Source organism: Anabrus simplex, chromosome 1 (assembly GCF_040414725.1).
Source record: "Anabrus simplex isolate iqAnaSimp1 chromosome 1, ASM4041472v1, whole genome shotgun sequence".
Lineage (NCBI taxonomy): Eukaryota > Metazoa > Arthropoda > Insecta > Orthoptera > Tettigoniidae > Anabrus > Anabrus simplex.
The window spans coordinates 378,853,055-379,756,251 of record NC_090265.1 but is presented as its reverse complement, the minus strand read 5'-3'; the positions used below and the strand labels follow the sequence as shown (position 1 = coordinate 379,756,251).

Here is a 903,197-nt window from a genome sequence, read left to right as displayed (position 1 = left end):
CATTGAATAGGGTGAAATTTGGGTACAGTTTTCACACAATGCTTTATTTTTTGGATACTTATGTGGCAGCTGGTATCATAAAATTTGACTAGCAGATGGCCACTGTTCGTATCAGTGTGCGTGCTGAATTTGATGATTGAATTTTCTTGAAAGTTTGTCAAACTATAAAATACACGTGTATAAAGTAGAAATGCAGGTCTGACGTATAAGGGATAGAAATACGACCAAAGGTCCTATGACCAAAGTTGTATACCTCTCCAAATTGAAACGCAATTGTGCTCTCTGTTTTGTGATACGATTTACCTTTTATTCGCCAATTACCCCGAAACGAAGGTCTGCACCGTCATTAAAATTGCCTCCATATTTCGATATTTTTCGAGGCCAAAATGTTACACAATTGAACATCATGAAATTTTTGCTCAAAGGAAAGAGAGTCCAGTTTTCGGGATTAGCACTCGCATACATACGGAGAAAATAATACAGTTCGTTAAGAATGTTGACATTAATTGAAGAGAGGATAATAACTGAGGACGGTCGGAAAGGACAGATATGTAATTACCAAGTGGATGTATTGGAAAAATGAAATGTCCCTCACTAAATTGTAATTATATGAGTTACGGATTTAAGAAAGCGGTAACAGAGGAACAATTTAGGCGCAGGGATTCATAGATAAGAAGATGACTTATGGTGTTACCACTTACGCCTACAGAGGCAAGGCAGAGGCAAGAAATAAAATGAGAGAATGGAAGTAGAAGAGAAGTATAGTAACATTTAGAGCAAATCCCATAAAACACTTTACGGTGCGAAATAATGGCCTACAGTCCGCGGTACTGTCGAATTACGAACAGCCTCCCTTAGTGCTAATCGAAGACTATTGTAGCCCCCAATGGTATTCTGAAAATCTCCCGCAGAATGGCAGCTCGACGTCTCTCTCGCCTTCTGTCCTATGAACAACCACAAGTTTACAGGAATAATGACGAAAATGGTGGTGGTGGTGATTATTGTTTTAAGAGGAAGTACAACTAGGCAACCATCCTCTATATAACACTAATCAGGGATAAAAAATGGAAGGGGTCCGACCCTTCGAAAAATGAAGGTATCGGCCAAAGAAAGACAAGGGCCACGAAGGGCGTGAAAATGAAAGACTCCCTAGCCCTCGCAAACCTAATAGCGTCGGGGTCGGAAAAGAACAAGAGTTGACCAAGAGAGGTCGGATAGGATAGAAGAAAGTGAGGAGCCAGGCACAAGTAAGTGGAAGCAATGCCAGGACTCGGCTGAGGGCCCCGTGGTCGCCAACCCACGCTCCAAAGTTCAGAGCCCCTGAGGCCCCTTTTAGTCGCCTCTTACGACAGGCAGGGGATACCGTGGGTGTTATTCTACCGCCCCCACCCACAGGTGGATGACGAAAATGGCATTACGTTACTTCTCTGCTAGCAAGTAGCCAGAGACATCGCCATGGTAACCGGTAGGTTCATTGTCCGTCTGTCCGATCACTCAATACTGAGCATGGAACCCGCAGAAAATAGTAATTTTCTCCGTCATTTGAAGAGTAAACGAACTGATGTACATAAGAACAGTTGTTTAAAATAAAGGTACGTTTCACAATTATTCTACGGATTTTACAGAAAATCAATAGTATGATAGAAAATTGAAAAATAAAATACGGTCTTCCGGTAAACCCCTAGTCTATTCAGTGATTTTAAAATGCATATCTAAACCTGCCACTGGATGATTCTACTCTAAATATGAAGTTTGGTCAAGATATATCCATCTGATTTTGCCGTGATGCTGGAACAGACGGACAAACAGTCGGACCGATGGAAATACGGTCAAACAGGAAAGCTAAAAATCACTGATATGGTCCTGAATTGACCTAAAACGGATAAATATCTGAAAAATTTGCAAAATGAACGAAATTATACACAGCGGACCGCCTACAACGTTATTTGTATAGATTATGATCTTTCCTTTTCAATCCAGGCATATTTGTCTACTGCTGTCTTTCCACCCCATCTCGCCGATGATAGCTCGGAACATCCCGGTTGGTCGAGCGGCTCGTCTCCTTACTTCAAATTCTTAACAGCCCAAAGTTAACAACATTTTCGTAACACTACTTTGCCGTCGGAAATTACCCAGGAAGAATCGTACTGTTTATTTATATATTGGTTCTATTGTTTCTGCGAAAAGTTTATCTGCGAGGAACTTATGTAATATCATTCACTCATTCTTATTTTTGAGTGACTTACATTCACAAGTGGTGATGGAATTCTCCAGGTCTGCATGGAACCATCAACTCTGACTTTTCAGCCCTTTGTAACACCCTGCACTGTAAGGTACGTTCAGTTTTGCAAAATGAAGCACACCATTTAAAATATTTGTATTTGTTAATAAGACAGCGGGAGAATAATTTAAAGGCCTTTTGTTGTGACGCTTTAAGCAGTCGGTGTGATTCGTGACAATTGTTTTGCTCTCAAAAGTAAGGCTGCCACCAAGGAAGTAGAAAATTTGTTTTTTACTCGGTTAATTCAGCATCCTTTCAAGTAAATTAGATAAATCCTGCTTTGTTCTCTCCCAAGAGTGTTGCGTTATGAATATAGGACTCTTAGGAAATCTCATTGCATTGTTACCTTCTGGAGTGGCTGCGATACAACTGAACGTATTGTAAATCCTTGGAATATCCAGCTCTACTCTGTTTCTAATGACAGTAAATTCAAGGTCATTCCAACTGAGCACTTATAAATTTAATCACATGCAAGAGTAAGTGCTGTACATGTATAGAAGTTATAAAAGTGCTGGATATTAATTAAGAAACATACAATTGGAATTTAAGTGTGATAAGTTGTGAGACACCTTTTTTGACACACTGACGCCCCACCGTTTCCATGTCAGAAACTTGCTCTGGTCCTTTTAAACTAATCTTAAAATTGATTGTTATTTTTAAAACCACGCAGGTCACCCATTTTTTCATTTTTGTGTTGTATTTTAAATTGTGAACTTCTGTTTCAGTTTTGAAACTCCGTATGTCCCTAACTTTTGGGGTTACAAAACGTAATAAAAGAAATCCAGAGAAACAATTTCTTACGGACAAACTGCACGTTCAAACTTAATCGAAAAACAAAACAAAACAATAGGACGTAATTGCTTATAGTCAAGAATGGTATAAACGCTACAACTTTCATCGCTGTACCAAAATAGGTTCCTGAAAAGCCGCAGTTCTTATGATAATCCCGATTTACTGACAACACCCATTCGCTGTTCTTCCCACAAGAAGTAATGTTTATCAGCAGTCTTTGATTGGCTATACAGTTCGTGCGACAATGTTTTAATGTATGGCTTTAGGCCTCTCTGGTAAAATTCTATGAGAATATGAAGGATATATATCCACTGTATCTATCCAATTCAATGATTGTGGAAAAGTGTGCATGACTGGGATATCGCGATGTTCTGAAATGGATGTTAATTTCAGACACGTTTCCTAAGTAGTTTCGAACAAATATTTTTTTCCTGAAGTATCTCAGTTCTTTACTTAAATGTGAATAATTGTTTTAAGAAGATGAAGAAAATAAATTACCGTACTATTATGATAAACACCTATGCAAATGTTTAAATTGAATATGAATTTATTGTTTAAATGTAATAATCAAATATCCTGAATCAATTTTAAAATCCCATAAGCCATGAACTTTTAAACCAGTCTAGAAAAAAATGTGACATTTTATACCAGTCCATTACATGCTTTTAAACTTTCTGAATTTATTAATTTTCAGTGCAAACAAATCTTACATCATTGTTATCATTGTTTCTTTGTTTTCAAACTGTTTGTAAGTTTTGCGCACGTTTGCGTTAAAATTGTGAAAATGTGTTGGATAATTTAAATCCAGTTTCCAATATGTGAAAAATCACTGGGTTACCATACGTTCCCCGAAACCGAAATTCAATACTAGCCACGGTACCACGTGGAACACTGTGTGTATTAGGAAACTAGAAATTGTGTTCAGAATGGGTGTCAAAGTTGTTATTAGATTCACAGGATAGTTACCAAATGGAAAATTCACTACAACATTTGATGTTACATTAGACTGAACCAATCTTCCTCCCTATTTATTTCTGTAGTTAACGTCACACTAACACATAAACTATATTTTTGGCAACGATGGGCTTACAAAAGAGATAAGGCAGGGATACTACCGGCAGTGAATTAATGAAGGCATTATCTCAGCATTCGGCTGGTGCGAGAACGTGAAATCACGGAAAACCATTTTCTAAGATGTCCACGTGTGATTCGAACCCGCCATCTTCCTACCGCAATCTTACTACTGCACGACTCGTACTCCGCATCAAACTCGCTCGGTCTTCAGAACAGCGCCTATATGTCATACCTTTGAACCAGAAACAAATTATGAAGTGAAAGAATTCAGTATCTCTATCACTGAAGAACGTTCATTGTTACAACACCGGCTTGCAGGCTATGCCATCTGATTTCTTCGATAAAAGAGATCATTACTCTTCAAATTCCTTCAAACAAAGTGTACCGTAATAGCACAACTTACTGGCAGACATTTCAAGAATACATGTGGCCATTACAAGAAAAAGAAAAAAATGCAGGAATGTTGAGATTCAGTGTTATGGTGCGACACGATAACGCTAAGCATCACATCTTCCATGACAAAGCCTTCCACTTAATGCAGTGTAAGGTATTGAGACGTCCTTCGAGAACCCATATCTAGGACTCTGCGATTTTTACTTATTTGCCCATGTAAAGATAACGTGAAGAGATGACGATTTGGTTTGGACGAAAAGTGCAGGTCTGAGTAGCTTTTCTCTCGGTCCAGAGACTTCTTGCAACAAGACATCCTCAACGGTAGGATAGCTGCCTACAGTCGTGCAGTATTACTTTTGATTTACATGTATTGTATATTGTACCCGTGCAGGACGAGCCATCTCATCATGATTTGATATGATTGATATGATATTGAAATACAGGAATACATATCGGGAAGCTGGTTTGCTCACTTGGGGAATATTACCAAACCTGCAAGTACATACGGACAGACCTGTTGCCAGGAGGATAATGAATGAATGAACTCTCCCATTGCTAAAAGTCCGGCTAGTTAAGCTCCTTATCTCGGCAGAAATCACACGAAGTGACCGCTCTCTTAACTACGAGAGTGGAATTGGGAGAGATAAGGACTAAATCACTAATTGCTACAAGAAAACAGTATAACGATATTCCTGCTCAGTGCGAAGTGGCACGTTCGTCAAATATTCTTAGAAATGGGGAAACAAACTTTCTCGGCCTACGGGAATATATTCGTAAGGTTGGCTACGGGAAAAATAAGGAAGATTTAAAACCCCGCTTTACTTTCTAGGCCAACGACAAAATTGTGGTTACTAGATTGACAATTTCCAGGAGTGCCGGCTTTGAATATGTGAATATGATATCCGGCTATCTTTCCAATTAATAATAATTAACGTATTCAAATTGAAAAACTTCAACTGTGAGAATTTTAGAAGATCTTCATCATGATCATTTGCAATGACTTTAATAATTTAAGGCATCAATTTCTAGGAATTGACCCTAGCTGGACTGCTGTTGGCCAGAATTACACCACGCCAACAGTGACGCTAGAAACCCATGAAACGTGGAAGACGGAAATCTATTGAGATTTTATCAATCCATGATCTATTCTTGATCAAATCACGACGTGTGAGTTAAAATTATCGGACCATTCAGTGGTGAAAATTTGAACAGCCAGGCCGGCCTCCAAATACCTATTCAAGAAATCCACCCTCCTCTCTCTGGGATGACCTCAGATGAACCGAAGGAAGAGGGCAGGTAAATATAAATAAGGCCTCTCGACAGACACGACAGACAACACTTGTTCAATTAACGGATGGTGGAAGTTCTGCCGCTCAGCGCAAAATTATCATCGCCGCGCTTAAGCTATCTGCAGTGTATAACCCCAGAACTTTGAGTTCGTATTGGTTAAAGCAACAGTAATAAATCCGGTTTGACAGTTGTTATGATTCTCGTCAAGTGTGAAGTGATTGAATTAAGTATAAATTACTGGCAGACGCCAGAAGCATTTGTAATGAAGACAATACACCTAGCCTGCATTTATCAATCTTTAGACTCTGAATAGACATGCGAAGGGACATTTCCAGCATTCGCTTGGAAGAGAGGTTGGGTATGTTCTTAGTAAAGACAATCTAGCCGTAATATTTCAGACGGCGAGTCTTCGTCATCTGTGGAGGTAGACCAAGTCAGCGTAGCGAACATTAGCCAGCCTAGACAAGTACTATTTACGGGAGTGTCGCATTCGATACTCGAGAAGCGCGTTGGGTCGCAATATATGACACTTCGTCGCTTAGTATCAATAGTTCCTAGTTCGGGCAGGAACGAAGATAATTCAGTGAATGTGTAGATGGTCTTAGGCGCCTAGAAGTCAGAATACTTGTATATTCTTGTATAACAGTGAGTTTAAGTTGTGTGTGATCCAGATGAGTGTATAGGATTAATTCAGCGTCATGTCCCGAAAGCCAACACCATGTCAGAGTAAGGCGGAGGGGGCTTAAGGCCTTTGTCCGTTCATCTCCAAGAAGCCTACAAAAGAGATGAGTACCAAAATTTGATTACTTATGCGGGAATGTTATCGCGTTAAAATGGAGAAATAAATAGATTAATAATGGTTACTTAACGTAATATACGGACTGCTTCTCGGTTCCATGATTTAGTTCATATAAGACGGAGGGACGTAATTAAATTAACTGTAAATATGGGCTAAATCATTTAATTAAAGCCTGCTTTGTTTTACATGAATTTATTATGGGTTTATCATTTGTTTTCTGTTCTGTTTCGGAGAGCGTTACGCTCACCCCGGTATAAAGTTAGATACAGCTGCGTGCTGATGGGTTTTAAATGAATTTCTCGACCGCTTTGGTCAATGTTGTTTTTATGTTAGAAATAAGGCATGTTTTTACGTTAAATCCAGATATATGAAATTGACAGTGAATTTAAATGTGTGATTTATGTACGGAAGGTCCTTTAATAATAATACTGAGATGCCGAGGTTTTCCCGGTGGTTATAAATGGGTTAAATTGTCGGGATTTAAAATACGATATTCAAAGGTAAACAGTGTTAAACTTTGATCCTTAAATGGACAAAATACTAAGATAACTAGGAATCACTAAAGACATACTAAAATTTCGGATTGGGTTCCAAAAGATGTGTTGATTAAATGTATGTTAATTAATGTGTCAGAATGCTGCCGCCAGTTCGAATGATTTCTAAATAATGGTCTAAACTTATTGTTTAAATCGCGGTTCTAATGAATTATAGATAGTGATCAAAGTTTTATGGTGCAAATAGTGGTTTGGGTCCACGTAATAATTACGTATTCACGATCGTTCAAAAGTTATGGGAATTTAAAGTTACGCCCCTACGATCATTTGTGGAGACTAACCTCAGAAAACAAATCGAGCGTAAAGGGGGAGTTAGGAACAACATACAGTTATTGAATAAATAGATCGTACTATGTCGTCGATGGAATATAATCAGTCGTGAACTCCGTGAATATTTATTGAGGACTAATAATATAATGAGTAGTATAATTGGATGGTTCTGCGGCCTCCTCCTCCTCGCGCGGCGCGGGAAATTTGAATTCTGGCGGGAGATTTGAATTTTGGCGGGAGATTTGAATTTTGGCGGGAGATTTGAATTTGTAAACAAAGCCACGTGCTTTTTGACAGCTGTCATCGACAACAACGCATCGCTAACCTCACTGCTGCCATCTTGACGGGCCTAAACCTCACTAGTACCAACTTAACCTAACTAGCATGAGGTAAACAAAGCCACGTGTTTTTGACAGCCACGTGCTTTTTGACAGACAACAACGCATCGCTAACCTCAGTACTGCCATCTTGACGGGCCTAAACCTCAGTAGTGCCAACTTAACTTAACTAGCGCGAGATAAACAAAGCCACGTGCTTTTTGACAGTCACGTGCTTTTTGACAGATTTGTAAACAAAGCCACGTGCTTTTTGACAGACAACAACGCATCGCTAACCTCAGTACTGCCATATTGACGGGCCTAAACCTCAGTAGTGCCAACTTAACCTAACTACCGCGAGATAAACAAATCCACGTGCTTTTTGACAGCCACGTGCTTTTTGACAGATTTGTAAACAAAGCCACGTGCTTTTTGACAGACAACAACGCATCGCTAACCTCAGTACTGCCATCTTGACGGGCCTAAACCTCAGTAGTGCCAACTTAACCTAACTAGTGCGAGGTAAACAAAGCCACGTGTTTTTTTGACAGCCACGTGCTTTTTTTGACAGCTGTCATCCGCCATCTTTAAACCACAAAGCACTGTGCTGCCCTCTTTAGATGCAAAATTCGTCACCTGTCATCCGCAGTGCTACCATCTTGACGGGTCTAAACCTTAGTGCTACCAACTTAACCTAACTAGCGCGAGGTAAACAAAGCCACGTGCAGCTGTCATCCGCCATCTTTAATCACAGTGCTGCCCTCTTTAGCTACTTACCTTTGAAATGTGGTGGCGGATAATTTGAAAAATGCTTTTTGACAGCAGCCATCTTTGTGCACCATGCTGCCCTCTTTAGCTAGATACCTGTGGTGGCAGGCAATTCCACATGACAGCAGCCATCTTTAATCAAGAGAGCACTGTGCTACCATCTTTAGCTAGATACCTTTGAAATGTGGTGGCGGCAAATTGAAAAATTTCACGTGCTCTTGTTTGGAAACAAACTCACGTGCTTTTTTGACAGCTACCATCCGCCATCTTTAATCAACAGAGCACAGTGCTGCCCTCTTTAGTTTGAAATGTGGTGGCGGCAAATTCAACGTGCTCTTGTTTGGAAACAAAGCCATGTGCTTTTTTGACAGCTGTCATCCGCCATCTTTAATCAACAGAGCACTGTGCTGCGGGCAATTTCGTCAGCTGTCATCCGCCATCTTTAATCCACAGAACACCGTGCTGCCCTCTTTATGGCTACTACCTTAAGCACGTAGTAGCGGGCAATTTGAAAAGTTCTGTTAGCTATCATCCGCCATCTTTGAGCACCGTGCTGCCATCTTTAGCTAGATACCTTTGAAATGTGGTGGCGGCAAATTGAAAAATTTCACGTGCTCTTGTTTGGAAACAAACTCACGTGCTTTTTTGACAGCTACCATCCGCCGTCTTTAATCAACAGAGCATAGTGCTGCCCTCTTTAGTTTGAAATGTGGTGGCGGCAAATTCCACGTGCTCTTGTTTGGAAACAAAGCCATGTGCAGCTGTCATCCGCCATCTTTAATCCAGAGAGCACCGTGCTGCCCTCTTTAGATGTAAATTCGTCACCTGTCATCCGCAGTGCTGCCTTCTTTAGCTAGATACCTTTGAAATGTGGTGGTGGATAATTTAAAAAGGGAAATTCTCCAGCAGCCCTCTCTCGACGCTAATTGCATAAGATGGCGGCTATACATGACTCCTTAAGGGTGCTTACGCAAGATGGCTGCTATACACAGGTTCTTATGAGACGCCCTTGGGATGCTTGCGCAAGATGGCAGTTATACATGGCTCCTTATGAGATGCCCTAGGGATGCTTGCTCAAGATAGCGACTGCTCTTATGGGACGGCTTAAGTGTCCTTGCACAAGATGGCTTGAGACGCCCTAAGGATGCTTGCGCAAGATGGCGGACACAAGATGGCGGCTATACACAACTCCTTATGAGACGCTTTAAGGGTGCTTGCGCAGGATGGTTGCTACTCTTATGAAGAAAGCTAGCTTAGAGGCTAACGTGTCGTGCTAGTTCGATTCATTAAATTTAGGGCTTAAATGCAAAATGTTAAATATATCGAAAACGGTGCACCGTAGAGCAAAACGGACAAAATTTTTCTGCCTAATACCTAGGTTCGCAGTATGAGGAACAAGAAAACCATAGTCTAATGATGGGATCAACGGTTCGGTTCCTACTTATGCCCTTTGGCATTTGCTCTATTTTAGCTTGTATTGAAGCGAGTCTTCGTAACATGATCAGGTCTAACTATGGTAGAGAGTATAACGTACCGTGCTGGTTCGATTCAGTAAATTTGGAGGCTTAAATGCAAAATGTTAAATATCTCGAAAACGGTGCATCGTAGAGCAAAACGGACGAAATTTTTCCGCCTAATACGTAGGTTCGTAGTATCAGGAACAAGAAAAAACATAGTCTAATGATGAGATCAACGGTTCGATTCTTACTTAAGCCCTTTGGCATTGGCAGCTATCTATTTCTACAAGATGGTGGCTGCTCTTATGAGACACAAGATGGCTTGAGACGTCCTAGGGATGCTTACGCAAGATGGCGGACACAAAATGGTGACTATACATAGCTCCTTATGAGACAGCCTAGGGGTGCTCGCACAAGATGGCAGCTACTCTTATGAAGAAAGCTAGCTTAGAGGCTACTGCGCAAGATAACAGCTGCTGTTATGCATGTGTGGAGGGCAATTTGAAATTCTATGTGCTTAATGAACAGAGCACCCTGCTACCCTCTTTAGCTGAAATGTGGTGGTGGATAATTTGAAAAATTCTTTTGACAGCTATAATCATTAAACAATGGCGACTGTACATAGGCTGTTAAGGCCTTATCATTCTCCTCCTCCTCCTCCTCCTCCTTCTCTACTTCCTCCTCCGCCTCTTATGTCAAGGCATAGCTTTATATCGAACAAGTTTAAACCTGCATCGCGAAGGCAAGCGTGTGCAGCGATAACATTATTATGCATGTTTAGACTTTCGAAACATAAGAAGAGTAGAATCAAACGCTGTACCCGATACGACATGTGATCAGAACATTGATTGATGCGTTCAGAAAACAAAATAAGTGATCAAGACTAGAATCGAACACTGTACTCAATACATCATGTGTTTAGAATATGTCAGGGGATACCCTTGTTCTAAGAAGATAAGATTGAAACATAACAAGACTAGAATAGAACACTGTAATCGATGTTGCTAACTTCAACATGTGATCAGAACATTGATTGATGTGTTCAGAACACAAAATAGGTGATCATGACTAGAATCGAACACTGTACTCGATACAACATGTGATCAGAACATTGATCGATGTGTTCAGAACACAAAATAAGTGATCAAGACTAGAATCGAACACTGTACTCAATACAACATGTGTTTAGAACATGTTAGGTGGTACCCTTGTTCTAAGAAGATCAGAATGAAACATAACAAGACTAGAATCGAACACTGTAATCGATGTTGTTAACCTCAACATATGATCAGAACATTGTTTGATGTGTTCAGAGCAAAAGTAGAATTTTGATGATTTGCTTAGTGTAAAATCAAAAACTATGGAAACACACTGTGCACATATCGCATAGCTAACTCGCTCAGTAAGCAATATTGCAAAACTACAACTTCAATGATTTGCCTAGTGTAAAAATAAAAAAAAACACACTGTACCCATACTGCGCAGCTAACTCGCTCGGTAAACGATATAGCCAAAGTATAACTTCAAATTATTTACCTTCCATCATTCGTCTTGTGTGAAAATCAGTCGAACAAGTTATCGCATAAACATGTAACATGAAATATCAGTCAATCTGTTGGCATGGGTTACAAGCATGTAGCTTATGCGGGAAGTAAAATTAAACAGAACGCTAGTGCTATAAGAAATACTCTGCTTACATTTAAGTCCCTAGCTGTTGAACAAGTTATTACATAAATATGTAACATGAAATATCGGTTCGGAAACATATTGTTTCAAGGATGAAAGGACTCTTCCTCCTCCTTACCGCACATTCCTTGTAGGGATAAGGGGCTAATGGGCTAAAGGGCTAATGGGCAAAAGGGCTAAAGGGCTAATGGGCTAAAGGGCTAAAGGGCTGAAGGAGCAACAACCTCATCGATCGCTATCAGCAAGAACGCTTGTACTTTGTTAAGTGTAGAAAATTAATCTTTATTTGTAAATGGTTTCATGTTCAGAACAAGGAATGGAACCTAGGGGTTACGTCTTACCTAATAAAATCCCCGAGGTGCGATGAGGTACGTTTTTCGAACTAGTGTTTGGAACACTGAACTTTTCAAGATGATAGCAGAGAGTTTAGCAATGTTCTGTTGTTGGATTATAAATTCCGCGCTACAACATGCATAAGGTGGCAGCCTTGAGGTTTACTGCCGTAAAGATGACAAGAGTGAGGTTAACAATGTTCCATTGTTGGATTTTAAATTCCGCGCTATAACATGCATAAGGTGGCAGCCTTGAGGTTTACCGCCGTAAAGATGGCAGCAGTGAGGTTAGCGACGCTCTATTGTCCTTCAAAGTGAGGTTAGGGTTCGTCAAGAAGACAGCTGTCAAAAAAGCACGTGGCTATGTTTACCAAACAAGAGCACGTGGTCGTGACGTCACGGTCACGTAATCAATCCTTAGCTCAACGTCGTTAAGATGGGTACGAGTTTGATCAGTGACGAAACTGCAAGTAATAGAAGAGAAGCTCAAGCAGGAAGAAGACATGGTGACAAGGCAAGATAGAAGGCATGTTGCAGATCGAGTGGTGGGACGAGACGAGGTAAGAGTCGAGCTCAACGCAGGGGTCAGTGGCCAGTGCAGTGCGGGAACAGAAACGAGGATTCAGGACGTAGTGCTGGAGGGAGATTCTCAAGAAACGGCAAGTACAGAGTGCAGTGGACACGTGCATAACAAAGGTGAAGGTTCGAGGGACGAAATGAATGGAAGAGAAGCTATGAACAAAGGGAGAATCTGAGTTTAAGAGACGTGTGGGTTAAAAAGTAAAGGTACGGATTACAAGGAGGGCAAAGAGCGCTCCAAAATGTCATGAAAAGAGTGGATGGAGGTAGAAGGAGAGAGGGCCATTGTAACGAGAAGTAAAAATAAGGAAGGAAATGGAGAAGGGCGGGAGGGCAAGTTGTAACTAGAATGGAAGATAGGGTTTGTGAATATTGAAGGATTGTTAAGTAAATTCGGTAATAATGAGGTAAAAAATGTAGTGGAAAGCATTGACATTCTGGCACTCATGGAGACGTGGTTAGAAAGAGGAAGGGAGATAACATGGGGATTTGTGGTCAAGTATAAGTCCAAGAGAAAAGTGCGCAATAAGGGGAGAAAGCCGGGGGATAGTGGAGTTAATAAAGGAAGAAATTAGTGAACTAATAGAGGATACTGAGAACGAGTTGGAAGAAGTGATCTGGCTTAGGTCTAATATGGGGTGGGAGGGTAAAGAAGGTATGCTTGGCTTTCACCCCAGAGCTCCTTGTACGCTAATGATAACTTTTTTGAGGATTTATTATCGGAAACTAGTATTATAAGTGGGAAATTAGAAAGATGGGATGTTGCTATTTGATGACTGGAATGCTAGGATAGGTGAGCAGTGCCCAATGTTCAGCAAAGAGGTTGAGATGAAAATGAACGGAGAAAGACGAAGTGAAGGTAAAGAAAGAAATAGTTACGGAGTAAAACTCTTACAATTGTGCGCAGCAGGAAAATTCTACATTGTGAATGGTTGGTGGGATAGGGAATGGAAATTGACGTACATTACAGTTCAGGAAGGAAGCGTTATTGATTTAGTAATTAGCTCGGAAGACATGTTAGGGTGAATCAAGAAGATGGAGGTAGGAGACTGGGTTAAATCCCACCATGCACCGGTCTGGGTGTGATAGAAAGGAGTGTGGAAGACGTAAGGGATGGAGAGATAAAGAGAAGTATCTAGAAGGGTATATATTAAATTGAATTATTAAATATAAATGGACAGATAATGCAAAACGGGAAATGAATGCCCTTATAGAAAATGAGCTACAAGTAATTAGGTGTTGCTGGGAAGTTGCTTTGAGGGAATACAATATTGACAAAGCGTTGGAATTAATTGAAAACGCAATTAAACGGGCAGCTTAGATAAACAGAAGGAGGAGAAATAGGACGAGAGGGCAGGATGGGTGGTATAACAAGGAGTGCGACGAATTAAGGATAATAGTCATAAAGTCGCTTAAATAATACAGAAAAATGGAGGAAGTGCAGAATGTGAAGTTGTTTGTAAATTAAGGAAAAATATACAAACTTAAAATTGTTGAGAGGTAGAATTTATGGATGAAGGAACAAACAGAGTCAATAAATAGGGAGTGTAGGATGAATCAATCCGAGGGTGTATGGGATAGGATAAACAAAATTAATAAGGGAGGGAAGGTTTTAATAAACAGAGCATTGGTTACGACCTGTGGGTGAACTACTTCCGCGAATTATTAGGAGGGAAGGAGAAATGGAATTATAGAAAGGGGAAAAGGTTTCATGGAGAGATATAGAGGTAACGATATATGAGCTTGATAAGGAAATTGTAAAAGAGGCAGTTCTTGAGGTGATAGGTAAACTTAAGGGTAGGTCGGCGGGGGGAAGTAACAGTATCAAGAACCTGTTTTGGAAATAAATAGTTAAATACGGGCAGATGATAGAGGGCATAGTAAAATAATTTAACAGGATTTTCGAGTGCGGTAAATTTCCAAAAGAGTGAGAAACAGGGATGACATGCCCAATCTATGAGATGAAAGGTAACAAAAATCTACCGAGTAATTATAGAGGGATAACTTTACTGGACTCATTAAACAAGATTTACACAGGAGTACTAGCAAATAAATTGAGAGATTGGGCCGAAGATAATTCGGCTAGAACAGAGTCATTTATCATCGCGATTTAAGTTGACGAGCTGCTTGATACCAGAGTGGTGTTGATTAATGTTTTATGAGGAAGTACAACGTCGCAACTATCCTCTAATGAGAGAGAAACATAGAAGAGATCTGACATTTCGAAGAATGAAGATATCGACAAAAGAAAGAAAAAGGACACAAAAGGCGTGAAAATAAATAATGAATGAAAAAAAAAAAATAAAAAAATATAAATGCCTCGCAAACCTAATACCGTCGGTGTTTTAACAGGGAAATTGTTGACCAAGAGAGGTAGGGAAGAAGAGGGTGAGGAGTCTGACACAAGTGAGTGGCTGAGCGAGGAGAACCATGGCCTGCAGTCCATGGTCTCAAGTTGAGAGCCTCTGGTCATTCTTTTAGACGCCTCTTAAGACAGGCAGGAGGAAACCGTAGATGTATTCTGCCACGCCCACCCAAAGGAGCTTGGTATGACAGACGGCATATCTGGTCAAGAAAGGCTATCAATGCGGCTGCAGAAGTCATCACATTGACCTAATGTCAGTCCAGCACACGATGATTATTAGACCTTACTTAAATTGGTATCAACTCATATTGTCTGTCTTAACAATTTTTATGTCGACTTATAAAACTCTTGTTTGTACCGTCCGACTCCCGCGGTGAATTCTCAAGTTGGCAGAAATAGTGAATGTGTTTCACAGGGCGGAGAGTTTGGAGAGATAGACCATTACCATTGGACAATATATCATAAAGATCAGTTCAGTTTGTATATGCTTTCCTCAGTGGGGTTTGTTAATGCGTTAGAAATGCAGTTAATATACCGAGTGTTTGATGAACATATTGCCAGCATAAAACGAAATTGTACGATTTTGAGGGAATTTTGTGAACAACACAAATCGTGGAAGTACAACAACGTCTTCAGTGTAGTTCTTTAGAGTACAAACTCTCCATCAAGAAATTTTATGACTTCGGTCTCTAAATTGAAAATGTTCTAAAATGCTAAATTTCAAAACTGTATCAAAAGTGGACGAACTTTATGGGGTGGAGGTCTGTACCGGAGGTACACCTACTCCGTACATTTAAACCGAGCGCCTTTTAGAAGATCATCTGTAATACGAACAGTGAACTGTCCATCAGAAGAAGTTTCGAACTTTATATTCAGGTGTCTCTACTGTCGACTTATGGTCCCCTTCTGGTGGGAAGATGGACAATTAATCTTCAAAGAAATTTGTAGTTTCTAGGTTACAAAACTGCAATGTTTGTAGATTATTCTTGTATTTTTAGGGTTCTACCACTACTATCCCTTCCTTCTTCATGAAAATTGTTAACCAACAATCATAAATTTTGGATATTTATTAAATTAGCCAATCACAATTGAGGGTATTCACAGGACTTTGGCCCAGAGAATTCTGGAACCATCCTCTCCGCTATAAAAGCTGGGACCTTCTGGGTCATGTTGTGTTTTCCATCGCTCCAGTCAAGAGGTTTATAGTGCGTACGTAGTGGAGGCAGGGGGCAAGCCGAAAGGCCCACCAGCTCAAGGTAATGGCAGACATATTTTAATCATGTCATAGTCTCAGAAAGCTGACTTGAGGGAAAGTTTCAAAGTTCTTTCTTAATGTAAATCTATCACCTTTTCAATGTACATTTTCCAGCAAGGAATTTATTCTAACTTGGGGAATAAAGAGTGTTCACCCTCTTTTAATTCCCTTTCAACTTGGTATTGGGGTGACTATGATTTGTAAAATTTAAATTTTATATCTTCTTTTGGAACTTTACTTTGCTCTATCTAGTCACCTCTGTTGTATAGGCTTAGCCTCTGTAAGCTCACCTAGGGTTTTAACTGTTTCAGAATGTATTTTCAAAGGAGTGCGATTGTTCGCCTCCTAGAATTTTGGTTTACGGCTGATGTCTTAAACATTTTCTTTTTTCGCTAAGGCCGTGTAAAATGGGCACTTATTGCCTCTGTTAAATGTTATTTAAGTGTAAATTAGACTATCGAGCGAGGAAGACAGTAAATCAGTTGTGTAATGATCTAGTGTAAAATGTAGATTGTGCCTTGGAAAGACTTGATTGGGATAAGTTTTGGAAATCAGTCTCGTAGAGAGTTAATTGAATAGAGCAGTGGTGCTCTTTCGAACTATGTAACTTTGGATCTAGAAGCTCTTTCTCCAAATTATTGAGTACCTGATTGTTTTAGGGTTTAAAATCGTTATTGTCACAAGATTTGACGAGCTCATCTTATCTATCCAAGTGTTATTTGGTGTTGTTCATGTAAGGTTAATTTCAGAAGAAAAGGGGTAAGAAATAAAATTTCAAATTTTAGGGCTTTAAATCATACTTTGATCTTTTCTCTGTCCACCCATTCACGCCCGCACATTCTTACACCTCTGTGCTCCACGGTATCCCCGTAACAATAATAATGAAATATTTTTCAGGAAAATTCTTCGAAAGTGGATTGCGATTTCAGGTGTAAATGCAAATGTATAATTTGCAGAGAATCTTGTAATATTATATTTGGCTGAGATATTGCAGACATGGTTATAAATTGCTTATTTCTTCACATTAATGTTCTGAGCTTGTTGTAGATCCCACTCGAAGCGAATGGTAGAAACTAACACCATTCATTTATTCTTTGTTATTGTTGGCTATGATGTTGACCCTTCTCGTTGAGTTGCCGCTAGAGACGCAGTGAAATTCTTCATGCACCTCCCATCCACGCTGTCTCAGGCCTTGAATGATTGTCGAATGGTTGATTGCACTGTGGAATAATAGTAATATCAGTAGATTAGCGAGTGAAGGCTATTCATATGTCTATTGAACTGAAGTTTAGAATTTAATTTTCAATATTTAAGCACATTTGTGAAGAAGATAAAAAGTAAAAACAATACGAATTTCGCGTGTCTGTTGTTATCCTGGTGCAGTTCTTGTAAGACAAGGCACTTCCATGGGGGAGAGTGGCATGTGCCATGTGTGACAAACTGCTTGTTTGTGTGTTGTAGGTACTGTAAGATTCGCAGTGATGTTGGGGACAGTATAAAAATCCAGTCCCCGAGCCAGATGAATTAACCGCTGAATAAATTCTTTCGACGTGGCCAGAAATCAAAACTGAGGACTCGAGGACGCAAGCCCATGACACGGACCACTCAGCCATGAAACTGGACAAGATAAATAGTCATATGAACTGATTTAGATACGTACGGCGTATTTACTAAGACTGGCAACATATTTGTTTATGGTACGACAAAATGTTAAAATTTGTGAGCTATCAAAATGTTTCATTCCTTTTGTCAGAGATGTTCTCATCAGTACAAACAAAATGACGACACAGGTGAACAGACTGGATTTACACTCACATAGTCCCGGAGGATGCTGATCAAGCCGAGCTGAGTGACTCAGACGGTTGAGGCCGTGGCCTTCTGACCCCAACTTGGCATGTTCGATCCTGTCTCAGTCCAGTGGTATTTGAGAGTGCTCAAATACGCCAGCTTCGTGTCGATAGATTTATTGATAAATAAAAGAACTCCTGCGGGACTGAATTCAGGCACCTCGGCGTCTCCGAAAACCGTAAAAGTGTTTAGTGGGACTTAAAGCCAATAACATAAGATTTTCTAAGCCTCATCCATAAAGCAAAGAAGCATTGAAAGTATCACGAGTAAGATTTTAAGCGATATTTAATCTCTCACACATCAGTGATATTTAAATTGCCAATCTGTTTTTTTAAATAATATATTTTATACACATTTCATTAAAATATTAATTATTTGAAACTTAAATTGTTTTAAATTGAAATTTAATTTCCGCAGAGAAAAGACGAGCATTTTTATTTTCATGAATTGAACTCCTGACAGGTTAATTAACTCAGACTACTTTTTTCTCGTATATCGGCAAGTTGAGACTTTGTCAAATGCATAAAATTAACACATTTTTGAATATTAGTTCATTAGTTCAAGTAAAGGAGATAGCAAGCAACAAGTTAGTAAGTAAGAAAGCTGTACACCACGTGACTGCAAACCTTGCAGTCTTACGTGGACTCTGATCCACAGAAATATAGTGAATTTCTCATTTGTATTAATCAAGAGAATTTACGGGCTTTACAGAAACGTATTCAGGACATGCCTAAGGATTCAGCAAGGATTATCAGAATTTGAATCTAGCAGAATAATATTGTTTCTACTCATCTGTTTCCCTACCAACAAGACTCTTTTTTGGGGTAATGGAAGGGTACCACGGAGGGTACTGTTCTTCTCAAATTTTCATATACCTGAGAGACTTTAAACATGCACAGAATCAAGTGCGACAATTCGTTGGGTTTATTTCAGTTAGAGCATAGGAATCCCCTCTGCACCCGCGACAGATGAGAACAAAACTTCAATAGTGTAAAGGTATGCAGAAACGGTATCGTCTATTTAAACTGGTGTAGGAATGACGACGACATGGTGAGTCACATCACGCAGAGCTCTATTCGCACCAATCATGACGCCCTAGCTCGTTCTGATGTTATTGTATTTGCGAATGCAAACACTCTAGTACGATTTCGTATCAGTAGTGTGCATTACATCAATGACATTTTAAGAGTCATGCGCCTTCTATATATACAGGATGTCCTGCAGCAGTATTTCAACTTGATAATGCTAGACCTCATCCTGCGGTGGACTCTCGAGCTTCCGCGAGAGAAACGATTCAGTTCTATTCTCACACAGTAGATCACCACCATTTATCTACCGTGGAAAGTGTTTTATATGTGTGATAGCCACATAATCGACTTTATTAAGGAAATCATGACGAACTTAAGAAGCAAATGAATCACTTCTAAATGGTTGTTATTCAAAACGCTTATTCACGGATGCTGGCAAAAATAAGTGACCGAGCTCGATAGCTGCAGTCGCTTAAGTGCGGCCAATATCCAGTAATCGGGAGATAGTGGGTTCGAGCCCCACTGTCGGCGGCCATGAAGATGGTTTTCCGTGGTTTCCCATTTTCACACCAGGCACGGCCGCTTCCTTACAATTCCTAGGCCTTTCCTCTCCCATCGTCGCCGTAAGACATATCTGTGTCGGTGCGACTTACAACAAAATAGCAACAACAAAAATAAGTGTGGTCCATCAAGCGGTAAGCATGACGTCATTACAGACGTTGCTATTAAGTTATGCAAATTTCAGGTTGTAACCAAGCTCGAAATTCATGAATTGATACGTTCTTTGTATTCCACATTTCAAGAATAGCGATGTGTACAGTCCCAAAAATGGTTCATGCTGTAAATGTTATAATTCAACATCATTTCATTTCTGTGCATTTTTCAAACGTGGTTGCTGAGAAACTGTTAGAAGATACACCATGGATTCTTACTTACTGGTTGCCTGACCGTTAGACCTGAACGTTTAGAAAACATCACTAAGAGGTAATTGATGTGGCATTCATAAAATGAAATTACGCCTTTGCAGTTGGAATACCAAGTAAAACTGAAGGTACTACGGCTATGAATACGTTATGATTGCGTAAAGCAGGGCCTCTCAGGGTGCATGCGCTTGGTGCATGCACTGTGCGCGGTTGACCAGAGTAGAGCCGAGCTTAGCCGAGTTGCCTAGAGACGAAGCGTTGGTCCGAGCGGGACCGATGCACAGTGCACGGAGCTCTTGCACCTCGATTTGCACGCGTGAGATTTTGGGCGTTTGAGAGGCCCTGGCGTAAAATCTCAAGCTTGGTCTTTCCTTTTTATTGTTTAGGGATCGGAAGCAACTATGGCATCACTGTTGCCGAGGAAGGATTGAAAAAGATATTCACTAATCAGGGAGTTAAATGGAGGGTTAAGATCTGAAAACAAAAAAATATTAATTCCTCCGAAACCGATGAAGACAAAACTCCAAATGACGGTATATATTTTAAATCCTAGGTGTGGAAATATTTTAAAACATTTCACCCTTAACCATTATTGTTCGGCGTACGACCTCAAAATTTCACAGTTTGGGTGTTTCTACGTCCTATATTTTAAATATAGCTCCGGAAACGAAATTATTCATCCGTCCAAAAACCACTTGACATACGTTGTAATAGTTCAAGAAGGTCATTCCTTTATGTCCTAGCTGTCAAGGATCATATAGTTGAAAATATTTCTCCCCTAGGCGGTTTAGATGGTGGTTACAATATTCATTCTTTCTAAAGCGTTTCACGTGTTAACTTAAAATTTGGCATGAAGGTTGGTCTTCTATATCATAGAAATACTTTTAAACATTCTACCCATAAAACAAAACATTCATTCAACCATTATTGTTCGGCGTACGTCAAAATTTCACAGTTTGGGTGTTTCTATGTCCTATATTTTAAATAATATAGGATTGTAATACAATTATATGGAGTTCTAATGAGGGTTATGTCCGAATATGAATACTCATTCCTCCAGAACCGCTTGACGTACGAACTGAGGGTGAATTTTACAGGATCAGCAGACAGTGGTCTCTGATTGACTGAATAGTCCATCACCGCCGAGCGGAAGCTATGTGAAATTTGGTCAATAGTTTCATTTTGTGATGTAGGAAACCACTAAGAAGAGATTTTTCAAAAGTCAAACCATCAAGTGGTTCAAAATTTATATGGAGAAACGTTATTTGTCCCGCCTATTGACGGATATATTTTTATTTTTATTTTATATATTTCTTTCAAAATCAGCCCCTAAATGGTTAACCCGCTGATGCTACAAATATGAAATTTGGTCAGTAGTTTTACTCTATAATGTAGAGATTAATTAAGAAAGGCTTTTTCAAAATTCAGCCCCTTAACCCCTTCAGTTCCGAATTTTTCTGATTAGAAAGAAAATTATTTCTGACTGGATTTTGATTTTAGGTCGTACTGGGGATGTACTTACAAAATTTGGTTGATGAGAGACTGCCTGTTACAAAAATATATCATGTAGAATATACTGTACATTTGGTCTCAATTGTTGCTGAATCCTAAACTTTTACCTTGGGATGGTAACCTTCTTAGGACAGGATTTGGAGGTATACAATGTTTCTACTGTACCTGTTCCTATTTATACAAAGATATACTCCACATTTTCTGCAGATAATGTGTGATCGCTGGGTGCAATTCATTTTCTTGCATCGAGTTGGCTCTTTATTGCCATCATGTTCTGGTAAGTGATCAACACTATCCATCTGCACTTCCCTCCTCTCAGTTGTTTGTTTTTATTAGTTGAAAGTGATGTTACAGGGCTTGTAGATGGCCTTCCTCTGTTGATACCCTTGAATAGGTTACCAACCTTCACAAAAGCTTCAGCTACCCTAAGCCTGAAATATGCCAAATCAATTATCTCCTTCTGTGCCAGCCCAGCATTTCTAGCATCTTGTCTGTACTCCAGCACTCAGAGAAAAATATTTATGCACTTCAGAAAGGCGTGACATTCAAGCCAACCACACCTGAGGAAATTAATTAAAGTGTTGTTTGGTTTGCACATTGTTATGGGAGCAGGGGCCATTAAGGGGTTGAAATTTTATAGAGAGAAGCGTTGTTTAACGCGGCTATTGACTTAAATAGCTGTAAAAGTACACCGATGTAAATAATTCAACATGTATTTTCTTTCTTTTGTTTCTTTTGGAAATCAAACCCTAACGGAGCAAAAAATAAGGATATAAAAGAATGTATTGAAACATTTTTTTTGGCGGGATTGTCTTGAAACCTAATCAAAAGTCCATGGAATTTGAACGAAAAGTCCATGGAATGGTTGTGTGAATGTGCCTAATAGGCCTATTAATTATCTTCTGTGATGGGATAGTTATATTTCCTGCAGAGTTAATCATTTCAGCTTGACACTGCTGGACGAAAAACACGACAACATAAAATGCTATGAATGTGAAATTTACCCCCATTTTTTCCTAACACATGTTAACTGCTGCATAGTTATAATGTGCGGTAGTCAGAAGCTTCCTTTCGTGGCGTAGAGAATCGGCGGTGTTGGTTCGTCCAGGAGAGGGGTGTTAAGGCACGATATCACAAGCGCTACAACCCCCACGGGTACACGCTGCTGGATATAATAACTCCATGTTCATACTTCTACATTTATGACGTAGAGACTCGCTAAGAAGGGATTTGTCTCAGCAGTTTTGGGTCGACCGGGAGGGGGAGACGCGATATCCCAAGCGCTACAACTCCAACAGACACACACGCTTAGAGAACACGCTGCTGGATATAATAATTCTATGTTCATACTGCTACCTTTTGTGACGTAGAGACTCGCTAAGAAGGGATTTGTTTCAGCAGTGTTTGGTAGTCCGGAGGGGGGGGGGGGGGCTTCGAGACATGATATAATAAGTGCTACAACCCCAAAGGGCAAACGCTGCTCGATATAATAATTCCACGTTCATAATGCAAACTTCATAATTTTCTGGTGTAGTGTTCATTTGTTTTCTGTACGTATTGTAATTTATGAGTAGTTTTGTGTATTAAATTTATTACATTTTTGGCATTCTAATAAATTAAACCACTGGAATGGTTGTCGAAATGTTGAATATAAATGCCGCTATGACTCCTCACACCATCGTTCTAATTATTGGTGACGGAGCTTGCCTGTTTAGAGCAATACCTTTCGTTTTATATGGCGCTCAAGTCATAGCCGAGAAGTACGTGAAACGATAGTGGCTAACATGGTGTGTCAATGAGAAGATTTTTCTATGCTGTCACATGATAGTGATGGAAATAATTATAGCAGTTCTGCAGACTACTTCACTGATATGTCGCAATTTCTTACTTAGGGAGGTTTATGCGGGTTGGTTGCAGCCGGACAAATGTCCTTGACTATTTTCCACGTCTGTCGCAATGGAGAGCTGTACGAGAAATTTGGTGTACAAGTAGCCTAAATACCTATCTTTCTTTCCCTGGTGGTTTAACGCCACAATAACACATCGAAGGTTTTCGGCGACACAAAATCTATATCATGGAAAATTTGTTGTTTATTTATCTCTCTACAACAATTTATAAATCTGATAACTAGAGAAACAACGTCTAATTACCAGGAAAATCATCCGGAGTTCCGCAGAGCAGTAGGAGGTTATTTAATAACAAGATTTTCCGGAGAGCATTCGTTTATAGTCATGGGCAGAATAATCCAGGAGGACGATCGGAAAGACGTTCGGTTCCATGGAAGATTAAAGCATTTTCTGGGATGAAATACGACTCGGAGGTGGCTTGTGAAACCGATGAAGTCGTATCCCTGAGTAATATGAGCCATAAATGCAAGTAATTCAATAAATTTTTAATTTTTTTTGCTAGGGGCTTTACGTCGCACCGACACAGATAGGTCTTATGGCGACGATGGGATAGGAAAGGCCTAGGAGTTGGGAGGAAGCGGCCGTGGCCTTAATTAAGGTACAGCCCCAGCATTTGCCTGGTGTGAAAATGGGAAACCACGGAAAACCATTTTCAGGGCTGCCGATAGTGGGATTCGAACCTACTATCTCCCGGATGCAAGCTCACAGCCGCGCGGCTCTAACCGCACGGCCAACTCGCCCGGTAAATTAAGTTTAAAGAAGAGTCACCTGATATGTGCTATAATGCTCGTAAAGTTCAGGTTGCGGCTTTTTTTGCCTCTTCCTGAGTTGTTCTGTTGTTTGATCACGAGTCTGCATCCTGAGCACATAAATTTCATGGACCACGTTAGAAAATACAATGACTGCTTCCAAATAACTTATTTTGGAGCAGAAAAAGATATGGAAGATGGGTTTATGCAAATATTCAAATTAGAGGGTCAGATTTATCAGTTAATTAGTAGTCTGCAAATTTTGCCCCAACAAGGTCCTCAATTCCTACCGATTTATTTTGTTGGAGAGGATGAGAGAAAGACACGCTTAAGATGCACCAACTTTCCGGATGTAAAGCAAGGCCTGGTAAAACAATTCCGGAAGATATCTCATCATAACAGCCCGTACATAAAAGATTTAATAACTACTCTCGAGAAAGTACCTCACAGCTTCGAAGTACTAATGCACGCTAATATAAAACCAGCCAATGGTCATATAGAACGATTTAATATACCGAAAGCAAGCGAAGTAGCACTTGTGATAGTTGGACAACAGTTTGAAGAACGAAATATTATATTACAAAATTTTGATAACAAATTGCAACACATTAGTGAAGTGCACCGTTCTATGATGCTTTGCAGCGTCGACTACTTTTCTGTCATGGTGAGAATAGTTACTCCATAGATATTTCACAGATTGATCCGAAAACTAAATTACCTCTTTAAAACCATTTTATGCACTACAATTTTATTCTCACCGCATCTTGACCAGAAATACGGGCACCAACCAAATACAGTACTCTCAATCTCTTTTTAATCAATACTTAGTTGATATGTACGCAAAAATGGAGACAGAGCTTCACATTTCATTGCAAGCAACCAGGCGCAGCTCAGAGTTGATAATTTCATATATATTAGAGATAATACAGCGAGACAAGATACCGATGTCGCTCAGTGCTTCCGTCAGATTTCACTGGGTCACCGCGGTATACAGTAAGTTATGCATGAAAACACTCAGGACGGCATGGCATGCGTTTACAATAGCGGTCGTTCTGATCTATTCATTACATTTACATGTAATTCTCGATAGGAAGAACTTGCAAATACCTTACTGTATGCAAGAAAGCCTCACAACCATATTGATATCATAGCCAGGGTTTGAGGGGTTTGTTGGGACTACAACAACGCATTTTCCCAGATAAATTAGGTAGTTTTATTTGTTCGGATCTATCAGACTCTGCGAAAGATTCTATCCTTCATGAAATTATCAAGGCCAGTATGATCCACGGGCCTTGCGGCAATCTAAATAACATACCACCCTTTATAAAAGCAGGTAGTTCCAGCAAGAAGTTTCTTGACCTCCCATTCAATAAACTCAAATAGCAGAAGACAGAAACCCACAGTATCGACAAGAAGCTCCAGGAGATGGCGGTTTCACTGGTGAAATCAATCGTGTGACTCTTGATAATCGTTGGGTAGTGCCCTATAACCCTATGCTTTCACGTAATTTAGTTGCTTATATTACGTGGAGCACCGTAACTCCGAAATCTATCAAAATATATTTATTTATTCACGAAGCACAAGATACAGCTACACTGAGCAAATTTCACTTGCACTGTCAACAGATTATTTAACAAACGTAAACTTTCATAATAAAATATAACAAACATAACAAGATATAACAAGATCAGGTACACATCCTACTAATAACTGTCCAAATCGAAAACCATGAGAATGTCCATGTTCATAGCCAAGTCGTCGTGGGTCAAGATGGCGGTATAATCCCTTCACATCAACTTATCTTTAAGATACTATTTACACACCTCTCGAATACACTTTTATTTGATGCTATATCAAGCTCTTGTCTCCTATTAATATTGTTAAAGAGTGTTGGGAGGCGGATTAGGAAAGATCGTTGAAGTATTGAGTGCTGAGTGTGGGGAATGTGGAGAAGGTCTTTGGTTCTGGTGGAGCGGGAAGGAACGCGGAGAGAGAAGAGAGAAACAAGATGTTCCGAGCGGTAATGTCCATTTAAGATCTCGTGGAGGAAACTCAGGTCAGCTACCTGTCGCCTGATGTGCAGCGGTGACACATTAATTGCCATTAATATCTGCTCCGTAGACAGATTTCTGAGCTTGGGGTTTCTGTTCCTTACAATTACAGCAAAGAAGGACACTGCTCTGTCTAACTGCTTGGTATTGGAGGGGGCGGCTGTTGTCCAAATCGGAGAGCAGTAGTTTAAGAGAGGTTGAACGATCGTGAGGAAGAAGTGACGAAGAGCAACGGGGTCAGAAATTTCTGTGAAGCGATAGAGAATACCTAGTAATTTCATAGCCTTGGTTGTATATGTTTCTATATGGGTCTTAAATTGTAATTTTGTATCGAATATTACACCTAGGTCACGCTGTTGCGTAACCACGGTGATGGACTTGTCGAGTAGGTAATATGATGTCGGTAGAGGAGATTTACGCAGTGTTATGGTCATGTGGCTGCATTTTTGTGGATTGGGGATAAGTTTCCAAGTACGGCACCAGTTCGAGAGGGCATTAAGCGATGACTGTAGCAGAGCTGCATCTGTTGGATTCCTGATCTCCCTAAATATCTTGCGGTCGTCAGCAAAGAGTAGGGTATTCGCTGTTTCGTTGAGTTCGGACGGCAGATCGTCCATAAACAAAGAAAACAGCAAGGGGCCAAGAGTACTGCCTTGTGGGACACCGGAGGTGACTAGTAACCATGAGGATGAAGTGCCTGATATTACCACTCTCTGCCAACGGTTATGTAGGAAGCCAGCAAGAAGGGTCAGTAGACTGCCATGTATATTAAATCGTTCGGAGAATTTATGGAGCAACATAGTATGGTCAACAGTATCGAAAGCTTTCGAAATGTCTACGTAGCAGATATCCAGCTGTGATTTAGCTGCAATGGCGTGTGATGCAAAGCTATGCAGAGTGGTCAGGTTTGTTAGACAAGAGCCACCTGGTAGAAAACCATGCTGCTTGGTTGAGATGTACGGCAAAGTGAATGCGAGGAGACGCTGGTGTATAATTTTTTCAATGATAAAGGATAGTGTTGGGAAAATAGAGATTGGTCGGTAAGATGGAACATTAAATTTGTTGCCTGATTTGAGAAGTGGAACAATATTTGCCTGTTTCCAGGTAATATGAAAATAGCCTGCGGCAAAACATCTGTTAAATAATTTAGAGAGAGGGACGCAAAGAGTGCTAGCAGTATTTTTTAGGAAAAGAGGACCTATAGTGTCGGCACCGGTAGCTTTGTTGGTACGAAGAGTTTGAAGAAGGTTATGAACTTCACTTGGTGTGGTAGTTATGCTTGATAGGGTTCTGTTTGAAGCTGTACCAACGGGAGGGAGCGGTTGGTTTTGTAAGGGAAGGGAGAAGTTGGAGAAGAAATACCTGTTCAACAGTTCATTGCGATCGGCGCCATCTGCTGTTGCATCGTTGTGGTTCACGCTGACAGGAATCCGCTCCGTCCTTCTCCGTGTGTTGATGAGACTCCAGTAGCGCTTGGGATTGCTGCGGACGTTTTCAGTGACAGTGTCTACGTGTGTTTTGTAGTCTCTTCTGACCAAAAACCTCGCGTGGCGGCGGATTGTAACGAAGGTATTGTGAGTGTGTGGGTTAGGGAAGTCTTTCCACAGGCGCCAAGCTCTCTTCTTATTAAATAGTGTCAGTCTGGTCTCTTGTGATATCCAGTGTTGATGTTTGCTAGTAGTATCCCGTTGTGCAGGTACGAAGTCTTTAATTTCAGCTTGCAGCCAGTCGTACAGCAGGTCAAGAGCCGATTCGATATCAGCTATTTCGAGCAGACTCCAGGGAAGGCATTCCAGGGCACGACACATTGCAGGCCAGTCGGCACGGCGCCAGATGTAGGTAGGGCGGTAGGATGTCCTGCTGTGAGGCTTTGAGGAGGGGTGGGGAAGGAGGAATGTAGCATCGAGGGACTGGTGGTCACACAGGAAAAGGTTTCTGCCTGGGTTATTGTTTTAAGTTCTAATGAGGAGAGTATGAAGTCCAGGGTGTTGGGTCCACGGGTTGGGTACATATTAAACTGTTTCAGTCCGAGGCTATTAATAAAACTGTCTATAAAGTATGTGTCACAGTTGTTAGCTGACAGTCCGGTAGTTGGAGAAGACCACTTTATAGACAAGTTAAAGTCGCCCATTAAAATTACTTCACCATGAGGGAGAGCTGCAATGACTGAGTCCAGGAACTGCTCAAGGTGTTAATAAAGGACGTGATCAGGCAACATTTAGTCTTGAAACTGAAAATAATGAAGTCAAAATCTATTAAAGTGCTCGATTCATCAGCAGATCTGAGACTGTATGGTAAATTCTGACTTTTACCGCCCATAAGAGGTTCGCGGCAGTCTTCTATATCGCTGTGCATTGATAAAATGGCCAACCTGTCTATTTTGATGCGAATTGCTCCAATCACTTGACAAATATGAATTACAATCTGTATAGTTACTGAGAAATGTTACTAAGACACCTTAAACCACCTAAATTGTCCAATGGAACTGGACTACTGCATATAAACATTGTAGGAGTCACAGGGATCACTGGGTGTACTAGAGGGAAGATGGTTTTCATCCCACGAATACCATGAATTGAAGTGGAATATCCGTTCTAGTTTAAAAGAATACAATTCCCTCTCAAGGTGTGCATTGCCATGACTATTAATATATCTCAGGGACAGTTACCGAACATAGCTGGCATAGACTTGAGAGAGGATCTGTTTCTCACATGGACAGTTCTATGTCGCATGTTCCAGAGTTAGCTCTGCCAGTAGCCTGGTCATCTTAGCCCCAAAAGGCAATTCCACAAACGTGGTTTACAGAGAGGTACTGGTAAACGAATCTTATTTTTTCGGTGAGTTTTTATACTTTACGAATTACCGTCTTAGTGGAGTACCGAGAACGATTATTTTTATCAGTTACGATACCCACCCGAGCAAAGCCGTGGACAATAGCTAATAATAAAGTAACATAGTAAATACCGACTATGGACAAAATCATAGTGCACACTATTCTTAGCATTGTGTTGGACTCATTAAATTAAGTAATAGGTGCATACTCCGTTCAGTGAGAGTGGTATCGGGGCATAAGAGAGGCAAGGTGCACCGCACTGTGGTTGCTGCGTGAAACGACGTACTTTGGAAGGGACCTCTTCGGGATGCCCCAGTTTTGAAGTCTGATGGAAACAGAGACGCTATGCATAATTCAATTGAGGGATAATTACTTGGCTCACTCGCATTGTAGTTTAATTCCTTTACTCAGCTAATTTATATTTGAAAGCAGACATGATTCAAGCATTACCTCTCAACTTTGTGGTTCTATTGTTCACAATAATTGGAAAGAACCCTACACACCGTCATAAATATTTAACAAGAGTCTAAATCAGCGCGTACACGTTCAGACTACTACTTACATTCTGTCCAGGTTCAACTTTACTCAGGGACGTCTCATCACCTTCGCTAGACCCCTCTCCGTCATGTATTCTAGTCAGTATCCATGAAATATTCTTCCCAGGATGTTCACTTAATGACAGGAAGAATCTGATCAGTTTAGATAGAAGTTCCCCTTTATTCGAGTTGGTAATGACGTGCTCATTTCTGTCGCCATATTTGTGCTTATAAAATGACATGAGCTCTTCTCTTTGAAGGTATCCACAGTTTCGCAGGTTACTTCATATCCTTATCCTTCCTTTATCTACAGGAACTGTGGAGAAGTGGAGACAAGTTCAGTCTGGTCAGGGAGTTCTCGCTGCTAACGGCGTGGAGTAAGTTGATCTGAAAACTTCTTTGGAAACCGTCCTTGCCTTTATTGCAGTAAATTATATCGGTGAAATAAGCAAATATCTGAACACGATATTCCGCACAGAAATCCAATTTGTTTCCCAAAAATTTGAGGCTAGTCATAGTCTTTTTCCATCGTATATTTTTTACGGGTAAAAGTATAAAATAAACTGGTTCTATACAGTGCTATGTTGCCACACTATTCTGAATATGCAACAAGGATCCGTTGCTTGTACATTCCAATCTAGGCCTTGGCCACACTATTCTGCAACAAGGATCCGTTGCTTGTACATTCCAATCTAGGCCTTGGCTTGCCAAGGTGTACTTCTGCCCAGCTAGACTATCTGCAGATACTGGACTGTGGTCATCTTAACGAGAGCTCATATATATGGGGTACATATGTATGTATACGATTTGAAATAACATAATCATGTTTGAGAGCAATTTCGCTATAATAACTGTAACATCTGATAGGCCTCTCTCTAGTGGTAGTGCACCCATAACGAGGGAAAGGCGAGGAGAGGCTGACCACGCAACACTTCGTAATCTGCAAGGCTTTGGACTAAGTAGTGGTCACTTGGTAGGCCATGGCCCTTTGGGGCTCTTGTGCCATGGGGTTTGGTTAGTAAAATAGATTTGTAGAGTGAAATTCTGTTCGTGTAGTCAAATGTAATTTTCGTTGTCATGTTTAACCCTAATGATTCCTCATGAAATTCGGATTTTATGTGTTAAAGCATGCACTTCGGAGCACCTGCTGAACGAGCACTCCTCAGTTGGGTATTTGGCCGGTCCTTGGAAGATCTTCATAATTCAGATTCTGTGAAGGTCAACGAAGGGAACAAATAGAAGTGAGTAACATCACCAACAATAGCCCGTCAAACATAGGTACTTTCTGTTGGTAGAGTCGACACCAGTTATATCAATTCCGAAGGGACCGCCAATTGAGGGTTATTACAGGTGATAGAAGCACAAACAGGTCTAGTACAGAGAGTATGTTTTAGGAGTTTGTTGCCGAGTACCGAAGCATAGGAGCGCAGAGAAGCGGTGACAGCGACCGCAGGCCCGTCATGGCGATCAGACGTAGTCGTCTCAAAGAAGTGGCTTGATTACGTCTATAGGAACTAAATGACTATATACATGCTCAGGATAAATAAATACAAAAATAAAACAAATCAAATAGTAAATGAAACTGAACTCACCAGTACTTACAGAAAATGTTGAAAGTGATCTCCTTGAGCTTCACATCGTATGAGATTTCGAATCACACTTTGTAGTACATGGACCTTGATGGATTGCACAGTGTTCCTAATTTCGATTTTTTATTCCTCGGCAGTTCGAGGATTTTTTCCTATAAAATTTTCCTTTGAGATTTGCGCATACATACCGATGCACTGTGCACAGGACCTCCACGCCTCAGTTTGCACGCGTGAGATTTTGGGCGTTTGAGAGGCCCTGACTTAACAGACAGACTGATTTGAAATCTACAATCTACTGAAAACAAGAGTTTGTTTTTATTGTCAGCAAGCTCCAAACGCGTAACAAACTAAAATCAATATTGGACGTTATATGTGATAAAAATACGCCGTATTATACGGTATGTCGTAATAAGCGATGTCGTACTGAACCCATAATTCTACGATGAAAATTAATTCCAAATATTTATTTCAGCTACAAATAACTTTTTTGAGAGTAGACTTGTTTTATTTCAAAAGTCTGGCTCTCTCGTGGAAACAGAGCTCTCCGTGACAAGCGAGCCGCGAGCTCGTGAAATGTCGGGACCCTTCGGTGGACCTCGAGTAATGAATACTCTGCCAATTTCGAAAAATCCTTCATAACGAGAGATTTTGGCGACATGATAAATCCAGGAATAAAGGATCTAAATTATTTATAAACCGTATGTGAAGATAGAATCCCCAGGCTAATTATAAATGCAGTTAAGCCTGGAGGAACGTGCGTCCTGCTCACGGATTCAGCGACACGTGGCGAGGTCAATTTCCTGAAGAAAAAGCCGCGAAACTCCGTGGCAGAAATAATTCACTACGCCCGTTGCAATTATGGGGAAAATATGATATTAACACCATAATGAATTATAAGTCTGTCCGAAGTTAAGAAATAAATTTCAAGAAAATTGGTCAAGTGGATGTGGAATTAGCAGATTGCAAAATCCAGCCTCGTGGAGAGGGTGGCGTCCCTCCCAGAGGGTATAAAAGAAACCACTCTCCGCCTATTTTACACACTCTGTCTGATTGTCGCTCGTCTGCAAGAAAGTGCGGGGTTTTGTTCTCAAAGTAACTTGTTACATATTCGTGTAAATGGTTCAAGTAGAATATTAAGTGGAAGGTGATAGAAATTTTCCTGAACTGCCACCGATGAAAATTTGAAGGTTTAGAGATTTGGTTAAAATACGTCGCTGAGTTTCTCTCTGTATTACAATTGTGTGTGTTTGATATTTGTCAAAGGGAAGTCTGGAGGTTAGCAGTGAGGGCTGATTTTCTTATCTGTTTGGAACACCTGGCCTGCAGTAGCGAGAACGAAAGCCGAGTCCGGGGGAAACAGTGGCAGTCGCCATTTGAGAAGCGTGCTCGTCGCATGTTAAACGCGAAGAAAGTGCGGTTTTGCGGTGTTAATCGACACCGAGTGTAAAAATCTGTGTAGCTTAAGTTATATATATAAGAAAATGATGTCAAATGTAGCCATGGAAGGCTAAGCACGAGACCAGCTGGCTAAATGTGGCTAGAATCTCCAAGACGACTATGATTACAGGTCTGTGACTATATTTTTATCAATGTTGTAGTTAGAATTTGTTTGTCCCAATAAATTTTTGAATGCGTGTATCGGATTGATATTTAATAATGATCAGGCGAATGTATTACAATTCTGCTCGTCGTGTGAAAATCTTCAGGGCTGTAAAATTCACGTCGAGAAACTATAAAATGCGAAGTTTAAATAAAGCGTTAATATTCTTTGAGATATTGTTCAAATTGAGTAAAATTAGGTGATAACGATAATGTAGTCGTGGTGAGTGTCTTAATTTCTAATATCGTATGAGTTCAGAAATTTTGTCGGAATAATAGTAATAATAATAATAATAATAATAATAATTATAATAATAATAATAATAATAATAATAATAATAATAATAATAATATTTACTGCGGGATAAAATTTTTCTGTGTTAAAAGTGTATTTAACAGTTATGTTCGGTAAAATTTGCGTTCATCTCGAAATCCAGTGAAGTCTGAAAAAGTTATGCTTTTTCCTTGGGAAGTTAATTTTTGTGACACCGTGTTGTCGGCGGTATAGGAGTATTGTATTCTTGAGGTACGAAAGTTGTAGTAAAATAAATGAATGGAAAATAATTCTTATAAAAGTTGTTTGTCACTGGAGGACTGAGGTGAAAAGTCTTGAAACAGGAAGAAATGGATTGTGCCGGAATGATATGTTGAGATAAGAGTTGTATAGATGTTGAAGGTAGAGGAAGCGTGTATTTCATGTGTAATGCCGCCGTGAGAGGCGATGAGGATGAATTTTCGAGACAGGCTATATTTGTTGATGGCGAAGAATTTTTGGGACAGGCTGTATATTCAATGTGATATTTCTGATGCAGGCTGTAGTGATATTCCGCTAACAATCCGGAACAGCTGACCGGGTGGTTCGAAATGAGTGCTCTCTGAAGCACATTATGATTTCAAGTTAATATCCCTAGTGAAAAACAATTTCTGTCGAAGATTGTAGCTCTTGGCAGTTGCGTCCAAGTGACGAGTTTACGTAAAGTCAGAATAATGAATATTATATTATACGACCTCAAGGGTAGAAGAGCATTCTGAATACCCGGTTGGTGTTATTTGACTGTTATAACAAATTTCCACTCAGTAAATTTCATAATTACGAGACGATTATTTCTCATTAAGTCGGAAACTTTGTTATAAATCGTAACTACTGAATTATAAGAGGACTTCACCGTCGTGTTCGCAATATCACGTTTATTATTATCAACAACACACACACGTCACAGAGTAAAAAATGCAACTATACATATACAAAGAATACATAGATATTTCGATGTTGACGTAACCAATGTCAAACCGCGACATCCTCCCCACCCTGGTCTATCTCCAAAGGGATGACCAGCTGCATTGGCCGAGTAATGAGAGTGTTGTCAGGCTGCCGCAGAACGACCATTCTTGCACATCCGTCTCTTCCTGGGCGCATCTCTTCTATCCTCGCTTTCTTCCACATGTGGAGAGGTCTGACGTCTTCTTGGAGGAGGACGATGTCTCCGATCTTGGGCAAATGTGTATTGGTCTTTTGATTTTTGACCTCATAGTGACTTCTTAGTTGAAGCAGATACTCCTTTTTCCAGCGTCGTGAAAAGTCCCCCAAGACCTTTTGTTGTAATCTGTATTCCTTTACGAGATTTTTCCTCGTGCTCGGTTCTGGCCCTTCCGGGATGGACGTTAGTTTTCTTCCAACTAAAAAATGGGATTGTGTCAGGAGATCTCCCGTGTCTGTGGCCTGGGTGATTGGCCTGCTATTGAGGGTGGCTTCAACACTTGCCAATACTGTATTGAAACTTTCTTCGTTCAACTGGGAATGGCCGAGTACCTTTCTTAGACATCTTTTTACAGAGCCAACCATTTTCTCCCAAAAGCCTCCCCACGAAGCCACCCTCGGTGCGATAAACTTCCAACGAATACCATTGTGAGCAGAGTGGTGGTGCACTTTGGTGTCTGTCACAATCTTATTGAGTTCCATAAGCTTGTTATGAGCAGTGAGGAAGGTCTGAGCGTTGTCAGAATATATGGTGTGCGGCACACCTCGTCTGCTGACAAACCTCTGCATGGCCATCAAGAATCTATCCGTAGACATATCCGTAGATAGCTCGAGATGGATAGCACGGGTGCTGGCACAAGTGAAAAGAATGATGTAAGATTTGTTAACATTGCTGCCACATCTAACGTACAGGTCCAGCGAAGTCGATCCCAATCACAGAGAAGGGTTGTGTCAACTGTAGGCGGTCTGCTGGTAATGGCGCCTCAATCACCACTGGTCTGCTGTTGTGCGCTAATTTGCACGGTAGACAAGAATGCAGAATCTTCTTAGTTATTTGTCGATCTCGTAGAATCCAGAATTCTTCACGTAGTTCTGCCAGTACTATGCGTACTCCAAGATGGTGAAGTTTGATGTGGGTCTCTTGAACGATTAACTCGGTGAACCTGTGACGGCCGTCCAGAATTGTTGGGTGTTTCTCAGTTTGAGACAAATTTGAGAATTGTAGTCTGCCACCAAGTCGGATGATACCTTCATGTAGAAATGGGTTAAATCTAGCAATCTGTGAAGTGCCTGGTAATCGTTCACCATTTCGCAATGCAGCTAGTTCAACAGTGAACCGTTCCTCTTGAACCCTTTTGATCCAGTATGTGCGTGATGCACGTAGCTCTTCAGCCTTTAGTGCATTGGGGTGTTTTGTGTTCTTGCTCAACATACTGACGAAACGAAGTACCCAAGCTGTGACATGTAGCAATTTCCAGTATGAGCTATACCTCGAGATATCCAGTAGGGGTTCCGCTATAGTGATCGTGAGAACTTGTTGCGTCTTCCTGGCTTCTGGCAACTGCGTGCAGGTGGGTGTTGGGTCACGTGGCCATGCGCCTCTGTCTTTGATGAGCCAGCGAGGACCATGCCACCATGTTTCTAAGGAGGCTAGCTGATCTGCGTATACTCCTCGAGTGAGGTGTTCTGCCGGGTTCTGATCTCCAGGACAGTGTCTCAATTGACTGGGGTTTACGTGATTATGTATTTCTGTCACGCGGTTGCAGACAAAGGTCTTCCACTTTTTCGGATCATTGCGAATCCATCCAAGTGCAACAGTAGAATCGCTCCACAGCTGAGCCTTCTTGATGTCACAGCCAGTCTCTTGGCAGAAGTAGTGAAGAAGGCGTGTACCAGCAAGTGCGGCTAGCAGCTCTAGTCTTGGTAGAGTTAACTTCTTCACGGGTGCTAGTCTGTTTTTGCTGCAGACAAGTTTTGTGACCGGAGTGTCTTTAAGCGTTGACTTCGTGTAGACGACAGCTCCGTATGCTCTCTCCGAAGCATCGCAGAAGACGTGCAGCTCTGGTTCATGTCCTGGTCCTGTAATAGTAGGAAGAAGAACCAGTGATGTTGTTACTCTGATAGGTTCCTTCATTGTTACTATCTTCCAGTATGAATCCGCACCTATAAGTACCTCGATCGGAAGATCTTTGTCAAGCTCGTCACTCGGATCAGCCAGCTTCATCTTCCTTAGCGATGCTAGCGCGGTTATGTCTTGGGGTGCAGTTGGTTGAAAAGTGTAGGAGCTGTGACTTTCAAAGGCGGTAATCGATACTTGAGCTCTGGTTGAGTAGCCCATAATGTCGAAACAAACCTTCCGTCTAATATCATACATAGTGGAGGGTGATTCAAACGTGCTTATCTCAAGAGTCTTGCGATCAGTAACATTAAGCTGCAGCGAATCAATCAGAGAATTGTGGATGAAGCTCGATTGACTCCCTGCATCCAGGATACAACGAGTTAGCTTGTTTCGCCCTGTCGGCCCCTTGATCCATACACGGGCCGTTTGCATGTGTGTGAAATCGGACGTGATGACCCCTATCTTGCCCACGGAAGTGTGTTGACTGCTGCCCTCGGTACAAATGGATACATGGTGTGACCCTCGACATTTGTTGCAGGATGCCTTCCCCTTCTTAAAACACTGTGTCCTGTTGTGCCCACGGAGTAGGCAAAGAAAGCACCGGTTTGTGGCTTTCAGTCTCTCGACTCTCACCTGGGGATCCTTCATCTGTTGACAATCCTGACCCCAGTGACCCCGGTTTTCGCAGTACACACAGAACGTGTCTGGTCGAGGTGTCTGCTTCCCCTTTTGTTTGTTTGGTTTTGTGTTTACGTGAAGAGTGGCTGCTGTGGGTAATGAAGAGGTCGTTAATGGGGCGTCACCCCGTATCTTTTGAGCGTTAAGAGCTCCTTCCACTTCTTCGTTAAGGAACGCCATTAGTCGGGTAGTGTCCCCTTCTTGTATGCCTAGTCTTTTAGCGTGGACGAGCCAACGGCGACAGATGTCCTCTGGAAAGGCTCGTAATAGTTTGGGTGCTAAAATTCGACCATATGCGTCGACGTCTTCCCCTAGTGCTCTCAATGCTTGTATCCGGCGATGGCATTCAATGTAGGTCGTGATAATACTTCGGGGGCCTCCGAAACTGCAACTTCGAGATTTTCCAAGTAATCGAGGTGAGACTGAATAATCCTGTTCTTATCACCATATCGTGCTATCAGAATTTGTTTAGTTTGTTCGTATGTGTCTGCCGTTATAGATATACCGTCTACAAGACGCCTTGGTTCTCCCTCTAAGTACCCACGGAGAAACACGTGTTTGTTTACGACGGACACCGACGAATTTTTGTCAATGGAGGACTCGAACTGCTCCCAGAATCCCGGCCATTCTTCTACGTTCCCTGAGAATGACTGCAGTTTAATGGTAGGAAGCTTTATCTCCGCTGTAGTCGTGGGTTGAACAAGGACACTCGGATACGTAGTGGTAGAGTCGGCCTCATTCCTCGCGCTTTTCTGTTGTATGAGGCCCATGGCCTTTCTAATCGTCCGTTTGGAGTTGTCCAGATATTCTTCACAGGCTGCCACGTCGTCTTCGTACTCCGCGTTATCGAGTAAATCTTGGATACTGTCATTTAACGCATTTAAGGACGCTAACGTTTCCTGTAGACGCTCGCGGATATGCTCTATTTCATCTAAGGCGGTGGATTGATTGAACGAATGAATCTGATTAATAAAACGCGTAGTGTTCGAACGTTGAGTTACTCGTCTACGTTTCAATTTCGTGAGCTGATTCGCTATACTGCCTTCCATAATGTCTCTGCTAGTAAATTAATTCTTCATTGATCTGAATACTATTACTCCTTGAGATATTCAGACAAAAAATAAACATGTGAAATGATTGCGCGGCTCAACGTTACGTCATACACTATTGTCAATGAATGGTTGCCAGAGAATGTCTTATTAAAAGTTAAAAATCATAGCTTAGTTACTCCCTTTTTACAACAGACGGCGCTAGTGTTCTACTCGAGTGTTGCATGCATAGATCTCTTTGGAATGGAAGCCATTACGAATATTTTGTGGGATGAGATATTGGACGTTATTAAAGCGATAGTTTGGATATGTAGACTCATTGAATTTCGCTTCACTGGATAGTTATGGATACGATTTGTTTGGAATAGTGAGATGGTAGGCGATTTGTGGGCCTCACCCTAGAATAATATTGTGGATTTTTTATGGTGGTGATTACGGTTTTGGCGATATTCACATATTATTAGACGTGTGTTGAAAGTCATTATTATTTTTCCAAACTTCATTGCGTATGTCGAGATCGTGTTTGAGTTGTGGATTGCTTGCCACGCGTTATTTATTTTCATTTTCACGTTTTATTAACAAGATAGGGACTTAGTTTCATTTTCCGACTCGCGTTCATTTTGTGGCAAGATTTGTTTCATTGTGTGCTATTAGTTCGACATGGTTTACAGCTAAAATATCTAACAGTATGTTTGAAGTTACGATTTCACCTGACATTCTACAGGAAGCGTAGACAACCCATTTTGCGCTCGACAATAGATTTAGGACGTCACATTTTATCCTAGGAGTATACTGACGATGAGACGTCTTAGTTCACGCTCAACGATAGGTTTAGGAAAATGTGTGTATGTACATAGAGGTTAGTGTTAGGGTGTGCAGACATTAGGTAGGCCCGACGGTAGGTTTAGGATGTCGGCTGTATATACTCAAGTCTTAGATGTTTTTGCGAAGTGATTTGAGCGATGGTAGTGTCTGCAGTAGTGTATGCAATGCGAAGAGTGTTAGCTAAGTAATAATGAGACCATGTCTTGGCACAGCCCTTACTAGCTGGAAGGTGTTTACCTAAGATTATGGAACCACTAGTGGCATGAAAGTGAGGGTTGTCCAATATTGGGTACTGAGCTAACGGTTATTGAATATTACTGCAGTTCGCCACTCGTGTTTGAGTTTATTTAACTTCAGTATTTTATTTTATTTACGGACTTAATTGTTTTGTCGTTCTGACGTCCGATTGCTTTGCTAGTGTGCGTGTTGACACTTAGTTTATTTATGTGAGACTTGAGTTACGAATGCGGGTTCGATTCGTCAGCCGGGAATATATTTTATTTTCAAATTTTTTCTCGTTCTTTCATTTTTGTAACAGTTGATTGTGGTCGATCAATAACTTTGTAGTTAAGTTTGCTGGGTCAAACAATAAGTAGATGGATCTGCGATGGTAGTCGTTGTTGTAAAGGAAAGAATTCCTAAACTTTTTGATTTGATTTTACCATGTGGATTTGTAATTTTATTAAACGTAACGTAACCGTTTATAACCTGAAAGTTGGTTTTATAATAATAATTTTAAGTGATTATCCACTTTTTATTTAACTTCAGTGTTTTGCATTTCTTCTAAATGCAAGATGAATAAGTGTTTCCTGCATTTCGCAGTTTTGTTCCATCAGAACGACGTAACGTAAGATCCTCTCGGGTCGTGTTGTTGTTGGTTTCTTCTGAACAGCTGTTTGGGTGATGCACGTTTCAGCATCGGGATTATTCTATAACTTAAGGATGTCACGAGAGGACAATGCATGGTGGAATTTTATTTTCAATTATGAATGCTGCTATTAACTTGTAGTGAACACCATGCTTTCCAATAGTATTTCGCAACCTATCCAAAGCAACTGATAGTTAATTTGGTTCGATTAAGGGTCCATTCGGTGGGTGTTCCCATATCCGACAGGGTATTTGACTGGTGGATAACCTTAGTTAAGAGTAAATCTGGAATTCTACTTGTTGAAGGTCCGATTTTCAACGGACCGTGTGGATTAATTCTCAGTTATCGTTTGGATCAATAGGTGCCCGATTTTCAGGTTACTTTTCATTTTTCTAGTTTTCGCTGTCCACTAATCTGTGATATTTCTACTTATCTCCGAAGAAAATTCTTCGATACTGTAACTAATAAAACTAACGCCATGAAATGTGACTGCGTTTGAAACATTAAATAAATAATTTTTTCTTGATCAATGATTTTATATAATATTTTTTTTTTTGCATTTAATTGATTCAATAAAAGTTAGTAAGCACATATTTGCTCCTCATTTTAAGTAGTTAGGCTCTCTTCTGAACCCCATCGTTTGGTTAAGATCGTGACCGAAATATTCCCTTTACGACCCCAAGATTTAAGAGTTCGATATTGCTCTACTGCAGCAGCTGTGGCCGACCAACGATGGAATGGTAAGTTCTAGGGTTCAGTACTTCGCGATTTAAAAAATGCAGTGTTTATATAAGATTGTGAATGGACTCTTAGATTTCACCGTTATGTACAATACGTCGTTAAAAGTGATATTGGAATAAACGGTTTAATATTAATACACGGCACGTTCCAGGAAAATAGCTTTGTAGAGGGTGAAATTTTGTTCCTGCTATCAAAATCTCATTTTTTTGGTATATATTTTATATCATTTTAAAATAGAACTTTCGGTGTATTTCCACAGCGCTTATGCAAGGTATTTCTACATCATCATTGCCATCATCATCATCATCATCATCATCTGCTAACTGCTGCGAGGCGCCCAACTATTTTCAGCTATTAATTATAACACTGTCGTTGATTTTACGGTAAACATTTTTCTACCATTAAATTTAGGATATGCTAATAGGTCATTCACCCAAGTTTCATTGAAATATGTCACGTACAACAAACATTTCCTTTATTAGATGCAGCCGAATATACCGGAATTCGAACCTGCAACCTCGAATCAAGGGTGAGAATGGATTAAGATACTCTGTTACTGGGACTCGAAGCTCTGAGGTGAAGTAATATGCTGTACCTTTAAGTCGAATGATTTATAAGCGAGAGAGCAAGAGCCTGAGTGTAAAGAGGGAGGGATGTTTACTTTAACCACAGAAGAGTGGTTCCATGTTCTGGATGGCTGGAAAACTGCTGAGGTTATTCCAACATTTCAAGACTGCTCTCCAGTTCGGAGAAAGTAAGTACTAGCATTTGTTTTACGAGGGCGCTCGCGCAGCAACTCTAGAGCAGTCCGGCTCGCCTGAAGTACGGCTCTGTACAAACACACTAAAGAAGATATCAATTTCGAACCAAATCACAAGGCTGCTCGATATTGTCTTCTCTTACTGCCCTCTTTGTTTAGAAACAAACGAGAAAATGTTCTCTTGGTTCTGATATAAAGAAAACCCGAAGTACTCAAATGTGCTAATGATTCGTTTATCTGCATAGAATAATATTACACGTTCTGTATACATGAAATCCATTTCATCTTCATAAGCTCCTCAAATAAGGCTTGCGTCAGGAAGGGCATCCTTATGTAAAGCATGCGATATCAATTCATCTCACCTCATCCCCGTATCAAGGAACGGGACTAAGGTGTCGACATTGCCATTCTGTATAAATAAAATTAAGATTTTATGTGTCGACTTCAAGTCGAGAGTAACTTTATTTCAATTTTGTTTATTTGTTCGTTTAAAAAATTAAATTTGTTTTATGTCGCACCGACGCAGGTTGGTCTTATGGCGACGGTGGGAGAGGAAGAGGCTAGAGTAGGAAGGAAGGGGCCTTGGCCTTAATTATGGCACAGCACCAGCATTTGCCTGGTGTAAACATTTGAAACCACGGAAAATCACCTTCAGGGCTGCCGACGGTGGGGTTCCAACATCATATCTCCCGAATTCAAGCTCACAGCTGCGCACCCCTAACCGCACGGCCAAGTTAGTTTGTTTGTGCCGCCATCAGTGGAAAATAGTCAAATAGAATTTCTCGAAACTCGGTATTGAAGTTCAGAGAGTACCGGGGTGTACATCAGGCTATATTAAGGGGGCCAGCACAGGAAATGCCAAGTAACTCCATTATTATTATCTGCAAGCCTATTGAAAAAACGTAGCCTACATAATAAACGACCTGCAAAATATAATTTCCGATCTACTATGTGTTTTGCCTTTTAACCGTAAGAGGAATGTCAGTGGAGATATTCTCGATTATTACAAACTTCCAAATATTTACCTAGAGATTATTTCTATTTAAAGTGCGTACACGACAAAAACGATTAAAAATCCAATTTCCAATATTTTCTTCCTCATTTAGTTTCGCTATACGAGTAAAGATAGCGGAGACATTTCATTGATTTATAATTTTGTTCCATCAACAGTGAGCATCGCTGATCTTGAAAGATTGATCAGTCTTCATGGTAACGAATCAACTGGTGATGGGGTGCTTGTTGTCGTGATTCTTTTTTTTATAAGCTGAAAAATCACGTGGATATTGGCGGCTTTTGATCAGAAAGATTATGATGATGATGAATATCTAAATGAGAAGAAAAAACCGTGCTGGATGGATCACTTGAAGACTGTGGGGAGTAGGGAAGAGATCTTACAGGAGGGTGGGGAGGTTGAAGAGTTGAAAAACTAGCCTTGAATACTCTAATATTGTAGAGTCGCAAAGAAACAAAATATGACAGTCTACTATGACCTAAACCCCTACAACTTATCAAAAGTAACAAAACGAATTGTGTATTATTTCTAGTTGAGATGTGCTGTGTCTCTTCAACCAGCACGCTACTCCAGTGGATGGTGTTACAGCTACAATTACAGAACTAACCCGTCAATAATGCGTAGGCTTGCACAAGCATAACAATTATCATGTTTACAGTCATTCGAAAAAATAATGAGTGCCCAGTGTTCGCAGTGTTCGTATCTACTGTATTATATTTTGATGAAGATCAGAATTAAATATGATAAAATATTAAATTTGAGGAACATACAATACCATGCGCTAATTTCTTTTATGAGTGACTATACAGTATATTTGTAAAAGGCTCAGCAATGTTTGCTGAGTTATGTTGTTATCGGCTTTTCACCAATGTGCTTGTGTTTCGGATCTCTACGAATATAAGCTGGAATTTGAAACAAAAATTCATTTCTCTTTATTCTGGATTGTACGTGAAAATGGACGTCTTGTAACTACACTGGCTTAAAATGAAATCGCAACACCAAGAAGACATTATTGTAAAGGAATGCAATTTATTTCAAGCAGTTGTCTTCGTAACATATTTATTTGATTAAAGTTTCCAGTTCACTGGTTCAAGTATGTACGAGAAGACATGTGACATGGTGGTACATTAATAACCGCTGTAGTCGTCACGGTTTTGAATGCAAGCATGCAAACGTGCATGCATTGTCTCGTACAGGTGCCGTATGTCATTTTGTGGTGTGGAGTTCTATGCCTGCTGCACTTGGTCAGACAATTCGGCAATTGTTAATGCTGGTATTGGATGGCGCTGAATTTGTCCTCCCATAATGTCCCATACGTGCTCAATGAGTGAAAGTTCTGGTGATATCGCAAGCCAAGCCAACTGGCCGACACTCTGTAGAGCACGTTTCGTGACAGAAGCGGTATGAGGGCGTACGTTAACCTGTTGGAAAACACTCCCTTGAATACTGCGACCTTTCTATCAGAGTGTTACACGGAGAACTAGGAAGTTTTGTTTCATGAACATTTTACGGCCGGTTGTTACTGGCTATCGAATGGAAATGGCGGACCGCTAGCTGCTACGTTTAGAGCTGGAAGATACATAAGACGAAATATTCTTTACTGATTCTTGTGGTGCACGAGGGAGTTTTCATACGCTTTACTTGCAACTGAAGAAGCTGAATGACATATGCGATCCATCCAGACAGCGTCACTGGCATCTTTTCTTTTTTAGGCGAGTAACAAAGGAATCTTTAGCCCCCACCATAACACTAGCCGCATCACAAGGTATATCTTTAGAACGAAGCTATTGTTTGAAAGCTGCATATGTAATTTCTGCAGAACAATCTCGCGAATCTAAATGCACAATTTTCAAGAGCTAGGTTTGGACTTCGCCCGTTGCTGGAGAAAAGAAATTAAGAACACAAAGAGATTTCAGCAAACCGACATCCGTACTTTTGTCAATCGGTTCTGAAAGCGGGGCATTCATAATGTCATTTATCACCCCATCCTTTGGCAGCAAATCTCTGATAAAATTTGTGCACATTGTTTTAATTTCAATTCTTGAGCAATTTTTGAATCAGAGAAAACGTCTTTCATTTGGGAAATAAAATGTTAAACAACTTGAATCGCACCATTATGTTCAGCAAAGAAAGCAGATAATTTGATTTCAGCTTCCTTAACTTTTTCAGAACAATTTTCATTCGTTTTTTCACTTTTAGATACAAATACAGTGATTGGCGTTGTAGCATAAAATGCTATGACTAATTTACTGTGTTTTTGACCTTGACCAAGTTTTTACGGTTCACTTTTGCCGCAGGATAATTCGTAATATCTGTTGCCATCTCTTTTCAGTTTTCGACTCAGTAAATTTATATCTGTTAGACTCTTCAGTCTGATGAAAGTAACTTTGAGTAAATACATTATTATAAAGTACCTGAAAGAGAAAAAATGGTAACAGTATTACACCTGCAAAAGAGACAACATAATTAAGTATATACTATGATACAATGATCTGTCAAACTCTGTCAAATTTTGTATGTAACGTTGTTTGGTAACGCTTTAAATCGGGAATGTTTTAAAACCTACGTGTAGGTCCATGTACTTGGTATAACGTTTTTTTCCAAATTTATCCACTTTTGATGTATTACGGTTCAAATTAAAAATTCCTATTGTGTTTCAATATGAAAAGCTTAAAATATTACGAAGGTGGCAAATTTCAATTTCATTTCGACGACTCCAAGTATTAACATCGTAAGTCCAAAATCAGCCAAAATGAGTTACGATCATCAGAAAATCCGAACTTCAATATGTTTCCCCTGTAAAAAAAATTCATACCTTCAACGTCCCAAACGTAGCAGCAATATGCATTCTTAAGAATATAGTAAATCATGTCAGGAACGCATTCACCCATGAAAAAGAATCGCAACTCATGTTATGATGTTTCTCATGGGAGATATTAAAATCGTAGCAATAGTTACGATATTTGTACAGGGAAAAGTTTACTGTTTGCAAGTCGCACACCCAGTAGAACACTGTCGTAAGTCCAATGTACTAAGTATGCGATGTATATCGATGTTTATCATATTCTCTGTAGGTAGGAGCAGTGTCATCTAGGGCCATCACTACCCGTGTGCCCATTGTAGATGCTGTTATCAGTATGAGTGTACCGGTGGCTTCGCTGAGAATGGGTTACCTGATCGCTATTTATGTATTCTGGTGTCTTAAATAATTGTGTACTCCAGTCGAACGTTAACAATTATTGCTATGATTGACAACCCTAAGAATAGCGTTGACCGTAAGTAATCCTTTTCTCTTTAGTTATCGGTGATAACAGTAAATTGAAGGGGACTACATGCATGCCCTGACTGAAAGAAGAAGAAGAACCAAACTGTGTGTGTCCGGATCAGTGAGTAACAATAATTAGGATGAGTAAGGTCACCGCAAAGCCATAAACGGTCCATGAAATAACTCAGGACTTAATATAAGACTTAAAGAAAGTGTTGAGACGCAAGACTGGATGCACAATACCAATAAAAATAAGGTGATGTGGAGTAAAATGAGGAAGATTTCAGTCTTAGAAGGTCGTCCATACGGAGTTTACTTCGAGTACGTTTCGAAGCAAAGTGTATTTTTGACCAGAAGAGAGCTAGACGAAAGACTGTGACAATCTTGAACAGATATATCATGGGCTCCTGCCGATCAACGAAAAGAAGTTGAAGGAACTTGTAGTGGCCGAATTGAATTGAATCGTGGTCGTTTTGGTGAGAGGTCTGGTTCGATATCTCTCAGCTATCCCGTGTTCAGAGTTTGAACGTTCGTAACTGTCCTTTGAAGTAGTAACACTGTTTAAACATTCACATTCTCATTGTCCTCATGCTATAGCAAATTCACCCCTACGGAACAGAACACAGTGACAGTGATGTATCAGGTGCTGATGAAGGAGCGTGTTCTTGTGAAAAAATTGGACGTCGACATCTGAAAGTGCTTTTATCACGTGAGAAACAGGAAACCAATATAGTACTACTTGTGATCTAAATACCTTGCACACATTTCCAGATAAAAACATCGTAAGTGCGCTAAGTTCCAATTTTGAAAACTTTTGGAGCCAATGCTTACAGATTATTTAAATCCTTCATTAGTAAATGTTCATTTGTGAAGCTTCAATAAAATGGCATTTTAACTGGATTTACAGTGTTTATTTAAACTTCTTTTGTGTCTCATGTGCATTTGACAATTTGATGTTACGATGATAATACACGTGGCCATGGATTTCTTTCAAACTTTCGAGTAGCTTTTAACGCTGTTGAAATTGCCCTGTTACAAGTCTGAGGCCAATTATAAATAGAATTTGCTAAGGAATACTTTTGGTACAGGAAACCTCTACGCAGACCGACGTATTATCAACACCCTTGGCAAACCATAGAATATTAATACGTTATATCGGCTATCGCTTTCATATCAATGAACTTACTGGACGTCATTACTATGCTTATATAATTGTGTTACTTGGTGTGGGATTTATTATGCGATATTTTGCAATCATTGTAATAAATACAGTATTTTAAGGCCTATAAGTTGAAATAAAGCAGTCATGTGATGGTACATCTGAGAATATTTGTAGAAAAGGTCATGAAATTCCTACGGGCTGTTTAGATGTGATGGCTCGCGCAAGGCAGGCAGATAGAAAGACGGACATACGTCATTTCATTCATATATACTTTGTATAAGAATTTCCTGCAGGTGTGGAACATATGTTTTAAATCACCAATACAATGATGCAAAGGGAATTCTCTATTCGTGTTGATTGACTAGACATTTCTCTTGTTCACATCATCTCAGGTGTGTAGCAATAAAATACAATTTTTAAAAGTGTCCCTTGTGTGAGAAAATGTTGAACCTTTGTGGTCTCAATTTAGAATCGGTTCAAAAATGTGTTCGTATTTTATGCTACGGACTTTTTCACGATTATTTTTTTTAATAGGTATAACCGTTCCCCAACTACATTAAGTATGCCATGTTGAGTGACTCTCTAATACTGAAGGTAGGATCTGAATAAAGAAGGTATATACACATAGTGGCCAAAAGTTACGGGGAGGGGTGTCCCATTATAAAATGTGCCGCGTATGACACCTGATCATTGCGGCTAGCTGCGGCATAGCCTAGCAGTCTGTCACAGACACCAGTGTCGTGAAGATGGCAACACGTCGCGAGTTAACCGACTTTGAACGTGGGATGATCATCGGCGCACGGCGCATGGGTCATAGCACTGCAGAGATTACATGCAAATTCGGGTTTCCGAGGGCAACAGTGTCCAGGGTGGATCTTCAATAGCGCAGAGAGAATGTTACAACTCGCGTAAACCGCAGGACGGAAAGACTACTAGTGTTTAACGAACGGACATCAGATCGCCTCCGCAGAACCGTACTGAGCACTCGACGGGTTACTGTGAGTCAGATAACCGCCCAGCTGAATGCTGGGAGTCAGGAACCCATGTCTACCCGGACTGTAAGGAAGCAGCATCACCACATATCCTACACCAGCCGACGACCAACTCGTGTCCCTTTGCTGACACCTCAACACAGAGTTCAACGACGTGCATGGGCCCGCGAACATCGGCAATGAACCATGGAACAGTGGCGGCTTGTGGTATGGTCCGATTAATCTCGCTTCGAGTTGAATCGAGCTGATGGGCGCGTGAGAGTGTGGCATATACCCCATGAAGCTATGGATCCTGAGTGTCAACTAGGTTGTGTCCAGGCGGGAAGTCGCTCAGTCCTAGTCTGGGGGGCGTTCTCATGGTCACAATTAGGCCCCATTGTCCGGCTGCAGGAAGCACTAACAGGTCCACATTATGTGGATATTATTTCAGACCATTTGCACCCATTTCTGGCCCTGGAATATCCTGATGGAGATGCCATGTTTCAACAGGACAATGTCCAGCACCATGGCTAAATGGTTAGCGTGGTGGCCTTTGGTCACAGGGGTCCCTGGTCCCGGCAGGGTCGGGAATTTAACCATAATTGGTTAATTTTGCTGGCACGGGGACTGGGTGTCTGTGCCGTCTTCATCACCATAATTTCATCTTCATCACGACACGCAGGTCGCCTACTGACGTCAAACCGAAAGACCTGCATCTGGCGAGCGGAACATGTCCTCGGACACTCCCGGCACTAAAAACCATACGCCATTTCATTCCATTTCAACAGGACAATGTGCCATGTCACCCCTCTGTGGTGGCACGCAGGTGGTTGGAGGAGCGCTCCAGTGAAGTTACGACAATGGATTGGCCCTCCAGATCCCCAGATCTTAATCCAATCGAGCATTTATGGGATGCTGTCGATGCTGATGTACGCTCCATGAACCCCGCACTAACTACACAAGAGCAATTGTGGGTAGAGTGCAAGATGCGTGGGTCCAGATCCCTCGAGAACGATTCCAACACCTTGTAGTGTCGATGCCTCCCCGAATTGCTGCCGTTTTGAGGGCTCGCGGAGGAGCGACTCGTCATTAACATCACATTCAGTGTCTTCCCATGACTTTTGGCCACTCAGTGTATAGATCAGAGGCTTTAAAATTTTGGTTGCAGTGACGCATACTCGGAATATTTTTGAGGTCGTGTCTTACAAGAATTCTCATACTAAACGTATTTACTATTGTCATGGGAATGTTTCTAGTGAGAGTAAAGTCCACTTTTCTAAAATTCTGGCAGCGTGGAATAAATAATTGTGGGAGGAGAACTGAGCGTGTAAAGCCCAGGGGAAAATACAACATGTTAATCTGCACGTATGACACAACTAATTAGACTCTCATTACATAAGGCTCTTCATCTGGCTCAGAATTCCGACTCGTTGGCTGAATGATCAGCGTACTGCCCTTCTGTTCAGAGGGTCCCGAGTTCGATTCCCAGCGGGGTCGGGGATTTTAACCTTCATTGGTTAATTCCAATGGCCCGGGGGCTGGGTGTTTGCGTTCTCCCCAACATCCCTGCAACTCACACACCACACATAACACTATTCTCCACCACAATAACCCGCAATTACCTACACATGGCAGGTGTCACCCACCTTCATCGGAGGCTCTGCCTTACAAGGGCTGCACTCGATTAGAAATAGCCACACGAAATTATTATTATTATTATTATTATTATTATTATTATTATTATTATTATTATTATTATTATTATCATCGTCATCTGGCTCAGAAGATATACAAGATACGGGAAAGTGTCACCTGGAAGACATTGGTGGAATCAATTTTGCCTTCTTTGAAGCTTAGGTGGGACGAATACGGGGAAGGAGCCTTAATAACTGACGCAAGTTATGAATTTAGGAGTACTGTACATAGATTCTGAAGACTAAGTCATAGCTGTTTAATTTAAGTTCTAGAGATTCATTGATGATATAATTTAAAGTACCGGGTTGAGTGGCTCAGACAGCTGAGATGCTGGTCTTCTAACCTCAGCTTGGCAGGTTCGATCCTGGCTCAGTCCGGTGATATTTACAGGTGTTCAAATATGTCAGCCTTTTACTGTCGCGTAAAAGAACTCCAGCGGGACTTAATTCCGGCGCCTAGGCGTCTCCAAAAATAGTAAAAGTAGTTATTGGGACGTAAAGCAAAGAACATTATACACTGACTGACAGAGCAAATGCAACACCAAGAAGGAGTGGTCAGAACTTTATGCCAATTGCAAGGTAGACTGACGTCACTGAGGTATGCTCATGATGTGAAATGCGCCGCTGTGCTGCGCACGTAGCGAACGATAAATGGGACACGGCGTTGGCGAATGGCCCACTTCGTACCATGATTTCTCAGCCGACAGTCATTGTAGAACGTGTTGTCGTGTGCCACAGGACACGTGTATAGCTAAGAATGCCAGGCCGCCGTCAACGGAGGCATTTCCAGCAGACAGACGACTTTACGAGGGGTATGGTGATCGGGCTGAGAAGGGCAGGTTGGTCGCTTCGTCAAATCGCAGCCGATACCCATAGGGATGTGTCCACGGTGCAGCGCCTGTGGCGAAGATGGTTGGCGCAGGGACATGTGGCACGTGCGAGGGTTCCAGGCGCAGCCCGAGTGACGTCAGCACGCGAGGATCGGCGCATCCGCCGCCAAGCGGTGGCAGCCCCGCACGCCACGTCAACCGCCATTCTTCAGCATGTGCAAGACACCCTGGCTGTTCCAATATCGACCAGAACAATTTCCCGTCGATTGGTTGAAGGAGGCCTGCACTCCCGGCGTCCGCTCAGAAGACTACCATTGACTCCACAGCATAGACGTGCACGCCTGGCATGGTGCCGGGCTAGAGCGACTTGGATGAGGGAATGGCGGAACGTCGTGTTCTCCGATGAGTCACGCTTCTGTTCTGTCAGTAATAGTCACCGCAGACGAGTGTGGCGTCGGCGTGGAGAAAGGTCAAATCCGGCAGTAACTGTGGAGCGCCCTACCGCTAAACAACGCGGCATCATGGTTTGGGGCGCTATTGCGTATGATTCCACGTCACCTCTAGTGCGTATTCAAGGCACGTTAAATGCCCACCGCTACGTGCAGCATGTGCTGCGGCCGGTGGCACTCATGTACCTTCAGAGGCTGCCCAATGCTCTGTTTCAGAAGGATAATGCCCGCCCACACACTGCTCGCATCTCCCAACAGGCTCTACGAGGTGTACAGATGCTTCCGTGGCCAGCGTACTCTCCGGATCTCTCACCAATCGAACACGTGTGGGATCTCATTGGACGCCGTTTGCAAACTCTGCCCCAGCCTCGTACGGACGACCAACTGTGGCAAATGGTTGACAGAGAATGGAGAACCATCCGTCAGGACACCATCCGCACTCTTATTGACTCTGTACCTCGACGTGTTTCTGCGTGCATCGCCGCTCGCGGTGGTCCTACATCCTACTGAGTCGATGCCGTGCGCATTGTGTAACCTGCATATCGGTTTGAAGTAAACATCAATTATTCTTCCGTGCCGACTCTGTTTTTTCCCCAACTTTCATCCCTTTCGAGCCACTCCTCCTTGGTGTTGCATTTGCTCTGTCAGTCAGTGTATTATTATTAAAATATTAAATTGTATTTAAGTCGTGGTAATCAGCTTATTACTGATAAATAATAATAATAATAATAATAATAATAATAATAATAATAATAATAATAATAATAATAATAATAATAATTCTGAATCGTTAAAGAAAATATGACAAAAATGTTATATCCTAGAATGAACCAGAGTATTGTTCTCTGTACCTCGCGAACTATTGGCGTCGGAAAAGAACAATAACTAATCCTTATGGTCGAACTGGAAAGTTTAAAGAAGCTAATATCTTACTACTAGGCCTAAGTGAACGCTATAAGACTCAATGGGAGAAGTCCCGTATTCGTCTGACTGACGCTTTGATAGGTCCTAATGGGAGAGATGCCTTGTCTGTACTTATATTTGCATGCATTTTTAAAATATGTGTGGTTGTAGTGTCTGTAAGACTGCGTTCACTACCATACAGCATCGAGCTGTCTATAAGGCAGCCAAATTAAACCTTAGCAGTTTATCTTTCTTGAAAATAGTTTCTTAATTTTAGGGTAGTTAATCAAATCAAACTAGCTTCTCGTTCATCATCAGCATAGTTATGTATTGCAAACAAGTTAACCCATTCGAATCTCCGTAATAATCGTAACACTTGAAATTAAGTATCTGTAAATACTTTTTTTTTTGCTAGGGGCTTTACGTCGCACCGACACAGATAGGTCTTATGGCGACGATGGGATAGGAAAGGCCTAGGAGTTGGAAGGAAGCGGCCGTGGCCTTAATTAAGGTACAGCCCCAGCATTTGCCTGGTGTGAAAATGGGAAACCACGGAAAACCATCTTCAGGGCTGCCGATAGTGGGATTCGAACCTACTACCTCCCGGATGCAAGCTCACAGCCGCGCTCCTCTACGCGCACGGCCAACTCACCCGGTGTAAATACTTTCGTATATAGTTTACGTTCCTTTGCTCATTAAACAACATACCCATTTAAGTTTGTATTTAGATTTCTAATGATGAATTAAATATAATAATATTCTGTAGGAAAATACAGTGTTGGTGGAACATCGAAGGTGTAGGATTAATGATAGGCAAGTTGTCATTAATAAATAAATTCTTTCTGAATCTGCTTACCCTCCAGGGTTGGCTTTTCTCTCGGACTCAGCGAGGGATTCCACCTCTACCGCCTCAAGGTCAGTGTCCTGGAGCTTAAGACTCTGGGTCGGGGATACAACTGGGGAGGATGACCAGTACCTCGCCCAGGCGGCCTCACCTGCTATGCTGAACAGGGGCCTTGCGGGGGATGGGAAGTTTGGAAGGGATAGACAAGGAAGAGGGAAGGAAGCGGCCGTGGCCTTAATTTAGGTACCATCCCAGTATTTTCCTGGAGGAGAAGTGGGAAACCACGGAAAACCACTTCGAGGATGGCTGAGGTGGGAATCGAACCCCCTCTATTCAGTTGACCTCCCAAGGCTGAGTGAACCCCGTTCCAGCCCTCGTACCACATATCAAATTCCGTGGCATAGCCGGGAATCGAACCCGGACATCCAGGGGTGGCAGCTAATCACATTAACCAGTACACCACAGTTGCAGACTAATACATTAATATTCAATTAAAATATAATTACTTAGTGTTAGGAATATTGTAAATGTCTGCCAAAACTTTGAATAAGGCAGTATTCTGTATTTTTCAGAACTGAGTGTCTAAAATTATCGTGATGTGGCATCGAATTCTCACCCTTTGTTTTCCCTGATTCTGTCACATTCGACGTATAAATTAGAAGTTCTTGAACACGTTAAGAATAATAAAGACGAGAAGGGCTGTCACACGCGTACTGTACACAGCGAGCCGGGTTCTCATGTGCTGTGCAGTACTGTGTGCTGCCGTGGTCCGGGCGGGGCGCGGAGGGCTGCCCTGGGCCCTGGGTACAGCGGGTCGATGCTATGCCCCTTGCAGCCAGGACTAGCCTATGACGACGCCACTATACAGCCTGTTAACTTGGAGCGCTTACACGGTCGTTCCGCTAACCCAGTCCCCTCTCACATTCTGTCCTCCTCAAATATTCTGTCATATTTCACCTGTGTCCATTATCCGTTGTTGTTTTTACTTTTTGCTCTAGTTGACAACACAGGGACCAGACGAAGTGTACTTCATCAGATAAATTCTCCAAAGAGATTTAATTTCCACCAATACTGGAGGTTTATTTCATTTTGTCTAGCTATTTTCCGGAACCCTCTTCTAGCCAATAAATTTTCCATTTATATTTTAATATCAAAATATTATTTTCCATGCAGTGATGGTGATTGTTGCTTTAAGAGGAAATACAGGTGGGAAAACATCGTCTCTCAACACTGCGGTAATCAAAGAAAAAACGGAAGTTGACCGACCCTTCGAAAAATGAAAGCATCAGCAAAAGAAATGGTAAGGCGACGAAGGAAGTGAAAATGAGACTCCTTAGGTCTCACAAACCTAATAACGTCGAAAACATAAGTTGACAAATGTCATACTTAGTTAGGACCCCGTGGTTGCCAAACCCCCTCCACCCGCCCGACACCAAAGTCGAGAGAACATTTTAGTCGCCTTTATCGACAGCCAGGGAGGGGATAACATGGATGTAACATGCCTACCAACAGCGTGATTCCTATAAGGAAGATCATTACTTTTGAGATGAATGTGATGACCGGAGGGCTCCAGATGAGTGAAATAATAATATAATAAGTTACTGCTTTGTTGCGGAAAGTTATCTTTCAAAATTTTATATTTTGGGAAGTCGACTGTCGGATGAACCTATAAAATACACCCGCAGTTCGCACGTTGGACGGTTTCGGAGGAATTGTTATTTATGGTTATTTATTTTCGGATCTAACGTTCTCTTGTACCCCTTAGAATTGGAGTATTTTAAAACCCTATCTTATTTAACATTTAAGACGTAGAAGCGTCCATCCTTTGAAATTTTGACATAGTATGTCGAACAGTAATGGATGAATGAAAGTTTTGCATTAGGAGTAGAATGTTTTAAAAAGATTTCTTATTTAACATCTAGGACATTGAAGACCACCCTACATGTAAAACTCTAAGTTCGTGTGTGAAACGGTTACGGAGGAATGAATATTCTGTTTCTCAGAGACAACCCCCACACTAACATATTAGCGGAGAAATATTAAAATGATATTTAACATTATAAAATTACAACTTTGTACTTCGAACGCTTTTGGAGGGATGAATAATTTCGTTTCTGGACCTAACCCTATATGGGTGGAATATTTTAAAGTACTTCCTATTTCACATCCAGGTTTAAAAACAAATACCACAATTTGGAAATTTATCTTCGTACATTAAACGGTTCCGGGAGAAGGAATACTTTTGTTTTCGGATAATAACCCCCATTTAACTCCCTGAGGGTTTTATTTTGTCAACTATTCTCTTATTTGACACCTAGATATCATTTGACACTTTAACATCGTAAATGAAATGGTTTCAGAGAACATATTTCTGTCATTAGTCCTCAGCTACACCCCCCCCCCCCTAGAAAAACCCTAAGGGGTGTATTAAGACGACTTCTTAAATCATACGTAGAAGAGAAACCATCATACAGAGAAAGAGGCCTCACGGCTTGGATCACGAAGCTATCAGCTTGCAATCGGGGAGATAGTGGGTTCGAACCCACTGTCGGCAACCCCGACGATGATTTTCCTTGGTTTCACATTTTCACACCAGGTAAATGCTGGGTTTGTGCCTTAATTAAGGACACAGTCGATTCCTTCCTTTCCGAGTGGTAGTATAATCACCTACAAATCATGTAAGTCGTTTTTAGTTCTTAACCGAACTACAAAAGGAACACGCAGACGCTGAACCAATACTAAACCAATTACAACTCGGTCAAAGTGTAAGGAAATTTCGATTATGCCGTCATGAAATCACAGAGTCCCACACTTTTAACACTATTCCTCAAATTCCAACAATGTAGAATGTACTTAAGAGCTACTGGACATAATATAACAGTTTATTTAATTTGGAACGTACGTGTTTGCATATGTTTTACTCGAGAAATAACATTTGTTGGGGACAGCAGTTTTATGAACTACATTTACTGTATTAGGAAGCTCGAATGGGGAAAAAGGTGTTTGCTAATCAGAGATATCCTGTCATTTTCATAGTTGTACAAGTACTAGGACAACTTCCCCACTAACCGCATCGTGCATTTCATCACCTAAATCTCTGGCGGAACATCTACGATGAACTGAAAAAGACAGTGGTTTTTGGAACCTGTAGGATTTTGAGGAAAGTAATGAATAGTCATTTGAAGGATCCATAACGGTAGAAAATCAGATGATGCATAATATTTCGCTCGGCTTATATGTTAATCCTGCCTAATGTAACTGAACACCGAGGAAACATAAAAATACCTGGATGATGATGATGGTGATTATTATTATTATTATTATTATTATTATTATTATTATTATTATTATTATTATTATTATTATTATTATTATTACAGTGGCAGAAAAAATATCCAAACACCAAGAAGGGGTATTGCTAGATTAACGAACGTTGGTAGACGTGTTTATACATCTGAAAGATGACGTTGATTCAAATTTCCCGCAAATCTCTTTAACGTGGCGCTAGTAGCGGCTCCATGACGTTGATATCAGGTTTGCTTTAAATACGGATTGTACTGTCCTAGAGCGTTAGTTATCTGTGAGATTGGACAGAGTGACAGTGAGTGGGTCAAGAATGCCCTTACGACGACAAAGAGGCCAGTATCAACAGCCCACTGCAGTTGAACGACGCCGTATAATAGGGCTACGTGAAGGTGGATGGTCCTTCCGCGCTATTGCAGAACGACTTGGTAGAAATGTCTCCACTGTGCATGCTTGCTGGCAACAGTGGTCACGAGAAGGTACGCTCGCGAGAAGACCGGGCTCCGGACGTCCCCGTGGCACCACCGAGAGGGAGGACCGCCGTATTTGGCGTATGGTTGTGGTGCAGCGGACTGCGTCTGCAGTAGAAATTCGAGCGGCAGTTGGCACCAAACAGGTGCAACGAACTTTTCGAAATCGGTTACCTGAAGGACAGCTCCGAGCTAGACGCCCTGCGGCGTGCATTCCACTTACCCCAAACCAGCGCTATCTGCGACTTCAGTGGTGTCAAGCGAGAGCTCATTGGATGATGTATTGGAGGTCCGTTGTGTTTTCCGATTAAAGCCAGTTCTGCCTTGGTGCCATTGATGGCCGTGTGTTGGTTAGAAGGCCAGATGGGCGCCTGCATTCCGCCTGTCTGCGGCGTCGACACACTGGACCTACACCGGGAGTTCTGGTCTGGGGAGCAATTTCCTATGACTGCAGGAGCACTCTCGTGGTTGTCCCACTTACTCTGACTGTAGATGTGTACGTGCGTCTGGTGATTCGACCTGTTGTGCTGCCATTCACTAACAGCATTCCCGGGGGTGTTTTCCAACAAGATAATGCATGCCCCCATACCACTGTTGTAACCCAACGTGCTCTACAGAGTGTCGACATGTTGCCTTGGCTTGCTCTATTCCCCGATCTGTCCCCAGTCGAGCACGTATGGGACATCACTGGACGACAACTCCAGCGTCATCCACAATCGGCATTAACTGTTCCTGTATTCACCGACGAAGTGCTACAGGCATGGAACTCCATCCCACAAGCTGACATCCGCCACCTGTACGACACAATACATGCACGTTTGCATGCCTGCATTCAACAGTTAGGCGATTATACCGGTTGTTAATGGGGCAGCATGGCACATTTGCGATGGCTTTTGTGGTGCGGATATTAACCTGTAGTCTTGTACCTTAAATCAATTAAATATGTTACCTCGACAAATATTTTGCCAAAATTTCGCTATATTACATTCCTTGTTTCATGGTGTTTGGATACTTTTCCTATCAGTGTATTATTATTATTATTATTATTATTATTATTATTATTATTATTATTATTATTATTATTATTATTATTACGCCCTATTTTGTTCATCACCTACATACATAACATTGTAAGGCAACGTTTCTTCATACTTGATAATTGTTATCTAAAGGAATTTTCTCTTTGATGTCAGTCCGTCTACCTGATTATCCATCTATCTATTTGTGTTCTTAAAACAGTAAAGCTGCTGGACATATTTCAATGAAATTACGTATTTGGAATCTAATCATGGATGATTGTCTTATCAGGTGCATATGAAGTCACGGTCGTCACCTGGAGGTAGGGTTTATAGGAAGACTATTTTCAAATATTTTCATTAACGTTAGGTCTATCTAAATACTGCATATATAACAATCGTTTAAGAATATGTTTTTTTTTCGTTCGTTTATGTCATATCGTACAACGGATAATATTGGAGATGCTTACGAAAACTTTTATTTTTAGTCCAGTTCTTTCGGACACTTAGAGCATGTCTCTTGAAAGTATGTTAACGACAGAACAAAAGAGTTGTTTTACTCTTTGAGATAGAACAGATAATAAGGCAGGTATCGTCAACTATGGGTTTCAGTCTCAGCGTCACGCCTCAAAAATTATGTAACTCAGGAGCAGGGAGAATTTTTCACAACTTCAGAACAGGAACTGTACCGTAGAATAATTTTTTTACGAGTTACCTTTCGTCGCACCGATACAGATAGGTCTTTTTGCGACGATGGGACAGAAAGGGGCTAGGAATGGGAAGGAAGCGGCCGTGGCCTTAATTAAGGTATATTTGCCTGGTGTGAAAATGGGAAACCACGGAAAACCATCTTCAGGACTGCCGACAGTGGGGTTCGAACCCACAATCTCCCGAATACTGGCCGCACTTAAGCGACTGCAGCTATCGAGCTCGGTGTACTGTAGAATAAATTCGGAAATCGTCCTCATTCTATCTTGAATTTGCTCATCTTTATCGTACTTCATGTTGCTACCACGTGCTTCCGGAGAGAAAATATTAATTTAGCGTATTGTATTAAACGTCTAAGTAGAGCACTGTCACATCGCATACATTCATGAAGGAAACATGTAATCCATTGCAAGTATCCGTGCAAAGAAAAGGCAACAATGCTAGTAAAATAATATATTACATTAAAATATCAAATCTCGACAAAGAATTTTTATAAATATACTAAACTACGGATGGAAAATAAAAGGTTCTTAACGTTTGGTGGTTTCGCCCGTTACACATCTCTATCCTCTTTACACTTCCATGATGTCTTTCATCAGTTGGTGTACTCCTCACTTTATTAAAGTTAGCCTCAATTAATGTTATAAACCGGCCGCGTGGTGTAGGGGTTGCGTGCCTGCCTCTCGGCCGGAGGCCCCGGGTTCGATTCCCGGCCAGGTCAGGGATTTTATCTCGACCTGAGGGCTATGTGACGGTGAGATGGCGGCCCCGGTCTCGAAAGCCCAAAATAACGGCCGAGAGGATGCGTCGTGCTGACCACACGACCCCTCGTAATCTGCAAGCCTTCGGGCTGAGCAGCGGTCGCTGGGCAGGCCTACGCCCTTTCAAGAGCGTTAAGTACCGTGGGGTTTGAGTTTTTTCAATTAATGTTATAAATATTATTTATAAATATTCTCGCAATGCCTTTAGTTTTTCTCAAATAAGGGTATACCATCAACGCGTACAAATGTTTTCCCAACTTCACTTCTACTACTTTAATGACCGGGAGTGTTGGCCGTGCGGTTAGGGGCGCGCAGCTGTGAGCTTGCATCCGGTAGGTAGTGGGTTCGAACCCCACTGTCGGCAGCCCTGAAGATGGTTTTCCGTGGTTTCTCATTTTCACACAAGGCAAATGCTGGGGCTGTACCTGAATTAAGGCCACGGCCGCTTCCTTCTCATTCCCAGGTCTTTCATATCCCATCGTCGCCATAAGGCCAACCTGTGTCGGTGCGACGTAAAGGAAATAGCAAGGAAACCTACTTTAATGTTCGGCTCCACATTAAGGACTGACCTCCGAAATTATGAGATGTTAGACCTGGTGATCTCCCTGATACTTCCTTTCATGACATTTTCTAATTCTTGACATCCCGTTTCATATCGTAAATGACAAAATTCTCCCGATATTCTTTATTAATTACCTATGCCGTTGGCCATTTTTACTCCAATGAGTGGTATATAAATTCCGACGCTGTTTCTTGATTCTTTTACTCGAATTGTAGCTTGTTCGCTGTACATTCGTGACCATTACTAATATACGGAAGGCCACAGTATGCACCATACAGAGGTAATGCTGGAGAGTGTCTGGAAGAGTTCATGGAAGAACTAGAGAGTTGCATAGAAGACAAGGGAGTGTTAATAATGGGGAACATTAATGCTCATGTAGGAATAGACAAGGTAAAGACCAGATAATTGGTGCATTTGGATATGGAAAGAGAGATACAGGAGATATTTTAATTGACTTTTGCGTAAGAAATGTTTTAAATGTAGTAAATACGTGGTTCAGAAGATAGAACATCCATATAATAACTATGTATGGATGGGGAAAAATGAAGACCTAAACAATGATCGATCTCATTTTAATGGAGAGGCAAAACTCAGGCAGCTGGGGACATCACAGCTATGCCAGAAGAGGATTTCGAAGGAAATCATAACATTGTAGTAGTTAAACTAAAATTAGGTAAAATAGTAATGTTGAGAGAGAGAAGCGAGGGGAAAGTAATATGGAAATTAAAGAAAAAAGCAGGAATATTCAAGATGATCTGAAAAATGTAATCCTCAAAAGAGAGTTAAGATGTATAGAGGCGTAGTTTACAAATTTCAAACGTGGATTTGTGAGATGTGCAGAAGACATCTGTGGTAGATCATAGGAAAAAAAAGAAGGGAAAGGAGACACCCTGATGAAATGACAGGGTGTGGGAAGCGTTAAAAGAGAAGGGGAGGGTTTGGAAGAAGTGAAAAGGATGCAGAAATGCAAAGTATAGGCAAAAATATGAAGAAGCCAGGAAAGTGTGCAGGAAGAGAAAGGGGGTACTAGGATGCTGGGGAAGTTTCGCAGACACCTTACAGGTGGATGTTAAGGGAAGTAAATAAGTGTTGTACAGTGTATGGATTGGTAAAGAGCAGAGTAAAAATTAGAACAGGATAAAACGTTTATAAAAACAGAAGCAGGCCAGAATGTACAAAAATATTATATAATCCATAGAAGAGAATTACTGAATAATACTAATTGTTGAAAGGGAGTATGAAGAAATAATGGTTGCAGAAAAACAAAAAGAAGACATATTCATGCAAGAAGTAGAAAAAGGTGATACAAGAGAGAGAACGAAAGATGAAGTATGGTAGAGCACTTGAAGTAGATCAGGTAGGTACGGAGATAAGTGCATCGGACCTGGTAGGAGTACAGTGGTTATTGTAGAAAGAAGAAAATGGAACTACCAGAAGATAGGATTAACGGTCTAATAATCCTTTTACTCAAGATTAGAACGTAACAACTGTAGAGGAATCACCATTTTTTCTCACGTTATCAAGATCTTGGGGGAGGTTATTGGAAGGAAGATTGAGGATGAAGTTAGGAAAAAGAAAATGGAAGAAGAACATCATGGCTTTAGAGAAGACAGATCAACATTTGACTTTGTTATTCACACTAAGGCACTTGATGGAGGGTAGGTGGGTGTTCGCGAGATATTTCTTGATGGTATTTATAGACATTAAGAATGCAGTGCAGGAAGCTGGTATGGGGTGTACTTAGAAAAACACAATTAGACAGAGAAGAAATTCAAATGAAAAATCTTAGTACAAAAAGTGTGTTAATAGTGCAAAAAACAATATAGGAGGAACAAATTGGTTTGATGTGGAACAAGGACTTCAGTAGGGAAGCCTATTGTGCCCCATACTCTTCATCATAATCATGGATTAAATCCACAAGTGTGTAACCAGGATGGGAGGAAACATAACAATGGCCCTACTGTTTGCAGATGGCATTGCGGTATGGGGGAGAAAATAAAATGGAAGTACACTGCCTGACGAAAGAAATTAAACCACTCAGAAGGAATGGTTGGATCTCAATGTATCTTCGAACGCGTACACAATTTTGAAGGGTATGCAAATGTGTGTGAAAGGTAAAACGGCACCAGAGTGCATTAGTGTGTTCGTGTTTAGTGTTGTTACCAGGCGTAGTAAGGTATATAAGGGGCGTGAACAGCGTCAGCTGTTGAGTGATCAATATGAAGGACACGGAAATGCTGCGTACCCATGGGAGTAGCACCTGTCGGAGTTTGAAGGAGGCTTCATTGCGGGTCTCTATTTGGCCGGCTGGTCGAATCGTGCAATATCCAAATTTGTGGAGCATTCGGATGTTACAGTGGCCCGATATTGGACTGCATGGGAATGTGAGGGCAGGCATACTCGTTGTCAAGGTTTCAGTCGGTCACGTCTGACCACGCAAGGGAAGATCGCCTTATTGTGCACCAAGCACGTCGTAACCCATTCAAATCTGCGCCTGCCATCCGAGGACAAGTAATGGACTCCCTACAACATTCTATGTCATCCCCCACCATTGGTTGGAGACTAGCAGGGAATTACCACCCCATACGTAGATTGTCGTCAACACCACAACACTACGGATGCATTTGGAGTGGTACCGTAACCGGGAAGCATGGACTGCTGATGAATGGTGTCGCATAGTGTTCAGCAAAGTATCGCGGTTCAGCACTACCTCGGATGACCATTATTTGCGAGTATGGTGGCGACCTGGGCAGAGGTCCCATTCTTCCAATGTTTTGGAGAGGTACAGCGGTGTTATTCCTGGCGTTATGGTGTGGGGAGTCATAGGGTATGACTTCAGGTCACGGCTTGTAGGGAACTCTGACGGTACAACGATACGTCACGGACGTTCTGAGTTCTCATGTGTTACCTCTCATACAACAGTACCGTGGTGCCATTCTTCAACAGGATAATGCTCGTCCACACACGGCACGTGTCTCTATAAACGGTCTGCGTGATGCTGAGGTAATCCTGTGGCCAGCAATATGTGGGACCATCTCGGACGTCAACTCCGTCCCATTGCCAGTATCCAGGATATCAAGTATCAGTCACAACAGTTGCGGGCAAGCTTGCCTCAGGAGAGGATATAAAGGCTTTATGCAACCCTTCCCAACCGAATAAGTGCATGCATCCAGGTCAGAGTGGGTGCAATGTCATACTGATAAGTGGAGTCGAACTGCCAAGTTCTTTGTAGTAAATTTGACTCGATTTTATAATCACTGAAATAACATCACATGCCTTTTCAACACGTGAAGTTTCAATTCGTTTCCTCCTTCCCTTCTGGGTGCTTCAATGTTCTTGTCAGGGAGTGTACAAGACGAAATTAATGTGTGAAATCATCTGATAGAAGAGTTTGGAATAATACGCGTGAAGTATAGTAAAACAGTACCGGCGACCAGATGCAGGAAGGAAGGTTAGAAGTAAATGGAAAACCAATAGCTGTGAATACCTGAAAAGTATAATCATAGAAAATGAGAAGCTAAGTGAAGAGATTGGAAAGAGAGTACGGTAAGCGAGTGGATTTAGTAAGAGTGTGAAGGATTTACTGTGGAGCCAATACACTCAAATAAATACCAAGAAGATTTGTATTTGACCTATTGCGTACATATTGGCCGGCAAGAAGTTATTTAAATTTATTCTCTCGAAACGCACGGATATTTGGGATCCTACCACGTACACAATATGCTCATGCTCTTGCAAACAAGAGGATTTTGAAAGAAAGGCATCTTTCGACAGCCAATTCTTGTGCGGTTGAGTGTACATGGACAACGGAAAAACGAGATGAGAGTAGAGATCAAGTGGCCGAGACGAAATTCCTTAGAAAAGACAAGAAAATATAGAATCAGAAATAAAAATATTATAAAGAGTATTGGAGTTTCAAAACTACATGGCAGCATAGAAACAGGCAAGCTGAATTGGTATAGAAACATGATGTGAATGAGAGAAAACCGAGTTCCTAAGAAAGTATATCAAGCTAAACCAAACCACAATGAAGGCCCGGAGAGAGGTGTATGAATTCGGTGGAGGAAACTGTAGAGAAGAGAGGAGGAAACATGGAAGAAATATTGGAAGGAGGAAAAGATTGGTTAAGAGTCGTGCAACGATGGAGATCCTTGATTCATAACCCGATCCAGGACATAACTGGAAACGGAAACTGAAGAAGAAGAGAAGAGTCAGCGTATTGATTTCCAATACACTTTATGATGCTAATGTATTTTCCCTAATCGTATGATAAAACAAGCAATGGTGTAAGTCTCTCTCTCCTATAGGCTGCGTGCTCATTTTTCCGGCTCTGTTATGGAAATTAGAGCCTGGTGCATGGCTCAGAAACGTGATTCAACGTCGTGAAGACAATTTAGGTAGCGAACATGATCGAAAAGATTGCCTTGGTAGACGTGGATCCGTTGCGTTGACATTGCAGCTTCTAAGAAAAGTAGCTGCTGGTAAATAGGCCGAAAGACTTCGAGGCTTGTCGGACGACGGAATTAGTCTTGAAATTGAGAATAAAACATATCACTAGGATGGATTACAGCAAATCATTTTCGTTCATCACCATCACGATTGTATGTAGAAGTATTGGCTGATATGCACAGAGGTTACTGCTAGTGTTTATTCGCGAGTGGAGAAGAGGGAGCTCTCTCAGAAGTGATGTGCGGAAGAAATGGCTGCAGCAAACAGTGCATACTCGTAGTGTCTAGTGAGATGAATGAGGTTCCGCTCCACTTGCCTGTTAATCTAATCGTCATCGCGGCTTTTAATCGGAATATGCCCGCAATAAACAGCCTCAGTAGCACCAAGGAAATTGTAATTTCCCTGCCACTCATTTCTGGCATTTTCTATAGATCGGTTTATAGCTGGGAATTGTATCCAGTTATTTTAGATTCAATTGCCACCACAATATCCGAAATTTCTCTTAATACAGTGCTCTGGTTGATAACCAGCTTAATCTAGAAAGAGCGTAATCTTTTTGTTCGTTGCTGAGAACACCACCTCTTGTTTCATTACATTTTTTGTAGGAAATACTTGGTCCATCCACTGCAAATCTTCCTTCGTGAACCTAAAAGCTATCTCTGCCGGGCTGAGTGGCACAGACTGCTGAGGCACTGGCCCTGTGACCCCAACTTGGAAGGTTCGAACCCGGCTCAGTCCGGTGGTATTTAAAGGTGCTCAAGTACGTTATCCTCGTGTCAGTAGATTTACTGGCACATAAAAGAACTCCCGAGGGACTAAATTCCGGCACCTCGGCGTCATCGGAAACCGTAAAGTATTTAGTGGGACGTCAAATCAATAATACGACATTATTAAAGCTATATATAGCCTACTTAACGACAAGAGAGTTCCTGCATTCTCTGTAAGTTCTCCTCTAATCTGCAATATGCGTATAATTTGTGTTTTTGAGTATCACCCGTACAGTATCTGGTGCGTATAGTATTTAATAATTCACCATTTTCCAAGTTGACAGTACCATAACTCGATCTGTATGCATACTGACTGAATAAGGGTAGATACTACGCTGCCGACAGGCTGCGGGCGTCGACTCATATTGGTGACGTCACGCCGTATTAGCTGGGCATCCATCAATTCTTTCACATACGACTGTATATGGATACTCGAATAATAATATGTTTTTGATTGTACGTCCAACTAACATTTTTTACGGCTTTCCGAGATTCCAAGGTGCCGAAATTTCGCCCACATGAGTTCTGTAACGTGCCAGTAAATCTACCGACAGCGACATTAGACTAATGTATTTAAGCACCTTAAAATACCAACGAAATGAGCCAGGATGAAACCTGCTAAGCTGGGCTAAGAAGGCCAGCGCTCTATCGTCTGAACTACTCAGCCCGACATGGATAATTGAAATCTGTGCGTGCGAATGCGTCTTCAAACTTTCTGCATATCAGTCACTGTCTCCTTTATTGATGCCAGGTGGTGGTTGTGGTGACAATATGATGTTTAAATGGTAAAAAGCTCCAGTAATAATAGTCAATTTTAACATTAACTTTAAGTGAAGAATCATGTAAGACGAGGAAAAGAGATCTTTTAGACCTATAGTATGTTGGAGGAGGATTCATTTTCAAGGTGCTATATCTTTGAATGACTTAACATATATTATACCGTGATTTGCTGTGTCTCCGTACGGGCACTTCAAAGGTATCTTTTTCCGAAAGTTGTCGAAGTACGAAAAGTGTGTCAGATAGAGGTGGTAGTAATGAACTGTTCGAGCTGGGCGTAAGATCAATGAAATACGGCACCGGATAAGATACTTAGTAGAATATGTATTGGTAGAATGGAGTCGTATAATGACGAAATTTAAAGGTAAGTGGACAGTATGTAATGCAAGCACAGCGTTTCACTTACCACCAATTCGATACAAGCCAGGCCTTGATGACGAGCTAGTGAAAATGAAAAGCTACAACCTGTTTTCCAGTCTTGACCAGGTCAGGAATGTAATGAATGAAACAGATATAGGCTGTTATTACGATGGGGTCGCCACTCCCAAAGTGATTTATTAATGACTGATAGATGCTATGAAATGAGAATGGAGAGTGTTGCTGGAATGAAAGATGACAGGGAAAACCGGAGTACCCGGTGAAAAACCTGTCCCGCCTGCGCTTTTTCCAGCACAAATCTCACATCGAGTAACCGGGATTTGAACCACGGTATCCAGCGGGGAGAGGCCGACGCGCTGCCGTCTGAGCCACGGAGGGACGAGCTAGTATTTTGTGTAAAGTAGTTCTTACAATTTCCTTGCAGGGTTTAGAAACAAGACCTTTTGTATCTATTGATTAACAGATTAAAAAATAATGCATAATTGCACAGCCTCCATTTCTGTTCTATCCAGCAATCAGCCTGAGGTCTGGACGTTCCACACATGTTGTCACAAAATCGATTCTCGAAGTCTGGCTTAAGCAAATCATGGAGCAATATTTTTGACATGTCGTTTGCATGTACACAGCGAAGGAGTTTCCTCTCCTGTTTGATCCATTCGGGACATACGAGTACCATCACTGAACTCACAATGCAGTGTGATCGCAAGATTGTCTACAGCAAGCGTTCATGAAGTGCGCCAACTGTGATCAGGCGGTCTGTTCCCGGTATTCTATTGTTTTGCAGCGTCATAACCTTTTACCAGGGGCAACCAGCAACCCATTCTTTGAACCCGGTGAATGATCACGTACACATCTGTAAAGTTAAATAGCATTGACGATGGCACATGACGTGTGAATATTTGCAATCTATACGGCAATTCCGTCCGTATTAATCGCTAAATTGCAATCGCGACCACAGCTTACGATAACTTCCTGGTGAGAAGGTCTTACGTATTTTACAGATGATGATGATGATGCTTGTTGTTTTAAGGGGCCTAACATCGAAGGTCATCGGCCCACGTATTTTACAGATGTGTGTGTATGGATCCCTCATAAACTGTGTTTCATTTACAAGATATTACGATCTAACTCTGTGATAACCAGAGAGATAATCACTGTCCTTTATTGTATTTTCCCAGGTGCCCCTTGTCCTCCACCTGCACACCAAATCCCAACTGCATCGTCCGAAACTACTATAATAAATACAACAGTAATAACGCGTGTGTACTTGTTATCACTGTACAGATTTGAATCTATGGAATAACTTAAGTACGTTCTTACTGTATTCTTATTTTTATTATATATAAAAATAAATAATTTAGTAATTTGTACTGGAACTTATTACCTAGGCCGATCGAAATAGGATATAATGTAGCATATTGATGACCTAGTAGTAATAACACGTGTCTGACAATGCTGTTCCTATCCATTACTATCCTTAAGACTAGTCACGTCTCCCAGGTATGTATGAATATGCAGTCCATTTTTTTTTTTTTTTTGCTAGTTGCTTTACGTCGCGCCGACACAGATAGGTCTTATGGCGACGATGTGAGAGGGAAGGTTTAAGAGTGGGAAGGAAGCAGCCGTGGCCTTAATTAAGGTACAGTCCTAGCATTTTCCTGGTGTGAAAATGGGAAACAACGGAAAACCACCTTTTAGGCTGCCAACCGCAAGGCCAACTCGCTTGGTCCTCAGTATTTTAGTTCACTATATAGGTCATTAATGAAAATATTATATCTATTATCCCAGTGAAGAGATCCTTTGAAGGAACCCTCAGAGAGAACGCTAGTACAATGCTGTTTACTGTTTTCCATTAGTGTCGCTAGGATGGTGCCACTGAGTGGCTGCCTTGTTAACGATCAAATCACCTGCTCGTGCACCTCGTTCAGTTAAATAGTACTCTGGCTTAAGTGACTTTAAGTCAATTTACACCGGCCAACTACAGGGACGGGAAATTTAATATGTGAAACAGCCACAGGACATTTTAGAGGGAAACCATCTGAAATGGAACAGTGAAAAGTATAACAATGCCTACTTTGTTAATCGAGGCTTAAAAATGCTGAATTTTTGCTAAGCAAAGATAGTTACGAAAGTAAGGTTCATAAACTCTAGTTTTTTTCTCTTTCACCGGGCGAGTTGGCCGTGCGTGTAGAGGCGCGCGGCTGTGAGCTTGCATCCGGGAGATAGTAGGTTCGAATCCCACTATCGGCAGCCCTGAAAATGGTTTTCCGTGGTTTCCTATTTTCACACCAGGCAAATGCTGGGGCTGTACCTTAATTAAGGCCACGGCCGCTTCCTTCCAACTCCTAGGCCTTTCCTATCCCATCGTCGCCATAAGACCTATCTGTGTCGGTGCGACGTAAAGCTACTTGCAAAAAAAAGTTTTTTTTCTTTCGTTTATTACCTCGTCTGGGTTGGGGGATGTTGGTAGAATATATCCACGGTATTGCCTGTCTGTCATAAGAGGGACTGAATGGTGACCCCAGGTGTTCTCAAATTGGGAGCAACCACGCGGTCTTAGCTGAATCTCTTATTGGTTCCAAGAACTTCTGCCAGGCTCCTCACTTCCATCGCTTTTATCTGACCTCCCTTCGTCAATTATTTTTCTCTTCCGATCCAGATGGCATTAGACTTGTGAGGCCTAGAGTGTTTGGTTTTCACGCCATTCCTCATCCTTACCTTTCCTTTGACCTTAGATGTGCCAGAAATTCTCATTAGTATTAATGAAAAATGATTTCCCAGTTGTACTTCCTCTTTAAACAATGTAAACCACCTCCACCATCACTACATTGCTTCCATGTAGCCTACTTTAGCTTTCCCATTCGACCTCTGCTTATCTTCCGACGCCGGCAGTATTAGATTGGCGAGTACTGTCTTTGATTTTCCCGCTCATTGTGGCCCTCCTCTTTCTTTCCATTTAATGTTAAGAGGGGATGGTTGCCCAGTTTATTTCTTAAAAAATAATCGCCATCACAATCTTTATTTCATTCTGTATTCGTTTCTTTCTAATCTACTTACTAATGTAACCAATCTGCAGCTTTTCCAAGGCAGTCACTGTCCAACTCGTGCTTTGTTCCCACTGGGTGGGGAATAGAATCATCCACATCGTGAAATTCGATTGTAAAGTGCCACCCACAAAGTGCTCTCGACTTGGAAGTATGGTTTGTCGAATGCGGGCACCCTGTATGAATTTGAAAACCCTCTATTCACTCCCTTTCTACAAGGCTCCTTACTTTTATCATTGCTACCTTGACCGGCTTCTGTTGCCTTCTCAGTTCGATAGTATTATGTAGCTTCTGTATTACTTTCGATTAGTGTTAACAGAGGCCATTACCTCGTCCCTGTGTGCCCTAACATGCAATCATAATGTTATTGGTTTTGCGTCCCACGATCTACAGTACTTTTACTGTTTCGGAAACGCCGAGGTGCTGGAAATTTTTCGCGTGGTAGTTCTCTTACGTGTTAGTATTTGAGCATCTGAAAATACCACTGGACTTAGCCTACATTGCCTAAAAACATCTAATAACTATCACAAAACTGTACGATCACTGAGTTCAAACTGACCCACCTCAGCCATACACGGTATTCTATTTTAGTTATTTTATTTGAAGTATATCATTATAAGAAAAATATAACTAAACATTACTGTAAGATGAGGAAATTTTTTCGAAAATACACTTTTGAGTTAAAATAGCTCCCTTTTTGTTAATTTCCTTGTAACTCACATGACCTAATACTCGTAATTTCAATGACGGTAATATTGTTCAAGTGTTTCCATTAATATCCGCGAATCGATTATTATCATTATTTTTCAATAGCCTGGAAATTAAATAACAGGTTTGTTTTCACTTTCATACAAGGTCGATGACCTTGGATTTTTTTTGCTAGTTGCTTTACGTCGCACCGACGATGGGACAGGGAAGGGCTAGGAGTGGGAAGGAAGCGGCCGTGGCCTTAATTAAGGTACAGCCCCAGCATTTGCCTGGTGTGAAAATGGGAAACCACGGAAAACCATTTTCAGGGCTGTCGACAGTGGGGGACCTTGAATTTAGGCTCTTTTAAACAATAATAATCATATCCTGGTATAAATAGGAAATTTTCCCCGCAACTAGTTAAGACTAAGAAAACATTTTTTACATTTTATCTGTAAAATCAATTAAATACAATCTTGTGACATTAAAAATATTTTGTTCTTGTTTGTTAGACAGACATGTAGTTTATAAACCTGATACACGAAACGTAATGTTTTCGTCATTGGACTTTTAACTTGGGAGCGTAACGTAGCAATTTAGGGCCCCTAGCAGACTCGATGCCCCTGTGGGTGGGAATTACAGTGCATCGACGTCAACCCCATCCTAACGTGGCGTATTGTACAGGCGACTCTGCTGGCGCTCTCCTGAGGGGAACATTGAGATCTGAGTACGGAGCCTTTAGTTGAGTCTGGCATTTCTTTACTATTATTTTCATTTACGTCGCACCGACACAGATAGGTCTTATATCGACGATGGGATAGGAAAGGCCTAGGAGTGGGAAGGAAGCGGTCGTGGCCTTAATTAAGGTACAGCGCCAGCATTTGCCTAATGTGAAGATGGTAAACCATGGGAAACCATCTTCAGGGCTCCCGACAGTGGGGTTCGAGCCCACTATCTTCCAGATGCAAGCTCACAGCTGCGTGACCCTAACCGCACGGCCAACTCGCCCGATCTGGCATTTCTTATACAGACTATCGTCAATCTCCGCGCTCATCTTCCCGACGTTCACCTTCGTACTGTAAAGGTTAGCGCTATTAATTGCCGTCCTCGGAGGACCGAGTTGGACTCCCGGTACCGTCAGCAACTTAGGAATTGCAGGAGTGCTGCTGTTTGGATGAAAAAGGCACGTTAAGCTCAACTCCATTGGGTGTGTACCTGAAAAGCGCTGCACCAACTCGAGACGACTTTACATTTCTCTGATCTGAACTTCCTTGGCCAACTTATTAGTTTTGACGCTGCCGGTATTAGACTTGAAAGGTTCAGGATGTCACTATTCTGCACGTCTTTCACAGGTACTATTTTTACTTTGCCTGAAAGTTCATTCTTCGAAGAATCAAATCTTTCTTATAACGTAGAATACGTTTTTCGGGGGACCTGCTTGCTCAAAAGCGTAACGCAGACGGCGTTATGAACAGTCATATAGTGCAAGCGTGTAGTCTGCAATGGCCATAGTTACCGTGATTCCGTTGCTCACAGGGGATTACTTAGAGCAACTTTTACTTTAACAAACTTGGAAATTTTATTTTCCTTTCTTAATTCAGAGAGAAAAATTCAATGACATAACAAGGAACAGTTGATACATAACTTGGGGATATTTACATAACAATGAGCTCGTCAGCTCCGACAAGGCATTGGACTTAGAAGTCCTTAATCAGATACAAAATTAATTGGGAGAACTCCCAGTCATTAAGTTACATATGAAAAGAGCATAATTGCTCCTGATAGGTACAATATCATAGGAGTATCAGCTCCCAGATACAATCGAGGAAAGCCTCAATCAAGCCATTTGTTGCTATTTACAATCTCAGTTACAATCAGAAACTTCTAAGGTGATCCCACTTCATAGTGTTCATACACCGATTGCCCTCTGGTACGGCTTATCTATTACAAGGTTTCACAATCAGTTTTAAATACCGGTACTGTTCCTTAAGGGAACCGAAACGTAGACACGGTTACCCGAAAAACCACAAGGAATAAACAGGGACATAATTACCCATACTACAAGGCCTTAAGTTATGGATACCCGAAGAAACATAAGGAATATAGGCCTACAGGGTCATAATTACCCATACTACAAGGCCTTAAGTTATGGATACCCGAAGAAACAAAAGGAATATAGGCCTACAGGGACATAATTACCCATACTACAAGGCCTTAAGTTATGGATACGCGAAGAAACATAAGGAATATAGGCCTACAGGGACATAATTACCCATACTACAAGGCCTTAAGTTATGGATACCCGACGAAACATAAGGAATACAGGCCTACAGGGACATAATTACCCATACTACAAGGCCTTAAGTTGTGGATACCCGAAGAAACATAAGGAATATAGGCCTACAGGGACATAATTACCCATACTACAAGGCCTTAAGTTATGGATACGCGAAGAACCATAACGAATATACAGGTGCATAATTACCCATTATTTTTATTTATTTATTTATTTAGCGTGTGATGCTTCATTTGACAATCGTTTAAAATGTTTTTACATATAAGTGTTATTAGAAAAATATAAACGTAAAATACATGGATACAGATAGACAGACTAACTAGGAGGTAAACACACTCATACACACACACACACACACACACACACACACACACACACACACACACACACACACACACACACACACACACACACACACACACACACACACACACACACACACACACACACACACACACACACAACTGCAGGTTCTGAAATTTCATCACAAGCTGATGTCAAGTCCTTCCAGCCAAGTGAGTGCCGTAGGGGTTACTTGATGTAGCTCCTCCATAGGTCCAGTGAATGCTCGGATAGGACATTCTTTCACGATGTGGCTGATGGTTTGCACTTCAGCACCACAGTTGCAGGAAGGAGACTCCAACCACCCCCATTGGTGTAGTGCAGGAGCAGTTCTTTCAACACCGCAGCGTATCCTATTTAATCTAGTCCAGATGGTCGTGGGAGGTTGAACCCAGGAGGTTTTGCTGTTGGGTCATCAATGTTGATTAGACCATGTGGGTGTAATCTGGCCCATTCTTGCTTCCATGTTTCGTCAGGTCTAAAAGGTATATCAGTTAGTTCCCTGGCCGTCTTCCAGGCAGGTTTCCGCGATTTCAGTCTCGCAACGACGTTTTCTTCTGCATCCTGGTGTATGGGAAGTGAGCTGTTCATCATCACCTTAGTCCATAATCTGACAAGAGCATTTTGTCGTTTGATGTGAGGAGGTTGAATGTGGCTCAGTACGGGTAACCACTGTACAGGAGTGGAGTGCAGGGTGTCAGATATGATACCCATACTGCAAGGCCATACGAGTAAAGAAAAGGTTATAAAAATCAGGCCATAAACAAAAGGAAAGGAGGCGAAACACCATCAATGCTTAACGAACATTTGGGAAGAGACAAGAACCTAAGTGGGCTTAAAGCCCAATGATACAGACGCTAATCCCATACTAACAATGGGCGACTAAAGGGGGGGGAATTGAAAAGCCGAAACAAGATTTCCAAAATTAGAGGTTGAACACTTTAGTCACCCATCACAAAAGTTGAAGCGGAGAGATACGAGGGTCACCACTCGTGTTTCCTTACATTAAAGGTTTTCCCACTAGGGATATTAATAGAGTCCGAAGACTGTACAGAAGGTCCTACGTTTCAGCTCAAAAGGAAAATTTACACGTTAGACTTTTAAGATATCTGCTGAAACCTTCCCCTCTAAATACCCGCCGCGACAATTACATGTTTAGGTAAATTCTGCCACTACCTTACAGCGCTGGATATTCTTCAAGCCGGGCGCACCCTAACTCCTGCCCTAACCTCCGTCAAGTCGCACTCTCAATATCCGGAGCAAATCAGACAAGACGGCCGTAAAGTGCTTTCCTTAATTAGCTCCGGAGGGGAAAGTTCCAAATTAAATTAAAATACAAAGTACTGATAGGCTAAATTTTCATTCACACCCCCGGGTTTGATTGGCTAGAGAACATACTTACAGGCATGTGATAGGTAGATTACATTAGAGTAGGAACCAGGTGAAGTGTTGACAACTAGGTTTACCAACTACAACAACAAGAATATCTTCAGCAATTAGTTTGTGTTTAGCCATTAGAGGTCACTAGAAAATATATGGCAGAGCCATCTAACCTTCGGAGAAGAAAGGTTTTAGAAGTTTTTAAAAGTTCGCGTTCACGGACATAGATGGCCTTAGAGAAGTCGCGCAGTTTGAATAGCCGGGGAAGATGTACCCCTGGTACCATTCCGAAGTGTATCTTTAGGGCATGAAAAATAAGACTATTTATATGTTATATGGTTCGTATTTATCCTTATTTGTATATTTTCAACGCTGTTAGGGAAATAATATTTGTCTATTACAATAAAATAGTAATAGTAATAATTACTAACATAAGTTATTTGTAAATTGTTACGTTGTTAATAAAACAATATACCGGGCGAGTTGGCCATGTGGTCAGGGGCACGCGGCTGTGAGCTTGCATCCGGGAGATAGTAGGTTCGAATCCAACTGGTGGTTTCCCATTTTCACACCAGGCAAAGGCTGGGGCTGTACCTTAATTAAGGCCACGGCCTCTTCCCTCCAACTCCTAGGTCTTTCCTATCCTATCGTCGTCATAAGGCATATCTGTGTAGGTGCGACGTAAAGCAACTAGCAAAAATAAAAAAATTAAAAACAATACTGTAACATCCGAAATTAATCCCCTGGTGGTTAATATTTGGAGTAAATGAAAGTATTTTCTATAAAAATAGTGTGTAAATTTTGTTGATAAAATATTATTTAAAAATAATCCATTTACATTTTGTGTCATTTCTGCGCATGGTGTTGTTTATTCTTTCTCTCTTCTGATTAGTGGTAAAAGTGATTGGTTATCTAGTTTAAAGCAGTGATCGCCGGAATGAGTGGCTCAGATGGAAGAGGTACTGGTCTTCTAACACACGTTGGTGGGCTCGATTCCCCTCAGCACGGTGGTATTTGAAGGTGTCGGTCACGAGTCGGTAGATTTACCAGCACGCAATTTCCCACTGTGGGTGGGGGTGGTAGAATACATCCACGGTAGATAGATAGATAGATAGATAGATAGATAGATAGATAGATAGATACTGTAGATAGATAGATAGGTAATGCCTTTATTGGTGGCGAAGTTAGGGCTCAAGGCCCTCTCTTACACTTAACCACTTAACCACGGTGTACCTTCCTTGTCGTAAGACGCGACTAAGAGTGGACCTAAAAGGCAGCATAGGTTGGCGACCACATGACCTCTAGCTGGATCTGGTTTGTGCCAGACTCTACACTTTCACCATTCCTATCAGACCGCCCATTTTGTTTTCTTCCAACCCTGACGGTATTCGGTTTGCGAGGGAGTCTATAATTTTCACGCCTTTCGTGGCCCTTCACTTTCTTTTGTCGAGATCTTCATTCTTGCAAGGTTCCAGACTCTTCTATTTTCCGCCTGATTAGTGTTAGGAGAGTATAGTTGCCCAGTTATACTTTCTCTTAAAGGAATATCACCGGGCGAGTTGGCCGTGTGGTTAGGGGCGCGCACAGTGAGCTTGCATCCGGGATATAGTAGTTTCTAACCTATCGGCAGCCCTGAATATGGCTTTCCGTGGTTTCCCATTTTCACATCAGGAAAATGCTGGGGCTGTACCTTAATTAAGGCCACGGCCGCTTGCTTCCCCCTCCTAGCCCTTTCCTATCCCATCGTCGCCATAAGACCTGTCTGTGTCGGTGTGACGTAAAGCCACTACCAATAATCTTCCTCTTCTTTGTCGTTTAGGCCTACTGAGGACCACGGGGCTCGTATCTACTCTTCGGTAAAGTTGTTGCTTTCTTCTTCTTCCAATACTCCTTCATTTGCTGACTATGAGCCAGCTTTCTCTCCTCTGTCCACTTAGTTCCTGTAGTCTTCTTACTTGTAAGGGACGTTGGGAAAACTCCGTGTCGGATGGCTTGACGGAACAGTAGTCGGTCATGAGTTTGTCCCAGTGGGATATCTAGTTGTTTCATATCCGACTTAACTGACGTGATCCATTTGTTCTTAGAAGCCTTGCCTCTTCCTGTTACTGTGAATATCCTGTTGGTGAGTCTTTTGGAATCCAGACGGGCCAAGTGTCCATAAAAAGTCAGGCGCCTTTCCCTTATAGAGGTGACGATGTCCTCCTGGTGTTCATACAGTTCATCATTATGGCGGATTCTGTAAGTGCCTCCTTCCTGTCTGATTGGTCCTAATATCCTCCTCAGGATCTTCCTCTCTTTTAACTCCAGCTTTCTGAGTGGGCCCTTCCTAGCCATTACAAGGCACTCGGAAGCACACAGAACAGATGGTTTGACGACCGAGTTGTAGTGTCTGAGTTTGAGATTCTTGGAGAGGCACTTAGATGAATAGATACTACGACACGAGTGATAAGCCCTTTCAAACTTGGTACATCTTGCATCTATGGCTAGGTTCTCGCTCTGATCCGCAGAGATCCATTCTCCCAAGTACTTAACTGCAGGTACTTTTCGTATGGCAGCGTCCATGAGAGGAATTGTAGAAGGGGCCTCCTTGATATTGGTCATAAATTCAGTCTTCTGGATGTTGATCTTCAGACCAGTCTTAACCGCTACACTATAAAGACTCTGCAAGTTGTAGATAGCCTTCTCTATATTATTTGCCAGTAGAATGAGGTCATCGGCAAAGGCTTGGCACGGGACAATGAGGTTGTCTCTCTTGTACCCAAGCTTCAATCCAGCTCCCGGTGGTAGCATCATTCTCCATTCTCTAATAATCTTTTCCAGGACACAGTTGAAGAGAATGCAGGAGAGACCATCACCCTGTCTAACTCCTGTTCTGATTTGAAAGCTTTCGGATAGTTCACCTCTGAACCTGACCTTAGACGTCGTGTTCTTCAGAGTGGCTTGAACCAATCGTAGGGTCCTCCCATCCAGAGAAAAGTGTGGCACTGTCCACAGAGGCATAAGCTTTCTGAAAATCTACTAGGACCACCACCCAGGGATGTCCACCTCGGCTTTTGCAATTGAGAACTGTCTTAAGATTGCGCATCTGTTCTGGACAGGATCTAGTCTTACGGAAACCAGCTTGGTATTCACCTAACTGTGAGTCTAGCTGTGTGGTGACTCTATTGAGCAGGGCTACAGAGAGTATCTTGTAGGTAATTTGTAACAAGGAAATACCTCTATAATTGTTGAGGTCTGTCTTAATTCCCTTCTTGTGGAGGGGATGAATCACGGCAGACGTCCATCCTTTGGGTAGAGACTCTGTTGTCCATATGTCTTTTATGATTTGATGGATGCTCTGCAAAGACTGGTCATCCTAGCAATAATAATTTTATTATTATTATTATTAATAACAATAACAATAACAATAATAATAATAATAATAATAATAATAATAATAATAATAATAATAATAATAATAATACCTACCAAAACTTCGCACGAAATACGGAACATCAGACGAGTAGATACATTTAAGTACCAGGGTGAGATCATCATGAAAATTGGACTGGACAAGGAGAAAAGAACGAATGCGCAAACTTGAAATAGCTTACCACACGTTACACACGACCTATACTATGGCATATCACTATGAAATGGTTCTAAAGCCTATAGTTACGTATGCAGCTGACACCTCACCATGCCAATAAAGGATTCTTCTTCGAATTGGAGTTAAATGACCGCAGATTCATTGTATGAATCATGGGATCCTATTACAAGAATAGCATCGACCAAGAAGTCTATGGCAAAATGGTGAAAATCACACAGTACCCAAACGACGGGCTCAATTTTACTGCCACCTCAAACGAATGGACGAAAACAGTTTGACCAAAACCACGATACCGTCTTTTAGAAACACTATAGACCCCCAAAGGATACAAATCAAACCCCCAGAACCCTTTGACAGAGATCTCTTCAGAAAATGTATGGTGACGGACGGGCTAAACCAAGACGAGCAATCGAAAGGGAGGCACGGTGCCCTTGGAGCGAGGAATGAAAGTAGCCCCACTCACAAACAATGAAGGAAAGCTAAGTTCACTGCCAAATTAACGTGCTCCTCGATGGTCCCAGCGAAGAAATAAATAAATAAATAAATAAATAAATAAATAAATAAATAAATAAATAAATAAATAAATAAATAAATAAATAATGAAACGGTCATTAAACCAGAATTGCTCTATGGATTGGAAACGTTAATTTTGTACACGAAAGCAAACATAAAAAACGGGAGAAAAGAACACAAAAGCTTCAGGAAAATCCTAGGACCAAAACAAACAGACTCTATGAAATGGATCCGTGAATTAAGAAGGATCTTAAATTGACAGGAATTGCACAAGCATACAACCAAAACAGAGAGATCCTGATCTGTATATGTAAAATACATTCATTTCAAGTCGACAAAGATGATAAACTGAAGAAAATGACCGGAACAACCTGGACCAAAGAGAGCAAAGAAGACTGCATATAAAGGAAAGACATTCGATCACAAAAGAAGCCAAACAGATGCCTCGAAATATTTTGTGTATTCCTAAACGGATTTATTCGCAAATGATAATAATAATATCGCAATACATGGAGTGGAAATCAAAGCCGCGAGATTTACCGATTATATTGTTATTTTATGCGAGTCTAGAGAAGATATGGAGAAATTGATAGATTGTATGGACAGCGTCTTGGGGAAGGAGTACACGATGAAAATAAATAAGTCCAAAACAAAAGTAATGGAGGGCAATCGAACGAAGTTAGCTGATGCACGAAATATTAGATTAGGAAATGAAGGCGTAAAGGAAATAGGTGAACTTTGTTACTTAGGTTGTAAAATAACGGACGATGGCAGAAGTAAGGAGGACATAAGAAACAGGCTAGCACAAGCAAGGAAGGCCTTTCTTAAGAAGAGAAACTGATCACTTCCAACATAAATGTAGGAATTAGAAATATGTTTTTGGAAGACTTTCGTATGGAGCGTAGCACTGTATGAAAGTGAAATATGGACGGCGACTAGCTCATAAAGAAAGCGAATAGAATATTTTGAAATGTGGTGTTACAGAAGAATGCTAAAGGTGAGATGGGTAGATCGAATCACAAATGAAAAGATCGATTTCTCTAAATTTGACGAGAAGAAGAGGTAGAATGAATGATAGCACACATCTTAAGACACCCCCGCGACTTGTTCAGTTGGTTCTTTAAGTGAAGTATAGGCGGTAAGAACGGTAGGGTTAGTAGTAGTTACGTGGAAATGAAAAGATTAGCACAGGATAGTGCGGCATGGAGAGCTGCATCAAACCAGTCTCTGGACTGATGACTCAAACAATAATATTATTCCGTAGCGTAACGGTTAGGGCTGTTAGCTGCTGTACTCGGAGACCTGGGTTCGATTCCCGGTACTGTCAGAAATCTAAGAATGGCAGGAGGGCTGGTATGTGATGCAGCTCACCTCCACTGGGGGTGTGCCTGAAAAGAGCTGCACCACCTCGTGGTGAGGACACGAGTTTACTTTTCAAATAATAATAATAATAATAATAATAATAATAATAATAATAATAATAATAATAATAATAATAATAATAATAATAATAATAATAATAATAATGGAGATGACGCTGGTGTTGGTGCAGACTGGGGCGGAGTGGCAGGGCGCTGCAAGTTGCGCGCCTGTAGCCGGGGGTAGAAGGGAGAGCAGAGCTCACTGGTCGCCATGGTTACCCAGCCGATTGAGATCCTGGCACCCTCTGTGAACGGCCCGGCTCGCTCGCTACACGCATTGCCTCTCCTTGCTCGCTTGCTTCCTAACAATGTGAGACATCCAGACTACATGTTCTAAGTGAAGAGTCTCTTTTATTTCAAGATAGTGCAACGCTCCATTATTCTGTAAATTTTGTTTTCTCAGTGCTAATTATACTAATTATTGAATGATCATCTTAAAGATTTTTTGTGCGGTGCAGCTATAATAAATGCATTAGATACCTGGAAAAGTGAAATTTTTAGTGGTGTTAAATAGATACATTAAGTGTATAGTGATTTCAACTTCTTCATCGTTCCAGATAAATTGTGTAATTTTGTGTACATATTTAGAGATTTCCAAAGATCAAAAAAGGAAGTTCTCGTTTTTCTAGATTAGTGAGTGCTTAATCAATGTTATTTAGACTAAGCACAGTCTGAGTCACCTCCATAAAGTTTAGTTCTTCTGCTGCGAACCAACGTAAGAGTGAAATTCTGAACGGCCCCATTGACACCAGGAACGCCCCTCACCTCCTGGAAACCATATCTCTTCTCTTTATTTGAGGTAAGGTAAGTTTATTTAATAAATAAATTTTTCATGAGGAATAATTCATCAGGTCTGGTATTTAAATAGGGCCTTTTCTGGAGTACTTGATTGTAATTTGCAATCTGATAAAATATCCCAAGTGAAATTTTCGATGTCGTCAAAGTGAATCGTAAGTCTCGAGACTCCGGGACAAATTTCAACAAAGAAATTATCATAATAGCAGATAGGATGCGATAATAGCGCTACTGTGTGGTAGGTATCAGGAACCCGCCACACCCGAGAAAGATATTTGCTTCTTAATACGAGTAATATTTCTTCAAACATACTTGGAGTTACATTTGAAAATGTGTCTTAAGCTATTTTTGCCCAAGACTAACAATATTGTTAAGTTATTATGTATGGCAGGATGAATGGTTGTTGCACTTCGAAGATAACTCACGTAAAATTTCTGTGGAGACATTTCGGAGTTACTTTTACTTAGATCACGGCAGCCTCGAATATGCGACGACTAGGGAATAATTCAATGCTGCACGTTGGGTGATACTTCCGTCTCTTATCCTCACTCGCGGAAGTCTAGGAAACATTTTTATTTTCACACCTATTATTGCCTTTCCTTTTCTTTCGCTGCAACTCAGATGATCAGTTTCTTCCCTATGCTCTTCTGATTTGAGTTAAGAGGTGAAGATTTTCTGACATTTCTTGGGCTATCTTCTTCCTATTGCTTCCCTGATTTACGTCTAATAATCTTTTGCACAGAAATAACATTTTCCTAATTTATATTGAAATTCATCGGCATTGTGTATATCGAATTAAATAGATCTACAGTTCAAACAGTACTGAACTATATCAAAATACTGACTCGATATTTGCTTAGAGATCCCTCAATGTACGCACAAACTGTTTATTTTCAAATGATTTCTGCAACGGTATTCCGTTTGGCCAGGTGACGATGACAGCCTGTGTCTGGGAGCGTTAGACGGCGCAGCTCACCGAGCTGGCGGGTGATTGACCTATTATTGCGGGGCTGTTGCAGTGCACTAGACCGCGTTGGACAGACGCTTTTACCTGAAACTGACTACAGATTTCATTCCAAACAGCTGAGGATTAGACTAGTAATTCAACTTATTATTCCTGAAGATATATTAATGTATCTCGTGAGGTTGACTGACCTAAAATGGAACCTACTGTATAAATTTCTGCACAAAATTCCGAAACGATACTAAGGCAATTTCCATTTAAGAGCTTTTGAATGCATGAACCCATGTTAGACAGAGTTACTGGAACGTTGAATAACCACTAATCATGGCAAAATTCACCTGTCTGTCGTCTCGTAATACCGTAACAGTAGAATGAACGTTGAACAAATACTGCATTATTATTATTATTATTATTATTATTATTATTATTATTATTATTATTATTATTATTATTACTTATGATTGCTGATTCGAACGGAAAAAATCCTCTATCATAGGGCATTTGTTCTTCTTTGGATATCTCTGTACGTAAAACAAATTTTTCACCGAGTGATGGTTATTATAGTCCGCCTCTGTGGTGTAGTGGTTAGCGTGATTAGCTGCCACCCCCGGAGGTCCGGGTTCGATTCCCGGCTCTGCCACGAAATTTGAAAAGTGGTATGAGGGTTGGAACGGGGTCCACTCAGCCTCGGGAGGTCAACTGAGTAGAGCTGGGTTCGATTCCCACCTCCGCCATCCTGGAAGTGGTTTTCCGTGGTTTCCCACTTCTCCTCCAGGCGAATGCCGGGATGGTACCTAACTTAAGGCCACGGCCGCTTCCTTCCCTCTTCCTTGCCTATCCCATCCGATCTTCCCATCCCGCCACAAGGCCCCTGTTCAGCATAGCAGGTGAGGCCGCCTGGGCGAGGTACTGGTCATTCTCCCCAGTTGTATCCCACGACTAAGAGTCTGAAGCTCCAGGACACTGCCCTTGAGGCGGTAGAGGTGGGATCCCTCGCTGAGTCCGAGGGAAAAACCGAACCTGGAGGGTAAACAGATGATGATGATGATGATGATGGTTATTATTTTGTTTTAAAAGGAAATAAAACTGGGCAACTATCTTCAATCTTCACTTGCAGGAAACACTCGATGTCATATAACTCATTCCGAAATCATTGATATCATCGTTCGTAATTCGGGTGAAAATGGGCTTATTGAGGAGTTCTGAATTTCAAGTGTCTCTTTTCATATGGCCTTATCTATTTCAAGTGCGTTTATAGTTCTTTTACTAAATTTAGACATTGAATGACAACTTTGTATTAATTCTTCTCAGTTGAATGTGTTCAGAGGGCTGATAATTCCGTTATTTCTTTCTCCTGTGCGTAGGGGAGGTAGAATACATCCGCTGTATTCTCCGCATGTCGTAGGAGGTAACTAAAAGGGCGCTTACACTCCAGTGACTCTCAATTTGAGAACCTGGGTTGTGACTACGGAGCCCCAAGCTGATTCTGGCATTATATCCACATAATTATATCAGCCTCCTCGAGTTCATCTTTGGTATCGAACCGCCATTGGTCAATTCTACTTCTCTTACAAACCACAATGTATTAGGTTTGTGAGGTCTAGGTAATCTTTCATTTTCACGACCGTCGAATCCTTCTCTGCCAGGCGAGTTAGCCGCGAGGTTAGGGGCGCTCAGATGTGAACTTGCTTCCGGGAGATAGTGGGTTCGAACCGCACTGTCGGCAGCCCTGATGGTTTTTTTCATGGTTTCCCATTTTCACACCAGGAAAATGCTGGGACTACACCTTAATTTGGGCCACGGCTGCTTCATTCCTACTCCTAGTCCTTTCCTATCCTATCGTTGCCATAAGACCTATCTGTGTCAGCGCGACTTAAAAAGATTGTTAAAAAATATCCTTCCTTCCCTTTTTATATACCTTCAGTTTTCAAAAGATCAGACCTTTACTTCTAATTAGTGTTGTAATAATAATAGCCCCTATAACTACTTGTATGGTTTTTTGGAGTCACCGAGGGGGCCGAAATTTTATCCCGCAAGAGTTCTTCAATGATCTTGAAAATCTACCGGCATATTTTAGGCATATTTGAGAACCTTCAAATGACAACGGACTATTTCGAAGTGGAGCCTACTAAGTTGCGCTCAGAAGGTCAGTGTTTTTACCGCCTGAGCCACACAGCCTGGCTGATTAGTGTTGAAAGTGGATGTTTGCCCAGCTGTACATATAATTAGAAATACAGTCATCAACACCATCACAACTACCACCGCTAATTCTGTTGTTTGGTCCCTTATTCCTTTCCAACATAATTTATTTTGTGATGGGGTGAGGTTTTCTTTAATGAAAAATTATTGAATATTGTGTCTTGAACATGGTCAAGAGATATTTTCTGCATTCGGAATTCCCTAAAGCGAAATATTAGTAACGTCATCCAACCGCATATAGCAGCTCAACATAAATCTTATAAAGTTCTTCAATTGTATGGATCAGAAAGATAGCTTTCAATTGTAAATCCTTGAATAGAAATTTCCCCTGATAAGAGCTATAATAAACTACCTATAGAGGAATAAGGAATTGCAAAGATAAAGAATAAAGTAGAAAATACATAAACACTCATGATTTGAAACTGTCCTAAATTGAATGAAATATACGGAGCGATCTGGTTGCGTAATTCTAGGAATGCATCTGTGAGCGTGCATTTGAGACGAATACTAGGTGTAAATTAATCAGAAAATGTTAATAATCCAGAAAGTGTAGGAAGAAATTCTCCTCGAGAGAGAGAGAAACTCCAAAAATGATAGCTGCCCTAGCATAAGGGTTACCGTGAATATACACTCTCATAATTAGTTCATTCAAAGAATATTTCAATAATATTTTGAATGAAAGAGTCTGTTATGTATTGATTTAACATCCTTTTAAGATTCACCTAAAATGCAGCTACCCCGGAATGGAAACATTAATTTCATTTTTAATGTGTCGTACTACACAAATTGTGATTTGCAATTTGGAGGAAGTCCCTGAGAATATTAGTGACAATTTCTTCTAGTTCCACGTACTAATTTCAATACTCTGAATTAATTTGACGCAGAATTTAGATATCACTCATCGAGAATCAAACAGCTGCCCAATCGTCTTCCAGTTTATAAACGGGATATTGTGTTTTTCTTCTAGATGTTTAAAGCACGGTTCGCAGAGTTTGTTCTTTTCAGAGTCAACCTCTTCTGCTTGTATGCTTCCTCCTTCAAACCTCACGGTTGGGTCGATAATGAAGCTGATGTTCTTTCTGTCGATTGCTATGATGCCAGTACGTTTATGGAAGCCCTCGCGTGAAATACATGGCACTTCTTAAAATGCTTCAAACTTGCTCGACTTTTGGAGGCAACTAGCAATGCAACTCCCGACCCTGTGGTGTCTATTGTTTTTCAACAGATTTCCGTTGCGGTAGAAACCAAAAACATAGGGAAGGGTTTCATTCTCGTTGCAATGACGGCATCGCGTTTCTTGGTTTCTACCAGGGATACTGCGAACTGTGTTGATGTTACAGTTGATTTTTACTGCATTATTCCATTGAGAGGAGGTAAGGCTTCTTTTCGTGGGAATCCAGCTGGGTGATTTCAACCATTCTCAGAAATGCGGTACCCCTCTAACGTAAAGTGATTCCTCTCGTCAGTTAAGCTAGATATATCTAAACGTCAGGCTATTATATTTATATCTAATACTTTTCTAATTTATGAACGATTTTGAGAAGAAAAAAATTAATTCATTTAAAACAATCTTAGGGAGGTGTGGAAATAAACAAACGCTACTTAAAAAAAAAATACTATCTCCTAAACGGTTAGTTGTTGAAAATAGATTTTTAGTTTAAAATTTATAAAAAAGTTATCCTCTAACCGGTGATAAAGATCTACGTACCCCCGATTGATTCGTTTCAAAATTTTGTAGAGAATAACTTTTAACGGTAAAAAAAGTGTTGGAGGATATTTTAAATAACGTTTAGACTAAAAATATACATTACGAGTGAAAACAACCTTTAACTTTAAAATGTCTGACTCGTTGGCTGAAAGGTCAGCGTACAGGCCTTCGGTTCAGAGGGTCCTGGGCTCGATTCCCGGCCGGGTCGGGGATTTTAACCTTCATTGGTTAATTCGAATGGCCCGGGGGCTGGGTGTTTGTGCTGTACCCAACCTCCCTGCAACACACACACCACAAATAACACTATCCTCCACCACAATAACACGCAGTCACCTCCATATCACAGAAGCCGCCCACCCTCATCGGAGGGTCTGCCTTACAAGGGCTGCACTCGGATAGAAATACCCACACGAAATTATTATTGTTACTTTAAAAAATGTCATAACTCCTAAACAGTTGGTCCTAAAAATGATATTTAGCTTATTAAAAACTATCTTCTAACTAGTATATAATATAAATAGTGAGGATTTAAGAGAAGCGTCTCTTGTAGGGCCTATATCCCGTAAGTCATGAAGATACTTACAGTAAATGGCTTTGGACTGAACACTGACTGAACTTCTACAGTGCTGCTAGCTATTTTCTAACTCTTGAAGGCAAATTATCATCACTTCACGTAGTTTGAATTTTATAAATGGACAAGAAATATTGTGATGCTATAAGGGATCATTAGGCTTGAAATGGTAAAAACTATAACATCACTGCATCAACATTTTTCTCAAGAGTTCGAATGGACCACGTAATTCCATGTACGAAATACAATAATCTTTAGATTATTCACTTTCCCATTACATGATCAACACGTATGGAATGACCATGAAAATGAAAACCTACAACCTGTTTTCCAGTCTTTGACCGGGTCAGGGATGTAATGAATGAATCATATATAGGCTATTAGTACGATGGGGTCGCCACTCCCAAAGTGATATATTAATGACTGATAGATGCTATGAAATGATAATGGAGAGTGTTGCTGGAATGAAAGATGACAGGGAAAACCGGAGTACCCGGAGAAAAACCTGTCCCGCCTCCGCTTTGTCCAGCACAAATCTCACATGGAGTGACCGGGATTTGAACCACGGTATCCAGCGGTGAAAGGCCGACGCGCTGCCGTCTGAGCCACGGAGGCTCTGGAATGACCATATTACCAAATATTTGCGTACATATAAAGAGACCTAGCGAGTTGGCCGCGCGTTCAGGGTCGAGTAGTTGTGAGCTTGCATTCGTGAGATGGTGAGTTCGAATCCCACAGTCGGCAGCCCTGAAAATGATTTACCGTTGTTTCCTATTTTCATACCCGGCAATTGCAGGGGCTGCACTTTAGTTAAGGACACAACCTCTACCTTCCCAATTCTTGCTTTTTCCCATCCTTGCGTCGTCGAAAACCTTCGATGTGTCAGTATGACGTTAAACCACTAGAAAATGAACTGGTCAGAAATTACAATCTGCGTTTTGTTCGGTGTTTAATAATTAAATATACAAGAATATTATTGGAGTTCTACGTTCCTATTAATATTTAATTCATAAGCTATTGAACCTACAGGTTTTTATTTGTTGCTACAATTTTAACGTCGCACAAACACATCGAAGGTTTTTCGACCGCGGAAGGATGGGAAAGGGCTATGATTGGGAAGGAACCGGCCGTGGACTTCATTAAGGTACAGTACCAGAATTTTCTTTGTGTGAAAATGAGAAATTACGGAAAACCATCTTCAGCGTTGCCGGCGGTGAGATTCGAACCCGCTATTTCCCGAATGTAAGCTCACAGCTGCGCGACCCTACCCGCATGGTCAACTCGGTGGGCACCTACAATTTTACTTGGAATTCAAACTATGAGGATTTTACACTTTTAGTTTTGGGTCGGTAACCACAGACTCCTACCTCACACTGGTATTGCTTTCACTTGCTTGTGCCAGGCTCCTGGCTTCCATCTTTACATGTTGACCTCACTTGGACAGTTCTGACGGTGTTAGATTTGAGAAGGTTAAAGAACCATTTATTTTTACGCCCTTTGTGAACCCTCCTTTTTTTAACCGATATCTTTATTGTTCGAAGATCATCCGTGGCTCAGGCGGCAGCGCGCCGGCCTCTCACCGCTGGATACCGTTGTTCAAAACCCGGTCACTCCATGTGAGATTTGAGCTGGACAAAGCGGAGGCGGGACAGGTTTTTTCCGTGTAGTTCCGTTTTCCCTGTCATATTTCATTCCAGCAACACTCTTCACTATCATTTCATTTCATCTGTCAGTCATTAATCATTGTCCCAGAGCAGTGCGACAGGTCTCGGCAGCCGGCACAATTCCTATCCTCACCGCGAGTTGGGGGCTTCATTCAACCCATCCCTGACCCGATCATTGACTGGAAAACAGGTTTTAGATTTTCATCTTCATTGCTCGAATAGTCATACTGTTACTTTTTTGATCAGACTTAAGAGGGGATGGTTGTTACATTCTATTTCCCCTCGAAATAATGTCACATTCACCACCGACTCTTTAGTACATGCGGTTGTTGGTAAGGACGCCATGGACGTGACGAAATCTTGTGCATATTTCAAATCTTGATAAATATGAACTAGCCGAGCTGAGTGAATGAATTTCACCAACGCCATGCCGATAAATTTAACGCCATATGAGAAAACTCTTGCATGACAAAATTTCTGGCAACTCGGCGACTCCCAAGCGTATAAAAGTAGTTATCGGGGCGTAAAACAAATAACATCATTCCTTAACCTCATGAACTTTGAAGCTGTGGGACTTATACTCGGAGCTATGGTCACGATTACGTATTTCTTTGTCGACTTCTACAACATACTCAGGATCCACAAAAATGACATCTACTCCTTTGCCCTCACAGCATCTAAGGGATCAATCAGGATATTGAGACCTCATCCACATGTATCTTCATGTTGACGTATTGATTGTGCCGCAAATCAGAAAACTTTTTGATATTTATAATTCACTTCCTTTATTTATCATTCTTTCATTTTTTCCTTTATTCATATCGACCGTCGGCTATCAATTCTTTCTTACAATTTGTTTTACGTCGCACTGACCCAGGTCTTATGGCGATGATGGGATAGGAAAGGCCTAGGAGTAGGAAGTAAGCGGCCGTGGTCTTAATTAATATACAGCCTTGTATGAAAATGGGAGCCACAGAAAACTATGTTCAGGGCTGCTGACTATCTCCCGGATGCAAGCTCACAGCTGCGCGCCCCTAACCGCACAGCCAGCCCACCAGCTATTAAATCAATCAATCAATCAATCAATCAATCAATCAATCAATCAATCAATCAATCAATCAATCAATCAATCAATCAATCAATCAATCAATCAATCAATCAATCAATCAATCAATCAATCAATCAATCAATCAATCAATCAATCAATCAATCAATCAATCAATCAATCAATCAATCAATCAATCAATCAATCAATCAATCAATCAATCAATCAATCAATCAATCAATCAATCAATCAATCAATCAATCAATCAATCAATCAATCAATCAATCAATCAATCAATCAATCAATCAATCAATCAATCAATCAATCAATCAATCAATCAATCAATCAATCAATCAATCAATCAATCAATCAATCAATCAATCAATCAATCAATCAATCAATCAATCAATCAATCAATCAATCAATCATATGCCTATAGAGCTGTCGCCCAGGTGGCAGATTCGTTATCAGTTGTTTACCTAGTCTTCCTTAAAATATTTCAGAAAAAAATAGAAATTTATTGAACATTTCCCTTAATCATTTTTTTCAATCTTTAATTCCTTTTCCACCGAGCTCGATAGCTGCAGTCGCTTAAGTGCGGCCAGTATCCAGTATTCGGGAGATGGTAGGTTCGAACCCCACTGTCGGCAGCCCTGAAAATGGTTTTCCGTGGTTTCCCATTTTCACACCAGGCAAATGCTGGGGCTGTACCTTAATTAAGGCCACGGCCGCTTCCTTCGCACTCCTAGCCCTTTCCTGCCCCTTCGTCGCCATAAGACCTATCTGTGTCGGTGCGACGTAAAGTAACTTGCAAAAAAATTCCTTTTCCTATAAATGAATGATTGCCTCAATTTTTCCTCTTGAATTCCAATTTTATCTTCATACTGTGATCCAACCAAATACATATACAGCATAGATTAAATGAAATATATCAATTTAGTGTGCTTCGTGGTTCGGACTACATAGCTGTGAGTTTGCATTCGGGAGATAGTGGGTTCGAACCCCACCGTTATCAGCCGTGAGGATGGTTTTCCGCCGTTTCCTCATTTTTCACACGATGCAAATGGTAGGCTTCGCGTTGTTTCCAGTCTTAACCGTTTCGCAACCTTGCATCGTCGGGAATTTTCCATGTGTTAGTGTGACGTTAAGTCACTAGCAGATAATTGTGCTTATAGCAAAAGTTTAAGTAAAATAAATTTATTAAATTATGGTTGCACAACTTGTGTCATAAACTGACATCATGAAAATATTAAGTATTGAAAATGCTCAAAATGCACAAAATGCTGACTGTAATCCAAGAACAAAATTATTTATGATTGAAATAATGTAAAGTTAATCTTGTATGAAGAAACTCATTAATTTTCAGATAACTTTTAAGTCATTTAAATATTTTTAATTGGTTAAAAACTTGTTTTATAGAACTTACCGCACTTAAATAATTATGCCCTACGATTTTAGCTTATGTAATATATATATCTGAACGAATGGCTGAAATTAACATTGGATGGCAAATAAAATTAACATTTTAACATCGAAGATGGTTATCATCGAACATCAAAAATGGTTAACATTGAACATCAAAAAAATAGTTAATACTGTATTGAAAACTGTAAACACTGTACATTGAAAATTGTTGGTTGGGCTTCATTTGTTTGAGACAACACAGTTGTCTAAGATAACATGGTATGAAGGAAATGTTCATCATCGGATTAATGGTTGGCGCTGGAGGAACGATTCCTCTCTTTTTCGTCAAGTTCTGCAAATCATTTAACCTTGATTAGGTATTAATATGAGAGGTTGCAGTGACAGCCTTGCAGTATTCAATCCAAATCCTGAATAACGATATCTCTCAAACTTTTAACTGAATCAATTTTTGTCAAATGTGCTAACCAACCATTAATGGGTTTAATCAACTCCACACAATTACTTTTAAAATTGATCTTGTTTTCTGTATAATTTTCCCTCAGTGGAAATCTCCATTTGGAGAAAATCAAAATAAATAAAATAATATAAAATTTGAGTTTGTGAACTGTTTTTGAGATTGGTTGATTGTTTGAAGTGTTATATTGTTTGTTATATTTTTGAATGTTTGTATGTAGGGTTATGCACTAGCCATAAGCTAAATAAATAAACGTAAAATAAATCACAACTCAAAAATATAACTATACATAAGCGGCTAATAACGGTGTCAGATCATATAGACTCCATAACGATCAAGGCCACCAATCATGGATATCGTCTACCTTGCTACACGTGGTTGGTAGGAATCGTGCTGAGTACATGAATTAATTAACTGCTCTTCGAACTACGCTGTGTGAACGAACGTTAGCCTGTTGTAATACTCATCAGTTTCTTGTCTCGGGAATTCCAGTGAACAATGTTCTGGACGCACCTGGTGTTAGTTATTGCTCTGCTTATAATCACGAGAAGTGACCGTGAATTGTAATTAATGACACTTCGCGTCTTGAGCCAACTGTTACTGATGGGTACATTCTGGAATATTACACACACTAGGTCAGCTTAGTGCATCATCTCCAGGACAGGGTCATGACGTTTGATCCAGGCTGAGAGATCAACATCTTGACCCCTGGTTCTCGGGGTCCCGCGTTCGAATTTCGATGGGTTCGGCGGATCCTTAATCTTAAATCGTTAATTCCCTTGGCGTGGGGGTTCGGTGTTTGTGATGTCCTCAATATTCCTGAAACTCAATATAAAAAGACACAAACGCCACTATTCTTCACCACACAAACACGCAGTTTCTCATTCTGGGCTGAAGACACCCACCCTCATTAGAGGGTCTGCCTTACAAGGGCAAGTGTTACACAAGGCTAGCAATAGCCACATGAAGTTATTGATCCCGTCCAACATGAATGAATGAATGCGTGCTGTCAGGTGCTCCACAGTGATGCAATCTTATATAATGATTGAGCCACCTTGTTTTTTTGTTTTCTTACAAGTTGATTTACGTCGCACCGACACAGATCTGATGGAGACGGTGGGATAGGGAAGGGCTAGGAGTGGGTAAGAAACGACCGTGGCATTAATTAAGGTACAGCTCCAGCATTTGCCTGGTGTGAAAATGGGAAACCACAAAAGCCCATCTTCAGGGCTGCCGACGGTGGGGCTCGAACCCACCATCTGCCGAATGCAAGCTTACAGCTGCGCGTCCATAACCGCAGGGCCAACTCGCTTAGTACCTCGTTTTTATTTTGTGCTATCTTCTGGAGTTTATCCTGGAATGTGGCATCCTGCCTTGCGTTCATTTACCTCTCTTGGTCCACATAAACCATGGTCATGGATACCTCCTCTGGCCGAGGCTAATAACATCGATGGACACCTAATATCTCCCTTATGACATATTGGATACATTAAGTGACCATCCAGGTTGTCGTGGTCTTGAGATACGGACATACTCTTTTGATTTCGGGAATGATAAAAAACGAGTATATCTTTCGCATTTGTTAGATATACTAAGTTGGGTAGTGACATGTCAGTGTAAACAAGTATTGTGCTGTTGTACCTTTTCGGTTCCTCCCAGTGTATAATGAGATTAGTGTTCGAAAGAAACGTCAAGTTACAGTCTCCTGCTTCAGAATATTTAACTATTGATTGCTGGTTCCATAATCCAGGGGTTAGCATAATACCTGCCCTCCAAGTGTGTGAATTCCGATTGGTGGGCCTAGAATACTTTCAAAGTATTTCCTGTCTATCGTGAGAGGCTACTAAAAGAGATGATATCCCAGTTAGCCTCCAGATACGAGCGTGGGATGGCAACCAGGTCCCAGATTTCTCCCTTTCATATTTATTTCACATCCCTAGGTAAGTCCTTGTTATCTTCCGACTAAGAACAGCATTTGTTTTTGAGGCCTGTAGAGACTGCATTTTTAGATCTTTATTGCGCTTACCTTAGCTTTGCTGACACCATCCTTCTTCGAAGTGCTTCTTCCTCTGTTTTCTGTTTAGAGTTATGGTGTTGAATACTCAATCCGAAGGCTGAATGGATCCTCAGAAGCTCTGTCATCAGCTGTCATAGATGACCTAGGCATCACAGAAGAGGCATACAAGGAAAATTAGGAGCGGGGTAGTTTCCCGTTGCTTTCCTCACCGAGCCAGAAGTTGCTATTACATATCATTCCGCCAAGCCCACTGAAATGCATGCACCAACCGATCATATGAGTGAATTTTCACACCATTCATAACAGGGTTTAACTGTATAAGGAATGGAGGAATGGTATTACTAACATCGCTCATACCTCAGTCACTGTAATATCGTCAAAGGCAAGGATAAAACTGAGGCAGGTGAGTGGATGTAAGGAATTTATTCTAGCCCATGCGAAGATATAGTGCACTGTAAACACTAGGCCTCACCAGCGCATATATCAGAGTTATGAAGTGATAATAAAGTTATCTACCTAGCGAGAGGATACGCGGTTTGAATCCGTAGCTTTCAGCATGCATTCGGGAGACAGTGGGTTCGAAAAACTCCTGTTGGTCCTGAAGATGTTTATCCCATTCTAACACCAAGGAATGCTGGATCTGTACCTTAATTAAGTAATCAAGGACACGGTCGCTACCTTCCCACTACGTACCCTTTCCTATCCCATCGTAGCCATGAGACCTATCTGTGACGGTGCGACGCGAAACAAATCGTATAAATATCTAGTTATACTCTTTAAAATAATAACCTCCACCACCTGATTAACCAGGATTAATTATTGGTTCTGCTAAGATTCATCAACTCATTGGCGTTTACTTCCGGAACCAACCTGCATACGTCTGTCGTGGACGCTAACACTTCCTTTTGAAATATGAGCGCATGCACTTTGTGTTATTAGCAAGAGATAAGTGAAATATAAGCTTCTAAATTACTCCTAATAGCTTAACGAGTTACCTGTGAAGAATGGGAATGAGAACTAACAAAACAAAATAGTAGATCGACATTCGTCAATTAATTAAGAAACACGGCAGGAATATAAGTAGCCCAAAAGTGACTATGATGATGAGTCCATGTCGTGTAAAAGTGAATTTTGTGACGATCACAGTGCTGGGAATAGTTCACCAGGAAATAATAGTAAATTATAACCTTGCTGGAGGAAATGGCATAGTGAGAGACGGAAATAATAGACATTTCCAATACACACGTAAATATACAATACACCGGTTCACTGTTAAGAACTGAATTAGATTTAATGAACTTCGAGAACATGAACGTGTTGATCCTTATTTATCTCCAATATATTTATTTATCATCTATATATTAAGTTAATTCATTTTCCAAAGAATTTATAAGAGAAATCTGGATTTCCATTCGAATAATTTATGAAGGTTGCACTGGTCTGATCCTATTTTAAGATCTGAAACAGATAACACATTTTTTAAGAATCTCAATTTGGAATTTCGGTCTTATCGACCATGTAGCCAGCTTAATTTTGTATTTTTCTTATTATTAATCATGTAATTAATTAATTAATGAATTTAACTTATACATTTAAGACGCACACAAATACCCTGCCCTCAAGGCAGAGAAATTAGCCAAACGGAGATAAAATACCCTACCCTGCCGAAATCGAACCCGAGGCTCCCGAACTGAAAACCACTACGCTGACCGTTCAGCGAAGGAACCGGACAGATAGATTACACTTATTCTCCTTATTTCCTAGCTTCTGTCCCGTTGCAGGGGGTTCACTGTCTTGTGATGTCTTCTCCAGTTTAGTCGATCCTACCCGTTTTCTTTTTTCTTTTGCTAATGTCCGCAACCCGCATGTCTTCTGTGATGGAGACAATGCACCGTTTCATTGGCCTTCCACCTGGACGACGTCCTCCAGGGTCGAACTGAAGGGCATCTTTTGCTACGGAACTGTTGTTTTGGGAATATCAAGACCTACCATCGGAGTCTACTATCCTTTCTCACTTTCACTAGAATCGAAACCACACCTAGTCTTAGTCGCACCTCGTCATTTGTCACATGGTCGTAGCGTATTAGGCGGAGGGAGCATCGAAACATTTTCATCTTCATGGTGTGGAGGATATTCTTAAAACCAGAATAAGAATTGCGAAGTGATGTTCTATAGTTTCATCGTCAACTCTATGCATATGCAAGAATAATACCTAACGAATAGGCCATGCGTATTTCCGTTCCGATCATAGCTCCATCCTCTATGACAACCACTATAGTCACAAAGACTATCTAATGGACGTCGTAAATTCTTAAGGTTCGAGTGAGTGAAGCCTATTTCAAGATCTGAAACAGATGACACATTTTTAAAATTTTAATTTTCGCTTTCGGTCTTATCGACCATGCAGCAAGCTACAATTTCTTATTTTTTATTATTAATTATAAATTGACTCGATGAACTGAATACTTAAGACGAACACAAACAACCAACCTCCCAAGCCAGAAAAAGTTAAAATCCCCGACCTGGCCGGAATCGAAATGGGAAAAGATCCTAAAATATAAATTTAAGAAGATACATCTTAGAGCATTCAGGATGACTCATTTTAAAAATACGAGCCTATATGTTGTTATTTTTGGGAAGAAACCAAGGGGTTGTCACCATTAGAAACGTATCACCAAAATTTGGCTGCCATGCAATACTTTCGTTAAGCTATAGTGATTAGTGTTGGTATGGGAAGAGCTTCGATATCTGTGAATTTCATGAGACATAACTTTCTCTTTCTTGAATAGAACTGTAATAACAAGGGAGCAGTAAAAATTCGACAGATTATTGTTTGTGTGCCGGGCTGAGTGGCTCAGACGGTTAAGGCGCTGGCCTTCTGATTCCAACATGGCAGGTTCGATCCTGGCTCAGTCCGGTGGTATTTGAAGGTGCTCAAATACGTCAGCCTCGTGTCGGTAGATTTACTGGCACGTAAAAGAACTCCTGAGAGACTAAATTCCGGCACCTCGGCGTCTCCGAAAACCGTAAAAGAGTAGTTAGTGGGACGTAAAACAAATAAAATTATTATTTATTATTTATTATTATTATTATTTGTGTTTTTTGCACTACATACGGGAGTAATGCCAAATATAAGGTCTCCTATATTTTTATAAATACAGAACTCTGTTCGTGTGGCTGTTGGTCACAATATTGTGAAGAGTATTTCGCGCGCTCATTGTTTTTGAAACAATGATAAAAGTTGAAGGTTTAGACATTCTTCAGTCAGCCATTTATCACTGACGTGTTGACATGGGTTCATGGGTTGAAATAAAACCTCTCTAACGTTCTGAAGTACGTGCTCAATTATTCTTCGTATAATACAGAATATCTTAATTCGTCTCCAATTGCGTGAATATTTTGGATCACCTCTTTCAGGAATTAAAGTCGTTCTGGTTATCCTTAGTTCATGAGGAATAAATGCGAAGGGAAGAATCGCTGAGCAAAGAAAAGTTAAAAATTTTGTAGCTTTGAGGGGTTTCATAACTTTGGCAGTTACCTTACCAGGACCTTCGGCAGAATTAACTCTAATTCTGGATAGAAGTCTATTCAATTCTTCCTCTGAGATATCCAAACTATTGAAAGTATTTGACTCGTCACCTGCAGATATGTTCTCTAGTCATGCTACGTTATTTCCGTAGCCAATAATTTCATTAAAATATTTATTTCTGTTGTCGAACAGGGCAGGTCGTCTGAATCCCAGTATACATTATCTGCCTCACTCCCTTATATCCTGTTGTTACACACACTGGTGGAAACATATATCCAAACACCATAAAATAAGGAATGTAGGCTGCGGAAATTTTGGCAACATATTTGTCGAGACAACATATTTAATTGATTAAAGGTACAAGGCTTAGGGTTAATATCCAAGCCATCACAGATATGCCATGCTGGTCCATTAATAACCGGTGTAATCACCTGACTGTTGAATGCAGACATACAAACATGCATGCATTGTGTCGTACAGGTGCTGGATGTCAACTTGTGGGATGGAGTTCCATGCCTGTTGTACTTGGTCGGTCAGTACAGGGTCGGTTAATGCCGGTTGTGGATGACGCTGAAGTTGTAGTCCGATGATGTCCCATACGTGATCGATTGGGGACATCGGGGGATCGAGCAGGCCAAGGCAACATGTCGACACAATGTAGAGCACGTTGGGTAACAATAGTGGCATGGGGGCGTGCATTATCCTTTTGGAAAACACCCCCGGGAATGCTGTTCATGAATGGCAGCTCAACCAATTGTAAAAAAAATATTGTACTATTTTGCTTTACGTCGCACCGACACAGATAGGAATAATGGCTACGATGAGACAGGGAAGGGCTACTCGTGGAAAGGAAGCGGCCATGGCTGCGCGGCCCTAACTCCACGGCTAACTCAGCCGGTACAATTAAATAGAAATACGGCATGATCATGCAATTAAAAGTGATTTAGTATTTTTATACACACTAAGGAACTAACAGACACTGAAGAGGCTGCCAGACTGACGAATGCGTGTGGCATACCGGTGAATTATAACCCAGTGTCCACGACCTTGGCAAAAACATTATACCCCTACTACCCTTCCCCAGAGCACATGCAAAGTCTCCACTACTTGCCGCAGCGCTATACAAATCGGTTAGCCGCGACGAACGGCATTTGGTGCTTATTTCCGCCAAAAATTGTTAATAATTAAGGAAAATAAAGGAAAGAATTAGCAGATAAGACACAAAAGCTTGTACAGATAACGTTTCTTTTACAAATAATTCGCTGTGAGCTTGCATCCGGGAGATCGTGGGTTCGAATCCCACTGTGCGCAGCCCTGAAGATGGTTTTCCGTGGTTTCCCATTTTCACACCACGCAAATGCTGTTGCTGTACCTTAATTAAGGCCATGGCCGCTTCCTTCCAACTCCTAGGCCTTTCCTATCCCATCGTCGCCATAAGACCTATCTGTGTCGGTGCGACGTAAAGCAATTAGCAAAACAAATAATAATAATTCCTAGTTCCAGGTGGCTAAAGTGAATATGTAATGTTTAGTCCACAAAGTCGCGAGGGGCGGGGGCGACTTTCCCTTCACGCCCCACCCCCTAATCGCTGCTACTGTTTGTTAACACGCCAAAGATGCAGAAAAGGAAATTTAATCACTTGTTAATTTATACATGTGTAGACATTCCACTCGATAAAAGAGTTGCTTGTATGAAACAAAAACGATACTGTTCGCTGAAATACTTGTGTAGAAGGCATACGTTTGTTTGGAGCTTCGGTTGCATTCCGACCGGGTTGTCCAGATTAAAATAATGTCTATGTATTTGTCGTTGCTGAACACACTAGCCATTGGCGATAAGCAGACAGTAAATATAGTGCGGCTGTACCATACACCAGCCTAGAACTATGCGGTCGAAAACGATGTTTACTAATGCAAGGGGTGCATTCGACCGCCAGCGCTGAGTAACATGCTGCGAGTGTGACTCTGTTTCTTATCTCTTCATATTCTGACGTAACCTGCCCGCTGGCAGTAGTTCCCCTGTTAAAATCAGTTAGTAGACACCCCAAACATCACTTATGCATGCGGGACATTTATAAGTAGAAAGTACGGCGTTCGTGAGCCACCTGGTATATCCTTTTTTAGGCCCATATTGTCAACAACACAACAAGTTTAACTTGCGTCATTAAACGAAAGTCCACCTTTCTTCAACTCATCACAAGAAGCTATTCTAACGTGGCATCAATATTATACACTTTTATGTACACATTCAAGAACATATACATTATTTTCACAATGTCAGGTTAATTTTATATTTAATTCGCATAGCCACTCACGTTGTTTTATATTTGTATAATTCCACGCATATAAGGACATTTTAACCAGTTCAATAACTGGACTTCATGGTTCACATCATGTTCATGTTGTGCTATTTTAAGATTCAAGATTGACAAGACGCTAATACGCCGCTTCACAAGATTCGCAGACTTTTTATTCACTAATTTTAATGTGTCCTTGCCATATTTTCAGTGATGTTATGTGTGACTGAAGATGTCCCATAAGAGGACGAAACATGTGGAACCAATATAGTTTAATGTAGTCTTACTAATAACGACAATTACAGTATTGTAAAGGTGGACTTATAAATTTAAATTTTCACAGAGTTGTGATTTAGAACTCACTGAATAGAATGGGGGTTTACGGGGAAACCACAATAGTTTTCTTCCATTTTCTCTTATACTAATGGTTTTATATAAAATACGTGGACTACATGCGAAACGTACCTTCATTTTAAACAACTTTTATTATGAGCATAATTTCGCTTACTCTTCAAATGACAGATAAAATTACTACTTTCTGCGGGTTTCGTGCTCTTCATTGAGTGGCCGACAGACAAAGAACTTACCGGTTACCATGGCAAAGTCTCAGGATGCTTGTCAGAAAGAAATTAACGTAGGTTAACGTCATTTTCGTCAACATTCCTGTAAACTTGTGGTTCTTCCTTACGTGGAAGGCGAGAGAGACGGCATGCTGCCATTCTGCGGGATATTTGCGGTATACCGTTGGAGGTTACAATCTTATTCGCATAGCTCGAAATGGGTTGCTAATACACTGACTGACAGAGCAAATGCAACCCCAAGAAGGAGTGGTTCGAAAGGGATGAAAGTTGGGAAAAAAACAGAGACGGCACGGACGAATAATTGATGTTTATTTCAAACCGATATGCAGGTTACACAATGCGCACGGCATCGACTCAGTAGGATGTAGGACCACCGCGAGCGGCGATGCACGCAGAAACACGTCGAGGTACAGAGTCAATAAGAGTGCGGATGGTGTCCTGAGGGATGGTTCTCCATTCTCTGTCAACCATTTGCCACAGTTGGTCGTCCGTACGAGGCTGGGGCAGAGTTTGCAAACGGCGTCCAATGAGATCCCACACGTGTTCGATTGGTGAGAGATCCGGAGAGTACGCTGGCCACGGAAGCATCTGTACACCTCGTAGAGCCTGTTGGGAGATGCGAGCAGTGTGTGGGCGGGCATTATCCTGCTGAAACAGAGCATTGGGCAGCCCCTGAAGGTACGGGAGTGCCACCGGCCGCAGCACATGCTGCACGTAGCGGTGGGCATTTAACGTGCCTTGAATACGTACTAGAGGTGACGTGGAATCATACGCAATAGTGCCCCAAACCATGATGCCGCGTTGTCTAGCGGTAGGGCGCTCCACAGTTACTGCCGGATTTGACCTTTCTCCACGCCGACGCCACACTCGTCTGCGGTGACTATCACTGACAGAACAGAAGCGTGACTCATCGGAGAACACGTCGTTCCGCCATTCCCTCATCCAAGTCGCTCTAGCCCGGCACCATGCCAGGCGTGCACGTCTATGCTGTGGAGTCAATGGTAGTCGTCTGAGCGGACGCCGGGAGTGCAGGCCTCCTTCAACCAATCGACGGGAAATTGTTCTGGTCGATATTGGAACAGCCAGGGTGTCTTGCACATGCTGAAGAATGGCGGTTGACGTGGCGTGCGGGGCTGCCACCGCTTGGCGGCGGATGCGCCGATCCTCGCGTGCTGACGTCACTCGGGCTGCGCCTGGACCCCTCGCACGTGCCACATGTCCCTGCGCCAACCATCTTCGCCACAGGCGCTGCACCGTGGACACATCCCTATGGGTATCGGCTGCGATTTGACGAAGCGACCAACCTGCCCTTCTCAGCCCGATCACCATACCCCTCGTAAAGTCGTCTGTCTGCTGGAAATGCCTCCGTTGACGGCGGCCTGGCATTCTTAGCTATACACGTGTCCTGTGGCACACGACAACACGTTCTACAATGACTGTCGGCTGAGAAATCACGGTACGAAGTGGGCCATTCGCCAACGCCGTGTCCCATTTATCATTCGCTACGTGCGCAGCACAGCGGCGCATTTCACATCATGAGCATACCTCAGTGACGTCAGTCTACCCTGCAATTGGCATAAAGTTCTGACCACTCCTTCTTGGTGTTGCATTTGCTCTGTCAGTCAGTGTATTTGAACAGTACCGTGGAGTGTGGCCCATGATTTCACACCTGAGGTGTTTTCTGGCATTTGTTATAAATTTCACTGTATTTCTCTTTAAATTCTGTTTTCCGCTTTAATTTCTTGCCTCTTTAGACTTAAGTAGTATCAACATAAGTTATCTGTTTATCTAAGAATCCCTGCGCCTAAATTTATCCTCTGTTACTGCCTTCTAGTATTCGTAACTCACATGATCACAATTTAGTAAGAGACATTTCATTTTACAATACATACACTTGGTATTTACATATTTGTGCTATCTGGCTGTCCTCCGTTTTAATCCTATTTTCTATTAATTTCAACTTTCTCAACTGTAATACTTCTTTCATTACTCCATATGTATGCGACTGCCAATCGAGAAACCTGTGCACTCTTTCCTTTGAAGTAAAATTCCAGGCTGTTCAAATGTATAACTTTTTGGCCCCGGTACATACCGAAATATGGAGGCAATTTCAATGACGGTTCAGACCTTCGTTTCGTGATAACTGCTTTCTAAACGGTAAGTCATTTCAAAAAGCAGATGACTCCATTTGAAGAGATCTTCATCTTTGGTCCTATGCCTTATTGCCATATCTCGATTCTTTATACTTGAGATAGCGCAGCAGTTCTCTATTATATTCAAACCTCTCCAACTCGAATGGGACTGGCATTAGGAAAGGGAGCCATAATGAAAAATATCTATTGTGAATGGCATTTGGCAAGTGAGCAGTGGGAAATGTGGTCCACCATTTCCATCTAAATTTTCCGGACTTGCACCTCACATCGGAAACGACGTATGGTTTCCTCCTCGTTATTTTCTCGGATAGCGCTAAGAGATACGCATTTTTTAAATAATTTTACTTCCTGCGTGTGCAGGAACTTACGTAGAACTCCGTATGCAAGGTAGAATACCGTAGCGAAGCACTGGTAAATTTGCTAGTATCTGATGTAAATACTACAACCTCAGTGTCAAAGCATCTATTTCAATGACGTTCTTTTATACTATTACGTTTTGGATATTTTCTTCCAATAATTTCATCGTGAGGACTGTTCTAGTGTTCCTTTAGACCAGTTTCCCCAGAATTGTCTTTGACCATGTCTAGGCCTCTTCATTAGGTCATTCAGTTGGGGAATCAGTTTGACTAGGAGTTAAAGGATCACTGCAAGTGGTTGCGCACTTGGGGGAAGGTATTTGATATTTATCAGGGTGTGCCTTATTGATATGAATAAATGATTCAAATGCTTTACCACAAAACAAAAAACCTGCCTGGACTCCTCCTTGGATTCATATATTGATTTATTGTGCCGCGGATATTGCAGGAATCAATTTCTTTGGGCATGATATAAGACAGATTTTAATGTGCAAAGCTTGTATGAAGCAAACTGCGATAAATTTCTATTCACTATGGTTATGAGGGTATTTAGGGGCTGTTGTAAGGATGAGAAGGAAAGGTAACGCCCCGGTTAGAGGATGGTTCCAGTGTATGTGACCCTCACAAGGACTACATGATTTCAGAACTGGAAAAGATCCAAAGGAAAGCAACACAAAAAGTTGCAAACTTTGGACTGGGAAGACTTGGGAGCAAGATGACGAGGAACTCGACTAAGCGGATTGTTACGAGGTGGAGGGGAAAGATATTAGTAGATGAATGAGATTGAATGTACCTTTTTAAAAGTAGGAAAGATCATAATGTGAAGATGAAGTTGGAATTAAAGAGAATAAATTGGGCCAAATATTAATTTATATGAAGAGAGATTAGAGACTAGAATAATTTACCAAGGGAGATGTTCGATAAATTTCCAACTTGTTTGAAATGAAGAAAAGTTTAGGTAAACAGTTTATAAGGGGTCTGTCACGTGCGTGATAATCCTAAATGCAGATGAGTCGTGAGTGATTGAGGATAAGTACAAGAGCTATTAATACATATCAAAATAAAAATATTTACCTAAATTTTCCATTGTGAAAATCAAATGATCATAAATTAATATGTCTTTCAATAATGTATGTGGTGCGATGTTGCCTAGCAACCGTGCATGCTGTGATGATAAGTATTAATGGTTGGCCATGACGTATCACGGCGTGTGCACCTCTAAAAATACTGTTGTTACGTAACATCGCGTCACATGTCACTATTTCGTTACACAAACTTTCGGATCAACCCCAGCACAAGGATATATTTATGTCAATAAGAAACTACACTGAAAATCGCACAATATAAAAATGTGCGGGGTCTGTGTTGAAACTACGGCTCCAGGACTTTTAAGCTCAGACTACGTCGCACAGATATTTTTATTTGTATGTTACCAATAAGTGAATGTGCAGAGTTAAGGTTTAGGGAGAGTTTCTTTTATATCTTTTATTGAAACGTTTTACTTCCCATTAACTACTTTTCACTGTTTCTGGTGTCACCAAGGTTCCAAAATTTTGTCCCGCAGGAGTTCTTTAGCGTGCCAATAAATTTACTGACACGAGGCTGACGTATTTGGGCACCTTCAAATACCACGGGACTGAGCCAGGATGAAACCTGCCAAGTTAGGTACAGAAGGCCGGCGCCTCAATCGTCTGAGCCACTCAGCCCGGCTTTATTTTCTCTTTTCTTTGACTGGGGTCTCTGTTGCGAATGTTGTTAAATCACTCTGTTTACAATCCCCGTTGGCGCGACATCTTTTGTGCATTCAGGATCATCTATCCCCCCTTAGTTTAGTCGGGAGCTATCCTATAAACTAAGCTAAGACGTACAACTAAAATGTTTTCATTCCGTAATCTGAAAGGGGTACGGTGGGCATTCTAGAGGGTTACACTCTCTCTCAGGCCAAGGAAATTTGCAGTGGTGATATGACTTGCTGAGGTAAGGGGATGAAGGACGTGGCCTATAAAAGGATCTATCCCGGCATTCGCCTTAGTGCAGAAAAATGGAGAACCACAGAAATCATTCTCAGGACAGCCGACGGTGGGGAGCAATGTTTTTGCCCATGCATGCAAAGCTGCAAGCCTGGTAAAATTAATTGCTGTTCAGCCGAAGCCCACTTTGATCGGTGAACTGAAGGCCCAAGTTGCTCGCGGCGCTTTGCCACCTCGTATTCTTAAGAATGTCTATAGTCTCTCTTACGCGGATATCGTGGGCTTGTGCGATTCTCTTTCACTCACTGTTTCCACTTGTTTTCATTCTTGGTAGGCTTGGACTTTCTTTAAGTTACTGATACCGAGAATTTTCACAAATTTCTCAAATATTTCACACTATTTACAAGCTTTATCACAAATATTATTGGGCCGATGACCTTCGATGTTAGGCCTCTTAAAACAACAAGCAAGCATCACAGATATTATTACAGATCCAGGTAGGTCTCACATAGTCAAAAACAAATGAAACCTTGCAGTACCTGCTATCACATCACGTTACCGAGTAATACTAATTTTACCACGAGCTCCGATTTCACCGCAAAATGGAGGATGAACACACCACTCACTTCTGCATTTATCCTCGAAAGCTATTTGAATAGACTCTTGGGATCTACCCTTTACCATTTTGCTGGCTTATAAACCAAACCAAACCAATCCCCATGGCACTACAGCCCTTGAAGGGCCTTGGCCTACCAAGCGACCGCTGCTCAGCCCGAAGGCCTGCAGATTACGAGGTGTCGTGTGGTCAGCACGACGAATCCTCTCGTCCGATATTCTTGGCTTCCTAGACCGGGACCGCTATCTCACCGTCAGATAGCTCCTCAATTCTAATCACGTAGGCTGAGTGGACCTCCCTGACCTGGCCGGGAATCGAACCCGGGGCCTCCGGGTGAGAGGCAGGCACGCTACCCCTACACCACGGTTTGCTAGCTTATACAATTTTAAAATTATTGGAAGAAGTCTGCTATACACATTTGTGGGCCACACGGATTTTTACTGAGGTACTCAGTACTGGATACAAAACGGTGGACGTATTCTCCGTCAAAACAACAAAATTACCCACTAAAACTCATCCTAAAAACACTAACATAACCATACCAATCAACATTAACAAACTACTTAATAATAATAATAATAATAATAATAATAATAATAATAATAATAACAACCATAGCTTCAACATAGTTTGTATTACAGTCTTTGTTGGGAACCATTAAAAGCGAAATGTTGCAGGCTATAAGGACCGCCTGATGTGATGAATATATATTTTCTTCAAATATAATTTTGGTTGTAATGGTTTTGTTTTGGTGGACGTCTGAATCAGTTTTGTTCAACATTCCATAATTGCTTGTTAACGCTCTCGTGTTTCTGGCGATTGTTCCAACTGTGTGCTGGTGGACTGAAAGCTTAACCGAACTTTGCTATTCTGTTTCGATTACACATTAGTTCGCTTTGTACAAATACATCGGTTACTGCTGCCACAACCAACTTGACTTGCTTCCCCAGTTTCAATTGACTTTCCGGTAAAAAAAAAAGGAAGTGTGGGTATTTACGTTATTTGCAATCGCCATTTTGGCTGAATATTTACTTATCTCATAAAGAGTACTACTATTATTATCCTTTCACACACAGTTATAATGAATTATAGGAAGGATATGTCCAGTATATTTATAATAAAGAGTTTACTCCATCCAGCCGGCGGATAGGAACTTACAAGCACTGAATAGAAAGATGCTCTTAAAATGACAGCGAATATAGCCCCTGTCCGCGCCATACCAGCCAGATTCAAGGACGATGACCACTGCAGATGATGCGGTGAGATTGTCTTAGGATGCAGCCCATTCGGTGAATGCCTACGAAACACAAGTCACCGTGGCCGATGCGCTACTCGAGAAAGGGTATCTGCTATATGGAGAAGCTCGCGGCCGTCTTGCAGTTGATGGTAAAAATGAAATGGAATGGCGTATGGCCTTTAGTGCCGGGAGTGTCCAACGACAGGTTCGGCTCGCCAGGTGCAGGTATTCTGATTTGACTCCCGTAGGCGACCTGCGCGTCGTGATGAGGAAGAAATGATGGTGAAGGCGACACATACACCCAGTGACCAAAGGCCAGAACGCTAATCTTTTAGCCATGGATTCGGACGTGAGTTGACGATGGAAGTAGGAGAATAGACATGATTGTCTTCATACTTGGTTTCATTCTCGACCTGACAATCAGATTTGAATCACATGCGCAATAGACCATGGAAGTCGACGGAAAATAAAATTATAAAGGGGATATATTCTCCAGCCATTCTCTGTTACTTCAATAAGCACAACCCTGAAGACATCGAGGTCATACGGCTCATGCTGGGTGCAAGGTGATCGTACAAAGTCATAGAACATACAATCGAAAATTGATGGAATGCTCATATTCAAGCTTATAGTTCTGAAATTAAAAATCCGATCCGAATGATTGAGGAAGCATCTGATTAACATTTGGGCCTTAGTTAAATACGAAAGGAGGCGATGATGTTTTAATAGAAAATGACGGTTTTCAGGTAAATGATTTGTTTTATTATGAATATCTGCAAAACCAGAGGATATGCGAAGACATGTAGTGGTAACTTAAATTTCGATCCCTCAGATATTATACTGTTAAAAAACTCTTTATGATACCAAAATTATATCATATTGTTTGCACTACAACTGTTAGAGGCAACGTTATGGGGGCGGGAGTTCGAAAATGTGGGAACTTCTAAATTTGCTTGATATCGACTTCTGCATATAAATTTCGACCTATGTTGGAATATATAATTTACACGCGTGTACCATTATGGTAGGATTAGGACAATTAGGTTGGAAGTTGTGTGTTGTACAAAATTTTGGAAATTACCAAATATTTTAAACATTACCGTTTTATTTTTAATCATTGGAAAGAAGGAACAAATAGAATCAAGTGTTCCTTCATATCTCTTTTCAGACTTCCACTTTAAGAAATCATAACAACGTGGAATCATACAAATTACCTAAGCGCATGTGCCGAGTGGTACGGATACTACGGATTGGTACGATTCGCGGATGCTATTGCTATGTAATTAGACATCTATATCCCCAGGTGACCAGCCAAATAAGTTTGTTTGCAATAAATACCATCAATAACACAACATTCGTAAAGGTAAAATCGGATAATCGATCTTTTTACTTAATTTTATTTATTTATTTATTTATTTATTTATTTATTTATTTATTTATTTATTTATTTATTTACTAGAAAGACACCCATGATTTGCTCGGCTTTAAACTGAAAGTTATCTTTCAACATTTTAAATTTCGGAATGCCCGCTGTTTCAGAGCCTATACAATACAACCTCAATTTGTGAGTTAAACGGTTTTTGAGGAATAATTTGTTTTCGGATTTAACAATTATTTGAACACCACCGAATTCAGTGTTTTAAAACCCTATGTTATATAACACCTAGGACGCAGAAACGACCAACTTGTGAAATTTTGACTTCGTACATCGAATAGTAGTGGAAAAAAGAATGTTTTGTTTTAGGGGTAGAATGTTAAAATATTTCCTACTTAACGCCTAGGACATAGATAAACAACCTTCATATAACATATTAAGATTGTACGCGAAACGATTTCGGAAGATTGAATATTGTGATTTTCAGAGGCATCCTCCATCCAAACACCTTAGACGAGAAATATTTTGAAGTATATAGTATTTGACACTTAGGTCAGACGGTTTTGGAGGGATGAATAATTTCGTTTCCGGTTCAGGCCCCCATTCAACTTCTCAGGGGGGGGGGGAATGTTTTGAAATATTTCCTTTTCATACCTATGATTTATAGTATACACTGGAGATAGTGGTTTCGAACCCCAATGTCGGCAGCCCTGAAGATGGTGTTCGATGGTTTTCCATTTTCACACCAGGCCACGGCCGCTTCCTTCCCACTTCTAGCCCTTTTCTATCACATCGTTGCCCCAAGACCTATCTGTGTCGGCGCGACGTAAATCAAAAAATACTTGAGAAAATGGCTCTTAACCTCTTCCACATATGTGGCCATTACGTTTCTAGAGAAATAATTCCTCTCTGAATTTGTTTACAACCGGACCAACTCCAATTAAGTCCGTACATTAGGTACGTAACCCCTAAGTTTAAAAATCCTATGATAAACTGTTGTTTTTTTAATTTCGTACCATTCAAATATTATGTCTGCCTCTGTGGTGTAGTGGTTAGTGTGATTAGCTGCCACTCCCGGAGATCCGGGTTTGATTCCCGGTTCTGCCACGAAATTTGAAAAGTGGTACGAGGGCTGGAACGGGGTCTACTCACCCTCGGGAGGTCAACTGAGTAGAGGTGGGTTCGATTCTCACCTCAGCGATCGTGGAAGTGGTTTTCCGTGGTTTCCCACTTCTCCTCCAGGCAAATGCCGGGATGGTACCTAACTTAAGGCCACGGACGATTCCTTCCCACTCCTAGCATTTTACCATCCCATCGTCGCCATAAGACCTATCTGCGTCTATGCAACTTGTAAAACAATTCCGCCGTGTTTCCACCACACGCAAACGTCTTTAAATCTATCTTTCGTTTCAACTCCCTGGACATTCACTGAGCCACGATCTTTGTTTGCCGATTTTACATTAAGTAACTTCTTCCTGGAGGTCTCAAGATGAGCCTGGCATTGCTTTTTATTACTTATGTCAGGCTCCTCACTTCCATCTCTTTTCTCCTATCTTCCTTGGTCAACTCTTGTTCTCCTCCTGAACCGAGCTCGACAGCTGCAGTCGCTTTAAGTGCGGCCAGTATCCAGTATTAGGGAGATAGTAGGTTCGAACCCAACTGTCGGCAGCCCTGAAAATGGTTTTCCGTGGTTTCCCATTTTCACACCAGGCAAATGCTGGGGCTGTACCTTAATTAAGGCCACGGCCGCTTCCTTCCCACTCCTAGCCCTTTCCTGTCCCATCGTCGCCGTAAGACCTATCTATGTCGGTGCGACGTAAAACAACTAGCAAAAAAAAAAAAAAAAAAAATTCTCCTCCTGTGTCGACGGTATTAGATTTGCGAGGCATGGGATGTATTTCATGCTCTTCGCTTTCTTTTGTCGATTAACCTTTCTTCTAAGAGGCAGATCTACTCCATTTTTCTTCTGATTAATGTGTAGGGAGGATGGCTGTCTAAATGTGCACTTCCTTTCTCCCTGTCGTAAGATGAAAATGAAAGTGTTGACTCTAAGGGGCGTGAGACTAGCCACCATGGGCAACCTCGCTGAGCCTAGAATTAATTCTATTTATGTGTGCAAAGCCCCATGATTTCTCCTTTGCTCTCCGACCTCTCTTGGCTAAGTGTATTTTCCTCCAACTCAATCGGTACGAGACACGGAGTACTTCCATTCAATACTTATGATCTCAAGAAACTCAGGTGAACGGGAATTGGTCTGAAATGCGGTCCTTCGACGTGACGATAAATATACTGACATGGACTTATCACATTTTAACTCTAATTGTATATACCTATCTACTATGGAGAGTCTACCATCAAATTGTTGTTGATCAGATGCTCAATATTATGTAGACTATTATCAAATTCTACAGCTCTTTGCAGTAGAAATGAGGACTAATTTATGTTTTATAACACGTGAAATAATAATCTGTCAAATATCTGGTGGGGACGCAAGTCCGTTCGTATCGCCATTTAGGATGCCGGGAAGGTAGACATGCCCACCTAACAGCAAGAACGGACACGTTACAGACGTAACTGCAGCCATTCCAGTGCAAGGACATCTAAGTTTACATTTTCTCTATGTTAATAGTGTATGATGAAGTAGATTAATAGAGCAGCACCAGGAAACATTGATAATCTACCAAAGTAAACTTTATTTCAGTCGAAACAGGTAAAAGGGCACATAAAAGCATTTATTTAAAACTTCACCAGGGGGTATTTCCAATTCTCTAAGTCTGCATTATTTTATCGCACACGTTTTATACTGTACAGTACTCTCCATTATTATCAACGACTTCTTGCCATTTCCTGGGTAGTTTAAAAATATCAGTTTACCAAAACATTGCAGGATTTTTTGATGAACTGTCTGATGGTACTTCTGCAGTCCTCCAAGGAAGCAAAGGCGTTTCTCATTCAGAAACATCTGCAGAGATAATAATTTGATGCAGTGATATAAGGGTAGTAGGGTGGGTGAGATAACACTTCCCAGCCAATGGAGCGCAACTTCTGACGAGTCACAATGGGCACATGTGGTCTCGTGTCGACTTCATGAAATACCATTTCACTGGTTATTAATTCCGGCCGTTTCTCTTCAATGGTTTCTTTCAGATTGTACAGCTAAGAACAATATCTCACGGAAATGATGGTCATACCATTAGGAAGCAATTCGCAGTAGATAATGCCTTTCGAATCCCAAAAAATCCAACGCACAATTTTGAACTGGAGACATGGTTTTGCTACTGTGAGTGGAGGTTCACCTTTTCTTCACCATGACTTTTTCCTTACAATGTTGTCATAAATGATCCACTTCTCATCACCCGTCACTACACGTTTCAGAAATGGATCATGTCCATTGCGCCTTAATGCGGAGTCACAAATGTACACGCACTGGATCCATTTTGTTCATTGAGTTCATATGGCACTCAAACATCACTTCGAAGTAACCAAGCGTTTTCAGTTGTTTCCTCACATTATGGCACAATATATTCAGCTCATGAGCTATTTCTCCCGCTGTCACTACTGGGTTACTTTCAACCAACTCCATGAATCTTACTTCACCTGTAACAATGGATCTTCCATAACGAGGTTTGTTTTTTAAAGAACGAATTACTGATTGAAATATAGAAAACTATTTCTGGTATATCCGATCGGTTACTGGATCTTCACCGTAAACAGCACAAATCTTCCTCCCAGTTTGTGAAACGTTTTTGCCCTTTGCGGTAATAAAATAGCACAAGATGTCTGAAATATTCATTTAAAATTTTCGTGTTAATAACGAACCGTAGCAGATGCTAGCGAGGTCACCGACAGTGGAGTACACGTGGAGCAAACAGATAAATCATTCTTCGTTGCTTACGTCAATGTATGATGCGGCAACTGCTCTAATGCTGCTGTAGAGCGGGTTGAGGCCTCCCCAGGATGAATCTTCCTGCTGTATGGATTATAATGCGAACGGCCTTATGCTCCACCTGATATTTGTTTAATATTTTTTCAGGTATGGTGCAATGAAAGTGCAGAGATAATCAATAGACTTAAGGGGCTCAAAAAATCCACAATTAAAAATTAGATAATTTTATAAATTTGGTTCCTCTAATCCTATCAGCCCCATCACAATGAAATTCAGTGTGTTTTATATCTGAAAGCTGTTCTTCAAACAACAGAAAAAGTGTTGTAATTTTTTTTCCAAAATTCAAATTGGAAAATCGGAAAATTATTTCCAAGAATGTAATATTTTGGAGTGATTTCCTATTTTTGTGTAGTTAATAGTGGGATTAACAACCTGAACTTCAATGATTAAGACATTTTCATTGTAAGACGAGGAACATTTTTGAATCAAATTATGACATACAATACAATTTTTTTTAAATCAGGATACGAATTGTGCCGACTGCCGAAGCCTGTCACAAACCTATGGGACATTGGTTAATGACTAACAGATGAAATTAAATGATATTGTAGAGTATTGCTGGAATGAAAGATGACCGGGAAAACTGGACTACCTGGAGAAAAACCTGTCCCGCATACGCATTGTCCAACACAAATCTCACATGGAATGACCGGGATTTGAACCAAGAAACCCAGTGTGAGAGGCCAGGAATGCTGCAACCTGAGCAACAGAGTATACTCTGTCACTTAATAATATTTTGAATGATATAACATATCTATGAACATATTATAAATCCTCGTGCCTATACTTCAAGGAATTTTTTTAAAAAAATTGCTATTGGCTTTACGTCGCACCGACACAGATATGTCTTATGGCGACGATGGGACAGGAAAGGGCTAGGACTGGGAAGGAAGCGGCCGTGGCCTTAATTAAGGTACAGCCCCAGCATTTGCCTGGTGTGAAAATGGGAAACCACGGAAAACCATCTTCAGGGCTGCCGACAGTGGGGTTCGAACCTACTATCTTCCGAATACTGGATACTGGCCGCACTTAAGCGACTGCAGCTATCGAGCTCGGTGCTTCAAGGAAAGGGAAAGTCCATTGTGTATTTACAGTAAGCGTTTTCTGATAATGGGACATGTGTGCCTTCTGGTTATACACGACAGAGGAAGATAGTGATATATTCTGTCATCACTTTTCACTCACGGCTTTCAGTAATCAAATGAGAGAGATTAAAAATTACAATTGTAAACCACATTCAGCCGCACACAATACAATTTGTTAGGACGAATTTTACGGTGTTGAAACAAATATCATTCGTTCAATTACCCATTTATCCCAATGCACTCGAATTATTGATGAATGCCACGTATTTAAATATTATGAATTTGTTATGGAGAACGAGGGTGGTTCTGGTGTTGTATACGCTGTCATAAGTAGGAAAACATAAAATGCCACAACACATTTGTTATGATGTCCTAGGCCAAATACTGTCCGTTGAAGCTGTAGAATACATAGACAATGCCGTCTGTCTGCCGTAAGTGTTCATTAGAAGCTCAGTCCCCAAGAGATTAAAACTTGGGAGCAAAGTTTTGCGACCATGGGTCCTCTAGTTGTGCCTGCTTCCACTCACTTGAGCCAGATCCCTCCCTTTCATCTTTCCTATCTGCCCTTCGTTTAGTCAACTCTTTTCCTCTTACGACCGCGATGGTATTAGATTTGAATATCTTTAATTTTCTTCATGGTCCTTGCTTTCCTTTCACCGATGCATTCTTCGAAGGTTCAAACTTCTTTCAATTATTCTTCTGATTAGAGTTAAAAAGGGTGTTGTAGCCTAGTGGTCATCTCCCTACTCCATCTTTTCCTATTCAGAGAGGGTCTACGTTTCTGGCGAGCTTCTGGTCCCACACGTCATTTTCCGTCAATCTCCTTCATCGCATCTTCTTCATACAATTCATCCACCGCATTTTCGGTATTCATCTCCTCCTATTTATTTATTTACATTTAATTCAAATAGGCTACTTTCCTCCAAACGTAAACTTGATCCCATCTCAAAATGTATCCATACCACTGAAACAATCTTTTCTGCACATTCTCTTATATTTACCGGGCGTGTTAACCATGCGGTTAGAGGCGCACAGCTGTAACCTTGCATCCGGGAGGTAGTGGGTTCGAACCCCACTGGCGGCAGCCCTGAAAGTTTTCCGTGGTTTCCCATTTTCACACCAGGTAAATGCTGGAGTTGTACCTTAATTCAGGCCACGGCCGCTTCCTTCCCATTCCTAGGCCTTTCCTGTCCAATCGTCGCCATAAGACCTATCTGTGTCGGTGCGACGTAAAACAAATAGCAATCTCTTATTTTTCTATCACATTTACACATGCCCGCCTGATACCATGATTGTTAAGACGTCAAGCTTTTACGGTATAACACCGTGGGTAGCTGGTTCGAGTCCTGCTGACGACAAAGGAAATCACCATCAGAATGCTGGCCGGCAATATAGGAGAGGAAGTGGTACACAATTTCTAACCGCTAGATTGCGTGTGTTGTTTCATTTACAAACCTCTCCGCTGTGTTTATACGTAGTGAGGGCATACGGCGTCGTTAATGGTGACTCGTCCGTCGGATGGAGAGGTTAAGCCTTCAGCAGACCCCTATGTGTTATTCGACAGAAGTAGGCTATGTGCCGAAACCGAGTTTCATCGTCCCCCTACCTCATCATCATCATTATCTCCCATCCAGAAGCAGAGTCGCAAATGGGCTTCACATAGAAAGACCTGCACCAGTTCTCTCCGAAGGCCATACGCCATCACGTCCTTACAGCCTTACCACTTTCTCTGATGGTGAATTCCTTGTTCTACTCCTTCAATCAATAATGGCCATCACCTTAGATCAGGGCCTCTCAAACGCCCAAAATCTCACGCGTGCAGAGCGAGGCGCAAGAGCTCCGTGCACTGTGCATCGGTGTCGCTCGGTGCCGCTCGGTATGGCTCGGATCAACGCTTCGTCTCTGGGCTACTCGGCTCTACTCGGCTATACTCGGCTCAACTCAGCCCGGATTTGGAGCGCTACGGCGCAAGTGGGGGAGAGGGAGACAGGCGGAGCGAGCGAGAGAGGCGTGAGGAAAGAGAGAGTTAGCGCTATTGCTCCAAATCGAGGAGTGGGGGGTCTGCACTCTGCTCAACCAAGCCAAGTCGTCTTTTGCACCGTGCACAGTGCATGCACCACGCGCATGCACCCTGAGAGGCCCTGCCTTAGATCAAGCAGACAGGAGGTTTAAAATCTCTACTTCTTCGTGACCCGCCAACAGTCTGTAAATATGGGTTAACCTCTTCGGTTTCGTGTCTGGCTGATCTGCATCTTGGACTTAGAGCCTCGGGTCCCGAGTTCGTTTCTCTGTCACGTCATGTAAATTTAATCATAAATAATTAATTCCCTTGGCTCGAGGACTGAGATTTTATCCTGTCTCCAACATTCCTACAACTTACTAACCACACCAAACGCCATCCTCCACAACAACATTAATTTTTCCATACACATCAGCCGGCGGCCATCCCCATTGGAAGGTCTACCATACAAGTTCTGCCCCAAGCCATATCATCATCATCATCATCATCATCATCATCATCATCATCACTAAACATCATCATCAACATATCCAAGCTAAAATGCTGTTATGTGATTACAGTATACGTTGTTCCTGGCAGCGGAACTACTATCTTGTTTTACCTTAACGTTAAGTATCAGGTAAGTGATAGTGTTATCCACTTGTCCATACACTTTATCAGGTCTTGAGATCTGTATTTCAGCCCCAGGCAAACCATTTTTCTTCCGTCCAAGCCGTTACGCCACTAATGTACTCACGTAGCTCTTCCCTTATTTCCGACTCATTCATTTTTGATGAAGACCGGAGCCATTTTCTTATGCGAAGGCGTCTTAAAGGGAACCAAGAGAAGAAGGGAAAGGTTTTCTCCTGAGAGAATATTACAGACATGACTAAAAGTCAGAAGTATGCTTGTACATTGGGTCTCACAAGTACAAAAGACTAAATGCGGACTTCTTAGCTGTACAGTTTATCATGAGCACTGGAGGTGGAATCTTAAAATGAACACGCTCATTGAGTATCCGGTTATAGAGTCCAGCATTTTCCTAAATTTAATTTTGTCTATCCGCATTTCCTTGGTCAACTTACGGTCACTTCCGACCCCGACCTAAAGTTTGCGAAGCCTAGGAAGTCTTTCATTTTTCCACCCTTCGTAGGTCTTCCATTTCTTTCATCTTTATTCTTCGACGGGTCAGACCTCTTACAGTTCTTCCTATGATTAATGTTAAAAGTGTGTGGTATCCACGAAGCACTTCCCTTTAAAAGTAATAACACAGTAATCACCATCACATCATAGTAATGTCTATCTCTGCATGATGGACATCATCTTTCTGGAAAAACTTGTGCAGCATTTTCTCATTGAATTATGTATGGTAGAAAATGATTAATTTGCAAGAAAATTGACGAAATCCGGCGTGATCCACCAAATTCATAGGGCAGTTGGTGATGGTGGTGATTATTAACTCAATAGAAATACAATTGGGCAACCATACTTTCTTAATACTACTCTTAGGGAAAATTGGAAATTCTGACACTTCAAAGAATGGGATTATAGGCCAAAGCAAGTATGATCAAGAAGAGTATGAAAATGAGTCACTAGGCCTCGCAAATCTATTTCCGTTTAAGTCAGAAGAGAGCAATTCTTCACCAAGGGAGGTATGATGGGAAATATGAAAGCAAAGATGTTGGCGAAAGTAAGTGGGAGCAATGACATAATAATAATAATAATAATAATAATAATAATAATAATAATAATAATAATAATTGTACTGGGAGGTACACCTATACGCCGCACATTTAAATCTTGCGCCTAAAAGAACTCCTCTTCTGGAGAAATCTTGAACTGGAAACTACACCTACTTAAACCGTTACTCAGAAGTTGTCACTATAGAAATCTAATGAAATTTTGTTATTTTGAAGTTTCATGCACTGTATGAAATTCTACGTGTTTTGTTTACCATATATAAAGAATTTGGGACTTTCTTCAACAGAGGTCACTGCTAAAAAACTATGATCATGCACCCTGGTGCGAAGTGGAAGAACTTTGATTTGAATAAGTTTTGAATTCCTAAGTTCTTTTTTTACTAAATTATGTTAATTCATTTTTGGGTTGGCAATATTGATCTTTTCTTTCCGCCTGTTTTGAATTTAACCAATCATGAATTTCTGTAATTAATTTTCCGCCTATCACAGGCTTTTTCCTCGATTCTGAGTGTCACTTTTGATATTAACCAATAAAGTGAGAAGGTGTGGCTGGTTTATTCATGAAAGGTCTCGAACTTTCCTCGAGGGTTTATAAACTGCGGATTTTCACGTCTCTTGGCCATTTGATCGTCATCTAACTTAGTGTGTGTGTCAAGCGGGAGGCAAGAGGCGCCTCTTTCATCAGGCAGCAGTTCTTCAGCAAGGTAATGGTCAATTAACATCCTTATTTCTTGCTAGCTCTGCAGTTTAACCCGAGGGAGAGGTCCGAAACCTTAAATATGTAACCTACTTTTCTGTAAATGTAACTTCTGCCGGCTTTTGTAATAACTTCATAAAACTTTAACTGTAAATCGGGGATAGAGAGTGATGTACCCTCTCGAGCTCCCCTTCATATTGGTTTGAGGTGACTACGTTTTGTAACTGGTTTTCTTCCTTTCCGTAGTGTCTAAAATTTTCTTTCGTATGCGAGTCACCTCCATAGTTTGGGAATAGCCCCTCTTTCATCGGCCTAATGCCCCTTAGGTTTTTAGAATGTATATTTAGGAGTGCAAGTACACGCCTCCATTCAATTTGTGTTTCGGGCCATTTACTTAACCTGTTCTTTTTCGCTACGGCCCAATAGGTTGGGTACTAGACACCCCCGTTTCAAATTTGTAAGGTGTGCCTTGATGGCAAGTGATTGTAATTTTCTGATATCGCCTTGAATAGGCTTGGAAAATGGAGAGCACGTTAGCTCTTTTTCATGTGTTGTAAAAGTGCCTCTAGGAGGCTTGATACTGTAAATTACGGAGCTAGTGCTCCATTGTATTAGGGGATTTCTGCCCTTGTAAAACTGTGCTCTTTTGTAAATTTGAGCCGAGTGCTCAAGAATTGTGAAGCGAGGGGCTGGAAGCTCTGATTACTAAACAGTCACTAAATTCTGGATTTTCTTACTTTGTCTAAACTTTGTCATGATACCTCATATGTCATTGTTATCTCACTAAGTGAGAATTTGTTAACTTGTTGCTTCTTGAAAATATAACCTTCCACTTCCATTTCTTTCTTGACATAGTAGTTAGACCCATTCACCCCGGCACCTTCTTTCACCTCTGCTGGTCCACGGGTAGCCCCGTGACAATAATAATAAGACAGCAGATGAGGAGTTCTCTATTCCCAGTTGATGTAATGAATGGAAGCCATGCGACTCGAATCCATATAGTACATTGCCTGACATACCTTTCTTAGAAAACGGGGCATTAATGAGAACATGCTAAGAGTAAAATCCAAATAGTAAAAGAGAATATGTTTTAAACACCGTATTTCCATTGAAATGTTACCTTGCTGTTCTCTGCTAGTATGTCCGGTATGAGTCGTGACTGCTGCCCTTCTGAATCCAAGGTGGTGGGTTCAATCCAGGATCGGTCCGCTGGTATTTGAAGGTGCTCTAATACGTCAGTCTCGTGGCGGTGAATTTACCGGTACGTAAAAGAACCCCTGCAGGACAAAATTCCGACCTTTCGGCGTTTTAGAAAAACTGTAAAAGTAGTTAGTGGGGTATAATACCAATATAGTTATTTACAGAAATCGTGCGTAAAGTGGACCTTTCTTTCAAGAGTAAAATGATTTAAGCACAAGGCGTTATAGAGTGCTCAAAACAAGTGGAAAAAATTTACGAATCACATGTTGTCTACATCGTTTTATCTATTACCTTGACAAAGATGTCAATTATATGGATAGAAACGTATTAAAATGACGTAAGGTTACGCATAACATGTTACATTTGTTGAACATGTCATTATAAAATAATTTATTATGGCTTGTGACAAGGCAGCCAGTTTATCTGTCTTTAATATAATATCTAATGTAGGACCTAATTAAAAACGTTTTTTATAATTTAATTGTTGAAGCCAAGTGTGTCGAAAATATTAAATTGTTTAAAATCGAATTTCTACGCCATAGCTTCATTATTTCTGCTTTCAAATACACGAAAAGTACACGAATACAAATCATCTGTAATATATTCATTTATAATAATAATAATAATAATAATAATAAAACATAAATTGGAAAAATCAGGATTTTCTCTCCTGAAAAGAGCAGATAATTGTTTTATTTGGTTGTATACATTGACGATTCAGTTTTCGCTGTAACTACTTCTTGGTTGTAGAGCGGTCCAAATTGAAATGAACCGAGAAGTGTCAAGGTGCCAGTGGAGGTAATTATTCATTTAAGGGGACGTAAACCTGGATAACCATCTTTAGAAGTTTTAAGGCTCAGCAGAAAAATTTCCATTCTCAAAAGAGGGCCTATTGCTATTTTATAAGGTTACTTCAGGTGATATAAACTAATTATACAGTAATGATGAATATTACTCTCCCGTGTTATAAATTCTACATGTCAAATTATAATATTAAAATATATAATAATATATACCGTATATTAGAGCGCCCGTGGTTCAGGCGGCAGCGCGCCGGCCTCTCACCGCTGGGTTCCGTGGTTCAAATCCCGGTCAATTTATGTGAGATTTGTGCTGGACAAAGAGGAGGCGGGACAGGTTTTTGTCCAGATACGCCGGTTTTCCCTGTCATATTCCATTCCAGCAATACTCTCCAACATAATTTCATTTCATCTGTCATTCATTAATCATTGCCCCAGAGGAGTGCGGCAGGCATCGGCAGCCGGCTTAATTCCTATCCTCGGCACTAGATGGGGGGCTTCCTTTATTCCAGTCCTGACTCAGTCAAATGAGTGGAAACAGGCTGTGGATTTTCATTTTCGTGATCATAATATTATAATATTATAATTATAAAATGTAAGTATATTTAAAAAGTTTTGTTTACATTTGTATGTTTTTTCTTTCTTCAAATCTTAGTGGAACAAACACTCAGTTTTTGACCTTTTGTTGCCGTGGTAACAAATATGGTTATGAATGAGGTCTTGTCATATAAGAATGGTGAGTTGAGGAAATCCGTGCTGTTGGCTACTGGAATTTCTGTTCGGAAAATTCTTGATATATCGATGTCTGTTAAGACCATTAGCAGTTAGAATCGACATTAAACGCTAGTGTGTTAACGTTGCACTAACATAGGATTTCAGTGACACTAGATCAGTAAAAGGACTGGGAAACTACAAGATCTGGCCTTAATTGAGATAGAGCCACGGTAATTGCCTAAAAATAGGAACTTACGGGCTGCCAGCAGTAATGTTCGAACCTGTACCCAGACCTTTGGTTGCTCACATTAAATCTACTTGGTGAAGTTTACTTAACTATAATTATAACTTATTACTTGGATACTGAACAATCGAAACGAGGTCAACTTACAAGGAGGTCGCTTGAACGTTACAAGATTGAATATATGGAAACTCGTAGTTAATGCCATACGTTTCTTCTTCGCCGCCTTTTATTACTATTATTATTATTATTATTATTATTATTATTATTATTATTATTATTATTATTATTATTATTATTTTTATTATTATTATTATTAGCATGCGAGATATTTAATTCTTTGATTGAGCAGCTCGTACACTGATTTTCGTCGACTGTGTAAACATACCAACCTATGCGACCTGTTCAGAAATAACGAACTCCGAAGAAACTCTTTCGAAATACTCCCCTTCTCTGTTAACATAACGCTTCCAACGTGGTTTCCACTTACGACAGTAGTCCTGGCAGGCAGTGTAGGATATCGTGCATATTTCCGCCTGGGATTTTAATTTGATCTTTCAATTTACTGAAATCGTCACCTTTTCAGTGTGAACTTCAGTTCGGGGAGTAGAAATGTTTACCTGGGCTAAGTCAGGTAAGTAGGGTGGATGGGAAAGCACAATTGTCTTCGTGTTTTCCAAAAGTCCACGAATCTACAGTGATGTATGAGCTAGCGCGTTGTCACGCTGGGAGGCTCCAAGAGTTATACACTGACTGACAGAGCAAATGCAACACCAAGAAGGAGTGGTTCGAAAGGGATGAAAGTTGGGGAAAAAACAGAGACGGCACGGACGAATAATTGATGTTTATTTCAAACCGATATGCAGGTTACACAATGCGCACGGCATCGACTCAGTAGGATGTAGGACCACCGCGAGCGGCGTTGCACGCCGAAACACGTCGAGGTACAGAGTCAATAAGAGTGCGGATGGTGTCCTGACGGATGGTTCTCCATTCTCTGTCAACCATTTGCCACAGTTGGTCGTCCGTACGAGGCTGGGGCAGAGTTTGCAAACGGCGTCCAATGAGATCCCACACGTGTTCGATTGGTGAGAGATCCGGGGAGTACGCTGGCCACGGAAGCATCTGTACACCTCGTAGAGCCTGTTGGGAGATGCGAGCAGTGTGTGGGCCGGCATTATCCTGCTGAAACAGAGCATTGGGCAGCCCCTGAAGGTACGGGAGTGCCACCGGCCGCAGCACATGCTGCACGTAGCGGTGGGCATTTAACGTGCCTTGAATACGCACTAGAGGTGACGTGAAATCATAAGCAATAGCGCCCCAAACCATGATGCCGCGTTGTCTAGCGATAGGGCGCTCCACAGTTACTGCCGGATTTGACCTTTCTCCACGCCGACGCCACACTCGTCTGCGGTGACTATCACTGACAGAACAGAAGCGCGACTCATCGGAGAACACAACGTTCCGCCATTCCCTCATCCAAGTCGCTCTAGCCCGGCACCATGCCAGGCGTGCACGTCTATGCTGTGGAGTCAATGGTAGTCTTCTGAGCGGACGCCGGGAGTGCAGGCCTCCTTCAACCAATCGACGGGAAATTGTTCTGGTCGATATTGGAACAGCCAGGATGTCTTGCACATGCTGAAGAATGGCGGTTGACGTGGCGTGCGGGGCTGCCACCGCTTGGCGGCGGATGCGCCGATCCTCGCGTGCTGACGTCACTCGGGCTGCGCCTGGACCCCTCGCACGTGCCACATGTCCCTGCGCCAACCATCTTCGCCACAGGCGCTGCACCGTGGACACATCCCTATGGGTATCGGCTGCGATTTGATGAGGCGACCAACCTGCCCTTCTCAGCCCGATCACCATACCCCTCGTAAAGTCGTCTGTCTGCTGGAAATGCCTCCGTTGACGGCGGCCTGGCATTCTTAGCTATACACGTGTCCTGTGGCACACGACAACACGTTCTACAATGACTGTCGGCTGAGAAATCACGGTACGAAGTGGGCCATTCGCCAACGCCGTGTCCCATTTATCGTTCGCTACGTGCGCAGCACAGCGGCGCATTTCACATCTTGAGCATACCTCAGTGACGTCAGTCTACCCTGCAATTGGCATAAAGTTATGACCACTCCTTCTTGGTGTTGCATTTGCTCTGTCAGTCAGTGTATTTACACAAGTCTGTTCAATTTCTCCTGATATTTTCTCTCAAACGTCTCAAGTCTTCGAGATAGTTCGAGCGGTTTCCCGTTTGACTGCCAAATAGGAATTCATGGCGCGCAAGCCGGCCGATGTAAAAAAAAAAAAAAAGACCGTCAACAATACTTTCATGTTCGACCTGGCCTGATGGGCTTTCTTCAATCTCGCAGAACTTTCTCCGCACCACTCTGAGGTCTAATCGTCATCATTTGCGACGTCTCCGTAAACTTTTTTCCAGTTTGAAATAGAGAAAATGCTGATACGCTGCTCGTAATATTCAGACATCCCGCCAATCGTAATACTTACCAAACACAATCGCAAACTAACAGCTGCTGAACGATAACTAATTGTTTCGAATTAGTAGCAAATGGCTAGTTACTTATGAAGGATACCGCTATCCAACGTCACATACCAGAAATCACTAAAACTTCAGATCTGCATGGTATTTTCAAAATTCTGTTATTTTGTGAACATGGTTTGTGTATATCTGGAAATTTGAGCCAGACTAGGAACGGCATTTTATCACATCCGACGTTGTTATATGTCAACTATAGGTTAGACTTTATACTTAATTTTCCCCTAGGAGTTTAGATGTAGAATACACACATGTTATCCTCTACAGTTCATAGGATGCAAGTAAAAGGGAGACCCCCCATAGAGGCTCTCAAATAGAGAGCGTGGGTTGACACTCTTCTTGTGTGTGGAATCCTCTTCTGATATTGACGTTATTAGATATGTGAGGATTTTTATTTTTACGCCCCTATTCCTTTTCCCAATACCTTCATTCTTGAAAGGGTTGAAACTCCTCCATTTTTTCTCTGATTAATGAGCTGTATTAGTTTCCTTGTTAACTTATACTTTACCGTAAAACAATAATTACACATTCTTCATTTATCGACCGAAGTGGAACTATTTATTTATCCGGTTTTGGGAAATATACTTGTTTATTCGTTTGCTAGTTAGTTAATTTGATTGTTTGTTTGTTTGTTTGTTTGTTTGATTGATTGCTAGTTTTTTATAAGCACTAGTTTCACGCTATTCATTTCCAACTTCTCTTCCAATGTTTCTTGGTCAACTGATGCGCTCTTCCGACTCCGATGATATTAAGTGCACGAGGCGTAAGTAGTCTTTCATTTCAATGCCCTTCGTGTCCCTTCTCTTTAATGTGACGATATCTTCATTCTACGGAATATCGAACATATTTAGCATTTCAACAGCTTCCATCTCTGACGTTTGATGTATGGTCATCGGTACGGATGGCTGTTGGCTGGGATGACAATAAGAGGAGTAGGTGCATTTCCAGTACACCACTTATTATCCTGGTTCCAAAGATTTAAAATAATTAAAAGGCAATCCCGTAAAGTTAATGCACGCATAAATTAAGCTTCACAGAATTTTTCTTGCGGAATGAACTGAATATTGAAGATGATCACCTGGACTGGACTATTTACATTACAAGAAAGATGGATTTTCTTTCTGTTTCCCACCGCAATATCGCGTAAGCAGTATCACGTTTCCTGGAAAATATGGATGAAATTAAGAAGGCTCCGGTGGAAAGAAAGGTACGCGAATATTTTATACATTGGGGAGGACTGTGTAGCTCAGGCGGTGGAGTGCTGGATTCCTGAAATCAAGTTGGCGGGTCGAATTCGGCTCGGTCCAGTAATATTTGAAGGTGCTCTGATACGTCAGCCTCCTGTTGACAGATTTACGGGCTCGTTAACCCTTGTCTAGTCGCGCGAAAATTATTACGTTACTAGTCGCGCACGGAGATAACCTCCGGGGTGAAAAATGCGCGTAATTTTCATCCCTTGAGATGTTGTTTTGGCATGTTCGTTTGCAGTATTTTTCGTTATAATTAAAATAAACCCTTTTAAGTACTTGTGGGTTATTTTTACACAGTTTGTTTGATCTGAAAGCAGAATACTGTAGACCTTAACTATGTCGAATGATCTTATGATGTTAAAATTTTGAGACTCACCATTACCTACGACGATCACTTCATATGAAATAATATTTTTCTAAAATAAGTTTAGAAGAACAAAACAACAACGTCTTAGACCTCCAAAAAAAGCACTGAAATATAAAGTAATTTACTTAATCGCACACGAAGGAAACGTCCAGGCGGTGTAACGCGTCAAAACAATGGTCCCACACTCACACAAAGGATGCACGATCGCGCCGAAATGCTGACAGGACCAGTCGAAATGAACAAGGAGAAAGGTATAGGGATGGGGAGACCCACAGTTCAACTGGGAAGTTCAGTACCGTGCAAACTGTAATCGGAAATCTCCGTGGGCGACTAATTAAGGGTTAAAGAACTCCTGAGGAACAAAATTCTGGCATCTCGGCGTCTCCGCAAATCGTAAACGTAAGTGAGACGTATAACCAAAAATGTTATTTATTAAGTTGACATACAGGTTGAATCACCTAAAACTTGCACCCCAAATATTTCTAAATTTGATGGTGCTATTGTTGTGCTCTTTTCACAGGGAGTGTAACCAGGGGATCACAATTATAGCCCATACACAGATTTTAATAATTATTAGAATGTGTATTATTTTAGAAAGTTTCATTTTTCAAATGGAACAATGTCTATTGACATTAACAGAATAAAACTAGAGTATTTTACAATGTCAGTGGTGTTTTTTTTTCAGGATTCTAGTAGAAGTAGTTTACGAGCTATCGTAGTTCGAAAACTGTAAATACCGACAGTTTTGTGCCACTTTCAACTGCGTAGTTACGAGTGTATGATCTTGTGTTTTTTAAAATGAATGATTTGCTTTGCGTCGCACCGACACAGATAAGCCTTACGGTGACCATGGGATAGGAAAAGGCTATGAGTGGGAAGGGAGCAACCGTAGCCTTAATTAAGGTATAGTTCCAGCCTAGTGTGAACATGGGAAACCACGGAAAAATCTTAAGTACTGCCCCGGCAGTGGGGTTCGAACCTATTATCTCCCGAATGCATGCTACGTGACCAAAATTGCGCAGTCACTCTCTCGTTATGTCTTTTCCATTTACAGTACATAGATTACATTGCGACTTCCACGTCAGTTGCTTTTCTTGCCAAAAAGAAGCAGGATGTGGAGCGAAATGGTAATTAAAGAATTAGCAATGCTAAAAAAGCTGACATACTAATGATCTATGAAGAATGCTGTTCGTTTTCGTGCTCTGTACGTGGAACGATATCCCAATAGCCGTCACCCATCTGGACAATTATTTGTGAACCTCTTCAAAAAATGACATGAAACTGGAAGTGTAACACCTAGAACACGTAACAGAAACAATCGATGATTGGAAAAGAGCGTAAAATTACTGTTCTAGCTGCTTTTACTATTGTTAGTCCCCGTGCAATCGCACGAGGAAGTGGCATGGATCAGGCAATTGTACCACGTGTTCTCCACTGTCATTTCATCCGTATCATGTCTCTCTACCTCAAGAGCTGCATGGAAACGATTTTGAGCATTAAGATACACCAGATCTATCCTGTATCTTGTTTAGTGATGAAGCAACATTTACAAATCATGGCCAAGTAAACGTCCGAAATATGCACTCGCCTACTGGTTCGTAAACAGTCCCCATTGGCTTCGTCAGGTGAAACATCAGCGTCCATTGAATTTATAAGTGTGATGTGGAATAGTGAAGTATCAGCTCGTAGGCCAATTGATCATAGAAGGAACACTAGATTCTCAAAAGTACCTCAACCTCCTGCCTCCGTGGCTCTGCCGGCAGCACGCCGGCCTCTCACCGCGGGGTTACGTGGTTCAAATCCCGGTCACTCCACGTGAGATTTGTGCTACAGGTTTTTCTCCGGGTACTCCGGCTTTCCCTGTCGTCTTTCATTCTAGCAACACTCTTCGAAAATTGTAAATGCCAACACTTGTGTTCGACCCGGTCGAATGACTGGAAACAGGCTGTGGATTTTCACTTTCGATTTTTCATTATTATTATTATTATTATTATTATCATCATCATCATCATCATCTGTTTACCTTTCAGGTTCGGCTTTTCCCTCGGACTCAACGAGGGATCCCACCCCTACCGCCTCAAGGGCAGTGTCCTGGAGCTTCAGACTCTTGGTCGGGGGATACAACTGGGGAGTATGACCACTACCTCGCCCAGGTGGCCTCACCTGCTATGCTGAACAGGGGCCTTGTAGGGGGATGGGAAGATTGGAAGGGATAGGCAAGGATGAGGGAAGGAAGCGGCTTGGCCTTAAGTTAGGTACCATCCCGGCATTCGCCTGGAGGTGAAGTGGGAAACCACGGAAAACCACTTCGAGGATGGCTGAGGTGGGAATCGAACCCACCTCTACTCAGTTGACCTCACGAGGCTGAGTGGACCCCGTTCCAGCCCTCGTACCACTTTTTTCAAATTTCGTAGCAGAGCCGGGAATCGAACCTGGACCTCCGGGGGTGGCAGCTAATCACGCTAACCACTATACCACAGAGGCGGCACACATTATTATTATTATTATTATTATTATTATTATTATTATTATTATTATTATGTAGTAATTCAAATTTAATTTCCCCTCCTGAATGTTTGCTTGTTAGTTTAGGTTAAAATGGTTCTAGCAACGCACGATAAGTTGTTTTCATTGAAAGAAGAAAATGGGCAAGTCCTATGTGATCTCCTTCCGGTAAACCTCTTCATTTATGGAAGTGGTTTAGGAGCTATTAGCGCATTGAATACTGGTGTTTACTAATGTTTTATAGGGGAAATCTAAATTGATACAATATATTTAACACAAATGAGAGCGAGTTTAATCATTTCGACGCCGATCTCCGATGTCATAAATATTATCTCATAAATTGAAATACTCTTCTCGTCCTCAGAGGCAAGGAGGGAGGAGCGGAAACATATTGCTGAACGGGTCGCGGAAGGGTGAGGAGGAGTTGCTGCCGGAAATTATTATACTGCCTGCCTATTGCTCTTGTTGATGAACTACCCTCGGACTGCGGACATTTCCCTCTAACAGGTTATAATTACCATATGAACAATATTATTTTTCATTTGTGTCGGATGGGCCTCGTAATGAACTTGCACTACAGGAGTTCCGATTTGCTTCGAAAATTGCTCTTCATTATTCACGTTAAATCAAATAGCTGGAGGAGTTTTACCACTGATAACTCTCGTTAATCTCAGAATCAACTCTAAGGTTCACCAACATCTAATGATTGACTTGTGTCAGGCGCCTCACTTTTAACTTCCCTATCCGACTTCCCTTGGTCATCTTTTCATCTCTCCAGACCCTGACGGTATTAGGTTTGCGAGTCCTTAGGAGTCTCATCCTTACATTCTCCATGGTCCTTAATTTTCCTTTCCAATACCCTGATTATTTGAAGGATTGAACCTCTTCCACATCTCCTCTGATGTCAATTACGGCCTGATAAAATTGTTAATAGAAAGCATGATTGAAAGGAAACTTGAAGAAGGTTATCCTGATCGCGAAATCCTCAGATAGCGGTTCGAGACCCACGATGTGGCTACTCTGATACGGGAAATACAAACAAGGAAAAATTACTTCGTGATAATCGCCTACCTTCTGTTTGGAGACAGCACAAGAAGAAGAAAGAAAGAAAGAAAGAAAAAGAAAGAAAGGAAAGAAAGAAAGAAAGAAAGAAAGAAAGAAGGAAGGAATGAATGAAAAGAACAGGAAAGAAAAGAAATAATATGTTCAGGCAAGCAAAGTAAGCAGGCAAGTTTTATTTTTCGTTGCTGTTGATATGCTTTTTATAACCATGGGACCTCCACGCAGGTCAAATCCAAATTTTCTTGCTATTTGCTTTACGTCGCACCGACACAGATAGGTCTTATGGCGACGATGGGACAGGAAAGGCCCAGGAATTGAAAGGAAGCGGTCGTGGCCGTAATTAAGGTACAGCCCCGGCATTTGCCTGGAGTGAAAATGGGAAACAACGGAAAACTACTTTCAGGGTTTGAACCCACTATCTCCCGGATGCGAGCTTACAGCTGCGCGCCCCCAACCGTACGGCCAACTCGCCCGGTAATCCGAATTTTACAATGTAAGGAATTATCGTGAAAAGTACCGAGAACAGGTATATTCCTCAACTCGACGAACTTCATCTTGTACGTTCAGTAGTAAAAGAAATCGATATAACAAGTAAACTATCAGGAGTCAAGAAGCTACCGGAAATCATCATTGCACCTGTGAAAACCGCTATGTGAACTATTTCAGCTTAGAACTTAGGCCAGTAAGGTTCTGTCATCTTCTTCTTCTTCTTCTGCTTCTTGTCTAACGGCCTTTTACAACACCTGTGGGGTCGCGGCTGCGAACTGCATAGCACATGTGGATTTGGCCCAGTTTTACGGCCGGGTGCCCATTCTGACGCCAGCCTTATATGGAGGGATGCAATCAATATTGCGTGTTTCTGTGGTGGTTGGTAGTATGGTATGTTGTCTGAATATGAAGAGGAGAGTGTTAGGACGGACAAACACCCAGCCCCCGGGCCAGAAGAATTAGTCAGAAGTGATTAAAATTCCCAACCCGGCCGGGAATCGAACCCAGGACCCTCTGAACCGAAGGTCATTACGCTGACCACTCAGCCAACGAGTCGGGCAGTAAGGTTCTGTCATCTAAAGTTCAATATTGTGCGAGTTATGTTCAAAGAATTTTCGCTCTTGACGACGTATATGTGCTGCGGGTCAGTATTTCTGCCAAAACATTATCACGTAGGCGCAACGACGCAATATGGGAGCACACAGGAACTCACAGCGCACGTAGTACTTTCATGATTGTGTGGAGTTTATTTATTTAGCATATGATAATACGGAGGCATACACGAGTAATGTACATAACTTAATAGAAAATAAATACTGTGAGATTACCAAGTTCGGAATATCGGTTACAATTCCAAATACGGACTGGAAGTCCACTGGACGGCTTCATTTGATGTGAGACGAAGATCTGTCGAAGTGCTCTTGAAAGGGAAAGGGAATAATATATTATGTTGAACTGTCGCTCGCCACACTCAGAGTTCGGTGTGAATTACTACCATCCCCATTTGGTGAGTATAGCGCCACTTTTGATTTGATCAGTCCCTAATCGATAGAAAAGTTTCTCCACTGACGTCTGGGAAGGTATAACCCAGCTGGATGAACACATGAGTCCTGAACAATTTCATATTGTAAAAATAAAGAAAATTCTTTCCACTGACGTTTCAAGGCATCTGAGATGTTGAGAAGCTCCGAAGAAGGTTGTCTGCCGTGCGGCATGATTGTTGCCGACATGTCAGTTGCTTTCGTTTTTAGTCTTATGTGAAGTGCTTTCACAAAGCAAGAAATGGTCTTCCAAGTTGAAATTAATATCCCTTCGAATCTTTATCAGTTTGAAGTGACTAATGCGTTGCATAATGGGCAGCTATTTGTTACTGAGTATGTTATATAGTATTGCCAGTCCGGCACCTTAGCTAAATGGTTAGCGTGCTGACCTTCGATTCACAGGGCCCCGGATTCTATTTCCGGCGAGGCGGATGATTTAACTGCTTGTACTTAATTCATCTGGTTCTGGGTCCGAGTGTGTATTTTCTTCGAAATATACTTCTCTTCATCTACTTATACAATCATATCACAATATATACTGCACCCATCAAATTACGACTAAAGGGTGCAATACATATACAGTAATAAGAGCGAAACATAACTTCACAACATTTCTTACAACACTGAACACAGACAAGGTCACAATGACAGATTTATACCTTTTATATAATTAATGCAGCCATGAAGGACCCAACTGGATCTGCTGAGAAGGCTGTTAGTCGACAATATTGGATAATGAGATGAACAGTTTGTCTTTCAGTATGGCAGTTACATAAAGGACAATACATTTTCTTCCATTTTAAAGGAAATCTGCACTTCTGCCGCAGTTTCTTCTGCTTCTGTTTAGAGCAGACCAGGAGCTCAACACCTTGTGGATTACTTGTAACTCATGGCTTAGTTTGCCGTTCTGGTGTAGCAGAGATCGTCCACGATTCCTTCCAATGATTAATCAAGTTGAATTCACTTTCAACAAGTCTCCTTGCAGTATTCAGTAGAGGATGGCGAGAGCGAAGTGTGTCTCTGTTGATATCAGGGAGATCATGATGCACAGGGAGAGAAGGATTATTGCATATAGTACGGTACACTTTAATAAGTCCGTTTTGTCGCATTACAGCGGATATGGTATATGGATTCATGCCGGCAACCAGAATACTGAAGTGCATCTGATTGCCCCTGAAATGAAACGCATGGTTTGCTTGAGTCGAGTACTATTCAACCAGGTTGATGCACAATATTCAGCCACTGGATAGACCAGTCCAACGGCAGAAATTATAAGTGTGAAAGGTAAATAGTCCGCCTCTGTGCTTTAGTGGTTAGGGTGATTAGCTGCAATCCCCGGAGGCCCCGGTCGATTCCCGCCTCTGCCACGAAATTTGAAAAGTGGTATGAGGGCTGGAACGGGGTCCACTCAGCCTCTGGAGGTTAATTGCGTAGAGGTGGGTTCGATTACCACCTCAGTCATCCTCGATGCAGTTTTTCGTGGTTTTCCACTTCACCTCCAGGCAAATGCCGGGATAATACCTTACTTAAAGCCACGGCCGCTTTCTTCCCTCTTCCTTGTCTATCCATTCCAATCTTCCCATCTCCCGTCCCCCACAAGGCCCCAGTTCATCATAACAGGTGAGGCCGCCTGGGCGAGGTGCTGGTCCTCGTCCCCAGTTGTATACCCAGACCCAATGTCTCACGCTCCAGGACACTGCCTTAGAAGGGGGGGTAAAGTTGGGATCCCTCGCTGAGTCCGAGTGAAAAACTAACCCTGGAGGGTAAACCGGTTAAGAAAGAAAGAAAGAAAGAAAGAAAGAAAGAAAGAAAGAAAGAAGGTATATGAACCCCACGTCGTACCACACAGTTTCTGCAGGATAGTGTTTCTGGTTCTAAACTTGACGGCAGTTTTAATAAGGTGTTATTTTGAAGCTCGGAGTCCCATATAATGCGACGCCCAGATACTTGGGATATTTATTATGTGAAAATGGTCTATTTTCAAAGTAGACATGAACTTCTCTATTGACCAGTGTGTTGTTAAGATGGAAAGAATATACTTATATCTTGCCAGCACTAGGCTGTAACCTCCAATTACTAACATATTCATTCATAGTTGATAGGTCTATGGTTAGTGTGTCCTCTGTAAACTTGCATTACTATATGACTAACAGCAAGGTCCGAATCATCAGCGTATCCAAACTTTCAATTGTAGTTTATGGCATATCTAAACAAAATGGGAGCCGCAGCCGAACCTTGTGGTAGAACTCTGTGAGCTCATCTTGTTACTCATTAGAACATGGAAGCTTCTATTGCTGAGCATATTATTGATAAGATTCCCAAATTTTAAACATGTAATAATCTGTAGGAGTGTGAGTATCACTCCTTGTCTCCACACAGTATCGTACGCTGCTGTTAAATCAATGGAGACAATTAAAATCTTTTGATATTTCTGGAAATTAGCCTCAATGAATGTTGTAGGACAAGGGGCCTCATCTGTACAGCTACGGTGTGGACGAAAACCTGCTTGTTCACCAGGTAAGTTTTTGAAAATTGTGTCATTCATCGGTTGAAAATCAACCATTCCAGAAGCTTGTAGATCATACTAAGCAAAACAATGGGTCTATAACTTTGTAGTTTGTCGCTTTGTTTGACTGGTGTAAGGATTGTTCTTTTTAGCCCATGTGGTATATTGCCTGATTTGAAAATATCTGTATAAAACTCAGCCGACCATTTTATAATGTATTTTCCACAACTTACAAGGAATTCGGGATTGATACACTCAAAGTCTGGTACCTTTCCTGATTTCATAACATTAAGGGCTATTGTGAATTATTCTGGTGCGAAAGGGGTGGGATATTCAGAATTCTAGGGGCTTAGTGATTTAGGCACTTTTAGTTGCTTCTTAACCTTGAATGCATGTTGGACTTCTTGGGCTTTACGCCGCACCGACACAGATAGGTCTTGTGGTAACGATGGGATAGGAAAGGGCTAGAAGTGGGAAAGAAGCGCCCGTGGCCTTAATTAAGGTACCGTCCCAGCACTTATCTGATGTAAAAATGGTAAACTACGAAATATAATCTTCAGGCCTGTCGACAGTGGGGTTCGAACCCACTATCTCCCAAATGCAAGCTTACAGCTGCGCGCCCCTAATCGTACGGCAATGCGTGTCGTTAATTTTGTGAGAATCCAGCTTCAGTTGTTCGATGGGGCCGAACTTCCTCAAGGAAGAGATCATGGCTTTTTACTCGATGTCAGGAAGTCCATAGATTCAACTTTCTACGTCTACTGAGAACGACTCGCAGTGTCTAGGCTATTTAGTAAGATCATCAGCTATTTGTTCACCACCTAGCGTAATGGTTAGTGTTATTAGCTGCCGTCTTCAGGGGACCGGGTTCAATTCCCGGAATCGCCAGAAATTTAAGAATGGCAGGAAGGCTGGTATGTGGTTGAAATGGTACGTGCAGCTCACCCCTATTGGGATGTGTCTGAAAAGGGCACACTACCCCGGGATGAGAACACGAGTTTACTTAACTTAATCGGCTATATAACACACTACTGACCACCACAGAAACACGCGATAGTGCATACATCCCTTAGCATATAATAGGCATCAGGAAGGGCCTCCGTCCGTACAACTGGGCGAAACCCACGCCAAGTGCCGACTCCATTACATTGGGAAAGAATCCGTGAAGGTGATTATATTATACAATATTGAAGTTGGTTTTACGTCCCAGTCACTATTTTGTATGGTTTTCGAAGACGCCGAGGAGCCGAGATTTTGACACACATGAGTTCTTTTACGTTTCAATAAATCTACCGACACGACACCCTAGTGCTTGAGCATTTTCAAATACTGAGCAGGAATCGAACCCGCCAAATTATCTCTCCAATGAGAGCATTTTATCTACAGCAGTATGTGTACTTGGAGAACCACTTGAATTGAGGTGCTCATGATAGTTCCAGTGATTAAGTGCCTGGAGATATGCAGCTGAGAGTTTATTTCTTTCGCACGAATTTCACTTCATGCGCCGAGCAATGTAAAGCTGTTACGCATAATATAATAAAAGGAAGCCAGCTTGAAATAATGTATCTCATTATGGTAAGTTAAAACTTCTGACTCGATAAAACATGATGATTAAAACGTTGAAGAGAACATTATCCGCTTTTTAAACACTGTATTTGATTAATAACTGGCGCTTCTTCCAGCTAGGTCTATAACTTCACACGAAAACATTCTCAACGTAGAAGAAGCAATGTTAAAAGGTGTTAAGGTGTTTTCCTAGAGAGAAAAAGTACGGAGAATAGGAATATTACTCTACTCGAGGAACTTCGTCTTGTGTCTTCAGTATCGATTATAAATCGATATAACAAAGTAAAATTATGATGATAATTCTCTTTTTTACATCCCACTTTTACGATTTTTGGAGACATCAGGGTACTGAAATTTCGTCCCGCAGGATTCAGTTTACGTGCAGTTAATCTACTGTCACGAGGACAACGTATTTGAGTGCCTTCAAGTATCGCAGGACTGAACCAGGATCGAACCTGTCAACTTGAATTCAGAAGGCCAGCGCTCTACAGACTGAGCTGCTCAAGCCGGCTAACAAGTAAACTGTCAGCACTTGGAAATAGGAGACCACAGAGAAGCTCACAGCTCCCGTAGTGCTTTCATAATTATTTCTTTTTTGCTAGTGGTATTACGTCGCACCGACACAGATAGGTCTTATGGCGACGATGGGATAGGAAAGGCCTAGGAGTTGTAAGGAAGCGGCCGTGGCCTTAAATAAGGTACAGCCCCAGCATTTGACTGGTGTGAAAATGGTAAACCACGGAAAACCATATTCAAGGCTTCCGACACTGAGATTCGAACCCATTATCTGCCGGATGGAAGCTCACAGACGCGGGTCTCTAACCGCACGGCCAACTCGTCCGGTTTTCATAAAATTTAAAAAAATTCTTAGTTGCACATGGGTGTCAATATTATGGTAATATGTGTAAAATCTCCAATGTTATATTTGGTCTATGCTTTTGTATGGTGTTGAGGAATATAGGCTACAAATGGTTACAACGAAGAAGACCAAGGTCCTTCAATGTGGATTTACCTCAGGCTACTTAGAGTAGCGTGGACAGCAAGAGTAACTGGTAAAGTCCTAAAACGCATGAATAATCGAGAACTGTCATTTACACATGGGCGCCCGCAAGGGGGGAGCAAGGGGGGGCACTTGCCCCCCCATGGAATTCTAAAGATGTTGATGTTCAATTGTTTAATATCATACCAGATTATTTCATAAACTGAAATTACTGACAGTCAACTAGTATGTGTTATAACTGGAAGTTTCTGTAAACAATTTAATGTTGCTGACATTATATTGGTTTTTATATTCAAGAAAATTGTTAATGTGCCCTGCGGGCGCCCATGCATTTACAGTTAAAAAGGGAGAGAATGCACACCTGGAATATATGTTAAGGAATTCTAAATATTACCGTCTACCGTTGATTATGTTGTGGAAGGGAAGGTTGAAGGCAAGAGAGGACAAGGGTGGTGAAGAATATCGTAATTATATAACATAAAGCAAGGGCAGAACTACTTATTGTTGATCGTCTGCTACACACAGCAATCAACTGGACAGAAATGCAACATGTGATCGTCAATAATGAAGAAGGAGAAGAAGAAGATAAACTCTATTTTAGGCAACAGGCTAATTGGCTGAATTTTGAAATCCATAACGTTCTGTTATGGTAGCAATGATGGTAATCGTGACTGGCGCTTTATGAGACATAACGGCAGCATTATCAGCAACTCTTAAAATCAGTCGTGGGACAAAAGAAGGGAGTTGAAGAATGGAAGTATCACCAAGATAAAAGAAAGTGTCTTAAAAGGAGGGAAATATGAGGGGTTCAGAACGTTGGTTAACTAAGTATATCTGACAATATTTAAAGTAATGAACTTTGTGGTGGTGGTTTAACGTCGTTGTAACACATGGACGTTTTACGGTGACGTAAAAATGGGAAGTTAGCGGCCGTGGACTTAATTAGGGTATTAACGTCTGCCGACGGTGGGATTCGGATCCACCATCTGCCGAATGCAAGCTCACAGCTATGCGACCCTAAGCTCACCTTGAAGTCACATGCACCAAGTGCCCCATACGACTTGGATTAAAAAGCCAATTTTTCGTAAGCATCTTCATTATTATCCGTTGCACGATAAATACGCACATGGCATGAATGAACGAAAGTAACATATTTTTAAACGTTTGTTATGTACCGTCCTATTATAGACCTAATATTAACGAAGATATTTGAGAATGATATTCCTACAAACCCTAACTCCATGTGGTGACCTTGACGTCATATGCATCTGAAAAAAATCCTTATTGAGTAGATTCCAAATACGTATTTTGGTTGATATATATCTAGAAGCTCTTCAGTTTCAGGAATATCAACAGATAGATAACCAAGAATACTAACTGACACCAAAGGGAATGTCCTACCTCATGTTTCGTCGCTGTTCAATTATGTTAAGCGGGATTAATATCCATGCCGAGCGAAATATTATGCATCCTCTGATTTTTTTTCCTCTTGCGGATCCTTAAAATGGGTAGGCTTTTCATCACTTTCCCTTAGATGTTCTGCCTGAGCTTTAGGCGATGAAATGCATAATGCGGCTGCTGGAGAAGTTGTCCTAGTTCTCGCACGACTGTTTTAACAACGACAGGATATTTCTGATTAGCAGACATTTTCCCAACCATTATTCCTAATAAATTTAGTTCATAAAACTGTTATCCGAAACAGGTGCGGATTTCTGAGTAAAACATTTGGAAACATGCTTGTTCCTAAATAAAATTCAGGAAACTCAATTGTCAAAATTACCAGTGTTTCGCCCCAGTGCGGCACCAGCAACACGAGTACCTTGTCGACTTGTTATAGCGGTCTTAATTACATTCTTATGGATCCAGAACAGCTTCTGGTCACCTTCAGATCCTTCACATGCGGTCATTTGGAAGGTAAAATTTATTGTAAGATCTCACAGAACGAAGTTATATTAATTTGAGATTCTAATGAAGCAACCATGAGATTCAAATAATTTTGCCGTAGGAATAGGAAATCCCTTCTAATTCGAACTTCCATTTGAAATCTGATTTGAGATGCTGAATGTAATCGATAAGAGGGTTACATGATAATGCATTTCGCTGCCTTTCACTTCATAGAACAGTAAGATATATGGCTTCAGTTGAAGTTGAACTTAAATTTCGAACAATTATTGCAAGTCTTCTTCAATCTCCTTTAAGACTTTGTGATCTTCAACAGTGGTCGTCTCTGACTGGTGTTATCGAGCTGGCGGTGTTACTATTTATGATGAAGCATCTGTATTTTGTTTGACAGCGTATAGCTAATCCGTTGTCTTCCTAATGCTTGCAAGTATTCCTCAGGAGTTGGGTTTTCTCCCCTAAATGAATCCATTCGATCCATTCAATGATGCGTCTTCGCGAACCTTGGGACGTAAATCAACATTCTTAAAAGCAGCTTCAGACGCCCCAGATTGACAATGACGTTCTCTCTGCGAGCTGAACCTGGGCTGCTATCATCACCACTCTCTGAATGTCTTCCTAAATCTGCCCGCATTCAAACCGAACCCACGTTCAGGAACATTCTCAGACGCCCAAGACGTGGACTTGGGTTTTTAAGCTTTGAACCATGATATTCGAACGGCATTTCTACTTTTAGTGGCCATAGCAGAAGGCACCAACACCTATAAAATGCCACAACATACACACTCACACTAAATTAGTTCCAGTTAACGGTATGTTATGTGACTTAATCAGATAAATCATAGAATAAATAGAGTAACTATTGTAGGAAATGCCAGAAAACATCTTACAGTGTGAAATAATAATATGGTACACTCTGCGGTACTGTTCATATATTAACAGCCACATTTACGATTGTAACCTTCAACGTCATTCCACAAATAGCCCTTAGAATGTCAACTTGACGCCTCTCTCGTCTTCTACCCAACGAACAACCACGAGTTTACAGGAACGATGACGAAAATGGCATTACGTTACATCGCTGTTGGCAAGCAGATTAAGAAGTTGCCATGGCAACTGGTAGATTCGCAGTCGATCTGCGTGAGTGTCTGTCACTGGCTGCAGAGCATGGAACCTGTAGAAAACAGTAATTTTCTCCGTCATTTAAAGAGTAAACAAAATTATGTATATACAATCAGCACAAAAGTTAGGGGAACCATTTTTTAATGCTGTATAGAATCTCGACATACGGATTTGTGGAAGAAACACATGTTGGCGAAAGAACTGCATGCTATATTTAACTAACAACAACAACAAAACCATCGCCATTTCATTTAGCCAATTCGCAACACAACCGAAATCACAATGTAAAATTCTTGCTGAACATTCTGCATACCCGAGTGACAGTTGTCCAACACCTTGTTGCACCTCCCCTAGCTTCAGCTGCGTGGAATGCTGCATATGTAATGTGGAATGACGTCTCAATCCTCAACCACTGTTTCGTGTAATGTTTGTGGAGCATTTTCGCGCTGCCGAGTCCTTCTCTGCAATACATCCCATAAGGTCTCCAGTGGATTTACAGTAGATCGGGGCTTTTTGCAGGCCATTCCATTACAGAGATGTACAATCGTTGGAGATGTTCTCCGGTGTCTCGTGCAGTATGTTCAGTCGCATTATCATGCATCAGCAAGAAATCAGGCCCTACAACAAGAGCAGCAGGAGCAGTATGGTTGTTCACGATGTCCTTAATTTAAACGCAGCTTTTAGACAGACAGGTACCACCACAAGATCCGTACGATTATCAGTCATGATCCCTCCTCACACTATGACCGATACACCACTGTATTTGTATACTTCTCATCCGTAAACATTACCTGATGCCAGTGTCTCAGCTGTCAGTGACGATGTTCTCTGGCAAATGAAAGACTTGCTCTACGGTGTTCACTAGTGAGCGAGGTTACACGAGCAGCTCTTCTAGAGCGTATGCTATCCTCTGAACACACAGCTGAACGCCAGAGGCTCTTGTAAGGTCACTTCGCAGTTTCCTGGCACTACTGGAGGACCCCGTAGTGCTGTTAAACGTAGGAATCTGTCTTGTTGTGCAGTACTTTTCCGTTTGCGGCTGTATCCACGGCGTCTACCACAGTGTCCTGCCCCCGCAAAACGATGCTAGAGCCTGTGTACTCCGAGGTCGTTAGCCACATATCGCATTGTTCTCACTTCTTGACGTAGGGAAACAGATCGGGACACCTCCGCTTCTCCTAGATACCTCAAACTGACTGTCTCATAGTCGAATAATGCGTATCAACGTCTCCAATAGTGTGGCGAGAGTTGTTCGTGTACTTCGGACTACCTTGTATTAAGACCCGACGGGACTGGAAGCATGTTTTTGTTAAACAGGATTACCTTTACGCAATCAAACCACCGCGACTGCATTAGTATAGTGTGTGGCAATTCGTGTATACCTGTACATGTTCCAAGTTACATGACATAACCTTTTACTGCGTGTCAAACATTTGTTTCCCTATTTTTTATTCAGAGTGTATAACACAATGTATTTAAAATGAAGGGGCGTTTCACACATAGCCTACAGATTTTACAGAAAACCAATAGTGTAAGAGAAAATTGGAAACTCTTCTCGTCTTCTTATAAACCCCAATCTACTGAGCGATTTATAAATCATATGCATATCAAAACCTGCTCTTGGATGAGTAGATTTTAAATTTGAAGTTTGGTCGAGATCTGTTCAGCCGTTTTCCCGTGATTGTAAAACAAACAAACAAACAGAGACGAAAGCTAAAAACCACGGATACAGTCTTGAGTTAACCGTATAGCTGTGAAGCGAACAATAACTCTCTTCCCGTGTCGGGCACATTTATGTCAGCTATAGGTCCTATCAAAGGAATGTATACTTAGCTCACTATGGCTGCTAACTCCCCAAATAATGACTTCGAAGGCATCGTGGTGTTTGTGGTAGTTTTACTGGGGATGGACACTGAGGAAGTCCTCTTCTCTTAACGGTAAAATCTGAGGAGCGAGTAGAAGAGGTGGATCTTTTGAAGATTGAAAATATCTGCGATCGAAAGAAGGAATTAAAATGAAGGACTTTTTCGACCTCACAAATATAATAACGCCGTGAATAGAAGGGAACACACCGAGCGAGTTGGCCGTGCGGTTAGGTTCGCGCAGCTGTGAGCTCGCATCCGGGAGATAGTGGGTTCGAACCACACTGTCGGCAGCCCTGAACATGGTTTTCCGTGGTTTCCCCATTTTCACAGCAGGCAAATGCTGGGGCTGTACCTTAATTAAGGCCACGACCGCTTCCTTCCCATTCCTAGGCGTTTCCCGTCCCATCGTCGCCATAAGACCTATCTGTGTCGATGGGACGTAACGCAAAATAGCAAAAAAAAAATAGTGGAAGGGAACAAAGAATCCACAGTTCTAGCCCGTCAGGCAGGCAACCCAATGTTTGAAACATCCTTGGGATATGAGCCACACATTTTAGGTAAATAAAATATGATAAAGTATAAGAATATCTTCTTTGTTTAATCCTAAAAATTGCAATCCTTATCTTAATCATAGTTATCCGGCCGATTAGATTAGCAGTTTGCCTTCTTGTACCACTACGAACGCTAATGTTAGTCAATGCATTGTTTCACTTAAGCACCGTCCGACTCGTTGGCTGAATGGTCATTGTACTGGCCTTCGGTTCAGAGGGTCCTGGGTTCGATTCCCGGCCGGGTCGGGGATTTTAATCTTCATTGGTTAGTTCCAATGGCCCGGGGGCTGTGTGTTTGTGCTGTTTCCAACATCCCTGCAACTCACACACCACACAACACTATCCACCACCACAATAACACGCAGTTACCTACACATGGCAGATGCCGCCCACCCTCATCGGAGGGTCTGCCTTGCAAGGGCTGAACTTGGCTAGAAATAGCCACACAAAATTAAATTAAAACTTAAGCACCACTACGAGTGTCAGTGCGAGTCAATGCAGAGTTTCACTTAAGCCCTTATAACTACATTCGGTGTGAACATTTTTCAAAAAGTCAAAAACGCCTGAGGATATTGAACTAAGGAGCCCAATACGGAAATAATCATGTTAATATGTTAATTTTGATAGAGTTTGAATCAAAGAGAAAACAAGTAAAGAAACAAATGATTTTAGGCTGTTTTTCCGGAACTGCATTTAGGCCGGAAATGATTTTCAAAATTTAATTTTTTTAGTTTGATAGAGATATTCAAGACTCACAATTTGAAACTTTTCCGGGCCCTTAGCCCTTCAAATTTCGGCACAATTGAGGAAATTGCTTAATTTTACGTTTTTCGTAGTGTGGGGCCCCCCTAATTTGTCTGCCAACAAATGTTTTGAATATTAAAATGACCGTGAAAGGTGGGGTAAGGGAAATGGAAGTGAATAAATTAGATACAATGAGAGGCTCGACTGGGGTTCCATAGTCACCAGCTAAATCAACGATCCGAAGAGGAATAATGTTTACTCCTTCTCAACAGATCAGGTGTATGCAATCATACATTTCAACTTTCGTGGGTTACCTACACGGCCCAACCCGATATATATCCCTGTTCTAATGTTGTTGGTTGTAAAATTCAAAATAGGAAGAACATTTTGGGAGTTATTGGAAGACTGACACTAAAGTAAACGAATTAGCGATCATTACCATCGCTAATGTGTGCACAATACGAATGCTTTCCAGTAAAGGATCTATTTGTATGAAATGCTTAATTTTGCGTACACGCCTTAGTTACCAAGAGTTCGCTGAGGAATGAGAGAGACAATTTAGAGGCACAACTTACGCAATAATACAGTATCATTCATTCATTTGACACTGAAGAGATCGTCGCCATAAGACCTATCTGTGTCGGTTCGACGTAAAGCAAATTTTAAAAAACAAAAGAAAAACAAAAACAAGAAAAACACAGGAGACATTTTATATTTGTCTGCAAACGCTACGATGTAACGGTGGCCGCACGAAATGAGAATCAGTATTGGAGACAGGAAGTGGAACAGGGGTGTTCATAAGCTAAGAGCGAGGCATCATTGTCCTATCCATTCTGAGTTGGAAGAGGAAACCACGGAAACCAATTTCAAAATGTTGTTCCTCTGGAATTCTCCCTACCTTCCCGCGAAATAGTGGACAGCTTCTACGCAATATGATGTTTGGGTTGTGTCTGCAAGATGATGCGTACATACGTACATTTTATGAATTATTATGCCTTTAAGCGTTCAGTCTGAAAGCTTCCATGAATTAATTAAAACAACTTCACAGTCCTCCATTTGCAACTAGCTCTGTGTCATCATTTGGTTCCAGACCTCTTATCATTAAATCATTAAAAAACTGAATCTCACCACCGTCGCCTTGATTTCCCTCCACGGCCGAGCGCTTATCATCCTAGGTAATCTATATTCCTCCATTCACCTCATCTGACCTCTCCACCGGAGCCATTTACACGTAAATGTTCAGTCATCGATTTTATTCTTAAGACTCATCTTCTAATTTTGAGTACAGTTTAAGGAATTAACACTTAGAGTCACATCCAAGAATAATTGCAATAATTACAGTACTTCGGTTATGCAATCAGCATCACCTTTATGGAATGCAATTGTTAATTGTTACATGTAATGAGATGATCATGTAAAAAAAAAAAAAAAAAAAAAAAAAAAAAAAACGAAATTCATTGTGAGCATCAAGTGGGAAAGGGTTGTTCACAGGTATCACAAATATTGATTCCACAAAAATCAGAAGCAAAATGTTTGGGGCTTTCAAGCTAGTCTGGAGGATCAAGTGTATATCCTGATATGTTGAAAAATATTCACTCTTATACCTTGGAGATTCGAAATGGTTGAAGATGATACAGGGTAATATGAATAAGGTAAACAGACAGGCTTCTCTTTTAAAGTGACTGTCCGTAATGGCATGGTCACATATATAGTAAAAATGTGCCCTATACAGTCGAAAAAAGTGGATATATAACGGCTGAAGTCTCCAGTATGTCGTTGTTCCTCTGGTGAGTCCTGGAACAGTTCTTTCGAGTTGACAACCATAGGCCACCTGCTGCGGCTGTGAAGAAGTGCTGCTACCTAGGAGGAAATGTAATCTTCAAAACGACACACACACACACACACACACACACACACAGAGTCCCCGACCCAGACGAATTAAGCGATGAAGGTTAGAATAGCAGAACTTGCCAGGGACAAAATAATGTCAGCATGCTAACCAGTTAGCCACGGAGCCGAACATGAAAAGGAATAAAAGAGATCCAAGGCTCAGATATGGGTGAAAATATAATCAACTGGTAGCTGTGAGATTCCACCAGTGTTATCAAATGTCTGGTATGAGACAGGAATAGCTCTGCCTGTAATGGAACTTGCCCCGCATTTCGCGAGGAGGCGCATAACATGGCAGAGTCTTTTTTGTCTTTTCTCAGCAGCAAGATCCAACTTCATAACACTCCAGTGACCATCAATATTGCAACTCCCATCCAATATGTGATATCAGTAATGGAGTCTGTGCACACTGGATGAGGCTGTAACCTGGATCTCTCGAGAATGACAGGCACGGGATCTATTCAAGCATGGATTTGTAAATGTATCAAAAGACGGGTTGTTACTCTATTCCTTCATATACGTCTAGAGAAAGTCAGATGTTGAAAATAGATGCTAACATGCCTGCAGAAATTATAACGTAGAATAGGCATCTCTTCGGAAGACCTATTTGTTCAACGGAGGCAAAAGTACAGCGTTATTAACAGCCGTACAGAGCATGGATGTCCTCTGCCGTGGCCAAAGTACAATAAACCATAGTTAAGTGTAACTTCAGAAAGGAAAAAAGCTGATTTATATATTACATGCTTCATTTATCTAATTATGAATTTTAAATACCATTAGGGTAAATAATAATTTCCTATTAGTAATAATTATAAAGACACTATAAATAGTTATAATATTAACAAAACCATAACATCGACCGTAATCCCTCGGTAATTGATGCTTGCGATGTGAATGTTCCTATCTCTCTCTCGAGTCGTTTTACTCATGACTGAGTATCGTGACCCAAGGACTTTGTTGTTTCCTTTATAAGCTGATACCATTCTGTACGTACTTACGTTTTCCGGACAGTTACTCTCCATAGTAAGGCTATGATCTCTCTTACTTGATCAACCCATCTTTTTCCGACTCGTCCTCGTGTTCTTGTGCCAGAAAGTTTTCCTTGGACAAATAATTTTTCCAGATTGTCATCCTCTCTTCTCATAATATGACCAAAGAATTGCAGGATTCTCTGGTACACAACTTGGCATAAACTTTCTTGTATTACAATTTCCCGGATGACAGAATCATCTGTTCGCCTGGCTGTCCACGGTATTCGGAACATCCTTCTCTAACAGCACATTTCAAAGACACTGATTCGGTTCCTGTCTTTAGCTTTTATGGTCCAAGTTTCGCATCCATAGAGGAAGATCGGAAACACAAGCGAATGGACTAATCTTTTCTTAGTGTTCATAGATATTGCTCTATCTTGCCAGCTCATCTTTAATTTTGATTGTTATCACGTAGTCCAAAATTACAATTATCAACAAATTTTTATTAAACTCACATTTAGGTAGCATTAGCATGCTTTAAACGGTGGCAGCATCCTGACCCGTTTAATTATGGTTATATATTCGCACAATTGTTTAGAAACCGAGCTCACATGTTGACCATGTGGTAATCACTCCTACATTTAGACATTTAACATCCAATCCTTAGCACTGTTTACATTACGGTTTCATATTTAATTCCCTATAGTTGATGATGAAGGAAAGTTAGGGAGAAAGGTAGTATCAAGTAAGAATCAGTGGATAACTCGGGAGATATTAGACCTGACTGATGAACGGCGAAAAGACAAGATTGAAAAAATGAGGAGGGCAGGAAAGAATACAGGCGATTAAAGAATGAAGTAGATAAAAGTGCAAATCAGCTAAGCAAAAATGGCTCAAAGAGAAGTGCAAGGATAAGGCTGTACGGCTGCAGGAAAGGTAGATCCTGCATACAGGAAAATGAAGGAAACCTTTGGAAAAAGGAAACCTATGTGTATGAATATTAACAGTTTTGATAGAAAACTGCTGAAAGGGAAAGAAGACAAGGTAGAAAGATGGCAGGAATATATTAAACAATTGTATTAAGGGAAAGAACTTGTTAATAAGGTTCCATAACAAGAAGTGTCTGTTGATGCTGATGAAATGGTAGACCCAATTTTTAGGTCAGAATTCAGCAAATGTTTGAGAGATCTAAACATGACAAATGACCTGAAATTGATGACGTTGTTGTTCACGTTAGGAGAAATTAGCGTGGGGAGATTATTTCATTTAGTGTGTAAGATATATGATACAGAAGCTCCATACGATTTTAGACAGAATATCACGCCTACTCCTAAGGAATTAGGTGCTGACACGTGTGAAATTACCGCAGCATTAGTTTATTATCTCACGCTTTCAAAATGTTAATACCTATTATTTACAGGAAAATGGAAAGAGAAGTTGAAGCTGGGCTGGGAGAAAATCAGTTTGGCTTCGGAAGAAATGAAGGAACACGTGAAGCGATGTCGACTTTATGTCTGATTTTAGAGGATCGAATTAAGAAAGTCAAGCCTACGTACATGGCATTCGTAGGTTTAGGAAAGGCATTCTATACTTGATTGGACCAAGCTATTTGCGATTCTGAAGGTGATCGGGATCAGATACCGAAAAGAAATATTATCTACAATCTGTACAAAAATCAGGCTGCAGTTATAAGAGTCGAAGGCTATGAAAAACAATCAGCAATCCAGAAAGGAGTGAGGCAATGCTGCAGTATTCCCCTCTCCTTTTCATTGTTTACATAGAGCAGATGGTAAATGAAATCAATGAGGAATCTGGAAAAGGAATCACATTCCAAGGAGAGGAAAATAAAACTCTCAGATTTGCGAATGGTATTGTTATTTTATCTGATTCTGCAGAAGGTATGGAGACATTACTGAATGGTATGGACATAATCTTGGAGGAGTACAAGTCAAAAATAAATAAGTCCAAAACAATGCAATCATATGAAATCAGGTGATGCAGGAAATATTAGATTACAAAGAGAGTTGTCCGTGCGGTGAGGTTGCATTTGGAAGATAGTAGGTTCGAACTCCACTGTCGGCAGCCTGAAGATTTTTACCGTTGTCTCCCATTTTCACACCAGTAAAATGCTGGGGCTGTACCTTAATTAAGGCCAAGGCCGCTTCATTCCCGCTCCTAGCCCTTTCCTACCTCCATCGTCACCATAAGACCTCTCTTCTTTGCTAGTGACTTTACGTCGCACCGACACAGGCAGGTCTTATGGCGACGATGCGATAGGAAATGGCTAGGAGTGGTAAGGAAGCGGCCGTGGGTTTAGTTAAGGTAGAACCCAAGAATTTGTCCGGTCTGAAAATGGGAAACCACGGAAAACCATCTTCAGGGCTGCCGACAGTGGGATTCAAACCCACTATCTCCAGGATGCAAGCTCACAGCTGCGCGCACGGCCAACTTGCCCAGAATAAGACTTATCTCTGTCTGTGCGACGTAAAACGAATTGTTAAATATTCGATTAGGAAATGAAGTCATAAAGGAAATAGATTAATATTGGATAGTAGAATATCTAATGATGCCAGAAGAAAGCAGGACATCAAATGCAGACTAACAAAAGCAAGGAAGGCCTTTCAAAAGAAAAAAAAAAGTAATTGCTGAGTTCGAACATTGAGATAGGAATTAGAAATAGGTTTCATCTGGAGCGTGGCGTTATATGCAAGTTAAACATGGACGATAACTCGCTCAGAGAGGAAGATAATATAAGCTTTTGAAATGTGGTGTTACAGAAGAATGCTGAAGGTGAGATGGATAGATCAAATCATGAATGAAGGGATACTGAATCAAAGTGGTGAGAGGAGAACGGTTTGGTGAATTTGACCCGAATAAGAGATAGAATGATAGGACACATTTTTGTTCTGCTATTGGTTTTACGTCGCACCGACACAGATATGTCTTATGGCGGCGATGGGACAGGAAAGGGCTCGGACTGGGAGGGAAGCGGCCGTGGCATTAATTAAGGTACAGTCCCCGCATTTGCCTGGTGTGAAAATGGGAAACCACAGAAAACCATCTTTAGGGCTGCCGACAGTGAGGTTCGAACCTACTATCTCCCGAATACTGGATACTGGCCGCACTTAAGCGACTGCAGCTATCGAGCTCGATAGGACACATCTAAAGACACCCAGGAATTGTTCGGTTAGTTTTTGAGAAATGTGTAGGTGGTAAAAATTGCAGGCGTAGACCAAGGTATAAATATGACAAACAGATTAGAGTAGATATAGGATGTAGTATTTACGTAGAAATCAAAAGTTTAGCTCAAGATAGTCTGGGATGGAGGGCTGCATCAAACCACTCTATAGGCTGATGACCTAAACAACAAAAACAACAACAACAAACAACAACAACAGTTAATGGCTACCAGCCAAATTCCGGCACGCTGCTCACATATTATTAGGGGAACAGGAACAACGTTTTACATGTACAAGAAATACTTAAATTCACTAGCAATCACATACCTCTGGACTCACACAAAAAGAACATGCCATATCTCCAACTTTGTATAAGCCTGATCAGACCTGTCATGAAAATACGCGTATTTCTGCATTAGTCTAAGTTTGGAAACCATTCTCCAAAATGGCATGTACAGAACATCCCAAACACAAATAAACAAAAGAAAACCCTAACATATATCACAACAAATATAACAATTAATGTTTACCCCATTATTTACATGTTTAATGTGCCCCTATGCAAGCTTAAATCATTTAGCCGGGAAGCGGTTCATACTATACTCAAGAAAATCGGTCCTGTCCGTTAATACGATAGCAAATCTACATAACTATAACAGCAGGATTCTCATCATTTTACCTTCGGCGTGCTAATCAACACTCTAGAGCTTTATACAACCAACCTTGGTACGAGATATGTACATCTAGCAACTCAAATTTCCCTCACATATCTCTGTAAAGTGAATTTGGCCACGTGTGTTCGGTGTGTACCGTATTAAGTGTACATCGGTTACACTTAATAAGAACCGATCTACACTTAATAGTTTGTATTTCAAGGGCGATTTGAGGAGCAACCTACAGTATAATCGAGCAATAAATTCGTACGTTACAAAATAAAAGTGCTGCTCTTCGAGTGATGTCTCAGTGCGACGCTATGAACTTCCAGTAGTGATCAACGTGCAGAAATTCCCAAACGCTGCCGGCGGATTAACCATACAGTTATGAACCATTGCATTATGACCATCCCAACCCAGAAATACTTAGCGTGCCTGGAACAGGGTAGCATCGTATATATAGGACAGGTCTGGAAGCATGCTGTTAGTTGTGTGGGAGAAGCGGCCGATCTCTCCACGTTTGATAGAGGGTAAATTCTGATGGTACGATACCTTGGTGCCAGCGTCTCTGAAACGGTGCAACTTGTGAGCTGCTTTTTTGCCGCTGTTGTGATCAGAAGCACGTATCGGCGTAACGATGGGTAAAGAACGACACGTTGTCCAACCTTAAGTCTACTGTGGGTCATTAATGCCAGAGGCCAGGGGAAGCTGTCGCGCATTGTTTGGAGTCACCGTGGCGCCACGTATCGAGAAATCACAACCAGGTACAAGGGTAGACTAGGCACTCTACCGAAAGCAGCGCATGAGTTGGACAGTAGATGACTGGAAAAAGGTCGCCTGATCCGATGAATCCAGATTTAATCTTGTCGACGGCCGAGTGCATGTACGCTGATTTCCTTCGGAGGCTATGGTACGTGGTTGCATTGTCGGGCGGGGACGGTCTGGTGGAGGAGATGTGATGATCTGGGCGATGTTTTCACGGGACACACTAGGACCCATTATTCCGGTACACCAATCCCTAACAGATGTCAGGTATCTAGATGTTGTTGAGAACTAAGTCCATCCGTTCATGTCACCAGTGTTCCTGATGGTAACGACTACTTCCACAGGACAATGCGCAATGTCACACTTGCAAGATTGTGCAGGACAGCTTCGAAGAACATGATAGTGAAATAAGTTTAGTACCGTGGCCTCCAAATAGCCGCAATATGAACCCCATTGAACATTTATGGTTTGTGGGGTTTGTGGTTTACCTTAATGTGGCGAGTTCGTTCTACAACACCACCGCCCTGCAGTGTACGCCAACTGGCAGACGTGCTGTTACGCTAGTGGTACCACATACCCCAAGATACCTTCCACCTCCTCGGTGAATCGATGCCCCATCGACTGGCCACGGTTTTGCGGGGAAGATATGTTCCTACATCCTATTAGGTAGGTGGGCATAATATAATGGCTCTTCGGTGCATATCGCAACCTGCAAAGCTACATTGTATGCAGTTCTGTAACTTTGTCAATCGACGGTCGCTTTAGGAGCTCAGGTTCGATCGTCAGCGACATATTACATGGTTGAAGTCACTCTTACTTCGCATTTAAAAGTAGTGTAAACATTGACTTATATTTATCCTAGAGCCTCATTCAAGAATGTCAGAATACTTCGGACACAGGCACTTCTGATGTGGACAGTCGATTTGACCGATCACGAGGACGGACTCGATTCCAATATGTCTATCATTCTATATGAAGATTTTCTTCAAAACGAAAGATTTATCACATTCATAAAGAATAGCTTCAACTTAAATTCGGTGGTCAAGTGCGCGACTACTCTCGAAGTCGTCTCGATCTTACATTTGTGTAAAACATCACTGTAGAAACTATGCCTCATATGTGCTTTTTCATATCATAGGCCAATCCTGCTTTGTAACTGGTATTAAATCAGTATCTAAAAACGAAGCTCAAAATATATCGTAACATTTCGGCAGACTACAGAGACGAATTTTCACCTAACATGCTTTCGGGCTGCATCTTAAACAGACTAAACCCTGTTTATTAAATTACATCATTTTGTTGTTTCATTCTTTAAAAAAACGTACTATACACATTATGTTTTCATTAAAACTGTTTAAAAAGGATTTATTCATAACTAGCACCTCCTTCCGGGAATGGAACCCGGGACCCTCCGAACCGAAGGCCTTGTCATTGACCATTCATCAAAGCAGCCGGTTGGGCATTGATGGTTTTCTTAAAATATTAAAATTTATACTCATTGCTTATGTAGAAAATCCCTTAAGAGTCATATAATTGTAATATTGCATTCGAGGGATGTATTTAAGAAATCGTGGCGTATCAACCCCTTAGTACCTTTCACCTGCTACGCAGCTGTTGTCCAAGCAGATGGCATGTAGATGCTGGATAATTGCATGGTCTCCGTGATCATTTTATCAGCAATGTTATTTGAATCTCTTGACCGGGTTCACTGCCACTCGTATAATACAACGCTTTGTTTGACGTCAATAGACTTATTAATCCCGTTCGAGCCCGTGGCCAAGATTAGAAGCTTTAGATGTGTTGGGGGAAAAACCTTGGCCTGTTTTTAACAGCCAGTGACGCTAACCCTGACACGGCAGTTTGTTAGTTCATAAATAGAGCGTAATTCAGGAAAAACTTTCAAAAATTAAACACAAAAGAGGGCATTCTCTACTGAACATTTTGAGAGAGGAAATCTTGGGTCAGAGACGCCAACTTAAGTAGATATGGGCTTGCATAATGTCTTATACTATTACTGTTTTCCGGATTGAGAAAGCTGAGGTAACATACCAGTTTGTACCTCACAAAAATTGCTCAAAATGACGGCCACCAATTTCAGTGCAAGCATGACATCGACGAACGAGAATCTATCCCAATCTTCTAAATATCCCCAACGTATTTCGAATCACATCACAGGAGACTACAATCCCGGTAAATACTCCGGAGAACAGTAATAGTTATAGAAATATTTAAGATCATACCTCTCCAATCCTAGATTTCCTGTCTTAAACTATTCAGTCTAATTTATGCACGCTCTTACTAAAATACTTTGAATAGGACTATATTTTTTATTACTGTGTGTTCGTTTCACTTTTTAGTACTGGTCTGAACTTAGCTGGTGTTTGTTCTCTCAATGTACAACATAGGAGCATCTCCAAGACTGTTTACAACACAGACGCGATGGGGGAGAGAGGTTAATCCTCTTTACTATCTGCGATTGGCTGACGGTTGCCGAGGTAACGGGGGCCCACTCGACCCTCTTTAACGAGCAGATTGAGGGCTATCCAACAATAACAAAAGAAGGAGAAATGTACGATATATCAAACCCTAAAATAAACTCATGGCGTATCCAGCTATTGTACATTCGTATTAGCATAACTGACGGATATCCTATGAAAGATTCTTAAGAGAAAGATATTATTTCTGACAGGAATTCTCCTCTCATTCCGAGTATTTAGTTTTCGATATCTTCCTTCAATTTATTGATTTGCGTTTGGTTATTGTAGTATCGGCTACCACCAGCAAGACGATGAACAGAACGTCAGCATTCCACTTTTCCAATCAGTAGCATCGATTCTGACATCGTCTACTGGTCAAAAGCAAAGCAAAGTCATCTCCGTACAGGCCATGAAGGCCCTTGGAGGGGTGGAAGGTAAAGGCTTCCACTATCCGTAACCTCGGCTCTTGATGGTAGAGTGGTCAGCTCTACTCCCGGCCACCTTTTCCCCCAGAAATTAACCTGGTACTAATTTTTAGTGTAGACTGAGTGAACCTCAGAGCCATATGCACCTCCGGAAGTGGAAACCTCGTTTCTTAAATTTTACGACTTCCTGACGGGGATTCGAACCCACGTCCTTCCGGGTGAACCGAGCTCACCGCACGGCCAAATCGCTTGGTAATCTAATATTCCCTTCATCCCCTGACTTCATATGATTGCATTCCATTACTTTTGTTTTGGATTTATTTATTTTCAACTTGTACTCCTCCAATATTGTGTCCATACGATTCAGTAATGTCTCCAGACCTTCTTCAGAGTCAGATAAAATACAGTATCATTCGCAAATCTGAGAGTTTTGTTTTCCTCTCCTTGGATTACGATTCCTTTTCCAAATTCCTGTTTGATTTCCTTTACCACCTGCTCTTTGTAAACACTGAAAAGGAGAGGGACATACTACAGCATTGCCTCACTCCTTTCTGGATCGTTGATTATTTTTCATTCTTATAACTGCAGTCTGATTTTTATACAGATTGTAGATAATTCTTCCTTTCGGTAACTTATCCCGATCACCTTCAGAATCTTAAATAGCTTGGTCCAATCAAGTATCGAATATCTTTTCTAAACCTACGAATGTCATGTACGTAGGCTTGTCTTTCTTAATTCGTCTAAAATCAGACGTAAAGTGGAGATCGCTTCACGTGTTCCTACATTTCTTCCGAAGCCAAACTGATTTTTTCCCAGCCCAGCTTCAACTTCTCTTTCCATTTTTCTGTAAATAATATGTGTTAACATTTTGCAAGCACCTTTACCGCTTCGGCCAGGCAGCCCCTCGTCTCCTTGGTCATCCTACAATTTTCTTACCTTCTATAGCCACTTGTATTATTCCCCTATTCCTAAATTCACCATCCATAATCCCACCACCTTGTCGTGTTCACATCCATAATTTTATCCAATAAATTTGTTCCTGACTCAACCTTCATACCTTCATTAAGAATGACTTACTGCCTAAGATCTCTTTGGCGGGCTGAGTGGCTCAGACGGTTGAGGCGCTGGCCTTCTTACCCCAGCTCAAGAAGACATTGTTACATTTAAGAAATATAAACGTAGTTCTCGACCACCACTCTCCAAGTTTTGTAGGAATCGCTGCGTGGGCTACATTTGTGATCCTCTGTGTGTACTTCAATTCTGTGAAAACAGCGCACAAATTGCACGTCTCCTTTCGGATATATTCGCGGTGGTACTTTCAGGGAATTCACCCCGTATCATACAGTGACCTTTCTACGTTGTGTAAAGAGCCTATTCTGAGATGTTGTTCCAGTGATCTTTGCTCAAAACTAACAAGCTGAGTGAGTGGTTCGGGTTGTGGAACTGTTAGTTTGCACTCGGGAGATAGTAGGTTCGAACCCTGAAGCTCCTTTTTCGTGGTTTCCCTATTTTCATACCAGGTAAATTCTCGAACTGTACCGACGTTAAGGCCACGGTCGCTTCCATCCGAGTTCTAGCCCTGTTACCCACCGTCGCTGTAGGACCTGTCTGAATCGGTGAGACGTAAAACCAATAGCATATATTATACGGTAGAACCCTATTAGTCCGGACTTTGCTTAATCTGGACAACCGTTTAACAATAATACATAATTGAAATTACAGTATAAAGCTGAGTTGCAAACTCAGAAACCTCTGATACGGATGAATATGGCCAAGATGAATCAGGTGATATTATTAAACCTAAGCCAAAACTTAGTGAAATTAAAGACCATCTAAACATTGTAATTAAATACGTTGAAGATAACAACGACGAACACCCGACAATTACGAAAATTTGAGGTATCTGCGTGAGTTATTAAAGAAGGAAGACAACAAAAGATCAACAATTTTTTCACTCACTAAGCGTATCAAGTGTGATTAATGAAGGTATGCCTTGATTGTCACTTTCGAATTCTGTACAGCACTAGTTAGTCTGAATTTTGTAGAGCCAAGTACTTTACTGCATTCTATCTTTTATACTAAATAACCTTTTTATTTCTTCAATTAAAAAATACTGGGGGAGTTGGCGGTGCGGTTATGGGGGCTTCATTCCAACTCCTAGGCCTTTCCTATCCCATCGTCGCCATTAGACCTCTCTGTGTCGGTGCGACGTAAAGACGTAAAGCTACTAGCAAAAATTATTTAAAATACACGTTTTTTTAACTGAACGGAGAGTTTAAATATGAACCTTCGCTCATTTCGTAATCTAAGTTATTTTCTTTAATCCGGACTTTCATTAATTCGGAAAATCTAGAGCCCCAATTGGTCCTATTTAATGAGGTTGTACTGTATGTAGTTGAAATAACTTTTAATAATAATAATAATGTTATTTGCTTTACGTCCCACTAACTACTTTTACGGTCTTCGGAGACGCCGAGGTGCCGGAATTTAGTCCCGCAGGAGTTCTTTTACGTGCCAGTAAATCTACCGACACGAGGCTGTCGTATTTGAGCACCTTCAAATACCACCAGACTGAGCCAGGATCGAACCTGCCAAGTTTGGGTTAGAAGGCCAGCGCCTTAACCGTCTGAGCCACTCAGCCCGGCAAAATATCTTTTAAATGTGTCCGGGACGTGTTTCACATCACCAAGATACAAATATCTTTGTAACATTTCCGGAAAACAGTATATTTCCAATGGAACGTGAGTTGATACAATAAGGTTCTTAATGGAAAAACTTTCTCTCTTAAACTATTTTCAAGAGAATCCATCCTCGTAACGCTGTTAGTTGCAGGTTCGCATTTAAATGTGAAGGGTAAACAGACTTCGTGTATGTAGAATATACCTGCTCCAAGCCGCCTATCGGATTTAAGTTTAACTTCGCCATTTCGAGACAAGAAGAGGGACATTGCGTTCATCGATTTTCCCGGCCTACAGCGAGCTTCTGGTGGATAGTGCTTGCAGATCTTGAACAAGAGAGCTAGTATCCGAGCCATTCAAACTGCAGATGAGGACTCCTCAAAGCCATAAGCACTAGGGGCGCACGTGTACAACTGTTTTGTGTATGTTGGGTATCCAAATACCAGATCGCCATCTGCAGGTAAATTCTAATAGAACGTTGCTTCATTGTTATTAATTTCAGAGTAACAGTCAATGATGTAATTGTGCAACTCGTTGGACGAATATTCAGCGTACTGCCCTTCGGTTCAGAGGGTTCGATTCCCGGCCGAATTGGGGATTTTAATCACTTCTCATTAATTATTCTAGCTCGGGGACTGGGTGTCTGTGTATGTTCCAAAACTGTCCTCTTCATATTCATAAAACACACCACACTACCAATCACCACAGAAACACGTAATGCTGATTATATCCCTTCGTGTAGGGTTCATGTCAGGAAGGGCATACGGCCGTAAAACAGCGCCAAATCCACATCCACATCCACATATAAGTGCCAACCCCAATAAATTAAGAAAAATGCTAGGAAGAAAAAGAAGAAGATTCAGTGATGGAAATTAACAGCATATTTCTGTTGGTCTTTCAACTATTTCTGAAATGAGAATGCGCAAAACTGAAGGGTCTCTGAAAGGAATTCTCGGCCCATGCTCGTCTTGTAGAGGCTAATTTAGTACCCAGCTTCCAGCATGGCTGGTCCGAATTCGATCGACTCTGCCACAAATTTAAGGCTGGAAGAATGTGTACGCAGTTCAGCAGAGAAGTAGCTTAAAATAAATTCTATGAATACCAAGAGTCACTCTGAATCAGGCTTTCCTTTTTTTCACCTGAGGGTATCATATTTTACGATTGACATTCCTGACAAAAGCTCCAGCTTGGCGTCATTGTTTTGTGTATGGTATGCATGTAATGTTACTCGGGTTGGGAAACTGACTTCCCTTCATCATTATTTTATCGGTGTACAGATAGTGACATGATTTCCTCTCTGTCAAAATATTAAGTTAAAAAATATACGTAGAAATGGAACTTTACAACCTTAACTAGACCTGAAATGGTATGGAGAAAAAAGCTTGTATTATTATTATTATTATTATTATTATTATTATTATTATCACCAGCACACATTTTTGTTTGGTCTACATTTTTCACTGTATATATAATTTCTCTATTACAGATGAAAGAGCATAACTTGAATGCCATCTGCAGTGGAGAAGCCTCAGAGCATGGCATGGTTTATTGTTATGTATGAAGGCCAGAATAACCGAAGCCATAACCACAGTTGATGAGGACTTTTCTTCTATGTCAATTATGATGTTAGTAAAGTAACTTTTGGGACACCTTGCAGCTTTCTGAAAGAACTGTTGTTAATTTAACGTCATTTCTAACCGATATCCGTCTTAAAATATACTAGAATCTTTGTTTTCTTTTTTTTCCTACAGAAGTTTCTTTAACGTTAAGGAGCTAACGACACGGCGTTGTGTTTTTAAAGATCTCAAATACTACCGAGCTCAGTCGGAATCTGAGTCATTGAGATCACGTTGGCAAGTTTTAATGAAAATCTGAGTGGTGATTCAGCCAACCGGGCTGAGTGGCTCAGATGGTAGAAGTGCAAGCCTTCTGAGCCCAAACTGGCGGCTTCAACCCCGTCTTAGTCCTGTGATATTTGAAGGTGCCCGTATGCGTCAGGCCCATGTCGGTGGATTTTCCGGTAAGCAAAAGCTCCTGCGGGACAAAATTCCGTAAACCGTAAGTGTAGTCATTGGGACGTAAAGCAAGTAAGATTATTATTATTATTATTATTATTATTATTATTATTATTATTATTATTATTATTATTATATATTGTTTCCTTTCTCCCTAAGGGTCTTCTAATAGACTATGTGCCAACTTCATTGCTTCATCCTTTGTTGTTCCTTCTTTTTCCTTCATCTTCTCACTATGTCTCCTTCTCCTCTCCACTGACCATTTTGAGTCTATTTTCCTTCCCTTCCGATCTTAGAATCTTTCTATTTTTAACACTTTCATTCAAAAATCTCTTATTCTTATTCTATATTTCTTCTTTCCAAATCTTTCTGGACACTATGAATCCAGGTTGTTGTTGACATCTTATTTCAAACATATTTGAATATCTGTTTGGTTAACCTGTTCAGTATAAATGTCCAAAAATCATCGATCGTCTCTTCCGTATTGTTTCTGTTATGTTTTCTATGTTCCGGTGTATTTCATAATTACTTCTTGGTTTCCAGAGTTCTGTAGTTCTTAGCGGACCGAGGAATTTCCGCATAATTCTTCCTTCCAGTTCTATTAATTTATTCAGCTTATGATTCAGTACTATAAATTAACTCGCGTATGGGTATTCCGGTTTGACTAATGTGTGTCAGCGTTGTATTTTGAGATTTTTAGTTAAACACCTGTTGTATTTATCTATAGTTATACCGTATGCTCTTTCCATCTTGTGTACTCTTTCTTCTGCAGTTCATCAGAATTTTTTAACCGATGACTTGAATTGTTTCTCGGAAATATTTGAATGTCTTTACCTTCCATATTCGACCAATTTCTGTTATAAAAATTTCTGGAGCATTTTTTTATATTTGTCATAAATGTGTTTTTTTTTTCCACAGAAATTCTTAAAACTGTTATGTTGGCTCTCTCTTCCAAGAGATTGACTTGCATCGCTGTATTTGTGGGGTTTTCTGAAGTATAACGAAATTATCTGCAAATGATAGACATTTCAACACCTCTCTTCTATCTTCTGCGTGTTATTAGTGATAGCTTTTGTTATTTCAGTTTTTCATTCCAAATTCGTACTGTTTTCTCCAGGACGCAGTTGAAGAGGAGTGGAGATAAACCATCACCCTGTCTTATACCTGTGTTGTCCGACTCGTTGGCTGAACGGTCAGCGTACTGGCCTTCGGTTCAGAGGGTCCCAGGTTCGATTCCCGGCCGGGTCGGGGATTTTAACCTTAATTGGTTAATTCCAGTGGCACGGGGGCTGGGTGCATATGTTGTCTTCATCATCATTTCATCCTCATCACGACGCGCAGGTCGCCTACGGGAGTCAAATAGAAAGACCTGCACCTGGCGAGCCGAACCCGTCCTGGGATATCCCGGCACTAAAAGCCATACGACATTTCATACCTGTGTTTATTCTGAATGGTTTAGATATTTCATCCATAAGTTTTATTTTTGATGTATCTGTGAGGGATTCATGGATTTGGTTTGCTAATTTGGTTTTAACTCCGAATTCTAGGAGTATTTTATCAAAAGACTTTTTCAAATCTATAAAACGAATATGTCTTTCGAGTTTAATAATCTGTAACAGATTATGGACTTCATGTTGAATATCTGTTCTGTGCAAGATCTTCCCGTTCTAACTTCACTCTGATATTCACCCAAATGCCTGTCAAAGAGTTGCTTCTACCTTTTTCAGTAATATTGTTGAAAATCTCTCTCTATATATAAAAAGCTAACTCCAAATGACTGTAATCAATGCCCAGACAAATCTATTCGACATAAGAAATTACATTTTGGGAATACATTTGTATTACAGTGTAGGTGCTCACTAAGGGAGGTTGTTGTTTGAGTCATCAGTCCATAGACTGGTTTGATGCAGCTCTCCATGCCACTCTATCCTGCGCTAAGCTTTTCATTTCTACGTAACTATTGCATCCTACATCTGCTCTAATCAACTTCTCATATTCATACCTTGGTCTACCCCTATCGTTATTACCACCTACACTTCTTTCAAAAACCAACTGAACAAGTCCTGGGTGTCTTAAGATGTGTCCTATCATTCTATCTCTTCTTTTCGTCAAATTTAGCCAAATCTTCTAATGGACTATGTGCCAACTTCATTGCTTCATCCTTTGTTGTTCCTTCTTTATCCTTCATCTTCTCACTATGTCTCCTTTGTTCCTTCTTTTTCCTTTCGAGTTTAATAATCTGTAACAGATTATGGACTTCAGGTTGAATATCTATTCTGTGCAAGATATTCATGTACTTCCTTTAAGATTTCATTTCCTAATCTAATATTTCCTACATCACCTGCCTTCGTTCGACTGCACTCCATTACTTTTGTTTTGGACTTATTTATTTTTATCTTGTACTCCTTACCCAAGACTTCATCCATACCATTCAATTCAGTATCTATTCATTCGTGATTCGATCTATCCATCTCACCTTCAGCATTATTCTGTAACACCACATTTCAAAAGCTTCTATTCTCTTTCTTTCTGAGCTAGTTATCGTCCATGTTTCACTTCCATACAATGCCACGCTCCACACGAAAGTCTTCAAAAATATCTTTCTAATTCCGACATCAATGTTTGAAGTGAGCAAATTTCTTTTCTTAAGAAAGCTCTTCCTTGCTTGTGCTAGTCTGCATTTTATGTCCTCCTTACTTCTGCCATCGTTAGTTATTTTACTACCCAAGTAACAATATTCATCTACTTCCTTTAAGACTTCATTTCCTAATCTAATATTTCCTACATCACCTGCCTTCGTTCGACTGCACTCCATTACTTTTGTTTTGGACTTATTTATTTTCATCTTGTACTCCTTACCCAAGACTTCATCCGTACCATTCATAAACTTCGCGAGATCTTCTGCAGTCTCAGATAAAATAACAATATCATCGGCAAATCTCAAGGTTTTGATTTCCTCTCCTTGGACTGTGATTCCATTTCCAAATTTCTCTTTGATTTCCTTTACTGCCTGTTCTATGTAAACATTGAAAAGGAGAGGGGACAAATTGCAGCCTTGCCTCACTCCTTTCTGGATTGCTGCTTCTTTTTCAAAGCCCTCGATTCTTATCACTGCAGACTGATTTTTATACAGGTTGTAGATAATTCTTCGTTCTCGGTATCTGATCCCTATCATCTTCAGAATCATAAATAGCTTGGTCCAATCGACATTATCGAATGCCTTTTCTAGATCTACGAATGCCATGTACGTGGGCTTGTCCTTCTTGATTCGATCCTCTAAGATCAGACGTAAAGTCAGTATTGCTTCACGTGTGCCTACATTTCTTTTGAAGCCAAATTGATCTTCTCCCAACTCAGCTTCTACTTGTTTTTCCATTCTTCTGTAAATAATACGTGTTAAAATTTTGCAGGCATGAGATACTAAACTAATGGTGCGGTAGTTTTCACACCTGTCAGCACCGGCTTTCTTGGGAATAGGTATAACAACATTCTTCCAAAAATCGGATGGGACTTCTCCTGTCTCATACATCTTGCACACTAAATGAAATAACCTTGCCATGCTTGTTTCTCCTAAGGCAGTCAGTAATTCAGAGGGAATGTCATCAATTCCAGGTGCCTTGTTCCTATTGAGGTCACTCACAGCTCTGTCAAACTCTGACCTCAAAATTGGGTCTCCCATTTCATCAGCATCAACAGCCTCTTCATGTTCCAGAACCAAATTATTTACATCTTTACCTTGATACAACTGTTGGATATGCTCCTGCCATCTTTCTGTTTTGTCTTCTTTTCCTAGAAGAGGCTTTCCATCTGAGCTCTTAATATTCATACACCTAGATTTCCTTTCTCCAAAGGTTTCCTTGATTTTCCTGTATGCAGCATCTACCTTACCCAGGACCATACAGCCTTCGACATTCTTGCACTTCTCCTTCAGCCATTTTTCCTTAGCTACCTTGCACTTTCTATCCACTTCATTCTTTAATCGCCTGTATTCTTTTCTGCCCTCTTCATTTCTAGCATTCTTGTAGTTTCGTCGTTCATCAATCAGGTCTAGTATCTCCTGAGTTATCCACTGATTCTTAGTTGATCTTTTCTTCCTTCCTAACATTTCTTCAGCAGCCTTACTGACTTCATTCTTCATGACTCTCCACTCTTCCTCTATAGTGTTTCCTTCAGCCTCTTCATTTAGTCCTTGTGCAACATGTTCCTTGAAACAATCCCTCACACTCTTTTCTTTCAACTTGTCTAGATCCCATCTTTTTGCATTCTTCAATTTCTTCAACTTCAGATGGCATTTCATGACCAACAAGTTATGGTCAGAGTCGACGTCTGCTCTTGGGAAAGTTTTGCAATCCAACGCCTGGTTTCTGAATCTATGCCTAATCATAATGAAGTCTATTTGATACCTCCCGGTGTCTCCAGGTCTCATCCAGGTATACAGCCGTCGTTTGTGGTGTTTGAACCAAGTATTGGCAAGGACTAAATTATGATCAGTGCAGAATTCAACCAGCCGACTTCCTCTTTCGTTCCTTTGTCCCAATCCAAATTCTCCTACTGTATTACCTTCTCTTCGTTGGCCTACCACTGCATTCCAGTCTCCCATCACAATTAGATTCTCGTCACCTTTTACATATTGTATTAAATCTTCTATCTCCTCATATATTCTTTCGATTTCTTCATCATCCGCTGAACTAGTAGGCATATAGACCTGCACTATTGTGGTGGGCATTGGTTTGGTGTCTATCTTGACGACAATAATTCTTTCACTATGCTGGTCGTAGTAGCTTACCCGCTGCCCTATTTTCTTATTCATTATTAAACCAACTCCTGCATTTCCCCTGTTTGATTTTGTGTTGATAATTCGGCAGTCGCCTGACCAAAAATCTTGTTCTTCCTGCCAACGTACTTCACTTATGCCAACTACATCTAACTTTAGCCTATCCATCTCCCTTTTCAGGTTCTCTAACGTACCACAACGATTCAAACTTCTAACATTCCACGCTCCGACTCGCAGAATGTCAGTATCCATCTTCCTGATGATCGCCCCCTCTCGTGTAGTTCCCACCCGGAGATCAGAATGGGGGACTAGTTTACCTCCGGAATATTTTACCCGGGAGGAAGCCATCATCAGTACATCATTCATACAGAGAGAGCTGCATGTCCTCGGGAGTTAGTTACGGCCGTAGTTTCCCGTTGCTTTCAGCCGTGTAGCAGTATCAACACAGCTAAGTCATGTTGAGTATTATTACAAGGTCATATCAGTCAATCATCTAGGCTGCCGCCCTTGCAACTATCGAAAGGCTGCTACCCCCCTTTCGATGAACCATTCGTTAGTCTGGTCTCTCAACAGATACCCATCCGATATGGTTGCACCTGCGGCTCGGCTATCTGCATCATTGGGACACGCAAGCCTCCCCACCGCGGCAAGGTCACATGGCTCGCAGAGGATGTTTGTATATTCCGTCGCTAAGACAGGTTAAAAGTGGGGTGACCTGTTTAAATATGTACATGTGTATCTAAAAATTTAACAGTTTACAGACATGAAAATTGGTATTTGGAATCGCCTTTAAAACCAAGAAAGACGTACTTTTTTTCGGAAAATCCTCTTATGAAGGTGAAAAGGAGTGAAAAATGGGGCCAATTTAAAAAATGATTATATCACGAGTATGTGTAAAAAATGTAACATTCTACAGACGTGAAAATAGGTACTTGAAACCTCCTGTAAAAGTAAAGAACCACGCATAATTTGGTTTCGGAAAAACCACTTAAGGGAAAGTGACAATAGGAGTGATTTTTAAATGAGCATATCTACAGTATATTCGAAAACTTAACATGTTACAGACGTGAAAATTGTTTTTGTTCATCTATTTAAAAAATAAAGAAACACGTATTTGCTTGTTTCCAGAGAAGCCACTTATAGGATGGTAAAAGGACTGAAAATTATTTTTATTAGGATACTGTTATCTCAAAAAGTGAAGATGTTACAGGCGTGAACATTGGTATTTGGAATCTTCACTATAAAGAAACAATTATTTACGGAATATACACTTAATGGGGCTTGAAAAGAAGTAACTTAGGGTTTGAAGTATTTTTATTGTGATAGTTATCTATATAAATAGTATATTTTATGCAAAAATAAACACTACAACACAGTTATAAAACCGGTAGCTACATATACAGCAGAAACACTTTTTCACCGGAATAAACAATCAAAGACTGAAAGATTTCAGAAAATTGAAAGGAGGATTGGAAGAACCTGCATCAACAAAAAATACCAGAAATATGCACACTGGCGGATAATATCTAAAAAAAAGTCGTGTACAAAAAGCTAGAACCCATTACAGATACTATGCGTAAGAGGAGACTGGGATTTTTGGACATATCATGAGGATGCAGGATTCGAGACATCTAAAACAACTATTACAACACAATCTCGTCTCATAAAAGACCACAACAGGATGTAAATGGATCAGAGAAGTAAGAGAGGATCTGAAGGAAATAGGCCTTACAACAGAAGACACCACAGATAAGATAAAATTGAATACAAAACTCAAGAACATAAACCTCCGCTTTACCCTGACACGAAACAAACCAACAGCACGCATATTTTCAACCGAGGAAAGGGCACGAAGATCGGAGCGTCTGAAGAAGTATTGGGAGGACCGCAAAGCCTGAACAATGCCTTCAAAGAGACCTGAACAATGGACTGACTAAAGTGATCCTATGCGGTCATAAAAGAAGAAGAATAAAATCGTTATCCGTTTCAGGTGTAATAATGACCTTCTGCATATATTTTAGCTTTCGTTTCCTGAAAGTCCTCATTTTTACCCCTCTGCCCCAAATCAAGATGGCTGCGCAATCTGTCAGACGAGCTAGAAAATTGAAATTAATCAAAAATTATAGGTTAAAATTTTCCGTTTTATACCCCCGGAAAATATCGAAATATGGAGGCAATTTTAATGATGGTGTAGACCTTCGTTTCGATGTAATTCGTGGCTAAACGGTAAGTCTCATCACAAAACGTATGGCACAATCTCAGTTCAATTTGTAGTGATCTACAAGTTTGGTCCTTTGACTTTTACGCGTATCTCTGTCTCTTATGCGTTAGTTTTGGCTGTGTTTCTCGATTGAACGTAAATTTTGCAGTTTCTACACTTATAATTCATATTTTAATACACTTATGAGAAAGACAGAATCATCAAATTCAGCACGAACGTTGTTCCTTCCAGAAGACGTACGTTAGCCAAATTCTATGTTTCTAGCTGTCACATAAGTAGCCGAAACGTAGTGCCTTGTGTGAAAACCTTACCCAAAAATCTCCCTATTCAACGTTTCTAACTCAATCTAACCCTTACATAGATGAACTACGAGAAAATGTCATAGGAGAAACCATTTAAACCGCTATGGTGCAGTCCGTTTGTCGATATAATGTACTGTTTAGCAGCTGTTAATCTGTAAGTAAGAGTCTGCAATATTTTAAACATGCATATACTTTCGTTTGCCGATCTATATATTCATTGAAGTCAATTTGTACCGATCTAGAAAGGGTGAGTATGCCATTGTATTTAATATACAAATCGATAGTGACTGTCAACAGGAGGGCGTCTGCTATTGTAATCAATACTACCCACATCGAATTTGACTGGCAGTAGGAATGGGGTCCTTCTCCAAATCCGGTGTAATTGGCATTAGTAAGGAGGACCTACCATTGTAATTAACAATTCCCTTCTCGATTTTACAGGCAGAAGGCAAGGGGGCATGCAATTTTCTTCGAAATTTCCTTTGTGTCTGAAAGTAGGAAAGGGGCCTACCATTGTAACGAGAATCACAGAATGGACAAGGGGGCCTTCTATTATAATGGAAACTTCCCAACTCGATTGTGAATGGCAGTAGACAAGTGAGCCTTCCGTCATCATAATAACTCCGCAACTCGCACTTTACACTGGAAACAAAATATGGGGACTTCCCCATGCTGTTTCTTGTATAACGTTAAGTAACGTGCTATTAAAAATAAAATTATTCACTGCGTGTATAGTACTCGATATGCGTATACAATGTAGAATACCGTAGCGAAGCACGGGTACACGGGTACACAACGCTAAAGTGAATGTTTCACAAACTCAAGCTCAACTCAACCAGAAGGAGTTAAAAGTTGAGGTTTGCACCAAAATCTTCCAAATCGTCTCAATAGTACAGGAAAACCTTGCATTTCTTGAGAAGCCACCGGAAATATATTTATTTTATGTGATTCCTCTATACTAATATAATAAAGAGAGAGGGCGAATTTTGTGAGTTTGAGAATATCTGGAGGGTAATCTCAGAAACTACTGGACCGATTCTAAGAATTATTTTACTAATGTAAATATACATTATCCCTGAGAGACATGGGCTGTATTTTAAAAACAATTCGAGGGGGGAGAGGGGGAGATATAAAAATATCAGGCTAATATAGGCGAAATATCGATTTTGTCGTACAAGGACAAGATAAAGCTCATTTTAAGCCCCTTAACGCAAAGAACAAAACTCGGTAAGCCCTACGGGCTGTAAAACCAATCGTTATGGAGAGATTGGCACCACACTACCCCTGCTCTAGGAATCGGATAAAGAAATGAACTGCCGTAACCATAGCAACGTCAGCGCAGGGATTCTACAGCAGCGAGATTATGCATGTAAGTTAGGGCATAGCTGCCAACCAAAATTCGTACACATATGAAGCATCTGGAAAAAATATACTGCTGTGTAAGACACTTATAGGACTCCTTTGGGAGGGGATGGATAGGGGGTGAAGTATAAAAATAATAGAAAACTACCTATATTAATGCAGAATCCATAGTTTTTGGGGTCGCTGAGGTGAATACAGTAGTCACACTCCAGATATAATTTAATTCCAAGATCAGCCCCATTGGCACGGCGGTGAGAATGGTCGGAAAATAATTTATGTCCAAAATGATCGAGATTACGGATGAAAGTATGTATGTTCCAGCATAGCTCTCAACGAAACTTGGTACACATACGACTTACTAACTGCAACAGAAAACGACAGTGGGGCAAGAAACCCCTAGCACGCATATATTAATGTTGAATCCATAGTTTTCAAGGTCCCCGAGAGGAACTGTTACAATGTGGATGCCATTTAAGCCATAGCTCAGCTCCAGTCGGAATGTCCAATATGGCCAAGATTATGGCTGTATGCGTGTATGCTCAAGCATACGTTTTTTCATCAAGTCGTAGCAGTTGTACGACCGAGCTTGGCATGATCTATCGTGTTGTGTGGAGTGTAATCAGCAGTATGGTAATGTAGTGAGTGCTTCAAAACTTACCCATAAGAGGGGAGGACTTGGGGTGAGGGATATGAAATTCCTTGGTTCGCCTTATTTTCCGACCTGTGATTGAGTGCCCGCGAATATGTGACCGATGCTTGATTTAGTGCGGTTTGATGTTCTTATGGAAATAATGACTCATATTTGTTTTAACGCATGAGGCATGCATAAAATAAAGGGGTAGTGACGGTTAAATGGTACTTGCTACCAATGATACTACATCAAACATTGCATGCAAAGAAGCTTAATAAGTCAGAAATAAATTCACCCTTCACACGGATGTAGGGAGGAAGTAGGGGGGGAGTTCTCGCACAGGTACGCTAGTGTATATAAAATAACATGTCCTGACTGACTGATTCATCATCGCCGAGCAAAAACTACTCGACGTAAAGAAATGAATTTTTTTGGATACAGTTTAGGTGCTCACTAAAGAAGGATTGTTCGATATTCCATCGCTAAGGGGGTGAACAGGGGGTAAATGAAATGTCGTATGGCTTTTAGTGCCGGGATATCCCAGGACGGGTTCGGCTCGCCAGGTGCAGGTCTTTCTATTTTACGCCCATAGGTGACCTGCGCGTCGTTATGAGGATGAAATGATTATGAAGACAACACATACAACCATACCCCGTGGCATTGGAGTTAACCAATTAAGGTTACAATCCCCGACCCGGCCGGGAATCGAACCCGGGACCCTCTGAATCGAAGGCCAGTACGCTGACCGTTCAGCCAACGAGTCGGACAACAAGGGATGAAGTCTTTAAATGAGTATATCTCAAAAACTGAACAGTTTACAGACGTAAAAATTGGTATTTGGAATCTCCTTTAAAAATAAAAAAACACGTACTTTTCCTTTTTCAGAAAATCCCCTAACGGGGTTAAAATGGTGAAAAATTGATTGAATACATTTTATGAGGATACCTATATCTCTAAATCTAAATATGCTACAGACATGGATATTGGTATATTGAATCTCCATAAAAATAAAGAAATACGTAACGTATTTTTTCGAAATCCACTTAAATTGGGTGAACAGAAATGACAAAGGTGGTAAATTTTAAAAATGAGTATATCTCAGAAACGTTTCATGTTACAGACCTGAAAATTGTTATGTTTAATGTCTTTTAATAATAAAGAAAAGCTTGTTTTTGTTTTCGGAAAAAAAACGTTTAACGTTGAAAATAAATGAAACAAATGTTTTAGTATTTTTATTGTGTTATATATCTATATATAAGGCAATGTCCTGACTGGTTGTATATCAAAGCCCAGGCAAAACTACAGACAGAAAGGACAATAATTTCGGGGATACATTACTAGTGCAGCGTAGGCATCCATTATGGAAAGGCTTCAAAAAGTTCCATCTCTAAGCGGATGGAAAAGGGGACCCTGAAACCCAAAATATTCATTATTCTGAAACTGTTTCAAAAAGATGAAATTTCACTCAGTGGTTGCTCCTTTATGAACTGGATGTTAAATAACACAAGTTTAGAAATAAAATTCAGTGGGGGTTAATGTCCGAAAACAAAAATATTCATTTCTCTGAAACCGTTCGATATACGAGATTGAAATTTCATATGGCGGTTCCTGCTATATGTCTTAAATTTTGAATAAAACGTGGTCTTAAATAGTACAACCCTAAGGGATTTCAATTGGTGGGGGGCTGCTGATGACATCAGTATTAATTTCTCTCAAAGCGTTTGACATACGAATTTGAAATTTCACATGAAGTTTGCTTCTATATGTCTTAGATTTTAAATAAAAAGTGATCCTAAAATAATACATTCCTTTTGGTTTTGACCAAGAAGGTGAGTCCTAAAAGCATAAATATTAATCTCTGGAACCGACCGACATATAGTATTGAAATTTAACATTGTTTGCTCTTATATGGAATAGATATTAAATAAAAAGTGGTCTTGAAACAATATATTCCTAAGGGGTTTTGACATGGGTTTGGGACCTAATGGCAAATATATTAATTTCCCTGAAACTGTTTGACGTACGAGGCTGAAAGTTCACAAGATGATTGCTCCTATATGCCTTACATTTTAACCAAGAATGGGTCTTAAAATAACACACCTTTAAAGAATTCTGATGACATAAATATTAATTTCTCTGTTACCGCTTGATATGCGAGTTTAAAATTCCACATGGTTGCTCCTCTACGTTTTAGATTTTAAATAATGTCTTAAAACAATACACCCCTAAAGGATTTTGATTGGGTGATGAAGACTTCTGATAAAATTATACATGTCTCCAAACCGTTTAACGTATGAATTTGTAATTTTAGAATAACTTCGGGTGTCATAGGCGTCAAATATGATATAATTCAAAATATTTCACACATATATGGATTAGAACCATGTAGAAGTTGTTGAAGCTCTAAAACTAAGTCTTCACAGCAGCCAAGGTAATCGACCGAATTTCCGATTTCTCTTCTTTATTGCAAAAAAAGTAATAATAATGCAAAACTCAGGGGTTTAACTGAAATAATAATAATAATTTCGTGTGGAAATTTCTTGCAGCCCTTGTAAGGCAGACCCTCGGATAAGTGTAGGCGGCATCTGCCATGTGTAGGTAACTGCGTGTTATTGTGATGGAGGATAGTGTTATGTGTGGTGTGTGAGTTGCAGGGATGTTGGGGACAGCACAAACATCTAGCCCCCGAGCCATTGGAATTAACCAATGAAGGTTAAAATCCCCGACCCGGCCGGGAATCGAACCCGGGACCCTCTGAACCGAAGGCCAGTACGCTGACCATTCAGCCAGCGAGTCGGACTTAACTGAAATAATCTGAAACTTATTACACAATATTTTTGAGAATGTATACCATTAATGATACCTACGTACTCTTGCGCACGTTGAATATCTCATTCTTAAAGATTTAAAGCAAAGCAAATTCACCGCCGTACAGGCCATGAAGGCCCTTGGAGGAGTGGAAGGTAAAGGCTTCCACCATTGTTAATCTCGGCATGTGAAGGGGTAGAATGGTTAGCTCTACGCCCGGCCGCCCTTGCCCCCAGGAATTAACCTGGTACTCATTTTTGGTGTAGGCTGAGTGAACCTCAGGGCCATATGCACCTTCGGAAGTGGAAATATCGTTTCTTAAATTTTACGACTTCCTGACGGGGATTCGAACCCGCGTTCTTCCGGGCGAACCGAGCACGCCTTTACCGCCAGGCAGCCCCTCTTAAAGATTTAAACTTCTAAAATTACTAATCAAATTCCACATGCTTAATATATATACTAGGGCTAAATAATAATGGAGTTTTCATCTCGATTTTTATCAGAGATCGGCGTTGATCTCTATAAACATAAAATTCTGTCACAGATTTTAAATAGGAAGTGATCTAAAAACAATATACTCCTAAGGGGTTTTAACTTAGGGACGAGGAATGATGACAAAAATACGCATTTATACACTATGAAACCGTTTGAATTACAAAAATTTTTAAAGGATATCCTAGGTGTTAAATAACAAATTTAACCCCATCAGAGAGTTAAATGGGGTTTAAGATCCCAAAACAAATATATTCATTCCTTCGACTGAAACAGTTTAATTTAGATCAAAAATTTACAAATAGTGGTGTCTATTTTAAATTCTAGATGTGAAATAGGAAATTTTTTTTAAAGTTCCAACCCTAAAGTGATAAACCGGGTTAGATACGAAATGAAATGATTCGTCCTCCCAAAACCGTTTGACGTACAAAGTTGTAATTTTACGAGGAGGTTCTTCTTTTATGTCTTAGGTGAACAATAGCGCATATTAAAAAAAATATTTCTCACCTATGGGGTTTAGAAGGTGGTTGACTCTCAAAAACACAATAGCCTATCAATTTTTTTCTGAAACAGACCGTTTCAGGCACGAACTTAAAATTTTACATGATGGGTGGTCTTCTATATCCTAGATGTTAATAAATATTTAAAAATCATTCACCCACTAACAACATAATTGATTTCTCCATTATTGTTCGATGTCAGAATCAAAATTTTGCAGGCTGGTCACTGTTACGTCCTAGATGTTAAATAGGTTAAGTTGTAAAACATTTCAGTTCTTCTGGACGGGGTTCAAATGAGTGTTAGATCGGAAAATAAATAGTCATTCTTCCAAAACAGTTTGACGTACGAACTGAGAATGTATTTTACAGGGACACTCCAAAATGTAAAACTTTGAATAACAACTCCCAGCTCTTTTCTTGCTATTTGTTTTACGTCGCACCGACACAGATAGGTCTTATGGCGACGATGGGATAGGAAAGGCCTAGGAATAGGAAGGAAGTGGCCGTCGCCTTAATTAAGGAACAGCCCCACCATTTGCCTGGTGTGAAAATGGGAAACCACGGAAAACCATATTCAGGGCTGCCGATAGTGGGGTTCGAACCCACTATCTCCCGGATGCAAGCTCACAGTGGTGCGCTCCTAACCGCATGGCTAACTCGTCCGGTACTCCCAGTTTAAAACCGTAACGAAGCACGGGTAATTTGCTAATAACTTATACGCCTCTGGCAAAAGGGATACACCTGTATAGTTGTTGACATCTTGCTTGTTACCTTTCTTATGCTAAGGGTGTGTAAGAGACACCTTCCATTTTTCCGGGATCTTCTCCGTTTTCCACAAATATAATTTGAAGTTCATCTATGATTTTTCGTTGAGACCATTTTATTTCATCTGAAATGGAATCTTTTCCACAAGTCTTCATTTTGTGTTAAATTGCTTTTCCAATTTCTTCAACAGTAGGTGATGGATCTGCTTCTAGGTTTTTGTGAATTTCTGGAAATTCTAACTTTTGATTCGGTTCTTCGCGGTTCAGAAGTTGATCGAAGTGTTTTGCTAGTATTTCACAGTTCTCGGTATTGATTAGATCCATTCTACCATTTTCGTCTCAAGCAAATACTTGGAGCTTGATAACCCTTCAAGTTTTTTTAAACTTTTGATGGAAATTCTGTGAGTTATTTTTTGCGATATTATCTTGTATGATAAGTTATGATTATTCAAGAGATATTTTATTACTCATTATTCTTGCTGTTTCTTTTCTTTGCTGATTAAATTGCTGAAGTGTTCTTTCTTTACAAAGCATTTCCATTTTTTTCCATAGTTTCCCTTTTTCTGTTAGTGCTCAACAAGTGTCCATAGCACTGTAACCCTTCTGTTCTTTGATACAACTGTTTGTTAGATTTGAGTGTCCCCTCCTCATTTTTAAAAATTTGGACCTAGTTTTTTTTCTGAAAACTTTTCTTTCTCTCTTCCGGATATCTTCAAGCCAATCTTCCCCAAATCCAGTGTTTCTGCTTTATTCAGGCACTCAAGTTTAACAACAGTATATATATGCCGTAGTTTAATCCCATTCAATAGAACCTTTTTTTGTTGTAGGTGTACCTCCTTTGATGAAATGCCATTTCCATTTTTCTCGCCCGTTCTTTTACTGACTGATTCTCTTACAATTTTTCTCCCAAATACTTAAAGCCTTTACTCTCTCATTTCTTCGTCTCCTAACTTCAACAGCTGAGGGGCCTCTTTAATGTTGATCATGAACTCAGTCTTCTCAAAATAAATTTCAAGCCAAGTTTCCATTGCGTCCGCCTCTGTGGTGTAGTGGTTAGTGTGATTACCTGCCAACCCCGGAGGCCCGGGTTCGATTCCAGGCTCTGTCACGAAATTTGAAAAGTGGTACGGGGGCTGGAACAGGATCCACTCAGCCTCGGGAGGTCAACTGAGTAGAGGTGGGTTCGATTCCCACCTCAGCCATCCTGGAAGTGGTTTTCCATGGTTTACCACTTCTTCTCCAGGCAAATGCCAGGATGGCACCTAACTTGAGGCCACGATCGCTTCTTCCCCTCTTTGTCTATCGATTCCAATCATGCCATCCCCCGCAAGGCTCCTGTTCAGCATAGCAGGTGAGGCCTCCTGAGCGAGGTACTGGTCATCCTCCCCAGTTATATCCCCCGACCCAGAGTCTGAAGCTCCCGGACACTTCCCTTGAGGTGCTAGAGGTGGGATCCCTCGCTGAGTACGAGGGAAAAACCGACCCTGAAGGGTAAACAGATAAAGAAGAAGAAGAAGACATCATTGCTATCGTCTGTATATTTTCAATCCTTTTCTTAGCTAATGAGCATCACTATATCACAAGGGAATTATTATTGCTGTTATTATTTTCATTTCTTAATTTGTTTTAACTAAGGAGTGCGTTTGAAATTATTTAGCATATTGTTTAAAATGTCTCTTTATTCGTTCACTAAGTTGTTTTTCTTATCGAGCGAGTTGGCTGTCCGGTTATGGGAGCGCAGCTGTGAGCTTTGCATTCGGGAGATAGTGGGTTCGAACCCCTCTGTCCGCAGCCGTGAACATGGTTTTTCGTAGTTTCCCATTTTCACACCAGGCAAATGCTGGGCTTAAGTAAGGCCACGGCTGCTTAATTCCTGCCCTTTCTTATCCTATCGTCGCCATAAGGCATATCTGGGCCGGTGCGACGTAAACCCAATTGTAAGAAAATCACCTTTTTTGCTTTCTTCTGTATATCCGGTATATTATTTTTGGTTCCTCTGGAAATGTATGCTTGCTTACTCGGCTTCTAATGTTTGTTCTATCTTGAATGATTTCTTCGTTAATACCAATTCTTGTAGGTCTTTATTAATTTTTACTAACCATTTGTTGTGTTTTTTCATGCATATTTATAGGTTTAGAAGATTTTTGGCAGGCTGTTGTTTTCCATTCTGTATAGATGTCCGTAGCATTTTCTAATTGAATTTGTAGTTCTGTGATTTACCAATTGCGAGTGGTTTCTTTTTAAAAATCCGAATTCCATTTTCACAATTTGGTCCCAGGAGTTTTCTGAGAATTTACCTCTTTCTTCTTTAATGTTTTATTATTTGTGACCTGCCTCCAGTTACAAAGAATTCTTTTGGCCTTAATTAAGGTGTCTGGTATGAAAATGGGAAACCATGGAAAAACATCTTCAGAATTGCCGAGAGTGGGACTCGAACCCACTGTCTCCCGGAAGTAAACTCACAGCTGCGCGCCCCTAACTGCACACCCAACTCGAACGGTGAAGGAGTATTATTATTATTGTTATTATTATTATTATTATTATTATTATTATTATTATTATTATTATTATTATTATTATTATTATTATTATTATTATTATTTGTATCAATTTAGGAAGGCTCGGCTTGTGCCGGTAACATAATGGGCTGACTCCGCCTAAGCAAGGAGTCACCCTCTTGATTATGAAACTACAGGTACATATATGTACAAATATTTACAACAGAAATAATTACAACATATACATTTTTACAATAAATACAAACAACTTCAGACTTCTTATGTCCCAGTTTTGGGAATCTGTTCTTCAGTATTACTGGAACTGCGGCCTGGAACTTCATGCTGTTTGGCGGGAGTCAGAGGAAAAGTCGTTCCTAGGAACTTTCTCACAATGTGGCAAGTGCTCAGGAGGGTGGCTTTCTGTCGTTCTACGTATGTGTGATGATGCAGGTTTAATGCGGCCAGAGAGCTGTGCAAGCATTTTGGAATAACACCGGTACATGATATTACTATTGGAACTGTGGTGACTGATTCTAGTTTCCACAGGCATTGTATTTCTATTGCCAGTTCTGTGTATTTTGATATCTTTGTGGCTATTGTTGTTTACAGATTGGAGGTATTTGGACAAGCAATTTCTATAAGGGATGCGTATCTTTTTGATTTATCGATTAGAATAATATCTGGCCTATTGTTGCTGAGCGTGACATCGGTTATGAGTTCTCGGTTCCATAGTAGTTTGTAAGAAGAGTTTTAGAGAATGGGTGGAGGTGTATATTTCCAATATGCAGTTGAGGACTGAAGAAATCCACATTTTACAGAAAGTTTCAGGTGAATGATTTTTGCTACCTGATCATGTCGGTGCTTATAATCGGTGTTGGCCAAGTGTGGGGAACCAGAGATGACGTGCTGTTTGCTCTCTGTAGTTCTGGAACAGCAGCGGCAGTTGTCTGAGACAACTGTTGGATCCTTCATGATAAATCTACGGTAGTTCCATGTAGCAATTACTTGATCTTGGATGGCCAGAACAAATCCTTCTGTTTCTGGGAAAAGACCGGAGTAGGTCAGCCAAGCGTGCGACGCAGGTTTGTCGATATGAGGCTGATCCAGTTCATGGGGGTATTTCCCGTGAAGAGGTTTTTGCTTCCACATGGCAATATTCATCTCTTTTGTAGGTGGGGTAGAAACAGGCATTTCTGGCGACGACAGATTGAGAGGTGTATAGTTTATATCAGCTCTGCAAACAGCATGATGAAGACACGATGTATCAGCTCTCGAGTGGAAATATTCTCTTAGACTTGATATCAGACTGATATGTAAATTGACAATGGATAAGAAGCCCCTACCACCTTCTGATCTCGGGAGTGTAAAACGTTCGGTTACAGATTTAGGATGGTGCATATGGTACCGGGTGAGTGAAACTGCTGTTTTCGTTTGTAACTGCTGAAGTTCTGTTTGGGTCCATTTTATGATACCAAAGGAGTATGTGAGCAGTGGTACGGCGTACGTATTGACTGCTTTGGTAAGATGCTTAGCTGTCAGTTTTGATGATAGTACCTTGTTGAGACGTGTTATATATTGCTGCGTGACATTTCTCTTGATGTCGGCATGTTTCATACGAGTGCTCTGATGAAAACCGAGGTATTTGTACATTTCTTCTTCCTCCAGCTGTTGTATGGATTCGTCGCTTAAACTCGAAGGTGTCCCTTGTACTGAGTAGGATCCTCTGATGACAGTTTGGGTTCTGCATTTGTCCAATCCAAACCGCATGCCTATATCTGAAGAAAACGTCTTGGTAAGTGAGAAGAGATGTTGGAGATGGGGTTTGGTAGAGGCATACAGCTTAATGTCATCCATATAGAGTAGGTGGCTGATTTTGAATAGCTCTTCTCGCTTATTCTTAATGCTAAATCCATAACCACTTGTGTTCAGTAGGTAGGATAGTGGATTTAATGCCATGCAGAACCATAATGGACTCAGTGAGACCCCTTGGAAGATTCTTCGTCATATTGGTATGGGTCTTGTTGCAACACTGCAGTTTCTTAGAGAAACGTGAAGTGAGGTGTTCCAGTCTGCCATTACCGTCTTCAGGAAGTGAATGATTGAGGGGTCAACTTTATATAGTTCCAGAACATGTATGGATTTATGGTGTGCTTGTTCCAGGACCACAGTGTCGATAATCAGTTGCTCCTTGCACCCCTTGGTATTCTTCTTGCAACACTTTTGCTCCTCGGCAATGATGTGGTTTTCCTCGCAGTGTTTCAGAATTCTGTTGGCTATTATAGATGTAAATATCTTATATAGAGTAGATAGACATGTTATAGGCCGATACTTCACTGGATTTTGCAGATTTTCATCCTTTGGTTTCGGATATGTGATGCCAGTGCACAGGAAAGCTGCGAATGTTGCCGGGTTGTCTAAAAATTTCTGCAAATGTTGAGTCAGAAGGGAATGAGTACATGTAAATTTCTTGTAGTAATAATTGTGTATACGATCAATGCCTGGGGCCTTCCAGTTCTGCAGTTTCTTGATGCTCTGTTGTATTTCTCCGATCTCAACAGCCTTGGTTGCCATATGCTTCACTTCATTAGTTCTATCTTTCAGTTCACTGATTCAGTGGGCTTCCGCATTGTGCTCTATTGGGTTCGACCATACTCCCGACCAATAGCTGTGAATTTTTTCGCTGGGCGTATTTCCATCTTGTGCTGCATCTTGTGTTCTCTCGTTCAGATTGTTGTAGAACTGTTTCTCATTTCTTTCGAACATTGCGTTCTGTGATTTTCTCTCTGTGGTGTTTTGGTATCTTTTGAGGCACTTGGATAATGCGGCCAACTTTTGCTTCATGGTTTCGAGGGTTTCTTGTAGTACTGTGCTTCCAGGTTCCTCCAGACTCTGCCTTGAACTGATTTTCAGAATTCGAATAATTTTGTTATTTAGGCGTTTCCCTCTTACTCCATTCTTGTATTGCTGCAGGCGATTCACGTCCTGGCGGATTTGGATGATGCGTTCTTTCAGGCGTTTTGCCCAAGGTGGTTCTCTCAATTTTTTCTTGACAGACTTATTGTTAGGCAAAAATGGCTTTCCATTGTTCAGTCGTACTGCGGCAAGTGCTGCACAGTATATAGCAGTATGTACTTCAGGGAATGTCTGATGCTCTTTCAGATATTCTGGCAAGACTTTCGAATTAAGATCTTCAATGATTTTTGCAAACTTTTTGTATGATTGCTGCCTTGGCAGTATGGGTCGTTGTGTAGGATCGGTACCAGAATATTCTAGAAGGGCCTTGTAGAATTCAACATGTGTCTTGTCATGGGTCAGAGTTATTTGAAAGTATCACTTCGGGAGTACTTGTATGTACTGTTATATCAGTATCAGGTGGACTGTTAACCGTTGATTCAGACTCGGTACTTTCAAGATGTGGAAAGAGTTCTTGTGTTACTTCTTGTCTGATTCTACTAAGAACAGGACCCGGGATCAAATTGTTCTTGATGATTGATCTTCGTTGATCTGCAATGCGCTGTTCAGTAACTTTCATTGTTGGGTACTGATTTGTAAAGGCTGTGTGTAGTTGTTGCCTATATCCTACAATTTCAGTTTCAAGACGAGTTATTCGAAGATATGCCCGCATGATATATTCATTCATATCATTGTTCCATTTAATGCGTTTCTTGGGCTTACTGATACGAGAGGTCGTACTTGGCACAAAAGCACTCGCACCAGGTGCGGTATGATAATCAGGTTCTTGTGTTCCGCCATGATCGTCTTGAGCTACTGTAGCTTGTTCGGGTGACCGATGGGAGGCCAGCAGCTTACGCTCCCACCACCACCGGCTCGCATGCTGTCATCTCTAGCGGTGGCTCCAGAGATGCCCTGGCGTACCCCAGGTAGCGGCATTTTCCGAGGCACAGTTTTAGAACTCTTCATAGTTGCTTTTTGCTTTTTATAACCTACAGCCAGGTGATGTGATGTTCAGCCGCTCCATTGGAGACAGACGCTGACCACTTTGCCACTTGCTGCAAGTCAGACGCAAAGTGGATTTGGGCCGGTTCTTCCGCCCTCTCTGCCATTGGGATATGTCCCCTTCTGCCGTTGAAGCCGTTGACCATTTTTCCTGACACCTCAGTTGATCCGCGTATGCTTATTTGGCAAAGCCTTATTCGCACCTGTCCTGCATATCTACAGGAGCTTCCCCATCAGCCATTGGGACGCGCCGTGTCGGGGTTGAGGGCCCCCACCCCAGTGTCTTACGCAGGGTTATGCCTAGCTCTTACTAAATTCAGAGCTAAACCCCCACACAAGCTGACCGGGCACGGTTATTATTATTATTATTATTATTATTATTATTATTATTATTATTATTATTATTATTATTATGCTGACGAGGAACTTATCCCACTTCAAGTTTGGGGAAAGCACAATATTGTTGATATCATTAGAAGAATCCTAAAAATTCTAGTTCACGTGCACCATGTTAATTGCTAATGGAAAACTTTGTTCACAGGAAAGAAACTATGGGATGTTTACTTTTTGGTGGTGCGAAAATCATGTTTCTTTTTTTTTGCTAGTTGCTTTACGTCGCATCGACACAGATAGGTCTTATGGCGACGATGGGACAGGGAAGGGCTAGGAGTGGGAAGGAAGCGGCCGTGGCCTTAATAAGGTACAGCCCCAGCATTTGCCTGGTGTGAAAATGGGAAACCACGGAAAACCATCTTCAGGGCTGCCGACAGTGGGGTTCGAACCCACTATCTCCCGAATACTGGATACTGGCCGCACTTAAGCGACTGCAGCTATCGAGCTCGGTCATCTGTTTCTAAATGCGAATGTAATATATCATGTCGCAAGTGGTCATCGTCTGAGTTCACATTATGAGAGGTACGCCGAAGAAACCAGCATCAAACACAAATATACTGTGGGTTTCAGCCATGGTCAGAGTCCTTGTTATGGCGCGATCTTCTCAGCTTGGAGGTCTGTGTTGAAACTTCCGCTGGCGAAGCGATTTTCTTAGAATGATGTTCTCAAGATGGTCTTAAGCCTCGTGCAGACTTACCAACAACGCCTCGCAAAGCCCATTTGAATCCGCCCGCGAAGCGATCTGATTGGCTAACTTCAGCAACTGATAACATGGCAACAGCGTGAGATATAGAATTATTTTTTCAAATTATTTATCAGCTGATCAACCCTTTGACAGTCATATACCTGGTCCATGTTTTTTCCTGAACGCCCTGTATAGAGGTTTAGTACACTTTCTTGTAATTAAATCAATTAATCACCGGGCGAGTTGGCCGTGCGCGTAGAGGCGCGCGGCTGTGAGCTTGCATCCGGGAGATAGTAGGTTCGAATCCCACTATCGGCAGCCCTGAAGATGGTTTTCCGTGGTTTCCCATTTTCACACCAGGGAAATGCTGGGGCTGTACCTTAATTAAGGCCACGGCCGCTTCCTTCCAACTCCTAGGCCTTTCCTATCCCATCGTCGCCATATGACCTAACTGTGTCGGTGCGACGTAAAGCCCCTAGCAAAAAAAAATAATCAATTAATCCCTAACACTCAAACCACCACTGCATGGGACAATTCACATTTACAGTAAGGACATGAACATGTCGAGAAAGGTCGCCCTAGACCTCAAAATGATTCTACTGTAACAGAAAGGCTGTCATACGTCATAAAATGAGTCTGGCCCACCGCTATACTCGTAGAAGAGCACTCTCATATGTACATGTGGTCATCAAAACAAGCAACAGTACAACGGTATTGTAGAAGTGAGTCAGTGTACACAGAGAGACTTCCTCCAACCGAAGCAAATTCATATCATCTCAAAATGCATTCAACTAGTTCTCTCGTACATTCTACTTGTTTAATTCCATGTAAGTACAATACAAGAATCGAATAACAAGAGTTAACTGAAAGGAATACTTAAGCTAGTGAAGTGTATTAGATAGTGTCTCCTCTCCTCTTTAGTGAATGCATTTCGTTTGAATTCCATGTGATGAGCAGAAATATATCCGGATGTCGAGGTAAACTATCGTAAATGCAACCGAAAATTTTGAGGTGACTTGTTTTGGTCATGCTTTCTTTTGGGTACACTATTGTATGTTTCGGAGGAATGAAGATAACCTACAGTATGTGATACTATCGAATGTGCAGGGAGAAGGCGGTGATAAGCAATGGTAAGTCAGTTCAACCTTATGCCATCCGCCGCACTCCTTATCGTATTGGCTCTTATGGTAGTTTACCATAGTCAGAACTGTCGATTTGACCTGCCTTAAAGGTAATAACATATGCGCCTCAGCTACTTCTTTCTGCTCTACTCTAATGTTAGTGCAATTTATTTATTTATTTATTTATTTATTTATTTATTTATTTATTTATTTATTTATTCACATATACCTTCAACAGAGCTTATGCTCCTACTACATAATGCGTATATTGCATTGTATTAAATTATTACAGATTTAATGAAAGAAACCAAAAATGCATAGGTCTACTATAATACAAACAATTACGGAAATAAATTTTTGAAAATATTTGAGGGAAATATACTAGGCAATGAAAAGAATCGGTGATGTTAAATATATAGTTCCATATAAACTGAATGCCTTAATAGAACATACTGTACTTAAGATACACTATAGCTAAGATTTAACATAAAGAGGCATTACTATACATATTCACACATACAATCATAGTAAACAATATTGGTACACTTATTCATCATCATCATCATCATCATCTGTTTACCCTCCAGGTTCGGTTTTTTCCTCGGACTTAGCGAGGCATTCCACCTCTACCGCCTCAAGGGCAATGTCCTGGAGCTTCAGACTCTTGGTCGGGGGATACAACTGGGGAGTATGACCAATACCTCGCCCAAGCGGCCTCACCTGCTATGCTCAACAGGGGCCTTGTGGAGGAATGGGAAGATTGGAAGGGATAGGCAAGGAAGAGGGAAGGAAGCGACCGTGGCCTTAAGTTAGGTACCATCCCGGCATTCGCCTGGAGGAGAAGTGGGAAACCACGAAAAACCACTTCCAGGATGGCTGAGGTGGGAATCGAACCCACCTCTACTCAGTTGACCTCCCGAGGCTGAGTGGACCCCGTTCCAGCCCTCGTACCACTTTTCAAATTTCGTGGCAGAGCCGGGAATCGAACCCGGGCCTCCGGGGGTGGCAGCTAATCACGCTAACCACTACACCACAGAGGCGGACGGTACACTTATTACTGAAACAAAAATACTTTACTTAGTACACTTATTGTCATATACGTTGTATAACATCAATAGGTTAGCTTTCTGCACACTATGTAAAGATATATACATCATAAAACACTTGATAGACGTCTCTGTCACTAATACATAAATAAATGAAAATACCATGATTTCATACTAATAAAAAGTATTCGTACAGTCCGGTTTTACTTTCATTCCCCGGTGATTTTTGTGCACATTTAGTATTTTGTTGGCAATCCTTTTGATTTTACAATGGCCTCAAGCCGCCTAGGCATTGAATGAACTAGCTTGGAGGTTAATGTGGGCTCAATCTTACCCCATTTTCCAAAAGAGCCATTTTCAAGGCTGGCATTGGTGAAATATTTCTTGTGCTCAGTCTCTCTTTAAGATAAGCCCACACGTCATGTTCAATCGGATTCAGATGCGGGAATTGGGGGGGGGGGTGTTTACCATATGTTTGGGTGTGTTGTATAAAATCCACAATCGTGTGTCAAAAGCCGTATGCTTTGAATCATTACCCTGCATGAATACATAATTAATCAGAAGTCCCATTTTTCGGCACTAGATATTACATGTTTCTTCAAAATTTCAATATAATATTTACGGTCCATCTTTCCATCTATGAATTCTAAGAAACCTACTCCAGCTGAGCTCATGCACCCTCAAACCATTAAACAACCTCCACCATGCTTCACTGAAGGAAGAAGATTTTTTCTTCGAGTTCTGTGTTCGTTTCCCTCCACACCTGTATGTCATTTTCTTGAAAAACCGTCAATTTATTTTCGTCCGTAAATATAACGCGATCCCAGAATTCTAGAGAAGCATGTTTATAGTCTGTAGCATAGTGTAGTATTTTCTTCCCATTTGCTGGGGGTAATGAAAGGTTTTCGCCTGGCATTTCTACAATGATACCCATTCGTATACAAAAACTTTTGAATTGTGGAAGCACAGATATTAAGTTTTAAATCATTTCCTAATTCAGACCTCAGATTTTGCAGCACTGATTCTACGGTTTTTCTTAACTTTCCTGAGGATTAGCCTTTTAGTTCGATCGTCTAGACTGCATGGATGTCCACATCTACGTGCATGTTTGGTAGATTTTCTCTCACCATACCTCTAAATAATTCCCTGAATTGTAAATCTGGGTCTCTTCACAAGTTTCGATATTTTCGAGAACGATTTACAAGAATTATGAGTCCGGATTACAATCCTTCTCTCTTATTCTGTTGTTTATTTCAATTTGCGGCCCATCTTACTGATTGACTGTATCAACTGTTGTTTAGAATGACTGAAACACAACTGACTTGGTAGAAAACGTGATCTGTACTGCTTACCTGCGATGCAAGGGATGTCATCAAGGACTTTGATGTGAGATAAACCACCTGTACGAATACTTTTTATGCATCTACACTGACTGACAGAGCAAATGCAACACCAAGAAGGAGTGGTCAGAACTTTATGCCAATTGCAGGGTAGACTGACGTCACTGAGATATGCTCATGATGTGAAATGCGCCGCTGTGCTGCGCACGTAGCGAACGATAAATGGGACATGGCGTTGGCGAATGGCGCACTTCGTACCGTGATTTCTCAGCCGACAGTCATTGTAGAACGTGTTGTCGTGTGCCACAGGACACGTGTATAGCTAAGAATGCCAGGCCGCCGTCAACGGAGGCATTTCCAGCAGACAGACGACTTTACGAGGGGTATGGTGATCGGGCTGAGAAGGGCAGGTTGGTCGCTTCGTCAAATCGCAGCCGATACCCATAGGGATGTGTCCACGGTGCAGCGCCTGTGGCGAAGATGGTTGGCGCAGGGACATGTGGCACGTGCGAGGGGTCCAGGCGCAGCCCGAGTGACGTCAGCACGCGAGGATCGGCGCATCCACCCCCAAGCGGTGGCAGCCCCGCACTCCACGTCAACCGCCATTCTTCAGCATGTGCAAGATTGGCTGTTCCAATATCGACCAGAACAATTTCCCGTCGATTGGTTGAAGGAGGCCTGCACACCCGGCGTCCGCTCAGAAGACTACCATTGACTCCACAGCATAGACGTGCACGCCTGGCATGGTGCCGGGCAAGAGCGACTTGGATGAGGGAATGGCGGAACGTCGTGTTCTCCGATGAGTCACGCTTCTGTTCTGTCAGTGATAGTCACCGCAGACGAGTGTGGCGTCGGCGTGGAGAAAGGTCAAATCCGGCAGTAACTGTGGAGCGCCCTACCGCTAGACAACGCGGCATCATGGTTTGGGGCGCTATTGCGTATGATTCCACGTCACCTCTAGTGCGTATTCAAGGCACGTTAAATGCCCACCGCTACGTACAGCATGTGCTGCGGCCGGTGGCACTCCCGTACCTTCAGGGGCTGCCCAATGCTCTGTTTCAGCAGGATAATGCCCGCCCACACACTGCTCGCATCTCCCAACAGGCTCTACGAGGTGTACAGATGCTTCCGTGGCTAGCGTACTCTCCGGATCTCTCACCAATCGAACACGTGTGGGATTTCATTGGACGCCGTTTGCAAACTCTGCCCCAGCCTCGTACGGACGACCAACTGTGGCAAATGGTTGACAGAAAATGGAGAACCATCCCTCAGGACACCATCCGCACTCTTATTGACTCTGTACCTCGACGTGTTTCTGCGTGCATCGCCGCTCGCGGTGGTCCTACATCCTACTGAGTCGATGCCGTGCGCATTGTGTAACCTGCATATCGGTTTGAAATAAACATCAATTACTCGTCCGTGCCGTCTCTGTTTTTTCCCCAACTTTCATCCCTTTCGAACCACTCCTTCTTGGTGTTGCATTTGCTCTGTCAGTCAGTGTATATTTCGAACTTATTGGATGATATGTTTGTTAAAAGGAACATTTCTAAAGTACTATTGTTATTTCCAGTACGTAGTCATATTCATGTTTCGCGAAATACTGAAATATATAAAAGTAGTGAAATTTCTAGCAGCCTATGGACAATGCCTCATCTAAAAACGACAACATTGCCTAACGTTTAAGGTGTACGTATACTCTTCCCCATGACTGTACAGACAAGATTACAGATTACATTCTGTAGTCGATAATGTATCCTCCGTGGCTCAGGCGGCAGCGCGTCGGCCTTTCACCACTGGGTTCCTGGTTCAAATCCCGGTCACTCCATGTGAGATTTGTGCTGGACAAAGCGGAGGCAGGACAGGTTTTCCTCCGGGTACTCCGGTTTTCCCTGTCAGCTTTCATTCCAGCAACACTCTCCATTTCATTTCATCTATCAGTCATTAATCATTGCCCCAGAGGAGTGCGACAGGCTTCGGCAGCCAGCACAATACCTATCCTTTTCTTCATTCTGTAGTGAAGGAGTGAAACTGTATTTACAATTTAAGAATGGTAGTTCTTAAAACCATAATATAGTCGATAATGCAGAGCTAAAATTTAAACTAGTTTTCATTTTGACGAGTTTGTTGTACATGAAACACATTCTTAATAATGGAATTTTTTTGTAATATACTGTTTTTGGTATTTTGCAAACTAACAGATCTCAATTTCGTAAGTTTCCTGCTGTGACATTAAAATTAAGCTGCTGAAATAAAACACTGTTGTACAACATTCCATTAACTGTTTGAAACAAAAAACCTGCTGTAAGGTTTCGCTCATCGCTGCCAAATTGACGTAGTTGAATTCGCCCAGTAGTTGACTATATGATTTATTTGCTTTAAATGCAGATATATGATTGTCTTCATAATATAAGTAGCCTAGAAAACATTTTTGGACACTTTCGAAGCTCCCTGCCCTTATCTCCGACGTCTAGATATGTTTGGGTACCTTCGTAATTAGGTTCTATTGTTTTCGAAATTTTCGTGAAATAACTAAAAACATTTATCAGTCTGTCTGTCAAGTCATCAACCTGGAAGATCAAATGGCACCACCAAGAATTATGTGGTTATTGGGAAAGCGGAAAATATCGATGACGGTGTAACACTGAGGCTTATTAGTCGAGATGAGAAGTGAGGTAACTTGCTATTGTTTTCTTCGCAGAGCCAGAAATTGTTCCTTGAATTCAGTGCAGTCTACCAACTCCAGTGAATTTGAAACAACCCCAAACCATCACAGACCCCTTCCATGTTTCACTACACGTAGGTGTTATACAGTAGGATACAGTTTTTTCCGATGCTGAACGTCAAACATAAACTCGTCCTCGTTGCCCGAAAACTTTCGAAACTTGGTTATAGTAATATATTCTATCATTAAACAATAATTAAACATATTCGTGCGGGTACATAATGTATGTTTTGTCCGGAAACTCTTAGCCGGCAGTGTATTTCTTTATATTTGCGGTGTTTTGAATAATAATGATATTTTGCTTTACATTCCACTAACTACTCTTTTACGGTTTTCGGAGACGCCGAGGTGCCGGAGTTTTGTCCCGCAGGAGTTCTTTTACGTGCCAGTAAATCTGCCGACACGAGGCTGACGTATATGAGCACCTTCAAATACCACCGGACTGAGCCAGGATCGAACCTGCCAAGTTGGGGTCAGAAGGCCAGCGCCTCAACCGTCTGAGCTACTCAGCCCGGCAAGTGTTTTAAGAATAAATATCGCGGTTATTCTCTTTTCTATCCGCGCTATCTGGTCATCCTGGTATAATAGAAGGAGCGTGGATATGGGTTTCCCTTACGTTGTCCGACTCGTTGGCTGAACGGTCGGCGTACTGGCCTTCGGTTCAGAGGGTTCCGGGTTCGATTCCCGGCCGGGTCGGGGATTTTAACCTTAATTGGTTAATTCCAATGGCACGGGGGCTGGGTGTATGTGTTGTCTTCATCATCATCCTCATCACAACGCACAGGTCGCCTACAGGCGTCGAATAGAAAGACCTGCACCTGGCGAGCCGAACCCGTCCTGGGATATCCCGGCACTGAAAGCCATACGACATTTCATTTAATTTCCCTTACGTTCGGGTTGTCCCGTATCACTGTGCTCCCATCGGACTTACATGCACTCAAGTGAGGGATTATGCAGGAAAACACAGTACAACATTTAAAATAAGCGTCTCTGACTCAGAGGAGTGTAAAAATGCATGTTATTATACATTTGAAATTCTATTGAGAACGTGCTTTTTTGAAATGGGAAATATTGGGGAGGTTTAAAAAAATCATCATCTGATGGAAGCAAAATCGACGTGGATGAGGAACCTCGTTCCTCTTCAGACGTTAATGAACTGGATGGAATTCAAATATTGCAATAATGAGGTATGTGAAATACTTATCCAACAATTAGGCTGTTTAATGGCTTATATCGTATAAAAGTTAATATTGCTCAAGTTGTGTTTCGTTGATGTGCTCTATTAATTTACCTCTGTCTTTTGTTTTTTAATACAACTGGCTTTACGTCGCACCGACACAGACACGTCTTATGGTGACAGTACATTTGTTTCGTTTTGCATTGAATGCTCCCTGTAAGTTAATATTGATTTGGGTGGCGTTTATTCTATACAGAATGTTAAGATAATAATGTGTTATGTTTATTGGCACTCATTGTCACCATTTAAAATAAGGAATGATATTTGGAGTGGATTCTCTGAAAAGAACCGTAACAAAAATATGAATTAGGTTAAGTTTATTTGTATATTTACAGTATTCAATTACTGGAATGACTGTCAAGGCAATTGTTATCCATATCAAACATTGTTATTGAAAAGCGCTCTAGGAACAGAGTTAGCGGTGATATTCTGAGCCGGTTTATAACTGAAGGGATGAGTTTCCATCGTCTTAACCAGACGTCGTCACGTAGTTGCTCTAGGGAGCCGGTGTCACTTGCTCCGCTCGGGACAGGTGTTTGTCACGTGACAAGAGAGCAGCAGTCAGGCGGGTTGCATAACGTGGCCGTACTGTACTTGCGGCACTGGCCTTCAGTACATACAACGTCATGCACTTCCCCTACTTGCTCGCTAAGCTGCTCTCGTTCCTCGAGAGCGGGGAGCAAACTGGCTCCGAAGGCATTTCGCTGTCGATTGAGGATGCCTGATCTTAACCGTTGACATGTAAAAGGTGGCCAGTGGGGCTAGGAGGAGGAGAGAAATACCGCGGCGTGGATGTTACCGCGCAGCCTAATTTTCCACAATTGTAAGGGAATGTGCGTGAAGGGAAACGCATGTACTGTACGTATTTCGTGCGGGTTGGTGTGATAAAATCGACCTGTAATGCAAGTACGTCAAAATGGGGCAAAAATCTGGTAAATAAACCCTATATATGTGTATATATTAAAACACTTTTTCTTCTGTTAAGCTACGAAGAGGAAAATGAACTAATTTCTAACGGGAGACCTTCACCATCGTTACCTAATTTCATTCAGTTTCGTAAAACAGGCGGTGTCTAAGTATACCGAAATACCAGGGATAAGTGGATACATAAATTTAAATAAACTCTCTAGTTGGTCTTGATTATTTTTCAACAAAAAATAGAACAATGAAAGTGTGGAGAATTTAAATAAGTTAGGTTTGAGCGTCATCAGCAGTGGAACACACTGTTGCTTCAATTTAACTAAAAGTGTCTGAAAAGTGAGATATATAACTTAAACTATATATTTTTGGTATATATTTTAGGCCTAGCTGGTGAACCTCCGTGGCGAAGGCGGCAACGCACCGACCTCTCACCGCTGGTTTCCGTGGTTCGAATTCCGATCGTTCGATGTTAGATTTTTGCTGGAAGAAACGAACGCAAAACAGGTTTTTCTCCGAGTACTCCAGTTTTCCCCGTCATCCTTAATTCCAGTAACACTCTCCAATATAATTCCATTTCATCTGTCAGTCATTAATCACTGCCTTAGAGGAGTGCGACAGGTTTCGGCAGCCGACATAATTCCTAATAATAATAATAATAATAATAATAATAATAATAATAATAATACTATTGGCCTTACACCCCACAGGAGTTCTTTTACGTGCCAGTAACTCTACTGACACAAGGCTGACGTATTTGAGTCAGGATCGAACCTGCCAAGTTGGGGTCAGAAGACCAGCGCCTCAACCGTCTGAGCCACTTAGCCCGGCGGTACAATTTCTATCCTCCCCGCTAGACACTGCCGCTTCATTCATTCCATCTGTTTACCCTCCAGGGTCGGTTTTCCCTCGGACTCAGCGATGGATCCCACCTCTACCGCCTCAAGGCAGTCTCCTGGAGCTTCAGACTTTGGGTCGGGGAGGATGACCAGTACTTCGCCCATACGGCCTCACCTGCTATGCTGAACAGGGGCCTTGCGGGAGATGGAAGATTGGAAGTGATAGACAAGGAAGAGGGAAGAAAGCGGCCGTGGCCTTAAGTTAGGGACCATGCCGGCATTTGCCTGGAGGAGAAGTGGGAAACCACGGAAAACAACTTCCAGGATGGATGAGGTGGGAATCGAACCCACCTCTACTCGGTTGACCTCCCAAGGCTGAGTGGACCCCATTCCAGCACTCGTACCACTTTTCAAATTCAGTGACAGAGCCGGGAATCGAACCCGTGCCTCCGAAGCTGGCAGCTAATCACATTAACCACTACACTAGAGAGGCGGACATATAAAAGGAAAAACATGTGTAGGAAATCGAAAAACACGGATAATCCAGTTCAATGGAAGATGTAGGCCTATTGCCAACAGGGAGTGTCGAATGGACTTACTTCACACACTAAATAATAATCTCTCTCTATAAAATCCCTATTATTTCTGTCATTCACAGTGATATCGAGAAAATAACGTTTCAACAGCTGAAATTGGTACCAGTTAGAGGTTATACATTTCTTTGATCGAAGTGATTGTCTCCTGTACGCCATGGCGACGTACATAGCTATATCTATCTGCTTAAGTTCGAACTATGTACATCCTGACTTCTGTTGCCTACCACAGGTATATTGAGAAAACGGGACGTGTTCGAGACTGAAACTGGTAACCCGATACAATTAGTTTTTTACGTCGCATCGACACAGATAGGTCTTATGGCGACGATGGGATAGGAAAGACCTAAGAGAGGAAAGGAAGCGGCCATGACGTTAATTAAGGTACACCTCAGGCGAGTTGGCCGTGCGCGTAGAGGCGCGCGGCTGTGAGCTTGCATCCGGGAGATATAGGTTCGAATCCCACTATCGGCAGCCCTGAAGATGGTTTTCCGTGGTTTCCCATTTTCACACCAGGCAAATGCTGGGGCTGTACCTTAATTAAGGCCACGGCCGCTTCCTTCCACTTCCTAGGCCTTTCCTATCCCATCGTCGCCATAAGACATATCTGTGTCGGTGCGACGTAAAGCAAACAGCAAAGAAAAAAAGAAATGAAGGTACAGCCGGAGAATTTGCCTGGTGTGAAAATGGGAAACCATTAAAAACCATCTTCAAGGTTGCCGACGTTAGGGTTCGAACCCACTATCTCCTGGATGCAAGCTCACAGCTGCGTGCCTCTAACCGCCCGGCCAACTCGCCTGGTAACAGATATAATGCAGTGATGACCATCACACCTCAACTGTCTTTTATTTTTATTATGTTTACAATTGGCTTGCTGTAGTGAATGAGTCATTTCTTTTTCCATTCTGGCGTACGAAAACATTATCTCCATCGATAAGCAGGAAATAGAATGTCTTCCGCTGAGTTTAAAGAACATATTAACAAAATGTTGAATGTGGATACTTCGTTGTAGGCGTTTGCAAGGTAGAGATAGCCTATAATTCATGTAAGATGGAATTTCGTACGTTTCGTTTTCTCTCGATAAAATGCCTCTCATTCAACGAGGCGAGGCTGTCTTTTTGTTATACGTAATATTATTAGCTTCATCTATTGGCATAAGACTAAACTACGTCCTACAGTCTACTTTGAAGTTTTCGCGTACTGAAAGTGATCGATGATACAATACATTCATGAACGCTTCCCATTCAGTGCAGTGAAGTTGTCATTTTGGAGCAAGTAGCAACATTAACATCAGACTGAACCAAGTCCTCTTGCTTGCTGTTGAAGACAGGCTTATGTGGTAGTAACGCACTACTACTACTACTACTACTACTACTACTACTACTACTACTACTAATAATAATTTGGTCGGTAGATGCAGAGTGCGTCTCGGTCCATAAGTGGCCATTCCGTAGACATTCCGTCTATCAGCTATGCACTCTGACCGGCCAACGGGCAGTGGACGGGTGGCCACGGCTCTACAGTAGCTCTACGCCTCTGCATTCGGGAGACGGAAAGGCGCTGGATCTCACGGCTGGTCCCCACCGCCGGCTGCCTCGAGAATGTTTTTCCGTGGATTTCCATTCTCCTGCACTAAGGCGAATAACGGGAGAGATCCTAGTATAGGCTACGGCCGCCAACCCCTTCACCTCCTCCGTGCAACTCCTTCACCGTAACAAATCTCCCGGCCTGGGAGACGGCGTCACGGTCTAAGAGGCCCGCATTCCCCTTCAGGGGAGGAATGAAAACAAACATTTTAGTAGTACTAGTAGTAGTAGTAGTAGTAATAGTAATTTGTTTCAATACCCATTAAACCACCTTCAGGTGTTACGAAGAGTCGCAGTTTCGCCTTGGGATTGGTTTATAACGTGTCTATGAATGTGCTTGCTTGTGTCTCACATATAAGCTCTATTCAATGCCAACAGGTTGTATCAGAATTCGATCCCGCAACCTTGATCGTACATGCTACGAGTCACTAACCATTTGTACTACACAGCCAATGCAAACAAGAAAGTTGCAGCTACCCACTTCTGGTTTATCATATGATCACATGTAGCCAAGTCAGAACACCACTCTACTCACAAAGAGCTGGATTGCAAAGTGTGATGATTGATTTTCATGCCCAACGTAATTTCTATTCTTTGTAATTATTATTATTATTATTATTATTATTATTATTATTATTATTATTATTATTATTATTATTATTATTATTATTATTATTATTATTACTTTTTCAATATAAATACTCTTTAAGTTTCTTCTAACGTCTAGAGAAACCTTGCTACCTAATAACTCCACCTTCCTCGTCTAGCGTGCGTGACCTGCGGACTCAAGTCTGAGAGATTAGGACGCCGCTACCAACAATTCTTTCTGATGGCTCTACGTGGCGAGACTAGAAAATGACTCTGATAATTTGATGTTACAATGTGATCCAAGGGGGAATAAGAAAGATCAGCCCTAGATTCTTCTGACTGAGAAGTTAACATGGAATTTCACGAGACGCTTCTTCTTCTTCTTTATCTGTTTACCCTCTAGGATCGGTTTTTCCCTCGGACTGAGCGAGGGACCCCACCTCTAGCGCCTCATCGTTTCTATAAAGATTTCTATAAAAATGATCATGAAACTGATCAAACAGCTTCAGACTCTGGGTCGGGGATACAACTGGGGAGGATGACCAGTACCTCGCCCAAGTGGCCTCACCTGCTATGCTGAACAGGGGCCTTGCGGGGGGGGGGAAGGTTGGAAGGGATAGATAAGGAAAAGGGAAGGAAGCGGCTGTGGCCTTAAGTTAGGTACCATCCCGGCATTTGCCTGGAGGAGAAGTGGGAAACCACGGAAAACCACTCCCAGGATGGCTGAGGTGGGAATCGAACCCACCTCTAGTCAGTTGACCTCCTGAGGCTGAGTGGACCCCGTTCCAGCCCTCGTACTACTCTTCAAATTTCGTGGCAGTGCCGGGAATCGAACCCGGTCCTCCGGGGGTGGCAGCTAATCACACTAACCACTACACAATAGAGGCGGACCGAGACGTTTCTTTATTTTATGTTAGATTACCTTATTTAACTTGAAATGTCATTTGTTAAATATATTGCTGTATCATTCCTATAAAAATAGTCATGAAACAGATCAACCGAGTGAGTTGGTTTGCAATATGGGACGAGTATGTGTGAACTTGCATTCAGGAGATGGTGGGTTCGTGAGTCGTCATTGTCTACCCTGCCCGCCTACTGGTCATGATCTTTAAGGCGTCAAGTCTTTATGGTTTGACGCCATGGTTGGTTCACACCAGTTGGTGGAAGACAAATTCACCATCAGAATGTTGGCCAGCAGGGTACGAGAGATGGTGGTATACAATTTATGATCACTAGATTGCGTGCCAAAAGCCTGCGTTGAATTCCAAACCTCTCCCCGCAGTGTATCTGGAGTGAAGGCTTGTGACGCTGTTGATAATGATTCGCTCGTCGCACGCAGACGTTAAGTCTTGGTGTCATTTGACGGGAGTAGGCTATGTGCCGACACCGAGTTTCACCCCCCCCCCTATCTCATTGTTATCATGATCACAACCACTACACACCCAGGCGTGCAGGTTGACCATGGCGTCAACAGGACATACCTGCATCAGACCTCTCCAGAGGCCAAACATCATATTGTCCGGCCTGAAGATTCTGTTCTGTACTCTCTCATTTTACACAGTCAAATTATAAACTGTACCTAGAACTGACATAAATTTTAGTGTAAATTCAAGAAAACTATCCATCCGAAAAGTTTTCTTACGTCGGCAGTATAAAGACTGAATGTTTGTTTCGAATATAACGTGTAGGCCCTACTATCGGTTACAGGACAGATTCCTCTCACAAGACCAAAATATCATCAAATTCTTTTGAATTTCAAGAGTTTAACTATTACTACTCCAGTAAATATCTTTACATTTAAAATGAAACAGTATCTAATTCTAGGTTAACATTTAAGTTTCAGACTTCATATTACTTCAAAAGTTGTGCAAAATACTGTGGTACCTTAAATCTACGGTACTTGAAAACTTTCAACAAAATATTAACTTCTGTACTAACAATGTTTAGCGGCTGCCTGGCCGAGGTGGTAAAGACGTGGTCGGTTCGCCCGGCAGGACGTGGGTTCGAATCCCCGTCAGGAAGTCGTCAAATTTAAGAAACTATATTTCCACTTTCTCAGGTGCACATTGTGCTGAGGTTCACTCAGCGTACAATAAAAATGAGTACCAGGTTAATTCCTGGGGGCAAAGGCGGCCGGGTGTAGAGATAACCTCTCTACCCCATCAAGTACCGAGGTTACGAATAGTGGAAGCCTTTACCTTCCACCCCTCCAAGGGCCTTCATGGCCTGTCTGGAGATGACTTTGCTCTTTTTTCTTTGCTTTACTTCAGTCCTGCGTATAGTCGTGGCAGCTGGCAGGTCTTTAACTCCATATGTCCTGGGTCATTAGCATTAAATATTACGAACAAAATACATCATTTAAATCCACATGAATCCACGAAAATTCAAACCTAAAAGGTACACAAATAGTATTGCCAGTTAAAGCCCTTCTTCTCCACTCGTTACCGGGTATCATCGTGTAACTGATCAGTCCATTCTGGAAAGAATGTTGAGATTTGTTACATCATATCTTTGAACTCTAATCCCGACACAGTTATGTCAAGCCTTTCATCAAACTGCTCTGCGTAGATTTTAAATAGATTCTGTTGTCAAAAAGAGAGTATATTAACGGGTTCCCTTGTAGCGTTTTCGTTAACCTTCTAGCAATCTTTCACTTCAACTAAGTTTTAATGGAAATCAAAACATAGATCCGAAGACAGGTTGAATACGGCGGCTGAAATCTCGAAAAGTACTAAGCATGTATGGTTACTCAAAAAAAAAAAAAAAAAAAAAAAAAAATGGAAAAGGAAAAAGGCAGGGCGTGATAATATTCTAAGATGTGAAACTGGTATACATTTTTTTCTTAAATAACTTCGGATTCTTCACGAGAGAGATCTAATGACCCATAAAAGAAAATTGTTCTGTGCTTTGTTCCTTACGGTTTTATTCGATATGCGAGCAGAAATGAATAACCATACGAACATTGAGCTGACCACTACACTTCCTGATGAGATTGAGTACTGGAAAAGCTCTCAACTTTACCTATTTTGTGATGTTTAATGATCTGTAAGTAGACAGATTTCCTTTCATTTTCATGCACAAAAATAATACTACGCCACAATCTTTTATGTGTAAGTTTGAGGAGCAATGAATCTGGGTTTGTTATCCGTTCACCTTATATTTGTATGTTTATCAGAATTCAACTGGACGAAACTTTTCAAAGATGTGCAATTTATACCAGATATTAAAAAAAATGTTAGTGGATTACAGATAGATATTACTAGTTTTTACACATGCCCATTATGTCCAACTCAAATGAATACACAAAATCTACATACATACAAAATAACTTGTCCTGACTGACTGACTGACTGACTGACTGACTAACTGACTGACTGACTGACTCATCTTCGTCGAGACAAAACTACTGGACATAAAGGAATTAAATTTTGGGGATACTTTCATATTACAATGTAGGGGTGCTCACTAAGGGAGGATTTTTGGAAAGTTCGTTGTCAACGGGGTGAAAAGAGGAGTGAATTTTTAAAATGACTCTATCTATATCTCGAAAACTGAACAGTTCAAAGACATTAACATTGGTATTTGGAATTTCCTTTACAAATAAAGAAACACGTATTTTTTGTTTTCGGAAAATACAATTAAGGGGGGTGAAAAGAGGTGAAAAATGGGTTGAATACCTTTGATGTCGATGAATACATCTCAAAAACTGAAGATGTTACAGTTATGAAAATTGGTATTTGGAATCTAGTTTAAAAATAAAGAAACACGTATTTTTTGTTTTTGGAAAATATGCTTAAGGGGGGTGATGAACAGGAGTGATAAACGGAGTGAATTTTTAAACTGAATGTATCTCAAAAATGTAACATGTTACAGACGTGAAAATTGGTATTTGGAATCTCCTGTAAAAGGAAAGGAACCCGCATATTTTTTTCCCTGAAAATCCACTTAAGGGGAAGTGTTATAGGAGGTGAATTTATAAAATGAATATATATATAGTATATATCAAAACTTACATATCAAAGACGTGAAATTTGGTACTAATAATCTATTTTAAAAATAAAAGTAAAATATATTTGTTTGTTTTCCGAAGAAATACTTCCGTGAACGGGGCGGGTGTGTAAAACGGGCTGAAAAAGGGATTGGATTATTTTTATGTGGATACTTATATCTCAAAAACTGAAGGTGTTACAGACATGAAAATTGGTACCGTGTTTGTAATCTCCTTTAAAAATATGCATGCAATTTTTGTTTTCGGAATATCTACATAAGTGGGTGCGATGGGTGAAGAGAAGTGAACTTAGTAGAATGAGTATATCTCAAAAACGTAACATGTTACAGACATGAAAATAGGTTTTTTAATCTATTTTATACATCAAATACTGAGATGTTACAGACGCGAAAATTGCTATTCGGAATCTTAAAAAATAAGGAAACACGATTTTTTTTGCTTTCGGAAAAATACTCTTAAAGGGGTCAGAAAGGGCTTTAATATCTTTTTCAGGACACTTATATCTCAAAAACTGAAGGTGTTACAGTCATGCAATGTTTTATTTCGAATCTCCTTCAAAAACGCGTAATTTTTTTAAAAACCTACTGAAGGGGAAGGGGGTGAAGGGGACTGACAAAGCGGGTGAATTTTAAAAATGAGTATATCTCAAAAACGTAACATGTTACAGACATGAAAATAGGTTTTTTAATCTATTTTAAATACAAGGAAATTCATACCATTTTGTTTTCGGGAAAATCACTTGTGGGGGGGGGGGGGGGAGGTGGTAAAAAAGGCTGAAAGAGGGGTTGAATGATTTTTATTAGAATACTGGTATCTTAAAATCTGAAGATGTTACAGACGTGAAAATTGGCATTAGGAATCTCCTTTAAAAATAAAGAAACATGTATTTTTTGTTTTCGTAAAATCTACTTAAAGGGGAGAAAAAATGATTGAAAAGTGGTTGGATTATTTTTATGAGGATACTTATAGCTCAAAAACTGAAGATATTACAGACATGAAAGTTTGTATTTAGAATCTTCTTTAAAAATAAAGAAATACGCATTCTTTCGTCTCCGGAAAATCCAATTAAGGGTGGGTAAATAAATTGAAAAATTAGTTTAATTCTTTAACTGAGGATATTTATATCACAAAAACGAAGGACGTTACGAACGTGAAAACAAGTATTTGGAATTTCCTTTAAAAATAAAAAAACGCGCATTTTTGTTTGGGGGGGAGGGAAACAACTGAAGGGGGTTTGAAAGGAGTTGAATTCCTTTTATGAGGATACAAATAAGAAGTGGACTTAAAAATGCATCCCTAAGGGTGTTTGGCTGGGGGATGAAGAATGAGGACAAAATGTACGTTTGTTAATAAACCGTTTGAATTAGGAAGTTAAAATGTCAAATGATATTCCAGAAGGTTTGAAACAAATGTAACCCCTCAGAGAGTTAAAAGGTGGTTAAGATCCAAAAACAAATATACTAATTCCTCCTTCCGAAACGGTTTAACGTACGAAGACAAAATTCCAAATAGCGGTATATATTTTAAATCCTAGGTGTGAAATAGGAAATATTTTAAATTTTCCACGCTAAAGTGTAAAATGAGCTTAGCTCCGTAAGCTATGTTATTGATCCCTCCAAAATCGTTTGGCGTACAAAGTTGTAATTTTACGAGAAGTGTGTTCTTTTATATCCTAGGTGTAAAATACCGTATACTTCAAAACATTTCTTCCCTATGAGATTTAGATGGTCGTCGATTCTCAAAACCACAATATCTACTCTTACGAAACCGTTTTAGGCACGAACGTAACTTTTTTTAAATGAAGGGTTGTCTTATATAACCTAGATGTTAATAAATGTTCCGAAACATTCAACCCTTTGAAAGGTATTCATTCCTTCATTACTGTTCGACGTACAAAATCAAAATTTCACAGGTTGGTCGCTTTTATGTCCTAGATATTAAATCAGATATGTTTTAAAACATTCAAATTCTTCCGTACGGGGTTCAAGTAAGTGATAAATCATAAAATAAAAACTAATTCCCCTAAAACCGTCTGACGTAGGAACAGAGGACGTATTGTACAGGCTCAGCTGTCAGTGGACTCTCCAAAATGTAAAACTTTGAATAATAACTTTCATTTTAAATCTGTAGCGAAGCGCGGGTATCTTGCTAGTGTTTCTATAACAATAAATCAACAGCATGAACATTTAATTGATACGAACGAACAATTGCTTGATGATTTTATACTATCAACTAAATTTATTGAAAGGTAACTCTTCAGCCCACTAGGTCTTCTCGTGTAGGTGTAACATGCTCTTTACTTAGAGGATCTGGGGTCGAATTCCATTTAATCCAGAGAATTTAATCTTGGAATGAGGGCTGGAACGGAGTTCACTCATTCTCGTGAGAACAGCAGAGGAGGTATGTGATATGACAGTCAGTGGACCCAGTGAATTCGTCACTCAAAATATCCACAGGGAGGGTGGCATTACAAACGTCCATAGTAACATTTCCCTCATCACCATTCATAGTCATAATTTGTATGAAAGCACTTTAATTCATGTCGGATCAGGATAGAGTAAAGTACGAAATGTTTCTTGAAAAGAATGATATTCAGTTATCTTGTAGATTGACATGACTATTAATACTGTAATCATGGCCACGGGATCTCTGACATGAAATCACAGCCAAGGAGTTGTGGATTTTTGTTTTAGAAATTCAAACTGTTACCACTGTGGTGAGAAGCCAATTCATTTACCTATCACGCCCCCGGTACTCTTCCTTGGGATGCTGGTATTAGTATGGGAATCAATATTATTATATAGAAGGCTAAGGCTTCGTGCTTCCCACAAAACCGTTTGACGTACGAAATGAGGACGTATTATACAGGCTTAGCTGACAGTGGACTCTCCAAAATGTAAAACATTGAATAATAAGAAGCTAGAAAACAATTTCATAGAGTTCTAGCGGGATGAGTTTTATAATTTTAATGTTGGTTGATAGCTCTGCCTGTCTGGATTTTAAAACAAGTTTTGAAGTGGTGAATTTCTTGGAAGAACCCCTCGAAAACCTGATAAAACGTGTGACGTCTTAATTCTTCAAGATATCGAGTTAGGAGGGCCTTTCCTATTCCATTCTCCGACGCAGAAAAATACATTTTGTGACAAGGCGTAAATTACGTAAATGATATCCCACAATTGTGTAAAGTTATCTTGAATCGATAATGGCTGATTTGAAGAACGCTACTAAATGCGCTCCATCTGTTGTGAACCGGCACCGGAACTGAGCATCATAAAGGCATCACATACTTGCTAACGTAATATCACGTGAATGCGACGCAACAAAAGCGCTAGTCAGTCAGTATGTTTCGAGCTGGGCTTAGAGGAGGACGCGAGTTCCATGCGTTCACAGTTTAACGAGCTAAGAAACAATAAAACGCCAAATAAGTGATGCCCGGCTAGGTATTTTAACTGCGTATAACTAATTACACTACTCCGGCCCCTCATGTTTATTCCGTCTTAATAGTTCTTAGTTTTATTATTGTACTAGCAAGATATCCGCGCTTCGCTAAGGCTTTAAAGTGAAAATTACTATGCAAAGTTTTACATTTTGGAGAGTCCACTGCCAGCTGTGTCTGTAAAATACGTCCTCAGTTCCTACGTCAGACGTTTTTTTTTGGGGGGGATGATTATTTAATTTATAATTTACCTCTCACTTCAACCCCGTACGGAAAATTTTGAATGTGTTAAAACATATCTGATTTAATATCTAGGACATAAAAGCGACCAACATGTGAAATTTTGAATTTGTACGTCGAACAGTAATGGAGGAATGAATACCTTTTAAAGGGGTGAATGTTTCGAAATATTTATTAACGTCTAGTGATTGCTGGTACAAACAGGTGAGAACAATGGCAGGAGGGTACTCGGAATGAGAAAAAAAGGATAATTTAGGAATGAACTCGATGGATGAAGCTGTACGCATAAACCGGCTTCGGTGGTGGGGTCATGTGAGGCGAATGGAGGACGATAGGTTACCTAGGAGAATAATGGACTCTGCTATGGAGGGTAAGAGAAGTAGAGGTAGACCAAAACGACGATGGTTAGACTCAGTTTCTAACGATTTAAAGATAAGAGGTATAGAACTAAATGGGGCCACAACACTAGTTGCAAATCGAGGATTATGGCGACGTTTAGTAAATTCACAGGGGCTTGCAGACTGAACGCTGAAAGGCATAACAGTCTATAATGATTATGTATGTAAGTATGTTTGCATGCATGTATTTATGTATGTATGTATGTATGTATGTATGTATGTATGTATGTATGTATGTATGTATGTATGTATGTATGTATGTATGTATGTATGTATGTAGTATATAGAAGACAACCCTTCATAAAGAAAAGTTACGTTCGTTCCTGAAACTGTTTCGTAAGAGTGTATATTGTGTTTTTGAGAGTCAGCTACCATCTAAACCTCATAGGGGAGAAATGTTTTGAAGTATACTGTATTTTATACCATGGACATAAAAGAACACCCTTCTCGTAAAATTACAACTTTGTACGCCAAACGGTTTTGGAAGGATTAATGATACAGCATACGGATCTAAGCTCATTTGCCACTTTGGCGGTGGAACGTTTAAAATATTTCCTATCCCCTACCTTGGATTTAACTGACATACCGCTATTAGCAATTTTGTCTTCGTAAGTTAAATCGTTTCGGAGGAAGGAATTAATATATTTGTTTTGGGATCTCAACCCACACTTAACTCTCTGAGGGGTTGAATTTGTTTCAAACCTTCTGTTATTTAACACCTGGGATATCATTTGACATTTTAACTCGTAATTCATACGGTTCATTATAAACGTACATTTTGCCATAATTCCTCATCCCCCAGTCAAAACCCCCTAGGGGTGTATTGTTTTAAGTCCACTTCTTATTTATATCCTCATAATTCAACTCCTTTTAAACCTCCTTCAGTTGTTTCGCTCCCCCCATACAAAATGCGCCTTTTTTATTTTTTAAGGAGATTCCAAATACTTATTTTCACGTCCGTAACGTCCTTGGTTTTTGTGATATAAATATCCTCATACAAAGAATTAAAACTCCTTTTCAATTCATTTGATCATCATCAGCCAATTCTGTTATTACATGATGTGGCCTCTTCAAGTCGTGAACTCAGGTAAGTCTTTAGCAGAACTCTCCAGGTAGAACGGTCTCGAGCGGTTCCCTGCCAGGTAGCAACAGCTATTCTCTTGATGTCCTTATCGCATCTGTCTGGCGGTCTTCCTCTAGGCCTTTGATGATCTCTTGGACTCCATTCTAACACTATCTTCGTCCATCTGGCATCTTCCCTTCGGGCAATATGTCCAGCTCATTGCCATTTTAAGGTGGCTATTCTGTCAAGAATGTCATTAACTTTAGTGATTGATCTGATGCCATCTGCTCTCTTCTTGTAAAACCCAGCATTGACCTTTCCATGCCTCTCTGCGCTGTACAGTTCTGTGTCCAGATCTCACAACCATAAGTCAGCACAGGTAGAATGCACTGATCATAAACTATTTTCTTCAGATTTACTGGCATATTTGATCTGAAGACAGTTGAGTTTCTTCCATACGCCTGCCATTCTAGCTGCGTCGAAAAATGTCTGATCTTAAATCACCTTTCATATTCATCAACTGGCCCAGATCACTGATCTCTATAGGGATCAGTGGCCCAGATAGATACATTCATTGACCTTCTCTAACGGCATGTTGTTTATGTTCACAATTTCTATTGTGACCTACTTGTTGGACTTGACCTTTGTTTCGGAAAGGTTCATCTTCAAGCCGACTGACTCATATTCCATGCAAGATCAGTAACTAATGTCTGGAATTCGTCATTGTCGTTTGCCAGTAATGCAATGTCATCAACAAATCTCAAGTTGTTAAGCCTTCTGTGTGTTTCTTTATTTTTAAAGAAAATTCTAAATACAAACTTTCATGTCTGTAACATCTTCATTTTTTTGAGATATATGTATCCACGTGAAAGATATGCAACCCATTTTTCAATTTTTTCTCACCCCCCCTTAACAGGATTTTCCGAAAACAATCCAGAAAACTTTTTAAGTTTTCGGCTTCTTGGATGAATGGTGAGAGTTACGGCCTTCGTTTTAGAGGTTTCTGGTTATGATTCCCGGCCGGGTGGAGGAGTTCAGCTGCTTCTGATAATCTCCTTTGACTCGGAATGGGATACGTATTTTGCCTTAATACACGTCTCTTCATTTTGTCCGCGACCACAGAAACACGTAATAGCTGAATACGTCCCTCCGCATAGAATTAGCCTCAGGAAGGGCATCTGTCTATGTGTGCAACACCGATCGCACCGGTGAAGGGTGTGGGAAGAGTAGCAGAGAAAGAAGAAAAGAACAATTTTGGAAATACATACGCTTATTGAAAATTACTTTGACATACTGCGGAGGAGACTTTATATATATCAGCCATTGTCGCACCTTGTTAATACACAGTGAGATTCAAAAGTTCGGCACCGTAGGAATACTCCGCTACTAGTGCATATAACCAAGAATGGAAAGACGGGAATGTTGTTGGAAATGCATTTTACTAACGTGCTTCAAAATACGCTCATATGAAAACAAAAAGGACTACGTCCCATGCACCTTTCCTTTAATTCGACCCTATAAAGAAAAATCCGTATAGAAAAGAAACGAGTTAACGGGAAGCGGGTTGAATAATAGCGCAGGCGGCATCCAGTTGAACCTAAGCCACAATACTCCACTTTTGGGCGTTTACTGAGACATTCTAAGACTAACGGCCATATTCATGACTGCAGTGCCATGTACAGCAATAGGAGAGTCAAAATCAGCTGACATATTAGCGGTTGACAAACATAGTCGACAAGGAAGGTGCCATTAGTCAAGCTTCCGTATCCAGAATAATATCCTCCAAACATTTCGATGCCTTCTTAAAACCCTTCTCTTAAGATTGGTTGATGGTCAATGTATACTGAACGTGATGTTACAGCATAGTAAGCTTCTTCTGACGTGCACTTGTGCCTCCTTCCAGTGTCCTTCAGCTTTGAATTCGTCCGCCTCTCAATGGACCTTTCTCGTTGTATCTTCCCTTTGATAATATGTTGACCGAGCTCGATAGCTGCAGTCGCTTAAGTGCGGCCAGTATCCAGTAATCGGGAGATAGTGGGTTCGAGCCCCACTGTCGGCAGCCCTGAAGATGGTTTTCCGTGGTTTCCCATTTTCATACCAAGCAAATGCCGGGGCTGTACCTTAATTAAGGTCACGGCCGCTTCCTTCCACTAGGCCTTTCCTCTCCCATCATCGCCATAAGACATATCTGTGTCGGTGCGACGTAAAGCAAAATAGCAACAAAAAAAGTATAAGTTGTAATAGTTGTTACGTCTCGCATCTCATAATTTGCCTAGGTATTGTGCCTTTCTTTCATTATTACTGAGCGGCAGTCCTTTATGATTTTTCATCCTATGACTTCCTATGACATCCTATGACACTGATAGACGGGTGGAATTCTCTGAGTGTTTTGAAAGAAAGTTAATGGCTCTAGTCGATCCCTGAAAATGATGTTCTGTTAAGCGATGAGAGCTGTTTTCATTTGAAGGAGACTGAATAGATATAACTCTGTATACTTTGTGAATGTAAACCCCCATCTAGCTGTAGACACAAGTCATGAGACAGACCCTTGCCGTACTACCATACGTATACTGCTAATAATAAGAGTTGGTGTCTGACATTTCTTAGAGGGAGGTCCGTTTACTGCCTGCCGAGGCGGGATAAAGGGAGTGGCTGTGTGGTTGCCATGGAAACGAGGGTGGGGCGACTGCGGTTGCCATGGGGATAAAACTTCAGGGCAGCTCGTCTTGCTGGGAGTTGCCAAACCTGTCACTGTCACTGATAAGAACATGATTGTTTGTATAAGAGTGATCGCAAATGGGACGACACCGCCTGGCCAGGTAGTCTACAACAGATCACAGCGGTCAGAATGAAGGAGGGAACAAGTGAGCCGGAAGCGAGGGGTAAGAGTATGTAGAAAGGAATGCTGGAATGTGGCAACATCGTGAAATGGCACGTGCAGTGCTCCTCCCTCCAACCTTACCTGTCAGACACCAACTTTAGTTAAGTCTACTATAGATGTTCTCATTGAAATCGTATTTGTGAATGACAGGCTCACTGCTGAAGGTTACAAACATCAACAACAGGTTACACTGTGGCCCTATTCGGATGATGTGCCCCTGGCACGAAGATTTGGGTTTATTCTTCAACAGCGTGGGTCACCTCTGTGCTTTGGATGGTCAATCCTCCAGTAGCTTGAGGAGATTATTCCTGGGCGTTGGATTGGTCGGCAGGATCCAGTGATTTGACCACATTGATCAGCAGATCTGGCGCTACTAGACTACTTCCTTCGGCCGAATCTCACGTCTACTGCGTACACCAACAGCTATTGAACACTAATGGACGAAATCAGGAGAGCCAGTGCAATGTTAGGGAAAGTGAACTGCAGTTTTCTTAACCGTGTTTGGATGTACCGTCTGCAGCCAATCTGAAAATCTTCCCCATTCCGTTGTATGGGGAGAAAATCATGGCACGTGGCAAGTGCAGCGGTATAAATATTTTATTTTGTCATACATGTCTGTAGTGTTAATCAGTACTGTTCCAGTGATAAGTGTGTATCAGTTTGTCCTTGTAGTTATGTCCTTGGTGTCAACTGGTACTATTACATTGGGTATTTTATCTTTTGCTGCGATGGATATCAGTGAACAGGGTGTAAGCATAGATTCATTTGAGTGTCTTCGAGCACATTAGAGTTGAATAAATAATCGCATTCTTTTCCAAAGATTTCCCTCTATTTTTCCCCGATTAGCAGCAGAATTCTATTGCACCAGACGCTTAAATCACCCGGTACATATATGAATGTTGGTCTGTCTATATACCTGTTTGTCTTTCTACTTTTCTTTTATATAAAAACTACTTGATCTATCAAAATCACATTTAGCAAGCTTATATCTGGTGCATTCGATTAACATACAGGCCTATTTTCCTTTCAACTCCTAGGCCCCTTTCATGTTGGCAGATATTTGTAAATAGGTATGTACTGAACTTGGGGTTTTATCTGCTAAAAACCAAAAGATTAGGTAAACGGTTAGTCTTAACAGAAAATAAGCCCACAGTGCGCGAATTCACTTTCCCACAAAGTGGTTCGTATAACTATTCTCCGTACCTCTAATAGTTTCCGATCGAGCTCGATAGCTGCAGTTGTTTAAGTGCGTCCAGTATCCAGTATTCTGGAGATAGTGGGTTCGAACCCCATTGTCGTCAGCCCTGAAGATGGTTTTCCGTGGTTTTCGTCGCCATAAAACCTATCTGTGTCGGTGCGACGTAAAACAAATTGTAAAAAAAAAAGTTTCCGAAGAAATTAAGTTTTATGTGTTCCTGAAAATTCACCCGTCGAGTGCTGTACGGCTCGGTGGATTAGAGTGAATCACGTCAAATCTACTTGAGTGATTGGGCTGAAATTTGTTTTGGGTGTATCTGAGACGTTAAGTTCACATCAGAACCTAGTTTGATTTTTTATTGCAAAAGGGTGGCCCTTTGTATGCAGGAATGTACTGAACGGTGACATCGCCAAAACAAGTTCGTCATTAAGGGTGCATTCTGCTTGTCCTTAATTACATCAATATTGTTTGGAACGGAAAGATAAATGGTTGTTCTAGTCTCTTGTGATTTCTAAGCACTACGTGCAGATATATGCGTTGTTCAGCTTGGAACTGGATACAGAGAGTAGAAGAGAAAATTATCCCGTCTACGCTATTTTTATTGTTCTTTTACATGTCGGTAGCCAACGGCCGTAGCCGTGTTGAAACACCGGATCCCGTGAGATCCCCGAAGTTAAGCAACATTGGGCGTGGTCAGGAGTTGGATAGGTTGCCACGCGCTGTTGATGGAGGGTAAGGGAATGGAGGAGCGGAAAGGAACTGGCCATCCTACCGCACGTAAACTCCGGCTCAGGAACACCTCTGTGGAGGTTCGGACCTGCCTTCGGGCAGAATAACCCTTACCTTACATGTCGGTAATCTGTATGAACAAGCTGCAAACCTCGGAAGTTAAACAGGAAAGGAGTTTACTAACGAAACACTTAAAAATGCATGTGCTAATTTTTTTGGTAACTAAACGACTTTACATCTCGATCTCGAACAAGAAACGACTATACGGAAGCAGCGGGTAGGCCAGAGGAAGTACAGTGGACTCGGGTTGCCACTCGGTTACTGTCGTAGGCTAGGTTCGGTCAGGAGATTGAAAAATGGGTGGCGGGGGGAGGCTGTAGGGTAGGATGTGGCAAAGCCGAGCCCTCGAACACATGTTACCGAGGCCATATTTTCAGATGTTAATCAGATTTCCATTACAAAACTAATAGAGAGTGCATTTGTTTCAGTGTTTCATAGGAGTGTATTTATTTATTTAGTGTGTTAGTGAATTGTATTTAATTTGTTAGTCCTGTGATCAACATGTCAACCATAACAAGTTTACTGGAATACGTCATAAGAAAGGAAAGAAATTAAGTTCTTTTCTAGAGGTGAGAAACAAATGGCCTTGGGTAGAACGAATGGTCTTAGTGGCGTCCGTCAGACCGAGCCCTGTAGGGACCGCGAGACGTGCCGATGTGTCAGTCGCCATGTTAATTCGTGCTAAAGGTGAGATGAAAAAATATCGCAAAATAGTCGATCAAAGAAAGCGACGTCTTGATATTTACGATACATTCGCTGTTGGGACAATCACGTGTTTCATACACATACTGCCGCTGAAAGAAAACAAACAAAAGCCGACAAAAACGAACTGTCGGGTGTGTAAATGTGAAGGTAAGCCGCATCGTATTACGTATTTTTAGTGAATCAAATATATTCAGTTATATTTCAAACATTTGTTAATTTCTTACAATTTGTCATCACAGAAGTGGTAGAAATTCCTGCGTTCACTGTACTGAGCGGCTGACAAGTAACGTGCGTGGCCGTCATGCCTTTCATTTTAAACCTGCCGCTCCAAGACCAGCAACACTGCTTGTTTCCCTCCCCTTCGCTCTTTGCTTCCGGCCTGTCCTCAACATAGTCTGAATCCTAGAATAGCTGGGATTGTTAGTGTATGAGGCTAGCATTTTTCAGACTTGCTTGTATCTCCACACGTACTATTTATCCTCAGGGACTCATATTTTGTGAGCATGGAGTGGGGGATTATGGGTCTAGCTAATCTGGTATTGATTCTACTTTCTTCTGTCAAACTCCTCACCTTCATCTTTCCTATCCATCAGCGTCTGTTTTACTTCAACGAAGGCAAACTTTAAAAACAGAATTTTTTTCAGAATATCTTTATACCGTACTTCAGTTGACTTCTATAACAATTTACCAACTTTAGTACTACCTTCTCTTCTTTAACCAAGAATTCAAGTCTCGTTAATCATCCTTTTTCAAATCATTCCCACTTTATACCTCGACCTCGAACAAGTAACGACTATACGGAAGCAGCGGGTAGGTCAGAAGAAGTACAGGTGGAGTCGGGTTGCCACTCGGTTTTTACAAATCTTATAATATATCAATTAAGTGTAGAAATTAAACAATGAGTTAAGGCTACGGTCGCTACGTTCCCAATACTAACAATTTCCCATCGGTACGTCGCCGAAATACTTAAATGTGTTAGTGTGGCTTTAAATCACTGACAGAAATATAACAAACCATACGCATTGATGAAACTCTCTCCTCAGTTGGTGGTTATCCGTGACTGGGAGAGACCGAGCTCGATAGCTGCAGTCGCTTACGTGCGGCCAGTATACAGTATTCGGGAGATAGTAGGTTCGAACCCCACTGTCGGCAGCCCTGAAGATGGTTTTCCGTGGTTTCCCATTTTCACATCAGGCAAATGCTGGGGCTGTACCTTAATTAAGGCCACGGCCGCTTCCTTCCCAGTCCTAGCCCTTTCCTGTCCCATCGTCGCCATAAGACATATCTGTGTCGATGCGACGTAAAGCCAATAGCAAAAAAAAGTGACTGGGAGAGACGACTTGGAATCCACTCCATTCATTCATGCACTCGTACATTCACTAATTTAGGCAGTCAAGAGATCACTCATAATTGAATGCTCAATGCAGTTCATTATATTTCAATCATGAAACCATCCATTTGCGATTTCTTGCAGTCATGCACTCATTCATTTCAGTCATAAGGCACGTTGTAATGGTAGGATACTCCATAAGACTTGAGACACTAACAAAGCTAAGGAAAGGGAAGATTCATGTTACATTACATAATATGCCATTGTCACTGTCAAGGACGAAATAAATTATATTTAGTGTAGTAATAGTCAAATAATGTCCGCCTCTGTGGTGTAATGGTTAGTGTAATTAGCTGCCACCCCCGGAGGCCCGGGTTCGATTCCCGCTCTGTCACGAAATTTGAAAAGTGGCACGAGGGCTGGAGCGGGGTCCACTCAGCCTCGTGAGATTAACTGAGTACAGGTGGGTTCGATTCCCACCTCATCGATCCAGGAAGTGGTTTTCCGTGGTTTCCCACTCCTCCTCCAGGCAAATGCTGGGATGTTACCTAAATTACGGCCACGGTCGCTTCCTTCCCACTTCCTTCTCTATCCCTTTCAATCTTCCCATCTCCCGCAAGGCTCCTGTTCAGCATAGCAGGTGAGGCCGCCTGGGCGAGGTACTGGTCATCGTCCCCAGTTGTACCCCCCACCCAGATTCTGAAGCTCCAGGACACTGCCCCTGAGGCGGTAGAGGTGGGATCCCTCGCTGAGTCCGAGGAAAAACCGACCCTGAAGGGTAAACAGATGAAGAAGAAGAATGATAATAATAATAAGAAGAAGAATAGTCAAATAATTATAAGAGGAACATGTAATACATGTATCAGAATTAATGAATTGCAATAAAAGAGTGTTCTCTCCCCAACTTCAGGTGATGCGGTACAAGGGGATAAGAGTATTATATTCTATTATATTATATTTTATTTTACAACAGCCATGGTGCTTTCACACTGTTAGACAGGATTAATATAGCGCATTTTTGTCCAGCATATTTAATTGTCTATGCTAGGTATGCAGTATAAATCCAAGGCTTCTGTTATATTAATACAAATCTCTTAACAAGAACTTGCTAGTAACGAGTGAAGCCCCATCTCAGTGTATTTTACAACATTACTAGTGGAACAGCGTGCAGGAAGGCATAAAGGAGATGGTTTCTTAAAACGTAATTGGTAACGTTTTCATATACTAGGACTCTTTATGGATGACTCCCGTTAGCTCGGACATGACATCTGGCCTTTTGACGTGTCAAGATTAACCCCTATATAAGGATCCACGTAACTTAATTTTCTGGGTCTGGTGGCCTGCTTGCTCCTTGCCGCTAAGAATCAATACAGATAACAGAGAGACATGCCCAGCCCAGTCCGGGAAGTCAACACTCGGAGTGCCCGTCGAGTCGGCAAGAAGCTAGGCGTGACCTGGCCGAGGGTCTACCCTTCTAGATCACCCGTCAGCGAGGGCAAACATCGCCCTGGGTGTGGCTCGGCCGGGTCCTACACACACCCTCCAAATATTCAATGAAAAAATGACGGAACTCCTTGAATACATACATACATACATACATACATACATACATACATACATACATATTCATTATAGACTGCAATGTCTTTCAGCAATCAGTCTACAGTCCTCTGTCAATTAATGAAGTGCTTCCAACTAGTTCTGTGACCTCGTTTTGATTCCACACCTCTTGTCTTTAAACATTAAACTATCACCATCTTGATTTCCCCCTACTTCACTTATCCACCATGGCTGAGTCCATTATCCTTCTACCATCCCCTCACACGAAAAGCTCCGTAGTCAGTTCATGCGTACAGCTTCATCCACCGAGTTATTCCAATCCTTACCCCTTTTATCTTCATTCCGCATTCCCTCCTGTCATTGTTCCCACCTGTTTCTACTAACAATCATCCTTTCTTTTCTGCTATTTGCTTTACGTCGCACCGACACAGAGAGGTCTTATGGCGACGATGGGATAGGAAAGGCCTAGGAATGGGAAGGAAGCGGCTGTGGCCTTAATTAAGGTACAGCCCTAGCATTTTCCTGGTGTGAAAATGGGAAACCACGGAAAACCATCTTCAGGGCTGCCGACAGTGGGATTCGAACCCACTATCTCCCGGATCTGAGCTCACAGCTGCGCGCTCCTGACCGCACGGCCAACTCGCCAGGTAATCATCCTTTCTACTTACATGTCTGTTACTTAGAGCTTATTAATTCGATAGTCTGAGTCAACCCAGATTTCACTCCCGTACTGCAGAGGCGGTCTGAAAACAGACAGACATAAGAGTAGGCCTATAGTTTCACCCGGTTTCTTTATTACAGAATACCGTTGTATTTTTAAAATATCTAAAGCTATTTAGAAACAGTTTAGAGCCAGTTATAAAAATAGATTAACGTTGATCACAACTACGAGTTTATTGCGTTAGCTTTGTCGCACTTAAGTTGAATTTCACTTACTATACTTCCATCCTGGAAGAATGTTAATTGCAAATGCTTGAAATGATCCACCTGTTCCAGTTTCATATTACCGAACTCGCTATCAGTCCTCTAGCCTTGTTATTGACGTCACTTGCGTTTTTGAAGTTATACTCCTCTGAGAGTTACAACACATTAGATTGTACGCCTTCAGCAGTCTGCCTTTAACACCAAGTCGTCGGCGTAGGCTGGTCTGCTTGCTTGCTTACTTCTTCTTCTACTTATTATTATTATTATTATTATTATTATTATTATTATTATTATTATTATTATTGTCTGTCTGTCTGTCTGTTAGGTCATCAGCCCAGAGGCTGGTTGGATCCTCAAATAGCACCATCAAGGATTATGCGGTTATAAGGAAACCCCAAAAACCAATGGTAGCACCAAAATGAGGCGTACTAGGCAAGATGAGGAGTGAGGTAGTTTGCCAATGCTTTCCCCACTGGGACAGAAAGTACTATTGCAGCAAGACTGACCCTATGAGCAACACCTTTCATAACACTCGGATGCACTCGTCGTGTTCTGAATGTCAGTACTCGGCAGTACCCATACCCCAGCAGCTTCCATATTGTCACAGCCATGGATGTTGACTGGGACTTCGGTGGAAGCTACACTTTACTCTGGCCTATGCCAAGAGATGGATGCAAAAGTACTGTATCCATCAAGAAATGTCAGCAGGCAGATTATTATTATTATTATTATTATTATTATTATTATTATTATTATTATTATTATTATTATTATTATTATTATTATTATTATTATTATAGTGCCACATCCGTAATCGAACAATGAGATCATTTTGGCTATGTTACTTTTGTCGGTGGCTGCACGGAATAACGAAATAGTTGCTTGTCCGAACCGGCATCACAGATTTTCTAGCATATTAAAATGAATAAACTTGTAAAAATTAATCTGAATATGTGCATACGTACTTTGTTGTCATCGGGGCAGGCGTAAAGCAGATCCATATTAAACCACTTCAAATTCTTCAAAATACGATCATAAGTATTAAATTCATACACAACAAATTCTGTTCTATACAAATGAAACGAAAGGAAGTAGGGCCTACTAGTTGAGAAACTTGCATTGCTTTATTTTGATTATAATTATTGTGAAGTAGTTAGTAATAATCTCCGGGTGAAATTTAACATACACTCAGAATGCTAGCGTGTGATCTTCCTTCGTTATGCTGGCTACGTTTTTAAAATGTTTTAATTCCGTAACCTGATGGGGTTCGGTGGGCCTCCTTAAAGAGTAACGGCCACTCCTAGGCGAAGGATATTTGGAGCGGTGATTTGAGGTGTGGAGAAGGCCGTGCAGGAAAATGGTAAACCACGGAAAACCAGCACCTCCGTTCTCGAATGCATGGTTGCACGTATAGCCAAAGGTAGCCGCTGTTAAGCCGAGGACTACTCTGCTCGGTGCACGAAGCGAGGGGAAAATCTTTGCCAGGGAAGGGATATGAACACGGAACAGGTGACAGGATCGCGCCGTAATAAGCACGCTACGGAGACACCGGCTGAAATTCACGTAGTGTTTGTGCTTGTTGCTGATTTCTCGACATGGCTCTCATGCCGGTATTAAGACAGTTGTAGATTTAGCAATACCACCTCGCAAAGTCAATTGGAATTCGTTCGCGAAACGATCTGATTGGCATCTTGAGCTACTGATAAAAAGACAACGGCGAGAAATATCGAATTACTTTTCAAATTATTTATCAGTATGACCAACAATTTAACGCTCATAACATTATTTAACATTAACATTATTTCCGACCACCCTGTATATGTACAATATAACTCATAAACTATTTCGGATCGGGCGAGTTGGCCATGTGGTTAGGGGCGCGCGGCTGTGAGCTTGCATCCGGGAGATAGTGGGTTCGAGCCCAACTGTCGGCAGCCCTAAAGATGGTTTTCCGTGGTTTCCCACTTCCAGACCAGGAAATGGTGGGGCTGTACCTTAATCAAGGCCACAGCCGCTTCTTTCCAACTCCTAGGGCTTTCCTAACCCATTGTCGCCATAAGACCTATTTCAGTCGGTGCGACGTAAAGCAACTAGCAAAAAAAAAATTAATAAAAAAAACTATTCCGTAATAACTTGCACCTACTCCGTACGAAAAATATCTACCAATACAGCACTAAATATAAAAATCATCTACAATAACCACTTAAAACTACTACCACAACCACTTAAGGTAAGCGTATATCTAGTTGAAAAAAGATCTGTTCAAGATCGTACAATTCTGTCAATGAATTTACTGTAAACGTAAAATCTCTTGTGTTATTAATGATACAGGCATACCGGAACTTGTAAAATTATGTCTGTTTTCTTTAAAGTTTTCATACTGTTTGTGTGCCAATTTTACCCTTATTTGTATTGCCACTTAATATGAACTCTGCTTTTTGGGGTCTAAAGAGTGAATGAAATAAATAAATGGATAATGATAAAACATATTAATATACTGGACAATATCAGATATTATATCGAAGTCTCCATGACCGAGCAAAGCAGAGCAGTAAAACATAAAACCAAATAGTTGAGACACGGCTATTCGTTCTTCCAACTACTTTTACGTTGGCTTTTTTATTTTTATGTTGCTTTACGTCGCACCGACACAGATAGGTCTTATGGCGACGATGGGATAGGACAGGGCTAGGGGTGGAAAGAAGCAGCCGTGGCCTTAATTAAGGTACAGCCCCAGCATTTGCCTGGTGTGAAAATGGGAAACTACTTAAAATCATCTTCAGGCTGCTGGCAGTGGGGTTCGAACCATGAACATTTTCACACGTTCACAGGTATTTCACAGTTTTCCATAAATATAATCAAGTTTTCTGAAAGTGGTGTAGTGGTTAGTGTGATTAGCTGCCACCCCCGGAGGCCCGGGTTCGATTCCCGACATTTGAAAACTGGTACGAGGGCTGGAACGGGGTCTACTCAGCCTCGGGTGGTCAAATGAGTAGAGGTTGGTTCGATTCCTACCCCAGCCATCCTGGAAGTGGTTTTCCGTGGTTTCCCACTTCTCCCCCAGGCAAATGCCGAGATGGTACCTAACTTAAGGTCACAGCCGGTCCGTTCCCTCTTCCTTGTATATCTTTTCCAACCTTCCCATCCCCGCAAGGCCCATTTTCCGCATAGAAGGTGAGGCTGCCTGAACAAGGTACTGGTCATCCTCCCCACTTGTATCCCCCGACCCAGAGTCTGAAGCTCTAGGACACTGACCTTGAGGCGGTAGAGGTGGGATCCCTCGCTGAGTCCGAGGGAAAAGCCGATCCTGTAAAGTAAATAGATAAAAGAGAAGAAGAAGAAGATGTTATATGAAATACAGCGTGGTCGGAAACGACGTGAAGCGAGTATATTAGCGTTAGAGAGTTGGTCATACCAATAAATAATATGAAAAATATATTTCGATATCCCACACCGGTATCATTTTATCAGTGGATGAAATTAGCCAATCAGATCGCTTAGCAGGCGAATTCAATTGGCCTTTATGAAGCGGTGTTGCTAAATGTGCACGTGGCCTAAGAACGTCTTGAGAGCACCAATCGACACCGACTAGGCTTGCGTTGCAATGCGAGTCTAAGCCCACTGTACGCATGCCACGAGGCAGCTAAACGAACAATTCCCCAAATGACCGATCATCTAGCAGCTACCAATGCCGAGAAGAAACATTAACACAGCCGGTGTCACCCTAGCGTACTTGCCATGGCGTGATCCAGTTACCTATGAGGTGCGTGTTCTAATCCTTCCCGTGGCCAAGTATTTTTTTCTTCGATTGGTGCTCTCAATTCGGTTCTAAGCCACGTGAAGATTTAGCAATACCGCCTCGCAAAGCCATTTGAATTTCGCCCGCGAAGATATCTGATTGGCTAAGTTCAGCAGCTGATAAAATCACAACGGTGTGAAATATTGAATGATTTCTTTCAAATTATTTATCAGCATGATCAACCTTCTAACCCTGAAATACCCAGTTCACATTGTTTCCGACCACCCCGTATATAATTACAGATATCGATAAACACCGTCAGCTTGCAGTATGTGGTATCATGACGCAGTCCCGAGTTAGACTAATTTTACCACACTCGTCAAGCTTCTATTTCACCACTAAATGACGGTTGCACGCACCAGTCACTTTTGTGCCATTTAACCTGGGAAGCTATTTACGTAGACCTGTGGACCGTCCTCTTTTCAAGATACTGTTTAAAGTCTGAAATTATAGAAGGAATACACTTTTCTAGTACGAGGGACCTAGTACTGGAACGAGACGATAGATTTGTTCCACGTCAATAAATGTCACATGTTCTTATTTTAGTTGTCTATTTTACTGTCTGAAAGCATTCCAACAAGGTAGCAGAAGGCTGAAGGTGTAGGAATTGGTGGCTAAACTTCTACAAAATAAAACTCGGAGATGTAGAGTAGGTGAAGCATTGTCTGATCTGTATTGATGAAGATGGTGTGTTCCGCAAGGCAGCATTATTGGATCTTTGTTTTCTAATGTATGTAAATGATATGAGTAAAGAAATGGAAACACCGACAAGGCTCTTTGCTTATGATGTTAATGCTGTGTAAGTAGTAAATAAGTTACAAGACTCTGAGCGACTACGAAAAGACCTCGGCAGTTATTTGAGATGGAATGGCATGATGTTAATCGGGAGGAAAAGTCAGCTTGTAAGTTCCACCAAGAAGCAAAGGGGTGAAAGTACCTCAGTAGTTATTTTTGGAGAGTTTTGGTACCACATCCACCTCCGGCCCTTGGGAGACGCCTGATCCGGTGGATGACGTCACAGCGTGATGCGGTCTGGTAGCTAAGAGCATGCCCTTAAACTTATTTCGCTAAGAGCGTGCTCTTAACCTCACATGACCTTACACTGGCTACGTGTCCAGGCTTAACCTTACAGACCTCGGGTTCGACCCTAGGCTTAAGGCCGCTAATCTTACAGACCCAAGTTCGATGCCAAAAAGTGCAAGCTTACCCTAACAGCCAACGGGATTATTGCTAAGGGGGCAAGCTTAACATAAGAGGCATGACGTGTCTAGACTTAACCTAGCACATCCCGGGTTCGACCCCAGGCCTAAGGGCGTTAACCTTACAGGCCTAAGTTCGATGCCGAGGCTAACCGCATAACAGTGTAGGCTTAACCTTACATGGCTATGAGAGTAGGCTTAGCCTCATGGTGACCAGGCGTTAACATAACCGGTTACTCTTCACTACACCCTAGCTAAAAGTACAGGTCCAACGTTACGCTGACCACGCTTAATCTAACCTAACTCACACCCTGGCATAAAGTGCAGGCTTAACCTTACGCTGGTCAGGCATTAACCTAACCGGTTGCCCTTCCCTAGACCCTGGCTAAAAGTGCAGGCTTAATCTTCGGCCGACCACGCGTTAACCTAGTTTAACCTCCCCGGACTTGGAGCTGAACTTGGGACAAGATGGCGGCTATTAGGCTAAATTTGTGTGATTTATTCACAGGGACGTAACATTGGAAAGCGACTTAAGGGAGCTTGAAGCTGAACTTGGAACAAGATGGTATGCTTTATTCATAGAGGCGTAATGTCGGACGGTGACTTCGGGGTCTCAGAGCAGAACTAGGAACAAGATGGCTGCACATGGGTCTAGGGAGATGGTATAAGGATTAATAAATGCACTTTATTCATAGGGGGCGTAACATTCGAGAAGCGTCGTTGGAGCTCAAATCTGAACCTAACCTCCCACGCTAACAGCAAAAGAGTGTTATCTTAACTTAACAGAATGTATATTCGATACCCGGACTAACTGCATAAAAGAGCAGGCTGACCAGCCGTAAACCAAACCGATTGACCTTCCCTACACCCTGGCTAAAAGTACAGACTTAATCTTCCGCTGATTACACGTTAACCTAACTTAACCTCCCCGGACTTGGAGCTGGTGAACTTGGAACAAGATGGCAGCTACACATGGAACTAGGAAGATGGCGTAAGGGTTAATACATGTGCTTTATTCATAGGGGCCATAATGTTGGAAGCGAACATAGAAAAAGGTGGTGGCACGGGGCTACGGAGATAGTGTAAGCCCTAATACATATGCCTTATTCATAGGTTGAACAGAAGTAACATTAGTCAAAATATCTAACCTACAGTACACAGAGATCGAGTCTAGGACTCCCTCGAACAAAAGAAGAACGGACATCGAGCTTGGAACTCTCTTAGACTGAAGCTCAACATAACCAGGAAATCGAATACTAGATTTTTGGACCGAAGACTAGCGTAAATTAACATCTCAATCAGCTACAGAAAAGGGACTAGAAGGGGCTTTGATGCTGATATTGGTTGAAGCTAAACTTGAAAACAAGATGGTGGCTGCACATGGGACTAGGGAGATAGTGTTAGGCGTAATACATATGCTTTATTCACAGGGTCGTAATAGTGGGAAGCATCTTTGAGCCTCGAAGCTAAGCGACTGCGGAGTCCAATACGCTAGCGTGCGAACAGTTGCGTAACGCGCTATTGGTTTTCAGTGTTTGGAACACTGAATTTTTTATTTTAACATTTCGTGCTTATAGATTTGAACTCTAGAGACTTATAGTAGCTTACAACATTGTTAACATCACTTAGAGATTAAAACTTAGTGTTCACAACCAAAAAAATATTCGCGCTACACATGACGGGGAATCGAACTCTGCACTCTTTCCCATGGACTGCTAACTATAATAATTGTGCGTTAAATTCAACACATCTAACGTTGACGGGCTGCGCTGTCATCCTTAATATAGTTTTCTCTTGTTTCCAATAGTTAGTCAATACCTGCCAAGTAGGGGTTAGAAGGCTAGCGCTTTAACCGCCTGTAAGGTTAAGTCTGGACACATAGCCAGCGTAAGGTCATGTGAGGTTAAGAGCGCGCTCTTAGCCAAGTAAGGTTAATGGCACGCTATTAGCTAGCAGCTCGCACCACGCTGTGACGTCACCCACCGGACCATGCCTCATCTAGGGCCCGGAGGGTCAAGTGGAGGTGGTACCAGAACTCTCCAAAAATAACTACTTACCCCACTGAGCGAGTTGGTCGTTCGGTTAGGGGCGCGCAGCTGTGAGCTTGCATCCGGGAGATAGTGGATTCTAATCTCACTGTCGTCAGCCCTGATGATGGTTTTCCGTGGTTTCCCATGTTCATGCCCGGCAAATTCAAGGACTGTACCTTAATTAAGACCACGGCCGCTTTTTCCCCATTCCTAGGCCTTTCCTATCGCATCGTCGCCGTAGGCTGTAGGCGCGACGTACAGCAAATAGTAGAAAAGTAGCCCATGAGGATCACTTTAAATTTCTCGATATTTAAAGATACTTAAATGTAAGGTAGGGTGAGGTAGGGGTAATCACAAAATAAGGTTGTAAATAAAGGTTTATGATATCTGCATATGGTTATGAGGATATATCAGGGTTGTAGTAAGAATGCAAAGAGATTGCGTTAAGTCCCTGATAAGATCCCAATTAAAGTACTGTATGATTCCAGTGTGTGGGACCCACACCAGAATTATTTGATACGAGAACTGTCAGAGACCTAAAAGAAGCAGCCCGATTTGTTCTGGGTGGCTTCCAACAAAAGAGTAGTGTTACGAAAATGTTTCAAACTTCGGTCTGTGAAGACTTGGGAGTAAGGAGGCGAGCCGTTCGACTAAGCGGTATGTTCCGAGCTGTCAATGGAGATATGGCGTTGAAAAACATTAGTAGACGAATAAGCTTGAGTTGAGCTTTTGAAAGTAGTGACGATAAAGTTGGAATTCAAGAGAACAAATTAGGGCAAATATTCATTTGTAGGGAGAGGAATTGAAACCTTTCCAAGTTCTTTGAAGTCATTCGATAAAAGACTAGGTAAACAACTGATAACAAATCTGACATTTGGACGACAGTATTCAATGCAAATCAATGATGATAATTAACTCACTGGTGTCCAGTTGGACATTTTTGCTCTGTACGTAACACCTCTTTCGCATTTCTATATGTGCTGGAGACAGTCTCATAGCTCAAAGCCTATTTATCTATCATACATAAAAATATTCCGCGTGTACTAAGTGAATATTAACCTGATACTTGGTTTTTACCCAGGATACGACAAATACTAGTCTATGACTGGTTCAGTTTAACTTTTGTCTCTTCGTTACAGCGTCACGGGAAGATGGATGGGAGGATTTTCACGAAATTTGGTACGATCTTGTCTATAGGCCTATATTATATATATTGTTAAAATAATTACCAGGAGAATTCATGGAGAACCTGAAACTGGATGCATTTCTCTTAAGATTGGTTTTCCAAGAAAATTGCTTATGGCGAAATTGATTTAGAATCTTACTTACTTGTTCGATACAGCGAAAAGCAAAGGGAATATCTGTGGCGGTCATCTATAAGTTGAAGTCCAAGGGCCAATAACTAAGTCTGTAGAGAGTTGCTATGGAAAACATACCGATGTTTTCAATTATTTTGTACATCTCCCTGTACCTTTTGAATACTACCCTCATACTTGGCTTTTATACCACAAGGGATAGATCAGATGTAAAACTGCACAGGACTAGAGAGAGTCAGGAAACAAGTACGTCACGACAAGCCACTGGTAGGGAGAGGCTGTAAACCTTCATGCCTCAGAATGTCAGCAACAACATGACGGGTGGATAGAATTGTAATCATGCGCATGATAAGTTATAGTCCTCTCAAATGGCGGGCACAGCAGCTAGTTTGTAATATAATGCAGTAGTGAAAGCTAGTTGTTCAGTTCAGAAGGCCCCAAGTGGATGACTAACTTGTGATGGCAATAACACTAGAGCTGTAGCTAACAGAGCAGGCTTAGAAAGGTCATCGTAGATCCATCGACAGATCATCAGAGGTGTAATCCGAAGGCTGGGGATCGAGTTCTATGATGTCCGGTAGACCATTTCTGCTCTTTGATTTATCATTTATTCAGCTTATATGTACTCAAAACGACCTAGAAAATGAAAGTCAGTTCAGGCATTATGCAGTCATGAAGGCTAAATGTTATTTCCATTTAACGTTTGAAAGCCGTGTTAAATAATTCAGTATTTTCCGTTGTTTCGCTCTTCTACTGAAACACGATATGCTATCTAGCACACGCTACTTCTTTACAAATGATATACTCGGAGAGTTCACAGTCTTTGAGAGTTGCTGTGGTGACCATTAGGCAGTTGAGTCTATTATTTCTTAAACTTGATCCAGATTTTGAAATATGGCATAATTCAGTATTTTCCGTTGTTTCGCTCTTCTACTGAAACCCGATATGCTATCTAGCACACGCTACTTCTTTACAAATGATATACTCGGAGAGTTCACAGTCTTTGAGCGTTGCTGTGGTGACCATTAGGCAGTGGAGTCTATTATTTCTTAAACTTGATCCAGATTTTGAAATATGGCATAATTCAGTATTTTCCCTTGTTTCGCTCTCGTACTGCAACCTGATATGCTATCTAGCACATGTTACTTGTTTACTCCAAGAGTTCACGATCTTTGAGAGTTGCTGTGGCGACCATTAAACAGTTGAGCCTATTATTTTTTTAATTTTTAATCCAGGTTTTGTATCGTTCCTTCGTCATGTTCGGTCCGCTTACAAGTACCACCGTATTAGGCTCGTGGAGCGTAGCGAGTTCTTCACATTCATGAATTCATTGCTCTGCCTTGCCATCAGCCGATCCTCTGTCTTCAAGGCATCCTATGTTCTCGTGAAATAAAAGACACACTTTCTCTTTAGCTAGAGTTTAACGCCACACAGATATATTTTCAGAGACAAAGGGATAGGAGAAGTCTAGGACAACGAAGGGAGCAGCTATGGCCTTAATTTAAGTGCAGCACTAGTCTGGTGGGAAACGGTGGAAATCCATATAATGGGATACACAGTATCTCCCGATTACAAGCTTACAGCTGTGCCACTCATATTAATATAGACGGAACACCCGTGATTGTATTTTAAAAGACCACGACCACCTATTCCTTGCTTCAGTTGATCACAAATGTACCAATACTAGTACAGACACTAGACGGAGTGATTTGGTAATTGTTGTTTTAGGAGACCTAACTTCAAGGACTTCGGCTCAGGAGTGATTTGACTCCGAGGAACATGTCCTGTAGCTCTAAGCTTGTATTCAAATAATAGGAGTTCAACCTTCACCATCGTCAGCCCATTTAAACACAGAGCAGATGCTATGGTTGCACATTAATTGAGACCTAGTTCGAGACAGACGTTACACAAACCAAGTTCTCGGGGTTGTTGAACTAGGTGTCCCAGGTACTTCACGTTAAGCAAACCAGTAACAACTTTCATTGAAAAGAGACTTAACACGTTCGACTTACATGTTGTAGTGATGTTTACCATCTTTTAAGTGCGGAGCTTGATCAAATGTAGTGTTATATGTCGCCCATTGGGAGATGTCCGTGGTGATTCACGGAACTGAGGTTATAAAATATGACGCGAAGAAGATGATTTAATGTTAAACTGGGGCAAGTAAGTTAGGGATAACTAACTCAATATTTCAAGAGGCACTCAAGCTTTGACAAGCGCTGGATAGCTTGTGATTCCGATAGCAGCTGTTCTGTATAAAATATCAACTTATTGACAGATTGTGTCAGAGCTTACAGTGCTAGTATGAAGTCAAGACTTTACAATAATTCGCCAGAAACCGAAGAATACCGTAAATCTAACATACCTTTCATTTGGATTGTCACTGCGTGCAATATCAAATGTAGAGCGAAGGACTCACGATGTGAGATTGTCAACTCGTTCTCGGGCGAAGTGGGAAACCCCTGGTGCCACATTGAGAGTTCACTCAACAACATTGTTGTCCATCAACACACTGGTTAGATGCTGGTGAAGTCTTAAAACACGAGCCGAAACCGAGCCTTCATTACAGGAAGATAACGATTACTGTTTGGTGATATGTGTAAAGAAAAAAACTAACACATCCGTGGTACGACAGCCCTCTAGAATCTTGGCCTCCGAGACGACATGGTCTGAAGGTACTGAAGTGCCATGTGGACAGCGTAACGACATCCTCAGCCGTATTGCTTGGCTTTCGTGAACCGGTCCGCTACTCATATAATTCATTTGGTCTCAAGAGGCTGAGTGAACTCGTCCCAGCCCTCAGTCCAAAATTAAAATTCCTCAACTGGCCGGGAATCCAACCTAGGTAAGTGCAGACATGTTGCCCCTACACCACGGACGTTGCCGTTGGTAAAGATTAGTGGATATAATTTTCTATTCCTTCTCGAAATGCGGTTACACCATTAATGCGGAGAACTACTGGATCCAGTAAAATGGAGTGGCGTTATGTGACAAAGATTCGTCAACAGAAATGGAGTTATACTCTTTCGATCATATGTGTCAAGAACAACAGACTGAAAACCACTGTACATCACTTGCACTTTGAGCTTTCCTCATCTACCATGCTCATCAACCCTCTCTCCAGATCTATGGCAAAACGGTTAGGTGCTGACCTTTGGTCCAAGGGGCCCCTGTTTCGATTCACTGCCGGGTCGGGGATTTTAACCGTAATGGGTTAATTACTCTGAACATTAGAATACATCATGGGTCGGTATCATCCTCATAGACGCACAGGTCGCTTATAGGTGTCAATTTGAATGACCTACACCGGGTCTCTCCGGAGGCCATAAGCTTCTTCTTCTTCTTCTTCTTCTTCTTTTCTTAAACCTCTCGCCAACAGGTATTTAGTTCACATTTTGGTGGAAAATGGTTCAAAAATCGAAAAACACCACAAACGCCTTCGAAGAATTTCCTTCCTCCGGGCAGTCAGACGTTTGCGAAGCAGACATCGATAGAGTCATGTCCCGTTGGGGAAAATGTACTTCGTTTCACTACCAAAATTGACATTTCACATGCAACAAACTGTACCTGTGTAAAATAAGAAACCGTGTATTACAGTACACGGTTATTTTGACACTTCCTGTCATCGCCTGATTGGAAGGTGCTCCAATGGAAAAACAGACACAAAATTTAAAGTGACAAAATTATCCAGTATTATACGCCTTGAAGGTGGATTTACGTGGATTTTCCCAAAACGCTGGGGTTGTACCTTAATTAAGGCCGCTACATTACCAATCCTAGCCACTTCCCATTCATGTGTCGCAAAAAAACCTTCAATGTGTTAGTGCGACGTTAGAACATGTAAGAAAATTATTTAAATGTTATAAGATATCGTCCTGCTCTGTATAGGCTACGAATCATATTAAAAATCACAGATTCCTGTGTATCGTGGGACTCAATGCATTTAAAATTAATATATATTCTATTTCTTGAACTTTTCTCTTCATTCCAATATTATTCGAAGTCATAATCTAATATAAACTACGAGGTTATGGGATTTGCTCTTCTTCTGCCTCAATTTTTCTCTAGAATCTACAGAGATAACCATTTGTTGAGCTCCTCCGTCACTACCAACCAAACATTTATAACAAAGCATAAATTACCATGATCCTACATGATATCCTTCAGAACTAGCAGTGCGTCGGAGAAATGGGGAAAGACGTTATATAGCATTATTGGGCTGGAAAGGGTTAAGAAGTATTTCTACCTATTCGTCCAGCGTTTCCGAGTTCTATATCTCAACCTGCTCAAGATGATCATTTGACAGGTAGACTGGAAAGTGAATATCACTCGGTCTTGAGATAAGTAATGTAAATTCGTGACCTCATCCCGAAGTGGTGCACTTCCTTTCAGGCACAAATCCAAAGTAGGTGAACTTCCTGTACCATTTGTATCGCATACCACCCGTCTGCCATTTTTAAATAACTGGCAGCACGGGAATCGATCCCGGCCTTCCGAAGATGGCAGGTAATAACGTTAATCGTTACGCTAGGGAGGCAGCCGGTCTTAAAATGACAGGGTAATTTTGACCTGAGAAATTACAACCAAAGTTGAGAGGCCAAGATTAGTATCTGAGGATGTCCATATCCTGTAACATATGGATTATAACCGGGCGAAAGCTACCCTAAAGGTTAATGACGCACTGTGGATATGGAATAATTAGATCCAATAATGAATATTAGCTCGATGCTTAGTAGGATATTAACATTTGAGAGATTTTTAACTTGTTGGGCCATTTAAGGGGAAATGCAACTGATGTTTTTCAACAGTGATTTCAAATTAAGTTTCCAGGTTTAGGTCGTGTCTATATCATAATAGTACATGCCTAAGATTAATCTTGGGTACGAGAGGTGAAGTCAAGTGTTGTCAACGCTATGGAGGACTTAATATGTCGGAACATCCTTTTCAACGTCATGATCCTCTACTATACTACTTAGCTTCTCCTTTCTGTGCCCTTTGTACGTTATTTTGTTCTGTACGCGGATACAAATGGCTGCCAGTGAGTGGTATTGTTATTAATTATCAAGCGAAACAAACACCACGTCATGACCGCCCTAGAGCTACAAAAAGACATCATTTCTGAAGGAAATCCTTACAGATACTTTATCAAAACCCGTAGTGTCATGAACATTGAGGAAAGGTAGTAAAATTACTAATTTACACATACTTATTACTACTAAGAAACAAACCTTCGGTGTTTCAGTTGGCAAACAAATACCTGATCTGTTGAGTAACAATGAAATGACACTTGAACATAAAGGGACAAGGGGGATTACTGTAGCAAACGGTATGTAGGCAGGTTACGATACTGAATAAAAGAACGGAGGGAAAACTTTCTGGTCGTTAAATCAACTAGAAGTAATATAACAATTGCCACAGTGTTAAGGTAAAAGAGTATAAGTCAAAAAATTCTAAAATGAGATACGTCACCTATTTTTGTAAAATAAAACGTGATTTTTCGAAAGGTCAAATCAGTATAAGTCTAACATGAAAAGTGGCTACGGAAATGGGTTTAAATCAAAGTGTACAAGTTTGAGATTTTGATTAGTGTTCAGGTAAAGTAGTATAACTCAAGTTATACTGTTGTGATGAGACAGCATAGCTTTCCGTAATTACTCAAAACGATATAAGTCAAACTTCCTCAACGTGAAAACACAATTCAGTCTTGCTAGCATTGTTACAAAAATTAATTTAGCTTTACTTCTTACTCTCACATTATATTGTTAATGCAAACGTACAAGAAGGTTGTGAAAGGTAAACAGGAAATTTCATTCTGTGTTTGAGGTTGTACGTATTTTTTTCTTGTTTACAGTTCTGGGCTACAATCAGTGTGCTTGACAACATAATTACGACAATAATGTCATCAAGAACTATGAGGATTTTAGAGATGGGAAACGGAGCCAATGTGAAAAATACAGTAACCGTATAACGGTAAATATAAAAAGTGCCTGAGAATAGTTTTAGACTGGACAATCTTCGATATGGCTTTGCTTTGATTTCTTAATGATCTTTCTTATCATTGTGAAATATTTGATAAGGACATTTCTTTGCTAGACGTAGTAATTTCAGTATTCACATTTCAGCTGTTAGAACGACGCCAGTAAAAGCATCCAGTTCCAACAATGACAGACTGGAACTTACTAGGATGGTTGCCAGATATTTACACAGTGATGATGAAGATGTTTCCTTGAATCCAAATGTTTACACAGGTACATTAAAACGAGAACAATTATATACAGGTAATATCGCTCAGTTAGACATTGTGCGTGTTTTGGAGGACTATGAGACAAGCGTGCTTGAACTTTCTGATAACAACGAATTCAGTGATTTTATTCAGGACAGTGATCGGCCAGTTAGTGAAGATATCAAACTGAACAAACTAAATCCAAATCATGCCAGAAAGTGTACATGCACTGAAATTCAGTGCCCTCAAATTCTGTCTCAAGTATTGCTTTAAACGATGAAAGTAATGTGATCGATCAGGCAAGTAATGTTGGGAAAAATAATCGTGGTACGTGAGGTAATTCAGGAGAGACTGGAAAAGGTAAAGGTATTTTCACTGTACAATAGAAATTGCAACGAAAAATCACTCGTAATACGGGAAAGGAGTACTGTATATCACCAGCAAGGGAAAACTGATTTCGGCTAGGGTATCAAGACCTCTTACAGAGTGTCGAATGGGGTGCCGAGCTAAGTTGGAACGGACAATGGTTGGAAATGTTCCGGTTAAAATTGTTATCTTTGAGGAGTACTGTGCTCTAGGCGATGAAAACAAGAGAAATGCATATGCAAATAGCTTGGTTGATTCTAGTCCACCAAAAACAAGTAGGATAAGGGCAGCTGATCCAGAGTAACAGCATAACAGACCTGTAACACATTTGTTTCATATCAAGATTGATGGTGAACGAGTACAAGTTTGTAGGCAGTGTTTCATGGACACACCCAGTGAAACTAAAAACTTAAAACATCGAGGTAAAAATGTGTTAGGAGTGACAGAAGATGTTCAGAGAGGAAGACAACTACCTGAGAATAAAATAAGTGATGCACGGTTAGAACAGATAAGAAAATATATTGATATATTTCCCTTGTACAAGTCACATTATAACCCGCCGTAAAAGTGATAACTTTCTTACCATCCTACCTTAATCTGCAAATCATGTATAACATTTACAAAGAAACTGATGGTAATCCTGCTCTAGATCAGTATATGAAGGAGAATTTCGTAAGTTGAATATTTCATTCAAAAAACCGAAAGTAGACACATGTGATAAGTGTGATGTGCTTCATGATAAGAAAAGACTTGCAAAAATCATTCCGAATGCCATGAAACTGAGCAGAAAATCGACCTCCATCATGCAGAAGCAGATCATACTTATACACGATAAATCGGAAGATAACCTTCATGCTAAACATGATGATTCAAAGAGATGTTATTCCTTCGATTTTCAACAATGTCCCCCAACTCCATTCCTCCAGACGTCTGTAGCATTTTGCAAACGCACATTATGGACTTTTAATCTAACAATGCACGAGACAAGTAAAGGAGATGTAAAGTGCTACATGTTGCATGAAGGTGAGGGGGGAAGAGGACGGAATCAAATTGCTACTTGCATCTACCGGGAATTAACTTCGCTCCCACCAGACGTTGAACATGTTATTCTTTACTCTGACACTTGTGGAGGTCAAAGTAAGAACTCCCATATGGCCTTGATGCTTTTGACGGTAATGCAAGATAATCCTAGCCTTGAAGTAGTTGATCACAAGTTCATGGTCACTGGCCATAGCCATATGGAATGCGATGTTGACCATGCACTTATCGAAAAGGAAAAGAAGAAACCAGAACTCCCCACATACCATCCGCATGATTGGTACCAACTGGTACGTACAGCAGGGAAGAAAAGACATATTGAAGTTACAGAACTCCTTCAAACCGATTTTTTTGAACTTTGGAGGTTTGTAAACATTGCAATTGCGAAGGAAGGACACGAATGGAGAACCATTTAGCTGGTTAAATGCCAAGTGGTTCAGATACACCAAAGAGTTTGGCATGCTTCATTTCAAGAATAGCCTCAAAGAGGATGAGGACTTTAAACAATTAAGCTTTATTCACAGAGGGGAAACCGATGCTGTACTTCGACCTCAAAGACGATACGCCGCTCTGTTGGGAATCGCAAGAGAGAAAAATAATGATATCTTGGATCTTCTACCACTAGTTCCAGAAATATTCCATCCGTCCAGAAGTTTGTCCTGACATGGGTGATGATTAAACTTCCTTCAACTATTACAGACTGTCTTATGTGAATATCAATGCCCATTTTATCTCACTTCATTTTATTGTTTAAACACGAATTTCCAGTCAATTCCTGTGTATTGTACGTTCTTTCTCATAAGACTTGTTTGTGTGAATAATTTCTTATTTCAGATTCAGGATATTATTGTGAATTTATGGTAGTTTGCTTTGGTCAGTTTTGTACATACAATTATGAATGAAGTAGTGTCATTTGATCTTAATGTTTTAGTTCCTTTCTCAGTCTTTTATTACCGAATGCAAGTATGATTAGAACTTTAGTAACAATAGATAAATTTCCATTCGTCATATTAGTATAAGTGACACTCTGGATGTGGTCATGATAATATAAGTCACATATTACTTTCTTTAGAAGCCTCCGTGGCTCAGGCGGCAGCACCGTGGTTCAAATCCCGGTCACTCCATGTGAGATTTGTGCTGAACAAAGCGGAAGCAGGACAGGTTTTTCTCTGGGTACTCCGGTTTTTCCTGTCATCTTTCATTGCAGGAACACTCTCCAATATCATTTCGTTCCATTAATCATTGCCCCAGAGGAGTGCGACAGGCTTCGGCAGCTGGCACATTTCCTATCCTCGCCGCTAGATGGGGCTTCATTCATTCAATTCGTGACCCGGTCGAATAACTGGAAACAGGATGTGGATTTTCATTCTCATTACCTGTTTTAATACATAAATATTAAATTTTCACGCGGTAGATTATGTAAGAATATCAAAAACTATTATATGAAGCAATTCTTTTACAAATAAGTAAAAATTAGCCTCTGGACCAAAAAGAAGGCTCTCCTGAAAATTTAACTTTTTTGACTTATACTCTTTTGCCTTAACACTCTTTTAGATCGATGCTTGTGCATAATAATTTTACCTGCTGTTTGCGGTAAACTGTTTCATACAAGAGTGAAAGTTCCTCAAATGCGGAGCGTCAACTAGTTAAAGAAGTTGCTCATGACGTGATCTCGCATATGAAGCTGGGACGAGTTTTAGCGTATCTGCACCATGCACACATATGCCTGTGTTCCTGCATAATGCGCGCTGTAATCTTCGTACCCACAGCCCCATTACCATGTAACGAGTAGTTACAATGATGGTAGTCTCCCATCAGGCCAAGATCGACACATGAAATTATTCTTTGTGTGCTCTGAATTTATCAGTTTTTCAATGGAAGCGATTAAAAAGGTGGGTAATCTATTAAATGATCCCTCTGTGGATTAGTGGTAGTGTTTCGGCCACTGGATCCAGTAACACAGGTATTTATTTATTTCGTGTCAGAGTGTTGAGAAACTTAAAAATATAAATAAGGTATTATCTATATAAATAAAATTGTAGGGGGTCCGCTGTCTGTAATTTCTTTTGTTTTGCCAATTTTTCAGATATTTATCCGTTTTAGGTCAACTCAAGACCGAATCGGTGGTTTTTACGTTTCGTGTCTGTTTGTCTGTTTTTCTGTCTGTTTGTCTGTTCCACCATCACTTCGAAACGGCTGGATAGATCTCAACCAAACTTCACATTTAGAGTATACTCATCCCGGGGAAGATTTCGATGTGCATATTATTTTAAGATCTTTGAATAGACGGGGGGTTTATAAGAAAATCAGAATGGTTTTCCTCCATTTTCTCTTATATTATTGATTTTCTGTAAACTTAGTTTACCGTACGTGAAACGTCTCTTCATTATAAACAACTTTCGTTATGTTCATAATTTACCTTACTCTTCACATGACGGAGAAATTTACAATTTTCCGCTGGTATCATGCTCTGCATTGAGTGACCGACAGACCGACAACGAACCTATAGGTTACCATGGCAACGTCTCTGACTGCATGCCAGCAGGGAAGTAACGTATTGCCATTTTCCTCATCATGCTTTTAAATTCGTGGTTGTTCCTTGGGTAGAAGGCAAGAGAGGCGTCAATCGGCCTATCTCCGGGATATTGGCGGAATATCGTTGGATGTTATAACCGCCCTCGAATAGATTAAGTAATAACACCATTAGTCATCTTCTTATTATTTGTTTACCTAAGAATCACTGGACCTAAATTTCTCCTCTGTTACCGCTTTATTATATCCATAACTCACACTAGCATAATTTATTGAGGGGCATTTGATTTTCCAATACATTCACTTGGCATTTACATATTTGTCGTTATCCGGCTGTCCTCAGTTATAATCCATTTTCTATTAGTTTCAACATTCTTAACTGTATTATTTTCTTCCTTAATTACGCCGTATGTACGCGAGTGCTACAAACTAATGGATGAATTTCCACCAAGACTCATATTTAGAATACACCTGTCCTTGACAGGTGTTAGGGCAAATATTGTTTCTAAATCCCTGAACTGACTGGGGGTTTATACGAAACCGAAACAGTGATTTTGCACTTCCACAAAATATACACAACCAAACTTAATGGAAATCTACCTACCTTGGTAGAAATTAATTTCTAAACTTTTTTCTCATGTGCATCATTTCGATACGAGGATTAATAAGTGAGATATCATTAACGGACCGTTTTTCTGTACAAGTCCCATCGGACTTAACTCACGAGCGGGTGTGTGTAAAGCGTATTTCTTACAACTTGAAAACTACTGACGACATTCGAACCAAAATTTATATTTAGCATCCACCTGTCCAAAGGTAGGTTTTAAACGTAAATAACATTTCATGTTCCGGAATGGACTGGCGGTTTATAGGGAACCGAAATGGTGATTTTACTCTTCCACAATATATACAGAACAAGACCAACCTGACTGGAAATCGACCAAACGTGATGGAATTCCACCTCTAAACCTTTTTTTCATGTGCATTTGTTCGTCAGGAAGATTAATAAGGGAGATATCATGAATGGTCACTTTTGCAGGTTAAGTCCAGCGGACATAGCCCAAAAGGTGTTTTCACATGGATTCCTTATCTATATAAATCCAATCGTAACGACTGTGTGCCTCTACACTGACTATTTTGGCGAAATTTTCGTACAGCTTTCCGTTTAAGGAGTAATAATGACCATCTCCATAATTATTGGTTTAGTTTCCTGAAAGTCCTCTTTTTTACCCGCCTCGCCCAAAATCCAGATTGCGGCATAATCTGCCAGAAGAAAAAGAAGTGAATTGAAATTTGACAAAATTATACGTTCTAGCCTGTAACGAACGGAAAACATCCCAGATCATTAAAGTTTTCACTTTTTATCCCCGAAGAATATCGAAATATGCAGGCAATTTTAATGATGGTGCAGACCTTCGGAAATTCCTATCACATAACGGATTGCACAATCTCCCTTCAATTTGGAATGATCTACAACCTTGGTCTTATGACTTTTTGCCGTATCTGTATCCCTTTTACGTTTGATTTTTCTGTATTAATCGATGTTAAGTCAATTTGGAATTTTCACATGCATAATTCATATTTTCAATTATATGAAATACAGAATCATCAAACTCTTCATGAAAATTGGCCCACCCAGTAACCATATGTGAGCCAAATGCTATGTATGTAGCTGTCACATAATTATCCGAAAAGTAATGTAATGTGAGATAATCTTACAAAACCTTTACCCTGTTCCACGTTTCTAATTCAATCCGACCCAAGAATAGATGACATATCATAGGACCAGTCATTTAGGCCACTAAATCCGGCATGTCTTATGGTATAATCCTTTGTCGATATGACGTACGTTTAGTAGCAGTTAATCTGTAAATGAAGGTCTTCAATATTGTAAACACGCATATACTTTCGTATGTCGATCTATATATATTCACTGATGTCGATATTTAGCGATCGAGAAAGGGTGGGTCTGCTATTGTAATCAGTACTCCCCACACCGACTTTGACTGGCAGTAGGAAAGGGTTCCTTCTCCAACTCCTGTGTAACTGTCATTAGTAAGGAAGGCCTACAATTGTAATGAATAGTTCCCTTCTCGATTTGACTTGCAGAAGGCAAGTGAGCATGCAGTTTTGTTTAAAACTCCCCTACCCGATTGTGTTTGGCAGTAGGCAAGGGTGTCCGCCATTATAAAGAAATGTCCTCATCTAAAATGTGACTGGCATTAGGCATAGTGGCCTGCTATTTTGATGGAAACTCACCAACTTGGTGTGACTGGCAGTAAGCTGGCTGGCAGTAGGAAAATGGGCCTGGCATTATAATGATAACTGCACAACTCAATTTCGAGTGATAGTAGGGTAATTGCCTGCCATTATAATAGAAACTCCTAAACTGTAATCTGTCTGGAAGTAGGAAAGGGGGGCTGCCATTTTAACGAAAACTCCCCAAATCGATTCTGTCCGCGTAGTAGGCAATGGGGCCTGCAATTATAATGTAAACTTCCCAACTCGATTGTGAATGGCAGTAGGTAAGTGAGCCTGCCGTTATATCACAAATCCGTAACAAACACTTTACATTGGAAACAACGTACGGGGACCTCCCCATGCTCTTTCTCGGATAACGCTAAGAGACATGCAATGTTAAAACAATCTTATTTACTACATGAACACTATTTACTTCGATATTCGAATACAATGTAGAATACCGTAGCGAAGCACGGGTACATTCGCTAGTATACAAATAAAACAGAATACATTTTATGCCACAAAACATGTTTCACACAATGTCTGCCCAGAAATGGGCAACAGAAATTCCCTCTTCAGTGGCTTGAATCAAGTCTTGAAGTGTACAACGAACAGGGCAGGACTGACAGTCATACAGGTGTTGGGTAGTTCGTTGCTCCCCACAATCGCAGAAGTCTGACTGATCTTTCAGATAACCCCATTTTTAAGGTTATCCTTGGATTTACGTACTCCATTCCTCAAACGATGAAGTGCCTTCCAGGTTGTCCATTCCAAATGATGACCAGGGGGTGGAGATTCAGAAGGCACCATCCAATCTGAAAGACGCTCCATTTTTGCTCGCCACATATCACAACGTGCTGTTCTTGCTGGTTTATCCAGAGCCTTGGAGACATTGAGGAAACTTTTCCTGGACTTCAGTCTTCTGGGTGGAGGTCGATGTCCAAATAACGGGTGGTTGCTTGTGAGATCCACCTTCGACCTCTCTTGCCTTGCAAACACTTCTCGCCGAATGTCTGGAGGAGAAATACCAGCCAAGCAGTAGAGTTTGTCAGTGGGAGTAGGTTTCAGACACCCAGTTACTAATCTACATGTTTCACTAAGGGCTGCATCCACCCGCTTCGTATGGACTGACCTAAACCATACAGGACACGCATACTCAGTTGCAGAAAAACTCAGAGCAAGAGCTGAGGTTCTTAACAAAGTTGCATGGGCTCCCCATTTGCTTGAGCCAAGTTTACGGAGGATGTTATTTCGGGCTGAGACTTTCTGTCCAGAGTTAACACAGTTTTTCTTGTATGTTAAGGTCCTGTCTAAAGTGACACCCAGGTACATTGGTGTAAAACAATGCTCCAGTTGCTTACCCTCCCACGTCACGCACAGCTGTCTAGTAGCTTCTCGATTTCGAAGATGAAATGCACACACCTGGGTCTTAGTCGGGTTTTGCAGTAGGCGGTTCTTCTGATAGTACACTGAAAGTTCCTTAAGTGCATTTGAGAGCTGCATTTCAGTGGTTTGAAAGTCGTTGCACTGGACAGCTAAAGCCAAGTCATCGGCATAAATGAAGCTTCTTGTATAGGAAGGCCTTGGCTGGTCATTTATGTAGATGTTAAAGAGGATTGGCGAGAGAACACTGCCCTGAGGAAGTCCGTTCCGTTGGTCCCTCCACCTACTGCACTTTCCTTGAAACTCAACAAAGAACCGGCGATTCTGCAGGAGAGTTTCAACAATCTTCGTGAAACCATAGTCTCTGGTGAAGTTATAGAGCTTGGTGATCAAAGTTCTATGGTGCACTGTGTCGTATGCTGCTGTAAGGTCCACAAATACCACACCTGTGATTTTACGTCTTTCAAACCCATCCTCTATGTGCTGAGTTAAATTGAGCACCTGTGAAGTGCAGTTCCTTTCAGATCTAAAGCCCGTCTGTTCTGGAATAAGAAGGTGATCTACTTTAGATGTGAGGCGCTCAAGTAGGATCCTCTCAAATATCTTATATAGGTGACAAAGTAATGATATTTGCCTGTAGCTCTTAGGATCTAATGGATCCTTACCTGGCTTCAAGATAGCTATCACTCTAGACTTCCTCCATACCTTAGGTATCTGTTTACTCTGCAGGCAATTGTTTAGAAAATCAACAACCCACTTCCTTGCTCTGGAACCAAAATGTTTTATTTGTTCCACTCTCATATCATCCAGACCTGTAGCCTTGCCATTTTTTGATTTGTTTATGGCTTTCTCTAATTCCTCTAGGGTGATATTATTAGTAAGGTCGCTAGACTCCTTATCTATTTGGCGTTCTATTTTAACTCTATTCATATAACCCCCTATTTTTCCATTGAGCAAAAGTTGATGAGCAATGGCATCTGGGGACAGATTGACGTGTACAGGGGCTTTTGTGAAGTCATTATTAAGCCTCTTTAAAAGTAACACAGGTTTAAACACGGCACAGGGAGACGAATTTTTGAAGGGCGAGATAAAGTCCATTTGACGCTTTATATCGTTCGATGCCGGCTTCTAAAAGATCTCTGGTGACATACTTGTGAACAAAATTAATGAGAACACAGCCATAAATCTTCCAACAGAGACCCGCTTTACTCTTCTATCTGCAAAGTAAAATGGAACATCGAAATTGACGCGCAGGCAGTTTAACTGGCGCTAAATGAATATCCCTACACACAGTAGCAATCTCGTCCGATTATTATTATTATTATTATTATTATTATTATTATTATTATTATTATTATTAGCAGCTAATACTCCCAATATTGGAGACGTTAAACAAATAACTCAATCATTTCTTGTGTGGGTTCTTATTTTTCCAATAGGTTTTCATTCTTTCCGAGATGACTTGTTTACGTTCTACCGACCATTTTTGTCTGTACTGTTTTTGCTGAGGTTGCTCTGATGTAACTCCAAGTTGTTTATTTTTGTCTAAAGATTTCTCTGGCTATGACGTTACATAATCTATTATCCCTTTTGTCAATCGATTTTCCGGTAATCCAGTCAGATGGCTGAAGAATTTAATTCGTCTTTTCCTAATGTAAATTATTATTATTATTATTATTATTATTATTATTATTATTATTATTATTATTTTATCTACACTACACGTAAATTTAACAGTAGCCTTTAAAAGTTAATGCATCAAAATCTTCAGCACAGCAAATATTTACTTTTATTCACTTGGTGTAGTATAATTAACAGTGTTTCAAAAACAAAATTATAGACATATATCGAACTCGGTGCTATCAGTTTTAAGTCATATCACTTCACTACACCTTGGTAGGTGTAATGCTATGATTACGGAGTACCACAAACTACGCCTAAAACAAGCCTTTCCTATTCATACTTCTGTAGCTAATTCATGCCTTAATAGACTATGTTCGAGTCTTACTCCACTGCAGACCGTTCAAAGGCTAGTTGCTGAGAATTCCGATCTATTCCAACAATAGTCTCACAATTGGTAACTGTTTTCTCCTCCAAAATTTCGTGACATGCCATCAATTACAACGGTTCGTGGATAAAGTCAAAAATAGGACCAACTCTTGATCATGTGTAGACAATTTTGTTCAAGTGAAAAAAGTTAACCTTTCCACAGTGCGATTATAATAACAATAGACAAACAGTGAAACACATCGCCCAGGAATGTATTCCCTCCCTCACCTCTTGCTGAATAGATCGTAGACAGGAGAACAAGCGGGATTTAGTCATCCCGACTCCTGCCTTAGTGTATTAGAGCACATCGTGGAGCTCTGTGTCGAGGTATCAACAAAGGGACACGAGTTGGTCGTCGCCTGATGAAGCTTATGCGATGCAGTTGCCTCCTTACAGTCCTGGTAGAAATGGGTTCCTAACTCCCAACATTCAATTGGGCAGTGATCTGACTCACAGTAGGCCGTCGAGTGTCCAGTATGGTTCTGCGGAGGCGATGTGATGTCCGTTCGTTACACACCTGTGGTTTTCTCATGCGGCGGTTTATGCGGGTGGTAACATTCTCTCTGCGATATTGAAGTTCCTCCCTCGACACTCTTGACATAGTAAACCAGAATTCGTGTATAATCGCCGCAACGCTCTGACCCATGCGCCGATCTTCATCCCACGTTCAAAGCCGGTTAACTCGTGACGTGTTGCCATTTTCACAGTACTGGTGTCTCTGACAGACTGCTCAGCTACGCCGCAGCTAGCCGCAACGCTCCGGACTCTTACGTGGCACATTTTCTAATGGGACATCCCTTCCTGTGACTTTTGGCCACTCAGTGTGTGTCCCAGAGTGGCCAATGGAAATTTTACAGCAGAACGGGATTAAAGTCTCTGTGGTGTAAAAAAAAAAAGCATTTCTATGTTTGAACTTCTTGCGCTACCTATGTGCCTTCTTTGCAACAAACTAAGTTCGAGTCTTCACCTCTCGATGCCATGAACCCTGAACAATATTTAAAGAAAAATTTTCAAAGCTGTAATTACGTTTTTCTGAAAAATACATTTTCTTAATAGCAATAGTAAATAATTCATATATTCTGAAGTATTGCAACAGGACGCATGAACTCTTTTTAAAATGCTCAGTATCTTATGCCAATTCTAGAACCACAAACATCTCCAAACTAAAAAATCTGCCTTTAGGTCAATTTCCAAGCAACGGGTCACGTACCTAATTATGTGCCACCACTGTACCGGAATGAGCAGGCACAAGTAAAAACACCCTAAGAAAAAAACGCCCCCCCCCAAACCCCACAATATTAAAATTAAAACAGAGAAGAGACCTACCTTAAGAAGGCAGGGTGTCACTTACTAACCATGGATCCATACGCGTCCGTGTATGATACATTTGCTTCAAGAGTTGACAGAAGGAAAACACCTCTTAAGTGAAAAGTAAACAAGTTTAATATTTAAAATAAAAATAAAAAATGTGTCGTACTCATAGAAGTTATGGTGAAAATATCCAAAATCAGAATTAAATGAACAGTTTAGAAAAAGGAAAAGAAAAGAAATGCTAAAACCATTACAACTACAGCAACTTAGAATAACATAATACGTCCATAACTTTATGGTTTTTCTTATTCAAAAAGGATTACACACCCAAATTATAAGGATTCTTCTTTTAGCTATTAGTTACACTTCATCAGTATCCATGGAGTTTCCCCAAGCATATCATACTCATCACCCACAAGAAGGAATTTACATCGGTTACATGAACACACGCAAAAGAAGGAAAACATTAGCACGATTGAGGTAAGAAAAAGCACAAATATAACATAAAAGGTGAGAACCATCGCGAAAATACTCCGCTAAGATCCAAATCTTTTACAGAAAAATCAATCACACCAACCAGTTCAATCAAAAACAGTAATCAACACCATCACCATAGCAACGACCAAACGAGGAGATGGAACAACCAATCCCAACAGAAATCACAACAACAAGAAGCTCGCACGAGACTAACAAAAGAGAAATTGTTAGATCCCATAACTCAAAAATTACAAGTTAAATTATAATAAAAGAAAAGGGGAATATAATTCTAATATTAAAAATGGGATCTAACCAAAATTTTAAAACACTTGCGGGAACTCACATGGTCGTTAAACCGTCTATAACATAGTTCCTTCACAGCTCGTAATAAATGTTTAAATCTTTGAACAGCACTTGTAAAGTAAGATATGTCCCAAAGGGTCTGCAATTGTTAGTACATTATACCTCATCCACCTTTAAATTCATTGCATAATACGTCCCGAAGTTGAAATTTTAACACTTAAAACCTAGTTTTTATCCTAACTATTGGATTTCAATGTTAAATAAACGCACCATCTTCTTTTTTTTTTCCATAGCCAAACTAGCATCCACGGACAAGAGGGAGGACACGAAAAAGGGGAGAGACAAAATTGGTGAACATATTTCTACAAGGATAATAAGATCCACATATTAACATAATTTTCAACTACAGTCAATTGAACTAGGACTAAAGTATACCATTAAGCTAAAGAAACACAAGAAGGGAAATTAGGTATACATCTTAGATCAAAGTAGAACACATAGAAAATAGAACCAATAAGATACAACGGAATACATAAACTCAGGTACTGTACACTATAGACAAGTTATGTAATCAGAAATATTTACACACAATACCCTTGAATTGACATCAAAGACGAGTGCAAAGCTACATAAGGCTAAATGATATCATAAATCCCAACACACGCCTCGACACCATATACAACACAAATTACCCATTCACAACTACACATGGTTTCGCATATGATACAATCATCAAACTTACTAATGGTTCAGAAGAACACAGTGAAAACGTAATGAAGGGACGCAAATCATACATTCTCCACCAATTAATTGCCATAACACCACCTTTATAACACAACAGTAACGGGGCAAACATGAACTCTAAGAAAAACGCAGGTTGAATTTACGATGCATCGAATTATGGATGTTAATGGTCAATGCTAGTTAAATCATAGAATGATAACATTTAAGTGAGCAATTTTGGACAGAGCCATCAACATCTCAGTAGCGCAACCAAATCCGAGAAGGACAAGATGAGAATAACTCAAAATATGAGGCCCAGAGTGTAGAAAATTCCTCAGAAAATTTTAATTGAAGTTATATGACATCCATGAGAGTTTAAGAAAATTCACTTGTCCGAGAAAAACAACGAGGGAAGAAATCGAATGAGATTTAGTATTCAATAGAGATGGTGGGGCTAGCAATAGTTACTCGAAAACGATCTAAGAATTAGTAAGGATAAGAATAAGACCACGATGTAAGGTCATCCGCCTTTTACAATATCGTGGATAACATTGGAAAGGTAAGTAACATCACAAGAAAGGAATGAATAACTCAGCATTGCTATAAGACCTAAGGTTACATAATTCAACACTACACAAAATAAGGCAATACTATTAATATCAAGGATAGGTAACCTAATTTCAAAAGAATAGATACACAAGGTACCTCAAATCAAGAAACCTAACCAGATTAATAAGAGCAGCAAGTGATGGCGGAATCCATTTCAATTGTCCCAGGGAACGTCGGTGGAATACCGGACTAATAATAAGTGAAAAGGTGACTCTCAGACTATGGGATGAACGCAATCACATAGGCACCTTTTCCAAAGGAAAAATAAAGCAAAATAAAGTACATGAATAAAAGAGATTGGTCTCACTAGATTGAAAAGCTCAAAGACAGTGAAGAAGAATAAAGAGGCAATCTAACTTGAAGATCCCATACTCTAGAATCAGGCTAAAACCTTAGTACTGGCCGTATGTCTAGCTAGTAATCCCATACTTACTAGTTTTAACAATGCAGATCAGCAAGGTAGTTAACATTTACCACAGAGAATAACTAAAATAGCATCCGAGCTACACCATAGAGCGGCAGGTAAAATGAAATGAAACTGCAGTAAACCAAAATCAACAATGAATTGAGACGTCAGAAGGGTAGGTAACATTAGCACACGAGAGTCGACAACTCAAGACACTTTTCAATAAAATAAATTCACAGGAGTTGCCGTGATACAGTGTTAGGTACATCTTGACTACCAGTTCAATGAGATACCAACCCAAACCACCTCGACACAGTTTCACATCACACAACTGGAGCGCATGGACAACGTCAGAAGTAAAAGGAATCGACAGAATCCTCGTGAACATGCCTCACAGGTGATACCACCAGGACCATAAATAGACATACCACTATAACTTATCACGAACCCCAAAACACAACACTAGGGAAAAAATCAACTCGAAAATAAAAAGGAGACAACTCCTTAGATCAGATTCCTAAACACGCCACCAATCACCCAAGTTAAACACATTACAATCAACATAACACTACAAGGAACACTTCAAACTGGTAGACAAGATCATACAGACAGTACCGCTCATATACATCCACAACTTACCGAACCAGAATAACTTTTGGAATCCAAAACACTAACAGAACACAGACCACCTAAATGATATGCATAATTCAACCTGACATTGACCAAGCGAGAACATGTTTGTAGGAGAAAATTCATTAAACTACAGACAAATTCAAAGGGAACAAATATTAAGTACAGAAAAATTAGATCATAACAAGCAACCGCTCATTAACCAGGTTTAATTTGAGACAGATGAATTCGTCTAATCCGCTTGACGATGGGATCACTCACCAACATAGATACCGGAGACAAGAACTGTAAAATAGTACAAGGCCCTTGATACCTAGGGGCAAGTTTAGATGAAAACTTGTTGATAGCCTTACTAATGATGAAGATCTGATCACCTACCTTCAAATTAGTGGGCTTCCTACCTTTATTGTATCTTTTCTTAACTTTATTATATGACACAGGCAACTTATTCCTAGCTTCATCCCAAATTTTTCGAACGCTATTAGGTTGAGATAGGTCAGGTAGAAGATATTCAATATGAATTACGTTTATGCCAGCGCAGATAAAGAATGGCCTAATCTTTTGTCTAGTTTTGAAGACACCCAAATGAGCACCAAGGGGAGAACAGCGACAATATTTAATGATCATTGGTATAACGACTTTTAGACCAACAATTTTGAGATTACGGTCATTACAGGCTTCACAACAGAGGACCCGTTTGGATAACGAGTAAGATTTGACTAGAATTCCAGAATTAATTTTATCTACAATTTCCTTCAGCTCCGGATCTAATTTCTTATGATCACTAATATCATGATGCAACAGGGGAAGATTAGAAAGAGTGGCCCCAACACCAACAGTACTAGCCCCTTCAAGGTTTCCTACATCAGACTTCTTTTCAACATCATTACCTCCATCGAACATCTGACTCAGACTGTCAGCAATGACGTTCTCTGGTACCCTAATGTGCTTGACCTTAAAACTAAATTAAGATGTTCGGAGAGCCCAATTCATACACAGAATACTTGTTCTCTAAACTAGTCAAGATTCTGGACACATAAACGACAGGTCGACTTCCTTCCTCGTACTCCTGCAATAGCACACTAGCGATTGCCTTACATGAGGCGTCAGTTTGAACAATGAAGTCCGGAATAGCTAAGAAAGGGGCATTCATAAGAGAGAATTTCATTGCCTCAAAGGCTTCTTGCTGAGGGCGATCCGAGATGAATTTAATGTCCTTACGCCTTAGATGATTGAGAGAAGCAGTGATATCAGCAAAATTAGCTACACAGAAGTGCTGGAAGTTGTACTTAGACTGATATTAAAAAAGCTACGACATATCCTCAAAGTATATTATTATTATTATTATTATTATTATTATTATTATTATTATTATTATTATCTAAATATATGGTTCAGTTATAATACAATTTAAAATGTTCTAGGTTTAAGTAATTTAAATTTTAGTTTATATACAAACTTTAGTTTCAATTAACATTTCAATTTTATGCTACATTATTTTTAAATCAAATTAACTTTTAATTTTAGTGCACAGTATATTCAGCTTATATGGGTGTATAATTATATGGTTTGGCATAATAGCAGGCTTCTTTGCCCGAACAACGTCATGTGCATAATGAGTGACATTAATAAGTAACATAACATAATAAACTGAGAATAGGAGTCTATATTTAATGATGAAAAAACCGTTGGTCATATACGAATACGCACTAGAGTTTTGGAAATAAGGCATTGAGTCACTTACAGAGATGAACAAAACGCCTTATGCTCCCTCAAGACCCACCTCCTAAACTCGACCAGCACGGGACATGGAGAACGGTTTTGCTCTTGTTCTCATAATAGATTACAGATCCAAATAACAGGAGTAACTGAGGGAAGTGTAGAAAATCTCTTGTGTATAGTCCGAGAGGAGAGTTTGAATCAAATAGTGAAAAATGTTTCTTTTACAAAGGAATGAATGTTTCAGGTAGGTAACAAGGGGATATCCCCGTTCGAGTACCGAAAACTGGTATTGTACCGACTAGTCAGTGAACTCAGGCGTGCTTAGTTCGTAAGACAAAATAATAATCATGAGGGCCAAGAGTTCAGGGAACATGCAGTTCAACAAAAACAGACAGCAATTCTATAAACGATGGGCAACAAAAACTGATTAACAAAAACGAATTTATTGCTGAAGGAAGCATGCAATGAAAAATAAATATATGCAATTTATCAAAATTTGTATTTCTATAAATTGTTGATTCGTCATAAATATTCACGTAGGGTGAGTCAACTCATCTCATTCCCGTGGATACATCACGGTGGGATCCCATCCTTACTTGCGTAAAAATCTAGGGGAAAGTCTCCTGCTAATTATTTATTACATAACATCTGACTGGGCCCGTGCTCTAAATAAATAATTACACACCGGGGTAGTTGGCAGTACGGTAAGGCGTCGTTTTAGCCGCTGTTCGAACCCCACTGTCTGCAGCCCTGAAGACGGTCTTCCGTGGTTTCCCATTTTCACACCACGGCCGGTTCCTTCCCATTCCGATGCCCTTTCCTATCCCATCGTCGCCGTAAAACCTATCTGTGCGACATAAAGCAAATTGAAAATAATCACTCTGAACAAAACTGAAATTAAATCCCAAACTGATGGATTTAAATACCTCACATAATACAATATTTAGAATAACATGCAAATTAATCATACCCATAAAAAGCACTAATATGAACACACATGTAAAACATATCAAAACATCCGCAATCCAAGAAACCAACAAGAGAATGCTGTTAGTGAATGAAGGTCCATCCCAATCTGTTAGCGAGAGTGCGAAGGAAACTGCATGCAATGAACATTTGGAGTCCGTCACCTCGCAAAAGGTCATTGTTCAGAAAAGGCACAAAAAGCTGCGTGTTTTCAAGGGGCGACATTGGAATACAGGCATACTGGCCACGTTCGATTCCCGGTCGGGTCGGAGATTTTAACCTGAAATGGTTAATTCCCTTGGCTCAGCGACTGGGTGTTTGTCCTGTCCTCAACATCCCTGCAACTCACACACCACACATAACACTACCTTTACCACAATAACACGCAGTTACCTACACATGGCAGATGCCGCCCACCCCTGCCTTACAAGGGCTGCACTCGGCTTCAAATAGCCACACGAAATTAAAAATCTAGAAAGCTACTCTTAATATTTATTAATGGCGCACACTGTAGGGGATATACATGATACTCGGTCATATATACTGATTAAAGATGGAGAGTTTCTGGTTAGGTTTTGCGAATGTGAATTTGTTAATGTATATATTCAGGCTTTTTATGACCGCAGCTTCATCAGAGACAATTTCATCACAAAAGTCTACGCCAAGATACATGATGCGTTCGTTGTAATTATTTGTCAAAGAATTATTTATCTGCAGTGGTAATTTAAGTAGGTGTAACACTACCATTCTGGAGACAAATTAATTTATTCGCTGTTTCTTTTTAATACACCAATGGATACCAAACAGCTTTCTGCAAGTTGAATGTGGTTGTTTACGCTGGCTTCACTAACTTCTATCAGAGCTGGTTCATCCGCAAGGCAAGAGAGCTTGCTTGATTCTCAGGACCCATGACTAAATGGTTAGTGTGCTGGCCTTTGGTCCAGGGGGTACCGGGTTTGATCCCCAGCTGGGTCTGGGATTTTAGCCTTCAATGGTTAATTCCGATGGCTTGAGTTCTGTGTGTGTGTGTGTGTGTGTGTGTGTGTGTGTGTGTGTGTGTGTGTGTGTGTAGGGACACATCCTCATAGACGCGCAAGTCGCCTAGAGGGTGACACCTCGAAAGACCTACACCAGGCCTCTTCGGGGGCCACACACCATTATTATCATCATCAAATACTGAAAACCCATATAATTAATACATTTCGTGGTCAGTTAGCTACTTAATTGAATCGATTATTTCAGAAAGCAGTCAAGTGCCAAAAAATGAAAAAATGAGTTAATTGCATAATATGTTACTAGGAGGGTATACGCACATTTTGGTGCTGAAACCAGTCAAGAAACGTCCTCCTATAATGGTCAGGCATTACGCTGAATTTCGTATTTAGTTCAGAAACCAGTTAAGTGACATCGCTTGGCTGGTTTCTGCAGTAAACTGCTGGTACATTTTGTGATGTGCCGCACCTTGCCGGTTGGCACTGCTGCTCTGAATCCAGAATAGCCAGCTGTTCAGCTGTTTTGTTGTCGTTGTTGTGTTTCTGGAATCGCATATTCGTAGTTTTCTGAATAACTGATTGAAAAAGTGTTTCTATTGTTTAGCGCAGTGTTTTATAATAGTAGTGATAGCTTATGTCTGAATGTTCAGAAGACGAACCTGTATCAAAAAGGAAACGAGGAGTGGTAGACACACAAACTCACACGCGTAATATTGTTCGAAATGCCAGGATAAAAGGAGACGGTTATCTTACTCAGGAAAGGAAATACCTGGTCTGAGCCCTACATTATTCTTTGTTATTGTTTGTTTTAGGTGCCCATCAATATCAAGAAGATACGTGACCTAAATGCCTTAAAACCTTACATGATAGGATATGAACAGTTTAGGACAGCGTTTTACAATGGCCTACCGCAGGGACAGAATATGGTGTGGAGTTTGTTTATGAGGATTAATTAACTCCTGTCATAATAAGCAGGCATTGCTGATTTCATCCTTTTAATAATTATATTTGTAGTCTAAACCTATTCAATTATTTTCTGTTTCCACAAATATGGAGTTTATGAAAAAATCCTTTCAAAATTCAAGAATCATCCCACAAAAATATGTTTGCAACACTCGTTTATTTCAGAAACCATTTAAGTGGAAAATATTTCGGATTTTTTTACATCAAAGTTAATAAGCACAAAATAGTTTTCCTTAGATAGACAGTGTTAAATGGCACAATACTTTGAAGCTAAAATATTAAATCCCCTACCATAACATTTTGTCTGTTGCTAGACAGTTTTATTCATTTTCCCAAAAATGACAGACTTGGCGCTTGACTGGTTTCTGAAATAATCGATTCAATTATTCTGTCTATTGTTAAGTTGAAAAGAGTTGGCGACAGGGGAGCGCCCTGCGAAACGCACCTATTTAATTAGATTACCTTTGTTTCGTCATAACACTACCCTCCACCACAATAACACGCAGTTAACAACACATGGCAGATGCCGCCCACCCTCATCGGAGGGTCTGCCATACAAAGGCTGCACCCGGCTAGAAACAGCCACACGATATTATTATTATACCTTTGTTTCGTTAACACCAACTTCGATTTGGATACGGTTGTCGATTAGTACTTTCACCAATACAATTCTTAAATTCTCAGGTATATCACAGGAACCTAAAAAATGCTAATGTGCTCGTGGCCTACGGAGTCGATTTCGTTACACCTAAAATTCTACACAACAGTTCTGTTTCTTTGCATTAGCCCTTCTGAGGCAGCCATTAATTAGCGAATTTGTGCGTCTTCCTGGAGAAGAGACAAAACCTTTGAAGATAAGAACAGTTCTTTCCGTTTTAAACTATTTTAAAACTCTATACCACATCAAAATGGATCGTCGTAGTCCCTAAAAATACGATGCATTTCCCTATTTTCAAATGCTTTAAAACTCTCAGTGAAATTTTATTACGGTTGGGAGATGTATCTATACGCATACCAGAAAGAGTGCTGTTCACATCCTCCTCCGATAACACGAGCGTATTTGGAATGCTATTGCCAGTTTGAAAAGAGGAGTCCAGAGGTGTCATATCATTAGCAGACCAAATAATTTTGATAAATATTCCTCGACTGAATTTAAAGGTGCCAGATAATTAGGATGTGACATGATGTTCGTGATATGCCGTCCACGCTTATTGACGAGTTATTCAGAATGAAGGTACAGTTGCACTAAGTGGAATATTCGAAAAGAAAAAAAAGTTATTTTTGTACCGCGTACTGTAAAGACTAAAGGGAACATTGCCTCTACCCATTATTTTTTGCACTTCACTCCCCGAGAAAATGTAACAAAAGATATCAATACACACAAAGCATGTGCAACTTCTTCGTTGTGACATCCTGAATTTTAGGCGCTCACATGTGAGGCCAGTTCTTATATAATAGACACTTGAAGTCCATCATTTAATTTAATGTACAATATTCGTCGTTCTGTTACCGAGAGCACAGACGAAGAGTGGTTTACTGCTACTAACACGGGAGCTACGGGACGTACAGTTAGCCGGGTGGGAAGCAGCAAGAACTGAAATCTCGGAGTCTGACCCTATGACTTGTTCGTAGTCATCCCGAAGCACGGATTGACGGGGAATGCAAACGGAAACTGGTAAGCTACCTATGTTATTGCCGTATTTGTGGAAGTGTATGCTGCTGTTACTGTTTAGTGTAGAGATAGGATACGTCCTTTGGTATTCTAAATGAGGTAGTAACTATGCATTTCCTTACTTGGAATATGGGAGCAACCTCGTGGAATTACTACACTGACAACGGACTGTGGGGGTAAAGATTCGTACTCTAGGCGTTTGAATACTGTGAATAAAGGCCTTAACCACAGAAGAAATAAAAATGCGTAGTAGTTTTCCAGTTATAGCAAATCAGCACTGTTGGTCTATGTCAGCTAGCAGACTGTGACTTAGACTGTAAAGCATTATGTTAATATCTCCCTTAATAATCTTCTTATCTAAAAAAATACACATGAGAATAAGTTTCAGAAATTAATTTCCATTAAGTCTGGTGGATTTCTTTTCAGGTTAATCATAAATATTTTGTGGCAAAGTGAAATTACTATTTCGGTCTTTCCGTAAAACCCAAGTTAATTCATGGATTTTGAAATCTATGGACTCTAAAAAATTGGATACATGGACTCTAAACAAGAAGTTTGGTTAAAATATGTTCGGTAGTTTCCCAGTTATAGAAAATGAGTTCTACGCGCACTCCGTTTTTGGCAATGTCTGTAAAACATTCCGTTAATAATATCTCCCTTATTAATCCTCCTATCAAAAAGTGTACATGAGAAAAATATTAGAAACAGATTTCTATTAATTGTAATAGATTTCTATTAATGTGGGTCGTGGATATTTTGTGAGAGATTAAAGTCACACCGAGCGAGTTGGCCGTGCGGTTGAGGCCCAGCAGGTGTGACCTTGCGTTCGGGAGATGGTGGATTCGATTCACACCGACGGCAGCACTGAAGATACTTTTTCTTGTTTCCCAATATTCAACAAGGCAAATACTGTGGCTGTAGCTTAAATAAAGCCACGCTGGCGCTTCTTTCCTAATCCTAGCCCTTTTCCATCCCTCCGTCGCCTAAAACCTTCGATGTGTTAGTGCGACGTTTGACAAGTAGCAAAAAAAGTCACCGTTTCGGCCTTCCTACAAACCCCCAGTGGGTTTTGAAATAATGTTGACCCCAAAACCTACCATTGGATAGGTGAATATTTAAAAAATATATCCAGTATTTTTTCTGTTATAAGAACCCGAACAGGCGAACAGACAGACACACCGACAGACAGAGAGACACCAAAGCTAAGAAATAAGTTGATGGCCATTATTACGCCTGAAACGGACAACTATAACAAAATTTCGCCCAAATAATCAATGTACAAACTCACACGGTCGTTACAATCTATATAAAAGACAAAGACACCTCCGTACAGGCCATGAGGGCCCTTGGAGGAGTGGAAGGTAAAGGCTTCCACCATTTTTAACCGCGGCACGTGATGGGGTAGAGTGGTTAACTCTACGCCCGGCCGCCTTTGCCCCCAGGAATTAACCTGGTACTCATTATTGGTGTAGGCTGAGTGAACCTCAGGGCCATATGCACCTCCGGAAGTGGAAATCTCGTTTCTTAAATTTTACGACTTCCTGACGGGGATTCGATCCCACGTCCTTCAGGGCGAACCGAGCACGCCTTTACCGCCTCGGCCAGGCAGCCCCTTTACAATCTATATACAGTATATAAAAGTGAAACTATGTCTGTTTTTCTGGAATGGACTCAAAAACTACTGGACCGATTTCACTGAAAACATAATTTTGTCCTCATTACTCCTCAGAGGTTTAGGAAATGATTGGAACGCAATCGGATAGGTATATATTTATGGCGAGTAAAAGATACGTGCTACTCTGTATCGTAATAGTTCGGTAATAAATGCTGTGCTGTATATAGGAGGATAAGAACACGCCGCCATGTTTTATGAAGTATATTTCTTGCTAGGGGATGGGAACACGCAGCCATATTTTATGAAGTACCTTTCTACATCTCCTCCTAAACTAATGGAGCAATTTCAAGCAAACTTGATACACTTTTAACTTACTATCTGGAGACACTGTGGGGGTGAGCTACTCCTAGCACCCCTGCGGGGGAAGGGGGAAAATGGCATAGGAGATGTGAAGAAACGGTCAAAAATTACCGACATTAAGGATGTATATGTTCCAGCATAGCTCTTAACCAAACTTGGTGAAAATAGGACTTACTATCCGGAAAAAGAAAATTACTTGATGGGGGCGGGAGGGGGACAAGACACCCCTAGCACCCCTAAGGGACGAGGTGAATTGTAAACATACTGAAAGCGAAAACGAACGATATCAGCGTCGAGTCCATAATTACTGGGGTCGCTAAGTCGTGACACTCTGGATTTCATGTAGGTCAAACTTCAGCTCCAATCGGAATGGGGGTTAGAAGGGATGAAAAAGGACATGTCCAAAATGACCGAAATTACGGATGAATGTGTGTACGTTCCAGCATAGATCTCAGCCAAATTTGGTATACTATCTGGAAAAATTACTGTAGGTGTAAGACACTCATGTGGGCAGGGATGGAATGGGGTGAAATTTAAAAAAAAATAATACGATGGGGCCGATGGGGGCTGAACATTGACTTAAACGACATCCAGAGTATCACTCTTCATCTCAGCGACCCTGAAAACTGAGGATTCGACGCTATTTACGATTATTTTTATATGCCACCCCCTTTATAGGAGGAATTTACGTATTTTATGAAGTTTCTTTGACTATGATAATGCTTGACATAGCATGCTATTTGCTATTTCAAGAAGAGGGCCATGGTCTAGGCTAAGACCATTTTTTGGAGGATATTTTTTCTACTGTATTTCTCGGCCTTGCAAATAGTGAAAGCAACACTGGTGCTATTCACAATATGGAAATGTAGATCTAGTAACCATAAGTATCTCGGCAGATTAAAGCTAGTTAGAAATCGGCCTTGAAAATAGTGAAAGCACTTCGGTGTTATTGACAATAATTATGCTCATGTGGATCCAGAAACAATAAGTATCTCGGCAGATTAACGATAGCTATGAGTTTAAAATGACATCCAGAGTATCACTCTTCATCTCAGCGATCCTGAAAACTGAGAATTCGACACTCTCTCCTTGGACCTTTTTACACTCACTCACAGTTCTTCGAATACCAGGTCTGTATTCTAGAATATTTGAACTGACGTTGCCATGCTTTCTACAGCGGGCTTAGTTTGGTGCCAATATATTGTGCCCTTTTCAAGGCATGTGTGGTGGTGGTCCTCTTGATCAACTGTTGCCCTGGCTGCTCCTGCAAAAAAAAAAAAAAAAAAAAAAAAAAAAAAAAAAAAAAAAAAAAACCGTCAAAAATACCTACCACTCACGTAGACTCTCTCTCCTTGGGCGTGGTAACGTCCGTCAGCTTTCCTCGAGGTCGTCGGGCCACACGAATGGGGGGTGAGGAAGTAAAAATAACGGTGGGTCAACTAACTACAAATAACGGTACCCAAGACTGAATCAAATTTAAGATAAACGTAAATTTATTAATAAAAATTATTATGAGCAAAAAAAGTAACTTTTTAAAAATGAAGTGAAATTAAAATGGATTTTAAGAAAATAATAAGAAGTAACAAACTCCAAATCTTCCCAAACAAACTACAAATAAACTTGGATGTAGGTCACGAATTAAAATTAAAAAATAAAATAAGGTTACCATAAATTAATAATTGTACGTCAATTGACGCTACGCTACTATGTAAAAAATATCGCTTTCAAATTATATAAAATTTGCCCCAAAAATGACTGGTGGCTGACAAAACTAAACACAAAACTGTGCTTCAAAATAAAATGAAATTAACTATGCAATTAATTATTCTGCCATGACACCTTACATTTACTCAACTGTGACTAGTTCTGGACATTCACAAACAAATAAAAATGTTAGGCTATGTGCCGCAGTCTTTACATTAATCAAATGAACTCGCCTTTTTACACACTTTATTCTTACTTGCAGCTGTTTACACTTTATTGAGAATAACCAAAATGTGTTACTTTAATAGTTGATGGAGGAAGATTCCATCTAATTGAACTGAATATGCGGCTTTGTTCACATAACTTTATGATAAAGGTCGGTTCATTTGCATAGATTTTACTTGTAGTGGCATTTAATTTTATTTATTTACGGTGCCTTCATGTTTGCGTAAAGAACCTGCTGTAATACTAGGTGGTCCTATTAAACTAACTCTTAAAAAATTTATGTTACAAACATATACACGGAACTGTAAAACATAGGGCTCAGAACAAAAAAAGAAATCAGAATACCAAATAACCTAACTACACCTATACTTAATTTACAAAAATACAACCAATATCCACGTACCTTCGTCCTCTACGCTTAAAAACACGGCAAAAATCAAAACATAAAAAAGTCCAAAATAATGAAAGGGAACAAAATCTCAAAAATAACGTGATAAACGCCTATATCGGAAAATAAATCAAAAATACACAAATGCAAAAAAATTCAGAACTTCGCTGTCAAGAAACAAAACTTCCTGAACGCTGAGATGTATTTGTGGGCAATCCCATGACTAAAGACGTAGTGTCTGCAACTGATATTCTCGAATTTAAGGTAAAATGAGAAGGAAATACACATCACTAATGATCACAATATAAATTTTCAAAATTATTCATTGCTAGTCCGCTCTGCTTCATGCCTCAACTCGGCCCATATAGAAATATCTCCGAGCGTTACATCATCCCTGGTAACATTTTTGCGTACTTAAACCTTCCGCCTATAACTATCATACGGATACTGCCGTATACTTAAACTCAATATTTGTTGAACTGATAAAAATTCAATTCCCATTTCATCACATTATTTTCCTTTTTCAACGTAGCATTCTATATCAACATAGCCTCGTTCTATTCCACACGGGCACAACAACTTCATTAATTCATTCTGTCGTTCTCATAATCACAAATACGACATATGTACGACATGGTCCTCAAGATTCTATTTTCCATTTCATAATTATTACCATGAGGGATACTATTTCTTATTTATTCTCTTACTTTGATCTTTCATATCTATTTCACAAGTTGCCATGTTATTTCAGGGATGGACGGCAATGATTCCTCACTTTATAACCGAAATATAACAAAACAAGATTGCCTGCCAAACATACTCACAAGAAAAGTCGTGCATTTGAAAAAAATACACCAATTAAAACAAGGAAAAACCAAAACTCGTCGTCTAACTGTGATCACGCAAGGTAAAATAAATCGGATACGCTCCAAATTACACATCACGTTAACATGACAGCACATCGAGTGAAAATCACTTCGGCTAACTTAAAATGACTTGACAAACAAAAAATATTACTATTATTATTATTATTATTATTATTATTATTATTATTATTATTATTATTATTATTATTATTATTATTATAATGCATCAAATAATCTGAACATGAAATACCTAGTGTAAATGTAAAATGATCCATAACTCTACAAGCTAAAACTCCTATCATTCAGTGATTAAAAAAATTGACGAGAACTACGAAAGAGTTTATGATGATGATGATTATTATTATTATTATTAATTTATCGAGCCCCTGACATTTACATCCCGAATCGTTAGATGTAATTGCCCTGGTCTCGCTACAAAATAGCCGTGAAATGCAACTACGCTACCTCCGGTACGTGACATTTTTTCTATATACAGAAATACATGGAATTTATTAACCTACATGGACCACGAATTATTCATGTCATTGTCATTTACATACTACATAAATACAATATGCTCTTTACCTTTTATGTGCCGACAGGTGAGCTGCATCCTCATTAGCCCCCATTACATCGTGTTTATTCCATCTTGCTCGTCTTGCTGGGATTACATAATATTTCACACGCACGAGTTGGAATCATTTTAATTATGTAGCACTCGGAAATCAGATGAAACACACGCACTCTTGAAGCTTATACTATAATACAATTGACACAATATAAAAGAATTTGCAAACATAGAGTTGGGTTTTCATTGCAAGAAACAGAACTACCTCGATGCCCACCTGGCCTGCAAAGCTTGCTCCCTGCGATGTTGGTTCTGGGGATTAAATGTCATTCACCTAGCTCGGAAATAGAATGTATACGTCCAGTCTTTTCCCCCGTTACATTCCTAAGTAACCAAGTCTCACCCTCAAATTAGCACGACTTGTACTGGCTTCAAGTGTCCACAAGTGAACAGTAAATTTTTATACACTGCAAAATCTAATTGCGATGTTTTACTGGTCATGCACAGAGGAAAACTATTTTAAAATGTTGTCCTTCAGAGTGTAATAACTTCTCTATTTAATTTCTTACTGCACAGGTTATGTGTTAGCTAGGAAAATACTGCGAGCCTAAATATTCTGGAAAATACCATAATTCCTCTGCGTCTTCCGTGAGCTTAACACGTTAAAATGTCCATTTCATAAAACATCATGGTAATAAAACGTATCAGAATGTACTAAGTGTCCACAATATTTTATATAACCTGGTCTCGTAATATTATAAGAGTTTTTCAAAATCCATCATCTGATACCACTCACCGATCACACACTAAATGATGACTGAACAATAGTGGGTTGAGCTACCCTCTGCGCTGTACGTCTTAAAGATTAGACCGTAAGCTCTGAAAATTCAACCAAGACTGGATGTTTTGCAAAGTGTCACCAACAGTTTTATAAAATTCAGTAGGCTCCGCCTTCCAAGTGTTCCAACTGGAGGGGTGTGGCGTAGTGATATGACCCCTTGGTTTAATTTCCCACTGTCCGTAGATTTAATATTCAGTAAATACACTCTGGTGATTCTAAAAAATGGTGTAATTTTACGTGGCATTCAAATACCAAAAATGATCGTGCCTTTTTATACACTCTCCCCCGCGCCAGTGGGATTATTTTGTGATCGCACTGTGGTGTCTTCCCGCCATGAGACTCATTCCTCATTCACACAAATAAGGAGTGGCGCATTCCGATGTCCCTTTTCCCGTGGGAAAGCTTACTAGAACGTTTCGCAGCAGTCGGCGTCATAAAGTTTATTGCAGAAAGCTTTTAGCCAAACCTATTTCCGGTACGTGATTTTAAAGAATTTCAGGGGATATGTTTCCAGCCTGTGTGGTCTCTGTGTGGAACTTTGTGAAATTACTGGTTCTGACTGGCTATCTGCAGTATTCACATATATGAATTTCATAATTGAATTAATTCCTCCATTCGGCTATTCGGCTTATGGGTGCGATATCGAAACTGGTTAGATTTAGTGCCTTGTGGTTTACGGTGTCCATAGGGACTCTGAGGTTTGGTTCTTCGCATCGTGAGGATTCAAATGAGATTTGACTCATCCTTGTACGACATATTCGATATTTAGTCTATATTAGCCTAAGTTAATTTGTCAAAGGACCTAAAAGTACGGAGTGGAGAGGTCTGTTAAAATTTCTTGTAGGCAGGTTTTCCGGCAAGGTCCTAAAGGTAAGTATAAAATATTGGTTCAGATTAATGGAACGGTACGGATTTGAATGAGGAACGGACGGACGGACGGACGGACGGACAGACCTCCGGTTTTATTATATAGACCAGCTGTAGTACGGGGCGTTGCCCGGATAATTTTGGACTGTTTACCTTTAAGATTTGTAGTACCAGTTAGTTATGTTGGAAGTGCATTTTTACAGAATTAATTATGGAGATTTTGATTGATATTGTACGATATATTGTATAGTTTTATAGTTATTTAGATATGTTTGATTTCAAGTTTTTGATTATTTAATTTTCGAGCAAAACTTTGTCCTTAATAAGTGAAAACTATATGTATTTTTCCGTCGCGCTATATATATGATGTACACGATTTCAACTGTCATTGAGACTACCACCAATCAGCTTTGCGACCCCAAAAGCAGTGGATTCAGCACTAATCTCGGTTATTTTAGACTATTTACTTTCAAGCCCTTCACAGCCCCTAGTACTAATTGGAGATAAACATGGACTTCAACGACATCCAGAGTGTCATTATTCACTTCAGCGACCCCGAAATCTATGGAGTGTACATTTGTCGTTGTCTATTAATTTATACAGGGTGTCCCAAATAAAACCCACCAACAACGCTTAGTATGTTGTGCCGGAGAGCAGACAGATCCGTTTTCAAGAAGGGACCCATATCCAGAAACTCACGGCTTGGACGCTGTAGCGCATCGAGGTGTGAGATGGGTATGCGTTCCGCATGTCGTCAATAAACCGAACATGCGTAGCACATTGGGCTCATTATAAATGGGGTTCGAACTGTGTACCTCCTACGTCATTACAGAACTTACCTCAGCGGTGCTGAACCTCACGCACATGACCCAATACGTGCGGTTGTACTTGAAAAATTTCTATCGCTCCGCGGACACGCGAAACAGGGTCCTCCGCTGACGTTACAGGAGTGTCATACACCATACTCTTCATACTACCTACGTGGAATTGTCCGGTTCTCATAGTTGTCTCTCGATGACCGCGAATGTGGAATGATGTGTGGTACGTCTGTTTGGAAAACGTTCCGCATACAATCTTGCAGCAGCTCTACCATTGCAATCCGCTTTGCCGTATGCAAGCACCATGTCGGTCATTTCCGCAGCTGTGTACTGGTACATGTCGCACTGCTGTTAACAACGATACTGCACTGGCAGATTACAGTACACAAGTAACGGAGGAGGATGCCAATCAACGACTGTGTGGAGGAATGTAACTCATGCGCAGGAATGTTATTAGGCTGAAGTCGCCCCTCCGCAGTACACAGATGGCTACAGGATTGCATACCTTCCATATTAAGACACCAAATCGGAACAAATTGTCACAACCGTTCTCAGACTTTGACGCTCTCGAGCGCCCAAACCGTGCATTTCCGGACAGGGCTCCTTCTGGAAAACCGACCTGTCTGCCATCCCGCACAACATACTAAGCCTTGTCAGTGTTTTTAGGGACACCTTTCATATCACCCCTCTTTCTGTCTTATAATTCACTCCCGCCCCCAGGGATTATAGGGGTATCTTACCCCCATATAAACTTTTCCCAGATAATAAGTCATATGTGTACCAACTTTGGTTGAGATGAATGCTACAACATACACACAAACTTTGGGCATTTTCTTTTCTTAGCCCGTTTTCTCAGAGTGACTCAGTTCAACTGAGCGACACCGAAAAACTATCGGTCATTTTCGGTTATGTTTACATTTCATGTAGGGGGCTCGGTATCTTTTACCTCCAAGGTATTTTTTCCAGATAGTAAGTCATAATTGTATCAGTTTTGGTTGACAGCTATTCTGGTCATCTTGGAAATGTTGTTTTTCACCTTTTCTCACCCCCTACTCGATATGAGGCTGAACTTGGACTGCTAAAAATCCGGAGTGTAATTATTTATCAGCGACCCCGAAAAGAATGGATTCGACACTATTTTCGATTATTTTTACATCTCACTCCGTCCCATCCCCACCCCTAGGGGTGCTAGGATTAATATCTACGAAATTTGTCTCCGGATAGTAAGTCATAAGTGTACCACGTTTGGCTGAAATCACTCCCCTATTCCCAAAAGTATGGATTCAACACTAATATCGGTCTTTTATAGTTATAATTATATTTGGCCTCCTTCCCTAGGGCTTCAAGGGGTGTCTTGCCCCCCAACAGTAATTTTTACAGATAATAGGTAATATTTGTACCGAGTTTCGTTGACAGCTATGCTGGAACATACACAGAGACGTCCATAATCTCGGTCATTTGGACATATTATTTTCTTCGCCCCTTCTTACCCCCTGCCGATGGGGGCTCAAGTTGGACTTAAACGACATCCGGACTGTCACTATTCATTTCTGCGACCCTGAAACCTAGGGACTGCTACACAATTTTAGATTTTTTATCTCACCCCCACCAAATCTTACCTCTAGACGTGCTAAGGTTGTCATACCGCCACGTGGTTTTTCTCCTGATAGTCATAAGTATACCAAGTTTGGTTGAAATCGCTCCAGTAGTCCCGAAAACTATGGATTCGACACTATTTTCGATTTTTCTATCTCGCACCCCCTAAGAGTGCTAGGGGTGTCTTATACCACGCGATAAGTCTCCTGATAATATGCCATATGCGATATTCACCAAGTATGGTAGAAAACGCTCCAGTAATCCTGAAAACTGTGGTTCGAGAGTAATATCAGTCGTTTTTAGTTATATTTGCATTTTACCCTCTCCCCTGTGCATTCTAAGGGTGTGGCTTTTTATATTTTTCATCCTTTTTCATTCATATGCCAAAGGGGGCTGAACTTGGACTTAAAGTATCCAGAGTGTCAATATTCATCTCAGTGACCCCTCGCCCCCCACAACAATGGTACCTGAACGTTGACTTTAAACAATCCGGAGTGTCATTATTTATCTCAGGGATCCCGAAAACTATGGATTCGACACTAATTTTTGATTATTATAATTATAACTCACCCCCACTCCCACCGTAAAGGGACCTGAAATTGGACTTACAAAAAATCCGGAGTGTCACTATTCATCTCAGCGACTCCAAATCTATGTATTCGACACTATTTCGATTGTTTTTATACTTAAGCCCCCTGACCCCCACCTTTAATGGGGCTAGGGATCGCTTACCTTCACAGTGCTCGTTTCCAAATTGTACAAAGTTTGGTTGAAATTACTCCAGTAGATTAGGAGGAGATGTGTCATCTATACACATACATCCATTTTTATATATAGAATAGCTGTAGCATCTGGCGTTGCTCGGATAGTTTTGGGCTGTTTACCTTTTAGATTTATATTACCAGTTACCTATGTGGGAAGTGAATTTTTATAGAAATAATTATGGAGATGTTGTTTGATATTTCAAGAACTATTGTGTAGTTTTAGAGTTATATGGTTGTGTTTGATTCCAAGATTATTTAATTCTCGAGTAAAACTTTGTCCTTAACTAGTGATAACTACATATATTCATCAATCGCGCTATAGATATGATGTACACGATTTCAGCTGTCATTAAGACTGTCAAAAATCAGCTTAGCAACCCCAAAAGCAGTGGATTAAACACTAATCTCCGTCATTTTAGACTTTAATTTCAAGCCCCTCTCAGCCCCCCTTCCAAATGGAGGCTGAATGTGAACCTGATCAGTATCTAGAGCGTCACAATTCATCTCAGTGACACATACACCATGGATTCGACACTAATATCGATTATTTTCCGTTATACACTGACTGACAGAGCAAATGCAACACCAAGAAGGAGTGGTCAGAACTTTATGCCAATTGCAGGGTAGACTGACGTCACTGAGGTATGCTCATGATGTGAAATGCGCCGCTGTGCTGCGCACGTAGCGAACGATAAATGGGACACGGCGTTGGCGAATGGCCCACTTCGTACCGTGATTTCTCAGCCGACAGTCATTGTAGAACGTGTTGTCGTGTGCCACAGGACACGTGTATAGCTAAGAATGCCAGGCCGCCGTCAACGGAGGCATTTCCAGCAGACAGACGACTTTACGAGGGGTATGGTGATCGGGCTGAGAAGGGCAGGTTGGTCGCTTCGTCAAATCGCAGCCGATACCCATAGGGATGTGTCCACGGTGCAGCGCCTGTGGCAAAGATGGTTGGCGCAGGGACATGTGGCACGTGCGAGGGGTCCAGGCGCAGCCCGAGTGACGTCAGCACGCGAGGATCGGCGCATCCGCCGCCAAGCGGTGGCAGCCCCGCACGCCACGTCAACCGCCATTCTTCAGCATGTGCAAGACACCCTGGCTGTTCCAATATCGACCAGAACAATTTCCCGTCGATTGGTTGAAGGAAGCCTGCACTCCCGGCGTCCGCTCAGAAGACTACCATTGACTCCACAGCATAGACGTGCACGCCTGGCATGGTGCCGGGCTAGAGTGACTTGGATGAGGGAATGGCGGAACGTCGTGTTCTCCGATGAGTCACGCTTCTGTTCTGTCAGTGATAGTCACCGCAGACGAGTGTGGCGTCGGCGTGGAGAAAGGTCAAATCCGGCAGTAACTGTGGAGCGCCCTACCGCTAGACAACGCGGCATCATGGTTTGGGGCGCTATTGCGTATGATTCCACGTCACCTCTAGTGCGTATCCAAGGCACGTTAAATGCCCACCGCTACGTGCAGCATGTGCTGCGGCCGGTGGCACTCCCGTACCTTCAGGGGCTGCCCAATGCTCTGTTTCAGCAGGATAATGCCCGCCCACACACTGATCGCATCTCCCAACAGACTCTACGAGGTGTACAGATGCTTCCGTGGCCAGCGTACTCTCCAGATCTCTCACCAATCGAACACGTGTGGGATCTCATTGGACGCCGTTTGCAAACTTTGCCCCAGCCTCGTACGGACGACCAACTGTGGCAAATGGTTGACAGAGAATGGAGAACCATCCCTCAGGACACCATCCGCACTCTTATTGACTCTGTACCTCGACGTGTTTCTGCGTGCATCGCTGCTCGCGGTGGTCCTACATCCTACTGAGTCGAAGCCGTGCGCATTGTGTAACCTGCATATCGGTTTGAAATAAACATCAATTATTCGTCCGTGCCGTCTCTGTTTTTTCCCCAACTTTCAATCCTTTCGAACCACTCCTTCTTGGTGTTGCATTGTCACTGTCAGTCAGTGTATTTATATGTCATCCCCTCCTTCCCCAATCCCAGCGAAGGTTGGGATGATTCCTCTCCATAGTATCTTTTTCCAGATGGTAAGTCACATGTGTACCAAGTTTCGTTCAGAACTGCTCTGTAACATACCCACATACATCCATAATCCGGTTATTTTTACGTCCATTTCCACACCTTCACAACCTCCATACTGATTGCGGCTGAAGTATGACTTGATCATCCAGAGTGACAGTTCAACTCAGCGACCTCGTAAACAATGTATTTGACATTAATATCAGTCATTTTCGTTTATTTTAAGTTTCACTCCCTCCCGTAGGAGTGTTAGGGGTGTTTTACCCCAACAGTATTTTGTTCAGATAGTAAGTCGTATGTGTATCAGTTTTGTATGCGGGTTATGTGGAAGAAACTGATATACATCCATAATTTCGGTCATTTTGGACATTTCCATTTCCAAACCTTCTCATCTCAATGCCGATGGGGGCTGAACATTAATTCCGTCATCCGGAGTGTCATTATTCAGCTCAGCGACCCCGAAAACTATGGACTGTGGGTACATTAATATTTGTCGTTGTATATTATTTTTATATTTCACCCCTCTGTCTGTGTTTATAAATTCACCCCCGCCCCTAGCTATTCTACGGGTATCTTACCTCCATACATAGTAAATCAAGTGAGTACCAAGTTTGGTTGAGAGGTATGCTAGAACATACACGTATACAGCCTTAAACTCAGTCATTTTGGACATTTTATTTTCTTCACCCGTTCTCACTCCTTGCCGACTGCGACTAAGCATTATCTTAAACGGCATCCATAGTGTCACAGTTCATCTCAGCGACAGCGAAAACTATGGATTCGACACAAAAATCAGTCGTTTTCGGTTATTTTTATATTTCACCCCTACTGTATGGGACTGCGTGTCTTTTATCCCCAAGGTACTTTTTCCAGATAGTAAGTCATACTTGTATCTATTTTGGTTGAGAGCTATGCTGGAATATACGCACATGTCCATTAGGCTATCTCGGTCATTTTGGAAAGTTTGTTTTTCACCTTTTCTCATCCCCTATCCGAAAGTAGGCTGAACTTGGACTTCTAAAAAATCCAGAGTGTCACTATTCATCGCAGCGATCCCGAAGAGAATTGATTTGATTCGGCGCTATTTTCGATTATTTTTACATCTAACCCCGTCCTATCCCCACACCTAGGGGTGCCAGGGTTGTCATACCTCCAAGCAGTTTGTCCCCTGTTAGTAAGTCATAAGTGTACCCAGTTTGGCTGAAATGACTCCCGTAGTCCCGAAAAGTATGGATTCAACACTAACATTGGTCGTTTTTAGTTATATAATTATATTTCGCGCCCCCCCCCTTCTTCTAGGGATGTCTTGTCCCCACATTATTTTTTCCAGATGGTAGGTCATATTTGAACCAAGTTTTGTAGACCGCTATGCTGGAACATACACACACACACATCCCTAATATCGGTCATATGGATATTTTCTTTTCTTCACCCCTTCTCACCTCCTGCCGATTAAGCTCAACTTGGACTTAAACAACATCTGGAGTGTCACTATTCATTTCAGCGACCCCGAAAACTATGGATTCCACACTATTTAAACTTTTATATCTCACCCCCTCCAAACCGTACCCCTAGACGTGCTAAGGTTGTGATACCCCCACGCGGTTTTTCTCCTGTTAGTAAGTCAGGTATTCCAAGCTTGTTTGAAATCGCTCCAGTAGTCCCGAATGACACTACCATTTGTAGTTCTTTGTTATGCATATTTCAATACCCTCCGTGGTTCTAGGTGTTTTGCCTACCCTAAACAGTACTTCTAGATAGTAAGTCATATTTGTATCAACATTGGTTCATAGCTACGCTGGAACATACATAAATTCCATTATCTCGATCATTTTGGACAATTGCTTTTAACCTTTCTCAACCACCCAGCCAAAGGGGATGAACTTTAAAAAATCCGAAGTGTCACTAATCATCTCAGCGACACCGAAAACTATTGATTTGACACTATTTGTGGTCGTATTCATTTATATTTGTATTCCTCCCCTTCCCTTATAGTTTCAATGGTGTCTTAACCCCACAGCATTTTTCACAAATAGCAATATTTCCGTCAAATTTAGTTGACAGATATACCGGAAAATACAGACATACATCTATAAATAATCTACGTCATTTCTGTCATTTTATTACTTCACCCTTTCTCACCCCATGTCCCAAAGGGAGATGAACTTGGACTTTAAAAAATCCGGAGTATCACTATTATATCTCAACAACCATGAAAACTGTGGATTCGAGACTATTTTCGATTTTTATATCATACCCCCTAAGGGTGCTAGGGGTGTCTTATCCACACACGGTTAGTCTGCTGATAGCAAGTCATATGTGTACAAAGTTTGGTAGAAATGGCTCCAATAGTCCTGAAAACTATGGATTCGACACTATTATTGGCCGTTTCGTATGTTGTCTTGTTCCCACACTATTTTTCACACACAGTAAGCAATAAATGCACCAAATTTAGTTGACAGCTATGCTGAGAAAAACAGACATGCATTCATAATCTCGGCCATTTTGGTCATTTTATTTTTTTACCCTTTCCCACTATCTATGCCAAAGAGGGCTGAACTTGGACTTTAAATTATCCGGAGTATTACTATTCATCTCAGCGACCTCGAAACTATGGATTCGACACTATTTGAGATTTTTATATCTCACAGCTCCTAAGAGTGCTAGGGGTGTCATATTCCTACGCGGTTAGTCTCCTGATAGTAAGTCATATGTCTACAAAGTTTGGTAGAAATAGCTCCAGTAGTCCTGAAATCTATCGTTCGAGAGTAATATCGGTCGTTTTTAGTTACATTGTACCGGGCGAGTTGGCCGTGTGGTTAGGGTCGCGCAGCTGTGAGCTTGCATCCGGATTCGAACCCCACTGTCTGCAGTCCTGAAGAAAATAGCTTTTTTTTTGTTTTTTTTTTTGCTAGTTGCTTTACGTCGCACCGACACAGATAGGTCTTATGGCGACGATGGGACAAGGAAGGGCTAGGAGTGGGAAGGAAGCGGCCGTGGCCTTAATTAAGGTACAGCCCCAGCATTTGCCTGGTGTGAAAATGGGAAACCACGGAAAACCATTTTCAGGGCTGCCGACAGTGGGGTTCGAACCTACTATCTCCCGAATACTGGATACTGGCCGCAAAAGAAAATAGCAAAAAAAGTTATATTGATATTTCGCCCTCGTCCCTGGGGGTTCTAGAAGTGTGTTGGCCCAACAGTATTTTTCACAGATAGTAATATTTTATGATATTTAGATTTCACCTCTTCCCCAGAGGGCTAGGGGTCTCTTACCCCCAAAGTATCTTTTCCAGATAGTAAGTCATACTTGTATCAATTTTGGTTGAGAGCTGTGCTGGAACGTCCACACATACGTCCATTATCTCGGTCAATTTGGAAATTTTCTTTTTCACCTTTTCTCACTCCTTATGCGAGGCTGAACTTGGACTTAACAAATTCTGGAGTGTCACAATTATTCTCAGCGACCATAAAAATATGGATTAGACAGTATTTTCGATTATTTTTATATCTCACCCCCTTCCACCCCTACGCGTCATACCTCCAGGCAGTTTGTCTCCTGATAGTAAGTCTTAAGTCGTTGAAATCACTCCTTTAGTCCCGAAAACTATGAATTCAACACTAATATATGTCTTTTTTGTTATATTTCATCCCCTCCCCTAGGGGTTTTAGGGATGTCTTGGCCCCACAGCATTTTTGCACAGATAGTAAGTAATATTTGTACCAAAGTTAGTGGACAGATATGCTGCGAAATACACACATACATCCATATTCTCGGTCATTTTGGTAATTTTATTTTTTCACCCTTTCTCATCCACAGGGGCCGATGACCTTCGATGTTAGGCCCCTTAAAACACCAAGCATCATCATCATCATCTCATCCATGATGAACCACGTTAAAAACTACGGAGTGTCACTATTCATTTCAGTGAACCCTAAAACTATGGATTCGACACTATTTTCGATTACTTTGTATCTTACCCCTCACTCCTACCACTAAGGGTGTTAGGGGTGTCTTACCCTCGCGTGGTTTGTCCTCTGACAGTCAGTCTTATATGTGTACCGAGTTTGGTTGAGATCTTATCAGTAGTCCTCAAAACGATGGATTCGACACTAATATCGGCTATTTTGAGTTGTTTATATTTCCCCTCCCCTGGGGATTCTAGGGGTGTCTTGTCCCAACATAAATTTTCACACATAGTAAGTACAAGATTTAGTTGACAGCTATGCTGGCAAATACATCCATAACCTCGGTCATTTTTTTTCATTTTACTTTTTCACGCTTTCTCACCCCTATGCCAAAAGGGGGCTGAATTGGACTTTTAAAAATTCCGGAGTGTTACTATTAATCTCAGCGACACTGTATCCGATTATTTTAATATCTCACCCCCCCCCCCCCACTTGCCCTCCACCCCTAAGGGTGCTAAGGACGGCTTACCCCCACAGTGCACGTCTCTGGATAGTAAGTCGTAAGTGTACGATGTCTGGCTGAAATTGCTGCAGTGGTTTAGAAGGAGGTGTTATTTACCCACCCACACACAAACATACATCCATTTTGATATACAGTAAGATAAGAAGATTAGTACTGAAATGAGAAGGAAGAGTGAAGGAAGAATCACTCAAAAATGAGAGGGATAAACAGATCATAAAACGGGGCTTGGGGTTTGAATGTCTAGGCTTCAAATGCTCCAATCTCTCCGAGACGAAAGGGAACAACAACAATAGCATGATGTTGTAGTTGAGGTGTCTTTTCTCACTGCTATTCATCTCCGCTAGATGGCCTTACAGCTTCAATTAAAAGAATTTAACCTGTCAACCACGGGTACACTACAACCAGTTTAGAAAGTAAATCCCAAGAGAGGGATGGGAAGCTTTCCAAGAAATAAGAGACCAAGGTGTGTACGGTAAGTTGAAAGACTACACGAAAAGTTTCGGATACAAAAGTTAATGATATGTAGTATAAGCAAAAGTCCGCCTCTGTGGTGTAGTGGTTATGTGATTAGCTGTCACCCCCGGAGGCCCGGGTTCGATTCCAGACTCTGCCACGAAATTTTAAAAGTGGTACGAGGGCTGGAACGGTGTCCACTCAGCCTCGGGAGGTCAACTGAGTAGAGGTGGGTTCGATTCCCACCTCAGCCATCCTGGAAGTGGTGTTCCGTGGTTTCACACTTTTCCTCCAGGCAAATGCCGGGATGGTACCAAACTCAAGGCCACGGTTGCTTCCTTGTCTGTCCCTTCCAATCTTCCCATTCTTCTTCTTTATCTGTTTACCCTCCAGGGTCAATTTTTCCCTCGGACTCAGCGAGGGATCCCACCTCTACCGCCTCAAGGGCAGTGTCCTGGAGCTTCAGACTCTGGGTCGGAGGATACAACTGGGGAGGATGATCAGTACCTCGCCCAGGCGGCCTCATCTGCTATGCTGAACAGTGGCCTTACGGAGGGGGGGGGGGGAGGGTGGTGAAAGGAAAGGATAGACAAGGACGAGGGAAGGAAGTGGCGGTGGCCTTAAGTTAGGTACCATCATGGCATTTACCTGGAGGAAAAGTGGGAAACCACGTAAAACCACTTCCAGGATGGCTGAGGTGGGAATCGATCCCACCTCTACTGAAATCTCACATGCATTGACTGGAATTCAAACTGCCGCTACCAAGGTGAAGAGCTAGTGACCAAGCCACACGGCTATCACGTCCTGGTTAGAATAATGTCTTTTGGCTATTGGGAAGTATTGCTTTCCTTTAAACAAAGTAAAAGTTGTTCTACTATTAGACAGCTACGTCACTTAAAACACTACAACCGAGCTCGATAGCTGCAGTCGCTTAATTGCGGCCAGTGTCTAGTATTCGGGAAATTGTGGGTTCGAACCCCACTTTCGGCAGCCCTGAAGATGGTTTTCCGTGGTTTCCCATTTTCACACCTAATTAAGGCCACGGCCAGTTCCTTCCACTCCCAGCTCCTTCTTGTCCCATCTTCGCCATAAGACCTGTCTGTGTAGGTGCGACGTTAAGCAATTTGCAAAATAATAATAATAATAAAGCACTACTACTCAAATTAGTTAAATTGTTCTTCTATTCTGTCACTTTTCATACTTGTTATTGTAGGTTATTACTCATTTCCTATATAATGAAATTACTTGTTTGTCAGGAAATCGTGTGGCGTTGTTCACGTTTTGTACTGTTGACAACAAACACGCTTGCCAATGACATAAACACAATGCCTCTACCTTCATCAAAATAGATCCTTTTCACGACAGCTGACTGCCCGCTGTGCTGCTGAAATCTAGCGGGGTACTGAGCAACTAGAGGGCGATAGCTGCGCTCTCTCTTAGTCTGTGGATGAATTAGAGCCATTCGGTTACCGAGCGTAACCGCAGGAGGTTGTACACTCTAGCCAGTCAGTGAATTGCCAGCATTGTTGAACCGGTGCATTTAAATTACTGAATTACATTTGTTATAATTCCGTTTAATTTCGTTGGTTTTAAACATCTTGTGTCATCATCGAGTGTTCTGTGTGTTATTATTTTCATTAGCTTACTGTTATAATGGGGCCAAAAGCAAGTGTTATTGAAGGTGGAAAGATTCATGACCAAAGTTGGACGTCTAAACAGGTAGGTGCTGGAAAAGTTTCGAATTGGTATTCAGACGTGTTCGATAGAAGTGCAATTTTGGTACAGTGTGTTTGTTGTCACTTGACATGCTGTCAACCTCTCAGACACCGTGTTACATGAAGTGTCCGATAGGGTTTGGTGAATTGCGCATTTTACTTTATGGGATACAGTATTTCATATTTTACTTATAAAGTCCGCAAGTGCTGTCTCATGGCAGATTTCTTGTTATAATTATACTTTTCTTTTTTACCTTAGTATGGATTTTTGCACCGTATTCTGTGGCTGCAGTGAAAATCGCGCTTGTTCATTGTAGAATGAAAACACGACAGCCTTCGATCTCAAACTTTGGGGTGTTTTCTAACATAATTCTTCATATTATTAATTATCTGACTCGATGCTATCCAAACTATATCTTGCAGTCTAGACATTCTCACCTTTTGCATGATATTTCTTTCGCTTAATTATAAATGATTGATGATCAGTAGTGTCAAGTTCTTAACAACTTTTAAAACGTGAAACTCAGAAGTCTTAACCTGCAATCCCTATTATTAATAAATTATATCACTTGTTTCTATCACCAATTATATTTTCCTGTTTTGAAGTTCGAAACGTAGGTATTATTTTTCCAATACGGGCAGAGATGTGACCAAACCGGCATGAGCGCGATAGTTAAGTGTAGGTTACACGAGAGGGCCCCACCCAACCAACCATCGCCCAGATGTTGGCAAACTGTGTCATTGCATCTGCACTGAAAAGGGCGGAGCTAGTCAAATACAACAGAAGAATAATTTAGAATTCTTGTCAGTGGATTTCATGGCCGTTTCAGAGTCTTATTCAAAATTACATAATTCATGCGCCGCTAATGGAGGATTTGTACATATGGCTCTATGTTTATGTTTTTGTTTTGCTGGTGACGTCTCCTAAGTCATCTTGTTCTGTGTATTCTTCGTTCCAGTGCACATTTACGCCCATCGGCGATGACTTCAATGCGTGTGTAGGTTAGCACGTATAGACAGAGATCCATTTTACTTCAAAATGTAATATCTCAGATGAAATACGATAGGAAAAAATGGACAACCACTCCTTTAATTCTGAATTACGTAAGATACTAGCGGGTATTCCCGCGATGTTTAGTATAAAGCATGTTTCGTGTTTGAATGTGACATTCTTGCGGCATCTGTTCAATTGTATTGGGGAATATGTGAATTTCTATTTATTCTTAGAGACGAAGAAATTGTATCTAATGAATGAGATATTGAAGTAGTTACACTCTGCTTTTTCTACACTTCATGCGTGAATCATTAGATCTTCATGTTATCATCAGTTCCTTGGAGAAGTGGCTGTAAGGAATTACATTTTCGGTACCATATTTGACATAGTTCGGTTCTCACTGTGAATAAGAACATATAGACAGTGGACTTATTTTATGAGATAAGTTGTATACTGTATTTTGAGGAGAATTGGTATGTTTCATATCTATCCAGTGAGGGAGTGGTCGCGTTCAGATATCGATCATGAGCTCCATGTAGCCCGTTGCTGACGTCACAGCATTGCACAGCTCTACTAACTTTTCCACATATATCCTACCATCTTCATCTCCGAGAAGGGATCACCTCTCATGAATGATGCTATCTTGAGTGAAAGATTGTTTTAATTATGTTTTGGGGCAGCTTGAAAATCGCGTTTTTAGTAGTAATTTAACATCACCCATTAGATTTATCTCATTCGTTTGCTTTTATTCAGAACCAGCCACCGGTATTTCTGTATTTCAGTGTGTTCTTTAATACACGTTTACTACGCTCCTTTAGCAAGAATGAGAAAGGTTTTTTTTCTTGGTATTTCTTGAGATTTTTAGTAGGAATTGCGAAATGTGGTGGAATAATTGTTCTCTAGTACAATAAACCATTGTGTTTCTGCTCTGCTAGTGGTTTTACGTCGAATTAGCAAACTTATTGAAATCTTTCGACGATGCAAGGATGTGAAAGGACTAGGATTCGAAAGAAAGTGTTCGTGGTCTTAATTATGATACAATCCCAGGCTGGTGTGAAAATGGGAAACCACGGAAAATCGTATTCAGAGCTGCCGATGGCGGGATTTAAACACGTTCTTTCCCGAATGCAAGCTCACAGCTACGCAACCTTAACTGCACAGCCAACTCGTTCATGCGTCATATATTGTGAATTAGGCCATTGGTCAAACGTCAGGTACTATAATATATCTCTATCATGGCTTAACAGTTGTCAGCCTGGAGGCTGGTTAGATCCACAAGTTAGATCCACGCGAAGGTAATGCAGTTATCTCACTAAGCCAGAAAGTGGTATTGCAGCGCAACTGATCCTATGAGTAGGACCTGCCACGGTATCCAGACGCAATAGTCGTGTCCTGAAGGTCATTACTCAGCATCACTCCTACGTTAGCAGCTCCCTTGCCATTACAGCCATAAATGGAACTAACCGAGCGAGTTGGACGGGCGGTTAGGGTCACTCAGCTGTGAGTTTGCATTCGGGAGATAGTGGGTTCGAACCTCTCTGCCGGCAGCCCTGAAGACTGTTTTCCGTGGTTTCTCATTTTCTCACCAGGCAAATGCTGGGGCTGTACATTAATTAAAGCCACGACTGCTTCCTTACAATTCCTAGCCATTTCCTATCTCATCGTCGATGCGTCGTAAAGCCAATTGAAAAACTGAGACTTTAGTGGAAGCTAGATTTTGCTGTGGCCCTGGCATGAGATAGATGCAAAAATCTGTCAAGAAATACCCACAAGCGGAACAAATGTGCATGCAAGAACAGTTTAGCTCTGATTCTTCTTGGGCTTATACGAAAACTCTGAGCCATTTGACGTAATACTAATAATGTTATTTGTTTTCGTTACATTAACTACATTGCGCGGTTTCCGGAGCTGCTGAAGTGCCGGAATTTTGTCCCGCAGACGTAATATTATGTACAAGAACGTGCTTATTAAAATCTTGCGTAAACGCTTTTGAATTTTCTTGGTACAGCGAAACTATAACACAGAGTGTTTCGAGGTGACTTTTTACCTTAACCACGGTAGCCATTTTCTGCATCCCCACCTCCCGCTCATTCTTGAAGTGGATTTTTCTATGTTCTAATACCAATTCCAGGAATATGCTAGGATGGAAATATTTTACAAAGACCACTACCACTTTACTCAGAACCTCATTTCGGCCAATTACAAATGCTTGCATCATAACATCGCGCAATGTCAGAAATATAACAACAACAACAACAAATAATGAGTTTTTACACATTCTCTTGAACGGAAACTAAGCTACTATCAAAATATTTTAGGAATGTACCTTCAACTTAACCTCTTCAGTCCTAAAGAATCATATTGTACAACTAGTTGGAATAATAGGAAAGATGCCGTTAAACAAATTATATGATGTTTGGGGGCGTGATAGCCGTGTGACAACGTGAAGAATTCTCACGTAGTATTTTTGAACAAAATATCACATCTCTGTGGTTTGAATTCCATATAAATCTGGAGGTACTCTCTTCATGATCACTAATTTAGCTGTCACGTGAAACTACAATATTGGTAGCCTTAAATAGTTTTTACACATTTTTTTGAACGGAAACTAAGCTACGAACATAATATACTAGGAACTTACCTTTAATTTAACCTCTTCAATCCTGATGTATCATATTGTACAACACGTCTTTCTAGTCTTGCGTAATTCGACAAGTACTTTCCCTGTGGATGTACTCTAGGTGGAAGGATACACCCACAGTACCTCTTGTCTGTCATAAGAGACAATTAAATGGGGAACCCCAGAGGCCTCAAATGGCGAACTCCAGGCCCTTAGCAGAGTCTTGTATTTGCTTGTGCCTGACTCCTCATTTTCATCTTTCCTATCCGACCCCACGAACCTGCTACGCCGGCGTAGCAGGGGGAGAAGTGATACTCCCACGTGGCGCGTCCCAGGTGGCGGTTAGGGGGGGACCTAACCGGCTTGCCGGCGGATTTGAGGGAAATAAAATACCTCTCGCGGACCAAACACACCCCCCTGTGGGTGGGGGAGGCAGACATAGAATTCACCCACGGTATCCCCTGCCTGTGGTAAGAGGCGACTAAAAGGGGCGACCAAGGGATGATCCAATTAGAACCACGAAACTACTTGTAATCAGTATCATCAGGCAGGGAACACCATGGGTTGTATTTACTTAATACGCAATATGTTTGTGATTAGTAGCGACAGTGTGTGAATCAGAAGGTGGGTCCTACAGTACCTGTGGTTGGTACGCCTATATGAGCGACAGCATGGGATTAGCGACACCGTGGTTCTGCCTTACCTATGCTCAGTTTCCACTATGTGAGGAATTCCACGGAATAGTACGGGTCCCTGTGGTTAGTCCATTTATGTGAGGAACGCCATAGGTTTGCGTTGGTTTTATAGGCTTGCGTTGCCTGAAAATAGCACCGCAATGTGCGAAACATCATAGGTCTGTGTTACATGTGCGCATTACACTACCTGCGAATAGTACCATAATGTGTGGAATACCGCGAGTCTCCGCTACTTTCGATTAGTACCGCAACATTACACATAGCATGGTTCTACTTTCCTAGCGATAAATACCATTATGAGGGGCTGATGACCTGGATTTTGGACCCGTTTCGACTATACGCATAATCGATTCAGCATCGTGCTATAGAAGCAGTACCTTGGTCAGTAGTACTATTGTTTTGTGCCAGCTTCTGTGCATGTGAGGCACTGTGGGTCGGATCCACTGATCATTTTAAATTCATATCCGTCCATCCATTCATTCTTCGTCCTCATGCTTTGAATTCCGGTCAGTGGAGCATTTTGGAATTTTAAGTTGTCATTTCATTTCGTCTCATTTCGTACCATTAGGGGCCGATGACAATCAATCAATCAATCAATCAATCAATCAATCAATCAATCAATCAATCAATCAATCAATCAATCAATCAATCAATCAATCGATCAATCAATCAATCAATCCTATCCGACCTCCGACCGATACAGTATTAGAGTTGCAGGGCCGTCGGTGTCTTCCACTTTCACACCCTTCATTTCTTTTTCCGATACCCTCATTATTCGAAGAGTCACGTCTCTTTCATTCTTCCTTTAGTAGTGGATGGTTGCGCAGTTGTGTTCCCTCCACAAAATGCTGATAGAACACAATGGAGATGCGTATGCGGTGCGCCTGTTCATGACTTTTTCATTATGACGACACTGATACAAGTGAATTATTCTGATATTCAGATTGCAATTCACTAAAAAGTATTACTTTAAATACCGGTACAGAACAAGAACAATAGGATCAAGGTCAACAGTTTTACAGCGAATTGTATGTTCAGTTTACAATCTAAAAGCTAATTTCCGAGACTTCTTAGAAAATGGATTCAACAGATCTGTTAATTTTAGAATTATGTCTCTGATTGTTTGTTTAGTTTATTGCCAGTTCATGTTTATTTCCTTTTTGTGAAACAAGTGCATATCCTTAACCAAAATGTGATTTAAATGAAGTTTTGTTAGAGAAGTCAGTGTAGGTAAAGACTGCCTGATAACTTGTGTCAATGTGGTATCGGTATTTATGTAGCATTTATAATTAATTGAGGGTAGGCATGGAAATGAAAACTGTCGTACTTCAGTTCTTTTTTTTTTTGCTAGTTGCTTTACGTCGCACCGACACAGATAGGTCTTATGGCGACGATGGGATAGGAAAGGGTTAGGAGTTGGAAGGAAGCGGCCGTGGTCTTAATTAAGGTACAGCCCCAGCATTTGCCTGGTGTGAAAATGGGAAACCACAGAAAACCATTTTCAGGGCTGCCGATAGTGGGATTCGAACCTACTATCTCCCGGATGCAAGCTCACAGCCGCGCACCTCTACGCGCACGGCCAACTCGCCCGGTAGTTCAGTTCTGTGGTATTTTTCATGGTTAACAGGTTTCTAAAATACTCGGAATTAAGAAAATGAATACCGTAAACACTTTAATTGTATATCTTAACCCTAGCGATGTATGTCTACCCGCATTTTTAATGCTATTTGTTCGGGGCGTCGACCTAGAAAGATCTTTTGCCCCTACCTGCACCATATGTGAGGAACCTGCGTGTATTTTGTAAATTGCGTCAGTGCAAAGTGTTGAATGTGAGGAAAGGAACGTTAAGGATGACACAAACACCCAGTCCCCAGGCCAGGGATATTAATAATTTACAATTAAAAACCCGGAATCGAACCCGCGGCCGCCGGGTGACAGGCGGACACGTTGCCCCCTACACCGCGGTGTCTACCTCTTAGTCCCGTTTCTTGATACTAGGTCGGGGATAATGAAATTAAATGGAATAAAATAGCTTATGGGTTTTAGTCGCGGGAGAGTCCGAAAACAAGTTCGGCTCGCCAGATTCAGGTCTTTTGATCTGACGCCAGTAGGCGACCCGCGCGTCGTGATGAGGATGAAATGATTATGAAGACGACACATACACCCAGCCCCCGTGCCAGTAGAATTAACCGATTATGGTTAATATTCCCTACCCTGCCGGGAATCGAACCCAGGACCCGTGCGACCAAAGGCCAGCACGCTAACCATTTAGCCATGGAGCCGGAAAAGTCGGGGATGAGGTGAGATGAATTAATATGACATTTAACTTTACGACCGGATGCCCTTCCTGATCCCAAACTCAGTTGAGAAACTAATAGATGAAATGAATGGTGGTGAATGAAACTGGGTAAGGATGTGCAAGGAATCGGCTATCGCCTATGAATAGGAACTCTCCCGGCATTCTCAGGACAGCCGACGGTGGTGTTCGAACCCACGCGTCTCCCAATGCAGAACCGTAGGGTTTTAACACGCGCGGCCATTACGCTCAGTATATCTTACACATTGATAATTATTGCCATTTTAGATTAAGTGCCCCATATTTTTCAACAGAAATTATATTAGCCGGGTTGAGTGGCTCAGACGGTTGAGGCGTTGGCCTTCTTGCCCCATCTTGGCAGGTTCAGTCTTGGCTCAGTCCGGTGGTATTTGAGAGTGCTTAAATACGTCAGCCTCGTGCTGTTAGATTTCCTGGCACGTAAAAGATTTTTGCGGCACTAAATTCCGGCACCTCGGCGTCTCCGAAAACCGTAAAAATGGTTAGTGGGACGTAAAGCCAATAACATTATTATAGACATTAGATTGCCAACCTGAATAGCTCAGACGGTAGAACGCTGGCCTTCTGAGCCCAATTTGCCAAGTCCGATTAGTCCGGTTGTATTTAAAGGTGCTCAAATACGTCAGCCTAGTGTCGGTAAATTTACTGGTACGTTAAAGAATTCCTGTGGGAGAAAATCCAGCACCTCGGTGTCTCCGAAAACCATCAAAAGCAGTTAGTGAGATGAAAAATCAATAACATTAACATTAATTAGACGCTAGCGAGCTCGATAGATGCAGTCGCTTAAGTGCGGCCAGTATCGATTATTCGTGAGATAGTGGGATCGAACCCCACTGTCGGCAGCCCCCCTGAAAATGGTTTTTCGTGGTTTATCATTTTCAGACCAGGAAAATATACCTTAATGAAGGCCACCACTAACCCTTTCCTGCCCAATCGCCACCATAAGACCTATCTGTGTCGATTCGACGTAATGCAACTTTTAAAGAAATATTTTTTCTGTTTTTACAATTGGCTTTACGTCGCACTGACACAGATAGGCCTTATGGTGACGGTGGGAGAGGAAAGTCCTAGGAGTGGGAAGGAAGCGGCCCCGGCTCCAGCATTTGCCTGGTGTGAAAATGGGAAACCACGGAAAACCATCTTCAAAGCTGCCGACAGTGGGATTCGAACCCACTATCTTCCGGATGCAAACTCACAGCTGCGCGGCCCTAACCGCACGGCCAACTCGCCCGGTCAATCAGTAAAATAGACGTTAGTCTAGAAATAAGAAAATTTATGTTTTCTTGTTACTTCATAAGAGATGAACAGAACGCCATGCTCAACACGACTCCTGCGCCTTATTGTGGGTGAAGACTGCCTGGTAACCTATTCCAGTGTGGTATCTGTACTGATACATGCATTAATAATTGATCGGACTAACATTGGAAAACATTGTTACTTGAATAATATTAGTAAATACTTCAACCATTTATTATAATCCCAGAGAACTCTTGATATTTACCATTTCAGATAGTTTTCCGGGCTGATTGACTCGAATGGTAGAGCGTTGGCCTTCTGAACTGCAGATGATAGGTTTGATCCCGGCTCAGTCCGGTGGTATATCTTCTTCTTCCTGGCCTTTTTATCACCTTATGGAGGAGGCAATAGATGTAGATTTGGACCATTTTTACGGCCGGATGCCCTTTCTGGTTCAATTCTTTCTGGAGGAATGTATTCACTGTTGGGTGTTACTAAGGTGATTGATAGTGTGGTGTGCCGTGCGTAGATGAAGAGAAGTGTATTATGCCGAACACAAACATCCAGTCCCCGAGGCAGAGAAATAAACTGTGAGCAGTTAAAATCCTCGACCAGGTCGGAAATTTAACCCGGGGCCCTCTGAACCGAAAGCTAATACGCTGACCGTTCTGTCAAGGAGACGGACTGCGCATATACACTGGCGGAAAAAAATATCGAAACACCAAGAAGGGGTTGTGCTCGGTTATCGAATGTTGATAGGCGTGTTTATACATCTGAAAGATGACTATAATTCGAATTTCCCGCAAATCGCATTAGCTTGACGCTAGTGGCGGCCCCATTACTTTACACATACTGGCTGAGCTGTGCGAGAGCGTTAGTTACCTGTGATATTGGGCGGGGTGACAGTGAGTGGGTCAAGAATGCCTTTACGACGAAGAGGCCAGTATCAACAGCTCACTGCGATTGAAGGGGACCGTATAATGGGGCTTCGTGAAGGTGGATTGTCCTGCGCTATTGCGGAACGACTTGGCAGTGTCTCCACTAGGCATACATGCTGGCAGCAGTGGTCACGAGAAGGTACGCTCGCAAGAAGACCGGGCTCCTGACGTCCCCGAGGCACCACCGAGAGGGAGGATAGCCGTATTCGGCGTATGGCTGTGGCGCAGCGGACTGCGTCTGCAGCACTTCGAGCGCCAGTTGGTAGCACAGTGACGCAACGAACTGTTTGAAATCGGTTACTTGAAGGACAGCTCCGAGCCAGACGCTCTGCTGCGTGCAATTCCACTTACCCCAAACCACTGCCGTCTGCGATTTCAGTGGTGTCAAGCGAGAGCTCATTGGAGGATTGTGTTGTGTGATGAAAGCTGGTTCTGCCTTGCTGTCAGTGATGGCCGTATGTTGGTTAGAAGGAGGCCAGGTGAGCGCCTGCATTCCACCTGTCTGCCGCGTCGACACACTGGACCTACACCGGTAGTTGTGGTCTGGGGAGTAAGTTCCTACGACAACAGGAACACTCTCTTGCTTATCCCACGCACGCTACCTGCTGCCATTCATTAACAGCATTCCCGGGGGTGTTTTCCAACAGGATAATGCACGCCCCCATACCGCTGTTGTAACCCAACGTGCTCTACAGAGTGTCGACATGTTGCCTTGGCCTCTTCGATCCCCGATCTGTCCCCCTATCGAGCACGTACGGGACATCACTGGACGACAACTCCAGCGTAATCCACAACTGGAATTAACCGTCCCTGCATTGACCGACCAAGTGCAACGGGCATGGAACTCCATCCCACAAGCTGACATCCGGCACTTCTGCGACACAATGCATGCACGTTTGTATGCTTGCATTCAACAGAGAGGCGATTACACCTGTTATTAATGGACTAGCATAGCACATATGCTTTTCTCGCGCGTATATTAACCTGTAATGTTGTACGTTTAATCAATTGAATATGTTAACTCGACCAATATATTGCCAACATTTCCATATTCTACATTCTTTATTTCATGGTGTTTGGATACTTTTTCCGCAAGTGTATATAAAGATGCTCATACGCAGTAGGCCATAATTGTGTTGGTAAATTTATCACTACATAAAGGAACTCCTACGGGACGAAATTCCAGCAACTCGTCGTCTTCAAAAACTATTTGAGCTCAATATACACGTATACAGATAATTTACATACGTTTGTTTGTTTGTACTTTATTTGTGATTTGAGGAATATGAGGATGACCGCTGACTAGACGAAACGCATCATTCTGTGTTTATTTATGTCTTTTATTTCAACTCTCATGATTGAACTTCTTGTTAGATTTTTCCAATCTGTTTTACGTCACACTAATAAAGATATGTCTTATGGCGACTATGGGACTGAAAAGGGCTAGGGGTGGGAAGGAAACGACCGTGGCATTAATTAATGTATGGACTGATGTAAACATGGGAAACTGCGGAAAACCATGTTCAGGCCTACCGACAATGGGGGTTCGAACCCTCTATCTCCCGAAAGCAAGCTGATAGCTACGTGACTCAAATCGCACAGCCACCTTCTCGGTGAACTGAATATTGTATTTTGTCAACTACTTATTTTTCTCCACTTTTTCACTCTTAACAAGTTGATACAGAAAAGTATGATTTCTAACAAGTCAGAATACTGACTCTTTAAAGTCATAACAGCTACTTGCCAGCCGATAAATAGGTGAATAACATTAGCAGTTTAACAATGTCCGTGGTTGTAGTATAAAATAAATAAATAAGTAGTCTTGTGAATCCCGTAAGGGCTATGGCCTCCAGCAATGCAGGTACAATGCTCCGTTTAACTCAACAGGTGAGCAGGTCCTGAAGAGAATTTTATATAGGTTATTTCTTAGTTTGTTCCGTGAGAACGTGTTACTGCATGTTGTACACTTGTGTAGTTTCACCTCCGAGTGGAGGCATTGGTGTTTTTCGAGATCATCAATTTGACCTGTACAGTTTTCCCCCAGGCACCAGTTGCATTTAGTACTAAATAACTGATATATCTCATATCTTAAATCAAGGAATGACTATGATTACATCAGTGATGGACAAAGTTTAAGTACGGGTACCCGAGCGATAATTCGCGGAGTAATACATACCGTTCTGACTGATTCCTGTATCAAAATGAACTGTTCTGCAGCAACCCAGTCTGATAACTCACTGCAGTTTTTGAAAGATTACTAGCCCTTTAAGCGTGATTGGACTAAACAGATATCAGGGCCTCTCAACAACCCAAAATCTCACGCGTGAAAACTGAGGCGCAGAGGTCCTGTGCACAGTGCATCGGTCTTACTCGGCTCGGCTCGCACCAGCACGTCGTCTCGGAGCGACTCGGCTAAGCTCGGCTCAACTCGGTTCGGATTTGGAGCGCTACGGAGCAAGTGAGGAAGAGGGAGACAGGCGAAGCGAGCGACACAGGCGTGATGAAAGAGAGAGACAGCGCTATTGCTCCAAATCGAGGAATGGGGCTCTGCACTCTGGTCAAACAAGCGAAGTCGTCTTTTGCACCGTGCACCGCGCAATGCACTGGTGCCATACACCCTGAGAGGTCCTGACCTAGATATTAACTCATGCCTTTATACAGTGACCACCAAACAAGAATTTAACGGCAAACTCAAGCGAGCAGGAAAGACAAGCTGTATTCCCACAAGCAAGGAACTACCCGGCGGGAGACAACAGCTTCTTTGTACCATCCTCTGTGCTGTAGAACTCGGTCATTACTAGAGACCTGTACTTGTGCTGGTGAAAGAAGTGATTTACTTGACGCGCTCAGTGATTGTGATTTCAAAGCACACAGTAAGATTTAGCCATCATGATTAAGCACACCATTGAACAACGAAATTTTATTGTTGAAATATATCTTTTAAAAATGGAATCCTATGTGAGGTAGTTTTTCAGAAAATGGATACAAGCAAAACCATAAGTTCGTGCTTTGTGTGAAAAGCTTTGCTTAACTGTACCCGTCTTAAATAGAACAAACGCGGGTCTTGACTAACGAGAAACTTCAAGATATGCGGGCCAGACTTGAGGTTATCCCTCGTAAACTGTCTACCCAAGTTGCACAGGAGTGTGGTATCTCGCCCATCTCAGTGCTGAGAGGGCTTAAAATAGTGATTTTTCTTCCTATAACGTTTCCGTAGTGTACAAGTTAAATGTCGCAGACCCCGTAGCCTTTCTTAAATTCTGTCGGAGGGTGTTGCAATCCGTGTCTTACTATTATTTAGATAGTTCGCTTTCGACACTTGGTTTCATCTCATTGGATAGAATAATTCTCAGGGACACTGAATATTCCCACGAGATGTACGAGGCACCTCTTTATGATATGAAAGTGGGTGTTTGATGTGCAGTTACGGAACGAAGAATAATTGGACCCATGTTTTTTTAAATGAAACACTACCTCAGAACGATACCTGGAAACTATTTTTTCACCCCTTCTGTAATATGTTGATTGAGGATTACGCCTACTTTCAGCAAGACTGCGCTACGGTCCATACTACACGTAATTCTATGGCTGTAATTAGAAATGTGTTCGGTGACCGCATAATTAGTAGAGGATTATGGCCAGCTCGTTCTCTAGATCTCACGTTGTACGACTTTCGTTTATGGGAAAATTCGAAGCAGAAAGACTATCGGAACCATCCGCGCAAAGCTTAGACCCTGGAAAAAAAAATGAGGAGAGTGATAAGTGAACTGACAGAAGACGAATTACAGCGCATGTCATAAAATCTCCTCGAATATCCCAGGTCTGCATTAAAAAAAAAAAAAACCCCTCAATATTCGTGTGGATATTTCTAGCTAAATGCAGCCCTTGTAAGGCAGACCCTCCGATGAGGGTGGGCGGCATTTGCCATAGCCTATGTAGGTTAACTGCATGTTACTGTGGTGGAGGATAGTGTTATGTGTGGTGTGTGAGTTGCAGGAGACAGCACAAAAGCCCAGCCCCCGGGTCATTGGAATTAACCAGTGAAGGTTAAAATCCCTGACCAGGCCGGGAATCGAACTCGGGACACTCTGAACCGAAGACCAGTACGCTGACCTTGGTTTTCCGTGGTTTCCCATTTTCACACCAGGCAAATGCTGGGGCTGTACCTTAATTAAGGCCACGGCCGCTTCCTTCCAACTCCGAGGCCTTTCCTATCCCATCGTCGCCATAAGACCTATCTGTGTCGGTGCGACGTAAAGCCCCTAGCAAAAAAAAAAAGTACGCTGACCATTCAGCCAACGGGTCGGGCATAAACGAAAATACAAAAAAATTAAGCAGCTGCCATGACTTTAAGGTTAGAACAGGAAATCCAAGCTTGCTTTTCGTTTCTTTCCTGTACTTTGTTCATGATAATGAAGCTCTTTCCTAATTCCTTCTTGTTGAAGAGAACAGCTTTCTCCAGCGGTAAGGAGCGGTGGGGATCAGGAGGAATACACCTGTACCTCCCGTCAGCTCGCTATGCACACCTCACCGTGAAGTCTTTATGGGGGTAGTTTCCACTGACAATCCATGCGATATATGTAAACTGTTTGTGAAATTATTACTTACTGTGGGGTAAAGATTTAACAAAACCACACCATCGACATTTTGTTCTACTTGGCTTCATATCGAAGTGAACGTGGTTCTGTTCACTGATGGATGAGTTGTAAAAATCACGGTTTTGCTCACCACTGTACAGAACAGTGCAGTATTGTAGATTTTAGGACATTCGTGTTCCTTTTACAAAAGCAGAGTGGTCTGGTTTCGTGGCTGAGTGGTCAGCGCATTCGTCTTCCGACTGCCAGGTCCCGGATTTGATTCCTGGCAAAGTCGTGATACTTTCAAACATATATCGTTAATTCCGGTGGTTCGTGGACGATTGTCCGTTCTTGTACCTCAGACGGTAACGTAATGAGCCCAAGTTGGCGATTTCGATCCCGGCTCTGTCCAGTGGAGTATAAATCAAACGGAAGCTAAAAGAACAAATGCGGAAGCGAATTAAGGTTCCCTGACGTTTTTGAAAACATTAAAACAATGAATAAATGCCTTCTCATTTGTGAATATTTGATATAAAATCGATATTCAGGCGTTTATACAAGTGAAGATGTGTATGTCCTCTATCGCGCTTGCTACATCTTCTTCAAGAGGAGACCAGCTTGTCGTAAGAGGCGACTAAAAGGGGTGACCTAGGAATGATTGAATTAGTACCGCCGGGCTGAGTGGCTCAGACGGTTAAGGCGCTGGCCTTCTAACCCCAACTTGGCAGGTTCGATCCTGGCTCAGTCCGGTGGTATTTGAAGGTGCTCAAATACGACAGCCCCGTGTCGGTAGATTTACTGGCACGTAAAAGAACTCCTGCGGGACTAAATTCCGGCACCTCGGCGTCTCCGAAGACCTTAAAAAGTAGTTAGTGGGACGTAAAACAAATAACATTAATCATTGAATTAGTACCATGTAACTACTTTTGATTAGGACCATGAAAACACGGGGAACACCATGGGTCGCCTTTACTTGCGAGTAGTACCAGTACGTTAGGTACACAATTCTAGGCAGTGGATCGATTATGAAATAATTTTTATTTTCAGTTTTGTAAGTTGAATCCGCTGACCATTTTAAATTCATATTCATTCATTCTTAATCATCACGATTTTTATTCTGGTCAGTGGATGAATTTTGGACTTTTAAATTGTCATTACATTTCGTGCCATTAGGGGCCGATGACCTAGATATTAAGCCCATTTAAACAACAGGCATCATCATATTCAAGAGGAGACTTGCAGTGGCACTGTAGCCCCCACAATACTATGTCAATGTAAGAAGGACGTATAAACAGAAATTAAAGTGTGTAATACAGCAATGGGTTTTATTTTATTAAAGGTGTTAATTACGTGTGTTTTGTCCAAGGGAGTTTCTCAGTGACAAAGTGATTTGGCTACATAGTGGGAACTTGTAGCCGTAAGCTTCCATTCTCTCATCAGGCAATTGCCGGACTGTACCATATAAAGTCTACGAGCGCTAACCTCTCAGTTCTAACCCCTTCTCAATTAACTTAGCTTCGCCAAACACTTGCATGTCTTAGTGCCATGCTAAACAGCCGATAAAATGAAGAAGTCTTCAATCACACTAACGACAGGGGTCTACCGAGCATGATATTGTATTACGCCCCCATTATTTTATTTCCCTTTTTTCTACCGCTTTTTCCCCACCTGTAAGGTCACGGGTGCGAACTGGGTCGCACAGGTGGATTTGGCCATGTTTTACGGCTAGATGCCCTTTTCTGACGCTGACCATATATGGAGGGATGTAATCACTATTGCGTGTTTAAGGGTGGTAGTTGGTAGTGTGATGTGTTGTCTGAATATAAAGAGGAGAGTGTTGGGACATACACAAATATCTAGTCCCCGAGCCAGAAGGATTAATTAGAAGCGATTAAAATTCCCAACCCGACCGGTAATCGATCCCGGGACCCACTGAACAGAAGGGCAGTACGCTGACCATTCAGCCAACGAGTCGGACACGCCCCCATTAATATTCTTATTTTACATCGTATTCTGGAGCTCTACTGAGCTCGATAGATGCAGTCGCTTAAAGTGAGGCCAGTGCGGGAGATAGTGGGTTAAAAACCCCACTGTCGGCAGCCCTGAGGGGTTTTCCGTGGTTTCCCATGTTCCCACCAAGCAAAGGCTGGGGCTTTACCTTAAGGCCATGGCCGCTTCCTTCCGATTCCTAGCCCTTTCCTGTCCTATCGTCGCCATAAGACCTATCCGTGTCGGTGCGACGTAAAACAACATTTAAAAAAATGGTAGCTCCACAAATTGAGTGCGCGAGAAAAAATGTCAAGGGGTTCGTCATAGTCTATTGACGTCGTAGCTCGTGTCCCATCCAATGCATGTGGTTTTCTTTTCTTGAAGTGAGAATTCTTATCTGTGTGGTTTGTACGTTCCGTTTGTATGTGTAGGTCCCGTGGGTAATAATTAGGACATCGATTTGACTGTGTGTTACGGATTGTGTAACTGTAAGCACGAATTCTAGTTCCACAAGCCCCATCGTCGGCAGTAACACTAGTAAAATGCCTACCCCCAGTGTTGCTCGTTAGCTTATCAGTCTTGGGTCAACCTTATATAAAACAAAAGTTGGCCTACATTAAATTCACGTAAATCGGCAAGAGAGTTTGCTTTTGTCGAGTATTGTATTAGGACGGAAGCGGTCGTGGACTTCATGTTAGGGGACGTTATAGGCGAGTGGCAGTCACCGGCTTCATACTAAACTTTCAGGTAATCACTTCTAGAATGTCTAAAAATAGGTTTTAATCTCATCCTCCCTGTACCCTCCCCTTATGTTCGTCGAGCTCAATGCAGCCCCCTCTAGATCCTCTAGTCTGTTTTAAATTCGTAGCAGATGCGGGAATCAAATCCGGGTTTACCAAGCTGGAAGCTTCGACGCTAACTCATAGACCACGATGGTGGGTAATCTGTGGCGAAATGTCTACGATGTACATGGAAGAAAATTATAGAAGGAACAACGAGGGGGACACAAATATTCATTCAAGTAATGATGTGTTTATTGTTCTGTGTGGTTTAGTTGAATGCTTATGGCCTCCGGAGAGGTATAGTGAAGGTATCTATGATTCATCCTATGGGCGACATGCGCACCTGTGAGGATGGAGCCCTACCTAATGGGAAATATAATGTTGAATATAGCTCACACACACAGTTTCCAAGCCAGAAAATTAATCAGTGAAGGTTGAAATCCCCGACCCGCCCTGGAATTGAACGTGGCACCAATTGGTCCAAATGCCAGCATTTTAACGATTTCGCCACACAGCTGTATTATTAAAAGAAGAGCAACTTGACGAGGCTCGGTATTTGACCGATGCCGAGTCGTGCACATGTTTTACATACATGAAGTATGGCATTATAAATGTGCAGTGGTATGCCGATGCCAGACATGTTTTTCATAAGGTCAAACGTCAACACACTGAGCGGAATTGTAAGAAAACATATTACTATTTAAAGTTATGTCCCATTTGAGTTGCGTGGATGTAGACGATGGAATTTCAAGTGACGTGATACTTCAGGACAATATAATACACGATGACGTCGTACGTAATTCAGAGACTGGGTCTCATGAAGTAGAGAGTCTTCATCTGAGAACTACATTTACTGCTAACGAGACGAAGGAAGATATCCAGGAACGCGATTGCATGGTATGTCGGTTCGATCAATGAAAAATAATGTTTCGTTTAAGCATTGTGTGGGGGATTCGAACCCCACTGTCGGTGGTTTCCCATTTTCACACCAAGGAAATGCTGGGGCTGTACCTTAATTAAGGCCACGGCCGCTTCCTTCCTACTCCTAGCCCTTTCCTGTCCCATCGTCGCCATAAGACCTATCTGTGTCGATGCGACGTAAAGCAACTAGCAAAAAAAAAATAAAAAAAAAAAAAAATAAAGCATTATGTGTGGTGTTTGTCGATCTACTCTATGCTATAGCTATTACTACTTCCTTCCTAGTATGGGTAATCATAACATACCAAAGTCTTAACCAATTTAAAATACCAGATAATGAGAGAATAAAGAAGTAAGTCAACCCTGGGATTGATTATCCCTTGGATATGTAGATCACTTCATCTTAGGTGGAGGAAAGACGGAGAGGTACTGACCACGCTACCACATATAAACTCCAGCTGAAGATGCTCGTTTAGTGATCCATTGACCAGTTGAGTGGACTGACTTGGTCATCAATGTACAGTTTGCGTAAAGCACTATTTTTAAACAGTCCTCATAGGATAGCTTTTCCAAATTTACATTTCATTGACTTTTACGCTTCAGGATTATTTCCGTGCGTAGGGGACGCAGACGAAGAATAAACCCAAAGGATCCCGTGCTATTCGTAAGAGTCGACTAAAAGGGGAGACATAGGCGCGGAAATGGATTGTTGCTTTGGACCCATGAATTTTACCCCTGTGGATGGAAGGGTCTGATTTGTACATCCACAAGAAATCCCTTCCTGTCCTACAAGGTGACTAAAAGGGTCATGTGGCCATCGGTACTCTCTTTCATTCCTGTTTTTTTCTGCAGTGTTGTTTGTAGACCGAATCAAAATTTAACCTGCGTGATGCTTGCGGAAGGGCCTCTTACGTGTGTGAATACGTTCGAAAGAACAGATGATATCCCCAACCCGTCGGGTGGGAGTGCCATGTACCCGGCAGTAGTATCCGCCTGACAACACAGGTCCCCGCACAGCCAAATGCCAGAGCATATTATTATCAATTTATTTTTATTTTTTATTTATTCTTATCAACGCTCTCTTTATGCTGTGGGGTGTAAGCTATTGAGGGTGATTTGGCAGAGGGTGTCCTAGTTCTCATTGCCTTTGTCAGGCCGTATTAGGCATCGGGTACGGAGGCCCCTGATCGGACTGGGTGGAATTCAGTGACAATATTTTTTACATGGTTTCGAAATGACAGAAACCTGTCCACGGCAGTCCGCCACCCACTTCTTTAACGTTTGATTTCATCAGTAGGGGTTGAGAGTCCAGCTTCCCTAGGTTCCTGGTTGCTACCAGAACCGATGGGAATGAATTCAAACTGGTGAAGTCTACTTTGTTCAGTAGACACATAGAAGGTGTCTACGAAGACTGGAAGACTTAAATTACCGGGCGAGTTGGCCGTGCGGTTAGGAGCGCGCAGCTGTGAGCTTGCATCCGGGAGATAGTGGATTCAAACCCCACTTTCGGCAGCCCTGAAGATGGTTTTCCGTGGTTTCCCATTTTCACACCAGGCAAATGCTGGGGCGGTACCTTAATTAAGGCCACGGCCGTTTTCTTCCACCTCCTAGCCCTTTCCTATCCCATCGTCGTCATTAGACCTATCTGTGTCGGTGCGACGTGAAGCCATTAGCAAAAAAAAAAGAAAAAGAAAATGCGCAACGTATATTTTTGTTGAAGACGCTCATTGCAGTTCAGGCTGCTTAAGTGCGACCACTTGTCGAAATCCCCGTCAAAGTGAAAACGCACAAAATCTTTAATCTGGTTCGTGGAGTCATCTTCCTCCGCGAACTGATCTTGAACTCTGACGTTGAACTAATGGAAGACATAAAGAACCGTGGTGTGACACACGTCCGGCGCATTATGTACAAAGTCAACGATGAAAACGAGAAAATCAAAGCAAGAACCTATCGTTGCGATGTAAGGCCGTGCCTCTCATCTCCCATGCAGTACTATCAGTGCCAAAGATTCGGATACATGGTATCTCGTTCGCATGAATCTATGTATGGCACATGTGAGAAAGAAGCTCATGGTGCGGAACAGTGCACACCTTCGAACAGATGCACTAACTGCCCTGGTCTTCATTTATTGTCCTCGCGATAGGAACTGTTCTATCTAGTGAGAAGATCATTCAGGAGATCAAAACACTCGATATTCTTCCATAGCAGGAAGCGCCCTATGTTTAATTTTATGAATGCACCTGCGAACGTATTAGATTTTAGCGTTATAGCACAGAGCTTACCAGGTTCGTCCTTCATCCCAGCAACACCTTCAGCGAAGATCGCTGCGCCGAGGTGGCAGTTGCTCCTGTGAGCAACGCCGTAAAAAGTAAAAGCTCGAAGGCTGAGATCACTCAGCCTCCGACCGGAAATAAGCTTGTACCGTCTAGAAAATCTAAGCCGTAACAGCAGGGGAGGCCTCCGCCAAGAGGTCAGTGAAAGCTACGCTCAAGCCGGCGGGGATGACACCGTCGCCTGGGACCGGGACCAGTCGCTCCCCTGCCGCTCCCGCGAATGGGGATACATGTCCTTAGTCCACAGGGTACGTCCCAGCGTCAGCAGATTCAGCTTCCGGGAAACCTATGCACTCCTGTGATAGGAGGAAATTCAGTCCTCGAAAAGTGTTGAAGGAGATCTCGGGAACCATCACCTCGTCCGGGGATCATCTTCATCCTATGATGGAGATGTTAGTGTAGGATAAGTAGCATCTCGCCGCTTAAAATCTAAAACCTTTTTAAGAAGTTACTGTTTCAGTGGAACTGTAACGGTTATGACAGGCATCTTGCTGAGCTGCACCAGCTAATTAGTCAGTTCGCGGTGAGTATATTCTGTATTCAAGAAACTAATCTCAGACTAGGTCATCCTATGGCCTTGAGAAATTTCAACTATACTCGACACAACGGGATTATGCTAACCGGGCTCGCGGTGGCGGTGGTATTTTTATTCACTCTGATACCTACAGCAAAGCGGTACCTGAAAGAACCTAGCAGGAGGTAGTAGTGGTATGTCTTTCACTGCATGTCATAACTACTGATTGTAATGTTTATTTTCCACCAGATCAGCCTCTTAATATCAATGATGCAATTGATCTTATACAGGGTGTATCCATTATGATGTGACAGAATTTCAGGGTTGATAAAGAACGGCAAGTGGCCCAATTTGAGGAAAAGAACTGTAGTCCGAAAGCGTTCGAGTCAAAAGTTATTAATAATCCTAGTTGTTGAACGTCCGTCCGTTCTTAAGAGACGCCGGCGTGTCGTAATTTCATCCCGCAGTAGATCTTTAACGTGCCGGAAGCCAACGACATGGGGTTGTCACCTTTAAACATCCTTAAAAGCCATCATCCTTAGTCGGGTTTGAACCCATTAACTTGGGATTAGTAGACCAACGGCGTATCCCCTACACTACTGCGGCCGGAAATCGAATGATAAAGTCCTTTTGCCTATATGTGATCACTCAGCTCCTAGACCTAAGGTCGCCTTTCAGCGTTACGCCCCTATGAATAAAGCATTTGTATGAAGTCTTACACCATCTTCCTAGTCCCATGTGTAGCAGCCAACTTGTTCCGAGTTTAGCTCCCTTATGAATAAAGCATATGTATTAAGCCTTACAACATCTTCCTAGTCCCATGTGTAGCCGCCATCTTGTTCCAAGTTCAGCTTCCAACGCTACGGCCCTTATGAATAAAGCAAATGTATTAAGCCTTAAGCCATCTCCCTAGTCCCTTGTGCAACCGCCATCTTGTCCCCAGTTCAGTTCCAAGTTCGGGGAGGTTACGTTAGGTTAACGCGTGTTCAGCGGAAGGTTAAGCCTACATTTTTTGCCGTGGGTGTGAGTTAGGTCAGTGTTACGTTAGACCTGCACGTTTAGACAGGGTGTAGGGAAAGACAACCGGTTAGGTTATCGCCTGGTCAGCGTGAGGCTAAGCCTACACTCTTAGCCATAAACATGTAAGGTTAATCCTACACTGTTATGCGGTTAGCCTCGGAATCGAACTTAGGTCTGTAAGGTTATCGCCCTTACGCCTGGGTTCAAATCCGGGATCTGCGAGGTCAAGTCCAGACACGTCATGCCTGTTAGGTTAAGCTTGCCCTCTTAGCCATAACCACGTTGGCTGGTAGGGTTAGCTTGCACTTTTTGGCATCGAACTTGGGTCTGTAAGGTTAACGCCCTTAAGCCTAGGGTCAAACCCGAGGTCTGTAAGGTTAAGCCTGGACACGTAGCCAGCGTAAGGTCATGTGGGGGTAAGAGCACGCTCTTAACCAAATAAGGTTAAGGGCACGGTCTAAGCTAGCAGCCCGCACCACGCTGTGACGACACCCACCGGATCAGGTCATTTCCTGGGGCCTGAGGAGGAGGCAGTACCAGAACTCTTCAATTATTAGTACTAATATGCGTCATTATGGCATGCAAGGTGACGACTGCAACACATACCTAACTGCATGAGTACAACATGTGTTCAATATGTGCACCTCACATCTCACGTATTGTTCATAACGGTTAGAATATTGCCGAACATTTTGATAAATACACATCCCCGCAAGGAGACAAAAATGACTACCTTCTATTCTACTTCGGGAACATTCCTAGGTGGTAAACTAACTGGAAAACTGGCCGATTTACACACACACACACACACACACACACACACACATACACACACACACACACACACACACACACACACACACACACACACACACACACACACACACACACACACACACACACACACACCCCCTTCATCCATCGAGTTCATTTCCTCTAGCGTCGTTCCCACCTGTTTTCATTAGCAATCATTATCTTTACATTCATATCCATTACTTCCAACTTGTGAATAAGATATTCTAAATCCACCCGATTTTCACTCCAGAACAGTGAAGTCGGTCTGAAACAGGCTGATAAAGATAGTATCGTCCGTGGGCTGACTTCTTCCTTACAGATGACTGTTGGTCGCAACTGCGAGCCCACTGCATTAGGTTCGCTGGACCTTGATTTAGTCCCGCTTGCGGATAGTACGCTGATTAGCCAAAAGTCACGGGAAGGGTGTCCTATTATGTATGACCTGTGAGCGTTGCGGCTAGCTGCGGCGTAGCTGAGTAGTTTGTCACAGACACCTGTGTAGTGAATATGGCAACACGTCGCAAGTTAACTGACTTTGAACGAGGGATGATCATCAGCGCATGACGCATGGGTCATAAGCCTTGCGAATTCGGGTTTCCGAGGTCAACAGTGACGAGGGTGTATTTTCAATATCGCAGAGAGAATGTTACCACCCGCGTAAACCGGCGCACGGGAAGACCACAGGTATTTAACGAACGGACATCACGTCAACTCCGCATAACCATATTGGGCACTTGACGGGCTACTGTGAGTCATATAACCGCCCAGTTGAATGTTGGGCGTCAAGAACCCATTTCTACCAGGACTGTTAGGAGGCAACTACACCACATAGGGTTCACCGCCGACGGCCAACTCGTGTCCTTATGCTGACACCTCAGGACAGAACTCAACGACGTGCATGGACCCGCGAACATCGGCAATGGACCATGGAACAGTGGTGCCGTGTGGTATGGTCCAGTTGTATCGAGTTGATCGGCGCGTGGTATTGTGGCGTGTGCCCCATGAAGCTATAGATCCTGCGTGTCAACAAGGGTGTGGCTAATTTCTGGTATGGGCGGCGTTCTCATGGTCGCAATTAGGCCCTATTGTCGGGCTGCAGGGAGCGCTAACAGGTGCACGTTATCTGGACATTCTTTCAGACCTTCTGTGTCTCTTTCTGGTCCTAGAGTACCTTATGGAGATGCCATGCTTCAACAGGACACAGCTCCATGGCACCGCTATGTGGTGGCACGCAGGTGGTTGTAGGAGCACTCCAGTTGAGTTACGACCGTGGATTGGCCCTCCAGATCCCCCGATCTTAATCCATTCAAGTATGTATGGGATGCTGTCAATGCTGTTGTACGTCCCGTAACTCCGCACCAAGTACACAAGACCAACTGTGGTGGCAGTGCAAGATGCGTGGGTCCAGATCTCTCCAGTACGATTCCAACACCTCGTAGACTTGATGCCTCGCCGTACTGTTGCCGTTTTGAAGGCTCGCGGAGGAGCAACTCGTTATTAACATCACACTCTCTGTCTTCTCATGACGTTGGCCACTCAGTGTATACTACCACCATGAGTGAATACGCATCCACCGGTTCTAGTTTCGTATTCCTGTCTTGATATTCAGTTTAGTTTGGAATTGCTAATTTTATAATAATAATAATAATAATAATAATAATAATAATAATAATAATATGGTTGTTTAAAGGACGTCCAAGTAGCTTCCATAATCGAAGCTGTGGATTCTAATCTCCTTGGAGTCGGTTAATGTTTCAAATTGCCCACATGTCTGTTGGTTTACAAGGATATTGGCGAAATATTCCACATATCCATTTTCTTGTTCAGCTGATTATCATCGTGCATTGCCTTCTTCTGTTACTTTTTACCCCGTCAATGCTCCTTTCCTCGTAGGTCAATTATCCTAGGAAGGCGTGTTAGCCGAGTGGCGTTGTAACTGGTTTCTTACCAAAGCAGCTATGGTTCGGATCCCGGCCACTGCATGAGGAATTTTTGAAATGAAAATTCACGTCCCTCTGATTCGGAATCCGCGTGTCATGTGGTTGTGGTCACGGCATCAATAGCTACAGTACGTTAAATATAAGCTTGCTCTTTCCAGCTATCCTACTTCAGAGTAGCACCAATAAGAGACAAACCATTGTTCCACCCCCTGTTTTGTTCAATGACCCTCCATTCTATGAGATAAGTAAATAATGAAAACAGATATTATTTGACCCACAAAAATTCTTCCAGTCCGGGCTACGATAGCCTCTACTTAACCGCATTCTCTAAACTTTGACCTTTGTCGTTATTCGTTTTCGTTTGCTTCGGTATCGTTTGTCTTCAGTTTATTCTATTCCTTTTATATATTTTGTCTCCATTACACTTGCAGTTTCGCGTCTTTTATTTTCTGGCGAGCAACTTGATATAGACCAAGCGTTCACAAGGCATGGAATGATTTAATGATACAGCGGACCTCGATACATTTAACATGCTGCTGTTCGCGCGCGGTGCTTGCTTTCTGCAAGCGAATTACGCCGAGATAGAAACACAGCCCGAGTAGCCTCATTTTGTAATGTGACATTCATTTCAGAATAGTGATAATTCGTGAGAAATGAAATACTTTGCATTGTTGATATATATGAATCACTTGATGCAGGAACCCCCGTTGTGACTTTTTCTATTTGCTTCACGTCGCACCGACACAGATATGTCTTATGGCGACGATGGGAGGATAGGAAAGCCTAGGAAGTGGAAGGAAGCGGCCGTGGACTTAATTAAGGTACAGCCCCAGCATTTGCCTGGTCCCCATCGTCGCCATAAGACATATCTGTGTCGGTGCGACGTAAAGCAAATAGCAAAAAAAAAAAAAAAAAAAAAAAAAAAAGCATGGTTGCCGACAGTGGGGTTCGAACGCACTATCTCCCGAATGCAAGCTCACAGCTGCGCGACCCTAACCGCACGGCCAATTCGTCCGGCTGTGACTTTTTAGAAAAAAATATTTCCACAGTCAGGCACTTAGTACGAGTCAATTAATCCATACAAAGAGTCATAAATCGGAATCCACTTTAATCTATGCAAACTGGATGGTAAACACATGTTTTCTGTAAGGTTGTGGAGGATTTTTTTTTTTTCAGCTCTGAGATATTCTGTTTTAAGAATACTGGACTAGGAAGTTTTGCTTCAAATGGGCATACAGTTTATCAAGGGAGACATTTTATTAACAAACCATTACAAATTGTCACAGTTCAATCCAATTCATTAATTTATATTTTGAGATACATAAGTCTGTTTGACATGTAAATGAGGAAGTCAAGGCTCGATTATTTTCAAATCGGCCATCTTTGCGTTGTTAATCATTATCACTTCAGACGGGAAATTTGTTTTTTGATGGAAAATCTGTAATCAGGTTTTCTCTGCAAGTGTAAAAATATGTTCCTGCAACCCATCAATGAAATGTCGCGTTTAGATAACACTGCTAAAGGAAAACTCCACAAATTGTGAAACTGAAAAATTCTGTATCATCTCTCTGTGGAATTTTCTTCCTTATGATTCTGTCTACTTTTCTTTATTGCTTCACGTTTGTAAACAAAACTGAATGTACTTCTCTTCCCTTTGGTGAATATTGCCATATTAATTATTTCAAACTGTAATAACCAACAACCACAAGCACACTGCCTGCAGTGATTGTCCAGCAACTTGGGAGGAAGAAAAGGAAAATGCAGGAACGCGCGTGATATGCAGGAAACCTAACAATTAATTTCCCAGATCCATGACATAAGGGGTTTCTGAGCCATATACACCTTTTAGCAGTTATTGCAACCGCTGTCACCGCGAATATCGTGTATTGATACAAATTGATGCGTCTATATAAATAATTAGTAGTAAAAATAATGAACATAAAGGGTCTCTGCAACACGCAAGTCATATAAACGCAGGGTGGCCCACTTAGGTCTTTAACCTCATATATCTTCTATTTAGTTACAGATAGCGATAGGTGGCTTTCACCTAGCTGAATATCAATGTGGGCCGCATGAGCTGTACTGAGCTTTAATAAGCACCGAGGCAGCGCTACTAAGTAGTTTCTTTCTGCCAAAGTTCGACGCAGACATTGAGCGATGTAATTATTTCCGCAGTCGCACACGTAGTACAAGTGAAAAGGCGTTTACAGTCTGCACGTTTTCACATTTGGTGCCGTCAAAAGACCAAGAAAACAAGCACATCATACAGTTTGACCCATACCTTCTGTTGATATCACCGGGGAGATTGAACATCCAAACAACTCTTGAAGCGTCGTCCTTTCCATGTCTTCCCCGTAAACATCGGACCTGAAGAGCGAATGCATGGTTGCCCAAAATAATTTGCATACATAAATTAAGAGTTTTGTCTGTAACAAGAAAATTCTCTTTTTAATTTCCCCTAATCTCTGTCTGTACGCGCCGGCCTCGTGGTGTAGGGGTAGCGTGCCTGCCTCTTACCCAAAGGCCCCGGGTCCGATTCCCGGCCAGGTCAGGGATTTTTACCTGGACCTGAGGGCTGGTTCGAGGTCCTCTCAGCCTACGTGTTTAGAATTGAGCGGCCCCGGTCTGGAAAGCCAAGAATAACGGCCAAACGGATTCGTCGTGCCGACCACACGACACCTCGTAATCATCAGGCCTTCGGGCTGAGCAGCGGTCGCTTGGTAGGCCAAGGCCCTTCAAAGGCTGTAGTGGCATTGGGGGGGGGGTCTGTCTGTCCGCGCATCACGAGAAAATGGCTGAAGAGAAGTTAATAAAAATCGGTATGTAAAGTTGGGAACTATTTCAATAGAATGTAGGCTATAAATAATTTTATTCTTGCTGAGTGAAATGGTAGTTTAGGGAAGGCCTACAATTTAATTATCTAAAATCTATGTTATTATTCGTCCTATCGATAAATACTTCATAACTAAAGTTATATGGAATTAAATTTCTGATCATGTATGTCTTAAACATTTTTACCGTACCGGCTATAATAACAGAGATAGTAAAAAAAAATTTTTTTTTAATTTTTCCGTATCAGTGCCGAGCTCCGAGTAAATGGATGAACAGAATTTAATGAAAATCGGTATGTAATATCGGGCAATGAGGCTCTACAGTCTAGGCTATAATTTCATCCAGTAGTACTTTAGGGGAAGGCGCCTAAAAAGTAATTTCTAAGTACCTATAAAAGTCGAAGAACCGGTACCTAGTTCTACAGACTGTAAAGAGAGTTGCTTTTCAGGTCGTTTCGGTAACGTTTTAAAGCCTTTGTACAATCAGTAGTTTTCGAATATTAATCCGGCACTTCGCTTTCTTTCCTTTTATACCAAATAAAGATCAGAAACATTGAAAAGAAATGAAATGAATTGAAATGGCGTATGGCTTTTAGTGCCGGGAGTGTCCAAGGACAAGTTTGGCTCGCTAGGTGCAGGTCTTTTGATATGACAACCGTAGGTGACCTGCGCGTCGTGTTGAGGATGAAATGATGAAGACGACACATACACCCAGCCACCGTACCAACGAAATTAACTAATTAAGGTTAAAATTCCCGACCCTGTCGGGAATCGAACCGGGGACCCCTGTGACAAAAGGCCAGCACGCTAACCATTTAGTCATGGATCCGGACAGTGAAAAGAAATGTGGAACTGCAAAGGGCCTGAGAGAGCAAGGAAGCGAGTACATCACGACAAGCCGCTGACAGAGAGAGGCATGCCCACTGTTGTGCCTCAGAATCTAGGGAACAATGTGAGGGGTGGACAAAAGTGTAATAATGCACATGCTGTGATTGTCCCGCCAACGACAGGAACTACAGCTGGTAAAATAATTGAGCGCATGGTGTTTTTACTCCCCGAATTTAATACTTTATCAGACTTAATTTTAGTTATTATCAAAACATCAAAATGAGCTATTCACCTCCTATGACGATATAAACCCGTGGATACCCAGAATAAACTTATTTAGAGGTTCAGTTGACCCTGAGGAAAGTGAATCTGCGAGAAATTTATACGATACCATGCACACATACTTTTTGGGTGACTGCACATACCCGTCCTTTCTTTAGTTGTGAAAGACCGTACTGTCGCTGCAATAGCTTCAGAAAAATTGACAGCAGTGAATAGATCGGTTATGGTGCGTGCAGAAGCGTCTCGCACCGCATATTGTCATCTCCTTGAATAAATCTCTGAAGCACTCGCCGGCCTGAGCGGCTCACCCGGTTGGAACTCTGGCTTTCTGAGCCTAAGCTGGCAGGTTCGGTCCGGTAGTATTTGACGTTTCTCAAATACGTCAATCTCGTGTCGGTAGATTTACTGGCACGTAAAAGAACTCCTGCGGGATACAGTTCTGATTGCTCGGTGCTCTGAATACCTTAGAAAGTAGTTAGTGGGACATAAAATTATTATTATTATTATTATTATTATTATTATTATTATTATTATTATTATTATTATTATTATTATTATTATTATTAATCTTCCTCGGCTGAGTGGCTCAGACGGTTGAGTAGCTAGTTTCTGACCCCTGCTAGAATGGTTCTATCCTGGTTCAGTCCGGTGGTATTTGGAGGTGCTCAAATACGTCAGCCTCGTGTCGGTGGATTTACTGGCACAAAAGAACTCCTGCGGGATTAAATTCGGTCACCTCGGAGTTTCTGAAAACCGTAAAAGTAGTTATTATTATTATTATTATTATTATTATTATTATTATTATTATTATTATTATTATTATTATTATTATTATTATTATAATTTGCTAGTTGCTTTACGTCGCACCGACACAGATAGGTCTTATGGCGACGAAGGGACAGGAAAGGGCTAGGAGTGGGAAGGAAGCGGCCGTGGTCTTAATTAAGGTAAAGCCTCAGCATTTGCTTGGTGTGAAAATGGGAAACCACGGAACATTTTCAGGGCTGCCGACAGTGGGGTTCGAACCTACTATCTCCCGAATACTGGATTATTATTATTATTATTATTATTATTATTATTATTATTATTATTATTATTATTATTATTATTATTATTATTATTATTTGAAGCACTGTAAGGCATGTCACTGTAAACCACATGGATATCGCATACTTCCAAATTAATTAGGTTTGTCTTCATTTCAAACGGGACTGTTTCGGGATCACCGCCGCAAGTTTTGACGTTCAGTATGCACCGTGTGATAGTACCTGGTCAGTATGTGTTTAAAATGTTATTGTTGACGTTTAATTTCGTAATTATATACACATTTCTAAATCTTCATTGCCATGAGTTCCGGATCATTTACCACCACTGTGGCAGTAGATGGGCGCGAAACGCTCATACTCCTTAAATTTGAGACGCTCCCGATAAAGCCTTTTGACGTTCGACATTTGTGATTTTGGACTTTATGGAATTCAAAAAAGCACTTCATTCTCCCGGATGCGTTTTCGATAATTTTAAGGCCGTTTATTGTCCATGTGTCTTGAGATTCTACGATAAAGACTTTTTCTTTTTTCTTCAATCCACATTTTTTTAGATATTCATTACTTAATCTTTTTGGCTACGAGTAGAATACAATAAGGCGAATTAAATAATACCTCACATGACGTGCTACCATGCTGCAGTCCAGAGCTCCACTAATCAATTTTTAGCCTCGTGTTATACCAAGGTTAGACACTTGTTGCTAGATGAATCCAGGATTGAAGCCATCAGAAAGCTAAAGCTCATAATCTCAGTCAGCCCGACTATTGGAAAGACTGAGAATGCTTGCTTAATTTTAGGATTTATACAACTGTTACTTTTTAGATCAACTTAAGGCGAATTACTCATACATTTATGGATGATTTGGATTATGGATTTTCTGGGGCTTTGAAGGTTGCATGGTGAAATCTGTTTCATCTCTTGTACGGCATTATTTACACGAATTTTCAAACTCCCTGATGAGATTGCATTAATAAGATGATAAACATGCGTGTCTGTCTGGTTTATATCTAAAGCATCAGTGCTTGAACTTAAGGCCATACGGGTATCTAATTCATATAGTAATTTAGTACAGTATTTTTGTTAAGCCTTGAGCAGACTCCTTGGTGCTATTCGACAGGCTATGAGCTGGCACCAGGTTTCATCCTCTCCCTTCCTATTATCATATATTAAGTAATTAATTTCATCTCTTTAACTTATCTGGTGAGGTTGACGTCAGAAAGGGCATCCGGTCGTAAAAATCGCTACGTATCCGACCCCGTAAAGAAACGAGACAGGAGTTAGGTATAGGCCTACTACAGACATACATATACAGTATGCCTACGTGAAGGTGACATTTGAAATATAAATGGTTCATGGGCTTTGGACCAGATATTCAATCATTCTCCAGAAAATCGGGTTTGATAAATTCAATTTGCCTTATGTCTACTATACGATAGCGAAGATTGACAAGTGAGCATGTGGCTCAGTGGGTAGCACTCGAGTCTTGTAATAAGAGCTTCGTTGGTTCAAGTCCTGCTGCGTGCATGATTTTCTTATCTTCTTTTCTTCCGTTATGTTTCGTTCTACGTATATTATAGGTAAGAATATTTATAATGGTTCAAACGTTGGTAACAAAAGAACAGCAAATGCCAAGTAGGAAGTTGAGGGCTGTCGTCCATGTGGTAGATTCCCCATCAATTGCTTGCCTATTCTTTTCTAAATGATTTCAAAGTAATTGGAAATTCATCAAACATAACCTTAATTTGTCTACTTATAAAGGAGTATTTGCCGTAGTTTTTCCTCTTGAATTCCAACTTTATCTTCTTATTATGATCTTTCTTACGTTTAAAATCTTCACTCAAGCTTATTCGTCTGCTGATGTTATTCTAACTTTAGAACCGTTAAAATATTCTGACATAGTATATTAGGTAGAATGGAGCATAAGAAGGACAAGAAGGAAAAAGAAGCCCATACACGCAGCTCGACATGAACGGCGATCCCTCAGTGCCTAGACTTCGGCGCTACTCACTGAGCTACGCATTCACTTGCACTTGAAATTTTTCCCGAGAATGCCTGGATATCTAACACAATGGCTTTGGGGCATTCATATTCGAGGGGGACACCTTCATGTACTACAGTATAAGTATAGACAATATTCCGGCCCACTTGCCAATAAATTTGCACACATCAACAAGTCGGAAGTATAAACCAAAGCTTCACTTAGCATAGTAACTTACATGTTTACAGTGAATCTGTAGTGACGTAAGGTCGCAAATTTCCCGTTTCACTAGCACCGATCTACGAGATAGACTTCTAAGTGTCTATCTATATAATACAAAAGTTTTGTCTGTGCATTGCTTAGAATTAGAAAATAATATTGGTATTTCTGCATCGGCCGTGTTCACAGTAAGATGTAATTGCAATTTTTAATTTTCCATCACCTCTGTATGTCTATCTGTACTAATGTACGCGATTCACGACAGAATGGATGAATAGAATGTAATAAAATTCGGTATGAAAAGTCAGGAAATAAGCCACTACAATCTAGGCTATAAATGTTATTGACGCTGGTTAAAATGGTAATTTAGGGAAAGGTCTAAAATTTAATTCTCAAATAGCTATATTATTAGTGGTCCTATTGATAAACACTACAGAAGAAAAGCTACGTAAAGTACCATTTTTCATAATTTATGCCTAACATAGTTTTACTCTATCGACTATAATAGCAGAGATATTAATGAATTTAGATTTTTGTTGCTTAGTTCATTTTTGTTGCCGATCAGAATTTTATGAAAATCGATACATAAATTGGTATAATAAGACATTACAGTCTAGGTTAATTCTCAAATATCTGTTAGTAGTGCCGGACTGAGTGGCTCAGACGGTTGAGGCGCTGGCCTTCTGACGCCAACTTGGCAGGTTTGATCCTGGCTCAGTCCGGTGGTATTTGAAAGTGCTCAAATAAGTCAGCTTCGTGTCGGTAGATTTACTGGCACGTAAAAGAACTCATACGGGACAAAATTCTGGCACCTAGGCGTCTCCGAAAACCGTAAAGTAGTTAGTGCGACGTAAAGCCAATGACAATCCACAGCCTTTTTTCCAGTCATTCGACCGGGTCGGGAATGGAATGAATGAAGCCTCCGTCTAGCCGCGAGGATAGGAATTGTGCCGGCTGTCGAAGGCTGCCGCACTCCTCTGGGGCGGTGATTAATGAATGACACCTGAAATGAAATTATATTGGAGAGTGTTGCTTGAATGAAATATGACTGGAAAAACTGGAGTACCCGGAGAAAAACCTGTCCCGCCTCCGCTTTATCCAGCACAAATCTCACATGGAGTGACCGGAATTTGAACCTCGGAACCCAGCGGTGAGAGGCCGGCGCACTACCGCCTGAGCCACGGAGGCTCCACGTAAAGCCAGTAACATTACTTTTATTATTCTGTTAGTAGTGGTCATATCGATAAATACTACATAAGAACAGTTATAGATTATACAATTTCCGATTATTTATGTCTTTTACGGTTTTACCGTTCCGGCTGTGATAACAGAGATGGGCCTGTTCATAATTTAGACTTTGGTGCTTAATCGATGTGAGCGCTGACTTCTGGATCTGCAACATATGGTGTTCTTTACCAACACAGCGGTCAAGAAAAAACTCGGGATGTAGTCAGATAGTGCGTGGGATATGAGTTTCTTGTGTGTACATGTTGTATTATACATTTTAGTTATTTGTTCGTGTTTAAAAAAGGAGTAGACAGTACCGTATGGTAGGACCATTCACCACATAGCGTGAAGACGAATGGAAAGGGTGGACGCTCCCACAACCAGAAGAAGCATAGATCCAATAAGAAAATAAGAAGAAACCTCCATCTTTGGGAAAAATACCCCCTTGAAAAAATAGGCATTTACAGTTGACTTCCTTAGCATGATTTTTCTTTGAGATTTGGAAATGTCTAACACCGCTGATCGAGTGTTTTGGGTACTGTTAGAAAGATTCGGGATATTACAGGTAAATTCTTGTAGGTTTCGATGTACAGCACGTACAGTCAAGAAGGGATTACAGAGCTGAACGCATTGATCTCGTGTGACTGACGCACTCGTCCTGGCAGTAGAGGATTCGGGTTCGAGTATTGAGGACGATCACATTTCTAGATCCTTCACCCCATATAATGGCATCTTTGATAGAAGCTACCATATAAATGTTATTTAGAATATTTTACTCTTATTTAGTCTTTGTTTAAAAAATATACAGGACTAGGTAACATTCGCATCTGTCTGACGAGCCCAGTGAGACTCTGGCGCCAAATGCTGGTAATATCACGATTAAGAAGGCCTAATGAGCTTTAATACTTTCATATTCATATCCTTTCTGACAACCGAGGAGGAAAAAGGCAGTTTTGATGATGATCTCCATCAAACGTAGCACGAGACACACCGCGTTTTGACCGCCCCTGCTCTGAATTGTTCAACCCTTAATCACGATCTTGCTGTGCGTATTGAAACTGTAGTACATGGAATGTCAATTGTATGAGAGAAATTCTAATTATTCACATAATGTGTTAATAATTGATCTGTTGCTGTGCTGTCACCTAGGACGCAGAACGTCAACATAAATCTACACAACTCGAACTGCCTTTGTACTAGAAACATCATTCAAATATGGTAATTATACATATTGACTCTGTTGCGGTTTCAAGTTTCAAAGATTATTCTGATGTGAAATACGCATCTGTCTTCAGTAGATTGTAAGAATAAACAAAAGAGTTCTATCTGCTGATATTCGTCATACAAAATAAAAACAAGTTCGTCACCAATGAATCAAGATTTTTATAGATCAACGTGGTCAGTTTCACTTCAGAATTCTCTCTAATGGTTTTAATGACTTCTTATTCTTTATCTTCCTGGACTTCCACCCACAATTTATCGGACCTAGTTTCACGGCAGGATGCCCTTCCTGACGCCAACCCTATGTAGTGGTGATGTATTCACTATTGGGTGTGCCGGGCTGAGTGGCTCAGGCGGTTGAGGCGCTGGCCTTCTGACCCCAACTTGGCAGATTCAATTCTGGCTCAGTCCGGTGGTATTTGAAGGTTGTCAAATACTCATACCTCAGCCTCATGACGGTAGATTTATTGTCACGTAAAAGAACTCCTGCGGGACTAAATTCCGGCACCTCGGCGTCTCCGAAAACCGTAAAAGTAGTTAGTGGGACGTAAAGCAAGTAACATTATTACTATTTTTTTGTTTCTGTGGTGTTGGTGTGGTGTGTTGTATGTATATGAAAAGAAATGCGAACACAAACGCCCAGTCACGGAGTCGGAGGAATTGACTTGCACTGGCTCGGCTGGGAACCGAACCTAGGGCCCTCTGAACCGAAATCCCAGTACGCTGACCATTCAGTCAAGGGGCCAGACTTAGGTGCCTCTTGTAATATATTTTTATCGTCACTCCAATTGCTCTAGAATTTGGGAACTTAAGGGTGTCGGAATTTAGTTCCGAAGGAGTTAATTAATTTGCTAGAAGTCAACGGTACAGTGTTGGCTCATTTAAACAACCTCAAATAAATAGCATTTATCTCCGCCGGGATCGATCTCGTTGACTTGGGAACAGAAGGATAACCGAGCGAGTTGGCTGAGTGGTTTGAATCATTGTAGCTATGTGAGCTTGCATTCAGGAGGTGGTGGGTCGGCATCCCTGAAGATGCCTTTCAGTGGTTTCCTATTTTTCACACCAGGTCACGGTGGCTTCATTCTCAGTTCTAGCCCTTTCCTATCTCATCATCATCCTGTCCGACTCGTTGGCTGAATGGTCAGCGTATTGGCCTTCGGTTCAGAGGGTCCCAGGTTCGATTCCTGGCCGGGTCGGGGATTTTAACCTTAATAGGTTAATTTCAATGCCTCGGGGGCTGGGTGTGTGTGGCGTATTCAGCATTAGAATCATCCTAGGTAGGGCCCTCATCTTCACAGACATGCAGGTCACCCAATTGGCCGTCTACGAGAAAAAGACCCGCACCAGTCCTCTCCGGAGGTCATACGCTGTAAGATCTGTGTGTGTCGTCGATGCGACGTAAAAAGAAAATAAGATCAAGAGGATACCGACTAACAGACCCGTTACTCAGGTCGACTTCGCCACTTTACGATTTGATCGCAACGTTAAATAGAGACGGAGCACAAATGTATCTCTTGTATAGGATACCATTGATTGAGGAGTGAAATATTGGATACAGTTTATAGTAATACAAAGAATAACAACACTGGAATTCAGTTCCTACTATAAACATAAAGCCTCGAATTCAAAGATGCCTCTTACTTACCTTTGTGTGATTAATGTGTAACAGTCGAGTTCATTTTATGGATCAACTACGGAGCAGAACATGAATTTGAAAATCGTTTCTAAAAAATTAAAATTACTCTTTTGAGTCAAACTGGATGTTTTGAGGTGACGCGGTTCAACCGTATGGAAAATTCGTGCGATAGAGGTTATAGTCGGTACAAGAAATTCGTTTTTCGTATTATGTTCGTCCTGGACAAATTAAGTACCTACCTGTATACGGTGATTCCCTCAGCCACAGTCATTGGGAGATTACATGGTGGGTAATTGCATCCTAGAAAGATGATGCTGTTCTTCTATGAAAAGTGACAAAATAATGTACACTTGTGAAATTCATGTTGAAAATGCTCTTTGTTTGTGGAATGGTATCTCTTTCAATGCGAGCAACTTCGACACAATAAGATGATCATTTCTGTAATGTACATCAACAAATTACACTTAAACATTAGAAAGATTAGATCAAAAAATTGCAAACGGAAAGGATAATGCGTCCTTAATTACACGTACAATATTGTGAGTACCTTAGAAATAGTGCATATTGGCTGAGATGTCATTATCTAACCTAAACTACAGCTGATGTTCAGTTCAGAGGGCCCCGGATCAATTCCCGGCAGGGACAAGATTTTAACTGTAAGTAATTAATAACTTTGGCTCATGGACTGGGCGTTCATATTCATGTTAATGCACTTTTCTTCATCTTCATGCAATACATCACACTACCAAGTGGGAAAATGTGTAGGAAAAATGAAGATCATTCAAGCAAGCCGCGCTACTTCAGCTTACAACATACACTACAGATTGTTTTGTACATACTGTATTATAATCATTTCACTACCACCAGAAAGTATTTTGATAAGTTCTTCATTCAGTTGTACGTGCAAGTATCCTATACATGCCTGTCTGTCTGTGTGTCTGTTGAGACGTGAATCCAAATACTGGCTACATCCCGAACAATTCCATCATCAGCTCAGTGGTCACTGAAGAACCGTAATAGGCGAAAGAGATGGGTGTATAGAGGTAGTTTCTTGTCGCTTTCCTCACCGAGCCTGACGGTACTATTACAATACATATCATTCTGCCATGTCTACTTAACCGTATTCCCCTCCAAGCGATATCTTCACACTTTTCATTATAGGGGTTGGTTTTACCAGTGTCACTCGTTCGTCAGCGACTTTCATATTGTAAAAACTAAAAATCAAACCGAGACAGAACGATTAAAGTAACAAACTAAATATCAAAATATACAGTACACTTGAAGCACTACATTACCTATTTGATGAAAATACAGTATAACTTCTGCCAACGGCGTAGCCATGTCGAAACACTTGACTTTGTGAGATCTCCAAAGTTAAGCGACATTTGGTGTGGTCACTATTTGGTTCGCTAGCCCACGTGTTGTAGATTAGGCAGGAGCGGTAAGGAATTGGCTACCCTGCCGCAATCAAACTCCGCCTCATGATGCCTTGGCCTAGCTGGGGGTACTGACTAGGTCACCAACATCAGGTTTTGGATGAAATACTTGAATTACTTTCATTTCCACCACTGTGGAAATTCTCTCGATACCACAGGAAACGATACCAAACTATACCAAAAGTCGCCAGATGTGATTTTAATCACAGAAAAAATATTTTTTAGAAACTGAAGAAAACGGGTAGTTTCGTACAAACGATGTCCGCTTAGATTTAATATGTTTTCTCTTCAAATAGTGTTTCCTTGTGCCCAAAATGCAAATATTCATTAAAACGATCCTTGGGCAAGAATAGCAATTTCATTTTCAAGTTGCTAAGAAATTTGTTTGATCCAATCCGTGAGAGGAAATAAAGCGACTTCTCTTATAGTTCCCTATGTATAGTCGCTCAAAATAAAAAAAATAAATAAAAAAATGAGAGCATGGTGTTTATATATTCTTAATGTAATCGCTTTGTTACAATTCTCATTCCACCAGGCACGTTTCTTTTTCCTATTCCTACTGGGGGAAATTTCTTCAGCTATCTGCTGGAGAGATGTAGTGTTTACACTGCACTATGTCTTCTGGTATGGGCTAGAGCAATTTGTTACTTTCATTGACCTGTCTCAGTCTCATCCTTGGCTTTGACAATATGAAAGTGACCGAGATATGAGCGATGCTAATAATAACATTCCTTATGCAGCGAGTTCCTGTTATGAATGGTGTAAAAATATCGCTCATAGGGTCGGTTAGTGCATGCATTTTAGTGGGCTTGGCAGGCTGATGTGCAGTAGCAACTTCTGGCTCGGTGAGGAAAGCAACGGGAATCTACCTCACTCCTCATTTCCCTAGTACGCCTCTTCAGTGACGCCTAGGCTATCTGTTGATAGCTTTCAGTGGAACTGTGGAGGATCAAACCAGCCTTCGGGCTGAATACCCAACATACATACATGATTTTTAAATTAATTATCGTCCCCAGTTCGTCGCTTAGAGGTGCTTTTGATCTTTCCAAATACACCGCATTATTTATTAAATAACTGGGGTCATATTTCCTCATCATATTGGATTGTCATAGTTTGTGTTCCTATTTTTGGTGGTAACTTGATTTTGATCTTTGAAATATAATGATCCAAATCGACCTCTGCGCTACGGAGGACTTAAATACTGTAAATTTCCTTGTGGTAATTTTTATAGAATATTATTCACCTCCCAAGTACATACAAACCCCCTGGATACTCAGAACAATTGTTCAGTCGTTTCTGATAAAAGTGTACATTTGAGGAACTTATATATAATACCGTTCACTTATTCCTTTTTTAGTGACTGTACATGCACATATGATGGTTAATCTTTGCGTTTTGTGTTTCATGATGGACATACCGCTTCTGGAAAACACATTAAACTATTTTTTTCAATTATTACTGCATTTTAGACAGAAAACATTACATTCTGATGCGGTATGAAACTCATGAGCGTTGAATAGAGGCCCGTTACTGTACAACTTAACCAGTTTCTATTCATATGACTGTGAATTACGCGCTTTTGTACTATCGATTATGAATTCAGTGTTTGAAAAGCAAACATCCATTTGCATGTGTTACGAAGGTATTACGGTTTACACATTCTGATGTACTCACTTCGGTCCATCCGTTGTTCATTGTTCCATATGAGTTGGCCATGGTCATGTGAGTTGTATGCTGTTGACTGCCACATTCTCTTCATCTGGATATGTATAACTATAAAAAGATGATTTACAGACATTTACGGATGAAATATCAATCAAGATTAAACCGCACAGATGATCTGCATACAGAACATTGTTTTTTAAATAATTCTACTGTTCCATAGTTATCGAAGGAATGTGAATCAGTTATTCTGAACGAATATAGGCGTATGTTTTCTAGAAGAAATAAAACATCCAAGTGTTAGAGATGTATCATATCTTCCCTCCTACCTCCTGTACCACGTGTAGACTAACTGCCAAGATGACAGCTGCCTTGTTAAAGGACCGCCAGCTATTGGAGTGTCACGTGGTCAGCGTGGCCACTTTCTCAACCGCATTGCTTGCTATTCCCGACTGCGAACTATGTCTCAGCCGTTGAGCCAGGATTTAAATCCTTGGGTGAGCAGAGAATCGAACCCTGGACTCGGAGATAAGAGACAGACATGCTGCCTGTAAGTCACAAGAATGAACAAAACACAATACACAAGATTTACTGGGACAGTTTTCTACAAATGGATTCATCTGTGTTAAACCAGATTATCCTAACGTCGTTCCAAACGTCGTACTACTTCTTCTTTCTTGCCTTTTTCCAGCCAGTTGTGTCGGCATTTATGGACGCTCTCCTACAATATCAATTGTCCTGGACCATATTCTTAGGAATTTGTGATCTCTTCAGATCCTACACACTCAAGAGCTTTCCATTGCATTTTTGGTTTTCCCAGCGCCGGCTCACGTTCGACTCCGTGCGCAACATGTTCATCAGGTCTACTTTCCTGATGCTCATGCCATCTCAGACGCATCTCTTGAAGCTTTTCCTTCACCAGAGTTACTGTCATATAGGCCTACTAACATATAACACTGTTACGGATTGTATCCAGGCGGATTATCCCACGACACCCTCACAGCATTACCTTCAGTTTCTGCTCATTCTTCCTTTTGTTAGCGCAATATTCAGAACAAAATAATAAGGCCGGACGAGCCACCAATTTGTATATCTTGCCCGAAGATAGGCCTACGTCCTTTTATTTTCGTTGTTAAATTTTTGTTTATTTTATAAAAATATTATTAAGCAGACAGGAAGGTTTGAAACTTAAATTATTTAAATTATTATTAAAATTATTTAAAATATTGCCTCACCTGCTTTCAATAAATGAATTCCAAACAGAAACTGAGAGGACCAAGCGAGTTGCCGTACGTGCGTTAAGGGGGCGCAGCTGTGAGCTTGCATTTGCGAGGTAGTAGGTTCGAACCCCACTGTCGGCAGCCTGAAGATAGTTTTCCGTGCTTTCCCATTTTCACACCAGGCTGTACCTTAATTAAGGCCATGTCCTCTTCCTTTCCACTCCTAACCCATTCCTATCTAATCTTCGCCATAAGACCTGTCTGCGTCAGTCCAACGTAAAGCAAACTGAGAGGCTTAAATTCCGCCATCAGAGACTATCAGCAACTGTACAGATGGCGGTTTATCCGAGTGAATTCACATTCGTTGAACGAATATGTTCAAGTTGTGTTTTCTTTCATTACGGCCGGGCTGAGTGGTTGTGACGGTTGAGGCACTGGCCTTCTGACCCCAACTTAGCAGGTTCGATTCTGGCTCAGTCCGGTGGTATTTGAAGGTGCTCAAATACATCTGTTTCGTGTCGGTACATTTATTGGCACGTTAAAGAACTCCTGCGGAATTAAATTCCGGCACCTTGAACTCCCCAAAAACCGTAAAAGTAGTTAGTGGGACGTGGCTCAGGCGGCAGCGCGCCGGACGCTCACCACTGGGTTCCGTGGTTCAAATCCCGGTGACTCCATGTGAGATTTGTACTGGACGAAGCGAAGGTGAGACAGGTTTTTCTCCGGGTACTCCTGTTTTTCCTGTCGTCTTTCATTACGGCAACACTCTCCACTATCATTTCATCTGTTATTCATTAATCATTGCCCCAGAGGAGTGCGACAGGCTTCGGCAGCCGGCACAATTCCTATCCTCGTCGCTAGATAGGGGCGTCATGCATTTCATTCCTGACCCAGTCGAATGACTGGAAACAGGCTGTGGATTTTATTATTATTATTATTATTATTATTATTATTATTATTATTATTATTATTATTATTGTAAACAAGATAAGGTTTAAAAGAACACAACTTATTTATTTGCTTCACACAGAATTCTACAGTATGTACAGGAATAAAACATAAAATTGTCTTGAAGCAAAGTAGATGATTAATCTTGAGAGAGTTTCTGTTTCTATACACTATGTACACTCTGAATGTATTTACACTCACTGCTATCTTGAAAAGATAGTTCTTGGGAAAGATATAGTTCGTGATAGTTGAAAACTATCATTTGCACTAGCATAGATTAGCTAAAAGAGTTCCTTCTAACTTGAAGTGTCTGAGTTCATAAGCTTGTACTAAATGAAAGCTATGTTCACAATTAGAGAATCTAATGTGTGTGTCGGAGCTTGAGTGAGCTTGGGGATGTGTGGCATACAACATCGGGGCTCGACATGGATGAAGGAACGGGAAAGTGGAGTAGTGACCTGAGGTGAAACCTCATACTACCAGAATTCCGTCCACCTGGTCGAGACACATTATTAAGAGGAGTAGCCTCCGTGTTCGACGTTCAGTGTATTCTGGAGCAGGACACTGGGGAGAATCCTCATGAGTGACAGACAGGGAGCTCCTTATGTACTGCACACGACGTAACAGACACGCGCACTGAAGACTGCGCGTCGAGTCTCGAATGATCCACGCTTTCGTGCGTGCGGCTGGCTGGCGCTGAGCGAAGAGAGCGGAGGACATACAACAATTATTATTATTATTATTATTATTATTATTATTATTATTATCATTTCTTCGTTGTTATGTCCATTCAAAGATCACGTTTGAACTTGTTCGTTGGCCTAATGGTTTTCGACTTCTTATCCTCCGAAAATCTCTTCATGAATGCACTGTGCTGGATCTTGCGTTCAGTGGACCACTTCCTACCAGTTGTCTTTTTAGGTTTTACCATGAATTTGTGCTTGACTACTATTGTACTAAAGGCTCCACGATCTTCTATGACATCGTCCGTAATATTCATTTATTGGAGGTCCGCCTTAGTTTCTACTAGCCAGTTTATTTTGACCTTCCTTGAGTTGATTACTTTAAATAATATTTTGGTGAGTCTGTTGCTGTCCATTCTATAGATATGGACATATAATTTCAGGCGTCTCTCTTATGTACGGCGTGAGTGAACCTGTCAGTTGATGAGTAGAAGTCAGCTGTGCTACTCTTAATCTACATTCTACTTTCTCTTGTGAGACCATACATTTTCCGGATAATTTTCCTTTCTTGTTTTTAAATTTCTATAATTTAGAAAGACCTCCAAGGATATGGTTTCTGAGGTGTATAAAGCTTACTGTCTTGTAATGTCGTAATTTTGCATTACGCGATATGACTCTTGTTGTAGTAATTCCACGTTAGTCTGTACGCCTTATGGAGTTTAGTGGCTCTTTCTATGTTGGCCCTACTGTTTAGTCCCGATCGTAGTAATATATTATATTATATTATTATTATTATTATTGTAATTCGGTATGCCCGACTAAGGAGCGAATTTGAACTGATTTAGCACACTTTATTCTTTTCTTCCCGATATCTCTTCGTTCGTGGAGTTACTTCGTGCGTTCTTCTGTCCATCCTGTACCGTTTCGTTTAGGATTTTCAGCGAACTTGTGTCCGGCTCCGTGGTTAAATGCTTAGCGTGCTGGCGTTTGGTCCAGAGGGTCCCGGGTTCGATTCCCAGCCAGGTTGGAGATTTTAACCTTCAGTGGTTAATTCCGATGGCTCGGGGCTGGGTGTGTGTGCCGTCTTCATCATTAGAATTCATCATAGGTAGAGCCCTATCCTCATAGACACGCAGGTCGCCTATAGTCGTTAACTCAAAAGACCTGCACCAGGGCTCTCCGGAGACTTCACGTCATTATTATTATTATTATTATTATTATTATTATTATTATTATTATTATTATTATTATTATTATTATTATTATTGTAGCAAACTTGTGTTTGTTTCTTAGGTTCTAAACTTTGTTCTGTCTTATTTCTTCAATGAAACCAATTTCTTCTAGATCTTTGTTCATTTCTACTAACCAATTGGTTTTTTTTTGCTAGTTGCTTTACGTCGCACCGACACATATAGGTCTTATGGCGACGATGGGACAGAAAAGGGCTAGGAGTGGGAAGGAAGCGGCCGTGGCCTTAATTAAGGTACAACCCCAGCATTCGCCTGGTGTGAAAATGGGTAACCACGGAAAACCATCTTCAGGGCTGCCGATAGTGGGGTTCGAACCTACTATCTCCCGAATACTGGATATTGGCCGCACTTAAGCGACTGCAGCTATCGAGCTCGGTATTGTTGTTTCTCAGGGTAACTGCTACGTTTAGAATTTTCCTTGTTAGCCTATTGTTATTCAATCTGTATTGGTGACAATTTTAATAGAATTTTTCTGATTTCATCTGCGTTTTTTCTCTGTGGGGTTTTTCATCCAAATCCGTGACTATCAAACTCGTATAATCAAAGTCCCTATCTCTTTCCGTCATCTTACTTCAATGTGATGGCAAACTACCTCACTCCTCAGCTTGCCTAGTACGCCTCATTTCGGCTCTGCCATTGGTTTTTGCAGTTTCCCTATAACTGCCTAGCCTTTGGTGGTGCTATTTGAGGATCCAACCAGCCTCTGGGCAGATGACCTAACAGACAGACAGACCTCAATGTGGCCATGATCAAGTTGAAAATCGGAGAACCAGCTCCATAGTTACGACCCGGTTCCATGGTTAAAACCCAGCGTGTTTGGTTGTAGAATGTTTCTCTTTTGTTTTTCATTGATTTTTGCTGGCAGGACATAGTGTTTACAGTGCACTATGTCTTCTGGTATGGGCTAGAGTAATATTGTTACTTTCATTGTACTGTCTTTACCTTGGCTTTGACAAGATGAAAGTGACTGAGGTATGAGTGATGCTAGTAATGCCATTGCTTATGCAGCCAGTCCCTGTTATGAATGGTGTGAAAATGTTGCTCATAGGGTCAGTTGGTGCATGCATTTCAGTGGGCTTGGCAAACTGATATGTAATAGCAACTTCTGGCTCAGTGAGGAAAGCAACGGGAAACTACCTCACTCCTCATTTCCCTAGTACGCCTCTTCAGTGATGCCTAGGCCATTTATGACAGCTGATGGCGGAGCTGTAGAGGATCCAACCAGCCTTCGGGCTGAGGACTAAACATACATACACAGAGCAAGTGACTGCGCGGTCTGGAACACGTAGCTCTCAACTTTTATTCGGGAGATAGTGGGTTCGAACCGCACTGTCGGCAGCGACGATGATCGTTCTCTATGGTTTCCCATTTTCACACCAGGCTGTATCGTAATCAAGGCCACGATCGATTGCTTCCCACTCCTAGCCCTTTCCTTCCCCATCTCCGCTATAAGAACCATCTGTGTATTTGTGATCTTCCGCCAATTATAACATCGTAAGCTGCTCTGATTTGACGACTGTGTCTTAGTGTCACAGTTTTGCGTTTTACGATACAGATGGTTCGTCTTGCAGGTGATTTTGTAGAATTTTATAATTTTACTATTCATTTTTTGCTTGCTGATTCATTCCAAATGTTTGAATATAATTTAAGCTAGTTCCTTCAGTTTATCTGCTTAGGAAGATCTTCCGAATTTGGTTATTAAAAGTTGGTTGTTGAATCCTGATTTAGTTCTTTCCATTTATTCCATGTTGTCAAATGGAATTTGGAGTCGGTATTTGGTACTATTTCCTGAGAATGTTGTACGGTCCGGATTGTTTCATGTCTATTGGCCTTCTGACCCCAATTTGTCAGGTTCGATTCTGGCTCTGTCTGGTTGTATTTGGAGATGCTCAAATACGTCAGCCTCGTGTCGGTAGATTTACTGACACGTAAAAGAACTCCTGCGGGAATAAATCCCGGCACATCAACGTCTCCAGAAACCGTAAGAAGGTAGTTAGTGGGACGTTAATCCGATAGCATTATTATACTGTTTCTTGTCTATTGTTGGAGATGTTGGCAAGATCACCTGCAAAGGTTAGGCAGTGAAGATGAATTTTGGTTGCGAGATGTTGTCAATATCTATTCTTATTTAATTTTTCCATTTTGAATCCATTTTTCCAAAAGAAAATTATTAATAATAATTATTATATCGTCAGCAAAATCAGTTATTATACGTGTCTACCATTGGGATACTTACAGGTGTCAGATGAGGTCTGATATTCGACATGGGTAGACGGAAACTAGGGACGGACAGAAACCTTTGAGAAAGTACCAGCATTCATATCACTGAGCGAGAGAGGGAGGGACGAGGAGGTTTGTGACAGCCCCAGGGCGACGACTGTTATCAGTGGTGAGCACACAATGGCCCATACGCTCTGCAGTTACGAGGAGCAGTAATTGCGCACAGTACTCAATGTTCTGATGGAGATACTATCTCCTTCCATTATTTGAAGTTCACGAGTTGGTCAGATCGGGCTGACGTTTTCATTATATAGAGCAACCTTCTCATTGTCACGCCAGCAATCGTCTGGGACAGCTATGGGCAAGAAGTACAGATGATTTACTTGTCATATGCTACTTTAGCCATCTTTTCCTCACCTATGTCATTCTTTACCGTATGCTAAGACGAATATTTTTATCGCAAACAGCAGCAGCACTCACCCCATGCATTTTGTGGGTGTGATAATATTTTAACGTGAAAACTTCTTTCTTTCCTCTGTGGCGCTGTGCATGTACTATCACTCAAACTTCCGTCACAAAGCATCGCTTGGAAACCTGTATAACACCGTACAAAACGACTTAAAAATCTCTTCAGTTGGTGTAGCTGTTAGCGGCGGACGTCTTTTTGAAAACAAAAATATTTTGAGACATTTTCATAATGCCCAACACAACTAAGCAATTGGAAACGCTCTCCGCCATTGATAAGACCACCAAATTTCAAACAGTATCAGACGAAAAGCCGTTCTTCGAGGCCAAAATCGAGTGCGCAACGATCAAAAGGATATCGTAAGCTCAAGAAAAAGAAGATGACGATGACGAAGAGGAGGGTTCTCATACCATTACTCTGTATTTAATAAATGCTCGTTGAAACTGTGTAAAAAGCAGAAATAATAAACCGAGCAAGTGGCTGTACGGTTTGGGTCACGTAGCTGTCAGCTTGCATTCGGAAGATAGTGGGTTCGAACTCCACTGTCAGCAGCCCTCAATGTGGTTTTCCGTGGTTCCCCATTTTTACAGCAGATAAATGCTGTACCTTAAGGCCACGGCGCTTCCTTTCCACTCCTAGCCCTTTTCTATCCCACCATTGCAATAAGACCTATCTGTGTCGGTGCACATTGGAAAAAAAAGAAATAATAAATGAATGTATACAGAAATATAGAAATGAATGAAGAAATAAGGAATAGAAGAAATGACGAAGTGAGAATATTTTTAGATTTTGTCTCGCCTTTAAGGTTAACGGACACTGCCTCCACCGATTTTTTAAAAGAGGGAAGCATGACATGGAAATAATTCCCTCTAAATTCTAATCAGCGGACGTGATAGCCGAGTGCTATAATTATCGACGTCTCGCCAAGGTAGCAGCGGTTCAAATTTAGGTCAATGCACGTGGGACTTTTGAAGTTAAAAGTTTCATTCCTTAGATTCGGCTTCCACGTAAATCTGAAGATACCATGGTTGTGATCACAATATCAAAAATGCCATTTAAAATTACAAACTTGCTCTTTTTTATCTTAAATCATGAATGGTGAAAAAAGTAAGAGGGAAGATACTGGCAAAATAAGGAGAGATTATGAACGGCGAGGAAATTAAAAACTAGCGAGAAATTTGTTTATGGGGTACACTGAACATACCTTTTTTTGCTATAAGCTTGTATTCTATAGGTAGTGGGTTCGAGCCTTGAAGATGGCACTTTTGCATTCTCGTTTTCACACCAGACAAGGGATACATGTTTCTGAAGACCACGGTCAGTACATTCCCATAGATCGTCTCGATCCCTAAGTTGCCGAAGATCTGCATTTGTTAGTGCGACATTGAAGCATTAATTAATGAAATGAAAGAAGGCGTAGTCCTCCTAAACCTAATGCTGTCGGGGTCGGAAATATAAAGTGTTGACCAATTGAGATAAGTATGGAAAATGACGATGAGGATTGTGTGGTGGTAGTGGTTGGTAATGATGATTATTGCTCTAAGAAGTGCAACTGGCATCCATCCTCTAAATGAGGAGTGTGACCCAAGTAATTGGAAACATTGTTAAACTCAACTAGGGGCCTCTTGGTTGCCATCACACACCTTCAAGTCTCAGGTCACCTATGGGCGTCAAATCAACAGACCTGCATCTGGCGAGCTGAACTTTTCCTCGGACACTCCAGGCACTAAAAGCCATACGCCATTTCACCTTCAAGTGAGCCATGCCGCCTCCTTCAGTCACCTCTTACAAGCACTGAGTACCATGGAAGCATCCTTCACCCATCTAGAGACGTTCCTATAGCAAAGCCAGCTCCGTACAAGCCATGAAGGCCTTTGGAGGAGTGGCTTCTATTATGCGTAACCTCTGCATTAAGTGGAATAGAGTGGTTAGCCCTATGCCCGGACATATCAACCTGGAAGTGATTATTTGGTGAAGGTATTATATCGACTTCTTGGCGGGGAATCAAATCTCCGTCCTTCCAGATTGAAACGAACACACCTATTCCGTCTTGGCTAGGTAGCCCCTGCAGAGGACCCTATACATACAGTAAAAATTGAAATAAATATTTGTTGGTGTACAACAAGCATTTGGCATACAGTTGAAAACGCGTTCAGCATCTTAGTGAAGGAGTGGAAGTGCTGTTCGACGGCGTTGTCTGATTGTTACCACTGCCGATGTGTCGCTGAGAGTTTAATAAACGTGAATGCTATGCGAAGATATACCAGGGGTATTTTACAGAAGAACTGGGACGTGAAGTTTTATTCTCTTCTGAAGATAGAGCAATGGCACTTGAAATGTATAAAGAGTTGTTGAAGTAATTTTAATCTAGAAAGTGAACGTACACAGTAATTATACTTGTGAGTATAAGTCATTAAAAACAGGCTTTTCATTATAGTTCTGTACTACATTTATTGCCTTATAATTTAAATGAAGAGGGAATATTTTACAAGTATATATTTACTTTTTTACTGGGAGAGAATGTCTATCAAAGAATGAAGGTAATATTCTAAATGCTAACGTAGTCTCTCCCAGCCATCAATATTCACACTTAGAGTTAGTAACTGTACTATATTAGTCTCCCTTTGTCCGACTCGTTGGCTGAATGGTCAGCGTACTGGCCTTCGGTTCAGAGGGTACCGGGTTCGATTCCTGGCCGGGTAGGGGATTTTAACCTTCATTGGTTAATTCTAATGGCCCGGGGGCTGGGTGTTTGTGCTGTCCCCAATATCCCTGCAACGCACACACCACACATAACGCTATCCTCCACCACAATAACACGCAGTTACCTACAAATGGCAGATGCCGCCCACCCTGATTGGAGGGTCTACCTTACAAGGGCTGCACTCGGCTAGAAATAGCCACACGAAATTAATTAGTCTCTCTTTAAAGATCTTAATTAATAGGCAAGTGGCGAATTTAGGACTCCCAATCCTCCCTTGCACTCAACCACATTATTGCTTGCAAGTTGTCATATTCTTAAAAATTAAGGAGGTGATCTGTTTCTAGATGACTATAGGCAGAGCCCTGTGCGGATATACAAAGTAATGTACGCTTGCGCACTTCCCTCAGCCACACCCGCATTCGCATCCGCGAATTGTTATCCGTGGATATTGTAAATATTTAACTAGAGTATATTACACCCAGGGTATTGAAACGGATACATCTGTTAACATTATACAATAGGTCTGACACTTTGCACCAGCACCCCTACAGTTAGGGGGTTATGAGGGATTTTCTCTTGCGCCAACTACCGACGTATTGACCTTTGATCCTTTCTTCCATTAATTGCGAGCAGGAGCCAGTTAGGATTAGGTCAAGTTTACGGCTTTATAGTCTCAAGCCTCTTTACATATCACCATTCTCCCATACCACTGTCATGGGTCGCCAAACCACAAGCAAACGTAAGAGTATACTTGAGTGAAAATCAAAAAACGTCATTATTTAGAAATTATCAGCAAAATTATCCGCACTGCCATAGAGTTTGTATCCACCAGCACTAAATCCGTGGATATCCGTATCAATGCAGGGCTATAACCATAGGTAATAAAGATAGGTAGGATAATAAAAATAAGTAACTTCGCTACGGGATTCTCAGAAAGACTGACTTTGTGGTTTTCCTAACTGAAATAAACATAGGTCATTACAAAAACGTAAGTATGAATGTAGCGATTAAAAGCAATGCTATCATATAAAATACTCGATCAAATGGAAAGCCGCACGTTTTATCACATTTAACGAACAGTGCTGCGGTTAGATTGCGGTGCCAGTCTAATAGTCCAAAGTTCCAAAGCTGGGATGACCAGGCCGCAGATTGCCATGAACACTCTTCTGCCATTATTCCGCTAAATATGCACACTGTTCATTCCAATAAGTGCCTCAGAGTAGGGATTGAATAGCCCAAATGCTATGATGATCCAGTGTGTTATGTACCAGTAGTATCAGAAAATTTATAAACCAGGGGAATGGCACGCTAAAGAAGAAAGTTATCTAACTCCCCAGCTACTTCCCATCAATATTCAGGCAGGCTGTTACACTCTGTACGACTGGGCGAGTTGACCGTGTGGTTAGCGGTGCGCAGCTGTGAGCTTGTATCCGAGAGATAGTGGATTCGAACCCCATTGTCGGCAGCGCTGAAGATGGTATTTCATGGTTTCGCACTTTCACACCAGTCAAATGCTGGGCCTGTACCTTAATTAAGGCCTAAGGCACTCCTAGCCCTTTCCTATCCCCTCGTCGCCATAAAACCTATCTATGTCGGTGCGACGTAAATCAAATAAAAATACTATGTACGCAGTAGTAATCCTATCTACCGGAGTTGAGGGGCAACAGAAGACACAAAGCACATCACGACAAACAATGGTCAATGTAATGTTATTGTTCATCAATGTTATGAGCTTTCTGTATTGTAGGCCTACACATTTAGTTTTCTTTCGACTCTGTGATTTGTAAAATATTTTATACCGTAAACTGTAGTTTCTTATTCTCCAACTTTACATACCGATTTTCATTAAATACTGTTTACCCATTTTCTCGTTACTCGGCGCTGATATGGACTTACTGTAGTAACAAAAATCAAATTCATGAATATCTTTGTGATCATAGCCAGTACGGTAACAATGTATAAGACATGAATAATAGGAAATTTAATACTATATAACCTTAGTTATGTAGCATTCATCGATTACACCTCTAATAAGAAATATTTGAGAATTACATTTTAGGCCTTCCCCTAAACTACCATTTCACTCAGCGCGAATAAACTAATTTACAGCCTAGACTATAGCGACTTATTTCTTGACTTTGCATAACGAGTTTCATCCAGATAGGACTAATAATAACAACAATATTTGAGAATTATATTTTAGGCCTTCCCCTAAACTACCATTTTTCTCAGTGTGAATACAATTATTGACAGCCTAGATTGTAACAATTTATTCCCCAACTTTGCATACTTATTTCCTTTAAGATACGACCACTAATAACATAAATAGTTGAGAATTCAATTTTAGACCTTCCCCTAAACTACCATTTCACTCAGCGTGAGTAAAATGATTTATAGCCTAGATTGTAGAGGTTCATCCTCCGACTTCACATACCGATTTTCATTAGACCACCAATAACATAAATAGTTGAGAATTCAATTTTAGGCCTTCCCCTAAACTACCATTTCACTCAGCGTGAGTAAAATGATTTATAGCCTAGATTGTAGAGGCTCATCCCCCGACTTCACATACCGATTTTCAATAAATTCTCTTCAACCATTTTCTCGGGATGCGTGTACAGACAGACAGACAGACAGACAGACAGACAGACAGACAGACAGACAGACAGACAGACAGACAGACAGACAGACAGACAGACAGACAGACAGACAGACAGACAGACAGACAGACAGACAGACAGACAGACAGACAGACAGACAGACAGACAGACAGACAGACAGACAGACATTACGGAAAAGTAAAAAGTGCATTTTGTTGTTACTATGGACATGACCGATACAGAAATACCATTATTTTCAAATTCTGAGCAATGTACAGACAAAACTCTTATTTTATATATATAGATGCACTATTGGGTCTGAACTTACGTTGGTGACCCAGTATCTACGTGACTGAGTACTGTATTGCATACAAGTATGTTTTGTTCTACTTCATTCATTCTCGCATTCACCCTAGTATTCATTACGCTGACTACGCACGCAGAAGGAAATAGCGGCAAGATCTTAAAAAAAGAGGCGAACCTACTGCTGTTCCTAACTCTTGAGCGCAAATACTACTCTCTGGAAGGTATCAAATTGGCATTTAGGATATTATTTTCATTCTTCGAAGGATATTCTCTCCCAGCCTTTTCCATATTGGATAGTGTCGCTTGGAGATAAGGAGATGAAATATGATAATTAGCGCAGCTTAGCGGTCGACACACGAAGCTCTGTGAGTAGCCACTTACTGGCGGAACACCACTCCTTTGCGTGACTTCCGGACCGACACACCACGAAGTACATTAATATCTACAGACTAATTGGTAGGCTTCCTTATCGGAGTCAGGTTCCATCAGCATGCCTCACCCATCTCACGTCAGAATAAAAGAAAGTAATACTTTTACATACAACCAGTGGTGTATATCGTTCCATTGTCCTGACAATGAATTTATTCTGTTCGTTAACTACATTCCTTCTTAAATATGGCTGACCGAGCTTAATAGCCGCAGTCGCTCAAGTGAGCACAGTATCCAGTATTGGGAGATAGTGCGTTGGAACCCCACTGTCGGCAGCCCTGAAGACGTTTTCCCGTGGTTTCCCATTTTCACGGCAGGAAAATGCCGGGGCTATACCTTAATTAAGGCCACGAATGCTTCCTTACCACTCCTAGCCCTTTCCTGTCCCATTCTCGACATAAGACGTATCTGTGTCGGTGCGACGTAAAGCAACTTCCAAAACAAAACATGGCTGTGCTCATCAATAAATTAATCTAGTGAGAGTAAAGAGCAAACCCCACTGGGTGGAGTCGAGAGAGAAAATCCATGCTATCCCTTGCGTCTTTTTAGAGGCGATTCAAAGGAAAAACCCAAGGGGATTTCACCTTGAAGCGTGGTTTGGAGACCACTGGGTGCCTATGAGTCTGGCATTTCTTGTGTCATGGTCTTCCCTTTTATCTTTCTCATTCGACCTCTCTTAGTCAACCGCGACACTATTAGGTTTGCGAACCTATGGCGTCTTGCATTCTCACGTCCTTAGTGGGCCCTCCTTTCCGTTTGACGAAAGCCTCATTCTTCGAACAGCTGAACATCTTCTAGTTTTCCTATGTTCAGTGTTAAAGAGAGGATGGTTATCCAGTTTTACATTCTCTTACCACCACCACCACCACCACCACCACCACGTGAAGAGCTACAACGGTGACTCTAAGATATGAAGAATTCCACATTCCATGCACAAAATTGTATCTGATTTCTTATACGATTGTTAAACTGATCTTTCCAAGGTACAGGCAACCATTTTGAAAGATATAGGCTACCGTAATGAAAAATGCATCATCTGTTCCTATTTACTTAGCTACGTTCAATCAGCACACCCTGTTCAACAAAATTCGACGTGTTCTGTTTGAATGGATTATGTTATTGGCACTTTGGGTGAGAAAAACAAGTGATGGCTGTGTATAATGTAAACTTATTGAATGGCATGACTATATGACCAAATAATTACAAATTACGATAGGGTAGTGGTAACGGATACTCCATATTTAAACTATCATTTTTCAAATTTTAAGATATTTATAAAATTGCGTAGCCTACTGTCATTCCTAGGTTTTGATATCCACACATGCCCTAGTACCACTGATGATGTACAGTACACTTAATAAAGGAGATCCCTCTTCGTTTACCTGTGTTCAAATGTATGGTCGGTGTGACAGTTAGTTCAGCTGATTTAATTCTTTGATCTTATCGGGATTACGTGTAACTGTAGGAAAAAAAACCTCAGTCGTGTATTAGACACTGACCTTCTAATCAAATGGAATTATCCTACTTCCAACTTATTAATCATGTATTTACCGAGTGAGTTGGCCGTGCAGTTACGGGCGCACAGCTGTGAGTTTGCATTCGGGAGATAGTGGGTTCGAACCCCACGGCCGGCAGGCCTGAAGATAGTATTCCGTTGTTTCCCATTTTCATATCAGGCAATTGCTGAGGCTGTACCTTAATTAAGACCATGGCCGCTTCCTTTCCACTCCTGCTCCTTTCCTATCCCATCGTCGACTTAAGACCTATCTGTGTCGATGCGACGTACAGCATATTGTTGAAAAAATTAAAAGTATTTTGATCCGGATATATCACAGGTAAAATATTGGGTAGATTGAAACATGAAATATTGCATTGCTACTGTGCCAGCTTAGAATGCATCAGAGGTAGAAAGACGACCGAATCTCGTGATATTAATGTTACTGGTCAAAAAGAATGAAAACTCTTTTGTCAAATAAATGTAATATGTACTAAAATGAAAACGCGATCATTTTACCTCTAATGTAATAATAATAGCACTGATGACAACGACGAATATGATGACGATAATCACCTCGATGGAGAAATTGTAGAGAGATATCAGAAGTAATGTTCGACAAAATTATGACTATTTACTGTAACTGAAAGGGAAGGCACACAAGACAATCTCCGACTGTACTGATGCATGGAATAGAAGTGCATTATTTGCATGTTTACCGCATGTTGATGAAGTAAAAGAAGTTGAAAGCGTTGCGAGATTTAAAAAAAAGGGTAAGATGAGGAATGAGCACATCAGAAGGACAATACAACTGACCCAGTATTAATACAAGATTTAGAAGGAGAGTTAGAAACTGTACGGGAAAGGAATGTGAAGTGAAGTCGAATACATGCAAGAAAGAAGAATGAAGATAGAATTACCGGAAGAGGAAGGCCCGAGAGTGTCACGCACTCATTAGTGCAATCCATCTTCACTACGAAAAGTTGTCATTTCCAGTGTACAAAGTGCGGCTTTAATGCTATCGAAAGTGGCCACCGAAGGCCTGGATGTCAAGCTTACTCGGTTCGGGTAACGTCACAGCAAATGATAGTAGCACTCAATGAAAGAAGAGTTATTATATTATGTTCCCCATTGGTCCGCCTGCAATTCGTAGAGAACAAGTTCCTCATGGAGTGACCGAGATCTGAACACAAGGACCGCAACAGAGTCTGTCTAAACTACCTGATGACTACAAGGTGATAGATGTTTTGTTTACTGTACAAGTTTGTCTCTCCTTGTTTCATTTTATGTTAAGAGACATCGTGATCTGTACAGGTTGTGTGTATTCGGATAAAAAGCTGCAAGATGTATTATTGTGATGTTTAAACTACTCTTAAGAGAAATTTCTACTATTGGCAAAATATGATCGAGGCTCGAAGTACAAATGGAACAGATGTCAAAATACACTATAATTTATGACCCAGCACCTTAGCAGTTTTCTCCATCCCTAGAGTTGAAAGTTTCAGTGTTTTAAATTTCTCATGAAATTTACATATCCTGATAAAATCAATCTGTTAAGAAATTCTTTTCACAAACAGTCTTTGAAGTTCTAGTTGAATTTATTCAATACTTCACCTGCTTCTTTTGAAACCTCATTTTTCTCTTATTTAAAAGGAACACGTTCTTTATCTATGTTTCTTACGTTGCCATGAAATATGAGTCTTGAGTGAGATTCTTCATTATGTGTTTACAGTGTACATAACGTATTATTTTGATGACAATTTTTGGCATTTGATTTTCTTATTATAATGTTATGTAGGCCTACATGCAGTCCCGCACCCCTAGGATATGTTCTCATAGGGAGTCCAATAAACATTATCAAGAACAATAATGTTTCTATAATTCTGAACATTTATCTCCTGTGGGTGGGGGACGCAGACGAAGAATAAAATAAAACATTTATTGCAGCAAAATAGCCATACATTAGTGAAGGGTGTTATAACAATTTAACACTTGCACCATTGGTCGCATAGTCTCTGATTGATCTAGTCCTCTTGTTGCAGAGTTCTAAGTGATATCGTTCACATAACTGTCCACATAATGTACACTTGCATGAGTTTGACGGTTCGTGGTATGTTGTGTTTTCGCAGATGACATGGTGGAATCCATGTACTGCAAGTCTTGTAAACACGTGCCTCGTCTCAAAATTTGCTGCTGTCCATGTACGATCAATCATGGCCCCAGTTCCATAGAATTCCGTGGGAACTTCTTCTCTTTTCCTTATTAGTGTCCTTAGTAGGTTCTCAGATGCCTTTGTGTTAGGCAGGGGGTACATTGTCCTTAAATCCTCTATGAGGAAAGTTTCCCGCACTAGAAGGTAGACTAATCTGGATCTTGTTGTTGCCACTCCGATTGCTCTTTTGATGTATGTTGCTTTAACTCTTTCCAGTGTTGCTAAGTTCTTTTCATTCAGGTGTGTCCATATAATTTCAATCCCATACGTAAGTATTGGAACAATTTTAGATTTGAAGAGCGCCGTTGCTGTGTCAAGACTTAGTGTTCTGATGAAGCTTATGTCGTTTATCGCTCTAATTGCTTGTGTCGCTTTCTCTGTGTGTGTAGTGAAGCATTCTGCAGACGGCTGGAGTGTTATCCCCAGATATTTGTATTCTTTGGTGATCGATATTATTTTCCCGTCTAAGGTGATTCTTGTCGATTTTGGTATTTGCCCTCCTGATCTGAATACACCCACGGTATCCGCTGCCTGTCGTAAGACGTGACTAGAGAGGCGACCAAGGGATGATCAAATTAGAACCATGAGACTACTTGTAATTTGTACCATCACGCAGGGAACACCATGGATAGCTCTTGCTTGCGCATAGTACCACTATGTTGGGTACACAATAGATTTGTGATTAGTAGCGACAGTGTGTGCTTCCGGCTGGGTTTTACAGTACCTGTGATTAGTACCCATTATGCGAGGAACACCACGGAATAGTACGAGTCCCTGTGGTTAGTACACTTATGTGAGGGACACAATAGGTTTGCGTTGCCTGCAAATGGCACCGCAATGTGAGAAAAACCAGAGGTCTGTGTTACATGTGCGCATTACATTACCTGTGTGGAATACCGCCAGTCTACACTACTTTTGATTAGTACCGCAATATGACAAATACCACGGTTCTACTTTCCTAGCGATAATTACCATTATGAGCGGCCGATGACCTGGATTTTGGAACCCTTTAGACTACAAGCATCATCGATTCAGTATTGTGCTTTAGAAGCAGCCCCTTGGTCAGTAATACTATTGTTTAACGCTAGTTTCTGGGAATGTGGGGCATTGCGGGTCGAATCCACTGATGTTTTAAATTCATATCCATCCATTCACGCTCCGTCTCACGTTTTGTATTCTGGTCAGTGGAGGATCTTGGACTTTTCAGTTGTCATTATATTTCGTACCATTAGAGGCCGATGACCTAGATGTTAGACCCCCTTAAACAACAAACATCATCACCAGTTCTGAACATTTAATATCAACATGCACTTCCGAGATGTATTAAGTATTTTAACACCAGACTAAGAAACTTCTAATCGACCGAGATGGCCGTGCGGTTAGGAGCGCGCAGCTGTGAGCTTGCATCGGGGAGATAGTAGGTTCGAATTCCACTGTTGGCAGCCCTGAAGATCGTTTTCCGTGGTTTCCCATTTTCATACCAGGCAAATGCTGGGGCTGTGCCTTAATTAAGGCCACGGCCGCTTCGTTCCCACTCGTAGGCCTTTCCTGTCCCATCGTCGCCATAAGACCTGTCTGTGTCGGTGCGACGTAAAGAAAATTCTATAAGCAAGTGTGAAAATCATTACAAAATTCAATTTTTATTATCATTTTTCTCCGTTTACCTTTATTAAATTAATGGTAACATTTTATTATTTTAGCTTCTAACTTTGTGGCGGGGATTGGCGTCCGCACCCGAAAGACCCCCCCCCCCCCCCGCACCCTACACTTCCAGTCGGTGCGCTCCTATGTACACCTGTGTGCAAATAATCTGAATGCCTAACGCTCTCTCCTGTATCAACTTCCTTCTCCCTCTTGCACGCTTCTAGCAACACGATTGGCAAGTTACTTACCTCCCCGCGGAAGATAATTGCACTCACTCCTGCCACTATAAGGCGGACTCTCTAATTATATTACATTGGGCTGTCCACCTCTCTTTATTTGCTTCACAATTGGCTTTACGTCGCGCCGACACAGATAGGTTTCATGGTGACTATTGGATGGGGAAGGCATAGGAGTGGGAAGGAAGCGGCCATGGCCTTTGCCTGATGTGAAATTGGCCGCTGAAAACCATCTTTAGGGCTGCCGACATTGGGGTTCGAACACACTATCTCCCGAATGCAAGCTCACAGCTGCGCGACCCTAACCGCACAGCCAACTCGCTCGGTCCTTATTTACTCCAGTCATACCTAACTTCATTAAGGAAGGACATTTCTAACCTACTCTTCATTTTGCCCCGAATGTGACATCGTTCATTGTTTCCTATTCGTTCCTCTAGATTTACTTCAAGCTAGTCCTTGAGAGCTTGTTGACGTCAAATGTTAGCTGGGTAAATGCGGAAACCTTATTTAAAATCCCACAGTTGCAGCCTATTTTCTGCATGCAAGTATAAACATTATTTATTTATTTATTTATTTATTTATTTATTTATTTATTTATTTATTTATTTATTTATTTATTTATTTATTTATTTATTCATTTATTCATTTTGCCCCGAATGTGACATCGTTCATTGTTTCCTATTCGTTCCTCTAGATTTAATTCAAGCTAGTCCTTGAGAGCTTGTTGACGTCAAATGTTAGCTGGGTAAATGCGGAAACCTTATTTAAAATCCCACAGTTGCAGCCTATTTTCTCCATGCAAGTATAAACATTATTTATTTATTTATTTATTTATTTATTTATTGATTGATTGATTGATTGATTGATTGATTGGTTGATTGATTGATTTATTGATTGATTTATTGATTGATTGATTGATTGATTGATTGATTGATTGATTGATTGATTGATTGATTGATTGGTTGATTTATTTATTTATTTATTTGTTTATTTATTTATTTATATTTATTTATTTATTTATTTATTTATTTATTTATTTATTTATTTATTTATTTATTTATTTATTTATTTATTTATTTATTTATTTATTTATTTATTTATTTATTTATTTGGGAAACCAAAACAGCGAGAAGCCAATTTACAGAGTTTCGCAACGAAGAGTATGTTTACAATTGAGTAGCACAATGCGAACAAAGAAATAAGTGGAAGAACATAAGGAAAAACATCGAATGATAAAAATAGAGGAAAAGTTAAAAACTAACAAAATAACTCTAGAGACACAACAATTAACAGCAAAACATAAAGGCAAGAGCCGGGCTGAGCGGCTCAGATGGTTGAGGCGCTGGCCTTCTGACCCCAACTTGGCAGGTCCGATCCTGGCTCAGTCCGGTGGTATTAAAAAGGTGGTCAAATACGTCAGCCTCATGTCGGTACATTTACTGGCTCGTAATGGAACTCCTGCGGGACTGTATTCCGGCACCTCGGCGTCTCCGAAAACCGTAAAAGTAGTTAGTAGGACGCAAAGCAAATAACATTATTATTATTAGAACACGACTTAATAAGTTAAAAGTATATTTAAAGGATTATTTGTCCGTGAAAATTAAAATATTTACTTTCACGTAATGTGAGTTCCTCTCGGAAACTGCTTGAAATACATAAAATTGTAATATAGGCCTATGATATTCAAATCAGAAAAGTAACTTAAACAGGCTCTGTGATTGTAGGAGGGGCACGCCAAAAAACACATATAAATGTTTCAAAATTAGGAGATTTCAACGATGAAAGGACATCCATTTAAAGTTTTAACAAATGTGAGGGGCTGCACTACAATTCCCTTTCAGAAGAACCGACGAATTTACTTGGCAAAAATTAACAGCCCAACTGCGAAAAAAGCAGCACGGTACCGTGCTAACCGTCATGCGAGCCTCAGATTACTGTTCGCGGCGCCCGGAAATGGCCATCAGAAAGGCTCCCAGTAATTCCCTTGAGCACTTTCAATTTCCTCAAACAGTTTTTCTGCTCTAACCACCTCGATGGTTCTGAGAATCAATTTAGCTGCGATAACATCTCCTAATCTCACCGAAATGTCTTGACCTGTAATTTTATGTCTCTCGTAGCATGCTCTTTGGCTCTATAAACCCATACCTTCTCCACACTGCCTGGAACATAAAACATCTCAAGAGTAAATTAAGCCTGTGTGTTGCGTTGTTATACGTGTTCAAGTCAGCCCTTGTCACATGAGAATATTTCACTTTTCCAGACAGCGAATGCTGGTAACTTAATTTCATTTTGAAAATTACCTAAGAGGGTAGCATCTCGTACACCGGTCCTTATCTAAGATAAGTGAGCTAAAAATGTAACCACTCTTGTGAATCGAACCTGAATCCCCTGCTCTCGGACGGATGCGTTAACCACTTCTGCTTTGAAGCACTCAGAGTTCTTTGTCAAATGTATTTTCAAAAGAAGCTCTCAAACATTTAGTCAGTTCTGGCAGACGTGCATTTTCGCCGTCAAATAGATTAAAAATACTTTAGCCCATGCATTATAGGTGCCTACATTGCTGATTCATTATCGGAAATAATGTGAATATGTCTTCTCGTGTGACTTTTAATTTCTTCTTCTTATAATATGCTCTACGTCGCACTGACACAGAGGTCTTATGGCGACGATGGGATAGGAAAAGGCTAGGAGTGGGAGGGAAGCGCCGTTAATTACGGTACATCCCCATCATTTGCCTGGTATGAAAATGGGAAACCACGGAAAATAATCTTCAGGGATGACGACAGTGGGATTCGAAACCACTATCTCCTGAATGCAAGCTGACAGCTACGAGACTTAAATCACACAGCCACTCGCTGACTTTTTTTTTCTTTTGCTAGTTGCTTTACGTCGATCCGACACAGATACATCTTATGGCGACGATGGGATAGGAAAGGGCTAGGAGTGGGAAGGGAGCGCCGTTGCCTTAATTAAGGCACAGCCCCAGCATTTTCCTGGTGTGAAAATGGGAAACCACGGAAAATAAGCTTCAGGGCTGCCGACAGTGCGGTTCGAACCTACTATCTCCGGAATACTAGCCGCACTTAAGCGACTGCAGCTATCGAGCTCGGTAACTCTGACTTCTGTCCAAGAGGAAATAGTTAACATATATATTGAGAGAATGGGATGGAGGCATGATTACCAAACACTCCACCTCCACCCTACTGTCGTCAGCCCTGGAGAAGCTTTCCGTACTTTCCCATTTTCACATCAGACAAATAGGACAATGCAAAATCTGTACCTTAATAAAGGCCATGGTCGCTTCCTTCCTAATCCTAGTCTTGTAATGTTCCGTCTAGTGGCGTAGATACGACTCTTTCTTGGTGTGTGTGTGTGGGGGGGGGGATAATAACAAAAAAAATCAGATGCGCAGGGGTTTATTTAAATACAATTTCAGTAGGGGGGGAGGGGGCGTTTGAAAATGAAAATGAAAATCCACAGCCTGTTTCCAATTTCAAGCGGGTCAGGAATGGAATGAATGAAGCCCCTATCTAGCGGCGAGAATGGGAAATGTGCCGGTTGCCGAAGCCTGTCGCACTTCTCTGCGGCAATGGTGAATGACTGACAGATGAAACGAAATTATATTGGAGAGTCTTGCTGGAATGAAAGATCACAGGAAAAACCGGAGTACCCTGGGAGAAACCTGTATCGCCTCCACTTTGTCCAGCGCAAATCTCACATGGAGTGACCGGGATTTGATCCACGGAACCCAGTGGTGAGAGGCCCGCGCACTGCCGCCTGAGCCAGGGAGGCTCTTACGGGGCGGATATGAATAGTAATAAATAATAAAATATATTTTAAACGGATGTTTTGCAAATGGATGTTTTCATTACGTATTTTAGTTTTAGTATCCATTTATAATGAGTCTTGTGTGGGGGGGGAGGGCGCCTCGATATAATCCCCTTACCCTCCCGTTACCCAGGCCACTGATTCCATCATCGCCATAAGACCTGTCTGTGTTGTTGGTAACGTAAAATGAATAGCAAAAGAGACTACTTGTACGGTCTTGGGAGACGCCGAGCTGCTGGAATGTTGTCGCGTGGGGGTTCTTCTGAGTGCTTCTAAATCAACGACACAAGGTTAGCGTATCTGAGCACCTTCCATTACCATCGAATCTGCAATCTGTATCTCCTTCAACCACATTGAGGAGTACTACTAACGCATACCTCTATCCACTCTGTAGTTGCCTTAAATACTGTCAAAAGGATGGCGTTAACTTGTACATGTACAAAAGCCTCTTTCTGATACAGTACGAAGTCAGTGGGCACACCTGTGTGCTAATTGAAGGGAGTAACTTGGAGTAAGGAACTTCGTTGTAGGACGAAACTGTACAAACACACACACACAGAAATATATTTAGTAAACTCTCTCTGTTTTCATAAATATGCATTATATTATAAGAAGACGCTGCATAAAGGGGCTTATCAGTCTCAGTGGCATGTAAATCATGATCAATAAATTCAATTCAATTCAATTCAATTCAATTCAATTCTGCCTACGCCCGTATTTCGACGACGTTACCGCAAGAAATCTATAGACCCACAACTGAGGTGTTTCAGTTTCTGCTAGCTACTTTGAATGTCCTCTTGTTTCAGAGTATTTCAGCTGTCTCAGTGGCTCAATGGTCCGACTCACAACCCCAAGTTTACGAGTTAAACACCTGGCCGAAGTAGTCTACTTTCGAAGTGCTGGCAATACAGTATCGACTATTCAGGGCATTGCTGTTAAATCATGGGGCATTGAAGAGCGTGGTAAACGTAGTGGTTTAGCTGCTGGCTTTATATCCGGGCGGCCGGTCGAACATGGGTTGGAATTTTCACCTAAAAATATCATGCGGTGTCAAGAAAGGCATCCGGTCTTAAAGCCCCCAGCCGAAACACCAACGACCCCAGAAACACCTTGGATAAGCTGAAGAAAAATTATTATTATTATTATTATTATTATTATTATTATTATTATTATTATTATTGTACCGGGCGGTACACCTCCACGCCGCTAATTTAAAATTTGCGCCAGTTGAAACTCCTCTGCTGGAGGAAGTCTGAACTTTATCTACGCTATTAATTCTCTACTTTCTCAGAAGATGTCACCACGTGGAAAAATTTGAGTTTTTGAACTGTGTCATTTTTGATGTGTTATTGTTTCGCTTGAAGTAAGAAGTGTGAACTTTCTCTTCTAGAGGACACTACTGAAGATCAACAATAGTGCACCCTAGTGCGGAGTCAAAGAACTATTTTGTTGGAGAAATTTTTATTTCAAAAGTTTGTTTCTTGTTAAATTTCTTTCTGTTATTGTTTAAGTTGGCTGTATACCCCTCTTTTTCCCCTTGTTTTAGATTTATCCAATCCCGTATTTCTTTTAGTAATTTCCGACCAATCCGATGTATCTTCCCCCAACTTGGATATGTTTCTGTACCCTAGCCAATAAAAAGTTTGTGGGAGGGTGTTTTCATTCCCCTAACACCTAGAACCTTCCGTGAGAGGATATAAACTGCTGATTTTAGGGTCTCCGGGCCACTTCTGTTCCATCTTTCAGTGTATTAAGTACATAGCAGGAGGCGGGAAGCGCCTCTTTCCTCGGCAGCGGTCAACAACAAGGTAATGGCCGATTAATAACTTTTTTCTTTGCTTGCTCAGCAGTTTAACTCTCGGGGCGGGTTCTAAGCGTTCCACCATGTAACCTTTTCCTAAATGTAACTACTCTTTTCATATATTCTCTTTTAAAGCTACATACTGGGATAGAGAGTGCTAACCCTCTCGAGCTCCCACTCATATTGTTTTGAGGTGAACTTATTTTTCTCAACCTATTCTCGTTAACGTTAAACAAATTATTCTCTTTTTAAGTCACCTCTTTAGTATGGGATTAGCCCTTGTATTTACGGCCTAGTGCCAAGTAGGTCTTAATCAAAGTGTATTAGGAGTGCAAGTTCGCCTCCTCTCAAATTGTTATTTTAGAGGTCATTTAATTAACCTCCTTTTCATTTAATAGACCTCAGTAGATTGGGTATTTTACCCCTGTGTTTATGTCCGTTGAGGACAACTTGAAGGTGGAGTTTGGTGTGGCCTGGGAGAGGCTTAAATTTGAGAGCGAGTGGCTCTTTTGAAAATCGAGTGTTGTATGCCTCGTGGAGGCTTTTCAGTGTAATTTGGAGCTAGGGCTCCTAGGCATGAATGGGGTTTTCTGCCCCTCTGTTGAAACTTGTGTTAGGAGGTAAAACTGGGCTGATTGCCCAAGCATTGTGTTTTCGGGGCTCGAAGTCCAAATCCTGTAAATATTGTAACTACCCTTTGACTTGCTACTTTGTACCTGCCATGCTTGTTATTTCTTTGTTTTTGAAAAGAAAATATAACCTTGTTAAATTTTAAATTAATTTTACTTTAGTAGCTTGAGACCCGTTCACCACCCCGCACCTTCTTTCACGCATAACTACCACAAAAACACGGTAACAAGTGGTAGCAGAGCGTGGTTGAATGGGTCTCAATTTAGCCCCTTTTTACGGCTAAACATTGTTTTGTTCCGAACTCTAACAATTTTCTCAGTTGCTGGAATTTTTTTTTTTTCAAAATTGTTCTGTCACCATGCCTGGCCCTCGCGATGTTCTCCATCTTAACTATTTGCGCAAGGAGGAGTTGATCTATGAATTGACTATTAGAAATGTACAATCTGGAGGCACGGTTGCAGTAGACACAAACAAGCTTAGAGAGTCCCTAGATTTGCCCATTTTCATCCCCAATTTGGGAGAGAAAGAAATTGACGACTCTCTTTCCACGATCACGGAGAATATTACTGGGCTAGCTTCTGTAGTTAGTTTTATTGATGAAAATGATCCTTCTCCTAATCAAATTAAGCGTGTGCAAGCTAGGCTGTTTCATTTTTCCAATAGAGTTAACGATCTGTTGTCTCTAAAGTTGAATGACGTTCAGAAGAAGGAAGCTAGTACGCTACTTGAAAATATGTCTGAATTATCTAGCAAGGTCACTCAATTGTTAACAGGGGAGGTTCCTCCCAAAAGCGATCTACCCACCACAGGGAATGTAGGTAGCGAGGAAGAGCCTCATAAGGGAGAAGTTAATAGGAAAACCATCGCCGCTCAAACTATCTCTGCCCCATTGGACAACGAATCTGAACGCCGTGCATCGTTGAGTAACATCCGTTCTGAATTAACTTCCTTGCCATTGAAACCTTTACCTACTATGTCACCCGGTTTTGCAGCTTGCCTCATCCATTGGCAATGTTGCTCAGAGGTATCTCTAAGTTTTCCGTTAATACCACCAGTGATGTAATTTCATTTTTAAGATTTCTAGTTGAATTTCAGGATCATGCCCTTGTGTTTTCTCTTTCTCCATGTCAAATTTTGCAAATTATCTATCCGTATGCTATTGGTATTCTCTCAGATAAATTAGTAAGAGCCATAGCCGAACAGTCATCTATTGAAGATTTTCATGCACACTTGCTTGCAAATTTTATTCCCGCCCGCGCGAGGTCTTCTCTGATTCAGAAGTACTATTATCGTGCACAGCGATTGGATGAGAACTTGGCTGATTTCATACAAGACATTAAGTTTTATACTAGGGTGTTTGCTCTTCACTTCCCTGAGGATCAAATTGTACAAGCTATCGTGGAAGGTATTTCACCATCTTATAGGTCATACTTGTGTTTCGCGGCGTGCCCGCAAACTTTCTCTGAACTTGAAGCGTTGGCCGTCTCAGCGGAAGGAGTTAGGTACGCCGATTCTTTGCGTGTGGCAAAAGAACCCCCTCCTTCGTTTAGTAATACTCGGCCTCCACCTCGCCGACCAGTCACACCCCGTAAATGTTATGCTTGCGGGTCGCCTGACCACCTTCGCAATAAATGTCCATTGGTCAAAACTAGTAGGGCAAATAATGGAGCTGGTTCAGCACAAGGCTGTTTTAAATGTGGGGCTTTCTCACATATCGCCACGAATTGCCCAAACTCGAATAGCACCCCCTCCTGCTCAACTTCTGGTGCAAATTCTACCTATGCCAATAATAAAAAGTGACTAGTGGCTTCGGCTGAGTCGACTAATCCATCTTCCCGAGACTCAGCCCCTGGTAAACAGGTTGTAAATTCAGGGAACGAGCAATTTTCGAATTTATCTTTTGAAGGTCCCAAAGAGTGTCTTAGGATTGCGGCGGATTCCCCCGCACCGGTTCCTTTTCTTAAGATTGAGTTAAATAATGAGCCTATTACAGCTCTCTTAGATTCAGGCAGTGTTTGTTCGATTATTTCGGCTGAATGGTATTCTAAATTGAAATCTGTTTGTAAACTACCTGACTATGTCTCATCTCCTGTTCAATATGTTTCGGCTAATTCTTCCCCATTAGAAATTCTAGGTTCCTTATTGGTCAAAATTCGTATTTTTAAATTCACTTGGAAAGTTAAATTGTTTGTGGCCAAGCTCTTGTCTTGCCCCATTATATTGGGAGCGGACTTTATTTTTCACACTGGTCTTGTGCTCGATCTTCAGAGTAGGTCTTGCACTTTCAAATTTGCCTCTAATTGTAGCATCCCTTTATTAAAGTGTAATTCTGCATCATGTTCTTCTATTTCGCCTACCCAGGATGAGATGTTGTTAGACCTTAGACATCTACCTGAGGAGCAGGCTGATAGTATTCGTAAGCTGTGTCAGTCGTTTCCAGAGGTGTTTTCTGACACTCTTGGTGTTACTGACCTGATAGAATACAAAATTGAGGTCACGGATTCGATTCCTGTCCGTTTTCCACCGTATAGGCTATCTCCACCTAAAATGAAGGCTCTGAAAGAAATTATCGATCAGATGTTGAAGGATGGTATTATTAGGCCCTCTAAGTCAGCGTATTCCTCGCCTATTTTTCTAGTCCCGAAACCCCAAGGGGGCTTCAGGCCTGTCATTGATTACAGGGCTCTCAATCGGAAGGTGGTGTTACAATCTGTGCCCCTTCCCGACCTTCATTCTTGTTTTTCATGGTTTCGTAAGGCCAAGTTCTTTACTATCTTGGACTTGAATCAGGCCTATAATCAAATTCCCCTTGCCGAAGAGTCTAAACACCTTACAGCGTTTGCCACGGACTGGAATTTATATGAATACAACCGCGTGCCTTTCGGGCTCCCCACGGGAGCAGCTGTACTCACTAGGCTGCTAGATAGGGTCTTCTCCGACATCAAATTTGAGTACTTATATCACTACTTGGATGATGTCGTCGTATTTTCAGAGACTTTTGAAGAGCATCTAGATCATCTGCGAGAAGTTCTCGATCGCCTTCGTAAGGCTGGGTTAACTGTTAAGTTGTCCAAGGTCGCCTTTGCTAAGCCCTCTATGTCTTTCCTAGGGCATATTGTGTCACCTGATGGTGTAGCCGTCGATCATTCGAGAACACAGGCCATCCGTGATTTTAAACCTCCCAAGGACATCAAAGGCATCGCCAGGTTTATTGGTATGGTGAATTTCTTCAGGAAGTTTATTCCTAACTTCGCTAATAGAGCGGCGCCCTTAAACCTTCTTCGTAGGAAACGCATCAAATTCGAGTGGGGACCTTCTCAACAAGCCGCTTTTGAAGACCTTAAATTAGCTCTTTGTAATGCCCCTGTACTTGCTATGCCTGATTTCTCGAAGAAATTCATCGTCCAAACCGACGCGTCGTCGTCAGCAGTAGCGGCAGTCCTTCTTCAAGAGACTGAACTAGGGAGGCGACCCATCGCCTATGCATCTAGGACCTTGTCGGCTCAAGAAGCCAAGTATTCCATATATGAGCTCGAAGGTTTGGCAGTCTTATTCGCCTTAGAGAAGTTCCGTCTCTATCTGGAATATGTTAAATTCGACCTGGAGACAGATAATCAAGCCTTAAGCTGGGTCTTAGGTAGGCCGCGTCGTACTGGTCGTATAGCCCGCTGGGCCATTCGTATTTCTGCCTTCCAGTTTGATGTTAGACATATCAGAGGTACCGAAAATATTGTCGCTGATGGACTCAGCCGTATGTTTTCAAACGACGTCGAGACCCAAGAACCGGTCGACAGTTCATCACCTCCCGAGTCCATACTATCTGATGTTAATGCCATCTTAACGGATGCCCCCATGCTCTTTAGGGATATTGAGAAATACCAACGTGAAGATCCGACGCTGGCTCCGATAATGGAAACCCTTTCTTCTGGGGAACATGTTGTCCCTTATGTTCTGAGGAATGGTGTTCTATGTTGCCCATCGAGGCATGATAAGATGATGAAAGTTGTCGTTCCAGCTGTTCTTGTACCTATGATCTTCATGTATTATCATGAGACCCCATTAGGAGGGCATCTGGGTATCTTTAAAACTCGTGAAAAGATTCGTGAAATGTTCATCTGGAAAGGTATGGACGGTGAAATCCGTGAACTTGTAAAAGCTTGTAAATCTTGTTTGCTTAGTAAACCCACCATGTCCACCAAGGTAGGCCTTTTGTCTTCGCATCAAGCGTCGCGCCCCATGGAACGCCTGTATATTGATTATGTAGGACCCTTCCCCCAGTCGAAGGGAAATGCCAACAAATTCATCTTTGTATGTGTAGATGGTTTTACCAGATTTTCCTGGTTATTTCCGACTAAGCTGGCTACCGCTCAGTCCACCATTACTTGCCTAAATTCTATTTTTGCTTCTTTTGGTCCATGCCAATATATTGTATCTGATAATGCTAAGGCTTTTACATCTAATTTATTTCGTAAATTCTGTTTTGACTTATCCATCTCTCATGTAACTACTTCTGCTTATTACCCTCAACCATCTCTGGCTGAACGGGTTAATCGTAATCTCAGGTCCGCACTTATTGCCTATCATCATGATGATCATTCCAGGTGGGACACGTCCCTGCATTGGTTAGCTTTTGCTTTGAATTCGGCGGTTCATGAATCACATAAATTTACTCCAGCTTCTTTGATGTTCAAGTTTGTTCCCAACTCGCCGCTCTCTAACCTCTGGTCTCTGAGTGACATTCTACCCGAGACAATAGATCCGGATAATATTAAAGATCTTTGGAAGAAGGCTAAAGCCAATCTTAAGGTATCTCATGAAAAGGTTAGGGAAAGGTATGATCGTGGACGGAGACCCACCACTTTGAATGTAGGTGACCAGGTGATGGTCAAGAACTTTGTTCCCGCGGGCAAGCTTGCCCCCAGATTTCATGGGCCTTGTATCATTCTCGATTTTCTTACGCCAGTTACGTTGTTAGTAAGCAATTCAGCCACCGAGAGGATATTTAGGGTTCACCTGTCACAGGTGAAACCGGTGTAATTTCCGTGTTAACTTGCTTCATATTATTTTGAAAGGAATATGAAGGTTATATTTTTTTTTGAGTTTCACCTTTAAGGCTTTCTGCCCCTTCTATAAGATTTTGTTTTATATGTAAGCATTTGTGTGAAACCTCCCCCGATTTGTTAAACTGCCATCCTGTCCTTGCCTCGGCCATTACCACGCTCCCGTCTCCTGCTCCAATACACACTGTGGCTGAATTATATTAAATGCCATGGACATCTGCACGCCGCTGACCCCTCAACCTCTTCACCAAGCCTGTGCCCTCAAAAAGATGATGGTCCAACACAATTCTGCCGCCTAGCTTTAATGTTTCAGTGCCCCCGCAGCCGCGCGGCGCCGTGCAGCAACTGGGGCAGAGGACGGGCCCCCTCTTCTCCAGCGAGGACGTCAGGTGCACGGCGAGCCTGAGCTCTCCTCCCGGCCAAGGCTGATGCGCGGCGCACGACCTGCTACTTGCCCGCAGCCTGTATATGTTCACCGCGGGCGCGGCGTGTTTCAACACTCTGCTCCCCTCATAGTGCGGGCGAGCGGTATCTCAGGGTACTTGAGGGTCCGAGCGGCCTCCCTTTGGACGCAAGCTGCAACGGCCGGTCTGGCCATTCAACTTAATCAACATCAACTACATGGACAGTTACGATGAGCAATGACTACACTTGGGAATTCAACAGCAATATTTGGTGGACATTGCAAAATTTTTCATCACTTTTAAGTATTAAAAGTTTATCTTCAGAATTCAACTTCTACCAACATAAAGACTGTACTTCACCTGCAACAACCAAAATTTTGAAACTGAATCTAACCAAATTAAGAAATCTTATAAATGCTTCCGCAATCAATCTTCATATCCACAGCATAACTTGGACCTTGTTTCAAACAGATTTCAAGTGCCACCCCTGGAGGAACTTTTTTGGGGGGGGGGGGGAGGTCTGTACCGGGCGGTACACCTCCACGCCGCTAATTTAAAATTTGCGCCAGTTGAAACTCCTCTGCTGGAGGAAGTCTGAACTTTATCTACGCTATTAATTCTCTACTTTCTCAGAAGATGTCACCACGTGGAAAAATTTGAGTTTTTGAACTGTGTCATTTTTGATGTGTTATTGTTTCGCTTGAAGTAAGAAGTGTGAACTTTCTCTTCTAGAGGACACTACTGAAGATCAACAATAGTGCACCCTAGTGCGGAGTCAAAGAACTATTTTGTTGGAGAAATTTTTATTTCAAAAGTTTGTTTCTTGTTAAATTTCTTTCTGTTATTGTTTAAGTTGGCTGTATACCCCTCTTTTTCCCCTTGTTTTAGATTTATCCAATCCCGTATTTCTTTTAGTAATTTCCGACCAATCCGATGTATCTTCCCCCAACTTGGATATGTTTCTGTACCCTAGCCAATAAAAAGTTTGTGGGAGGGTGTTTTCATTCCCCTAACACCTAGAACCTTCCGTGAGAGGATATAAACTGCTGATTTTAGGGTCTCCGGGCCACTTCTGTTCCATCTTTCAGTGTATTAAGTACATAGCAGGAGGCGGGAAGCGCCTCTTTCCTCGGCAGCGGTCAACAACAAGGTAATGGCCGATTAATAACTTTTTTCTTTGCTTGCTCAGCAGTTTAACTCTCGGGGCGGGTTCTAAGCGTTCCACCATGTAACCTTTTCCTAAATGTAACTACTCTTTTCATATATTCTCTTTTAAAGCTACATACTGGGATAGAGAGTGCTAACCCTCTCGAGCTCCCACTCATATTGTTTTGAGGTGAACTTATTTTTCTCAACCTATTCTCGTTAACGTTAAACAAATTATTCTCTTTTTAAGTCACCTCTTTAGTATGGGATTAGCCCTTGTATTTACGGCCTAGTGCCAAGTAGGTCTTAATCAAAGTGTATTAGGAGTGCAAGTTCGCCTCCTCTCAAATTGTTATTTTAGAGGTCATTTAATTAACCTCCTTTTCATTTAATAGACCTCAGTAGATTGGGTATTTTACCCCTGTGTTTATGTCCGTTGAGGACAACCTGAAGGTGGAGTTTGGTGTGGCCTGGGAGAGGCTTAAATTTGAGAGCGAGTGGCTCTTTTGAAAATCGAGTGTTGTATGCCTCGTGGAGGCTTTTCAGTGTAATTTGGAGCTAGGGCTCCTAGGCATGAATGGGGTTTTCTGCCCCTCTGTTGAAACTTGTGTTAGGAGGTAAAACTGGGCTGATTGCCCAAGCATTGTGTTTTCGGGGCTCGAAGTCCAAATCCTGTAAATATTGTAACTACCCTTTGACTTGCTACTTTGTACCTGCCATGCTTGTTATTTCTTTGTTTTTGAAATGAAAATATAACCTTGTTAAATTTTAAATTATTTTTACTTTAGTAGCTTGAGACCCGTTCACCACCCCGCACCTTCTTTCACGCATAACTACCACAAAAACACGGTAACAATTATTATGATTATGATTATTATTATTATTATTATTATTATTATTATTATTATTATTATTATTATTATTATTATTATCATCCGGTTCCTTGGATGAGCGGACAGCGTTCTGGTCTTAGGGTCGTGAGTTCGGTTTCTGGCTGACTTATGGAATTTAAATCGCAAACCGTCTCTTCCCTTGGCTTGGATGTTTGTGTTGTCTTCAACATTCCTGCAACTTACACGCCACATATAAAATTATCCTTCACCACCATAACATGCAGATTCCCATTCACATCAGACATTACCTACCATCATCGGAGGGTCTGCCTTACAAGGGCTGCGTGCAGCTGCAATAGCCATATGAAATCATCATCATCATCTTCTCCTTCTTCCTGGTAGTACGAGCCACTATGCAGTAAGTCTAACTCAAGGTATTCTTCCCGTTGTTCATTTCTCCTTTCGTTTTCGATGTTTCTCTCTTCTTTCTCAGGTCCAGTGGCTCCACTCATTTTCCTGATCACTTTTTGGAAACCTCTTGAGTTTTGTAATTTATTCCTGAGCCACAAACGTTCTTTGATATCTTTGATAATTATATTTATTAGTATTTGTATTGTTTTTGCTAACGTACTTTTATCGTATTTAGATAAGCCGAAAATTCAGCCCAGGCAAGATGATGCTGAAATTGTTGACCTTGATATGCCATTTATTGGGATGACACTACTCCAAAATTCCAGTTCGGCTGACTGGTCCAAGTTTGATTTCTCTTTTTAAAATTGAAGTTCAATATTTGGGTCCAGGCAGGGACATACTCACAGTCAGGTAACGCAAGCGAGACGAGAAATAAGTGAAAATTCCACTCGTTAATCTCATTTTTACTCCTGGTGAATATCAGAATGGCACCAACACACCAGCCAAGTCTAGCCTCATTTAGTTAAAGAAAAATGTTCGATGATAGTAATGTTGAATCAGAGAAACTATTAGATGACATTAAAATAGGGTAAATGAAGCATATTAGCGACGATAACTCTTAAAAATACTTGTTTAAGAAAATAAATTTATTTGGCATGATTGGATCAAACGGTGATTGCAGGCTTTCTGAGCCAAAGTTGGTAGGTTAGATCCCAGCTCAGTCCGCTGGTATTTGAAGGTGCCAAATACGCCGGTCTCCTAGAAGAACTCCAGCCTCAAAAAATTCTGGCACCTCGGTTCTCCGAATACCGTAAAGATATTAGAGGGTCGTAAAACCAGTGACATTATCTTCTGTATACATAAAAATGAAATTACGTCTGTCTGTCTGTCTAAACATACTTTTATTTTCCTTTTGCTAGTTGCTTTACGTCGCACCGACACAGATAGGTTTTATGGTGACGATGGGATAGGAAAGGGCTAGGAATGGGAAGAAAGCGTCCGTGGACTTACTTAAGGTACAGCTCAAGCATTTGCCTGGTGTGAAAATGGGAATCCACGGAAAACCATCTTCAGGGCTGCCGACAGTGGGGTTCGAACCTACTATCTCCCGAATACTGGATACTGGCCGCACTTAAGCGACTGCAGCTATCGAGCTCGGTCAAAACATACCTAAAATGCTGAATGGAATTTCATGACATTGTGTACAAACATTCTCAGGGGTTTCTATCACATGACTAACTGTATTTTACTTCAAAATATAGACGTGTTTGTCTAACATTTGTCCCGTTTCTCTACAGCAGGGCCTCTCAAACGCCCATATTCTCACGCGTGCAAACTGAGGCGCAGTGTTCCTGTGTACAGTGCATCGGTCTCACTCGGCTCGGCTCGGACCAACGCTTCATCTCTGGGCTACTCGGCTAAGCTCGGATCAACTCGGCTCGGATTTGGAGCGCTACGGAGCAAGTGAGTAAGAGGAAGACAGGCGGAGCGAGCGAGACAGGCGCGGGGAAAGAGAGGGACAGCGCTATTGCTCCAAATCGAGGAGTGGGGGGTCTGCACTCTGGTCAACCAAGCGAAGTCATCTTTTGCATCGTGCACAGTTCAATGCACATGTGCATGCACCCTGAGAGGCCCTGACATACAGGGTCGGTTATGAAGCGAGATGTATCTTCTTAGCGAGATTTAAGTGTTGCCCTTCCTGTTGTCAGCCTTATCACAAGAGTTAATGAGATCAAATGAATGACGTGATACGTGAAAGTGGGAGGGGAGAGGGTAAATCTTATAGCCGGCACATAGCCTACTCCTGTCGAAGAGCACCAAGGGGTCTGCTCAAGGGTTAATTCGCCACCCGACGGATGAATTGTAGTCAACAACGTCGTTTGCCCTCACTCCATGCGAATACTGCGGAGAGGTTTGTCGGTCAACATTCTGATGATACCAATTTTTTCGAACAACTAAACTCGAACCGGATAACCACGGTGTCGGACCATACAGATTTGATGCCTTAACGATCATGGCCACGAGGTGGGGTACTTCAAAATATAGACCTGAGAATATACTACCGATATAATTTGTGGAAATTTGCGTTATAGCCTACTACTAGAGTACATACCATGGTTACGTGAACATAGTAATGACATGAGTTTGTTGATGTGTTGGCATAGCCGGCATAATGATAGTATGTGGTACAGCTTTTTTAAAATGCTGTTTGTTTGGGGATCTTTTGCCCTTACTGGCACCATATTGTATGAACCTGCGTGTAATTGGAATGGCGGTAGTGTAAAATGTTGTGTGTGGAGAAAGAAAGATTAAGAACGTCACAAACACCCAGTCCCCAGGCCATGGGTATTAATCATTACAATTAAGAAAACCCTGACCTGACCCGGAAACGAACCCGGGGCCGCCGGGTGACAGGCGCGCACATCGCCCCCTGCACCGCGGGGCCGAACTGTGGTATAGCTTACTCCCAAACCAGATGACATGGTTAAGTGAGCATAGGAGTTAGCTTGTTTAGCGTATGATGAACTGAATATTTACATTATACACACAGATGTACAAACTTATACACCGGGCGAGTTGGCCGTGCGCGTAGAGGCGCGCGGCTGTGAGCTTGCATCCGGGAGATAGTAGGTTCGAATCCCACTATCGGCAGCCCTGAAAATGGTTTTCCGTGGTTTCCCATTTTCACACCAGGCAAATGCTGGGGCTGTACCTTAATTAAGGCCACGGCCGCTTCCTTCCAACTCCTAGGCCTTTCCTATCCCATCGTCGCCATAAGACCTATCTGTGTCGGTGCGACGTAAAGCCCCTAGCAAAAAAAAAAACAAACTTATACACGTTTATAAGTCCACAATTCCATAGCCTACTCCTATCGAAGAGCACCAACGGGTCTGCTCAAAGCCTAAATTCGCCACCTGACGGACGAATTGCAGTCAACAACAGACCCAGGTCTTCTATCTTACCTCTGAACGGACTGAGAGGGCATTCAAAGGCAATACGATCTACTGTTTGCTTGTCTTCTCCACAATTGATCTGAGGCGAGTTCTTCCATCCCCATTTGAAAAGAGTCGTACTACATCTGCCACGAGCAGTGTCCTCTCTGTTTAATGCCCTCCACTGCGGTCTTAGTGGATGGAATCCAGCCGACCACTCACAGGGTTTTCTGTGGTGTGATTGTCGGGTGACAGTAATCGCTGTTGCTACAGTCATATGATATGCTGAAAAAGCCGTTCTTTGTGTTAAATGAAGCTCGCCAAGAAGGTTGTCTTGATCTCAGTCTTCTGATTGAGGTCGCTGTCTGCACGAAGACGAAGGTGAGGCTTATTTTCTGTTTTCATATAGACGTTCAGTAGCAATTGGAGTCTTCTTAGGGATGTTGGACCTATGTTTCTCAGGGCAGGTAGCTAACGAATGTATGTAGAGCGAATGCATCCTGTTGATTACCTAGTTCAGCTGGATGTCTGTCAGTTTGGTACGAGCGCTGTAGCCAAGTTGAACAGCAGTATTCAATACAGCAGCGACGTAGGTTCATTGACATGTAAGCCATAGCCGGCATATTGATAGAGGGTTGCTGAGCCTGGTAAAGTGTCGGCCTATGTAGTGGTTTCCTACATCAAAACTATCCGGCAAGGGCCTGTCACGTGAACACCCTGGTAATCCCAAACAATTGCAATTAACGCGATATTGTATGATGAGAACAAGAGTTTGTACGTTGAGAACGTATTTACGAATTTTTAAGTGCCGATTTACTTTCCGGTTGCATCTGTACCATGCATCACGCCAGCTGATCACAGCCTCATTTTGAACTACAAGTTTGGGCTTGTTGCATAGCTAGAGCTTGAAGGGGAAGTGCTGTGGTTATAGTAAATATGAGCACACTTTCCTGTGTGATCACGGTCCGCTAGTCCTCTTCCAATACCTTCTCGTAAAGTTCTTCTCAAATCATAAAGATGACAGCATGTATCGCGTAGTCCGTGGCAGTGGGTAAGAGACAAGACGAGGGCTGCCACCAAGTGGTTATTTGTCAGTTGCAGATGTAGCATAAACATTGCTTAACGAACAAAAGAGGCTTCTACCTAACTGCTTGCTTACAAAATAGATTTGTACTTTCAGCTTGTGTGGTTGAAAATATTAAATACAATCCTCAACACTATGTTGGCAACCCTTCAGTTGGATAGAAGTGTATATTCCTTGAAATGGAGGGTATGGTCTATTTTATAGCAATATTACCGATACGTGAGTTATTTTTAAATTTCGGGTGTTAACTTCATATTTGTATTCATGTCCGTTTATAAAGAATGGCCAAAACGAACATGCATATAATATGTCATATGCCTTTTAGTTTCTGACCTGTATAGCAATACAGCATATTTCCTGGTATTGAGCAGTCATGCCACTCCATGCTATATTCCACAATTGACCTGGTTAGGTTTAGGAACGTGGTTATGTGGTAAGTTCCGCATGTACTGTTACATAGTTTGCACACGAAATTTTCACCTGGGTTATGAAACACTTTTCGGGAGCATCTCTTGTGGTGGAAACCATGAACTACAAGTCTGGTCACGATTTGCCTCATTTCAGAGAGAGGTTGCATCCATCCTCTGTCCAGCACCGCATTTGTTGTGTAGAATTCCATCGGTATATCTCGCCTTTTATTCTGTAGATCTTGGAGCAGCTTGTAATAACTTTCCGTAGTCGGTAGTAGTAGAGTTATCCGTAGATCCTCCATTAGCAATGTTTCTTTTGCAAGCTCGTATACCAGTCTGGATTTGGTCGTCTTCGATACACCGAGGGTTCTTTTGAGAAATCTGGATTTTGTCTTTCCTATCTCTTCCAATTGCCTGTAGTTAAGAAATTCCCATATTAGCTCGAGTCCATATGTCAAAACGGGTTGTACCTTCGTTTGTAAAGTGCCATTGCTGTTTCAAGTGAAATGAGATTTATACGTCCGATGTCGTTTATAGCTTTTATTGTGGCGGCTATTTCTTATCTGATGTGTAGTCTAAAGCTTCTTCCTGTAACCTGTTGGGTAATGCCTAGGTATGTGAAATTGCTGACTATTTTCAGTTCCTTGCCGCTGCAGGTCACTTGGTCGGAAACTGCTGGCCTTCCACCGTTTCGAATAATTATCATTACCGTCTTGTCCTCATTGATTGTAACTTAGATTTTCTGGGCCCATTCAGTTAATATGTCTACTGCTCATGCAAGTCATTTATTTGCTCTGAAGCTATTGCCATATAATCCGCATATATGTATAATTTATCCTGTTTTGTTTCTCGGATTCTGTCACCAACATTGTATGTGAGCACATTACATAGGGTGGGGCTCAGGGGATCACCTTAAAGTACGCCAATCGTTTGCATTATCCATCTTGAATTCCCAACTCCATCGTAGATATGTATGTAGTTTTCTAATAATATTTTCGACATGAGGGTCGTTGTCCTTGTTCTGCCTGTTAGCTTTTCTAACTTGTTCGTAAGTATAGTTCTGTTGACTAAATCAAAAGCCTTCGAGTAATCAACAAATAGTACATAAAGTTTGCCATTAGATTTCTCCAGAATCATTGTTCCATGTCGTGATAGATTCTCTGCTGCCGTTAGTGTTGACCTCTGCTTACGGAAGCCACATTGCTTTTCTGGCAGCAGTGGGTATATAATTATATTTATCCTGGATATCAGTATCCCTGTTAATAGCTTCAGGCCAACCGAATCCAATGCAATTTTTCGGTACGAGTTTGGATCATCAGTACTCCCCTTTCACTTATATAGTAGCTTAATTTTAGATTTCTTCCATTCACTTGGTTTTCGTCCGAGTTCTAAACATCAGTTTAATAGCGCCATCCATACTGGTAACAGTTCACATGTAGTTTGCTTTAGATGTTCAGTCCCGGTTCCATCCGGGCCGGGAGATCTATTATTTCTCACCTTCTGCTTAGCCTTTAAAATCTCTCTTTCTGTGATGGATTTCGTCATATCCGGGTCTCTTGGGGGTCTGATTTTAGGTTTTGATTCTTTTGCACTGGTCACTTTCTTGATATGTTCTCAGATTCCCATTGATATATTGGATTGGAAGCTCTAAGTTTTTGGTCGTAGGGCCCTATATGAATCTGGCTCAGCTTCCGTAATGACCTTTCTTTGTGCCTCTTTTATGTAATTCCTTTTCTTCTTGGTATAAATTTATAGCTTTTCCTCTGCTGCCGGTATTTTTCCAACGTTTTGTTGTCTTTCTTTTCTCTCATGTTGTGAAGTTTCTCCATGTTTTCCTTCCTCTGAATATAACATGATTCATCAAACCATGGTTTTGCTTTTCTTTCTTGTACATATAAAGCTTCTGCACTATTGGTGCTGTATTAGATCCATGTTGCAGCGTCGTCAATATCTCCTTCCTTGATGTGTTCCACTACCTTTGGTATATATTCCATAATTTTTCTCACTTTATCTATGTTTATTTTCTTGTTTGTATTGTTAGTTGCTGTTGCTGGAATATCGCCCTTAGCTTCACCCTCTACTTCTAAGTTGACTGGGATATGTTTGCGGATAGCAGCTCCTTCTGACAGTATTGTATTGGCATTCCTTTTTCCAGGTTTTCCTATGGTGTATATGAGGTTTATTGCACTATCCCCGTTGTGACTTACGTATGCCCAGTCTCGGATTCGATTACGGACTTCAAAACCTTCTATTCTTTGGCAGTTGATTATTTCGTTACTCTTCGAATTTTCTATATCAATTCTACAGTTTAGATCACCGGCTGGAACAGCCTTTCTTATTCCTTGAAAAGTAATCAAAGCTGCTCCAAGGCAGCATATTATGTTCGTAGCATTTTGTTCAGGATTAAAATAGGCCACCAATATCACGCATAGTTTTGTTCTTACAACTAATATGTCCTCCTTCCTTCATAGTAGCTTTATTGGGGCCAGCTGTGGATTGACTCTACAGGCAACGCCACCGGACGGCCTTCCTTTATTTGTGTATTGTCTTGCGTATGCATGAAAAATTGCAGAAATTCGGGACGTTAAATCTCATTCTTCTCTAACCATAGTTTCCGTAAAAATGCAAATATCATAGTTGTTTAGCATTTCTCGTGATAGAAGGCTCAGTAGACTTCGTAAACCTTTGAAAGGGAAGACAATAGACGTCAGATTGCCAAAAGTTGCAGTTGTAAACTAATTCACATTTCTCAATGGGTATGGCCTACTATGAAGGCCCTACTTCCAATTCTTTCATTCACCATATCGCATTGGATCCGTACCCCTGTGGGTTGGAGACGTGGACGAAGAATACACCCACGGTATCCCCTACCTGTCGTAAAAGGGGCGACCAAGTGATGATTGTATTAGAACCATGAAACTACTTGTGATTAGTACCGTCACGCGGGGAACACCATGGGTCGCTTTTACTTGCGAGTAGTACCACTATGTTAGGTACACTATAGGTTTGTGATTAGTAGCAGCAGAGAGTAGTTCACTGTGGGTTTCCAGTACCCGTGATTAGTACCATTGTGAGAAACACCATGGTCTGGGCGTTGCCTTTGATTAATATCAGTCTATCAACGACACCATGTGTCTGCGTTGCCTGTGATCAGTACCCACTATATGAGGAACACCACGGGAGTGCCGGCGCCCGTGATCAGTCCACCTAGGTGAGGAACATCATGGGTTTGCGTTGTTTATGAGTGGCGCCATTATGTGAGAAACACCACAGATCTACTTGTGAGTTGTTCCATAATGTGTGGAACACGGCGAGTCTACGCTACTTTTGATTAGTACCACAACATGACAAATACCATGTTTCTCCTTTACTAGTGCCATCATAAGGGGCTGTTGACCTGGATTTTGGACCCCTTTAGACAACATGCATCCTCGATTCAGGATTGTGATTTATAAGCAGTCCCTTGGTCAGTAATACTATTGTTTATGATAGTTTCTGAGTCGGATCCACTGATTGTTTTAAATTCATATCCATCCATTCATTCTTCATCACATTTGTCATTCTGGTCAGTGAATGATTTTGAACTTTTAAATTGTCATTCCATTTTGTACCATTGGGGCCGATGGCCTAGATGTTAGGCCCCTTCAAACAACAAGCATCATTTTCAGCAGTCGATCCTCCCTTCCACTCCATTTTTCTTTAAGCATGCAACTACGTCATCTGTAATAATGTCTTGACTTAGTTTTGCAACATAAAGCCATGCACTCTTTTCTGCGGGTTTTAGTTTCATTTCTCCTTGTTTGGTATCTTTCACACATTCCTTTCTCTGCGGCGTTTCTGCCTGATTTTCGTTAAGACGGCGGCATTGCATATTACTCCTTTGTGGAGGTGCTGGTCTAGGTTGCCGAGTCATCTGAGTAGTATTCTTGTCTATTCCTTTGTTGGCTGAGGTTTTATACACAAGACTATCTTCATTCATTTTCTACATTCTTCTCTGCCCACCATTCGTCCACGAATTATCATGATCACCATTACCCTTCTCCCAATTCGTGTTCACTTTAGTTGCTGCTATGAGCGTGTTCTTAATGACTTGTTCCGCTGGCGAGATATCATGTATTTCTTTTGTACTATTCGCATCGTTGTGTCCGTTTCCTCCTGGTCGGTTTTGTTCGTATCCTTCATCTGGTGGTGTATCACTTTATCATCTGGCCTGGTTTGTTGCATTGTCTCCTTCTCCGCTTCGTTATACCTTGTCACTGCAGTTGTGACTCTTCCCCGGTTGATTTGTGTGTTGGTTCCACTTTCTTCCCTTCCCTTTTCAGTTACTTCTAGTTCAGTTGGTTCTTTTCTGCATGGGAGGTGAATCCCCATCGTGCTTTCCAGCTCGACCCTGACGGCATTCCTGATTCTCTTTTCTAGCCTGGTGTCCATTTGCTGTGTCAAGTATCCCCTCAAATTGTCGAACCTCTTTTGGAGGTCTTCGATTAGGTTTATGCAGTCGTGTTCTTGCGCCTGGGCAGCACGCTTACAGGCGGTGCAGAACCACATGAAATTGCTGTTTCTCCTTTTGAGAATGTCATATTCTCCTAGCGTTAGTTTTGAACAGTCCTTGTGCACGTGTGACTTGCAGCGATCGCATTCCACCGTGATTTCGTCAGTAGCGATCACTTTTGTACAGGTAAAGCATTCTTCATCTATTTGGCGGTTGTTGGTTGGCATGATGTATCTGCTGGGTATCGGGTGTTAGCAGTAAATTCCTTGCGATAGTCTATTAATGTGCCTCAATCGTCACGTATCGCGCCAATACAAACAACAATAAAATATCTTCAGCATTTGTTACAAGCGAATGTCCTTTCTCAAGAGTGCATTGCCATGTGTTTTACGTTGTGAGTTTTCAAACTCTTCTTACATTCCGTGCAAGCTCATCGTTTGCCATCGGTGGGTTCTTTGTTTAGTTGAGCGATTTTCAGATCGTCGTGCTTAACCTCGCAGTTGGTTTGGTCTCACGTGTATCTAGTATCATGAATCTTACTTTAGTTGAAACACTTAGGTTTATTTGCTAATATTTCTTCACACTTAGAACACTTGATTGTATCGCGTGAATCGTCCGAAACTTACACTCGTACTCGTATTCACTCATATTTCACTTATATATCACTCCATTTACTAACATCTCGTCCCGTCACACGCTGCCATGACTCCTTCATGTCCGTTTATTCTATAATATTATTGACAGCACAATAAAGGCTAATTGGACTCTCCTTAATGTGTTAACCGACTGAATAGCAACTTATACATAGGTTATTCAGTCAACTATCTGCTGTGTGTGCACACCCGAAGATTTTAAGCACGCGGCGCCACAACTATCCGGTGGAATTTATCTAGGGAGAATCTGTAGGTCAAGTTACATTTTAGCGAATAACGACAAATTTAAGTAAGTAATGATAATAAAAATGCAGAAATATAAAGCAAATCAAATACATAGGTATTCACGACCTACTGTACACAAAGAACAAACCTTCCAGCATGGAAAAATACTTTTTATTTTTACACTTAAAATCTTTGGGCTGCAATCTCCCAGTATGTCGGCTGTCGACTTCGTCAGAGTAACAATGTTATGTCCTGTCTGTTGTGCAGTCTGTGGTCAAATGTATTATTGGAGATGTTTCTGTTCACTATTCTGATGAATTTATATACATATATTTAAAGTGCACTAGGTACGAGAATACGAAAGTGATAGCACGAAAAATATAATACTGTGGCAATAGACAGCTGTTGATTGGTTGAAATTTATAATATTCTTATGCCGAGTTGGTCGTTGGAGCCATGAGCGAAATCGTTGTTTGTAAATTATACTCTAATTCCTAATTGAACTTAGACTTTTAACAGGGCAAGTTCAGGAATGCTGAAATCTTGAAAGTTACTCGAAATGCTTGGAGAAAGGACATTAAAATTTACGAGTTATGCTGTACTGTATCTTTACATCTGTTTGTTTTCATACGGACTTTGCTGCACTGGAATGAACACACTCTATCTTATTCATAAATTTAGAGTAACAGACATGAAAGAACTGAGAATGATCGCTGGTACAAGCAAGTGGAAAGAATGGCGAGAGGGTACTCGGAACGAGGAAGTAATGACTAATTTAGGAACAAACTTGATGAATGAAGCTGTTCGTATCAACTGGCTTCCGTATGGGATCATGTAAAACGAATAGAGGTGTCTATGTCACCTAGGAAAATAATGGGCTGGGAGTTGGAAGGTAAGAGAAGGAGCGGGAAACTAAGGCGATGATGATTAGACTCAGTTTTCAGTTAATAATGAGAGATGTAAAACTAAACGATGGTTACATTAGGCTAAAACTTGTTTCAGGATATTTAATGAAAATATAATTTGCTCTACGCCATCCCGATATAGATAGGTCTTATGGCGACGATGGGAAAGGGAAGGGCTGTGAGTGGGCAGGGAGCGATCGTGGCCTTAAGGTACAGCCCCAGCATTTGCCTGATGTGAAAATTGGAAGCCTCGGAAAACTATCTTTAGGGCTGCCGACAGTGAGGTTCGAACCCACTATCTCCAGAATGCAAGCTGATAGCTACACAAACCAAGCCGCGCGATCACTTGCAGGGTTCCATGAAAATATAAATTTGCTAAATAAATTTCTAGAATAATTGAGCTGTTCGGCTGGGTTTTGGCTAGTTATTGAAGATTCTACTAATTCAAACTGGATATCAGAATGTGTGAAAATTATGCGTCAATGAAGGGTAAAAGCAGAAGTCCGTGACATCACCATCTAATAGCCGCTAACGACGTTACATTAGGCTAACTTCTAAATCTATTTAAAGATTAGAAAACACATTAAGAAGCATTTCTCCGGCAGCTGCTCTACGAAAATATTGTGACAAATAAGTAAGTTAACAAACGAACGAACGAACAAACAAACAAACAAACAAATAAACAAACAAACTAACAAACAAACAAACAAACAAACAAACAAACAAACAAACAAACAAACAAACAAACAAACAAACGAACGAACAAACAAAAACAAACCAAAATCAACCTATTTTTCCCCTTTCCGTACCAGTGAATTCAAACCGAGGCTATGTTTCTAAATAGATGAAGGTTTCTCTAAGTTCCCGATGAAGCCCTTATAAGCAGGTGGCCGTTCTTGTTGCTGTGATTGCTTGTTGGAGGGTCTCCAAGTGACAAAGCGCAGAAGGGCTGAGAGGTGTTGCGCCAGTGACGATGCGTGAATTTCACATCCTGCTGACTCGGGAGGGATGGTAACAAAGGGTCACCTACCCAATTACTGAGCTCTGAGCTTCCGAGCGACTAGCCCGTTAATTATGGAGATGAGCCTGCTTTTTTCAAACAGCGAAGGGACAAGGGCAGTCGACTGGCGAGTGTGGGTCAATAACATCATCAGGAGAGCCTAATGCCCTACATCAAGTGTTAGAATCTCAATACTCGACTCTAGTGACAGCGATACGATACGACTTCCTTCCTGGACGCCGAAATTAATATTAAGATTGTAATGTTTAGGTTACTTGTCTCCTTTGATTCTGAAGATGAAAATTCGGTTCTAGTTTGTGTCTTAATTTTAGAGGCTGCCTGGCCGAGGCGGTAAAGGCGTGCTTGGTTCGTCCGGAAGGACGTGGGTTCGAATCCCCGCCAGCAAGGCGTACAATTTAAGAAACGAGATTTCCACTTCCGGAGGTGCATATGGTCCTGAGATTCACTCAGCCTACACCAAAAATAAGTACCAGGTTAATTTCTGGGGCAAAGGCGGCCGGGCGTAGAGCTAACCACTCTACCCCATCACGTGCCGAGGTTAACAATGGTGGAAGCCTTTACCTTCCACTCCTCCAAGGGCCTTCATGGCCTGTAAGGAGGTGACTTTGTTTTGCTTTTATGTCTTAATTTTGCTAGCCCTTGATCCCTTTAGCACTGCGTACGTTCAGCGCCGTAGTCCCCAAATCCTTACAAGGTATACTCTAAGACAGGCCATGACGAATCCCGGATCCAAGACCATCCTGACGTTTAAAATTAGTGAGTTACAGCTCGTCACAACAAACTTCCCTCAATTTGGCATAAATCAGCCATAGGCCCTATAGAAGAAATTTTATGATGACAACAAAGAAATCCATATTTGAATATACTAGTCTGGAAACCATATTTTGCTTATACAGTAGTTTTCCACTGGATCTACTTCCAGCTATTTATTAAAAAACGAACTAAGGTGCCCCTTTTAATTTGCGAACACATTTTTCACTGGAACAAACACTTGAATTGGTATGTTGCAGTATGGTAGTTTGGTAGCCACGTCTTGATATACACTAGTGTCCAAAAGTTAAGCATAAGTTACGAGTAAGCAGGGCAACAGGAAATAGACCGCAAATCGCACGACATGTGCACCTACTAATCTTACGACCGGGCGAGTTGGCCGTGCGTGTAGAGGCGCGCGGCTGTGAGCTTGCATCCGGGAGATAGTAGGTTCGAATCCCACTATCGGCAGCCCTGAAGATGGTTTTCCGTGGTTTCCCATTTTCACACCAGGCAAATGCTGGGGCTGTACCTTAATTAAGGCCACGGCCGCTTCCTTCCAACTCCTAGGCCTTTCCAATCCCATCGTCGCCATAAGACCTATCTGTGTCGGTGCGACGTAAAGCCCCTAGCAAAAAAATACTATCTTACGTGTTCGCTCTGTGTAGAAAAAGAGTGTTCCTTGCTTTGACTAGCGGCGTAGCCGCAAGGTAAACACAGCTAGTGCCTGCGCCCAATATTCCCTCAGTCGTGTTTGCCCTATTTTTGTGTGCGGAGTGTAGCCTCGTGGTGAATGTGACAATATAATGGCAGAACGACGCCATTTGGACCCCGTTTTGCAGGGTAAAATACTCGGCCTCCAGAAAGCAGGCCAGACACAGACCGAAGTCGCTGTATCCTTGAATGTGCCACAAAGTGTCATTTCCAGGCTTTGGAGACGATTTCGAGGCACAGGAGATGTTAGTTGTAGGCCGGTACCAGGTCGACCAAGGGTACCCACCCCACAGCAGGACCGATAGCTGGCCTTAACCGCCCGACGAAATCGGAGTGCACCTATCGGCGGAGTTTGCAGCCGTCTCAGGGGTTGCCGTTTCCCGCCAAACTACGTACCGGAGGCTCAGAACAGCAGGGATGTTTGCCCGACGTCTAGCGGTGTGTGTCTTCTCCAGCACAGAGACGGGCCCGGTTACTGTGGATTCGTCAACATCGAAACTGGACCATGAATGAATGGAGGTAGGTGCTCTTCACAGATGAATCCCGCTTCAGTTTGCAGAACGATTCCCGTCGCACATTAATCTGGAGAGAACCGGGTAGCCGTTACAATCACAGGAACATCGTGGAACGGGACCAGTATGGTGGTGGTGGCGTCATGGTGTGGGCGGCATCATGTTAAAAGGCCGTACGGATCCGCACATCTTCATGGGTGGTGGGAGGAACACTGTTGACGCTCGGAGATACAGGGATGAGGTACTGAGATCATATGTTCGACTCTTCAGAGCTGCGGTTGGTCCAGACTTCCTCTTAATGGAAGATAATGCCCGAATGTACCGCGCTGCTCTGGTAGATGAATTTCTAACTGAGGAAGACATTCATCGGATGGACTGGCCAGCGAGGTCTGCGGATCTGAATCCTATAGAACATGCCTGGAATGCGTTGGGAAGGCGAATTGCATACCGTCAACCTCCACCAAGGACCCTCAAAGACCTTCGCATTGCACTTTCGGAGGAATGGGATCGACTGCCACAAGAGCTCTTGGACCATTGGTAGAGAGCATGCCATGTTGCTGCGAAGCATGTGTGGCCGTTAGGGCTAACCATACGCTCTATTAACAGCATATTTTGTTGTGGAAGACATTGCCTAGTTTTGTTAGTTGTTGTCAAAGATCTTCCTTATCTATCAGAACGTTTCTGACAGTATTTTTTTGGACAAGTTGTGTGACATGTGGTGTGTGATTCAGCTTCCGTTTGTTCAGCAATCCGTCGGACATTCCTATCAAGCGGTATGTCCTCATTTAGTGATTATGCTTAACTTTGGACACTCGTATATTTCTCAGGCTTAAATCGCTCAACTGGTGAGGCATATGGATGTATGAACGAACACAAGGCTGGAGACGTAAGCAACGAACAGTAGTGACTTTAAATAAGTGATGTTATTCATCAAGCTGAACCTTCGATGTTCAGTGTTACGAGCGTAGCTAGAGAGTTAAACTCACTGATAAAAAAGCCGAAATTAAAAAGAAAGGAAGCCAAAGTAGAAGAAATACTCTCGTCTACTGACTTGCCTACGTTTCTTCTTTTATTTCTCTCTTCATTGAACATTGCCGATCATCTCTGTGATTGTGACTTCAGAAATTGCTGTGTGGAAAAGTGAAACAGTACTCATTTCGTACCATTACCAGTACGAGTGAACAGCAGTGCAAGGTGGAGTCTCACTCCACTCACCCTCGAATGTTGACATTAGTGACACAGTCGGTTAGTTGATGGTCTTCTATTTCCAAAGTAGAAAATTCAATTTCATCTGGGATTGATGGTGGTGATTATTGTTTTTAAGGGGAAGTACAGCTGGACAACCATTCCCCTTTACTGCGATTATAGAGATGAAGCTATCCAGTATGATAATGAAAGTTACCATAGGCCTCGCAAGTCACTGCGGTGCAACTGAGTTTAAGGGGCCTCGAGGTCGCAAACTCACGTTCTCAAGTGAGAGCTTTTGGGATTCATTCTGTTCAGGCGCCTTTTACATCGACAAATTGAAGAACCCCTGAGAGATAATATTTCGGCGCTCCAGCTATCTTTATGGCGATTATAGTAATAATGTCTTGCCCTATAGAGAAGCTTAATTAGAGGTCATTCGTGCTGATGCCCTCGGGCAACTTGCGCATCATTGAGGATGGGGCCCCATATAAGGTGAAATCTAACACTGAAGATGACACACAAACTCAGTCCCCAAATTAGAGGTATTAACTAATGAAGGTTAAAATCGCCGACCCACCTGGGAATCGAACACCAGGACGCCTTAGACCAAAGGACAGCATGCTAACCAGTTAACCACGGAGCCACTCACTTCTTCAAAAGCCAATTAAAATTAAAGTAGAAATTTCTCCATGTCTGTCTGTATGTCTGTTTGTCTATCTGCCTGCCTGTGCGTGTGCGTTTGTGTGTGAGACATTTAGGAATCGCAGAGTGAGTTCCTGACATTTGTTTGTTTGTTTAACTCGCATCTGTCATATTGTGTTATGCAGTGAAACAGCCACTACTGCGGAGCTGGCGTTCTCTTGTGCTTAGCCAACCACTGAGTGATCGACGGAGGTATTTATATAATCCTCATATTCCTGCAGGCTCAGCCTCAGCCCAACCCCATCTATAGTTATTGTGACTATAACACTAGATGAGTAATCTCTAGATATAACTATTTCCACGATGAAAGAATCTTGCGAGTTAATGAAGTGATTTGTGTGTAGTTGAAGAATCCACTGGCAAAGATCTTATAATGGAGCTGCCAAAAAAGATGAGCTACAATTCAGTATTATATTTCAGGGGTCATAGGTTCGAATTTGAACCTCACCCCAGCCAACTTGAAATCAGTTTTCATCCAGTGTTGTTATGTACAGCTTAGAAAATGTACGTGAGGTATTTCAAGTGTCCTAGTCTCATAAATGATGTCTATCTCCCCCTTGTTCCTGTTATTTGTTTATTGGGATCGACAATGTTTTTGGATTTTACCCAGTAGTATGGCCGGATGCCCTTCCTGACGCCAAACGTATGCAGAAAAGCGTATTAACTACTGCGTATTTTGTGGTGATTTGTAGAGTCGTATGTTGTGGGCGTATTAAGACTTGTGAGTTAAAACGGGCACAAATACCCAGCCTATGAGCCAGAGGGTGATTAACGTTATGCAGTTAATACACCGGCCCGGCCTCGAATCGAACCTGGGGTCACCTGAATCGATGGTCAGTTTGCTGAACATTCAGTCCAGGAGCTGGACTCATGAATTATGTCACCGAGTTGGCTATGCAATTTCGGTCACGTAATTGTGAGTTTCAATCGGGTGGAACTCCATTGTCGGCAGCGCTGAGGATAGTGTTCTGTGGTTTCCCATTTTTGTACCATTAAAATGCTGGGGTTTTACCTTAGTTAAGGTCACGCTCACTGCCTTCCATATCCTATCTCATCGTCACCGTAAGACTTGTCTATGCCGGTGTGACGTAAGACCAATAGCCATATAAATTAAATAACTAAATAGATAAATAAATAAATAAATAAATATTGGTGGCTTATATTATTCAAAATGGATCTCATGAGATTTCTGACGTTAAGCAGGTTTAAGTGTACTCAGTGCTTGGATAAGTGGTCATGTGCTATTGTGCTTGTGGAGGAGAAGAAAAGAATCCGTCATCCTACAGGAAGTAAACTCCGTTTCGGGATATCTTATCAATGACTAGCTTTTACCCGCGGCACCGCCCGCGTTGATCAGATTTAGCGAATCTAACTGATTGTGTCCCTCGTGTGAAGTAACTTAAAAGAAGTGGAACAGGAATGTATACCAGTTCTAGCTAATGCAGTGGAATCGATTTCATTGAAACTTGGATAAAAAGATTAGAGGAAGCGTTCTGAGAGATAATACTTCCATTGCTGACTAATGTTAAATATACTCATTTGGATTTGTGTTTATTTATCGCTCAAATAATTATTATTATTTTTCCGAAAATATAGAATTTTGAATGGTATTATTTACAGTATAGTCTCGAATGGAAATAATGTTTCTGCCCCTGGCGTTTGAAAGCAGAGATTTGCAAACTAATTAGGTTCACAAGGACGAAGACATGGAAGAATGTAGTCATTTAATTCAGAACTTTCTTATACACATGTGGTCTCCAGGATCTCAGGAAAGTTCTTCTTATACCTAGTACAAGGTTTATACGCTTAACAAACGTAAAAACTGTAGCTTTAGTCGAACTTTTAAAGATCCCAAGGGATTTTTATGTATTGTAGAACGATTTACGCTCTATAATTCATATGCTTATCGTCTGTGGATACCTTGACTGGTTTAGGCTAGTGTCGTTTTCTTCAAGTTGTTTCGCAAAAATAGTTAACTGCTCTTCGGCTTCACTTCACCACGTTTCAATCATTTATAGTATATGGATATCTTTCTCTGGAGATTCTCTACGCAACATGGAAAACCGCATAAAAACCTTTTCAGTGATTTACCGAGTTACGGAAGGCTATTCCCATACCTAACACAGGATTTCTATTATCGTACCAGGCGAGTTGGCTGTTAGGGGCGCGCAGCTGTGAGCTTGCATCCGGGAGATAGTGGGTTCGAACCCCACTGTCGGCAGCCATGAAGATGGTTTTCCGTGGTTTCCCGTCTTCACACCACGCAAATGCTGGGTACCTTAATTAACGCCACGGTCACTTCCTTCTCATCCCTAAGAACTTCCTATCTCATCGTCGCCATAAGACCTATCTGTGTCGGTGCGACGTAAAGCAAATAGAAAAAAAAAAGAAATCTGTCTACTATTTTTAAACATCATAAAACTTGTTTATGTGGTCCAACATTTAAAGATAGGTATTTGGCCTCGGAAACTTTCTTGTAGTGCTTTTTATGCTCTAAAATCCATACGCACATACTGTACGCTACATTACTTTCTGGATATCTTTATTGGTTTAAGCAGCATAAGCCGATGAAATTGTCGCTTGGTCATTTTCGTAGAGTGTTTTCCTAAAAATTGTTACTATTCGATTTCCTTTAAAAACAGATCAATATTTTATACATGAAATTCTTTCACTAGAAATCGTGCAGGTAACAACGAAAACCGCATAAAAATCTGTCCAGGGGTTATTGAGTTACAGGCGGACACTAAAGTAGACAAACAGACAGACAGACACGCTGATTCTTACCGTATTTCGAGATTTTGTGATTTAGCTGAGGACACTGATGTGCTAGCCTATGTCCAGTTCTGGACGATGCAGTTGTGCAAATAGCTTGGACGTACAGCTACAATGTTGTCTTTAAGAATGTCGTTTTGTCATCACTTGCTCGACAAATATACAAATATCCCTCACAATTAAATGTCATAACAGCATATGCCGGCTTGTCACAAGAGACCTGACTTTACGTGGTCATATTAATTATGCTTACAAACAATGGTTCAGAACGTTACAGGCAATGAATTAGACAAGGTTCATAAGTTTGTTAATAGTATCAAAAATAAATCACACAGAAGTTCAGTTTTAAGAGATAGATTAACATTTTCTGAATATGGCCCAAACTACATCAATACTAATTGATCCGAAGACATTCTTATGAGTCTTGTGTGTGTTTACCAGAATGGTGTACAATGCTAATAGTAACGTATCATGTGATTATTCTGGTGCCTTCTCCTCATGGAAGGTTGGCGAACACCGTGAAATAATTTCTCCTATTCTGTGTTTGTCGTATCGTGGATGGCGAAACACTATAAGAGGTTCCGTGTCCAGGATAATCTTCTCCGTCCTTGTCCACGTTTCCCTTCTGTATTGTCTTCTACGATCAGTTGTATCAAGGTGTATTTGTCATTTCGGAAGATGTGACCGACATAAGCTGCTTTCCTGCGGTTTGCGAGGGTGAAGACTTCACATGATTTCCCTAGACGATGCAATACTTAGTTGTTGATTCCGTGGTATATCCATGAGATCTTCAACATTCTGTGATACATGTACATTTAAAAATCCTGCGGTAAGTTCGTTTACGAAGCCTTTGTTGTCCATCCTTAGCCACCGTAAAGCACCGATGGTAACAAAATACACAATGGCACGCGATCATGTTTCGAATCGGAGGTCACGATTGCACACAAGATGTTGTTATTTCAGAAACACTCTTCCTCTAATGCTGATTCTGATATTGCGCTATCCTAGGTAAGTGGAATTTTACACCCTTCCCTCTAGTGTTTCCATCCAGCGTGGCAACAGCTTCTATGATTTTATGCTTGATGATTAACATGGATTTTATTTTCTGAATGTTTATTTTGAAGATCATTTGATTAGTGCATCTTCATTAGTTGGTACAACCCGTTTTGCAGGTACAGTACCACTCATCATTGATCTGCATTTATGGATGTCGTCTAGGTAGCAGATTCCCTATCAATTGCTTACCCGGTCTTTTCTTAAATGATTACAAAGGACCTTCGAAATTTATTGAACATTTCCCTTCATCAAATATTCAATTTACTAATTCTTCTTCCTATAAATGATTTGCCCCAATTTGTCCTCTTGAATTCCAGTTTCATCTTCATATTTTGACCACCTTTGCCTGTAAAAGATAGACATTAGCATATTCGTCTATTAAGGTCATTCCTCGCCGTCGTCCCACTGACAACTCGGGACATGCCGCTTAGTTGAACATATCGTCTCGGTACTCCCAAATCTTCCCAGCGCAAAGTTTGCAATATTTTCGTAACACTACTGTCTTGTCGGAAATCGTCCAGAGGAAATCATGCTCCTTTTCTTAGGGTCTATTCCAGTTCTCGTACTAAGAAATCATGGTGTGGGTCCCATATACTAAGATTTTGCTGATACTGTAGTGTATTTCCACCACAGTGAGAGATAATATTGTATATATTTGTGTTAAAATAAAAGTTGTGCTTTTCAGTCTGTGAGCACGTGATAAAGCTCAAATTGATTGGACGGTTGATTAAATTAAATTCTATTAAACCACTTGTGATATAGAAAATTAAGGTGGCTGTTCAAGTTTCTGGCAAGAAACTAAATTGAAATGTACAAAAAAATTGAGAAATTCAAAATGCGAAAAAGATATTCGAAATATTCCGGTCTGTGCATACGAGATTTTTGAAGTGTAAAATCACAACTCTGTGATTCTGATTCTTAGAAAATCTGCGGGTCAAGTCACTGTGATTACGATTTCAGCAGTTACCTAGTAGTAAAAGCTTGCTTGTTTGCTTGCTTTATATTCGATTTTATGTGAAAAATAAAAACAAAAAAAGGATAGGGAGAGAGAGTTACTTAGCCAGAAAAGACTGTTTTGCATGGTTTCCCATTTTCTCACCAGGCAAATCGTGTGTGTGTGTGTGTGTGTGTGTGTGTGTGTGTGTGTGTATGTGTGTGTGTGTGTGTGTGTGTGTTGTACCTTAACTAAGGCCACGGCTTTACATTTCCAGTCCTGCCCTGTCCCATCCCTCCGTCGTCGAAGACCTTCGATGTCTTAGTGCGAAGTTAAACCACTGGCAAAAAATAATATATATACACATACACAGTGAAGTTAATCCTAGTATTCCTTACAAGCAATTGTTAATGTAATGTTTTATTTAAGTTACATTTATTTAATGTCTTGTAACGGAATAAGTTAGAGCAGGGTCTCTGAGAGTGCATGCACTGTGCACGGTGCAAAAGACGACTTCACTTGGTTGACCAGAGCGCAGACCCCCACTCCTCGATTTGGAGAAATAGCGCTCTCTCTCTCTTTCTCCACGCCTGTCTCGCTCACTCCGCCTGTCTCCCTCTTCCTCACTTGCTCCGTAGCGCTCCAAATCCGAGCCGAGTTGAGACAGCTTAGCCGAGTAGCCCAGAGACGAAGCGTTGGTCCGAGCCGAGCCGAGCCGAATGGGACCGATGCACTGTGCACACGAACTCTGCTTCCCAATTTGCACGCGTGATATTTTGGGCGTTTGTGAGGCCCTGAGTTAGAGCATTGTTATTCGAATGGCTGACTAGCCGAGGCGTTGAATGTATGCTCAGTTTACATGGTAAATTCGATTTTCCGTCGTAAAGTCGAATACTTAACACCTGTGATGCACCTTGATGTACGAAGCGACCGCTGCTCAGCCCCAAAGTTTGCAGATTGCGAGTTAACTCAGGGTCAGCACGACAAATTCTCTCGGCCGTTATTAGAAACGAGATTTTCATTTCTGGAGAGGCATATGGCCCTGTGCTTCACTCACCCTACAGTTAAAGCGAGATCTTTGTTTCCATTACTCCGTGGGCCATCATGGCCTGTACAGATGTAGTTGGTTCTTATAAATAACTTCAAATAATTTGCTGAATTTTTACATATCTGAAAGTCTACTCTGACACATACGAAAATACACTTGCAAATCATAATATGATAAGTTGAGTTGATTTATAACTACTGTAGCTGTCGGACGCGTCGCTAACGGGGGTACCTTTTATTTAATTGCGGCAGTAATGCCGTCTATCGGAGGGCAACAGAAGAGACTAAGAACACTTTAACTAACGATGATCAGTCCGTCAGTTTAATGTTACTGTAGACAAATTGTATGTTGTAGGCCATAATATTTTGTTTTCCTCCTGTTCACTGACATTAAAGCATTCATTCAAGGCCTTGCTTTCCAATCCATTCTTTTGATTCCCTTTTCGCTCATTCTTCGAGTTTGCCAATCTGTTAATTATTATGACGACTGGGCAATATTCCCACGTCAGCGACGCTCCCGTTGACGGACTTAACAAAAGAGAACCCCATCTAAATTAGTGAATATCTCCACTATTGTAGCTCGAACGACAACAATGTAGCAGGCATGAAAGATTGACAAACATTTATATATTTGTTGTATGTACACATTTCAGATGTAGGCTTAACTAATATTTCGGTTTGAACCCCACTGTCGGCAGCGCTGAGAATTGATTTCCGTAGTTTCCCACTATCACACCAGGCAAATGCTGGGGTTGTACCTTAATTAAGGCCACGGCTGCTTCCTTCCCACTCCTAGTCCTTTCCTGTCCCATCGTCGCCATAAGACCTATCTGTGTCGGTGCGACGTATAAAGCTACTTGTTCACTATGTGGAAGTTCGTGAAAATATAATAACCCCGAGTATCTCCAATGCTATTATTATTCGTAAGACAAAAGTACATAAAACGTAGAAGATCAGAAATCATATTTTATATAACTTTTATAATATACAGTTTCGATAGATTAACGGAGAAATTTGACATTTCCTGTTTTGTTCCCCTTAATATTGCTACGCCACTGTATACTAATCAAATAGTATACCGTATATACTCTCTGAATATTTATGAACTTAAATACCGAGTTTCAAAAATTATCTCTGAATTAGTAAGCTAGTGCCAACCTTAGTGATAGGTGCTGTCTACCCGATGCGGCAGAGTCCTGTTCGGTTCAGCCAGAAGGCCATGTGTTCGATTATCCGATCAGGAAGCTAAGAAACAAGAATTTCACTTTCTGGAGAGGCGCATGACCCTGAGATTCACTCAGCATACACCCAGGTGAGTAGGCCTAACTAGGTTAAATTCTGAGGAAGAAGGCGGCCGAGAGTAGAACTAATCATACTACCCCATCTACAAGGGACGGCCTTCACCCCGAACGCTCTGAACCGCACGGAAATATGCTTAGAATATAAATTGTTCATCAGAGTAACAGTGGTCTGAGTCATTTCCATGCAAAATGGTGCCTCATACCTCAAAAGTCATTTGAATAACCATGTATTCAAGTCCTAAGCTCGTAAGTTGGGTGAGACAAGGAAGCATAATATCAGTACAATATGAAGAAAAACACACATAATTCAATGGCGTGAGTTTATTGTTACTTTTTCCATCAAGAGGTCACAAACCTTCTGCTTAAAGTAATTACGATACGTAAAGCACATTTGTTCTTCTAACACCATAGTGCTTTTATTAGTTTTGAAACGGAGATATGGGATTTCAAAGAAGTTTCGAGGAAACTTGATGCAACCTTTCCATGAAACATTCATATAGAGGCAAGCTAAAGTGGAAAAATGGGATAAGAATATACAAAACATTTTCTAAGTTCAGTACCTGGTAAAAATGTAAGTGAAAACAGCCTTTTGGTGTGTAATACCTAGTCAGGTAATACAGATTGTATCCTTTTAGATACAACACACAACGTGAAAGAGAACAATATGCACATAAGTCGTTAAATCCACATTGTTACATTCGACATCACTTTGGAATTCAAACATTCCAGTATCAAAAATCACATTAATACATTTTCAAACGATGATATGGATATGTTTATAACCTGCCTTTTCCTAAGCATATTGCAACAGAGGCTTTACATTGGTGCAGAAATTTGATTGTATATCACAGAGTGAATTATAATGACGAAATGTCGATTCTGTGTTTTTACTTGTGGTTTTTCACATTACAGTCTTATAAAGTCAAAGATCCTTCTCGTATAAATTTTGTATTACCGAAAATAGTGCAATTAAAAAGATTTTGTTTGGTAGAGATATCTTAAGAATTATATGTTTGGAAACTTGTATCTAAAAGGATACAATCTGTATTACCTGACTAGGTATTACACACCAAAAGGCTGTTTTCACTTACATTTTTACCAAGTACTGAAGTTAGAAAATGTTTTGTATATTCTTATCCCATTTTTCCACTTTAGCTTGCCTCTATATGAATGTTTCATGGAAAGGTTGCATCAAGTTTCCTCGAAACATTTATGACGAAAGTGAATAGTGCTTGTTGAAATCAGATACACAAATTGTTAGTTAATCTGCCACTCATTGATAAAGCCATATCAATTGTATAGCTCCGTGTAGAAGTATGTACAGGTTGCAACACACAATATGTAGTTTTCTCCCCTCTGTGAGGCAGTGTTGACATGGAAGGTATGTCATAATGAAACTGACACCGGTCACTGTTCCAAATATGTCTTTTGTCCACAACCCCCTCTTCTGTTATGAATATGTTCGGTTCCACCACACTGTTGGCCTTCCGACGTAAACTATTATAGTCTTCTGTGTCATTCCGCATGATGAATGTAGTAATATGTCTGGATAAAATGTCATATTCAGCCTTAAGATTGTCTATAAAATGTAATCGAAATTTTGAAAATGTCCAGACCGAGCTCGATAGCTGCAGTCGCTTAAGTGCGGCCAGTATCCAGTATTTGGGAGATAGTAGGTTCGAACCCCGCTGTCAGCCCTCTATTGGTGCGACGTAAAGCAACTTGCAAAAAAAAAAAAAAAATGTCCAGGAGAAACATTTTAGACGTTTCGAGTGCTTACATTTGCTGATGACGATAGTGAACTGTAGATTCATACGTCCCCTAAATCTGTCAAAACCCCACTGTCGGTAGCCCTGAAGATGGTTTTCCGTGGTTTCCCATTTTCACACCAGGCAAATGCTGGGGCTGTACCTTAATTAAGGCCACGGCCGCTTCCTTCTCACTCCTAGCCCTCACCAGTCCCATCGCACCATAAGACCTATCTATGTCGGTGCGACGTAAAGCAAAAAAAAAAAAAAAAAAAAAAAAAAAAAACTAAAAAAAAACAAAACTGTCCAATGGTTGAGGCGCTGACCCCAACATGGCAGGTTCGATCCTGGCTCAGTCCGGTGGTATTTGAAGGTGACCAGATACGTCAGCCTCGTGTAGGTAGATTTACTGGCACATAAAAGAACTCCTGCGTGACTAAATTCCGGCACCTCGGCGTCTCCGAAAACCGTGAAAGTAGTTAGTGGGACGTAAAGCAAATAACATTATTAATATTATTATTATTATTATTATTATTATTATTATTATTATTATTATTAAATCTATCAAATTGCGACATTACATGCTCTTTTATAGTTTGTAATTGTAACAATGTGTTTCGTTCGAAGTAAGCTCCTTCTCGTCATTTACCAGTAATATATTTTAAAGTTAACTTGCAATTTAATTTTCGTCTGATGCTGTTATAGCGTATTATTAGTTTTCTATAGGACAGACATGTCAAGGTCACGAGCTGGCAGTCAGCTCTGCGTGCATGAGAAATAGCTTTTAGGAATACGAACGCTAGCCCAGAACGTTATGAGATGGCGCAAGGCTCGATGGGCGTGCATTGCACGTTCATAACTATAGTACTCTGTACGATACATGTATATATTCTTTCATACAGGTAGACCTACGTACATAATTAAATATGTTCAACACGGCGTTTGTATAAAATGCGCGAACAACATGCTTTGTAATCATCGTGTACCAGAAAAATAAATAATAACTTTAAGGGTTGGCATGGCTTTGCTGGCAGTACGTAGTGTTTACAGTGCGCTATGTCTTCTGGTATGGGCTAGAGAAATATTGTTACTTTCATAGATATGTCTCAGCTTTATCCTTGGCTTTGACAAAATGAAAGTGACTGAGGTATGAGTGATGCTAGTAATGCCATTCCTTATGCAGCCAGTCCCTGCTATGAATGGTGTGAAAATGTTGCTCATAGGGTCAGTTGGTGCACGCATTTCAGTGGGCTTGGCAAACTGATATGTAATAGCAACTTCTGGCTCGGTGAGGAAAGCAACGGGAAACTACCTCACTCCTCATTTCCCTAGTATGCCTCTTCAGTGATGCCTAGGCCATATGTGACAGCTGATGGCGGAGCTGTTGAGGATCCAACCAGCCTCCGGGCTGAGGACTAAACATGCATACACATAAGGGTTGGCATAGGCTAAGTAGTGAAAACACTAAAAGGCATTTCTTTTTTAGGGACTTAACATATTCAACTCACCCATAATAGTAATTTTGTGTGGCTATTTCTAGCCGAGTGTCGCCCTTGTAAGGCAGATCCTCCGATGATGGTGGGTGGCATCTGCCATGTGTAGGTAACTGCGTGTTATTGTGGTGGAGGATACTGTTGTGTCTGGTGTGTGAGTTGCAGGGATGTTGGGGACAGCACAAATATCCAGTCCCCTGGCCAAGAAAATTAACCATTTAAGGTTAAGATCTCTGACACGGCCGAGAATTGAATCCTGGACCCTGTGGATCAAAGGCCAGCACGCTAACTATTTAGCTATGGGGGCGGAAAAACTATCCCATGAACAATATTAAGCAGAAAAATACCGAATACTGTGTCGCTGCTGTATCGCTTCTGTAGCCAAACATCATGCTTTATGAACGTAAACAAAAGAAAATAGGCTATGGTACAAGTAACATCTCTTCAAACAACCACGCTGATAAACCATTACTTATAGAGTAAAACAGGTGACTGGAGCCTATCACAGCCCTGAGTCAGCAACGTGGGGAAGTACAAGCCGAGTGAGGAGAAGAGACTTGCGCCCTCGTGTACAGGTATTTCTAGCACGGACACTGCGCTTACGGCGGGCAAGCTGTGACATCCGTGCTGTAGGAGTTAACCCGCGAATGGTCGCTAGCCGTAATGCAACACGAGTGGTCGCACGTGAGACTTTCTCTCATAAACTTCATTCTGCGGGGCGTAAGAGTGGAATGAATTACTGAAATGAGACGCAAAGTCTGCGTTACACATGTTAGGTTTTAAAAAATGATGAGATTAGACGTATATTACAGAAACAAATTACTGCTCAACGGAAATTAGTCATTAGTTCAGTCACCATGTCAGTACATAATATTCACAAGAATGCCGGGCTGAATGGCTCAGATGGTAAAGGCGCTGGCTCTCTGAGCCAAAGTTGGCAGGTTCGATCCTGGCTCTGTTCGGTGGTATTTGCAGGTGCTCAGGTAGGTCAGTCGTAGATTTACTGGCATGTAAAAGAAATCCTGTGGGACAAATTTCAGCACCTCGACATCTGCGAAAACCTTAAAAAGTAGTTATTGGGACGTAAAACCAATAAAAATGTTATTAATATAGAACTTTCTGACAGACGCAATACGAATGCAAGGTCTTCTCTCTAACATTTGAGTTAGCTGGAGTTTGTAACAGCTCTTATTACCCAGTATTGTTCCTCGACTCATGATTATTGAAGATTCATTTATCAGTAACTGAAAATAGAGAAGTCAAATACTAACGCCTACAGCAGGATAACATTCCCCTCTCGATTCCAACATAACACCGACGCCAATGGTCGTGCGATGAGAGAACCGCTCACACAGGGCGTACGAACTCGTTCGAACCTTTCTTCCAAGTAGAGGAGGGGATGCTTACCCTTCAAATGTGAATCGCCTTACTCACGACAGTTATAAACTCAGCCTGAAGATGGAACAGTCACCTCCCTTGCATCACTGAGAAGTAAACTCACAATACTAAATAATGTGAGAGAAAATCTCATACAGCGACCACTCGCGGGTTAAACGTTCTCCACTATGCTCTCACCAATATCGTCTAATACACTGGGTCGCGGCGTTTTGGGTGGAGATAATTTGTACTCACTTTGACTTGACAGTTCCTGTTGCTCTGGAGATGAAAGTCTTGCACTGCTTTAACAGCTACCTTCAAGCGCAGGCTCTTCCTCCCTTTCAAAATCAATATATCTATCGAGCGTGTCATCCTCATTATATTTCTGCTATATAAAATATCCTCCACCGCGATTGCGTTTTCATATTCAGCACGTCGCAACTTGTCTCTAATATCGTGACAACATTCATGAGATTAATTATCATGATGTATTTACACTGTAACCCACAATCGAACAGTCTAAGAGACGCACTCGTTCTGCCATGGTCTAATGGCACTAGCAAGCAACTGCTCAGTTTCGTAGGGAAAAGTCACAGACCACTGTTTTGCTGATGAACGATCTTTATCCTAAGCATATTTTCGTGCGGTTCGGAGCATTCAAGAACAAGGCTGTTTGTTCCTTGTTAGTGCTGAGGTTACGGATAGTGGAAACCTTTACCTTCCAATCCTCCACGAGCCTTCAAGGCATGTATGTAGATGGTCTGTATAACAACAACAACAACAACATCAATAACAACAATCCCTCTATTCCATAATAAATGTCCTGTACGCTGCAAAGGTACTGCGGTAATTTATGTTTTCTTGACTAACTGATTGGCTAATTAGTTCTGATCCTGGAGTAATAAAGTTCTATGACTCATTCCCTTATGTCATTTTCCTCCTATGTGAATTGAAATGTCTATTTATGCACATCGGACAATTATTAAGGGACAGGGAGAATTATGATGATGATGTTGATAATATCATGGAAAAATTGTTCTTGGATTAATCCTGTAATAAATTAATTATTCAAGTTACGACTATAAGTCCTTTTTCTCTTCATAGTGGTCTCTTTTCTTAATCGACACACTACTGGAATATTGTGTAAGAAACCTAAATAGACAGTTTCTGCTATGCCTTTTAGGTTAGCTGGGCTGAGTGGCTCAGACTGTTGAGGCGTTGGCCTTCTGAGCCCAACTTGGCAGGTCCGGTGGTATTTGAAGGTGGTCAAATACGTCAGTCTAGTATCGGTAAATGTACTGGTACATAAAATAACTCCTGCGGGACTAAATGTCGGCAACTAAGCCTCTCCAAAAACCGCACAAGTAGTTAGTGGGATGTACAAACCAATAACATTATTTTTAGGTCATCCGTCACTTTCTTCTGGATAGCTCCAATGTCCTTACTTCGTTTCCTTTCAGTGTTTGTTTTAATTCCAAAGGCGGGTTCCAAGGGGCTCTCAGCTTGGGAGACTGGTAGGTGGCCATGGGGCCACTTACTTTCTTTCACTTACTTGTGGTACCCTCGTCACTTTCATCTTTACTTCCTTTTTCCCTTTTTCTATTGTTGTTGTCTTCCGACCCAGTTGGTATCAAGTTTGCCGGCCTGGGCGAGTCTGTATTATGCCACCCTTCGCGGTCCTTCTCTTTCTTTCAACGATGCCTTCAGTCTTTGGAATATCGAACCTCTGACTACAGGGATGATTGCTTAATAAGTACCGCCGCCGCCACCACCGTAAAACAGGAGATATTCAAACAATGGCGTTTTACGAGAATGCAGTACATAGTATGTTAAATAGACGTCATATTTTGATGAGCAAGAAATTCCTAGACTGACGTAACAGTATGTGCTTGTGCACTGTCATGCAGTAAGAGACGTTTTCCAGACATCTAGAAAACAAATTGGTTCCAAGCGAGTTGGCTCCATGGTTCGAGGCTTGTAGCTGTTATCTTGCATTCGGAAGACGTTGGGTTCGAACCCCACTGACGGTAGCCCTGAAGATAGTTTTGCATGGTTTTTCCATTTTCATATCACGAAAATGCTAGGACCGTACCTATATTTAGGCCGAGGTCGCATCCTTCCTAATCTTAGCCCTGTTCTGTCACATCGCCACCAGAAGACCTGCCATGAGTCGGAGGGGCGTAAAAGAAATAAAACAATAATTATTGCAAACCAGGTTGGCGTCGGGACTTTGAGAACTACGTATCTGAAATATGATTATGATGATGCTTGTTGTTTAAAGTGGCCTAACATCTAAGGTCATCAGCTCGTGATCTGAAATATAGGCTTGGTTCCGAAACCCTCAGTTGCAAATTATGTATCATGCTCTCTTCTTGTCATTTCAAGGAAGCTGCCCATGTAAAGATTATGGTCATTCTTCTTTCAGGGAAAATGGAACCAGGTTATGTTTTGTCATATGGTACATGGAAGTCGCTGTATGACCAACCTAAAGAAGTGGAATATACTCCACAAGAACGATGAGCTCTGCGTCTTCAGTAACGTACGAATATAAGATCACTTATTGATCGCACATTAATGAAGATTTCGTGTTTAGGTTTCTGTTATAAAAAAACTTTAAAATTTCGTGATCATATTGGTGTACCATACCATTTCATAAAAATCGCGTCCAAGAAATAAGTCTCGGAGGTTTATCAAGTTATAATGATACCGTTCTCACGTAGTTCCCCATTTCATAAACCAACTGATACAGAAGATTTTCGTTCTCACGAATGTGGATATGAAACTTAATTTTTCACTGTTGGTAGTTATGTTATGAAACATGACTGCCTAGATGCAGCAATTGGTTAGCTGTGAAGTGATTCATTCTATGAGTGTTCATAATGATTAGTTTTATCGCAGCTTATAACACTTCATATTTTCAACTAGACCAACTACTGAACGGATAATATTAACATTTACATCAAATTCTTAAACTACGTGTAGTCCTGTATACTCGAGTCAATACGGATTGAGAGGGTAGTGAATCACCGAAAATAATTCATCCTGCGGACTTGGGGATGGATTATACATAATATGTAATACTGAACTATTCTGTAAACTAATCTATATTAAAATTTAATACATTCAAAAATTTAAAAAGACATCAAAGATGGCATATCTGTTAGAAACAAAGTAACTTATTGCAGGTGAAGTTACTAGTCTTCCCCGCAGAAAATAAATCCTGTGATGCGGTATTGTTTTTCACGTTCATCCCTTTTCGTTCTACTGTTTCTCGTAGACGATGGAGAAATTGAATGTCCACGGCAGATGCTCCTGCTTCTGGAAATAACACACCGTTTCATCAGCAGCCCTTAGTTCTTCACTGTGAGTCATATTTTTAACTTTCCCAGCATCTTCCACTTCCTCGGATTCCTCTTTATTTACTGCATCATTTCCTCTCACTACGGTCTTGCAATAAAATCTTGTCCTAGAAGTTCACCGTTTTCATCCTGCCCCATCAATTTCTCATCAATACCATCGGTAACATCTTTAAAGCCTTGATTATCTACTCTTCAGTGAGTCAACTAAATCCGAATTTCCGGTCTCTTATTCGTTCTGTTCGAATCCCTTTCGTGAATGGTCAAGGAACCATCTCCAGGAATGAACGAGGCTAATAAGCTTGAGCTCGTCAACAATCCATCCCACTACATTAAATTTTCTTTATCCTACCAATCATTTCATGGCCTCTCTCCCTGGCTGCGATGAGAAATGAAAGAGGTTTACGTGTATATATACCTTTTATTCACAATTACTAAAATGTAATTGAAGACACGTTTGGTAAAAGAAAGGCACGCTTCAACAAAACTCTCTTGCTCCACGATGCTATCCGTTTAAAGACAAACTTCAGTAGAAAACTGACACAAATAGGGTGCCATTCATATTTTACAGTCTTCTTTCAACCCTGCGGGGATGGTCTCTTACAATAGAAAGGTGGAGGTGAGAAATTAATACCATCTGTTCAACCTTGAAGAATCTATAGGCAGGTCCGAAGGAGACTCGCAAATAATAGCACTTGTTATGAGAACCCTTATGTCTCAAGCATGGCTCGTAACTACAGGCATTGGCTGGATCCTTAAAAATGAAATGAAAAGATGCTGTCAGCCGTAATTTCGTGATTCATTTGCTAATGTAGAATTGACGGGCCGTGTCGGAGACATGGTTGTGGGGCTTGTGGCATAGGATACGTCTCTCTGATAGAAATTATGTAGAGATGTAACAACATAATGTATTTATTGGCAGCTTGCCAAATCCTGTCAAACTCGGACGCCTGACGCGCTTCATTCACTCGGCATGGTCATACTCTACGAGCTGTCAGTGCCCAGAGATGGTTCCCAGCGACTGTTTCGTCATCTACAGCCAATTCCCAGTCCACAGGCTCCATAGGCGCGGTAAAAGTACTGCGATGTACGTCTAGGGTTACCAAACGTTCAGAAAATCCCGGATATGCCCTATAATTTAGTCTTTTGTCCAACGTCAGAGACGAATTTCTTAAAATCCTAAATGTCCTCCTTTTTAGAAAGTCAATATATTCAGTGATTTAGAAATGTATTTTATAGTTGCGAAAGGAATAATACATTTGTAAGTAGCTTAATCACTTGGTCAGTTGTTTTTGGAGGCGAAATGAAACTTTCCAGGTAGTTATTACGGTTACTGAAAGTAACAGTGCAGGAAGAAGAATATTTCTTCGTCATTCCTGCGCATAATGCAAATGTAGAATGGAGTTTCTAATCGATTTCCGCTCAATAGTCATAAGAGAAACAGACTGTTAATAGCCTCTGTGAAATTTAGTTAAATATAACTTCAAACCGATATTTCTGAGTTTTATGATTATGAAAGCCATATATATTGCAGCATATCAGTATGTTTCTTAAAATATGAATGATGTTTTATAGTAAAAATAGGACATTTTGTTATTGGTGTACAGTATTTAATGTTATAATACCATGCATTAAATGCTACTTATTTCTATATATTTTAGATTTCAGTGCATAGATTTTCCGATGTCCTTCACGCTTCCAGAATGTCTTACATTTTAGGCATTAATTCCTACATTCCATCTGGTTCGTGGACGCCTCTAACTTATATAATAATAATAATAATAATAATAATAATAATAATAATAATAATAATAATAATAATAATAGTGGTTCATGTTGTGGGTTACTGTAGTCACGTCCTAGTTCGTGAACCATGGGCAACGGCTGAATGGCCAAATAAGTGGTCCTGAGAGTCGGGTTACCAGTTGCTAGGGAATGGGAGTGGTCATCTCGGACATATTCTGAGTCATGGCCCACCTTGTGCTCGGGCGGCTAGGACTATACAATCCACCGGTGGTCCTTAACCCTTTATAGGAGAGATCCTCACGTGCATTATGTGTAACTACAGTACCATCCTGCTTCATGCATATACCGAGCTCAAAACATTTTAAGCAAGGCTTGGACCTATGGGAGTAACGGTGTTCCACTCCATTTGATAGGCGAGGGACTCCTTGGAAACAACTTGGCGAACGAAATGGAAATCGATGGAGAGCTATTAATACTACTGTGGATTATGGAAGAAAGAAAGTAGAACTAGCTGAGTAAGCAAAGATGATGCAGCTGGATGTGCTAGGAGTAAGTGATATTCGGGTAAGGAGAGATAATGAGGAAGAGATAGGAGATTATAAAGTGTACTTGACGGGTGTTAGAAAGGGAAGGGCAGAGTGTGGGATTTGGCTGTTCATCAGGAATACTATTGCACGCAACATAGTTTCTGTTAGGCACGTAAATGAGCGAAAGATGTGGGTAGATTTGGTAGTTGGGGGAATTAGGGCGAGAATTGTCTCACTGTATTCACCATGTGAGGGTGCAGATGAGGATGAAGTTGGCAAGTTTTATGAAGCATTGAGTGACATCGTAGTCAGGATCAACAGCAAGGATAGGATGGTGCTAATGGGAGATTTCAATGCGAGAGTTGGAAATAGATCTGAAGGATACGAAAGGTTGATTGGTAAATTTGGGGAAGATATGGAAGCTAATGGTAATGGTAGGCGTTCGCTGGACTTTTGTGCTAGTATGGATTTAGCAGTTACACCGCTACACATGGGAGGCTAGGGGTACCAGATCCATAATAGACTACATCTTAACCGACTTCGAATTCAGGAAATCTGTTTGGAATGTACGGGTTTTCCAGGGATTTTTCGATGATACAGACCACTATCTGATCTGAAGTGAAATAAGTACCTCTAGGCCTAGGATAGAGAAAGTGAAATCTGTCTGCAAACGAATACGGGTAGAAAATCTCCAGGACGAGGAAATTAGACAGAAGTACCTGGATGTGATTAGTGAGAAGTTTCGAACAGTGGACAGTAAGCAGGTTCAGGATATAGACTGAGAATGAGTGGCATACAGGGATGCTTTAGTAGAAACAGCAATGGGAAGTCTAGAAACAACAGTGTGTAAAGATGGGAACAAGCGAACATGTTGATGGAATGATGAAGTGAGAGCAGCTTTTAAAGGCAAAAAGAAGGCTTATGAGAAATGGCCCCAAACAAGGGCCGATGCAGACAGAGAATTGTACGTAGATGAAAGAAACAGAGCGAAACAAATAGTCGTTGAATCCAAAAATATTTTGGCAATAACCTGGAAAGGAGAGGTCAAGCAGCAGGACAGTAATAAAGAATCTTAGGAAGGGACGGAAGAAGGAAATGAACAGTGTTTGGGTAATTCAGGTGAACTCATAGTATATCCCAGCGAATAATCGGGCAGGTGGAGGAAATATTTTGAAAATATTCTCAAAGTAAAAGGAAATCTTCCTGGTGGTGCCGCGAACAACCGAGCTCATGGGGAGGAGGAAAATGCTGTTGGTGAAATTACGCTTGAGGAGGTGGAAAGGATGGAAAATAAACTCTGTTGTCATAAAGCAGCAGGAATAGATGAAATTAGATCTGAAATGGTGAAGTATAGTGTGAAGCCAGGGATGAAATGTCTTCATAGAGTAATAATATTAGCATGGATTTGTGTAAGGTACCGTTAGATTGAACGAAAGCTGTAATTGCACCTATCTATACGCAAGGAAACAGGAAGGATTGTATTAACTATCGAGATATCTCATTGATTAGTATACCAGGCAAAGTATTCACGGGTATCTTGGAATGGAGGGTGCGATCAGTGGCTGAGAGGAAGTTGGATGAAAACCAATGTGGTTTCAGACTACAGAGGGGCTGTCAGGATCAGATTTTCAGTATGCGCCTGGTAATTGAAAAATGTTACGAGAGGAATAGACAGTTGAGTTTATGTTTCGTAGATATAGAGAGAGCATATGACAGGGTACCGAGGGAAAAGATGTTCACCATACTGAGGGACTATGGGATTAAGGGTAGATTATTAAAATAAATCAAAGGCATTTATGTTGACAATAGGCCTGCACTGAGAATTGATGGTAGAATGAGTTCTTGGTTCAGGGCACTTACAGGGGTAGAAAAGGCTGTAAACTTTCACCTTTGTGGTTCGTAGTTTACATGGATCACCTGCTGAAAGGTATAAAGTGGTAGGGAGTGATTCGATCAGGTGGAAATGTAGTAAGCAGTCTGACCTATGCTGAATACTTGTTTCTAATTGCAGATTGTGCCAAAAGCCTGCAGTCTAATATCTTGGAACTTGAAAATAGGTACAATGAGTATGGTATGAAAATTAGCCTTTCGAAGACTAAATTGATGTCAGTAGATAAGAAATTCAACAGATTTGAATGCCAGATTGGTGATACAAAGCTGGAACGTGCAGATATATTTAAGTATTTAGGTTGTGCCTTCTCCTAGTATGGTGATAAAGTAAAAAAGATTGAATCAATGTGTAATAAAGCTGATGCAGTGAGTTCGCAGTTGCGATCAACAGTATAGCGTAAGAAGGAAGTCAGCCCCTGGACGAAATTACCTTAACATCGGTCTGATTTCAGAACAACTTTCCTTTACGACAGCGAAAGCTGAGTTGACTCAGGATACCTTTTCATAAGTTAGAAGTAACGGACTTGAAAGTAGCGAGAATGATTGCTGGTAAAAACCGGTGGGAGCAATGGCAGGAGGGTACTTGGAATGAGGAGATAGAGGCTAAGTTACGAATGAACTCGATGGATGAATCTGTACGCATAAATCGCTTCGGTGGTGGGGTCATGTGAGGCGAATGGAGGACGACAGGTTTCCTAGGATGATGATGGACTCTGTTATGGAGGGTAAGAGAAGTAGAGGGACACCAAGACGACGATGTTTAGACTCGGTTCCTAATGATTTAAAGATAAGGGGTATAGAACTAAATGAGGCCACAGCACTAGTTGCAAATAAAGGATTCTGGTGACATTTAGTAAATTCACAGAGATTTGCACTCTGGACGCTGAAAGGCATAACGGTCTATGACGATAATGTAATGTACGTATAATAATAATCTTCTTCTTCTTACCGGGCTGAGTGGCTCAGATGGTTGATAGGCTGGCCTTCCGACTTCAACTTGCTAGGTTCGATGCTGGCTAAGTCCGGTGGTTCTCAAATACGTCAGCCTTGTGTTGGCAGATTTACTGTCATGTAAAAGAACTACTGCGGGACTAATTTCCGGCACCTCGGTGTCTCCGAAAACCGTAAACGTAGTTAGGGGACGTAAATCAAGTAGCAGTAGTTTTCTTCTCCTTCTATTACAGCTTTCTTTCATTGTGGGGTCACGGTTAGGAACTGTGTCGCATATTTTTTTTTTTTTTTTGCTAGTTCTTTTACGTCGCACCGACACAGATAGGTCTTACGGCGTCGATGGGACAGGAAAGTGCTAGGAGTGGGAAGGAAGCGGCCGCGGCCTTAATTAAGGTACAGCCCCAGCATTTGCCTGGTGTGAAAATGGGAAACCACGGAAAACCATTTTCAGGGCTGCCGACAGTGGGGTTCGAACCTACTATCTCCCGAATACTGGATACTGGCCGCACTTAAGCGACTGCAGCTATCGAGCTCGGTTATTTATTTATTAATGAATTTCTGCACATGACGGGGCTCAAGCTATTACTGCTGTTATGGCAAACATATACTTATACACCTGCATAAACATAATATATTAAGCTTATAACTACTTAAATCATAAGTAAATTTAATGTTATTTAAAGTCAACGTAAAATGTAATTTAACTGAAGTATCATGAAAATGATTTTAACATTATTAAATGAATTTATAGTATTTACTGTTATTAAAACTGTATCTGGAAAAATTTAAACTATAATGTTCCTAACCTTACATTTACGTTTTATTTATTTAACTTAATAATCTACGAATTGAGAGTGCTTCTTGGAGTAAATTAATCTCAATGGGGGGTTACATTTACAGCACATTCTTCTGAATAGCTTTAGGTTACTTGTGCTGAAAGTTTTGCTCTTGTTATAGGGTATGGGTAACTGTGTATTTGATTAATTTTGTAGTTATTCTCTTCTTCTCTTCTTCTTCTTCTTCTTCTTCTTCTTCTTCTAGTGCTGTATTCGTCATCGGACGCTGGGGATTATTTTGGCCACCTTAGTTTGGTTGGTGGTTGTGCGGAATAGTTTTCCTTTTTACAAGTTACTTTACGTCGCACGACACAGAGAGATCTTAAGGCAACAATGGGATAGGAAAGGGCAGCATTAACTAAGGTACAGCCTCAGCATTTGCCTGGTGAGAAAGTGGGAAACCACGGAAAACCATATTCAGGGCTGCCGACAGTGGGGTTCAAAGCCACTGTCTCTTGAATGTCAGGCTCCGTAGCTAAATGGTTAGCGTGCTGGCCTTTGTTGCAGGGATCCGCGTTCGATTCCCCACTGAATCGGGGATTTTAACCTTACTGGCTAATTCCGATGGTTCGGGGGCTGGGTGTGTAATAGCCTCATCCTCACAGACGTGCAGCTCGCCTGTACGACGTCAGCTCGAAATACCTGCACCACGCCTCTTCAGAGGCCATACGCCATTAAAATGATCTCCCGAATGCAAGCTCACAGCTGTGCGACCCTAACCGGTCGCGCGGAATAGTTATTCGCTAACTAGGGGCCTATTTAAAATACGAGCTCCATATTCTGTATTGATAAATTCCCGAGCTCTCATTGCATTGTTGTCCGGCTCCATGGCTAAATGGTTAGCCTGCTGGCCTTTGCTCACAGGGGTCCCGGGTTCGATTCCCGGCAGGGTCAGGAATTTTAACCATCATTGGTTAATTTCGCTGGCACAGGGCCTTGGTGTAGGGGAAAGTCGGGAGGTATCGGACAGTTTAACTTTTGTGCCATAATTTGTTTATGAAATAGGAAAAAATTTATGTAATGCATTTTATAAGCATCTATATTATTGTATCAACGTACTCACTAGTATATATTTAATCACAATTAAAAACACGGACAATATTAACAAATTAAGGTGGTCATTACACTTTCGTAGGTTTGAAAAATGGAGGGTGGTATCGGACGGTCAAACTTCTTTAACAAAAATTTATTTTTTTCACATTCAAAATAAAACGAATTAATGTTTAGCTATTCTGCAAATATCACACTCATTGGCGTTGAAGATTCTTGATGGACTAAACAAATATTTAGTCACGAGGTCATTTCATTTATAAAAAAATATGTCCACTTGCTCCTTGTTGAAGCCTACTGCTCGCTGCAAGCTGATAGACACAGCCGTTCTCAGACGGAGGTCTTAATGCCTCTTCATAAAATCATAAAAAGGGTCTTTCCTGCCATCATTTTAGTTTTATTAAACCTATGTTCAGCTCTCAATACTTCAGCAAATTGATACACAAGTTTTAAAAATTCTGTGTTGATGAGTGGCATGAGCTGGCTGTCGGGGCCTTGATATGCATGTACAGGTCATTCATTCTCTTCTTCATCTGAGAATGTTCTCTGAAAAGTCTCACTGTTCGCCGCACACGCTTTTATTGGAATCTCTTTACCAGCTTCAAGAGCTTTAATTCTATCATCTAACGTGCGTTTGTGGAATAGTGGAACATTGACTGGCCTCTCTAATACTCATTCTATTGTCCATGACACTATTCACGGCTAATATTATATTGCTTTCTTCCCATTATCCTCGTATCTTCCTCATGCTTTCCTAAAACAAAGGATAGTACTATTAGTAACCCGGACGAAACTGCAACCTATGTGTCCGATACCGCACGCCAGTTTCGTGTCCGATACCGCCCGAATGACTCCCTTAAGAAGCAACTGGAACTAAACGAGAACGTTCGAAAAGAAACTGATTCTAAACCCACGATATTACAGAGTAAGGAATACTGCTTCTGCTAATGTACTTAAAGTTCAATGCAACTTGTCCTTGTTTCTGCTACTTCTTGGTAAAAATAAATTCGTGCCGGCCGAAAATCACACAAAAGACAAAAATACACCACCACTCATAAACGACCCTGCCTTTCGACTGAATAGGATGTACCCACCCTTCAAACATGCAGGCGGACCTGTGAGTAGCTAAACAGGTTCTGCCACATGCTGCTAACAAAGACATCTGTGAATTATCCGATACCAGCCGCCGTCCGATACCTCCCGACCTTCCCCTATGTGTCGTCTTCATCATCATTTCATCCTCATCACGACTCGCAGGTTGCCTGCGGGAGTCAAATCAAAATACCTGCACCTGGCGAGCCGAACATGTCCTCGGACACTCCCGGCACTAAAAGCCATATGCCATTTCATAGCATTGCTAAGGAATATTTGTGATATATGGAACGTCTACACAGGCCGACTTACTTTTACCATGCTCGTCGAACCGCAGCCTAACAATTGTCGGCTTTCTTTTTCATAAAAAGTAAACTTATGTCGCTTCTATGCTGAGTACTGCCATTCAGCCTGATTTAACAGTGCTCACACCAAGTGGTAGACATCCACCTGGACCAGGCAATGCACATCATAACAAGATGTATTCGCCCTACAAACATCCACTGGCTACCTGTCGTGAGAAACATATCTCTATTACCCTATATGAGACTCTAATCGCTGTTGAACATCTGGAAGAAATACTGTAGAAAACCGTCCTTACCTCACTATTGATACACACACTTGCCTTTAATTTGGCTTGCACTGAGACATGCATGGCTTAATCTTTGTGACAAACATATGACTACTGGCAGGATCAACCAAGGAGCTGGCTGGCTCAAGAGCCGAAACCGAACGTCGTAGCCCGCCGTCAACAAGTGGAGCCTGCGGGACACAGACTTGCTTTGCTCCGTTGGCCGCCGAGTCAGAGATCTCTTTCAAAAGACTATGGTGAACACAACCTTCTTAGCGAACTGTCCTTAATGTAAAGCACGGCTCTTTCAACATATCAGACGCCAGGAAACAACTGCGGCAACAGCATTTCTTGTTACTGCACCGTCACATCACAGAAAGTCCCTGTGAGTTGCTGGCTGCATTCCTCCTTCCCAGACGGTGGTTGAGTGAGGATTGTTCCTGGCAGATGTGACACGATGTTTTTCAAATGGGGATAGAAAGACTCGCCTAAGTGTGACGGCAGAGAAGAAAATCGGATAATGGACGATATTCCCTTACAATTGTGTCTCTGTGTGTTCAGAAGCAAGAAAAGAATATCGGAATAACTTGACAGATGATGCTGTTCATTGGCTTTCAACCATTGATTTAGAATTGTAATTGCGAATTTGATAAAAGTATCTTTTAGGGATGGGTTGATACCAGTTCTTCTCGATACTCGATACCGATACACGATACTTTCCACGACACCCGATACTTCGATACTCGATAGCGTCATTTCTACTTCTAGTTTCAATACAAAATAGAATGCTGGGTGAACTTTGTAATGCCAATGAAATTAATTAGGTTCACATATTTAATGAGACAAAATTTAAAACCAACAGTGTACTTATCGTTGCCATTAATGCTTTCACGGCCCGTACTTATAGACATGATATTGTATAGGCTTTTGGGCTTGTGCCATGTACTTATTTTTAAACTCTACATTAGACATTTAAAATCAAAATGCGTTTTAGAAACAGTCCACTTTTGTGAGCTTTTGTTCAAAAATACGTAAACGTAGTTATGTATGTATGTTCAGTCCTCAGCCCTAAGGCTGGTTGGGTCCTCAACAGCCCTGCCATCAGCTGTCATAGATGGCCTAGGCATCACTGAAGAGGCGTACTAGGGAAATGAGGAGTGAGGTAGTTTCCCGTTGCTTTCTTCACCGAGCCAGAGTTGCTATTACATATCGGTTTGCCAAACTCACTGGAATGCATACACCAACTGACCCTATGAGCAACATTTTCCCACCATTCATAGCAGGGACTGGCTGCATAAGGATTGGCATTACTAGCATCGCTCATACCTCAGTCACTTTCACATTGTCAAAGCCAAGGATAAGACAGAGACAGCTCTATGAAAGTAACAAAATTGCTTTAGCCTATACCAGAAGACATAGTGCACTGTAAACACTACGTCCTGCCAGCAAAGGCATAAACGTAGTTAGGGGGACGTAAATCAAATAGCATTATTAGTGAAAGTGTATTAGTTTAAGGCTGGTTAAGTGTAAGGAACTCTTTTCACACTCTTCCTTCCGCTTCTTAGTACAGTTGTGGAATGTTCACTCTTTCGCGGTAAAGTCTACTTTTTCTGTCACATATCAGTCCTGCTGTGCTAAATAGTCTTTCAGAGAGAACTGTTGCAGGTGGAATACACAAATATTTAGAGGCCAATTTTTTAGTTTTTGGAAATTTTGAATTTGTTTTCCAGTAATCCAGTGCACTAGAAAGAAGAGGTGACAAATCGTCGTTGAGATATGCAGTGATTTAATGTTGGGAACTGTTAACTGGCAGTGAATCTGACACACACGATTATTTTCATGCATAATATTACTGTAAAGATACCACATTCCTGGAGATTTCTCGGCTTTGCAGTAGGTGACATCTGACATAAAATAAAGAAAAGTTTGTGAACTGATCGATTTTTACGAGTGTGGCAGTATTACACGACTATCCCTACATAAGTATCCAAAATTCTGGAAAGAAAAAAAATAATTTTAGCTGATCATTTTAGGATGCAGGACATTCCTCTTGGTTAGCGAGGTCCACCAGTCGGTCTTCTGCACAAGTGATAGCACTGGGGCTGCGAAAAACTCGTCCTTTTAAGCGGGGATCCAACAGCGTTGTCATGGAACATATTTCATTTTCTTCAGTGGATTTATACCTCATGTTCATTTCATTCAGCGATGACTGTCGTGCAGTCGCAATTTCTTATCTACTGTCTGACGGCTTTTCCAATTGAGAAATAAGACTGTTCACAATGGGTATCACATCGAACACTGACACTGAAGATGAACTTACGGAGAGTGTTGTTTGATCGAAAATGTTTCAATCGGTAGGCCTATATTAACAAGATCCGACTGCGATACTGTAAGATTCACTGGCAAGGAGAGGTCAGAGGATGCGAAACTATGTCTCTATTTTGCTGCTGGTCTTCTTATCATATGTAGAGTTGAATTCCATTGCGGAGGTAAAGAAAGATACTTCTATGACGCTTTGAGAATCTTAGTGTATTTTTAGGAGTGTTTGAAACCCTCAACTAGTTTCCTGCATGACGAAATGAGACTTTCAATATTGAAGTGAAGAGTCCGTGCTTCAAAACAAGTTGGAATGTATGAACTAAACACGACAGGTGGATAAAGTTTCCTAACTTCATAGCATTTAAAAAATTGCAACCGTCATCATGAATCACGATCGTTAATTTATCAATAAAACCCCAAGTTTCTAAAGTTTTCTTAAAAATATTGGCTATATTTTCACCAGTATGGCTCACTTCTTCAAACAGTATCACTTCAATGCATATATTCTTAAGACACTTAAATAATCGTTGCAGGCTGTTGAAGTCCACATATCAGTCGTAACTGCTACGCTGTTCGCATTTTGGAGCTATTTTCTTACTCTTCTTTCCACTTCTTCGTAACATTCTAGAATTATTTGATTAGATATTTGCATACGAGAAGGCATAGCGTATCTATATTCAAGATCCTTCATCAACTCCTTAAATCCTTCATCCTCAACATTGCTGAATGGTTGGTTATCATTGTGTACCATTGTAGCGATTTTTCTGGTAATTGTCTTCGACCGACTATCACCTGGTTTAAATGCAGATTTCTTGTCCATAAATGATTGAAGTGTAGGTTTAGACCGTTGAGAGAATGATGGTGGTGATGAGGATGACAATGAAAGAAGAGTCACAGGCTCATCTACTTTTACTTCTTATGAAGATAAATTTCTACTTCCGTAGAATGTTTTATTAAGATGTTCTGATCTTGTGCACTGATGTGACATGTTTTATTAGATTACTAGTGTTGTGAGATTTTTCACCACGCGAAAAACTCCTTTTAAAATTATGACAAATAACGTGATCATCACAATGGGGTCTATTAGAAAATAGCTCCACATTTCACTCATAGAGAACGAAAGAGAATACAGATGGTACGGTACCACGAAACGAAACACACTACTTCTGTTACATAGAGGTAGCAACTGAAGAAGAAATAATGAGTTTGAGAGTGGTAGGGGGCTGGGGGGAACTAAGGGTACGTTTATGCTGCAGCTTCGCTGCTGGCACATCGCTAAGCCTCGCTGCTCGATGTTAGGCGATGATGAAACAAACCAATGGATCTCAGTCGATGCTTTTACTCTGGAGCCCGGCCTATAGCTGCGCTACTGGCTGATATCCTTGCCACATCCATAGTCTCAAACACGTTTGATTTTCGAGCCTCGCACATCGCCGGCTATCCTGTAACTTGGACTGTGATTGGTTCTTTCTAGGTCACCCGCTCTCCTACTCTTCGCACTCTTGCTCACTTGCTATCTGAACCTGTCTTCGAACGCAATGCGATTCAGAAATAGCGGCATGCGGATCATCATAAGAGGTTCATAAGACGTAAAAGGAGTGACGAGATGATGAGCGGCCAGTAGACCTCGTTTTCCGTCTTATGAGATATAGTGGCTTGTTTTATAGTGTTTAAAAGTGAAGTTCCTATTTGTTTATAATTTTTTCTTGTTAACAACTATTTTATTCTATTGACGATGTGTTTATCTATCTGTGTATTTTAAATTTTAATGAAATATGTTATGTTACTTCTATGTCAGTGACTTATTCAATTTTATGACATTTTACTCCTTTTCATTTTAGAGGAAAAAAGGCATTGAGGATTAGATCCACTGATTATGTTAAATTCGTAATAATTTTACTCATCACTATCATTTTTCTAAACCTAGTCAGTGGGTTAATTATAACGTTTAATCCATTTCGTTTCATCTCGTATCATCAGGGGCCGATGACCTAGAAGTTAGCTCGCTTTAAACAACTAGAATCATCATCATCATCAAACTATGGAATGAAGTGGAAAAAAATAGGAACGAATATATCAACTTTGTTCTTTTATTCTTGCTATTTAGGGGACCTCTCATTACAAGCAGGTGATTTGTATGAAGTACCTCGTTCTTCATGGAAAATCCAACAGTTATATTTACAAACTGTTTCAATCAGTTTTGAGTTTTCGACTACACCTGTGAGCTGCTAGCAGCGTGCGCACGGGATTGGTGCAGCATAAAAGCTCCATGGCGAGCAGCGTGGCTGTTGCCAGCAGCAAGGTGCTAGGGCGAGCATCCATGTGCCAGCATCGAAGCTGCATCATAAACGTACCCGTAATGCTCACAGCAGGCGGTCAGCCTCATTTGGATTACCTTACATTTGGTTTTCCTGAAGAAGTTGTCTGTTTACCTGCGTTGATATTTCTAGTTATCTCCAGACAAGCAAGTGGGACAATCCAGAAATTAACGTAAAGAGGATCAACCCCTGCCGCGGAGAAATTCCTAGCAGTAGCAGCAGCGCTCCTGCATATGATGCTCGGGGTTGGAACACTTGCACGGAGACTTTCATTATCTAACATGAGTCAGAAGTAGGATGGTCATACTAACATAAATTTTGGATACCTAATCTAACTTGATAGGTACTTTGACGAAGATGCACATAAATACTGGCCTCTACTGGAAATCCAATACCACGCGCGTAAATGCTTCATCATGTAAGAAAATGACTCAAAAAATATATAATAGTCTTCGGCTCGCCAGGAGCAGGTCTTTTTGATTTGACGCCGTAGGTGACCTGCGGGTCGTACACCTAGCCCCCGTGCCAGCGGAATGAACCCAGAACCCATCATGGTTAAACTTCCCGACCCTGCCGGAAATCGAACCCGGAACCTCTGTGACCAGAGGCCAGCACGCTAACCATTTAGCCATGGAGCCGGACAATAAATTCCTACGTAGCACTAGCACATCGAAGGTTTTCGGCGACGGAAGGGTGGGAGATTGGGAAGGTAGCGGCCGTGGCCTTCATTAAAATACATCCCCAGCATTTGCCTGGTGTGAAAATGGGAAACTACGGAAAACCATCTTCAGGGCTGCCGACAGTGGGGTTCGAACCCACTATCTCCCAAATGCAAGCTCACAGCTGCGCGACAACCTCACGGCCACTTGCTCGGTAATTAGCATTTTTACAATGTGGGAACTATGATAAGGATTTCTATACGAGTTAGCAATGTCTATTTAGAACCAATTTAGACATGACATGTCATCAAAAATCCTAGCTCTGGTAATCACGTTAGTGAATTTAGATGCAATTTATAAGTAACTGTTAATTTTATAATTGCCGGCCCCATGGTGTAGGAGTAGCGTGCCTGCCTCTTACCCGGAAGCCCCGGGTTCGATTCCCAGCCAGATCATGGATTTTTACCTGAATCTGAGGGTTAGTTCAAGGTGATTAGATTAGAATTGAGGAGCTATCTGATAGCGAGATAGCGGCGCTGGTGTAGAGAGACAAGAATAACTGCCGTGAGGATTCCTCGTGCTGACCACACATCACCTCGTAATCTGCAGGCCTTCGGGCTGAGCAGCGATCACTTGGTAGACCAAGGCCCTTCACGGGCTGTTGCGGCATGGGGTTTGTTTTTCTGGTCAATTTTATATATTGTAAGAGACATCTAGCCGACTTAGCACCGTTTCCAGGGAACACCACGGGGAGGTAGTCTCTTTGCGTTCCTCATAGATATACTTTTTTCACTTTATGCAAGTTCGTGAAGTTTTGAATTTTTTAAGCGCTGATTCAACATATTTACATGATTACCCAGTGATATTCCATTGTCACATTTTTCTTTATTAATTATGATTCAGAATATTTATATATATTTACAATATTTACATGATTTACAAATCCTGTAATATTCCTGGGTAGTTTTACTTCAGTTTCTGAGCGTAAGCAACACAAAGTAGAAATTATATTAGTTTGCCATCAACTTCAAGTTTTTTTAAGGGCCTTGAAATCCTCTCATCGATCTTCACTGCTTTCTTTCTTCTCTTCCCATCGATATTCAAAACTATCATGTCAAATTGGTGACCGTAGTACTTTGCGTCATCTCGAAGAGTCTTGATCAGCGAATATACATTCGAGTGTGCTCCAGAAATTAAACTCCTTATTCTTTGGTTCCAGCCTTCAGGAACGTTATTGGTCCGATGCCACCTTCCACAACAGTTCCACATATTCCTTGGCATGTGCTCGTTATCCAGCCCGTGATCGACGACATAGTCGTAAAACAGCTGTTGATTCTGATTTTCAGGCGTGCTTTCCTGAATACATTGCTAACCATCATCAATCATTTCTAGGGGAATGTGCGCTAGTGCTGAACACATTCGAATATGAAGTCTAATTTCTTCCTTTTTTTCTGTACGCAATAACAAGGCCACAATCTTGTACTTTCCTCCATAGACACTGATTAAAATGATAATTGCAACCAAAAATCTCAGCTTGAGTAAACAGCGTTTTAACTGATGGTACGATGGCGATTTCAAAGTCCATAATAAGTGTCACAGGGTTCCATCCTGGTACGCTGTTTTTAACAGCTTCGAAGAAACAAGCATATGTTTTCCGTTTCTTGTTTGGTAACAGCGCGTAGACAGCTGGTATCGTGTAGGTTCCTTCCCAAGAACTTCCAAGATCGGCGTGGATGATAAATAACTGCCCAAACTGCTTGCTTGAACTTCTGAAGTTACCGTCGACAAAGAATGAAGATCAACTTGATAAAGCAAATTTTCCTTTCTCGCTGGCAAACAATAATATCCTGTCTATAGGCCCCCTGTTGTCGTCTTCATTAGGATTTTTCCACCGTCCTTCATTGCTATGTGTCTTTCCTGTATTATTACACCTCCAGAATCGATCGGGTCTTTTGTAGGTCCCATTCTTTTCTGTCGGATGCGATGTAATGATTGTTTGGCACTTCTATGTAATGGCAGCGATGTCACAAGGTCATAGCCTCTATTGAAGAGCTGGCCTACTTCTTCGGTGTAAATTGTTGAAATCATACTGTCTGTTTCCCTTGCACGGTTTATTCTTTGTTTGCATTTACAAGACTTTTTTTTCACTTCATTCGCCGCGTCGTCCGGAATGCAAACATGACTTGTCTCGCTTAACACTGTATTACCTTTCGTTGTTATTCTTCCTTTACACTTACTTTTCTTGAAATATACTCACCGCCAATAAGTTATTTGATCTTTATTGGTATAATCCACAACATACTGATGTCCGTTGTAAGTCAGTAAAGGCTTTCCCTTGGTGGTCCCAGTGAACTCCATAGCTGCAGAGCAATTATCACCAGTTCAACACTGAACACTAGTTCTCACACAGGTATCAACTGTAGTAATGAACTCCACTTACCGGGTGGGCCTTCCCCTCCCCCGTTTCTGCATTCCAACCCTCCTTGGGCCACCGTGCAAGTGTCACTGTTTGAAATAGGCATGCTTAGTAATTTCCGGGAATTTTTGGCTTTCCGTGTCAACACATTCCATCTCCGTGCAACTTCATGATGCTCCCCCTCAAGTGACGGCACTGGTATTCAAACATGACAATTTAGAACATACAAAAATAGATCGCTTTATGATTCGATAATATAACCAAGTGACGTGCTTTCACCAGAAAGCTCTAGCTGTAAGTTGATCTGTCAAATCTTTAATGAGGAGTTTCATTTTTCCCACAACACAACGAAGCTAATTTCTATATTGTTAGAAAATCGCAAAGAAGCTCTTCCTAGAAAATTCAACTCAACATGTAGTCAGGTTCTTGCTTGACTTGCAGTGAGGTAAGTAGATGTTTGGGTTTGCACTGAATAAGCAACAATTGAAGGTAGGGTCTTCGTGACCGTATCTCCGCCTTCATCTCTACTGTTTACGTGGCCATTACGACCACTTTAAAAGCTTCTACTTGCGGCAATAATATTTTCTGATTTTAAAATAAAATAAACATTGCAGAATTACCACCGAAGTATTCAAAAATTATCGAGCGAATTTCATGAAGTATCGTTCAATGTCGATATCATGCAAGTATCGTGAGTGTTGGGTTGTCCGACTCGTTGGCTGAATGGTCAGCGTACTGGCCTTCGGTTCAGAGGGTCCCGGGTTCGATTCCCGGCCGGGTCGGGGATTTTAGTCGCTTCTGATTAATTCTTCTGGCTCGGGGACTGGGTGTATATGTCCGTCCCAACACTCTCCTCATCATATTCAGACAACACACTACACTACCAACCACCACAGAAACACGCAATAGTGCTTACATCCCTCCATAGAGGGTTGGCGTCAGGAAGGGCATCCGGCCGTAAAAACAGGGCCAAATCCACATGTGCGACGCAGTTCGCACCCGCGACCCCACAGGTGTGGGAAAAGCGGCAGGAAAAGAAGAAGAAAGAAGAATCGTGAGTGTTGGGTTATCGAGGACCCATCCTAGTATATTTATATTTGTGTGTGTATACAATGTAGATACTCAGTTCATCATACGCTACATAAATAAATAAACAAACTACTATGCCCACGACCGAGCTCGAGAGCTGCAGTCGCTTAAGTGCGGCCAGTATCCAGTAATCGGGAGATAGTGGGTTCGAGCCCCACTGTCGGCAGCCCTGAAGATGTTTTTCCGTGGTTTCCCATTTTCACACCAGGCAAATGACGGGTTTGTACCTTAATTAAGGCCACGGCCGATTCCTTCCACTTCCTAGGCCTTTCCTATCCCATTGTCGCCAAAGACCTATCTGTGTCGGTGCGACGTAAAACAAATAGAAGAAAAACTATGCCCACGAAAGCATGGTACCTGCTCTAAGAGTAAGCTATAGCGTGAATTTTCGCAAATATTATACCTTCAGATCTGTATTTTGAAATATAAAGTCGTTAGTTATGTGACTGATTCCTTTGAATACAGTTGTGCAAAATTTCATTAAATTCAACCCAACGGTTTAGACGTGATGCCGTTTCGGAAGGCAGATAGACAGACGTCATTTCATTCTTATATAGAGAGATGATGATGAATAAGGATAATACCAACCAGTAACTACTTACCTCCGTCAGCAATCCCCGGCAAGTTTCTGGCGAAGACGCTCTCGAGGAAAAGTGCAGTATGACAGCATTCATTCTCGTTCGCGAGTTACGTGGAATTTACTCGCACATCTTTGGCTAGTGGAGAGAGCTGTTTGTTGAACAGAGTGCTCTTATTGGTGTACACAGGTATTGCATCGGGCAGCTCTAGTCTTGCACAATCAATAGCGCCAGTCTGGCGAGACCTATCCTCTAGAGATACTCCTTCAAGTTGTGTCTCCAAATCAAATTTCCATGAGTACAGTTGTAGAGACACACACATAGCATTCCATAGAAGGATATGGGCCTAGTGCTACCATAAACCTCTTCGAGGAAAAACATGAGACGTCGCTAGTGGATGAATATTTGACAACTACACCTATGAATACAAATATGTACCATTCATTTCCTTCAAATAATGATACAGTTGTGAAAAATGAATGTGGTAGAGGTAATGTCATTTAGGAACTCGAGAAATTTTGAACGATCACCCTCGCATTCTTATATGAGATACTACAGTCAAATAACCATGGCCGTCGTTCTGGGGTTGAATGCCGCAATGAATATAACGGTTGTTATTTCCTTATTTTAAATAGTCTGAGCCTCGATCCAGCAGGACCTATATTAGAGAATCTAGAATCTTAGATGATGATGGTCGATTTATACTGTACCGGTAAATTATGGAAATATAAATTAGGATAATTACTGTAATCCAAAATGAAGGAATATAAAAACATTTTATTATTATCATTATTATTATTATTATTACTATCACATTACGGTATATTTACGATGCAATTTTCGAATAGAATATATTCATAAATACCCTAATGAAAAAATCTTCTAAACATATTTTTTCACAGCTTTCGGCTACAATTTGTTTTACAAATTTTTAATATCCGTTTCATTTTGTATATTGAAAATGCTTGCGACAGTGCCACATGTCATTACGATACTTAGGATACACAATAACAATATATATATTTTTTTTGCTATGGGCTTTACGTCGCACCGACACAGATAGGTCTTATGGCGACGATGGGATAGGAAAGGCCTAGGAATGGGAAGGAAGCGGCCGTGGCCTTAATTAAGGTACAGCCCCAGCATTTGCCTGGTGTGAAAATGGGAAACCACGGAAAACCATTTTCAGGGCTGCCGATAGTGGGATTCGAACCTACTATCTCCCGGATGCAAGCTTCACAGCCGCGCGCACAATATATTTTAGTCAACGGTTATTTGTATATGATAGGTAAGACACTTTACATAACTGAAAATCCATGGAATCAATCAAATTTAATATATTGGCATTAATATTTATTAAACACTGAGAAATATAAAAGCAACATGTTTTACAACGAGGAAGTTTGTATGGTGTCGGCCTTTTTTCTATTGCAAGGTCGTTATTATTATCGTACCTTCTTTAGGTAGCACGACTTCGTTGCTCCTTTCTCTCTTTTAGTAGAATAGGAGGAGACCTTGTTGATGCTTGATGCTTGAAAGGGGCCTAGCACTGCTGCGTTCTCGTAACGCTGAACGACAGCTACTTGCGTCCCACATTGAGTGATGAACGATGTACTGTACGTGCCGCAACCACACGCTCAGGAATTATATTTATGAAGAAGGGGAGGGCGGAAAGTAACTTATGTTGATAGAGTTTATTACTCTGACTGTGAGAAATTAGAAGAGAAAGAATGATTATAGATTTTTAGAAAGTTACACAAATATAAATATGGCATTGTTTATTTTATTTGTATAGGCATAATATTTAAAAAGTGGTTGAACGTTCAAAGAGGGCGTGTTCAAATCCGATAAACCCCCACCCCTTGCGTACGATTCTGTCCCTATGGAAAACCGGGCTTCCGGGGGTGACAGCTAATCACGCTAACCACCACACCACAGAATTGAACTCATTTATAATAATCTATATATTAAAAAAGTGATGAAAACTAAAGTCAGTCAGTCCGGTCATTCTATCCGTTCGATTTCCTTCATTCTTTTTTTAACTGAAAGGTATTCATGCACAGATTTGTCATCAGGTACTATACATCACTTAACTTCCGCCTTCCTCAAATTATTTAATTTTTTCAATTTTTTGGTCTCTTTGAAGAAATCATATATTTTGCTCTAATTGAGGTACGGAGTTCGTTTTGGCCTAAGAACACTCAGTGGATCAAGCTCTTTCATTTCAGCTCTTAACTATTCAAATTGGTTGATTCTGAGGAAAGTTATGAGTGCACATTCAATTTGACATCTCATTTCTTCAAAAAAAAATTTCTCACTGAAGCAATCATATCTTTTATTCTAATTGAGGTACGCGGTTCGTTTTGGTCTAAAAACACTCAGTGGATCAAGCGCTTTCTTTTCAGGTAATAACTGCTTAAATTGGTAGATTATGAGAAAATTTATGAGTACATTTGTCTCCATGACGAAGATCTTTGAAGGACTTTTTAACAGTTCGGCGTGTAGTCTTGTTCCAAGGAACGTTTAATTCGATTTCTTTGTGTCATGTATTTTCAAGTGTTTTGTTGACATAATATTACATACTATTACCACAGCAGATCATGTGCTTTATTTCATTAACTCGAAACTTCGCAAACACATACTCTGTACATTGCGGGCGGAGCCAGCGGGAAACTGCTAATAATAATAATAATAATAATAATAATAATAATAATAATAATAATAATAATAATAATAATAATAATAGCAGAGAGTGAAAGAGCTATGCTTGGAATGGTAGAAGATTTAAATAAGACCTGTAAGGAATTCGGAACGAGAATGAATAAGAAAATTCAAAATGTATGATAAGTGGCAAGAAAAGTAAGGTCAGCTATAAAGTTGGGACAGAAGAATACAGAACAAGTAGGCTGTGAGCTTGCATCCGGGAGATAGTGGGTTCGAATCCCACCGTCGGCAGCCCTGAAGATGGTTTTCCGTGGTTTCCCATTTTCACACCAGACAAATGCTGGGGCTGTACCTTCATTAAGGCCACGGCCGCTTCCTTCCAACTCCTAGGCCTTTCCTATCCTCTCGTCGCCATAAGACCCATCTGTGTCAGTACGGCGTAAAGACACTAGCAAAAAAAAAAACAAAAAACAGAACGAGTAAGTGCTTTCAAATAATTAGGAAGATATAGATTGCAAACAGGAGGTAAAATCTCCTGTCGTAATTGCCAAGGAGGTATTTAATAAAAATAAGAGTTTTTTTGGGTGCATGGTCAGGGAGCTGATGGAGAAAATGGCGAATTGCTTTGTATGGAGCGTGACATTGTACGGAGTTGAGACATGGGCACTGAGGGAAGAGGAAGAAGGAAGACTAGAAGCATTTGAGATGTGGATTTGGAGGAGGATGGAGGGGATAAAATGAAAATGAAGAGCGGCTGAGAAGAGTGGGGAAGAGAGAGAAGTATTAAAGGTTATTGGGAAGAGGAAACACAATTGGCTTGGACATTGAATGAGAAGAGATTGTTTACTGATGGATGTTATGGAAGGGGTGGTGAATGGAAGAAGGAGAGGAAGGAGATACCAGATGATGGATAGCATAACGATAGTTGCCAATAATGAGAAAACGAAGAGGGAAGCAGGTGACAGGATTGTATGGAGAGCTGCCATGTGCAAATCTGCCCGAGGGCAGAACTCTAATGATGATGACCCGACCTTTGCTTGGTCACTACGCTCTTCTGACTTAAGCCTCCTATACTTTTAATTTTGAGGACACGTAACGTCTGTGTGTATTCGACTGATGTTGATCTTCGTGCGCGCATTATAGCAGCCTGTCGGACAGTACGCACTAAACCAGGCAATGTTGAACGTGCTCGGCACTCGGTGCTAACATTAGCGGAGGCCTCTTATTCAGGCATGATATCGCCTGTCACCCGGCGGCCCCGAGTTTGATTCCCAGCCGGGTCAGGGAGTTTTTAATTGTAAATGATTAATATCCCTGGTCTGGGAACTGGGTGTTTGTGTCGCCCTGAACGTTCCTTTCCTCACATTCAACACTCTACACTTTCCTCCATTCCAATTACACGCAGGTTCATATCACATGTTGCAAGTAGTGGCAAAAGATCTGTATAGGTCGACGCCCCGAACAAATAGCATTAAAACATTAAAAAAAAAAAAAAAAAAAAAAAAAAAACAGTTTTGGAAGAGTCGGATTCCACTAAAGGTCAGATAACTGTAATTTTGAGTATCTAGGCCCTTTTTCTCTCTATATATGAGAAATCCATTCCTGAAACTTTGCCGTTCAGTTTTGATGAGACCTGAGTAGATGCTCGTGTTATGTAAGTAATTAGTCTTTATTCGTAGCGAATTTAGGGCTCAACGCCCTCTCTTACATTTAACCACAACATTTAAAAATGTAATTAACAGATATGCATTTCTAAATACAACACGTTGTTAAAAATTTATATAGTAGTATTAATAGCAAATTTGGAGATCGTAATAACAGAATATACAACATGACAATATAAATGAATATAATACTTATAAAACTGACAATAAGAGTTATAAAAGAAGGAAATACAGTAACCACATTTCTGGCCTTTCAGGCGAGCAACTCAATTTTGAAAACATCCTAGGGATATGAGCTACGAATTTTAGGTAAAAAATGTAATAAAGTATGAGAATATAATCTTTATTTAAATCTTTATTTATTTGTAACAATTGCAATCCGTTTCTTAATCATCGTTATCCGGTTGATTAGATTAGCGGTTTGTCTTTTTCTACCACTACGAGCGCTAATGTGAGTCAATGCAGAGTTTCACTTAAGCCCTTATAACTACATTCGATGTGGACATTCCTCAATACATAAAAAACCCTGAGTGTAAAGAACTAAGGAACACATTATAGAAATAATTATGTAAGTAAGTTAATTTGGCTAGGGTTCAAATTAAAAAATAAAACGAATAAAGAAATAGGCGATTTTAGGTTGTTTTTACGCAACTGTATTTAGGCCAAAAGCGATTCTTCGAAATTTGATTTTTTTAGTTTGATAGAGCTATCCAAGACTCACAGTTTGAAACCTTCCAGGGCCCTTTAGCCCTTCAATTTTTGGCAAAATTGAGGAAATTACTTAATTTCTTTTTCGTAGTATGGTATGCTATGAAATGTTTTCCACATTAAAACGTATAACTAGCAAATATGCTTGTAACTTTTATGAAAATATGCTCATTCACACTTCATTCATCATGCAAGTCAACTAGAAGTATTCAGCAAGTGATGTCGGCAATCCCTCCTACGAGAATGCAAATCTGTAATGTTAGCAGGGAGGGTATTTCACAACCTAGCGGCAGTGACTACATAGGAGCGGTTGTAAGCCCTGGAGTGACTGAGATATATATTTAAAGAGGAACCAGATCGTGTAATATGGTTATGATATGAGGAGTGGTAATTAAAGTTTGATGAAAGGCAATTCGGCGCATCTGACTTTAAACTCCATGCAAAAAGCGTACTATGTGGAGATGGCGACGCTCGTGCACACGAAACCATGACAACTCCCTACAATAAGGTGAAATGTGAGAATCATATCGCAGCTTAAATATAAATCTGATACAGGTGTTTAAACTCCGTTCGAGCATCTTACTACTGACGTCATATGTGTCCGAACCGAGCTCGATAGCAACAGTCGCTTAAGTGCGGCCAGTATCCAGTATTCGGGAGATAGTAGGTTCGAACCCCACTGTCGGCAGGCCTGAAAATGGTTTTCCGTGGTTTCCCATTTTCACACCAGGCAAATGCTGGGGCTGTACCTTAATTAAGGCCACGGCCGCTTCCTTCCCACTCCTAGCCCTTTCCTCTCCCATCGTCGCCGAAAGACCTATCTGTGTCGGTGCGACGTAAAACACCTAGCAACAAAAAAAAAAAAAAAAGATGTGTCCGTAAGTACAGTGTCGACTTTTCTGTAACAAGTAAGATAAGGGATTTTACCAGTTGTATGTTAACATGTTTTGGAAATATAGTAGAGTAGCTTTCGAGAGGAAAAAGAGATTTCTGAAATTTAAAAAAAAGCTATTTATTCGGGGCGTCGACCTAGAAAGATCTTTTTTCTCCTACTTGCGCCATATGTAATGAACCTGCGTATATTTGGAAATTGCGTAAGTGTAAAGTGTTGAATGTGAGGAAAGGAACGTTACGGACGACACAAACACCCAGTACTCAGACCAGGGGTATTAATCAATTACAATTAAATTACAATTAAAACCCCTGACCCGGCCGGGAATCGAACCCGGGGTCTTCGGGTGACAGGCAGACGCGTTGCCCCCTACACCGCGGAGCCGGACTTTCTGAGCTTTACTTGGTGTAGTAAGCGGATGCGTATCATCTGTGTTTCACTATATCTACATATCACTAGTGACTTTTGACATAATTAAAGAAATATTATTTTGGCCTTTTCCCTATGTTGAAGTTCTCAGCAAATTGTTTATTGGGCCGATGACCTTATATGTTAGGCCCCTTTAAACAACAAGCATCATCATCATCACCGCAAATTGTTTATTGACCTCCCTAGTGGTAGATACGGAATGTCTTGAAGAGGAGAAGGTTGGCTTACCTCAAGCTCCTGGCACGAAATAATACGGTTTGACGTTGAATGAGGCCACGCCTAACAAGAGCATCGCACGGACCGGGAGCATGAAATACGGGGCTCCTTCCGCCTGGAGTGAAGCAACCCGCATTGATTTTTGTCTGCGTGACGGCTGCTGGCACGGATACGGCAGGTCCATAGCGAGGGACCTGCACTGCTCGACAGATCAGGCGCGGCTTGGAGAGCGGGTGGAGACGGGGGAGAAGAAAACAATGTCGTGATCACCAGAGCGCTTTCTATACCTCATTAGGTATTCTCAGGTCTAAAACCGCGAGGACGAACTCAGCCACACCCAATTTCATTTGATGTTCCCAGGGACACAAAGACACATATTGTAGATGAAATGAAAATCCACAGCCTGTTTCCAGTCATTGACCGGATCAGGAATGGAGTGAAGTGAATGAAGCTCCCATCTAGCGGCGAGGATGGGAATTATGCCGGCTGCCGAAGCCTGTCGCACTCTCCCATGGCAATGATTAATGAATGACAGATGAAATGAAGTGATATTGGAGAGTGTTGCTGGAATAAAATACGACAGGGAAAACCGGAGTACCCGCAGAAAAGCCTGTCTCGCACAAATCTCACATGGAGTGACCGCGATTTGAACCACGGAACCCAGCGATGTGAGGCCGGCGCACTGCCCCCTGAGCCAAGGAGGCTCTACACATTCTGTAGATAAAATACATCAAATGCCTCTACGGTATTTGTTTCTTTGTGCTCACTGATACTGTTTAGATTTCAGTGGCGATGTGATGGGGAAAGGTTTTAAGTGGCAAAGAAACGGGCATGTCCATAATTAAGGTATTAATTGGTGTGAAAAAGAGTAATCACAGGAAATCATCTTCAGTGCTGCCGACGGTGGATTACAAACCCACCCTCTCCTGACTGTAATCGCGTAGCCATTTCATCCCGTCTTTTTTTAAATATATGTTTCACATTCGTTGTAAATTTCAGTGTTTTTAAACAGATGCTAGGTGTCGGAAGTTTGTCCTACAGTAGTTTCTGAAGTTGCTACAATCCAGTGAAACGGAGTTGTCACATTTCGATGCTCTTCAATGCCACCGGTATCAGTCGGCATAGAATCCCTTGAGCTGGTAGCAGAAGGCCAAGTACAAACTGAACTACGCCATACAGGTTTGTCAAGCGTAACCTACCAAATTGTGTATCTCTGTACAGGGCAAAACGTGCTCATCTCCTGTTGAATAACAAGGACAGATGAGTTTGAATCTCATTGTCAATCACTTCCGAAATAGTTTTCAGAGAGTTAATAATAATTACGTTAACTAAACTCATGTTCAAGGGCTAGGACTGGGAGAGAAGTCGCCGTGACTTTATTGAAAGGATGACACTAGCATTTGCCTGAGCCAAAAATGGGGAAAAATGGTAAATCCTCTTCAAATTTTCCGTCGTGTAGGCTCAAGCCCACTACATCATGAAAAAGGTTTACAGTTACACGGCACGTAAACTCGTAGCGAACTCCCTCGCTGATTCATTTAACTCCTTTGACAGCTTAAAACATTAATCACCATCATAATCATCTCCATCAACAATTTAAAGTACAGTAGTTCGATAACCTGTGTAGCTGTGGTGTAACATATTGCTAGTAATTAATGGGTACTTGAAGTAGGTACGATCCTAGCATTTGCATGGAGTAGAATTGAGAAAACTACGATTATCACGTATGTCCTCCTTTGTATCACCTGAAACATGTCCCTCATATAGAGAACCGAACCCGAGCCCAGAAGTGCTTCTGGAAATCCTCGACCACGGCAGAGACTTCACATATTCAAGCAGCTTCCTTTTTCAAGAGACTATAACCATACTTCCGTTATTCTGCATGTCACATTCAATATGATTATTAACTAAATTGGTGCGATATGACTTACACCACGCAGGTCTTGCATATTTTGCGGGAAGGAAAGAGTGATACAGCAGAGGCTTTATACCGAATAGTAGACTCCAAAAAAGTAGCTCAACAACACAAGATTTCGAAATAACTAGATCTATTGTTTAGATGTTTGCCTCCTGTACTCAGCGGCGTGTGGTCAAATCTCGACGTGAAGAGTCAATTGCAACGTAAGATTTTTATAGCTGTGACAGTAGATTTACTGGTACGATTATAACAGCCCCTATTGAGGGAGTAATTTCAGTCCTTCAAAGTGGAAAGGGCTTAGAGTTCATCAGCATATTATTAACATTATTATACAACATAAACAAACCAGCGAACACATAGATCTGATAGTTTCTTCCACCAAATAATGTACGATTTTGGGTTTAATAAATACAATAGAAAGATGTTTAATTGCTTAAATATTTACATACAGACATTATCGATCGCCCAAGGTCTTAATTTATTGTAGGTCCGAGTCTTTTACACCGATGTGAGACGTACAAAGCAAACAGGTGCCACATAAAAATGCTTGAGAAATTCGATCAGAAATGTCTCAGAAACATAGTGAGTATTATCTGGCAGGACAAACGCTCACATATGAGTGTTCGAGAGGAGGGCGGTAATATGAACACTGGGCATATGGTCCGCATGTCAAAGCAGTCGAGTTAGTCAGAGAAATAAACCGTGAAACAGTGCAACATCGATAGTGACAACGTGGAGGCGTGCGGTCAGAAGTGGCCGACCTGGAGAAATACCGCTCATCAAGGAGGAGAGCTATTTGAAGTACAGAAACGTCGTAATTCATCGCTCAAGGAGAAAATACATCATTGGAAAGGAGAATCATGGCCAGTTATCTTCTGACACTTCAAAGTTTGGTTCTATTGTGATGAAGAGTGTAGACCCCTACATCATGGATAGGGCTGATCAGCCATCTGACGACCCACCGGAGTGATTGATGGGTAGGGTGCATATTATTTCTTCTTCATAGATCCCGAATTTGTCTAAGCATTTGTTTCAGCAGAACACCTAGGCATCTACCTCAGCATAGATGAAAGCAGGATAAAGAGCATTGATGAAATGCTACATTTCCATCAGGATACATTAATCTTAGAGAACTCTTATCAAATGACTATGCACACTAAACATTTTCGTATTCAATTGGTTAATATATTGATAGTTGATTCCTTAAACAGTCGTGTCGCCGAGACTGGCAGGTCTGCGTTCACGAAAATGCGTTTCAAGAAGTAACGAGTCTGCCACAGGTAAACTATTCTTTGCAATGAGAATTTATAAAGGTGATATGAATTTCAGAATATTGAGCAAGCCTTATTTACCCAGGTGATTGAAGTTTTTTCCAAATCCTAATGCACTCTGCTAACTTCGTTCTCGTTTCCAGGCTAGTCTCTCAGGCGCCTAGAGGTAAGCTGTAACTGATATTTCTCCTCATAGTTAGAGACTGTCTCATGGCTGGTCTACTTCGCAGTGTTAGCCTCGTCAGGCTGATTAATATGTGATTAAGAATGTATTTATTTATTTATCCTATTTATTTATTTATATCGTAATACTAGACTGGCCCCTTGCAGGAAATATATGAGTCAGCACCAGGCACTAGTCTGCATAATGTTGTGCTACTTATTTTATTTTTTGTTCATCCTTTTCGGATCGTGAGTAGCCTCGCGATTCCCGATAATTATTATTGTGAATTCCCTCGCACCGGTGGTTAGCACTACTGGCGGGAGCTATTACTCCTATTATTTCAAAATCCTTTCAACATCGTGAGTATCCTCGCGATTACCGGCAAACGCCGATTAGCTGGTAACCTCCAGACTCCCTAACGCAGTGAACACTGCGCGGAGGGCACAATACTCCGGGCCACACCGGGCGGTGGTCGCTGCGTGGAGGGTCTTCTTTTCTTATCAGAGCGTGATTGTTTATTTTAACTGTATATTTTATGGTTCACAACTAACAACACACCGGGCGAGTTGGCCGTGCGGTTAGGAGCGCGCAGCTGAGAGCTCGCATCCGGGAGATAGTGGGTTCGAATCCCACTGTCGGCAGCCCTGAAGACGGTTTTCCGTGGTTTCCCATTTTCACACCAGGCAAATGCTAGGGGTGTACCTTAATTAAGGCCACGGCCGCTTCCTTCCAAACTCCTAGGCCTTTCCTATGCCATCGTCGCCATAATACCTATATCTATCGGTGCGACGTAAAGCCACTAGCAAAAAAAGAACCAACAACACAGGGTCCAAGTTGGAGACGACCTCTGTATAGACCCATTGGAATTTATTTATTTATTTATTTATTTATTTATTTTATTTTATTTTATTTTATTTTATTTTATTTTATTTATTTATTTATTTATTTATTTATTTATTTATTTATTTATTTATTTATTTATTTATTTATTTATTTATTTATTTATTTATTTTTAGCCGGGCTTATTGGCCTTCTGACCCCAACTTGGCAGGTTTGATCCTGGCTCTGCCCAGTGGCATTTGAAGGTGCTCAAATACAGGGTGGTCCGAAACAACGTGAACTGGGTATATGAGTATTAGAAGGTTGGTCATGCTGATAAATCAGAAAAAAATCGTTATCTCGTGCCGTTGTCATTTTATCAGCCGCTGAAGTTAGCCAAAGAGATTGCTTCGCTGGTGAATTCAAATAGGCTTTGCGAGGCGGTGTTGGTAAATCTGTACGTGGCTTAAGACCGGCGTCAGAGCACCAGTCGAAGAATAGAACTTCGCCACGGGAGGGGTTTGAATACGGTCCTCTGAGCTGAAAGGATCACGACATATCAAGTACACTACGGTGTCAGTGGCTGAATGCAAAGATGTGTTTGTGTTGACGCTGATTGCTCGGCTTGGCTCTCATGCGAAGTGAACTTGTTAGCTAACTTCGGCAGCTGACAAAATATCAACAGTGCCTGATATCGAATTATTTCTTTCAAATTGTTCATAACCATGATCAATCCTCCAACGCTCATATACTCTTCAGAATGCTTCTCGAATCAATTCTGGACAAGTTGGCCCTAATGATGCGGTGTATTAGACTGCTGGAATCACGTGAACACAGTCCACATCATTATGGAGCAACCTTATGAACCGTACAATCAGATCGAAACAACTGGAACAATGACTCATTGGACCACGTTAAATACGCTAGTCCTCCAGACACCAATTATCACGCGCTTAGATGAGACGCTACGTCCGGTGTCGCGGTGTAAACAAGTGCACTCTGGTAGGTATTCTGCTCCTATACACCAATGACGTTAAACATTGCTGCACTGACCTGCTGGATATGCGTCTGGTACCTTCTGCTTTGCATGTGTGTGCATGTAATTTGAGCCAGTGTGGCACATGCAATTCTAGCCAGACGTTGCTAACCACGATCATTAAGGATCCGTGGTCGGTCACCGCGCTCTTCACTGTGGGTGGCAATGCCTTCCACGAGATATTCCCGTTACACACGTGACGTTGTCGATCGAGAAATGTTAAATGTCTACCGCGCAACTTCGACAATGGAATGTTCCATTCATCCGGCCCCTACTATCGTGCCCGTTCGAATGCCGATCATTCTCGCCAGAAGGTGTATACACTCACTATCGACATTTTTTTCAAGTTGCTTTACGTAGCACCGACGATGGGGACGATGGGATATAAAAGGTTTACGAGTGGGAAGGAAGCGGCCGTGAACCCAGCATTTGCGTGGTGTGAAAATGGGGAATCACGGAAAATCATCTTCAGGGCTGCTGACAGTGCGTTCGGAACCCACTATCTCCCGAATGTAAGCTCACAATGGGTGCCCCTAACCGCATGGCCAACTCGCTCGGTCACTCGAGATGTCAGATCGCACCTGATGCAGGTCTGGGCACTTCCAAGACGTCACTGTACGGTAGTGTCACCAATTATTACCGTTAAATACTGAAAATGAAAACCTACAACCTGCTTTCCAGTCATTGACCGGGTCAGGGATGTAAAGAATGAAGCATATACAGGCTGTTAATACGATGGGGTCGCCACTCCCAAAGTGATATATTAATGTTTTTATGGATGCTATGAAATGAGAATGGAGAGTATTGCTGGAATGAAAGATGACAGGGAAAACCGGAGTACCCGGAAAAAAACCTGTCCCGCCTCCGCTTTGTCCAGCACAAATCTCACATGGAGTGATCGGGATTTGAACCACGGTATCCAGCGGTGAGAGGCCGACGCGCTGCCGTCTGAGCCACGGAGGCTCCACCTTTAAATACTGCTATCCCATAACTTTTGGCATGTCAGTATATATATATATATATTTCTCACTAGATATTAGTTGTATCAAAATAAACTGTTCATAATAAGAAAAATAAGAAGTTGATCTTTCTCTTTTCCGTCACATTTATTTTCCATGCGGGCACGTTAAGACAAACACACTTACTCATGAATGGAGTTAAGTGACAGTACCTACAAGTGATCTGCGAGTTATGCCGGGCGGTACGATGAGATTAAATCTACGTCTTTCTTACTGAGATTGGCTCTGATTATATTTGGGAGTCAGCTGCCGGTGACTAACATAAAGGCAATTTTTCAGGTCGTTTCTCCCTCTTTTCATTGCGACGTGTTTCCGACAGTTTTGACAAATTAACGTCGGTGACTTTTTCATCTCTCTCTTTTTCTGAAGAGGACTTTACTCCATATTAATCAAAGTTCCAGCTCTTCCAAGATAATCCCATTTGAAACGTATGGCAAGTTAAAATATCTAACATTAACATCTCTTTGCCCGGTTCTTGTACTACGAATTATCTTATGAGTGAAATATGTGACCGTAATGTAGGCAGTGGAAAATTAATCTATTTCTGAATTTCACTTTGCTTTCCTTATAATAGTTTAAAATATGAATTTTACGTATGGTAGAGAATGTGATTGAATTTCACAATGAAGAACTGACAGGCTTTCAAGTTCCACATCGTAACTTCAGTTCAGCTATTCACAAGGACTCGCCCCGTTTTGTGGTAAGCGGCGTACTACTCAAATGATAACAGACTCGAAAATGAGTCATTATTCTTGTTGCTGTTGCCTCTCCCTTTACGAGGCTTGGAACATTGTGTACTCTAGAGAAGAGGTCCTCAAACTATTTTGAGATTGCACAGCCCCCCCGCCCCCCCCCCCGCGCGCCTTTCATGGATAAAAGTACGATGTATCCCACGAAAAAAAAATATCCCTGAATGATAGGTTTAAAAATGAATACCTGGCTAATTATTAAGACATTTTCTTATAAACCATTCGTTTACATACACATTATAAATATGATGAAACTCTGAACTTAAATATATTTTTATATCACATTACAAGAAATTTAAGAGTTTTTGTTTCTATCAACTGTCAGTGCTAATAATGTAACACAAGATACCCTGTTAATATGAGAGTTTCACAAAATGCTAGATTTTAGCCTCAATGTCAACTTTCGATCTTGGAGATTTTCGATCTTAATTCTGGAATTTAGACATTGCAAACCATCAACGTTTAAATGAGATGGGTGTGCCTGAAAGTCATGACGCAGTTTTCTGATGTGTCGTAGTCCACATGAATCTTTCAAGCGAAGCGTGACTAATTGAATAGGTACATATTTCACTTTATTTTTATTTCAATAAGATTTCAATAAGCCAACGGCCGTAGCCGTGGTGAAACACCGGATCCCGTGAGATCTCCGAAGTTAAGCAACATTGGGCGTGGTCAGGAGTTGGATGGGTTGCCACGCGCTGTTGGTGGGGGGTAAGGGAATGGAGGAGCGGAAAGGAACTGGCCACCCTACCGCACGTAAACTCCGGCTCAGGAACACCTCTGCGGAGGTTCGGACCTGCCTTCGGGCAGAACAACCCTTACCCTTACCTTATTTATTTCAATATTTCATTTTTTTCTTTTTTCCCTGAAGGCTTCTCGCGTACCCCACTAAAAGTCTCAGGCGTGCCCCTAGTTTGAGAACCACTGCTCTAGAGTAACACTCTGTTACCTACCAAGGTACATTACTGAGTATATTTGTCAATATCAATAAACATCCGCAAAATTCATTGATTCATTCGTTTCGTACCCGGATCAATATTTTTTTGCCAGTGAATAGCAAAATTATGGCTTTAACGGAAGTTAAAATGTCCCATAGTTGTACAGTTATTATTATTTTTTATTATTACAACTTCCCCCATGCGGGGGCTGCCACAAGGACAAAGTATGTCGACTACACAGTATTTTGTCTTCTGCTGTTGACTTTGCTAGTGTGCCAGGTAGAAAAATCACCACAAGGCTCAGGAATACATTTGCAATATGGTTCTTCAAATGTTATATAGATGATTGCTGAGTATGGTCACTGAACCTCGTATTGCGGCGATAGCGATGTCGTGAAGTCGTGTACGGCTGAGACCGAGAGAATTCCATAGCTGTATAAGAAATTTAGGGATTGTGCCTCGAGCTCTGATCATGAGTCCATGTACGGAAATATTGTCTAGGTGATATTTATCTTTATAGTAGTTTACAGTTGGCTGGTAAATTGACTTATTTTCGGCGTCCACCTCTTCGGCCTGGCCAACGTGCGACTCGAAGCGTATCGTGGGATCTAAGATTAATCCTTGCTTGCTAGCTGGTTGAAAGGCTATCATGTCAATACGCCTGTTACTCCCGTCGGTAGCTAGGCCAGTGACCTCTTCGTGCACCGTGAAAACGTGATCCTTCCGCGAGGTGGCAGTCATGTGTCTTATTGTATGATGGCGGAAATATCTCAATACCTCCCCGCGAGGGCAGGCTTCCAGGACATGGGCAAGAGTTTCGTGCTCTATGTGGCAACGCCGACAGGAGGTGTTGTCCTGGGACCTTCCCGGCACCGAGCGATCGGCGCACACATTCACTGTCTTCTTGATGGCCTCTCTCCATTCCGCACATGATAAGCCTCGGTGATCTCTTATCCATTTGTTCCCTGGCGTGTATTCCTGGAAGAGTACAACGCCCTTTCCTTTTTTCGGCAACTTCGACCATGACTGAAATTCTCTGTCTCGTAGTATCTGTCGGACCTTCCTTACATCGGGAAGATGGCTATTTTTGGACATAACTCGATAATTCATTTCTATGCCTAGATCTTGCAAACAAATTGTACGTTCTTGTTCCAAGTTCCTAGTTGCATTAATGTAGCCGTTATTTGCAAGCGATAATTGATTACAGATGTTCATATGCTGTAGTTTGGCTTCCCAAGTGGCGCAAAACAAACCGAGACCTTTATACTTCCGTTCGGTGTATACCATGTGATCCGGAACGTCTGTGGGTAGTTGTAATAATTCTTTAGTTCCACTCTTTAATATTTTATCCGCATCTGATAGCAAAGTTTGAGGTATCTTATTTAGGGGAGTAACTTGGAGTGGGTAAATAAGATTAAGTGATATTGAACTATTGAAAATTGAAAATTTCTGGTCAAATTACAGCAATGGTGAGCTAACAAGGGTGTCAATCTTGTTTCGCGTCTTGTCAAGTACGGCTTGTGGATCCAGTGTTAAGTTCATTCATGAAATTCACACCTAAGTAACGAATCGCACTTCCGTTGCACTGTGATTTAATTTCACAGTCGTCATTAATGATGATATTCTCCTCCGTTAGCTGACTTTTCTTGATAGAAGGACAAGCTGATTTTGAAGCGCTGATGTCCAGGCCGAGTTCCTTAAATCTTTCTATGGCGATCCTGGCTAGTTCGGCAGCAGATTCAGTGTTTTTCCCAACCATTACCGTATCGTCGGCGAAACACATTATAGTGAGGTTAGGCTCCTCGTTTCCAATCTAGTAACCGTAATTCCTTGCTAAAGAATCTTCAGATAGTTCTTCCTCAATATGATTGGTAGCGATGTTAAATAATGCCGGTGACAAACGGGAGCCTTGAAGCACACCGCGATTAATTTTGATGGGTTTTGTTTCCTGTTTTCGTGTCTGTATCTGTGTTACGTTTCCCTCTTGTAGAGTAATTATCAGTCTCGTCAGTGTTTTGGGAACTCCGACCGACTCCAGTGAGCTCTGGAGGTGCGCATGTCCGATGTTATCAAAAGCTTTGCGAACGTCGAGAAATATAATGCATGCATCGTTCTTTTCTTACCTAGTGTGCTGTAAAGCAGCTTCCAACTGCTAAATTTATACCACGGAAACTTCTGTAGGTAGAAGTTTTACGTCTAGATAGCGCTTCTTTGCATTCATTGTAAGTCCAGTATACCATAATTCAGTTATTCTTATCACTGGAATAAGATTTATAATCTCACACTGAGAAAGATTTTCCTACGATTTTGGTTCAGAGGAGTTTCGCAATATCATGACGTCCCGGAAACTCGTCAGCTGATAACTCGACATTCCGTATAACCTGCCGACGATATCACAGTAGCCTAAGTATTTATTTTCTTTAATTTTGACGTAGAATACGACTTTCGATTTTTCGTGCACAGTACCCCACGTAAAATTCCGATGGCAGTGTATAGTAACTTATCACCTTGTAAATAATAATAATAATAATAATAATAATAATAATAATAATAATAATAATAATAATAACCTACAACCTGTTTTCCGGTCATTGACCGGGTCAGGGATGAATGAATGAATCATATATAGGCTATTGTACGACGGGGTCGCTACTCCCAAAGTGATTTATTAATGACTGATAGATGCTATGAAATGAGAATGGAGAGTGTTGCTGGAATGAAAGATGACAGAGAAAACCGGAGTACCCGGAGAAAAACCTGTCCCGCCTCCGCTTTGTCCAGCACAAATCTCACATGGAGTGACCGGGATTTGAACCACAGTATCCAGCGGTGAGAGGCCGACGCGCTGTCGTCTGAGCCACGGAGGCTCTAATAATAATAATAATAATAATAATAATAATAATAATAATAATAATAATAATAATAATAATACGACTGCTTGACTCAATAGTGAGGGTAGAGGCCTTAGGTTCAGAGGGCCCCCGGTTCGATTCCTAATCGGGTAGGGGATTTTAATCGCGTGTGATTAATTTTTCTGCTCGGGGGCAGGTTGTTTGTGTTCACTACCAACCACCACAGAAACATACAATTACATCCCTCCACATAGGGTTGGCATCAGGATGGGCCAGGAGAGCCAGTACAATTTGCACTCTCTCCCCGGAGATGGATCTGGGCATTACTAACAACTAGTTCTGAATAATAATAATAATAATAATAATAATAATAATAATAATAATAATAATAATAATAATAATAATAATAATAATAATATGCTCTATGGTCATTATATGCCGGCCCCGTGGTGTAGGGGTAGCGTGCCTGCCTCTCGCCTGGAGGCCCCGCGTTCGATTCCCGGCCAGGTCAGGGATTTTTTCTCTCGACCTGAGGGCTGGTTCAAGGTCCACTCAGCCAACATGATTAGTAGTGAGGAGCAGTCTGACGGTGAGATGGCGGCCCCGGTCTCGAAATCCCAGAATAACGGCCGAGAGGATGCGTCGTGCTGATCACACAATATCTCGTAATCTGCAGGCCTTCGGGCTGAGCAGCGGTCGCTGGGCAGGCCAAGGCCCTTTCAAGAGCGTTAAGTGCCGTGGGATTTGGTTTGTTTTGGTCATTATATATCATGCGCTTCATAATATCTTTAAAGTTTTTCGCTGTTTGGAATGTTTTCTTAACAATATATGGACCTCAGTTCGGAATAACTGTTAACTGGAAAAGGGAACTGAATACCTGATCAATGAATTCACCTGTTCACTAACGACTGATGTGAAAGCATCGATATATTTTTTCTTCTCATTTCATAAATGGATGTTACGTAAACGTGCTTGGTGACTCAAGTCCACACAGACTTCCTTACTGTGTTCTTTATAGGCTGTGTTTTATGAGGCAGTTAAACCCGTCCACGAATCTATGATAGAGCTTTCATATCCAAGATTACATTAAGTATACCGATTTTGCGTAAGATTGGACTAGGATTTTTATCTTAATAATAATAATAATAATAATAATAATAATAATAATAATAATAATAATAATAATAATAATAATAATAATGTACTCTCCGCACGCACATTCGTTTCTCATCACAATTTTGAGAGAATTGATAATACATATAGGCTACACGATGTGGAGACGTTATCTATAACTTTCTGTAGTGCCTGGCACTGCTCGGGTTCCTTTCTTAAATGTTCATTTTTAGGATTTGCATTATTTCCTTTAAGTCATTATATAGAGTTCTCTATTTTTACCTTCACTGATAGTTTACAAGCTCTTTTATAGATTTAGAAATGTTGTTATGCGTATAATTTTAAGTTTTTAACTTAGATAATTCAGTTTCACGTTAAAGTATTTCCGTGAGGCACACTAAATTGTCTAGTTGATCCTTTCTAGCAACTAATAAAAGTAAGTTCTAACTGTATGTATTTAGGCGCCACGCTATATATATGATGTAAATGACTCCAACTGTCACTGGGACAGTCACCAATCAGCCCACGGACACCGTAGACTATGGAATAAACATTCTTCTTTCTTCTCCCATTTTGCATATTTCCTGTTTTCATCCTCTGAAACCCTTGCTCCAGAGTGTTACAGTTCATTCCAGAGACGCTGAAAATTATGGATTCGACATTAATATCGGTCTTTTTAGAATTTTTTACATGTCATCGCCTTCCCTAGGGGTGCTACGGATGTCTTACCCTCACAGGATATTTTCCAGACAGTACCCTAAGTCGTATGTTTACCAAGATTGCGAGCTATGCTGGAGCATACACACGTTCATCCGTAATATCGGTCATTTTGGACATTTTCATTTTCACCCTGTATCACTCCCGTGTCGATGGAGAATAAATTGGACTTAAACGATATTCACCTCAGCGACCCCCAAAAATATGGATTATTCATTAATATAGGTCGTTATCTTTTATGTTTATCCTTAAACCCACTCCTAACCCCACCCAGTGGGGTAGTATGAGTGTCTAACACCCCTCCCCTCCACAGTATTTTTTTCTAGTAGTAAGTCGTAGTATGTGTACCAGTTTTGGTAAACACCTATGCTGGAACACACATCCATAATCTACTGTAGAATTGTTGTGCTGACGTTGCCATGGTTATGGCCAGTCATTTCTTTATCCGATTCCTATAGCAGGGGTAGTGTGATGCCAATATCTCCATAACGGCTAGTTTTAGGGCCAGAAACATCGTTTTCGGGCCCGCAGGACTTTACCGAGTTTTGTTCTTCGCGTCGTGAGGCTTAAAATGTGCTTTGCCTAGTCCTTTTACGACAAATTCGACATTCCGCCTATATTAGCCTATGGAATGTGCCAAAGGGCCTAAATATAGGGAATGTAGAGGGCTGTTAAAATTTTTGTAGACAGGGTTATCCTCAGGGTCCTAAGATATAAGCATACAAAATTTATTCAGATTGGTGGAACGGGTATGGATTTCTATAAGGAACGGACGGGCGGACAGAGACAGCCATTCTGCCTTGAGTAGATACCTGAATGTTTGGTCAGTCTGCCTGTCATTCAGTTTGGTTTGAATAGACGCAAACAACGTTAACCCATCTTTCATGAAACTTGAAAATATTCAAGTAGAGAATTTCTCAATTTTTCTGCACTTGGTTTTGTCACAATCCGTTTAGTAGGAGCTGAGAAATAATACATTAAAAGCTCTAGAATACCACCTCTTTACCAGAGAGAAGCGAACAATGATTTCAAGTACTCGCTACTGTTACTACGTACAGGTTCACTGTTGGTTTCTTGATTTTCCTTTCTTCAACTCGCTACGTGTACCGAATTCTAACACTATACTGTACCCGACGTAGTCAGTCTGCGAACACGAGACACCCCAGGGGTGCTCAGTTCGATGGCTGTAGGCTTATAAAATAAATGAATGTGGCAGGATTATCATAGGGTTCATCGAATAAGCACGTTCCAGGTATAGAACAAATGTGACACTTTTATTTAAAATAAATGAAATATTAGCCATCCTGAAGTCTGTGATTATGACTATGATCACTACGTTATGTAATTTAATATGGCTCTTGATGTAACAAACCTAAGTAAAAACAAATGGGATGGTACACGGCAATTGTTTCCCTAATATTCTAACAGAGTATTTTACATTGTTAAATTTTTTTTAAAAATCGTCTTTAAAGTCATTAAGTTATCTATATAAAGTTGAATCAAAAATTGTCATTCAGAAAAATGAGGTCTGGGCCAAGCCTTCATCGACAATCTGGAAAAAATGTAGTAATTGTAAGAACGAGTATAATAAAGAAATATCCAAGATTCAATAAGTTAACAATTATAGCAAAAATAAAATTTACATTCGTTATATTAACAATTTTGTAGTTATAAAATGAAAAGTCGAATTTGCCTTGGTTTTCTCTAAGTTAATCCGAGACGTCGGATATACCTGTTCACGTCGTCTCACATCTCTTTTCGTGAGAATTAATACTGAACTTTAAGCATCTGATCAATAATTAAACAAAATAAAACGCCTTCTGAGTTTGCGAACATAAGTAAATGGGGAAAATATCATCCATGTGGAAATCCCGTCCACTATCCATCGATAATATCAAAGTGTCACACATTTTCAGAACAGAACACGTAGAAAATAATTCTCTAACTACTAGCAAATTACTACATCTACAGCTAACTACGGAAATTATCAAGAAGACTGTGATTACCAAGAAGAAAATATCTACACTATTTACATGTCGACGAGTGTCGATCAACCATATTACTCTCCTGTTAACAGATTTGTTACGTTCCGGTAAGATTGAGTTACCTCATGAGAGCGAAAAATTGTATCAACGAATGAACTTGCATAGCCACGAATCAAATATTATTTAGATATTTCATCGAAGACCTGTTCTTCAGACCTAAGGCCTTCACGAACATTCACCTGTACCTTCAACTTGAAATTATTGAATTACTTGAGAAAAGTTGGGATATTCCCACGAATTAAGAAGTACATCGATTAACATGGACTTTCATTTTCTTCATCTGAAGACACTAATATTAGACTACACTGCATTCATCTCGAATAATCCATTAACATGTGAAAAGCTCAGTTTCACGAAGATTCATATCATGCGCAATTATTCCATATACTCTACACGTACAGTGTACCACAATGACGACTCTAACTTGTCGCATCCTAATCTCAAATATGTGTAGCCACGAAATATCAGGACCTACCATCGTCCTACAAATACATAATATCCACTTAAATGTGTCTCGATGATTAATTACTCCAACTAATTATCACATGCCCCAATGCACATATTCACATTAAATTCGTACATAGAATTCAGACTCAATATCCCGATGACACGTTATCTCAAACACGAGGTACAAGTAGAAGTTCCATTACAAGGAAAATATTGAAAATATTGACAAAATATCCTATCATTAAATCCATCGGACATAAATTAATTCATATTCGTGACGAAATTCACTCAAAAAGCAAAGATGGTGTCGATAACACATGGATAACTCTATCAGAACCCTCACTGTCAAATTCATGGCCACATGGTCATTAAGCAATCGCATGTGTCAGTTTTACGACATATTCGAGCAAATAGACAACCATAAAATGTGTCGAATAGCTTACTAAGAAGAAAGAAAGAATAGAACAAAACTACATAGAACAGATATAAATGAGACGTAATCGACTTAACTTAAGGAGAAATCTTCACGTCTGGAAGTCTGGGTTCTCAATCAGCCATGCTAGGATGAAAGAATCTGCATCCCGACGCCGCCGACGGTGGTCGAAGGTTTAGAACTTCATGCTGAAGCACTGGTAATCCATAATGCGAAGTTCCGTCCTCTTCTGGAAATGATCACGTCCAAGTCTTCCGCGTCCACTCGTGAGAAAGCTGAAACTTACACAAAGTGCTTTAGAATAAATTCCAAACACACACGTAACTGTATTTCGGAAATGACACGTACTTAAGGGATTAATATCTGCACATTCGACGTCTGATCACAGCACTGTTCTAAGTTGTATACAATTATCATAAGTGTAGAGCACAGGAGTGAAGCCACTGTTCCTGACGACAGTCTTCACGATGTTCCACGTTGAAAATCTTGCTATCAAGGGCTCTGAGCGACTGAAGGTGATAGTCCAGGAACACGTCAGTGTGTATGAGAGTGAGTACTCTTATCACATGACTTAAATATCGTGTCTGGTGCACATGCACGGAAGTAAAGTCAATTTAGATACTAAATTCTTCTCCCGTATGGACATACAACTTTATCACCATTTTAGCCACAAGGTCGTGTAAATTATTTCAAAAATTTAAGTTTTTAATTTATATCCTCTAAATGTGCTATTATTTATCCAGTTGATTTTAATTTAATCCTTGAGCCTTCCGTAAATATGCATGTCACGCCACCAAAGATATTATAAGTATTTCATTCATATCGTTCCTCGCAATGACAAGTGACACGCGCTAGCATCTTTCTTTCTCTCGCCAACCTTCATTTTTTTATTTTTATTCTGTTAGCCAACCGGCCGCCCTCTTCACGTAAAAAAACTTGTTCTCGTCCTCGTCCAAGGTCGCGCACACCCCATCTCGCCGACAAGCGAACACAAGCCACACCAACACCTGTCCAGTCAGCTGTGGCCTCACGGTCACAATACATGGCATTTTTAGACCTCAGTTTTAGTGGTATACCACTTGGAGGCACAAGTACTAGAGATTCTTCCCGACCGTGGTGCTATATGTCAATTTTCAGCAATGTGTGTTGACTGTTTTCCTAAACTCTGTTTCCTTCCTTCTGAAGGTGTTAAACTTCTCCAAAGAATCAACATGTTTTAATATTAATAAATAGACAATTTTAGCACATTTTCCATTGTCCATCAGTTGTGTAAATGGGCAAAAACTAGTAGGAATTAAATGGTTAAGTTCCATTCCTACTTATATGTACTCTTTCTGTCTTCTGGAAGTTCACTTAAAGATCATCCATGGTCCATTAAGTATCGTGCAAAGGGCTGGGCTGTCGAAATATTTTAAACTATAAAAACAGGAATAAGGTTGAAAACTGGGACCTACAGCTTTGATTTACATACAGTCCAAACTCTAAAGATCAGAAACTCCATATCTAATACTTGTATCGACTAGAATCCGACTCGTTGGCTGAATGGTCAGCGTACTGGCCTTCGGTTCAGAGGGTCCCGGGTTCGATTCCCGGCCAGGTCGGGGATTTTAACCTTCATTGGTTAATTCTAATGGGTGTTTGTGCTGTCCCCAACATCCCTGCAACTCACACACCACACATAACACTATCCTCCACCACAATAACACGCAGTTACCTACACATGGCAGATGCCGCCCACCCTCATCGGAGGGTCTGCCTTACAAGGGCTGCACTCGGCTAGAAATAGCCACACGAAATTATTATTATTATTATCGACTAGAATTCAAACCACAGCCTGCTTAGAGAGAAACTAGCTAGGCATACACTGAACTATCACCATCGTTAGTGTAAAAGGTATCTAACAATAAGTAACGAATAAACATATGGACCAATAAATTATATGAGCAAAGAACTTCAATCATGTTATGCTGTATAGAGGAATAAGTTACGAGTACGTGATTGAGGACGACTGCAAAAGGGACTTGAGACGGGCATCAAAAATGATATGCTGCTGCTGATGGTGATGCTTGTTGTTTGGAGGGGCCTAACATCTAGGTCATCGGCCTCCAATAAAATATATGGTGGTAAACGGCATAAAGAGTCGGGTCATAACTTTCACCAAGAGAAAATGTCCTCCCAGTTGTATGTAATTACTGTGTTGATGGAGTGAAAATGCCTCATAGGGAGCACTATAAGTACCTAGGTGTTAATACAAGCTGAAAGAAAATGAAAAGTACTAACGCATACTCTTTAGATCAATTTCAGATCGACAATCTGAATGTGACTTGTGTTCTTTCCGGCTCGAAAAATAAATCGCGTACGTTAAAAATGCATATTTAGGACATTATTCTAACCGAAATTATAAATATTCAGTTACTCACTTGAAATAATTACGTAGCAGTAAAGCAGGGCCTCTCAAACGCCCAAAATCTCACGCTTGCAAACTGAGGCGCAGAGTTCCTGTGCACAGTGCATCGGTCCCACTCGGCTTGGCTCGGACCAACGCTTTGTCTCTGGGCTACTCGGCTAAACTCGGCTCAGTTCTCACGGATCACGGATGTCTGCAGCTTGGTCATTCCAGCTCTGGGACTTTGGACTGTTAGATCATCAGCGTAGTACTGTTCGTTAAAAGTGAGAAAATCTGTGGTTTTTCATTTGATCGAGTATTTCATATGAATATTGTTTCTAATCGTGCCATTCCTACTGACGTCATTGTAATGACCTATGTTCATTTCAGTAGGGAAATCTACTAAGGAAGTATTTCCGAGGATGTAAAAAGGCAGGTGGAGAGTGACTGCCTACAAATTATAATGAAAACTTCCCAACATTATTGTGATTGATAGTAGGCAAGCGGGCCTACCATTACAATGAAAATTTCCTAACCCAGTCTTCTTATGAGAAGAGACGTTTGGTGATTTCCGCGTCGCGTTTCGAGGTTACGTTAAGAGCTATGCAATTTAATACAATCTTGCTCACAATGTGTACACTACCTAACCTAGAATTCTGAATACAATGTAGAATTCCGTAGCGAAGCACGGGTACATCAGCTAGTATATCCCTAAATTTGAGGGTGGGTACTTTATACTTTGCCAACTTTTGCTTGAAAGTTCTGTAGAAGCTTCTCGTGTTACTTTTGTTAAATGGTCGATCAGTATAGAGGAGAGTTTTGTTTTCAGGTGCCTTATTGACCTTTTATATACTTTTATCTACCACTTTCCTAATTTTAATGAAATTTAGTCTGCTTTCTTCTGTTTTCTGTGATTGCCAATTTTGCCATGCCTGTTTTCTTGTTTCAATGTGTGCATCACATTCTAGAGACCACCAGACATGCTTTATAATTTGTATTTGAGGTGCTATCTGTTTATCTTTAGTAATTAGGTTTTCCTTTATATTTTCCGAACATTGGATCCGAATTATTTCCGTTGTTTTTGTGAAGTCATCTGAAAGTATTCCGTGCTGTACTTCCGACCCTTCATTTTCTTTCTTTGTATTTCCTGTTTGGGATGACTTTGAAATTAATTTTAGAGAGGTAGTGGTCCGAATCCAAATTGGATCTCCTGAGAACCTTAACATTAATTATTTATTTATGGAAGATTTTCTTGATTGCCACATGATCCAGTTGGAATTCCCCCTAAATTGTGATTTGTGGTTACCCATGTTTTTTTTTGTTTTCGTGGTGATTTTTTGAAAACTGTAGATTTAAGAATTAAATTGTGTGCCTTGCAAAACTTCTATTAGCCTGATGCCGTTTCTATTTGTTCTATTGTGGGCAGGATAATCTCCAAAGATTTTCTTGTATTTTTTTGCTTTACCAGTCTGTGCATTAAATACTCCTAGAAGAATGATGTTATTTCTGTCTGGAATTTTCTTAATAATGTCATCTAGTTGATTACAAAAATCTCCAATTTTTTGTTTTTCCTATTATCCTCATTTACAAGAGCATGTGCATTGATAATTGTGTAGATATTGTGTTGTTTTTGAATGTAAGACTTGGGAGACTTTCAGACAGGGAATCAAGATCAACTATTGAATTCAATTATTATTATTATTATTATTATTATTATTATTATTATTATTATTATTAACCTTAAAACAACAATCACTATCATCACCAATTCTCACCGACATCTATATTATCACTTTTTTCTAGTTTAACTCTGGTTTTAATAGGAGAGGGAGGTATTGGCTTTTGCAAGACCTTCAGCAGGGACCGGCAGGCTTGGTCCTTACGAGCCAGCCTTCGAATGTCCTTCCGTGTGAGGAGTACACAAGGCTCTGGCTCAACCTTTGGGGCACCCGTGACGTGCGAAGCCAGTAACTTGAAGTGTTATAGAGGGATAGATAAATGAATGTAGATACACAAATACATCAAAGGAACTCGCATACTGAACCAATGTTAAACAATTATTTCCGTTTGCAAGCATTTCCCAAACTATCAAATAAAATAATATTCACATTATATACAAACAGTTAATCCTACTTGACTTTTTGGAGAGCAACCTCTTACAGTTTTATAGTCTAATATTCATAATAATTCAACGTATTACATATGACCAAAGCAGGGCACATATGTATACTGTTTTAAAAGACTAATAGTCGTTGCGCCTGCAAAAACCGCTATGCGAAGTTATTTCAGCTTAGAACTTTGGCCGGTAATTGGTGCAATATTGTGAGAGTAATGACAAAGAATTCTCGCTCTTGATGAGCTATGTGCTGCGGGTTAGTATTTCACCCAGAACATTATCATATAGCGGTTTTTGCAGGCGCGACGACGTGAAAAACAACGTATTTCCTGAGTGTTGTTGTTTGCTTATCTTTAGACCTTTACGATACATTCATTATTTGGAGTTGTATTGTTTATGTATCTTAGTCTCAAGTTAGTTTTCAGGTTGTCATCGGATAAACGGTTGTTTTTACCATAGTCTGACGTACTGTACTGAACTTCCGCTACATACTGAGCAACTGCTACAAACACATACGTGACGTAATCAATGCCTACCCACTGTCTTAGTTTTAGTGAGCGCCAGCCACTCTTGGCTCATCTGCATCAACCTTATCGGTGACTGGCCTAGAGGCCTTTCTACGCCCTTCGCTTTCTGTTGTAAGAGTTATCAGTCTTTGAAGGGTTTCACTCGTTCATGAACTACCACCATTAACACTATTTGACTGGATGTGTAGATTTTAACAGGAACCATGAAAAGTTATTAAAGAAAGACTGTTGCAGCTTCAAAATACTCCCGACCAGTACTTACACACTTTTCCACCCTTTGAATGCATTTAGAAGAGATTCAGTACAGGCTTCTTTCTGGATGTCACTAAGAGGATTGTTGTATGCAACAATAACATCTTCATTCTATGAAAGTCACTGCCGACGAGTTTAACCTTGGTCCTTGGGAACTAGAAAATATCACTGGGAGATAGGCCAAGTGAAAAAGGTGTAGGATGGGTGTGGAAACACTCGCATTTTTTGTTGTTCCAACAGTCCTTGTTGCCCTGTGAATCGAGGCGTTGTCGTGGAGGAGCATATTATGTTCCGGCTTCGATCTTCGATGCTTGGATTTCGAAGTGGTGATGACTTTGAGCAAACATTCATTCAAATATCACTCGACATAAATAGTGTGTTGTGTTTCCGAGGTCACACTGTTCAGATGACCTGCTTTAGTGAAGAAGCAAGTTGATGGTGCGGTTATGGGCGCGGTGCTGTGAGCTTGCCTTCGGGAAATAGTGGCTTCGAACCCCACTGTCGGCAGCGTGAAGATGGTTTTCCGTGGCTTCCCATTTTCTTATCCCATCGTCGCCACAAAACCTGTCTGTGGCGGTACGACGTTAAGAAACTTGGAAATAAAATGAGTAGGAAAATATGGTTTAGTCCGAGACTTGTTATTTTCGGGATAAGTTGGTTTATTCAAAATAATATTATTTAGTCCTGCCCTTAAAACTGACGGCCACACATTTAATCTTTTTGTTCACACAAATAAGATATAATGGTCCAGAACGTATGTACATTCGTCCCAATGGACGAATCTGTTAAAAAGGTTGAGTTGACTATTTCTAAGCATACTGAAAACAAACCAAATTACTTTTACAAAAGGTATACATAATATTATTAAATAACAAAAAAAGACTAAATGCGACTCTCAATTGAGATTCTTAGAAAAGTTTGATTTCTATGTAAGGCAAGTTATTAAAATATGTACAGTACATTAATGCTGTCTGGGCACAGAGAGAAATGACGGAGCACAGAGGTAATATCGCAGGTGGGTAGGGAATCAATTGCATCGCCGACAATTCACGTACTATCTGCGTTTCACGAGAAGGCGCAGCAGCTTGTAGGTGCGGCACATGCAACAGATACTACACTAAGCTACAAACATTAGTCGTGATGAACTAATGTTTGAAAGAGATGCGTGTTCATTCTTAAACTCAGTTGTAATCGAGCTAGCGAAGCGAGAGGTTGTATTGTATAGTGAGTGCTGAGTGAGAAGAATGAATATTGCTGTAGAGCCATACGTCTACGGCACGGGCGGGTGTAGTGTGTGTGTACGGCCAGTGGGAAGATCAACCTACGACAATCTGAGCTCGAGGTAACTATGATAGTGGCAATTCTTGTGATAATAGGAGGTGTAGAAGTGAGCTCTGGACCAATGGCAGCAATGAGTTGGGAGGATATGGAAAAGATTAGGAAAATACTCAGAGTGGCCTGTCAGACTGAACAAACGAGGGAGCTAATTCGTGAGCTGAGAAATGATATGGTAGAAATGAAAGACTATACAAAAGAGGAGGTAATAATTATGATAGGAAAGGTGTTGGAAAACTCTAGGGAAATATAAATACTTAAGGCGAAAATGAAGGAGTTTGAGGGGAATTGGAGAAAATCAAGTTGAACTCAAAATGTTTATTTACGACGCTAAGAGAAAAAAGACATTTTCATATACAGCATATCGGAGATTGAAGGATTTGAATGATTTAACGAATAAAGTCTTGGATATTATAAATCTATATATATAACACTAAGAGTTTTGTCTGTACATTGCTCAGAATTCGAAAATAATGGTATTTCTATATCGGTCATGTCCATAGTAACAACGAAATGCACTTTTTACTTTTCCGTAATTTCTGTCTGTCTATCTGTCTGTCTGTCTGTCTGTCTGTCTGTCTGTCTGTCTGTCTGTCTGTCTGTCTGTCTGTCTGTCTGTCTGTCTGTCTGTCTGTCTGTCTGTCTGTCTGTCTGTCTGTCTGTCTGTCTGTCTGTCTGTCTGTACACGCATCACGAGAAAATGGCTGAACAGAATTTAATGAAAATTGGTATGCGAAGACGGGGGATGAGCCGCTACAATCTAGGCTATAAATAGTTTTACTCGCGCTGAGTGAAATGGTAGTTTAGGGGAAGGCCTAAAATTTAATTCTCAAATATTTATATTATTAGTGGTCCTATCGATTAATACTACATAACTTAACTTATAAAGAATTAAATTTCTTAGCATTTATGTCATACATTGTTACCGTACCGGCGTTGATAACACAGATATTCATGAATTTGTATTTTGGTTGCCAAATCCATATCAACGCCGGTCCACGAGAAAATGGGTTAACAGAATTTAATGGAAGTCAGTATATAGAGTGGGGGAATAAGAAACTACAGACTAAGTTATAAACAATTTTATCGCCCTGTATGAAATTGTAGTTTAGAGGAAGGCGCCTAAAAAAATGTAATTTTTAAATACCTATGTCACTGGTCCTATCGAAAAGTACTACATAACAAAAGTTATAGAGAATACAATTTCCGACCATTTATGTTTTATTCAATTTTACCGTACCGTATGTTGGTGAAATTATCCTTGAGGAAGTGGAAAGGATAGTAAATAAACTCCATTGTCATAAGGCAGCAGGAATAGATGAAATTAGAGCTGAAATGGTTAAGTATAGTGGGAAGGCAGGGAGGAAATGGCTTCATAGAGTAGTAAAATTGGCGTGGAGTGTTGGTAAGGTACCTTCAGATTGAACAAAAGCAGTAATTGCACCTATCTATAAGCAAGGGAACAGGAAGGATTGCAACAACTATCGAGGTATCTCATTGATTAGTATACCAGGCAAAGTATTCACTGGCATCTTGGAAGGGAGGGTGCGATCAGTCGTTGAGAGGAAGTTGCATGAAAACCAGTGTGGTTTCAGACCACAGAGAGGCTTTCAGGATCAGATTTTCAGTATGCGCCAGGTAATTGAAAAATGCTACGAGAGGAATAGGCAGTTGTGTTTATGTTTCGTAGATCTAGAGGAAGCATTGGACTGGGTACCGAGGGAAAAGATGTTCGCCATACTGGGGGACTATGGAATTAAAGGTAGATTATTAAAATCAATCAAAGGCATTTATGTTGACAATTGGGCTTCAGTGAGAATCGATGGTAGAATGAGTTCTTGGTTCAGGTTAATTACAGGAGTTAGACAAGGCTGTAATCTTTCACCTTTGCTGTTCGTAGTTCATATGGATCATCTGCTGAAAGGTATAAAATGGCAGGGAGGGATTCAGTTAGGCGGAAATGTAGTAAGCAGTTTGGCCTATGCTGACGACTTGGTCTTAATGGCAGACTGTGCCGAAAGCCTGCAGTCTAATATCTTGGAACTTGAAAATAGGTGCAATGAGTATGGTATGAAAATTAGCCTCTCGAAGACTAAATTGGTGTCAGTAGGTAAGAAATTCAACAGAATTGAATGTCAGATTGGTGATACAAAGCTAGAACAGGTCGATAATTTCAAGTATTTAGGTTGTGTGTTCTCCCAGGATGGTAATATAGTAAGTGAGATTGAATCAAGGTGTAGTAAAGCTAATGCAGTGAGCTCGCAGTTGCGATCAGCAGTATTCTGTAAGACGGAAGTCAGCTCTCAGACGAAACTATCTTTACACCGGTCTGTTTTCAGACCAACTTTGCTTTACGGGAGCGAAAGCTGGGTGGACTCAGGATATCTTATTCATAAGTTAGAAGTAACAGACATGAAAGTAGCAAGAATGATTGTTGGTACAAAGAAGTGGGAACAATGGCAGGAGGGTACTCGGAATGAGGAGATAAAGGCAAATTTAGGAATGAACTCGATGGATGAAGCTGTACGCATAAACCGGCTTCGGTTATGGGGTCATGTGAGGCGAATGGAGGAGGATAGGCTACCTAGGAGAATAATGGACTCTGTTATGGAGGGTAAGAGAAGTAAAGGGAGACCAAGATGACGATGGTTAGACTCGGTTTCTAACGATTTAAAGATAAGAGGTATAGAACTAAATGAAGCCACAACACTAGTTGCAAATCGAGGATTGTGGCGACGTTTAGTAAATTCTCAGAGGCTTGCAGACTGAACGCTGAAAGGCATAACAGTCTATAATGATAATGTATGTATGTATGTATGTATGTATGTATGTATGTATGTATGTATGTATGTATGTTACCATACCGGCTATGATAAGAGTGGTATTTCAGAGTCGGAAGAAAACTAAATGTTACCGGGCGAGTTGGCCGTGCGGTTAGGAGCGCGCAGCTGCGAGCTCGCATCCGGGAGATAGTGGGTTCGAACCCTACTATCGGCAGCCTTGAAGATGGTTTTCCATGGTTTCCCATTTTCATACCAGGCAAATGCTGGGGCTGTAACTTAATTAAGGCCACGGCCGCTTCCTTCCCATTCCTAGGCCTTTCTTGTCCCATCGTCGCCATAAGACCTACCTGTGTCGGTGCGACGTAAAGCAACTAGCAAAAAAAAAAAAAAAAAAAACTAAATGTGAAGCGCATAACATTGATCAACAATAACATAACATTGACCATTGTTTGTGGTGATGTTCTTTGTCTTTGATGCTGCCGCTCAACTCGGATGAATGGGATTACTGCTGCGTACCGAGTATAACAGCTGTATACTAGTTTAATAGCTGGGGAGTTTGGAAACTTTCTTCTTTAGCATGTCATTCCTCTGGTTCATACATTTTGTGATACAGTTCTGCTGGTACGTAACTCACTGGTTCATCATAGTATTCCAGCTATTCGATCCCTACTCTGATGCGCTGTTTTGAATGAGCAGTGTGCACTCTTAAGGCAAAGGCTCACTTAGGAGTAATAGTAGTAGTTGTAGTATGACCTGGTCTAGTATTACAGATTAGGCATATTCCAAATTATAGCATCACAATTCACTAAATAACTCAAAATTCAACCCTGAAAAGAGCCATTTCTTAAAAAGAGCTTTTTCCTCTTCGTTTATTAAATTTCACATTCATTTTGTTCGAAATTAGCAGTGAAGAGGGTGTTTCTCCTCTGGCTTGCAGGAATTCGCCTCCAAGTCAGATATATTTTTCCGCCTCCACTGTAGTGAATTGAGATTTTCCGACTCATCGGGTACTCCTAGGAAGCAGATTAGTAAAAGGGCATAGTTTTTGCCCTGGGACTCTCCACTATTCGAACACACCCTCACCTCCGAAAAACACTAAGATTGTTCATGGATCACGGCTGTCTGCAACCTGGTCATTCCAGCCCTGGAACTTTGGACTGTTAGATGGGCAGTGCAGTACTGTTCGTTAAAAGTGACCAAATGTGTGGTTTTTCATTTGATCGAGTATTTCATGTGAAATCACTGCTTTTACTAGCGCCATTCCTACTGACGTCATTGTAATGACCTTTGTTCATTGAAGTTGGGAAAACCACTAAGGCGGTCTTTCTGAGGATGTAAAAAGGCAGATGGAGAGTGAGTGTCTGACACTGTAATGAGAACTCCCAACCTGATTGTTAATGATGGTAGACAAGCGGGCCTACCATTACAATGAAAATTCCCTAACCCAGTCTTCATATGATAAAAGACGTTTGGTGATTTCTCCGTCGCGTTTCTAGAATAACGGTAAGAGCTATGAAATTTAATACAGTCTTGCTCACAACGTGTACACTACCTAACGTAGAATTCTTTATACAATGTACAATTCCGTAGCGAAGCACGGGTACATTAGCTAATAATCATATCAAGGTAAAATGTAAAGGAAAGGACATTGATGAAATTCAGAGGCTGAGGCGAAGAAAGTCATCCTCAATGCGAAGAACTTAAAAGGTGAAAGGTTTTGGGTGAGAAGAGACATGGATAAAGAGACCGTCACGGTACAGAGATTCTTGCGATTTCATCTAAGCTAGGAATTATGAATTAAAAGCATGCATAAGGGGCAAACGTGTTATACGGGTAGTAGGTGACGGAAAGTGGCCGCGTACTTGGTCAATTGCACAGCTACGGGAAATGAATGTGCTGTTGAGTTCATCGCCTCAGGAAGTTCATCAACTGTCTGTGGAGCAAGGAATTTGCCAGTTAGCTGCTTGCTCTCTGGCTGACAACGTACAGACTGATGACAACACCGACTTTCATATTCTACAGAAGAATAGAAGATAGCAGAGAGACGAACGCACGGTGGAGGGGGATGGACAACCACTTGACCTTCGAGTTGACACGAATCCAGGGAGCAGTGGACTATCTGATGACAGAAGCAAGACGTTGGCAGGGATAGGTAAATCCTTGAGTTTAATGGACTTCTGGGATAAGGCGGGGAAAGGACAGAAAGACAATATAAAGAAATTTTTAGTTCGCCAGAGGGCAGTATTTTAGAACTGGGGAAAAAAGTGACTAGAAGTAAGACAAGTAACTACTGTAGTCTGAGTGTAAATGTAAGAAATAGCTAGAATGGAAAATGGGTACGGTCAATATAGAAGGTTTTTTGAATAAGTTAGGAAATGAACAGGTGAAATTGTTAATGGCAGAAATGCATATCATTACCTTTGTTGAGAGTTGGTTAGCACCAGGATATGAAGTACATATTGAAGGTTTTAAAACGTATAGCAAGTCAAGGGGCAGGAATGCTCGTAAAGATAGATATCTCGGTGGTATATTAGCCTTGATAAGGGAAAAAATAAAAGATAAAATTGAAATAATAGGATCAGATATAGAATAAATACTTTGAGTGAAAACGAGGTTAAAACAGAAGAGGGATTGGCAATCAAAGAATTTTTCACAGGCTTAGCATTAGAAATAAATAGATTAAAGAATATACACGAGGACGTAGGTAATGCAATAATGAGGGACTTCAATGCAAGGATTGCAGACGTTTATTGTAAAGAGGCTGAGGAAATAATAATTGAAAAAAGAACTAGTCAAGATAAAGGTTATAATGATTATTATTAGAACAATGTGGAGCAGAAGAACTCTATATTTTAAATGGGTGGTGGCCAGGAGATGAAAGGGGTAATTTAACGTTTATAACGGAAACGGGTGGTAGTGCTATTGATCTAGTATTATGTCGCAAGGAGGCCTTACCGCTCATTAAGAGGATAAATGTTAAAGGCTGGGGGAATCGCATCACTTACCCATACTTATAAATACGGTAAAGCTGGACTGAGTGGCTCAGACGGTTGAGGTGCTGGCCTTCTGACCCCAACTTGGCAGGTTCGATCCTGGCTCAGTCCGGTGGTATTTGAAGGTGCTCAAATACGTCAGCCTCGTGTCGGTAGATTTACTGGCACGTAAAAGAACTCCTGAGGGACTAAATTCCGGCACCTCGGCGTCTCCGAAGACCGAAAAAGGAGTTGGTGGGACGTAAAACAAATAGCATTATTAAATATGGTAAATACGGAAGAGATTAATCGGGGTATTATCAAAGGAATTTTAAAGAGAGATTAGTGTCCAAGTTTATATGGAGAGAAGACCTTAGCACAGAATTCAACGAATATTTGAAGGGAGATCTTTTGAAATTATCAAGACAGGAATTAAGATCGCGATTGAAGAAAACAAAATAAAGCTAATAGAAAACACAGTACTGATGGCAGGGCATAAGATGCGGGCTCACGGGATAAGAATGCAAAGAAATAGTGGGTGGTACAATGAAGATTACAGAACAAAAAAGGCCGAATTAATAAAAACACTAGACACATTCAGAACAATAGGTGGGCATGAATCAAGAACTGCATTATGTAGCAAAATAAAGGAGTACAAAGAATCATAGGTAGTACGAGACTAAAGACATGTGGCAGAAGAAACGAACTGTTAACTTAAATAGAGATGCTAAGAATAACGATGTTAAAAAGGTATGGTATAGAATAAATGAAATTTGTAGAGATAGAAAAAAATATAACACAGGTAAATATAAGCCATGGTGAATGGATAGAATACTTTAGTAAATTGTAAGTGGTGAGGATCGTTGAAAACGGTATGAGAAGAAGATGGGAGTCTCGAGGGGATTGGAGTGCACCCTGCCTAATTTAGATAAGGAAATTTCAGCTGACGAAGTAAAGGATCTATTAGAGAAAGGGCGGAAGTGGAAATCTGGAACCATTTCAGTTATAAACAATGAATTCTGGAAGGAAGCAGGCAATAACATTTTTATCCTAGCTAGTATAGTCAAAATATTTAACAAGATTTTTGAGAGAGCAAGATTCCCTAAATCATGGCAAGAAAGAATCATCTGTCCTGTGTGTAAGAAACGTGGGGAAAGATTTAACCCAAGTAATTATAGATGGATAACGTTGTTAAAGTGAGCCTCCGTGGCTCAGGTGGCAGCGCGCCGGTCTCTCACCGCTGGGTTCCGTGGTTCAAATGCCGGTCACTCCATGTCCGATTTGTGCTGGACAAAGCGGATGCGGGACAGGTTTTTCTCCGAATACTCCGCTTTTCCAACTCATATTTCATTACAGGAACACTTTCCAATATCATTTAATTTCATGTGATATTCATTAATCATTGCCCCAGAGGACTGCAACAGGCTTCGGCAGCCGGCACAATTTCTATCTTCGCTGCTAGATGGGGGCTTCATTCATTCCATTCATGACCCGATCGAATGACTGGAAACAGGCTATAGATTTTCATTTCATTTCAACGTTGTTAGATTCTTTAAACAAGATATACACAGGGTTAATGGCAAAAAGATTAATGAATTGGGCAGAGGAGTGCTCGAACCTGTCGAGATTTCAAGCATGATTTAGAAAGGGAATGAGGACAAGTGACAATATAATGGTAGTAAAAACAATAATAGATGAAATATATTAAGAAGAAAAGAGGCAAGATGTACATTACGGTAATCGATTTAGAGAAAGCGTTCGATTCGGTGAGTAGCTGTCGTCCACAAGTTAGGGCAAGTTGGATTATCAGCGATAATTATAAGAGCAATTGATAACATATATTCGGAATGTAAATGCACTGTCAAAGTTAAAGATATTGTAGCAATGGGGGAGATCAAAATTGGGTCTTAAACAAGGGTGTGAACGGTCTCTTATAATATTTTTATTGTTTATGAATGGTATTTTCCAGTCGAAATGATTTGAGAAAGGAGCTTTTCCATGTCTCGAGTATCAAGATATTCCAGGCCTAATCTTTGCGGGCGATAACATTCTAGGCATATTAACACCCAACAAGATGCAAAATAGTATTAATGAGATAGAAAAATACTGTAAAGAGTGGAATTTAAAGGTCAATCCACAGAAAACCAGAGTAATGGTTTGTAAAAAGTATGTCAGGCTTTCTAAGAGTGAACAGTGGTAGATGGATAGAACAAAGTTAGAAGTGGTTTAAAAAATCGAATACTCAGAGACGAGTATAAGCAGCAATGGTAGATGGCTAGATCAAATAAGAAGAGCAAACGTTAAGGGAAAACGTTATTTGGCTAGAATGAAAATACTGGATAAAAAGATGCCTAACATAGAATACAAAGTACAGAAAAATGTATTTAATTCAGTAGTCATAGCTAAGGTATTTATGGAGCAGAAATTTGGGGAATAGATCATGGAATTTTAGCCTTAGAAGTAATCGTTAGTAAATTTTCCAAAATAATTATGGGATTGCCAAACTGTACTGCAAATAGTGGAGTAAAAATGATGTGTAAAGGGGTGAGTACACGGGCTGATATTGCGAAACGAATAATCAAGTATTAGTTGAGAAAAAAACGGGGGGGAGGGGAGGTCGTGAAATTTTAGCCATTGCTTATCCGCACCAAATGAAACATCTAAACGAAGGCTACTGGGTAGATAGGGTGAAGCTTCTAGAATACATAGGAATGGGATCTTACTGGGAAAGCAATGCATCAAGGGATGACAGGAGATTGAATATAAATGTCGTCCAAAGAGTGAAAGATATAGAAAAATAATAAGCTCAGAATGTAACAGCAAGTGAACACTAATAGAATTTTGCAAAATAATTGAAAATATGACTATAAGGGCACAAATGTTAACAAAAAGGGAAATGAGACTAATAATCTGGTGGTTGATGGGAGTTTATAAAAATAAAGCTTTAAGAGAAAAAAATGACGAAAGTATTTTATGTAATTCACATACGGAAGTGGCACATATGATTAAGGACTGTAAAGAAAGGAGATATATTAGAGAGAAATATATTAATGGGAAAGAGTTGGATAAAATTTTAAATGAACAGGAACTTTACACACTTGCTAAGCTATTAAACAGAGAATAGAAGAAACCTGGGAAAGCAGCAAAGTTATTTAACATTATTAGAGGTATTTGGGAAAAGAAATGTAAAAAAAAGCAGAGATAATTACATGTAATTAAGGAAGAGGTATCCTGGTTGTTCAATTTGGTAAAAATCCAGGAAATACCTTATAAAGATAAGGTTGAATATTTTCAAAGATATACCCAAGTAACTATTAAGGAATATGTCTGTGGTAGTAAATTATAATTGAATGAGGTATCAATGTCAAAGTGTGTTGCATTTCGAAATCGAACAAAACTAGTGGCATGTGATAGGGATAGATGCGATGATCGGACGGTCTCTCTCCCATGTTGGTGGTTATCCGTGACTTGGGAGGGGGATGTCCGTTCTTTGTTTTCATCATTCATATGTAAATATGTTTGATTTCCCGTTATGTCCGTCTTGTTGGCTGAATGGTTAGCGTACTAGCCTTCGGTTCAAAGGGTCCCGGGTTCAATTCCCGGCCGGGTCGGGGATTTCAACCTTCATTGGTTATTTCCAGTGGCTCGGGGGCTGGGTGTTTGTGCTATCCCCAACATCCCTGCAACTCACACACCACACATAACACTATCCTCCACCACAACAACACGCAGTTACCTACACATGGCAGATGCCGCCCACCCAAATCGGAGGGTCTGCCTTACAAGGGCTGCATACGGCTATAAATAGCCACACGAAATTATTATTTCCCGTTATTAATAATTCCGGGTGCATGTGTGTGCAATGGTTGCGGCGGGCGGATGTTCTCTCCCTGCCCGGTTGGTGGTTATCCATGATTGGGGGCGGGGTCTGTTCGCGGCTTTTGTTCGCCATATGTGATAAAAATAAGCTTCGTATGATAGCGGTGGATGCGATGATCGGACGGTCTCTCCCCCATGTTGGTGGTTATCCGTGACTGGGGAGGGGTGTCCGTTCTTTGCTTTTCATCGGTCATGTGTAGTTATATATGTTTGATTTCCCGTAATTAATAATTATGGTTGCACGTGAGTGCAATGGTTGCGGCGGCCGGATATTCTTCCCCTTCCCGGTTGGTGGTTGTCGGTAACCGCGGGGGGGGGGAGGGGTCTGTTCGCGGTTTTTCGTTCGCTCATGATATGGATGCATAATATGTATGGGGCACGCAACATATACTAACATTATCTAACTTTTTAGGAATTGGAATATCTTTGGATTTTTTGTTTTTTTGTCATGTGGTGGTCATCGGTGATTGGGAGAGAAGTGTATTCATTCATTCATTCATTCATTCATTCATTCATTCATTCATTCATTCATTCATTCATTATTAAACTCTTCATTATGCAGTACTTAGAGTAAATATGTAATTAGAGCGCAATTGCACTACCAATTTGAAACTTCACACGAGCACCTCTGTTCACAAGAATAACCGCGGACGGAACCTATGTTTATTGTCAGGTCTTGAGACTTGAGATTGGCGCATGCGCAGCCCTTACCTGCATGCACGAGACTTCTCGTCAGACGACCGTGGTAGGCCTAAGTACTGATCAAACCGAAGATAATACTGTAAACAAGTGGTTTACATAACTGCATTCGTATGGATTGGCGCTCAGAGGAACTGAAATATGAGCTGCCGCGGAAAGATTGTAATCACAAGGGAAATTTGGAAAAAAGTCCGACCCTTCGAAGATTAGAGTATCGAAAAATGAAAAAGGAGGACTGTGATGTGCGTGAGAAAAGAGACTCCCTATACCTCACAAACTTAACACCATTGGGGACGGAAGAGAGCAAGAGATAACTTAGGACGGTTGGATAGAGAAGACGAATTAACGAGCCTGGCACAAACAAGTAGAAATAATGCCAGACTCAGCTAGGGGACTCATAGTCGCCAGTCCACACTCCCAAGTTGAAAGGCCCTGAGATCTCCCTTCAGTCGCCTCCTACAAAGGCAGGGAATATTGTAAATATATATTATTTACCCCCACTCTCCACACACTCACGTACGCACTCTCACGGGATCGCGGAAAAACTGACAAAGCAATTAGGAATAAACTTTTCAGCGAGTTCAGGCTTGCACTTAAACTTTCGAAGATGTCACAACATAGTGAGTATTGTTAGGTGTATGTCTTCTATTATTATTATTATTATTATTATTATTATTATTATTATTATTATTATTATTATTATTATTATTATTATTATTACATATTTTACAACGCACCGACACAGATAGCTCTTATGGCAACGATGGGATAGGAAAGGGCTAGGAGTGTGAAAGAAGCGGCCGTGGCCTTAATTAAGCCTGCATTTGCCTGGTGTGAAAATGGAAAAGCACGAAAAACCATCTTAGGGGCTACCGACAGTGGGGTTCGAACTCACTATCTCCCAAATGCACAACCGTAACCGCACGGCCACTTGCTGGGTAAATAATTGTGTCATTTTGCTCTTTCTACTATTCTGTAAGATTATTTCAGTTAGTTCTGTCACCTTATCCCTTCAATTAGTCCAGGTGGCTCAGACGGCACCGCATCGGCGTCTCACCGCTGGGTTCCGTGGTTCAAATATCGGTCACTCCATGTGAGATTTGTGCTGAACAAAGCGGAGGCAGGACAGGTTTTTCTCCGGGTACTCCGGTTTTCCCTGTCATATTTCATTCCAGCAACACTCTCCAATATCATTTCATTTCACCAGTCAGTCATGAATCATTGCCCCAGAGGAGTGCGACAGGCTTCGGCAACCGACACAATTCCTATCCTCGCCGCAAGATGGGAGCTTCATTCATTCCATCCCTGACCCGGTCACTGACTGGAAAACAGGTTGTAGGTTTTCATTTTTCACTGTACCTAGACACATAATGAGAATTTTCAAGAAAGTTGCAGAATGACTGAACTCTTTCCGGCCAATAATAAAGGCATCACAACTCAGGAGTCGGTGACTAATCTAGGGGGATTATGCTGAAGCTTTTCTTTAAATTCACAGGGAAGAGGTGAAGGCACGAGATCTGCATGCGCCACCCGACTTCTGTAGAATAACAATTAGGAGACTAAAGGCTTTACGGCGGTCTTAGCGGGAACGGAGACAAACTTCCTGTACGAAATGGAAATGCGAGCTTTGCGTCCGGGATTCGTACCGAGCAGCTAATTGGGAACAAGGAAAGGCTACCTCGAAGTGGAAGCTCTCAGCACACCAGGAATTGATTTCGACCGCATAATCTGTGTTCACTACTTGATGTTAAATTACCCGCTTCATACTTAAACTGAACGTACTGTCGGATGAAAGAATTAGCGTGTAACTTTGTGTACCTTGTACCGTGCTGTTGTCTTCTCAACTAATACATGAAAGTTGAAGTGTAGCGAAGTATATAGGCAGATATTAAGATGAAAACAGACATGAATTAATGAGGAACATAGGGAATTTAAAACCAGGTATCAGAGAAGCCGATACTCCCAAGATACATGAAAAAGTAGTTTCTTCCCAAATTTTTCGGTAGGGATTGGGCTGATGGTGGTGGGAATATCAAACTTGGCTTTCAGGAACAAAAATGTTTTAAGTATGGAAGCATATTTCCCTCAATTGGAACTTTTTAAGAAGTATCAGGTAGATGTACTTAGGAACAAATCACTTGTATTGCCATCGATTCACGATTTTGAATATATTTTGCTCTATAATTTGTAGAATGGTATAGGGCTTGGTTCACTTGTTTCTCCTTCTTTCCAATGGACCTAAGTTATTTGAGACCACGCTCGTTCAGCCAGTGGAATTTGATCTTCGCCTGTGTAGCTCCTTTCTTCTGACCGGGAAATGCTTTCCTCCTTCAGCTGTTTTGGAACATGTGTTATGGCTGGAGGTCATATAAAATTAACGATACAAAATGTGTAAAGTCAGCAAGTGGCTGCGTGGTTTGGATCACGTAGCAATAAACTTGCATTTGGGAGATAGTGGTTTCGAAACCCCGCTATCACTTGCTCTGAAGATGGATTTTTCGTGGTTTCCCATCTTCACGGCAAATCAAATGCCGCGGCTGCCACGGTCACTTCCTTTCCACTCAAGTCCTTTCCCATTCAATCGTCGCTGTACAGTAAGACCTACGTGTGTCAGTGCGACGTAATTCAAATTTTAAAAAACGCGATGTTTTCTAGCAACACTTAATAGACGGCCACAATCGAGAGACATACAGAGTGGGCAAAATAAAAGTGGCCAGGAAATTTGTATTTATTAGACTGACGCAGAATTGTGCCTTGTTAATGAACAACGGACCTTCCCATCACAGAAAATGCTGGAAACCGTGATTTCGATGCACCAATCTATTGCTGTCAAATGTCTGCGCGTGCGCATCTCCCGAGTACGTCGCTGTGTCATTACGTGTGAGTGAGTGAGAGGAGTAGACGTGTTTAGTTGAATGCAACACAAAATGGCGCTCACGATAAAACGGGGCGTGTTCATTGTCGAGTGTTATGCGAAGAACGATTCGTGGAGATCCTGTGCGGAACTGTTTGAACAAGAGTTTAAGACTGAAATTGTTTGGACAAACCCTCCAGCAAAGTCCGAAATACAAAATTTTGTGGCAAAATGGAAAGAAACCGGCGCTGTAGTGTATGAAAACTTCATCTATCAGAAGAGAGTTCGAACACCAGAAAACTTTGCTCGAATGAAGGGAAGCCTGAAACGAAATCCGACGAAATCTCAACGCCCTTTATCTGTGCATGTGGGAATAAAGAGATCGTCGTGTTGAAACATTATCGAAAAGGACCTGCATCTATATCCTTACAAATTTACTGTTGTTCATGCGTTAAAGCGTCCAGACGAACCTTCACGTGTTGAGTTCTGCCGGTGGTTTCTGAGTGAGGTGGAGTCAGGACTTTTTGATCCTCAGCTTTTCATTTCTCAGATGAGGCGTTTTCCAAGACCATCTGGGATGTTCATTAACAAGGTCAATCCAGCATCAGTCCTATTGTAAATATTTCCTGGGCCACTTTCATTTTACCCACCCGGTCTAAAACATAGTTATGATCATTTGATTTTTCCAAAGGGAATTGTGACCCCATTTTCCCCATAAAAACTGCGTACTTTCTTCAGAATCTGTCTCGAAGTCTGCATGTTTTGTAAACCTATCGGCTCCAGTCCTTATCTATCCTCAGTCTCTCTCAGAGGGATGGTAAGGATTTCCTTGTTTCACCAAGGGAAGAATAAGTGGTATGTCAGTCTGCTGCGAGACAATCTTGTCACATAACCACAGAATGCTATCCTCCTTTTCCTGGTACAGTCAAAGAGCCTCTTAATCTGGGGGTAGAACTCTGAATGGTGACATCTCCGATATTCCCCATCTTCAAATACAGAGCCTAGAATCTTTCTCATAATTCTTCCCTATCTTAGTAACAGACTCTACATGGCATACAGGTCTTCCGGGCAGATGAATATACAGTAGTGTTTTAGCTTCGGACTGCGCGGCAGGTATCGCTTGTTGTAGGTGTTTTGAGTCGGTCGAGGGGCTAGTTCCAGTTTGTTAACTCACGCAGAGATAGAGAGCTGCCTTCTCCGACAAGTTGAGTTCAGTTCAGTTGCCGAGGTACTGAACTTTCACCACTCACTTCATTTCACTCTGTTCTTGTGATATTTTTCTGTTCACCTCCTTGATATTGGTTTTCTCCACTCACACTAGGAGTCTCACTTTGGTCGCCTGTCTTCTGAGACAATTGAAGTGAATCACTTGTTTATGGTCCATTCCATTGGTAATATGTATTTGTCCTTGAACTATATTCTAAAATTGGCCCCTGGTATTTTTCTGGCAGGTACTATATTTTTAACCAAAGGCAAGAACGCGCAAGTATTCAGCTGTTTCTAGACGCTGGCGACCAGAACCTTGGAGGAATCAAAGAAGTATTTGCTAATCTTTGAGTTCGTACATTTGGCCTCATTCCCATGCACTTACCACATCGTCTTCCTCTACAAGGAAGCCTTTTAAGGTCATTTAGGGTTCTCCGCCTTCAAACTGATTTTCCTCACATGCACTAGCCTCTTCGTGAACACGAGAATGTTAGAAATGCAGATGTGATAGCTCAGTGACATCATCAAGGCGGTCATGGTTCAAATTTAGACCTATACGTGGGACATTTTTGCCTTATTTGTTAGGCCCCTTCAAACAACAAGCATAATAATAATAATAATAATAATAATAATAATAATAATAATAATAATAATAATAATAATAATAATTACATTTTTATTTTTTAGCCCGGTCAAGAGTTTTCTCTCTTTTAATAAATGCTACTTATTACGAATTGCAAGTACTTAGTGTGGGATTTGAATGAACAAATCAAAATCAGTATTGGCATTCCAAGAATTGAATTTCTTAAATTAAAATTTCTTGTGTGCAAGAATGACCTCCGATTCGAAATTCGTGGCTGTCGTGAAGTGTTATGATACTAGTGATGCTTTAAAGGCTTCGCCTATGAATCGACTGCAGATCTTTAAAATGCAGAAAAATCCAAACTCTTAAAGCTATCGTATGTAGACCACACAAGCAACGAGAATGTACTCAGTCTTGCTGGGAAACGACGTGAAGTCTTAACCCTCCCAAAGCGCAGGAAGGCAGTCTTTTTCGGTCACATTTTCTAAAATGACAAATACAGTCTGATACGACTAATCATAGAAGGTGAGACAGGAAGGAAACTTGGACGTGAGTGAAAAATATTACCTTGGGCACATAAAATCCGGCAGTGGTTCGACATTCACGATTTGGGAACTTTTCAGGAGACGGCACGTGAAGAATAAGTAATACTCTACGAGAAAAAGATGAACTCTTACTAATCGAAACTGATTCGTAATCGAGGAAGAATACAGAGCTTCTATATTTCGTTCTTGCGCCTGGATAAATCTCTATGTGGTAATGTTGTGGCAGAAATACTGACCCGCAGCACATATATAATCAAAGGCGAGAATTCATTGAAAATATTCGTAAAATCTTGATGACAGGACCTTACCGGCCAAGGAACTTACCAGTTCGAGACCACTTATCAGTGTGACGTTGCAATCCCCTTTCGCATTGATGCATTCACTGATTCAATTGGGAAGGGTATCATAAAGCCGTTGTGTCCTCTCCTGAGGCATGCTCGCGCACAACTGTTGTAAATGGTTCTTGGTATCCTGAATACTGGCACTGGGAAGGAATTGACGTCCGAGATGGCCCCACACATGTTCTATCGGGGACAGATCTGGAGGAGTACCACAACATCAAGCAGACAGTTCATAGAGACACGTGCCATGTGTGGACGAGCATTGTCCTGTTGAAAAATGGCACCAGGGTACTGTAGCACGCGAGGTAACACATGAGGACGCAGGATGTCCGTGTCTTACTGTTGAGCCATCAAACTTTCCTCAATCACTATCAGCTGTGACCTGAAGTCATACCCAATGACTCCGCCAGGCGTACACCGCTGTGTCCCTCCAAAGCATCGGAAGAATGGGTCCTCTCCTCAGGTTGGCGCCATAATTGCAGAGGATTGTCGTCCGGTGCAGTTCAGAACCGTGATTTATCGCTGAACATAATGCGACGCAATTCATCAGCAGTCCACGCTTCGTGGTCACGGCACCACTCCAAACAAAGCCGTTTGTTCTGTGGTGTTAACGGACGGTAATTCCCTAGTACGGCTGCTGCTAGTCTTTGACCAATGGTGCGAGATGACACAGAATTTTGCAGGGAGTTCACTACTTGTTCTTGGATGCCAGGCGCAGATGCGAAAGGGTTACGATGCGCTTGGTGTAAAATACGCCGATCCTCCCTTGTAGTGGTCAGACGTGATCGACCATGATCCATGACTGCGAGCATGCTTGCCTCACGTTCCCGTGTATTCCAGCATGGGGCCACTGTCACATCCAAATACCACAGAAATATGCATATTCCGCGATTGGACCAACTGATTAAATGGAGACCCACAATGAGCCCCTTTCAAGCGGTGTCAGGTGCTTATAACGCTGTCTCATACGAGTACGCAGCACCTGCGCGTCCTTTACAGCAGGGCTTGTCAGGGTGCATGCGCCTAGTGCATGCACTGTGCACGGTGCAAAAGACGACTTCGCTTGGTTGACCAGAGTGCAGACCACCACTCCTGTCTCTCTCTTTCCCGCCTGTCTCGCTCGCTCCCCCTGTCTCCCTCTTCCTCACTTGCTCCGTAGCGCTCCAAATCCGAGCTGAGTTGAGCCGAGCTTAGCCGAGTAGACCAGAGACGAAGCGTTGGCCCAAGCCGAGCTCAGCCGAGTGGGGCCGATGCACTGTGCATAGGAACTCTGCACCGCTGCTTGCACGCGTGAGATTTTGGGCGTATGAGAGGCCCTGCTTTACAGTGATCACTCAACATCTGACGCCGTTCACGCACGCCATATACACTCTACTAGGGATGGTAACAACACTAAAAACGAACAACTTAATACACTCTGGTGAACGTCTTACCTGTCACCGAGAACTGCAACTCTAATTAGTTACATACTCACCGATGATGTGTACGTGTACGAAGTTACATTTACATCTTATAATTTGCTCTGGGTGGTCAGGCAGTGTACACATATCACATGGCGGTTTTTCTACCTGCAATGACGATTTATTTATGTATTTATCTTATGAATTTTATTTCCGGGAGTGTCCGAGGACAAGTTCAGCACGCCAAGTTCATGTCTTTGTATTTGCTGTTAATGGGTGACCTGTACGCCTGGATGTTGAATGATGATAATGAGATATGGAGGGGGTGAAACTCTGTATCGGTACATAGCCCACTCATGTCGTATAACAGCAAAGGGTCTGGTAAAAGCTCTACGTACCCATCCGAGTGACGAATCGCCATCAACAGCGAGATATGCCCTCACTCCACATGAACGCTACGGAGAGGATTGGAATTGAATCCAGGGTTTTGGCACGCAATCTAGTGACTGGAAATTGTAAATCACTACTTCTTACCGTGCCGGCCAACATTCTGATGGTGAAATAATTTTCTACCAACGTATTTCGAACCAGCTAACCACGATGTCAGACCATAGAGACTTCACTCCTTAACAATTACGCCTACCGGGCTCTCAGAGCTACTGAAAGCGACAGTTCATTTACTGAGTGAGGGAGTCAACGTGCGGTTAGGGGCACGTGGCTATGAGCTTGCATACGGGAGATAGTGGGTTCGAATCCCACTGTCGGCAGCCATGAAGATGGTTTTCCGTAGTTTGCCGTTTTCACTCCAGGCAAATGCTGGGACTGTACCTTAATTAAGGACACGGCTGCTTCCTTCCAACTCCTAGGTCTTTCCTATCCCATCATCGCCATAAGACGTATCTGTGTCGGTGAGACGTAAGGCCACTAGCAATAAAAAACGCCCCTGACTTTACACCACTACCCGAAGACATTCCATGCACACGCAGGAAGAACGTCGTCTTGAGCAGGATTCTTCATTACCCTGTCGCGAGAGCACCAAGCAATTGATACACTTTTGTGCACCCCTGCGCTGTATTTACGTCAGGAGACCGGGCCACTGGATAGCTGAGTAGCAATATGAAGCTGCTCACCAGACACGACAAAAGGAAACTCCTTGGGGCGATCTTGGAAAGAAATGGATAGCACGGTGCTTGGGGGGGTCCTTTCTAGAAAAGAAAGACTGATAATGTTAATATCTGGGCTTCATCGCCGAAGGGAATTGTGCATTCAAAGAACACGTAATGTTCTTGCAAAAGCGAACAAGTAGCAACAAACTACTGACAGCGCTACTGTGTGTGCCCAGCAGTCGAGCTCTTATTATTTTCCATGACATCAAAGAAGTCCCTATCTAATGTGTAAAAGGAAAATTCACAAATTGGGCACGGAACACATCCGCATTATAGATTTCGAAATTCATTCTTCTCCTACTGTAATATTCAGCTTCTCAGTATCAAAGAAAAGGCAATTTGTTCAATGTGTTCATAAGCTCTGGAATTTTGTATACTATACAAATGAACACAATGTTTCCCAACACTAGAAATATTTGTCAAACTTTCAGAATTCTAGCTACTCGACCAACAGCCTGAACACGAGGAAAAGCCAGCCCTTCCTATGTTGATGGCAATAGGGCTACATCTTAAACTCATTTTAACTAATTTTGACGACACACTTATGTGAAATTAAATTTAAATTTTAACACTGATGATGGACCTTAGTGTCCGAAAACCGGTTATGTTTTAATAAAGTGTGTGCTGATACTACTGTATATAATTAATAATAATAATAATAATAATAATAATAATAATAATAATAATAATAATAATAATAATAATAATAATAAATTAACTACATCAGCACTGTTAATAAGAAATGGCTTTGATATTTTATAATGATTATAATTCTAGCTACCTGACATACATTTTTAAACCTAGGGCATTATAAAAATTGTGTTTTTTTGTTATTTGCTTTACGTCGCACCGACACAGATAGGTCTTATGGCGACAATGGATCAGGAAGGGGCTAGGAGTGGGAAGGAAGCGGCCGTGGCCTTAATTAAGGTACAGCCCCAGCATTTGCCTGGTATGAAAATGGGAAACCACGGAAAACCATCTTCAGGGCTGCCGACAGTGGGGTTCGAACCCACGATCTCCCGAATACTGGATACTGGCCGCACTTAAGCGACTGCAGCTATCGAGCTCGGTAAAAAAAATGTGTTATTCAGGAGGTGAGTTAAACTGCAATGAGTATATTTTCAATAACATTTTAGAACAGTATTTATTTAATAATGTTCACAGCAAGACAAATTACAGGCTCTGTCATTGACAGAAGTATTTTTACATTTACTCGAAAGCATTTCAAATATAGAGTCATGATAATACAGCCTCTGCAAGATCACTCTCAGTTAAAAGGTAAACAGGTCTTCAAATTAATAATTCCGTTGATACTGAGAGTTCAGTGTGATATATTTTCTTTGCTGCAACTTTGGGAGACAAAAACGAGCATCTAATTCCACAGAGGAAAACCTATAACATTCTTCGGTTTTAACGTTCGTCCAACACGAAAACGCTTGTTCACATAAGATGTGAGTAATTGGAATAACATCTGTGCCCCGGAGGTAAAGGGAACTATATCACGAATATGCTATATTATAAGAGAGCTGACAGACTGCCTTTCAGTGTTTGTTTAACTTGTCCGTTTTTAATGAAACAATACAAATATTTTTCTAGTTTTCAACATCCACTTCTCAAATTTTGATTTGTTTTGTTTATTTGTTTCATTTAGACTTGGTGTCTTTTACCACAAAGTGTTTTCGTCTTCTTCTTATTCTTCTTGGTATTTTTTCAGTTACCTGGGTCGGTAAAAAAACACTGTTTGTCTTTCTTGACACAAACCCTATATGGAGAGATGTATTCACAATTAGCGTGTTTCTGTGGTTGTTTCTAGTGTGATTTGTGACGTGTTATTGAAGATGTCTATTGCGACAAACACCCAGCCCACGAGCTACATGAATTAACCAAAGTTAAAATCTCCGACCAGGAATTGAACCCTGGCCCCACCGAATCGAAGGCCACAAGGCCAAGGAGCCAAAAACCTCAAACTGTCTAGCTCACTTATTTTGGCACGTGGGAGATGGTGTTTTGCACCCCGGGAAAGAGTGCATAACATACAGCAAACGTATTACGAAACCTCAATTTTGTAAATGGACACACAGTAGTGTTATTTATCTCCTGTGTTTCGATATATTTAAAGCTTTCTGCGAGATTGCCAGGACATTTTTTTTCGCCAAAATGTCCACAAGTCCGCATGTCAATCATCAACAAGTTGTTGTGCACCGTCCACTAAAGAAACACAATGGTTGTGTTTTGTGATTGTTCTTCAACTATTTTATGTAATTTCGCGGAACCCTTAATATGATACCGCCGATTCGGGTTTGTAATCCTGATTTAACGGAGCGTGATCATTCACATCGTAAATAGTGAATTTGAATCGGTTAAGAATTGCGGCTTGCGATGATGAACTAATCTACCTCGACCATCTCACGTGAAGACAATATTCGCAGAACTCAGTGAATGGAAGTGTGGAATGAGAAGTTATATAGACCATATCGCAGCTCAATACTGAATTTTCAGGAATTTAAAATTCGTATCCCAGCGCTATCGCCTGTTATCGTATCTAGTCCGAAAACATCTACTACAAACCTTGACTCAAACTTTACGTCAAGTGTAATTTTACACTGTAATTGTTCTCACAATAACTTCAACGATAGGTAATCGAGTCTTATGTTCAATGTTGTTTCAATTCCCTGGAATGGCAACATAGGTAGAACACAAATGCATCGTATAACAAATCCAAAACATCTGTTGAAAATGTGGCGCCTCTTCGGAAAATTTTGAGAACGAATGTGTGTGTCAGATGCGCTACAAAATACACATACGTAGGTATATATATATGAAGCATGCATTCTTTTTCGAAATTCAATTGAGAAGCTCAGCATCATCACAGGGTCTTAAAACCCTCGACCCCGGGAGCTCTGCCTAGGTGAACGAAAATTCTTCTGCAGGATGATTATTTCCAAACTGATCCATTGTGGGCTAGGTTAATGTGTAATATATATGCATTAGAACTGCCTGTCTTTAGGTGGTATTTTTGAAGCTGTCTTTAATTTTTTGATGTTTGTCTCACAATTCGTCTTTAACACAGGATATGGCTCTTTAAATGAGTGAACAGCTTAGTGCCCTTCAATTCAGACGGATCCGGGTTCAGTTCACGACCAGGCTGGAAATTTTGTCCGCATCTCATTAATTTATGTGGCTAGGGGACTGAATGTTTGTCTTAATATTACAATATTACATTGTCAACCACCACAGAAACACTTTAGCTGGCTCAGTGCGATGGTATTTGAAGGTGTTCAAATACATCAGCTTCGTGTCTGTAGATTTACTAGCACGTAACAGAACTCCTACGGGACTAAATTCTGGCACCTAGGCGTCTCAGAAAACCGTACAAGTAGTTACTGGGAACTTAAAACAAATGACACTAATGTTTTGCTGGTGGTTTTACATCGCACCGACACAGATAGGTCTTATGGCGACGATTGTATAGGAATGGCCTAGGAGTTGGAAGGAAACGACCGTGGCCTTAATGAAGGTACACCCCCAGCATTTTCCTGGTGTGAAAACTGAAACCACGGAAAACCATCTTCAGGGCTGCCGACAGTGGGATTCGAACACACTATCTCCCGGATGCAAGCTCACAGCTGCACGCCTCTAACCGCACGGCCAACTCGCCCAGTAACAACACTATTATTAGAAACACTGTAGTTTAATACATTCCGCTACACGGGGTAAAAGCGTCAGAAAGGGCATCCGGCCGTGAAATAGGGTCAAATATATATGTACGATATAAAATGTTAGGATACTGGAATTTTACCCCAAAGTGTCTCAACGTGTCTCGAGCCAGTGACACGAAGTTGTCGCATTGACACACAATCAATCGGGATCCTGGTAACCAGGGAACAAGAGGACATCTACCTGGCTGAGCTACTGGAGTATCGCCTTCAGATGTAACAACTTACTCGTGGCAGTCTCCTATCCTTCATCGTTTGTATACAATCTTCCTTGGTTAGGTCTTGTTCTCTTCCGACTCTAACGGTGCTACCTATTCATACATTTCCCTTTCTTTTGTAGATAACTCTCTTTCCCCTGCTTTTATAATGTTATGAGGGGCTGACTATCCTCTTCTTCTCCCCATTATATCAGTACACACCACCTCTAGAGTACGATGTACTAAGAATTCTGTGAGACATCAAAAATCGACTTCCCCCTCACAACGGTTCATCGTAATTTTACGAACGTCTCGGCAGTAGTCTGTTGAATGCCTGTCTGCTCTTATCTCTCATCAAGTTTAGCGCTGTATAACAGTGACGACATTCATTTTATATGTTTTTGATTACTTCCTCGTAAGTGTGTCGCGGGTACTGACAGCCACGCGTCCTTGTCTGGTGCGCTGTCTGGCCTGGTGAAGGACTCTCGCTGACGGTTTATTGACTCTACACCCAGCGTTTGTAGTACTGCTCCAAATATATCGCGGGCTGGAGAGTTCTGCGGTGTAGCGGCCACTGCTCGACAACCACTTCGCGTCGCCTTGTCTGCCCGACATGATGCCTCGGGACGTTTCCCTGCCTCAGTCTTTTTAGCTACTTTCTTCTTAGTAGTCGTTATTGTTGCTGTTGATTCATGTAGGAGGTTGGTGATGTCTTGATCATTGGTGCATGTACACTGGCATGCACAATATCGGTCCTCTGTAAGGTTTCCGCACTTACCTAACACCTGACTCCAACCAGCTCTTACTGCTTTTTTTTTTTTTGACCAACCAGAAGTAAATCCAGAGAAACAAATATGACCCAGTGAACGATGTAAAATTGAAGAGTGGATCAGAAATAGTTTCCCTTAATTAAATTTGCTATGTTTGGAGAAAAGAAACAGAGTTAGGCTTGCCCAGTGTGATATTAGAAATTCGACGTTGTAGAAAGGGTTGAATGTTACCTTCCACTTATCTCTTGATTAATATAATAATGTTATTTGCTTTACGTCCCCCTAACTACTTTTACAGTTTTCAGAGCCGCCGAGGTACCGGAATTTTGTCCGGCAGGAGTTCCTTTATGTGCCAATAAATCTACCGACACGAGGCTGACGTATTTGAGCAGGATCGAACCTGCCAAGCTGGGGTCAGAAGGCCAGCACCTCAACCATCTGAGCCACTCAGCCCGGCTTATCTTTTGGGTGGAATTAAGTAACACGTTAGTCATATTGTTACAAGCATTCAAGAGGGGAAACGCGGTTGACACTGCAGACATTTCATTACCAAACTAAGTTGCCATTTCCATATGGATCATACTTTTGTTCACAAGTGTACATAATGTTTTTGAAGTTAAAACAAGTGCCCATTTTAACGTGTTAGGCTCACCCGGTAGGAAGGTGGACTCAATTCTACGTCAGGAATTTTAGAAGCGAGATTTCCACTTCTGGAGAAACATTTAGCTCTCAGGTTCACTCAGCCTATGAAAAAAAAAGGAGTCCCGGCTTAATTCTTGGTATCAAATGTGGGCGGGCATATGGATGACCACTCTATCGCACTTAGTGCGGCGGTTCAGTATAGTCAAAGCCTTTGTATTTCATTCCGCGAAGGGCCTTTAGACGTCTGCGCCTATAAGGATTTGCCTTTTACTATTTCATCTCCCGAGTCCTGTCTTCTACTACATAATTCAGACGTAAGGAACCTTACACAGCTAATGAAATAACCTGAAATATACTTTTGTATACATGCTGCCTTCGAAAATTCGGCTATTTAAAGAACTTCGAGCCTCCATGGCTCAGGCGGCAGCGCGCCGGCCTCTGAACGCTGGGTTCCGTGGTTCACATCCCGGTCACTCCATGTGAGAATTGTGCTGGACAAAGCGGAGGCTGGGCAGGTTTTTTCCGGGTATTCCGGTTTTCTTGTAATTTTTCATTCCAGCAACATTCTCTAATATAATTTCATTTCACCTGTTAACCATTAATCAGGATTCTGACAGGCTTCGGCAGCCGGTAGAATTTCTATCCTCGCCGCTAGTTGGGGATTCATTCATTTCATTCCTGAGCCGGACGAATGACTGGAAGCAGGCTGAGGATTGTTATAGAATTTCGAACATAGCATATGAATGAATACATCCGTTTGCATCATAGTGCGTACATTGCCCATTTTTCGTCCTCCTCCTCCTCCTCCTCCTCCTCCTCGTTCATTACATTATTTGCATGTGTGTTTATAAGTAATCCCATGACAGACATCACGGTAATGAATAGTATTTCTTTTGTATAATTTCCATTCTGTATTTTGGACAGGTTCTTTAGATACTTTACTTCACCTAAAATCTTCGCTATGGCAGGTCGGGGGCGCTACTATGCACACAGCAGTGGCTGTATTGAACGGAGAGCGGCGGACCAACCGCAGTGCAGCCTTCGGCTACTACATGCGATAGATGTTACTTTCGAGAGACTTTATAACTTAGTGCTTAACATGAAACTGAAAACATTCACGTTATTCTACTGTGAGTTAAAGCCTGTTGACATCCATGATGCTACCACAGGGACTCAACCCAGATCGTATGGACAAGAAACCTATTTAAAAATCAGTATATAAGTTACATTCATTAAGGCTCTGAGGAAGATGAGTGGTTGAGAGGGGAGCATTCTCCGCATTTCAAATAAAATTTTATACGAATTCGCGAAACTTGTAGGTTTACATTTACCTCCATAATATATCTTCATTTTAGTGCCAATCTAGTAAATTAAAATCCACAAGCTGTTTCCAGTCATTTGACCGGGAGAGGAATGGAATGAATGGAAAAACCCATCTGGCAGCATGGATAGGAATTGTGCCGGTTTCCAAAGCCTGTCAGCACTTCTCTGGAGCAATGAGTAATTACCGACAGATGAAATGGAATGCTATTGAGGAATGTTGCTGGAGTGAAAGATGACAGGGAAAACCAGAGTACCTGGAGAAAAACCTGTCCTGCCCTCGCTTTGTCCAGCACAAATCCCACATGGAATGACCGGGATTTGAACCACGGAACTCAGCGGTGAGAGGCCGGCGCGTGCCGCCTGAGCCATGCAGCTCCTAATGTTAATCTAGCCTACTTCATAAAATGCATAAGAATCCATAAATTGTTCTCAAGTGGTTTTTACCCATGTCGTATTTGCGGCAATTAATAAAGATTAAATTAAAATATTCCGTAAAAGTTGCGTAGTATTATCTTTAACAATGGATTTGTCTAGGAATTCAACTTTTAATTACTGGATATTGTCTAAAAAATATTTCATCATTTTCAATTAAGAGGTTCTTGAAGTTCCTCTTCAGTGCTCAAGAAGGGTCACTGTCTCCATCTTTGTTTCACAAACCAGACTACAATGACTCGATTATAGTTATGCTTCATGACTGCAATGGAAAGGCGAAGTGTTTAAAATTCTCTCCTTGTTCTGAAATCAAGAAATTGAGCACTTTTATTTGTGTTTAGAGGGCGTTCCAAAAAAGTGTGGTAAATAATGGAAGCGTGGAAATTATTCTTTAAAACAACACAAAACTTGACTTTAACATACGTCCTGTGGTCAATCGGTTAAGAATGACAGATATTCCAAAGCTGTACTGGAATGATTGGTAGTTGCCCTACTTGGCACATCCGACTTCGAGTAATTGTAGTCTTGTTTGAGTACAAGAATTTCTCAAAATGCCACAAGTTTAATGGCTTTCTATCTAATAATAATAATAATAATAATAATAATAGTAGCACGTGGCCTTCGGAAAGACCTGCTGCAGTTCTTTCGACTTGACGCCCATGGGTGGCATTCGTGTATATGATTGTCAGACCATATCTAGGATGGAATATAATGCTGAATACGGCACAAATACCCAGTCCCCGAGCCTGAATAATTAAATAATGAAGACTTAAATCACCGAACAAAGTTCGGCATGCTAAGCAGTCAGCCCTAGACCCTGACTTTCGGTAACTGAACAACATACTAATATTTTCGAGTGTTGTTGGGAGTCATGATTGATGCTATCATTGTGACAGTCTTGTTTTATTTTAGTTTACCACGAAAAAAGAGGCTGTACCTTAATTAGGGCCACGGCCGCTACCTTCCCAATCGTAGACATTTCCCAACATTCCATCGCCGAAAACCTTCGATGTGTTAGTGCGACGTTAATCCATTAGCATTAATATGCTCATTCAGGAGAAGCAAACATCATCATCGAGCTCGTAATGGTTAGATGGTAAATTAAATGATACACGATCTTAAGAAAGAATTCCTGGCTCCAAAATGAATACGAAATATTCTCTCCATTCCGGCTGATAACATAAACAGCTATAACTCGTAAGCGATCGATCACAGGATGTATGATCATTTTGTGTTATTCATACTTCTCGTGTTTTTTGGAACGCTCTGTATAAGTGTAATCGTTAACTGTTTATGTTTGTGTTCATTTCATATTGGATTTTCCTTTAGTGTACTTACCTTATTTCTGAGTATCTTCTGCCGGACTGAATGGCTTAGATGGTTGTGGCGCTAGCCTTCTAACCCCCACTTGGCAGGTTCAATCCTGGCTCGGTCCGGTGGTGCTCAATTACGCCAGCCTCGTGTCGGTATATTTAGTGGCACGCAAAAGAACTCCTGCGAGACTAAATTCCGTCACCTCGGCGTTCCCAAAAACCGTAATAGTAGTTAGTGGGACGTAAAAACGATTATTATCATCATTATTATTATTATTATTATTATTATTATTATTATTATTATTATTATTAATCTGAGCATCTTTCCGAATTCATCTCTGCCATAAAATTCCTATTTTACTGTTCCCATAGTAAAGGTATTCTGAAAAAGTAGATTGAAATCTGGTTCCCTAATCTGAGAAAAGTATACTGTAGAAGACTTTTCTGCTGAGATCGTCCAAAATGCGATATTAAACATTGGGTAACAGGAAGACTCACTCGAATAGATACAATATCAAAAATTGGTATATCTTGTATTGCTATGGATTTTAAGAGAACACGGTGTATCACAATTTTATCCCGAGAGTTCCTGCAGGGATTCCTAACCGGTGTGTCGCGAAATTCCTCCTAGATAATCCGTCAATAAAGCCTGTTTATACACACAATTTCATCCACTGAGTTCATTCCTGACGCCATGTGGTGTATCACACAATCCCAAAGAGGGTCATAAAAATGTTCAACGTCATACTGTACATATGCAAATCAACATCTACAATAAAAGTCGATAAATCTAAACAGAGGAGCAGATTAGTCTATCTTGAAGGTGATTTGCGTGTTGGCTTGAGATCCGCGAGGCGACCGCCTGTAGGTCATGTTCGTTGAGATGTCAAGTCTATATGATCTGACACCGTGGGTAGCCAGTTCGAGTCCTGCTGTGTAAAATTATCACAATCAGAATGTTTACCGGCAGGATAGGGGAGGGGATTGTATAAAATTTCTATTTATGAGATTGAATTTCAAACCTCACCACAGTGTTCATATGGAGTGAGAGCATATGGCGCTGTTAATGGTGATTGGTCCATCGGATTGCTACGTTAAGCCTTGACGTTATTCGACAGGAATTGGCTATATGGCAACACCAAATTTCACACTCTCTTTGCCTCCTCCTCCTCCTCCTCCTCCTCCTCATCATCATCATCATCATCATCCCCTCATATCCAGACGCTCAGGTCATCCATGGGCGTCAATTAGAAAGACCTGCCCCGAACATGTCCTCGGACACTCCCGGAACTAAAAGCTATGCGATAAATACATACAAACCATAAGGCCACATATTGAGAAACTGTGGAACATACAATCTGAAGACTTCACATGAATGTTTATAGGTGAATTTTAAAAAGCAATTATAAAATGATTTTATCAGACATGTAGTGTATGTAAGTGGGGATTGTAGCACTTACCTCTGTCACTCTCTTAACTAACGCGTTGTGCTGTTTGTACCTACTTGCTTGTTATCATTGGCCAAACAACAACAATGGGTGTCCGTCACTGCATAGACATTTATTATTATTATTATTATTATTAAAAACAGGAAGTGTGCCCGGATGTCTTGGGTGGTTTTTTTTGCTAGGGGCTTTACGTCGCACCGACACAGATAGGTCTTATGGCGACGATGGGATAGGAAAGGCCTAGGAGTTGGAAGGGAGCGGCCGTGGCCTTAATTAAGGTACAGCCCCAGCATTTGCCTGGTGTGAAAATGGGAAACCACGGAAAACCATTTTCAGGACTGCCGATAGTGGGATTCGAACCTACTATCTCCCGGATGCAAGCTCACAGCCGCGCGCCTCTACACGCACGGCCACCTCGCCCGGTTCTTCTTGGGTGTTCAGTACAGCATGTCGCCACTCAAGAAAGATTCGGAATACCTGCTAACTTATCGAAAGCTACCTGTATGTCACGAGACTGTCGCATTTAAGCACCCTTAAATGTCTCACCCTCAGCCAGGACAGCATTCACCATCTTGGGAACAGAAAGAAAACGACAAACTTGTTGTACAATGGGTTTAAAATGCAGGCAAGTTTATAACTGAACACTACTCCGTAGTACAGCTGTAAGATAATTTTTCGCTATCACTACGTCCATTTGAAATTAGTTTATATATGTAGAATATGGTTCATGGTGTGGTTTACTGTGGTCACGTCCTAGTTCGTGACCCATGGGCAACGGCTGAGTGGCCTAGTAGGTGGTCCTGAGAATCGGGATACCAGTTGCTATGGAATGGGAGTGGGCATCTCGGACATATTCTGAGTTATGGCCCTCCTTGTGCTCAGGCGGCTAGGACTACACAATCCACCGGTGGTCCATAACCCTTTAGAGGAGAGATCCTCACTTGGATGATGTGTAAGTAGGATAGCATCCTGCTTCATGAATTTACCGAGCTCAGAACATTTTAAGCAAGCCTCGAACCTATGGGAGTATTGGAGTCCCACTCCCATTTGACAGGCGAGGGACTCCTTGGAAAAAACTTGGCGAACAAAATTGGATTCGATGGGGAGCTATCAATATTAATGGGGCTTATGGAAGAAAGAAAGTAGAACTAGTTGAGTCAGCAAAGAGAATGCGTTTGGATGTTCTAGGAGTAAGTGATATTCGGGTAAGGGGAGATAACGAGGAAGAGAGAGGAGATTATAAATTGTACTTGACGGGTGTTAGAAATGGAAGGGCAGAGAATGGGGTAGGGCTTTTTATCAGGAATACCATTGCACGCAACATAGTTTCTGTTAGGCACGTCAATGAGCGAATGATGTGGGTAGATTTGGCATTTGGAGAAATAAGGACGAGAATTGTCTCAGTGTATTCACCATGTGAGGGTGCAGATGAGGATGAAGTTAACAAGTTTTATGAAGCATTGAGTGACATCGTGGTCAGGGTCAACAGCAAGGGCAGGTTAGTGCTAATGGGCGATTTCAATGCAAGAGTTGGAAATAGAATTGAAGGATACGAAAGGGTGATGGGTATAATAATTAATTTCGTGTGGCTATTACTAGCCGATTGCAGCCCTTGTAAGGCAGAACCTCCGATGAGGGTGGGCGGAGTCTGCCATGTACAGGTAACTGCATGTTATTGTGGCGAAGGTTAGTGTTATGTGAGGTGTGTGAGTTGCAGGGATGTCGGGGACATCATAAACACCCAGCCCCCGGGTCACTGGAATTAACCAATTAAGGTTAAAATCCCTGACCCGGCCGGGAATCGAACCCGGGACCCTCTGAACCGAAGGCCAGTACATTGACCATTCAGCCAACGAGTCGGACAGGGTGATGGGTGAATGTGGGGAAGATATGGAAGCCAACGGGCATGGGAAGCGTTTGCTGGACTTCTGTTCTAGTATGGGCTCAGCAGTTACAAATACATTCTTCAAGCATAAGGCTATTCACCGCTACACATGGGAGGCTAGGGGTACCAGATCCATAATAGTCTATATCTTAACCGACGTCGAATTCAGGAAATCTGTTAGAAATGCACGAGGTTTCTGGGTATTTCTAGATGATACAGACCACTATCTGATCTCTAGTGAACTAAGTATCTCTAGGCCTAGGATAGAGAAAGTGAAATCTGGCTGCAAACGAATAAGGGTAGAAAATCTCCAGGACGAGGAAATTAGACAGAATTACATGGACATGATTAGTGAGAAGTTTCTAACAGTAGACTGTAAGCAGGTTCAGAATATAGAAAGAGAATGGGTGGCATACAGTGGAAACAGCAAGGGAACGTCTAGTAACAACTCTGTGTAAAGATGGGAAAAGGCGAACCTCTTGGTGGAATGATGAAGTAAGAGCAGCTTGTAAACGTAAAAAGAAGGCTTATCAGAAATGGCTCCAAAGAAGGGACGAGGCAGACAGGGAACTGTGCGTAGATGAAAGAAACAGAGCGAAACAAATAGTTGTTGAATCCAAAAAGAAGTCGTGGGAAGAATTTTTTAATAACCTAGAAATGCTACGTCAAGCAGCAGTGAAACCTTTCTGGACAGTAATAAAGAATCTTAGGAAGGGAGGGAAAAAGGAAATGAACAATGTTTTCAGTAATTCAGGTGAACTCATAATATATCCCTGGGAATCATTAGGCAGGTGGAGGGAATATTTTGAAAATCTTCTCAACGTAAATGGAAATGTTCTTCGTGGTGTCGCGAATAACCGAGCTCATGGGGAGGAGAAAAATGATGTTGGTGAAATTACGCTTGAGGAAGTGGAAAGGATGGTAAATAAATTCCATTGTCATAAAGCAGCAAGAATAGATGAAATTAGATCTGAAGTGGTAAAGTATAGCAGGAAGGCAGGGATCAAATGGCTTCAAGAGTAATACGATTAGCATGGAATTTTTGTAAGGTACCGTTAAATTGGACGAAAGCAGTAATTGCACCTGTCTATAAGCAAGGAAACAAGAAGGATTCAATTAAATATCGAGGTATCTCATTGAGTAATATACCAACCAAAGTATTCACTGGCACCTTGGAAGGGAGGGTGCGGTCAGTGGTTGAGAGGAAGTTGGATGAAAACCAGTGTGGTTTCAGACCACAGAGGAGCTGCCAGGATCAAATTTTCTGTATGCGCCACTTAAGTGAAAAATGTTACGAGAGGAATAGACAGTTGTGTTTATGTTTCGAAAATCTAGAGAAAGCATATGACTGGGTACGGTGGGAAAAGATGTTCGCCATACTGGGGGACTATGGAATTAAATGGAGATTATTAAAATCAATCAAAGGCATTTATGTTGACAATTGGGCTTCAGTGAGAATTGATGGTAGAATGAGTTCTTGGTTCAGGGTACTTACAGGGGTTAGAGAAGGCTTTATTCTTTCACCTTATCTGCTTGCAGTTTACATGGATCATCTGCTGAGGGTATAAATTGGCAGGAAGCGATTCAGTTAGGTGGAAATATAGTAAGCAGTCTGGCCTATGCTGACGCCTTGGTCTTAATGGCAGACTGTGCCGAAAGCCTGCAGTCTAAAATCTTGGAACGTGAAAATAGGTGCAATGAGTATGGGATGAAAATTAGCCTCTCGAAGACTAAATTGTAGTAGGTAAGAAATTCAACAGAATTGAATGTCAGATTGGTGATACAAAGCTAGAACCGGTAGATAATTTCAATATTTAGGTTGTGTGTTCTCCCAGTATGGTAATATATTAAGTGAGATTGAATCAAGGTGTCGTACAGCTAATGCAGTTAGCTCGCAGTAGCGATCAACAGTATTCTGTAAGAAGGAAGTCAGCTCCCAGACCAAACTGTCTTTACATCGGTCTGTTTTCAGACCAACTTTGCTTTACAGGAGCGAAAGCTGGGTGGACTCAGGATATTCATAAGTTAGAAGTACAAGACATGAAAGTAGGGAGGATGATTGCTGGTACAATCAGGTGGGAACAATTTCAGGAGGGTACTCGGAATGGGGAAATAAAGGCTAATTTAGGAATGAACTCGATGGATGAAGCTGTGCGCATAAACCGGTTTCGGTGGTGGGGACATGTAAGGCGAATGGAGGAAGAGAGGTTACGTAGGAGAATAATGGACTTTGTTATGGAGGGTAAGGGAAGTAGAGGGAGACCGAGACGATGATGGTTAGATTCAGTTTCTAACGATTTAAAGATAAGAGGTATAGAACTAAATGAGGCCACAGCAGTAGTTGGAAATAGAGGATTGTGGCGACGTTTAGTTAATTCACAGAGGCTTGCAGACTGAACGCTGAAAAGCATGACAGTCTATAATGATAATGTATGTATGTATGTATGTATGTATGTATGTATGTATGTATATATGTATGTAGAAAATTGTGAATTCCTATCAGAAAAACAATTTTCTGTAAGTAATGTAACACAAAGCCGAAATTTTAGGAACAAAGTTACCAAATGCTTGGTGAAATAAAAAATGTCGGCATTATTTTCAGCATGCGTAAATGTATAAATTTGTGTAAGTAATAAAAGTATTTTCATATTCAAGTTACTCCAAAAGGTCATTGACTCTGTAACTCTGGAGCCCAGATATAATTCAAGCTGCTATTTATTGTATTTTGGTTTGTAAAAATTCATTATACAGAGATTATGTTCTGTTCCCTCTAATAACAGCCTCGTAGACTTTTAACATGAGTTATGGGAATTCTTATTCTTCTTTTCCTACCGCTCTTTCCCACACCGGTGGGATCGCGGGTGCGAACTGCGTCCTACGTGTGGATTTGGCCCTTTTTTAATGCCAAAAGCCCTTCCTGACGCCAACCCTATATGGAGGGATGTAATCACTAATGGATGTTTCTGTGGTGGTTATTAGTGTAGTGTGTTGTATGAATATGAAGAGGAGAGTGTTGGGACGGACACAAACATCCAGTCGCCGAGCCAGGAGAATTAATCAGAATGATTAATATCCCCGACCCGGCCGGGAATCGAACCCGGGGCCCTCTGAACCGAAGGTTGGTACGGTGACCATTTACGAACGAGTCGGACATGAGTTATGAGAACGACGCTTACAAATACAAATTTGGTGATCCTGTCATGCTGTGTATTAATTTAGGGCGAATAACATGCATCGATTGAAATGTTCACCATCAGAATGTTGGCCGGCAGGGTAGCGGAGGTAGTGGTATAAAATTTCTAATCAGTAGATCGCGTGCCAAAAGCCGGATTAAATTCCAAACCTCTCCTCAGTGCTCATAATGAGGTGAGGGCAAATGGCTCTGTTGATGGTGATTTTCCGTCGGATGGAGAAGTTAAGCCTTGATCACTCCCCTTGGTGCTATTCGACAGGAGTAGGCTATGTTGCGGCACCGGGTTTCAACCTCTTCCTTCCTACTATCATACATCACCTCATTAGTTTCATCTCATTAACTCCTCTGATGAGGTTGTCGCAGGAAGGGCATCCGGTCATAAAAACCCTCCCTGACAGATTCATCTGGCCTCATACCAGACCCCGTAGAGAAACGGTACAAGGGTTGAACAAACAAACAAACAAACAAACAAACAAACAAACAATCAAACAAACAAACAAACAAACAAACAAACAAACAAACAAATATCGGATGACTCACTTTTATTACCTACTGCTTTGCTATATTTATTTCACCATTCAATCGTAGTGAGATCTTTGTGACAAAAACTTCCTATTTTCCTTCGGAAAGCTACAAAATATTGAACGAATTATATACATAAGGAGATAAGTTTTAAAATTAAAAATAAGGTTGTAAATTCAAATGCCAAAAAATCGCTACCTCTACTGACGACATATAGAGAGTTCTTCAAGACTGCTTATCGTAAACGTATACATTGAAGTATAGTGTAAACTCATATTAAATTACGAGGGACACACACACTTAGTTTACTATCGGGAACTGTTCCGCTGAGCCTTGTCGATAGACATTTCGAAGTTTTCAAACTGAAACACTGCACGCGTGGCAGTAGATACCATGCCCTATAAACAAACTGTTCCACCTAGAGTACTTCCGAGTACACAATAGTTGACATTCCTTAAAATGTAGTGTATTATTACGTGCTAGAACGACTTTCACCATTGTCGTAGCCCCTTTCGGTATTTCCTGGAAGATATCAGTGAATCGGACCGGGACGGGGTGGAGGGAGTACCTTTGGTTGTAGGGCTGTTTTGTCTTAAGTAAAAAAACTAAGGCATCGCTGGTATGTCTTTAATTGAATGTACATTGAAGGTATGCCGTAAAACTACCTCTGCCTACAATATTTATCCATTTATACAGGTGAAAAGTTATTTGTTGCCTAATGGCAACAGAATGCAGTAGAGGGTTAAAATGTAGTGTATTGTTACAGTTCTAAAATGACTGTCACCATTGTCGTAGCCCCCTTCGGTATTTCCTGGAAGGTATCAGTGAATCGGATCGGGAACCCCAGCCGGCCTGTTCCCTGTGGGCTTTCTAGAACGGGAAACGGGAACCTTCCCTCTCTGACTGCACCGCGAAGATGCCAGTACTTATTCACCCGAGATATAAATAAAAGTCCGCCGTGAACGAGTTGTTGTTGTAAATGACAATGAGACCGCAGCAGTGTTGGCTGTTGTCAGTGTCCCACCGGAGTCAGAGTATCGTCGTGTACTGAGCGGAGTGTTGAGCAGGGGGGTGAAAGTCTAATGGGGTTTATGGTTCCAATCTGTAGCTAGCTTCAGGTAGTTTTAGTCTCTCCTTCTAGATGGCGCTGGAGGTCATTCATAACGTGTAAATAGTTATATACAGGTTCTGTAGATGGCACGCAAGTAAGCATGAAATGAGCGATGTTAATAATTAAGGGCAGTTTGTCTCGAAGTGAAGTATTTCAAGTCTGACCTCAATCAGTGGGCCCTTCTAACAAATTAATTAGTCATATAACGTCAAGCATTGTGGAGATTATATTGCTGGATTGCATCGAATTCGACTTTACCCAATCGAATAACCTTGTTCGAACTTATATCGATTTTAATCGATAGTTCCCATGATGCTATAGTATTTGTGTTGTTTGAATTCCAAGTGCTCATGTGCTTGTGCTGTGAATCTTTGTTCCTTGTGCTTGTTTATTTGAAATTTATCTTCGCCAGTCCTCCTGAAAACCTGTATTTCCTGTTTGAGTACACATCAGGGGCTGAAAGCTGAATGGTTCTATTAATGTAGTTCTATATATTTCCTGTCTCAGTGCATTTAATTCTGTTATTTTTATTTTCATGTCGTACTTGGATATTGATGTGATACCCCATTCTCTTGCATATGGTGTAATCTGTGTCTTGCCTTCGAAGGGATTTCTTATTTTTTATGATATCAGCTTTGTGTTAATGTGTCAATCATTCATTTGAAGTTAAAGCTGCTTTGAGATGTGTGGTTATGTTCTCAGTAACATAGTATGCCATACGAACTAGGGGTGTCAGATCATTATTTACAACGTAGTAAGTACTTGGAAATAAAAATATATGAATTACAATGTATTAGGCATGAAAGTAGTAGAACTGCATTATTATCGCCGGCTGGCGAGTGGGGTGGTGAGGGGCAGGCGAAAGGAGGGGGGCGGGGGAGCTGTAAGCATACCCGAATGTGCGTCACTCCGCCGGATGTCGCTTCTCTGCGCTATCTGTTGATAATAGCGGTAAGATAGTGCACAAAATGCGCACTGTGGCGCTATCTCTGATGAGAGACTGAAACTACTAGCGCCGAGTGGCTTGGTACCGAAATTTATTATTGAGTTTCATCTCTATTCTATTCTATCCTCCTTGGTATTGAGAGTGTACTGCCCTGGAATGCAGTGTTTGCCTTCCGTGGACTAGAGTCAGAATGCGGATCAGTTGGTGTAAGCGGAGTAGGAGCGGTGTTAATTATCGTTGTTAAGAGGAATGTTGTAGAGCTAGATATCACTATTGTGTTGTTACTGTTTTGTGACCGTTGTTTTTAGTTGAGTATTAAGTAGTTCCCTGTGTGGAGCAGCCACGGAATTGACTGTGTGAGTGGCGGACATTTTCTGGATTATAGCCAAGGAACAGTCACCGTGTGCTGTGGTAGTCAGCAGCCCTGTGTTTAAACCTGTTTGCATGCAACTGTTGTGTGTGAAGTAACCGAGCGTACGAGCGAAAGTGAAAGTTGGAGCCTCTCAAACTTATACCAGGTAAAGACGACCCAGCTGGAGTCCTGCTATGAGAAGTAAATAGACAACAATTAATGGAGTGTGGTCATTGAAAGTTGAATATAATTGTCTGTATGAATGCATACTAATTGGGTTACCCTACAATTAAATAACATCGGTACAACATACACTGTTTTATTTTAACAATGTTAATTATTTACAGTTACCAAAGATTTATCGATACTTTAATATTAACCGTACTTTAATATTCTAATGTAGGAAGCTCAACGTCTGTACTACATTGTATACATTTCTAGAATTAATTCGTTATGCAACACAGTACCAGTTTGAATATCTTGGAGTACCTGCCAACGCCAGGGCCAAATATCAACATATTAAATACACCAGATAATGAAATGTTCATGTTGTGCCAGTTGTGTCTGAAGTCACTGGTACCACTTCAAAGCTTAATATTATACTTCTGTAAGATGTTAAAGGCCTTTTGACCATCCTGGCATGACATGATTTCCTAACTCTAAGTTCCACATCATCTTCACCAGTATTGGAGCCCTAAAATAATTGTAGACCAGTGTGAATTTAACTTTTCTCTTCCTTCTGCCAAAAATGGCTTAAGTAGGAAGAACATAATAAACTCCCCACCATTTATTTAAATGCTTCCCGTATTCTCCTGTCTAAATTCTTTAATTTTTAAACATTAGTAAAAATAACATTCAAAAATATATCTTCTGTACCAATGATTGAATATATTCTCTTTCATTTCAGGTGAGTGAGATACACCGAACTCAACGAAGTTCACAACAGTGGAATTACATTACTGAGATCGTAAGTACTATATTTCTATCTAGTACGCTATGATTTTTATCCTGCATCACCTTGCTTCTAAATTATTCTACGAATACTACTTATAACAATATATTCAACGCATCATTCTTCGTAGAACCACATCAACTATGTAAATGTAATTAATAACACATACATTTGTGTTAATATCATTTACCATCATATGATACTATTATTGTAATGCAATTGTTGTTCCACGAACGCCATTAAATCAGATCAACGACCGATCAATTCAATCTAAGAATTGTATGAAATTTATTACAACTGATATGCTTATTTCATAAGTACAAACTTCAAGAGAGAGGAATGATTAGCTGGATGCTGGAAACACGCGACTTCTTTTTGTACTTTCTGGGAAATAGTTTTGTAAACAGAGGACATTGCTCAATGGATTTAATGCGAATTATAGAGTTGGGCTGACGGATCCCCATCGCGACTTTCCATCTTTCGTCTCATAACTCTGCCCTGTTGAGTTGTGCTGATTACTCACATTCTGTGCAGCTGTCAATTTTCTCAAGTGCTTTACTTCCAACAATATGTTTTCTATGTTCAGTGTAAAAGGTACGGAGATGTAATTCGTAGGTAATTTTAAATTTCGTAAAGCTGAGATCGTCAAGGGTGGTTGGAAACTGCGATGCGTTGAAACGAAATGCAATTCTCATTTTTTTACGGAGAGAGAAAACAGATTTATCTTCTTTAGAAACTATCCCTACACCTCGCTGCCACGCTAGTTTATTTCCTTACCGGGCGAGTTGGACGTGCGGTTATGGGCGCACAGCTGTGAGCTTGCATCCGGGAGATAGTGGGTTCGAACCCTACTTTCGGCAACCCTGAGGATGGTTTTCCGTAGTTTCCCATTTTCACACCAGGCGAATGCTGGGGCTGTACCTTAATTAAGGCCACGGTCGCTTTTTTTCCACTCCTAGACCTTTCCCATCCCATCGTTGCCATAAGATCTACCTGTGTCGGTGCCAATTCTTGTCCTAAATAACTACAGCTCCAGGTACTCCTGTAGACCTCATAGTTACAACTATTTCCAGGTGTATGCACAAGTCTTTTCCGGTTTCACTGAGAGATGGCGCCAGCGAACAGTATGCAGTTTATGAATTATTTGACACATACGTCAGTTTGTTCGTCTGACATTAACCTACCAAAACACACAAGTTGAGTCCACCAAACACTAGCGTCTGTATTGTATCGTTCAGTGATCATGTCGAAGTTCTTGCCTGAAAAAGAATATTTGCGGCACGAATTGCTTTTCTCATTTAATCAAAAGAAGAAAGGCTGTGGAAAGTCATCATTTGCTGGTAGAAACATATAATGAACACGCTCCATCGATTAGAACATGTGAGACTTTGTTTCCATAATTTAAACGTGGTGATTTCAATGTGAAAGACAGTGCGAAGACGAGCAATTGCAGGTGAAACCGTTAATGCAGAACGCTATCACCAACAAATGATTAATTTAAATCACGCATTGATCGAAAGACGACCGGAATGGACAAGAAGGCATGGCAAGGCAAAGTGATTTCGTTACACGACAACGCGCCGTCTTACACAGCTAAACTAGTGAAAGACACCTTGATATCGCTTGGATGGGGCAACCGCCGTACGCCCTGACCTGGCCCCATCTATCACCTCTTCGCATCAATGGGCACGCGCTCGGAGAGCAGCACTTCAGCTATTTCGAGGAAGTTAGGAAATGGCTCGACAAATGGTATGCCGCAAAGGACAAGCAGTTTTTCTGGCATAGTATTGATAACTTACCTGTAAGATGGACGAAGTGTGCAGAAGGTGACGTTAAATATTTTGAATAAACAAAAAATGCATTTTCCTTGAAAAATACGTGTTTCCTTTAACACAAAAACCGGCAAAACACCTTGCATATGAGACAGTTTCTACACTATTAAGAATACAGGATTAATGATCACTGATATCACTGGGCGAGTTGGCCGTGCGCGTAGAGGCGCGCGGCTGTGAGCTTGCATCCGGGAGATCGTGGGTTCGAATCCCACTGTCGGCAGCCCTGAAGATGGTTTTCCGTGGTTTCCCATTTTCACACCAGGCAAATGCTGGGGCTGTACCTTAATTAAGACCACGGCCGCTTCCTTCCAACTCCTAGGCCATTCCTATTCCATCTTCGCCATGAGACCTATCTGTGTCGGTACGACGTAAAGCCCGTAGCAAAAAAAGAAAAAAAAATCACTGATATCTGAAGCCCTATATCTAATCAACAGTAACAATGTAAAGCAAAGTCTCATTAATTATCATTAACATAGAATCTTATTCTTCTTCTACTTCTTATTCTTTCCTATCATTTAGTCCCGCATTGGTGCATGGGCCACAATATTCTAAACGAATACTATTGTAAATATAAGTCATTACAAGAAAGCAGAATTGACAATAAATTATTGCACTCCATTGCAATATAACAGAGGGAGTAAACTATAGAGGGTATGTTTAGTGTCGTGCTCGGGAAACGTTGAAACGTATCTGTCTGCATTACCGATGAGTATTGCTGAGGATTACGCTGGAATGTCACGAAAGAGACAAAATATTTAGATATGAATGGTTGAAAGCCATAGCGGTATAAGTAGCAATTTGGTCATTCAGAGAAAAAGGCATACACCTTAAAGGCCACCACACACAGAAAGCTAGGCTAAGATAAGCTGAGCTACGCGGTGTTGTAAAAAATATCGCTCCCAATGCATTTAAGTACGATGACACACACAGGCCGCTATGCTAAGCTATACTATGCGAAGCTAAGCTAAGCTAAGCTAGACAGATCGCTAGGCAGGCGATTTTCTTGGCTGTAGCTGGTCTGGCGCATGCGCTTTTCATTTCTGAGCAGTTGGTCTGGCGGGCTGTCGTGTGTGTTTAGTCGTGTCGTGTGAGTCTCTTCTGATAGTACTTCGTTATTGTAATACAATGGATAACGAGCCAAAAGAAGAACGACTAACTGAGGAGGTGAAAATATATCCCTGCCTTTATGATACGTCATCAAATTACTACAGACTTGATAAGAAAGGAAAACTATTGGCAGGAAATAAGTTCAGTACTTCAAATTGATTGTAAGTAGGCTACCATTTATAAATTAGCTATATAATCAAAATTTTGACAGTTCTAGTTGTTTGAGAAGAATACGTTTTTCACATGGCTTTACGCACATTATTTACAATTTAGCAGATACAGTTGATGCGCTGTTCTGCAACCGTATGACATATTCTTAAATTTATCAACAGTTACTAAGAACGTGAAAGGAAAAATAATAGCATATATTGTTTTAGGTAGAGAACTTAAAAACTAATGAAAAACTGAGAGACTGTTTTAGGGAGGCACTAAAGAGACAAAAAGGGAAGAAGAAGGGAAAAATGAAGAGATTCCACAAACAAATGGAATTCCTTCTGCCTTATATTTCTACGCAGTATGACTAATATTTAAAATATTTTTAAAATGTAAAAAATCGATGTTATAAGTGAATTTATATGTTGAGTATATATTTTATTTTAAAACGCATGTAATTCATTCTAGGTTATAAGAAAATAGAAACGTCTAGATTTGTTATGTTTTGCAGCTAAGACAACATTTCACTAATAAAATTAACAACATTAATAATTGCGAAACACAGGACAGTTCAATATGCTCATTTTCCATAAACAGATCTCCATGTGTCATTTCTTAATATACGTTTGGATGTGTATTAATAGCTTAATTTTCCTTACAGCACGCATTCAGACATTGACAGGCAGGAAACATATCGACGTCAAGAGATAATTGAAGTAGCCACCCAGATTACTAGGAGTGCGGAATGTGACGACCTACACTCCTTATCACATACATCTGATTCATCATCTGTTGGCGCGCGGCTATGGGCTTGCATCCGGGAGATCGTGGGTTCGAGCCCCACTGTCGGCAGCCCTGAATATAGTTTTCCGTGGTTTCCCATTTTCACACCGGGCAAATGCTGGGGCTGTACCTTAACTAAGGCCACGGCCGTTTCCTTCCAACTCCTAGGCCTTTTCTATCCCATCGTCGCCATAAGACCTATCTGTGTCGGTGCGACGTAAAGCAACTAGCAAAACAAAATCATGTGTTCCGTCCGCCCCCAGCCAGTCGATACCCTTCGGAAAAAAATATCATGTCACAGAGCAGTGGTGCAGAGATTATTTACAACAGAGAGACAATATAAAGTGCTGCCTAGCGTAGTTTAGCTTAGCTTTTTATTCGTGTCATAGCACACCACAGCTTAGCATTGCTTAGCGTACGATACCGTAGCGTAGCTTAGCTTTCTGTGTGTGGTCGCCTTAACACTCATGTAAAGCATGCTATTTGTAGTTATACCACCCATCACTACAGCGTGGAATATTACCGCTATCACTTGTATCTCTTTGTTGGTGAAAGGATACATCCTCCCGAAGTTACATCCTGCACTTAACTCATTTTTTTTAAATGTCACTTATACCGTTATGGTTTTCATCCATTCATATATAGCGGCAACTTAACGTACACAAGTGCTGTACAGTATGTATATAGTCGCTGCACCTGAGAAAACCGCCATGTGATAAAGATAATATATTTGGAGAAATACTGACCCGCAGCACATATGCTATGAAGAGCGAGAATTTTTTGACAATATTCGCAAAATATTGAACCTCAGATGACAGAACCTTACTGGCCAAACTTCTAAACTAAAATATTTCACCGGGTGAGTTGGCCGTGCGGTTAGGGCACGCATCCGGGAGACGGTGGGTTCGAACCCCAGTGTCGGCAGACCTGCAGGTGGTTTTCCATGGTTTCCCATTTGCACACTAGGCAAATGCTGGGGCTGTACCTTAATTAAGGCCACGGCCGCTTTTTTCCCGTTCCTAGGCCTTTCCAATCCCATCGTCACCAGAAGATCTATCTGTGTCGGTGTGACGTAAAACAAATTGTAAAAGATATATATATATATATATATTGCAGGCGAAATGGCCATACAAATATGTTCCTAATACGGAAATAATTCAAGCAAGTTCAAAGACTTGAAGGTTTTCGAATATTAAAAAAAAAATTCCAAGTATAGCCACAGTTTCTTGAATGACCTAGTAATATTTTAGAGGCTCTAGTTACGGCGTAATAACGGGTTTAATGAGACCCGAAGGTGAGATTCTTAATTTGCATGTTTACATTTAATTTCTCAACTAATTATGTCGGTTGTCTCAGTCTACTGAAATTATCCTAATATTCTTAACCACTGTAAGCTAATTCCAATTCAAATTCTGATTCTTGGCAATTTGTTAGCCTTGATAGTTGCTTTTAGCTGGCTTGAAACTCTGGTTCCTGTAAGACACTTGAAGTTATGGAATATTGGATGTGGCCGAAACATGGATAGGTGACCGCGAACTGCTTATTAGGAGAAGAGTGGAAAATAATCTGACCATCGTACTGGTACAAAATTTCGGCTGAGGATATCTGATGAGAAGTCCCTTGCCTTAAATAGTAACACTGGTCACGTCAACATCACTAACGAAGTATCTGCTTTTTTATTAATATTATCCTGGAGGCTGGTGGGATCCCCTAATAGCATCACCGCAGGCTATTCGGTTATGGGGTAAGCGTAAGAGCAGATGGTGGCGCTATAATGAGGTGCACTAAGCGAGTGAGATACAGCTATTGCTGTCTTCACTGAGCTGAGAAGTGCAATTAGAGCTCAGCTGACAGTACGAGTAACACCTTGGATACCGTTCAGATGCAATAGTCGTACCCAGAATGTCATTACTCCGCACCGTTCAGCGGCTTCCATACTGTCACAGTCATAAATAAGACCGAGACTTCAGTAGAAGCTACGGTGAGTGCCTCAGGTGGTAGAGAGTTGGCCTCCCGACCAGGAAACCGTTCCACCTGTAAGTCTCCGATCTGATTGAGATTTGGTACACTTACTTAAGTAGGAATGCTTTATTCAGCCGTGCCAACATTAGATGCCCAGTCGTATATTTACACCTGTTTTGGGGTATCAAAGTTTGCTCATTTATGCACAGCGTAAACAGGAGTGAGTGGCGGGAAGCAGGTGGAGGTGGGGAAGTAATGTGTGTTTGTGTCACCCCACCTCTCCCTGCTTCCCGCCACTCACTTCTGTCTATGCGGTGCTTAAATAAGCAAACTTTGACACCCTAAAACAGGTGTTAAATATACGACAGGGCATCTAATTGTTCATATGGCTGAATAAGCATTCCTACTGAATTGTACCAAATCTCAATCAGATCCGGAGACTTAGAGATGGCAGAGTTTTGTAGTGAGCCCAAGTTGACGGGTTCGAACCCGGCTCGATCCTTGTTACTTGAAGGTCATTTTCATGTCAGTAGATTTACTGGCACGTTAAAGGACAAATTCCGGTCACCTCAGTGTCTCCGAAAACCGTGAAAGTAGTTACTAGGATGTATTAGTAATACCGTTATTTTTTCTTCCTCACCTTAAGGATTTATTTGAATAGGATGGGCCATATGGCGAATGAGGCGTGTTAGAAGATATTATGTTTGCTGGAGAACTAATTGTACTTTGAAAATCATCACTCTCCTGAATTTACAATGTCCTTGACTGAACCAACCACCAAGGAAACACGCAATATCCTTCCACATTGGCCTGGCTTCAAGAAGAGAATTCGACTGTAATACAGGGCCATGTCCACATGTGCGTTACAGATCCCACCAGGGTGTTCGGAAAAGCGGTGGAAGAAGAAATTGTTACTTCTCACTATGTCATTAAACGTCTTCAATTACCTGCGGTAGACTTACGGTTCACCCTGTGCAAATAGATTTACGGTTCATCCTGTAGCCTACAACTAGACTTACGGTACACACTCTAGAGCGTTTATATGCATAAAGAAGCGCCGGAAGATTACGAAGTTCAGTACCCGACACTGTGAGGGATTAAGCGAAGACATCGCTCGAGTTTTATTGGACGTTCTTCTTGTGCAGAGTGAGACGGAATGAAGCCTTTCTGATTTAGGTGGTACGGTTCCTTGACAGTCTGGTGACTCATGGATCTTTATCCTCTTCGCTTTAACTTATAGGATATAAACACTGGTAATGGCGCCACCAAATGTGCAGGAATCACATAGCTTCGCTCGGCAACGACTAAATTACGGCGAGCGTCTTGACCCCATTGAGGGCGTCTACCAGTGACTACCTCCACGAGGTGGCACCGGCCAGCTGAGAGTCTAGCAAATCTCTCCCTGGAAGGAACTTGACCATCCGCATTAAGTTTTGCGCATTTTAGTAGTTATTTCCAACGGCATACCGTGATTAACGATACCCTAAGCTTACCCGATAGAGTAAGAGTGCCAGAGGGCAAGTTAATATTCACACTTTTAGACTTCTATATCCACTTTTAGCAACTTAAATGTAGAATATGGTAAAGGCCCATTGGAAAGTTTAATATCAGTTACTAACCAATTATTTCTAATGTGGTTTATTGTACATTAATGTTTAGTACTCTTGAAGTTTCTGTGTTAATATAGTGTGTTCATACTGTTCGTAATAGTAAAAACGACCGGGCGAGTTGGCCGTGCGCGTAGAGGCGCGCGGCTGTGAGCTTGCATTATTATTATTATTATTATTATTATTATTATTATTATTATTATTATTATTATTAAAGTGTCTTTATTGTAGCGAAGTTAGGGCTCCCGGCCCTTTCTTACACTTAACCACTTCATCCGGGAGATAGTAGGTTTGAATCCCACTATCGGCAGCCCTGAAAATGGTTTTCCGTGGTTTCCCATTTTCACACCAGGCAAATGCTGGGGCTGTACCTTAATTAAGGCCACGGCCGCTTCCTTCCAATTCCAGGCCTTTCCTATCCCATCGTCGCCATAAAACCTATCGGTGTCGGTGCGACGTAAAGCCCCTAGCAAAAAAAAAAAAAAGTAAAAACGCAGTATACCACGGTCAAAACGTGTGCAGATTTGGTGATGAAAACTATATTCCCAAAATCATATATTAAGTATTTTACTGATATTCTTGTAGATATTTATCATACAGGTCGTCTCATTAAACAGAGTAAGAATATCGTTCATGGGGTTTTTACACTCCTTTTGCACGTACAATTTTTCCTTTTGCTATTGGTTTATGTGCAAGGTACAACCCCAGAATTAGCCTGTTTGAAAATGACAAACCACGGAAAACCATCTTCAGGGCTACCGACGGTGAAGATTCAAAACCATCATCTCCCGAAAGCAAGCTAACAACTACACGGGCTGAACCGCGGCGGTTATAGTATGAGCATCTGATTTGTAGGCTACAGATTGACCCCGCACTTGCAGAAGTATTTGTTTTGACGGTAAATCAGGACCTCTTTATGAGCATAGAAAAAATGGGGGGTCAATCGCTTGACGTCAGTAATTGTGGTTTACTGAACTTCACTGGGGTTTCTTACTATTATAATAATGTTATTGGTTTTTCGTCCCTCTACCTACTTTTATGATTTTCGGAGACACATGGTGCCGGAACTTTGCCCCACAGGAGTTCCTTTACGCGCCAGTAAATGTACTGACACTAGCCTGGTGTACTTGAGCCCTTTCAGATACGTAGGTCGAGTCGTAAGTCATGACAGTTATTTTTTTCTCGCGAACAGGAGACAACATGGAAAATCTAAGATATGCATACGTACGGTATGTACTTGCGCATGATGCCACTAGATGGTGTATGTAAACAACAGTGTGGGTCTAAGCATGCCCCCAAGTTCAGTGTGTGAGTGAGAGCGTCACAAAATGGAAGTCAACAAGCAGAAGCAACGATTGTATATTAACATAGCAGTTCACGGCGGAAGAAATGCACGCCAATGCCATGCAGAGCTGCGGGAAGCATTAGGTGTGCATGCCATGCCCTATAGAACAGTGGCGAGGTGGGTGGGGACGTTCAAACGGGGTAGAGTATCAACTGCCGATATGCCTTGCCCAGGCCGTCCAGTGTCCATGGACAAAGATCTTTATTACAATTCCTTTTTGTTGTAGCAATTGCGCCGTGCAGTGCGAACCAAACGTTCAGATCTTTTGGACAACGCCATAATGCTACACGGTAATGCGACAGCCCACACAACAGCCATCGTTCAGCGTCGTTTACAACGGTGGGGATGGGAGGTTCTTTCACACCCGCCTTATTCGTCTGATCTGAGTCCATGTGATTAGGATCTAATCCACAAAGTCAAAAAGCCATTACGTGGACAACGGTTTGCTAACAAAGAGGACATCATAACAGCATTTCGGAGAGAGGTGTCACACGTTAACGATACACATGCAGCGAATGGTATTCAGCGCCTGCCCCACCGCTGGCAACGCACAGTGGAAACCTTGGGTGATTATTTCGAAGGTCTGTAACCAGTGAAGACCTGTCCTTTGTACATAGTGTTGTGTATCTGCTGTCTATACCATAAAAAAACAATGTTTGCCAATGGCCTGTGTTCTGTCACTTTCCTACAAGAATCTCCTGAAGTCAGATTTTGTCTTCAGGCACTGTGCTTAAGTACATGCCCTATATTTCCAAATGGATATCATAGATTTTCCGTGTTCCCTCCTGTTCGCGAGAGAAAAAAATAGTTCCCATGACTTATAACTCGACCCTCCTAGTACCAGGCAGAGCTAGGGTCGAATCAGCCAACTTGAGCTGAGAAAGCCAGCGCGCTCTACCGTCTAACTCACTCCCTCTGTATTCCTAATATGCTTTTCCATCTAGATGTTTCTTCAGCGGCTCAAGAACATAGATATCAATCAATGCTAGGAGAGGACCGGATGTGACAGATATCAATCATTGCTAGGTGGGGACATGGTGTTCCTCTTAATTTTAAGGTCCTAAAAACTCACATGCTTTGTTGGCTGCGTGTGGCATGGTGTTATCTAGGAGTAAAATGACTATGGTACCTGTAAGGCAGAAATCGCACCATACAACGCATCTCAATGTTCGATCGTTTTTCAACCAATTCTGGCATTTAACATTTGATACTAGGACAATATGACTGAAATGAGCTGACCATTGATTGAAATTGGAAACAATACAGATGTATTGTTAAGCATCTACGTGTACATATATTCTGCATTAGTGTGCGCACTTGGTTAAATGATGAGCCTAGGTTCATAGGACTCCGGGTTATATTCCCGGCCGACTTTGGGATTTTAATACCGTTTTAGTTAATTTCTCTAGATCGGGATCTGGGTGTTTGCCTTAATACTCATCTCTATTTAAATACAGCGCACTACCAACCAACACACAGATGCACACACAATGAATATATCCCTCCACTTAGGGTAGACGTTCGGAAGGAAATTTGGCCTAAAACTAGGATTAATCCACATTAGTACCGACCCGAGACAATTGTCAAAAGGCTAATAAATAAATAAATAAATAAATAAATAAATAAATAAATAAATAAATAAATAAATAAATAAATAAATAAATAAATAAATAAATAAATAAATAAATAAATAAATAAATAAATAAATAAATAAATAAATAAATTTATAAATAAATAATGCAATTAAAAATGACAGCTACACCAATCTAGTTTTATGCAACCCGCTGCGTTTAATACAATTCTCAAATACATCGGCCCCTCTCCCTCAACCGGGGTAATATAACGAGATGTGCGGTTACGGCTTAGAAGACAATAGGAATCTCGATCGCCACTATTAATTAAGTATGGGTACTCAGCATGAATCATTGAAACGAGCATAGCTATGAAGAAGACGCACCTTACAGCAGGAGGCGCACACGAAAACCAGGAAGAGGCATTGTACAGGCTGTATGCCTGCTGCATGTTAAGCCTCGTAGTAGCTCAGTTTTCAGGGGCGTGGTCGGAGATGTGACAGTGGACAGTGCTAGAGAGTACGGAGATTCGAATTCCACCCAAGTAATATTTTCTTTACTGCCAGTTGCCTGCGATGTGGTAAGTTTGCATACTTAATAAGTTTCCACATACTGATTTGTTTATTTGGCCCTGAAAAGGGCCGTTGAAATCGTGACATATGGTATGGGGATTGTTTGAAAGATGCTATGCAATGGGTGGTAAAAAGCTTACTTGTCAACATAAATGTCTTAATCCCACAATCCCCCAGTACGGCTAATACATTTTCCTTCGGTACTCTATCATATGCCTTCTCTGTATCTACGAAACATAAATATAACTGTCTATTCCTCTCGTAACATTTTTGAATTACCTTGAACATGCCGAAAGTCTGGTCTGACAGCCCCTCTGTGGTCTGAAACCACACTAATTTCCGTCCACTTATTCTCAACCACTGAAGGCACCCTTCCTCCCAAAAATGGCAGTGAACATCTTGCCTGGTATACTGATTAATACTGCTTTCGTCCAATCAATCAATCAATCAATCAATCAATCAATCAATCAATCAATCAATCAATCAATCAATCAATCAATCAATCAATCAATCAATCAATCAATCAATCAATCAATCAATCAATCAATCAATCAATCAATCAATCAATCAATCAATCAATCAATCAATCAATCAATCAATCAATCAATCAATCAATCAATCAATCAATCAATCAATCAATCAATCAATCAATCAATCAATCAATCAATCAATCAATCAATCAATCAATCAATCAATCAATCAATCAATCAATCAATCAATCAATCAATCAATCAATCAATCAATCAATCAATCAATCAATCAATCAATCAATCAATCAATCAATCAATCAATCAATCAATCAATCAATCAATCAATCAATCAATCAATCAATCAATACTGATCTGCATTTAGGGCAGTCGCCCAGGTGGCAGATTCCCTATCTGTTTTCCTAGCCTTTTCTTAAATGATCGCAAAGAAATAGGACAATTATTGAACATCTCTCTTGGTAAGTTTTTCCAATCCCCAACTCCCCTTCCTATAAACGAATATTTGCCCCAATTTGTCCTCTTGAATTTCAAATTTATCTTCGTATTGTGATCTTTTCTACTTTTAAAGACACCACCCAAACTTATTCGTCTACTGATGTCCTCCCACGCCATCTCTCCACTGACAGCTCGGAACATACCACTTAATCGAGCAGCTCTTCTCCTTTCTCCCAAGTCTTCCCAGCCCAAACTTTGCAACATTTTTGTAACGCTACTCGTTTGTCGGAAATCACACAGAACAAATCGAGCTGCTTTTCTTTGGATTTTTTTCAGTTCTTGAATCAAGTAATTCTGGTGAGGGTCCCATACACTGGAACCATACTCTAGTTGGGATCTTGCCAGAGACTTATATGCCCTCTCCTTTAATCCCTACTACAACCCCTAAATACCCTCATAACCATGTACAGAGATCAGTACCCTTTATTAAAAATCATATTTATGGGATTACCCCAATTAACACCTAGGTACTTGCAATGATCCCCAACAGGAACTTTCACCCCATCAATGCAGTAATTAAAACTGAGAGGACTTATCCTACTTGTGAAACTCACAACCTGACTTTTAACCCCGTTTATCATCATACCATTGCCTACCATCCATCTCACAACACTATCGAGGTCACCCTGCAGCTGCTCACAATCTTGTAACTTATTTATTACTCTGTACAGAATAACATCATCTGCAAACAGCCTTACCCCTGATTACACTTCTTTACAGATATCATTGATATATATAAGAAACCATAAAGGTCCAATAATACTGCATTGAGGAATTCCCCTCTTAATTATTACAGGGTCAGATAAAGCTTCGCCTACTCTAATTCCCTGAGTTCTATTTTCTAGAAATATAGCCACCCATTCAGTCACTCTTTTTTTCTAGTCCAATAGCACTCATTTTTGCCAGTAGTCTTCCATGATCTACCCTATCGAATGCCTTAGATAGGTCAATCACAATACAGTCCATTTGGCCTCCTGAATCCAGGATATCTGCTATATCTTGCTGAAATCCTACAAGTTGAGCTTCAGTGGAATAACCTTTCCTAAACCCAAACTGCCTTCTGTCAAGCCAGTTATTAATTTCGAAAGCATATCTAATATAATCAGAAAGAATGCGTTCCCAAAGCTTACATGCAATGCATGTCAAAATGACTGGCCTGTAATTTTCACCTTTATGTCTATCACCTTTCCTTTATACACAGGGGCTACTATAGCAACTTTCCATTCATATGGTATAGCTCCTTCACCTAAAAAATAATCAAATAAGTATTTCAGATATGGTACTGTATCCCAACCCATTGCCTTTAATATATCCCCAGAAATCTTATCAATTCCAGCTGCTTTTATAGTTTTCAACTTTTGTATCTTACTGTAAATGTCATGTTATCAAAGGTAAATTTTAATACTTCTTTTGTATTTCTCACCTCCCCTACGTGGACATTATCCTTCTAATCAACAATCTTTACATACTGCTGACTGAATTCTTCTGCCTTTTCAAGATCCTCGCATACACACTCCCCTTGTTCATTAATGATTCCTGGAATGTCCTTCTTTGAACCTGTTTCTGCCTTAAAGTACCTATACATACCCTTCTATTTTTCACTAAAATTTGTATGATGCTTGCCATCATGTTATCCTTAACCGCCTTCCTTGCTAGAATCAATTTCCTAGTAAGTTCCTTCAATTTCTCCTTACTTCCATAGCCATTTCTAACTCTATTTCTTTCCAACCTGCATCTCTTTCTTAGTCTCCTCACTTCTCTGTTATAATATAGTGGATCTTTACCATTCCTTACCACCTTTAAAGGTTCAAACCTATTTTCACATTCCTCAACAATTGCTTTGAACCCATCCCAGAGTCTGTTTACATTTTTATTTACCACCTTCACGCGATCATAGTTACTTTTTAAGAACTCCCTCATGCCTGTTTCATCAGCCATATGGTACTGTATAATAGTCCTAATTTTAAAACCTTCCTTTCTTTCACATTTATTTTTAACTACGACCAAAACAGTTTCGTGATCACTAATACCATCTATTACTTCGGTTTCTCTATAGAGCTCATCTGGTTTTACCAGCACCACATCCAAAATATTCTTCCCTCTAGTTGGTTCCATCACTTTGTGAATCAGCTGCCCTTCCCATATTAACTTATTTGCCATTTGTTGTTCATGCTTCCTGTCGTTCGCATTACCTTCCTAATTGACATTTGGTAAATTGAGATCACCTGGTACTATCACGTTCCTCTCCTTATCGTTTCCCAAATAGCCGATTTTCAAATAATTCTGAATCAGCGTCAGCGCTACCCTTTCCCGGTCTGTACACTCCAAAGACATCAAGTTGCCTATTATCTTTAGAGATGAGCCTTGCACCCAGAATTTCATGTTTTTCATCCTTAACTTTTTCGTAGCTTACAAATTCTTCTTTCACCAGAATGAATACTTCCCCTCCTACCATTCCTATCCTATCTCTACGATACACACTCCAGTTCCGTGAGAATATTTCTGCATCAATTATATCATATCTCAGCCATGATTCAACTCCTATTGTTCCCTGTTCCCTAAACACCGCTCCCCAGGCCACCCCGTTTCCCTGAATGTACTTGCCTATAACCCTTCTAAACAAATTTTCTAACTTATATGTACCACTGCGATTTAAGCGAAGGTCATCTGAGCGCAGATTCTTGTCTCCTACCTAACCATTAGGATCTAGAAATTTCACTCGCAGTTTCCCACATAAGTCTCATTTAAATCCTCAATCACATTCCAGTCAGTATCCCTCCTAAACAGTTTTCTACTGATAACAATCTCCGCTTTCTTAAACTTCATCCGTGCTGCATTTACCAGATCCCACACTTCCCCAACTACTGTATGTTGGTACTTATACCTGCTTGTCTTACGTTGTTAGTACCAACGTGAAACACTACGACCTTCTCCTTTCCCTCTTCCTTCTCTACTTTCCTCAACATCTGCCTCAGCCTAATTCCTGGATAACATTCTACCCTGGTTCCCTTTCCTCCACACACTTTCCCCGCATGTCTAACGATGGAATCCCCCATGACCAGAGCCTCAACCTTACCCACCTCATTTGATCCCCTCCCCTCCTGGTCTGCCCTATCTTCTCTCACTGCTCTCTTACTAACATTCCATGCTAAACTTATTCCCTTAACTGGGGAATAGTTTCATAACATCAACCAGCCAGTGAGCAATTATTCAGCGCAACGCGCACTTTTGGACTGGGTACAGTAGCGTACGGCAGATGTAAATACAAAAAACAAAAACAAACCCCATGGCACTACATTCCTTGAAGAACCGTGGACTACCAAGCGACCGCTGCACAGCCCGAAGGCCTGCAGAATACGAGGTGTCGTGTGGTCAGCACGACGAATCCTCTCGGCCGTTATTCTTGGCTTTCGAGACCGGGGCCGCTATCTCACCGTCAGCTAGCTCCTCAATTCTAATCACGTAGGCTGTGTGGACCTCGAACCAGCCCTCAGGTCCAGGTAAAAATCCGTGACCTGGCCGGAATCGAACCCGGGGCCTCCGGGTAAGAGGAAAGCATGCTACACCTACACTACGGGCCGGCGTAGATGTAAATACTCAACAGAGAAATATACTTTACTTGATTTATTTAAATTATGAGTGATATAGTAGAAATTCAATAGCATTATATTATTACCGTTTTTCTTGTAAACCCGTAAATATATACATATTTACACAGTGTGTTCATACAAAAGTGAATTTAAAAAGTGTTCCTTTCATTATTATGATGACATTTTTCAGGTTTTCAGATACGCATTAATAGGTTCTATATACGTTCTGGTTCATAGGTCATTCAGAAATTGCGCACAGTGTGGTAGATCCGGAAGCAAGGGTAAGCACAAAGGGCCACGTCACATTCCTCACAGTAGCAGACTGTTTCCCGTCGTCTCTGGTTTGACAGGCACACAACACAACGTTTTCTTGAGTGATTCCTACATCCGGTCGGTGGATTCTCAGATAATTCAACGTTTTTCCTAACCAAGCCATTATCACGTCACACGGAACAGTTTACCTTCATATACAGACCAATTTACAGAAAGTTATCAGAACATGGACAATGGAGTTCGCAGAACAACTGTATCGTAGTAACAACAACAACAATGACGCAACAACTCGCAAATTTCGTTATTTCAATGTACATATACACAAATAAATTCTTTACGATGAATTTATCGCGGACCGTACGAGGCAACACGAGACAGCTGTTGGACTGCCGCCTAGGCGCGAATTACCCGACTGGCGTGAGACCGGATAAAAATGAATAGGACAGCAATAATCATATCTAATATGAATGGAATTTGTTTTAAATTACGATAGTAAACGGTAGAAGTGATTAGGAATAGTCAGACGCCTATAGGAAGCTAACCTTACGTAAGAACACATTTAGAAGTACAAGAACGCCTAAAGACGTCAAACCCAATACTCGTGCGACAGCTGTTAACGCCTTTAGACGTCAAAACCAGTTAAGGGGTTATTACTCTATGAAGCTATTATCACTGCCCTCCCACTATATTTGCCAACGGCCGTATCCGTGTTGAAATACCGGATCCCATGAGATCTCCGAAGTTAAGCAACATTGGGCGTGGTCAGGAGTTGAATGGGTTGCCACGCGCTGTTGGTGGGGGGTAAGGGAATGGAGGAACGGAAAGGAACTGGCCACCCTACCGCACGTAAACTCCGGCTCAGGAACACCTCTGCGGAGTTCGGACCTGCCTTCGGGCAGAATAACCCTTACCTACCACTATATTTCATCATTTCAAGACTAATCTCTGCACTCCGACCGACCAACTGAGCAGAGGAGGGGTGGTCATGGCTCTACCGTGGCTCTACGCCTCTGCCTTCGGGAGACGAACATGGGCTGGTTCCACCGTCGGCTGTCCTGAAAACGGTTTTCCGTGGTTTTACATTCTCCTGCGCTAAGGCGAATGGCAGGACAGTTCCTAGTATTGGAACTTCTCCGCACACCTCCTCCTCCGACACAAATCTCCTAGCCTGAGAGATAGCATCACCGAGCTCGATAGCTGCAGTCGCTTAAGTGCGGCCAGTATCCAGTATTCGGGAGATAGTAGGTTCGAACCCCACTGTCGGCAGCTCTGAAGATGGTTTTCCGTGGTTTCCCATTTCTACACCAGGCAAATGCTGGGGCTGTACCTTAATTAAGGCCACGGCCGCTTCCTTCCCAGTCCTAGCCCGTTCCTGTCCCATCGTGGCCGTAGTAAGACCTATCTCTGTCGGTGCGACGTAAAACAACTAGAAAAAAAAAAAGATGGCATCACCGTCTAGTAATGAAAATATTTAATAGTATTAGGCTAATCTTGCGCCACGTCAGGAATTACAGAGCAGAGCTCAGCTGATTACGTCACTAGAACCATAACAAGGGAATGAAGCAAGGCTCGCTTCTCCTATCAGGATGCTTTCCAAGCCTGCTGTGTAATAATCCGTCCACATGTCCGTGGTTGCGGCACAAGAATGATTTTAACATTGCTTCCTGAACTTCCAGTATAACTAAGTAACGAATATCATCAGCCTCTTCATGACATTGCTGTAAAACAGTAGTCCGATGTGGCTTACGTACCTCATGCAAAGATGATCGAGAGGAATTATGCATAACATGTTGGTGTTTGTATATACTTCCGTAGGAGACACCACCCAAAATTGTATCTCATGAGGTCAGTTTTCTCCCCCTATCATCGCACACAATACAAAACATTTTGCATACTTCACCCCAGTATTTTATTTTAAAACATTCTGTTCATCTCTAATCTTGGATTTAATTTCATTTAACGTTTCCGTGTTCGCTGTGCCATAACAGGAGTACTACGAACAGGCTGCTCACCAGCTCAGTTCCCTTGAGCTTGCTACATACTGACTTTGTGGTGATTAAATGGACTTGGCAGGCTCGCTGAGGTACACACACGCATGCTTGCATTGGAGAGGAATTCTGTACGTCCATAGGTTAACAACCGGTACCTCAAAGGGCAGCCTAGAAATGAGTGGGATGGGAAGTGGAGGTCGCGGTCTTGTCAATTTTCTTTCTGCCCTGCAATATTTATTTGTTTCAAGCGAACTAGGACAATACGGAACAAGACAAGATATTGCAACCCAGCGCGCCACTCCACGCGGAGTTGGCAAGTAACTGTTATCGAGCATTCTCAGGGCCGTGTAGGCTATGGTAACATGCATAGCTCTCCTAGCAACGAGGAATCAGTGTAACAAAATTGAAAAACGCCTCTCACTATGAAGATTTGAACCTGTGCCAATTCCCAATTGCTACACTATTAGCTCAACCTACACACCTAACACGCGTCTCCCATTCTCACTTCGTTTTCTTGTGACGTATTCCCATTAGCTTTTATTTGTAGAGACGAAAGTTAAGTCTCTGGGCACATTTTTTAACTTTCTTTCTATTTAGTTCTCGAGCCCAGAGCCAAAATTCAAAGGAATGTGCAGAGAAATCTCGCAATATATACTTATAGTCCCTGACACCGCGATAAATGTTCTCGTGTAAATTAACCGTTGGGACTTAGCCAAAACATTTTTTTTTCTTTGAGCTACTGTACATGACCAGTTTCTGAGTGAGATAACGGATGTTGTTGAGATGTCAAGAATTGGAGATGAGCTGGTCAGCCTGTTGCACTTCTTCTCATGTGGATCTCTTTAGACGTATTCTAAGACGACTGTTGTCCAGGCAGATGACATGCAGACATTTGAGTGTATCATGATCGGCGGTGATCACCTTAATCGTATTGTTTTGGAAGGTTTTGTGTCCCTCATATTGGACAGTGCTACAGCTCAGGTTAGAAATACACTATGTGGTTTGGAACCTTGAGCCTTAGGTAAGAATTAGAGACATTCGCCAAAGCAACGGCGGATATAGTACATCATGCTTTTAGTCCGGCTCCATGGCTAAATGGTTAGCACGCTGGTCTTTGGTCACAGGGGTTCCGGGTTTGATTCCCGGTAGGGTCGGGAATTTTAACCATAATTGGTTAATACCGCTGGCACGGAGGCTGGGTGTATGCGTCATCTTCATCATCATTTCATCCTTATCACGACGCACAGGTTGCCTAAGGGCGTCAAAACAAAAGACCCGCATCTGGTGAGTCGAACTTGTTTTCGAACACTCCCGGAACTAAAAGCCATACGCCATTTCATCATAATTTTAACCATGTTTTGCTAGTGAGGAGGTTAACTGAAGAAAAAGAAACATATACACACACTTACGCATTCCCTACGCGTCTCTGTCCCATGTCTTACACTTCTGCTTTGGAAGATGTCGGACTGTGGAATTTATTCATTTATTTCTGAACTTAACTTGCTTGTAAATCACCGACATGGATCTCTAATATTTACTCAAATGCAGATCGATAGTGCCGAGATTGAATTGCGCAGCCTTGAACTCGGAGGGCGAGTGTCTTTATAAAGCCTACCAGAAAGTCAGGAATAAGGACAGTAGTGGTGATTATGCATAGGCCTAATATTAAAAGGCTACTTTCTTTGAAAAAGAAGTTCTTAGACCAGATACCAATAATAATATTCTTTCTTTTTCTATCGCTTTTCCCACATCTGTGGGTTCGTGGGTGCGAACTGTGTCGCACATGTGGATTTGGCCCAGTTTTACGGCCGGATGCCCTTCCTAACGCCAACCCGATATGGAGGGATGTAATCACTATTGCGTGTTTCTGTGGTATACCTAATAATAATAATAATAATAATAATAATCATAATAATAATAATAATAATAATATACATACATTATCATTATAGACTGTTATGCCTTTAGGCGTTCAGTCTGCAAGCCTCTGATAATTTACTAAACGTCGCCACAATCCTCGATTTGCAACTAGTATTGTGGCCTCATTTAGTTCTATACCTCTTATCTTTAAATCGTTAGAAACCGAGTCTAACCATCGTCGTCTTGGTCTCCCTCTACTTCTCTTACCCTCCATAGCAGTATCCATTATTCTCCTAGGTAACCTATCCTCCTCCATTCGCCTCACATGACCCCATCACCGAAGCCGGTTTATGCGTACAGCTTCATCCATCGAGTTCATTCCTAAATAATAATAATAATAATAATAATAATAATAATAATAATAATAATAATAATAATAATAATAATAATAATTGTACCGGGCGGTACACCTCCACGCCGCTAATTTAAAATGTGCGCCAGTTGAAACTCCTCTGCTGGAGGAAGTCTGAACTTTATGGATGGTATTAATTTTCAAGTTTCTCAGAAGATGTCACTACGTGGAAAATTTGGAGTTTTTGAACTGTGTCATTTTCGACGTATTTTTGTTTTGCTTGTAGTAAGAAGTGTGAACTTTCTCTTCTAGAGGACACTACTGAAGATCAACAATAGTGCACCCTAGTGCGGAGTGAAAGAACTATTTTTTGGAGAAATTTTTATTTCAAAAGTTTGTTTCTTGTTAAGTTTCCTTCTGTTATTGTTTAAGTTGGCTGTATACCCCTCTCTTTCCCCTTGTTTTGTATTTAGCCAATCCCGAATTTCTTTTATTAATTTCTGTCCAATCGGAGGTATCTTCCCCCAACTTGAATATGTTGCTGTATCCTACCCAATAAAGAGTTTGTGGGAGGGTGTTTTCATTCCCCTAACGCCTCGAACCTTCCGAGAGAGAATATAAACTGCTGATTTTAGGGTCTCCGGGCCACTTCTGTTCCATCTTTCAGTGTGTAAAGTACATAGCAGGGGGCGGGAAGCGCCTCTTTCTCCGGCAGCGGTCAACAACCAGGTAATGGCCGATTAATTACTTCTTTTCTTGCTTGCTCAGCAGTTTAACTCTCGGGGCGGGTCCGAAGTTTTTCCATTATGTAACCTTCCTAAAAATGTAAAGAAACTGGTATCTATTCTATCTTTTAAACTACATATTGGGATAGAGAGTGCTTAACCCTCTCGAGCTCCCACTCATATTGTTTTGAGGTGAACTTATTTTCTCAACCTATTCTTCCTTAACATTATGTAAATTTGTTTCTTTTCTAAAATCACCTCCGTAGTATGGGATTAGCCCTTGCATCAGTGGCCTAGAGCCAAATTAGGTTTTGAAACAAATACATTAGGAGTGCAGATCGCCTCCTCTCAAATTGTTATTTTAGAGGTCATGTAATTACCCTTTTTCATTTAATAGACCTCAGTAGGTTGGGTATGTTACCCCTGTGTCTATGTCCAGAGAGGACAACTTGAAGGTGGAGTTTGGTGTGGCCTTTGAGAGGCTTAAAGTTGAGAGCGTGTGGCTCTTTTTCGAAACCTGAGTGTTGTATGCCTCGAGGAGGCTTTTCTGTGTAATTTGGAGCAAGTGCTCCTGAGCATGAATGGGGTTTTCTGCCCCTCTGTTAATACTTATTTTGAAGTAAGGTTGGGCTGATTGCCCAAGCATTGTGAAATTGGGGCGCGAAGCCCAAATCTTGTAAATATTGTAACTACCTTTTTGACTTGCTACTCTGTACCTGCCATGCTTGTTATTTCTTTCTCTTGAAAAGAAAATATAACCTTGTTAAATTTTAAATTCACTTTAATTTCGTAGCCTGAGACCTATTCACCACCCCGCACCTTCTTTCACGCATAACTACCGCAAAAACACGGTAACAATAATAATAATTGATTATAAGCGTAATAACAGACAGACGGTCTTTTTAGTCTATCATCGAGGATATAGCTCGATTATCGGCCGATACATGCGAGATGTTTTAAATTGGGAAGTTGCAACCCGTTGATATACATTCTACGTAAATCTGTTGGTTCTACGACTTGTTTCATAAGAATAATGGTCACGTAAAACTTCAAGCCTGAGTGATTTTTTAAAAATTACACTTACGAATAGCTAGTTCTGTGGCACTCCCTCCTCCTTCCCTATACGAAGTTACAAGTAAGTATTTTTTCAAAATGATACCTATGAACTAACTTGTGATAATATATGTTCATAATCCTTTCGGCGTGTGATGTTTTTGAGAAAGATAAAGAGTCTGGATTTGCTGTGAGCCCAAGTTCAGATCCTGTTTGTGACGGTGACTGATAAGAAAAGACGGATGGGACCTGTGCTGAAATAGCTCGCTATAAACAGACCAAGTGGGCCAGCGTGTCAGGCTGGAGGCCAAGAACTAGTAGTGTATTTACATTCTACGTGTAATCACTCAATATATGACAATTTCACAATATGGAGCGTAATCGATAGCGTTAATCGGTTCAGTTTCTCTTTCATTTTCCATGTGCTTTTGTTGGTACGATACCAGATATGATGGAAGACATTTTGTTCTGTGCAGATGCTCCTTAATTATTATTATTATTATTATTATTATTATTATTATTAATATTATTATTATTATTATTATGGAAAAGATAGCGATGGAGTGGACACAAATTCTTTTCCATTCTCCGCTCACCTCAAAAGGATTGGGGTTCTCCAGTTGGCACAGTGCTCGTGTAGTGCAAGGAACACACGAGATGTGAACCACCTCATCTTCGACTGCAGTAAACCCATTTCTTTTTGCACATAATTATTCGACACCCTTGTCCACCTTCGGGTTCCCTTCCAGCACATATCCAATTATTACTGGCAATCGTAGATCTACGTGTGTACACTGTAATGGAAAATAGAAAACTGGTTAAATAAAGAAACAAGAGGGTTTATTCCAAATAAGTTTATTACTTTTTCTTTCTTTTCGCTCTTCTCTAGACCTTTCTGTCATTATATACAGTAGATGTACAGTATTTTAGCCTGTTATCTAATTGTTTTTCTTTTTCACTGTAATATCTTAATCATTTTATGTTGTTGATTGCCAAATGTCCTAAGGACGATGACCATCCCAAGATCGGGATTTCGAAACAGACAGTGGTACGGTAGTTGGATTGTTGAATGGCGGGCTAAAGTCAATTCGGCACTACATGCCCTATGATATTGACATGTTAAAATATCTCTTGTGATACATCCGATGTTTACCCGACAAAATTAATTAGGTTTTCCACTAGAGTTCCCTTTCTTTACAGTATGGTAGAGTAAATTAGAACATTAAAATTGACTAGACCTATCAGGCCGATAATAATAATAATAATAATAATAATAATAATAATAATAATAATAATAATAATAATAATAATAATAATAATAATAGAAGCCTCCGTGGCTCAGGCGGCAGCGCGCCGGCCTCTCACCGCTGGATACCGTGGTTCAAATCCCGGTCACTCCATGTGAGATTTGTGCTGGACAAAGCGGGGGCGGGACAGGGTTTTCTCCGTGTATTCCGGTTTTCCCCGTGTCAACTTTCATTTCAACAACACTCTCCATTAACATTTCATTTCATCTGTCAGGCATTTATCATTACCCCAGAGGAGTGCGACAGGCTTCGGCAGCCGGCACCTTTCCTGTCCTCGCCGCTAGATGGGGGCTTCATTCATTCCATTCCTGACCTGATCGAATGACTGGAAACAGGCTGTAGATTTTTATTTTTCATTATTATTATTATTATTATTATTATTATTATTATTATTATTATTATTATTATTATTATTATTATTACAGAAATACTGTTATCAAATATTAAGGGTGAAGATTGTACAATATTGTCAATGCTGTCTGAAACAGCGCACTGTTACTTTAGCAATATTAATTAAAGAAGGTATGGAGGACCCGCTTTAGAACTAGTATTACCGGGCGAGTTGGCCGTTCGGTTAGGGGCGCGCGGCTGTGTGCTTGCATCCGGCAGAGAGAGGTTCGAACCCCACGGTCGGCAGCCCTGAATATGGTTTTCTGTGGTTTCCATTTTCACACCAGGCAAATGCTGGGGATGCACCTTAATGAATGACACGGCCGCTTCCTTCCCACTCCTATGTATGTATAGTCCTCAGCCCGAAGGCTGGTTGAATTCTCAACAGTTCCGCCATCAGCTGTCATAGATGGCCTAGGCATCACTGAAGAGGCGTAGCCTACTAGGGAAATGAGGAGGGAGGTAGTTTCCCATTGCTTAATAATAATAATAATAATAATAATAATAATAATAATAATAATAATAATAATAATAATCATAATAATAATGGAAGCCTCCGCGACTAAGGTGGCAGCGCGCCGGCCTCTCACCGCTGGATATAGTGGTTCATATCCCTGTCATTGCATGTGAGATTTGTGCTGGACAAAACGGAGGCCTTTCGTATCCCATCGTCGCCATAAGAACTATCTGTGTCGGTGCAACGTAAAGCAAAAAAAAAAAAAAGTATTATGCTGTGGTTTCTCCATTTCAGTTCCAGCGAATAGTATGTAACATTTAGGCTACGACTATATTTTTGTCAATTTTAGCGACAATCTATTACAAATATGTATGCCAACACAGACACGCTGGCTTACATATATTCTGAACTCTCTACTGTATATGAGTACTGCTCCTGTGAGGTATCTTCACCCGCACTGAAAATGGGAGAGATGGGATGAGGTCAGCAGAAATGCGCTGTAAACATAATTTGTTCATAGAAAGCATTCGACTTAAATTTATGCCTCATTCCTGGAGACGGATATAAGACATGCATGAAGAACTCTACATAGGAAAAGCAACGTGATGATGCAGAGCGAGGGAAGAGATTTCATCTCGAATGATGTGAAGTTATGCAAGGAATAATAGAACTTAAAATTCCATGAAATTTAACGTAGAAATAGGTGTGAAACGCATCAAGCAAGTTGGCTACGCGACATGAGTCGTGTAGTTCTAAGCATGCGTTCAAGAAATTGCTCATTCAAACTCTATCGTCTGTCACCCCGGCTATGATATTCCTTAGTTGCCCATTTTCAGAATACACAAAATCTGGGACTGTACCTTACTTAAGAGGAAAGCCATTACCTTCCCAGTACTAGCCCTCACCATCCCACTGTCTCTGGAAACCTATTTGTATTAGTGCGTCCTAGAACTACTGTATTAGCAAAAACGATCCATATTAAAAAAGCTCTTGACCAACAACTAGATAGCTGTTGTTATACAAAATGAACTGATGGGTCGAGATAATATTTTCACAGTGGCTAGAGAACACTGAAAAACAAGCTTTCTAAACGAACTTCGTTTTTCGCAAGTCAGGAAAACCACGAAGATAAGAGTAAAATTACTCGTAAAGTATAAAATGTAACAAATATCTTGGTCGGTAAGTCCCCACTTTTCAACTGTGATTTTGTGTATGACTAGTATGTTGCGTGATTTTCCAGGATGTCTACAACAGCGTTTATTTTATAGACTCTATACATTTTAGTAGAACTCATGTTTAGTCAGAAATCTTTGCAAGTCGGGCAATCGATTGTGTGAAGGAAGATACTGACAATTCCAGCCCGACAAACTCGTAGTCGTAACTAAAAGTGAATTCTTCTCCAAAATGTCGTTGATACAGTTCTATAATAGGCTGGAGTGTGTTTTCTCGGATTCGGGAACCTTGCGGTTGTGATTCAAATCCCACCGTCTTGAAGATGGTCTTCCGTAATTTTCCATGATCACATCTGCTGTACCTTAATTACGACCACGGTCAATTATTTCACCACCCTATCCCTAAACCGTCGATGTGTTAGAATTAAATTTAAGTCAAAGCATAAAGAAATTATACTGGGTCTGAGACACAAAGCATTTCCAAAATCTCGCCATATATGTTGATGTAGGGATGGGCTCATCAGTTATTTTTGAATAACGATTTTAACTCTAAGGGTTACACCAAAATACCCGTTAACAATAACGGTTAAAAATAACTACTAGTCCATTATTAAAAGGCATCTAATATTTGATGTACTGTATGTAGTAGGGAAATATGGTGCCAACTCCGGGGTGTAGGAGTAGCGTGCTTTCCTCTTACTCAGAGGTCCCTTGTTCGACTCTGGGCCATGTCAGGGATTTTATGTGGATCTGGAGCCTGGTCTAAGTGACATAATGTTACCATTTTCACGTCCCACTAACTTTCACGGTTTCTGGAGACGCCGAGGTGCCAGAATTTTGTCCTGCAAAAGTTCTTTAATGCGCCAGTAGTCTACCGACACGAGGCTGACATATTTGACCACATTCAAGTACCGTCGGACTGAGTCGGGATCGAACCCGCGAACTTGAGCTCAAGAGGCCAGCGCTCTAACGCCTGAGCTACTCAGTCGGCCCAAGTGATATCATTTAGGGAGCTATCTGAAGGTAATGTGACTGTCTCGGTCAAGAAAGCCAACAAAAACAGCCGAGAGGATTCGTCGTGCTGACTGCGGGTCATCACATCATCTATAGGCCTTCGGGATGAGCAGCGGTCGCTTGGTACGCAAAAGGCCCTTCGCGGCCAACGGGCTAGGGAAAAATAGTATCTGCAAGATCGACGTAAGTGCCCTAAGTTAGCTTCATAATTTCCTGTTATGCAAAATTCACTTTAACGGCAGAGAGCTCGCCCATGAAAAAATTACTTAAAGCCGATAACTTTAAAAAATAATGAAAAATTAACAAAAAATTACAGTCACAAAAACTACAGGCCTACTCAAAGAGAAATGAAGTTTACGTCCTGTAAATAATGCGTCAGTTGGTTCCGTTGTCAGTTCACCATGTGCATCTATTTACATATACAAAATGGCAGTTGTTTCTGTATCTTATATTTTCTATTTGAAATCAAGGTTTTTCAGAATTTTGCTCGACTTTTTATGTCTTTCTAACTCGTCCGAAACTGAGAGCCTTAATGTACCGTAGGAGAGATATATTCTCAAATTTGGTTATGAATTACGTAACTCTGCACTCACTAGCTTTCAAGACTGTGAGCGGAGAATGCTTGTCGTGAGTTGGTTAGTAAGGTAATTAGGAAAACAGGTTAACCTTAGCCACAAAGTTTACGGCTGTAAATCCAACGTATACCTCCAAACAAGGGCGCTGTTTGACTAAGACAGGGAGAGGATTTCGGAAGGCATTTCGACCTTGATGTGAGAGGAGACATGCATGCCACAAGGGATATCTGTCGCATTTGTACTGAAATGAAGAAAAGCTAATGCGAGATACACGGTTTTTCAGCTAAGTTGTCCACCTCACATAATTCGTGAACAGTTAAAGATATTGACATTCTGTTTTCACTTTCATTAGTGGTACCAAGGGCTCATAATGGGACTCACAGTACTTCATCACAGCGTCGTCCACCCCCATAGCGTAACGGTTAGCACTGTTACCTGCCGTCGTCGGGTACTGTCAGAAATTTAAGAATGGCAGGAGGGCTATTATGTGGTTAAAATGGTGCGTGGCAGCTCACCTCCATTCGGGGTGTGCCCAAGAAGAACTGCACCATCTCGGGATGCGGACATTATTGTCCGGCTCCATGGCTAAATGGTTAGCATGCTGGCCTTTGGTCACGGGTTTGATTCCCGGTAGGGTCGGAAATTTTAACCATATAATTGGCATGGGAACTGGGTGTATGTTTCGTCTTCATCACGACGTAAAGGTCGTCAAAGAACAGGCCTGCGTCTGGCGAGCCGAACTTGTCCTAGGACACTCGCGGCACTAAAAAGAAAAGCAGTACACCAAACACAAATTCAGCACCGTTATTATTTTGAAGTCTGCCCTTCAGCCTCGGGAGGTCAAATGAGTAGAGGTGGGTTCGATTCCCACCTCAGCCATCCTCGAAGTGGTTTTCCGTGTTTTCCCAATTCTCCAGGCAAATGCCGGGATGGTACCTAACTTAAGGCCACGGACGCTTCCTGCCCTCTTCCTTCCAATCTGCCCATCCGCCCACAAGGCCCCTGTTCAGCATAGCAGGTGAGGCCGCCTGGACGAGGTACTGGCCATCCTCCCCAGTTGTATCCCCGACGCAATGTCTCACGCTCCAGGACACTGCCCTTGAGGCGGTAGAGGTGGGATTCTTCGCTGAGTCCAAGAGAAAAACCAACCCTGGAGGGTTAAAAGATTAAGAAAGAAAAAAAGATTATTTTGAAAATGAGGCAAGTACTTCTCGAGAAAATATAATGTATCCAAACGTGCTTCATTTGCTAGCCGTGGACTGCCATGTTCGATTCGTGCTACGTACCAAGCATGAGCGAATGTAGCTGTTGACATGCAAAGTTGCTTGACTTTCTTCTGACAGCTAGATATTTGCTCCACTGTGCCCATAAATGCACTATGATAAACTTTACCGTCGTCATAGGTAACAGGTAAAGGAAAAGTAGAAATGCGACGGGTTTCCTTTCCTATCCGTTTTCCCTTAGTCAACCCTTGTTCTTTTCTTGTATGTATGTTGGGTATTCAGCCCAAAGGCTGGTTTGATCCTCTGCAGCTCCGCCAACAGCTGTCATAAATACCCTAGGCGTCACTGAAAAGGCGTACTAGGGAAATGAGGGGTGAGGTAGTTTCCCGTTGCTTTCCTCGCCGAGCCAGCCGTTTCTATTGCATATGAGTCTTCCAAGCCCACTGAAATGCATGCACCAACCGACCCTATGAGCGATATTTTCACACCATTCATAACAGGGACTTTCATATTGTCAAAGCCAAGGATGAGACTGAGACAGGTCAATGAAAGTAACAAATCTGATATAGCCCATACCAGATCGGACGATATTAGGTTTTCGAAACCTTGGTAGTCTTTGATTTGCACGACCCTCGTGGCTGCTCTCTTTCTTGTGTTCATTCTTCGAAAGATCGAAACATTTCTTTTCTTCCCTTCTGCTCAGTGTTTAGAAGGGGTGATTACCCATTTGTAACTAGTTGTGCAATACTTCTTATTTTCCTCCTACAAACAATACCCACTTTCACTATACTTTGCCGGGCTGAATGGCTCAGAAGGTTGACTACAACTTGGCAGGTTCGAGCCCGGCTCAGTCCGGTGGTTTTTGAAGGTGCTCAAATACGTCAGCTTCAGGCCGGTAGGTTTACGGGCACGTAAACGAACTCCTGCTGGACTAAATTCCGGCATCTCGGCGTCTCCGAAAACCGTAAAATTAGTTAGTGGGACGTAAAAATATTATTATAATTAACATTAATTTTAAAACATTAATACTAGGCCTTTATTTCCTTTTGCTTATTAATATTTCGCCTTGTTTCTCTGCCACTTTTACCACAACTTGGTGGTGATGTGAGGCAATCCGTGTCACGAATGTAGATTTCGCCCAGTTTTAATGGCAGATATCATTCCTGACTTCAATCATGTATGGTTTTCTTTTTTGTAGTGTAAAGTCTAACTTCGGTATTCAGCGACCATAGGATAGGAAAGGCCTAGGACTGGAAAGGCAGCGGTCATGGCCTGAAGTAAAGTAATAATGGAGTGAAAATGGTAAACCACAGAAAACCATCTGTCGGACTGCGGATCTCCCGAACGCAACCTAAGAGCTAAGTGGCTCACACCGCACAGCTAGCTCGTTCGGTCCTGTGTGGTTCTTTTTTTTTTGCTATTTGCTTTAGGTCGCACCGACACAGATAGGTCTTACGGCGACGATGTGATAGGAAAGGCCTAGGAATGGGAAGGTAGCGGACGTGGCCTTAATTAAGGTAGAGTCCCAGCATTTGCCTGGTGTGTTAATGGGAAACCACGGAAAACCATCTTCAGCGCTGCCGACAGTGGGATTCGAATCCACTATGTTCCGGATGCAAGCTCACGGTTACGCGGCCCTAACCACACGGCCAACTCTCCCTGTCCTGTGTGGTTGAATGTCACGTCAGGTTAATAATGTTGTCCCATAGAACCCATCGCATATCCGTTTTACCTTTGCCGGTTACCTACTGCGATATTTTGTTAAACCATATATTTTATACATACATACATACATACATACATACATACATACATACATACATACATACATACATACATACATACATACACCGTTATGCCTTTCAGCGTTCAGTCTGCACGCCTCAGTGAATTTACTAAACGTCGCCACAATCCTCGATTTGCAACTAGTGCTGTGGCCTCATTTAGTTCTATACCTCTTATCTCTAAATCGTTAGAAACTGAGTCTAACCATCGTCGTCTATGTCTTCCTCTGCATCTCTTACCCTCCATACCAGAGTCCATTATTCTCTTAGGTATCTTAACCTCCTCCATTCGCCTCACATGACTCCACCACCGAAGCCGGTTTATGCGTACAGCTTTATCCATCGAGTTCATTCCTTAGTCTTTATCACCTCATTCCTAGTACCCTCCTGCCATTGTGCCCACCTGTTTGAACCAACAATCATTCTCGCCACTTTCTTGTCTGTAAATTCTAACTTGTGAATAAGATATCCAGAGTCCTCCCAGCTTTCGCTCCCGTAAAGCAAAGCTGGTCTGAAAACAGACCAATGTAAAGATAGTTTCGTCCGGGAGCTGACTTCCTCCTTCCAGAACACTGTTGATCGCAACTGCGAGCTCACTGCATTAGCTTTACTACACCTTGATTCAATCTCTCTCACTATATTACCATCCTGGGAGAACACACTACTTAAATACTTATACACTTTATCATAGTGCAATTTTGGGATCAATATAGCGAGTACCCAGCTGTCAGAAGAAGGTGAAGGAATTCTGTATGTCAACAGTTTACTCATGTTTCTTCCGTAACGTGGATCGAACAGGGTAGTCACCAGCAGGCAAATGAAGCACGTTTGAATACATCACATTTTCTCATGTATTGGTTGTCTAATTTACAAAAGAAACTCGTAATATTTGAAGGTTTAAAGCTAGGTATAGAAAACAGTGTAGTTACATTAAAAAAAAAAAAGCACAAAGTTAATACTAATATCTCAGAAGATATTCACGCCATTGGAAAGTACTGTAAAACTGATTATGAGCCACTTGATGGCATTAATGAATGTGAAAACAGAACTTCTATATCTTTAACTGTTCACGAGTTATTTGAGGTGGACATCTTAGCTGAATAACTATATATATGTGGGGATGGCGAAATATACGCGAGTAAATACGATACTTTCCCGTTCCCTTTCTCATCGAGGCTGCAAATGATATTACATATCAGCCTGCTCCAAGTCAACTGACCATATGAGCGACACAATAAAACCACTGGTTACAGGGAAGCAACTTTCATTCTTTCTAAGGCAAGGACAAGACCGAATCAGATCAGTTAAATTGTCATCACAGCCATCATGACAGTAACAAACTTGGTACTAACTTTAACCAGTAGAGACAGCACACTTTGATCTCTAGACTCTCCAGAGTTATATACGAGCCATTCACAGTATGCACTGTTTTAAATTTCACCAGTTGCACATGAATGAATGAAGATGAAAATCCACAGCCTGTTTCCTGTCATCGACTGGGTCAGGAATAGAATGATGTGAAGCCTCATCTAGCGGCGAGGATAGAAATTTTGCCGGCTGTCGAAGCCTGTCGCACTCCTCTGGGACAATGATTAATGAATGACAGATGAAATGGAATGATATTGGAGGGTGTTGCTGGAATGAAAAATGACAGGGAAAACCGGAGTACCCGGAGAAAAACCTGTTCCGCCTCCGCTTTGTCCAGCACAAATCTCACATGGAGTGACCGGGATTTGAACTATGGAACCCAGTGGTGAGAGGCTCTTGCACTGCCGCGTGAACTATGGAGGCTGCACATGAATTAATATACTTGTCAAATTTTTACACATCGGTCACAAAATCATTTCTTACTTACGTTATTTTTGTCATCTTCATCCACTTACCTTGCTGTTGTTTTTCTTCACGTTATCCCTCTCCTTCACTAAAATGACATTTCTTCTTGTAAGAGTCATTCTCCCATTGACCCAGGGCCCACTATTTAAATTTTGGTACTGTAGTTTCACGATTAACTGCGTTTTCAGGACGAAGGTCAACGCGTTTCAAGTCAGCATTAATGTATTTCAAGCGTTGTTTTGGTCTGCTAACTGAGAAGGAGGACTAGTACCTTGCCTAGGCGGCCTTACCTGCCATGCTATCGACATGAAGATGGTAGCGACGTCTTGGGTGACCCTAACGACAGTTCTGTGAAGAGCGGAATACATGTCCGAACCACAGGAGTCTTCTCGCCCACATCTTTTCTGTAATGGACACAATGCCCATCTGCCGTCATACTGTCTCGTTGGCTACATAAGTTCGACTTCTCCAATTCTTATTCTACTTTCAGTCGCTTCTGTAATCTCACCCAATCTACCTTATTGGTCTGTTCTTGTTTTTTCCCCCTCGTGTTCCTTTTGTTTCTTCTATTATCTATGTCTCGTCCTTCCCCTCTTTTGCTATAGTCCTTCTTTTCTTCTTGTATTATCTAAATTAACTGAGCAGGTAACGTATCTGTTCGTAGCCAACAACAGATAAACCACTGTAAAGCTTCATGTTCTGAAGGACTACATTTTAGCAACAATGTAAATAAATATGATTATTGAATATTCCGCCTCTTTGGTGTAGTGGTTAATGTGATTAACCGCCATCCGCGGAGGTCCAGATTCGATACCCGGTCCTGCCACGAAAGTTGAAAAGTGGTACGAGGGCTGAGACTGGGACCACTCAGCCTCGCGAGGTCAACTGAGTAGAGGGGAGTTCGATTCCCACTTCAGCCATCCTCGAAGTGGTTTTCCATTTCTCCTCCAGGTAAATTCGAGGTTTGTGCCTAACTTAAAGCTACGGCCGCTTCCTTCCCTCTTCTTTGTCTATCCCTTCAAAATTTTCCATCCCCCAACAAGAGCCCTGTTGCTGCATGGCAGGTAAGGCCGCCTAGGCCTCCCCAGTTGTATGACTGATTCAAAGTCTGACGCTCTGAGACACTGCCCTTGCGGTGGTAGAGGTGGGATCCCTCCCCGAGTCCGGGGGAAAAATCCAACCCTGAACATTACACGGATAATAAAATGAAAGGAAATTACTATTGAAATCTGAACAATTCAAAAGTAAATTCTAATACCTACTAGACGTACTAAGAACAATAAAAATGTAGGATATACAGTATATGGAAGATTACAGAAAACATTATCCTGAAGACATCCACGATATAAAGCTTCATCTCTTTTCTTTTATCTTTTTCCTTTAGAACAAACCTCTTATATATGGAGTAAATCAATAAAATATAGGTGTTACCGTTATCCTTTCATAGGTATCTCCTTCTATTACTTTTACACAGCTTTAAGGGTCTTGTAACTAGGAGATAGCCCAGACTACCTCATCAAGCCAACTCGTGTACCATTCTTGCTTCATATTATCCGCTTCTTATAGTGACTGCTTGATGTATTCGTGGTACCTGTTCCCTCATCTGAACGTACTCCAGACCTAGGTCTCCTCCGGATTCCAGACATTATTCGCGAACATCCCTTGGTGAAATGTTGACTAGACAAAATGCTGCAAGTATTCAGGCGCGCGCACGCACACACGCACGCACACACACACACACACACACACACACACACACACACACACACACACACACACACACACACACACACACACACACACACACACACACACCTATGCCTACAGAAACCAACACGAATCAACGAGTTATCTCGATGTAGGTGCTAAGTACACTCATTACTTCTATTTGTGGCACCTATTGGTAATTGTTATTTTCTATTTCGTTTCGCTCGTCTGTGTACCACGTTTGAAAATCTTTGCAGTATGTTTAGCCTTTTCCGGCTTCATTCTCTGCTAGTATCTTTTCATCCTTTCTCTTCCTTCTCTTCCTTCTCTTCTTCTGTACAGGATCTTCCCATTCTCACTAGTGTCTCCCCAGTCTCCTGGAAACCGCGGAACTATTTGAGGAGTTGTCTAAACCGATTTCTGTCCATGATTTAATCTTCCGTAACCCTCATCTTGTCCGGCCCTGCGGTGTAGGGGGCAACGCGTCCGCCTGTCACCCGGTGGCCCCGAGTTCGATTCCCGGCCGAGTGAGGGTTTTTTAATTATTAATATTCCTGGCCCGGGGACTAGGTGTTTGTGAAGTCCTTAATCTTCCTTTCCTCACACACAACATTCCACACTACCGCCATTCCAATTACACGCAGGTTCATACAATACGGTACCAGTAGGGGCAAAAGATCCACATGGGTCGACGCCCCGAACAAATAGCATACAAAAACCGTCATGGTAGTCAAGTTCAACCTCGCTTCTTGAAACCATTTCAGTTATGTCTTCCTCTTCCGGAAGAATTCAAAGATTTAAAGATTTAGTATACTAGTATACTATCGTCTATCCTCTACAAGTACCCATATACCTGCAACCTTCTCTTCCTCACCAGTTCAAGCACTCCTTCTGTTCTTAGATACAATTCTCCCCATTTTGTTACATTTGGGCCGGGAATTTTTCTTAGCATTTCTCTTTTCCGAATATCTTTAAAATCCACCTTTTCCACACATATCCAATGTTTCCGCTGATTGCAGGCACTTAGTTTTTAAAACGGTGTTTAGATGCCCCAGTTTATCCCCATAAGATATACCCTTTTTGTTGTAGATGGTCCTTGTCAGTTTAAATGCGAAGTCCGTTTTCTCGCCCGGGTACTTATTATTATTATTATTATTATTATTATTATTATTATTATTATTATTATTATTATTATTATTATTATTATTAAGAACCATCATCAATGATTAAAAATAATTTTTAAAATGTTAATCCAAATGGGTGTGACGTCAGAATCACTGATGATGGATCTTGGTATTTGAAAATCGGTTATGAACTGAGTCGTCCAGTTGCAAAACCCGTTATGTGCAGACAAACACATTTTTTAGGAAGCGCAAAAAGCTGTCATTTGTTATGCAACCAAAATAGGCGGTTGAAATGTTGTTATTAAACAGTAAGCGCTCATCTTTGTCATATCGCAAAATCTCCACAAAATGTAACTTATAAAACCCATGTTATTTGCAGAAAACATTTGGACATAAAGAGTTTTGCTGCAGTTTTGTGGAGATAAAAGGTATATGCAGCAGTATATGGAATAGTGTGTGCAGATTTATGGTAAACATGTTTTATTAGCTACGTTTGAAAGTATTACCCTATGAGAATGGCATGAATGGAAATAATTTTAGGGTTAGGATATAATGTTTCGTTATCTAATCCCCGCTCTTTGATTTTATGATTACATCAAAAAATCATCATTCATTCAAAACGTTTTATAAGTTCCTTAACATTTCGTACAGTTATATTAACAATACGTTATTGTCCTCAACAAAATCTTCCACATCAGTGTCATAGTCTGGCATTTCACTATTTAAAGATTGCCGCTGGTCAAACAGTGTCTTGTAGAACATGAGGATTCTTATCCACTCTTTCCCGTAATGTTTGGTCAGCAAGGTGTTCTTTCTTGAGATGAACCCCTTTCTCCACTGGTACTGACACAATAGCACAAAAGGGTTTCGCATGCTCCAATATGCTTTTTGCTTCACCACAATCTCTGTTATAGTTTATTTCACCTCTTATCACCCAGTTGTCTGATTTTTTTCGTGTAAGTATGATCCTCTTACAGGGTTCTGGGATATTACGAGTTTTGCTGAATAACACACGCTGGACATACCGAATTCTGCAGCAGTTCCAGTTATTTATCACTAGGGAGCGGAATTTTATGTGCTAAAAATGTGAAAAATATTTATTTTTTATGTGCCTGAAAAACTTTAAAATATGTGATAAAAAATTGAAATTATTTTCCTTTAAATATCACATAACTAGTCGCGCTCAAGAAGTAAATAAGTATAATATATTAATTTTTGGTATATTAATTTTTGATATGCCAGAGTAGATATTATGAATGGCTATTTTTTAAAGGTAATGTTTTGTTTAAATATGGCAAAAGCAACCTATCATCTTTGAAAAAATAGTACCAGTTCGTACTCACCCATCACACGCTGGAATATTAGTTGCCAGAAGTAGTCTCAAAATTGCAGTGAACAACAAAGTCATCTCCAAATTGTCCATCAAAAATGCATGCCGATTATCTCTAATGAACGCCTTACACTGCAAAAACGATCGCTCCACATCACAGGAAGTCAGACGAGCATAGTTAAAGAAAGGAATGTCACCAACAATAACGCCATTAATTTCGCCAACATGAGCACCCTCTCATACATTAGAAATTTGGCACATTGTTTGAAATCCTCTGTTTTTCCTGAACAAATTTTGATATTTGACCTTTAACAGTCCCTGTACCTGCAAAGTCTGGAGTGAATCTAATTTATTTTCAACAGCGCACACTTCCTTCACTGTTTTGGACAACAGGTTAGTGAATTTTTCAAGTATGTCTATAGTTTTACACAAGAAGCTTAGATTGGCAGATATAAACGCCGAATCATTTTTTAAAGAGCTGTCTTTTAGTATCTCTTGAAGAATCTCAATTGACGACGCGTCGTTTTTATCTAGAACGTTCACAACGGATGCAAAACTTTCGAAATTGTCTGCGCAGTATACCACAGCGCTAAGCCAGGTACCCCACCGCGTAACAATAGGCAGAGGAGGAAGCGCAAGATCCGTGGTTTTCTCTTTAAAGAGATCGATTCTTGAGGGTGCTTTTACGAAGAATTTTTTTGCCATTAGACACTAATTTATCCACTTGAGGATACTGAGCCCGCACAGTTTCACATAACCTGTGTAGAGCATGAACAACGCAAGTTACGTGTATCATTTTCGGAAAGCTCACAGAAAGGCCTTCGGCTGCCTTTTCCATGTAAGCTGCACTGTCGGTAAGGAAAAGCAATACATGGTCGTATTTTATACCTTTTGGCCAAAGTAAGTGCATGGCTTCATTGAATAACCTAGCTACAGTGACATGGTTTGCAGCAAGCATTTCTTTACACGCTAACAAATAAGAATGTTCGCAAGCAGTTTTGTCATTCTTCAACACACCAACTACAACATTTCCTATTTTTCTGCCACTTGAATCAGTGGTTTCGTCAATGCTCACCCACAGTTTTTCGCTATCATATACCGGTACTGCCCGAATTCTCTGTAAAGTTTCTTTTTAACATTTTGGGAGATAGTTTTTCCTTAATGTGGATTCGTCTGGAGGCTCAAAATTAATGTACTTTGTTAGGAAATTTCTCAGTCCCGGATTATTTATTTTACCAAGAGGAATGTCGGCGCAAACAAATGCTCCGCACACATCTAAATAATACTGGGAATATTTAGATGGGCCTGCATTTGAAGTAGCTGGTTCAGCTATTAGTAATTGTCGCGAACGCACACGCGAAGCAGCCGCAGTATGTTTATTTCCAGACAAATGCTGGATTACTTGAGAACGTTGATCTGCACGTACTGTTTTACCACACGGTTGGCAAAATAATACTTTTCCATCGGTAGTGAAAATGCTTTTAAATTCCACTACATATTGTTGAAGACGCGACCTTGTACTCGACTTCTCTTTTGGCATTATTTTGCAGGTTACGACGCACGCATTTACGGTGAATCACTGTTTCAATAAAAATAATAGCAGCGGACACAGAAGGAAATAGTTCTTATAAATCCATACAAAATCACACGACCACGAGAATGATATATGGACCCGAACAGCTAACTTTACTCTTAGGAGTGATGAAATTCCACTACCTAATGGTGGGGCAATATTCTTCCGAGTCTCCCATGTCGTAACGGAATTACGTCACCTTATCTCTCCGTGATTGCGTTTCGCTGATATTCTATAAACAAAACCCGAGAGGGCTGACTCATAAAGAGTTGGAATGACAACATGCAAAGAAACATCTTGTGCAGCAAATCAAATCGCTGTCTAAATGTAACGACGTAGCCAGTGACCAGCAAGTTTTAGAACTTATGGAGGGAAGTCCATAAATAGCCGAAACATTCAGATACATTATGTTAAATACACTGTTAAAAACAATACCGTAATCGTAAAATGAAAATATGAGCATTGTTTTATAACACAGAAGCATTTTAAATTTTATTGATCAACAAATATTGCCGATTTATGTGCTTATTATAGATTTTCTTAAAATATGTATTTACATAAAAAATGTGAAAATATGTGTTTTTATGTGAAATAAGATTCAGTTTTTACACTTGGGGATGCACAGTAGGAATAATGAACTTGTAACTTGCGTTAAAACTTACGGAAAAAAAATGTAATTACATAAAAATCCGCCACCTATTTATCACCTTTAAACGTATGGATTAAATGGACTTTGCTCACGTATTACATTACTGGATTGTGTATTTTGATGAGCTTCATACAATGGCGATGATAACTCATTTTGAAGAAAACATGGACACAACGGGTTTTGCAACTCGACGATTCAAGTACACATTTGTGTTCTAATACGAATGTTTGATTTTAATAATAATACCATCAGAAGAGTTTTAACATAATGGCTTTGGCATTTTATGATAATTATAACTTACCTATTGGTAATGTTAAATAATAATAATAAATGGGTGTGGCCCCGCGAAAGGCTTGGTGAAGGTTCTCCGAGTTGACGCCTGATAGGCGACCTGCGCATCTGTGAGAATGGAGACCTACCTGTGGCGGATTCTATTGCTGAAGACGGCACATACACCCAGCTTCCGAACCATCGGAATTAACCAATGAAAGTTAGAATCCCTTACCTGGCCGGTAATTGAATCTGGTTCCCCTTGGACTCAAGGCAAGCACGCTAACCATTTAGCGATGTAAAATTTCGGATTATATTTCTCAAAATACTGAAGAAAAGCGCTCATGGGCAAAAAGATAACATCCAGTAATTGTTAAAACTTGTATTTGGGACCCTAGAAATACTCCCGTACAGGTATTAAGACCTCGGTACGTATAGGGTAGATGGAAAGTACGCACCGAAGAGCATGTTATAGTGCGGTGCATCTACCTGAGACTATTCTTAGTGGCTCTCGAGACAGTGGACTGAGGCCAATTAAGAGCCCGACGCTGGCTGTGGCTTGCAATGATGACTCATTTTGTATTGTACTGCCACCGACGTGTTTCCGGCACTGGCACACCGCCTGCTTCACGGCTGCCTACCGCTAAACGTGTCGGCGGGCAACAGAATCTGTCATGACTAGGATCCAGATTTCCAAGGCTGAAGAGTAAATGACGTAAATGACCAAAACATTTGAATATGACCTTACAACCGATCTCATTCTTCTTTCTTTTTTTCTACTTCTTTTTCCCACACCTGTGGGATCGCCGGTGCGAATTGCGTCGCAAATGTGGATTTGGCCATGTTTTACGGCCGGATGGTCTTCCTGACGCCAACCCTATACGGAGGGATGTAATCACTATTGCGTGTTTCTGTGGTTGTTGGTAGTGTGGTGTGTTTTGTTGTCTGAATATGAAGAGGAAGGTGTTGGGACATTCACAAACACCCAGTCCCCGAGCCAGAATAACTAATCAGAAGCGATTAAAATCCCCGACCCGGCCGGGAATCGAGCCCGGGAACCTCTGAACCGAAGGGCAGTACGAACCACTACCACCACCACCACCACCACCACTGTAATGGACGTACAAAGTCTAGAGTATACTGTATGATTCGGTTGCGTGCAAATTGTTAACAAAAATACTTCCAGTGTTACTTCCGATCGTTAGTTTTGTTATACGAACGCAAGAAATTGTACTATTTATATCCTTCTTTAATCCAAACGAAATGACTACGTGGCATAAGGCCTTGTGGTTGTAACCTTGAAATTGAGAGATGGTTGGTTCGATTCTCAACGTCAGCATCGTTATAGAGCCTACAATATACAGACGTTTCCAATTTTCATTCCAGATAGTATCTCAGTTAAGGCGATGGCCACTCCCATTTCAGTTCTAGCTCTTTGCTATCCCAGCGTCGCCGATAATGAGTCGTTGGACAGCTAACAATATTATATATGCAAGGGCGTGTATTTCAGCATTTACTTGGAGAAAATGATTACGGTTTCATATAATATAGTACAATGCGCACACATGCTTCTTTCTCTCCATTATGTTTGTGGCTGTGAGCAGTACGATAGAATAAATAGTCACGCATGTGAACTTGGTTCAGTTTTATGGCAGGATGCCCTTCCTGACACCAATACTGTATGGAGGGATGTGTTCACTATCGTGTCTTGGTGGTGGGGAGTGTTGAGTGTATGTGAAGAGGAATGTGTTGAAACAAACATGAAAAAGATTAAAATCCCCGACCGTCAGTTTGCATTCGGGAGAGAGTGGGTTCGAATCCTACTGTCGGCAGCCCTGAAGATGGTTTTCCGTGGTTTTCCATTTTCACACAATGTAAAAGCTGGGACCGTAATGTTATTAAGGTCACGGTCACTCCTAGCCCTTTCCTATTTCGTCGTCACCATGATACCTTTCTGCGTCGGTGGGACGTAGAAAACCCGATCCGGCCGGGAATCGAACCTGCTGTTCTCAGAACCGAAGACCGGGCGAGTTGGACGTGCGGTTAGGAGCGCGCAGCTGTGAGCTCGCATCCGGGAGACAGTGGGTTCGTATCGCACTGTCGGCAGCCCTGAAGATGGTTTTCCGTGTTTTCCCATTTTCACACCAGGCAAATGCTGGGGCTGTACCTTAATTAAGGCCACGGCCGCTTCCTTCCCATTCCTAGGTCTTTCCCGTCCCATCGTCGCCATAAGACCTCTCGCTGTCGGCGCGTCGTAAACCAAAATTGCAAAAAAAAAAAAAAAAAAAAAAAAGTCAGAAGCGAAGCTTCAACGCTGATAATTCATACAAATAGCTGAATAATAAGACTAATAATACTTATAATATCAGTAAATCCTCGACATGATTCTGGCGTAAGTGAGTACCTTCAAATACTAACAGACTGAGCCGGGATCGAACTTACCAGCTTGGGCTCAATAAGCTATTTCTCCACTATCTGAACTATTCAGCTCGGTGGCACTAATAATTTTTCTCCGAAAGTCCTCGAGCTTGTTCAGGCTTTCGTCACGGAGTTTCTGGGAGAGCTAAAGTCAGGACACGCAATGTCATAGATTATTATACAGTACAAGACGTATAACATACGAGGATAAGTATGCGGATTTAGTCACCAAGACATCCCCATCATCTGATGGATCCAATGGTAAGAATAAAAATGTGGACTAACATGACAATACGTCATATGTACAATATATTGCCTTATAAGTAAACATCTTTAAGACAGAAGATTACAGAAGACAATAACATTCAGCTGCCGTTCTCTAGTGATATGGATGGTAGGTTGCTGTCGATGGACTTGTGTTCGATTTCCACCTCTGCCGTAGAAGTGGCTACCCTCTTTAATTAGAGGTCAATATAGTACTAATTGTTGTTTTACCCATCGTTGACTGGTTACTTTTATCATAGTAGCAACTAACGGAGATGTGTGACAGGAAAAGAGACAAAGCACGCCTCAGCTATCAACTATAGTATTATAGTTTTAAGAGCTTAGGACATTCTAGACCATCATATTTTGGTTACTTACGGCTCGGTGATAATAGAGCTTTCAACGCACCCCTCACCTTTTATGATTCATTTTTATCTATTTCTGCATGCAGTCTTTCCTTCATGTTCTTCTTATTTCGATGGTGAAATTCATTCCTTGATGAGTAGGGGCTTTTGACCGCGCGGTTTTTCAGTCACGATAATGATCACCACCATCACCGATTAGCTCGTTACTATCAAGTCTGAACAATATTTCCACGTCAGTGATGCTCGCTGTTGATGGACCCCTGTGGATGGGAGTGGTAGAATAATCCACGCTATCCTTTGCCTGTCGTAAAAGGCGATCATAAAGGGACGTATGTGCATCCATATTATTTATTTAATTTATTTATTTATTTATTTATTTATTTATTTATTTATTTATTTATTTATTTATTTATTTATTTATTTATATATGGCGAAGTTAGGGCTCACGGCCCTCTCTTACACTTAACTACAACATACAGGACCTAGTCACATAACTTCGAAAAATAACATTAACAGTCCCTAGGAACTACCTGAATTAATGGAGTCATATTATAACAGATTATAATTGTTATTTTTAATGATTAATATTATCTAGCCTATCTACATCACCTAGCAGTAGCTCTAAATCATACTTTCCCTCATACATACTAACATTCATACAAGCTGATCACGTATTTAAGAGGGAGCGTGTGTAGACGAACATGGGTTCCCTAGCTGAGGCTGGCACTGCTTCCACTCACTTGAGTCAGACTCTTCACCTTCATCTTTCCTAACCGACCTCTCTTGGACAAATCTTGTTCTTTTCCAACCCTGTCGGTATTAGGTCCTAAGTGTGGGACCTCTTCCAATTCTCTGAATAGAGGACGGTTGACGAGTTGTACTTCCTCTTAAAACAATAATCACCACCATTACTCACCGGTGATTGACTTCCAGCTTAGTAATAAAAATCCAAATTCGTGAATATATCCATTATTGTAGCTGCAAAAATGTGTACGATATAAATTATTGGAATATGATATGCTAAAGTTATTGTTATCTTCGTTTTTCAGATAGAACTAATATTTCCGGAGTTATTTTTGACCATTTGTGAAAAATATAATTATGAACAACTCCATTAGCGATCAATACAAACACATGAAACATGAAAGATAGGAAACGATATCTTCAACTTTTTTTATGTTTTGTTTTTCGATACAGCTAACATTAAGATACATTTGATATTTCCTATTTTGCTCTCTTTAATTTGGCTGTCACTGTATAATAATAAAATAACATTTGGTCTAGTGCACAGCTTGCCTACCTCTGAAACTAAATACGCCGCGGAGTTTCGAGAAATTCTGTTAAGCCGTTTTCCACTTTTATTGACTCAGATAATAATAATAATAATAATAATAATAATAATAATAATAATAATAATAATAATAATGACGTGTAGCCTCCGGAGAGGCCTGGTGCAGGTCTTTCATTTGACGTCAGTAGGCGACCTGCGCGTCGTGATGAGGATGAAATGATGATGAAGACGGCACATATACCCAGTCCCCGTGCCAGGGGAATTAACTAATTGTTGTTAAAATCGCCGACCCTGCCGGGAATCGAACTCGGGACCCCTGTGACCAAAGGCCAGCGCGCTAACCATTTAGCCATAGAACTCAGATAGATAAGACAGACAAACAGATGAACATGCAGAGAGACGCCTGAGAATGGTTTTGTTACGTTTCCAATTTTCACTTTCAGGCAAATGCTGGGACAGTCCCTATTCATAGGCCACGGCCGATTCCTTCCACCTTCTTACCTAGTTTCATTCACCATCAATCATATCATCTTCATTAGCTCCTCAAACTGCGATTGGCGAGAGAAAGGACATCTGGCCATAAGAAAACCTGCCAATTCCATCTCATCCCCGACTCGTTTCGGGGAGACGGGACTACGGGTAGACATGCAGCTATAGATAAACGTTATAATCCAGATTTTTAAGCATTAATACGTTAGGATACAATCGTATTGTACGAACAACGAGCTCCCTTCAACCCACACGTCGGTTCTGCAATGAGATTTCCATAAATATCTGGAATAAAGCCAATAGGACCCCTAAAATGTATGGGTTTTTTTGTTTTTTGCTATTTGCTTTACGTCGCACCGACACAGATATGTCTTACGGCGGCAATGAGGTAGGAAAGGCCTAGAAATTGGAAGGAAGCGGCCTTGGGCTTAATTAAGGTACCGGTACAGCCCCGGCATTTGCCTGGTCTGAAAATGGGAAACCACAGAAAACCATTTTCAGGGCTGCCGACAGTGGGGCTCGAACCCACTATCTCCCGATTACTGGATACTGGCCGCACTTAAGCGACTGCAGCTATCGAGCTCGGTTAAAATGTATGTGACGCCCCATTACATACCTGTCAAGTGGACTAGAAGTCACTTACTACTCACCAAATACGTTTGCATTCTAACATATAACTTGGCAAAACCCTGGCTTTCGATATACCCCATGTCACTTTTATCTCAAGCCTTGTTGCATTTAGTTATACACTCACTTAGCACCACAAATCCCACAACAAAACACGTTTAAAGACTTCAGTGAGTAACCTGTTTCTCTAATGTACAACCAAAGATTGAGCTTAGTCAATTAACAACTAACTCGCCCTCACAAGATACACAGCTCATGCTGCTATATGAACACTGACAATGGACAGTAACACGAACTTATTTCGGAATATACTACACTTCTACATCGATTTCCTGACTCTCTGAGCCTATAAATAGAATTCCAACTGCAGCTGCATACGGGTTCGTTGGCTGCATCACTCTGTACAGAGATTAACGGAGATAGACTCTTAGGCAGAACCACTGTGACAATGGCGGGATGTGTTTTAAATAAGGCGATCTGTTGTAAAGAAGAGGGGAATTGGCGATTGTCTTCTATGCTCAGGGATACAGGAAACTAATAATTATTATAATTATTATAATTATTATTATTTAGTATCGAGTGAGTCCTTAGGAGTCGTTAGTGTATAAGATGTATGGTAAAGGACAAGTGCCATTCGATTTTCGACAGAACTTTTTTAATAACTTTTCCCAAGAAATTGGGCGCTGACAAGTGTAAAAATTACCGCACCATCAGTTCAGTATCTCACGCTTCCAACATTTTAGCACCTGTTATTTACAGAAGAATGGAAATACAAGCTGAAGCTGCGTTGGCAGAAGGGCAGCTCGCTTTCAGAAGAAATGTAGGAACACGTGAAGCAAACTTTACTTTACGTCTGATGTTAGAGGATCAAATTAGGAAAGACAAGCCCACATACATCGCATTCATAGATCTAGACAAGGCATTCGATAACGTTGGTTGGACCAAATTCAGTTGAGACAATACGCGACGCTTCCGGATTTAGCCTTGATAAAATGGGAGACAATTCGACGGTGGCGCTCCTAGTGACTCGACCTGAACAAATCGCGCTAAATTTAAATATCAATGGAAATGTATATACGGAAATTGATAAATAAATTACGTCTAGAAAGAAAGTGGTATTGAGATATTAACTTCGAAGTTGCTAAAGCAATTCTGGATAAATGAATGAAGAATTATTTAAAAGGCTGAAATTAGACACATAAACAAGATATGAAATGGGCTGCTGTGAAATGGCTTGATCTTTCATTTATGCATTACTTTTTTAGCTTTAGCATTCCTGCCTGAACTTTTACGGTTGGATTTGTCTTTTTTCTCATTTAAAAAACATTGTATCATCACATTAAGACACTTGTCAATAAAAATATCGGCACATTCCTTACACACATGATGCAATGAATTAACATTTAAAAGCTGGACAATTTTCCTCTTAACATGAAGCCTACTAACAGAAGGAAAATCTATAAAATTCCGGCTTTAATCTGAGAAAAGGGATTAAAGAAAGAAAAGTATGAAAATGTTGTCGATAGTGATGCTTTGAGGAATATTTACGTACAATTAGAGTAAAAATGTAACATACCCTTGGCTGTATAGTCGAGGATTTTTAAAGTCGCTGGCCTGGAAATGATCTGAGCAGATCTTATAATTCTTATATAAGCGTAACGTCCCTTCTTTCTTGTACACCTTATCCAAATCACTTCTGTGACATTTAAAAACCCACAGATGACACCTACAACAACACATCGGTATTGAAGGTTAACTGCTGCACTATACAATCAAATGCGTAGTACATTTTATGCCAGTTAAAATATGGGTCGAGCAGGTCAGAAGATTATGAAGTACTATAAAAATCTCTTTGTCAGTGGAAGAATATATCTGCAGACACAATATTACTTACATGTTCTTCTCACGGGGGAACCTGAAGAACGACCGCGCATTTTTCTCTACTTCGTAATTACTTCAGCCAAACACAGCACATACCTTTCCTCTCATGTTGAGAGAAGATATCAAGGAATGACACACACTACTATTTAATTATGTCAACTCACTGAAAACGCATAAATAACACCAAAAACTTCACACAAAAATACACGTGCTCTTATGAGAGAATCAGTACTGTTCAGGTCTATCCGCTAGAGTGAGCTCCAATAGCTGTCCCTCGATATCTCGCTCAGTGTCGCGTATTGTCTCTACTGTATTTGGTTGGACCAAGCTATGTGATTCTGAAACTGATTGGGGTCACATACCGAGAAAAAATAACTATCTACAATCTGTTCAAAAAACAGTCTACAGTGATAAGAATCCAAGGTTATGCAAAAGAAGCAGCAATCAAGAAAAGTATCAGGCAAGGTTACAGTTTGTGCCCTCTCATTTTCAATGTTTATGTAGAACAGACGGTAAAGGAAACCAAAGAGATTTAGAAAAGGAATCACAATCAATACAATCCGTTTTTCAATATGAATGCACCGTTTAGCAGCATTTATTCTGTAAATGAAGGTGAACATGTATATACTTCCGTATGTCGATCTACATTTATTAATTTAAGTCGATTTGTAGCGATCTAGAAAGGGGTGTGTCTTATATTGTAATTAATACTTTACAAATCAACAGGAGTGCGTCTGCTGTTGTAATCAGTACTCCCCACATCGACTTTAACTAGCAATAGGAATGGGATAGTTCTCCATCGCCTGTGTACCGTTGTAATGCACAATTCCCTTCTTGATTAGACTAGCAGAAGGCAAGAGAGCGTGCATTTTTTAAACTCCTTTACCTGATTCTCTTTATCAGTAGATATAGGTGTCCCCGATTATAAACAAATTTACCAATCAAATTGAAACTGACGTTCCGCATAGTGGATTGCGGCAGACAAGTGGACCTGTCGTTATCATCACAACTGCAACTCGCACTTCACATAGGAAACAACGTCTGCGGACCTCCCTATGCTTTTTTTCGGATAACGCCAAGAGACATGCAATTAAAATTTTTTTATTCACTTCATGTACAGCAATTTACTTCGATATCCGTATACATTGTAGAATACCGTAGCGAAGCACGGGTACATTTGCTAGTTTATATATATAAGAAAACATAAAGGTCCAATAATACTGCCTTGAGGATTTCCACTCGTAATTATTACAGGGTCAGATAAAACTCCGCCTACTATGATTCTCTGAGATCTAGAAACTTAGCCACCCATTCGGTCAGTCATTTGTCAAGTCCTATTGCACTCATTTTTGCTAGTAGTCCCCCATGATCCACCATATCAAATGCCTTAGACATGATAATTGCGATACAGTCCATTAAGAAGTGAAGAGCAGAGTGTGGAATAGGACTGTTAGGAATACTAATGCACGCAACATAGTTCCTGTTAGGCACGAAAATGAGCGAATAATGTGGGAAAATTTGGCAGTTGGAGGAATTAGGACGATGATTATCTCCGTCTCTTCACCATGAAGTTGACAAGTTTTTGAAGCACTGACTGCCATCATAGTGGGGGTCAGTAACAAGGATAGGATAGTGTTAATGGGCGATTTCAGTGTGAGAGTTAGAATTAGAAATGAATGATATGAGAAGGTGATGAGTGAATGTGGGGAAGATGTGGAAGCTAATATGAATGAGCAGCGTTTACTGGACTTACGTGCTAGTGTTGAATTCTTCAAGCATAAGGCTAATAATCGCTACATACGAGATGATAGGTACAGCAGATAGATTATAACCGACTTTGAATTCAGGAAATCTGTTAGGAATGTACGGGTATTCCGGAAATTTTTCGATGATACAGACGGCTATTTCATCTGTGGTGAACTAAATATCTCTAGGCCTAGGGCAGAGAAAACGAAATCAGCCTGCAGACAACTAAGGGTAGAAGAGCTGCAGGACGAGGAAATTAGACATAAGTATATGGGTACAATGAGTGAAAAGTTCCAAACAATGGACAGTAAGCAGGTTCGGGTTACAGAGACATAACAGGTGGCATATCGAAATAGAAACAGCAATGAAATGCCTTAGGAAGGATTGTGTGTAAAGATGGGAAAAAGCTAACATTTTGGTGGAATGGTGACGTGAAGGCAGTGTTGTAAACGTACAAGTGGCTCCAAGCAAGGACTAATGCAGACAGGGTATTTTTCGAAGATGAGAGAAAGATAACGAAAATAATTGTTGATTCCAAGAATAAGTCAGGAGGGGAAATGCTTGATCAAGTGGCAGGAAAACTTTTCTGGACAGTAATTAATAACCTTAGAATGGTAGGGAAAAAGGAAATGAATAGTGAATTGGATAAATCAGCTGAACTCATAATAGATCCGACAGATCACTGGACAGGTGGAAGGAATAATTTGAAAAAGGAAATATTTCTGTTGACGTGGTGAACAAGTCAGACCATGGAGGGGAGGACAGTGATGTCAGTGAAATTTCACTTGTGGAGTTGGAAAATATGGTAAATAAAATCCAACGTTATGAAGCAGCAGGAATATATTAAGTCAGACCAGAAATTATTAAATATAGTGTGAAGGCATGGATTAAATGGCTTCGCAGATTAATAAGATTAACATGGAAGTTAGTAAGTACATTATGATTGGACGAACGTCGTAATTACACCCATCTATATGCAAGACAACAAGGCAGAATTGCAGCAACTATACAGGTATCATTGATCAATATTCCAGGCAAGGTATTCACTGGTCTTTAGGAAGAGAGTGTGCCATCAGTAGTTGAGAGTAAGTTGGATGATAACCAGTGTAGTTTCAGACCACACAGGGAACGCCAGGATGCAATATTCAATATGTGCCAGGTAATTGGAAATAGACGTGTGAGAAGAAGAGATAGTTATGTTCATGTTTCGTAGATATAGAGAAGGCATATGACAGAGTATCGAGAGAAAATATGTTAGCCCTACTGGGGGATTATGGGATTAAAGGTAGCTTATTAAACAAATTAAAAGCCACCATTTATGTTGACAATGGGGCTACAGTGAGAATTGGTGGTAGAATGAGTTCTTGGTTCAAGGCACTTACTAAGGGGTGTTCATAGTTTATACGGGTTTACATGGATTATCTACTGAAAGGTATAAAGTGGCGGGGAGGATTCAGCTAGGTGGAATTGTAATAAGCAGCTTGTTTTATGCCAACGACGTGGTATTAATGGCAGACTGTTCTGTAAACCTGCAATCTAATATCTTGGAACATGAAAATAGATTCAATGAATATGATATGAAAATTAGCCTTTTCAAGAGATGTCAGAAAGGAAAAGAAAGATACCTAAAAGATTTAATGTCAAGTTGGGAAATGGAACAGGTAGATCATTTCAAGTATTTATGAAGGGTATTCTCCCAGGATGGTAAGTGAGACTGAATTAAGGTGTATCAAAGCTAATGCAATGAACTCGCAGTTGCGATCAAGAGTATTCAGTAAGAAACGGTCACAACGGTTGTTTTCAGACCAACTTTGCTGTACAGGAGTGACTTCTGGGTGGACTCAGGATATTTCATTCATGAGATAGACGTAAGAGACATAGGGAGAACGATCATTGGTACAAACAGTTGGGAATAATGGCAGGAGTGTACTTGGAATGAGGAGATAAAATCTAAGTTAAGAATGAACTCGATTGATGAAGCTGTACGCATAAACTGGCTTCGGTGTTAGGGTCATGTGAGGAGAATGGTGGAGATTAGGCTACCTAGGAAAATAATCGACTCTGTCATGAATTGTAAGAGACTTAAAGGGAGACCAAGATAACGATGTTTAGCCTCGGTTTCTAATGATTTAAGGATAAGAGGTAAGGAACTAAACGAGGCCTCAGACCTACTTACAATTATGGGAGTATGGGGGCACTTAGTAAATTCACAGAGGTCTACAGACTGAACACTGAAAGGGATAACAGTCTATAATAAAGATGTATATAAATGTAGATTTATGTATTATTGTCATTTCTTGTCCCTTCAATGTTTATAGATTTTAAGGGCCGCTGATTTGTCGGAATTTTCTTCCACACGAGTTCATAAAAAGTAAGTCAACGGCACGTAGTTGTCACACTTCTGTAAAAAGTACTAGCTTCGTAATTAGTCTGACTCCTGAATGGTCAGCGCCATGGCGTTTGGTTCAGAGGGTCCTGAGTTCGATTTTCGATCCGAATGTGTGTATGAAGAGGTTTTTGTTGAATAAGACACAAAAACCAAGTCCCCGTACTAGAGATATTTGCGTGGCTAAAACCTCCGAATGCGAAGCTTGAACCTACCCTGTCAAGAATATAGTCATGAATTTATAAGACCCATTCCACGTAGTCAGCATTTTTGTAGCCTAGATAAAAGTATTAGTCAAGCGGTCTTAATAATTTAGTTTCCATGCTTATGAACATATGACGAATTTGGCATAGAAACAATATTTACTACGTACCTAAAATCGTCAGATTTTTTTCTGAATTCAAGCGAAAAATCCACGTTCAGGTTCCTTCTGCATGGGATGAGAAGGGGTGAGATAGAAAATGTCCAAAATGACCGAGATTAGTGTTGAATCCACAGTTTTCTGGTTCGTTAGGCTGATTGGTGACAGTCCCAGTGACAGCTGAAACTTAAAAAGAATACTGAAATTGAAACATTTTAATAGCCTTTTATAAAAATGACACGAGACAAATATATTTTAAAAAATGCTCAAACTGAAACATTTTAATAGCCTTTTATAAAAATGAAACGACACAAATATATAAAAAATACTGAAACTGAAACATGTTTAATAGCCTTTTATAAAAATGAAATGACACAAACATATAAAAATGCTGAAACTGAAACATTTTAATAGCCTTTTATAAAAATGAAATAACACAAATATATAAAAAATGCTGAAACTGAAACATTTTAATAGCCTATTATAAAAATTCGATGACACAAATATATAAAAAATACTGAAACTGAAACATTTTAATAGTCTTTTATAAAAATGAAACGACGCAAATATATTTAAAAAATGCTGAAACTGAAACATTTTAATAGCCTTTTATAAAAATGAAACGACACGAATATATAAAAAATGCTGAAACTGAAACATTTTAATGGCCTTTTATAAAAATGAAATGACACAAATATATAAAAAGTGCTGAAACTAAAACATTTTAATGGCCTTTTATAAAAATGAAATGACACAAATATAAAAAAATGCTGAAACTGAAACATTTTAATAGCCTTTTATAAAAATGAAATGACACAAATATATAAAAAATGCTGAAACTGAAACAGTTAGATAGCCTTTTATAAAAATGAAATGACACAAATATATAAAAAATGCTGAAACTGAAACAGAATAGCCTTTTATAAAAATGAAATGACACAAATATATATATAAAAAATACTGGAACTGAAACAGTTTAATAGCCTTTTATAAAAATGAAATGACACAAATATATAAAAAGTGCTGAAACTAAAACATTTTAATGGCCTTTTATAAAAATGAAATGACACAAATATTAAAAAAATGCTGAAACTGAAACATTTTAATAGCCTTTTATAAAAATGAAATGACAAAAATATATAAAAATGCTGAAACTGAAACAGTTTAATAGCCTTTTATAAAAATGAAATGACACAAATATATAAAAAATGCTGAAACTGAAACATTTTAATAGCCTTTTATAAAAATGAAACGACACAAATATATAAAAAATACGCTGAAACTGAAACATTTTTAATAGCCTTTTATAAAAATGAAACGACACAAATATATATATAAAAAATACTGGAACTGGAACATTTTAATAGCCTTTTATAAGAATGGAATGACACAAATATATAAAAAATGCTGAAACTGAAACATTTTAATGGCCTTTTATAAAAATAAAATGACACAAATATAAAAAAATGCTGAAACTGAAACATTTTAATAGCCTTTTATAAAAATGAAATGACACAAATATATAAAAAATGCTGAAACTGAAACAGTTTAATAGCCTTTTATAAAAATGAAATGACACAAATATATATATAAAAAATACTGGAACTGGAACATTTTAATAGCCTTTTATAAAAATGAAACGACACAAATATATAAAAAAATGTTGAATCTGAAACATTTTAATGACCTTCTATAAAAATGAAATGACACAAATATATAAAAAATACTGAAACTGAAACATTTTAATAGCCTTTTATAAAAATGAAACGACACAAGTATATAAAAAATACTGAAACTGAATCATTTTAATGACCTTTTATAAAAATGAAACGACACAAATATATAAAAAATACTGAAACTGAATCATTTTAATAGCCTTTTATAAAAATGAAATGACACAAATATATAAAAAATACTGAAACTGAATCATTTTAATAGCCTTTTATAAAAATGAAATGACACAAATATATAAAAAATGCTGAAACTGAAACATTTTAATGGCCTTTTATAAAAATGAAATGACACAAATATATAAAAAATGCTGAAACTGAAACATTTTAATGGCCTTTTATAAAAATGAAATGACACAAATATATAAAAAAATGCTGAAACTGAAACATTTTAATGGCCTTTTATAAAAATGAAATGACACAAATATATAAAAAGTGCTGAAACTAAAACATTTTAATGGCATTTTATAAAAATGAAATGACACAAATATTAAAAAAATGCTGAAACTGAAACATTTTAATAGCCTTTTATAAAAATGAAATGACAAAAATATATAAAAATGCTGAAACTGAAACAGTTTAATAGCCTTTTATAAAAATGAAATGACACAAATATATATATAAAAAATACTGGAACTGAAAATTTTAATAGCCTTTTATAAAAATGAAACGACACAAATATATAAAAAAATGTTGAATCTGAAACATTTGAATGGCCTTTTATAAAAATGAAATGACACGAATATATAAAAAATGCTGAAACTGAAACATTTTAATGGCCTTTTATAAAAATGAAATGACACAAATATATAAAAAGTGCTGAAACTAAAACATTTTAATGGCCTTTTATAAAAATAAAATGACACAAATATAAAAAAATGCTGAAACTGAAACATTTTAATAGCCTTTTATAAAAATGAAATGACACAAATATATAAAAAATGCTGAAACTGAAACAGTTTAATAGCCTTTTATAAAAATGAAATGACACAAATATATATATAAAAAATACTGGAACTGGAACATTTTAATAGCCTTTTATAAAAATGAAACGACACAAATATATAAAAAAATGTTGAATCTGAAACATTTTAATGACCTTCTATAAAAATGAAATGACACAAATATATAAAAAATACTGAAACTGAAACATTTTAATAGCCTTTTATAAAAATGAAACGACACAAGTATATAAAAAATACTGAAACTGAATCATTTTAATGACCTTTTATAAAAATGAAACGACACAAATATATAAAAAATACTGAAACTGAATCATTTTAATAGCCTTTTATAAAAATGAAATGACACAAATATATAAAAAATACTGAAACTGAATCATTTTAATAGCCTTTTATAAAAATGAAATGACACAAATATATAAAAAATGCTGAAACTGAAACATTTTAATGGCCTTTTATAAAAATGAAATGACACAAATATATAAAAAATGCTGAAACTGAAACATTTTAATGGCCTTTTATAAAAATGAAATGACACAAATATATAAAAAAATGCTGAAAGTGAAACATTTTAATAGCCTTTTATAAAAATGAAATGACACAAATATATAAAAAATGCTGAAACTGAAACATTTTAATAGCCTTTTATAAAAATGAAACGACACAAATATATAAAAAATACGCTGAAACTGAAACATTTTTAATAGCCTTTTATAAAAATGAAACGACACAAATATATATAAATACTGAAACTGAATCATTTTAATAGCCTTTTATAAGAATGGAATGACACAAATATATAAAAAATGCTGAAACTGAAACATTTTAATGGCCTTTTATAAAAATGAAATAACACAAATATATAAACAAAATGTAATTTACAGTGTTTTACCAACGAATTTAACTCGCTCCCGTTTAGAGGAATTTTCAGTTATCCCAAGGAACAACTACCAAGGGATTAATCTCAAACGTTATTGTGTTTCTGTTCCTTAATCCCGGGGTCGGGGTTCAAGTGGGATGAATGTAAATGGATATTTTACGGCCGGATGTCCTTCTTGACGCCTACTTCAGTTGAGGAGCTAATGAAGATGAAATGAATGATGATGGATGAAACTGGGTAAAGGGGAAGAAGGAATCGGCTGTAGCCTAGGAATAGGAACTGTCTCGGCATTGGTGTGGGAGGGGGGGGGTTGAAAAGGGGCGAAAAGTAAAATGTCCAAAATGATCGAGATTATAGATGTACAGTATGTATGTATGTATGAGAAACAACAGAAAACCATTGTTATTAAAGCCGACGGCGGGGTTCGAATTCACTAGTTACAGAAGCTCAGACATCATTGTTTTATTAATTTTACGTAACTGTTTATAAATAAGAGCGAAGTCTTCTCCGTACAGGCCATGAAGGCCCTTGGAGGGGTGGAAGGTAAAGGCTCCCACTATCTTAGCCACGGCACACTCGGTGGGGTAGAGTAGTTAGCTCTGCGCCACGTCACCTTTGCCCCCAGGAATTAATCTGGTATTCGTTTTTGGTGTAGGCTATGTGAACCTCAGGGCCATGTACCCCTCCGGAAGTGTAAATCCCGTTTCTTAATATGGCGACTATTTATGTGTTTATTACTACTATTTTACATGTTATTGTAGTAGATAATTATCATCATCCTAACCGTGTTTAAAGTGTAGAAATGGATAAACGTAAGATGTAATATATAAATAGGCTTTCCACAAGTGTAATATACGGCTGTTGATAACGCTGTTGCCTTTAACCAAGTACACTGACTGACAGAGCAAATGCAACACCAAGAAGGAGTGGTTCGAAAGGGATGAAAGTTGGGGAAAAAACAGAGACGGCACGGACGAATAATTGATGTTTATTTCAAACCGATATGTAGGTTACACAATGCGCACGGCATCGACTCAGTAGGATGTAGGACCACCGCGAGCGGCGATGCACGCAGAAACACGTCGAGGTACAGAGTCAATAAGAGTGCGGATGGTGTCCTGAGGGATGGTTCTTCATTCTCTGTCAACCATTTGCCACACTTGGTCGTCCGTACGAGGCTGGGGCAGAGTTTGCAAACGGCGTCCAATGAGATCCCACACGTGTTCGATTGGTGAGAGATCTGGAGAGTACGCTGGCCACGGAAGCATCTGTACACCTCGTAGAGCCTGTTGGGAGATGCGAGCAGTGTGTGGGCGGGCATTATCCTGCTGAAACAGAGCATTGGGCAGCCCCTGAAGGTACGGGATTGCCACCGGCCGCAGCACATGCTGCACGTAGCGGTGGGCATTTAACGTGCCTTGAATACGCACTAGAGGTGACGTGGAATCATACGCAATAGCGCCCCAAACCATGATGCCGCGTTGTCTAGCGGTAGGGCGCTCCACAGTTACTGCCGGATTTGACCTTTCTCCACGCCGACGCCACACTCGTCTGCGGTGACTATCACTGACAGAACAGAAGCGTGACTCATCGGAGAACACGACGTTCCGCCATTCCCTCATCCAAGTCGCTCTAGCCCGACACCATGCCAGGCGTGCACGTCTATGCTGTGGAGTCAATGGTAGTCTTCTGAGCGGACGCCGGGAGTACAGGCCTCCTTCAACCAATCGACGGGAAATTGTTCTGGTCGATATTGGAACAGCACATGCTGAAGAATGGTGGTTGACGTGGCGTGCGGGGCTGCCACCACTTGGCGGCGGATGAGCCGATCCTCGCGTGCTGACGTCACTCGGGCTGCGCCTGGACCCCTCGCACGTGCCACATGTCCCTGCGCCAACCATCTTCGCCACAGGCGCTGCACCGTGGACACATCCGTATGGGTATCGGCTGCGATTTGACGAAGCGACCAACCTGCCCTTCTCAGCCCGATCACCATACCCCTCGTAAAGTCGTCTGTCTGCTGGAAATGCCTCCGTTGACGGCGGCCTGGCATTCTTAGCTATACACGTGTCCTGTGGCACACGACAACACGTTCTACAATGACTGTCGGCTGAGAAATCACGGTACGAAGTGGGCCATTCGCCAACGCCGTGTCCCATTTTCGTTCTCTACGTGCGCAGCACAGCGGCGCATTTCACATCATGAGCATACCTCAGTGACGTCAGTCTACCCTGCAATTGGCATAAAGTTCTGACCACTCCTTCTTGGTGTTGCATTTGCTCTGTCAGTCAGTGTATATTCTCCTAAAAATGGTATTATAAGTTAAAAGTTCGATATGCGATTTATTTCACTGTAAATTCAAAATGTGTGTCACAAATTAGCCTCATGTTTGGAGAATGTACTCTTCAACTGTTTGTAGCAATGGCCGATAGAGAAATAATCGCCAAACTTCGCTAAGCAGACATGGTACAGACAGAAAGTATCAGTGCCATGCTTATGTATCGGGATATTCATTCAACGTTCTTCCCCTATAGGCTCCGTCACGGTTCAGACGGTAAGATATCGACCTTTCATTCCTAGATACCGGATTGAAATTTTGCCAACTCCATCTGAAGGAAAGCAAGCAAGTCAGCCTGTTGTTTTACGTGATTGTTGATACAATTCTCAAAGCCACAGGACCTTCAGTCTTGCATGGAATCTGGATGAGAAGGATGTGCCTTTCCTTTTAAACATTTCAATTTGTATCGACCGGGTTTCGAGCGATGAACGCCTTGATGAGAAGCCAGTGACAATGACAGTACCACTCGGTTACAATGCCCCAGACGCAATGTGAAATTTGCTCTAGGCGAAGAAGAGTCATCCCATGGATTCACAGTTTGAGATTATGGAATTTCCACCACGAGACAAAACGTGGGCTCGACGCTGAGTTCATTCACTCTTGCCAGGCACCTCACTTTCAACTTTCAGATCGTGACTCCTTTCGTCAACTCTCGTTCTCTACCCATCTGAACAGTATTAGGTTTATGAGGTCTTGGTAATTATGTATACGGGTAGAGTAAAAATCAAACTCTTCATTTAGTAAATAATGTAATATGGCAGTTATACTCGTACTAACCTGTACGTAAATCCCAATTGATTCCATTCACTTATTCCCTTTGACTTTGATAAGCAGACTTACCGTAGTCAATGTTCTGTCTAGTTCTGAGTCTTCAGAGCCACCAGGGTATTAGATCATTGGCTCATAATTATGAATAAAATTTTTGTAGAGCTTTCAGAACTTTGAACCTATTTCATTTTCAGTTTCGCTGGCCGATAATTTTTAAATGTATTGCTGAGTGAGTCGGATATGAAGATTAAGAGTGCTATTTTCAGGTTAATATGATATGTAAATTTAAATATATTTCTTATACAATTTTACTTCATTGTGGTTCATGATACATGAAATGTTTTATACAAGAAGTGACATACAAACGGGCTAGAGCGCACATTATCACGAACTGCTTCGCGAATGGCTTCCTCTTACATGATGGGTAATGAATACTAAGTGTAAACGATACACTAGGGTTGAATGTGCTTCTCCAAATGCTACGAACAATGAGAGAAGCATGCGTGACTTAATTATTGAATACATAGCTTAACTTGTGACCATATAAAAGTTTTAAATGATTGTTGGATGAAAGAAAGGCATACTTTCAAATACATGCAATATATTCCTTTCTGTTAGCGATTTAACGTCGTTCTAATACTGATAGATTTTTCGTGACGGAGGGATAGGAAAGAATTAGGACTAGGAAGGGAGCGCCCGTGATCTTAATTAAGGAACAGTCCTAGCATTTGCCTGCTGTGAAAATGGGAAACGCTTTGAGGACTGTCGATGATGGTGGTTCGAACCTACCATCTCCCAAATTTAAACTAAATCATGAAATGGAATAGGAATTCAGAAATTAAATTACATCTGCGGACGTCACAATTAATATTAGTAACCTCTCAACCTGCCAAAGATTCGGGAATTCGATTTCAGTGAGGGGCATTAACTCACTAATACTTGTAAGACTAGTCTCTTATTCAGAAAGTGCAATTGGGATGTCTTCTCTACAATCTATAAGAAATCTCAAGCCAGGATTAGTAAATCAAAGCCATCTCCACTCAGGCCATGAAGGTGCTTGGAGGATTGAGAGGTAAAGGGGTATACTATCAGTAACCCCGGCTGTAATAATAACTTCATGCCGGCCGGGAATCGAACCTGGCGCTGACTATTCACCCTGGGCGGATGGACGGGTTACCCTATGCCCCCACCTTCTACCCCCACAGCACGAATTAACCTATAACTCATTTTACGTATAGGTGAAGTGAATATCAGAGCCATATGCCTATCCAAAAGTGGAAAGCTTGTTTTGAAAATTGTTTTCTTTCCGATGAACCCATATTCTTTCAAGTGAACCGAACATTTATTTACTGCCTCGGCCAGGCGGCGCCTACTAAACCAGTATCATTACATATAATTAAATGAGACTAACATATCAGCTGAAAAATCGTGGCTTGATAAATCATCTTCCTCCTGGTCTCTTCCAAATTACCGGGTGAGTTGGCCGTGCGGTTAGGGGCGCGCAGCTATGAACTTGTATCCGGGAGATAGTGGGTTCGAACTCCACTGTCGGCAGCCCTGAAGATGGTTTTCATTGGTTCCCCATTTTCATTCCTAGCCCTTTCCTATCCCATCGTCGCCATAAGACCTATCTGTGTCGGTGCGACGTAAAGCAAATAGCTTTTCCAAATTACCTGGTCGACGCTTTGCGTGGGTTAGCCAGATTTACGGCCAGGTGACTTTCCTGATCCCAACCCTATGTAGAGGGATGTATTCATTATTGCGCGTTTCTGTGGTGGTTTGTAGTGCTTATTGTGTGATGTATGTAGATGAAGATGTGTAGCCTATTAATACCGGAGGAATTAACGAGGCACGGTCATAATCCCCACGTCGGTCGGAAATTGACCATAGGGCCATCTGAATCGAAGGCCACTATTTGAACACTCAGTTGGTTCGTACCCCACTGTCGGCAGCCCTGAAGATGGTTTTCCGTGGTTTCCCATTTTCACACCAGGTAAATGCTGGGGCTGTACCTTAATTAAGGCCACGGCCGCTTCCTTCCTATTCCTAGGCCTTTCCTATCCCATCGTGGCCATAAGACCTATCTGTGTCGGTGCGACGTAAAACAAATATCAAAAAAAAAAAAAAAAAAAAACACTCAGTCAAAGAACCGGGCCGTTGCCATATTTTTGTTGATTTATATATTTATCTAATGCCGGGAGTGCCTAAGGACATCTGTGGCTCACCTGGTACAAATCTTTCTATTTTGACCCAATGGGCGACTTGTGCTTGTGGGTTTGATATTAACTTAATGAGGTAGTGAGAGGGTGAAATCCATTGTCGACAAATGGCCTACTCCTGTCAAATAACACCACTGGGTCTGCTTAGACTTAACGTATCCATCCGACGGATGAATAATCATTAACATCATCATACGCCCACACGCGATATTAACAATATGGAATTGGATCCAGGCTTTAGGCACGCAATCAAGTGATGAGGAATTCTATACCATCACCTCGTTTACCCTGTCAGCCAACATTCTGGTGGCGAAATGTTTTTCCTCCAACGGGACTCGAACCGGCTAAGCATGATGTCAGACTATGGAGACCTGACGCCTTAACGTGCGGGGGTGTTATTTATTATTTACTGTATATGACATAATGAATAATGAAGTATAATAATAATAATAATAATAATAATAATAATAATAATAATAATAATAATAATAATAATAATAATAATGTTTGCCTCTGGGGTTTAGTAGTGGTTAGTGTGATTAGCTGCCACCCCCGGAGACCCGGATTCGATTCCCGGCTCTGCCACGAAATTTGAAATTTTGAAAAGTGGTTCGAGGGCTGGAACGGGGTCCACTCAGCCTTGGGAGATTAATCGCGTAGAGGGGGGTTCGATTGCCATCTCAGTTATCTTCGAATTGATTTTCCGTGGTTTCTCACTTCCTCCGTAGGAAAATGCCGGGATGGTACTTAACTAAAGGCCACGGCCCTTCCTATCTGTCCACCACACCACCTCCCACAAGGCGCCTATTCAGCATAGCAGGTGAGGCCGCCTGGGTGAGGTACTGTTCCTCCTCCCCAGTTTTATCCCTGATCCAAAGTCTCAGACTCCAGAACACTGCCTTCGAGATGGTAGAAGTGGATCCCTAGCTGAGTCCGAGGGGAAAGCCAATCTTGGAGGGTAAACGGATTAAGAATGAAGGATGATAATAATAATAATAATAATAATAATAATAATAATAATAATAATAATAATAATAATAATAATAATAATAATAATAACAATGTGGTGTGTATATGGTATCCTGGTGCAGCACTCTTAAGGCAGACCCTCCGACGAGTGTGGGTGGTGTCTGCCGTGTGGTGGAGGGTGGCATGGGGCGTGATGCGGGTGCGTGGTATAGTCGAAGGAATGTTAGGCATAGCACAACACGTCGTACTCGAGCCAAGGTGATTAACAGTTTACGATTAAAATCCCATAATCCAGCCGCGGGCCGAAGTCGAGAACCGACGACTGAAGGCCAAGACGCTGACTAATCAACCGTGGAGGCACCGATTTAGCCAGCCCCGCGGTGTAGAGGTAGCTTGCTTTCCTCCTACTCGTCTTCATCTAGTTGTCTTGAAGGTGACGAATTATATATTGATCGCATGGAATTACTCACCTAACTCAACTGGTAGGTGCTCTTTAAGACCAGAGCATTCGGGACCTTATTAGATTTAAGCATGGCATTATATTTTTGCAATCGAGTGAGTTGACTACGTGGTTTGGGTCATGTAGCTGTCAACTTACATTCGGAAAATGATGGGTTCGAAACCTACCCCCTGCTGTCATGAAGACAGTTTTTCGTGGATTTGTAATTGTACCTTAATTAAGGCCACGGCCGCTTCCTTCCCACTCCTAGCCCTTTCCTGTCCCATCGTCGCAATAGGACCTATCTGTGTCGGTGCGACGTAAAGCAAGTAGCAAAAAAAATCAAGCAATCTACATCGCACGGTTGTATTCTCGTACGAAGGAAATGACGAAAACGTTGAAAACATGTCAATGGGAATGTGAACTAGCGCAACCTCAACGATTCTCGAGACATCAATATTTATTCACACATCTTTTCTCTTCTTACAAAGTGAATAATCAAAAAATTTCCATTATGAAAGCTTAAAAAACAATTTTAACACACGTTTCTCTCAGTATACTCTTCCATGAATTACTGAAGTGATTATTATTGTTACAATTGGACACAGGTAGATCTTATGGCGACGATGGGAAAGGAAAAGGCTAGGAGTGGGGAGGAAGCGGCCGTGGCCTTAATTAAGGTACAGCCTCATCATTTGCCTCGTGTGAAAGTTGGAAACCACGGAAAACCATCTTCAGGGCTGTCGATAGTGGGGTTTGAACCCACTATCTCCCAGATGCAAGCTCACAGCCGCGCGCTCCTAACCGCACGGCCAACTCGCCCGGTGAGTGAACCTCTGGGCGATGTAGCTCCCTAGAAATAGAAATCTTGTTTCTAAATATCATCAAACCCACGTCCTTCCGCCACGCCTTTACCACCTTCCCCACCGTGACTAGACAGCCCTTATTTTCATTTTTATACCTGCCCATGTACATTATTTCCTAGCCACAGGGTGCGAAATCAGAAAGAAGTGGTTGGGGGGGCGGGGGCGGGGAGGATCATAGGGTTTAACTACTAATGCCAAGTGGGGGATGGGGTAAATATTTTCTCTCTCCCAGATCTTTTTTAAAAAATCTGTTGTTATAAAATAATATTAAACATTGGAAAGTTATTCCGTTTGTACACTCCTTAAGTGAATATTGTCCTATTGGCCATCTATCAGAAGCACACCCTCTCGAAGAAGTACAGGAGTGGTGTAAGCTTGAGCAACTTAGAGCGATGACAAGGGAGGAAGGCTTCAAGTAAGTAATATTTTTGCTCGGGTTTGAGATGAGCTTGTCAGACTTTTTCTAATTTCGTGTGGCTATTTCTAGCCGAGCGCAGCCCTTGCAAGGCAGACCCTCCGATGAGGGTGGGCGGCATCTGCCATGTGTAGGTAACTGCGTGTCATTGTGGTGGAGGATAGTGTTATGTGTGGTGTGTGAGTTGCAGGGATGTTGGGGACAGCACAACCACCCAGCCCCCGGGCCACTGGAATTAACCAATGAAGGTTAAAATCCCCGACCCGACCGGGAATCGAATCCGGGACTCTCTGACCCGAAGGCCAGTACGCTGACCATTCAGCCAACGAGTCGGACCTTGTCAGAGTGAAACATAAATAATAGGCTGCAGGTGCAGAGTTACCACTACTATGTTGCTTTATTGCCCAAGGTCTGGCAGTCATTCTGTTATTTCTATATTATGTGTATCATTGCTGATGTTAATTATGTAAATATGCACAATAATATATGTGTTCTACATTTTCCTCATTATTTTATTTTTCCCCGTCTGTATGGCTACTGTATACGCCTCTCATGTTTGCTCCTGCAGTTCTCATCCCAGTAGTATCTTACGACTCCTCTGTACCTTGCGAGCTAACTGCTGTTGGAGAACCCTGACTTCGTCAGTTGAAAGTGGGTCACGTCGAGTAAACACCAATCTCCAGTGTGTGCCTGCTGTTCAGACTAGGCTCGTAAAAATAAATGAACGGATTTGGCGAGGCAAATATACACAATTCTGACACTGAATTGAATAGTATTTTTGATGCACAATACGCCTGGATGTTTCCGTGACTAATTTTATACAGGAGAACTAAGGCATCTGTTCATTTCTTTAAACACAACTTCCGTATTGGTGCAATGAACTATGAGCTAATCTGTGCCTACAAGGTTGATGCCGCACAAAACTATAAGGTTGCTAACTATGTGCGTATGAAGAGATGTGTATTGAAACAAATACGAACACCAGTTTCTGAATGAGATGAATTAACCCGACGTGGCTACAATCCCCGACCCGCTTAGAATCGAGTCCGAGATCCTCTAAATCAAAGCCCACTACCTTGAAAACACACACACACAAACCGGACGATGAAGATAGCAAGTACAGTTACGAAATTTCGCATGTATATTATGCATGCAAAGAAAATAACGAGTGAGCTGGCCGTGCGGTTATCATCGCGAGCTTGCTGTGAGCTTGCATTCGGGAGATGGTGGGTTCTAATCCCACTCTCGTCAGCCTTAAAGATGGTTTTCCATAGTTTCCCATCTTCATACCAGTCAAATGCTGGGGCTGTACCTTAATTAAGGCTACGGCCACTACTTTCCCAGTCCTAGCTCTTTCGCATCCATCCGTCACCGAAAGCCCTCGATGTGTTAGTGCGACGTTAAACAATTAGCAAAGAAAAAACAACTAATTTGCATTCTACTCCTGAGCCGCTATCTCGTCGTCAGATAGTCCCTATATAATTCTCATGTAGGCTAAGTGGAACAGAAACTAGTCCTCAGATCCAATTACAAATACTTGGCCTGGTCAGGAATCGAACCTTGAGCCTCTGGGTAAGAGGCAGGCTTGCTCCATATAGGCGGCAGGGCCGGCAGATCCTGCATGCAATCCAGAATTTGACAACAAAGAATCCATGTTCCAGTAGTTCAGATTTCATGGATAACTGTAGATCTCGTGGCTTAAGAGATATAGCGGATTTCTTCCTCTTTTCACGTCACCGTAGTACCTTTTGGTATTTTCGATGGAGTTGGGAGAGGAAATGAGAGAGGCTGGGAAGGTAGCGGCTGGTGGTCTTCATTAAGGTGCAAGTTGCTTTACGTCGCACCGACACAGGTAGGACTTATGGCGACGATGAGATAGGAACGGGCTAGGAGTGGGAAAAAAGCGGCCGTGGCCTTAAGGTACATTCCGACCATTTGCCTGGTGTGAAAATGGGAAACCATCTTCAGGGTTGCCGATAGTGGGTGCCGATAGTGGGATATGAACCCACTATCTCCCGAATACTGGATACTGGCCGCACTTTAGCGACTTCAGCTTTCGAGCTCGGTCATTAGGGTATACTCCCGGCCTTTGCCCTTTTTGTGAAAAGTCAGAAAGGAACCTTTTTATGACGTACTGACGTTTAACCTCGAATCTGTTATATCTTAATGCAAGGATTCAGATTAATAAACAATCAGCTCCTAAAACAGGGTTAATGCAATAATAATGTTATTAGTTTTACGTTCTACTAACTACTTTTGTTTTGAGAGATACGGTGGTGCCAGAATGTTGTCGGGTCTTGAGTGCTTTCACGAGCCAGTAAATCTACCGACAAGAGATGAGGTGCATTTGAGCACCTTCAAATATCACCGGCCTGAGCCGAAATCCGGACCACGGACTTGGGCTCAGAAGTGTAGCACTTTACCGTCTGAGCCACTCAGCCCGGCTCGTTTATTTGTGAAAACCTTAACTCAATTAATGACTTTTATTCGAAGTCAACAGGGCGCGTTGGCTGTGCGGTTAGGGGCGCGTGGCTGTGAGCTTGCATCCGGGAGATAGTGGGTTCGAATTCCACTGTCGGCAGCCCTGAATATGGTTTTTCCGTGGTTTCCGTGGTTTCCCGATACAGACCTATCTGTATCGGCGCGACGTAAAGCCAATAGCAAAAAAAAAAAAAGAAAGAAAGAAAAAAGAGTATTCGAAGCTACTTTGAAGGCGGACGGTCCTTACTATTAGATAGTATCTTTGCCGAGGTAGTGTCTAATAGCGGTATGAAGGTCGAGTTGTATTGCATGAAACTCGATCTTCTGATATAAATACTATCGTTATTCATTTCGTCATCTGCTTGAGATGGTCAAAAACCGTCTAAAATGAGAATAGCTGACACTACTGGGGGTTGAACATAGGTCCTATCCAATAAGAATCTAGTTCTCTGTTGAAACAAAACGATTGACCCGTCATATTAATATTTTGTTTTCAAGTTGCTTTACGTCGCACCGACACAGATAAGTCTTATGGCGACGATGGGACAGGAAAGTGCTAGGAGTGGTAAGGAAGCGGCCGTGGCCTTAAGTTACAGCCCCAACATTTGCCTGGTGTAAAAATTGGAAACTATGAAAACCCATCTTCAGGGTTGCCGACAGTAGGGTTCAAATCCACTATCTCTCGAACACTGGATACTGGCCGCATTTAAGTGACTGCAGCTATCGAGCTGGGTCGTCATATTAATTTGAAGATACGGTATAAGGGAATAAATCTAAGTTAATATTGCCATGGATACTGTAATAGTATGCCTTTGCTGGAGAGACCTAGTGTTTACAGTGCATTTGTCGTCTGGTACGGGCTAGAGCAATTTTGTTAATTTCATTGATGTGTCTCAGTCTTTGACAATATGATCGTGACTGAGGTGTGGGCGATGATAGTAATGCTATTCCTTGTGCAGCCAGTCCCTGCTATGAATGATGTGAAAATGTTCCTCATGGGGTCAGTTGGTGCATGCATTAACCTTATTCCTCATTTCCCTAATACGCCTCTTTAGTGATGCCTAGCCCATGTATAATAGCTCCTGGTGGAGTTGTTGAGGATCCAATCTGCCTTTGGGCTGAGGACTGAACACTGTAATGGTGTGGTTGTGGCTGTTGTTAAATAAGTATCGAGTGTTATGTGTACGATAAAACTACCGCGCGAGTTGGCCGTGCGGTTAGGAGCGCTCAGTTGTGAGCTCGCATGCGGGAGATAGTGGGTTCGAACCCCACTTTCGGCAGCCCTAAAGATGGTTTTCCGTGGTTTCCCATTTTCACACCAGGCAAATGCTGGGGCTGTTCCTTAATTAAGGCCATGGCCGCTTCCTTCCTATTCCTAGGCATTTCCTCTCCCATCGTCACCATAATACCTATCTGTGTCGGTGCGACGTAAAGCAAATAGCAAAAAACAAAACAAAAAAAAACACACAAACAAAAAAACAAAAAAACGATAAAACTTGGAGGTGAATAGTTTAATGCAAGCAATACAATCGTACAATATTTAAAATTATGCTGTTTATAATGGACCAATACCTACACTCCTAAATAACATAATTTCGTTTATACATAAAAATGTCTGGTGGCATTTAAAGCTGTTCTTTTGCAATAATAACAAATAGGCGCAAATAATTTATTCGTAGCAGTGAAAGGGAAGATAAACGTCATGCCACTACAGCAACATGGAATCTGAATTTCGGGGATGTCTAAGTATCAGTTAGGAATAGCTTTCGAGTAAAGAGTGCTTTGTTAGTGGCTTCTTGACGACTGCTTTTAACGCTTTCAGAATCGTACACTCGTATCTCCCACGCTAATTGTATGTTTTTCTTGGTGGTGGCTTTCGAAATAATTTGGACCTGTCCAGTGTGCGGTCTTTCGTAAACATGGCCCGGTGATGATACGTTAAGTGTTGCAAAGAATCGGGAAACACATGGAACACAGTAGCCTGTATAGACACGCTGAACCGGGGGTTCTCCCTTCTCCACTCACATGTAACACCAAATTTGCGAGCACTATGAAATATTTACCGGTATTTTTATGCTGTTCGTACGCACATAAGGACATCAAGATATTAAATCGCTGGACTTGTGTTTTTGGTACTCAATACAACTGTCTTCAAAAACACACAGTTCAAAAAATTAGAGGAACATGTTTTATAACGTCTGGTATGTGAACGTTAATTTGGTAGATGGGGTTCCAGTGGTCGTACAGCGTACCTTGATACCTTAGCTACTCAGGGTATGTCAAATCGGAGTTATACTCCATCTGTAGGCGTAGCAATGCATTAAACTGTTAGATTACCCCTCAAAACAAAGTGAATAGCGGTGCGTCCGTGTGTCGTTGTGAGGTACACAGACTATTGCGGTCATTTGAGCACGTTGTACGTAAACCGGCACATCCCATGAGACATCTTAACGAGGTTCAAGTCCCAAAGGCCGTCACTTTGATCCAGGAAGGATGGACTTTTCGTCGTGTTGCTGTGGAACTCAGTGTCTCTCCGTCAGTTATTCAACGTTTGTAGAATCGCTACAGTGAGATAGGCCAGTTCACAAGGAGGGTTGGAAAAGGTCGTAGACGCATGACAGCCCCACAGGATGACCGATATCTAATCATCTATGTGTTGCGGCGTCGTTCAGCAACTGCTGAAGAACTGCAACAAGACCTCAGGGGGGTCACTGGAGTCACGGTGTGTGACCAGACAATAAGGAACAGGTTAAGAGAAGTGTCCTTACGACCCAGATGTCGTGTTCGAGTGCCCCGTTTAACGCAGCAACATCGCGCACCTCGCCTTCTGTTTGCCCGCACCCACGTCAACTGGCAACTTCGCCAATGGAGACCTGTGTTGTTCACAGACGAGTCCAGATTTCCCCTGACGCAGCGTGATGGACGTCAACGTATATGGAGACGCCGTGGAAAGCAGTACATGCCAAATGTTGTTCAGGAAGGCGACCGATTCGGACAAGATACTGTGATGGTGTGGGGTGGCATCCGTTTTGGTTGCCGCGAATCCATCAATGTTCTTTTGTATACTTCAACGGTAAATAATAAAGGTTTATCTGGTAATATACCTGGGTGTGAGGTATTGTTTTGTGGAGCATGGCATACATTCAAACACATGTCCCCCTAATTTGTTTTGAACTGTGTATTTCTTCCCTACGTCAGTACCCTCCCTATTATTGCCTTCGCTAGATTGCGTGTTTCTGGAAAGGAAAAATGTTGATCTTGTATTTGGGAGATAGTGAGTTCGAACCCCACTATCGGCAGCCATGAAGATAGTTTTCCGTGGTTTTCCATTTTAACACCACGGGCTGTATCTTAATGAAGGCTATGGCCGCTTCCTTCCCACTCTTAGCCCGTTCCTGCCCTGTCGTCGCCGTAAGACCTGCCTGTGTTGGTGCGACATAAAACAATTGTAAAGAAAGGAAAAATGTTGTATTCACCCCCTCCACAAGCTGGCTGTGGTTGGTTAACCTTCACATGACGTAAGACTCGCTTGGCGAGAACGCCCCGCCTGCCCTGGTTTGTGTGTCTGTTCTGACCTTTTGTAATGGAAGGGTGACTATTATATCATTATGTTATTTGCTTGTACGTCCCTCGAACTACTTGTAGGGTTTTCGGTGACGCCTAGGTGCCGGAATTTAGTTCCGTGGAAGTTCCTTTACGTGCCAACAAATGTACTGATACGAGGCTGACCTATTTGAGCGCCTTCAAATACCACCGGACTGAGTCAGGATCGAACCTGCCCAGATGGGGTCAGAAAGCCAGCGCCTTAACCGTCTGAGTCACTCAGCCCGGCAGGAATGGGAAGGAAATGACTTCTCTTTGAAATTGGCAACTTAATCCAGGTTTTGCAAATGTGGTTTACTTAGGTAAGGCACGTTGTACTAATTATTCTGTTGGGATTATTACTAGTTATAGTACATTTTTTGATGAGACCTTCCTTTTCTAAATGTCTAGGTTCCCCTGTGGTTCTATATATATTTTTATACTGCTAAATTTTGTTAACTACTTGTAATTGTACCTGAGGTCCACAACTCGGATTTTTAGTTAATTTTTCTTATTGTGTAGTTTGTTGCTAGCTCTTGTTTAAAAGCGGATACTTGTTCCCAATTAGGATTTTACTGTATTCTTTCTGTAGATTTTTTGCTATTTTCTTGACCGCTGCATCTTATTAAGTAGGAATTAACCCTTGCTTACGTGGGACAGCTGTCTGTCTCCCGAGTAGGTTCCACTTGTCATTTTTCTGCAGTCCTTTTGTTTGTTTGTTTGTTTGTTTGTTTGTATGATTATCTACTTTCTGCTAGTTGTTACTTCCCAGAATTTATGATCAAATAATTGCATGTTTGTTTAATTTTTGCTGCTTTCAACCTCCTCGCTCATTCCCGCAAAACCTCTTCTTCTTGTTATTATTATTACCTTTTAAACTTTATTATAAGTTGTTAATGCCTACAGAATCGATTAGATATAACAACATTTAATAAGTACTCCCCTAAAGGCTATGCATTTTTCCTTTCCGCAGAAATATTTCACCACTAAGGAGGGCTAGAGATCTCTCAATTTAAAGTCCGAATAGACGGGTATATATTTTTAAATTCTGGGACTAATTTAATAATAGTAAGTTAGGCATTTATCTCTTTTGCAAGAATAAGATGTTTTTCGCCGCTACGCTGTTTTTCAATAGATTCATTAAATTCATTAAATACGGCCAGTTGGTCTGTGTTATATTGCAGCTTACACAGTTCACTAATACATTTCCTGATTAGTACCCACATCTCTTGGAATTTTAATCAATTGAGCCAACCTTGTGGTGTAGGGATGGCGTGCCTGCCTCTTTCTTGTAGGCACCGGATCCAATTCCTAGCGGGTGAAGTTATTTTAATTTTTCCTGAGGGCTTGAACGGGGTTCATTATGCCTCGTGAAAGCAGGAAGATACGAGAGGCAGTGGAGTCGGTCACATAAACCAGGAAGTATGGGCTAGAATGTCATGTCCTTAAGCTTACCAGATGCCACTTCCATATCTGCAGGCCATCTGGATGGACAGCACCCGGTTAGCAAGACTACCTTCGAAATGGACTCTATACACCACGCAGTAATTTAGCCAATTAATTAGCACACTTTTTTCTATTAAATTGCTATAATTCCAAGTGTTTTACAATTGTAGGTAATGTGATCGTCACAAATTATAATTTCGAATTCGTGAACAAAGAATATACATAACTGAATACAACTAAGAATTTTGGGATGCGCAAACTATATGGGTGCATATATGCGGCATGTATCCCAAATTCTGCACTGATCAGACCAGACACAACACATACCTGAGCTGAGTATCAAACCACATATTCTTCCATTGCCCTCTCTAATTGGAAGATAGTCCACAATCCTATAATGAAACTACAATCAAGGCTAGTTTACATTCCATAAGGTCCCGTGTTGACTAGTTTAAATTAATACAATGCTTGACAAAAAATTGAAGCATCAAGTAGAAATGGTCGGATGTCAATGTAGACGTACACACCATCGGCGGGTATGTAAATGATTACAGGTGCAATTCTCTGTGACAGGTAGGACGGCCACTGGATTGCATTAGTGTTGTTCGTGTTGTTACTATGTCTAGTAGGTTATATAATGGGCGTAAACAGCGTCAGATGTTGAGCGATCACACGTAGACGTCATGTACTCGTATGAGACAGCGTTATCAGTTCCTGAAAAAGTTTGAAAGGGGCCTCATTATTGGTCTTAATTTAGCTGGCTTCAGATTTGTAGGGCATTCTGATATGACAGTAGCTCGATGTTCGACTGCATAGAAACGTGGGGGCAGGTATACTCATCATTAAGTTTCCGGTCGATCACGACTGACCATCACGAGGGAAGATCGCCGAATTGTGCACCAAGCATATCACAACCCCTTCACATCTGCGCCTGCCATCCGAGAACATTTTTTTAAAATGCTATTTGCTTTACGTCGCACCGACACAGATAAGTCTTATGGCGACGATGGGACAGGAAAGGCCTAGGAATGTGAAGAAAGCGGCCGTGGCCTTAATTAAGGTACAGCCCCAGCATTTGCCAGGTATGAAAATGGGAAACCACGGAAAACCATCTTCAGGGCTGCCGACAGTGGGGGTTCGAACCCACTATATTCCGGATGCGAGCTCACAGCTGCACGCTCCTGACCGCACGCCCAACTCGCCCGGTCCGAGAACAAGTAATGCACTCCCTGTAACATTCTGTGTCATCCCGCACCACTGGTGGGAGACTAGAAGCAGCCGGACGGGGGAATTACCGTCCCATGCGTAAGGTGCCGTTAACACGAACTGCTGCGTTTGGAGTGGTGCCGTGATCAGGAAGCATGGACTGCTGATGAATGGCATCGCATTGTGTTCAGCGATAAATCACGGTTCTGCACTACCTCGCATGATCATCGTCTGTGAGTATGGCGGCGACCTGGCAGCGACTTCTTCCAATGTTTTGGAGAGGCATAGCAGTGTTACTCTTGGAGTCATGGTATGGGGAGCTATCGAGCATGACTTCAGGTTACGGGTGGTAGTGATTGAGGGAATTCTGACGGCACAACGGTACATCAAGGACATCCTGCGTCCTCATGTGTTATGTCTCTTGCGAGGTATTTTGGTGCCAGTTTTGAACAGGACAATGCTCAACCACACACGGTGAGTGAGCCTATGAACTGTCTGAGTGATGTTGAGGTACTCCTGTGACCAGCAAGATCCCCAGATCTGTCCCCGATAGAACATGTATGGGACCATCCCGGACGTCAACTCTGTCCCTTTACCAGTATCAGGGATATCAAGGAGCAGTTGCAACAGATGTGTACCAGCTTGCCTCAGGAGAGGATACAACGGCTTTCTGATACCCTTCCCAACCGAATCAGTGCATGCATCCATGCCAGAGGGGCTGAAATATCATGTTAAGGAATGGGCTCGTACTGGCAAGTTCTTTGTAAATTTGATTCGTTTTTGAAATCACTGAAATAACATCACATACCCTCTCAACATGTGAAGCCTAATTTCGTTTCCTCCTCCCCTTGTGGATGCTTCAATTTCTTTGTCAGGCAGTGTGTTACAACGGCGTTTCCAGTTGATCTCATGTGATAAATTTCCAAGTTAATATTAGTCTATATGTCTTTTCACGAGAGTTTAATCTTGATGTAAGCATGGTATGTCCAAGCCTCCGCCAAAGAAAGTGTTGTGTTTCGCTGAGCGTGTACTACCGACCTCTACCCCGTCAACGTCTCGTGTTCGGACGTACAGGACTGCGCATCTCATACGACAACAGTGAGAAGATCTGAACTTCTGAATAAACGACTAAACCTAGAATCTGTTGACTTAGTTTATTGAACACATTCACAATGCACTTCCTATGGTCACTTCTGAGCGGTTTTTCTCTTTCGTGCTTCACTACACGCGATGGTCCTACCTCTTGCTCCATTTCTCTCACTAAGAATACTGACACTGACTGCTGCTGCTAGATGCAACACCTTATCTCCACGCTGTACAGCTTGGAACTTTCCCTCACTACTAGACGACTTCCTGTATTACACCACGCCTTGTGCCTCCATTTTCCCTTATTTAGTCACTATTTTATAAATAATAAATAATATATATAAATAATAAATAATATATATATATACTGGTATATATGAAAACCATATTTTACTTTGGTTATATACTCTTCCAGACTCTCTAAATGCAATAAACTAAAATAAAATAATATTAATGCAACGTACTACTTCCATTCACCTCGCATACAGTCGAGTGAGTGCGACGGTTGCTTCTCCAATCACCCTATGTCTAAGTCCACGTGCAAAGGCAACGTGCTCCGCCTATTTGTTTACATCAGGATTAAACTCTCGTGAGAATACATATAGTGATTAATTTATACAGCGCAAAAGCACTCGAAATGATGAGTAATGTCGATCATTCAAACAACTAACTAGAAATTAAAATAAAAGACATAAATGATCGTAATATATGAAATAAATAATACAGAAATGGTAAATTGTTAGTGGGTCTTAGAACCAAAAATGTTATTGAATTAACGATGTTTTACATTAGAATTTGCATCCGGGAGATCGTGGGTTCGAATCCCACTGTCGGCAGGCCTGAAAATGGTTTTCCGTGGTTTCCCATTTTCACACCAGGCAAATGCTGGGGCTGCACCTTAATTAAGACCACGGCCGTTTCCTTCCAACTCCTAGGCCTTTCCTATCCCATCGTCGCCATGAGATCTATCTGTGTCGGTGCGACGTAAAGCCAGTAGCAAAAAAAAAAAATACATTGGAATCAGTTAAGGAAGTTAAGTATTTTAGTGAATATTAATCTTAGTCTTGCATTCAGGAGATATTGGGTTCGAACCCGACCGTTCGTGCGTTTCAAGAAGGTTTTCTGTGACTTCGCTTACTCACACCAGGTAAGTGCCAAGAGTGAACCCTTTAATGAAGACCACAGTCGCTGCCTTCCCAGCCTCACTCCTTTCCTCTCGCAGGTCTACCGATAATACCTATGTTACTGGGTCAGTTCTTCAGTGCCAATAATTGTGTAGCTAGCACCAAGACTGTGCGCCAGGAAATACGAGAAATGGGGTTCACAGACCACGTACCTGCACATCAATTGCGCATTTCGCCAGTGAACGCTCGGACTTGTAATCCGTGTATGGCTGGATACGCGTGATTTGGAATGATGAATCACGCCATACTGGGTGACAGTAAGATGGGAGGAACGCCAAGAGAACGATACATGCCAGCCTGTAGAAGTATAGGGGATGTGGGGTGGCTGTGTGGGCGGTGTTTTTTCACTGAAAGGACTTGGTCCTCGTACTATAGAACACGTTAAAGACGGAAGGATATTAGGACATTTTGAACAACTGAGTGTTGTCTACGGTTAGTTGCTTTACGTCGCACCGACACAGATAGGTCTTATAGCGACAATGGGACAGGGAAGGGCTAGGAGTGGGAAGGAAGCGGCCGTGGCCTTAATTAAGGTACAGCCCCAGCATTTGCCTGGTGTGAAAATGGGAAACCACGGAAAAACATTTTCAGGGCTGCCGACAGTGGGGTTCGAACCTACTATCTCCCGAATACTGGATACTGGCCGCACTTAAGCGACTGCAGCTATCGAGCTCGGTGTGTTGTCTACGGTGGAAGACCAGTTCGCAGATGATCACTGCGTGCTTCAGCATAATAATGCTCCCTGTCTTATGACGGGGGCTGTTCGTGAGTGGTTTGTGGGCAATAAGGTTCTGGAAACGGACTAGCTAGCCCAGAGCTCCGACGCCAATCCTATCCAACACTTCTGGGGTGAGTCACAATACAACGCCCCATATCATTAATTACGCATACTAGAATCGATTGTCAAGAAAATTAGTTGTATTCTATACCAATAAATAGAAGTCGAAGTGTAGTGAAGTATCAAGATAGGTATAACATTATATGAACATGAATTAATGAGGTATTTCCAGGCAACCAGTTAACTTAGAAGTTGATAACGGAGAAGCCAATACTTCCAAGGTCCCCGGAAAAAAATGGATCATAGCGTAGTCCGGCTCCATGGCTAAATGGTTAGCGTGCTGGACTTTTCTCCAGATCCCGGTTTAGATTCCCGAGCGGGTCGGAGATTTTAACCTTAAATGGTTAATTCCCTTAGTTTGGGGACTTGGTGTCTGTGCTGCCCCAACATCCCTGCAACTCACTCACCACATATAACACTATCCTCCACCACAATAATACACAGTTACCCACACATGGCAGATGGCGCCCTCCTTCATCGGTGGGTCTGCCTTACAAGGGTTGCATCCGGCTAGAAATAGCCACGCGAAATTATTATTATTATGCAAGCGTAAGCACAAAACTCTTTTTATATGTATAAGGTATATATAAATGCCATGCTTACGAACAAAACACGTGTATTGAGGGTTTAAGTAATACGCGTTAAACAAATCTACCATAACAAAATAATGTACTATATACACTGATTTACAAAACCTTCTTCAGTCGAACATTGACACAATGGGAAAGGCATAATGAAACAAATTAAATTATAATTTTTATTTACACTTATTTTGTTGATTACATTATTTTCATAGTGTCTTTAAACGATAAGAGTTCTGTTCGTCAATATTGTTATGTAATACGGCCAGTTTCATTCGTAATGTGCATTCATTGTTGAACTTACCTCTTTCCTTCTGACGTGAATTCGTCTATAACTTCGACTGAATATTAAGTATTAAAGCAGCGGGCACTAAATCATGAGGGTCAGAGAAATGGCGTTATTGCCATGGTTATCTAGTTGTTGAAAGCCGTCATCGAAAATGTTGTTTCGTAGAATTTCAAGTAATTCTCAACATTTAGCATTTTCCAGATATAGAAACCTATCTTAACAAGTTTTAACATATTTATGCTGTAATTTCAACTGTTAATGTTAATATTTTAGCTGGGTAGATTAATTTGGTACCCTACTTCTACAGTAAAGATTGGTGCCAACTTCAAAAGATATTTGTTTATAAAATACTCATAATAAATTATCAGCATTGAGGATAATAATAGAGGAGTGCGACAGGCACAATTTCTATCCTCGCCGCTAGACTGGGACGTCATTCATTCCATTCCTGACCCGATCGAATGACTGAAAACAGGCTGTGGATTTTCATTGAGGATGAAAATAATAATACGATATTAGAATACGAAATAAATTATTATAATCTATTAATTGCTACGAGCGTCTGCTTGACTAATTTATTTTTATTTTTCGTTCTTTATTAGTTTGCATGTAGACATAGATTCTTTGATCGTACATTCGAGTATTCCGATAATACTATAATAGGGAACTTATTTCCCTATTAAGGGTGCCATATAGTACCGAAAATATTCACTAACTCTGTAACTATCATGGGATTTTCTTAAAATTTGGCTCATATGTACATTGTTATTGTTTCCTATAGTGTGAAAATTTTTATTTTGTGATCTTGTGTTAATAACAGATTTTCACAATTTTCTTTCACTATTTAACGAGAAACGCAATAAGAAAATTAAAGAAAAAACGGCCAACATTTTTCACACGTCTTGAAAGCAGAGGCATTGTTATAGAGGATGAAGCACCATGAGATTAATAAGTACTTTTATGTACGTAGACTTTTAAAAACTTTCATCTCCTGAAACATAAATTTCATGCTTTCCAGGATTCTTTTTACAAGTTGCTTTACGTCGCACAGACACAGATAGGTCTTATGGCGACGATGGGACAGGAAAATGGCTAGAAGTAGGAAGGAAGCGACCGTGGTCTTAGTTAATGTACGGCCCCAGCACTTGCCTGGTGTGAAAATGGTAAACCACGGAAAACCATCTTCAGGGCTGTCGACAGTGGGGTTCGAACCCACTATCTCCTGAATACTGGATACTGGCCGCACTTAAGCGACTGCAGTTATCCAGCTAGGTGTTTCCAGGATTAATAAATGTCTGAGCTGGCCAATTCATGCCTTTTTCAGCAGTTGGTCTGGTAGCCTTCCCTATTTTGTTCATGATCAACACGTATTTACTCTTCTTTACCAATGGTGGTAGTTAAGAACACATCTCATTACATATACAGTTCACATGGTAACTATATTCTGTGCAGTTGATTTGCTGTTTCTTAACTCCTTACTTTCACAATGTTTGCGGTAAGAAGGAAGCCGTATTTTCCATTGTCAGCTCAGTTAAATGTAACTTAAAAGTTTTTAAATCTGTTAGACACAAAGGTTCAATAAAAATATAACACTACAACATACCTGTAAAAATTTCACACTACCGAGCTCGGGACGAGCATTTTAATCGCGTCTGAATAATTCTTCTAGCTCGGGGACTGGCTATTCGTATTTTTTCCAGCACGCTTCTATTCATATTCAGACAACACACCACGCTACCAATCACCACAGAAACACGCAACAGAGATTACGTCCGTCAATATAGGGTTGGCGTCGGGAAGGACATCCGGCCGTTGAACAGCGTCAAATCCACATGTGTGACATATTTCGAACCCACGAACCCAGAGGTGTGGGAAAAGCGGTAAAAGAAGGAATTATCGATATGAGATTTCGATGAAATTTTAATGGGACGTATATGAGAATATCCCCTTTCAATTAAAATAAAAGGAATTACGTAAATGGATCATAGAATATTAGAATATTCATGTACATGCATTAAATAAGCAGGCGTTTCTCAATACACTTGTTGTTGGTGTTGCTAAAGTCGGTTAATAAAAAGATGGACGAAATCTGTAAACAGGCCGCCGCACTAACACCACGCTCGCCGGACTCAATATGTCGGCCATAGCCTTCATATCAATAAACTTACGTCTTTGTTACTTTCACGTAATCATGGTATATTTTCTTGGAGCGCTCTTTTACGCAAGGGAAGTATTGAGATTATGGTTGATTTAATAAAAATTACTGAACCGATTTTCATGAAATTCTAATGCAGGGCCTCTCAAACGCCCAAAATCTCACGCGTGAAGAGCGAGGCGCAAGAGCTCCGTGCACTGTGCATCGGTGCCTCTCGGTGGCGCTCGGTATGGCTCGGATCAACGCTTCGTCTCTGGGCTACTCGGCTATGCTCGGCTCTACTCGGCTATACTCAGCCCGGATTTGGAGCGCTACGGCGCAAGTGGGGGAGAGGGAGACAGGCGGAGCGAGCGAGAGAGGCGTAAGGAAGGAGAGAGTTAGCGCTATTGCTCCAAATCGAGGAGTGGGGGTCTGCACTCTGCTCAACCAAGCCAAGTCGTCTTTTGCACCGTGCACAGTGCATGCACCACGCGCATGCACCCTGAGAGGCCCTGTTCTAATGGGACCAATATTCGAGAGCATCCATTTTGAAATACAAAAGTAACCACACAAATCGGTCGTAGAATCTCAGAGAATTGGTGTACATATATTATAAAATACGCTCAAATTTGAGAACCTCCTCGTGTTTGTTGAAGTTGGTAAAATAACCTTGTAGGGGTGTTCACAACAAGAAGGCATCCAACTACGGCGATATCATGAGACACACGGAAACCTACAGCCTCATGGAAATAATTACAGAGGGAATGATCGAGGAGAGGTCCTGAGAGATTGGATGGAGAACCTGACAGTGATTAGGACAACCAACCATCTCGCTATTCCGCATAGCCAACAACAACTTTGTGATAGCCAAATCGATCACGAATGTCCGATGATGGATACGGCTCTAGAATAAAAGAAAAGAACAAGAAGAAGGTTGACGTTTAGTCGTTGAAAGAAAGACTGAACGCATAATAGTGTAAGTCTCTCGCATTTAATATATTTTACTTCCCATGTAGGTAGACCCCTCTAGTTACCAAAGACAAATATTGTGTCTGTAGGTTCAGTTGTTTCTAAGAAAATTGTACATTCAAGGAAGTTATACGATACCATGTGTTCAATATCTTTTTTTAAAGTGACTTTACATACTGTACAGTGGGTAAAAAAAAATTTGCACACGAAGCATTTTACGTATAACTGCAAAGAAAAGACAATACTTCTATTACAAATTACAGTATACTGGGACATAGCTTATAATCAGAAAAAAAAAATTGTACGCATTTGCACGTTTTAACTAACATTACAAAGAGAATACAAAACAACGTAATATCTCATGTCAAAAAAGTAATTGCTCACTAGCTTCTGTTCAGCAAAACGTTACTACGAAGGATACGGCTCTTGAAGAAAGAAAAATAAGAAAGAGAAAAAGAAGAAGAAGAAGGTATGACGTTCATTTTACTCCACTGTACTGCACGTCGAAGCACCAGCGGTCAGTACATGTTTGTATCTGGAACGGTGAACTTGAGTCCCAAAACAAGAGAGCATTCAAGATCTCTGCGAGATAGAATTGTGTGGTTGCGTCAAGGCAAAAGTTGTCGTGAAACAGGGGCAACTGTAAATATCAACTGTTCCACAGTGCGTAACGTTATTAAACGACATGAAGAAACCAGTGAAACAATGAATAAGCATCGATCAGGCCGTCCGCAAGCACTTACTAATAGGGAGCGCCGGCAAATTATAAAGGCAAGTGACAAAGAAGTGCTCAAACATTAGCTTCACATATCACCACAATATATGGTAAACGTATTAATCTGCAGACAATAATAAATGTATTGCACAGCGCACAATTGCACGGTAGAACACCAAGAAAAAAAAAATTCAGTGAGGTTAGAATTCGCTAGATGCCATGTAAACAAGCCAATGGAGTTGTGGAAAACTGTCAATTTCTCCCATGAAAGTAAGTTCACATTTTTCGGGTCTGATGGAAAGGGCTTCGTGTGGCGAAAAACAAATACTGAACTCTGTTCAAAGAATCTGCGAGCTACTGTGAAACAGGTGGGGGCAACGTCATGATTTGGGCATGCATGGCAAAAAATGGAGTTGGAAATATGATGTTTATTGATGAAAAAATGACTGCCAAGAAGTATGTTGAGGTGTTGCGAGATCAGTGCAGCAATATTGAACCTAAGTGATACATTTTATTTCCAACAGGATATTGATCACACCACTGTGGCTTCTGTATAATGTCCGTAGAAGGCTCAACATACCTCCGCAGTCTCCGGACATTAACTACATTGAAACTTTATGGCATATATTGGATGTGGAATTTAGATAAAAGCATATTTCCGGTAAACGTCAATTGATGGAGGCATTGTTCGAAGAATTGTGCATAATCCCATCAAACTGCACACTAACTTTGGTAGCATCAATGCCAAAAAGATTACAAGCCGTGATCGACGCAAATGGAATGCATACAAAATACTGATGTGCATAAGTTTCTTTGTAAGATACATTCTGTTATTTGTTTTGATCGTGTGCAAATACTTTTTTGACATGCGAATTTACGTTTCTTTGTGTTCTTTTCCTTATGCTTGTTGTTTAAGACTTGCAAATGAGTAATAGTTCATTGCTGGTCATAAGCAATATCATTTGTAATATAAATATTGTCTTTTCTTTGAATTTGTACATAAAATGAGTGTGAAAATACTTTTTTGACCCACTGTATGTGTAACGTTTGTTATGTCAGGTTATTCATGCGTTTACGAGGCCAACATTTTCCATCAAGGGGTCTTGTTATCAAAGAAATCTACCTGGTTACGCGTGTGAGGGTGGTGATGTGACTGGTAGAATAATTATGGACAGTTGAAGTGAATTACACAAAATGTCACCATTAGCGTCGCTCGTAACGAAGTTCATTCGTCCGGAAGCAGGTGATGTATTTTAAAATTGAAATCTGGGCAGCGCCAGGTACGATTCAACTTAATGGTCATTACGATGGAGTCAGAAATGTAAAGCTTCCTCTGCTTGTCGATAATTCCGACCATTAAGAGAGTGAAGGAAGGTAGGTTAACCCAAGGAGCGTGTGCGTAATAGAAAGCTGCACGCAATTCTCTTCGCATAACACGCCACTACTTCACCATAATACACGGCTACAAATTCCTTATCATGAATCGAACTGACGAACATAATAAACAGCGCCTGTGCTTATGTAAGTAGTGGCGTACGCAAAGGGGAGTTACCGGATTTGAATCCTCCTTGAACATTTGAACGTCTCTTCTTTAACTGAAGCAAATAATAATAATAATAATAATAATAATAATAATAATAATAATAATAATAATAATAATAATAATAATTTACATAAAATCTGTTATATATATGCCAGCTACGTGGAACCCTAATATTTTCCAAAATATATTTACTTTGTTATAAATTTTAGCCACCGACCGTGTGAATAGGCTACGCGGTCCGGATCGCGCAGCTGTGAGCTTGCATTTAGTACTATATTATTATGTCTATATTATTTGCTTTACGTCTTACGGCGACGATGAGATAGGAAAGGCCTAAGATTTGGAAGGAAGCAGCCGTGGCCTTAAGGTACAGCCCCAGCATTTGCCTACGGAAAACCATCTTCAGGGTTTCGAATCCCATCATCGACAGCCCTGAAGGTGATTTTCTGTGATTTTTCATTTTTTGCTGGGTATGTATCTTAATTATCCGGGCTGAGTGGCTGAGACCAATTGAAGCGCTTGCCTTCTGACCCCAACATGGCAGGTTCGATCCTGATCCAATCCAGTGGTATTTGAAGGTGCTCAAATACGTCAACCCCATGTCGATAGATTTACTGGCACGTAAAAGAACTCTAGCCGGACTAAATTCCGACACCTTTGCGTTTCATAAAACCGTAGGAGTAGTTAGTGGCACCTAAAGCCAATAACATTATTCTTATTCTTATTATTATTATTATGCTTATTATACATTAATACTATGGCCACGACCGCTTCCTTCCCACACCTAGGCCTTTCCTATTCCATCGTCACCATAAGACCTATCTGTGTCGGTGCGACGTAAAACAAATTGTAAAAAAATATTTAATTCGTGATTTTCAGTTGATCAGTTCGTGATCAGTTCGTGATCAGTTCGTGATAATTTCGTGATAAGTTTCCAAATAAATTGGGATAAATGATCGATATAAACAAAGACCCCTAGTACATTTAGCCCATTATGGGTCTTGGTCTGCCAAGATAGCTGCTGTCTAGCCGAACAGTTTGCAGAAACAGGACTGGAATGTGGTTTCAGCAATGAATTCCTCAACTATGCTCTCTGACTTTCATGACCGGAGCCAATGGCTTTCATACCAGTTTGCTGGCCGCTCGTAGCTGTAAGTTTACATACGTAACACAGTGGTTTCTAACTTTGGGCAGCCCTGAATGTTGTTGTCCGTAGTTTCATATTTTCACACCAAGCAGATGCTGGGCTTGTATCTTGATTGGCCACGGACGCTTCCCAGTCCTAGACCTTTCCTATCCCATTGCCTTCATAAACCTAACTGGTTTACCGTGCCATTAAACCCCCTGGAAACCGAGCGAGTTAGATGCGTAGTTCGGACCATGTAGCTGTTAGCTTGCAATTTGAAAATAGTGGGTTCGAGCCCCATCAGCGGCAATTTTGTACTTTTCTGTGATTTCCTATTTTCAGTTCCTGTCTTTACCTGAATTAAGGCCACGGTCCCTTCCCTCTTTGTCCTAACCCTTTCCCCGCTATCGGAAACGTACCAGAGTTAGTGCGACATTAAACCACTAGCAACAAGACACCCGCTAGCAAAACTAAGGAAGCTGCTCATTTGATTTCACGACTTTGAGTGAGCGCTCTGATCCCTCAGGTCAGGATTGAAATGGGCTGTACGGTTAGGGCCGCGCAGCTGTAAGCTTGCATCCGGGAAATAGTGAGTTCGAACCCCACTGTCGGCAGCCCTGAAGACGGTTTTCCGTTATTTCCCATTTTCACACCAGGAAAATGCTGGGGCTGTACCTTAATTAAGGCCACGGCCGCTTATTTTCCACTCCTAGGCCTTTCACATTCTATCGTCGCCAAAAGACCTATCTATGATGGTGCGACGTAAAGCAAGTTCTAGAAAAAAAAAATACTCGGACCCTAGCGAAATACTGTGGGTGATTCATTGGTTCATGATCTGATGCCTCTACAACCCGAAAGTGAGAACACTGCAAAAGTTTGTTGTTACTTCTTTAAAAATTAAGTTGTTGGAAATGCCCTTTTTCCTTCCATTTTGTGAGCAGCCGGATCATTAGAAACTGAATAAACTACGAATGTGTGCCTATCATTCCATTCGCATTTCAACGCAAGCTTTATTTTATGTGCTCCTCTGTATATGATTTCGTGAAAAACTTGACGTCCTATCAGACCGACAACAGTGCCAAGATAAATATAATCGAAAATAAATAATAATACAATTTAATTAAAGAAAATGTTTCGCAGCCAGATCAGTTCCTCCAACAGGGCCACGCTGATCGTTTCGCATTTGTTCACAGCAAGTGCTATTACTTTTCAAAGTAAAATAAATAAATAAATAAATAAATAAATAAATAAATAAATAAATAAATAAATAAATAAATAAATAAATAAATAAATAAATAAATAAATAAATACACTGACTGACAGAGCAAATGCAACACCAAGAAGGAGTGGTCAGAACTTTACGCCAATTGCAGGGTACTCTGACGTCACTGAGGTATGCTCATGATGTGAAATGCGCCGCTGTGCTGCGCACGTAGCGAACGATAAATGGGACACGGCGTTGGCGAATGGCCCACTTCGTACCGTGATTTCTTAGCCGACAGTCATTGTAGAACATGTTGTCGTGTGCCACAGGACACGTGTATAGCTAAGAATGCCAGGCCGCCGTCAACGGAGGCATTTCCAGCAGACAGACGACTTTACGAGGGGTATGGTGATCGGGCTGAGAAGGGCAGGTTGGTCGCTTCGTCAAATCGCAGCCGATACCCATAGGGATGTGTCCACGGTGCAGCGCCTGTGGCGAAGATGGTTGGCGCAGGGACATGTGGCAAGTGCGAGGGGTCCAGGCGCAGCCCGAGTGACGTAAGCACGCGAGGATCGGCGCATCCGCCGCCAAGCGGTGGCAGCCCCGCACGCCACGTCAACCGCCATTCTTCAGCATGTGCAAGACACCCTGGCTGTTCCAATATCGACCAGAACAATTTCCCGTCGATTGGTTGAAGGAGGCCTGCACTACCATTGACTCCACAGCATAGACGTGCACGCCTGCCATGGTGCCGGGCTAGAGCGACTTGGATGAGGGAATGGCGGAACGTCGTGTTCTCCGGTGAGTCACGCTTCTGTTCTGTCAGTGATAGTCACCGCAGACGAGTGTGGCGTCGGCGTGGAGAAAGGTCAAATCCGGCAGTAACTGTGGAGCGCCCTACCGCTAGACAACGCGGCATCATGGTTTGGGGCGCTATTGCGTGTGATTCCACGTCACCTCTAGTGCGTATTCAAGGCACGTTAAATGCCCGCCGCTACGTGCAGCATGTGCTGCTGCCGGTGGCACTCCCGTACCTTCAGGGGCTGCCCAATGCTCTGTTTCAGCAGGATAATGCCCGCCTACACACTGCTCGCATCTCCCAACAGGCTCTACGAGGTGTACAGATGCTTCCGTGGCCAGCGTACTCTCCGGATCTCTCACCAATCGAACACGTGTGGGATCTCACTGGACGCTGTTTGCAAACTCTGCCCCAGCCTCGTACGGACGACCAACTGTGGCAAATGGTTGACAGAGAATAGAGAACCATCCCTCAGGACACCATCCGCACTCTTATTGACTCTGTACCTCGACGTGTTTCTGCGTGCATCGCCGCTCGCGGTGGTCCTACATCCTACTGAGTCGATGCCGTGCGCATTGTGTAACCTGCATATCGGTTTGAAATAAACATCAATTATTCGTTAGTGCCGTCTATGTTTTTTCCCCAACTTTCATCCCTTTCGAACCACTCCTTCTTGGTGTTGCATTTGCTCTGTCATTCAGTGTGAATAAATAAATAAATAAATAAATAAATAAATAAATAAATAAATAAATAAATAAATAAATGAAAGAAACAAAGAAAAAAGCAACCATCTCTTTTATTAAACAATTTGTGCTATGTATTAAGAATGGGTCATTTTAAATATTTTTTGTTATACTGAGCTGGCATGAAATGAAATGGGGACTATTTTTTGAAGGTGCAATGCAAAATTACAGTTCGTGGCACAATTATCAACAATGTTCTCTCAGTGAATTTCACAGTTTGAAACTTTTACTTCCCAGTGGAGTTGGGAAGTAATTTTCCGCTTACTTCTTCCAGCGCATTTTCCCTTTCTTCAGTGAAATTTTCTGCTGCCCGTCTAATTACTCGAAGAATAAGGGTATCGGCCAGAGGAATTGAACGATTGTGACAATTTAACGTTTTTAAATGTATATTTGTTGGGGAGTTTATCTCCCTGGCACCCAAAAATTAGTTGCTGTTTTATGCAGTCACACTAGGCCAAGTGTTTTCCTTCAGTTCATTCTGGGGTTTCTGGAGCCACCGAGGCTCAGTTTTTGGTTTGCCGGAGTTTAAAGCTGGATGCCTTTCCTGACGTCACATGATTTTTGAGATGAAAATCTCAACCCAGGATCGATCGGAATTCGAACTTCAGCCTTCCGGGTGGAAGGCAGCAGCTAAGCCACTGAGCTAATTATGTACCCTCATACTAGACAGAGGGTATATAACTAATGCCCTTAAAATAAGGATGGATACCTAGGGATTTGAATTCATTTATTAAGTCACTTGCTACCTTGGTATGCTTCTACCTAAACTATAGAAGCATCTGCGAAGAAAATAATCCGATGGGCTTTGTAGTCAACTTTAAAGCAGGATAGAATCCTCAAATGCACGACGTTGGAAAGTTGTAAATAGGATTTAACTCACACTGACATAAGAGTCGTTAGACTTGAAAACAAGTTCTATGGAAACACTTTTCCTGGGGATGTCCGGCTCCATGGCTAAATGGTTAGCGTGCTGACCTTTGATCACAGGTGTCCCGGGTTCGATTCCCGGCTCGGTCGGGAATTTTAACCGTCATTGTTAATTTCGCAGACACGGAGGCTGGGTGTATGTGTCGTCTTCGTCTCATTTTATCCTCATCACGACGCGCAGGTCGCTTACGGGTGTCAAATCAAAAGACCTGCAACTGGCGAGCCGAACATGTCCTCGGACACTCCCGGCACTTGAAGCCATTCGCCATTTCATTTTTCCGGGGATGTTTAAAGAAGGTGGTCGTGATATTGAGTTGGTTTTCCGTGGTTTCCAATTTTCTCACCGGCCGCTTCCTTCCCACTCCTAGGCCTTTCCTATCCTACCGTCGCCAAAAGACCTATCTATGTTGGTGCGACGTAAATAAAATTCTAGCAACAAAACAGAAAATGTACTTGGACCCAAGTGAAACACTGTGGGTGATGCATTCGTTCATGATCTGATGCCTCTACAACCCGGTAATTCCTCGGTAATTGTGTACGCGATGGGGAAAGAATTGGGCAGTGTTTTATGAGCCCCTTGATCAAATTAATGGATTTTAAAACGAAATGTCTATACTTTTAACGGATCAGAAGATACTTCTGGTGGACAACGTAGCTGAATAACCCTGTATATGGACTATCAGAAGCTGTTGTAGAAATGCATCTATATTCTCAGACACATTCAAATTCTGACACCTATTTCCTACGGATTGAGGCAATATTTTTCGGTACTTCCTTCTACTACTTCATGTGAAGGAATTCGGATTTCGCGTTCAATAACCCAGTGCATTCAAAACGTAAAAATTCTACAGATCTATGTAACCGCGATGTCTGTACTCGTGCTGGGATGAAAAGGGGGTAAACGCATCTGCCACTTATATTTTATGTACACCTGCTTGCAGAAAATTTTATCCATACCCGTAGATCGCAATAGAGATGTTTTTTTGCTATGGGCTTTACGTCGCACCGACACAGATAGCTAGATAGATATGGCGACGATGGGATAGGAAAGGCCTAGGAGTTGGAAGGAAGCGGCCGTGGCCTTAATTTAGGTACAGCCCCAGCATTTGCCTGGTGTGAAAATGGGAAACCACGGAAAACCATCTTCAGGGCTGCCGATAGTGGGATTCGAACCTACTATCTCCCGGATGCAAGCTCACAGCCGCACGCCTCTACGCGCACGGCCAACTCGCCCGGTGCAATAGTGTTTGTCCGTCTGTAAGGTACCTGCATTTACCTAACAAACACGTTACTCCACCCAGCGCTTACTGCTGCTCTCTGTGACTGGCTTGAAATGAACGAATGCTTAATGTTATATTCGATGTAATGAAGGAGGAATCAGAAATGACCTCGCTTAATGAAACTTGCTCTGAATAGAGTAAATTAGGTAAGATTATTCAATGTTATAAGAGACTCGATCTTGTAGTGGAAGGCGGTGTGTGTTACCCTCCACTTATCTTTTGGGCATGGGACGGGGGAAACGAAATAGTCAATCATGTTCCTACAAGTATGCAAGAGGAGAAAGGCAGCTGACACTGGTCACATTTCATTGTCAACGTAAGTTGGCGTTCCTATATGTGCCAAATTTTATGCACACACGTATACCAACTTGGTATTCCGAAGAAGTTTATGCGGGACACAATGCAAACATACCTCTAGGTTTCCTGAAAGTGAGATTTTAATTAATTTATCTTCACAGGTGAGTTTACCCTTCTCCAAGTGGCCTTTAAATCGCGGGAGAGTAGGGCTGATCGTGAGAAAAATCTTGGAATGTGTTTTTAAACGGCATATTTTTATTCTTATCTTAAATATATATTGATTAAACATATATTTTGTTAGCACAGGTCATTGACGCAAATTGATATAAAGTTAACGCCATTTTTTCCTCCGTGTGCATTGGTAAAACACCTTGAAACTATAGTGGCAAATTATACTCTTTGGTTAGCGTCAGTTCAAGATGGTTAGCTGTGGCTGCTTTGGCTTCCGCTGCATTTTATATTCCCATTGACTTTGCAAATGTTCATAAAGGATAAAGAGCTTGTAGTAATTGTGAAACATGAAACATAGGCTTGTTTCACAACGCATACTTCTTTGAGATACAGTAGAGTCTAATGATGAAGAACATGGCAACGCTCCACAGGTGAAGATCAAAAACCCTTCTGTGTTCCACTCTTTGGAAATATAATTTTTCGTAGATTTCAGAGGAGAGAAATGCCTGGTAAAAATGTGTATATATTTAGGAAATACAAAATATTAATGGCCATTTATGAATAAAGGAGACGATACCAGCGTCTTTCTTTAAGGAATGATAAATAAACTGACACCCAAAACAAAAATAATACTTAGCTATAAAAACACAGTTACAGACAACCGTTAATTTTAGTTAATCATGTAGGGAAATTTTAAATTTTATGTTACCGACAAGTCTATATAGCAGTAAAAAAAGTACAAGAAAAGATGTCAGCAAATGTTGTAAATTTTTTTATTGTTGATGTGTTCCCCCATGACTAATTATTATTGATATTATATACTGTATATTATGATAATTTCGTGTGGCTATTGCTAGCCTGGTGCAGCCCTTGTAAGGCAGCTCCGACGAGGGGGGACGGCATCTTCCTTAAATTAGAAAATTCATGTCATTGTGCTTGTTTGTTGTTGTTGCTTCTTGTTTAAAGAGGCCTAACATCTAAGGTCATCGGCCTATGTCGTGGTGGAGGATAGTGTTGCGTGTTGTATGAGTTGCAGGGGTAATCGGTACAGCACAATTACCCACTCCACGAACGAATAGGATAAACCACTTAAGATTTAAAATCCTTGACCCTGTTGGGACTCGAACCCGGAGCCCTCTGAACTGAAAGCCACTGCACTGACCATTCAGCCAAGGAGCCGAACATTATTGGTATTTATATATATGAAGTAACAGCAATACAATAATTGTTTAGATCCGACGAATTGTGTTATCGTACATGTCAATTAAGCCTAGAATGTCCCTTCGATGCTCGATCCTCTACTTTTACTTTTCAAAGATGAGTTGAGCATCGAACCCAGGCAATCGGATAAGAATTTACAGTACGACAAGTGCGAAGGATTCAAAAAGTATGTCTGTGGCTGTATTGGTTGAGGCCTTCGTTTAGTAACGTCATGGTGATCGGAAATCAAAGTTGCAGTGTTCATTCTGTCTGTTATTGTGAGACTACCCACTGACTGTGGATGAGTGGGCTTGCTTGACCTCCGTTTAAAAACAGGTCGCCTCCTTGGAGAGGGCCGTTAAGGTGCGTGGGGGTGCCCAGCACGTGTGCCATTCTAAGGTATTCGAAACGTGTGGCACCAGAATGTTTAATAAGAGCGTTGATATACAGTAAGCCGGGCAAGTTTGCGGTTTGCGGCGCGCAGCTGTGAGCTTGCATCCGGGAGATAGTGGGCTCGAACCCTACTATTGGCAGCCCTGAAGATGGTTTACCGTGGTTTCTCATTTTCACATCAGACAAATGGTGGTTTTACGTTAAGTAAGGCCACGGGTGCTTCCTTCCCAGTCCTAGGCCTTTTCTATACCATTGTCGCCATAAGACCTTTCTGTGTCGGTATGACGTAAAGCAAATTGTCAAAAAAAAAAAAAATATGTATACAGTAATCTGAAATTCTCGACTCACCTCGTGAGACCAGCCTCAGAATTATTAGTGTTACTACTCTCACTACATAAGTTTCAGACATGATGACGCAGGGTATCAGGTAACCGCAGATCGATTTCCAATTAATATAAGTGAGAGTTTTTCGAATAGCATTAAACTTCCTTTTGGTCCAAATTTCACCTCAAACCGTTGTTGAATAATCATAAAATCGAAAGTAGCCGAAAGTATCCCCCAGAAGTGAAGTCAACCAAGAGTTATTGAACATTTACTTAGATATTAGTATCCGGTCTCTCATTTGTGTCTGATCGCATCATGTTTTGTATAAAGCCCGAAATACGTATTAAGTATTTGCAATCCCAATTTTTCAGTGCTGTTTCCGTTCTTTCTCACTGACTCTTCGAAGACGTTACGGAGCTATTGCGAGCTGAACTTGGCAGATTGGGTAGGTTTGAATTTCATCGCAGTTTATCCGTATAAAAGCCTACCGGGGATTTTCTCTGTTTTAAAGTGCCTAATAATACTGGTTTGGTCGCAATAAATAAATAAATAAATAAATAAATAAATAAATAAATAAATAAATAAATAAATAAATAAATAAATAAATAAATAAATAAATAAATAAATAAATAAATAAATAAATAAATAAACACATACATACATACATACATACATACATACATACATAAATAAATTTAAAAAGTTGTCAAGAAATCCCAATAATACGGCTGTCTTATCACCAGACATTCCTAGACATTCCTGCATCTGTAGACTGTGTGGTATCACATGACCCCTAATGGACTATATGTGCCTCTGGGTTTTATTTTCTTTGCATAAAAGTATGACAGGAAAGGCAACTAATTTTAAACCTGTTGGCAAGCACACTAATATGAACTTATTGGGCAGAGAATTATTAACTTTGGTTCCTTATATCGCTGCTACGTGCATTTCAAGAACTCAGTTATCGTATTACTACCCAATGTCCAATATACCCGCTTGGGGAAAGTTAAAGCTGTTAAACATACCAAGTTACCGTTCTCATGGACATTTTTAGACAGTTTTCTAGGTTTGCTACAAATGGCTCTCCGTCCAGCATTCATGATAATAATGTCTTATTAGTGACTCTAATTAAGCATATATCTGAGTTTATATTAATAATCGTCAACCTACAAAAGAACAATATTGTACGTTAAATTTCACAGCTGCACTCAAAAAATGAGAATATATTCCATTTAAAAAGTCTTTACTCTCAAGTAAGAGTTACAAGCGTTTTATTTCATTTTTTTCCTATAGGTTTCATATCACGTTAACACGTACAGGGATTTGTTGACTGTAAAAGAAGAAAGAGATAGGACTGGGAAGGAAGTGGCCATGATCTTTATCAAGCGTAAAATTGGGAAATAGTGAAAACTCTTCAGGGCTATCGACGTGATGGTGGGGTACGAACTCATCACCTTCAGAAAGCAAGTTTTCAGCTGCACGATCTGTACCATGAAGTCACTTGAATTGTGTATTTCAGAAACCCATTATCTCCAGTTGACCATGCTTCTGGAAACTTTAGAAATATTACCTCCCTAAAAAATAATTGCTTTTAATATATAAAAATATTACTAATCTAGAACAAACTTTTGAAATACCGCTATGGTATTATAAAGTCTAGTATGTAAATGTTGCACTCTACAGTTCTTTTTTCTACAGAATTTGCACTTCGACGGTTTCCACCCTGAATTGGTCTAAGACGCTACATTTTCATATTTATTACAGAGAACACTAAAACATCTAAAAGAGCAAAATTTGGGAGGAAATCATTTTTGAAACAAATGAAATGTTTCTTTTGTTGTACATTTTTCAGCTGTTTACTATAAACTTACACTAAACCGGCTCCATGGCTAAATGGTTAGCTTGCTTACCTTTGGTCCTCGGGGCCCCGGGTTCGATTTCCGGCCGTTTCAGGGGGGATTTTAACTTTCATTGGTTAATTCCGATGGTTTGGGGCTTGGGTGTGCGTGTGCTATCATTAGAACTCATCATAGTTCGGGTTCCATTCTCACAGACTTGCAAGCCACCTAGGAGCCGTCAACTCAAAAGATCTGCACCAGGCCTCTTCGGAGGCAACACATCATTGAACTGAATTTAATTGAGTTGAACCCAATTGAAATGAACTGAATTCAAAATAGAAAAAAAAAAGGTGCTTCATACCAAATACATAATATACGAACAAAAGTAAAATCACGGGAACCGTAACTTGTAAAACTTAATGCAGTAACATATTTTAGCTAGAAAGCCTGTTCTTGTACAAAGGATTTACAAATACAAACAAAAACAGCACTCTTTGATCTCACAAGAGTTAGTACTAAGAACTTTATTCATTTTATCTTCTTGTATATAAATAACTTAAAATAGAAAGAAAAATCCAATTGGAAGTTAAGTTCAAAACTTAATAATACTGAGAACTATCTATTGAATTCTTCTTCTTTCTTTTCATGGTATTTCTCCTAATTTGTTGGAGTTGGCACATCTTGGTGATTTGGGCCAGTTTTACGGATAGATGCCCTTCCTAAGACCAATCCTACGTGGGGGGTTTATTTTCTATTGCGTGTTTCTGCGGTGGTTTGTAGTGTGCTGGGTTGTAAATGAAGATATGCATTAATAACACAGGAACCCAGTCCTCCAACCGGAGGAATTAACCATACTCTTAAGATTCCCAGCCCGGCCGGGAATAGAACTCGGGGCCCTCTGAGCCTGATGCCACTACGTTGGCCATTCATTCAACGAGCCAGACTGGAAAAGTGTTGGTACTGTCACTGGTATGTTGTTGATGAAATGCTGTTGGCGTATGTTATAACAGTTGAGGGGTTTCTGTGTTTAGTAGGAATTCCAAAGTAATATAAAAGGAGTATAGTGAACACGTAATGGATTCCAGCATAACACAATGCATGTATCTACAGAGACGAAGTATCTACCAGTAACTCAATTTTGCCAAATTTGATCGATAGGGGTTTATTAATTAAATGATTCATTACATTCAGTGCGGGAATTTTCTCCGTCCCTCAGATTCGGGTTTCCTTTATTTTTTCTTGTAATTATTCCCTTGTTATATGAACTTCAAGAGTTATGAAAGGAAATAAAATGGATTCTATAGACCTTCATCCCATCGTGATAGGGAAAGGACTCGTAGGACAGAAAAGTTTGGTACTAGTGTAACCTCTCAGTTGGAGAAAACTTCCCAAGGTTTGTTACATACTGGATTGAATACTGAGGACCACGCGCTTTCATACTCACACACGGTGCGTATATTGTGAATTTGAAATCATCACTCTGGTGTATCGATCAATTAGCACGTGGTAAAGTTCCAAATGACGATGAACTATAGCAAAAATACGCTGGTGCGATGGGAACAAAGCAAAAAGTAAGGGTAATTGCAACGGACATACTAAAATGAAAGATATAATGAAGTGTGATAAATAAAATAACTCAAAAGTGATAAGTACGTTGAGAACAGAGAAAGTCTCCGTTTACACATTGCAATATTAACCCCTTCCCCCACAGCACTACAGCCCTTGAAGGGCCTTGGTCTACTAAGCGACCGCTGCTCAGCCCGAAGGCCTGCAGATTACGAGGTGTCGTGTGGTCAGCACGACGAATCCTCTCGGCCGTTATTCTTGGCTTCCTAGATCGGGGCCGCTATCTCACCGTCTGATACCTCCTCAATTCTAATCATGTAGGCTGAGTGGACCTCGAACCAGCCCTCAGGTCCAGGTAAAAATCCCTGACCTGGCCGGGAATGGAACCCGGAGCCTCCGGGTAAGAGGCAGGCACGCTACCCTTACACCACGGGGTCGGCCATTGCAATCTTACCCAGTTATTTTTTCTATTTCTAGGCAATATAGAAATGTTTATGTATTTTTTAATTATGTATCCAATATGTCTGTGACAGAGTGTTATTTCAATTTGAATAGGTATTACATAATATATTACAAGGAGAAATAATGGCAAAAATTAACAATGGATTTCTAAATGATATACACAGATTTGGATAGATTATATAGTTTCTACAGGTAAGAATTATCTAATATTTTTTGTGCATTTAAGGAAGCTCAGTGACGGATAAGGTGCTTGATTAAATGAGTAACGTAAAGAGCAACAGTTTACAGATATTTTAAAATTACATCTACTAAGCACTAAGAGACTGAATGGTTAATTCAATTTCCTTTCTACGAAATTGCCTCTTTAGAGAGTTCATGAATGTAGTTTTATTGATTTAGTATACAAATTTTGAAATCTGATATGAGCTTCGAGAAGTCTATATCGATTTTCTTAAACAACACATTGAAAAAAAATCTCTTCATTAATGGGAACAAAAAATAATATATCGCACAAGAGACTGTACAATTATGCTCAGCTGTACAATATTTGATTTGCATAATATGTTAAAGTATAGGTCTATTCTTGTAAGCAAATCATCATGATCGAAAATTCTGTTTATAATGTTGCCTAGGAACAGTTTCGAATATATTTCTCGTCGTTTACGACATTCGGAAGATAGTAAGATCGAACTCTACTCTTGGCAGCCCTGAAGATGGTTTTCCGTGTTTTCATATTTTCACGCCTGGCAAGTGCTGGGGTTGTACCTTAATGAAGACCTCGGTCGCTTCTTTACAAGTCCTAGCCCATCGTGGCCATAAGACCAAACTGTGTCGATGAGACTTAAAATACATGAAATTCACATCATAACAGACTAGATTGCTTCTTAGCAAACTTCTGTATTTAAAATATATCAAGTTCAAGCTGATGTTCTTCTCACTCTTTTTATGAAGTAGTGCTGTCACTAGTTTCCCTGGTCACTGGTCACCTCGTTGACAGCAAGCTGCAAGGTTAAAATGCCTTCATTACCAATTGTAAGTCGGTCATAATGAATCACCACTGACTCACAGAGTGGCATCCTACGTACCTGGAGTGTCTGATCTAATGTGGTTAAGGTTATTTCTTTCTGTACAGTAAATTGTTGAAACAGACTGGATGGGCGTATTAACTCATATGAGGTACCTGACAAGAGTCAGATAATGTTCAGGCCGTATGTGGCTCAAAATCGTACCAAGACTGTTTCGGTATCTACCATTCTGAGGTTGAGTGCTTGTCATTGTTGTTTGATTTTCTCCTTAAAATCACCACCACTCTTATTTATTCCAAACAGCTGGCATGCGAACATTAATGGGTCACAGTGACATAAAACCACCTTATTCTGCGTATAACTTGTGAACATTAAAACGTAGAGGTAAAGATAATATAGTACAGTGAAACACCCCTAGAAGAAGACTTATATATCTTCTGTGGGTTCCTATTGGTTTTGTTACTGCTTCCATTTACTCATGTTAAGATATCGGGTTCGATCCCGAGTGAAGTAGTGGCATTTACGGGCGTTTAAATGCGACACGTCTATGTTTTTGGTTTCTAGCACGTTTAAGGATTGCTGGCCCATATTTCGTCTCCTAAAATCTGTGGTAATTACAGGGATGTTAAATAAAACATTATTCAATCTTATTAAATTGATTCATGTTTAGGAATAATGGAGATTGACGTGTGTGAATACTTACCAAAAATTAGAAAGAAACAAAATTGCATCTCAACTGAATACCAGAGACATCCTAGTGCTTCTATTTAGTGTAAAATGAAATCAAAACAGTCTTTTCCGTTTAGGCTATGAAAGAATATGGATGAATAGGAGGTAAACACTGCCATTGTTTGTAATCTCGGCTTAAACGGCAAAAAATGGATAGCTCTTTTCCCAGTCACTTGCAGCTGAGAGAATTAATCAGGGATACTCAAATTTTATTACAGACTGAGTCGATCATTTGATTGTTTATCCCTCCAGGAATGGAAGCCTCTTCCTAAATTTTCCAGACTTACTTCAAGCAATAGTTGGAAAAAGGAAACATAGAAAACGAGGGAATTTATCATTTCAGTATGTTTTTCTTTTTTTTTTGGTAGGTTTCACACAATACTGGGGTATGAAAGGGGTAACATTGGGAATGTAACGGTCGTGGCCTTTAGTAAGGTACAACCCCAGCATTCTCCCACTGTAAAAGTAAAATTTAACAGGAAACCGTCCTCAAGGCTGCCGACAGAAACAGCCCTTCAGTACCTGCGTCTGTTGCATAAGGAAAGGTGTTCAGGTAAAGGAAGGAAATGGCTATGAAAGAAATAAAAGTAAACGACTCTTTACCATTCGAAAACAGTGTTTAGGAAGAAAAATAAAATAGTTGACCAAGTGTTGCAGGTTCTTGATGGGCGCAGCATTTTTACATTTGCTTCTTGCATAATATTCGAGATTTCAGTGAAGTCATTTATGAGACTGACTGTATTGAACCTGCTGTACTATGGCTCGTGTTGAACAGTGACTTTCAGAGTACGGCTATGAAAGGTGCTATCCATAACGCAGTCATGCTGCAGTAGTATTCTCATGCTGACTCAATAAAGAAAATAATGATTAACTACCCCATCTTGCATCATTATAGGATCTCATGTCAGATTTACGTTTTCTTTTTCCATATAATGACATAAACTTTTGTGTTGCTATTTGAAGATATAAGCAGCGTCTGAGAAGGTGAAAACAAAACAAAACAAAAAACAAAACAAAACAAAACAAAACAAAACAAAACAAAACAAAACAAAACAAAACAAAACAAAACAAAACAAAACAAAACAAAACAAAACAAAACAAAACAAAACAAAACAAAACAAAACAAAACAAAACAATCTAATCTAATCTAATCTAATCTAATCTAATCTAATCTAATCTAATCTAATCTAATCTAATCTAATATAATCTAATCTAATCTAATCTACAGTCTTAATGGAATATTGTGTTCTGGGATTCAAATCAAATGTTTGACCTCTGAAGAAATGCTCTTAGTCACAAAATTCTTGCATATCAATTATTAAAATAGGTGATTATGTTATTGTTGAAACTGGAGTGTTATTGTGCAAGTGAAACTTAACATTGAAATGTTGCATATGAGTCATTGGTGTTAATGAAAATGATTAATAACGGCTTGGCCAAGTATCATTAATATTTAGATACTAAAAAAGATAAACTGAAAATTTATATCCTACTGTTATATAAGGTGACGTAGTTCACTGTCTTCGCGATAAGGGCGTTCTTCCTTCTTAGTTAAAATTCTACGGTTGAGATACTTCTCACATTTCATGTGAACGTGACTTTACCGTCCTCGTGGAGAAGTTGACATATGTTTAAGGGAAAAAATCAAGATTCTCTGAAGGAGCGCCTCCCCACATGAAGATATCATAAGAGTCACGTTCATAGAGGACTAGTAACCAAGGTGGGAGAGGTTGAAACATAACCAAATGATCTCCTGTAGTAAGAAAGGAAATTGAAAATGATATATTTGTTAACTTAATGATGTTTTGGTCAAAGTATAATAATTGTGTTATATCGTACACTTCCTATCACAAAAAGTGATTGGCTGGAAATGTGTATGTCCTTGAGTAAAAGCGCGGAGGAATAACAGGAGCTTGTTTAAAGCACATATTTATTTCTTGTTCAATAGGCATTTCAGAACATTTACATTTGTTAGTTCCTGTCCTATATTTAACATTAATTACAATTTAAATACTATTATATATCTATCCCTTAGTCCTGTTTGCTGACATGGAATCGGGATGATGTGAGATGAAATTTAATGGTGTGATTGATGCCCTTCCTGACGCTTAGGAACTAATGAATATGAACTGAATTATGGCCATTGAAAATGGATAATGAGGTGGAAGGAATGGCTGTGGCCTATGAATAGGACATTCCCGGCATTTGCTTGAAAATGAAAATGGGAAACATCAGTAAACCATTGCCAACGGTAGGATTCGAACCCACTCGTTCCCTGAATGCAGACCTTGGCTCCATAGCCGTAGCGCGTAAACACGCGCGGCACCTCTGCTCAGTAAAAGAATGACTTGAAATACGTTTGAAACATATCCGAATGTCAAGTGAATGCTTAGGATTCGACAAAAACATTCAAACAACTGCGATAATTATTGAGAAATCGCAAGTTTCAAGCATAGTGCGATTACACACATGAAGGAAGAGGTGTTGAACTGTTTGCTCAAGTTCCGTCTGCTAATCCATGGGTAGTAGAAAGGGACAGTTAACTAATTCTGATAGGGCAAACCTACATTTTAGGTCAGATAATAAATAAATAATCCTGTAATTAATTGATATATCTTAATGTCTAAATTAATATAAATGTAAAAACAGAATCAAATGACGATACTCCAAGGACTAAGATTATATATTAATGAAAGACAAATAGGTTTAATTTAGGCGTGCTCTTTGCGTGAGTTCTCTTCTCACTGGGCGTAAAAGAGTACTCCTCCCTTCAAATATGTTAACATTTGGCATTCTAAGTTATTAGGACCGAGCTCGATAGCTGCACTTACTTATGTGTGGCCAGTATCCAGTATTCGGGCGATGGTGGGTTCGAACCCCACTGCCGGCAGCCCTGAAGATGGTTTTCCGTTGTTTCGTATTTTCACACCAGGCTGTACCTTAATTAAAGCCACGGCCGCTTCCTTCCCACTCCTAGCCCTTTCCTCTCCCATTGTCGCCATTAGACCTATCTGTGTCGCTGCGACGTAAAGCAACTTGTAAAAAAATAGAGCCGGAGTTATTTTTTTCTGAGATTAATTTATTTATTGTGTTTTATCACAATATTGAGACCAAAACAAACCAATGGAACAAGTTTCAGAATTTTGGGACCGTTAGGTCATAAGATATTCGATGTTGCCGTATGGCAACGCTAGGCTCTTTCACTACCTTTTTAACAATGAGTTCTGGAAGAATTTAGATTAGATTTTTTTTGTTTGTCGTATAATAGCAATGTTGAAACATCATAGTATTATTTGTTGTAAGAATATGGAATATCAGTTTTTATTCATATCACAGCTAACAAATAGAATTATTGAACAAAGATGTTTTTTTGTTTTTGCAATACAGAGAGACATATGTATACTGTGTTGCCTCTCAAAACAAAACACTCACTGGAACAAAAGAATAAAATCTAAAATAAGAAAACGAAGAACCAAAGAATTTAAGTTGTAGTCACATACTATAGAGTAACTGCAGTAGTCAATATTTTCAGGGCAGATGAAAGCCCACCCTCAATACCTGCGCATTAGGCACTGGGATAAAGAATGGCAGTCTTTTACTGTCTTCATATCATCCTGCGTGTCGCCTTAAGAACGCTTTCGTATTGTATCCAGAGATGAAACGTATGGCGATGAAGCAACGAATTTCATCAGAAGTTACTTGTGGGTCCGTACAATTTTAAAACACTGCATATTTTTTCGTCTTTTGAACTAAATGTTCGATCAGCTGGTTATCTGCAAACAATTCAAAAATTTCAACTATAGTCTTGGATTTGCACTTGCTATAATTAGGCCCCGGAAATGTCAACAGTCGCCCTTTATTGACATCAGCCCCTTCGGTCCATCTTAGTTTGTAATTTGACTTATTTTTCTTTCTATCAATTACCCACTCTTTTGCAGTTTCGGGAATTGAAACAGATCTTGCATCAGTAAACAAAAAAAGAAAAAAGGCAATTTGGCCTCTGGTAACACACCTTCAGCATCGTAACTAATCCCAATTTTCCCATTATTTACAAGCTTCTTTTCAACAGTGGCACGTAACTGTTGAGAGATGAGATTATCAAAAGGCCCGCCATGATCTTCATCACCAGAGTGCTCGTCTGTATGTACACTTACACAGAAATACCACCATCGAGATCTTCAGTCATTAGCATATTCAGTGCTTCTAAAAGGGAAAATCCCTTTCTGCGACGAATATGTATGAATTAGCATAAAGTAACATGATCTGACATCTACAGCAATTTTAGTCTCCTAGGGTTCCCATATGGCAACGTTAATGATTCAACAAGCACTACTACGGTATTGTGCGCCCGTACTATTTCAAATGCTTACACAACACTACTGTACTATACATATTCTAATAAAACAACTTCATTTTTAAATTTTATAACCTTCTTACGTGAAGCCGGCAGCCATTTCGCGAGAATCTGAAAATAACCAACAGATTACCACTCCTTGTGTCACAACAATCAATTTAAAAATTAAATAAATGTGATTACTCGATTCTACAAACTGTTATCTTCTTAGGATGAGACTACAGTCTTCCAGATTCGTTCTTGGTGGCAAGAGTACTAAAGGACAAAGGCGCGAAAATCGTTGCCATCCGGCAACGCACGGCGCTAATAGGTTTGTGCTGATGCATTCTATTTAAAGGTGAGTTCGTATTGTGATTTGTGTTTGACCTCTTAAAAATCATAGATATTTCTTGGCTTACCGAGAGCAGTGGGCAAGGATGTTAACGTACTACGGCTGTGGGTCCAAGCTCTTCATTTGGGAGAGGCGTGGGTTCAAACCACACCGTCGGCTGTCCTCAGAATGTATTTTCGTGGTTTCTATTTTCACTTCTAAGCAAATACTGAGACAGTTCCTTCCCATAGGCCACATCCGATTCCTTCACCAGCCTTATCCAATTTCATTCATTGTCATTTATGTCATCTTCATTAGATCCTCAACTGAGTTTGGTGACAGGATGGGGATCCAATCGTAAAACATGCTATGCAATTTCTTCTCACTTCATCCTCAACCCCGTATCAGGAAACGGGATTTAGTGGTAAACAGATATACAGATTTTTCTTGGCTTGTTAACACTCGGAGGTTTATCTATACTTTTCCTATAAGAGTTTACTTCTGTGTTTTACTGTAGAATTAGTTTAAATGATTGATAACATTCGCTACAAATTACCCCAAACGCTGATTGTCACTTCACTAACAATTTAGAACTACGCAAGGTTATTGGCTAAATACAGTATATTTAAGAGACGGTAAATACGATATTAGTCCGACTCATTGGCTGAGTGACAGCATTGAGGCCTTCGGTTCAAAGGGTCCCGGTTTCGATTTCCGGCCGGATCGGCGATTTCAATCGCGTCTGATTAAATCTTATGTCTCGGGTACTGGGTGTTTGTGTTTGTCCCAACACTTTTCTCTTCATATTCAAACAATACACCACACTACAAATCGCCACAGAAATACACAATAGTGATTACATCCCTGCATATAAGGTTGGCATGATGAAGGGCATACGGCCTAAAACAAGGCCATGTCCACTTACGCGACTCAGTTCGCACCCACGATCCCACAAGTGTGGAAGAAAGGTGCACAATAATAATAATAATAATAATAATAATAATAATAATAATAATAATAATAATAATAATAATAATAATAATAATAATAATAATAATAATAATAATAATCAGAGGAGGAAGAAGATATGTTATTTTATTACGAATGCCCATGACACGGTTCATACACTCATTTACATGACAGGAACTGTACTTCATATATTAAAAACATTACAAACAGTGTTAAAATAACATTTAATATGAGAAGCTGTTTCTGTTTCTTGATGGATGCACTATACTTTGCATCTGTATCTTGGAAAAGGCCAGAACAAAATGCAGCTCCCACTAAGGTCTGTCTCATGTGTAACTGTGACAGTGTGTGGGCGGTGCTGAGTAATGACATTCAGAGTACAATATTATCCGCCCGCATCCGCGAATGGTTATCCGCCGATATCGTAAAGATTTTACTGTGTAACATCCAAGGAATAGATATGGATAGATTTGTTAATATAATGCAACAGGCCAGACCACCTACAGTCACAGGTTTATGAGGGATTTCCACTTGCGACAACTACGGACGTATTGAGTGGCTCCCTTTCTGAACCTTTGTTCCTTCCTTCTATTAATTGCGGGCCGGATCCAGTTAGGCTTACGTCAGATTTACGGCTTTGTGGTCTCAAGGCTCTTTATATAACACCATTCTTCCATACCTATGTCAAGGATCGCCTAACCACAAGCAAAAACAAGAGTATACCAGAGTGAAAATTAAAAGGTTCATTTTTTAAATAAATTATCAGCAAAATTATCCTCACTGCTACACAGTTCGCATTCTCCAAGACACTTAACTTCGCGAATATACGCGAATATATCCTTGTCCGTGCAGGGCCAATTGTGCTACAATTGTAACGTCTGCCCCAGTGAGGAAAGTAATAACAGACTACCTCACTTCTCATCGTGTCTTGTACGCCTTGTTATCACTCTGCCTTCGGTTTTGCGGTTTTCCTGTAACCACGTGACTTTTGGTGAGGCTATTTGAGGATCCAACCAGCCTCCAAGTTGATAACAAACAGATCATTTTCATCTTTCTAGAAAATCCCTGAATTTCGTTAAAACATTTTGGAAAATCTCTTTTAATTTGTATATCTATAAACACGTTATCTTCAGCCTAAGAATTGACAGACTCATAGAACACTTTATTCTGTACCTACATGGTGTGTTGTGAGAGACTTCAACCTCTTAGCTAGCGAGGAGGCACTGTGTTGTATTTATAATATCAATATTATCGAAATGTGTTGTTCTCATTTATTATTTGAGTAGCTTTCGTTTTTTTAAGTATGTCGGCCTCCACGAATATTGCGAAAGAGGTTGTTGCATGATATTTCTCGGTATTGTGATACTAAATGCCTCAGTGCATTAGTGGTGGAATGTCTGACTTGTGATCCCAAGTTCCCAGCAACCATTCTTAAAGGGAATCAAAAATCTTGGCACTCCCTGTCAATGTTGCATGTTAAACATCTCTGGGCGCATACTCAGTGGTACCCGATTTCTCTTTGGATGGAGGTGCTAGAAAACAGCCAAGGTATACTCTGTTTGCCGTAAGAGACGACTAAATGGTGTTACACCTTGGGCTCCTGCCTGGGGAGCGTGGATTGGCAACCATTGACCCCTAGCTGAGTCTTAGTACTTACAGTACTTGAGCCCTCTCCTCACTTTTATCTTTCCTATATGAAATTCTTCAGGGCGTGCAGCTGTGAGCTTGAATCCGGGAGATAGTGGGTTCGAACCCCACTGTCGGCAGCCCTGAAGATGGTTTTCCATGGTTTCCCCATTTTCACCCCAGGCGAATGCTTGGGTTGTACCTTAATTAAGGCCACGGCCGCTTCCTTCCCTTTCCTAGGCTTTTCCTGTCCCATCGTCACTTTAAGACCTGTGTCGGTGTGACGTCAAGCAAAAAGAAGTCATTCTTTGATTAGCTGTTGTTTTCTTCAGACCCAGACGGTATTAAGTTTAAGAGGCCTAGAGGTCTTTCATCTTCGCGCCTTTCGTGGGCCTTCCCTTTCCTTTGCTGATAACTTCAACCTTAGAAGTGTCGGGCCTCCTTCATTTTCCCTCTGATTAGTGTTGCCCACTTGTACTTCGTTTAAAACAATTATCAGCACAACCACAGTGTTAACTCAACCGCAGAAAACATCCAGTAGAATTTCGCTTTTGTTGATATACAGCAGCACAATTGGAATGTGAATTTGTACGCAGGGCACCTAGATGGCATCACTTCAGGGGATCTGCAACTCGTAAGCTATTTACACACGACGATTATTATTATTATTATTATTATTATTATTATTATTATTATTATTATTATTATTATTATTATTATTCACTGGCTGAATGGCTAAATGGTTAGCGTGCTGGCGTTAGGGTTTGATACCCGGTCGGTCGGGGATTTTAACCCTTAATTACTATCATGGATTTTTTAACATTAACACTAAGCTCGGGTGTAGTATGACCCGAAATATTTCACTGAGAATAAAAATAATAGCGTAAGTATTGCAGAATTATTACTCTACGACTGTTGGATTATGGGTCCTAATATTTCCTTAATGTTATAGAAGACTGACTACTTTCCCTTGAAGTAAATAGGTGAGAAAATACCTTCGAACTTTTAAATTATGACGTTGTACCACTTCTTTAAAGAGGTCCTCATACGAAGCCACGAGACCACTTTGTAAAATAATGTACTTATTCTATAATCCAGACGTACAAAAATAGTATTTACATGACACATCAACAATGCAAAACATCTTTCAACAAAACTGCATCCTTCCAATACAGTGAAACCCAAATTTTCCGTCAATAATCATCTCACCTGGAGCAGAAGTCATTCCTATTTTTGCATTTGCATGGATGACTATCATATTCAGCAGGTCCTCATAAAAAAGCAATTGCCAAAACTCTACAGGTTCATTAGACTGGACTGTCTTTGCTTCCTCTCTGAGCTGAGGCAAATTTACCTTGATTATATTATGCTGTCTAGATTTTGAAAAGCAGTACTCCAATTGAAACGATTTTTACCGTAAACATGTATCTCATTGGCTGATCTAATAACTTTTTTTTTCAGCGGACGTAACTCTGATCCTGAATACTTTTCGTCGGCCTGTTTGGGGCAAATAGGAGGAGTTCGTTGTTCTGGAAGATCTTTACTCTGGCGAGAATTACCGGCTACTGGAAGTAACTGTGTTATGTCATCAGCATCTTCATCCTGTATTTTATGTTCACTCTCAGTATCATGTTCACTAAAAACACTTTCGCCATCACTATGATCGTCTACGTCTTCACCATTAAGCCACTCACTAATATGCTTATCACTGATTGCACAAACATTCGGTTTAACATCCAATTTTAGAAAATGAATTAACAACGTTAACACTATTCTCGGCTCATTCGTAAACCGATGTATTTCTCCAGCTTAAATCACAGCTTGTTGACACCGAATTCTGTTAGTAACTGATAAAGGAGACAATCAATGAGGAATACCTGCGGCCACAGCAATGTAAAATTAAACTGCACAAAAATACAGGGTGTTTCAAAAATAGGTTGCATAAGTTCAGGTATGTATTTGTTATGTAGACAACCAAAAAGTTCATTACAACATGTGTCCGGAAATGCTTCATTTCGGAGTTTATGGCCTTCACAATACTGAACTTGACCGGAACGTTTATCTTCCGCAGGTCATTGTCATTACAGAATATGTTCAAAGTGTCCACCTCCTGCTTGAATACACACCTCACATCGATGTCTCACTGACCTGTGAACACGACCCCAAACTCCAGGAGTATTGCGTATGTCCACACACGATGCCACAATTCGATTCCGAAAGGTTTCCACATCAGGCACCGGGGACGAATTCACCAATGATTTTAAATATCCCCACAAGTAGAAATCGAGAGGGTTCAGATCAGGTGAGCGTGGAGGCCAAGCAATCGGGCCACCTCTACCTATCCATCGATCAGGAGACTTTCGATCCAAGTACTGGCGAGCCGTATGACTGAACTGTGCAGGAGCACCATAAAGCATGAAGTGAGCGTGTTGACGACGGATCAGTGGAGTGTCGTCATAAACATGAGGAATGGTGTTTTCTAGGAAGTTCGTGTACGCCTGCTTCGTAAGTCTGTTTACAAGTACATGGGGTGCAACTAATCGATCACCAATTATACCGGCCCACATGTTGAGGGAGAACCACACCTGGTGATGAGATTGGATAGTTACATGTGGATTTTCATGTGCCCATACATGTCTCCTTTCATGGCAACGACCTGCGGGAAGAAAAACGTTCCGGTGAAGTTCAGTATTGTGAAGGCCATAACTCGGAAATGAAGCATTTCCGGACACATGTTGTAATGAACTTTTTTGATTGTCTACATAACAAATACATACCTGAAGTTATGCCCCCTATTTTTGAAACACCCTATATAATACCATGAAAGTCGATCGGGTAATTGCTGACCAGACGGTAGTAGTTGGGAGTTAATTTTCACTGCTTGATTCCTCTGGATGCCTTTGCTGGCAAGATGTAGTGTTTACAATGCACTATGTGTACCTGTGTGGGCTAGACTAAATTTGTTACTTTCACTGACCTGTCTCTGTCTCATCCTTGGCTTTGATAACATGAAAGTGACCGAGGTATGAGCGATGCTAGTAATAACATTGCTTATGCAGCCAGTGTAAAAATGTCGCTCATAGGGACGGTTGGTGCGTGCATTTCAGTGGGCTTGGCAAACTGATATGTAATAGCAACTTCTGGTTCGGGGGGGGGGGGGGGGAAGTACCTCATTCTTCATTTCCCTAGTATACCTCTCTAGTTACGTCTAGGACATCTGTGGCAGCTTTTGTCGGAGCTGTTGAGGATTAAACCAGCGTTCGAGCTGTATACCCCACATACACAATTCCTCTGGCTCTTCATCATTGGAATTTATCTTACGTAGGATCATATCGTCACAGATACGCAGGTCACCTACTGGACTTGAATTCGTTATACCAGCACCAGGCCTCTACCATGCATTAAATATTATTATTATTATTATTATTATTATTATTATTATTATTATTATTATTATTATTATTATTATTATCGGCTGTTTGGCTAAATTGTTAGTAGGCTGGTCTTTCCTCCAAGGGTTCCCGGGTTCGATTACCGGTCTGTAGGGATTTTAATTTTTATTGGTTAATTCCTCTGGCTCAGGGGCTGGAATTTATCTTACATAGGATCACATCCCCACAGACGTGCAGGTCGCCTACAGGGCTTGAATTCGTAACAACAGAACCAGGACTCTACGGAGATCACGCGCTATGAATAAAAAAATATTATTATTATTATTATTATTATTATTATTATATTCGCGTGTATTTAATATGTAATGGGATCGCCTAGGATGTCTTTAGTTTTATATTCACGCGTATTTAGTATGTAATGGGATCGCATAGGATGCCCTTAGTACGGATATTCGCATTATTGCGAGTCATATTGGTCATGTGGACATCTCTGCAGGGCCCAGATGCTTGAATGAGAGTGCCTTTCCGTTTAACGACTTTCCCGCTTCTCAGATCGCTCGCTGTAGGTGGGAGGGTGGGTGGACTGAACGACCTTCACAAGCCGGCGTGACCTCGTTCCACATGTGTTAGCGCGCATCGCCTCACACCTGCCCTCATCTGGAGAATACCTTATGTCATGTCACATCCGTCGGGGTATCCCCTCTGGGACCAGACGAAGAGCAGCTTTGCTAACGCGTTTTTGAAGGGACTTGCTATATGACATGTCGGGTAACGACATTTCAATTATTCCAATTAATCTTTTCATACCGAGCTCGATAGCTGCAGTCGCTTAAGTGCGGCCAGTACTCAATGTTCGGGAGATAGAGGGTTCGAAACCCACTGTCGGCTCGCCTGAAGACGGTATTCGGTGGCTTCCCATTTTGACACCAGGCAAATGCTGGGGCTGTACTTTAATTAAGGCGACGGCCACTTCCCACTCCTAGCCCTTTCCTGTCCCATCGTTGCCTATCTGTGTTGCTGCGACGTAAAAAACTTAAACATCTTTTCACTTTCCTCGATCATTAGACCACCGACCAAGTTAGCTTCTGCACAATAGGGATCCTTTACTTAATTTTACGGACTAATACAAATACTAGTATCTCAAATCAGTAATTGAAACAGGTTGCATCAAACCATCCCCAAGTACAACCTTCCTGGAGTCTGTCCATTTTCAGATAGGTCAAGGTAGGCTATCCCACACAATAGGTAAAAATTATCAACATGGTTACATGCTTAGTGTTCAATTGTAAATAAATAATTAACGAAATTATAAAAGTATTATGAATGGATTTATAATTAGAACTAGCAAATGTACCCGTGCTCAGCTGCGGTATTGTACAGTTCATTGTATTCGGATATCGAAGTAAATACTGTACATTCAGTAAATAAGATTGTTTTAAGATTGCATGTCTCTTAGCGTTATCCGAGAAACAGCATGGGGAGGTCAACATACGTTGTTTCCAATGTAAAGTGTTTGTTGCGGATTTGTGATGATAACGGCAGGCTCACTTGCCTACTGCAATTCACAATCGAGTTGGGAAGTTTACATTATAATTGCAGGCCCCATTGCCTGCTGTGTGGTCACAATTGATCTGGAGAGTTCTCGTTACAATGGCAGGCCACCTTTCCTACTTCCAGACAGATTACAGTTGAGGAGTTTTTATTATAATGGCAGGAAACTTCCCTACCACCAGTCGAAATCGAGTTGTGCAGTTATCATTATAATGGCAGGTCCCTTTTCCTACTGCCAGCCAGCTTATTGCCAGTCACACCAAGTTGGGGAGTTTCCATTAAAATAACAGGCCACTATGCCTAATGCCAGTCATATTTTAGATGGGTACATTTGTTTATAATGGCGGGCACCCTTGCCTACAGCCAAACACAATCGGGTAGGGGAGTTTTAAACAAAACTGGATGCTCCCTTGCCTTCTGCAAGTCAAATCGAGAAGTGAATTATTCATTACAATGGAAGGCCTTCCTTGCTAATGCCAGTTACACAGGAGTTAGAGGAGGAACCCATTCCTACTGCCAGTCAAAGTCGGTGTGGGGAGTACTGATTACAATAGCAGATACACCCTTTCCCGATCGCTAAAAATCGACATCAGTGAATATATATAGATCGACATACGAAAGTATATGCATACTTACAATATTGCAGACCTTCATTTACATATTAACTGCTACTAAACGGTACGTCATATTGACAAATGATTGTGCCATAAGACGCCGGATTTAGCGGCCTAAATGGCTGGTCATATGTTATCTCATCTGTTCATGGGTCAGATTGAGTTAGAAACGTGGAATAGGGTAAAATTTGTAAAATTTTCGGATAATTATGTAAAAGCTACATACATAGCATTTGGCTCACATATGGCTACTGGGTGGGCCAAATTTCGTGTAGAGTTTGATAATTCTATCTTTCCTATAAGTGACTGAAAGTATGAATTATGCATGTGAAAAGTCCAAATTTACTTAACATCGAGAAATAGAGAAAAATCAAACGTATAAGGGATACAGGTACGACAAAAATTCATAAGACCAAGGTTGTAGATCACTCCAAATTGAGCGGAGATTGTGCTATCCGTTATATGATAGGACTTCCCGTTGATCCCGCGAAATACCTCGAAACGAAGGTCTGCATCATCATTAACATTGCTTCCATGTTTCGACATTCAGCACATGCCCCGATGTGGAAAGGGCGTCTTGAAAACGATTGCTCGTCCATTTCTAGGATCGTAGTATGTAAGTGCAAATGGTTTGTAGAAGACCCGCTGCAATTGCTGTTGACGATTAAGATGCCAGATACTATACCACCTGGACTACATTTACGAAATAAAAAAAACATACGCCTCAACATACGATCGACCCCTCGACCTCCTGCATGCTAACCCAAAACTCTATTCATTGCACCAACTGTCGAGCATGACTAACATGTGCTGACAGAGGTAGTTACCCTAAATGTGGTTACAGTGTTGCCAGGTTGCCAGTCTTCAACGTCCTTTCTCTGCCGGATATACTCGCAGGACGAACTTTTGGGAGAGACATTTTCTTATTGCTGGCATGTGAGGAGTCACGCTGCGACGCCCGAGTGCGAGAATTTCGGTTCATCCTGTATATGAAAATGTGTCCGCTACACGGAAAAGCATAGACTCATTGGATATGTTTTTGGTCTTAGAAAACGAGAGAGAGAGAGAGAGAGAGAGAGGAGATTCTCTTAGTAGCCTCTTACGGCATGCAGGGGCTACATTCCAACCACAAGAGAGATAAGCAGTTCCGATAAATAAGAAATATGTAGCATTATGTCCTACGTCCAAAATTATGGCAGCTGATCCAGCACGGAACTTGTCCATGCCATGTCACAAAATAGCCCCTCCTATTGAGATCTATGTCCAACAAAATGGTCATAAATTTTCGCAAGAAATATAGGCCCTATCTGAAAACATTTCTGCTGCCTTGGGTGACGGTACCGCGTGTAAGGGGCTTTGCTGTGACCTAGACGAAACGCCAGTCAAAGACAGTGGAAGCTCGTTTCAAACATGGTGTAATTTGTACCTAGTGTATGTAGAAATGTTTTCATTCCTCCCCTGAAGGGGGAGGTGGGCCTCTTAGACGGTGACGCCGTATCTCAGCGCGGGAGACTTGTTACGTTGAAGGAGATGCTCGGAGAAGGTGAGGGGTTAGGTGGCCGTGGTCTATACTAGGAACTGTCCCGGCATTCGCCTTAGTGCAGGAGAACGGAAAACCACGGAAAACCATTCTCAGAACAGCCGCCGGTTGGGACCAGCCATGAAGACCAGCCCTGTCCCGTCTCTCGAATCCAGTGGCGTAGAGCCACGGTAGAGGCATGGCCACCCCTCCTCTGCTCGGTTGGCCGGTCAGAGTGCAGAGCTGTTGGACCACGGACCAGCCGTGGCCACGTATGGGCCGAGACCCACTCTGCATCTACCGACTGCAGACTTCTGGCACAAGGTAATAACATGAGTAAGGAGATGACGAAGACTTAGTACAGATACCGTAGATGACGTCGTTACCACAGTGTCGGTTTTCTGTCTATGCAATATTGTCTACGCTAAACTGATTACACTAATTCCAGGTAGAGCCCCCCGCCCCAGCCCGAAGACTTATCCATGTTGAAAAGAAGCAAACAGTTTCCTTTCGACTGCAAACTTGACTACTAGGTGGCTCTAATTATTGTTGTTAAATCTGTAGTAAGGATATACCTTTTAAGTGGCATAGCAAACCCCTCTTTGCGGTACGTAGTTTGGGTTGTATATAAACTCAATAACAGTTTTGTTCGTACAGCTGTAATGTGAATACAATTTGGATGTTTTCTCAAATAGTGTATAGGCTATTTGTTTATACTTTTATGGTAGAAACCTGATACAGTATGACGTCTATTTATAATACATGAACTCAAATATTGCATATCACCTTCAGAAAATGTATGAACAATCTCAGAAAACACCAAAACTGAACTTCCCTTACATCATTTCCTACCGGGCGAGTTGGCCATGCGGTTAGAGGTGCGCGGCTGTGAGCTTGCATCCGGGAGATAATGAGTTTGAATCCCACTGTCGGCAGCCCTGAAGATGGTTTTCCATGGTTTCCCATTTTCACACCAGGCAAATGCTGGGGCTGTATCTTAATTAAGGCCACGGCTGCTTCCTTCCCACTCCTAGTCTTTTCCTGTCCCATCGTTGCCATAAAACCTACCTGTGTCGGTTTGACGTAAAACCACTAGCAAAAAAAAAAAAAAGAACAAAAAGAAACAACCAACATTCCTATTTCTACATTTACAGGTTAGTCCCACCTTTCAGCATCAAGCTGCCCTGTTATACCTCAGCCCTACCTGTAGCTTACTTGTTAACACTCAGATGAAGCATGGTGCGAGATGGTGAAGAGAGCTTTCAGACTACTTGAACAAAATATTGTCCGGTTTGCACTTAAGTGGAGACCATTAATGTAAATAAGTACTATTGTTGGTAAAATGCACACAACAATCCAGTGTATCGTCAATAAATTCAAATATGAAGTGGAAGAATTTGTGACGAAAACCAAAAGAGAGAAAATTAAGTGAAAGGGATGAAAGGTACATTTGCATCAAATTAGACGTGATCCTAAGTTAACTGTACCCGAACGGCGCACTCTTGTACAACAAGATCTGCGAAAGGAACTTTCTAACCAGACTGTACGTCGTTTTTCGTGGAGAAATGGCCAGCATGGCCGAGTTCAGCGTAAGAAGACGTTCATAAGTGCAACAAACAGACTGAAGAGATTTACGTTCGCGAAGGACCATGTTTCACAAAGTCCAGACTTTTCGGATCGAGTCATATGTTCTGATGAGGAACAAAAGTCCTTTAGGTTCGGATGGAAGCTGCAGTATTCTAAGAAAACCTACCACAGCCTACCGTAAAGAAAATATTATTCCAACTGTGAAACATAGAGGTGGTTCAGTTCTCTTATGGACCAGTATGCCCTCTCCATGAGTGGGAAACCTCCACTTATTTGAGGGAAGAAATGGACAAAACGGTGTATAAGTGCATACTGGCGAAAAGTGTGCAAGATAGTGCCGACATGGTCTTTCAGGATAATTAGATGTTTCAATATGATAATGACCCTAAACCAACTTCGGAACAGGGAAGGTGGATGTGCGCTTAGGGGCGCGCACCTGTGAGCTTGCATCTGGGAGATAGTGGGTTGGAACCCCACTGTCGGCAGCTCTGAAAAAGGTTTTCCGTGGTTTCCTATTTTCACACCAGGCAAATGCTGGGGCTGTACCTTAATTAAGGCCACGGCCGCTTCCTTCCCACTCCTAGACATATCCTCTCCCATCGTCGCCATAAGACAAAAAAAAAGTACCTCAGAACTTGTACAAACCTGGCTGATTTGGAACGTTCCATATCAACTCAAAACTCGTCCTCAGTCAGCGGAGTTTTCTTTTTTTGCTAGTTGCTTTACGTCGCACTGACACAGATAGGTCTTATGGCGGCGATGGGACAGGAAACGGCTAGGAGTGGGAAGGAAGTGGCCGTGGCCATAATTAAGGTACAGCCCCAGCATTTGCCTGGTGTGAAAATGGGAAACCACGGAGAACCATCTTCAGGGCTGTCGATAGTGGGGTTCGAACCTACTATCTCCCGAATACTGGATACTGGCCGCACTCAAGCGACTGCAGCTATCGAGCTCGGTATCAGCAGAGTTAAATCCAATCGAACATTTATGATCGATTTTGAAAAGGAGGATCCGAAACTGCAAGAGTGCATCCATACCTTAGCTCCGAAGAGTTATTGAACAGATTTTGTTTTTGAATTTTCCTTACGTCGCACTGACGTAGATAGGTCTTTTGGCGACGATGGGACAGGAAAGGCGTAGGAATAGGAAGGAAGCGGTCGTGGCCTTAATTAATTTCTCTGGTGTTAAAATCGGAAACCACGGAAAACCATCTTCAGGGCTGCTGACAGTAGGGTTCGAACCCACTATCTCCCGGAAGCAAGCTCACAGCTGCGCGTCCCTAACCGCACGGCCAAGTCGCCCGGTAAACAGAACAATTAGGCACAGCTTTTCTTGGAACTAGTTACTTAATCTATTATGAGGATGGGAGGAACACAAAAGGATATTCCACACGAAACTAATTTTGTGGAAGTGTACATTTTGTGATTGGAATAATTCTTAAAATGAAGTGTACGAATAGGAAAGTTGTAAAGAAAGTTCAGTTTCTTGTTTATATATCTTCTGAAAGTGATGTCTAAAATGTGAGTTCATGCATTTAAAATATACACCATACTTTATCATGTTCCTACCAGAAGAGTGCAAACAAATATATATATCTTTCTCATAAACAGCCAACTTGTTTTCAAATTTCAGCTATATGAACATAACTTGTACTGACTGTTGTTGTAGCGTGCATGTTGGGGTTCTGCTTTAACTAAGGTTATGACTACTATCATTCCAGTTGTAGCATTTTCTTACCACAGTGTTGTTGAACACCTACCTGAGTTCGTGCAGCGTTAAACTGCATGAATAGGGGCCGATGACCTTCGATGTTAGGTCCCTTTAAACAACAAGCATCATCATCATCATCATCATCATCATCAGCATCATCAAACTGCATGAAGCAGGCGGACATTGATCTTCTAGTCACATTAATTTCTACTAATATAATAAATGTGGACTTGTATTTGGATGTGTGTAGAAATATCACGTCTGAACGACTTGATGCATCTGAATTACATTTCACAGTGTGTGAGATGGAATAACATATAGGCTGCTTACTTTATTTATTTAGCGTATGGCTCATCCAATCAAGTTGAATACAGAAATAAATTATATATATGCAGTATTTATATAGGTCTAACAGGAAAACAATGAACAAGAAAAGACTCCTTACAACTGAATGTCAAGAATATTGATCCACTGTATTGCTTCTGGGGTTGCCATCAGAATATCCACTTTGCTGCACCCCCTGTGGGTGGGGGACGCAGACGAAGAATACACCCACGGTTTCCCCTGCCTGTCGTAAGAGGCGACTAAAAGGGGCGACCAAGGGATGATTGTATTAGAACCATGAAACTACTCGTGATTAGTACCACCACGCGGGGAACACCATGGGTCGCTTTTCCTTCCGCGTAGTACCACTATGTTAGGTACCAAATAGGTTTGTGATTAGTAGCAAACTCGAGCGCGACGGCTTTTACAGTACCTGTGGATAGTAGCAATATGTGAGCGACACCATTGGATGACGGAACCCATTAGTACCCACTATATAAGTAACACCACGGGATAGTACGAGTCCCTGTGGTTAGTACACTTAGGTGTTGAACACCATACAGTAGGTTTGCGTTGCCTGTCAATGGTGCCGAAATGTGCGAAACACAGTAGGTCTGTAATACATGTGCGAATTTCATTACCTGTGAGTAGTACCATAATGTGTGGAATACCGCGAGTCTACGCTACTCTTGATTAGTACTGCAACATGACAAATACCATGGTTCTACTTTTCTAGCGATAAATACCATTATGAGGGGCCGGTGACCTGGATTTTGGACCCGTTTCGACTACAAGCATAATTGATTCAGCATCGTGCTATAGAAGCAGTCCCTTGGTCTGTAATACTATTGTTTTGTGAGATCTGTGCACGTGAGCACTGTGCGTCGAATCCACTGATCGTTTTAAATTCATATTCATCCATCCATTCATTCTTCGTCCTTACGCTTTGAATTCTGGTCAGTGGAGGAGTTTGGACCTTTAATTTGTCATCTCATTTCGTACCATTACGGTCCGATGACCTCGATGTTAGGCCCCTTTAAACAACAAACATCATCATCATCATCATCATCATCATCATCATCATCATCACCACTTTGCTGCCTGTGTATGCCCGCGTTCCACACTCTCTGACAATATGGTGTATGGTTTGTCGTGCAACTCCGCAGTCACACGCGGGTGTCGGCAACTTGTTCCATTTAAACAACATGTCTCTGCATCTGCTACGGCCTGTGGTTATTCTGTTCAGAGCAGTCCATGTTTTACGGTAGCTGGAATCCATTTGGAAGTTTGGCATTGCAGAACATACTGTGCAGGTGCATCTCCGTTGCTGCTTCCCACCGTCTTTTCCACTCTGTAGTTGGGTTGTAGCCTCTAGCAACCATGTCTAAGGCGTTACGTACAGCTGGATGGCGTGAACGCAATCTGATTTGGTTGATAGCTCGTAGATCTTCATGTGCAGGTAGATCGGGGTTCCTTAAGATTTTGTTGAATTCCGTGATGAAAGCGGTGGATCTGCGTAAACCAGTGATAGCAAATCTCCAGGGTAAGAAAGGCAGCTGCTGCTAGGTTCAACATCTTCAGTGCAAATCAGGTCGTGCACGACAATCTACTACCAGACCTGGTTAGAGTAAAGGATGGAAAAGCGTTCGTCCTGGGCATTTCAATATCCTTTGATAACAGGAAATCTGCCTTCGAAGATGCCAAACAGGTCAAAAGAGAGAAATACGCGACCTTGGCGACGACTCTTCGTGCACGTTTTTCATCTGTGAAGGTGGACGCAATTTTAGTTAGGTCATTGGGATCTTGGGACCCAGCTAATTATAACGTGCTACGTTCCATCTGTAGCAAGAAATATCTCAAATTATTCAAGAAATTATGTGGGTCGGACATACTAAGCTTCACGCGCGACATCTACTGTATGTGGAGCACATCACTGGTATCCGACAGAGATGACCAACTGCCCTGGCTGAAGTTTTCCCACTGTTTTCCCCAGTCTCGCGAGGTGAATACCGGCGTGAGGTCATATAAGGCTGTGGTTGTGACAGCGAAGCAGAAATATACTGCTTACCCAATTATGTAGACTACAGAGCTGTGGTGAGTTCCGTAGTGTCTTTGTGTGTAGTGTAATGTAGTGTTTTCTATGTTATTTTTGTAATTTGCCTTAAATATTACTTAATAAAAATACATCTGTTCATATCATTTAATATCGCATCGCACGATCAGAATATTAAACTTATTTTTAGACGGAGTGCTTGGGGCTTACTCCACCTCTGTCACGGTTTGGCCCGGCATTGCAGTGCAGTCGGGATCGGCCCCTTAGTGCAGAAGTTTTCCAGGAAAGTATGCTTTCATGTGTTTCAGCGCATATTTTTTCCGACAAAAACCAAAATAATAGGCAAACTGTTACATCTCTATACATAAGATTGGAGATGTGTGTTCCAACATACCTCTGAAACACATCGAGCAATTTCAACGGAACTTGGTACACACATACGACTTACTGTTTGGTGAGTGGTGGTAAGATACCCCTAGCATCCCTAGTGGTGTTGTGGGATCAGTATGGGGAGACGTGTAAAAATAATCGGAAACGACCAATATTAGTGTCGAATCCATAGTTACCGGGGTCGCTGAGACGAATAGTGACACTCCGGATGCCGTTTAAGTCCAAGTTCAGCCCCATTTTAGTGAGGGTGAGAAGGGGTGAAAAAGGAAATGTACCAAATGACCGAGATTATTGATGCATGTATGTTCCACCATAGATCTCCACCATTCTTTGCAATCATATGACTTACTCCGTGAAAAGAAAAACTGGGGGGGGGTGGGAAGGTCACCCCTAGGGATGGGGTAACATATGAAATAATGAAGAAAATTCCAATATTAGTGTCGCGTCCACACTTTCGTGGTCGCTGAGAGGAATAGTGTAGTGACACTCCGGATGCCGCTAAGTTCAGGGCCCATCGTTACGAGGGTGAGAAGGGGTGAAAAAGAAAATGTCCAAAATGAACGAGATTATGAATGTACAGTATGTGTGTATGTACGAACCTGATTCACAAACGACTTACTCACTGGTAAAAGTACTGTGGGGATAAGACACCTCTAGTATCCCTCAGGGGTGGAGGTGAAGAGGGAGTGACATGTACACATAATCGAAAACGACTAATGTCAGTGTCAAATCCAAAGTCTTTGGGGTCACTGAGATTAATTGTGACATTCTGGATGCCCTTTAAGTCCATGTTCAGGAGGGGTGAATAATATGTCCCAAATGACCGAGATTGAGATTAGTGTTTAATCCAAATATTTCGAGATCTTTAGGCTGATTGTTGACAATCGCAATGTCAGATGGAATCGTGTATATATCATATCTACAGCGTGACGCGTAAACGTCATAATAAAGCGATCTAACCAACCTACAAAAATTCATTTCACCCATAATTAACAGGTAATACAAATCCTTAAAGTAAAAATGATTTTCGTAACTGTAAAGATATGCCAGCAAATGTCGCTCACTCTCACGTACAGTCACTGAAAGAAACATAAGTTCATTGTACTGTATTGTATTGTATATTCCTCGCATTTAATATTTCATCGGATTTACTATGATCAAAATGCAATTCACCCCTCATGTAGATACAAACCCGGTATGTACCCACAATAATCATATCTATAGGCTCAAATTGTTCCTACCAAGCAAAGGCCGTGCGGTTAGGGGCGCGCAGCTTTGAGTTTGCGTTCGGGAGATAGTGGGTTCGGACCCCACTGTCGACAGCCCTGAAGATGGTTTTCCGTGGTTTCAAATTTTCACAACAAGCAAATTCAGGGGCTGTACCTTAATTAAGGCCACGACCGCTTCCTTCCGCCTCATAGCCCTTTCCTATCTCAGCGTCGACATAAGACCTATCTGTGTCGGTGCTACGTAAAACAACTTGAAAAAAAATGTTCCTGAGGAAAGTGTACCTGTGAGGAACTTATAATATACCATGAACTCATTCTTTTATTGTTTAGTGACTAAACAACGGTGTTTAAGAAACGTGAAGTCGGATATGTTGCAGGTCATTGCAGCTGCCTTCAGGTGTTCCATTTATCAACAATTCCTTAGAAATGAAGTTACTTAGCGGCGGCATGAATATTTATTGGTCCAACTTTGCGACTGCTGTTCCCGGTGCTGTGTATTTTAAATGAAATAAAATTCTTCTATATATGTTAGGATATAGATTATTATTGATCCGTCGGATAGAACACAACAAGATTGTTGCATGTTCTACACTGACTGACAGAGCAAATGCAACACCAAGAAGGAGTGGTTCGAAAGGGATGAAAGTTGGGGAAAAATCAGAGACGGCACGGACGAATAATTGATGTTTATTTTAAACCGATATGCAGGTTACACAATGCGCACGGCATCGACTCAGTAGGATGTAGGACCACCGCGAGCGGCGATGCACGCAGAAACACGTCGAGGTACAGAGTCAATAAGAGTGCGGATGGTGTCCTGAGGGATGGTTCTCCATTCTCTGTCAACCATTTGCCACAGTTGGTCGTCCGTACGAGGCTGGGGCAGAGTTTGCAAACGGCGTCCAATGAGATCCCACACGTGTTCGATTGGTGAGAGATCCGGAGAGTACGCTGGCCACGGAAGCATCTGTACACCCCGTAGAGCCTGTTGGGAGATGCGAGCAGTGTGTGGGCGGGCATTATCCTGCTGAAACAGATCATTGGGCAGCCCCTGAAGGTACGGGAGTGCCACCGGCCGCAGCACATGCTGCACGTAGCGGTGGGCATTTAACGTGCCTTGAATACGCACTAGAGGTGACGTGGAATCATACGCAATAGCGCCCCAAACCATGATGCCGCGTTATCTAGCGGTAGGGCGCTCCACAGTTACTGCCGGATTTGACCTTTCTCCACGCCGACGCCACACTCGTCTGCGGTGACTATCACTGACAGAACAGAAGCGTGACTCATCGGAGAACACGACGTTCCGCCATTCCCTCATCCAAGTCGCTCTAGCCCGGCACCATGCCAGGCGTGCACGTCTATGCTGTGGAGTCAATGGTAGTCTTCTGAGCGGACGCCGGGAGTACAGGCCTCCTTCAACCAATCGACGGGAAATTGTTCTGGTCGATTTTGGAACAGCCAGGGTGTCTTGCACATGCTGAAGAATGGCGGTTGACGTGGCGTGCGGGGCTGCCACCGCTTGGCGGTGGATGCGCCGATCCTCGTGTGCTGACGTCACTCGGGCTGCGCCTGGACCCCTCGCACGTGCCACATGTCCCTGCGCCAACCATCTTCGCCACAGGCGCTGCACCGTGGACACATCCCTATGGGTATCGGCTGCGATTTGACGAAGCGACCCACCTGCCCTTCTCAGCCCGATCACCATACCCCTCGTAAAGTCGTCTGTCTGCTGGAAATGCCTCCGTTGACGGCGGCCTGGCATTCTTAGCTATACACGTGTCCTGTGGCACACGACAACACGTTCTACAATGACTGTCGACTGAGAAATCACGGTACGAAGTGGGCCATTCGCCAACGCCGTGTCCCATTAATCGTTCGCTACGTGCGCAGCACAGCGGTGCATTTCACATCATGAGCATACCTCAGTGACGTCAGTCTACCCTGCAATTGGCATAAAGTTCTGACCACTCCTTCTTGGTGTTGCATTTGCTCTGTCAGTCAGTGTACTTTGGAAACCATTCCTATGCTGAATAGTTACTTGCCATTTCTTTTTCATCATTTATACTTTCTCGAGTATTGCGATTTGTGCGTTTTAATCCAAAACGATCCAACATTTTTAATGAATAGCTGGAATTTAGCGCTTAATACACAAATGCTAAAAGAGGCCTAAGGAAGGCACACGGTAATCGAAAAGGTATGACATCAATGTTCAGTTATGTTAGTTCGTAGTTGGAAGGTTGTGGCTATTTGGGTTCAGACATGCTTATAGCTTCACAGTTACGTTTTTACAATGCTCTCATAAAATCGCCTTTAACGTAGCTTTCACTATCCCTATCCATGCACAGTACCCGAAATAATGTTATGCTTTCTAAAGCTATTCTTATGTCATTCGCAACAAATCTCTCCACGCATTCTCCACCCATTGGATGTCATAAATTTGTATCTTATCTAGTATGCTTGATTTTTCTAAATGTTAGATATTATCACGCGGATGAAGCCGAGCGCAAAAAGCTTGTAGAAAATAAACTCACGTCATCATCAAATCCATTCAGTCTTGCGGCTGGCTTGTTCCTTAATAAATAATGATTTTATTGGTTTTGCGTTTCACTAATTACTTTTAAAGTTTCCGCAGATGCCGATATAACGGAATTTTCCCCCTCAGAAGTTCTTTTACGTAACAGTAATTCTGTCGACACGAGGCTCGCGTATTTTGAGCGCCTTCAAATACCAATAGACTGAGCCGGGCTCAAACACGCCATTTGAGCCCAGGAGACCAGCCCTCTACCGTCCCAGCCCGGTGGGTTAGCCCTTCGATGAGTCTCCTCAAAGTGAGTGTTTTTGGGTGGCCCCTTATCCTCTTCATAGTTCTTCAAGCATGCGTCAGTGAAGAACATGATTGTATTTCCTTGCTTTCCGCGACCACGTTTTCCAGGTATTTTACGCTGTAAGGCATTCGCCATCAAGCCGTCATGGCTGATCTCTTGCTTTGGACCTGATTGATCAGCTGTTATTCCTCGCCTTATTTGATTTAGCGCACGTGTGTCGGTCGTCATCGCTATCCAGCTTACTTTCTCCAAACGGTGCCAGCACAACATCTCACACATATCTAACGCTTCCAGTTTCTTGATATCGCCCTTGTTCAGAGTCGCAGCTGGTCACAAGGAGATCTTTACAAGTCTTTTCCTTAAGGTGAGGGACAAGATGCGCTGACATATCTGAGACTGTATGACTATATGACTCCTGATTTCAGTTTCTCACAGAAATAATTCTGTCAATATTTGTCTCAAGAACCTAAACTTTTACTTATTTTATTTCGTCTGTATTTATGATAACATGCAGTAGGCCTACTTACCAGAATCATATCATATCATTATCTTAACTACAAATTAAATACGATCTCAAGTCTATATCTAGTAATGGAAATGCTGGTGATAGAAATATTGTGATACAGAATGAGTTCGATAGCAGTTTCTTTTTATTACAAGTTGTTTTACATCGCACCGGCACCGATAGGTCTTATGGCGAGGATAGGACAGGAAAGGGCTAGGAGTGGGAAGTAAGCGGCCGAGGCCTAAATTAAGGTATATCCCCATCATTTACCTTGTGTGAAAATTGGAAACACGGAAAACCATCTTCAAGGCTGCCAACTGTGGTGTTCGAACCCACTATCTCCCAAATGCTGGATACTGGCCGCACTACGAATGCAGCTATCGAGCTCGGTTTCGATGGCAGTGGAGCACAAATAAAGTAATCAAGCATGCCCAGGGCGTGAATCAATTCCTTTTAGTCATTCTTAAATATCTCCCGTTTATCCTTGGTGTTTCTAAGGTCACTGCAGTCACCTAACTCATTTTTTTTTGGCTTGTGGTTTAAAGCCAGACGTCATTGACGCCACGTGATTTTTTCTCGGGTTAAAAATGCATTCCGAGATTCGAACATTGGTTGTCTGGATGGAATAATAATAACAATAATTCTATGGCCTCAGCTACCACGTGTAAGCATTTTTTATTTGACAAATTTAAGCTTTCTGCTTGTCTATTTCAACGTTCTGTTTCACTCTAGCGTATGGCAGAGAAACAGATCTCTATTGGATGATCTACTCCTATGTTTTAATTAATTTTGTCGGGTAAGCACCAAATGTGTCACGATATATATTTTACATGTGGCCAACGGTGAGATGCGAACCCACCATCTACCAAATGCAAGCTCACAGCAACGCGACCCTAACCGCGCAGCGAACTCACTCGGTCCATTCAATGACTTAGATTCCAGTAGTAACTTTGTGTGTTATATGCACTCGTTCTTTCAGCACGCAATTATTCGATAATCAGAGGATGATTTCCCAATTGTACTTCCTCTAAAAATAATATTAGCACTACCACCACTTACTCAACGACCGCTATTGATGTCACGTGAATGGAAGAGAGTATGTCATGACCTCAGGCATATAACAAGACGCTTTCAAGTGCACGGGCTTCACTGCACGATTTGTAGGGATAACCGATACCCAGCTGCCAGTGTACTGGGGAACTGCGTGGCCGCATAGCGACAGGTACCATTAACTATCATACATATGACCAGTCACTGAGCAAATTTTGGAGTGAATGAACCTTTTGAAATCGTACTTCTATTTTATTTAAATGCAAGTTTTAGATTTTCTGTATGGGCGTTTGCTGCAATTATTATTATTATTATTATTATTATTATTATTATTATTATTATTATTATTATTATTTTATTTTTTATTATGCAATATGAAAATGAGCTTGATGAGAACATGGAACACAGATAAACAGTTATCTTAAAGATAAGCTTGTCGTACGAGAAGAAAGGCATTCGAATTTCAAACGAGTTCTACCGCATGCTTGCATGTATGCATCGTTAAAACACGTGAAGCGTCATAAATGCCCATCGTAACCTCACAGCAGGAACTGATTACACCGTTCGCTACACCTTTGTAATTCACCCAATCCCGACTAAGCTTGATCTAATTATCCGTATATTTCAATACTAAAACACTTCTAATTTACGAGGTTCATGTAATGATGGCCTCAGGCCTCCACGTGCCGAATAACCGCAGTGCGCATGTTCGAGATACTGCTGCGGTTCCCAAAGCGTGCGTCGTAACATTCTGGGACGCCTGGGACACCACAGCTGGCTTGCATGAGCACCATACAACGTACTCAATTTTGAGAGTGTGATGAGATGTACTGAAAAGCTGTTAGGAAGTAACAATGGACACTTTGCAATCATAGTGGGAAGAATTTTCGAAAACGTTTCACTGTCACGAGATGGCATTCGACACGCTGACATTTTAATCAATTGTGGTTACTACATTTTCTACATGGAATTCTTTCAAGAGAGATTCTTTAACGCAATCTTACTCGCAGAGCAAACCAAGGACAGGAGATCAGATTTCGTCATATACCAAGATTCTACGATTAGGTGCATATGCTTTCTTCCGGCGCGGTTTAGACAATAAATTGTTAGCTGAATATATTTTCATCTAGAGTATTAGGTATAGGATAGATGTGCCGTAGTGCACAAGAGTTTCATCTATATGAATAAAATTATAATTTAGCATGTAAACTTAAAATTCTTGCCTCATACTTCGCTTCACCTCGGATTAGGTATGCAGAAGTCTACAACAGACTGAGTTAATACTTCTGTCTATCTGTTAATTTATTAAGACCGTGTGGGAGAAGGGCTTCGTAGAATTTCTCGACTCTGATATTTAAATTCGAAAAAAGTGCACTAGGCTATTTAATAATTGTTGGTGTAGAGTGGTGTAGACATCAGGAAATGCCAAATTTCTCTGTTAATATGAGCTGTATCGAAATACAGGACATAATAGTACGAGTTACGCCAAATATTATTTCCGATCGTTTATATTTCATGCATTCTTACTCCAAGAGAAATAATAACGGAGATATTAACGAATTTAGTTTTGTATTGTTAAGCCATCGGTGAACATCCCTGACACATTTACTGCACCAGTGGTAAAAAAAAAAAAAAGATTTGGAACTCATTGTCTTGCAGGTATGTACATTTGTTTGGAATTAAGTCAATAATAATATTTCAAACCCATACTGACTAGGTAGTTTACTTCAACACTGCCTTTTATGTCAAAATTTATGGCCGTGACCCGTTAGAATGATTCATTTCTGGCATGGATAAAAATTCTGCAAAAGAGAAGTACTACTTTCAAAGTCATTTCTGCCATACATGTTCTGGAAGCCACCTCCCGCGGAGGCCCGGGTTCGATTCTCGGCTCTACCACGAAAATTTGAAAAGTGGCACGAGGGCTGGAACGGGGTCCACTCAGCCTCAGGAGGTCAACTGAGTAGAGGTGGGTCCTATTTCCACCTCAGCCATTCTCGAAGTGGTTTTCCGTGGTTTCCCACTTCTCCTCCTGACAAATGACGGGATGGTACCTCACTTAAGGCCACGACCGCTTCCTTCCCTCTTGCTTTTCTATCCCTTCCAATTTTCCCATCCCCCACAAGGCCCCTGTTCAGCATAGCAGGTGAGGCTACCTGGGCGAGGCACTGGTCCTCCTTCCCAGTTGTATCCACCGACCCAAAGTCTCACTCTCCAGGACACTGCGCTTGAGGCGGTAGAGGTGGGCTCCCTCGCTGAGTCCGAGGGAAAAGCAACCCTGGAAAGAATTAAAGAAAGAAGACATGTTCTGGAATGATACCGACACAATCATGCTGGTTAGATGTTTACTGGATAAGTTTTCCCAGTGACAAAGAAATGTTAAAAGGAAATATTTAAAATTGCCTGAAACTCATTTTGGGATAGGGAATATTAAATATTGACAACAGATTATATTGCCATACATTTTTAACGTAAATGGAACAATTTATATGAACAAGATTCAGTCAGATGTTCCAATGAATCTTTTTCTAGTAGATCATTTCTGAACATAACACACATGCGTGGAATTTTTTGAAACGGTGGTTTTTGTGTCAGACACTCGCGTAAACATCACAGCAAGATTTTATTCTGCTTTGCGTCGACGAATTATTGGCGTGTTACCTGTTAACCAACCACAGGAACAGAACAATGCAGACACACTCCACAAGACCAGAAAAATCTCTGCAGCCCGGACTGATGGTGCATAAGCACTTAGTTAGCGTTTAAAAACTAAACCACACGATATTTTGGTTTAAGTAGGGAAAGTTATTTCCATTGTTCTCCTGTGGGCAAGGTTTTCAATTTGCAGCTTAACATCACGCCTGCGAACTGGATTTATGTGGCGCTTCCATTGGTAATGTGACTGTGTCCACCATTTCGCTATAAGGCCTTGGGTGGAGCATGCTATTCTGGACCAACCGGAAGTAATGTCACCGAGTCACGGCCGCGCCCTCTCGCTACTGGAGCAACGAGTTGGAGCGGGACGGGCACGCTAGGCCAACCCCTCTGCCAAAACTACTATCCTACTTCATACCTCCCGACGGTGTAAGAAAGCACTGGAAGGTGAATTTGCATTCGAGAGGACTCTAGGGTCATCCTCAAAGTGTCTAGAAGGGCCGGTCTCCCTATTTAAGGCAGGCCGGACGAGCTGCAGTATTCATTTTAGGCTCAGTTCTGTCAGTGATCGAGACAGTTCAGTGAAGCATGAAATCAGTCAGTGAACAGTGTTAACCGACTTCTTTTATTGCTGCGTATGAACTAACGGAACAGTACAGCTGAGCGATGAGGGTTAGTGAATGTGACCGAACTACATATGTACCACGTAAACTATGTTCTACGTACATACTTGTAAGTCTGTATTGCACGCACACAAACTGTGGACTATGTGACCACTGTAGTTGTACTGTGGTATTAATCGTGAATTATCCTAGAGTCCAAGTAACAGTTGCGACGTCAGTCCGTCCCCTCACGCAATTAGAGCAACGAGTTAGAGCGGGATGGTCGATGTTGGGAAACGGTATGGAAGGTACGGAAAACAACAACACGGTTGAACCCGAAAGAAGATCTAGATATCCGATAGCCTGCACGAATGACATAAACACGATATCCTACTCCATTTCATTAAAACGGGAACAAAAATAAGTAAAATAATTATTAAGGCTTGGATTTCTGTGACATTTTATATTTTTATCCAAGGTTCCTTTCTACGAAATTAATTTAAATTAAACACATTTTTAGCTTTTTTGAGCATATTGACACGGTGTATATTGGACATATAAGTGCAATATATGTCCGGCTCCATGGCTAAATGGTTAGCGTGTTGACCTTTCTACAGAAGTTCCCGGGTTCGATTCCCTGCCGGTGGGGGATTTTAACCAAGCAAAGCAAAGCAAAGTCATCTCCGTACAGGCCACGAAGGCCCTTGGAGGGGTGGAAGGTAAAGGCTTCCACTATCCGTAACCTCGGCAGTTGATGGGGTAGAGTGGTTATCTCTACACCCGGCCGCCTTTGCACCCAGGAATTAACCTGGTACTCTTTTTTGGTGTAGGATGAATGAACCTAAGGGCCATGTGCACCTCCGGAAATGGAAATCTCGTTTCTTAAATTTTACGACTTCCTGACGGCGATTCGAATACACGTCCTTCCGGGTGAACCGAGAACGCCTTTACCGCCACGGCTAGGCAGCCCCGGGTGGTTTTAACTTTCAGTGGTTAATTCCGATGGCTCGGTGGCTGGGTGTGTGTGCCGTCTTTATCATAAGAATTCATCGTAAGTAGGGCCCCATCCTCATAGATATACAGGTCACCCATACGGCGTCAGCTTGAAAGACCTGCACCAGGCGTCTCCGGAGACCACACACCATTATTATTATTATTATTATTATTATTATTATTATTATTATTATTATTATTATTATTATTATTATTATATAAAGTTTACCAAAATGAACTTTGTCCATTTTGTATGGCCTTTCTACTGAACTGATTTGCTTATTTTTTCTTTTTATTCTCTCCGGAATCACCTGCCTAATCCTAAAATCAAATCACTAAATGACCACTCCGATAATTGCAAGCGAAGGTTTAGCCTAACCCGCAATACACACTGTACTTAGCGGGTAGCACACAGTTACGGACCTGTATCTTTACGCAACGATATCGGCGAAGCTAAACGATTAGAAATAACGGTGACTGCAGGTAAACCTGCAGTTTCAACCAAACTTGGAACAGATATGACTTAATACTATCTGGAGAGACATACTGTCACACACCTAGCACCCATGGGTATGGAGTGGAGAGGTTGCGGTGATGGTGGTGATTATTATTGTTTTAAGACAAAGTACATGTAAACATAATAGAAAACGACCTACAAAGGGCACTAGGAAAGTTTTGAAATACGCAAAAACAGTTGGCTGGACACCCGTGTTGTGGTGAGGGATGAAAAGAGGGGGTGAATACCGGTCTAAAGGACAGCAAGGCACGATCTTCACACCAGTTGTTACTAAGCAGTGGGATTGAAAGCAAGTTAAGATGTCAGTGTGGTCTAAAAGTGAATATCGCACAATTATCCGCTACGATTTTGCTCGTGGATTAACTGTTGACCAGTGTCTGGAGGAAATGACTCCTGTGCTAGGGAAGGACTGTCCACATCGGACAACAATTTTTCACTGGTACAAAGAGTTCCAGAGAGGAAATTTTGGGGTTGTAGACGATCCTCGTTCTGGGCGACCGTCTGAATCAGTGCTTCTGGCAGCATGGGATCAAGAGTGTGAAAATGTAACCGAAGAAAAATGGCAGAGTTGGTTCAGTGACTGGTTTTGACAAATGGCGAATTGTATTGAGTGTAGTGGAAATTATTTTGAAAAAAGTCTGGAGCGTTCACTCACATTGCAAAACTTTCCTAGTGCCTTTTGTATAGTAGTGATGAATACATAGTTTTCGAGGTCGCTGAGATGAATAGTGACACTCCGGATGACATTTATGTCCAGGTTCAGCTACCATCGCCATGGGGAATGAGAAAGGAAGAACAATAAAATATTGAAAATGACCAAGATTATGTAAAATTATGCATGTATGTGTGTGAGTATGTTCAGCATAACTCTCAATCAAAGTTGGTACTCACATGACTTACTATCTGGAAAACAATACTTTGGGGATAAGATACGCATAGTACTCCTATGATTGGGGTTTAGGAAGGATTACCCCGATAGCACTACAGCCCTTGAAGGGCCCGGGCCTACCCAGCTACCGCTGCTCAGCCTGAAGGCCTACAGATTACGAGGTGTCGTATGGTCAGCACGACGAATCCTCTCGGCCGTTATTCTTAGCTTTCTAGACCGGGGCCGCTATCTCACCGTCAAATAGCTCCTCAGTTCTAATCACGTAGGCTGAGTGGACTCGAAGCAGCCCTCAGGTCCAGGTAAAGTTCCCTGACCTGGCCGGGAATCGAAGCCGGGGCCTTCGGGTAAGAGGCAGGCATGCTACCCCTACACCACGTGGCCGGCTTATTTAGGAATGATTGACATGTAAAAATAATAGAAAACGAGCAATATTATTGTTGAAACCATACTTTTCGGGATCGCTAAGATGAAGTGTGAGATTCTGAATGCTGTTTATGTACAAGTTCAGCCTCCATGGGCATGGTGTCAGAAGGGATTAAGAAGAAAATGTCCAAAATGACTGAGATTAGTGTTAAATCCACAGTCATCGCGTTCGCTAGACTAATTGGATACAGTACCAACGACAGTTGGAATCGTGTACATCATATCTACAGCATGACGCGCAAATCCACACTACTATCACTTATATTTATTATTTGTCTGCAACGTTCGTCTACTTCGCAGACAATATAGGCTGCAACAAGGACAAACTTCAACGCGAAACAACATAATTTATAACTAAAACTTTTAATTAAACATTAGACAGCAACTTTAAAACAACACAAAAGAGTTCTTAAGCCATCAATGAATTTTACGATATACAGTATAGGTATCTAGGTATTCTGCCTTATGGCAGGTCTTGTCATGGGATGAACCTCTTCCACTGTTGCCTGTCCTGCGCCAAGTTTTTCATGTCTGAATATTTATTTCCTTGGATATTGTCCAACATTTTATATGTTTTCCTTCCTCTTCCTCGTTTGCCTTTCACCATTCCTTCTATTCCTTCTTTCAGTAAACAGTCCCTCCTCAAACAATATCCGATCCAGTTCAATTTTCTCCTTCTAATGATTTGTAACCTACTTCGTTCTTCTCCAACTCTTCATAATACCTCCTCATTCCTTACCCGGTCTTCCCATTTCACTCGTTCTATTCTCCTCCATACCCAGATCTCTAGTGCCTCCAATCTTCTCTCATCTTTCTTTCTCAATGTCCAAGTCTCTGCGCCATACAGCGCTATGCTCCAAATGTAACACTTAGCAAGTCTTTTCCTCAAATCTTTGTTTAGTGGTCCACAAAATAATTTTGATTTTTTCCTACAGCCTTCTTTTGCTATGGCAATTCTTTTCTTAATTTCTGTTGTGCAATACATATCATCTCTGATCTTACTTCCCAAATACTTGAAGTTACTGACTTGCTCTATTTCTTCTCCTCCTATACTAATATGACAACTTCTACATTTTCCTCCAATTATCATACTTTTGGTCTTCTTCTTATTAATTCTCATTCCATATTCTTCTAGTTTCATGTTGACTTTATCTAACATTTGTATCATTTCACGTTCGCTTTCTCCCATCACAACCATCTCATCTGCAAATCTTATACATTCTACTCTCCTACCTCCAACACAAACTCCACTATTTCCATTAAAACTTTCATTGATTATTTCTTCCAGATAGCTGTTGAACACGTAATTAACAGGTGATATAAATGGTATAAGTATAAACATTTAAACACGTATCCAGTTGAACCATGGAGTAATTTCATATCAAGACACACGTTAGTTATTTGACCTATTTATAACGAGTGCTTCTGGGCAGCGCGTGTCCCCTAGTTTACCACTGAGTCATATTTCTCTAAAATAAATGGCATGAAAAACATTGGTCACATTGGCTTTAGCCGTTCTCCATGCATCATTAATATGTTTCGTGCCGATAATGTCAAGCTATGTTAGTATTTGTTTACTTCCGTTTTCCTTTCCTTAGAAATATTTGTATTTAAATGAAGTTGGAAGATAAAGGGTTTCATGAGCACCAAGTTATCAAAACAGAAAAGCAAGGGAATGTTAGGAATATGAGCAGTTTGCTAATCGCCCTCGCCTACACAACCTTCACCACTCGCAAACCCTTCCCAGCCCCATTGTTGTCATGTAGTAATTCTAAGCAGTCAGTGACTGTAAAAGCATTAGTTGTGTAACTGGAACATGTTACACATTTCTGTTTAATTCTCAGATTCCTATACATTTTTCTTGTTTTCGCAGGAAAAGATAATCTACTTTATTGTTTATAGGAGTTAGTATTCAATTTTTTGTAGAATGATGTATAAAAGTCTCTCCTTAGCAAATTCTTTCTCATCATATTTCCAAGTTTTATGTCATATTTTGGTATCTTTCAAGGATAATTACATGCATATTTCCAGAGTTTTAGTTTACAGAAATCCAAGCTCTAATTACGAGGTAGACTGAACGATATACATGTTCTGTAGCTCTTGACTACGACAGAAATCCAACTTCTAATTATAAGACAGATTGAACGATATACATGTAACCGTTGACTGCGATATCCCAATCCATTTACACTAAACAGCAGCAACAATACGTATAATAATTAATATGACCTTTGACACGATGTTCCGTCATACGCTAAATTAGTGGACTGTCTCTCCTACGCTGAAAGCGTTATTCAGAGTAAACCATTGTCAGGTCTAATTGGTTCTATAATGTCAACCCAACTTGGACTAGTGACACTAAACAGAGACTAGGTGTGGCAGTTTCTCCTGCCCACATGGGTGTGTCCACCATAGAGGTAAAGAGATTGTCGCACTCCTGAAGCACGCAGGGTCACGTACCTCGATAACAGGCCCACCCCTGTGTAAAAACAAGCCGCTTCTCATTGTGGAATGGCAGCTAAGTAGGTAGGTAGATAATGTTTCTCTTGATAATTGCAGAAAGATAATCCACCTGATAGCCGCCCCAATTACGGAATCAAAAGTTCGCCTCCTCATCAGTTCATATGCATAATATTTATTTTATATGATATTTGGATTAAGCCGGGCTTGAGTCATAACTCAAGATTACTATTGCCACCATCAGGCAGATTGTCTCTTTCAGATTTTATTTGAGAAAGAAAATCTAATCCATGGTTCTTCAAGTCAGGGAGTACAAGTGGTGTCTTAAAATCGCCAATGAATTTTTCAACACTGAGTCCGCTATGGTCTGGATAATAGTGTCCGGGATTTTGTTTATTCTTGAGAAGTTCAGCGTCTCCTTAGGAATTGTCCTAATCATAAGGCTAATGACTTCCCATTTTGTAACTTAAGTCCAATTCCTTGACCTACTGCAGCAGCTTCGAATACCACAGAACTCCGCCGTTCAAATATCAATGTTACAATAAGTGCTTTGAACGGTTTCCTCAAGTGAAGGTACGCCTACCATATTTCCAGAGACAGGCACAATAAGAAAAACATTTTCGCAAAATATGAAACTGATTATATGTCAGTGCAAAAATATATTTATCCCTACACTATTTAGAGAATATGTATGAATGTTGGGTATTCAGCCCCAAGGCTGGTTTGATCCTCCACAGCTCCGCCAAAAGCTGTCATAAATAGCTTAGGCGTTCACTAAAGAGGCGTACTAGGGAAGGTTTACATCTTCTTCTTGTCCGGTTGACCCACTTTGGGGTACGATAAATCCATCAATGGTTCGTGAGTCGTGTTTTCCTGTCCTCCCAGTACTTTTTCATCCTTTCATACCTTGCCTTCCTCTCTTCTTCAGAAATTCTGTGTAGTCGTTTGGGCTTCACCCTGTCCTGAAACCTCTTTATTTTATCTTTGGTCATTTTCTTCGCGGATCCATCTACAAGCATCTCTTCTGTAATTTGGAACTCTCATAGGTCCTTCTCAGTTTCCTCAAACCAGTTTGGCTCGGTTTTCTTATTGCGGGAATAGTCGAAGATTCTTTTAGTTCTCCTTTTCGGGTCCATTCTTCGGATGTGGCCATAGAAGTCAATTCTCCTTTTCTTTATTGTGTCGGAAATTCCTTTCTGTTTTCCTGTACAGGGTCTCATTGCTGATGTGTGAAAGTTCGTTGTTATGGAATTATTATTATTTACAAAATTATTATTATTTATTATGAACAGATACATCACAATTGGAACACATTTCGGTGGCAACGATTACTTACAGTAGTATTATAATGAAGTAAACTTTAAACTAGCTTAACATTACAACAGAGTCATATACAAATTCACCCATAACTTAAATAATTCAGATGCCTTAATACTGCGCCGTTCCCGCGTCCAGTTCGAGTCACAAAGAAATCCTGACGAGCTCAATTTATCATTATTTATCAATCCAGTACCAATGTATGGTAGTAGGTTCCACGAGTAGAGTCATCGGGTGAGATAAACGGTTAAATTCGCATATCAGCTCGTTCGACGTCTTCATCTCGCGAATTAATTCACAACGCTTCATAAATATCTATCATACCTAATCTATAGATACTTATACGTACTCGTTTAACCTAGAATATCATTAAAAGAGTGAATATTTATTAAATTTAAATATATTGAAATAGAATGAAATTGAATATTTTGTTGAAAATCTGACTATTTCTCCACCTACCTAATCTAATTAATATCTATATGAAAATATTTAAAGATATTTGATATCAAGGAAAAATACATCCTGACTATATACATTACTGCTGTTGAAAAGTAGAAAATAATTCAGGGATGCTCATCATTATGACAAATTATTAAATTAAAATCACGTTTAGGTTATTCTTTTCTTTGCTTAAACACAACATAATAATTCCTCAAATTCTTCTCGTAAAATTTTATATAATATATTGCAGATCTATTCACAAGTTATCAGTCTATTTGCCTGCATGTATCTGTCAATATTTTACAATTATATTCATATCGCGTTCATTAATCATTAGTATAAGGAAAGCATTCGTTTTCTTATTCATGTTTCGAGTATTTCAGATTGAACGTCTGTTATCTTCATACACACACGGAAGAAAAGATAAAGATAAGTCAATTAAACATTGATACATTTTCAAATATAAAAAATACAATTACTAATCATTATGTAGATCATTTATTACAAATAAAAATAAACTCCCGAAATTAAGGTAAGTACCAATTATTTATATCATATGCGATCTGTCAGCGTGTCACCAGTAACTCCTAACACCTTATTCAATGTTATTTCTGGAAATTCTGTGGTCTGTCATCTAAGAAGACTTTAATAACCAATGTCATCATTATCTAATTATGGAGAACCTCTTCAGTGATATCATTGAAATGAGCAAGTAAGCAACCTAACTATTTAATTAAATAGACAAGATTGTAGTTAAGATTTCTGGTTAATATGGGCTAATTACACTCACTCTTCTCTATATGGATTCATTTCTAATGATCTACGGGTATCTATCCGACATATGTAAATTACATGGATCATATTTAATGCTGAATGTGGAATACTGAAGGATTAATATACGTTATGGAATTAAATACATTCACTCTTAACCTTAAATAACGTCAACTAACTCAATATCACCATTTAAACACATCCATCTCTTATATCTCGACGAAATAGTAATAATCACCATCATTATTCTTCTTATTACACAACCATTCTTCATATATATAACATCTGTTTCATAATCTTCGTATCATATCTCATCCTTCATTTCAATAACCCCAACAATCTATCTTAACTTGACGCATATGACTTCATAATTATTATTTATCCACTTATATATTCCATTTCCTTCTCAATTTTCTTCAGATGCACCTCATATTGCTCATACGTATTCTTATGATCCCAATATAACCTGTATATCGTATCGCATCATCTCTATTTCGTGGTATAACGCCCTAATTCAATCATAACATTAACCACAATGTCGGTATAATATTCAAAACCGAAGTAAATTAACCTCTTATTTAAATATAGACAGCATCACGAACGCATAACCTGGTTATCACTGATTCAATACATCCTAACCAAAGGATTGTCATTTTAAGTTAGATGACTACCTATTATCCTCCTACGTCGTTATATTAATGCTATTTCTCTATGACAGCACTGTACACTTATATTACATGCAATTAGAAAATGGCACTTTTCAAAACAAGTTATTTAAGTTACTTACGGTAATGTTATCTCAATAAATCTTTTCTTCTCTGTATTCCCTCACTGGTGTGTCGAAATGCGTTAGGACATCTCGTCAGATACGATTGCTACATCGTACCGGTCTCTGGGAAACATATGGGTAGGTCTTTCCTCCTTCTTCGTCGTCTAGGGATAGCTCCGCTGACTCCAGGTCACTATCCCCAGACAGTCCGCCTTGGTCTTCTTAGTGCATGATGCTGGCCATCTCTAGCGCAGTTAGGACAAAAATACAGTTTAACATGGTCAATTTCGTCATCTTAGTATTCAAAGCCTTCTAACATTCATTGGAAAGAATGCTTCTTCCGATAAGATTCAACTTAGGTCTTGCAGACTACTAATATGGATATTAAAATCTCAATTCTAATTCGATTTAGTTTGCTTTAGGTTGTTTTCAATTGCCCCAGTATTTCTCACTTCTTGCCAGTAGCTTAGAATGATGTGTGCTAATTTCGCGTGGTGTCTTCTGACGTAGCTAGTTACGTAATGATTTCCAACAAGTCGTTTTAATTTCTCAGCTTATCAATACGCGATTCTACGCAACCCTTCCGTAGCTTTGCTCTATTTTGTTGATGATACTCCTGTTTCTTTTGGTTCAAGCCTTTTTCCATTCACACAGACTTCTTTACGTATTAATATGTTGTACCGATCAGCTTGAGATGGTTTCTTCTGGAATGATTTTTGTAATAATAAATTTGTAACAATCCTGTATCCTTCATTCTTTTTCACCGCCTTCTTGATACTATTTCTCGGCTTATCACTGATATGAATACAATCTTCTCGATATTGACGATTAGATTTTCGTGTCGTGTTTAATTTTCTCGCGGCATAGCGTCCATTTTTGTTCCAGGATGTTCATTCCTAACAGTGAAATGGCACAATACCTTAATACTACGATGTACAGTGGACTGAGAGTTACATTACAATATGACACCATCACACCTTATTTCTCATTTTGGTCACAACGCTGTAGTTGTTCTATCAAGTTTTCCTTTCTGTTTACATACAGCTCCTGTAAACTGTAGATCATAGCTGACTCTACTTTCCTTACATTTTCCATAATAGGACTCGTTTGGCATGGAGCTCATTGCTATCGGTGGTGTAATGATACCTCACCGTGCTGTGCCCACGAAGGGAGACGGGTCCTGCTTTCCCTACTCCATACTTTACTTTATGTATGGCAGTGACTCGCTGGCCGAATTGGCTTAAGGAAAGAGCTATTCCCATGCCTGAGAATAACACCGCAGCATGCATCAATGATTCCTTGTCCGGCTCCATGGCGAAATGGTTAGCGTGCTGGCCTTTGGTCACAGGGGTCCCGCGTTCGATTCCCGGCAGGGTCGGGAATTTCAACCATCATTAGTTAATTTCCCTGGCACGGGGCTGGGTGTATGTGTTTTCTTCATCATCATTTCACCCTCATCGCGACGCACAGGTCGCCTACGGGTGTCAAATCCAAAGACCTTCACCTGGCGAGCAAAACCCGTCCTGGGATCTCCCGGCACTAAAAGCCATACGCCATTTCATTTTTTCGATGATTCCTTATTGGAAAAACTATCGACTAAGATGATCTTCTTTCCCATCCCATCCCATCCCATCCCATCCCATCCCATCCCATCCCATCCCATCCCATCCCATCCCATCCCATCCCATCCCATCCCATCCCATCCCATCCCATCCCATCCCATCCCATCCCATCCCATCCCATCCCATCCCATCCCATCCCATCCCATCCCATCCCATCCCATCCCATCCCATCCCATCCCATCCCATCCCATCCCATCCCATCCCATCCCATCCCCGCCATAATACCTATCTATGCCGGTGTAACGTAAAGCAAATTGAAAACAAGTGTTGTGACCAAAATGAGTCTGAAAAGGTGGAAAGTATTAAGAATAAAAGATAGAAAGTAGAAATAAAAGAAAATATGATGTGTATGACGAATAAAAGCTAGTTGAATGAAGAGTATGAATCTGTCTGACAGAACTCTGAAGCATATAGTTCATATAGTTGTAAATTATTATTATTATTATTATTATTATTATTATTATTATTATTATTATTATTATTATTATTATTATTATTATTATTATTGTATCAGAAACATACATATTGTACACAGTTATAATTGCTATATTACATTTACCCTAAACTTGGCCACTTCCAATGCGTTTTTTGATGCTTGATATACTTCATCTGCTGTGCAGGAGGCTGGACATAGTCGACATTGGAGCATATGTTGGACGGTCTGGTCTTCTCCGCAGTCACATTGGATTTTTTCTTGATCTATATAGCCCCATCTTTCCAAATTAACCTTGGATCTTCCAAATCCAGATCTCAGTCTATTTATGGACTTCCAGATAACCCATTCTTTGTCGTAGCCAGGAGGGAGAGTTTCAGAAAACCTTATCCACCCATGGGGAATGTAGGATGTAGCCCTCTATAACTGCAACCTCGCCTTTCAGTAGTGGTTCTAAGTTCGTTCGATGTTCTGAGAAAACTATTCCTTGACTTTAATCGTTGAAGATGCGGTTCATGCCCATATAGAGGATGAGTCCTTTATAGATATAAATGAGACAGCAGCACGCAAACGTACGCTGATCGTATTGCTGTAAATGAGACAACTGATATTAAGCACAGTAAAATTCTCTCACAGAATAATACCCTCTGACTGCAATCTTTCTGCGTGCCATACGCAATCTGTCCAATCGAAAGTTGTAATGCTTCCGATCGTGTTCGAGAGCCTGTCAATTCTGCTCTTCAACACTTTGACCTGGAGTGATGGTGCTAGTGCTAATATCTCGAAGACTGTTGGTTCGAGGGCCTTAAAACGTAGTTTTTGGTGTCGCACAGAGATTTCCTGAGATTTGCTCCTCGCGTCGTAAGACTAAACATGATTTTCGCCTATGTTAGCCTATGCTATTGTGTCGAGAGGCCTGAATGTAGGGGAAAAGCTGCATTTTGAAAATCCTATTTTAGTGCCCCTCTAGGGCAAATGATGATTCTATGTTCCTAATTTCAACTTTCTGTGTCTTTTGAATTTGGAGATTTCGTCATCAGTGAGTGGTATTTGGTTCGTATATATATAGGCTGCCACAAGGACACAGTTCCACCCGAAACAAAATAATCTAAAACCGAATTTTTAAATTAAATACACAACAATAACTCTACAACTAAAATATAGTGCGTAAAACTTCAATCAATGTCAAGATAAAGAAATCTACAAAAAAGCACTTCACGCATAATTAGATGGGTTAGATTGAGTAGAATCATTAAGTAGGGTGACATTTGGGTACAGTTTTCACACATTACTTCATTTTTCGGATCCTTACGTCGCAGATGGAGTCATAAAATTTGGCTAACATATTTCTTTTTTTGTTATTGCTAGTGGCTTTACGTCGCACCGACACAGATAGGTCTTATGGCGACGATGGGATAGGAAAGGCCAGGAGTTGGAAGGAAGCGGCCGTGGCCTTAATTAAGGTACAGCCCCAGCATTTGCCTGGTGTGAAAATGGGAAACCACGGAAAACCATCTTCAGGGTTGCTGACAGTGGGATTCGAACTCACTATCTCCCGGATGTAAGTCCACAGCTTCGCGCCTCTAACCGCACGACCAACTCGCCCGGTGGCTACCGCATTGGACGATTGGACGATTCTATAAGTGTGGCGAACGATACGATATACGTATAAAAATAACAAAATTAACTTCAAATTAAGAAGTGCAGCTCTATCTAACGTGTAAGGAATCGAGATACGACAATATGTCATAGGGCCAAAGTTCTAGATCTCTCCAAATTGAACAGCGATTGTGCTATCTGTTTTTGTTACGTCTCACCGTTTAGCCACCAATTATCCCAGAACGAAGGTATGCAGCGTCATTGAAATTGCCTCCACATTTCGATATGTTCCTGGGCCATAAAGTTATACATTTGAACAGCTTGGCATTTCTCCTCAAAGGAAAGAGTGCCCAGGTTTCTGGATTAGCACTCGCATATATACGGATTAATTTAGGAAGAAAGTATTACAGTTAAGAAAGTTGAATTTAATAGAAAATAGGATTATAACTGAGGACAGCCGGATGGGACAAATATGTAAATACCAAGTGGATGTATTGTAAAATGAAATGTTCTTCACTAAATTGTACTGATATGAGTTACGGATATAAGAAGGCAGTAATAGAGGAGATATTTAGGCTCAGGGATTCTTAGGTAAACAGATGAGAAGATGATTTATGGTGTTATTACTCAATCCTAAAGAGGCAAGACAGAGGCAAGAAATTAGAGCGAAAAACAGAACTTACTATCTGTGAAAACTGGTGTGGGCTCAAGACACCCCTAGAAGACCTATGGGAGGGGTGAAATATAAATAACAAAGACCAATAATAGAATCGAATCCATAGCTTTTAGGACTACTGGAGCGATTCGAACCAAACTAGGTACACTTTGACTTACTATCAGGAGAGAGAGAGAGGGGGTGAAGGGGTTGGAATATAAAAATTAATCGAAAATATTATCGAATCCATAGTTTTTTGGGGTCGCTGAGATGAATAGTAGCATTCGCAATTTCTTGAGTCCAAGTTCAGCCCCTTTTTCGGGCGGGGGGGCGAGGGGAAATTGATATCTAAAAATAATTGAAAATAGTGTCGAATCGGTAGTTTATGGGGACACTGAGGTGATTATTTTCACACCGTATATTTTATAAGTTCAACATCAGCCCCCTTTGGAGTGGGGTCGAGAGGGATTGATATATAAAAATAATCAAAAATGGTGTCAAATCCATAATATTCGTGGTCGTGAGATGAATAATGACACTCAGAATTTTTTATAAGTCCAATTTCAGCCCCTTTTGTGGTGGGGGTAGGAGGGTGAGATATACAGATAGTCAAAAATAGTGTCCAGTCCATATTTTTCGGTGTCGCTGAGATGAATAGTGACATTCGTATTTGTTAAAGTCCAAATTTAGCCCCATTTGAGGGAAGGGGTTGAGAAAGGGCGAAAAAGGAATTATCCAAAGCGACCGAAATAATGGACGTAGCCTATGCATGTTCCAACGTAGCTATCAACCAAAATTAATACAAGTATGACTTACTATTTGTAGGAAGTACTGTTTAGGATAGGACACCCCTAAAGCTTATAGGGGAGGGGGTGAAATATATGTGTATATATATAAAACTAAAAATGAACAATAATAGTGTCGAATCAATAGTCTCCGGGACTACTGGAGCGATTTCAACCAAACCTGGTACACTTATGACTTACTATCAGGAGATAAACCACGTGGGGTATGACAATCTTAGTACCACAAGGGGTAGGTGTAGGAGGGGGTGAGATATAGAAATAATCGAAAATAGTGTCACATCCATAGTTTTCGGGGTCGCTGAAATGAATAGTGACACTTCGGATGTCGTTTAAGTCTAAGTTGAGCCCCAGATGGCAGGCGGGTGAGAAGGAGTGAAGAGAAGAAAATGTTCAAATGACCGAGATTATGAATGTTTCTGTGTACGTTCCAACATAGCTGTCAACTGAACTTGGTACACATATTACCTGGTATACTGTGGGGGCAAGACATCCCTAGAAGCCCTAGGGAAGGGGGAGAAATATTATTATAACTAAAAACGACCGATATCAGTGTTGAATCCGTACTTTTCGGGACTACGGGAGTGATTTCAACCAAACTTGGTATGTATGTGTGTTTTTTCCAGAATAGCCCTCATACAAAATTGGTATACATATGACTTACTATCTGAAAAAGTACCGTTGGTGTAAAATACCCCTAGCACTCCTAGGGGAGGTGATGAAAAACGAAAATGACTGACATTAATGTCGAATACATATATTGTTTACGAGGTCGCTGAGTTTAACTGTGACACTGCACGGTTAAGTAATACTTCAGCCGCAATCATTAAGGGGTGAAAATGAATGTAAAAATAACCGAGATTATGGATGTATGTGGTTATGTTCTAGAATAGCTCTCAACGAAACTTGGTAGATATATGATTTACTATCTGAAATGGAAAATGCTATGGAGATGAAACATCACAGCTCCCGCTGGGGGTTGGGAGTGGGAGGGAATGACGTGTAAAAATAATGGGAAATAACCGATATTTATGTCGAATCCATTGTTTATGTGTCGCTGATACGAATTTTGACTCTCTGGATACCTTTCAAGTCCACTTTGTCTCCATTGATACGGGAGGCTGAGTGGGGCTTAATAGTAAATAGTTTAAGATGACCGAGATTAGTGTTGAATTCACTGCTTTTGGGGTCGCAAGGCTGATTGGTGACAGTCTCAATAACAGTTTAAATCGTGTACTTCATATCTATAGCGCGACGCGTAAATACATATAGTTATCAAGTATTAATTTTTTGGAAGAACGTCCCAGTCAGTTCGACTTCCACAAGGACAAGGTTTTACTCAAAAATTAAATAATATAAATCTTGAAATCCAACACATCTAAATAACTCTAAAAATATATAATACATAGTAAAATATCAATCAGTATGGCCCTGCGGTGTAGGGGGCAAAGCGTCTGCCTGTCACCCGGCGGCCCTGGGTTCGATTCCCGGCCGGGTCAGGGGTTTTAAAGTGTAATTGATTAATATCCCTGGCCTGGGGACTGAGTGTCATCCTTAATGTTCCCTTCCTCACATTCAACACTTTACACTTCCGCCATTTCCAAATACACGCAGGTTCACAACATATGGTGCAAAGAAGGGGCAAAGGATCTTCTTAGGTCGACGCCCCGAATAAATAGCATTAAAAATATATCAATAAACATTTCAAAAATGAATGCTATAAAAATTCACTTCACACATAACTAACTGGTAATACAAATCTTGAAGGTAAACATTCAAAAACTATCCGAGCAATTCCGGGTACTACAAGAAGTTATATAGGCCATATAACACATATCGTCGGACAAAACCTGCTATGTGAAATATTTTAGCTTAGAACTTTGGCCGGTAAGGTTCTGTCATCTGAAGTGCAATATTGTGTGCATATTGTCAAGGCATTCTCGCTCTTCATAATGTACGTGCTGCTGGTCAGTATATCTCCAAAAATATTCTCACAAAGGAGGTTTTGTCCCGGCAACGGCGATATAATCGTCTTAGGAAAGTTAACTTTCTTGTGATTATTGGGGTAATGTTTACTTCACTTTTGACTACGGGAGAGGGGATTGTTACAGGTCCTCTTTTAGTACTTTAGGTTATGGAAACGAATCTTGGTGCTGCACCATTTAAATGTGCTCAGACTCTAAACAGTGTGGCTTGGTATGCGTCATGCAGTTGTAAACATGCATTTGAGATATAGCGGGTTTCAAACCCACGTTCAGTAGCTCTGAAGATGGTTTTCTGAGGTTTCTCTTTTTTAACAGCATGCAAATGCCAAAATTAAAACGCGTAAAACATTATTATTATTATTATTATTATTATTATTATTATTATTATTATTATTATTATTGAATTATAAACCAGTCCCTTACATGAGTAGTCAGCGCTTTGATTCTCGGTTCTTGAGACCTCGACCTCGATTCCCGGCTGAGTTAATGGATTTAATAAATAAAATGTTTATTCTCTTGGCTCAGGTATCCGGGGTTTGTACTGTTCCTTACATTCTTGCAATCCATTCGCCACACACAAAAATGTCTCCACCGTACAAACACACAGTTTCCTGTTCACAGCGGACGCCCAACCCCCTAATTGTCAGAGGGTCTGCGTTACACAAGCTACACCTGGGTAGCATAGCAGATGAAATTTATTATTATTATTATTATTATTATTATTATTATTATTATTATTATTATTATTATTATTATTATTCGTTATAGATCAGAGTAGATAATTAGACAGTGCAATTTCCACCGTGACTTGACTATACCGATTGTATATTTCATCTTTATCTACACTATCATGAATCTATCTATAAGACATACGTTCCGCCTAGTCACGTGACGTTCTTGTATGTCCATATCAACCAGTTCTATCGTATGTGAGTATACTGATTGTTTCCGCTATCCTTGTTTTTCCTACGCTAGTATGCATCTGATGACTGGGGAAATATTTAATTGTGTTACATTATGTTTTTGTGGATACTTACTGGTTTTTATCGCAACTTAACTGTGCCAATTGATACTTTTACCATATTATTTGATTCAGTTATACATACGCCTACACTTTGCATACTCACATGCTGCTTTATCGTGTTTACTGGAAAGCAAGACTTCATATTTCACGGAGTGGTGGAAAAATGGTTTAATATTAAGCCTATTTCAAAGGTGCTTGTATTCTGAATGGAATAATGTAACCTCCACTTCTTTTATTCCTTAAGAAATAAGTTCGAATCCACGGCCGAGCTCCAGGTAACACGCAGAATATCCTGGTAGGAAGTCCGGGTATTAGACAATGGGTAGGGGTGGTGATTTTTCGCATTGGCAATATTTCGCGACATACTTTCGAATTTTCATTTTTCGCGACCTGTTTGGGAAGGAGGTAAGATAATAGTTATTTCGTGCGGATATTTCCATCCGGATGCAGCCCCTTGTAAGGCAGATCCTCCGATGAGGATGGGCGGCATCTGCCATGTGTAGGTAACTGCGTGTCATTGTGGTGGAGGATAGTGCTATGGATGGTATGTGAGTTGCAGGGATGTTGGAGACAGCACAAACACACAGTTTTCGGGCCATTGAAATTAACCAATGAAGGTTAAAATCCCCGACCCGGACGGGAATCGAACCCGGGACCCTCTTAACCCAAGTCCAGTACGCTGACCATTCAGCCAACGAGTCGGAGAGGAGGAAAGATGTGAAATTTAAACAAAAAATCGGCAAAAATGCGAAACCGATATTTTTCCGAATAAAATTTGTTTTCATTGTTTTTCTGGAAACGTGAACAGAGGAGTTTGTGCACCCTTGGATTGCCCGAAGATTCTGTTAGCTATTAAGGTAAAATACTCAGTTTACCCAAGCAGTTCTGCAATGTATTTGAGATCTCACCATCAATGCAGATGCTGAAAGATAGGTCGTTAAATAAAATTGGTAGTGACAGGAGAACATGAATGACAGAACAAAATGTTCAAGTCTGTTCTATGATTTACTTCAGCTGTGTCAATGTTTCATGTACTTGACTGAAATTAATTTTGTATATTTTACTTTTATTTTTACTGATTTTTCATTAATTAAAAAATGTTCCTTTTTCCCTGTTATGCGTTAGTCTTTATCAGTTTAAAACAAATGTACACTTCCATTATACTTTTTTGCATTATTTCACTATTCGTTCTATGCGAATGCGATCTTAATTTCACATTAATATTATAATTAGTCAAAATTCAGATTCCATGTTTTTTCTTCAATACGCTATAAAACGTGAAATTATTAAGGATCAAATGTTAAAATTACCAAATCAAAATTTATAATTTCAAAATGCTAAAAATCACCACCCCTATCAATATTACCAGGATGACCTATATGAAAGATACCTATGTTGCTAGCAGAATTACGGTAAACAGACTTAAAGTTTTAATACACGACCAAGTTCCAGGTACCTTGGGCAATATCCCGGTAGGAAGTCCCGCTATTAGGCGGTAGGTGATTGCTCTCACTCGTACGGGCTGCCTGACAGTCCGTGCCTCGCGCGGCAGGTCCTGCTATGATCTGGACAACGCTCCGCGCCTCCGCGTCCGCGCCACGCCGACCGGGAGGAAATCAATGAACGCGCCAGTGCTGCCCTCTGACGGGCTGCTGCGGGAGCACGCCGGTATTGATCTGGCGGGCTGTGCTCCGGGAGAGCTAAGAGGGAGGGTTCACAAATCACACATCACACACTCTCTCACCCCTCCACACAACCCCTCACGAGACAGATACACACGTAGCATGTCACACCCCTACCTGGCCACTTTAACCTGTCACATATTGATAAGTGCTTAACCAGAAAGGTTGTCCTTTATTTATATTTTCCCAGCGCAGATGGTGCAGTGCTTTGTTTTTTTTTATCTTTCGCATTCTGCGCAGAAAAGTGATGTACCTTGGCAAAAAGTGTACCTTAATAGTATAATACCTATTGATCACTTAGACAACATTAAAAATTTCGAACCGGGCGAGTTGGCCGTGCGCGTAGAGGCGCGCGGCTGTGAGCTTGCATCCGGGAGATAGTAGGTTCGAATCCCACTATCGGCAGCCCTGAAGATGGTTTTCCGTGGTTTCCCATTTTCACACCAGGCAAATGCTGGGGCTGTACCTTAATTAAGGCCATGGCCGCTTCCTTCCAACTCCTAGGCCTTTCCTATCCCATCGTCGCCATAAGACCTATCTGTGTCGGTGCGACGTAAAGCCCCTAGCAAAAAAAAAATTTGAAAGAAACTGGTCTTTGTCTCGTAAAGAATATGAGAAATGCATTATTACCTTATTTTTCATCATTAATTATGGTTTATAAGGTAAGGCATATACAAATACTGCGTTCTTGTTCCAGGATGATATACAACGATGGTGATGGCGGTGATTGTTGTTCAACGGTGCACAGCAATGTGATTATAACAGATATGAAAAACAGAAAGTGTTTTGACCCTGTGGATCAATTGTAAAGTGTCGGTCCATGGATCCCTAAATTGCGAGTTCAAACCTGATAGAGGTAGTCAATTTTTTTAAGGAATAACAGAAAGTCATTTCAGTACTTCATAGTTAAAGATGTAGGAATGTAAAAGACCTCTGGTGTCACATTTGGTGTTCTGCCGACAAAATTAATGAACCTCGGCCATGGATTGCTCAAGAAAAGTTTGGTTTAATTTGCCGTCTGCTAGAATAAAACGAAGCGTCATAATTGACGCAGAGTATCCAGTATTCGGGAGATAGTAGGTTCGAACCCTACTGTCGGCAGCCCTGAAAATGGTTTTCCGTGGTTTCCCATTTTCACACCAGGCAAATGCTGGGTGTGTACCTTAATTAAGGCCACGGCCGCTTCCTTCCTACTCCTAGTCCTTCCATGTCCCATCGTCGCCATAAGACCTATCTGTGTCGGTGCGACGTAAAGCAACTAGCAAAAAAAAAAATTGACGCAGAGGCAGCGTAAAATCAAAATGCCTGCACATGGTAGCTTATGCCATACGAGTAATTATTATTATTATTATTATTATTATTATTATTATTATTATTATTATTATTATTATTATTATTGCGGAACGAAAATAGCAAGAACCAATTAAGATAGAAAATGAAAGAACTCACCAGATCTAGCAATCTACTGTCAGCGCAGGAATAAAACGACAGTTGACTAAAGGGATTCTGATGCGAAATAAATTAAAGAGGACCGAGCTAGTTGGCTGTGCGGTTTGTGGCGCACAGCTGTGAGTTTGAATTCGGGAGCTAATGAGTTCGAACCCTGAATACTGTTTTCCGTGGTTTCCCATTTTCACACCAGGCAAATCCTGAGGCTTTACCTCAATTAAGGCCTTCCCGCTTCTATCCCTGTCCTATACCGTCGTCGTTATAAGACCTACCTGTGTCGGTGCGACGTAAAACAGATGACAAGTATTAGAAAGAAGAAATAGGCAAGACCTGAAACAGCGGTCAGAAAACGTGACCGGGGAGAGTAATTTCATTAGTCTTGCATATCTACCTATACATTCGGGAGGCAAAAGGGCTGTTCCCTCAACGTCGGCTGTCCTGAGAATGTTGGGACAGTTGCTACTTTAGGCTACGGCCGCACCTACTTTACACGTCCCCCACCTTCCTTCCCCGCAAATATCCCATCACCCACGCAAATCTCCGTGACCTACCTGAGAGACGGCGTTACCGTCTAGGAAGCCCGCCATACCCTGTCCAGGTATGAAATGAAAACTTTAACCCACCCACTGACCCAGAAAACGACACAAACTGATGATAAATCGAGGATTCTACCCGCTCGATACAAAGTGAAGTCATGAGGTGGAGTTTGTCCGTCGTAGGATGCCAGTACGCGAACTGTTTCTACCGTCAGTGTTCATCATAGAAAGAAGAAATGAAAATGTATTTAGTATCAGACCTGTATTTGTTTCATCACTATCTACTTTTCTAGTTTTATTCTTTCTGTTGTTTCCCGTTTTCAAGCATGGCAAATGCTGAGCTTATACCTCTTCCTTCCAGATCTTAGCCCTCTCCTATTCCATCGTCGTTATAAGATCTATCTGTGTCGGTACGACGTACAAAACATCCATTTAATAGTCTATTTTAGAAATATACAGCATGGAACAATAATTCTTGACCCACTAGGCTTTAATTTAGGGTTTCCGACATAAGTAACAACTATTAGCTCTGCATGAAAGCAGACATAAGTGTATTTTCGTTTTGCCGTTTCAAATTTGGGTCGGCAGGTCACGGGTGAAAAATCAATGCGACGCTTTTCATCCAACGCAAAATTGATTGCAGTTCAAAATGTGTGACATATACGGGAATCCATTGTACATTATTTTAAATTAAAGAATGAATGCACACAATATGACCACAGTAACTGGCGTAATGCGCATTACGTCATCACAAGATGGCCGCCAATTGAGGTATATTTTTGTGGTCGAATGTCTGTTGCCGCGCGGTGTAGCTTGAAGTGTACATGTCACACAGAGATGAGTGAGGTGGAATTCATTTGTCTCGATAAGACCTTTCAGAAATCGCCAAAGAACTAAATAAAATGATTGTAAATAGAAAGAATACTGAAGTTTTGTGACTGAAAATGGAGGAGTTTTGTCGTGCTTTACAAAAATGTCCGAATGGATGAATAATAAGTGAGTAAAAGCCCGCATAAAACGTATGCAGGAGAAAACTAGACTGCGCAAGGGACCGAATAAGACCAAAAGTACATATTCAGGACTAATTAGATGGCTATAGGAGCGTTACAAACTCGAGCATGCATTACTAGCCTCGTGTAAGAATAAACGACAAAACCAACGATAATAAACAGGTAGAATGGAATACTCCCATCCCCTACTTCTCGATCATATGAGATTGGGAAGAGAGTATTTATTTATTAAGATCCAAATTGTTTCGTACTTTGGATGTTTTGTTACATGCATTTGATTTTCATTACTACACTTAGTTTATATTATATTATATTTTAAAATTGTAATTATGCCTAATAAATATTTACACCCATTTTCGAAATGATCACTTCTTTTGTCCTATATATTAAATAGTGTTCTATAAAGCCTCCGTGGCTCAGGCGGCAGCGCACCGTCCTCTCACTGCTGGGTCCCGTGGTTCAAATCCCGGTCACTCCATGTACTCTGGTTTTCCTGTCATCTTTCATTCCAGCAACACTCTCCAGTATCATTTCATTTCATCTGTCAGGTATTAATTATTACCTCAGAGGAGTGCAACAGACTTCGGCCGCCGGCACAGTTACTATCCTCGGCGCTAGATGGGAGCTTCATTCCTTACGTCCCTGACCCGTTCGAATGACTGAAAACGGGCTGTGTATTTTAATGTCATTAAACAGTGTTCTATAATCAAGAAAAGCATATATATCCTACCCTTCATTAGCTAAATTGGTACTTATTTTATTACCTCTTATTTTCATTTGTCATAAATTATTTACAGCAATATACAGTACAAAAATTGTGCTGTCCTGTTCGGTACGATCCACTCTTTGTTCAATAATTTTACAATGACATACTTTCTCTATTTTTGCTTTAGAATTACTACCCAGTTATTTGACCCTAAGCGAGCCTGTATCCCCCAAAAGCAGGTAACTACTGCAGTTTGAGATCAGTGGTTCGTGTGAGTGGGTGGTTCGTAACCGTGGAGTAGTGGATACAGAAAAACGCGTTTATCGCACATGTGTGAATCGTCTTAGAAGTTTATTCAAAACTCATGTGATTGGTGTAATTTTGTCAATTACCAAGAATTGAGTACATGAAAATTACTAAATAAAACGATGTGAATATTTGAGCATGCTTAATCTTTTTAATTACAACGCACGACAGATGTTTCACGTAAATAACTCTGGTGACTGTACATAGTACATACTGCCACGTCCCTTTATTTTTAATCTTCGGATATCATAGTTTACTAGCTTCATTAGCCCTGCATTGATAGTTCCAACGATCACAATTATAAAGCTTGATTTGCCACCTAATCAATACATTTTTATTTATATTGATGTATAATATAAAGATGTATGTAAATATAAATATAAATATAAATATAAATATAAATATAAATATAAATATAAATATAAATATAAATATAAATATAAATATAATCTATTATAGTATAATGGTGTATAATTGCCGGGCTGAGTGGCTCAGACGGTTGAGGCGCTGACCTTTTGACCCCAACTTGGCAGGTTCGATCCTAGCTCAGTCCCAATGGTATTTGAAGGTGCTCAAATACGTCAGCCTCGCGTCGGTAGATTTACTGGCAAGTAAAAGAACTCCTGCGGGACGAAATTCCGGTACCTCGGCGTTTCCGTAAACCGTCAACAAGTAGTTAGTGGGACGTACAAGATGAGAACGTTATTATTATGATGTATAATCCATCAATATAAATAAAAATATTGATTAGGTGGGAAATCCAGCTTTATAATTGTGATCGAAGGAAATGCTACTCAAAAATGTAGGTAGCCTCGAACATAGTTGCGATTCTGCTATATTTATTCACCCCTTCCACCGTAAACATGCGTTTGTGTGGTTCTGAAACACACATCTCAGAAGATGGTATAATCTTCACTTGGCACACACCATCTTCGAACAGCAGTGAATGAGTCCGCTGCTGATATCTCTTCAAAGCTATGTGAAGTGGTTGATTGAGGAGGGGTATGTTTGACGTCCTACTTCCACTTGTCTGTGTTCTGAGGCATGTCTCGCATTTATGACCGCTGAGCTAAAGATACGACTAAGGAACTATCCTAAAGTTAAGAACATAAGATAAAAATTTGGTTTCTTCTCTATAACCTTGCGTACCTAAATTTGGCTCACAAAATATGAATGGTTCGATACTAGACCGTGATTACTTTCCATACTTAGCTTCAGGTTAGAGGCTATCTAGCCCATACTGTGAAGAAGTGATCAGTTCAGCTGGAAGGTTGTAGGTTCGATTCTTCATCAGAAAGTCGAAAATCTAGAAACGTGGTTTTCACTCGTGGAGAGGTACAAGAACCTGAGGTTCACTCAGCCGTCACCAATACTGAGTACCAGGTGAGTTCGAGTTGGCAAAGGCAACCGAGCATACAGCTGGTAATCTTTCCACTCCTGTAAAGGCCCCTCCTCCGCAAGGAGATGATTTTTATTTAATCTTCAGATTTTTCCACAATCACTTCAGGTGAATGTTTAAAGATTACGGTATTTGAACACGTGTGCCATGTGACTCAAGAATTGCTACTATTCTGGTCATAAGGAGTTCTAGATGCCCCGGTAGAGCTACCACTGGTTAACAAAGAGGGTTTTATATGTAATTTTTAATTTTGTTTGGATATGTCCATCCAAGTGCAGCCCTTGTAAGGCAGACCCTCCGATGAGGGTGGGCAGCATCTGTCATGTGTAGGGAACTGCGTGTTATTGTGGTGGAGGATGGTGTTAAGTGCGGTGTGTGAATTGCAGGGATGTTGGGGCAGCACAAACACCCAGCCCCCGGGCCATTGGAATTAACCAATGAAGGTTAAAATCCCCGACCCAGCCGGGAATCGAACCCGGGTCCTTCTGAACCGAAGGCCAGTACGCTGACCATTCAGCCAACGAGTCGGACGGTTTTATCTTTGAAGTGAACTCTTTGTAGCATGGAAAATGTCTATATTTTGTGTCCCGTTTGTAACTTTTTGATGACTACTGATAATTAAAATCATGAATAAAATATATAAATAAAATTACTCAAAAACTTAATAAAATTAATAAGCATAATTAACCGAAATGTCCGTAGTATGGGCGCCAGAGTTCACCAGAATGGATCCCTCGAATTTAGATAAGAGCATGATAAACTTTATATCCCAGGGCGTGTACATAATGCTGCGTACTGGTACATCTGCTGCAGGCCTTACCTAACCTCCTGAAAACGACTAATTAGGTAGGAACTGCACCTAGGTTCATCAATAACACTGATTCTAAAATAGCTAACTATATTCTGAACAATTTCCGTGCATGAGCACCTCATCAACATACAACATTATACATATAATACACACATAAAATATTGCTGGAAGACTCCATGTTTACAACAACAACAATAATAATGAAAATCGTGGGAAAACGAAAGCGAGAACTAAGCTACCATTTGTAAATAGTCCGATGAACAATGTACATGTATGAAGATAAATACCCTTCACTGTCTCTATATCAATTCGACTTACCGATTCTCATAATCGGCAGTTATCACATCACACAGATACTTTACCTTGTACTACTGTGTTCACATATTTTAACACTTGTTGTAAAGATATATACACACGTCGGTCGATCCTCAACATAAATTTATGGAAAGTCTGAGATAGCTCTCACCAACATATAATGCTAGGCCGCCACAAGTGCTACAATACTTAATGCGCAAGCACTCTCCACAATCAGTCACTTTCCACGAACATAACTAGACTACGCTCGACGAACGTTTGAAGTCCAGTCCATTGCTGCCGTGTCACTCCAGTACCGTGTATCAGCACCACTTCCTTCCAGTACAGTGCGTCAGTTGTAGTTGTAGTTATCTTCCTTCTCGTTCCTTTACAATCACCTCTACAATCACCCTTACAATGTTCCTTACAATGTTTCATCATCTCTTGGTTGCCGCCGTATCATCAACCTTTATAGACATCAACATCCCCCTCCTCTCAGATGATACGTCTGGATTGGTGCTTGCCAGCCAATCATGAGTGAACCTCTTCTTTCTCCCAAGTTAATAACAAACTCTGGGGAGTTTTACATGAATCATCAAATTTCCCTGGTACAACAACAAGCTCATCTCATCAGGCTGGGATGTATACATGACTCATGAATTTCCCGACACAAGTACATCACAACAAACTGGGGTAGCCAGATGACTCATTCAAATTACCAGAGTTATTAAAGCGATGTTTTCCCACTCGTGCAAAACAAATTACTCATACCTACATATGTGGATATCTTCCAACTTACCAATATAAATGGCAAAACATACAAATGAAATACTAATAATAATAATAATCGAATACTGACAATAATATCTATAACTTCTACATATAATTCGGGGGTGTGATATATGTACTATCACATAACGCCCCCTTGGTGAATCGATGATATCACATATTATGATTCACCATAAAACAGAACTTCATACATAACCTTATAATGGCATAACTGAACACATAATTTACTGTAATAATGATATATACATTGCGTCTACTGCATTGTATTCGCACACACGAAATACAATTTGTCCAAACAATAATAATAATAATCTGGCTATATACACACAACTCTGATTGTTTCATATAGCATTGAACACAATCCTTCTTGCTACTGTACACATACATTAAAATTGATATACATCCAAGGTGCAGATCCTATCTCTTATATCTGCGAAGGCTATAGATATTAAATGTCCCAAGGACCTAGTCATCAGAAGTTAGAAGCTGATAAGCACACTTGCCTATTCTACTGTCCACAGTATATGGGCCCTGATACAATGAAAAAACTGTACATAAACTTAACATCAGCATCGATAAGCGAAGAATGCGTACCACAATAAAATCTAACTACGTCTAGAATCCACTCTATCTCACACACAAGCATTCATCCCATCCAGTCACACAAGAATCATACAAACTTTCATTCGGAACATTCATAAAAAGGAAATCCCTCTTTCTGAAATGCGCAGGAATCTCACAACGTTTACTCTACCACCAAACCATAATTAATGCAAGCAAACAGATCACATACTTTTTCACACATTCCACATCGCTATCACTCAGCACGTCATTCAAATCATTCACATAACTCTCAGCATTAAATAAAACATTACACACTCGCTTGGATAGACTTTCCTTCATCTCACACACACTTCCATTCTCACTTACGCTCACTCTATTAATAAAATTCTTACCATAATACACATCGAAATTGCTGTCATTACTACTTAATGACCTAACAATCAAGTCATCTTCACCACCTTCCATATCAGCTCCTACTTGCACCACTTTCATGCCAACAACACTGCTACTTTCGACTCTCTTATCAGAAGTTTCATTAATCTCAAAGTCACCGTTTTCACACATAATGGACCTAACTCTACTCTCCTCACGTACACTTAAATCAACAAAAACATCCTCATGATGTATACTCTGTAAACACTCTTCACTCACAAAACAATCTTCATCAACTTCACAAAAAACTTCACTTTCAATTTCAGAAACTTCCACAAGATTTTCGATCGCAACACTGCTATTACCATCACCACTAGCACAAAGTAAGACATCCGACACATCTTTCTTACTTTCATCACGCCCCCTATACACAAAATCTCCCTGATCACAAAACACATGGTCATACAATAATTCCTCTTTCACGTCTACCTCGTAACTTACCTGTTTCATCACGTGAATAGGAATTTCGGTATCGGACTGCCTATCTGACCCAACTAAGAAGTCCGATTCCGGTTTAAATTACTTGACGTGGACTGTTCACTATTATCATGTCTCGGCACTTGATCTGGAGGTCTTTGATCCGTACGCCCCCTACTTTCTGATTCCCCTTGATTAGGACTTCTGCCATAATATTCCTGGTGATTACCTCCTTGATTAGAATGTCTGTTTCCCCTTCCGGAATTACCACCCTGATTCCCTTGCCTATAATGACTGAAATTCTGATTATTCCTATCTCCCCCTAGCTGATTACCTTGTCTCCCATTATCCCCGTAATGTCTACCTTCACTTTGCCTAGTCCTCCCTTGCCCTTCCAAAGCATCAAACCTCTCTAACAGCTGCTCTAATTCTTTAATCGTAACAATATTCTGCATACATGCAGCTAATCCGACCTTCTCAGGAAAATGCCTCAACATCTGGCGGACTGTATCTCTCTCCGATGCTAGACCTTCAATATTCTGGCTGATCAGAACATGCGCCAAGAAATATTCCGTCATAAATACACCTTCCTGAGGTTTATACTTGCCAAATAGCACGCGATCTCTTTCCCTTCCCTGAATAGCTTCACTCCAAAATTTAGAACTAAATTTCTCCCTAAATTCCTCCAAACTCGAAATACCCTGTCTGTAAACTTGAAACCAAGATCTCGCTTCTCCAACAAATGCAACATCCAACAGCTCATCAACCATACTCCACTCAATCAAACCATCGTCAAGATTCTTGGAAAACCGTTTCTCCACCGTTTTCAAGAATTCCATCGGATTAAACTGCCGACCATTAAACTTGGGTAATTCAGAGTCCTTCGTACAAGATACGTACCTATTACATATGCTGCTACCTAATTGGATTTGACTGATCTCCTGCCTTAATTTCACATGACATGATTTAATTCCTTCTTCCACTACCATTCTGGCATTTCCTTCTACTGACTTGAGGTCATCTTTCACCGACTTAAGGTCTTTCTCCAATTTCTCATCCTTCTCATCTATACGCTTCGCTAAAACGTTCTGATTGGATTTAATTCTATCTATTTCTTCGACTTTATCTTCCACTATTTTTATTCTCTTATCACATTCCTTGCTGTTTTCAACAAATTCTTTCCTAACTACATTAAATCGGCATTCAATTTTCTCAGTCAATTCCAACCGTTGAGCTTCTACCTTATTGTTGACTTCCTGAATTTCCCTGCTTTGATGGTCAAACTTCTGGTTTAATTTGTCTATTCTACCATTCACAGCACTACTTAAACTATCAATTTTACTAGACAATACAACACTCACTAAATTTAACTCCTTACTTTGATTCTCAATCTTACTGGACAATTCCGTACTAACTGAATTTAATTCACTATTAATACTGTATATTTCATTACTCAAAGAACTCAATTCACTCTTCAACTCTTTACTCTGACTATCAATCTTACTGGACAATTCAATATTATTATTATCGATTTTACTGGACAGTTCGACATTATTATTATCTATTTTACTGGACAATACATCACTTTTACTGTTAACAACATTTAATTCAACAGTCACTGAATTTAATTCCTTACTCTGACTATCAATCTTACTGGACAATTCATTAAATAGTGATTTAATCATACTAAAAGTTAAAGCCTCCCCTTGAACTCCTATATTCTGAATTTGAGACGGGTTACTCGGTTCCTCACTTATCGTTACCGATTGATCTTTCCTACTATCAGCCATTTCGCTATTCTCACTTAAATTAGATAAACTCGTTGTGGTGGAATTCTTTTGATTTCTCCTATCCTGATTCATGTACCAGCAACTTTAACAACCTCTCTACTTCTCAATTTTATAATACTCGACTCGCTACAACATTTCTTCATACTCCAACATACATATCACGTACATACAGTATAAAACACTTCACTGACATAGTTTGTAGAATTCCATCCACACCTGACAAGTGCACCTACGCTTATAAGCCTAACAGATGTACCAATCATTCAGCCCCACGTTGGGAAGCCAATTGTAACTTTTTGATGACTACTGATAATTAAAATCATGAATAAAATATATAAATAAAATTACTCAAAAACTTAATAAAATTAATAAGCATAATTAACCGAAATGTCCGTAGTATGGGCGCCAGAGTTCACCAGAATGGATCCCTCGAATTTAGATAAGAGCATGATAAACTTTATATCCCAGGGCGTGTACATAATGCTGCGTACTGGTACATCTGCTGCAGGCCTTACCTAACCTCCTGAAAACGACTAATTAGGTAGGAACTGCACCTAGGTTCATCAATAACACTGATTCTAAAATAGCTAACTATATTCTGAACAAATTCCGTGCATGAGCACCTCATCAACATACAACATTATACATATAATACACACATAAAATATTGCTGGAAGACTCCATATTTACAACAACAACAATAATAATGAAAATCGTGGGAAAACGAAAGCGAGAACTAAGTTACCATTTGTAAATAGTCCGATGAACAATGTACATGTATGAAGATAAACACCCTTCACTGTCTCTATATCAATTCGACTTACCGATTCTCATAATCGGCAGTTATCACATCACACAGATACTTTACCTTGTACTACTGTGTTCACATATTTTAACACTTGTTGTAAAGATATATACACACGTCGGTCGATCCTCAACATAAATTTATGGAAAGTCTGAGATAGCTTTCACCAACATATAATGCTAGGCCGCCACAAGTGCTACAATACTTAATGCGCAAGCACTCTCCACAATCAGTCACTTTCCACGAACATAACTAGACTACGCTCGACGAACGTTTGAAGTCCAGTCCATTGCTGCCGTGTCACTCCAGTACCGTGTATCAGCACCACTTCCTTCCAGTACAGTGCGTCAGTTGTAGTTGTAGTTATCTTCCTTCTCGTTCCTTTACAATCACCTCTACAATCACCCTTACAATGTTCCTTACAATGTTTCATCATCTCTTGGTTGCCGCCGTATCATCAACCTTTATAGACATCAACATCCCCCTCCTCTCAGATGATACGTCTGGATTGGTGCTTGCCAGCCAATCATGAGTGAACCTCTTCTTTCTCCCAAGTTAATAACAAACTCTGGGGAGTTTTACATGAATCATCAAATTTCCCTGGTACAACAACAAGCTCATCTCATCAGGCTGGGATGTATACATGACTCATGAATTTCCCGACACAAGTACATCACAACAAACTGGGGTAGCCAGATGACTCATTCAAATTACCAGAGTTATTAAAGCGATGTTTTCCCACTCGTGCAAAACAAATTACTCATACCTACATATGTGGATATCTTCCAGCTTACCAATATAAATGGCAAAATATACAAATGAAATACTAATAATAATAATAATAATAATAATAATAATAATAATAATAATAATAATAATAATAATAATAATAATAATAATAATCGAATACTGACAATAATATCTATAACTTCTACATATAATTCGGGGGTGTGATATATGTACTATCACACGTTATGCACAGAATATGTTCAGTGTATTTCTTAATTGCGCATCACAATTTGTCCATTATAACGTAAATATATGAAAGTGAGTTCAAATGCTGGATTTTTGAGTTTTCGTATCAGTTTAAGTTAACATAAATGGTATCTACATTAGCCCAGCTAGAACAGCAGACTATGCAATGGAACATCTAGTTAAGGCAATAACAGCGGTAAAAGATAACATAAATGTGATTCTGGGGGGCGACATTAACTGTCGTTTAGACAAACCTTATCATAAAACTAACATTACTCTTGATTACTTACAAGATGAAGGCTATAAACTGATAAATAAAGCAGAAGAAGTAACCTATATGGCTCCAAATGGTAAAATTACTGTTGATCTTTTTTTTGTCAAAGGACGTTGCCTAACAATTCTTGATCGAGAGGTCATGGCCTCACATCCGACAGCAGTTCTTAGGAAGCATATACCTGTCGCCATTAAAGTTGAGCTAAGAAATCAAAATCCAGTAACCAAGAAGAGTCCTAATCTATGCATTACAAGGAAAGAGTGTATGCCTGTCATAGAGGGTGGAAAAGAAGACTTGAAAAGAGTACCACAGATGATAAATGAAGGAATGATTGACGCTGCTCTGGATAGTGTTCTGGACCTCATAAAGAAAAAACAAATCAGGAAGACCCCGAGGATCGCCAAACCATGGTTCGACAAGGAGTGCTACACGGCCAGACAAGATACTCTGGACCTTTTACACAAGGCACGGAAAACAGGTGGGGAATCCACATATGCTGAGTATGCAGTGAAAAGGAAAACATAAGGAACTACTCAAACAAAAGAAGGCGCACTACCTAGAAGAAAAGGCTAAATTGCCAGCTCAAGATGCTATGAAAGACCCTTACATTGCTCTCAAACAACGAGCTACGTGCCCTTCTCCAGAATTTCCAATGGCTACATGGGAAAAACATTTCTCGGAGATCCTTAATCAGCAAAATCTCGACATAGCTCTCCCACTTCGAGAAAATCTACATTGTACAACAAGACCTATTGATCAGGAGGAAGTCAAAACTGCTATCCAGTCCATGAAAAATAAGAAGGCAGTTGGCCCAGATGGAGTTTTCAATGAAAATCTGAAAGATACCTGTGACATTCTGCTTCATACATGGACCACTCTGTTCAACGCGTGTTTGACAACGGGGAAAATACCCGAAGGTTGGAGACAGTCGCATATCAAAATGCTCTTCAAAGGCAAAGGAGACAGGGATAACCCTGATTCGTATAGAGGCATTGCCCTCGAATACAACATTTATAAGACCTATGTCAAGATCCTAGAGAACAGACTAATTGCAGAAACAAGAACTATGATCCCCGAACTCCAATTTGGTTTCATGAAAGGAAGAGGGACATTACATGAAGTCAAGAATCTCTTGGACAATATACGTGAATCAATGAGGTGGTCAAAGGGGAAATTTTATGTAATCTTTGTGGACTTTAAGAAGGCTTTTGACCTCTTAAACAGAGAAATACTCCTTAGAAAACTAGCGAATATGATTGGAGCAGACAACCCACTAACCATAGCCATAAATAACATACTTGCTTACAACAGGGTCACAATACAAGATGGCAAAGCGTCCTCAGCAGCCATTGTACAAAGCAACGGGGTACTTCAAGGGGACCCCCTTAGTCCGATACTATTTAACATAGCCTTAGCAGATATCTCAAATATCATCCACAAAACATCGGTTGTGATGTACCAGTATGCAGATGACATAGCAATAGGATCGAACAACAGAGATGACCTACAAGCTGTAATGGATAAACTCGATAAGTATGCCGACATGAATAGTCTCATAATCAACAGAAATAACAGTCCAAATGGTTTTCCGAAAAGGAGGGAGAATAGCAGCAAATAACAAGATAACAAGCAGTGAAACAGCCCTGGAAGTTGTGAATTCATTCAAATACTTGGGAATTACGCTCCAGCCCTCTTCTACTTCTTTTAGAATTCATATAAGACAAAAGGTCATTGGCAGCCATAAGAAATATGTATGATTTGAAGGAACCCACTAAACCGTCTCTAAATACAGCCATGACGCTGTTCTATGCAAAGGTTCTACCTGCCCTGACATACGGTTTGGAGCTAATTTGGGAACATCTAACTCTATCTGACCTTAGAGTTATTGAGAATGTCAAGGCTAGATTCTTGAAAAGAATTTTAGGTATTTCCAAAATGTCACAGTCAAGACTTGCTTATGAGCTAGCCAGAGATACCTTCCTTATGGAAGACATAAGAATGAGACTACAATTACCCTCCACACGAAAAGAACAGGAACTACTTCATATTAGACTAAGAAAACGAGCGGAAATTGACTTGGAATTCTACGGGACGGACGCAATGATTAATCGAAGCTGGATTGGGCCGAACAACGAACTGAGGAGTGCTCTGAATAGACTGGCCATACATGGTTTCCAACACAAACTGTGCGTACGACCTGGTTTTCATGACCCATCTGTGCAGTGCGTGTGCGTGTATGTAACAAACGATGTGAACGATACCATTTTAGTGTATGCAGCAAAAGAACAGTTTCCTTATTGGATTACTCTAAAATGTAATGCACATTTGTGCGCAATTTTTTCTTATTATTAAATTAACATAAATGGGGGGGGGGGGGAGGTTAGCAACGACGACTAACATTCAATGAAAAGCTTGAAGCAGATGGTCACTGATGTTAACAACGATATATGAGGGAAGATATGGTATATGGTTACGACTGCTATCACCGTGCTGCAAAGTATTATGTACACGAATATAACTCTGTTACCGTATTCTACCGCAAAGAATGGTCCATCATCACCAGTAAGACGGAAAAAAATCGCCCAGCAGAATATGACGTGTCCTCGCGGATTTGGGTGGCAAGTATGGTCTAATCTCACTGTTAGTATTCTTGTCAATAGTTTTCGTGGTTCGTGTTATTTGCACTGGGGAAGAATACTGGGAACGTAGATATTCTGAAAACAAGTTAGTTTACTCAAAAAATCTCTTGCCCCATTCAATTAAAAATAATGTCAAATACGAGTGTAATTCTAGTTATCTGGCACACTACTTATGCAGTACTTACTTGTGAATGTTGACCACAGTTTCAACCATCTAAATTGAAATAAAAAACAAACTATCATACAGTATAATTAGTATCTATTTCATGGTGTACTGATTTTCTCTTAAAATCCATCTCTCCTGCGCCGAAATAATTATATCTCAGATATTTTGTTTTATATATTAAATTCAAACATTTTACATGTTTTCTATGGTGTGGTTTACATGTAATTCCATAAACTTATTTATTTCATGTTTGAGGAAAATAGATAAAAATATGGCCATAATAATAAACTCACGTTGTTAAAATTAAAACATATTTCATTTATGTCTAAATGAACTCTACATAAAGATACTTCATTTTTAGAGAATTCTTTAATGGTAATTCTTCATTCTTTATTCACATTTATTCTTATACGCAGCAGCAGTCCGGCTAGATGGTTGAATATCCAATGTCTTGGCCTTCAGTTCAGAGGGTGCCGGGTTCGTTTCCCGTCCGGTTCGGGGAGTTTTGCCACATCCAGTTAATTCCTCTCTCTCTCTCTCTCTCTCTCTCTCGAGAACTGGGTGTTTATGTCCGTCTGGTTACATACCGCTTAAAATACACACAATACACAACAAACTATCACAGAAACACACAAAAGGTCAAGGTAGCCGAGTAGTATTGTCATTGGCTTATCACCAAGGTGAACGCGGTTTGAATCCAGACCAGTGCATGCGACATTTTGAAGTGGAAAGTCACGTCCCTGTAGTTCATATTTTAAGTGAAACTGGAGGCCCAGTAGCTGTGATCACGATATAAACAGTCACGCAACACCATGGGCGCCCATATGACAGTTTATAGAGGGGGGCCAGACCTGGGGGTACGTAGTAATTTTAATATTTTGGAAGATAAATGGCGATTTGTATTCTGCGGTAGAATAATCCACGGTATCCCCTGCCTGTTGGTGGTGGACGGTACTACCGCTTTTACGTAATACTGACTTTTAAATAATTTTCTTGAAAGAAAAACACGTGACTACACTAGATTTTTGCCTTTCCCTGAAAGCTAGAGGGGGGCAGCGGCCCCACCTTGCCCCCGGGTATGGGCGCCCTTGCGCAACACTACAAACCTTGCTTAGCTTCAGGAAGAAGCGATGGTGAATATATCATAATACAAACGATTTAATTTAATTTCGTGAGGCTATTTCTAGCCGAGTGCAGCCCTTGAAAGGCAGACCCCCCGATGAGGATGGGCGGCGTCTGCCGTGTGTAGGTAACTGCGTGTTATTATGGTGGAGAACAATGTGTGGTGTTTGAGTTGCAGGGATGTTGGGGACAGCACAAAGTACCAGCCAAAGGTTAAAATCCCCGACCCGGCCGGAAATTGAACTCGGGACCCTCTGAACTGAAGACAAGTACGCTGACCATTCAGCCAACGAATCGGACATACAAACGATAGGCATCAGGAAGGGCATCCGGCCGTAAAGGAGAGCCAAGCGCACATGCACTGTACAGTTCGCAACCGGGATCCCACCAGGATGTGGGGGAAAAGCGGAACAACAACTGTAACAGCAGTAACAACAGCGACAATAACAACACCAACAATAGGAAAAATCTGGGTCATTATAACACATAAAATTTTAAAGGTACCTTTCAATGTCCTTACAATTGGCTATTTGTGTAGAGCCGGCCTGAGTTGCTCAGACGGTTGAGGCGTTGCCTTCTGACCCCAACTTGGCAGGTTCGATCCCGGCTCAGTCCGGTGGTATTAGTGGCACGTGAATGAAATCCCGTGGGACTAAATTCCGGCACTTCGGCGTCTCCGAAGACCTTAAAAGTAGTTCGTGGGACGTAAAGCCATTATTATTATTATTATTATTATTATTTTGCTATTGGCTTTACGTCGCACCGACACAGGTATGTCTTATGGCGACGATGGGACAGGAAAGGGCTAGGACTGGGAAGGAAGCGGCCATGGCCTTAATTAAGGTACAGCCCCAGCATTTGCCTGGTGTGAAAATGGGAAACCACGGAAAACCATCTTCAGGGCTGCCGACAATGGGGTTCGAACCCACCATCCCCCGAATACTGGATACTTGCCGCACTTGAGCGACTGCAGCTATCGAGCTCGGTTTATTATTATTATTATTATTATTATTATTATTATTATTATTATTATTATTATTATTATTATTATTATTATTATTATTATTATTATTATTATTATTATCCAACTACATGCTCGACGTCATAGAAATACCGAAACCAGCTTCTAAGCAATGTCCAGGATTTGCCACTAACAACCATTCTGTGCGGCCCCAGTTATTTGTTTGATTTTACATTGATTGATATCTAACCACTTTATTTTCTGTGGGTAAAAACAAAGCCCCGCCTCTGTGGTGTAGTGGTTGGCGTGATTAGCTGTCTCCCCCGGAGGCCCGGGTTCGATTCCCGGCTCTGCCACGAAATTTGAAAAGCGGTTCGAGAGCTGGAACGGGGTCCACTCAGCCTCGGGAAGTCAGCTGAGTGGAGGTGGGATCGATTCTCATCTCAACCATCCTGGAAAAGGTTTTCCGTGGTTTCCCACTTCTCCTCCAGGCAAATGCCGGGATGGTACCTAACTTAAGGCCACGGCCGCTTCCTTCCCTCTTCCTTGTCTATCCCTTCCAATCTTCCCATCGCCCCAACAAGGCCCCTGTTCAGCATAGCAGGTGATGCCACCTGGTCAAGGTACTGGTCCTCCTTCCCAATTGTATCCCCGACCCAAAGTCTCACGATCCAGGACACTGCCCTTGAGGCGGTAGAGCTGGGATCCCTCGCTGAGTCGGACAGATTAAGTAGAAGAGGAAGAAAAAAACCACTATGATTGGTAAATAATTATATTTAATGAGATATTTTCCTTAAATATTCAAAATTTCAAAATGGGTCGGATAATGGCCACACTGTTAGGAATAAATTTGTCATCGTGACCTCGTACAGAGGTCATAAACTTATTTATTAGCAGACAATAAGAGTATATTAGTGAAACGTACACAACTTACACACCTGTAACAATTGTAATAACCCTCGCCGAGAAGTTTTATTTACTGCTTGAAGGCAGAACTATTTTCTTTTGTAAAAATGATTTGAATTGCTTTTTCTTTTTAAAAGTTGCTTCACGTCGCACCAACACAGGTAGGTCTTACGGCGACGATGGGACAGGAAAGGGCTAGGAGTGGGAAGGAAGCAGCCGTGGCCTTAATTAAGGTACAGCCCCAGCATTCACCTGGTGTGGAAATGGGAAACCGCGGAAAACCATTTTCAGGCTTGCCGACAGTGCGGTTCGAACCATTTCTAATATTCTTTAACGTTCTAAACTCCGTGTAATAAAATTAAAATAAATCATTCAAATAGAAGAATTCGAGAAGGATTAAAAGATGAAAATAAATACTTCTGTTATCTGAAATACTTTCAACCGAAATACCGTTTAACCGAAATGGGCGAGAAAAGTACGTTTTCTGTTAACGAATTAAAGAAACATAATCTGTTATGTTATGACAAAGTGGGTGAGTAACGGAAAGGGGGCATTCTGCCCTTAACTGCCTCCTTCCCTTCTCTACTGCGAACTCAATTTGTGATACAACGAATCAAAGTCTTGGAGTTCTGCTAATGAGACGGTGACATGACATAGCACCTAGAAAGCGATATGAAAATGAAAACAACCAAAATAAAAGAGGAGATATTTCAAAAGAAGTAGTACATATTGCATAGTATATCCACTATAGAATATTGTTTCTTTAAGTATGCACAGTAATTTGTGTTTATTTAAAGTGAAACATGTTGTAACCACAAGAGGCATTGAAATGACGCTTGTTCCGTTCTTGTGCAGCCATTTTCAACTAAACTTATATTATGTCAAATCACACTTGGCTGCCGTTCCGATATTTCAAAGACCAATGTTTTAAATTCGTGGTTGTTGAAGTAGAATAATAGGTAAGTAAAATTTAAAATCCACCTTTTCAATACTAATATAAACCAAAAAAATTATAATATTTACTTGGGACTAGTTTCCACCCTGGTGGGCGTCATATTCAGCCAAATATGAGAACAGGCAATCGTAAATATAAATATCATCATTAAATCAATGCACATATAAACACTCTTAATATGGGGCTTCTGATGCCTCTAAAAGTATCTGGAGAATAGGCCTATAACTTCTAATAATCACAATTTCAAAATCTTGAAGTCACGATGTAAATGTAAATTCGTGTCCTCATCCCGAGGTTGTGCAGCTCTTTTCAGGCACACCCCCTATGGAGGTGAGCTGCAAGTACCATTTTCAACCACATACCAGCCCTCCTACCATTCTTAAATTTCTGGCAGTACCGGGAATTGAACCCGGGCCCCCGAGGACGGCAGCTAATAACACTAGCCGTTACGCTACGGAGGCGGACGAAGTCACGATTAGAACGATACTTAATACAATATAATCCTTTTCACTCAAGTTAGAACTTTGAAAGTATCGAGTTCGACTTAGAACTGTAATATTCTCAAATAAATAAAAAGTATTGTCATAAATGAAATGTTATACAAAGGTCGAACCACACATAGAGTTTCTCTGTAAACATGACAGTCACAATTAGAACGACGCAATTATTTTACTCAAGATGGAATCTTGAAAGTCCTGAGTTCTACTTAGAGCATTAATGTTTATAAAGAAACTTTATACATGTTTCATTTCTGATTCTGATCAATTGTGACAAGACCTTTTATTTAAATTGAGAATCTTCCTACTCTAAGTAGAACTCAGGACTTTAAGATTCCATCTTGAATAAAATAATTAAGTGTCGTTCTAATTGTGACTGTCATATTTACAGAGAAACTCTATATGTGGTTCGACCTTTGTATAACATTTCGTTTATGACAATACTTTTTATTTATTTGCGAATCTTACAGTTCTAGTCGAACTCAATACTTTCAGAGTTCTAACTTCAGCGAAAAGGATTATATTGCATTAAGTGTCATTCTAATCGTGAATTCAAGATTTTAAAATTGTGATTATTGAAGTTCTATTCTCCAGATAATTTTAGGGGCATCATAAGTCCCATATTAAGAATGTTAATATGTGCATTGATTTAATGTTATGTATATTTACGATTGCCTGTTCGCATATTTGGCTGGAGTTGACGCTCACCAGCGTCGAAAGTGGTTCCAAGTAGATGTTATAACATATTTGGTTTAATATTAGTACTGTAAAGGTGGATTTTTAATTTTACTTAGCTATTATTCTCGGTTGATTTCGGACTTAAAAATGAAATTCTTAAATTTAAATGGTGAAGTTGAGTTATATAAGGTTATATAACATTACTCTCACATTCGAAGAATACGAAATTGATTCTGGTATCGAAAAATACTCTTATACTACTTACATCACAGACAAAAGGGAAGCTAATGCTCTAAAGACTTCATAACTTTCAACGCAAATCAGGATCTTCGGAAGTCATTGAACTATTTGGCCCAATTTCTCGATGCCAACAGAAAGAGGAACATATGACAGAATGTACCAAAAGAGCATTAAAAAGATTAATATTTTAATTTAATTCTATGTTAAATGATCTCGGTTACAACACTGAAACATTGGACATATACCATACCTCATTATGAGTGGAAGCAAGACTACCGCTTCTTTGCATCAAACTGCTCTCGACATTTCATGCCTGGGAGTTCCATTTATCGTTCAAGTAAGGACTGAGTGAGTTGGCTACGCTGTTTGGGTCACGCAGTTGTGAGCTTCAGTTCGGGGCTTCGAATGGTTTTCCGTCGTTTCCCATTTCCTCATCAGGTGAATGCTGGGGCTTTTACTTCGTTCTCAGTTCTAGCCATTCTCTAACCCATCGTCGCCATAGGATCTGTCTTTGTCAGTGGGACATGAAACTAATAGACACTTTAAATTAAGTAAAGTGATACTATCAAAACTTTTAAAATTGTAAAGGTACATACATTAGATGGGATTAATAATCAATACATTACATATTGTAACACTAAAATCATTGTGTAAATTCTATATTAAAACCATTCAGCATTAAAAAACAAAACAAGCTAACTTAATGGAAACTTGATAGCTCTCATTTATCTGCGGAACTAATTGGTCCCTAGATGTTTCCCGCATTAACTTTTAAGTAAGGTTTTAAATTCATTTGGGCTATTTACCATTAGCTAAAATATATTGTCTGTGAACAGATAATATAGAGGAACAAAATGATTTACAATTGTAATAATCCTCACCAAGAGGTTTTATTTTCTGCTTGAAAGCAGAACTATTTTCCCCCCTGTCGGCAGCTCTGAACATGGTTTTCCGTGGTTTCCCATTTTCATACCAGGCAAATGCTAGGGCTGTACCTTAATTAAAGCCACGGCCGCTTCTTTCCTAGTCCTAGCCCTTTTCTGTCCCATCGTCGCCATAAGACTTATCTGTGTCGGTGCGACGTAAAGCCACCAGCAAAGATATTCGTCCGTAAAACTGACTTTAAACCACATATTGTCGACCCCGAGTAAATGGTAAAGGTCCAAGAAGACGAAGAGGAAGAACAAGAATGTTCATGTACATAAAACCTGTACGAGACTACCTCTAGACTCCAAGTGTTCAAGTGCGCGCATGTACTCTACTTCTAACATAAAAACAAACACACAAATAAACAAATCCCAGCCCCATCCCCCGTGCCGGGCTGAGTGGCTCAGACGGTTGAGACGCTGGCCCTCTGACCCCAACTTGGCAAGTTCGATCTTGGCTCAGTCCGGTGGTATTTTAAGGTGCTCAATTACATCAGCTTCGTTTCGGTAGATTTACTGACACGTAAAGGAACTCCCGCGCGACTAAATTCCGGCACCTCAGCGCCTCCAAAAACCGTAAAAGTAGTTAGTGGGACATAAAGCAAATAACATTATTATAAAATAAACAAATCCCATGGTGCTACATCCCTGATGGACCTCGGCCAACCAAGCAACCGCTGCCCAGGCCGATGGCTTGTAATTTACGAGGTGACGTATGGTCAGTGCGACGAATTCTCTCAGCCGTTATTCTTGGTTTTCTACATCAAGACGTCAGATAGGTCCTCACATCTGATCACGTAGGCTGAGTGAGTCTCGAACCAACACTCAGGTCCAGGTAAAAATTCCTGACGCTAACCCTAGAACGCGGGACTAGCACTTTAACACATGTTTCTTATTTTAGTAAATGTAACTTAAGTCGAAGGCCGCGGTGACAAAAACGTTGGTTGCTCGCCGCAAAACAATAGCGATCCGCGTATACACGTATGACGCTCAGCAGGCTTAATTATGCAAGGGCTAAGAACTAAACAACCTAATAAATACAGAGTTGATTTGGAGAAGTATAGTGGTGGATGCAAGTTTAGTTACCGTGACCTTCCTTATTGACATAATTACACATTTTCTCACTTCTAAGCTATTTATTTTTACGTAAGGCCATAAATGAATAAGGATCATCTCTCATTCTTTTCATGATAAGTTTAGATAATTTCAACGAGCTATGCAACATAAGCCGTCCCTTGTTTCTGGTACGTCATGACGTAGAAATGAATTCATATCGTTATATTTATAGTATTTATGGCAGATCGAGTGAGTTGGGTACGCCATACGGTACATGTAGGTGTAAGGTTACATTTGAGAGCTGACAGGTTCGAACCATTTTCTGTCGTTTCCCATTTTCACACCTGGCAAATGCCGGCCTATGGTTGCAACCTTCCTCTTCCTGTCCCGTGTTCGTGTCAGTCCAACGTTAAACATACTGCAAAATATTGGGAATTCATGGAGAGAAATGAACATTATATAAACATGAGCCTAACAAGTATATTTTATAAGTTCATCACCAACAGACATTCTGAGGTTATGTTCGGTGAAGTGCCTTAGTATGAGAGAGTTAAGGTCCGGTTTCTTCAACTCTGTGTTGAATTTTACTTAACAAATGTTATCTAACAATTGTTATTAATGTAACACTTCGGTTAAAAGTACTCTGTTTCACGAACACATTTCCAACATTTGTTATGAAACAATTGTTGAAGACAAATTAAGACACTTCAGTGAGATTTCTGAACGCGTTTGACAGTGAACGTCTTTTGTTTCTTTACGTAAAGCGCTCCTAGTGGTGTGTTGAAATAGTATTTTGTCACACATGGTTGACATCATTACAGGTTATGGTTAGCGGAGACCGGTACGACGTAAACATGCCAAGTAAGAGGCAACAAAAGCGTTATTATGATGAATGCGAGACAAATGTTGTTATAGTTTTAATTTGAAAGTATGCGAGTGTACTTAAAAAATTAAAGAACGCGGACTGTTATAGCACAACATTCGATATAGCCTATTCTTGTATGAGTGCAAACTAAGGCTCCAAACATCACCAAGAAAATGTGATAACTGATATGTCTTGAATGATTTTCGGGCATTCTTTTATTGCGGGAAAAATAATTTAGTGCCTTGTTAATGCAGCAATGGCAGCAGGAATTCTTTGCAGAATTCTATACACTCTTGTCTTGCTCTCGTGAACATAGTCGCCTAAAATTACATGAAATTACATGAAAAGCATAATATCTAACAAGGAGAGGCCAGACCGTGCGGTCAACCAATTTCACCGTGCTTCAATGTACCTGTGGGGGGGGGGGGGGGGGGAGCACTCAACAGTAACTCGTGTATAAGGGTTTAAGTCAATAAACTTCCGTTTTCGAAAAAAAAGATGAAGTTAGATGGAGATCCGCTTCGAACTAGGTGAAGCAGATAGAAAGTAAGAGGCGAACAAATTTTACTTAAACATGACAGATTCACAACTTAATAATTTCTGAAAAATTGATGAATCTCCGATTCCAGTCCAACGCATATATACTTGAAATTACGTCACTGCCAAACGGAGTGGTGGCCTAGTGGTTATCGTACTTGTCTGCGAACGTCGTAGATGTGAGTTCGAGTCTCCTCCCAGCTATAATTCTTGTACAAAGTAAATTAATATTTAAGAGAACCTGAAGATAAAATTAGGATCAAAAATATTAAGCTAATTGCAGTACACTTTATTTTCTACCTGAAATTAATATAGACCTAAACGTTCTCACATTTAATGCTGGATCTCTCTTTGTGTATAACTTATATATGTATTAATTTGAGGCAGAAAATAAAGTTCACTGCAGTTTGCTTAATATTTTTATTCGCATTTTTACCTTCACGTTCCTTCAAATAATAATTTAAAATGTATAAAAGAAATATAACTACGGTGGAACTCGAACTCACGTCGTCGCGGTTCGTTGACAAGTACGGTGACCACTCGGCTTGTCTGCGTTGCAACTCTCAGTTATATACGCGTTGCGTTGGAATCGGGGGATTCATCATTTTATTTAAATTATTAGGTTGCGGACCTGACATGTTTCAGTAAAATGTGTTCGCCTTTTAGTGTTCTATGACCTCCACTTGGTCCGAAGCGGATCCTGCCTCATGATATTTTTTTTTAGAAAAAGAAACCGTATTGACCTAAACCCGTACACACGATTTACTGTTGAGTGTCCCCCAACAAGTACATTAAGCTCATTGAAATAGATTGGACGCAGGGTATGGCCTCTGCTTGTAAAAACTATAAGGAACTACTGCACTGGAGATACTGATAAGTATCTGTTGGAAATCAGTTTCTTCAAGTACGGTACCTTCTTCATTATGGCTTTGGAAATTAGATATCTTTGTAGAAATCGTTCTTCTGACAGCTCTAAAAAGTCGTATTTTCTTAGTATGGGACGTCCTCTGGCTTCTTCACTTTATAAATAGTCTTCAATAAGTAGTAAAACTTCAAACGTCTTCTACACGCCTCCATTTTGAAATGTTAGCAGCTGTAAAGAGGTTTAACCCAGGGCTGCTGCCATGTTAATTTAACACAAATATTAACAATTTGTTAGAGTTAACAATTATTGATGAGACGACCATTTGGTTAAATTATGTGTTAAGTCTCCTTAACAGCAGTTTTAACACTTAACATTCTTGAAGAAACCGGGCGTAAGTGTTATCGATCCCAGTATTTCATCAAGGAGGTTGCGACTTGAATTTTGCTCTACACAGATGAGACTTTTAGGAAGCTCAAAATTCTACGTAAATTATTGCGACAGTGGTTGTGATTGTTGTCTTACGAGAAAATGCTACCTGATCATCATTACCTCTTTACTGCAATTGTAGTAGAAAAATGAAGTGTTTCAACCCTTTGATAAATGAATGATTCGGTGAGGGAATAGGAAGGGTTCTGTAGGGAGTGAATGTACCAAACCTCACAAACATAATACCATCGAAATGACTACAGGGGGTCAGGTTGGAAAGACACAAGAAAGGAGCTTAGGGAAAGTGCATGGAAGCATTATCTCGTTGTTTTAAGTAATACTCCTTAAGTTAAAAGTCCCTGGGGGATGAACTACATGTAGACTGAGAAATAAATCTGATATGCACTGGCGACATTTTGCAGTCGACACGGACATCAGAGTGTAGTCGGCTTGCAGTGTTTGACATTTTTGACTGCAATAGCCGTCCAAATCGATTGTATTTGCACTTTTGCGGACCGTATCGTATTGCCATTTCGACTGCAGAAATATAATTCATATACATGGTTATTTCTGAATTTAAGCAATAAATACTTCAGTATTGAATTCATTCATTCTATCTTGCACCTGGGCTGAGAAACAAATGCCGCTGGTTGGGTGCTGCTAGTGTATATCAGTATGAACTGCAGTTTGAATCCGTCAGCTTGGCGGGCACAGACTAAAAGTGGATTGCAGTCGTCGATTTCAACTTCAAAAGCTTCTAGCGTAGTGTGCTCAATTCAGTTATATGATCTGCTAAAACACGACTATAAATTCAGCAAATGAACTGCACGTGGAGTCTAATTCGGCTGCAAAATGTCGCCAATGTACTGTATTTCGGGCTATGGCAGTGAAGATTAATATGGGAAAAATACGAAATGTAGGAAAAATAACACTGAGAACTCCCTGACTGTTGGTCTGGTTCTACTCCGAATGCAATTCAGTGTGGGTGATCCTCAGATGGTAGAACCCTGCAGATCAATGAGTATACAAGTTTCCACACTGTCTTTGAGGTCTTGGTGTCTAGAGGTAGCACGTAAATCGTAGACCACATGGCGAAATATTGCAATAGCTTCACTTCAATGAGTTTTCTTCATTATCATTTATCACTTCGAGTCAGTATAATAAAAAGTGGAAGGTGTTGCGCTTGATACTTATTTTCATTTTTATAAACCATTCAGCGAATGACTTTTGCCGCATACTGCAGACCAGAAATATTGAAATAACGCATTTGGTAATGCAAAGATGGGTCTTTATCTCACAGTTCGCTGTCAGTGTATCGCTCACTTCCTGATTTTTTTTTGTTAGGGGCTTTACGTCGCACCGACACAGATAGGCCTTATGGCGACGATGGGATAGGAAAGGCCTAGGAGTTGGAAGGAAGTGGCCGTGGCCTTAATTAAGGTACAGCCCCAGCATTTGCCTGGTGTGAAAATGGGAAACCATGGAAAACCATTTTCAGGGCTGCCGATAGTGGGATTCGAACCTACTATCTCCCGGATGCAAGCTCACAGCCGCACGCCTCTACGCGCACGGCCAACTCGCCCGGTGCTTCCTGAATTACATGTCAGGTTCTTTTTATAATCAGCTCGAGTTTTCATAGCGTGTCTCTTTCGATGACCGAACAAGTGGCCGCATGGCTTGGATCTCGTAGCTGATAGCTTGCATTCTGGAGATAGTGCGTTCGAACTCCGCTGTTGGCAGCCCTGAAGATGGTTTCCCGTGGTTTCCCATTTTCACACCAGGAAAATGGTGGAGATGTACCTTAATTAAGGCCATGGTCCTCCCTTCCCACTCCTAGGCCTTTCCTATCCCATCGTTGCCATAAGACCTATCTGTGTCGGTGCGACGTAAAGCAAATTCGAAACAATATTCTCTTGGGATGATAGGTCGTCGTAGTGATCTTAAACTCAGAGGGTCCCAGTTCTATTCCCGACCAGGCATAAGATTTTAACAAAGTCGAGTTAATTTCTCTGGCTTGGGTATCTTGCAGTGTGAACGTTCAAACAAGAAATCTAATAAAATGATTCACAAATTTTGATCCAAATTTTGATCCTATAACTTGTTATTTATAAATAATTTTTTCCGTGATAACTCGATTTTACTGCAAAATCATCGAACGCCGCACATCCCTCCACATGGTATTCTTTTTGCTAATGGCTTTACGTCGCACCGACACAGATAGGTCTTATGGCGGCGATGGTGTAGGAAAGGCCTAGGAGTTGGAAGAAAGCGGCCGTAGCCTTAATTAAGGTACAGCCCCAGTATTTCGCTTGTATGAAAATGGGAAACCACAGAAAACCATCTTCAGGGCTGCCGACAGTGGGATTCGAACCCACTATCTCCCGGATGCAAGCTCAACACGCGCGGTCCACATAGTATTGGCGGGCGTTAGGGGGAGTCAACTGGAAACAGATATGGGTTTAATCCTCAATTAGTGCCGATATCAGGAAATTGGAAGAAGAAAAAAGTGAAAGAATTTCGTAAAGCGATTAATATTATTATACTAGCTGTAATACCAGGCGCTGTCCGGGCACTTTATTGATTGTTAACCTTTAGTTTCTTTTATTATCAGTTAATTATATGTGAAATAATATTTTGTAGATTTCGTTATCGTTACGCTGGCTGATACTTTACCCCCTTTTCACCCCCGGCCAGAGGTGTGCACACACATACACCCATTATTTCGACCATTTTAAACTTTTTTCACCCCTTCTCACCCCCATGTCGATGGGGGCTTAACTTGGACTCAGACGACATGTGGAGTGTCACCGTTCATCTCAGCGACCCCGAAACCTGTGGATTCGACACTATTTTCGATTATTTTTATATGCCACCCCCTTCCCACCTCCACCCCTAGGGGTTGCTTATCCCCCCCCCCATAGTGCTTTTTTACACACAGTCATATGTGTAGCAGAATCTCTCCTTGGTCTAGCCTACATTTACGCACGTGCCTACTCTGTATTCCACTGCATAATCCTTGAGCTGACGTTGCTATGGTTACGGCTGGTCATTTCTTCATCCGATTCCTAGAGCGGGATAGTGCGATGTCACTATCTCCACAACGATTGGTTTTAGGCCCTTAAAGCACGGTTTCCCGTAGGGGCTTACCAAGTTTTGTTCTTCGCGTCTTTAGGCTTACAATGAGCCTTGTCTCGTCCCTGTGCGACAAATTGTATATTTCGCCTATATTAATGTGCCTAAGGGCCTAGATCTAGGGAATGGAGAGGATTGTTAAAATTTATTGTAGATAGGTTTACCCGCAGGGTCCTAAAAGGTAACCAAAGCAAAAAGCAAAGCAAAGTCACCTCGTACAGGCCATGAAGGCCCTTGGAGGAGTGGAAGGTAAAGGCTTCCACCATTGTTAACCTAGGCACGTGATGGGTAGGGTGGTTTGCTCTACGCCCGGCCGCCTTTGCCCCCAGGAATTAACCTGGTACTCATTTTTGGTGTAGGCTGAGTGAACCTCAGGGCCATATGCACCTCCGGAAGTGGAAATCTCGTTTCTTAAATTTTACGACTTCCTGACGGGGATTCGAACCCACGTCCTCCGGGGGAACCGAACACGCCTTTACCGCCTCAGCCAGGCAGCCGCTGTCCTAAAAGGTAAGTATACAAAATTTAGTTCAGATTGGTGGAACGGTATAGGTTTGTATTGGGGACAGACAGACGGACCGACAGCCATTCTGCTTTTTATATATATATAATTTATTTATATTTTTTTCGTAACGATTGTAGCACATGTGTTATACACGGGGCACAGTATCTTGTGATTAGGTACGTAGTTTAAGAAGTTAATTTGTAATTGCTTGCCTTAGCCCGCCCCTGCCATGGTACTTGGGGCCCGCCTTCATGCACGGCAAGGTCGGAAAGATTTATATTTTCGTTATGTGCTCTCTGAGAGAAAGGTCACTAGAGTTTGTCTTGGGCTTACAGCGTTGATATTACATATCGGCGAGCTCTTCTGGCAGTATCCTGCGCGAATGACTTGCCGATTTGTTTGAATAGCAAAGTCCGTATGGGCTTCTTTGCGAGATTACACTCCTAGCTTAGCGCCAGTGACGTGGAGCTTCCTTCAGCATACTTCATTTCTCTATTTTATCGAATAGACGACACTGTACCTACGGTTTAATGAATCGAAGAAGAGCAGAGTAACGTCATAATAAATACGAAGACATGAAGAGAGATAAAAACATATAGATCTCTACGCATAAGTACATTATGTTAATTCAGAACTTGCGTTTACTTGAATTTTACTGAAGTTTGTGAAATCACGCTTGATTCTCTATATTTGATTCTTTGCTATCTTTTTTTTATTTTTAATATTCGACTTAAACTTCCGTATAGTCCGGCTCCATAGCTAAATGGTTAGCGTGCTGGCCTTTGGTCACAGGGTTCCCAGGTTCGATTCCCGCCAGGGTCGGGAATTTTAACCATCATTGGTTAATTTCGCTGGCACGGGGGCTGGGTGTATGTTTCGTCTTCATCATCATTTCATCCTCATCACGACGCGCAGGTCGTCTTCGGGTGTCAAGTCAAAAGACCTGCACCTGGCGAGCCGAACATGTATTCGGACTCTCCTGGCACTAAAAGCCATACGCCATTTCATTTCACGTAAACTGCGAGAAAACATTTCTCACACTATCCTTGTTCCAGTATCTTGGAACTGACTCTTGTTTTTAGATTATTATTATTATTACAAATCACGTTGGCGATTGCTCTATTTCCCTGGTGATTACTAATTGCAACATATTCGTGTGAAACATAGGCTGTTGTCCGCCTTTGTGGTGTAGTGGTTAGTGTGATTAGCTGCCACCCCCGGAGGTCCGAGTTCGATTCCCGGATCTGCCACGAAATTTGAAAAGTAGTACGAGGGCTGGAACGGGTTCCACTCAGCCTCGGGAGGTAAACTGAGTAGAGGTGGGTTCGATTCACACCTCAGCCATCCTGGAAGTGGTTTTCCGTGGTTTCCCACTTCTCCTCCAGGTAAATGCCGGGATGGTACCTAACTTCAGGGCACGGCCGCTTCCTTCCCTCTTCCTTGTATATCCCTTCCAATCTTCCCATCCCCTTGCAAGGCCCCTGTTCAGCGTTGCAGGTGAAGCCGCCTGGGCGAGGTACTGGTCATTCTCCCCAGTTGTATCCCTAGACCCAATGTCTCACGCTCCAGGACATTGCCCTTGAGGCGGTAGAGGTGGGATCCCTCGCTGAGTACGAGGGAAAAGCCAACCCTGGAGGATAAACAGATTAAGAAAGAAAGAAAGAAAGACATAGGCTGTTAGACACGGAATTTATAAGAGGTCAAGGTCTGTGAGAAAATCAGTATCCCTGTTTCACCATGAGTTTAAAAAGAAAATGTATCCGTAATCTTTTAGAAGACGGTCGACGGTTGAATTCGAACCTGAATATCTTCCCAGCGCGTCTTTTTCTGTGTTATTTAGGTGTCTACTAGAGTGCACATCTGTAACTACAGTAAAGATTAATACCCGAATTTGAAATACAAATAATATTTCTAGCACTTGTCAAGAGTTAGCCGAAATTTCGATGGTAGTCCTGAGTCCAGTTTTCTATCCTTTCCAATCCCGGTTCAGTCCGTTAGATTGGAAGCTACTCATTTCCAAAGTTCAGCACTGTGACGTCATCGTAAGGGGAGTTAATAGGACGTAAGGGCAACGTTAAGAAACCTACCACCGAGCTCGATAGCTGCAGTCGCTTAAGTGCGGCCAGTATCCAGTATTCGGGAGATAGTAGGTTCGAACCCCACTGTCGGCAGCCCTGAAAATGGTTTTCCGTGGTTTCCCATTTTCACACCAGGCAAATGCTGGGGCTGTACCTTAATTAAGGCCACGGCCGCCTCCTTCCGACTCCTAGCCCTGTCCTGTCCCATCGTCGCCATAAGACCTATCTGTGTCGGTGCGACGTAAAGCAACTAGCAAGAAAAAAAAAAAAAAAAAAAAAAAAAACCTACCACCACCTAATGTCGCTGTGATCTGCTATGTAACCAATCGGTCTGTGATCATGTTGTTAGAGTAATGGGAAGTTTACCGAGAGGTATTATACCCTTTGAGAATACTTGCTTACTTTTATTTATTTTTTACTATTTGCTTTACATCGCACCAAACCAGATACAGTAGGTCTTGTAGCTACAATGGGATAGGAAAGGGCTAGGAGTAGAAAGGAAGCGGCCGTGGCCTTAATTAAGGTACAGCCCGAATTTTTTTGGTTTTAAAATGAGAAACCGCAGAAAATATTGCTCGTAGGGTCGGTTGGTGCATGCATTTCAGAGGTCTTGAGAGACTGACATGCAATAGCAACTTCTGGCTCGGTGAGGATAGAAACGGAAAACTACCTCACTCCTCATTTCCCTACTATGCCTCTTCAGTGCCACCTAGACTATCTATGACAGATATTGGTGGAGATGTGGAGGATCAAACCAGCCTTGGGGCTAAATACCCAACTTACAACATACAAACACACTAGCTGCTTACACGATCGTAGATGAGTGGTCATTAGCTCTAATATCGCAGGTGATACACAAGCTTTCCATTCTACTGTAGGTGAACACACTGCAGTATTGGATGAGACATTGGCTGACATGAATTCCCCTCAAAAGCAGTGACAGTATTCACTTGCCCCCGTGTAGATATCGCAGACTAGCACTCTATTTCCACTGGCTTGAGCCAGGCACTTCAACACAAGTGAACTTCGCACACAAAAGTACTATAAATGAATTTCGCCGATCTGGAATAATACTGTAAATCATACTAAGTCCTAACTCGGTTAGCGAGTAAAACGGTAAAGTTCAAATGCGCTTGCATTGGTAAATCTAAGTTTCCGTCTCAACACGGACCACATCGATCGACGTGTACACAGTCTCCACCGATCGAAATTAATGACAAAGAATTCCCGATGCTCAGTTCCTTTTATAGAAAAACATAATAGGCGAGAAAACTCTCGCTTCTTCGCACTGAAACCATGAAAATCTTCACCACTAGCAGAACCGCAGGGTCTCACAACTTGATTCGATGTTTTTCGGAGTTCTAAAAATCAGACCATTTCACACACACATTGATTAGTAACTGGACAGTGCAATATTAATATGCATATTTCCCCAAGTATTATACTCACTTCCTGTTCACAGCAAAGCCTCTTAGAAAGACGTATTGTGTTCTCCACCTTGCCTAGCGTATGGATCTGTGTGGACTTCCCAGTGACCTGCTAATTACGTGGGATTTTGTGACTGAAAATTTTCTCATAAATTAAATACGCAGTTTTTTAATTTTGGATATAAATATGCCGAAATCGCTTTGTATTCCTCAAAATTAGTTTCTGTCCAGCATAAAACCGAGGAACAGCGAGAGCTCTCATTGTCCGTATCTCGTACACGGAGAACGATATATTGGAGTAATCGTATCCAATCAAGGAGATCAAAATCATGCTTTCTCTCTCAGACAAAACAGTAGACAAATGAAGATCGAAGAAGTATCGATCGATAACTGCTCTGGCAACGAAAATAACACATGGCGAAGGTTGTAAATTCACAGAGATAAGAATGTGACGCGCTGTCCCTAGCGACCTTAGAATGGGTTCATTATATCGTCGACTTTGGGTCAATAGAATTTGATAGGTATACGTAGAGAACGGCATATTATGGACTGCAGTTCACTTGTCTTGCTTTTGGGAAACAGCCGGAGAAACTGAACAGCTTGGTTTGTGAAAGAGCAACCTCAGCCGGTTTGCTAGACAACAAGGTCAGAGGACTGCTGAATACACGTTGTGTTCACCACGCGCTTGAGAGTACTCGTGTACTTATAATAGATATTTTTTACATGAGTGAGTTGCTTTTGACTGTGCATAACAGAGAATTCATGTTGTGTTAGTAGCTAGGCTTGAAATATAATTATTTAATCTCGTTAAAAGCATAATGGATACGTGTTTTCTCGAGGTAGATGATATGGGTATTTAGAAAGTACAGTATATATATATAGTAGCTGAAACCTGGAATGAAGGCATGGTATTGCATGTTCCTCGCATTAAATATTTTATAAGAATTTTAATTATTATAAAAATATAATGAATCTTTCATCTAGATACAAATCCTATGGATAACTACAGCAAACATTATATGTTTCTATTGTTTCTAAGAAATGTGAACTTGCGAAGAACTTATATGCTACAATCTGCTCGATCCTTTTTATTTTCTGAGCGCCTGTACATAAACGGTCGTATTAAACACTAAAAAAAATGAAATGGCGTATGGCTTTTAGTGCCGGGAGTGTCCGAGGACATGTTCGGCTCGCCAGATGGAGGTCTTTCGATTTGACACCCGTAGGTGACCTGCGCGTCGTGATGAGGATGAAATGATGATGAAGACGACACATACACCCAGCCCCAGTGCCAGTGAAATTAACCAATGATGGTTAAAATTCCCGACCCTGCCGGGAATCGAACCCGGGACCCCTGTGACCAAAGGCCAGCACGCTAACCATTTAGCCATGGAGCCGGACATTGAACACTAATAGCTAGAGAAACTAGATGAATTACAATACAAACATTGTAAAATCTTTTACCAATAATAAATAACATTAATAATAGAACCACGAAGAGTTAAAGAAAATCTGAAGCACAAAACATATTTATCTATAATTTTCCTGTTTTTTGTTTGATTGTGTCCCCTCCCTTCCCACTTGTTCTATTCTCTCCTCTCCCTTTTTCCCCATGTGGATGGGGGTGGTAAAATATATCAATGGTATCCCCTGCGTGTAGTAAGAGGCACTAAAGGGGGTCCAGGGGAACTGAAATTGGGAGCGTGAGTTGGTGACCACGGTCAGCCTAACTGAGTCTGACACTTCTTCCACTAATTTGTATCAGGCTCCTCACTTTCAACTTTCGTATCCGAACTCTCTTTGTCGACTGTTGTTCTTTCTCGACCCCGATGGTATTAAGTTCGCAAAGTCTGGGGAGATTTTCATGTTCTCGCCCTTCGTATCGTTTCCTTCTTCGAAGGAGCGGACTTGTTCCTTTTTCCCTTCTGATTGGGACAAATAGAGGATGATTGCCAAGTTGTTCTTTGTGTTAAAACAACAATCGCAGCACCACCACCTTTCCCATTCATTCTTCTATCTCCTCTCCACAACATTTCCTCTTCCTGTATTCTTGGAACTAAACTGGGGTGAGAGGTGAACATTGAGTCAGCGGTCGTCGGATAACGTGGACGTCATTCAAACACAGTCTTCGGTCCTTACCGTCCTGCGCACACTTCGTATACCCTTCTGGAAGGATTTTAATATTGACAGGAGTGTTGGTGTGTACATCTAGTAGCTCACCTCGAACGGGGGGAGGGCTGGAAAGGGCCACCTCGGGAAGAGGATTCGAAATTACTTGTACAAAAATGTTGCAAACTTCGGACTGGGAATACTGGGGGCTATCAGGAGAGAGATGGCATGGAATGATAATTGTAGACGAATATGCTTGAATGGGTAATATGAAGATAAAGTTGGAATTCAAGACGAGGGATTGGGGCAAATACCTGTTTATACGGAGGGGAATTAGGGCTTGGAATAATTTACCAAAGGAGATTTTCGACACATTTCCGACTTGCTTAAAGTAACTTAAGAAAAGGCTAGGTAAACAACTGATAGGGAATCAGCCACTTAGGTGACAGGCCTAAATGCAGATCAACGGTGATTGATCGTACGCCGTTTTGGAGCCCTTCTTTGTGGAAATCATTCAGCGTACATCTCCACAGCTGCAGGAGCATTCATTATATTTTACTTCACCGTAAATTAAAATCATGTCCAAATATTCTCCCGATGCGAAGTGTGCCAAGGCGGAGCATTATGTATGCGCTAGTCATATCCGGGTTGTAAATATTACATCACAGGTCGCTCCTACCCCTCTAACGAGGCTGCCTTTCGCTTCATCGTAGTTGCGCTGCCACACGTTCTTTGATACCATTCAAGTCCTAAAGTTTTATTTTTTTAACCGATAAACGCATCGACATAAGGACAAATAACCAGAAGTCATTTGTTCTGATACCTTATAGAAAAGTATCGAGCGTAGGCTAATTCTCGAGCTTCGTCATATAGTACCCCTTATTCCTTTCCAGATAACAGTTTTGGGTTTCGAAAAAGAGACCACAAGAACACTGGAACTGAATAGTAACTAATCACTTATATTGTTGCCATATAAATAGTAACTCTTCCCATGTTCTTTTTCCCTATGATGTGTTAACACGAAGATCGGCTAATAAACACTCCTTCGTTTTTCGATGGTAAAAGGTAAGACAAATAACACAAATTTACTATTCTGAAAGAGATTAAGAAATATATAAAATAATAATATTAACCTTATTTTCACCTGTTGTAGTCAAAGTTGTTTTAGTAATTTGATGATTCAAAACTCAACAGGATGAAGTCTTAGCTGCTTATCGCCCAAGTAACTCTCATTAGTTTCTCTGAAAAGAGTTGAAAATAGCACCAAGTCAAGAGCTAAATGGCGTAACCCAAAATTATCATCAGGTACATAATGTACATAATGCTTCCCAACACTTGACAAGGTTAAAAGCCACTGTACAGTTGCAAGTTGCGCAGCTTATGGCCATCGGATAGTGCAGCCTAAAGCATAGCAAGTAGCATACTCCTTAGGTGCTCAGGTCTAAAAGGAAACCTACGTGTACATTAATGTATTTAGAATAACTCACAGGTAGACCATTCCGGGAAGCTGCTGCCATTCGCTGATGCACGTGACGTCACAGAGAATGCAGTGCTACTACCAGATTCAATGGCTTGAGTGTTATAAGATATCTTTTTTTTTTTTTTTTTTTTACTAGTTGCTTTACGTCGCACCGACACAGATAGATCTTATGGCGACGATGAGTCCGGGAAGGGCTAGGAGTGAGAAGGAAGCAGCCCCGGCATTTGCCTGGTGTGAAAATGGGAAACCACGTAAAACCATTTTCAAGGCTGCGACAGTGGGGTTCGAACTCACTATCTCCCGAATAACGGATACTGGCCGCATTTAAGCGACTGCAGCTATCGAGCACGGCCCGAGCATTTTCGTGTTAATCTCCTTATTTATTCTAATCACACTCTACATGTATGAAATACAGAACTAATGGATCTTTGAAGGCCACAGTATTTCTAATTTAAAACTAATTCGAGAACGCACAACGCCATATCCATTTATGTAATGACACAGGCACACTCACAATGACGATTGTGAAATATTGGACTGAGCGAGTAGCTGCGCGGTTCGGTTTAGGTAGCTGTCAGCATGCATTCGGGAGATAGTGGGTTCGAACCCCACTATCGGCGGCCCTGGTGACGGTTTTCCATCGTTTCTCATTTTCAAACCATGCAAATGCTGCAGCTGTACCTTAATCCAGGCCAATCCTTCCTACTCCCAGCCCTTTACCGTACTGTCGTTACCATAAGAACTATCTGTGTCGGTTCAACGTAAAGCAACGATAAACGAAAGTAATAGAATTGAGTCGAATAGTACTCAAAGACAGTGGATGACTATTATTATCAGGGATGTACAATAACCAGTGATAGCAGAAATAAAGAGGATGTAAAATGTAGACTAGATGAAGCAAAGAAGGCTTTTCTGAGGAAATACATTTTCTTTCACACGTACCTAGATATTCGTATCAGAAAGGTGCTGCTAGATACACATTTTGAGTGAAACGCTATGCTATATGCAAGTAAAAACTGGATAAAAACTGATGAAGGAAGAAATATGATAGGAGCTGATTGAGTGTTTTGTTAAAGTTGAATAACCGATAAACCTTTAGTAGTAGTTTTCTTTATGAGATTTATGCTATTTCAGCAAGTGTTCTACAATGTCTTTCTAATGTCTTACTGTGTATGAATATCAAGTTATCGATAAAACTACGTGTTCTCTTGAAGTTTCGTTTTATACGAGTATCATCACTTCATAACACTATAAAGTAAATATTTCGATTTTTAACAGTGAAGACGTGATTGCGTTCCGGTTAGTACAAATTGGTCTGCGGCCGCAGAATACAGAGAAAAAGTTGATGAAGTAGCAGCTTCCTCCTTTCATAGAAAGCAAGACCATGCTGGCGTAGAAAGTCATTAATAACATGTGTCCGGGGAGAAAGAGCCTTGGTCGTATTGACAGGAAACCCAAATAAATGAATACATTACAAGAATACCATTCATCTGGAAATCAATATTGCTTACTGCTGAGTTATGATTGACTCTAATAGAATGTTGAAATTGTTATTCAGTTTCATTTTTAAGATTCATGAATTTTATGGTACTTCTTCTATCGCTTTCTCCCACGCCTGTGAGATTGCAGGTGCGAACTGTGTCGCGCCTGTGCATTTGGCCCTCTTTTACGGTGGGATGCACTTCCTGACGACAACCTTGTGTGGAGGGATATCATCACTATTGCGTGTTTCTGTGGTGCTTGGTAATGTGGTGTATTGTCCGAATATGAAGAGGAGAGTGTTTAGGACAAACACAAACAGACAACAGCCAGTTTCCGAGCTATAAAAATTAATCAGACGAGATTTAAATTCCCGACCCGGCCGCGAATCAAAGGCGGGACCCTTTGAGCTGAAGGTCATAACTCTGGCCATTCAGCCAAGGAGTTTATGGTTACTATATGTACATATTGCCTTGTATAAAGTACGAAAAACAGAGCTCGATAGCTGTAGTCGTTTAAGTGCGGCCAGTATCCAGTATTCGGGAGATAGTATGTTCTAACCCCACTGTCGGCAGCCCTGAAAACGGCTTTCCGTGGTTTCCCATTTTCACACCAGGCAAATGCTGAGGCAGTACCTTAATTAAGGCCACGGCCGCTTCCTTCCCACTCCTAGTCCTTTCCTGTTCCATCGTCGCCAAAAGACCTATCTGTGTCGGTGCGACGTAAAGCAACTAGCAAAAAAAAAAAAAAAAAAAAAAAAGATGGAAAGTTAATGTTTGCCGTTCTAATTTGGATAAAGGCGAAGCACCGAGTATGTTACGAATATTTTCATTATCAACTCTAAAGTGATGTCAGTAGGGAAGAACCGTAAGGTATGCAATATAAGACAAGAACAGGGAGATCGCTTCAAGTACCGTACTGAGGATGTGTATGCTTCCAGGATGGTAAGTGAAACAAAGTGCAGCGAAGTCAATGCAGCGGGCTCACTATTATCTGTCTCGTGGTCTCAGGATATCTTATCCTTAAGTTGGAAGTATGTATGTTGGATATTCAGCCTGAAGGCTGTTTGATCCTCTACAGCTCTACCAACAGCTGTCATAAATAGCCTAGGTGTCACTGAAGAGGCATACTAGGCAATTGAGGAGTGAGGTAGTTTCCCATTGCTTTCCTCACTGTGCCAGAAGGTGCTATTACATATCAGTCTGCCAAGCCCACTGAAATGCACGCACCAACCGACCCTATGAGCGATATTTTCACACAATTCAATACAGGGACTGTCTGCATAAGGAATGATATTACTAGCATTGCTCACACCTCAGTCACTTTCATATTGTCAAAGCCAAGGGCGAGAGTGAGACAGGTCAATGAAAGTAACAAGTAACACACATGAATGTGATGAGAGTGATAACTAGTATAGACAGGTGGGAACAATGGCAGAGGGTACTCTGAATGAGGAGATAATGGCTGAGTTAAAAAAAAAACTCGATAAATGATGCTGTTCAATAAACCGGCTTCAATGTTGGGGTCACGAGAGGCGAATGTTGGAGAGACCGGGGTGGTGGAGGTTAGTCTCAGTTATTAATGATTTAATTAAAAGGTGTGGAACTAAACGGGGCCATAGAGCTAGTGGAAAATAAAAGAATGTGCAGGCGATTATTTAATTCAAATCAAGGCTTTTAGACTGAACGTTGAACGGAATAATAGACTCTAATGAAGATGTGTTTGATGTAATGTAATGTATGTATGTACGTATGTATGTATGTATGTATGTATGTATGTATGTATGTATGTATGTATGTATTGTACCCTTTAGTTACTATCTTGTCATCCATCGGCAGCTGCTCTATAGCACTGCAAGGCTCTTATACATCTCAGGCGGTTACGGGTCTTTCCTTGTCATTTCGTCGAATGATCGACAACGAACGAAGGCTTGAACTAAAATCCAACGATATACTAACTCAAGTTTATGAAATCAAAAGGAAATCTTCAAACGAACTCTAATGTGAAGCATCGACAAGCAAAGGGATTTAATCAGCACAGATGATAATTATAAATAATTCGAAAATAACTACGCCCGGGACTTCCTTATAACTAGCTTTCATTTACTTCTTGGGTTGCACAGATTATACAGTCATTGCTAGAAGGAAAGACACATAAATTATCGCTTGCGATTCCAAGTAATACCGTTCATACTGATCCGAGAAAGTTCAGTGTTCGTGACCAAATTCCGAAGTTTTATTAATTAATCTTATCCACTGATTAAATACTGCGTATGATATCAATCACCGATTGGACCTTTAATCGAATCGAAACATCCTCCAGTTGTACTTGAATCGGTTATGCAACTGAAAATTATGCAAAATTAAATATTATTTAATAAACTAACTTGCTTATCTGTAAAACATGATGCTCCATAAATTCAACAACAAATACTTACAAAATAAAAGTTATTGCACCATGTTATGCCATAACCTGAGATAATGCAAATATTTTACGTTAAAAATGCTTAAACACGCATATAAACTGGAACTGTTCGAATGAATCGAAATGATTTAACTAGATGCTTTAATTGATACTTAAAATCAATGAAATGACTAACTTTCAGGTTACGCTCTAAATAATTTTACATGAACGTCTAGTAAACTAATTAACACACCCGTCTATGAACGATGAAAATAAAACAAAATGAAACTAGTGAACTTTCTGCTATATCAATAGAATTTATCAGCTGCAAGATTTGAAAATAGATAGCACAGAATTATCTTTGTCTTAATGAAATGAAATGAAATGAAATGGCGTATGGCTTTTAGTGCCGGGAGTGTGCGAAGATATGTTTGGCTCGCCAGATGCAGGTCTTTTGATTTGACTCCCATAGGCGACCTGCGCGTCCAGCTCCAGCTCCAGCTCCCGTGTCAGCGAAATTAATTAATTAAGGTTCAAATTCCCGACCCCGCCGGGAATCGAACCCAGGACTCCTGTAACCAAAGGCCAGCAAAGCCATGGAGCCGAACATTTTTGTCATGTTAACATGTCGTAAAATAATACAACTCGAAATAAAGTTACAATAACGCGTTGTCCTCTAATATAGTAATTATGTCCATCGCGTATAGTGGTACAACTTGGTGAACGCCCAGTCTCCGGGCCAATGGAATTAACCATTTAACATTAAAATCACTGATCCGGTCGGGAATCGAGCCTCTGAAACAAAGACCACTACGCTGACAATTCAGCCAAGGAGTCGGTCATTTGTCTGGTATAAAAATGGAAGATCTCCGAAAATTACCTTCAGGCCTGCTGGAGGTTAGATTCAGAAACTCGATACTCGGAGTGCAATCTTACAATTATATGAATTCTAACGAATAGTCAACTCATTCGGGCCCAGTTTGTTTCACAGACGCATCTCGCAACTTTGGTCTGTCGATGTCACCTAACTGTCCGTGTTAAGCTAGTAATATTCAGAATAAATTGGTGGATACTCTAAATGTACTTTGTTGAGAACTGATCTACCCGAATGGAGTTTAGTGGAAAAATCCTCGACACCCTCCGGCGTGCTGGGATCACGCTAGACTGGCGAGAATGTGTAAGTTTACTTTACACCTCAGTTCACCCTACTAGAAATTGAAAAGTCGCGAGTTCTAGTCTCAAGGCTATGTAGAACGTTTCAGATGGATTTCATTTTACAAGCTAGTGGATTACTTACAAACAGTTACCAACAATAACTTTCCAAACTAAAAGAGAGTGTATTAATATAGAAAAAAATAATTTGATTATGTTAAAGACGTAAGTCCATTACTCCTGGACTGAAGAATTGTTTGTTTACTAGTTTATAAGTACAAAGGTGTCTTCATTATAACAGACACAACGTCTGCATAGCTTGAAATAATCATAGTCTGCGAAAGATCAATCAAGTAAATGTTAAATTCTAAGCAACGTGCTCTCACCCAATGCGCTCTGTCCGTACCTCCTGTTTATCACGTTTCCACGTACATGGGACGTTCGTGAAGAGCTCTACAGATATTAATAAAAAATAAATATAGAATGAAACGTTGACAACAAGCTTTCATCGAACAGATCTTATCTGTACATACCTCCTTGTTCTTATTAAGAGGGTTCTGGAGATTAGTTGGATCTTTGAAACAACAAGGAAGTCCAAATACTCCAAGACAATGCTATAATGAGATATAGACCGGGCGAGTTGGCCGTGCGTGTAGAGGCGCGCGGCTGTGAGCTTGCATCCGGGAGATAGGGGGTTCGAATCCCACTGTCGGCAGCCCTGAAGATGGTTTTCCGTGGTTTCCCATTTTCACACCAGGCAAATGCTGGGGCTGTACCTTAATTGAGGCCACGGCCGCTTCCTTCCAACTCCTACGCCTATCCTATCCCATCGTCGCCATAAGATTTATCTGTGTCGGTGCGACGTAAAGCCCCTAGCAAAAAAAAAAAAAAATGAGATATAGTAAGCAAGGTAAGGTGAAGCAATCCCTCTTGTATTGTGCCTTGACGGAACCATTGCTGCCGTTTAGTCATTATTGTGATAAAAAAAGGGCCAAAGTAAAATATTGTAAAATTGTAAGCTTATGATCATTATATTATCAATTACTTAAAACTCCAAATTTGCTGTCCAAATTTCTTGTCTGTATGGAGTCTAGTTTTCATCATAACGGGTGAGTATGGGAGTTAAAAGAATAGTCATTCCATGCCTTGGTGTTACCTCAGCACAAAGGAAACATCGCTACAGGACATAGTCGAAGAAGGCTCAGTTGTGTTATTTACGAAGGTCGTGGCGGTAATTCAAAAAAAGGTAAAGCAACCAGATTGTCTGTTACAAGTCTGATAGTAACAATGGCAATTAAAGGAAAGAATACTACATAAATATTGAAAAATGAAAACCCACAACCTGTTTTTCAGTCATTGACCGGGTCGGGTATGTAATTAATGAATCATATATAGGCTGTTAGTACGATGGTGTTGCCACCCCCAAAGTGATTTGTTAATGACTGATAGATGCTATGAAATGAGAATGGAGAGTGTTGCTGGAATGAAAGATGACAGGGAAAACCGGAGTACCCGGAGAAAAACCTGTACCGCCTCCGCTTTGTCCAGCACAAATCTCACATGGAGTGACCGAGATTTGAACCACTGTACCCAGCGCTGCCGTCTGAGCCATAGAGGCTCCTCATAAATATTAATATTTGGGAATTCGCAGTTGTATTTCTCATGTATAAAGACTAATGACTGGTACACTAATGAAACAAAAATATATTTTATATTTAAATGTCAAATGATGCCAACGATCAGAAATCATATCCAAAGAAAACTAATAATTTCCCTATTTATGTTCCTCATCAAGGAATATGACTGAGTACCGAGAGAAACGATGTTCCCTACATGGAGTTAGGAGTAGATTATTAACGGCCATCAAGGGATTTGTGCTGACAATCAGGCCGCAGTGAGAATTGTAGAATGAGTTCTTGGTTCAAAGAAGTTCCATATGTTAGATAAGGCTGTAATATTTCACCTTTGGTGTTCATAGCATACATGGATCGTTTAGTGAAAGGTGTAGAATGAGAGGGAGGAATTCTGTAAGGTGGAAGTTTGGCCTATACCGGCGACTTGGTATTAATGGCAGACTGCGCTGAAACCCTGCAATTTAATATCTATAAGCTTGAAAAGACGCCCAGCGAGTATGATACGAAAATTATTATTTCCAAGACGAAAGTGGTGTCAGTAGCGAAGAAATTTAGGAGGATTGAATGCCTCGTAGGGAACACGAAACTAGAACAGATGGTTCATTTGAGGTATTTGGGATGTGTATTCTCCCTAGATGTTGGATGAAGGATGTTCTGTAGAAAGAAGTGAGGAGGAGGATAGGTTACCAAGTGGAATAATGAACGTTGTAGTAGAGTATAAGGGAAGTTCGGGGAGACTAAGGTGACGATGGTTAGACTCAGTTTTTAATGATTTAATGGTAAGAAGTTTGGTATTAATCGATGCCACAGGGCTTCTGGAAGGATGTTAAAGGGTTAAAACTTTATAATGTGAATTGATCTTAAACTTTCTATTACATCTCCATGTTATACATCCCTGTCAATTAATAACTTTCTTGGATACGGTCCATCTCCTTTCTTCTTCTTCTTATTATTATTCTTATACAGATTTTGCTACATATGAGGGGTCACGGGTGTGAACATTGTCGCACATGTAGATTTGGCTCTGTTTTACAGCCGGATGCCCTTGCTCACGCCAACCCTATATGGAGGGATGTGAACCCTATATGGAGGGATGTAATAACTATTGCGTTTTTCTGTGGTGGTTGGTAGTATAGTATGTATTCTGAATATGAAGAGGAAAGTGTTGGGACAAACAAAAACAGAGTCCCTGGGTCAGAAAAATGAATCAGACGCGATTGTAATCCTCCACCCGGCGAGGAATCGAACTCGAGACCCTCTGAACCGAAGTCGTCAACGCTGACTGTTCAGCCAAATGAGTCGGACTCTCCATCTCCTTTTTCTTTAACATAAATATGTAATTACATGGTTGTGAACGATTTTTTTCGATTGTTCTATACAGTTAGTAGAATACAGTTCTCTTAATATAAGACTGTTTTCTCCTAAATTCTACTGTAGACTTGACGTATACAAAGACACATACTCTGTTGTTCCAGGGTGCGGAGATGTGGTGACGGCAGCCGGACGCCATGGGGAACAAGCTGAGCTGCTCTTGCGCGCCGCTCATCCGCAAGGCGTATCGCTACGAAGACTCACCGTGGCAGACATCGCGACGTCGCGATGGCCACTTACTCAGGTGAGATGGTTCCTTGTAATTAGGGTTGTGAAAGTACGGGAGAATTTGTCACGACATTATGAATACCATAAATTTCTTTACATATTTTTAGCACAAACTAGTCGAGTAAATATATACAATAATTACAGATGTTCTATTTAAATATACATGCATTTTTGGAGGCCTGCAGTTTTTGATTACCATTTAAATACCGTACAAATTCTTTACATGTGTGATGGTAATTAACACTGACAAGATAATCAGTCATCTTTGACAATGGCCTGAGTTCTTTTATTACTAGTTGCAAACTGGACCAATTCCTTCCATGTTTAATCATAATAATTCTGATTTTTAACTCAGATTTAATTAAATGTACACCGAAAGATTCCCGTCATCAGACTATTTAGCATTGATTCACGAAGCAATTCGTTCAGTGTGTGCATTGGGTGCTGGTATACTCAGAACAAAAACAAAACTTTTGTTCATGTTATGAATGCTAATTTCTTTAGCTTTTGATTAATTAAGCACTCACACACACTTTTTCATACTATTACCACGTAGAGGAATTTTGTAACTTCTTACATCTTACAAGCAATAACATTAATAATAAAGATTGTTCTCATTTATATTGTCAAAATGGAGACGAATAACAATGTTCTGAAAATTTTTATAAGTGATCTCATTCATTATGCATGATAGGAACAATGACTGAACTGTTACATTGCCTAAAACGTTAAAGTGATCTACAAAATACAACTGAAGAGATTCTTACAAGTCAACAAAATTAGTTTCATTCTTTTTCTGATTGACAGTGTCTAATTTTCTTATGACTTTGCTTGTGTAACTTCCAAAACACCTATTATCTTCCGTTGCCTGATTATAGTTATCAGTTCTTTAATTGAATGATTACATTATTGCTAAATGTGAAGTTTCAAGATATTTGGATGTTTCCACGAGAATAATACCAATGTAAGTGATATGCTTCCATTATAACTACTTTGTCAGTGTTCTCGTCACTAAATTATTACTTCAAAACCTTAGTTGCTTTTTATAGGTTCCCAGTTCTTCAGTATTACATCAGCAGTTGGAATATGGGGCAACCACCGCGTAGGCATATGCATTAAAATTTCACACAATTCATTGCAAATAAAATGAAAGAATGGCTTTGATTCCTCATTGTTTTTTTGTAATAACTGAAAAGTGCTCATAAATTTATCAACTCTCAATTCGATATCTAAATCTAAAATATAGCAAGCACATCACTACAATTACTGGAATACAATTTATATATTTTATCATTGTAATACATAAAATTATCTCATATTTCTTTGAGCTGTAAATGATACTACATTAACTACACATTACTCTGAAATGTACTCACATTTTGATGCTGCAGTCCAGTGGCATTCTCGTCAGCGTGCTTAATGAAATCTGTCAGTTTCTTTCGGATAGTGAGAAAAGGGTCAAAAATACCCTTTTACAAAGTTAAACATTTTTCTTTTCTTATAATGTAGCAACAGCGTAAAATTTCTATGAATTATTGGTTACACCTAAGAGAAAAGCATACACTTCTCGGAGCAAGTACATTTTCAAAGTTGACCCTGCCATCGTACTGCTAAGGTGAATTTTCTTGTCCAGGTCGGAATCAAAAAGTGTCTTCTTTACGAGTTTATTGCCACAGCCCATGCTTCTGTAAGTAGGTTATGTCTGACTGTATTATACGCCACAACCAACTCCGCTGCTGCAGGTTTTTGAATTCACTATTGAAACTAACCTGGAAGACTGTAATAATTGAAGCCTTTTGGGTATTCGTTCATTTGTCTAAGTCTGAGTTTGTGAATGCTGTGTACAATATGAGTTACTACAATGCTATAAAACAAACTGTCGCTTACAAAGTGAGCAGTGCAATTTATATTTGTTATACGTATTTCGCGGGATCAATACACTTGTAACTTTCTTCCAATTTTTGCTGGTAGGCGAACATGTATTTTAACTTCTTTTTTTTTTTTTTTTTTTTTTACCGGGCGAGTTGGCCGTGCGCGTAGAGGCGCGCGGCTGTGAGCTTGCATCCGGGAGATAGTAGGTTCGAATCCCACTATCGGCAGCCCTGAAGATGGTTTTCCGTGGTTTCCCATCTTCACACCAGGCAAATGCTGGGGCTGTACCTTAATGAAGGCCACGGCCGCTTCCTTCCAACTCCTAGGCCTTTCCTATCCCATCGTCGTCATAAGACCTATCTGTGTCGGTGCGACGTAAAGCCCCTAGCAAAAAAAAAAAAAAAAACTTCTTTTTAGACAGAAGTTTATATTCATCCATGTTGAGATTAAACAGTATGAAATCAGGCATCCATATAAAATCGATGGCAACACATGCAATGTGTAGACTACTGGCTTTTTTTCTGATGTAGTAGTTACTAGGACGGCAAGGAACGATTGATCGCTATCGACAAAGACACTGGGGTAAAGCTTGTCTCTGTTATCGATAAAGTCATATCGCTGTAAATTTATGTAACAGTTTGGATTGTTTTCTTTTTTTTTCTGAAGGACGGGAGACATTGCACTCCCGGATAAAATCGAAACGTGAGCCAGATTAGGCTAAAATGTTTAGCGGAATACGGGAGTTTTCGCACAATACGCGAGAGTTGGCAGCACTGCTTGTAATACAACATTTCGCGGAGCAGAGATTTGGATATCATTAACTAATGTATTTTCGGTGATATCAGTATAAATTTGCCGGAAGAGATGTCATTAATACGGTTAATTTATCTTATCAATAAAATATGACATGGTAGGAGATTCGATACAGTCGTGGTCACTCTCTGGTGGGATTAATGGCTACCAGGATGTCAGTTTCACATCTTCTTTATTTTCCTGATTTTATATTCCATTTGGTATGTATAGCTAGTCACTGCATGCAAGTTGTGTTTCCAATTGTGAGTCTATAGTCGTCAACAAGTGCACAACCCATCTCGCTACGATAGCCAGTGGCGTATACTGAGGGTGACCAAGGTTATCAGTGAAGCCCAAACCTCAGTTAAGTATGATGGCAGTCTAAAACACATTATAACGTAAGCATCTGACACATGTTCCATTTACAACACTTGAGAGCAGTGAGGAAAAACGTCGCACATATTTCTGTGAGCAAGGCATCGGAGACTGATATTGCAGCCCAGACTCGCGTCCCTGTCCCCTCGACTAACCCCGCGCGGCTTGCTGCTGTAGGCCTATATCGGATAGGAGTGGTGACCGGGGGGATAGGTGTGCTAGGCTTCGGTCTATCAGGTCGCCACTGCTATCAACCATGCGTTACTAATCGTATATATTCTACCGTTCTAGCCTATGATTTTGGGCGCCGGCACAATCCCAAGGTCGTACACGGGTGATTTCCGGTGGTATTTCGAAATATATAAAATAAGAGCTTTGTCTGTACATTGTTCAGAATTTTAAAAAGGATGGTATTTCTGTATGAGTCGTGTCCATCGTAACAAGGAAATGCACTTTTTAATTTTCCGTAATTTCTATGTCTGTCTGTCTGTCTGTCTGTCTGTCTGTCTGTCTGTCTGTCTGTCTGTCTGTCTGTCTGTCTGTCTGTCTGTCTGTCTGTCTATACGTATGTACACGCATCACGAGAAAACGGCTGAAGGGAATTCAGTGGAAATCGGTATATAAAGTCCAGGAATAAGTCGCTACAATCTAAGCTATAAATAATCTTATTCACACTGATAACAATGGCAGTTTAGGGGAAGGCCTAAAATTAATTCCCAAATATTTATGTTATTAATGGTCTTATTTGAATGAAAATCGATATACAAAGTCGGAGAGTAAGTCGATACAATCCAGGCCGTAAATAATCTTATTTGCGCTTAGAGAAATGGTAATTTAGGGGAAGGCCTAAAATGTAATTCTCAAATATTTATGTTATTAGTGGTCCTATCTTCATGAAAATCAGTATGCAAAGTCGGGGAATAAGTCGCTACAATCTAGGCCTTAAACAATGTTATTAACGCTGAGTGAAATGGTAGTTTAGGGGAAGGCCTAAAATTACATTCTAAAATATTTATTAGTGGTCCTATCGACAAATACTACATAACTAAAGCTATATAGAATTAAATTTCCGACCATTTATTTCTGATACATTTTTACCGTACCGGTTATGATAACAGAGATATACAGGAATTTTGATTTTTGTTGGGAAGTCCGTATCAGCGCCGAGTCACGAGAAAATGGGTAAACCGAATTTAATGACAATCGGTATGTAAAGTCGGAGAATAAGAAACTACAGTGTACGCTATAAATAATTTTGTAAGATATCACACAGTCGAAAGAAAACTAAATGCGAAAGCCTACAATATAGAAAGCTCATAACATTGATCAACAATAACATTACATTGACCATTGTTTGTTGTGATGTGCTTTGTATCTTCTGTTGCCATTCGATGAATGAATGAATGAATCAATACTGATTTGCATATAGGCAGTCGCTCAGGCGGGATAGATGGGGATTACTTCTGTACACCGAGTTTTTAAAATTTGTTTTCATTGCACGGACAAAGATAGGTCTTACGGCAACGATGGGATAGGAAAGGGCTAGGAGTGGGAAGGAAGCGGCCCTGGCCTTAATTACGGTAGAGCCACAGCATTTGCCTGGTGTGAAAGTGAGAGACCACGGAAAACCATCTTCACGGCTGTCGACAATGGGGTTCGAATCCACTACCTCCCGGATGCAAGCTCACAGCTGCGCTCCCCTAACCGCACGGCCAACTCGGCCGGTCGTACCAAGTATAACAGCCTACCTGAATATTGGGGAGTTAGATAACTTTCTTCTTTAGCACGTCATTCCTCTGGTTCATACATTTTCTGATACTACTGGTACGGAACACACTGGTTCATCATAGCATTCGAGCTATTCAATCCCTACCCTGAGGCACTGATTGGAATGTGCAGTGTGCATATTTGACGGAATAATGCCAGAGGAGTGTTCACGGCTGTCTGCGGCCTGGTCATTCCAGCACTGGAACTTTGGACTGTTAGGTCGGTAATTGGACTGTTATATTGTCAATATCCAATCAGCACTGTTCTTTAAAAGTGAGAAATTGTGCAGTTTTTCATTTGATCGAGTATTTTATATGATAACATTGCTTTTAATCGCTACATTCCTACTGACATTTTTGTAATGGCCTAAGATGACTTTTCAGTTAGGAAAACCACAAAGACAGTCTTTCTGAGAATCCCGTAGCGAAGCACGGGTATATCAGCTAGTTTCAAAATAAAATAAACTAATCGTAAATTAATAAGCAGGAAGGTTAAAAAAGAAAATAATAAAAAAAGATTATGAATGAGAACCTTTTCGCAAACAAATTTATTTAAAATCTTTGGCAGAACGATAGTGAAACTAAAATGAGACCACTATAAAAATAAAAATTGTTACTAAAACTCTCACTAGGTCAATTGAAACCCATAATTATTAATCATTGTTATAGCATCGGTTATATCCTCCAAATATTATCTTCCAATAAGCACCAATGCTTCATTTGTTAGGTTTAATAGGTCGGCCTGTTTCAAATTTAATTCAATTCCACTCATTAAATCACTGACAGAAAACAATACTCTTTCTTAATCTCAAACTCTTAAGAAAAATACATATTGAGTAGTTGAAAATTCTTTACATAGTTTGATGGATCCATATTTACGGCTTCGTTGTAACAAATTTTTACCGACTTCTAATTCATTAAATTGTCATTCCATTTTAATTAACTCTTATTGAATTTCATTATTAAGTTACTGAACATTATTTCCAAAAGTAAAGTTGAACTGTGCTACCTTTACAAGTTATTTTAAGTTACATTCATTAAATCATTAAATTACATCTTATAAAATCAAATCAAATGATTAAATTATTAGTTATCAAATATCAAATTATTAAATTCATTAACACCATTGAATCTCTATTTACAATTAATTAAAACATTATCTTTCTTTGCTTTCTGAATCTCATCTACAATAACTACCACGAAACGGACGCAGACTGACGAGTATATCCGATCTAATTACAACATTAGAAATTAGATTCGAAAAGGCTCAACTTCATACACACACACATTACCAGCTGTCTCAGTACTAGTTCCACCAATATGGAAACTACACGTTACTAATCACACTGAATAAAATATCTGTAGCGAAGGGGCCTATATATAGTATGAATGAACACAACTCCCCCAAAATCTTACATTTACACTGGCTTTACTGTAGTGGGAATGGAACCCCTGCCACAAACATAGCAACCATATGGAACTGAATTCATAATCAATAAAATCAAAACAACCACAAAACAGAATTTGAGTTGCCACGTACTCAATAAACAGATAACTCACTCAATAAATCCAGAAATGATGGTCATCAGTGAATTCCAAGTCCATTGCCCTGGTCGAGAATTGAAGAGATGTCACTGAGGACATTCAAACTGTTACCTGAAATTCCCTAATCTTTAACTAAAGTGATAATTAGATGACGTTAAATATTTAGTAGCCTTGTGCTGTGATTCTACATAATCAGTTGGAATTGTATAAGATAACATCGCAATAAGCCTTCAGTGATCCTAACTCAACGGGGTATAGTCTTTAACATTCGAACGCTGTACCGTGGAGAAGCTTGACTTGAAAATAAACGCATCTGTTTTCTTCGCACTTGACTTAATATATCTGTCAGCGCTCGGCGCTATCTCCGTACATGGCAATTTCATTCAGTCTCTTCCAAATACCTTATATAATATAGCCTCCTTCGGGCTCATAACAAATATTCCTCCAATCTATACTTAGGAATACGCAATATCTTGCCTTCAATTATGACATTCACTGATTCAAACCTCACCAGGATTCACAAAAATTATTCCTTGAGACTACATAATCTCTTGCGTCCGGTATGAACTTCATCATATTTCATTTCACATCATCACTGGTTATCTTTCTCTCACTACCATTCTGAATGTTAAAGTATGATATCTCACACAAGGCAAAAAATAATCTCAATAACGAAATCTATTGAAAAACATGAAATAACTCACAGCACATATCGTTAGCTTGACAAAAATCAAATAACTCATCGATGAGCACTGACTCTAAATATAAACTGTAATATTCACTGATGGTCACTGGATCGAGTCCGTAGCACAACATTGATGATTCTTTCTCGAAGAGCGAAAAATATTCATGCAACATGCCATACTGCTAACATGCGCCACGAGCTATTTAAAATGTACTATATGCCATCTAATCTCATAAACATTACACTAACACACGCAGATATTATTTCAGAAGATTATTTAACACACGCTCAAGAATAGATTCTGAAGATCAAATAAACACTATCACACGAAGATTATATATACAAATAGAAACCCCCAAGTCATGAGTACCGCAAATTAACCATATACAACTAGCTGACCCTAGCTAGCTATTTAAATCCAACAAATATTAAACGTTGCATGCAAGAAGTTACTATTTACAAATTTACACAGGCAGCTAGTCATGCATATTATAAAATTAAATGAAATCAGATGTACTCATCCGGTCCATGATTAAGCAATGCACCATCTCTGCCATCGGGTCGGCCCATCAATGCGGTGCTCACTCCATCACGACGGAAATACAACCGTCTTTAGGGCTCTCCTCCATAATTCCCCTCTTGAAGTACATGGTCCCGACACAATTTTATTTACGGCACAATCAGTGCACTCCTGTCCGAACAATCCCGAGTTTCAGTGAGCATAAAACATACAATCAATGTATTTGGGTCACTCGTCGACTTTCTTGGGCCTAAGATTTTTCGTAAGAATCTTCTTTCTCTATTTTCAAGGACTGGGTCAGCCATCCTCGTCAAGGTTTCTGCTCCATAAAGGCACTCTGTTCTAACCACTGTGCAGTAATGTTTTAACTTGGCCTGAATTGAGAGGGACTTGGACTTATAGGTGTCATAACATAGTCTGAATACCAACTCCATCCTTCTCACCCTCTCCGTTAATCCCTCCTTTTCATCTCCATTGGGGGTGAGTATTTCTCCCAGGTATTTAAATTTTTGCACACGCTCGATATCCCCATACAGTGTAACAAGTCCGTCCGTGTCACCTTTTTTATACGTAGAATCCATGAATGCTGTTTTTTCGAAAGAGATTCTTAACCCGGTTTTGACTGCAACATGTCTCTTGGCTGATTGACGGTTGTCTGTAGAAGAACGACGTCGTCTGCGAAGGCAAGGCAGTCCAACATCATCGCATTTTTTCCACAACCTATCTTTACCCCATTCTCCATTCCATTTTCAGTCATGCTCAACCTCCATTCCGTAATTTTTCTAAAATGCAATTAAAGGGTAGTGGAGAAAGGCTGTCTCCTTGCCTCAAACCCGTTTTTATCTCAAATGGATTTGAGAGTTCACCCATAAATTTGACTTGAGAAAAAGTGTTTGTAAGAGATAGTCGAATTATGGCCAGAGATTCCTCATCCACTCCAAACTCCTGCAGAACGTTCATGAGCACTGCACGGTCTATGGAATCATATGCCTTTTTGAAATCAACGAATGTTATGATTGTCCTCTTCTGATTTCTCATTGATCTTAATTTTCATAAGTGATTTTAGAATATAAATCTGCTCAGCACATGGAAGTCCTTTCCTGAACTCGGCCTGGTATTCACCAATTCGTTTATCTAGATGTGTTTCAAGCCTCCCCTGCAATGCTTTGGATAGGATTTTGTATGCTATAGGAAGAAGGGAGATACCTCTGTAGTTGTTGACGTTAGCTTGGTCCCCTTTTTTGTGTAAAGGATGAATGAGTGCATTCTTCCAATCACTTGGTATTTCTTCTTTTTCCCAAATAAAAGCGAATAATTCCTCTAGTTTTCCACTATATTTTCACCTGCAAATTTGAATAACTCTGCAGTAATTGAATCTTTTCCAGGAGCTTTGTTGTTTTTAGCTGCTTAATGATGTCCCTAATGTCTTCCTTATTTGGTGGTAATGAACCCTTCAACTTGAATTGAGGCTCTCCAAACAGCAATCCATCTTCAGGAGGTCCACAGTTCAGAAGATTCTGGAAATAGTTGTACAGATACTCGCAATTCTTCTTGTCACCAATAATGAGTTTCCCTTGTTCACTTTTAAAACATTATTATTATTATTATTATTATTATTATTATTATTATTATTATTATTATTTATTTATTTAGTCTGATTCAGGACACCCTAGATTTGCCATAAGACACAGAATAATACACAATAACAATTTTGAGGGAAGATAAAAAGATTAATGTTTAAAAAATGATAGGTTACAATTAACCATGTTAAATGGCACGAACTCCATATAAATGGTGACGAAGAATCGAAACGGAGTGTTTGATGAGTGAGACGACTATCTCATCCTGTAGGCTTCTCGCTAGTTTATATTTTTGTCGCCATGTGACGAAAGATTTGGGAATTGTTCCCCTCGCGCCAAAGAAAAGTCCAGTCGCCGTAATTTTTTTAAGGTTATACGACTCAAGAAAGAAAGGGATGGTTTGATTATAGATATCCTTTTTCTCATTGTCTACGTCATTCGGTTGAGAGGCTGAAGATTCAAAGCGTACCGTAGGATCAGTAATTTATGCTTCGTTCCTCCGTCTGTCAATCGCTATAATATCAGTCCTGCGATTGCTGCCTCCTTCGGCGAGGCAGTTGACTTCTTCGTACACTTCTAGATTTTTGAGACGAAGAGCATTAGCAATCAGCTTTCTGATGATGTTATGGCGTTTGATCCTAAGCAGTTCTCCTTGAGGGCAACTCCCCAGCACATTATTATTATTATTATTGTTGTTGTTGTTGTTCAATTTTGCGTCGAATATCTGACTAGTTGTTTATATACCGGTAGCTCATTCAATTATACGCGTGCAAAATTGTTCACGCCGTACAAGTTACTGTACGTACATAATGTTTCCGATTACCGTAACAAAAAGGCCTATACAGGGTGAAGCGAAATTCCCGCACTCGGGCGTCGCAGCGCGACTTCTCACATCCTAGCAATAAAAAAAAAATCTCTCTCACAAAAGTTCGTCCTGCGAGTATAGTATTTCCGGCAGAAAAAGAACGTTGAAGTGTGGCAATCTGGCAATACTGTAACCACATGTAGAGTAACTACCTCTGTCACCACATAGTAGTCGTGCTATACAGTTGGTACAGTGGATAGAGTTTTGGGTTAGCATGCGGGAGGTCGTGAGTTCGATCCTGGGTTGAGGCGCACTTTTTTATTTGCAAATTTCCATCGGACATTACATACTGTAATACAGTAAGACACCGTTTCTTAGGTCACATGTATCCTACATTTACAAACACGTTGTAGCGCATCTAGTAGATGAAGTGGTGCGAATAAATTTTAGCCCACGACGTGGAAAGGGCGTCTTTCAAAGCTGACCAATGAAAACGAATGTTCGTGCATTTCTAGGATCGTAGTATGCAAGTACAAATGGTTTATAGACGCGCTGCAATCACTGTTGACGATTAAGATGCCAGATACTATACCATCTGGACTACATTTACGACATAAAAAACATACGCCTCAAACCAGGATCGATCCCTCGACCTCTTGAATGCTAACCCAAAACTCCATCCACTGCACCACCTGTACAGCACGACTACTATGTGCTGACAGAGGTAGTTACCCTGCATGTGGTTACAGTGCTGCCAGATTTTCACTCTTCAACGTCCTTTTTCTCCCGGATATACTCGCCGGGCGAACTTTTGTGAGAGACTTTTTTTTATTGCTGGTATGTGAGGAGTCGCGCTGCGACGCCCGAGTGCGCGAATTTCGCTTCACCCAATATACAAATAAACATATTAAAAAGAAGTAAAATTATCTTTAATATATTAGAATTGTTTAGATTTCTTCGTTAATGTTTTTATAGTAAGTGCGTGCTCTTTGGTTTTTTGTAACATAATTATGTGTCTTTTGAAGTTCAAGGAGTAGGCTATGATAGCCCAAGAGTTGTCTTGGAGAACAGAAGTGTTAAGAAGCATTATATCGAATTGTTCTTTTTTTCCATTCACTACATATGCCTCTTTAAAATAACCTTTTTTTCCTTCATGTTATAGCAATAAATAAAATCTCGTTATGATGTGTTAGTCCGCATATGTGGTATAGTGGTTAGTGTGTCTGCCATCTCCTGCTAAACGGGTTCAATTCCCGTTTTGCCACAGAATTTGAAAACTGGCACGAGGACTGGAATGGGGTCCCCGCAGCCTCGGGCTGCCAACTGAGTAGAGGGTTTTCTATTCCTCCTCAGCCATCCTCAAAGTAGTTTTCAGTGGTTTCCCACTTCTTCTCCAGACAAATACCGGGATGGTACCTAATGTAAGGCCACGGCCGCTTCCTTCACTCTTCCTTGTCTATACCTTCCAGTCTTCCCATCCTCCACAAGGCCCCTGTTCTGCATAGCAGGTGAGGTCGTCTGGGTGAAGGACTGGTGCCAGTTGTATCCCTGACTAAATGTCTCACACTCCAGGACACTGCTCTTGAGGTGGTAGAGGTAGGATCTCTTGCTGAGTCCGGGGTGAAACAACCCTGGAGGGTAAACAGATTAAATAATATGACGCGTTATCTTTTCTTTGTATTCGAAGACAACTAACTTCTTGATGTAGGTACGTGGTGAAGGCAGTGATATAATACATTATACCATGAAGTGTGCTCTGAAGTTAATGTTTCGCACATGTGCTTAGAATACCTTTATTTCACAGTGTCCAGGAAAGACGTTCTTTACAAATTCAAAACTGTTTTTATCATGGTAGCAGATAAAAATGATGATTTTTGGTTCAGGGTTTAATCCTTCCTCATAATTCAAAGACAGGTAGTGGAAATATCCCCGATAAGATCCCATATTTCATTAATTTACGTTTTTAGTAATAGGCCTAAAATTAAATTCAAAGTTTCATTCTGTATGTCATTGAACTGGTGTTCAAGAGTACCAGAATACAGGTGTATTTATAACTTACAGGAAATTTTCATCGTTTCCGTGCAATTTTATAATTTTAAAACTAGAATTACAGGGCATTAATAAGCAGCCGAGTATAAAGAGAAGACAGTCGTAGGTAGAATAACTTGAAGTCCAATTGTTCAAGGGTATGTAAGTGATCTCGTGATAGGATCAGAATAAAGAAAAAATTGTATTCTTAATATGAAACAGTTCATAGAACATAAATTGTGTCCACCACATAGTAGTATGGATTTTTTAAACTCTAGGAGTTTGTTCTATCCATAAATGTAGGATGAATAATTACCTAGGATGTAGAGGAGTCCATGCAGAGAGCTTTTACCACATTTGAATACATTAGTATGTCTCAATTTAAAATTATGAGCTAATGTGTGTAAAAATATTATTAAAATATACAGTGTATAATATACTTAGTTGATATGTTCACCTCTTATGCTACTAATCATAGAAGAATAAGTAATGTAGTCTCTAAACAAAAGTGAGGGCGTTATTAACCGAGTGTTTGTGCTGCAGACTATGGGCCGAGGTGTTCCACGTGAGCGCCAGCGGAGCAGGTACTGTCAAGTGGCAGCAGGTATCCGAGGACCTGGTGCCTGTCAACATTACCTGCATTCAAGACTCGCCAGAATGTGTCTTCCACATCACAGCTTACAACAGCCAAGTGGACAAAATTCTTGATGTGCGGCTAGTGCAACCAGGTAGGTCCCATTCAAATTGAGAAGTAACTCTAGGAAATATGTTCGTCAATGTCTTTCTAAACACGAACACTTAAATTCACAATATTTTCTAATAGAATAAAAATATTAGTACAAGACATGAATTTGGTAAAAGTTAATTGGAAAAAGTGCTAAAATTTATGCCGGCCCCGTGGTGTAGTGGTAGCGTGCCTGTCACTTACCCGGAGGCCCCGGGTTCGATTCCCGGCCAGGTCATAGATTTTTACCTGGACCTGAGGGCTGGTTCGAGGTCCACTCAGCCTACGTGATTAAAATTGAGGAGCTATCTGACGGTGAGATAGCGGCCCCGGTCTAGAAAGTCACGAATAACGGCCGAGAGGATTCGTCGTGCTGACCACACGACACTTCGTAATCTGCAGGCCTTCGGGCTGAGCAGCGGTCGCTTGGTAGGCCAAGGCCTTTCAAGTGCTGTAGTGCCATGGGGTTTGGTTTTTGGTTTGGCTAAAATTTGCAATACAGGGAAGCATGTTTTAAAGTTCTTGTTTTCAATATTCACATGGCTGAATGTACAATAATAAATAGTATGAATGTATAATATATATAGTATATTTATAATTATATAAATATGTGCTCCGTACACAGAACAGTAATCCTCATATTCTTCTGATATATCTTTTCACAACTGTTGACTGTTGTTGACGTCGTATATTTCAATGCCTGGAAAAAATATCTCACGAAGAACGCGACAGATATTTTTGGAACTGTCTAGTATTCCAGGAAGAGTTTTTTTGTGTCTGCACGAAACTGAAAATATACTACCATTGGTGTCTTACAATTAGTTAGAAACTTGAATATTTTAAAGTTTCGATTTACACGAGAGCCGGTCTGTAACCAGTGACAGTTGGATCCCTCACAGAAGTATTGCTCCCGTGGTTAAGACTTGGAGTTAATAGTTACATTGTCCACCTCCGTTATGTAACAGTTAGCGCTATTAGCTGTCGTCCTCGGTGGGCCACGTTCAATTCCTGATAGTGCCAAGAACTTAGCATTGGCTGAGAGCTGGTATGTGGTTAACAAAGGTGCAGTGCAGCTCACCGCCATTGAAATGAGCTGCACCACATCGAATTTACTTCTTTTGTTTGTGGTTTAACATCACACTAACTCATCAAAGGTTTTCAGCGACGCAAGGATGCGAAAGGGCACTTGCTTGGTGTGAAAATGAAAAACCATTTTCAGGGCTGTTTTCTCGAAAAAGTCCAAATAACTGTTCATTCATGTGTGGAAATACTCCATTATTCGAGAAGGGTAACACTACTACTCATCCTACTTCATTGGCTGTTGCAGTCTCTAGTTTCCTAATGCGAACCTGTAAACGTTTATTTTGACGATTCAGTGCAATACTGCTACAAGTCTAAAAGAGTAAACGTTTAAGTACTTGTATCCCGAGAACGTAAACTCTGTATGCTTTCAATCTGTAAAAGCCACGAGTGTTAAGTTGACAAATTAGCACTTCCGAGAGGAGAATTTTTTGATGGACTGAGAAATAAATAGTTACATCCCAAACCTTGTGATAAAACGCAATTAATTATTTCATACGGAGAAAATTTATCTCAATATTTTTCAATGTGGAATAAACATGCTATAAATTTTGGAACTGAATATTAAGTAATATCTGTTATCATTAGACCTGCTCAAAAGTTACAACTCTCGAAGGGCTACCATTGAACTGAACCGTCGATATTATTCATACAGTAAAAAAAGATATTGCATTAATGGATTAAATAAATGGACATCTCAGAAATTCCAATGAATGAGCAATAAATAGTAGCTATAGATACATCCTGGGTGCAGACTAAATACAATAGCCGATTAAACACTTGCCTAAAGAAATAACGAATTATTTAACAAAGAAAAAATCTGCAGTACTTTGTTAAGATAATAAAATCCTACTTCTTTAGGTTGTGATCTATCCTGACATCAGAATTTTCAAGAGAAAACTATCAAGCATGCCAAAGTATAAAAGTTGTTAAGAGGAACATATGCAAGGCGAGGGGTTAGATAATGATCTTGGTCTTTGTGTTACAGGTACGCGTATTGGCCAGGCTTCCGAGTGCTTCGTATACTGGAAAGATCCCATGACAAATGACACATGGGGTCTCAACTTTACGTCTCCCATAGATGCCAAACAATTTAGAGAATGTTGCGTAAGTATAAATAACGGATTACTCAATGTTTATTGTGAAATATAATTTCCTTTTGTAATTTTAATAAAGGGCCGTAGCGAGAAGACTCCCGAAAACTGTGTGTGAAAGACTCTAACACGCACATTTATGTTCAGTTTACTTATTCAGCAGTGTCATGGGCCATGGTGTTTTCTATATACAGTAGCTCTTCGAAATAATAAGCTGAGTAAGAAACTACTAGGCAAGCATGTCTATCCAAAGAAAGCGTGCCGTCCTATTCTGAACTTGTTGTTGTCGTCGTGTTTTTTAATTCCCTTGTTTTGTTTGCTTTGAGTGCTCATACTTCTTGTAAGGAACTCGGTGCAATTTTATTATTTGTCCAAATGTGCAAAAATTGTTTCTGTTATCATGTGTCGATGTTATCTGTACTAGCGTGTATTTATAACTAGCCACAGCTGAATACTAAATGATATGCCTGAGGACTTGTGGTTGGGAATCATTCCGGCATTTTTTGTGTATTGAGGACGATTCATTCCGGACCAGTGGTGACCCCGACATAATTTAAGACTGAGTTACTTGTTAAAATATGACAATTATTGTAGTTGAGTTGTGATACCAGTTAGAATAAAAGACACTTAAATGTGCACAATCATTATTTTGTACAATCATTATTTTGCACAAATAATTGTCATATTTCAACAAGTAACTTTGTCTTAAATTATGTCGGGGTCACCACTGGTCCGGGATGAATCGTCCTCAATAAACAGAAAATGCCGGAATGATTCCCAATCTCAAGCCCAGAGGCTGATTGGATCCTCAAATACCTAGTCCTGGTGAAAATCGCTACATTTTGTACTGAAAAACCATGGGCAACCTATTTTTGAATGACCGAGAATAGCTATTTGATTAAATTTTCACCTAGCTCGATAGCTGCAGTCGCTTAAGTGCGGCCAGTATCCAGTTTTCGGGAGATAGTGGGTTCGAACCCCACTGTCGGCAGCCCTGAAGATGGTTTTCCGTGGTTTCCCATTTTCACACCAGGCAGACGTTAATTAAGGTCATGGCTGCTTCCTTCCAACTCCTAGCCCTTTCCTCTCCAATCGTCGCCATAAGACATATCTGTGTCAGTGCGACGTAAAGCCAATATTTAAATATATATATATATTGTGTTACCTGTGTCCGAGTGTATTCCGTCCTTAAACTATAAATTAATGGAACATCAGACTTAGTCCCCGGACCAGATTCTGATTATACTCGCAGATATAAATCTTCCATAAATTTGGGGAATACCACAGCTACAAACATCACTCTGGAGATGAATACACAGAACTCTACTTAAATGAAATCGTAAGGGTCGTATGTGTGTACATATATCATTTGAGTGAAATTTCTGATAATTACTCATTTCATTCATAATACCTTTAGTGTATGTCTGGAGGAAATATTTCAACCACACTCGGTATTTTGAATCTACCCAACGAGGGCTGTGTATCAGGTGCATATGATTTAATGGTCGTCGCATGGAGTAGGGGTTTATATGAAGATGAAAAGTATTATTGTTAAATATATACGACTAGCAGAAGTACCCGTTCTTCGTGCGGGTTATCGGAAACTGGCTTTAGTTACTCATACTATCGGTGTGAGCGACTTCATTAGATATTTATATCACTGATGTATTTACTTAAGTACGTCGAAATTATTTGTCATGTTTGGAATTATAGTGTACCTTCTTCTTCTTTTCTTCATGGGGGCCTCTAGATATTAGTTCTTAATTAGCGTCGACCTCTAAGATCTTTTGCTACCATGATTTTCCTTAATTCCCACCTAGATATACCTGCTCCCTTCACAAAACTATAGATTTAATGTAAGTATACTTCCGCTAGATAGTACCACAAATATAAATATTATTGAATGTATTTGTTTGATCCGACATTTCGTAACTATTACAAATGATCAAGGAAATACGCGATACATAGAAACTACTATAATTATCGAGAATTATAATTCTCAGGGCTTGTAACTCATGTCGCACATCATATAATGAATCTGAGTATAAATGTTGAGAAATTTATTCAAGCCATCTTGACAGTTGTGTACAATATATAGGTTGTTTTCATGGTTTCAATGATCGTAAAAGTGGATCAAAATATCGGCACTAATAACATCAGTGATTCTACTACTCCATGATTTGATAGAAAATAGTTTAAACTATGGGTAACAGACTCCGAAAAATGCTGAAACCTAAGCCAGTACGTAAAACGGGAGGCCCGTCGGCAACCGCTGGTCGCCGTACTGCGGAGATCTCCGGGGGCTATTATTTTTATACTTCACTCCCTTTCCATCCCCTCCCAAAGGAGTGCTATGAGCGTCTTACCCAATAGTTTATTTTTTCCAGATAATAAGTCATATGTGTATCAATTTTGGCTGGCAGCTATGCCCAAACGTACATGCATAATCTAGCTGCTGTAGAATCCTGGAACTGACGTTGCCATGGTTAAGGCCGTTCGTTTCTTTATCCGATTCCTAGAGCAGGGGTAGTGTGGTTCCAACACCATCACAACGGTTGGTTTTATGGCCTTAAAACATTGTTTACGGACCCGTAGGGTTTACCGAGTTTTGTTCTTTGCGTCAAGGGGCTTAAAATGAGCTTTGTCTCGTCCTTGTACGACAAATTCGATTTCGCCTATATAAGCCTATTATTTTAATATTTTTATATCTCCCCCCCGTCGCCCCCCTTCGAATTGTCTTGAAAATGAAATACAGCCCATGTTACTCACTGGCAATGTAGCTTTCTATAGGTGAAGTCATTTTTAAAATCGGTTCAGTATTTTTTGAGTCTATCCGTTACAAACAAATATACAAATATTTCCTCTTTATAATATTAGTATAGAAGTATAAATTACATCCCTACATATACAGTTGACGTCAGGAAGGGCATCCAGCCGTAAAACAACGGTTAAATCCACATTTGCTACGCAGTTCGCACCGGCAACCCCACAGGTGTGGGTAAAGCGATAGAAGAAGAGGATACTCATTTTAAAAATTCACCCGCTTTTTTTTTCTTTTCACTCCCTTAAGTGGCTTTTCTAAGAAAGTGTGTTAATTTTTAAAGGAGATTCCATTACCAATTTTAAAGTCTGTAATTCATTTTTTGAGATATATGTATCCTGGCATAAATAATTCAACTCCTTCCTCACTTCTTTTCACACCCCTCCCCCTTAAGTGGATTTTCTGAAAACGAATATTTGTGTTCTTTTATTTTTAAAAGGGATTCCAAGTATCAATTTTCATGTCTGTAAGATGTTAGGTTTTTGTGATTTATTGTAGATAATTTCGCTGCTGTAGAATCCTAGAGCTGACGTTGCCATGGTTACGGCAGTTCATTACTTTATCGGATTCCTAGAGGAGGGGTAGTGTGGTGCCAATATCTCCGTAACGGTTGGTTTTAGGGCCTTAAAACATGGTTTACGGGCCCGTAGGGCTTACCGAGTTTTGTTCCTTGCGTCAAGAGGATTAAATTGAGCTTTGTCTCGTCCTTATACGACAAATTCGATATTTTTCCTATATTAGCCTATTATTTTTATATCCCCCCGTGCCCCCCACCTCGAATTGTTTTGAAAATAAAATACAGCCCATGTTACTCACTTGCATGTAGCTTTCTATAGGTGAAGTTATGTTTAAAATCGGTTCAGTAGTTTTTGAGTCTATTCGTTACAAACAAACAAATTTTTCCTCTTTATAATATTAGTATAGATGACACAGGGTACATTACAAATGTACATATCAAAAGTTGTACAAAATGCAATTTCTGATAGTTTGTACCAAATACATAAATTTATGTTAAGAGGGATAATAACTGAGATATTTATGAACAATTGATTTTTAGTCACGTGGGACACTAGGTGCATATCACTTCAGCATCACATCAACGTGGGATTGATGATTAGGGAGGTATTAACAATGTCTTTTGCGAGTCTTCACCCGCAGCGTCATGCCAGCGTCCGTAGAAGCAGGGACAGTTTCACACAGCATTGTTCAAGGAACTGTACCGTACTATACATTCGTCCTTATTCTGTCTCGATTTTGTTCAACTTTTGCGTGTTTCACAATAGTGACACGTGCTTCCGGAGAAGAGTATCAGTTTAACATGTCATAATAAACATGTAAATGGAGCCACGTAACTTTGTACAAATGAATGAAAAGAAAAAAAGGTCAGCGTATTGCAAATTGCCGAAGAATGAGTACCAATGCTAGTTTATAAAAATAACATTTTTTTCCTTCATCAGTTTCCTCGTTTTCTCTACCCACTTGAAGAGTGAATTGCGGGCGATGGCGATGGGAGAATACAACAGAAATATCCGTCTCATCAGTTTCAAGGCCATTCTTATATTGTTATTGATGCTTCATTTTACGGACATGAGACTTAGTGTGTTCAGTGCATATCCATTTTATACGTTGGTTTATGTCAGGGAGTTCTCAAACTGTGGAGTGCGATTCCAAAGGAGGCCGGGAAATTTTGGAAATGGTGGTGGTGATTATTTTACTTTCAAGAGAATGTGCAAGTGGGCAACCATCCTTTCTCAAAAGTAATAAGAAGCAAAATAGAAGAGGTCCGACACTTCGAAGAATGAAGGAATGCGTAAAAGAAAAGGAAGGTTAATGAAGGTTATGAAAAGGAAAGATACCCAGGACGTCGTAAACATCTGAAAAAACACAAGTTGATCGAGGTCGAATGATGGAATTGCGGAGCCTGTTACAATTAAGTGGAAACAGTGCCGGACTCAGCTAGGAGAATCATAGTCACCAATCACCGTCTCGAAGTTGAGAGACCCCGATCCTAATTTTAGTTGCCTCTTTTTTTTTTTTTGCTATTAGCTTTACGTCGCACAGACACAGATAGGTCTTATGGCGACGATGGGACAGGAAAGGGGTAGGAGTGGGAAGGAAACGGCCATGGCCTTAAGTAAGATACAGCCCCAGCATTTACCTGGAGTGAAAATGGGAAACCATGGAAAACCATCTTCAGGGCTGCCGACAGTGGGGTTCGAACTCACTATCTCCCGAATACTGGATACTGGCCACACTTAAGCGACTGCAGCTATCGAGATCGGTAGTTGCCTCTTACGACAGTCAGAAACTACCGAGCATGTATTCTACCACCTTCACGCAGAGAGAGTTGAAAGCCGGCCTGAGTGGCTCAGTTGGTAGACTACTGGCCTTCTGACCCCAACTTGGCAGGTTCGATCCTGGCTCAGTCCGGTGGTATTTGTAGGTGCTGAAATGCGTCAGCTTCGTGTAGGTAGATACAAAGGCCATAGAAGAACCTGGTTCATTTTTCAGCAATATATTTATTGCTTTGGTAGCGATTAAGTCAAAGTAAGTTCAAAACTAAATATCTCAGAAATTGTCAGTCCTGATGTTGTACTGCGTTTTGATAAACATTGTTCTCAACAACAGGACTATCTGTCACACTAAACTTTGAGGACAGAATATTTCATATCCTTAAGAGGAAATGTAGTTCCCTGGTATGGTATTTAGATATTGTTTCATTAAACATATTTGTACTGGTGCAGTCGATTAGTTACATGCTGCGGTATTTAAATATTATTTCATTTGAATAAATTTATATTGACCAAGTTAAAACTGACTTTTGATTGTAGGCCTAATATTGAGTTACTTCAATTTCAAGGAAAAATAGTAGTAGTAGTAGTAGTAGTAGTAGTACCGAGCTCGGTAACTGCAGTCGCTTAAGTGCGGCCAGTATCCAGTATTCGGGAGATAATGGGTTCGAACCCCACTGTCGGAAGCCCTGATGATGGTTTTCCGTGCTTTCCCATTTTCACACCAGGAAAATACTGGAGCTGTCGCCGTAATACCTATTTGTGTCAGTGCGACTAAAATCAATTTGTGAAAAGTAGTAGTAGTAGTAGTAGTAGTAGCATAGTAGTAAAATAAACTGAGTAGTTGAAGCTGTGATTTCCGCTTCTGTGGGATGGAGAGGGGGACGGGGTGTTGACACTTTTTTCTCTTGCCGGAAGTGGGCCAAGGGTAATATGCTGGCACTTAAGCTACGGTCCTGGGTTCATTGTAATATTTAGAGGATTATAACTTCATTCGTTATTGATGATACGTATACATGTTACATGTCTTCAACAATCATTACCAATGTTGCTGAGAAATCATCAGCAATATCCCAATTGGAGCTGATATAAACGTTGCATTGACGCGTATAATAATCACCACCATTCCGAGATCGGCCTTTTCTGTTACCGTATGGCTGACGAATTTGTATTTTAGTTAATTAACTTGATGCTCTGTGAAAGAGAAATTGTTTCCTTCCTCTGAAGCCTCTTTGTAGAGGAGATTCAGTAGCACCAGTGTTAGACAAAGTGGGCACACACCTCGCAGAGCAGGTTAACAGATGGCCCTGTATCACGCCCAGTGCTTTAGCCGGCCGTGGCTACATCTCATTCATCAGCTACACTTAAGACATATCGCAGTCGACACGCTTCCTATGATAATGGAACACGAAAGCTCAGAGGGAAAGACATGCCACTTCATGTTCCACACATGAAGGCTATAACGTAAAGCGTGCGCGATTTATGACTATGTTGCATACACCCTACATACATGGAACTGAAAGAAGGTCATTATTTATGCTCTAAAAGGGATACATACCATCTGGATAGCATTTTCACTCATGCAAATTTTCATTAGAAGAAGAGATAATTGGTGATGATATTCTCTTTAGAAAGACACGAGACAAAAAAATCAAGACTATACTAAACACTTCCTAAGTATAAGTTAATGCGGCAATATTCCATACTTCCTATAATCTACTGTAGTCATTTTGCAAAGAACTTGAGTGATTATTTTATTAGCTACATAAATCCTGTGTATTAGAACACAGAAAAAATTAATTACCGGGTGAGTTGGCCGTACGGTTAGGGGTGCGAAGCTGTGAGCTTGCATGCGGGAGTTCGAACCCCAGTGTCGGCAGTCCTGAAGATGGTTTTCCGTGGTTTCCCATTTTCACACCAGTCAAATGCTGTGGCTGTACCTTAATTAAGGCCACGGCCGTTTCCTTCCCACTCCTAGGCCTTTCCTATCCCATCGTCGCCATAAGACCTATCTGTGCTGGTGCGTCAAAAAGCCAACTGCAAAAAAATGTTATTGAACGAACTGTTCTAATAATAATAATAATAATAATAATAATAATAATAATAATAATAATAATAATAATAATAATATTTACAATTATGGTGGTTCATGTTTGTGGGTTACGGTAGTCACGTCCTAGTTCGTGAACCATGGGCAACGGCTGAGTGGCCTAGTAAGTGGTCCTGAGAGTCGGGATACCAGTTGCTATGGAATGGGAGTGGGCATCTCGGACATATTCTGAGTCGTGGCCCTCCTTGTGCTCAGGCGGCTAGGACTACACAATTCACCGGTGGTCCATAACCCGTTAGAGGAGAGATCCTCACTTGGACTATGTGCAAGTAGGGCAGCATCCTGCTTCATGAATTTACCGAGCTCAGAACACTTTAAGCAAGCCTCGGACCTATGGGAGTAATGGAGTCCCACTCCCATTTGACAGGCGAGGGACTCCTTGGAAACAACTTGGCGAACGAAATGGAATTCGATGGGGAGCTATCAACATTAATGGGGCTTATGGAAGAAAGAAGGTAGAACTTGCTGAGTCAGCAAAGAGGATGCATCTGGATGTGCTAGGAGTAAGTGATATTCGGGTAAGGGGAGATAAGGAGGAAGAGATAGGAGATTATAAAGTGTACTTGACGGGTGTTAGAAAGGGAAGGGCAGAGTCTGGGGTAGGGTTCTTTATCAGGAATACCATTGCACGCAACATAGTTTCTGTCAGGCACGTAAGTGAGCGAATGATGTGGGTAGATTTGTCAGTGGGAGGAATTAGGACAAGCATTGTGTCCGTGTATTCACCATGTGAGGGTGCAGATGAGGATGAAGTTGACAAGTTTTATGAAGCATTGAGTGACATCGTGGTCAGGGTCAACAGCAAGGATAGAATAGTGCTAATGGGCGATTTCAATGCGAGAGTTGGGAATAGAACTGAAGGATACGAAAGGGTGATTGGTAAATGTGGGGAAGATATGGAAGCTAATGGGAATGGGAAGCGTTTGCTGGACTTCTGTGCTAGTATGGGTTTAGCTGTTACGAATACATTCTTCAAGCATAAGGCTATTCACCGCTACACATGGGAGGCTAGGGGTACCAGATCCATAATAGACTATATCTTAACAGACTTTGAATTCAGGAAATCTTTTAGGAATGTACGAGTTTTTCGGGGATTTTTCGATGATACAGACCATTATCTGATCTGTAGTGAACTAAGTATTTCTAGGCCTAGGGTAGAGAAAGTGAAATCTGTCTGCAGACGAATAAGGGTAGAAAATCTCCAGGACGAGGAAATTAGACAGAAGTACATGGATATGATTAGCGAGAAGTTTCTAACAGTAGACAGTAAGCAGGTTCAGGATATAGAAAGTGAATGGGTGGCATACAGGGATGCTGTAGTAGAAACAGCAAGGGAATGCCTAGGAACAACTGTGTGTAAAGATGGGAAAAGGCGAACATCTTGGTGGAATGATGAAGTGAGAGCAGCCTGTAAACGTAAAAAGAAGGCTTATCAGAAATGGCTCCAAACAAGGGCCGAGGCAGACAGGGATTTGTACGTAGATGAAAGAAACAGAGCGAAACAAATAGTTGTTGAATCCAAAAAGAAGTCATGGGAAGATTTTGGTAATAACCTGGAAAGGCTAGGTCAAGCAGCAGGGAAACCTTTCTGGACAGTAATAAAGAATCTTAGGAAGGGAGGGAAAAAGGAAATGAACAGTGTTTTGAGTAATTCAGGTGAACTCATAACAGATCCCAGGGAATCACTGGAGAGGTGGAGGGAATATTTTGAACATCTTCTCAATGTAAAAGGAAATCATCATGGTGGTGTTGCAAACAGTCAAGCTCATGGGGAGGAGGAAAATGATGTTGGTGAAATTATGCTTGAGGAAGTGGAAAGGATAGTAAATAAACTCCATTGTCATAAGGCAGCAGGAATAGATGAAATTAGACCTGAAATGGTGAAGTATAGTGGGAAGGCAGGGATGAAATGGCTTCATAGAGTAGTCAAATTAGCGTGGAGTGTTGGTAAGGTACCTTCAGATTGGACAAAAGCAGTAATTGCACCTATCTATAAGCAAGGGAACAGGAAGGATTGCAACAACTATCGAGGTATCTCATTGATTAGTATACCAGGCAAAGTATTCACTGGCATCTTGGAAGGGAGGGTACGATCAGTCGTTGAGAGGAAGTTGGATGAAAACCAGTGTGGTTTCAGACCACAGAGAGGCTGTCAGGATCAGATTTTCAGTATGCGCCAGGTAATTGAAAAATGCTACGAGAGGAATAGGCAGTTGTGTTTATGTTTCGTAGATCTAGAGAAAGCATATGACAGGTTACCGAGGGAAAAGATGTTCGCTATACTGGGGGACTATGGAATTAAAGGTAGATTATTAAAATCAATCAAAGGCATTTATGTTGACAATTGGGCTTCAGTGAGAATTGATGGTAGAATGAGTTCTTGGTTCAGGGTACTTACAGGAGTTAGACAAGGCTGTAATCTTTCACCTTTGCTGTTTGTAGTTTACATGGATCATATGCTGAAAGGTATAAAATGGCAGGGAGGGATTCAGTTAGGTGGAAATGTAGTAAGCAGCCTGGCCTATGCTGACGACTTGGTCTTAATGGCAGACTGTGCCGAAAGCCTGCAGTCTAACATCTTGGAACTTGAAAATAGGTGCAATGAGTATGGTATGAAAATTAGCCTCTCTAAGACTAAATTGATGTCAGTAGGTAAGAAATCCAACAGAATTGAATGTCAGATTGGTGATACAAAGCTAGAACAGGTCGATAATTTCAAGTATTTAGGTTGTGTGTTCTCCCAGGATGGCAATATAGTAAGTGAGATTGAATCAAGGTGTAGTAAAGCTAATGCAGTGAGCTCGCAGTTGCGATCAGCAGTATTCTGTAAGAAGGAAGTGAGCTCCCAGACGAAACTATCTTTACATCGGTCTGTTTTCAGACCAACTTTGCTTTATGGGAGCGAAAGCTGGGTGGACTCAGGATATCTTATTCATAAGTTAGAAGTAACAGACATGAAAGTAGCAAGAATGATTGCTGGTACAAACAGGTGGGAACAATGGCAGGAGGGAACTCGGAATGAGGATATAAAGGCTAATTTAGGAATGAACTCGATGGATGAAGCTGTACGCATAAACCGGCTTCGGTGGTGGGGTCATGTGAGGCGAATGGAGGAGGATAGGTTACCTAGGAGAATAATGGACTCTGTTATGGAGGGTAAGAGAAGTAGAGGGAGACCAAGACGATGATGGTTAGACTCTGTTTCTAACGATTTAAAGATAAGAGGTATAGAACTAAATGAAGCCACAACACTAATTGCAAATCGAGGATTGTGGCGACGTTTAGTAAATTCTCAGAGGCTTGCAGACTGAACGCTGAAAGGCATAACAGTCTATAATGATAATGTATGTATGTATGTATTTACAATTATGCATCTTCAGTATAGACTGTATGCCTTTCAGCGTTCAACCTGCCAGCCTCTGTGATTTAAGTAAACGCCTCCATAATCCTTTATTAATTCGTAACTATTTCTCTAGCTTTGTTTAGTTCTATACCTCTTATCTTTAAATTATTAATAACAAGTCTAACCTTCTTTACGTCGGTCTCCCTCTTACCGTTAATACCAGACTCCATTATTCTATTAGATCTCCTCTCCTTCCCCAGTCACTTCACATGACCACACCATCAAATGCTGTTAACAGGTACAGCTTCATACATCCAGTTCATATGTAATAGCCTTTATCTTCACATTGCGAGTACCATCTACCATTGTTCCCACTCAGCTACTGTCCACGTGCCAGTGAAATTAACCAATGTTGGTTAAAATTCCCGACCCTGCCGGGAAAAGACCCCGGGACCCTAACCATTTAGCCATGGAGTCGGACTAAAAAGAAATAAACACGTTGTTTTGTTTTTGTTTTTGGACAATCCAATTAATTGGGGGTGAACAGGAGTGACAAAGAGGGAGCATTTAAAAAAAAGGCTATATCTAAGGAATATCTTAGAAATGTAAATTACCGAGCTCGATAGCTGCAGTCGCTTAATTGCGGCCAGTATCCAGTATTCGGGAGATAGTAGGTTCGAACCCCACTATCGGCAGCCCTGAAAATGGTTTTCCGTGGTTTCCCATTTTCACACCAGGCAAATGCTGGGGCTGTACCTTAATTAAGGCCACGGCCGATTCCTTCCCACTCCTAGCCCTATCCTGTCCCATCGTCGCCATAAGACCTATCTGAGTCGGTGCGACGTAAAGCAACTAGCAAAAAAAAAAAAAAAAAAAAAAAATGTAAATTGTTACAGACGTGAAAATTGGTATTTGTAATCTCCTGTAAATTCTTTTTTTTTTCTATTTGCTTTATGTTGCTCCGACAAAGGTCTTATGGCGACGATGGGATAGGTAAAGCCTAGGAGTGGGAAGGAAACGGCCGTGGCCTTAATTAAGGTACAGCCCCGGCACTTGCCTGGTGTGAAAATGGTAAACCACGGAAAACCATCTTCAGGGCTGCCGACAGTGGGATTCGAACCCACTATTTCCCGGATGCAAGCTCACAGCTGCGCGACCCTAACCGCACGGCCAACTCGCCCGGTGAAAAAGTGAAGAAACATAGATAATTTATTTTCGAAAAATTAACTTAAGAGGAACTGAAAAAGGGGGTGAAGTTTTAAAATGGGAATATCTACTGAACATCTCATAAACTTAACATGTTACAGACGTGAACATTGTTATTTTAATCTCTTTTAAAAATAAAGAAACGCGTATTTATTATTTCGGATAAATCACCTAAGAGGGGGGTTAAAAAAGTGAAAAGGTTTGAATTTTTTAAATTAGGATAGTGATATCTCAAAAACTCAAGATGTTAGAGAGATAAAATTGGTTTTGGAGTCTCCATTAAAAATAAAGAAATATGTATGTATTTATTTGTTTTCGGAAAGTTCAGTTCAATTAGGTGGGGGGGGGGGGATATTTGAAAAATTAGTTGAACTATTTGTATGACGACACATATATCTCAAAAACTAAAGATTTTGCTGACGTGATAATTGGTATTTGGAATCTCCCTTAACCTTTCGCTTTCAAGCTTTCAGCTGATGCATGTGTGAAAACTGTCAGCAATATTCGCCCCACTATGCTGTCCGGCTCCATGGCTAAATGGTTAGCGTACTGGCCTTTGGGCACAGGGGTCCCGGGTTCGATTCCCGGCAGGGTCGGGAATTTTAACCACCATTAGTTAATTTCTCCGGCACGGGGACTGGGTTTATGTGTCGTCTTCATCGTCATTTCATCCTCATCATGACCTGCAAGTCGCCTAAGGGAGTCAAATCGAAAGACCTACACCTGGCGAGCGGAACATGTCCTCGGACACTCCCGGCACTAAAAACCATACGCCATTTCATTTCATTTATCGCACTATGCTCACACTTCTTTTAAGATTACATGGAAGGCACAGCAATAAATATATCAACATGAAAGATTGTATACCTATAGAGTATATATCACTTATTATCACTGCAAGCGAGCCACGTGTCTAAACCAGAAGGGTTCAATTTAAAAAAAATATATGTAAACAAAGTTACAAGTTTCAGATTTTGAAAGTTTTGAAGTAATTCTGAGAAATGGTGTTCACTGCACAAGTTTGTGACTGATGTTAGTAGAAAGGTTATATTACAGTTTACTAGTATGGTAAATATCAAAATACTATATGCATTAGATCCAAGGACAGAATTAATTTTGTAAAGTGATATATCACGCAAAAAATCAGCTATTTTTTGCATAAAACGTACAGTTTGTTACTGGAGGTGCTGGATTTTTATCGTAATCTACACTTTCTGATTCGGACAAAGAAACATCATCACGTGGATAATCATCAAGATATTCCGTGATATCGTCGTCAGCTAAATGAACTCACTTCACCATGTCGCACACGATACATAACTAGGCCTAACCTAAATGAACTATATCCCACTCTTCCTAACACTTCACCAACAATGTGCACCTATTTACCCAAGAAAAATAATTAAATAATGAACTAGCAAGTAAACAAATTACCGGGTGGTACAGTTGCCCCTATAGTTTTCCGAACATACGCAACCAGCTAGAAAAAAAATGTCACTTATAGTCCTATCTTTCGCAAAATCTTACAGCTATTTTATGTGGAGTTAGCCCGACATAGACTTCCCCGCACAATGCAAAAACGGCACAAGAGGCAGTGAGGCCCATCTCAAAAACACCGTACCATTTTATGTAGAACGGAGTGCAATACTCTAGTTTACTGTCTAGACGTCTCACAAGATGTCAGCTGCGAGGGGTTAATGTTAAATATACATATCATAAATATTAAAGTGCTCCGCTGCATTATTTTTACGGATTGTTCAAATACGAGTTAAAGGTCATACAGGAAATATATGAGCATACTTCATATCTTCTAATTCTTCTTCCTCCACTTTTTTCCCACTTATGTGGGGTCGCGGGTGCGAAGTATTTCGCACATGTGGATTTAACCAATGGTTTTTTTTTTTTTTGCTAGTTGCTTTACGTCGCACCGACACAGATAGGTCTTATGGTGACGATGGGACAGGGAAGGCCTAGGAGTGGGAAGGAAGCGGGCGTGGCCTTAATTAAGGTACAGCCCCAGCATTTGCCTGGTGTGAAAATGGGAAACCACGGAAAACCATCTTCAGGGCTGCCGACAGTAGGGCTCGAACCTACTATCTCCCGAATACTGGATACTGGCCGCACTTAAGCGACTGCAGCTATCGAGCTCGGTTTAACCAATGTTTACGACCGGATGCCCTTGCTGACGCAACCCTATATGGAGGGGTGTAATTACTATTGCGTGTTTCTGTGGTGGTTGTTAGTGTAGTGTGTTGTCTGAATATGAAGAGGAAAGTGTTGGGACAAACACCCAGTCCCCGAGCCAGAAGAATTAATCAGACGTGATTGAAATCTCCGACCCGGGCGGGAATGGAACCCGGGACCCTCTGAACAAAACGCCTCAACGCTGACCATGCAGCCCATGAGTCGGACAAACATACTTAACATATTTTTGAAAATAAATTGAATACATTCTCTGTCTATCTGTCTGTCTGTCTGTTTGTCTGTCTCCTGGACTGAATGGTCAATGTAGTAACCGTCAGGTTTGAGGGCCCCAGGGTCGATTCCCAGCCGGGTGAGCTACGTGTGATTAATTCCTCTAGCTCGGGGACTTGGTACTTATGTTCATCTTAATACACATCTCTTCATCTACACGCAACACAGCACACTACGAACCACCACAGAAAGGCGCGGTACTGAATACATCCCTCCACATAGGGTTAGCATTTGCAAGGGCATCTGGCCATAAAACTAGACCACCGGGCTGAGTGGCTCAGGCGCTTGAGGCGCTTGGTCTTCTGACCCCAACTTGGCAGGTTCGATCTTGGTTCAGTCCGGTGGTATCTGAAGGTGCTTTCTGAAGGGACTAAATTCGGCCATCTCGGCGTCGCCGAAAACCGTAAAAGTAGTTAAAGGAACCTGAAGCCTATACAATTATTATAATTATTTATACGATTATTATTATTATTATTATTATTATTATTATTATTATTATTGATACTACTATTAAAAACACCGAGCTCGATAGCTGCAGTCGCTTAAGTGCGGCCAGTATCCAGTAATCGGGAGATCGTGGGTTCGAGTCCCACTGTCGGCAGCCTTGAAGATGGTTTTCCGTGGTTTCCCATTTTCACATCAGGCAAATGCCGGGGCTGTACCATAATTAAGGCCACGGCCGCTTCCTTCCAACTCCTAGGCCTTTCCTATCCCATCGTCACCATAAGACCTATCTGTGTCAGTGCGACGTAAAGCAAAAAGCAACAACAAACAACACTATTAAAAACTAGGCTAAATCCACATGTGCTACACGGCTTGGACTCGCGACCGCACAGGTGTCTTCTTGGGCGTCCTTGTAAATAAGTTCCATAGCGTTCTGCAAGGTGGAAGGAGAGGAGCTAATAATCTATGTGTCTAAATAGGGTAGTGGAAAACAGTAAAAAATAGTTATTAACACCAAGCAATTAGGTCACACGGTTTGGGTCCCTGAAGAATTCTGTGGTTTCGCATTTTTACACCAGGTAAATGCTGGGGCTGTTAGTTCCTGTCCTATCCCATCGTCGCCGTAGGGCATATCTGTGTCGGTGCGTCGTAAAACAATGGCAAATAAAATAGTTACTGACGAGAGATATAAAAATAAAGCAGAGAGAAATATTCGAATGAAAAGTGATTTCCTTCTAATGCTTACAAAACATCAGAAATATGGAAATTGGAATACCGCATGATTTGAAATGTTCGCGAAAAATCAACTGTACGATCATTAATAATAATAATAAATCAAAATCCTCAGCCTGTTTCCAGTCTTTCGACCGGGTCGGGAACGGAATGAATGAAGCCCCCATCTTGCGGCGAGGATAGGAATTGTGCCGGCTGCCGAAGCCTATCGCACTCCTCTGGGGCAATGATTAATTACTGACAGATGAAGTGAAATAATATGATAGTAGAAAGTGTCGCTGGAATAAAAGATGACGGGGAAAACCGGAGTACCCCGACAAAAATCTGTCCCGTCTTCCCTTTGTCCAGCACAAATCTCACATTGAGTGACCGGAATTTGAACCACGGAAACCAGCGGCGAGTGGCCGGCGCATTGCCTCCTGAGCCAAGGAGGTCGCTAATAATAATAATAATAATAATAATAATAATAATAATAATAATAATAATAATAATAATAATATGAAGAATAATAATAAGAAGAAGAAGTCCTGCACAAGTGTTCCAGTTTTATCCGACAATCATTTTCTATCCTTAATATTTCAAGCGATATTCTTTGGCCGAGCTATTCTTGGTAGTATAGACTCGGGAGTTCATTGACCTCATGTGCTAAGAGAAATACCACGTTCTTCTCTTTTTGTGAGTGATATCGATAGCATAAATGTGAATGGTAGCGCTGTTTTAATGAAGGCACTGTTTAATACCATGCCGAAGAATGAGTTATAAATATCCACTGTCGTATTTTAAGTTTCAGTCGACTAATTCATGGATTTTGATCGTGATATTTATTATTCAGGAAGGAAGGAAGGAAGGAAGGAAGGAAGGAAGGAAGGAAGGAAGGAAGGAAGGAAGGAAGGAATTAATTCATTTCCCTTTGGCTAGATATTGATAGCATTTACAGTTACGTTTTTCACTAGCATAGCTAAATGGTTGGGTGTACAAGATATAAAATACACGTATATACGAGATCCTACCTTCGAATAGCAGCACTAAGGTGAACATCCTTTTCTAGGGCGATTTTAGGGACCGTTCCCAAATTTCTCCTCAGACTATAACGTACCATATTAATTTACTTTTTAGAAATAATTGACTTTCTATTCATTCAATACTGTGATGACTAAAATAGATTCTGAACAGAACATCATCAATAATAATAATAATAACAACAGTAATAATAATATAGAATTATTTTCCCATAACAAATGTACGATTAGCTGCTTGATGGGGATGATTTTCGTTTCAGCCGTCGGTTAGGAGGGTGCTGGATTCGATTATGAGTGGGGTCGCGTATTTTAGTTACATCTAGTTTATGTTTGTTTTTATATACATCATTTGATATACGCACGACACACCACACTATCAACCACCACTGAAACTCGCAGTAGATGAATACATCCTTCTACATATAGTTAGTCAGGAAGGACATCGGGCCGTAAAACTGGAGTAAAAACCACATGTAGTGGCGGTTTGAAGGAGTATTGGTAGCGCCTTATTTCCAAGGCACATTTACAGCCAGTGAGTGCATTTTTTCAACTGAGCAGATATAAGCACATTTAATGAATACATATCTCCTGAATATCATTCGTTTCTACTCTTATCACTTCATTATCTTCTTAAGACTAATTCTTTCATTTAAACATCGAGAGTTGTAACAGTAAGCGCTCTCGATACTCGAATCTGAATCATCTTGGTCCTCTTAGAGTCTAGACGAACATCATGAAAATTTGATGGAACGATCACCACCATTCTCAGTGGAGAGACATGTGCATGACGTAGAGTAGACAAAAATTTTCGATCTTATTGGTATTCTTATTTTCTTCTTTTTCTTCCTACGTTTCTTCTTTTTCGCCGGGATGAGTGGCTCGGACGGTTGAGGCGCAGGCCTTTTGACCCTAACTTGGCAGGTTCAACCCTGGCTCAGTCCGGTGGTATTTGGGGATGCTCATATACGTCACCCTCGTGTCGGTAGATTTAATGGCACGTAAAATAACTTCTGACGGACAAAATTCCGGTACCTAGGCGTTTCCGAAAACCGTCAAAAAGTAGTTTGTGGGACTTAAGCAATCACATTATTATTATTATTATTATTATTATTATTATTATTATTATTATTATTATTTCTTTTTCTTCTAATTTTTCTTCCTCTTCTTCTTCTCATGCCACTGATTTTCGTACATATTGATGGAGTTGCGGATGCGAACTCTGTCATGCAAGTGCTCTTGAACCTATTTTACAGCAAGATGCCCTGCCTGATGCCAATCCCATGTGGAGCGATGAATTCGGTATTACGTATTTCTGTGGTGGTTGGCGGTTGTGTGCGTTGTGAGTATATGAAGGGAAGTGTACTAGGACATACACGAACCCCCAGACCCTAAGTTAGGGAAATCAAATAGAGGATGTTAAAATCCCCGACCCGGCTGAGAAACGAATTCAGACCCTCTGGACTTGCAGGCCTTTGTGTTGATCATTTTGCCAAGGAACCAAATCCATAGTATTCTTGATGATATGCAACTGGGGAAGATTGAGTAATTATGAAAAATAAACAGAATTCTCTTAGTTTGTGTGTGGTTTGTATTTCTAGTTATACTTCCAAGAGCACGATAAAGTACGCCGAGGTAACAATAACAGCAGGAATTGGGTTTGGCGTACATCAAAGAAAAACATTCCAAGGACCGTAGAATACGGAAATATGTGGCATGTGACCCCATATTCTCCGATAGAAGCTATCGTGATCAGGTTTTTCATGGTATCGGATCATAATGCCTGCACAGCGTAGTTGGGGCTATACGATTACTATTACAGTGGTTTCTCTTCTTGGGGCTGCATATCAGAGATGGTAAAAGCGTGTTTGGTTGAGAAGGAAGGACGTGCATTCGATTCCCCAACAAAAGTCGAAAAATGGAAGAAAGATGTGTCCACTTCTCGAGCGGTGCATGACCCTAATGTCACTTAGTTTTCACCAGAAATGAGTACGAGGATAATGTCTAGGGGGGACAAAAGGCGTCCGAGTATAGAGCTAACCACTCTATCCCAGTTAATGCCAAGGTTACGGAAAGCAGAAGCTTTGCCTTCCACTCCTGCAAAGGCCTTCATCACCTGTACGGAGATGGCTTACGTTATTGTCGGTCTGAACCTTAGCAAATTTAACAGCAGAATCAGATTCAGTGTGAAGCCGCTTGAGGTTGTTGCAGTCTTATTACACCAAACAAACCAACAAGTAGGTGAACATTGGGCGAATTGGCCGTGCGGTTAGGGGCGCGCGCCTGTGAGCTTTTATCTGGGAGATAGTAGGTTCGAGTCTCACTGTCGGCAGCACTGAAGATGATTTTCCGCGGTTTCCCTTTTTCACCAGGCAAATGCTGGGGCTGTACCTTAATTAAGGCCACGGCCGATTCCTACCCACTCCTAGGCCTATCCTATCCCATAGTCGCCTAAGACCTATCTGTGTCGGTGCGACGTAAAGTAAGTTGTTAAGTAGGTGGAGAGCTATAAATAATTCCACATCAATCAATCAATCAATCAATCAATCAATCAATCAATCAATCAATCAATCAATCAATCAATCAATCAATCAATCAATCAATCAATCAATCAATCAATCAATCAATCAATCAATCAATCAATCAATCAATCAATCAATCAATCAATCAATCAATCAATCAATCAATCAATCAATCAATCAATCAATCAATCAATCAATCAATCACCATTGATCTGCTTATAAGGCTGTCACCAACGTGGCAGATTTCCTATCGTTTGTTTATCTAGTCTTTTCTTAAATGGTATCAAAGAAGTTGGAAATTTACCAAACATATCCCTTGGTAAATTATTCCTCTTCCTATAAAAGAGTATATGCCCTTATTTTTCCTCTTGAATTCCAATTTTATCTACATGATCGTTTTTACTTTTGAAACTCCACCCGAGCTTATTCACCAGTTAATGCTATTCCAAGCCATCTCTCCATCGACAGCTCAGAACATTTCGCTTAGTCGAACTGTTCGTGTTCTTTCTCCCAAGTCTGTAAAATTTTCATAACAGTACTAGTTTGTCGAAAATCACCCAGAACAAATCGCGCTGATTTCCTTTCGATATTTTCCAGTCCTCGAATCATTTTTGAGAGGGTCGCATACAGTAGAACCAACCTCTAATTGGGGTCTTACCAGCGACTTATACGCCTTCTCCTTTGCAGCCTTAATATAACTCCTAAATACTCTCATAATCATATGAAGAGAACCGTAACCTTTATATCCAAATTAATACTTCTTCTTCTTTTTCTACCGCTTTTTCCACACATGTGGGGTCGCGGGTGCGAACTGCGTCGTACATGGGGATTTGGCCCTGTTTTATGGCCGGATGTCCTTCTTGACTCTATATATGGAGGGATGTAATCACTATTGCGTGTATCTGTGGTGGTTGCTAGTGTAGTGTGTTGTGTGAATATGAAGAGGAAAGTGTTGGGAAGGACACGAACACCCAATCCCCAAGCCAGAAGAACTCGATTTAAATCACCGACCCGGCGGGGAATCGAACCCGGGACCCTCTGAACCGAAGGCCAGTACGCTGACCATTCAACCAAATTATCCAAATTAATACATTTCCTTATATTAACACCTAGGTATTTACAGTCATCCCCACGACGTACTGTCACTCCCTCAACACAGTAATTAAAACAGAGGAGACTTTTCCACTTGGTGAAACCTACAACCTGACATTTTATTCCCGTTTATGCCTACCTTTATACCATTGTCTGCTGTCTGTTTCACAACTTTTTCAAGTTCTTTTCACATCGTTCCCAACAATCATGTGACTTATTTGTAACTCCATACAGTCTAACATCATCCACAGAAAGCGTGATCTTGATTCCAGTTCTTTATTCATATAATTTATATATTGATATTTATACTGGTCCCATTCACTTTACGCTAAAGAAGTTTGAAGTAGGATGCCGAAGCTCGTAATTTTGGGTCGTGAATTGGCGTCCATGGTGTTCATAAGTGAGTCTGGCATTGTCTCCACTGACTTCTACAGTATAGGTACCACACTTTAATTTTTACTACCAATCTGCCTTGTTTATTTTCTAACTCTGAGAGGTTGAGAGAGTCTTCAATTTCTTACGCACTTAGAGATCCTGTTCTTTTGCCAAGGCCTTTACTCTCTGGAGAGTGAAAAACTGGAATCTCTCCCATTTTCTTCCCTGATTAATGTGAAGAGCAGATTATTGTCTGGTGTTATTTTCTTGAAACAATGATCACAATCACCATCACCAAGAACTTTGGTAGTAGAACATTCGAATCTGTGAAGAACATCGAAACACTGACATATTTCTTCTTCACCGAGCTCGATAGCTGCAGTCGCTTAAGTGCGGCCAGTATCCAGTAATCGGGAGATCGTGGGTTCGAGCCCCACTGTCGGCAGCCCTGCAGATGGTTTTCCGTCGTTTCCCATTTTCACACCAGGCAAATGCTGGGGCTGTACCTTAATTAAGGCCACGGCCGAATCCTTCCACTTCCTAGGCATTTATCATCCCATCGTCGCCATAAGACCTATCTGTGTCGGTGCGACGTAAAGCAAATAGCAAAAAAACATATTTCTTCTTCCTTGCTTTTCACGCACCTTGGTGGGGGCGTCAGGTGACATCCGAGTTACGCATGTGAACTTGGTTTGGTTTTACAGTCGGATGCACTTCCTGACACTAACAATAACTGAAGAGATGTATCCAACTATTACGCATTTCTACGGTGGTGGTAGTACGGTGTGTGGAAGTGAAGAGGCACGTATTCATAGAAACACAAACAAGCTATTAGAATTATCTGGTCGTAGCTAAAGTCCTTGACCCTGCCGGAATTTTATACCAGGACCACGCTGACCATTTTACCAAGGAGCTAGACCGAGACACTGAAACACTACCTACTCCCACTGCGTTAGTATCGACCCCCACAAATTCGCACATGGTCAATTCTCACTCGGCGATGAATTTAAGGAACTGGAACGGGGTACATTCAGCCTGGCCCAAATCAATCCAGGAAAGAAAGCCACAAATAAAATCTCACTTTCGGTCGACATTGTTGTCGTCGTCTTATGACGATGATGATAGCATCGATAATTTTTCTTTAAATAAACTATACTGCAGTATTTGTGTATTACCACACACAAATTACTTATCCATGAGAGAAACTGCCGTGTGAGTGAATTATGTTAGTGGTAATATAACGAAATCAACATGTGTTTCATGATAGGAAGTGTGATGAAGAAGTAGGCCCCTACCATTTAAAATTATAATTTTTCTCTGAAGTACGGTATTACAGTTGTTATCATGCTAACCAGAGCTCAGTGTCACTACGCAATGCACGGATCTAAAAATACTATTTTGCCTTTGGCCATCCCATATACCGTGTAAACTTGTCACTCTAATCTCTTATCATATCCGGTGTGCACATGCTAGCGTTAACCATACAATGTGCGACAATCCGAGGATTCTCAGAGAAGTATATATAAAAGAAAACACAGAAAGAATTTCTGCCTGGGAGACTGATTACCTCGGATCGAGAAGGAGTATTTCAATCGCCTTGATAAAGAATACTGCAATGTATTCGAAACGTCGGCAAACTGTACGTAATGTACCGTACATAAAACAACAACAACAACAACAACACAGTTCAACCCGGAAAACAAACTAAATAATTCTACACACCGTGAAAGCTTCACCTCTAAGATACATAAGATAGTACCTCATTTTTTTTCAGTAGAATATAATTTTCCGTCCCCACGCCGCAAAATCGAAAGGTAAGTGCTATTTCATCGTTTAGTGAAGTTAATTCTGAAACTGAAGTTCAAAAAATGTGCTAGACTTGGGTTTTCCCTTTTAAAATAAAAAATAGATTCAAATATTATATCCTGAACTGTTTCGGGAAGTAGGCTACATTTGCACACGTTTCCTTGACAGTTTATTAAGGAAAGAATGCGTTAGTGTTCTTAAGTTCTGTAAGGTCTTTACAAAATTATTTCAATTTTATCCTGATTTCGGACTCAACTTTATGGTAGGATTACCTCAGGTTTACGGTTGATGCCCACTCAAAGAAGCTAACAAATTAATAAACAAAAAGTTAACCAACCAAGATATTCCCCAAATTTTCTGGCCATGCATAGAGCCTTAAAATATGATCTTTTCCTTAGAGCGAGTAGTTGGTATTCGTTTCAGTTAATAATATTTCTCCTTCAAAGTAGTCTTTGCATTCCTGACTGGTTTTCACTCTCCTTCTGGGTCTTATTATCGGTCTCTCCTGTGGAGCTATCGTGGCTTTTCCAAAGTGTTCAATCCATCAGTTTCCAAGTATTGCCAACACCTGAGTAATATACACTTAATATGACATTGGACCATCAGATACTAAGGATGTTCCAAGCCAAAACCATCTCTGACACCAGCCACAGAAACCCCTGGAGAAGTGTAAGATCAAAGCTTATACAATTTTTAAAAATCGGCACTATGTGAGACAGTGTAATCAAGTCTTCATCTGAACTCATTTTATCCCCATGTATTTCTCTGAATTGGAAGTTTCGTTTCTAAATTTCTCGACTTCATGTTGGGGAATCGGACTCATTTCCTTCCAGGTGAACCAATAGTACACCTCTACCGTATTGGATAGGCAACCTCGCAGAAGTATTTCAAACGTACCTGTCGGGATATTTTCCATCTTTATGTCAGGAGAAGAAGCAGCTTTTAACTAATAAATCCTTAGATACTGAACAAAAGAAGTTGTTTATCAAAATGTTCATTTGGAGAGTGCTGCTATATGGCTGTGAAGGATGGACTCTCTTGAAGTAGGACGTGAAACGACTAGAGGCAGTGGAAATGTGGCTATGGAGGAAGATGACAAGAACTAGCTGGATTGAGAAAACTAATGAAGCAATGCTTAGAGAAATAAACACCCAGAGACATTTAATAACAACGATAAAAAGGAGAAAAGCGTCAGTTTTTGGTCACATTCTCCGGCACAATGACTTCATAAAGAACTTGTTCGAAGGCAAGGTGATGGTAAAGAAAGGCAGAGGGAAACCACGGAAGGAGATCATTGAAGAGGTAGTTGAAATGATGGGATGCCAAGGTTATGGAGAGATGAAAAGGATCAGGCGTGGAGTAACGCTGACTTGGATTTTACTTAGTTATTTGCACCTCCAAGATGCAGGAAAGGAAATCGTGTATCTTTCATCTTATTGAATCCATACACATTTTCATCTTTGCCTACCTCCAGTGGTAACGTCACCTTCATACCAGAATCTGCTTAATGTATAATTTGATGATGGAGATGAGTGATAATGATTAGATATTACAGCGGGGGCACAACGAGAGAACGTGAAACTCTAAAATTACGTACGTACAGAGGAACTTTGTTATAGCGACGTTGATTTCAGCAATACCTCGTCTATAGCGTCAGGTGGTCTATGGTTCCTACATATTCTTCACAAGGAAAGTATTTTTTAGCCTCTCTTAATACGGCAATCATATACGTGCACACTTCATACATAAGGTAATCTTATATCTCACTCTGGATTAGGATTGTCTAAGAACCAAAATTAATCTCTGTTGTCACTTGAGAAAATATATGCAACAGTAGACGTAGCCCAGGTACAACAAAGACACCGAAGCAGACCACTGGTAATCTCTGTCAGAGTTCTGTGCTAGCGAGAAATTAATTCAAGTTTTTGTACGTTTTGTACGGATGACGATATAGTAAGTGAAGTGAAAGATCAGGGCCAGTGACAGAGGAGTAAGAAGAAAATTCTGGGTCATATGATTCACAAACAGTAAAACCACAGAAAAATAAAGCGAAGCAATACCTGAAGTAGCACTGAGGAAGGGTCCTTCCTTTGTGCTTGCCAAGGACCCACCAATTCGCCTCTAGAAGTATTCTTACTAATAAAGAAGAATTAAAACCGAAACTGTAAAAATGCGACCATTTTTTTGTATTGCTGTTGGCCGACTGTGATGAAGTCTGTGTGGCCACAGGGTTACCCACTAAAAATAAGAAAACCGGGCATTCAAAGAAATATTGTCATGGCGTGCGTCGACCGATTGTCTTGTCACTCGCCGGACCTAATCATAACAAAGAAGATTCCCTTTGCTTACCGTGCAGTCTTGGGAACTAACCTAACCGAAGCAGACCACTGGTAATCTCTGTCAGAGATCTGTGCTAGCGAGAAATTAATTCAAGTTCTTGTACGTTCTTGTTCATAGAATGCGCTGCTGTGCTGTGTAGGCCAATGCTCCAACGTTTAAACTACAATCGTACTTTGTAGTCAAACCCGGAGTGAAATTGCCATGCAAACTATGAACGTAATTTAGAAAGTGTGTCTTGGGCAGGCAAAAGATGACAGACAAAATTTTATTATTATTCCTAAACGAAGAAGCTGGGTGAGTTCTGTACAAACTGCACTGTAGTTGTAAGTTTATATGCACGAGCTAAAACTCTTATGAAATTTAATACTATATTATATATTGTACGTACTTCAATTTTGCGCTGTAATTTAATTTTATTTCATTTCATTTCCCTTTGTCTAGCTCCTGCGCTTTAATATCAGGCTTAAAATTAAATATGTACAGTACAAAGAAAGTCTTATGATGTGTTGTTGCACGTCACTCCAGTGATAGCATCTCGGGTACGATGACATCCATTTTTCACGACACAATTTATCAGGTCTCTTCGACGTTGTTATAACCAAGTTCTTCTATATTAAAACAACCCACAAAACGTGTTTAGCTTACAGATGTTCCACTCTGTGTTCCCTTGTAGCGCTGTAACTGGCACGAATTGAAGCGAGAAATTTAAAACCTACCATACCTTGTTACCAACCAAAGTTTACATTAGGCTCAAACCAAATCTAGTCAGTACGGAGAAATATTGATAGATACAAAAGAAGTAATAACAATCTAGCCAAATTGTTAGTGTTCTGAAATATACTTTTAGTGACGAAGGACGAATGGCTTACAATGAATTAGTCATTTTTTAAAACATCTTCTTTTAATGATTCTATTTCAGTTTGTACATAATGTTTACAATGTTTAAGAATAATTTTACAATATGGTTATTTAGAGTGATCATATTCAGTAAACTTGTTTCTGCATCATACGATATTGCAAGTACTTCTCAGTATAACCTATTTGCTTGCTAACACTAATAAATAAATATTCCTTAAGGCAATACTTTTAGTATTTAGTCTTTCCTTGGCGTAGACATGTTCAGTCTTCTGCAGTTCTGTCGCATTAAAGGAGTTGCTGATTCACCCGTGTCAAAGTACCATTTTATTGTTCCTACACTTTGTAGAGATATGTTACATTCCCTTACTTTCACAACATTTTGAACATAAGTTTGAATATCCCATAACTTCAATGTCCTTACGTTTCCTTGGAGTCAGTTCTCTTCTTTTACGCAGCATTATTATTTCCATTTTAAGAACAAATTAAACTAAATTACTATAACATTGACATGACTATCTCGGGAAACATGATTTAAAAAAGGTACATCTTTTGTCTACATTATTATTACTTAGGGACAAAACTGAAAATAATATTTTAATCTTATCACACGAATCACTTACGCCATCTGCTAGAAATGTGTGATTAATACTTACCATGGCAGGTTAATGAAATACAATCATGCTCAGATTAAAATGACTGCTTCAAAATCATTGAATGTTTCCGCGATGAAATCAGAACAAGAAATTCCTAATTATTTCTCCACCCACTGTTCAGAATATACGTATATATTAGGCCTATGGAAACCACTTTTACCACTAGCATAAAAGAGTATAAATTAAGTACTGAGCCTTTTCCCATTGAATCTACTTTAATGTATTATTTTATGTTAAATCTACTTCGCAGCCATTCCTCAATTCATTACGATAGACACTTGATGTGGATATGGTCCAATTTTGCGGCTGGATGCCCTTCCAGACGCTAACCCTATGTGGATGGATTTTCTGTTGCTTGCTTTTGTGGTAGTTGATAGTGTGAAGTTTTACGTTTAGATCAAGAGAAATGTATTAAGAAGAACACAAATACGCAGTCTCCGAGCCAGAGAAACTAACCAGATGTGGCTAAAATCACCCACCCTGTCGGCAAACGAACTCGCGGTCCTTTAAACCGAAGACCAGTACGCTCACCATTCAGCCAAGAAACCTCAGTTCTATTATTCCAAATCTTCTTCTTCCGCTTTTCCCCACGCCTTTGGGGACGTGGGTGCGAACTATGGCCCTGTTTTACGGTTGGATGCCCTTCCTGACGCCATTCCTATGTGGAGGTATATAATCACTTTTACACGTTTCTGTGGTGGTCTGAATATGAAGAGGAGAGCCTCGGGAAAATCTCAAATAACCACTCCCCAAACCAGAAGAATTAATCAGACTCGATTAAAATCCCCGACCTAGTCGGGAATCGAACCTGGGACCCTCTGAACCGAAGGCCTCAACGCTAGTCATTCAGCCAATGAGTCGGACACTTCTCTTATTCTAAATACCAAACATAATGACCCCCATGGCCTTAAAGCCCTTACGGGCCTTTGCCAACCAAGTGGCCGTTGCTGAGCCTGAAAGCCTGCAGATTATGAGGTGACGCGTGATCAGCCCAACGAATCCTCTCAGCCGTTATTCGTGGATTTTTATACCGGAGCCTGTCTAACCCTCAGATGGCTCCACATTTAATCTCATGTAGCCTGAGTGGACCTCGAAAAAGGCAAAATAAAAACAACAGAGTTTCTCGCCAAGCAAAATACAACTAACAATAACTTCTGCGCCACCTATCTTCCTTGCACAGTTTTTCATTCCCATCACCCGATAAGGAGCCCTCGATATGACAACAGAATGATCTACAACTGAACTACTTAATGGAAGTTACTAAGCATCATTTCACCCCAACATTCCCATTAAACCATGGATCAGCATGGTCGACGACATGTTACTGGCATAATACGAATGAGACAAGGGCATGGATGTTATCCCAATCACCTCAACCCGAATCAAAGTGTTAGACGCATCAGTGTGCAAATACTACTCCGCATGTGTTGCAGATTTAAATAATTAATCTAATCCTGGAATGTACAAAATATGATGTAGCCGGGAAGTGGCGTACTGGAAGATGATTAAATTAGGAACACGACTACCAAAAGAGTGTGTTGCTTTCCTACTGCAACCAACTCAACTACACGATTGTACTACAGAATGACATTAAAATGGTGCACATCGACGACTTATTTTACGGAATACGAAATAAATGACAGTGAACAGACTTTTTCGTGGGGAAGACTGAAAACTAACACATAGGCTCTTTATAGCAAGAAATTTAGTGCATATCGCGTGTGATTTGTCTATCCTGTATAAACCAGATGTATGCATAGGTCTTTTCCGGTTTCACTAAGAGATGGCGCTAGCGAACAGTACGCAGCGTATGAATTTGACACATACAGTACGTCAGTTTGTTCGTTGAAGTTAACCTGCTAACACACACAAGATGAGTCCGCCAAACACTAGCGTCTGTGTTGTATCGTTCAGTGATCATGTCGAGGTTTGTGCCTGTAAAAGAACATTTGCGACGCGCAATGCTTTTCTTATTTAATCAAAAGTAAATGGTTGTGGAAAGTCATCATTTGACGGTAGAAACATACGGTGGACACCCTCGATCGACTAGAACATGTGAGACAACTTAAACGTGGTGATTTCAATGTGAAAGACAGTGGGCGCTCTGGTTGTGGTGTTGTGTATTATGAACTCTTGAAGCCCGGCGAAACCGTTTATGCACAACGCTATCGCCAACAAATGATTAATTTAAATCATGCATTGATCGAAAGACGACCGGAATGGGCCAGAAGAAATGGCAAAATGATTTTATTACACGACAATGCGCCGTCTCACACAGTAACACCAGTGAAAGACACCTTGAAATCGCTTGGGTGGGGCGTCCTTCCTCACTCACCGTACTCCCCGACCTGGCGCCATCTGACTATCACCTCTTCGCATCAATGGGGCACGCGCTCGTAGAGCAGCACTTCAGCAATTTCGAGGAAGTTAGAAAATGGTTCGACGAATGGTTTGCCGCAAAAGACAAGCAGTTTTTTGGCATGGTATTCATAACTTACCGGAAAGGTGGACGAAGTGTGTAGAAGCCGATGGCCAGTATTTTGAATAAACAAAAACTGAATTTCCCTTTGCTGAGTGGGAGGGGGGCCAGAATTTGTGTAGTCTTTACATTACCTTTAATGACATGCAGTGTCATTTGAGAAAATTAAGCGTTTCGTTTACCACAAAAAAACGGAAAAACTTATGCATCCACCTGGTAATATAGCTGAATATATAGTCATGAAGCTAAAATCAATTTTTTTTTAATGTGAGGATTTGAAATTTACAACAGATCTCGACCTTCTGTCTGTCATAAGAACAAGCGTCTCTTGTATCTATGTCATATACAATTTTAATGTTTTGTTGTTGACGTTGCCTTCAATTGCAAGAAGCAGAATAAATTTAAAAAATAAACTTGTAGGCCCAAGTTTTACGTGATTATCGATATCATACCTGCCCCACGATGTAGGAATTGTGACCTTGTACCTTTCCCTGATGTCTCCAGTTCGATTCCTGGCCAGGTCAGACATTTTTGCTGGAACTGATTGTCAGGGCTGTTTCTTGGTTTACTCACCCTACCTAGACCAATTGAGGAGTTTTCTGACGATGAGATAGCGACCCCAGTCTAGAAAGTCAACAAAATGGCCGGTAGGATTCGTCGCGCGGATCACGCGTTCTCTCGTAATCTGCAAGCCTTCGGCCTGAGCAGCGGTCCCTTGGTAGATGGAGTCCCATCCTGCCTGTAGTACCATGAGCGGAGGTGGTACTTATCATCATAGCCAAGGAATATGCAATGGCCAGTATTTTGAATAAACAAAGAATGAATTTCCCTTTGCTGAGTGGGAGGGGGGACGAGAAATCGTGTATTCTTTACATTACCTTTAATGACATGCAGTGTAATTTGAGAAAATTAAGCGTTTCCTTTACCACAAAAAACCGGAATCCGAAACGTCTGGACGTAATTTTTCATTTTAAAACTCGCCAGGCTGAGTGGCTCAGACGGTTAAGGCGCTGGCCTTCTAACCCCAACTTGGCAGGTTCGATCCTGGCTCAGTCCGGTGGTATTTGAAGGTGCTTAAATACGACAGCCCCGTGTCGGTAGATTTACTGGCACGTAAAAGAACTCCTGCGGAACTAAATTTCGGCACCTCGGCGTCTCCGAAGACCTTAAAAAGTAGTTAGTGGGACGTAAAGCAAATAACATTATTATTATTTTAAAATTCATACATTAAAGGGCTGGGATTCGATACATAACCAGTTATTTGAGAAACTAGTGGTAATACCACTCGGGTATGACATTCCCCGCAGAATATGGATTTATTATTATTATTATTATTATTATTATTATTATTATTATTATTATTATTATTATTATTATTATTATTATTATTGAAAATGAAATGGCGCATGGGTTTTAGTGCTGGGAGTGTCCGAGGACATGTTCGACCCGCCAGGTGCAGGTCTTTCGATTTGACTCCCGTAGGCGACCTGCGTGTCGTGATGATGAAATTATGATGAAGACAACACATACACCCAGCCCTCGAGCCAGCGAAATTAATCAATGATGGTTATAGCGGGAATCGAACCCGGGACCCCTGTGACCAAAGGCCAGCACGCTAACCATTTAGCCATGGAGCCGGACATTATTATTATTATTATTATTATTATTATTATTATTATTATTATTATTATTATTATTATTATTATTATTATTACATAAGAAGTTATCGTGTGCACTAAATCAGATGCAGTATTAAATTGTTTCATTTCTTCTTGATGTCTCTTTCTGAACGTGAGAGCTTTCTCTTTTCATTTTGTATAATTGGTTATTTTTATATGTAATGTTATCATTTTTGAGGCAATATTTCATTGTCATAATATTGTACTCTACTGTATTTCTGCATGAGCCGGTGCTAATCCAAAGTTAAATCTGATCAAGATATTTTAATTATGTTCCAGTCACCGTCATTCAAGTTTTCACGAAAGGCTTCCTCATCATATTCGCTCAAGTTGGAACCTCCCAACAAGCAGAAACTGAAGGCGAAACGAAAACCACTGTCGACACCGGCATCTCCCAGTCGTTCCAGAGAGCCTCAGTGCACGTGCATGACGCCGGACCAGTACGCTCGCCTGCGCGCCCAGGACCCGCGCTACAGAGGTGAGTCCACCGGATAAAAGAGTGTTGCTCACGCTGGAATTTCGTCACGCGGGCACACAGCATGTTAGTGGACGGGTGATCAGTGTATGCACTTCAGCCACAGTAATGTTGTGATTACGTCAGAGGCCGTGAAGGTCAATGCCTGCTGAAGGTCTGCCAGTCAGTGTTGATCATAGCGGCGATACACGAGCTCGAAATGCTGGCAGAAATTAATGATAAAAAGAGGACTGCTCCGAATATGACCGCAAAGATCATGTGGGAAGAACAATACTTTTTTGTGCAAGCAGGAGACCTTGTGGGCTGTGTGGACAGACTGTTATATGTAGAACGCGACTACAAAAGGAAACATCGTTGTTGCGCCTGCGCTAACCGCTATGTGATAACGTTGTTGCAGAAATACTGACCCGCAGCACATACATCATAAAGAGTAGAATTTTTTTTTAAATATTTACCTACCTAGGTACAGTCTCTTCAAACTCGATGGTCATATCACGACTTACCCTTAAATGTAAAAATGACAAAACTACTTTACATAATAAAGGATTACATTAAACTTACAACATGTCAAAAGGTATTATAGGTAATATTTATAAATTGGTAATATAAACAACAATAGTTTTAATCATTTGAAGTCATAGTGAAGGAGAGTTAAGTGACTTTTGAAGCTCATTAGGAATATTGTGGTATCTTTGCCATTGGTTGTACAGTTGACATTCAGTAGGTGTGTTTGATTGTCACATTGCAGACAGGGTGTCGCTCATTTCTTAGAAGATAACTGTGGGTCACCTTTGAGTGTCCCACCCTCAGTCCTGATACTAAAACTGACCTTGCCTGTGGGCGTTCTTGACTGAATACTGTGTTAAGGAACATGTAATTTCACGAAGTTTGCTTCTTGCAGTAGCTAGTCAGTCCATCTTCCATTATTGACATAACTTTTTAACATACGTGATTGTGTCACTATGTGGTATACGTATTGTTGGGTCACTCAATAGATGCCTCGTAACTCCTTTCCATGCCGGGTCATTACCTCGGATTCCACTATGTGAAGTTATCCACATTACGGTGTGAAGTTTTTCGGCATTTTTGAATTTTAGGGACAAGAGCTGAGTTTCCATAACCTGTTTAAATGCAGATTTTATTATAAAATATAGTATATTATGTCGCAACCATTTCTTTAATTTCACTTTGATCCATCAGTATAAATTACACTGTGGTTTGGGAGTCTGCCGCAAATCTCATTCAGCATTTTCCTAGTGTTAAAATGGTAAATCGTGGAAAACCATCTTCAGGTCTACCGCCGTGGGGTTTGAACCCACCAAGTTAACAGCTACGTTACCCAAACCACTTACCCAACTCGCTCGGTAGATTTACTCTTATTCAGGTTCGTGACTGACAATATGTGTTCACAGAGGTAATTACAATATACAGTGTCAAACGCAGCTACTAATTTTCGTATCAATACGTGGAGGGGCAGAAAAGCTTTTTGTTCCAATTTCTTATAAGATATAACGAGACCACTGGAATATAATTTATCAATCTCTCATAATTGTGTTACATTGGAACATTATCAGTACTGTTTGAAATTTAACTGGAGCCTGCTCAAAATTTACGGAAAATAGTGACAAGAATTTTTTTATGCAGGTGACATTTCTTTGATATTTTGAAATCGATTACCGAATCGATGTTTTAAAGATGGCGATTCTCCAAAGTCTTTCTACTGTACTCTAAGCATTTTTCAAACATCAACCTTTCTACCTTACAAGCACGAATGATATCCCACATAGCACTGATAAACATATTTTTGCCTTGCAAGGAAATATTTAAATCACGGACTCAAACGGTTTGTAATGTCGGCAAAAAAAGGTAAGATCAGCAAACCAGCGCGACATAGGGTGGCGTCAGTACTGTATTGTTTCTGATAATTATTGTTACTCCATTTCTTTGGTTACAATTGATTGGTGTGCATGAGCATTTTAAATAGGTATTACATGCTGGTAGAAGAGCTCAGGCACAGTTCCCTAGCCATCTACCTTCTAATTTAATCTATCCTACAACGTCGTCCACAGCTGTAAATTATTAATGTACCACAAGAATAATCATAAGTTTGACCAGTTCGAATTGGATCCGCTTATATATGTTACATTATTCCTATTTTATGCATTAAATAGCCTGTGATTAACTCCATAATACAGTTATATATACGTTAGTGGAACATTATTATTATTATTATTATTATTATTATTATTATTATTATTATTATTATTATTATTATTATTATTATTGCGGAAGAGTACCATAATTCCCATTTTTAAAGGGTTGTGCAAATTACAGAGGAATAAAACTCATGTCGCACACTATGAAGATCTGGGGAAAAGTCATTGAAAGTAGGCTTAGGCAGGAGACAATAATAGGAGAACAGTTTGTATTTATGCCAGGGAAAGGAACGATAGATGCCATTTTTTCTCTAAGACAGGTTATGGAAAGTCACAGAGAAAAGAAGAAAGAATTACATATGGTGTTCATTGATCTAGAGAAGGCTTATGATCGTGTGCCCGGCCAAGAAGTATGGAGATGCATGAGATCCAAGGGAGTACCAGAGAAGTATGTGATCATCATTCGGGATATGTACCATGGAGCAAAAACGCAAGGTAGAAGCAGTGTAGGGCTATCTTTGATCTGATAATGGATGTTCTCTCTCAAAGCCTCAGAGAACCAGCTCCTTGGTGCATGTTTTTGCAGATGACATCGTACTATGCAGCACTAATAGAGAACAACTTGAACTTAAACTAGAACACTGGTGAAAAGCACTGGAGGATAAGCGTCTTAAAATCAGTCGGAATAAGACAAAATACTTGTGCCTCGGTGGAAAGGAAAATTATAGTGTGAAAATGGATGGAAATCAACTCCACGCAAGTAATAGTTTCAAGTACCTTGGATCAACTGTATCTGATGATGGCAACCCAGATATGGAAATAACACACCAAATTCAGGCTGCCTGGTTAAATTGGAAAAGGCTGTCTGGTATCCTCTGTGACAGGAGACTGAAATAATGTCCAAGTGAAGGGGAGAGCCTACAAAAGTGTGGTGAGACCTGCCATGATATACGGAGCAGAAACTTGGCCAATAGCACAATCACAAAATAAACGGCTGGATGTAGCCAAAATGAAAATGCTGCGATGGATGTGAGTTCTTACTAGGGAAGACCACATCAAGAACAGCTTCATACGAGGTAGTGTTAAGGTAACTTAAACATCACAGAAAGTTCAAGAAAGGCGGTTGCTCTGGTATGGTCACATTAAGCGCAGGGATGAGAACTGTGTATCAAGAAGAGTGCTTGACTTGGGGGTGATGGGCAGGAGGGAGAGGGGTAGACCTAAAAGATGGATGGACTGCATGCGGGAAGACTTCGCAGAAAAGCAGTTAACTGAAAACCCTAGTTGGGACCGAGGGAAATGGTAAAGACTTGTCGAAAACGTCGACCCCGCATAAGCGGGAAAAGTCGAAGAAGTAGTAGAAAAAGAAGAAGAAGAATGACTATTATTATTAATATTATTATTGCAATCGCAGTGGCCCAGTGGATGAGGTAAATAAATAAATGGCGTATGGCTTTTAGTGTTGGGAGTGTCCGAGGACATGTGCGGCTCGCCAGATGCAGGTCTTTTGATTTGACACCTGTTGGCGACCTGCGCGTCGTGATGAGGATGAAATTATGATGAAGACAACACATACACCCAGCCCCTGTGCCAGAGAAATTAACCAATGATGGTTTAAATTCCCGACCCTACCGGGAATCGAACCCGGGGCGCCAGTGGATAAGGTAATTCATCTCCACACTGGAACGATGCGGTTTTGATCTCAAGTATTGACAGGAATTTTAGAACCGTTCATTATTATCCATTGACTCCTGGTCGGCTCCGATATCTGTCCGTGAATGTTCGATAGATTTTCTCCATTGATGGCCAGAGATTAACTGAGTGTGTCGAGAAGTGTGGAGCTTTTTTTTTTTTTTTTTTTTCGGATATCACTAGGCTTATTATTATAATAGCCTCTGTAGCTCAGGTGGCAGCGCGCCGGCCTCTCACCGCTGGGTTCCATGGTTAAAATCCCGGTCACTCCACATGAGATTTGTGCTGGACAAAGCGGAGGCGGGGCAGGTTTTTCTCCGGGTACTCCAGTTTTCCCTGGCATCTTTCATTCCAGCAATACTCTCCAATATCATTTCATTTCATTTTATTCGTCATTTATTAATCATTGCCCCAGAGGAGTGCGACAGCCTTCGGCAGCCGGTACAATTCCTTTCCTCACCGCTAGATGGGGGCTTCGTTCATTCCGTTCCTGACCCGATCGAATGACTGGAAACGGGCTGTGGATTTTCATTTCATCACGAGGGTTATTATTATTATTATTATTATTATTATTATTATTATTATTATTATTATTATTATTATTATTATTATTATTATTATTATTATTATTATTCCACTTCTCCCACACTTGTGAGGACGTAGGTATGAAATGTGCACGAATATAGATTTGGCCCTGTTTTACGGCCGGATGCCCTTCTTGTTCCCAACAATTTGGGGAGGGGTGTTCTCAATAATGCGTGTTTTTATGGTAGTTGGTAGTGTTAATATAAAGAGGAGAGTATTGGCACAAAAACAAATACCCAGTCCCCGAGCCGGAAGAATTAAACAGAAGTGATTAAAATTCCAGACCCAGCCAGGAATCGAACCCAGGACGCTCTGATCGGAAATCCTCAACGCTGACCATTCAGCCAAGGAATCGGAATATTATTATTATTATTATTATTATTATTATTATTATTATTATTATTATTATTATTATTATTATTATTATTAGTAATAGTTATTTCTTACAAGTTGCTTTACGTCGTACCGTCACATATAGGTCTTACGGCGACGATAGCAGTAGTAGTAGTATTTTTTATGTACAAAAATGTTTTAATTCCATATCCTGACAGGGTGTGGCGGACCCCATAGCGGGTGACGCATTATCTCAAGCCAGAAATCTGTAGCGGTGGTTTGAGGTGCGGAGAATGTGAGAGGGGCAGCAGCTGTAGCCTGTAATTGGAACTGTCCCAGCATTCGCCTTAATGAGGAGAATGGGAAACCACGGAAAACCATTCTCAGGGCAGCCTACTGTGGGACCAGTCCCTGCGCCTCCCGACTGCAGTGCTGCAAGGCTAGTTAAACCAGCCGCGCTGTTGAGCCGAAGCCCACTCTGCTCGATTATTATTATTATTATTATTATTATTATTATTATTATTATTATTATTATTAACGCACATCGAATATTCGAGACGGAAAGGTAAAAGCACTTCGCACATTCCCCACTAGCCTGTTAGGTCGTAAGTTGCCCGTTTCACAGCTATTTCTCCATTTACTCATGATATATTTGAAAACCTATACCACTTATAGTATGTACGAAGAACCTGCTTAATATTGTGGATAGGTTGCTTTACGCACCATCGATACTAGCCGACTGTTTACAGTTTGGTGTCTCATTTCTTCTCTCAATCGAAAAAGTACCTGGCGCACCATCTGTTGACTACTGTTTGAACTACCAGCTCCATAAGCTGCGTAGCCTGTGATGGCAAGGAAGATCTCCATTCAGCCAGTTTGAAGAAACATTATTCCCTGAATTATAATCTGAAATTGTCCGACTCATTGGCTGAATGGTCAGCGTACTGGCCTTCGGTTCAGAGGGTCCCGGGTTTGATTCCCGGCAGGGTCGGGAATTTTAACTTTCATTGGTTAATTCCAATGTGCTGGGTGTTCCAACATCCCTGCAATCACACACCACTCATAACATTATCCTCCACCACAATAACACGCAGTTACCTACACATGGCAGATGCCGCCCACCCTCATCGCAGGTTCTGCCTTACAAGGGCTGTACTCGGCTAAACAAAGTCAATTTTTTTTTTTTAAACATTCTGAAATTCATTCGAACGTTACGAGTGTATTTCCTGTCACGAGACAGATGTAGAAGGGATGAAGAAGCAAGTAGAAAATTAAATAGATATTGGAAACTGTTTTACATTTTCTCGAGAACTCTGTGGGTGGGGTCATAGTGAGAATCTCTGTCAAACTGTTTGATGAGCCGGGCTGAGTGGCTCAGATGGCTGAAGTGCTGGCCTTCTGACTCCAACTTGACAGGTTCGATCCTGGCTCAGTCCGATGGTATTTGAAGGTGCCCAAATACGTCAGCCTCGTATCGGTAGATTTATTATCACGTTAAAGAACCCCTGTGGGACTAAATTACGGCACCTCGGCGTCTCTGAAAAACGAAACGGTAGTTGGGGACGTAAATAATTAACATTAATAATAATATTGGTTTTACGGTTTTCGCAGACGCCGAGGTGCCAGAATTTATCCCGCATGAGTTCCTTTATATGCCAGTAAATCTACCGACACGAGGCTGACGTATTTGAGCACCTTCAAATACCACCGGACTGGGCCACGATCAAACATGCCAAGTTGGGGTCAGAAGGCCAGCGCCTCAATCGTCTGAGCCACTCAGCCCGGCAAAAATAACATTATTATTCTGTTTAGTTATACAGTAAGTAATCCTCTCAAAATCTTTAAAACCTTCTCGGTACTGGTTTTATACATTTTATTTTAAACGGATCTGTTATATACTTTCAGTTTTATTATTCCCAGACTTAGATGCCCAAGTTGTCAACTCGAAAGACCCGCGCCAGATCTCTCCAGGCCACAGGCTATTCCCACTCAAACTGGGATCGCTGGTGTGGATTAACTTCCTCCAGTTGTTCCCCTCTGCTACTAGAATTTTCTCTACGTTCAGCTCCGTTGTCTCCTCCCATTATCCTGTTAAACCCTTTCCTTTTCGGTCGTCCCTTTCTCCTCTCACCAGCACAACCATCTACAATGTCCTTCTTCCAACATAATTTTCCGTCCTCCTCTTAAAAGGGGTGAATCACCTCAATCTTGCTTCCCTAACTATTCTGCCAACTTCCCCCATGTCATATGTTGCTCTTCTTGTCTTATTTATTGATCTATCTCGCATTAGTAGTGCCCAAGAATATCTCAACATAAAACCAATCTTTTTTTCTACAAGTTGCTTTAAGTCGCACCGGCACAGATAGGTCTTAATGGCGACGATAGGACAGGAAAGACCAAGAAGTCGGAAGGAAGCAGCCGTCATGGGTTTTGCGGACAGTAAGATATAATATTCCGAAAGTGATGTTTATTGGTATAGAGGAAACAGTGCCCCTTGATCCGTGTGTTCTGCAGTCGTAACAGTTTCAGAAAACGGAAATTTACATCCTTGAAGAAGTAGGAACGGAAATAATAAATTAAAATTGAGTGAAAATATCTTGACTTTTTATATAAGAGAAAAGGTAACGGCGCACTTTCTGTGTAACTTCTGCCTAGAATTTAATCAAATTTGTGAAGATGATTATATACTTTCTGATATTATTAACATCGCCTACTAGCATTACTATTTCCGACTCGTTGGCTGAATGGTCAGCGTACTGGCCTTCGGTTCAGAGGGTCCCGGGTTCGATTCCCGACCGGGTCGGGGATTTTAACCTTCATTGGTTAATTCCAGTGGCCCAACGTTCCTGCAATTCACACACAACTCATAACACTATCCTCCACCACAATAACACACAGTTACCTACACATGGCAGATGCCGCCCACCCTCATCGGATGGTTTGCCTTACAAGGGCTGCACTCGGCTAGAAATAGCCACACGAAATTAAAGACTAGCATTACTATGCGTATTTAGATATTAGTTATAAAATACATTCATTCAAAATCAGAGTTTGCACAATAAAACTTAATGTAGGGTATGGCATGCTTAGTTTATGCAAACGAACACAAAGAAAATTTGGTGCTAGTGCGAACTGTAGTTTAAGAAATAAGACATTCCCGTATTATTTATTGAAGGGTTTGCAGCATATTCAGCTGAGATTGATATTTTCCGTTCTACTGTAGATAAACGTGAATCTGAGATCTTCAATAACTTTCTATGATATTTTTTACAGTATTTATAATTCCTTCTCCCAGGTAATTATGTTACCTTTTGTATTAGATACTATAAAAACACTTAAGTTACATTGTCAGAATTTCCTCAGTTCAGTCAGTAAGCTTTGTTCAAACATTGCACGTTCTGCCATTTCTCAAAGTTGACGATCAACCTCTGCAAGTATTGCCATTGGTACCCGATCACGACGACACTGAGGACTGCATTATCTCCATTTTTAATTTTACATGGGCGTCTTCAGGCATTCTTAATTTCTCTAGGTATTATCACATATAATGTTATATTCATGCATTGTTTTGTAACCTATAATGAATTGATTAACCACCAAACCACAGGAACAATAATTAATTATTGATAATCGTAATAATAAAAGTAATGTTATTGATGCTACCAATTCTTATCACCAAAATTCCTGATTGAACAATCTTTTTCAACAAATGAACTCTACGCCTAGGACTGAATATTATTTATTGAAGTAATTCCATGATTTTTACCAAGTTACGTAAGTTGAGTAGTTCTGATGGGTATGTAGGCAAGATTCAAGTGTATAACAATCAATATTTGCTTGCTGTTGCTCATTGATGGGATTAGGGATACGAGAATATGTCTACTAGTGATTCAAAGGTTTTTTTCGTGACACTGGTAAATTCCTTCAGTTTGATGTAATAAGTAATATGCAAGTAAAGACACTTAAACATGTACAAAATAAAATCATTAACCTACATCTTTCTTTTATATTACTGTGTTGTGCTTTGTTCTGGAAGGTACTGACTCACACTTTGAACTTTGCAGGCTCTGCTACGTTGCCACGTGCTCAGACCAGAGGAACAGACACGGATCCAGCCGGACGTGGGGAGAAAGTCACGGCTGCCACTTCCAGCACTTCACTGTACGACAACGTAGGCAGCGGAGGAGGTGGAGGTGGCGGTGGATCTGGAACCGGCACAGGCAGCGGGAAGACTCCAACCAGGGGTTCAGACACGCTGCAAACCAGTGGCAGTGGACGTCAAACCCGAGACCGCGGCACACAACAGCAGCAGAGCCAGGAAACAGGTACGGCGACAACTCCATCAGGAACTACTGCTGGAAAGACAACATCGACATCTGTAGGCACGCAGAATCATGTGGGGTCGCAAGTCGGTCAAACATCGACCCAAGATCATCCTCAGCAAACCCAAGAAGCATCCAAGAGTGAAGGTACACAAGCAGGTGGAACATTGCAGAACATGAAGTCTACCTCGGCCTCGAGAAAAGATCACCACCACATACTAACTTCCACAAAGTCAGTGGACTATCCCGACATGGATATGGTGCGCGAAGCGGAGTTGCGAGCAGCCCATCATCACAACATCAACAATAACAACAATAATAATATTAACAATAACAATAATAACAATAACAACAATCGCAGATCGAAAAGCAAGAGCACGGATGATATGAGTGTTGGAGGTCGTGGGGAAGGAGGAATGAGTCTAGACTCGAACACGCTCAAAAGAATGTTGAAGCCCATGCCTTCAGCAGAGAGTCCTGTCACCTCGCCAGAGATGACGAGGAGAAGGTACAACTACTATAACAACCACCATCACCATCACCACCACCACGGCAACAACAATGGGCGACACGTGCTGTCAGAGCCCGAGTCGAACCACCACAAGAGTGGCGGTGGCGGCCGGTTTTCGGGATCACGGTCGTCGCACGAGATCGGGCGCGGTGGCTATCCAGGGCACGGCTTATACCTGGAGCTGGAGCGGAATGGCGGCGGAGGCAATGGGGGAGACCTGTCGCCTCCGTCCGACAACGTGTTGTTCGACAACCAGTGTTATGCCACCACGCCCAGCTCCAGCAATGGCAATTCGGACCTGGACCAGCCGTCACAGTACCATGGTACTGCCACTCCCACACCTGGCTCCCCTACCAGTAGACTGCTTCTGGAGTATGAGATGCACTTGCGGAACACTCTGGCCAAGGGGATGGATGCCGAGAGCTACAGCCTGCACACTTTCGAAGCGCTGCTCACTCAAAGCATGGAAAACCTAGGTAAGTGCTCCCATACTCTCAGCTGTGCGGCCGAAGAGTGCTGCTACAAATTTTAACCTAAAACAGAGTCAGTTAAAGCCATGTTTCTGACATCCTCATAACATTAGTACAAAACTAAATTTTACTCCAAATCCAAAAGAAATTATTCAGTGTTTTGTTTATCTCCGAACCCGGTGTAAGGGCCGGGTAAAAATCCACTCTCCGGCCGCCGTTCCCGCGTTCCTGTACTTATTGTTCGTATCTCCCCTGCTTCTGCTCTGCCCCCTCCAATTCAACAACAATCAGCGCTTTGAACATTAATATCCTCTGAGAAACTATCTTCAAGAAACAAGACAACAAGTGAGCCTGTGCGGCTTCAGCAGTTCTTCGTGGGAATATATTTGAAATTCACTCCATTCTGTCACTACACTGAACTTCAAATACGAATATCATTTTCTTTGTTGCTCATTACTTTCCGTGCAAGGAGACTCTACTATTACCAGGTAAGCCTAGAGTTTCCTTATATGAGAACCTCCATAAGGGGGCTAGCCGTGGTTCGGCGATAAACAAAACACGTTATTTATATTTTATTTCGATTAAGTAAAGTAAATTTTATATTTATTTTTGGAATGGAGGGTAAATGCAGTATGGTAAGTTTTATTTCCAAAATAATGTTCATGTTACACTGCCGTGTGCGATGTAATATATGTTGTCTGCAATCAAATTATGATGCACATTGCTTTCTTTAACTGAAGAAATATTGTAGTTGTATTCTTCGGTCGTTCCGTTTAATGTTATTAATTTTATGTACCTAATTATAAATGTTCAAGGATAATATTACCTGCCACATTGCAAGGCATATTCTGTGTTACTAATTATGGTATGATAAAAAATTGAAGACTACTCCTACTATTACTACTACTACTACTACTACTACTACTACTACTTTCTGTTCACAGTATGTGGAATTGCATGACTTTGTTGCTTGTTCTCATCTTTTGTATGCTTTTAAGAATATTATAAATACATGTATTGTTTGGAAATAACAGGTACATTTCACCACAGCACAGGGCAGTGAACGTTTTAACATGAATGGAGGAAAATATCATTTTATACAACATTTTGACATAATGTCATCGTAGTTTCGAACTAGAGGTATTTCTTGGTTTAATGAGATACAGATGCAGTTTTTTGTATGTTCATTATATGATAGTTAATAGAAATCTGGAAGTGTACCTAATACTTGATTATAATATTTACCTTGATATGAGAATTTAATTATAATTAATATTAGGTGGTGTAACTTATGTTGATTTCTTTCAATATTACAGGTTACCTTTTATTTTAGGTCCCAGAAATAGCGAAAAGAAATTCTTCTGCGCTTAGTTATTTATTAAGGTGGAAATCGAACTGGAATCGAATCCGTAACTTCAATCTTGTATTCGATAAGGTCAGTAACACCAAGAGTATCGGAGAAAACATCTGGAAACGACTGACACAGCTTACGAATACTCTCAGCCTGCTCCTCAGGTAGATGTCTAAGGTCTAACAACATCTCATAATGGGTAGGCGAAACAGATGACCATGACACAGAATTACATTTTAGTAAGGGGATACTGAAATTACTAGCAAATTTGAAAGTGCACGACTTGCTCTGAATTTCGAGCACAAGACCGGTGTGAGACATGAAATCCGCTCCTAATATAATGGGGCAAGACAAGTGCTTAGCCACAAACAGTTTTACTTTCCAAGTGAATTTCGAAATGCGAATTTTGGCATATAGGAAACCTAAAATTTCTAATGGAGAAAGGTTGAACCGAAGACGAACAATAATCAGAAAATTTACAGACAGACTTTAATTTGGAATAGGCCTACCATTCGGCCGAAATAATGGAACACACACTCCCAGAGTCTAATAGAGCAGTAATCAGTTCATTATTCAGCTCAATTTTCAGGAAGGGTTCCGGAGCGGGGGACTCCGCCACAATCTTAAGACATTCTTTAGGGCATTCACATGTGGGGTTGGAAGACTTCCTACCATGTTCCGAGCCTGAGATTTCGGATGGTTTACTTGGGGCTGAGCCTTGAAAAGATGGATTTGCCGACTCAGCCGAAGGCACTAGTCACTTTTGATTATTTGCATTGGTGGAAGTTGCACCAGAAGTTGAGCAGGAGCGGGTGCTATTAGTATTGGGGCAATTCTTGGCAATGTGACTAAATGAGCCGCACTTAAAACATCCTTGTGATGACCCTGCTCCATTCTTTGTCCCGTTCGATTTAATCAAAGGACACTTGCTCCGGAGATGGTCAGGCGACCCACAAGCATAACATTTGCGGGGTGTGAAGGTTCGGCGAGGTGGAGGCCGAAAATTACTTGACGACGGAGGGGGCTCCTTCGCAACGCGTAAGGTGTCGGTACATCTAACTCCTTCGGCTGAGACAGCCATAGCCTCTAACTCTGCAAAAGTTTGCGGACGCGACGCGAAACACAAATATGACCTGTAGGATGGTGAAATTCCTTCCACAATGGCCTGAACAATTTGATCTTCTGGGAAATGAAGAGCAAATACCCTAGAATAAAATGTAATGTTAATTCTTACTAGGGTATACCAACAAGTAAAACTTTTCCACAATATTTTTAAATTTATAGTTACAAATGTTCAAGGAGAGTATTACCTGCTTCATTGATATAATAATAATAATAATAATAATAATAATAATAATAATAATAATAATAATAATAATAATAATAATAATAATAATAATAATAATGTTACTTGCTTTACGTCCCACTAACTACTTTTTCGGTTTTCGGAGACGCCGAGGTGCCGGAATTTAGTCCCGCGGGAGTTCTTTTACGTGCCAGTAAATCTACCGACACGAGGCTAACGTATTTGAGCACCTTCAACTACCACCGGGCTGAGCCAGGATCGAACCTGGCACGTTGTGGTCAGAAGGCCAGCGCCTCAACCGTCTGAGCCACTCAGCCCGGCTGCCTCACTGAAAGGAATATTCTATGCTACTAATTATGCTATGACAAAGAATTTCAACAAATGTACGAAGGACTGTACTTGGAATTTATTTTCTGACGGTAGATTGTTAATGCGAGTTTCCTGTACAGTAAGGATGTGAGAGTCTTAGACTCGCTTGATCCTGCTTGAGAAGACGATTTTTGAAGGCTGATAAAAAGTATTGGCATGTTAAATTTGTCTTGTGATACTCCTAGCTATAATCTGACAAAATTAAAATAACTCAGCTATAAGAATCGTCCAGTATAATTTCACTTTTGTTGCTAGACAGAAGCACAAACGGAATGTTGAAATTAGTAGGCAAGCTGCCTAGATGGCACCACATCATAAGTTCTGCAACTCTGTTGATGGATCTCTACGATTATTTTTCAGAAAACTAGTCGACTGTTACAGCTTCAAAATTCTGTCTGTAAAATGTAGTTTATAATAAGTTATTATAAATTCCTTTATATCGAACAAATCTTTCGTGTACGTTATTTAATAACAAGTACTAGCTTCTTTAATTTGAATGCCCTATTCTGAATCGAATTTCCATGTAAGATATTAATATAAAACAAAAAATAAAATGCCTTAGTTTATAAAGTGCCAGACTCGAAACTTTAAGTGTCTTGTTCGATGCAGACCTAGTCTTACAGAATCATTAAATACCTATTAACAGTGGACTATACTAACTGTCGCTTATCAGGACTACAGTTCTGACATCTTACAGTTCCAAAAACCATTTAATATTAATGTTACACTAAAATAACTTTGAAACAGTTCCTTGTTAGACTTTAATTGTAGTTATACATTTGCATTCCCTTGAATTGTATTAATCACGTCGTTGTCATATTTTATTTTATTCTTAGTCTCTTTATATTTAAGTTTCATGTACGACGTGCATCATTGTTTAATTAAACTTTTGATTTTTATGAGACTTTCTAGTGTACTATAATGCTTTTTAGCATATCCACCAAATAATGCCTCATGTATGCCTGAATGCTCTTGATATTTTATCGTATCACTACTTGTAAAATTAATTTCCTGCACGTAGCTTTCTATGCCTTATTTTAAGTATATTATATTTTGTTCTTTATTTTGATCATTTCTCTCCTTTTGACTCTAGAATCCATCTTGTCAAATGATCCAGTGAGTTATAGCAAAAGTACACCAGTGTTACTGTCTCGAGTGAGCGTTCCACCATCACCTGTAGTTGTAAGAAGACGAGACAGGAAGAAGCAGCCAAGCTTGGATCGTCAGATCAGGCTAGAGAAGTCTCTAAGTGAGCTGCATGATAGCTTGAGGATCAGCTTGTCCTCTAGTAGACCAAGCAGTGGAGGTAAATACACCAAATAACAAGACCGAAGATAAGATCTTCAAACACAAACTAACATGGAGTTTACTAACAGTCCAAGCCTAATTAATAGATAAGTGGCAAAAAGAAGCGACCTGCTATTTAATTTAACTAATAGAATAACAGTGAATTAATCAAGAGCCTAAGTCTGACGTCTTGTAGAACGAGCAATAGAGATAAGATACGTAGTAAGGAAAAAAAAAAGAGCGAGATGTCTAACAAGAACATGGATCATACCCTTCTGTGAAGAAGTAATGTGAAATAATGAAGAGTTTACTAACAGTCATAGTCTCAAGCAACTCAATTAACCTAATGAAATTGATAAGTAGCAAACGGTATCACTCTGCTACTTAATTTAACTAATCCTTATGTCATGTAGATCCAGCAATAAATGTAAAGAAATTTCAAACTAACAACTGAATAACAAAACCATAGATTTTATTCCGTAGAATTGGTGTAACTTGAACTAATGGAGAATTAACTAACACACTTTACATCTAATAAAACAATCAGAGGATTTAAAAATAAAATTAACGTAGTAATAGTGAACATAAGATTTATACACAATATTATTAACAGAAGATGGACGCTATTAACAACAGGAAAACTAACGTTGTCCTCTTGCAGGATTTAAGTGCCGACTGACAAAGCTTGTGACCAGTGTGCCGTTCAGTAGACCAAGCAATGAGAAAAATCGCTAACTCTGCTCAGATGCTTGCACCTAGAGCCTGCATGTACCTTGACCTCTCTATTAGCCCTTTGACTATGAACTTGAGGATTTTCCTTTTATTATACCACATATTGCATCCCTTATAAGAAGGAAATAATAATAGTTTCAGAGAAAAATTACGAAAAGCACGTGTATAGCAACTGTTCCATTAATTTTTCCAACTAAATATTTTACTTTGATTTTGATTTTAATTGCTGTTATTATTAAAAGTTAGTAAGATGCCCTATATTTTTCCTATTGTCTTTAATTCTGGTTTTAATTGTTATTATTTATTAACAATTAGGAAGATGCCCTATGTTATTTTCTATTATGACGACCTCCATAATGCTAACATCATGTAATCTTCCTAGCGCATGGTCTAAGGTGTAATTCTTGCGGAATTTGACATTTGATTTCAATTTGGGTTATTATTTACTGATTATTTTAGATACTAATAAGTATAGATTTCGTGTATCGGGAATATGGCCTATAAATTAAAATACCGGGTGGTTTACCAACCCCTTACTTTTTTCGGAGCTAGCTAACCCAAGTAACGCGTATATCATAGTTATCCAAAAAACACTAGTACCTGCTTCTCTATGGCCTTCGTACAACCATACCGTTTATATAATGCCCGCGAATACGGTATAAATAATTAACGGCAGTGTTATTTCTATTACTTAAGCTACGATCACAGCTGCGAGCAACACCATCTTACGTTTGGACAGGAAGTGTGTGTAAGGATTACAACGCGCTATTTATACAACACGGCTCGCAGTAGCTAAGGTGGCTAAACCACGCATGACTAGTTGAATTAGCTAAGCTGTGTAGTAGTAGTTTCGAATCACGGGTTGGTACACTTTTTTTTTTTGATTAACGCTGTTTACATTGACTGTAATACGCCTGCATATCATCCTGTTCCGAAGAGTGAATTTTTATTTGGTACTGAAAGTTTTTACCCGATGTTACGTAACCAGGTTGCACTGCGACGTAATGGTCTGTAGGTAGGAAGTATGGTAAAGCAAAGCAAAGCAACAAAGTCATCTCCGTACAGGCCATGAAGGCCCTGGGAGTGGTGGAAGGTAAAGGCTTCCACTATTGGTGGGGAGAGTGGTTAGCTCTACGCCCGGCTGCCTTTGCCCCCAGAAATGAACCTGGTACTCAGTTTTGGTGTAGGCTGAGTGAATCTCAGGGCCATATGCACCTCCGCGAGTGGAAATCTAATTTCTTAAATTTTACGACTTCCTGACGGGGATTCGAAACCCACGTCCTTCTGGGCGAACCGAGTACGCCTTTACTGCCTCGGCCAGGCAGCCCCTAGGAAGTATGGTAACCTGCATATTCAGAGTAACAAGTGTTCGAAATGTTGACATCTTTCCAGTATTCATTTAACATTTTACCATTACGGAGCACGTGGCATACATATTAATTCGACCGTATTTTCTCCTTAAATTAGCAATAATTCAATGTACTCTTCGTAGGAATACATTGTGAGGAAATGAATAACCGCTGTGATGTGACCTCGTAGGTGTGGATTATTATTTGTGTGCGTTGGATTCGGTAGGTTGTAGATTTCAATCCCATGCTGGACGTCTTGTAAATGGCGTTCCTCGTCTCCCATTTTCACCACCAAGGCCGAATTCCTTCCCAATCCTTCCCCCACCCATCCTTAGGGTAAAGACGCCAAATCAGAGCGCACTCCATAAAACTTTTCTTTATTTCTTTCTTTCTTAATCTGTTTACCCTCCACGGTCGGGTTTTCTCTCGGATACAGCGAGGAATCACACCTCTACAACCTCAACGGCGATATCCTGAAGCTTCAGACTCTGGGTCGGGGATACAACTGGGGAGGAGGACCAGTGCCGCACCCAGGCTGCCTCACCTGCTATGTTGAACAGGGGATTTGTATGGGGATGGGAAGATTGGAAGGGATAGATAAGGAATAAGCCGTGGCCATTAGGTGCCATCTTGGCATTTGCCTGGAGGAGAAGTGGGAAACCACAGAAAACTACTTCTAGGATGGCTGAAGTGGGAATCGAACCCATCTCTACTCAGTTGAAGCCCCGAGGCTGAGTAAACCCCGTTCCAGGCCTCGTACCACTTTGCAAATTTCGTGGCAGAGCCGGGAATCGAACCCGGGCCTCCACAGGTGGCAGCTAATCACACTAATCACTACACCACAGAGGCGGTCACTCCTTAAAACAAACAGCAAAATAATATTGATTATTATTGTATCCCAGCTAAAATGGAGCACCTCTGCCGTTCAAAAAAATTGCCTTATGCTGGATTCGAACTACTACATTGCCGATACTCATACATCTGCTACAGCCCTTAACCGATTCAGTCACGAAATCAGCGTACAACGTTCTTGCTAGAGGCTTAGTACTTAAGTACGACCGTTCCACCTCGAAAGTTAACATACGTGTCAAAGTCTTCAGTGAAGGTTTACAGTGTTCACTGAACTTACGTTACAGAGCACGTGGCATAACCTATTAATTCGATCCACTTTCCTATACTGGAGGGATCATCTTTTAGTTCAGTAGATCAACCAGTGAAGATAAAATGCTTAATCTGGAAAAAACAGCCTGTAGTTTGAAATCTTATAAATTATACAAATAAAATTGAAATCTGTCTAAATAACAGTCATTATAGTAGCAATTAATAATCATTGCAATATGGTTTAAATAATCAAATACGAATAAACTAAAATAATTAATCGCCTCACGCTTGGGCGTATTATACATAAATAAATAAAAGAATTAATCGAAAGGTCCGTAGTATGAACGCTAGAGTTTACCAGAAAGGATCACTCGAATTTTGATAAAGCATGATAATTTTCTCTCCCAGGGCATGTAAATAAAGCTGCGTACTGGTACATCTCCTTCAAGCCTTACCTAACCATCTGAAAACGACTAAATAGGTAGGAACTGCACCTAGGGTCATCAATAACTCCACTGATTCTAAAATAACTAACTATATTCTGAATAATATTCGTGCATGAGCACCTCATCAAACCACCAACATATACATAAAACACACTCACAAAATACTAATGGAAGACTCCATATTAACAACAACAACAACAACAACAACAACAACAACAACAACAACAACAACAACAACAACAACAACAACAACAACAACAACAACAACAACAACAACAACAACAACAACAACAACAACAACAACAACAACAACAACAACAACAACAACAACAACAACAACAACAACAACAACAACAACAACAACAACAACAACAACAACAACAACAACAACAACAACAACAACAACAACAACAACAACAACAACAACAACAACAACAACAACAACAACAACAACAACAACAACAACAACAACAACAACAACAACAACAACAACAACAACAACAACAACAACAACAACAACAACAACAACAACAACAACAACAACAACAACAACAACAACAACAACAACAACAACAACAACAACAACAACAACAACAACAACAACAACAACAACAACAACAACAACAACAGGAAACCAAAAGCGAGGACCAAGCTACCATTTCCAGTCAGCTGATGTAAGTTCATTACAAAGCACATATATGTGGATGAATACCCTTCACTGTCTCTGTGTATTAACACAACTTGGATATTCTCATAATTGACTCTTGTTATATCACACAGGTGCTGTACCTTTATAATACTGTGTTCACTGGCTCTAACACTTGGTTTAAGGATACATTCGCTCGAGCAACACACACTTGTTGTTACAGAATATAAAATACGGAAAGTCTGAAATACAGCACCCCATAGTTCTCACCAACATATAAGATACCAAGCCGCCACAAGTGATACAATGTCAAGTGCCCAAGCACACCACAGTTTGTAGGTCAACCACGTTCCACAAACATAAGACCACGTTTCACAAAAGTTACATCTCCTCTAACTACCAAAGTTTTCAGTCAGGTCTCTCCACCAAATTTGGAAGTCAAGTACATTTTTCAAAAGTTACCTCTCATCTTACTACCAACATTTTCAGTCCTCCCTCCGCTGATTTCTCACATGCCTATATAGTCCTCAGATTCCCTTTACTCTCACATGATACGTGTAGATTGATCCTGGCCTCCGTCTCAAGAACACGCCCTGAACCACTTCCGGGTCCCAATACAATAACAACAAGGCCACTTCATCGGGACTCTGGGCTATTCGCATGACTTACGGAAACTTTCCGAGTTGTAAATAGCACTGTTTTCCCATCCGCTAGTAAAAAACAAATTACTGATATAACATATGAAGACCTTGCAGCTTAAAATATCAAGAATAAATATAGAAAGGAAATAATAATAATAATGACAATAATAATGTCTCTTATTTCTGAATATAGTGCAAGGGTGTGATATACGTACTATCACAAGTTCAGTGGATCAAGCAGCGAAGACAAAATATCTTTTAGAAAAAGCGTACAGTTAGTAGGCCAAACAATTGAAGACAAAATGCCTAAACTGGAAAATATCTGTCTTTAGTTCGAACTTCGAAAAATAAATATGTAGCTTATTAGATAAAGCACTGAAAATACAAATACTTTAACTAAACAAATCAACCTACAATTGGTAGACTTAGCTGTGAGGACATACGACCTGAAGTGGAAAAATCAGTCTGTAGTTTAGCAGAGCAAGTAGTGAATACGTAATATCTAAACTTGGAAAATCAGCCTGTAGTTCAGAAGACTAAGTAGTAAAGACATAATACCTAAATTACAAAAATAGGCTTGTAGTTCAGTAGACCAACCTAATTAGCAAAATAGTTTGCAGGTTAGTAGACCAAGCAGTGAAGATAAATGCCTTAATTAGAAAAATCAATAGGCCAACCGGTGAAAACAATACCTAAATTAAAACCTCAGCCTTATTCGATCTCTGGACTATTGTGTCAGCGAGCTACTTCACAACAAGATAATTTATTTTTTTTCCACATATATTTCCAGTTTCATAAACAAATTCCTGGATTTGAAATTGAAAACCATTTCAAGTTAGGTCGATGATGGTATTAATATCTACGTTTTGTTTCTGTTGATACGCGTATTACATAGAGAAATGTTACGTCCCGAGTTCATTAATTTTATTTTGTTCCTAAAATTTAAACCACAGCTTAAACATTTATTTTCCTAAGAAACGTATCGTGAACTAGCAGCTTGCCTTTTGCTCTTTTATAAATAGTTAGTGATATTTGAACGGGAGAAGAACGAACAAGTTTAACTGAAACAACGGAACACATGATTATAAATCGTCTTTGCTGGGGCGTAATCTCTTGAAATGTATTATTTTTGCCAAGTAAACAAAATGGAACTAAATCGTGAAAGATGTTATTTTTGTCTACCAGATATGTACGTAGCTTCCTTGGTAGGTTAGGGTAAAGTCTCTTACTTATGGTCCCAATTTCGTGGGTTCGATCCCACTCGGGATAGCCGATATTTGAAGGGTGGTCAAAAATCTTGACACTCCGTATCAATGTTGTTGGCTTGTCAAAAATCATTTGTGCACTCAGTGGAAACCGGTAAAATTAAATTAACTCAGCGTATTCTATCCGCCCACAAGAATCTCGCTTTTGTTGCTAGAAAACAACATAGTCGAAATGTTGAAGTTTGTAGACAGGCTGCATATATGGGTACCACTTCAAGTCTGCAACTCTGTAACATATATCTTACCTTTCTCTTCTTTTTCTTTTCCCAGCTCTTATCGCTATCTGGAAGGATGTATTTACTACGTGTTTCTTTAGTGATTTGTAGTGAGACATGCAAAAAACTGAGTGAGGATGTGTATTAAGACACAAAAACACCCTCTTGCCGAACTGGAGGAATTAATCAGAGGTTGGTTAAAAATTCTAGAAATGGCTGGAATCGAACCCGGGGCCCTTTGAACTGAAGGCCACTAAGCTGACCATAAGCCAAGGAGATGGGTATTCAATAATAATAATAATAATAATAATAATAATGATAGAGGTCGACACAATAACATCAAAGATCTTAGGTGACGGATGGATAAGATAGGGCTAGGATTGTGGAGGTAACGGCTGTGGCTTTAATTAAGGTACAGCCCCAGCATTTGCCTGGCGTAAAAATTGAAAACTACGGAAAACCATTTTCAGGGCTGCCGACGGTGGGATTCGAATCCACCACTCCCATTGCAAGCTCACAGCTATGCGACCCTAACCGCGTGGCCAACTCGCAACGTATTATTATTATTATTATTATTATTATTACATTTTCTACCTTTCTTCATTGAGCAGGCATGTCACGATAGCCGAGTTTTACAGTCGCTGGCTTCTCACCAAGCCGTTGTGAACCAAAGGAGAACAAACGAGCAACAAGACAACACTTGTCAAGAACAGGGTGTAACAAGTTTGGCTATGGTTGTAATTGCTGCCAATGGAGGTCGGACTTTTGAAATGTTACGTTCCTAACGTTCGTATTCCGCGTAAAGTTGGAGGTCCCGTTACTATGATCAAGATATAAAGAGTAACGTAGATTTACAAGCTAGCTTTTCTTCACCGAGTGAGTTCTGTGCGCGGTACAGGTCGTGTAGCAGTAAGCTTGCATTCAAAAAATGATTTATTCGAACTCGACCATCAGCAGCGCCGTAAATTGTATGCATGGATCCCCATTATTTCACATGATAAAAATGCTGTGACTGCGGCTGTATCTTAATTAAGACCACAGCCGTTACCTTCTCATTCCTTGTCCTTAGCTACCCTAGTGTCGTCGAAATCAAACTTGTGTACGTGCAATAGAGGAGTTTATTACAATCCCTATTTTGTTGTTATGATTCCTAGCAATCTCAGCATGCCTAGCAACCGAGCGCGCGCCTTTAATACTCGAATTCCATTAGTTAATTCTGTCAAAGACTGGTTTATAGAAAATGCCCTCGACGTATAGGCAATAACATGATATATGCCATAATTATTCAGTTCTCTTCATCGTGATGTATAATACAGACATTAAATATCTATCATATATGCTTAATGGAAATCCGGCTCCTAAACTAAATGGTCAGCGTAGAGATCTTCATTTAGAGAGTCCCAGGTTCGATTCCCGGGCAGTTCGAGAATTTGTGCGCCTTCGGTTAATTACTCTAGCTCGAGAGCTGGATGTTTATGTTTATCCTAACCCACCTCCTTTCATACACACACAACACATAACGCTACTAACCGCCATAGAATCACGGAATAGATTTATTTTTGAAAGTTATTTGTCTTACTATGGGTGTCCGACTCGTTGGCTGAATGGTCAGCGTACTGGCCTTCGGTTCAGAGGGTCCCGGGTTCGATTCCCGACCGGGTCGGGGATTTTATTCGCTTCTGATTAATTCTTCTGGCTCGGGGACTGGGTGTATATGTCCGTCCCAACACTCTCCTCATCATATTCACACAACATACTACACTACCAACCACCACAGAAACACGCAATAGTGCTTACATCCCTCCATAGAGGGTTGGCGTCAGGAAGGGCATCCGGCCGTAAAAACAGGGCCAAATCCACATGTGCGACGCAGTTCGCACCCGCGACCCCACAGGTGTGGGAAAAGCGGCAGGAAAAGAAGAAAAGAAGATTTGTCTTACTATGGGTCCGATTCCTAGACTGAATGGTCAGCGTTGAGGCCTTGGGTTCAGAGGGTCCTGAGTTCGATTCCCGGACGGGCTACAAATTTTAATAGCATCTGATAAATTCTTTTGACTCGGGGACTGGCTGTTTGTGTTGGTCCCATCACTCTCCCGTTCATATTCAGGCAACACACCACACTACCAACTACCACAGGAACACACAACAGCAATTACAACCCTCCACACTGAGTAGCTTCGGGAAGGGCATCCGGCCGTAAAAACATGGCTAAGTGAACATGCTCTACGCAGTTCGCACCTGTGACCCCAAAGGTGTAGGAAAAGCTGTAGAATATGATGGTTTGTTTTACGATGGCATTGGACAATTGATACGGTTAAGAAAGGAGCAACCGTAATCTACGTGATAAAACTTGTGGTTATGCCACCGACGCACCCCGTCCGTTTGTTGTTTCGTTAATGTTGGACACATCACCTTCAACCCGCTTTCGAGAGAAAGCTAAGGAACTTGAGGAGTGCCATAATCCTTCATGGCAATGCATGCTGACACATTACGATAGTTCATTCCATGTTAAGAAAACAGTATTGCTCTTATGACAACAACGTTGCCATATCGAACGGCTCTGTTCAACGCCATCACAGGAAAATGACGGCACATAAATTTGTGAAATTCAGTATATAAGTTCAAGACAAAAAATAGAAGAAACTAAGCTACAAATTATTTTATGAACCAAAGGGGACGGGGCGATTACAGATGCAATTTTTTGTTGGTACAGAATCAAAGATAAACTACGGTACATAAAAAACTTCAGCATTGAAGTGTAAGGCAAATTGGAGGAGAAAATAGAATGTTTTTTATGGGCACGAGGGGAAAGGGGTGCATTTAATAAATTTCTCCAAACAATAAAGTCTAGAAAACCGACGCAACAAATAAATACTGTAGATGACTCTACAAAATGTCACAGTATTAATGTCAAAGAAAGAAATCACACACGTAGGCTTATCGCCTAACTCTCCCTCAACACAAGACAATTAGGCACTGATTTAAAGCCTAAAAACACACACGCAACAAATAAATACTGTAGATGACTTCACTACGGAAGTGAGCTGCCGGCGGTTCTCATAGTGAGAGACTACACGAGACTTGTACCAGATCAACACAGAAAATGAAAATGAAGGAAGGCAACGAAGCGATGGCTGTTCCCGCCATTGCGCTTCCTTCCTACAAATGTATTTATGAAAAAGAAAATGTTATATAGTTATTTTAAAAACTCGCGGACAAAAATGCCTCATCCTTTTTATCTATCTTTCGGAGTACATTATAAAGTACAGTATAATATCCCTTAATCACGAAGAATTATGGGTGTGTCAGGGGGGGGGGTGTTCACTCCTTGTAGGTCCGTATGAGCAATACTGTTTTCTTAACGTGGAATGAGCTATATCGCCGCACAATGGGGCAGAAGGCCTCCAAAGTTGATATGAAAGAGTTAAAGGGAACTGAAGGACAGTAATGGACTGAGTTGAAAACAAAGGAGAATAGATAACACAAATAACGCCTAATATAACAATATTTTTTTGATCTTCAAATTACAATGCGTTATAGCAACATCGTTGCAAAATTTTCACGCACAACTTTTGTCACTGAGGTAAGGTAAAACTTAATGACTTTCTTTATCTGTGTTTCGTTTGTCGTCCTTGTAGGACTGTCCGTATCCATCACTAAATGGTTATCGTACTGGCCTTTGGCAACAGGGGTCCCGGGTTCGATTCCCGGTAGAGTCAGGAATTTTAACCTTAATTGGTTAATTTCGCTGGCATGGGGGCTGGGTGTATGTGTCGTCTTCATCATCATTTCATCTTCATCACGACGCGCAAGTCGCCTATGGGAGTCAACTCAAAAGACCTGCATCTGGCGAGCCGAACTTGTCCTCGGACACTCCCGGCACTAAAAGCCATACACCATTTCATTTGATTGTATGACTCAGTTCTTATCAATATGATGAATATGAAAACTCTACAGTATCATTTTCTTCTATTGTGCTTGCCCAGGTAACATGACCTCCATGCCACCAATAGCTCGCAAAAAAATCGAGTGGCAAATGCTATTTCTTCTGATAAATACGTCTGCCGCAGTTCTCTTCCTGAGATTCTGAAAAAAGACAGAAGAGCGTACGCCATTATAACAATTTGTTTTTTGTCAAATGGGGCAAAAACGGGCAAAGTTTCTCATTATATACTTAAAGTAGATTGGATGCAATGCAACAAAAACTAAATCATCATTTCATGAACCTATGGCAAATGTGTCAATTGTTGACACGCTGAACATTCAGCCGAAGATTCACACCTGCTACGTTTCTTTGTTAATCTTTTTATCCTTCCTTGGTGTAAATTTTAGTGAATTAGAGATAGTCTTACCCGAAAAAAATCATTTAATCTCAGCAGTAGACGCCCAACTTTTATGGCGATATATTTTTACTCACCTTTCGATGTACCAGCCATATTAATTTTGTTCCGCAATTCCTTCACGTTTACACAATACAAGCTCGAACACACTAGCATACGCCCAGAGTGCGTTGCGTGAGCTCACCAACAGACCAGATTTGACGTTGTAACAATTCTATTCGAACATGCCAGGGGCCAAGTCGGTGCATGTTTCAGGGAGAGCACTCTTCCTTGTACGCAGGCACGATCAGGAAACATGAAATAGCCGAGTTTTGATTTTTGAGTGTTTATCACGTTTCACTGTCTCCTGCTCCTCTGTACTCCGTGAAGGATCTCCTGCGCGACTGACGTTACAGGAATATCCGCCTTAGTTCCCGACATGAGTCCGTACTATTATAATCTCTTCGAAATGTGAGGAAACTGTTAAGCGGGAAGGATTACGACACATTCACCATCCGTGCCAACCCGCCAGAGATGGTCCCATGACTTTGTACGAAGTCTTCCATAAGTGTGGTAGAATAGAAGGTGGTAAGAATGGCAGAAAAGTTCAGGGAAGCAATATAAATGGTGTTTCCTCTGCCAATAAAGCCAGGTACAAATTAATACGAAGTTACCAGTACCTACTTCTTGTTCAACCTATACTAAAGTTTCACTATTCAAAATTTTTTTTTTGCTAAGGGCTTTACGTCGCGCCGACACAGATAGGTCTTATGGCGACGATGAGATAGGAAAGGCCTAGGAGTTGGAAGGAAGCGGCCGTGGCCTTAATTAAGGTACAGCCCCAGCATTTGCCTGGTGTGAAAATGGGAAACCACGGAAAACCATTTTCAGGGCTGCCGATAGTGGGATTCGAACCTACTATCTCCCGGATGCAAGCTCACAGCCGCGCGCCTCTACGCGCACGGCCAACTCGCCCGGTACTATTCAAAATTAAATTAAAAGTTCACATACAGTATGAACTTATTATTTTTTACACCCTGTTCCCGGAAGTCTAAGCATCCGTATACCAATTTGGCGCAAAAGGTACCAGGTTCAAGTGCATGACGTGCATACTCGCCCAATTTCACCTTCGGTTCCTAATTCTCTTCCTCGTAATGCAATTAATTGTAATTTTTTCCTCAGCTGTCAAAACTGTATTGATATCCTTCGGAAATAATAATCAAAGTCATTGTATGGCCTTGGCTACCACGTGCAGGCATTTTAATTTGACGGCATCAAAATTCCTGCTCGTCAATTTCGACGTTCCGTTTTACTCTAGGGCTGCTAGATGACAGAGTGAACCAAATCTCTCTTGGGCGTCTACGGCTGAGATTAAATGAATCTTTTCGGGTAGAACTATCTCTAATTCACCAAAATTTACACCAAGGAAGGATAAAAAGATTCACAAAGGAACGTAGCAGGTGTGAAACTTCGGCTGAATGTTCAGCGTAACGGCCTTCGATGCAGAGGGTCCAGGGTTATATTCCCGGCCGGGTCAGCGATTTTAATCGGTGTGTTTATTTCCTCTGTGGCAAGGTCTGGGTGATTCTACATTTTTATAATTAGATGACTAGTCCTTATCTGAATTTTTGTTGCAAAAACAACCTTAATTTCTTATGCAGGACTAAGTGATTCATACTTTCCTTCTAACGTTCTTTAACTTTCTTCAGCTTAAGCCAGTTATTTCTGAAGTCGTTAGAGTTACCTAGGCTCTTTATGGTTCTGGCCGTGATCACCTCGTGATTTTAGAGGTGAAAATTTTAACTCAGAATTGACCAGGATTCGAACCTTATTCTTCAAGGTGGAAAGCCAGTAGCTAAGAGCTAAGCCACTGAGCTAATCACGTCCCCACATACTATCTCTCTCTCTCTCTCTCTCTCTCTCTCTCATCTTTCCCTGAATTCTGAGGATCGGGATTTCCGAGGAGGCTATTGGTCCTCGGCCAGACGTGCTGCACCAAAGAGCTTCAACCCAATTATACTCTTGATAATGTTCGACCATCCTTCCAAGGTTGCACACATAAAAAGAGGTGCTGAAGACTTCTTAGCCACCCTAATCTCTCCCTTCATATGTTGTGTATACATATATATTTCTAGTGTTTTTTTTTTTTGCTAGCTGCTTTACGTCGCACCGACACAGATAGGTCTTATGGCGACGATAGGACAGGGAAGGGCTAGGAGTGGGAAGGAAGCGGCCGTGGCCTTAATTAAGGTACAGCCCCAGCATTTGCCTGGTGTGAAAATGGGAAACCACGGAAAACCATCTTCAGGGCTGCCGACAGTGGGGCTCGAACCCACGATCTCCCGGATGCACGCTCACAGCCGCGCGCCTCTACGCGCACGGCCAACTCGCCCGGTCTGGTGGTTTAACTTCGCACTAACCATCGAAGGTTTCCTGCGACGGAAGAATGAGAAAGGGCTAGGACTGGGAAGGTATTGGCCATGGCTTTAATTAGGGTGCAGCGCCAACGTTTGCCTGGCGTGAAAATGGGAATCCACGGAGAAAACATCTTCAGCGCTGCTGACGGTGGGATTCGAACCCACCATCTCCCCAATGCAAGCTTACAGCTACACGACCCTAATCGCACAGCCAACTCGCTTGGTAAATTATTATTATTATTATTATTATTATTATTATTATTATTATTATTATCATCATCGTTTAATCGTTGTCTTCCATTTCCAGTATTGTAGGTTTGATCCCAGTTGAAGTCGGTGGCGTTTGAAGGTGTTTAAATGCAGCAATGCCCTGTAGTTGGCTTCCAGTACGTCAATAAATCTCCTACAGGACAAAATCCCTACGCCGTAGTGGCTGGTAGGACCGTTAGCAGTATTATAATTTGTATTTTACTGTTTAGTTTACGTCGCTCTGTCACAGACAGGCTTATGGCGACGATGCAATGGGACTGAGAAGGAAGTGACGGTGTCCGTAATTAAGGTACATCCCATCATTTGTCTGGTCCGAAAATGGGAAACCACGGAAAAGTCATCTTAAGGGCTGTCGACAATGGAGTTCGAACCAACTATATTCCGACTGCGAGTTATCAACTAGAGGACACAAATCGCACAGCTAACTCACACGGCACATTACATATACGTATATACGTATATATTTCTTGTGGTTTAACTTCTCACTAATCCATGTAAGGTTCCCTGCGACGAAAGAATGAGAAAGGGCTAGGGCTGGGAAGGTATTGGCCGTGGCCTTAATTAGGGTACAGCGCCAACATTTGCCTGGCGTGAAAATGAGAAACCACGGAAAAACACATTCAGGGCTGCTGACGGTGGGATTCGAATCCACCATCTTCCGAATGCAAGCTTACAGCTACATAACCCTAACCGCACGGCCAATTCGCATGGTACTGTAAATTATATTATTATTATTATTATTATTATTATTATTATTATTATTATTATTATTATTGCGCCGTTCCCGCGTCCAGGTAAGGACGCACAAGATCCAGGCTAGCTTAAACTATGATACTACTTGTCGCTATATGTCATTTACGGGCTATGAGTTCCGATTGAAAAGAAAGAATACCGAATTATACTTGAGGAAATCTCTAACTCACGTAGAATGACGTCTCCTACTCGCTTACTAGCTAGAATTCCCTACGGTTTACCAGGTTGCTATGAATACAGGTGCTTTTGACTAAGTCATTACTCTACAAAGTCATTAAAAGAAAGGTTGATGTTTTAACATACTACATTTTATTACAAACTCATCTCATTCCATAGAAAGGATATCACGATTTCACCTTTGAGAGTAATAGTAAAGACTAGTGAGCTATACTCTTATTTAAAGGTTCACTTTTGATAGAATTAAAATAAGTTCTCGAAAGAAATAAAGTGTCCAGTTAAAAATGCTTGAAAAATTACCTAATCACAATCTTAAAGATCTCAATCACAAACAACATGTCTGAAATGTCTCCTTTGGAAAAGAAACAAAATTAAAATAAATGTCGGTATCGGACAAAGAAATATTGGGTAATGATAATCTTAAGCGATTAAGTCGTTAACATGTCCGATATTGGAAATACTAAATGATAAAAATGTTGAACAAGTAAAACATCAGATAATTAAAATATTCGCTGACTTAAATATGGATTAAGTAGAATACTAGATAATTAAAACATTCGATGATTAAAATATTGCTTAGGTAGGGTATTAGATTAAGTAAAAGATTATTAGATGCATCTAATGAGGAAAAATAATATTTACAGTACAACATAATATATACAGTGTCGTAGATTGAGGGTGGTTTTAAAATATACAGGACATAGGTTTGAATCCGGCATTAAACCTTTTACGGAACTGAAATCACAACTTTTCTACATGAAATCTCATAACATTGAAATTAACTGTTCTGTTTTCCTGATCATGTTCACGTTGATGTACAGAAATGAAATAATTTTCTTTCCTTCTAATTCTTTGTGTCTAAATACTTGGAAAATATTCTCGGGGTATTTAACATTTGATAGGCGTTGTATTGCACGTAATGTTAATATTTCTTGACGTATTATGTTGCATAAACATCGATAAGTCCCTTTTAAATTAATGTATGCTCTCAAAAGAATGATAAAACATCACATTTAGAATATTAGGTAAATTACTCTTTTAACTTGAGCTTACTTATAACTTCAAGTGCGTATCCATGCGATTATACTATGTTACCAAGTTTATATTATCATAATTCCATCAAAATATATACTTTGCTAACATGGTCTACCTTATACGAAGACTCTACCTCAAAATATAGTAACTCATATACCTGCATTCAGTCATCAGTGATACTAGATAACGCCTTAGAAATAATTTCAAAGTTCACCTAACACATGAGAAGAATCTTATAATTAGAAGATATATATGAGGGTGTTAGCTAGTTCAAATTCTTCCTCCTTATTAGAAATCATTTGGTGATTTTACGCATAATTGTCAACATACGGATGTCCTTTCGATCGTATTCTAACCTACTCTGTGCTTACTTATGGGTAAATAATCAAATGAAAATAGAATAAGTTCACTAGTCACTTCTTAATACTCATCCTGGAACATTATGTCCACAACAACATGACCATGATTACATTCGCGAAGAATAACAACTACTACCACCATTAATTACCAATCTCACATCATCACCTTCATTAAATAATCATTACTTCACATTTTAATAAATATCACACTTCAAATTACCATATGTATCTCGTTGTATTCTAATTCGACGTATATCTTACCTTTATCATGGTTCGTGAACTTACTTATTCAGTTATAGCTTCGATTCCTTCATAATTCCAAAAATAATTCTACCAAATTTATTTATATGGCAAGCACTTCACATATACGATCTCTACCTCACAATTCTTCAGTCATATAACTTCTCACACATGCCTAACTTCTATTCTGACGTCGTATAAAACTCACCAATACATTAAAAAGAACCAACCTTCTCTCACACTAGATATTGACAGTATTTCGAACGAAGGCTTTCTATCACTGAATGACTGTTTCCTGCATATGGATTTGACGTTTCAGGTCTGAAGATTACCTAACATCCATTAACCTAACTTGTAATCCACTGCTCGTATTTCATCATCGCACTCCTCTTAGTTAGATTAGCACTTTAATAAAAAGGAAAAATAGATATTTTCTTACGTGAACATTGAATTTAAAACAGACTTATCTTTATTCAGCAACCTCTGTAGTTGACTCATGTCCGGGTGACTGGACATGCGGACATCTCTCCTCTCGTTTCCCTAGGTATTTGGGAATGCTCGGGAACGTCTCATCTGGTCTCCGGTCATCCTGGGGCTGGCAACGTCATCCTACGGTGCGCTCGTCTGGGTAGCCTTGCCTTCCGTCTTCTTAGAACATCTTGAGCATAGCTTGAGCAATTGGAACAGAATAATATGTGATTTTAGTTAACTTCGTCATCTTAGGGCTATGTTCTGTTATTGCCTGCTTATGTAGAATGAACGTCTTTCTTGGAAGAGTTGATGTTAGATATAACTAACGGATTGAGATAGGTGCAATTGATTATTATACTCAAAATGAGTAAACTGTGTTTACACCAAGCCATGTAGGTAGCAGCACTATCGACTTGCTCGCTGAAAAAAGCAAGTTGTCCGGTATTGCCATATTAAAGTATTTGTTTTTAATCGTTAACGTTAACGAGTATTTTTGCGCAACCTTTCCAGTTGTAACCGTCAATCAAAAATAACTGCTAAACCCATCCCTAGATAGCGCCCATCTCTACTCTCACCTCTCCCAATCTTCATTTCTATTATTTTGCTTATTTAAAGATAAAAGTTCCCTATGCTGGTCGAAATTCCAATCTTTTTGTGGTCTCAAATTGACAGTATCGGGTAATACGTCGTGTAAGGAATGCCGTGACGTATCACCGTTGCAACTTCTGTATTTATTATGGAGTATTTTAATTTCGCGGAGCGAAATAATATTTCTTGCTAATATTGTAGAATGTAGCCGTCAATGAAGCTTTCCTCTTGTTTTTAATGTGAAATACTGATACGCTGATATCTTCCTTTGGCGATCAACTATGTTGCTTGTCTTGTACGCAAGTTAAATGAATGTAGTTTTCTTTCCAATTTTTTTCTTAATAATCGCTCGTAACAATCTTCTTACTTCGTTCCATTTTTCCACTGCCTTCTATGTTTCGATTCTTTGCGAGCGCTTGACGAAAATATTACCATCTTGACTTGTGGTAGTGACTGACGTTTAAATATTCGTCGTTTTTGACAGTTCAGACTCCATTTTTGTTCCGATCATATCTTTAGGTAACAGTGAAATGGCACATTATTATTATTATTATTATTATTATTATTATTATTATTATTATTATTATTATTATTATTATTGAATGTTACGGGTTAGCTCAGCAACATCGTCGCTAGCTTCTGAAGAACGAAAAAAAAAGAAAGAAACTCTGTCACAAAATACGAAAATTTTAAATGGAAGTTTAGGTCTCCATAGATGCAGTTATTCGGTTGTTTCTGCTGTGATGAATACTCGCTACTGTTATAAACGATGTTCTAGGCCACTGATATTTAGGAACAACGTTTAGTTCTATCTTCACAGTTGTAAATATATAAGACTACGTTGTATATAACTGTCCCATTTATCAACTGGGCTTAGAAAATGCATTTAGCAAAAGTTTGGCACAATGGTTAAAAATATAATATTTACTTGAAAAGTAGATGAATTGTCATGCTTTGAAAGTCTAAAAACATAAATCTGAAAGCATCCTAATTCGTTCTAAATGTATTTATAACTTAGTATTACTTCAGCCATGTTGACAGGGTACAAGTATACATGGACGCTGCGCGCGCTTTATATAGACGATTGTCGAATCGTAGCAACAGTTCATCAACGCCGACTTAGACAGGGAGGTTACATCCAATTTGAGTAGGACGGCGGCCAACTTATTTTCACCCAAATGAAACTTGTGTCAACTATGGACAATGCCGAGGGTAATCCTGTGAAAGGGAACGGAAGACAGCGAAAAAGTGGACGGACAGGTAATATGTTAGATTCGTGAAGCTATAGGAGGCAGAGGTTAGGACGATTCACAAAACTCAGCAGTAGAAAGATAATAAGGAAATTGGAAGAGTTCCAAAGGTCTTATGCCGAAATATTCGGTTCCGAATCCAATGTTTCTTTCTTCTCTTTTCTCAATGTGTCATAAAGAATTGCATGCTCCTATAGCCTGCACGCTTATCCGCGACCATCCCGCGCTTTTCGAAACCCAATCTGCCGTATACTGCCTGTCCAAATTACTAGCCGTGTAAACCAACTTAGAGCAAGTGCATGTTGTCCAAGTCCTGATCCAAGTATACTTGTACCGTGTCACCCAGTCTTTCTTATATCCTGAGGTACCGTATTAAATATGAGAGGTTGCATGTTTGTATTTATTCTTATTTGCAATTCCCCTAAAAGCAAAATAATACGACATAAGATTCTAGTAAGTTATGCAGTATGTATTAACTGTTGAAATAAAAACTCTAGATTGCAGCGCTCTTGCAGAGACTGACACGATCGTTTGGCGGTACCTGTTCGTCATCAGTAATTATCACAGTTAATTATATTCTTCACTTAACCTCTATAGCATGCATTAATAGAGAGTAGATATTTTCAGGTTGCACAATCGCTGACTTACCAGAGGCTATTTCCTGTGCTTACAACTTGCCATGTTCGTCTTGTTGCAGAATTCGCGGAGAGCTTGCCCGGCTCTACGCAGCGCAGCCCCTATCCCAGCAGGCGACGTAAGTATAGCATCAAATTACGTTACTCAGTTCACTACAGTTGCCAAACTATATTTCATTTGTGGTAACCTATTGGATGGCAGTTAAATTACTGCATGAAGTGCGTTATACATGTACATATCAATCAATGTATTGTAGTATTCCAATGTACAAAAACTTCAATCATCAAAAAATTCCGTTAATATCCGCACGAGATTACTTTTCAGATTCTGAGGTGCAGTTACGTGCAGATAATTTGGTCCATACTCGTATACCGGAATTATTTTCCATCCATAGGATTTCTGTGCTTATGTAACAGCTGATTCGAATGAGCCCATACCTGCTCATCTCTCTGATTGACTTGAAATAAACGGAGAAACAAATATAAGCCAATGGACGATGACACGTTCGGTATAAAATGATAGTGGATCAGATATAGCCCCCTTAATGAAATTTGTAATGATTGGAGAAAATGTGGAAAGGTGGGGTTAGTTCAATTAGAGATCCATCCTTTGATGAGTGTTACCCTTCACTCATCACTTGGGGAGAGGTAAGCAACTTGTTCATCGTGTTGTTAGAAGCATACAAGAGGAGAAGTCAGGTTGACACTAGAGAAGGTGGGGCTGTTGGACAGTTCATTACCAACCTAAATTGCCGTTCCTGTATGAGCCATAGTTTTTGCTCGAAAGTGTATCTTGCTAGAAATGAGGGGTCCAGTTTCTCCTCAGAAGAGAACACGAAATTTTGGTTTGCATTTCTTCGAGACACTCTTCAATACTTTCTGACTATTAGTTTGGAAGTGATTGTCATATTCTGATTAGAATTTTATGGTGTGTGAAATTAGCACCAACATTCGCACATATTACTATACTAGCAAATGTAACATGCTTCGCTATGGTATTCTACATTTTATACGGATATCAAAGTAAATTACTGTACACGCAGTGAATAATATTCTTTTTAATTGCTTATCTCTTAGCTTTATTCGAGAATCTGCATGGGCAGGTCCCAATACGTTGTTTCCAATGTAAAATGTGAGTGGCAGAGTTGTGATGATAACGGTAGGATCACTTGCCTACTGCCATTCACAATCGTGTTGAGAAGTTTACACTATAATGGCAGGCCCCATTGCCCACTGCGCGGTTACAATCGATTTAGGGAGGTTTTCGTTACAATTTCAGACCCCCTTTCATACTTCCAGACAGATTACAGTTGAGGGGCTTTTATTATAATGGCAGGCAACTTCCCTACTGCCAATCAAAATTGAGTTGTGCTATTATGATTATAATGACAACCCCATTTTCCTACTGCGAGTCACGCCGAGTTAGTGGGTTTCTATAAATATCAGGTCACTATGCGTAATGCCAGTCACATTTTAGATGGGTGTATTTGTTTCTAATGGCGGGCACCCTCACCTACAAACAAACACAATCGTCTAGGGGAGATTTGAACAAAACTGGGTCTCCGTTGTCTTATGCAAATCAAATTCGGAATGGTAGGTCCTCCTTACTACTGACAGTTACAGAGGTGTTGGAAAAGGACCTCATTCCTACTGCCAGTCAAAGTCGATGTGGGAAGCACTGATCAAAGTAGCAGACACACCATTTCCTGATGGCTACAAGTCAACATCAGTGAATATATGTACTGTAGACTGACATACGAAAGTATATGCATATTCAAAATATTTACAGATTAATTGCTGCTAAACGGTATGTCATATTGACAAACGGATTTTATCATAAGACGCCGTATTTAGCGGTCTAAATGGCTGGTCGTATGATATTTTGTCGTATCTCATCTATTCATGGGTCAGGTTGAGATATAAACGTTGAATAGGGTGAAATGTGGGTAAGATTGTGATATAATTATGTGAAAACTACAAGCATAGCATATGGCTCACATATGACTACCGTGTGGGCCAATGCTCGTGTGGAATTTGATGATTCTATCTTACCTGTAAGTGACTCAAAGTATGAATTATGCGTATAAAAGGTGCAAAACTTGCTTACAATCGAGAAATAGAGACAAATATAACGTATACGCGATAGAGATACGACAAAAAGTAATATGACCAAAGTTGTAGATCACTCCAAATTGAACGGAGATCGTGCCATCCGCTTTGTGATAGGACTTAACGTTTAGCCACAAAATACCTCGAATCGAAGGTCTGCACCGTCATTAAAATTGCGTCCATATTTCGATATTCATCGGGGATAAAAGTGAAAAATTTAAAGAACTTGGAAATTTTCCGTCGTTTACAGGCTAACACGTATAGTTTTGCCAAATTCTATCTCGTCTGGGAGATTGTGCCGCAATCTTGATTTTGGAGGAGGGGGGTAAAAATTAGGACTTTCAGAAAACTACAGCTAAACAATATGTAGATGGTCATTATTACCCTTTAAACGGATAGCTGTACAAAAATTTCGCCAAAATAGTCAATGTGGAGACACATGGTCGTTACAATTCTATTTATATAGATAAGGAATAGGCTCCATGTACAACACCTTTGGGGATATGTCCACTGGACTTAGTCTGCAAAACCGACCGTTCATGATATTTCCCTTATTAATCCTCCTGTCAAAAAAAAATGCACATGAGAAAAAAGTTTTAGAAATGGATTTCCATCAAGGAAGTTCGATTTCCAGTCAAGTTGGTCTTGTATTATTGGAGAGTAAATTCACTGTTTCGGTTCCCTATAAACCCCCTGTCCATTCCGGGAATTTGAAATGGTTGGACCTTAAAACCTACCTTTGGACAGATGTATGCTAAATATAAAGTTTGGTTGAAATATCTTCAGTAGTTTTCAAGTTATAAACAATACGGTTTACACGCAACCGCTTTAAAGCAAAGTCCGTTCGGACTTGTGCTGAAAAGCCGTCCGTTAATGATATCTCCCTTATTAATCCTCCTATCGAAATGATACACATGAGAAAAAAGTTTTAGAAATTGATTTCCATTAAGGATGGTAGATTTACATTAATTTTGGATGTGCATATTTTGTGGGAGTACAAATCATGGTTAAGGTTTCGGATTCACCTCCAGTAAATTTAGGTATTCAGAAATAATATTGACCCTAAAACCTACCCAAGGACACGTGTATTCTAAATATAAAGTTGGATAGAAAATATCCAGTAGTTTTCAAGTTATTTCCGAATGTGGATTGTGTGAGGAGTGTTGGACGTCGATTTTTCGTGCTACGGTACAACATTCTGGTTCACTGAGAAAAGCAGTACTAAAGTACAAAATCATCTCCTTGCCAAGTATGACTTCTTATAGATCTACAGTACCTTGAGTTTTTGTAGGTTCTTTATAAATATGTCACCTTCTTGAGGGTCCGGCCGATTGTCACTATAATTTATTATTTGATCACAGAAAGAAAGAAAGAAAGAAAGAAAGAAAGAAAGAAAGAAAGGAAGGAAGAAACAAATCGCAGCCGCAGACGTAAATAACTGCTACCATCAACTGTCATAAATTTGATATCATAAAATTCTCCCTTTAAATTCTTCCTGATAAGTTTTGATGAGCAAATAAAATTAAGATAAGTGGTGACATACTCGAAAGTTTTAATGGATTCAGCAGAATAGGGGAGGAATTATCCACCTTTCAATACAAAATTAAATGGAATAACTAAAAATTACACCTTTCCATATGTATGGGACCGGTTTCTACCCTTGCGTACGGTCATATTCAACCATTCAGTTAAAAATGGGCAAGTTAATAAAAGTATTAAAAAAATATAAACAAGTTAAAATACTACGTGTACAGAACTTAAGACACTGAAGACACTTTAAATTACTATGTGTCAGCCGATAAAAGCTTTGTAAAATTTCGTTTATGTTAACTTAGCCTTTATGAAAATCCCACATGAGTGGCTGTCATAAAAGCACCTTCCTTATCACACTTAACAGATTCAAGTACCGTGGCTGCTGGATTGACCATCAGCTAAGTCCAGATGTAGAAATCAAGGCACTGATTGAGTTAGCGATAAAATGAGCGGAGATCCAATTCATAGGTCACAGTCGATTTCTTCCATCTCATTATCCTATTTCATTTGCCAACAGTAATCTCATCTTTGCCCCACAACATAGATTGGCATCAGGAAGGGGATCCAGCCGCTAAAGCATGCCATATAATTTCACATCAGCTCATCCCCGACCGCGTATCAAGAAGCGGGCCTAGCGAGTTAGCTAAAAGAGGTTTTATGCGAATAAAACAGTTACTCTGACACTCGGATTAATTTAAATCTACGGATTGGATTTGTTAAGTGCTATGTTTGGTCTGTCCTCCTTTATGGGCTAGAATCATAGAGTATCTAAGCAAATATGGAGCATGAACTCGTAGCTTTTGAGATGTGGGTATATCGACGTAAGTTGAAAATACCTTGGATAGCACGTATGACCAAACAAGAGGTCCTATGCAAAGTAAGGTCAAAGAGAGAGCTGCTTTATTACATTGAAAGAAGGAAAACAGCATATCGTCGCTGCCGGGACAAATCCTCCTATGTGAAATATTTTAGCTTAGAACTTTGGCCGGTAAGGTTCTGTCATCTAAGGTGCAATATTTTGTGAATATTGTCATGGCATTCTCGCTCTTCATCATGTATGTGCTACGGGTCAGTATATCTCCAAAAATATTATCACATAGGTTTTGTCCCGGCAACTACGATATCTTGGTCATATACTTAGGCATGGAAGATACGAATTGCCTCAGCTCATCATGGAAGGGAAGATCGAGGGAAGGAGACAAAAAGGTGGGATAAGGACTTCCTGGCTCTCTGTTATACTACAGTGGACAAGTATGAATCCACAACAGCTAATTAGAAGAGTTCAGGAGAGAAATGCACGTGCCATAATGATCAAAAGCCTTCGTTAAATGGACGGTACTATAAGGAGGAAAATGATTTAGGAGTTCTACGTTTACCCTAAAAAATTATAATTAATCGAAATGGAAGTCAAATAACTATTTTTTTTCTTCATAGAATTTCCCCCACTAACTTAACTTCAAGTATTCAGACTCTCTACTCATATAACCTACACCATTGAGTCAATACCTTATGTTAATGATGTAATGATACAGTATGTCTAAAGTAAGTGAGGTAAGCTACTCGAAGTTGGAGAATATCAGTAGTGCAATCAGTCAGCGGGGAAGTACATAAGGATTGTCACAATTAATTACTCTCTCCCTGCTAAATAAAAGGCTTACAAATATAAGTTTGAGTGATTGGGTGGCAATGTAATTTACAGCAACAAAATAATATTGATACCGTTGTAAAAAAATGTTGAACAAATATAAACTGGCGATATCCAGTCCATTTTTCATTAATTTTGTGTCTGTGTCAGCACGATGAAGGTAGTGTTTACGAGGTTTGATTTCCCTCTTGGAGATAATAATTGTGCATGTCCTTTTTTTCCAGGCCCTGGCTCCAGCGCCAGTATGAACAAGTCATCGACGCTGCCCTTGCCACACCGTACGAGCATAGAGCGGCCGGCTAGTAGCGCTGCACGCGACCGCGAGGGGTACTACAGCGACCGCAATGAGCTGGCCCGCGAGAGGGAGCGGGAGAGGGACCGAGGTTACTTGAGCGACCACAACTCGAGGTGGGTCGCTAGTGAGCTCACAGACCAACACCTGAACGACCACAATCTGAGGTAAGTAGCTCGCCCGCCTCTGTCACTCATGGCTTGTCGACACAAGTACGTTCTGAATTCATATCCTATCACTCGAACACGGAGGTAAACGTCATTGCAGCATGTTATGTAGGCAGTTAATACCTGAACTCAATTCACTCAGTTTTGTTAAGAAATGTACAATGATGCCAGAGATAATAATAATAATAATAATAATAATAATAATAATAATAATAATAATAATAATATAATTCGCGTGGCTAATAACAGCCTGGTAAGGCAGAACCTCCGATGAGTGTGGGTGGCGTCTGGCATTTGTAGGAAATTGCGTGTTAGTATGATGGATAGTCTTGCGTATAGCGTACGAGTTGTAGGAATGTTGGGGACAGCACAAACGCCCAGTCTATAAGCCTAAGGAATTAACCGATGAAGAATACAAGTACCTCAAACGCGGGGCTTCCTGGACCGAAGGTTAAGACGCTGACCATTGAGCCATGGAGCCGCACGATTCCATAACAGCTTATAAAATAAAGAAAAACTTTATAGCGATATTATTGAACACACTTTCCTCTATACTTCCATAAGCAGCTGCGCAGGGAAGTCGAAGGAAGCTAATCCGTTCAAAGTTCGAAAGTGCTCGATTGAATTCCCTTGCCGTTAGTTGGAAATGATATCATAGATGCAATAGACCGTTGTCTACAGTTATGTCTGTAAGGTCTTCAGCACAAATGCTGGTTAGATCCTCAAATAGCATCACCAAAGAGCCGGCGTTATTTTTATAAACCACCTCATGTTGGCTGTTTACACGAGGTAGAGGTAGACGAAGAGATTCAGAGAACCCTACCAAGATCTATTAGACTGCAATTCATCTCAGTCTAAACATATCTTAACGACATTTACCGCTTGCAACCTGAACACGATGTCTGTCTCTCTCACACACACCCATCACACACACCGCAAGATCTTGTTTTTGTAAACAACCCTGGACTAGTCTTATTCCCTCAAGTACCGAAAGACCGAGCTCGATAGCTGCAGTCGCTTAAGTGCGGCCAGTATCCAGTATTCGGGAGATAGTAGGTTCGAACCCCACTGTCGGCAGCCCTGAAAATGGTTTTCCGTGGTTTCCCATTTTCACACCAGGCAAATGCTGGGGCTATACCTTAATTAAGGCCACGGCCGCTTCCTTCCCACTCCTAGCCCTTCCCTGTCCCATCGTCGCCATAAGACCTATCTGTGTCGGTGCGACATAAAGCAACTAGCAAGAAAAAATAAAAGTACCCAAAGCTCAGTCGTAGGTCAGTTACATTCCGAGGCTTAAGACGTATTCACAAACTACTCAAAGATGCTGTAAAACTACTATATGCATCGTATTCTGATAACGGGATGAAGAGGTGTCTGAGTTGTTCGACAAATATGCCCCTGAACATAAGGGTCGCAAGACGAGGTGTTGGCTCATGCCTCTGTGACGAAATACGTAACCTTATGAAGGAACGAGACGTAGCATATCGATTGTTTAAGAAACGTTTTTCCTCGGACAGTCTGACTACGCACCGACAGCTGCGGAATCACTCTACGCAACATCTCAGAAACGCTAAAATATGTTGCGTTTATCAATATATTTAAAGACCTTCTAAAAACAGCATTGTCGAATCCGTCCGTCCTTTCTACTTGACTGATTTGCTTCAGTTTTGTTTTATTCTTTCCAGAAATATCTGCCGATTAATCATGAGACGTTGATATATCTCTAAGTTCAACCAACTTTGATAATCATAAAACCATTAAATGATCACTTCAATAATTGCAGGCGAAGGCTTACCCTAACCCTCAATACATTCTCTACTTTTAGCAGGTTGCTAAGCGACTAACACTTTCATTAATATGTGATTTTCATCCTTACTAATGTCATTGCCTGCAGCGATATTTGATTTTTACCTATCAAGCCAGAGAGTATACACTTCCTCTGATCACGGAAGAATAGTGTTCCTTGCTAGATACTCTTTGATTCTATAACCTTTCTAAGCTTCCAATTATATTCAACAGAGGGCAGAGCGTTCCTAATAAATTACATGCTGTTAAAAGAACTAAGTCTACGTACAAACAGATCCCATCATGACATACGCCTTAGACATTATTTGGGAACATCTACCCAAGGATAACCTAGCTACTGTAGAAAGAGTGAATACCATGTATCTTAGAAAAGTTCTTTGCCTGGTATAAAACGCTCCTTCGAGACTCACCTATGAGCTCGCAAGATAACCGTTCTACCCTTATAGAAGAACTACGACTAAAAATAACATAGTATTTTACGACACAGTACCAGGTATAACATCAATAACTGCGGGATTTTAAAAAAAGTGAATATATGGATAGATTTTTACCAAACGGACGGCACGATGACGTCAGAATGGATGAATTCTGCGGCATACCATAACGAGCTTCTTATTAAATGTTCATAAAACCATTGGAAAGGGCAGACAAAACAATATGACTGCAACAGGGATATCAAGACGAGTTATCTGACCTATTTATAAGGAATGCTGCGGAGCAGCGCGGGTCCACTAGTATTTTTAACTTTTTAAAAATTTGTTTTACGTCGCACCGACACAGATAGGTCATAAGGTGACCATGGGATAGGAAAGGGCTGCGGGTGGGAAGGAAGCGACTGGGTTCTTAATTATGGTACATTTGGCTGGCATGAAAATGCTAAAATTCAGGACTGCTGACTGGGGTTCGAACCCACTATGTGGCCCAAACCATGTAGCCACTTGCTCGGCCGCTTATACATAGCTTAACCAGGAAAAAGTATCAGCACTTATATCTGCAGTGAAATGCCTTTTAATGTTTCAAAATGAATTATTTTCTTCTTCTCTTCATTGTCTCAACAGGCTAAAATATGTTTATTTTTTTCGGAGAAAATAAAACAAACAATGGTCGAAGCATTTCTACTGCCTAAATTTTATTACTGTGACAGAGACTGTACAGAGACGCTGCTGTGATCCTACATAATCGACTACAACGAGGGCAGACCGCATTTGTACGATAGTGGACATGACCGCTCAGTTCGACGACATTACATAGATTTTAGTAATAATAATAATAACAACAAGAATAAGAACGTTACGTGATTGATGTCTTTCAGTTACTATAGTATTTATGAATCGCCAAAGTGCCGAGAATTTATGCAGGAAATAGGTTAATTTGCCAGTAAATTTATACAGCCACCGGTTGCTACTTCTTAGCGAATGCAGTATTTCTTCACCTGTCTATTTGCAAAGACCAAAGCAAAATTAAAGAATCAAAGAACCTTAGAAACGGAGGTCAAAAAAGAAAATGAAGAGTAAGTCAGTTGAACTCATACTATATCCGAGGGAATTACTGAGCAAGTGGAAAGAATATTTTGAAAATCTTCTCAACGTAAAAGAAAATCTTGCTGTTAACATAGTGAACAACCGAGCTCTTTGGGAGGACGACAATAATGTTGGTCCAATTACGCTTGAGGAAGTGGAATGGATGGTAAATAAGGTTCATTATCAGGAGGACAGATGAAATTATACCTAAAATGGTAGAGTATAGTGCGAATGGTTTCATAGAGTTGTAAGATTAGCATGGATTGATTGAAAGTAGTAATTGCGCCAATACATGAGCAAGTGAACAGGAAGTATTGCACCAACTATCGAGGTATTACATTGATTATACAAAGGTGTTCACTGACGTTTTGGAAGGGAGGATGTGATCAGTGATGTCAGTAGATAAGACACCTGAAAGAACTGAATGTTAGGTCAGGAATACAAAACTGGAACAGTAGAATAAATTGGATAGAAACCAGTGTGGTTTCAGATCACAGAGGGGCTGTCAGGATCAGATTTTCAGTGTGCATAAGGTGATTGAAAAGTGGTACGAGAGGAATAGACAGTCATGATTATGTTTCGTAGATCTAGAGAAGGAATATGGCTGAGTACCGGGGGAAAATATGTTAGCCTTACTGCGGCATTATGGAATTAAGGGTAGATTATGAAAAGCTATCAAAAGCATTTGCGTTGACCATAGGGCTGCAATGAGATTTTATGGTAGAATAAGTTCTTGATTCAAGATAGTTGCAGGGGTTAGACAAGGCTATAATATTTCACCTCCATTGTTGATAGTTTACATGGATCATCTACTGAAAGATATAAAGAGGTAGGAGGGATTCAGTTAGGTGGAATTGTAGTAAGCAGTTAGGCTTATGCCGATGACTTGGTCTTAATGGCAGACTGCTGAAAGCCTGCATTGAGTGTGATATAAAAATGAGCCTTCGCAAGATTAAAGTGATGTCAGTAGGTAAGAAACCTAAAAGAACTGAACATTAGGTCGGGAATAAAAGCAAAGCAAAGCAAAGTCATCTGCATACAGGCCATGAAGGCCCTTGGAGGGGTGGAAGGTAAAGGCTTCCACTATCCGTAACCTCCGCACTTGATGGGGTAGAGTGGTTAACCTGGTACTATTTTTTGGTGTAGGCTGAGACGACCTCCTGACGGGGATTCGAGCCCACGTCCTTCCGGGCGAACTGAGCAAGCCTTTACCGCCTCGGCCAGGCAGCCCCTTAGGTCGGGAATACCAAAGTGGAACAATAGACCATTTAAAGCATTCGGGATGTGTGTTCTCACTGGATGGCAGTATAGCAAGTGAGATTGCAGCAAAGCTAATGCAGTCAAATCGCGGTTGCGATCAACAGAAATAAGTCAGCTTCCGGAAGAAATCATATTTACAACAGTCTGTTTTCAAACCAACTTTATTTTGCGCGAGAGAAGCCTAAATGGACTCAAGATATCTTATTCGTCCGAGGTAGCAGATATAAAAGTAGCGAGAATGATCGCTGGTACGAACAGACAGAGAACAGTGTCAGGACGGTGCTTGGAATGAGGGGATAAAGGTTAGCATAGGACTGAACTCGACTGATGAAGGTGTGCGCATAAACTGGCTTCTTAATGAGGTCATGTGAGGCAATTAGACGAGAATAGGTTATCTAGCAGGATAACGGACTCAGTCATAGAGGGTAAGAAAAGTAGAGGGAGACCAAGACGACCATAAGAGATATGGAACTAAACGAAGCCACAGGGCTAGTTACAAATGGAGAATTATGGAGGATATTAGTAAATTTACAGAGGCTTGATGATATTATCCACCTGTCCTTAGGTAGGCTTTAAGGCCAATATTATTTCTGAATACCTAAATTTACTGGGGGCTTATTCTAAACCGAAACCATAATTTTGCACACCCGCAAAATAAGCACATAAAAAAATTAATGGAAATCTACCATCCTTAATGGAAATCAGTTTCTAAAACATTTTTCCCATGTGCATCATTTCGATAGGAGATATCATGAACGGTGTGTTTTTCAGACTAAATTCAGCTGACACAGCCCAAATGTGTTGTACGTGTAGCAGATACCTTATCTATCTATATAAATAAAATCGTAACGACCGTGTGTCTGTACATAAACTATTTTGGCGAAATTTTCGTACAGCTATCCGTTTAACGGGTAATACTGATTATCCGCATATTTTTTGGTTTTACTTTCCTGAAAGTCCTAATTTTTACCGCCCGCCCCCAAAATCAAGAATGCGGCACAATCTTCCAGACGAGTTAGACAATTGAAATTTGGTAAAATTTTACGTTTTAGCCTGTAACCGACAGAACACTTCCAAGATCTTTAAATTTTTAACTTTTTATCCCCGTAGAATATTGAAATATCGAGGCAATTCTAATGACGGTGCAGACCTTCGTTTCGAGGTATTTTGTGGCTAAACGTTAAGTCCCATAACGAAACGGATGACACAATCTCAGTTCAAATTGGAGTGATCTACAACGTTGATCCTATGACTTTTTGTCGCATCTCTATCCCTTAGATTTGTCTCCATTTCTCAATCGTAAATAATTTTAGCACTTTATACACGCATAATTCATACTTTGAATCACTTATGGGAAGGAGAGTCTCATCAGATTCTACACGATCATTGGCCCACACAGTAGCCACATGTGAGCCAATGCTATGTTTGTAGCTCTCACATTATTATCCGAAAGGTAATGCACTGTGAGACAATCTTATCCAAATTTCACCCTATTCGCCGTTTCTAACTCAATATTACCCACGAACAGATGAGATACGAGAAAATATCATAGGACCAGCTATTTAGACAGCTAAATACGGCATCTTATGGTACAATCCGTTTGTCGATATGACGTACCGTTTAGCAGCAATTTTTCAGATATTTATCCGTTTTATGTCAACTCAAGACCGCATCTGCGAATTTTATTTTTCGTGTCTCTCTGTTTGTTCCACCATCACGGCGAAACGGCTGGATATATCCCAACCAACCTTAATATTTAGAGTATACTCATTCCGGAGAAGGAAAAGAAGAGCTTTTCAATTTTTTAAACTACTATATCTCGACCAAACTTCATATTTAGAGTTTAACCGCCCGGGAGCAATTTTTCATATGCATATCATTTAAAAATAACTGAATAGATTGTGGGTTTATAGGAAGACCAGACGAGTGTTTTCAATTTCCTCTTACACTGTTGATTATATGTAAAATGTGTGGACTATATGTGAAACGCCCCTTCATTTTAAATAATTTTTGTTTTGTACATCATTTCGCTTTCTTTCTAAATGGTGGAGAAAAGTACTATTTTCTTCGTGCTTCATGCTCTGCTGCCAGTGAAGGACACACTCGCACAGCTACAGTTGTTTGAAGGATCCATGACAAGTATGAAGGATGAGTTCTCCACCTAATCGATACTTTATTTTACGTAGTGTCAATATTATTTACATAAAAAGACAGTACCAGTTTCGACCCGTAAATAGGTCATCTTCAGCTGCTAGAGAACCTACTTAATAGCGACTGTACAGAATAAATACTACTAAACATAAAATTAAACAAGGATGCCGTTAAATATACATGATACCACTATTCTAAAATTACTTAATGATAAGATTTATACATATGGTACAGTTTTGGGGTTAAGGGGCTATTTTCAAAAATTACATTTACTGAGGTTGGAATTGGGTACAGTTTTTAGAGTTTATCAAGAATCACTGATATTCAGGTGTCAAATTATCTGTGTTAATGTGTTAATGTGTTCCAAATAGCCACTTTTACGTCTGTAAATTTTTATAGATATACTGATTTAAACAATTCACCCCCTTTTCAGCCCCTTCGTGACGGAATATCCAAAAATCGTCCCTTAGTGAGCAACTACACTCTGATATACACTGACTGACAGAGCAAATGCAACACCAAGAAGGAGTGGTCAGAACTTTATGCCAATTGCAGGGTAGACTGACGTCACTGAGGTATGCTCATGATGTGATATGCGCCGCTGTGCTGGGCACGTAGCGAACGATAAATGGGACACGGCGTTGGCGAATGGCCCACTTCGTACCGTGATTTCTCAGCCGACAGTCATTGTAGAACGTGTTGTCGTGTGCCACAGGACACGTGTATGGCTAAGAATGCCAGGCCACCGTCAACGGAGGTGTTTCCAGCAGACAGACGACTTTACGAGGGGTATGGGGATCGGGCTGAGAAGGGCAGGTTGGTCGCTTCGTCAAATCGCAGCCGATACCCATAGGGATGTGTCCACGGTGCAGCGCCTGTGGCGAAGATGGTTGGCGCAGGGACATGTGTCACGTGCGAGGGGTCCAGGCGCAGCCCGAGTGACGTCTGCACGCGAGGATCGGCGCATCCGCCGCCAAGCGGTGGCAGCCCCGCACGCCACGTCAACCGCCATTCTTCAGCATGTGCAAGACACCCTGGCTGTTCCAATATCGACCAGAACAATTTCCCGTCGATTGGTTGAAGGAGGCCTGCACTCCCGGCGTCCGCTCAGAAGACTACCATTGACTCCACAGCATAGACGCGCACGCCTGGCATGGTGCCGGGCTAGAGCGACTTGGATGAGGGAATGGCGGAACGTCGTGTTCTCCGATGAGTCACGCTTCTGTTCTGTCCGTGATAGTCACCGCAGACGAGTGTGGCGTCGGCGTGGAGAAAGGTCAAATCCGGCAGTAACTGTGGAGCGCCCTACCGCTAGACAACGCGGCATCATGGTTTGGGGCGCTATTGCGTATGATTCCACGTCACCTCTAGTGCGTATTCAAGGCACGTTAAATGCCCACCGCTACGTGCAGCATGTGCTGCGGCCGGTGGCACTCCCGTACCTTTAGGGGCTGCCCAATGCTCTGTTTCAGCAGGATAATGTCCGCCCACACACTGCTCGCATCTCCCAACAGGCTCTACGAGGTGTACAGATGCTTCCGTGGCCAGCGTACTCTCCGGATCTCTCACCAATCGAACACGTGTGGGATCTCATTGGACGCCGTTTGCAAACTCTGCCCCAGCCTCGTACGGACGACCAACTGTGGCAAATGGTTGACAGAGAATGGAGAACCATCCCTCAGGACACCATCCGCACTCTTATTGACTCTGTACCTCGACGTGTTTCTGCGTGCATCGCCGCTCGCGGTGGTCCTACATCCTACTGAGTCGATGCCGTGCGCATTGTGTAACCTGCATATCGGTTTGAAATAAACATCAATTATTCGTCCGTGCCGTCTCTGTTTTTTCCCCAACTTTCATCCCTTTCGAACCACTCCTCCTTGGTGTTGCATTGTCACTGTCAGTCAGTGTAAATGTATCCCCAAAATTTCATTTCTTCTATGTCCAGTAGTTTTGGCTCAGCGATGGTGTATCAGTCAGGGCATGTTATTTCATACATATAGATTCGAATCAAATATAGCACTCAATTGCCGTTAGGCACAAACGAGTGTAAAGATAATAAAATATATTCATTGCAAAATTTTCAAAATCGTCACTAGAATGTTGAGCCTGCTCTAATATTACGAATCAAATTTTACTTATTTACTAGCTGATGTACCCGTGCTTCGCTCCGGAATTCTACATTGGATTATTTTAGAATTTTACTGTGTGAAGTGGTCTACAAGTTGTAAGATTTTTTGAAATTGCATAGCTCTTAGCTTTACCACAGACGCACGACATGGAGTTCGCCATAGTCATTTCTCATATAAATACCTCGTTGGGGTGTTTTCATTCTAATGGCTGTCCCCCTTGCCTACTGCGAGTCACAATCGAGTTCGGGAGTTTTCATTATGATGGCTGTTCCCCTTGTCTACTGCCAGACACAATTTTTATATCCTCAGGAAGAAGACCGTCTCCATGGTTTTCCGGAAGTCTTATAGGAACTACCAATGTACATAACACCAACATGGCAGCAATATTAATGCAATCATGTTTTTTAATACATGTCAGCGTAAGTACAAATTCAAAGGAAAAATGATTGGTGATTAATAATAATGTTTTATTATTGGAATATATATGGGATAATAGGCCTGCGTATATGTATCGTGTAAAACAGTTCCTTAAAGCAGTAATCGGCAGATAGAGGGTTTGAGCCCCACTGTCGACAGCCCTAAAGATAGTTTTCCGTGGTTTCCCATTTTCACGCCAGGAAAATTCCGGGGTTGTACCTTAATTAAGGCCACGGCCGCTTCCTTCCACTTCCTAGGCCTTTCATATCCCATCGTCGCCATAAGACATATCTGTGCCGGTGCGACGTAAAGCAAATAGCAAAAAAAAAAAGTTCCTTAATGAACAGTATGTTTCTAAGGCAAATCGCTAAAATTTGTCATAACAGCTTGGAGATTGTTAAAAGTCAGGAAAGTTATAACTGACGAAGGGGCATAACGAACTCTGTTACATTATAGTAGTGTATTAATGAAATGGCATGGATTTTAGTGCCGGGAGTGTCCGAGGTCATGCTCGGCTCCCCAGGTGCTGCTCTTTTGATTCGACGCCCGTAGGCTATCTGCGCGTCGTGATGAGGATGAAATGATGATGAAGACGACACATACAGCCAGCCCCGATTTAAGCGAAATTAACCAATGATGGTTAAAATTCCCGACCCTGCCGGGAATCGAACCTGGGACCTTTGTGACCAAAGGCCAGCTCGCTAACCATTTAGCCATGGAACCGGACATTACTGTAGTATTTTGCAATGAACCTCCATGCTGTGATGACTGACCGAGAGTGCTTTTATTTTAGTTTCGTCATTTATTTAATCAATTCATGTTCCTTGTCAATCCATGGCATTTAAACTAAGATAAATTCACATGCGCCGCTTGTTAACGGTCCTCATATTGTTACTGCGAAAAGTCGAGGAAAGGCGAGAGCGTGAGTGGGAGCCGTGAAGCACACACGAATGATAGTCCCCACTGTCGGCAGCCCTGAAGATGGTTTTCTCTTTTCACAACAGGCTGTGATTTAGTGAACGCTACGGTCGCTTTCTTCCCACGCCCAGCCCTTCACAAACCCACCGTCACAATAATACCTGCCTGCATAGGTGCGACGAAAAGCAAATTATAAAATAAAGAAATAAAAAATAATGAGAAAAGTGTGCAACTGTTCTCGAACTAAATAGTGCAGCTTCCGTCATTTTGTGGCTCATTTTATTCGTTCAAAGTAGTGACATCACACTTCAACTCTCAAAAGTAGATAGGTCTATCTACACGCCAAAACTCAAGCATTCTTTTCTCGGAAATTATTAGAGTTGCGAAGTAAGTTCATATTTATTTTTTTTCTGGCAAACTGAATTTTAAATACATCTTCTTTCCTCCAGTACTTTAAAGAACTCACCGTTCAGGCAGCTTTTTCACTTTTAGGGTTCTCAGGCGTCCTTTCTCCTGTGATTTGCTTCACATTTTCTTCCGCTACATGGCCGCTTAAGAAAGGGCGTGAATGTAAGAGAGAGAAAATCACATTTTCCTGGAATACTGCTATAATTTTCAAGGAGATGCTTGTGAATGGTTTTCTAGGAAACAGATTTTAAGTAAGCTCAATGATGCTTAATAGCATTAGCCGTTTAGACAAAATAATCACTTTTAACAGTCCCAGGCATACATTTTCTTATAACTTACATCACTCTTTTTCTCTGCATGGCCCTCTTAATTTACAATGTGATATTAAGTAGCCTAAATTTTAGCGAATGATTCCAGCTGTATGTTTGCCAATTTGAGCACCGTCCATCAAGTTGTTTTTTCGTGAAAGAATCCAAGAGAAAGAGACCAAGGTTAAAGCATGCGGCAACACACAGCAATATTTTTTCTCGAAAAGTATTAGACAAACGATGAAACAATTCGTACAAACATTTTTCTGTGAATCGAATATCAGGTACATCTGGTGCGCTTCATCAATTAAATCAATTAAGCAGTGTATTCAGTTTCAAGAGTCCCAAACGTATGTTTTCCTCTGACTTGCTTCAAATTTTCTTTCGCTTCATGGCCCACTTAAAAGATAGTACAATAGTGAGTAGGCTGTGTGTTAACCAAAGGTATCAAATATAAGCTTGCCAAATTTGAGCTTCATGGGTCAACTAGTTTTTACGTGAAAAAGCACAAAGAAGAAAACATACAAACGTTCAAGTTTATTATTGCGACCATGTTTACTGTACCTTCATTCACGGTTCTCGCTGGAACTCTTTGATATTCCGGGATGATACATAGCCTATGTTACGCGGAATTATATTATCTGTCAATTGGTTTAAGAACTTTCAAACTAGGTCCAGTAGTTTCTGGCATACGTTACATACAAACTCTCTCTTTGTATATTAGTATCGACTAGAGAGCTAGATGACTTCTTGAAATGTTTTGGTGCTTAAGATAACAGAATGTTGACGAGTAGGGTTCTGGTTCTACTGAGAATTCAGTTTTTGTAGGCCTCTTTGGCTGAATGGTCAGTCTTGTGGCCTTCGGGTCAGAAGGTCTCGGGTTCAATTCCCCGCCGGTCGGTAGTTTTATCCGCGTCTAGTTTATTTTCCTGGTTTGGGGACAGGGTGTTTGAGTTTGCCTTAATAGATCAAACGTCTTCATTTACATGAAGTGCACTACCAATCATCACAGAAGATTTCCTCTACATAGGGTTCTCGTCAGGAAGGGCACCCGACTGTGTAAATGGACCGAGTCCACGTCTCTGAATAAAGACAAGAAATAAAGAAATCAACTATTTACTTTTTCTCTTCGTCTGGTACTGTGTTTCTCAGCTCGTTAGATTTGGTTGTAAAGTATCTGATTTGAAAATACAATCCAAACCTATAATTAATCTAATTTGAAAGGGAGTGTGTGACTGAGGAAACTAGGAAAAATAATGTCCTAATAGCTGTAGATGTATTACTGTATTTCAGGTTTCTTGGCTGAATGGTCGGTGTTGAGACCTTCAGTTCAGAGGGTCCCAGGTTCAATACCGCCCGGGTTGGGGATATTAGCCGCATGGGATTATTTCTTCTAACTCGGGGACTGGGTTTGTGTGGTTTGCTACAATACACTCCTCTTCACATACACTAACCGCCACAGAAGCGTGCAATGTTCAATACATCCTTCCACGTGTGGTTGGCGGCGCCGGGAAGGCCAAACCTACATGCACGATACAGTTTGCACCAGTGACCCCACTAAGGTGTAGGACAAGCGATGAGGAGAAGAGAAGAGAAGACGCTGCAAATGTAAAATTAATTTCACTTTAGTGGCTATTGTTAATGGCTTCTGCTACTTTATCTTCCAAGCTCAGCGAAAACAAAATTCTATGTAAAGTTATATTCAGGTGTCATGACTTTTCGTGGTAACAAGTGTTTCATTAGGGTGTTATAAGCCTGTTTAGTGACACTGGAAGGGTACACAGGATGGCCTTAACTTCTTTTTATTATTATTATTATTATTGTTATTATTATTATTATTATTATTATTATTATTATTATTATTATTATTATTATTATTACAGTTTGATTTACGTCGCACCAACACAGATAAGTCTTATGGTGACGATGGGATAGGAAAGTGATAGGAGTGGAAAGGAAGGGTCCGTGGCCTTAATTAAGGTACAGCCCCAGTATTTGCCTGGTGTGAAAATGGGAAACCACGGGAACTATTTACAGGGCTGTCGACAGTGGGGTTAAAACCCACTATCTCCCGAATACAAGCTTACAGTTGCGCACCTCTAACCACACGGGCCTACTCGCTCGGTCGTTACGTAATGTGCATGATTTGTAAGACATATTTGTTGTCGAATTCTGTCTGGCTTCTTGATTGATTGGTCAGCGTACTGGTCTTCAGTTTAGTGGGCCCCGGGTTCGATTCCCGGCTGTGTATGGCTTATTCCTTGATCGGGAACTTGGTATTCGTTTCCGCCTCAATACACATCTCTTCATCTACACTCAGCTCACTCTACACTATCAATCATCACAAAAATACGTAACAGTGGTTACATCCCTCCACATAGGGTTGGCAATAATAATGCTATTGGCTTTATGTCTCACTAACTACTCTTTTCCGTTTTCGGAGATGCCGAGGTGCCGACATTTAGTCCCGCAGGAGATCGTTTACGTGCCATTAAATCATTATCAGTAAAGTCGCATTTGAGCACCTTCATCACCGGACTGAGCCAGGATCGAACCTGCCTAGCTGGGATCAGAAGGCCAGCGCCTCAACCCTCTGAGCCACTCTGCCCAGCTACGGTTGGTGTGAGAAAGATAATCCTACCTTAAAACTATGACGAATCTACACTAGTGTCGGCCCCAAGAAAGTTGTTAAAGAGGACAGGAAGAAATTCTACATGGAATTAAGGATACTAGAACGTAAGCGTGTCACATTTTAATCTTCTGAATGAACTTAGGCTACATAGGCCTACATTTAAAAATTTTATTTCATGAAGTTCCATCTTCCAGATGTTATGAAAATCATAACTTGCAATCAGAAATTCCTTCTAATCCAAATAACAATGATAAGTTTAAAGTTACACTATCTAATCTTGTATAAGGTGTTTCGAAATGAGCTCATCTAATTTTTTAAAACCTAAATAGCCACTTAAGTCAGAGGTATGATTTTTGGCTTGTGCTACAAACTATGTAGTTTTTTGTAATGATTGGAGGTAAATTTATCAAAACCTTGTTTACGAAGAAAATACTTATGTTCGTTCTTTTTTTAATAGCTCATGTCGTTCATTATCAGTAAAGGAACGTATTCATTTTGTCAAGCTGTGTTCTTGACATTTAGGGTCTTTGAACAGAAATGTGTTATCTAACGGCACCTGACCAGCAGAATGTATGCGTTCAAAATAATAACGTTAAATCTGAAATAATCCTGCCTAATTTTGTACTGGATGTTTCAAAATTAGCGCAGTAAATATCATATTCTATCATAGAAATAATCTGAATTCCCCAAGGTTTGGCTTGTCTCTCTCATAAACAGTTAAAATTTATACTGAAGCATACTGGGATAAATCGAAGTCAAATTAAACAACAAATATGTCCCCTACATTTAGTGATATCCATTCTGTATACACGAACATAACTGAAAGAATTGTTTTCAGGTAGTAGTCTGCATTGTAATGTAACATCTGCTATGCGCACGGCATTTCTTTTTACCTTAGCGATATCAAAAGAAGGGTTGAGTGATTGGTTATAAAAGTTAATTTTACTATATCTTTCCATTATATATTTAAAATGAATACTACCGTCAATTTATATACTAAGAAAAGTTCGTGCGTTAACATGTGTCTATTTCACGCGCTTCGATATTCACTGTTCACTATAGTTCGGTCTGATATAATTTATATTACTAGAACAAAATATAACAGAAGAATTAAAATTAAATACTTGACCGATCTGACTCTTCCAAAAGTATTTTTCGAGTTCAAATCACTAATCATATCTGCGGTCTTAAAACCATATTTCAATGAATTTTTGTTATCAGTCACTATTTCGTACATATATCTACACTAGTTTAAAGAAAAGGTGCTGATATTTGGGTTCGTTTTGAGCCTCACTGATGTCTTTCAACGAATGTGACATTAGTCTAGGACATGTTGTCTGCTTTGATTAAAACTCGTCCTCTGTTGTTTCTTCTGCAGATCTGTTTGGCTTAATAGTTCCAGAGAAATACAGTTTACATTTCAAATAACTTTTTTTTTCCACAATTGAAGATATTTCAAGAATATCCTAGGATATAATTATAGTATATTGTATCCCGGTACGGTGACATTTTCACATTGATATTGTTTATCATCACTTACACACCGATATGAATGGGGTGAACCACCGTAATAAATAAATAAATAAATAAATTAATTAATAAATAAATAAATAAATAAATAAATAAATAAATAAATAAATAAATAAATAAATAAATAAATAAATAAATAAATAAATAAATAAATAAATAAATAAATAATCAATTTAAACTGTTATTTTGTATTCCATAAGCAGCCCGTTTCAAATAATATGGGGGGAACGTATGTGGTGAGAAGCAGAATGTGTGTGCAGTCTATTGGAATATGGAGGCATTAACTTACACATGGTAAGGAAGTTCACATTGATTCTGGTTTGCTTTGTTAGAGCCTGGGAATGGTATTAGCATCCAGTCGTATACCTCTCGCTTCTAGAGGCAAATGCAGTGTATTTTATGAGCATGTAACTCCCCTTCTGTTCCTGAATGAATGTTACAGAAGCATGAAGAATGTTACGCGATTCAGCATATTATGAGAATATCTCGAAACGCGCTAACAAACATTGCATAGGGGCTGATTCACTGTGAAACAGGCTATTTGTTTGTGAATTTATTCCATGAAGGGTACCTTTGCTGGTGTTAGTAGTTCAAAGCAGTGCAACTGATGTTAAAATGACTCCGACAAACGATGTTAGAGAAAGATGCTTCGAAATGGTAAGTGCTTTCCGGCCAATTAGAGAGATGCTCTTTGCTTTGTCAACTGAAACTATATCGCTGATGAGAGCTGGATTGGTTTTTAAAGTCCATGTTAATTTTACAGAGATCTGTATGCTTTGCCGAGTGCTCAGGGGATGTTTGCTTAGAGAGTACATTTTAATATGCTTTGTGAGTTAACAATGCTGAAGGAGCATTGAATTTCAGTGTTACAGTGTTGTTGTATTGTAAATGTGTGAACAGTTAAACTGGGGCTGCAAGGGAAGACGATGGATAGCATTTGCCTGATATCTAAAGGTTCTATATAAGCAACAAAGGAAGACGATGCATAGCATTTGTCTGATATCTAAAGGTTCTATATAAGCAACAAGGGAAGACGATGCATAGCATTTGCCTGATATCTAAAGGTTCTATGTAAGCAACAGACATATTAATTTGAAAACGGCGCGCGGCTGTGAGCTTGCATCCGGGAGATAGTAGGTTCGAATCCCACTATCGGCAGCCCTGAAGATGCTTTTCCATGGTTTCCCATTTTCACACCAGGCAAATGCTGGGGCTGTGCCTTAATTAAGGCCACGGCCTATTCCTTCCAACTCCTAGGCCTTTCCTATCCCATCGTCGCCATAAGACCTATCTGTGTCGGTGCGACGTAAAGCCCCTAGCAAAAAAGAATAATTTGAAAACGACAACAAGTTCTTTAGTTCTGATGGCGAATTATACTTTCAATCTCCATACCAGAGAGGCGCGGTAGCATGTGCACCTACAGACTAGCATACTCTTTCTCGCCATACCTCATTGTCATAATGACGGTAATTATTAACACTTGAAATGTTACACATGGTCTGAGGCAATTTCAAGAAATCTAGATGAAAAAAAAAAAAAAAAAAATAATAATAATAATAATAATAATAATAATCGTATAGAATAGGCTGCCTGGTAGCACACCTTATCGAATGGCGCCATTGAGAAATGCTACGTATCGGTTTAAATCTTCATATCCCACAGTCATCCTAGTAGTGGAAGTAGAACGACTTTTAAGTGATCTTGTGGTTAGATGTCGGGTGCATCATCAGACGTCTTTAATAGCCGAAAATTAATTGGTGAATTGCCAAGATTTTCCCCAGTCCGTCTGAAATCACATACCCTGCCCTGTATCGAACCGGTAGTCATGGGAACAAACTACTTCAGATACACCGAGGAAAGCAGAGGAGGGGGCATGACAGCAGAGTAATATGGTCATTAGCTTCTCACCAAGATGGCCGTGGTACAAATTTCGACCAATGCACGTTGGATTTTACAGATCAAAAGATAAATTCCCGTGGTTCGAATTCCACGTAAGACTGTAGGTCTCGTGGTTATAATAATTATATCAACAATCACATACAATTAAAAGTAGGCTTGCTGTTGAACATCGCAGAAGGTACTAAAAGAGTTTACTTGAGTCAGGTTTGGGTACTTCTTCGATAAGATCCCAAGTTTCCACAATTGGTCACCGTTGAGATAGGTGACGTCGAATACTGTTGACAAGTTTATGACGATGATCGTTGCTATAAGTGTCCAGGCATTGAGGTGACGGCCTCAATAGAATTGTGGCATTTATGGCTATATTCTAGCAATATTGAGCTTGATACGTATCTCCACCTGCAGATTCCTACTTATAATAAAGTTTTCATTGTTCACTTGTTCAGCCTCCCTGAAGTAATAACGTAAGACCTTCAAAAAGGAAGTTCCAGTGTGAAATAGGCTACTGTCACTGCAGCACAACGGCCAAGATCTTGCGCATGCACGTTGAATCTTTAGCGTCCATGGGCTATCTAGATACATTATTTGGAAAAAATAAGATCGTGCTAATGCGTCATCCCGAATGTTCAATACATTCAAGACGATCGAGTGACCTGTCATCTGCAAAATACAATCTGCTCAAGCATTGTTAACTCATTATTATGGCAACGTATGCTTTTGAATACAGCTTTTGCCTCTGTTATCTGATGAATGCAAATTGAACCTTATTTTAGTTGTCTTCCCTAGCGTACACTAGTATTCCAGAAACTGATTTACGTTTCAAGATGCTGATGTATGGACGTTCTCATAACAATATATGGTCATTCGTAATAGGTCATTATTATCCGGGCAGAGAAGCTCAAGTGGCAGAACTCTGGCCTTCTGCACTCAAGTTGGCTCAGTATTTGAAGATGCTGTAACACGCCAACCTTGTGTCGATGTATTTACAGGCACATAAAATAACTCGTCCGCCTCTGTGGTGTAGTGGTTAGTGTGAGGGTTCAATTCCCGGCTCTGCCACGAAATTTGAAAAGTGGTACGAGGGCTGGAACGGGGTCCACTCAGCCTCGGGAGGTCAACTGAGTAGAGGTGGGTTCGATTCCCACCTCAGCCATCCTGGAAGTGGTTTTCCCTGCTTTCCCACTTCTCCTCCAGGCAAATGCCGGGATTGTACCTAACTTAAGGCCACGACCACTTCCTTCCCTCTTCCTTGTCTATCCCTCCCTATCTTCCCATTCCCCGAACGGCCCCTTTTCAGCATAGCAGGTGAGGCAGCCTGGGCGATGTACTGGTCCTCCTCCTCAGTTGTATCCTCCGGCCCAGACTCTGAAGCTCCAGGACACTGCCCTTGAGACGGTAGAGGTGGGATCCCTCGCTGAGTCCGAGGGAAGAACCGACTCTGGAAGATAAGCAGATAAAGAAGAAGAAAAAGTAACTCTTGTGGGATAAAATTCCGGTACCTCAGTGTGTCCAAAAACCGTGATAGTAGTTAGTGGGACGTGAAACCAATAATAATATTATTACTAATATATTATTATATACAAAATATCGTACATAAAAGAATAACAGTTGTGCTCAATTCTTGTAATATCTAACATGTTCGCCATGGTGTTATAGATAACTACGACTGTGAAGTTGATTCTGGTTACGTATTTTGTTATTCTCATGTTGATATGTGATGCCACTTATGTGCTCTTTCACTATTGGACACCTGCTTTCAGTGAGCTGACGAATGAAGAGAAACACTTACCTTTGTAGCGGAACAGGTTTAGTTTCGGTAGGAGAAACTGCACTGTTCAGAGGTCCAAGGTTGAAGAGGGTAGCTTTATCTAATCTCATCTGAACTCACTGGGAAGGTTTATGGCAGTTATCCCCATCCTAGATGTAAATAAATCGCACGAGTTGGCCGTGCGATGAGCTTGCATCCGGGAGATAGTGGTTCGACAGCACCGAAGATGGTATTTCCTTGATTTCACATTTTCACGCCAGGCAAATGCTGTAGATGTACCTTAATTAAAGCCGCGGCCGCTTCCTTCCCACTCCTAGGCCTTTCCTATCCCACCGTCGTCATAAAACCTATGTGTCCGTGTGACGTAAAGCAAATTGTAAAAAAACGTAAATAATTAAAACCTATAGCACGGACTAAACAATTAAGCGCCTCTTTTTGTTTGTTTTGCATGTACAGCCATAGTTCAAACACCGTTTCTTTCCGGAGAGCAAAAATACTTTGTGTATTCCAAAAGTCTTGTATGTCTTATATTTCCTTTCTCTGTTTTATGAACGGTGTTATTCTCGTACTATTTTGCATAACTCGCTGCCTATTATTTAGATTTGAGAGAATGGAGCTTAACTGAATGACTGTGGCAGCTTTTTGAAATAATTGCCAGAAAGATAAAACGTATAGGCCTAAATCAATAATCTAATATAATACAATGCACTTTTATATTCCGACTCATTAGCTGAACGATCAGCGTCGAGGCCTTCGGTTCAGAGGGTCTCGAGTTCGATTCCCGGTCGGGTCGGGGATTTTAATCGCGTCTGATTAATTCTTCTAGCCCGGAGACTGAATGTTTTCGTTTGTTCCAACACTCTTCTCTTCATATTCAGACAACACACCATAATAATAACCTCCACAGAAACACGCAATAGTGATTACATCCCTCCATATACGGTTGCGTCAGGAAGGAAATCCGTCCTAAAAACAGGGCCAAATCCACATGTGCGATACAGTTCGCACCCGGGAGTCCACAGATGTGGGGAAAGTGGTAGAAGAAGAAGAATGCATTTCACTTTTATGAATCTGAGCAATTTATTAAATTGAGTATGGAATTATTGACATTATACAGAACGAATGATCAAATGATATTAGTTTATATACAGAATTAAAAAAAATGATGGCACTTATTTTATCACAAATATCATGACGGTTCTTTAAAAGTTTAACTACCCACTGACGGTATCATCCTCACTGCTGTCGTCAACACTAACTTCAACATCTGTGGCAGCCTGGAAATTAATTTTTTTTTTTTGCTAGTTGCTTTACGTCGCACCGACACAGATAGGTCTTATGGCGACGATGGGACAGGGAAGGGCCAGGAGTGGGAAGGAAGCGGCCGTGGCCTTAATTAAGGTACAGCCCCAGCATTTGCCTGGTGTGAAAATGGGAAACCACGGAAAACCATTTTCAGAGCTGCCGACAGTGGGGTTCGAACCTACTATCTCCCGAATACTGGATACTGGCCGCACTTAAGCGACTGCAGCTATCGAGGTCGGTAGGAAATTAATTTGACGTGAATGTTTCACGTAGTAGCCTACTTCTTGTTGGCACAATTTTGCTAGAACTGAGCTAGTCTCTGCATATCGACCGGCGCTAACGCTAAAGCTCTTAATAGCTGTGCAGCAAATTAAATTTTGGACGAGAATTTAGTTCTGCTTTTTATGCTGATACCCTCCTACGAATTAGTATATATACGATGTACCTGCAGAAACGCATAGTTATTTTATATTTTCTCCAATCTTACCTTTTAGTTTCATTGTCGGTTTAATTTTCTTTAGAAATTATTGCTTTTGTGGACAAGTCTCTGCACTATGGCCGTTTTGGTGAAACTGGCAAACTTTCAGTAATGAATAACAGAGGACAATTGTCATTCTTTTTGAAAATAATTACGCAAATGATACCCTGCAAGGTGGCAGCGCACTGCCATGTTTTTTACTGTAAAAAGAAAACTCTCAATTATAATACTGAAGGACTTCGGTGATGATAGGAAAGGGCTAGGACTGGAAAGGTAGCGACCGTGGCCTGAATTAAGGTACTGCCCCCAGAACTTTTCCGGTGTGCAAATAGGAAACCACGGAAAACCATTTACAGGACTGCTGAACACACCCTAACCACGCGAGTGTGCTCGCGGATTATACGCGTACTGTGTTGTTGGTGTTGTTAGTGCGTAAAGTAAAGGAGGTGGTGGTGGTGATTATTATGTTAAGAGGAAGTATAACTAGGCAATCATATTTTGTTAACACTAATCGGTAGGAAAGTGGAAGATATCCGACACTTCGAAGAATGAATGTATCGGCAAAAGATAGGGAAGAACCACGAAGGGTGTGACTGTAAACAAACAGGAGTCTCGAGAACTATGGAAAAATTAGCAGTTCGTCAGGGAATCGGAAAGAAAGTATTCTGGACCAAAGGAATTTTTCGTCATGAGATGTGGTTGCAGTAACAGTAATTTCCTGGAGCATTCACAATACCACACTAAACACATTATTAACCATTTTTTGGTACAAAATACCATTCCATAGAGCAGTGTCTCTGAATCCTTTTCTCTTCAGAAAATCCTAGAAATATTTAACTGAACTTTGGGGAACTCTGGCTGCCTGACATATATTTTAAGCTAGAGAAAAATATAAAAGAGTGCTGTGCAGTCGGCGATCCAAATTACAATCGTATATTTTCATAGAAGAGCTCAAGAAATTATCTGGAATCTGGATAATCTGAAGATCGAGTTGCGTTGTTATTGTGATTATGTAGCGAATAACTACATTAAGAAATGATAATAAAAGTGCATAAATATAGAAGAGATCAAATATGTAGGTACTCATAACGCTCGATAGCTGCAGTCGCTTGTGTGGCCAGTATTCAGCATTCGGGAGATAGCGGTTTCGAACCCCACTGTCGGCAGGCCCTAACCACACGGCCAGCTCTCTTGGTACTTCGAATAAAGTGGGGTGTAAATAATTGAGTGAAGGAGTTCTTCTAACAATATTTATGTCCAAATAAAGACTCATACACCGACATGCCGGAATTCTATCCCTGGTGTATCTGAACACCTTCGAATACCATAAGATTGAGATTGAGCTGGGATCGAACCCACCAAGTTAGCGCTCTACTATCTGAGAGCTACGGCCACATTTAGTACAAATGTGGATCTGAACCTTATTACTGCGTACTGTAAAACCTGAGAAAATGTCAATATGATACTCCTCGTGCAGTTATTCTCTCATTTTGTTGCTTTATCCCTGCAAGAATATCACTGGTTGTGAACTAATTTGGATTTGTGCATTCTTGTAAGACTCCCCCAGGTTCGAAATGACACCGACATGTAAGTCGGACTGCAGAGCCAAAACGTCCCTGTATCGGCCTGCATGTTCAGGCTGCTTATAGGACCCTATGGCACTTGAAACGTAATAGTAGGCTGCTAATCTAGGGAAGATATTATCTGATGCATGGTTGTTTGTCGTATGTCTCTATTGTATGTTACTTGACTATGTATTGTTCCAGGTGTGCCTCATGTCTGGGCGAGTCCGCACGCGCCCAGTGGTTCCGCCACTCGGACGGCTGGCGTTCGGGCAGCTCCACGTTCGGCTCGGGCTCAGGGTCTGCCCTGGTGCCTCCTACCACTGGCTCAGTTCCCTCAACTCACAAGCGCTCCCCATGGGACTCCCTACCCTCATTGCGACATGAGGGATCGCTCGGAGACAGCGGATACAAGTCCAACCGCGCTGACTCTTTCGAGCAAAGGTGAGGCTCTACCCGCATTTCACTTTAAAACATTATAATTCTGTCTAGAAATTGCAGGTTTTATACGTTAGGTATTGTACCCATACTGGGCATTTAAGGAACTATATTACTTAATTTGGTTTCACAAACAGATGTATAAATGGAATAGTTGGATGAGAACCGCCAGAAGTCACTTACCAGGCTTGAAGTCTCGTCCTCCCTACTTTCATTGCGTCAGCGGCTGAACTCATGTAGCATACGGGCAATGGAATGTTCGAAAAAGAAAAATAGGCACTACCTAAAATATAATGAAAGTAGGGTTCTATAATATGAGAGGAATACACTATTATTATTAAATGAGAAGAATCTTCGTTTTCGTCGCCATAAGACCTATCTGTGTCGGTGCGACGTAAAGCCCCTAACAAAAAAATCTTCGTTTAAATATTATTTTTCTAAACATTTTATTATACTGGTAGAAACCACACGAGATGATGCCGCATTTCAACACACGAGCAAGAAGAACAATTAAGACTGATACAAAAATTATATACATGCCTTCATGCCCTTGTAGTTTGTCCTCGGCATAGTTGATCCTTGGCGTACCTCAAGTCATTTGATTAACACACACTAATATGTGATTTTATTTATTTATAACAATGATAGTAAATGGCAGCTAATATTTTAATAAGCTGATCAAAAATGGATATTCAATGGTATCCATTCTGGTGATTAATTAATTATTAATCCTCATTAATTAATCACATTCTTAATTAATTATTAATCATTATGATTTGGAACGAAAATCAAGTACATCTGCTCTACACACGAGATTGCATCGCCGTATATCAAACACGTGGTCCATTTGACCATGACAATTATATATTTACACTGAACACATACGCATATCCTGGGTTTACCTAACAAAATTATTCAAAGAAAAATCAGCCAAAGCTGGAATCGAACCCATCACCATAGAACACTTTGGGAAATAATAAAACACGTAAACATATTACATAGAAAAATATCAACATATTTTACACAATACATCTTGAAGATATGGCTTAACCAAGCCATAGTATCTGGTAAAATTCTTCGCTCCAACATCATTCGAACACATGGACTCCAGCTTCCAAGGTAAATTTTTTTAACTCCAATCAAAGGCTAATTTAATGCCTAAGCATAAGAAGGGATCTATCCTTCGCAAAATCAGAAAATTATCCGCATTACTCGTAACGTATCATTAGAATGGAATTGAGGCTGCTTTGGCGAATGAAAGGGAACTCGCCAGTAAACATTGAGCTTTGCTGGAAACTACAAAATCTCTCTCTCGACCCTCAGTCGGCTAGTAATATACCTGTCAATCATGACAACAGCTGTGTGACCAGCCTTGTGGCTACGGACACTTTGAAATCATCGTTCTTTCTTTCTCTCTCTTTCTTTCCTTCATATATCATCGCGGCTTATTCTCAAGTACGCATTAATTTGAGAGCCGTCACTTATTATTCATTATCTGGCTATATACTCAGCCTACATATCACAACAGCCATAATTATTTATTATTCTTCATCATTTCAACAACATAACATGTTACAGCTTCGCCCTTCCATATCATACCACCTCATTTCAATCCGTTCATTTAATTTACAGAGAAGACTCCATTCTTACAGGTTATTTAATTCTTCTCACATATTTATATAATTCATATTAATACCTCGGTTTTGAACAGCATCCGTTCATTTAATATCATTCGGGATTTACAAATTCCTGAATCACCTTAAAGCTAACGTATAGTTTGTATTCAAACTTACTATGAAAATCTTTACGATAAAATATTACGAAGAAATGTAAGTTTAGCTAAATCGCCAATCTTCCCAAATATGTGCTTCATATAAGCTAAGAATTTCTGGGATGTATATAATAATTTATACAACTGATCCAATTAAATTTTTATCTTGAAATCATTTGATAATCCTAACTAAATAATAAATCTTTTCCCGGTCATACGCGCATAATGTTCCCTAGATTTTTAATTATTAATTATAACATTATGATATTTACAAAATAAAACTTGCTACTGGCATGCAAATCTCGTGGTAACATATATTTAAATCATGTGTACTTATCAAATGATGGGTATGGTTTGCTGTCATCTCGGGGTACATCTTAGATTTTTACACGACCATGATGAATGTTCTCTCTGGCAGTCCTCGGTTCCTCTTCATACTACCACGATCGATGTCTCGAACTGTGGTCTTCTCAGTTGAGTCTCTGGACGCTCCCTGTAGAACTGATCGCAGGCACTCAGGCGCGATTCTTGTAGACTCTATATCTCGGGTTCGACGACCACTCAAGAACATACAGGAAAATGGGAAATCAATTATTAAACACTGTTTATGTACTTTCAAAGGGAATCTACTTGTGACAAGATCCACTCTTAACTTCAAATAGATTAGTGCAAATAGTGGCAAGTTTGTAGAAATCACTGTTGATTTCCCCAGTAATCACATAGTCTATCACCACGAGTGTCCATGGAGTATGCAAACGCTAATTTTATCAGGAACAGTTATTTAATTTTTCCTGAACGTCACTCGCTCTTAAATGCTTTGGATCGGTGATTATTAATAATTGCTGAACATAATTAGCTGTCTCACCACTTCTAAATAACCTGACGCGTTTGCCCTTTCGTTGGTGATTGCACCATGAGCCACAACTGACTGTCTTTAACAATTAAAATGTTAAATGCTAAAATAAGGCTTCTATTTGGCAACTGTGTACATTAACTTGTACCACACGGCTTATTCCGCGATATATTTACATCGCACTGATGTGTTTTTCTTCTATGGCACAACACTTCGTACACTGATATCCAAGTTCACTCCTAAGGTGTTAGTACTACAGCTACACAGATGACAATGAGATACTGTATCTAGGTCCTGGCTCTACTTATAGCCTCCGGACAAAATGGTCAGAGGGGAGGTGAATTATGCCCCTGCTGAATTCGAGGTCCGGTAATCGGAATCTTTCAGCGACGTGATAACAATCAAATTATAGCTTGTGATCTCTACTTTCAACTGAACGCATATAAAACTAAAGCGATCAGTGAGTCATTCACAATCTCAAAAGCGTCTTTTTAGAAGATCACGCGTCATGGTTCATCACGCAAGATCTCCCACTTTTTTCCACACGTTGTCAGATTTCAGCAGTCGTCCTTACTCTGCGTACTACTGTATGACAAGCGTCATTACCGATCCACTATTCAAGTATTGCATTTATATGCATCAACAATTAGCATTAAATACATCGGTTCCAATGAGACCTGACTCATAAATTTCCAAAAATCATTTCAGATGAAGGTGTTCTTATTCTTCCTCTTTTTAGTAAATTATAGTGAAGTGGCACCAGTGACTGCGGTGTTGAATTAGTAGAGCGCATTTATTTCTCAGGGGTTAACACACCTTAACTCAGCCCAGTCTCCAATAACCTCCATTTCCATGCGTAGCTTCATCTCTTCTTCTCGCTCGCTCGCTCGGAAAGAGAGCGCGATTTCAAGGTTTAGCAATACTGCGCTATCCTTCTCTCGTTACAGCGCAGAAAACTGCTCCCTTCGGGCTGGCGTATCGCGAATCACATCCCGGTTCGGCATGTACACTGCTAATTACTACATTATATGTCACAGAATGTTGCGGAAAACATCATATGTAATTAACTAAACCTCCTAACATGCCTATGGCATGGTGAGGAAGGGTTACAATATATCTTCACTAGCATCTCAGTAGAGTGACCATGGATTGAATCCCACCTAGTGCACTTTACGCACTGAAATCGAAAATCGATTTCATGTTATTTACAATCCACGTAAACCGGTCGTTCTAGTAGTTTACAATCGCAATATTATATGTTATTTAACACTGTAGTATACTTTGTGCCGTGCTTTGTTGAGAGGCCCATTATAATGATCTTATTCTATAGCGATATCCTAGTGATATCTACTTCCACAGGAAATACGACTGATCTCTACGTGTACAAACGTTTTCCGGAAACTCCATAAAATCATTTCTCTTTGCTGCTACTGATGGATATTGTAGCCAAAAATTACGTCAGGTACCTTTTTCTGACTGCCTAACATTGCAGAAACTGTTCTCTCTTGCATAATGTAACGTCTATCGCACCAAATATTACTAACGGAATTCGAATACACTTGAAAATTAATGTCTTCTGTTGTACTGTTGACTATCATCTTTACATATTCTTTTTCCTTAAATATACGCGAAAGCTTCTCAATCCCAAACCAATAATTGAATATATTGTGACGCAATCATATTACTTTGAGCAAGTACGTGCACAAATTTGCTTCGCAACGTTAGGTTGACACCCAACTGGAACTATGAACCATCCCAAATCGACACAGAAGAAAGGTCACAACATTTTATATAATTTAAACTATATGTTTACTTGCGTATACTCGAAATGCAGACTCATGCTGAAAACAAAATCTAAAAACGTTTATCTTCAATATTCTCCTTTTTATCGAAAATGTTGAAGTACAACCTTTCAGCGGACTGCACTGTAGGGTGTGTATATATTTACAAGTTACTTTACGTCACACCGACACAGATAGGTATAGCGACGATGGGATAGGAAAGGGCTAGGAGTGGAAAGGAAGCGGCCGTGGCCTTAATTAAGGTAGAACCTCAGCATTTGCCTGGTGTGAAAATGGAAAACGACGGAAAACCATTCTCAAGGCTGCCGACAGTGGTGTTCGAACCCACTATCTCCCAAATACTGGACCCTGGCCGCAATTAAGCGTCTACAGCTATCGAGCTCGACAGGGTATACTTGAATGAGGCGCTATTTTTTTTCTCCTGCACTGTGGAAATAGAGTACGTGGTTGACGGTATTTTTGTTAGGAATTTAAGATCACACTAGCACATGCAGATATTCGGCAGTCGTGGGACAGGACAGAACTAGGACTGGGAAAGTTGTGACGGTGGCTTTCATTCAGGTAAAGTCCTGTCACTTTCCCGGTTTTAAAACGGGAAACCACAAACAACTATCTTCAGGATACGGTGGTGGACTTAAAACCCCCCACCTTGTGAATGCAAACTTGAACTGTACCACGTTGCCAACACGGTCGGTAATATCTTTCTCTCTCTCTTTTTTTTTTAAGTTTGCTTTACTTCTCCCCGATATTGACATATCTTACGACGACGAGGGATAGGAATGGGCTAGGACTGGGAAGGAAGCAACCTTGGCCTTAATTGGGGTACAGCCTTGTGTGAAAATGGAAAACCACGGAAAAGCATCCTCGGGGCTACCGACAGTGGGGTTCGAACCCATTATCTCCCGAATGCAACCTGACAGCTACGTGACATAAACCACGCAGCCACTTGCTTGGTCTTGGTATTATCATAAAGCCGAATGATCACGACGATGATCTATGCGTACCTGTATGAGGGTGTGATGGAATAGCCATTAAATGACGGAAATGGTAGCGAGTGCAGTGGTGGTGGTTGTATTGAGGGCGAAAAACGGGACTATCGGTCTTTTATCACAGATAAATGAACAAGTTTCGGGTCGTCGAAGACTGTGGCTAATGTGGCGAAGGGCCATCAGAGAAAATCAAATTAAATATTTCTAACGCCTATTAAATGTAATATCATGGGTTCGGAAGAGATCAAATGTTGACAAGTAAAGACTGGATAGGAAGGATGAAGGAGAAGAGCCCAGCACAAGTAAGAGGAAACTAGAGCAGATACGGGAACGATGACCCTGATGTTCGGTGCTTTAAAACATCAGTAGACAGACAGACTGAACGGAAGCAGCAATTGTTAGAGTAAAAATGATGCTGTCGCCATCCTAATCAATAAATAAATAAATAAATAAATAAATAAATAAATAAATAAATAAATAAATAAATAAATAAATAAATAAATAAATAAATAAACGATTGATAGAATGAATGAATGAATGAATGAAGAATCAATCAATCAATCAATCAATCAATCAATCAATCAATCAATCAATCAATCAATCAATCAATCAATCAATCAATCAATCAATCAATCAATCAATCAATCAATCAATCAATCAATCAATCAATCAATCAATCAATCAATCAATCAATCAATCAATCAATCAATCAATCAATCAATCAATCAATCATTTAGGGATTTCACTCACGAGCTAGATTCCCTATTTTTTGTGCCTACTCTTTTCTTAAATTATATAAAAGAATTTCGAAATTTATCAAATATCTCCTTTGGTCAATTATTCATATACCTAATTCCTTTCTAATAAAGGAATATTTCCCCCATTTGCCCTCATAAATTCCAACTTTATCATATTATGACCTTTCCTACTTTTAAAAACATACTCAAGCGTAGTTTTTTAGTCATTCCAAGCCATCTCTTCACTGACACCTCGGAACGTTCCGCTTAATCAAGCTATTCTTCTTACTCCCTGGTCTTCTCAGCCCAAATATTACAATATTTTTGTAGAACTAGTCGCTTGTCGGGAATCTACAAGAACAAATCGTGCTACTTTATTTGGATCTTGGGCCGATGACCTAGATGTTAGGCCCTCTTAAACAACAACGATTATCCTCATCATCAACTTTGGATCTTTTTCAGTTCAAGAATCAAGTAATCCTGGTAAGATATTTCTGTGGATATACTGAAGGCAATGGGTTGGAATATAATACCATATGTGAAGTACTTATTTGATAACTGTTTGCGTGAAGGAGCCATTCCTATGGAGAGTTGCTTTAGTAGCCCCATTGTACAAAGGAAAGGTTAATCAACATAACAGTGAGTAATTACAGGTCATTCAGCTTGACATGTGTTGCACGTAATTTCTGGGAGAGTGCTCTTCGCGATCAGACACGTTTCCGAAATTACCAAATGGTTTAATAGAAGGCAGTTTGAGATAAGGAAAGGTTATTCCAGTGAGGCTCAACTTGTAGTATTACAGCAGATATTTTAGATTATGGAGGTCAAATGGACTGCATCACTATTAACATATCGATTGGGAGACTACGGACGAAAATGAGGGCTGTTGTCCTGGATAAGAGAGTGACTGAATTGGTGGCTGCATTTCTAGAAAATATAGCTGAGAGTTAAAGAAAGTGAATCATTTTATGATCATGTAATAATTAAGAGGGGTTTCCGCGAGGCACTGTTATTGGACCTTTAATGTTTTATTATGTATATAATTATATGAATAAATAACAAGAATCACATTCACGACTTTTTTTTGGTTAATGCCATGTTTTATAGAGTAATAAATTACAGGATAGTGAAGAACCTCAAAAAGGCTTCGATTAAGTTATGAGATGAACGGCATGCAAAAATGTGGTGATAAATGGAGTAAAAAAACAGGTTTCAGTAAGTTGAGAAGTCCCCTGAGGTGTAATTACTGTGTTGATGGAGTGAATTTACCTCATGGGGACTGCTGTAATTACCTAGGTATTAATACATGGAAACATCTACACTAGGCTAGAAACATTATTAAAGAGGTTGTAATTGAGGGTTACAGATTTCATCGTATGGTTACAAGGGTTCTTAGGATTGCTGATGGTTATTATAGTTCTTAAGACTATACAACTGGGCAGCCATCCTCTACCACTGATCAGAAAGAAAATGGAAAAGGTCTGAGGCTCCGAAGAAAGAATGGAAAGAGCCACGAAGGGAGTAAAAATGAAAGACTCCCTAGGCCTCTACGAACTGTGTCACAAGTGTATATTTAGACTTGTTTTACGGCCAGATGCTCTTCCTCACTCCAACTGAATGTGGAGTTATGTATCCACTATTGCGTGTTTCTTTAGTGGTTTGTGGTCTGATGTGTTTTGTAAATATGAAGAGGAGTATGTTGGAACAAACACAAATACCCAGTCGCCAAGTCAGAGGACTTAACGAGAGTAAAAATCTCCGACTCTATCAGGAATCGAACCGAGGACCCTCTGAACCGAAGGCCTCAACGCTGACCATTCAGCCAAGTAGCCACATATATATTTGTGACTGTATTACTGTTTGATAACCCGGGCTGAGTGGCTCAGACGGTTGAAGCGCTGGATTTTTGACCCCAACTTGGCAGGTTCGATCTTGGCTCGGTCCGCCTCGTGTCGGGAGATTTACTGGCTCGTAAAAGAACTCCTGCGGGACTAAATTCCGGCACATCGGCGTCTCCTGAAACCGTAAAAGTAATTAGTGGGACGTAAAGCAAACAACAACAATATTATTATTATTATTATTATTATTATTATTGTTATTATTATTATTATTATGTGTAAGTGTCACAAAATAAACATTGTCCCAGAGCAGAGGCGTAACGAATATTGTATGACACAGGCCCGCCTGCAGAAAACAAAATTGGACACCCTCAAAGAAATTGTACAAAACATATCAATAACACATATAAATTTAACTGCAGTAGATACTTCAGGGTGATCTATATCCATTAAATATATACAAAGGACTAACTATAAGAGTACAAAACTAAAAAATTTATTCATAGGTTTTATTTTGAAAGTGAAATATTTCCTGGGGATTGAAATAAAACGTGAATAAATATGTTTTATCTTCTGTTTTCAATTTTTTAAAATTTAAGTATGATCAAATTTGATTGTAAAGAAACTGGACTACGCGGTGTACTTTTGAGGATGCAAAGGCATTGACAATTGCACTGATATCCATGGATGACACATTCGATGCTGAGAAGGCTGATTTCGCACTGTCTTGGATCATAACATTTCGTAGAGAGTTCTAAGTGTGTTTCAAAAATTATCGTTTGCGGAAGAAACAGAAGCAGGAATAATTAGGTCTAAAATTTGATGGCTTGGAACCAATTTTCACTATTTCTTTAATAGTAACTGGCTACAGATATTTGTGAGAGAGCGTAAAGCTTGTGTTACGAGAGACAACACACCTAGACTGAACATAACATTTTTAAAATGCTATTTGCTTTACGTGTCGCACATGGCGAAGATGGGACAGGGAAGGGCTAGGAGTGGGAACGAAGCGGCCGTGGCCTTAATTAAGCTACAGCTCCAGCATTTGACTGGTGTGAAAATGGGAAACCACGGAAAACCATTGTCAGGGCTGCCGACAGTGGGGTTCGAATCTACTATCTCCCGAATACTGGGTACTAGCCGCACTTAAGCGACCGCAGCTATCGAGCTCGGTATATAATAACAATTCTTAGGCAGATGCAACCATCCGACAGTTACTCTGTAATCTTATTAAAATAAATCGCACTACATAGTATGTATGTTCAATCCGTCAGCTATGCCGCTGGTGGGACCCTCAACAGATCTGCCATCAGCTGTCATAGATGGCCTAGGCATCACTGAAATGGCGTACTAGGTAAATGAGGAGTGAGGTAGTTTCCCGTTGCTTTCCTCACCGAGCCAGAGTTGCTATTACATATCAATCTGCCAAGCCCACTGAAATGCATACACCAATCGACCCTAAAGCAACATTTTTACACCATTCATAGCAGGGACTGGCTGCATAAGGATGGGCATTACTAGCATCGCTCATACCTCAGTTACTTTCATATTGTCAAAGCCAAGGATAAGACAGAAACATATCTATGAAAGTAACAAAATTGCTCTAGCCCATACCAGAAGACATAGTGCACTGTAAACACTAGGTCCTGCCACTAAAGGCATGCTCTACATAGTAGCAGAGTGGTATTCGGGTAAAGTTATTTGTAAAGAGTATTAATTTATTTACTCTTCTGAAGAAGTCTGGGGGGGGGGGGATGCTCTTAAGCAGCAGGCCCACCTGCATTGCAGGCTTTGCAGGCTCTAACACTATGCCACTGCCCCAGAGTAGTGCGGCGGGCTTTGGCAGCCGGCACAATTCCTATCTCGCCGCTAGATGAGCGTCTCATTCATTCCATCCCTGACCCGATCAAATGACTGGAAACAGGGTGTGGATATTCATTTTCATTTTTATACTTCCATTTACTTCACATAATGATAGTCTTAAGGAAACCACCGAAATGATTTCCAATTGGGATAGCATTGTACCGATATGTGCAAGGAAAGAGATATTGCTTCATTTCGTGTTGTTTAATTTTGGCATGGAGACTTTTAAGTGGCTATCATCACTAAGCGAGACTAAAACTGATGCCCGGAAACTTTCAGAAATATTGTTCCCCATATTTTATATAGTTAGTGACAATCGCATTTCAAATCACCGGGTGAGTTGGCCGTAAGCTCTGAGCTTGCACCCGGGAGATAGTAGGTACGAACTCTACTGTCAGTAACCCTTAAGATAGTTCTCCGTGGTTTCCATTTTCACACCAGGCAAACGCTGGGGCTGTACCTAAATTAAGGCCACGGCCGCTTCCTTCCCACTCCTAGGCCTTTCCTATCCCACCATCGCCGTAAGATCTATTTGTATTGGTGTAACGAAAAGCAGATTGTAAAAAAGTCAAATAATTTGCTATTTACTTTACAAAAAAATGTTCACCGCCAAGCCTCGACATCTTGGGCAAGAGTACATTTTGGCATACCTTAAAGACGATTTTCAAGGGCAATTGAAGGAGTAACTGTTTAATTTTAAGAACATCTAGAGCACTGAAGATATTTTAGAAAAAATTGTGTCCTTGGAAGTACCGGACAGATAAGCAAGCACCTCACCAAATACTTCAGAAGCTACTGGTTTTTCTGAAGTAAAACTGACAAATATAACTATCATCATCATAATCATCACCACCACTTAATTTTTTCCCGTTTCTCCTTCTGTACGATGTACGATTTTAACAACATACTGAAAAAAAATATTACAACTTTTGAAAATAATGTTACTGCATTTGCTGGAACTACTTGAACGTTTTCAGAGACGTCAAGCTGCCAAAAGCTTGCCCCGAAGGAATTCCCTAACGTGCTGATAAATTTCTCGACACGGGAGGGTGACAATTTTTAGCATCTTCAAATCTACTGGACCCACTAACTTGAGCTGCGAAGCTGTGCACTCTTCTATCTGACAAGGGAAGTCTTCGACGTGTTGCATTACAATTCCGTTCATATTTTCCGTGCGGGTAGCTGATCGAGTGTACATTCAAAACTTGAAAACCGTAAGTTAGTTAATGCAGGGTACCGGGTTCAATACCCGGCCGTGTCGGGGATTTTAATCGCCTCTGATTAATTCTTTATTCGTATGGCCCGGGGACTGGGTGTTTGTGTTTGTCCCAACACTTTCCTCTCCATATTCAGACAACACAACACACTACACTACGAGGCACCACAGAAATACGCAATATTGATTACATCCCTCCATATAGGATTGCCGTCAGGAAGGGCATCCGGCCGTAAAACAGGGCCAAATCCACTTGTACGATACAGCTCGCACCCGCGACCCCACAGGTGTGAGAAAAGCGGTAGAAAAAGAATAATACTAATATATGTATATATAAATATTATTATTATTATTATTATTATTATTATTATTATTATTATTATTATTATTATTATTATTATTATTATTATTATTATTATTATTATTATTATTATTATTATTATTGCGTGTTGCCTACAGAGAGACCTAGTGCAGATCTTTGGAGATGATACCATATAGGCGACAATGGGGCCCTACCTGACATGAATTCTAATGATGAGGACATCACAAACACTCAGCCCCCGAGCCAGATGACTTAACTAATGAAAGTTAAAGTCCCCCACCCAGCTAGGAATCTAACCCTGTACTCCAAGGACTATTTAACGTTGAAAGTGTTGGAAACGTTGCCAAGAAGCATGATATAGTAGTTGCAGGCTGAGCTAAGGCTGAGCCGAAGGGGTCACAACTGGCACATTTGGAATACTGCCTGCATTCGATCGGAATTTCATGCCTGCGCGGTGCGTTCTGTAATCTCTCTCTCGTTTGTGCTGAACACGCTGCAGATAGTACGGATGTTGCCGGTCTTGCCACAATATTCGTAGGATGGTCTAATGGGAGACTCCCACCGCTGCTCGGATTTGGCGAGTACTTCTGCCGGGGTCCTTTGGATAGCTGCTACAAGACAACTCTCCTCTCACTAGAAGAAACGAGAATAGTGAAGTTATTGACCTAGAGATGTCAGACTGTGCGCTAGGATAGACAAACTTGCATTGATGAGGCGAGATTGAAGCGAAGTTATTGATCTTGGGAGGTCAGACTTTGGACTAGGACCGACAATCTGTCATAGGAAGAGATCTGAAGCTATTGACCTAGAGAGGTCAGTCTATGGACTAGGATGTACCATCTCACTGAAAAGGGCGAAATGAAGTGCTAATGAAACGTGAGCAGGTGCGGCTCTCCTATTTCTCTATTCCTTAGAACTAAACTTGATGTGAGAGGTTAAAATATTCAGCCTGAACGTTCGCCGGTAACGTGGGCGTCATTCAAAGCCAGTCGTCTGCCTTTCATTCCTATGTACACTTCTGGAAGGATTTTTAGATTTTCAGGAGGGCTGGTATTTACATGTACCTCACCTCCAATGAACGATGGCTGACTAAACAAGCTCGTCGAGCGGTTAGGGTCGTGCAGCTGTGAACTTCCATTCGAGAGATAGTGGGTTCGGAACCCACTCTCGGTAGCCCTGAGAATTATTTTCCGTGGTTTTCCCATTTTCACACAAGGCAAATGCTGGGGCTGTATCTTAATGAAGGCCACGACCACTTCCTTCCCACTCCTAGCCTATTCCTATCCCATCATTGCCATAATGCCTATATGTGCCGGTGCGACGTAAAGCAAATTGTAATAAAGGGATTCGCTGAAAAGTGCTGGGCCAATTCGGGACGAGGATCTTAATTTACTTTTAAGAAAATGTTTCAAACTTCGGACTGGGAAGAACTGGGATGAGAAGACGAGCTGCTGGATTAAGCAGTATACCCTTAGCTGTTAATAGAGAGGTGACGTGGGATGAAATTAGTAGACGAATATATGGTACTTGAATGACACTTTTTGAAGTATGAAAATTCGCAATATGAAGACAAATTTGGAATTCAAGAAGATAGATTAGGGCAAATATTCGTTTGTAGGAACCAGGCTGAGTGACTGAGACTGTTAAGGCGCGGGCTCTCTGAGTCCAAGTTTGCAGGTTCAATCCTGGCTCAGTCTGGTGATATTTTGTACTCAAATACGTTAGCCAGATGTCGGTAGATGTACCGGAAAGTAAAAGAACTCCTGCCTGACAAAATTTCGACACTTCGGCGTCTCTGAAAGCCATGAGTAGTTAATGGGACGTAAAACCAGTAAAAGTAATTATCGTTTATAGGAAGGGGAATTAGGGATGGAATAATTTTCCAAGGGAGATATTCAATAAATTTCCAAGTTCTTTGAAATCATTCAAGGAAAGAGAGCGACAGACAACCGCCTTAAATGCCTATTTGTGTAAATTGAATGAATGAATGAATGAATGAATGAATACATGAATGAATGAATGAATGAATGAATAAATGAATGAATGAATGAATGAATGAATCAGTGAATGGTATCAATGTAGAAAAGAACATAACATGAAGATAAGAGTTGGAATTCAAGGGATCAATTGAGGGCAAATGCTCGTTTATAGGAAGAGGAATTAGGAATCGAATAGTTTGTCAAGGGTTATGTTTGATTAATTTCCATCTTGTTTGAAATTATTTGAGAAAAGACTAGGTTAATGACTATTGGAAAACTGCCCTCTGGGTAACAGGCCTAAATATAGATAAATGGTGATTGATTGATTGATTGATTGATCGATCGATTGATTGATTGATTGATTGATTGATTGATTGATTGATTGATTGATTGATTGATTGATTGATTGATTGATTGATTGATTGATTGATTGATTGATTGTACGCCTATATGGAGCTCTTCTTTTCGGAAATAGTTTAGCGTACACCTCCACAGCTGTGCGAGCATTCTGTCCTATTTCGTCGTAAATTAAAATCGTGTCCAAATGTTCCCTCGATGTGAAATGTGCCATGGCCAAGCGGTATGTGTTCCCTAGCTATACACTAGTCATATCCGGGTTGTAAACTTCACGTCACAGCTGGCTCCTCCTCTCCCAATGAGGCTGCCGACCTTGTGCACCGTTCGCTTCATCGTAGCTGCGTTGTCACATATTTTTTTCTACCATTCAAGACAAAAAAATTCAATTTTTCTACCGCTGAACGTATCGATATAACCAATAAGCATTTGTTCTCACACTTATTCCTTTGTGTCTTGCGTTTCGAACCATTAACCCTTTGCATAAATGATTTCATTGTGATACTGCAGCGTAACGTTGCAATCTACAGACCGGAAACTTTCCCCAAGATCTATTAATTGCGTTAATTTGATGCATCAATTGCCTTCCACTCTGTATATAAGTGTGCTAGTTTATCCGTGGAACATGTACTTTAAAGAAAAGTAGAGAAAGTGTGAAAAATTGTGTCCGAGAACCTTAAAAGTAAGTACCCTGCCTACACTGTTAGTCCTACTAAAAATTAACCCCAGCAAATTTACCTGCAATTACAATTTCTATGAAAATATGCATATGCAATTTATTTCTACATGTAACAATTTTCTAGAAAAAAGTAATTTTCTGACTTGGCATATGCCTCATCCGATAAAATACAATAAAACGGGTGAATTATTTGTTCCATCAAAAGGAGACATAATTTTCGTTTAAACGTCCTATAAAATGGCCGGATATCTGTTATTTGTAACTATTGGTTTTCCGGAAAACTGCACTTTTGCGTATTAAGGGAAGATTTTGAGCATGCACGTCGGGTGCGGTAAAGCTCAGTGGTTTATGATGAAAATTATTTTAGGGCCCGGATTTTTATGCATTGATAGGTTAGAATGCAAAATAAAAGAAGCGAGTAGCAAGTATAGTCTACCTTCACAACGACTATGCTATGGGGTTTGCGTAAACATTAGGGGTACTGCCCATCAGAACCCCTATAATTTATGTTACTCTTGCTACATCATGGAAGAGCGGGTGACCGACACTTCCTACCAACCAAATTAGTTTGTAATCAAACTTGTTACTGCATAAAAATCCGGGGTTTAATTATTATTTGTATCAGTTTGTGGTACAGTTACAATTTTGTATAATTTAATAATATGTAATGAATAATTAATTATAATACAGAGTGTTTCTATATTCCCATTACAGACTTCGAGGGCTTGCAGTGGGTTCCAAGACGGTTAAGTTTAGCATAGGAACTTGTGCCCGGAAACGTAACGTCTTCCCGCTACCCGTAAAAAGCCCATCATAGCACATGCTCAAATCTCCTGCACTGTACGCGTCACTGACTAGCGTACGTACTTCATTGAACGATCACGTGATGTCTCATTCCCCTACAGGTTTGCTGACATTCCATCCCACTCACTAGAGTGTGTGTGTGTTCCGCACGGAAACGTGTTGTACCTGCCGTTGTACTCATGATCTTCGTTCGTACTACAGTACTACGTACACAGCAGTAAGCTGTACATACAGTACTGCACCAAAGATATGTGCAGTAGAGGATAGGCGGCAGTGGCCCGACTGCTTGGCCCGCACGTTCACCCGACTTGACTCCGCTAGACTACTGACTGTGCGGTCACATGAAAACTTAATTTAAGAGACCCCTGTGGAATCAGCGGAAGACCTACTGGCGAGGGTAATGGCTGCGGCGGATGTTGGAGGACCAAGGATTGGTGACCGTGTGTACGAGAACATGATACGTAGGTACCGTGTCTGTGTTGACGTCGGTGGTCGTCACATCGAGCCCCACCTGTAATTGGAACCAGACGACAAGCTGTAGGAGTCGGACAGAGCGCCGAAAATGCCGGAGCTGTAAACGTGTGCTGTGGTGGTTTTTAGCGGATAGCGGTAAGACGGTACGTTTTCGGACACAAGTTCCTTGGTCCCCACTGCAAGCCCTCTTAGTCTGTAATGGGAATTTAGAAACACCCTGTATAATATTACATAATTTTGTTTATACTTTTTCACCCTGTTAGAAAAACTTTGTTTTTCTAGAGGGTGGAGGCAATGAAAGAGAATGTGGACTATGCGGAAGAAAAGTACGCCTGGGACCCTTAAAATAAAATGCGCTGCTTAATCTGTTGGAAGTACAGGTTTCCTGGTTACGGCCTTTGGCACGCTAATTAATTAAGGCCCAGGGAATGTATGAAAATTGGCAGGGGGGATTGCGTGGATGGGTGTTGAGAGGGCTGTTGCTACTTGACGTCCATCGGTGATTTTCGCATCTGGGTATATGTAGGAAGAGATTGAAAACTGATGTCGACATATAGCCTGCTTCTGTCGAATAACGCCAAGGGACATTTATAGGCTTAACGTCACCATCCGACGGACGGTTCAGCGTTCATTCCATATGAATGCGGAGGGGTTTGGAATTGACCCTTGGCTTTTGGCACACAATCTAGTTATTATAAATTATATGCCACCACCCGTCCGTTGTAAAAGTACCCTGCCGGCCAATATTCTGATGCTGAATGTGTTTTCCACCAACGGGACTCGAAACTGCTAATGACGACGTCAGACCATAAAGACTTGATGCCTTAACTATCATAGCCCGCAGGCTGGAATTAACAGGGAGGAATGTCAAGGGACTATCCAGTAGGGTTTCCGACTGTCATCAAATCTGATTGTTACTTTACTGCGAGCAGAGCCATAGAGGCTGATGGTTTAGATTTCATTGTTCTGATGAAGCCGTGCTTGACGATAAAGTGTCAACAGATCCAAGAATGGGGATGTCTCAGTGAAACAGCACCTTCAAAATGCACGAATAGGCTAGCTGTACTGACAGGGATGTTCCATGTGACCGGCTCTGTTCAATATTTATGCCGAAAAACTGATCCAGAATGCCCTGGGAAAAGCAAGAGGCGTTGTAGTGGGAGAACCAATAAAGACAATAAAATAAGCAGATGATGTGGCGGTATTAGCGGAATCAGAAAAAGATTTGCAAGTCACGTTGGAAAACATTGAGAGAGTGGGCAAAGAGTTTGGAATGGAGATAAACATTGGGAAGACTAAGGTGATGAGATTAGGAAAGGAGGAGATTGCCGTTGATAAAACACTAGCGGAAAAGAGATTGGAACAAGTCATTCAGATACTTGAAAAGTTTGTTGACAAGGAATGGAAGCTGTACAGAAGAAGAATATCTATGAGAAAAGAAGACTTCGGCAAGGTGAGAGGGCTTTTGACACCTAAGGCAATCCTTATTGATTTATGAAAGAGGTTCGAAAAGTGTTTTGTGTGGAGTGGAGTGTCGTATGGAGCTGAAACTTATACATTAAGAAAGAAAGAAACAAAGTATTTGAAAATTTTTGAAATATGGTTGTGGATAACAATGGAAACATTGAAGTGGACAGATAAAATGAGAAATTATGAAGTGCTAAGAAAAGTAGGAGAGAAGAGACACCTGATGAAAACGATAAAGAAGAGGAAAATGTCCTTGTTGGGTCATGTACTACGTAGAAATTGTCTTCAACACAGGGTGATGGAGGGAAAAATAGATGGAAGAAAAGGAAGAAGAAAAATAAGAAGAAGAAGGTTTGGAATGTTAACAGATGTGAAGGGAGAAGCTATGAACAAATGAAGCAAGATGCTCAGGACAGGTAATCATGAAGGCTGTCCAGTTGATACCTGTCTCAAGACAGATTCACAGAAGAATAAGAACTGCAAGGCGTGCAGATCATAGAGAAACTTATGGGGGACTCTATAACTACATCTTTCTCCGATAGACGGATCAGTGTGCTCCCGTGCGTTCGTGCTAAAGCGCTGTCGTTCACAGAACGAAGCAAGGTTCCCAAATCACCAGTAAATGAATGAATACCGACCTTTGGCTCCATAACAACATACAATATTAAGTATGGGATCGCTCATCGCTGTTTCATTCTGGTGGTTCTTCAGTTGTGCACATCGTATTGTGAAGACGCGCCTGGGATTGAGCCAGGATTGAACCTACCAACTTCAGCTCAGAAGGTCCAGACGGCCAATGCTCTAGCGTTTGAGTTACTCGGCCCGGCAGCGATATTAGTATTCCTACGTTCATTTTTAGCAACTCATATTAAGCCGTTAGCTCCGTATCACTCAGGAGGCGAGGAACAGGGTTTTGTGCACCTCAGATCAGCACTAGATCGATGTTAAGCACCCTCCTTTCGTTCCTGCGTCAACGAATTATGAATTATTCAATTCTCATCATCTGGACTCTTACCTGAGTTTACATTGTGCCTGGGTAAGAGATGCATAAAAGACGAAACTACAAACAAAGGTTTACCATGTCATTGAAGTAAGATCATTCATCGCGGTTTAGAGGAGATACAGAATACATTTCGCATGAAGCTCATGGAATGGCATTAGCGAGAGCTTCACCTTCTCTGCACAAATGCAAACAATATTAATTGATCAGTACACTGGCAAATAAATGGCGCATGGCCTCCGAAGTGGGCTTGTGCAAGTCTTTCGAATTGACGCCGTATAGGTGACCCGCGCATGTGAAGTTGGGGTCCTAGAGCTCACAAACCCCGCAAGAAATGCGAAATTGGAATAAATCGCTCAGACTCTTCTGTTATAATAGCCTAATAGCTTTCTAATCTGTAGAGGACAGTGTCTCGTCACGAGCCAACTGAAGTGAAAAATGCTCAGTTTTGCCGAATAGCGTCCGCAGATCAGCTCCCGTCTAGCTCTCACGGGAAACTTCCCCGGCCAGCATACAAGTGCTGCAGCTCCGTGCTTTGCCCGTCACTCCGTACGGCTTGAAAACACCAAGGCCTAAATTACCAGTACGCCGAGTGTTGTACTATGTTGAGCGCGAGATTTTCGCTTTGTTGGAATGTGATATTTTATCCTATCGGAAGTATATTATCTCCGTGTGTTAAGTAATGGCAAGTGCTAAAAATAAAGTTGTTCATAGAGAAGGGAGAGAGAGATAGCAAGAGCTCGTTCACTGCCTACCAGCGGGCGGAATAAGCGCTTATACAGCTTGGCTTCCAGTGTCATATTTCAACTTGTGCTATATCTATGATGAATGCTAATGCTGAAGACGGCAAACACACCCGCCCCCAAGCCCCTGGAATTAACAATCGGATGTTAAAATCCCCTTCCCGGCCGGGAATCGAACCCGGGAACCCCCGGGCAAAAGACCAGCACACTAAACATTTAGCCATGGAGTCGGACATCAGTACACTAATATTTCATCACCACCACCACGTTATTCAGAAATTAATGCGCGGGAGTAATTATGAATTTAAGGTGTTAGGTTACTTTTAACCGAAGACTTGTAAGCATTCCTTGTATACGTCATTTGTCGCTTTTTTCTCAAGTAATGAACACGAAAAGATTTTTGTTTTTATGTAACACGTGAAAGGGACACGTAAAGCCGTCCATGAGAAAATCATTCTCCACTGAGATCGATAGGCAGTTTATTTGCAAGTTTTCTGGTTATCTTTCACACTCCTCACAGAAGAGTACCTTATTATCTGCAGATATTAATTCACCTCAAAGCTCTTCCTGTAAATTAGTTAGTCTGTCATTTGGCCTTACTTTTGGCATTTAACGGACTTTTGACACAATTTATACGCGTAATATAACTTATTTGTCACACAACCAGTTCACATCACCGTTACAAACTACAGCACTATTGGCAGTGGCCAGCCAAATCAGAGAAGGGTGATGTAGCAGGGGATTCAGTGCATGACATCATCGCATAAGCATTACTGCTCTCCACAAGACGAGTTGCTCCTTCGCGTGCAAAGTTAATGCTAATATGATCCAGATGAAAATATAAAGACATTGTTAAAATGTGCTACATAAGCAATAAAATATTGAAATATGATACATTGATCAAAATCACGAAATTTAAAACCTGAAAACTCTTTAAAATATGTCACATAGACAATAAAATATTGAAATATGATACATGTACCAAAAGCAAGAATATATGCGGTTATATGCACCATAAAATTATATTCAGATTACTGAAAATTCCATAATTCGTACACATAATATATAAGCAAATATTTTAAACCCATTAGAAAAACATGCAAATGCATGAACTTCCGGACCCCAACTTACAACTATTTTCCTGGCTAGTTTTATTCTTCCCACCCGGTATAATCAGTTGTATAAAACTGTATATTTCATTACTGAACATGTGACCGAAATAGGCTGTTTCCTTGCGTTTCGTTAGAGTTAAGACTTTGCGCGATTTCTCCGCTCAGCGGAGTACCTCCTCTTTAGTGACGTGGTAAACCTAGGCTGCTTCCTTGCGTTTCGTTAGAGTTAAGACTTTGCACTATTTCTCCGCTCAACGGAGTACCTCCTCGTTAGTGACGAGGTCAACCTACGGGATCTCGAACGTTCTGCGGTACATCCACATTTCAATGGCCTACAAGCAGTTCACTGACTTGTCCATCCCTAGACACAGTAAAGCAGCACCGCAAACGAGTTTCGAATGGGAGGACACGGTTGCACACACATTGTTTTACTTTCAGAAACACACTTCTTAGAATGCCGATTTGGGTTTTGATTTCTAAATCCGGATCCTTCCCCGATGTTACCCAACATTCCAGATGCTTCAAACGCGACCCGCTTCCAACGGTGTTTCCTTTAGTGTTAACAGCGTTGCTTGCTGATTGCCATGAATTTCATTTAATAGGATTTTTTAAAGGCCAAATTCCTCATTTCCTAGTCAGTGCTGTTCAAAAGGAACTAAAGAACTTGTAAATTGTCAGCAGGTATCACGGTGTCAATTGCTAGCAGATGATGTTTATTATGCTAATCCGTTATACAATATTTTTGTCTTACTCTTTAAAACGCCCTACGTTTTGCTAATACGGATTTACTCATTGAATTCACCTACTTCTATTATGTTAACAACGTGACAAGCAGTGTTTAAGACCGAGCGAGTTGGTTGTGTGGTTAGAGGCACGCCGCTGTTAGTTTGCATTCGGGAGATAGTGGGTTCCAACCCCACTATCGGCAGCCCTGTAGATGTTTGTCTGTGGTTTACAATTTTCTCATCAGGCAAATGTTGGGGATGTACCTTAATTAAGACCACGGCCGCTTCCTCCCCATTCCTATCCCCTTCCTTTCCCATCGTCGCCGTAGGACCCATCTGTGTCAGTGAGGCAATTGTAAAAGTGAATAAAAAATTAAACCGGTGTTTAGGGCAAGTTTTAGGTAATTTTATCGTTATAACTCCTTTAAAATTATTGGATGGGCAATCTTTTTTGGCAAAATATGATGAACCTTCCAGTATTAACATGTCAAAAGTAAGTTGCGATAATGTGCCCCTTGATTTCGGTCGTACGCGTACTCAGGGACTAAATAATTTCAGCCTATCATTTTTTTAAAGAAATATGTTGCAATATTGTGTCTACACTATGGTGAGCAACAAAGTAAAGTACAATTGATGAAGGTCCGACGACGAGTGGATTAAGGCTTTCTCCATCAGATTCCTTATTAATTTATTTATTGTTTTATTCTAGGGTCGAGGTTTTCTCTAAAATGAATAGTAATTAAAGTTTTATAAATATAATTATTTCTTTGTTTCAGGGGAATGTTCGATCGTCAGGACAGTCTTCGCTCTGACTATATGAGCGACCGCGAGTCCCGATATGGCATTGTACAGCAGGCTTCCATTGAAAGCACCGACTCCCGTCTGTGCTACCTCACTTCGTCAGAGGTGAGTAAATCTTTCATTTATGAATACACAGTATTTCCCAACCTCAGAATGATTCGATATTGAGCCATGTATTCATTGGAAGTTCTGAGACATCGTATACATACTGGTCCACTAAAATAACATACACATTTTACTTGTGAGAAGGGACACTTCTTAATATCACACAAGGGTGGATGACTGTCACTGTCCTTAACTCGCATAACTTGATTCAGCGTGAAAATAATTTGCAGTTGTGTCCATGGGGGTAAAATAGTTAAATATGATAAAATTACTTACAGTTTATAAAAACGAAGATTTTTTCAAATGTACCGTACTATATAGGATAAGCAGACGTTGTGTTAATTGTAACATATTTAAGGTTTGGCACATCAAATCAAGATTTTACAGTTTAATCTTCACGGCGATTTGAATATTTGAGAGCTGACATCATCCTCACATTATCTGTATTTGTAATGTTTTGGCCCTAGTCCGAGAAATACAGCCATAGTGTCAGTTTTTAGGGATAACTTATACTACTCGGTGACTGCGAATAAAAGGCGACATTGTAGGCCGGTTATGAAAAATCACCGCAAGAAGGAGAAATTCCCTAACTAGCGATTTAATGATCATCTTTGGGAGTTATAAATAGAAAGCAAATTTCAGTCCTTCATAACATTCGTAACATACGCGCTTTAATCGTAAATTTGAACAATGGCCTTTTCGTATTGCAGTCTGCGGGCAAGCTGTTGATGAGTGCGCCTCGTGTATCACGATCTACTTCGGGCTGGATGAGAACGAATGTTACAGCAGTTGCTTGAAGTGACTTCCGTCGGAACGCACGCAAGCTTCACAGCGCTGCTAGAGCCCACGCGTTCTCCTCAACTTTGATTAACTGTAGTTAACAAAGAGTAGTAGTTTATTGGATCATATGTATTGGTTTATTGTCCTACTTATCATCAGCCCAGTCACCTCATTGCGTTTATCCACAAAAGGGAGACCTGCCCTGTATAACCGAAATCCTGCACTTCCAGGAGATATTTTAGATATACAACTGAAATGTTTGTTGCTAACTTACTAGCGTTGGATCAGGGAATGTTACTGGTGTATCTATTCAAGGAATGGTAGAATAAATGAAATACTCGATCATAACAAGAATGTTGCCTGAACTACGTCGTTGTTGAGGTTGGGAAACAATAATCGACTGTCATGGAATTATTGCATGTATTTGTTTTTATTTTAGGATGTTCTATTTCAGCCCAACGATCGACATCATTTCTTGGAATGTTTTCAGTAATTTGAAGATTATTCACTGAGAACCAATGAGGATAACTATTACAAAAATTTTGAAACCGATTTTAATAATACAGTAATTTGACTAAAAGTTTCATTAACAAAGCAATTCAAATTTTAATTTAATACTTTGACGGCCCGTACTGATAGGCATTTTGGATTTCTGCCGTGCAAAAAACAAAAACAAAGGAAAATTCGATATATTTTGCGCAGACTTTGTTGCGTGTCTTCAGAAGAGAAAACGTATCTGCCCGCGAGGAAGGCTTATCTAAAAAGGACGGCTTGAACTTGAAAATACTGGATCGTTTGTTTATAGTAAGTGGTACTCTCATTCGTCACCAGATGGCGCACCGTATGCTAGCCTTCCAAGTGGGAAGTGACGATGCTATCTCAGCTCAAAGTGAGATGTTTCCTTTCCAATACGTCCAGTACGTCTGTGTGTTGGGAACAAAGGTGTACAAATTCTACTTCAGGCTTGCTTGCCCCAAACTACTCTGTAACAAGCAAATCAGCTTAGCTTGCGCGTCAGCAAAGGAAGAGGGCACATGTACCGACAAGGGAAGTAATAGGTAAGACAGATCGAAACCTATCCTGATTTTCTCTATGACACTATCTTTGTATTATAAGGGGATAGAGTGTGGAGAATCGGCCTCCAGATTTAAGTGCAAGGTTCCGAAATCGTACCTCGAATCCTGGTACGCAAGCATGACGGGTGGCGCGGCTGGACATCCCTGAGGCAGCTCAGAATTTTGGTGTGGCGGACCGTATATGCATGCAGTCCCTTGACCCGCTCTGAATCTGTATTGTTTCACTCACTTGTCAGTCACTCACTAAAGTATAGGAGACATGACGGGTATAAATTGCATCATGATAATACAAGATTTTAGTACACCAAATGCAACTAATTAGAACTTCATTGTCACACTGTTCTTCCCACGTTTCTTTTTTCTTCTCCAAACAATATTTAGTGGGCACTTCGTACTCGGGAGGTCATTCTCTTGTGTAATTCGTTGCAAACCATGAATATGTTATCCAGGAGCAAGGCTCCTCTTAAGGCTGCAAGGCCGAGTCTACACTTAAATCCCCAAATTAATGTTATTCCGCTCTTATTGGTGTATTTCTATTGGTAGTCCTTTCAGGAGGCAAATTTTAGCATCTGTGTTGTTCATAACGGGACTGACTACAGCGTTAAAGTTAATAGAGTGTGTATTGTGAGCGTGGAATTTAATAATACGGCTTCCTTATTACTACAGTACATAACTCAATGTAGGGCCTACTTTTAAAACATGTTTCATCGAGCTTACAACGACGAGTGAGGAATCCTTCGATAATTGCGCATATTTACTGGTCTTAAAATACGGATTTTTCATAGAATTGCCAAACGTAATAAGCCTAGTATTAAAATTTATAATACTCTTTTAAGACCCACTAAAATACAAAAGATTAATTATTCTATTTTAATTCCTTCATACTTGAAATAAGTAACCGTGTAGGGCCTATGTCTCTTGAAGGGAAGGAAGATGTCCCAACCTCGAGTAGAATGAGGCTGTGGTTTTTGAGGAATTGAGCACGATTTTTACTTTCGAGATTCATTAATCCTCCACCTACCCTACAAAAAGCATTACGATTCGTCACTGATTTTATCGTATCCCTATCGTGAAGATAATATCTAAAAATGTATGAAAGACTGCATTTTAAGAATTTTGAGTCTGCGGTAAACCTCAACTTTAGTATAATTACGAGAAGTTAGAATTTCTGTTAATTGGTGGTAATAAGCTTTCCACTGCCGGACGAAGAATTTGTATAACGGTTGAATTATGCCCGTGGTACCTGGAGGAATCTAAAGCTGTTCTATTTTTTTGAGTGGAGGGATGTCTTGAAGATAAGTTGTATCAATGTGTGTGGTCCACGAAGCAAAACGCAGGGCACAGTTGTCTTCAGAGAACCGGAAAGGGCTTCTCTTAACCATATTTTCTGTTCTGTTTTCCCTATATTTGACAACGAAGTTATCTGCTTTAAGAATGTTTTTAAAACCAAGGAACCGAAGGTTCTGTTCGGATTCTTCAGTACAATAAACAATTTAGGCTGCAGTACAATACATAATTTAGGGTACAAAGAACAGTCCATACTGATTGTTGGAATTATGGTGTATGAATGTATGAGTGAACTAACCGATTGGGCTGTCGTGGGTGTGTGTGTGTGTGTTTGTTTCGCGCTCGAACCAGTTTTGATCAGTATTGTTAATATAGAACGGTTTGTAATGGAAAAATCGCTCTCGAGCCCTCTCCCTAAAATTCTTCTGCAGCCTTATTATTTTGCTTTTCGTCCTGAATATGCGAACGGGGTACAAATTTCGTAATCCTGTGTTGTTTTTTGAAACGAATGTTCCAGTCATATGAGGCGGAGAAATTACTCTTTCGGTAGATAGTTCACGTACAATTTCCAAAGCCCACAGCTGTAAATCATTATTTACACTTTCCTTTCCCCTCCCTGTCTCCTGGAAACGGGAATAGAGTTTTTCATTCATAATTTGTGTATGTTCAATTGAACTTTCCGACATACTCGTATTTTCCAACTGCTTCTTCCACCAAGCTCGATAGCTGCAGTCGCTTAAGTGCGGCCAGTATCCAATATTCGGGAGATAGTAGGTTCGAACCCCACTGTCGGCAGCCCTGAAAATGGTTTTCCGTGGTTTCCCATTTTCACACCAGGCAAATGATGGGGCTGTACCTTAATTAAGGCCACGGCCGCTTCCTTCCCACTCCTAGCCCTTCCCTGTCCCATCGTCGCCATAAGACCTATCTGTATCGGTGCGACGTAAAGCAAGTAGCAAAAAAAACCCTGCTTCTTCCACAAGTAAGGATATCGCTCCGACGTCACTAAACTTAAGTATTTGCGGACGTGTGAAAGTGATAATCGCTTTTTACCACCTTCCTTAAGCCAGAATTTCACAGCCTTCCTCTTGTACTCCATACCGATGTTTTCTCGCACACTTCTTACGTTACTAGGAATATAACTAGAACTGGATTACTTGCACAGTGACGGACTCGAAGAATCACTAGATTCCGGGGAGTCATATTCAAGTTTCAAACTCGGACGCGGAACTTCACTTGCGATCGGCAGAAGGTTTTGACGAGCGGAATCACTTCAGTCGCTTTCACTATATCCACTGTGTACCTACATCAAGAGGAACCTCCTCAGTACGTTGTATTGCTCTAGGATTATTTTCTATCAAATCATTCAGATATTGCCCCCATTTCCTTTCCTTTCGAGCTAAGTTATCCGAAAATAAAAACCCTTTCGCGGAATTAACACATTTCAAACTCCACTACGTCAATAGGATTTAACCCGGGCGAGTTGGGGTTAGGGGCGCGCAGCTGTGAGCTTGCATCCGGGAGATAGTGGGTTTCGAGCCCCACTGTCGGCAGCCCTGAAGATGGTTTCCGTGGTTTCCCATTTTTACACCAGACTGTACCTTAATTAAGGCCACGGCGGATTCGTTCCCACTTCTAGGTATTTTCTATCCCATCTCGCCATAAGACATATCTGTGTCGGTGCGACGTAAAACAACTTGTAAAAAAAATATCATTTAAGACGTCGTCCCCCCAGGAACTCATTTTCACTGTCTTGCCTTCTTTCAAACAACCATCAAAACTATTATGTTATTGCTGTATGCAGTGTCACACCCCACAGCTGACTAGCGCGTGCGGCTCTGCTTATTACTGGCCTTGAGTACCTAGGACGTAGGTCTGTCCACTCCAACCAGCATGTACATATACGACACTCGCGCTACCTCCCATAGATCTATATCAGAGATTCGCAACATAATTTCTGAGACTTACATTAATATCTGGTGGCTGATTTCCCGCGCGTTGGCCTCTTATTGTACAAGGATTGCGTCAACAAAATTCAGGATAAGTTTCGACCTGTCTTACCTAATACTGTACTTCTCTCGTGAGCATGATAGTCATAGCCGAACAATATCTGGGTTTCTTAGAGCCTGACAAGATTCGTGAGACCCGTGTGGATTGCTGGACTTGACAAGAGTGTATGTGAAGTTTGCTGTCGATACGTCAGTGTGCCCCCGTATGTTAGTGTAGCTACATGATGAGGTCAGTAGTTTATTAGCGACGAAAATATACTGCGGTGGTGGAAAAGTAATTCCAAAACTTCCCGGATTCCCCATGTAACAAGAAAAGTGCTGAATATACCGTCCACAAGTGCCTCGAGAGCGAGAGTCTTCAGTTGCTCGGGAAATTTAATCAGTGAAAAACGTTCACGTCTTGATGCACGAAGACTTAATGACACCATAGTAATATATATATACGGTAGTTTGTCCATGCATTAAAAATAGGGACACAATATGTATGAGGAGATCTTAAACTAAGGGAACAAGTGGAAAAATTGCACGTCCAAAATATGTGCTGAGGTTTACATTTATTTGTTCATGTTTTTGTGGGGGAGGGGATTCCTATATTATTGAATCAATTTTACGAAATTCGCTATAAAATGAATTTGTCTGAGATATTTATCACTAGGTTTCGGAAGTTTATGACCCAATTAAGTACAAAATCTGTCTTTAATATGATCTCAAAAAGGTAAAATATGACTTGAACTTTTTAGGGATAGGTAGCAAGTATTACAGTATTACTAACATTAAACGTGTCAAAAAGTGATAAGTCGTAATACAGCAGACACATTTAATCATGCAGACTGACAGAACTACAGGGGGTCAATTATGGCTTTCTGCTTCATTCAGTATCGTAACTAGAGCTAGGAAATTTAGGTGCAGAAAAGATGCTTTAATTTAGTCGAAAAAGGTGCAAAAAGCAGCAAATTTTAAATGCAAATATTCATACAAACATCACCAAAACCAATTTTATGTTATAGATAAGGAAACAAAATTCACTTATGTTACCATGTATTAAAAATCTGCCTTAAACAAGTCCCTGAACACAATGTTATTAAAATCAAACATCCAGAAAACTGTCAAAACAGATAACATTCAACATTTAAATGTTATTTTGAGTGAGATTGCATCTCCTTTTACTATGTAAATACTTACACGTAGAAAAGGAATGCTCAACGTCAGCAGACGCAACTATTGCATATTATGTTTGCAGTCGATGTTAAATGCCTATTTGTTACAACATACTTAATATCGGGATTTTTGACAAAGATCTGTTCTACTAAAATGGTTACAACTAATCACTGCGGCCTTTACCCAGGTAGATAAATTAGAAGAGGATGTCCTGTATTTCCAACATACGTTTGTTTCCTAATAGGAACTATTTTAGTAACCTCTTAATGCAAGAGAGAAATGTATTTGCATATGAATATTCATCTTCTAGTGCTTCACAAACTCGATGCAATGCATGTGCAACAGCATGGGTTTTACTTGCTGTCCAGTTATGATATTAAAATGTCTCTCTCTGGTTTCATCAAGGAGAAATTATAATGGATTTTCATCTATTACTTGCCTGAGCTGTTGTAATTTTTCTTCATGCAAGAGCTGAGGATGTGATTTTCATAATGTGCTTGTATCTGGAACAGACTTTTCACTATATGTTTTGAAAATATCTTTTCATAATGGTGTTGTTAAGGCTCGAAAGAGGAATACCACACGCCTTAAAATTTATTAACTATTAATTTATTTAATAACTTTGCTGTTTCAGTAAATACCCATTATTTTCCTTAAGACTGGTCACGCCTCTCAGCCACATATGGATATGCAGTCTATCAGAACAATTTTTGTTGTGTTCGTTTTCCTATGCTGCCAGCTAAACGAAATGAACCTTAAATGCATTATACTGTAGGAGTGTGTAAATACGTCATGCAAACATACATTCCTACAGAGCAGTACAGGAAAGTACGGGAAACTACAGGAACAGAGATTGAGTGGATTTCCACTTGTGGGGAAAGGACACGAAAGTTATGTGGTAAAGTGAGTAGCGAGGATGAAGGTTCCGACTGGTGGACCGAAGTTAAGGTGGAGAAAGAAAATAACGCAAGATATTTAGCGGAAGCTGAATATTTCTTTACACACTGGCATGCTAACAGTTCAACAATCACCAGGTACAAACTTAAGCTCCCTGTTAGTGCAATATAGTCCTGCTCCATGGCTAAATGGTTAGCATGCTGGCCTTTGGTCCAGAGGGTCCCGGGTTAGATTACCGGCCAAGTCGAGGATTTTAACCTTAATTGGTTAATTCCAATGGCTCGGGGGCTGGGTATGTGTGGCGTATTCAGCATTATAAATCATCCTAGGTAGGGCCTTCATCTGCACAGACATACAGGTTGCCTAATAGGCCGTCTACGACAAAAAGATTCGCACCAGGCCTCTCCGGAGGCCATAAGCCATTAACAAGTGCAGTACAGGGAGCCTACGATCCTAGCGGCGAATTGAAGAACTTTATGGAACCAAGCTTTACAGAAGAAAAGTTCAGTCTTATTGTTTAATTTCTTTGGGAAAAATGCAGCAAAGGAACCAAAAACCCAAAAATTATTAAACATGTGGGGAAAATACTGATATTAAGAGAAGGTGCAAAAAGGTGATTGCATTGAGAACATGTGCAAGAATTTGCAACTAAAACACAGCTAGAAGTGTTCATGTTATGTTTTCTTTGCATGAAAAGCTACTTTGGGCATTTTAATAGCGAAAAGGAATTAAGGTGCAGCACTTAAAATTCCTAGCTCTAATCATAAACCCGAGGCTCAGTTCTTGCTCTGTTTTCCTAAAAAGGAACCAAAAATTAAGTATTAGCATGCTTTTTGGTATATGTCGGCGTACGTTCGTACAGCATCTCTTTCCCGGAATCATGTGTTGTAAACCTGGTACCTGTCTTTTTTCGGGAAAAAGAAAAATACATCTACTACAGTATTTTGAAATCCTGTGTTTGAAAATCGAGACAGATAACATGTACTTTGTTAAAAATGGCACTTCAAAATATAACCAAACATGACCGAATATCAGTGAAATGAGCAAAATATGATCGAAGCAATAAAAATGGCCTAAATATGCATTTATATGTAACATAAAATGCTTTAAACGGGATCAGGCATCCATCATTCATAGTTATTTTTCGGATGTCGGGTAAAATGAGCTCAGGAAATAAATATGACTTTTCCTTAACAAACGAACCTTATTTATCACTTGCACAGAACCTGGAGTACGTACATATGTCTTTGCTTCCAATACTCTTCGATAATTCCATAATACAATAAATTTATGGGGATATTTATTTAAGTATTGAAATATTTTGTCCAGAGAGCCTGATATTATGTTAGGGAAACATTTTTGACGGAGTAGAATATGATTTGTTAATTAGTTACGTAAGACGTTTCTATTACGAAGTAAATTTAAACATAATTTCGTAATGACCAACATAATACTAAATCATCATTACTTAAAAGAATGTGTTGACGAATAATATATAAATACAGGCAAGTAACCCTAATTATGTCTAAATTCACGCGAGGCTCATACCAAAACTATGAACAAACAAAAGTAAAATAAACTGCTACGTTGATTAGTGCAGTAGGAAGAAGAAAGCTAGTAAGCAAGTTAAACTGTAGCCTGCCCAATTTGGGCTGACCGTGAATTGACAGGAGTGTGGCAGCCTGCCTGTACTGTTGTCAACGTGCGACTAGTTCGCCTTCCTGCTCTCCAGGCAAATATGGGCAAGTTAAAAGTGGAATGTGCCAGTCTCTGGTTGGAAAGTAGACAGCAAGGTTACGAGATTACTCAAAGATGAAGGGCGAGGAATATGGCAGAAGAAATAAATAAAATAAATGAGCAACAAAGGACCGACCAGGAGTGTTTCGTTTTCTTCTGTATTCTCTTATTTCTCAACACAGGTACATATTGGACGTATTAAACAGGAAACACCTTACTCTGAGCTAAGATAGCGTCGTCATTTCCCGCTCGGAAGGCCTGTACATAGTGGAGCCATCTAGTGAAGAACGAGAGTACCACTTAAAATACATCAACGGTCCAATATATTCAAGTCCAACCGTCCTTGTTAGAGAAGTCTTCCTCGTGAGCAGACGTTGTTTCTCTTCTGAAGACGCAGAGCGAAGTCTCCACGGAGCGTAAAGACCAGTGTAACTATGTAATTTGAAGACCCAAAAGATTAACATGTTCAATTCAAATTGTTTCGGATAGTCTATAATAGATAGGAATTTAACATAGCAATATGTCTGATCGAACTGAAATACTAGCTAAGATATTCCTTGAGGTTGATCTGAAATTCTAATGTTATTCGTGAGGTGAAATGAGAGCCTATTCACTATTACCTGTTGAATGTAATACTATTCGTCAGAATTAGCAAAACTGCTTGAGGCATCAGCATCTACTTACATGTGCAGTGGAGATTATGCATCAGTGATATATACTAATTGAGCCGTGCTCACGAATGTTTATATGGTAATTTTGATCAATTCGATTGCAAGTGTATAACATAACTGTGCAATAACTGTGAAAAATACAATTTGAGTATAATATATTTAACAACTGGAGGAAATCTAGGTGTTATCGTTTAGTTATTGATTTTAGAGACTCCTGCCATTAAAAATGGAAGCTGTTATGGATATATTTAAGTCATTACCAGAGTTTCATGAAATCAATATCAAATTATAAAATGTCATGTACAGTTAGTAGTCTTGAAATGTACTTCATGTTATTCCGAATGATACACCCAACTCTTCAAATTACATAGTTACACTGGTCTTCACAACTAGCACTTAAACGAATATTCTTTTTTTATCTTTCTGTATTTCCAAGCAATATTTCATGAAAGCTTCAAAATTCTGTACCGGTTTATGTGTACAGTATTCATTTTTATCCTGTGATAATTGATCAAAGCACAGTGCGAGCTTCAGTCGACTTATCTCTTATTCTCCGTGCCGTAGCTGGGCGAATGGATGATGTAATAGCCATCTGACTCATATAGCTCACTCAGTGTTGTCAGAGTCTCAGCTAGTCTCCGATAAGTTTCCGTACAGCGTGATTGTTTGTTATACAGCAAACATTGAATGGTTTATTGCGTTTCGTGGCTTCTGAATTAAGGGACGAACAGCGTATTTCCATGCGCTTTAGTTTTTTAAATGCACTTCGCACCGAAATTTTTAAGAATCATGAGGGTGAATTTGAACACTGCAACACTTGTCTATAGGTTGAGGAAGAGCATTTTCAGCGCTTCCTGTGATGGGATTACTTTTATTGCTTTTATATCTGTCCTTTAAGCTGATTACCCATTCTTGTATGATGAAAAGAAGATTTGTATATATTTGGAGAGGATTGCATGTGTGAGAGAACGGAGGTGGTAGTTAATGTTAGAAAAAAAAAAAGGATAATAAAGTAACGAGGGATGTGAGTAAGAGGAACTGTTGGACTGTTTAGAAACGGAAACAAGCGGAAGAAAGAGAAGGAATAAGGGAAAGCCAGGTTTGATTGTTGGCAATTCAATGGTTTAAGATGTAAGTTAAAAAAAATAATTAGAGAGTAGTTTTAGTTTTAGTCTAAGAGTCGTAGGAGCTAGAGAATTGTCAACAAATACATTTGTAAACAGTGTTTGAATATGAATGATAGGGTTAGTGGACAAGAAAAGGTGTTTGGATAACATAATAGTAGATAATTTTAAACTCTGGCTTAAAAATTTTAATAAGTAATGAGTGGTCGTGAGGAAGAGGAACTGTTGGACTGTTTAGAGATGGAAAGGATTGATAAGTGATGTGAGGAAACAAGGAAAAGACAGATTTGATTTGTGGCAATTCGGTGGTATAATATGTATTATCTGTAAAAGATAGCGAATAAGTAATTTAAGAGAGATGGACAGAGGCAAGGAAGAGTAAGAGGGGAAGATTGGGGATGGAAGGGGGGAGGGGTATAAGAGACAGACGGGTGGGATGGTACAGTCCCATCCCTAGGTGAAAGAGGAAACATGTCCGCTCACAGAATAACAAGTGAATCAAGATGGTGGAAGGAAAGTAAGACGACACGATTATAGGCGGAACAGTAGATAAATGCGTGACGGATCGTATGATGGACCGGAAACCGCCTCTACGATTCGCCACATAAAATGAGGAGAGAAGTTCGAGTTATAGGTGGGGGTAATATCTAACCCGGGAGGAGTGGCTGATAGCGGCCAGGGTGGGATGGCTCTCTCCTCACAGGGAATGCCGCATGCAGCCAAGGTTTTTTTCTTTATGTTTAGTTAGCTGTAGAGAGTAGTTATGGGTTAGTACATTAGAATTAAGGTAGGGGATGCCCTTACATGCGGAGGAGTTGCTCGCATACCAGAGGCATCTCAATAGTTTTAGACAAGTTGGTGCAGTGTAAGGCTGGATTCCGCCGACATTGACACCACTAAATAAGTAGAGTAGATAGTAATTGTTTTGTTTGGTTTATATTATTTTGTGCGGTTTTTTGGGTTCTTAGATAATAGTTTTAGTGTAGATAGTTAGAGCTTTATATTATATTGTTTTGTTTGGTTTATATTGTTTTGTTTGGTTTTTTGGGTTCATGTGTATTTTATGCTCTTTATTGTCTGTAACCGATGGTGCAAACTAGGGTGGCAATAAAGAGTTATCTATCTATCTATCTGATTACCCATTCATCGAAATTGATGGGTTTTCCATGGGTGTACGGGAGCGATGTGATGACAAACTGCGCTCTCATTTACTGACACACGCCATGCAGAAAGGACCGCAACGCCTGCGGGGCTCACCGCGTACCAGATTCATTAGAGGTAAATTTACTTAAACTGAACGTATTTAGACATATCTCAGGAAACAAATCTTAAATAAGAAGATATAAACCAAACCAAACCCCATGGCACTACAGCCCTTGAAGGGCCTTGGCCTACCATGCGACCGCTGCTCAACCCGAAGGCCTGCAGATTACGAGGTGTCGTGTGGTCAGCACGACGCATCCTCTCGGCCGTTATTCTTGGCTTTCGAGACCGGGAAATAAGAAGATATAGGAAAGCAAAGTCACCTCCATACAGACCATGAAGTCCCTCGGAGGAGTGGAGGGTAAAGGCTTCCACCATTGTTAACCTCGGCACGTGACGGTGTAGAGTGGTTAGCTTTACGCCCGGCCGCCTTTGCCCTAGGAATTAACCTGGTACTCATTTTTGGTTTAGGCTGAGTGAACCTCAGGGCCATATGCACCTCCGGAAGTGGAAATCTCATTTCTTAAATTTTACGACTTCCTGACGGGGATTCGAAACCACGTCCTTCCGGGTGAACCGAGCACGCCTTTACCGCCTCGGCCAGGCACCCCCTAAATAAGAAGATATACTAACACAAATTTTATTAATTCGGTTTACATGACTGCATTGTTTCCATTTATACGTAGATAATTTTACACTTAATTTCTGATATATAATTTCTTTCATTACGCCGTAATTCTCAGTGACTCTTCTGTGGTTCTTCACAGGAATACAATTCAATTGTTGGAAGTTGTTCCTGGTGGTGATTATTGTTCTATGATAAAATACAACTGGGCAACAATACTCTCTTAAAACTTAGAAAAGAAACAGGAATAAGTCCAATCCGTCGAAGAATGAATGTATCGGTAGCAGAAAGAGTAGGGTCACGAAGGGCGTAAATATGAGAGACTCCGTAGGCCTCGAAAATCTAACACTGTCGTGGTCGGAAAAGAACAAAAATTGTCCAAGGGAGGTGGGAGAGGAAAGCTGAAAATGAGGAGGCTGGCAAAAGTAAATGGAAGTACTGCCAGACTCAGCTAGGGGCACCATGGCTACCATTTCACTTTCCTAAGTTGATATCTCCTAGAGTACAATTTCAGTTGTCCGTTACGACAGGCTGGGGATGGTGTATTTTATTTTTCTTCTACAATCGGCTTTAACGACACAAATAGGTCTTATGGCTACGATAAATGCTGTGAATGTATTCTACTGCCTCACTTACAGAGGAATAAAGGAGATGAATATGTCCGTAGCAATTGATGAGCGGTATTCAGTTATACTTTTCAATTTCGAACCGTTAATTTGCTAACTCTATGTAATATGAAAACTCCAGAAAGCGCCACCTCATAATCTGCAGGCCTTCGGGCTGAGCGATGTTCGCTTGGTAGGCTAAGGCCGATCAGGGCTGTAGTGCCATGGTCTCTTTTTATGTGATATAAACATTCATTAAAACTGAGCCATAGACGCCCAAGAGTTTACTCTACCACCTAGTAACACCTAAGAAAACGGATCGTCGAAATTGACGAGCAGCCAGCCTAATGGCATTTTCACGCGGTAGCTGTGGCCACACGATTATTATTTCATAAAACCAAGAATAAGGGGCGAGAGGATTCTGCGCGCTGACCATACGTCACCTCATAATATGCAGGCCTTCAGACTGACGAGTGGTCTATTGGTAGGCCAACGCCCGTGAGTGCTGTTGTGCCGTGGGATTTTGTTTTGTTTATATTATATAAAATCGCTGAGTATATGCACTAGAATGCAATCTCTACTTCGTACTCTTCTCATTCGAGATGTAATTGTATGTAGGTACAGCAGATTTATTAATGCATAGTAAAACTATTTGGTAGGAATAATGACTTGGCTACCACCACACAAGGAAAAAAGACGGTCTCCTCTTCTCTATTCATGCAGTCAACCTGGTGGCGAAGGTGAATTTATCTTCGGATCGTAACATCGACCACTGTTCTGGTCGATAGTATTTAAGAGTATCTAAATGTGAGGGTTCTTTGTGAATGTCTCCAAAAATGGGGGTAGGGGTTTGGTGGTTTCCTTCATGACGAATACTGAAATGCAAGACTTCGTTCAACATGATTCAATTTGCCTCCATGTCCCATGAAAGGGTTACTCTTCATTTAAAATAGTATAACGTTATAGAGCAAATAGGCCTATATCATAATAAAGTACAATCAGATAAAATATATTTTAGGTCAAAGTGTGTTTAATAATTTGATAGCGTTTCCTACTTTGTTTGCTATTTGTTTCAATGTTTTACGTCGCACCGACACAGGTAGGTCTTATGGTGACGATGGGACGGGAAAGGCTAAGAATGGGAAAGAAGCGGCCGCGGCCTTAATTAAGGTACAGCCCCAGCATTTGCCTGGTGTGATAATGGGAAACCGCGGAAAAACATCTTCAGGGCTGCCGACAGTGGGGTTCGAACCCACTATATCCCGGATGCGAGCTCACAGCTGCCCTCTCCTAACCGCACGGCCTACTCGCCTGGTAGCATTTTCTAAAGTATTACATATTTCCTCTAAATTTATTACAGGAAAAAGAACAAAATCCTCAGGAAAGTCAAGGCTTGCTTTAGTTTATTTTCAGCTAGGACTATGGACCCTGAGCTAAAGTATCAGTAAATCTATTGGTAGGATATTTTTGTACTTAGATAGTGTAAAACATCCGCTTAAAGCCTTGGACAGATGAGTTGACTAGCCAACAATTTAGGGCAATAAGCTCTCTCGAAGAAGACAATTTATTGCTGGAGTAAATAACTTCGTGCTACTTCTGTTGTTTGCCTGTACTTATATTTTTGGATACATCAAATAATTTTTTCTAGATAATTTAAGTGTTTCATTTTTATCACAGTTCAGCGATTAATGTGTTTCGAGAATGACGAATTAGGGAGCATTTATTACTGATGCATCTGCTAGGAATTTAATGAAGAGGGAACGATCAGACAATATTTAGTGAGCTGTATAAACGCAACACTTTAATTAATTTTGTTGAAATAGACTGCATACAGACCACGTTAGAGAAGAGAGCAAAATGTGTGATATTACGTTTATGAGTTCATACATTATCTCGTCTGATGGCGACAGTTATTGCATACCAGAAGTGAAAGGAGAAACAGTTGCTAATTTAATTCACTGTAAATATCAGCAATAGAGAATGCTGTGTTGTAATCTTCATAGAGAAAGGTAAGTACCTACAGTACTTCTCTGTATTTTATAGCAAATATGACAGTCGATTGTTAATAGTGAGCTTAATTTTAAGTGCCTTCGATGTTATTGTGCTTTTGTATGATTTACTGGTATTTACTTGAATGACATGACATGTTTATATCTGTATGTTGAAATATTCTCTTGGCAACATCAATCGTATTTTGTTGTAAATGTTTGTACATAACGGACATTATGTCTGTAGATGACGTTGGTTTAAAACATGTCAATGCTTCGTTCCTTGGCGAAAATATTACGAGTAGTGAGATATTTCTGTGCTTTATTATATGAAGAGATTAGAAAATATTTGTAGCTCTTGAAATGTTTCCGGCCTATTCGCTTTCATATGTGTCATTACAATCTAATTCATAGAAATTGGCTTAGCAACCTTACCCATAATATAACTGTTCTCCCGTGAAACCTACTCATCTTTCAAATAACTACTGAAAATCTTAATTACAAATCGTTGTGTGTTTCTCTATAATGAACCTAGACTTCAAGTAAAAGTGTTATATATTCCTTTCTCATTGGGCAGTCCAGCCCTTCAATACGAATTGTTGTATATTAACTTCTTACTTAACAAAGCGGTAGATATTGAAATTCAGTTTGTCTTCCCCTTAATCTGTTTTCTTAACATTCTTCAAGGAAGAAGTCAGTGTGAGATTCAGAAATTTAAAAACTGGCGATTAGAAAAGAAAAAGGTCGACCTGAATCAAATAATATATAAATTCAGTAAGGCTGTTATGAGGCTACCGCAATTTACAGCCAATGTGGGGGCATTAATCTTATGTGGAGAGTTTATCGAGTTAAACTGTGTTTAAAGGGTATTAAATTATTGGTCCAGACTAAGACGGGGAGGCGGCTGTTTTCTGATGCAGGAAGTATATAGATATGAACTGGAAGAAATGTATGATGAGAGTTGGTTAGCAAAAATACAAAAGTTATGTTGAGGAATTGGGTATGCGATATATCTGGCGAGAGGAATGGAAGGGGAACAATAGCAGAATGCAGAGGACCCTGACAATGAGAATTAAGGACATTCAGATGCAGAATTGTTTGGAAGAGTGTAGAGAAAGGCCCTCGCTCAGCTTATTCTATAAGGTCTACCAGATCTCCAACTTAAGTATAAGATTTGGGGATGGAAGAGTAAAGGGTGGGTTATTATGGTGGTTTATGGGACTGCATAGAAATAAAGGATGGATCACAAGCAAAGAGAACTCTCAGTGTATACTATGCAAGGCTAAGAATGATTATTTACATTTACTTTGTGATTATATAGGAACAGAGAAACTAAGAGCAAAATTTTTATATACAAAGCAAGATTCAGAAATTTAAAAACCGAACAGCGGGTGAATAAAGGACACAAACCCTGAGTCAGTACTTAAAGTCACTGCATCTATTGAGACGCATATCTCACTGCGAAGTGGGGTGAAGAATGACTCTCTGGAATAAGTTCTATGTTGCTGTGGGAACTGCTGTCGATATGAAGCCTCTATGTCATCATTCGTTTGAATTGTTGAGCTCTTAGAACAGTTTTACACTCCCAAATTATGTGAAAGCCATACGGAGATACGTCAGGACGGCTGACCCCGAACTGATTCCGAAACGGACGTCTTTATTCCCATTAGTTGTCACCGTATTTATCTGACAGCGTACGTATTGGTATCCATTAGTTGCCATCTTATTTTTCCATAGCGTATATGTTAATTCCCATCAGACAACAAGAGTGCCATAACATTTCTCATCCCATTTTACACAGATTTAGAACTGACGACATGCAGTAGGTATGGTTAAAAATGTTTGGCTTTTTGTTATTCTAATAATATAAGTGCAGTACAAGCAATGTTGCAATAGTCAAGCATAAGTAATAAAATTATGTAGGCGGGAGAATTGTGTAGCAGAGGTTTTAAAGATATTCATACCGGGTAATGGTTAAATTAGTCAGCTTTTCCATTTGTACTTTTATGCAGTTTTGTTTGTCCCACATTTTTTGGGGTGGGAGTGGAGTAGTTTTCTTCTCGCTTCTCATTTCAACGTAATCTTCCATTTTAACACCCTTTAATGTTTCTAACAGATGGAATATGTTGCGATGGGAAGAGTAAAATTGAGCGTTCAGTTTAGAGTGAAATGCCTCACAGCAATCAGTAGTCCTTTCAGAAATACTACTCAAGTCGGCCCACACAATGGGAGGAAAGTCGCTATCTGCAAGAATATATGTATAAAGTAAAAAATTAAAAATGTCATCCAGATGTTCATTGTTAGGCTTGCGGGTCATTAGGTCCTCGACGAAGCAATCTTAAATCTGGTCAGGGGCAGGAGAGGCAGTCCATGCGATGTTTTCAGAAGTCTTCCGATTTCAGATTCCTTTGATTTAAATCATTTGATAATCTCAGTGATTGAATCTTTCAGCACCATGTCTGCACGAGAAGAAATCTGCAGCCCTTTATATTCCTTTCAGGCAGTTGCCTGGTGAATTGCCGTCTCAAAGTTAACGCATATAATGTTCGGATTGATGTTATTTTCAATTAAGAACAAACCTTCCTTTTATGTTTCATTTTTATTTTGGGAGCAAAAAAATACCAGTGGAAAATAGATTATTCATTTACCCCAGGAATTATAAATATTTTGTGGAACAGCTTAGGACAACTCTTAAAGGTCCCATCTGTAAATAAAGTTCTCGACTCGTTCAGAATATTTAAATTGTTTTGGCATGAGAAACCCACAATATTATTTTCAGAGTCGTTCACAAATAAAAAAAATCGCTCCTGTTTGTGTTGAAAACATTTTCCTCCAGTGATTCTTGTAATTCTGGTGAGTTATTGGACAACTTAGGAAGTTTGCATAATCGAGTGGCATTAACATTCTTTCCTAAATCGAACCAAATCATGAGTTGTGAGAGTGTCAGTAACACCATTAGCTAACTCGAGGCGTATAAGTTTGGAGGGACGCTCACGCACAATTCCTTCAGGCTTTCTCTTCACGACATTACTGACTCTGCTAGTTTAATATACCAGAGTCATCCTTTTCATGATTATGGTCTAACTACGAACAGACAATACAATGTAAAGAATTTAATTTCACAAAACATTCCTCGTACACTTGTATCTATCAACGCCATCGACGAGACACTTACGGAAACAGAATTTATAACCGTCTATCACCAACAGTTTCGTGTCCTTTTCACTTGTCATTATATCAAACTCCATCGCTCACACACATGCAATGACTACTTGCAAGCCTGACTAATGTGCGCGGCTGGAATGGAGTAGGGAAGCGCTGCCAGCCGGAAGTTAGAGAAATCAACACGGATGTTATTGTTCGGCGAACTTATCGAGATCGAGAATGAAGTCGTCCACTGTTCGACCGCAGGGAGGCGCAAAATGACAGCAGCGGTCAGTGCCACAGTGGCATGGCTATGTAATGGCTGCAACAACTGGACATCCTAGTTTAGTTTTCATTTTTCATTTGTTAATTTATGCACTTAGTTATATTTTACATCATTTTTGTATTTTTGTATTAGTATTCATTCATTGAACATAACAGGCGATTAGCCCGCATACATGTTCACAAAGCCGCTTCCATTAACAACAAAAGAAAAGAAGAAAAATTGGAGACTCCTTGGGCATGTTATGAGGTCCACCAGATTCCCCGGAAACGTGACACTCCCAAGGGAGGGTTACCGCAGCAGTCATCCTCAGTCCCTACATGCCACGTCCATCATCTCTATTTAATATTAAAAAACAAAAATAAAATATAAAATATAATAACATAAAGCAACAAGTAATATTAATGACAATCAAAGAAGGTTAAGTTAACAATCTACTACTACTGTCCGGCCGTGTCATCACCCCTGGTGAGAAGAAAGCCGCCCTCCCAATGATGACACGCCCGGCGCTAACAGTGGGGCCCAAAAGAAGACCCCAACAACCTTACCAGATGACAGTGCGGTTCTCTCACCATTCCATTGCGGCCGGTCACGTGAGGCTGAAACCGCTCTCCTCCCGTATCCCGCCTCTCTCATGTCTCCCTTCTTTTACATATTTGGGGTAGGCCCGTCCTACCCCGTCCTCTTACGGGTATGTCCTGCTCTCCCTTGCCCGTCACCCCTTACCATCTCCTGCTATGCGTAAATAGTGAGAGAACAGCACATGCCCAAATATATACAACAGAGTACCATGCTGCTAGGCTTACTACAAGTAATGATAAAGTTATAATGCTCGTAATCTGCTGAGGCTACGTAACAATCAGTATAAGTGATAGAGTAATGTCTGAGAGAAGTGCGAGGTAGTATATGATGTAATAACCTGGAATGCAAATAGTGCAGTAGCCAGCATAAATAGGTCAGTAGGAAATTGGCACTCAGCACTTTAAATGTTGGGATAAAGTCAGCGTGAAGTAATAATTGTATTTTTGTAACTTTTATTTTTATTTTTCTGTATTGTATATATCTATCTCGATTTCTACTTTATGTTTTACCTTGACTTTTTAAATTTATTCTATTTTGTAAAGTATTTGTTGCTTTCACATGTTACTGAATTTGTGCGCGGCATAACTTGTACCATAAGCTAAATAAATGATATGAGTAAATAACTGGAATCAGAAAAAGGGCTTTTGCGGATGTTATTATACTACACGGACTAATAAATAACTTAAAGGATGGTTAGCGAAGACATAAAGATCTGGACAATGTTTTGAGATGGACAGCAGACAATTGTGTAATGGTGAATGAGGTGAAAATTCTGGTTGAAAATTGCGCAAAGAGGAAAATTCCTCTCAGTTTTAATGACTGTGTTGGTGGGGGTGAATGTACCTCATGGGGATCAAAGCAAGTACTCAGGGGTTTTAGTAAGGATGATGAGAAGAGGGCATACAGGTCACTGGTAAGACCACAATTAGAGTTTGCTTTCAGGCTATGGGACACTCACCAAGATTATTAGAGAATTAGAAATATTCAAATAAAATCAGCACGATTTGTTCTGGGTGATTTCCGACATAACGTTAGTGTTACGAAAATGTTGGAAAACTTCGGCTGGGAAGGTAGGGAGTAAAGAGACTGAACAAGTGGACTAAGCGGAATATTCCGAGCTGTCAGTGGACTGATGACTTGGAATGACATTAGTGGTCGAATAAACATGAAAATTTTTAGAAGTAGGAAAGATCTTAATGTGAATATACATTTCCAATTCAAGAGGAAAGATTGGGGCAAATAATCGTTTAAAGGAAGAGGAATTAGGGCCCCGGGTTTGATTCCCGGCCAAGTCAGGGTTTTTTCTGGACCTGTGGGCTGGTTCAAGGTTCACTCAGTCTACTCAATTAGAATTGAGGAGCTATCTGAAGGTGAAATAGCGGCCCCGGTCTAGAAAGCCAAGAATAGCGGCCGAGAGGATTCGTTGTGCTGACCACATGACTCCTCGTAATCTGCAGGCCTTTGGGCTGAGCGGCGGTCGCTTGGTAGGCCAAGGTCCTTCAAGGGCCGTGGTGCCATGGGGTTTGGTATTAATTTGCCAAAGGAGATGTTTGGTAAATGTACAACTTCTTTGAAATCATATAAGGAAAAGCTAGGTAAACAACTGGTAGTTAATCTGTCAACTGGGTAACAGCTCTAAATGATATCAGTGATTGATTGATTGATTGATTGATTGACTGATTGATTGATTGATTGATTGATTGATCGATCGATCGATCGAATAGTATTACCATATTATTCTATTTTTGAATTAGATTCATACAGAATTTCCTATAGTTTTTAATGAAATGTCCCATCGAAAAAATCCATATAATAAAGCTATTGTGGATTAAAATAATTTAGGATTTATCAGATATTGATTTATCTATCACATCGCTTGTTCTTATTTCGTACCATTAGAGTATTTTAGTTTATTCAAATTTAGCAATGTCTACATTTACGTGAGGATGATTGGAATTCGTTCTATTTAATCTAAAAACGCAAGAAAGCATTATATGATAAACCACCTAATAAAATTTATTGAAGCATAAGATATTTCCTTGGTTGGTCTCTTTACAACATTTTTATAAACGAGCAATCATCAGTTACATTGATAAGGACATATTGTACCAGAATCAATGTGCTACGTTCAGATACTGAAGAGTATCAGTATAATTTCGCACTGTTTTGCAAATAATTCTTGTTATCGGCTCTTTAAACAATCACATTAAAATGACTTAAGAAAGGAAATAAATCACAGACATATATCGGTGATAAGGGTGGCTAGAAATTTCAAGGTATGGAATACAATAATGTAATTTTATTGATGCAAACACCCAAATATTCACATAATTGATTATTAGTTTTATGTCTTTGTGGGCTAATAGAGGTATTACAATACTTGTTATTCTACAAGTACGTATTTTTCCGAATATTGCTGTTTCTCAGGATTTCTAGAGGGAGTTTTCATATTTGAACATTTATTCTCTGCTATGTTAAAATTACATATTTTTCACCTGTTAATAATAGAAAAATCCTTGTTTGTAGAGTAACAAGAGAACCATCAACTGAGGAAAGCAAGAGTCAGATGCATCCATTAATTACGCGAAATACTGAGTGCTGGGTGCAGAAGTGGGGCTAATAAACAAGACTATTTCTCTCCTTTTACTTTTGACGATGATTAAAAGCAGCTTATCTCTGTTCGAGCCGAGATTTTAGTAAGACTAATAATTGAGGTCGATGTTGATGCATCGAGTCTTATATCGTGTTGTTTGATCCACGAGCTAGTAGATGGTAGGAGTTGCCAGTGCCATGGAAGATGTAACTTCTTTTTCATGGGAGGCATAGTTACAATAATTATCATGAGAGAGTAGTCTTTGAACATTTAAAATAGTGAATAATGTATTGTTTTTCAATTTTTCATTATCATTTTATGTTTTAGACTCCCGTTAAAATAGTCCACCGCCCGTAAATTATTATTTCACAATAACTTGCCTGGCTGAGTAGTCCAGATGGTAAAGTGCTCTCTTTTTGAGCTCAAATTGTCTGGGTCGATTCCGGCTCAGTCCGGTGGTATTTGAAGTTGCTCAAATACGTCAGCCTCGTGTTGGAAGATTTACCATCCCGTGAAAGAACTGCGGGACAACATTCCGACACCTCATCGTCTCCGAAAACTGTAAAATTAATAACTACAACAAATTCATGTTCATGTTAAAGTACGGAAAGATAATAATAAAATGTTTTGAATGTAATCGTTGACATAGCATTTTATACTTAGCATGGTGTAGTTGTGCAAAACTTAAGGCTCAGAAGGCTCGAGTTAAAAGGTGTCAGTAGTATGAAATGATACTTACCATGTAGGAGAAGTTTCTCAAATCGAATCGAATCGAATCGAATCGAATCGAATCGAATCATATAATGGTCTAATATGTGTTCATGCATGACTAGCTGTCGGGAATAATGGTGCGTTTCCGTGAATATGTTTTATTTTCATGATGAAAGTTTGCAGTACATAAAGCACGCCATCTCCTAGCTCCTGGAGTAGTGGAGGGCAATGAATTCCACTATCTGTAAATTCGGAACTAACTGCGAAGGGGTAGTCATGTAGTTCTTCAGAACTGAATTTATTTTTACCTCAGTTAGGCACCCACCAACGAGTGCATACTTCTTCAAAACACAGTGTTTTATTTTGTCGCTCATACATTCCGATGATTGAAGTCATAATTAAAATCTGAGTCAACATTCCCAGAAATTCTCTGTTAGTCGGCAGGGATGCCAAAGCCTAATGAGTGGTAAACACTCTCTAAGTTACAACTTAGAAAAAAAAAAAAAAAGCATGTTCCAGTTTTCTAGATTGCTGTAGGTTTCTCATTCTGTAGGAATTCAGTGTCCTCGTAAAACATTACTTGAGTATTCCAGTTGCTTTTAATAATCCATGTTTCTCTTAGTGGAATGTTTGACAGCGTCGTATTGCAAGCGGCTCTTTGTCACAAATGTAGGTACCCTGTAAAGCAAACAGCAGAGACCCACTTGAGCAAAACTATTCCGTTGAGCAGTGCACGTGCAGCCACTAATTCAAGAGACAAACTGGAACAACCCCGTAAATCAGAGTCACTAATGAGCAGATAACTGCGCACCAGGTGATAAGAACAGGGAGCTCACTTGAGACAACGAGACGTGCTGTGCAGTGTTTCCCTGAACATGTTCTGTCGTGGGGGGGGGGGGGAGGGGTTGGGGGGGCGGAAGAACTTGCTTCCTGCGCTCTACGTTGTGAATCAATTCCAACCCAGTCAGTTGATGTTAAATAATTCTTAAATTTGAGAGAACATTGTTTATATATTGACCATCACCAAAATGAATGTATTTTCATTTTTGGCACACATGTCTTCTATTAAATATCCATGTTCATGTATTATTATTATTGCTATTAATATTATTGTATAATCTTATAGACTGATACATAATTGCACGGATAAATAAACATCACGCATGGCCATGCTTAAATAAAACAACAGGTTTTATTTCCTAAATTATCCTTAAATTATCTGAACTACTTGTTTGGCAGTGTGATCCCCTAGATAGTTTTAAGTGCCACATTTTTGTCAGTCGAGATGTTGCTGTCAAAATATAGACTGAAGCTGTTCTTTTCCAGTACGTTAGCCGGCTTGCGTGAAAAGCATGGTTCCACTGCTCTAGCGAGAGCGACCCATATTTGGTGACCAGTAAAAAATGTGGAGACACGATCTTACGAATAATACCGTGTCTCTCCTTATAGTCAACGAATACAAGTACTGAACATCCAGATGTTATAGGGATTCACTGTTTCCTATTCCACGTTGCATGTACGACGAAAATCGCTTATTACGTTCTAATATTTTACTACATACTTCGTGCAATTTCTTGTAGTCAACACTTGATCCTGGATAGCGATCATGAATCATTTTTCCGGCTGTAAGCCACTCCTTCGACCATACTTTGTCGATATTAAGTTGAAAATTTCCGGGCGATTTGGCAGTCCGGTTAGCGCCGCGCAGCTGTGAGCTTGCATCCGGGAGATAGTGAGTTCGAACCCCACTGGCGGCTGCCCTGAAGATGCCCTGTGTCGGTGCGACGTAAAGCAAGCTGTAAAAAAGGAAAGCTGACAATTATTATTATTATTATTATTATTATTATTATTATTATTATTATTATTATTATTTTACAAGCGAATAGACCACTAAGGATCATGCTACAACTTAATTTATTTCCCTTCGGGCGGAGTTTTCTCTGTGTCAAATACTCCTTCATGCATTCGCAGACCTGCTTCCGTTGCTCATCTCTCCAGGCTCTTCCGGTCTTCTTAGTTGTTCCTGCGGCTTGAACACCTTCGAAATTCTTCAGTGTGCTCCTAAACGCATTCCTTTCTAACAGCTGGTCTTCCAAGATGCTTAACCTTTCCATATCCTTCTTCGTTTACTTAATCCATGCTGTAGTGGTCGTTTTTCTCCAGAAGTAATCAAATATCTGTTTGATAAGTCTGTTTGCGTTCATTCTGTATGTATGTCCAAGAAACTCCAGCCTCCCTTTCTTCATGGTCTCTGAGATTCTTTCCACCTTCTGGTAAACTTCTTTGTTGCTCCGAAGTTTCCATCCGCTTTCAGTTTGGACAGTTCCCATAATTTTTCTGAGGATTCTTCTTTCCAGGAACTCTAGCTTATTATTATTATTATTATTATTATTATTATTATTATTATTATTATTAATATTTAAATAAACGTAAAACCAATTCCATTACAGACTGTGAAAGCACCTTGAGAGGTGGACGGTCGGCTCTGACGAAGGAACAACATCAAATCGAGCTCATGTTTAAGGAGAAAAGCTCATTTCCATGATATCATGCCTAACAATCGATCGCGCGTGAAAATATGCGTTCATATGTAATGCATTTATGACCCTCTGATTGTATAGCTTCGGTTCTACGTCATTCGCGCTCGGCCACCCGCAGCGGCGGCTTGTGGCCAAATTTTCGTGGGGTTCACAACAAAATTTGTGTTCACGTCTGAAATATACGAAAGTAGAATGCAAATAAGTACAAAATCACTTAAATCATTTAATTAAAAATTCCTTGTGCGGTAGCTTCTCTACTCTACTATCTCATGTTTGAGGGTGGTTGTAGACGGAAAGGCACATTCCTTATTGTGCTCCTCGCTTATGGATATATCTGTGCATAAACCATGACGCCATCTCCATGCGCATGCGTATAGTCTTAAGGTTCGTAGCAAAATCTCCGGTGTGCTCGCTGGCATTGTCAGTCGAAACGAACAGCTTCGATATAAATCGAATGCTTTAGATCGATTGACGAAATCAGGTCGGAAATAGGTAACAATTTTGAATTGCCGGTATCCATGAATGCGTGAATATGAGTTACAACTGGGTGTTCATGTGCGCATGTGCTCCCGAGAGCCCACCGCCACTGTTCACCCAAGCCGCTTGAATATTTGAGTGCGAGTTAGTGAGCAGAGTCAGAGATTCGTGCGAGTAATGACAGTGAACCCACGAGTGATAGTGTGGCACCTCTAGGAGTGGTACGGAGTGACGATCAGATTGCAGCGATTAAATGCCAAAGAGAAGGAGCTTCTGAAAGTCGTGATTGGTGAGAATCATCATTTGTGGCGAGTCAGCTAACTTCTATACGACACAAATAAAATCACATGGGGCTTTCTTTATGCTCTTCTTGATCGCTTTCGGTTTCGTTGCTAATATCATAGACGACTGCAAGAAAGTCGTGCTAGATATACTGTAGAAGAAAGTGGACTGACGTTCGATGATTCTTTGCGAGAAGACGACGACAGTAATGATGCTACCCTTTTGCCACCGTTACAATCGTCGAATATCTCCATCGGTTCAAACGGACAGAGATTTTATAAAGCAAATCAGAAAGAGTTATATGGAAAATATAAATGTTTTATGTTCAAACTTATCATTCTAATAGGTTCTTCTCCCTGGGGTCATCAGCAGTTTTATGGTCGGATGCCCTTCGTGACGCAACCCTATGTGGAGGGATGTATTCAGTAGTGTGTGTTTCTGTGGAAGTTGGTAGTGTGTAGATAAAGAGTGGTATTTTGAGACGAACACTAAAACCAGTCCCCGAGCAAGATTAATCAACCATTCACGGTTAAAATCGCCGACCTTCCTGGGAATCGAATGCAGGGCCCTATGAAGAGAATGTCAGTACGCTGGCCATTCAGCCAAGGAGCAGGACTATCCTTGTAATAGGCCGAGTGATAAACTTCTGGTATTAGAAATATGCACACGAAATACCACAACGTTTTACTGCACAATCAGTGGCAGTAACTCCAAAATACATGGTTTTATATGTTGTGAAACAAACAACATTGTACTTATACCTCGACGAGTTAAGTGATGGCCAACCATGTTTCTTAAGCGCGTTGTACTACAGATCATGTAAGCATTTAACAGTCGAACAGACGTATTAATTTATTTTCTACACCTTATCATATTCCTTAATCCATCATCGAGGTCGCAATCTTTTTTGTCTATAAGAACTCTCAAAAAAGTACGCTGTTATCCCTAAAGTAACGATATCTTATAATCGCTAATAATGGATCAGTCATACTCTAGATCAGGGCCTCTCAGGGTGCATGAGCCTAGTGCATGCACTGTGCACGGTGCAAAAGACGACTTCGCTTGGTTGACCAGAGTGCAGACCCCCACTCCTCGATTTGGAGCAATAGCGCTGTCTCTCTCTTTCCCCACGCCTGTCTCGCTCGCTCCCTCTGTCTCCCTCTTCCTCACTTGCTCCGTAGCGCTCCAAATCCGAGCCGAGTTGAACCGAGCTTAGCGGAGTAGCCCAGAGACGAAGCGTTGGTCCGAGCCGAGCCGAGTGGAACCGATGCACTGTGGACAGGAACTCTGCGCCGCTGTCTACTCGCGTGAGATTTTGGGCGTTTGAGAGGCCCTGCTATGGATCGCTGCAATAGTGTCAAACTGTGGTCTGTTTGATGTGAAGAACTGTGCGCAATACGTCTTGAAGCCTTGAAGTGATTTCCGCAGCCATGTTCAAGCTTCAAAATCGATGTGTATAAATATGCGCGGTGGTTCTGTAGTCCTACTAATAGTGGCGTTCAAACTCACTATCTACCGTATTAAGCTTAGACGTACACTACCCTTACTACGTAACGACCGCACACGCGTTACATCAGACCCCTCAAACACAAATTTTAGGCATTATCTACACCTATTCGTACACGAGATCTATAACCGGATATGTCTCAACAACCATTCGTTCATGTGTGTAGCCGATGACAGATTTTGTAGACGGCCAAAATCTCCATCTCACCTAGAAGTTATTAGCAAATGCGCAAGTGATTTCATGATAAATTGTACACACATTGATTGGTTGATTGGAATGAGGCATCAATGATGTATGAGTGGTCTGCGGTCCATGTCCAGTTTCCCGCGACGATTAGCTGGCCGCAGCGCCACACTGCGTCCACGCATCCCAGAAATTCAAATTAGCTTTATGATGTGCACACAGACTGTGACAGTTTCGACTAGCTGTGTCATCAGAGTTCACACGCTGCTTCACATCATCTATATATATATAAAATAGCTTGTCCTGACTGACTGACTGATTCATCATCGCCGAGCCAAAACTACTGGACATAATGAAATGAAATTTTGGGGATACATTCATATTAAGATGTAGGTGCTCGCTAAGAGAGGATTTTTGGATATTCCGTTGCTAAGGGGGTGAAAAGGGGGGGGGGTGAAGTTTTAAAATGAGTGCACCTATATCTCAAAACTTTCAAAGTTTACAAATGTGAAAATTGGTATTTGGAATCTTCTTTGAAAATAAGGAAACACGTATTTTTTTGTTTTCAGAAAATCCCAATAGGAGGGGTGAAAAAGGTTGAAAATGGGGAAAAATGTGTTGAATACCTTTAATCAGGATACCGGTACTTATATCTCAGAAACTGAAGATATTACAGACCTGAAAATTGGTACTTTTGATCTCTTTTAAAAATAAAGAAACACGTATTTTTTTGTTTTTAGAAAATCTAATTAATGGGAGGGTGAAAAGGGGGTGAATTTTTAAAATTAGTGAATCTATATCTCCAAACTTTTAAAGTTTGCAGATGTAAAAATTGGTATTTAGAATCTTCATTAAAAATAAAGAAACACGTATTTTTTTGTTTTCGGAAAATCGCAATAGGAGGTGTGAAAAGGGGTAAAAAAGGGGTTGAATGCCTTTAATGAGGCTACTTATATCTCAGAAACTGAAGATATTATAGACCTGAAAATTGGTGTTTGGGATCTCCTTTAAAAATAAAGAAACACGTATTTTTTTGTTTCTGGAAAACCCAATTAAGGGTTGTAAAAAAGGTGTAATATTTTAAAATGAGTGTATCTATATCTCAAAACTTTTAAAGATTATAGGTGTAAAAATAGGTATTTAGAATCTCCATTAAAGATAAAGAAACACGTATATTTTGTTTTCGGAAAATCCTAATAGGAAGGGTGGAAAAGGTTGAAAAAGGGGTCGAATGCATTTCATGAGTCTACTTATATTTCAGAACCTGAAGATATTACAGACCTGAAAATTGATGTTTGGGATCTCCTTTAAAAATAAATAAACACGTATTTTTTGTTTGTGGAAAATACAATTAATGGGGGGGGGGGGGTGAAAAGGGGGTGATTTTTTAAAATGAGTGTATCTATATCTCAAAACTTTTTAAGTTTATAGATGTAAAAATTGGTATTTAGAATCTCCTTTAAAAATAAAGAAACACGTATTCTTTTGTTTTCGGAAAATCCCAATAGGAAGGGTGTAAAAGGGTAAATAATGGGTTGAATGCCTTTCATGAGGATACTTATATTTCAGAACCTGAAGATATTACAGACCTGAAAATTGGTATTTTGGATCTACTTTAAAAGTAAAGAAACAGGTATTTTTTCGTTTTTGGAAAATCCAAATATTGGGGGGTGAAAACGGGGGTGAATTTTTTAAAATGAGTGTGTCTACATCTTAAAACTTTAAATTTACAGATGTAAAAATTGGTGGTTAGAATCTCCTCTAAAAATAAAGGAACACGTATTTTTTTGTTTCCAGTAAGTCCTAATAAAAGGGTGAAAAATGGATTGAATGCCTTTAATGAGGATACACATATCTCAGAAACGAAAGATATTACAGAACTGATAATTCGCATATGGGATCTCCTTTAAAAATAAAGAAACACGTATTTTTTAGATTTTGGTAAAGCCAATTAATGGCGGTTAAACAGGAGTGACAAATTGGGGTGAATGTTTTGAAAGACTATATCTACAGAATATCTTGGAATCGTAAAATGTTACAGACGTAAAAAGTGGGTGCAAATCTCCTGTAAATGTAAAGTAATATAGGTTATTTGTTTTTGGAAACTCTACTTAAGGGGAACCCAAAAGGGGTGAAATTTTAAAATGAGAATTTTTACGGATATCTAAAAAACTTAACATGTTACAGAAGTGAAAAATGGTATTTTTTAATCTCTATTAAACATAAAGAAAAGTGTATTTTTAGTTTTCGGAAATACCACTTGGGTGGAGGCCGGGGGGGGGGGTAAAAGTGACTGAAAATGGTGATGAATTCTTTTAATTAGGCTACTGATATCTCAAAAATGAAGATGTTACAGACGTGAAATTTGATATTTGCAATCTGCTTTAAAAGTAAAGAAACACGTATTCTCGGAAAATCCAATGAAGGGGGGGGGGGGTGAAAGAATTGAAACATTAGTTGACTTTATTGTATGAGAATACATACATCTAATACTAAAGTTGTTACAGACGTGAAAATTCGTATTTGGATCTCCTTTAAAAACAAAGAAAAAGGCGTTTTGGTGGGGAAACCATCTTGGAGGGCGGGAGTGTAAAGGAGTTGAATTCCTTTCATCAGGACACATCAATCTTGAACTGAAGAAGTTAGAGTCGTGATAATTGGTATTTAGAAGATCCTTTACTATTAAAGAAACAAGTATTTTTTGCGGGAAAATTCATTTAGGGGGAGGAGAGATTATTGTGAAATGAAGTGAAAAACGTAAATTATTTTTATGTGGATACTTATATCTCAAAACTGAAGGTAATAGACGTGAACATTCGTGTTTGGAATCTCCCTTAAACATAAAGAAACAAGCATCCTTTTAATTCTTTTTCGGGGGGGGGGTGGCTGTAAATAAACTTAACGGCGGTGGGGTGTAGAAGGAGGTGAGACCAATTGATTCTACTGTTATTAATGTACTTATAAGGATCCTCCGTTGCTCAGGCGGCAGCGCGCCGGCCTCTCATAGCTGGGTTCCGTGGTTCAAATCCCGGTCACACCATGTGGCATTCGTCCTGGACAAAACGGAGGCGGGACAGGTTTTTCTCCGGATACTCCGGTTTTCCCTGTCATCAGCCATTCCAGCAACACATAATAATAATAATAATAATATTCCGGACCGTCGTCAAATTGCGGACCGCGATGGAAACGGCTCCTGGACGGGTAATGACTAAGAATGCAGTCCGGTCGCGGGTTCAGTGCCGCCAAGGCACCCAGTATGACAGCACGCCAGATCTCCTGAAGGATTATATCCGTATTAAAAATATTATAGGAAAAGATGGCAAAGACTTACGGACTCAACTGACCTGGAGGAATACCTGAGCCTAACCCGGGAAGTACGAAATCGATTGCTGGAAAGGAAGATTTAAAAATGGGAGGAAACGTGCCGTAAAATAATAGATCGGGAATTTTGGTGGATTCTCGCAGAGAACGAGTCAGATCGCGAATTTCGGCGGATTATATATCTAAAACAATAAGCATTCAATTATAAATTTCAGTATAATACCGTAGCGAAGCACGGGTATCTTGCTAGTTTTGTATAAGAACTGTTCATTAGAATAAAAATTAAATTGTCTACTCTGAAGACTTTTCCTTGAAGAAAATTTTGCTTAGAGTTCGTTTCCGAAATAGCATTTAACATGCTGCAGGATAGTCAAATTTTTAGACTATTTCAAGCGTGTATTAGTTCTGAACGATATAAAATAACTGACGTTATATTGTCTATAATATCAGGCTACGTATTGTGCATTCGAAATCATGTGAACCCATTCGGGCTTGTATCTTCGGAACTAAAGGTGTGATGGGAATGATAGAAGTACCGTTTGATTGAAAATATTAGACATGAGGGATGGTGAGGCATTTAGTTGGACTCAGTTAAATGCATTGGGTTGAGGGAGACTTTGAAAAGTGACGATTTTGAGGTACATGATGTAGTTTGTGATTTATAATTTCGGAACCAGCTTGTGAAAGTGTTTTAAATGTCTAAATATCATTATTTGTCTTACATTTACATAACAAAATGGCTGGAATCCAAAAGGAATAACTCAGGGCCAAATTTTGGAATTTGATTTTTTTTCCTGAAAATCGGAAGTTTGGCCGTCTAAATATAAATTTTCACACTTCATATTAGGTATCTTTAGAAAGTTCTATCTAAGTCCAAAAGGATGGCACCATAAAGTTTGCCTTAACAGCTCAAGATACAAAGTTGGGAGTTGAAAATGTCGTATTAGTTTTCTTCATATCGACTTCCGAAAGTTAATTCTGACCTTTGGTGTATGCATAGCTCAACGTAACGCTAGAATTGCGTCATTCTTAAGACAGTTAGGGTAGAAGTTGTATAGTGTACGATATTTATTAATGATAGAAGCCATGTTTCTTTAGTTTCGACCTAGTTAATTTGAACTGTGAACTTCGAAACTAATCCAGTATACCGTTATTTAGAACAGGGCCTCTCAGGGTGCATGCGCTTGGTGCATGCACTGTGCACGGTGCAAAAGACGACTTCGCTTGGTTGACCAGAGTGCAGACCCCCCACTCCTCGATTTGGAGCAATAGCGCTGTCTCTCTCTTCCCCACGCCTGTCCCGCTCGCTCCGCCTGTCTCCCTCTTCCTCACTTGCTCCGTAGCGCTCCAAATCGAAGCCGAGTTGAACCGAGCTTAGCCGAGTAGCCCAGAGACGAAGCCTTGGTCCGAGTCGAGCCGAGCGGGACCGATGCGCAGTGCACGGAGCTCTAGCGCCTCGATTTGCACGCGTGAGATTTTGGGCGTTTGAGTCCCTGATTTAAAAAATACCTGAGAAAGTTACCATTAACAGCATGCTTCGTTCTTAAAGAACTTGATAAGATTTCATAAAATCACACTTTACAATTTATTTTAGTTATATAATTAATCGATGAATATTATAAAATATAAAGAATTTATGTTTAAATTATGTGTATACCCTTCTACTACTTAAAACTTCGAACTTACCTTAATAAAGTGCTCCAGCAGTGCTTCCCAACTCTTTAATAGCTCAGCAAGCAGTGCCAAAAAAGAAAAAGAGAAGAAAGTAATACTAGTCAGCTGTTCATGGCACATTTTGTCTTCCTCCATGGGAATTAAGTATCAGTTGTTCACTTAACTCGCTGCAGAGCCGGAGATTAAGATATGTAACAGTAGTAGCTCAGCAATGCCTGTAGCCTTTCGAGTATTGTTAACCACATGTATCACTACACACTCAATAACACGATGTTCAGCCCTGTTTATCGGACAGTTATGGTACTTTGAATCATGTTTTCGGAACAGGGAGCTTATTCCTTCAAAATCATGACAATATAAACCGAAGTTTCCACAGTGAAACTGAATAAATCTTGGTCATCATAAAGATTTTCTGAATCCGGAGTTTCGTTAGAACACAATTCGTTTGGAATGAGGAAGTAAAAGGCATGTAAGATCTGTTTTACAACTTCCACTGTAGTAAGTGTACTGTTATCACATTGTTTTTAAGGAAATAATTCAGTTCAACCGTCACATTTTTGGTTGCTATAGACGATAAGAGGTAGGTTAACATACTTTGTTAGAGAAGTAAGTAAGAAACATGGATTAACAAACAGTTTCATAGCAGTGAACAAAAGAACACAGATATACAATGAGTAAATTCAGGCTAATTTCGTAAATCGAATTTTTGTTACATGGAACTTGGAAGTGGAACAGATACTGCAGTAAAATCTGTCTACGGATGATCTATTATGCGGAAACTTGAATTTAATGGAAAATTACCCCAGTTTCTTGATCTGGGTGTAAAATATAATGCAAATCATCCTGGACTGAGAGGAAATTGTCAAAGATGGAAACCGAATCCAAAATATGCCCTCGAACGGAAAATTTCCAATCCTCCTATTTTATTATTTAACAATATTCTAACCATCCTAGACGTTCTATATGTGATTCAAGAGCAGGTACTTCAAATATTCCTTCTTTTCCAATATCTTAGTTATCTGATATTGCCGAGCTCGGTAGCTGCAGTCGCTTAAAAGCGGCCAGTATCCAGTAATCGGGAGATGGTGTGTTCGAACTCCACTGTCGGCAGCCCTGAAGATTGTTTTCCGTGATTTACCTTAATTAAATAGCAAAAATTCTGATAGTAGCTACTTGGTACCTTCTTCGACTAACAGGACCGTGTGGGGTACTCTACAAAGAGCTTTCATCTTTGGAATTCACCACCTAGGGATTCACTCATTCTCACTACTTGAACAAGGAGAGAAGAAGCGATTGAGAGCAGACTTAAGACTAATCAAGATGTCATCAGAAATTTAAAGGAGCTATAGGAATTCGCCTTACGGCGGAATAATTCGTATTTGTTCGTTGTATTTTCTGAGGATGAAGTTCTAGCGGAAAGTTAGGCAATCAAGAGTAGGACCACTGCAATCGAAATACTCTGGGTATTTCACCGCTGAGGAATATACTATACAGTAGACCTACTTACCGGTAGAAAAGTGTTCATTAACCAACTTAACGAATTCTATTAATATCTGAGGTATTTTCAAGTGTCTGGTTCAAATAGATGAAGAATTGACACTAATAAGTGGAGAACTGTCTTTAGTGGAAAATTTCACCGGTCCTTTGCGATTCCGTTGAAGATTAAAACAAAAATCACCGGTGTAACTACAGGCAGTTATGGCATGAAGGGGGAAGGAAGTATCTACTAAGCGTGGTTGATTATACGACCGAGAGATAGCGAGGAATGGAAAGATTGATAATTTCTTTTTATGTTGCGATTTGCATATACATGTTTTAAGGGGAAGTACAACCAGGCAGCCATCACCTTTTAGTTCTACTGAGGTCGATAACTGCAGTCTCTTAAGTGCGGCCAGTATCCTGTATTCGGGAGATAGTGGGTTTGAACCCCACTATCGGCAGCCCTGAAGGTGGTTTTCCGTGGTTTCGGATTTTCACACCAGGCAAATGCTTGGGATGTACTTTGATTAAGGCCACGGCTGCTTCCTTCTCCCTATCTCCACCTACTAGCCCTTTACTGTTCCATCGTCGTGTCGGTGCGACGTAAAGCAACTTGTAAAAAACGAAGTAAAAAAACTGTTAGCCCTAATTAGAAAACAGGAAAAGGTTGGACCCTTCAAATATTGAAGGTCTCGGATAAAGGAATGGAAGGTCTACGAAAGTTAAGAAAATCAAATACACACGACGTCGTAACCTAATGCCGTCGGTGTCAACAAACAACAGTCGACTAAAGGAGGTCGGATAGCAAAGACAAATGTGAGGGACTTGCTACAAGTAAGTGGAAGCAAGGTTAGATTCAGCTAAAAACAAACGATCGCCAATCTACGCTACCAAGTGAACCGATAGCCAGTACACTGACCATTCAGTCAAGAAGTCGATCACCGACTTTTCTTACTGCCACTTGGATATATTTTATATCTCTATTCACAGGGAAGTAAATCGGTGTATTTCTCAGCCCTCCACGTTAGAAATATTCATATGCCTTTTTCTCCAATGAAAAATGCTGGTGACGTACCGTCCTCAGTACCACGTACCTTCGACCTTAGACCCAAGACCTATTAATAGTCTAGTCCGTGGACTAGACCGGAATTGAACCCGAGACTTCCAGTTTAGAAGCAAATACGCTATCCTGATTCCGAACACTTCTTATTCTAGGGCCATTTAATTAATTGAATTAATTACTGCATTAAAATAGCAGAACGCACCCCTCTCGGCGGTGACTAACTTGATGCAATTTATATCTGGACTAAATAAACGGTACTACTTACCACAATGCACTCAGCTACTTAATTTAAACAAGAAGTGAGGACAAATTAATGGCAAATAGTGTCCGGCTCCATGGCTAAATGGTTAGCGTGCTGGCCTTTGGTCACAGGGATCCCGGGTTTGATTCCCGGCAGGGTCGGGAATTTTAACCATTATTGGTTAATTTCGCCGGCACTGGGGCTGGGTGTATGTGTCGTCTTCATCATCATTTCATCCCCATCACGACGCGCAGGTCGCCTACGGGAGTCAATCAAAAGACCTGCACCTGGCGAGCCTCGGACACTCCCGGCACTAAAAGCCATACGCCATTTCATTTCAATGGCAAATAGTACGCTTACGTATACCGTTTCTTCTTCTTCTTGCCGGTCTTTTTCTAGTTATCTTGGCCTCGGCACTACCTGTGGGTGTGGTCTAGTTCTACGACTAGATGCCCTTCCTGACGACAACCCTATATAGAGAGTTTTATCCATTACTGCGTTTTTCTCTGGTGGTTGGTAGTGTGATATGTCTTTGTGTGTATAATGAGGAGTGTTTTAAGGTGAATACAAACACCTGGTCTCCGAGCCAGAGGAAATAACTATAGGCAAATAAAATCCCTAACTCAGCCAGAAATTGAACCTGGGGCCATCTGAACCGTTAGCCAGTACACCGACCATTCAGCCAAGGAGTCGATCACCGACTTTTCTTACTTACAGGTTGTAGCTTGCAGGGTCTTACTTGTCCACAAACGAAGAAAATTGAATCTGTTGATTGATGAGAAGTATTTCGGGCCCGTTTCACACATGGTTAAGAGCATGATCACTTTCACTCATATTCTTCTTTAATGTCACCTGTTAATGGTCGTAGGAATATCCGAATGAGCACAAGGACACGCAGAATTGGTTAACTCTGCCACGACGCCTCGAGCTGCAGCAATATGTTGCTGCTTATTGAGAACTGATGTGAGCGCACTTCTGGTTGTCATGACAACCCGGCGAACACCCCATGGGGCATGGCGAACTGCGAGAGAGCAATACATTCCGCACCAGTCCACATCTCCTCTCCACAAAACTTTCCCGTGGGATTTAAGGCTCGTCTGAGCACTTGGGACGTAACACCTGATGTACACTGACAGTGCGCTATAGCCATCTGCCATGTACTTTGCCTGATGCTACAAAATATCTATTATTAGAAGATTTCCTCAATATTAGCTTAAAGTGAGGATTAATAATAATAATAATAATAATAATAATAATAATAATAATAATAATAATAATATTCACGTCTGGCAAATAAAGACTTCGTATCTTAATTTTGGCCATGGTCGCTTCCTTTATATTCCTAGTCCTTTCCTATCCAATCGTCACCAAAGCAACGTTACGCCTCTATAAACAAAAAACAGATAGACATGGTAATTATTAATTATTATTATTATTATTAATATTATTATTATTATTAAGTAAGTAAGCAAGCTTGTGTTTAAGAAATGGTGAGTTCGAACTTCTCTAATGATAGCCCAGAAGATGATAATTTTTTTTCACAACAGCTAAATACCGGCTCTTGGTTAAAGTTAAGGTCACGGATGCTATCATCTGAGTTACATCCATCCGTCGGTGCCAATCTGTCGGTTAGTGTGACGTTAAATGGTAACAAAGAAAACAAAAACAAATGAAATATATGAAGTATTGTTTACACGTACAAGGATACGCGTTCCAGACGTCCATTTAGTTCCACAGCAAAACTATTAAAAATTATGTTTTCAGAACTTCTCCTTGCTTAAGAAAATAATCGCCGCAAGGACAAAGAGTAGCCTACTAGTTCAGTAAAGTTTATCGTACAGTTGGCCGCGTTAAATCCATTCAGTCTAACAACGTCGAACATAACTAACAACAGCCCTGAATATTAATTACTTTTTTTTTAGTTTCACAACAGAAGATAGTTTTATATGGGTCGTAGGCGTGGATCTTAGATGTGTTATATGAACATTTCATTATAGACAAAAACAATCTCCAATATTAAATCCCTCTTCAACCAAATCTTGTAGAAATATCGACAAAGAAGCATGGTATCATTCTGTTACTCGTTTCAGTAGAGCGATGATGTTAATGGTTTCGGGGTGGTTATTTGTATTTGTAGGCTGAAATGGTGGGACATTGCACGTCAAGTCGAACATGAAACTGCACAAAATTAATTTATATTTACTTAAAATTATGAATATTTTAAATAGATGCAGACAATCTCCAAAATTAATATTACGTAAATAATATTTCTCTAACTTTAATGGTGCTCACACAATAGGTCTTTAAATTTAGCGTATAATATTTCATTCGTAACTCCCGAGCCTCAAATATCTGTTATTCTTAGGTATAGACAATTTAAAGTGGTTTTATTTTCGCACATCTAAATCATGTGTGTTGTGCACGATATTACAGATATAAACATTTAAATGTGTTATTTTTATTCCACTATAGAAAAAGTACATGAATACATGGATGGTTTCACCGTCGGCAGTTGAATAAATCTGCGATGTCATTAAATAAAAGTACCAAAATTTACTATGGGGAGTTTGAGCTCACACAAGAAGCATATAGCTACTCAACAAGCGGGTAGTAATATAGCGCATGTTCAACAGAACTAAGCGGAGATTGCAGTGTACGGTTTCGTAAGTTCAGGGAGGAGTATCGAAAACTGAACAAATAAATTCACTTCCTTCCAATTACAGGAAGACCAGCGTTTTCTGGACGTAGTCCGTCTGCTGCTTTAGAGAGGAATCCATAGTAACATTCAGAATAGTTTTTAACATAGAGAGTCTTTCAAATTTGATAAATATACAATCAAACACGTTTTATTTTTTTGCTAGTTGCTTTACGTCGCACCATCGTTGCTACGTATTATTATTATTATTATTATTATTATTATCTATATAAATAAAGTTGTAGGGTGTTCGCTGTCTGTCATTTCTTTTGTTTTGCCAATTTTTCAGATATTTATCCGTTTTAGGTCAACTCAAGACCGAATCGGGGTTTTTTACTTTTCGTGTCTGTCTGTCTGTTTGCCTGTTCCACCATCACGTCGAAAAGGCTGGATAGATCTAAACCAAACTTCATTTAGAGTATACTCAGCATCCGGGAGATAGTAGTTCGAATCCCACTATCGGCAGCCCTGAAAATGGTTTTCTGTGGTTTCCCATTTTCACACCAGGCAAATGCTGGGGCTGTACCTTAATTAAGGCCACCGCCGCTTCCTTCCAACTCCTAGGCCTTTCCTATCCCATCGTCGCCATAAGACCTATCTGTTCTGTGCGACGTAAAGCCCCTAGCAAAAAAAAAAGAGTATACTCATCCTGGGAAATGTTTCGATATGCATATTATTTTAAAATCTTTGAATAGACGGGGGGTATATAGGAAAACCAGAACGGTTTTCCTCCGGTTTCTCTTATAATATTGATTTTCTGTAAACTCCGCGGACCGTACGTGAAACGTCTCTTCATTATAAACAACTTTTGTTATGTTCATAATTTACCTTACTCTTCACACGACGGAGAAATTTGCTATTTTCAGCGGGTATCCTGCTCTGCATTGAGTGACCGACAGATCGACAACGAACCTACAGGTTACCATGGCAACGTCTCTGACTGCTTGCCAGCAGGGAAGTAACGTCTCACCATTTTCTCATCATGTTTTTAAATTCGTGGTTGTTCCTTGGGTAGAAGGCAAGAGAGGCGTCAATCGGCAAATATTCTTTCTAATCCCTGAACTGACTGGGGGATTATACGAAACCGAAACCCTGATTTTGCACTCCCACAAAATATACACAACCAAACTTAATGGAAATCTACCTGCCTTAATGGAAATTAATTTCTAAACCTTTTTTTCTCATGTGCATCATTTCGATACGAGTATTAATAAGGGAGATAATCATTAACGGACGGTTTTTCGGTACAAGTCCCATCGGACTTAACTAAAGAGCTGGTGCGTGTAAAGCGTATTTCTTACAACTTGAAAATTACTGAAGATATTCGAACCAAACTTCATACTTAGCATCCACCTGTCCAAAGGTAGGTTTTAAAGGTCAATAACATTTTATGCTCCCGGAAATGGACTGGTGGTTTATAGGGAACCGAAATGGTGATTTTATTCTTCCACAATATATACAGTACAAGACCAACCTGACTGGAAATCGGCCAAACGTGATGAAATTCCATCTCTAAAACTTTTTCCATGTGAATTTTTTCTTCAGGAGGATTAAAAAGGGAGATATCATGAATGGTCAGATTTGCAGGTTAAGTCCTGCGGATATCGCCCGAAAGGTGTTGTACATGGAGCACATTCCTTATCTATCTATATAAATAACATCGTAACGACTGTGTGCTTCTACATTTACTATTTTGGCGAAATTTTCGCACAGCTACTCGTTTAAGGGGTAATAATGACCATCTGCATATTTTTTTGGTTTAGTTACCTGAAAGCCCTTATTTTTACCCTCCTCGCCCCAAATCCAGATTGCGGCATAATCTGCCAGACGAAAAATAAAATTGAAATTTGACAAAATTATACGTTGTAGCCTGCAACGGACGGAAAACTTCCAAGATATTTAATTTTTTCACTTTCTATCCCCGACGAATATCGAAATATGGATGCAATTTTAATGATGGTGCAGACCTTCGGGAAGTCCTATCACATAACGGATTGCACAATCTCCGTTCAATTTGTAATGATCTACAACCTTCGTCGTATGACTTTTTGTCGTATCTGTATCCATTTTACGTTTGTTTTTTCTCTATTAATCGATGTTAAGTAAATTTGGACTTTTCACATGCATAATTCATACTTTGAGTTATATGAAATAAAGAATCATCAAACTCTTCACGAAAATTGGCCCACCCAGTAGCCATATGTGAGCCAAATGCTATGTATGTAGCTGTCACATAATTATCCGAAAAGTAATGCAATGTGAGGTAATCTTACAAAAACGCTACCCGGTAGAACGTTTCTAACTCAATCTGACCCAAGAATTGATGAGATATCATAGGACCAGCCATTTAGGCCACTAAATCTGGCGTCTTATGGTACAATCCTTTGTCGATATGACGTACGTTTAGTAGCAGTTAATCTGTAAATTTAGCTCTGCAATATTGTAAACAAGCATATACTTTCGTATGTCGATCTATATATATTCACTGATGTCGATTTGTAGCGATCGAGAAAGGATGTGTCTGCTATTGTAATCAGTACTCCCCACACCGACTTTGACTGGCAGTAGGAATGGGATCCTTCTCCAACTCCTGTGTAACTGGCATTAGTAAGGAAGGCCTGCCATTGTAAGGAATAGTTCACTTCCCGATTTGACTTGCAGAAGGCAAGTGAGCATGCAGTTTTGTTTAAAACTCCCCTCCCCGATTGTGTTTGGCAGTAAGCAAGGGTGCCCGCCATTATAAACAAATGTCCTCATCTAAAATGTGACTGGCATTAGGCATAGTGGCCTGCTATTTTAATGAAAACTCACCAACTTGGTGTGACTGGCAGTAAGCTGGCTGGCAGTAGGAAAAGGGGTCTGACATTATAATAACTGCACAACTGTTATCTGTCTGGAAGTAGGAAACGGGGCTGCCATTGTAACGAAAACTCCTCAAATCGATTGTGACCGCGCAGTAGGCAATGGGGCCTGCAATAATAATAATAATAATAATGTAAACTTCCCAACTCGATTGTGAATGGCAGTAGGCAAGTGAGTCTGCCGTTATATCACAAATCCGTAAAAAAACACTTTACATTGGAAACAGCGTATGGGGAACTCCCCATGCTGTTTCTCGGATAACGCTAAGACACATGCAATTTTAAAACAATCTCATTTACTGCATGTACAGTATTTACTTCAATATTCGAATACAATGTAGAATACCGCAGCGAAGCACGGGTACATTTGCTAGTTATTATTATTATTATTATTATTATTATTATTATTATTATTATTATTATTATTATTATTATTATTATTATTATTATTATTATTATTATTTTTCTTTTTCTGATCTTCGGGTTTACTTTCATGTGACTCAGACCGGATGGTGAGATCTATATATTCTGTCGACGAATCAGTCTTGAGTGTCGAGAAAAATATACCATATTCGATATTGAAATACATGGGAACTGTTGAACATTCGAATCTGATATTGAGAAGAAATGCATTACTGCAAATACTTTGTAAGATATGACTTCGAAATTAAAGAATGCTCATTTTCTCCTGCCCTATTTTACGTGGAATATCCAATATATATATATCAGTGGTCGTTTGTCATTAATACTGAACTTGATACTTTGGTATATGGTTAATGGTTTATTAACATCGTACGCGATGAATTAAAAATATTCATAATTTTGTACACAGTAATATTTACTCAAAAGTAAATAGTTTTATGATAGAGATAGTCACCGAAGTCGATAGCTGCAGTCGCTTAAGTGCGGCCAGTATCCAATATTCGGGAGATAGTAGGTTCGAACCCCACTATCGGCAGCCCTGAAGATGGTTTTCCGTGGTTTCCCATTTTCACACATTTTCACACCAGGCAAATGCTGGGGCTGTACCTTAATTAAGGCCACGGCCGCTTCCTTCCCACTCCTAGCCCTTTCCTGTCCCATCGTTGCCATAAGACGTATATGTGTCGGTGCGACGTAAAGCAACTAGCAAAAAAAGAAGATAATAGATAGTCAGCCTCGGTATCCCAAGGACGCGCAACCAAACCCGGCAGACGTAGTCATATTTTTGAAGAGCGGACAAGTCCAACTCTATACTCCTCGTCGTAGGATGTCGACTTAAAGATTTCTGGTGACATACTTATTGTATTTTGTGTTTATCCCACAACACTGACGAGTGAGTGCAGGATCTCCAAAGAGAGATAAGAGAGATCCGGTTTACTATCACCTGGTTAAAATGTAACGTCGAAACTGGTGCCCACTCAATATTAATGCGCACGGTAGCTGAGACCATATATTATTATTATTATTATTATTATTATTATTATTATTATTATTATTATTATTATATTTTTGAACTTCGGATTTACTTTCATATGACTCATATCGAATGGTGAGGTCTATATATTCCACCGACGAGTCAGCTTTGAAAGGTAGAATGCCAGTTTTCCTGTTAATGTTATCAGTTGCTACACCGTGCACTTCTTTATAGACTGTGTAGGCTCATTATGCCAAGCATTGGCATTCATGTAGACTAATACTGGTCGTCAGTCTCGCTAGGATATACTAAGTCGCGGAATACTGGATGCGCTGTCTTACGGTAGGTGGTATTTTATCGTTAATACTGAACTTGATAATTTGGTGATACGATTAATGTAATTACATGGTAAAACTATTCCTATTTTGTACACGTGTAGGAGCAGGTAAGTAGTATATCCTCGTAAGTGAATTAAAATCAATATTACCTTGCGAGTTTATTTTTCAAAAGAGAAAATTCGAACGTGGCATAATAGGACGTTGTTATTCACTTTGCAGAAGCCGAAAGCGAGCATTTACGTATGAGTTGAGACGGCTCGGCCGGAATTTTTATACGAGTGGGTGGAAAGGAAAATATCTTCCTTTATACTGCAATGAATGCTTTATTTGTTTATTTATTTAAATTATATGAATATGATCACATAATATTCAGCTCAAGGCCCAGTATTCATTATGGTCAGTTCAGGTCCAAAATTCAAACACTCGATAGATATAATAATAATAATCATGGAGTTAGATTCAGACATTTAAATTGATGTACCACAAACGAAGATAAATCAAAGGAAGCAATAGGGAAATTGAACCCTGTCAACCGGGCGAGTTGGCCGGGCGGTTAGAGGCACGCGACTGTGAGCTTGCATCCGGGAGATAGTGGTTTCGAATCCGACTGTCGGCATTGTGCAGATGGTTTTCCGTGGTTCCCCATTTTCCAAACCAGGCAAATGCTGGGGCTGTACCTTAATTAAGGCCACGGCCGCTTCCTTCCAACTCCTAGACCTTTTCTATTCCATCGTCGCCATAATAACTATCTGTGTCGGTGCGGCGTAAAAGCCACTAGCGAACCCTGTCAAATCAGAGTGTTTTTTATTGATGAATTATTTCTTTATCCTGGCACGGTTACAGCCAAGTGGCCTTCTCTTACATCTAACTACTTACAGTAAGTTGTTTATTTACATACTAGCGAATGTACCCGTGCTTCGCTACGGTATTCTACATTGTATTCGAATATCGAAGTAAATAGTGTACATGCAGTAAATAAGATAGTTTTAAAATTGCATGTCTCTTAGCGTTATCCGAGAAAGAGCATGGGGAGGTCCCCGTACGTTTCCAATGTAAAGTGTTTGTTACGGATTTGTGATATAACGGCAGGCTCACTTGCCTACTGGCATTCACAATCAGGTTGGGAAGTTTACATTATAATTGCAGGCCCCATTGCCTACTATGCGGACAGAATCGATTTGGGGAGTTTTCGTTAAAATGGCAGCCCCCCTTTCCTACCTCCAGACAGATTACAGTTTTTATTATAATGGCAGGCAATTACCCTACTATCACTCGAAATTGAGTTGTGCAGTTATCATTATAATGACAGGCCCCTTTTCCTACTGCCAGCCAGCGTACTGCCAGTCACACCAAGTTGGTGAGTTTCCATCAAAATAGCAGGCCACTATGCCTAATGCCAGTCACATTTTAGATGAGTACATTTCTTTATAATGGCGGGCACCCTTGCCTACTGCCAAACACAATCGGGTAGGGGAGTTTTAAACAAAACTGCATGCTCACTTACCTTCTGCAAGTCAAATCGAGAAGGGAACTATTCATTACAATTGTAGGCCTTCCTTACTAATGACAGTTACACAGGAGTTGGAGAAGGAACCCTTTCCTACTGCCAGTCAAAGTCGGTGTGGGGAGTACTGATTACAATAGCAGACCGACCCTTTCTCGATCGCTAAATCGACATCAGTGAATATATATAGATCGACATACGAAAGTATATGCGTGTTTACAATATTGAAGACCTTCATTTACAGATTAACTGCTACTAAACGTACGTCATATCGACAAAGGATTATACCATAAGACACGCCGGATTTAGTGGCCTAAATGGCTGGTCCAATGATATGTCATCTATTCTTGGGTCAGATTTAGAAACGTGGAACAGGGTAAAGGTTTTGTAAGATCATCTCACATTACATTACTTTTCGGATAATAATGTGACAGCTACATACGTAGCATTTGGCTCACATATGGCTACTGAGTGGGCCAATTTTCGTGAAGAGTTTGATGATTCTGTATTTCATATAAGTAATTGAAAGTATGAATAATGCATGTGAAAATTCCAAATTGACTTAACATCGATTAATAGAGAAAAATCAAACGTAAAAGGGATACAGATACGGCATAAAGTCATAAGACCAAGGTTGTAGATCATTCCAAATTGAACGGAGATTGTGCAATCCGTTACGTGATAGGAATTTCCGAAGGTCTGCACCATCATTAAAATTGCCTGCATATTTCGATATTCTTCGGGGATAAAAAATGAAAAATTTAATGATATAGGATTTTTCATTCGTTACAGGCTAAAACGTATAATTTTGTCAAATTTCAATTATCTTCTTATTCTTCTGGCAGATTATGCCACAATGTGGATTTTGGGCGAGGCGGGTAAAAATTAGGACTTTCAGGAAATCAAAAATTATGGAGATTGTTATTATTACCCCTTAAACGGAAAGCTGTAGGAAAATTTCGCCAAAATAGTCAGTGTAGAGGTACACAGTCGTTACGATTTGATTTATATAGATAAGGAATCTGCTCCATGTAAAACACCTTTTGGGCTATGTCCGCTGGACTTAACCTGCAAAAGTGACCATTCATGATATCTCCCTTATTAATCCTCCTGACGAAAAAATGCACATGAAAAAAAAAAGGTTTAGAGGTAGAATTCCATCAGGTTTGGTCGATTTCCAGTCAGGTTGGTCTTGTTCTGTATATATTGTGGAAGAGTAAAATCACCATTTCGGTTCCTTATAAACCGCCAGTCCATTCCGGAACATGAAATGTTATTTACGTTTAAAACCTACCTTTGGACAGGTGGATGCTAAATATAAATTTTGTTTCGAATGTCTTCAGTAGTTTTCAAGTTGTAAGGAATACGCTTTACACGCACCCGCTCGTGAGTTAAGTCCGATGGGACTTGTACAGAAAAACGGTCCTTTAATGATATCTCCCTTATTGATCCTCGTATCGAAATGATGCACATGAGAAAAAAAGGTTTAGACAATTTCTACCAAGGTAGGTAGACTTCCATAAACTTTTGTTGTGTATATTTTTTGGAAGTGCAAAATCACTGTTTCGGATTCGTATAAACCCCCAGTTAGTTCAGGGATTTAGAAACAATATTTGCCCTGAAACCTATCAAGGACAGGTGTATTCTAAATACGAATCTTGGTGGAAATGCATCCAGTAGTTTCTAGCATTCACGTACATACGGCGTAATTAAGGAAGAAAATAATACAGTTAAGAATGTTGAAACTAATAGAAAATGGATTATAACTGAGGACAGCCGGATAACGACAAATAAATAAATGCCGTGAGTTATGGATATAATAAAGCGCTAACAGAGGAGAAATTTAGGTTCAGTGATTCTTAGGTAAACAAATATGAAGATGACTAATGGTGTTATTACTTAATCTATTCGAGGGCGGTTATAACCTCCAACGATATTCCGCCAATATCCCGCAGATGAGCCGATTGATGCCTCTCTTGCCATCTACCCAAGGAACAACCACGAATTTAAAAGCATGATGAGGAAAATGGCAATACGTTACTTCCCTACTGGCATGCAGTCAGAGACGTTGCCATGGTAACCTGTAGGTTCGTTGTCGGTCTGTCGGTCACTAAATGCAGAGCATGATACCAGCAGAAAATTGTAAATTTCTCCGTCATGTGAAGAGTAAGGTAAATTATGAACATAACGAAAGTTGTTTATAATGAAGAGACGTTTCACGTACGGTAAACGAAGTTTACAGAAAATCAATAGTATAAGAGAAAATAGAGGAAAACCACTGTGGTTTTCCTATAAACACCCCGTCTATTCAAAGATTTTAAAATTATATGCATATCGGAACCTTTCCTGGGATGAGTATACTCTAAATATGAAGTTTGGCTGAGATCTATCCAGCCGTTTCGACGTGATGGTGGGAAAACCACTCTGGTTTTCCTATAAACCCCCCGTCTATTCAAGGATTTTAAAATGATATGCATATCTAAACCTTCCCCGGGATTAGTATACTCTAAATACAATGTTTGGTTGAGATCCATCCAGCCGTTTCGACGTGATGGTGGAAAAACCATTCTGATTTTCCTATAAACCCCCCATATATTCAAATATTTTAAAATGATATGCATATGGAAAACTTCCCCGCGATGAGTATCCTCTAAATATGAAGTTTGGTTGAGATCTATCCAGCCGTTTCGACGTGATGGTGGGAAAACCACTCTGGTTTTCCTATAAACCCCCCGTCTATTCAAGGATTTTAAAATGATATGCATATCTAAACCTTCCCCGGGATTAGTATACTCTAAATACAATGTTTGGTTGAGATCCATCCAGCCGTTTCGACGTGATGGTGGAAAAACCATTCTGATTTTCCTATAAACCCCCCATATATTCAAATATTTTAAAATGATATGCATATGGAAAACTTCCCCGCGATGAGTATCCTCTAAATATGAAGTTTGGTTGAGATCTATCCAGCCGTTTCGACGTGATGGTGGAAAAACCATTCTGGTTTTCCTATAAACCCCCTGTCTATTCAAGGATTTTAAAATGATACGCATATCAAAACCTTCTCCGGGATGAGTATACCCTAAATATGAAGTTTGGTTGAGATCTATCCAGCCGTTTCGACGTGATGGTGGAACAGACAAACAGACAGACAAACAGAAACAATTTTATTTATATAGATTTTTACACTCGTTTTTCACCCCCTTTCCATCCCCGCCCAAAGGAGTCCTATGAGTGCCTTACACAACAGTATATTTTTTTCCCAGATATTAAGTCTTATTTGTACCTATTTTGGTTGACAGCTATGCCCAAACGTACATCCATAATCTCACTGCTCTAGAATCCTGGAGCTGACGTTGCCATGGTTACGGCAGTTCATTTCTTTATCCGATTCCTAGAGCAGGGGTAGTGCGGTGCCAATATCTCCGTAACGGTTGGTTTTAGGGCCTTAAAACATGGTTTTCGGGCCCGTAGGGCTTACCGAGTTTTGTTCTTTGCGTCAAGAGGATTAAATTGAGCTTTGTCTCGTCCTTATACGACAAATTCGATATTTTGCCTATAATAGTATAAGAGAAAATGGAGGAAAACCGTTTTTCCTATAAAACCCCCGTCTTTTCAAAGATTTTAAAATGATATGCATATCGAAACCTTCCCCGGGGTCAGTATACTCTAAATATGAAGTTTGGTTGAGATCTATCCAGCCGTTTCGACGTGATGGTGGAACAGACAAACAGACAGACAAACAGACAAACAGAAACAATTTTATTTATATAGATGTGTAAAAACCTAAGTTACATGTAACAAGCTCTAACAGCTTCATTTATAATAATAATAATAATAATAATAATAATAATAATAATAATAATAATAATAATAATAATAATAATAATAATAATCTCGTATTGACTATGTGTTCAATAGAGAATATTTAAGATAAACTTAAATATTACAAACAAGTGGTCCGCCTATTCAGTACAATATATAATTTATTATATTAGTACATGTTTCGTCCCCTAAGGGACATCATCAGCTGTAATAAATTAACATTAATATGTCTGAATACAAAATAGATATTATTAAAATTGGCAAGACACATTAAAAACAATTGATCGATCGATAAAACAGTTGAATTGTCCATTAAACACTTCATAATGTTCTTGAGAATAACAGTTGTGCTTTATAAATTCTTAAATGATTACTGTTGTGAATAGCACTCTTGATTTAAAGTATTTGATAATTAATTTAATAGTATATTAACTGAAATGTTGGTATATTAAAATAATATTATAAATATATAAACAATACATGAAAATTACTCTTCAGTTGCTAAACTTGTTTGAAATATGTATGTGCAATATATAGAAGTAATTTAAAATAATATAAAAATGTCTTGTATTGCATTGGGAGTACCGGTATGTGAAAGAAAAGATACGCAGTTAAGATTTAAAAAGGATATGTACACTTTTGGTTTACTTGAAATAAAGGTTTCTGACGGTACACATTTATTCCGGTGGAACTTGAGTGCAGTAAATAACAGTTACAATGTACACATTATTTTAAAGAACGTATAGTATGAAGTAAAAGATTTACTCACATCTCTCCAGTCGCCGTGATAAAGCTACGGAATGATGGGGAACATTTCACCGTAGACACAGATGTATGATATACGAGCAGAGTTTTATGAATTCATATTTTGTTGGTAAGTATGAACTTTTTCAGATAAAGTTCTGTCTAAGTTACCTAAGTGACTTTGGTTCCTTGCATGTAAGGAAGTTAGTGTGCAGCCATGCAGAATGGAGAACGTGAATGCAAGAGGAGGCAGGCAAGCACAGCGGAAGGAAACAACAAGCAAATTGTTTTATCAATGTTGGTAGTCGGGTCTGGAAATAGAACGTGTTGGTGAAGCGAAGAAATTGCATTGCTCTGACACATCGGATGAGACGTGATTGATAAGACAAGAACAGGAGACAGTGACTAGTAAAGCTTTCTCCTTGCTAGACGCTAAGCTAGGGGCGTTAAAGCAAAGTTTATTCGAAGTAAGGAATGTAAGGTTTTATTATATGCATTATAAATAAATCCAGGACCAATTATAGGCAGTTATTTTGTGTTTGACATTACAAGACGGATGATTTCAAAATGTATATCCTGTTCTTAAAAAAAATTCAGTAGTTAATTCGTGCTGTTAGAGTAAGCAGATGAAATTGCTTACAATATTTCTAAAATAAAGAAGGGAATACAACAGGCTTCATGGATGAATACGGGCTTCTTTTTATTAATTACACCGACGATCTTCGCGATCGGATAGGTGACTTCTTTCAAATGCTTTTATTTACGGAACCCATAGGCCACGACACTTCGTTTCAGTGTAAGAGTGGTTTATGTAGTTAATCCTACCGAGCAGTTTGTTTGCTCCTTCATCCCAGCATCATACTTCGGCCCAGTTTATTTTATCCCTGGATTTGGTATCATGTATTCACCCCATTTGTCATTTGATTTTAAAATATTTATTTATTGATCGGTCAGCATTTGTGCTGTACAGATCAGAGTGTATAGGATACTTAATAATCACACATACACATATAAGGACACGCATTAAGAGAAGAAAAAGAGAACAGAATTAATGACTACTACCTGAGATCAGTATCATCTATCGGCAAATTTGTCACTTCATTCCTGTCTGATGATTTATTGTGCTTAGTATCATTTTACCACTTTTTCTGTCGAATTTCTTCTCAGTACAATACAACTATTCCTTGCTTATGAAAGTCCACAGCCTGTTTCCAGTCATTCGACCGGGTCAGGAATGGAATGATTTAAGCCCATCTAACCGCGAGGATAGGAATTGTGCCGGCTGCCGAAGCCTGTCGCACTCTTCCGGGGCAATGGTTATTGAATGATAGATGAAGTGGAATGATATTGGAGAGTGTTGCTGGAATGAAGGATGACAGGGAAAACCGGAGTACCTGGAGAAAAACCTGTTACGCCTCCGCTTTGTCCAGCACAAATCTCACATGGAGTGACAGGGATTTGAACCACGGAACCCAGTGGTGAGAGGCCGGTGCGCTGCCACCTGAGCCATGGAGGATACTACTCCTTGCTTATATAACAGTGAAATTTATACCGTTTTCACATAGCAAATTACATCAATCGCTTCCTGTAAGATCCAACCATGTAATGACATAAACCGCTCTTGCAATGAAATGAAACTTCCCAGCCTGTGGGTTCCTTGAAATAGTTTTTGGAAAGAAAGTTATCTATCCGACCCCACAGTTTGTCGGTCTAATTTATAAACAATCTGTATAGAAGAAATTATTTTGTGGAAACATTCATCGTAATATAAGTCATAACAGTTATTAAATAATGATTCCATCGCAGTCTTTTTAAAAATAATTTCCGTAACTGGCCCAGCACATAAATTGTGATTTTTCTAAGAAATAAAATATTTGAAAATTTTCACTAATGTGTCATTTTGTGTGTATAGTGCCAGTAACTAAAGAACATCGCTATGCGCGCAGACAAAACAGTATCGCCCTAGAACATGCGTTTATGTGTAACAAAGGGGAACCAAAACAGTGAAGTAACCTATTATTTTCTGAGCAATCCACAAAAATGTATTTAACATTTCTTCAGAATGACTTGATGAACATTTAAAAATGAAACACATTGTACCAAAGTGGGTTATATATTCTGTGCTCTACCCATTCCGGCTTTTACTGAGTACTTTATAAGGTACGCAATCCCCTGGCGCGGACGAAATTTGATGACTAGCTCTCTGTTGGGACTACTTCTTTTCACATTAATACTATACGCAGTAGATGAAGTGATAGTCGATTTTATTTCCAATGGTAGTCCATTTTCAGTATTATATAAGAAATACTCCGTCTCTCTGTTCGTGGATTATTAAACGACCTGTTAGGGTAATAACTGGTTAGACGTTTGTCACCTACGATGAAGGTTGTTGGTTCTAATACCAGTGCACTCGTTTGGTGTTTGAGAGCGATTAGATGCGAAAGACTCGTATTTACCACAATGTTATGAAACCCGTTTTCGGGACAAAATTCCAGAATTCCGTCGGCTTAATTTCTACACCATATTACTACGCACTATCCGACTTCCACGGAAGAAAGGCCCTCAGCGGCATTTAAGTCATACACATGATCCAAACTAGTTTTAAAACTTGTCGTCTTTGCCCCCACGAATCAACCTAGTACTCATTTCCGATATAGGCTGGGTGAGCCCTGCTTCTCCAGAAGTGCAATTATCGTTTCTAAATTTTCCTGCTTCCTGAGAGGAAATCAAACCCACGTTCTTCCAGGTGAACCGACCACGCTTTTACCGGCTCGGTTGGACATCCCGAATTAAGGATTGTAGTTCTTATTACAACTACACTCGCTTACTGCTTTCGATATCATACTAAAATGGGCTCCGAAATAAAGTAAGGCATTTTGTAAAGTAGATTACTTTTAAAGAATTGAAAATGCACTCACTTCATTGAGTATATCCGTGAAAAGGTTTACACTAGTATATTTAGTCAAACACCGGTACAGTGTTTAATCTCATAATATTTGGTTGTAGGTGTTACGTTCGTGTACTTTCTTCACGACTATACTAAATGCTTATGAGTTCAGAAAGATTTTTACCGTGTAATATGCTTGAGAAGTTATGTGCATACCACACCATGTCATACCATTCCATACATAATATAGTGGTCGAATAACAGCAATCCTCAACCCCAAGCTTCGTATGGTGTGTGCCATTGCTTGTCTTCGGCGTACTTGTCCTTTCAGCCCCACAATTTTTAGAGTCACAACTTTTCCCCACCACCTCATTCCGCGCGCAGAAGTGCTCATCTCTAATTGCATACGCTATAGAAGGCTTAGCACATCCAGGTCAACCTCATCGCATTCTGTGTATGAAAACGTGTGTTGCTATTTTCAAGACATTTCTTCCATGTAGCTCTTACATACATATAAACTACAGACCATCCCTCGTTAGCCATGTTCTACACAAAATAATTAAAGATGCATCATCTTTCTAGTTCAGGCTCATTATAAAAGTACTTTAAAGGAGGCTTAGTCAACAGATAATTGCCCAGAGTAATAAATAGTAAACACTTAGACATGTAATGCAATATTGGAACACAGTCCAATTAAGAGGAGATTATTTTCTCGATTAACATATTACTGATTCAACTGAGCAAGTCAGAGGAATCTCAACTGCAACATATCAACTGAATAAAACTGGGCCGAAAATACTTATGACATAAACAGTTCTTCAAGGTCATAATTCGATTTGAAGAAAAAAGTTTTAAAAATATGCTTCAAAATACTGTCACTGTGAAAATTACGATATTTTAAAATGTTTATTAATGACATATAAAGATTAAAGTTAAAACTTGGCGAGATGGCCGTACTGTTAGAGCCGCGCAGCTGTGGGGTTGCATCCGGGGATAGTGTGTTTGAACCCCACTTTCGGCAGCCCTGAAGATGGATTTGCGTAGTTTCCCATCTTCATACCAGGCGATTGCTGGGGAAGTAAGTTAATTAAGGTCACGGTCACTTCCTTCCCACTCCTAGGCCTTTCATATTCCATCGTCACCATGAGACCTATCTGTATCGGTGCGATGTAAAACAAATTGTTAAAAGAAAGACGTTCAAAACAGGTCTGAGAAATAATATTCAGTTACTGAACAATTATTACAAGCAAAAACGTGCGATGTGTATGAGGCATGTTATATAACTCAACTTACTTACATGCTAATCCAAATAGCTCGCCATGTATTTGAAAGTAGGCCTCTGAAACACAAGATTTCGCGTTTAAGCCCGACGGATGTAGTCGGATTTTTGAAGGCACAGAGGGAAGTCCATTTGACACTACATGTCGTATTAAGTTGGCACCTAAACTGATGTCAAAATATCCGTTTAACCTCACACTACCTCATATATATGTTTTCGGCGGCAGTATGAAGGGAAAGGGGTAGCAGTGGGAAGGTAGCAGCTGTAGTCTTCATTATGATACAGCTCGGCATTCATATGGTGTTAAAACGTGAAGCCACGGAAAATTATATTTGAGGGCTGTTGACGCTAAGGTTAGATCCAACGATCTCCCAAATCCAAGCCCATTGCTACACACCCGTTTCGCGTATCTAACGCGCTGATTTATCATTATTCTCTTTATACATAATCTCTGTCTGTCTCGTGATCTCAAACGCACGTTAATATTTTGTTACATTTGAACCAAAGGAAACGTAATATTAAAGATGAACATTAAAGATGAGATGCGATTTAATGAAAGATAAACCGGGCGAGTTGGCCGTGCGTGTAGAGGCGCGCGGCTGTGAGCTTGCATCCGGGAGATAGTAGGTTCGAATCCCACTATCGGCAGCCCTGAAGATGGTTTTCCGTGGTTTCCCATTTTCATACCAGGCAAATGCTGGGGCTGTACCTTAATTAAGGCCACGGCCGCTTCCTTCCAACTCCTAGGCCTTTCCTATCCCATCGTCGCCGTAAGACCTATCTGTGTCGGTGCGACGTAAAGCCCATAGCAAAAAAAATAAAAGATAAGAATTCTTCAGTAAACTGAATTCAATTATGAGAAGTCTACAGTGAAGTTGTAAATACAGTAATGGAAAGCTTTATAATCAGTTGAAAAATACTTACAACCCTCAGTATCATCAGTGAAATTTCTTCAGCAAATTTGCCCTGGTAATTTGTTGACTGATGGATTTTCTTTGATTCCGTACATCCAGAAGACCGTAATCAAATTCAGGATGCAAATTTCCATTTTATGTCTTCAGTCCTTGCTCAAGAGAAAATGTTGGGAAGTGGCACTATTGTGCAGCTGTCAATGCCAGAGGTATGAAATGAGGCAGAACTCATTGAATGCTCCGCATTTGGCGCGCGGCTCCCACAGATAAAGACGCTAATATGATATATTACCGAGAGCGAGGCGGTCACACTCGTTAACCACACATGAATATACGCATTAGCGTACTCCGCGAGGCATCTCGAGAGAGGAAATACACGACTTAAAGGATTTATCGTTCGTAGCAAAAGGAATGAAAATTGTTAGGATTGTAGTCTCCACTCCTACACTCCTATCATTTTCAACAAAGACTGTCGTAAGTAAATAACTAAGTTAGCAAGTAAGTAAAATATACATATATTGGCTGGTGTGTTAAAATTTTGGTTGGTGAGCCATGCACGCCTACTTGTGGGTTTATAAAACAGGAGGCTTCTAATCCGATAGTCAGCATTATTATGGGTTATTATAGTACACAATTTGTTGATAAGATTCATGCCTTCCGTGTTCCTAATTGCGGAAGCGAATCATACTGGTATTAGTTGGCATTAATGAACGAAAAAATCCACAGCCTGTTTCCAGTCATTTGACGGGGTCAGGAATGGAATGATTGAAGCCCCCATCCAGCGGTGAGGATAGGAATCGTGCCGGCTGCCGAAGCCTGTCGCACTCCTCTGGGGCAATGATTAATGACTTACAGATGAAATGATATTGGGGAGTGTTGTTGGAATGAAATATGACAGGGAAAACCGGAGTACCTGGAGAAAAACTTGTCTCGCTATCGCTTTGCCAAGCACAAATCTCATATTGAGTGACCGGGATTTGAACCACGGTATCCAGCGGTGAGAGGCCGGCGCGCTGTAGCCTGAGGCACGGAGGCTTGGCATTTATGAATGTCTGTGACAAAAATATCAACTGGCTGGCAAGTTACAGCAACACTTTCGAAAGCCTGTTGAATTTTTAAGACTATAGTTGTATTTGAAGTGGCAGTAAGCAAAACTATTTATTTATTTCGAGTGACGGTCTTCGGGTTCAAATATCGCGGGTTCAGACCCGGCTAAGCTAGTCGGATGTCGACGTGTTGAAGTTCTCTGGTGCATATTTTTGAGTTGACCTGACAAAATTAAAAGTAATCCGTTAACCTTAATTTGTGCATTTTAGTGATACTGTATATTTCGCTTTTATTGCTATTTAAATTGCTCATAATTAATCTATATAAATAAAATCGTAACGACCGTGTGTCTGTACATTGATTATTTTGGCTAAATTTCCGTACAGTTATCCGTTTCAGGTGTAATAATGACCATCTGCATCATTTTTAGCTTTGGTGTCTGTTTGTCTGTCTGTTTGTCTGTCCTTCTATAACTTGAAAACTACTGGATATATTTCCACCAAACTTCATATTAAGAATCCACCTGTCCTTGGGTAGGTTTTAGCGCAAATATCGTTTCTAAATCCCTGAACTGAGTGGGGATATTTACGAAACCGAAACCGTGATTTTGTACTCCCTCAAAGTATACACAACCGAACTTAATGGAAATCTACCTGGCTTAATGAAAATTAATTTCTAAACCTTTTTTTTCCCATGTGCATCATTTCGATAACAGGATTTAATAAGGGAGATATCATTAAGGGACCGTTTCTCGGTACAAATCCCAGCGGATTTAACGCAAGAGCGGGTGCGTGTAAAGCGTATTTCTTACAACTTGAAAACTACTGAAGATATTTGAACCAAACTTTATATATAGAATCCATCTGTCCAATGGTAGGTTTACTTGGTGTCTATTAGTTAGTTAGATAGTTAGTTAGTTTTTTGTTTCTTTATTTGTCTGTTGGTTTGTTTGTCTTTCTATAACTTGAAAACTACCGGATATATTTCCACCAAACTTCATATTTAGAATCCACCTGTCCTTGGGTAGGTTTTAGGGAAAATATTGTTTCTAAATCCCTGAACTAATTGGGGGTTTATACGAAACCGAAACCGTGATTTTGCACTCCCTCAAAATATACACAACCAAACTTAATGGAAATCTACCTGCCTTAATGGAAATTAATTTCTAAATTTTTTTTTCTCATGTGCATCATTTCGATACCAGGATTAATAAAGGAGATATCATTCACGGACCGTTTTTCGGTACAAATCCCACCGGACTTAACGCAAGAGCGGGTGCGCGTAAAGCGTATTTCTCACAACTTGAAAACTACTGAGATATTTGAACCAAACTTTATATTTAGCATCCACCCCTCCATGGGTAGGTTTTAAGGTTTATACCATTTCAAATTCCTGGAATGGACTGGGGTTTTATAGGGGACCGAAATGGTGATTTTTACTATCCCACAATATATAAAGTACAAGACCAACCTGACGGGAAATCGATCAAACTGTTTGGAAATCCAATTCTAATTTCTTTTTCTCATGTGCATTTTTCAACGGGAGGATTAATAAGGGAGATAACATGAAAGGTCGGTATTCAGGCTAAGTCTAGCGGACATATCCCAAAAGGTGTTATACGTGGAGCAGAGTCCTTATCTATCTAGATAAATCATATCGTAACGACCGTGTGTCTGTGCATTGACTATTTTGGCGAAATTTTCGTACAGCTTTCTCTGCTTTTAGGGGGTAATAATGACTACAAGCATATTTTTAGCTACAGTTTCCTGAAATTCCTCAATTTTACCCCCCCCCTCGCCCAAAATCATGATTGCCTCACAATCTGCCACACAAGCTGAAAAATTGAAAGTAAGCAAATTTATACGTTTTAGCCGGTAATCTACGGAAAACTTCCAAGATCTTTAAATATTTCTCTTTTTATGCCGAATAATATCGAAATATAGGCAATTTAATGACGGTGCAGACCTTCGTTTCGAGGTATTTTGCGGCTAAACGGTAAGTCCTATCACAAAACGGATGGCACGATCTCCGTTAAATTTCGAGTGATCTACAACTTTGGTCCTGTGATATTTTGTCGTATATCTCTCTCTATCCCTTATAGGGTAGATTTAGCTATATATTTCGATGGTTCGTAAATGTTGTGCTTTTTACACGTGTATTACTTAGTTTGACACACTTATAGGAAAGGTAGAGTCATTGAATTAGGCACGCACATTGACACGACCAATGGCTATATGTGAACCCAATTTCATGATTCTAGATTCCACATAAGTATGTGAAAAATAATGTAAAATGATGAAAATATACCCAAATTTCACCCCATTCAAATATCGTAACTCAATCGAACCCATAAATATGTAAGATACGAGAAAATGTTTTAACACCAAACATGTAGAGCGATAAAAGGGACGTCTAAGGGTGCAAACCGTTTGTTGGTATGATGTACCGTTTAGGAGCAGTAAATCCCGAAATGAAGCTTTGCACTTTCAAACGTGCCCATGCTTATCTGTCATTTATATAAATATAATCGCAACGACAGTCTGTCTTTACATTGGCTATTTTGGCGGAATTTCCGTACATTTATCCGTTTCAGTTGTAATAATGACCATCTGCATATTTCCTAACTTTGGTGTCTGTTTGTCGGTTTGATTGTATGAGTTTTTATAACTTGAAAACTACTGAATATATTTCTACCAAACTTGATATTTAGAATCCACCTGTCCTTGTGTAGGTTTTATGGCCAATATTATTTCTGAATACCTAAATTTACTGGGGGTTTATCCGAAACCGGTACCATGATTTTGCACTTCCTCAAAATATGCACATCCGAAATTAATCGAAATCTACAATCCTTAATGGAAATCCATTTCTAAAACTTTTGTTCTCATGTGAATTTTTCGACAGGAGGATTAATAAGTGAGATATCATGAACGGTTGGTTTTGCAGGTTAAGTCCAGCGGACGTAGCCAAAATGTCTTGTACGTGGAGCAGATTCCTTATCTATCTATATAAATAAAATCGTAACGATTATGTGTGCCTGTACATTGACTATTTCGGTCAAGTTTTCGTACAGATACCCGTTTGAAGGGTAATAATGATCGTCTACATATGTTTTTGGTTTAAATTCCTGAAAGTCCTAATTTTAACCCCCTCACTGAAAGTTCAGATTGCAGCTTAACCTGCCAGACAAGCAAGAAATTTGAAATTTGGAAAAAATTATACGTTTCAGCCTGTAACGAACGAAAAACTTCACAGGTCGTTCATTTTTTCATTTTTTATCCCAGAAGAATATCGAAATATGGAAGCAATTTTAATGGTGGTGCAGACCTTCGTTTCGGGGTATTTCGTGGGATAAACGGGAAGTCCTATCACATAACGGATGGCACAATCTTCGTTGAATTAGGAGTGATCTTCAACCTTGGTCTTATGACTTTTTGTCGTATCTGTATCGCTTATACGTTAGATTCGTCTCTATTTCTCGATTTTAAGTAAATTTGGACTCTTTACCTATATAATTCATACTTTCAATCACTTACAGGAAAGATAGTATGATCAAACTCTACACGAACATTGGCCCACCCAGTACCCATATGTGAGCCAAATGCTATGTCACATAATTATCCGAAAAGTAATGCAATGTAAGATAATCTTACACAAATTTCAACCTATTCAACGTTTCTGACTCAATCTGACCCATGAATAGATGAGATGCGAGAAAATATCATAGGACCAGCCATTTAGATCGCTAAATACTGCGCCTTACGGTACAATCCTTTGTCAATATGACGTACCGTTTAGCAGCAGTTAATCTGTAAATGAAGTTCTGCAATACTGTAAACATGCATATTTTCGTATGTCCATCTATATATATTCATTGATGTCGATATGTAGCGATCGAGAAAGTGTGTGTCTGCTATTGTAATCAGTACTCCCTACACCGACTTTGACTGCTGGCAGTAGGAATGGGGTCCTTCTCCAACTCCTGTGTAACTGGCATTAGTAAGGAGAGCCTACCATTTTAATGAATAATTCACATCTCGATTTGTCTTGCAGAAGGCAAGGGATCATGCAGTTTTGTTCGAAAGTCCCCTACCCTATTGTGTATGGCTCTAGGCCAGGGTGCCCGCCATTATAAACAAATGTTCCATTCTAAAATTTGACTAGCATTAGGCATAGTGACCTGCTATTTTCATGGAAACTCACTAATTCTGTGTGACTCGCAGTAAGCTGGCTGGCAGCAGTAAAAGGGGCCTGTCATTATAATGATAACTGAACAACTCAATTTTGACTGGTGGTAGGGACGTTGCCTGCTATTATAATAAAAACTCCTCAACTGTAATCTGTCCGAAAGTAGGAAATGGGTCTGCCATTGTAACTAAAACTCCCCAAATCGACTGTGACCGCTCAGTAGGCAATGGGGCCTGCAATTATAACGTAAACTTGCCAACTCGATTGTGAATGGCAGTAGTCAAGTGAGCCTGCCGTTATCATTACAACTCCGCAACCCTCACTTTACATTGGAAACAAAGTATGGGGACCTCCCCATGCTATTTCTCGGATAAAGCTAAGAGACATGCAATGTTAAAACAATCTCATTTACTGCACGCACAGTTTTTACGTCGATATCCGTATAGAATGTAGAATACCGTAGCGAAGCACGGGTACATTTGCTAGTATGAAGATAAAGTTGGAATTCAAGAGGACAAATTCGGGCAGCTATTCATTTATAGGACGACGAGTAAGGAATTGGAAAAAACGATCAACGGAAATGTTCGATAAATTTCATTTTACATACATTATCATTATGGACTGTTATGCCTTCTTTTTTTGCTATTTGTTTTACGTCGCACCGACACAGATAGGTCTTATGGCGACGATGGGAGAGGAAAGGCCTAGGAGTGGGAAGGAAGTGGCTGTGGCCTTAATTAAGGTATAGCCCCAGCATTTGCCTGGTTTGTAAATGGGAAACCACGGAAAACCATCTTAAGGGCTGTCGACAGTGGTGTTCGAATCTACTATCTCTCGGTCGATGAATTTCCAAGTTCTTTGAAATCGTTTAAGAAAAAGCTAGGTAAACAATTGACAGGGAATCTGCCACCTGTGCAACAGCCTTAAATGCAGGTCATTGATGCTTGATTGATGATTGTATTACTTCTACCTGCTATAATTACATTTACATTAAGTTTTATATTTCATTTTAGGGGGGGGGGGTTGAATTTTTATTTGGGAGGCGGACACGTATCACATTCGTTACGCTCCTGATTTATACTGATATCTGCGTAGTATCTTCTTCATTAATTACCAGATAACTTACTTCCAAGTTCGGTAAAGGTTCAGTGTGTATTGGTTGACTGTCAATTACTATGCACTGAAAGGATACTTCTCTGCAGATTGATTATCTCTAACTGAAAAATCTGAAACAGACTGTAGTTTTTACAGATAATGGTGTGTCACAACTGTATCGATCTTTGGAGTTTACACTACCGGGGTACTTATAAACTAAAGCTAAAAGCTACTCATACTTTCCATTTTCCTACAAATAGTTCGTGATACCTATTTCCATACAGGCATGAGATGCAAAAGTAATGGTGCATTCATTTTTATATTTGTCAGCACTAGCATATACTTTTGCAAGAAACTGCTAACGGCTGCTTGACTGGTGCAGTAATGGAATGCTCACATCACCCTGAAGGTTTGATTCCCTGTCATGGAGATGAAATGTGATTTTTACTTCTGGAATAGCACGTGGCTCTGAAGTTCACTCAACCTACCCCAAAAATGAGTACCAGACCTAACTACTTTTTCTCACTTAAGGTCTGCACTCCGACTGTCAGTTAAACATCCAGATACGTAGAGTTCAGTTTTGTACTCTGGAAGATGTACTTATATCTTACTATATATAAAAATGTATGTATGTATGTATGTATTTATGTATGTATGTATGTATGTATGTATGTATGTATGTATGTATGTATGTATGTATGTACGTAAATGACACATCTCCTCCTAAACCACTGGAGCAATTTCAATCAAATTTTGAACACTTATTATTTGCTATCTGGAGACGAGCACTGTGGGGGTAAGCCACCTCTAGCACCCTTAGGGGTGGGAGTTTAGGGGGTTCAGGTAAAAACATAATCGAAAATAGTGTCGAATCTACAGTTTTTTGGGTCGCTGAGGTGAATAGTGGCACTCCCGATTTTTTAAAATAAAATTTCTGTTCCCATTTGGGTGGGGGGCGAGGGGGGCACTGATGATGGATGTTTGTAAATGACACATCTCCTCCTAAACCACTGGAGCAATTTCAGTCAAATTTTGAAACTTATTCTTTGCTATCTGGAGACGAGCACTGTAGGGGTAAGCCACCACTAGCCCCCTTAGGGGTGGGGGGTTCGGGGGGTCAGGTAAAAAATCGAAAATAGTGTCGAATCCATACTTTTTGGGGTCGCTGAGATGACTAGTGACACTCCGGGTGTTTTAAAGTCCAAGTTCAGCCCCCTTTGGAGGGTGAGGGGGGAGTGATATATAAAAATAAACGAAAATAGTGTCGAATACATAGTTGTCGGGGTCGCTGAGATGAATAGTGAGACTCCGGATATTTTATAATTTCATCCCCCCTTGGGGTGGGGGGCGAGGGGGGAGTGATATATAATATTAATCGAAAATTGTGTCAAGTACATAGTTTTCGATTTCGCCGAGGTGAATTGTACACTTCGAAATTTTAGTATCAGGAGACAAAACACGTGGGGGTAGGACACCCCAGGAACCCTTGGGGGCGGGGGGAGAGGCGAGGGGGTTGATATATAAAAATCTTCGAAAGTAGTGTCGAATGCATACTTTTCGGGGTCGCTGAGATGAATAATGGCACTCCAGAATTTTTTAAAGTTCAGCCCCCTTCGTGGTGGGTGGCAATTAGAGAGTGATATATAAAAATAAACGAAAATAATGTTGAATCCATAGTTTTCGGGGTCGCTGATGTGAATGGTGAGACCCCGGATAACTTACAAGTCCAAGTTCATCCCCCTTTCTGGTGGGGGTGAGGGGAATTCAGATTAAAAAATAATCGAAAATAGTGTCGAAGCCATAGTTTTCGGGGTCGTTGAGATGAATAGTAACACTCCCGATTTTTAAAACTCAAATTTAACTCCCTTTAGGGAGGGGGAGTGAGATATAATAATAATCGAATCGGCTATACTGCCTAATCCGTAGTTTTCCGGGTCGCTGAGATGAATAGTAACATTCCGGATTTTTAAAGTCCAGCTTCAGCCCCCTTTGGCAAAGAGGGTGAGAAAGGGTGAAAAAATAAATTGTCAAAAATTCCCCCCTTTGGCATAGAGGGTGAGAAAGGCTGAAGAAATAAATTGTCAAGAATGCCCAAGGTAATAGACGTGTGTATGTTCCAGTATGACTTACTACCTGGAAAACGTATTGTGGGAGTAAGACGCCCCTACAACCACTTCGGAAGCGGGTGAAATATGTAATCCATATTAATAAATTGAAGTCAGTTTGGCGCGATCTATATATATGCTGTACTATACATATATAAATTAAGGCATAACAATGAAAACAGACGTGAATTAATGAGACCATTCTAAGCATCCTAGAAACTTAAAAACTTGGTACCAGACAACCTGATGACTTCAGTATCCCTAGAAAAATCCAAAATTCTCTGAGAGGGACACGCTGGGAGTTTCAAATCTGCACAAGAACACAGTCAGTGATATTTATGCTGAACGATAACCTATAGGTTTCATGGGCTTAAAAGTTTCCTGAAAGTCCTAATTTTTAACCCCCTCCCCCATATCAAGATGGCAGCATCATCTCCCAGACGAGTTATAAAATATAAATTTGGCAAAATTATAGCTTCATTTCGAGGTATTTGGTGGCTAAACGGTAAGTCGTATCACAAAACGGATAGCAAAATCTCAATTCAATTTGGAGTGATATACAACTTTGGTCCTATGACTTTTTGTCGTATCTCTCCCCTTATGTTAAATTTGGCCCTATTTCTGGATTTACCTAAATTTTGCACTTTGTACACGTATAGTTGATGGTTTGATTCACTTATAGGAAAGATGGGATCTTCAAATTCTACACGAGTATTGGCCCTCCCAGCCAAATTCTATGTTTGAAGTTGGCGCATAAGTATCTGAAAAGTAATTCACTGTGTGAAAACCTTACCCAAATTTCACCCTATTCTACATTTCTAAAATAATCTTGCCTTTAAATAGATGAGATACGAGGAAATATCTTAGGGCCAGCCATTTAGATAGCTAAATGAGGCCAGAGTCGTCTTTTTATACAATCCGTTTTTCAGTATGAATGCACCGTTTAGCAGCAGTTGAAGGTGAACATGCATATACTTCCGTATGTCTATCTACATTTAATAATTTAAGTCGATTTGTAGCGATCTAGAAAGGGGTGTGTCTTACATTGTAATTAATATTTTACAAATCAATACAGGTAGTAACTCTCAGCAGGAGGGCGTCTGCTGTTGTAATCAGTACTCCCCACATCGACTTTAACTAGCAATAGGAATAGGGTAGTTCTCCAACGCCTGTGTACCATTGTAATGCATAGTTCCCTTCTTGATTTGACTAGCAGAAGGCAAGGGAGCGTGCATTTTCTTTGAATTCTTTTACCGGATTCTCTTTATCATTATGTATAGGTGCCCCCGATTATAAACAAATTTACCCATCAAAATGTGACTGACGTTACGCACAGTAAATTGCGGCAGACAAGTAGACCTGTCGTTATCATCACAACTCTGCAACTCGCACTTCACATTGGAAACAACGTCTGCGGACCTCCCTATGCTTTTTCTCCGATAACGCCTAGAGACATGCAATTAATTTTTTTATTCACTTCATGTACAGCAATTTACTTCGATATCCGTATACATTGTAGAATACCGTAGCGAAGCACGGGTACATTTGCTAGTTAATCAATAATTCCGTTATTTTGCGTTTGCTACGAAACAATTTCTTGTTCATTGTTGCAATGTTCTAGGGAATATCGTGATAAATTTTCCTTCGTAGAGTCTTCTATCCTTGCATGTCGGTACGTAGCCGCTGTACTGTCATTCCTATAACGTTGGAGCTTGTGGACGTAGGTCAGCGTGTAGGTGCTGGCGAAGACTGGGTTTTCGGCAATAGAGGCCGGTCGTAGGGAAGGCGTTCCCACTTCTAGTGCTAGATGATGGGCCAAATTTAATCGGGAACATGCTCAAGAATCAAAGAGGCATTCTAGAGGCTGCCCAAGTATCCCTACTAGGGAGCAAGATGGGGTCTCCTGGTAGCTGAAGGGAGAAGTCCTTCCCTTTCAGCTGTTTTACTGAGAGCGTTCTCTACTTTTTCTGTGCGGTTCAGATTGCATGTAACCGAATTATAGGTGTGAGAGACTGAAATTGCGTCACCCTAGGAAGGTCCATTTGATCGAGGACAAAATAATTGATCGCCCCGTGTATGTCACAATAATGCTCAAATTCGCGTGGGAAGATGTAGTCCTAAGCGATGCAGACACATTTTGCTGTACAGATGCGGATTAGATCCACGCTTTTCGTGAACCCAATGTCAGGTACGATGCTCTCAGAGAAATCGTCATTTTAGATTTGAATACTGTGGTTGGCTTGCGTCACACGGTGCTGGGATGCTGTTAAGAATTTCAGAAACTCCCAACGCTGTGACTTATGAATAGATTTTGAGTATCCGATTGATTCCATCATTCGGCCTCATTTATCCCGAAGGAAACTAACAGTAGAATACTCACGCAGTTCATACTTCAAAGGCAGTTCATCAATTTTGTTGTTGTTACTATTTGGCTTTTACACCAGGCAAAATAATTGATCGCCTCGTATATGGTACAAGAATGCTGTATCTACATTAAGGCCAGGGCCGCTTCCTTCCCATTGCCTTGTGTGAAAATGGGAAACCACGGGAAACCATCTTCAGGGCTGCCGACAATGGGATTCGAACCCACTATCTCCCGGATGCAAGATCACAGCTGCACGCTCCTAACCGCACGGCCAACTTGCCCGGTCATCGATGGTTTGCTTCGTAGGAAAGGATCGAGGCAATATCTTGGCCTCTGAAAAATCCTGACCTGAACCCCATTGAAGTCGCTTAAGTGCGGCCAATATCCAGTAATCTGGAAATAGTGAGTTCGAACCCCACTCTCGGCAGCCCTGAAGATGGTTTTCCGAGATTTCTCATTTTTACACCAGGCAAAATAATTGATCGCCTCGTATATGACACAAGAATGCTGTACCTACATTAAGGCCACGGCCGCTTCCTTCCCATTCCTAGGCCTTTCCTATCCCATCGTCGCCATAAAACCTACCTGTGTCAGTGCGATGTAAAAGCAAATAGCAAAAAAATAAAATAAGGAACCCATCGAGAATGTCTGGTATCTAATGAAGAGGACATTGTGGAAACGCCAGCTTCACCCAGACTTAAAGGACGTTCTGCGAACAGTGGTCCTCAGCCTTTGGGAAGAAGTATCCTTTAAGGACAGATTCTTCTGGTTTTCCGCGGCTTCTGCGCCAAATCCGTCATAGGGCACGGAGGATTTTCCTTGTTTGTTTTATTTAGATAGAGTGACATTAAGTCCACAGAAACATTTTCCTTTTCTACCTGGTTCAGTCCTCGCTCGCAAGGACAGAACTCTAGGGAATGAGTAAAGAAAGGCAAATATTTGTACATTTCTCCACTACATGGAAATGCATAGAATCATGGATACGTTTTTGGGCTTAGAAGACGAGAGAGCAAGTGGAGATTCATTGGTTGTTCCCTCTTAGTAGCCTCTTACGACGTGCAGAAGGTACATATAATGTATCCTTTGACTCCTTCCACAGGGGAGATAAGGTAAGGGCAGGCCCGAAGGCAGGTCCGAACCTCCGCAGAGGTGTACCTGAGCCGGAATTTACGTAATGGAAGGGGGAGGGGGGGCAGTTCCCTTACCACTCACCAACAGCGCGCGGCAACCCATCCAAATCTTGACCACGCCAATGTTGCTTAACTTCGAAGATCTCACGGGATCTGGCGTTTCAACACGGCTACTGCCATTGGCTACAGGGAAGATAAAGAGTTCCAATAAATCGAAATAAATATGTAGCATCATAATATGTTACATCGAACAATATGGCAGCTCATTCAGCACAACATTCCCATGCCATGCCACAAGATAGCTCCTCGTATTAAGAATTACGTCCAACAAAACGCTCGCTGATTTAGCACACAATTTTATGACCATAAATATTCGCAAGATATGTATTATGACAAAAATATTCTTCTGTCTTCGGTGACGTTTCGGTGTGTAAGGGGTTTGCTGTGACTTAGACGAAACACCAGTCAAAGACAGTCGAAACTAAAACACGGCGTCATTTGTACCTACTGTAGGCCTATATAGAAGGCAGAGTTCTGGCACACGGTAATAACGTGAGTCAGATGATGACGAAGACTTAACTTACCGGTAAGGGTAGCGTGCCTGCCTCTTACCCGGAGGCCCCGGGTCCGATTCCCGGCCAGATCAGGGATTTTTACCTGGACCTGAGGGCTGGTAAGGTCCACTCAGCCTACGTGATTAGAATTGAGGAGCTATCTGACGGTGAGATAGCGGCCCCGGTCTATTAAGACAAGAATAACGGCCGAGAGGATTCGTCGTGCTGACCACACGACACCTCGTTATCTGCAGGCCTTCGGGCTGAGCAGCGGTCGCTTAGTAGGCCAAGGCCCTTCAAGGGCTGTACTGCCATGGGGTTTGTTTATATATTTCCCTGAATTTTTAATGTAGGTTAAACCACCGTAATCTAAAATAGGAATAACATAGTTTGGATAAAAATCTTTCTCACAGGAAAAGGAAGGTACGCTAAATTTCGACGAAGCTGATGAATATACTAGACACATTCTAGGCCGATTGTTTGGCGTGGAAAGACCAACAGAGTGTGTCATCATTAAGAGTTCTTAACACTTACGTAGTAAGTACAAAAGGTAATGTTCAGAAAAGATTTGAATTGTAAGATTTCACGTGGGATATGTTACGGTACATCAAACATGTTCGCAGTTTGCTTGTATGCCGAGCTTATTTTCGGGTCTCTCTGTGGGCGAGGCAGGTACAATAACATCCACGTTATCCCCTGCCTGCCATAAGAGACGACAGTCCTGAAGATGGGTTTCCATGGTTTCCCATTTTCACACCACGCAAATGTTGGGGCTGTATATTAATTAAGGCCATGACCGATTCCTTCTCACACCTAGGACTTTCCTATCCCATCGTCGCCATAAAACCTATCTGTGTAATTGTGACGTTAAGCAAATTGCAAAAAAGAGGCCACTAAAAGGGGCCCCAGGTCCTCAACTTGGGAACGTGGGTTGGTGGAGGAGAAGTAACTGGTTACGTGATAATCAACAACATTACATTTAAAATATTTCACACCTACCCCGCCGAGTATTGTCGCACAGTGACTCTAAACACAGTCCAGTTTCAATATGTCAAGGACACTTGTGCCAAAAGCTCCTCTCAAACCACACCATAGCGTAGCTCGTGTTAGATGGGCAGCAACTCATAGCACACTGTATCATGAATAGTGGAAGCGTACGCTGTTTTCTGATGAGGTCACCATAAGCTTGCACCTACACAATAGAAGCATTAAAGTGTGGACGATCCGGTGAACGAGCCCTTCATCCTGGAGCGCCATCAGTAACAAGGGAGTTCCGTCATGTTTATGGGTGAGATTATTTTTGGTTGACGTACGCATCTAATTCCTGTCCAACATAACATGACTGGCCTGTTTAACATAGACAAAATTCTCAAGCCTATAGTTACAGGATTTGCTGCCACTGTTGACGAGGACTTTCGCTTTACACTATTGGATGATAATGCTTGTGCCCATCGAGCCAGAGTGGTCAATCGGTTTCTTGAGACGAAAGACACACAATGCATGGTTTAGCCGGCGTATTTTATAGGCACATCGTGTTCAAGCACGCTTCAGGGCCCTGGGTGGCATACACAGTACTAAATCTGCCACTCAATGAATCGTAATATTGTTTTCAAAATCCCAAGTCGCCAACTTTATGCTTTGTCGTGTTTCTGTTGTTTTTGCGTAGCTAACTGCATGTGTTTGACTTTTAGAGCATATACAGTTTAATTTAAAATATACGTAGATATACGAAAAATAGAAAGTGCACTAAACCATAATGTACATAAGGATGTCTTAGCACTGCGTTATAAAGTCAGAGATATTAACCTCTAGGTTTGGTATGAGCTGCTTCAAATGTGACTCATTTACAGCAATAAAACGAAAAATTCAATTAACAAACTGAAGATCATCAGAATGATTCTTGTCAACTAACGACTGTAGATGTAAGTGAATTCTTTTTAAACCCGAAAGAAGGTTTTCAGTGTTATTTAAATGGATTTTATTGCTAGTTGCTTCACGTCGCACCGACACAGATAGGTCGTATGGTGACGATGGGACAGGGAAGGGCTAGGAGTGGGAAGGAAGCGGCCGTGGCCTTAATGAAGGTACAGCCCCAGCATTTGCCTGGTCTGAAAATAGGAAACCACGGAAAACCATTATTTAAATGTTCAGAGCACTTATACTTAGATGGCGTGCTTTAATTTGACTGGTTAAAAATTCCATCAAATGAATATTCAAGTAAAATTCCTGGCAGGGTTACAGATAATGTTATATTAAGGGTAAATGGGGAAGATAATAATGAATATAAGATTAAAAGACGAGACCTTTCCTTAATTTCAATAGATTTTTAAATCGTCTCATACTACGATCACTCTGCCATCAGAAATCCATACCTGATTTTCATCAAAGATTGAAAACGTCTACTTCGAAAGGTAATGTCTAGTTGAGATAAGATCCTCGCGACTTTTCTCAGACATTTCAATTTCTTATTCTTCTTCAATACTGTTTCACTATTTCACGTAACTTGAACAGTGTGTAGAATTTTCAAACTAGGCAGATTGCTGTGAAATGAGAATTGTGTTTGCGTCCGTGGGTTGCCAACAGTCTAAAGGACCAAATGGGTTTTAAAATGAAATATTTATAAAGTTACATCTACCACACATTCAATCTAATTTAGCTGTAATTAAAATACGTAGATTTACAAAACTGTATGTCTAAGTTCGTGGGTTACTCTTGGAAACTCGCACGAGTTATTGCGGAGTACGACTTTAATTAGCGACTTCTTTATTTGTTCTTGGACGCACACAGCCACACGAAATAAATCATGCAGGGCAATAGATGGTATCACTTCCGACAGAAATGTGAGGAAGGAACTGCCCTCTTCCTGCATAGCACGCGATCTTCTCCCCTCCACTTCACACTTGGGCATATTAACAGGAGTTAACATAGCGCTGTGCCTGAGTAGCAACGATTGCCTTCCGGTAGCTTAGTTCACCGAGTGGCGTATCCCGCTGTCCACGCAAGAGGACTCTCGTGCCACTGTGTTTGACGAGTACATATATTTAAGTGTTACAATGATCACATATGCGTACATATGTTTTCTGTGAGTACTTTCAAGTACGATAGCTATAGTTTAATTAAAAATTTTGCCATTACAGTAGATAAAGAAAGGGTTTATCGAACTATAATCAGACAATGAACACGTAGACTTGGCGAGGAAACTGAGTGAATATCTGCGTGGGTTTGTTTTCACAGTCGAATAAGAATCATCTCAGTTTCAATTATCGTTCATCTTGTTGTTTTATTCATTGGAACCAATTATAATTATCGGTTTCCGTTCTAAATGTAACCGTTCTGTACATATGATTGGATAGAAATTGTAATAGAGAGTTATTTCTAAGTGCATCGACGGTCAATAATGTATTCTGTGCCGGGCTGAGTAGCTCGGACGGTAGAGCACTGGCCTTCGAGCTCAACTTGGCAGATTCGATCCTGGCTCAGTCCGTTGGTATTTGAAGGTACTCAAATACGTCAGCCTTGTGTCAGTAGATTTACTGGAACATAAAAGAATTCCTGCGGGACAAAATTCCGGCACCTTGGAGTCTCCTAAAACCATACAAATGTACAGTAGTCAGTGGGACGTAAAACATATAACATTATTATTGAAACCGACTTTCAACCTATTAGGTCGTGTTACGTACATTTTTGGTACGTGTTGTTAAGTACAGAACAAAATGGCCAACCAGACACCAGTGGGATCCGAACCCACAACCTCCCGATTTCGCGTCGGTTGCTCTACCAATTGGCCATTTTTGTTCTGTACTTAACATCTCTTCAACACGTACTAAAAATGTACGTAACACGACCTAATAGGTTGAAAGTCGGTTTCGATTACAATGCGGTCGTGAACATTCAATATTCATATAACATTATTATTTATTCTGTAGTTTTTTTTACTTACTAATTGTGGTATTTAAATTATACAAAAAAAATTTCCATCCCTTAAGGGCTTTATCATTCTCTCTCTATTCGTTTAGTCGATTCCGACTCTCCGTGACCCCATGAACTAAAATACGCGAATTTCTTCTGTCTTGCACTGCCTCCCGAAGATTTTCCAAGCTGGAATTTAGTACTTCTGTGATGCCATCAATCCATCTCATTCTTTGCCGCCCTCTTCTCCTTGTGCCTTCGATCTTCTCCAGCATTAAGGTCTTTTCTAATGAATTGTGTCTTCTCATGATGTGTCCAAAGTAGCTTAGTTTTTGTTTCAGAATTAGGCCATCCAAGGAACACACTCTGGTTTTATTAGCTGTAAAACTGACCTATTTGTCCTCTTCGCAGTCCATGGGACTGTAAGGATTTTCCTCCAACACCACAATTCAAGGGAGTCTATTCTACGGCGTTCAGCTTTTCTTATGGTCCAGGTCTCACATCCGTACATCACAAGTTAAAAACCATAGGTTTTACTATACGAATCTTTGTTGTTAATGTTATGTCTCTACTCCTTAATATATTGTCAAGATTGGTCTTTGCCTTTCTATCAAGTAGCAATCGTCTTTTGATTTCATGGCTACAGTCATCATCAGCAGAAATCTGTGAGCCAAGATAGTTAAAAACCGAGAATACCTCCATATTGCTCATCCTACATGCCACGAATTGACAGGTGTAGTTGCCATAATTTTTGACCTTGACATTCAACATTAGTCCAGCCTTTGAACTTTCACTTTCAGTAAGAGGGTTTTTAAGACTTCTTCATTTTCTCTATGCATTTGTAAATGCAATATATTTTTCCACATTGTGAATGTTATTGTATGTTCAGTCCTTAGCTCGAAGGCTGGTTGGATACTCAACAGGTCTATCATTACCCCTCCCTCTCAAAGATGGCCTAAACATCACTGAAGCGCCGTACTAGGGAAGTGAGGAGTGAGGTAGTTTCCCGTTGCTCTCCTCACTGCTATTACAGTAAATAACAGTCTGCCAAGCCCACCGAAATGCATGCACTAGCGCACCCTATGAGCAACATTTTCACACCATGCATAGCAGGGACTTTCTCCATAAGGAATTACATTACTAGTATCATTCATACCAGTTACTTTCATATTACCTCAGTGAATTAACGATTCCATCAACACGATGAATAGGCTCATGAGAAAATTGATAAAACTAAGACTGTAGTACATTCTCAATCTGAAGAGTGAATGATTTTCTTGAAAATTATTTTATGACAAATTATGATTTAGAACAGTGGTATTCGAACATTTTGGTTGGCGTACCCCCAGTTGTTTTGCATTCGTACCGAGTATATTGCGATTATACTAGAAACAACGAATGACCGTCGCCATAAGACCTATCTATGTCGGTGCGAAGTAAATCCACTAGCAAAAAAATCATCCAAATTCAAACATTCAACAAAAAAAATTTAAAGCAGGTTATCTAACATTTATATTAGTACGTTTCCATATCTAGAAAGCCAATAATAATGGCCGGGAGAATTCGTCGTGCTGACCACACGATACCTCATAATCTACAGGCTTTCGAGATGAGGAGCAGTCGCTTGGTAGACCAAGGCCCTTCGGAACTGTTGCACCATGGGGTTAGGTTAGGTAATTAATACGTTTTATGCCTCAAAGTGTAGATAGTCCTTCATGTAAAAGTAGCCAAGAAATCTCATTTATATAAATCTCCTCCCATTTGGTTATGCTTGTATTCGGATACTTTTAAATTTTCATCCGAATACTTTTCAACAGGTAATGTGCTTTACTTTTGTTTAAAGATTTTCCACGAGGATTTTTGTTAACTGTGCATTAAACCGCCATCGTGGCAGTGAAATATGTTTCAAAAATTACTTACTAAATTGAAGGTATAATGAGTATTCGACTTTTAAAATGTTTGTAGTTATTTACATGTGATAATTGTAAAACGAACTAGCTTGAAGACACTTACATATGAAATTGATCGAGCTCGATAGCTGCAGTCGCTTAAGTGCGGCCAGTATCCAGTATTCGGGAGATAGTAGGTTCGAACCCCACTGTCGGCAGCCCTGAAAATGGTTTTCCGTGGTTTTCCATTTTCACACCAGGCTAATGCTGGGGCTGTACCTTGATTAAGGCCACGGCTGCTTCCTTCCCACTCCTAGCCCTTCCCTGTCCCATCGTCGCCATAAGACCTATCTGTGTCGGTGCGACGTAAATCTAGCATATGAAATTGTTTCCCAAAATTAACTCCAGTATTCGAATATTTATTTCTTATTATACGGTTCTCTATAAAGCAGGCAATTTCAGCATTTAATTAATGTAATTATTTCCTATGGAACACATTGTTTGTACAGCACCCGTGTAATTCGACTGCTCAGCGATCCGAGGCGGCTAGTCGGCTTCGAAACTTTGTGGTATCACAGTCCGCCTGAACGCACATGGCTCTAGGGTTGGGGATGTGAAGAGCAAAACCGATTACGATGACAATCCCTCAGGTACTCAGATTCCCCATTACCTGGGGTTCTACTCAGTGACCTGCTCTACTGTAGGCTATATGTGGTATATGGCTTAATGTATTCAACTAGAATGTGCCAGTCCCGGGAGGGTTGTTAGTCTTTTATAATAGTCACATTTATACCTCACGTTTATTCATTTCAAGGTGAACATAACGAACAAATGAATGAAAAAATGAGACCTGAAGGAAGAAATCACTAAACTCTGAGGTACACTCTCTTCACTTAGGGTACGGTTATTTAATGTTGTTCTTGCATTATTAATTTAATATCATTTAATTACCAGTTTAAGTGTTGCTATTACGAAAAATCTTACTATACTAATAAAATGAATTTAAGTACATGGCGAAGGTTACAAAGCAAATATTTCAGTGTGATCTGAAAGGAGCCTTTCAGTAACATTTTACAGTACCTACGTCCTAGACTACTTGTTTACTTACATCGAAGAGTGTACAAAAGTCACAAACGAAATGGGGAATTATTCGCCTGCATCCCATCAGAACCCCTATCACACCAACGTCATGTTTTGAAATAATAATGCCAGTCACTTGCATTTTCTTTACATGAAACCTTCTCTTCAGTGATCTATTATGAAATAGAATTATCACACATAAAGCGAGTTAATTACCCGGTGTGGGTCGTATAGATTTTATTCAGGAGGTGGTAGGTTCAAACCACTCGGTCAGCAACTTCGATTTTTGACTTCCCATTTTCTTACCAGCAAAATTCCGGATAAGCCTTAAGTGAACCCACAACCACTGGCTAATTATACCTAGCTGCAGCAATGTTTTCCTTTCCATCCAGCATTGCCGAAAACCCAGCTGTGTCATTTTGATTTAGAATTGTTTAAATTTATTTATCTGATTTTACACCCAATTAAGTACCTCCTTAACATTCATTAACAATCTGTATCTATGAAGTTAACATTTAACAACGTAAAAATCAACAAGAACAAAATGAATATTAACACTAAATATGGTACAATTTACAATTTAAAAGAAATGAAAAATGCACTAAGAAATCACACGGTAATACAAAGCAAAATACAGTACGAAAACAAACAAACTTAAAACACAAATGAGTACACTGGGAAATAAGATGAATACCAGAAAAAAAATTATAAAATATTTACAAATAGTAAAGGCAGGCTTCTTGTCTCTTATTGCATTCATTATGCGATTCGGTGAATATATCGACTTCTTTTGTTACAGTGTTATAAAGCGTAGTCATTTTTACAAAAAGCAAATTTGACTGATGCAATGTTTTTGACATTTGAACGTGAAATAATTGGTGCTGACGTGATCTTGACTGCGGAACATGGAATGAAATGCATTTTCACAGTTCCAAAGAATCAAATCGTCCTATTACAATTTTTGTTACTATTTGTATAGAAATTAAGAACTGACGGGTTTTCAATTAAGGAAATTGAAATATATTCCTCAATAACTGGGTTGATGTGTTGAAAGGGGAAAAAGTATTAAAAGTTTTGAAATAAAGATAACGTAGGAACATATTTTGTACAATTTCAATACCATTCACTTGTTGCTTTGTATACGGGCTCCAAATTATTACAGAATATTCCAGTATGCTCCTTGCTAAGGTAACATATAATTTGTTCAATACAGGGGGCAAAAGGTCTCGTACGTTCTAGTAAAAAATCCCAGCATTCGGTTAGCATTCTTTGTTAATGTATTGATATGATCGTTGAATATTAGCTTACCGTCAAAAATTATACCAAGGTCCTTAAACGTTAAAACCCTACCCAATTTTGTCCCGCGTATTTATGATAGGCTGAGACTTCAAATTCCTTTCTCCTGGTAAACGTCATGTATTTATATTTACATTCAAAGACATATTATTAATATCAAACTAAAAAAATGATATTATAAATGTCTATTTGCAACTCATCCTGGTTTTTGTGGTTGCTAATGTATTTGTAAAATTTTAAATCTTCTGCAGAAAGTAAACAGTTAGAGTGGGGAATATTGTCTGGTAAATTATTAATTAGAATTAAAAACAAACGAGGTCCAAGATTAGAACCTTGCGGTACACCAGAAGGACTGATAAAATTATCTAAAATTTAATTGTTAAAAGAAGCAAACTGCTGTTTGTCGTAGAAGAATCGGACATAGCTCAGTTTACGACCCTCACTGCGAGAAACAACATTCGGTCAATTTCAGAGGAAACTGCCAAATGACATTTGAGGCCCTAAAATCAAGCGTTTCCGAGACATTTCCATAAAAATCATCGCTGTTTTAAACAGATCAAGGAGTATCCAGCCATAACCACGGTAAAGCCAGCTCGAGATATCCCTAGCTCTATAAGAGGCAGTACCCAAAAATGGCGTGGCTAGCTTCAAGAACTGCGTCATTTGTAGTGCCATCTCTCAACGTCCGTGTCCGTTTTTGACAACGCTGGTCTGAGTGACGGTTTAGAATCAGCGAGGGCTGATTTATGAAAGGTCCATGTCTGCAGATTGACTGGCACGTTATAGGAGCCTTGTTCTGAGAATATGGTTAGTAGCAGACTACAGTTTCTCTTAAAACCATTACACTAATACGCTGGCTTGCTCATGCAAGGCTGATGTGTCCGGTCTCGACTCAGTTCTGTGGTAAGTCAAGATGCCCGAATACCGTTAGATTTACAGGTACGTAAAAGATCTCCTGCGTCCAGATCTATGAATGATTAGGGTCAGGACTTTCTATCCATAGGGTTCTGAGTCCTATTTCCGGCAGGGTTGGATATTTTAACCGCGTCTGATTAACTCCTCACGCTTGGGGACTGACTATGTTTTTCTCCATACATAATTCTGTATAGACACTCAAAACATCACACTACTAACAATCACAGCAACATCACAGTGTGTTTAAACATTCCTTCAGATAACCTGAGATGAGGAAGGGTATTTTGCCGTAAGACAGTGCCAAGTTCACATGTGTGACCCAGTTCACATACCCAACTCCGCTAGGTGCGGAAAGAAGAGGAAGGAGAAAAAGAAGAAGAGCAACAGAAACTCCCGTGGGACAAAATTCTGGACACCATGGCGTACCCTAAAAGAGGTTTGTGGACTTTAAAACCAATAGCTTCATTAATATTCATTTTATTCTTACAGGCAGCAGAGTTGAGAAAAATAATCCTATTTACTGTGTTATTTGCCACTTTTATTACAATCATCGTCGTATAAACCATATCATCGTTGTTAATTTATTAATGATTTAATGAGAAGAAGTAACTAATTAATGGCTGGAGGATTAATTCTCCTAGGTACATTCTGTAGCTAAGTTAGAAGACATCTTCGACTTCACCAAGGGGCTTCCCCTTTCTGAGGTACTACCAACCCTTGTAATGTGGTAGCTAATTTTATACATCGGGATACTTATGACTTTACTGCTTAACGCTAAGTTACTGAAATATAACTTTGTGCTAGAGTTTTTACTATCACTGACGCTAATATAATTTTGTTATTACCGTATAACGAACAGGCTTCTCAGTCTTCCATGGGTTTCACAGTCATTGTCGATATTTTTGCGAGAGTTCACAGGCATATTATATTTTTTACAAGTTGCTTTACGTCGCACCGACCAGATAAGTCTTATAGCGACGATGGGAGAGGAAGGGGCTAGGAGTGGGAAGGAAGCGGCCGTGGCCTTAATTAAGGTACAGCACCAGCATTTGCGTGGTGTGAGAATGGGAAACCACGGAAAACCATCCTCAGGGCTGCCGACAGTTGGGTTCGAACCCACCCTCTCCCGAATGCCATATTATATTATTAAGGTCCAGTTCCTCCTTTTATTCTGAAAGACATCAGGCAAGCAATTCAATGTTGAAAACATCCTAGGGATATGAACTACGAATTCTAAGTAAATAAAATATAATAAAGTATGAGAATATATTTTTTACTTTTTCCTAAAAATTACAATACTTTTCTTAATCATCGTTATCCGGCCTTTTTCTACCACCACGTGCGTTAATGTGAGTCAATGAAGAGTTTCACTTAAGCCCTTATAACTACATTCGGTGTGAACTAGTACAAAAAATACACCTAAGAGTATTGTACCATGTAATTCATTACAGAAATAATTATGCAAATAAGTTCATTTGGCTAGAATTTGAGTCAAACAGAAAACGAGTAAAAAAAGAAGCGTAGGCTGCTTTTCATAAAACTGTATTTAGGCCGGAAATGATTTTCGAATTTTTTAAATCAGTTTGATAGAACTATCCAAGACACACAATTTGAAACCTTTTCGGATTCGTTAGCCATTCAACTTTCGGCATAATTGAGGAAATTGCTTCGTTTTACGTTTACGTACTATGAGACCCCTACTTTGTCTGATAAAACACGTTTTCAACATTAAGATATATGAACAAGTGAAACTTGAATGGAAATAATTCATGAATGAGTTTATGTTCTCCTGGAAACGCCATATATTCATCTAAGTTATATAAATATGAGTGAGTACAGTGTTGCCCACACTACGTTTAGTGGAAGCGTCTTGGCTAAGTTACTGGACGTTCTCCGAAGAGTATCACGACTGTTCCGGCCTGCAGAGGAAACTAAGAGTGGGTGATGTATGCTTTCTTCCCATCCAACGTCATACGGTCAGTGCGTACGCTTCTTTGCGGCATGGTGTTTATTTCTCTTTTGTCACCTGATAAACGAAGATTTCTTTTAAAATTAAACATCTACATTTTGGTTTATTAAAAACAGGCTATCAGAATTTATAATGAAAAGCTTTGTGCGAAATTGAGAAGAAATTCGAACCACTTACTCCAACTGACAAATTTTTAAAAAAAATTGTAACTTATTACCACCAACAGCGTAGCCACGTTGGGATACTGGATACTGTGGGATCTCCGAAGTTAATAAGTACTGGGTATGGTAACCACTTCCTGGGAGGCCCTCGTGTAGAGTGTAAGGTGAAAGAAACTGGCCACTCTACCGCATATAAACTCCGGCTCATGATGCCTGATCAGTTGCCTGTGGCTTAGTTCGGTCAGCAAAGTCCAGGGTTGGATAAATCACTTAGTTATTATTATTAACTCGTTATACAGAATCTGTATTACTCAGTATTACTTAATTTGATATGATGATCATAACGATGGGACCTCCAGTTTTATATGAATGACACTATTATCATGTTTGTCTTCATAAATTGTCTTGAAAATTACCACTTAAAACCTGGTTATGCTCATAGGTACAGTAACCAATTATGTTGGAGTTACAGAGGGTCCACAGTTCGAATAATTGACAATTTTCTGTGAAGGTTAAGGGAATAGCTTCTATTAATGAAGTGTGTAACAGACTCGTCACTTCACCGGCATCTATTTCAACGAAATTCGCCATGCACATAACATTTATCTTTCTATTACTAATATGGACGTACCCTCATTTTGATAATACGCCGTATTTTACTCTGCAACGGGACTCAAGAACCTCATCAAATATATTTATTGGACGTCACATACTCTGCACGGACTTCAGTGCTATCCATCTTCACTATCTGCTGTCAGCTGACTACCTTCTTGCCTGCTGACGTCATACGATACTGTTTGGTTTGTTGCGTCTGCTCCCGTAACATCTGGAATCTTACAGACGTATTTCTCCTCAATTATTTCCCCTCTACTCTAGCATATAAAAACCAGGCCTTCCTCCAGATTAATCGAGATGGACTTTAGCCTGTGTGGAGGGTGGAACACTAAACATCGTCTCCGTCATTTGCGGACCTTGTGCACATGAGTGCCAGTACTACGAACATCAAGATGAGTTATGACAAACAAATCATTCATTTTCTGTAAATATTAGCAGCTTCAAAAGAAACAATTTTCCTTTGAAATTTTAATAGGGGCGTGGCATTTCTAGACCAAGATTCCACCTACTTCCGAACTATTTAATGTTTTCATTCATGAACTTAGTTGCAATTCTCTTTCGAGCTGTGCGTGTTAGGTATCTGGCACTTCGCGAGTCCTACACACGCTTATACGTGAACAGTGCCTCGCATTCATGTTTACAGTTGTTCATATTTCAATATCACTGCCTTGGAACAGCTTTATTGAATAACTTTTTTTTCCGGGGTTCTCCCGAAGCCAGCTCCCCCCGCGTGACCATCGACTCAATCTACATGGCCTCCGACATGATATTATTTCTAAGAAGAAGAAAGAGATAGCAGGGAGGAGTGGGAAGTGATACAAGAAGTATCTGCCTGTTTCCATGTCAGACACTCTACCAGGCGAGATTATGTTAGGTATGTGGTGTTGAAGTATGGTATTGAAGGGTCAGGGAAAAACCACATAGGCAGAAAGAAGAAAGAGCCTACATGTAAAACCTGACATATTTTGATAGCACATGCAAGAATGTGGGCTGGAAAAAGACCAGAGGTTGTGTTAGTTAGGAACAGGTAACATGCACAAAACATAAATCAATTCCTTTCCATTCCATCGTCTGGGGATCAGTCCGTCTGGGCACTGCTGTGACTAGCACGGTCCTTGCCGGCTGCGGAGCCATGCGTCGAGTACCACTAGGGCCTGTCGCACGGCTCCACCTCCTTGGGGTACCTCGTACCCAGTCTCCGATCCCGGAGAATGAGGCCAAGCCCGCCGTGGCGGGGGCCTCCTGGAAGGGGGTGAGTCATGGCGCCGGGCCTCCTTCCTCTCTGCCCGCGCCATGGCCCGGTAGACAGGGCAACTGCGATGGGAGGCCGGGTGGCCTCCCGAGCAGTTGGCGCACACCGGCGCGTCTCTAAGTGCTGCGCAAGCCGTGTAGTGGTGATCACCACCGCAGCGGTTGCACCTCACCTCAAGTCCACAGCTAACCTGACGGTGGCCCCACCTCAGACAGCGGAAACACTGCAAGAGCTGCTGAGGGGGACGTTTTACTCTCACCTGACTGCCGCTGCCTGCTGAGGTCCTCTCCTGATTGGCTCCTCGGTTGACTGCGGTCATGGGAGCATTCCTGGGTTGCGGCTTGGCGGTCCTCTCCTGGTGAGCCAGCGACGCCTTCTGCTTCCTGGTGCGGCGTCGTCTTCTTCTTCTTCCCGGGGATTGCTTCTCGGCGAGGGAAGAGGCCTCGTCCTGGTGGCCCTCCTCCCGGCCTGGTGACCCCGGAGTAGCTGGTGGCTCCACTGCGTCGCCATCTTCTTCTTTCTCCTGGTTGGCGGCGGGCGGCGGTCGTTCCCGGGGATTGCTTATCGGCGGGGGAAGAGGCCTCATCCTGGTGGCCCTCCTCCCGGCCTGGTGACCCCGGGGTAGCTGGTGGCGCCGGTGCGTCGCCATCTTCTTCTTTCTCCTGGCTGGCGGCGGCGGCGTCGATCGGTGCTAACACTCGACTGCATTCCCTGTCCTGGGGGGCGCACATCGAGGTCTGCAACTCGACAGACGTGCAGGCAGGCTGGACCTGGGCAGCAGACTCGGTACGCCAGGGGGCGTCCTTCTCCACCGCTGTGCTGCTCTCCACCATCACGGGCGCGTTCCTGGTTTGCGCCCGGGTAACAGGCCCTTCCTGGTAGGCCTGCGTCTGCGACCACTTCGCCCTGGTTGGCGCCTTGCTGGTCTGCGTGTACTTCGTCAAGTACGGCTTTCCAACTGGGGTTGCGCCGTAGCGCCGCCGTCGTCCTCGGTCATTGGCTCCGTCTGCGAGGCTGCCTCCTGGTAGCCCGAGACGTCCAGGTGCTCCCTGAGTCCTGGTAGCCGGGCGACCTGGAACTGCTGGGACGCGCGCTCCTCGTAGATCCTGAAGCTGGCTGCGTCGTTAGGGCGAATAAAGATAGCCCAGGTAGGAACCATAATGCCGATGATCGGCAGGAGTGGCTCTCCGATGTACTACGCAGTCGCGTTCAGGTTGTCGAATACTTGGAGCGCCCCCTTGTGGTCGTCTTCCCCCGGCCGGTTGAACACCACCAGTCCAGGGCGTTCGTAGATGGGGGTATCCGTCGTGTCGAGCGCGTCTAGTATCCTCTCGACGGCTGCCTCGTAGTCGTAGTCGACCAGTCTCACTGGTAGGGTCGGCTTCTCCATCCTGGTCCTCCAGTAAGAGATCCTGAAACAGAAGAAAGAGCGAGCACTGAAAAGTGCTACAGTCCATACAATGCTCCTTCGAAGATGTACTAATAAGTACAAGTGCCTGGCTGATACTTGAAAAGTACAGAGCGCCTGGCAAGGAGAGAGAGTGTGGAGCGAGAGGCACGTATGTCCTTCCGCTACGACAGTCAGCTGCTTCTTCCTTGGATAACTTGGTTTTGGCCTGCTTGATAATCTTACTTAGTGTGAATTCATGCTGTGAGTGACTGGTAACTGATGCAGTTCTGATTTGTATTTGTACTTCACTTCGAAGGACGTTGGTGTTGTGTAAAAATTAGCTTTTCATTTACCACTTACTGTCCAATTTGAAGATATGAAATCATATTATGTGTGTATTGGTTACAAGCGACGTAATAGAGTAAGGCCGGGAGAGAAGGCACACCGGGAGAGATGGCACAAGGTATACCATTGCACAATTCGCCCGCTAGATCGCACGACCACTGCTCCCTGTGTATACAGTGTGTACGTGAGAACTAAAGACATTTGTTGGATGTCACATGATGCAAGAAATTTAGATTGAATACGTGGATATTTCTGGCATGTACGTCTTTTCTACCTTCAAAGTTTTGCTAATGAATGATATAAAAGCCCACTGACTGGGTTGTTCAAGCTAAATTAACTTTGAATTGCCACAGACGGGTGACTAGGTTACTCAACGACTATGCTGGTATGATATGCGCCATGTTGGGCCAACACAGTTTCTGGAGCAGGGGCGCGCCATGTCTCCCCAAACGTCGGGTGAGATGGCGCGCTGCATTCCTGGGAGAGGTGGCGCGGAATTTTTTGAATTTCCGTTTGTGACTAAAACGTGTTTTCATTCTCTCATCAGTTTGTTAATAAAATATATGTAACCTATATGTATGTTGTGTAAAATTATACTAATTATGGAGAAGAGAAATCAGCTATAGCCTAACCGAAGTTTGTGGTATATGCCTTTAATGCAACTAAACTTAAGAATATTTCCAACAAAAGAGAGAACTCAATGAACAAAAAGAATAAAGGGAAAAGAAACGTTGCGACCACTGCTACAACGAGAAAAAGTAGGAAAGCAGAAAAATCTCATTCGAAACAAACAACTAAAATGATTCAAGATGGGCAAAGTAATGCGTTATCGGATGATTGCAACAAATGTGTGGAGTGTTGAGAGAACTATTATTTGAAAATAAAGAACGACGATTGGATTAAGTGCACCGACTGCAACAAGTGGGTACGTGAATCGTGTTGGATGTATAAGAATTTGTGTAATAATTATGGACGAGAGAGAGTAAGGCAAAACATATCCAAAAAAAAGACTGAGGGGTAAATCTTCAAGGTTAAATAATTAATTAATTCATTAATAACCAATGAATAATATGCAAGTGAATGTCAATAATGTAAATAAATATATTAAAGTTGTAATCATAGTTTATTTTAAAATTATTTACCCCCTTATCATATGAAGTACATAACACCATCACACCCGGACACTAGGGGAGAGATGGCGCAAGTGACACACTTTCAAATCAAGGAGCTCTTTCAGTAACCTACTTACATTAAGATCATTTCCTTCATAAGGCAATGAGGAGACATACAAGTAATGGCGTCTAGCATAAAAATAAATTACTTAAAATCTTGGCGAAGACTTGTTGCACGATCATAACAAAATCCGTGCCGTCTCTCCCCGACTTACACTTATATACACAAAACTATGTTCTCAGTCATTTCTTCTGTTGAATGTAATCCTACCATTGTCATCTACATCCTGTCCGGTTCTATGGCTCAATGGTCTGCGTCCTGACATTCGGTACTTACGGCCCTGTGTTCGATTCAAGGCGATGTTGAGAGATTTTATTGTTATACGGTTAATTCTCCTGGCACTGGCACTGGGTGTTTATGCTGTGCCCTATGTTCCTGTAACTCATACACAACACACAACACTATCGTCCATCACACCAACCCGCAGTTTCCTTCACTTGGCAGATGCCACCCATCATTGTTGGAGGGTCTACCTTACAAGTGCCGCAACCAGGCTAGCAATAGCCACACGAAATTAATCTCCATCCTTGTATTTAAAAAAGCCTATAGCTTTAAATTATATTTATATCAAATGAAATATCACATTTAATCGCTTGAAATACACTTAATATAAATCAACTCTCCCCACGATGCTGCATTCTTTGGTTGATTTGTAACTTGCAAAATTGCTGAATAATTTCCAATCGTTAATCCTAGAGACATCGGGAGTATTTTCATAGAACCTTCCTATGTTGTTAAGGAAAACATCCAGCCATGAGTACGTTACTTAAAGCTATGAAAGGTAATAATGAGTCTAAAATACAATTTTTAGTCTCGGATGCGTTGTTCGTCATCAGAAGATCGGCGTTTTGACAAGTTAGGTCGGGGAGAAAATATTATAAATAAGGCCTGGCACAAGTATAGGAAAGTGGTAGCAGGTAAAACTTAGAACCCATTGTCATAGAATACATCGTGTAAGCTGTGTGTTTCTCAAGATCTTACGCTAGGTATTTAAAATTCAAACTTGAACTTGAACGGTGCATTTTTTCAAACCTACTACCACTGTCGCTTGCTTGCAACTGTCACCGTATTTCATCGTCGCAATAAGACATGAATGTGTAAAGAAAATTTTTAAAAAATTAAAAGAATGGTAAAATGATAAAATAATTTCTTAAACTTACATATAAAATTACAAAACAGTCCACAGGCTGTATCACGCGTATTGTAGATCTCTACTTCATGGGGTCACTCCTGAAACTAAATTCGTAAGACCCATGAAAATGAGACGTTCAGAGGCCCCTTATTCACTGGTGGAACGCAATTTCAACTTGATTGGTGAAAACATAATCTTATGGCTACAAATCAGTTGGACTTCTGTGATTAAATCGAATCTCATTCACCGGACCGGTGCGACTACAATATCCACCTGGTCGCAATTGTTGCGTGACCGTCCATGATGCAATAATACGTGTCTATTTCAAGTCAATTTTCATGTGATTCAGCAGCTGATAAGCTAAGTTTTGTTCTGGTTTCGAAATCGCCATTCACCATGACTCACTTATCAAAACTATATTTTTGTACAAAATTGTTGTAAACATTGAAGAGACCTCCATATATTCAACAATCAGTTAGCAGTTTCAAGGACGCATTTTGTTGAAAAGGCATGGGAAAAGTTTGGAAAAGAAAATGACTCAAATGGTAAGTTAGTTAAACTCATAAACCACTATATAAATAATTTATTTTACGATGATCACATAAAAAGTAAATGATGGTATCAAACTAACATCATCAATCGACATTGCAAATCAGACTGAGTAATAAAATGTTGCTTATTGTTTGCATTGGTGAACGAAGAGCGTAACTCAAAATATGTTGTCGGGATGGAGCTGAATCGAAGTCAAGGTACAGTTGTTTTACCAGTGGACGAATGGTCTTTTTTTCTAGGTGCAACTCTCCAGTAGGAGAAAAAGTCTATTCCGCAAGTCGATTTCCCTGGGAAAATAATATTTAGACTTTAAGTTTGTTGATCACTAAATGTATGACGAGAAACACAATGCGAAATTAATCGGCTATGTATCAGTAGGCTCAAGTGAAAGAGAAACAATTTTCTAGGAATTTAACGTTCACAATTGAAATCGGCGTTCATTTCGAATTCCCTTTGAAACAATTAGTTGAATTAATTGATGTTAGTCTCTTTCAGTCCTCCTCTCCGTCCGCGTCCAGCCATTCATAACTACGCTGAACTGTTGCTTCGTACGAGTGCGACAAGGATAGAGCTAATCACGTGACTACGTCACGTCACGGGCGGGTCGATGTGGATCAGAGGGGTTGAAACTGGGTGAAAAGCGCGCCCACTAGCCCCGTCCGCTGTACTCGGCCGTACGTAACGCACAACGGACATAAAGTCAGAGTGTATCAACACAATTCGAATCACGTGTCCGACTTGGCGTGTGTTGTGATATAAAACTACTCGTCACCAATCTTAGAGAGTCCAACGAATTTCCGTCTTTAATTTGGGGGTTGACAGCGTCTACAATGGTCCGCAAGAGAGTTGAAAGCATCATAATGAAACTTTTGGTATGTAACACTTCATATTCTAATAATACAGTGCCATTTCAGACGTCCGATTCATCTATGATAGTGTATACGAAGATAAACACTCAAACATGTGGCTAACATGCTTTACATATGATAAATTTATAGGCAAAATTATTGGCATAAATTCTTCATAAATTATTTATAAGTAATAGATCAACAATTCAGCGTACTGTTTTGAGGATTTCATTGTCGTTAGTGAGTTGAGGAACTGAAATGGTTAAAAATGCAATGATAAGAAATGTGATGGCTTAACAACTAATGTAAACGTCAATTGCCTGCGAGAGATAAATTATTCACGTCGAAGCACTGCGCACCGACCTTGAAAATTAGAGAGGGGTGCCAGGTCAATACAACGGGTTGCGGCAGCCATATTGAATTCCACCCCCACTCCCACCTAACCTCAATTTGTCTCCTTTTAACCTTTTCAACAGGTTTCGCTTCAAAGAGAAAACAAGAGCTGATCAAAGGTGAGGTCTCTGTGATTGTTTACCATCCACATTACCTTGATCGTAGCTCACTGCTTCCTTGTTCTACTTTCTCTCTCACACGAGAATGGTGAGGATACGCTGTGTATTTGGCAGACCACGATTAAACTGTGTGCTCACCATGTGAGTGTGTACCTAAATGCTCTACCCGTTTTCGTATTCTGGGAGGTCATCACAGCGTCATAGGCCTCCACTCAGCTGGGAGTGCCTGTTAGTGTCTCAGATATGGGTCAGGGTCACATATCAACCCCTTTCTCTCCCGCGTCCTACCGAGGTCGCGCTACGCTGCTAATCAATAGATGTGCTATTATATAGTAACTATATTTACTCTAACATGTTAAATATATATTATAGTGTCCTCTTAAGGGGGCTATCCCCATAAGTGAATGAAACTAAATACAAATATACAGGAATTCTTTCACGCTCCATACAGATTAAAGGTGAAATGAAACCTTTTTAGATTTCTATTACATTTATGAAAATGAATTAAATATTATTTACCCAAGGTCATTACAGTAGATACACGACATGACCATATCAATGAAGTGGTTACATCTAAAGACTTACGATGCTCTTAAAACAAGAAAAATCACTAAACAATTAAACTAATCCTGTTGAGAATTTCTTCATACACATACAAAGTGATACCGTACACTTGAAGTATGATAGTATTATAATAACAGAAGCAGTCGTTTAGCTTGAAGTTCATTCAACAATATGGTATCAAGTCCTAGTTATGTAGATGATAAACGATACAATAATAATAATAATAATAATAATAATAATAATAATAATAATAATAATAATAATAATAATAATAATAATATCCGACTCGTTGGCTGAATGGTCAGCGTACTGGCCTTCTGTTCAGAGGGTCCCGGGTTCGATTACCGGTCGGGTCGTGGATTTTAACCTTCATTGGTTAATTCCAGTGGCTCAGGGGCTGGGTGTTTGTGCTCTCCCCAACATCCCTGCATCTCACACACCACACATAACACATTCCTCCACCACAATAACACGCAGTTACCTACACATTGCAGATGCCGCCCACCCTCATCGGAGGGTCTGCCTTACAAGGGCTGCAATCGGCTAGAAATAGCCACACGAAATAATAATAATAATAATAATAATAATAACAATAATAATAATTGCGTATTGCTATCTATTGTTCTAAGTAAATAGTAAAGTGTTCGACTGACCCGTCATCGTCTTAAAAAGTAAGCAACAATATACTCTACAATTATACAAACTGTACAACATTTATCCAATTTCATCCTAAAGATTTTCGAGGTGATTTATTCTATAAAAGCAGTAAACATTGTTTGAGTGTTCTGACATCATGTTAAATGTCACGATATAATCTGCACACACATATTAGCATTACAACTGATCAATCCTATCTCATCCTAAAGATTTAGGTAGTGTTATGTTCTACAAGCAGTATAGTTGTTTAATTCACGTGATCTCATACTAATGAGTGATGGAAGTGATACTCTCTATAATAATATAAACAATTTAATTGCCGGGTTGAGTAGTTCAAGCGGTTGAACACGGACCTTCCGAACTCAAGTTGGCGGGTTTAATCCAGGCTTACTTCGGTGGTATTTGAAGGTACTCAAATACGTAAGCCTTGTGTCGGTACATTTACGTGCATGTCAAAGAATTTACACGGAACAAAATTCCTGTATTTCGGAGTCTCCGAAGACCGTTAAAGTAATCGGTGGGCCGTAAAAGCAATAACATTGTTATTAAACATTCTAACTCTCTGAGTGTTCCTTTCTCTGCCTAGCTATTTAGATCCTGATAGGCTCTATAATAATGAAAACAGCGTAAATGTTTCATTGGCCTGACTAATTTAAATAGTGATAAATCCTGCAACGAAGGAAACAATAATTGGTTGATTACCTCATCTCACCCTACTGATTTATATAATAATTGCTCTGATCAAGTCCTAATTATTTATATGATAAACTTAATAATAATAATAATAATAATAATAATAATAATAATAATAATTGCATGTACCTATCTATTCTTGTAGATTTAGATAGTGACCGAACGTCCTACATATTATTTACATAATATTTTCATTGAAAACTGAATGAGAAATATGTAAAGAATGTAGTGAATCTGCGACTGTAAATTGTAATTGTACTGGCCGTAACCCTCTTAGTACCGTTACAAGTAAGAGATTCGCATACGTTAGATTACGTAAGTCTTCTTAACATGATTCGGCTTCGTGTTCCGAGGTTAAACATCACCTTCTCAAGTGTTTTATTTTCGAAAAATCTATATAAATAACGTTAAACTGGGTCCCCTGTCTGTACATAATTTCGCTTAATCTTCAAATGACTGGTAAAAAAACTACTATTTACTGCAGGTTTCATGCTCTTCATTGAGTAACGGACACCCGCGCAGACCGACAACCAACCTGTCAGTTACTATGGCAACGTCTCTGGCTGCCTGCCAGCAGGGAAGTGACGTAATGCCATTTTCGGGATTATTCCTGTAAACTCGTAGTTGTTCATTGGATAGAAGGCTAGAGAGACTTCAAGCTGCCATTCTGCGTGATATTTACGGAATACGAATACCGTTGGAGTTTACAATCGTCTTGGAAAAGCGCTAAGGGTGGCTGTTAATATTTCAACAGTAACGTGGAGTGTACCGTATTATTATTACTTTTATAATTTGCTTTGCGTCGCACCGACGCAGATAGGTATATAGTCTATATATTATTTTTTACAAGTTGCTTTATCTCACACCGATACAGATAGGCATCATGGCGTGATGGATAGGAAAAGCGTAGGAGTGGTGAAGGAGGTGACGGTGGCCTTATTTAAGATGCAGCCCCAGCATTCGCCTGGTGTGAAAATGGGAAACCACGGAAAACTATCTTCAGGGCTGCCTACAGTGGGCTTCGAATCCACTATCTCCGGGATGCAAGCATAGCCTTAATTAAGGTACAGCCCCAGCATTCGCCTAGTGTGAAAATGGGAAACTACGGGAAAATATTTTCAGGGCTACTGACAGTGGGATTCAAGCCCACTATCTCTCGCATGCAAGCTCACAGCTGCGCGCCCCTGATCGTACGGCCAACTGGCGTGGTCGTATTATTCACACCGTAAGGAGTTAAGTGCCATTTGCTATCATTTTTACAGTATTTCTCTTCTATTTCCGTTTTCTGCTTTAATTTCTTGCCTCTGCATTGTCTGCATAAGCCATTTTCTTATCTTTGAATCCCTACGCCTAAATTTCTCCTCTGTTACCCCTTTCATAAATCGGTAAATCATATCATGACAATTTAGTGATGGACATTTCCTTTTTCGGATACATCCACTTGGTATTTACATATTTGTCCTAAAAGGCTGCCCTCAGTATGATCCTTCAATTAATGTAAACTTTCTTAACTGTATTACTGTACTTTCTTCCTTACTTTCTCCGTACGTACGCGAGTGCTAATCAGTAAAACTGGACTCTCTTTCCTTTTGATGAAAAATTCCAAGATGTTCAATTGTGTAAATTTCTGGCTCCGAAAATATGGAGACAAATTTAACGACCGTGCAGACCTTCATTTCGGGGTAATTGGTGGCTAAACGGTAAGTCATATCACGAAATAGATACCGGTAGCACAATCGCCGCTCAATTTGGAGAGATCTACAACTTTGACCCTATGTATATTTGTCGTATCTCGATCCCTAAGATGTTAGACCGAGCTCCAATTGTCAATTATAATAAAATCCTCCCAACTCGATTGAGACTGGCATTAGGAAAAATGGCCTGTCTTTATAATGAAATCTCCCGATCTCCATTGTGAATGGCAGTAGGTAAGTGAGCCTGCCGTTCTAGTAGAAACACCGAAACTCGATTGTGAATGGCAGTTTGAAACGTGGCCTGCGTTATCATTAAAACTCCTCCATGCGCACCTTACATCGTATAGGGTCCTGCCCGTGGTGTTTCTCAGATAACGCTTAGGGACATACTATTTAGTATATTCTTACTCACTTCGTATACTGTAATTTACGTAGAAATCCGTACAACAATGTAGAATACCATAGCGAAGCACGGGTACATTTGCCAGTATTTCATAAGAAGCCATTAGCGAAAGATTTGCTGAAATATTATCATCTTCTTACAAGCAAAATTAGTTGTTTAGATTCAAATTCCGAGCAGTTGCATGCAGGTTTATAACATAAATTTTCATCATAGCACTACAAAGTCTTCAGTTGTAGTTAACAAAATATTCTGATTCCTGTAGAACTGTACTAACTGTACCCGAAAATATTAACATTTGTGTTCATGTACGCAAATTCACGTTGAAAAATATTTAAAGACTTCAAACAGTGAGTGCAGAGAGATCATTAAACGAGAGACAATATGGAGAAGCCTAATGAAAAATATTCAGCATGACTGAAGTTCCAACCTTCCTATATGGTAGGAACAGTCATCGTTAACGACTGTGATGTTTCCTAACGTGAGTGTGTCAACCCTTGTATCACTTCTCTACGGGGTCGGATATGCAACCCCCAAAACAGTAGAACCTGCAAGACATGAGTGTTGCGGGTCTGTGTTTAAATACATCGCAGGCGGAGTACGATCACTGGGTGAGTATTTCTGACGGCTATGTGGGTAGGTTCCGATTCCTGGCATACTAGAAATATTTGTATGTTACTGACTTGGTTCATTTAACTTTTTCAGTGCACTTGAGAAGTTGTCTGATACGAAGGGAAGAAGAGGTATCAGAAACAGACAATGATGAATCCACCACGCTGACCACGTGACAAACAGTCCTTCACGAATTAAGTGAAAGCAGAAGAAAGATCTATTACAATGCATTTGGTTTCCAACTCTTACTGTTACGTATCAAGGGACTCTTTCGCTGTACAAATAATCATCTTGTCCAACACGAACGTAACCCGTCATAATTGATATTAGATTTACGTAAACTCTGAAACATAGATCCGTGAGAGATTAGATGACATTCATATTGCATATTCACATTATTTCGCAGAACCTTAACAGAAATTTAAACAAATACGGAGTACAAGGGTGCATTCAATACCCCTCAACAAATTGGTCTTCAGAAACGCTTTGTACAAAGATTTAGGGTTGAAAACAGTGAAATCATATATCCGTCCAGAAATTCTACAGACACGTGTCCCTCTTACTTAATCATTCTTAAAAGAGAACTGGCTGAGTAGAGGTTCTATCGCAGGCGCAGAAAGCTAGCAACTAGGAGGCTATAATACTCGCCAATCTAGATGCAAGTAGGATATATTTTGTATGGTGTGTTTTCCCACGTGAGGAAATTACCTAATATTTTACAGTAGGTTTTTAACAGTCGTATAATATGTTATCCCGGTCTAAAAACCAGGAATAACGGCATAGAAGATTCTTTTCATTGACCATGCATCACCTCATAAACTGCAGTTTTAGGGCAGAGCAGTGGTCGCATTGTAGGCCAAGGCCCATCAGAGTTTTAGTGCCATGGAGTTGGTTTATAATATTAATATTTATAAGCTTAGCCTGTAAAGCCGGTCTCGAAAGCCAAGAATAACGACCGAGAGGATTCGTCGTACTGACCACACGACACCTCGCAATCTGCAGTCCTTCTGGCTGAGAAGCGGTCGCTTGGTAGGCCAAGGCCCTTCAAGAGCTGTAGTGCCATGGGATTTGGTTTGGTTTAACATGCAAAGTCGGGTGTTGTGTTATAAATTTGTAAATTGAGAATATATAATATTTTTAATTAATTATTTTTATTACTATTATTAAGTTATTAGACTAGCTTGTCAATACAGCACGAAAAACCACGCAAAACCATCTTCAGGGCTACCGACAGTGAGGTTCGAACCCACTATCTCTCGATTGCAAGCTGATTGCTACGTGACGCAAAACCTACAGCCACTTGCTCGGTGGTTTTAATTTAATTGTTTTGTCAGATAAATCTGATATTTTTTGGCACTGCTTTAGTTTTATGTTATAATTTCAACTTATTTGGAACTCTAAACCTGCATTTTTGAAAGTTATGCCTGAGGATCCTCCGTTCTATTGAATATTTTTTTTAAAAGTTCACGGCCAATGCAATACTAACCTTATTAGTTCTGCGTCCTACTAAGTAATTTTACGGTTTTCGTAGAGGTCACGGTGCCGGAATTTTGTACCACAGGAGTTTTATTACGTGTCATGTAAGTTTACCGTCACGGGGATGACATATTTTAGCAAACACTAAACACCATCAAACCGATCAAAGATCGAATCTGCAACTTTGGGTTCAGGAAGCTAGTGTCTTAACCACCCGAGCCACTCTACACAGGCAGCAGTAATAATAATAATAATAATAAAAATAATAGTAATAATAATAATAATAATAATAATAATAATAATAATCGTATGGCCTCAGCTACCGTGTGCAGACATTTCAATTTGACGCCATCTGGCTGTCCGTCAATTTCGACATTCCGTTTTACTCTAGGCTCACTAGATGGCAGACCGAGTAAACCGCAACTCTCTTGGGCGTCTATGGCTGAGATTTAATGAATTTTGTCGGGTAAACACCAAATGTGTCACCATAGATCTTTTACATACCGACATCGTACGACATGAAGTGTCGAATGCACTTTTTCCCGCCCTTCAAAAATCCGACTACCTCTGCCGGGTTTGAGCCGGCTATCTTGGGATCCGGAGGCCGACACTCTACCACTGATCCACAGAGGCAGCTACAGGCATCAATGAAGGGATATAATCATAACGACTGCCTGGCTGAGTGCCTCAGACGGTTGAGTCGCAGGTCTTCTGATCCCAACGTGGCAGGTCCGATCTTGGCTCAGTCCGGTGGTATTTGAAGGTGCTCAGATACATCAGCCTCGTGTCGGTAGATTTATTGACAAGTAAAAGAACTCCTGAGGGACCATATTCCGGCACCTCGGTGTCTCTCCGAAAACCGTAAAAGTAGTTAGTAGGACGCAAAGCCAGTAACATTATTATTATTATTATTATCATACCAACAATCCCTGAACGTTTACCTTCTTGTATGTTACACATCCTAACACTGACTAGCTCAATATCCGCGTGGATCAATGTGAAGTGTCAACTCCGATTCGCAGATTCAAACCCGACAGCGGTAGATCAAATTTTCAAAGACGGAAAAAAAGGTCCGTTCGTTGCAATATGTCCTACAATGTCGGTATCTCTGATGGCAAATTTGGTGTTTACCCTACGAAAATGAATTGAATCTCTCCAAAAACTGTTGTGGTTTTTCGGAAATTTTGTAGAAGAAGCGGAACGTGGGGGTTGAGTTACAGGCAGCATAAACAGTGTCAAATCACAATGACTGCACGGAGTAGCTGAAGCCATGTTATTATTATTATTATTATTATTATTATTATTATTATTATTATTATTATTATTATTATTATTATTATTATTATTATTATTATTTAACGTGTGGCTATTCCTAGCCTTGTGCAGCCGTTGGAGGCGGACCCTCCAACAATGGTGGGTGGTATCTACCGTGTATGAGAACGGCGTGTTTTTGTAATGGAAGATAGTGGTGTGTGTGGTGTGTGAGGTGCAGGAATGTTGGGAACGGTACAAATGCCCGATCCCCGAGCCAGGAGAAATAGCCATGTATGGTAAAAATCTCCAACGGGGCCGGGAATTGAACTTGGGGCCCTCTTATCCGAAGACGATTATGCGGACCATTTAGCCAATGATACGGAAAATTGAAGGTTATTTCCTTTTTTTTTACATTGATCTCAATTGATAAATAAAAAGGGTAAACTTTCTTCGATTCTGAGTGTTTGCGTGCGTGTGTCTACTCTAGTACATAGAAAATAATTCAACAAGGAAAACACATTTCCGGAATCACCGTAGAAATTACGGACGTAAATCATTTAATATTTCGAACTCAATGTTTGGAGCTCAATTAAATCCCTAGATTAAGGTTACACGAAACTTCGTGTATTATAATTATTCAATATTGGAAAATTTGCCACTTCTAGAGTACATTTTTCTTTTTACAATTTGCTTTATGTCGCACCGACACAGATAGGTCTTACAGCGACAATAGGAAAAGAGAGTGCTGGTAGTGGGAAGGAAGCGGCCCTGGCCTTAATTAAGTACAGCTCAGGCGTTTGCCTGGTGTGAAAAGGGAAACCACGGAAAACCATCCTCAGGGCTGTTGACAGTGCGGTTCGAACCCACTATCTCCCGGATGCAAGCTCACAGCTGCGTGGCCCTAACCGCTCGGCCAATTCGTCCGGTAGAGCTAAACTTCAGTATGCATTTTTGTTTTACTACTTCCAGAAGATAGGATTTGTACGCAAGTGAACATGTCTTCTTACTGCGACCAATAAGACTCCGCTATGAATTACTTTTTCGTATAGTTAAGAATCATCTATTACCCTTAAATGTTTACCGCTATACTCAGGCAATTCTTCAGATAAGATTATGTCAATTCTTGTTTCGAAATTGTGTTCTACTTAAAGCACTTTCTTTTGAAAACCGTCCAGATGAGTAATGTCGTGAGCACTAAGAAGTTCTCACTATCATTTTAAAAGCCAAGGAACAAATCCGCCCGAAGCAAGGAGGTAAACTTTACTCTTTAATTGGGAAGAGGCGTTAAAGAGGACTCAGCTGTATATTGTATGCCATCTGCCACTCCCACGTTCCTTGTAATCGTACCATAGCTTCGGAGAGTAATTTGAAGAAATCTGGAACACTGTGGAAACTTTTTATTCTTCGTCTCCTTAGTGATCTGTTACTGGCAAATGAAATCGTGGGAGAAGCTTGTGGGAAACAGCTGAAACTTTTCAGAAGATTTCGCTTCTCAAGTGTTACGACATATTAAAATGTATTGCATTAACGGAACTGGTCCCATTCAGTGCGGTTATAATGATATTCTGGATGTGATACAAGCTAGTAAAAATGTTATAACAATAGCCTACTATGACTTAACCTCAATCTGAAAATCTATATATATTTTATTTCTAATAAACTTCTGCTTCTCTTCTAGCATAGGTTATTCTCTCGTGGCATTTTCATAAAATGTGAAGCATACTAAAATCATCATCATCATCATCACCATCGTCTTCTTCTTGTACTTTTTTGGATTACTCTAGGTCGGCGATTCATATGGGTTAAAGCCATTTATTCGGTCAGATGTTTTTCTTAACGCCAGTACTGCATGTAGTGATGTTTCTGTGGTGTTTGGTAGTGTAATGCGTTGTACGAAAAGGAAGTTTTGCGTTAGGACTAACTAACGCCAATATTGTTGCATCTTATATTACAAAGTTCACATGCACATTTCCTTCCATCATGAAGTTAAGATATTTCCACTCGTTGATACATTCCAGATAATATCAGTGTCTTAATAAGGATGTATTTTGAGTTAAGTTCGAAGAACCTGTGAACAAAATCAATATCACGGATTAGTTTTTCTGCAGGGTGATTATTATAGGTAGGACTGGAAATAAGCCTAAAATATTTGACAAAAAAGACGCATTGAATTTTAATAATCCAACCTTGTACCACCAATGCTCAACATTTACCGCGTAGAATGAGTAAATTAATGCATGCATTTAAATTAGAAATCCGCGAGTTAGTTCACAGAATAACTTAAAGCTAAGTTAGAACTGTACATGCCATTACACCAGCAGTTGAAATTATGATTGATGGAAAATGAAACCATTCAAATGGAAGTTGAATAATACTTCTTGAGGGAAAATAGCTCCGTACGACACAGAGAAATTTATACCATATGTATTTCTGTGTACTGACATATTTACTTTAATCTAGATAATCTGTAATTTCCCTTTGCATGTAATTGACTCTTCAGAGTTTTTACATGTGTGTCATATTGCAAATCAACAAGTTTGAAAATGAATAAATCTCAGTAATGGACTGCAGAACATTCGAATATTATTGAAAGAATATTCATAACTTTTCGCATTCCCGACTTCATGAGGCGTGTGTTCCATATTATTTGAGCCCATGGTCAAAACTGAGTTTGATGCGATTCCGTGCAGCTTTTCATGTGTTCTTTCATACTGCGAAATCATATTCTGTCAAATCACATGTTTCCCTAATGTAAACGAGGCTTGGAAAGTGACTGCCGTTTGAAATCGTGTTTTGCTCACCGAAATGATCGGAACAAACAGTGCTATATTCACGGGCATATTTTTTTTTACGTTGAATACAATGGAAATTCGTTACATTATTATGGTGGATATTCTGAAAATTCGGCACCATTCACCCTACCGTACGTAAACTCCGGCTCAGGCACACCTCTGCGGAGGTTCGGACCTGCCTTCGGGCAGTATACACCCTTACCTTTAGGGGCCATTCGCTTACAACAACACTGGACAGACTGAGCTCAGTTTCAGGATGATGATGGAGCATGATCTCAGTGTATGGGAACACAAAACATGAAAAGCTGTCTTTATGCACGATTTGTCTATTATGTGAAATATTTACTGTAAAATCATTATTATCCTTAAGTTACAATAAAGTTCCATAATTGAAGTAATTAAATTTAATTGTGTGAAGTCATTTTACCATACTGCGTGTAGTCCGGCTCCATGGCTAAATGTTTAGCGTGCTGGCCTTTGGCCACAGGGGTCCCGGGTTCGATTCCCGGCAGGATCGGGAATTTTAACCTTAATTGGTTAATTTCGCTGGAACGGGGGCTGGGTGTATGTGTCGTCTTCATCATTTCATCCTCATCATGACGCGCAGGTTGCCTACGGGAGTCAAATCAAAAGACCTGCATCTGGCGAGCCGAACTTGTCCGCGGACACTCCCGGCACTAAAAGCCATACGCAGTTTCATTTTATCCTTCTGTGTGGATCAAATATTATTTACCCGAAGTGTTCTCCCGAATTTTTGAAAATACCATTCTGAATTGATTTTATTTTTCATGGTTTCAGATTGCATTCATAACGTAGAACAACGACACTTTTACTGTTTCGTGATTACTTGCCTGTTTTGGCTATAATAAATTTTTCGTTCCTCTTGTAATGTTTCTTTCAGTGAATATAGCACCTTCAGCAACTACACTCCTTAGATGATCACTCAAAGCCACCCTTGACGTAGGATTTATACGGAGACTACTCAGTAGTAACTCGACTGGATAATAAGACGTGACGTAAGATCAGTTCATTATGGCACCAGAGTCAATTACTGAGGTAATATGTCGTAATGAGATGAGAACTGACGCCTCGCCTATATAGAGCCGCACACACTGACGCGCTAATCAGTTCTAATGAGGCGTGAACGAGGGCCCTGTGGATCGAGAGTTGAATGGGGAGCATTCATAATACATAGCCAGTTGATTGAGCTCGCTGGTCAGCACCTGTGACGGGCCGATATACCGAGACGTTGTCAGCAAGTTTATTACGTTACCATAAGGGCAGGCAGTTAAGGCGAGGATGACGTAGGAAAAACGTTGCGTTTCTCACTTCTAACCTATATTTATTCTAATCGACGTTATTGTAATTCGAAACCATGAAGTGTGTTTTCTTTAATATGGCTGTTCATATTTAGAAATACGATATTAAAAGGTCTAAAAAGTGGGACAAAATCGAACTTGTCAAGATTCTGGTCTCTGTGCATGGGTTGGCTGAGGATCGGAAAAGCACGTGATACACTACGACCTTCGGTGGCTGTTATAAATATTGTCTTTGCCAGGAATTATATATACTCATTGTTAGAAAATACATGGTGTGTCACTATAACGGACGTCCAAGATAATTATTTCAGAGCAAAGGGTACCTACAATAACACACTATTATATGTGCCAATAATAATAATAATAATAATAATAATAATAATAATAATAATAATAATAATAATAATAATAATAATAATAATAATCATAGAGCCAGCTTTTGGGTGTTAGACTATGTGCGTATGCAGCGTTCCGCCCAGAACGTGCCACTGAAAATCGTCCGTTGGACTGGCAGCCATTTCCAGGGCGCTGCTATGGCAAGTTCTGGTCGAATCACTGCACACGCACGCGGACTAACAATCTAAAAGCCGGTTTCATTGCTGTGATTTTTCGATCTGCGGCTAAAAAAGCCCCATTGGCAATAATAATAATAATAATAATAATAATAATAATAATAATAATAATAATAATAATAATAATAATAATAAACTTACGTTCACAAAATAATTTTTACATGATGCCTTTAATAAATGCATTAACATCAGCAGCAAAAACAACAACAAGAACAACAACAACAACAACAACAACAACGAATTTGTCCATTATAACAGTTAACTATCCGCAAGAAACTGTTTGGAATTAGCTTGTTGGGTTATATCTTCAAGTATGGTTCGTACTACGAGGCCGGTAGTTGCTTGTCACCTGGATACGAAAGGAGGGTGTGATACCGACAGGAATAGTCTCTGACTTCCTATAAGTACAGCCACGGTCCTAACCCAGGCCAACGAATGTGGATTTTAAAAATTAAGAGTTACGTATATGAGGATCGGATTTCACGTAAAACGTGAGGTCGCGTGACTATAGCCACGATATTAATCGTAATTTAAAACTACAAGGAAGCTTGATCGAAAAGTAAGTTCCCATTAAGGAAGCTCGTTTCTTTGCTTGACTCACACGGATTAGGAAGTTCCTGTTTTCTCATTTATTGGCGTTTCATTAGAAAATTTTGTAAAGTTTGGTATCATAGCGTGAGTATTTGCTCATTGCCGGATCATCTTTCTGGTCTTTCGGTAAACGCATCATGGTACTGAACTGAAAGTTGTGGGTTTGATCCATAAATCTGAAAAGAATTAAGGACTAATTTGAGGAGTATAGCCATCTCCAATTAGGTAATAGTAATAAAAAAAATTATTATATTTTTAAATACTTTTCACTCAAGCCAATCTTTATTCACGTTTGAAATATTATTATGATAACGAGTAGCCAGTTTGAGTAGATCACGTGGTAGAGCACAGCATTAAAGATATTATCTGTACTCTTTATTTCTGACGTAGAAATTTCCCGTCAAATTTGAAATCCTGGTAGATTATAGGTCTTCCATTCCTATTCAAGAGCTTCTAAGCTGTAATGTGGTAGTTCTAGTTTTGATATTCCGATGCATATTTGGCATTTAAATGTGATTTTATGCCAAAAACCCTTTCCAAGGCAAGGTATCGAAATCGAGCTTCTGTTCGGAGATTATAGCAGCTGAAAGAGCGTTAAACACCTACATTACATGAATATACAACCGAGTATGATGTTTCTGATAGTTATAACGATGTAGTTAGAAGGAAAAAGCGGTATATTTCCTCCAGTTTCATATTATCTGAAATATATGTAATAACTGGAAGATGGTGCGAAGTGTAAGTGGACCTAACAAACACACATATGATCATGACGAAACGAGAAAATCGAGTGAAAGGTTCTGATCCAACGAATTTTGAGTGTAGTGAAAAAAGAGTTCTGTAAATGTTGTTCCAGTGTTCTGTGCTAACGTCGTTGTTACCGAAGGATGGAAAGCAGTAAAACTTGTTGGCCCCGTTGTCGGATGATAACCGCCGCCATTCTCAAGACCTTTATATTATTTTGAGTCGTATCATACTTGTGTTGTCAAGGGGATTTTCAGTGTGCCGAACATGAATAGAAAAATTATAGTGCTATAAAGTACTTGTAGAAACGACAATATCACTGAAAAAGAAAGGCTTCATTCTTAAGAAATGTCGGAGTGCTACACTGCATTTTGTTAAACAAGGAGGTGTAATTAGAGATCAAAGTTAGAGAAAGTTAATGCATTTGGCATGAGGTTGACTTGGGAAGGAGGACTTCCGTCAGAAATTACGCATCAAGATACGAAACTTGCCCGCCTTGTTTAGTAATCTCCCTTCTGAGGGCTGTAAGACATCATTCTAGGAGGAACCTCATTTGGGAACATGGTCACTCACTGTTGCACAACCAAGGAGTGCATATAACAGGACTTTTTTTCCTGTTTCTACAATTATTATTATTATTATTATTATTATTATTATTATTATTATTATTATTACTATTATTATTATTATTATTATTATTATTATTATTATTATTATTATTATTATTATTATTATTATTATTATTATTATTATTATTATTATTATTATTATTATTATTCTGGTTCATGGCAAAATGGTTAGCGTGCTGGCCCTTGGTCCATGGTTCCGCGTTCGATTCCCGGCTGGGTCGAAAATTTAAACCTTCATTGATTAATTACGATTGCTTGCGGACTGGGAATGTGTGCGATCTGCAACATTAGAATTAATCATAGATAGGGCCCCATTTTCAGATACGCGCAGGTCCGCTATAAGGCGTCAGCTTGAAAGACCTGCACCAGGCCTCTCCTATTATTATTATTATTATTATTATTATTATTATTATTATTATTATTATTATTATTATACGTAAATCATGACAAAAACATTTCAGTTGGTGTAAAGATATAAATGCTCGTTATTATTTGGAGTATAACTCAGTAAGTTTTGAGCTGGAAGCAGTACGCGTGAATAACATTGTTAGCAACTCTCGCTTATTCGCTCGTTGGTTTACTCGCTGAAGCCGTTGTTATATGCCATTCATTCCAAAGCCTAAAGAGCTGCAATGCGACACAACCCTTTTCTAACGGATACATTTAACAAAAGACTGGTTGGAAATGCATCGACATTGCATTAGAAACGAAGAGCCCGATTTGTAATGACATTCCCAAAACTTCATCGTGTTGAAACGGCTGTCACTATCCAGAGTTACAGTTAGGCTATGTAATGTCTGACAGACATTTTATGGACGAGATATGATCATAATCCTTTTCAGGCAGCCGTCCATCAACGTTCATGGCCTCATCATATATACGCAATAGTAACAACGAATTCGAGTTTTCTTTTTTTTTATCATCCCCATTGGAATGTTAGTTTCAGTTTGAAAACGGTCGTTACAATGATTGTGTAAGTATATGTGGTTTATTGTGGTGGTGTTTTAACAAGAAAAGTGTGCAATATTTAAACGGACGTTAGCACAACGTAATGTGGACTAAGAAGTTGGACAATTACCGAAGGTGAGGAGTTTCATAAGCTTAGGTATGGGTTATTCGAATTTAATCATTCTGTACTATAAATTCAGGGGTCGTAGCCAAGAGGGTCTTACTGGGGGTTAAATTCTCCGCCCACCCCCATGAAATTTTTGCAAAAAGGAAATGAACAGAAATTGATAATAAACAACTGAAAGTCGACTGAATGGGTTGGCTCTTTTGAAAAATCGCAGGGACGTAATTGTAAAACCAACAGCTCTCTTGAACCTATTTTCTAAGAAGCTTCAAAAGTTGGATTTTAGATTGTAATCTGAACATACCATTCGCTGTAACACTATTCACCTTTTTTTTAAAGAATAAAAAATGCTATTTTTTCGGGGTGTCGACCTAGAAAGATCTTTTGCCCCTACTTGCACCATTTGTTATGAACTTGCTTGTATTTGGAAATTGCGGAATTGTAAAGTGTTGAATGTGACGAAAGGAACGTTTTAAGGACGACACACACCGGGCGAGTTGGCCGTGCGCGTAGAGGCGCGCGGCTGTGAGCTTGCATCCGGGAGATAGTAGGTTCGAATCCCACTATCGGCAGCCCTGAAGATGGTTTTCCGTGGTTTCCCATTTTCACACCAGGCAAATGCTGGGGCTGTACCTTAATTAAGGCCACGGCCGCTTCCTTCCAACTCCTAGGCCTTTCCTATCCCATCGTCGCCATAAGACCTATCTTGTCAGTGCGACGTAAAGCCCCTAGCAAAAAATAAGGACGACACAAACATCCAGTCCCCAGGCCAGGGATATTAATCATTTACAATTAAAGACCCCCTGACCCTTCCTGGAATCGAATCCGGGGCCGCCGGGTGTCTGTTCACCTTGATCATATTGTTCTTGTTCTGTAATTGAAAGTAATAATTTGTAGTGTACTGGTACTGCAATCTGAATATCAACATAGTTTACTCTTATCAGTGTGCCTATAATGACACTCATGGATAAGTGCACAACACACACATGAACCTATCATCATTTTGTAATTTTACGCCCCCCCAGTCGATCCTGGATAAGCTATTCTCTAAATTTTCTTCTCGTGGACAAAGAAAGCTTAGCATAGGACGTAGGTATAATTTCAACAAAGATATAAAGAATTATTTAAAGGTAGAATTACCGCAAGTGAGGAATTGCATAAGCTCTGATATGGGTTATTCGAAACTAATCATTCTGTACTCTAAATTCAGGGGCGTAGTCTTTTCTGGAGAAAAAAATTGGTCATGCCAGATTTCTTCATCACACCCGTACCTCCCACGCGCTGCTTCCCGGTGTAAACGACAGGCGAATAAAATGTCAATTTCATTCATCTTTTTCTTGAGAATAACGCATACTTACTTCAGTGGCTGCCTGCCTTTCACAGTATAATTTGGAACTCTTCTCTCTCCCCCCTAATGGTAAACAGTCTGTTCGTTCTCAGAGCATCCATAAACACAGTAATTGCACATATTTAAGAGGTCTGTTCTGACCTGATATCTAGTGAGATACAGTGCTTCTAGTAACATTCGTCTCCTGATATGAGGTAGAACAAGATTATCACTTTCATGAATCTGCCTGCCCGATCACTGACTTCGACGGTATGAAAGTGACCGAGGTATGGGGGATGGTAATAATAACATTGGTCACGTAATCAGTTCCTGTGATGAATGCTGTAAAAATACGACTTCTAGGATCGATATGTGCCTACAATTGTGAGCTCGGGAAGACTCATCGCTAACAGCACTTTGTTGTTCAGTGAGGAAAGAGAGGGGAAACTACCCCGTTCCTCATTTCCCTAGTTTGCCTTTTCATTCTTTTTTTATAAATGGCTTTACGTCGCACCGACACAGATAGGTCTTATGGCGACGAATGGATAGGAAAGGCCTATGGCTGGGAAGAAAGCGGCCATGGCCTTAATTAAGGAGCCTCAGCATTCTCCTGGTGTGGAAATGGGAAACCACGGAAAACCATCTTCAGGGCTGCCGACAGTGGGATTCGAACCCATTATCTCCCGGATGCAAGCTCACAGCTGCGTGCTCCTAACCGCACGGCCAACTCGCCTGGTGTTTGCCTCTTCAAAGACACCTGCGGTGAAAGCTAAGATTGTTGCAAGTAACAAGTGTAAAATCGAGTTCACCCGGATTAAGGCTCACGCTGGGAACTGCGGTAACGAACTTGTGGATCATCTGGCCGCGGAAGCAGCGCACGACAGTTTAACTAGTGAGTGTTACAACATTTTTTTTCTATTTGCTTTACGTCTCACCAACACAGATAGGTCTTATGGTAACGATTGGATTGGAAAGACCTAGGAGTGGGAAGGAAGCGGCCGTGGCCTTAATTAAGGTACAGCCACAGCATCTGACTGGTGTGAAAATGGGTAACCACGGAAAACCATCTTCAGGGCTGCCGACAGTGTGGTTAGAACCCATTATCTCCCGGATGCAAGCTCACTTGCCCGGTTCATCAAAATTCCTAAAAAGTGTTTTGATTAAGGAATTGAGAGATGAGAGCTTAAGAAAATGGCAGAGTGAATGGGATCAAAGGTCGAAGGGTTCAGTAACAACTCTTTTTTTCAGTTTAATAGGCAGACTTCCCCAACATATTTATTTAATGCCAAATTTCACCGCAATGGTAACAGGTCATGGAAAATTAAGAGCTTATGTTCATTACTTAAACATTTTAGATAGTCCCATATGTCCATGGAATGCCAGTGATCAAACTGTTGACTATTTATTATTTCATTTTGAATTACTGGAGAGAGAAACAAGCTTTTTAATTAAAGATATTTTAGGTACAGAGTCATGGCCCGTGAGCTTAAGTAGGTTAGTAAAAATTATTAATTAAACATTGAATTAAAAATTAAAAATTACTGTGAAAGGACGATATATTTTTGTTTACATTATTAATTTGTTTACTTATGGTTACGGTAAAAATCTATATAAATAAAATTGTAGGGGGTCCGCTGTCTGTAATTTCTTTTGTTTTGCCAATTTTTCAGATATTTATCCGTTTTAGGTCAACTCAAGACCGAATCGGTGGTTTTTACGTTTCGTGTCTGTTTGTCTGTTTGTCTGTTCCACCATCACGTCGAAACGGCTGGATAGATCTCAACCAAACTTCATAATTAGAGTATACTCATCCCGGGGAAGATTTCGATATGCATATCGTTTTAAAATCTTTGATTACACGGGGAGTTTATAGGAAAACCAGAATGGTTTTTCCTCCATCACGTCGAAACGGCTGGATAGATCTCAACCAAACTTCATATTTAGAGTATACTAATCCCGGGGAAGGTTTCGATATGCATATCATTTTAAAATCTTTGAATAGACGGGGGGTTTATAGGAAACCCAGAATGGTTTTTCCACCATCACGTCGAAACGGCTGGATAGATCACAACCAAACTTCATATTTAGAGTACACTCATCCCGGGGATGGTTCCGAAATGCATATCATTTTAAAATCTTTGAATAGACGGGGGGTTTATAGGAAAACCTGAATGGTTTTTCCACCACCACTTCGAAACGGCTGGATAGATCTCAACCAAACTTCATATTTAGAGTATACTCATCCCGGGGAAGGTGACGATATGCATATTATTTTAAAATCTTTGAATAGACGGGGGTTTATAGGAAAACCAGAATGGTTTTCCTCCATTTTTTCTTATACTATTGATTTTCTGTAAACTTAGTTTACCGTACGTGAAACGTCTCTTCATTATAAACAACTTTCGTTATGTTCATAATTTACCTTACTCTTCACATGACGGAGAAATTTACAATTTTCCGCTGGTATCATGCTCTGCATTGAGTGACCGACAGACCGACAACGAACCAACAGGTTACCATGGCAACGTCTCTGACTGCATGCGAGCAGCGAAGTAACGTATTGCTATTTTCCTCATCATGCTTTTAAATTCGTGGTTGTTCCTTGGGTAGAAGGCAAGAGAGGCGTCAATCGGCCTATCTGCGGGATATTGGCGGAATATCGTTGGATGTTATAACCGCCCTCGAATAGATTAAGTAATAACACCATTAGTCATCTTCTTAATATGTGTTTACCTAAGAATCACTGGACCTAAATTTCTCCTCTGTTACCGCTTTATTATATCCATAACTCACACTAGCATAATTTATTGAGGGGCATTTGATTTTCCAATACATTCAATTGGCATTTACATATTTGTCGTTATCCGGCTGTTCTCATTTATAATCCATTTTCTATTACTATCAACTTTCCTAACTGTATTATTTTCTTCCTTAATTACGCCGTATGTACGCGAGTGCTACAAACTAGTAGATGTATTTCCACCTAGACTCATATTTAGAATACACCTGTCCTTGATAGGTTTTAGGGCAAATATTGTTTCTAAATCCCTGAACTGACTGGGGGTTTATACGAAACCGAAACAGTGATTTTGTACTTCCACAAATTATACACAACCAAACTTAATGGAAATCTAACTACCTTGGAAGAAATTAATTTCTAAACCTTTTATTCTCATGTGCATCATTTCGATACGAGGATTAATAAGGGAAATATCATTAACGGACCGTTTTTCTGTACAAGTCCCATCGCACTTAACTCACGAGCGGGTGCGTGTAAAGCGTATTCCTTACAACTTGAAAACTACTGAAGACATTCGAACCAAAATTTATATTTAGCATCCACCTGTCCAAATGTAGGTTTTAAACGTAAATAACATTTCATGTTCCGGAATGGACTGGCGGTTTATAGAGAACCGAAATGGTGATTTTACTCTTCTAGAATATATACAGAACAAGACCAACCTGACTGGAAATCGACCAAACGTGATGGAATTCCGCCTCTAAACCTTTTTTTTTTCATGTGCATTTTTTCGTCAGGAGATATCATGAATGGTCACGTTTGCAGGTTAAGTCCAGCGGACATAGCCCAAAAGGTGTTTTACATGGAGCAGATTCCTTATCTATATAAATCAAATCGTAACGACTGTGTGCCTCTACACTGACTATTTTGGCGAAATTTTCGTACAGCTTTCCGTTTAAGGCTTAATAATGACCATCTCCATAATTTTTGGTTTAGTTTCCTGAAAGTCCTAATTTTTACCCGCCTCGCCCAAAATCCATATTGCGGCATAATCTGCGAGAAGAAAAAGAAGATAATTGAAATTTGACAAAATTATACGTTTTAGCCTGTAACGAAAAGAAAACATCCTAGATCATTAAATTTTTCACTTTTTATCCCCGAAGAATATCGAAATATGCAGGCAATTTTAATGATGGTGCAGACCTTCGGATATTCCTATCACATAACGGATTGCACAATCTCCGTTCAATTTGGAATGATCTACAACCTTGGTCTTATGAATTTTTGCCGTATCTGTATCCCTTTTACGTTTGATTTTTCTCTATTAATCGATGTTAAGTCCATTTGGAATTTTCACATGCATAATGCATACTATCAATTACTTATATGAAATACAGAATCATCAAACTCTTCACGAAAATTGGCCCACCCAGTAGCCATATGTGAGCCAAATGCTATGTATGTAGCTGTCACATAATTATCCGAAAAGTAATGTAATGTGAGATAATCTTACAAAACCTTTACCCTGTTCCACGTTTCTAACTCAATCTGACCCAAGAATAGATGACATATCATAGGACCAGCCATTTAGGCCACTAAATCCGGCGTGTCTTATCGTATAATCCTTTGTCGATATGGCGTACGTTTAGTAGCAGTTAATCTGTAAATGAAGGTCTTCAATATTGTAAACAGGCATATACTTTCGTATGTCGATCTATATATGTTCACTTATGTCGATTTTTAGCGATCGAGAAATGGTGTGTCTGCTATTGTAATCAGTACTCCCCACACCGACTTTGACTGGCAGTAGGAAAGGGTTCCTTCTCCAACTCCTGTGTAACTGTCATTAGTAAGGAAGGCCTACAATTGTAATGAATAGTTCCCTTCTCGATTTGCTCGATTTGACTTTCAGAAGGCAAGTGAGCATGCAGTTTTGTTTAAAACTTCCCTACCCGATTGTGTTTAGCAGTAGGCATTATAAAGAAATGTCCTCATCTAAAATGTGACTGGCATTAGGCATAGTGGCCTGCTATTTTGATGGAAACCCACCAACTTGGTGTGACTGGCAGTAGGAAAATGGGCCTGGCATTATAATGATAACTGCACAACTCAATTTCGAGTGATAGTAGGGTAATTGCCTGCCATTATAATAGAAACTCCTCAACTGTAATCTGTCTGGAAGTAGGAAAGGGGGCTGCCATTTTAACGAAAACTCCCCAAATAGATTCTGTCCGCGTAGTAGGCAATGGGGCCTGCAATTATAATGTAAACTTCCCAACTCGATTGTGAATGGCAGTAGGCAAGTGAGCCTGCCGTTATATCACAAATCCGTAACAAACACTTTACAATGGAAACAACGTACGGGGAACTCCCCATGCTCTTTCTCGGATAACGCTAAGAGACACGCAATTTTAAAACAATCTTATTTACTGCATGTACACTATTTACTTCGATATTCGAATAAAATGTAGAATACCGTAGCGAAGCACGGGTACATTCGCTAGTAAAAAATAAATACATTATATACATACATACATACATACATACATACATCTATATAAATAAAATTGTAGGGGGTCCGCTGTCTGTAATTTCTTTTGTTTTTCCAATTTTCCAGATATTATCCGTTTTAGGTCAACTCAAGACCGAATCGGTGGTTTTTATGTTTCGTGTCTGTTTGTTTGTCTGTTTGTCTGTCTATCTGTTTGTCTGTTCCACCATCACGTCGAAACGGCTGGATAGATCTCAACCAAACTTCATAATTAGAGTATACTCATCCTGGGGAAGGTTTCGATATGCATATCATTTTAAAATCTTTGAATACTCGGGGGGTTTATAGGAAAACCAGAATGGTTTTTCCGCCATCACGTCGAAACGGCTGAATAGATCACAACCAAACTTCATATTTAGAGTATACTCATCCCGGGGAAGGTTTCGATATGCATATCATTTTAAAATCTTTGAATAGACGGGGGGTTTATAGGAAAACCTGAATGGTTTTTCCACCATCACGTCGAAACAGCTGGATAGATCTCAACCAAACTTCATATTTCGAGTATACTCATTCCGAGGAAGGTTTCGATATGCATATCATTTTAAAACCTTTGAACAGACGGGGGGTTTATAGGAAAACCTGAATGGTTTTTACACCATCACGTCGAAACAGCTGGATAGATCTCAACCAAACTTCATATTTAGAGTATACTCATCCCAGAGAAGGTTTCGATATGCATATTATTTTAAAATCTTTGAATAGAGCGGGGGTTTATAGGAAAACTAGAATGGTTTTTCCACCATCACTTCGAAACGGCTGGATAGATCTCAACCAAACTTCATATTTAGAGTATACTCATCCTGGGGAAGGTTTCGATATGCATATCATTTTAAAATCTTTGAATATTCGGGGGGTTTATAGGAAAACCAGAATGGTTTTTTCGCCATCACGTCGAAACGGCTGAATAGATCACAACCAAACTTCATATTTAGAGTATACTCATCCCGTGGAAGGTTTCGATATGCATATCATTTTAAAATCTTTGAACAGACGGGGGGTTTATAGGAAAACCAGAATGGTTTTCCTCCATTTTCTCTTATACTATTGATTTTCTGTAAACTTCGTTTACCGTACGTGAAATGTCTCTTCATTATAAACAACTTTCGTTATGTTCATAATTTACCTTACTCTTCACATGACGGAGAAATTTACAATTTTCCGCTGGTATCATGCTCTGCATTGAGTGACCGATAGACCGACAACGAACCTACAGGTTACCATGGCAACGTCTCTGACTGCATGCCAGCAGGGAAGTAACGTATTGCCATTTTCCTCATCATGCTTTTAAATTCGTGGTTGTTCCTTGGGTAGAAGGCAAAAGAGGCGTCAATCGGCCTATCTGCGGGATATTGGCGGAATATCGTTGGATGTTATAACTGCCCTCGAATAGATTAAGTAATAACACCATTAGTCATCTTCTTATTATTTGTTTACCTAAGAATCACTGGACCTAAATTTCTCCTCTCTTACTGCTTTATTATATCCATAACTCACACTAGCATAATTTATTGAGGGGCATTTGATTTTCCAATACATTCACTTCGCATTTACATATTTGTCGTTATCCGGCTGTCCTCAGTTATAATCCATTTTCTATTACTTTCAACTTTCTTAACTGTATTATTTTCTTCCTTAATTACGCCGTATGTACGCGAGTGCTACAAACTACTGGATGTATTTCCACCAAGACTCATATTTTTTTTTTTTTTTTTGCTATGGGCTTTACGTCGCACCGACAGAGACAGGTTTTATGGCGACGATGGGATAGGGAAGGCCTAGGAGTTGGAAGGAAGCGGCCGTGGCCTTAATTAATGTACAGCCCCAGCATTTACCTGGTGTGAAAATGGGGGCTCATATTTAGAATACACCTGTCCCTGATAGGTTTTAGAGCAAATATTGTTTCTAAATCCCTGAACTGACTGAGGGTTTATACGAAACCGAAACAGTGATTTTGCACTTCCACAAAATATACACAACCAAACTTAATGGAAATCTACCTACCTTGGTAGAAATTAATTTCTAAACCTTTTTTCTCATGTGCAACATTTCGATACGAGGATTAATAAGGGAGATATCATTAACGGACCGTTTTTCTGTACAAGTCCCATCGGACTTAACTCACGAGCGGGTGCGTGTAAAGCGTATTCCTTACAACTTGAAAACTACTGAAGACATTCGAACCAAAATTTATATTTAGCATCCACCTGTCCAAAGGTAGGTTTTAAAGGTCAATAACATTTCATGTTCCGGAATGGACTGGCGGTTTATAGGGAACACAAATGGTGATTTTACTCTTCCACAATATATACAGAACAAGACCATCCTGACTGGAAATCGACCAAACGAGATGGAATTCCACCTCTAAACCTTTTTTTTTTCTGGTGCATTTTTTCGTCAGGAGGATTAATAAGGGAGATATCATGAATGGTCACTTTTGCAGGTTAAGTCCAGCGGACATAGCCCAAAAGGTGTTTAACATGGAGCAGATTCCTTATCTATATAAATCAAATCGTAACGACTGTGTGCCTCTACACTGACTATTTTGGCGAAATTTTCGTACAGCTTTCCCTTTAAGGGGTAATAATGACCATCTCCATAATTTTTGGTTTAGTTTCCGGAATGTCCTAATTTTTACCCGCCTCGCCCAAAATCCAGATTGCGGCATAATCTGCGAGAAGAAAAAGAAGATGATTGAAATGTGACAAAATTATACGTTTTAGCCTGTAAGGAACAGAAAACATCCTAGATCATTAAATTTTTCACTTTTTATCCCCGAAGAATATCGAAATATGCAGGCAATTTTAATGATGGTGCAGACCTTCGGAAATTCCTATCACATAACAGATTGCACAATCTCCGTTCAATTTGGAATGATATACAACCTTGGTCTTATGACTTTTTGCCGTATTTGTATCCCTTTTACGTTTGATTTTTCTCTATTAATCGATGTTAAGTCAATTTAGATTTTTCCCATGCATAATTCATACTTTCAATTACTTATATGAAATACAGAATCGTCATACTCTTCACGAAAATTGGCCCACCCAGTAGGCATATGTGAGCCAAATGGTATGTATGTAGCTGTCACATAATTATCCGAAAAGTAATGTAATGTGAGATAATCTTACAAAACCTTTACCTTGTTCCACGTTTCTAACTCAATCTGACCCAAGAATAGATGACATATCATAGGACCAGCCATTTAGGCCACTAAATCCGGCGTGTCTTATCGTATAATCCTTTGTCGATATGACGTACGTTTAGTAGCAGTTAATCTGTAAATGAAGGTCTTCAATATTGTAAACACGCATATACTTTCGTATGTCGATCTATATATATTCACTGATGTCGATTTTTAGCGATCGAGAAATGGTGTGTCTGCTATTGTAATCAGTACTCTCCACAACGACTTTGACTGGCAGTAGGAAAGGGTTCCTTCTCCAACTCCTGTGTAACTGTCATTAGTAAGGAAGGCCTACAATTGTAATGAATAGTTCCCTTCTCGATTTGCTCGATTTGACTTTCAGAAGGCAAGTGAGCATGCAGTTTTGTTTAAAACTACCCTACCCGATTGTGTTTGGCAGTAGGCAAGGGTGCCCGCCATTATAAAGAAATGTCCTCATCTAAACTGTGACTGGCATTAGGCATAGTGGCCTGCTATTTTGATGGAAACTCACCAACTTGGTGTGACTGGCAGTAAGCTGGCTGGCAGTAGGAAAATGGGCCTGGCATTATAATGATAACTCCACAACTCAATTTCGAGTGATAGTAGGGTAATTGCCTACCATTATAATAGAAACTCCTCAACTGTATTCTGTCTGGAAGTAGCAAAGGGGGGCTGCCATTTTAACGAAAACTCCCCAAATCGATTCTGTCCGCGTAGTAGGCAATGGGGCCTGCAATTATAATGTAAACTTCCCAACTCGATTGTGAATAGCAGTAGACAAGTGAGCTTGCCGTTATATCACAAACCCGTAACAAACACTTTACATTGGAAACAACGTACGGGGACCTCCCCATGCTCTTTCTCGGATAACGCTAAGAGACATGCAATTTTAAAACAATCTTATTTACTGCATGTACTTCGATATTCGAATACAATGTAGAATGCCGTAGCGAAGCACGGGTACAATCGCTAGTACATAAATACATGCATACCCTATTCCATCCTACCAGTTTACAATTTCAATACGTGAGCGCTGAAACGACCCAGATGTGCTCAGCCGGCTAATAAATGAAATCATCCCAAAGAAATGGATCAGGAAGTATAAAAAATAGAACCAACGAATGTTAACTCATAATGAAATTGGAAAGCAAATGTAACAAGCATTCATTAAATAAGTTCCATCCTACATACATGTGATGGTGGGAGCGATCATTACGTTAATTCCTAAACTGTATTTACATAGATATCAAGTTAGAAAAATGAAGCTAAATTACATAGAAATTGATGAACGATGTAGTATTCCCTAAATTTCTTAATAAATATATTCATCCTCAATTAAAAATTCGTGTTTTAATGTTATAATTTAGTTAATTTTAAGCTGAAATACTCATAAACAGTGAGTTTTCAAATATATTCCTGTCAAAAATTCTCAAAATGACAGTTAAAGGAACGTTAAAATATCTCCATTGAGAAAAGCAAAAAATATGGCCATCAAATATTTAATTATATACTTTCATTATAAATTTTCTTGATTAAGTCGAGCGGAAATATTATATTATTTGACCTGTGTTAACGTAAAATTCACTCATATTAAATAATTCAAAGTAAGCAGATCTATTCTCCGACTTAGGAAACAGCACTGGACCAAAAATCACAAAACGTTGACAACTGAATATATTACAAATAACCTTCATGGGTGACAGAACATGACACAACACTAGCTGTAGGAATATCACATCAGTGCATTATGACGAAAAAATAGTATCACCAGGCAAATGCCAGGGTCGTATCTTAATCAAGGGGACGGTCCATTCCTTGCCACTCCGAGACCTTTCCTGTCCTATCGTCGCCATAAAACCTATCTGTTTCGGTGCGACGTGAAGCAAATTGTGAAAATAAGTATCACCAAAAGTTTGATACCCAAATGAAACCACAGAAACACATACATTGAGTTTCACGTTAACCACTAACACGAATTATTTAATTAATTTCGTGTGGCTATTTCTAGCAGAGTGCAGCCCTTGTAAGGCAGACCCTCCGATGAGGGTGGGCGGCATCTGCCATGTGTAGGTAAATGCGTGTTATTGTGGTGGAGGAGAGTTTGATGTGTGGTGTGTGAGTTGCAGGGATGTTGGGGACAGCACAAACATCCAACCTCTGGGCCACTGGAATCAACCAATGAAGGTTAAAATCCCCGACTCGGCCGGGAATCAAACCCGGGGCCCTCTGAACCGAAGGCCAGTACGCTGACCATTCAGTCAACGAGTCGGACAACACGAATTATAAAATTTAATTATTAATCCATCATCACAAAAAGGATTAAATATCGTATCGGAGAATTATCTTTCTCTAAAGATTGAAATAGGCTATTACGTCCACACGCGAGTAGTTCCGTTATATATATATGACTGATAAAACGTGGTAATTTGCTTGGGTTGGTTATCACATGACCAGCACGGTTATAAATACATGTGAAAATGGTAAACCACGGAAAACTACCTTGAGGGCTGCCGACGGTGAAGGTCGGACCTACCATTAGCCGAATGCAAACTCATAGCTGAGTGACCCAAATAGCACAAAAGCTTTACTCGGTAAAAGTATGAATGTCATTCTCTCTTATGATATGGCACTCGCGTGGTTTTAAGAAGCCGACAATGGGATTATCTCGTCCTCTTAGAAAACACGGGCGAATTCCAAATCTTGCAAAAAAAGAGGGTATCGGCTAAATTAACGGAAAAACTCTGAAGCCTCAAAAAAGAGAAAAATATCACTATAGTTAAAAGGAGTTGGAAGGGAATCAGAATTCTGGCCAACACAATAGATATAATGTCAAAACAGCTACGCCCTGTTGCTATTCTTGTTGTTAGAACGTGGCTGTATCCAGAACACTATTTCCAGTGATGTATTGATGGTGATTCCTTCTCATCCATCAAGAACTCATACTACTAACCTCGGGTCAGATGGCAATCCTGACGCCTGAACGAGGGGCTACGACGCAGGCATGTATAAATTAAGGGAGGGAATTTGTCTCTGCTACAAGAGGCTTTTCCTGTCACATCACCATTAATCGTCCGCCTGTCAAGCTGTCAAGTTATTAAGGCGCTCTTGTCAAATTCACTAACAGCTTGGCAAATATGACCAGCAATATCCCACAGAAAGGAAGTTGCTTTCCATCTTCAAACAATCTTGTTAGTGAAAGGAGAAATTTAGGAAAAATATTCTCCTCACATCAAACCCCCATGTATTAGCATACAGTCTAATGTTTTTATAAAAGACAATATCACATAATAATTAAGTTTAATGGTCAGCTCAAACCAGACTAACGACAAGATTGATAATAACAAAACCAGTATTTCTAAATTATTTGTCGTAACAGTTTCTAAAAGTGCATATACAAGCTCCAATTACTTATGAACAAATGCTTTGTACAAGTCCAAAGGGCCATACAGAACTACGAATGACCACCAGGGGTGAGGAATGAATTGAAAGCAAATGACGGGATAGTATCTGACAAACAGGCCACGATCACTAACTTCCAGATTCTAGTTCTAATCCGTTACACCTTCAAGTAAAGCCGTTTCATTATATGTGATTAAAGATAAACTTATACACACGAAGTACAACGGACTGATGATAAAAATGTACTAAACTTGTTACTCGAAACAATAATAAAAATAATACTGGAACTGAGTGTCTCACAAAATTTGGAATATTGTGATGATGTTATAGTCAATTTTCGTTTAGAACGTGATTCTCCTCAATTCACAATGTGATGAAGACCTTTTTGAACAGTTCAATTTAGATAGGATTTCTCGTTTAATTTGATTTTAATTCTATCAGTATTCGGGAGATGGTGTGTTCGAACCCCACTGTCGGCAGCCCTGAAGATGATTTTCTGTAGTTTCCCATTTTCACACCAGGAAAATGCTGGGCCCTGTACCTTAATTAAGGCCACGGCCGCTTTCCTCCCACTCATTGCTCCTTCGTGACCTATCGTCGCCATAAGACCTGTGTCCGTGCGACATAGAAGCACATTGTTAAAAAAGTCTATCCGTTCTCAGATGAAACAGTAATTTTCCTACCGTTATATTCCACTCATTTTATTACTTACACCTCACCATTGTGATCTAGAGATAATCAGAGTAGTTTCCTGTCCTATTGAGCTAAATTAGTATCGATACTGGCAGCGAAACGAACTTACGTTTGTAATAATATTTTGTTTAATATCTGTTAAATTGTTAGAGGTTTAAGAAAACACCAGTGTGTCAGAACTCTCCCTTGTAACTGATTTTGAGCGTGCCATAGTTCAGAAACACGGAATTTTCGCATTTAAGCACCTTCCAAATACATCCGTCTTCACTGAGTAGAGTGGCTCAGGCGGTAGAACACTGACCCTCTGAACCCAAGTTGGTGGGTTCGATCCTGGTTCTGTCCAATGGTATTTGAAAATGTTCTTATTCGCCAGCGTGCGTCGTTAGGTTTACTGGTGCGTAAAAGAACTCTTGCGGGACAATATTTTGGCATCTCGACGTCCTCTAAAACTGTAAAAGTAGTTAGTGGACATAAAACCAATTGTTGTTATTGTTTCTTTATGCCACCTAAGAGGAGTGTTTGAATTTACTTGGCACAAATTTCTTCTTTTCTCCCCAATACTTCTTCATTCGTCCATTGAGTTTCCTTTGCGTTCTTCACCTATGATGCTCATTTTCGTTTAGGTTTTCCTGCATATTTAGTTTTGATAATTACACTTCTAAACTTTTTCTGTCTTTAATGTTTTCCTCAGTGATACCAATTTCTTGTGAATCTTCGTTTATTTCTGCTAACCATTTGTCATGTTTTACAGTGATAGTGCCAGATTTAGAAGTTTCCTAGTCAGTCTGTTGTTACCCATTCTGGAAGTATCCGTAGAATTTTAATCGACATTTTCTAATATTGTATCTGTTATTTGATACATTTTTTGTGGTTTCCAAATTCTATCTTAGCGATTTGGCCCTAGAATTTTTCTGAGAATTTTCATCTCTTTCCTTTTCGATGTCTTTCTTTGTGACCCTCCGCCAGTCATTAGTGTTTCGTATCCGTAAAGTGCCTTTGGTTTGACGACTGTGTGGTAGTTCGTAATGTTGTATTCTTTGATGTAACTTTTTTTAATAATTTATAAAACTTCTCCCGTAAGGAGGCTGCCACTAGGACAAATTACTGCATATCAACTAAAAAATAATTATATCTTCCAAGTCACTGGCGTATTAGCTAGAATGTGCCAGAGAGAAATAATAACAATCACAAGTTAGAAATAACAACGATCACAAGGCTCAGAAATAAATTTGGAAAATAGCATTATTGCGGAGTATGGTTATTGAACCTCGTATTACGGCGATAGCGATGTCGTGGAGTCATGTCCCGTTGAGACCAAGAGAATCCCACAGTTGTACAGGCGTGCACATTAATGGTGTCCCGACATAAACAATCAACACTGCCCCACTCCAGTATTGAAAAGGTGGGTAGGGAGTGAAGGGGTAGTGCTGAAGGCAACTCCAGTACCGAGAAGGGGGGGGGGAGGGGAGTGAACGCGTAGTGCTGAAGGCACAATGTGTGTATTCCTTGGCGGCCAACATTAGGTTATACTGTAAGATGGCTCCTATCTTACCACAAGTGAATCGAGGCTGTTTTGTTGGCATGTGGGAGGCTCACATGCCCCTTGTCCCCCACCCCCGCAATACCATGCAGTCCTAAGACAGTTTGGAGGTGGGTAGAAATAAGGCAAGAACGAGGTGAAGAAAGAGATGACCGGGCGATTTGGCCGTGCGGTTAGGGGCGCGTGGCTGTGGGCTTGCATCCTGGAGAGAGTAGGTTCGAATCCCATAGTCGGTAGACCTGAAGAAGGTTTTACCGTGGTTTCCCATTTCACACCAGCAATTCTGGTGCTGTATCTTAATTAAGGCCACGGCCACTTCCTTACAACTTCTTGGCCTTTCATATCCCATCGGCGCCAAAAGACCTATCTATGTCGGTGCGACGTAAAGCTACTAGCAAAGGAAAGATTGGTAGATCATAGAACACATAACAAGGCTCCTAGAAGAACTACTATCTGGGGGATAGTGGGTTCGAATCACATTGTCGGCAGCCCTGAAGATGGTTTTCCGTAGTTTCCCACTTTCACACCAGTCAAATGCTGGGGCTGTACCTTAATTAAGACCACAGCCGCTTCCTTCCATTCCTAGGCCTTCCCTATCCTATCGTCGCCATAAGACCTATCTGTGTCGGTGCGACGTAAAAGCAAAAAAAAAAAAATGCTGTACTTCAATACATCCGCCGTTGTGCCCATTTCAATCACAACAAAGTCTTGTAGCGGGCTGTCTACATGTAGCAATGCATGCGTTAAGTGAGAAGGTAGATCACCGTACCTTCGGCACTACCCCTTGCCTCCTGTTTTGTACTGGAGTGGTCTTCAACACTATCCCTTCACTCCCTCCCTTCCTTACCAGTACTGGAGTGACCGGGCGAGTTGGCCGTGCGCGTAGAGGCGCGCGGCTGTGAGCTTGCATCCAGGAGATAGTAGGTTCGAATCCCACTATCGGCAGCCCTGAAAATGGAGACTCATATTTTACTCCTTTAAGCTTTAGAATATCAATTATAACCAACTGAATTGTTCTTCTGTCACTGTCAAATATTTTAATTACCGTTGAATGACTCGCTAAGCTTGCTATTTCTACTGCTATGCATACTCCTGGCACCTACTGACCTTACCATTCTGGATTTAATCATTAAAACAACATCAGATGACCTTATTCAATTATTATCTAAGAATGAATTCTGATTATTCTGGTTCTTAATTAATCACAATTTTATTTAAGATTCTAAGTTCTCCCTTCAATGAAATTCCATTCGCTTCTTAAAATGATTCACTTCTTTCAATCGATTGGATAGCTCAATTATAACTATGGATGTCTGAATTTATCATTTCATTACAACATTATTCTTCATCTATTCTTCTTCTCCATAGTACCGTATCAGGTCCCCCTGACGTTGGCGATCACTGTGGCGAATGCAATACGATCTCTTGCTAGGTGGAAAAGTCTTTCAACACTGCGAATTCCAGTCCATTCTTTGATGTTTCCAAGCCATGATGTTCGCCTCCTCCAGATAGATTTTTAACCTTGTATTTTGCCTTGTAGAATCCGCTGTAAGATGAGGTAACGGTCATTTCTAAGGATGTGGCCAAGGTAAGAGGTCTTCCGGAGTTTTATGTATTTATTTCCAACATATGGATATAGTGAGAACTATTTGACTTGATGTTTACCTGTGTCGGTTAGCTATGCCTTCATTATATTACTCTACTCCCACGATGAGATGTCTTTCCATGTCAATGCTTCCTATGTACGATCCAGACTTAATAAAACATATTCTTCATATTTATTTTATTACTTCTGTACTTTATTCATATAAATTCTTCTCGAAGATTAATTATTTTTCTCATTAAGACCTGCATAACATTTATTTCATTCATAATATCTTCATAATGTAGCCATTTATCTTGTATCTCATAACCTTTACTCGTACGTTTCCCACGTCGTATTTTCTTCCATTGAAAACATCTTCATTTCACTGGATCACATTTCATTTCCCACGATGACATCTAACCTCCTAGTATATTGTATCACTCCTTTCCGTTTCTGCATCGACTAAAAATATGATCTCTCTTCTATATCATGTCATCTTGAAGACCAACGACACGTTAGGTTATCTGACTCTTCTACAATATCCATTTCTCAACATATGCTGTCATTATTCTGTAGTAAACCCTACTCATTTCTGGTATCAGTAATAAATTATCCATAGCTAACACATTGCATCCAATACACACTATCACTTCTCCCAATCGAGGTGTATTGTTCCTGACATATCTTAATATTGAGAACTCGATTTTAACATCACACTTCACTAATCCCATTTATATCATATATACACAGTTTTATATAATACCTAACAAAATCCTATATTAATTTAATTAAGAAAACTTAGCTTGTCATTCTCGGGTTTGTGATGAATCTATAGCCATCCAGGCTACAGCTTCTGAACTTGGCCGGCTGGATTCCATACATCGGTTGGTCTCCCGTTCTACATCAGGTTGGTTGGATGGTTCGTTTCTCTGACTGACATTCTTTCTCTGAAATTTCTTCTTGAAATTATCTTCTTATATTTACTCAGCAATCTTTCGCTTCGTCAGCAATCATAATTTTGGTGGTTGTCTGACCACTTGCCTTGCCTGCGAAATCTTTCTCTTCTTATTTCGAATTGTACCACTGTTCTTTTTTAATAAATATGTAATATCCTGCTGTATTTTCCTTTTTTATCAGTTACTTGCAGACTATCTTATCTGTATTTAGCCAACTTCTTTGCGATCCTCCCCAGATGATGTCTACGTCTAGCATTCAATCTTTGCAGTTAGTTGTGATAATAATATATATATTTTATGTTGTGTTTTTCAAACAATCCACTTAACATTTCAATGTTCTTCTCTTCCACCGCCTTCGTGATTATGCTTTACTTCTCCGAATTCGGCCCCCTGTAAAATTCTGAATCACAGTTTGCTTTGTATAAACTCCGTTTTGCGTGGTCCTATTTTTACGCCATTTTATAACGCGGAAGAAAATGCAATGTCACACTCTTGTCGCTAGGGCTATCGGCACTTAAAAGGACTCCCGCGGGAAGAAATTCCACACCTCGGCGTTTCATAAAACCGTAAAATCCAAGCTCGATATCTGCAGTCGCTTGAGTGCGGCCAATATCCGGCATTCGGGAGATAGTGGGTTTGAACCCCACTTTCGGCAGCCCTGAAGATGTTTTTTCCGTGGTAAGCCCTGAAGATGTTTTCCCGTGGTTTTCTTTTTTTTCACGCGAGACAAATGCTAGGACTGTACCTTAATTAAGGTCATGGCCGATTCCGTCCAACTCCTAGCCATTTTCTCTCCCATCGTCACCATAAGACCTATCTGTGTCGGTGCGACTTAAAGCAACTTGTAAAAACAACAAGAAAAACGAAACGGTAGTAATTTGGCTTAAAACAAATATCATTTTTATTAATACCCTAGGATCAGGGCTGGGTGCTCGTGTGGTATCAAACATTACATTGCTAATATTCAAGGTATCGTATGTATTTTCCATTAGTTTGTTTTGCGCTTCTGCATTTTGATCTTTCTGCTTCTTACGTAAGCATACATTAATTACCTTACAGCTAATTTTCAACAATATGGTATATGTAAATGCTTGTGAGTAAGAAGTCATGAATGAATGTTATTTTGAATACAGTATTCTATTACTATGCAATTTATTATCCATTATTAAAATCATGCTCAGTATGTATAGTCGCCATGATGTTTAAGGGATAAAAGCTATGTATATGGTCTAATACCTCCATTAGCCGGTTCGAGTCCCATTGGAGCCAAATAATTTCACCATTAAAATGTTGGTCGGCAGGGTAGGAAAGGTGTTGATATAGAATTTATAATAACTAGAATGCGTGATAAACGTGTGGATTCAATTGTAAACCTCTCCGCAAGGTTCAAATGCAGTGAGGGCATACAACGCTGTTGATATAGTTTTTCCTTTTTGCTCCTTGCTTAACATCGCACTAACACATTGAATGAATTCGGCAACGAAAGGATGGGAAAGGGCTAGAATTTGGAAGGTAGCGGCAACGGTCTTAATTAAGGTACAACCTCAGCATTACCACATGTGAAAATGGGAAACCACGGAAAACCATTCTCAGGCCTGCCGATAGTGGAATTCGAACCCACTATTTCCCGAATTTAAGCTCACAGCTGCGCGGCCGTAATCGCACGGCCAACTCGCTGAGTGCTTCTGATGGTGATTTGTTCATCGATGGGGAAGATAAGCCATGAGCAAGTCTCCTTGGTGTTATTCGATAAGATTAGGCTGTGTGCCGACACCAGATTTCAGACCCTCCGTACATCATTATCATCATCCTACATCTAGACTTACAGGTCACCCGTGGGCGTCAAATAAAATATCTGCACCGGCCGAGCCGACCTTGTCCTCGGACACTTACTGTACTAAAAGCTACAGAATACACAGATAAATTAAACAAAAGATCGAATATACCGTATGAAAAAATGGAAGAGATGAATAAAAACTGAACAAAGATTATAGGACGTAGTTTTAATGGAAACAAATATTTGTAACACACTGTAATTTGAAACATGTTATCTGGTAATTTAGTGCTTTGCTTTGACGACGATCCAGAATTTTGCTAGTTAATAATAAGAAGTCAACCTATAGAACTAGTTACTAGATATTACTCTTCCTTTTATACTACTCTTACCACCTTTTTCTGTTTTTATGGAATATTTAATACATAAAATGTCAAATGATTCTATTTCAATTGTTAATTGCAGTTTCTGCTCGCAGTTCTCAGAATCCCTAATTCTAATGTTCATAACACAGCCACATCCATTTTTATTATAATTTTTCTAGTGATCATAATATTCTGCTATAAAAAGGAGGGAAGCTTCAGACTGAGCACTTTATTGTGAGTAATTTATTAGGAAAATTCCAACTTTAATAACGCTCTTATTTTGTAGTAATGGTGTAATCTTTATGAAAGCCTGCGACGTAGTGCCGTCATCTGCTGCGCTGTATGAGTTTTGAAGATATTTCAATTAATCAGGCTCCTTAAACTAACCCTTCCTCTTTAAGAGTGATGGAAATTTGATCTGAACTGAACAGAATTCCGGCTCCATGGCTAAATGGTTAGCGTGCTGCTTTAGTTACAGGGGTTTCGGGTTTTATTTACAACCGGGTTAATTCAGATGGCTCGGGGGCTGGGTTTCGGTAACTACTTCAACATTAGAATTCATCATAGGTAGGGCGACATCCTTACAGACAAACTGTCGCCCATAGGCATCAAATTGAAACTAACGACACTCCGAAGCCTCTTACGGAAGTATAATTTATAGCTGACAGACATGGATAAAGCAAAGCATTTGCTTGTATCAAACCATTTTATAACAATTATGCCAAATAATACATTCATACTAGACAAATGCTGGGGCTGTGCCTCAATTAAGACTACGGCCGCTTCCTTCCCACTCCTAGGCCCTTCCTATCTCACCGTCACCATAAAAACTATCTGTGTCGGTGCGACGTAATGCAAATTGTAAAATAATTATAATGTTTGTATTTACAACGCGAGGAGGATACACGGCTGGATCACGTGGTTATAAACTTATGTTCATTGCAATGGTTTATTTATTTATTTATTTATTTATTTATTTATTTATGTATTTATTTATTTATGCATTTATGTATTTATGTATTTATTTATTTATTTATTTATTTATTTATTTATTTATTTATTTATTTATTTATTTATTTATTTATTTATTTATTTATTTATTTATTTATTTATTTATTTATTTATTTATTTATTTATTTATTTATTTATTTATTTATTTATTTATTTATTTATTTATTTATTTATTTATTTATTTATTTATTTATTTATTTATTTATTTATTTATTTATTTATTTATTTATTTATTTATTTATTTATTTATTTATTTATTTATTTATTTATTTATTTATTTATTTATTTATTTATTTATTTATTTATTTATTTATTTATTTATTTATTTATTTATTTATTTATTTATTTATTTATTTATTTATTTATTTATTTATTTATTTATTTATTTATTTATTTATTTATTTATTTATTTATTTATTTATTTATTTATTTATTTATTTATTTATTTATTTATTTATTTATTTATTTATTTATTTATTTATTTATTTATTTATTTATTTATTTATTTATTTATTTATTTATTTATTTATTTATTTATTTATTTATTTATTTATTTATTTATTTATTTATTTATTTATTTATTTATTTATTTATTTATTTATTTATTTATTTATTTATTTATTTATTTATTTATTTATTTATTTATTTATTTATTTATTTATTTATTTATTTATTTATTTATTTATTTATTTATTTATTTATTTATTTATTTATTTATTTATTTATTTATTTATTTATTTATTTATTTATTTATTTATTTATTTATTTATTTATTTATTTATTTATTTATTTATTTATTTATTTATTTATTTATTTATTTATTTATTTATTTATTTATTTATTTATTTATTTATTTATTTATTTATTTATTTATTTATTTATTTATTTATTTATTTATTTGGGTTGCCTAACCGGGACGATAAATACTTTATGGATTAACTGGGAACGGCACAGTTGCGCTTCCCCAACAGAAACTCGAAAACTTTAGAAATGATATTTCGAATTCTGGAGAGATACATGGTCCTGAGGTTCACTCAGCCTACATAAAAATAAGTATCCTGTTAATCAGTCAATTCCTGGGAACAAAGAAAGAGGGTCGTGGAGCTAACAGCACTATCGTACTTAGGTTTTGGATAGTGGAAAGGTTTAACCTTCCATTCCCCCAAGGATCTACATAGTCTTTGCAGAACTGACGTTTCCCCCCATTTTTAAACCATATGTGGAAAACGCGACTTCACTTTTCTTGGGATTTTCTTGGCGCCTAGTAGGTTTTTATATCAGTTACAGGTACTTCTTTTTTTTTGTTCTCGAATTCATTGGCTTGCCGGATATGGTATGGTTAGTGTCAGAGGTTCTAGCAAGTTGTTCTGGACAAGCTTTCTATATAGGTCTATATATAGATGGGCCAATTCTCGCTTGTTCCAAACAGTTTTCGACCTGTTTGTTCCATTTGAATTAACATAGCCTTCGGGAGAATGTGTTGTAGATTTAGTTAGGTTTTAGAGAGCCATCCTTTCTAGGTGACCATAGAAGATGAGTCTTCTCTTCCTTGTGAACGTAGCTGTGTTTTCTATATGTTAGTAAATGTATTTCTTCTGTGTAATTTGATTATATCAGAATCTCTCAATCAATATCACTGATTTCGCCCTTCTACAGAACTTAGTACACTTAACACAGGTAACTTGACAATGCAATTTTTCATTCATGCTCCATTGACCTGATCCACAGTAAATCAAACTCAGAGAATTACACGAACGCTCACGTAAGAATGGTATTACTGGTGGTGCATTGGTCCTCTGGAATGAGCGGGGACGTAAGCCTCTACAGGGATTGTGCAAGTATTAATTGCTTCTATTTGTGAGCATCTGACGCAGCGCTTCCTACGCACTCGTCTGTGTAATCCGCGTTACCATGGATACCGACCAGCTTCCAGTTCAGAGCGCTAGGACGATGTAAACACACTCTCAGAGTGTGTATGTGTGTGTGTACATACAGTGTGTACTGTTGTTTTAAAGGTCCTCTCTACACTCTGACCAGAAAGCTAAAGTAGAATATGTCTGTATCTCCTTAATCTAAATATTAAATTCGAACGTTATTACAAGACTTATGATATGTGGGGAAAAATCACTAGTAGTAACAGCTAGACGTTTATCGAGTGTCCAGAATATCCTTGCTCTGTCCCCGATGTTCCATTGGGCATATGATATGGTAATACATGCGTCTGAATGATGGACTGCAAATATATGTTCACCTCCGTTGCTCCTCGGGGCTTTGGTTATCCGTAGTCTCAAACTTAGCATTGCAAGAGAGGACAATGCAGCCACTATTGCCTAGTCAAAATTAAGTATATCTATACACACACGTACACGTACTTTAAAGCTATACACGGTGCCATATATTATGATGATGTTGACCGTATAATTTATAGATCATAAACAAACACGAAGAGGACGTGTTTGCTGCCCAACCATATGACCTGAAGATACCGAAGTGTTACGAGGTTAGATTGACGACATCCTTTGCTGGATTGGTATACCTTCTTGACAGCTCGTCGGTTGATCTCACGAAGTAAGTGAGCTCAGTTCACTCCATCAGTTCAGAATTGAAATCCCCGGACTGGCCACGAATCGAACTTGGAGCAATCAGGTAAAAGGCAAGTATGCTGCCCCTATATCACAAAGCTGTCGTTTAGGTCATAAAGTAGCTACAGAATCTCGAGAAAGGCACGACAGTTCACAAGAAATAATTTCGCACTGTTAGAATATATATGTAACGTGAGAAAATTGCTAGTAGTTTGTCGGATTGACATATCGATGGGTTTTGGTAGTGCAAGGATGGGGCCGATGACCTTCGATGTTAGGCCCCTTAAAACACCAAGCATCAGTGCAAGGATGGGAAAGAGATAAGATTCATTCCTGAATGTAGAACGGAACATAAATGTTATATGTATGCAATGTGCTAAACAATCACAAAATAATAATACGCATAATAATACCGGGAGAGTTGACGCGTAGGTATGAGTTGCATTCGGCAGATAGTGGGTACGAATCCCACCGTTGCGCGCCCTGAAGGCGGTTGTGCGTTGTGCGTTATTTCAATCCTTGAGTAGTCAACATACAGTATATATTTTACAATAATGCAGAATAAGTTTGAGATAACCCAAATTTAATAAAATTAATAAAAACTATGATTTGTAGTTGAGACTAGAATGCAATCAAATACTTCTACATAAAAGTTAATCCTACGTTAAGAACGTGTCAACATGAAGCTGCTTTTTCAATTAGTGTCGGCTTCAAGAGAAGTTTAAACAAAGGTACAAGTAAATTAATTAATGAATTAACTCCACACAAATTAATTTAGATGGAAATTACAACAAAATTTGCCCCAAAATATAATTTTTCTTCAGTACACAGACACTCAGAGACAAAACCGGACCGAGCTAGATGGCCGTATGGTTAAGGGCCCGAAGCTCTAAGCTTGCATTCGGGAGATATCGGGTTCGAACCCCACTTTCGGCAGCCCTGAAGATGGTTTTCCGTGTTTCCCTTTTCACACAAGGCAAATGCTGGCGCTGTACAGGCCACGGCCACTTCCTTCCCGCTCCTAGCCCTTCCCTGTCCCATCGTCGCCATAAGACATATCTTTGTCAGTGCGACGTAAAGTCAGTTGTAAGAATGGTAATATAGAGACAAAATTGGAATAAATATGTTGAAAGAGTAGGCAGAAGAAGGAAACCGAAACAAATGGGAAATGATCTGCTGGACATCCGATGAAAATTTGCACTGAGGCAATGTTGGACTGTAGGATCTGATAGGTGTAGCTGGCTAGAGAATGATGAATTCAAATACACAGGAATAGTTTCTTTCACTCTTAGCATCCATTTTTATTTTCTGTTCAATCTTAGAAGAATACTGAACACAGTTGGGATAGATTACAAGTTTTAATTCCGTATATATACTAATTCCTCCATTTATCATTTCACATGTTTCTGTTTCCATCTGAATAAGTTGATGCCCCCCTTTTAAATCTCTCAAGTACCTGTAGGTGGGCCAGCCCCCATTTTGGGTGCTACTGCCCCTAGCTTAATTTAAGATAATAATTTTGGCTTTCTAGCCGGGTACCGTGTGGTACATTTTCATATTTATTGGACAGGTTGAACACTTTCAAAATACAAATAGCACACTCTAAATATAAATAAAACAAAGAAATAAGTAACACAGAAGCCAAGTATATGCAAGGGAATGAGATAAATATATCCCTTTCATACCGAGTACGCACAATTGTGCGGGTTCGTATTTTAGTTATCCCTGACCGTATTTGATGTTTTTTCGGCGCTACACCGGACTGCAGTGATTGTGCAGGACACGTGGCGTGTATTTCAATTGATTTTAGTATGCGCTTGACCGGCAGGGCGAAGGAAGAAGAGTTTAAAAAGCACAGTTGATCGGCGAGATGGCAGGAAGCAGTAGTGCCGAAAGTAAGTATTTATTTACTGCGTTTATATTAATCTAGAAGCTTTACTGAATACCGGAATATATTCAATGAAGTGTGTACATTGGTTAGTGAACGTAAATTTTGAAGCTACACCATCGTACGTGATACAACGAGGTTTTGAATTTTGATACGCACAATTGTGTGGGTCCAGTTTTTCGGATGTTAGTTTTTATTTTGTAAAATAAACTATTAATATGTGTATTGAGGAGCATTTTAGTCAGTTCTTGACGTACAAACAAAAATTCACACCTCCAGTTTTCTTTCAGGTCTGAAAGGGATATAATAGCTAACGTACACTGTAATCCAACGTTAAGGAGGAAAAGGATGGCTAACGTTACGTAGAGACCAGAGTCAAAGAGACAATATAATATTTATGATTTGGACATAGTGGTTTCTGTTTTCACCCATCGCAATGAAAAGGGAAACGGGTACTTTTTTGGTTGAAGGAAATTAAACCATGTATTCCTTTGCCTCTCATGACTGAACAGTAATTTATTATCCCATATCTAAGATATCCCGCCTCTGTGGTGTAGTTGTTAGTGTGATTAGCCGCCACCCCCGGAGACCCAGGTTTATTTCCCGGCTCCACCATGAAATTTGAAAAGTGGAACGAGTGCTGGCACGAGCTCCACTCAGCCTCAGTAGAGAAGGGTTCATTTTCCACCTCAGCCTTCCTCGAAGGGGGATTTCTCGTGGCTTCACACATTTCCTCCAGGCAAATGCCGGCATGATAATTTAAGGACAGGGCCGCTTCCTTACCCCTTTCTTGTCCATCCCTTCTAATCTTCCCATCCTCCCACTAGGCCCTGTTCAGTATAGCATGTGAGGGGATCTGGGCAAGGTACTGGTCCTTCTCTACAGCTGTATCCCCCTACCCAACGTCTCACGCTCTTGAGGCGGTCCGAGAGAAAAATCAACCCTGGAGGGAAAACTGATTGAGAAAGAAAGAAAGAAAGAAAGAAAGAACGAACGTTTTGGTATATCACACTTTTACACCAATCACTGCAGACTTAAATGTTCCTACGGGTCTGATATGCTGTTTATGATCAGATTTTCCACTTTCTGTTATTATTCTCTGTTGCATACAGGAAGAATACGAAGGAGCAAGAAATAGAGTCCCAATATCTATGTTCGTTACTGAAGCCGTATGTGTGTAGACAGAAGCACATCGACACGTAATCGACCTGAAACGAGGTATTCCTGCGCTCCCCAGGCGGGTAGACCACCAGTCGTGCATTACGTACGCCGCAGTGGTCTGACCTGTTCCGTGTAGCTGTTCGCATCAAGTGGCGGCAAACTCAGTCCATAGGGGCGTACTTAATTGACGATTGATGACCACCGTAGTGAAGCACTTCTGGACAGACATTCCGTATACTAAGTAAGTTACATGTCTAAAATCAGCCTCGCATATTCCCACAAACATTTTTGTAAGCATGTATTTTATCAGTGCTCAGGAATAAATGTCAATTGAAGTAACTGTGAATGTGAATTCTGAAAGCGGTGCTGCCACAGTATAGCATATATCACTAGTAATATACTTAGGTTATTATTGTAATGGGACGAGGATAATCGCTGCGAATACAGTAATAGCTTCAGTCAAGATTGGCTGAAGTTCGATATCCAAACTTGAATTCTTATGCCGCAGCCATGTCTGTTATGAAGCTTCACAGTTGAAGCAATTTATCACTATATTATAACAATAACAAACAACAACAGCAACAGAAACAGAAACAACTTCTCGTTCCGAAACTGTAAACGTATTACCTACCGTACAAAGTGATTTCCTTAACTCTACATACAGGTGTTTTCGAAAATAGAGATTTAATTTAATGCTAGTTAATGCGTCATGATACTTTCATTGAACGTGGTTTAATTTGATATTCATATCTCGCTAATGCTTATTTTTACAAGAATGGAGTGCAAACTATCGTATTTTCATCCAAGAAAGTTTAAACATTAATAATATGTTTTTGAGAGGAAATACGAAAGAAGTTAAAATAAGGAAGTTTGAAAGCACAAAGTCTGTTGGGCAGTACAAGCAAATAAACAAATGTGTGCCTTATAACACTTTATTGAATGGAAAGCTGAAGAAAACATAGACATTCGTGTTAATATACGGTACACACTCTCATAACTTTTGGGTTCATTATTTCCGTATAATTGTTACAATAGTTACCGCCCCTCATATAAGTTCTCCTTTGTGCAGGATGTTGGTATACACAGTGATGTCGACAAACATTGCAACTTTAGTGTTAAAGAGTTGCATATTAAAGTGCACAGAGTACTGCATATCTTAATAGACTTCAAAAACTCTATCTGTATTGAGAGATGTTACATTGCACAACAGTAAATACATCAAAGTACACAGATTTTGGGGCTGATAATTATTGTCGACCAAATAGTAGAACATTAATAAACAAGAATGGATCTGAGGTTTGGAGGATTACGTTTTACTTATAGATGTAAAAAAATAATACAGTACTTTCTCTGAATATAGATACAACGTGATATTTAACATATTTAACATATTTACGAGATGCTCGAAATGCAATTCACCTATATTTAATGTTTTAGGCCAATTTTATTTATCTTATAGATATTACTGTATTTTTCTAGAAATATGAAATAGTGTACCAATGTTCACTAAACAAAATAAAGGAGATTAATTACATACACGGAATTATACGTATTCGTACGTGATAAGGTCAAATTAAAAAATAACAACCTCGGAATTCCAGAACACTATTCTTCAAAGGAACTGGATTAACTTCAATAATTTATACACCGGGGCTCCTATAACAATCATAGGGAGAGTGTTTGCAACTGTAATACTCTCTGTGCAAATCTATTTGAACAATCAAATATAGTCAATGAATCCTTAAAGTCCCAGAATAAATTCAGATACCTTTCATTGTAAACTTCCTATTCGACACAATTTACTTTAATTGTTTTTAATATGCAATATATGTACTTATGTTATTACATAATTATAATGTTTTATTGCAGTTTATCATTTCAACCGCAATGAGATCATTGCCTCAATCTCCTTAGAGGATGATTACCTCATTGTACTTCCTCTTAAAACAAAAATCACCACCACCACCTCAATCTCCTGCCATACGTTGTTCATGTATTCGACAATGAATTACAAGTAAATATGTACATTGAAGTATTACTGATGAAACTAGTTATGCCACCAATTTTTACATCTTATGGCTTAAATCGAGATTTGTCAGGCAAATATTCAAATATACAGAAATGATGAACTCCAGAGCCCTTCTAATCCTCAAATTAATTTTCCATCTTAGGTAATATCACACCACGGTTTATCACTTAGCAGACCATACATGTGCAAACAAATATATGGAATAGACCTCGTTAGCAGGCCGTAATTTTCTGTTAGGACGGGGATAATTACTATGCTACGGCGAAGTAAACAATTGCCCACCTTCTAGGCACCACCAGGAAGATCACCACAGACTGGAAACGATACCAAGCTGTTATGCGGGGTTGCCTGCTATGAAATGCTTATGACGACACGCTATTGTGTAGGTTCGCCTACCTCGCGTTGGATATGGCACTTTTGTGCCGTTTTGCCTACACTGAAATAGGCATGAAAGCAAGCTGTTGCGCGGTTTTGCCGTCTATGTAGTGGAGACTAGAGTAGGCTTTCCAGTTCGTTAGTTTACCATGCAGTGGCTAGTGCGAGTTGCCGTGCTATTAAATGCCCGTCGTAACTGGCTGTTGTGCAGGGTTGCCTGCTATTCAGTGGACATTGTTGTGCGGGTTTGCCTACATTGAATTAGATACCATGACAGGCTGATGTACAGCCTCCGTGACTCAGGCGGCAGCGCGCCGCCTTCTCACCGCTGGGTTCCATAGATCAAATCCCGGTCACTCCGTGCGAGATTTGTGCTGGAGAAAGTGGAGGCGGGACTGTTATTTCTCCGGGCACTCCTGTTTTCCATGTCATCTTTCATTTCATCAACACTCTCCATTATCATTTCGTCTGTCAGTCATTAAACATTACCCCAAAGGAGTGCGTCAGGCTTCGGCACAATTCCTACCCTCGCCGCTAGGTGGAGGCTTCATTCGTTCCATTCCTGACTCGGTCGAATGACTGGAAACAGGCTGTGGGTTTTGAAAACAGGCTGTTGTGCGGGTTGGTCTACCATGTAGTGGGTATAACGTGTAGCTGTTATAGCGGCTGGATATCATTACAGGATTTTGTGTAGGCTTCTCTAGATTCCAGTAACAGTTTTGTATAACGATTCCCTCAAGAATACGATATAATTGGAGTGTAGTAGACTCAGTATCGTGATTATAATAGGAGAAATCACTAGCAAATGTTTCACTATATTGTAACTACAATGAATACAAGTATATTTTAAAAAATTCGCATGACCCCTTGCTGAGTTATTTTTCCGATAACTTACCATGCCTGGTAAGGAAGCAGTATTTAAATAGAAGTTTGTTCCATCTTGCTCCGTAATTTCATAATGATAATACTAATGAAGATAGCTCGGTTGCGTTTGGATGACATCTATGGTGGCTTGTACCCCAGCATTTGCTAGATGTGACAATTGAAAATCAATGAATACATTTTTAGGACTGTCGATGCGGGGGGGGGGGGGGTTGAAATCAGTTATTTTTCGTATGCAAGCTGACATCTATGCAGCCCACACCACGTAGCCAGTTCACTTGGCTTTCATTCGTTTTAACATCAATTATGACAAAATACATGCATGATTTAAACTATATTGTTCCCTCAGTTGATCATGAGAGGTGTAGATAACAACGAATCACACTTAAAAATCGAAATTTTTGCCAGAACGTTCGGTACAATTTTCACGGAAGACATTATTTTGCTAGCTTCTACCCGCGGATTTTTTTCGTGGTCGTAGTTTCAACATTAAAAATAAATGTTTTCAATCATGCTGGATAAGATACAAATGTACGATATCGAACGTGGAGGAGAATGCGTGTACAGAATTGTTGTGGATAACATACAATAAGAACTGCTTTGAGTAGCGTAGTAAACTACTCAAAGTAGTCTTTGAGATTGTGAACTGAATTAGAGCATTTAAAGAATACAATATTGTAATGCTATAATAACCAGTGTAAACCACAAAACCCACAACATTGGAAATCAAATGTATTGATGCCATGAAAGGAAGGGCATTCAAATTCCTTCCTTTCCTTTAAGATCATTGGGTCTTTTTATGGTCAATATCCACTTGTTTGTTGAGTTTTTTTCTGTTTATTATGGCAGTATTTTTAATTATAATAGGGTTTTATTCAATAAAATTCTTTTTCTAGGTATTTGTGCATTAAACTCTAAATACCAATTGTCAGTCAAAGAAAAATCAAATCATTGTGGATTAGAGCACTTAAACCGCAATCAAGCATGAAAGGTATAATTTATCCAAAAGAAATACATAATAATATTTCAGCTCTAACAACACAGATCAGGCATCATACAGTTTCTTTTGTCATATCCACAATATCAGTACTCTGTTTCTTTAATTTTATTATAGAATTATATTTCCATTAAAACGCACGGCACCGAGCTCGATAGCTGCAGTCGCTTAAGTGTGCCCAGTATCCAGTAATCGGGAGATGGTGGGTTCGAGCCCAACTGTCGGCAGCCCTGAAGATGGTTTTCCGTGGTTTACCATTTTCACACCAGGCAAATGCCGGGACTGTACCGTAATTAAGGCCACGGCCGCTTCCTTCCACTTCCTAGACCTTTCCTATCCCATCGTCGCCATAAGACCTATCTCTGTCGGTGCGACGTAAAGCCAATAGCAAAAGAAACTTCTCTAATACAGCTGTAAATGACACTCAGCTCAGTTACCAAGTGAAGATTCTTAGTTGCGAACAAAATGCCTCTGAAGAGAGATAATCCACCTGATAGACACCTCTACTATTAGGGAATAGATATGATCGGCCTCGTAACCAGCCCATACGAACAATACTTCTGCTGTATGCGTGTAAATGGGTTTTGAGGTGAAACTCAACATTTAAATTGTCAACCATGTGTCGGATTTTCTCTTTCGGATAATGTTGGTAAAATAAAATGCAATACAGTTTTTCAGGTCAAGGAGTATAAATGGCATGTTATATTCGCCAACAACTTCCTTAGCACACAGTCCGCTACGGTATGGATGATGGTTTCAGCGAATTTTTTTGATTCTTAGGAAGTCCAGCGTCTCTTTGGAATTGTTCCTCTAACACCAATCATGATCCTGGCGTACCCTGGCCTGGCCACGCCGAATTCGCTAATGTTCGAAGAAAATGCACGTGATTTGTTTTGGAACTTCATTTACTAAATATATACTCATTTCCCTTTCTAATACCTTTTCGCAATATTTTACTATCTGTAGATGAAAACATACGTCGATAATTAATATAATAGCTCGTAGAAATAGCAAGAAAATGCGTATGAAATTGATTTTGTTGGAAACTCAATTCTATGTACATGTGATACGCCCCATTTGTGAATAGAACTAACTGTTTAGTCAGTGCATTCACGAATCGGTTCGTCACTGCACTCCATATTCGTAATTTTACATCCCAGCACTTTCAGGCGCTGTCATTTGAAAGTAGCCTCCCCAGACGTCTTGTAACAGTCTCCTCTTCACATTTACAATATTTATGGTGATGTATATAAAATTAGATCTAATGTATTACATGAAAACAATAAAAGGAGAGAGACTTAGGACCTTGATGTGGAATGAGGCTAAGTTTTGCGAAATTAACGGCAGTGTTTATTCATCCGGATAGGCACCACACTTAAACGTGTTACGATGATATCTGAGAGCTCAATTATAAAAATACTCCTACTAAATTATGCACAGCTGTTTGTGGAACTGTTACATCTTAAAGTTTAGATGCCTACATGATGCTGAGGTACACCCTTGGCCACCAGGCTCGCCGATCTCTACCCGATAGAACATGCGTTAGACCAGATCGAACGTCAACTCCGTCCCTGTGCCTTTATCCAGGATGTTGTGGGCCAGCGTGACTCAGGAACTCTTCCTAACCGAATTACTGCACACATCCAGGGTCCAAGGGTTAGCAACGTCCTACTGGTAAGTGACCATCAGTGTGCTCATACTGCTAACTTCGTTGTACGTTCCACTTGAATTTGTAATTACTGAAATAAAATCACATAACCTCTCAACAAGAACAGTTTCGATTAATTTCCTCCTGTCTTTCGAGGTGTTTAACTTTTTTGTCTCCGAAGGCAATTTCATTTAGGTAGCCTAATTTAATATTCCAAGCCATTCTCTAATAGGGTGTGCAAATTTTAATCCAGATACATTGAGTCCTTCGGACGTGATAGATCCGCGAGCTTCCAAACACATTTTCCAGTTTCACATATGTCATATAGGTTGTTTTGATTTTTTTGTTGTACAAGTTAAGCCCAGTAGTCTAGAAGTAGCGTGTTTGCCACTCACGAGGAGGGTCCGAGTTCAATATCCGGCCAGGTCATGTATGTTTACCTGCATCTGAGGCCTGGTTCGAGGTCTACTTAGCTATCTGACGGTGAGATGGTGACCCTTGTCTAGAAAGCCAAAGAATAAAGGCCGAGAGGACTCGTTGCACTAACCACGCGTGACCTCGTAACCTGCAGGCTGATCATTTGTCGCTTTGTAGTCCAAGGTCTACCGGAGCTCTAGCGATATGGGGTTTGTTTGACTTGTAAAAACACAATTGCCTACGATATAGTCTTGGAAAGTGTGTAAAAAATGATCTTACCCCATGAAAATGGGCTGTGAAGAAGGAACATATTTCCCCTCAAAAATCTGGAGGTGTTTAGAGCGATACTACTCACATCCAATTCCTTAGCTGAATGGTCGACGTAGTAAATTTCAGATGAGAGGGCCATGGGTACTATTCCCAGGAAAGCCGGATATATTAACCGCATATGTTTAATTCCTCTGGCCTGGTGACTTTGTATTTGTATTTGTTTGTATTCTTCTCAACATGCATCTTCATTTACACTTCATTACCAGTCACTATACAAACACGCAATAGTTATTAGATCCCTCTACGTAGGGTTGGCATCAAGAAGGGCATCTTGCAATAGAACTGGGATAAATCTTCAGATAAAGCCAATACTAGAAAATGGGAAAAGGGCCAAGGAGAATTAGTGCCGAACTACTCATAATTTAGGAGGAAAACATACATTTTGTGTGTGCATCTATCTATCTGGTTTTATTTATTTATTTATTTATTTATTTATTTATTTATTTATTTATTTATTTATTTATTTATTTATTTATTTATTTATTTATCACATGAGAACTATTTCTCAATTTAGAGGTTGCTTTGTATATTTCTCACGGCAAAAAAGCGTGTAATAAAAAATAAATAAGTCAATCTACTGAATTTTAATCGCGTAAGATAGTTTCATAAATTATTGATGATTATAAGGCTGTAAGTGCAATGTCACGAACAGCTAACGGTAAGTGGAATGTCTTTCAGAACTCAACGAATTTTAGAAGTTTTGCTCTCCTATTCACGATCAGCAAACCTATTACTTCTATCTTATTTTCTTTATTTCTAAGGTTATATGCTTGCCTGTAGAATGGAATTGAAAGTTCATATATTCCCTTCTTCTCACGATCACCATCGTCAGATTCATTTGCAGAGGATTCTAAACGAACGGTTAGATGAATTATGTCCTACATTCTTGTCTTTCTGAGCAATCATATCACTCTGACGAGCCATTCTGTTTTGTGGAAAACCACGGATCTCTACAAGGATGGTGATTCAGGTTCCTGTGTGGGTCTGGGAGATAGAGGTTCTAGCGATGCGCATTTCCTCGCCGTGCTAGCACGGTCCAAGGACGTGTACAAGTATTTAAATCTCATTTAGATTTTGGGCAATAAAGGAAGCCCACTAAGTTTGCTTGAGTCCTTCAATATTTAAAATTTTCACATTCAGAAATGTAATATTAGATGACAGCTAAGTGGGAGTAGCAGTGGTGCCACCCTATTTAAACATCCATTTCGTGCAGGAACACACATATCTTTATGTATTTTTGGATTCAGGAAAGACTACTCTATTCAAAGAAGTGAAACACTATTATATGACTTTTGATGACTTTCCACGTCCCGATGCCCTTAAAAACTAAATGACACAAAATCGTTCAGGTCAAAACTGCGTTGATCGCATAAGTATATCATTAATTAGATGCTACTGTGCATGTTAAACAAAATGACTGGTTCGATATTTGAGCTTGGTTAGTTTTGATAAGAGATCAAAGGCTTAAAAATGTAAATGATAGCACAAAAATATTCAAATGTTAGTCCCTGCTTTTCAAGGACTGCTATGGTGCAGGAGCGAAACAAAAAGGGCCATAGAACAAAGGAACTATCCAATATTCCAGGAGCTGTATATGCGGATGCGCGGACTGTGATTAATTTGTGCACGTACAACATGTAATCACATTCGGTGGGTGTAATTCAAGCCGCTTCTCAATTTAGAGATTTAATTCAAGAGTGATGTGTTTGTGGACGCTTCCATGGAGGGATGGTGAACATTTTTGCTAACAGAGAGGACATCGCAAAATGATGAACATGCAGCTCAAGTTCACTGGTACACTGCGAGTCTGTAGATAGTTTTGATAAAATAAAGAACAACTATCGCTGTTGGGACGTGAACTATGGACGTTATAGGTCTTACGTCCTACTGATTTCTTTTACGTTTATCTCAGTCACCGAAGTGCCGTATATTTTGTCCATTATTGTACGTGCCGGTAAATATACTGACATTTGAGTGCCTTCAAATACTATCGGGATGAGCCTTTTCGAACTCGCGAATTTATGTTCAGAAAATCAACTCGTATTAACCAAGCCACTCACAGATGTAATAACCGAGTGACATCGTCGCGTGACTCTCACCCAGTTGATCACTGTTCATATATCGGTCAATGCGTGAGGTATTCTTGAAAGGAAACATCACGTCACTGTTTTCGTATTACACTTGCGATGATCGATATATCAGCAGCCACATAAAACTACATACAAGCTTGTTTGTTTTCAGTTGAGTCTCTCCGCCCGGTAGGTGTACAGTGCGGGTACATGGAAGTGTTCTTGAATGTAGGAAATGCCGGTGCCAATTTGTATTTAGTGTAGTTTACCGTAAGCATTTTTATTACTGGAAAATACTAAGATTGTACCTTATTCTAAGTATCAGTGAACACCAGTGATCCTAAATCCCAAAGAACTAGGATATTCTACTTAAGACATACAGTTAAGAACCTTCCATGAACATGCATAGGTATGCGGAAAGGAAGCACGCATCAATAATAACAACTAAGACAGCTATTACTGCATTGTTCCTGATCTTGTCGGTGATCTATTGACTCTTAGAATCCGGCATGCCGTTCGATTTGGGCTGAGCAGAACAATTTAAAATCACTGAACGCTCACTGGGGACTATTCTTTACGTGCTACTGTTTCTATTTGATAATTTGATGCCCCATTGTTTTTGTAAATCAACTATAAGAGGATTATTAAGACTCATTTCATAGGTTTCATGACCATAACAAGCGTTAAGAATTCTGAAAATGGCTTTCCGTGGTTTCCCATTTCACACTAGGCAAATGCTGGGGCTGTACCTTAATTAAGGCCACGGCCGCTTCCTTCCCACTCCTAGCCCTTCCCTGTCCCATCGTCGCCATAAGACCTATCTGTGTCGGTGCGACGTAAAGCAACTAGCAAAAAAAAAAAAAAAAAAAGGCTATGGAGTTAAAGAGTCCGCTATAAATTCGTCCACGGTTTATAATAAATGTTTAAGTAAGCTCTTTACATGTTGGTATAAACTACAAATGTGTTCTCCTATACGAGGTAATTTTTAAGCACATACTTCGTAAATAATAAGTAATAAAGAAATTGCTGTCACTTTTCAACGTCACTAACACATCGAAGGTTGTCGGTAACTCAAGGATTGGGAGGTGATAGGATCTGGATGGTTGGGTCCGAAGTTTCAATTAAGGTACAGCCCTGGCATTTTCCTGGTGTGAAAATGGGAAACCACGCAAAACCACTTCCGTGTCTGCCAACGGTAGGTTTCGAACCCATCATCTCCCGAATGCAAAATCACAGCTACGCGACCCAGACCGCACGGACAACTCGCTCGGTCCCCTACTTAGTATTTTTAGTGTCCGTTATATTTTGAATTTCTTTATTATTGGATATTTATTTTGAGAATTTACATTCAAAATTCTAAAATGATGTTCCTGAACCACCATTCAATAATGGCAACAATTTACAAGAAAGCGTGGATGAATTTATCGCAGACTCTTAACACCAGAGCCTTCTAAATACAGTTTTTAACACTTTTTTATAATCGTGAGACCTATGAAATGAGTCTTGATAATACTCTTATAGATTATTTGCAAAAGCGAAGAGGCATTCAATTGTCAAATCTATTTTACAGAGACAGGTTTGGATCCCAATATCAGTTGTTTCAGTGGATCAAAAGTAGTGTGACTTTAATCGATGATTAAGGGTTGGAAAAAGATCGGATTACAGTTATTTCCGTGGTAAAGACATCTACCAATACGCTATTCATCCAGTCCTTATAAACAGTTTAGCAGATTTTTGCTTCCCTACTGGATGGTGGTGTAATCATGGAATGGAAACTGGTCCGTAGGCTGCGTGTATTGTGCTAGTTTATATAGTCTTCAATACGTTAGATGAGAGTAAATGGTGCATAAAATATCAAAAATACTTAGAAACTGCAATGGCAGTTAACGAAATCTCAAAGTCACAGGTAAACATAATTGAAATCGACGATTCAGTTCCTTAGTACAACAGTTCAGGAAGTAGATTGTGCAATACAAGAGTTTTAAACTTTTAGAACGTCCAGTGAAAATATACAGTACATAAATATATATTTTCAAATTATTTTATCACGATTATTCTAAGTGTAAAACTATTCATGAAGCGGTTTTCACGATGTATTTAATAATTCTGTTTAATATCTGTTGTATACTGGAAATGAGACATATATTTCTCAGTTCATCAACAAGTTATCTTCCCAGAAATTCTGATTTATTCGCAGAAATACTTCATGTCGCAGCGACACAGATAGATCTTATGGCGACAATAGGATAGGAAAAGGCTGGGTGTGGAAAGGAAGTGGCCGTGACCTTAATTAAGAAGCAGCCTTTTGTGAAAACGGAAAACCACGTAAAACCATCTTGATGATTGCTGAGAGTGGGGTTCGAACCCACTATCTCCCGAATGCAAGCTCACAACTGCGTGCCGCTAACCACACGGCCAATTCGTTCGGTGTTCGCAGAACTCACATGTACTTTACTATGAAGATACACAGTATTTAGATTCCAGGGATAAAAGTATCTAAAATGACAATTTTTAATTGTAGCAATCTGGATTTGAACCGCCGAAACCTCGATATGCTGCGAATGGAATATCGAGAAATGTTCCTCCGTATAGCGACATCTCGGAATAATGGCTTGTGTAGTGGACCTTCATTTCCTTCAGGTGGATATAAAGTCCACGCAAATAGTCCAATCACCATCAACAGAAACATAATGTGCCATCTCTTCATAATCACTAAACCAAAAGCCAGAGTCTCTGGCAATAAACAAAGTCAGAGTAATTGCGCCACATTTCAGTGTAATAAAGTCCACGCTCATCATTACCAGCCCAGGAAAGGAAACTGCGAAAAGAGCAACCGCATGAACACAGCCATTCGTTAAGCGTGTAGAGGTGAAACACAATTTTATCAAAAGATTTACAGAAGGATTTTCAGTTGTAATGAGATATTGTATCTAAGATTTATATTATATTACAGAGCGGAAGGATTTCAAAGGGTGGTTTTAAAGATAGAGCTACTTTGAATTCAGTGACTTATTTAAGCTCAAACATACCATTCCACCTAATATCTGGCTTTTATACAGGCTTTAAATCATCAATTTCAATAGATCCTAGTATACCTTACGTTTCCTCCAATTTAATTCTTTAGAATGAGATTAGTGAGTTTATCTTGTGAAATGTACATGTGTAAATAAACCATTAACGAATTTATTCCAGTTATTTTAAATTTAACATTCAAAATAAAAATTCGGAAAGTAAAGTACATATTTTAATTCATTCAGTATAAAGAAAGATTATGGATGATTATTATTTACATTATACACAATTCAGTACATGCTCAGGTTATGACTTACCGACGTTACTTATACAACATGTCAACATGGTACGTGCACTCTTCGGGTATCATCATTCTTGTGGACAGTCTCTCATAGAGAGGAGAGAAGCTTCTTGCAAGTAATGATGTAATTCAGAATACTCTGGTCAGTTTACCGTACCTACCTAAAGCCGTCATCGATCACAGTTACGTCGTACGTGGTAACTGTAGGATGTCCTATACTTATTTAAAATTAATGATACGATACAAGGACATGATCTGGGATTACCCTTTCAATTGATATCATGATTTCTGAATGAAATAAAGAATATCGACTGACCATCATATAGAATGATCATGATGACGTGTTCGTACAGAACCACTGTAATGTAGACTTCCATGTACTCATCAGCGATGTAGATGGTGGGTTCGATCCCGGCTCCGTTCGGTGGTATTTGAAGGTGATCAGATAATTCAACTTCGTACCATAGATATATCGACACGTAAAGGAACTCTTGCAGGACAATATTCCGTCATCTCGTGTCTCCATAAACAGGAAAAGTGTTTAGTGTGAGGTAACATTATTATTATCATTATTATTATTATTATTATTATTATTATTATTATTATTATTATTATTATTATTATTATATACGCAAATCGATCAAGTTGGCTACAGGGCCCGGTTCGTATAGCTATAAACTTGATCTCGAGAGATAATGGATTAGATCGCCATTATCGGTAGCTTCGAAGGTGGTTACCCACGGTTTTTCATTTTAATACCAGCCAAATCCTGTACCTTGACTCAGACCACGGGCATCACATTGTCAGTCGTATCCCGTACCTATCATTGTCGTCGAAACTCTAAACGAGTTAGTGGGATATTACGTAGCAGGAATATTCTGTTCAACAGTCGATGATGATGATGATGATGATGATGATGATGATGATGATGATGATGATGGCAGTGTTTCACCTGACGAGCTTAAGAAATCACGGTCAACACATAATATGGACAGTAACAGTGATATGTGTTAGATAGAACTCACCGGTGCCCGTTTATTTGTTGGTGCTATATTAATACACTAGCTGATGTACCCGTGCTTCGCAACGGAATTTTAAATTTTATACAGAATTCTAGGTTAGGTAGTGTAAACGTTGTGAGCAAGATTGTATTAAGTTACATAGCTCTTAAAGTTGCCCTAGAAGCGCGACGGGCAAGTCACCTACGTCTTTTCTCATATGAAGACTGGGTTAGGGAATTTTCATTGTAATGGTAGGCCAGCTTGCCTACCGTCAGTCACAATCAGGTTGGGGAGTTTTCATTATAATGGCAGACACTCACTCGCCGCCTGCCTGTATACATTCTCAGAAAGACTCTCTTAGTGGTTTTCCCAACTGAAATGAGCATGGTTCATTACAATGACGTCAGTAGGAATGGCGCGATTAAAAACAATGCCTTCATATGAAATACTCGATCGAATGAAAAACCACACATTTTCTCGCTTTTAACGAACAGTACTATGCTGCCGAACTAACAGTACAAAGCTGCAGAGCTGGAATGACCAAGACGCAGACATCCGTGATCCGTGAACAATCTTCGTCCTTTTTTCGGCGGGGAGAGGGGGGTTTCAAATAGTGGATAGTGCCAGGGCAAAAACTGTGCCCGTTTACTTATCTGTTTCCTGGGAGTACCCGATGAGTCGGAAAATCTCAATTCACTACACTGGCGGGGGAAAGAACTGTCTGACGTGGAGGCAATTTTTCCTCCAAGCCAGAGAAGAAACCTCATCTTCGCTGCTAATTAATGTAGATTTGATGAAAGTGAAGAGGAAGAAGCTTTTCTAAGAAACGGCTCTTTTCAGGGTTGAATTTTGGGTTATTTAGTGAATTGTGGTACTATAATTTGAGGAAAGCAACGGGAAACTACCTCACTCCTCATTTCCCTAGTACGCCTCTTCAGTGACGCCTAGGCTATTTATAACAGCTGTTGGCGGAGCTGCAGAGTATCAAACCAGCCTTCGGGCTGAATACCCAATATACAACATACATAATTTGGAATAGGGCTAAAATTGTAATTCCAGACCAGTTCATACTACTACTCCTACTACTACTAACTGAGCCTCTGACTTAAGTGCGCACACTGCTCATTCAAAACAGCGCATCAGAGTAGGTACCGAATAGCTGGCATACTATGATGAACCAGTGTGTTACGTACCAGCAGTATCAGAAAATGTATGAACCAGAGGATTGGCATGCTAAAGAAGAAAGTTATCTAACTTCTCAGCTATTTCCCGCCAATATTCAGTTAGGCTGTTATACTCGGTACGCAGCAGTAATCCCATCTATCGGAGTTGAGCGACAACATAAGAGACAAATAACATTACAACAAACAACGGTCAGTGTAATGTTATTGTTGATCTATGTTACGCGCTTTCGATATTGTAGGCCTTCACATTATTAATTGTCTTCCGGTTCTGAAATACCACTCTTATCATAGTCGGTACGGTAAAACTGAATAAAATATAAATGATCGGAAATTATATTCTTTATAACTTTTTGTTATGTAGTACTTTTCCATAGGACCAAGAACATAGGTATTTAAAAGTTAAATTTTAGGTGCCTTCCCCTAAACTACCATTTCACCCAGGGTGAATAACATTGTCTATAGCTTAAACTGTAGTTTCTTATTCTATATACCGATTTTCATTAAATTCTGTTTACCCATTTTGTCGGGGCTCGGCGTTGATATGGACTTAGCAACAAAAATCCAAATTCATGAATATCTCTTTTACCATAGCCGGTACGGTAAACATTCATAAGACGTAAATGATCAGAAATTTAATTCTACATAACTTTAGTTATGTAGTATTTATCGATATGACCACTAATAATATAAATATTTGAGAACTGAATTTTAGGCCTTCCCCTAAACTACCATTTCACTCAGCGTGAATAAAATAATTTATAGCCTACATTGTAGCGGCTCAGCCCCCGACTCTACATACCGATTTTTATTAAATTCTCTTCAGCCGTTTTCTCGTGATGTGTGTACATACATACAGACAGACAGACAGACAGACAGACAGACAGACAGACAGACAGACAGACAGACAGACAGACAGACAGACAGACAGACAGACAGACAGACAGACAGACAGACAGACAGACAGACAGACAGACAGACAGACAGAAATTACGGAAAAGTAAAAACTGCATTTTCTTGTTACTGTGGACATGATCGATACAGAAATACCATTCTTTTCAAATTCTGAGCAATGTACAGACAAAACTCTAATTTTATATATATATAGATAGATTTAGTATTAATACATTTAGTGTTAATGACATCTCTCTAACTAGCTAAGTGGCTCCGTTTTCAGTACTGGTTTGCATTTGTGCAATTAATCGTGGATAGTAATGTGAACAAAGGTCCGACTCGTTGGCTGAATGGTCAGCGTCCTGGCCTTCGGTTCAGAGGGTCCCGGATTCGGTTCCCGGCCTGGTGTCCGTACCAACACTCTCCTCCTTATATTCACACAACACACTACACTACTAACAGCCACAGGAACACGCAATAGTGATTACATCCCTCCATATAGGGTTGGCGTCAGGGAGGGCATCCGGCCATAAAACAGGGCTAAATCCACATGTGCGACGCAGTTCGCACCCGCGACCCCACAGATGTGGGAAAAGCGGGAGGAAAAGAAGAAGAAGTAATGTGAACAAAGCGGACGTATTTGTCTGTATTATACCGACATTCGCCTTGTGTTGAATACAGGAACTATGGAAGACGATTTCTAAGATGACAAAGAATGGGGTATCAGTGTTGTTCTCTTATGTTACCGGGATACATGTCCGTCTCCATAGTATAATTGTTAGCACTATTAGCTGCCATCCTCAGAAGCACAGGTTGGATTCTCGGTAGATTATCAGGAAGGCTGGTATGTGGTTAGAAAAAGGGCATGCAACTCATCTCATTTATGGTTGTGATTGAAAGGAGCTGTACTACCTCTAGGAATACGATGGCATGAGTGTATTTATTTATTTACTTACTCATACAGTAGTCATCATATCAGAAATGAAACACATTTCAAAGTTTGACAAATTGTCTCAAGTGACGTAGAAGATATAGACAAAACCGTCCTTGTCACCAAAGTTATATCAATTAACAAGGCATTTTTTGGATAATGTTAGACAAATGTTTAATGTAAATATTATGTATGTTAATGGTGATGTGATTTAAATTCCTAAAACCGGTTTTAACAAAGTAAATTGATTTGTTCTGATTTATCTAGACTGTGTTTCTATTATTTTCTTGCATTCGGGAGATAGTAGGTTCGAACCCCACTGTCGATAACCCCGAAGATGGTTTCCCCATTTTCACACCAGGCAAATGCTAGGACTGCACCTTAATTAAGGCCATGGTCGATTTCATTTCATTCCTAGCCCTTCCCTGCATTACCGTCATCATAAATCGTAAAGCAAATTGTAAAAAAAAAAAAAAGTATTTGCTTACATACCGGGGCGCGTAATAGCCGACATAGTGTTGCCACTGGCTTTTTCACCCAAGTGGTTACGGTTCAAATACCAAT

The 903,197-nt window shown here is 40.5% G+C and overlaps 1 protein-coding gene across 1 annotated transcript; it reads left to right on the top strand.

The window, feature by feature from the left end:
• Window positions 1-259,570: 259,570 nt before the first annotated feature.
• LOC136867905 (protein still life, isoform SIF type 1-like) lies at window positions 259,571-760,291 on the top strand. Its single transcript, XM_068227017.1, has 11 exons — window positions 259,571-259,709; window positions 630,585-630,724; window positions 643,220-643,404; window positions 645,469-645,591; window positions 676,076-676,294; window positions 685,122-686,366; window positions 709,645-709,701; window positions 715,094-715,328; window positions 737,627-737,866; window positions 759,365-759,494; window positions 760,205-760,291. Exons 2-11 carry the CDS (start codon window positions 630,618-630,620, stop codon window positions 760,289-760,291), a joined length of 2,628 nt encoding a protein of 875 aa, XP_068083118.1. The 5' UTR covers window positions 259,571-259,709; window positions 630,585-630,617.
• Window positions 760,292-903,197: the final 142,906 nt, after the last annotated feature.

What these genes read in the sequence shown, in the direction of transcription:
- LOC136867905 (XM_068227017.1), top strand. Translation starts at nt 630,618, where the DNA reads ATGGGGAACAAGCTGAGCTGCTCTTGCGCGCCGCTCATCCGCAAGGCG. An exon ending in CGCGATGGCCACTTACTCAG is followed by an intron (nt 630,725 to 643,219) that starts GTGAGATGGTTC and finishes TTTGTGCTGCAG; the next exon opens with ACTATGGGCCGAGGTGTTCC. An exon ending in TCAAAGCATGGAAAACCTAG is followed by an intron (nt 686,367 to 709,644) that starts GTAAGTGCTCCC and finishes GTCTTGTTGCAG; the next exon opens with AATTCGCGGAGAGCTTGCCC.